Raw genomic sequence first — 1,067,282 nt, 5'->3', positions numbered from 1 at the left:
ATGTTATGGACTTAACTTGGTAGCCACATTTCTTAAGATTGGCTCTGCACTTTGTGGTGCCAGAGAGCAACCTGTTCAAAGCCTTCCAAGTCACCCAGTCTTCTGTGTGCCAAGGAGGGAGATAAGGGCTCTATTATCATTATCATTACCCAGATTTCTTCAAATCTAAGATGCCATAAACTGTAAGACTCAAACAGATTTCAGCACGGCCAATAGAAAAAAGCTCTATTTATATATAAATAGGGCCCTTCCACACAGGCATTTAACCCAGAATATCAAGACAGAAAATCCCACAATATCTGCTTTGAACTGGGTTATCTGAGTCCACACTGCCAATATATTCCAATTCAAAGCTGAATTGTGGGATTTTATTCAGCTGTGTGGATGAGACCTGAGTTCTAAGACACACCCCATTTTAGAGATGCCTATATGAGAGGAAAAGTGCTTATTATAATCAAAGAAAGGGGGATTTGTTATTACCGTACTTTCCTCTCTGGATTGAGACCCAAAGAAGCTGACAATACAATTAAGCATAGAATTATGAAAACAAGTCAGTTAAAATCACATTAAAACAAGTAAGTTAAAAATGTTCTAAGTTTCTACTTATTTGTTTTAATGTAATTTTAACTGACTTGTTTTCATAATTGTATATTTAATTCTATTTTAATATTAATGCTTGCAATAATTTACTTTAATTAATTCATTATAGAGCAGGATAGGGTGAGGTTGGCTAAAACTTTTTGTTAGATTACAATATAAATTGATCCAAAGGCTCGTTTTCCTTGAATACATTTTTGATTAGAGTGTTCCTTATTATAGGTTGAATATCCATTATCTGAAATACTTGGGACCAGAAGTATTTTAAATTTGGGAGGTTGGAAGGAGGTGTGTGGAATGCCTGAATTTGCACATATGTTGGAGATGGCATCTAAATCAAATATGGACTTCACTCAGGTAGAGTTCAACAGCTGATACCTCGCTGGTGTACCTGAATCAGCCTTCCTCCACCTGGTGATTTCCAGACATGGTAGAGATATTATTGTCCTCTGTCTCCCCCTGGTGATTGGGATGCCTTCTCACCTCGCCCAACATCTTCACCTAATCAGTGGTTCTCAGCCTGAGGGTCCCCAGATATTTTGGCCTTCAACTCCCAGAAATCCTAGCAGCTGGTAAACTGGCTGGGATTTCTGGGAGTTGTAGGTCAAAACACCTGGGGACCCACAAGTTGAGAACCACTGACCTAAATAATAATCTGGCAAGGAAGCTTTTTTGGCCACCATAGTCAGTCTCCTTGAGCCTCCTGTACAACAGCTGTCTAACTTTTCATTTTCAGTACCAACTGCCACATTACAGTCAGCCCTCCACATTTGCAGTCTAACATTTGCAGATTTGATTATTCACAGATTTAATTAATATGTAATCTCTAGGAATCTCTAGGTTTTCCAGTGCAACACTATAGGCAATCTTTACTGTAAGTTGATCATAGTCATGCTGCAGAATGTAAAGATTTCTACAAAAGTAAAAAAATAGTGGTTTTTATATTCATGGTTTTTGTATTTTCATGTGGGGCCTGTGCCCTTATCCCCACAAATGTGGAGAGCCCGCAGTACTTTTAATTTATCTACCAGAGTCACTCATAGTCTTTCCCCCAGGTCTTGGATCTCAGCTTGCTTCCCATCATAGGCCCTTCTCCAGATCAGCGTTTAGGGAATTGCTCATTTGCTGCCCCTTCCAACAACCTACTGTTCAGCCTTCTTCAAAGCAAGCCCTGCTGTGTTGCACCTTCGCCAATTGTTATTCATCCTTTCACATACATTTGTTCATTATTCCTATCTGAAGAAGGGCTGCAGTCTGACACAGCTTCTTCCACTCCTGAGAGTGCAATAACTTCAGCAGGTATTTTGGTCAGGGATTAAAATCCTCTCTCAGCATTGAAGAACGTCTGTGATGAGCAGATTCTCCATATGGCTAAGTTGCTTAGTGTTCAAGTGAAACCATCCTGCTTTCGTTATAGATCAGGTTTTGGAGAAGCAGCACTGCCTATATATCGTACAAGCAGTTCCCAAGTTACAAACAAGATAGGTTCTTGTTCTTAAGTTGAATTTGTATGTCAGTTGGAACAGTTACATTTTTCACTGTAACTCCAGCCTGTGTGTGTGTATTTGCTTTTGATAGCAAAATAAAGGGTTAACATCCCTGTGGTGTCTTGTTTGTTGTCTGTGCTCCTGTTCTGAGGACTTCACCTCATTTTCTGTCACTGTGATAATTGGATTTTGAAAAATTTGGCTTGTGGTAGAAACAGAGATTGGTGAGAAAGCTTCAGTGGAGATACCTTTTCCCTATGATAACTCTTTCAGGAGTGAACTTCCCTTCCAAGGGGTAGATTTCTCTCACTTCCTATTGTCTCACTCCCATTCTTAACTATAGGTCATTTGTAAGTTGGATGTTTGTAACTTGGGGACTGCCTGTATTGTGTTTAATCCTACACACAACCAGGGAACTTGGGAGGAAAAAGCCATCCAGTATAAATCCCAGTGCAAGGCAGATTTAAAATCTTTACCATGTCCAAGATGATGGCTGTGATTTTTTGTATAAGTATGCAATGCCCAATTTTATTATAGATGAAGTGACCCAAGGTAAACACAAAGATAGCCCCAATCTATCTGTCATGGAAGGTTGCAAGCTGGATAGTATCAAATGCAAGCTTTTTACGCTACCTTTTCTCTCTGCAGTGCAGACTACTGAAAATGTATGTCAGTATACCAGAAATTCCTGTGGGGAATGTATAACCCCCTTTCTCAAAAAGATTTCACTGGAAGATATGAAAACAGAATTTTTCCATGCAAGCTTGCTAACCAACAAATCAGCATACATAGCCATCTATGTGAATGTGAGACCAAGGTCACTGCAGGAGCAATTTCTCTCTGTAGGCATGTCTGGCTCTATTTCTCCAGCCTTATTTGGAGAAATAGAGCAGCAGTAGAAGAGCAACCAGCAAGCAGGTCTTCTGTAACTTAGTTCATTCTAAAATTGTAGTCGAAATACAAGGACACACCGTTTAAAAGAGCCTCTGTCAATGGAGCTCTGCCTCACCAGCTATCTCCAAGCACAGATCTATAGTCTGATCATTAAAATGGATAACAGGATGACTTGGCAATAATGCTTTAAGGATCTTAGCTTCCCAAGGACATTAATAAACTGGATCTAGCGTGGTCAACTAAAAAAGATGAATACTGTGCCAATAATTTTGCCCTTTCCACAACTGGCCAAAGCCTGTTTGAATTAAATTTTCATCTTGGTTCCTGAAAGTATGCAGTTTCTGGCTCTGGTGAATTGTAGGAACCTCCACAAAAAACAAAACAAAATCCTTGAAAACCTGATCTGGTATCTTGATTACATATTTAAGAGAGGCGGGAATTGTGACTGCATTACAACTCCTACCAGTCTGATGCTGTGCAGTTATCGAAGAAAAATGCTATGAGTTGTATCCAAACAATATCTGGAGGGCTGCACAATTCCCACCTCTGACTTAAAATGATATATCTGGGGAACACTGAGGCAAAACAATTGAGGACTGTACAACAAACCTTCAACTGCATCTTTAAAGCCATGTTAAGAGCAATGTGCTTCCTAGCACACTTGCTCTAAAATGGCAGGATGCAACATTTTGTCCCAGTTACAGTAGGAGTGGGAATCAGTTGTTGTTGAACTCTAGCTCCCAAAAGTCCTAGCCAGTATAGCTATTAATACATTCTCTGGCATAGAGCTCATTGTCTTCCCAAACTACATTTCCCAGAATTCTGTGCTTTCTTTCCCAGCGAACTCTGTTTTCTCTCTGCTGCTTCTCTCTCCAAATGGCAGAAGGCCATTAATTTAAAGAGGAAAGGAAGCCTTTTTGGCTCTGCTTTGCTTTCTTGTGCTAAAATTAAAACTCACTTTGGGAGGCTTCAAAGATTTATAAAATGCAAATGAAAAAGTATTGGGTAGTTTTCGATTCTAAACTTTTTGGCCCAGGCCATATCTGTGCATCAGATATTGCGTTGTAAGTACAAATTTCAAAATGTCCCCTTGTTTCCTTCTGAGGAAAAGAAGGAGCAGAGTTGCCCCACCACTAGAACCTACAGATGTGTTCAAACCATTTTATATAATATATTATCATCTTTTTGGGAGAGAGAGGAGAGAGAGGACTTTGCTACTTTGTGGACATTTCTCTTTCCAGCGTAAGTTGGAAGAGTAAAGATATCTCTGTGTTGTGGACACTACTCTCCCCTTTTTGAGATACAAAGCAGAACGAAGATTTCCCTGAATTATGGGATATTATACTTTTTCCTTTAGGAGCAAAATGGGAGATAAAAAACAACTTGTTTTATGCACAATAGTTTCTTCTGTCTGTGGAAAAAATGGAGTGCGAAGAAGCCCTTGCTTTATGGACAATATTCACCCTGGAAATACCATAAGTGAAAAACCAAAGAAGAGGACTTCTGCTTTGCTCACCTGACCCACACAGGTACATGCTTTGCAATGGCATGGACTGAACAGGACAGAAAACACTTTTAAAAAGTTACAAAGTGTAGAAAGTCAATTACAATTCAGGCTGCAGTTTGTGTTGGAGAAGCAATTATTTGATAAAACTAACAGCCCTTGTCTGAAAGATCACATTGCCATTTTGCTACCACCTCATGATTAACTATCAGTAGTTTTGAACCCCGAGTCCTTGGAATCCCTTTCCTATGGGTCAAACTGGCAAGGATGGTGCTTTGGGATCTTTATGGGAAGTCCAATAAAATCTCTAGACCCATAATCAGAAACTACTTTATTATATCTAGCGCTGTTGAATGTTCTTCCGATTTTAACAGATTATGGCTTTACTCTAAGCATCCAGAAAAAAAGTTTTTATAGAGTGAAAAATTGTTCGGCTTTATGCTGAAAACCAGACCAGGACATTTCTGGAAAACTGATTATTAATTGGTTTTATGATTTTTTTCCCTTGAAAGGATGGTTGGAAAAGAGTAGTGAATGTCACAAAAGTTTTGACAGATAATCTGAGATCTTTTGAAGCAGTTATATGCACTTCTTTGCAATTTTTCCAAAAGAAGTTCCTTGTGCTAGGCAGTGAGGACCATTTTCAAAGCTTTTTAAGTATAAAGGGTGATGAGCCAGATGATTTGGGATGCTGTGGTCAGAAGTGGGTGGGATTGCCCTATAGAGGGGTGAGGGTGGGGGGTGGGGTGGGAACCTTAATTCTATACATGACTGGCTTCTGAACCAAGTAACACATTAATACTTACTTCCTATATTTAGTATCCCGGGAATAAAATAACATACTGCATTTAACAAACAAACAAACATATTGTATAATTACTTCAGCCACCACTGGTTAGCCACCAAACATTGCTCTGTTACTAGTAAGAACAGGAATAAAAATAAAATATAATGCTGCTGGAGACAGTTATAGTCCATAACAGATGGTGGATCCTCATTTTGAAGAAGTCAAGGTTAGAATATGAATTCAGCATTTGTAAAACACCTGTTGCCAATGTTAAAACAAAGGTGACATGGCATATCCATTGCCCAAACAATTGTTAACAACAGCCATTCTACCTTCCCTGTTGTTTAATATTTATGATACACTTAATTCTGCTTTCTTCCTGGAAAAACACTGTCATTTCTCTGTAACAGATGTGTTTTTGTTGATGCTTTTTGCTGATGTGATAATCAAGGAGTGTTGTCTTGGTCTGGAACACTACTCCCATTGACATCAGTCTGTTAGAATATTTATTAGAAAGGACGCACTGAGAGGAGCGAGTGGCTACTAGATTCAATTGTTCTTTGAACTATGTCTGGACCCTGATACGGGAATGAAAATTCAGCTGCTGGAGACTATGGTTCTCCTTTGTAAGAACCAGCACTTTAAGTCTCTTTTGCTTTATATGTCTGATGAGATTAATATTCTAAATGTATGCTTTGTTGTTTGAGATGCTGTGCATGAACAAACGAAAGGCTGTTGTTTATTATTCCTCTAATGTATATCCTTCAGAGGATCAACACTGCAACTTGACAATCATGCCCAAGCAGCACTTTCTTCGAAATTGTGTAGCTTGGGTGCAGTGTGGGTGAGATGGACAATAAATTCTCCTAATTTATGAAAACAAAAGCCTACAATAATCTAAAATGCCCAGTTTAATAAAACAGGCTTAAAACACAGTACCATTCCGTACAGATTATGTACAGTATGCCCCCATATCTGCAGTACTAATATCAGTTATCTCATTTATCTGTGTCTGACTATATATCTAAGTATTTTCTAGGTCCTGCAGCACAACTCAATTGTATAATTGGGGCTGAAATCCTGCCTTTCAATAGGGTTTGCTATTGATTAGGTGATCCCTTAGTGTCCAAGTATGATGGCCTTCAAAGTGTAATGTCTTGGTGGTGGATACGTATGTTTTTCCACAGTGACAACATTGGTTTCCAGGTGGAAGGTGGTCCCGGTCAGGGTTTGCTTGACGTGCCTTCCTCATGGCACATTTCTCCCTTTCACCTTCCATTAGTGCCTCTTCAAGTTCTACAGCACTGCTGGTCACAGCTGACCTCCAGCTGGAGTGCTCAAGGGCCAGGGCTTCCCAGTTCTCAGTGTCTATACCACAGTTTTAAAGGTTAGTTTTAAGCCCATCTTTAAATTTCTTTTCCTATTCAGCAACATTATATTTTCTGTTCTTGAGTTGGGAGCATAATAACTGCTTTAGGAGATGATGCTCGGGCATTTGGACAACATGGCCAGTCCAGCAGAGTTGATGGTGTAGGAGCACTGCTTCAATACTAGTGGTCTTTGCTTCTTCCAGCACACTGACATGTGTCTGCCTGCCTTCCCACGAGATTTGCAGGATGTTTTGGAGGCTTTGAACATTCATGTGAAAACTAGGAGCATATCCCCTATGAAAATGCTGTATTGTAATAGTTCTAAGATAAGCAGGATGGTTCTTCATAAATAGCTGAAGTACCAGAATCCATTATCTGATCTTCCTTAGCCTCCACACTAGCATCCACTTAGGGTCTCCCTAACTCTGAAATGACTTGAAGGCATAGAACAACAACAATCCTAATAAATTTGACTATCTCATCAGCCAAAAGCAAAATAATGGAAAGTTTATGTTGGTTAAAATTGTTCTTCATTTCAAATATTGTATTGCTCTTTCATGTTTTTGCACTACAAATAAAATACATGAAGTGTGCATATGAATTTGTTCATGTTTTTTTTTTTCAAATTATAACCCGACTCCCCCAACAGTCTGAGACTGTGAATCAGCCCACTGTTTAAAAAGTTTGAGGATTCCTGATTTAAACTGTATTCTCTTCCACGTTCAGTGCTACTCATATTTTTAAATGACTTTTAATTGAATATTTAAGTGTATTCCTCCTTGTATTCAAAATATAGACCATAAGATTAGGTCCATATATATTACATATATCCGGACCTAATCTAGCCCATTTAGGTTCCCAATCTAGTACTTCCAGCTGTACCCTCTCCATCACCATGCAGTGAGAGTCCTTAGTGTACTAATGGCTTTCCCAACTAGAAAGGTGAGAGATATGCAACAAAATCTTGCTGTTGTCAACCTGTAGGGAGGCTGGATATGGGATATAGCCCATCTACCCAAATAGTTCCCTATCTCGGTCCAATATTTTCTAACTCCTAAGTAAGTGCATGTCAAAATGATGGCTGTGGGGCTATACTAATAGACTATAGTACTTTTGCACTTCATGCAGGATGGACACTGTTCAAAAATGGAATGCACTGTCTCAGCATGTGGTAGAGACTTGTTCTCTGGAGGTTCTTAAGCAGAGGCTAGATGCCCATCTTTCAGGAGTACCTAGTGTGTTCCTGCGTGGCAAGGGATTGGACTGGATGGCCCTTGAGGACTTTTCCAACTCTAGGATTCTATCAAAATATACCACTGAAATCCACCCCATGGTTTTAACCTAGGAGCTCACCAAAGTACTGATTTCTAAACACATTCAGCACCTTGGAGAGCTCACTTAAAGCTAGGAAAATCAGGAATGGACCCACGAGCTTTCTGAAATGGGAACCACCAGCTGCTGCTGCATGTACCTATTTCATCATATTTGGAAACATGCATATTATTCAAACATACTAGTGAAGATTCTTAGTCATGTAGGACAATTTTTCTGCATTACCCCACCCTTGCCTTATTCCTTACTGACAAAGTGGCTAATATTCAACATAGATCTTGGAAGTTCTGTTTTTTCAGCTCGGTAAAAGCAATAACATTGCTATTCATCCTTCACTAAACATGACATTATTTTTCCTGCTTAAACGGAACATGATAGAAGGCTACTGTCATTTCCTGCCAAAGGTATGAGGGTGTATGTTGGAATACTTTCCCTGGCGGAACATTACATGCAGGAAATTAACAAGAACAGAGATTCAGTCTACGTTTTTGTGACATGCCTGTTCTGTATGCCCATATTTATTTATTTTAAGATCACAGTATTGAAACAACCAATTTCACCTCCCCAGCCCAAAGTGGCAGAACCTAGGAAAACTATTAGTGTTTGATTCTGAGCAATCCATAAATTACAGTTCAGCGATGAGAATACTATTGATAAACTCCTCTGCATATCTTCTATGGATTCAATTCTCACCTTCATCTGTCATTATGATACCATGCAGTGTAGAAATATGTAAGTTTAGTGCAAATGCAATGTCTCTGGATATCAAGTTTCATAGTCTATCCCATGACAACTTTGGGCAGGAAGGTAAATAGATTATCTATTAATTAGTTTTGTATGAATCTATTCAGTTTGAGCTGTATATGAATCCATCCAGCTGCACATGCATCTATTCAGCAATCCGCTACATTTTTAAACATGGGATCACCGCTTTCTGGAAATGACTCAATGACCCCCAGATTCCGAAAAGCTGTTGGCTTGCTGACTTCACATTTGGATTACCAATTATGACTCTGAAGGATGTGCCCATGCATTTAATAACTGCACATCAAATTAACTTCTGTCATTCATTGTTGTGTCACTGTAGCAGTGGAAACCAAATGTCAAGCTTATCTGTTTCCTGTGCTGGCTTCCAGCTTGTACTGCAGGTCATCAATTGTCATCACAATCTAAGATAAATGGCAGTGGTATGACTGACAACATACCCACATCCCACACAGCAATTATAGTAGCAATAAGTGTGCTGTATTGAGAAAATATCCCCAGCTACAAAATGCCATTAGACTGCTGTAAAAATGTAACAGTCTCTCACTCCACCTCCAAGTCTGTTAAAGCAGAGACCCTGCTTTTGGGTAGGGAGCTTGCAATGACAATATTTTGTATTTCTCACCTGCCCCTCGCTGTTGATCTAGGCAGTGGAAAAAATAGCACAAATAAGGCAGCTGAAACTCTTGCATGTTAAAATCCATCAATAAACACATTAAACTTAATCTGAACATAAGTTCCAATGAATAATTTGCACCACAGAGTTGTTATTATCATTGTTATTCAATCTATAAGGCAGTGGTTCTCAACCTGTGGGTCCCCAGATGTTTTGGTCTTCAACGCCCAGAAATCCTAACAGCTGGTAAAGTAGCTGGGATTTCTGGGAGTTGTAGACCAAAACACCTGGGGACTCACAGGTTGAGAACCACTTCTTTGGAGGAAGATGCAATTCTAATATTAAGAGGTGTGTGGACTGAGAAATTTCAACTTCCCTGTACTGTTTCTGTCCCCGAATTTCACTTCAGAGTTAAGCTCTTCTCCACTTCAGTCCTACTTGAATCTAATACTGGAAACTAGGCTCAAATACAACATTAAAGCATGTAGTGAAACATCAATTGTTCATTCTTATTGCATATTCTTTTGCAAATTTGTGACACATTTGGCTCTCCTCATAAAGTTCTCCTATGTAGACATACCTCATCTCTCTCCTATGTTGGTAATTGTGTTGATGATTTCTTGAACGTACACCAACTTTAATCACCTATAATATGCATTCTAGCTGAGCATCTATTTTTTAACACTTGTTTACACTTCCCCTAATTTCAAATGTTTCCTCTTTTGAAGCTAAATAGGATTATATTGGAATTCCCCTCACACTTTCCCAATTATGTATACATTAGATTGGATAGTACTCTGGTTGTCAGGAGCAACTTGTAGCTTCCGTATCAGTAGTGAAGTAAATCTGGTCTAGGTTTCAGTCTGAACGTTTTAAGGGCTATTCAAGGTACTGAACCTTGTAGCAGGTTCCCAGTGACATGGCGACCACAGTTTGAAATTGTTCAACCATATACTTTTCTCCCAATAGATCTGATAGGCATCAGTTAGGATTTTATCCAGAGTTGACTCTTCTCAGTTAGTTCCATGGTAAACTTGTCTAAAACACAGTTATAAAGGTTATGTATTTTTTTCTCTTTGTCATGACTAAAACATACACTGACTGTCAATGCATAATTTATGCTGGCAGTTGCTGTAGTACATCCTTCTGTGCATGCTCCCTAATTTCAGTCTCAACTGCAACATTTTGATAAGGAGGTAACATGTATCCAGTAATAAATCACTTTGGGGACACTATATAGGTGTCTGCAGTGCATACATTTTCTGCTTTGGCCTTTACCTGTCTTTGACTGATTATCATGTTCAAAGCATGCTCAAGATTTCATTTCTACTCTCCTCCATGTGGGCAATCAGAACATGTTCACCAATATCCCCAGGGACGATTAGACCTAGCCACATGTGCTTCCTAGCTTTTGATGGCTGATCCCCAAGGCTTCCATTTGGAAGATGCTCTTCTATCTTTTAAACATTCAAAAGATAGCAGTTTGGTTCTATTCTAATTCAGATCAAGCCCATCTCATATCTCAGAATATCCATATGTTCAACAAATCTGAATCCTTCCACCTTCTGAAACCATATCACCTATCTATTAAGCACTCTCAACATTACAATCTATATACCTCTTCTGTTTAGAACAGGCAGCATTTCAGACAAAGCCATTTCCAACACCCTGGAATTTTACCTTCTATCTAGATGCCCTTATGTGGTTTCCAACACCTTACAATTACCGGTGCCAAAGTCAATCACTAACTTGACTGCAATTCCCTCCAAGCAACTTAAATAATATATTTGCAAGTTTATCATCAGACAATTTATAGCATGCACGTGCCCATTTCTTTATACAGGCATGTTATATTTGCATTGAGCAAAATTTGCATCTCTCACAACAGTTCCTCCAAAGCCTATCCTCAGCAGAACAGTATGCTTATTGAACAACCAGGGAATGTCTCCCTTCTAACAAATCATTTCTCTCTTGGCTAGTGAAATGCAATGGCCCTAAGACTTCGGCAGTCACCACAGGATTGGGACATCTCTAGCATATTCTTGGTCATTGTTTTTCCCAGCCTCTTGATGTCAAATTTGGACTCAAGAAAAATATATTTGCTAGATTAATTGGACATAAAATATATAAACTGTATAACAGATATACTTGGAACTCTGTATTAAGGAATTTTGTAGTGATCCAAAGGCAAGATGCTGGTACTAATTCCAAGAACCATGTGCATATTTAAACCTAGACTGATTTAACATTTGTCTTTTGAGTGATTAAATTTATATGAGCAAGATACTCCAAACATTACTTGGCAGTAGGGAATGCACATCTTAGAAGAATAGTCTCATATTTATAAATGGTTATGTAAGGTTATTTCGTATCAAAAGCATTGCATAAATTAGTATAAAACTGATAAAATAGAAGGTATGCAGGTGGCTAAACATCTTTTGACCAAAAACGGGCAACAGCAATGGCATTGTCTGCAGCCTCCAACAATTCCTCCTCTGTAAATGACGCAGAGCACAATGGACAAGATGAACTCCGTTGACACTTGACTATTTTTATCAGTTGCTGAAGAGGGAGTTAAAATTGTAAATTCCATTATCCAGAAACCTGCAGATTACAAGGGAGGAATCTATAATCTAGTTCAATGATGTTAAATGGTAAAGGCTATTAGCATGACAATGAACAGCCTTTTGGTAAGACAGTTTTATAATTCACCAGCTATTTGACACAGGCCAGGAGGCTCATTTCTTTAGATGAAATGCATTATGCAGGACATCTTTGTGAACATTTTCCCATGATAAAAAGACACTATAATGAGGATAATTATGAAGAGTTGAACATAAAGCACTGCACTTTTAGCAAAGATTCATAAAGGAAAAGTTCCCAGTCTATGTGGTGCACAGGCCATGACAAGGGAGGAAATTAACTGAGATTATAGAAGTTGAAAGAGCCCCCAAAAAAGGACAGAGTGAGCACCAGGTCTGCTTGAGGTCTTAATCCAGCCAGTTCTCAGAATGCTTTCACAAATTCTAGACAAAATCTAGGTGCTTCAAGGCTGTTGTTGAGTAATGTTATGCTGCTTTTAATGGGTGTTTGCTGTGTATCTGGAATATGAAGTGGTGTGAAGTTTATTTAGTAGTAGAAAACTTGGAATACTATTTGGCACATATATGGCATAAATGGTGGTAAGTAAATTACAGTCTAATTACCCTTAAAGGCACCAGATCATGTTTGATTTTGGAAGCTAAGCAGTGTCAGCACTGGTTAGCATCTAGATGAGAAGCCACCAACAAATACCAGGTGCTGTTGGTTATATTTCAGAAGAAGAAACAAGCAAAACCACCCCTGGGTGTTCTTTGCCTAAGAAAACCCTATGAAATTAATCAGGTCACATTTAATCAACAAGCGATTTGAGGACACACAAAGTATGTCAGAATGTTGCTACTTGTAACAGCTATCCCTGCCCTATCTTCCGGTAATTTTTAACTAAAAAACAAAAACAAATATTTACTGATATTGGTGCTTGAAGCTGCAAAGTCCCAGCCAATATTGTTCCAATTTCATTAAAATTCGTTTGCAGTTATGTCCCACCAAAATCCCAACTGCTGTACAAATGTTAGATTCAGACTGTAAGTCTACTTTATTTAAAAAGGCATGTGACTTTTCCCTACTTTTGCCTACAATCTCCATACAGTGAAAATACTGTAAATATAATTCTGGTCACATACCTAGTCTTTTAGAAAGATAGCTTTGTTGACTATGTGTTGTCTGCTGAAAATTTTATTTAGCAAAGGTAGATCAAATGAGTGTGTCATAGATAGCATGGGAAAGTGGTTATGTAGTATCAAAGCTAGTGCAGCACCAATCAGATAGGAAAAGGAGTTACATTTGGGGTGGGGTAGGGTAAGGTTAGGGAAGCTGCAATGGAATTTGGTTGCACCATTCAATTAACCTGATTTCACCTGAAATACTGCAGAGAAACAGGAGATGTACCTTAGTGAGTGCTTATTGCCTAGAATGATCTGAGAATCTCATAGCTTTTCTCAAACTGGATAATTGTGCAGTCTTTCAGATGATAAACTGCAACACCTAGCGTTCCCCATGCAGGCTTGGGATGCTGGGAATTGCAATCCAACAACATCCAGAAGATGGCCATCCCTACCCATTTTAGCTGCTTACAGAGCAATGGTGCTATGAAAATTCTGAAAGGTTATATACAATATATTTGTATATCTTTGATTGCTTGACACATATATTTAAAGTTGTATGAATGTTTAAACCTGACACTATAAGGTCTGAATTGATCATCAATATTCCTGTGTTTTATTCTGCCTATGAGAGCTATACAATCTTATCATAGCCCAGAATGAAGGCCTATAACAAAAACACAAATAGTACCAGGAACATATATGATTCAACTCACCAATTATTCAAACTATTTAATCCTATTTATTTCAGCAAATCTAACAGAATAGAGCAATATATGCTAATTCACTAAAACAACACATTTAGAATTGTGGATGTTTTAAGAGGATTACTCAAAAGACTTTAACAAGAGTGAGTTTACGATAATGTTTACGATAAAGTCTCACTAACTGATGCTTCTTACTCGGAAACTGTTCCTTCCCATCTCATTTAAAATATAGTTTCCCATGGCTGCTGCCCTATACGTATTTCCTCGTCCATTCTTAATATTCAGCCTCTATTTATATAAGATCATACTGAGAATCCTACTTTAATGAACAGAATTACACAGGTTTTTAACACTTTCTGGTTAGTTCAATTGAAAAATAGATTTGTTTGTAAACCTCTGTATCTGTACTGTAGAGCTCTCATTCACAAACTTAACAGCTATATTATTTGTATTTGGCAAAGTACAAACCCATTTTATAAAAACTGAACTATTTGAAAATTATGTACTTCATCCTACAGTGTTGTAGGAACTGCTTCCTATAATTTCTTGGGATAAGGTCCTCTGAAGGTAACATAATGCAGAATCGCATTGGTATTAGCTACAATTTCTTTTCTTCTCTCCCAATTATGTTTTACTTCCTCCAATGAACAAAGCTCCCAATTCAGCACTCAGTAGATCTTCTGAGACCGCATCTTCATCAAACACTTCTTCTCCAATCTTCTTCCACCAAGGCCATTGCGTGTATTTTAACATGGTGATGTGGGACTGTTTGGCTTTAGCTACCACAGGACCAGATCTACTCATAAAATCATTCAGATCTTTCACAGTAGATTCTTTGAGACTTGCTGCACCTATGCAACAAAAGAGAAAAATTACATGGTTTTCTATAGGAAATTAGGTCGATCACTCCAACATCCAATGACATCAGTTTTTTCTTCAGGGATTTGTATGTCATATGTAGCTCATGAATATAGTATTTATCAGAACACTTGTTTTTACAAAGGGTCTCAACACTGGCCCTAACTTCTATGTTCATATTGGAGACAATGTCAAACCTGGAAAAGAAGCCTACTATTCCACAGCTCCTTTTGTATGATATAGTGGGCATTGAACGTGTTCTAAAATAACACTAGTAGCATTGTGTAGGGAATGTTAATTAGTTTATTAACTTATTTGCATACAATCTCTCTTCACCCAACCCCCCCCCCCCCCCCCCCGGAATGCAGCCACATCTGATATCACATAAATACATGTATTGACACATAAGTCATAAATACAGGTATTTTTTTCCCCTTGACATTAAGTCTAGTCATGCCCGATTCTGGGGGGTAGTGCTCATCTCCATCTCTAAGCCGAAGAGCCAGCATTGTCTGTAGGCACCTCCAAGGTCATGTGGCTGGCATGCGGGTATCCATAGGTACCCGCAGAAGCAGTGCCTATTGATCTACTCATATTTGCAAGTTTTCAAATTGCTAGGTTGGCAGAAACTGGGCCTAACAGCAGGAGCTTACTCCGCTCCCTGGATCTGAACCACCAGCCTTTCAGTCAGCAAGTTCAGCAGCTAAGTAGTTTAACCCGCTGTGCCACGAGGGGGCCTACATAAGTCATAGTTAGACCTAATTACAGAGATATAAGGGTAAGTGTTGGTGAGAAAAAAATAGAAATAAAAGCTTTAAACCTTGGATATGCCAAAAGATATTTGAGAGGGGACAGAGCAAACCTGAGCTCATAAAACCCAAAACACCAAGAAGGTCAGATTTTTCTTCTGTTCCATTTTTCCTGGCATGAGGAGAGTTGACTATAGTTTTCATTTTTCTCATTCCAAGTATGAACTTTTGTAATTTTCTTTTCACCGTGTTTCAAAACCCAGCCTCCATGAACAAATAGATCAGTAGACATGATTGATGATAGAAGTGTTTTTGTTTGTTAGTTTTAAAATTAATGGGGGAGATACAGGGGGACAGTAAAAAGACCCCTTCTTCACAGCATACACAGATTAGAACTTGCTACAAAGTGTAGTGATAGCCACCAACTGGATGGCTTTAAAGAAGGAATAAAGAAATTCCTTGAGGGTGTAAACTAATATTGATAGTTTCCTGTATCAGATATATATGTTTACCCATTGCTGGGAAACAGGAATGGAAAGATACTATTGGCACATGTCCCTGATGCCAGCATATGACTGGCCAAGCATATGATTGGCCAGCATATGACTGGCCAAGAGTCTGGCTGGACTAGATAGGCCTTCAGTCTGACACAGCATGTCTTACATAGATTTTCATGGCTAAGCACTTTTGACCAGTAGCATCACTGCATAGCTATCAGCCTACTCCCAGTAGACTCAAATCAAGGAAACATTTCATGAGAACTGCCATTCCTCTTAGTGTTCCCTTAGCAACAGCAAGAGTATACCTCTGGGCAGCTAAACCAGAAAATCCCAAATGAATACCCACCCCCCACCCACGAGGGTCTTCCTCCAGGGGCAAACCAAGAGTGGGCAACTTAGAAGTCCCAGAACAGACTCAGAAGTGGAGTGGGCAGATCAAAAGACAACCTGGCAAAAATAGTACTACGTAGAAGAGTCCTCCACCTTGTGTGGCTGTGGAGCTAAGCAAACAACTCCGCATCTTTATGCTTGCCCACAATGCCCTGCCTCATGCACAGAGGAAGAACTGTTTAAAGCTACATTCAATGCGATCGCTGTTGTCCATTTTTGGTCTAAAATTATTTAACTGCTTGTGCTTCCTCTATTTTATCAGTTTTATACAGTACCTGTTTTTATGCAATGCTTTTGGCACAAAATAAATAAACAAACAAACCAGAAAGATTTTAAAGGATTTTATATCCCACTTTTTCTCTCTTGAAAGAAACTAAACTAGGTTTATGGTTCACAAATGTTTTCAGAAAGGCTACAGCTCAAACAACTGTGACATTAAAGGAGAAAAAATTTCTGATATTCCTTCACATTTTGCCACATGGAAGTAACATGGAAGGAAGATGCGAACACAACAATAAAAAAGCGAGGTGGATACATACACATCAGCTGATCCAGATCTGTATGGACCTGGGCTAGCAAAGCCTGTCGGTGCTGTTCTGCCTTGTGGTCTTGGCTTCGTCTCAGCAAATACTTCGCCAGGTTTTCCTGGGCTTGATGATGAAGTTCCCTGCTCATTTCTTCTGACATCTCAGAAGCCTGGAGAAAAATGATGGTGCCTGTCACTGTTAGCTGTTATCAGCTTCAAACCTTTGTGGATGTCTGAAGCATAACATTTGCATTCCTTGGGTACTTGTAAATCTAATAACTGTGGTTCTTCCTGTGTTTTCTCCCTGAAGCTATCAATCCATCACTGAATAAATTTAGTTTCCTAATTAGGATTCAGGAAGAAGCAAATTCGTATTATTACATTAATGATAAAAAAAGCCCCAAGTAACCCCAACATCTTCTGTTTCTGAGGCTAAATGAAGAGTATATTCATGGTACTTTCTGAGTTTATATAAACCACACATTTTATGCAGTTCTTGTTATATTGGGAAAAGAATGTAGAACTAATAAAGGCTGCATTCTGATTATAATTTTTCAATATTTGGAAGTGTTATTGTACAGCCATCAATACTTTCAGGACCCATTCATTTCATCATCACTCTTACAGCCCATTTCCAAGCCACTTTTCAAGCTCCAAAAAGTTTTTGGTAAAAATTAAGCTCTAGGCACCACAGCCTATGGCATCAGATTTGGCACTTCAGCATAGGGGTGTTTGGTGGACTGGTAATTAACATTTGAGGATTTTCATAAAACATGTTTAAATTGGCACAGAGTAAGAGTAGGAGCTGGCCCTGCATGCCACTTCACTAACCCCATGGATCCAGCTCATCTTCCTGTTTTTCCTCGGCAAAGGAAGGTAGGGGGAACAAATACACACCACGCAGAAAGAGGAGGAACCAGCCCTGCGCAAAACTGCCATCTCACTTACTCTGCAGATCCAGTTCCTCCTCCTCTCCCGGTGTCCTGCATATTTCTGTTCACTTGTTATCCTCCTTCCTTTGCCTGGCTGAATTGGAGATTCATGGCACACAGAAAGAGGAGCCAGATCTACAAGGCTGGGGAAGAGACAAGCAGGCTCCTCCTCCTCCTGCATGCTGTGTCTGCTTTCGCTGGGCAAAGGGAGGAAGGTACCAGGAGAAACAGAAGCACATGGCATGTATGCTTCCCCAATAGCTCCCCTTCTCCCATTTATCTCCAGAGAACAGGCTGGCTAGGTGAAGGTTCATATGGTAGCACCAAGTTTGGGAGTCAGGTACAGTGCGAGACGCCTCCCTCCACTTAGAATAATAGAATCATAGAGTTGGACGAGACTTTGTGAGCCATCCAGTCCAATCTCCCGCCAAGAAGCAGGAAAATCACATTCAAAGCACCCCCAACAGATGGTCATCCAGCCTTCACCACACCTTGGGTTAGAGAGTTCCACTGCTGAATAACTCTCACAGTTAGGAAGTTTTTCCCAATGTTCAGATGGAAAATCCTTTCCTGTAGTTGGAAGCCATTGTTCCACGTCCTGGTTTCCAGGTGAGTGGAAAACAAGCTAGCTCCCTCCTCCCTATGACTTCCCCTCAAATATTTATAAATGGCCATCATGTCTCCTCTCAGCCTTCTTTTCTGCAGGCTAAACATGCCCAGCTCTTTAAGCCGCTCCTCATAGGGCTTGTTCTCCAGACGGTTGATCATTTAGTCACCTTCCTCTGGACACATTCCAGCTTGTCAACATCTCCCTTCAATCGGTGCCAAGAACTGGACACAGTATTCCAGGTGTGGTCTGACCAAGGCAGAAGAGAGGGGAAGCATGACTTCCCTGGATCTAGACACTTTTTAGCTGCTGCATCACATTGTTGGCTCATTTTTAACTTGTCCATGAGGACTCAAAGATCTTTTTCATATGTACGTACTACTGTTGAGCCAGGCATTCCCCATTCTGTATCGCTGCATTTCATTTGAGAGACTCATGTGAACTTCAAAAGGTGGACAGGCAGTACAAGCTCATGGATAATCAAAACTACAAATGAAAATCCTGTGAAGGTGGGAGAATGACTGCATTGCTAAAGTGGTACAGTTGTGGGTTTCAACTAGCATTCCCAGATGGCTTGCACTTCTCAGGTATCTTCAGTACATGAGTTTGTCCACAACAGTAAGGTAGAATTCTAGGGAAAACCTGGATTATATTTTGCATGCAGCATGCTAGTGCAAACTGCCCTATTGGTTAAGAAAACCATGGATTTGCCATCTATGATGTACTTATCCTAAGGCATGGTTTCTTCTTGTCTCTTCACAGAAAAAAACCAACCAGTTTGTTAACTCATCCGCTTCTGTGGTGAGAGATAGACCAGAATTACAAGTTTCAAATGGCATGATAACTATATCATGAAGGGAAAGTCTGCAAAAGGAATGATTAGATTGCAAGCATTAACACTCGGCCTTAACAAGCATTAACACTCGGCCTTACTCACAATAAATGAGATTTTTAAAAAGAAATTGACCTTACTACGATATTTAAAAACATCTAATGAGAATATCAGTAATGGCAAACAAGCTTCCTGGGAAGGAGCTTGACTGAACATCACAACTATTGTGTTTGTTTGCAATGTGTGGCACTAGAACACTAGGTGTCTTACAGGCTACCATCATCAGAGGTGATATAATAACTGACACAGATCCAGACAATGACAGGTATAAACTATGTATCTGTCTAGTATCCTATGCAATGTACAGGGTCCCTCAACAAACTGATAAGGAAAGAATGTCCTGTGAGTAGGGAGACAGAGAAGACGTACTGGGTGCAGTCGGATGTGGTCATCCACTTTTTGCTGCAGGGATAATCTCTCTTCATCAGAGAGGGACCTGGGCTGTTTCCAGAAAGAATAGGCCCTTTTTTTCCTTTGCTTTTCCAAAAATCTAAGCACCTGCAGAAACATAGATAAAAGAGGCAGGGAAAACAATCGAGACCACAACTTTCCAAACTGTGTTATGTGACACGTTAATGTATCAGCTGCAGCATGTATTTATTATTATTATTATTTACAGCTTTTATATTCCGCCCTTCTCACCCCACAGGGGACTCAGGGAGGATTACGGTGTACACATATATGGCAAACATTCAATGCCAATTTTAACATACAACATATACACAAATACACAGAGGCTATTTAACTTTTTCTGGCCGCCAGGGGAGCTGTTGCTTTCATTGTCGATCTGCGACACTGATGAAGTACTTCCGCATTCCCCGCATGCTTTTTTGCTGGAGTGCTTTGCTGGAGTCTTTTTTATGGCCTCATAAATTAGTTAATTTAGCCTCCCCACACTTTAAGTTGGTACCTAATTTTCCTACTTGACAGATGCAACTGTCTTTCGGGTTGCAAAGGTTGACAACAGGCTACACAATTGGTTGGAAACCCATTCCAACCCGGGCTGGCTTCGAACTCATGACTTTTTGGTCAGAGTGATCTTAATGCAGCTGACACTCAGCCAGCTGCGCCACAATCCCATGTAGGTGTGTCATGCGAATGTAACAAGAAATCTCAGAGTCTAGGTCACTGGTTCCCAACCTTTTTTTTGACCAAGGATCACTTGATCAGGGACCACTTTAGCCAGGTACAACTCTACAACATTAGTATCAAAAAGATTATGAATCAGTTTTTGGTCAACTTTAAATTTGGTTTGGTTATTTAGGGTACTGATACAGAGAATTGAATTGGTTAGACCACATCAGCTCTAGTTTCTGATGCAGAACATATGCCATCTAATAGTTCTCATCTGGTCATCCAAAGAAAACTATATTTAATAATTGAGCAGATGTGGTCTATCCAATGCAATTTTCTGCATCAGCATCCAAAACGACCTCAGGAACAGGTCTAAAAATGAATACAGCAAGATGCCCCCACTTCCAGGTACCACATGGAATGGCTCTGCTCAGGGGGAGGGGGGAGTAGGAGAAGCAGCAGTCGGGAGGCTTCTTGTCACGCCTTTCATGGGTAGTCAGCCTCTCCTGACGTAACTGTTGCTTTAGCAATATAAGAGGGTTTGCTTTTGTTGCAATGGTGTCGTAACAGTGAGTAACGGTGAGGCCGCAGAACCATATTTTAGTTCTTGGGGACCACTGGTTGGGAACCACTGGTCTAGGTGAAATCAGCTATAAATCATGTATTGTTAAAATATAAATGAAAGGTTCTCCTGAGATTTGTTGTGTCCCCATACATTTTGTTATTACGATTGATATATGTGGCTGTATATCTTATCAGGGGTTGATTTAACCAAAAGTTTGCTAGTAAAATGGAATTACTATGTTGTAAAAGGATCAATGTTTAAAAAGTGTGTCACCAACATGAAATGTTTGGAAAGCTCTGATTTAGAGGATCCGAATTTTCATATCCAAATGGTTCTAGAAAAAGGTATTTCTGATGAATCCCTTTCAGGAACAGACTCTCAGCAACTCCTTTAAAGTCCAACTTACTTAAAATATATTCTTAGCATGTGTCTCATAACACAACCCTAAGATTGTACCTCTGTTTAGTGTTTTGAGTTTGAACAAAGACATTAAGTTATTTGGCTCAAGGCTATTAACAAGTACTGAGTGAGAAGATGGACACTGATTCTATTCTACTACTGTACTCTTCAGTCTTTTCCTTTGTTTTTTCTTTTCATTTTCCAGCCATATTGAATAAAAAGATAATACAACATCTTGTTTTCAGGTACATGCTATAAGTATCAAACCACTGCCACTATCAAAAAGGCATATAAACATAAATGGCAATTTCTCCACTTCAGGTAGGAAAATTGATAAGAATCACGTTTGGCTAGAAAATATTTTTTTCCGCAAGAGCAACTTATCTTGGCCTCTAGAACCTTATGGGAGAGAAGAATAGTTAGATAAGTTGGCAAAAAGGACTGGAAAACAGCAACACCCATTGTTTCTAGGGTGGCACTGTCCACTCCACTGTCTACAATTGTTTGAATTTTTCAGGTTTCAGAATTATCATTCTTTAATTTTTAAAGCAGTTTAAAAACATTTATAAGTTAAACAATTATACTAACCTAGAATATTTATGTCTTACAATAACACCTAGTTTGAATACTCACTGCTCTCTGAAGGATGACAGCTGCCTTATATTGTTGAAGAGATTTTTTTTGCCACTGAAAATTTCTTCTTGCCTTAAATGCTCTCCAATACCTTTGGATTGTTAAGGCTGATTTCTCTTTTATTTCTAGGATATGCTTATCTACCTGACCTAGAAGACAAAGAGATAAGACAGTGAATATTTAAGCAGAACTGACCCAGGCTTCATTACTCAAAAGGAAGACAGAAAAAGAACCAGGTGTTGACACAGATAGTTTAGCTGGGACAGCAAACCACAGATCTTTCTTAATCAACATCCGGATATTTTTTGGAGGGTGGTGGACGCTAGGGCAATTTGGGGAACATCACATTCCACTGTCACTCAGATGAGGTTACAGAACATTGTTTGGAAATACAGCTTTTTTGGACAAAGCAATGGACTTTCAGTAAGATTTCCTTTCAGACACGGGTCCATAAGGCCTCGACTACCATGTACTGAAGCAAACAGATATAAGAAACTGCACCAGAGAAAAATAATTCTTCCCTTTTATACAAGGGTTTTTCAGTTCACCTTTTCTTGTCCACCCAGAAGAAAACTCAACAGAGAATGAGCAAAGGAACAAGTAAACAGATGTGGTTTCTAGGCCTCTTTTTGGGATATGTACCTGAGAAAACCAAGAAATACTGAAAACACTGAGTTGTATATTTGTTTTTCAGACATTTCTAGATATAAGCTACACATCTCTTCATTTCCTTCAAGATGTTGATTTAGTTGATGCATCTGTTATAAGATTCTGGACCATTTAAGGAAGATGTAGGAAAAGTATGGCCTACAAGCAGACCGCAAGGGCTAAAGTCCTGAAATTGTTTAAATACTCTCTTTTTTGCTCCAAGGGTATATTTTTGGGTTCTATACGTTCTTTTGGGCCCAGGAGAGGTTCCCCCACCGACCGCCAAACAGCAAGTGGCCTGTTCTAGAGAGGAAAAACAGGTGAAATTGCCCCCATGCCTACTAAGGGCACAAAGGGACATTTGAGCAAATGTTTTGGAAAATATGTTTTGGGAGATGCAGCAGGGAGTTCTGCTGCCCAATAACTCACTCAAGATGTAAGAGAAGCCCTTTTCTTCACCAACTATTGATAGCTAAGGAAACAGAATAGGCAGAACAAAACAGAATGGATTTCTATATGAAAAAAATTACTTTGTGTTACCCAAACGCCTTATACCTGCATGGACTATTTCCAACATTGTAAGCTGCCGTTCATGAAAAAGCCTCATGGCTCTCTGTCTCTGAAGATGAAGTTGTCGGTGGAGGTCCTCCTCCTCTTTCTGTTTTCTTAAATCTTGCAACTTCTGTTCTCGTTTAGCTCTACAAGAAAGGGTTAGTAATTACTGAAGGCTTTGAGTTTCACAATGAAACTGGTCTCTGATGTTAACTACTATGGACACAGCGATATAATGAAGTCAGAAATCTGGGAGAAATTGTGGAATGTTCCTGCTATGATTCCTGCTATGGAATTATTGCTGTCCATCAAACCGCAAGGATCTTAAAATACCATCTAGTCCAACCTCCTACTAAGGCATTAATCCACTACTACAACATCCCAAATAAGTGGTTCATCAGCCTCTGTTTAAAGCAGTGGTTCTCAACCTGTGGGTCCCCAGATGATTTGGCCTACAACTCCCAGAAATCCCAGCCAGTTTAACAGCTGTTAGGATTTCTGGAAGTTGAAGGCCAAAACATCTGGGGGCCCACAGATTGAGAACCACTGGCTTAAAGACTTCTAAAAGAAGCAAGGCCTTTTGCTATAGTCTGGTTGCTCCATCAGGTAGTTCTTTTTTGGTTTAGTAAAACTTGGTTAGGTTTTCTAGTAGCTTCTAATATACAATTGGCTTCACAGAATATTTAAACCTTATTATTAAAAGGCAAAAAGTTATCTCCAGTTCATTCCCGCTAGAATGGAGAGTGTATGACCCAAAAACCAAAATCTAACTCTTAATTCAGGCACTGTTGCTTTTGCAACAAGGTCAGCAATTAGACTATGGAGCGTTAAAATAGACAACAAATGTATTTTATTAGCAACAGATGTTTTCACAAAAACAGGTAAAAATGGGAAAAAAAGAATCGATCTCTTCGAGTTAAAAAAAGAAAGCAATATATATATATATATATATACTCAAGTATAAGCCTAGTTTTTCAGATCTTTTTTAGGGCTGAAAAAAACCCCTTTGGCTTATAGTCGAGTGAGAGTCCTGGTGGGAATGCGTGAGGCTGAAAGAAACCCACCTTACAGCCCTACGCCTTCTCGCTAGGACCCTCACCTCCCTGCACAGTAACCCAGCTCTCTCCTCTCTCTCGAATGCCTGTCTTCCTTGTCTCAGTGGTCCGGGTCCCCAAAGTGGGAGAGAAAGGGGCACATTGGAGCTGACCTTCTCCTTTGCAAAGGTGGTAGCTCCTCAGAAGCACTATCTCCCTATTGTGTTGGCATGGAGTGTTGGCAGTAGGAGAGAAAGAAGAAAGGAATGGGAGAAGGAAGCAAGGAAAAGGGGGGGGGGGAATGAGCAAAAAAAGGGAGGGAGGAAGGAAAGGAGGTGGGAGGGAAGTTAGGGGAAAAAGAAAGATGGAAAAGAAGAAATGGAAGAGAAGAAAAAAAAGGAAAAAGAAGGAGGGAAAGAAATTCCCCCCTTACCACTCTAGACTGGGGTCTTTCCCACTTTTCCAGGTCCCCTTTCTAATCCAACCATTCTCAGTTTCCACCTCCCCACCCCCTTTCACACCTCAGTTATTCCCCTTCCCCAGTTGCCCCCTTCTGACCCAATCTGTTCTACTTTTCAAGCCACCCCTTTTCCACCTCATTTACCCACTTTTTCAATCGCCCCTTCCCATTCCAATGTTTTCATATTTCCAGTCCTTCTTTCCCACCCCCTTCCCACGCCAGTCTTTCCCCCTTTTCCTTATTCATATACACACAGCATTTCCCCCAAAATGTATAGTTAATATAAATGATGGTGATTATTGGAAGGATACATAGGCACATTTACATTGAAGAAAGTTAGAATAATGATTTAATCAGAGTTGGAAAGTCTTATCTTAGATTACAGTTTTACTTAAATATTCAAAAACATTTTGCCTACTGATGCCTCGATTACTATAATTTTATTGATATCTATTTTTATTTTGAAATGTATCAGTAGCTGCTGCATTTTCTACCCTTGGGTTATACTTGAGTCAATACACTTTTCCAGTTTTTTGTATTCGGGTCGGCTTATACTCGAGTATATACGCTATCTTTAAAGAAGAAATTCACATTTCTAGATTTCTTTTGAGATTGTGTCTTTGTTACACAATGAAAACAGTTATACATTCAGGCATCGACATTGAATACAGCTTACATACTGAAAATGGTTGGCTATTTTCACATAGAAAAAAATACTGATGGGAATGCATACATCCACAGTTGCGATCATGTACATTATTCTATACAAATATATGTGGATCTGATTTTGTGTCAGCAGTGAGGCTTATAATTCTTCTGATTTAACCAGAGTGTTCTGCAAGCTGTATTCCTATATGTACAAAGCCTGCCCTCTAATGGATTTTTCAAATAATTGCTTATTAAAACCTCTCTATATGTTTCTATTATAGACCAGGGTTCTAAAATTTAGAACCAACCCACTAAAACCCTCTAAAATTCTGTAATCAAAAATCTAATTCAGTAGCAAAAAGAAAATTGCATGTGGCCTAATTCAATATCATAACAAAATTTGAATAATTTAATGGATGAAAAGAAACATCAGAACTGGGGAACAATTTTGTATTTGATAAGTAATGAGAAATAAAATCTAACAGACATGCTAAGGGAAACAATTCTGCACTGAATGAACAAACCTTCTCTGAAACAGGTAGAAAAAAATCAAGGAAAGTTTTAGTCCCACACTATTCTTTTTAGGTTAGACCTCACCTGGAACACTGTGTCCAGTCCTGAGCACCACAATTCAAGAGAGATACTGACAAGCTGGAAGGTGTCCAGAGGAGGGCGATTGAAATGACCAAAGATTTGGAAGCCAAGCCCTCTGAGGAGCAGTTGAGGAGCTGGGGATGTTTAGCTTGGAGAAAAGAAGGCTGAGAGGGGACATGATAGCTATGTTTAAATATAAGAAAGGATGTAATATTGAGGAGGGAGCTTATATTCTGCTATCCTGCAGACTAGGGCATGGAGCAATGGATTCAAATTGCCAGAAAGAACATTCCACCTGAACATTAGGAAGGACTTCACTAAAGGTAAGAATTGTTCTGCAGGTGAATATATTTTGAGTGTAGTGGTGCCTCCTTTTTGTAAGTTTTTAAAGAGAAGCTTGATGGACATCTATCAGCAGGCTTTGATTGTGCATTCCTGCATGGCAGGGGATTGTATTAGGTCCTTTCCAGCTCTAGGACTCTATAAAAATACACCACTGAAATAAAATTCTCGAGAACTCTTTTTATGCTACTGTGCTTTCGAATACATCTCTCCATTAATCTCAATTTTTCCTGTCTACTTTAACACATTTTTTTATGTTTGCACCTACTTATTGTTAGTAAAGCAAATCCCTATTTTTACCTAAAATTCCTCTGCAAGGTAGTTACTGCTTTCGGAAGTTGCTTTAATCTTTTCCGGGTCTGAAATCCTCTCCATGCTGCCTGGATTAAGCATGCTGCTTGTTGTAGTCTCTGAAATCAAGAAGGGAAAAATCACATGCACATATTTTTCATTGAATGCACTACAAACACGAATGCTTTCCACTTGTGCCTTTCTCGCATTCAAGCTATTCCCTTGGGGAAGTTGTCAAAATCAGTGTCAAACTTCTACTTCTCTGAATCCAGAATGATTTTTCATTAGAAATGTCTTTGGGAGAAATGTGACACCTCTCTGATGGTAGAATTCAAAGTATTCAATACCTTCAGTTTTTGAAAAGTACCAAATACTTTTTTTATTCCACTGTATTTTTAGTCTTCCCAACATTACAATGCATTTCTAAGCCAACCCATTTTTTATGTTTCTTTGTGCTGCTCTTTTAATGATTAATAGGAATTTTTATTGAATTTTTCCTCTAGATATTGCCTTGGGAACCTTTATGTCACTTGAAAGGCAAAGTTCTGTTTGCTGACATACATATTGGAGGAGAACTGGAGCTGACATTTTTAAAGGAAACAGTGGAAAGAAGGATCCCTTGGACCTATAATACTCAGTGGAGGATGTTGACTGGAAGCTTTGAAATAATGCATGGATTAGATCCAAGACAAACTACTTCCATTACATGAGGAACTAGGTAAAACTTCCAGCACACCTGTGTTTTGCCAACTTTGTAGTTTTCAGAATACAGCAAGTCCATGAGTTGATTGAGGTTCTTGTCAAACCCTTTGCCAGTCCATTGCTTGCTCAGAAGAGTTTGTAGCCCTTAATTAGTAAGAAACACTAAGATAAATATGCTGCTTTGTAAAAAGAATGATTTTCTCAATTTTTCAGTAATTAATTAGTTAGATCTGCAAAAGGAGGCAAAAGTGAAGCCTTCTAGCTAAATACATGAGTGGAAGGAAAGGGCCAGAACAACCAGGAAAGCTGAAACAGCAAAAGTCCTCTTCAAACAAACTATGATGGTATAAACCGACACTTGCTGTCAAATGTATATTTGTAGCTAATCAAACCATTTTTACCTTGGATTTAGTATAATTGTACATGTATCTGACATGTTCAATTCCCACTTCTAAATATATGCGTACAAAACATGTAAAATAACGCTATTAACATGTAACATTGAAACATTTCTAATATTGTGACATTTTCTACATTCAAAAAAGCTATAAACTTCTGCACTTGTTTTTTCCCAGCTCTGTTTAAAAGAATAAATAAAAATGGTACAATATTCATTTCAAATAGTACCAAGTAAGCAAACTAAGATGAATTTGAGATATAAAATCTTTACTAAGTTATCTTGCTCTTCTTTAGTCATCCCCACCAAAGTCAACTGCACTGACGAAATCAAGTTTTACTTTATTACACAGAATGACCAATTTGCTAGATGTAGACACTCAATTTCAGGGAAACTGGCAGAACTACACCATTCTTACCATGTGATTTTAGAAGTCACAAAAGTCTACTGCTATAATAATAATAATAATCTTTATTTATATCTCACTTTTCTTCCTAAACGGGACCTAAAGTGGCTCACAACATTTTAAAATCATACAAATCAATCATACTTATAACAATAAACAATAAGACCAACTTTACAATAAAATATGAATCAAAATTTTAAAATAATTTAAAACCAGTGTTAACAATAGCTAATTCAGAATAACTTTGGATGGCCAAGTGCATTAACTCATTGAGAAAAATAAATAAAAATTAATTTATTTATTAGTTACACCTTGAGAAGGGTATTGTCTTTTACATCAAATAGGAGTAGTATAATATTAAACAACAGTTTAAAAAATTCTCAATTTATGTTAAGCAAAGGGCTGGATCTATAATGTGATAGTTGAATTTAAGTCCTACGGAAGTCTACATCAAACCCATAGTAATTTATTGTTTTATTTATCATTTCATTTCATCAGTGGATACACATTTAAGACCTTTGGTAACTGTACAAATGGTATTGTTTCTTTCTGAACTACAGAAAAACCTATTCCCTGTATGGCAATGTTGATTATTCTAGAATTCTTCTCATGTCCGAGCAAACAGTGCGACAAACCTTTGTAGCGGAGAACTAATGTCATCAAAATGTGGGCATCAGATTTTGTGATCAAGAGTAACAGTTTTATAGCTGCATTTCCTATAACAGGATTTGTGGAAGAAGAAAGCTTGTAAACAAGTTCATCTAAAATGCAGTGCAGGGACTTTTCTGGCAGTTCAAGTAACACAGCACTGAAATAACAAGAAATAGAAGATGTGATAACATTTGAGTCCATTCAAGGATGTCAGGGAGATAGGTCTGATGACTAGATTATATTGCACCAAACACAGGAAGAGTTCCTTTAAAATCTGTCACAAATGCTGTACTCTACCAGTTTCATGACAGAATGCAATCAAGAGTCATGCAGAAAAAGCAAGATTGATTTCTTAAGACAATTAAAAACACTGTCTTCCGAAAATCTGATTGTGTTGTGTGACAGTGTGAAGTGTAGTATCACTTATCTTTCTATTCAAATAAAATACCCAGTATGGGATGTTGGTACACAACATAGCATATAGTGATGCCAAAGGCAATACTATACTAGCAAGAACAGTATTTTTTCAAATTAAAGATTACTTAAGACGTTACTGCTAAAGATATGTAAATGTCCAATTTTTGTTTCTTGTTTATTCGGTCAGTCGTTTCCGACTCTTTGTGATCTCATGGACCAGCCCACGCCAGAGCTCCCTATCAACTGTTACCACCCCAGCTCCTTAAGGTCAAACCAATTACTTCTAGGTTATCCATCCATCTTGCCCTTGGTTGGCCCCTCTTCCTATTTTCCATAATCAAATGTTAATCTTTAATGTCTATGCTATGTGCAACAAGAAATACATGCAATATGAAGGTCTACATACTCAGAGTACGGTGTTTGCTATGATCATTCAGTTCTATGAAGATATTATCTGGAGCTAAAACAGGAATGAAGAAATCACCTATGACTCCATAGAAACATCTCCTGTAATTGTAGTCCTTGTTACTTGTAGCTATATCCTGTGCCCGTGTAGGTAAATTCAAAGTTGAAGTGACCCAATTGACTTCATGTTTAAAAAGATGAATTTTCATTAAGAGGAACTTTTAAAAGGAAAACAATAATAATTAGGGTATGACTTACGTGTTGGTTCTTGAAATCTTCTCCAACACAGACATAATAACAGTTGAGATTTCGATGTCATCAGTTATCAACAGTTGCTGAAACTGTTCATTCTGAAGCACTAAGAGCAAAACAAGAAAAGTAATTCAAACAAGGGAAGCAATATTCCTGAATATGTTGTAATTTCGACTAAAGATTTTTTTTTAAAGATATCTAAGGGTGCATCTACACTGTAGATTTAATGCCGTTTTGCACCACTATGGAGTTGAGGGATTTTTAGTTTGGTGAAACACCAGCTCTCTGGCAGAAAAGTCTAAAGACTTTACAAAACTCCCTTGCACTGAGCCATGAAAATTAAAATGGTGTCAAATGCATTATTTCTAAAGTGTAGATGCACCCATGAAGTAAATCACATAACACAAAATATTTGATCAGAATACTCACCCTCCTCAATTTTTAAGTAAGTGATGGCCTTCAAGACCTCTTTTCCCTCACCTTTTGCTGTCAGTTGAACATGCCCCTCACACAACCTGTATAGGGCATCCATTACAGTCTTGAAATTATGTGAAAATTCACTCCGTTCTTCATCCTTCAAAAAATAAATGATTAATAAGAAACTTATTTCTTCCTCCCCTGCCTCTCACTTTACAGTTACTATCCCTGCAATGTGCGCCTTAATACCAAATTCAAGACCTTGCTACTTAATATATTTGCTGAACAAGATATGTCATTTTCACACCTTCTCTCATGATGAACCATAACATTATGGCTATGCAAAGAGGAAGCTAGGAAGAGATGGGATAGAATGATGGAGTGGAACTTGGAGTCCTATTCTTGTTAAGGTTCTACTACTACATGCCAGCATAACTGCATGTGGAGGTGGTTAAATCTAATACTTGCCCGTAAGTTAGTGGATAGACTCAAAATTATTTCTTTTTACTCCTTAGATGCAACCTTCTTGCCCACATCCTTATCTGCAACAGTGGATAATACAGACAGTCCCCAAGTTACAAATAAGATAGGTTCTGTAGGTTTGTTCTTAAGCTGAACTTGTTTGTAAGTCAGAATAGGTACATTTTCAAGTGTAACTCCAGCCAAATATATATATCTTTTACCTTTGGATAGCATAGGGAAGGGTTATCTGTCTGTGCCCCTGTTCAGAAGATTTCACTTAACTTTATGTCCCTGTGTTAACTGAATTTTGAAAAATGTAGCTTGTTGTGGAAACATGGATTGGTGATAAAGTTTCAGTGGAGACACCTTTTCTCCATGATAACTCTTTCAGGAATGAATTTCCCTTCTGAGGGTAGATTTCTCTTACTTCCTGTTGTCTCATCCTCATTCTTAACTATGAATCATTTGTAAGTCAGATGTCAGTAACTCAGAGACTGGCTGTATTGAGGTTTGCTCTAGGGCTGGTCATATCATACCAGCAGGGCTTTATAAGACAGCAAGAGAACAATAAATCAAGGCTCGGTTTTTGAAATTTCACTCTGTCCCTTTTCACATGTTTCAGCAAAACATGGACTATTAGTAGTAGGCAGTCTGTGGCCTAGCACTACATACTGATCAAAATCTCTTTGTAAACAATCACTTCAAACCCCTAGAGCTGTGGTTCTCAACCTGTGGGTCTTCAGGTGTTCTGACCTACAACTCCCAGAAATCCCAGAAAGTTAACCAGCTGTTAGGATTTCTGGGAGTTGAAACCAAAATATATGAGGACCCACAGGTTGAGAACCACTGCCCTAGAATGATCTATCCACCTCCCGCCAATCCACTGGGCAAAGAGGATGGAAGGGAAGTACACAGAGAAGGAGAGAAACAAGGAAGTTTGGTTTTGTGTGTCAGCTTAACATATAGACCGCCGGGAGAGAAGCTCACAATACAAAAAAGGTTGCCAAGGCCTCATCTTGTTCCATGACATTTAAGGTTTTGTCCCTGTTATGAGAAAGTAAAAGCTACAGTTGGGTTAGTTGATGAGTCACATCAGAAACTAAGTAGGTATATCTTGAAATGATCTCAAAATTAGCAGTTTCCAAATTTCTCAAAATTAGCAGTTTTGCAAACCAATCACTGGATATCTCTGATGTGATCTACCAACATATGTGTCCAGCAACTTTTACAGACACACATTGCTATGAGGAGTGCCAGAATTACTATATTATGAGTAGACTCACTCATATTAGTGCCATGGATGAATGGACTACTCCGTTTCTGAAACTAAAGTGAATCATGTTGTTCTGTAGGCCTGTCCCCATTCCCATATCTGGAAATAAAGAGCTGATTCAATTGCCTGAAACAGATATGTATCTTTAAAATATTTCTATTGGCTCTTTTCTATTGTGTTCAACACATTATTAACTCAATCTGTGCAGTAACACTTTTATTGTCCAGCACTGGTCCATGATTAACAACAACAGGCACGAGTTACAAAACAGTTCCACTTTAGAGCATTAAACCAGCAAGTTGAAATACCTTGATTGCACGGACAAATCGTGCCTGCAGGCGCCTTCCTAAGAAGAGAAGGTTGTCTACAGCAGATGGAAGCAGCTTATTGTAAAATTCCTCAGATTCTTCTTTCACCTCAAGACCCACACAACATATGCTGAGAAAACAAAACATATGCATACTTTTCCCCCCTTAGCATTTGTAGGTAATACATCCATATCTTGATTACACATACACGCCACACAAAAATTTAAAAACAGAAAAGTTACAAGTGATTCAGTAATAAAGCCGTATAACTACAAGATGCTTTACCTTAGTATCTCTGCTAACTGGGCAGCAGTAGTCCAACCTCCTAACACTCCTGTATAATCTTGCTTAAGGACAAATAGGCAGTATTGAACCAGATCATAATAGTATAAGTCTTGCTTAATTTTTTGTAATTCATTACTTCCAGGGACAACACTTGTTAAAATATCTAGGGCATAAAAACAAATGGAAACGTTCATGTTCCTGATTTATACAATAAAGGCTGCATTCACTTCATCACCACCACCACCATCATATTTATTTGTAACTCATCTTTCTCCCAGTTCATTTTGGTGTGGATGAACTGGGACTCAAGGCAGCATACAATTTGAAGAGAACAACATGACTAAAGACAAACAAAAAGTGAACAATAAAACTAATCACAGTATTTAAACAGTTCAAAGCTATACTTAATGAGATACAATTTAAAAGATTAAAACTATTAAAAATCATAGAGTGTAAAATAACACAGAACTTTAACCCATTCTTTAAAAACATATTCTTGAACAGTTAACATGAACTGATAATACAGTCCCACATTTCCTGCCTCTTCTGCCTTATTACTATAGCTGTTATCATATACTGAGGTATAACAATAGATGTACAAAATCAAGAAGAACGAGTTGGCATCTCACACCTAGAGTGCTTATAGCTGGATTAGGCAAACTGTGACCTCCAGATGCTATTGGTCTACAACTTCCCTCGGTTATCATGGTGGAAGCTTATGGGAGTTGCAATCCAATAATTATTTGCATTTACAAGTTGCCCAGCCTTGACCTACAGGTTAGATTTGATGGGCAAGGTAAGACAGGCAAAGCAATCAGGATAATGGCACAGACAAGACTTTAGCAGCACTGGAAGCACACCTAAGTAAAGATTAAGATGGTTCAGAAAAAGCTTTGAACAAGCATGAATTATAGCCACAAAACAAGACAGATACTGAAATGGGGTTTTGGTAATCAGAGGGTAAGACTTCCTTCTTCTGCACAGCTAGAATTAGCAATCTTTGCCCACAAAGACTTCCTTTACTGGAAAGTAGTCCTCTAGCAATTCAGAGTTCCTCTAACTATAATGCCTTTGTGGTTTTTCCTCAGTCTCTCTTGAGAATGAAATGTTTTTAAATAGGAATAATATTTGCCATGGTAACATAAAGAGAACAGAAGCCTTGTCCTAGTTTTTTTTTTCCTGTCAGGAGCGACTTGAGAAACTGAAAATCGCTTCTGGTGTGAGAGAATTGGCCGTCTGTAAAGATGTTGCCCAGGGGACACCTGGATGTTTTAATGTTTTACCATCCTTGTGGGAGACTTCTCTCGTGTCCCCACAGGTGGAGCTGGAGCTGACACAGGGACCTCAACCTGCTCTCTGGATTCGAACCGCTGACTTGTCGGTCAGCAGTCATGCTGACACAAAGGTTTAACCCATTGCGCCACCAGGGGCTCCTCTTGTCCTAGGTGAAATCTAGCAAACATATACATGCCTCATTGTTGCTCCATCTGGTCCCTAATTCCTGCACCTATTTTCCTTGAAAATACTTATAGGTTCTGTGAACAAACCCACATAACTCCCAATCAGGGTTGACTATTCTTATTAAATGCATTGTATTAAAATTAATGTACCTGTAGTATATGGCCTGATCACCGGCAATACAGACAAGGACCAAATATGATAGACTTAGTTATTTGCAAATGATTTTTGTTTAAGACCTTGGTCCTTGATGACTATATCATTCTTACAGCTACTCTATTAGGAAGGGACATAGGAAGAACTAACTTACTCCATGCTAATAAATTCTCTTGCTTTTCTAACCCCAAATCAAGTTTTATACTCATACTCATAAAATTTGGAGCAAAACATCAAAGAAGCACAGGTGTTATTTCAAAAACCGTCATCAGATAGAGCACTGTGATAATGAATTTTGAATTTATCAAATGTATTGTTGTTTAAGCTTTGTGTTTTTTTATTTTTATGTATTTTGAGTCAGTACTGTATTATATCTGAACGGCATTAAATTGTTGCCTAGCGTTAGATGCTCAATGAGGGGGAAAGGCGGGAAATAAAACAAAGTAAATAAATAAATGAAATAAATTTCAGGTTCATTTGTTATATAAGAGGCTTTGTACATATTTGTCTCATGTACATATTTGTCTTGAAGTTAAAACAGGAATGGAAAATGTGTAGTGTGGGTTTCATTTTCAGTTCCCAGACCTTGCTTCCCAGAAAAGCAATTTCATTTTGAAAGAAGATGCATACCTTGTTATAAAAGAAAAAGCCTAATGTTGAGATGACTACACCTTGATGTAAATGGGGAAAATGCCCCCCCCCCACCCCCCGCATAAGATGTGACAGTATTACCAAGGGACCTATGGCACTAGAGATTTTAGGATAGATTAGTAGAATATTGTCAATTCCTAAGCAAATAAATAAATACTTACCTTTTATCTTTAGCAGTAGCCCAGGGACATCCTGACCTGAGCTTTCAGTGACCTGGGCAGCCAGTGACAATATTCTGGGATCCACAGGTAATGGCTTCATTTCATAGGACAGCTGTATTTTAATAAGAGAAAGGAGGACAAAACCAGCAAGATATTTGCCTTCGGTTGGAGAAGAGTGGATTAGATGATGTGTCTAATAAAATTAACACCAGATATGTTCTGAAGGCAAATGTCATTAAGAATCTCACAAATTCTGTTTTCTTAAAGATACTTTCATCTTTTTACCTTTATAATATTGGTGAGCCGGGGGAGTTGTCCCACTCGCAGCTACAGTTGAAAATATACTTTTATGGCAGATTCATTCCCTAGCATTTTCAGTTTAATGGGTTCGCATAAAAGATGCAGAAGTTTAAGATCAGCTGTCAGTCAGAACAAAGAGACCTAGATTTGACTGTCAGTAAATCATTTCCAGATAATTTCATATACTGTGATTCACCAGGTATCATTTATAGAATTATCATCAGATAATTGCATGCCTCCAAAACTGAAACAAATAGCTTTTTATAACTACAAGAATATTTTGTCATGTCAATTTATTATTTTAATGTTATAACCATAACTATTTCAACACATGAGAGCAACCCTTCCTTCCCCACCAGTTCGACTCTGCAAATAGATATGCCAAATGTAAGTATGAACTCCTTGTATGCTAAACCACCTGCCCTATTTGGGCTTTCTTATGCCCCTTCAACACAGCTCAATAAAATCCCACATTATTTGCTTTGAACTGGGATATATGGCAGTGTGGACTCAGATAACACAGTTCAAAACAGATATTGTGGGGTTTTCAGTCTTGATATTCTGGGTTATATGGCTGTGTGGAAGGGCCACCAAATTAACAGTTATGGGGAAAGCGGGGTTGGACTACAAGGAGTGTTGAGGGCAGAAGTACTAAAGATGTTTCTCAGAGCCCTTCCACACAGTCACATAACCCAGGATATCATGGCAAAAAATCCCACAGCATTGGCTTTGAACTGAGTTATCTGAGTCCACACTGCCATTTATCCCACTTCAAAGCAAATAATGTGGGATTTTATTCAACTGTTTGGAAGGGGCCTCAGTTAACAAAGCCTCTGTTGAAGATGCCCCTTATTGGCAGTCTTTTTAATTCGCATTCACCTCGCTTTTTTCTCATTATCCTGTCTAGCTGGAAAGGTTGTTTAGCTGCATCAGCACTGGAAGGCTCTTAATGATATACTGGAGAATGACACACATTTTCAGTGTCAGGTTACAACAAAATATCAGAAATACATATAATAAAGTGATAGCGGCGAAAGTATGATAGCTGGGACACAATGCCAAGACAGCACAACGAGTGAGAGACACAGCTGTGACAGAGTCGTGGCAAAATAGTTTGCCAGAAAGGGGGGGGGGGGGGAGGTCAACAAATAGCCAAGCATACTACTTAAGGCTATCCGGATATCGTATGCAAGCACGTTCAAATATGTAACGTCTTCGCTTCTCTAACTGACCCTCGTCACGCAACCAGAATTGGGTCCCAGCTATCATACTTTTGCCGTGATAGCTTGGAAAAAGCTGGATTCTATACTCCATGGGATTATTATAACTGTTTGTGCCTACCTACAGCAGGCAAGGGAAACAGCAGGCCCCAGAATCCCATACTGAGCATTTGAAAACAATGCAACAGAGACAACGGGGAAGCAGATAAGATAAGTTAGGTTAACACCAACATGCTAGCGCAAAAATAGATATGGAAATTTGATAAGGAGTAGAGATTGGTAAAAGAAAAAGCCATCTCTGGATGCATTTTGCTCATAATAAGGGTGGCCTGGAGGCCTCTCCTTCACAAGGGGTGCATCTACACTGTAGAATTAATGCAGTTTGATCCAATTGAACTGCTATGGCGCAATACTATGGAATCCTGGGAGTTTTCGTTTGACAAGGTCTTTCAAGAGCGCTGGGGCCTCACCAGGCTGCAATTCGCGGGATTCATTCCACAGCATTGAGCCGCTGCACCTAAAGTGGTGTCAAACTGCATTAACCTTGAAGGAGCTGGGAGCTGGGGGTGGTAACGGCCGACAGGGAGCTCTGGCGTAGGCTGGTCCATGAGGTCACGAAGAGTCGGAGACGACTGAACGAATGAACAACAACAATAGATGCAGAACACTAATAAAGACCGTTGAAGCCGCACTCCTTTAGAAGACCTGGAGAACAACGTTTCTTCTCAAGTTATCTTCAGGTATCAAGGCATTCTTGATCCACTTCTCAACCGCTTCCGCTCCCGACCGGAAACACTAGTGAGGTTTCCCTACCAACGGCCAGTTACCATGGTGAGGGCACAAGGAGCCCACCAATCAGCAGCGCCGCCATCCTCGGAGCGAGACGCCACTGCCCGTCGCCCCGCCCTAAACCACCCTAATTTGCATAAACAGCATTCTCTCGCGCTCCGGGAGTTTCAACCTTTCTTCATTCAGCGACAGTGGCAGTGTCGCTAACCAATCAAAAAAGCCACAGTTCTCTTGCGTCACGCTTGTCCCCAGAACGGGGCGGGACGTATCCAGGTGGGCGTGGTGTCGGCGCAGTCGCCCAATGAAAGGAAGGCAGGAGGGGAAGGGGGCGTGGCCTTTGTGAGCTGTGTGGCTTGGCTGAGGCGGGGCGGGCAGTTGTGGCAGCGCTAGGCAGCGCATCTCTTCGAGAGTGACCAGAGCGCAGGACTGCGTGTGGCGGGGGGATGAACGGGGCGGCCCCGCCGCTCTTCGACTGTAAGGAGCGCATCCTTCGGCTGGGCCAGAGCTTCGAGAGGCAGCCGCGCTGTGCCTTCCACACCGTCCGCTGTGAGTGAGGCTGGACCGGCGTTCAAGCTGCCAGGAGGGTCTGGGACTTCATTTCCCAGAAGCCTTTGCCACCTTTTCCGACGGCCAGGAATTCTGGGATCTGAAGTCCAGAAGGGCTGGAATGTTCAGAATTCTTTGATCACAGTGATGCTGGACTTCAACTCCCAGAAGCCTTAGCTACCTTGGTCAATGATGAGGGATTCTGGGAGTTGAAGTCCAAAGCACCTGGCTGGCCAGAGCTTGGGAAACAGTGTAGATTTCCCTGGGTTGTCACCATACTCCAAATCCTAGGGTTCTATAGGATGGAACATTAGCAGTCGAAGTGGTGTTAAACTGCTATAATTCTGCAATCTGGATTGAGTGAGGGTGAGAAGCAGAAGGTAAAAGAAAGGACTGTCGAGCAAAGCGCTGGATCTTCGGATTTCAATGGGGAGGAGAGTTCAGAAGATTTTGGGAGAGGAGGAACCTTGAGCTATTTAACATAATCAGTATGCAAAGGGATCTTGTGTCACCTTTGAGACTGATTGGGAGAAATAAATTGTAAGCATAAACTTTTGTAGTCACCTGTTGCATGGAGTAGAGTGACTTTTATGAGCAGACAATGTGAAGAGCTGGGTTGCTGTGAGTTTTCTGGGCTGTATTGTCATGTTCCAGAAGCAGTCTCTCCTGGCGTTTCACCCACATCAATGGCAGGCATCCTCTGAGGTTGTGAGGTCTGCTTGAAACTAGGCAAGTGGGGTTTATATATCTGTGGAATGCCCAGGGTGTCTGTCTGAGGCAAGTGTGAAAGCTGCAGTTGATCAGCATTGAATAGCCTTGCAGCTTCAAAGCTTGGCTGCTTCCTGCCTGGGGGAATCCTTTGTTCGGAGATGATTAGCTGGCCCTGATAGTTTCTTGTGTGAAGAACCATAGAAATGCAAAACTTGTGGCATGTTGATGAAGTGACAAGTTCGGTTTTTATAACAGCCATTATTCGGAGATGTTAGCTGGGGACACTGGTGCCAAAAATAAAGCGTGAGACTTATGACTAGATCCAAGTGTGAATCCCAACTATACATTGGTATCTTTTTCAAAGCAGGGAAGTGGAGCCTCATCATTTGGAAGTTTTTAAGCAGAAGTTAGATGGCCATCTGTCAGGGGTGCTTGGATTGTGTGTTCTTGCATGGCAGGATGGGGTTGAATTGGATGGCCCATGTGCTCTCTTCCAATTCTATGATTCTATAAGAAAAGGGGTATATACATAATACACAAAAGAGAAAAAGCAGCATATACATAATAATAATAATAATAATAATAATAATAATCAACATCTTCATAATTGGTGGCACTTGCATAAATATTAACCAAATTCACATTCATTAAAAGGATATTGCTGAACTTATAGTTGGGTCTAGAGCAGGCATGGGCAAACTTGGGCCCTCTGGGTGTTTTGGACTTCAACTCCCACAATTCCTGACAGCCTACCGGCCAAAGTTTACCTATGACTACTCTAGAGTAACGGATGCTTGAGATAGGACGCACTTTGCATATTACTGGAATCCTGAGATCTGTTCAAAATCTTGCTTGCCCTGAGCTTTCTTCATTTTGAGAGTACCATTCATGACCCTGTTACAGTAGTCATTTTGTTCCTACTCCTTTTAAATAAGTGGAAGTCAAAAAATAATTGGTGGTCTGTTGAAAGTTTCTTTGAAATTTGTCAATTTATCATCTTTATTAATTCATCTAATACTGGTCTTTAAATGTGAAGAATATTGGCAATTTGTCCTTAAATGAGATATTTTGGGTACAAGGGGAACTATAGACTCTATCTGTGTTTAGTTAATTTATTTGAATGAGCAAAAATTGCTCTTTTTTGCAAAAGCAGTGAGAGTATGAGGAAGGAGTAAATTGATTTTGAAAAACTCCCATATTTGTAAGGAAAGTATGGAAAGTACAGTGGCATATCAGGTTAAACCGCTGGGCTGCTGAACTTGCTGGCAATTTGAATCTGGGGAGCTGGGTGAGCTCCCACTGTTAGCCCCAGCTTCTGCCAACCTAGCAATTCGAAAACATGCAAATGTAAGTAGAGCAATAGGTACCGCTTCGGCGGGAAGGTAACGGTGCTCCATGCAGTCATGCTGGCCACATGACCTTGGAGGTGTCTACAGACAACACCAGCCCTTCGGCTTAGAAATGGAAGTGAGCACCACCCCCCAGAGTCGGACACGACTAGACTTAATGTAAGGGGAAATCTTTATCTTTCCCTTAAGTATGGAGGAACTAGCCCCTGTGTTGATGTTAATCTCATTGAGAATATCACTTTCATCTGGTGGTTTCCATTATTTGCAATAATCTACAGTGCTTCTAAGAATCAAACACAAGGGAAAAGAGAACTTGGCAAACTTAAATGGGGAACTACCATTCTGTGGTTTTGGGAAAGGAACATTAGAGCCGTCGCAAACTAGGTTCCTGCGGGAGAAAACCTTGCTAGCAAGTCCCTGACGTCATGAGCCTGCGCCTCTCTCCCCGCCCCTTTCTCCGCCCCTTTCTCTTTGCCAGCGTGGTTTTTCCTTTGCTAGGGCAGCATTGCCCGCATTTTCTCTCAGTTGAATTCAGCCAACTGAGAGAAAATGCGGGCAATGCTGCCCTAGCAAAGGAAAAACCACGCTGGCAAAGAGAAAGGGGCGGAGAAAGGGGCGGGGCGAGAGGCAGAGTCTCGTGACGTCAGGGACATGCTAGCAAGGTTTTCTCCCGCAGGAACAGAGTTTGCGACGGGCCTTAGGATGCCCGGAAATTGCCAGATGTTAGCCAACAACAGGTTGTGCCACATAAACCTAAAAAGGCATCCTAACAATAGCTTACTGTGGCATGAGTTATTATAGTACAGCATCTGAGGGCTAGCCCTAAACACACACACACACACACACTGTGTGTGTTTGTGGATTGTGTAGTTCTCTACCATGCTCTTTAATCTTGACGTTTCTTCTATTTTTAGCAGATTAATCCTATTTTTAGCAGATTAATTCAGGCAGATTAATTGAATTTAGCAGATTAATTCAATTTATTTATTTATCAAATCACGATTCAGTAAGAATAGACATTAACATATCTAAAACTATGCACTTTTGGTTCAACATGGCAAATCAGCCAGCAGTGGAAAAGACACCAGGGGAAAGATCCCGCATTTCCCTCCCTCTTGTGACCTGATCAGTGTTGAAGTCCTGAAAAATATTGTCATTGTCTGTTTTCCTCTTTTTTTCTTAGATGACTTCAAGCCTGCATCCATTGATACATCTTCTGAAGGAGACCTTGAAGTTGGTAAAGGTGAACAGGTGACAATAACTTTACCCAATATTGAGGTAAGTTTTCTTCATACCTAGGGAGAAGAGGTGTAGTTTAAGTCTTAAATCATAATTACTTTTAATACTTGAAGTATGAAATAAAATAGACTTTATTTCCATAGAGCCCCCCAGTGGTGCAGCGGGTTAAACCGCTGAGCTGCTGGACTTGCTGACCGAAAGGTTGGCGGTTTGACTCTGGGGAGTGAGGTGAGCTCCCGTTGTTAGGCTCAGCTTCTGCCAACCTAGCAGTTTGAAAATATGCAAATTTGAGTAGATCAATAGGTACTGCTCCGGCGGGAAGGTAGTGGCGCTCCATGCAGTTATGCTTGCCACATAACCTTGGAGGCGTCTATGGACAAAGCCGGCTCTTCGGCTTAGAAATAGAGATGCCCCACCGAGTCGGGCATGATTAGACTTAATGCCAAGGGGAAAACTTTACTATTGTTTCCATTCTTGACTACTTAGAATGGCAGCCTTTTTGAAACCATTATGAACTTCTTGTTTAAAGGAGAGTTGAAGAATTTGAGACAATTGTTAAATGATGAATCCTAATAACAAAGTGCCTTGGATGAATTAAACTATGAAAAGTACATAATTTGGGCTCTGTTTATATTTTAGGTTCTAAATAGCTTCACTGTAATTTTACAAAAAAATGCCTTTAAAACACAGTATCTGGTTTATTCAAAAACTTGTGTTTGTACAAGGTGGACCAAAAGTCACAAAAGGGTTGTAATATTTAATAACACCTTTTTTGTTTTTGATTTACAATGCCATTGCATCATATACTGTATTTTTAGAGAATTATATGTAAAATATTTCCAAAAAATATTTTAAAAGACAGGCACATTTGTGACTTTTGGCCCAATATCATGTTTGCACAGACAAAATAATATATTTGGCAAGTTTTTCTGAAAAACTCAAGCAGTTGCTTGGAGACAGCTTTTTTTTTTCCTCATGGTTTGTTTGACATGCCCCCTACTTTCTAATGCATCCTTCTCTTATTCTAGTTTTCTGATAGAATTTGTATTCTTGTAGAGTATGTTCACATTTCTTCTGCTATGGAAGTATGTTCCCATGATGTGATTTTTTAGTTAAAACACACATTGATGCCAAAATATTCTCATGAAATAATCAATGTGTTAAGAAGAGAAAATAGTTGTGCAAACATTTAATCAAAAATGCAGCTGAAACAGTGTGTGCTTGTATGACAATTTCGAGTCCATTCAATGTAGGAAAGTTCCTTGTTGCCATGTTGTATTGGTAAAAAATAGAATAGGATAATTCAGTGTGTGCTCATAGTTGTTTGTGACTGCTGATGCCAACAAGGACTCGCTTTTTGACTGTTCCCTAATTGAGGAAGCATGTTAATTAGCAGCTGGGCTGAAAGTCTCTACTAATAACAAGCTAGGAGAATGAATCAACCTTCCCCTGGGTTGACTTCAAGATCTTACAAACAACCTTGAAATATTTTTTAAGCATTGGTTTTGTTATGACAAGTAAACCCATTTTGATATGAAGATTGCGTTTTTGTAACCTGAAATTTCTTTCATAATACTGGGGAGGAAAAACTCTTGGAACAAAGCATTGTGAAATGTAACTGTGACATATTAATCTGTTTGAATTTCTTTTTAAGAAACAGCAGAAGTAATTATCTTCTGATTTTAAAATAGGGTTCTACTCCACCTGTAACCGTTTTCAAGGGTTCCAAGAAGCCATATCAAAAGGAATGCATCTTGATAATTAACCATAATACCGGAGAATGTAGATTAGAAAAGCTTAGTAGCAATATCACTGTGAAGAAAACCAGGTAGGTTGACTACTGTTTAACATTTTCACAATGAGTAAAGTATATGTGTTTTTCTGTTCAAAAACCAAAAGGCTGATGGTAGTTTTAATGATAATAATACCAAATACGGTTGCCTAGTGAAAACAAAGAAAAAAAACAGCCACTACTACAACACTCTGATGTAAAACTTTATAAAAATACTTTCTTGCAGAGGTGAAGGAAGCAGTAAGGTCCAGTCTCGTATCGAGCAGCAGCAGCAACAAATGAGAAATGCAAATAGGATTCCAAACAATGTTAAATTTTCTCCACAAAAGGAGAAGATGTCTCCCCCTTCTCTCATGGATGACATTGAAAGAGGTAAATTATAACTGGGGCTGATGTTTGAGGGGCTCTGAAGAGCTTTGAAAGATTATTCTATAACTTGAGGTTTTTGAGATAATCAACAGTGCACTAATGTTCATTGAGCTAGAAAGCCTCTGCCTTCACCTATATGTGCACATGCCTTTGTATGTAAACAAAAATTGGTCTAAGTGAAGGTAGTATTTTATGTACTTCTCCTTTATGTACTTACTCAATTTCTGGTTGGAGGAATTGTTGTCTTTTTATATTAGTTAATAATATGAGTTTTTCCCTTGTAGAATAAAATTACAGAGCTCAGGTATTGGTTTACTATTGGGGTGGGAATTTCTTGGATTGCTAGTAGTAGCAGCATTTGTCAACATAGCCTCTGGTGAAAAATTCTGGGAATTGCAGTCTGGTAACATCTGGAGAGCAATGTGATTGTTACCTGGCTCACCACCTTTCTGAGAGCTAGAATGATGCTCCAAATACTTTTTGGAATTAGTTTTCTGTTACAACTTCCTTTGAAACCTTCCTTGACCTTGTTGAGTAATGGAAATTAATCTCCAAGTGACTAGTTCCTGAATCCTACACAATAAATAAAGCTCAAGACAAATAGCATCCTGCTGGAGGAGGGATAGCTTTCTCTGATGGAGCTGCTTCTACTAAATCATCTGGATGGAATTCCTTGCACTTATCCCTGAGGAACATTTAGTCATTACATTGACCAACTGACAATTAAATGTGAGATTGCAATAAATGGTATCTCTTCTGCATGCTTTAAATTCTATTAATCAGTGGAGTAGAGCCATGGACCAAGAAATGGCTGCATTCTCCAGTGCAGTATATTTCAAGGGAACTTTGAATTTGACAGTGGACTTCTTAAGCAGGAATAAAATTAAATTATGGAAAAATTATGGTGAACCTTTTCACACCTGGCCAGAATTTCAACATAAAAAGGGTTGTTTTTTTAATCAATGGAAGCACAAATGCTGAAGTGTGCATCCAGCAATGGAATAGCCGAAGGGCCTACTGTGTGCATTTCCTCTACTTCTAATATGAAAGAGCATTCTCAGGAAAATCAGAGTGAAGAAAGCAGAAATGATCTTAATTTTTCCACATTGGCAGCACAGACCTTTGTAACTTCTGCCAATAAACATTCCAGTAAGTTTCTATTAGATACCCCAGAGAGAATATCTGCTAACTCAGGGCTCTTCCCAGAATATCAAGACAGAAAATCCCACATTATCTGAGTGTAGACTCAGGTAACCAAGTTTGAAGCAGATATTGTGGGTTTTTCTGCCTTGATATTCTGGTATTCTGGGATATAGGGCTGTGTGGAAGGGCCCTTAGGGTCTAGTTTGTTTTTGTTTTTGTTTTTTGTCATGTCAGGAGCGAACTGAGAAACTGCAAGTTGCTTCTGGTGTGAGAGAATTGGCCGTCTGCAAGGACGTTGCCCAGGGGACACCTGGATGATTTTTTGATGTTTTAGCATCCTTGTGGGAGGCTTCTCTCATTTCCCTGCATGAGGAGCTGGAGCTGATAGAGGGAGCTCATCCGCCTCTCCCCGGATTGAAACCTGCAACCTGTCGGTCTTCAGTCCTGCCGGCACAGGGGTTTAATCCACTGCGCCACCCGGGGGGGGGGGTCTAGTTTATCACCTCAATCCACAGTTGATCAGTAACAGTGTGGAGGTTGAGTGGGAAACTATATGGCAACTGGTATATGTTGCCTTTTAGTGTCTAGATAGCAGTCAGTGCAGAAAATATATGAAACCACTTGAAGAGCTGTTAATGGAATAGACAAAAGTCTAAAACTGAATTTTAAAAAGCAGGTTGTTGATTTGTTGTCTGTGCTGGTAGCAAATGGGGAACCTTTATAGACCTATTCTTATGTCAATAAATTTTTGAGAGGAGCAACTTTACAAGCTCAATCAATTGTTCATAGATTTCCTTAGTGAAATTTCAATTTGACCAATGCTTTTTTTGAGCCACTTCATGAAGCATCTTTGAAGTTAATGACTTTGAAAATGCCATTTCTTGCAGCTATTACATCAAGAGGAAGGGCAATGGAAATAACATATCTGTTAGTAAACCCTAATGTGCAGGTTTGAAAAGGATAAATTGTCCTTGACAATTGATCCCTCATTTCTTCCAGACTCTCTGACCACTTCTACACTGCCACACAAAATCCAGATTATCTGCTTTGAACTGGATTAAACTCATATCCAATTTAAAGCAGAAAATGTGGATTATCTGCTTTGATGACCTGGATTATATGGCAGTGAAGAAGGGACCTCTGTCACACTCACGTATAAATCAGACATTGCCACTACCAATATTTTGCCCAAATTCAACAGATCCTCTAGAGTTGGGCTTCTTAAATGTTTTTCCACTCATGCCCACTTCTGCCTAAGTAATTGTTACATAACCCTGGGTATATAGTTTTTTTAAAAAGTATAAAATCAAACATTTGCTGATAATAAAGGAGCATCTGCAAGCCTTGCCAAACTGGTTGATTTCCCCTTTTTATGAAGTTTATATGAAGCATGTTTTGCAGAGTCTACTATAGGCACTGCACGCTGTTGTTAACAGATTTTCTGTTGCCAATTTTTTTGCGACCCTAATATTGAGTTAAGGGGGCTCAATTTGGGATCATGACTCACAGTTCAAGAAACAGGGTTCTTGATCAGAGGTTCTCAAACTTATTTGGCCTACTTTTCATCAACAATAAAATTACTCAATGCCCCCTGGATATCTACTTTCTTTAAGCAAACAAACAGAAAGATGCAATGACAAATTTGCATTCTATCTATCGTTCTACCTACGTCCCACAACATGGTTGTTGTAAATGAGGAATCTTGAAGCTTGAAATTATAAAATTATGAATTACAATACATAATAATAACATTTAATAACATTTGCATTACATACAGAATATTAAGATTAAAAGTAAAAGTAAAGGTTTCCCTTGATATTATGTCTAATCGAGTCCAACTCAGGAATGGTGCTCATCTCAATTTCTATGCTGAAGAGTCGGCATTGTCTGTAGATGCTTTCAAGGTCATGTGGCCGGCATGACTGCATAGAGCACTGTTACCTTCCCACCTATTGATCTACTCACACTTTCATGTTTTTGAACTGCTAGGTTGGCAGGTGCTGGGCCTAACAGCAGGAGCTCAGCCACTTCCCAAATTCGAACCGCCAACTTTTCAATCAGCAAGTTCAGCAGATCAGTGGTTTAACACACTGAACCACCGGGGCTCCATATTAAGAAAAGAAAAGAAAAAGAATATGAAGGATAATATTAAAATATTATCCTTCATAATACCCTAATACCCCAATAGTGAGCAGCAGATAAAGGTCTTAAGTCTACATCTGCCTAGCTGTATGCACACCCAGACCTCAATGAGCTGTACGTGTCCTTTTTCATAGGCAGGGGGCAACTTTTGGAACCAGACCTGAATTGGGACCAAAATATTAGCCTTGAAACTGCCAATTTTGCAACCTGAAGGCTTCTGGGGCATGACTCTTCCTTTTCCCCCTCTCCCCAGCACTGTGGATATCGTGGTAAAAGTGGGATCTCCTGCAGTTACCACATATTTTCCCACTTGGATAATGATCTCATTTTCCTATCATAAAAATAAAGATTTTGAATGGAGACTCCATATCTCTGCAGAATGGTGTTTAAATCAGACATTAGCCATGTGTTCAAATTTCCTCTGCAGTAAAAACTGCAGCAAGGTTTTGTTTGACCATAAACCAAATACTATTTGAGAATGTTCCTTGTGTCTTTTATACAACTTTTATCTGACAGATGCCTTGCTATGTATAGACTTTTTTTAGAATTAAGTATGTTAAATAAGGAAAACCTTTAGGATAATACTTCGTTTTACACACAATCTGTGCCACAATGAGTAGATGCAGAATTAAAAAACCTTTTGATGGCTTGAAACGCCATATATCCCCCTCTTAGACTTTAATAATGGTAGGAATGCCATATTGTGTTAATTCAGGCATAATAAGCTTCTTGTTAAAAGCCAGGGCAGCCAGCAGGGAATGAATTAACATTGGCAGGTGGCCACTTGGTTTATTGCTAGGTAGGATATCCCTTTTGAGGCAGAGTCCTTGAACACACAGTGCCAAAGAAAGGGTCTTGTGCAGGTGTTTATTTGTAACTAAACTCTGGAAAAGATCCCTGCAAACATTGGGTGATGCCATGGAGGATGTTGAAGGGATCATTAAATTTAAGCATGCTTCTTTCTAAGCATGGCTGGTTTGCTTTAAGATTGAGTGAGTCACAATTTCAACGCAACTTCCACACATTCTGTCACCATCGTTATATAGGGTGCCTTGTGTTATCTGATAATTTCCTGCTGGGAAAGATCCTCTCAAGTAAGGTGAACATTGTTCTGTGTTTCGCTCCAGATACTGTGTCTTTGGTGCAGTCCCACTTGTGTTGAAGACACACAGCTGGACCGAAACATGAGATTGCCCTGTAAAGCATTAGCAGGCTTTAGCAAAAAAAGACAGCAATGGTTTTGTCTTTGCTGATTCTCTGCTGTATAGGGCTGAAAGGACTGAATAACAGTGTAGGTTGGGATGGGCCATATAACAACCCCATCATCATTGTGTTGAGAAGTAAAGGGTCAGGACAATACCTCAGGTACTGGAGCTCCCAGTGGTTCAATGGGCTAAACCCTTGTGCTGGCAGGACTGACAAGTCGGAGCTTCGAATCCAGGGAGAGTGTGGATGAGCTTCCTCTGTCAGCTCCAGCTCCCCATGTGGGGGCATAAGAGAAGCCTCCCACAAGGATGGTAAAACATCAAAACATCTGAGCATTCCCTGGGCAACGTCCTTGCAGACGGACAATTCTCTCACACCAGAAACGACTTGCAGTTTCTCAAGTTGCTCCAAAATGGGAAAAAATCCTCATGTTTTGAAAAAATTCAGAGTCCTCTGCAGTTCAGATCTCATTATTCAGTACTTCCTTATAACATGAAAAAGTGTTCCCTCTTAGGATTTATAAGGGCTGTGCAACATAAACTGGCTAAAGAGTGAGTTGTAGTGCTTCTATCTGGACTGGGGATCTATAGGCGCTCTTTGTCCCAAGTCTCCACTTGCTCACATTTTAAGATGAGAATCATTATGCCTACAGTGTTCTCAGAAATGAAGCTAGCAACATTTCTTCAAAGCAGTAATTACAATCTAATTCTGTTATTCTTCTTTTGATGACTCGTGATTACATCTAATTATTTTTTTTTCATGGAGGATGCAAGGGATCTACAAAACCAGTCTTGAGAGATGTTAAGTATTAATAATCATATGAATGCACCCATGTTTCAACTTGTGACAACCAGTCTTTTTAGTCAGGCTAAGCTAGTTTTCTTGTTTGATGTCATAGAATGAGCTGCATATGAAAGGTGCCCTTCCCTTGCCAGTCATACAGTGGTTGTTGCTGGCCATGGCAATAGCTTGAAATGACAATGTATGCAAAATTTATTTATGTTCAGTGTTCCAGCTATCATGTTACCAGGTCAGCCCTTGCCCATGTAGATAACTAGTGTACTAAAACAGTGGCTGCAGTGACCTCAGTCATTGAATTTAGTGCTGGAACAATACTAGTTGGCTGAAGGACATTCTGACGTAGGAGTTTGGGAGGCCTGGCAGTTTTTTTTCTTCCACTGCTGTCAGCATCATAGAAAGACTACTCTTATATAGTGCCCAAGGACTAGGGGGTAGAAATCAAGCTCATTCTTATGTACCTGGACATTTTTGTAGTGCTTCTTTAGTTTTTGTTACATAAAAATGATTTGAACAGGGATATTCATTCCAAATCTATTGAGTCTAACCCAGTGGTTCTCAACCTTCTTAATGCCACAACCCCTTAATATAGTTCTTTATGTTGTGGTGACCCCCAGCCATAAAATTATTTTGTTGCTACTTCATAACTATAATTTTGCTACTGTTACGAATTGTAATGTAAATATCTGATATGCAGGATGTATTTTCATTCACTGGACTAAATTTGACACAAATATCCGACATGTCCAAATTTGAATACTAGTGGGGTTGGGGAGGATTGATTTTGTTATTCAGAAGTTGCAGTTGCTGTCATTTATATTTAACTTATAATCAAAGAGCATTCTGAACTCCATCAACGATGGAATTGGACCAAACTTAGCACTCAGAACTCCCATGACCAACCGAAAATACTGGGTTTGGTGGGCCTTGATCTTGAGTTTTGGAGTTGTAGTTTACCTATATCCAGAGAGCACTGTGGACTCAAAGAATAATGGATCTGGAACAAACTTGGCATGAATACTCAATGTACCCAAATGTGAACACTGGTGGGATTTTGGAGAAAATAGACCTTGACATTTGGGAGGTGTAGCTTCTTGGATTTATGGTTCACCTACATTCAAAGGACATCCTGAACCTCACCAACAATATATTGGGCCAGACTTCCCACACAAAACTCCATAACCAACAAAAATTACTGTGTTTCCTGATGGTCTTTGATGACCCCTCTGACCCCCCTCCCTGTGACCCACAGGTTGAGAAACATTGGTCTAACTACATTGATGTACAAAGCCTGTCTTGGCATACTGTTCACTCTCCTATACTTACTTAGGTTCTGAAAACTGAATACTGTGAATGTAAAGGAATAAAGATGGTGAATGATGTCTTAATCTCACATCCTTCTTACTTTCAGAGCTAAAGGCAGAAGCTAAAATTATAGAGGAAATGAGTTCCTCTGGCAGTTCTTCTGAATCAAAAAGTTCATCCTCATCATCAAACAGTGACAATAGTTCCAGTGATTCAGAAGATGAAGGAGCAAAGCCATCCTTTCCCTTGCCAATGTCACAACGTCACCCACAGTCTCCCACAATGATGGTATCACAACAGGGCTTCCTGGATATTGATGCTGGATATCAAAGGAGCCAAGAGGGCAGTGGCCACTTCATGAACACCCTCCGTAAGTAGAGGAAGCAGAGCAGCATGTTAGAGCCAGCTGTAAGGAATGTAAAAGGAAACCACAAGAGTTTCTAACTTTTCTCATGTAGCTTAAACCACGTCTGCGTGGAAAGGGCTGGACCTCCAGAGGTTGGGATTAGAAGCTAAGATAAAAGGTACTTTAACCACTGACGATGCTAAATTGTAGCTTATATAATTTACAAGATGTCATAGATGGGACTGGCAGCGTCTGAATTGTATACACTAAGATTAAAATCAGTAATTTGTTCTTAAAGGATTCAGACTTCTCAAAAGCAGCTCCTTTCTGTACAATATGGTGTAGCTTTCAGTAAAATGCTTGATCTATTTGTGGAGTAAGAACTGCTTTCCTTCAGGAATAGAACTGGATTATGTACAGCAGCCTTTCATCAACCTCATGCCCTCCAAATAGTCTAGACTGCAGCGCTTGAATTCCTGACCATTGTCCATGTTGGCTTGGTCTGATGGGAAATGGTAGGCCCCAAAACACTTGGAAGGGCCCGTATTGGGAAGAGAGACTGTATTCCATATTTTCACTTGCCACAAGTCCGTCACTGCTATTGCTTAAGTGTAATGAATCCTAGTCTACCTTCCATCTTTAAAGGTGTAGAAAAATTGTGCCTGCAGTTTGGTGGTGACTCTTAGATCCATGAGTGGAAGAAAGTGGAGCTAGGGAGAGGAGCAGGGATTTGTCCTGACTATTTTGAAGACGTGATGGCAGGTCATAGGTGGATGTGTTACATAGCTAACCAACCACAGCTATTATCCAAGACCATCCAAAGAGGGTGTTTTATGTACCTTTGTGTCATTTCACTGGCAGTTAATGTTAAAATTTAAAATTTAAAAATAAATAGCAAAGATTCTCATATGTTGTCAGAGGCTTTCATGGCCAGAATCACTGTGAGTTTTTGGGCTGTATGGTGATGTTCCAGAAGCATTCTCTCCTGATGTTTTGCCCACATCTGTGGCAGGCATACTCAGAGGGTGGGAGGTCTGTTATACAGATATATAAACCTCACTTGCCTAGTATCGAACAAACCTCACAACCTCTGAGGATGGCTGGCATATATATGGGTGAAATGTCAGGAGATAATGTTTCTGGAACATGGCCGTACAACCTGGAAAACACAGCAACCCATTCACATGATGCCTTATAGCAGTGAGTCTCAATCTGTAGGTCCCGGGTGGTTTGGCCTACAACTCCCAGAAATTCCAGCCAGTTTACCAGCTGTTATGATTTCTGGGAGTTGAAGGCCAAAACATCTGGGGACCCGCAGGTTGAGAACTACTGCCTTATAGACTAAATAATGATGATAATAACAACTCTGTGGCGCAAATGATTCATTGGAACTTATGTCACAAGTACCGCCTGCCAGAAGTAGAGAACTGGTGGGATTATAAACATGCAAAGGTAGCAGAAAATGAACACAAATCCAGACTGACAAAGTTTTGGAACACAATACACCAAACATCACAATTGTGGAAAAGAAAAAAGTTGGGATTATTGATTTTGCCATACCAGGTGACAGTCGCATTGAGAAAAACAACAGGAAACACTCAACCGTTATCAGGACCTCAAAATCGAACTGCAAAGGCTCTAGTATAAACCAATACAGATGGTCCCAATGGTCAGTTGCCATTTGGAAACAATAAACATTGGCAAAATCATGATCTGTCAACTGTAAAAGGTAACCTTACTTGGATCTGCGCGCATCATTCGAAAATACATCACACAGTCCTCAATGCTTGGGAAGTGTGTGACTTGTGATTTTTGATACAAAATCCAGCATATATATCTTGTTTGCTGTGACATGCCGTGTTTTTTGTTAGTATAATAATAATAATAATAATAATAATAATAATAATAATATAGTTTTATTTCTTGCTCACCTCTCCTCATGGCTCGAGACGGGTTAGAGAATTATTGAAACATAAACACATAATCATTTTAAAACAGTCTGTAAAATACACATATTAAAACATACCTCCATAAAATACGTATCAAAATACACAAAACAAAAACCAGGCATACAGTGGAGTTTAAAACTCACCACTAAAACTGTCTGGGTAGGCCTGCCGGAAGAGTGCAGCTCAGCTGATGGTTAAAGCTGCTGTTAAGTTCATTAAAATTATGCGCTTTAACTGTGCAAATGAAAAGCATAGGCTCCTCTGAATTTTTCTTCCATGCAGTATATTGCTTTATGCATGTTCTGTTGTGGTCCCTCTCTCCTGAAGCATGAATTAAAATTTAATATCAGCAGAATATAAAGCACAGCTTTTCAAGAAGAAAAACCTGATGTATCATGTTCATAATTCAGCATTTATTACCATAATAGAATGAATTAGGATTGCGTGAAGATTCATGGTGGGAGCTATAATTTATCAGCAGTATGTGTGAAAAAGATATTGGAGTGCTCATGGACAACAAGTTAAACATGAGCCAACAATGTGGTGACAAAACAAGCCAATTGGATTTTGGCCTGCATAAGTTGGAGTATAATATTTAAATCTAGGGAAGTCAAGCTACTCCTGTATAATACTTTGGTCAGACCACATCTGGAATACTGTGTCCAATTCTGGGCACCGCAATTGAAGGGAAAGTTGACAAGCTGGAAAGTGTCCAGAGGAAGGAGACTAAAATGACCAAGGGTCTGGAGAACAAGCCCTGTGAGGAGTGGCTTAAAGAGCTGGGCATGTTTAGCCTGCAGAAGAGAAGGCTGAGAGTAAAAAGGATAACCATGTATAAATATGTGAGGGGAAGTCATAGGGAGGAGGGAGCCCTGGAGACTAGGACGCGGAACAATGGATTCAAACTACAGGAAAGGAGATTCCACCTGAACATGAGGAAGAACTTCCTAACTGTGAGAGCTGTTCAGCAGTGGAACTCTCTGCCTTGGAGTATGGTGGAGGCTCCTTCTTTAGAAGCTTTTAAACAGAGGTTGGGATGGCCATCTCTCGAGAATGCTTTGAATGTGATTTTCCTGCTTCTTCGCAGGACGCTGGACTGGATGGCCCACAAGGTCTCTTTCAATGATTCTATAGTTCTGTCTCTTAACCTTAAATCAGACTTTGATTTGACTACATGATAATGTTTTAAATGTATTTTAATCTAATATTTTATCTTTTGTATAATGTTGTATGTAACGTGTTGTATGTTGTTGGCATCAAATTGCTGCCGTTGTAAGCTGCCCTGAGTCCCCCTTCGGGGATTGAGTAGGACGGGGTAGAAATGTTGGAGATAAAGCAATAAATAATTTTTTCAGGCAGCTGCTGGGGCACGGCTAAGATCTAGATATTGAGCATTTTTATACAAACATCCTGTACAATTTTCCAATGAAAACTATTCCCATTAGTTGTTTGTTCTGTTAAGGAACATAAGGAAAATGTGTGTTTTGCTCTTAACTTACATCTCTCATGTTAAATACTGTATAAATCTATTTGTTTCATGCTTGAAATAAATAGATTTATACAGTAGGGAAAACTAGTGTTTTATGGGGAAAAATATTTGAATTAATGATGTGATTCATTGTTTAATTTTAGGGAATGATCTTCAGTTGAGTGAAACTGGAAGTGACAGCGATGACTGAGGATATTTCGGTGCTCTAAATGTGTATCATTTCCCTTAATGAAGATGAAAAAATGTTTGTTTTGCACTACATTTGAAGAAATAAAGACAGAAGAATGTTATCTGCTTTAATAAAACTGACTTAATGTTTCTGACTTCAAGTCCAACAGTCCTCTTTTTTGCCATACCTTTCTATGGTTTTTTCAAATTTCAGGATTCTGGTATTGATTATTTTTATGTGGGTCCAGAGTATTTTCTACTACCTCTTCAGATAGCTGATTTATTTTTCTTTGTAAATTAGGTATGGAAGAAATATTTGTCTATAAACACATTTTGGATCAAAGTTTTATTTGAGAACTTGATATGTGTGTTTGTATAAGTAGGAGAGGACAAACAGCTGAAAGTTTTGTTCCTTGAGGTTATGTGAAAGTAGTTGCCAAACAACAATATAACATTATCTAATTGTGCCTCATTTCTGAGAGTACACACTTTCTGAATTTCGTGTGTTACCTAATCTTCAGTGTCTCAAGTCTTACTAGTATTTTGTCTCTATAATATTTTTGATAAACATAAACATATCTTTTAACTATCCTGTTGAGATTAGTTTATGTCTTTTGATAGAGTTCAAGAAATAATAAAATATTTATCGCTTCCTTGATATCTTTGGTTTTCTTTAAGCTCAATGTGTTGGTTTCTTTAGAACCAGGCATAACACAAAATATTTATTTCCTAGATACAAAGACATCATGAAGTATTGATATTTTGCACAATAATATCTAAGGAGACTAGGAGAACTATGGTGGGACGTAAAGTATACACACGAGAGAGCAACAATCTTGCATTGCTTTTTCTACATCCCTCCTATTCAGATTATTGCTTTCACCTATGTAGCCATATACTGCATTTCTGTGGTATAAAATCTGATGCTTCATGGATTAACGGATGAGCAAAGCATAGTCCATAATCCACACACTGTACTTCACTTTGTTTCCTCTAATTTCTCCACTCCCTTACTTCAGTGTCTTTTTTGTCTCCATTTCTTTCTGTCCAACTACTATTTTGTTTTTGCCTTGTCCACACATTCCTAACACTCCCACATAGAATTGTCTCATGCCTTTCCTCCATCTATCTCTTTGTCTCCTTACATTTCTCATCTACTCTTTCTCCTCTCCTTTTCTTTCTCATGCGTGCTTCTGCATTATGAGGTAGTGCACCGTAGGCTTCATCTCTCTCCTTCCTATCTCTTGTTTTTTGCTGGTTGTCATTCTACTGCTCATTGCCACACCCAGCCTCAGAGTGAAAAAAATCTAGTAAGGATGGAAATAAGATAACGAATTAAAATGTTATCCCATCCCACCTTGATGGTCTTGTTTACACCAGTGGTTCCCAACCTTTTTTTGATCAGGGACCACTTCCCAACATTAGTACCAAAAGGGTTACGAATCAGGTTTTGGTCAACTTTAAATTCAATTTGGTTATTTGGGGTGCTGATTCAGAAAAATTGCATTGGATAGACCACATCAGCTCTAGTTACTGATACAAAACCTATGTCATCCAGTAGTCACATTTGCTCACCCACAGAAAACCATATTTAATAAGCCTTGGCACTATAAGAGGATTTTGCGAGACCAGTTGCTCTTGTTGCAACAGTTTAGTAATAGTGAGGCTGCGGACCATATTTTAGTTCTTGTGGACCATTGGTGGTCCATGGACCACAGTTTGGTAACCACTGGTTTACATTAATTATTGGAACTATTGGAGTAACCTCTAAGCTGCTTAACTCAACTATTATGCCAGTCAATATGCTATATTTTATTGATGCCTTTCAAATGTGTGACTTGATATTGCTTCTACCCTCTCAAGTTCAACAGTGATATATGCAAGATACTCCACCTAGGCAGAAAAAATGAAAAGCAAAGATACAGAATGGGGGACGCCTGGCTCGAGAGCGGTAAATGTGGAAAAGAGCTTGGAGTCCTCGTGGACAACAAGTTAAACATGAGCCAACAATGTGATGCAGCAGCAAAAAAAAAAAAAAAAAAAAAAGCCAACAGGATTTTGGCCTGCATCAATGGGAGTATAGTGTCTAGATCCAGGGAAGTCATGCTTCCCCTCGCTTGTGCCTTGGTCAGACCACACATGGAATACTGTATCCAATTCTGGGCACCACAATTGAAGGGAGATGTTGATAAGCTGGAAGGTGTCCAGAGGAGGGCGAATAAAATGATCAAGGGTCTGGAAAACAAGCCCTATGAGGAGTGGCTTAAAGAGCTAGGCATGTTTAGCCTGAAGAAGAGAAGGTTGAGAGGTGACATGATAGCTGTGTGTAAATCATAGGAGGGAGCAAGCTTGTTTTCTGCTGCCCTGGAGACTAGGATGCGGAGCAATGGCTTCAAACTACAAGAAAGGAGATTCCATCTGAACATTAGGAAGAACTTCCTAACTGTGAGAGCTGTTCAGCAGTGGAACTCTGCCCTGGAGTATGGTGGAGGCTCCTTCTTTGGAGGCTTTTAAACAGAGGCTGGATGGCCATCTGTTGGGGGTGCTTTGAATGTGATTTTTCCTGCTTCTTGGCAGGGGGTTGGACTGGATGGTCCACGAGGTCTCTTCCAACTCTATGATTATCCATGGAACTCTAGATATTTTACACACAGCTGAGAGAGCCATGTGACTTGGCCTGATACAGTGACTCCACCAACCACTGTCCTTGAAAAAAGAAGCAGTCTTCAGGAATCAGGAAGAGGCATGGCAACCAGCACCGTAGCATTTTTTGTCACCATATTTAGGACTGAAAGTTGAGATCAAGCAGAATTGAGCTGTGAGGTTTCCCCAAAGCATTGCCAAACCCTGCTCTTCCTACCTGAATGTCCACCTACACCTGGGGGAAGAAAAAGCATACCAGTCAAAAATGTTCTCAATCTCTTAAGCAGATTCTTGCCTTGACATAAAGACCCACATGTTTCTTGATCATTTTCCCCAGAATGACAAATGTTCTGCTTTCATTTCTTTATATTCCAGTTGCCTGCTCCAGCTTGTTAGCCATAGATGACAGAAATATAGTCAGGGTATGAGTCAGAACCACTTGGATCCTTGACTCACCCGCATGGCCTTCTAATCTGCCCTGGTATAACTGGGAGAAGCAATTCTGATTTTGTATACCATCCTTATAACAGCAAATAAAAGCTTGAGTGTTGACATTTTATACATAAAGTACAAAACATGCATTGTATGAAAATGTATAGGGTTTTTAAAAGAGAAAGCTAGCAATTTAGAGCCCAAAACTGCTCAGTCGAGTTCCTGAAAGCTACGAGATAATTGTTATCCCGAAAAACATTAGGTCTTGCTTTGGGTGTGCACACTAATAACATGGTTGATATGCTGACTCCTGCCCTTGGCCTGCCCAAGATATCTTGCTTGTTGGCAGGAGATAATCTCGTAATGCAATATCTGGTGCCTCTGAATAACATAGTCACAGCATATATTATAATGGGACAGGGAGGGGGCAGAGAAGATTTTGAAGGCTAACTGAGCTGAAAGAAATCTAACAAAGATTTATTTTCCTATCCACCTGGGTATTTTATTATGCATTTTATATAACTGGCTGATAATGTGTTCAGTTTCTGAACATATTGAGGAGCATTACTGATTTGCCTACTTGTAGTAATTCATATAGTGACTAAGAGCATAAAAGATACTGTGAGGTAGTGGCTTGAGTATTGATCTAGACTTATGAGAGACCATGGTTTGAACCTCTGCGTAGCAATGGAAATACACTGGGTCAAACACTCTCAGTCCTACAGGAAAGCAATCACAAACTTGAAAAAATCATACCAAGAAAACGCTATTATGGAGTTGCTATAAGTCTGAGCCAACTTGATGGCATTCAGCAAGAACAACAGTAGAGGAGTAAGAAGAGTCATCCTGGATCAGACAAAAGGCCTATCTAGTCTGGCTTTCTGGTCTTGTAGTGGCCAGTCAAGTACCTATAAGAATCCCTCAAAAGACATCAGACACGGTCACATCCTTCTGTTTGAGCTCTTTACCAACTATACAACTATAAAAACTATAAAAAGCCCACGGAAGTGTGTGTCTGTCTTGACAACTAGTTATTGACTGGGCTGTGGCACAGCTTGTTAGTAGCCAGTTGCATTAAATCACTACTGACTGAAAGGTCATGAGTTTGAAGCCAGACCTGGTCAGAGTGAGCTCCTGACCAATATTAGTCTAACTTGCTGTTGACCTATGCAGCCCAAAAAACAGTTGCATCTGTCAAGTAGGAAATTTAGGCACCGCTTTATGCAGGGAGGTTAATTTAAGTAATTTACGACACCATAGAAACTTTTAGCAGTGTGTGTAAGAATGAGGAAGTACTCCATCAAGGACTTTATGTTATAAGTGGACGGTGAAGCGGCAGCTCCCCCTGTGGCCAGAAACGAGCATACCCTCATGAAGCAAGAAAGCTGGAATGTTAAACTGCCTCTGTGTTGGGGTGAGAAGGGTGAAATATAAATACTGTAAATAAGTAGATAGATAGATAGATAGATAGATAGATAGATAGATAGATAGATAGATAGCTCCATCCTTATTTCAATCTATCGATCCAACTTAGTTCTGAATGATCCAAACCAACAATGGTTATTATTTCTTGAAACAACAATTATGTAGTTTATGTGCTGTGTAATCCATCAGATTTTGACTATGGACATTTTCTGTTGCACCTTTTCTGTTTTTTTTAAGTCCCAAAATTGCTACCTTTTTAAAACAAAATCTCACACAAATATACAATAGTGTTGCAGCTGAAGAGATGAAACTATCGTATGTTTCTACCTTGCCTTTCAGTTTCAACTTTTTGGTTACTGTATGAATAGCCTTTCCTCTACAGCTGTGAGATCCAGAAAAAGTAAGGATTAGCATCCTCCTGTAAGACAGGCCTAAAGACTTAAGGTCATATGCTGCTCATCCTTTTTCTGATCATACATTTGTTGTGACAAGGGATGTCTTCTTAAGTGATGCTTAGTATACATAAATAGTAGTTCCTACAGACATCTCATAAAATGCTTTACAGCTTCCAACATTACTTTTTCTCTCAAAGAACAACTTTGGGAGATATAGCGTCTGTATGTGATATCTAAGCCACCTTGAGTCACCTGTCTGGGTAGAGAAGGGCAGGGCACAAGTATGGCAAATAAATAAATAAATATCTATATTAATTTTATACCTTGAATAGCAGAGAAAGCACAATGATTATCAAATTCCAAGTCATAGATCTGGAATGAATTTGTTAAAGCCTGGTAAAGGGAGAGGGGGTAGAAGTAAAGCCCAGATTTCTTTCCCCAATGCATAACATCATTGATGTGTTTCCTCCTGCTAAGGTAAAGGTTTCCCCTTGACATTAAGTTTAGTTATGTTTGACTCTGGGGGATGTTGCTCATCTCCATTTGAAAGCCGAAGAGCTGGCATTGTCCACAGATGCCTCCAAGGTTATGTGTCCAGCATGAATGCACGGAGCAGTTACCTTCCTGCCAAAGCAGTACGTATTGGTCTACTCACATTTGCATGTTTTTGAATTGCTAGGTTGGCAGAAGCTGGGCCTAACAGCGGGAGCTCACCCCACTCCCTGAATTCAAACTGCCAACCTTTCGGTCAGCAAGTTCAGCAGCTCAGCGGTTTAACCTAATGTGCTATGAGGGCTCACCTTTCTCCTGTTAAAATAAGCTAAATTGAAGGTGTGAGTATTTTGCAGACATCAGCAAGATTTGGAATTAACCCGTGCAATCAGAGTCCTACCCAACTGTTGTTGGATCATTGCAACTGGTTTTGAAACTGAAATGCTGTTATCATTTATCTTCTTGAGTCTCTCTGATGAGTTCAGTGATGTTTGAAGGTTTCCATATTTGCCAGGAAAAGCTGAGTCAATAGAAAGAATACATTTCCTTGCCAGCAGTCAAAGTGCCATTTAATTATGATGGTGATGATGAATAACCTAGAAAAGTGAGGAAAGGAAGATTGTAGTGATGTGTCCCTCACCCCATACGGTGAAAGTCTGATTCTTTGAAGCAAGCTCCCGTGTGTTCTTATGGACATTATACCAGGCTATTTGATAGCCACACAAAGTTTTAAATTAAATAAAAGTATTCCATCTAATCTTACTGATAATTGGGAGTAACTCCCACAACACTTACATAGTCATCTGTACATAGGTTTATGCCACTGAAAATGCATTGCTTTTGTTAGGCAGATTAATTACATGTTGTAGTTATAGAGTTGGAAAGTATCCTCAAGTGTCATGTAGTCCAGTTCTCTGCCAGTATAAGAATCAACCGCCAAAGCAGCCTTAAGAGTCCATAATTGACTTGTTTTTATAATACCTGAAGGGCAGGCATTAATAAATAAACCAGCCTGTTCACTATCCTAGTCTCACCTGTTCCTCTTGTGCAATTTGAGAATCTATCTCATGTCTGGATTTACACCTGACCCATTTCAAATATCTGAATTTGGACTCAGGAAAGTCTTTGTAATCTTCCTGCGGTTCTCGTGCTTGCTGTGTCATCTGTTTCCTCTGCCACAGAGAGGTAACTTCATGAACAAATATATTTGCTCTTATTAACCTTCAGCTTCCCATTTATATGCCAAACATCTTGCTCTACCAGTTGTTGACGTCTTCCAGAGGTACTTGCAAAACTGCAGTCTTGGCAACAGGGAGCACAGTTTAAATCTCATGCGCTTGGATTTTCTTTCTTTCCCTTTCTTTTTTAATGAACTAAAGCTACATAAATTGTGGGGGTATTTTATGACCCTCTTGAGAATTTTAACATACTGAAGAGTATTAAAAATGCCCAGCGTCCAAAGAACTGTATGTCCATATGTATGCTCTTCCCAAACGTTCAAGGCCAGAAAATGCAAAACAATGCAAAAAAAAAAAATAGAAGCAGATAAAACAAAACAAAAAAATTAAGTGTGGGACATTTCTTTGCCTTACATGAATTCAACTGTCCCCTCAATAAAAGAGATGTCCATTTCTACTAACGACCCAAGTACTCTTGCTTCATTGCATGGTGGCTTGCTGGAAAATGTCAAACGAGTCATTTGGAATTTAAAATAATTAGTCATGCACAAAAAAGGTTTATTGGGGCTTTATTGTCCCATCTAGTTCTTCTTTGTTTTAATCACAAAAAACCCTGTACAAGGCAAATGGCTGGAATTTCAGGACACTGTTTATAATTTTATGAGTCACAACACCAATGGAAGTCTGGACTTTGGGTGACTAAAGTGTTCGGTTTTAGTGCAGGTGGGTTAACATAAGGATGCTCTGTATTGCTATTTACTAACTTTCTCAAAAGTGGGAGGCGTTTGCTAGGTAGTTTGGGGAGCCATTCCACTGGCTTCTATTTTTCACAAGACTGCTATAGAGAAATGTATTTGCAACATCAGTTGGAGAATAGCCCAGACAGGATGCAGATTTTTAAAATGTTACACATACAGAAATTGAGCTCACCAATATTTAGCTATGAAGTACGGGCAGTCCCCAAGTTACAATAGCTCTGTAGGTTTGTTCTTAACTTGAATTTGTATGTAAGTTGAAACAGTTATTTTTAAAGTGTAACTCCAGCCAAATATTATTTGTTTATTTAATTTTATTTAATTTCACTTGGAGCGGTTTACAGAAGCAGATTAAAACAATACAATTAGCTTAAAAAATAACAATAACAAAACAATATCTATTGTTTTGTTATGTGATATCTATCTATCTATCTATCTATCTATCTATCTATCTACACACACATGTGCTTTGGATAGCATAGGGAAGGGTTAACATCCTTGTGGGGTTTATTTTTTCTGTCTATGCCCCTGTTCAAAATGTTTGTACTTACTTACAGTTATGCTTGTGGAGCCAGAGTATAGGTGATGGGATAATTATAATACTCTGCCTGCCATACACTTTAAAGTTGTGTATTATATACCAAAATCTTCACAATTTAGCCTGCTATTAAAAACTGTGCAAAAATCAAATACTGAACTGTCTGGATAAACTATTGAGGTGTACAGCATATAAACCTGGCAGTATTTTTTAAATGTATATAGTTAGGTCTCCATATCCATGGATTCTGCACCCATAGATTCAAACATCCACAGATTGGGAGGGGGGAATCCCCCAAAACCTTGATGTTGTCATTTTATATAAGGAATGTAAGGAATACCATTTTACTATGCTACTGAATTTCGCAGGTTCATTGTAGACACAAGCTAATTGTCTTGGAACAATGGGAGCTGTACTGCTTCCCTTATTCTTGTCCCTCCTGATACTTTAGATCAGGCATGGGCAAATTTTGGCCCTCCGGGTGTTTTGGATATCAACTCCCACAATTCCTACCGGCTGTTAGGAATTGTGGGAGTTGAAGTCCAAAACACCCAGAGGGCCAAAGTTTGCCCATGCCTGCTTTAGATTGCACTAAAATCTAAAGAACTACCCTTCCCTTCTCTACAGCTCTATAAGTACTCTTCTGAATCCTTATAAGAGCTCTATAAATAGCAGGCAAATATCAACTTCATACTAAAAGGTAATGTGCCAGCTGCAGGAAATTAAAACAAAGCACTTAGGTGAGCTTTTCAGGGATCATACAGGTGGCATTCAAACACATTAACAGGACAATTTTATTTGCAGATTAAATATGACAGGTTTAAATATTATGTAGAAGGCTTGGGCTTTAAGTGCATTAGTATCATCCGTCTCACTCAACCCCCTCGTATGAAACAGATTATTGTTGCTCCTACTTTACAGTTGGAGGATTGCAATGTGAGAAGAAAATTCCACTGAGCTTAGAGTTGAGTAGTGATTAAAATCTAGCGCTCTCTCTGGTCTAGCAATAACATTATCTCCACTTGAATTGCACCTGCTCTCCACTTAATGGGTTTATTTATGACATTTGCATCCCAGCCTTCTTCCAAGGAACTGACATTGTTAGTTTTTGAGAAAGTAAGAAGGAAATATTTTCTTGCCTGAGGTGGAAAAGCGAATGGTATCAAGTTATATTGGAGTCCTTGGACAAATTATTTTGGCTTCTGGTGCAGAAAATATAACCGACAGTTTTCCCTAACCCAAACATCAAAAAGCATCAGTATATGCTAAACTCAATTCCCTCTCTCGCTGCCATTTCCATTTCCTTGTATGCTGTATTTTATTTAAGCCTGAAAGCAAGGAATTGTCCAATTAACAATTTGTCAGCTCCTCTGAGAGCCTTTGTGGGGTATAAATACTCTACATGCATATATACATACAATTGTATTGGATTTACTGCTTTTGTGTACTCTTCAAATCAGTGTGGCTTGAGGCAGCCATCTGATTCAGCTGAATGATAAGGCTTCCTCTTTGTTTATCTAGATCACTTATGACTAGTATATAAATATGACAGCCAGACATAAGGGTAGATCACAGCCTATTACTGCTAGTACATTTCCAGTAATTTGCTGCGATATTTGACATTAGATGAGTTCACTGTAGGAACAGTGTCATGCTCCAGATGTTCTTAGACTGTGATGCCCAGCATTCCTCACATTGGCTCAGACTGTTGGAAGGAGCAGCCCAACAACTTCTGGAGCAGTGATTCTCAACCTGTGGGTCCCTAGGTGTTTTGGCCTATGACTCCCAGTAATCCCAGCCAGTTTACCAGCTGTTAGGATTTCTGGTAGTTGAAGGTCAAAACATCTGGGGACCCCAGGTTGAGAACCACTGCTCTGGAGGTTTGCATCGTTGACTCATCAGGATTAGATCAACCTTTGTTTAATCCAGCAAGGCATTGCCTATGTCCTTGAGCAAGAATACATACTTGTGATTACTTAACATAGATTAAACATGCCTCTGCTGTTAAGAAGTACATGGTCTCTTTTCAATAATTATGACAGGAAATAATATAGGGTATTAATAATAATAATAATAATAATAATAATAATAATAATAATAATAACTTTATTTTTATACCCTGCCTCCATCTCACCGAAAGGACTCTGGGCAGCTTACAAAGGGACATGCCCGGAAAATACAGATTAAAAACAAGCACAGAGATACTATAAACAACTAAAAACAATAAAACATCAAATCAGACATCATATTCATGCATCATCTTGAGAAGGCTTTTGATAGGGTTTTAAACATGGGAGTTCCCGTTTCAAAAAGGGGGGTGGCTAGACAATCTCAGCACTAAATGTGCACTGATTCGGACCAACTGAGAGAAACCACAGGATAAAAAGGCCCTCTTTTATCCCGTTTCTGGCTGAAATATGTGCATCTTCCTATGTTGGTACGACCCTACATCCCAAAAAATACATGTTTCCAGGCATGTTCCAGGCATGTTCCAGGCAACTCCCATCATTTCCCAGCAAACATCATATTATGGGCTTCAGAGTCCATGGGGGTGGGGGCAGAAATCAAGCTTGTTGGAAGACAAATTTAAAACACCAAACAGATCATTTTGAAACCACCAATAACAAACAGTGTCCCTAAGATGGATGGTGACAATCTCAACGCTATTATCTGTAATTCCATGGTCTGTCCCAACACAAATTAATCAATAAATTTATTAGCAAGGAGTCAGCTAATTAAATGATCTATTTTGTTAGTATGTGTGAATCAAGTCCTGAATTTCTAATAATATTACTGATAGTTTTTCTAAAATTCATATTAAAACCAAGCACATTCCCTGCCCCCCTCTTGATGTCGAAGGCACTAGTTGCCACTGGTTAGGCTAGGCTACCTACAAAGTCCCTTCAGATTTTGCAAGTTTATGCTCTTGTAACCAGAGCACATCTGGACAGAAAGAGAGAAAAGGTAGGTGGATTCCACACAGACTACAGCAACTCCCCCCCCCCCCCCCCAATTCCCCCTGCACTCCTGTCTGTGCAGCCTTCTGCTCCAATTAAGCAAGCAAAATGCGAGTGATTTACTGTAAGATCGCTAATGGCTAAAGCAGCATTGGCAAGGGTGTGTTTGCTTTCTCATATCTACAAATAAAATGTTTCCAACCAATACTATCCCAATTTAGAAACTACCATCTGGACAGGATGTCATAAACATTCTGGTATCCAAACCTGCCATGAATTTGAATATCTCTCCCCAACCCAGGTTTGTTGAATGCTTTGAGTTTCAGTTTCCCCAGAGTGTTGGCTCTACTCTCTTTGACTCCTTTGAGACGCTGATGAAACACTGCGAGTGACTGAACTCCCCAAGAGTGAAACTTGTTAACTTTTCAATAATGCTGTCAGCCTATTTATAGGGTTGAAGAGCAGAACAAAGAAAAATGTTACACTGCATCACAGCCTTTCATTTTGATTATGTTGGCTTGTGATAACCCAAGAGTCAACATGCTTCTCTCTCAAAACGTAGCATCGGGTAGTAAAGCATTTTAAAGATGCACACTGGGTGAATCAGCTATTGTCTGCATAGAGAGTTGGCTGTTTTAATGAATGCCTGTGGCCTTTGTGAGCCCATTGAATAAACATAATTATCATTCTCAGCTGGTTGTGAAGAATTGGTTCCACAGCAGCCTCTGAATTGATCAAGCAAGGGATTGGGTCTAGAGGCAATAACCACATTTTTTTCTAAAAGAGAACAAAGATATCCACATTTTCACTTACTTATATTCAAAAAACCATTTCCCTGGAAATGTGTGCGGGTCTCTCCAGGTCCTCCAATGCTTTGGAATGCCTCTGGGCAAGTACAGATAAAAGAGGATGGTGGCACTGATCCATGTTGGTAGTGGACCAGTTCCAATTAGAATTAGTCCAGCTGGCCACATCAAACCTGAAGTGTGGAGCTAACCATACTAACTGGTTTTATTCCACATTATTGGCCATTATTAGGATGGATGAGTGACTCCTGGCCTGATTTGGAGTTTTTGGCCAGTCCAGACAAGCCCTAGATCCCTTTCACATGTATTTTTGTCAAACCAAGTATCATCCGTCTTATATCTATGCATTTTATTTTCTGCACCTAGGTGTAGTACCTTAATTTTGTTAGTTTTGATCAGCTCTCTAATCTGTTAAAGTCATTTTAAATTCTCTTGCTGCCAATGGGGGTATTAGCTACCCTCCTAATGTAGTGTCATCGGCAAATGTGCTTTATTTCATCATGTGAGTTATTGCTAAAGATATTGAATAACACTGGGCCCAGGACAGACCCCTGTGGCACCTCACTGGTCACTTCTCTCCAGAATGAGGAAAAGCCATTTGTAATAAGTAACTTTTGGGTTTGGTCAATTAACCAGTTCCCAGTCCACTTAATAGTAGCACTGTCTAGTCCATATTTCATTACTTTCTTTGTGAGAATGTCATGGGGTCAAAAATGAGATCAGATGACTTTGGAATGACTTGTTTTGCAGAAACTCATGTTGACTTCCAGTGATCATAGCATTCCTTACTAAATGCTTACTAACAGCTTACATGCTGTTCGTTTAATGATCTGTTCCATAATTTTTCCTGCTATTGACGTCAGGCTGACTGGGTAGAAATTGTTTGGGTTCTCTTTGCCCCTCTTTTTGATAATTGGGCTAATATATTCGCTTCTTCAGTCTGTTGGGACACCTGTTCTTTAACAATTCTCAAGGATTATTGGCATTGAGTCTGAGATTAGTTCTGCAAATTCTTTTGATATCTTTGGATGTAAATGTCAATTCATTTAAAGTTGCCAGGAATGGATGTACTATCTCTTTACCTATTCTGTGTTGCTTTCATTGCTCAATTTTCCCAAGATGTAGTACTATTTTCTTTTGGGGAGAAGACTGAAGGAAATAAAGTACTGAGTATTTCCTGACTTTTATTTTCTGTTTCCTGCATCTTCTTCATGCAACGACCCCACTATTTCCTTGTTTTTCATTTTGCTACAGGCATAACAAAAAAGCCCTTTTTAATTGTTTTTATCCTCTCTAGCAAGCCTGAGCTTGTTCCATGCCTTAGCTTTTCAGACTTTCTGCCTAGACATGCTGGTTATTTGTTTGAATTCTTCTTTGGAGATTTCTCCCTTCTTCCAATTCTTGTACATGTCCCTTTAAAACCTTAGCTCAGTTGAAAGTTCTTTAGTCATCCATTCCAGTTTCTTTAGACATGTTCCATCCTTCCTCATTGTTTGAAATCGTGCCTTCAAAATCTCACTTTTGAGAAACTGCCATCCATTATGAACTCCTTTCCTCTTTTAGTATTCCTGACTGTGGGATCACACACAGGATTTCCCTAAGTGTACTGAAATCGCCCCTCTTAAAAGTCTAAAATGTGTGTTTGTATGTGCTTGACTTCTCCTTTCTCCTGTATGACAAACTCTAGGAGAACATGGTAACTCCCATCACTTTTGCGGTGTTGTGTCAAAAGTTAGTGTAGGTTATAGCAACATTAATTCAGTGATCTTCATCATAAGCATATGTGGTTGGAAATACCATGTTTTCCACAGAACAACAGAAAACCATCATTTTTGGAGAGTGTGGCTAGGCCATCCTTTCCTATATGACTTCCAAGGAAGAAAGTCATACAGTATATACTCAAGTATAAGCTGAGTTTTCCAGCCCCCCTTAAGGCTGAAAATGCCCCCCTTGGCTTATACTCAAGTGAGGGACTTGGTGGGAAGCCCTTCTTTCAGCCTCTCACCTTCCCACCAGGACTCTCACCTCTCCGCACCGCAACTTGAGAGGAGAGAAGAGGGCACACGCTTCCTCTCTCTCCCAGCTGGGTTGCTGTGCAGAGAGGGTGCACACCTGTGCCGAGGGAGGAGGAGAAGAAGGTGCGCACACACTCTGCACAGCAATCCAGCAGGAAGAGAGAGGAGAGGAATGCGCATGCCAAGAGAGAGAGGAGAGGTATACAAAAATAGTTTGCCGTGAGAGCATCAATTGCACCAAGAAAGCTATTGTGAAACTCATGTGTTCACTACTCAATCATGCAACACTCTTTTTCTGAGGGTTGATCTATACTGTAAAATTAATGGAGTTTGACACCACTTTAAGTGGACCACTCAATGCTATGGTATCACGGGAGTTATATTTTTCAAGATCTTTACCCTTCTTAGCTAAAGAGTGCTGGTGCCAATCTATAAATCCCATGATTCCCTAGCATTGAGCCATGGCAGTAAATGTGGTGCCAAACTGCATTAATTGTACCATGTGGACGCACCCTGAGATCGAGATGTGGCATGTCAATCTATAAATCCCATGATTCCCTAGCATTGAACCATGGCAGTAGACATGGTGTCAAACTGCATTAATTGTACCATGTGGACGCATCCTGAGATTGAGATGTGCCATGTCATTTACTAATGGATTTCTTCATTTTCCCATTTTCAACCTTCCATGCCTGTCTATATCTAACCAGTTTTAATGGAATGACAGGAATTCCCTTTGAAACTTTTAAAAATAAAAATTCATACTTTTTTTGGCTTTCTTTCCCTCCCTCCTGCTTGAAATATAGGATGTCTGCAAAATGTCTTGTCCATTTATCACTTCTAAAAAAAAGATGAGTAGACTGCTTGTGTTTGGTTCTGCCTACAAGAAATCCCCCCAGAGCCCTGCAATTACTGCCATTCATTTTGATCTATGCATTGTGTATTTAAACAGCCCTTCAGTCTTCTGAGTAGAAGTGAAGGTGGTTGAACTGTAAGAAGATGGCGCCACCTGCTGGATCCCTGTATCAGCTGAACTCTTCCCAGAGCAGCCCTGTGCCTGAGGCTCCAGCCTGCCAACAGCTGTTTGAAAAGTAGAAGAGGTTTACTTGAAAAGGAAATAAATAGAAAATGACAGAGTATATATCAAAGGATTGTCTACAAAACTCTTTGATTCTGCAGACATCTAAAAAGCAACTGTTGAATATTGTACATAAAATAAAACTTATACTGAGAAAAAAAAACTGGAATTGAAGATGTGAATAGCACAGAATTAATAAAGATTAATATAATATTTTTGCATAAAATTAAACTCCTGCACAATCTCAGCACTTGACATAAATTTCAGTGTGTCTCGAGCCCCTTTCACACAGCTGAATAAAATCCCACATTATCTGCTTTGAACTGGGATATATAGCAATGTGGACTCAGATAACCCAGTTCAAAGCAGATATTGTGGGATTTTCTGCCTTGATATTCTGGGTTATATGGCTGTGTGGAAGGGCCCTCCATGTGCAATACTGAAGAAGTTTAATTTGGACATGCTCCTAGATTGTGCTAGATCAGTGTGGGATTGTATCTACAAATTGGATGAGGAAACCCAAGTGCACAGTATCGGGCAGGAATGGGAGATGTGGTGCTCTTCAGATGTTGAATTGTATCTTCCATCACACCACATGATGGGTGATATAGATTGCAGATGATGAGAGACTACACATTCTTGGTATACGGCAACACATTGATCAATAGACATTACGTTTACAGGAATATGCTATATTGCGTATACACTAAACCAGACAGGGACAAACTTTGGCTCTTACAGCTGAGGGGGAAAGGAAAGGGCTCAAGGCTGTTAGGAATTGTAGGAGTTGAAGTCCAAAACACCTGGAGAGTCAAAGTTTGTCCATGCCTGCAACCCTAACGCTAACCCTGTACCACTCCAAAGGAACTCTTTGCAGTGTTTGAATATTGTTTTTCATTCTTAGCTGGGCTTTCCTTTGTTGTAAGGATTAAAATCAAATGAGGTATAAAACATGAGCCCCTTATCCATGGCTTCAATATCCAGAGTCAGAAAATATTCCTCCCTGGAAGTGTTTGTGGGCCTTTCTAGGTCTTTCAATGTGATTCTATGGTATGATTCCACCTGAAGAATAGTCAAAATTTAGGATTTGCTATTAGCCATGGTTTCAAGGATCTCTGGGGAGTCTTACAACAATAAAACAAAATAAAAAATAGAGCTGGAAGAGACCACCTGGACCTCCCAGTCCAAACACATCCTGTCTTGCAGGAACACATAATCAAAGCACTCCCAAAAGATGTCAATCTAGCATTTTTCTTTAAAACCTCTACAGAAGGAGACTCTGCAAGGCTATTTCACATAGCTGTATAAAATCCACACTGAACTGGATTATATGGCAGTGTGGACTCAGATAATCCAGTTTAAAGCAGATATTGTGGATTATCTGCCTTGACATTCTGGGTTATATGGATGTGTGGAAGTACCCTGAGATAGCATATTCCACTGCTAAACAGCTCTTACTGTCAGGAAATTCTTCCTAATATTTAGGTGGAAACTTTTTCCTGCAATTTGAATCCATTGCTCCATTCCTAGAGCAAAAAAACCAAAAAAAAAAAAAAACCAACAACAAAAAACCCAACCAAACAAACAAACAAAAACAAAAAACTCAAAACCACAAACAAAACCCCACAAAAACAAAAACAAAATAAAAAAACCCTCGAAAACAAAAAGGCTTCCCACTCTTCAATAGGACATCATTTCAAATATTTAAACATGGCTATTAGATCCTTTCTCAGGCTTTTCTTCTCCAAATCATGGAACTTATCCCCTGTGAATATAGGGTTGCACTGTACTGTGTATTAGATTTTGCTATCCTATGTACATGTATGTGCATGTGGTTAAAACAGTACTATTTATGCCCACTTTTGACTAAATACTGGAGCAGCAGGAGCATTCCACACAATTCTGCTGCAAAGGTTTTTGGCACGATGTCTTACTACGTATATACTCCCTTCCTGTTCCCCATTTTTTTTAGAAGCTTTGCTGGGTAGAAACATAGGATATTTCATATTATTTATGTACCAAGAGGAGCATGCCATGCATTGACCATGCTGTGAATGGAGGAAATGTGTATATATTTTCTAAATATTTTTCACTTATTCACAAAGGCATATTTTCCAAAACAAATATTGAAGTCATTGGCCCTTTCCACACAGCTATATAAAATCCACATTGAACTGGATTAAATGGATGTGTGGACTCAGATAATCTAATTCAAAGCAGATATTGTGGATTCTCTACCTTGGTATTCTGGATTCTATGGCTGCGTGGAAGGGCCCATTGTTTCTGGAAAGATTTAGGAGCATCACAAAGTCAGTGCTGTTCCTGCTAAATGATCGGGTTCAAGAAGGTCAGCTAATATTATGTGTGGCATTATCCTCCTTTTGTTCTCTTTTAACTAGATTCAAGTGAGCAAGTGTGCTTACAATTGTAGCCTTTGGGGGGCTCACTAAGACCAGGAACTGAAATATAAAAAAAATGTAATGAAGTTGCAAAACAATTCAAATATTCTGGTGTTCCTATCATCTTGATTGTCTTTGAGGTCTCTAATATCAATGTCTCTGATCATTAGTTTCTGGGTCCCCCCCCCCCCCCCCGTCTGAAACCACTTAACCTATTCAATTGCTTAAAATGCAGACATATGATTTGATAGCATTTTAGTCACTGGTCTATGTGCATGTGTGCAAATAGGAGGAAAGGCAGCTCACCTTTCCAATACTTGTATGCAGTGGTTCCTGATTGGGATTGGGCTGAAGTCCAGCTACATATTGAATGTAGCATGTAGCCTTCCATGAAGAAATTGACCATTACTTGAAAGCAAAGATTTTGAAGTTATGCAGTTCATTCAAATAGGGCCACATCAGTGTATATGATGCTACATTAAAGTTGCATTAAAGTTAACCCAGAATATCAAGGTAGAAAGTCCCACAATATCTGCTTTGAACTGGGTTATCTGAGTCCACACTCAGATAATGTGGGATTTCCTGCCTTGATATTCTGGGATATAGGGCTGTGCGGAAAGGTCCAAAGACTGAATTAATTTGCCTATGGGCCCTTCCTCACAGCCATATAACCCAGAATAGCAAGGCAGATAATTCACAATATCTGTTTTGAACTGGATTATCTGAGTCCACGCTGCTATATAATCTGGTTCAATGTGGATTTTATACAGCTGTGTGGAAGGAGCCTAAAAATGCAATGCTATTATTACCAAGAGCTGATATGTTGATCTGTTAGATCAAAGGAATGCTGTGAATGTAGTATAACTTGTTTTCATTAAGGGTTGTCCACAAGGTCCCCATGATAATCTTGCAGACACTCTGGTAAAATGTTGGTGCCATTTTTAACTGGATGATAGATCAAACCCAGTGGATGCTCACCAATGGTTGCTCTTCGTTCTGGAAGTAAATGATTAGTGGCATGCCTCATAGTTCATTCCTGGTCATTACAAACAATGTAGTTGAGAGAATACTTATGCTTATCAGATTTGAAAATTACACCAGAATTGGTGGGGCAGTCTGTCAAGATAATTTTGAATTAGATTCAAAACGACCTTGACAGACTGGAAAGCTGGGCCAAAACTAACAAAATGAATTTCAACGGGGATAAATTTGACATACAATATTTAGGCAGAAAAAAATGAAATGCACAAATACAGGATGGCTGACATCTGGCTTTAACAATAGTGCACCTGAAAAAAGACCTAGGGCCCTGGTTAAGCATGAATCAAGAGTTTTGTGGTGACCAAAAAAAGCCAGTGCAATTCTGGGCTGCAGCCACAAGAGTGTAGTGTCCAGTTTGAGTGAAATAATAATAACTCTAAATTTTGCTTTGGTCAGACCTTCTTTAAAATACTACATCCAGTTCTAAGGACCACAATTTAAGAAGGATATCGACAAGCTCGAACTTGCCCAGAATAGGGCAAGCAAGCTCTATGCAGAATGACAAGGGAGCTGTTGTAATCTGGAGAAGATTGAAATGGTGTGAAAACTATTTTTAGATATACGGAGGGATGTCATACGGCAAATACACCAAGCTTGTTTCTTCTGTTTCAGAGACCAGAAGACAATTGGCAAGAAAATAGATTCCGCCCAAACATCAAGAAAACCCTCCTGACTATAGAACAGACTACCTTGGAAGGTGATTGACATCCCTTCTCTGGAGATGGATGGCTATTTTTCAAAAAGACCTTAGCTTTGAGTTAACGCATATCAAGGGGTTGGACTAGAAAGCTTGGAACCCTTTCCGACTTCATGATTCTTTGGTTTGATTATCATTCAAACCCATCACTTTTTTAAAAATACATATAAAACTCTGTTGATTGATAATACATTGGCTAAGCCAAACTACTTCCTCCCACGCAAGACAGGATCTGTTTCACCAAAAAACTATGGGTTGCCACTGACCCAGAAGATTTCTTCTTGTTTTTTTTCTCACATCTGTCATCAGTGTTGATGCTCACCACCCAGTGAATGGAAGCTGGCCAGAAAAGCACTCAAACAGCAAGTGTTTGGAGGTTTAATTTCTTTATAGATCCCCACCACTGCTGCATTTGTCCTGCATCTCAGATGAGGTCAGCTGAAGGAAACTGCGATCTATCATGTTAGGTAGAAGGGCAAAGAAGCATTTTGTATGTTCATTATACAAGAATTTAGGGAAATGCATTTGATAGTCATTACTCATTCGGGAGCGAACAGGAGCCAAAGCGTCCTTGAAAGGTTTCCAAATGTTAATCCGGCAACTTTATAATTCTATCCAGACAATTCTAATAATAAAAGCAGGATAAGTGACTGTTGATTATTTATATTTTGTTGTGGGTGAGGGGAGAAGAGAGAGAGAGATGCCAGGAGCAGGAGCCAGTATTGCCTCAATCCATCTGGCAAAATGTAAAGGATGCATTTGCAGCTGCTATCGTTCCTGCAGTGCTTGTTCTATGAGACCATATTCATGACTGGCTAGGATTTTCATAACGTCATAACTTGGCCAGGATATTTTTTATAGCATGACTAGGATTTTCATAACTTAGGCATTGAAAAAGAACACAGCCTGCTAATGCGTGTTGTCTTTAGCTTGGAATGGAATCAATTTGGAATGGCTGGCAGGACTGAACTTTTGGGTTTTGATTTAAACGGCTCATCGGCAATGGATTTATCCCTTTGATGGTGTGAACACTGCCCGTTTTTCTCTTTTCCTCCCCCTCCTTCTATTGACAAATGTTTTGTTTTAAGATTTCTCCATGCTGTGGCGCAACAGGCAAAGCCATCGGTTTGGCTAATGCTGACATTGACTGGACTGCACACAGAGATGTCAGAGCAGCCCATAAATCCTTGTGTAGAATCTGTGCACTTTGTACAGCAAGTCAAACATCTGATAGGAAACTAAAACAGTATTCTGGTTTGTTTTTGTTTTGCTTTGCTTGTCTTGTCTTTTTGCCCAAGTGTTCTTTTTCACAAATAGTGAGGAATGGGATAGGCAGAGGAGAGCTCCATTGAGATGCTGGTGTGAGTGGAAGGAGAGGGATTTCACCCTTTGTCTCCTGTAATGTTTTGGATTGGGCCCCTCATGCCTGCTATTTGTACACTTGTATTGGAGCAACTGGATATTTTTTCTCCATGAAAGCAGCAAGTATAGACAATCACTGTAGGAGAAAAATGGTTTAAAAAGTCCTCCTATTAGGACCCCAACTTGGATTCTCTTTATTGCCACACACATGCTCCTACACTGGCCATTTCTGAAAGAAAAATAGTATCTTACAGAACAAACATCAATAGGCCTGGAGGCTAAACCAAAAGCTCTATTATCCATGAAGTATACTGAGGAGAGCCAGAGTAATATAATGGTTGAATCCCTGCTGAACCATGGGAACCCAGTGAATGACCTTGGGCAAGTAACATACTTTCAGCCTCAGAGATAGGCAACCCCCTGTGAATAAATCTTGCCAAGGAACTCCCATGATAGGTTCTCCTTAGAGTCACCTGAAGTCAGAAATGGCATGCTGATAAATGACAACAATAGCAATGATACTGATGGCCAGCTGTATTGTGTTTTAAAATTATATTGAGTCCCATTTGGGAGAATGGCAGCCTATAGATCAGTGGCTCCTAACCTGTAGTCCTTGGGCCACCTGTGGTCCACAAGAACAAAAACATGGTCTACCTCACCATTATTACACTGTTGCAACGAGAGTGACTGGTCTCGCGAAATCCTCTTAGAGGACCGGGCTGTGGAGCAACTAGTTAGTAGCCAGCTGAATTAAATCATTACTGACTGATAGGTCATGAGTTCAAAGCCAGCCCAGGTCAGAGTAAGCTCCCGACCATGAATAGTCTTAGATTGCAGTTGACCTATGCAGCCCGAAAGACAATTGTATCTGTCAAGTAGGAAATTTAGGTACCACTTTATGTGGGGAGGCTCATTTAACTAATTGTGTGCAAGAATGAGGGAATACTCCATTAAGGACTCAGTGTCACAAGTGGACAGTGAAGCGGCAGCTCCCCCCCTGTGGCCAAAATCGAGCATACTCTCATGAAACCGGAAAGCTGGAATGTTAAATTGCCTCTGTGTCTGTCTATATTTGTTGTATCCTAAATGGCATTGAATGTTTTCCATGTATATGTGTATTGTAATCTGCCCTGAGTCCCCTGTGGGGTGAGAAGGGTGGAATGTAAATATTGCAAATAAAAAGAAATAGTGCTGAGGCTTATTAAATATAGTTTTCTGTGGGCGAGCAGATGGCGACGACTGGATGGCATATCTTCTGTATCAGAAACTAGAGCTGGTCTAGTTTCTGTGGTCTATCCAATGCAATGTGGTCTATCCAATGCAATCTGAAACAGCACCCCAAATAACCTAACAAAACCTAAAGTTAACCCTTTCAGTACTAATGTTGGAGAGTGGTCCCTGGTCAAAGTGGTCACTGGTCAAAAAAAGTTGAGAACCATTGCTATAGACGTAATGAAAAATCTGCTTATTCCATTTGGGAGAGGGAGGCAGTCAATAGGATGTGTGCTATATTTGCCACATTCTTTTCCACCACCACCTTTCCCAAACACTAAAGTCATTCCTTACAACCCAATCAGCCAATATGTTCTAGAGAGAAAGAGATTGCTGCCAGAGGGGAAGGTTTCCAATAACAACCTCATCTTCCAAGTGATTGATCCTGTTGCCACAGGATGCACATTTCCGTCAAAGAAATCTACAGTTAACAAAAGACCATGGCTGGCACGATGGCTGCGGCTCTGCTTTTCATGACACAGCAGAGCTGATTTTCATATTGCCCCTTCAGCACTTTTGCACTGAAGACCTCTCTTTACAGCCAATCATCAGTACAAAAATGATTTCAGCAGTATAAGAATAAAACACCACCACCATCAGACACACGAAAGTTGATTTCACACAGAGGCTTCCTTGTACACATCTCATGTCACTGGTAAATAGATGTTTAAGGAGTGGGTTTGAACAAGATTTCCTCATTCTTCAGGTTAAATCCCACTCAAGACAACATACAGAGCTGTTGGCGTCAACATTATCCTCATGATAATACTGTGAAGTAGATAATATTGTGAGAGAGTGATTGATTTAAGATGACTCTGGTCTTGTCTACACCAACTGCTTAATCTGGAGCAGGTTTAGAGCATTATGTTCCAGATTGACTGTGATGGTGGCCACACGCACTGGGAAGAACTGTGTTGGTGTTTATTTGATCAGCCAGGATAAGACTGCATTGGCCTTACTGTACAGTCCTCTTGTTTTCTGTGTTCTGCCACAGTTTCTCATTTGCTATAACTCAAAGAAAGAGGCTGCAGTGGCACAACAGGTTAAACTGCTGAGCTGCTGGAAGGTCGGCAGTTTGAATCCGCGGGATGGAGTGAGCTCCTGCTGTTAGCCCCAGCTCCTGCCAACCATGCAAATGTGAGTAGATCAATAGGTACCACCTCGTTGGGGAGGTAAATGGCACTCCATGCAGTCATGGCAGCCCCATGACCTAGGAGGTGTCTATGAACAATGCAGGCTCTTTGGCTTAAATGGAGATGAGCACCACCCCTCACAGACAAAAGGGGAAGCCTTGATTTTTATCTGTGTTTCAGTGTTTCGAGGCATTGAATGTTTGCTTTTGTATTGTGTATGCTAGAATCTGCCCAGAGTCCCCTCGTGGAGATAGGGTGGAATACAAATAAATAAATAAATAATATTGTTATTGGCGGAATGTGGACAACAGATTGGGCCAAAACAGATCTGATCCAGCCATCCAGACACTTGCAAAACCTGAGGATACTCTGGGTTTTCCCGAAAACCCTTGAACATCTTCTGACTTTGCTTTATGCATGGACAAAAACACTCTGAATCTGATGCTGATAGCCTTCATGATGCACAGTGACATCTAGTAGGTATCCGGTAAAATGAAGGCTATCAGCATCAGATTTAGAGTATTTTTGTTCACACAGATATAACCCCAGTGAATATCACAACTAGTTTGAGATGTAAGCTCAGTTCTGATCCACTATTTTAGCTCCTTCTACTGCACTGTTTATCAGGAGGAATCACTGTGAGAAGCAATGGGTGAAAAACACCTCACTGTGAGATTTCTTCCTAGTTAGAGTGATGATAGTAAAAGTAGGAATGGCAACAATTTAAAAATGACTTGATGACTTTATTTATGCATATTCTACATGGTAATGTTATGACATTTAACTGTGGCAAGAACTGAGAGCAGGCCGACAAATGCTGCCATCTTGAATATTCATTTATTGATTTTGACTTGATTAATCAAATCAATTAAAGAAATGTCAAACTTCACAGGCAGTCTCACGTTGGTTTGTACAATCTATATCCTGTTTGTCAGGTGCTTTGTGGGAGACTTTTCTCCAAAAGAAAAAGAAAAAGGGTGAGGTACCTATGACCTTGTATAGAAATAAAGCAAATAATAATAATAATAATAATAATAATAATAATAATAATATGACCTTCTGATTTTATTGAGATGCAACTAGCTTCAACTAGCCACCATATCCCAGATTATTTGATAGTGCAGACTCATATAATCCAGTTCAGAGCAGATAATCTGGGATCACACTGTATAGCCAGCCTGAGTCAATCATATCAATTAAACTACTTGGAAGGCATGACAGGTGATCCTCCTTGAGAGTGCATTTCCAATGTGAGTGAGGGACGTACAGCTGAAAAAGTCACCTCCTTTGTTATCAACATCTGAGGCTATGAGGAAGTAATCAGTGGAAGGCTCAAGGTTGCCACCTCTCGGTGTGGATAGGTTTATGATGAGCAGGACATTCCTTCTAATACTGAGGTCCTTTACAGAAGGCAGGGGAACTATAAAACTCTCTAGATCTTATTGGATTGCAACTCCTAATAGACCAGTTGTTCTCAACTTGTGGATTCCCAGATGTTTTGGCCTCCAACTCCCAGAAATCCTAACAGCTTGTAAACTGGCTGGGATTTCTGGGAGTTGTAGGCCAAAACACCTGGGGACCCACAGGTTGAGAACCACTGTAATAGACCCAGATAGAATAGAAACGGTGATCAATCCTGGGATTTGTAAACCAATGACAGCTGGAAGGCTTCATAGTTTAAAACCAGCTCTTTTAATTATACAATTTGTGCAACACAGTTACACAACCAACACTTTGAATTATATATCATTCTCCACCTGACATGTTCTAGATTCTGAGGGAAGGATAAGCACAAAACTTGCTCCTAACAGCACTGTGTGCGTCACAGCCATAGTTGGTGTTTTGAACTGTGTGGATGGCATTGGGGTGATAGACTGGCATTTGATTGATGTGCCCATTATTATTACTGAGATATTCATGCTCTATAAATCTCCCAGAATTTATTATAATATTAAAATGAGTCTCACCTTCAACTTGATTTATTTATTTTTTAAATGGATGTCCTGCTTGGAATATCAATATTCATGCAGGTGGACCATCTGCAGGAAATGAGAATCTACATGGCTGGGACATGCTGTTATGAAGCTGGTTGACCTGTGTATCAGCATCCCTGCTGTGTGTTCCAAGTGTTTCAAAGGCACCTTCTCGGTTGTTTACAGTGCCTCTTTCATGTGCTTTATCTTCCAGTAAATTGCATCTCTTTGTAATGGACAGAGTAGATTGGTGTAAGTGGACGTTTGTGACTTCTCAGGTCACAGCTTTTATGCTCAGTGCCAGATCAAAGCTGGTGAATTGTGGAGGCATTTGGTTCCACTTTGGATTTTCTTTCCTGTTCCTTCAAAGTACATTTCCATAGTGGGAAGCTATTCTGTTGGTAAGGAGCAGTAGCCTTGTCATAAAATCATGACCCCTGAGGGGAAAAAAAATCCCTGTTTCTCTAGGCTGTTGTATTTAGGCATGATCCCAAATTAAAATGGCTTAAAATGTTAAGCAATTGATTTTAACATGTTAATGATAATTGCTCAAGCAGTACACTTGTTTACTTTGATAATTGCTTGCTGCTTATGAGTAACATCCAAAACAATACATCATTGCATACAATTTTTAACATATTTTATCCAAGGTCTGCAAATATCTAAATATGGAGCTGTTGGCTGAGACGTGGGGATCTGTTTTGAGTTTATCATGAATGATGAGTTGGGTCTAATAAAGCTTCTATATGTAGGTTCTTTTAATTATGCGCTGCCTTGGAACATAAATCAATGGATGTGTTTCTTCACTCATTTGTTCTGTAATTTCAAAATACCTTTAACAGAGTGGTATTTTAGTTGCAGCTTCCCAGCATTCAAGCCACAACGCCATTGCAAGCATGAGTAGTCTGGAAAGTGGTTGTGCAAGTAGCAGATCATTATTTCAACACTTCCAGGAGTACCATGAGTGGCTTTATTTATCATATGAGAAGCAAACTGAGGGTTCAGTTGTAATGCATTTTAAATGTATTTAATACCAAGTTTAAAAACTCGGCATTATAGTAAAAGTCCCTTGACCAGTAGCTGGCCACTTGGAGTGCCATTGGTGTTGCTGTAAGAAGGTCCTCCATTGTGCATGTGGCAGGTGAGTAACTAATACAGGTCTCTGCCTTCAGTTACCTGTTGACACGTTATTGTGGTATAAGAATGGCTACCTGTTGAATATAAGTTTGGAGAAGGCTGCTCTGAAGCATGTTTTACATTCTTTATCCATACATGTACTGAAGAGATGGTAAACACTGACAATATTAATTGTTCTTTAGCAAATGCTACCAAACCACAGATGACCAGAAAGCCAAAAAAAACAATGATATCAAGTCTACATAGGGACCACCAAACGCAGCGCCCAAACACAAATCAAGGAATCTGAAAGGCATTGCAGACTACTTCAACCAGAGAAGTGAGCCATAGCAGAGCACCTGATGAGCCAACCTGGACACAGCATATTATTTGAGAACACAGAAATGCTGGACCACTATAACAACCACCATGTCAGGCTATACAGAGAAGCCATTGAAATCCACAAGCATGTGGACAATTTCAACAGAAAGGAGGAAACCATGAAAATGAACAATATCTGGCTACAAGTATTAAAACACTCTAAATCATAACAGTAAATAAAGAGAAACACTCAAAAAACAAGGGAATTCCAGACAAGAAACAATCAGGGCCAGCTAATCACCTCCCAATAAAGGATTCCTCCAAGCAGCCTTTATTGCTTTAGACGGACTCTGATCTTCATGTCCTGTTTCTTGCTTTCTGGAGGAGATGACACAAATGAAAGGAAAATGTAAATCTACAGCTGGGGAAAAAAATCTATGACAACTTGGAAATCTACAGCATGGGTACATGTAAGTTTTGGGTGGAGAGTGTGAGGTTCTTTGCCATCTTGATATTAAGGCAGAATTGACCTGGAGTGCCAGAAGGTGTTTCACATGAGTGGTCTGTGCTTTCACTGTCAAAGTGCTTTCTGTTATTTCTGTATTAGGGAGGGAAGCAACCTTGTGAGTATCAGAAGTGTTTGATTCAATTAGATTTCATTTCGGTCCGCACAGGTGGGATATTGCCATGGCTGTCATGACAGAACATCCTTTCATTTGGAAGGATGTCTGTACCAGTAATTTTTAGAAGAGCAGCCAACAACACGGGGCCACTTAGTGACAGCAACATTGATTCCAAAACCCCATTTATCATTTTCTAATAAATAATTGGAGTTTCAGTGAAAGGATGTTTGAGCCACTGCTCTCTCTACACATAAAGGTCAGATGTTATCTTCCTGTGCAGCCCAGAGTCTTCTTGCATCACCTCCAGTCTTTTTTTTTTAAACAAAAAGCTATGGCCATTATTAGCTTCTCTTTATTAATGCTATACACAGTTAATGACTACCACTGATAGCCATTGGCTATCAGTTTGTTTCCACTTGTTGCTTGCCATCAAATTGCCACTGACTAATGGTGTACCTATGAATGAGAGACCTCCATGATCCCCAGACCCCAACTGCCCTACTCAAGCCTTGGAGATTTAGGGCTTTGGCTTCCTTGATTTAATTAATCCACCATTACTGTGGTCTCTTTTTTAACATTGTGACCATTCCAATAAGTGATGTCATGCTAAGATATGTCCAAAATATGTGAGCCCCCATTTAGTCATCTTCACTTCTAGTAAGACTTCAAGCTCTAGAGCCCATTCATTTGCATTTTTGGCAGTTTGTGTTATCCATACAAGCCTTCTCACATTTCAAATGATTTGATTTTCCATAACTTATTGGAAATAAGTGCACCATAACCTTATTGAAAAGGTAAAAATGATGTCACATCCCTCACTACCTCTGAGGATGCTTGCCATAGATGCAGGTGTAACGTCAGGAGAGAATGCCTCTAGAACATGGCCATATAGCCCGAAAAAAACCTACAACAACCCGATGTCACATCCATTTGGCAAATGTGTATCCCCATGAACATATGGAGACCAGCTTTTGAAAACCACTATTCAAGAAAGGCATGACCTTGTTAGAAGTCAACCTTTTGAACAAATGGTATTCATAAGCATTCATGTAATGGCACACAGGTAACTCAGCTGTTAAACTGAAGAATCATGTCCTTAAACTGCCAAGGATAAAGACATGCCACTACAGTCTTTAAGTATAGCTTTACTCACTGAAGTCAGTAAGTCATACTTCTCTATTAAAGTACGAACAGCAACAGGCAGCCACCTCCAGTGAGGTCTGATGCAAACTTGTATATAACAAAAATTGAGTCCTCTGACTGAAGTCCCTCCCACACCAAAGAGATACAGGCAAACTGGCAAAATGTGCATGCAATATAGGTTGGCAATTATACACATTTGCAAACAATTAGTGGAGGCTTGAAAGGTTGATATTTCCAAGATATTTTTTTCTTGTCACCTTCTTCACTGTCCAGCTTTCACAATCATTCATAGAAATTAGACTTGATTCAATTCTTCCCCATGGACCAAGTTGCCAGGACACTGCCCTATATCCCAGGATCTTATCCCAGATTATCTGGCAGTGTAGACTCATATAATCCAGTTCAAAGCAGATAATCTTGGATCAGATCCTGGGATATAGGGCAGCGTAAATCCAGTCTGAGTTCCACATTTGGAGAAAAGACACAATTTAAGTAAAGTGAAAAAAAAGAGGAAGAGGAAAAGAAAAAGAGGAGGAGAAGAGGGGCCCTTGCAGCTGTTTGTGATCTTCAATTGCTCCAAGCTCTCTGGGCCACTTTTGAAAGCAACCTGGAGCTGCTAAGACCTTTAAAATAGGTTGCGGGACTCACCTGAACTGCTTTGCATTAAAAACCTACCTGTTTTCATATTTAAAATTGATTTCCTAAAACTTGCACTGCATATTTTTCAGCTGTGTGTGCAGCCTTCAGAGAGCTCCAGTGGGATAAAAATTGCCCTTTGAACTAACTGCTGTTTTTCATCCCAGACCTATAGAATATTATTAAAAATATTCAGTCTCCATAAAGTCACTGAAAGTGCAATGGATAATTGCTTCACTTTCCTAGATTTCTCTCTCACACGCTTTCTTTTTTTCTGTCTTCTGACTTTCACCATCCAGGCTCAGATTTTAAAGTGCATAATTTGTTGATACTCAGCAGAAAAATAATATATTATAAATTGCTGTCCCAACTGATAAAGAAAAATTGTTTTCAGCAAGAGGCATAATCTATTTCTAATTCCCAAAGAGAGCATCTTCAGTCGGATCATATTTATGGGGCTAATGAAGTAAATCAATCATTTGAAAGACAAATATTGATATATTTTACCTAGTATGAAGATAAAAAAGCAGGTGCAAAGAGAAAGATTTTTGAATACACAAGCCAAAAATATTTGTTTAGTTATGAACCTGGAGTCAGTAAATAACTCGGAGTGGCCCTGCTGTTGGTAAAGGGGAGCCATACCAGTGCAGGAACTCTGCTGGCAGAAAGGGAGCTCTGCCAGCAGTGGCAATGTTCCTACTACTGGTAGCAGACAGAGATCCCTGAAACTGAATGCTTTTGGGGAGGCTAATAGTGGATAATTTTTGGATCCACTCCAGGTCTCACAACTACACCAGGCTACTTCTCCTTCCCCACTTTTTATTTTCATGGTGTTTGGTTGTAAAAATTAAAATCTTGCTGGGAATTCTGGGAGTTGTCATTCAAACTATTACATTTACCAAGCTTTGAAATCAGCTTCCTATATTTTCATTGTGGTCAGTGTGAGCCAGCAGAACTTCAGAGTTGAAGGTTCCATCTACACTGCTATATAATGCAGTTTGCAACTGCATTATATGGTCAGTACAGACTTATATAACACACTTTAATTGCACTTAACTGCATTATATGAGTCTATACAAACCATACAATGCAGTTGCAGATTGCATTATATGATGGCAGTGTAGATGGGGCCAAAGAGTTAGCATCCTGCTTGCATTAAAACACTTCTAGTGAAAAATACAAACAAAGACACAAGTACAATTGCAAGATGGAGACCTGCATTCTTTTGTGACTCTAACAACACTTTTATTTCTTGCATTTTTGAACTTCCTTGTTGACCAAAAAAAGTTAGACATGTAAGTGTATTTGGGGTTTTCAATTTTGTTTGATACTCAGGATGGCTACTCTTGCATATTTCAATTATGGTAGTAGATCTTATTATGGTTCCTAGCATTCCTTATTCCATTTCACATTGTGTGGTAAAATAGTAATTTGAAGGAAGTCAAGGAAAACAAAATAAGTAATTGGAGTAAAAGGAAAAACCCCAGCTAGCATTTTGAGAGAAACTTATTTTTTAAAGTTAGAATCTTGTAGGGGACCCCCTGCTTGGGGTCCTTGCTGAGTCCGTCACAGAGGGCAGCAAAATGAAGAGAGTCTAGTCTCCAGAGGTAAAGCAGAAATCTTTTTATTTCAAGTGTGGCCACACAGGGAGAAACAACCAAGACAAACCAGTGTCTTCAAAAAAGGCTGTCTCTGATATTTGGATATTTCAGTCACCTTATATACATGTCTTTTCACTGTGTCATGGGCACACACCTCTCTTATCGGATCAACCATTCAAAAACATGTTTTTCTCATATTTTGCCACTTCAGTGTCTTTCACTGCTAACCTTCTACAAACTACGTAAACACACACATTATTGTTACAGATAAGCATTTTGGGTGTTAACCCACCCTGAGTACTCCCTAGGCGAACTTGACAATACAGTATCTTGTGTCTTCCAGATTCATTATCTCCTCTTAGCTTTTGGTCTTCTGCAGGCCAGAGGAGAGGGACAAACCCCTCTTTAGGTTTGCATTTCAGCACTTAAACACTTCTAAGTTCTGTTAACCCTTTCACTCCTCCCTTTTCTTTTTGCGAAAGCTGATCATACAGAAGCTGAAGCAAGATCAATATCTAGTTATAACATTTTTACAATACCCTGGCATTTGGGAACCGCACTTGTGGTGAACTTATAACACATCTTCATGATGATGGGAAAACACATCACAATTATAAAAAATACAATAATCAACAGGACAATACCCAGGAATAATCCCTTTAGCCATCCGAAATCTGGTAACCCTGAGGTTAGCCGATTCCACCAACTTTCACCTGTTGGGGAGTAGATAAATTGTACCATAGCAACAATCTTCTCACAGGTGGGGTAATGTCCTAAATGTGTACTAACAGCAACTGTAGTATTTAGAGTCACACAAGTTTCTTCTTGGCACAGGTATGGCATCAGGATGCTACAGCCTAAGTCATAGAATCATATCAGAATCACATCAAGGAGAGCTCTCGTGCACACACACATTCATTCATACTCATGCACACACAGGCCTCCTCCGGCGAAGATGATCAGTCTTTTCCGAGGAAGCGTGGACGCTCTGTTGCTGCAGTTCAGGAAGCATGGAGATTGTCAGGGGTCCCCTGCATTTATAGGCCAAAATCCATTTTTCTTCATTTCAACAGTCAGGTTTCTCTGTCCTCTTATTAAAGGACACTATGTCTTTGTTCTCTCCAAAGTTCAAGACATTCTCATTCCAGGCCTCATGTCTTATGGGGTACCTCCTGCACATATCCTGCACTCCTTACATGCTCGGCCGCACACCTCATTGTCCATTGTTGTTCAGTTATGCCTTACTGCCTCCTCGCTTCGACTGCCAAGTTCGTCCCATATCATAACTCCACGTTTTCTTCAGGCCTGTTTCTTCTCTTTTCCATGCATTCAAACATTCATTCCTCACATATTCCTCCCCTTGATACATAAATGCTAATTTATCGTATCACATACATGATCCATACATGATAAGCAATTCAGTGTTGGTTATACTTATAATCAAACTAGATTAAGTGTAGAGTATATATGTTTAGGTTAATATTGAACTTGTATGATTAATCAAACATCATAGTTCATAATTGTGTTTCTAAACACGTTAACTTGTTTTCAAATATAGATAATCGATTTGTCAATCCTGTCATTCGTCTAAGAGGCCATAAGATCCAAATGATTAGCAGCAATATAAGTATCCCTATCCATACTATTGGATGTATCCAGTGAAGATATCATACCAGTGGTGTTCTGTGTTTCCCCATCAAACCAATATAAATCATTAGGTGATATAACACATAGGCATTATATTCCATTGTCATATACCATGGTTTTGGGCTTTAGCTTTTGTAACCTGCAGATTGCATCTGCCATTTCCAATGCACATGGTTCAACTTGTTTTACTGTTAAAGGACATACATATCCCATTTCTCATTTATTGCATCTATCAATATCAATTGTTTCATTCAAATTTGTATATTTGGACCTTGTGCATATGGTTTTCTTGGATAACAAATATGGAACCCAGAACCATTTCCCCACATGCATAGGCATAGGAACTATATCACAAACCAAATTTTCTTCAATATTGACCATTTTTCCCAAGGTTTCCAGTTCCAATCTTAGTATATCATCTTCCCAAGAACATTTGACAAGCTTACTTCATCCTTTATAATCTGTTCTTAACCAATAATGTAATTTTGTTAATTCTAGGAAGGCTTCTGAGTGTCCTCCCATTATTAACATCAACATTTTTCTCTCCAATCTCTCAAATTTATTTCCATAGTCAAACAACTCATAGACTTACTTATTTGTTGTAAGGTTTCATTTTTAGCTTTCATTAAAGCAACCAAGGATGATTTAGCTGGTCAAATATACTTAATTGCAATCCGGCAGTAATCCCATGAGTCCTGAATGTTCCCACAAACATTTTCCCTGTCACTTGTAACCTTCCCATTTATGAAATCAAAGTCCTGTTACTATTGGTTTGGCTTCTTACCATGATCTTACCAAAGAAGGTGCATGTTTCTTTATTGAACCCTTATTGTATCACATTTGCTGGGGGACATGAGAGAAGCCTCCTCGCAGGATTGCAAGACATCCGGGCGTCCCCTGGGCAACGTCTTCGTAGACGGCGATTCTCTCAACCCAGAAGCAACCAGAGACGACCAGGATTACCGCCTCACCCGCCTCATAGGAAACCTGCTACAAAACAGGAGCTTCTTTGTTGAGTTCCAGGGCCAGAGAAGCAGATGGCGGAAACAGAAGAACGGCCTGCCTCAGGGGAGCGTGCTTGCTCCATCCATGTTCAACATCTACACAAATGACCAGCCACTGCCAGAAGGGACAGAAAGTTTCATCTATGCTGATGATCGTGCCATTACTGCTCAATCAGGGAGCTTTGAGATGGTAGAACAGAAGCTTTCCGAAGCTCTAGGTGCTCTTACTGCCTATTACAGGGAAAACCAACTGATCCCTAATCCATCTAAAACACAGGCATGCGCCTTTCACCTTAAGAACAGACAAGCCTCCCGAGCTCTGAGGATTACCTGGGAAGGAATCCCACTGGAGCATTGCAGCACACCCAAATACCTGGGAGTCACTTTGGACCATGCTCTGACCTACAAGAAGCACTGCCTGAACATCAAACAAAAAGTGGGTGCTAGAAACAACATCATACGAAAGCTGACTGGCACAACCTGGGGATCACAACCAGACACAGTGAAGACATCTGCCCTTGCGCTATGCTACTCTGCTGCTGATTATGCATGCCCAGTGTGGAACACATCTCTCCACACTAAAACAGTAGATGTGGCTCTTAATGAGACATGCCGTATTATCACAGGGTGTCTGCGACCCACACCACTGGAGAAATTACACTGCTTAGCCGGTATTGCACCACCTGATATCCACCGGGAAGTAGCAGCCAATAGTGAAAGGACCAAGGCAGAGACATCTCCAGCTCATCCCCTATTTGGCTATCAGCCAGCACGTCAAGGACTTAAATCAAGACATAGTTTTCTTAGATCTACAGAGACACTCGCTGGAACACCCCAGCAAGCGAGAGTCGAAAAGTGGCAGGCCCAAATCCAGCACCTCAATCCATGGGTGATACCAGATGAGAGACTCCCCCCTGGGCACTCAGAAGACTGGGCGACTTGGAAGGCACTGAACAGATTGCGCTCTGGCACTACGAGATGCAGAGCCAATCTTAAGAAATGGGGCTACAGGGTGGAATCCTCAGCATGCGAGTGTGGAGAAGAACAAACCACTGACCACCTGCTGCAATGCACCCTGAGCCCTGCCACATGCACGATGGAGAACCTTCTTGCGGCAACCCCAGAGGCACTCCAAGTGGCCAGATACTGGTCAAAGGACATTTAACCAAATACCAAATTTGCAAAATCTGTGTAGTTTTTTTTCTCTTTCTTTCTTTCTTTCTTTCTTTCTTTTCTTTTTCTTTTTAATCTCTGTGTTTGTTTTGCTCTGTTAGAATTGTAATACAATGGTTGCTGATGACACAATAAATAAAAAAATCACATTTGCTATTTGAAAAATCCCATATACCAAAGCTGTACTTCTCTATTTGAAGCTCAATATTTTCCATCCATTGTATTCTCTGTCTTTCCTTCTATCACTTGGTTGATCTGATTCAAAACATCATTTCATCCTTATTTTTTCTATACCCTTTATACAATAAATCTTATACTTTATACCATATATTGCTTTCATTTGTGTTAGAGCAATTGTTCTTTACCAGTCATGTAAACCAATCTTAGCAAATTCTGCATTTTGATATCTCATTTGCTTTGTTTTTCAAAAAGGTCTGATGCTGAATAGCTCTGGCCTCTAGAAAAACAACTGCCAATAGGTTCTGGTACCAGATAATAATATGAGTCACCATTATTATTATTATTATTATTATTATTATTATTATTATTGCACTCCTTAAAAACTATAAAACACAAACAATACATATATTTACTGTTCCAATTAATAGTCCAATTGCAATTTTTTTTCATAAGCTTTGCATCCTTTTAATTGGTGGCCAGTTGCATTCCTGTTTAGAAACCAAATAAAGGGGGATATGATAGCCATGTATAAATATGTGAGAGGAAGCCACAGGGAGGAGGGAGCAAGCTTGTTTTCTGCTTCCCTGGAGACTAGGACGCGGAACAATGGCTTCAAACTACAAGAAAGGAGATTCCATCTGAACATGAGGAAGAACTTCCTGACTGTGAGAGCCGTTCAGCAATGGAACTCTCTGCCCCGGAGTGTGGTGGAGGCTCCTTCTTTGGAGGCTTTTAAGCAGAGGCTGGATGGCCATCTGTCAGGGGTGATTTGAATGCAATATTCCTGCTTCTTGGCAGGGGGTTGGACTGGATGGCCCATGAGGTCTCTTCCAACTCTTTTATGCTATGATTCTATGAAAACTGTTAATTAACTTGCACAGCTTTCCAAGTTTTTCCTGGTTCGGATGAACCCACTTCTGTTTGTCATTAGCCTGTAATCAATAAGGATGAGGGTCTTCTGCTCAAAACTGCAAACACTTTATGAAAACTATCATCAATAAGAGTGAGACTAAATAAAATCTAAAATTACATATGTCATGAATGACTTTTCAATGATTTTAAAGCATAGGTTCTTTTTAGTGCAATTTCCAGTGTGAGAAGGTATATAAGATTACAGAAAACATTTAGACAAAGAATGACATTGGACATACAGACATACAGATTCTATGCAACTACATTGGATTCACAATTACATTGGTTAACAAGCAAACAAAGGGGAATTATATTTTCACTCAACATTCATACACATGTACACGCATTCATCCACATGCATCCAAATATTACCATATCCTTTTCTCCCTCCTTGGAGAAGCACCTGTAAGGCCAGACCCTGCTTTCCTGCAGCCTGCCAATACACAGTTCCATAACTTCCATAATGCCATAACTTCAAAACACTGAAATGCCAAAACTTCTTTCCCTAAGCACAATGCCAAGGACCAGACCTCTGTTTTCCATACAGCAGAACCTGACTTCCTGCACAAAATCTAAGACTCGAAAAGCACACTTCTTCCTCTTCCCTTGAGAAAGAAGCCCCAAAGTGTCCAGAATCATGCTTTCCCATAGCATATCTGACACTCTCTGAATACACCACCTCTGTCCTTCCCATGGAGCAGAGCATGTAAGTACTGGAGTCTGTGTCTATTTTTTTTCTGAAAGTGCCTAATGCAACCTGTCTCACTAAAAGCGGAATAAAAGAACCTATTTAATGTTTTTTTAAAGTACTTATGACACATATGGTCCCTTTCTGTATCCAATTCATCCTGCCTTTCCTTCGGTTAAAACCTTACATACATTCTTGAATCTAGATGGTTGGCAGCTATGTAACGAAGGCATTGCCTTACTATTTTCAAATCATAAGTTCCGGTTTCTGGCCATCTGGGATTTGAACTAAATTTCAGCCATTCCACCTGACACAGAAATTGCAATTTCTGGGCATTGTTACATCCTGGCATCTGTTGCCTAAACTTAGAGAAATTCTTAACCATACATTCCAATGGGCTTGAGCATTTCTTACTCCCTTTTTGCCCCATTTTCCTAAGGGTGGTGCCTATTCAGTTGTATCACACTCCCAAACAGACAATACTTTCCAACCTTCCACCCTTCTGGCGCCTGTTTACTAGTCTAGACTTTCCCTTTCCCCAAGAAAAACTCTACTCGCCTGGTCACGATGACTTGTGTTCCCTGACGTTCCTGGGGATGAGATTTCCAACTTTCCTCTCAAGTGGAGCGTTCCTGCTGACGAGGGCACCCAACAAAGATGAACAAAAGGATCGGTCTGTTGTTTTGGGATCCCTTCTCGACCTCTGTTGATACATCCCAATTGGGCAGCCCTCGCCTTCAGGAATGGGTTGCCAACAACCTCTAGAATCTCATCAAACCGGCACCTCTGCTATATCTCGGCGGAACCTCCAGAAATATAGGGGACCCCCTGCTTGGGGTCCTTGCTGAGTCCGTCACAGAGGGCAGCAAAATGAAGAGAGTCTAGTCTCCAGAGGTAAAGCAGAAATCTCTTTATTTCAAGTGTGGCCACACAGGGAGAAACAACCAAGACAAACCAGTGTCTTCAAAAAAGGCTGTCTCTGATATTTGGATATTTCAGTCACCTTATATACATGTCTTTTCACTGTGTCATGGGCACACACCTCTCTTATCGGATCAACCATTCAAAAACATGTTTTTCTCATATTTTGCCACTTCAGTGTCTTTCACTGCTAACCTTCTACAAACTACGTAAACACACACATTATTGTTACAGATAAGCATTTTGGGTGTTAACCCACCCTGAGTACTCCCTAGGCGAACTTGACAATACAGTATCTTGTGTCTTCCAGATTCATTATCTCCTCTTAGCTTTTGGTCTTCTGCAGGCCAGAGGAGAGGGACAAACCCCTCTTTAGGTTTGCATTTCAGCACTTAAACACTTCTAAGTTCTGTTAACCCTTTCAATCTGGCATATCTTTTTCAAGATAATTCTTGAGCTGTATTTTCCCTTGCCTTCTTTTAGTCAATTTTTCCCCCAAGAAGACAGTTAAATTAAGTAATGAAATTTGTTTCAGTTTATTGTGATGGGAATAAATTTAGTGTCCCCCTCTGACCGACAAAAAATCCTCATGCACTCTCCTCTCACTTCTCTTCCAGGGTAACTTCAAGGACTTTGAAAATGTTGCTTTCATTTTTACTATTTGTATCATTTGCACTAACAGTCATTGCCAAGTCTTAACTATGCTTTATGTAAAACATGTTTTATTTATTTATTTATTTATTTATTTATTTATTTATCTTTCGTGTTAGAAGCAAATTGAGGGTACAGTTATTATGTTTTTAAAAACAAACAAACTTCAAAACTAGGCATTATTCTAAATTTCCCTGGATCAGAAGCTGGCCACTTGGAGTGTCTCTGGTGTTGCTGCAAGAAGGTCCTCCATTGTGCATGTGGCAGGGCTCAGGTTGTATTGTAGTAATGGGTCTGTGGTTTGCTCTTCTCCGCACTTGCATGTTGTGGACTCCACTTTGTAACTCCATTTCTGAAAATTGGCTCTGCACATCATGGTGCCAGAGTACAGTTTGTCCAGTGCCTTCCAAGTTTACTTAAAATTGTAGTTTTTGATGCTGACTTATTTCGGCAAACCATCATTAAGTTGGATGTAGCTGTGGGTTAAGCTGTAATGCTAAATTGTACATCATTGGAACTGGAAGAAGAAACTTCTTCAGTCTGGAAAAAATATTGTTGTTGGGTTGTTGTAGGTTTTTCGGGCTATATGGCCATGGTCTAGAGGCATTCTCTAGATGTCGGGCTATATGGCCATGGTTTTTTCGGGCTATATGGCCATGGTCTAGAGGCATTCTCTAGATGTCGGGCTATATGGCCATGGTTTTTTCGGGCTATATGGCCATGGTCTAGAGGCATTCTCTAGAATGCCTCTAGACCATGGCCATATAGCCCGAAAAAACCTACAACAACCCAGTGATTCCAGCCATGAAAGCCTTCGACAAAATATTGTTGTTGTTTAAACTACAACTTCCAGTCTACTGCAGCCACTATGATCTGCTGTCTGGAGGGTATTAAGGGAGCTATAGTCCAAAAAAGCAACATTTCTAATCTGTGGAAATACCCAGACTCCTCCCTGAAGGGAATAGGGCATATATGCGTCTCAGGGGATATTATCTTTGCCCCTGTTGTGATCAACTAGGTTTTTCTCATGATTTCTGAGTGTACCCTATTTCAGTATCAGGATCTTGGTCCTATTCCTTCAGCAGCGGAGTCTAAAGTGCCTTTGTTTGATTATAGAGCTCAGGTATAAATTATGTCTGGTGAAAGCTGGTGCTAAATAACAGGCTGTATTACTAATTAGGGTAAATGTCATAGCAAGAGCACGCTGACATTGTTACGATTAATGACCCAGTACATTACTATTTAAAACACCTTTCGAAGTTAATGGAATTGTATTAATTGTGCTTTTGGAGGGGACCGCAGGAAGCAGAGCCCATCATTCCTGAGCTTTCTGGAGCAGCACTTCATGTCATTATGTTAGAACGGGATGCCACGCAAGTTCTTTATGCCTTAAAGATTTTCTCCTGTACAGCCATTTTTCAAATTAATATGGCGGCTGTGCTCCCATCCCTGGTGAAAAGGGAAGGAATCCAGCTGGATTCTTACCGAAGCTCGATGATGCAGTAAAGGAAGATCAAGCAGCTAGTAGATACCCTGAGCATTTGGTTGTTCCTCTAATGAGCTATTAAGCCCAGTTCCTGTATTCCCCATTCCTTCTAAGCCCTTTCATTTTTCTGTTCCGTCAGCACAACCTTCACCAGAACATTGTAAATATCTTGCAAAAATGCAGTCCAGGACAGCAGCTAAATTATGCAAAGAAGGTGTACTTATGAAAAAGTTCTTAATTCGCACCATCTGTCTATATAGTACAACTTTCTCTGTTTTCCTCCAAACAGTTTAGGGCATCATACAATGGCTATCCCTTCTCCTCCTCACAGTTATCCTGCCAGGTAGGTTAGCATGAGAGATGTTCAGTCAATCACTGGCAGTCACAGCCTAAAACACAAACCTTCCCAGTCCCAACTCAATACTTTATTTATATTCTTCACATCACATGTCCTGATCCACTTCTAAACCTGGCCCCTGTCCCCCCCTATTTTGTGTCATTTGCTGGATTTTATTCTGGCAATTTTATGTCTCCCATTTTCAAAATACATTTTGGTGGTTGAGAGGTAAACCATATTAATCTGCAGCAAAAATAACAACAGGGTCTTGTGGCACCTTGAAAATTAGCACATTTTGTTTGGCATAAGCTTTCACAGACTGAAGCTTACTGCCAGTTCAGCCTGTTCTCCATGAGTCTGATGAAGGAGCTGCAAGCAATTATGCCAAATAAAACTTGCTAGTTTTAAGGATTTTTTTGTTGTCTTAGGCTTCACACATGGCATAAAGTAATTATCTTGGATTTTGTCAAAAGAAACTCCATTACCAACCAGAATTGGGCAAAAGGTAGATCAAAGTCTACAGATAGTAGATCTTAAGATCTTAAGTGATTAGCACTAGATTGGCATGGAACCCTGCCCCCCAGTTCTTTAACAGCACCAATTTGAAAGTTTACATTCCTGATCTGTACTGGTTTTAATTGCAATATATATATTGCAATTAAAACCAGTTAAAACATGCAACCAAATCACCAATCCTGAAGTCATCATCCTGATTATTTCCTATGTCAGGTCTGTGATGGTCTATTGCACTTTAATTTCTATTCACCAAAGGCCTGCTTCCACAGCAAGGATTTAACTTTTTTGCAAAAGACCAGGAGGGAGGGGGCCGATCTACTATCACTGGGTAAGGAGTTCCACAGCTGAGGGGCCACCACCGAGAAGATCCTGTCTCTTGTCCCCACCAATTGTGCCTGCAAAGGGGGTGGGACCAAGAGCAGAGCCTCCCCTGCAGATCTTAATGCTCGAACTGGTTCACAGAGGGAGATATGTTTGGACAGGTAAGTCGAGCTGGAACCATTTAGGATTTAATAGGCTAAAGCCAGCACTTTGAATTGTGTTCGGTAGCAGATTGGCAGCCAGTAGAGCTGATGTAACAGGAGATTTATGCTCCCTGTGTATTGCTCCGGTGAGCAATCTGGCTTCTGCACAGTCTTCAAATAGAATTCTTTTATTTGGTGTTTATGATCTGAATTTGGATAATATGGAGATTGGAATTTGTGGTTCATGTGCAGGGAAAAAAAAACTAAGTTGCAAAGCCAAAGGTGCCATGCTTTTGAGGCAGATGTGGGAATTGTGTGACCTTTCATAATAGTGAACTGCAGCTCCTAGTGTGCTTCTCCATGGTCAATGTTGGCTAGAGTTACTGAAATTTACAGCCAAACAATATTAAGTCCTGATTTAAAGAGATGCTTTAGTCTGACTTTGTCTCCAGAGAATCTCGCCATGTAGTTGCTCTGACAATAAAGATTGCACTTTTGTGGAGCCTTGCAATTTATGGTAGTGATGACCTTTGGATTTCCATGTAGATTAACTTGGAGTTAAATCAGCAACTAATGTCACTCTAACCCATCCCAGGATCTTAGTGTTCAGCTAAGAACCCGTTTTCAGAGCCCAAATAACATTTTTACACTCCATATGCATCAAGGAGCAGAGAACTGAGAAATAAATGGGATGCAAATAGCACATCTCAGGCTCTTACCTAACAAGAGACATCTGGAGTTTATTCCAAATGTAAGGAAGGGAATGGGTTTGCATTAAATTATTCTGTCTTAGGCAGTGTGGGAGTAGGCAAGCCTAAGGTAAAATTGAGTCAACCTACTGGGTTTATCACAAATGTTCACACTTTCGTGACAATTAGGATTCAATAAAAGCAGGTGCCTTTGCATCAATTGTCGACTATCTCCTCCAGCATTGCAATATCTTCTGTCGATGATGTCAGTGATCTAGTCAGCAAATCAGAAGATTACTGAACAGCTGAACTCAACTTCTTTATGAGCCTAAACTTGCATTTCAAAAGAGCTTGCCAGATAAAACCCATAGAGATATTCTGAACAAAAAGAGTTTCAAAATACAGGACAAAAAGAAATAAGGGAAGGAGAGGAAACAAAAGAAAAAAATAGGCCAGCACTTTAAAGACGAATTGATTTTTATTTCAGCGTGCATTTTTGTGGATATAAACTCACTTTGTCAGATGTTGTATCGAGTAGTATTAAGGGTCCTCAACCCTCCCATCTCCTCAGGCATCATTTTCTCATGACAAGAGGATGCGAGGAGAAGCTTCATGGCAGCCAGGGATCTTTTTGCTATGTTTTATGGGATAAATGGAAGGGGGGGGGGGCTTCAAGGTGGCTTCATGCCATCTCAATTCCAATTGAGATGGCAAATAGCCATCACTCCTTGCTCCCCCCTCTCGAAAGGCTGGGTTTGGGTTGGGAAGTGGGGACTGGAACCTGCTTCATTGAGTATTACTTTAACCCGCTTTGTTGCGGATTTTAGTCATGTGTAGAAGAGCCCTTTGAAACCTTTTAGTATAAGACACATAATGACAGAACACTCATTGTGGTCACCTTTGGTCCTCAGCAGAGATAATAAATATTAAAATATTATAATATAATATAATATAATGTAATACAATATATACCTATGGTCCTCAGTTGAGATCACTCAAAGACATTATCAGCACGCTACAGCCAGTTCTGAGGAATAACACATCCCTCTCACAAACTCTGAGAGGCAGGCTGTTATTGGTTTAAAGACAGCTACAAATTTTAAATAACAACTTGCTTACAACAGGATACATACCCTGGATAGTGATACAGGGACAAGATCCTGCCACTAACCCAGATGGCACATCTGTCCCTATATCTAGTTATAGTCTTAGAGATACTATAATTTTGTTCTCAGAGTAGATGTAGGGAGGGACTATAGTTATAGTCTTAGAGATGCTGCCATTCTTCTTTTTCTTTCCCCCTCCCTTCCCCTTTTGATGCTGCAACAGATTAATATGGCTTCTTTGGGGAAAAGACATTGGCATATGCAGGGTGCCAGCTGTACCAGGTGCTCTAGAGGACACTTCTGAACTGATATATACAACATAAATGTTTTTGCCTCAGGGTGAAATTGTTAGGAGATAGTGTGACCTTGTGCTTTGTATGTGGTCTGAAGGACTGGATTTGGATCACTGTTTGGCCACTGACAAGTCTCATTTTTTCAGCCTCTGAGGAATGCAAAGGCACCCCCCCCCCCATCAAATATCACAAAAAAATACACATACAGTAGGTCCCAGTCACCATAAGTTGGAAACAGCTTAGTTTTAGAGGAGAGTATGTACACTGTGTAGAGAACTAATCCAAAGCCCCTTGAGCTGACAGCATATTCAAAGCACATTTGAATGCAGATGTTTCTTTTCTGCACTGCACTACCTTGAATAGAATATATATTTAGATGCACATATGAATGTGGCTATCATTTCGATGAATGTTTTAAATAATGCACATTTGAATGGATAGCCCTATGTATCAGAGTTTTGATTATGATTTCATAGCTGGGAAAGGGTGCCCTCTTCTCTACCCTAAGCCATAAGCAGCAATAGATTGGTGAAATAGAATGGAAAGTGGTATATGTGTATTGGTATGTCTTTTTGCCTGTCTGAAAATAGCTTCTTTGTGAATATTGACTTGAATGAAAATCTGAGGGGCTTCAATGAAAAGGGCTATATGTACAATGTAGTTTTGAGATTTTTTAAAATTTCCAAAGGGTAGAAAAAAATGTAATGTGAGACATGCCTTTAACAATTTGAAAGGGCAAAGCCAGTTTTGGATCCTTGTCAAATAGCCTTGCCAGGCAGATATCCTTCCCTTCATTGTTCTTTCTGAAAGATGACAAGGAAGGCCACTATCTTCTCCTTTCCTCTGGATCATAGTTACTAACATCTTCCTTACCTTAAAAAAGCTGCATGTTGCTTCAACTTGGTGACCTCATAGATACTTATATTTTGGGTTATCAGCTGATTCAAAAATTGGCTTTTTGCTATTTTTGTCAGCAGGCAAAAATGCAGGAGGCACAGCTTTTCCCCATTGCAGAATATAGAATAAGTCGCAATATCTGGAGTTACAGATTGCAAATTAGCATGTAGCTAGTAGCAGAATCTGGAATTAGTTGCTCACATTTCTGGCAGGGAAAAGATGCTAACCCTATGAATTTGACTTCCTAGAGGAGATTCTTTGATGATTCCCACTTTGTCTTTCAAAGGAACTGCAGACTTCTGCTTTCATTAATTTTATTCATGTGTCAAAATGATGAATGCCAACTTGTCCGCAGCCACCCCTATTTTTCATTTTCTTCCCCACTCTCTGTGAGGAGTATATGATATGAGAACCTCTCTGCTCTCATACTATATACTCCTGAACCTTATGTGAGAGGTCTTCATCAATTCTGCATCTAAATCAGCCTCCTTTTGTTCTCTGTATCCATTATTCCATAAATCCAACAATTTCATCAGATACTGCTGATGCCTTTTACCTTTTATTTCATTGCCACTTTTTGTGAAAAAAAAACGTATTCCATCTATTGAGAATCACTTTGCAGAGTGCTGTGTTCTGCCGAGAAAAAGTCTCTCAAGAACCCTTCAAAGACCTGATATTCAGTCTCTCTTATCTGCCCTATTAATAAGCTTTCGAATTTACCTTGCTCTGTTCATATGAATCTGTGAAGCTTCTCTCTTGAACATTGTATATTTTTAAATGCAATTCCTTTTATTACTCATACACCTCCTTTATGGCCCCAGAGCACCAGCTTTGAATGCCTTTGAACTTGAAGGCTGGTGAGTCTTATTGAGGGGAATATTCTGCTCTGGGCCACAGATGTAATAGTTGAACAAAGGATGCTACAGAAATATACATCAGGAAAGGAAATGAACCTTTCCAGAACTCAAAGCCTTTCTGCTCCTCACCACCAGATCCTTCTTCTAGAAGACTGAGGTAAGTAGCCATGTCTGTCAAGTCAGGCCCATTCCGTCAACCTCACCATGGGCTCTTGGTATCCTCTATGGTTTAGTTCCAGGACCCCACGTGGGACCACAGATGTTATAGTTGAACAAAGGATGCTACCAAAAAATATTTGGTAATTAACCTTTCCAGAACTCAAAGCCCTTCTGCTCCTCACTACCAGATCCTTCTTCCAGAAGACTGAGGTGGGTCAAGTCAAGTCAAGTCAGGTCCATTCTGTCAACCTCATCATGGGTTCTTGGTATTCTGTAGGGTTTAGTTCCAGGACCCCACATGGATACCAAAATCTGTTGATGCTCAAGTCTCATTATATACAATGGTGTAGTAAAATGGTATGTAACATGACAAAATAAAGGTTTGCTTTTTGATTTTTTTAAATATTTTCAAGCCATGGGTGGTTGAATAGATATAGAATCCATAGATATGGAGGGCTGACTGTATACAATTATACACACAATTGAAAAGGCCTCTTTCTTTTTCACACATTCAATGAAATCATCCACTGAAGTGGAATGATGGGAGATTCAACCAGATAAAAGTAATTGTTTCCTCACGTAGCACATTATTAAAATATGGAATCAGATGTACATATGTCTACCACATTGGATTCTAAAAGGGATTAATCTAATTTTGCCCAAGAGTTGTGCTGAATGAATCTGCCCAGGAATCATCACCCCACCTTTCCCATCCCAACCAACCGGTTCCTTGCCGTGCTGCTCAATGCAATTAAATTCAGCACTAGCTGAGGGGAATTCACTGTGTAACTGGATCATTTAACGGCCTCAAAGATGAAAACCCAGCACTTCCTCATTGGCCCTGTTCACAAAGGAAAAGCAAACTTAGATCAAGATGTTTCAGCTATAACCCAATTTCATTTCTTGTAGCTTCATTAGTCCTGGTGATAAAAGTTGTAAGTCAGTCTACTTCAATTGCTTCTGAAGATTGCGGAAAGGCTAGGTGGCTAAGAGAGATATCAAATGGATCTGAACAACAAGGAAATGACCCTTCCTCTGTTATTGGCAGATGAAAATGTGTCCCCAATCCACCTCCTTTATTGCACTGAAAAAGAGACAGATATTCCAAAGTCTTGCTTTATCTGGTACAGGAATTGCCTCAGTGCTTTTGCTGCTGTCTTTTGAAAACCCAAGGGTCTCAAAGAGCAACCCTACTGCTGGGAACAGGCAGCTTGAGAAAATAAAGGAACTACAATGCAACCCTTGTATCCACAGGACAGATATTCATGATTTCATTAATCCATGTCCAACAAAATATGTCCTCTCTAGACATGTTCTAGGCCACCCAGCATGACTCAATAGAGTTCTCTATTATCCACAGTTTCACATATCACCACAGTCTTGGAATATGTTTCCCATGGATATGGGGATCATGATGTGTTTTCTCCAAAAGCCCACTGGGAATGTTTCGGTAGGGAGGCAGGAAAGGGAAACAGTACGATTCCTTTCCTGTTTCTGATTTTCTGGTCGTAACCCCTCCCATTGGAATCAATATGAGGAAAAATATATGTAGCTGCTCCAGAGCGACTTTGGACACCCACTTCTCCCACTATTCAACCCATCAAAGGCATGTTCATGGCCCCAACCTTTTTCCCTCACGAGCTTCAAATACCCTTGGGAAGAGAGATTTGAATGGTTGAGCCTCATGCCTTTGAACAAGTGGTATATAAATGAACAGAATACTATATACATAATTATGTGATCCTAAAATGCATTTCCATGGATTAATTACACAGGAGGAGAGCTTTAGAGAACAATGACCAGAATGATTTCTCCAGAATGGCCACAACAATTCTCAGAGTTGTATTCCAAAGGAAATGACTCTTTCCCCTCCATCCCAACTTTTTAAAATGCCACATTTGATGGAAAACTCACATAATTGTTTATTTTAAATACTTTTTTGGCCAAAGCAATTAAAAGCAATGAGATAGAATTAATGCACCCAATATTAAACCAAACAGCCATATTACTTTATTATAGTATAGACAGATATGACATAAAATATTGTCATAGTAGTAATAGTTATTATTATTATTATTATTATTATTATTATTATTATTATTATTATGTGAACACAGTCTTCTCCAGGAATTCATTCAGAGGAGACATGTTATATTTGTTTTTGAAGCCATAGAGAAATATATTTGGGTGCCATTATAATATGAACTTGAAGTGACTGGATTGACCTTGAAGGAGCTGGAGGTGGTGACAGCAGACAGGGAGCTCTGGCATGGGCTGGTCCATGAGGTCACAAGAGTCGGAGACGACTGAATGAATGAACAACAACAACATACCATGAACTTATTAACTATGTGAAAAAACATAAACACATTTTTATCTTTTCTGGGGCAATTTTGTCCTTTCTTCTATGTTTGTGCTATAGTTTTTATTCATTTATGAACTTAGACATTGCAAGAATACAAAACATGATATATATTCAAGAAGAAGAAAAACGAAAAGGGAGAGGTGAGCAGTGGGGATTTGAGGAATAGCAGGATTCTCCATTAGTAGTTCATTAATGCAGCAGTAGTCAAGGAAATAGGTACATTTGATAATTACAGCCAATAGTTGGGAAGTTGGAAGTCAGTTGTTTATTCCTGTTTTTGTATTTTGTGGTGTTTTGTTCCATTTTTTACTTGTGTTGTTTTTCTGTTATTACTGCATTGTGCTCCAGCAAAGGATCACCGCCTTGTCGGGGCGCTGGAGCTTGAGCACCTCAATGATGTCATGAGTGAAACCGTGAAGGGACACCCAAGACGGGACGGTTGTGGCAGAGAGGTCAGACCAAGCGTGATCCCTGGGGAAGGCAATGGCAAACCACTCCAGTATCCTTGCCAAGAAAACTAAATGGACCAGTACAAACAGAGATATGTCGGTATGCCATTGGAAGATGGGACTCCCAGGTCGGAAGATGGCCAAAATGCTACTGGGGAGGAGCAGAGGATAAGTTCAACTAGCCCCAGATGTGATGACGCAGCTAGCTCAAAGCCGAAAGGAAGGCTAGCGGCCGACGGTACTGGAGGTGAACGACGAATCCGATGCTCTAAAGATCAACACACCATAGGAACCTGGAATGTAAGATCTATGAGCCAGGGCAAATTGGATGTTGTTATTGGTGAGATGTCAAGACTAAAGATAGACATTCTGGGGGTCAGCGAACTGAAATGGACTGGAATGGGCCACTTCACATCAGATGACCACCAGATCTACTACTGCGGACAAGAGGAACATCGAAGAAATGGAGTAGCCTTCATAATTAATAAGAAATTCGCTAAAGCGGTGCTTGGATACAACCCAAAAAATGACAGAATGATCTCAATTCGAGTGCAAGGAAAGCCTTTCAACATTACAGTGATCCAAATATACGCCCCAACCACAGCTGCTGAAGAAGCAGAAGTAGATCAGTTCTATGAGGATCTGCAGGAACTACTGGATAATACACCAAAAAGAGACATTATTTTCATTACAGGAGACTGGAATGCCAAGGTGGGAAGTCAAATGACAACAGGGATCACAGGCAAGCATGGTCTGGGGGAACAAAATGAAGCGGGACGCAGGCTGATAGAATTTTGCCAGGAAAACTCGCTGTGTATAACGAATACTCTCTTCCAACAACCTAAAAGACGGCTTTACACATGGACCTCACCAGACGGTCAACACCGAAATCAGATTGACTACATCCTTTGCAGCCAAAGGTGGCGGACATCCATCCAGTTGGTGAAAACAAGACCTGGGGCTGACTGTAGCTCAGATCACGAACTTCTTATTGCCCAATTTAGAATAAAACTAAAGAGATCAGGGAAAATACACAGACCAGTTAGATATGATCTCACTAACATTCCTAGCGAATATACAGTGGAAGTGAAGAACAGATTTGAAGGACTAGATTTAGTAAACAGAGTCCCAGAAGAACTATGGACAGAAGTCCGCGACATTGTTCAGGAGGCGGCAACAAAGTATGTCCCAAAGAAAAAGAAAACCAAGAAGGCAAAATGGTTGTCTGCTGAGACACTGGAAGTAGCCCAAGAAAGGAGGAAAGCAAAAGGAAACAGGGATAAGGGGAGATATGCCCAGTTAAATGCGCAATTCCAGAGGTTAGCCAGAAGAGATAAGGAACTATTTTTAAATAAGCAATGCATGGAAGTGGAAGAAGACAACAGAATAGGAAGGACACGAGACCTCTTCCAGAAAATTAGAAACATTGGAGGTAAATTTCAGGCAAAAATTGGTATGATAAGAAACAAAGATGGCAGGGACCTAACAGAAGCTGAAGAGATCAAGAGAAGGTGGCGAGACTATACAGAAGATCTGTATAGAAAGGATAATAATATTGAGGATAGTTTTGACGGTGTGGTGAATGAATTAGAACCAGACATCCTGAGGAGTGAGGTTGAATGGGCCTTAAAAAGCATTGCTAACAACAAGGCAGCAGGAGACGACGGGATCCCAGCTGAACTGTTTAAAATCTTAAAAGATGATGCTGTCAAGGTGATGCATGCCATTTGCCAGCAAATATGGAAAACACAAGAATGGCCATCAGACTGGAAAAAATCAACTTATATCCCCATACCAAAAAAGGGAAATGCAAAAGACTGCTCCAACTTCCGTACAGTGGCCCTTATTTCTCATGCCAGTAAGGTAATGCTCAAGATCCTGCAAGGAAGACTCCAGCAATACATGGAGCGAGAGTTGCCAGATGTTCAAGCTGGGTTTAGAAAAGGTAGAGGAACGAGAGACCAGATTGCCAATATCCGCTGGATAATGGAGAAAGGCAGGGAGTTTCAGAAAAACATCTACTTCTGCTTCATTGACTATTCTAAAGCCTTTGACTGTGTGGATCATAATAAATTGTGGCAAGTTCTTAGTGGGATGGGCATCCCAAGCCACCTTGTCTCTCTCCTGAGGAATCTGTACAAGGACCAAGTAGCAACAGTCAGAACTGACCACGGAACAACAGACTGGTTCAAGATTGGGAAAGGCGTACGGCAAGGCTGCATCCTCTCACCCAACCTTTTTAACTTGTATGCAGAACACATCATGCGATGTGCGGGGCTTGATGAATGCAAAGCTGGGGTGAAAATTGCTGGAAGAAACATTAACAACCTCAGATATGCAGATGACATCACTCTGATGGCCGAAAGCGAGGAGGAGCTGAGGAGCCTTCTAATCAAGGTGAAAGAAGAAAGCGCAAAAGCCGGGTTGCAGCTAAACGTCAAAAAAACCAAGATTATGGCAACAAGAATGATTGACAACTGGAAAATAGAGGGAGAAAATGTGGAGGCCGTGACAGATTTTGTATTTCTAGGTGCAAAGATTACTGCAGATGCAGACTGTAGCCAGGAAATCAGAAGACGCTTACTTCTTGGGAGGAGAGCAATGTCCAATCTCAATAAAATAGTAAAGAGTAGAGACATCAGACTGGCAACAAAGATCCGCCTAGTCAAAGCCATGGTATTCCCTGTAGTCACCTACGGATGTGAGAGCTGGACCTTAGGGAAGGCTGAGCGAAGGAAGATCGATGCTTTTGAGCTGTGGTGTTGGAGGAAAGTTCTGAGAGTGCCTTGGACTGCGAGAAGATCCAACCAGTCCATCCTCCAGGAAATAAAACCCGACAGCTCACTGGAGGGAAAGATACTAGAGACAAAGTTGAAGTACTTTGGCCACATCATGAGGAGACAGGAAAGCCTAGAGAAGATAATTATGCTGGGGAAAGTGGAAGGCAAAAGGAAGAGGGGCCGACCAAGGGCAAGATGGATGGATGGCATCCTTGAAGTGACTGGACTGACCTTGAGGGAGCTGGGGGTGGTAACGGCCGACAGGGAGCTCTGGCGTGGGCTGGTCCATGAGGTCACGAAGAGTCGGAGACGACTGAACGAATGAACAACAACAACAACTGCATTGTGTGTAATTTTCTGTAGTTTTCGTAGTCTTTTTGATTCCAGATTAAGATTGAATACCCTAATACTTGTGGGAGGAATGTAGCACCACTGGAATGTATCTCTCTAAGTGGCCTTGCCATTGATTAAGAATAGGAGTTTTGTGGGCATTGATTAATGAAACTAGTACATCAAATCCCATCCTGACCAATTTTGCCCACCCTTGGATAGCTAGGTCAGTGGTCATTAGACTTTGGTCCTCCAGGTATTTTGGACTTCAGCTTCCAGACACCTCAGCCAGCTTGGCCAATGGTTAGGACCTGAAACTCGAAACATTTTGAGGACCAATGTTTGAGAGCCACTGATCTAGATGATATACCACAGTGCATTCAGCTGAATGACAAGAAATGAAAAATAGCTGCTTTGAGTCCTAAACTGGGACAAAGGCAGACAATAAATTGAACATATCAGTACATTTTAACCACTACTTGGCTGTCTTGTAATAAAATGGGAGATACTGTCCCTGCCACTAATAATGTACTGGAAACAAAAATTGCAATAATGTGTATGTTTTTTGGCAGCCAAGCAGTAAAAAAAACATGGTAACCCTCAATAAATACAATGCTTAATTTATGACAGCTGGAAACAAGCAGAAGAGCTCTATTAATATTCATATTTTTGGATATAATCCAAAACATGATTGAACACCTGGACAAAAAGTAGCTATGTGCTATGTTAAATTCCTACATGGAAAAATTAAGGAACAGATATGAACATTAACAAATGGACTTTAATAAGGGGCTCCTGTTTCTGAAATAATCCTAGATCTCCGACTAAGCAGGGCAAATATCTACTTCAGGCACAATTCTCACTGCAGAAGTAGATCTACAAGTAATCCTTCAAGAACATTGCCACCCACTCAGAGTTGAAAATTTCCCCAATTAAAGCCACTAGCCATTTAATGTCTTCTTTCGTAATATAGACGGTCCTTATGACAATTTCAGTCCAAATATCAGTCCATCATCCCATATTCTTTCTTTTGCAATGGTTTTAGATTTTGAGGATTTTATTCCAGATAACATAACATAGGGAACAATATTAGGAATTTGTGGAATCTGCTTTAAAGTTCCCATTTAGAAGTGTCTTTCTATAGGCAATAGGAGATTTAAGCAATAAAATAACAGAAAATCCCCCCAAAAGCTTTCTTTTCCTAATTGGTGGCAAAAGTGGAGTTAAAATGCCCTGTTAGAATAAGAATGTCCAACAATGCAAATAAGCAAAACTAAGACTGACATCTATAACATTTATATAATGTATATAAATAATGCATATATATTTTGTTTTTTTCTAATAATAATAATGATGATAATGATGATAAAAATGATAATAATAATAATAATAATATATTTATTTATTTATTACAAACCTTTCCTTTAGGCTTGAGGCAGGGCACAACATTGTTAAACACCTCAGTAACATCACATATTAAAACATAGTGAAAATGAAACCATAAGAGCATATATTAAAATGTACACATATTTAAATACCTGAAACAAAAGTTAAAACACAATAAACATAGAATGTGATTTAAAACTCATAGTTACAATTGACTAGATTGGCCTGCTGGAAGAGACAGGTCTTCAGTTGTGTCTTAAATTCCGACAGCTTATTTAGCTGTTGGAGCTCTTCTGGCAGGTCATTCTGGAGTCGTGAGGCAGCTGATGAAAAGGTCTTGTGGGTGATGGTCACCAGCCGGGTTCCAGCAGGGTGGAGTAGCCACCCCCAGAGGACCTCAGTGTACATGATGGATGGAGGAAGGCAGTCCTGTAGGTAACTTGGACCCAAACCACATGGGGTTTGAAGGCCAAAACCAACACTTTGCACTTTGCTCAGAAACTAACTGGCAATCAGTGGAGTGACTTTAGTATAGGTGTGATATGCTCACTCCTGGATGCTCCTGTGACAAATCTGGCTGCTACATTTTGAACTAATTTGAGTTACCAAACTTGGTACAGAGGTAGCTCACTGTAAAGTGCACTGCAAAAGTCCAACCTTGAGGTTACCAGCGTGTGCACACTATGATGGCTACTCAGTGCTGTCTTTTCTAGAACTTTGAGAACATGTTTAACTTTCTATGAATTTGGAGAGGAATTGTATTTTACATTTGTGGTTGTTGTGTGTCTTCAAACTGATGCCAAACAATGTTGATCCTATTATTTGTTAGTGTGAAGAGTAGAAACACGGGGCTGTGAAAGGGGGGGGGGGGGCAAGGGGCTGTTACAACCCCTGAACACACTCTGCATTATGACTGGCTGGATTTTAAGGCAGCTTTCTGAAGTCAAATTAGGAAAAAGACTGTAGATGCCCACATGTTTGTTTTAGGCTGTCAGCTGGAGAACAGAAAGCTACAATCTAATAAATCAAGGTTTTTGGCCACTGTGCCCCAATATCTGAGGTAAAGAGTCTTGGCACTGAAACGAGACGGGGGTCACCCCTCAGTCAGGTTTCCAAGAGGAGAGCATTGTATATCCAGGGTGCTACAGCAAGAAAGACCCTCTCTTGTCCCTCCACATCAAGCATTGCTTGGATGGTGGATGGTTACAATAACAGTGGGACAATTAATTCATTTTGGATTTCAGGTTGATCTATCCATGGTGCTGAAAATAGGCTCAGCATCTTGTATAGTTCGTAACTGTTGTCTCAGTTTCACTTTGCATTCACTACACACTGACATGGAAACCATTTGTTCACCTTAACATTGAGGACGGCGTTTTGTGGATCTCCCCGAGTTTGGCAGATGAAGAAATTCTGCAATCCCATAAAAAACTGCTTCCAGTTTACCAAAGTGAAACTAGGGAATACTTAAACAGTATTGAAAGATGCTCACGCTATTTCCTAGAGGAGTCAAGTGAAATGCAAGGACTTAAATCAGTCAATGCTCACCGCTGTTCTCCATGAGGAACACTGAACATGGGCTTGAGCTTTCCTCATCCTTTTTGCTCCATGCATGAATGCTGTTTAATGCGGAACTGAAATTGGAAATGAAACCGAGGGCACATTTGCCATCCATCTGAGCTTTACATTTGTGTCAGGAGCTGATTCAACACAAAACCGATTTAAGCTCAAAGCTCCTTTGGGCTGACAACAACAGAACTTTTAAAAGTCCTATACCCTCTGCTATATAGTTTGCACACAGGAGTAGCCATTTTAGGCACGGATTACATATAAAAACTGCATAGCAATTGAGTTTACAAGCTACACTTTTACAAGCTCATTACCCACACAAGCTCATTATCCACACAACAACCCTATGAGGATGGTCATTATCTCTCTCCTGATTGACTCCTAGGGAATTTGGCATCATAAATTTGAATCCTACATGGAAACATGGTCTTCTTGCATTAATCTTAGCATGCTAGCTGTGAGGTTGCAAAACATGTGTGTGTGTATGTTGACAAAGGTGAGGTGATCCCCTGATAATGCCAGCTATGAAAATAAATACACAGAGCCAAACACTAGACAGGTAAAATTCTCTGTGAAAATGTAACACAATAACGTCCTATAACCAAGCTCTAGAATTGAAATAGCAAAGTATCATTAATAAATAATAACTCATAAATGCAGTGGTGTAATGTTCTCTCTATTTAATAAGGTACTACATTGATCCACAGTAGCAAATTATACTTTTTTGATTGTTTAAGTAGTACTGTGCTTTCACTTGGCTTCCAGTTTATGAGGCAATTTAAAATTTCCATGGGCTTTGCTAATGCTGACTGAACAGAAGCGGTCCAAAGTTATAGCTATTTTACATATCAAATGGGAGCACGTTATTCTTGTGGCATTTCCTCTCTCCTTGGCTTGTCTTCTCCAGTTGTGTCTCTGAACACTGCCAACTTATATGCAAACATGAATTCTGGTTAACAAAATCCAAAGTGTCTCACTGGTTTTAATTAGAATACAGCTAAGGTGGGTGTATGTTTGCTCACTGCAATGAGAACCATTTTTCAAAAGTAACTGAGGGTCCTTCCAGACAGGTCCTATATCCCAGGATCTGATCCCAGGTAATGTCATTTGGGAGTTGTAGTTGCTGAGATTTATAATTCACCTACAATGAAAGAGCATTCTGAACTCCACCAACAATTGAATTGAATTGAATCAAACTTGGCATGCAGAACTCCCATGACCAACAGTAAAACACTGGAAGGGTTTATTGGGCATTGACCTTGAGTTTTGGAGTTGTAGTTCACCTACATCCAGAGAGCACAGTGGACTCAAACAATGATGGCTCTGGACCAAACAAGACATGAATACTCAATATGCCCAAATGTGAATACTGGTGAAATTTGGGGAAAATAGACCTTGACATTTGGGAGTTGTAGTTGCTGGGATTTAGAGTTCACCTAAAACCAAAGAGCATTCTGAACGCCACCAACGATAGCATTGGGCCAAACGTCCCACACAGAACCCCCATGACCAACAGAAAATACTGTGTTTACTGATGGCCTTTGGTGACAGCCCCTCGTGACCCCTCCAGGGGTTCCGATCCCCAGCTTAAGAAAGGCTGTCCTACGTTATCTTTGGATGTTCTCTAGAGCTCTTGGGTTGTTGTTTCTGTTTGCTTACTTACTGTATGTATGTATGTTTTGGCATGCAGCTTTCCCTCTTGCTCTATGTGGGCAGCAGACAACGTGATCAGATCTGAGACTGCTCAGAGCTCAGATTCTATTTTAGAGGAAAGACTCCATTAGGCTCTCAGAATGTAAAGATGTTGCTCTTGACTATAAAAGAGTTGCCCTGTATTATCTGCACAGAGAAACGCCTTCAAACCTATCTGTAAGTGGATTGACAAGTTATGTATCTGTTTGCTGAATACATGAAGGTTGTGAATAAACCAGATATGTTACTTTTAACAAAGTCTGTTTTTGTGTCCTGAGAGCATGTTATAGAAACATGATATTTTATGAGAGTAGATGGAGTTTTGGGCAACTGAAGAAAGCACTTCTGAAGAACTTCTATATTTTGTGCATTGGCATAATCTCTCTTCCTAACAGATCAGAGACAACTAGGCTATTAACTGACAACCAAATTGCCTTGCATAAGTACATGTGGTTATATACCACTGAAGATAAGAATGTACTCAAATTAGTTTTTTGGCTCTTCTCTGAAATAATATGCTTTTACAAAAGGTTATGATTTTCAAATGGTTGTGAATGCCATTTTTTTCTTCAAAAGCTTATAGAGGTTCTGGTTTTCCAAAATGGGTAGACAAAGAGATCAGAGGGCAATTTGTGGAAGATACCAGCCCCACTTTTGTTTCCATGTTCCAGGGCTGGAATTCTTCTCTTGGAAGCTTTGGCTCCATACACATATATGCATCTACGTGTTTGTATCTTCAAGTCACTCAAAACATGCAGTTAGGAGTGATGAAAGCAGTTTTTTTTAAAAAAACAGTACAGTATAATAAAAACAAAATTGACATGGAATATGGGGATGGGAATCATGCAGTCCTGCAAGTACTGCAGTGGAACATCTGGAGATTCAAATGATGCCCACCCCATTTGCACAACACTCTTTGTATAACTGCTTGAATGCCCTTGGGGTCAGCTTTTCATCATAAAATCTTAGGACCTGGCCTATATGGAATTGGCATTATGTTACGTATGATTGAGTAGGTGTTTTTATATCATTTTGCTGTGGAGTGAACTACCAGAAGAAACCTGACAACTAAACAAGACTTGAGACTTGAGCAGAGGTGGGTAAGAAATACAATTTTGTGTTATTGTTGTTGTTGTAACAATTATTATTATTTAGCTACTACTAGGGGCTATGGTGGCACAGTGGACTTGCTGATCAGAAGGTCGGCAGTTCGAATCCGCGGCTGACAGGAGTTCCCATTGTTAGCCCCAGCTTCTGCCAACCTAGCAGTTCAAAAACATGCAAATATGAGTAGATCAATAGGTACCGCTTCGGTGGGAAGACAACGGCACTCCATGCAATCATGCTGGCCACATGACCTTGGAGGCATCTATGGACAACGCTGGCTCTTCAGCTTAGAAATGGAGATGAGCACCACCCCTCAGAGTCGTAAAATAATAGAATCATAGAATTCAAAAAGAGCAGAATTCAAAACGATCTTGACAGATTCGGACACAACTGGATGACTGCAATTTTCCTGCTTCTTGGCAGGGGGTTGGACTGGATGGCCCATGAGGTCTGTGTCAACTCTATGATTCTATGATTCTATGGACTTAATGTCAAGGGGAAACCTTTACCTTTTACTACTAGATATGTCATTTAAAAAAATCTTATGAGGAGAATGATGGCTGTCACTGGCATCATCAGACTTCTGAAACATTTCATTAAAAATCAAAACTTAAAATCCCAATGCTATATTATTTGCACTATTGTTAAGAGTCAGGCAATGCATTTGTAATTATTGCAAAAAGCCCTCTAGGTGGCAGCAGCTTTATAGGAATGTTGAGACTTAGGAAATGAAAATAAAGCCAGAGGAAGATGGTCTTTTGTAAGGTTTGACCATTTCCCTTTGCGAATGGAGGGATGTTTGTTCTTGAGGTATGAAGAAGATTCCTACGGTGGCATCGGGGTCACCATTTCAAATTTCAGATTGGATTTGGAAGAGATTAGAGGATAAGGGATTCACAGCAAACTTCACTTTGGAATATAGACAATATCTACCCAAAGAAATAAAAGAAGAAAAAGGATCAGCACAAGCAACCAAAAGCTTAAAAATAAAATATTGTGGAACATTGAAGAGCAATAATAAATAATGATGTGGAGGGAGTTCAACAGCACCTCCTCTGCCTACAAAGCACTACAGTGGTTGAGATGGAGACAGAGAAAGGATGGGTTGCTGTGAGTTTTCCAGACTGTGTGGCCATGTTCCAAAAGCATTCTCTCCTGACTTTTTGCCCACATCTGTGGCAGGCACCCTCAGAGGCTGTGAGGTGAGTTGGAAACTAGGCAAGTGAGGTTTATATATCTGTGGAATAATGTCCACAGTGGGAGAAACAACTCTTGTCTGTTTGAGGCAAATGTGAATGTTGCAATTGGCTGCCTTAATTAGCACTGAATAGTCTTGCAGCTTCAAAGCTGTTTCCTGCCTGGAGGAATCCTTTGTTGGGAGGTGTTAGCTGGCCCAGAGAAGGGATGCATCTACACCGGAGAATTAATGCAGTTTGAGACCACTTTAGTTGCAATGGTGCAATGGCATGAAATCCTTAGATGGTATGAAATCCTTAGATTTGCAGCATGGTGAGACACCAGCATTATTTGGCAATGTTTTTTCTAAAGACCTTGTAAAGCTCCCATGATTCCATAGCATTGAACCATAGTAATTGAAGTTGTGTTAAACTGCATTAATTCCACAGTGTAGCTGTGCCCAGGAATATTTAGATGTTCTCTTCCTTGTCCTGCCTTACGTCTTTCCTCTTGTGCCGAATTGGATATTCTCAGCAGGGCTTCCTCCCTTCACCATCTCATCTGTCCTCTAGAATCATAGAATCATAGAATCAAAGAGTTGGAAGAGACCTCATGGGCCATCCAGTCCAACCCCCTGCCAAGAAGCAAGAATATTGCATTCAGATCACCCCTGACAGATGGCCATCCAGCCTCTGTTTAAAAGCTTCCAAAGAAGGAGCCTCCAGCACACTCCGGGGCAAAGAGTTCCACTGCTGAACGGCTCTCACAGTCAGGAAGTTCTTCCTCATGTTCAGATGGAATCTCCTCTCTTGTAGTTTGAAGCCATTGTTCCGCGTCCTAGTCTCCAGGGAAGCAGAAAACAAGCTTGCTCCCTCCTCCCTGTGGCTTCCTCTCACATATTTATACATGGCTATCATATCCCCTCTCAGCCTTCTCTTCTTCAGGCTAAACATGCCCAGCTCCTTAAGCCGCTCCTCATAGGGCTTTGTAAAGACGTATCAATGCCACCAAATGAATGTAAGGACGTTGTTAATCCCACTGAATGGGACCACCAAAATTATGTAAGGGAGTATTAATTCTCCTAATACCACCATTAACTATAAGGAAGTTCTGAAGACTGCTAAATTAAACTGCCACCATTATGTATAGAGATGCTAGTCTTAAAGTCTCTATTTAGGTTGTGAGGTAACTTTGGTAGAGTGGAATGCACCGAACGTAAAATCAATGGAGATGAGGCAGGTTTAAAATACAAAGAGAACAAGTTTATTGTTAACAAAGCGTAATTGTTGCAATATTGAGATGTTGAACTTGGCACATGCTTGATGGTTACAATATGGCTTGGTTGAGATACATTCAGGCTTCTGATGTTACAATCTTATAAACTCCTTCTTTAGTGAAGTGCTTTAGTATTTCAGTGTTCCCTGTTGTGAATATTCACACTGTTTGTCCTATACCGGATCAAACCACTGATCTCCAGTCTTCCACTACTGGCGATCTTAAAACCCCCTCTGTTAGATTCTTTTTAACTCAAGCAATCTAACGAGGTTTCCCTTCAGCTCCCTTGCTGAAGAAATATTCACAAACACTAAAACTAACTGAATCTATACTGCTTCACACCACAGAGCCCTAACTGTCTCTGCTCCTCTTCTCAGGGTCTCTTCCTCCTGACTGAACTACTTTTCCAGAGTCCTATCTGACTCTGCTCCTCCTCTCAGAGTCTCATCCTCCTGACTGAAAATTAACTGTCACTTTCAAACCTTTTTCTCCTTAAGCTCCGCCCACCTCCTCTTCTGCCTTGTCACCATGGCAACCTATCTCTCACAGCTAGGCCATGGCAACCAATGTAAAACATAAATACAGTTTAAACACAGTATAATAAACACTTTATAATAAACATTTCTCTACAGGCTTGTTCTCCAGACCTTTTATCATTTTAGTCACTCTCCTCTGGACACATTCCAGCTTGTCAATATCTCTCTTGAATTGTGGTGCCCAGAACTGGACACAATATTCCAGATGTGGTCTAACCAAAACAGAATAGAGGGGTAGCATTACTTCCCTAGATCTAGACACTATGCTCCTATTGATGCAGGCCAAAATCCCATTGGCTTTTTTTGCCGCCACATCACATTGTTGGCTCATGTTTAACTTGTTGTCCACGAGGACTCCAAGATCTTTTTCACACGTACTGCTCTCGAGCCAGGCGTCACCCATTCTGTATCTTTGCATTTCATTTTTCCTGCCAAAGTGGAGTATCTTGCATTTGTCACTGTTGAACTTCATTTTGTTAGTTTTGGCCCATCTCTGCAATCTGTCAAGATCGCCCTGAATCCTGCTCCTGTCCTCTGGAGTATTGGCTATCCGTCCCAATTTGGTGTCGTCTGCAAACTTGATGATCATGCCTTCTAACCCTTCATCTAAGTCATTAATAAAGATGTTGAACAGGACCGGGCCCAGGACGGAACCCTGCGGCACTCCGCTCGTCACTTCTTTCCAGGATGAAGAGGAAGCATTGGTGAGCACCCTCTGGGTTCGTCCATTTAACCAATTACAGATCCACCTCACCGTAGTTTTGCCTAGCCCACATTGGACTAGTTTCCTTGCTCTCCTTCCTCTCTCCCCTAAGAAACAGCTGTGAATCCTATTGATTAATCCCAACTGGAAAAGTGGCTTACATTTTTGTAAAAAGATTTGGCTAAAATGTACATTACAACAATAAAAACAAGTAATAATGCTAAACTAAATTTAAAACCAATCTATATAAATAAAAATGTAATGTTCGTTTGTGGGATTAACAGAACTCAAAAACTACTGGACGAATTGACACCAAATTTGGACACAAGACACCTAACAACCCAATGTATGTCCTTCACTAAAAAAAATTGATTTTGTCATTTGGGAGTTTTAGTTGCTGGGATTTATAGTTCACCTACAATCGAAGAGCATTCTAAACCCCACCAATGATGGAATTGAACCAAACTTGGTACACAGTTCTCCCATGAACAACATAAAATACTAAAAGGGTTTGGTTGGCAGTGTCCTTTGGTTTTGGAGGTGTAGTTCACCTACATCCAGAGATCACTGTGGACTCAAACAATGATGGATCTGGACCAAACTCTACACGAATACTCAATATGCCCAAATGTGAACACTGGTGGAGTTTGGGGAAAATAGAATCTTGACATTTGGGACTTGTAGTTGCTGGGATTTATAGTTCACCTACAGACCATTCAGAACCCTACCAATGATAGAATTGGGCTAAACCTGCCACACAGAAACCCCCATGAGGGCCACAGCAACGCATGGCAGGGGATTGCTAGTATATATATAAGACATAATTAAAAACAAACAGTATAGAATCCCATCACACCACTGTCAACACTCATTCACTGTATAATTTAAGCTCATGTGTCCTCTTAAGAAGCCACCTCATCAAAATATAGATAAATAACACAAGTGATGGGTTGTTGTGAGTTTTCCAGGCTGTATGGCCATGTTCCAGAAGCATTCTCTCCTTATGTTTCACCCACATCTATGGCAGGCATCCTCAGAGGCTGTGGGGCCTGCTGGAAACTAGACAAGTGAGGTTTATAAGAGTTCTTTCTCCCACCCTGGACACTCTACAGATATATAAACCTCACTTGCCTAATTTCCAACAGACCTCACAACCTCTAAGAATGCCTGCCATAGATGTGGGTAAAATGTTAGGAGAGAATACTTCCGGAACATGGCCATACAGTCCAGAAAACTCACAGCAGCCCAGTGATTCTGGCCATGAAAGCCTTTGACAACACATTAAGACAAGGGATCATATTATAGTTGTTGCACATTGTTTTAATTTCTGGTGAGTCAGTCCCACGTAATGACACTTTGCATTCATCTTCATGCTAAGTATTCAGTGACATTAATGCCTTCGCCTTCAGCAGGGTTTTCTCTCTTTTGGGGCTAAAAAAGGTTGCACTATATTGTAGAGCTGAAATAATGATGCAATTTGAATTCTACTGGCATTTAAAACCTTTTGCACTGCACAGTCTAATTCTGTTTTATCAGCACTTTGATTTTTTTGGCCACTTTACTTTTTACTTCAAGTCTGTAGGGCCTGATAGCGTAGTCCACCAGATTGCATAGAATGGATCTAAGGACTTTAAAATCTATCGATCACATTTGCACCCCAGTTTTTAAAAGAAAGATGTCAGAGGTTGTCTCATTTTATTTTCTCATCAATCTTGTGTATTAAGGTCGGCTGGGAGAAAGCAATGGGCTGAAAGAGCTTTAAGAATGGGTGAGGATTTGAATTCAGGTCTCTCTGGATCAAGGATAACATGCTAACCACAGCCTGTTGCTTGTCTATGAGAAGCCATAGAGCAGCATTTCTTAACCTGGGGGTCGGGACCCCTGGGGGGCGGCCCGAGAGGGGGGTGTCAGAGGGGTCACCAAAGACCATCAGAAAGCACAGTATTTTCTGTTGGTCATGGGGGTTCTGTGTGGGAAGTTTGTCCCAATTCTATCATTAGTGAAGTTCAGAATGCTCTTTGATTGTAGGTGAACTATAAATCCCAGCAACTACAACTCCAAAATGTCAAGGTCTATTTTCCCCAAACTTCATCAGTGTTCACATTTGGGCATACTGAGTATTCATGTTTGGTTTGGTCCAAATCCATCATTGTTTAAGTCCACAGTACTCTCTGGATGTAGGTGAACTATGGCTCCAAAACTCAAGGTCAATGCCCACCAAACCCTTCCAGTATTTTCTGTTGGTCATGGGAATCTACATGCCAAGTTTGATTCAATTCCATTGTTGGTGGAGTTCAGACTGCTCTTTGATGGTAGGTGAACTATACTACCAAGCAACTACAACTCCCAAATGACAAAATCAATCCCCCAGCCCCATCAGTATTCATATTGGGTATTTGTGCCAAATTTGGTCCAGTGAATGAAAATACATCCTGCATATCAGATATTTACAAGACGATTCATAACAATAGCAAAATTAGAGTTAGGAAGTAGCAACAAAAATAGTTTTATGGTTCGGGGTCACCACAGCATGAGGAACTGTATGAAGGGGTAACAGCATTAGGAAGGTTGAGAACCACTGCCATAGAGGCTGGTAGCAAAAGGACTAGTACTCAGTAATCATATATGGCTCTTATGACATGCTCACAATCTCTTTGGAAAGAGGAGGGAAAGACACAAACCTCTGTTTATCATATTGACTGCTTATTCATTCCTTTAAAAGCAATTAGGGGTTTAATCACAGTTTCTATGGATTTCTGCTGAGAATCTGTAATTAAAATCTGCACCATGCCTTTGCATTATGTACTTAGCTTTTCCACCAGCCATGTTAAAATATCTTCAATGTTCTCATATCCTTGTGTTAGAGTTTTCCGGGGCAGTCCCCAAAGCTATGCTCCCACGCTGCTCTCCTGTGAGGTTGTACAAGGCTAAAAATTAGTTACCAAAAAAGCCAGGTTAGATATTAGCCCTCTTGATCTACTCTGAGTTGTTCTTGTAATGAACAGATATGTTTCTTTTCATCATAATGTAGAGAGAAAAAGAAGAAACTCCCCCTTCTCTACCTCCTCCCACCCTCTTGTTTGAGAAATGAGGCTGTCCTCCCTCCCAATAAAGCCCATTTAAATCTGCAGTTAATTGAAAGCTTATCTTTCCTCTGAAAACGGGGAATGATGTTCCTATAAAAATGCAGTGTAATAACTTAATAGCTCTGCTGGAGGTGACTCATTCGTGTGGGCCAGGAAGAAAGAAGGTTAAGGAGTGTCGCTGCTTGATTTCCTACGGGTTCAGAAGTACCTCCAGAAGCAGCAAGGAGAGAAAGAGAAGATGGGTCCGCTGTCTTACGCTTGCCTGAATGGATCAGAAGAACTGTCAGGACTGATCCAGTGGCAATGACCTCGCTCTTGACTGTTCCCGTATCAGCAGTCAAATGAGGCATGAGGCAGGACTCAGCAATTGAAGGAGGCTGGGGAGGTGCCGCACATAGTCCTAAACTGGAGTGTAGTCTCTGCACGGCTTCCATAGTGAGGAAAATGTATGGGGACTTTATTTTCCATTATATATGCAGAAATATTTCTGTTGAAATGCTCTATTTTCAATCACAGCCAAAGCCAGGATCTTTGGCATTCCAGCTTGAAACTATGTTGTGCCCCACCTCGAGCTGCAAGGAGAGGCAAGTAAGAAATAAAGTTATTGCTGTTATTATTATTATTACTAATTTACTGATACAAAAACACAGTGTGTCACAGCAAATGAGATATATATGCTGGATTTCGTATCAAAAAATCACAAGTCAAACACTTCCCTAGCATCTTGGACTGTGTGATGTATTTTCAAATGATGCACACAGATTCAAGTAAGGTGGCCTTTTGCAGTTGACAGATCATGATTTTGTCAATGTTTATTGTTTCCAAATGCAAACTGAGATCTTTTGGCACAGCACCCAGTGTGCCGATTACCACTGGGACCACCTGTACTGGTTTATGCCAGAGCCTTTGCAGTTCGATTTTGAGGTCCTGATAACGGCTGAGTTTTTCCTGTTGCTTTTCTTCAATGCGACTGTCACCTGGTATGGTGACATCATCATCATCATCATCATCATCACCACCACTATTACAAAGAAGCACAGAGGGACAAACTTCCAAACTAATTTGGAACCAGTTAGAACAGTGGTTTCCAATCTTTGGGCCTCCAGGTGTTATGGACTTCAGCTCCCATAGTTCTTAACAGCTGGTAAGCTGGCTGGGATTTTTGGGAGTTGAAGTCCAAAACACCTGGAGGCCCAAAGGTTTGGAACCACTGAGTTAGAACAAGAAATGGGTGCCGAAGAGCCAAAAAAAAAAAGTCTACATTTTCATACACTGCACTATTACAATTGTATGCTGATTTTGTTGTGATGCAGTAGACATGCACAGATGTTGATTTCAATGAATCAATTTTTATCTTAAATAGGAAAAATAAGTGTTTTGCATATAACCAACTGGAAGCTTGTGTGCTGTAGAGACACTGTGCATTTTTTTAAATCCACACACTCAGGGCAAACCCAAAAATCTTCTTTGGGCCTTTGCCACCAATTAATTTAACACACTGCCACCAATTAATAATATTCTGAGGTGTTTTTACTATGGAATCAGGCTACCACCAAAGTTAAAAGGGGTTTTCAGTTTTTGTTTGACCAGTGTATTGAAAGTAAACTGGATTGTGCTGAATCTGAACTCAGGGCGCAGAACACTCAGGTGGATATTGTTGAATTCTTCTAAGTAGTTGGTGCCACCAATCTGGGAACTCTGTTTCCCTATCTTGTTGAGAATACTTCTTTATATAGAGGCACACTGAGGCAATTGTTTGCGAACAAAGAACAAAGATGTTTATTTGTGTAGTTTTCAAAAACACAGGCACTTAAGCGTAACGGTTGCAAGAAATAGATGAAGCTTATTTGGTTACTTTAAAATAGTTCAGTACATGGTTTTCAATAACAACTCTTAACTCCCTCAGGAAACTAGTAGACTTCCTCCTGACTAGAATCCTTTTACTCCAAACAGTCCTCTTCCTGGGATCTGTTTATATTCAGTATACCAGCTATTCTTCCCTAATAGCAGTCTGAACTATCTAACTAACTTCTTTGGCTTTACTAAACTCCACACTCCTTCTCCTAACTCTCTCCTTCAAACACCAGAACCTGACTCACTGACTGATTTCAAAAAGCACCCTTCAAGGCTCTATTTTTTTCTGCACTGCACCCAAGCTCCACCCACTTTCTCCCAGCCAATTACAAGGGTTCTCCACATTTCTCCCCAGGCTGCTTCTAAGCTCCACCTCCACTAGGAAATGACTAACCTAAGATGACTGCTGCCTCTAGGCACCATACAAAATGGCTGCCAAAAAAACCTGGGCCTAATTCCTGATCTTATTCTGGTCTACAGGTAGGCAATTCATCACATATTGAGACTATGGCTGGATCTACACTGCCCTATAATCCAGTATTTGATTGCAGATTATCTGCGCTGAACTGGATTAAATTAGTCTGCATTTTCCTATAATCCAGTCCAAAGGAGAAAATCTGGGATCAGAAACTGGATTATAGGGAAGTGTAGAAGAGGCCTCAGAATATAATGTTCAAACTTGTAAGCTTTGGCAAAGTGGTCTTTGAGGATTATCTCGAAGTTGGCCCCTTGTGCAGAAGGTCTAATAAAGGCTGTGGTTGGTTTCCTACTCTTGGTACGGTTTTCAGTGCACCAGACATGAGCAGTAGAGCAATACCAACTACAACTCTGGATTTGCAAAGTAGTTCATGGGTGTGACATTATTAGCATACTCTATGCCCTCCACATTTCGCTCTAGGAATGTTTTAGTTCCTCCAGAGAGACTCTATAGTAACCTCTGTTGGAAGTTGTTCTTTTCAGAAGGGTTTGCTATTTTCCACAGTAATTTCTTGTTTCTACAGTTAGTTTAGGAATCTTTCCCCACAGATACAGGAATTGTACTGTAGGGTACCTCTGTGCACACTGATATAGTGCAGGAGACTGCACTAAAACTGACATTTCTGAGACGGATTAATTTCTACCACACAGCAGATTAGAGTGATAGTGAATTATGCCCAGCATGTCTGTGGTGACTTTAAAGTGGCCAGGACCTTCTCCTCCTTTCATCCCATCCCTTGTGCTGCGTTTATGCTCTTCCATTTCACAAGATAATTCTGCCTCCTCTTGAGAAATTTATATCCCAATATGTGTGGGCTGCTACTTTCTCCTGATCTAATAATCCCTTAGATGCACGCTACAGCAATATTTATCTCTTTCAATCTCTCAGTTGTAAATCAGTTGCTCTTGCCTCTGGTGATGTTTAAACCCTTTCCTTGCACTTTGCTCAATTTATTAGCTTTCACCAGGCTTTGATTGTGTGAATGTTCAGCTACAATAGCAGATTACCAGATCTCATCACCAACAGCAACAGCCTTCTGTAATGTTTGTTGTTTGGAGAACTCCCACTGGCAGGTCAGGCAACATATCTGTTGCCTTGCGCAAAGCCAACGATCGAGCCCCATGCTGTCCAAGCAATAAGTATCTATCCTTTCTTTGAGGCAAAGCAATCCCTGGAAGCATTTCTCATCTGCTACTGCTTTTCTCACTATTAGGAAAATACACTAGGGGCCCATTCACACTACAGAATTATAGTGCTATAATTCCTTTAACTGCCATGGCAACAGCCTATGGAATCCTGGGATTCGCAGTTGAGGGAAGGACCTTTGAAATCCTCAGCCAGAGAAATCCTCCAGTGCCTTTAACCAAACTACAAATCCACAGATTCAAAGTAATTGAACCATGACAGTTGAAGAGGAATAATGGCATTTAAATATTTAAGAATGTATGGGCCACAGGCTACATTTTCCCAGCAGCTGACACCCAACACAGAAAATTAGGATATAGGGACTGCCAACATGAGCAGTTGGCTGGGATCTCCCCTACTTGCTCTGAACATCAGGGATGGTGAACATCTGGCCCTGAAGATGCTGTTGGATTGTAATTTCTATCAGTCTTACCCAGCAAAATCAGTAGTGAGGCTTGATAGTAGCTGAAGTCCACTATCACATATTCCTCATCTCTATTCTATATGTTGATCAGGCCTTCTGAACAGACCGTAGGCATTCACAAGCCATAAACACCACCTACATGACTCCTGAATGCTTCTCTACAAATATTGATGCGGATGTTTGGTCTGTACAAAGCTCAAGAAATTCAGTCTTCCTCCTGCTGCATTATTGTGCAGCAGGAATCTATATAAATAAAAAATGTAATGTTAGTTTGTGGCATTAACATAACTGAAAAACCACTGGACAAACTGAAACAAAATTTGGAGAGTACACCTTTAACAGACCAATGAGTGACCATCACTCATAACCCCTCCCAGAAAAAACAGTGGAAAGGACTTAAAAACCAAAAAAACTAAATGACAATACAGTGCATCTTTGTATTGTCGAAGGCTTTCATGGCCATATACATGGCCATATAGCCCGAAAAAACCTACAACAACACTGTGCATCTTTCTAATTTCCTATTCTTAGACTGCAACTCTCAGCAATCCTCCAGATAGATTAGATAGATTACATAGAGATAGATGGATAGGTAGGTAGATCAATCAATCAATCAATCAATCAATCAGGAGGACTAAGTTCTTGTGGGTTTTTTCGGGCTATATGGCCATGTTCTAGAGGCATTTCTCTTGACGTTTCACCTGCATCTATGGCAAGCATCCTCAGAGGTGAGGTCTGTTGGAACTGGGAAAAAGGGTTTATATATCTGTGGAATGACCAGGGTGAAACAAAGAACTTTTGTCAGTTGGGCTAGGTGTGAATGTTTCAACTGACCACCTTGATTAGCATCAGGAGGACTGCTGGGAGTTGCAGTCCAAGAATAGGTAGAGAAGGAAGAAAGGAGAGAAAGAAAAAAAAGGGAAAGATAAAGGGAGGGAAAGAGAGAAAGATAAAAGAAGGGAAAGGAAGGAAAGAAGTAGGAAGGAGAGAAGAAAAGAAAAAAGAGAAGGAAGAAAGGAGAGAAAGGGGGAGGTAAGGTTGGCCACAGGACGTGTGGAGGATACAGCTAGAAATGCTATAATAACTTTATTATTATAACCCACCAGGGACTCGGGATGGTTTACATGTGGGTCAAAATGGCCACAAGACATAAAAGCATAATAACAACCAGATAAAAACATAATTAAAACATAAGAATATAAAGCAGCAGGGTTGAAACTTAAAACAAAACTCAACAAAACCAATAACTAGTAATGAAATGGACAAGACCAGGCTAAAAAGGGCTGGTACAGACAAGTCCTGTAGCACGAACGGTTGGCAAAAGATAACAAGAAATGGTAAGATTTAGTCCTCTTTAATCTTTCCCATCTGCCGCAGTTGGATGCTGGCATAAAATAAATCAAGAAGTTCATGTTATAAGAATACCAAATAACTAAATTGGAAGAGACTATAAGGGCAATCCAGTCCAACCCTCTACCATGCAGGAATATACAACCAAAACACCCACAACAGGTGGCCATCCAGCCTCTGCTTGAAAACCTCCAGAGAGGAAGACTTCGCCACACTCCAAGGCAGCATGTTCCACTATCAAACAGCTCATGAAGTTCTTCCTAATGTTTAGGTGGAATCCCTTTTCCTACCATTTGAATACATTGCTGCATGTCCTAGTCTTTACAGTAGCAAAATCAAGCTTGCCCCTCTTGAAATTCTTTCAGAAATTTATTTATTTATTTAAAACATTTATACCCCATATTTCTCTGCCTCCGAGGAGGGACTCAGAATGGCTTCCAAACAGGCAACAATTCAATGCTAACATAGTAATAAACACATAATAAATACATCCATATACATTAAAATAGTTAAAAAATACTTTAGAACCAGTTCACCAGATTAAAATCGCCATATTAAATTGTGTCCAAATCACTCCAAGTACAGTCCAATAAAATCTTGTCTTCCCCAGTAACAAACTATTCTATGAATGCTTGATCCCATAAGCAGGATTTAAGTTTCTTCCGGAAGGACAGAAGGTAGGGGGCAGGTCTAACCTCACTAGGGAGAGAATTCCACAGCCAAGGGGCCAGCACAGAAAAGGCCCTATCTCTTGTCCCCACCAAACATGATTTCGATGGCGGTGGGACTGAGAGCAGGGCCTCCCCGGATGATCTTAAGGGCCTAGATCATAGAGGGTTCATAGAGGAAGATGTGTTCAGACAGGTACACTGGGCCAGAGTCGTTTAGGGCTTTAAAGGTTAACACCAGCACTTTGAATTGAAGCTAATTGGCAGCCAGTGGAGCTGGCGTAGCAAGGGAGTTGTACACTCCCTGTACCCCGCTCCCATGAGCAACCTGCCTGCTGAGCATTGGACTAGCTGAAGCTTCCGAGCAGTCTTCAGAGGCAACCCCACGTAGAGTGTGTTGCAGTAGTCTATTCAGGATGTAACCAGAGCGTGGACCACCGTGGCTAACTCACAAATTGAAAAACAGTGATCATGTCCCCTCTCAGCCTTCTTTTCCTCCAGCTAAACATTCCCAGATCCCATATCAATTCCTCATAGGGCTTGATTTCCAAAGCCTTGATCATTTTGGTCGCCCTTCTCTGGACATGTTTCAGCTTGTCCATATACTCCTTGAAGTGTGGTGCCAAGGACAGGACATCCAGGTGATGATAGACCAAAGCAAAATGGATTTCAGGACCTTGGTTCCATTGCATGCGTGTGAGGTCACCATTGTTGTTTTGTGCATGGAATTCGGATTCCGCTCATCAGAAGGTTCCATTCCGTGGACGGTTGGAGAACAATATGCCCTGCTGCCTCGCTGACTTACGTTTCCTTCTCTCCCACTCAGACTGGCTAATTTATCTGATTACAACCTTGTTTTGTTTTGTTTTGCTTTGTAGGAAGAGAATTGTGCCCACATCTCTCTGCAGAACCATTTGGTTTTATAATTAATAGATTTATCACTTTTGGCAACAAGGTAACGACTACAGTACTGGTGTAAAAACAATGTGTTTACCTTCTTAATGGCCATTGTCCTAGAATGATAAGACACATCTTCTTTTAAATAGCGATGTAGCACAATTGAGCTAGTTAATGCTAAGAGTCTATGATTGTCTTTACTTTCTGCAATCAGCATTTTATTCACAGTTTTACAATAGGTGTAAATTTTTATCACTCGTTAGGCAAGCAGAAGAATGAATTGAACTTCAAGAGAATTACTTAAGAATTGGCTACAGTGATATAACGGGATAATAACTGCTCCAAGGACCAGCCATCCAGTGGGAAAAGAAAAGGTAAGTGTCATATAAAATACGGGGAAAGAAACCATAAATGAAAGAAAATGAAAGGTGGGGTGGTTCAGTAAAGAAGACAGATGACCACAAACAGGAACATCTCATTCCATGTCAACAGAAAGGCTAGGCGCTAAGCAATAGGAATGAAAGTTGGTAAAAAAAAAGCTTTACAACCGAAACATAAAATGTTATATTCCGTATCTCCTTCCAAGTAGTGTTGGTTGGAAGAAATCTATTACGCGAGCAAAAGGAAATTAAATGAATTAAGCATAAGTCTTGCTTAATGAATGACAAAAGGGTAAGGAATTCAACCTATTTATTGTTACATAGACAATATTCAGGCATTAACTCTACATTGTAGATCAGGTATGGGCAAACGCAGGCCCGGGGCAGGATGCGGACCCTTGGGTTCTTGTCTCAGGCCCTCCTCTCACTCACTCACCCTCCCTCCCTCCCTTCCTTCCTTTATGTTCCCGCTCAACCTTCTCTTCTCCCATCTAAACATCCCCCAGAAGGAAAGGAGGGGAAGGAAAAGGGAAGGAAGGGAGGAAGAGAAAGAAAGAGGGAAGGAAAAGTGGAAGGGAATGGAGGAGAGAGGGAGAGAAGAGAGGGAAGACAAAAGAGAAGGAAGGAAGGAATATAATAATAATATATAGTAATAAAACTTTATTTCTAGACTGCCCTCTATCCTCGAAGGGACTCAGGGCTGTTTACACACAAAAGAAGGCACACATTCAATGCCTTAAACAAGTATAAACACGTCAACAAAATACATAATAATGCAAAGAAAGACCGATGGGGTCTAATTGATACACTTTTTCTCTTCCATCCACCATCTCATCCTGACCAAGACCAACCCTTTTGGGACCCAAACGTTTCCCATCTTTCCTTTATGTTCTGCCTCCGAAAGGGAAGAGGAAGGGGAGGAAAGGGCAGGGAGGGGACTTGGGGGGGGGGTCTCTTTCCCAGCCTACCCACCTCACTCCAGCCCGCTATGCAGCAATTAGAAAGTTTGCCCTTGCCTGGTGTAGATGCATACTTAGTGGACTTTCCTTTAAAGCAAATATGTGCAGGATTTGACTACATATTAGTTACATATCTTTTTCATGATAACCTTGGTTCTTTACCTGCTGATTTCCTTTTTGGTCTGAATGGTAAATAGCAGTAGAGCCATCCCATCTCTCAGTCCATCTGAGATAAGAATGCATCTGTATTGTATAATTATAGCACTATAATGCCACTGTAAAAATTTCATAAATCCATCCTATGAAATTTGATGAAGCTCCCAGGAATTCCAGGTCTATAGGAGCTCCCACACAGGAAATTATAAGTATTTAAGAAAAAAAAGACAAATCTCAGGATGGGATGGAATCCTGGCAGTTAAAGTGGTATTAAAGCACTGTAACTATGTAGTGTAAGCATACTTATAATCTCTAACATATATTTCCAGCCAATATTATTCTGCGCACGGAACAACTATAATTCAAATCATGATGATTTTATGCACTAGATAGGCATTCAGAAGGTGTAGTTCTATTTGCATAAAATAAAAGAAATGTGTGGGCATGGTGATAACATTATAATATGCATTTTTAGAAGGGTAATTACAATATATGTTTTATAGGCGTGCTTCTTTTTCTAACAATTTAATCCTGAGTGAACAGGCAAGAACTGGCCTTTGAATCTTGTTGAGAATCAATTGGATTGCGCAGCAGTGTTTCTGGATGACTAAAATAGCAAAGAGCTGGAGAATAGTAGAGATGGAGATGGATGGAAAAAGAGACATGGCATGAGGGATTTCAAGGAGCTGAACCAGGGAGGTATTGCCCAAGAACAGAGGGTAGCCCCATTTAATTTCCCTTGCCAGTGGCTTCAAAAATGCAGAATGATAGATGTTTTGTATATACTGTCAAGCATTTTCTCTGCAACCAGGTGACCAAGCCTCGTCGGCTCTCCAGACATAACTGCTAGAGATGAGAAGGTTATCCTTCTGATCCAAAGTCCTTGCATTAATTAATAGGGTTCCCAGGTCAGGGCTATCCCAGGATGAAAGGTTTCATGGTCAGATCTGAAAACCTAGACTCCTTGCGATGTCCTGGGAGCAGACTCTAGTGATGTTGCTAGGGTGATGTTTCTAATTTTCTAAAGGGTGGTATATTAGGCACTAACTACAGTTGCACAGAGTATACCATTCAAAGAAAACAAACACAGAGTCTCAAAATAAAGAAAAGACACATACAGGTCTTGCCCTAAGATTCCTCCTCCTTGCCTTGAGGACTGGAAAAAAAAGGTCCTGGTCCATATTTTCAAGGCCAGGACCTGTGATCTGGAAGCCCTGTAAAAGAAATGTCCTGTTGAACTTATCTCGATTGATGGTCTAAACATTGGTGGTTGCAGAGGCACATCAGAAGGGGAGAATGGGATTAGTGGCAGGTGATACTAGCAGATGTACATACATTCTGCATCCACCCCACCCCACACACACGGTAAAAAAAATGTCACCATCTTGTGGTTCACATAAAGTTTTGTTTGTGAGGTCAGTTCGCCTTCCAGAAGTGGATGCTTTTTGTCTTTCAAACTCTTGGCAGCGTACATCCTCTGACAAAAGCTCTGAAGTGTCCATTCAATCCTGAGCCAAAGAACAATAGTCTGAAAGGGTCATTAAGGTCTTTTCTGGAGCACTTCCTAGCTAGTCTTGAGAAAAGGCCAACCTAGCCAACCTTGTTTAAGATCTTCAACTAGAGCTCAACTGTTGCTAAGTACTCTCTCTCTTTCGCTCGTTCCCTGTGTAGGTGTATGTAAAATTGCATAACACTGGGAAAGTGCTTAACAGAGAGAAGATAACAGCAAACATCATCCATGGATTAATAACTTCAGGCACTATTATGCGCTGAAATTATGTATTATGCCATTAACCATGGCAACACGCTGGCCTGATTTCAATTGCTTAATTCAGACTAAAGGAAACCCATCAAACTAATTGTAAAATGATGAGTGAACACATAAGTAAATCCCACCAATTAAATGGTTCTGCTTTGGTTGGGACTAACAATAGGATCCAGGCTGTTGAGTATGTTTGGACATAACACTAATCTAGTGTTTAGTTCTATAAAGCTGGTCGGGGGAGGGGAGTCTTGGATTCATCCATATCCGTTCCTTTATTCCCTAGCACAACTGTGAGGAAAATATTTTTTCTTTTTGATTATTAATTCAACCATAATATATAGCCATCCTTCCTTAGATGATCCCTTGTTATCTGAGTATACTAGTCTTCCAGAATCAGTGCACTGGCGGTGGGTCCGTAGGTGACTGTAGAGCCCTATTCTTGATCTGCATCTTTTCCTGCAGTGAGGGCATTGGTTTCCAGATGGGAGGCAGTCCTGGTTGGGGTTGGCTTGACCTCTTGGCATGTTTCCCTCTTTCACCCTCTGTTCACGCCTCTTCAAATTCTACAGCACGGCTGGTCACAGCTGACCTCCAGCTGGAGCACTCAAGGGCCAGTCTCAGTGTCTATGCCAGAGTTTTTAAGGTTGGCTTTGAGCCCATCTTTAAATCTTTTTTCCTGCCCTCCAACATTCCAATTCCCATTCTTGAGTTCAGAATAGAGCAACTGCTTTGGGAGACGGTGATCGGGCATCCAGACAACGTGGCCGGTCCAGCGGAGTTGATGGCGGAGGACCATTGCTTCAATGTTGGTGGTCTTTGCTTCTTCCAGCATGCTGACATTTGTCTGCTTGTCTACCCAAGAGATTTGCAGGATTTTCCAGATAAAAACAAGCCAACCAAAGCCCATGGCAATATAGCCGAGTCCAAACTTTAAAACAAGAGTTTTAAAGTAGTATATGTTCCTACTAGAGGGAGTTAAGTAGAGTTATGCCCCTTCTACACTGTCCTTCTACACTGTCCCTTCTACACTGTCCAGGATCTGATCCCAGATTATCTGCTTATCACAGATTATATAGCAGTGGAGACTCATATAATCCAGTTCAAAGCAGATCAGATCGTGGGATCAGATCGTGGGCTATAAGGACAGTGTAGAAGGGGCCTTTAGTACTTCATTGCACTAGAGAATGAAGTAACTTTAAATCTGGTTTCTGCCTCCTTCAGAATTCTGGGGTGTGTAGTTTAGTGAGGCTGTTAAAGACTCCTTCCTAATCTACAAACCCCAGAATTCTGCAGGAGGCAGAAACCAGATTTAAAATGGATTCATTCTCTAGTGTGATAAGGTCCTAAAACAGTTGCCTTGGGCAGCTGATTTGTTGGTGACATCATGTTACACTCTCACAGCTTTAAAGGAAGGCCAAGGTAAACCATTCAAATTGTGACAAGAAATTTCCATCATAGGTTCACCTTAGGGTCAGAAGTGGCTGGACAATCAGAAATGGTTTGAAAGCACCCAACAATAACAATCCTTGTCATCTTTTGATTTCTTGACTCTTTTCTGAGTAGTGTAACCATTTTTTTTGTTTCCTTTCTAGTTGGGAGTTGTGGCAAATCTTCTAACCCTTAATAAAATCTGTCTCCACTTATATCAATTCTAATTGATTTTCAGATTTGACTCCTTCTCTGCCAGTTTGTGGACTGGATGGATGGGCATCATGGCAAATTACTACAAAATCCTGGATGTCCCACAGAGTGCCTCTATGAACGATATCAAAAGAGCGTAAGACATATCCTTTGACATCCGTTGACAGCTCACCCTTTCTGCACCGTATCCCCAGCATCCAGTCCTTATTTCTCAACCTCATTTATTTCTCTGCTAACAAATCTCAGTAGTGTCTGGTATGAAGGTGGTGGGTTTCTCTTGGTAGCTCTGGCCAATGGGCAAATCTTTAGCCTTCACTACAGCAGCAGTAGTTTAAGTTGGGTGACTCCAATGGAGGGTCGCTCTCTCTTCTTTTCTTACTGTGGGGGTGGTTGTCACATAAAAATGGGGTGTGTGATGGTCCCAGTCTAGATTGGAGCCAAATGTGCTTATACAAGAATAAAAGTGAGAATTAATATTAAATTGCACATTAAATATTTAATGCAGTAAGCGATGGGACCAGGCATTTGGATAGTAGGTTGATAAATGATGACAATGCTATGGTAAATGGTCTATAGACAGGCTTCGGACCAAGTTGTTGATTGTAGAACTCATATTTAGATTTAGCCAACTAATTAAATTTGCACTATCTTAAATGGTTTTAATTTATATTCATATTTTATCTATTTTGTAATTGCTGTTTTATCTGTGTGTGTATGGGAATCGTCAAATTGTTGCCAGCTGTAAGCCACCCTGAGTCCCCCTTCGTGGTAGAGAAGGGCAGGGTACAAATATTTGAAATAATAATAATAAATAATACGTTATGGAATTTTAGAAAGCTACTTTTTTGAATGATAGCTCACAGCATCCCTACTGGCTGAGTAATTTTGGAAGCTGTCATCCACAAAAGTGACTTTTTTCAGAGAATCAATTTAACTCTGAGTCAGGATTAGTGAACTACAGTCCCATCACCGTTACAACTTAGTTATTTGTTACATGGAAAATGAGAAGTTCTTAGAATAATGATGGTCATGTAATTCTAACAGGTATACATAACCAATCATGTCTTTTGCATCTCATGGAACTATGTAGATACCGGAGCAAGGTGCTCAGATGGCACCCAGATAAAAATCCAGAAAACAGGAAGGAAGCTGAGCAGAAGTTCAAGGAGATTGTGGAAGCCTACAAAGTCCTTTCAGATAGTAAGGGACCCAATTTCTTGCTAGCATTGCTATTCTTTTTCCTTGTTGCTCAGTGGTATCCCACTCGCTTATTTTCACTGATCAATCAACAATACAAAATATCATTAAAAGAGATAAAACCTCTTAAACCACCGTGGAATTGATTTTTATGGTAGATGACACAAAATGTGTTAAATCAGTCAATGTAAATGGCTTGATTTTTAAGCCAGTATTTCCCAAACCTGTTTCCTCCCACATCATTCCTGACCATTAGGCAGGCTGGCTAAGTCTTAACGGGATTTGGAAACTAAAGCATCTGAACAACACTGGGTTGGGGAGGCTTGAAACAGGGCCATACAGAGTATAATAATTTCCTCCAAATTTACTTCAGCCATGTTGTAATTCATTATGGGAAAAGGCTCATTTTCACTCATCTTTTCAGAGTATTTGCTGTAAGCCCATTCCTACAGTTCCCCTCTAGACAGAACATAATCTGTTTATAATCACCCTGTTGGATTTGGTTCACCCTTTGGGGTTATTTTTGCAAGAACAGGAAAAGTTCATCCTTTGTGCTATAGGTAATTGATATATGTGATATATCTGTCTATATCCCTAAATCTCTGAGGTCATTCTGATTGAACTTTGCAAGAAAGATGATTTACAGCCATTCTGTATTTTGACACCCCTTTGTCCTAGTAGCAGAATAACACAATGCTCCTTGATTTCCTATTACCAAAGTAGAAATACATAAATCTTATGGTTTTTAAAGAAATCCATTCTTAAGATTTGCCTTGTAACATATGTCCAATTGCCATACTCCCAATTTGGAAAAGTAACAGTTTCCTATTATTGGTTATAGTATTTGCAAGGTAATGTGTTGTCATTGCTTGATATGATATCTCAGAATTAACCTGTCCCGTTAATTGTTGCATGCCTTGTTACTTTTTTGTAACTTCTTGCTAGGCTTCCTGAGAGTGAAAATAACCACATAGACAAAACAATGACATTAAACTTGTACACTGATTGTAAATGATAATGTCCACTACACATGTTACAGATAGTGGGTGGGAGATTGAGGCTACATCCATGACAAGTAGAGGCAATGATAAGGAAAGCTGGGATCTGCAATTGACCAACACCTTGATTCCCAACTTTGAATAGAAGTTGGATTTATTGTTGATTGAGGTCCCTTTCACACATCTGAACAAAACCCTACATTATCTGCATTGAACTGGAATATATGGCACTGTGGACTCAGGGTGATTCCAGGCAGCAGTAAAGTCCATGCCGACCTGGGTTTAAAAAACCTTGGTCGGGGTAGACTGTAGTCCACACACGAGCCTGGAAAATGTGTGCTTTTGGGACTGGGTGTTTAGATGCTCTCCTGGAATTTTCTGGGAGGACAGCGAGACACTCAGACCCTCCCCCTAACTGCCCCCCCCCAAAAAAACCCTTTAAAACATAAAATAATTTACCTGGCCACCATTAAAGTCCTGCTGTCCCTTTCCTGGTGCTTAGGAGTGACGCATCAGGAGAAGGGGGACGGGCAGGAGTGATTTTTCTCCTCCCTCCTTCTCCTGGCGTGTCATTCCTAAGTACCAGGAGAGGGCTGGCAGAAAGGTAATGCCAGACCCATAAGTTATTTTTTTTAATGCTTTGGGGGGGGGGGGGAGGTTGGGAAGGGAGTTGGTGCTCTCATGGTTTTCCAGGCTGATTCAGCCCAGAAAAATGAAATAGGGCTGTCTAGACTGCCCTCTCAGAAGTCCAAGACTTCTGAGGGGGCAGTCCAGACAGCAGCCATAGTGGGTTCGACCCACACCTTTCAAGAAGGCACAGATCAAAGCCACTATCACATTACCATGGTACAAAGCAGGGTTTTCCTGCTTTGTACCAAAAGCATTCGTGATTTTATGGGGTGTTGTTTGGTTGCCCCCCGCAAATATCGAGAAGTGTATGCTTTTTGTGTTCTGTCTGAGATAAACCAGTTCAAAGCAGATATTGTGGGGTTTTCTGCCTTGATATTCTGGGATATAGGGCTGTATGGAAGGGCCCTAAGACATCCAGGTTCACAAGTTAGTTTCTTGATTGTTACGGAGGACATCAACATTAAAAGTGGAATCATACAACACTAGAAATAACAACATTGCTGCAAATTCCCATTAATTTTGCCTTTTGTTCCAGAAAACTCACGTGACAACTATGATGGAAGCAGCAAGGACACTTTCAAAGAAACACGTGAGTTCTTTAGAGAAGAGGCAAAATCCTGCATCCAACAACTTGGTCATGTCTAGTGGTTTCACTAAAGGTTTGGTGGGGTAGCTGGCAATGAATGCAATGAATGAAAGATTCAGGAAAGTCCTATTTTCTTGCCTATATTTACATAGAACCAGAATGTACTCCTCCCATTGCAAGAAAGTAATTTACCACTATTAGTAGATATGAGGGAATTGTTGGAACTCTATCCTGACAGAAATAGATGTAGCTTGGAATAAACAAGTAACTGTAGTACAATCGGGAAAGTCTTGGCTTTGGTTTTTAATCACTAGTGTCAGAATTTGAAATAACAGAGAGCAGCATAGTCTAATTTTTGACAGAGCACAAAGAGAGCATCTTTTCCTACCTTTTCACAAATATGGTCAATCCAGACAAGGCTGGGTGTGTAAATGGAAGGACTTGATCTTTCTGTTCTCCAAGCAAACATACCTGCAGTAAATGGGAGGAATAGGTCTTTCTGTCCTCCAAGCAAAGATCTCTGCTGGTATCCTTCCTTAATTCTCACAAAGATCCTTGGAGGAGATGGAACAGCTAGTGACAGTCTCATTACTCCTGATTAAACAAGCATTTTATTTACACAGACCTTTTATTGCATTAAACAGTCATAATGGTCTCTCTTTGTCTTGCCTTAGAGAAAGCAGAGGCTGAGAAACACCTGTCGGTGTTTGATCAAGATGGCATCAAAATATTTTTCACAGGAAAACGTTCCTCTTCAGGTAATTTGTAAACCATATCTGGAATTTGCTATGAACAGTATTAGTTACCAGTACAACAAACCTGGGGGCTTGGATTACTTCCGGAAAACACTTATTCAATTATTAATTTCTATTTCAGATTTTTCTGTATCCTTCTTCAGTGCGCCCAAAAGATTTCACCACTTTTCTATCATGACGGCCATCGTCAATGGCAGAAGAATCACAACTAAAAGGTAAGAGAGCTTTCTCTTAAGTTAAAATTGGAAACTTCAGCTTCTCCAGATGCTTTAGAATACCCTTCCCATAATACTGTACCATTGTCCATTCCTATGTTGCCTTTGAGACAATGAGGGGGAAGCTGGGTGGCTGACACTCCCCACCGTGGGAGGTGTTGACTGTCGAGTTGGACTATGCAGGGCATGGGGTGACGGGTTCCTCACCCTTCCTGCCAAGCACTGCCAGATTTGCCACAATGCATGACAATTCTGGTGGCCTGTGTAAAGAGGTCCATGATCTATGCAATGCAATTTTCTGAATCAATGCCCCAAATAACCCCAGGAACAAGCCTAAAAACCAAGATACCAGTAATTTTTGTTTGTTTGTATTGAGTTGTGTTATTGCTTGATGCAGAACAATAAAAAGCACTGTCTGCTAATAAATATTCATAATTATTGAGGTTTCCCAATTTATTTTGGTACTTGAGGCAAAAAAAATCCAGGAGAATTACTTACTGGAAATGAAAATACCATAATAATAAACAAAATAAATAACATTTTCTCCCCCTTTGTCACATATTTTTACCTTCAGACATCTTGAGAATGAGAGCAAGTACTTGGAAGTTGAAGAGGACGGGAAGACGGTATCTATCCATGTTAACGGTAAAGTGAAGTGGGCAAGATTATATCTCGTGGCCAGTGTTAAATGTTTTGTTTGTTTTACCAGAGGAGCAGGATTTTCAGAAAGTATTTTTTAACCCTGTTGAAAACTGAGACCCTGCCCCTGAAAATTATTTTTTGTATAAAGTTTTAGCCCTACATGACTAAACAGGAAAAAAAATAAAGAAGTTTATTCCTTTCTGAATTATAGATAGGACAATTCTGCAAGTAAATATTAATCAACCAAGCAAGCATGATATGTCCTGATGACAGTTAGATCTCATCTTATCTCTCTGAATTCCAGATGCAAGGGTTCACAAATCAACCTGCCATTTAACAAGTGGCCCAGTAAGCCAGGCCTTTCAGTCAGACCTCTGAATTTTAATCATGGAGCCCTAGTCTGTCCGTGTCTGAAGCAGTGTGCTATATTTTAAATTTTTAATTGGGAATTATATTTTAAATATGTTTGTAATCATGTTTTTAAAATAATAGTGTTCCATTATATTGTTTCAAAATTCTTTTTAAACTTTTGTAAACAAATGTTTCAGCTTAATCTTTTAAATGACTGTAAACGGCTTTGAATCCCATTTTGGGAGCAAAGTAAAGGTAAAGGTTTCCCCCGTCTAGTCGTGTCCGACTGGGGGTTGGTGCTCATTTCCATTTCTAAGCCGAAGAGCCAGTGTTGTCCATAGATACCTCCTAGGTCATGTGGCCAGCATGACTGCATGGAGTGCCATTACCTTCCTGCAAAAGCAGTACCTATTGATCTACTCACATTTGCATGTTTTTGAACTGCTAGGTTGGCAGAAGTTGGGCCTAGCAGCGGGAGTTCACACCATTCCCTGGATTCGAACCGCCAACCTTTCAGTCAACAAGTTCAGCAACTCAGCGGTTTAATCCATTGCACCACCGGGGGGGGGGGGGGGCAAGGCAAGATATAAATGTATCTAAATGACTAAGTAAATAGATATACATTTTCTTCAGAGCCCCCGGTGGCGCAGTGAATTAAACCCCTGTGCCGGCAGGACTGAAGACCTATAGGTCGCAGGTTTTAATCCGGGGAGAGGCGGATGAGCTCCCTCTATCAGCTCCAGCTCCTCATGTGTTGACATGAGAGAAGCCTCTCACAAGGATGATAAAAACATCAAATCATCCAGGCATCCCCTTGGCAACGTCCTTGCAGACAGCCAATTCTCTCATACCACAAGCAAGTTGCAGTTTCTCAGGTCGCTCCTGACATGACCAAAAAAAAAAATAAAAAAAATCTCATTATTCAGGAATAATATAACCACTTTCCTAACTAAAACTTTATGAGCAACTATCCACTTAGAAGAGCATTGCGAAATGTTTGCCCCCTGCCTGCAAATGTTGTTTGACTGCAATCCTCCAATAGTTCTTAGCATGCTATCTTGAGCTACCTAGGTAGCATGGGAGTTGCAGTTGAACAGGCCTTGGAAGATTACATAATTCCCACCTGTCTTTGAGATTCTTATGATAAATAAAGGCCCAATTATGGTGGACATGAATTCAACATGAGTGCTATTTGTAAGGTTCTTTTGCCAGAACACTGCTTTGAATGACCAGTCCACTTTGTTCATTACAGGCATTCCCGTGTATGGTAGAGAAATTAATCAGCCAACAGGAAACGACTGGGATTACAGGCCAGACAGCAGGCACTTTTGCCCAAATAAGTGGAGAGTTTGGACCTTGGAGAGGCGTCGATGGGCTGATGAATGGCGGTGCTGGGCAAGCAAATGGCGAGACTGGGCAGAAGAATGCCGTGTCTGGGTTGAAGGAGGGCAAACCCAGGAAAACAAAGGTTCCCCTGGGACCCATGCCAGGCATCACTGGACAGATACCTCAAAGGGCAGAGAGCAGCACATCAGACCAGATAAGAATGGCTTTCCCAAGACAGGGGGGAGGTCTCCTGAATTTCCCATGCCTGGGGAGGGAAAATGTGATCCGAAAGAGAGGCATGCTAAGACGAATAAGGAACAAGGCCAGCCGGATAAGGAAAGTCCCAAAACAGATAAAGAATTTTTTGTGTTTCCTAAGCCAGGTGAGAAGAACTTTGATGGGATGGATGAAGATCAACTGAAGACCAACAAGAGGCAGCACAGGGCAGAGGAGGGGCATGCTGAGCAGGAAGGACACGGCAGAACTAAAAAAGGACAAGCTAGGCCAGAGGAGAGACAGTCGAGGCAAGACAAGGTCCATCACAGGTTAGAGAGGCCAATGCAGGGGTCTCTGGATCCCCTGAAACACAAGGCAGTTTTTGAATGCAAATCTCAGGCTGGGAACAGAGAGCCCTCTGTTAAAAAACATGGTGAACAATGGGCTGAGGAAAATAATCCATGTGCTGTAAATAGTTATAAGCTCCGAGAAATGAAGGATGAAAAACTGGAATCCAAAAGCCAGAAAGGTGGGTCCACCTTAGATTGTAAACTAGAGAAGGGAACAGTATTAAATGGCACAAGGAGCAAGTCTACTGACAGTCAGCCAGATCCCCATGAACGACTGACTTCCAATAGTGCCAGGGGGCATCCAGTGAAAAGAAAAGACCTGCAGAATTGGACAAGAAAGCTACACAGGAAGAGGAGCAAGTCTCGGGCTGGGAGAAACAGGCCCTACACAAGCAGAAGCAAGTCTCAGAAAAATAGGATACTCGATGATCACCAAAAAGAAGAGCCTGAGAGGAATGACATATCAACTGGAAATGGGAAGGCATGGTTTGAGGAGAAGGAGACATCTGCAGATTGTAAGGGTGCTCTAAAAAGTAGGAGAAAGGGTCCTCTTCCACCCCTCCAGGGGAGTGAAAGCCCTTTTCAGACCAAGAAAAGACAACTTAGAAGAAGAACACGTCACCTCACCTTGAAAACCCTAAGTGACAAATATCAGCCTACCACTGAAACTAGTCAGCTTTTGGACATAAATGGGCAACAGCGAGAGAGACTGATGAAAGTGCTTCAGCCAAGTGCACAGCTGCCACATATTCAAGGCCAGAAACTGGGAATGAATCAGATGCCAAAGGTGAGTCGTTGACTTCTAGAAGTGATTGAGTTAGCTTTCAGGCAAGTCAGCTCAGCGCCTGGCTCATGGGCTGTGATTGCTCCCAAACAGTTCCCATCAGGTAGTGCAGGGAAGAACCCCATGTTTACTAGGCTCAGAGAGATAGGAGATTTCTAAGACACCATATTCAGTTGGAAGCAGGAGTATTTTCTCAATAAAGACAGCAATGTCACTTCTTGTCATCTCCTTTAGTGTGTGTATATTATTGAACAAGAAGCAGAAGATACACAAGAGACACCAACCTGTAGCCAGTTGCTTAGACATTTCCACATTCAACCACTCTAGGAATCCTTTGCATTTATGGCATTCATTATCAGAATTTAACAAGGTATGTGGCAAAACAAGATTTGGATCATGCTGAGGTTTTTATACTGTTTATTCTTTTAAAAAGAAGGAGCAAATATAAAATGCACCTTAACAGTATTCCATAAAGAGTGAGCACTCTTGAGTTAGTATGTTGTACCCTATGAGCTTTCACACTTTACAGTGGCTTCATTCACATATAAGACGTGGTTTATATTAGCAAGCATGTTTGGTTTAGCTAAAAAGTATCCTGTAGACGAACAAACAACCCATAATTTATTTTGCCCATTTCAGATCTTTTTGTGCCATAGCACACTATGCCCCTAACATCTTTATAAAACTATATTTTGAATCTGAATGTGTATATTAAGCTTGTGCAATAATGGTAAACCTTGACCCATTTCATGTCTTGGCTTTCATGGGGAGGCCTAATCCATTTTTTGGGAGCCTCCCGAATTTGGGAGGGCAGATATCTGGTTTTTGGTCTGGGTGCCAAAAGATCCATCTTCTATTGTCCCATTATGGTGGGGGGGGGGAGGGGACTTCCCAGGCTCCCCTTCCTGTCATTTTAGGCATTGAAGCTGTTGTTGTACTCTAGAGGAGAGTAGGCAGGCACATGCTTTAAGGAGACGTCTTACTTGTTTCTACACTAGAGGAGAGGCACTTGGCTGCAGGCAGACATGCGCACTTTCTCTCCTGGGCCTGTACGCCACACACACTCTTTCAAAGTCAAGGAGGCAAGTTCTGTTTTTTACTCTAAAGGAGAGGTGTTCATCTGCAGGCAGGCGCATGCACTTTCTTTCTTGGGCCTGCCTGCCACACTCTTTCCAAAGCAGTTTAAAGGGGCCTCCCACTTCCAGGTAAGGAATAGCGATGACCTCCTGGAAGAGGAGATATAACTGACAATAGTTTTCAGGGAATGAGGGTTTTCTTTTTATTTGCTGGAGAATTAATAAAAAAGATTAAATTGTGATGTTGAAAAGCAGAGGAGGAGCCGAGATCGGCACTCATTTGCTTTCGTGTCGGGCGGGTTTTTGTACTGAGAGGGCCCTTACTATTACGAGCTCCCAAAGTACCAAAAGTACCAAAAGAAGTGGAGGAAATGGAAGAAACTAATTCTGCACACAAGTCTAGTGCATTTGTTTGTGCAGAGAGAGAATCAAAATGAGAGTATTGCTCTCCAGTAAGAATTCTGCCTATCAATAAATTTTCCTTCAATACCCAATTTTCTAGCATTGTAGAGAGTGAAGCACTGACATTTGTTCACCCTTAGAACTCCTACATTTGGTTTATTTTCATTGTTTTGGCCACTTTGTTTGCCACTGTTCTTTGAATGTCTGCAATGTGTTTCTAAATTCTCAATTGGAGTTTTAAATTACTACAGTGCTACAAATGTAGGGGCTGAAGGAGAATTTAATGTGAGGTGCTGAATTCTAATGGCAGAGGCAATGCCCTTATTTTGCCCTTCATAGCTACACCCCTGTAATAGATCCCTATTTGCTTCTTTACTGATCGTATGTAGAAATAATAATTCTCAAATTTCTCTTCCCCCACCACTGATTTTTTATTTATGACCCACACCCCCTTCAGTTTGCTACACTGCATTTCCTGTTTGGATGCAAACCAGCAAAAATGGGCTGGATCACCTTTTCCGTTCACTTTTGACTCTCCCTTTGCAGCAATTTCTTTTTAAAGAACAGACAGTACGGTGGATTACAGACAATTCCCACATATAAATCTCCAAATGAGATGTCTCATTCTTTCTGCAGCCTCGGAATAGTTTCTTAGAAAACTAAATACCCCCCTCCCCCCCAAGAAAATGTTTCAAGTTTTAAAAATTGATTTACTCATTAGTTTTTACTGGTTAATCAATTCATGAATAAACCAGTTTTTTTAACCTGAAACATTTGGTATGGTGTGTGTGTGGGGAGGGGGGTGAACCCTTAAATTCCTTTCCCTGTCCCTTCAATCTTTTGAAATGACAGGTCTTTAGTTCTCTTTGCACAGTATACCATTACAGGCCTATGCATTGTGGGATTTGTAGCACAGCGAGGCACCCAACCTTGTAAAACTACAACTCCCATGAGTTGTATTTTTACAACTCAATTTCGAAAGCAAATGAGAAGGCAGGATGTCAGAGGATTAACAGGGATGGAGTGTGGTGTCAAGTGCTGACATGCTCCCTGGGTCAAATTATTAATAAATTATAACTGGAACTGTGGCGAAAAGAGCCATGGAGAGCAGGAGCCCGGACCCTCACTGGGATCGATTATTCCGACTTTTGGAGGATCGGAGGAGCCCAGCAGCAGCTACCAAGCACCCTGGATACATTCAATCTTCCCCTTTATGACAAACTAACCCTTCAATAAACGTACACTCCAGTGTGTTACCCTCATATTTGATTCTTTTGCATCCTTTTTTGCCTCCTGTGTTTTTCTCTCTCTCCTCCTGCAGCAGCCCTTGGTAACCGCTTGGCCCCACAGCCCCCACAGACCTCAGAGCGGGGCTCCTTTTCCTCTTTTCCCCAGGACATAACCCCTTCACCCCAAATGACACTGTCTCCCCATGCTCCCTGTGTATACCCCCAGCTCCCGTATTCATGAACCCCCATTTGTGTGTGTTTAATATATAATATTTTATGTTTCATATAAAACTTTTGGAGATTAAGCCACTATCCGCAACCCATTAAATTTCTCTATTTCAGTTGAAGGGTATGTGTGAACATGCAGAAGGCTCCACATGAGCAATATCTTACCTAGACTTTTTCAGTGGAAATATTAGCCCTATTATGGGAATGGTCAGCACATGGAAAGCTGTTCTGCTCCATTGGCTACAAATTATATAATTCCCCATGGTCTTCATGCAATTCTCTTTCTCTATATTCTGAGCAAACCTCCCTTCCCACAAATGGGACATTGTGCCAATGTACAGCTCTCACTAATCCTCTGATTGCTTGGAAAGGCCAGGAAAACCTGCCTGCCATTCTTCTGAAGCCATTAAACTTTACTATGTGGAGTAAATAAATTTTAATGTGAATTTTGTGGGTGAGACCATAAACCCCAAGGTTCTTTCAGCTCCGGGCAGATGGCCTTTTGCCCACAGCCCATCTTTCTAGACAATAATTCTTTCACTAACATGCCTGGATATCACTTCCGTACCTCGCAAGTGATTAGCTTTTTAGCGACCGGCAAAGTAGTTCTTGTATATCTGATCCAAAGGACAATGAGAAATGTGCATGCATTCCCTAGCAATCCTGAACACATCATGACTGACTGGAAAATCAAGCTGTGTTTTGTGAAATAATTGTAACCTGCCAACCTGCTTCAAAAGATAGTGTCTAGTGGCCCTTTCAAACAATACAATGATTCCACTTTAAGTGCAAAGGCAACATCCTGTGGAATTCTGGGATTTGCAGTTAGAGAGGCATTTAGGGCACTTCCAGACAGCACCAAAATCTGCACCCAAGCTAGTTTTATAAACCTGCTCTGGCTAGGATTCTCATCCCCCCCCCCCCCAAAAAAAACCCCAGGCTTGGCATGGCATGCAGCAACCCCAAAGCCCCGCCAAATTTCCCCCTGAAAATAAAATAAAACTTATCTGGGCATCATCACTTTGCTCCTTATGCCAGAAGAGCCAGGAGAGGTGGAAGGAAGAGCAGGAAAATCTCTCCTCACCCCGTCCCCTCTCCTGGGGCATAATTTCCTTGTACCCTCCTGGTGAAAAGAGCAAAGTTTTGACAGCGGGGTAAGTTTTATTTTATTTTTAGGGGGCAAGCAATAGGAGGCTGGGAGGGAGGGGGGTGGGTGCCATCCCAGACCTGTGGTCTCCAGGAGCCCAGAAAGTTCAGGATAGCAAATGGTTTTGGAAAATGGCATTCAAAACATTTTGGAAAAACACCTTTTGGAAAAACACCTAAAAATAACTTTTTAGGAAAGCACGACTGAAGTCGAGCATGCCCCCCCCCCAACAAGGGATGGTGACTTATAGTTCTGCAAAGGACAAAGGTACCAGACTCCACAATAGGGATTAAGTCTTAGTCAATTTGCCAAGGCCTTAACAACAATGAGGACCCCATGAAACTTCGGGAATAGCTAGACCTTGGGGTCTCTGCCTCTCTCAATAGCTGTGATTTTCCAAGGACCATGGGACTGGCTTCCATCCCAGCGCTGCAGGGCTTTGTGTCTTGGCCCAGTGGAACTCCATAGACTCCTTTTGGTGGCTTTTTGAATTCTGCTACATTCCTGGACTTCACTCTCTTCAAGGACTTGCTCTCTACCCATGAACTTTCTTCAAGACAACTTATGAATTCATGCTGTGTCCTGATATCGTCTGCTTTTTATAATTGGTATTATTAATTTCTCTCTGGGGTCCAGAATGGAAAGATACCTGCATATGATTTCCCTGTGTATAATTTCTATATGTTTTTTATGTTTCCTTGTATTCCTGACCCTTTGCCCCTTCTCCCGCCAAAGAAATATGTAAGGGAAGCCCCTGGCCTTCAGAAACAAAAGCCATTAGCGATTACTGAAACCTCACGCCAAAGACACACTTGCATGGATAAAAGAAGGAAATTCTTATCTCTAGCATCGGAAGATGGTCCACTAGAGTAAAGAATTGTTTGACAAAAGTTTCTATAAGATAAGGAGAAATCTTCCCCTCTGCTTTTGTTTACTTAGCATTCACCTCAGGCTGCCATCATTGTTCTCCTGTCTCACAGCCAGGAAGGATCTGGATATTTTTACACATGTTGATTCACAACACTCAAAGCAGCCCTGCTTGAGCTCTTTGTCTCGCCAGCCATATGGCATTTCCTTTGTTTAAAGATCATCCCGCCTCCATTTCTCCTGATTGGCTGTCGCCACCAGGTGGCAGAGGTCTCCCCATTGGATCCTACGGACCACTGGAGCTTCCTGATTGGTCCAGAGGCACCGGGGGCGGGAGGGCCGCCTCCCAGCTGTTCGCCCATCGCCCAATCATGGCGGGGAACAACAGGGAAGCCGGGGCGGGGAGTTTGAACTCTGCAACTTTGAATTTGCTAAAAATATGACATTTGCTTAGCTTTGGCAAATGATTGCAGCTCTGCATCCGTTTCAGCTGAATTGCATTAAACCTCGATGGCTTTTCTTCAACTGGTGAGACTTTTCATTGGGAAATCAGGGAAAAATATGGACTGCTTCTCTGTCTCGCCAGGGAAAAAGAACTCTTTGATGAGTCTAATTGGTCTCTGCTTCCTGGCAAAGATCCCTAAATTTTATCTCCACATCACGACCTTTCAGAAAAGAGCCAAAGCCTCTTTAGAGTAGAATCTTCTCTTGTGGTATGGAATCCCAGGATTTGTAGTTTTACTAAGTTTTAGCCTTCTCTGCCAAAGAGTGCTGGTACCTCACCATACTGCAACTCTCATGATTCCACAGCATTGAGCCATGCCAGATAAAGTGGTATCAAACTGCATTAATTCTACAGTGTGTATTCCGCTCCAGACCATTATTATTTATTTATTTATTTCTTGCATTTATTGACCGCCACTCTCAGCCCGGGGGCGACTCGTGGCGGTGAACAACAACATAGAAAGACAGTGTACAAAAAATGACGACAATACATACACAACTAGTACATAACATATACTTATGCTAAAAATCCGCTTCGTCCAATCCTGGGGTCATAGTCAATTTCGTAGTCATAGTCCATTCCAGAGTCGTTCCAATGATACACTCAGTTGAAGGCCTGCTCGAAGAGCCATGTTTTCAGGCTCCTACGGAAGGCCATCAAGGAGGGCGCCTGTCTAATTTCAGTAGGGAGGGTGTTCCACAACCGGGGGGCCACCACCGAGAAGGCTCGCTCTCTCGTCCCCGCCAGACGTGCCTGTGAGGCAGGCGGGACCGAGAGAAGGGCCTCCCCGGATGATCTCAAGGCCCTCGTGGGCTCGTAGGCCGAGATGCGGTTTGCAAGGTATTTTGGGCCGGAACCGTTTAGGGCTTTGTAGGATAACACCAGCACCTTAAATTGGGCCCGGTAGCAAATCGGCAGCCAGTGGAGCTGGGACAGCAGGGGCGTTGTACGCTCTCTGCGCCCTGCTCCTGTTAACAACATGGCTGCCGCGCGTTGGACTAGCTGAAGCTTCCGGGCCGTCTTCAAGGGCAGCCCCACGTAGAGAGCGTTGCAGTAGTCGAGGCGGGATGTGACCAAAGCATGTACCACCGTGGCCAAGTCAGACTTCCCAAGATACGGGCGCAGCTGGCGCACGAGCCTAAGCTGTGCAAATGCTCCCCTGGTCACCGCTGAAACCTGGGGCTCCAGGCTCAGCGATGAGTCCAGGGTCACACCCAAGCTGCGAACCTGCGCCTTCAAGGGGAGTGCGACCCCGTCCAGCACAGGCTGTAACCCTATACCCTGCTCGGCCTTGCGACTGACCAGGAGTACCTCTGTCTTGTCTGGATTTAGTTTCAGTTTGTTCGCCCTCATCCAGACCATTACAGCGGCCAGGCACCGGTTCAGGACTTCGACGGCCTCCTTAGTAGCAGGTGGGAAGGAGTGACAGAGTTGGACGTCATCTGCGTACAGGTGACACCGCACCCCGAAACTCCGGATGATCTCACCCAGCGGCTTCATGTAGATGTTAAACAGCAAGGGGGACAAGATGGAACCCTGAGGAACGCCACAGGTCAACGGCCATGGCATTGAACAGGAGTCCCCCAATAACACCTTCTGGGTACGACCCTCCAGAAATGACCGGAGCCACTGCAGAGCAGTGCCCCCGAGACCCATCTCTGCAAGGCGCCCCAGAAGAATACCGTGGTCGACGGTATCGAAGGCCGCTGAGAGGTCCAGGAGCACCAACAGGGACACACTCCCCCTGTCTAGCTCCCGGCGCAGATCATCCACTAAGGCGACCAAGACCGTCTCGGTACCATGTCCCGGTCTGAAACCAGACTGTGCCGGATCCAGATAATCCGTGTCTCTCAAGAATACCTGGAGTTGTGAGGCCACCACGCTTTCCATGACTTTGCCCAAGAAGGGAAGATTGGAAACAGGCCGAAAGTTGTCCAATTTAGTGGGGTCAAGTGATGGTTTCTTCAACAGCGGCTTTATAACAGCCTGTTTTAGGCTCGCTGGAATCTTGCCTTCCCGAAGGGAGGCATTAACCACCACCGTTACCCACTCGGCCAATCCCCCTCTGGCCTCCTTCAGAAGCCAGGATGGGCAGGGGTCTAGGATGGACGTGGTGGGTCTCATTCCTCCAAGTATCTTGTCCACATCCTCGGGTTTCACAAACTGAAAAGAATCCAACAAAATCGGACAAGCAGGTGCTTGTGTCACATCCACAGAGACTGCATTTAATGTAGCGTCCAGCCCAGCGCGGATCAAAGCGACTTTGTCTGCGAAGAACCGAGCAAATGCTTCACAGCGCGTTGCGGAGTTGTCAGGGCTCCCACCTGAGATAGGGGGAGTTAAAAGACCTCTGACAATCCGGAACAACTCCGCCGGACGGTTTTTTGCAGACGCAATAGTGGCCGCAAAGAAAGTTTTCTTTGCGGCTTTTATTGCCGCGGCATATGCCCTTAAAAAGGACACAAACCGTGTTCGGTTTGGCTCGCTTGGGTCCGAGCGCCACACGCTCTCTAGAACCCTCTTCCTTCGCTTCATCGCTGCCAGCTCCTCAGTGAACCAAGGGGCTGGTTTAGCTTGGTTACTTGAGAGGGGACGTTCCGGAGCGATCATGTCAATTGCCCTGGTCATCTCCCCAATAGACCAAGCCAATAGTTTCTCCTGATATTCACAGATCTCATTTGAACTACACAAACTATAACAAAAGGTGTGATACTTTGCAGAGGCATGTCTTCCCAGTGACAAACCGTTTGGTGCATTATCTGTCCACAAGATAAATACTTCTCACAAAAAAAGACATCTGGATACCCTTTAACAAGTGAGCTGCAATTACCCATTTACTGCTCATGTTAACAAAAACACAAAACAAGTCATAACTCCATAACTGACAGTTTAAAATGAAATTTGCCGCTTCTCCAGAACCAAATTTTTTCCTATCAAATAATTTCATGCCTGGTGACTCACTTATTAAGCCACCAGTGTCATGCTGTTTCTTTAATATGGACCTTTGAAGAGTGATGTGTTAATCATTTAGTGCGATAAACAAGCCATGAACGTAGCTTGAGAACAACCCCAAAATAAATTACAGAACATGATAATACATTGCAATATTATCTGGTCATCAAAAGATTGGAATTAACATTTCAAGGATCTGCTACATGTCAGGTTTAATATAGTATGACACAGGAGAAACAACATCAGAGTAACCATGTTCACATTAACTTAATGCAAATGGAAAGAAAGTATCACTAAAATTATCACCTCTGTATCAGTCCTCTGCTATATAGTTTAGGTCAAAGCTCGCTGAAGGTCAGTTCCCTCTCACAGATGACTGCCTGGGTCCTGAGATTTCTGAACAGGGGTCCACTCTGACTCCTTATAATTTCATAGGCATCATTGCTGGAGAATCCAGAGAGGGCCTTCTTGGTGGCTGCTCCAAAGCCATCTACACTGGACATTTAGGTTGTTGGGGGCCTGGATCAGCTCTGTGGCAGCCAAATGTCACACAAGGCTGATCTGGAGTAACATGGGGAAAGGCCATCTAAATATGACCTTGGTCTGTGTTAACCAAAGGTGGGGAAAAGTCTGATTCTTTCCCTACCTGGCTTTTCCTGGCAACCATTCCAACAGCGGCATATCAATATTTATCTCTCAAAGTAGTTTTGAAAAATATCACTCTAGTTATAGAATTAATGTCAATGCTGTTGTCATTCTAGTGCAATGTAACAATGAAAGTCTTAGCAGCCTAATTGGTTCTATTCATTTTTCATTTTTGTGCTAAGATTTATTTTGTATGGTTATAACTGATTTTAAAGTGTCTCGCTTTAACTGATACAATATTTAATATATCTTTAGTCTGTTGAAATTCTTATTTATTGTTTTAAAATTACTTTATTGGATTTTATCCTGAAATCCTCGGATACATGATGGTTACACACACGCATACACGCGCACCCACACATGAAAAATGCAATAGCTACTGTATGACTATATTAAAAATAAGAAAATCAGTCTGTTTCTGGACTTACCCTGAGAGCTGGAAAATACATTATTGTCATAAAGAAATATGTGCATTCCAATGGTCTTTTGGAGTTTATCAGGAAATGGTAGCTACACAATTACCTGGAAGTAAGTCCAAGTATTAACCATGGGCGATTTTTATTAGCTTTCAAGATCAAACAGGATCGGGTGTCTTTAAGGTATTTAGGGCATGGATATACACACACATATATATGGAGGGGGAGATGGGATATATAATTCTGGGATCAAGAACTCAGATAAGGTAAAAAAAATGATCCTTGGCATTTGGACTTTGTAGTAAGTATGGACAGAGCCTGGAATGTCAGCTCCTCCCCTAACCCTACAAAGTATGGAAAATGAATTATGAGGTTGTGTTTGGCTATGGAACTCTGGGAGTTGTAGTTCAAAAAAGGAACTTTTCCAGACTCTTCTCCAGTTTTCCTCTTTGTCATGTTGATACAAAAGGTCTTCAAAAGGAGTGTGTGTTCATTTGGACATGCTCCACATGATTGAGAAACACATACTGGCCCTTCTGTCATTCAGTAGGACTTACCATACTCCTTAATGACTATGTATAGGATTTCAGCTGTGCCTTGCAAACATATCTAGGTTTTGTCGAAGGCTTTCATGGCTGGAATCATTGGGTTGCTGTGAGTTTGAGCTGTATAGGCATGGTCCAGTAGTATTCTCTCCTACTGTTTTGCCTGCATCTATGGCAGGCATCCTCAGAGGTTTGTTCAGAGCTCTGTTGGAAATGAGGAAAGTGGAGAGTATATATTATATCTGTGGAATGTCCAGGGTCGGAGAAAGAACCTTTGTGTGTTTGAAGCAAGTGTAAATGATGCAGCCCGAAAAACTCAGAGCAACCCATATCTAGATTTATTCTAAAGTAACAATCTCTGTGTTGAGCAGGCTTTATTCCCTTTTACAAATGTTCCAGATTACAACATTCATTAATTTTCTTTTATTTACTTTCCTTCCTGAAAAAAAACATCATGCATTGTGATGTTGTTGACCTTCACAGTAAGTATTCTTTTTGAAATCGTTTATTGATTGTGCCAAGTTGTTATCTTATTTTAAAACCACTTGCACTCAGCAATGTCTTAAACTGTGTGTGTAAGACTACTAAATTAAAAAAATGAAGAAAACAATGTAAACATGTGCTCCTATTATATGTGAACTTTGAAGCAATATTCAAAGAACAGCGGTCTGCAAATTCTCAACTGATCTTACATTTTAAGGTCAGAATGTGAGCCTGACTGGTTTTTAAATCAGTTATGGTTGGGGAGTTGGGAGAACACATGTATAAACTAATGTCCTGTCCTGAGTCAAGTAGACCCATTCAATCAGTTGTTGAATTGTGAGTCAACACAAATATAAACTCCACTGAGTCAATGCATCTACAGTATTCCAACCAGGACTATCACTAAGATACAGCCCAGAAAACTCACAGCAAACCAGTGATTCTGGACATGAAAGCCTCTGACAACACAATAAGACTTTACTGCATATATAGGAATGAGGCTTCTTCTTATCTGTGCTGTTCCCATCTTCATATATGCTACTCTGTTTGGTTTTGGTTTTTATATAAGAACTGTGCATATCCAGTAGTTCACAGATTAAAATCTCCTATTTTAACATTTTTGAAGCTCCGGTGTTATGATTCTTAAAAATAAAATAAAATAAAGCAAGCACTTTGAAATGTTTAAACATTTGGCATTGTGTTTATTTGGCATTTGGAAAGTGTTTTTAAAAGCTTTAAAGCTTTTTAATGAGGCAAAAGCATGCATGAGTAGGAAGATCTGCAAAATGTTTTTGCCTTGAAAGAAAACAAAGTGTTTAAAATCACCTTATCACATTAGGAAATACTCTGTTTCAATCAATATGCAATCTGTATTTTTTATGACTGATTGCATACTGTATTCAGACAGGATGCATACTGTTCACATCACACCCACTAATTATGATTCTTATGTTTAGAAAATACTGTGCTTTGACACATCATACCACAGAAGGCTGGCTCTTCCCAATCTATTCAAAAAAATTCCCTTCATCGCCACATTACCTTTAAAAAATTCTCTAGACTTGTGCAGTGATGTAGCTTGGACGTCTCAAACTACAACTCGAAAAAGATCTTGTGTCTGCACAGTAATAGATTTGCCTGATTGCTACCTTTTGGCATGGAACAAAAAAAAAATCTACTGCTGATGTTGCTTCGTTTAGTAATTCGATTGTATGAGGCTGAACTTCAGGCAATTCAGAGGCAACAGAAGTTTCTGTCGACATTGCTTTTCCTTTTGAGAAGACATAACAGATATAACTTTGAAGTGTTTGCTTATTATGTGGCTGGAGCACATGGTGCCCTTACATGAGAAGGGACCCCTCCAAAACCAAGGTGATGCTTGCTGAGAAAGGAATTTAGGAGGTTTTTTAGGGGTATAGCTAACTAAGAAAAATAAGACATAAAATCTGCATTATTACATTGCCAAGTTCTTCTGTGTTATAAAAAGACAAAAGAAACACAGCTGAATTGCTCTTTTACTTCTATTAAAGTTCTGTTACATAATAACATTTTGTGACAGATAAAACAATAGGAAGAAATAGTCCAAATTCCAAATATATATATTTAAAAATGAGGTAAAGCAGTAATTCCTGAGTTAGTAACCCCAAATATCTTTCCCCATTAACGTCCAAAACAGAGATGGCAGCATCTTCCTACAGACACATTCCCGAATGACAAGTCATATTGTCGCTACAAATTTTCCAATCGCATGCAAAATATTGCTTTAGCAACTGAAGAAACTGTAGTATATATATTTTAAAAACACCACACACAATTAGAATCCTGTGGGCAAATAATCTGTTTCTGCAATGTTTTGCAAACGGATTCTGTCAAAATTTTGACGGGATGGGGCAAATATCATATGGTGAAATCCATTCAAAATTGTATTGTCGAAGGCTTTCATGGCTGGAATCACTCAGTTCTTGTGGGTTTTTTCGGGCTATATGGCCATGTTCTAGAGGCATTTCTCCTGACATTTCGCCTGCATCTATGGCAAGCATCCTCAGAGGTGAGGTCTGCTGGAACTGGGAAAAAAGGGGTTTATATATCTGTGGAATGACCAGGGTGAGACAAAGGGCTTTTGTAAGTTGGGCTAGGTGTGGGGGGAGGTATTTGGTGTTTCACACTTTTTCTTGACTATTTTCACTATTATGCTTATATGTATTGTTACTCTCTTCTACTTCTAATTTTACTTCTAATTTTCTTTTCCTTTCTTTCCTTGCTATTTATCTATCAGTCATGATTTTGTAAAAAGGAAAAATTGCACAATAAATTTTTTTAAAAAATTGTTCTCAAATAGTCTCAGAAATTGAGTATTTCCTAATATGAAAAGGGGGGCAAAATGACTTTGTGTAAGCAAAGATGATCCCTTGACTTAATTTTTTAAAAATATATTTGAGATGATGGTGTTGTGGACTACTCTTCTGCTTCTGAGGAGGAGGTAGAACAGAAGGCTGAAGAGGTAGCACTTGTGGATTTGGGGCCAAGTGTTGAGGAGTAAGGAGAAGGTGAGGAAGACATACTACAAGTCCCTACATTTCAAGAATGGCAAAGGGCAAAAGAAGAAAAAAGAAGGTCAGTTAGAATCATGGCAAAAACACTGAGCAATCAGACCTCGCCCTAGGAGCATCTGTGCTGGAAGCTCAGGGCGATAAATTAGCAGCGAAGCCAGTTGTCAGTACTGGCAGCAACCGACTTACTTGGCGTGTTTGTGTTCTAGTCTCTGTGCTACAACTCCAGCGCTGGCTTTGCAAAAGACTTCTTGCCAAATACTCTTGTTCCTATATACTGTAAGCCTTTTTGTCAAATACTCTTGCTCCTGTCTGCTGTGAAGACTTGTTGCCAAAGACTATTGTTTCACGTCTGCTGTAAGATCTTGCATTGCTTTTGTACTTTACCTTCTGTTTCCTTTACTGCTGTTTGCATTATTATTATTATTATTATTATTATTATTATTATTTTACTGAAGTAAAGCTTTTTTAGTTACTTTTATTTGTGCTGTAAAGCTGTTTCTGGAGCAAAGCAGGACAATGAGGGAGAAAGTGTCATTTTTGATTTGCAGCCAAGGAGAGTGATACAACAATCGGGGGAGAAGAGCTTCATATTTTCCTTTGTGGAGGACAATCCACAATGGACATCTCCCAAAAGCAGAAGCCAATGCACATTTTTCTCAGTGCATAGTAAAATGCTCTTTGTTAATCTCGATGGAAACAAGTTGAGAAATTAAAAGATGGATAGAAAGCTTTTTAAATACAAGTTTGAGACTACTTGAGGTTTGGTTTGGGGTGAGATTAAAATGATGTCATGAAGTAAATAGTGTTTTTATTTGTGTCTAGGGAGCCTCCAATGCAGCTTACAGACTGGTGTGTTAATCTCCTCGGAGCAATTGTGATGTACTTAGAGCTAAAACTAACACGTAACAACTGACTGTTAAATTTTCACAGAAGTCAGCAATTTCATGTTTGTCCCCCCCCCCCCCCCCTTACAATCGTGCAGGGATGCACTATTGCTAGTTACTTGGGCTAATAACCTAAAGCAGTGGTTCTCAACCTGTGGGTCTCCAGGTGTTTTGGCCTACAACTCCCAGACATCCCAACCACTTTACCAGCTGTTAAGATTTATGGGAGTTGAAGGCCAAAACATCTGGGAACCCACAGGTTGAGAACCACTGCCCTGAAGGGACCAGATCCTGATCTTGGAGGCTAAGAAGGCTCAGTCCTGGTTAGTATGTGGATGGGATGAGACAGCACTAGTGAAGGTCAGGTGCTGTAAGGTACATTTCAGGGGAAAGAACTAGCAAAACCTCCTCTAAGTATTTATTGAATGTAAAAATCTTCAAAATTTGTAGGGTCAACATAAATTGACAGATAACTTGACAGATGACTTGAAGGCAGAAATATACCAAAATCATTGAAACACATAATGCAGTTAAGTTTGCGTTTCATCTTAAGACAGTATTTTAAAGGTAACCTTTCTGAATTCAGCCTCAGCCAGCTTCCACCAAGGCAGAGAAATTGTGGCTTTGAGCCACTAATTGTTTTGTAGTCATCATCCTTAATATATTCACCAGAAGACCTGTGTTTTGCTGCGAATCAACCCCCAGTGATGTCACTAGCAATATCACCTTTCTTACCCTGCAGTATATATATATTTAATCCTACAAGGTGAAAGACCTAGCTCATTAACCAAAATTAATGTGAATGTAATGCAGTTGCTTTTGCAGGGAAAAAAACTTTTAATGATGTCAAATAAATTCATTTCCATAATCACTCAGAAGTGGGATTAGAAGAGCAGTTCTGTAAAATGCTTTTCAGCACACTACATGCCCCATAAACTCCTGCTACATTTGTCCTTGTAGGCTAGACCCTTATTCTGTGTTTGCTGTAAAGGGATCTCTTATAGAAAGGATGGGGAATCTGTGCTGGACTTCCCTTAGCATGACCAATGGTCAAGGATGATGGTTAGCACCCTCCAGTTACACCCGAACAAGGCTACCACCACTCCTCTGAATTGTTCCAGTGCTCCTCCCAGGAGGCAATAGCACCCACTTTAGGAAGCACTGGTGTAGATGTACCCTTAGTCAGAAAGAGAAACTTCAGTGTCAGACAAAGATTGGGAGAAAATCAGGTTAGGCTAAGCCTAAACAAGCACTTGGTTAGCAAAAAATAAAAACCAGTACAAAGGAAAATAATTCTGAGAAACAGGATAAGGAAAGAAAAGAAGTGTTTGGGTGGATATGGAATTCAGTGGTTTCTAATCTTGCGAATCTGGTGCAGGCTAAGCAAATACCAAAAGGGGAGTTAGAGAGAGAAAGAAAAAGAATAGTAGAAAGGATAGTTCTATATAGACTCAAAACCCAGGCCTAATCTGGCATGCTGGATCCAACAAGACCTTCTCCAACCACTGCAGAGGTGGGAGGTAGTCTTCACTGCCTATGCGGCACTAAATCCAGGTTGGTGCTGCTGGGAGGGCACCCCAATTGTCCCCTTTCCCCTCTTTTCCCCAGCAGGCTCTGACCATTACACAGGTGCTATTTATTTATTTATTTATTTATGCTATTTATGCTATTTCTATCCCGCCCATATCAGCCCAAAGGCGACTCAGGGTGGCGTACAGAGTTGGCACAATTCAATGCCATATATAAAATACATTCATTGAAAAAAGCAGAAAAAAGAAACATTACAGTACATTTAAAATCATAAAAACAATGAACAATAAAAAATTTAAAAACGATGTCCTCTCATTCAAATCCTCATCCGTTCCATCGTCTTGGTCATTCCTGGGTCATTTTCTGATTCAAGTTTGTCTGTTTATGCTGAGGTTCCGAATGCTTGCTCAAGAGCCAAGTTTTCATTCTTTTTCGAAAGGTCAGGAGGGAGGGGGTGATCTAATATCCCTAGGCAGGGAGTTCCACAGCTGTGGGGCTGCCACAGAAAAGGCCCTGTCTCTCGTTCTACCTCTTCTCCATCGTCAACTGAAGGGATGGGATGCCTGTTCCCCAACCCTTCCCAGTGTTCCCCATCACCCTGATTGATGCCATGGCATGTGATAGAAAACAGGTAGAACCCATGTCATGGCCAGAGACCACCATGACACAGGGAAGTGGGGGGCAAGGGGACTGCCGGCTTATGGCCTTGGGCCACCTGAACCTGAGAAATGCAGGATGACAGTGGAGACAGTTGCATTTGGGAACCAGCTCAACTATCCCCATAGATGTTAAGTCAGGGGAAACTCCAAATTATGTGGCAGAATTCATACTTTCCTCTAATCAATGTAGTGGTCAATGTAGATGTGTTCATAGATTATAAACACTGGATTGCAATGGGATAACGGATGCAACTGCAGTTAGCCCTTCACAATCACTAGATTTAAAGGCGCATAATGGAGAAATGGAAAAACCATGAATAAAGTAACTGACATTTTGTTTCACCTGATAATTCAATAGTCAAACTCTGATGGAAAGTACCTATAGAGTTGCACTAGAAAACCTAGAAATCCCTAGAGAGAACATTTCAATGAAATCCCCGAATAATGAAATTCGCAAAAATCAAACTTGCAAATGTCGAGGGCCAACTGTAAATATTTTTAAATTATAGTAATTGCGATAATTTAAATTGAAGTACAGTCTTTCTTATGCTTTTCCCTTCTTGCAGTCTCCCTCTTTGCAGTGGATTGTCCTTGGCAGGCCCGTAGCCAGGATTTCGCTTTGGCGGGGGGGGGGGGGGGCTGAGTCTGAGTGAAAGAGGGTCTAGCCTAGCAAACCTTTTGTATCATTACCCCAATACCCCCATGCATATGGGATATATTGAGTATGGTGATCAGATCATGATATGAATAAACATAACAGTTTAAATAATGCACCAATAAGGCCTTTTCGTGAACCACCATGAAAATTTCGGGGGGGGGGGGCTGAAGTCCCCCGAGCCCCCCCCCCCTGGCTACATGCCTGGTCCTTGGCAAACCTTCAAATAGAAAACTGTCCTCTGTTAAGAGTGGGCTGCGTGGCTACTGTCTTGCCATCTGAAGTATGTTGGATAAGAAGAATACTGAGTTTTGTATCATAAATATTATGATACACATTTTCTATTTAGTTTGGACAACATTCCTGGAAAATGGATAGCCTATGACAGCTATGAACAATTGCAACTTTATCTGTTAAGCAGAAGCAGGAATAAAAGCTGGCCTGTTTGAACTGAAAAGAAGCTTGTCTCTTCTTTCACAGTTAAGAACTGTCACATGGATTCACTCCAGATCTCTTTCCCAGCCGATGTAAAATGGCCCAATCCCATCCAAGTCATGGCAATCGTGGCAATTTATGCCAAGCAGTAAGCTGGGTCTAATTAATCTGGGGTGAACATCCTGTTTCTGCAATTATGGACCCAAATGCACAATCCTCCTTTAAAAAACCCCACTGCTGTAACTAATGGTGATTTCTGAAGTGCTACACTCAAAAACAAGTATTAAAAAATATCAATAGACTGCATTTAAAACGCAAATGTAGCCTGTCTGTGCAGAACTTGGCGGTGTTTTTTTTCTTTCTTTTTTTGAAAGCTTTGGCCAAAGCTGAGAATAAGTAACCACAGTTAATATTGCAAATATAAAAATGTTAGTGGAGGAGGAGCTGGTGGTGAAGGAGTTTGCATGCATTTTATAGGTGGCTGAGGGGACCAATACAGGAAAGTCAAATATTAACGCAATTTGCAACAGAGACGGTCAAGAGCAGTCAGGGGAAAATCTTCCTCTGTCAGCACACAGCTGGATTGGCAGGGTGGGAAGGAAATGGCAGAAATATCTGAGGAGCAGAATGGTGCAAGACAAGAAAGAGAAAACTTAAGAGGTCAGTGATTATTTTAGCCTTTCCCCCCTGCAGCCCAGATGACATCAGATTAAAGCAACTATATGTGATCTTGCGCACGTCGATGTAGGCTTGGAGCTTTAGGCCAAGTAAGCTTTGCACATTGTATCTACTGACTTCAGTAGAGCAATAGTGGATCTGAAAGTATTGCCAATCATATCTGTGACTGGAAATGCATTATGTGCCCATGTGTGCATAAGTGTGTAAGATCCTATATCTGCAATGAAATTATGGAGTAGGATATAATATGGTGATATAACAAATTGATGGTATTTCTTGCCCTAATACAGGGTAGTCATGTCCTCTATTTGAAGGGTTGTCAAACATGACAGCTATCCAATTCCAAGTGTCTTCTCTCTGAAGGAGTGTCCAGACAAGTCAAGCTTGAAGATCAACAGTCCACTGTGAGTAAGTTGCTTGGCACTTTGCAGATGAAATCGTTCAAATCCACTCTGACTTGGATGCTATAATTAATACAGATCCAGTGGAGATAACTTTGCTTCCCTGTTTGCCATCTCCTATTAGATAGGTTTCAATTTGTGCAGCCTAAGGATGTAGACAGGATACTTGAAGAGATGAGAGTCACATTGTATGTGTTCTGGGTGGCTGCTCTTCTTGGCTCACAAAAGTACCTAAGTAGGTAAAGGTAGTGCTTTGTTGCAATTGGGAAGGGCTACATCCTGCCTGAAAGAGGAGATGGTGAGGCCTTTCATGGAATTAAAAAGCCCTCCCTGGACCCCACCACATTATAGTAAAATAACTGACCAGTTGCCAATATTCTTTTTTGAAGTAAAGTTGTGGAGCATGTAGTGTCCTCCCAGTTCTAGGAGTTCCTGTATGAAATGGATTACCTGGTTTCAATCTGATTTCAGGCCTCGTTATAAGAGGTAAACAACTTTGGTTGACATGGTTGGAAACTGGTTTCCTATGCTGGAAACAGAGCAGGAGTATTGTGTCTTTGGTGGATTGTAATTCTCCCGACCTTTGAGCATATTCTGATATAATTGAGCGTGGTATTCTTCTAGACTGCCTTTCTGGGTTAAGACTGAGTGCACTGTTTTTCTGTGGTTCCATTCATTCCTTGAAGGGTGCATTGAGACGGTCATGATGGAGGAAGGTGCCTGTTTGATACCTTATGGAGCTCATCATGGGGGTTTAACATATCCCTGAAACTGCTAAGAGAGGTTGTCCAGTTTTGGATGTGACTGATAACACTCTATCTGCCCTGCTCTATCTGAACTGTTCCATGGAAGGTATTTTAGCACTAAGCCAATGTCTGCTGTCAGTAAAGGACTGGAGTAGCGTGAGCAAACTCTTACTTCTCACGCGAGCATCCCATTTTGATGAAGCACCATGAACAGCTGGGAATGGCACCATTACAGAGGAAGTCACAACCAAGTTATGTATCAAAAGTATGTTTACGTTTATGTTTGTAATGTTTTGGTATATGCCGGACATTAAATATTTGCCTTTATATGTGTAAACTGCCCTGAGTCCCCTGGGGGAGATAGGACGGTCTAAAAATAAAGTTTATTAATTATTATTAACGAAGTATAATGAACAGTAATGAACAGTTATTGGTATACATTTTTCTAAATGCTTTTAAAACTTATACTTAAAAGTTATTTTAGAGATATTTGATCAGGAACCTTTCAAATATTATGCCATTTTTATCCTCTTTCCGAACCACAAACACTCCCCCAAATTAAAAACAAGTACTGTAATGGGTAATAGAGCGAGTAATGCACAAAAGAGTTGCCTTTCAAGCACTCTGAGAAGTCATGATAATGGATTCATTTTTAAAATTGGACAACTAATTTAAATGGAACAAATTACTTTTAAAAAATTACTTTTCACTCTCTGCCCAGAGAAAGGTCATTGCTCTCTTGTGCCACTTTAGGACCATAGGCTTTTAGCAAGCCATTCAGTGATGCCAGGATGGGGGGAAAGAGGTGCAGCTTTTTGTACTTGCTCACAGGACAGGAATGCTGTGTGACTATTTTTATATTTTTTTTAAATGCAAGGTCAAATTTTAAAAAAAGAAAAAAGAAAAAGAAAAAATAATAATATGTACTCTGGTAAGAGATTGTTGATAAGAAAGATGTATAATAGTTGATGTCTCCAGAAAACTGATCAAAGGAATGAAAAGAGGAGTCTGTGTATATAGATTAGAGAGATAGCAGCCACTTGATTCTGGAACTGACTTACAGGTTAGTCTTTGAACTTTATGCTGAAATTTCATTGCCATTGGCTGATGCTTTAACCTGTTTGTCCAGATTCTAAGTGGTTGGACAAGAGACAAAAATAATTTGAAAGAGAAAACATTTCTCATGCCTTCTTTGCACATACTGTGCAATAGGACCTCCTTGTATTTTTGTGTGCATGCCTTCAAGTCACCTATTGACTTATGGGTTTTTTTTATCATATCAGAAGCAAACTGAGGGTACAGTTGTAATGTATTTTTTAAAAATGCCCAAAGTTTTTAAAAACTTGGCATTAAACTAAATGTCCTTTGACTTGGAGTGCTGCTGGTGTTGCTATAAGAAGGTCTGCCATTGTGCATGGGTAGGGCTCGGGTTGCATTTTAATAGGTGGTCTGTGCTTTGCTCTTTTCCACACTCGCATGTCGTGGACTCCACTTTGTGGCCCCATTTCTTAAGGTTGGCTCTGCATCTTGTGGTGCCAAAGCACAGTCTGTTCAGCGCTTTCCAAGTTACCCAGTCTTCTGCATGCCCGGGGGGAGTCTCTCATTTGTTATCCGCCATGGATTGAGGTTCCAGGTTTTAGCCTGCCACTTTTGGACTCTACCTTCCTGAGGTGTTCCTGCAAATATCTTTGTAGATCATAGAAAACTATTTCTTGATTTACAGCATTGGCGTGACTTATGGTGACTTAATCAATTTCATGGCTTTTTCTTAGGCAAGAAATACTCAAGTGTAGTTTTTACAGTTCCATCTTCTGAAATATAGCCTACAATATGAGATATTAATTGATGGTTTCCCATCCTATTACTCCCATCCTATTACTAGCCATCCTATTACTATTTCTGCTTCAACACAACCTGCTTTATCCTCAAGACCAGGTGGCATCTGGTGCATTATGGTGTTCAAGCCCTCCTTGTACATAAGTGAAACCTTTAATTGCAGCCAGGAGTAGCAAAGCACCATTTGGTGACAGCTTCAAGTAAGGAACTCTGTTGTCCATTGACATCAGCTCATCAGTGTCAGGAACTGACAGACCAGTTAATACATGACAGCAGGTTGTATTGAAGCAGAAGAAAACCTGAGGTGTTTCTACTTAGAATATATCTTTCAGAAAGGCCAGATCTAATGATTAGACTTCTAAACTCGTAACAGTGATGTAGATGGGTGAACTGAACCATTATTAGGTATTGCCTAGGGAAAAGATTGCAGGAACGGGCCACTCTCTACCACATCCTCTTCCTTTGTTTCTGAGTGCTATATGTCCTGCCTTCTTGCCTTGCAAAGTGTCAGTGCCAGAAACAAGGTAGGGGGCATTTCAGAAGGCCCTGAATGCTATTTTGCAGAATGGTCTGCTACAATAAAATTGTTTGATAGGCTACAGGAGCGGGTTACAAAGGCTGGCATCTAAGCATATTAGATAAATCTAAGCACACCAGAGCTGATCTGATGCAGGTCAGGCAAATCCCTGGAGTCATTTTTCTTGCCACTTTGATGACCAGCCTTAGGGCAAACTGGGGCTGCTGCTACCACTAATATGTTGTTTCCACCAAGCATCTTCCTTCCAGAAGCTTGACAGTTGCTTGCCAGTGGCAACACAACTGTGGATCTGTTGGCTGTGTGGTCAGTGGATCAGGATGTGCAGCTGTCCACACCTCCAAAACTGCAGGATCACTCTTGAGCAAATCCCATGTTCTACGTGTATTCCTGGATGCAGCAATTCTGCTGCAAATCCAGTAGTGCACAGCAATTAAGTGGTGAGTCCACTTTATTTTGGCTGTGTAGATTCAAACAAAGTGGAGGGAAAGCAGGAACACTCACACTGTTCACTTGGAGGGAGTAAAATGCTACTCATAAAGGAGGTGACACTAGAGGAAACCTTCATTGTGTTACTCTCACTGCATTCCTGACCAGAATAAGAATCTTATTAACATTTTATATTTATATTGTGCTTTAATTAAAAAGAGAATTCATGTTCATCCATTATAGTGACCTTTACCACAAGCCTGACAAGCGGGTTCATGCTTGAAAAAAAAGCCAGGTAATGAGTTTCTAGTGGATCTCCAATCTGAACTGAGGAATGTTTAGCTGCATAGCTACTGGCCCATGCTACCTCTCCAGAGCTAGCAAAACCATGCCTGTAGTCCTTGTAATGCCTGCAGTGATGTGACTAAGTTAATAATATGTGACTAAAAGCTAAAGGTAAAGGTTTCCCTGACATTTAGTCTAGTTGTGTCCAATTCTGGGGTGGTGGTGCTCCTCTCCATTTCTAAGCCAAAAAGCTGGCATTGTCCATAGACGCCTCCAAGATCATGTGGCCAGCATGACTACCTGAAGCACTGTTAGCTGTACCTATTGCATGTTTTCGAACTGCTAGGTTGGCAGAAGCTGGGCCTATATGACTAGTAACCAATATATTGGAACATTCTAGCATAAATATTATACATCAAGACCAGACTTGAAGGCTAATAATAGTGATTTTCTATCTACCTGGAGGTTTTTCAGACACCTGGGATTGCATTCCACTTGAACCATAGATAGCACTTGGACTGAGGATTTTTTTTAAAGAGCACCAAATATTCTGAGTTAAGTTCAATGATTTTAAAATAAAATTCAGGAAGGGAAAACCCCAAACATATATTTTTGTGTGTGTTTCATTGTTGGAATTTTCCCCTCTGTCCTAAAAGAGTAGAGAGCCAGTATGTTGTTGGAGGCTTAGCATTGGACTTGGACTCTGGAGACCAGGGTTCAAATCAGCATTCTGCTATGGCAGCCTGCTGGGTGATCATGGACAAGTCACATACTCTCAGCCTCAGAAGAAGCTTCCCTGAACAAAACTTGCCAAGAAAACCCTGTGAAAGGTTTACCTTTGGGTTGGCAGGTCCATGAGGTTACGAAGAGTTGGAAGCGACTGACTGAATGAATAAACAACAACAAAAATGTCAGAAACAACTTGAAGGCACACAACAATCCCAAAAAACATAAAGAAAGCCATTAAACTCCTTGAGTTTAAGTGGTTTATACAAAGATAAACATTTATGGACTTCAGTCCACTGTATCAAAGACAGTGAACTAGATTCCACAAGAGCTTCTACTAAAATCAACTGTTTAATCTCAAAAGTGTTTCTGGATTTCTTTATGCCTTTTAATGCTAAAATAGACTAGTGTGGCTATCACTTGTATTGTGTTTCATGTATAATGATGTATAATGATTAAAGATGAGCAAAGGAAAGTTAAATAACTTTCCCCTCCAGGGTGGGGGGCTAAGGTGGGAGATGACATGATTCATCAAATCTGGAGGAAAACAAAAAGAAATCCAACCAAATACATTTGAATTTTGAGGGGAATTTCAATTTATACACTTTCAGTCACTCTGTGCAATCCTTTCCTACTTACATGCTTTTTGCAGAAGCATGGACTACAGGCAGTCCCCAAGTTACAAACATCTGACTTACAGATGACTCATAGTTAAGAACGAGGGTGAGACAACAGGAAGTGAGAGAAAGTGAAAAAAATCTACCCCAAGTACCCCCTGAAAAAGTTATCACAAGGAAAAGGTGTCTCCACTGAAGCTTTATCACCGATCCTTGTTTTCACAACAAGCCAATTTTTCAAAATCCCATTTCTACAGGGATGGAAATCTTCTGGACAGGGGCACAGACAGCAATGGCTGGAGTTATATCTGTTCAAATTCAGCTTAAGAACAAACCTACAGAACCTATCTTGTTCATAACTTCAGGACTGCCCGTATATGTAATGTAATTGTTATCCACTCCCGACCCATAAGATATAATATGCTATAATGAACAGCTCTGTCTGAAAAACAGCACAAAACACAAGCTCAAATGTAAAGAAGCCCCATCCATTCCCTCTTATGAGAAGTATATGAAAATACACCTTTAGACCTTTACTAGTTGGACTAGTCAAAGTAGCGGTCCATGGACTTGCACCTGTCTACTAGGTATTGTCAATCAGTCACATGTAATTTTCCTGGAAAATGAAGACAATGCTGACCTCTTGCACATTTGAGAAAAAAAACCCTGAAAGTCCACTACATAACAACAACAACAATAACAACAACTTTATGTTTATACACCGCTTCCATGTCCCTGAAGGGACCCAACAAACCAGGTTAAAATAAGCATCAAAAACAAGCAATATCAAACTTCAATAAACATAAAGTCAAACAACATTATAAAAACAATTAAAAGCAATATCATGGCTGAGCAAATAATGTGCTGGATTTGGTTCATAATTACTAAGTGCAATGAATCCTAAGTAGAGCCAGGGAAAGTGCAACATCAGATAGCTTAAGAAGCATTCATGCAGATATGCTGACGACCACCTTCTCATTCAAAGGAACATAGAGAAATAAAGGAAGCTATCTAATTGTTTACTGTAAGTATGTATTTGTTATGGTTGAGTCATGTTTTTTTTATTTACAGGCTTATCAGGAAAGAGTTTATTAGTGAAACACAAAAACTTTAAGGGCAAATGCAGCAATCTAAGTGCAAACCACATGGAGCTCATTTGCCCAGTGTCCTCAGTGCCTCATTTTGCTCGAGGCAGCTAGTTTCAAGTACGCAAGGATGCCTATGGTTCCTGCCAAATAAGCCTACTATTATAGCGGAATTGGCCCAAAGCCACCAACCTTGCTCCAATTATAACATAGGGCTTATCATTCAGGCTGCAATTTTGTCTGATTCAACCTTTTGGGCACTTAGAGGATCTGAAGTGTGTCACTGCAGTTGCAACTGTGCAGCCCAGTTTACCATCTCCGAGGAGGACAGCCCTGGCTGCAACCTTCCAGCTGAATGTCTCCAATTTATTGTTGTGATCCTCCTTCCTAGTAACACTGTCCTCCTGGCCCCAGTGTGGCAGAAACATGCACAATCAGGGTTAACTTAAAATCTGAACAAAACTCCAAGCCATACTGTTGGAAGTCTTCCCAGACAACTCACCACGGCAGCAAAGAGCTATGTGAGGCAAATTGACCAAAACGGAGGTGAAAAAAGAGAGAGCAGGATGGACCTCTTACAGAAAAGAGAATCTAAGGAAACTTTGTTCACTTCTGTTTCTGCAGGAGATAATCCTCCCAAAGGAATTTGTCCTCCTATGAAAAAATCCTCGGTGAGTATTTGGTGTTTTTGCTTCCTTTGAACTCCACTGGAAAAATTCTTCCTCCCTGTTGCGTTTTGGCCTCGGACAAACTCCGTTCCTTGCCTAGGGTTAGTATTAGCATTAGAAGTTCAGAAAGAGCTGCTGGCTCATTCACCCATTCAATCGACTAAAAAGGCAGCTCAGGCAAGATAAAGGGTGGGGAAAAACCAAAGGAGTTGCCATGGTAGTTCTTGCTTTCTGTCTGGAAAATGCACTGTCAGAATGTTCTCTTTTGAAAGTAAGGAGGAACAGTAGATATAGAAGGGAGAATCAGGTAGCACTCACCTTTGCTTGGTATATTTGAATTAGGGGGGCATTTCCCAAATTCAGCTACACAATGACACATTTCTAAATTCAGATTCCTGTTGTCATTAATTCCTTGTTCCCCCTTCCTAATTTCTTGGGGTGACTGATGAAGGATTTACTTCTATAGTCAAATTATTGAGGGTCAGAAATCTTGGTGAGCTAATTCAAATAACCTGGAATTCTACTTGGACATCCAAACCTATCTTCTGCTAAGCCCTGTATTGCATTGCTAAAACCAGTACTGAGTTATAGTGGTATAGCCCCTGGTCCACTTTAACAGTGTGACTTATTATGGCAGTTTTATTGAACAGGAAGATTGTTTACAGGTTGCTGCAAGAGTAAAAAAAAATCAGAGCTGACTGAGGTCAGTTTGCTGTCTGAGGCAGAACAGCAAACAATACCATAATTTAGGTACGTACAGTACTTGACGCCAGCCAGGTTATTTTGGCATGTGAGACACAAACACTCCCCTGCCTCCTGGAAAGTAAAAAAAAAAAAAGATTTTTAGCCAATCAAACTATTACATTTGTTACATTTTCATGAATCTATTGTTGAAGTGGCTTCCTCACTATGGCTGGATTTTGAATTGCCATGAACTGCATTATATGGTTCTACACTATATGGCAGTGTAGATCCAGCCTTTGCTTAATGGTAGGACTGGACCTGGTAGAACTGTTGTGATAGAAGCTAAGCAGAGAAAGCCCTGCTTGGCACTTGGATAGGAGATTGCCAAGGAATACAAAATGCTATAGGCAATATTTCAGAGGGAGGAACTGACAAAATCACCTCTTATTTATTTATTTTATTTATTTACCCTATTTATGCCCTATCTTTCTCTACCCTGAAGGGCAGCTTACATATGGCAATTATTCAATGCCTTGCAACATTTACAGACATTAAAAACTTAAAATCAGTTGAGTTAAAATTAATACAAGTTAAACATTTAAAAAATTACATTCAGTATTAAAATCACGTCATCCAAAGATCGTGGTTCAAGGCCAATTCCATAGTCATTGCACATAATCCGATCTATATTGAACTCTGAAAGCCTGGTCCCAGAGCCAGGTTTTTGCTTTCCTTCTGAAGGCAAGAAGGGAGGGGGCTGATCTAATGTCACCGGGGAGGGAGTTCCACAGCCAAAGGCCACCACTGAGAAGGCCCTGTTTCTTGTCTCCACCAGTCACACTTGTGAAGAAGGTGGCCTCCCCAGATGATCTTAATCTCCAAGGTGGTTCATATGTGACTCTTGAGTATTCCTTGTCCAAAAATACCCTATGAAATTTATGGGGTCATGAAAAATTGGCAAGGGACTGGAAGGCATGTAAAAACATACATTCTCAGACTCTGGACCAGCCTGTTGCTTTTATCTAAAATGCCTATGGGCTCAGTGATGGGTTAAGAACACTTCACTGCCATGCTAGCTTTTAATAACAAATAGTTTATTGTCATCAAAGTAGTAAATTAATACATTTTAAAAAATCAGAAGGCACAACATTCTGAGTAAGTACACTATTATGAAGTCAAGGAAGGTTCATGCCTTGTTTGTGATCATCCATAGTCCTGTGTGAAGCAGTGAATTTGGGTATATCTGCACTGTAGAATTAAGGCAGTTTGACACCTCTTTAACTGCCATGGCTCAATGCTGTGGAATCCTGGGATTTGTAGTTTGGTGAGACACCAGCACTCTGGCAGAGAAGACTAATTACTTGGCAAAACAACTCTCATGATTCGATAGCAGGCCTGTAGCGAGGGGGTGGTTTTAGGGGTTCAACCCCCCCCCGAAATGTTTCAGATTTTTTTTAAAAAACCTGGTTTACTCATGAATTTTAACTGGTTAACCAAATCCTCATGCTAAGTCTATGAGATGCAAAAAATTAGAGTCCCTCCAGAACTGCAAGCACTATCTCAAGCAAATATTGACAATTTATTCACACTGTTATTACTTGCAGCAATAGCCGATGTAGCGAAGCAACCAAGTTGGGGGGGGGGTGTTGAATGCTCTTATTAAGGAGGCCAGACTTGGTGGAGGTGGTTGACAGGGGTGGAGCTGCAGGCTATTGAAGGCTGCTCTGCCCCCTGCTGTGCTCTTTGCTTCAGCGTGAGCTAGGAGGCAAGTTTCAACCCCCTCCCCCGCAAAATTTTCAACCCCCCCCCCCCCTGAAAATTTCAACCCCTCCCGAAATTTTTTTCTGGCTACGGCCCTGTTCGATAGCACTGAACCATAACAGTTAAACTGCATTCGTTCTACAGTGCCGATACATCCTAAATTCCACCCTGCATTTGGGATATAGCAATGGATGTGTTAGTTGGGACTTGGAAAATAAATTCTCTTTTGCAGTGACAAAACACCATGGCTTGAATGTAATGAAAATAATCCCATAAGCAATACATTTCCCTGGTGGCTGATGCCTTGTGCAACAAGAGGGGAAACACAAGGATGGCATGTAAAAATAGTCACTAGGGAAAACTCTCTTGTTTAAAACTTTATCAGATGAGACCGTTTCACTCTGTGTAGGTTTGTCATCAGGGCAGATTCATGGACTAGTGAAGGAATGCATTAGCTTTGCCATCTGTGCAATTTCTTAGGTTCATGGTAGAATCGCCACCAAAAATGAATTGTAAATTGTGTATATTGTTCCCACAAGTCCACATCTATGACTTGTTGAAGAAGTCTATGGACTAAAACAATTCACACTGTAGCTAAACTTTTAAACTTTTGTGTTCCTTGCTTACCACTATTGTTTGGGTCCTAACTGGGTCATCTAAAACTTTTGCTTACATCTAGTGCGTGTGCATGTGCCTTAAAATCTCTTGTTGATTTATGGTGATCCCAAGAATTTTATAATGTTTATTACAATTTCTATGGCATCCATTTTACAAACTATTTTCATTTTTGAAAGCACATAGCTGTTTACTGTATACAGGTTGATCCTCCCTTACTCAGAATTCAAAATTTTAAAATATTCCAAAATCCAAAATTGTTCACATGTTATTGAAACTTAGACCCCAAAATTATGAAACATGACCCCCCCCCCCCCAATTGCCACAATCCTTTCCCAATGAGCTGGGAGACTTGGGGGAAACATGCAATGGACTTGCCCTAGGCCCTCTTTTCTGTTTCTCCTATTATCTTTGGGAAGGCTTCCTCTTCTATGCCCCAAACCAGACTCCTTCTGGCAACACCCATTGAGATGGCCATCACCCTAAACACCCATTGTTTATCTGGACTAACACCACTGTATCAACTGAAATCAGAATATTAAGCCCATTATTGCTTGCCCCACCACATTCCTTTTCAATCACGCTTCTTTCACAGGCAGATTGATAAAAGGACACAAATATTCAAGATTATGCAATGACAGTTTATTAAATTTCCCACCTCACCTCTGATTGGTTCAGGGCACTTCCAGAGATGGAGAACACCCACGCCGAAGCAAATTTAAAAAACCCACTTCAATGTGGGCTTTTGTCCCCACTCCCGGCCCAAAAAAAAAGGCCTTTCCTGGTTGGGTGTCCCCATGCAATTTCGGTAACTTCCAGAATGACATGGGGCCACTCAACCCAACCCCCAAAAGACCTTAAAAGAAGTAAAAACTCACCAGGTCACCATGATGCTCCTCCAGCAGTGATCCTGGTACATAGAAATGATATGTCAGAAGGGTGGGGGGCAGGTGCCTCATGGCAGCCTGGTAAGTTTTTACTTCTTTTAAGGGCTTTTTCAGGTTTTTGGGGGAGGGGTGGGTTCTCTCTTGCTTTTTGAGCTCATGGAGTCCAAAGGAGAAAGATGGGAAGTGGGAACTGACTCCCCCAGGTAGTTGCAGTACTACCTGGTAGTCAGTCCCCACAGGCCACATACACCATTAGACTTGGGCTTTTCAGGAAGGCCTGGGTCTAATAAGTTATCAAATTTATTTCACTTTTACCTGAGGTGTCATTTGGACACATTGTTTGGTAAAAACCTGACACACCCCGCATTTTGGGGCCTATTTGGAAGGGCCCTCAGAGATATAAGCAGACTCCTCCAATGAGGCTGCATGTGCTAGCCACACCCTCCAGGACCAATGAGGGACCAGTGCAGCAATTTCCAGTTATTCTGTACTGTACTGTCTTTCTGTCAAATGTGCTATAAATAAACCCATGATTTCACTGTTATGGTATGTCAGTTCTTTGGAGTGCTATACCTTCTGACATCCTCTCTGGCCGTTGAGAATAAAGCCTCTGATTTTGCCTTCACTTGCTTGTGTTTTATTGGATCCGTTGGAAGTTTGGCACTCTGGGCCCTGAGCTCGTAATTTTAACAGAGTTGAAACCACACAACACTGAGTTAGTGACACCTTTGCTTTCTGATGGTTCAAGGTTCAAATTTTGTTTCATGCATAAAAACATTGTGTATGAAATTGCCTTGAAGGTGTAAGGTAAAACATACATAATTTTCATGTTTAGCATTGGGTCTTATTTTCAAGATAGCTCATTGTGTATGTGCAAGTATTCCAACATTAAAAAAACTGAAATAAGGAACACTTCTTTTCTCAAGCATTTTGGATAGAGATGCTCAATCTGTAATGGCTAAAATCTCATGCACTTACACTTGAGAACTATCTGAATTCACTAACAAATTTTGGGATATTGTCTACATATTTTATGCTTGCATTCCTGGATTTTTTTTTACACATTTACTTTGCACACCATCACTTTGATATCTTATCAAAACTCAAGTGTGCCAGAAGGAGAGGATGAAAAAATATGATGAGAAGGAGAGGAAGATGTGGACAGAAAAATGATGTTGAATCCACAGCGTAGAATGAATGTAATTTGTTTCTACTTCAACTGCCATGTCTCAATACTATGACAGTCTCTTATTTATAGTTTAGTGAGCACCATCATTCTTTGGCAGAGAAGGTTAAGGCCTTATAAAACTACAACTCCCATGATTCCAACCCCATTCTGTCATGCAGGACCACACAATCAAAGCTCTCTTAATAGATGGCCATCCAACTTCTGCTTATAAACCTCCAGAGAAGGAGAGTCCATCTCACACCAAGGCAGCATCTTCCATTGTCAAACAGCTTTTACCATCAGGAAGTTCTTCTTAATGTTTAGGTGAAATCACTTTTCCTGCAATTTGAATCCACTGCTCCACATCCTAGTCTCTGGAGTTGCCCCTTCCTCAATATGAGTTTCTATAAAAGTCACAATGATGTGGAAATGGCCCTGGCCTACTGAATTTGCTCTCCCCTTCTGTAATGGGTTAATCCCTGCTTCTTCAAGAAAGTTTCCCTGCTAGAGACCAGTTTTTCTGCCAGGAATTCTCCAAGAATGTTTTTCTGCCAAGGACATTAAAACAAAGTTTCCCAAAGTGTGTGCCTCCAGATGGTTTGGACTTCAGCTCCCACAATTCCTAACAGCTGGTAAAATGGCTGGGACTTCTGGGAGCTGAAGTCTAAAACACCTGAAGGAGAACAGTTTGAGGAACACTACATTAAAGAAAGGCAACATCATTACAAGTTTCCAATTTGTGGTGCATAAATATAGCCTTCAAATTTGCAGAACAGTGCTTGATGCGCACCTAAACAGCTAGTTGCTGTCAGACTCATGTCAGCAACAATGAATGTATTGTTTTTGCTATTTAAAATGGACTTGTGGTTCGCTGTAGGTTATGCTTCTCCTTTTTATGCTCTGGGAAAACACTACAAACATGATGCAACGCCGTTCTGGGAAAAATGCCAGCTAGCATTGTTTCCTTGTTGTACAGCGAAGCCTCACAAAAGTTGAGGACAAAAGTAAAGGCTTGGCTCTCAATACAATATTGCTGTTACTTCTCTGTTGGAATGTAGTCATCCTTTTGCATTCGATATCTGGAGATCCTATTGACACTAAAATGATTATGTTCCTTTACCCTTTCATTTTTACCCTCCTGGTTTGACAGCACTCTCTGCAAACTAGCAGATGGATGGGGTTCACACGTTGAGATGTGCTTTTTGATTAGAATTCATAAGTGAGTGGAAAAAAGGTGTTTTCAGAAAACTATTGCTGTTCACCCTCATTCAGTAAATCTCTCCACATTGATATATAAGGTTCTTCCCTTTTTAAAATTTTGTTGACAACAACAGCTATTTGAGGAGGGGCCAAGGAGCCTTATAACCAAGGTGAAAGACGAAAGTGCAAAAGCTGGGTTGCAGTTAAACATAAAAAACCAATATTATGGCAACCAGTCTGATTGATAACTGACAAATAGAGGGAGAAAACATGGAGGCAGTAACAGACTTTGTATTTCTAGGCAAGGAGATTACTGCAGACGCAGACTGCAACCAGGAAATCAGAAGATGTTTACTTCTTGGGAGGAGAGCAATTACCAGTCTCAATAAAATATTGAAGAGTAGAGACATCACACTGGCAACAAAGATCCGCATAATTAAAGCAATTGTGTTCCCTGTAGTAACCTATAGATGCAAGAGCTGGACCATAAGGAAGGCTGAGCGAAGGAAGATAGACTCTTTTGAACTGTGGTGTTGGAGTGCCTTGGACAACAAGAAAATCAAACCAGTCCATATTCCAGGAAATAAAGCTGAAATGCTCATTGGAGGGGAGGATAGTAGAGGCAAAGATGAAGTACTTTGGCCACATCATGAGAAGACAGAAAAGCTTGGAGAAGATAGTGATGCTGGGGAAAATGGAAGGAAAAGGGAAGGGGGCAGACCAAGGGCAAGGTGGATGGATGGTATCCTTGAAGTGACTGGCTTGACCTTGAAGGAACTGAGAGGGAGCTCTGGTGTGGGCTGGTCCATGAGATCACGAAGAGTTGGAAGCGACTGAACGAATAAACAAAAACAGGGGGTTATGCCTCTCCTTATGAGAGATATCCTCAGCTCTTCATTCATCCATTACCATTGATGCACACTATTTTTGCACTTGTATGTAATGCCCAAAGGTAATCAAATTTATTTCTGATATAGGCAGAAAATTGTATCCAGGAGCAAATGTTCAGTCTCCATTTTTTCACTGTGTTGATCATCCATTTTTTAGACAAGCCCTTCTTTATTATTAGCTTTGTGTTTTCCTTGAATACCTTCTCCAGGGATACTTGCTCTTTCCACTTTGCAACATAAGTACCATATGTATCTTTGTTTCTGGGATTCTCAGTTCTGCGTTCCTCTTAATGCCAATTGTACACTTGATCTGAGAATGCCTTTTTTAAAAATGTGACATCGCTTCTTTCTGCTTTCCTTCTTTAGAAAGTATGTGGCACCAATTACCCCCTCAGCATCGCCTTCATTGTGGTGAATGAATTTTGTGAACGCTTCTCCTACTATGGCATGAAAGGTGCGCTTGTATCTTTTAACATTTGTCTTCAATTTTTCTACAAATATTTGATCCTCTTTATAATGGGCTTTGCCTTTTAAAAGGTTGAGGGCAGCATGACTGGAAGAGGAATTAACTGGAGGAATTACTTAAAATGACTCCATGTCTAACCCTTTGCCTTCAGATCTTGAATCATGGTCTTAAATGACTTATGTGTCTTTGATACAAATATGTTAATGTGGTAGAGGGAAGGCTTGTAAACATGGTGCTTAAATTCACACTTTCCTTTCCCTTTGAGAAGAGCAATATATGCAGTACTGGAACACTTCCAGCAGTCCATGGTGAATGTTTGGAAAAATGAGGAAGAAATGTGACTAAGGAAGACAGGATTGATGCTCTGGTACCATAGGTTGCCGTTCTCCCACCCCCATGTTCAAGCTGTATGCTATTTATCATAATAACCCAAAATCCCAAAAGTTGAAATCATTCACCACTACATTTTCAAGCCAAGTGAAAGCAGAGTCTCATTTATTTCTGTTGTGCTGACAGTAAAAGGCCAAACCCTCTCTCAGGTGGTAAACTATTCACAACCTCCCACCAACTATTGTCAAACAATGTGATTTGATCTCACCTCCTATGGATGAAACCCATTATCTCATTTTTCTTGTGTTTTCCCCCCCTTAGCTGTCCTGACTTTGTACTTTCTCTACTTCCTCCATTGGGATGAGAATACTTCCACTTCAGTCTACCATGCCTTCTCAAGTTTGTGTTACTTTACACCGGTCCTTGGAGCATACATGGCTGACTCTTGGCTGGGAAAATACAAGTAAGAATAAAATAAATTATTTCAAGCAGATGGACTTTGGCTCCCCCCACCATTTTTCTTATTAATTATTATTATTAAATTATTTATTATTAATATTTTTCTTATTAATATTTTTTATTATTTTTTCTTATTAATTATTTTTTGTATTTATTTGTTTATTTACTTATTTGCTTTATTATTTGTATCCCATTTTATTGAAAATCTCTGGGCAGCTTATGCGTCTTGGAAACCAAAGCTGTATGTTGTCCTCAGGGGGCATGAAGGAGGCTGTGTTGGTGAAATGTGTGATCTTATTGGGTTTTGTGAATGAGATTGGGGCATGGGAGATGGTAAACCTACTTATATTCACTCTCCCTCTCCTGTAGACCCCATGCAATAATGAAAAATGTATTTAAGTGGATTGGAGAACTGTAGGCCCCATATTATTTGTGTGTGTGTGTTTCAGCATCCAATTATAAATAAAAAAAAGGTAAAGGTTTCCCTTTGATATTAAATCTAGTCATGTCTGCCTCTGGGGGGTAGTGCTCATCTCCATTTCTAAGCCAAAGAGCTGGCTTAGTCCATAGACACCTCCAAGGTCATGTGGCCGGCATGACTGCATGGAGCACCGTTACCTTCCTGCCAAAGCAGTACCTATTGATCTACTCCCATTTGCATGTTTTACAACTGCTATGTTGGCAGAAGCTGGGGCTAACAGCAGGAGCTCACCCTGCTCCCCGAATTTGAACCGCTGACCTTTCGGTCAGCAAGTTCAGCATATCTGCAGTTTAACCCATTGCACCACCAGGGGCTCCCTAATTACAGATATATTTGTAAATAATCTTTAACCATCTGTTGAAGTGTTGCCAATATTATGTGCTAGTGATGAAGTGAAATCTAGTTTTCCAGCCAGGATAAAATATGTTCTGTACATATTCAAATCTCAACCATTTCAGTGCTGTAGGAGAAATAGGTGTTTCATTTTAAAAATTAGATACTCTCTAGAGGTTACAAGATGTTAATATGAGAAAAGCAATAAGGGACAAACCAAAAATTAGTGTCAAATTATGGAATTGCTGGGTGGTAATTGCCTCATGTATTTTGACAATGTCTTCAATGTTAACTACAAATATCAATGGATATGTAATAAACCTATTATTACAATTATGATAATGCATCTTAAAAGGATAAATAGTGCTTAGGAAATAACATTGAAGCAAAATGGAAATAAAACAAGCGAGCGTCAGTGTTGTGTTACAATAGGTGTCTCAATGAAACTCTAGGACTTTTTGATGAGAAAGAATGAAGACATCATATTTTGATCTGAATAAATGAAGATGCCATCAAGTTCCCTGTTCCCTTTAAGTTTAGGAGCAATCCCTAGAGTAGCAGAGGGTTGAATATTATTTAAAAAACCCAATGTAAAATGAAATATTTTGAAGAGTGGTTGAGTTTACAAAATGCATGCTCCAGGTGCCAATGTCTGATTTATTAGTTTAGAGCAATACATCTGCCTCCATTTGGGGGCTGTCCAACTGCTGGAGTCCTATTCCACATTCAAACTACTACACTGTTAGCGCTTTTTTTTTTTTTTGATAATGTGGCAATGAGTTCCTGAAGATCAAAATCATCACTATATCACATAAAAACAGTTTTGGCTTCCACATTGGTGGTGAATCTGTTCTGAGTTTTAGTTTGAACTTTAGAGAATTTACCAGGATAACTCCCCAAACAGCTTCAGGATCTTGGATAGTCCCTTGGGATTTCTGCTTTTGTTTGTCCCTACTATCCAAGTGAGAAGAAGCTGAAATATTTGGGGGTATACATCCCCAAAAATACAAATAACCTAACACAATTAAATTATAATCAATGGAAAAAAGTTAATAAACAAATTTACCACTGGGAAAATCAAAATTGGGGTATATCAAACACAATTAAGATTGTTAAGATGATGGTTTTACCAAATTTTTTATTTTTGTTTCAAGTATTACCATATAGTATCCCTAACAAAATAATTAAACACACCAGTGATGTGTGCTGCTCTGAGACGCATTGCTATATTACTACACACACACACACACACATGTCATCAATGACTTTTCAATAACTTTGAAGCATAGGTTCTTTTTATTGCAATTTCCAGTGTGAGAGCATATATCAGATTGCAGAAAAACATTTAGACAAAGAATGACATTGGACATACAGACATACGGATTCTATGCAACTACATTGGTTTTACAATCACATGGCTAACAAACAAACATAGGGGAATTACAGTTTTACTCAACATTCACACCACATGTACACGCATTCATCCTCAGGCATTCAAATATTACCATATCATTTTCTCCTTCCTTGGAGAAGCACCTGTTAGGCCAGACCCTGCTTTCCTGCAGCCCGTCAATGCATAGTTCCATAACGCCAAAACTTCAAAACGCTGAAATGCCAAAACTTCTTTCCCTAAGAACAATGCCAAGGACCAGATCTCTATTTTCCATACAGTAGAACCTGACTCCCTGCACAAACTCTAAGACTCCAAAAGCACAGTTCTTCCTCTTCCCTTGAGAAAGAAGGCCAAAGTGACCAGACTGCTCCCGTGCAAATCTGCCACACTCCATAGGTACACTATCTCTCTCCTTCCCATGGAGCAGAGCATAGCGGGTGGAACAGACTCCTCAGGTCTGCCACACTTTGAGCATTATTAGTCTGAGTCTTTTATAGGAATATTCCGCTGATGTAGTCCCAAAGTTGTAAATGAATGATAGATATCTTCCACCCTGGTTTCCTGGCCAGATGTTGATTCTTCTTGATTGGTGTTGACAAACACAAGGCTGGTGTTGACTTCCTTCTTAATATAAGGAATGTTGCAAACATTTCTGTTATCACTGTCCCAGTTCTTATCAGAGTTTACTTTTCATTTCTCATTAGCAACTTTTAATTATAGTCCAGCAAGCAGGTAGTTAGTCATTGCAGGCCTGGGTCTTTTACTGGTGTTTCCAAAATTATTAGCTCCATACATCCTTCCATTCTTCCATTCATTCCCACACATCATATTAAATCCACATTTATAAAATCTGCACATTAATTTTTTTGTGACACATACATAAAGAAGGGCACGAAGAATGTTTAGGCACCTTGAATCCCGCCACGTCATCAGACTGTCAGCGGACAGCAGCAACAACACTCCGCTTTGGAGAGGGGTGTGGGGAATCCAGTGCCCCATGCCCCGCATCACCCAGATCCATGGGATGGCAATCACATGAAAGGAAGCATAGATTTAATGGCAATACAGGAACTCTCCCGTGTTTCCCTGCTGGTGGCATGTGCTGACTCTGCCCTCCTTCACCCATGGAGCTGGCAAGGCATCATGTGATGGGAGCCAAGCAGCTCCATGGGTGACTTGGGCTAAAATCAGTGCATGCTGCTGATTTTAGCACAATGTGATGAGGCTGTCTTGGGGAGAAGGAAAGGTATAAATAAAGTAATTGATTGCTTCATTCTTTTAGATATTAAAGGTATAAATAAAGTAATTGATTGCTTCATTCTTTTAGATGCCCAGACAGGCCCGTAGCCAGGATTTTGATTCGGGGGGTGGGGGGGCTGAGTTTGTTTGGGGGGGGGGGTGAGTCTGAGTGAAAGAGGGTTTACCCTAGCAAACCTTTTGTATCATTACCCCAATACCCCTATGCATATGGGATATATTGAGTATGGTGATCAGATCATGATATGAATAAGCATAACAGTTTAAATAATGCACCAGTAAGGCCTTTTAGCGAACCACCATGAGAATTTTGGGGGGGGGCTGAAGCCCCCCAAGCCCCCCAAGCCCCCCCCCCCCGGCTACATGCCTGTGCCCAGAAGCCCTAGCCAGCATAAACAATGGTGGTAAGGAAGTAGGATAATTGTAGTATAAATGATCAAGAAAGCCAAACATTCCAACATTAATGGTTAAGGAGGAGGAGTGTTCCCAGGTTTTCAAAAGAGTGATAAGGGACAATTGACATTCCTGACACACAGCATTGGTAATTAGGAAGTAGTTGTTAACAAATTTGTGCTTTACATCAACACCACTTGAAAATATCGGCTTACTTAGCCATGTTTTTTTAAATAATAAAAAAAAATTATTTGTAGACCCCTCTATCTCCCCGAAGGGACTCAGGGCAGTTTCCAAAATCAACATATTGTACATATTCTTAAATTACATGTCTGTCTTTATGAAGAGACAATGCTTCAACTTTTTAGCATCTTCTGTACGCTATAGAGAAGAAAAAGTTTTCAACCCTTAATTAGAGGACAACCCTTAGAATAAGAAACACCTGGCAACTCTAAAGAGGACCCATCAACACACAACTTAAATTAATGTGGGTAACGTCAGCAGCCCTCTCATTTCTAGTCTATGTGGTTTGTTTAAAGCTTTTGGTGGTTTAAGGGTTTTATTGTGCATTGTACACATACTTGGTTTGAACTTACTTTAATTTGGTACATAGTGTGATATGCTTTCAGATCCTGTTATCTTTGACAGTTTCATATTTCAATTCATTTTAATTTGTTTAAACTAGTGTTATTGTATGCAGCCCAGAGAAGGATATGAATATTTTTACAAGAATAGTTTGGCAGACAGCCTCATTGAAATGTGTGCAGCCCATCTCCGCAGTTCCACTTTCCTCACACATCATTGTTTTCAGTGAGTTTTAAGATCACTGACATTTCTCTGGATTTCATGCACACATGTTAATAACAACCAAGCCCTGCTCCTACATATTGCTCAAGATTTGTGCTTTCTGTTAGGAGAGATCTGGGTGACCCATGGAGTCACTACAAGAGGAATGAAATACAACCTGCTGCAGCTGGAATCGCTGCGTACATCGGCATAGACTCAGCCATAGTTTTTCTCCAACACTTTGAAGAATGATGAGGAAACAGAAGTTACAGTTCTGGTGGAAAGCCAGATAACAAAAACCAAAAAAACAAAAAACATGCTTGCCCCTTTCCCTATCAGGAAATGCAGACACACATTCTGTTTTCAGATTATAAATCATGACACTGCCATTGGCTGATAGTGTTTTCCCACTTTTTCTCTCTTCTGCCACAGAACAATCATTTATCTCTCCATTGTTTACGTTATTGGGCACTTGATCAAGTCAGTCGGGGCAATACCGAATTTGGGAAACCAGGTTGTTCATGTGTAAGTAATGAAGAAATGAGCCTGCTGTGTTTTGATAACGTTATTATTAATTAACTTGTATTAATGTGTGTATTTCTCAGATGCACCTTGCAAGAAGCATTATGTAGCTCCCTGTCAGGCCTTTTGTTCTATTGGCACAATGGTGTTTTATTCCAACTTTGTCTGGACACTGCAGTCTTTAAAGCTGCCAGGGAGCTATGATAGAAAGCCCACCAGCCTTCAATCAGTCTCTCAAAATGCAATGCGTTAAACCTCATTCCATCATAGCCTCCATTCAGAGGCAGCCATGGCGCTGGCTGGACCAATCTCATATAATGCAATGAGAAGCAGGCAAATCTCTCCCCAGGCCCACTTATATTGCCGTCCAAACCCATGGAGAGCAGGCATAAATGGCTGATTTGGTTTTGCCCAAAAAAGCAAGGTTCAAGCGCCACTCCTCCAAATCCCTGAAATAAAAGGTATATATTGTCGAAGGCTTTCATGGCCGGAATCACTGGGTTGTTGTAGGTTTTTTGGGCTTTATGGCCATGTTCTAGAAGCATTCTCTCCTGATGTTTCACCTGCATCTATGGCAGGCATCCTCAGAGGTTGTGAGGTCTTCACAACCTCTGAGGATGCCCGCCTCACAACCTCTGAGAATGCCTGCCATAGATGCAGGCAAAACATCAGAAAAGAATGCTTCTAGAACATGGCCATACAGCCCAAAAAACCTACAACAACCCAAAAGGTATATACTTGCATGCATACCCTTGTTCAGTCTGAAACATTGCATCATAGCATCAGAATTGACTGTATTGAATTTCTTCTCTCCACCATGTCATGTAGTACAGCAATGAATGACTTGTTGGATTCCACTCCCCATCATTCCTAATCATGCTAATGAAAAATTAGAGGTGATGGAGCTTTCTATCCAAAAATATCCAGAGAACCGTAGAAATCCCATCCTGATGTAGTGCAATGTATTGAATGTATGTATGGATGTATATACACCAGATGATCTTCCCAAAATAGCCTCTCAGACCCAAGTCATTGGTTTCTGCCACTCACTTTGCTCCCTTTCCCCTCAAGATCCCTCCCTGAATCAAGTGCATGGGACTTAAAGTGACCCTTTTAAGGATCAGTAGATGTGTTCTTCAATTGGATCACTGTCAAAACTTAACTGGAAGAGCCAGGCACAGTTGCAAAAAAGAATAAACAAGTAGACATTTATTTACTACATTTCTTCAGTTCTAACTTGCACATTACAATTTATACAAATAGCTCTAAAAATAGGGTGTGCCTTAAAATTGCAGGTTTATCTTATGTATTTTTATTGGTTGTGGTGGTACTAAAATTAGGGTGCATCTTAAAATCAGTGGTGTCTTACAATTGAACAAATATGGTATAGATATATTTTACAATTAGATCAAACATTCACCCTTTAATTACTGAATCATTCATAGCATCGTCAAATCCTATTCAAATTCCAACTGGTTGACTGTCCAAGAGCGATTACAGCTTTTCTCTATCTGCTTTCTATCAGAGACAAACCCCAGTTTTGTATCCTTTCTACCCCTTAGGCCAGGGGTCCTCAAACTATGGCCCGAGGGCCAAATACGGCCCTCCAAGGTCATTTACCTCGCCCTCGCTCAGGGTCAACCTAAGTCGACAACAACAGCCCTATCTCATCAGCCAAAAGCAGGTCCACACTTCCCATTGAAATACTAATAAGTTTATATTTGTTAACATTGTTCTTCATTTTAATTATTGTATTGTTTTTAAGTGTCTTTTGCATTACAAATAAGATATGTGCAGTGTGCATAGGAATTCATTTTTTTTTCAAATTGTAATCCTGCCCTCCAACAGTTTGAGGGACTGTGACCTGGCCCTCTGTTTAAAAAGTTTGAGGACCCCTGCCTTAGGCTCATCTTCACAGCATTCCCTGAGCTGTGATTGCCTGACCCCAACCCAGCCTGCCCAGTTCTTCCAAGTAGCATTTGCCACATTGACAAAGAAACTTGTTGGGAGATAGCTCAACAACTACAGTGAGCTCTAGGGCCCTTTCACAGTACATAGTTATACTACTATAATTCCACATTAACATTCATGGCTGCATCCTTTGGGATTCTGAGAGCTGTAGCTTTGTCAGAGGCACCAGAGTTGCTCTCTGGTTGAGAACTCTAAATCCAAATCCCAGTAATCCATTGGATTGGAACTGGGGCAGTAAATGTAGAATCGTGGCACTATAATTGTGTAGTGTGAAAGAACCTGTACTGAACAACACAGATGGGAGGTAGGGCTGCTGATCTGTGTGGTGGACTCAACACATAGGCCAATTCATTGATACTTTGAAGGTTTGTCAGTAGGTTAGGACAGTAATACTGTGATTCATTTGTTGCAGTAATGTCTTACTTACACTGTGGGAAGAAAACCATTCTGTCCAGATTGATTAAATTTCAATGTTTTCCATCTCTCCTTAAGTCTTTTAGTGTTGATCCTCAGTAACTTATTTGTTCCAGAGGATCTCATTAAGATATATGCCAGAGACACAGCAGTCTCATTCTTTTATTGTGCTCTTGCTACACGATACAAGATCAGACAAAACATACCTTGCCCCAGAGATCTCTATATTTCTGATGCTCACAATTTGTTTCAGTCTAGAAGAATGTACATGGAGCTATGCATACATTTAAAAAAATGTGTACAGCTTCAATGGGTATATTTGAAAGCTCCACACAGTCATGTTGGCACAACAGAGAACATGTATTAACCTGTCTTTAAAATTAGTATAATGTGTATAAACAGGGAAGGGTTTTTAATGTACAAAAAAGGACACAAATTTCCATGATAGAAGAAAAAGATCATAATTTGTTAGTCAGCAGGGAACTAGGGCAGAATGAAGATGCTATTTTTTTTTTGGTCGTGTCAGAAGATGCTCCTGTTGTGAGAGAATTGGCCGTCTGCAAGGACGTTGCCCAGGGGATGCCCGGATGATTTGATGTTTTTATCATCCTTGTGGGAGGCTTCTCTCATGTCCCCACATGAGGAGCTGGAGCTGATAGAGGGAGCTCATCCGCCTCTCCCGGATTCGAACCTGCGACCTGTCGGTCTTCAATCCTGCCAGCACAGTGCTTTAACCCACTGCACCACCGGGGGCTCCAAGATGCTATTGAGATTCTTAGTAATGCTGGCAGATCTTCCCGCTCCTTAGTCAACCATAGCAATACCATACAACACTCTATAACACAATGACTTTCAGGAGTGCTCCCAAAGCCTGTATCCTAGGGCCTTCCACACAGCCATATAACCCACAATATCAAGCCAGAAAAATTCACAATGTCTGCTTTGAACTGAGTTATCTGAGTCCACACTGTCATATATCCCAGTTCAAAGCAGAGAATGTGGAATTTTATTCAGCTGTGTGGATTTTTTTTAAAAAAAATCCACTCTCTATATTATTGTAATTAACCAATGAAACCACTGTGACTCAACTAAAATTGAATTTTATGCAGTGATGCTGGATATCACATTGTTTCATTTACCATTGCCCTGCCCTGTGAATTTTTAGTATTGGGCGGTTTCTAGGTGTAATAAATAAACAAGCCAAAATAATAAAAGTAAATATAAAGTAGCAACTGCATGAATCCAAATTCCATTTAGGAGACAACCCCAGTTAATCACTTTGAACAGCTCAGCTCTCAAAAGCTTGCCTAAATAAATAAGATCTGCAAAGCTACCTAAATCTCATTAAAGAAACACATAAGCAGCCTTCCTTTGGCAGCATACTGCAAATTCTCATTCCAGAATGCATAATGGGATTTTTCTGGATATCTGGATCATGCTTGAGGCCCCATTCATCCTTGATGCAGTGTCAACTTCCTGGTGGCAAAGCACCCTGAAGTAGCATACTCTACACGCCTGCAGTGGCGACATGCATATCAGCACCCATTATATAAGGGCATTTTTGGATGGCTGATTTCTTGCTTGTCCCATTACACACACATTCTTTTTCATGTGCCCCCACCAGTAGCTAGTAAGAACATGACAGGGTTTACCTGGTGATGTTATAGTGGACTGAGAACCAACCTGTTCAGCCAATGATTGCATAGCAAGAAAAAGGCCTTATTCCCCTTTCTGGATTATAGCTAAGCAGCCGCCACTTCCCCTCCAAGGTTGATTGGCTTTCCCTGCAGATCTGTCATTGGAGCAGGAGGGGTGCCAGGCTCTGACATGAGTCATTACAGTATCACCCAATCAGTAAGGAAAGGAAAGAGTGAATTTGTTAATGGCCACAGTGATGTCAGGGGCAGACTCAAATAGTAGTGGGTAGTGCTTGGGAAGAGAGTGGGTGCCTCTGGAAATTCTGGTGAATCAGGATGATAGCAGTGCCTACAAAACTGCAGAAAAGCTGTAGAGATTTGCACTTTTCCAAAATACACCCCATCAATTGATTTTTCTAACATGGTGGATTGATTCCCGTCCACCCACTAGCAAACTTTAGACTTTCTGGTGAACTCTTTTGTGAGGAATCATTGAAATCCAGACTTTCCTAGGCTGCTTTGTCCCACTTACTGGAGCCTTAGCTGCCTTGACCAACAATCTGAGATTCTGGGAATTGATGTCTAAAACACTTGGAAGAACAGAATTTGGGAAACACTGCCAAAGGAGACATGCAAAATGGTCTCAAGTGAGCAATATTATTTGCCTCCTGCAGCAGCCTTGTGTTTTCTTGCAATAAGAATGTGGTTATCATAGAATGATTATCAAGCCTGATTTGACTTCATGACAAATATGCTTCAGGTTATTCTGGTGTGCAATTAAAGGGGCTTTGATTGTTCCCTTCCAACCTTTCTCTGGTGCTGAGGTTTTCATCCCTGTTTCAAGGGTTCTCTCAATGACGGGCCTGACCCTGATTGCTCTTGGAACAGGCGGTATCAAACCCTGTGTGGCAGCATTCGGTGGAGACCAATTTGAAGAGGAGCATGTAAGATTTTTGTGTTTTTTACTGTTCTCTGTATCACTTCTTAATACCTTTATTCTCATGTTTTTCTCTGTTGTTAAATCTCCAGTCTAACTCAGTTACACGAGGCTGTTCTGTGTGCTCATCTGTGATAGAGAAGGACCAGCAACACAGTCATTATATAAGGAATGGTAATAATGTAGTCCTTCAGATGTGGCCGCACTGCAACTTAGATCAGCCTCAACGGTGAGACATCAGAGGAGTCACAGTCTAATCACAGCTGGAGGGGCAATGTCAGATTATTTCAGACAGAGGCCAGGCCAGACCAGTGTGTCCTCATTGAAGAACGTGTTTTTTTTTAATTAAGGGACAATCTAGAATGAGAGTCTACTTCAAACTGGGCACAGTACCAGCAATGCTGCAATTAAAGTTTATATCACATATCTTTCTCTCTGCCACTTTGATCCTTTTTACAATAAAATATATTCTGTTAAAAACAGTCTTCAAAGTCAATTGGTTTCTGGACAACTTGACCCTACTAATTACCTGGCTGTCTTTTGGTATCTCTCTCTCTCTTGTTGGTTTATTTATTTATTTATTTTACACTATTTATAGCCCACCTTTCTCAGCCATACGGCGACTCAAGGCAGGTTACAGGCTGGCACAATTCAATGCCATACATTCACAAAAGAGCAATTAGAGCAATTAAAAGCAATCAACATAATAATATTAAAACATATATAAAGCCAATAAAACATGTAATCTCCGGTGTCATCCTGTTAAAATATTGTATTGTTCTTTCATATTTTTGCACTACAAATATATATATATATATTATGCACTAGTTGTTCTTGTTTTTTTCAAACTATAGTCCAGTCTCCTAACAGTCTGAGTGATCATGAATTTGAATTCAGTCCAGACTACCTGAAGAATCGTATTTTCCCATGCAAACTCACCCCTGCTAAGAATGTGAGGAGATACTCTTCATTTAGGGCCTCCTGGTGGTGCAGCAGGTTAAACCACTGAGCTTCTGAACTTACTGACCAAAAAGTTGGTGGTTCAAATCTGGGAACAGTGTGAGCTCCTGCTGTTAAGCCCTGTTTCTGCCAACCTATTTTTTCCATTCTTTAGTCTTCCTTGGCTGACATTGTAAATGATACTTCTCATGAACCAGGTCTTCTCTTCCAATTACAACCTTCAAGTCTTTCTTTCTTTCTTTCTTTCTTTCTTTCTTTCTTTCTTTCTTTGAAAAACTTTAGACATTAGGAAGAACTTCCTGATGATTAAGGGCTGTTCATCAGTGGAACATGCTGTCTCAAAATGTGGAGTCTTCTTTTCTGGAGATTTTCAAGTTGAAGCTGAATGGCCATCTATTAGGGTGCTTTGATTATGTCTTCTTATATGGCAGGGGGTTGGACTGGATGTCTGTTGTGGTCTCTTCCATGATTCTATGATTCGCTCCAGCGGGAAGGTATCACCACTCCATCCAATCATGTTGGCCACATGACCTAGGAGGCGTCTATGGATGATTCCGGCTCTTTGCCTTAGAAATGGAGATGAGCACCAACCCCCAGAGTCAGACACGACTAGACAGCAGATGAATGGGTTCATCTGCTGATGGATCAAGATGGATGGATGGATTTTCTTCATGTGGCTGTTCTATCTTGTCTGTAAAAGATATGAAAATGTGGAATGCTGTCTCCATAGATCGAGGAGACACCTATTCTGAATTTCTTCAATTTCCTTATGTTTTTATAAACTATGTGGAAACAAGCAAAGTCAGACCATTCTGAGGAACTATTGAAGCTGAAGGCTTTTGGTGCTTAAAACTATGCAGTGGGAAGCAATTCCTTCAAGGTAGGCAGTTAGACTTCTGGTACTATGTCAGGCTAATTTAGAAAGAGGCCGAACCAATGTGTCTCCATTGAAGAATAGCTGCTTTAGCTGGAGATCCTGCATGGACTAGTGCAGGCTTGCACAACCTGGGCCTCCAATTTCAGAAGTTCTAGCCATCTTGTTCAATGGTCAGGAATTCTGGGAGCTGCAGTTAGTCCAAAATGCCCCTATCAATTTTATAATTCTATATGACTTGATAATTGCTTCAAGCTGGATTGTGCCAGCTTACTAGACATACTGCAATTAGGTTCTGTATCACAGACATGCATTCAACACACCTTGCCTATACAAAGGAAGGCTTTGGAAGCTACAAACTACATTAAGAAAATGTCTTTCCACACCTGGAGAACACAAGAAGCTGCTTGATGTTGTGTTACTGTTAATGTTTACTGCTTATTTTCTGTTATGAGTTTTATTTTTATTGTTTTGTATTACTTGTTGTTATTGTTTTTATTATTGATATGTTGTGGGTTCAGCCTCATGTAAGCCACACCAAGTCCCTTGGGGAGATGGTAGCAGGGTATAAATAAAGTTTTATTATTATTATTATACTAGGGCAGACTATCTATCTTGTGCACTATTGTTTGTGGTTAATGGAAGCTCCAATTTCTCAGGTGGATTAAGATCTTTCTGAAATTAACTTTGCCCAAGAAGAGAGTTATAATCCTTCTCTATGTCTCTTCTTGATAACAGTTGAAGCTTCACAGAGACTTAGGACCTCAAAGAAAAACACATTGCATTGTTTTTCAAGGACTCATAATTTATTGATGTGTCATAAAAGTGAGTATAGATGGAAGCATTATAAAATGTTAGTAGGCAATTTCCAAATGTTGTTGTTAATTGCTGGTAAGTCAACTTTGACGTATGGTGAATGTATGAATGAGAGACTTTCAAGTCACCGTGTCAACAGGTCTTTCAGATCCAGGTCCTGTGGCTTCCTTGATTGGTTCCATCCATCTGTAATGCAATCTTTCTTTATTTTTATTTTTTCCTCATACCTTGAGAAGCATTATTATCTTTTCTAGTGAATCATGTCTTCTCATTATACATCCAAAATATGGCATATTTTAATATGGCATGTTTCTAGGGAGAGTTCAGACTTGATTTGCTTGGAACCCATTTATTTATCTTTTTGGCCATTCATAGTTCCTGCAGAATGCTCCTCCAGCACCATCTTTCTAATGAGATGATTCTCTTCCTATCAGTTTTTTCCCATTGATCAGCTTTCATAACCATACACAACCAATAGAAATAAAATTAAATAGACAATCCAGACTTTAATATTGAATCTGGTGGGTGTGTGTATTAGGTTTTTTTTATTACCTCTAGCCAATAAAGCACAGTGCTATTCTGCTATGTCTGGAACTATAGCTGCTCAATAGCCAAAAGGTGGATCAACATTCCACAACTTGTATCTTGGGCTCACTAGACAGAGTCTTTTCCTCCCCATGCCCAAATCTTTCCTCTTGTCTTTATTGTATTTCTTGGAAAGGTAACAAATGCTTACAATTGTTTACACCTTCAATTTGAAAGGCTGCTTCAAGATATGCAACTTGTTTAGAAAGTGAGGTTTTTTTTTCATATTTTGTTGCTTTTTTACACAAACATTGTTTGCACATAAATATGAGAAGGGATAAGTTGCACAAAAAAAGTCATGTTTGACACCAAAAACATTTTTGTGCAAAAATATCCCCATTGTTTCTGTGCAAATACAACATTTCAGCAAAATCTCTGCATGTAAGAAAACCATCAAAATTATTGTAATTTTGTCCACTGGGGAAAAAAAACAACTGATTTTTTCTGTTCCTATATGTTCACATGAACTAAAGAAAGATTTACACCCCTGATGTTCATAGTTACATGGGGGCCTGTCCCTCCTATATATGGGAGAATGAGTTATAGCATAAAGACAGGTCTATGTCTCTGTGCCTCCTATATTACTGGCATCTTAAGGTTTTAGTACCTTTTTTCCTGTGGAACTTTTTATTTGAATTTAATCATGAAAACCAAGAAGATAGAAATATACAATAGAGTACCTTCAGGATATTGGAAACCCCTATCATGATGATAATACCTCTTTAATAATAAATGGGGTGTGGGCAATACTTTGGCTGTTGATTGGACATGGGATTGTATATCTCTGCCCTAAAGCATGTATTATCACCTTTGTCTGGAAAACAATATCTATGCATGCAAAAGAATAGAATGAAAATAAAGAGATAGTTTTGTTAACCTGAGAGCCAAAAAAAGATCCATCTCACCTAAATAATGTAATTGAGACTCTTTCCCACTGCGCTCCCACAAAATGAGAACTTTTTTTTGAGAAAGAGATAAATATTAATAGAGAAATTAGGAACCTCCTATCACTTATCATATAGAAGCAGCTCCTGATGGTTCTGCCATTCCCACAAGTGTACCATTTATGAATAATAATAATTAGTAATATTTCGCAATCAAGTTTTAATTAACTGCTAATTAGGATGTGATTGTAATAATGAGACCCACACAGCACATGCTTGCAAAATGATTTACAAATTCTCTCTTAATTAATCACTGTATTCTTGTCACCAGGGTAAAATATTACCTTCCTGGGTTAGGCAGGGTCCTGTGGTTTGCTAACAAGGATAATAGCTAACAAAGCAAAAGGACCTTTGAACCATTCAACCCAAAATTTCAAGCTCAGAATGAAATAAACAGCAGTAGATCTGTTCTTTTCTGCTAAAGCTCAGAATAATTTATCCTCAACCCAAGCAATGTTTTTAATGACTCATTCTCAAGTGATTGTGTAACAGCAGACATAACAGTCCATTCATATTTTCTGTCTTGTATCTTACGATATCATCTATTCATCAATCAATCAAATATGCCTCTGCTTTCTTGGAGAGTGATGTGTATGATTCAGATATAGTGTTTGTGTGAGTGTAAGTTTTCACATCAAAAAAAAATGCCAAGAGGGTTGGGCTAAGCTAAAGTCAAGATACTGCCTTCCCTAATCTGCTGCTCACCCAATATGTTGGTCTCCCATACCCATCATCCCCAGCCAACATGATAATAGAAATCCAACACATCTCTAGATTTCAGGAAGCAGGCTATTACAGAGACTAGAAACAAGAATTATGTTCAGCTCACTGAACAAAAATGAACTGGGATCTTTTATAGCTAGATTCCAGTTGTCTACTCTGAGTTGTTGTAGGTTTTTCGGGCTATATGGCCATGTTCTAGAAGCCTTCCTTCTTGATGTTTCACCTGCATCTATGGCAGCCATCCTCAGAGATTGCGAGGTGTGTTGGAAACTAGGAAAATTGGGTTTATATATCAGATATATGAACCAATTTTTCCTAATTTCCAACAGACCCCACAACCTCTGAGGATGCCTGCCATAGATGCAGGTGAAATGTCAGGAGAGAATGCTTCTAGAGCATGGCCATACAGCCCAGAAAACCTACAACAACCCAGTGATTCTGGTCATGAAAACCTTCAACAGTACATATCTACTCTGACCTTTTGCTATTGAGATCGCTTGGTGATGGGAGGTTATTCTCCTTGTAGCTCAGTTCTTAAACTAGAATTTAAGATAATGCTCTACCTAGGGTCCCAGATAGTTCCCAGACCCATTTGGGGCTAATTTTTTGTGTGTTCTGTGCCACGTTTTGTCTCTTTGTTTGTCAGGTGAAGCAGATAAAGATTCAATTTAACTTTAAATTATTGCTTCCACTTTAAATCCATAAATGCCTTACAACATTTACATTTGGGATATCCATTCTCTGGCAACACTTGAAGGGTTTTATGTAGACATGTGCTTAGGACATATTGTGTACATGCATAACTAATGAAAACAATGACCATTACATCTGAGAAGCATCATTCACTCAGCTGGTGTTCCAGACATGACAGTTTCTTCTCCTCTGTAACAGCTGTGTTTTGTAGAGCTGCCCTAACTTTGTGTAAAGTAAGAAAAGTTCACTGTGTGCACTGATGTGTAGCCACTGTAGTTGCCGTGTCAGCATACTGAAATAAGATGAGGCTTCACCCCTGCTTATAATGTTAAATCTATATGTTTATATGCTTTTGATTACCCTGAGCAAACAATGGAAGTGATGTGGAGTCATACTGAAAATATTTTCAGCCATATCCCGCTGTCTTCTTACTGCAGTTCAATTGTAAAGCAAGTTCCAACCCCCTTCCCAATTTGCACAAAAAATCACATTGAATATTATAGTTCTAGCTATGTGTAGTTCTATTTAAAGTTACCTGATTACCTTGAGTTGACAACATAAGAGCTTGAAATCATATCGAAAGTACTTGCAGCCCATCTTCCATTGTCTTCTATTAGCCTTTGCAGTTCAATAGAAGCATCCTAAAGAAGATTGCAATCCATCCCACATTTACTCAAAATGTTGGATGTTGTAGTTCTATTTTTTAAAATCTTGCCCCACAATTTGTGGCAGTCACTTTCCAATTCATTGGGACATGTTTTGAGACATCTACCACACATTCAGTCTGGGATAGTTTCCTTCCACACTTATAAGTATTATGTACTGTATTCTTGAGTCATGTTAACACTTCTGTGTCATTTCATGTCATACCCAGTCATACCATACCAACTTCCACAGCAAAATTATGTACATTTCCTTCCATTTTTTGCCCTCTTGGATGAAAAAATGCTTCTTCACTCAGTGCAAGTAGGGGACTGAAATTCTACCTCCTTTAGGACATAGGAGGAGGTCAATTATATTATGTCATTCCCAAGAAAAACTATTCACACATATTTAAGGCTGTAAGCATCAAGGTGCTGATCACCAGCAAACAAGGCGTCCTTGAGAATGACTATTCTTGACAAGCTCAAGATTTTCTCACTTCCCCTCATTAGATCAAAATTATTTAACCAAAAATAAGTACTTTGCTTCCATTTTACAGTAAAAATTTAGCATCAGAATCCTAAGCAAAAAAGCATTTACAATTGTTCATTCACTTTTTTGGGTTACAAACTAGTGGCTTTTGATATTATTTGAGCTTGTGTTGCCAGCCCTTGCTTTCCATAATTGCGGCTGCCATGTGAATGTTCAGGAGGTGAGTGTGATGCATGCTTCCGATTTGGCTGGTATCTCCCTTCCTTTGTCCAAGCAAAATGAGAGACTCTCAGCATGCAGGAATAGGACTAGTTGGACCCCTGTGCCACTTCACTTCCCCTGTGGATTTGGCCCGTCTTCCTCTTCTTGCGTGTCAAGAATGTCTTCTTCACCCAGAAAAAAAGAAAAAGGTATAGGAAGAGGAGCAGAACATGTGACATACAAGAAGGTGAAACAGATCCACATGGTAAGTGACATTGTGAGTGCACATGAAGCTGTTTCCTCCTTTTCTTCCTGTTTGCTACGCTTTTCTGTTTTGCCTGGTATTCCCCCTCCTATACCCAGGTGAACCAGGCACATGCAGCATGAAGGTTAGTCGAAAAGGAGCTCAGATCTAAATTGTAAGTGAAGTGATGTGTGGAGTCAGCTCCTTTTCCTCTTTCCCTTGGATCATGGTGGGCAGTCCACCATGCCAGGAACTGCAGCAGTGGCACCCCATCTTCCTGGTGATGTTCCTGGTTTTTCCACTTTCATAGGGAAGTTGTACTCATAACCTCCGCAAAGGTGGAGGGATGACTGTATGTATCCAAAATGCATGGAGGTCAGCACTGGGGCAGCAAGAACTCTATGGCGCCCTCCAGTAGTGGAGAATGGAGAGGAGTCTCCGGAGAAATGTAGTTTTTTGTGTTTGTGTGTCAGGAGCGACTTGAGAAACTGCAAGTTGCTTCTGGTATGAGAGAATTGGCCATCTGCAAGGATGTTGCCCAGGGGACACCTGGATGTTTTACCATCCTGTGGGAGTCTTTTCTCATGTCCTTGCATGGGAAGCAGGAGCTGACAGATGGGAGCTCCCTGGATTCGAACCACCAACCTTTCAGTCAGCAGTCCTTCTGGCACAAGGGTTTAACCCATTGCACCACCAGGGGTGGAATGTAGTTGGAGGGATCTAGTAAGGATGTGGCCAAAGTACTTCATCTTTGCCTCTAATATCCTTCTCTCCAGTGAGCAATCAGGCTTTCCTGGAGTGTGAACTGGTTGGATCTTCTCGCAGTCCAAGGAACTCTCAGAACTTTCCTCCAACACCACAGTTCAAAACATCTATCTTCCTTCGCACAGCCTTCCTTATGGTCCAGCTCTCACATCCATAGATTACTACGGGGAATTCCTGGCTGCAGTCTGCATCTGCAGTAATCTTTGCAATGTGTACATCCATTAAAAGGACAGAAACCTGCCCTATATTTTACCTGACAACTCTTCTTCATCTTATCCCCAGCACCTGGCACCAGAGATGGCTGCCTCATTCTGCCTAATAGCAAGATGAGCCTGCTTTAGGAATTGTTTGGCCTTTCACTTTTCTTGCAGAATAACAATTTATTTTACTAGTTACCAGTCCATAATATGCCCAGTGCAGTATTGCCCCAATACAGAAAGAGAGTTTGGTTGGAAGAAAGCCATGAAAAATCACACTCTCAAAAGCACAAGAATTATAGTTGACTGGTTTTTGTTCAACAAGCTACTTTGTGCTGTGTGAACCTCAGTCCAAATCAGTATCTTTAGACAACCTACATGTCAAGAATCCCAACTGATTTGATAATCCTCGAGTCTATTTTGGGACTAGGTGTCAGGTGGCTGGCAGTACATAATTGAAAACAGATAACACAGAACCAATATTAATTTCCACATGCCTGATATCAGTAAGCTTGCTCAGAGTCTCCAAAGGATCACTGCAGAAAAAGATCTAACAGACATTGCTCAGATCTGGACTTTTGGTTATTAGATACATAAATAGTCATTGGTGGTTTGAAATCCAAAAGGGTTTTCAATATCTGGTTGGATGGAGGCTGAGGCATGAAGGGAGGATGCTAGGGTTCTTGGTTACCCAAACTACATCACCCATAAACATGATGGGAGGAATCTGGGCAAGAAGATGAGATGGATGAACAGGTCTTTAAAAATGTAAAACAATGACACCAGTAATACTAAGAAGCTTTTTTTTTTTTTTTTTTTTTTGTCGTGTCAGGAGTGACTCCTGGTGTGAGAGAATTGGCCATCTGCAAGGACGTTGTCCAGGGGACGCCTGGATGATTTTATGTTTTTATCATCCTTGTGGGAGGCTTCTCTCATGTTCCCGTATGAGGAGCTGGAGCTGATAGAGGGAGCTCATCCGCCTCTCCCCGGATTCGAACCTGCGACCTGTCGGTTTTCAGTCCTACCGGCACAGGGGTTTAACCCACTGCGCCACCAGGGGCTCCAGAAGCTGGGAAATTGTGATTCAAAAACATTTCACAGACTATGTATTGTCGAAGGCTTTCATGGCTGGAATCAGTAGGTTCTTGTGGGTTTTTTCGGGCTATAGAACCATGTTCTAGAGGCATTTCTCCTGACGTTTCGCCTGCATCTATGGCAAGCATCCTCAGAGGTAGCGAGGTCTGTTGGAATTAGGACAATGGGTTTATATATATCTGTGGAATGGCTGGGGTGGGGCAAGGAGCTCTTCCCTGCTGCAGTTAGGTGTGAATGTTTAGCTGATCACCTTCATTAGCATTTGAAGGCCTGCCTGAGCCTGGGAAAATCTCTTGCTGGGAGGTGTTAATCTGTGCCTGGTTGTTTCCTCTCTGTTGTTTTGCTGTTATAATTTTAGAGTTTTTTAATACTGGTAGCCAGATTTTGTTCATTTTCATGGTCTCTTCCTTTCTGTTGAAATTGTCCACATGCTTGTGGATTTCAATGGCTTCTCTGTGTAGTCTGACATGGTGGTTGTTGGTGTGGTCCAGCATTTCTGTGTTCTCAAATAATATGCTGTGTCCACCTGGTTCATCAGGTGCTCTGCTATGGCTGACTTCTCTGGTTGAAGTAGTCTGCAGTGCCTTTCATGTTCCTTGATGCGTGTCTGGGCGCTGCGTTTGGTGGTCCCTATGTAGACTTGTCCACAGCTGCATGGTATACGGTAGACTCCTGCAGAGGTGAGAGGATCCCTCTTGTCCTTTGCTGAACGTAGCATTTGTTGGATTTTCGTGGTGGGTTTGTAGACTGTTTGTAGACAGACTGTTCTGTTCTATATATTGCTCTTACTCCCTCTAAACCAGGATGCTGCCTGAACAAAATAACATTTGGTATATTTGGTGTGAGCACCAGACTTTCTGAACATACTAATTATGGCCCATATCCCTGGCAGCACTTAATTCCCTGAATGACAGGGTAAGCATGTGCTTTAACCACAAACTATGCCTAAGCCACTGTTCTTTCTTGAGATTATTATAGCCGTCTAACATAAAATTATGACTGTTTTAATGTATATGTTTATTTTACTATATATGTATGTTTACATGGCATTGAATTGTTGCCTATATATGTAAGCCATATTGAGTCCCCTACAGGATTAAGGAAGGCATTCTTTAAGCAAGACATCCATTAGATGACACCTTATTCCTCAAACTGGCACCATTAGTGTTCTGGTTGATCTTTCTTCCACATTTGGATCGAGGCTGTCTTTGTCTTCAAGGAGCACATGGAAAGATTAAGAGTTCAGGTCTACTGATAGACAAGCACCAAGATGTTGCAAAATTCATGGCACCAAATGGGATCAGTCAAGTCTTCCACAGCCACTCAGAGAGACACTCCCTCCCTTAATAGGACAAACCAGCATTACCACCTCTGCCCTGCCATTTTTCCTTTTGTTCCTCTGACTGATATTCAATATTTAGTCCTCATTGGTCTGTTTTTGAAAGAGAAGATTTATTGCCTCCTTATATGTTTCTTTTTCTGATTTTCTTTTTATAGAGGGGAGAAGTCATTCTGAAACATTGAGATTCCACTGATCTTGCGAGGAATCAGTGGCCCCATTTGGGCTCCTTTCCATAAAGACCACCTCAGTTTGCAGATGGAGAGATTCTTAATTACAATAATTATGACATTATTATAATTAAATGTATTTTTATTTTTAGTTTAGGCAATGGAGATGCCTATCTATCATTTATCTATTTATTTATCCATCTACCCACCCTTATTTCTATATCTACTTATTTATTTTACCGCATCTCCTTTCCCCCAGATATGTGATTTGAAATGGGCTAAACAGAGAATGCAGTTGATTTTAGTACAGAGCTTAGGAAAGTAATTATTTTGGACTGTTTGTACATGCCTTCAAGGCTGCCTAGAACTTTGCTTCTATATTACAGCTGTTTGTGGCTTTTCTACACAATTATGTAGCGTTTCCAAACCCAAAACCAAACTGATTTCTCCAGCTCTGCTTCTATGTTACAGCTTTTTATGAGATTTCTACACAATTATATGGCTTCAAACTATGCTTCCCACACACATCTTGATATTGGTATATGGTGTTGATATATAATGGTGTTGAGCATGTTATGAACTGAGGGGAGGGGAAAGAGAGAGAATGGGGATATGGGATTGAAGGTGCAACTTATCTACTATTTTTAAAGCACTACTAACATTTTCTTAGCATGATTTCTGGACTTTTTTAAAATTATGTATATGTAGTTCTAAAGATGAGTTGATCTTGGTGACTGAAAAAGGTGGAAATCAAAGCATTTTGCTCTTGAGATAGCATATACGCTAATTGTTTGAGAATGGGAGAATGCTATGTGTTAAGATAAAAGCTTTGCCACCCAGAGGGTGCTCAGCAATGCTTCCTCTTCATCCTGGGAAGAAGTGACAAGTAGAGTGCTGCAGGGTGCTGTCCTGGGCCCGGTCCTGTTCAACATGTTTATCAATGACTTAGATGAAGGGTTAAAAGGTATGATCATCAAGTTTGCAGATGACAACAAATTAGGAGGGATAGCCAATAATCCAGAAGACAGGAGCAGAACTCAAAATGATCGTAACAGATTAGAGAGATGATTGGTCAAAACTAACAAAGGGGACAACAGTGACAAATGCAAGACACTCCACTTAGGCAGAAAAAATGAAATGCAATGATAAAGAATGGGGGATGATGCCTGGCTCGACATCAGTACCTGTGAAAAATATTTTGGAGTTCTTGTGGACAACAAGTTAAACATGAACCAGCAATGTGATGTGGCAGCTAAAAAAACCAATGGGATTTTGGCCTGCATAAATAGGAATATAGCATCTAGATCCAGGGAAGCCATGCTACCCCTCTATTCTGCCTTGGTCAGACCACACCTGGAATATTGTGTCCAGTTCTGGGCACCACAGTTTAAGGGAAATGTTGACAAGCTGGAAGGTGTCCAGAGAAGGGCAACTAAAATGATCAAGGGTTTGGAGAACAAGTCATATGAAGCAGCTTAAAGCGATGGGCATGTTTAGCCTGCGGAAGAGAAGGCTGAGAGGAGACATGATGACCATGTATAAATATGTGAGAGGAAGTTATAGGGAGGAGGGAGCAAGCTTGTTTTCTGCTGACCTGAAGACTAGGACAGGGAACAATGGCTTCAAACTACAGGAAAAGAGATTCAATCTGAACATTAGGAAGAACTTCCTAACTGTGAGAGCTGTTCAGCAGTGGAACTCTTTGCCTTGGAGTGTGGTGGAGTCTCCTTCTTTCAAGGCTTTTAAGCAAAGGCTGGATGGCCATCTGTCGGGGGTGCTTTGAATGCAATTTTCCTATTTCTTGGCAGTGTGTTGGACTGGATGGCCCACAAGGTCTCTTCCAACTCTATGATTCTATGATTCAGGGAGCGAATCCTGCATCCTCTCAGGGAAATGGATGGGCCTTGGATCCAAGTGCTACCATCCTCACAACTTTCCATGGAGATAAACAAGATATTTTAAGATCTGCTGTTGTATCTATGAATATTACTGACAAAATACTCCTATTTCACTAGGAGATATAAATGGATTATGTAGCACCTTTAAGGCTAACTGAAAGTAATTAGTGATTACTAATATATTTCTTATTTTTTTTAAAAAAAAAACCTTTAGTTTCCCATTTCTCAAAAACAACTGCAAGTGATGTTCCTTCTCTACCATTTAATCCATATCCATATACCTACCAAATTAATTTAAACATTATTGTTATTCCAGCAAAGAAGTGACATTAGTTTTTGTCAAGTTATTGCCACAAATTAATTTATTTTAGTTATTTGGGAAAGGGTCTAAAAACAATTTATTATTTATTTAGAAGTAATTAATAACTTTAAATTTTGATTAATGAACATGCGGGACACAAATGAATACCATCACCAACCTCTCTGGCCTGTTGCTTTCCAACCTAGATATCAGCAGAACATATAACCCACATCCGCCCGAAATGCCCAAAATCAGGGTAGTTCTTAGAATTTCCTGCATCATGACCCCTGTTTCCAGCTTCCTTAAAATGTGAGGTTTTTTCCCCTTCCAACACTCTTTTCAATATTAAGCAACCTTTACTTACCATAAGCTAATGGGAGACAATTGATTTCTGTATGGATTCACTGGTGCGTGTGCAACTTGATGGTGTCATATTGATTTCCTTTCAAATTGCTCCTTCTATATGATTTTTCATTGTTAGTTTATAGATATGATAGTTTCATTTAATCCTTCATGGTTATGATATCCATAAGGTTAACTGTCCACAGGTCCTCTTCAAGAATTATATATTGCCTGCTAGTACATCTCCGTAATCTTTCATTTTAAAGTGTGCCTCCTCCAGAGTTCTTATTGATCTGTAATGAAAATCTTTAATAAATGTAAAGTTATTAAGAAATACTATAGTACTCCATGACTCCTTGTAGATAATCAAAAGCTAGGGATGCTTAAATCCCATTATATACAATGGTGTAGTCAAATGGTGTCCTTTGTAAAAAAAAATGGCAATATTAAGATTTGGGGATATTATGGGATGGGGCAGTATTTTTAAACCATGAATGGCTAAATCAATGGATGCAGAATCTGTTGATATGGAGTGCCAGCTATATGTATTATTTAATATATTATTAAATTTAGCATTGGTACACTGCTACTGTAATAACTACTCTCCCCAGCAGAGCTTATCTATGATCAGAGACTGGAGATAAGTGCAGTGCTGAAGAGAAAGGAAGTGAGGATTACTGAATCATAGAATCATAGAATCATAGAGTTAGAAGAGACATCATGGGCCATTCAGTCCAACCCCCTGCCAAGAAGCAGGAAAATTGGCCATCCAGCCTCTGTTTAAAAGCTTCCAAATAAGGAGCCTCCACCACTCTCCGGGGCAGAGAGTTCCACTGCTGAACGGCTCTCACAGTCAGGAAGAAGGCCATAGCTAAGTAGAGAAGCCTTGCAAGCTGGATCTGGTCTCACATGCCCCATCCCTGATACAACCCATTCTCAGATGGATGGATAGATGGACGGATGGACAGATGCATGGGTGAATGGGTAGCTCTTGAGCCATGGCTAGAGAGATCAACATTAAGGTGCATATAATCTTTTCTGATTCAAATCATGGTAAGAACATACATCCTGACTGACTGATTAAGTATGGTTTTCTATTAATTAGTGATCTGAGCATTGCAACCAGACAGCAATGTCTCATGACCTAATGGACTTTAGATATTTAGTTCTTTACATCACCATCATCAACATCAATAGCTCTATGTTATATCCCTCTTCCCCCATCCCATCAAAAATAGGACAGAGTAGTTTAAAGATTAAACACAGAATATAGCCAAAAGCATAGAAAAGGATAACATTATTAACATTTAAATTAAAAACCATTTAAAACATATTATTTAAAATAATTAAAAGTAGTTTAAATGTAATTAAAGCAATACAGAACCCAGTTAGAAACACTTTATTTAAAACAATTACTATTATATTACTAAATAATTGTCAGATTTTTAAAAACCAATCTCTTTGTGCAATGATGGAAGTTCCAGCCACCAAGAAAGAACCCATCAGATGTGCCTAGGAAGGCAGAGATATATCACTGAGGGCCCTTCCACACAAGGCAGATCATCCACAATATCTACATTGAACTGGATTATCTGAGTCCACACTGCCATATAATCCAGTTCAATGTGGATTTTATACAGTTGTGTGGAAGGGGCCCGAGAGAAGTATCCCTCCTCTAGATCTCAAGACTTAGCGTGCTTCCAGACAGGGCTTAAACCCGATTTGGAGTGAGTTTAAGAAACTCACTCTGAAGTGTGTTAAAGTCTCCATAGGCACACAAAAGAACTAGTTGACCCTGGCTTTGTCCCCATTTCAGCATAGTTAACTACTGTACTGAAATGTCAGAAGGTGCGCGTGGGGAGAGGGGGGTATGGTAGTGTCTTCTGTGTATGAGCCTGCCTAAAGGGAACTTCTAGATAGGGCCCAAAATGTGGGCCCTGTCAGACTTTTACTTAAGGCATTCAAACGACACCTCAGGTAAAAGAGGATGAATTCGGGACAAAGCAGGTGTTGTTTGGATGCTTCAGGTAAAAGTCTGTCAGGGCTCACATTTTAAGACCTATCTGGAAGTTCCCCTTAGGCAGGCTCATACATGGAAGACACTACACTAACCATTTAATGTAGTTTTAAACCTGTATTGAAGAAGGTGGTTTCACTGTGTGGATGATTACATAGAAAATCCTGGAACCAGTGTGAGATCCAGATGGTGATGACATAGACCACTGATGTGCATGAGGGCTTTATTTTGCATACTTTTATGGGTGTTTGTTGTCTGGCACTGCAGTTTGATGTTACCTTGAACTGCATTAAATGGTTAGTGTAGACTGGGCCTCTGATAGTCTAGACCTAAGCTGTATAGGGCTTTATTGGTCATAACCAACATTTTGAACTGCACCCAGAAATAGCCCAGCATTCAATGGAACTGTTGTAAAAAGGAAGTTGGATCAAAATCTACATGCATTAATACAACTTAAATTACAACTAACTTGTAGTTTTTTAGGCATAGTGCATTTTTTTTGCTGCAGTCTTGAGATTCCCCACTCTGTCCATCTTCATAAGTACAAAGCCTAGCTCCCATCTGGAAACAGAAGACTTAGAAATTCTGTATTGCATTTCTTATTCTATCTCCATTTACTGTGTAAATCACTGAGACTGCCACCTTTTCCATTTTCCCTAATGGACCAATAGTTTTTGCTTATTTGAGCTGCAGATTGTCTCAAGTGGGTCTCACATAATATTTATTCATGTACTATCTTTGGATACCTTAAAGGTGTACTGCACAGCCTTTCAAAAAAAAGAAAAGAGCTAGACATGCACAATTCCCTCAATATGCTTGCACATCAGTAGCAAAGATAGTGTTAGGCAGAGAAGGCTTTGAGATGTGTGCTTTGAGATTCGAAAGGACTAGATTTATTGCTCCCTGGCCTCCAAAAATGCTCAATGCAAAAAATATTCTTAATTATTTGTTATCAGTTTACAGTTTTTCCATTATTCTGTTCCATCCATGCATTAGTACCCATTCGCTTCCTATGATCCACAATACTGGGATCCGTTTAAAATAGAACTGAACTTGGCCTTGGGACAACATCAGTCTCCACATCCTTAAATTAAGCAACAGAATTAATAACTACTCTTCCCTCTCCAACAAGCAACATGGATTTTGCAATTCATTTTTTCACTATCTGCATCCCAAGATGCCTGAATCTTTTTGGGTTCAAGCTCCAGGGATTTCACTTCTTCCATCTTCCCCTCTTTTTTGCCCTACATTTGAAACAAGGCTTGGACATACAATGTTACTTTCCAATTGAGTTACAGTTCTTATTAATTCTTGCCAGCCTGGTCAATGTGGGACTTGGCAGTAGAGCTGCCATATGCCAGGCCATTGATCCCTCTCCACCCCCCAGAAAAGAAGCAAAGTTGACATTATCTCATCCACCAAGTTTTGGATTTTGAAGAATTTTAGATTTTGGATTTCTAGCTAAGGGATACTTAACCAGTGTTTTAATATCTTGCCATCCCTCCCACTACTGTTCACACAAAAACAATCTGGCTTGGAATTCAGAGAACTGTGAGAACTTATAATTGTCACCATATTCAACATAAATTCAGCAGTGGGGCTGAATTGCAATAAAGTGGTCAGTCTTTTCAAGTATGCAGTAGGACCAAATTCTTGTTTCCCTGGCAGCTTTGTTCCTGTCCCATCATCCACTATCAAATTAATGACTGGATAAGTTGTAACACTATAACATTTTGGGGCAGAGAGGGGCCAACTTCACAGCTTATTTTCAAAAGATCCCTCAAGAGATTATTCTGAAACTTTGCAGTATAGGAGACAGGTTTTCTGGCATTTTTAGAGCTTGGGTGAATGGGGATGTGGCATGTTAAACTGAAAATATATGTTTGTAGTTAATTTATTGTTGACTTGTGCTTTAATTAATGAAAAGAAGCAACCACAAAATGTTCAATGGTTTTTCTAACTTGTTTTGGAATGCTCAAAGACAAATTCTTTGGGATGCCCAAGAGTTTGACATGCCAACCTCAGTCAAATGTCTCTGTATTGTGATAGTTGGCCAGCAGCTCAGTGAATGCACCAAAGTTTCATCACGAAAATCGAGACCTTTTGGTGCAAAGCCATATTTTCTGTGTGAAACTTTTGCATCTATAGCAGTGGTTTTCAACCTATGGGTTCCCAGTTGTTTTAGCCTACAACTCCCAGAAATCCCAGCAAGTTTACCAGGCTGAGACACTGATCTATAGCATCCTGGTGGCCTCGTGTGTTCCAGAACACAATTCCAAAACACAGTCAAGGACTGAAAGGCAACTGTCCATATAAACATTAAATATCAAGACTAGGGAACTGTTTTTAGTTTATGGATTGAATTCAGTTTCAGAGAATTTGTGGGGGGGGGGGGCTGTGCATGAGTAGCACCAGGTGACACCATCAGAAGGGGTGACACCAAGATGACTATCTATAGATTTTTGGAAGTGTTTCTGCAGAAAATATCCCGTCAAAGGCTTTCATGGCTGGAATCACTGGGTTGCTGTGAGTTTTTCTGGATGTATGGCCATGTTCTACTAGCATTCTCTTTTAATGTTTGCCTGCATCTGTGGTTGGCAACTTCAAAGGTATAAACACATTTTGGTAAGCCTATCTTACATGTACCGTATGAATATGCCTACAGGACTAAAACTCTATGTTAATTTCTTCTTGAATCTCCTGATGCATATGCACACTGGCCAGAGTTCTCATTTTAACTCAATTACACCAAAAATGTGAATTATGTGGGCTTCATCTCCACATGCTCCAAGCACATAATGTTTTGTTCATTGCTGCTGCTTCTTTTTATTATTATAGTTGCTCCTTTTGTCAAATTTCTGGTATTTTAGTTACAATATTGTAGCATTACCTGGTATGGGAGGGGGTCTATGGGGGGGGGGGGTGACACCATCCATTTCCATACTGAGTGATACCATCCTAATGCTGCCACTGAGGACAGGAGCAAAAATGCCAGCATATTTAAGCATATGCATACTTACCGCCAATAACCAAGCCTTGGAAGACAGGTATTTCATTCTTTTGTAGTGAAGGAAAGCAGTACAAAAGCTGGGAAGCACTAAATGTTGATATTGGAGGCCCATGAGGGCAATATCATAGGTGAGACTAGGACTTCAAAAGGATCTTCATATCTGTTACGGTATATAGTAACAGCAAACCCATCCTCCGTATGTGACTTTTTGAGTGGCTAAAATTGTACTGTCCAAATTAGGGATGTAAAGCTTTGCTAATTTCATTCTCAACGGAAAAAAATCACAGTTTTTAAAAACAATCTTCCTTTATTGAGAAAGTCTTCTAAGACAGTACAGGCATTCTCATCATGGGAAAAATAAAGTATTTTCAAAGACTATTCATTTTTTCCAGGAATATTTCTTCCTGGTCACACATATAAAATCATGTGGATTTTTGTGCAAAAATATATTTTCAGCACAGAAACCTTGTTTTCTGTACCTCTACTCACAAAAAGCCCCAAATGAGATTTCTCAAAGTTCAAAAGGGGGGTGGGTGGGTAGAAAAAGCAGGAATGGGGCGGGGGAGTTCTGACAGAAGATATAACTGGCCTTCTTGAGTCCTTAACAGGACAACCCTACATTGCAATATTTATATCTGTATAATACAGGAGTAAGGATTGTGTTTTGTCAGACAATCACCCTCAGTTTTCCTCACAATTGGTTGTGCTAACTAGTGTTGCTTAGGACTTGTCCTTCAACAAATGTATGCTTCTAACCACTGATATAATGCATGGCACTATCCATCTTTCTTGGGTTAGCATGGTTTAGTGGTTTGACAGTTGGACTAGGACACTGGGAAAACAAAGTTGGATTCCCTATTCATCCATGGAAATTCATTGGGTGACCTTGAACAAATCACACTCACAATTTCAGAACCTCCCTCTGAACAAATTCTTAGGGTCGCCATAAGTCAGAAATTACTTTAGGGCAGTGGTTTTCAACCTGTGGGTCCCCAGATGTTTTGGCCTTCTACTCCCAGAAATCCAAACAGCTGGCAAACTGGCTGGGATTTATGGGAGTTATATGAGTGTGTGTTTAAAGTACATGTTTTTTATTTAAATTTTTGAAGAATATTGTCTAGACGTGATGAGCTGTCAGACATCACCAAACTGAACTGAGAAAATTATATGGGCAATAAATTAAAAAGCTTGCCCTGAATAAGCAAATACTCTCTCTTGGCACATCTTCGTCCCCTTTATCATACAAACAGAAGAGCACTTTTCTAACTGTATGCATGCACATAGATTTGGGAAACAGGAAGAAACTACATCTTTCCTTGATTTTAACCTTGTCTTGGATTTCATGTCAACATGTATATATAATGCATTGAATAAAGACACTAATACAGATCCTGCACTGTGTTTCTAAACGGTGTTTTAACATCTGTGATACTGATGTGATCTTATTTCATTTTAGGTCCAGGAAAGGAGCAAATTCTTCTCTGTCTTCTACCTGTCTATTAATGCAGGAAGTTTGATCTCCACTTTCATTACTCCTGTGTTGAGAGGTCAGTGCTGATCTGGAATTGATGCTATATCCTTGGCCTCTGACATTTAAGTTTTGAATGAAAAGAAATCATATGCTTCTTGGCAGGGGGTTGGACTGGATGACCCATGAGGTCTCTTCCAACTCTATGATTCTATATGGGTCTTTAGAGTGACTTTGTTGTAATTATGCCTTTTGGATTTTCCTGCAAGAACAGAGGGCATAATCAGCTACTAAATCAGCTAGTCTAATCAGTATCCAGCTACTGAATCAATGCAAGGAACTTGCATAAGAGTTGACTTGCCAAGATGCCATTCATTCAGTGGACTTACTTTAGCTGAGAATTGCAGTTAGATTCAAGATTGTGTATTCTGGATTGTATCCAAGAAAACAATCTGAAAACATGAGAATATTACCTTCTTTTCTACATTATGTTGGTCCGTGGGAACATTGTAGTAGATGTGCACAGAAGATTTATTAAAGCCACCCTGTCCTCCACAGTCTCCAATGGCCCATTTCAGTAATCCTCTTTCTGCCTTCCAATATGTTTACATTTAACCAAATGCCTTCTGAGGCTTGCAGAGGTCTTATGTCCTTTGTGCCTTCTAGGTAGTAGGAGGTATAGCCATGGAAATATATTAAAAACTCATGTGGTTCCAATAGAGTCAGAACAGGAACAGTATAAGGTAACTCAAGTGGAGATGAACAAAAGTGTTCTGTGATTTTTTCCATGAAATTCAAAACATTGAATGCAACCTGATCAGCAGCACTTGGTGAAAGAGCCTAATAATGTGAATTCACAGGTATTGACTCAATATGAGTGTCCATTCACAAGTATCCTAGAAAATGTGCATCTTAGAAAGAAGGCATATTAGGAAGAGGATTTCCCTCTTGGCACTGCCTGACAGACCTGGTTAGCTGCAGCAAAAACCATAATGCTATGCTGGATGGGGTTACATATCCCCTGAAGACACAGGTTCGCACCTTGGGAGTGATCCTAGATTCATAGTTGAGCCTGGAACCCCAAGTCTCAGTGGTGGCTAGGGGAACTTTTGCACAATTAAAACTTATGTGCCAGATGCACACATACCTTGGGAAGTCTGACTTTACCACAGTAGTCCATGCTCTTGTGACATCCCGAATAGATTACTGCAATGCACAATATGTGAGGTTGCCTTTGAAGACTGTTCGGAAGCTACAACTAGTCCAATGGGCGGCAACCAGGTTGCTCACCGGAGCAGCATACAGACAGCATACAACCCCTCTGTTACGCCAACTCCACTGGCTGCTAGTCTGCTACCAAGCACAATTCAAAGTGTGGGCTTTAGCTATTGAACAGTTCTGGCCCTGTTTACTTGTCTGAATGTATCTCCCGTTATGAACCACCATGAAGGCTAAGATCGTCAGGAGAAGCCCTACTTTCAGTCTCACCATCCTCGCAAATGCGACTGGTGGGGACGAGAGACAGGGCCTTCTCAGTGGTGGAACTCCCTTCCCAATGACATCAGATCAGCTTCCTCCCTTCTATCCTTCAGAGAAAAACTGAAAACATGGTTGCAAGACCAAGCGTTAGAACAATAAATGTAGCAATCAAGAATGAGACTGACTCTATGTGTCTGACAATGGTTTGACTTGGACTATGATTTTGAATTTGTATGATTTTAAATGAATGTTTTAATAATTAACATTTTAATTAACTGTTTTAACTGTAATTGTTATTTATATTTGTTTTGTGATGGCATCAAATAGTTGCCTGTTGTAAACTGCTCTGAATCCCCCCATCGGGGGCGAGAAAGACAGGATACAAATATGCCAAATAAATAAATAAATAAATAAATAGTATCCTATGTTCTAGTTCTGTCTATTTACTAGATGAACTATAGAAGACAAATTAGAGCTTATATTTCACATCCCATAGAGATCACAAAAAGCCAATATCTATTATTTTCCATAATAAGTTTTTAAAAAATGAATGGATGCCATGTACATTTTTAGGAAAAAAAATAGATTTAATTGCTAAAGCCAGATATGCACATTTTCTTGTTTACTATACATGGTTTAAAGTACAAGACAGAATGCAAAACTACATATCAGCTCAGTGCATTTGGGGGGCGGGGGAGAGACACAAATTATTTTAAATTCTGCATCTTAAGTTGATACAGGTCATGACAAAATTAGTATGTCAGCAGTGGTCAGCAGCAGAACGGAAAAATATTGGTTTCCTTGGGAAAAAAAAGAAAAAGAAAGAATCCCATTTCTTGTAGCTTCAGGCAAACGCCCCCGTTCTTGCCACAAATCAGAAATAACATAAGTATAGATCAGATTGCTTCCTAGACGGTCAAATTACTTCTAATTCATCTGAAAGAAAAATAAATAAACAAATCAGCATGAAGCCTAGATACAAAGGCAGTTTTATGAACTTCAGATGAATCAAAACTATTTTATTAGAAATGTTTATCCTGTATTCAGCTTTGTAAGAATTTTGTTTTCATTTGCTCATGCAGAGAGGAATACATGCTGGGGTTTGTATGCTGTACACACACATCTGGGCGCCCCTTGCTGTTTGCTCAATACACATACATACAAGGAGAGGAGATGGGAAGAGAGAGAGGGGTCTAAACTCTTTAGGAAGGCCTGAGTCCAAAGTGCCAGAGGTTGCCTTCTGACTTTGTTCTGACTGAAGCACCTACCCTTGTAAACCTGGGGTGGCAAATATTTGTGGATGCAAAAACAAACTAGCTGGAATCCTACTTTGCACTGGTGGAGCATAAAGTTCTCTCTTCACACCTGAACTTATCTGTTTTTTGGCCAAGCATTCAGTGACCAAAAGAGGATGGGGAGGGGGTGAATGCAGGGCAGCAAGGCAACCAAAGACATCTTTCTGAACTTCTGGAGTAGAGCCAGTTGCCTTCTTGGCTGTTTGCTTCTTGGCCTCCCTATCTTCTCTGGATCAACAAATGGTATCTGGCCAAAACCAGGTAGGTCGCTGAGGGAGAGAGTCATAGCAAGTGAAGGTGCTGAGCTCCTCCACCTGCAACAACCAAAACACTTATACATACATGCATAACCTTTAGTGATATATGTCACTAGCAGGAAGGTGGCTAATGGCTCCCCTAACACCCCTCACAGACACACTGCATTATAAACCACCTGTCAAACTCACAGATCTCATAAGGTTTTCCAAGGCAAGGACACTGAGAGGTGAATTTGACAATTCCTCCTTTTGAAATATAGCCTATAATGTCAGGGGTTTCTGCTACCTTAAAAGAGTCCTGGAAGCTTTCCTTGGAGACCCCAGATAGAGTCCAAGCTCCCCTGCTTGTAGTTATGGCAGGAACACAAGACACCAGACTCCAGATATTAACAGCAACACACAGCTCTCTCCAAACTCCAGCCACCATAACCAAACTCTATGCTTGAACCAAACTCTTCTCCAACAACAACAACAACAACGACAACAACTCCAAACACATGGGAGGTACATCCCTTTTATACCTCCCCCCATTGCATTGCCGCCTGCTTGCTACAACTTGTGGCTAGGCCTCAGCTTTTGCTTCTATTTGCCACCCAAGATTCCAGTGTATATGCAAACTCTAACATAGGTTTTTGTTGGTGATCTCCCATGCAAGTACAAATCTGAACTGACCTGTCTAACTTCCAAGATCAGTGCCTTTAAGGTATTGAAAGTATTTTTGCTATTTCTAATTCAGCGGCAGCAGGTGACACAAGAACCAATGTGCTTCCAGTTGTTTTTATAAATGGGGCAAGAAAGCATGGCCCGTGAGTCACATGGAACTCCCAGGGATTTTTTTTGTGGGCTCCATGCTTTACCCAGCACATCAAATCTCCATATCTGTATTTTTTTTTCAAACTGCTCATGCTGTATTACTACTCCTGGACCTTCCAGTAGTAGTAGTAGTAGTTTGCCTTCTATTACATATGCTGTTTGATTTATGATTTGGTTTATGTATCTAAGGCATTGAATTTTGCCATATTTTTTTTTGCAAATCACTTTGAGTCCCCCCAGGGGTGAGAAAAGTGGTATATAAATATGGTATATAAATACTGTAAATAAATAAATAAATAAATTCTAATGCCTCTCAACTCCTGAAAGCTTAAGCAAACCCTGGAAATCCAAACTGGAATTAACTTCCATCACTCCAGGGTTGAATTATAAAACTTGCCTGCTGCATGTCCACAGGAATGAAATTTGGCTCTTGCACCAATCACAGTTGCCACTCCTGTTGTAAAGCTTCTAACTCAAGACTAACTCATTAGTCTGATCAACTCATTGCTACTCCTAGGACTTCCTTCATTGTCCAAAGGCAATCCTTTCACTCTATGCACTTGTATGCAGCAATAGCACTTAGAGTTGACTCATCATGCTGTAACTTTGTGGTTTGAAAGTGCCCCTGGAGAATGCATATTTCATGCCCAGACAGATAGTCCTGACAAAAGATTAATTCATATTACCAGACTAGTCCCTTAAGAATGTGGGCTAGAATGGGCACAAATAACGGTACACAGAAAATGGCAAATCGTCTGTTGCAATGCAACTATAACCCTTCTTCACCCGAAAACCAATAGTCAAGACCCCCAAACCATAGTTGTTATCAATGAAACATATGGAAGGCCATCACCTGTAGATGTTAACACTCAAATATGGTGAAAGGTTGAACACATGCTGAGTATGAGACATCTTGAAAAATCTTTGATAGGACAGATCCTGCTGTGCTGTTTCTAAAGTTTCATGATGTTGTAAGACATTCACAAAACTGATGCAACACATACATTCAACACTGAGAAACATGACTTGCAAGTGAAGTGGGAAATGGGGTATGTGAATCCTTCCTCTTTGTGGCAGTAGAAGGAAAGTATAAAATTCAGAACTGCAACTTGATTAAATGGAATCTTGTTTCTTATTACTGCAGGGGATGTGGAATGCTTTGGAGGAGACTGTTATGCTCTGGCTTTTGGTGTTCCTGCTGCCTTAATGGTTATAGCTCTCAGTAAGTAGTGATTACAAGTGCAAAGTATTGATGATATTACATGACGGATAGAAACTGTGCCTGATCAGCCACAGAAGATAATCATGAATCCACTTTCAGGTTTAATGCTTCTGCATAAGATGGATGCTTGACATGGCTCCACAGAACCAATTTGAATACTGATGCTCTCAGTAGACCCTATGTACAAATAATGAACAGTGAGACTTTCTCCTAGCATGTGCAAAGTGCATTTTTCTCACCACTGAAGCTGGTATTTCCCCCATACATATAAGAACAGGAGGTAAGGCTGCTTCTACACAGCCATTTAATCTGAGTCAGGATGTGGATTGAAGAGAAGGGGTTTGTTGTGGGGTGCCTACAGAGGCACCCCAAAAACTCGTTCCAAACTGTGATAGTGGCCACAAAGATCTGCTAATTGTGGATCAATGTGATTCAACATTTGTTTTCCAACTCATCCAGCAAGATGTTCTAATAAGAAGCAGCCTTGCCCATGATAATCTGCACTGGACTAAAGCAAGGCAAAGCAGGAAAGCAATAGTTCCCACGGGGATGCTGTTGTTTTCTCATGAGGGAGGTATTTCTATCTGGTTTCTTTCTCCAAGTGCTTCAGCGTTAGGCCTGCCCTCACAAGCGCTTTGCATTTTGGTCTTGAATTCCTGCTCTGTGTGGTATATACACTGATCATTTTCAGTGAATTTTATGGCTTGATCTGGAATTTTCAGTGAGTTTTTTTAATACACTGTTTTGGACTGGATTCATGTTGCAGTTTGCATTGAGGATATACATTTTGTAGCCATCCTGACCTTGAACTGGCTTCAAATTGGATTTTAGTGGCTATGTAGAAGAGCCCTAAGGCTTCCATTCAGAGGATGTGGCTCCCAAGCAGATCTGAGACCTGAGGCTATTTCATACTACAGAATTATAGCATCACGATTCTGCTTTAGTTCCAATCATTATATCTCAATTAATGTACTTTTTAAGAAGGTGCCAGAGAGCTCCTTAGTGCCTCCATAAACTTCAGCTTACAGGATTCCACAAGATGCAGCCATGACAATTAAATCAGACTCCATGCATTGTGAATTGTGTAGTATGAAAGAGATTTTTCTGAACTTGGCCAAAAGTCTGGGGCCCAAGATGGGATGTTTTACTTACCAAGGGTATGCTCTGCCTTTCTTTCCCCATGTTTAAAGAAACCTCTTTTCTCAACATCTCTTGGCATACACACTTGCAAACAGCTCATTCATCTCAGCTCTCACCCACCCACCCCAATCCTGGTAGGAAGGCACCATCTGCATTCCTCTCCAGTCCTAATTTGACATTTCATTAATTATTTTGGCATGTTTATTCTGGTCTAAGAAAGGACCTCTGGCTAACATACAGCAAACACCATGACAAAGCATTAAGACCACATAAATCAAATGATTAAAAAACCTACCCAGTAGACATAAAATGTGGCATAGCAACAAACCAGTGCATTATATTTGCATATTATTTTAGCTACCCAGGCTCAAAATTCATTGCAATGAAAAGAATTAGTGAGCTTTAGATGCTTAATAGACAACAAGGATTCACTGAGGACACAGTCACCAGAAAACTTAATATCTTTGTGGCCATCAATCTAAACTCAAACAAGAATTTAACTTGTTATCTTGCCACATTTGTGCACAATTGAGAGGTTCTCATGGGATCCAGACCATATCCTATGATGGGGTCTTGTAGGACCTACCACAGCCAGCTAAGCTCCATGTTCAGACAGAATGTATTTACTGGTGATTTATTGAATGTTGTTAGCATGTTGATGCCAACCAGTACATGTCTGTAGTCTGTTACTTCCTGAACTCCCACTACTGACTTGAACAGTGGCAAAGGTTGCAAGTGGAACTCTTGATATCCACCTATATCTCTCCCATGTTAATGGTGTTGGGCTTGACACCCATTTATCATGCTAAAAGATTAATAGCACTGTGAGCATTGGGGGCACAAACCACCAGCTCACTAACCCCAGGCTGGGATTGAAATTCAGTGCTATAAAATTGCATACAATCTATGGAATACACGGAGTGATGGATGTTGGATGCTCTGGAGGGAGAAAATTGCACCCCAATTCTTCTCAGTGATGACTGGCCATATGGGCAAAACAGAAGGGTACACGTTCAGTTTAGGGCAGGAGCTAAGAGGAGCAATTGGAGGCAGGAGTACATCACCTCCTCAGGGACCAGGTCAATTCAAAGTCTATTCCATTAATACATATGTTCCTTTCATTTTGTTTTGTATTTCAGGAAACTTTCATGTTAATTGAAGAATTTCCCCATGTAGTTCCTCCTCCCATATGCACCAAGGAGAAAGGGAGAGGAGAGGCAGGGAATTGGCTGTGGGCTTTTTTTGTCACTGAGATGATGAACTAAAGGAGCTGTCCAAGGTGTTGATCTCTCCCCCAAATAGAAGAATGTCACACGGTAGCCACCATTGGCAGAGAATGTTATTTTCCCTTCTCTGACTCACATCTACTTTAAAGCTAAGTCTGTGGTCAAAGGGACACAGATGAATCATAGAAATATAAACCCTGGTGATCCAAGGTATAATGGAGGAAGGTATTGCGCAGGAGAAAACAAATACTGCCTGTGTAAGCCATGACTGCAGTCTCACCTCTTTGGGGTGAATTGTAGGTCAAAGAATATTGCAACAACCTTACTGCATTACATCCAAGGGGCCAACTAGACCAGAAGTCTATATATAGCAGTGAGAAAGCTCTAACGGGGTTGGTTGCTTGAGGAGGCAGAACAAATGACATCAGCTGGCAAATTAAAGGGTACAAGGTCAACAACACTGATCTGGTTACTTAGGACATCCCACCCCACCCCACCCCACCCAAAAAACCCGTGCCTTCCCCCTCCTTGACAGTATGAACAAAACAAATAGAAAATTAATAAATCACTATTTGATACCCTTTTGTGGCACCTAAAATGAGGGGCATCTAAGATGGTCAGCTCAGTCTGATTCATTATAAAGTCAGCACTGAACTGTGAACAGCTACTGAGAAGCTTCAAAGCAGGTAGTTGCTGTTGATGTGTGCCTTTTAGTTGTTTCCAACTTATGGGGACCGTAAAGCCAGTGGGTTTTCTCATCAAGGTTTGTTCAGAGGAGGGTTGGCTTTGCCTTCATCTGAGATGAGGAAATGAGCCCAAAGTAGAGATTTAAACCCTTGATTCTAGTCCTTGTTCAGTTCTTAAGCTACCATACTATGCAGACATTTCAAGGCAAGACATAGGTAAAAGTCTTTCTCTAGTAATTTGTTACTAGCATCTGAGGTGTATGTATATACACTCTAATCTTGTAAATTTGCACACCATCCATATAGCTACCAGATCTATAAGGCTATAGTTTCCATGATTACTCATTTTTGGAGACACAGTATCTTCTACATTTATTAAAAGAAATGGGCACCTAAACTAAGTTTTATGTGTCTCTGGGCAAAAAAATTGTCACAAAGCTCCTTCCTAATTGTCCTGGAGAACTACTTGGAAAAGTAGAAATAATTATTATTATAATACTTATTACTGAACTGCCACTCAGCAAACATAGGCAACTACCACTCACCCAGCTATGGTAGTAGGGGATTTTTGAAAAGTTGTGTATGTCTGTCTGTGTGTGTGTGTTAAAAACACCTTTTCCAAATCCAGTAGATAATCCTTTCTCTGCATATGCTGATGCAAGTAGCCTATTTGTATGAGTAAAGTCTTTCTCTGACTAAGCAGATATTACTATCAGAAGTGCATATTTAGTATGCAGAGTCCTCCTTGTAACTGCATGTGGGGATGAGGAAGTCTCTGCCAATCTGTGTTAAGAATATAGAACTAGACGGAGCAATGGGGTCTGATAAGGGTTGCTTTCTATAGTGTCATAGTCTTAGTTGCCATATGATGCTTTGTTATTCTTTATTCTATGATGAGGTCTTGCAGCCAGCAGATAAAGTTAAAGCAATCACACTGCCTACCCTTCCTGAGTCTGACATGTGTAGAAGCTTGCTGTTTACCACACTGTTCCTTTCTATTTGTTTTGGGGGTTTGTTGGAAGTGTTCTGACATTGTTCTTTGAGAAGTACATCACAAAAGCAGCCGGGGGGAAAGCACACTAGCAAAATGCTCCTTTAAAAAACCCCACCCTAAAATGGATTTGTTGTCCCTGCTGCTACAGTAGTTCCTTCAGTAATAATGTTCTATCCAACCTTAGAACCATCTTTTTAAGGATTGTCTTGCAAAAAAAGGGTCTTGCACAAAGAGAAATCTGTCCTGCACCAATGCAGTGCCAAGTGCTACAATTCCTTACTTGTACACTTAACCCTGCATTTTTTTCATTTTTTTTCATAGTTGTGTTTATTGCTGGGAATGGAATGTACAAAAAGACTCCACCACAAGGAAACGTCTTACTTGAAGTTTGGAAATGCATTTGGGTGAGTGCCTTTCATAGATATCACTTCATGGATGGTTCGAAGGACATTATCACACACTTTCCTGAGGTTTCCTTCAGGCCTGCTTTGGAAATAACTAAAATGTCAGGTGGCATGGAGAAAAGTTTAATCCTGCCCACTGATACTAATCCACACCTTCATGCTTTGAGAGTCTATATAAAGGTTTTAATCTGAGGTTAGGAGGAAGACTATTCCCTGCTGGTCCCTCCCCATATTCAATTATTATCTCTTAATTTTTAATAATCTACTCTAAACTTTTGTAGTTCCAAGATTGAGTATGAATATAAGTAGCATTATCTTCATACAGATTATAGTTCCAAAACTTTGGTCCTCCAGAAGTTTTGGACTTTATAGCTCCCAGAATTCATGGTGCCAGTCAAGCTGCCTGAAGCTTCTGGGAGGTAAAATTCAAAACACACAGAGGACCAGAGTTTGCAAAACACTGATATAGATGAACATTTTGTCCTTTCCGAGCATAAGTGCTTACTTTAACTAAATCAGAAGACTTTGGGCCAACATAATTTCATTGTCTTCTGAATTCCAACTTGGTTTCTAACCGTTCATCACCCTGATTAAACTTCCTTGACACCAACATTGAGGTCATTGTGGCCATTTAGCCAGTAAGCCCTTTAAGACTTTTTAAATTCAGGGGAGGGTGAGGAGATGACTCACGGATGGGTACTTACAAAGTTATGAATAGGGCAAAGGGAGAGATGAGCTCTTCCTCCTCCAACCAGACTAATAAAATCCAGGGTCACCCAGTGAAATTGATTGGCACTTTATTCATTACAGACAAAGGGAAGTACTTTATTGCACAGTCATTAATGTGTGATTATCTTATGGAATTCATTAATATAAGATGTGGTGATCACCACTAGATCAAGATGGCTTTTCAAAAATGGAGTGAGACAGCTTAATAATAGAGGAGGGGCCCCTCAGGCGGCAATCCTCTTACGTGGGAGTCAGACTCACTGAATGTATTAGGCTGCAGCTATGGGGTGGTGGGCAAAAAAATGAGGGTTTTTCTCCTCCAAATAAGAAGTTGGCCTCATCCATGAAATTTTTCTTCAATCATCAAATTTAGAGCACTGAAGAGAGTGAGACACTGACAATGGCTTAGATCTATAAGTTTTATATTTGCTGCTTGTTTTGGTTTCTGCCTGTTCCTTTCTTTGGATCCTAAACTGCATTTTAAAATGTTCAACTGAAGTTTTAAGCTACTGCAGTGTCAGATGTTTAGGGACTGAAGGAAATTTTCCATAGGGGAAGAAGTCTCATCCAACACTCCATCTACACTGACCACATAATACAGTTTCAAACTGCATTCTATAGCAGTGTAGATGGGACCTAGGAAGGGCACTGTCTCAGCAAGATTCCTGACTACATTACACAGATATACTAGCCTGATATCTCTTAATTGTCATAGCCTCTGCCCTATACATTTATATTTTGAAGAAGCACCTAAAAACCTCGACTAAAGAGCCTTTCCAGTGTTAGAGTTTGGGAAAGTGGGTTTCTACGTAGAAGGGAAAATGCCAACTACCATCCTAACCCAAGGTTGTAAAGATTTTTTGTCTTTGGAAGTGATATTGAATAATTGCTGCAATTTTCTCCCCAGTATGGAGAAAACAAATATTTCTGTGCTGCTCTCACATCCCCAATGTTTCAATAACTTATTCAGGACAGAAATATGCATAGATTTTTAAAAGAATGTGAATCATAACTTTTTGTACAGAAAATACGGTTCCCAAATAACCATATGCCATTTTATCCTAATGAAAAGTGTGCACATGTATTTCTGTGCAGAATAATTTTTCAAAAAAACAACAACTATAGTATGTGCCAATACCAGATGAAAACTGAGTAAAATTATGTTAAGTTACTCTTCCCAACTAAAGATGCATCTATGCTATAGAATTAATAGAATTTGATATCACTTTAATTGCCATGGCTCAATACTACAGAACACTGGGCTCTGTAGTTTGCTGAAGCACCTGCACTCTTTGGCAGAGAAGGCTAAATGCCTTGTAAAGCTACCTTTCCCATGATTCCATAGCTTTGACCCATGGCAATAAATGTGATGTCAAACTGAGTTCCTGGAAAGTTTTTCTGGAGGGCAGAAAATGAATAATAACATATCCAATATATCTAGAAATTCTAGAGTTCCATAGCAAAGAAAAATAGAAGGAAAAGTGATATTAAATAGCTATAATGATACAGTAAAGTCTCACTTATCCAACCTTTGCTCATCCAACGTTCTATATTATCCAACGCAGTCTGCCCAGATCCACAGCTGTTTCAATACATTGTGATGTTTTGGTGCTAAATTTGTAAATACAGTAATTACTATATAACATTACCGTGAATTGAACTGCTTTTCTTGTCAATTCTTGTGAAACATGATATTTTGGTGCTTAATTTGTAAAATCATAATGTAATTTGACGTTTAATAGGCTTTTCTTTAATCCCTCCTTATCCAACATTTTTTGCTTATGAAATGTTCTGCCGGTCCATTTATGTTGGATAAGCAAAACTCTACTGTATATCTTTTTGGTGCTGCAAACTATATTTGGTGCTGGTCCAGTTCATTAGGGTACTATTCATTAGGCAGTAGTACTGGGTAAACCATGCATCCCACCCTGCACAACTCTTTTATTTGCTTGTCTTCCCATTTAGTTTGCATTGACAAACCGGATCAAAAACCGCTCCCGACACATACCTAAAAGGAACCATTGGTTAGACTGGGCTTCAGAAAAGTATTCAGTAAGTAAAAAAAAAAAAAAGGTTTCTGAAATATCTTTGCACATTGTTATGGCTTTCCTGTGAGTAGGACTGCCCTGAGGGAGCAACTGTATTTTCAAAAAGAAATGAGCCCATAATAGAAATTGTAGAGATGGAAGAAACCACAAGGGCCATCCAGCTGATGGATTTCTGTTGGAACCTAAGAAGGTAGACAAATGGAAATGACTGTATTTATTTATAGTATGACATCAATTTTCCTACCTCAGCCATTCCTCTCCGTTGAACACATTTTGCATGACAGGACCATGTGACTGGTAAAGAATGGAGGAATGGAGCTAGAGAAATGTGTCTTTGTGTTTTAGATGTGCCATAACAATGTATAAATTGGGAAGTATCTGACTGCATGGAATACAGAACTGAGTCGGAATTGCATGAGTACCATGCAGCCCTCCAGATACTGTTGGACCGCAAGTCCCATCATCCCTAACTACCATAATCAATCTTGAGGAATGCTGGGAAATGCAGCCAAATAATATCTGGGGAAGAGCTATGATTAACACCCATATGTTATAGCAAAACATTCAATGTTATGAAAAACACAGTTCCTGTTTTTTGTCTAAGATCATTGCCTGCTAGCCTTCCATGTTATTTCTTTCTGCTTGTTCTAACTTTTGTTTTTGCATTTATCTTCTCAGAGCCAGCTGATTGCTGAAGTTAAAATGTTGACACGAGTCCTATTCCTCTTTATCCCACTGCCAATGTTCTGGGCTCTCTTTGACCAGCAGGTAATGTGTCCCATCACCAAGTACAGGTTCATTGTAAATTGATTTTGGTATTCTCATGAGACTCAGGCTGGATCTATACTGCCCTGTAACCCAGGATCTGATCCCAGATTATCTGCTTATTCCACATTATATGGCAGTGGAGACTCATATAATCCAGTTCAAAGCAGATAATCTGGGATCAGATCCTGGTATATAGGACAGTGTAGAAGGGGTCCCCAACTGTGCTTTAGTCAATACCATCAAGAATGATGGTTGAATGTGTCCACCACACAAAGACCAATTGATTCAGTTGCTGAATGATGAGACAACACTTTGGTAAATCCAAAAATTCAATCTGTCTGCTCTGATGAAGACCAATAACAGGATTATTAATCCAATGTAAAACACTCCAGGCATTGCTGGACTACTAGAGCTTCCAACAACCCTTATTGAATGGTTAATGGTGAGACATTAACTCCAACAAGAAGCAAGTGTGAGCCTCAATACAAGCAAAGCACCCACGAGAAAACACAAGGCGAAAGAGGGAAACTCCAAACTGTAAAACAAAAAATGAATATGATGAATGATATTGTGAAAAACATTCAAAACACTGAATAACCAATACCTAGAAGTAATTCAATATAACTTACAATGAATCATATAAAACAATATTGTGTAGTACAAAACACTAACAAATGACATAATAAAGGTAAGGGTAAAGGTTTCCCCTGACGTTAAGTCTAGTTGTGTCCGACTCTGAAGAGTGATGCTCATCTCCATTTCTAAGCCGAAGAGCCGGTGTTGTCCGTAGATGCCTCCAAGGTCATGTGGCTAGCATGACTGCATGGAGCGCCGTTACGTTCCAGCAGAAGTGGTACCTATTAATCTACTCACATTTGCATGTTTTCCAACTGCTAGGTTGGCAGAAGCTGGGCCTAACAGCGGGAGCTCACCCTGCTCCATGGATTCGAACCATCAACCTTTCGATCAGCAAGTTTAGCAGCTCAGTGATTTAACCCACTGTGCCACTAGGGGGCCCAAGGACATACTGTAATGCAAAGCAGAATAATACAAAGTCCTCTTTTTGTTTTCTAAATGAGATTAATCCCAACAATACCTGGAAGGCCAGAATCTCCACGTCCCTGTCTTATTCCTGGGTGCATTTGCAGTATCAATGAATACCAAATTTGTATAAGTTTTAAGTGCCACAATGTTCCTCTACTGTGTCAGAACTGTTGTCAATGCTGAGATACAATGTACATCTACATTGAACTCAGTGGGATTTCTTTCTGAATAGATATGGTATTTAGGGACAGAGCTCAGGGAAAACTATTAGCATCAGAACATTAATACACAATGCAAGAACTGACATTTTCCAGGCCAGGCACATTAAAGGAATCTGGCATTGAATTATTGCCACAGTTTGTAAGCCACCTTGACCCCCCCCCCCCCACTTGGGTGAGGAGGGTGGGGTATAAGTACAGTAAATAAATAAATACCCATCCATCTACAAGTAAAGCAGAACCCAGGCACACATTAGATTAGTAGTTCTCAACCTTCCTAATGTCGCGACCCCTTAATACAGTTCCTTATGTTGTGGTGACCCCCCTCAACCATAAAATTATTTTTGTGGCTACTTCATAACTGTAATATTGCTACTGATATGAATCATAATGTAAATCTGATATGCAGGATGTATTTTCATTCACTGGACCAAATTGGCACAAATACCTGATATGCACAAATTTGAATATTGGTGGGGTTGTGGGGGGTTGATTTTGTCATTTGGGAGTTGTAGTTGCAAGGATTTATAGTTCACCTACAATCAAAGCATTCTGAACTCCACTAGCGATGGAATTGAACCAAACTTGGCACACAGAACTCCCATGACTAATAGGAAATACTGGAAATGTTTGGTGGCCATTGAGCTTGAGTTTTGGAGTTGTAGTTCACCTACATCCAGAGAGCACTGCGGACTCAAACAATGATGGATCTGGACCAAACTAGGCACGAATACTCAGTATGCCCAAATGTGAAAACTGGTGGAGTTTGGGGAAAATAGACCTTGACATCTGGAAGTTGTAGTTGCTGGGATTTATAGTTCACCTACAATCAAAGAGCATTCTGAACCTCACCAATGATAGAATTGGGCCAGACTTCCCACACACAACCCCCATGACCAACAGAAAATACTGTGTCTTGTGATGTCTTTGGCAACCCCTCTGATACCCCCCTCGTGACCTCCGCAGGGGTCCTGACCCGCAGGTTGAGAAACGCTGCATTAGATAATAGCCTCCAATGGTCCTCATGTGGCAGGGGCAGTCCCAATTATTTTCCCATCATCCTATTTTCAGCTCTTTTTCCAATCATCCAGTTTTTCTTGTCTCTTCCCACTTTGCTCTTTTGTCCTCAGCTTACTTTAGTTGGCTGCAAACTGAATTCAGAGTGCACAGATATTTAGCACTCAATACAGCAGAGGAAAGAAGAATAAAATTTTGCCCTTCCCAATAGACACAGGCAAAAGCAAACAGCTGCAGCTTCTCCTAGCATGTGTGGGTTTTTGCATTAAGCTGTTGCTATCTTGACCACCATCTAATGTTGCTGGAGTATGCATGTCTTGCTTTTCATTTGTGAAATGTTGGAAGCCATGATTTACTTGTAAGGAAGAATGGTCCAAGCAAAGTAGATTGCTCATTCTTTTTCACTTAGCTTTTGGGGAAAGAGTTGGCAAGGTCTGAGAAGAGATAAGGAAAGAATACATAGGATTCCAATTGGTTGCAATGAGTGTGTATGTAAAAAGAAATATTGGAAAGTTTGTTCATGTTCCAACAGTTGCTATATTTTGTGAGGGCCTTCTGATAATTTTAATAGTTTTTATCAGTGTCAACTAGTTTCTGATAGAAATGTTTAAATTATAACCATAAGGGAAGAAAACATAAAATTGGGTGGTGTAAGTTGAATCTTCAGGAAAAGGGGAATCTTAGAAAATGGGTTGTAGGTTTTTTCGGGCTATATGACCATGTTCTAAAGGCATTCTCTCCTGACATTTCACCTGCATCTATGGCAAGCATCCTCAGAGGTAGCCATAGATGCAGGCAAAACATCAGAAGAGAATGCTTCTAGAACATGGTCATATAGCCCAAAAAAAACCCTACAACAACCCAGTGATTCCGGCCATGAAACCCTTCGACAATAAACTTAAAGAATCTTTCTCATATCTCTCCTGTTATCTTATTCATTTATTGATTCATTAATACAAAAAAAGTAGTTCTACAGATAGATGATTGATAGAGAGATAGAGAGATCTATACATTTTTAATATAACCTTTATTACAAAATGGCATGGAAATGCTTCCATGCTTCATTGCTTTGTTAATTAATTCAGTAAAATGTTACTTAATTTTTTTAATGGGGTAAAAAGAATGGCTGATAGTTTTCTTGATTATTGTTGTTTTAATTATTAACAAAATTTAAAAGGGGGAATGGTGACGAGAAATATAGCTGTACTTTTAAGACTGGTTAATCATCTTTTTATGCTGAAACAGATAAAAATTGTTATCTCTTTGCAAAATTAATAAAACCTGTTTGCCTATACCAGGCATGGGCAAACTTTGGCTCTCCAGGTATTTTGGACTCCAACTCCCACAATTCATAACAGCCTACCGGCTGTTAGGAATTGTGGGAGTTGAAGTCCAAAACACCTGGAGGGCCAAAGTTTGCTCATGCCTGGCCTGTACACTGGCCTGTACAGTTTGCCCATGCCTGGCCTGTACACCAACAATTCATCCTTCTTCCTTTTCTGTTTTGGGGGGATAGGATAGAGCATACACACAATTATCTATATTTTCATACAGTTGTTATATGATCCATTTATCTCTCATGGACGGTAGACTGCGGAATTCATTACTGTCTGTTCTCTTCTCCTCAGGGCTCTAGGTGGACAGTACAAGCCACCAAAATGAATGCTGACTTTGTAAGTGGATGAGATTTATTCAAGATAGTAGTATTTCTTCCTTTGAAAACAAAATGCTATGATTTAAATTGTGGGCTTGCGGCATAAGATGGAATCACCTTTCTATTGATTTAAAAATAAGTACATCTATCAAAAGACAATAATTATAGTCATAATGCCTGTGAAACATAATTGCAGGAGATGAAAGCAATGAAATATAAAAATGGACAGAAACAGAGCATTCACAAACAGTGTGTGTGTCAAGAACAACTTGAGAAACTGAAAGTCGCTTCTGGTGTGAGAGATTTACCCATCTGCAAGGATATAGCCCAGGGGATGCCTGGATATTTTGATGATTTACCATCCTTGTGGGAAGTTTCTCTCATGTCCCCGCATGAGAAGCTGGAGCTGACAGAGGGAGCTCAACCCGCTCTCCCCAGATTCAGACTGCTGACCTATCAGTCACCAGTCCTGCTGGCACAACAGTTTAACCCAATGCACCACCAGGGACTCCTAATATATTGACTCAGTGAGATTCCAAAAGTATTTCTTCTTAGCTTTCGGTTGTGCTTGATACTAACAACAGTAGGTAAAGGTAAAGGTTTTCCCCTGACATTAAGTCCAGTTGTGTCCAATTGTGGGGGTTGGTGTCTATCTCCATTTCTCAGCCAAAGAGCTAACAGCAGGAGCTCACACTGCTCCCTGGATTCGAACCTGCGACCTTTTGGTTAGCAAGTTTAGCAGCTCAGCTGTTTAGCCCACAGTGCCACTGGGGGCTCCTACTAACATCAGTACTACTACTGCTAACAACAGAAGCAGCAGAAGCAGCAGTGAAGTTTGAAAAAGTTTTAGTTTGCAATTCCCAGAATCCCCAACCAGCATAGTCATGCTGACTGGAGGATTCGGGGAACTGCAGATCCAAAAAATAACTTTCCCAAGCACTAAGCAATACATTAGCAGTCATCTACCTTCGTGACCGCATTTCTGTATATGAACCCACACAATCACTTCGTTCATCTGGAGAGGCCTTTCTCACGATCCCACCTGCTTCACAGGTGCGATTGGTGGGAACGAGGGGCAGGGCCTTCTCGGTGGTGGCCCCGCGACTCTGGAACTCCCTCCCTAAGGACATCAGGCAGGCCCCAACACTGGCAGTCTTTAGAAGCAGCTTGAAAACGTGGATGGTCCAGTGTGCCTTCCCAGAATAAGGAATTCTAAGCAATATGTCCTTAATGCACCTTATGAATTGTCTGCACGTCTACTTATCAAAAAACACTCCTCCTATCTCCCTTGAACTCCCCAGTTTTTAACTTTAAATGTTCACATTTGGCCCTGCCTCATGTTTTTAAAATGTGTCGTGTTATTACTGTATTGTTTTTTGCTTTTATAGGTTTTTCATTGTTTTGTTGTGGTTGTTTTCTGATGTTGTGGGGCTTGGCCTCTTGTAAGCCGCACCGAGAGATGGTAGCGGGGTATAAGAACAATAAATAAAAAATAAATTAAAAAAATTGCAGTACCACTTATTTTCTAATGCATTTACATTTCATGTATAAGATCCTAGGCTCAATGCCCTCTGGTACTTCTTAAAAATTGTCGTTAGGTGAACAAAGGTGGGAAAGGCGTTGCCTGTAAAGCCAGTGTTAGGGGAGGAGAAATAGACCAATGATCTGATTCCATGATAGTCTTCTTTGTAGATCCATATTACCTTTCCTCAGGCAGGCCCTACTCTTGTCATGCTCCCCACTTTCCTGTGAGATGGATTTTTCTGAGAGATAGCTACTCGCCCAAGGCCACCCAGGAAGTTTCCTGGCTGAGTGGTGCTTTGAAGTCTGAGCCAAATCTAATATTTCCTCCTCAATACTTCACTGACTTCCCTAATTCCTGTTGGAACTGTGGCGGAAAGACCCATGCATGAGTAAATAATTTCTTTTCCTAAGGGATATATATAGAATAGCCCAAAGTCTCATTGTGTTTTTATTTGCCCAAGGACAGATCCTGAGTGCAGAGGAGAAGGGGAGTATAAGGCAAAACACAATGATGATGCAAACCATAATTGGCTCCAGAAAGAGCATAAAGATCTCATTGAAGTCCTTCTGCTGAAGGGCAATTTTCCATTCACTAACCTATATTGAGTGTACACAATAAACCCACCTTAGATTAATTCCATCTCCCAGATGATCGCAATATTGGTTAGAAGAGAATTGAGGGCAAAGCTCCAGGAGAACATTATTGAAACATTAGATAAGGGCTCTTTATGCATTACATGATTTATACGTGAATCCCATCCAGTTTTTAAACTCAGCCAATTTCTCCCACAGTTTAGTGGTGCTGTCCAAAGAGAATTGGGGCTGGTTATACAATAATATTTCCTGCTGCAGATTTTGTTGTTATGTTCTGCAGATGACTTCCTTCTCAAAACATTGCTCCTTTCCTGTCAAAGAGAGTGTGGAGTCAAGCATAACAAAGAAACACTGAGCCATTGAGAAGTTACAATCTCCCCTCCACCCGCAACCTGCTGCCAATGTGTTTGCTGTCTGCTTCACTGATGTCAGTTCCACCACAGTTGCTTTATTTTATTTGCTAACTGGTTTCAATGTCACTATATTTCAGGGAGGATACGTCCTTCAGCCTGACCAAATGCAGGTAGGCCAATGACTACCAATTAGTACCTGTTTCCATTCTGTCTCTACACTCATCAATTTCGACCGCAACCTTTTGCACACTGATCTGGTGTATGTTCCACTGGAAGCAATAATACATACTTCTGAGCATAGGACCATACGCCAATTGTTCAGCAACTTCATATACATAATTACAGACTGTATGCTGCCATTCCAGTAGTAATAGTTGTCAATGATAGATGATCACATGGGTATCGAGAAGACAACTACCCTTGCGCTTTGCTACTCTACTACTGAATAAGCATGCCCAGCGTGGAACACAGCTCACCACATTAAAACAGTGGATGCGGCTCTTAATGAGACATGCTGCATTATCACAGCATGTCTATGCCCTACACCACTAAATAAATTATACTGTTTAGCCGGTATTACGCCACCTGATATCCGTTGGGAAGTAGCAGCTTGTAATGAAAGGACCAGGGCATTGACATCTCCAGCCCATCCTCTGTCCAGATATCAGTCAGCAAACCAATGCCTTAAATCAAGAAATAGCTTCCTAAGATCTGCAGAGATACTCACAGGAACACCTCAGCAGGCAAGAGTCCAAAAGTGGCAGGCTAAAACCTGGAATCTCAATCAGTGGCTGATACCAGATGAGAAATTCCCTCCTGGGTACTCAGAAGACTCAGTGACTTAGAAGACACTGAACAGGCTGCGCTCTGGCATCACGAGATGCAGAGCTAACCTTAAGAAATTGGGCTACAAAGTGGAGTCCACAACATGCAAGTGTGGAGAAGAGCAAACCACAGACCTACTACAATGCAACCTGAGTCCTGCCACATGCATAATGGAGGACCTTCTTACAGCGACACCTGAGGCACTCCAAGTGACCAGCTTCTGGTCACAGGAAACTTATAACTGTATTCTCAATTCGCTTCTGACACGACCAATAAATAAATAAACTGCCCTGTTCAGGTCTTCCAGACTCAGAGCCTTGGCTTCCTTGATTGAGTTGATCCATGTGAGATACAGTCTTCATCTTTTCCTATTGCCTTCTATCTTACCAAGCATTATTGTCTTTTTCAAGCAAGTTATGTCTTCTCATGATGAAGCCAAAACATGTCTCAGTCATCTGAGGCATCTTGGCTTCTAGGGAGAGTTCAGGCTTGATTTGCTCTAGGGTCCAGTTATTGTTGTTTTCTTAACATATAGCTGTAAACCTGCATTGGCACTTTAAATTTGTTTTCCCATTCAGCCAGCCAGCCATGTTGCTCATGTTTAGTATTTTACTATTTGGAACATTGGTGGGAATGGAGTGGGGAAATGGTTATTTCTATAACAAACAACAGTCCCATCTGGTGGGTACATCTTCCCTGCCCTAGAACAGCTGGAGTGATTCAGCAATTACAATATTCTTGGGAAGTTATGTGTTTGTTACTAGGTAGCAGGCCCCAAATTGCTGGGAGAAAATAAGCCTTCCCAACTCGAAATGATAAAAAATGGTTTCTTATGGTCACAGCAAAAATGTACTCATTCATACAATTCATTCCTCTTGGCTTTCAGTTCCCTAAGAAATGCAGGATGCACTGAATGAGTCTCATGGTTGAGTTAGTCATTTGTGATTAAATGAATCACAAATACATCCCAATATATCTAAAAGCAGGAGAGACTCCTCAAGCATGCAGTACCTCAAGGGCTTTAAAAGCAGCCATTCACCCGCATTCTTCTTATTGTTTAGCACTAATGGTTCTGAATGAAGGAAGAGTGAAATTCCCTCCATATTTTAAAGTGGCTCCTGTGTTCAGCAGGGCTTATTCCCTACCAACTGTGTCTAGGAGCAAAGCTTTAAGGATCATTCATTGCTAACCTTGTGTGTTCTTTGGCCTTTCAGTTCTTAAATCCTCTCTTGATCCTTGTCTTCATCCCAGTCTTTGACTTTGGACTCTACCCCTTGATAGATTTGTGCAAATTTAATTTCACGTAAGTATCTGAACAACAAATCCTTGCATAAAAATACAGATCCAAATTCTTTTATAGAAAAAAAAAAGAATTCAAATAAAAATGGAAACATGTAGGCCTAAAACATCTAAGGACCCTTCCAGACAGGCCCTATATCCCAGAATCTGATTTCAAGTTTTCTGCTTATCCCAGATTATCTGGCAGTGGAGACTCATATAATCCAGTTAAAAGAAGAAAACCTGGGATCAAATTCTGGGATATAGGGCCTGTCTGGAAGGGCCTTAGTCTATTCAATAGAAATTCAAACTTTGGTAGTTCAAATATCTTTTGAGTTCTCTGGCATTAAAAGGAAGCAGAGAGATTGTTTCCATGTCTCTCAACTATTCCCTTACACCAATGGGGCTACATGCATCCCAAGCCTCCAGTTTCCACCACTTTGTTAGTTTCTAGTCCCCCAAATTTTCTGCAAGAGTTGGATGTCTCCATCAATTGAAAAACCCTGCTAACCTCCCCTTCACCTCATTTAGAATATTCACGATCAGGCATCCTGTTTGAAAATATCAGACATGATAGGAGCTTTGGGAAATGTGCAATTTATTTCTTACATCCTTCCAGCTCTTGTCATTCAATAACCCTGAGGCAATTTTTCTGTCTCCCCAGAAGGGAGTTGGAGATAGATCATCCGTGGTACTTTTCTCCACCTCACACATTAACTAAATGCCAAACAATATTCCCTAAGAAGAATGGAGAGACAGAGAATATGAAACTTGCAAGCAGTGAATATTTTTTTAAAAAATGGCACATCACTTGAAAGGGCTTTGGTTATAGCCTCATAATAACATCACATGGAGGCTTTGAGCTAAAGGACTTAGCCCCACGTAACTTAAATGGGTCTAAACGCCTGCAAGGCACCAGATGCTGTCTGATCTTGGAAGCTAAGGCCCCTTCCACACAGCTGAATAAAATCCCACATTATCTGCTTTGAACTGGAATATATGACAGTGTGGACTCAGACAATACATTGTGGGATTTTCTGCCTTGATATTCTGCATTATATGGCTGTGTGAAAGGGCCCTAAATAGGATCACCTCTGGTAACTACATGGATGAGAGACTGCCAATGAACCCCCAATGCTGAAGGCTCCATTCCAGAGGAAGGAACTGGCCAACCACCTCTGAGTATGCCTTGCCTTAAAAAAGCCTATAAAGTGAATGGGGTCACTGTAAGTGAAAAGACAACAAAAGGCATGCACACACCCCCTCTACACACCAGATCCTGTCTGATCTTGGAAGCTAAGTAGGGTCCATTCTCTTTAGTGCTTGGATGGGAAACCACTAATGAATCCCAGGTGCTGTGGGTTATATTTCAGAGGAGGGAATTGACAAAACTCTATCTGAATATTTCTTGCCTAAGAAAACCCTATGAAATTTATGAGGTTGCTGTAAATCAACAGCCCACTTAGTCACATATACTCAGAACTGAAATGGTACCTATTCATATGGCTGAACATACAGCAATCTCCAGATAGTAAGAATGCGTGTGGTTTGTCTTGAATTACATCATTTTGTGATAAAGTTCGTGATTTATTTGCTCTTAGGCCTATTAAAAAGATGGCAACTGGGATGATCCTTGCATCCTTGGCATTTGCAGTTGCAGCCATTGTAGAACTCAAGATAGAGGTAAGTGCTGAGTAGCGGCATGCAAAGTGGCAGAGATAACACACGTTGCTGGACCTGTTTTATGCCACTGCCTGCCAAATACATGTTTCAAAAGACATCAACATTGCAGGCTCTGATATGGCTACAACAATAAATGCGTATGTTTTGGGGAATTGGTCTGAGGCAAGCTGGATCAATAGCTGCAGTTAATTAAATCATTATGATCGTCTTTGTTGGAATATTCCTTGTTTCAATTAGGAAAATGTTATGCCAGTGCTGGTTCCAAAAGAAAGTTACATTCAGGTCCTGAATTTGGCAGACGGAGATATTGAAGTGGCGATCCAAGATTACGACCAGTTTCGGCATCCAATCAAACCTTTTCAGGTGAGCATCCTGGATGTTTCCTTCCAGTTTCCATTGTGGCCACAGATGTGACAAAATTCTTCCTATTCAAATCAATACAAAAAATGTGAATCTCTAAAATAATCACAATACGTTGATGTAAAGCATGTTCATTCATTTCCCACTTCCCGCTTTTCTCTATTTTCAAGCTTTATTGCTAAAGCGTTTGCATTGCAAAAGTACCCTGCATTCCCTCATATAATTGAAGGAACAAGGCGACATGACCTTCCTTCCACTTTGTCTGTTTTGCCATATGGAGTAGTGGGAAACACCTACAGGGCATTGTGCCTTTGACAGCAACCCCTTCCCCAGTGTATTTCAACAGAAAAGGCACAGATGGTGGACTATATTTATTTATAATTGGGGGAAAAGATATTTCTTCTGGGATAAAAACATGCCAAAAAGAGACTCTTTATGCAATCTATGATTCCTGTTGCTCAGGCTCAAGTGGCATTTCAAATTGGTCCAGAAAGGAACATGCATCGGCGAGCCTCACAAAAAGAATAAAAAGAATATGGACATTAATTATAAATTAAATATAATTATCATATATAATTATCAGTCCCATATCAGTTTGGGGGGGGAGGTGAACCCCCCCTTTGTTCCCACAATGGTTGCTGCTGATATCCCTTTTATTGTTAAAAAGATTTGTATTTAGATTTTCATATGCAACGCAAACTATGTTTTCAAAGAAAGGAAAACAAAAGAGAAATCAATACAGAAAAATCAACAAAGTAAACAGTAATAATAATATTAAGACTTTATTTGTATTCTGCCCTATCTCTCCAGGGGGAATAATAAAGAAATAGGAAAATAAAATGGGTATCAGCAACTTGGCATCCAACCTCCCTAATGATGAGTATACAAAGTATAGAGGATAGCTTCTTCAAACACAGTTTCCATTTATGTACTTCTACACCAGGATTGTGGCGCAGCTGGCTGAGTGTCAGCTGCATTAAGATCACTCTGACCAAAAGGTCATGAGTTCGAAGCCAGCCCGGGCTGGAGTGGGTGTCCAGCCATTGTGTAGCCTGTTGTCGACCTTTGCAACCCGAAAGACAGTTGCATCTGTCAAGTAGGAAAATAAGGTACCACCTTGTGTGGGAGGCTAAATTTAACTAATTTATGAGGCCATAAAGAAAAAAGACTCCGGGGAATGTGGAATGCGGAAGAACTTCATCGGTGTCGTTGATGGACAATGGAAAGCAGCAGCTCCCCCGGCGGCCAGAAAAAAGTTAAATAGCCTTGGTGTATTTGTGTGTTAAACGTGGTTTGTCAAAATGGCATTGAATGTTTGCCATATATGTGTTGACTGTAATCCGCCCTGAGTCCCCTGCGGGGTGAGAAGGGCGGAATATAAAAACTGTAAATAAATAAATAAATAAATAAATAAATAAATAAATAAATAAATAAATCTACTACTTCAACCAATGTATTAATTATAGATTAACAGCTTCTGCTGTCAGCCCCAGCTTCTGCCAACCTAACAGTTCGAAAACATGCAAATGTGAGTAGGTCAATAGGTACCACTCTGGCGGGAAGGTAATGGTGCTTCATGCAGTCATGCCAGCCACATGGCCTTGGAGGTATCTATGGACAACGCCGGCTCTTCGGCTTAGAAATTGAGATGAGCACCAACCCCCAGAGTCGGACACAACTGGACTTAATGTCAGGGGAAAACCTTTACCTTTTACCTTATTAATTATCAGCTGTGGGGGGCTGTTTTAGAAGGGGATGCAGCTTGACATCTCACATCTCCTGATCTGTGGGCCTTCGTATATGATTTCCTAGTTGGTTGGTTAGCGTATTGGTTTCTCTTCTCCCTGTAAAAGTTCAAGCTCCTCTAAACAGGTCTGGTCTTACACCTTATCGTGTCCTTCTTTTATTTTACTTGTCTTGTTTCTTTTGAAGCAGTGGTTTCCTGGTCAAAACCTGAGGCCTAAGGTCAGGCTCTGGTGATTTCATTAAGTATCAAGAATTGAGTACCAACCAGAGTTGCTCCCAGATTTCCATTCAAAACACACACACACACACACAGAGAGAGAGAGAGAGAGAGAGAGAGAGAACATATTTTCCTACTTGGAAATTAAGGCAGCTATCTTAGTGAAAGGGGCTGTTTCCAGATGAAGGATTATTCCTTTTCACTTACTTTGGGAGGTGGGATAAGGAATATTTCATCTAGTGTATTTGCATCTAGCTAGAAGATAGATGCAGAGCAGAATGGAGGGTGAGCTCTGCTATTCCAAGGACTTTGAGGGGAGGAAGATGCTCACTAAGTACAGGCTGAGCATCTCTTATCCCAAAATACAAAATATTCCAGTTTTTTTCACATTGGTGGCCGAGATAGAAACAGCTTGGGTACCATCTTAAAGATATCTCATTATGTATGTATATGCAAGTATTCCAAAATCCAAAATCCAAAACAATTTTGGTCTCAAGAATTGTGAATAAGGAAGGTCCACCTGTAACTACATAGAAAATCTTTGCAGCAACAAATAAATTAGGTCTTGCAAAATTGTACCAAGCCACTGCTCTACTAGCCAAGTTGAATATTTGCACACATTCCTTACCCTTTTCCAAGTGTCATGCCCATCAAAACTGGAGAATTTGTACCCTCATCTCCTTCTGGAGTTGACCCACAGAAACTGTGAAACTCAGAGCCAGGCTTTGGAATTTGAAAGCCCGAACATGAATATTTCATTCTGGTTCTCCAAATCCCACTTGCATATTTTCTTTGTACCAGGTTGGAAGACAGTTTCATTCTTTCAGCATGTAAATTCATATGCATTTTTCATGTGCTATACACTTTTGTATGCATTTCCCTCACTGATGAAAGCTTGTTTGCATACATTTCAGAACTGCACACATTTTTGCCCTTCCCCCTTTCAAAAATGCACGTTTTTTCTGTGTATTTTAAAAATCTGGAATGCATTGTGAGCCCCAGCAACATTTATAGGGTAAAGTCAGCCTTATTTGAGAGGAGGAGTGAAATGGGTATTTTCATTGAGAGATCCAGTCACACAGAGATCCAGTCATGGTGACCATCCATCAAGGCGTGTTGATTCCTATAACATGGGAGGAAGCCTGCTAATCCATACTCCTGCTTCGAAACCATACACACAGGGTGCATCTACACTGTAGAATTGATCCAGCTTAACATGACTTTAATAGTTAGGGCTCAATGCTTGTTGTTTGGTGAGGTGTGAGAACTCATTTGTAGGACTGAGTCACAGCAACGGTGTTAAACTGCATTGATTCCAGAATGTAGAAGCACTCCCAGGTGAACCCACTTTGGTGGGTGAAGCATTCTGGCTGGATGTCTTTTCCATTTGCAAAAATTGTATGATATAAAATAAGAGAAGCCGGTCAAAATTTACAACAATCATAGTTGCTCTGTGGAAGGGAGCACCTCAACAGACCTCACAACCTATGAGGATGCCTGCCATAGTTGCAGGTGAAACATCAGGAGAGAATGCTTCTAGAACATGGCCATATAGCCCAAAAAACTTCCAACAACCCAGTGATTCTGGCCATGAAAGCCTTTGACAATACATGGAGCACCCAATGCTCACAACCAACTCACAGTGGGTTTTCCTTATTCTTGCCAAACCAATAGCTGTCTATATCAGGAGAAATATGAGCATAAGGAGAGATTGAGTGAAGAAGTCAAAAGATGAAAATGTAAAGGTAGCAAGCAAGGCTTAGGATTATTTCCAGGAGGCAATCCAGAGAGGAGACTGTTTTCCCTTGTACTCTGTTCCCATCTCTGACGGGTCCATGGTTTTATTCACTCTGGAGTGCAGCCAGGGTGCCTTTTTTATTATGAGAGCTCTGGATTAAACATGAGCCAACAATGTGATGTGGCAGCAAAAAAAGCCAATGGGATTTTGGCCTGCATCAATAGGAGCATAGTGTCTAGATCTAGGGAAGTAATGCTACCCCTCTATTCCGCTTTGGTTAGACCACACCTGGAATATTGTGTCCAATTCTGGGCACCACAATTCAAGAGAGATATTGACAAGCTGGAATGTGTCCAGAGGAGAGCGACTAAAATGATCAAGGGTCTGGAGAACAAGCCCTATGAGGAGCGGCTTAGGGAACTGTGCATGTTTAGCCTGAAGAAGAGAAGGCTGAGAGGAGATATGATAGCCATGTATAAATATGTGAGAGGAAGCCACAGGGAGGAGGGAGCAAGCTTGTTTTCTGCTTCCCTGGAGACTAGGACGTGAAACAATGGCTTCAAACTACAAGAGAGGAGATTCTACCTGAACATGAGGAAGAACTTCCTGACTGTGAGAGCCGTTCAGCAGTGGAACTCTCTGCCCCGGAGTGTGGTGGAGGCTCCTTCTTTGGAAGCTTTTAAACAGAGGCTGGATGGCCATCTGTCAGGGGTAATTTGAATGCAATATTTCTGCTTCTTCGCAGGGGGTTGGACTGGATGGCCCATGAGGTCTTTTCCAACTCTTTGATTCTATGATTCTAAGTTTTTGCTCATAACCTGAGCCCATTGGTGCAAGCAAAACTTCTATGTAAGCAGTGGTTCCCAACCTGTGGGTCCCCAGGTGTTTTGGTCTACAACTCCCAGAAATCCCAGCCAATTTACCAGCTGTTAGGATTTCTGGCAGTTGAAGGCCAAAACATCTGGGGACCCACAGGTTGAGAGCCACTGATATAAGCAGGAAATGATCTATGATACTGATCTCTGAAAATCTTGTTTGACTATAAAACATGTGGGCAGTATTAACATATTCTGAGTAAGCAAAGAAAAAGTTATGCAAACATTATGGGAAACTGTGCCTTTAATTTACATTTCCCTCCTTGAAGTTTCTGTTTTTTCATGGCTTTCTCTTAAATGTAGCTGGGAGACTGAATAGCTTATTTGGATTTCCACTGTCAGTTCCTGTTCTGATGGGCCTGGAACAGGAATTTAGTTATGGATTCCTGTCAGACTTTTTATTTTGATGTAACCTGCAATCTGGGGATTTAAAGTATTGATCCTTACTTTGAAAATGTTGGGCACTGGATTACTGAGGTAATACATACTAATTGCTTTGTGCGCCCCAGTGTTATATAAATGCCGTTGTAAGTTCTTTTAAATAATTAATGATTATTGGCCTTGGTCTCGTGTTTAAAATTCAGTATTTTTAACTCTGTGTTTTTCATTGTAATGATTTTTATTGTTTTATACTGGCTATCGGTTTTGCATTTGTTTGTGAGCCACTCGGATTGTTTTCATTATTGTCTTTATAAAGACAATAATAAATAAAAAAATTAAGCTGCTCTATTATTCCTTTTTTCCCCAGCAAACTTCATCAAATGTAAAGGATGTGCCATATATGCACAGATGACAGGAGTAAATTTACAATTTGTTAAACAACAGTGGAAAAACCCAAATAAACAACATTGTTTGATATTTGTTGTCGAAAGCTTTCATGGCCAGAATCACTGGGTTGCTGTGAGTTTACGGGCTGTATGGCCGTGTTCCAGAAGCATTCACTCCTGACGTTTCACCCACATCTATGGCAGGAATCCTCAGAGGTTGTATATGGCAGGCATTGTCCGACCTCACAACTTCTGAGGATGCCTGCCATAGATGTGGGCAAAATGTCAGGAGAAAATGCTTCTGGAACATGGCCACACAACCCGGAAAACTCACAGCAACTCACTGATATTTATTTCTTCATTACAGAATCAGGATGTTTTTCTTCTTATTTAAACATAATTTTTCTTTCCTTTTGATTAGGACCCTGATGAATACTCCAGATTAATTCTGAGCGGTAACCAACAAAACCTTCATTTCCAAATCCAGTTCCAAGGATCATCTTTTACATTTAATCATATCATCCAGGAAAAGACCGTGAACAGTTTAATTGTCTACAAGACAGAAGGAAGCTTAGCAAGCCGTTTGGTAAGTGTGGAAATCAAAGTTAATTAAAGTTCAGTTAATTAAAGGGCAAAATAATATAATTCAGAAAATCCAAGAGCAGACACCCCCTCCCCCCACTTTCCAAAAAAAGCCTTACAGATATTAGATTGCAACACAGGATCATTGACCATGCTGGCTGGAATGGGAGTTGTAGTACATACAATACATGTAGGGATGCTCCATTGGAGAAGGAGGACCTATAACATCCTGCAAGGAAACTAATTTTCCAAATACATTAAATCATACATAGAAAAAGAACAAAGAAAAGAGACAAAAAGTTACAATGATTTCAAAGTATTGTCGAAGGTTTTCATGGCTGGAATCACTGGGTTGTTGTAGGTTTTTTAGGCTGTATGGCCATGTTCTAGAAGCATTCTATCCTGATATTTCGCCTGCGTCTCACAACCTCTGAGGATGCTTGCCACAGATGCAGGCAAAATGTCTGGAGAGAATGCTTCTAGAACATGGCCATACAGCCCGAAAAATCTACAACAACCCAATGATTTCAAACTTTCTTTACAGTAGCTATAGATCATCAAAGAAGAGACTGCAAGGACCACTTTGTCCAAAATGAATAAAATGTCTCCATTTTGAAAAATACTTCAAACACTTCAACTAATTCAAAACTGCTATCAAAGCCCAAAGTTATCATTTTGTTCTTTTATGTATCAAAAATACAATCAAGGGTTCTTAGTACTTTAAAAAGGTCACCAGTGATTTTCCTTTAATCAAAGCAGCTAATTTGTCCATTTCGGACAGTCCTTTTTTGTTGGTTGTAGTGCACTCTTTCATTTTTGTGCATATAGCAATCTTGCGATGGGGGTCATGTAGGATTGTTTTCTCTGATGGGTATTCCAAAGGGAAGAGAAAACATTATCAATACTATAATATGGGTGGCTACAAACTGTGTAATATTTGATGGCATAACTCTGGTCCTGATGATTCAGTTGAAGATTTTCTAACTACTAAATTCCCTCTGAGTCCCAAAGTTACTGAGACCCCTTCCACACAGCAGAATAAAACCCCACATTTTCTGCTTTGAACTGGAATATATGGCAGTGTGGTCTCTGATAACTCTGTTCAAAGCAGATACTTGATATTCTGGGTTATATAGCTGTGTGGAAGGGCCCTGAGCCACAGTGTGACCAATAAACAGATCCAACTGCTCAGCCAAAGTGAGCATATTATTTCTTCCCATACATGGTCTAATTTTATATCAACGCCCTCATCCCATCTAAAGAGTCCCCGGTGGTGTAATGGGTTAAACCCTTGTGCCAGCAGGACTGAAGATTGACAGGTCAGAGATTCAAATCCAGGGAGAGCACGGGTGAGCTCCCTCTGTCAGCTCCAGTTTCCCATGTGGGAACATGAAAGAAGCCTCTCACAAGGATGGTAAAACATCAGAGCCAGGATGTTGTCCCCTGGGCAATGTCCTTGCAGACAGCCAATTCTCTCACACCAGAAGCGACTTGCAATTCTTCAAGTCGCTTCCGAGACCAAAAAAAAAAAAAAATCTAAATGTGGCATTGAGAGCTCAGACTAACACCTACTCAGTGGCAAAGACCAATTTCCCTGTATGAGTCTGTCTTTTAGGAGGCGGGTTTGTTATTGATCCCACCCTCATGACAAGTGCATTTTCAAGCAGACACAGAAGAGGGCCTTCTTAGGCCCCTTTTACAATGCCATATAATCCAGATTATGAAAGCAGATAATCCATATTATCTGCTTTGAACTTCATTATCTAAGTCTACACTGCGAGATAATTCAGTTTAAAACAGATAATCTGGATTTTATATATGGCAGTGTAGAAGGAGCCTAGAAGTGGCTGCTCCCAAGTTGTGGCTTGTTTAGCCGCCCCCCCCCCCCCCCCCGCCCCGATCTTATTCTGACAATAGGCAATTTTTTAGCATGTTATCACAGAAAAGGTTTTTAAGACGGTGTGTTATGATTTTGTCTCATTATATTTTAAATTTCGCAACTGTGTTTTTAATAGAATTGCTTGGGTTTTTTTTTACAAAAACTGCTGCATACTACTTTAAGTTCTGTCTTGGGAGAAAGGTGGGATATCAAATAGATAGATACAGAGGATTAGACAGACAGACAGACAGACAGACAGACAGATAGATCTGCAGACCTGAAGATTACGAAGAGTGTGGTGGAGAACCTTAATCCCATGACCAACGTTGGAGTAAGATTCCACTGCCCATTTTGTCATTGTATGTATGTGCCATGTTGGTCCCCTGGGGGCCACTATTGTGTCTTCTGCCTTGGACGGCTCTGTCTGCAAAATGAAAAGGAAGCTGAGAAACACATTTTCCCCAGAAGACTTTCTCATAAATCAAAGTTTGCAAATTGCTTGGAGCCCTGTGACAAGAGAAATTGCTTGAGTGAGACAATAGATGGATTGATTTAGCACAGGCTTGCCTCATGAGGTGTCCTCTAAATGCTGTGGACTACAACCCCCATCATCCATGGCCATCCACAGGTACAAATGACAGGGGTTATGCTCCAAAACATGTGGTGCATGCCCATTTGGGGAAGGCTGCTCTAAAGTGACACCGCAACAATTCAGAATAGAAGTTTCCAAAATTGCCATACAGAAGGCTATTAAAACCATTAAACGTACATTTGGCCATCTGGGAATAGTAACTTACAGCAAAGCACTTTTCCAATTTTGTAATGAGTTGTCATCCTGACAACAACCAATATTTCTTTTATTAAAAGCTCTCCTCAAATTCAATTTAGACACAGCAAATGAAGTATCAGCTTTATTTCAGCGAAACTACGATCTTCTGCAAATGAATAGACTAGCCATTAAGCTGACAGGACAGACCGATGATTGGGCAAATTGTTCCCCTGTTACAAAGAGTCAGTGATGTCAACGTCAAAGTCTTAATGCTGGGGCAAATCTTCCATTTTGATTCTTTCTTTGTTTTCAGGAATGGAAGGTGTCAATAGGCCTTTCAACCCTGTTAGAGATATTGATCAAGAAATCCAGACCAACTTAAAAAGAACTGGACTCTTGTATAAAGAGTCATCAATTACCAGGGTCCAGATGCTTAGCAGATATCAACATATTGTAATTACCACCTTTCAGGTCCACTGGCCATGTTGACTAGGGCTAATGGGTGCTGGAATCCAATAATATGTTGGATTATAGGTTCTCTAACCTTGGCTATATGATGCTTGAAGACCTTAATATGTGATAATATATTTACTTGACTTGACTTTTGTGTGCTTTGTTTGTTAACATCACAAAAGTGAATCCTTATGCCACTTTGTGCTTCACCCAATCCTAGAATGTATAGTAATAGGTAAACTAATATACTCTATATACTTGTATTTAACCCTCTTGGTGGTGCAGGGGGTTAAATTGCTGAGCTGCTGAACTTGCTGACCAAAAGGTTGGCAGTTCGAATCTGGGGAGTGGGGTGAGCTCCTGCTGTTAGTCCCAGCTTCTGCCAACCTAGCAGTTTGAAAACATGCAAATGTGAGTAGAGCAATAGGTACTGCTTCTGTGGGAAGGTAATGGCACTCCATGCAGTCATGCTGGTCACATGACCTTGGAGGTGTCTACGGACAACGTGGAGATAGAGTGGTATACAGATAAAAGTTTATTATTATTAGTATTATTATCCGCACGTTCTCTCGCAGTGAGGTCATCAGTTTCCAGGTGGAAGATAGTCTTCAAATTCTGCAGCACTGCTGGTCACAGCTGACCTCCAGTTAGAATGCTCAAGGGCCAGTTCTCAGTGTCTATGCCACAATTCTTAAGATTGGCTTAAGCCTATCTATAAATCTATTTTCCTATCCACCAACATTACATTTTCTTGAGTTGAAGGTATAGTAATTGCTTTGGGAGACAAGAGAGGAGTAATAAGGAGGGAATAGAATCATAGAGTCATAGAATCAAAGAGTTGGAAGAGACTTCATGGGCCATCCAGTCCAACCCCCTGCCAAGAAGCAGGAATATTGCATTCAAATCACCCCTGTTTCCATACCCCACTATGCAAAGAGGAGCTTCTCACCTCTGCCTCTAGTCATTGCCTTTATGCTGGTTTCCTAATAGAGATAAATTGCTTTCCTTGCTCTTTTTTAGGCATATTTACATTGCATAGAGCTCATGGAGCCAGCATTACTGTCATATGTTTCCATCACTGACATTCATCAGTCAACCTATGTTTTTGAGGTGCTTTTTGTCAAATCTTGTTCAAGTACCATATATAAAATAGTTCCTTTCCTCTGTTTGTGGCCTCTTCCACACAGCTGAATAAAATCCCACATTATCTGCTTTGAACTGAAATATATGGCAGTGTGGACTCAGATAACCCAGTTCAAAACATATATTCTGAGTTATAGGGCTGTGTGGAAGGGCCCTGTATCTCCTACTTCATTCAGCTGGCTGCAACCGCTGTGGACCCATTTCCCAGCCCCATACCTCTATAAAGTAAGCATTTTATTCAGATTTTTATGTGCTCTGAAGCCTTCCTAACCCACTCCTAGATACCAGGTTGTGTGAGATGATGTTACATTATTCACTTCTTCTATCACCTTTCCATCCCCTGCTCACCATTAGAACATCACAGCCTTGTTTTCTGTTTCAGCATGACTGTTTTTTGCAGTACTTGTTTTTTAGTGTAGCATTCAGGAGGAAAAAGGTTTCAAAAACATCTCCATATATTTGATGGCATCACAGCCACCAATGAAAAATTTATCACTGTCAGTCAGCAGCACTGATAGCTGGCTATATCCACTAGTGGGATGCTAATCAGTCTGAATTCATTATCACAGGAGCGCGGCTGTCGACTCTTTGCAAACAATTTGTTCATTATTAATCATGTTTATCTACTACTTGTTTTGCGAGGTTTTGCCTTTTTACCAATATAGGGCCATCACAACTTCCAAAGCCTTTTTATTGGTCTGAAATGAAAAGTGTGAAATGAGGGGATGGAAGTTTTTAATTTCTCAAAAATGAACTATAGGGTATAAAAAGTAATATACATACAGGAAGAAAGCGTGTAAAGGTCTGCACAAGTCACTTCATCACATTCATTAAATACTTAAGCCACCAACTTAAGAAATGGCAACGTACGGTGTTCATCACATGATGTAGGCTTCAAGTGTAGGATAGAGAGATCTTGGAGTTTAAAAAGCATTTTAAAGGTTTATCTTTTCAGACACTTTCTAAGCTTGTTGGTAAGTGACTATTTTGCAAATTATCCAGATAGAAATGGGCAAAATTGTCAATTCTGTTATGTGATGGTATTCATCATTCTCAGCTTTAAAATCATAGAATCATAGAGTTGGAAGAGACCTCGTGGGCCATTCAGTCCAACCCCCTGCCAAGAAGCAGGAAAATCGCATTCAAAGCACTCCCAACAGATGGCCATCCAGCCTCTGTTTAAAAGTCTCCATAGAAGGAGCCTTCACCACATTCATCACATTCGTTAAATACTTGAGCCACCCACACAGCAGTATGTTGTGTTTCTTACTGTCTCATACATTCTCTGGGAGCTTGTCTTCCTTCTTTCCTTCCTTCTCTGTGTTGTGTGTGCCACGTGTTACCGCCTCTCCTTCTTTCCCTCCTTCTTCTAAAATGGGGAAGGAGAGAGAGAGAGAGAGAGAGAGAGAGAAGATTGCTGGAATGATGGCAAAGGGAGAGAACCCAGATGCCACCTTCCCTCCTCCTCCTCCTCCTCCTCCTCCTTCGGTTGCCCCCCCCCCAAGGCCATCGAGTCCAACCCACTTCTTTCTGCCATGTAGCAAAATCAAAGCACCCCCAACAGATGGCCATCCTGCCTCTTAACAACAACAACAACAACAACAAGCCATTAGAATGAATGCCATCAAAGCCAGAATTGAAAAGTCGGCAACAGATCCCAATTGTAGACTCTGTAAGGAAGCAGATGAAACAATAGATCACATCCTCAGCTGCTGCAAGAGGATTGCGCAGACAGACTACAAGCAGAGGCATAACACCGTTGCTCAGATGCCTGAAAAAGTTACAGAGAATGAACACATCAAGCTACTCTGGGACTTCCGAATTCTGACAAACAGAGTTTTGGAGCACAATACTCCTGACCTCATGATTGTGTTAAAAAACAAAGTATGGATAGTTGATGTTGCAATCCCAGGTGACAGCAGATAGAAGAGAAACAACTGGAAAAGCTAACACAATATGAGGATTTAAAGATCGAACTGCAAAGACTCAGGCACAAGCCAGTCAAGGTGGTCCCAGTGGTGATCGGCACACTGGGTGCAGTGTCTAACGACCTTGGTCTGCACTTAAACACAATTGGCGCTGACAAAATTACCACCTGCCAGCTGCAGAAGGCTGCCTTACTGGGATCTGCACACACTATTTGCCGATGCATCACACAGTCCTAGACACTTGGGAAGTTTCCAACGTGTGATTCAATACATCAGCCAGCAAAGTGTCTGCTGTGGACTCATCTTGTTGTATTTCAAATAATATTAATAAAGAAAATATGTTCCTAGTTTGCAAGGGTTATTTCCTGTTTAATTGTGTAGTCCTTTTTTTGAATGTAGTTGGTGTGCTCTAGAAACTTCATGTTTGTGCCCACAAACTATGTTAAATTGGCAGAGACTCTACAAGATATTCGATCATTGAGAAACTAGAGCAAAATGTGCTATAGCAGGATGTCCCTCCTGCAAATGAAAAGTTTTTGCAGTTTAATAAACTTTTCCCATGTGTTTATGATAGAACCAATTAGGAAATGGTATTTATAACCAGGAACAAAAATCATAGTCCAGAAGAGGAAGTGTTTCTTTTCACAAAGAAAACGGGCAGGACAGTGGGCAGGAACCACTCTCTACAATGTGATGGCAAATCAACTGAGAACTCCTGAATAAAATGGATAGTTTGCAAGTGTGTGATACAGGTAGGTAAATCATGCATTTAATTTCAAAATGGAGTGTGCCTGAGCTTTATGATAACCTACCCTTCCAAATACTTGACGTGTTCAGTGGGATGAAGTCTCTAGAGAGGGTGCCAGTATGGAGGCAGACAATGAAGACCAGACTTTCATTAGTTCTGTTTCTGTGTCCTTACAGTCCCCATGCAGCACACCCACCTTAGTAATATGGGGAGTGTTAGAGGGCCCATTGTCAATAACTAATTCATAGAAATCTGCCCACATGGTGCAGTAGTTAAGAGTGTTGGACTATGACTCTGGAAACCAGGCTTCACATCCCCACTCAGCCATGAAACCCCACTGGCTGACCTCTGGCAACTCACACTCTTCTCAGCCTCAGAAGAAGGCAAGGGCAAACCCCCATCTGGACAACAGTTGTCAATAAAACCCCATGATAACTTTGCCTTGAGGTCACCTTAATTAGGAAATGTCATGAAGGCACACGTCAATAACAACAAGAAATCTGCAACTTAAAAATGTTGGACGGATATGAAACCCAGTTTTTCCCACCCTTCACAACAAAGAAGTGACAGCACCTTCTGTTCCAAAGTCCTGTGTGAGGTTTCCTCTGAATTCCCTCCTACAATCTTTGTCCTTACTAACCTTCATCACTGCTGCCTTTGCCAAACATCTCTCTTCTTTTTGACATCCCATTTCTGAAACAACATGAGCTGCTAGGCTGTGATGATAAAATGTGTATTGGAATTCGAGGTCACAAAAGGTCCAGCAAATGTGTATTTGTTGCTTGCAGCTGACATATGAAAGGAAGATGTTTCATATTCTTCTATGCCTGGAATGTACTGGAAGCAGGATTGGGATCTATTGGTGGTTTTTAAAGCAAGTTACAGTACAGTGGCAAACCTTTTATGGTTTGACAATAGCAAGCTCTGTTTGGATGACGAGGGGATTCTAGGGATTGCAGTCCAAAAAAGCCTTTACAAGCTCTGTAAGGGAAAGGGAAAGATTTTCCCCTGGCATTAAGTCCAGTCATGTCCAACTCTGGGGGTTGGTGCTCATCTACATTTCTAAGCCAAATAGCCAGCGTTGTTCGTAGACATCTCCAAGGACATGTGGCCGGCATGACTGCATGGAGCACCGTTTACCTTCCCGCCGGAGCGGTACCTATTAATCTATTTATTTATTTCTAGCATTTCTACCACGTTCTTCTCAACCCCCGAAGGGGGACTCAGGACAGCTTACACTTGGCAACGATTCGATGCAGTTACATATAACAATTACAATAAAACAACAATTAAAACAATAAAAAGAGCATTAATTAAAATAATAAAAAGAATAATGTCAGCCATATCACCATTCAAGTCAAATCCACATCCAAAGTGCTATTGCGCCTGGTGTCCAAAAGCCTGGTACCAGAACCACTATTTTAATTTCTTCCTAAAAGATAGGAGGGATGAAGCCAATCTTATCTTGCTGGGAAGCAAGTTTCACAGGCGGAGGGCCACAGCTGAGAAGGCCCTGTCTCTCGTCCCCGCAAGATGCATTTGCAACGCTGGCAGGAGCGAAAGCAGGGCCTCCCCGGATGATCTTAAACTGCAAGGCAGGATGTAGAGGGAGATGCGTTCGGAAACGTAAGCTGGGCCAGAATCGTATAGAGCTTTATAGGTCAGGACCAGCACTTTGAATTGAGTTCGGAAGTGGACTGGTAGCCAGTGGAGCTGACACAGGAAGCGGGTAGTATGCTCCGTGTATGTCGCTCCAGTTAGTAATCTGGCTGCCACCTGTTGGACTAGTTGGAGTTTCTGAACAGTCTTCAAAGGCAGCCCACATAAAATGTGTTGCAGTAATCTATTCGGGATGTAACAAGAGCATGGGCCACCATGGCCAGATCAGACTTCCCAAGGTACAGGCGGAGCTGGTACTCTACTCACATTTGCATGCTTTCGAACTGCTAGGTTGGCAGAAGCTGGGGCTAACAGTGGGAGCTCATGCTGCTCCCCGAATTTGAACCTGTGACCTTTCAGTCAGCAAGTTCAGCAGATCAGCGCTTTAACCCACTGTGCCAACGGGGGTTGTCAAGCTCTGTACAAGCTCTGTACAGGGCCTAATTCCACAGGGCCACTATTGGTTGTAATATAACCATATTTCTTAACCTGCCTTCTCCATTCATTTTTCTTTCGATTTCTCTCCCCTTCTTCTGTGACTAAGTATAGTTGCCCAAGCAATGGAACTTCTTTCACAAAGTAATCGACCTGCATTAGAAAAGCACAATACACCTCTTGACATGGCGAGGCCCCATTCAGCCAAGATAACAGAGGACCTGGGAGACGAGAACCTTATTCCACCCACCACTTGCATCAATGACAGTCTGTTCAGACATGAATTGCTTAGGGACACCCCAAGCACAACTCAAGCCATACACTAGCAGCTGACAAAAAGCACCTTGCCAACACCTCCCTTTGTTCAATCACTTCACGTTCAGAATGCATGTTTTTATCTACAGACACTTTGCTTGTTAGAAAGCCTCATGTAAGCCGAAATTATGTATTGATTTTGTTTTCCTTTGGTTTTAGATTAAAGACATGGAACAAAAGCCGACGGAAGGAATGTCAGCTGTGAGGTGTGAACAGGCTTTGGGTGACTCTTCTGTTTCTTTGTAGTTACAATTCCAAGATTTCACAAGAAACTATTAACCCGAACCTAGCCAGAGCTTGGGTTTCCTCTATGTCTTTTGAGCACATGGTGTGGCAATGATGTCCACATTGGCTATTCCCATTAGCAGCCAGTGAAGTAGAGAAAGGTAGGAGAGGGAATCATTGCTGAGACAGAATCCAAAGGTGTAGAGTCTCCGCTTTGCATAAGTGAGGTAGGGTTACTGAAACATACCAATATCGTCATAACTGGGATGGGAAGAATTTGGGGTAGAACGGGAAAAATTTGAGATTTAAAGAATTGAGATGAGGAAACAAAACAGATTTGCACATTGCATTGTGCTGCTCTTCTAGGTATATGCTTGTAAATCTGTTAGAGCGTCCATGTTTGTGGTAGGAGATACTGATCTAAATACATTAGGTAGTCTATTGAGCAATTGACCCACTGACTCAATTGCTCAATAATAACCAAATCCTATTGTTTCTCTAGCTCTACTCTAGTTGAAGTTAGCATTTGTATTGCCCAACAAGAGTTCAGTGTGTTGTCAAAGGCTTTCATAGCTGGAATCACTGGGTTGCTTTGAGTTTTCTGGACTGTATGGCCATATTTCAGGAGCACCATGTCAGACTACACAGAGAAACCACTGAAATCCACAATCATGTGAACAATTTCAATTGAAAGGAGGAAACCATGAAAATGAACAAAATCTGGCTACCAGTATTAAAAACTCTAAAACAGGACAGTAAATAAAGAAAACAGGGGAATTCCAGACAAGAAACAATCAGGGTGAGCTAACACCTCCCAACAAAGGATCCTCAGGCAGCAACAAACCAGGTTTTGAAGCTATAAGGTCATTAAATGTTAATCAAGGTGGCCAGTTACAACATTCAGACTGGCCTCAAACATAGAATCATAGAATCATAGAGTTGGAAGAGACCTCATGGGCCATCCAGTCCAACCCCCTGCTTAGAAGCAGGAATCTTGTATTCAAAGCACCCCTGACAGATGGCCATCCAGCCTCTGTTTAAAAGTTTCCAAAGAAGGAGCCTCCACCACACTCTGGGGCAGAGAGTTCCACTGCTGAATGGCTCTCACAGTCAGGAAGTTCTTCCTCATGTTCAGATAGAATCTCCTTTCTTGTAGTTTGAAGCCATTGTTCTGTGTCCTAGTCGCCAGGGAAGCAGAAAACAAGCTTGCTCCTTCCTCCCTGTGACTTCCTCTCACATATTTATACATGGCTATCATATCTCCTCTCAGCTTTCTCTTCTTCAGGCTAAACATGCCCCCCAGCTCTTTAAGCCACTCATCATAGGGCTTATTCTCCAGACCCTTGATCATTTTAGTTGCCTTCCTCTGGACACATTCCAGCTTGTCAATATCTTTCTTCAATTGTGGTGCCCAGAATTGGACAAGAGTTCTTTCTCCCACCCTGGACATTCCACAGATATATAAACCTCACTTGCCTAGTTTCTAACTGACCTCACAACTTCTGAGGATGCTGCCATAGATGTGGGTGAAATGTCAGGAGAGAATGCTTCTGGAACATGGCCATACAACTCAAACTCACAGCAACCTAGTCCGGTTCAATTTTACATAAGCAGTCATGTGTATCGTGGAAGCACCATCCACACTTGTTTGTGTTTAGAAATAATGTTTCCAAAATGGTCCAGGATCTCAAAGGGGAAAAAAATCCTTAGGGCTTCATCAAAATGTCTTAAGCATTTTCTGACAAATTTTGTAAACCTTCCCTTTTCATTTGAGTTCCTGTAGTGCTGAAGAATATTTGACTCAGTGTCTTCTCCCAAGTTCATCACCCAAAATTCCACACATGCCACATTTTGCACGAAACAGTGAATTCAGATCTGATATTGTTTAATATTATCTTAATATTGTAGAAAGAGAGGACAGGGCTTCTACAAATCTTTCTCGGCCTACAGTATAAGACACTATTTGAATTCCACCCAACAGAAATTGAGTCAATGCTTCATAGAAGGAAATGTGGGGAAATATTTATCATTTCCCGTCAAAATATTTGGCTCATTATCTCATCCACAATTTTACTATCCACCATTAAATTGTGAGGAGTCCATTTTTTACTCTTCTCTTTTAAAAAAAAACGACACCACCATCCCAAAGCTCCTTACCTGTCATTCTTAGGGAAGGAGATACAAGCTTGGCATCATGCTGATGAATAAACCTTATTATTCTTCTGTCTGTGCCATCTGTCTTGCTTGTAAATTGATTAACTGAAACAATGTAAGTGCAGGTAATCATTCTGAAGGCCTTAATGAAGGAAACAACACACACACACGGTGCCTTTGTTTGAATAACAACTCAGATAATTTATCTGGAAAGCCGTCTTAAATACCTTGCCTGAATGGAGACAGGCAGACTATGTATTTATTACAAATGTTAGTTCTACTGAAACTTCTTTGGTAGGGTAAGGCTTACTGAAATTACAGCTCATGTAAAAGCCTGTGATTAATGAGTGAATCAAATGTAATAATTAATCCATTATTTTTTCTGTCCTAATTGTTGTGCTAAAATCTGCTACCTACCTTGAGAAGATCAGAGCCTCCGCTGTGCTACAAAGTAAAACAGTGGCTGGTAGCCAGGCGGAAAGATTCAGTTCTGGTGCCTTTACCCTAACATTTCTGCAGTCAAAGCAAAGGCTCTCTTACACAGAGGGCAAATGGAAACAGGACCTTGGACAGCTCCAAGTGAGCCCTGCTGGTTGAACTTTGCTCCTGCTAAGGTAGCTATAGAAAAATGGTGTCTCCAAGAGGAGGTGAAGCCAACTGTATTACAGTGTTACTATTCTAACTTGGCACCTGGTTCAGAAGGTGGAGCTGGTGCAGGATGCAGCAGCTAAGTTGACCCACCCATTATGAAAGAATGGCACAGGCGACCCCTTAAATATTTGCTCTCTCACTGATGAAATAATGAGACAACACAATTGTTTGGGTTAACTATGGGCAACTTTTATTATATGTTACCAATCCATCTTTGTGTGATCTGCCAACAAACTTAGGAGTATGAACTTGAACATGAACTTGAACTGAAATTTGAATGTAGTGTGTAATAGAATGAGGTAGTAGCCATCAGAGACCAACTCATCCTCAATCAATGGTGAGACACCACGGTCCCTGGATGCAACCCAATCTTGTCCCCAAGGTGACCCTTTAGGGAATGGGTAGAGAATTCAGTCCATGACTCTCTCCACTCAAGGTCACTCCTGTTCACCCTCACCTCAATTTGTTTAATAACAGACAAGGATTGTTTTCCCCGCCATAGATTAAGGACAAGCAGTGGGCGTGGAGGAAAACTGAGCCCTACACAAGGCTGTTACCACCCCCACCGAATCAGGCCACTAAGAAACCCCCTGCGCCCACCACTGCTAAGGCGACGGAAGCAGAGGAAGTCATACCTGGGGGGAGGGGTGCAGGCCAGCAGCCCTGCCGAGCTCACACTCCCCCCCCCCCCCACTTACAAGTGGGGAACATTGAAGGCAGACATCTGTCTTTTTCAGCATTAATGAGGGAATGAGGAGAAAGGGTCCTCATTCCCTTTCTCCTCATTCCCTCATGAGGACCATTTTTCTCTCCCTTCACTGTAAGGGAGCAAAGCCATTCCCCACTCTCATGCTGAGGGAGGGAAGGGAATTCCAAGTTTTGTTCTTGATATATAATGCTCTAAACACCTTTGGATCAGGATAGCTAGCAAACTACCTTTTCTTATATGTGCCTAGTTGACCATTGTGACCTTCAACAGGGGCCAGACTGACTGACTGCCCTGTAACCATCAAGTGACATTATGAAAGCACACCTTCTCAGGAACAGTTTTCCCCCATGTCAGGACAAAAGGACATGCATCTTAAAACACCTCCTGGAGCCCTTTACTATTCACACTGGCATCCCACATCTTGTAGTTGTTGTCCCATCTCCGTTTTTTATATTTGCTGGTTTTTGCAATGATGTATTATTTTTATTTGAAATTATCTTTTGTCTTACTTTTTCATTTTTAAAATGGGAATGACATGAAGATGTTGCCACATCAAGTGGCCTATAAAAGCCTTGGATAGCATAACTTAGGCTCCATCTACACTGCCATATAATCCACTCTCTGATCCCAGATTATTTGCTTTGAACTGGATTATATGGCAATGTAGATTTATATAATCGAGTTCAAAGCAGATAATCTGAGATCAGACACTGGATTATATGGCAGTGTAGATGGCTCCTAAGTCATGCTACACAAGGCTTTTATATGGCAGTATAGATCCAGCCTTGGTCTGTTATACCAGTGTTCTCACCTGGCTCAATTGTTAAAGAGCCCTTGCTTGAATTTTCAAGCAGGAGGTTTGTGCAGTGATGTGTTCTCCCACTCCGAGGAGCTCCAATGAGGAACTGACAGTTTTCCCTCTGAGGAAGCTATCTAGCCATTGTGTTCATTGGAGTCCTCTGTCACATGCTTTTAGAAAGACAACTCAATGCCAAGGTTGCCAATCTGGAGCAGGATTTTATTATTCTAGTTCCCAGTGAGCCATGGACCCCATTGATTAACTTTGAAATGGCTCTCTCTTCATACCGTCGAATAAAATTTGGGAAGGACTAATTGGATGTAAACTCTGTACTGTACACAGCTGTGTCTTATTTAAGGAAAAGTGGGGCAAAAAGAACACACTTTCAATAAATAAGTCCTAGAATCAAGGGGCATGGCAGAATCAATTAGGAAATAGTTGTTTGTAGAACAAAATCAGGAAGAAGAGTTACTTTTTCTTTTCCCTCCTCAGTTTTCCCATTCCATTAAATTTCTTAGATAGGATTATGTACAACAATAATTTTCCTCCTCCTAGAAAAGAAAGGGACATCATTGCACTTTTTTGTGGGTTTTAAATACATAAGGATACAGAAATCAGTGATTAATTGGTGACATTTTTTCCAGTAAGCCTACCTTTACAATTAAGAGATAGATGGAGATGCCTTTAAATAGATGACATCCCTCCAGTAAAAGAACAGATACTTTATTTTACTTTATTCGTTTTCTGTCATAATGAAATCAAATTTCTTTACAGATTCATTAATACTTTGGAGTTGGATGCCAACATCACTCTTAAGAATGAGGAGTTTGTTAGCATTAATAAAAGTTATGGTGTATCAAGGTATAGCATCCTGGCGAGGGGAAGGTGAGAGTCTATGAACATTTTCCTTGCTCTGAACTCACTTGCTTTCCCTTTCTTGAGCTCTCTGTGGCAGCATTCCTTAGTCAGTTCCTAAGAAATTCAGGCCTCACATGTTTCTACAGCAGCGTATCTCAACCTTGCAGGTTGGGACCATGGGGGGGGGGGGGGTCACCAGGGGATTTCAGAGGGGTAACCAAAGATCATGAAAAATACAGTTTTCTGTTGTTCATGGGGTTCTGTTGTTGATGTGGTTCAGAATGCTCTTTGACTGTAGGTGAAATATAAATCCCAGAAACTACAACTCCCAAATGTCAAGATCTAGTTTCCCCAGACTCCACCAGTGTTCACATTTGGGCATATTGAGTATCTGTGGCATGGTTGGTCCAGATTGATCATTGTTTGAGTCCACAGTGCTCTCTGGATGTAGGTGAACTACAACTCCAAAATTCAAGGGCAATGCCCACCAAACCCTTCCAGTATTTTTTGTTGGTTCTGTGTGCCAAATTTGGTTCAATTCTATCATTGGTGGAGTTCAGAATGCTCTTTGACTGTAGATTAACTATAAATCCCAGCAACTACAACTCCCAAATGACAAAATCAATCCCCCCCCCCAACCCCACCAGTATTTAGATTTGGGCATATCGGGTATTTGTGCCAAATTTGGTCCAGTGAATAAAAATACATCCTGCATATCAGATATTTGCATTATGATTCATAACAATAGCAAAATTACAGTTATGAAGTAGCAACAAAAATAATGTTATGGTTGAGGGTCACCACAACATGAGGGACTATATTAAGGGGTCGCTGGATTAGGAAGGTTGAGAAGCACTGTTCTACAGCATCACCATCCATCCCTCTCTTTAGAGCAGTGGTTCTCAACCTGGGGTCCCCAAATGTTTTTGGCCTACAATTCCCAGAAATCCTAATAGCTGGTAAACTGGCTTGGATTTCTGGGAGTTGTAGGCCAAAAACATCTGGGGACCCAAGGTTGAGAAGCACTGCTTTAGAGCCTTTCCAGGTTAAATCATCAGATGGATATACTGTTTACGGGGAATTATTAAGGTAGAAAACCTAGAAGAGATCAGAGTGCCATCAACTTGAACAAGAGAGTCCAGGTTGCGTTTTTGCAATCAGAAATAAATGCAAGGAGCATCCATAACTGACTATGCAGATGTATGCTGGGACTAAGTGTAATGAGTCCAGACTCACACACCCAGCTTTCCCCACATAATCCAGAACATAAAATCAGCTTTCTTGACTGGATTACTCTTCTCTTATCTTCCAAAATGAAAAACTAGCAATAGAGAAGTGGGCAGGACTATGCTTCAACTCCCTGCATCTCTAGTTATATAATCAGTTAGTAACTAAACTAAACACTGTAAATGACCTCTGATCAAAATCTTGGAAAGCCACTAATCTTGGCAGTAAACTAGATAAACAAACAGGTAGTATAATGAAGTACAGTATAAGCTTCCTCTGGTCATGCCAGTAATCACAAGTATTCAGTGATGTCCAACTTAGAGTCATCATTTCCATTGGAGTGAGAGTTCTTACTGCTTTCCCTTTTCTTTCGGGGAAGAGAAGATAGATAATTGTGGAGAGACAACCAGAGCACTTCACCACTATTTACCTGTTTTCGCCCCCACCAAAAAATCAGTGAGAGTGGATGCTACCCCTTTTAACACCCGAAGTTAAAATCTCTATGGGAACAGAAAGGTCAAAGAAATGAATATGATTCTATATGGCTTCTCTCCCCTTTTCCCAGTTCTTCTTCTTCTTCTTCTTCTTCTTCTTCTTCTTATTATTATTATTATTATTATTATATGAGCTAGGAGGACCATTATCCATGGTCCTCCTTGCTTGGTATTGTTTACTGCAGCTCCACTGTTCCTTCATACAAAGTAGTTTCCTTTATTACTTTCCTCTCAGAGGTCTTAGAACTAGGGGCACTCAAGACTGAACCTATGGCCTTCTTCCTTCTCAAGAGGGGTGTATGTACTCTCTTGCTACCTATTTATTCTTGCATATTGCAAAACAAGTGGAAATTAAGGGGCACCTCCATGGGTCATCAAACTACAAATCTTGTAAATCCCAGATGACATGCCAATTGTCAGAAATGATAGGAGTTGCAGCCCAACACAAAGTAGAAGTCTGTAGCTTCCCCACTCCTGGGTTAGTTCAAAACATTCCAGTCCAGTTTTTGTGCAATAACATCAGTAACATCCTTACTCTCATTCTGTATAGTGCTTTTGTATTCAGATAAAGCAAGCTATGCCACAGTCTTTTTCATAGACTTCTGTGTACGCAAGGGAACAGGGACATCCTGAAAGCCCACTAATGTATCAAATAAATAACCTAAAAGATGTTTTAGAAGCAAATTTAAATTCCCCATTAGACTCTGCAAGGGAGGCAGCCCAATACACATGATTTAATCTGAAAGAAATTCAGAGCTGCAAAATGAGAAGATATATGTCAGGGGGAGATAAACAAATAAAGCATTCAACCCCACTGCCCGTTTACTCAATAGTGCAAAAATAAATGATGATTAGTTGCCCTATGATTGTCCCTCAAAGGACAGCACTGGAACTTAAAATGCTAACCGCACACTGTCCTTTAAAGTCAGTTGGAAAGCATGAGTTACTCATTGTCCCTAATCAGTTTGAAGAAGCCTGCAAACAGCTGTTTTTTGTACATTTTTAGCCCCCAAAAGCTAACCAGAAACCATTGTATGCTTTCTCCATGTCCAGATACAACCATGTGAAATGTCGAGTGGGAGGAGAAGAGTCCATCCTACACCTAGGCCTCCTTGATTTTGGAGCAGCTTACACAGTTGTTATAACAAATGTAAGTTGTCCTTTCATTTTTGTTTCAATCACACTTCTGACACTACGTGCTTCTGTTCCAAAGCCAGCTGTTAAAGTGAAATAATTTTGTTTACTGAAAGTCAACAAGCCATGGTTATAAAACACTGGCTATAGGCAGAATAAGATATACAAATTATAGTCATTCTGCTCAAAATCATGTAAACGCAAGCCATGATGGGCCAAAGTTAAGTCCTTTTCCATCCCAATGGGAAAGAGTTTTGTCAGTTGGATGTTCATCGACCATCTGAACACAAGCACTTGTGAATAGGCCCCACTGAACTCCATGGGATGCATTTCTGATTTGACATGAATTGGTTACAGGACTAGTATTAGCACTTGGCCTGCGGGAGCAAATATAAGGATAAACCATTGGTGACACTAACCTCACTTTTTAAAAACCTTTTTAAAAATGTTCAAAAGTTCTGGAAACAGCAACATTATTTATTTATTTAAAACACAATCCTTTGACCTCATGTTTTCTCCCCCTCTTGTATGAATTCCAAGAAAAGCAACTATTTTTTCAAGAATTTCTCTGGGTCCAATTGAAAATTGGGGTGGTCTTCTGTCCTTTCAATAATGGTATACAAGAGGGAAGTTTAACAGGTGAGACTTGTTACCTGATTGTGTAACATGCAACAGCTGCTACAATTTTCTCATCTACATCACCATTAAAGGTATGGGATCACTTTGGTTGCTTTTCTGCTTCCATTATTTTTCTATCCTCTGCTAGATATCCCTGTTGTTGAACTAAGTGGTTCTCCCACCCACACTGCCTCTGCCAGTAGATTTGTAGTAAGGGAGGCCCCTAGGCAAGATCCAGCATGGTGTAGTGGTTTCAGTGAAGGAATACAACCAAGGTCCAAAACCCCACTCAACCATGGAAACCACTAAGTGAACTTAGGAGCTCTTCTAATGGGGCCTTTTGCCCCATTTTGCCACTTCTATGCACGGCTTGGATAGGGAAGCACTGAAAAGAGCACTGAAAACCACATTGAGTCGCCTGACTGGGCTGAAAAATGCGGTATAGAAATAAAGCAAATAAATAAAATAAATAATAAATTTCTTCTCCACTACTGAAAGTGTTGTGTGGGCAGCTCCGATTGAGCTACCCACACTTTCCTCCCCTTTTTGCCATGTGATGTCATCCTAAGACAAGTCACCCTAAGAGGAAGGCAATGTCCAACCCCCTCTGAACAAATTCTGCCCAGAATATCCAGTGATGGGTTTGCCCTAAGGTCACCATTAGTCAGAAATGACTTGAAGGCACACAACAACAAATGCCCCTGGGTAGCATTGGCAGAGATACCTAGAAGTCATGTTGTATGGAAGTCCTCTCCAACCTGGCACAGCCTTGAAAGATTGCTTGGCTTTGGTTGCATTGTGCCTAGAGTGTGTCCTGAAATTAACAGAAGTGATAACACAATGTATTTTTATTTTCCCTCTGAACTCATTCAGTTGTTCTGGTTCTTTTGTTCTAATACTGAAATATTTAAGGTATAACACACACTGTCTATAAGCCTATGCATATCCAAGAGCAGCACCCTACTGAACACAGCAGGATGTCTCTTTCAATAAATATGCATCAGGTTGAGTTGCAAAGCTATCAGTTTGGATGGAATGTAAACAGACTGATGAACAGATGAATGGATAGATTCATGGGCAGATAGATTTGATGAGAGAGCCCTTTTATGGGGAAAGCTCAATAGAGATAATAGAGAAGGAGGAGAAGGAAGTCCTCCTAGCAAAAATGATATTTCCTCCCATAAATCCTAAGGGTCTGACAAAATTATGTTCCCTCTGTTTTTTCCTTCTCTTCTTCCTAAATACGTCATATTTTGCTATAGCTTTGCTATCCAAAAACTTTTGTAAGCTATGCCCAGTTTCTCAGTACAGAATTTGAATTTGGCCAATCTGAGCAGTTTCTGTCTGGCAAGAAAATCAGCCCTGCTGCTTTATTACACCTTATTCAGATATTAATTCATTATTGATTAAATTCATTATAGATGGTTGGCAAGTGCAGGAATCCAGAGCATCTTTGACAGATTACCACTCAACTTCTATGTAAAATCTCCAACAAAGCTCCATTATCAAACAGCTCTTTCCATCAGGACTTTCTTCCTAATTACTAGCCAGAATCTCCTTTGCTTTGCTTTCAATCCATTCATCTGGGATCTACCCCTGGAGGCGCAATACATTTTAAATCAAATTTTTAATTTTTCTTGTTTTAATTTGTATTGTCTTTTGTTTATTCAAAGTTTTATTATTGGCTCCCTTGAGTACCATTTTGTGGAAGAAAGTCAGGATGAATCCAGTAAATAAACAAATAAATCCCACAGAGGCCATTGCCTTGCCAATCATCATTTTTTTCTACTATGTACAAAAATAAACAAATAATTTCTCACACATTACAGGCAATGTGTACACAAGACGTCTACACCAGTAGAGGCAATCTTCTAGCTGTCAAGATATAATTGGATTCTAATAATCTAATAATTATTATCCCCACACAGCATGACAATAGCTAGGGATTAGGGACCTGTACTCCAACAAGACTAGAAAAGCCAAAGCTTCCCCATGCCAGATACAAAGATAGCATGTGATGCAGTCTTTAACTCCAAGCAATCTTGTTCTAGATTGGGTGGATTGAAGGTAATGAACTAGCTCCATTACCATGTGCATTATACTTCAACAATACAGGAGCACTATATTACAAATAAGAGATGAACTACTTTACTTTGGTATAAAAAAAAATCAGGAATCTCTCTGTGTGTGGCAGGATGATAAAGAACTGCCATTCAGTTTGTCTCCTTGGAAATTTCTGTTGACAGTATCTCTTCCTTGCATGCACATATTTGTCTTTCTATTGACCAAGTGATTGATCTTCTCCAATCTGGCTATTGTAAATAATTACATGGTTTGTTCAGCTTCCGGATCTGTTGTGCTTTGTGGCATATGCATAATTAAACTAAATGATATACATGACACCATGGAAGTATAGATGAACTGCAGTTTGTAAATTACTAGAATCATTATCTTCAATACCCCGTCTTTTGTCAGCTCCCAACTTCTTTTGAAGCGCTTTGTGACATTTTCCCATAGTCCAGTGAGTAATGCAAACAATTACTATTGCCTTCTTTTAGCCTTCTGAAACAGCTCCCTTGCTGCTTCTGTCCCTTATAGCGATGAAGTGCATCTAGCAACCTTCCCAGTAAAAGCAGACTGGTGCAATTTCTAATGTGACTGTTTCAATCTAACAGCAGAGTTTAATGCAGTGGTTCCCAACCTGTGGTCTGCGGGCCATCAGTGGTCTGCAAGAACTAAAATATGGTCTGCGGCCTCACTGTTACTACACCATTGCAACAAGAGTGACTGGTTTCGTGAAACCTTCTTATAGTGTCGAGACTTATTAAATATGGTTTTCTGTGGGTGAGCAGATGGCGACTACTGGATGGCATATTTTCTGTATCAGAAACTAGAGCTGATGTGGTCCATCCAATGCAGTTTTCTGAATCAACACTCCAAATAACCAAACTGAATGTAAAGTTGACCAAAAACTGATTTGTAACCCTTTTGGTACTAATGTTGAAGAGGGGTTCCTGGTCAAAGCGGTCTTTAGTCAAAGTGGTCTCTGATCAAATGGTCTCTGGCCAAAAAAAGGTTTGGATCCGCTGGTTTAATTGTTGTATAATGGACCCAAATGGAAACACTGGTCTAGCCTCCAAAAGAAACCCTTAATCCCCACCCACCCACCCACTTGCCCCCTGGGCCCTTCCTTAACTCACATTGTCTGGAAAGTAAACACTTGGAGGGGCATCGTTTGCCCTGCAGAAAGCAGGATTTTTTATGGAAAATACAGCCAGTGATTTGTGTTGATGCACAAGGGAAGGGGAGCATAATGGGTTATAACCCCTGCTTTACTCCTCTTCTACTGTTTTTCAGTATTTTTTGGTCTGCCCACCCAGCCTATAAGCTAGTTCAAGCTTTAGCTGGTTGCCTTTTGGGCCTGGATAGGAATTTTGCTTCTCCCTTTGCCTTTACAGGGGGAATTCTCTATGATACTATGTGGAAATTAGGTTTGGTTAGTGCTTTAAAATGAGATTTTGGCTTTGACAATTAAAGTAGGCTATGTTAAATTAACATTTAATTGCAGTAATTAATGTTTGTTCACTTTTAGCACTTTAATGTGAGGAAGTACAATCTTGGGCAATATGTGGTGAGCACTTACAGGCTCCTTTTTATTAAAGGGAGTTCTCCTGATTTCTCCATTGGGTCATGGGACTCGGGGATGGGAAAGGGAGCAACCCATGAGAATGGATTTGATTAGTTTTCTCCTTTAGGACTCACAACTAGGGGAGGTTTCCAGAAATAGGCCACCCAGGGAACAGGTAGATTATATGGTTTGCTGTTGGAATTGAGGTGGGATCCCTTAATATAATGGAGAGAAGGTAAGATTACCACACTGTGCTGCAGATCAAAATTAAATGAATGATAAAGTGGTTTTTAGTGTATGCATAAATTATGTGTGTGTGTGCTTCTTTTATTCTGAGTGGACAAACATGAGTGTAATAGACATCTTGTACTGCCTTACATGTCTTCTTTCTCTCCTAACTCAGACTTCTGTAAAGGGCTTCCAGACATCAAAGACAGAAGATATTGCTGCCAATAATGTCCATATTTCATGGCAGATTCCACAATACCTGTTAATATCAGCTGGTGAAGTGATGTTCTCCATCACAGGTCTTGCCTTCTCTTACTCTCAGGTAGGATTTGTTTATTTTCTTTATTGTTATTCCACCATTTTCCCAATATAGTGACTCAATGTGGCTAACAGCAAACATAACACAGCACAAACTAAGAACAAGGCAAATGCATATAGATATAATATGAATATAAAAATAAAAAACACATATTTGTGTCATGAAGCATAAAAATACAATTAAAATTACAGTTAAAAACTACATAGGATACTTGACATTTATGCACAGAGAATAAATGCCCATGTCTGGAGGATTTGGGTAGGGGTACGGCAAGAGAGAGGTTTGCTATTCACCAGGTCTTCTAAAGCTGAGAGCAGATGGAGCAAATAGCAAGTCCAGTACCTATCCCACTTCTATGCTTTCTGTCCCTTTGAGCAGACATAACTGAAATGTTGAAAGGACTGGAATGCTCAAAGCAACCACTTGGGGAAAGGGCAGAGCAATCTCTTCTACACAGTTTAAATATAACCTTTTGGCCTCAAGTTCACGTAAACAATGAGGGAATGAGTGGGTATAACCAAAGTACATAAGAGACTTAAAACAAAAGTAAGTTTAATTAAATCAGTGGTTGTTATCATCCTTTGGGTCCCTAGATGTTTTGGCCTTCAACTCAAACAGCTGGTAAACTGACTGAGATTTCTGGGAGTTGTAGGCCAAAACATCTGGGGACCTACAGGTTGAAAACCTCTGAATTAAATGGTAAAACCTATATTTGATGCTAAGCCTAAATCTGAAAAATATGCAAAATTTGTTCCTGAGAATATTTTGATCAAACAAATACAGTTGTGTTCCCGTGGTTATGCCCCAACTCCTCATAGGACCTCACAACATGACGTGGGGGAAAGCAGTGAAAAGTGGAGGAAACTGTTTTCTTTTGTTCCCTACTGTTGCGCAAGTCAGTTGACATTGCATGTTCTTTATCTGTCTTTCCCTGCTTCTATCTGGTTTCTCTCCATTTTCACTCATTGGGAGTTGGGTAGTACCCCAACTCCTTAAGGAGTTGGGTAGTACCCAACTCCTTAAAACACAGTTTTCCCTCCATTTCATTGTGCTGACTCAATAGAGTCCCATGGGCAACATCCATGTTGCATCATGTGATGGCCTCCATAGGCCTCCATTTTGACAGTGGAGAGAAAATGAGAGAAGACTGCATGGGATGAAGGCCTTATTCATCCAGAGTCCTTTGGTTGATACTGCTCTCTGGAGATGATGGGAAGAATACTCCTATAGAATACAATGTGCCATGGTGAGCAAGCATACAGATTCTGCTCCACAATCACACACAGTGGAGGATTCTTCTAGATCAGTAGTTCTCAACTTGTAGGTCCCGAGGTGTTTTGGCCTACAACCCCCAGAAATCTCAACCAGTTTGTCAGCTATTGGGATTTCTGGGAGTTGAAGGCCAAAACATCTGGGGACCCACAGGTTCTAAGTAGTGCCATTTTGCCAGGACTTTTGATCTGCCCACTCCATTTCTGAATCAGGGACTTCCAAGTTATACAGGGAGTTGTAGGCCAAAAACACCTGGGGACCTACAGGTTGAGAACCACTGACCTAGAAGAATCCTCCACCTTGTGTGATTGTGGAGCAGAATCTGTATGCTTGCCCACCATGGCACATCAGGGACTTCCAAGTTACCCATTAATGGTTTGCCCCTAGAGGAAGACCCTCGTAGGGGGCCATCCAGTTGGAATTGCCTAATTTTGTTGCCCACAGGGATATTCTTGCAGTGGTGGGTGTTATAGGGAGGTTTATTGGGGTCTCTTCCCTTTAAAAACAGGTTAAGGTTTCTAGATCTGGCTCATAGGCTGCATATTACCTATCCAGCAGTGGGATGAATCTTCTGCAAGACTATTGATTAAGACAAGAGGAGTAAAAGCAAAAAAACTGCTGTCCAAAAAAATGTTTTGCTACAGGAGAGAGAAAATCTTCTAAGTGCAATATTTCAAGGCTTTGGCTTAAGAGCATCATCTTCTGACACATACATGAAAAATGATTTAATCTGAAAGTACAGGACAGTATATAGTGGGGAAAATCTTTACATGAACATTTATAGGCACTGCAATCTGTTACAGGGATGGAAGTTAACGTATATTGGAAAAGAAATATTTTGAAGTCTGAACTAGTTCGAACAGATAGAAACCATGGCCTGCACAACTACAATGAGAGCAATTACTCTCTTGGACAATATGAAAGGTTCCAGGAGTAAATGGAACTATTAGCATTGGCTATCACCTCCCTTACAATTTATTAGGCAATTATAAAAAAAGGCCTGTTGTATACAAAGTAATACCAAATGACCCCTTAAGACCTAGAAACATACAGGCCATATAACGGGGTGGGAGAAACTGCAATTCCCAGCATTCTATTAGCTGTGTTGACATGTGATGCTGGGAGTTGTAGTTTAATATCTGACTGGCTCCACTTTGTGGGTAAGTGTGAGCTTCAAGTCACCTGCCAATTTATGATGATCTCTTAAATTTCGCAAGGTTTTCTTAGGCAAGGAATACACAGAGGCAAGTTCCTTCCTTCAGCACACCATACTTGAAGGTAGTCTTCCATTCAAATACTCACCAATACGAACTCTTCTCAGCACCCAGGATCACACAGTATTTAGTGCCTTTAGAGAATTTAGGCATGACTGCCCTTCTCTTGTCCATATGTCCCAAACATATTTCCTTGTGGTCTACAGAATAAAATACTATTGCTTTAACATAAGATGTGGTCTGCCTTAGGCTCAATATTGTATTCTATAGACTGCAAGAAAATATTTTTGGACATATGGTCATTAATATATATCTAGGTCACATTTATATTCTATGCATTTACCCCCACCCCCACCCCCCATGTCTTATTAACTTTCCCCCTTTTATTTTCATTTATATTTTTAAATCTATTAAAATATTTTAAAAGAACAATTAGGTAAATGAATTTGTAACTTGCAATAAATGAAAGAATCCATAAACAGCACTGTTCTAAGATTTAGGATCTCATCACATGGTTGTTGTAGGTTTTTCAGGCTGTAAGGCCATGTTCTAGAAGCATTCTCTCCTGATGTTTCACCCACATCTATGGCAAGCATCCTCAGAGGTTTTGAGAAAGTCCAGGATGGGAGAAAGAACTCGTTGGTTGGAGCTAGGTGTGAATGTTTCATTTGGCTACTTTGATTAGCATTTGATGGCCTGACAATTTTTAGGTGTGGCTTGTTACTGCCTGGGGGAATCCTTTGTTGAAAGGTGATTAGCTCTTCCTGATTGTTTTCTGTCTGGAGTTCCCCTGTGTTTTAGTGCTGTTCTTTATTTACTGTCCTGATTTTAGAGTTTTTTTTAATACTGGTAGCCAGATTTTGGTCATTTTCATTGTTTCTTTCTTTCTGTTGAAATAGTCCACATGCTTGTGGATTTCAATGGCTTCTCTGTGTAGTCTGACATGGTAGTTGTTAGAGTTGTCCAGCATTTCTGTGTTCTCAAATAATATGCTATGTCCAGGTTGGTTCATCAGGTGCTCTGCTATGGCTGACTTCTCTGACTGAAGTAGCCTGCAGTGCCTTTCATGTTCCTTGATTCATGTCTGAGCATTGCTGTGTTTGGTGGTCCCTATGTAGACTTGTCCACAGCTGCATGTTATACAGTAGACTCCTGCAGAGGTGAGAGGATCCCTCTTGCCCTTTGCTGAAATGGCATTGGGGGGGGGGGGGTGCAATAAGGTCCAAAGTTGTAAATTGGAAAAATGGGTATCAAAATAGTGGGCTGGTCCATGAGGTCACGAAGAGTCGGAGACGACTGAACGAATGAACAACAACAATCTTCATCCATTGAAAACTTTGTATTTCTAGTTTGCCCAGAGACACTAGAGAAGCTCCTAGGCATAGGATTCGAAAGACCCCTCCCTGAAATGCAAATCCCATAGGACAGTGGTTCTCAACCTTGGATCCTCCAGGTGTTTTGGACTTCAACTCCCAAAATCCCAGCCAGTTGTGCAGCTCTTAGGAATCGTTGGTCCTCCAACACACCTGGAGGACCAAAGGTTGAGATGTAGATGTTGCCATGGAAGTCAAAGTGGGATGATAGTGATGTAACTACATAGTGTGTAGGGATTCTTAAAGTCTCTTTTCCTTCTTGAGGTCATTTTCTGCTCAGACTGAGATTACAGTCATTTGATGACTGAAGCATCATGTTCTGGTGTTCATATGAGCTTTTAGATAGCAATTTAGAACCTCCAAGTCTTGCTGCATTAACTCAGGATGATGTGTTTTTCAACTGAGTTACTTCTATTTGCTGTGTAAGTCATCAAGCACTGAGATGAACAACCAAGGGATAGGCATCCATGGGTGGACTAGCCCTTGGAGCTATGAAGATATTTTACATCTTTTCTTACAGAGCAGGGTAATGGTTGTGTTCAGTCTCAGTGTAGTATTCAGTGGGAATGACAAGGTTCAAATGTTTGGGAGTAGATATACAGTACTTATCAGGTGTTTTCTATTTAATTTTCCCCCAGTCTCCTGCTAGCATGAAATCGGTGGTACAGGCAGGCTGGCTGTTGACTGTGGCCTTTGGAAATGCTATTGTGCTAATTGTTGCTCAAGCTGCACCTCTGGAACAGGTATGAGATAAACTATTTGATCAACAGCCCTAACACAATAGTTGCTTGTAGGAGAATCTGCTCTTCTTTCAGAACATTCTCTTCAAGAAACACCCAGGGTAAGTGTCATTGTATGAAATAATAATAATAATAATAATAATAATAATAATAATAATAATATAAAACTTTATTTATAGACCGCCCTATCTCCCTGCAGAGATGCAAGGCTGTTTCTAACTAATATGGCAAACATTCAATGCCAAAAGGAAAACCATACAAACAATTTACAAGACAAGTCACATTGGACGACATATAACTACCAACTGTAACTTAATATACAAAATAGCAACAAAAAAAACCTTTGTGGAGTGAAGTTTGACCAGGCAATCCTCATTTCCATGAAATGTTATTCCTAGTTCTCATACTACATATAGCACAGCAATTGGATTTCTAGTTCTCGGAGTCTAACCAGTAACCTACAGTTATAGCACAATTTCCCTTTAATTGCTATGGTGATGTTATGTAGGGTCTTAGTTTATGGAAAGCCTTCCAAAAACATTCCACTGGATTCCATGGGATATTATCATGGCAGTTAAAGTAAGGTAAAGATAAATGTTCCCCTTGACATTAAGTATAATCGAGTCTGATTCTGGGGGGTGGCGCTCATCTCCATTTTTAAGCTGAAGAGCTGGCATTGTCCATAGACACCTCCAAGGTCATGTGGCCTGCACGACTGTTCTGCATGAACCACCAACCTTCTGGTCAGCAAGTCCTGCAGCTCAGCGGTCTAACCCACTGCGCTACCACAGACCCCACAGTGCTATAATTGCAACAAAAAAGCCCAGAAGCTTCAAGGATTTGTATCTTCTTGTTGGGAGTAAAGAGAGAACTGTGGATCACTCCATTTTCTTCTTGGCTTAATGAGAGTTTTCATTTTGAACTTTACTCCATGGCTCTAAGGTGTCATCCCAGAGCTGCCAGGACAGCCAAGCTCTGCCTGCTAACAAAAGGCATTGCAAAACGTCATTCATTCCATCCCTTGGTGAATTGGTCAATTTTATTTATATTATATTTACTTTCCCTTTTTCCCACGACTGGATCTCAAGGCAATTCACAATATGATTTTAAAACATTACAAATTTTTAAAAAAACCCAAAAGTCAAAACATAAAATGTAACTTAATCAAAACTCAGATAAAAGTACATTTTCAAAAACATAGCACTCATCTGTTAAAAGACTTTTCCACAACAACCAATCGCTACCATAAGTCTGCCTGAATAAAAAGGTCTTTTCACACATCTTGGGTTAATAAAAAATTAACACACACAAAACCGAAATGAAGGTACACAAATTAGAAACAGGGTCTTTTCAAATACATTGCAGCCAAATTCAAGTGAGCAGAGGAAAACTTGAAAATCTAATAAGATAGTGGGAGTTGTAATCCGAAACAGGAGATGAAAAGGTTCCCCTCTGTGCCCTAAAGCATAATTAAAAAACTCAAGTACCAATGGTTCTGATGCATATTTCCTTTGACTAATGAATGCAAAAGTAACTTTGTAAGTAACTTGCACCAAGGGGGAGGCATACGTCTCCAACGTAACAGATTAACCTCCATAATAGAGAAAGAGGCCACTGAGCAAATGAGCAATTAACTAATTAAGTGGAAGAGCTGATGCAACAAACAGGGCAGAATGCAATTAGTGCCCCTTCCAATTTAGTGCCCTCTCTCACAAATTAATAGGGGGGAAATAAAAAATAAAAAATTACCCATTAAGGCTAAGACATTTAGCTGAGCTCATGTGTTGGTATGTTGTGTAGCAGTAACAATACATGTTTACTTCTGGAAAATGTCTGTAGAAAGAAACCACTGGAAATAATAAAAGAGCAAATTAAACTAGATTCATCTGACTAGTTTGCAGATGTGGTAGCGCTACAGAATTACTCCCACATGGATAGCATCACATACCCTCCAACTGTCCTGATTTGACAGGAACAATCCTGGCTATTCTGCTTCTTCCGATGCTTTCAAAAAGAGCCTATTTTCTCTTTCCTCTTCCTCCTTTCTGCCTTTTCCAGTTTACTTCAACTGCTGCAATGTGAGATCAAAGTACCAAAGGAGTTTGCAGTAAGTTAATTCATTGGGAGAAGAAGAAGAGGCAGAATCTTGTCTTTCCCTGTAGGCTCAGATGAATGCTAATTGAAGTTGTGTTTCTTAATTTTTGCCCAATCTTCCTCATTAATTTTTTCCATCTTGGTCATACTTTGGTGTTATTTTGGCAGAGATGTTCCAGCGTTCCTTTGTGAAATGTTGGAGTGCATGCTATCCAGTTCAAATGCACTCATTCTCTTTCTAATGAAATATAGGTCTGTGCAAAGGGGCTTTAGATTGTAGGTATATGTAGCTAGAAAGACAAATGGGTCCTAGAATAAATCAAGCCTGAACTCTCCCTAGAAGTCACAATGACTAAACTGACACTGTCATACTTTGGACACATCATCAGAAGACATGATTTAATAGAAAAGACAATAATGATTGGGAAGGTGGGAGGCAGTAGGAAAAGAGGAAGACCACATTCCAGATGGATACACCCAATCAAGGAAGCCCTGAGTCTGCAAGACCTGAGGAGGACTGTTAATAATAGGGGGACTTGGAGTTTGTAACCATAGAATCACCATTAGATGCATTTAACAACAAATATATGGCTGCAGGAGTTCCTGTGATCTCTGTTCTCCTTTGACACACATAGACACAGAGGAAGATTTTACTATATTGATGAGAATTGCTGAAATCATGTTGTAGTTGGCAGCGTTTAGAACAGTTACATATTGAGGACAAACATTCCCAGAATCCCCAAAGCAGCATTTGCCAGGAGGGTGATGGCCAAGGGATACTGTGATCCCAAAAATAACATTCCAAGATCTTCTAACATGCATCTACATCATCAAACCGACCCCATTGCTTATTTGGAGCTGTTTCAGGCACTTATTTGGATAATATTATGCATAGGAAATCTACTACTACTGTGCATTTGAACTTGCTGAACTGGATGGAATATCAAAACCATCTTGGATTGTACCTGATATAAAGTGGACAACCAAAGATGGGCCTTCCTCTTTATCAAATAGTCACACTTTCTTCTACGGATCTGATATATATGAAAGAGAGGTGTCAAAAAGATCTTTTGCTGCTTCCCAAATCAACTTTCCAAACGGTTGTTGAAGGTTTTTTGGGCTGTATGGCCATGTTATAGAAGCATTCTCTCCTGATGTTTTGCCTGCATGTATGGCAGGCATTCTCAGAGGTTGTGAGGATGCCTGTCATAGATGCAGGTGAAACGTCAGGAGAGAATGCTTCTAGAACATGGCCATACAGCCTGAAAAAACCTACAACAACTCAGTGATTCTAGCCATGAAAGCCTTCAATAACTTTCCAAACGTTTTCCAGAAGATAGGCAATGTGAAGTCTCAGCAAAGTGACTAAGGGCAGATTCTTCAATATTGATTTAGCTCTATGCTTTGTAAGTACAGCAGGATCAAACTGTCTTACAATGTCAAAAGAATTTAGTGTGACATAGTAGAGGATTCTCTCATACTTATAGAACAGTCGTTTTTAAATAATGTTACAATGTACGCTGCTAAAATATCCACCTGGATATATTATGTAGAGGTTATATAATTTTGCAGTATGGGTTTGTACACCATGATAAAAAGCAAGGTATCTGCATTTTAAGTAAGTGAGTACAATATTTCATGTTTCTAAGAGACTTTTCTTTCTCCAGTGGGTCGAGTTTGTCCTCTTTGCTGCTCTCCTCTTCATCGTGTTTGTCATTTTCTCCATCATGGGATATTTCTACATTAGTGTGGACCCAGAAGAGCTCATCCCCAAAGAGGAAAAAGAAGAACTATCAAGCCGCAAAGATATGATAGACCTTGTTATAAAGAAAACCGAAGTAGAAAGTGGCTGTGGACACTGAACTGGGGTTGTCTGGACTTTTTGGTTTGAGAAAATGGCAAGAAAATTGATTTTTTTTTCAGGCTGATAGTCTGAAAAAGCTCTCGTATTGTGGGGTAAACTCCTCCCCTCAGAAAGTCAACTGAGTAAAATTACAGAAATTCCTGGGAATGGCAGTGTTACCAATGTATGAAATCTCTTTGTAAAAAAATAAGTTTACATTACCCAGAAGGACACACCACTGAACTCAGTGAGATTTTAGTGGAGAGGTGGTCATATATTAAGGTTCCTTAAACAATGGCAAATTTATTTCGAAAGCTTTATAGAAAAGAAAAAACATGATGAAGTACAAAGAGTAAATCTGTTGAAATGGAAGTTGCACTGTGACAAATCATTCCCATTCATTACATTGGGTTCACTATAAGTAGACAAGATTAACATTGGATTTAACTCAATATAAATAAAATTGCAAACTAAAACAAGTTTGAATTTATACCAAGTATTGCAATAATGTTGGAGTCTAGGAGATATTTTTCAGTATATTTCTTGGTTTTTGTATGACTTTTGAGCTCCCGTCCACCTCTATAATTCTGCTTTTTTTTCCTTGTATCTCCATGCTGTTAAAGACAAGCAAAAGCTACAGGCCATAATCCAGAGGAGTAGATGGATACATGGCACACTTTCCTCACACATAGTCCAGAAGCCTCTCTTTCTCAAAACAAAATCTGCCCTTCAAATCTCAAAAATCCAATTGTAAAAAGTCCCCAAATAGCAGTATTTCTGTAGAGTTATTGACACCAGTAGGCTCTCGTTCCATTTTCTCACATATTTCTTCTAAACCACTTCTATACTATGCTCAGGAGAAATATTAATGAACATGTAAAGCTTTGGATTGTGATTTGAGACAGGAGTTCAAAACATTGACCTTCCAGATGATTTTATACTACAACTCCTGTCATCCTGCCCTTAACTCTATTGGCTAAGAGTGATGGATGTTTGTAGCCAAAAAATATTTCTGCAGCCAAAGTTCCCCATCCTCTAACTTAAGACTTTCCAACTGGCCTAGAACTGTGGCTTCAGAGAAACTGAGTCCATGATATTTGTATTATTCTTAATATGACTTTAGTGAGTGGACTGACCTCAAGTGTTCTGTAATTTCATATGTGTAATGGATAGCTTGGTAGAGCTGGAGGCCAGCAGTGCCCAGAAGCTCCCTTAGCCAAGCCCTGAAGCAACATCCATGGGATGAACAACTACTCAGCCTGCTGAACAAGAGCAAGTGGGTTCCTCTGAGCAGGCTGATGAAGAATTAATTGTCCAGGTTTCAGGAGCTGAAAAAAGAAAGGTCTCAGCTGCACAGGTCCTCAAGATTAGCTGAGAAAAGAACTAACATCAGGGAATTTAAGATTTAAGGAGCTCAGATGTGGCACCTTGTTGTACTAAAAGCCATGACTTTGGATTACTGCTATCCCATGTTCCTGAACTCTGGACTTACCTTGGATCTCAGCGTAATCAGTTTACGACCCTGGAACAGACATTTGTGTTATCCTGCTAATGTTTCCATCTCTGTTGGACTATTGGCTTGACCTCGGACTGTTAATTAAAGCTCTGCTAGTATTTGGAGTCAAGACTTAGAATCATGGAATCATAGAGTTGGAAGAGACCTTGTGGGCCATCCAGTCCAACTCCCTGTGATGATGAAAAGATTCACAATCACTAGTCAAGATTAGGAGCCCCCAGTGGCACAATGGGTTAATCCCTTGTGCCAGCAGGACTGAAGACTGACAAGTCGGAGGTTCGAATCTGGGGAGAGCAAGGATGAGCTCCCTCTGTCAGCTCCAGCTCACCACACAGGGACATGAGGATGGTAAAACATCAAAACATCTGGGCACCCCCTGGGCAACATCCATTTAGACGGCCAATTCTCTCACACCAGAAGCCATTTGCAGTTTCCCAAGTTGCTCCTGACATGAAAAAACTAGTCAAAAGACCATGGTTATTTTGTGAAAGCTGAGTTCTAATGTGTTGGATTGATTTCAATGGGAATTTTCATAGGAAGCCTTTCCCCATTTCAGTGGCTACATAATTAGCATATGTATCTATTGGAGCTTATTAATTGGATGTAAACTTGAAAATTCCTGTGTACAGGGATATTTAGAGGATGTGTCCCGATAAACTCTTAGACCCATAAATAATTGAGAGACCAGGTCATGTAAGAATCAGGACATAAGAACTCAAAGGTTTCTGTAACTGGAAGGAAAAGATGTATTTTCTGATCTTGTCGTTCTTCAGCCTCAAAGGAGAGCAGATAAGAACATAAATGATGCCTTTTGCTCTTATAAGAGAATGAATCAGGGATACATCTATTTCTTTCTCAAAGCCTAGAAGTGCAACTTTCAACAATCTAGTAATATAATTGTCCAATTTCTCAGCTTGTAACAAGCATGAGCCATTTTGTGCTTGAAAGTTATAGCCTCGTAATGAGTGGTCCAGCTCTAATATCTATCCTAGGTGGATGACGGTTTGCTTTTTATAGATGTTCTTGAAGTTAGGAAAGGCAGGCTGCAACTTGGATGAATTGCAGTGGCATTGTCTAATGAGAAATCTAGCGAAATGAGATTTAAAAATAAAACAGTCACAACCTGTGGGAATTCACCCGATGGATTGTCTCATATTTCACTCTGACAGTTCGGAGATGTTTGACCTAAGGGTGGTAATTCACAATGCAGAGATCCTCACATTGTGGCCCAAACTGCATTTGCTATGTGACTTAGGAAAGAGACAGGCAGAGACCTTAGGGGCAGCTTTCAGAAAGCTACGCTTCTATACCAGAGTTGTCTTTGTTTTGAGATGGTAAGAAGACATTGTGTATCCATTAATAATGGCAGATGAAGTAGCATGTAAGGAAAGAACAACAGAAAAGAGATTATATATGATTGGTTTGCATTTCCTAGCTCAACTGTTGATGCTCAGATTCTGTATCCATTAATTCAGCCAACCACAACTCAAAAATATTCAGGAGAAGAAAACCCCAAAAGTAATCACTGAGGTTGTCATTTTATATAAGGGACACCATTTTACTATACCATTGTTTATAAAGGGACTTGAGCATCCACAGATTTTGGTATCTATGGGGCAGATTGGTGGTCCTGACAATCTTCATAGCTCATCTTCCAACAAGAGCCACTGCATCAGTGGTTGTCAACCTGTGGGTCCCCAGATGTTTTGGCCTTCAACTCCCAGAAATCCTAACAGCTGGTAAACTGGCTGAGATTCCTGGGAGTTGTAGGTCAAAACACAGGTTGAGAATCACTGCATTGCATTGATTGAAATCAAGAAACAAAACTAGGTGTGGCTACTGTCAGGATGAGAGCTGTTGAATGTTCAGAGGTGAGAAGAAAACTAGAAGAGTGATAGATATTGTTGTGATCGCTGCTAAACCAGTTGTCTTTCTGATTTGCCCCTGTGAGCCTTAGACAATACTATAGTGTACCGTGTACCACTGCTTTGATTTGAGGCATGTATCACAGTAATATGAACCGAAACATTTGTATAAGACCGAAGTGTAAAGTTGCTAGAGTGAAAACTGGAGAGCTCCTGTAGTTTAAATGTGGTCTAAGAGAGGGAATTTCAAAAGGTGTTCATGGTTGTGTACCCCGCCACCTATAAAAGTGGAAGGACTTCTATAATTTGTATCAATCCATGCTTACCCTTGGAAATGCATCTTTATTAATGAAACTTTCAAACTCAGTAGTACTTTTTCAAACAAAAGGATCCAATTAGCGAGTAATGAATATCACATTGCAAGCCTAGTACTTCAATATTGTGACCTTCCCAGAGGTCTACTAAGCCAATTTATTTCAAGAGTGGGCTTTGACATTTAAAATACCTTCCCAAAAGGTCCTTTGCTGTATCAGTAGTTTGGGATTTTGTGAATTCTTGTTTATGTAGTCTATGAAGGGAAGCCATTTCTATATTAAGATGTCATTGTTGATAAATCCTTATGAGGCTTTTATTTCATGCTTTTTTAACATTTACATGGTGGCAGCCCACCATTATCACACTGCATAGTTATAACACTATCATTCCACTTTAACTGACGTGGCTGCATCCCATGGAAGCCTAAGAACTCTCTGGCTAAGAACTACAAATGTCCCTCCATAAACTGTAAATCCCATGACTCCATAAGCTGTTGCCATGGCAGTAAAAATAGTGCTATAACCATGTAGTGTGGTGAGCACCTTAGAAATAGTGGGGAAACACAAACAGTGGCTTGGTCCACAAGCTGCCTAAGCGTGAAGATAATGAAAAAATCATATTTTTATATTAACCTGGACCCTTCATGATAACTGCTTATGGCACTGGTAGAAAGGCTGGTTTTTTGGGGGTTTTTTTTTAATCATGTCAGAAGCAATTTGAGAAACTGCAAGTCACTTTTGGTGTGAGAGAATTGGCTGTCTGCAGAGATGTTACTGAGGGGATGCCTGTGGGAAGTTTTTCTCATGCCCCTGCATGGGAAGCTGGAGCTGACAGAGGAGAGCTCACCCTGTCTCATGCATTCGAGTTCAGCCAGCACAAGGGTTTAACCCATTGTACCGCCACGGCTCTTTGTCACTTCTGGTGTGAGAGAATTGGCCATCTGCAGAGATGTTGCTCAGGGGATGCCTGTGGGATGCTTCTCTCATGTCCCTGCAAGAGGGGCTGATATAAGGCTGTTGTATGAGTAATGTTAGAAATTCTAGTGACAACAGGTAAACAAATAGCTGCTTCAATTTCTCTAAGGAAATTCCTCCTCCACCACCCCTCCCTGGATAACCTTGATGGTAATTATTTAAAATCCATAGTACAGAGGGAAAGCTCTGGCTAAGCAAAGGAGATGACCTCATAAAAGGGGATTATTATTTTTTTCCAGACACAGACAAGCTTATGGAACTGCTAAAGCAAAACCCACCTGCAATTCAAGGATTATAATATAATTGCACTATGCTTTGCATGAGAGTAATTCAGAGGGCAATCGTACAAGAAGAGAGCTAGAAAATTCTCTTCAGTGAGGTCAAACAGCACTTCCAATAGTTTGAGATGCTTGTTACAGAAAGTAATGTTTTACATGAATCAGCCCAACGGCACTGAAGCATTACTTGTTTCTCCTCTCTTTCTGTTTATGCTGATAATATTCAGGGATTACTTAAGTGCATTCTTCAAGAAATATGTTCATTTTTTTTCTAAATTCTGTTTTATGATACAATGCAAATTAGCCCTGCAACAGCTAAATTGAATAAGGATGAGGATTCCTGAGCTGCTTCCAAATTGAATCACAGATAGAAAATAGGCTTTTTACTCTTCCCAAATCCCATGCCTGAAGGAACAGATGAATTCCAGGAGAGGAAAGCATGAACCAACATGATTTTAAATTACCGTGACATTAGAATTTTTTTTGTAAATCTTCTGCTTTTGGAACAAATGTGGCATCACATGATTTTAAAAAAAATTGAAAACATTCTTTTTTGTCATGCAGTTATCAAACTTTAAGGATTTATCATCTTTATCTGTGGAAGGCTAGTGGTACAATGAGATATTCATTAAAGCACAGACTATCGTAACAGTCTTTCTTTGAGAAATAATCAAATCCCCCCAAAAACCTTTTGGGGGATTAAGGGTTTTGCACCCTCACAGCCTTAATTAAAAGAGACCTCTTCCAAGAGCATAAAAAGTAATTTTCTATACAATATAAATCTTTATTTTCAGTTCACTTTGCCAAATACTCTCTGGCTCCAATTTTGCCAAATGTGACAGAAGGGGATATGGTCTCCATCCTTTACACATAAAGGTAAATTCCTCCCTGTGATATTACACATAGTTACAGCCATGAAGTTCTTTTTTATGTTTCTTATTTTGGAATACTGAGAACTTGGTTGAGGCAGATGAGCAATTTAACATGCGTAAGCCATAGAGATCCTGAAAAAAGAAAGATTACTGGGTGAGATCCAGAACTAGAAGATACGTACATATTATGTAACTGTGTACCCTGATGCTACCATCCCAAAACACATTTTGCAAACAATACACCACACACAACACAGTCATTGTTGGAGAGAGAGGGAATGAGCAGGGACATACCCAGTTATTTATTTTCCTGTAACTGGGTGCACTGTAGCAGGAAGTCCCTGTAAGTAATATTCTTGCAGGTGATATTCTAGCTGCGGGAAAACAGCCCATCTCTCCTCCCACTCCAACAATGCAGAAATGGTTGTGGGAGGCTGCACTGCTTACAATTTGAGTTCAGGGTGGATTTTGATTAAAAAAATTATTTCCAATGATGCACATCCAACCTACACTTTCAAAATTCACTAATAACATGTAAGTCTGCTGTTTATTGTCAGAGTCCTTTGCCTGCAAATTGTTAAGAAGAGTTTTCTAATTTTTCTTCCCTTCAAATTTTGTGACTATTGGCTCAACTTGATGCAGCTTTCTCCAAACCTTATACATATGCTCAGAGCTATCACTGCTGTCCAATATTTGGGAATGATGGGAGTTGTAGTCCAAAATATAAGAGGACACAAGTAGAGGAAGGTTCCCATAAGGGAACTCCTAGCATAAACCTATACATGTTCAGGCTCGATTCTGTTCAGAACAGCTTACAGTGACTTAAAGCTTCTTAAACTGTGAGCCATGCCCCTATATAGGGTCACTATAACTGAATGCTGGGGTTGCAAAATATTTGGAAACAAAAGGTTTCTGAACACCACCTAGTGGCTCTTTTAGACATTTACATGAATCTTTTAGAAACAATGTGTATTGTTTACAGTAGATTCTGCAGAAAATGCTTCAGCTGTACTTCATAAAGAGGGAAGATCAGCCTACCTTCTTTTAGCAAGACTTGAAAATGTGGATTTTTATTTTCAGTTTCAGTAATACTTCCCTTCAGATTTTGGTTCTAAATAGCGTAATCTGGGTTCATAAACCACACTCCACTGAAGTTAAAAACATCAGTCACCAATGTTAGGAAGAATTTGCTTAGTTATCAAGAGACATAGGGTTAAAACCCAGGTTTCCTTTTTAAAAAATAATCAATTTTAGCTTGAGATTAAGACAAAATTTCCAGCAATATCTAAAATGGCCCTAAATGTACTTCTGTGATTTTGGATTATGCATTTATGCAAAGCAGTGTTCTCAGCATTATTATAAAATGAAAATATAAATCTGAAAAATGTTGAAGATGCTCTGCATCCTGAAATCAGATATTCTGCTAAGATTTAATTCTTTATGTAAAAAGAAACAAGCACATCCATGTCATTGGTATGCAAATTTGCTTTAATCTTTAATAAATGGTAACATTATATATCGTCTTCTTTCTAGCATTTGTTCCACAAATTCATAGGGTCTACTTGTTTGCTGCTTGTTCTCCACTTGTCTCTATTGGTCACATCTCTTATTGTGAGTTTTGCTTCAATCATGTCATGCTTCAAATGGTCGAGCCAGCTCATTTTAGGTCTGCCGCATAACCTGGCATCTGCAACCTGTGTGGCCTGGCATCTGCCTGGCATGGAACCATCACTTCATTTCACATGTTCAAACCATCTCAGGCAGTATTCCTTCATCTTCTTGACAATTGGAGCAATTCCAAAGACGGAGCACACGGTACCATTTGGAATCCTGTCCCTTGGGGTAACACCCATTGACCACCTGAGCACCTGCATTTCCATAGTTTGCAGAGTTTGCTCAACAGGTAAAATTATATGTATGCCAAAGAATTGCTTTAAAACAAATTTATTTATAATTTATTATCAATAAATATTTGATTTGCATACCTATTTTATATACTTACATACATAAAAACTTCTTGAGCAAAAAGAGGTTATGAGTGGAAAAAGTTTAAGAAGCCTTGATTTAAATTAGTCTTGACTACGATAATGTGTTCCTTTTATTTGAATGAGATTAAAATGTGACCAGCATAATCTGAATATCAGATCGTGTATTTAAGACTTCAGTTTAATCAAGAGACTGTGTAAAAAAGTATTTTCTCTGATTCACTACCAAAGATAAAGCTGAATGGCTGTGATCTCAAACATATTTCTCTGTAAGAAACTCTCCCATCAAAGTCCCTGAGGATTATCTTCTAAAACAAACACACATGAGGTCAGGCTTGGATCAGTTTTCTTATGAAGAGGGATACAGTTGCCTCACTTCTAATGAAATGGGGAAATTCAAGGTCACATTAATCTACACAGTCTGGTGGTTAGTTACCTTCTTTTTTCATTTCTAAGACCCATTGTGCTTTTTGAAGGGAACGCTGTTAGTGATTGCAGGTTTATGCCATTATTCCAGCCAGCAAAACCAACAAATTAATTGCAAAACAAAACCAACATGATCATCATCCCCAGTCCTAAATTTATTATTATTATTATTACTATTATTCTGACACAAAAATACAGTATGTCACAGCAAACGAGATATATATGTTGGATTTTGTATCACAAAATCACAAGTCAAACACTTCCCAAGCATCTTGGACTATGTGATGATATTATTATTATTATTATTATTATTATTATTATTATTATTTGATACAATAACAAGATTAGTACACAGCAAACAAGAACACTATGCTGGCTTTTGTATTCGATCACACATCAGATATTTCCCAAGTGTCTAGGACTGTGCAATGTATTAGCAAATAATACATGCAGATCTGAGCAGGGTGCAGCTAACAGATGGTAATTTAGTCAGTACCAATTGGTTTTAAGTGCAAACCAAAGTCTTTAGGCACTGCACCCAGTGTGCCGATCACCACTGGGACTACCTTTCCTGGCATGTGCCAGAATCTTTGCATTTCTATCTTTAAATCCTCATATCATGTAAGCTTTTCCAGTTGCTTCTTGTCAATCCTGCTATCGCCTGGGATTGCAACATCGACAGTCCATACTTGTTTTTTCCCCACAATTGTGAGGTCAGGAGTGTTGTTGTTGTTGTTGTTGTTGTTGCATTTTTACCCTGTTTTTCTTACCACAGGAGACTCAAAACGGCTTTTAAGAATGAGGGCCAGCTCAAAACATGTTGCTGCCTGAGACAAGCAGATACTAAATGCTGGAATGTTACTTTGGCACTTGTAAATCCTACTAAGAAAAAAACCTTTCACCTATCTCGGTAGAAAAATAAACCCATTAATTAAGACTGCAACCTTAATTCTCAGGCAAACAGCTGAGAAATCACAGGGCAATATGGAGATGATGAATTGAAGGACAAAGATGGAGGTATCACACGTAGTGGAAATACAATAGGTAAAACTATATAGAAAAGGTGTGATTGGTGGTCAGATTTGGGGCTCTGTGCTACATGTACCCTGTGGGCAACATTTCACTCACTTTTGTATTGAGGATTATTTACCTCAATACATGTAAATCATATGAATTGTCATGGTTCTCCCCTTTTCTTAGCAGGCTAAGCACATTTTATGGCTGAATATTATAGTCAATCGACAATCTCATCAATCAATATACAATGGTGTAAGTAATGATAAATTGTAAAATAATCTGACTCATCTTATTCCCCTTCTGCATATAAGCAATTAAGAAAGTAACAGTCTCAGATGATACTTTTTAAAGATCTAGAAAGAAGTCTGATTTCAAAGAGTATTTCCTGTGATGCTTGGCTTGAAAGTTGGAGTTATCACTAACTTCTCACTAATGAGAGTGATGCCGGATCATTCAGATCTCAAATGCAAGAGAAAAAGATGAAATATTGTTGATATCTCAACTTTCTCGTGAGTGAATTGACCTAGAAAGTGCGCACAAGTTATCAGTAGGGTGAATTCACTGTAGCATGTTAACCAGACTTTTTTCTTTAAAAAAGTGATAGTAGAACTAGAAAAGTTTTAAACAGCAGATGATTTTGGGGGAGCTTTTTAAAACCTGATTGATAAAGGCCATAAGTGGCTTTGCCATTCTGAGGAGCTTGACAAGAGACATGTCTCATCAGAAGTAAGCCAACAATGGATTTCCTTTCGCAATGTCAATAGTGCTAACCTCTTTGCAAAACAGGTCCTGTCAGAGCCACCAGGTTGTCATCCTGATCTGACTTAAATGGAGTTCCTGTCAGTGCACAGTAGCCATGGACAGAGCAAAAGTGTGCCTAGGAAAGCCACGGTAGTGAATGAGAAGCACATAGACAAATGCTGTAACAAGGAGAGGGACTTGTCATGTCCCAAGTAGACAGTCAGTATCAGAATAGAAGTGGTTTGGCAACAAATACACTCAGAAACTGGGAAGCAGTAATCATGAACAGCAACCCACAAATAGACTGGGCTCATAATGTTCTGAAAAGTTGCCCGAAAGGCTTCAAGCCACATCCTTCTTCCTAGGTGTAATCAGCTAAGGTGTTCCTGTTAAGGGGTGCATCTATACCACATAATTATTGCAGTTTGACACCAGTTTAACTCAATCATGGTTCAATGCTATGGAATCCTGGGAGCTGTAGATTAGATAAGCACTGGCACTCTATTGCACAGAAGGCTGAAGACCTTATAAAACTGTAACTCCAATGGTTTCATAGCATCAAGCCATGGTAGTTAAACCAAACTGCACTGATTCTACAATTCAAAAACACTCAATGAACCCTGAGTTGTAGTCATTTGAATGCCTCCGGTAAAAGTGCACAAGCTTGCGCAATTTGGGCCCTATCTGGATGGACCCCTAGATTATATGGCAGCGGGGATGTATATAATCCAGTTCAAAGCAGGTAACTGGGAATCAGATCCTGGAATATTAGGACAGTGTAGAAGGGGCAGACATGCATCCTGGAAAGCCATAGAGCAGAGTAGATAATCTTGGGTGAGTGGATCCTCCAATAACTGGTATCAGTTGTTTTCTGGTTGCCTAGGTAAACATCTATATAATGACTCCTAAAAATCTGAGTAGAAGGTTAGAGCTATGTCATGCACTCACTGTTCAATTCTTCCAGCCCTTTTCTGGCATTTCCCAACTGGGAAGAAAGTTCATAGGATTGTCACCAGCTAAACCAAAGGTGGCATTGTGCCTTTTAGAGCTGTCAGCCACTGAGATATTTGGCAGCTTGGCCTTCCTAAAACAGTGAGACAAGATATTACATCTGTCAGACCCTATTATAACAAGTAAAAGTATTGTTTTGATTTCAGTGTTGCCACAATTCCTTTCTATTTCCACACTTGGCCAGTTTTGAAATATGATTTTGTGACATCGGGTGCTCCCTGAGACCTATCAGGCTGCATATATATGAAAATGTTTTAAGAAATCTGTGATGAACGGGCATCTATTTCCATTCTTTCCACAGCTGGGGACTGAATCACGAAACCTGGAAAAGTATGAAAAGCAAGGATGCTAGTTCAGAAATTTCAAACTTGAGCAGTTTACAATGTGGATCAAATAAGATCCTCAGGCGCATTCCACAAAAGTAACATTTCCTATCATTTGGCCCATATGATAATGCTGTTATTTTAATTCCAGCCCTTCTTTTCAAATGGTCAATGGTCATATTCTCTCTTACTTCTTAGCATTATGACAATTACCATGATGTTGGACTAACTGTTGTAAGTTCTTACCATGTTTGGCCTTGGCTACTATGTAAATGCCATGAGTCTAGATCAGGCATGGGCAAACCTTAGCCCTCCAGGTGTTTTGAACTTCAATTCCCACAATTCCTAACAGCCAGTAGGAATTGTGGATATCCACCTGGAGGGCCAAATGTTTACCCATGCCTGATCTAGACTCATGGTCTTGCTAGTTGATTTTTTGTCTGCCAGATTCTTAACTGGAGCGAATTACAGTGAGCAGTCTACCCCCCGTTTAAGGAGCTTCATTGGCTGCTATTCATTTTCCAGTCCCAATTCAAGGTGCTGGTTATCACCCACAAAGCCCTGAACGGTTTGGGACCCACCTACCTTCATGACCGCATTTCCTTCTATGAACCTGCATGCTCCCTTTGATCTTCTGGGGAGGCCCTCCTCTCGCTCCCACCTCCGTCGCAAGAGTGACTTGTGGGGACAAAAGAGAGGGCCTTCTCTGTGGTGGCCCCTCAACTTTGGAACTCGCTACCTGGAGAGATTAGGCAAGTGCCCACCCTGGCAGCCTTCAGGAAGAGCCTAAAAACCTGGCTCAAGGAATGAACAACAAATCCCCGTACCTTGTCCAACTCAGTACAAAATGCCCTTCAATGCACTTTATCTCACCCTTCAGTGAAATTAAACCCCATTGTTCGCCCCATCTGAAGCTCCCACCAGATACATTACCCTATTCATCTATCTCACCCAGGGTTTTAAAATCCTATCCGTTGTACTTGGCCCTGCCCACTCAGCTCAATATTTTGTTATAAAATGTAAATGTTTTCCCCTGACATTAAGTCCAGTCATGTCCGACTCTGGGGGTTGGTGCTCATCTTCATTTCTAAGCTGAAGAGCCGACGTTGTCCATAGACACCTCCAAGGTCATGTGGCCAGCATGACTGCATGGAGTGCTGTTACCTTCCCACCGGAAGGGTACCTATTTATTTATTTATTTATTTATTATTTAAACTTATATGCCGCCACTCCCCTGGGGCTCGGAGCAGCTTACAAAATTTAAAAGCAATTTAAAACAATTTAAAAACAGCAATACCAAACATTAAAAGCCTGTCGAAACAGGTATGTCTTACATGCCCTGCCGAAAGCTGGTAAGTCCCGCAAGGCACGGACTTCAGGTAGCAGAGTATTCCAGAGTGATGGTGCCACTGCTGTGAAGGCTCTGTGTCTGGTTGCTGTTAGACGCAAGGTCTTGACACTGGGGACTTCCAATAGATCTTGGTCCTCAGAATGGAGGGATCTCTGGGGTTGGTAGGGGGTGAGGCGGTCCCTCAGATACATCGGCCCCAGACCATACAAGGCCTTAAAGGTGAGTACCATCACTTTGAAAGTGATCCAGTGCTCAATTGGTAACCAATGCAGCTGTAGTAAGATTGGGGTTATGTGGCATCTCATTGGAATTCCCACAAGAAGCCGAGCAGCTGCATTTTGTACCAACTTGAGTTTCCAAATCACCGACAGAGGAAGGCCAATGTAGAGGGTGTTACTCTTACCCAGGGTTTTAAAATCCTATCCGTTGTACTTGGTCCTGCCCACTCGGCTCAATGTTTTGTTATTTATGTTATATTCTGTGTTTAGTTTGTATTATTTTCTTTTGATATTTTATTGCATTTTATTTGCTATATTATTGTATGGTTGTATGTTTGTATTCTTGTTGTAATTGTTGGGCTTGGCCTCATGTTAGTCCGCTCTGAGTCCCCTTGGGGAGATGGTGGCAGGGTATAAATAAAGTTATTATTATTATTATTATTATTATTATTATGCACTAATTCGTATTCAAAGTTGTCTCCCTTGACTAACAGCAATGATGACATTTACCCCAAAGTTTGTTTCATCTTTTCTGGGCTCTGTCTTGTTCTCTTGTTCCTCTTGTGGTTTCTCTGAGATAAAGCTGTCAATGGCTTGACACTTCCATCTTCTCTGTCATGGTTTTCCATTATGGCTCCCCTGAGTTCTGTCGAACTACGTTCATGGGATAAGCTGAGTAAATCATTACAGCCATGCTTCTCTGCATAGACACCTTTTTCATCAAATAGCCAGATTAAATTAGGTTCTCCTGATAAATTGATTTGATGAGCCAGGCTGGATGGTGTATGATGTATTTATACAATTCTAAAGGGACTGACTTTTTTTAAAGGCATTGAGATAATAGAAACTTCTAAAGAAGCTTTCATTGTTAACATACTGCCCTTTATACATTTCTCCCCTATTCCCCTTTATTGTATTAGAGAAATAAGGTATTATCTTTGGTGTTTGGGAGTCAAACTAATTGTAGCAGTGAATGAGTGATTGATTTTAATGATATCGAGAAATCAGGACCCCCCCTCCACAAAATTATGAATGATATAAAATAATATAAAATGGTAACCACAACTCTGCAAACCCAGCAAGCTGCACCTTTTGTTTTTCCTTAAGCTTTGTCATAAATAACCTCTGGAATTTAAAAAAAAAAACTCTGCCTCAATATCCATAATCTCTTCACAATGGATTGGGAGACAGAAGGAAAATTGCTCCATGTCAGAGTATTTCTAGCTCCCATTGATGAGATTGAGGTTATCTGCATAGATGATCTGGTACCCATGCCTCAAGACCATTTCTCCTATATTTCAAACTTATCTCCCTGACAAGTATCTTTTTTGTCATGTCAAAAGTGACTTGAGAAACTGCAAGTTGCTTCTGATGTGAGAGAATTGACCATCTGCAAGGACGTTGCCCAGGGGACGCCCTGATGTTTTTTGATGTTTTACCATCCTTGTGGGAGGCTTCTCTCATGCCCCTGCATGGGGAGCTGGAGTTGACAGAGGGAGCTCATATGCACTCTCCCTAAACCATTAAACCCATCACAAACTCCTTTGCATATTGCTACACCACATTTCTTTCTAAATTGTCTCCCTCAGAAGCGAACCATTGAACAAGCTGACACTGCAAATAACCCAATAACAATGTATTGTCGAAGGCTTTCATGGCTGGAATCACTCAGTTCTTGTGGGTTTTTTCAGGCTATATGGCCGTGTTCTAGAGGCATTTCTCCTGACGTTTCGCCTGCATCTATGGCAAGCATCCTCAGAGGTGAGGTCTGCTGGAAATGGGAAAAAAGGGGTTTATATATCTGTGGAATGACCAGGGTGAGACAAAGGGCTTTTGTAAGTTGGGCTGGGTGTGAATCTTTCCACTGACCACCTTGATTAGCATACAATGGGCTGACAGTGCCTGAAGCAAACTCTTCTTGAAAGGTGATTAGATGTCCCTGCCTGTTTTTCTCCCTGCTGTTTTGCTGTTGCAATTTTAGAATTTTTTAATACTGGTAGCCAGATTTTGTTCATTTTCATGGTTTCTTCCTTTCTGTTGAAATTGTCCACATGTTTGTGGATTTCAATGGCTTCTCTGTGAAGTCTGACATGGTGGTTGTGAGAGTGGTCGAGCATTTTTGTGTTCTCAAATAAAATGCTGTGTCCAGGTTGGTTCATCAGGTGCTCTGCTATGGCTGATTTCTCTGGTTGGAGTAGTCTGCAATGCCTTTCATGTTCCTGGATTCTTGTTTGGGCGCTGCGTTTGGTGGTCCCTATGTAGACTTGTCCACAGCTGCACTCTCAGAAATCCCAGCTAGTTTGCCAGCTGTTGGGATGTCTGGGAGTTGAAGCCCAAGACATCTGGGGACCCACAGGTTGAGAACCATTGTTCTAGGGTGCTATAAGATCCCTTTGCATCTGAGAGTGGATTTGTCAAGGCTATCGTTACAGGAATACTTGATCCAGGTATTTGGAACTCAGCTGAAGCCTTTTGTGATTTCTTGGGCAAGACAACCACTCCCAGGTGTTATCTCTTTTTAAATAAGTTGATCTGCCTAAACCAGGTGTGGGAAACCTGTTTCCCTCCAGGTGCTGAGGATAATTCCATAATACATATTAGTCATGCTGATTAGAACTGATGGGAACAGGTGTCCAATAGTCCTGATTGACTCCTGTGGTCAGGAGTCTCACACTCCATCATTTCTCAATCTCCTGCTTTGCTTGCTGGTGTCACCAGATACTGACTCCATCATTACTCATGTTTTGTGGTTTAAGAGGTATCTGAATTCATCTCAGTGTCAGTGGACCTGGATCATAGTTTAATGCAATGGTTCCAAAGCTTTAGGCCTCCAGCTATTTTGGACTTTAGTTCCAAGAATTCTTGATGATTTGCCAATCAGGCTGAGACTTCTACAAGTTGAAATCCAAAACAAATGGAACAACAAAGTTTGAGAATTAGCATCTCCAGATGTTAGAACATGAACGCTATGGACTATAAACAACCAACATTGACATGTTTGTAGCGACGATAAGGAAGACAGGCAGTCCAGGAGGGTGAAGGTGATCTCAAAAGTTTATTGACTAGCCAAGCTGTTTATATAACCTTCTTGTGCTCTTTGCAAAGCTTGCACAGCAACAGTGAGTTGGATTACATAATTGCCAAGTGATTGGTTGGACACTCAAGGGTGAGGTAATCTACAGGTGAGGTCAGCTATAGGTGATGTCATCCTTCCTGTCCTCAAGGGTAATGTCCATACATGGTCAGTGGGGTAGGAACAGTGTATGCATCTGGGGAACACGGTTTGCCGATGTTTTCCAGTGGCATAACTGGTTTTCTACTGGTTTCCTACATCCCACCTTTTTTTGTTTATTTAAAGGCCAGGACATATATAGGACATTATCTTGAGGCGGGGGGAAAGGTCAGCAGAGCGTGAGGCTAGCAAGAAGCTTATAACAATGGGATATATATAGCAGTAGCAGATTATTATATAGCCATCAATAGTTGTGTAGAGTAAACAAATTGGATAATAAAAGTTTTATCAAGCAGGTACAGTGTTTTGCTTAAAATGTTAAGCTAAGTCATTAAAAAACAACATGTATAAGTATTTTGTTGAAATTATTTGTGAGATTTGAAACAACACATAGAATAGACTGGAAGGTGAATGGAATTTTGAAGGCCTTGGTGTCACGTCATCTTTTTAGAGGCAAATGTAGTGAGCAGGAATCCAAAGCGTTTGATTTAAGAAGTCAATGACAGAGAATGTGTGTTTAAACAATGTTGTTAAAAAGCAAGTTGTGTTTGTTAAAGTTCATAGGTTTATGACAGTTGAAACAGGAACTCTTGGTTCTTGGCAGGGGGTTGGACTGGATGGCCCATGAGGTCTCTTTTAACTCCTTGACTCTAGGTGATGAGGGGAGCTGGGCCTTTTCACTCCGGATCTGGCAACCTGCATCAAGGGAGTAGAAGGGGGTAGGGAGAGGGAAATGCTTCTGGATCCTGGTAATGAGAGAAGAATCAGATAAAATTAAATTTAAATGATTAATGGTAAATAACACGTATAGGAAGGCCATTGGAAAGTGAAAGCTGCTGGAAAGCCTTTGGAAAGCGAAACCCAAAAACGAGCAGGAAAGAGGCCAGGGGGTGACTCTCCCTTTTCTTTGTGTGTGTGGAGGAGCAGATGGTTTGTAGAGGTATGATTTGAACGCTCAGCAATCGCGTTTGGTGTGGCCATCATATGGAATGTAAAGAAAAAATGAGAGAAAATGTGTGTTGTTTGTTTGTGTAAGTTGGTTTGTCTCCGTGTCTATGGGGTGTTGGTTAAAATGAGTTGTGAACATATGTAATGGATCTATTGGTTATCATAGACATGTGTATAGAATGTCATGTGTTTTATTTTTTGTCATGGAAAGTAGTGAGGAAAATGAGGCAAAGAGTATAAGTGGTTGAAGTTGAAATGACTGTTGTAGTTAGGAGTTTATTAACTGTGATATCTCATTGAGGATGGGGTGTTTATGAAACACCTGTTGATTGTAAAATCTTTGGAACTGACACAGAGTCATAAAAGGGAAAAAAGCAGTTTTAGAATCTTTAAGGTTAAGGTAGTAATGTGGGTGGAGTTTAGGAAAAATAGACTCGATCAAGGCAGAAAATGTTGTATTAAAGTCTTTAGGGAATGTATTTTGAGCAATGTTATGGGTAAGTGGTTTTAATCTGTTGAAATATATGTGGATGAGTGAGGCAATGAGCAACAGTAAACTTGTTGGAAAACTTTAGTGATTGTGTAATGAGAAATGGATAATAGGTTTTGTAGTTTGAGGATGAAAAGGCATGACTCATAGGGTTGTGTTTTGTTGTAGAGCAAGGATTGTGGTAGCTATTAATCAATCAATTAATGATTTATTATGGTCTTTGACCAGCACAGTATAGAACGGGTATCGGTGTGTGTAAGGAAGGGAATTGTAGTTTTTAAGTATTAGGCATGAAAGCAGAATGAAAGCATATTTAAAAACATCTAATAATATCATATAAAAGAGACAAATTAAAAGCATAAAACAGAGTAATCAAGCATAAACAATCATGAATCAAAAAAATCATTTTAAAACAGACAGAAAGGGAGGAGGCAGGCAATGTTGGTGTGTGTGTATGTGTGTGTTTAGATCTCAAAGCCTGGCCGTGCCTGGGACGGCTAGCTCTCTCCTGTGGAATGTATGCCCCCCCCCCCCCGATTTGGGCAGCGTGTCTGTCGGCTCGGAAAGGGGAGAGACTCTGATGGATTTTTGTGTGTAAGGTAGATATGATGTGTGAATAAAGCAATGAATGTCTGGTGTTGAGTATTGTTTTATTAACGTGTTTATGAAGTAGGTGTGTCTGTCTTTAAGAAGTGAGTGTTGATTTTAGCATGCTGTGTTGGATATGGAAGGAGGAGGGATATCAAAAGAAAGCAAACAAAGCTATGATTTGTAGACTTAATAAACTCAATCTTAAAATGAACTAAATAGAATGTTTAAAGTGTAATATGATTAATAACATAGCAAGATATGTTATCATGTAAGCATGTGTTGTCATGTTTTGTAAGAAGTGTGTTTTTGTGAAGCTGATTTATCTGTAAGCATCAGATGAAAGGCATGGAAATCAAGCATGTAATCGTTTAGGTGTGATTAAAATTTAAGAAGAAGTGTGAGTTGAATGTAGTGTAATTTGAGTTTTATATATAATTGACCCTTTAAAATGAAAGGGACTTGAAGTTTTGTGTGTCAAGTTTGGTTTAATTTTATTGTTGGTGGAGTTTAGAATGTGTTTTAGTTGTGAACTATAGATTTTAAGAAGCACAACTCTTGATTATGAAATCAACACCAACTTTGTCAGTATTTAAATTGTTGTATATGGGTATGTGTATTATACTTGATCAAGCAAATGAAAGTTTGTTTTGTATGTAAGACATTTTTATCACAATTCAAAATAATGGTAGCAAAATCATAATTATGAAACAATAATAACAATGAGCAAAAATTATAGCTATGAAATAGCAATAACAAATGAAAACAATCTCAAACAATCTCTCAGTTGAGGGTTAGTATAACATAAAGAACTATCTTAAAGAGTTGTAGTGGCTCTCATTATATCTTATAACTAATCAATATTGTTTAGTGTTAATGAAAATGAAGTTTGATAACCTTTAGAGGACTGTGTATTGTCTATCTTTATCAAGGATAAAACTTAGAAAGCTTTTTTATCAAAACACTCTTTAAAAAGAATGAGGATTTTCTATTGATCCTTAACTGTATATTGTGTATGTATTAATTTTAGAACTTCTGATTGAACAGAAGTTCATTTTGAAAACCATTTTGTAACAAATGTTTATTTAATGACAGTATATACGGGAGCTTTATGTTTTGCTGAATGGAAATGCTTTAATGTTGTCTTTTGGAGAGAGGGGTTGTTAAACTGTCTTATCAATGACAGACGGTCTGTCCAGACGTAGTATAGGCACTGTTTATTTATGTAACTCCCCCTTTAAAAGCATGCGTTTTTTCAGACTCGAAATCTGGGAGGTGAATTATGATATTGATGATTGTTTGGTGATCAATGTCAGACTGTTTAAATGTTTGGATTTTGGGAGCCCACTGAATGTATGGAAAGGTAGGATCAAATGTCATTCTTGGGAGCTCTGGTTGGCCAGCTGTCTTAGTGAATGTGTCGGAGCCATAAATTAGATCTGGAATCACGGCTGTTGTGTTTTGAATGTGCTCAGTCGAGGATATAGCTTCCTCGAATCCTGCCATGTCAAGAAGGGTTGCGGTGATGTTTTCTCGGCCCCCAGCATTCTGAATGGTCTGAGGAATCATGTCTCTCAGTGGCTGGGGCTGTAACAATTTTTCAAGACTTGGTTGTTTATTCTTAAGAGAAGTAGAGGGGAGATTTGGATCGGCGAGGGATGATTCAAAAGCAAAGACACATGAAGGCAGGATAGGGAGGGCTATCTGTGAATATCTCATCTCGAGCGGGGTAAAAAGAGGATTTATGATCTGAGTTGGGAGAGGTTGATTCGTGACCGGAGCCACGGGTGGGCGATTATCTGTCACTCCCAGGAGAGTGATTGTTTCACAACATTGCTTCCACAGCAATAAGTGTTGAATTGTCCCCTGGGGTTTTTCAAGGAAGGTTTGACCTATCCTGACCCAATCCGATGGTTTTAATGACCCCTGCTGTGGATACCAAGGGCAGTGGCTCTGAATTTCTCTAACTAAGTCTTTCAAGTCTCCTTGACTGACTTCGGGACCCTCCCTCTGCCCCAACAACTTGCGCAACTCCCCAGCATGATCTTGCTGGTAAGTTGACACATTTCCACCCATGTACTCACGAGATTGGGAACGGTTAGACCGTTGGTCGTGCACGAACGCTATTCCAGCGGTGAGCAGAAGGCGGGGAGGATCACGTCGGGGTCACCAGATGTAGCGACGATAAGGAAGACAGGCAGTCCAGGAGGGTGAAGGTGATCTCAAAAGTTTATTGACTAGCCAAGCTGTTTATATAACCTTCTTGTGCTCTTTGCAAAGCTTGCACAGCAACAGTGAGTTGGATTACATAATTGCCAAGTGATTGGTTGGACACTCAAGGGTGAGGTAATCTACAGGTGAGGTCAGCTATAGGTGATGTCATCCTTCCTGTCCTCAAGGGTAATGTCCATACATGGTCAGTGGGGTAGGAACAGTGTATGCATCTGGGGAACACGGTTTGCCGATGTTTTCCAGTGGCATAACTGGTTTTCTACTGGTTTCCTACACATGTTCCCGACTACTGCTTTGTATGATGCCTCCTGCTGTGAGCATGTGGACTCCACATGCTGAAACCAGTTCAGTCAAGTAAAATACCAATTTACAGTGTCAACTTAGTGAGAACCAATAAACTGATTTTGCCTCTTTACACAAACATTTGTTCCACTGTAGAGCTTTGGAAAGCTCCCTTTAAGAGATGAATGGATAACATGCTGAGGTTCTTCCCACAATAAGCAATGGTAGGACAATGGTTTCCAGAACATCATCCTGTTACTGTTGGGGTGTGATTAACTCTGGTTTTGTCATTCTCTGTAGACTTCCAGACTCTGTTCCACATCAGGCTTATCATTCTCCCTCTCGGGAAACAAGTGTCCAAAAAGCCAGGAATTAAGGAGTAACAAGGATGGTATCAGGCTGAACAGGCAGCTTCAGAAGTGATAAAAGAGTGCACTTGGGCATCAGGTAGCTATTATGCTCAAGGAACATTGACGCCAATGGCTATAGAAAACAAACTGAAGTTTTATTATAAGAACTCCATTAGAGATAAGAAAGCTCTCTGAGGCTGCTAAACTCAGGTGGAATAGAAAAAGTAGGAAAAAGTTACTTTCATTTGTAGAGTAATAAAAGAGCCAAAAGGAGGCAGAGGGAAGAGATGGAGCAATGTCTAAAACAGTGGTGCACAACTTGTGGCCCTCCAGGTGTTTGGAACTCCAACTCCCAGAAGTCCTAGCCAATTTGTTTAATGGTCAGGACTTCTGAGAGATGAAGTCCAAAATACCTGGAGGGCCACAGATTGTGCATCACTGCCCTAAAATATCAGTCCAAAAGAGATTAGGATTGGTAGATAAGAGATGAGGTGAGTTTAGGTCGCTGAAACACTCTTTAACCTTATCATGGCTGCTCTCTCTAGAATACATTTATGAGGAAGTATGTTTCCAACAAGACGTACAGTACTTCTTCCTTATGACAAGACTGGACATCTGCTACTGCTTTTGAGGAATGGCTATCTCTCATTTTAATTATAACATTGAGAATCCAATTTTTTTTTAATGTAAAGTGGTCTTGTTTTTTCAAAGCATGAAATTCCTTGCTCACCCCAAACTGTCTTTAGGATAAAAAAATGTGTCACTGATATCAGCTACAGAGCAATATAGTGGTGTATTGCATTATATGCTGAGCTCACTGTTTCCAGGCTTTTCCTACTATGGATTATTAACGAGACACTTTGAAAACATTTATGGAAACAAATGCACAGGCTTGCCTTTTCTTCTTCCTTGGTTTGCAATTTCAATCTTCCTGACAGCTACAGCTGCAATTAGAAATTATCTCACTTAAAAACTCATTTTGTCACTGACAGTTATGTCTTACATATCTATAACTACTAATATAAATGAGCTGTGGGAATATGCTGAATTAAATCCCCTGGGGGGGGGGGGGGGGATTTCAGAATCTCTTCCCTTGTCCCCATGCTCCTCTTGTATTGACTAATCTAATCTGATGGAGCTCCCAGTGGCACAATGGGTTAAACCCTTGTGCCGACAGGACTAAAGACTGACAGGTAAGAGCTTCAAATCCAGGGAGAGCGTGGATAAGCTCCCTATGTCAGTTCTAGCTCCCCATGTGGGAACATGTGAGGAGCCTCCCACAAGGATGGTAAAACATCAAACCATTGGGCATCCTGTGAGCAACATCCTTGCAGATGGCCAATTCTCACACCTGAAGTGACTTGCAGCTTCTCAAGTCACTCCTGACATGAAAAAAAGAGAGACTAATCTGACTTCTAGGGCTGCTATTTTATTAGGCAAGTGTGCCTATTTCTCTCATGCAGGCAAAAGGGAATATAGATTTGTGTCCAGCTCCATTGAGAAGCAGAATACTAACTGGGGCCCACTACAGAGAGAGGTCAACCCTCCTGTTTAAGGAGCTCCACTGGCTGCCGTTTATTTTCCGAGCCCAATTTAAGGTGCAGGTGCTTACCTACAAAGCCCTGAACGGTTTGGGACCACCCTACCTGCGTGACCGTATCGTTGTCTACGAACCCACACGTTCACTCCGGTCATCTGGAGAGACCCTGCTCGTGATCCCACCCGCGTCACAAGCGCGCTTAGTGGGGACACGAGACAGGGCCTTCTCTGTGGTGGCCCCCCGCCTCTGGAATGCCCTCCCGAAAGAGCTCAGACAAGCCCCTACATTGGCAGTCTTCAGAAAGAATTTGAAAACCTGGCTGTTCCAATGTGCCTTTTCAGACTAGGAACCCCACTACCAAATCCCAGAAGCACTTTAGTTAGAACCAAGATCACCGCACACCGCACTTATATTATAATCCCATATCCCTCCGACACATCAGCACTTTTAATCCTGTACCCCACTCTGTCCGGCTCAGTTTTAATAATGTCTTGTTGTAATGCTATTGTTATTGTTCTTGCTTAACTGTTTTATTTGCTAGGTATTGTATTGTTGTATTGTGTGGGCTTCGGCCTGTTGTAAGCCGCATCGAATCCCCTTGGGAGATGCTAGCGGGGTACAAATAAAGTTATAATAATAATAATAATAATAATAATAATAATAATAATAATAACAATAATATAATAATAATAATAAGAAGAAGAATGATCTCGAACAATCCTCGTCAAAACAAATCTTGCTATAAAAATCTCACAATAAGCATTAGGATTGCCATAGATCAGAAACAACTTGAAAGTACATGAGAACAACTATGTCTTCTGGCTCAGTCAGAGTTTTCTCCATGCTTATCTCTACCCCTCTCTGGATAAGCAGTATAGGCACCATCTGATCATGTTGTTCATTCATTCAGTCATCTCCAACTCTTCGTGACCTCATGGACCAGCCCACGCCAGAGCTCCCTGTCGGCCGTCACCACCCCCAGCTCCTTCAAGGTCAGTCCAGTCACTTCAAGGATGCCATCCATCCATCTTGCCCTTGGTTGGCCCCTCTTCCTTTTTCCTTCCACTTTCCCCAGCATAATTGTCTTCTCTAGGCTTTCCTGTCTCCTCATGATGTGGCCAAAGTACTTCAACTTTGTCTGATTATATAATAGGCTAAATAAAAATCCCCTCCCCCTTGACTGCCAAATTGCTACTAGATGAGAGGGTATTTTGATATCTTTCATTTCTCCCACCACCTCTGCTATTCCAAACACTGGAGCATTTTGGGAGATTATGTATCATGAAAACTAAGGACCACTTGGAAGTAACCAAGATTATAAGACATTTCCAAGAGTTATCACACAGGTTTGTGGGCTTTCTGGGTAGAGAAAAGAACCTGGAGAGGCACATGCTTATTTTGGGGCCTATGAGGAGCTGGTACTGAGGACTTCATCAGATGGTCTTTGGGCTCTGTTTCCATGCACTGCAGAAACGGAGGCCCACAGGAGTCCCATGGAGGCCATCAGACGACATAAGGACAATTCCAGTGGGATGCCGTGGGGATCTGTTTCCCTATGCTTTCCCCTTCTGGGGTCCTCAGAGAGTCTCCCTTCAGTTATTACTGAAGTGATAGAGATAGGCAAACAGCACACTGCCTCTCAATTCAGATTAGGCTCATCTGCTTTTAGAAATATCCACTTGAATATTTTGCAGTTCTCACATTTTTGCCACTGAACTGTGGATCGTCACCCTTTTCAGAAAGAAAGTTAGAAAGTTTTATAGGATCTCTTTCTGGAGTTTTCCCCCCCTCCAAATAGCTTCCAGGCTCTAAGCACTCGCATAAATGCATTTTATATGGCTCTCAAACAGCCAGCACTATTTCTTTACTTCTTCTGCCAAAAATTAGCCTTAGTCAACTGATGTGTTTGCTACCTAGCAGGAAGGCCTCACAACCTCTGAAAATGCCTGCCATAGGTGCAGGTGAAACATCAGAAGAGAATGCTTCTGGAACATAGCTATTCAGTCCGAAAAACTTACAGCAACCCAATTATTCTGGCCATGAAAACCTACAACAATACATAGATGCAGAATGTTCCCTGATGTTTTCCTCTAGTGCAGGTTCAAACACCATTCAGTCCTGGAAATGGATGCACAATTTGCCTATCTGCATGTTTCTACCAATGCTTTGCATTGGTTCAACATCACCACACATGGAATATGTCATTTTTGATTTTATAACTGAGAATATCTCTCAATTTTCTCTTGAATTTCTTTAACATGCCAACATGGCTGTGTGTAGTTTTTGAATCCTTACTGAAAAGAAGGGGAATTAAAGTGTTGAGACCTGAAGCACAGGTGGAATATGTAAGGTCCTCCAGATGTTGTCAGACTACCATTCCCATTGTCTAGCCAGCAACATCTGGAGTGCCACATGTTCCCAACTCTTACCTCAGTTGTTCAAACATTTCTTTGCCAGCTCGGTATACCAAAGGTAAAACAATCCAATTACCTGCTTTGCCTTTACCATCAGCAATTGTTGTAGATTAGGAACCAAGCCAACCACAAGGAAGAAAACTATTAAAGCTTCTCTCATAATCATTAATTATAAAGATATCATCATTCATGTTTATAATCTATAAAATGTCCCTGAGTAATTGATTTTTGTAGTTCAATGAATTTTAATGGCTTGACTGCAAACAACACTTGGAAAATAAGTCATTTAAGGGGACAACTATATTGGCTTTGATCAACTCAAGCGACTGGCTCCTTTCAGCATCAGAAACAGGACAGGAGCTGCATCTTCCCAGGTCTGCAGAGGTCAGACTTCAGTCATATAACAGATGGTGGGTTCTGTTTGCAGCTAGGATTGAGTAGAAACATAGTCAAACCATAGCTACAACTCATGGGACTTTCAGTCCCAAAATATCAGGAGAACAATACATTCCCCACCTGTGCAGAGAGATTGTGTAGATGTAAACAGAGAGATTGTGTACATGGATCCAAATTCATAGTCATCCTAAACCATTGGTAATATGGGTAAAAACTCTGTTACTTTAAGAACTAGTTATAAGCTCCTTTGCCTTTCAGTACCTCTACAGGCATAATACTTTCTAGTACTTTCTAAATCAGACACACAGAATTCCCAGATGTTATTGGACAACAACTGCCAGGATCCTTTATGACTAGCTAGGGTTGGTGGAAGTTGAGATCACAATTGCCCTCTCCTAACTTTTATGAGGTTGTTTATAGAGATTCCTGGTGTTTTCAAGAAGGTACCAAATAAATCAACTTGGCTTAAAGGCCAAGAGGGAAGGTGAAAAGTCAATTTCATTTTCCCTTTAAGTGTTGTGACAGGAACCTCTCTTCTGTCTGTCGAAACAGACATTTAATGTCATCTGCAAACTTGATAAGCATGCCCTCTAAACCTTCGTCCAAGTCATTAATAAAGATGTTCACCAGGGAGGGCTGACTTCCTGGGATTGCTAGCCACACCTCTAATTTCCATAGGATTCACAGAACATAATTTCCTGGTGAATTGTTCTTAGATGAGTTTACGTGATTGTCCATGCATCCATTATTTGGACATTCTTCACTTTTGCTGTGTCTCTACAGCAGTATGGGCCTGGCAAGAATCCAAATTTTCAGAGATACCCTGTTCTCAGCTTGTAGCCAATGTTTTTTTTTTTTGTTTTGTTTTTTTGGCACATCTTCATAAAGGTCTGTTTCATTTTATAATTAACTTATGAGCTGATGAATGGGTTTTAATATGCAACACATTTATTTCCAATTTGACCTGATTTATAGCATGTTACACACCACAGGTGAGTATTTTAATTAAGTAGGTGGTGGCTTTGATTCTGCACACGAAGTGAAATTGAAGTTATGATAAATTTGATTCCAAAGGTGATGCATCATTTTGAGTACAAAATGTATTGAATTTATTGTACAAGATATTTATTATCCTGCATGATATGTAGCTTAGATATGTGTGCTTTTCCCCTGTTTTGTAGCAATTTAAATGTTTACTAAGTCACTGTCCCATGGAAAATGTATTGATACTATTGTCTTTCTTCTAACCTATTCAACATTAAAAGTAAACTCATCAATAAAAATGGTCTTAGCCACTTGTAAGCAATTACTTAATAGTTACATAAATTACAGTGCACGAGAACCAGCCTGGCATAGTGGGTTGAGCATTAGAACTCCAGGAGACCAACTCCTCACTCAGCCATGGAAACTCACTGGGCAGCTTTGAGGAAATCACACTCTTCGAGCTTCAAAGGAAGGCAGTAGAAAACCTCCTCTGAATAAATCATGCCAAAAAAACCCCCCCAAAACACTAGCATAGGGTGACTATAAGTCATTGTTGATTTGAAGATATAGAACAAGAAAAACAATTCTGCATGTGTTTTTGTATATGTATTTTCAAGTTATCTGCCAACAACCCGTGAATTTAATATGGCTTTCAGACAGAAGAGATTTAGCTTCTTCTGAATCTACAGTAAATCTGCTCAGCATCCAGTTAAATGTTTTCCTAAATATTGCCTGAATGAGCTCCCATATATGACAAATGAATGCATCACACAGTATCTTATACCATTCTTACCTCACTTACCCTCATGATATCCTTTTAAAGTAACTTGAATTGCCATAAGATAACTGGGAAAAGACTACCAGGTCATGTTCAGGCCATGAAATATTAAGACATGACTGAGGAACCTATGTCCCTCTAGGGCAATGGTTTCCAACCTGTGGTCCATGGACCACCAGTGGTCCACAAGAACGAAAATATGGTCTGTGGCCAAACCATTATTACACCGTTGCCTCAACACCATGTGACAACGAGAGTACTGGTCTCGCGAAACCTTCCTATAGTGCTGAGGCAACAGGGATGTCAAAAGGGAAGATGCTGACTACCCACAAAAGATTATTACTACCACATCAGCTCTAAATTATTAAATATGGTTTTCTGTGGGTGAGCAGATGGTGACAACTGAATAGCATGTGTTCTGTATCAGAAACTAGAGCTATTGTGGTGACTGGCTAGACTCTGAAGGAGTTGGGGGTGGTGACGACCGACAGGGAGCTCTGACGTGGGCTGGTCCATGAGGTCACGAAGAGTTGGACATGACTGTATGAATAAACAACAACAACATGCATGTAGTTTGACACCACTTCAACTGCCATGACTCAATGCTATGGAATTCTGGGATGTGTAAATTGATAGTTTGGTGAATCACTAGTCCTCTTTGGGAGGGAAGGCTACAACTCCCATAATTCCATGGTATTGAACCATAGCAGTTAAAGTAGTGTCGACCTGCATTAATTCAATGAACCTTAGGATGTTGTTGGATTGCAGTTCCCATCAGTTCTCCCTCTCCCCAGTATCATGCTAATGGGAACACTACTGATACTCCAGCAACATCTAGCAGGCCATAGGTTCCACAGGTCCCACACTTCCACACATACAAATTCTGCATGTTATTTTCAGTCACACAAGATAGATTTTAAAATCTCAAATCAACAAGAGAAAAAAAGAATGAACATTAAAAGAGATGGACATGATCTCAGGTTACATGCACATAGGTTACCAACAGGATTCAAGACCTAGTGTGATTTATTCAATTGATCTTCCCAACATCAGTTGTTTTTAAGGGTGTTGCAGAAGGTTTATGTGCCCCAAGGCAAACTTAATATTGGAGACCCCATCCATACCCATTTCAAAGACCTATACATCTGGGAAGCTGGCTGACAATTTCACCAAGGAGCCAAAGATATACAAGGAACTGAGAAGTGAATCTGTTTTAGTTAGGAAGCAGGGCAATTTGGTCCAGTTCCCTCCACTTCTCTTTGGAAGCAATTTCTGCTGGGATGGAAACATCCTATGTTAGGATGTTTCCATTGAAGGAACCATGTGGCACACATGCTAAATATTAAAAGTGACTGTGGGGCATAACCAGGTTTGATGAACAAGTCAAATGGGGCAAAGATACAAACAAAAGAGGACATTCCTACCAAAGTAATTTTTAAAGAATGTTAAGATCTCTCTGAGAAAGAAGGAAAATCTGGTGACATCTTCCAAAAATGTGACTTGTCTCTCAATGTGCATCACATTTACAGTGCAAACACATAAAATAATACTAGGCCAGCCAAAAGTAAAATACCTGTTCTAGTGCCAGTTCTTCATTATAGTTGTTTTTTTAAAAAACAAGGATTCAGGCACCAAAGGAAAATTGAAACCTGAAACATATGGTCTTAAATTAATAAGCAGCAATTCTATCACCTCAAGATCAATGGAGCAGAATAATATTGGGCCACTAATAACAGCTTAATAAAAGGAATGGCTCCAGGCCTGTTGTGAATTACTTTAAAGCAGGGGATTAGAGTATGGCAATATAAACAACCATTGATTTCCAAGACCCTTCTGAGAATGCAATGCAGTATCAACAGTAAAAGATGACACTACTCTGCCTGTAATTGATACCAGGCAAAGCTCCACATCACTGACAAGGCTGATGCTAAGAGAATGCAGAGCGGGACTCAAGTGATCCTTGAGGAGAGATTAGATGAATGAAAGGGGCAAGACGCAAAATGATGAAAGCTCAGGCATGGTCCTTGGGATCATCCAAATATAACATATCTCATTAATAACCCATTAGCCCCAGCCGGCAAGTTCAGCTCCATTAATTGAAATAATGTGATTAATAGCATTCAAAGAGACAGGGCACACTTAGAAAAATAAATGGCAGCTCTACTTTTCTCAGGTGTGAGGGATGAAATTCTTAATAGATGTTTAATACTCAATCTAAACTGATTCAGTGCGGGTTTACTCAAATACCTAGCCAATGGTGTTTTGTATAGAGCTTGGGAAAGTTATCTTTTTTGGATTGCAACTCTCAGAATTCTCCAGCCATGCCAATTGGGGAATCTTGGAAGTTGCTGTCCAAACAAGTAGCTTTTCCATTTCTAGTTCAGTTGGGCTTATTGTGCACTTCTTATCCTGTTCATATTAATCTGGATTAAATCCCATTGACCACAGAAGACACTATGTCAATATAAAAATAGTGTCTGTTCCAGGTCTAGCACATATTCTGCCGAGTTCTGTGCCCAACAATTCAAGAAGGATATTGACAAGCTGGAACATGCTCAGCAAAGGGCAACCACGATGCTAAAATGTTCAAAACCCAAGTCCTATGAGGAATAGCCTGGAGAATTTGGTGTGTTTGGCTTGCAGCAAATAAGAACAAATGGTGATATGACAGTCATATTTAAAAAGCAGAAGGAGTGTCATTTAGCAGATGGAACAAGACTGTTTGCTCCAGATAATAGAACATGGATTCAAATTACAAGACAAGAGATTGAAACACAAGGGGGAAAATATTGACTGTAAGAATTATTCAAGTTTTTTTCATGTCAGGAGCTACATGAGAAACTGCTCATCGGCACTCTCACCGGATTTGAACCTCTGACTTGTCGGTCTTCAGTCCTGTCGGCACAAGGGTTTAACCCATTGCGCCACCAGGGGCTCAAGAGTGAAATAAATACTCTTGGTGGACAATCTTCCTCTGGAGGTCTAGAAAGGTCTTTGAGTTCCTTCCATCTCTATGTTTCTAGGTTTAGTCCTTTGAGTGGTCCATCATTCTGCAAACATACATTTAACCATCTCTTCCATTTTTGCCAGGGTGAGTGTGTTGAGTGTGTGATGTCCAGGCCATATGCCTACTGTGCTACTAGCAGTACAAGTATAAAGTTGCATTGTACATATACTGGCATATATTCATGTTGCACTTAAGTGTCTATGTTCTTAGCTAGAAGGATGTGTTCATAATATAGTGGAATGGTCCTATTTAACAAAGACAATCCATAAACAGATCACATTTTATAGGCCACATTTGCTGAACCACTTGGAAAAAAATATCGGAGTATATCAAGATATCAGTGTCCTGTCACACAGTGAAGAAATCATGGAAAATTCAGATGTGCTCCATGTGATTTGTACTCACTTTTCCACAATATTTCAAATTGAATGCTCAACTTGGCATCAACCTACTGTTTGGGACTCCTGCATTTCCTATTACTTTCCACATCTGTAGGCAATAATATTATGTAGTGACAAGTAGGAAGCAACTTAAGCCAGGCCATAGAGACTCTAAAGCCAGAATCCTAAACCCTAGTCAGAAATACCCATTAAAATACAGATGGATAGACAGGCATAAAAGTGCACCCTGAGTAAATTCTCCCTTTCATCTGTCCCCCATAACAACATAGCATTAATTTGGCTTGTGTCTAGATTGGTAGAACCAGCATGTTTTCAGTATACATGCATTATATATTCCCTCCATCAAAAAAGATAATTGTTTCTGCCATGGTTCAGTATGAAGTATTGCTTTGCATGATGGGAAGCTTTTGTTTATTGCTGACAGGTTTAGAATTTATTTATGCTTAGTATAGTTAGTAGGAAAATGTCTAAAATGGTGAGAGCTGCGTCTGGTCATACCAGCACATGTATTTCCTCATCAGTACAGGGAAGGGAGATTGATTGTGTCTGTGTTGCCCTTGGTGCTCCTAGCTGACCATGGAGCTCCACCCAAGCTCCTAGCCATCAAAGGTGTGTCTGCTGATGCCACAACAACAGTGCCCCTCCTTGCTGGCTGGCTGGACACATTGTTTTATTTCTGATGGCCAGGGACTGAGGTGGAGCTCCATCACTGGCTAAGGGTGGTAGTGGAAGCAATGTAGAAAAGGTGATACCATGCTGCAGTGCATATGCTCCCAGGCCATCTATACAATGGCTCTGGATTCTGCCTGTTTGTGCCAGATTCGGGACTGCTCTGCTGAAGTTTACATTAGACCAGGCCTGCACAACCTGTGGCTCTCCAGGTATTTGGGACTCCACTTCCCAGAAGCCCTAGCCAACTTGTCCAATGAACAGGAATTCTGGGAACTGAAGTCCCAAACACCTGGAGGGCCACAAGTTGCATTAGGCTGCATTAGACTAATCTGTGTCCCTTCTACTCAGCTGTATAAAATTACCTGCTTTGAACTGGATTATATGGAAGTACAGACTCAGATAATCCAGTTCAAAGCAGATAATGTGGATTTTCTGCTTTGATAATCTGAATTATATAGCAGTGTAGAAGGGGCCTAAACTGCCTGGTAGATGAATCCCAAAAGCAGAAGGAGCTATCCAAGGTGCTGATTCCCGTTACCAGGATACACTCCATGCCTTAAATAGACCCAGGAAAGTTTGGACAAATTCAGAGTAGATTCACCACTTCACTATTGATTTCTTCTGCTGACAGGATTTCTCTATCAGATCAAATTCCTTCCATGAACAGAAGGAAGTTTTCTGTGGGCCAAACATGACATCTGGATCCAGTGCTTTGAATCTGTAGATTCATAAATGTTGTATTTCACATTTTTTCCAGTTCTTCCAGCTAGGGTAAAAATGAAAAACACGCAAGCAAATGCTAATTCAACATACTATTGGAACAAATGAATGTGTATATTTGTGTTCTTCTCCTTTTGTTTTGCCTTTATCTAACTAGCCTGGGAATCCCTTCGGTTTCTTCACACCCACTCAAATCCCACCAATCTGTTCTCCTATTTGCAACCAGCACAAAGAATTTGCCAAAGGGGGAAACAGTAATGAATGCACATCTGTTTTCCCATAGTGCCCGGAACATATTATAGGCTGCATTGCAACCTGGGAGGTCAGCTTTTATGGCCTATTTACTTTGCATCTTCTTGGCTTGCTCTCAATCCATTCACTCCTAATCAGAACACAAACACTGGGAGAGGCGTCTCCTTGTTAACATTGCACTAGGCCAATAAGCAAACACACCTTGATTGTCTCTATTTTCCCCTTCATTTGGAAGTTAATTGCTTTTTCTGTAAATGCTTTTCATTTTTTGCATCAATGTTTGCCAAAATGGATTTGGTGGTAACATTATTTCAATTATTCCCTCTCTTTACTGGTTTTTCTATATATCATGATGCATACCATCTGGCTTTCCAAATGTTTTTGATTTCAAATCCATATTCCTGTATGATTGGCCAGGCTGACAGGAGTTTTAAGATTTCAAACATCAAGAAGTCCATATATTGCTGTTCACTTCTTGACTTAGTATGGGCAGAGATTAGCATCAGATGCTTTAGGTGGTCAGCCATGGAAAATGATGCCAATGACTCCAGGGTCTTAGGTTAATTAGTCAAACTGTTGAGATTAATATTTAATATCAGCACCACTGTGGCATTATTAAACTTGGAAGAAAATGGGTTTCAAGTTCCCATAAAACTGCTTATCATTGCTTTCGGTTGCACTGCACAATTATATAGCAGTAGAAGCACTTTTGAACTGAGAACATCACAGTTTTTACCCATTCCAATATCCAACTCTGTATACAGAGGATTTGTTCGTTAATAACTACCAACATTATGGTACAAGGTTAGGGCAGTGCATTTTTGGGCCAAAGACACTAATCACCCTCCAACTCTTTAAGAAGGGTATATTTTTGTCCTTGCCTACTTTTTATGCTTACATTGGATGTAAAAGAAATAATTGTAAATTTCATTCTGTGTTAAGTTTTAAATCCATTCCAAAATTATGGAATCCTACCATTTATTGATCTTTCTTATGGATCTGTCCCATCACCCATTCCATATCCAAGTTCATTTGGCTGTGTGGATTCTCTGTCAAATTTTGAGTCATCTGCTATGATGTTCTGTTAAGTTATGGCAACCACAAAGAGATCTGCATTCTCTTTTTTGATCCAAGACTCTGAAAGACCAAAGTTCAAATATCCACTCAACCACAGAAACTTACTGGATGACTTTGGGCAAGTCGCACTTTCTCCAAAACAAGGGAAAGTGATGGGAAACCCCCCACTTATTCAAGTCTTGCCAAGAAAACTTCATGACAGATTCATCTCCAGATTGTCATAAGTCACAAATGACTTGAAAGTCCACAGCAACAATACAAGATGTCCAAAGACCACTTCAAAAAGTGAAAGGTTATTCATCAGTGTCTTCTAAAGGACCCTGCTAGCAAGTTCCATTCTCTCAGTTATCGTTTTGGGGTTTTGGTTGGTAAATGAAGGGTAGACAGCATTTAGTAGGAGGCCTGGTTTAGCTCCAGTTGCTAACCAGCTCCTAATCTAGAGCCCTGTTCTTAGTCATTAGAGTTAGAATTCTCTATTGAAAATAGTAACCTTCCCAATCCTACACTAGTTGTTTGTTATACTATGTGTATAGTTCAGATCGCTTACTGTATTGCATTGGTATGTGTGCATTGGTATGGAATTTGACCTTAACTCTTTATTGTGGGAGGAGCTGCAGACCATGTGATCAGAACTGGGCTTGTTCAGGACTCAGACTCCATTTTAGAGCAATTCAGTTTAGACTTCAGTAGAGAAGTTTGCTTTACACTGCAATGCAGAAACAGTATGCTTTTAGAAGTTAGTTGCAACATACTAGACAGAGACTCTATTAGACTTTCAGAACAGAGATATGCTTTGGACTATCGACTATTGATTCTAAGAATGATGTCCTGTGTTACCTACACAGAGAAACTACTTCAAATCCTATATGTAACTGGATTCATATGCAAAGTACCTGTATGCTGAATACATGAAGTTTGTGAGTAAACCAACTATGTTACTTTTAAAGAAGTCTACTTAATTTTGTCTCTTGAGAGCACGATTTAAAGGCAAATATATTTTAAGGGAGAGTAGATGTTTTTTGGACAACTAAAAGGAACACTTTTGAAACTCTGCTGAATTTATATGTGTTTTTGTGCATTGGCATATCTTTGTCCCTAACAGTTCAAAGACATACTGAGGTACATCTTTGAGAAACCTAGCTGCCTTGCATAAATGCTATTTTCCCAAAAGGTTATGACTCGAATAGGTCATGTTTTACTAAGAGGTTATGGCATCGTTTTTCATAAGGTTATTATTTCAAACAAGGTTATGCCTTTCCAAAGATCATAAAAGGTTCTGGAGATTTCCATTTTCCAAAAATTTATTTCAAAAGTTATTATTTCCAATAACTTCAGCTTCTTGTTTTGTAAGCTCAAAATGATCAGGAGAGCACAAGCTGCAGGAAGAACCTGAGAACAGAATCCAAATAAAGGGGAGAGAGCAAAAGTCTGATATAGGCCTATTGAATTGTTTCAATCTTTGTTCTGGATGGAGCTGTCATTTGACAGCTTGTACGTCTGTTCAAAATTGAGTACCTCAGAAAGCTCTTCAATTTTCATCATGAACAAAGTCTAACGATTTTCTTTTATCACAAAAAGAAAGGGAAACAGAAGGGGTTTAGCCAATGTTTTATTGAATAGCCATGTGGATTTCAGTTCTGTGTGCCCTTGCCTTCTCAGTCAGATTTGTGCATTTGAATATTCCCACTTGGGGAAAAATGACTCTGTGACTCTTATTTCTCAGTCATCTTCCTTCTGACCCTACACCTGCTTTTGTAGCTTCACGCTCTGAGCAGTTACCCAGAATAATACAGTCTCTGGCAAGAATCACAAAAACCTGTATCGGTTATTCTTTTGTTCCCTTTCAAACAAATGGTTATGGCTTTCTAAAAGAAAACTTACATTCTTTTCTTATTTGAAACAAATGGAAACAACATGAAGTTGATGCTTAAAATGGCATACACAGCATGCTGTGGTCTTATCAGACTGAGAGCACTAGGATTCTACAGTGAGCTCTCCACATTTGCTGGACTTAAGGATGTAGGACTCCCACAAATGTGAAAAAAACACATTCTTTAAAAAAATGCTTTTTTTTTTACTTGAGAGAACACTTTTATAGGAATCTCTAGGTCCAGTTTGAGTCTCTTTTGTAGAGGAGGAAAGCAGTATATATAAATAAACATACTACTAATAATAAAGCTCCTCCAGTGAAATTCTATAGCCATCTTCCACTGCTGGGGGACCTACAAATGCCTACAGAATGCTCTCTGGGTCTTTTAGAGAAGTGTTCTCTCTAGCAATCATTAATTCCTTCAGCACAACTAGAAATTGGCCATAGAGTCATGCTGGAGGATCTAGGGATTCCTGGAGATAACATATTAGTCAAATCCATGAATAACCAAATGCACAAAAGCCAAATGCACCAATGTGGAGGCCTGGTTATACTCCTTTGGGTATCTCCAAGGAGTTGTAGTTTGATCAGAAGCAATAGAGAATCCTTAAACTGCCAATCCCAGGAGTCCATAACATAGTGCCATGGCAATTAAAGTGGCACTATGTCACTATAATTTTCTAGGACAGTGGTTCTCAAACTCTGGGTTCCCAAATGTTTTGGCCTTCAACTCCCAGAAATCTTAACATCTGGTAAACTGGCTGGGATTTCTGGGAGCTGTAGGCCAAACCACACAGGTGACCCACAGATTGAGAACCACTGGTCTAATGTGAAAGGCTCCTGGGCTATTTTACTAACTAGAGCAGTGGTTCTCAACCTGTGGATCCCCAGATGTTTTGGCCTTCAACTCCCTGAAATCCTAACCGCTGATAAACTGGCTGGGATTTCTGAGAGTTGCAGGCCAAAACACCTGGGGACCCACAGGTTGAGAACCACTGAACTAGAGCATTCCAGGTTGAGTCAAGGATATTATGGGGCTGAGCTGCAGACTTACTGCCCCACTAATTGGGAAACTAGCAGCTGCCATGGATCTGGAACTAGAAGCTCATTGAGCCACTTTCCTGGTAAGGCCACTACACTGAGCAGTTCTCACCTGCCCTCTGCTCTTTTACTAGGAAACCCCTTCTGGTAATGTGCCTTGGAGCAATAATTGTAATCTCAGCATCTTTGAGGCACATCAGTCTGGAAGAATGTCAGCCCAGAAGAGGGAATGCCTCATTGCCTGATTAGCTGGCTGCTAAGAGGTGGCTTAGTGTTCAACGGTGCAACAAATTTCCCATTGGTTTCCTAAATAATTACCAATTTTTAGGAATGAAAAACCTACTACTGTGAAAGGAAAGCTGCACAAAGTCAGTTAGCTTTGGGATAGTTTCATTGTGTTTCCCAAAAGCAGCAATCTTTACAAGCGGAGTTTTAAACAGGCACTCTTGTGCAGGGAAGGAAATGAGCTCCCATTTAATATCAAAGACAGTAATGCTTTGCGTTATCATTTAATTGCTGAGACTGTAAATGAACTCCAATTCTGAGTTCTAGTCGATTTAAATTGCCTACTTACATTGCTTAATTCTGTGCTTTGAGATGATATTGTATCAGTTTCCAGCATATTTAGTGGGACATAATAATAGCTAGCATTTTGGTCATATTTTAAATGACATGATAATCTGATCACTGTGTTGCATTACATTTTACTGGGAAATCACTTAGGAGGCAAAATGCAATTTTTGAACACTTATTCATTCATATATACCTGTACCATATCACTAAAATGTGTGAACTCACAATAGTTTAAGTATCAGTATTTATGTCTTAAAGCTTGAAGCTGCCATCTTAGAAAAACCATAGACTATTATTAATCCATTGCCCAATTGGATTTGTATTACGTCTATAGATGTATACACTCCATAACAGAACCAGCCTTGCCATGAGGTAGAGTGAAGCAACCACTTTATGTATCAGCTGCTGGATGTCAATCCAGTCATTCCTCTGTTTCCAAAGATTCTGCACCCACAGGTTCAAACACTGATGGTTTGGAAAAAATCCCACCCACCCCCAAAACATTCCCAAAAGCAAACCATTGCCATCTATATATAAAAGTCAAAGTATGTGTGTTTGTTTGTCTGTAGTGCAAAGGTTTCTACATGTCTTGATGAATCTGGACCAAACTTGGCACACATACCCCTTATTACCCAACTTAACATTACTGAAGGGTTCCAGTTTGGGGCCCAAAAAGTCAAATATATGCTAGGAAGAAAGTATTAGCTCCTGGCATCTAGGTATGTTTTTACCCACTGCCTAGATGCAACCGCAAGAGGACAGAGAAATAATTTGCTACTGGTACACAAAACTGCATTCACACCACGAGGCTTCAAATGAGTGAAATAGCACAGCCCTGAAGACCAGAGTCAGGACATCTATGCCAGAAAAGGAAGTAAGGAATTTAATGTAGATTTATAGTTTAGAAGGTGTGCCTGTAGCCAGAAAAAAAATTGGGGGAGGGGAGTTGAATTTTTTTAAGAGAATCATGAGAAGTAGTTCCATAACATAAAATAATTTAAATAGTATGATTCATTCTATATTTTATATGGACTTAATTAAATAAATTTTCTTATCTCCTTCATGGAGGGCTTCAAATCCCTCCCATGCCTTAGGCTTTGCCTAACAGTTGTGGGTGGGCCAACTTGGTTGCTTCCACTATATCAGCTATTGCTGCAAGTAATGACTATGAATAAATTGTCGAAATTTGCTTGAGATACTAAATGCAGTTCTGGAGGACCCTGTTTAATTTTTGTTTCTCAAAAACTTAGCAGGGGGATTTAGCTTCCTGGTTTACTCATGAATTTTAACTTATTTTTTTAACGTGAAAATTGGTGGTGGGGTGGGGGGAGGTTGAGCCTTAGCTACAGCCCTGCTTCTATGTGTGCCTGTTCCTTGCTCTGAGGCTGAAAGAGTATGAAGGAAGACAAAAGAAAGGGGAAGGGAAGAAAGAAAGAAGGAAAGAGAAAGGGAGAGGGGAAACGGGTTAAAAAACAGAGGGAAGAAAGAAAAACAGGAAGAGAAAGGAAGGAACAAAAAGGAAAGAATTGAGAGGAAGATGTATGAGAGAAAGCAAAGGAGGAAAAGAGAGATGGAAAAGGTGAGTGAGGGAAAAATAGGAAGAAGAAAAAGTCCAGATCTGGTGCTATTTAGTGCTATTTAGGTGGTTAGGTCAAAATACTCAGAATGACACCTAGGCTCAGGAAAAAAACCACCACCAACAACAAAAATACCACAACCCTGAAGGCCATGGATAGTACTTCTTCAACAGTCAATGAAGTAACCATATATTTTATAAATATTTTAAAGGAGGAGGTGATGACAAAACTTACACTGAGGCTGAGAGTGTGTGACTCAAGGTCAAATGATTGTGAATTTGTCAAAACAATTGAAGAATTTAAAAGAGGATTGTCTTCAACTTTATTTGATGCCATGTTATTTACCCATTGAATATAATCAGGGTTTTCTACCCCAGATTATATAGTGGGATTTGGGGATCCATGGGGGCTCCTGGATCAAAACATCAGTGGATGCCAAGAGCCAATTGTAGAGGCAAATAGCCCAGCTTTGCATACAAAATTCTGTTTCTGCCCCCGCCAATCAAATATAGCATTTGTGCCTTGTCCAAAAACCCCCAGCATATGCCCGGCATAAGACACCAACAGGAGTCTGGTCTTTTTCCTAAGACCTGTTGGAAGACTGAGCCATATTGCTACCTGTTCTTCATACCCTTACCTGCCCTGTCACCCGAAGAGCCAATGGAGAACCTTATCCAGTTGTCCTGTGTTCAAGTAGGCTTCAATTGCCAACCCAGTTTCCTTCTGTCCCCAAAAGGGTAAGTGGCACTATCGTATTCATTGCCATGTTCCAATGACAGAGCTTGTCTCATCCTTCTTCCAGTTACTTTACCTAATGGTGAGTGAATTGGTGCTATGGCATCGTCTGCAAGACTCACAGCTCCATCTGTGGCACAGATTGTGTGGTTTTACTTCCTTCCTCTGCACAGAGCACCACCAATGAATCTCAGTATGGATTATCTGTTCACTTGTTGAAACATACGTTGTGTCTAATGGAAGCAATATTGTGCCGTTGGAGGAGTCTTGCCATCCAGTTGAGTGTCTTGCCGTGGGCCATAAACATGCATTCAACTGAGGAAAATGAAGTTGATCAATGACTGCAGAGTTCCCTCTGGTGACTGAGCTCTTCCAACAAATCACAGAGGATCTTCGTGAATAATTCTTCTTCTTTGGCAAATGACAGGGTCCTGAAGTAGTTTTCCCATCACTGTCTTTTTTACTCAGCTGCTTGTCTCCCCTAAAGCAAATAGCCATGGAGTGCCAACACCTAGAAGCTTGCCCAAGTAATAAGTCAGGAGGACATGAGTTATGGGCTTTCAGAGCGAGAGATCAGCAGATAAATGGATCCTATGGCATACCTGTCTGCCCTCTTGATTAATTTGCTCTTAATGTTACTAATTTTCTTCAAGCTTAAGCAGGCTTCCTGACTGTTAATATTGCCAGGGATAGCAATAGGTGTAACTCTCTGCTTCAGCTGGAAACTGTCATAGTCATCATAAAGAGAAGGAAAGCTTTATACCCACAGAATGGAAAGTGAAGGCAGAAATGGAACACCATCTCTATGCGTATTCTTAAACTTGGGAGAAGTTTTACTTCAGCTATGACACATAAAGAAGGAGATAATAGAGTTTTTCTTCTGAACCATTAGAAAAGTTGGACACTGTGAATAAGATCCTGAATGTGGCAGAACAGACTGGAAAGGTCCCTAACCAGATCAGAATTGCACAATAACTCCAGACAAAATCAGTTTGACGTAGAGGTTAGAAAGTTAGACTTGGATTTGAAAGATCTGAATCAGGCCCGTAGCCAGGATTTTGATTCGGGGGGGGGGGGGGGGACTGAGTTTTTTTCAGGGGGGGTTCGGGGGGGCTGAGTTTCAGGGGGGGCTGAGTCTGAGTGAAAGAGGGTCTACCCTAGCAAACCTTTTGTATCGTTACCCCAATACCCCCATGCATATGGGATATATTGAGTATGGTGATCAGATAATGATATGAATAAACATAACAGTTTAAATAATGCACCAGTAAGGCCTTTTAGCGAACCACCATGAGAATTTCGGGGGGGGGGGGCTGAAGCCCCTCAACCCCCCCCCCCCCGGCTACATGCCTGATCTGAATCCTAGTCCACACTGAGACATGGAAATCATTGAGTGATCTTACATCAGCCTCTCTTTCTTTCTTTTTTTCTTTGCTTGTTTATCTCAGGATGCATCTGCATTGTAGAATTACTACAATTTGACACCAATTTAACTACAGTGGCTCAGTGCTATGGAATCACTGAAATTGTGATTTACCAGGTCTTGAGTCTTCTTTGAGAAAGAGTTCTGGTGCCTCACCAAAAATAAAATCCCATGACTCCAGAGCATTATGCCACTACAGTTAAAGTGATGTTAAACTGCATTAATTCTACAGTATAGGTCATCCTCAGTCTGACATACCTTAAAGAGCTGTTGTGAGAATAAAGTGGAGAAAGGGAAGCAATATGTGCTGCATTGGACTCATCAGGAGAAAAGGCAGGATATGTATAAAGCTAGTAAAATGAAGAAAACAACAAAACACAGCATTTAATACCAGACAGGAAGGGGGGGGGGGATTGTGAAGTGAGGATTTCCATGGTTTATTCACAAATTAACCTATGATCATGAGGACTGCAAAATCAACACTTCAAACAACATAGATTGTGCTGATTTAATGAATGCATTTCCAGAGGCAAAAGCAAGGGAGTCTTGTTTCTAAGGTGTTACAGATGCTCTATATGTAACAAGTGATGCAATTTGAATGTCAAAACATATCCATCTTTTTCACATGCAGACACACAGAATATTTAAGTAAGGTGGGTGGAGAGGGGAAGATTCCAGCGCTGCATCTTATTGCCTAGAAATTAATTTATTTTTTGTGCCACAACTCCTACACTAAATCATCCACATGCATGCATTTCTGAAACTTTCCCAACTACCTCAGTGGACATGCAGGAATACATACCCTCCAACTATATATAGACAGTTCCCAAGTTAGAAACATTGGCAGGGACAGTTCCGATTTATTCTCTGCCTTCCCATTTTACAGCTGTGTTTAAAATGTCCCAGTTTTTCTCTCCTCCTCTCACTTTCCTCACTCATCTGTGGCAAATTTCAGTTGCTGTAAATTAACCTCAGAGTTTAACTCAGTGGGTAGCACTTGACTCCTGAAAATACATTCTGGACTCTGTTTTCATGCACTGCGGAAACAAAGTCCCATGGAGTCTCACCAGAAGTGCCATGACATCATGTGAAATGTCATTGATCTCCAGAAATTTCATCCCCTAAGGATAACAACAACAACAACAACAAAAAGCTAAGCACTACACATGGGACCAAGAAGGAATACAGGAAAATATGTTTGTGGGAAAACTTCCAGACCATTCTGCAACCCCACCCCCCACCCCCCACCCCACCCCACCCCAAAAACCAAACACACACACAAAATAAGGTCTCAAGTGATTTCCAGCCAGTCTTAAGCAGCAGCATTGCTAGACTGGGTTCAATTGAGTTATACTCCCAGATTTATTTGCACAGAGTCCTATGGTCTCTTTTTTTCCAGCTTAAAGTACTATTTTCAGAGGTCACTCTTCAAAATGGGTTGCTGGGCAGGAGAGGGTTAACTCTCCCTCTCCACATGTCAGTACTGTTGGTCCTCCATGTTTGGGGGTTTACCTTTTGTGGATTTGATTATTCACGGATTTGATGAATATATTCTCTCTAAGAAGGTCCTCTAAGGCTGAAATTGACCATACAATAACATTGGAGGATCTAGAAATTCCTAGAGAGAACACTTCTCTAGACATTTGTTGGCCCTTTAGCATGAATCTATGGTCAACTTGTAGTGAGATTGACAGTAGAGTTATACAGGGGGACCTAGAGATTCCTAAAGACACATTCTTTCAGTTTTTTTAAAAAAAATGTTTTATTTGTGCTTTTCTACATCCACAGGGATTATTATTATTATTATTTATTATTATTATTATTTACTAACCCGTACCTCTCTCTCCGGAGGGACTCAGGGCGGCATCCAAAATAACACAAAAGATAGAGACATTTTCAGGGTCTCCCAACTTTGAGAAATTAACCTTTTTCCCCCACTGCATGAGCTGATGTTGTGCGGAGATAAATGCAGTTATCACAGGGACATAAAGTTAAGTGAAATCTTCTGAACAGAGAGCAAAACAAACACCACAAGGGTGTTAACCCCCATGCTATCCAAAACACACACACACACTGTTGTATATGGCTGGAGTTTTAAAATGTATCTGTTCTGACTTACATAGAAATTCAACTTAAGAACAATCCTACAGAATCTATCTTGTTTTTAACTTGGGGACTGCCTGTATAAATCTAAATTAGCCTATACCAGTGTTAAGCAGATTTGTATCCTGTAAGAACTTAATAAAGGGTGTTCTTGTAAACATGGCATTACATTTATAACTGGAGATAGGGAAAATCTGCCATTGCCCAGCAAACTCCCCTTTCTTCATTCCAGTTCCAAAAGCATATTTTGGCAAATTCTGTAGTCAGTTAGCAAATAGTTCTGTCAGTTTGATATTCCAGTCCTTTTTTGTGACTGCCAGATTAAAAATATGTTTGAAGAAAATGAACAGCAGCATAAGTGGGAAACAGTGCTGGAAGGATGGATTTACAATTGCTTTGAAAAGAGACAAATCTGAGGTTCAAACACAACCGACAGAAAAAGAGCTGGAAGGAAAAGATCAGGTTTAAAGTGCTCCGTGCGTTTGAAGAAAGCAAGACAGAATGCAAACTTGGGCCCACTCTGTGCGTTGTCTCTGCAACCATTCTGTTTTGTCCTAACATTTCCCCTTGAGCAAACGGTAGGCAATAAGCAAAGACACTCCTCCTTAATCATGAGCGCTAACATCCTGCAGGTATCTTTATGGCCACTGTCTTAATCTAAAATGGATTTTAGGTGGCGAGTTGGCAAAATATTCCACACAGAGAACAAAAACTGAGCAATAATGGGAGGATTTTATCTTTGGAAGTGCCTTTGTCGTAAAGCCTAATAAAATAAATTTTATTTTCTATGGCTCCCCGAGGGCTGGAAGAATAAATATCTGGGGATCCACATGGCGGTGAAAGTCAATAAAATGTTTGAGGCCAATGAGCTATGGAGACGTTATGTAGGGCTATGCACAGATGGAGACTTCTACAAATCTCGCTACCAAGGGATGCTGACAAAATGAAGATACAGCATATGGACTAGAAAGATTACTTCTTCTATAACAACTGCTAGACCTGTTGGGTTCAGATTCTTTTTTTAAAGAGATAGTTTACTAAACTGTGATAGAGCAAATATCTTTCCAGTCATGCTTTTTTGGGGAAGATGTACATTTTGGGATTTATGAATTAGTAGAAGGTTGCTCAAAGTAGAAGTGTAATTACACTTTTGTTTTTAAGTGACTAGACCAACAAGAGATAATAACAATCAGACAGAGAGTGGGAAGATTGTAGTTCTTTGTTGTGTGTGTGTATTTTCTTTGGTCTGTTTTGTTCTTGCTGTTCTTCTGTTTTGCTTTTTAAAGTAGCCGCTTAATTAGAGTGGATAGCATGTACTAGGGGCGTTCATTAAAGCTTTCCCCTGACCCACTTCCTGTGGACTGAGAGCAATTAAACTTGGCCCAGTTATTAGTCCTTCTCTACATAGGTGCCATCTAGGGACGCACACTTCTCTCATCTTTTTAAGAAATTGTAAACACCTTGCTTGTAGAAGTCAACAGGTTGCTCCAAAAGCCACGTTGTGACTTCGGAAATCAGAGTCTCATCACGTTCAAAAATAAATTCATTGTTGGAAAGAGGTGGAAGTCTGATGGTGCGAGGTTGGGTGAATAAGGAGGATGCAGTAGAATTTCAAAGCCACAGGAGCATGCTTCCATTTGGGCAATATGTGAGTTGTGAACTGGTGCATTGTCTTGCAGAAGGCGGGCACCTTTGGTGAGCATGCCATGTCTCTTGGTTTTGATGACCTCCCGCAACTTCCGCAGCAGTGAAGCATAGTATGCCCCAGTTATCACGGTACCCTTTGCTAGGAAATCCATCAGTACTACTCCGTGCTGGTCCCAAAATACTGTGAGCATGATCTTGCCTGCCGAAAGTTGGGCACATGCCTTCTTTGAAGACGGTGAGTCATGATGCTTCCATTGCATTGACTGAACTTTAGTCTCAGGATCATAGTAATGGACCCAGCTTTCATTCTGTGTGACCAGTCTGTTGAATAAAATCCTTCTGGTTTCCACATTTGAATTGACAATGCCAGTTCTTGACTGGTATGATGGGGAATTGTCACCATAAACCTTTTTCATCTCATTGAACATCTTCTTTGGTGTGCAGCTTTTCAAGTAAAAGAACTTGATGATTGATCTGTATTCCACTGAGTCCACTATCAAACCTCACCCCACTTCAGCACCTGTAAAATCTAGACCATTATCAGCTCTGAGTTGTAAATTGGCATGTAACCTATAGAGAGTTATATCATTACACATGTGCAGTTTCAGCATCCTGTGATAAATAGAAGTGGGTCAAGTGGGTTAATGAACGCCCCTCGACGTTTTGGTAGTTTTATATATCTAAAAAACTCATTGGTGAGTTTTATTTTGCCTATTTCTTGAATAAAATTACTTTTAAAAGGAAGAAAGCATATCTTCTGTTGCTGTTTTACACAGTGTAAAAAACTGTGTAATACAAAGTAGTGTGTATGTATTAGAGATCAAAATGTGCTGAGTGTTCATCATGACAAAACACACCAAGAGGCAGGTGGAACAGAGACAGCCTTGAATACCTTGCAAATATTTTGGGCCAAGAGTTTTATCACCTCTAATGTCAGCTTCCAAAGCAAATTGAGTATGAAAAAACCATTCCCTAAATTGAGTCAGGTAATGGAGTGCTTTGTGATAAAGGCACATTACAGGTTTTTAAATTACATTTTAAATTCATTAAGGAGTTACCAGTCCACAAAAATACTCACTGAGAGTTAACTGCCCATGCACACTTCTGTTACGGCATGATATTGTGCATGTTTACTCATGAGCTAGCATTGTGTAGTGGTTTCAGTCCTGGATTAGGATCCTAGGAGACCAGGGATTGAATCTGGGTGACCACAGGCAAGTTACACTCCCACTGAACAAATCTTCCCAGTAGGGTTACCTTAGGGCAGTGGTTTGCAACCTTCCTAATGCTACAACCCCTTAATACAGTTCCTCATGTTGTGGTGACCTCCAACCATTAAATTATTTTTCTTGCTACTTCATAACTGTAATTTTGCTACTGTTAGGAATCGTAAAATAAATATCTGATATGCAGGATGTATTTTCATTCACTGGACCAAATTTGACACAAATACCCGATATGCCCAAATTTGAATACTGGTGGGAGTGGGAGGGATTGATTTTGTCATTTGGGAGTTGTAGTTGCTGAACTTTATAGTTAACCTACAATCAAAGAGCATTCTGAACTCCACCAACGATGGAATTGAACCAAACTTGGCACACAGAACTCTCATGACCAACAGAAAATACTGGAAGGGTTTGGTGGCCATTGACCTTGAGTTTTGGAATTATAGTTCACCTACATCCAGAGAGCACTGTGGACTCAAACAATGGTGGATCTGGACCAAACTTGGCAGAGATAATCAATATACCCAAATGTGAATACTGGTGGAGCTTGGGGGAAATAGACCTTGACATTTGGGAATTGTAGTAGCTGTGATTTATAGTTCACCTACAATCAAAAGCATTCTGAACCCCACCCACAATAGAATTGGCCCAAATGTCCCACACAGAATCCCGATGACCAACAGAAAATACTGTCTTTTCTGATAGTCTTTGGTGACCCCTCTGACACCCCTCTCAGGAGTCCTGACCCCCAGGTTGAGAAATGCTGCCTTAGGTCCTTTTTTGTTCCACAGACCCCTTTATCTGTCAGGTGAAAATCATGGACCCCTTCTCAGAATGTAGCTCAAATAGTTGTATGAGACTCAACATTGGCACACCACATGCATCCTAGACCCCTGCCCATCCTGGCTTCTGAAGGAGGCCAGAGGGGGATTGGCCGAGTGGGTGAAGGTGGTGGTTAATGCCTCCCTTCAGGAAGGCATATTTCCAGCCAGCTTAAAGCAAGCTGTGATAAAACCGCTGTTGAAAAAACCATCACTGGACCCCACTCAATTCGTCAACTATCGGCCTGTTTCCAATCTCCCCTTCTTGGGCAAAGTCCTGGAACGTGTGGTGGCCTCACAACTCCAGGCATTCTTGGTAGACACGGATTATCTGGACCCGGCACAGTCTGGCTTTAGGCCGGGGCATGGTACCGAGACAGCCTTGGTCGCCTTAGTCGATGATCTGCGCCGGGAGCTCGACAGGGGGAGTGTGTCCCTGTTGGTGCTGCTGGACCTCTCAGCGGCCTTCGATACTGTCGACCACGGTATCCTTCTGGGACGCCTCGCGGGAATGGGTCTTGGAGGAACTGTTCTACAGTGGCTCCGCTCATTCCTCGAGGGTCGGTCTCAGAAGGTGTTACTGGGAGACTCCTGCTCAACCCCACAACCTTTGTCTTGTGGGGTTCCTCAGGGTTCAATATTGTCTCCCATGTTGTTCAACATCTACATGAAGCCGCTGGGTGAGATCATCCGGAGTTTCGGGGTGCGATGTCATTTGTACGCAGATGATGTCCAACTCTGTCACTCCTTTCCACCTGTCACTAAGGAGGCTGTCGAGGTCCTGAACCGGTGCTTGGCCGCTGTGATGGTCTGGATGGGGGCGAACAAATCGAAATTGAATCCAGACAAGACAGAGGTACTCCTGGTCAGTCGCAAGGCCGAACAGGGTAAAGGGTTACAGCCTGTGTTGGATGGGGTCGCATTCCCCCTGAAGACGCAGGTTCGCAGTTTGGGTGTGATCCTGGACTCATCGCTGAGCCTGGAACCCCAGGTTTCGCCGGTGACCAGGGGAGCATTCGCACAGTTAAAACTCGTGCACCAACTGCGCCCGTACCTTGGGAAGTCTGACTTGGCCACGGTAGTCCACGCTCTGGTTACATCCCGTTTAGACTACTGCAACGCTCTCTACGTGGGGTTGCCTTTGAAGACGGCTCGGAAGCTCCAATTAGTCCAACGGTCGGCAGCCATGATACTAACTGGAGCAGAGCGCAGGGAGCACACAACTCCCCTGCTGCACCAGCTCCACTGGCTGCCGATTTGCTACCGGGCTCAATTCAAAGTGCTGGCATTGGCCTTTAAAGCCCTAAACGGTTCTGGCCCAACCTACCTATCCGAACGTATCTCGGCCTATCAGCCCACCAGGACCCTAAGATCTTCTGGGGAGGCCTTGCTCTCTATCCCGCCTGCTTCACAGGTGTGGCTGGCAGGGACGAGAGACAGGGCCTTTTCTGTGGTGGCCCCTCGGCTCTGGAACGCCCTTTCCATGGAGGTAAGATCAGCCTCCTCGCTGATGGTATTCCGAAGAACACTAAAAACTTGGATGTTCAAGCAGGCATTTGGTTAATTCGGTGCAATGAATGTGTTGATTATGGATTGGTAATATGGATGATGAAATTGGACCAGGATTTTAGTTAGGAGATGTATTGGATTGTGATTTACGTGTAATATTGTGTATTATGTTTTTATGGTTTTAATTGTATACTGTGCACTGTGTATTTTGTTGTAAACCGCGTTGAGTCGCCAGTTAGGCTGAGAAACGGCGGTATACAAGGACAGTAAATAAATAAATAAATAATAAATAAATGTCTTTAAATTATCCCCTAGATGTACATAAGTGATTTTCTAAAAAAAATAGCAACAACTGTAGTGCAATGTGAAATGTATGTTATTGTAATTTATTGCATACATTCATGGAAATGCAGACATTAAAGGTCAGAGAAAATAAAGATAAGTTGATTTTTTTCCAATTCAAGTTCATGGTCCCCATGAAATATTTTCACTGACCTCCAAGGGATTGTAGAATCCTTGTTATGAGCCTTGGTCTTAGGGTCACCACGTGCTGAAGTGTATCCATATTATATACAATCATACCACAGGTATGTGTTCAATAGAACTTGTTGAAGATAAACAACTTTACTGTCTTAGGGAGGTGCTACACTGCCAAATAATGCAGTGTGGAGTCACATTAGCCTGTGTGAGTCCACACAACGCAAGCAGGCTGATGAGAGTTAACCAGGATAAGCCAATTAGCTGGTTTCAGCACAGGTTAACAGCACCCCTGTGTAGCCATAATGCAGCTCCAAACCAGTATTTTTCATGCTTGTTGGAGCTACATTATATGACAGTGTAACACCACTCTCAGTTATTTCGTGCTTGTAAATAAAGAAACCTACCTGTCTGGTTACCTCAAAGTAATGTATGTTCATTAATTGCCTTGATCCAGCAACAGTTGATAATCAGCAGATGTCTAGCTTTGAATATGGAGATTGTATAGCATCAGTTGGGAGTGGAGTAACTGCTTTGGAAGACGGGGGTCAGGCATTCAGACAATGTGGCCAGTCCAGTAGAGTTGATGGTGGAGGATCATCGCTTCAATGCTGGGGGTCTTTGCTGCTTCCAGAAGAGTTATGTTTGTCCACTGTCTTCCCACACTTCTACTCCCAACTGAAAATGGAAGCTTGGTGGATAGGAAAAGAGATTTAAAGATGAGTTTAAAGCCAACCTTAAAAATTCTGGCACAGACACCAAGAACTGGGACGCCCTGGCCCATGAGCATTCTAACTGGAGGTCAGCTGTGACCAACAGTGCTGTGGAATTCGAAAAGGCACAAATGGAGGGTGAAAGGGAGAAACGTGTCAAGAGGAAGAAAGTGCATCAAGCCAACCCTGACTGGGACCACCTTCCATCTGCAAACTCACTGCAGAAGAACATGTGGGTCAAGAAAAGGTCTCCACAGTCACCTACGAACCCACCACCATACTACTCCGACACAAGTTATTGCTGATGATGATGTATAGCATCAGTTTCTATTTTGAGTTCACTGTTCTCAAGATACTTTGCATGTCTGAATATTTATTTTCCTTCTGTCTGTCTGGAACAGTAAGTGATATTAACTATGGGATGCCTATACTTGGTAGCTGCTAGTTCACAGGCAAAGCATGTGCAACACCACCTTGAGACATCTCAACTATTCTGAAGCCAGGGGTAGTTCATCTTCTATTTTGTGGTCTGAATTTGTTTCCCCACTCTCTGAAACATTTCAAAGCAATGTTTGAAACCTTTAGGGCTTGTTAGTAAATATACTTCATATGTATTTATCAAAAACATTTTTTACTCTATTGTCTTAGACCATGTTGATGGGAGGTAGAGATGGGACTGATCGTTGCTCACCTTTTGCTTACAATTACACTAGTTGTGAGATACACTACTGTCTCTCATTACCTAACAACAGCATAGATAAGACACTGCTAGATTCTACGAACACTCCTCTTTTTAAGAATACATACTTTCTTGATATAGGACTAGATCAAGATCTTTTGCTGTTTGAGTGGAACAGAAAGTAGCACCCCTATTTTCCTAAATGAAAGTTCATAAAACCCAAATGTAAGAAATTATTTTGGTAGCTAATGCAGAAAAATCCACAGTTGCTTTTCGTTATCCCTGCAGTAAAAATACAATAGCAACAAATCAAATAACAAACATTTCCTGCATTTCCGTGACTTCCCAAATCTGCTTCCTTTGGTAATCGACTCACTAATAGTAGGACTGGCTCTGTTAATGACAATGGCAACTAACATTGCCCATTTGCCCTTGCTGTCCTTTGAAATTTCAGCTGCTTAATCACCCCCGCCAGGCCCGTAGCCAGGATTTCGTTTCGGGGGGGGGGGGCTGATTTTTTTTCAGGAGGGGTTTGGGGGGGGGCTGAGTTTCAAGGGGGGCTGAGTCTGAGTGAAAGAGGGTCTAGCCTAGCAAACCTTTTGTATCATTACCCCAATACCCCCAAGCATATGGGATATATTGAGTATGGTGATCAGATCATGATATGGATAAACATAACAGTTTAAATAATGCACCATTAAGGCCTTTTTGCGAACCACCATGAAAATTTCGGGGGGGGGGCTGAAGCCCCCCGAGCCCCCCCCCCCCCCCGGCTACATGCCTGACCCCCGCCATAGAGTTGGAGCAATGGAAGAAATTTCTGACAGCTAAAGTTTGATCTTCAGCCAAGAAAAATAAACCATGATGATCCTCAGCCAAGAAAAAAGAAAACCAAGCTGGACTTCAGAGAATACCTGTACCAATACTACATAATTGCTCATCTTTTAAACTGCCATCACACCTATCACCTTTCACAAAACACTTTTAGTCCACTGCAACACTGATGGCTGCTTGACACATATTCATACATGCGAATCAGCACTTGAATATGAATGAGACACCAGAAATGAAACACCTCAGGATGAACTTTAATATTAACATCGGAGTCCCTCGTGTGCAGTGAATTCCTGAGCTGGAGATGGATGGGATTTTTTTTTAATTTATTTATTTATTTATTTATTTGGTACACTTGTATACCGCTAATATCTCAGCCTATACGGCGACTCATTGCGGTTTACAGCATATTTAAAACTACAATATTCCAATTTAAAATATAAAATTAAAATATAAAATACATACATATACATACATAGTATTGGGCCACCAATACAGACCAGAACATCTCATAATTAAAGTCACAATCCAATTCGTTGTCCGAGATTGCTAATCCATGATCAAAACATCATCACGTCGGGTTAGCCGAAAACTTGCTGGAACATCCAAGTTTTCAGTTTTTTCCGAAATGCCATTAGCGAGGTGGCTGATCTTATTTCAGTAGGGAGGGCATTCCAAAGCCGCGGGGCCACCACAGAAAAGGCCCTATCTCTCGTACCCGCGAGCCGCACCTGTGAAGCAGGCGGGATGGAGAGAAGGGCCTCTCCCGAAGATCTTAGGGTCCTGGTGGGCTGATAGGCCGAGATGCGTTCGGATAGGTATGTAGGGCCAGAACCGTTTAGGGCTTTAAAGGTCAAAGCCAGCACTTTGAATTGGGCTCGGTAGCTAATCGGTAGCCAGTGGAGCTGGTACAGCAGGGGAGTTGTATGCTCCCTGCGCCCTGCTCCTGTTAATACCATGGCTGCCGCCCGTTGGACTAGTTGGAGCTTCCGGGCCGTCTTCAAAGGCAACCCCACGTAGAGAGCGTTGCAGTAGTCAAGGCGGGATGTAACCAGAGCGTGGACTACCGTGGCCAAGTCAGACTTCCCAAGGTACGGTCGCAGTTGGCGCACGAGTCTTAACTGTGCGAATGCTCCCCTGGTCACCGCCGAAACCTGGGGATCCAGGCTCAGCGATGAGTCCAGGATCACACCCAAACTGCGAACCTGTGTCTTCAGGGGGAGTGCGACCCCGTCTAACACAGGCTGTAACCCTATACCCTGTTCGGCCCTGCGACTGACCAGGAGTACCTCTGTCTTGTCTGGATTCAATTTCAATTTGTTCGCCCCCATCCAGACCGTCACAGCAGCCAAGCACCGGTTCAGGACTTCGACAGCCTCCTTAGTAGCGGGTGGAAAGGAGTGACAGAGCTGGACATCATCTGCGTACAGATGACACCGCACCCCGAAACTCCGGATGATCTCGCCCAGCGGCTTCATGTAGATGTTGAACAACATGGGGGACAGTATTGAACCCTGAGGAACCCCACAAAACAAAGGTTGTGAGGTAGAACAGGAGTCCCCCAGTAACACCTTCTGAGACCGACCCTCGAGGAATGACCGGAGCCATTGCAGAGCAGTACCTCCGAGACCCATTCCTGCGAGGCGTCCCAGAAGGATACCGTGGTCGACGGTATCGAAGGCCGCTGAGAGGTCGAGTAGCACCAACAGGGACACACTCCCCCTGTCGAGCTCCCGACGGAGATCATCCACTAAGGCGACCAAGGCTGTCTCGGTACCATGTCCCGGCCTAAAGCCAGACTGTGCCGGATCTAGATAATCCGTGTCTACCAAGAATGCCTGGAGTTGTGAGGCCACCACACGTTCCATGACTTTGCCCAAAAAGGGAAGATTGGAAACAGGCTGATAGTTTACCAATTGAGTGGGGTCCAGTGATGGTTTCTTCAACAGCGGTTTTATCACAGCTTGCTTTAAGCTGGCTGGAAAAATGCCTTCCCGAAGGGAGGCATTAACCACCACCTTAACCCACTCGGCCAATCCCCCTCTGGCCTCCTTTAGAAGCCAGGATGGGCAGGGGTCTAGGATGCATGTGGTAGCTCTCATTCCTCCAAGCACCTTGTCCACATCCTCGGTTTGAACCAATTGAAAAGAATCCATCAAAATTGGACAAGCAGATGCTCGTGTTACATCCTCAGAGACTGCCGTTAATGTGGTGTCCAGTCCAGAGCGGATCAAAGCGACTTTGTCTGCAAAGAACTGAGCAAAAGCTTCACAGCGAGCTGCCGAGTCATCAGGGCACCCATCCTGAATGGTGGGTTTTAATAGGCCTCTGACAACTCGGAACAGTTCAGCCGGACGGTTCTTTGCAGACGCAATAGTGGCCGCAAAGAAAGTTTTCTTTGCGGCTCTTATTGCCGCGGCATATGACCTTAAAAAGGACACAAACCGTGTTCGGTTTGGCTCGCTCGGATCCGAACGCCACACGCTCTCTAGTTCCCTCTTCTTTCGCTTCAACACCGCCAGCTCCTCAGTAAACCAAGGGGCTGGTTTAGTTCGGCTACTTGAGAGGGGACGTTCTGGAGCGATCGTGTCTATTGCCCTAGTCATCTCCCCATTCCAGAGAGCGACCAGGGCATCAACAGGATCACCAACCGAGGTGGCGGGGAAATCCCCAAGAGCCATCAGGAATCCTTCCGGATCCATAAGCCTCCTGGGGCGGACCAATTTAACGGGTCCTCCACCTCTGCGGAGGTTAGGGGGTGCAGTAAGTCTAAAGCTGACCAGGTGGTGGTCGGTCCATGGCAACGGAGAGATGGATAACTCCTCAACACCGCCACCTTCCTCCCATCCCTGACAGAAAACCAAGTCCAATGTGTGTCCAGCACTGTGGGTGGGGCCAGATACTTGTTGGGACAGCCCCATGGTCGCCATGGTAGACATGAAGTCCTGAGCCGCTCCCGTTAGGGCAGCCTCGGCGTGGACGTTGAAGTCCCCCAGCACAAGCAGCCGTTGGGACTCCAATGCCAGGTCCGAGACTACCCCCGCTAGCTCAGGTAGGGAGACTGTAGTGCAGCGAGGTGGACGGTACACTAACAGAATCCCTAATCTGTCCCGGTCACCCACCCTCAGGTGGACGCATTCAAAATTTGTTGACTGCGGGATGGGGGTCCTGGTCAGAGAAATGGAATCTCTGTAGACTACTGCAACTCCGCCTCCCCGCCCTCCGGATCTCGGTTGGTGCTGCACAGAGAACCCGGGTGGACAAAGCTGGGTCAAATTTACACCTCCCGCTTCGTCCAGCCAGTTCTCTGTGATGCACGCCAGATCTGCCCGTTCATCCAGAATTAAGTCCTGGATGAAAGTTGTTTTACCGTTGACAGATCTGGCGTTCAACAGCACCACTTTCAATCCAGAGGGACCGCCATCCTGGTTACACCTACTTACCGTATCAGGAGACCGATTTGGAATTACTAATGTTGTTCTACGTTCCCTAGGCCGAATTAAAGGTCTCCCTTTCCCGTATCTCCCCTTCCCCACCACGACTTCTATGGGGACTCCTCGGTTAACGGAAGCCTCTCCCTCCTCCATGACGCATTTGATACCTATAATAATAAACCAAGGATCATTGCGGTTTGCATGCCATGTTACAATTTCAGTTTGCCATGGCTTTGTTTTCCAAGTGTTCCCCGGTCCTGTTGAATTATATTCGAGTTCCCCCGTGCTATTCCATTTCTTATGACCCACATATGCAATTAGCAACCAAATTAACAGATGCCAAGGAGTGGGTGGTAACATGGGTAGTAGTTGTTAAGCACAGTCAGGGGCAAGAATAAGCTCTTGGAGTACAGATGGAGACTTATTCAGCACAACACAGTAGAACAACAATTAAATGCGATGGCTTGACAATTAACCCAAGGTGTTAGATAAGGTGCGTCATGGAGGCCTGATTCAACACTGGATGTATCAAATCAATTATCAATCAATTAAAGTGCTATAGTTGGTTAAGTGCCACAAAAAGGTAATTTAAAGTGCTAATGGCATAAAGTGCTAAGATCACAACAATTAATAAAATACTCGATGTAGCCAACTGGTCATGGAGTCAAAATTAGTTAGCAACCATCAGGAGCAGTCAGCACAATTAAGATGATCAGCATAGATTCCGATAGTAGTCAATAAAAGCAGAGATGATTAGCACCATCAGAGATGATTAACACACTCAATAAATGGTTGACAAAATTAAAAGGATTAAGGTGCTTAGGCTCAATAAAGTAATAGTCCACTGATGTAATAGATTAAAGTGCTGATAGTATAAATACTAGTATCCCACAAAATTGGAGACCGTGAGATGCCGGGAGATGGCAATAATCAAACCAAAACAGAGGGTGGCCCACACAGTCTTCCGAATTTGATGGTTTTTTTTCCAGCTGTGACCTCACTGATTTCTTTTTGCAATATCCTCCTTTGATAGAAAAGGCATTAGAAACAATTAACTGCGATATCTAAAGAACTCTGCACACTGTGTTAGAATAGGCAAGTTGGGAGCTGGATTTCTTAGACGTGATTGTATATGTTGTCAGTTCCACCAGATGTGATTATTGCATTGGCTCCGTAATATTTGATATGATCTCTATAAAGCTTTTGATCTACTGAACAGCCAGGCATTGCATTAGTATTCTCCTGCACAACTGAACAAGGTCAGCCATGATGATGTGCTAGCAATCCAATTTCCACCAAGGCATGGTGCAATTAAAATCTATTACTATAAATAATCCCTTATAACTTTGCATGTATAGATTCAAAAGCCAATGGTGCTGGATAAACTAATGCACAAAGAATTACTTCGGGGCCCATCCATGAGGATTTTTAAGTCAAGTAAATTTGTCATCTTTAGACAACTTGTCCAACATGTCACTAAAATGGCAAGTCTGAGTGCTGCTGCTTTAAATCGAAGACTCTTAATGCATTCGCTGCCACTTAGGAAATAGAAATGGCTAGACAAGATAGAGTTGTGGGAGACTTGGAGAATCCCAAGTGACACTTTTTAGAGTAATCTATTTCCTTAGGATGGGTCTAATAAAAATGTTTGTTGCTTGCCTTCAAGTTATTTCCAACTTATGGTAACCCTAAGGCAATCCTATCATGGGGTTTTCTTGGCAAGATTTGTTCAGAGTGGGACGGCCTTTGCCCTCCTCTGAGGCTGAGAGAGCGTGATTGTCCAAGACCACCCAGTGGGATTCCACGGCTGAGCATGGATTCAAACCTTGATCTCTGGAGTTGTAGTTCAATCTTCAAACTATACCATGCTGCCTCCAAATAAAAATTACAAGAACAATATTGCCAAATTTAGAACTGAATTCATGCCATATGTTGATCGTGTCTGTACTACAGCTTGAAGCAGGATCCCCCTGATGGTGCAGCTGGTTAAACTGCTGAGCTGCTAAACTTGCTGACCGAAAGGTCGGTGGTTCAAATCCGGGGATGTGGACTGAGCTCCTACTGTTGGCCCCAGCTTCTGCCAACCTAGAAGTTTGAAAATATGCAAATGTGAGGAGATCAATAAGTACCACTCCGGCGCTCCATGCAGTCATGACCTTGGAGGTGTCTACGGACAACTCCAGCTCTTCAGCTTAGAAATGGAGATAAGCACCATTCCCCAGAGTTGGACATGACCAGACTTAAATGTCAAGGGGAAACCTTTAACCCTTACAGCTTGAAGAAGTTAAACACAGCTTTTTCGTGGCTTCATGTTATAGGACCTCGGTATTTATTATGTAGTGAGAGATACAGAACTCCTCTAGTACACTTATACTTCCTAATAACAGCACAGTTCTCAAGCAGATATTCTAAGTACCTACCACATTACAAATCCTGCTTGAAAATATATAACTTAATGGTTTGCCTTGTGCTATACGGTTGACTTGATAATCTGCACTCTAACAGTTCATGTTTGCCTCTTACTTTAATGGGGACAAGTGTGTGGTCTGCATTTTTTTAAAAAACAAACAAACAAACTTATACCCGAATCCCTAGCTCTGTAATTGTTTGTTCTGAAAAAGGAAAAAGACTTTATGCTGTTCAATAACATGGCTGCCAGGTTTCATTGTAGCATCAAAAATATTTTTACGAGCAGGTAATAAACCTTTGGAAAGAAAGATTTGCAAGTGGATTGCTGACATGAGAGAAACAACTAGCAAAAAACATGATATATACATCTATTGCAAATGCAATGCAGCATTTCAGAAACTGCTATAAATCAATAGTTCACTTGCTCCATTGTTGGGGAGGGGGAGCAGCAGTGATTTGATAGTTGAGTTTAATAGCTATATTCTTGTGGGTGAACTTATTCCAGTGACCTTTCCCCAGTATTTACACTGAAGTCATGACAAATGTGCTCATTGGAGGAAACATCTATAGAAAACATCAGGAACTCGGGAAGTAAAAAGAGTAGAGAGGCATGTCATGATGTTTGAGAAAGAAACCTTAGGATAAACAGGCATTTGGGAAATATGTTTTGGAAGACTAACAATACATATTTGAACTTCCATGGCATCTTATAAACAAAACATGATTTATTTCAGAATGAACATTAATAAACATCTGATATTTTACAAGGTCAAGGTGATAAAGTGTGTTCTTTCCTTTGAGAGTTTTACAACAATATGCATCATGTATTGATAGGTAGAAAAAACATGTACCAAGAGACCACAATCTGTCAATTCTACTCCACAAACTGCAAGTCGCTCTTAATTGGACCTGCCACATTATCACAGGATGTCTACACCATACACTGTTGGAAAAATTATACTGTTTAGCCAGTATTGCACCACTTGACATCCATCAGGAAGTAGCAACATGTAATGAAAGGGCCAAGGCATTGACATCTCTGGCCCATCCTCTGTTCAGATATCAGCCAGCATGCCAATGCTTAAAATAAAGAAATAGCTTTCTAAGATCTACAGAGATACTCCTAGGAAGATGTCAACAAGCAAGAGTCTAAAAGTAGCAGGTAAAAACTTGGAACCTCAATCATTGGCTGATACCAGATGAGAGAGTCTCCCCTGGGCACACAGAAGACTGGGTGTCTTGGAAGGCACTGAACAGACTGTTCTCTGGCACCACGAGGTGCAGAGCCAACCTTAAGAAATGGGGATATAAAGTGGGATCCACGACATGCGAGTGTGGAGAAGAGCAAACCACAGACTACCTACTACAATGCAGTCTGAGCCCTGCCACATGCACAATGGAGGACCTTCTTACAGCAACACCAGAGGCACTCCAAAAGGCCAGCTTCTGGTCAAAGGAAACTTAGTATAATGCCAAGTTTTTAACTTTGTGTTTTTTTATACATTATAACTGTATTCTCAATTCACTTCAGACACAATCAATAAAATAATAACCCCACAAACAAACACAATTCACTGTAGCTTATCTTGTTGGTATCCAAACAAATATAATGATGCTGTCAGTAAACAAGGGTGTCAAGAAGAAAAAAGTCTGTAGGTAGAGTGGCCAGAAAGGAAGTTGGGTATTGGAAAACAGACCCATCAAGCTTGCATATTTTGTCTGCCCGCCCTTCCCACTATTCCACAATTTTGGAAAAAGTGTAGCTCCTGACATAGTCTACTAACAAGATTTTGACTCACACACTGAACTTTGCATTTGGATATTATCTCTATGAAAGATGAGTTAAACAAAAAAAAAGTATCTCAGATCTAAGAGGCTCCATAGTATCCCCTTGTGCGTTGCCTTTTCCTTTGCACTTTTGAGCCTTTCATATTGTGAGGTCCTAAGTCAAAGGTGGGCAACTTTCAATGTGTCAGGGTCCACTTTTCCATCTGCATCAACCACCTTAGATCACACAAGCCTGAAAATGACAGAAATGTTTTAACAACTAAAATCCACTTTTCATTGGGAGAGGGCATTTGTGCTCCATTTACCACAAAATCACAATTTCTGGAAACCTCTCAGAAGAGAAAAATCGCATTCTTTGTTTTTAGATTAATCGTTGCTGGAAAGAATTGGAGGGTTGGCTTGCGAAAATGGCTTTGCATGAGTTGACTTTAGTCTATGCGGCACTGCAGTCACACTAGTTCCTTATATGGTTGTTTATTTGGACTGTGTAGCAATCTGGCATTGATAGAAAGTACCATTCTCTTCGGTATGTAGAATCCAAGTTAGATATGCAGTGACCGGGTCAAATTCAGCAAGCCAAGAAGCCAGTGCCAACACACCAGACATTTTATGGAGTAGGCTAGCTCCACTGTGTACCAACTGCAGCTTCATTTAACCATACGATGTAGGCATTGCTATGAAAATACAAGACAATCACAGGTATGCCATTAAAGTCCAGCCATGGTTTTTTGGAAATAAACAACCTGCAAGTCACTCTTAGCTAATCATCTAGCCAAACAATCATAGCTCTATCCTTTTTCTCCAAAAATCTAGGTAAATGCCATTAAAAAGTTGATGCTCTGACATAATTGCTCTTTCAATCAACTTGAGTTGCTGCCATTTTACTGACAAGTGACAACCTAACTAGGCTCTGAGGGAAAGGCTCCAAAACAATTAGCCTGCCTGTTGCATCACCTTCTAATTAGTTTAGATAGAGATTGTTGTTTTTGTTAGTGAACAAATTAGCTTTTGCTAGAGAATTATTGCTCCAATCTTTATGACCAATTCTAGTTTGTTAGGGTGGAAATTCCCCCCATGGAAATGCAGGCAGACACAGATATACAAGTTCAAATGACTTGGAAAAACTTGCAAGATTTGGGGCCTCACCAGCATTTCCCTCAAATGTTATCACCAAATCTGCAAGTTAGCTGTCCCCGAAGTTACATCTTAAGAATATTTGGACATGCATTGGACATTTTTGTATTTCATATTTACATATTGCTTTGAATTCTTACAGGTTCATTTGCTGCTTATTTATATGTTGCCGTAAACTACTTGTCCTCCTTTGTTTCTTCTTAGAGGTCTACAGCATAATTTATTTATACTGCAAACCTGGGAAGATGAGAATTAGATGAGGTTTGATACTTTTATGTTTCCTCTGCTCCATCAACATGCCAAATTTACATCTGCATGAATATAGTGGGTATAAAGACAGGCAACATAAAAAGAAGCAGCATGTTACTGAGACATAATATTTAAATGAGATGTTATTTAGCTTATATTGACATATTTAATGGCCCCTTTGTTCACATCGATGCCATGAAAGTCTTCAGAGACTTCTTCTTTTAATTCCTGTAACACAATAATTGTTATTTACATATTAAAGTGCCACTTAACACAACGGGGTTTCAACCAAGACAATTCATCTTTTATTTCCCAATTGCACTGAACTGTATTATGATAGAAAGAGTTCTTGAAACTGCCATGGCCGCACTTGATGTTTGTCAGTGAATGCAGAACCTTTTGTGTCAACATGCTGAAATAACTAAAATTCGGAGTTTCAAAAATATCCTTCTAAGAGTTCATTCTCATCAAGTGATCGGAGTCAGCACTACAAAGTCTACCTAAGTAGACATTAGTTCAATTCTATGCACACTTACCTAGGAATTGGCACCACTATAAGCAGCATAAATTAGTTTTGAGAACATTTATTGAATTGCACTGTAAAGCAGAGAACAGCTCATATAATCAATTCTGTGTGCACAACAGATGCATACACAACCAGTACATGGAGGGGGCAAGGACTATGCCTGCTATCCTTGGCTTACATGTCTTCCTAAACATTGTACCCTTAAGGATAGAATAACTTTATTCCCATTGTACATTGTACAACAAAATTAAATACTTTCCCTAGCACACATCATGAAAACAACACACCCATCTCTCCCCATTCCAACCACCACTGCACAATCCCCAATGCCACATCAACGTGAAACCATGGAGGTCAATATAGTTACACCTCTAGGAGCCCCCAGTGGTGCAATTGGTTAAACCCTTGTACCGACAGGACTACTGGCCGAAGGGCTGATGGTTTGAATATGGAAAGCGGCATTTGCTTCTGTCAGTCAGTTCTAGCTTCCCATGCGGGGACATGAGAGAAGCCTCCCACAGGATGGTAAAAGATCAGGGCAATGTCCTTGCAAACAGTCAATTCTCTCACACCAGAGGTGACTTGCAGTTTCTCAAGTCGCTCCTGACACCAAAAAAAAAAATGCTCTAGGATAAAAGCTATCTCTCAGTCTGTTTGTCCTTGTTTTTGTCACCCTGTACCGTCTGCCAAATGGCAATAATTAAAAAAAAAAAGAATATGCTGCGTGAGATGGATTTTTAAGCATGTAGGACATTAGGCATGTAAGCAGAGAGCATGTGCATAGCTCTTGTAAATACATAGCTGTGCTCACATGATATTGAGATGTCATTCTATCCAGCTCTTTCCCACACATTAGCTTTCCTTGTATGAACATAACAAATGTTTTGTTACACTTTTGATACAGTTTTTCCAAGGACAAAACTGCTTAATTTTTTTGAGGGCCCAAATCCTCATGATTTCACAGGAATTTGAAGAATAGGCAGGTTATATCTATTTGGGATTCATAAAACAGAAGCATGGAAGGACAAGAAGTGGAAAGGTTATCTGCATCAGTGAAGTTATTATTCAACCATCTCTGACCCCTTTTGATGTCCTTGATCTCCTATTTCAATCTCCTGCCTTTCCTGATGCCTCCAGTGAAGATGTCACAGTCCATGGAGGCTTCTGGCTTTGATTCGTTGAGTTGGTGAAGCTGCTCTGGCTTTTAGCCTAAGCTTTAAAGGAGCTGCCAAGGTGCTAGACTCTGTTCTTGAACCCAGGCCTTTGGATAGCTCCTTTAAAGTTAAGGCTCATGTCCCGAGCCTTCACTGACCTAAGTGATGAAATTGAAATGGATTAAACAACTTGGTCTATACATGTCAACTTTTGGAGCTTGTTTTTATTTCAACCAGTTAATATGTTTCTCACCCTGCACACCTGGAATAATTTTTCACCCTGCACACATTCTGCAAAAATTTCATTGGAAATAAACGGAACCATTTAAATAGTTTCCTACTTACAGATCTTAAAACCATGCAATGAACCTCTGAATAAACATATGTGCCTGTATTACCTAGCCCTACACTGATTGAAGAAAAATGAGGATTTGGCACCGGTGAAGGAAATTAAACTCAGAATCACAAGTTGAGTGCATTGATAAATAGCCATCTGTTGAGGGGTTACCTGGCCCAAGGGCACTTTCAATGATGATAGATTTCAACAGCTGCTGGAACAAATGTTTGATATATTGAAATCGTTTGTGTTCATTTGTAGCAAATAATTACATTACAATGCTGCAATTCATTTGAATTACTTAATTTCTTTAATAATTGGAGGTATAATTACTTGAAACGTGGCCAGCAATTCAGTTCACAACAATACATCTTGGCTTGAAGAAAACCTTGCAGGTGTCAAGAAAAGCAAGAAAGGAAACTCCTGGAACAGTGTTATTTGTATGGTGTTATTTGTAGGTACCACATAGGAATGTTAAGAGGAAACCTGTTGGGTCAGGCCAAAAGCACATCGGGTTCAGTATTCTGCACGGTCCACTGGATGCTTCTGGGAACCTTACAAGTAGGGCAGAAAAGCCATTGCTTTTACATGTTGTTACTGCTCATCTGAAAAGATTCTATGGACTTAATGAATGGAGGGGACACAGGTCATCATGACTATTCAAAGAGTTCTCCAAAGTACAGAACATATTTTGGGGGGCAGAATCCACATCTATACCAGGCTGTTTAGCTCACTGTAAATATATCCCAGACCAAAATGGAAAGATAAATAGGCTGATTTTTGTACTGCCACCAGCAATTTTAGGTAGTATGATTTTTATACTTTTTGGCAGTGATAGTGGGCTGCATCACTGATTTTTAAAAAATATATATTAAATACTTCTGTTTAAACATTTGAAACATAATATGAATGTCTTATCTCACCTTCTATTCCCAGATCTATACTGCTGCACCCCCAACCTTCCCATTACTTACATAGCCAGGCTGAGCACAACAGGCTAAACCACTGTGCTGCAGAAAAATCCTGCTGATTGGAAGATCAGAAGTGCAAGCCCGCCGTTAGCCCCAGCTCACCTGTCCACCTAGCAGGTCAAAAGCAGAAATGTGAATAGATATAATAGGTACCACTTTTAGCGGAGAGGTAATAAAGGCACCCCTAAAAGAACATCTATCAGAGGAAAGCATGGAAGATGGAGCGACAGCACCCCCTGTGGCCAGAGTCGAGCACAGCCTCCAAAATGCCAGAAATAAGATGGGAAAACTGGCTTTACCTCTGTTTGTGTTGTCTGCTCTTGTTAATAATTGGCACTGAATGTTTGCCATATGTGTGTTCTGTAAGCCGCTCTGAGTACCCATCTGGGTGAGAAGGGTGGGATATAAATATTGGAAATAAATAAAAGTACAGCACTGATTTGGGAGAGAGCTTATGAGTGCAGTGGGGGTTGCAAAATGGTAGTGAGCATACCACTGCATTAAAGTAAATCTAAGATATTGAAATCTAACCACTGAACGGGTAGAAGAAAGAAAGGAAGTTTAAGAGACCATCCACCTCATTAATGCATGGAAAGGTGTCTTAGAAAATAATCTGTGTCTTGTTTCCAAAGTTTGATCTAAAGTTGTTGTGACTCTTTAAAAGGTTGACCTCTATGAGGAGGCATGTGAAAGGCTTTGGCTCTGATGGCAGCATGTAAATGCAGCGCATTGCGAAGGCACTTATCCGCCATTATTCATCACCACCCCTCACACATGGAGGTCTTGGGTAGTTCCATCTACAAGTAGTGAGAATGTCAAACCACTCATTAAATCGTCCATTATGTGGTCACTCTAAATCATATGATTCTGGCCATTACTATTTCTTTATCACTGTGCAATCACTTCTCACTTAATCAGCTTCTTGTACTTCAGAATAAAAGCCATATTTAGTACACATTTAATGTCTCATTTAGTAAAGCTTCCATTCCTTAGTAGCATGATCCTATCCATATGATGTGATCAAAGATAGCTACTGAGCCAGAGGGTTGGGCTGTGTCGTCCAGTGTCGACCATTAGTAGCTGCCTTCCAGAACTGCTGGAAGGAATTATTTTAGCCCTATCTGTAGATGCCAGGAAATTAATCTAAGCCTTTATGCAAAGTAGAGCGTGTGCATTGGCAAATGTGTACAGGATTGCAGCTTGGAAACTGATGTCGCAGCGTCTTGCATCCAAAGTTCTTTCTTAGCTGTTCCTATATTGTGGTGCACATCAACTTGGAATGAGACATGCTTTAGATTCTGGATTGCGCAGGCATGGAGGTGGCAGAGGATAGCCTTGGCTGGCAACAAATGACAGATCTGGAACAGATGGCTTTAGGTTTTTCCAATGTTTTGATTTTCTGATGCTGTCACTCCCAAGGCTGATTCATATATTCTCTTTGCAGTTCAGTTGCCTAATACACCAGTATCTCCTTTTGATGCCTCATGATTATTTGTACAGTAATGACCCTCCATGATATATGCATCTGTCAGTCTATAATATTCTGGCTTTCTGCTAACATGGCACGCAAGACAGTTTAGAACAAAGTTAAAACCACACAATCGGGACTAGGCACACAGAAGTCTGTCTCTGTCACAGGATAAGAACAAAAAAACTACAAAATGACCACATCTGTACATGATAATTTTGCTGTGATCACAGAATTCTCATTTCCTTGGTGCAGGATCATGTTTTTTTCCATAGACTCTGTGTGTGTGTGTGTGTGTGTGTGTGTGTGTGTGCCTTCAAGTTGCTGTTGATTTATGGTGACTGCATGAATTTCATTGAATGTTCATAAGGAAGGAATACCCAGTTCCTTCTTGTTTGTTAAACAGTATTTAAATATTCAATTACATATTTGTTTTACTATACATGCTTTATACAAGGAACATGGAATGTAAGGCCTACAGGAAAGTTGTTGTGTGGCAACTCTCAGTAATCTTCTCCACTAGCTATGTTGGCTGGAGTTGATGGGAGTTGTAATCCAATGACAGATGACACATTGCCATGGGGAATTGAAAGGGCACTGTAAAACATGATTTCCATACCTGTGGGATTAATACCTCCGATTTCATCTACCTGCATCTGACAAATTTTCTAGGTCCTCTGACCACTTCTATGCTATATTCTTGCAGAAATTGTTTATTTCAATTGTGTTTGCTATTATTCAGTTTTGTGTTTCCACAAAACAGTTCAGGAATGTATCCTCTACCAAAAAGGGGGTCATACTGTATTTGTCAGGCTGTGACTTTCATGCTCTCCCTCCCCCTCCTGCATACTATTCAGATTAACTTTTATCCTGAGAATTTTGCAATTCGGCTGCTTTTGTCCATCAATGGCCTGATGGATTTCAAGACTGTGATTCGCCACTTCCTGTATCAATGATGAACAAGAAAAGTGAATGAATCAGGACAAATTATTTTCCTCTCCCTTGCCCACTCGTCAAATTATGGAATGAAATGTATTTCCAGTAAAGAGCTATAGCTGTTGTCTTCTCTCTAATTTTCTTGCTGCATTTGCCAGGATATATATTTTTTAATATATAGAAAGACCAATCTATGTAATCACCCCATTTATAACATAAACAACAACGAAAAATACAAGATGAAAAAAGCGATAGATCTTACAGCTTTTTCATTATTTGTACTTCACTCTTTCTTGATGGATGGCAGGGATAGCAAGACAATTTTTCTTGTATCCATGCTAAACTAGCACTATTTTTACTTTGGGAAAAAAATGACAGAAGACAAAAGAGCTGTTGTGTTTCTCCAGTCCGTGAATATTATTCTCTGCTCCTCCTGAGTAGGACAAAGAGCAACAGAGAAGGAAGGTAAGCAAAGATGCATAAATAGGAAGCAAAACATATTCATTTCCAATCCATATATTATCTCAGGGAGCTTTATATGACAAAGGAGCAGCAAAAGCACTTTTCTATGCCATGCCAATGAGAAGATATTATGATATTTCCTTTGAGTGATGGCTCTGCTCTACCAGTCAAGGGGCTTGTCTATATAAATAAAATTGTGGACTTACCTCACATCCAGCGCTGTCTGTCTCCACAATGCATTGCCTCCTACGATGAATATCCCAGATTTTCTACCCTCAACCCAACTATACTTTACTTCAATGTTTTGTTTGTTTGTTTACCATATTTATACCCTGTCCTTCTAATTTTGAAAGTTCCAAAGTTTGCAGGAACCCATGGGTGTCGCAGCAGACTAGACAGCTAGATCGGCTTCCATTCCAGTTGGACACTACCACCATCATCTGTTCCCTGTACTGATCTCCTTGCTGGACAGTTCTGACATCGACTTCCATGGACAGTGGAAGCTCCAGTAGCAACATGGCATATGAGGTAACATCCCAGCAGGGCCAATGCGGTCTTGTCTTGGTAGACGCCAACATGGTGACAAAGCAGGTTTTTGTAGGTTTTTTCAGTCCTCACTACCTCTGAGGATGCTTGCAATAGGTGCAGGCGAAACATCAGGAGAAAATGCCTCTAGAACATGGCCATATAGCCCCAAAAAAACCTATAACAACCCAGTGATTCCAGCCATGAAAGCCTTAGACAATACAGCAGGTTTTGCCTGATATGTCTGGCTGGCCTTCACTGTCTCTCCGGAATGGCCCTGGGTTAAGCAGCCAGTGTACAGCTAGTATAAAGCACTTTTCTGCACACTACCCGACAGTAATTATGAGACAGAAAAGTTTCATTCATCGCTCTGCCAGCTCCCAGGAACTTGTCTTCTTAAGAGAGCACATATACAGACTGTTTGAGAAGTCCCACATTGAGTTCTTGCTGTTTTTGGATTTATTCTGGGTTAAAATAAACCAACCTGGGAGTTAGTATAAGAAGCATCTAAGGCAGGGGTCCTCAAAGTTTTTAAACAGAGGGCCAGATCACAGTCCCTCAAACTGTTGGAGGGCCGGATTATTATTTGGAAAAAATCATGAATGAATTCCTATGGACACTGCACATATCTTATTTGTAGTGGAAAAAACACTTTAAAACAATGCAATAATTAAAATGAAGAACAATTTCAACAAATATAAACTTATTAAAATTTCAGTGGGAAGAGTGGGCCTGCTTTTGGCTGATGAGATAGGATTGTTGTTGTTGTGTGCTTTCAAGTTGTTTCAGATTTAGGTTGACCCTGAGCGAGGGCCGGGTAAATGACCTTGGAGGGCCGCATCTGACCCCCAGGCTTTAGTTTGAGGACCCCTGATCTAAGGTAAAACAAAATTAATATAGATTTCCAAAATAAATGCAGAAAAAGCAGAAAAAAATCTTCAAGTACCTCACATCCAGGGAAAGAGATCATGTGACAATAACATCATGCGCCAACACCATCTTCATTTTTAGAGGAATTTCAGGTGCATGGTTTCATTCACAGGTGGTCTTTGACAGCAGGACAGCCTCTTCTACAATCAATTGATACCCTAATGGTAGATTCTTAGGAATAATATTGTATGGTCTTTTAAAAAATGCAAGGTGAAACAGGGCCTGTGTACTGTCTTCATTTTTCAGGGGAATGTGCTCTTTTAGGAACTGTGCAGCATGCAATTTACACCGACAAATGATTTTTCTTTTTCTTTCCAACACAGTAAGGTGATTTAAGAGACTGCAAGGGACACGTGAGGAGTTTAGCTGAAAAGACTTTCATTTGCTGCAGGCTGCATAGAATAAAGTAATTACCACTGGATCTTTGGGGGGTTTTGTGTTTTGTGGATTTTTTTTTTTTGAAGGAGAGCTGAAGAATGGACAATTTTGTTCTAAAGAAAATATTCTGGCCTTAATCCAGTTGTTAAGCCCAACTACAGTACACTCATTGAATCAGTAGGGACACGACAAGGCAATACTTACATATACTCTAATGCAGTGGTTCTCAACCTGTGATCTATGGACTGCCAGTGGTCCGCAAGAACTAAAATAACGGCCTCACTGTTACTACACAGTTGCAAATGGCCAGCGAAGAGCAGCTGGTCTTGGAAAACCCTCTTATAGTGCCGAAGCTTATTAAATGTGGACGAGCAGATGGCAATTACTGGATGGCATAGGTTCTGCATCAGAAACTAGAGCTGAAGTGGTCTATGCAATGCAATTTTTTGAATCGGCACCCCAAATAACCAAACCAAAATAAAGTAGACCAAAAACTTACTGGTAACCCTTTAGGTACTAATGTTGGAGAGTGATCCTTGGTCAAAGTGGTCCCTGATCAAAAAAAGGTTGGGAACCACTGCTCTAGTGATTCAGCAGATTTAGTGTTTTTGGGATGAATAACTGGATACAGAACTTTGTTCCTTAAGGTTGCAGCAGTTTGCTTTTGCCTGAGTTTGATGGAAAGGAAATCTGCTCACCTCTCCTCTTCTCCTCCTGAACTAATTGAGTGCAAGTTCATTTGTACTCTGAACTAAGTTTGCATCAAATGAAATAAGATGGGGAAAGAAAAGGAAAGTGGGACTAGGAGGAAACTGGAGCATTTTAAAATCAGCTGAAAAGTGTGAAGACAGGAAATTAATCAGGATTCTTGCTTCCAAACTAGAATAGCTGCGGGATAAGATATGTACAAGCGTAAATAATTGAGGCATATTTGGTTTCTATGGGGACTTTTTTGTTGTTTTGATCAATTTAGCTATCTGTCTATCATGAGAGGAAATGAGCTATATGAAACACTTCTAGTTTTACACAAAGAACAAAAGAAAACAAACTACCCAGAAGAGGGAAAAATCTAACCTTAATTGGTTGCCAAAATACCCAAACCACTCATTTGAAGTACATTTCTCCATTCTCTCTTATTGATTCTAAAAATACACAAATATAGATTATTCGTTCAAACTATCTTAAACCTTAAAATAAAACCCATTTTGCTCAGGAATTACTCAGACTTTGGAGACCAAATAATTAACTGTAGATTTTTTTCTGAAGCCAACCAACTTATTACTATTAGTCATTTGGCTATTAGTAGTATAATAGTCGTAGTAGCAGCAGCAGCAGAAGAAGAAGAAGAAGAAGAAGAAGAAGAAGAAGAAGAAGAAGAAGAAGAAGAAGAAGACAACTCTCACCTGAGGTCCATTTCCTAGATCTTTCAAAAAGGAAATCAGCTGAATTACTGGATTCAATTTTGTTCTTGAGTGCTCAGTAAAGTCCTTCAAAAAACGTTTCTCTTAGGCATGAGCATAATTTGTTATTGTCACATTTTTTTTGTGCTTCACAACAACATTCTTTGTTTTAATGTGCCTCAAAAAGCATTATATCATTCTGCAGGCCCTGCTATCTATATCAATGGTTCCCAAACTTTTTTTTACCAGGGACCACTTGACCAGGGACCTCTTGAACAAGGACCACTACTTGACCCGGGACCACTCTCCAACATTAGTATCAAAAAGGGTTACGAATCAGTTTGTGGTCAACTTTAGATTCGGTTTGGGATGCTGATTCAGAAAATTGGGTAGATCACATCAGCTCTAGTTTCTGATACAGAACATATGCCATGGTCAGTGACAGGGAAGGAGTGGCAGGCGGCATGAAAGGAGCGCAAATTTTAAAAAAAGGAAGGAGGCTCGTGGGTCAGATTTTTGTCCTTGCGACCTACAGGTTAAGAACCACTGGTCTATATACCTTGCTGAATTCAGATTTCAGAGCATGACAAGCTACATATGCCTCAAATGTTCTTGCATATGTTTGCTAAGCCTTTTCTGTACCTGAAATATCAATCTGAATGGGCTTTTTGTTAATTTGAATGAAAATCACTTGGTTCTTCAACATGATTAGGGTTTTTAACCAGAAATGAAACCAGAAGACCCCTTCAACCCTTGGTATTCAGTACATCAAGGCCAGAAATGGCAGGTCAGGGAATGGGAGCATTAAGGTGAAGGTGGCTTACATATTTGTTCAGATTTCCTATTTAGTTGTAATAGGAATGAGCACAACTGTTCGTTCACTGTCCTATGGCTCTTCAACTGCCCACTGATGATTTTCCCTACAGAACCATGTTTGTGAAAACATTAGACTAGTCATTTCAACTCCACAGTTACCGTACCGTACAGATCCAGCTTTAAATAGCAAAAATACAACTAATTTTTATTTTATTTTTATCTACAACATGGCCATATTTGTCAATGCCTGATTATGTAGTGCCAAGAAAAAAACAAAACCACTGTCTGTATAGCAACAAATATAGCTGGCAATATTAAAAGAGCAAAGACTAAAGCCAGAGTTCAAAGCCTTCCTCACCCATGGAGCTTACTGGGTAACCTTGGCCCAGATACTTAGTATGCCTCTTATGCAAACTTACCTCACAGGGTTGTTGTGAGGTTAAAGGAGGGAAGACCTGCTATTTATTTGCAAGCAAAATAAAATGAAATAATAATAAATAGTAAAGACTGGAAAAGTTATTTTTGAATTACCATGCATAGAGTTCCAAAATGTCCAATGACAATTGGCTAGTTTCCAGAAAACAAGCCTGCTCTCTCTTCCTTACAATATCCTTTCACATATTTATACATAGCTTTCATATCTCCTCTCAACCTTCTATTCTGCAGGCTCAACATACCCAGTTATTTCAGACGCTCCTCATAGGGCATGCTCTCCAGACTTTTGATCATTTTAGTCGCCCTTCCCTGGACACCTTCGTTTATCAATACCTCTTTTGAACTGTGGAGCCCAGAATTGGACATAGTATTCCAGGTGAGGTCTGACCAAAGCAGAATAGAGAGGTACCATGACTTCCCTCGATCTAGATACTACATGCCTTTTATGCAGCCCAAAATCTTATTGCTTTTTTAGCTGCTGCATGTTGGCTCATGTTTAACTTGTTGTTCATGAGGACTCCAAGATCTTTTTCACATGTACTGTTGTCGAACTAGGCATCACTCATCCTGTATCTTTGAATTTCATTTTTTTTCTGCCTAAGTGTATTATCTTATATTTGTCCTTATTGAAATTCATTTTGTTAGTTTTGGCCCAGCTCTCTAATTTGATATTGTCTCAAGTGATAAAATGCAAAACTAAAGATCTGTCAATAACTCTGAAATATATTGTATTATATGTCTTTTTATTTGAGCTACAGATCTAACTATAGCTCCTCCAAGACTCAAGGAAGCAAGCAGAAAGAGCCATTAGCAATGATGCCTAGAAGGTATTTTTTTGGCCATGCTCATAGAGAAATATATGCTACACATATAGCAGAAAGAAATTTGAGCAATCATACATGGTGTCAAATAAATTGAGCTTTTCCATGATTCCTTTGTTGCTTCCATATTCCATTTTGTTGTTGCTTTCATGGCTGCATTAACCTAGCTGTGAAATCAGGTTATTTTCTGCTTCGCTAAACTAAGGCTGGTGAGCAGCTCACTAGGCATATGCACCTATTGCTTAATAGTTGTTTTCCAGCCTAGGTATTTTTTAAAAGATAGGTTTTCAAGAACTTAATAGCATAATGGTTAATTTCCTCATATTGTACGGGTAGCAATTTTTGAAAAGTTGCTGGCAGGTCAGTGTTTTGTGATTCTAATGTTGTGACTCCTGTTGGGGATATTCATCTTCAGTCTACTCTGCACTGAGTAGATTGTGAAATGGTCCATACGTACCTGTATATGTGTGTGCACACACTGATGCTTCAATGTCAGGATGTAAATTAAAAAAAAAAAGCATGTTTGAAATCCAGGGATGCAGAACAACTTGGGTTAGTGCAAAACATTTGACACTACTAACATTGGCCCCTATTTTTGTCTAAACACGAAATAGACTGGCAACTGAATCTTACACTAATTCCAGGGCATGGACAATGCTCTTCTTTCCACCTTTGATCAGGAAGCTAGTTTGGCATGATTTGGTACATAGACTTACAAGTGTATCAACAAGATATCATTTACAGTACAATGCAGAGTATATTTCTTAGTATACAGCTACAGAAACAACAATATGGGAAATATCCATAGTTTGTCCATCTATATCAGCATCAATCCCTGATGGCTTCCATATCAGTAGGATGATGATTCGCTAGTTAAATCTTTAGAAGAGTTATTAAAATTTCTGAACCCCATCCCCAAAATAGGTTCAGGACTTTGGAAAGCAGTCATTAGCTGCCACTGCTATAGTTTACAATGACAGCTAGTTAATGTTCCAGATTTCAAACAAGAATTTTTCTAGCAATATCTGCTGTTAGTGTGGATATGAATTGAGACATTGTGCCTCCAAAATGTATGCAATGGCATTGGGCTGTGGCCCTCTCCTGAAGCCACATCTTAAATAGGAAAGCTCTCACTGATGTCTCCATGATGACTAATGACTTCATCAGAAATCCCAGGTGAATCATCCCATTTTGTTGGCTTCCATGAGGAAAGAGGGAGCTGTGGGGTAAATCTGTCTCCACAACACTTTCCCCATCACATGGGGAAAAGCATTGCCCTCACAGAGGCCCCGTGCCAGCACACCATGGGGCCAGCACAACAGGGGAAGCCTTCCGTGTTGGGAACACTTTCCATGTTGGGAATACAGTGTCACCGTGTTGAGTGACACTTTCACCTCGGTTGTGGATGGGGCCTCCACCAGATGTCACACAGTGTCATGTTATGTCCAGGATCGGACTCTGTCCATTAGATGGGTTGAAAGCATCCTAGGACATGAAATTCACCCTGTCTGATGAGGTCATGAGCCATGATTCTAGACCAAATTATTAAGTGTCTTCTTCCCGTTCAATCCTGATTTACTGGGTGCCAATTGCTGAAAGTAACAGGGGTCTATTCTCATGTCAACAAGGATATGACAGGCTGACATTCCCACCTCTTCTCTCCAATATGACAGACAGAAGCGGCACCCCTGTCTCAATTCCTCCTTGCACCAGAAATTCCTTGTGGGAGAGGTGGAAATGATAACCCAAGAAAAAAACTACATAACTTGAAGTTCCTGAGGTCTGGTAATGTAGGTTTGGGCTTTATGATCTGTACACATTCATGAATCCCAGCCATTGTTTTATGCAATCAAGTGTCACAGGGAGTGTTGTTAGTAGTGCATCACACATCTTGCACAAACTGAGGCATCACAATTGCCTTTGTCTCCATTTGTCTAGATTTGGTGAAATGAATTATATGTTTGCAGAGAGCATACTAACACTTAAAGTGTTCAATTTTTGTGTGTAAAACAACAGGCATTTCCTCCCTGATATGGAGGGAAATATAACTGGGTGAAATGTTCATATGCTCTATGAGAATATGCTTGATATAAAACCTCATTTCAAATTATCCTCTCTTCACTCACGTCTCCTTTTGCGCATTTATTAATGCTACACATTGTTTCTTCTTCCTTTTCTTGGCTGAGACAGCTTTTGCTCTTTTGTAGGCAAGAAAGCAGGGAAATCTGTTTTGGCTGGAGTCTCCGCTTCCTTTTTTATTTCATGAGTGTCTCCTTTAATTGTGTGTCAGTCAGCAAAGTTGTAGGCTTTCATTTTTTATATAAAATAAACAACCCAGGGTTTAATAAAAGTAATAACCAGCCATCTTGCTAGATCACACTATTCAGACTATGTATTTGATGAAAGAAAAGACATATATACCTATTAATTATCATGCGCAAACGTGAAAGGAGAGGGAACAAAAACCGTAATAGTTTTACATAACACAATGAGATCAAATATAAGGACCTTCCATGATGAAACCTCAGTGGGGTCAATTTTTAAAGCACTTTGACCACTGCAAGCTGTGATTTCCATGTCAGTGAAGTTGTGAATTTGATCTGGGTTTCCATCAAAATTTAAAAGGATTTCCCAGAGGTGCTGAACTCTATCCCAAGTACACAACAACTTGCATTACTTCTTCAAAGTTCAAACTAAAACAGGATTGACCAGCCATGACCAATTTTGATGCTAACCTTGATACCTTTCTCAGAGGCATGGCTCAGGCAATGTTCAACTGTTTCAACATGTTGATTAATCTGATAGTAGAGCACAGCAAGGGACTCGGCTTCTATGGCCCTGCTTTCAGTTGGACTTCAATTGTGCCATTGTTTTACCTTTTCTCAAGCATCCAGTAGAATATCTACTAAAAAGATAATACTTCCTTAGTTGCTTCCATATATATACTTCCATATTTAGGGAAAATTCTTCTTAACCACTATTATTGAAAGAACTTAATTTATCTTTTGTTCCATCAGCACCATTAAATCCTATATTAAGACAGGTGTTCTCCTGTTCAGGCATTTTAATTAACATGAGTGATCTCACCTTCAGCTAGCTCACTTTTTAAATGTTACTATTCTAGGTCATTATTACACCATTTGCTTCAGAGCATCCTTCTGCACTTCCTCAGTAGCCTCCTCTGACTTCTTCACCCCAAAAGTGGAAGTTTATTTTATTATCATGTACAATTAATTCCTTTTGGAATACAGAATAACCGAATTGCAAAGTTAGCATTATAAAAGAACAAAGTTGGGAAGAATTCCAAAGGACATCCAGTAACCTTCTTGCCCAAGCAGCAATTCCACCATTAAAGCATCCTTGCCAGAGAGCCACCTAATCTGTTTCTGAGTCAGTTATTTGTCTCACAATTCACAAAATGATAATGAAAAGCTGATTCATAAAGTGTTAATGCATTTCTCTACCTGGCCCAGTTCTGTACCTTCATTTCGGCACCTGCTCTCCCAGATTTGGAGAAGCCTTACCCAACCTGTAACTGGAAATACTGGTGGCTGGACCTGCAGCCCCCATGTATTCATAACACTCACTTTGCCAACCAGCTATGAAATGTATCTATTATTTTATTATTCATTATAAATAAATGTATGATTTATCTATCATGTTATCTTTTATCATGGTCTTTCCCCCTTTGAGCCTACAAAAGGGCCAGCAATGGTCACCTTTTAAAAATGGCAGCTGCAGTCTCTCTACACCAGTGTTTCCCAACCTTTTCTTGACCAGGAACCACTTGATCATGGACCACGTTGACCAAGGACCACTCTCCAACCAAAAGGGTTACAAATCCATTTTTGGTCAACTTTAGATTTGGTTTGGTTATTTGGGGTGCTGATTCAGAAAATTGCATTGGATAGACTACATCAGCTCTAGTTTCTGATACAGAACATATGCCATCCAGTAGTCGCCTTCTGCTTGCCCACGGAAAGCCATATTTAATAATCTGGAGCTGATGTGGTAGTAGTAATATTTCATGGGTAGTCAGCCTCTTGCCTCCCAACATCCCCATTACCTCGGACTATAAGAGGGTTTTGCATGACTAGTTGCTCTCATTGCCATATGGTTTTGAGGCAACAGTGTAGTAATGGTGAGGCCACAGACCATATTTTCATTCTTGGGAACTATTGGTGGCCCACAGACCCCAGGTTGGGAACTACTGCTCTACAGAGAAGCATAAGTGAAAAAATGGCCTTTTTTTAAAAAAAATAGCCACAATTATTCCACTTAACTGCCTGAAATTTCTCCCCCTCATTACCAATTAACTCCTCTCAGGTCTAAAAAGGTGAGGAAGGAGGAAGGCTGCCTTTCTTTTTCAGTTTGGATAGGGAGGGGTGATGCAGTGGGAGTGTGTTTTGCCTTTGCTTCTTGTCACAGGCTTCACACTGGGTCCCTAATGGAGGCAGATTGCTTTCCTTGCTCTTCTCTTCTCCCCTTTTTTCAGGCTGCATCCTTTTTTCTCATTGATATTCTTTTCCCTATCTGTATTTGAATAGATGTAGACATTTTAAGATCAGCAATGCAATTTACTCACTCCCCCCATGTGCAACCCCTCAAATAAAAAAAAACCCTTCTCATTTCCTTTGGCTCTTCCTAAATATGTTTCCTCTATGCATTTTTAAAAGGAAAGGAAAAGATTTGTTTGTTGCGTGCTGATAACTTTTACCCTGGATTTATCCACGGGTCAAAGCAAGACCGATAAGGTTGACCTCAAAACATGTCCTCAATTTATATATGAGGTCAACTTATACATGAGTGTGAGTGAGTGTGTGTATGTACAAAACATTAGGAAACCAAAGCTTAAAACTGTTTTCTAGATGTCAGGAAACAACAGCAGTGAGAGGAATGTGATGGAACAGGACACTGTTGGGACGATTTGGTCTCTTTTGATTTACTGAACTCAAATTCTCTGCTTCTGGCCATTCTTCATTCTATCACCGTTCAATTTCCCTTAGGAAGGAATCACACCCGCCAGCTCTAGCCGAGAGAGGCAAGGAGAAATGGCACATCGGGGAACACAAACAAGTAAGGCCCATCAAGCCTCCTGCTCCCCTATTGCTCAAACTCACAAGGAATGCTTAACAGAGAGAGGGCCTCTTATGTCTTGATGCACTGTATAAATAATGAATCATAACAATAATTAATGGCAGACTCTGAATGCTGAACCCCTTTGGCAAACAGGAACAGGTCTATTTTAGGGATTTAAACAAGTTAACCAGGTTAATAATATTCATAGTGCTCAGAACATCTGGATTATGTTAATAGCTACATCTCTAGAGAGTAAATTACATCTTCATTAATTGGTCCTGATTGCCTTGCACTGGTTGGGTTGTACTCCTGACTTCAGCCTAGCAGACAGCAATGGAGGACCACTGATGTGCAAACATTTGGCAGCTCTGGCTAATTAATTCTCCCAGGGACTGAGAATGAGAGGGGCAGGGCTGCCGTGTTGGCTTTGCCATCTTCTCATTCTCCATCCAACCTGCTGCGATTTTCTGCAAATGACATTCTGTCACCATGACAAGGTGGGTTGTCATGACTATTTGTATTTATGAACCACAGTTTTGCATGTAGTTTGGAGTGGGTGAGCGGGGAGGAGTAAAGATGATATCACTGCTTGATTGCGTTGAATGAGAAATGCAGTACATAGTATCAGCATCCGCAAATGTTTCCATGTTCTCTTACCTCCCCCTCCACCTTGGAGATTTTACGCTGCTAAAGCAGGGGTTCTCAACCTTTGGGTCACCAGATGTTTTGGCCTACAACTCCCAGATTTCTGGGAGCTGAAGGCCAAAACATGTGGGGACCCACAGGTTGAGAACCACTGTGCTAGAGGAAGGAAGGAGCATGTCATTTCAAAGAATCATAGAATCAGAGTTGGAAGAGACCTTGTAGGCCATCCAGTCCAATCCCTGCCAAGAAGCAGGAAAATCACATTCAAAGCACCCATGACAGTAGCCATTCAGCCTCTGCTTAAAAGCCTCCAAAGAAGGAGCCTCTACCACACTCAGGGGCAGAGAGTTCCACTGCTGAACAGCTCTCACAGGCAGGAAGTTCTTCCTAATTTTCAGGTGGAATCTCCTTTCCTGTAGCTTGAAGTCATTGTTCTGCATCCTAGTCTCAAGGGCAACAGAAAACAAGCTTGCTCCTTCCTCCCTATGACTTCCCCTTTCATATTTATACATCATGTCTCCTCACACTTCTCTTCTGAAGGTTTTAAGCCATTCCTCATAGGGCTTGTTCTCCAGACCCTTGATCATTTTGGTCACTCTCCTTTTGAGACATTACAGCTTGCCAACATCTCCCTTCAATTGTGGTGCCCAATTGTGTTTGCTTTAATTAGGTTGGTTAAAAGGAACAGGTAGTTTAAAATGGCATATACACAATTTTAGTTTATGAGGAGCAGTGATATTTCTGGTGATTCTGTGATATGTAATTAAAAAGGCAGAGCAAATGCTTTTTAAAATACTTATTCAAACACTGTTCAAAATGTTCAAGGCAAACTCTTTTGAATGAACTCTTTTGAGTATTATGAATCTCCCTTCCAGATACAATATGAATCTCTCTCATAGGTACGTGTGAACATGCACACACCCAATATAAGTCTCCTGAGCCTTTGAGACCCTTGTGGGAGGCCCTTCTCTCAGTTCTGTCTGTCTCAGAGACACACATATCAGTATAGCTAAAAAATCTCAATCAACCTGTGGATCTAACTAGAGGTTGCTACTCTATGTTCCAGGAGTTCTGAGTGGCATCCATGGTAGATATGCCATTGTATTTTCTGAAAATGTTTGCAAAGGAGCCCCCTTTGGCGCAATGGGTTAAAGCACTGAGCTACTGAACTTGCTGACTGAAATGTCACAAGTTCGATTCCAGGGAGCAACGTGAGCTCCCGCTGTTATCCCCAGTTTCTACCAACCTAGCAGTTCAAAAACATGCAAACGTGAATAGATTAATAGGTACCGCTCCGGCAGGAAGGTAATGGCACTCCATGCAGTCATATTGGCCACATGACCTTGGAGGTGACTATGGACAACACCAGTTCTTCAGATTAGAAATGGAAATGAGCACCAACCTCCAGAGTTGGACACGAATGGACTTAATGTCCGCTGAAACCTTTACCTTTACCTTGGCTAAGAGAGACTGATTGTGAGTGTGGATTTGAACCTAGGGCCTTCTGGAGCAAAATTGACATTAACTATTGCACGGTATGGCCTGCTGATGCTTGCAGATCAAATTACTATGAAAGACACAGACAGAAGAATTGAACAGAGCTGAGAAAAGTTCCTTTTTTGGATGACAGCCCCCATAATTCCCCAGTCAGCTTGGCCAGTCCTCATTCTAGGGGCTGCTCTCTAGAAAGTAACATGTCCAAATACTGAAATAAAGCTGACAGATGTAAACAAAGGGAGGAAAAGGAATGAAGCCGGTGACCTGCTCTCCTTTAGGCAAGCAAGATGAAGAGAGGATGAAGGACAGACAAGTAACTTTAACAGATGGACAGTGAAAAGGCTACTCTGTCTGCTTGGCATGCCTTCCTTTGCAAAAAAGAACACCAGAGGGAGAAGAGCAGCCATCTCAAAAGGGCCACCTGTGTCAGGCCCCAGTGAACCTGTAGCAGCTCTTCCAATTTCTTTCAGTACAGTCCTGGCAAAGCAATGCCACGGTGTTTCACGGGACTGGGGGAGGTGCCAGAAAGTGCCAATTTTAAGTAGGGCAAAAGAACCCCATGCTATTTGACAAAAGACAGTGCTCTTGGAGAAAATAAAAACACAGGGCACTCCATGGGAAATAAAATAAACTAACTCAAGTGCTACTCAAATATATTAGTGTTTCATTGTTGTAAGGTTATACCACATCTTGTTCCCACCTTCCTGCTTCACTCCCCACTCAAGACAGTATTTTTTAAAATTTTCATTGGTGGCAAGCATGCTTTCCAGACAATTCAACAAAAGGCTTTTTACTAATTGGACTGGACACTTTTGTCAGTGGCAAAAAATGTGTTAGTTGTATGGTGATGAGGAGGACTGGGAGGGAATAGTAACTTGTCTCATGTTTCAGAGTTTATTTGAACACATATCTCAACTGTGATAGCAGAAGAGAGAGAAGGTCATTGCAACGGGTAGATATGGAGGAGTAAAAATGATAGCTTAGCTCTTTTGAACTGTAATAATATTCTCCCCCCCCCCCCCCCAAGAAGTGATGGATTCAAGGAGGCAGAAGGAGCTGTGCCTGCTTGCCAAAAAAAAGGCTCAGGAAGAAGGCTTTCTATTAGGTTGTTCTTGCTGGTGTTTACAGACATTTGAAGGACTGTTAGAGGACACCTATTTATCTGAGAGGGTTGTCATGCTCATTTCAGTTTGCAATGGACATCATGCATCTTGTTTCAGATAAGATGGTCCTCCATTTGAAGGCAACCTCTATTATATCCTTCTTTGTGTCTTGCAGGAGAAAAAGACACAGCTTAGACATTACATATTCAGCCTTCTTCTTTCCAGAAGTCTGCACACTTGGGGACTTCTGGAGGCAGTGGGAATGGGCAGGCAAACAGTGATGAGATTGTCTATCTGGAAGGGAGGGGCTTGCCAGGTCCAGCCAATCAGGTGTGTGATATGAGGTCAAAGGGGGGGGGGGGGGGCTACCCAGTCCCAATCTGAATGGGAAAATCTTCCCTGGTAAGAACAAAACTTTTCTTCCAAGGCATGTTTTGCACTAGAGCTACTTTGCTTCCTTCCCTTATTTTATAATTGTCAGAAATTGCTGGGTTCCAGGTACTATATATGGGGTATTTGTGAATAAGGTATTCTTACTGTCACAAATGTAGGTCGCTTTGGCAAAGGCCAGATTCAGATTTGGAGGGAAATGAACCTATGTGCCCATCATCCCTGGTTTGGAGGGGGAGTTTGATTGAGAGACCTGCTGAGACATTCCCAGCTCAAGGGTATAGAACTGCCTCTCTGGATGATGTGGAAACAACAGCAACTTTTGTCATTTTGTGTCACCTCCACCCTCTAGGCTGGTATGTTTTGGGAGTTATCAGATACCGAGTTGTGGCCCAAGTATCCTAACATCCTTGTTCCATGTTTCCAATGGCATACTCAGCCCCAATTCATCACTAGGACTGCAAGGAGGGCACTTTGTAGTTACTGCACCTGGGCAACAGAGTGAACAGACACAAGACAGGTCATCTGGTTAGAGTATTCCATGGAAAGGGGCAAAACATTTGTATTAAAACTGTGGAAATAATTTCTACATTGACTAAAGCATGGCATGGATTCATCATAGCATTGATATGGAAATCCCCAGTTGTCACTGAAGACAGTTTGTTGTTATTTGCTTTCAAAGTCACTCAGATTTATTCTAGGGTTTTCTTGTCAGGATTTGTTCAGAACAGATTTGCCACCTTTAAGTCTAATATATGATTTACCATAATAGGTTTCCAAGGCTAAGTGGGGGTTTGAAGCCCAGTCTCCTGCAGTCCTAACCTAGCACTCAAACCACTACACCGTCCTGCCTCTGCTGAGTACTTTGTTTTGTATCATTCAACAAATTTAATACCTTCATCCTTTAGTTTAAATAAAAAATTATGGGCAGCTTCCAACAATGCTTAAAAGCAAATTAAAAACACGGAGAAACAATGAACTGCTGCAGATCACAAAGAAACCATACAGTTTCTCAAATTTTAAAAGTCTAGAGTCTTTACAGTAAAAGCGTTTTTGTCAATGGAACCAGTGCTTTTAATATTCAATATTTATGTTATCGAAGTCACCCTTAGAGAACTTCAAATATATTCCGTATGCACCACAGTATAGCACAATTTCATATGCTTTCAACTTATAATACATAATATTCTGTATAATGCATAGGCCAATCAAATTAGAGCCCTTTGGTATAAAAAGATCAATAAAAGGGCTAAACACTGTTTCTGAGTATCCACCCACTCACTCCCTGCTGGCTGTTATACATTTCCAAATCAGTAAACAGAGCCTTAACATTTTGTCTTTGATCATAGATAAGCTCTCCTCATGTGCCACTGTTAATAACCATTGGGGTATCTGTGTTTTTTTTTTGTTGTTCTTGAAAACTCAAAGGCACTCAACAGTTCTATAGTCCACAAATAAGCATGGCACCCTATCATCATCAAAGTTAAACACAGTGAAGCTATTCAAACAAGTAATAATGCATATGAATATATTTCCATGTAAAATGGAGATCAAAACGAATAAACCAAAATAAAACATGGCAAACACTTAAAACAGTCACTACCTGTTAAAATAGACATTTCTGGGCTACCTAAGTGTGATAGTAGAATTTCAAAGTAGAAATAAAAGTTTTTTGTTAAGTTTTGGGAGACTGAAGAAGTTTGGTGTGAGATGATTTGGTGTGAGAAGAGATGATTGAGCCAACTTCTAACATGTAAAGGCTGCTGTATATAGGCTGGGCAAGGGGCCAGTAGGCTGGGCAAGGGGCCTGCCTCACGTGGCATATTCTAACGGCAGGAAGCACGGCAGGCCCTTTAATCCTGCCCCCACTCTCCCAACATGACTGCTTGTGGCTGTCCGAGACTGTCAGGCTTTGCCCAGTCGCTTTCTCCCTGTGTTTTATAGGGAATGCTGTTGGGAAAGATGGAGCAAGCAGAGAGCGAGACAGCCCGTTTAAGAGATGCCACTGCCACAGCTGCCCTGGTGCTGCAGTGCAGAATTTGCCTGAATGGGAAAGCACCAAATGCCAGGTGAAGCCTTGATGTCAGTGAGGTAGGAGAGCACAGGTGTGTCTTGCATGGTCTGCCTGATGCCCGCTAAGTTAACCTGCAATCTTCAGCTGCAGTGAAGAATACAGTTTTGCTTATTTATTGATTTATTATGTTTATTTATATCCCGCTCCATCTCTTCATATAGAGACTCAAAGCAGCTCACAACTAAAAACATTTCAATACAACTTAAAATATACAAATATTAAAACAGTATTAAACAACATTAGTACTAAAACAATCCAGGTTAAAACCAAAAATGCATATAAAATCACACCACAAAATCACAACAGCCCTTGATATTCTTAAAAGCTTGCCTGAATAAAAAGGTTTTAGCCTGCCACATGAAGGACAGCAGGGAAGGGGCTGTTCTGACTTCCCTGGGCAGGGAATTCCAGAGTCGAGGGGCAGCCACCAAGGAGAAAGTCCTGCTCTTTTGTTCCCACCAATCAAGCCTGAGATGGTGGTGGGACCGAGAGAAAGACCTCTCCTTGAGATCTCAAGGCCCGGGCAGGTTCATATAAGGACATGCGGTTGGCCAAATACCTTGGAGATTAACCTAGACAGGCTTTAAAGGTCATAACCAGCACTTTGAATTGTGTCCGGTAATAGACAGGCAGTCAGGGGAACTGCTGCAACAGGAGGGTCATATGCTCCCTGTAGCCAGCCCCAGTTAGCAAGCTGGCTGCAGCTCTTTGAACCAGCTGAAGTTTCCAAGAACGCTTCAGAGGCAGCACCACATAGAGCGTATTACAGTAATCCAGACAGGATGTAACTAACGAGCATACCACCATGGTCAGATCTGGCTTTTCATGGAATGGGAGCAGTTGGCACACAAGTTTCAATTGTGCAAAGGCCCTCCTGGCTACCTCCGATCCGATACCTGGGCTTCCAGGTTCAGTGCCGAGTCAAGGACCCCCAAACTACGGACCTGTGTCTTCAGGGGAAATGTGATCCCATCCAGCACAGGCTGGATCCCTATTCCCTGATCTGCCTTCTAACAGACCAGGCATACCCCTGTCTTGTCTGTATTAAGTCTCAGTTTGTTTTCCTTCATCCTGTCCATTACTGATGACAGACACTGGTTTATGAGTGAGGAAGTAAAATCCAATTATAACTGCAATTGTCTTCTGTGCATAGGATTAGTAGTGCACCATCTTGCCATTGGCACATAGAAGAAAATGTTTTGTGCTGATAGATACCCTGTATATTTCAGGTCCATATAGTAAAAAGTCTGTCTATGGGGGACAGTGAAAAATCAACTAAGTCAAACAACACAAGCTTTCATAGTCTAAATCTACTTCCTCAGATACATCTGAGAAAGTAGACTAGGGGCCCATTTACACTGGCTTCACATGTCAGAGCGGATCCAGAGTGGGGTTCCCCAGATGAGTGCCAGAGGAATCCACACAACCAGTCACAGAGCTGGCTCAGTGGCTGGTGGGTGTCCACATTGCACAGCACTGAGCTGGACCAGTGGCACAAATGAGTTGAGACAGCCTAGTGCAGAATTGCTGGTGGTTCTGATGCTGATGCTCCAGCCAGCAAGCAATGGCCACCAGCAGTTTTGTTTCTGGTGGTCACCACTTAGCCAAGGCCACCCAGGTGTTGATGGGACTATTATTCCCATCATGATTCACATAGAAAATGTATGTCAGCAACATCCGGGGAGTGGGTACCTGTTCTATAGCTCATGACAAAGAAGCAATTTGGATTGAATCAAGTACTGGTTGACAACCTGACATAGATTTTTTTAAGGATGCCAGGAGAATGCTGTAACTAAGGAAACTGATAAGACCTTCTCCCAAAATGATATACAGCTTAATGGAGTCACTTAATGGAAAAATAGAAGGACTGGAATAAAGTATTCACTTTTTTCTTTTAATACAAGCCAATTAGAGCTATATGAGATTATTATTGGTTGACGTTTATGCCAAAACTATCTTTCTTGCCAGTGGGAGCAGGGAAGAATTCAGAACTGGTTCATAGGAAAATCATAAAAACATGTTAGTGACCTTTGAACAAACATTTGTAGATAAATTAGGCCAATTCAAATTAAATACATTCCATAGGAAAATTCAGTGGAAACAAAATTAATCTAGAGACAACTAGGAGGTGGCATCATATAAATATTAATAAGTAAAATGTAAATTGAAGAAACCGAATAGGAAGGGGGGAAATCTGAATAGGAAAACTGAACCGTCCTTTTCCACAAGACTACATATAGAAATTCACAAACTAGACAACAGAAATGAAAATGTTTGCTACTCTCATAAACCCTCTCCTAATCTTAAATGTCAATCCCAGGAAAGATTCTAGGGCAGATAATTACGTATTTAGAAAAGGAGTGTTGTGATCACTAGAAGTCAACATGGTTTTCACAAAAGCAAGTCATTCCACGTTAATCTTATTTCTATAGTTTTTTATTTTATCATTAAGTCATGGTAGTCTTGCAAGGAAGCTAGTAAAATGAAGACTAAAAAATGCTATTGTTAGATTCGCAATTGGTTAACCAGCCAAACTGAAAGGGTGCTCACCAAAGGCGCCTCTTCATTCTGGAGGGAAGTGACTAGAGGGATGCCACAGGGTTTTTTTTTAGGCTCAGTGTTATTCAGCATTTTTCCCCTCCAGGAAAGATATGTTCTTTCTCAGAGGTACTGAATAAAAACCTCATGTATATGCTCTAGAATCAGATGGAGTGGGCATTTGCAATACTGGGGAAATAGTGCTGACCAGCCGGACAACTGTGCTGTAAACCTTGTTTAGCCAAAATGCTAGGTGTTTCTACAACTGTATAATTTCCATATGTCCTCAAAAGGCTGACATGCTGTTGGAAAGCTCAAAGGTATACTTTTAAAAATGCTGCTGTAGAGCTATTATCCTTGAGTATAAGGAAGTTGAAGAATCAACAGACCATGTTTGATATTAAGCCTTTATTTTTCAGAAAGGGAAATACATAGAATGTTAAACACTTGTTCTTTCCAGCAAAAGATGAGCCATTAGACTGACAACACAGGGATGCAACACACAGTCTAGCAAATCGTTTGTGCTAATGACTGTTTTGGAGGAGTCAGCACTCAAGTTTGTATCCTTCTGATCAACAAATGCCCTGGAATCACTATCCTTTCCAAATGTGTTCCCTGCAGGGTGCAATTTTCCAAAGCGTCCATCATTTCCACTAAGAAGGCCTTGGGAGCTCTGCTCAGCTATTTCTTTTGCATGTGTTTTCTGAGACTGTGGTAAAACCTGCAAGAGATTTGGTCCAAAGGGATTTTCCCCCATGTTTTTTGTTTTGATTCTCGCTAGATGAGATTCACAGGGCTTGACTCTTATGTCCTGTGCTTCTGGGTTTGCTTGGATTTTCCTTTTTTTACATGGGTCTTGAAGAATCCCTTCAGCATCCTGAGATCCACTAAGTCTGTATTCAATTGTACTGGTCTTCTTATGCTCTAAATATGCAGAAACAGCTCCATTTAAGTATTTGAGGTTGGTTTCATGAGATGTTATTTCAACCTAAAAAGTAAACAAATAAACACACCTTTAGAATTTCCAAACCTGCAACTCTTCAGATTTAGCCTAAATTGAATTGCTAATTCCAACCTATTCATATGTTGCTCCATATGTCCTTACTAAACTAAAGCATAACCAACTACAAATGCTAGTTTCAAAGTGTGACTTAGAATGGTTCTTAGGTTAAACTTCTACCTACCACCATTTTAACAGCCAATTTTCCAGCTGGAATCTACTCTAGTTAATTTAGAAATATGGTTCTGGTAGACTGCAGCAGAGGCCCCTTCCATACATAATCCATATTATCTGCTTTGAACTGTGTGGATTCAAATATTCCAGTTCAAAGCAGATATTGTGGGATTTTCTGCCTTGATATTCTGGGTTATATGGCTGTGTGGAAGGGCCCTGACTGGCTTGGAAAAGCAACTGGATTTTCACAGTACTGATTTATTTTCTGGATATTTTTCCAGTAGTCTAACAACTGAAACTCTAGAGACAGCTTTTCTTTCAAATGTTTGGCTCCCTTGATGGCCATTTTCAAAGGGGACTTTATGCCCATTCCCCCAAATTTAATGTCTTGTTCTTACTTTTCCAGTGACATCAGGTTTAGTCCTGCTGTTGGTCTCTGACTGATTTCTACAGTCCTCACTACAATCCTCCTCCTGCCTTCTGCAATCCTCAACAGAAGCAACAAATCTACCCTTAACTGTCCTGCTTGCTTCTTAAATAGGAGATCTCCAATATGTGACGTTTAGTACCATCAAAGCTACTATTCACCTTAAGGAAGATTGATAGTAAAATTTAAAAAGGATCTGCCAACCTTGTAGCATACTACTTACTTGTTCCCTTCTTCCCCCTTTATTCCCTTGTCTCCTTTTCAGTCATAACAAGTCATGCCACAGTTGCCCCTTCGCCTATTCTAACTTTGGATACCATTGTTAAGCCTCCTTAAAACCTTCACTCTTCAGTATCTTAGTGCTGAATCTGATCTGAGGGGACCAAACTTCTGGGTCCCCTTCTCTGTGTGGACATTCCCCACCAGTAAGCTTTCATATAATGTTGCCAAATTTCTGAAGCCATACAGATTGGAACTGCTCTACCTTTTCAAATACCTATATGAAAAACTATCTGGTAAGTATCCTCTAGCAGGAGCTAACAACTAGCTCTCTTTTTTTCTGTGTCAGGAGCGACTTGAGAAACTGCAATTTGCTTCTGGTGTGAGAGATTTGGCTGTCTGCAAGGATGTTGCTCAGGGGATGCCCGGATGTTTGATGTTTTACCATCCTTGTGGGAGGTGTCTCTCATGTCCCCGCATGGGGACCTGGAGCTGACAGAGAAGCTCAACCTGCTCCTCCCGGATTCAAACCGCTGACCTGTCAGTCAGCAGTCATGCTGTCACAAGGGTTTAAACCATTGCACCACCGGGGGCCAAACTCACTGTCATGGAAAAACAATCCTGATAAACGTCTATCTAATTTCTGTCAATAAACCTCCAATAAAGAGGAATCCAGCACCTTCATTGACAGTCTATTTCATTGTGGAACCACAATTCCTATCATGAAATTACTCTGGAATCTCATTTCTTCTGATCTGATATACAATTGACCCTTTGACACTACAAAGTTGCAGCATTTTGACAGTACTTTTGACAGTAGCCATGGTTTCATCTAATGGAAGCCTGGAGCTGGTAGTCTCATGTGCTGTTTAGAATGGTCATTGTGATGAATTACATATCTTTTTCAAGGCAGAGTAAGCTCAGAAAAGTAGGCCCAGGAAGTTCAGAAGCCATTTTAGAAGGGTGCCTGGGGGCATCCATTTTAGAAACTAATTTCCTGGAGGGGGCGGTGCTTAGGAGCAGCTTGGAGGGAAATGTGAAAGTGGGCGGAGCTTAACTTGAGAAAATGAAAAAAATGTCTTTAAGGGGGTATTTTAAAACCTGAGAGCTCAGTTAGTGTCGGTGTGTCAAAGAAGAAGGAGATTGGGTTGAGTGTGAAGAAGAGAAGAGTTAGTGAAGCCTAAAGTTGGACAGTTAGTCAGCAGAGTTAGTTAGTGAGAAGATTACTGGGAAAGATAGCTGGTGGAGTGGAGAGACAGATCCAGAAGGAAAGGGCTGTCTGTGTGGAGTTTAGAAATAGTAGGCAGAGAGGAATCCTGTCAGTAGTTTCTGGAGGGAGAGAGGAGTGTTATTTGTAACTAAGTTTTGAACTGTTTAAAGAAACCATACGCTTTTATCCAATATTGAAACAGCTAAGCTTAAAGCCTGTATTGTTCAAGTTCTCTCAAATAAACAACATTGTTATTTGTTCACAACATCTATCTCAGTGTGCCTCTGTGTGAGAAGTTACCAAGCAGTTTATAGAAGAAATCAAAGTTTAAATGGTGGCAGCATGCATTTACAAAGTAATCTCTTTATTGTTACCTCAGAGTACAAAGCCTGAGTGCGAATTCAGCACATTCTAGCCTAAAGATACCTCAAGACAAGAGAAAAGGGCTTAACATTTCTTTTAAGTGTGGTGGTAGCCAGTGTTCTTTTATAAGGTTTTTCGGCCAGAAGATTGTTACAGCTTATTCAGTTTCTGATTTTTACTTAAACAGGCCAAGTGGTGGTACAGTGTTGGGATTTATACTTATATAATCAATAATCAATAATCTATTTCAGTCATCCACAGAGCTCTAGAACCTCCTAGAATTACAAATTCCTAGATTCGGCAATTTAAAAAATTTCTGGATGCAACAACACCAATTAAAATGTAACCAAGATATTATAATTGTATAGTATGGAAGTGTACAGCATCTGTCTCTCTCAAACATATGCACCATTAAAAGTACTTCATTCTGTCTGTAGCTGTTTAACAAAGTCAATATTTATTTTACAATGGTTAATATAGGTATATACAAACAGAATAAATTCTGTTGTTTATCAGGGCTGTTTCTCTGCAGTGCTAATCCAAGATCATGCAACACAGACTTTCACTCCATTATACTAGAGATACCAAACATGGATTTTGTAAAAGCTGAAGGGAAAGAAGAAATTTGTATTGTAGTATTTCAAAAATGTCACCCAAGCAAAAACATGTACAAACTTTGGTTGAGTAATGAAAAGGAGAATTTGACCTCAGTAGGATTGAGCCAGGCATCGGACGCAGCAGGGTTTTCTATTGATTTGACTGCACATATCAGTGTCCGAGTTATTGCCTCTTCTACGCGGGCTTCATGATCTGCACCCTGTAACAAAGAAATTATCCAGTTGGCAATTGGAATTACAGTACACTGAAATAAAGGCAAGAAAAGAGAAATAAAGAGAAGAGACTTCAAAAAGTAGGGGTCACAGAACAATTTCTATGAAACAAGGAGCCAAAAGGCCTACTGACACAAAAAGGTCTTTACCTGCTGGTGGAAACTGAGCAGAAAGCAGGCTAATTGGAAATTAAATTCCATTGATTCAAACTGTTGTTCATCTGGAATATCAGAATGCAAAGGGATTCTGTAGCACTTAAAACTATTTTAGTTGGTCTCTAAGGTGCTACAAGATCGTTTTCCATTCATTCAGTAGGTTTACTCAAGTGGGGATGGGACACTGGATTTAGACTCAAGGGTTCAAGAGCAAAGCCTCTCATGTTATAAGACTGTGCAATGCACATCACCCCAGAGATTAACATCTCTTAGAATCATAGCTAGACTTTCACTGCATCATATGCCCATAAACACCACACGACCAAGCAATCACATTTTACTAATTGGGAGACAATGCATTGCATTAGTGCCTTGTTAATTGAGGCTTCTGATCCGTAATTTATACCACAGGGATAGCATCTAACATATAGGATCTTTAATTTAGGAAGATCAAAAAGGCATGTCCCAAATTGTGTCTCTAAATGATTTAAGCTCTGGAAACACAAAGGATATTGCTGTGAGACGGCAAACGCCTTGGGAACTATTAAAAATGTAAGACTAAATTATTTTAAATTCCAGGGAGCATACTGTCATCTGACAGTACCACCAGCCTACTTATGCATTATTGCAGCCTTAAACAGCGAGCAAAGCGGGGTGGGTAAATGTTGTCTTTAACGAAGGATACCAGCACACAGCTTTTAAAGATGAAACAAGAATCCAGTAATTGATTCTTACACGTTACAAGCTGTCGCGTCTTTCCCGGGTGCCTTTAGGGGATGAGATACAAAGACTAATTTAGGTTTTTGTCAGAATAAGATGCCTAGAAAGGCAGAGCCTGACTGTCCAACTCAAAGGCATTAGAGCTGGGAACTGATTTAGGGACAAGGAGACACCAATTTAGTGGGCAACAGTACTTGGGTGGCTACAGTGCTGAGGAAATAAGCAGTCATGTTCAGACTGTTACTGAACAGTCAAGGCCAGGGACTCTGGCAGATTTTGGGATGTCATAAAAGGGCAACAAATTGCCAGGTACTTCATTTATGGCTGTCGTTTTACCACCAAGAATGGAGAGAGGTGTTTGCAGGATTTTCTGCCTCAGGATGCTAAAATAATTTAGCTGTTTTTGATGCTGTATGCCTTGACTTTAGTGGATTGGAGGGATTTGGTGGGTTTATTTGCTTTTCTGCCTCAGGCAGGAAAATGTCCTAGCCCAGCTCTGCACACAATAGGTTATGACTTCCTTGTTAAAATTTTACATTAGAAATGGGAATCAGGCAGACCTCCAGATGTTGTTGAACTGGAACTTCCTGCTATCCCAGCCGGCATAGCCAATGGCAGGGAGGACTGGAGTTGCAATCCAACATCTGTAGAGCTATAGAATTCCCATCCTTAGCTCTCCATAGATTCCTTTTCACCCCTATGTTGTGTCTCATTCTTATTTCTCATCTATTTAGCAAAGCTTGAGTAAACACTTGATATTTCTAATGATGCCATTATCTTTGATATAATTCAATATTAACAAATGAGTGCACCATAATGTTATTCAAGGTGGGGCCAGTAAGCATCTTTGTTTTACTGCCCGTGTTGTTGGACAAGCTTCTTTCAGACAATTTCTGCCAACTCTGACCTTCATTTTAACATATATATGAATGATTTAGTCCCATGTTTAGCTAAAACTGACACCTTCACCAGTAACCAGAAACAGAAAGTTTTTCGTCCTGAAGTATGCAGATGATCTAATGCTCATCTCCCTCTCTTGATTGGGTCTTCTGAAGGCTTTCAGTACCTACTGTGAAGAGGAATGTCTGTCAATAAATTACTCCAAGACCAAGGTTATGGTTTTTGGCAGATGCTGCCCTAGGTATAAATGGTATTGAGACCAACATGCCGTAGAACAAACCCATCTATTCAAATATCTGGGAATTGTTTTTAGTGAACCTCTTTCCTGAAAATGCCACAGGGAAGCAGTGAAGTTGAAAATCAAGACAACAATAAGAGCTCTGTTGAAATTTTTTCCATACTCATGGTGGTCAGCTAATTGAACCTGCTCAAAAAAAAATCAGTAGCAAGTTGTTGACACAGATGATATATAGTGCAGAAATCTGGAGCCTAGATAATAACATTTGTAAAACCTTGGAAATATTACAGAACAAGTTACTCTGAAAACTTTGGCCATCAGTCAAGACAAAAGTAGATTGTGTCCAATTAAGATACTTTAAACGAATTGCCACTCTAACAAGTAACCATCTTCCAGCACTGTGTTACTTGGAAATAAGTAACCATCAACATTGGAAAATAAGTTTAGAAAATCTCCTACACAGCTACACACTTCCCGAGTTGAATTCTGCCTTGGACATGGGTAAGAGGCAAATACAAGACTGGCTATTTTGGACTGATTCATGAAGGGATCTGCAATAAATCAGGAACACAACATTCTCTCCATGGTTCCCCTTGTTGAAATCCTAACATTTTAGAGTCATATATCTGACTAAACTTAAGCCATTCTCCTTAAGAATTGCTTTCACTTAAATGCCATTCCAAGTAATGCCCACCACGGCGTTAGATGGTCGTTACTATGGTGTGCCACTGGAAAACAGACTTTGCATCTGTAGCCAGTGTCAGGTGGAAGACATTGTGCACTACATGCTAAATTGCCCTTTGTATAGTGACTCGAGAGGAAGATATTTGAAACCGCTGCTGGTAAAAGATAATGAGAACTCTCTTGTAAAAACTGTCCAGTTTTTGCTAAGTGAATCAAATGATTATGTAATGTATAAATTGTCCCTCTTTGCTTTGTCTGCAAAAAGCTTCAAAAAGAGAGAGCTAGATATAATTGTCGTCACCTGATACAGAGACTCAAGGGGCTAATTTGACACTTCCTCAGTAACTATCGATAATTCACATTATTTTTTGCTCTTTGTGTAAGCATGAAGCTCACCTATGTTTGTTATCTTTTGCTTCCTATTTGCCTAGAGGGTACAATTCTGTCCACCCTGCACCTGTACCTTTTTGTCATGGCCTTGGGCTGGTACAATAAACTATTTGATTGATTGACCATTATTCAAGTTGAAGATGCCGGATGTAGTTTCCTTAGTATGCAGAATTTGAATAAATTTATCCATACTATCACTGCCTACACTACATTCAGGAGAGAAAGCTTCTGGAACATGGCCATACAGCCCGGAAAACTCACAGTAACCCAGTGATTCTGGCCACGAAAGCCTTTGACAACACACTGCCCACACTATTAGCAGATAACTAGAAGTCCTGGAAAAATGGTTTAGGTTCATTTAGTGCAGATAACCACCTTGGTTTCTTTTGGATAGTCTCCTTTTAAAAAAAGTTTGGGTACCCCAATTCTGCTCAAAAACCCTTGCAAAAGGATGACTTCAAAGCTAACAGTTGGACAGTCCCTGATGGGCTTGTCATGGGAACTCACCTAACGTGACCTTCAAAATCTAACAGCAGATTTTTCATCAGGTGGAAAAGAAGTTTGGAGTCACGTTCAATGAATCCACATGTCTTATGAAAACTGATGCATCACAAAAGACTTGGGAGCCTCTCAGAATTGTTTTATAGTGTTTACAGTCACAGTGTATCATGGACCATGAAGTCTTCAGTTACTGTATAAAACCTTGTGACTAAATAGCTAATGGTATTGATAAATGAAATACAAATGCCGGAAAATGCCCAGGGCCATTAACTGATAAATTCAATGTAGGTGGAAAATTTACAAAAAAAAAAAAAAGAAAGAAAGAAAGAAAGAAAGAAAAGAAAAAGATATTGTTCCAAGAAAATGGACTTGAAGATTTCCTCCTTGAGGTTTCTGATATCCTTCCTCTAAACCTTTTGATATTATCACAAAATAGTTTCACAAGACAGAACCATTTCAGTTCAGTCATTAACATTTTAAAATGTGAAGATTTTTGTCATCTTCCAATTGGTATATGAAAACTATTGAGCATTGCAAGGTTTTCAACTCCAGAAAGTTCTTTCTGTCTGATGGAATTCATGAATAACATTAATCATTTGGTTCAGGATGCAAGGTCTGAAGTGGTCTCAGGGTGTTGAAAACAAATTAAAATGTTCTCCTATTGCAAGGTCTCAGAAAAATAATTAATTGTATCGGTAGGGCTACTGAAGTTGGCATATTACACACCTATCATATCAAACTGATAGCAGCTGGTTACTTCTAGAAGCCAAAGAATGCTTCAGTGAATAATGGAAATGTTCCCGGTATTAAGTTTTAGCACCCATGTCACGCAATATTTTTTCAAGACAGATAACCCTACATCCAAAAAGTAACACTGTTGTCATCTCAAGGGATAACGGGGTATAATCAGCTGTCACTGCCAAGATTAGATGCAGGCTAAAACAATGCCCCATAGCTCAAATCTTCTATATTGTCATGAAGTTTTTAATTTCAGGGCAAAGGATGTTAGCTAGAAGTAGTGCATTAGATTAGAACCTGCAGTTTCATTTGGTTATACTTGACTGCAATGCCAAGGTAATAAAAACTATGACTAAGGCACCTGTTATGCAGGGAGAATCAACGTTTGGTCTTCTGGGTGTTGTAAGACTGTATTCCTACCAGCCCTAAGCCAGCATAACCACTGATGGGTCCAACATCTGTAGGGCCACAGCTTGCCCATCTTACAACCAAGAGATCATACAACCTTCCCCCAAAGCAAAGTAGCACCATTTTCCACTTTTAAATACTGAAAGTGTCTCAATTTTCTCCCCTTTATCCGCACTACTCTGCAAATGAACACACAAACATTGGACTGCAGAGAAAGTGTAGAAGATCTGATGCCCTTAGATGTTTTGGGCTACATTTTCCATATGCCCAGGCACTCTGGCCAATAGTGAGGGATTCTGGAAAGTGCAGTCCAAAACTTATGGGTGGTATTGACAAGCTTACCCTTCCTGACCAAGAGTAATTTCTAGTTGTATTAATAAAGTTCACTCTAATTAATCTCTACAGAACTCAGAACACCTGTTCCTAAATGTAGGTCTCCGGATGTTGTTAGACTAAACGGAATCAACCAGGGATGGAAACTGGAGACCTTGGTATACTCCTTCTACCTGAGGCAGCTATCCTCTTCCCCTGTGCACACAGCTTTGGGAGGAACTCACATGGAGCAGTGAGGGAGGAAGAGGATACCGCCTAACCAGTCAGATCAGCCGAATCAACCCTGGAGATCAATGGGGTGACAGATGTCAAGGTCAGCTCGCCCTTGAATAAAGGCCACTCTAATTGATCTCTACAGAATGCAGAACACTGGTTCTTAAATATAGGTCTCCAGATATTGTTAGACTACATGGACTTCACTTTTTCTGCCACTGATTGGCATGTTCATGCAGACAGAGGGGACAGAGCTTCATCTGTTGCCCTGTAGTGCAGTCCACTGGTTGTCCAAAAAGGTCTGAAGATGGGTCTCTGCTTTGTGTGTTCTATGAAATATGGGTAATATATGATATCTCCTGTGCTTAGAAAGTACAAGTGGGCAGCTACAGCTCTGTGGAGCTTCTATTTATAATCAAATGTAGAAAAGTCATGGAAGACAGGGGAGGAAAGCAGAAGCAAGGGGGACATTACAGTGATTGTAGTTCTTTTGGATGGGGTACAGAGGACTACTTGCTTGCCTTTATGCTTCATCTCAAATCTGTCTAGACCCAGGATGGTCTTCTTACTAGAAAGCAGATGTTATTCAGTCAGCACAAGTTTTAAGATATGATGGGACTGCAAGAAAGCTTTCCCTTGAAGACTGAAGCCTGCAGGGGAAGGCTTTCCCTCAGTTCTATCACATTTACAGGTGCATTTGGTGAGGACTTGAGAGTAAGCCCCGGAACTCCCATCCACATGAGGTCTGGTTGACCCCCTCCATGTTGTCTTTCTCCCAGCAGATGAAGACATTGTTACTGGGACAGGCCTTTGAATTTTAATTATGGAGCAGTAGTGTGTGTGTGAAGTAATGCCCTGAATTTTTAATCTTTTATTGGAAATTATACTTTAGGTTTCTTTAATAGTTAACTGTGTTTTCTAAAAAAATTCCTGGAAGTAGGAAAATGTTGGAGTGCTCCATTTGAGAGTGTACCCTCATTTCTTTCCTCCCAAGCTGAGACCAGTTGCTTCTCCATGCTCTGAATTGCCTCCCCACCCACTCACCTTCCCACTGGTAGGTGCCAGCAGTGCCCCCCCCCAATCCTTGAGATTTGACAACTACTGTATAGTATGAAGAACTAAGTGTACAGAACTATGTAAACTGTGAAGATCTCAACCACCTAAGTGCATCTATACTACACTGCTTAAATTGTCATGGCCTCCACCTAAATGAATTCTTGGATTTGAAGCTTGATGAAGTGCTTCAGATTCTCTACTAGCAAGCTCTTGTGCTTTCACTTCCCTGAACCACAGCAATAGAGGAGCTCCTTAGCAGAGAATTTGAAGTAACTAACCTAACTACATATCCCAGGATTCCACAGGATGAAGTAAAGGCAATAGAAGAGCATCAGATTGCTCTAAATGTGTAGCACAGATACACTCTTTGTTAACAAATGGTTACAGAGATAGGTACATATTGGATTATTATTATAAACTATAGTATAACTTCTGCATTCATGGGGTACACATGCATGGATTTTGTTTGGAACTGCAGGTAACAGTGCACTCTATTATTTTCAATGGTATGGAGCTACCAAGCAGAGAGTGTAGCTTGTGCAGGAGTAAATGAAACTGCAGATAAATGACACTGCATCTATCAGTTCTGCACACATGGTGGCTTGTACTGTACTCTATTGTAAATTATAATATCGTGCAGTTTAGAAAAGTTGCTTTTTGGGACTACAGTTTTGCTGGATCCTGTAGCTATAGACCTAGTGAAATTGCAGCCCAAACTGCTGGTTAGGCAAGTCCTGGGAATTGTAGTAGAGAAAAGGATCCCAAAATGATTCCCAAACAGCAATAATTACAGAGAGAAATTACCAATTCAATCCAAGAATTTACACTAACAGTGATGGGGTCAATGGATTCTACATAATGCCACCAGTGTCTGGGAACAAACAGCACCTGAAAGGGAGAGAAAAAGCATAAAAATTAAAATATTGCTGAAATCATGCCCTGAAAAATCTTTGTAAAATTTCAATTATAAAGTTTTTCTTAAGTTTAAAGAACATCTTACTGACTACATTCTCAGGAATACTTTCTAAACCTTTTCCACTGATCCTCTCTCTGCATTGTAGCACACAAAGAATGTGCTGGGGTTTTAAAAAATATTATATTAATAGTTCTGTGCCTCTCTTTCATTCAAATGAATATGCAGAGTGCTTTAGGAAAAGAAAAGCAATAAAAACATTAAACCTCAAATTAATTCAACAATTATTAAAAGCAGCAGTAATTAAATCAAATCATTAAGCAAATCAGACAGAGGTTAACAAGAAATAATATTATGGAGCTAATGGACAGGAGGACTTGATGGTATATACACTAAAAGCTCTTAAAGAACTGAACTGCAAAATAATTGCTCAGCTAACAAAAATAGGCAATGTGCCATTTTACAGCCTGGAAGTGGGGTAATCTTTAGGTGTCCAAGGAAAAAAACACTTTCAAACAAGATCCTTCAGTAGACGAGGCCTGTCTCACATAATAACAACAACAATAATAACAATAACAACAACTTTATTTTTATACTCCACCACCGTCTTCCCAAAGGGATTTGGGCAGCTTACATGAGGAACCAAGACCAAGGCATACAACAAGATATATCAACAAATGCAGTTAAAAACAATATATATAACAGCCTAATAAATAAAAAAACAGCAAGGTATAAAAACATCATTAAACCAAACTTCAATAACAAGGGATATGGTGGACATGATCAGAATTAGAGAGGGCTGGGGAAGGACTTATGCAAAAGACTATCGCGACAAAGCTGGAGATAAGATGCTGAAAACAGTCTCCTCTCTCTTACAACCTGACATTTCCCACCCTGTTCTGCCTATGACCACTAATTGGACACAGCTCAGATTTTGTACTACTTTACTTTGTGCCTACCTGTATTTGTTCCCTAACTCTTGTCCAGTGTCAATTCATTTTGATTTCCATGTTTCTGTCACTCATATCCTCCCCACCCACCATATATATTCCTGCTGTAGTGTTCATGCAAACTGGCAAATTAAGTGTGCACATCTTGGGACTGGGAGATTGCTTCTTTTTATTAATAAACTGCCTTGGCTTGTTCAGTATGAGAGTAAAGTTTTGGCTTGTCATGGATGCTGACAGCAAAATAAGGAAGCCAGGTCAGATTATTTGTCCATTGCACTTTACTGTTTTGCTCTACCTGGCAGGGGATCTCTGGCAAAGTTCATACTTTAGCTTTAAAAAAAAAACCCAACAACATGAACTAGAATGCCCAGAGTGGTGAAATCAGCAGAGCCTAGGCCCTACATCTCCCAGAATCCCCAAACAAAAAGGATTGGTGTTTTACTATGGGATTCCAGCAGTCCTAGTCAAATCTGCCCAATTGTTTGGTCTTAGTTGTCACCTGCTACTTGATTCTGTTTGTTTTTATTACTAGATGGATTCAAGATGGAGACACCTGTCCCCATTTTTTTTTCTCAAGTCCCCTCAATGACAACCTGGGAAATTTACAGTTTTGTACCACAATCCCCTAATTCCCTCCAACTTGGCCAATGGCTATGCCAGCTAGGGGATTCTGGTACTTGAAATTCAAAACATGTAAATATGGTTTTATAGGTTTTTGTTATATGTTTCCTTGATCTGTATTGTTTTTAAATGTTGTGAGCCACTTTGGGTTGCGTTTAGCGAGAAAAACGGGCTATAAATAATAATAATAATAATAATAATAATAATAATAATAATAATAGGTAAAGGTTTCCCCTGACATTAAGTTTAAAAGTGTCAGACTCTGGGGGGCGGGGAGTGCTCATCTCCATTTCTAAGCCAAAGAGGTCATGTGGCCAGGATGACTGGATGGAGCGCCTTTATCTTCCCACAGAAGCGGTACCTATTGATCTACACACATTTGCATGTTTTTGAACTGCTAAGATTGACAGAAGCTGGGCCTAACAGCGGGAGCTCACTCTGCTCCCTGGATTCCAACCGCCAACCTTTCGGTCAGCAAGTTCAGCAGCTCAGCGGCTTAACCTGTTGCATCACCAGGGGCTCCAATAATAATAATAATAATAATAATAATAATAATAATAATAAAGTCTGGATTATTGATGTCGCCATACCAGGTGACAGCCGCATTGAGGAAAAATAACAGGAAAAACCCAGCCGCCATCAAGACCTCAAAATTGAACTGCAAAGGCTCTGGCATAAACCAGCACAGGTGGTCCCAGTGGTCATTGGCGCACTGGGTGCTGTGCCAAAAGATCTCAGCCGGCATTTGAAAACAATAAACATTGACAAAATCACGATCTGTCAATTGCAAAAGGCCACCTTACTTGGATCTGCGCACATCATTCGAAAATACATCACACAGTCCTAGACACTTGGGAAGTGTTCGACTTGTGATTTTGTGATATGAAATCCAGCATATAGATCTCGTTTGCTGTGACATACTGTGCTTTTGTATCAGTAAAATAATAATAATAATAATAATAATAATAATAATAATAATAATTTATTATAAAAGGAATTTTTCCAAGTGTTCTCTTATCCCGAAACACTGGTCCACATCCAGGATCTGACAAAGCCAAGTTTAGGATCTCATGAGAAGTGCTGGCAGCCTCAGAGCTATATAATCTTCCATCCCAAATCCAAGCATCAGACTACTACACTCCTGTACATCATCTCACAAACAAAAACTCAGCATATTATTAGCAATATTATTATGTTCATCCTCAAAATAATTTTAAAGTATTTAAATAGTTGTAGAAGCTCCATGGAGTACACAGAAGAAAAATTAAGGCATGCTTTGATTGATCACTGTATAGACTGGTTTAACAGGCAGCTCAAAGCAGCATTAAAAGATTAAAGGTTGAAGGAAGAATGGTCAATGGGACATAAAGCCCTTCAGCATTATTTTGGTGTTTGGGAACATTTCCTTTTAAGAGTGACTTTGTTTCAAGGTCATATAGAAAGTTAGTCCAGTGTTGCATTTAGAATACTTTACTTCCTCTTGTTTTTTCTTAGCAGAATTATCTCGCCTAAAAAATTCCTCCACCGTCTTGTTCTACCAATATTTACCACAGAGAGTGAACAACTACTGATAACCTCTCATCCAAAATCCTCTTATCTCAAACAGGATTATTAGCCTTGGACTCTTGCAAGGCTTAGGTATTTTTTTAAAAGAAAGAAACCCACCATCTTCTCAAAATGCACAGGAAACTTTTAGCTAAACAATCCCCACCCACACGATTGGAGCCTGCCCGTTGTACAAATATGTTCAATGGCTTTACTAATGAAGCAGTCATTTCCAGCCTAAAGGCAGAACACTGACTCCAATATGTTTTCCTCTGTAGGGATACTTCTGGAATTATTCCCACAGAGGAACATGACACATGGAAGACATTCCTCCAAGTCTACAAATCCACTGGGATTATTCAGGAAACATCTATGAGCAATGCACAATGTCTCTGCCAGATCCAGTTAATATAACTTCACTGAAAAAGAAATCCACCTAAAACGTTCATGTACTAAATTCAATTTCAGGTGAGGAAGAACAAAGCCCAAAAGACATAATGCATTCCACTCCTAGTAAGTATCTCTAAATCCCATGGATTTCAATAGAGATGAGTGAATTCCTATTGGTCCCCCTGCATACCTAACAATGCAATTCAACACATCTAACTCAGTCAGGAGGAAGATCCACTGTGTTCACTAAAAGTTACTTCTCCCTGATTACAGAATTGCAACCTAAATCTTTCACACTAAATACTTGCTGAGCTATCTCCCCTATTGAAAATAAATGGGATTTCAGGTTTGGCTTAATTATGTTTGTATTTACATTTTAGCAAATAAAGCATAGCTTCAAAGTGAAACTGATGTTTTAAATATTGCACTATTGTAGGCTATTTTTGGTGCACTGCTGCTAACTTGGCTTTAGAAAGAGATTTACACATTTATGGAAGATGGGGTTATCAGTGGCTAGTGGTCATGACAGATATATGTATAGTATATATATTTCAGTCAGTAGAAGAGGCAGAATACCTCTGTATATCAGGAAAGGTATTCGGGAGGAGCCATGATAGCCATCCAACAAAAACAAGAAAATCTACAAAGCAGCAATACCTCTTTGGCCAACCAAAATGCACAAATATAGCATGCAAGTATTTGAAGTTTCACTTGATTCTTCATAAAGCAATGAAAAATCACATGAAGGAGTTTTTATGCTCCCAACTCAAGAAAAGGAAATGTTGGTGGACAGGAAAAGAGATTTAAAGATAAGCTTAAAGCTAACCTCAAAAACTGTGGCATAGATACTGAGAACTGGGAAGCCCTGGCCCTTGAGTGCTTTAACTGGTGTTCAGCTGTGACCAGCAGTGCTGTGGAATTCGAAGAGGCAGAAATGAGGGTGAAAGGGAGAAATGTACCAAAAGGAAGGCACATCAAGCTAACCCTGACCGGGACCACCTTCCACCTGGAAACTGATGCGCTCACTGTGGAAGAACATGCAGATCAAGAATAGGGCCCCGCAATCACCTATGTATACACCGCCAAAACACTACATTTGGAAGGCCATCATAATTAGACAACGAAGGATCGCCTAAGTAAGTGAGTAAGCATCAAGCAATGATGTTAAAACTTGTACAGGAGAAGAAACATGCCAATGTTAGAGTTCACAGACCTACATTTTGTCCCAGATATTACTAGTCTGAAGGGATCTCAGTACAGGCAGAGGCACATCACTTGGGGACTGAGGACAAAGGGCAATAAAAGACAGGTAATAACATTTCACCTTCATTAGCAACAGATGAGAAACTTCCATGAAGACCCTGTCTATCACTTGTCCTTGTGTGAACCTAACCCTTCCTTAGGCAAAGAGCACTGGATTTCTCAAATAGTTTCAGTACTGTTGCATCTGGAAAAACTTTAGGGAGCAGTATAAGTAAAACTTGTCAAATTGTTGTCCGATGAAAGTTATCATCACCCTCAAAAAAACAATATCAATAAAAACCTTACAAAAAGTAAATATTAAAATGGAATTAAACCTGTACATTTAATAAAACAATTAAAACAAATACATGGGAAATAAAAAAACAACAAAAGGCAATGGATTCAATCAATGCAGGATCCCTTAGCCTGTTCCTTTATAGCTTTTGTTTTAAAAGTCCGCCTGAATATAAACATGTGCTAGTCTGCTACCAGAAGAACAACAGGTAAAATTCTCAATCCATTAGCTACCCCATGTTAAGTTTCACCTGTTGCAGCAGAATTAGTATCATCAGTTCTAAGAAACATTCAGGGCACACTGTGTTGGCTATGTGGCAAATTCCAACAAAATCCAAACCCTACAAAAAAAAATTCATGTCAGGAGCGACTTGAGAAATGCCCAGCAGACGCTCAGATGTTTTACCATCCTGGGGGAGGCTTCTCTCATGTCCTCGCATGAGAAACTAGAGCTGACAGATGGGAACTCACCCCGCTCCCTGAATTCAAACCGCCCACCTTTCAGTCAGCAGTCTTGCTGGCACAAGGGTTCAACCCATTGCGCCACCAGGGGCTCTCCCAAAAATTATATCTTTATTGGCCAACCAAAATGCACAAAGCTTTTGAAGCTTTTCTGGCATTGTCATCAGCCAAAGATGTCAAAAATCTTACAAGAGCAATTTTAAATCAGCTGTTGAGACCCAGCAGCAGTTGGGTGCTCTTTTAGGACTTGTCCTGTTGTGGGACTTCTCACAACATCTGCCTGACTGCTGTGTGAGCAGCTTGCTGGGTCTTTGATTGGATCCACTAAAGCTCTTTTCCAAGCTTACTATTCAACCCTTGTTTATCCAAAAGAATTAATTATTGCAAAACAAATACAACAACTCTGACTGCCTCCACTGTAAAAATATGGGCACATGTAAACCATATTTACATTTAATCGAATGCTCAAGCTCTTTGGATAAATAGTTTTATTACGTGTAAATAAGTTGATGATTCAAAATTTGGTAAACATATTTTAAGAGGCAAAGCAGGACACAGACTTGGAGGACAAAGACAGAGTATTAAACAGAATCTGTTGTGTGGAAATCAAATTATGGTAAATTATTGTCTTGCAAGATGTTTATTGTTTGTAAGAATTCTGCTATTTTAATGATACCCCAAGGACATGATTAAAAACATTAAGCACCTTGAAATCCCAAGGATTTCAGTGGAGTTGAACAAAACACATGCTTAAGCAGTGGGACGTGTACTGCAATCCTGCTGTGTTTTTACTCAGAAGTACATCCCTTTGCTGCAGTTTTTGTTGTTATTCCCTGTCAAGCCAGCTTTGACATATGGCAACCTTATCAATGAGAGTCCCCCTTGAGCTCCGGCCATCAACAGCCCTCCTCAGTCTTGTGAAACAGGGGCTGTGATTTCCTTCATTAAATCAATCCATCTGTAACACACGTTTCCTGCTTTCCTTCTTTACCAAGCTTTTTTCTAATGAATCATGTTGTCTCATGAAGTATGTAAAGTATGACAACCTCAGTTTTTGGCTTCAAATGAGACTTCAGGTTTGATCTACTCTTGGACCAATTTATTTGTGTTTTTTGACAGTCCATGTTATTTCAAATGAGCTGATGCTCTTCTTTATCCACTGCTTAGCTTTCACAGCTTTACATAAAAATCAGAATTACAACACCATGGATGATTCCAACATTGATATTTAATAATATATCTTTATACTTGAGGATGTATTTATATGTTCAGGATTATAGCTTTCTGTGAAATATATGGTATAGTGACCCTATATTGCACTAGAATTTCAGATAAGCCATGCTTGCACTGCCTAGACAGGCACATTTTCTTCTGGTAGGCCTACCCAGTCAATTTTGTATTAGGAATTTTGTATTTGCTGCTCTGTGTTGATTTTTCTATCCCGTGTTTGGTGTATGTTTGTTATAATATGTTTTGATATATGTATTTTATTGTATGTATTTTATATTGATATGTTTGACTTTGTTGTACCCAAATCGGAAACAGACAAAAATCTATCTGAAGGTCTATGGCAGGGCAATAAAGGCAGAAAAAAGAGCATTTTATACCACCACTATTGCTGCAGCACAAAACCAACCACCAGAGCTTGTTGAAATTCCTTTCCAGTGTGGTGTGGTGTGGTGTAGTGATTTCAGGATTGGGCTATCATTGTGGAAGTAAAGGTAAAGATATTCCCCTGACATTAAGTCTAGTTGTGTCCGACTCTGGAAGTTGGTGCTCATCTCCATTTCTAAGCCGAAAAACCAGTGTTGTCTGTAGACACCTCCAAGTTCACGTGGCCGGCATGACTGCATGGAGTGCCATTACCTTCCTCCCAGAGCGGTACCTATTGATCTACTCACATTTGCATGTTTTCAAACTGCTAGGTTGGCAGAAGCTGAGGCTAATAGCAGGATAGAAGCTCACCCCACTCCCCGGATTCAAACCAGCGACCTTTTGGTCAGCAAGTTCGGCAGCTCAGCCGAACCCACTGTGCCACCAGGGGCTCAAATTCCAGAGACCAGGGTTCAAATACCTGCTCAGCCATGGAAAGCCAGTGAGTGACCTTGGACAAGTCACATTCTCTTAGCCTCAGAGCAAGGCAAAGGCAAACCCTCTCTGAAGAAAATCTTGCCAAGAAAACCCAGTTATAGGTTTGCTGTACTTTCACCAAAGAGGCTCGAAGGCACAAACCAACAAGCCTCTTTTACTTTGTCCTAATGAACAAAGAAATAAGCAAACTAATGTTGAAACCACTGTACTCAAGGCTGCCCATGAATGCCCCTGAAACACTATCTTTGGAATATTGTCATTCAAGGTACACATATTGCGATATGGGCACAATCACAGTACTAGCCACATGGCAATGTACATACAAGTCTCTCAATCATGCAGCTTTCCCCTTCCTTTCTTCCTTGAATGGAGGTGGCAGTGGTGGAAGCACAATTATGGTCAGCTCATCACCTCCCAACAAAGGATTCCCCCAGGCAGTAAGAAGCCAGGCCTTGAAACTGCTAGGCCATTCAATGCTAATCAAAGTGGTTAACTGAAGCATTCACACCTACCTCCAACAGTCAAGAGTTCTTTCTCCCACCCTGGACATTCCAGAGAAATAAATCCAAGTTTCCAAGAGACCTCACAATCTCTGAGGATGCCTGCCATAGATGTGGGCGAAACGCCAGGAGAGACTGCTTCTGGAACATGGCCATACAGCCTGGAAAACTCACAACAACCCAGTGATTCCAGCCATGAAAGCCCTTGACAATACATGGAAGCACATACTCTTTTTCTGTGCACAGATGGCAATATTTCCACCAGTGGACTGAACAAAGCAACATTCCAGGGGAAGGGAATTCTATGCATGTGTAGACTTATGCCAATAATTATGCTGTCTTTGGATAATAATGCTGTCAATTTTTTCAACACAGATGGTGCTCTTCAAAACAAGCAGAAGTAGTATTCCTATGAAGTTTGAGAGTGGTTAGTAAGAACAAGAGGTATTCAGTGGAACGTTACTGTGGGAGTCCAGCCATTTCAGTCCTGTTCAAATCTCCCCACCTCTACCCAGTATTCTGTAGTATGGCCACTGAACATACAAATAGTTTATATTTTGTAGCCTTGTTTTTAAAGGTTTTTTGACTCCATGAGAAATGACAATCTAACCCTGAAATTTTCTTAGAAGAGAAAAATTGACCAGAGAAGAAAGATGAACATGGGTTTAAAAGCATGAATAGAGTACGGTCCCTTAAAACCAAAGCTTAGGTACATAAAAAGTTGTTCTAACACTAATCCCATCTTGTGCAGTACCTTCAACTCTGGCAACATGGCTTGCCAGTGTTTCGGGCAGGATTTCTTCTTAGCCCTATTTGGTTTACTTGATGGTCTTTTACCCAAGTAAGTTCAACCTGGATTAACCTCCAACGTCGGAAGAGATCAGGTATATGTACGATAGTAAAGCGGTATATTTTTAGACATGGTAACATGAGATCTACATGTCCTCCTAAATATAATGTACAAAGAATTCTGGACAACAGACTGAGTATTATTAATGTACAAGTGGTTATTAATGTGCAAGTATTAAAATAACAAAATTATCTTTTTGGCACCATCTCAAGCCTAGTGCATACACAATTTACTATCCTGCTGATATAAGATTCTGAATTTAATCCAAATACAATAAATATATAGCCAAGAGAACATCTGTGCATACAAGCATAATATTGTTAAATTCAGAATTTATATCAGTTGGGAATGTACATTCATATTGGAGAAGTAAATGGCCAACATTTCTGGTGGAATGCATGCAAAACTAATGGCACCACACCCAGAATCCCTGCCCCCACCTACTGTTATATTCTTAAATTGATGAGAGTGCAGAGTGCAGATAAATTACATATCTTCTGATTTACAACATCATTAGCCATGCTGAGAGGAGATCTGCAGAATGGTAGCTCAAAAAATAATACTTCCAAGCTCAGAAAGAACTGCTTTGCAATGTTAAGGGAAGTGCAACATCTGGAAGATGGATGAATTCCAGCATGAACTTCAACTCAAGAGGTGCAGATCATGAGAAGCCCTGTTGAATCACACCAATGGCCCATCTCATCCATCGGCCAACTGGATCCTATGAGAAGCTCACAAGCCCATCAGAACAGCATCCTCTTACTCATGCTCTTCTTCATTTGATACACATAGACATATTGCCTCTAGTCCCAAAAAGTTCTAACTCCTCAGAAACAATTTACTAATGCTCAGCATTTCAAGTAGGCTCTCCATTTACACGGGGCTTGGGGAAGTAGGACCCCGCGAATGTGGAATACCCACCATTACTTTTATCTTTGAGAACACTTACCTAGGGAGCTGTAGGTACTCCAGCATGACTGTTTTTCATCTTCCTGCAGAAATTGACCATACAGTCACACTGTAAGACCTAGAGATTCCTAGAGCGAACATATTAACCAAATCTGAATAGCCAAATCCCCAAAAGTTAAAACCACAAACATGGAGGACTAACTGAATTTGAGATTAAGTTTCTAGAAGGACTAACTAGACATCATATCAACTGTGTGGTTGCAATTAATACATTCCATTTTGAAAATACAAGGGGGAGATCAAGAGGTGGGAAATCCACCAAAGCTTAGGTCATTTTGTATGCGGAAGTGAAGTATGCAGTTCTAATGAACCCCACTACCCTCCAACTTTTTGCAACTATTATTTACAGAAAATGAACGTCTCAATGCGAAGCTTGCTTGAAGACTCTGTTTGTAGGCTTGGTCCACATCATCACAACCCTTGTCTTTGCTATTCCCACCCAGAATCTTGCAATGCTTCTTATTCCATTCCCAGGATCAATGACAAATATATGAGTTTTATAATGAAAGACCCAGAGAAGTCTAAACGCAAAATGTCTATGTATATTGTCTCGCCTACTAGATAGAACTCCACATGATCCAGCCCACTGCTAGATCCATTATACAACTGCCTAGGCTCAAGTATCTAATGTTTGAATGTCAGGGAAGGGCTGGGAAATGATATCTTTGTGGATATCCTTCCTGTGAATAATAGTTTCAGCAAAATCTGAAAGGTAGGCTCTTTTCCAGGAGTTTCTTCATTATGCAAAAAGTGCTAAATAAATGTACTGTATACTGAGTGCAAATAGGGAGGAGCATGGACTCCCCTTTGTTCACTCAGTTAAGTAAGTGCTGTGTGAAGAATGCTACTGTGCAATATGAAAGATTTTCTTCTTTCAAAGTGTGAAATGCATTATGGGTAGTAGCCCTTCTTACTTTCCAGCCATTAATAGTAGCCTCTCTGAACACTGTAATTTCATTTCCCAGAAGCAAAGTCAAGGATCCTGGGAGATGAGGTCCCAAATTTCTGGAAGACCTAAGGTTTAGTTGCTTAATAATTTACCATATGAACTGGCTCCTCCTTTTTCTCTTTACTATTTTAAAAAGAAATTTTATTTAGTAAAAACATAAATCAAATAGACATTTTTTCTGAAAAAGTATTAATAGTAAAAATTATCCTTCAGACCACGATCAAAATTAATTGCCAATTCTTTAAAAAAATCTACTTCAGAGACTTTCTCATTTATATTACTTTAGTTGTAATCTAGTTTCTAATAGTGGATAAATTAAGCCCACTGTTCTATAGTCATTCTCTTATAATGTTATTTTCCCAAAAGTATTACATCTTCACTATAAAATAAAATATTTTACATGAATAGTTTAGGCCAAACATTCTAATATGGAATGGCAATATGAATAAACTAAACAATTATTTCTAGTCTATCACATGGAAAGTTTTAGATCAGTGGTTCTCAACCTGTGGGTCCCCCGGTGTTTTGGCCTACAACTCCCAGAAATCCCAACCAGTCTACCAGCTGGCTGGGATCCCACAGGTTGAGAACCACTGTTTTAGATCAACCTGGGATACTCCAGATATGTTGGCCATGGTGACTGATGACGAGGAGAGCGGTAGTACAACACAGCTGAAAGGCACCTGTCTAGGGAAGGTACAGAATTATTTCTTTGAAAAAGTTGTCAGTTTTATCAAGTTTATCACAGAATACTGTACATTTAAAGAATCTGAAATGGATCCAAAGCATTTCCATATCTGTTCAGATGATAGGGCTCATACATCTGGTGATCAAATGTTCTTAGATCTGAAATTAAACCAGGATGGACAAAAGTTGCCTCCGGATGCTTCTTGCCTACAATTAGAGACCACTACTAGTCAGCATAGTCAAAAGGGAGGAACTATGGGGATTCAGAGCCCAAAAATGTTCACTCTTTCATTACTTTTTAGTGTTAAGTGAATATCATAGTCTTAAATGTAATCTCTGTTTTACTTTGGCATAAATGTTTGGGTTGCAATCCATAAAACTCAAGAATAGGAGCTGTGAGTCCACAACATTGAGGAGGTTTCACTGACTAAAAATCCTACCTATCCACCTGACTTATTTGAATGATTTTTAGTTTGCAATTTTGTCTATCATCCCTTTAAAATTAGGTAGGCAGTGGAGAACAAATTTGCTTTTTAAAAAAGCCTTCAAAACAAGAAAACAGAAACGTATACATGGCACTTTCAATTTTGAACAAAATGATACTCACAAAGCCATAGGCTCCAATGGCCATTTACAGGTATGAGAATGAGGCAGAATGAATCCCAAACTGTGTATGCAAGATTTAAGGGGTCATATTAAAACTTCCAAAAAAACTTAACCAATCCAAAGATTAGACAAATCTTTTAAAATCAATGAAATCACACTGAATCTACTCCATTTACTTCTCCTCAAGCAGACCTGAAGACGAAAGAGGGCCTTAACAGTAATTAGAATATATATTGAAAGCAAGAACCCCCAATGTCTTTAATATAACAGAAAGTGGTGAAATGAGACATACTGGCCAGGAGATGGCATTAGGCACATTAAGATCTTTTTAATATTCAAAGCCAGTATCCAGCTAGCATACAGCTGCTGTCCTGAATACCAAAACACACCTTTATCTTGATTCTACTCCCACCCATCCCTTTCTGCATTGTTACAATATCTTAATCCAAGACATGCAATTCCTGCCCAACCAAGAAACAAGATACTGCTGTAAATTATCACAATATGAAACTGGCTACAGATCTGGAAATTATTGTATTTGCAGTATGTGCTCAATCTTGCTATTCAGTTAGAACAATGCATTTCAAAGAAAGGGCTTCCTTTGCTGCCTAATGGATTCTACTCCAGTTGCTTCATCACATCCTTTCCAATATCAGGCAGACTTGAGTAGAACTAGCAGTCATCATTCTTGTATAAAGGGAGATCTGTTCTAAAAGGACTTGGCATTTGTTGCAAATCATTCCTCTACTTTCTTCATTTAATACAGTTCTCCAGGGGCTATAACATTTCAGAAGGCAGGTAGAAAAGTGCTGGCTACATGGCTGAATGCTCTGCCAGGCTGTCTGCGTCAAAGTATGCTCAACAGAGAGTACCAGCTGCCTTTCACTAGTAGAGAGGAGAACTTGGGATGTGTCATCATAGGGCTTTCAAAAGGAAGGTTGCAACTGGATATTAAATAATAAAAATAATCATAGATTATTTGTACAACTGGGTAATATAGACATAGAAATAGTTAATTTCTATGCCTTGGATCAGTTATTAATCAAAATGTAGATTGTAGTCAAGAAATCAGAAGAAGATTCAAATCATGTCTAGACTGGCCAAATAAAATGGACTCAATTTATGACTTCAGGGAGAAGTTCATCTAATGTGCATCTGGTTTCACAGCAGAAATGCTGCTTCCAGCCATTAATCCAGCACAAGGGGATCTGCAATTTATTCCAGGGATCCCACAAACCTCCAGAGTGATTCAAATGTTGAATAATTGAGTTGATCAAGTGTCAAAAAGACCCACCGCTGTTTCACCAGCCAGAAGCAACTTCCAGCAGAGCCTTGCTGGTGAACTTGCATCTGGAGATCACATGGCTGGGCTGCCAGCAAGGCTCTGATGGGGAGCCATTTCTGGCCTGCGAAGCTGGTGCCGATGCACTGGACCCCTAAAGGGGTTTGGGGTGCTTCCAGGATGGTAAGTGCAGACTCCCTCTGCTGCAACCTGGATAGCTCCAGAACAATTTATTCCAGAGTATTTTGATAAGTGTAGATGCTTGGAAGCTAAGTGTAAAGACATATTAAATACCAAGATCAGTATCATCCATACCATAGCATTTCCTATTTCTATGTATGATTGGGAAAGCTGGATTGTGAAGAAAGATGGGAAGAAAAACAAATAATTTGAAATAAACTACAGACTACTAAAACCCCAAATACATAGACCTTAGATCACTATAGGCCTAAACCATCATTAGAAGCTAAGACAACCAAAAAGATTAATTGGTATTGACAACAGTGAAAGATAATAGAAAAAGAGGAAGGCTGGGTTGATTCAATCAAGGAAGCCAGTGCCCACAGAATTCAAGACTTGAGCAAGGCAGTTGATGACTCGAGCTCTTGCAGGTCTCTTATACATAGGGTTACCATAAATCAACATTAACTTGACAACAAGCAACCATGACAAAAAGAGATTATTATATCATTTGCCTAAGATTTTCTTGCTTGCTTTGCGCACAGCTGGAATACAGTAGTGGGAGGGAAATTTCATTCTTATGGAAGGCCATGCAGTACTTGTGAGCATGCTCTTTGCTGTCGGCCCAGTCAGCAAACGGGAGATAAAAATCTATATCAGTGTCTCCTTTGTTCAGTAGCACTCCAGAGAATGGCAAGAAGTGGCCTTCTGTTCTTAACAGGATTTGACTTCTAATTAGTTTAAACTTAATTAAAAATAGTGATACTATTGCTTCATTACCATTCCTAATCACTGAAACAGACTGCCTGCATTAAATTCCCAACCTTAATGCAATATGGTGCTCTACTGCCATTTATGTTTTAAACACTCCCCAAACTCTCTGCCCCCCACAAAAATATCCTAAACTATTAAATCAGTTACAAGAACATTTTGTTACAGGAGAAAAAACAATGTGGAAGTCAATTCATTTAATATCTGACACTAGTAAAACAATGACCATACTGTATGGAATAGAAATATATTATTATATATTATGTAGTCAAAGGCATTATGTGCTGTAAGAGTGTACTCCAGGACATGTCTTCTCAGAAATTAGTCCCACTAGGTGCCATGAGGCTTATTTTATGAAAGCAGTATAGGACAATAGCCAGAGAAAAGAAGCCCACTTATATTTATATTTCTGTCTCCACTAAAGCTCAAAGACTATGAAATTCTGATGTATTAAACATGGTGTGCATTGAAGGCAACCCTCAGGGTTACAGTCAGCCCTCCACATTTTGGGAGAGTTAGAGGCAGTGACACCCTCAGAAAAAGAAAAAACACAAATAAAAAACACAATTTTTTAAAAACCTGTGGGAATACCTCTCTAGGAATCTTTAGGTCTGTAAGCATGATTTTATGGTTAGTTTCTGCAAGAAGTTAACTATCAAATCACTCCGGAGGACCTACAAATATCTAGAGAAGTGTTCTCTCTAGATCCCGCTAGAGTTAGTGACCAACTTCTCTCTAGATTCATGATTGAACTTATTAATCATATCCGCAAATAATAAAATCTGCAGAAGTTAAACCTACAAATGTGTAGGGACAGATATGTAGTGTTTTCAAAACTTGAATGATTAATGATAACTGATTAAAAATTGTCTGCAGTGCCCCACTGAATCTAACATAAAAAGGCAGAAACCAGGATCCTTAGAAGGGAGCTCTACAGTCGGGATCACCTCAAGAGGAGGAAGCCACAGGCTTCATCCGAATTGCGATATCAAACGTGGCTGGAACTAGGCTACCTGCTTGGCGATAGGGAGGAAGAGAAAATGGGAAATACATGAAGAAATAAGCCTAGAAAATGTATTTTCTGAAATTCATCAGCATGGTTGAGGAATAATAATAATAATAATAATAATAATAATAATAATAAACGTTATTTATACCCAGCCACCATCTCAGGGCGGCTTACATGAGGCCATGCCCAAACAACAATTACAATAAAATAAAACACAAACACACACAACAACACAATAAAATACAAAAAACATATGAATACAGTAAGCAACACAAAATATAAAATACAATATCCACAATTACAATGACATTGAGCGGGCCAATGTGCAAGATAAAACACTAAAAACTCAGGGTGAAATAAGGAGAGGCAAATTATTTATATGGGAGAGCACATAAAAGAGTGGGGTTGTAAAAATGGGCATTCATATAAATGGGGATGAGTACTCCAAGAACAGAGATGTTGAGGGGAGCAATAGCATATGGTTGCGTGACTACTCTCCGAAAGCACAATGGAAAAGCCAGGTTTTGAGGTCACAAAAACACAATCCAAACATGCAACAATTCCAAACTCCTATTGTCTGTTGGGAAAAAAGGCTTTCTGAGACCAGGGATTGTGTGCAAAGTCTGGAGTCCAAATCAAAAGTAACAAACAAACCAAAAAACAAAAAACAAACAAACAAACAAACAAAAAAACCCAAAACCCACCACTATCACCACTCTGCACAAAAAAGTAGCCAGATATCCAGAACAGCCATGCAGCCTATTAAAGAGGCAAACTGCCAGTTTCAGAGGCCTCTATGAGAAACAGTTCATCCTTTTGTTTTGATCATAAAAAAAAGACGGTTTGAAGTGGCTAAAGGCTCCCAAGGTAACACTGAGGAACATGTGTGAATGTATACCCAAACTTTACCTACTGTTATCCTAGATGCTGGTCTTTTGACTGGTCAATTTCCACTTGTCTGGGGAGAGCAGGCCCTCACTGATTTCAGCCATGAAGGCTGCTATTGCTGAAGAATATTCCTCAAGAACATCAGGTGATTAGTCTTCCAAGGTGAGATCCAAAATGACTCAAGCAAAGAATGCTGCTGCTGAAGGTACCTAGAAAACGTGGAGCTGGGATCATCTGTAGGGTTTGTAACCAAAGCAATGTTTAATTACTACTAATAGATTTTTTTAAATTATCAGTCTAAAATATAAATGGGATGATTTAATCTTGGTAGATTTATTACTCCAAGATGTTTGTCGTTGGTAATTATTTAAATTCTAGGTTGGAATTGCTATTGAATTATTAGGAAATCCTGTTGGTTTAACTGTGAAAATTCCTCTTCTGAGAGAGGTTGTACTGGTGGCATCAATATGAGGATGACACTCATTTCTTATTACTACTTCTTACCTCAATCCAAAGATGATATTTTGGTTCTAAACTAGGGTCTGATATCAGTAATGGACTGGATGAAGGCAAACAAATTGAAACTTAATCAAGACAAGATAGTTGGGCTCTGGGTCAATTGAAAGGCAGATGAGGTATAAGCCCATGCTCCTTCTGAAGATGCAAGTGCGCAGCTTTGGTACACTCCTGATTTCAACCCTGAGCCTGGGATCTCAGATTTCAGCACTGGCCATCAATTCATTTGATTAGTTAAGGTTTGTGTACCAGCTGAACTTGTTCCTTGACACAGCAGACCTAGCCATGATGACACATGCTTCAGTTACCTCCAGTTTGGATTACTGTAACACACAATATGTGGGGCTGCCTTTGGAGACTGTTTAGAAGTTTCTGCTAGTCCAAAGAGCTGTAGCTAGATTGTTAACTCGAGCTGGCTACATGGAGCATACAATTCCCTTGCTGTAACCACTTTACTAGCTGCCAATCCACGTCTACACACTATTTAAAGTGCTGGTCATAAGCTAGAAAGGTTCAGGCTATTTGAAGGACCCTATTCTCCTTTGTTTTGAGATCTTCACCCTCTTTATCATCTTCCTAGAGGCAAGTTAAAACCTCTTTTATTTCAGCAAGCCTTTAAGAAATGATTGTTTCAAAGGGAAATAGGTCTTCTATAACATGCTGTTTTTTATTCATGTGCAATGATTTATGTTTTTAATTGATTTTCATCTTTTGATAGTTTAATTACTCTTTAACTTTTGTATACTGTGAATTTTTATCTGTGCTTGGTTTTAATTGCAGTAAGCAGCCCTGGATCTCCAACTGGGGGAAAAGGCATGATATAAACAACAAATATTGTTTTACCATGGAAAAGTAACATGCTGTGATGCCAATGATGGAACAACAGTACCACTGGGTAACCTAACATGCCTCAAGTTGAATCCCAAACTTTGTGGAACTTCAATTCATATACTTGTTCAATACCAGCACCACCTACAGCTATTAAAAGAAAAAGGGATACATGGTAAATGGGTGTCGTAGGATAGCTCAAAATACCTTGGGCTGCTGGTTGTGCACTGTTTTCTCCCTACAAACAAATGTCAAACAAGTGCTTGTGAATGGGAACTCAACTGTGTGTCTGCATGTTCATCAACTCTTTCACAATCCTTCCACATGTTTTGCATATTATGGAAATGTGAAAGCCTAGGTTTTGGGAACTAGAGTAACGTAACTGCGAGGGTGAGACTGACTGTCTGATCCAACATCTGCTGCCTGGTAAGAATGGAGGAAGAAGGTTTAGTAACACTGAAAGGATGGAGATAGGGAAATACCTGACTGAAAGGGAGAGGGTGAACAGCACTTGGGTGAACTGACACAAAGAGTTTTCAACACAGGCAAAGACAGCAGAAGCTGAATGGGTAACCAGAATGGAGAGAGAGGTAAAAGCGAAAAAGGAGCAGAGGGGGACAGAGATTAGGAGAGAGAGAACCCTGGGGGAGACTTAAACTAAAATGTTAAGTTAGGTGGAGATGTGTAATTCCACTCATTTTTCCAATATAAGTTATAGACAGAACAAACAAATGGGCAACTCTAGAAAGCAGAAATCACATCTGAATTACTTTGAAAGGAAGTATGTTGTTGGAGAGTGCTGAGATCGGACGTATGGGCAAATTGAGAAATCCTTCACTAGGCTGCTATTCAATTATTGCAGCCTCCTACCCTGTAAAATATGATTAATCAACTTTCACGTGACCTTGTTAAAGGTACACTGAGAGCCTCCATTGAAAGACTAATGCATATTGTAAATACAAGTGATGTAGCTGCTGGGCAAGTGTTTCCATTATGGTAGCTATCCATCACCATGAAAGTGTTAAGCGAGACCTCTTTGCTTACTCTGCACACTTATTCATTAAATACACATTCTGTAAGTCACTGGTTTTGCAGCAGAGATAGACCATGGCACATTCCCCATAAGCCTACAAAATACAGGATTCAGCAATGCTTACCTGTAAATATCAGTAAAAATGGGCATTGTTTTCTATATGCTACCTCACACTGTGCTGTTATCACTTGAAAGGCAAGTTAAACAACATGAACCAGGAGGATTTAACTAGTCAGGAAACAGAATTAAAACAAAACATGATTAGGAAAACAAAAATAGACCCCACATTTCCCCCCCCCCCCCCCCCAAATTTGAAAAAGATATTTTGTGGTGCTATATCTCCCAGAATCCTCCAAAGCACCATAGTCATAGTAATGCTGTTTGAAAAAATCTGACAGCTGTACTCCTAGGAAATAAGTTTTCAAGTTTTGATTGCCTTGATTTATTTGTTTGTCATCCCTCATCTTCCTGTTTCATATTTAAAGAAAGTTCCGATTTAGAATAAAATAACAATTCAGAAATTACCTGGCCAGGCTCAAGCGTCATTACATGGGCCTGTGCTTTCTTGAACTGTGGGTAACTTCTCAAATCAGGATCGACTACGTTGACTTTGCTGAAAACACTGGACTCTTCATAGGGAAATCTGGTAGGACAAAGAAAACTGGAATCTTCAGGAGGATAGAGATACCACCTTTTCCTGGAAACAAAAATTGTAAATTTCACTGTTTTTGTTTGCAAAGCATGTTATCAGTACACTCAACCCAGTGTTAGAGGGAACTAGTAAAAAAAATATTATGTAACACAATACAATAAACAGTTAAGCAACTTTTTAAAAAGAGGATTTGGTGAAAAAGAACACTCTCACATTCTTTATGAGTCATGATTGATTTTGCTTGGGAACTGCTGTGAAAGGAGACAAATGCATACAACAAATGAGTGACTCAGTAGTGCCTTTATCTTTGACGAACCCACTGGGTACTGAATTTAATATTGGAGTCAGTTTGAAGTCTTTTCACAATTAAATTTTCCAAACGGATGAACAGACTGGCTCATCACAGGGAAGCAAGGATAGAATTCATTGTGTAATTGTTGGGAACTTCCAGCTACGAATGCACTGTTTAAAGTATTTTTTTCCCAGATTACCATATTTCACATAATTAAGACATGCATGATATCTAGTTTTTATCTTTCTCTGATTGCAGGCACTTCCTCTTCCAATGTTTTTGTGGGGCCCATAGGAAGCTGTCTTGCACTGAGTTACACCATAGGCCCACCTAGCCCAGTACTGTCAACTGGCAGCAGATCTCTGAGGCTACAGACAGGATTATTTCTTGCCCCTTCCTTAAAATACCTGGTGGTAAGTCCCATTCAAGTATTAACCCGTCCTACTTAGCTGTTGTACTTAGATGTGTTCAGCAAAGTATGGCGCTAATCTGTTTTTCATGCTGCAGGATACAGCTATCATGCTTTCACCCCAAAAGAGAAGATGGACAGAATTTAGCTTTCAGACAATGCTTCATGTTTAAGAAAGCAGAGCTTTGCTCTTTAAGGCTTTGACATTGAGTACCTTCTTGAACTGCTTTTCAACAGAGTAATTTTTTTCCAAATTTTGAATATGAAAATCCTAGTTTCTGTTCTGATCATAAGGATAGGCTGCTTCTCTTTCTGCCAGGAGGCAAAGAGTCTATCATTTAAGTGGCTTCCATGTGCAGTCTCTAGTTATAGCTCTGTATTGTGCAATCAGAAGGTCAGATATCAAATCCCTTAGTATGTCATCTTCAAAGTTTCAGAAAGCAAATGTGATTCTTCACTTGAGACTCCAAAGAGTCAATACTATATGGAGGAGACAATACTGTATTAGACAGACAAAGGGGCCGCATCTGAACATCACAAGATCTGGCACTAAATATGAATCCAGCTTGTTGTGAACGAGCCAACCTGCTGGTACATACAGCTAATCACTTCCACTTGCAGCAGCAATGTCTCAAGAATCTGCAAATATTTTGTCCTCTGATTTGCTTACTATGACACGTGAATTAGAGATAGGAAGAATATAGAATAGTGGGAGATATATTTAGCACAAAATTCAAATTTGGATATTTTTTTGCATGGAAAAGAACATCATCTGTGCATATTAAAAAAAGATGGTTTTATGTGCAGATAACTGTATATTCTGTGCAAAACAACCATGTGTGAATGTTGTGCTGGACACATCCTGGACTCTGAAGAGTCTTTGAAAAATGAGCAATTCTTAAAGATTTTCTCATAAAAAGAAAAAAAAAACAGCTAAAATTATTTGTTGCTCCTTTGAGAAGAAAAGTAGGTATAATTTATATCTCTAGCATTGAGCCCACATAGCCTTTTGGTCTCCCAATAATCCACAGATTTCTTCAGTGTTTATCTTGCTTGTCTAGAAGATAACAAGCTAGAGAGCTGGCTTCCTGCTGAATTCACATGTCACCATGAACAAAATATAGGCCCAAAACTGGTTGCTTGTTTCGCTGCCCCTGCTACAAATGGTAGCAATTGCATAAGGTGGTTCATCCTCTGTAAAGCTGGCATTCCTACAGAGTCCTAGCTTATTGTGACATCTTTCATCTGATGTAGTAGAGAACACCTTCTTATACGTGTTTAACTGGAAAGAGGTCTCTCTTTGTTCAATGGCATTTCACCCAGGTAATTATGCTCTAGATCGTACTGTGATTGTTAAGTTAACATCAGATATCTTGGGATCTTGGCTTATAATCCTTTTAGAAAGTATTTTAAAACAATTTGTGTTTATGTATAATGCAGAATTGTAAAAGGCAGGGCAGGGCAAACAGGCACATACGAAGAATTCTATAAGGAGAATTTATTCTGAGTGGGAATAAAATCAAAAGTAATTAAAGTAACAGCCCACATAGCAAATTCATAGAATTTAAGAACAGCAACATCATCAATGAAGGAGTGGCAGCCTCTCATTTTTATTTATAATCATCAGGAGAAAAAAAAAGAGCTACCTCTGAAAGCAAATTAAGGTTCCCATATCCACACACATGGGAGCATGTCTCATTGAAATTAATTAACCATAAAAATAGCAAGGGCATTTAAACTTTCTGGCTTCTAGTTCTATGCTGTTGCTTTTCTCTCAGCACACATCATTTTGTGACAAAGACACCAGCAAATAGACTAAAGGATAGCTTTTTTCCTAGAGCTGTGGGTATCTTGAACTCCATGGTTTCACACTGATGTGGCATTGGGAGCTATGTGGTGGTGGAAGGGTGTAGAGGGATGAGTGTGTTGCTTTGTGGTATGTGGAGGGTAAGTCATGTAATTTCATTGTGCAATAGCACAATGACAAATAAAGCTATTATACTCTATTCTATTTACAAAAGAGCAAATTGAAAGGGACTTGGGCTCGGAGGATAGAATCAAAATGCCATACATACACCAGGAAGAGCTTCTGAGGTACTAATTACGGATATCTTCAATAGTAGATTAAATAAGAACAGCAACTTAGTATACAGCAATAGAGAAAAAGACAAATCTTGTGCTGGAAATTATTAGAAATGGGAGTCATAGTACTCTGACATCATTACAGAGATGTTGAAAAATGCTGCAAAAAGCTATAAGTTGCCTCATCTCATAAAAGCACATTGTCATACTAGATAGGTTGGCTTTTTAAAAAGTAAGCAATTACTTTAATTTTTTTTTGTTCTCAAAAGTAGAGTGGATGCTTGCCAGTTAAAATACCTGACTATAAGAAGCCACTGAGCTGGCAGAATGCACATCTTCCTTCTGTCCACTTTACTGTTGCCCATCACCCCAGATGGCGCACTGGCACAACAGAACTGCATGAACTAGCCTTTGGACAGTATGGTATTCTTACCTTAGCTTTAGTAAAAAAAATTACAGGGTGGCATTATCCCTTCTCACCAGTAAAAAAATAATTAATTATAAAAGTAGTCCTTTAAAACGAATTACATAGAAAATAAAAACTCCAAAAGTAAGGATTTGGAATACCATCCCTGTAAGCAACAGTCAAACTACCTGGGAGTTTTTATGCATTGCTGACTAGATGCAGACCATCTGCATTAATCTAATTTATTGAATTTCCAATACTGAAGAGGTTTAAGGTAAACAAAATGGAGAGGTCTAAGAAAGTGGGGGGGGGGGGGGGGGAGGAATGCAAACCACTTTAAGAGATGTGGAGTAGAAAGAATACATTTGATGGACTGGCCCATATTTTTCCAAATAGTAAGTCAGTAGTTGAGCCTGCTGATTGTGTGGTAGCTGACAAATGAAGCTTGTATCCATGACTGTGTAGGCTGTGTAGACTGTCCCCACTTTAGAGAGACTGGATCAGCAATTTGCCATCTACATAAGCAGAGCATGCACGGAGTCTCTGAGAATGACACATGCATACTATGTCTTGTACTACTCCTATTCCTACATATTTCTTATTTATTTATTTATTTATTTATTTACCGTACTTATATACCACTGTTCTCAGTCCGAAGGCGACTCACAGCGGTTCACAACAAATACGAACAGCAAAAATTCAGTGCTACAGTATAGAAACAGTTAACAACCTAACACATTACACAATTAATAAACAGTTACTACAATACCCATTCACTGTCGTCTCGTCATCAAAAACATGTTCCAGATTCGTCATCCATTGTTCCATTCCAGTGTTCATTAACCAATCATTGCACTAATTATTCGAACGCCTGCTCAAACAGCCAGGTCTTCACCTTTTTGCGGAATACCATTAGAGATGGTGCTAGTCTAATGTCCGTAGGAAGGGCGTTCCACAGCCGAGGAGCCACCACTGAGAAGGCCCTATCTCTCGTCCCCGCCAGCCGAGCTTGAGAAGCAGGCGGGACCGAGAGCAGGGTCTCCCCGGAAGATCTCAAAGTCCTGGTAGGTTCATAGGCAGAGATGCGGTCAAATAGGTAGCTTGGGCCGGAACCGTTTAGGGCTTTAAAGGCCAACGCCAGTACTTTGAATTCAGCCCGGTAGCAGATCGGTACCCAGTGGAGTTGGCGCAACAGAGGGGTTGTATGCTCCCTGCGCTCCGCTCCTGTTAAAATCATGGCTGCCGAGCGTTGGACTAGTTGGAGCTTCCGAGCTGTCTTCAAAGGCAACCCCACGTAGAGAGCGTTGCGGTAGTCTAAACGGGATGTAACCAGAGCGTGGACTACCGTTGCCAAGTCAGACTTCCCAAGGTACGGGCGCAGCTGGCGCACAAGCTTTAGCTGTGCAAATGCTCCCCTGGTCACCGCTGAAACCTGGGGTTCCAGGCTCAGCGATGAGTCCAGGGTCACACCCAAGCTGCGAACCTGCGTCTTCAGGGGGAGTGCGGCCCCATCCAACACAGGCTGTAACCCTATGCCCTGTTCGGCCTTGCGACTGACCAGGAGTACCTCTGTCTTGCAGGCATGTAGCCAGGGGGGGGGGCTCGGGGGGCTTCAGCCCCCCCCGAAATTCTCATGGTGGTTCGCGAAAAGGCCTTACTGGTGCATTATTTAAACTGTTATGTTTATTCATATCATGATCTGATCACCATACTCAATATATCCCATATGCATGGGGGTATTCGGGTAATGATACAAAAGGTTTGCTAGGCTAGACCCTCTTTCACTCAGACTCAGCCCCCCCCCCGAAACTCAGCCCCCCCCCCCCCCGAACCCCTCCCTGAAAATTTTTTAGCCCCCCCCGAAACGAAATCCTGGCTACGGGCCTGCTGTCTTGTCTGGATTCAATTTCAATTTGTTCGCCCTCATCCAGACCGTCACAGCGGCCAAGCACCGGTTCAGGACCTGGTTACTCATCTCTCCCTGAACATCAAGGAAGGGAAGGACAAATCACTGTGTTTAGTATTCAGGAGGACAAATCACTGTGTTAGACCCAGCTGCTAACATTATGCCATGAATCAGATATTCATCTATCTAATGCAAAACCTGCTCTGGAGGAAACTGGAATTTCCATAGTGAAGTGTAAACAAGAAGTGTGTACAGAATAAGCTGATCTACTTATTCCAAATTTCACAAGCTCTTACATGAACAACAAACACAGCTATAAAAATGACAACTCCCCCTGGCTGCTATTACTGTTTCTTAATAATAAGCCTGGGATTTCAGAGCACAAAAAAGCATGAGTGAAATAAATAATTAATTAAACAGTTGAAAGACAAGAACACTGGGAATCACTTGTGTTTACGATAGAGATATCAATGTTTCTCCTTACCTTCCCTGTACTTGTAGCACTAAATTGCAGCCATAGGAGTCCAAATGGCATGGAGTGTTTGCTCCTCTTGAGCCAATCCACAAAGTACTATCTCTTCCATTGCGTCCCTCAAATCCAAAATCAGACCATACTACATCCTATTGTGAACAGAGGGTTGAAACAAAACAGCATTTTGAATATCAAGTCAAGATGGAGATCTTCCATCTCCATGTTTTCTCTACATTCTTCATAAAGCTCTATCATACCTGGGCAACTATGGCCCTTCAGATGTTTTTGTGTGTGTGCTACAAATCCCATCAGCCTGAGCAAGCATAGCCAATGGAGAAAGGATTATGGTAGCCGTAGTTCAAAATCTCCAGAGGGTTACACCTGTTCATACATATAATACACTATTTTAGGGTATAAGTGCCATTGGAAAAAATCAGGTGAGGTATATAAACACTTCAAAATCAGGTTTAGAGAAAGTGGAGGTGAACATTTAAAGAAGAGAAAATAGGTTTTAAACCTATTTACATTCCACCTCACTCAACTACCAATAACTCTTTGTGATCCATCAGTCAGATCAACCATTGGGTGAGTTGCAAATTTCCTCTGTGTCTTCACATATGAAGCAAGCTGTGAAAGGCATCTATGGATAACCATTTTATCTCACGTCATAATACAAACGACTAAGCTGTTTCTCTCCCAAGCAGTTGATCATGTATATGGGTTCTCTACATCATCCTGATTTATGATACGAAGAAATTTATCGCAGGTCTAGAGTAGCTACATGACAAAATTGTTGCCTATATTTTTCCTACTGCTCATTGTATGACAAGTATAAGAAACATAATGATTAATCCCACTATTTCTTTAATGCCCTTGATTGAAGAAACCAATAACAGGCTATATCCAAAATCTCTTGGAACTTATTTTGAAAAAGAGAGAAAATTAATAAGCAAAATGTCATCTCACTTTGATGAGTGATCAGCTCTAATTTCTAGTCTTGGGAGGCCATTGTTAATGTCATGGAATCATAGAAAAGAATCATATAGTTGGAAGAGACCTCATTGGCCATCCAGTCCAATCCCCTGCCAAGAAGCAGGGATACTGCATTCAAAGCACCATTTCTAGCTGGTTTGATGATTTTTTTAAAAAATGCCTTTTTTGAGGGAAAATTAATACCACCACCATTTTGCCCTTGATGTTTTCCTTGAAAAAAAGATGATTGACTTGTACTGATATAGAATATATCATATATTTACACTGCCGTGATTCCCAAATTTACCCCAACTGGCATGTCCTCTGAATATGTTTGGCTCAAACACATAAGTGGGAGGACAATTTTTACTGATCTCCACTGCAGCCTCTTGGTTCCCTCAAATTTAGCTCTAAAAGGCAAGAAGAATATGGAACAGCTGGAGAAATAGCTGGTTTCAAAAAGCAAGGAAAAAAAAACTCTGCTGTATCTCAATCTCATCTATGAATAGAAGGAATCCTTTACATTCATGGGCATCCAGTTAGGATTCAAGCCAACAAAAGTATATCTCAAAGAACATATCCATAAAACAGTTACAGATACTTTAATAAATTGAACAAGATGAATCTGCCAGTGTTGTCAAATAACCTTCAATACCACCAGGTATATCAGCATCTATGAATCTGGATTCAAAGTGCAGGAGGACAGGTAGCTACTTGGCTGAAGACCAGGAGAAAGTCAATTCAATTATTTTCGAAGGCAGAATCCTTTCAGTGAAATGGTTCCTTTGGCATTGGGTAGGAAATTGTTCTATTGACATTGGGTGAAGTCTGGCGAAAGCATGCAATTTTTGCCAAGAACATTAAATGTATTGTGGGTGGGTTTTTTTTAATCAATTGGAAAATAGCTTATAAAACCTTTGCCAAAGGAATGTCCAAATTAAAAGGACAACAGAAGAGAAAGAGGTGTCCTGCCAAAGCTTTTTTTTTTTAAAGGAAGATGACAGGTTTGGAATTTGTGCAAAAAAATATCAAAGTACATTGCAACATACTATGCTCAACTATGTTAAATTAGTTAGGCTTCATCACTGGTGGTCATATATATATATATGACTGATTTTAAAGGGTTTCTTTATAGAAGAAAGTGCTAACATATTGGCTTTTGCGAAGGGCATATCTTATAATCATAGAGTTGAAAGAAGCCTAATGAATCATCAAGTTCAACCACCCTGCTCAATACAGGATTTCCAACTAGAACATTCCTGCAGGCAGCTGTCCAGGCTCTTTTTCAAAACATCCACCTCTCCAATCAATTGGTTGCATTGCTAAATTGTTCTCACTGTTAAAACGTTCCTTCTAATATATAATCAAAATTCTACCCACCTCTAACTTCAACCATTAGACTTGGCCTTACCCTCTGGGGCAGCAGGGCACAAATCAGGAGCCTTCTCTTTGTGACATGCTTTAACTATTTAAAGAGTATGATCATGTCACCCTTCAATCTCCTTTTCATCAAACTGAATATGCCCAGCTCTTTCAACTTGTCTCATTTTTTTTTCTTTCATACATGCCTCATTTTTTTTCCTCATTGAATTTCTCTGAACTTACTCCAACCTGTCTATATCCTTCTTAAAATGGGGCATCAAGAACTGAATATAGTACTCCAGAACTTAATACTGTACTCATATATAGTACTGCTAAGTATCCCCCATCCTATACCTGTGCATTTGGCTTTATTCTAAATATAGAATTTTCATTTGTTTCTGGTGAACTTTTATTAATTTCAATTCCGTTTTCTATTTTATCTAGGTCCCTTAAAATCCCTGTCTCTATTTTCCACTGTGTTACCTAAAACTACCAATTTTGCATAATCTGCAAACTTGATGAAGATTCCATCCACTCCCATCAACTAAGCCACTGACAAAATACTGAAGAGAACAGACTCCACTTGAAACCTCCAACTCTGCCCACATACTTGTTTAGAAGCACCAAACCATACAAATGCAAAAATGTAATAAATTCTTTGAGACAGCATTAACCTACATTTGTGGAAAGAGGACACAGGCTATCTCTCCCTGCCTCCACTATTGTTTTCTCCGTCTGAAGAACAAAGTTTGAAGAGGACTTTTGTCCTCTGTATGTACAGCCTTTCCACACAATTATGAACCACTGACCATGTGAGCAAGCCTCCATGCAGAGTGGAGACTGTTTTCCACATGTGAAAACAAATAAGGTTTAGAAAGCAGGACTAACCTGCGCCTTTCCCCTATGTATTCAGGATATCCTGGCATCTGAACAGGGTTACCAATTTGTGTAATCACAATACTAATCTGAGGGTCAGTATAGTATACTGGTTTGAGTGCTATAATAAGAAATTAAAATTTGAATCCTCACCTCTGCAATGGGAATCTGCTGGGTGACCTTTGAGTAGTCATAGTTTTTCAACGTATGAGAGCAGTGAAAGCAATGGGAATTTACCCCTCTTTCATAAATTTTGTCTTGTAAACCTTATGATAGGATCACTGTACTCGGCTTGACAGTATATAACAAGAACGGTAACCTATTTCAATAGCTTTTTCAACAATGTTTGACACTTTGCCAACTCATTTGTCAACAGTAGCAAACTGGGCTGATGACACTACGTCTCCCAAAATGACCTCAAGAACTCTCTGACGCAGATATTGCCAATTCAAAATCCATCACTGGCATGTGATACAAGGTTCATTTGTTCCAACATAACCCTGCTGCACTTCATTACTGAATTTCATGCACCACTCCATCTTGAAAATCAAGATGATTGTTTAGTCTGTTTGGGATTTTATCATCATGAATCATGTGTTAAAATCATGGCTACAATAATGGTCAACCTCTCTTCCTTTATTATACGTTATTAAGTTAAGCTGCTGTCAAAGTACAAACAAATGCAGTTGAACTCCTGTTAATAAAAATATCTTAATATTTTCATACTCTTCCTTCTTTAGTTTTTAAACAGTTATCAATTCATAAGATGTCACAACACCTTATGAAAAGAGATGTTGGAAAGTAGACTGGGATATACTGGTAGATCTCTGGGTGCCATACAAAAATCTCTGATCTATCCACAATGACTGACTTTCACTTAGCCAAAGTGTCCTTACCCTGTAAAACAGGCATTATCAGCTGGTTGCTTTTGACAGACCTTTATTCACTTTTCTCCTGGCCGGTTTTAGAATGCTCCATTAAAATCCCTGATCTCTGGTAATACATACATAGGGTTTACATGTAGAGTTCGTGCATAATCCATTATACAACCACTTTGAGTCTCCTTTGGACCTGCTTTGAATCTGATTTGGGAGAGAAGGAGGAGGATACAAAAACTACTACTACTACTACTACTAATAATAATAATAATAATAATAATAATACAGTGTATGGGGTGATGTAAATGTTTGTGTCTACTCCTTTTAGTCCACACTATGTCTGGCTATGCTTAATAGGCTGATATATTCTAATTCGTTTGTTTTTCAAATGAAAGTGATTCTTCAGGTCTGAGAAATATCTACCTTATCTTATGCAGGTAAGTGCTCAATTTAGCTATAACCTTAATTCTTAGTCTGAAATCTAGAAAGGTATGGCATAGTAATTTTCCCTAATTGCTACAGAAGTTTGCCATATGCTTTTCAACTGTTCTTCTCATACTTACATAAAATGTCACTTAATACTGAAGTCTAAGAGTATATTAAACTTTAGATAAATTAACTAACATCATACATCTTGTTAACTATTTTGGTGGTTCCATTTGAGTATATTTTACTTCTCTATTTAAAATATTTTGGGCTAACATTCTGTGAATTTTCAGGTCTTGGAAGCTAAGCAGGATCAGCCCTTGTTAGTACTTTGATGGGAGGCTTCCAATCAATACCATTTGCTGTAGCTATATCTCAGAAGAAGGGACTGGTAAAACCACCTCTCGATATTCCTTGCCATATGAAATTCATGGGCTGGCCATACGTTGCCAGGGATCGTGAGACCATGTTCACACATATATAAGAAAATTATTTTAAAACCAATGAAGCACAACCAAAGCTTTAAAAGATCATCCTGAACTTATCATATTCCAAGCTTGGAAAACCAAACAAATAGAAATTTCTTTGGCACTGAGAAAGAAACACAACTGATGCCATTCAAGGTGCCATGGAGAAAGATTTCCATAAACTGATTGCTATGACTGCATAGGTTCTCTGTTTGGTCTGTTTGGTCACCATCCATTTAGTTTTAGATGGAAGAGCCTCAGGGAAAGCTCAATGAGGATTATGCAGTAGAACATAGTGCTTTAGATATGCAGGTCCCCAAACAGAGAATATGCAGGTCCCCAAAGAGAATACTATGTGAAATGTGAGCCTCCTTTAAAAAAATTATCATGGCATGAGGATATAGACAAATCATGACTAGAGATGGGGAGAAATTTGTCTAGTTCACATTATCTGGTTTCACTTTTTTGAACCAACATATGAATGGAAACCCAGTTATCTGCTGAAATTGAACTTCTCTGAATCTGAAACAAAGTTCCTATTTTTTTAAAAAAAATACAAAAGTACATCTCAGAGAAAAATACATGCACGCAAAAATGAACATATAATCAAAAAGAAAGTCCAAAATGCATTAAAAATGACTTGTAAAATTATGGATCTGAAGCAAAATTGTGTATAAAAAAGAAACTATCAGGAGAACTGCACACAAAAAGGTAGAGGATTTTTTCCATAAATGTAAAAAATAATACTCTCAAAGTCTGGGATGAATCAACATTAAGAGTGGAAAAATCCTCCAAGTTTGGGATGAACAGAACCTGAATTGGGGTTGGGGGAGAAAAACGGAAAATGACAGCTTCATTTTGGCTTACTCAGATGGGGAAGAAAAGGCCTATTTAAATATTTAAGCAATCATTCACTTAATTCTCTTGGGAACCTATTACATTTAGAAGACTAACAGAAGGTGAGAGGAAAGATAGACATATTTGTTTTTAAAAAAGACAGAAATATTCCAGTTCTTTGTGGTACAAACATATAATATTTAAACAGTAGAATTCACTATATTAGAAGAAACCATTATCCTGAGTTATCAGAATGAACTCAACTCTGTTTAAAGAGAAGTTGTGAAAATTGGTGTACTTTTGATTTATATACGTTGGCCTTAGGTATTTGATTTACATATCTCTTTGGTTTTGTATACTTGGACATTTTAATTCCTCTCTGTGCTATCCTGGCTGGTACTATCAATCTAATAGACATTAGGTTCAATGCCTCATCATCTAAAACCATGACTATTATTTATCCCAAACAACAGTTGGTCAATTATCAATTTGTTCACAGGCCAGTACTCTGATATATGTTTAAAAAACAGAAGAAAGAAGGGTCGATCCTCCCCAGAGCAAAATATGTACATATGAAGATGCCTCACATATATTCTTCAGAAGATTTCATCTCACTTTCTGTCCCTATGATCATTGGGTTTTGAAAAAAAATGGCTTCTTGTGGAAACAAGAAGTGGAGATTCCCTCTTATCCTCATGATAGCTCTTTCAGGAGAAAATTTTCATTCTGAAGGGTAGATTTCTCTCCCTTTCTGTTGTTTCACCCTGTTCTTAACTATGAGTCATTAGTAAGTCACATGTTTATAACTCGGGGAGTGCCTATACTTCTGCTTTAAAAAGTAAATTTGAATCTGTGCCATTGAATGACTTTTTGGTAGGAATGATAAATGTATGGCTGTCAGTAGCTGAAAAGGCTAGCCAATCCCTACTCTCATTCATATCCACCTATTGATGTGAATCAGGTTTTTCAACTTATGCTTACATTAAAAACAAATTTAGGCGTGAGTTGGATACCACTCTGGAATTACATATTCAAATGTTGGACATAACACCCAATTTCAATACTATTTTAAGTACAAAAATTAAACAATTTCATTCAACACTTTAGGTGTGAATCCAATAATTTCCCGTATCAAAATAAAGATCTGTGATTACTTTCAACATTTTCTTGCATCAAAATAAAAGTTTTTGGTTATATTTCATGTTTTCTCATTATTTCCAAACCTAATACATTATATAAAACACTCAGGCAATTGGAGTAGATGAAAAAAGGAAGAAATTTGGAACAGAGTTTGGGTTTTGTGGGAAAATCAGGGAAAGAGTTAGGCTTCTGTGGGAGAAAAAAAAGTTCCATGACTGAAAATTTTGGGAATAGATAGTCTACTTAATAGAGTGGACTCTTCTAGATTGCTTATATCTAGATTCAGGAATGAACACTTGCACGCTAAAAAAAATTGAATGAAGCTAACCCTCTATAAGGTATTTTAAATTCTCTGAAGGTAGCATCTCTCTTTCCGACATTCAATACTAAGGAATCATCAAGATAAGTTTGTAAGTGAATGGAATAATGCTGGGAGCTTACCTGATTTACAGAAAGAATTACAGAAGTCTAATACAAACATTTTTCAGAAGCGTCAAGAAACCACAAAGGAAAAGTTGCTCCTCCAGCTTTCCACGGCCATAAAAGTTAAAATCCAATATAACTATTTCGGTGATAAAGTTAAAGGTAATAACCATCCCTACACTTTAATCTCACACCTAAGTAGTTTCTCTGTTCGGTTGCAACTTAAGAAGAAAGAGAGTGAATATAATCAATATTAGATTTTTAAAAGAGCTTATTTTGAAAATGCTTCAGCCACAGCAAATACCTGATGTGATTATGGGCAAAATAGTTTTTACCCAATGATCTGAAAAGGAATTGGTAAGTACTAAAATCCTGACACAAAGGACTGCTTTTTCCCTTTTCTTTTATATAATAAAAAAGATCCAGAGCTGAAAGAAATGTAGTTTATAAGTACCCCAACCATAACAGATGGCACATTACTTCTGAATTACATTTATTTTGCTTGCTGCTTACAATGGAGCTAATATACCCATATGTCACTTTAAGAGGTCTCATTTCTATTTAAACTTCATGCATATATCTTGCCTCTGATTTATACCTCAAAATTCTGTAATGTAATATCAAGTGAACAAAAAGTCCGGGAAGACGCAAGATACTGCTCGTACATTAAAATAATGGAATCATTACCTTAAGCCACACAACTGTAAATGATAAACAGTGCAATCTAAATTTCAAACAACTTCTAAATGGCCCTATTAATCATTCCAAACAAAAAAAGGGGGTAGCTACCCTTCTTGTACCCTTCAAGTCACCTTAGTAAAATATCTAAATAAAATCTAAATGAAAACAGCAGATACCAGTATGGGAAGTTAGAAGAAAAGAAAAGTTATCAACAGACATAGGTTTCTTGTCAGGCAAAGAAACACTGAAAAATTTATTTCTGTAACTTTCAAAGCCTAGAGAACACTATAACGAAACCAATTTTCAGGCCAGGAATATCCTTCTGGTCAGTGTTAACTAGTTGTAACAGTTCTGGTGAACTCCGACATCACAGATACTATTTACTATGATCTGATTTTTGGTCTGATCTAAATAGCTTTTTGTGCACCACTACTTTGTGGTTAAGATGGGACCAGTATGGTCAAAAGTTGGGAACACTATATTTTTAAACCACAACACTCAGGAAGCCTGGACATTTTCATTCAAAGTATGGAATCAACTTTTTCCCCTGCACGCAGCCTACACCTCTCAGACAACAAAATGAAGTACTAGGCTTTGCTATTTTGACCCAGAAGCATTTCCACATTCATCTGAATAGGCATTTGTTGGTAACATTTCATTATAATCATTTTATCAAGGATTCCCTCTCCGTTATTAGCAACCTTAATTCTGCTCAGCATGAATGATTGTTCATCTGTGTTCATGTCTGGAAAAATATTTGTCTGGCTTTACATCTACATATGCTTTCTGATTTTGAAAAAGGAACCTCCTGAAACATGTCAGCCCCCTCTTCAAATGACAACAATATCGCACCCATGAGAATGTTAGGGACCTGTCTTAGTTTGAAAAAAAATGTAAATATGTAACTAAATGTGTGGGTTAGGGTGACTCTGAGGCTGCTCATGTCACATGATAGTGCGACTTGAACCACAGATGTCTCATACTGTGAAATGGGGAGGTTATGCTACAATGGAGGAGACATAGGTTCAAACTTCATTTAGCCACAAAACCAACAGACTTTGGCTCTGTTTAAAATACCTCACCACTGTCACACCACTGTACTTTAAGCAGTGAATAGAAAAGTTTAGGAAGGCAAAAAAAAATATCCAGTGGTGTGGAGAAATAATATGAATAGCTGGATTTGAAATCAGCCTGAGTGGGGGCACAGCACCACTGAATGGTTGTCACAATGGTTGTCAATAGCTTATTCTCTGCTTGTTCTCCCAGAAAGCAGGACTAGATCTATTTGTAGAAACTCTTCAAAGTTATGATAACATAATGGCACCAATGATTTAGCAGATCATTTCTGGATGTCTTTTAAGAAGAATCTAGACAGCCAGGATATTCCAGTTATATATTCCCTGCATTTGAAAAGAGTAGCTGGCCTATTATGTCCCCCTTGGCTTTATGGTTCTAGGAGCCAGGCATTAAGAACTATCTACATTACCCTTGCTGCTTGGAAGAAAAGCTGGCTATAAATGTGACAAATAGGTGTTTTTGTTTTTTTTTAAATGCTACACCAATTTTTATTACACTAGACTGGCTGCAGAATAATCATAAGGTTTTCTGAATGTTCCTATTATGCTGCGACATTTTACAGAACAAATGTAATATTGTACCTGGAAATGCTCTGGCTTGTCTTCAAACAGCTGAGCAATGTACTTATAGTCAGCATAAGTCCAGTACTTATGCAAATCGTAAGCCTTGAATGGTCCAGAAGAGCAAGAAGGCTGTCTTCCACTCCAGGCAAGAAACTCTTCAAGTGTAGCTTCTACATAACTGCACTCTGTTTCAAACAGAGGAGCTAAAGAAATAGAAGAGACAACATTATATGCACACTGAACACTACACCAATAATAAAGAAAAGCAAGGCAGGTTCGAAGATAAAACTATAAATTATTTTCTTGGCTCCAATTGCTGGTTAAATACAATATAAACCACAAATGAAATTACAGCAGCTTGGATGCCTCAGCCAAAAATGCCGCACGTAGGACAATTTTAGCTTCTAATAGGCAATCTTTCTTTTACTCACATCTCCACAGTGACAAGATTCTTGTGATATAAGAGGAAAGTATGTTTCAGAGGCTTATGGTTGACTTTCTGAAAAGTCGTTGTAGGGAAAAAAATCTCCTTAACACAGAGAAATACTGAGGAATTGTAGATGCATTTGCAGGAACCATTCTTTAGAAACTTTCAGAATGAATGCACAGATTCCTTCAAAATATTCTTTCTCTGCCCAATACCAAATTTGATCTGATTACTTAAGAGCAAGCAGACATATGCATGCTACTAAATCACTCCTACCTGGTTCTTCTTACAAGTAGAAGTGATTAAATGAACCATTTTTTTGGCCAGGTAGAGAGAAAAAACCTTTATGGATTGTAATGCAGATTTACAGTAAGTTACATCCTTACTGCAATCTGTTTACCAAATGTATGAAAAACTATTCCATCCCAGGAAGCATTCCCTTGTTCTTCTAACAAGTCAAAGCTTGGAGCTGGCTTTCAGATCAAGGCTAGCAAAAGGAGTGAAAAGTCAAGAGTCAAGATCTAAAGCAGTGGTTCTCAACCAGTGGGTCCACAGATGTTTTGGCCTTCAACTCCCAGAGATCCAAACAGCTGCTAAACTGGTTGGGATTCCTGGGAAATGTGGGCCAAAACTCCTGGAGGCCCACAGGTTGAGAACCAATGATCTAAAGCATACTTCCATTTCCAATTATGCACTTCCATATGTTTTATTACAAGAAACATATTCCTCTCCCCTTCCCCTGTAGTTTTCCATGGTACCAAAAAGCTGCTCAGGTAGTTTTGAGAAGATTTCCAACTCTCCAGTATAGGCTTAGGGTATATGAGGGCAGTACAAGGAAGTGGTAATAATTGATTCTGGTAGTAGCAACAGAATCCAGAAAAAGTACATCAGTGGACCTTGGCCAAAGACTAGGTATGAATGTAACCCTACGTTTTCTGCCCTTCAGCTCTTAGTTCAAATCACTTAGGAATTGAGAACCTATGGCTCTTCAGATATTTTGAAACAAAATTCCAGCAATTCCAGCAATTCACTACCATCAGTCATACTGGATGGGGCCTATGAGAGTTTAAAGTCCAAATTGCTGAGGATCCAATGACAATCCCACAATTGGTTTAGATTATCCCAGTTCCAGGTAGAACTGAGTGTGTAGAAACTATGGTGCAGGGTGCACAGGACAAGTTTGTGAAAAATTCTACTTAAATGTTTTACACAAGAATGACATGCAACCCATGGTACTTTTTAAACTAAACAAATAAGAAACCTAACAGCCATTACATATAATGTCCCAAAAATAAAGGTTTGAAGGGTTTTTACTGAATTTTTGCTTCATAGGTTCACAGCATGAGAAAAATAAAAAATAAATTTACTAAAGTACCTCTCACAAGTCCAAATGCGACCATGGAGGAGATGGAGACTCCAGCGCAAGGGGATTTTGTAGGATCAGGTGCCAGAACAGAAGCCCAGTATATCCTCATGTGGATGGGGTAAGAGGTCTAATTTTGGTTATGGATTTTTAAATGTATGTTCTGGGGAATAGGAGTACTAGAGTCATCTTTCTGAAAAATACTTTCCCTTCCCTATAGTGTAGCAGTCAGCAACACATATTGGTTAAGCTTGCAAATGGAGATGTTTAGGATGTCAGGATTTTAACAGTGTTGAGCTTGTATACTGTCAAGCCTGTCAAAATTTCAGCATTTGGGGATTTAAGTACATGTAGTGCATAGATAGACAGATAGTCTTGAGCCATTTTGCCAAGAGGGGATGCAAAAGACAGATGAAAATGCTTGAGAATCACACATATATAATAGCATATCTGGAAACCAGACTATGTTGTTAATTCCTTCCAGATAAACATATTGAAATATCTTTTGCTGGTTACCTAGTGGCAAGACTGAAGCAAGAAAACGGCCCCTTGAGAATGTTATACAACATATAATAACATGGCCATTTTGTACTATAAAAAAGGGAATTTAATTGTCCATTTGGGAAAGAAGTTTACTTTTAAATCTGTGAATTAATGCTGCCCACACTGAAAGCATAACTTGACTTAGAAACAGAGGAGGAGAATCCTGACCCTGCAGATGTTTTGGCTGCCAACTCACATTATTCTGGCTCAATGTAGCCAATGGTAAGGAACTCTACATGGGGTTTCCCTTACTTAAAATAATAACATCCCTTCTGAGTCCCAAGAGGCAAACTGTGGGTTAGAAGCTAAGAAGCCATTCTTCAAAGTGCCCTACATCTCATTTTTCACTTTAATTTTTTTCTAAATGTGTTGGCTTTGTCTCTTAAGTCTTCTTTCTCTTCTATATGCCATTTGTCTTCCATTTTTAATTGCAAAGTTGGAAAAAGGAATGGCTGTAAGCTTTATAACTATTTTAGCCTGCTTTGCATAACCCAATCTAACAATGGGATATGTAACCCAAATAATAAATAACATACCCAGTCGATATAACATTGCATAGGAGTATGCATGGGGTTGAACTATTTGTATCAATAATGGATGTTTGTTTGAGAACAACTCTTGCAGTAGTGAGTTCCCAGATTGAAGAATATACAAGCTGGAATGTGTCCAGAGGAGGGCGACTAAAATGATCAAGGGTCTGGAGAACAAGCCCTATGAGGAGCGGCTAAAGGAGCTTGGCATGTTTAGCCTGAAGAAGAGAAGGCTGAGAGGGGATATGATAGCCATGTATAAATATGTGAGAGGAAGCCACAGGGAGGAGGGAGCAAGCTTGTTCTCTGCTTCCTTGGAGACTAGGACGCGGAACAATGGCTTCAAACTACAAGAGAGGAGATTCCATAACATGAGGATTCCATTACATGAGGAAGAACTTCCTGACTGTGAGAGCCGTTCAGCAGTGGAACTCTCTGCTCCGGAGTGTGGTGGAGGCTCCTTCTTTGGAAGCTTTTAAGCAGAGGCTGGATGGCCATCTGTCAGGGGTGATTTGAATGCAATATTCCTGCTTCTTGGCAGGGGGTTGGACTGGATGGCCCATGAGGTCTCTTCCAACTCTTTGATTCTATGATTCCTCTCAAGAGACACAGTCATGGTTCCAATTCAACCTAGTCTTAGGAAGAGCATGAAAACACACCTCAACCTAGCCTTTTATTGTTGTCAGTAATTCACATTATCATTTTATTTGTTTTTAGTTATGCTTGCTAGCAGCCCTTTTGAAATGGAAAGTTGAGATATAATATTAATATAATATAATATAATATATAGAAAAAATGCAACCACATTTTGCATTATCTCAAATATTGGGCTGATGAAAGAAGCAAGTTAGGAGGCACATCAACATGCCTATATATACATGAATTTATTGTGTACTTATTTCACCACCACACCACACAAGGAAGAATAATGGCTGGGGTGTTTTTCCTTGCATCACAGCACATATTTCCTGTGGCTAATCAGAGGCCTTCATTTCTCATCAGAGCTCGTCCTTCGACTGAAAAACATAATATATGAAATTATATCTTGGACCGAAACCATTGTTACTGGGGGAAGCAAATTGCAATGGGCTGCCTGAATGGCAATGACAGAACAATCATTTAGCCTTCATTCCACTACTCATGTACAGCTGCTTAAATATGGACGCCTTTCATTCTTGCTAGCAGGTCAGTGCTCTGCGGGCATCCATTCCTCATTGCTCTGACTGCATGGGAATTACTGCCACCCGAATCTCATACATTTGTTCTAATTTCCTTCAGGCAAAAGAACAAACTCCTATCACTGTCATTTTCTATTTGGCTAGCTTGGATACCATACTTTCCATCCAGCTTGTTATTGGGTTGACTGACTAAGAATATGAGAGAAACTGGGGAGTCAGCAATATAACATTTAAATTTAGCTGGGTGGTGTATTAAGATTTCCAGAAACTTTACTTGCTTCCAAAATAAGAAATTAAGAATCAAAGAGGAGTACTTTTGTCCCAACAGATATTCTGGGTTTCAACTCCCAGAAATTCCAGCAACCATGTGGGATGTGTACAGTTGTGCATTTTCCATTACCCTGTATACTTTATTCTATGCCAAAGGAAACACTAAGGAATGTATGGAGTTGCCATAAGTTGAAATATAACTTGAAAGCATGTCTGTATATATATATATATATATATATATATATATATATATATATATATATACACACACACACACACACACACACACACACACACACACACACCTTTTTAAGCTCTAGAACAGTGGTTCTTAACCTGTGGGTCCCCAGATGTTTTGGCCTACAACTCCCAGAAATACTAGCCAGTTTACCAGCTGTTAGTATTTCTGGGAGTTGAAGGCCAAAACATCTGGGGACCCACAGGTTGAGAACCACTGTTCTAGAATGTTTACTTTCAAGGACAATGAGTTGCACATCTGGTAGGATGCACTTGACGAGGGCAGATATTGTATATAGCCACTATTTTATAGTTAGTCGGGTCTTTTAGTATTTTTAATTGATAGGGGTTTTTTTATCATTGCCTCAACATTATGCCTTTCACCAAATTAAACACCTAAGGATTTTGTAGGATGCCCTCCCAACAGAGTTAAAATGGAATCACAGTACTACAGATGTGTGGTGTTAAAAGGGTTCTATAAGGCAGCTTTAGTCACGGTATAATTCTCGGGCTGCATGGATCCTCCAAGACTAGTTTTCACTCTTGATTACTTCAGACCCTCTGGTTTATCCTGTTGGCTCAAAATGAGTGAATTGCTTCTGCTCAAATGGCTGTTAAATGTGTTTGAGTCTCTCTTAGGTTTAACTTTTAAAAACACATTTAAAAAAGAAAACAAATGTGAACTTCCATTTATTTCTCCTTGTGTGTCTACGTGAATAGACAGATACACGCACAAGCACACAGCATTTTTCAGAATGGCCTACCCATGATACAAGGGGTACATCATACCCCATATGCATAGCAGACATATATTAACTACACTTTAAAGTGGACATGGGCAAACTTCGGCCCTCCAGGAGTTTTGTACTTCAACTCCCACAATCCCTAACAGCCTACCAGCTTTAAACCATTATACCCATTTGCCTCTTTACATATAATTAAATTCATTAAAAACTATGAATCTAAGACTTGTCAGTCTTTTAAACATATGAGTTGATGGGAATCAGAATTAAAGTGGGCACCTAGTATTTACTTGGGTTTGGTTCCAGGATCCTCCATGGATAAAAAAAACAATGAATGCTCAAGTTCCTTTAAGTAAAATGGCATGCCTTATAAATACAATGGTGAACAATGCAAATGTTCGATTTTTAGAATTTTGTTTGCATGTTTTTGAACACTGGTTGAGTGAATTTGTGGATGCAGAAGCTGTGGATACAGAGGGCTGGTTGCACACAAAATGTGAACAGAAATGAACTGCTAATCAAAAAAGTTAAAATATGTGAAATATTTAAAAAAGAATAGCATGTACAGAGAACCACATGATCCCAAGATGAAGCAGGGAAAGTAATTGGAAATCAAGTAATGTGCAGTCTTTCAAGATATGGATATGTCCTTTTCAAAACCCTGATATTAATGGCATAGACCAAAAAAACTCATTGCTAATTTCATGTCCCTCAAAGCAGAGATTTTGATTTAATTCATCTCTGATTCAGCAAGAAATACAAAATTATTCATTAGGTACAAAGTGAATAATTAAAAACTATCACCAGGACAGTCAGCCAATGATAATGGAATAAGTAAATCAGAAAAATGCAGAAATCTTGACAATATCAGCCTGAAGAAAAAAGGCACAGAAAAAAGCAATTGAGAGAGCAGTTTTACATTACACTTTAATACGTGGCACTATTTGTGTAAATCATGCATTCTTTTAGAATCATTTTTCTTGATGAGAAAAGATACATCTAGTTACTTGAAGGGGAAATTCTTTAATGGCATCTTCATTTTGTTTTAGTATGCAACAGCATCTTGCCTCAGGAAAAACAGATTGTCCCTTAGACTGTCTGTTCTGGCAAGATACACAAAGACTTTGACCTAAAGATAGAATCTTTTCCCAGAATTAGATCTATTATTGTGGATTTCAGGCTCCTGTTATCTGAAAGAGGTTATCAATTCCACTGAAAGCCATTGTTATATCTTTGTTAATCATTTCACTCCATCGGCAATTCTAAAGAAGCATGCCAAAAGGTTTAGGGCTGAGGATCTGCATTTACAACACAGAACATCTAGATGCATTTATTTATTTAATTTACATCCCACCTTTTTCCCAGCAGAGGATTCAAGGTGGCTTCCAAATTAGACACCAATAAATTTCTGAATGTGTTTTAACACAGATTGAATCCACTGATGTAGATGAAGTCCAAAGGTGCCTTGGAATGGATACCACTGGGAAAAGGAAAAACAAGCTTGCTCATAGAATATTATATGCCACTTTATTCCTCCAAACCACAGTAAGAATCTATTGCATTTATTTGGTACAGAACTTTCAAAATATATCTCACAAAAATACATCTGAAAGATGGTTTACTTAACATAGGCATTCCTAAAACTAAAAGGTATTCTCCTTTTCCACACATACTTCCTTTCACTCCCTTATGGGCAGTATACCTCTATAAATAATTGCATCACACTATGTTTTATGGATCATTTATCGGTCATCATCCTCTGCAGCATCCGTTCACTGTAAAAGAAGCCTTGTGCATGCCCTTTAAAACATACTGTAATGTATTTGTATATGTAAATACCACATGATAATTCATCTGGACAGTCTGTTGGTTGATGGTCCTGGTTGAACAGAAAACATGATACGTAAGACAAAAAAGCTAAGTAGTTGCCAGTTACTTTCAGAGCTTAATTCAATAAATTTAATGTTCAAAATTTTCCAGAATCTGCGAACTTTTACACAAAGCCTCTACTGTAAAAATCCTCATGCATTCTTACATCTTGCCATAATTGCCACTACTATCAGAAATAGAAACTGGAACATCAAAACATCTTTGGTGGTATCCATTTTGCTGCGTTTCTAGGAAAGTTTCTCAAGCTCACTCTTTCTAATCCTTCTAGAGCTGGTTTTGGACGTTTTATTCCAGAATGCTTGAAGCTAGAATCAGTGATTTTAGTAGTAGTACTATTTATATCCCATTTTTTCCCAATGGAGACACAAATTTACTGAAAACAAACAAAAAGCAATACCACCATAAAGTCAACTTGGAGGACTTGCCACGAATTGAGAGATTGCACACTTCACTCTGTTTTCCTTACCTGTCCCCATATCCTTTTTTCCTATTCTAAAACGTATTCTCTTTCCTTTAAATAGATTAGCAAGATATGAAACATTCCAATGAAGTACTGGCCAGTCAAAAGTCATGTTGCAGAAGACGGCAGGTTTCTGGAGAGACATTACAATTTCTTTGGCTTGCTCTGGTGTAAAAGGTCTGATGCTGTCATCTGCAACATAAAACAGATTGCAAAAAACAGTCAGTAGTGGGAAATCAGCTATCTACATCTCTGGTGCCATCATATACTAATCATTAAGCTTAAATTTCCCTCTCCCCCTTCAATGTTTTAAATTTTTTGCTTTATCAATTTTTTGTTGTCGTTTTGAAGGGTTCATTTTTAAATGCTAATTTTTTTAAAAAAAACAACAACATACAGACATCCTAAATACAATTATCTTGATGAATATTTATGATTTCCTAATATGCAACATAGCTCTAATTATTTAGAATCGCAGTAGAGTGTTGCTTATCTGACATAAACGGGCTGCCAGAATGTTGGATAAGTGAAAATCTCGGATAATACAAAGGCCTATTAAACTTGAGCAAAGGGAGGGTTTGCCTCCTGCTTTCTGTGCCCGTCCTCTTTCCTTCTTTCCCTCCCTCTTCCATAAAGCAAACATTTCTCTTTTGGAGTGAGGGGGAGGAGAGAAAAGGGGGAGGGAAGGAGAGACTGGCCGGTGCTGCAGGGAGGGGAACGAGGTGAGGATGGGCACTGAGGCTAAGAGTGCCAGAGAGTGATGCCGAGGGAGCAGCCAGGGCAGCCTCAGTGGGGCTCCCCCTTTACCCACACAGAGGCCACTTCTCCAAAGCCTCGCCTGGGCTGAATGCGAAGCCCCAAGGAGGAGAGAGACAGTAAGGAGTGAAGCGGAGTCCAGTGCAGGCGCCAGAGAAGGAAGAGAGGAAGGGAGGGAGGGAGGGAGGGAGGGAGGAAGGGAAGCCTTGTTTTTATTCTCTGAGGAAGAGGAAGAACCTTGAATTTATTCTTCCAAGACAGAAGCAGCCAAGGCACGTTGAATAATACGGAATGTTAGATAAGCAAAGATTGGATATGCGTGACTCTTACTTACTTACTTAGGCGATCCCTCGTTGGACGAGTAAGATGGTCTTCCATCGTGGGTTTCCTTGTGGGTCCGTAGGTGGCTGTGGAGCCCTATTCTTGCTCTGCATCTTCTTCCGCAGTGAGGGCATTGGTTTCCAGGTGGAAGGCGGTCCCGGTCGGGGTTGGCTTGGCGCGCCTTCCTCCTGGCGCGTTTCTCTCTTTCACCCTCCACTCATGCCTCCTCAAATTCTGCAGCACTGCTGGTCACAGCTGACCTCCAGCTGGAGCGGTCAAGGGCCAGGGCTTCCCAGTTCTCAGTGTCTATGCCAGAGTTTTTAAGGTTGGCTTTGAGCCCATCTTTAAATCTCTTTTCCTGTCCACCAACGTTCCGTTTTCCGTTCTTGAGTTCGGAGTAGAGCAACTGCTTTGGGAGACGGTGGTCAGGCATCCGGACAACGTGGCCTGTCCAGCGGAGTTGATGTTGGAGGACCATCGCTTCAATGCTGGTGGTCTTTGCTTCTTCCAGCACACTGACGTTTGTCCGCTTGTCTTCCCAGGAGATTTGCAGGATTTTCCGGAGGCAGCGCTGATGGAATCGTTCCAGGAGCTGCATGTGACATCTGTAGACAGTCCACGTCTCACAGGCATATAGCAGGGTTGGGAGGACAATAGCTTTATAGACAAGCACCTTGGTATCCCTACGGATGTCCCGGTCCTCAAACACTCTCTGCCTCATTCGGGAAAATGCTGCACTTGCAGAGCTCAGGCGGTGTTGTATTTCGGCGTCGATGTTGACTTTGGTGGAGAGGTGGCTGCCAAGGTAGCGGAAATGGTCAACGTTTTCTAATGTTACACCATTAAGCTGTATCTCTGGCATTGGAGAGGGGTTGGCTGGTGACTGCTGGAACAGCACTTTGGTTTTCTCAATGTTCAGTGACAGGCCAAGCTTTGTGTATGCTTCTGCAAAGGTGTTGAGAGTGGCTTGTAGATCTTCTTCCGTATGCGCACAGACGACATTGTCATCAGCATACTGGAGTTCTATAACAGATGTTGTTGTGACCTTGGTTTTGGCTTTCAGTCTGCTGAGGTTAAACAGCTTGCCATCTGTCCGATAGATTATTTCCACTCCGGTGGGAAGCTTCCCATCAACAAGATGAAGTATCATAGCAATGAAGATGGAGAATAGAGTTGGGGCAATAACACATCCCTGTTTGACACCCGATTCCACCTTAAATGGGTCACTTTGGGAGCCATTGCTGTCCAAGACTGTTGCCATCATGTCATCGTGGAGGAGCCGCAGGATGTTCACGAATTTGCTTGGGCACCCAATTTTTGGAGGATGGTCCAGAGAGCGCTGCGATTCACTGTGTCGAATGCCTTTGCAAGGTCGATGAATGCCATGTACAGAGGTTGGTTTTGTTCTCTGCATTTTTCTTGGAGCTGTCGTGCAGTGAAGATCATGTCCACAGTTCCTCTGGAGGGGCGGAAGCCGTTCTGGGATTCTGGGAGGGTGTCTTCTGAGAGGGCAGAAGGCGGTTTGCAAGGATTCTTGCGAGGATTTTCCCAGCGGAGGTTAGAAGAGAGATACCTCGATAGTTTCCGCAGTCTGTTCTTTCCCCTTTTTTGAAGAGGGTGATGATGGTGGCATCCTTGAAGTCTGCTGGGGTTTTCTCGGTCACCCACACTTTTTCTATGAGCTGGTGGAGTTGGTGTGTCAGCTCGGGTCCTCCCTCTTTAAAGATTTCAGCAGGGATCCCATCCGGTCCGCTGGCTTTGTTGTTCTTTTGTTGGCTGATGGCATTGCTGACTTCTTCCAAACTAGGCAGTGCTGCAAGCTCATCCTACTGTACTCTACTGTAGTCCAATACAATACATAAGTTTGCTAACTGAAGGATGTACAGAGGATGCATTTTGCGATGAACATACAATCTGTTGCTGACATGGGGGAAACAACCATTCTTTTTCCCAATAGAAATAAAAGCTTCTACTTTAAAATATCTACTTAGTTGTTAATGGCAATCAAGTTGACTTGAATTTAAGATGGTCAGATCTTGTGGACTCAGGGAGGTGGATTCCTTGATTGAATCTATCTAACTGGAATCTGGCCCTCCTATTTTCCTCCTGCTTTCAATCTTTCCAAGCATTATTGCCTTTTCCAGTGAGTCATGTCTTCTTGTGACATGTCCTGAGCATTAAAGTATCAGAATGCATCTACACTGTAAATTTAATGCAGTTTGACACCATCTGATAGGCCATCTGTCAGGGGTGATTTGAATGCAATATTCCTGCTTCTTCGCAGGGGGTTGGACTGGATGGCCCATGAGGTCTCTTCCAACTCTTTGCTTCTATGATTTCTATTGCCAATTTTCAATGGTATAAACTTATTTTTTATTATTTATTTACACTATTTCTATCTTGCTTTTCTCAAACTCAAAAGTGACTCAAGGCAACTTACAACCCGGCAGCCATTCGGTGCTGTAACAGTATACAATGTACACTATAATTTAAAACATTTAAAGCGAGTTTATAAAAACATGCGATTAAACCATTAAAACATATAATACATATAAAACCAATGCCTTCATTGTTCATCTCATTCATAAAATCATGGGAGTTACAATTTGGTGAGGCCCTGGTATTCTTTGGCAGAGAAAGCTACAGACTTTGAAAACTGCAATTCCCAGGATTCCATATTATTAAGCCATTGCAGCAAAAGTGTGTCCAAACTGCAGCAATTCTACAGTGTGTAGCTGCACCCTCAGTTTACACATATTGGCTTCTATTGAGAGTTGAGGCTTGACTTGCTCTAGCACCCACTTATTTATTTATTATTTATTAATTTCAAATATTTGTACCCCGCCCTTCTCTACTCATCTTTTTGATATTTTACAAAACTGTAGATGAGTTTATTATTTTCCTATCAGTTTTCTTTATTGTCCAGCTTTTACAATCACACATAGTATTTAGAATGTTGTTGTTGTTCATTCGTTCAGTCATTTCCAACTCTTCGTGACCTCATGGACCAGCCCACGCCAGAGCTCCCTGTGGGCCGTCATATTTGGAATATGATGACACAAACATTCAAAACCTTAATATTCAGTTATATATCTCAACACTTCAGAATCTTATCTAGTTCCTTCTTAGCTGCTGCTCCAAGTCCTAGTTTTCTTCTAATTTTTGACTGCAATTTCCATTCTGATTGATAATTGTGTCAAGGTATGGAAAATCTTGAATTATTTTGAGATATTCGATGTCAATTTCTAAGTGATGTAAACCATCTGTGATCATTAATTTTGTATTCTTAACATTCAAATGTAAACCTGCCATTGCACTTGCTGCTTTGACTTTCTTCAGTAACCATTCCAAATATTTACTATTTTCCACTAGTGATAGGATATCAGCTATACATCTTAAATTGTTGATATTCCTTCTTGCAATTTTCATGCCTCCTTCCCCTGAGTCTAATCCCACTGTATGTATACATGTTCAGTGTTCAAGATAAACAGATAGGGTAATGAAATGTAGCCTGGCCTGATCCCCTTATCAACAGGAAACCATTCCTTTTCTCCATATTACTGTTCTCTTGTCCTTGTGCATGTTGCACATCAGAACAATTAAATACGAGGGTATACCCATTTCTTTAAGAGCAATTCATAATTTGTCATGATATACACAATTAATAGCATGCTATAATCTATAAAACACAGGCTGATTTTCTTCTAAAATTCTTTGGTGCGCACCATTACTCAAAGTATTTTTAAAAGTATAGGGTGCAAGAATAAGCCAATGCAAACAATTATAGCAAATTAAATATTCTTTGCAACACAAGGAAATGGCAAAGCAGCTTCTAAAAAATCTTTCTTACCTCTATTTCTCCCCTTAAAAGACAAGAAATGCACCATGGCAAGGACTATGCTAATTTCCGATTTCAATTTAGCCCTGAGATTTATATTACCCACTGAAACTGTCAACCTGAGAAGCTGGCAGCCTTGGATAAACACCACAGATTTACAATAAATGCTCAGTCTAAAGGGATATATTAAGCGCAAGAAACTGCTTTTTAAAAAACAAATTTAACAGTATCACACAATAAAAGGTTACAAACAGTAAACATCTTCTGAATATTGATGGATTACCCCAACATTTTTATAGAAACCAATTATTAAAGACAAAGAAAATTGGTTTTTTTATCTGTGTTGGGAGAAGGATGATGACCTGTTAGGATCACAACCTATTGGGGATTATGGATTATGATCTGTTAGGATCAAAACCTATTAGGCAACAGAGTTATGGAGGTGTTCCTTTAGTTTATTGATTAATTGATTATTACTGAGAACATAGATACCTTGTTTCTATTCGATGCTCTCAGCAGACAAAGATTCAAGTAGACGCCTTTTAAAATAACAAGTTTGCTTTACTCATAACTTCATGTATTTTAGTATGCAGGCACATTTCTTGCCAGGTTAAACTTGAAAAGGTTTCAGATTGTATCTTTAACTTATTGTCTTTCACAGTCTCATCAAAAACTATATTGCTCTGTACAGTTCTCTTTCATAAGAGTCTACTTTCAAAGAATACATGCATCAACAGTTTTCTAACTTCCTACACTGGCTTCTATGCTCAGAAAGTCTTCTATACTCAAGCTGGCTCAAGGCTCAATTCTCATCCTTTTAAAATAGCATTCTAAACAGTCAAATGATCTGCAGCCCCACCCACTGCCTCAAGTAAATAGAGTTAAGGAGGCCGCAAACTAAAGAAGAATACACTTCAGGAATTAAAAGGACACATTATAAACAGACATAACATTAAATAGAGGAGACTTGAAAAGGTTGTTATCACCAACAATCTCCTTTCCCCAGTTACTTGAAAGTTATTCCAATTACAATCTGCTCTGAATGTTTTATCAAGGAATTAGGACTTCGAATTCTTCCTACCTTTTGCAATGTCTATCAAGGGGGATACAGGTAGTATATGTTTATTTATAATACTGATATCCTACTTTTCAAGTACAATGCTGGAGTTGAAATACTTTATTAATATTATTTTTCTGCTATTATAAGATACACTAATTTAAATACCACAAAGAGAAAAAGCTTTCATATATTAAAAAGCATCCATTATTCTAAGACACACCCTATTTTTAGAGATGTTTATATAGGGGGGAAATTGTGTCATTGAATCAAATAAATACAATAACTACAGTTAGCCCTCTTCATTCAATGGAGTTTGGAGAACAGGACTGATGTGAAAGTGAAACAATGCAATTTTTTTTTAATCTGAGAGAAAAGCTTTATATAAATTTCTAGGTGTTGCAGCATGACTCTATGGTCAAATGCAGCTGGAAGTCAAATGCAGCTGGAAGTCAAAGGTCAATGAACAATCAAATTAGCAAAATTTAAAACCGCAAATGCGGAGAAATGACTGTACAAATTAAAAACAAAAAAGCAAAAAAAAAGAAAAGAAAAAAAAAGGAAGAGCTGGAAGCAAAAAAAATCAACCAGCAATAGATTACAACTGCTGGGTTTTTTTGTTTGTTTCTTTTTTTGGAATATCAGTCAGTGTGTGTGTGTGTGGGGGGGGGGGGGGTGCTTGCCTTTTACACTGGTTCTATAGGTCAGCTTTTATTTTTATCATCTTTCATAGGTAGCAGACCACTTGACAGTGTGACATTTAGAAGACTCAGAAGGCAGGAAGACTTAGCCCTTGGCCTTACCCTCTGCGATGTTACAGCTTCAAGGCACAAGGAGAAAGTGGTTGTGTCACAGGGGGGGAATTTCCTGCCATATGTTGTCTCTTATCTTAGCAAAGGGAAAATCTATGGGTTATCAAGCCATGGTCTGAACACAAAGAAAACAAGATCAGAGAGAAAAACGTGTCCAGCTGTGAGCAACAACTGTAGACACAGATGTAATGTACAGGCAAGCTTTCAAGGGTGATTAACTGGTTGAGCATCTCTCCATCATGATGACCCCTGGCTAGAGACTAAGGGAAAAAACTGTTTTTTTAAAATGTTTTATGATAGATAGTAAAAATGGAGAACAAGTTGTAAGGACGTGTATTTTAAAAGCTTCTGCATCTTCATGCCAACACATTAGATTCTCGTATTGTTTTATTTATTACAATTTTAACATGCTCTCTTTTATATATTTATTTTAATACAATATAAGCCTGGAGTCAGTCTCCCATGACCTTATAGCTGTGCTGCCTTATCTGTCCCCGAGTTTTTAAAACATAATTATTTCTCATTAATTAGCACACAGCTATCCTTTTGCCCATTTGAGGTTTGAACAAAGTCGGGAAACTTTTAAGTAATTTTAAGGTACTCAATACAAGCACAAATTAAATTAAAATTACACGGCCAGGTCTTAAATATCTAAAATGGACACATTTCAAGAAACCAGGTTATTTTAAATCCACACTGGGCTAATATTTATTAGGCCAAAACAATATGCCACAGAGCGATGTTCAAACTTTTGTTTTCTCCAGAACTCGCCACTGGGTCAGGGCATACCAAATGAAGGCAAAAGGAAAGAAACAGCAAAATTCAAAATCAGACCAGATATTATAAACACAGAAAGTTAAATAACTGAGTTAAATAACTTCATTATTCAAAGCTTCCTTTACACTGGATTGTTACAATTAAGAAGAAGATATAGTAGTAAACCAGTATGTTTATTCTTGCCACTATGTTTTGACTTACACATTTGTTCGGCATCTCAGAATTTCTCCAGGAAACTTACTTTGCATTTTGAGAATCTGTTTTAAATCACTGCCATTATTCAATTATTTTTAATGTTCCTGTATGGTATATTATCTTAGTTACATTTTGCTTTAACTTATATAATAAGCTACATTGAATATAAATAAAATAAATAACAAATGGAACACTACATTTTTTCCAAAACAGCAAAATAAGATGAAACTCTGAATGGAAAACATAGAGAGAACTATTCAAAATGTTCAGTTAATTGCTGACCATTATGTGGAACTGGAGAAAATAATAAATTTAACACAGGAAGCTTTCTGGATTGATTCTAAATTGTCAAGATATTAAATGTACTGTTAATTATTTAGAATAATTTAGCAAATTAGAAGAATTCATTAGATGTCAATGGTTATCTTCTGCCACCATATCCTGCTGATTAAATATGGATTTTAACTGAGATGTTTTAGACTTCTTTTGCAAAGGAAGAACCAGTTCTGCTAAAATAACCCCTTATTTTTAGAGTAAGCTATATCCAGCTGTTTTTCTAGCAACCACACAATAATTCATCAGCTCAACACCTGGGGAGAAGGGAACTTAGAAAAATGAGCCTTGAATGGCTATAAACTGTGAATAAAAAGACTAACAGGGCAATCCTAATTTAATGAAGTGCTGCCTGTATGGGGTTAAGATTGGGCATAAACCATTTCCACTGGAAAAATGCTCTTTGATGTTTCTTCATTCAGTTGCCTCCGACTGCTCTTCTGCCTGCTAATCTCAGAGAACTTCTGATAATCTGCTGACAGAAGTGGTCTATTAAGATCAGCCAGCAGGCCAGTTCTACAAGCAGATCATCCTATTACATGGTGATTTTTAACATAAACCAAGGAATCATAGAGTTGGAAGGGACTCCAAAGTTCATGAAACAAGGCACTAAAGCAAGCCCAAGAGACGGCCATTCAAGACCTCCAAATAAGGGGAATCAATCACACATCAAGACAACCTCTACATGAATTAGCTTTTTGCACATTTCCGAGAGATATCAATGGTCGCCTAGCTGACAGTACCTTTTGCTCCCACATCCTATTTTAGGTACCTTTGTTTCTCCATCACAAGACTTGACGATCATCAAGTGGAGCTTGATATGCTAATATGAAGGATGAACACTGGCTTAGTTATACAAGCCACAGAGAAATTGTATTAAACATATACAAACATGCCCTGGAGGAAGTCTCACAGAACTTAATGGAAGCCATTTTTTTAGAAGGGGACTGTCATCTTGTTATCTTTCATGTTAGGCTGCATTAAGATCACTTCTGACACAAGGTCATGAGTTTGAAGCCAGCCCGGGTCGGAGTGAGCTTCTGACCAATTGTGTAGTTTGTTCTCGACCTTTGCAACCTGAAAGACAGTTGCATCTGTCAAGTTGAAAAATTAGGTACCACCTATGTGTGGGGAGGCTAATTTAACAAAATTTACAAGACCATAAAAAAGACTCCAGCAAAGCACTCCAGCAAAAGCATGTGGGGAATGTGGAAGTACTTCATCAGCATCGCAGATGGACGATGAAAGCGACAGCTCCCCTGGCGGCCAGAAAAAGTGAAATAGCCTCTGACTGTTTGTCTATATCTGTTGTGTGTCTTTGGCATTGAATGTTTGCCATATATGTGTACATTGTAATCCGCCCTGAGTCCCCTGTGGGGTGAGAAGGGTGGAATATAAATACTGTAAATAAAGAATAAATACATAAATTAGGACAAAGTCTCTGTATTTTTAAACAGTTGGTATACAATATATCTAGTTTTCACAATCCAATTATGTAAAACTTGTTTAGTTGTGTGTATCTACAGGGCCATAAGTGATATAAAAAAACACACAGGTGAATATGGGTGATTCTAAACAAACTGGAAATGTTGCAAGGATGCAAGATCAGTTTTTATTGATCCAAACAGATTTCCCGGGGTGAATATGGAGAGCTTGTAGTCCCTTATACAATTTATTCTGTGTGTTCAGTAGCCTTTCCCTTTACTCTTCAAATTGCTTACTTTAGCTTAAGACAAATCTGATTGAATGTTATTAAAAACATTTCACTAGGTAAATATTTCCAGTTCTGTATTTTGAAACTCTCAAATATCATTCTTAAAGGGATAAACTTAGCAGAAAGTAACTATACAAGTCTTTCTATCTGAAAAGGTCATCATAAGATTTACATGAGAGGTAGATGCATCATGACATCTTACAGAATTTGTCCTTTCTCATATAATTAGGCACACCTAACCAGATATATGATTGCAACTATTTCCCCCTAGGTACAACATGGCCACTTCAAAAGCAAGTACAGCTGATGGTAATTTAGTATTCTCTATGCACGATACATGGTAGACATTCGCTTTTGTGTCAATGTGTATTTTCCTAAGTGGTCTTTGACCATTTAGAGACAGTATCTATGAGCACTAAGATAGGAGAAGGAATACTAGGCACTCTTATTTAACAGTAGGGCCAATGGCTTACTTCCAAGAGTGAACAAGCATTACATCAATCACACTGTGGAGGCATTTGGACATCACAATTAAACCAGAGTTTAACAGGCACTTATCAAGGACAAGAGAATATGCCATTTCCATTACTCAGTCATTCCAGTATACTGTAAGAGAAGTAGCTCTTTGCACATGCTTAACACACCTAGCAATATCAGGTTATCCGCCTTGTTTCCCTTTTAGCAAGCCAGAACAGGTTTGCTGTAGACGCTAGATGCACCTACACTGTAGAATTAATGCAATTTGACATCACTTTAACTGCAATGGCTCAATCTTATGGAGTCATCTGAGTGGTAGTTTTAATATGAAGTTGTATTCCAATATAAAGTCCAAATTCTCCCCCACTGGCACTTATATTGCTTTGAGAACACATGTCTACTATGACAAAAGGACCTTTTAGCTACAATTCTTCAAAACCATATTTGAGTGAACCTTTGAAGATCTATCCGCAGCGCTTGTAGATGTCAAACCATTCCTTTATCTCAGGTTTCTATTTCGGTTCTCTTGCAATGCTCATCTCTGTCACTAGACTGCAAGGCAACACAGCAAGCTGAGACCCCCTTTCATTAAAATGACAGTGTCAATGAGGGGAATGCTAAAATGCCACCCAACAAGAATAAGGGCGGAATTAGCATATTTAGAGATGTATTAGTCCCCTGAGTGAAATCATGCTATCAGCTAGCTGCAAGATAAAGCTAATTTGGCTTCCAACATTTTATCAACAGTATGCCATTCCGCACAGTAGCTAATTTAGATGGCTCCATAGCCTTCAAATTCACACAGAATGCTACCTACAGCTTGCTAAATTAACTAAGGAGGAAAGGTCACTTCCCTTCAGATATATCTGCATGCATGCCTTGGCGCTATAAGACAAAGTAATTTAAATATTGTAATTACAATTAGTTATTTCAATTATGATTTTAATTTATAGTAAATAGACATGAGTAAGATTTAACATCTATCCTGAAATATTAATTCTGTCTGAAGGGAATTAAAGCCAGATTTTATTAAAGATTTTAAAAGTGACTTGATATAAATGACTGAACATGTATTGACTCAATCCATGCTCATATTTACATTTCTCATTTACCTACTTTCTTATTTACTTGACATGACAGACCCACGGGAAGAGGAAAGTAGAGCTAGTTTTACAGTCGACCCTCCACATATGCAGATTAACTTCCGCGTATTGCTTTATAAGCTTTCTTTAAGAATCTCTGGGTTCTCTATAGTCAACTGTCAGAAACCAACCATACAATTACACTGGAGGACCAAGGGAGAATGCTTCTCTAGGCATGTGTAGGTCCTCCATCATGGTTCTGTGACCAATTATGTTCAGACATTAATCATAGAGTGACGTTGGAAGACCCAGAAATTCCTAGAGCTGTTCTCTCAGATTCATTTTTTTTAATTCATTATTTTCCAATTTTGCAGGGATCTTGCACCCTAAACCTCAGTAAACTTGGAAGGCTGACTGTACAATGCAAAGAGATTTGCTGGAGATTAATACAAGACGTATTTAGATATCTATGCATTGAACACAAAAGGTATTTAAATACCACTTTAGAATGATAACACTGCAAGGATGTGAACAGTATCCTAAATAGCCTAAAATGTCTCTAGCTCCAAATTAAAGAACAACACAGATTAAGTTATATTGAGGCCAGAGGAAAGACATCAAATGCTAGCCATCCTCAAATTAAGAAGTTCAGTAATTTCACAGTTGAGCCTTATTCATGTTTATTCAGAAGTAGTTTCCATTCTGTTCAATGAGGCGTGTGTTTTAGTAGGTGTGTTTTAGCACTAAAAGACAAAAATACTGCTTGGTGCCAACAAGTTATTATCTATTCGTAATGAGAACTACTTATAAAACAGTAAGCTATTCATGATACAATGCAATAAACCTAGAGATCACTCTGTTTAAACCATCAGAAGAGAAAGGCATAGCAAACCACACAAGTATAAGAAAAATAACACCAAATTACAACAGTTGTGGGTATTATGTTGTCGAAGGCTTTCCTGGCCAGAATCACTGGGTTGTTGTGAGTTTTCTAGGTTGTATGGCCATGTTCCAGAAGCATTATCTCCTGACATTTCACCCACATCTATGGCAGGCAGACCTCACAACTTCTGAGGATGCCTGCCATAGATGTGGGTGAAATCTCAGGAGATAATGCTTCTGGAACATGGCCATACAGCCCAGAAATCTCACAGCAACCCAGTTGTTATTATTTTTTGTAAGAAAGTAGAAACTTTTTAGTGAAGTATACATCTTATACCACAAACTTATAAAAATTTAAAATATTGTTGTCCACCGTTTATTCAAAGTCCTGACTATTAATATCATCTTAAAACAAATAACAAAAGTTTAAATTATTTAAAAGATTAAGAACCAACAGTTTAAACATTATTTTATAAAATATGTGCAGCCTGGATTGCTGGCTCAAAGACTTTAATAAAAAGACAGGTTTTAACATGATGCCAAAATGATTCTTAATGCTGGTGCCAATTGAACCTCCAGAGGGGGGGGGGGGGGGGAAATGTAACCAGGCTCCCACAACAGGAAGTTTTCTCTATTAATGGGACATAAAGGACACACCTCCATTCTTGGACAGGCATATAGGGAGAACTGCTGACTTTCTGAGTTGGATTCAGAATTCTTGTGAATTCCTCTTGAAAATTTCCCACAAGAGTAAAGCGGTGAGAGGTAATTTTAAACAAGTTTAATTATTCTGCATTTTCCTTATATTGTGTGACTAGCTGCTTTGAAGAGGCAGAATAGAATGGGAGGTAATGTTAGGAGGAAAATGGGGGCATTTCTAGGGCTACTGCCTTCTTCCAGCCTCCACCAGTTCTCAGTCCACTCTGCAAACAGAAAAAGCCGCTTCATCTGTATGATACCATTTTATCTGCCTAGCACACTTTGGTAGAGACGGTTAAAGCCCTTATAAAACAACAACATAGGACTAAGCCATGGTAATTAAAGAGGTAGTAAGGTTTTTCCCTGACATTAAGTCCAGTTGTGTCTGACTCTGAGGGTTGGTGCACATCTCCATTTCTAAGCTGAAGAGCCGGCTTTGTCCATAGACACCTCTAAGGTCATGTGGCTGGCATGGAGCACTGTTACCTTCCCGTTGGAGCAGTACCTACTGATCTACTCACATTTGCATATTTTCAACTACTAGGTTAGGAGCCCCCGGTGACGCAGTGGGTTAAACCCCTGTGCCGGCATGACTGAAGACTGACAGGTCGCAGGTTCAAATCCAGGGAGAGGTAGATGAGCTCCCTCTATCAGCTCCAGCTCCTCATGCGGGGACATGAGAGAAGCCTCCCACAAAGATGATAAAAACATCAAATCATCCGGGCGTCCCCTGAGGCAACATCCTTGCAGACGGCCAATTCTCTCACACCAGAAGCGACTTGCAATTTCTCAGGTTGCTCCTGACACGACCAAAAAAAAACCAAAAAAAACTGCTAGGTTAAAGAGGTGCCAAATAGTGTTGCTGCACCCTTGAGTGTTAAAGGAAAAATGCGTAGATATGCTGCCTTGAGTTCCACAAAATACAGTTAGAATAAAATGAAAATAGGAGTGAATCTCATTGACCTCACTGGGCCTTACCTCCAAATGCATGTGTGCACGTGGGAGAAACAAACGAACAAAAGCAGAGCAAAATATAAGCAACTGCTAAATATCTAAATCCATTTGTTCTGTGCAGAAAGTACTATGCTGATCAAATCTTCCAAGGACAATCATCAGCATTAGCTTCAACTCATTTTTCACTTCAATCTGCATTATCAAAGCCATCACTAGCAGGCCTCTCTGTGCTGTAGGGCTAGAGGGCAGCTGGCTTTCATTTGCCCTTACTAAGATAATGTAACATGAGATCATAATTAATTTGAAAGGACAAACTGGTACTTCCACCTTCATGAATTTCTGCACTACAGTATGTGCAATGTGTGCAAAAGATATGAAGGTCAATAGCCCTGACAACTCTTAACAGAGCTGAGGAAAACCCTGTCTGACATTGTAGAAAGGGGCTGCAAGGCAGACTAGATCAGGAGCATATAGCCAATGGCCTCCATGTTTTGAAGCAAATATTATTGTGGTTAATGGCCAGGCGTGAGACGTATTATAATTCAGACTATGAGGAAGGTACCAGCACACTGAACATTGTGACAAAGTATAAAGAAGAATTCTATCTCTTGAGACTGGATTTAAGTAACAACTAATACATTCAACTGTTAGCAGCTGATGAGTTAATTCACCAACACAGCTACTCTTCCCCTGAATAAAGATGCTGTCAGCAAATAGAAACAGGAAATCATTATATTTTCGCCCTTCCATTTGTAAACAACTATAGTAATTTGAATGGCTCATCTTGGAAATTCTGGATCAAACCCTAGATGGATTTTGATCTGTCATATATTTTTGCAAGGTAATTCTAATAGCCTAAGTGGGTTAAAGGGAATGTGTCAGTGATCTATGATGAACAACCCCCCCCCCCAAAAAAAACCTGAAATTGCATTTAACTGGGGGACCAATTAGATTCAGCAATTTCTTCCAAGCATAGCTTCTTTACTCACACAAAATTTGGGAAAATTACTTTTTTGGATGTCACCTCCTAGAGTTACTCAGTCAACATGGTCATTGTTTTTTTATCCTATATATAAAATTCAAAATATATGCATGCATATATGTGTGTTAGTTTGTTTGTACCACTAAATTGCCTAAACAGCTTGCTAAATCTGGACCAAACTTGGCATACATACCCTTTGCGGAGTTACACGTGTGTGTGCGTGTGTGTCTGCACCTTGCTCTGAAGCTGGAAGAATGTGACTTCCAAGAAAAGGCCAGGTGAAGAAAGAAAAAGGAAAGGGGAAAAGTTATGAGGGAAGGGAAGTGAGAGAAAGAAGGGAAGAGAAGGGAAGGGGGAAATAATGGGAAGAAAGGAAAAAAGGAACACAAGGAAAGGAAAGGAAAGGAAAGGAAAGGAAAGGAAGAAAGGGAAGGTGCATATTGAAAAGGAAAGAAGGAAAAGGAAAAAAAGGTGAAAGGAAAAAAAAGAGCCACAAGAAAATGCAGACCTATGCAATGGGGAATATATACAACATGCTTGTTTGAGAAATAAAATCAGTATTTTAAATAACTAAAATTAATTGTTTCAAGCATTTTCATTCATGTTTTACTATATTTTGATACTACTTAGCAAATGCCCATGCCAGGAACTGAAATTTCTAAGTCCAGGAGCTTCTGGATGGCGTAATGTGCCTGCTGACCTGAAGACTTGAAAGTCAGTGACTCGAATCTGCGAGACACAATGAGCTCCCATCTGTCAGCTCCAGTTTTCCATGCAGGGACATGAGAGAAGCCCCCCACAGGATGGTAAAACATCTGGGCGTCCCCTGGCCACGTCCTTAGAGACGGCCAATTCTCTCACTGCAGAGGTAACTTGCAGCATATTCTCAATCTGCTTCTGACAGGATAAAATAAGGAGCTTCTGATTTTGTTTTCCTTTTGAGTAATGACCCCTGGTGTGCAAATCATAGGACCCACACAGAGCACATCCAAAGGCCTGACACCCAATTCTTTTTCTTCATACAAAAATATGTTTGGACCCCCAAGATACACTTTTTAATTAACCTTTCCATTTTGTGGGAAAATACCAAGCTATTTCAGGAGGGTTTTCCCCTTGAAACAATTAACCCCCTAATGTTTAGAGTGGTAACTGTAAGTGATGCGCAAAGGCAAGCTTCCTCCGAACAAATCTTGCCAAGAAAACCCCATGCCAAAAAAACCCCATGCCTTAGGATCACCATAACTCAAAAATAAGGTGTAGGCAGCCTGAACATATATTCAAATAACACATCTCCAATCCCAGATTTTTAAGGGTCCTTCCACACAGCCATATAATCCTGAATATCAAGGCAGAAAATCCCACATTATTTTCTTTGAACTGGAATATATGGCAGTGTGGACTCAGATAATCCAGGGCCCTTCCACACAGCCCTATATCCCAGAATATCAAGGCAGAAAACCCCCAAAATATCTGCTTTGAACTGGGTTATCTGAGTCCACACTCAGATAATGTGGGATTTCCTGCCTTGATGATCTGGGATATAAGACTGTCTGGAAGTTAAACCAGAGATTGTGGGATTTCTGCCTTGATATTCTGGGTTATATGGCTGTGTGGAAGGGCCCTGAGTTATCTGAGTCCAAACTGCCAAATATTTCAGTCAAAGCAGAAAATGTGGGATTTTATTCAGCTGTGTGGAAGAGGCCCCAGAATATCAAGGCAGAATAACCCACAATATCTGTTTTGAACTGGGTTATCTGACTCCACCCTGCCATATATCCCAGTTCAAAGCAGAAAATGTGGGATTTAATTCAGTTGTGGGAGGGACCTTAGAAGGGCAGTTTGTAAAGAATTTCAGTTTATGGGAGTGCAAAGTACTTTTGCAGTTGGAACTCAATGTATAGCAACTTAAATAAACTGAGGACAAGGTGGAAATAGAAGGAAAGAGACAGGGAGCCCTTCTACACAGCCCTCTATCCCTGAATATCAAGGCAGGGCCCATAGACATGTTTTTTTTTTTTTTTCGTGTCAGGAGCGACTGCAAGTCGCTTCTGGTTTGAGAGAATTGGCCGTCTGCAAGGACGTTGCCCGGGGGACGCCTGGATGAATTGATGTTTTTATCATCCTTGTGGGAGGCTTCTCTCATGTCCCCGCATGAGGAGCTGGAGCTGACAGAGAGAGCTCATCCGCCTCTCCCCGGATTGGAACCTGCGACCTGTATTCTTCAGTCCTACCAGCACAGGGGTTTAATCCACTGCACCACCATTATCTGGAATATGTGGCAGTGTGGACTCAGATAATTCAGGGCCCTTCCGCACAGTCCTATATCCCAGAATATCACGGCAGAAAATCCCATAATATCTGCTTTGAACTGGGTTATTTGAGTCCACACTCAGCTTTAAAAAAAATTGTTTATTGTAGTTATATGTTTTGTATTTTACTGCGATGTAGTTTAGTTTATTTTAACGTGTATCTTATTTTATTGTAATTTGTTGTTTGGGCTTAGCCGCATGTAAGCCGCCCCGAGTCCCCGTTGGGGAGATGGTGGAGGGGTATAAATAGTTTATTATTATTATTATTATTATTATTATTATTATGTGGGATTTCCTGCCTTGATGTTCTGGGATATAAGGCTGTGTGGAAGGGGCCCCAGTTCAAACCAAATATTGTGGGATTTCTGCGGTGATATTCTGGGATAGAGGGCTGTGTGGAAGAGCCCATAGACTTTATAAAAGCAGCAATAAAGGGTGAGTAGTAAACAGAAGATCAGTTGGACTATCCCAGCAAAATTGGGACAACTGGAGAGTATTTCACAGGGACCTGATCACATGCAAATGATAGGAATATGCAAAGGGATATTGCAACTGCCATTGCTCAATACTGTGGGATCATGGGAGTTGTAGTTTAATGAGGCCCAAGCCCACTTTGGCAGAGAAGGCCCTGTAAAACGACAACTCCCGTGATTCCATGGTATTGAGGCAAGGCAGTTAAAGTGGTGTCCCAAAGCATTCCTTCTACAGTGTAGATGCAGCCCAGAAGGGGAGACCTACCAGGGTCTGGAGGAGGCAGGGAAGCATCTCCCGCAGCCATGTCTCCTCTGCTTTCCCGCCCAGCCTTCTTCCCATTAGGAAAGAGAAAGCACTCCTTCAGGCGCCGCCTCCTTCTCCTCCTCGTCACCGCCCCTCGCCCCGCCCCTTCCCCCTGCGTCACGCGAGGAGGCTCACGTGGCATTGTTGTCATTCTTCTCTTCCCAGGAAGCAGAGGGTGAAGGCAGGACGCGGCTCCCCCAAAGCCCTCCCTTTCCCTTGGCCGCTTCCAGAGTGTGCCGGCTAGAATGAATTCAGCTTGACACTGCTTTAACTGCTCAGTGCAGTAGAATCCTAGGATATGCCATTTCCTGAGGCTGAAGACATTACCAAACATTAACTGGGTTCTATAGCATTGAGTTAAAGTGGAGTCAAAACTGTGTTAATTCTGTAGTGTAGACGCACCTTTTGCGGGCCCTGCTTGAAAGAATTGCCTTGCCAATAGTGGTGCTCCAATGAGTGGCTTTGTGAGTAAGGGTGTATCTACACTGTAGAATGATGGAGTTAGACGCTCCACTCTTCTTCCTTCTTTCTCCGAAGATGGGACAGCTTAAAAACTATAAAATGAAGGTCTCTGGAGCTCCACTTTTCTTTGTGGTGGAGGCTCCTTCTTTGGAAGCTTTTAAACAGAAGCTGGATGGCCATCTGTCAGGGGTGATTTGAATGCAATATTCCTGCTTTTTGGCAGGGGGTTGGACTGGATGGCCCATGAGGTCTCTTCCAACTCTTTGATTCTATGATTCCTACCTCCTTCCTTCTTTCTCCAAAGGCAGGGCAGTGTAAGAACTATAAAATGAAGGTCTCTGGAACTCCATTCTTCCCCCTTTTTTCTCCGAAGGCAGGGCAGTGCAAGAACCATAAAATGAAGGTCTCTGGAGCTCCACTCTTCTCTCCTCCCTCCTTCCTTCTCTCCTCCTTCCTTCTTTATCCTAGGGCAGGACATTGTAAAAAAGATAAAATTAAGGTCTCTGGAACTCCACTCTTCTCCCTTTTTTCTCTGAAGGCAGGGCAGTGCAAGTACTATAAAATGAACGTCTCTGGACCTCCACTCTTCTCTCCTCCCTCCTCCCTTCTTTATCCTAGGGTGGGACATTGTAAGAGCTATAAAATGAAGGGCTCTGGAACTCCACTCTCCTCTCTCCTTCCTTCTTTCTCCAAAGGCAGGGCAGTGTAAGAACTATAAAATGAAGGCCCCTGAAGCTGTACTCTTTTCTCCTCCCTTTCTCCAAAGGTGGGACAGTGTAAGAACTATAAAATGAAGGTTTCAGGAGCTCCACTCTTCTCTCCTCCTGCCAAAGACAGGGTAGTGTAAGAACCAGGCCGGTAGCCAGGATTTCATTTCGGGGGGGGGGGGGGGGGATTTTCAGGGGGGGTTCGGGGGGGGGGGCTGAGTCTGAGTGAAAGAGGGTCTAGCCTAGCAAACCTTTTGTATCATTACCCGAATACCCCCATGCATATGGGATATATTGAGTATGGTGATCAGATCATGATATGAATAAACATAACAGTTTAAATAATGCACCAGTAAGGGCTTTTCACGAACCACCATGAGAATTTCGGGGGGGGGGGGGCTGAAGCCCCCCGAGGCCCCCCCCCCCCCCCCGCTACATGCCTGGTAAGAACTATAAAATGATGGTCTTTGGAGCTCCAATCTTGTCTCCTCCTTCCTTCTTTCTCCAAAGGCATGACAGTGTAAGAACTATAAAATGATGGTCTCTGGAGCTCCACTCTTCTCTCCTTCTTCCTTCTTTCTCCAAAGGCATGACAGTGTAAGAACTATAAAATGAAGCTCTCTGGAACTCCACTCCTCTCTCCTCCTGTCCTCTCCACCAGCCCCAGTACACGTTGTGCAACTACAACTCCCTGGATCTGGACCTCTGGCATTTTAAAAATCGTGTGTAGCTGAATGGTGGGAGTTTTTATTTTGAGGAGGCACCAGCACTCTGGCTGAGAGGGCTACAAAGACTCTGTTAAAACTACAACTCCCAGAGATAGGCTTCTTAGCCTGGAGCAGTGGTGTCAAACCGTGTTTCTTTCTCTACAGCGCTACCTCCAAGGCGTAGGCCTCCCACTTCTCCTCCCTCCCTCCGAGCCCTTCCTCTGGCTTGGCTCAGCCTTTGGGTTTCTCTCAGGCCAGGCGGAGCCAATCCCGGCCCCTTGAAGGGCGTGGGAGGCGCGGGCGGCGCATGCGCGGGGCTGCCTTGTTTGCCTGGAAGCCGGCCGGCCGGCGCCTGGAGGGCGATGGGCTCGGAGTGGAGCCGCCCGGAAGAGCGCGAGCCCCTCTTGCAGCCCCCGCCGCCCGCGCCCCCGCCGGCCTTGTCCCCCGCGCGCCATGCGGGCCCGCTCCCCGCGCGCCGCCCGCTGCTGCCTCTGCCGGGGCCTCCCAGCCGGGTCTACGGGCGGCGCTGGCTGGTGCTGCTGCTCTTCTCGCTGCTGGGCCTGGCCCAGGGCCTGGTCTGGAACACCTGGGGCCCCATCCAGAACTCCGCCCGGAAGGCCTTCCACTTCTCCAGCCTCGACATCGCCCTCCTCGTCTTCTGGGGGCCCATCGGCTTCGTGCCCTGCTTCCTCTTCATGGGCCTCATGGACAAGAAGGGTAAGCCCCGGCCGAGGAAGCACCGCAACAACCACGACGAGGAGGCTGGGGATAATAAAGGCAGACATGGGCCAACTTGGGCTCTCCCTCCAACTGTTAGGAATTGTGGGAGTTGGAGTCCAAAACACTTGGAGGGAAGGCCCAAGTTGGCCCATGCCTGGACAAAGGACATCCTGTAGGTGAATGTAAAGGTTTTCCCCTGACATTAAGTCCAGTCGTGCCCAACTCTGGAGGTTGGTGCTCATCTCTATTTCTAAGCCAAAGAGCCGGCGTTGTCCATAGACACCTCCAAGGTCATGTGGCCGGCATGACTGCATGAGCGCCTTAACCTTCCCACTGGACCTATTGATCTACTCACATTTGCATGTTTTCGAACTGCTAGGTTGGCAGAAGCTGGGCCTAACAGTGGGCGCTCACACCACTCCCTCGATTTGAACCCGCGACCTTTCAGTCAGCAAATTCAGCAGCTCAGCGGGTTATTTATTTATTTATTACTTTATTATTATTATATACTTTCTGTCTCAGTCCGCAGGCGATTCGGGGCAGCGTACAATTGGCATCAAGACCATAAAATACAATTACAAAACCATAAAAACAATCAGAGAATATAAAACCATAGCAAAATCAATAAAAACACATATCCTTAGGGTCTCCTTGTTGAAAACACATATTCTTAGGGTCTCCTTGTTTAACCCACTGCACTACCAGGGACATCCTGTACGAGTTCCTTTACAATCTTACCTCTTTGAAAGTGCCTTCCACATCCTTTCACTCCATCCCAGGGTAAAGGAAGGGCACTTCCTTCCCTCCATCCCATATTCATCCCATATTCCCAATTCTTTGCCCTGGGATAGAGGCCTAGGGAGCTTTAAGTTGAGATTTAAAAGGAATGAGGGAAGGGAGGAAGCCAAACAAATAGTCAGCAGCACCTGTAAGGAGAAAAGATCCTTAAAGACTTATTTTTATTATCCTATCAGAAGCGAACCAAGGGTACAGTTGTAATGTATTTAAAAACACAAACCTTTCTCTGAAAATAAGACAGGGTCTTATATCCCTATTTTGCGCCAAAACATGTGTTAGGGCTGATGTATAGCTGTCTGGACGCTATTTAAATTGACTTTTTAAATAGTGAACTGTAACTAGGGCTTATTTTTGAAGTAGGGCATATATTTTGAGGAACCTCCAAAACCCTGAAAAAATCATGTTAGGGAGGTCTTATTTTCGGGGAAATAGGGAACAAAGTTTAAAAACTTGATATTATATTACATGTCCTTTGACTAGAAGCTGGCCACTTGGAGTGCCTCTGGTGTTGCTGTAAGAAGGCCCTCCATTGTGATGTGGCAGGGCTCAGACTACATTGTAGTAGGTGGTCTGTGGTGTCCTCTTCTCCACACTCGCATGTCACGGACTCCACTTTGTGGCCACATTTCTTAAAGTTGGCTTTGCATCTCGTGCCAGAGCGCAGCCTGTTCACCCCCTTCCAGGTCGCCCAGTCTTATATGTGCCCAGGGGGGAGTCTCTCATCCTGTATCAGCTGTGGATTGAGGTTCTGGGTTTTAGCCTGCCACTTTTGGACTCTTGCTTGCTGTGGTGTTCCTGAGAATATCTCTGTAGATCTTAGGAAGCTGTTTCTTGATTTAAGCCTCTGGTTCTCAACCTGTGGGTCCCCAGGTATTTTGGACTACAACTCCCAGAAATCCCAGCCAGTTTACCAGCTGTTAGGATTTCTGGGAGTTGAAGACCAAAACATCTCTGGGGACCCACAGGTTGAGAACCACTGAAAGCCATTGGCATGCTGGCTGATATCCGAACAGAGGGTCGGCCGGAGATGTCACTGCCTTGGTTCTTTCATTATTGGCTGCTAGTTCCTGGCGGATGTCAGGTGGTGCGATACCAGCTAAACAGTGTAATTTCTCTAGTGGTGTTGGGTGTAGACATCCGGTGATAATGTGGCATGTCTCATTAAGAGCCACATCCACTGTTTGAATGTGGTGAGAAGTGTTCCATACTGGGCATGGGTATTCAGCAGCAGAGTAGCAAAGCGTAAGGGCAAATGGCTTCACTGTCTCTGCTTGTGATCCCCAGGTTGTGCCAGTCAGCTGTCATATGATGTTGTTTCTAGCACCAACCTTTTGCTTGATATTCAAACAATGCTTCTTGAACATTACTAAGAGATACTATAAGACACAGCCCTCCTCCTCCTCTCAGTGGGGGCATCTACACTCGAATTTAATGCAGTTTGACACCACTTAAACTGCCACGCTACTACTTCTCCAAAAATGTCTCCATTCCAAGCTGCCATCGGGTCAACTTGGACCCACAAGACACTATCAAGAGGGCTTTTATTTATTTATTTATATCCCACTTTATCTCTCCATACGGAGACGCAAAGGAGCTCACAGTCAAAAACATTACAACTTAAAATATACAGTAATAAAATAGTATATCACTAGTAGTAATTATATTTAATATATTTGTATTGCTATTTTACAATATTATAATATATTGTATTCCCATTAGTATTATATTGTGTTACATTATAATAATATCAATATTATATGCACATACAATATATTATATTATTAGCATAGCGTGATATTAGTATTATGCATTACTATATTATGCTATACTACTATACTGCAATATTATTAGTGATATTAAATGTAATATATAATATACAATTATATTATACGCTGTAGAATTAAGGCAGTTCGGCACCACTTGAATTACTATGTCTCAAGGCTATGGATTCATGAGACTTTTAGTTTGGTGAGAGAGACAGAGTGCTCAGAAAAGGCCTGGCATTTGGCGGGGTCTCTCTTTGGGTGAATCAACACTGTAATATTAATACAGTTCGATGCCACTTTACCACAGCTCAGTGCTATGGAATAGTTTTGAAAAAATCTTGGCCTTCTCTGCTAAAGTGTGCTGGTGCTTCCCCAGACGACATGTCTGTCAGTTAAAGTGGTGTCAAATGGCATTCATTCTACAGCAGGCATGGGCAAACTTTGGCCCTTCAAGTGTTTTGGACTTCAGCTCTCACCATTGTGGGACTTGAAGCACTTCTGCACTATAGAGTTAATGCTGTTTGACACCACTTTCACTGCAGTGGATGAAGGCTGTGGAATCATGACAAATGTAGTCTGGTGAGGCGCCGGCACATTTTGGCAGAGAAGGATAAAGAGCTTGTAAAACTACGTTTCCCAGGAATCCATAGCATTGAGCAATGCCAGCTAAAGTGGTATCAAACTTCATTAGTTTTACAGGGTAGATGCACCCAGGCTGTGCTTTTTATTGTGTGCCTTCAAATTATTTCTGATCCAAGTTGAACCTATCACAGGGATTTCTTGGAAATACTTGCCTTGAGGTTGAGCAGGCGTCACTTGGCCAAGGGATTTCTTGGAAAGACTTGCCTTGAGGTTGAGCAGGCGTCACTTGGCCAAGGACACCCATTACTGAGTGGATATTTGAATCCTGGTCTCCCACTACACCATATTCGTTTTTATTCAAATAATGTGTAGCCACAGCTGTAAAAAATAGGAATGTAATCTTAGAAATGTAAAAGCATCACAGTCCAACACTCGAACCACAGGGACAGTTTTCTTCAGGAAGACCTGTCGCTTTTAAGAAGGTATTGAAAATATCATCTTTAATGGGTTTGGATTAGGATTTTATCTTTTTACTATGTGTTAGTGTCTGTTTAATTGGCCTGATTTTTTGTATATTTTAAATGGGATACCAATACTTTTATGTCAAGCCACTTTGAGTCCCCCTTGGGGAGATAAAGTGGGATATAAATAAATATCATCATAATAAATAATGGTAATTTAGTGTTTTTAATAGAACTGTTTTTTTAACATTTGTACCAAATGATTTTAGGTGTAATATGCTCTATTTTCTACTTAATAAACATTCTGGGTCCTGATATGAAATGAATAAGTAATACTTCCTGGAATTCCCCCTGCAATGGTTATGTAAAGCAACAGGAGCCATGCTTCTTATTTTACTGGCAACCTGACTGCCTCTGCTTGTGTTATTTTCAAATGTGGCCGGTGGAGGACCTGTATTCTTTTTCTTTAAAGAAATGATCTATCAGTGTGGTGTAGTAGTTTAAGAATCAGACTATGACTTTGGAGACGAAGGTTCAAATCCGTATGCAGCCACAAAATCTACTGAGTGAGGTTCGGCAAGTCACACTCTGTCATCCTCAGAGGAAGGCAAAGGCAATCCTTTTCTGAAGAAACCTTGCCAAGAAAAAATAAGATAGGATTGCCTTAGGGTCACCATAGGTCAGAAGCAACGTTGAAGACACTTGAAGTCATACACATAATCCTGTGAGAAAGGGTGGGACTGAATTCTGTCTTATCCTTCTGACCATGCTTCTTATGGTTCACAGGAAAGGGATTTTTGAGCTGCCTCAGCGTGTTATAACCATTATAGTCACTGAATAAATACATATATTGAGCTCATCAAAATATAGGATACACCTACTTCCACATTGAACATCTAGTGCTTTTAGTGTATAAAATACAGAATCTTTAATGGTGGACCTAGAGGGGGGATGACTTTTTTGACTTTATGTGACTAAGTCAATTATCCCATGGTAACCCAAGTCTAAGGGATTCTTTTGGCAGGATTTATTCAGAGGAGACTTCCCATTGCCCCTGTAAACACTGATACACTGCTATATAAAATCCAGATTATCTGCTTTTGAATTGAATTATATGGCAGTGTAGACTCATATATCGTAATCCAGTTCAAAGCAGATAATGTGGATTATCTGATTTGATAATCTGGATTATATGGCAGTGTAGAAGGGGCCTAAGGCAGAATTTCATTTCTATGGTATTTTGGGAGTTGTAATTTTGTATGGTCTTTATCCTTCTCAGCCAACGAGCGCTGGTGCCTTGGTCACCAAATGACAACTCCCAGGACTTCATAGCATTGAACCCTGCCATTTAAAGTGGAGTCAAATTGTATCAATTCTACAGTGCAAATGCACTGTGGGTGAATTTCATCCCTTCCCCACTAGCCTTTTCTAAGGCATACCCTGCCAAACATCTGGCCTTTTCTGACCATCATGACCATCACTGTCAGATAGGTGTTGGTAGACCTTTCTGAGGTTCTGGGTCCCCAGCAGTCACCCAAAAGTCTTTGATCTGGCTTTCAGCATGAAATTAAATGTTGTAATTCTTGAAAAAACAGAAATGTACATAAATGTGTATAAACAAACCCTTCACAGTCTGTTCATTTTGATTGCAACACATGTTTCTCAACAACAGTAGGCATGGGTTCCTTCCAACTTCTTCCTGCTGAACAAAATATGTTGTTAGTTTATTGTTGAAGGCTTTCATGGCCGGAATCACTGGGTTGCTGTGAGTTTTTCTTGTACTTTTGGGCATGAGACTACTTGCATCAGTTCTTGGCCAGAATGTAATTAAAGCCTCTGTCTTCAAACCAGATATTTTTACACTCCACTTTAGTGTATCATCTAAACAAATATTTTGCCTGAAGATGGTGTCTTTCAGAGGAAATTGAGATTCAGCTAAGATGTTTTTGTTTATTCAGTTCTGCTGCTCAAGTAAAAAGATATTGCGCCTTCTGTGTTGAGTATCTTGCATACATAAAGTAGTAATGCTACCAATCCATTTGAGTTCTAGATTGTATTACAAAAAATGTATGAAAGGGAAAAAAAGGGTTTGCTGGGTTTTGTAGTGATAAGAAATGCAATATAGCTGTGAATTTGGAGGCTTTGACATGGAAAGGATTCATGGTTCCAAAAAGCCTCCTTTAAGTTTTGCAAATTTCATGAACAAGTTTATTTTATTAAGGAGAAAAGAGAGATCTCAATGGAAGTCATTATTCTTTGATAGTTCCCAAATAAGGATCAAAAGATAGGATTGAAATGCAGCTCCCAGAATGCATGTCTTCATCCATTTTGACTGACAGATTTTGAAATCCAGCAACATTTGAACACCCAAGTTTGAAATTCATGAGATTAGACAATTCATTTTTTATACAAGACCTTTCCAAAAATTATTTATTTATTTATTTTAAAACATTTATATTTCACCCTTCTGACCCTGCAGGGGACTCAGGGCAGAGCACAACATATATACGGCAAACATTCAATGCCGGGACATAAACTATCAATATACGCAAACATTAAAATCACTTATATCAACTTTAAGATCATCTGTTTAAAACTATCTCAGGACACCATTCTATTATGTTCTGAAAAGGGAGGAAACTGGTTAGAGAAAAGGGTAGAAGTTTTATTTCCCCTCAGATATGGATAATTAAGGTGAGACACAGAAGAAGCTCAAGATCTGTAAACCTTCAGTATTGGAAGTTCTGGCTGCCCAGAAATGGGATATAGTGGAAACAATGGACTTGCTTTGTGTAAATAGAACTAAACATCATAACTTATTTTCAGAGGAAACCAGACTGGTAAGTCTTATGTTCCAAGAGGATCGTACTACTTGGCAAAGTGGGGTAGTCATTGTTATGCTCAAGTGCCTTTGTACCAAGCTTCTTATTTTCAATTTCTAGCAGAAGTATATCTAGTTCAGATTTGGAACATGTTGTTTTGTAGATGAGAACTGAAACTATTTCAAGTAGTCAAGGGACATGGATCAGTACTGTACTCCCCAGGCCACTTCACTCACATGGATGATTCTGTGTATACATTTTTTCTGGCTGACTGGATTTTTGATTTCTATACCAACCAGGCAGAAATTCTTAACTAGAGCACCTATTGTTGTGTCTCTTTTTCCTGGAAGATGCACGCAAGTTCCTCTACCTTCTTTGTGTTTGTCCTCTAATTTGAAGGAAGGACTGTCCAAAGAAATTATAAAGGAGCTCTGTGGAATTCTGAAATCTAGAATTGTCCACATGAGTGGGTGAGATAATGACACATACATTTCAGATACTTCAATGTACACAAACTTTGTTTCAAGCTTGAAATGATTATAAAATATTGTATATAGTTACTTTCCAGCTTTAAGTATAAGGTACATAGAAAACAACTGAATTTTGGGTTTAGACTTTGATCTGATCTTCAAGACATATGTGCAAAGACAAGTATTCCAAAATCTGAAAAAAGTATCAAATAATTTTGGTCGCAAGCATTTTGGATAAGGGATAACCTATATAGCTATAATGTCTTTCCTGACGTTTGATGGATGGTGCTTTTAGCATATTAGTAATTTCAGGACTGGTCAGTCCTGTATGGGTAGGCACATGTAACTATATCTGTGGAAGAAACTTGTTTTAAAAATTGACTTGCTGGGACAAGTTCAGCTTTCTGTTTTCAAATAAAAGCCAGTTATGTAATGTGGGAGAGCTCGGTGGGTGTGAATGAGACAATAGCTGTGCTCTGTTGTCACCCTTATTGAACTGGAATAACACTGCACACAACACAGCATTTGTTAGCTTGTTCTGAATATGTCAGCCATTTAAAAAAAAACTTTCAAAGCTAGCTATCATCGCAGCATGTTAGGTGTTAGGTGAAGTACTTCCTTTTCTATTATCAGGTGATCCCATGATTCTCTCAGGATTTTTTAGGCAAGAGGTGATGTTGCCAGTTTCTTCCTCTGAAATATACATTATCTTGTATTTTTGACTGCATCCCAACCAAGTACTAAGCAGGACTGACCCTACCAAGGTCCCCTAGATGAGTTAGAATCTTTAGGGTATTTATGCCTCAATGCAAAAATACATTGATCAAATATGTATGTTCACAATACTTGTGTAGATACATGACCTATCAATCCTATATTGCTAAACAAATAGGAATACATTACTTTATGTCTACATTAGTTATTTTGTAGGGGTTGCCATAAGTTTACAGGTCACTTAGAAGGCATTAGAACACCAAAAAGGGATTTTATTTATTTATTTATTTATTTGCCATATGCAAAGTTCCTTCCTGGGCCCAGTCCTGTTCTACATCTTTATTAGTAAATTATATTTTATTAAAGTTTTGTTAAAGGAAAATCGTATTTTTTTGAGGGGGGGAGAGGAGAAAAAAGAAAAAAGAAAATTTGTTTACATGCTAAGTGGGAGAACATTTTAATTTTAGGAAAGTAGGAAAGAAAGGAGAGTGGACCATAGGGATTTTCAACAGGAAGACTTTGAGACTTAGAGCATAGATTTACATATGTGAGAGATTAAGTAGAAAAGTAACCTAGAACCTGACCACAAAATATAAACATAGTTTCTGTCAATATTTGTTGTTTTTATTTGCTATTAAGTTAGCTTCCACCTAGGAATGAAAGGAGCCCTAGTCAACAACAACATTATGTAGATCTTGCAAATTTAGAGGGTGTTTTCTTTTACTGAGGTCACAAATGCATAATGTGATCTTCTTCCTTTCTAAAAGTCAATAAGGCAGTGCAATAAGGGTTTTAATAACCCTCTTGCAGTCAAGTCCTAAAAGCCTGTTGGGTTGGAAAGTTTTCACCTGCTACTGGAAAGAAACCAAAATGGGAATCACCATAGTTTTCCTACTGAAGAAATGCCAAGATCTATGATTAGGAGGTAAATCATCTGTGCCTAAATATCACCTATGATCTTGCTGCCTATATTAGTGGGTTTTGGAAATAGGGGACAGGTAATGGGGCACCCTAAAGGTACCAGATCTTGTATGATCTAGGAAGCTAAACAGAATTTATACTGGTTTGTACTTGGATGGGAGACCACCAGAGAATACCAGTGTTTCTCAGACTCTGCTCATCCAGATGTTTTGAATTTGGGTAATGACTTAAAAGGCAGATGTTCATGCATTCTAAAAGTAATTGTGGAGATTTGCTTCATCTTTTGCAAGGGCAGTTCCAACTTCCCCAAAATTCTTAATGAATAGTCATAATAGGAGTTCTGTCCCTTTTCCTATTTCTGCAGTTATTGAGGTTAAACTTGATTTAGCTTTTCGCTGTGTGGGAGACTCTGCTGTGGGAAATGTGCTGTTAGAGAATCTTTTGTTTATGGATGGTAGTGTACTCCCAATCTTAAATTGTATCTGGTTGTTTTGTTCTAGATGTGTGATAATAAATCAAAGAGAATAGCGGCTGCAAATAGAAATGCCTCCAGGATTATTCCACCAGCATTTTTGCAATGAAAATCAGATCCCGTGAATTGTTACTGAGCTTGTATTTGCAGTTACTGTGGTTACTGAATTCTTTAAAATGATGGCTTGAGAGTGCTGAGAACCGAAAACTTCCTTTAAGAATGAGGCTTTGAACATGGGCATTATATCCATCTTGGTATACTTGTGTCCACATTTTTAACTGCCATCAAGTCAACTTATCATAACCTATATCCCTTGTACTCATTTTAATAATCTAGTATCCTAAAGGCACTCTATCAGTCATCCTCAAACTGTGTCCCTCCAGCTTTGGCCCTCTCAACTCCCAAAACCCCTAGCCAGCTTGTTCAGTGGTCGGGAACTCTGGGAGTTGGAGGTCCAAACAGCTGGAAAGCCACAGTTTGAGGATACCTGCACTGTATCCTAAAGCTTCCAGATCCTATTTGATCTGGGAAGATAAGTTGAGTCAGCCTTCTTTAATACTTGGATAGGAAGCTGCCGATGTATACCAGGAATTATAGGCTTTATTTCAGGTGAATGAACTTGCAAAATCACCTCTGAATATATATTGCCTTAGAAAATCCTTTGAAATGTGTTAGGGTCACAAGCCAACAGGTGACATGAAGGCACAAACAAACAAGCACACACACTGATTACTAACCAATACATTGAACATAAAATTTCCCTTGAATTATAAAGAGAGAAAAATGAGGTTCGGTTACACTTTTAAATGTTCAAAGTGCATTACTAATGTCTTTTGTATTAACATGCTGATGCAAAACATTCAAATGCAGACACATTTATAAGCAGTGCACTTTTCTGTTAATCAGTCTTGTATCAGCATTCTTTAGAAGATCTCCACTGATCACAGTGGAGACTTGAAGCATATAAAACATGCAATGAGGTTATTGAAAAATTCATTCCAAGACTACAAATTAGTTCAAGTACTATAAATTCTTCTCATTATTAAGAAAAAAAACATATTTCTTTGCATGGATGATGGAAGCAAAACTAAATAGTATGAATCTGCAAACCAGAATCGTAAATTGAGAACACCTTTTTATTATTTTCAGCATAATCTACATCTTTCTACATCTTTAAGTTTTAATATCCTGTTCCTCGGCTGTAGAGAAAGTTACTTCCTTATTCAATCTGATATAGGAATATTTCCACTAATTAATGAAAATACAGTAGAGTCTGGCTTGTCCAACATAAATAGAACGTTGGATAAGCGAAAATGTTGGATAATAAGGAGGGATTAAGGAAAAGCCTATTAAGCGTCAAATAACATTGTGATTTTTCAAATTAAGCACCAAAACATCATGTTTTACAACAAATCGACAGGAAGCAGTCCAATACATGGTAACGTTATGTAGTAATTACTGTATTTTTAAATTTAGCACCAAAACATTGCAATGTATTGAAACAGTTGTGGATCCGGGTGGGAGGCAGACTGCATTGGATAATACAGAATCTTGGATGAATGAAGGACAAAAGAATTGGATTTTAGAATTAGAAGAGTGCCTTTATAAGGGGAATGGTGTATAAAATAGAGAAGTTGAAACTATCAGGCAAAGTGTGCAGCTCATAAATTAGGTTAGGTTGTATGTGTAGCATTACATTGTATGTGTAGCATATGTTTAGTGGGGGGTATCTGGAATAGTTGTCGTGAGGATTATTGATTTAAATTGCGTTTTGTTAGCTATGGTAGTATTTTTATACTTAGGAAAATAGCTTTATTGTTTTGTTTTTGCGGTTAGGGATACTGTTCTTTGCCTTTGTGTATTTTGTATTGTGGTCTTTTCAGACTTTTAGATTCTAGGTAAAAACATTTTTTAAAATTAAGCATCATAAAAGATTGTTACGACCTTCAGTATTTTAAATTCTTGGTTTTTAATTGCACCATTATCTGTTTGTCGTTTCTGTATTGCCTCTGCAATTGGAGAGTAAAAGCATCAGTTTTAAATAGTTGTTTTGACAATAAATGCTTAAGATCAATTGACTATTCTAGAGCATAGAACCATAAAAAATCACATTATTTTGATTAGTCAGTTCCAGGTTCACACATTCTATTGAGAGAACTTGTTCATTCTGATGAAAGGTAATAAACATTTTTTCTAAATCAATGGATCACAAGACACCAATATACCATGAGGGGTAAAAAAAAAATCCCTCCCCTGTCCCAATGTTATTTATTGAGCGAGTAATCTATCAACATGGAACGTAACTGGTCCAGGAAACAATGCTTTGGTTTTCCTATTCCATCACCCTCCCAGAAAGTTCTGCATTCAGATTTTTGATTACTTATGCTAGGACTAAGATCAGCGATATATTGACACTGGATCTTTTTACTTATATATTGACACTGGATCTTTTTTTTTCCTTGACTCCATCCTGTGGCACGAAGAAACACAGATAAATGCTGCATAATATTTCATCTTCAGGATCGTGAATAAGACCTTGAATAAATCTAATAAACAATCTTTATTCTTCTTCATTTAGTTAAGTGCAATGTGGGATTTAATTGCTGAAGCATTTCTGTACTATGTAGTAACATTTTGAATAGAGGATAAAATATTTTTGTTTAGAGTTGCTTTGTTGTTTTCTGAAAAAGCAATCTACAATCAATAATAATAATATATAATAAATAAAATCAGCTGGTGAGGATCAGCATCAATTTGGAAATTAGCTGTTCACCGAAATAACTACTATTTTATTTATTTATTTATTTATTTATTTCAGGTATTTGTACCCCACCCTTCTCACCCCCAAGTGGGGACTGATTGGGTTCACAAATAACTAATTTATGTTACTGAAGAATACAGTCTGAAATGCCTCTGCTGTTAGACTATTTAAATTACATTATTATTATTACTATCATCTTGTATTTATCTGAAGGGAAAGTTCACTGAGTACAGTGAGGCTAACAGGTTTTGAATTGTACTGTTAAATTTCAAATAATGTGGTAAATAATAGGACATCTGCAATTGTGTTAGTTGTATTCCAGGAACAATTAAATTACTATCCCAAAATATTTAATATTTCCTCTTCATGCCCAATTAACCATTGCTCAAAGACAGAGAACAGTAGTTTTGTCAATATAGGAATATATTTTGTATAGCTGTATGGATACACATACAATGGCACTATCTTTCAATGGTGTTGGGATCCCATGCTTATGTAAAATAAGAGGTCATGCTAATGGTACACGTCTGCTGGTAAGTTCTCCTATGTCAAACAAGCTTATACTGAGGAGCCAGAATAAATGGGCTGAATAATGTGGGGGGTGGGGTGACACTGACAATGGCACCATTCAATGGCAGTGGCATCATAGCTAACATTAGTCCATGATGAAGAACCAGTGATAAACTATACTTGTAACCTTTTACTATGAAAGTTCTATTATGAAACAGTACAAAATGAAACAAGAAATAGTGCCAGAAGATGAGTGCTTTGCTTGTTCCTTCATAGCGGAGGTTGGACTGGATGGCCTTTGTGATCTCTTCCCACTCTATAATTTTATTTTTTATCTTTTTATAAAACTCCCAGGTCAGAATGGACTTTATGAAGTACTGTGGAAGGACGTAGAATAACTAGAAGTAGCGCTATGGCTAATGCCACAACTGGACCCAAGCCAAAAGGAAGTTCAGCTGTTGACATGCTCAGAGATAAAAGCAAAGTCTAAGCACAACACATAGAGACATGAAATGTCAGAAGCGTGAACCAGGGGCAGTTAGACACTGTAAAACAAGAAATAGAATATATAAACATGGCAATACTTGAGATGAGCAAGCTAAAGTGGAAAGTAATGTGACATTTTTAGTCATATAACCACACATTGTTTTATTTAGGAAATGCACAGATATACTAAGACTCCCAAGATCTTTTTTACCTGTACTGTTATCAAGCCAGGCGTCACCCATCCTATATCTGTGCATTTAATTTTTTCTGCCAAAGTGTTTTATCTTACATTTCTCCTTGTGGAACTTCATTTTGTTAGTGTTTGCTCAGCCCTCTAATCTGTTGAGGTCTTTTTGAATTCTCATCCTGCCTTCTGGAGTATTAGCTATCCCTCCCAATTTGGTGTCATCAGCAAACCTGATAAGCACACCCTCATAGCCAAGTTAACAAGTCAGACAAAAGATCAAAGCACTCCGAGTTACTCTTCCAAAAGTGTCACTTGCTAAGTCGCTTTCATTTTACAGAGGAGGTGACAGTTTACATTGTGGATTTCCTCCCCTAGGACACTATCCATTGAAGATTTTTTCTGGAAGGTGTATAAAACTGCTTCCTTAAGGAGAAGTAGCCATTTACCCTTTCCTAATTTATGATTTCTTGCTGGAACTTACTAGTTTAGTAAGGAATATGTGCAATTTGACTATGGATTGGCCTTTAGACTACGACTCTGGATGGAGTATTATGCTTATTATGTTTTAATGTTTAACTTACGTTTTAACTGATGTATGTTTTAAAGGACCATGGAGGTGCGATTGTAAGCCACCTTGAGTCCCCCTCAGGGTAGAGAAAGGCGGAATATAAATAAGGCAAATAAAGAAATAGCCAGGAGGCACACATGTCTATGTGAGTGTTTTCTGGAAAGGGAGGAAATTAAAATCTGTGTGTAGCTACTTTCAGAGTCAGCAACTGCTTCTGTCTTGAGAAATATACTAACATATTTGCTTTAATTTCATTTTAATAGTTTTAATGAATCTGTTCTTTATTGGCCTACATTCTGTTCTTCAATAGCAGATAATCAGAAGGTACAAAAATCATTGAATAGTACATTTAAAAAATGCTAGGCACAGCACCTAGCAATTGGACCTGAACACTGCAATCTTATTATTTGCAGTATTGTCAAATAAGCAAATTCTTCCAGTAAAGAAATACTTTTTTCATGATTAGATTTAATTTGACAGTTTAAAAAAACAACAGAAAGTAAAAACTGTTTCAGAAAAGGAGTAAAATGCATCCGTTTGTTGTCTTCTGGGGGCTAGTACTAAGCAATTTTGTAAGTTCTTTTTAACACTTGAATTTATGAGTTTTCCTGATCTATCCAGTGATTCCCTGACACTGTGATCTTTATGCTGAACATCTTTTCCCTCATCCCCCCCCTTTTTTTTTTAATTAAAACAAGTACAGTACTCCATATCTGTGGAGGATACATTTCTGAACTTACTGTAGAAACAGAAAAACATGGAAAACAGTGAGCCCTATTAAAGTGAATAACGTTTACCTGAAGTCACCAGGTAGTGGAATTTGCTAGGAAGACCTAGCAAATTCCTAGAGAGGCATTCTCTTTAGGAATTTGCTATCTGCTCCTACTGTACTCCTTTTGCCTTTCAGAGGAGCAATTTGTGTAGGTAATATCCTTATATGCTTTTGCCTTCTCCTTCAGATTGATCAGGGAAGTTTGGGTACCTCGGAGAGATTCTAAGTGTTTTATGTACAGTACCAAATTACTTAGTATGTCATACCTCTTCTTCTAATACGTTGTCCTTCTTTTCTCTCTAGGTCTCAGAGTAACTGTGCTGTTAACATCAGCCCTCATGGTGGTAGGAGCTGGCCTGAGATGTATACCTGTATCAGACAAAGAGAAAAGGAAATTGTAAGAGATTGATTCATTTATTTGTCTTTTTCTGGGGGCAAAGTTTCAATTATCTTATCAGTAGGATATCTGAGTCTTGAAATACAAAGGCAAACTTGATAAGTAGTGAATGTTTAATCAAATGAAGATACAAATAAGTTATTTCAAAGCGTAAGCCATGCTGTTTATTCATATAGATAACTCTCTGATCATTGCGAATACATTGCTAACACATTTTGGGGTTTTTTTTTGGGGGGGGGGGGGGAAGCCCTCATAGAACTGCCCGGCATTTTGTCTACTTCAACAGGCCATTCTCAATTACTAATTGTAAAAGATTCTATATGTTCCGAATGTTTAATATATATCTGTATATCTCTCTCTGTGTATGTATGTGTGTGTGTGTGTGTGTGTGTGTGTATTTATGAATTTTCCCCTCACATGTTTTCATGTCTTTGCAATATATATATATATATATATATAGAGAGAGAGAGAGAGAGAGAGAGAGCTTTCTAGATAGATATATATGAATATAGATATATAGGGCTTGCAAATATTACATGGAGGCAATGCACATACAAATATAGATAGACATTAGGCCTGTCGGTTTTAGTTCGTTAATTCGTTAATTCGTAATTAAATCGTTATTTTAACCATATCCAAAGCGATTTCAAAACATATTTTTAAACCCGGAAGGGTTTAAAAATATCGAAACAGCAGCCCCATTTTTTTTACGAGCTTCAGCTCGTGTCGTTAATGGGATGGAGGCTGCTGTGCTGACTGAGTGCTGCTGGTGCCTGGGAGCCAATCCGGCGCTCCCAAGCACCCCAGCAGTGCACTGCGCCCCCCTCCTCCTCCTCACAAGCTCACAAGCCAGCGGCCTCCGCGCGCCATCCGGCTCCGGCTTCTGCGCCCTCCTCCTCCTCCTCCCAGCTGTTTTGCAGGAAGTGCGAGGAGGAGGAGGGCGCAGAAGCCGGATGGCGCGCGGGGGCTCCGGCTTCTGCCCCCTCCTTCTCCTCCTCCTCGCACTTCCTGCAAATCAGCTGGGAGGAGGAGAAGGAGGGGGCAGAAGCCGGAGCCCCCGCGCGCCATCCGGCTTCTGCGCCCTCCTTCTCCTCCTCCCAGCTGTTTTGCAGGAAGTGCGAGGAGGAGGAGGGCGCAGAAGCCGGATGGCGCGCGGGGGCTCCGGCTTCTGCCCCCTCCTTCTCCTCCTCCTCGCACTTCCTGCAAATCAGCTGGGAGGAGGAGAAGGAGGGGGCAGAAGCCGGAGCCCCCGCGTGCCATCCGGCTTCTGCCCCCTCCTTCTCCTCCTCCCAGCTGATTTGCAGGAAGTGCAAGGAGGAGGAGGAGGAGGGCGCAGAAGCCGGATGGCGCGCGGGGGGCTCCGGCTTCTGCCCCCTCCTTCTCCTCCTCCTCGCACTTCCTGCAAATCAGCTGGGAGGAGGAGAAGGAGGGGGCAGAAGCCGGAGCCCCCGCGCGCCATCCGGCTTCTGCCCCCTCCTTCTCCTCCTCCCAGCTGATTTGCAGGAAGTGCGAGGAGGAGGGCGCAGAAGCCGGATGGCGCGCGGGGGCTCCGGCTTCTGCCCCCTCCTTCTCCTCCTCCTCGCACTTCCTGCAAATCAGCTGGGAGGAGGAGAAGGAGGGGGCAGAAGCCGGAGCCCCCGCGCGCCATCCGGCTTCTGCGCCCTCCTTCTCCTCCTCCCAGCTGATTTGCAGGAAGTGCGAGGAGGAGGAGGAGGAGGGCGCAGAAGCCGGATGGCGCGCGGGGGCTCCGGCTTCTGCCCCCTCCTTCTCCTCCTCCTCGCACTTCCTGCAAATCAGCTGGGAGGAGGAGAAGGAGGGGGCAGAAGCCGGAGCCCCCGCGCGCCATCCGGCTTCTGCGCCCTCCTTCTCCTCCTCCCAGCTGATTTGCAGGAAGTGCGAGGAGGAGGAGGAGGAGGGCGCAGAAGCCGGATGGCGCGCGGGGGCTCCGGCTTCTGCCCCCTCCTTCTCCTCCTCCTCGCACTTCCTGCAAATCAGCTGGGAGGAGGAGAAGGAGGGGGCAGAAGCCGGAGCCCCCGCGCGCCATCCGGCTTCTGCCCCCTCCTTCTCCTCCTCCCAGCTGATTTGCAGGAAGTGCGAGGAGGAGGAGGAGGAGGGCGCAGAAGCCGGAGCCCATTGGATGGCGCGCGCGCCCTCACCCGAGGAGGAGGAGGGCGCAGGAGCCGGAGCCGGATGGCGCGCGGAGGCCGCTTGTGTGAGTTTTCAGGGCTGGACCATGTTCCAGAAGCATTCTCTCCTGACATTTTGCCCACATCTATGGCAGGCATCCTCAGAGGTCTGTTGGAACTAGGCCTGTTTGATCAAGAAAAAATTTCGATATTTAAAATACTAGGGCAAATGGAGTTTAAAAAATGTTTTGTAAATATTTACGAATTTTCGTAAATAACAAAACATTTTTTTGAAAAGTTTTGTAAATATTTTAAATATCGAAACAAAAAAACACCCCAATTACGAATCGATTTTAGAAACAATTTTTTTCTTGATCAAACAGGCCTAATAGACATGTCTAGATAGATACAAATATAGATATATAGGGTTTGCAAATATTGCAGGGAAAACGCAGAGAGGATTTGCAGATGTTTCAGGAGGAAATGCATATGTGAAATTAGTATGTACAATTATAGATCTATATCTAGCTCTACATTGTTTATATAGGCTTTGAATGTTCGCCTTTTATTATGTTGGAAACTGGCCTGAGTCCCCATGGGGGGAGAGGGTGGGATACAAATGAAGTTCTATTATTATTATTATTATTATTATTATTATTATTATTATTATTAAGTTATTGTCAATACCATATTGTTTTTGTTGACCCTACTTTTCCACTTGCAGAACCAGTTTACTGTTTTTCTCTGAAATACGGTAAATATTCAAAAACATTTAACCTAGTGATGTCTCAGTTAATGCAATTTTATTGATATCTATTTTTATTTTGAAATATACATGCAGCTACTGCATTTCGCACCCAAGGCTTATACTCAAGTCAATAAGTTTTCACAGTTTTTTTCTGGAAAAATTAGGTGCCTCGGCTTATATTCATGTGGACTTATACTGGAGTATATACGGAAATTCATTTTAAAAGCTTTAAAACTCTTCTGCCTCATCTGTGTGGGTGCAGGAGAGAGCATGGCTTAATGGAAACTCTGGAGGAGGCTGAAACAATATTTCAGTACGATACTTGAATATAACAATTTACCAATAGATGGGAGCTAAAGTGTAGAGACCTTTAAGTTTCTGGAGTGTGACAATTTTGTTTTCCTAGAATCAACTGTGAATCAATCTACAAATACTCTGCAAGCCACTTCGATAGATATTGTTCTGTTGAAATTCTTTTAACTATTCCTGTTTGGTATCAGAAGTTTTGCTGTTTCTCAATGAATATATGTTATTTTTCACTAATAAATTATTTAGTATGAAGCTTAGTTTATTTTTTTAAGTGAAGTAATTATCTGAAAGACATTTGTAGTTTTCTTTTTAGCTCCTGTTCTATCTCCTCAGTAATCCAACACTTGTCTTTCCTTTGTCATACACATGCTTTGTCAGGACAAGGAAAAACAGGGTGCCTAAAAATGTCTGTCATTTCCAAAGTAGTTTTCATATCTGTTAACACTTTCAGACTCCTTAGAGCAATGGTTCTCAATCTTTGGTCCTTCAGATGTTTTGGACTTCAGTTTCCACAATTCCTAACAGCTGGTAAGCTCACTGGGATTTCTGGGAGTTTAAATCCAAAACACCTTAAGGATCAAAGGTTGAGAACCATTGGCTTAGACTAGTGGTTGCCAACCTGAGGGTCCCCAGGTGTTTTGGCCTACAACTCCCAGAAATCCCAGCAAAAAAACTTGTGGGAACCGACAAGTTGAGGACCACTGCCTTAGATTAACCTTTTGTGCCCCATAGGTGTCTTTTGAAAGCCTCCAGAAAATACAATTCACATAAATGTTGTTCAATCCCTGGGGGAACAAAATTGGCCACCTGACACACAACACAATAGAAACATTTTCCCCCACCTGGCTTCATTGTCTTCATGTAGAATAAGTGCCATCATGCTTAAAAGGGCTGTTCATTCCTATTTCTTTTAATGTAAGCATACAGATGTGTACAGAACGACCACAATAGAGCAATGCATGGAATGAAAGACCTTAGTACTCTTGTCCGTGTTTTGTATAATGGACTTCCTTTTACTTTCCTTTGCTTCTCAGTTATTTGCACACCATCCTCCAAAGTAGTTTCCTCATTATTGAAGCAGATTTGGAGATCCTTAGGATGTGGGGAGGATGAGCAATATACTCTACTGAAAGAGTCTGTTCTTGTTGTGCATGGTCACAGTTGGATACAATCTATTCCTCATAATGGCCTATTTGGCTGCTTGCACTGTAGGAATAGTATCCACTGTTTGTACAAAAGTCTTCTAAGCAGAGACCCCCCATTTAGCTATAAGAATGCCCATCATGTCAAATGGAACATGATTTCCCTGCTGTGATGTAATAGGACAATTTAAGAAATGTACTTCTACTTTGATGATGGCTTGAATTTGAAATGCATTATATTTGTTGTTGTTATTATATGCCATCAAGTCAATTCAGCTTATGATGACCCTGTGAATGAGAGCTCCAGGAAACACATTATTAAGACCCCTGCTCAGGTCTTGAAGATTCAGGACCATGACTTCCTTGATTGAATCTAACCACCTGGGATATGTTCTTCCTCTTTTCCTATTGTCTTCTACTTTGGCAGGCATTACTATCTTTTGCAGTGAGTCATATGATGTCACCACATATCCAAGGCAGATCAGGAGACAAAGATGGTTCCTTGCATTGCTTTTTTAAAGAAAGCTGCTATAAGGGCTGGCCTTCCTCAGGGACTACAGTAAAAAATATGAGCATAATTCCGTTTAATACATTAACAAGGACAACACAACATTAGCTATATTCTCTAAAAACATATAGAGTGCATTATTCTACATAGCATGCATGTTCCTACCTTTATTCAGAAATTTCTAGACTTGTGTAATAACTCAGCTTACTTGTCATATCTTCTACAATCATTTTTATATCAAAGGCTATAAATTGAAATCTTTATTTAGACCTGTGGAAGACATAAGTAAACATACAAGGAAATTGTATTAAATATCACTGAGACCCGTTTCAGAGGAATCCTTGATTCTTCTTTTCTCTCCAGAATACCTGAGTTCATGTATCATCAAAGGGTGATAGTCTCTAGTATTCAGGGCTTAATAGTCTTTTAAACTGTTTATTTATTTATGTTTATACTATTGTGCTATTTTGTTTTTATTAATTGATATGTTATTATTGTATGTGTTGTGAGCCACCCTGTGTAACTTCGGGGAGGGGGCAGGATATAAATAAAGGTTATTGTTTTTAATATTATTATTAGTTCACTTTGCTTATTGGTGTATTTCTTTGGAGAATGTAAGTTTCTTTGATGGGCAACTGAAATTTGGTGGTTTTTTTTTAAAAAAAAAACAACAACAACAAATCAAGTAAGTGACTATTACAGTAGTCACTTACTGATCAGGTACCAGTTTGACAAGGGACCACTCTCCAACATTAGTACCAGAAGGGTTACAAATCTGTTTTTGGTCAATTTCAGATTTTGTTTGGTTATTTGGGGTGCCGATTCAGAAAATTGCATTAGATAGACCATATCAGCTCTAGTTTCTGATACAGGACATATGCTATCCAGTAGTCTCCATCGGATCGCCAATGAAAACCATATTTAATAAGTCTTAGCACTATAAGAGGTTTTGCGAGATCACTTGCTCTCTTTGCAACAGTGTAGTAACGGTGAGGCAGCAGACCATATTTTAGTTCTTGCGGACCACTGGTGGTCCACGGGCCACAGATTGGGAACCACTGATCTATCAACACAGGGAACTTTGTCTCTTGATTTACTTTGACTTTTCATATGTGCTCCTCAGTTCTCTCCTTTTGAATAGTGTATGTTAGCCTCAGTTTAGATGCTTCTAGAGAGAGTTCAGGCTTGATTTGTTCTTGTTGTTGTTCATTCGTTCAGTCGTCTCCGACTCTTCGTGACCTCATGGACCAGCCTACGCCAGAGCTCCCTGTCGGCCGTTACCACCCCCAGCTCCCTCAAGGTCAGTCCAGTCACTTCAAGGATGCCATCCATCCATCTTGCCCTTGGTCGGCCCCTCTTCCTTTTGCCTTCCACTTTCCCCAGCATAATTGTCTTCTCTAGGCTTTCCTGTCTCCTCATGATGTGGCCAAAATACTTCAACTTTGTCTCTAGTATCTTTCCCTCCAGTGAGCAGTCGGGTTTTATTTCCTGGAGGATGGACTGGTTGGATCTTCTCGCAGTCCAAGGCACTCTCAGCACTTTCCTCCAGCACCACAGCTCAAAAGCATCGATCTTCCTTCGCTCAGCCTTCCCTAAGGTCCAGCTCTCACATCCGTAGGCGACTACAGGGAATACCATGGCTTTGACTAGGCGGATCTTTGTTGCCAGTCTGATGTCTCTACTCTTCACTATTTTATCGAGACTGGACATTGCTCTCCTCCCAAGAAGTAAGCGTCTTCTGATTTCCTGGCTACAGTCTGCATCTGCAGTAATCTTTGCACCTAGAAATACAAAGTCTGTCACGGCCTCCACGGTTTCTCCCTCTATTTCCCAGTTGTCAATCATTCTTGTTGCCATAATCTTGGTTTTTTTGACGTTGAGCTGCAACCCGGCTTTTGCGCTTTCTTCTTTCACCTTGATTAGAAGGCTCCTCAGCTCCTCCTCGCTTTGATTTGTTCTAGTGCTCATTTATTTGCCTTTTTGGTAGGAGATGGTATATGTTGTGAATCTGGTTTTTCCTGCCATTTTTCATTATTGTCCAGCTTCACTGTCCATTTATAGAAATATTGTATCATAGATAATTTTGACTTTGGTGTTCAGTTATATGTTCACAGTTGGGGATTTAATCTACTTTCAGTTTCCTCTGATTTCTTTTCTACATTCTCCAGCCAAGATACAGAAAATCTCTAACAATGTCAGTTTCATTATAGTCCACTTAAGGCAGGTAAATCTTTGGCCATCACTTTTGTTTTCTTTATATTTAGCCATAGCCTTTCTTTTGCACTTTAAACCATTGAATATAAAAGCTTGGATTTGAAATGAATCTTGACAGAATAAGAAATGTCATATGGAATATGCAGAGAATGCTTAAGCCAAGTCTCTTAGCAATTTTAGCTGGACATCTTTAAAAATAGATATCCGATTTACACATGCAGATTTGACAGCTGGAATCTCAGTATCAAGCTGTAGCCTGACTCCTGTGAATAAAATAAAATAGTAGTAATGAAATATATTTCAACAGTTCTGAAAAAAAGAATGTAAGTGGAAATTAATCTTTTCTCAGGAAATATAATTCAGAGCTCATTTAATTTTTACTTTTTGAACAGAGGTTTAACAGTTGTGGGTTTAACAGTTACTACATAAGAGTTCCATCAGATAAGAGGTTGGAACAACTCCCCTGTTAGAGGAAAAGTTAAAATCTTTGTGACAGCTTGAAAAAAAAGAAAAACAAATTTTAGCAGTGTCTGAAATTATGCATAATGTGATGAAAATGAATATCATAATACTGTAGCTTGATACCATCAAATGAAAATGAGTGTTGACAGCTTCAGGAGAAAGGAAAGGAGATACTCATCCAGCAATGGTAATAGCCAGTGTGGACAGTTTTAAAAATAATTTGGAAAACATTATGTGAGAATAAAAGTATCAGTGGATATTTGACATGATAGATATGCATATATTTTCTTCCGTCAATATATGGACAGTACAAATGGAAGGGTGCATTTGCACTGGTGCCACCTTGGTAGTCTTCACATAGATGGTTGTATGAACAGGATGTTGGAATAGATAGGTTGTGGAACTGAGCCAACATGATTCTTTTATATTCAGTAAATCCGTCTCCTATGGCTTGGCTGCATCCGTTTTTTAAATACAGGGTTCCTCTGCCTTCTCACTTCTCATGTTTTATGCCTCATTCTTTCAATCCTTACAGACTACAGACAAGTTGCATTAATGTGATGAAGAGTCTGTTCATGTGTTCTTATTGCCTATGAAGCTCGCTTGGAACCATTTATGCATACATGTGCAGTCTTCAGGCATGCCTACAGGATAAACTGAATCCTCTTTGAATCACTTCTGAATGTGTACAAATGCTATTTTAGCTTTATCTCAATTCAAAAGTGATGTGTAGTGTGCTATTTATGTGTTTCAATGGCCAAAATACATTTGCAATCTAAAATTACCTGGGTTTCACTTTTCAATCATTTCCACTTTCCGACAGCACTCCATTCCCTAGCCTGTCAGATGTGCAAGGTTCCTGTGCATAAAATATAATACTGTATTTTTATAAAATTAAAAATATGATATTAGGTTCTGTTTTATTACTTATAATATGGTTTCAGAAAACATCAGGTTTTGTTCAATTTTGAATCAATTTTGCTTTCTCACCAAGGTCACTTGGAGAACCATCTGCATCATGTTTATATATATCTATAAAGAGAACATAAAATATTGAATGAGAGCAGGATCAACCTTTTATGGATATGTGCCAAGCATTTGTATTCCAATGTAGAATCAAGCTTAGTATAAAACAACAATGAATTAATTACTTCCTGGTTGGTTATACATTTGGGTTGCAGTGTGCACATTCATTTATTTGTGTGTGTTTCTAAACCACTTTGAGTTTTGGACAAAAGTCCCCAGTAAAGTTGATTATTAACAAATTTATTTGTGAATGATACTCAGTGCACCAATATAATTTTTGGCACAAAAATATGTTTGAAAGACAAGTTCCTGGGAGGAGAGGCAATCACTGAACTACCAGCATCCCTATACACATGAAAACCTACCTTTAGAAGGAGCTATTTTGTAATGAAATTACTAGATGGAGCCATTTAAAGAAAAAGTATTTAGTCGATGAGCCAAAATGTAAGCAGACTATTTGGCCCTTGTGATATCCTTATAAATCTCTGGCACTTATGGAACCGTGTTTGTAGACTTGAACAATTGCTTCAAGGATGTACTCTTATGCTGAAGTTTTTCTGGCTCAGTAATGAGCCTCAAATAGATGGACAGAATATACTGTTTCAATTATTATCGGTGTGGGATTTCAGATTCCTCCTCCCCCCGATTTTGGTATACTTGTATTTGTAAATATATAGTCAATTAGATACCTTGGAGATGGAACACAAGTCTGTACAGAAACTTCTTTTGTATCTTATCTTCTATTCTATAGCATGAAGGCAATTTCATAAAATATTTTTAATAATTTTGTGCATAACCCAAAGTGTGTGCACATTGAACCATCAGAAAGCAAAGGTTTCTCTATCCCAGCCACCCCATTTTGGACATTTTTGCAGCATTTGGAATTTTGGAACATTTATGCTTTCATCATGTGTATTTATGCTGTTCTAAAACTTTCTCAATTTATTCGTTACATGGTATTTAAGCACAGCAATTTTGGAAGAAAACCAGGGATGCTGAGATGAGATTGATTTTACTTTCTTTCCTTAGTGGATTTTTAACTGCCCATAGAATATGCTTGCTTGCTCGCTTTGATTCGGCATGCCCTCGTCTTTCAAACTTAGGTGAAGCTTTGACCAAAGAAACATTCTCAAGTGTCTGACAGTTGTGATGGCTGTGCAATAACATGATATTATGATGTGAGGATCTGAGAGAATTTGTCACCGTACTGTCAGAGGTCTTGCTGCATCGTTATGTTTTTGCCTTTTAACTGTCAGGATGTCTGACAGAGATGCCATTGTCTTGGCCTGGCATTTGCGGCATTCGGGGGGTTTTTGGATTTTGTTTTGTTTTTTGCAAATTCTTGACTTTTGCTTGGCAGGCTTTCAGTAAAAACAACTCCTAAATAACAAGATCTTTCTCTAGTTACTCCAGAAACTGAAGTCCATTGTGACGAAGAATCTTTAAGTTTATCTTAAAACAACAACAAAGAATCCATAACCACAAGTAAAAGGAGCGGAAAATCATTTTGAATTGAAGTTGACTATTTTCGTATTTGATGCTTCTTTTATAGTTAGCGGTGTTCCATAAATCATGCTGTGAACAACCTTTTACATAAGGCCCCCCTTTTCATAACTACATTACTACATAGTTTATACAGTAGCTTCATTTATTTATTTGCCCGAAGGGGACTCAGGTGCACAAAGGCATAATTTGATGTCATACATTACATACAATACATATCGAGCAAATAAAAAAAAACATATACATTAAATCACCCGGTAAAAACATATCAACATTAAATTATTAAAATCACATAATCCAATATCATAGTAGAGGCCATTCCAGTTATCATTGTACCATTCCATGTTCACATATTGCACTAATCAGTTATCCAAATGATTGGTCCCACATCCAAATTTTCAGTTTTTCCTAAAGGTCGGTAGACAGGGGACTAATCTGAGGTAACTAAGGAGGGAATTCCACAGCCAAGGGACTACCACTGAGAAGGCTCTGTCTCTCGTCCCCACCAGTTGTGCCTGCAAAGGAGGTGGACCAAGAGCAGGGCCTCTCCAGAAGATTTTAATTTCCGATATGGTTCATAGAGGGATATTCATTTGGATAGGTAAGCTGGACCGGAACCAGCACTTTGAATTGTGTTCGGTATCAGACTGGCAACCAGTGGAGCTAACGTAACAGGGAGGTTGTATACTCCCTGTATGTTGTTCTGGTGAGAAATCTGGCTGCCACTTGTTGGGCTACTTGAAGCTTCCAAACAGTCTTCAAAGGCAACCCTTTCACTCTTTCTATTATTATTATTATTATTATTATTATTATTATTATTATGTTTATTTATATCCTGCCTTTTCGCTCCACAAATAGACTCAATGTACACTATGCTTCTTTTATCATTATTGAGCCAAATTGTTTGCATATGATTTGAACATGAATCCAAATCCATATGCTGTCGTCATAAATATTTAGCAAGCATAAGTACTTAGTAGAATAAATATGTCATTTAGTAGTGATAACTCTCCCTAAAAACTATTTGTATGGAAATTGACACTTATTTTAAATTTATAGTGGTAGATAGAAATATCAAATTGTCAAGGCTTATATGTGAACACGAGGCTTCTTTTTTTATATATATAAAGCAAGGTTACGAATTATGTAATAGGAAAAATCATATTTGTTTATGACCATGTATGTTCTTCCGGATCTACAATCCCTTCAGATTAAACTGAAACTTGAATTTGTAACCCAAAATCTGTATTTGCTAAGGATATGTTTGCAGTAATTGTATATTCATATCTGTCCCCGTTATCAAAATCTCTGACAAAGAAGCTCCTTTCTATGGGAGCCCAATGAAGTCCTCTTTGTTCTTGTCTTCTGTCTAGCTCAGAGATTCTCATATTCTAAACTTCTAGGTGTTTTGGACTTCAACTCCCAGAAGCTTCAGCTGTTTTGGCCAGTGATCAGGGATTCTAGGAGTCGAAGTCTCCAATACCTGGAAGACCAGAGTTTGGGAAACACTGATCAGCTGTTAGGGCTTTTGTTGATGTTATTGTGGGGGGCAACATGGGACTTTCAATGTTAAGTTGCAGCAGTATGTACGTATAAAAAATGCAATAAAGCTTGAACTGAGAAAAAGGGTTTTCTCGTCTTTATGATTCTATTTTAGCTGTGTGTACTTATGTATAAGGTAAACAGCTACCTCCAGAAACACCTACTGAGCAAATATGAAGAGCAAATCAGAAAGAAAAGGGTAAAAGAAGTTATCCTATTTCACCAGCTGCCCTTGCATGTTGAAAAAGCATAGATCTGAGTTTCACCACCAAAACTGAAACCACGGGAAAAGTGGAGACTGTTGGAAGAAACTTTCAAGTGGTTTCTCGAAGATTCAAAGTATTTTGAGTACTTATGGAAAGCTTACCAGACATGGTTGTTTCATTTCACATGTGCATTTTGTTAATTTTGGATTAAAAGCTTGTGTTGAAATGCTCTTCTTTTTGGTGACATAAGAAGCTATCTCTATTCTTTCTATATTATTTCTAGCTCTGATACAAACATTGCTGTTAAAGGAGTAAAGCCTAGGAACATTTCTCCTTAGTTAACTGAGGGCCCTTCAGCACAGCCCTATATTCCAGAATATCAAGCAGAAAATCCCACATTATCTGAGTGTGGACTCAGATAACCCAGTTCAAAGCAGATATTGTGGGATTATCTGCCTTGATATTCTGGGATATAGGGCTGTGTGGAAGGGCCCTAAAGCTGTATTTACACTGCTTTATATCCCAGGACCTGATCCCAAATTAACTGCTTTCAACTGGATTATATGGGTCTATACTGCCAGATAATCTGGGATCATATTCTGAGGTATAGGGTTGTGTGGAAGGGGCCTGCATCATACCTGTATCTTTTTCATTGTAAAAATGCAGAACTACTGACACTATATCACAAAATCACAGTATTTTTGAAATGCAGTTTTACATTGTCTGCTGTCATACGTCTTGTTTACCGCTTCTCTGGAAAGTGTGTTTGCTTATTAAATAATACACAGAGACTCATTTTTAGTAATCTTGTTTATGAGTTTGGTAGTTTAAAATAGCTACATGAACTCATGGATTTAAGCTAGCCTGTCTTGAAGGAACTGTTGTTGATAGCAAGCAGAGGTCACTTCACATATTGCAAAATGAGCATTCACCCCATAGATACACAATACGGTATCATGTAACTTGATAGGTATACACTTTTATGAATGACGCACATGTTTACATACTAGCAGTGTCACTAATGGCCTATAACCATGTCAGTGCAGTCATAATAGAGACTTGTTTTTTTCTCAGGTGTAGACCACACCATGGGAAAACACAGTGTGCATGCTAAATTTATAATATTGAATTATTTTAAAGAAACACATTCCTGCAAACTTCAACTGACATGTTTGAGTCTGTTGAGAGGCAAGTGCTTACATACTATGTGCCATTAGTTTGTGAACATTGTTTCCTATACATAGAATGAAATATGTTTCCATATAGTACAGTTACAATTTTGGTTTCAAGGGGAATGGATGAAATAGAGGGCTTGTTCAAGCAAACAGTAAGAGATGTGCTGAACCAAAAGGGCTGTCAGAACACAGCATTGTTGGGTGCTTTGAAGGTGAGCTTGCTTACTTATGGGGGAAAGGCGTTGCAGAGTTAATGCTAGCTATAGGACTTTGACATGACTGAAAAGCCTGTTAAAAGACTATCAGGCATTTTAGCTTTTATAGACCTCAGTCTTGAAGCAAAAGGTTAAGTAATTGATTATTTCATAACTCACACTGCTGAAAAGTTCCCCTTCTTTTGTTTTGTTGCATTAGTTTCAACCTTGTTACAAAAAGCTTAACACTCTGGACGAAACTCTCAATGTTCATGACATTGCCTTATACCTAAAAATAATTAGCTGAATATTGGAAAAGTAATATACAAACCCAAGATCAAAATGCTGGATATGGAAATCGATCAAAATGCAAGTCTTTGCATGCCCAGTTCTAAAAATGCTTTCCTGTTGGGCCAAGTGCTGAACAAAATTGTCTTGCTATCCTCATCTTTCATACAAAAGACATCTTGCATTACAGAATCAAACTTAAATTACAGTATGAAGCGATGAGGGAAAATGCAGTTGCTCTTTGCTCCCTTTGGATAACAGAAACAAGGAGAAAATGGGGAAATAACAGTAACAAATGTTTCTAATCGCAGAGCAATTTTCAGAACAGATGATGGTCTGTAAGAGAGGTCTGATAGTCTTTTCAGGCTGAAATCTGCTGCAGTGATAATAAGACACTATAACAAACAGCAAAATGCACTGATACTGTTGTGTTCATATTTCTCTGTCAGTTATATTAGCTGCCACAAATTTGTCTCCTAGAATAATAGCAGATTGCTACATACCTTGAACCACATTATGAGTCTTTCCTTTCTGTCTGCTTCTAGGAAGATAAGGTAGAGATATACAGAAAACCGATGAAAAACAACTTAATTCAGGCTGAGTTCATGAATCAGTGAATTAATACAAGCATATGGTAGAGAACTTTCAATAAAGCAATACTTTCAAAATATTTGTTCCAAGACATGGAACTCTTGGGTTTGGAGGAAAAAAACCCAAGGTAAATGCCACTAGCATGAATTTGATCATTGACTCTCACTTAGTTTCTATATTACTCTACTCTTACTCTACCCCTGAAAACAATAAATATTCTTATGACACCCAACAAAATTTTATTTGACATAATATTTTGTGGTTTTCAGCCTTCATCAGATGTTCACAGTCTTTCCAAATATCATTAAACTTTACACACAGATGGGTATAGGGACATTTTTTGTACAAGTATGTATCTCCAAGACTCCTATCAACTTTTGGTGACCCCATGAATTTCATAGGGTTTTCTTAGGTGAAAAATACTCAGAGGCGGTTTTACCAGCTGTTTCCTCTGAAATACATCATGGACAGTCTCCCATTCAAGTCCAAATCCAGACTGGCTTAGCTTAGCTTTCATGATCATATGGAATCGGGTGCTTTTGCAACATTTAAGTGGGGGAGGTATCTTACTAGGTTAAAATGGCTTTGTCTTCCCTTAGGAATCTTTCAGTCACATGGCTTAAATGACGGATTTGGTAAGTTATAATAAATAAGCCATATTAAGTAGAACAGATCACTTAGAGAAACATGAAAATGACAGTTAAATTCAAATTTAATTTCTTTGTTATTTTAGTTCTGTAAACAACAAATCAAGAGTTTTACTATTAAATTTCATAGATTAGATTAGTTGCCTTAAATGTTTAAATTCCATTGAAAATTTGCCACTCAGACAGTGGGTTTAGTCCATAAAGGAGGAGAAGATAATTGATCTTCTACTTGTATGGGCAGGAGTATGGTGATGGTAATTTTGCTTAGACATTGCAAAGAAAGGGACAATCAGTCTGGTCAGCTTGGGTCTTTATCAACAGCCCATTTGGCAGCAACAATAGGGGTTTTTTTTATCCTCTTCTGTCCTGTTTTTATTCAGCCAATCTGATCAGCAGAGAAGAGGAGTGAATTTGCTAGCATCTGTCATTTTTCCTTTTCAGGGTGTCTTTCTTTTCTATTTCTTCAAACATTAAGTCGTTGGACATGCATTCCTTATTTAATACTGCAAAAGCAATGCCAATTGAAGACCTTCAGTGTGACATTCTCTTTGTTTTTGCCAATTATGATGTTTTGATGGAAACCTTTGGAATTTGATTGTTTTCCCTTTACACAAACAGTTTCCTCTTTTGTATATTATACTTCCAGTGCAAATTAAGATTCCATTTTACTTATACAATGGTGCCTGAGTTTATTTCATAGTAGCAGCTTTCCCTAGTGTACACTTCCAGAGCTGTCACAGATTTCAATCCAAAGTGATTTTGCTAATTAAAGGTTTGTGTCTCTAATCATCACTGAAATGCAGTCACTTGTACAAAGGACTATATCTACCTGGAGAGATGTCGTTCATTACAGAGCAGATAATGAATTATACTGTGTATTGTTAAGCTTGCTGGGCAATTACATGAGATAAGAGATAATTAACCACATTGGAAGAAGACCAATATATCTGCAGAAGTCCTGGAAATGTGTAACAATTTGTCAGTATTTCAAAAGTTTAGTTTTGCATAGTGCTCCATGGAGAATATACGGATGCCTATTGTTACACTGTCATGTTATTTCAGCAAATCTGGTTATGGAAAATTTATGTAGACTTTAGCTGCTACCAGAAATGAAGCTGTATTCAAGCATCTTCCACTGCACCTGCATACAGTTTTAATAGACAGTGATCCCTCTCCTGATACCAGCTGTCATTCATGAGCCATCAAATGGAGATGCAGCCCATCCATTGTGCCGAGATCTCACTCCATGGGCTGATGAATTATTCTCTGTCATGCACAAGGGACGGGAGAGCAACCATATTTGAAAAGTAGCACTTATCATCGAAGGCTTTAATGGCCGGAATCACTGGGTTGTTGTAGGTTTTTTCGGGCTTTATGGCCATGTTTTAGAGGCATTCTCTCCTGACGTTTCGCCTGCATCTATGGCAAGCATCCTCAGAGGTAGTGAGGTCTGTTAGAACTAGGAAAATTGGGTATTAATGTCAGAGAGCAGTCCCTGGTCAAAGTGGTCCCTGGTCAAGTGGTCCCTGGTCAAGAAAAGGTTGGGAACCACTCGCCTATTGTTTAAACTTCTCAAGACATTTAACTATGAGATTGATTATGATTCTACGATAAGACGAAGCGGATTATTTTAGTGTAATTAGATGTTTGTGTAGTAGTGATATGTTGGTTTTTGTCATGTTGGTTCATTGTAAACTGTCTTTTGTATGTTGTACACCGCCGCGAGTCGCCCCAGGGCTGAGAGCGGCTGTTAATAAATGCAGCAAATAAATAAATAAATAAATAAATAAATAAATAATAACCTTTGTGTCAAAGGCCTAAATTCAGACAGTCCCAATTGTAGAATTTATTTGTTTATTTACTAGGTTATAGTTAACTAAATGAATTTACTCTTACTGAGACTTAAAAAACAATTGTGGCCATAGAAATTCCACTGAACGAAATTGCCTAACAAAACTAACTCAGAACATTTTATATATCCAGACAATGTCATTACGCTGTTTCGGGCTATTTTCCTGTAAATATGCAATTTTATAATCTGTTAAGCAAATATCTTTAAAATATATCCCTGGGCTTTATTAGCAGAAGTTGACAAAAATGGGCTAGTCTTCCGGAACAGTTATTAGTCACTAATCTCATTTTTCTCTGTGGATAGGATGTAGTTAGATTTTACACCTTCATGCCATGTTGTGGAGAACTCCCAAGCAGAGACAGCCCCTTCTACTCTTTTTCAGTGTCTACAAAGCTCAGCTCGGAGTGAGACACTGATCACTTCCTTCTGCCACGTTCTTAGGAGCTTGCTATCTAGCAAATAAACATCAATTTTCTTCTTTTTTTCTCCTCTACAGGTTGATTCATGGAGGGCAACTGTTGAATGGATTGGCTGGCCCAACCGTAAGCAGCGCTGCTCCATTTCTTTCTACAACATGGTTTTCACCTGATGAGCGTGCCACTGCCACAGCCATTGCATCTTTGCTTGTTTACCTTGGTGGTGCGTGTGCATTTTTAGTAGGGCCCTTGATAGTTCCAGGGCCAAACGGTACCTCAGCAATTCCACTTCCACATGATACCAGCACTGAGCTTATAAAGGACCGCATTGAAGCTGTCCTATATGCAGGTATTACAGAAATAATTTCATTCTTGAGTGCATAATGTGTATCTTTTATGAATTTGCTGCTGCCCTCTACTGACTCATATTGAAATAAATCTCAATTACTGTGAGTTTTGGAATCACTTGCCTTTTATCACTTCTATTATGTGGTGTCCGGCTAATCCTCTTATTTGCTTTTGTGATAACTAGTCATTCCAGAGATAATATCTGTTCCATGTTTTTCTGTGTACACAATTTTCTTGTCAAAGATTTTTCTACTAGACTGTGGGTGTGTTGGAATAGAACTGACCTGTTGGCTTCCTCTCAGTTTTCCAATACCAGCTTCATTTTTTATACTTCAGTAAAATCCAAAAACCATTCAGACCTCTCTGTGGGTTATTTTCCATTGCAAATCAATGTTGAGTTGCTAACAGAATAATGTTGTGTTTGTATATAGATTTTTCACTCCCCTGGTTCTATGGATTCATGATAAATAAGACTTCAAATAAAATAAAGATCATAAAGTACTATTGTTTTTAGATTACTGTTAGAGATATTTTAATCCCCCACTCATCCAACCTAAGCCATTTTTCCAATTGTCCTTGGCAAGTAAGACCTGCAGTAAAAACAGTGTGCCAACCAGCCATGCCCTCTTTCAGCCTCTAATCATGCACAGTTCTCATTCGGCTGTTTCAGAGGTTTTAAATTGTGTGTTTTTTCTAGTTTAATTTGGGTGTTTATGTAATATGTTGGGTTCTCCTGAACATGATGACACCCCCTTCTTTTTTCACAATGGATATCCTTTGGCTACAGAACTGCTGACATTCTCTAGTTGAGTTCACACTAATACTAGATGCTGCTTAACAGTGAAGTGGTTCAGTATAACTAAAACAATATTAGGCTATTGATGCAAGCAGGTGTTCTGTACAAACTTCCTGCTGCTAAAACATATTTTGTAGTAATCAAAGTCTTTACAACTGAACTTGGAAATACTATCAGCATATTTGCCATTGTTTTACCCTTCACTTAGAAAGCATAATGACCTTTGTTATGTATTGATCCCCTTTTGAACAAGGTAAGCAAAATCTGTTGTTGTTGATGAGAGAGAGATATCTGAAGTGATAAGCATCAAACATAATTTGCTTCTTATGGAGATGTTGCCTTATTAGAGAACACTTTGGCGATCAGGTATTCCCTTGATAGTTATGGAATTTTTATTGTGAGGAAGCCAATCTTAATAAGGCATAGGAACAACTTTGAGTATTAGAGGGCACCTGAGGCAAAATTGGCACAGTGAGAAGACTGCAAAGGAAGGGCTTCTATGAGTAACGGCATCAAATCAGTTTGGCTGTCACCAAGCAGGTAAAGCATATTCAGATGATAGATTTCTCATTCATATCAACCATTTGCTGATCATATCCTGATAACATCTTAGTTGGAACACTGCTTTTTCACAGTGTAGCTTCATAAAACAAAATTATATGTATTAATAAGGTTCTATAGTTCTCTGGGCCCCCTGGTAATGCAGTGGCGAACTTGCTGACCAAATGGTTGGTGGTTCAAATCTGAGGTGCGGGATGAGTTCCTGCTGTAAGGCCCAGCTTCTGACAACCTAGTAGTTTGAAAACATGTAAATATGAGTTGATCAGTAGGTACCGCTTCCACGGGAAGGTAACAGCACTCCTTTCAGTCATGCTGGCCACATGACCTTGGAGGTGTCTACGGACAATACTGGCTCTTTGGCTTAGAAATGGGGATGAGCACCACCCCCAGAGTCAGAAACAACTAGACTTAATGTCTGGGAAAATCTTTGCCTTTACCTTATAGTTCTCTTGGTTAAGGTTGTCTCAGCTTTTCTTAATACAGGGAGTTACAAGTGAAAGGTAAACGTTCATAACTGATATAAGGTCACTGCTATCAATATATCATTATCCAGAGTAGCACAGTGAGGTAAACAAGAGCTAGAGATGTGTACAGGGCTAATAACTCAGTATGACATTGTAATTTAAGAAATAGTTAGTTGTGGTCTATAATTTGCAAAAATCAAAGGTCATGTGTGAAAACACAGAGAGCAGCCAAATAGATTGGTACCATAGTAGAATGAGAAAAGTGCAGCTTATAGAGAACATGAAGCTTCTAACACCCTTCTGGAAGTGTAAGGAATAGCAATATTTCACCTTTCCCCTTGCAAAAATGGCCTAAGGATTATGAGTGACAATTTTGCTGTGTTTTCAGCCCAGCTAGGCTATTTTAGGCAAACTGGGCTATTTTTTTCCAACAAGAAGATAAACTGGAATTTCCAGTTTAATTCTTGATTCAAAAGGTCTATGCTGGACTTAAAATAGCATGGGAGGGATGTGGTGAACATAAATCCCCTCTCATGCCCTGGCAAGAGGAAGGAGCATTTTTAGCTTTATTTTTAATGTTGAAAATTCAGATATGGAGTGGCCCTTCAAAGTACCATGAGGGCCCACAAGATTCTCAAATCATGGCAGTTGCCCACCTCTGCTTTAAAGAATAAATAAATTCATACTGAATTTTATTCATGGACATCAGAAGAGCAGAAAATAGAGTGCTGTTCTATGTCTTCTTGTCTCAATTATCCAGATAATTGAAGTTTTAGATTTAAGATAGAGTACCATATTATCCAACACAATTTGCCTCTGCCCAGATCCACAGCTGTTTCAATACATTGTGATGTTTTGGTGCTAAATTCATAAATACAATAATTACTACATAACGTTAACATGTATTAAACTGCTTTTTCTGTCAGTTTGTTGTAAAGCGTGATGTTTTGGTGCTTAATTTGTAAAATCATAACGTAATTTGATGTTTAATAGGCTTTTCCTTAATTCCTCCTTATTATCCAACATTTTCGCTTATCCAGTGTTCTGCCCGCCCGTTTATTTTGGATAAGCGAGACTCTACTGTAGTTCCTCTCCAGCTAGCTGTTTACTGGAAAGAAAAATATGCAAGCATCCTAGGGTCCTCTTGTTTAATGCTGAGATATTCTGCACCTCTTAGAGAGCACCTACACCATGGAATTAATGCAATTGAATGCCATTTTAATTGCCATGGCTCGATGTTATTTAATCATGGCATTTGTTTGTTTGTTGGTTTTTTTGTTTTTTGTTTTGGCTATGTGTCTGCAGTCTTGCTAGGGAAAGCTAAAGACCTTGTAAAACAAGTATTTCCCTTGATTCTGTAGCATTTTATATTGTAGATGCACCCATAGACATAAGGAGTCATCAGAGCATTAATTCCAAGTCAGTCCCTGCTGCCTGGTTTTATGATATTGAGACTAGCAGCACAGGGAAGGAGACTGTAAATGCTTAGTTACTTATTTATTCTAATTAATTATATCCCACTTTTCGGGATATAAAGATTAAGGTAAAGGTTTACCCTTGACATTAAGTCTAGTTGGGTGGTGCTCATCTCCATTTCTAAGCCAGAGCCAGCATTGTCTATAGATGCCTCCAAGGTCATGTGGTCAGCATGACTGCATGGAGCACCGCCGAAGCGGTACCTATTGATCTACTCACATTTATATGGTTGGCAGAAGCTGGGGCTAACAGTGGTAGCTCACCAAGCTCTCCAGATTCGAACTGCTGACTTTTCAGTCAGCAAGTTCAGAAGCTCAGCAATTTAACCCACTGTGCCATTGGGGTCTCTTTTCAGGACATATAATAATAATAATAAAAAGAAACAATTTTAAGAATTCAGAACTTGTCAGGATTCTTCACACAGAACAGCTGTCCCTGTTGGAGAAAAAAAGGAAGTTCTGTTGGAGTAGGCCCTGGGCTGTTCCCCCAATATCTAAACTAACTTTTACAATAGTTCAAGAACAATGTTTCCTGTGCATTAAGTATGAGGTTTGATGGATTGTGCTGGTCATCTACTGTATCACATTTCTAACTTTAGTTTCTTTCTTTCTTCTTTCCCCTTAGAATTTGGCTTTGTGGCACTGATATTCTCTGCTGCATTAGCCTACTTCCCATCACGTCCTCCATTTCCACCCAGTGTGGCTGCAGCTAGCCAGAGACTGAGTTATGGAAGAAGTTTTTGTAGGCTATTAAGGTATGTATATCGGGATCCAGCTTGATATAAGAAATCTCGTGAGATTCTGCTTTTAAGAATATTCATTTATTTTAGGCATTTATGTGTAATATAATATTCCTAAACAATATAATATTCCAAAGCAATTTTAATTTATTTGAAACAATTCAGTCTCGGTAATGATTGGTATCACACAATAAAAGAAGACTATGACAGAGGGAGCAGTTAATGTGATAAATAAATGCCTTAATGATAAGTAATAAACTGGCTTAATTGACTGCTGTAATTGACAATATAAAAAGTAGAATAGAGAATCTACATGAATAATGTGCAACCTGTTCATGAAGAAGAAAAGTTGTAATAAATGTACTACTTTTCCATATGTGTGTGGTGAGTATGTGTGTGTCTAAGAGTGTGTGTATTTCTAAAATTTTAGGTCTAGGAGTGGCCATTCTACATTTTGGACTAAAAAATAGTTTTGTTATTTTATGGGAAGGATCTGAAGCTCAGATGAGCAGCCTTGGGGGTCACATATAGGCTGCATGATTATTAGTCTTGCTGTTGGAGATGACCTCTTCATTGTGGAAGGAGGAACTTTGAGCAGAGTAGTTCCCAATTAAATCTAATAGGTTATTTACTGTATTCCTTTCTGTATCACCAATTTTTTTGGACGCATATGAGCTACCAACACATCACAGCATTATAGTGAGGTGTTATCTTTATATTATTGTTAATATTGTTAATGAAGTTCATCTGTGGCATCTCTGGTCAGAGGTAGCTAAAGAAGACTTGAGCCACTCTGAGTAAAACATACTGAGCTGGGATGGCTGTTGTTGTTGTTGTTGTTGTTGTTATATCCTTATACCCCATTAATTCTTTACCAAAGGAGACTCAAAGAGGCTAACACTAAAAACTATAACAATGTGTATAAACATTAAAATAGAATTAAACATCAAAATATTAGAAATTAATGGTCAAAAACAGTTAAACAAATCTATTAAATTAATATAAAACAGAGCACCCCCAGCTTTGATTTAGAAACTGTCTTCTTTTAAAGCCTTTCTGAATAAAAATATTTTTATCTGCCATCCGGGGCATTCTGGCTTTCTTAGACAGGAAGCTATAGACTAGCAATTTGGTCTATTGGAGTACATGTTTGTTGGCCCCTAAACACCCCCATCATTACATTGCATAAAATGGAAGAATTGGGTGGGTAGCTCAGAGGCATAGGGTCCAAATCCTTGTAATGCTTTCAGTGATCACATACCTAGGGATGGAGACTTCTGAAGGTGCTGTTTCCTTTATCCACAACCACACACATTAATAATAATAATAATAATAATAATAATAATAATAATACACTTTATTTATATTCCGCCCTTCTCCGCAAGGGACTCAGAGCGGATTACAGCATTTACATAAGACATAGGCAAATAGTCAGTGCCTTACAAAAACATACAGCGAGATACAAACATAGGCAAAGGCTTCTCCTTTCATTTCCAGCTTCTGGAGGCAATGCTCATCTTTGGCTCTAGGGGAGGCGCTTTTTTCACAATTTTCAAGCTGAGGAGCCTGTGTTGTCACCTTCTGGTCATGTGGCCGACAAGATTGCTTGGAGCGTTTTTGTTTTGTTTTGTTTTTTGTTTTGCTTTTTCCTGCCAAAGCAGTACCTATTTATCTACTCACATTTGCATGTTTTCAAACTGCTAGGTTGGAAGGAGCTAGAGCTAACAGTGGGAGCTCACCTCATCCTGCACTTTTGGAACTGCCAACCTTCAGGCAGCAGTTCAGCAGCACAAAGATTTAACCCATTGCGCCATGTAGTTCCGATGTTGTTCACATATTGTGATACATGCTACAGCTGTGCTTGTTTAGTGAGCATGTGCAAATGTGAGATACATGCATTCCCTCCTATTAATCGTTTTATCAAACAACAAAAATCATTCATAGTATTACATAGAATATTAATAGATTATACCAATGAAATCATGTTTCATAAGTCATTTGCCAAAATAACTCAAGAGCTGAAATTCAGTACTGAGAAAGCTTAGCTCTGTGTTTAGTATAATTTATGGAAACTAAATCGGTTTGTTGTATTTACTTTTACTTTGCATAATTATTCTGGTTTGCTAGTCATGGGAAGGGGGCAATTAGCTAGTCATGAGGAAGGACACTAAAGCAATGCTCTAAACCTGGCAGTCTCGTTCAGCCTTTCTGATGACTTGTTGCCTACATATATTCAACCATTCCTATCCAGTTGTCAATTATTTTTTATTTAGGTCTTTTCTGCATGCCATTATAACTCTTGTAAGCTAAAGGCATAATGACACGTGAAACAAATTATTTTCAGCATTGCAAGAGAAACAGGGTCGTTCTGTTAATTAGTGGGGACCTAGTTTTCACCTTACATTTTCTGGGACCAAAAGCAGGATTCATCTACATATAAACTGTGGCCTGGCTGAGATACTTAAAAAAAGAAACAGAAACAATTTCCATTAAGTATACTTGGCAAATTTAGCAGTGCTGTCATCTGAGTGCCAATCTCTTGCCTGCTTGCAGACTGTGTTGTAAAAATGTTACTGTCAAATAAAAACCTGAATAACAGATCTGCAGGTGGACTATAAAGCGTCTATTGATGGGACTCCATCTGGGAACTATGTTAATAAAATAGATATTTGTTCATACTCAGATCCCAGTAAAGTTAAACAGTGAACTACAAAAGTTTACATTTACTAACCTTAAAGAAAACCTAAATGCCTACACAGTGATTATGTTTTATGTCTATTCTGCTTTTTTCTTGGCCTTCTTATTCTTACGGTATTAGCTGTCTTTTCCAGTTTTCAAATTCTTTTCCATCACTTATATCGACTAAGTAGTATTTTAAAAGAATAATCTATCACAAATAGCTATCATGTAATTTCAAGTTACTTTTAGCTTTACTGATAATTTTGAATGAACTCATTTTAGGCAGACGTAAAGGTGACTGTAAATAATACCTGTAAGCCTTAATAGAGCTGTTAGTCCTAACTGGAGTAGACCCGTTGAATCAATTAAACTTACAAAAATGTTAAATTACCATATTTGGGACCTATCTTCGTGATTATATCTTCCCTTACGAACCAGCGCATGCCCTGAGATCATCTGAGGAGGCTCTGCTCTCTCTTCTGCTGCCGTCTCAAGTGCGGTTGGTGGGGACGAGGGAGAGGGCCTTCTCAGTGGTGGCCTCCTGGCTTTGGAACTCCCTCCCTAGGGAGATCAGACACGTTCCCACCTTGTCCTCCTTTCGGAGGGATGTTCCATTATGCTTTTGATTAGGCAGTTCACCAGAAAACCATCCTGTCCCTACTTTAAATTCTGCACCTTATTTCGACCCTCTTATCAGCTACTCTGACATTTTTGACAATAGTATCCCCCAGCCCTTGTTCATTTGATTTCAGCACCTTCCATGGGCTCCTTTTAGGAATTTTGCACTCATTGAGCCTGAACACAATATGTTCCCTTTATCTCAGCCATACTGTTTTATGATGTTGTTTTATGACTCTGTCATTTTATTATTTTATTGATTGATTTTAATGTGTCTCTGTTTTTATCTGTAACTCTCTGGACTTGTCCCTTTGTAAGCCGCCTCAAGTCCCCTAGGGGAGATGGTGGCTGGGTATAAAAATAAAGTTGTTGTTGTTGTTGTTGTTGTTGTTGTTGTTGTTGTTGTTGAATTAGTCCCTGAGTCCCATCTGGGAGATAGAGCAGAATATAAATAAAGTATTATTATTATTATTATTATTATTATTATTATTATTACTGCAGTTAGTGGGCCATGGTGGTGCAGCAGGTTAAACTGCTAAGCTGCAGAACTTGCTACCGTAAGGTCAGCTGTTCAAATCCATGGGACGGGGTGAGCTCCTGTAATTAGCGCCAGCTTCTGCCAACCTAGCAGTTTGAAAACATGTAAATATGAATAGATCAATAGGTACCGCTCCGGCGGGAAGGTAACGGCACTCCATGCAGTCATACCGGCCACATGACCTTGGAGGTGTCTATGGACAATGCCCACTCTTCAGCTTAGAAGTGGAGGTGAGCACCACCCGCCAGAGTCAGTCTTGACTAGAGTTAATGTCAAGGGGAAGCCTTTATCATTACCTTTTACTGAAGTTAGTATTAACCATTGAATTTAGGCCTTACAGCAGTATTTCATGCATATAAGCAAGAGCCTGCTGCTGTACTACATTGGCATCAGGGAATGTTAATAGATATTTGACAATTGCTTTGTGAACTCTTTGCCCTGCATCAATCCATCAAGGATCTGTCCTTTTCTTTTGTGATTTCTTAGCTTGAGTCTGTGTCAGTGTTCATAACATTCTTGTTCTTGTGTCAACCCATGATTATTTAAAGTATTTTGAGGCAAGCTTCATAAAGTGATTTATAGGGCAATATTAAAGCAGTAAGCATTACTGAGGCTGTATAATAAAACAGTAAAGAAAACTGAGCAGAAAGGAATGTATCTTTCCCCAATGCAAAGATAAATAATACTAATTTTTATTTTGATTGTCATTATTTTGAGCGAAGCCTTGTTTACGTTCACAGTGTCTCCCATCGGGAAGGTTCAGGGGACTTTAAATGTGTGTAGAATTATAATAGAGAGTCATCAGTCCTTAGTTACATCTCCTCTGATTCTTATCCATTTTGAATTGACTTGCCAGTGTACTCCCCATAAATGTTTTGCAGAATTGTGGCTTGTGATGTTGCACTGTTGATGGTACAAGCAATTTTAGACTTTATGCCTTCCAGAGTGGATCATGGGTAACTGTGCGGTTCGCAGCCCAGATGTGCTGGCAGGAAGGAGTTGTCCTTTTCCTGATGTCCTTTTCCACTAGAGCCTGTGGGTGTCGTCATTCACCCAGAGGCCCTAGTTGTATCTAGTAAATCCCCTTGCAGCCATTGAGAGGCCTGAAAAACTTTACATTCACTAGATCCTTGGCTATTTCTTTTCCCAGTGCAATTCCAGAATTAGTGGGGGGAAATGAAATCTGCTAGAAATTCCCATCCATTGATTACTTGTGTTCTATCAGGATTTTGTATTCAGTTGTGGCCCCATAGAAAATCTTGATTGGGCCAGGGTAAGTAACTTTTTTATAATTAGCTGGAAAATGTATTTTCTACCTAAGCACATCAAATTTTGTTTTTAAAAATATGCAATTTGTAAGTATTTAAATAGGAGGGCAACTAAAATGATCAAAGGTCTGGAGACTATGCCCAATGAGGACCGTCTTAAAGAACTAGGTATATGGAGCCTGCAGAAGAGAAGGTTGAGAGGAGATATGACAGCCATGTATAAATATGTGAAAGGTTGTCATAAGAAAGAGGGAGCAGACTTGTTTTCTGCTGCCTTTGAAACTACGACTCTGAGCAATAGGTTCAAATTACAAGAAAGAAGATTCCACCTGAACATTAGGAAGAACTACCTGACCGTACGAGCTGTTGAATAGTGGAACTCTCTGCCTCAGAGTGTGGTGGAAGCTCCTTCCTTGGAAGCTTTTAAACAGAGGCTGGATGACCATCTGTCAGGGATACTTTGATTGTGCTTTTCCTGTATGGCAGGGGGTTGGACTAGATGGCCTACATGTTGTCTTCCAACTCTATGGTTCTATGATTTAGGCTTGAAAAAATGAAGCTAGATTAATTTACAATTTAACTGTAAAAATTCATTTATTTATTCAATTAATTAATTAATTCAAGCTCTGAATTTCACTTCAATTTTTAAATATCAATTTAAAATAAATAAATAAAATATGAAATACCAGTGTGTTACTCATCTCTGCAAATATTACTAAATATTAGTTGATAATTGTCATCAAATATTACTTTTCCCCCTTACTGTTATCACTCAGGAACAAGAGTCTTGTTTTATAACATTTATGTAGTTGACGTGTCATTGCATATGCAATTACAATGAAAAGTTATCAACAATACATTTGAAATATCATGAATGAAATTCATTTATCTCCTGCATTTTTCCCAGAGGTAATATATAGCTGTCAAAAAGTATAGGCTGTCATTAATATTTGCTGATGATTATTCAGTTTGGTAATATTTTTCTTATTTAATAGGAGTGTTTTGTATGAAGCCTCAGTCCAGTTGCAGCTGTTGCTAAATACATCACAGCAGGATCATTGCCAAAATGCTGACTGATTTTGACAAGGCTTCCCAGAATCCAGTTACGTAGGTTTGTCAGAGTGTGCCATCGAATGAAAATATATATCAAAAGAGCTGGTTCTTGTTTCAGCAGAATGCTGTAACAAAGTGAATCCATGCTTTATTCAGTTTGAACAGATTGGGCAGGGGGGCATTTTTGCCTTCTGCCAACCCTGCATTGACTCCTTTAGGGTGATCATTCTTGTCTCTAAAAAAGATAAAATGAAAATCCCCTATTCAGCTTGAACAGATGGGGGTGATGGGTGAAATAGAATATAATAACTTTACTGTCATTGTACATTGTACAACAAAATTTAATCCATTTTAGTGACAGAATGGCCCTTGAAGCTTCTATGTGCATGATTTGCTATTAAGGAGCAAACAGATGGTTTTTGAAGAGCAAACTGGGCTCCACCTTTTGCCATCCCAGGAATAGATGGAGAGTGCTAGACACAGCTGCTTTTCTTTCTCTGGTTTGGGCAATGGAGTAAGTGGGAGTGCATCTCCCCTCCACCTTTTATCATTGCTTTCATGCCGAGTCCCTATTCAGCAATGACTCATGTTTAAGTTGACCCACGTTTTTGAAGGCCATTTTCTGTCAAAGGTTTTTCAACATATACACACATGTATACAGTAATAACTAATAACATGTATTCAGGGTAATTCTTGATCCGTTTTGTGTCTTGGCTTTCGGTCAGGCTCCTGATCCATTTCCACTGAGCCTCCCGAAATCAGGAGATCAGATATTTGTTTTCTATTTTTGGTGCCGAAATATTGGTTTTCTTTCAGCCCATTTGGGGGAGGGGACTTCATTCCTAGGCCCAAAGCGCCTGGTCTAAGGGTGCAGGCTTTGGACGTATGCACCCAAGACTGGCAGGTCCTGTAGCAGAGCACCAAGGAGCACTCCTTACTCGGCACTTGGTTGCAGGTCCTTGCAAGGCCTGGGTACATAGGTCCAAAGTACCGGGGTGCCTGCAGCTAAGTAGAAATAAGGAGCACTCCTTACTTGGGGCTCAGCTGCAGGCCCTGCCAGGCCCCAGCACTTTGGGCCTTGCACAGCAATCAATTCGAAAAGCAGGCTTGGAGCTGGTACCCTCTCCCACCTGCCTTTCATACCAATTTTATTTTCATTCTAGGACAAAATGGAACAGAAATACAAATGAAACAGATGAGACAAATTTGGGGCCATTACTAGTAATTACTTCCTATATCAACAGTTTGCCCTCTAGAATGGGGGAAATATGAATATTTACAAATAAAATAATAATAAAACTTTATTTATATACCGCTCTATCTCCCCGGGGGGGGGGGGGGGCGCTCAGGATGGTTTCCAAGCAACATCAAAATATACAGAGTCACAACATGAACAAAAAATAACAGTAACAGCAACATAAGCATGGAAGTACCCGACAACACATAAATATTAAAAGGAAAAATCCTTCCTGCTCTTCATGTCTATGGAAAAGGAATTGCTCAGAACCATTAAAAGGCTTGATCAAGACTGATACAAATTGAAATAAGATGGGACCAGCATTTGGGTACAGTACTGTAGTAGGTAAATGACAAAAGCGGGGACGGGCTATTTCCAGGGGCCTGTTAGGAAAATGACCAGTGTAATATATAGGTGGCTAAGTCATGTCCAAAGTGCAATTTCCTATATTCCCTGAACATAGCTTTTAATGTTGATAATAATACTGATTTATTGCAGATGTTTTCAAATAATTTAAGAGATAGTATATTAGTGTTTGTGTTCCAAGACCTTTTCTGGAGGAGTGAAAATTGGGGGACCTCTGCAGTCCAAATTGGGAACCTGGGTGAATCAGGGTTATTTATCAGGGTATAAAGTAATGATGCACGCTCCATTGCATTTCTTAACTGGAAGCAGTTAAGATGCATATATGCTTTCTAAGCAGGTAATAGCTTGTTTGCTTCATTTACACTAAAGTTGTTTCTTTGGGGCTTTTCTGTCAACTCCAGTTTGACAGAGTGAGGATTATGATATAGCTTTCACAGCTTCACCTTCACTGAGCAGTGAAGGTGAATTGTTTTTCAAGAGGCAGAAAATTCTGTAAGATTTCTTGGACCCATGTGTCTGTCTTAATGGAGAAAACCATTGCTGTTCAAATCCTTCCTCTCTCTATAGGTTTTTAGACTGAATAATATATATATCATTCACTAGCAATTAAAAAAAACCTTAGGCGCATTGGGGTTTTTTTCTATCTGTACTGTATAGATCTAATATAGATCTGTACTATACTGATTTTTTAAATTATATTTGGGCTTTTCCTCTTAGAACTGTATAGAACTAACAGTATAATTGAGTGCTGGATAGGAGTTGGGATTTGAAGTAGCACATCTATGCAGGGTAGTGTTTTATGCTTCAGTATTTTACAACAGTTATTATCTATTATAACTATTTAAACATCAATGTTTTGTGTAGTATTCTTTTGGCCCTATGCCCAAAATTTTGGAAAAATACCCCTTTGATTGGTGGTAAAAGCTTCCAAATGTTGGGAAGAGTGAGAAGACGTGGGCTTCTTAATGCCATATGGCTGCAGTGTCCCACAGCCAGTGAGTTAGAAAGGAGGAAGCTGCCTTACGTTCATGAGAATATTGGCCCATTTTCTCAAGTACTGCAAACTCAAGCTGAGAGAGCTCTTCTTGGTTTCATTGATTTTTTTCAAGCAAAGTTTAATGGCTAGACATACGTGCGTATCTGAAATGTGCTTTGGTGGTCTCCTAGCCAAGTACTAACCAGACCTGATCCTTCTTAGCTTCTCAAATTAGATGGGATCTCATGTGTTTGGAGTGAGGTAGAATTCTGGGATTTTATAATCCAAATAATAGCTGTAGGCAATTGAAAAGGAATAAAAGGTTTTGCGTATTTAAATGCTTATTACAATGTATTTGATTGTCTGCTTCTAGAGAATGCACCATGATACAATGAACAGTTTACTATTCATGTCTTTTTTTTATTAAACTGAGTAGGAAATCAAAGGAATTTGGGATGAGAAAATATAACTACAGATTATTTGTAGCATGGCATAAGACTGCTCCTGGGATGTGTTTTGTTTTTAAAATCAGCTGTCACAAAGCTGATATTAAAAGAACAGTTTCCATAATTTAGAGCTCTGTGGTGCTGTTTACATTCAAAATGTACAGTAATGACTCAAAAAGTGCCATTCATCAAAATCAGAGGGTCCACAGGGTAGTTGCAGTCATGTTTTTACTATTGGAAAAGCCCAAATTAATTATTTGAGGCTTTTGATGCACCATTCTTCCAGCCTGTTGCAGCCAATCAGCCAACCAATGTTGCATACCCCACCTGCATCTCACATCACCTTGCTATGATAGCTGTTGAGATAAAAAAAAATAAAGATGGCTGTCAAAGAGGGTAAGATTGAAATAGTTGATGGTTGAAGACATGATGCAGAAAGATCAATGATGCTGTTAGAAAGTGAGAAGGAAGAAAAATTATATGGGTTCCAAGAATGGGTAGAGAAACAGAGAAAATGTTAGATGATAGGGATGCAAATATATGATGATGCCGGAAGAGAATATTGATTTCATGCACTGCAATGAGATGGTTGTGAACTGGGAGAGAAAGGAAAGGATATTTGTACAAGAGTCCATATACATCTCTATGTTGTTGAAAGTTCACACAGATAATGGTTCAATAATGGTTCAAAGAGGAAAATATAAAAACTAGAATGCTAGCAGAAAATGATCATTTATGGTCTCATGGAGTGATAGACCCTGCTCTTTATAACATAGGAAGCGGTAGAGGAGGGAGAGAGAAACAGTCATCATCGGGTTGTTGTAGGTTTTTCGGGCTGTGTGGCCATGTTCTAGAAACATTCTAGAACATAGCCATACAGCCTGAAAAACCTGCAACAACCCAATGATTCAGGCCACGAAAGCCTTCAACAATACAGTCATCATTACCACCACCACACATCTGTCCATCCTCCATAATCTGCATTAGGAACCCCACAAAATGGGAATACAAACAGAGCTCCAGGCAGAAACCATTTCCTCTATATTCATTGTGGTGTTCATTTTGGATTGTAATCAAGCAACTGAAAGGGTAATGTAAGCAACAAGTGAAGTTGAAGAAATTATATTATTTGCTAAAATGCATTCTCATTGTTTCTAACACATGTTAGCATGCAGACTATTCAGTAAAAATCCATTATAGGCTCTGTCAACTGTGAAAAAATGTTAATAGTGAATGCAAAGAAGATCGGAAAGAGGAAAATGTTCTTCAGATTACAGTATTGCTGAAATATAATTAATGCTTTTAAAATGTACTTCAAGAAAACAAGAAGTAGCAAAATAGCCTTATTATTCAGTTCTTGTGGGTTTTTTCGGGCTATATGGCCATGTTCTAGAGGCATTTCTCCTGACGTTTCGCCTGCATCTATGGCAGGCATCCTAAGAGGGTGAGGTCTGGAGCTGGGAAAAAGGGGGTTTATATATCTGTGGAAAGACCAGGGTGAGACAAAGGGCTACTGTAAGATGGGCTAGGTGTGAATCTTTTCAATTGACCACCTTGATTAGCATACAATGGGCTGACTGTGCCTGGAGCAAACTCTTAATGAAAGGTGATTAGATGTCCCTGCCTGTTTTTCTCTCTGTTGTTTTAATTTTAGAATTTTTTAAAACTGGTAGCCAAATTTTGTTCATTTTCATGGTTTCTTCCTTTCTGTTGAAATTGTCCACATGTTTGTGGATTTCAATGGCTTCTCTGTGTAGCCTGACATGGTGGTTGTGAGAGTGGTCCAGCATTTTTGTGTTCTCAAATAGAATGCTGTGTCCAGGTTGGTTCATCAGGTGCTCTGCTATGGCTGATTTCTCTGGTTGGAGTAGTCTGCAGTGCCTTTCATGTTCCTTGATGCGTGTCTGGGCGCTGCGTTTGGTGGTCCCTATGTAGACTTGTCCACAGCTGCATGGTACACGGTAGACTCCTGCAGAGGTGAGAGGATCCCTCTTGTCCTTTGCTGAACGTAGCATTTGTTGAATTTTCTTGGTGGGTTTGTAGATTGTTTGTATGTTGTGTTTCCTCATCAGCTTCCCTATGCGGTCAGTGGTTCCCTTGATGTATGGCAGGGACACTTTTCCTCTGGGTGGATCTTCATCTTTATTCTTGTGGCTTGTTCTTGGTCTTGCAGCTCTTCTGATGTCTGAGGTGGAGTATCCATTGGCCTGTAGAGCCCAGTTGAGGTGGTTCAGTTCATCTTGGAGGAGGTGGGGTTCACAGATTCTTTTTGCACGGTCTGCCAAGGCTTTGATGGTGCTTCTTTTTTGACTTGGGTGATGGTTGGAGTTTTTATGTAGATATCTATCTGTGTGTGTGGGTTTTCTGTAGACGGTGTGACCCAATTGTTGATCTGGTTTGCGGATGACTAGGACATCTAGAAAAGGCAGTCTTCCTTCCTTTTCTATTTCCATAGTGAACTGGATGTTAGGGTGGATGCTGTTAAGATGTTCCAGGAACCTGTTGAGTTCTTCTTCTCCATGGCTCCAAATGGTGAAAGTGTCATCCACATATCTGAACCATATAGTGGGCTTTTTGGTTGCTGTTTCAAGAGCTTGTTTTTCAAATTGTTCCATGTAGAAGTTAGCTATGACTGGGCTGAGAGGGCTCCCCATAGCTACTCCATCTTTCTGTTCGTAGAATTCATTGTCCCACTGAAAATAGCTGGTGGTGAGGCAATGGTGAAACAGTGCCGTGATGTCTTCTGGGAACCTCTGGTTGATGAGGTTATCATATCAATATCAGCCAGAAGATGAATTCCCAGGACTGGGACAAAATAGACAATCTCACTTACAGGAAAATGGAGAAGAATATGGTTGTCCACACCAACAGACAAAAACAAAAATTCCACAAACGACAAAAGCAACAGCCGAAACCAGAACTGGATACATCACGGACCATCATCAACCTGACAGACAGACAACTCTCTGAAGACCAAGTATCCATACTAGCGAAAGGAGGAAACTTTGCTGTAACCTCCACCAGGATCCCAGTAGAAAACATCATTGCCAATGTCGAATCAGCAATTTACCGCCTACCAGAGGAAGAAGCAGAAGTAGTACGAGCGGAAGCAGCAAGGATCCTGAAAAAGGCAAAACTCCCCTCCAGTAACATTACTAGGAAGGAAAGAGAAGCCATTCGAGACCTAAATTCAGATCCTGATATCCTCATTCTGCCAGCAGACAAGGGGAATGCCACAGTCATCATGCATACAGAGCAATACAAGGAGAAGATCAGAAAACTCCTGGACCCTACCATATACAGAAAGCTTAAGCAAGACCCAACTTCCAAAATAACCAGAAAAACCAACACTCTAATTAAAAACTCCTCCATCAACTTCGACATACGACAGCAGCTATGTAAATCGGAAGCCCTTCCACCCAGGCTTTATGGACTCCCCAAAATCCATAAGGACTCCACCCCACTCAGACCAATCGTGAGTGCCATTGGGTCCCCCACATATGACTTAGCCAAATTTCTTGCTGCACAGTTACAAAGCCACATTGGGCTCACAACACACTACATCAAGGACTCAGCCCACTTCATTGAAAAAATCAGCAATCTCAAGCTAAATACAAATGATAAACTGATCAGCTTCGATGTGGTGTCTCTATTTACCATGGTCCCAGTTGCAGACACCATGGCACTCATCAACCAGAGGTTCCCAGAAGACATCACGGCACTGTTTCACCATTGCCTCACCACCAGCTATTTTCAGTGGGACAATGAATTCTACGAACAGAAAGATGGAGTAGCTATGGGGAGCCCTCTCAGCCCAGTCATAGCTAACTTCTACATGGAACAATTTGAAAAACAAGCTCTTGAAACAGCAACCAAAAAGCCCACTATATGGTTCAGATATGTGGATGACACTTTCACCATTTGGAGCCATGGAGAAGAAGAACTCAACAGGTTCCTGGAACATCTTAACAGCATCCACCCTAACATCCAGTTCACTATGGAAATAGAAAAGGAAGGAAGACTGCCTTTTCTAGATGTCCTAGTCATCCGCAAACCAGATCAACAATTGGGTCACACCGTCTACAGAAAACCCACACACACAGATAGATATCTACATAAAAACTCCAACCATCACCCAAGTCAAAAAAGAAGCACCATCAAAGCCTTGGCAGACCGTGCAAAAAGAATCTGTGAACCCCACCTCCTCCAAGATGAACTGAACCACCTCAACTGGGCTCTACAGGCCAATGGATACTCCACCTCAGACATCAGAAGAGCTGCAAGACCAAGAACAAGCCACAAGAATAAAGATGAAGATCCACCCAGAGGAAAAGTGTCCCTGCCATACATCAAGGGAACCACTGACCGCATAGGGAAGCTGATGAGGAAACACAACATACAAACAATCTACAAACCCACCAAGAAAATTCAACAAATGCTACGTTCAGCAAAGGACAAGAGGGATCCTCTCACCTCTGCAGGAGTCTACCGTGTACCATGCAGCTGTGGACAAGTCTACATAGGGACCACCAAACGCAGCGCCCAGACACGCATCAAGGAACATGAAAGGCACTGCAGACTACTCCAACCAGAGAAATCAGCCATAGCAGAGCACCTGATGAACCAACCTGGACACAGCATTCTATTTGAGAACACAAAAATGCTGGACCACTCTCACAACCACCATGTCAGGCTACACAGAGAAGCCATTGAAATCCACAAACATGTGGACAATTTCAACAGAAAGGAAGAAACCATGAAAATGAACAAAATTTGGCTACCAGTTTTAAAAAATTCTAAAATTAAAACAACAGAGAGAAAAACAGGCAGGGACATCTAATCACCTTTCATTAAGAGTTTGCTCCAGGCACAGTCAGCCCATTGTATGCTAATCAAGGTGGTCAATTGAAAAGATTCACACCTAGCCCATCTTACAGTAGCCCTTTGTCTCACCCTGGTCTTTCCACAGATATATAAACCCCCTTTTTCCCAGCTCCAGACCTCACCCTCTGAGGATGCCTGCCATAGATGCAGGCGAAACGTCAGGAGAAATGCCTCTAGAACATGGCCATATAGCCCGAAAAAACCCACAAGAACTGAGTGATTCCGGCCATGAAAGCCTTCGACAATACAGCCTTATTATTAGTTAAGTGAAATAGCAAAATACCTTGTTAGCCGTTTCTGCCACTATGTATTTGGTCTGATTATTCATAGTCGTAAATGTGGAACAGATTAAATGTGAATTTAATGTAAATACCCGTTACTACACTGTTCTATCCACTGAGCAAAACAACCCAGATATCAGTATATTGCAAAGGGAAAACACATGAAGGTGGATGCCTTACCACAAGTTTTGTTGACTGAAGCAAGCCAACAATATTCCTTTCCTTGCCAGAACATGCTGGTGGAGGAGTAATGAAAGCCCCCTTTTTAAAAAAAGCCAAAAAAAAAAAAAGCTCATTTGTGTGCCAAATCACATAGATACGCTGTTCCCTTTCCTCCCTTATCTACATCTGTATAAAAATAGCTTGGATTCAAGATCATATTTAGAGGTTGATTTTCTAAGCTTGGTAGGTTGTAGACAAGCCCTACCTCTAAGGTTAGTATAGATAGGGCCTTTCTAGTGATTCCCACTTCTAACTTCCTCTTGACTGATACTCTCTTGCTATTTTTAAGAGAACTTTAAGCAGTCTACATACATTCCTCCAGTTTGTGCGTGCTGTTCATCTGTTGGTTAATTTTTGTTTTGATTTTGTTTGTTTTAGTGTAATGGTGAATAATTTCAGTGTGAGTCCAAGAACTCAGTTGATCTCCCAAGACCCTTCATGAGCCTCACTGCAAAAAGGGAGAGGGCTCTCGTTTTTCTTAGTACACCACCAGCCAGTTCATTCGCTGAAACACAGCACTACACCATCAAAAAACGGCTGCTCCTGGAGACTTCTAGAGGCACAATTTCCCATTTTTACACCCCTCCTCCCCACTAGTGGCTGCAATTGGCCGATAAGTTTGAGAGAAACAAAAATGGGCAAGAGGTCTGGACATGGCCCACATGTTACTCTCACCTCATTTTAATTTGGGGAGGCATACATATACCGTAAATCAATATTGTGGGGAAAGATCCTTTATATCTTTTCTGCCATGCTATTTCAATGCCACTTCATCCTGAAATAACCAGGGATATGTAGCAAGATAATGCAACCCACCACATTTTCTCGTGTGTGTGTGTGTGTGTGTGTGTGTGTGTGTGTATCAGTCACTTACAGTCTGAGCACAATAGAATGCTGTCTACTATCTGCCTCTTCATATTATCTAATGTCTGCAAGGATGGGTGACTGTCATTAGCATCCATAGGAATGGGAAATGTTTATAATTGAGAGCTACCTTACATTATCAAAGTTGTTGCTATTTTTTCTTTTACTTCACAGCAACCCCCGGTTCCTGATGATTGCTTTAGCATATGCCATCCCATTGGGGGTTTTTTCTGGGTGGTCTGGTGTTCTAGACTGGATTTTAACCCCGGCTCACATAAGCCAAGTAAGTATATGTATCCTTTTTCTAAGTTTTACTTCTGTTTAATTGGCAAAATAATGGTTTTGTTACTGGTAGCTAACACAGCTAATCAGAAAATGCTGTTTTAGGTGGCCTGGTTATATTTAATTTATTTAGCGGGGTGGGGGACACATAATATGTATTCAATTGTCTGGCATCCCCGGGACTTACAAAATATACTAAAAACATATGAAAAGCCTGCAAATATACAAATGGAATGTGAGGAAAGGTGACAAAACAGAAGCCTTTTGAATATGTGCATTTTAGAAGGTTTTTTATGAACTCTGCAACCCCCATTCAGAGGTGTTTTCTGAATGTTCAGAGATGGGGGATAATGGGTTTCAAAGTGAGGAGTCTACAAGTGATTGTAGAGAATTGCAGATGGACGAGGCTGATGTTTTGGATTATTTCGCTTGTACTCAGACAAGCGAGAAAAGGCCTTGGAGAGATGGGGAGTTTTCAAGGGAAAACAGATTAGACCTGGGCACGCAGGGAGCAAAAGGCCAGCAAACTAGATATTCTCAGAGAATCTGAGATAACACCCTGAAGTACAGATGTGTCAGGCATGATGTCATGGGTGTCTTAGAGGGCTTAAATTAAGTGGTTCGGTTTCAGGCCTTTCAGAGGAGACAGCGTTGCTATAGGACAGTGGTTCTCAACCTGTGGGTCCCCAGGTGTTTTGACCTACAAGTCCCAGAAATCCCAGCCAGTTTACCAGGATTTCTACGGATGTGAGAGCTGGACCTTAGGGAAGGCTGAGCGAAGGAAGATAGATGCTTTTGAACTGTGGTGTTTGAGGAAAGTTCTGAGAGTGCCTTGGACTGTGAGAAGATCCAACCAGTCCATCCTCCAGGAAATAAAGCCCGACTGCTCATTGGAGGGAAGGATACTAGAGACAAAGTTGAAGTACTTTGGCCACATCATGAGGAGACAGCAAAGCCTAGAGAAGACAATTATGCTGGGGAAAGTGGAAGGCAAAAGGAAGAGGGGCCGACCAAGGGCAAGATGGATGGATGGTATCCTTGAAGTGACTGGACTGACCATGAAGGAGCTGGGGGTGGTGACGGCCGACAGGGAGCTCTGGCGTGGGCTGGTCTATGAGGTCACGAAGAGTCGGAGACGACTAAACGAATGAACAAAGGATTTCTGGAAGTTGAAGGCCAAAACATCTGGGGACCCACAGGTTGAAAAACACTGCTATAGGAGATCAGTCTCCTGTTCATGATTCCAAGTTCATGGTTCCTGTATTTTGAAGATTCCTGTTTTATGAAGATTCCTGTTTTATGTTCCTGTCTTATTTATACCCATGTTTCTTTGGATTTACTTTGGAGAAGTTCCTGTTTTCATGTTCATGGATATACCTTTGGATTAAGTCTGTGTTTTTGGGTTTGTGTTCTATCCTGCTATTGAACTCTAGCTTCTTTTGAAAATTGCATTTTATATCTGTACTGACTTTGGTGGATTTATCCCCTTTCCCGTTTTTATAGTCTTTCTTTAATAAAAAATTCTTATATTGGATCACTGGACTCTGGTGTGGTGCTGGGTCAAAAGGTGTTCCTGTGTTCGGTTGCAACACCCATATCCACAAGAGATGTGTTCCTGGACTCTGTGGATATGCAAAATTGTGGTTAATAACAAATCCTATTGAAATGAGAGTTCTTGCCCAACAATACCATAGCTGGACTGCATATTTTGTTAGATGTGGATAAATGAAATCATAGATAAGGAGGTCACATAGTACTTTAAAAAATTGATGACAGAAATGGTGGAAGTTGATAGCTATAAAAACATTGTCTATCTTTTGATATCCAGTGCCATCAAATCAAATTTGACTGGCAGTTGCTTCAAGTTAGATAAAAGAAAATGCTTCACGGATCACAAAATTAATGTGAGTACTTGCTACTTCAAGAGGCTTGCATCCTTGATGATTTTAAAATGGGAGGAGTAGACAAATTCACAGAGAACAGGTCTGTTAGCAGTATTCAGTTCAATACAAATCTGCATTCAGATGCTGATGCCAATGTCCAAAACTGTCTCAATAACTTTCTGCATGCTTGAACTAACACTGTATTTTTCCATCTCAAAACTTTACAGGTGGATGCAGGTTGGATTGGATTTTGGTCTATTGTAGGAGGCTGTGTGTTCGGCATAGCATTAGCAAGGTGAGCATTGCAATCTTCCCTTCCCTTCAGTGAAATTGTGTTTTAGCAATCCTAAAATTATATCCCTGTAATTATTTGCTGTTGTGTATGACAACTGTAAAAGAACAAATGCTTTTCTGTGAGTTGGCCATATGTTCATTGCATAACATAATAATTTGTGTATTTCCTTGTTTTGTATTCTGTGAACACTAGAAATTCCATTTTGTCAGCCACCAAGCTGAATTGCTCGTATTATTGTGTTTGACAAGTGGTCTCTATCCACTTCATCCAAAGGTAGAAAGAACTACTTAGGTAAAATAGTCAAGGAACTAGCAGCGTTTTCCCTGTTTGCTTTTGACTTCTTAATTACATTATTATTATTATTTCTGATGGAAAATGTGATGGCCTGAATTTTCAACTAAACATGACTCAGTACTTTGAAGGGACTTTGCTGGCATTTGGATGTGTGAATTGCTAGTTTGAAGTCCCACTCTAAAGGGCCATCTTCACTATTATGAACCTGCCAATGGCTTCTGCTTTTAAATGCTATGAAAGTTGTGCCCAACCTTTCTACGGTGACACATTGGGTATAAAATACCTTCCCCAAACTTCCTCGTCTGATGCTTATTTTGGTAGCATTAGAATATCAAAGAGTGCTTTAATATTTCAGATGAGAGTGCTTCATTTGCTCTGAAGCTTCAATGATCAGTAGAAGGAATTATAATCTTTTCCCTCTTCTTTTGTTGCTTTTTAGTCTTTTCATCTACTGTTTCAATAGACGTACCTTCACAGTGATTTATTTTACATTATTTTCACAGTGAGGCTTTATGATCTATTTTTGTATAGCCAGCAACTAAATTAAGTAATAAGTCCCTTGTAGATTCTCTTGGAGCAGAAGGTGAAATAGAAATACACTTAATAAAATAAAGATTTTTAAAAATCAGTACTCAAATGAAAAACCAAAGATTTTTCTGCCTTGGTGACTGTGACTTAGATTGGAGTAATTTTAAGGTCCCTCCTGACATAAAATTGAATAACACAATAGTTCTGAAATGCAGCTTCCTGAAGTATTGTCGCTTGAGTCTCACTGTGTGCACTATGTTTCATCTTCAGAACACTTTTCTTTTTCTTCTTCTGCACCAGACCAACTCTTATGCAGACAATTTTAAGAAATGCTCTTGTTGTTCTGTTATAAAGACATACTATACTTGAAAATAAACATTTCCTTGTGATATCCCATGCTAGAGGAATTCCGAAGTGCGTTTTGTGGTAATATTTATATTAGGCCAACCAAAATATACAAACTCTCTACAAGCTCTGAGAGGACCACAGTTACCCCAGAGTTTGTATCCCATTTCCTCCTGCTGCTCATGTATTATTCTGGAGCTTTCTGTAACTGGAGGACCATCCTTTTCTAGCCTCAAGAGAACTTTAGCAGTTTTGCCGAGTCAGGTTTATCATGCAAATACTGACCTTTTGTTAGAGATTAATTTGTTAAACATGTAACCTGGTTTTCACCCCACAATTGCCTTTAAATGTCTTTCTGTAGCTGCTGTAAATTTGGTTTTACATTCCTCAGCAAGGCAAATATTTTGTGGAGTCTAATGCTTTCTTTGGTCTTTTTATTTGTGATTTTTAAAATAAAGCACCCTTTGTTGTTAAATACCTTTCTTTGACTCAAGAAATTATAAAGCTCCAAACGTAAGAGTTTTACACACAAAAGGAGTTCCGAGATGTCAAGCTTGATGAATGATACCCCATTTTTAGGCCTGTTCAGCAGTTATCTGTGCAGAGTTGAATCAATGTCTACACTGACTATAATCTGCTAAAAGTTGTAATTAGGAAAATTAGGTAATGATTCTTGTCAAGAGTGACAGATCTGTGTGTTTCAGTGTCAGCCCTGTGGCTTATCAAGCAGGCATCCCCACATCTATTGTAACAGCTTGGTGTGAGGGTACTTTTTGCTCAACCAGCTGCTAATTGTGTTACTACACCAAGTGTTTTCATAGAATAACTGTAGTGTAAATTAAATCTCTCCTCGTTGCTATTTTCTAACACTTTTCTCCCTCCCACGGCTCTTAAACTGAAATATAATTTTACTCTGCTCTGAGTGTTATTTACAGCTAAAGGACATCACATTGAAGTCTTGTTCCAGCTTTTGATGCTATCCAAAAAAGCTATCATTTGGGTGTCAAACGATCTCTACATGGAGTAGAAATGTTTGTGCCTATGATACAAAATTATGCCTGTCAGAGGAAGGAAAATAAGTCCTCAAATTCCACTATTTTGTTACCTGTATCTTCCTCCATTTGAGATTTGTGCCCTTTGTCTTGTCACTCTCATAGCCTCAGACCATGACTTTCAGGTAATTTGTTTGGCAAGTTTATGACTGAAGAGCTTTGGATCTTTGGGGGCAGCTGGTGGATTTTGTACCCTTTTGTTAGAAGCTGCAGAATGAGAGTTGAGTAGATAAGAAAATGACTTCAAACAGTGACATTCACAAGTGTTTTGGTTTTGTAAAACTGCACAGAAGCACAAATCATCATCCTTTTTCCCAGGCATTTTTTCTTGTTGTATTTGCTAATGATCAGAGATGTTTTTCGGGTTTTGTCCTTCACCTGAATCCTTTCATCTTTTAAACTGCAGCAAAGTCAAAATGCAGAAACTTTGTGACAGTTGTGTAAGTTCAAAAACAATAAGTAGCAGAATTGGTAGCAGTCAATTGTGGCTATTAACTATAGGACGCACATTAAATGAATTTTCTGGATAGACAAAGAAGCGTCTTTGTTTGGAAGGGGCAAAGACGCTTCTTTGCTAACCCTATGACAGGAAGGAATTCTTCTATTGCTGTTTGTGTTTCTCATTTAATGGAACTCGATGATGTGCAGGATCCTAAGTCTGAAAACTCCAGTCAATCCAAATGGCAGCCAGACTGGTTACAGGAATATCTAGGAGTGAGCGTATTACACCTATCCCTAAAGTCGCTCCACTGGCTGCCAATTAGTTTCTGGGCAAAGTGCAAGATGTTGCTTTTGACTTTTAAAACCCAGCTTGATTTGGGTCAAGTTTACCTAAAGGATCGCCTTCTCCCATACAATCCGCCCGCACACTTAGGTCTTCTGGGGAGCTTCTACTCCAACCAGCCAGAAGTCAAATTGGCCGCCCCACGACCGTAGAATGACCCGGAAAAGCTCCAACAGTTAGATCAGCTGTTGGAATTTTAAAACCATCTAAAAAACTGTCTCTTCCAGCAAACCTACCCAGCCAGTTGAAAGCATGAGTTTTGAGCTAATGTCATGTGTTTTAGTTTCTGTCCTGTGTGATGAATGTGTATTTTACAGAAATGTTTGATGTTTTATGAAGTGAATTTTAATGTGTGTTTGTAGAATTTTTATATAGTACTAGCTGTCCCCTGCCACGTGTTGCTGTGGCCCAGTCTGTTGATCTGGAAAATAAAGTAATGAGAAAGTGTTGGTTTCTAATAGTATATGTAATTTCTTTATGCTTATGGGTAAACAGTATTTCTTGCTGTTTGTTTGTCAGTGTTAATGTGGAGAGTGTCTGGTTTGCCCACCCTGGAACATGCAACATATCATTGTCCTTCTTTAAGGGTCCCTTTCAAATCTATGATACTATATCTGTGTGTGTGTAAATCATTATCTATATCTATCTATCTATGGCTGGATGGCTCTTTGTCAGGAGGACTTTGATTACGTTTTCTTGCCCTGATGAAGGGAGTTGGATTGGATGGCCTTAAGTATTTTCTGTTGGTCATGGGGGTTCTTGTGTGGGAAGTTTGCCCCAATTCTGTTGTTTGTAGGGTTCAGAATGCTCTTTGATTGTAGGTGACTGTGAATCCCAGTGACTACAACTCCCAAATGTCAAGGTCTATTTTCCCCAAACTTCCATCAGTGTTCATATTTGGGTTTATTGAGTACTTGCGCCAAGTTTGGTCCAGATCCATCATTGTTTGAGTCCACAGTGCTCTCTGGATTTAGGTGAACTACAACTCCCAAACTCAAGGTCAATGCCCACCAAACCCTTCCAATATTTTCTGTTGGTCATGGGAGTTCTGTGTGCCAAGTTTGGTTCAATTCCATCATTGATGGAGTTCAGAATGCTCTTTGATTGTAGGTGAACTATAAATCCCAGCAACTACAACTCCAAAATGACAAAATCATAATTTTTGAGTGATGGTCACTCCTTGTGTTGTGAGATATTTTGTTCCCAAATTTGTTATGATTTCGTCCATTGGTTCTTTTGTTTTTAAGATACTCATTATGCACAGACCGTGTGTGTGTGTGTGTGTGTTTTAACTGTGCTGTCACCCGCCTTGAGCCGTGGGGAGAGGCGGGTAAGAAATAAAATTATTATTATTATTATTATTATTATTATTATTATTACTATTATTACTACAGTTGTAAAATCAGGTTCAGGGTCTGAGTCAGAATTGGACATACACAACTTAAGAGGAGGAGAAAGCAGGAACAGGAGTGATGGAGTATGCAGATTAAATTTGTAGTAGTTGATGAGATGCTTCTGTATCCTCTGTGATCCTGGTGAAAAGAAGTCATGGAATGGTGTTACCTCCATATTCTCCCATTGGATACACTTGGTTTGTTTACACAATAAGACTGGGTTTCAGGTAATCCCAGTTTATCATGTTAATGCAAACAGAGGGAGTGTTTGAACACATTGTCCCATTCATGGTTTATCATGATGTTCTTTTTCTCTCCCTAAACCAGTGGTTCTCAACCTCTGGGTCCCCAGATGTTTTGGCCTTCAACTTCCAGAAATTCTAATAGCTGGTAAACTGGCTGGGATTTCTGTGAATGTAGGCCAAAACACTTGAGGTCCTACAGGTTGAGAACCACTGACCTAAACAAACCAAGTCATAAGTCATGGTGTGCTGTTGGCTTCTGACTCTGAAATAGATATGATGACACAACCTCTAAGATGGTTGTCACCATAACGACAGTACAGATAGAGAGGAAGGTTGTCCATTGTTTGTTAAGTCACTTCTGCCTTCAGTTGGAGCCAAGGGGGAGTGATCAGCCAGCATTAGTGAGCATACTGTTCAGTCTCAGTAAGGATAGATTTTGCTACAATCTCGGCCTATTGGATCTAGTATCATTCTTTTTTTTTTTGGGGGGGGGGGCGTTTCTCATCAAAGAATATACTGGCTTCCATTTCTAATACAATGCAATGTTGAAATAAATAAAAATAATGTTCACACATACTAAATAATCACTTTGCTTTCTTAATTGAATAGTTTATTGAGATATAAAATGCTTTTTCAGAGGAGAGTACAAAGCAAAATAGAGAAATTGTAAAGATAATTTCTAAGAAATCTGTGTCAAAATAGTTGTAGATATGACCAGGGGCGGCTCAACCCATTACGCAAAGTAGTAAGCATTTGCAGTATAGTTGATTTTGCCTAGGGGCGCTCTTGAGGCACTCTTGGGGGGAAATAGACCTTGACATATGCGAGTTGTAGTTACTGGGATGTGTAGTTCACCTACAATCAAGGAGCATTCTGAACTCCACCAATGATGGAATTGAACCAAATATGGCACACAGAACTCCAACAATGAAATGCAAACAGTATTTAGGGGCGCCATTTTCAATGCTTACCATTGAAAATTACCTAGGGCCACCTCTGGATATGACCTAAATGTACCAGAAAACACCTTTATTTCTGACCACTTCTCTATTCTTTTTTCTTCCTGTCTTAAAAGTGCAAAATATCACTTTTAAAAATGCTATTTCAAATATCCTAGAAATTTTGCAGAAGCATTAACATTTTTTCTCAGTTTATAAAATATATTAAATATTTTTTAAAGTGTGATTTATATTTCTTTTAGGTTTGCTGATTTTATCAGAGGAATGCTGAAACCTATACTTCTCCTGTTACTGTCAGGAGCAACTCTGTCATCCATCTGGTTTACTTTGACATGTTTAACCACTGTCATCCACCTCCCTTTAACCACAGGTATGAGAATGCTAATGTTCTTCCTTTGCATATATTTGTTTGGTGGTGGGATACTGGAGGAATTATATGTAACACAAATTGTTGTCATATAAAATATTTCTCACTTTGAATTAAACTTAGCACAAAGGAAGATTGATATGCTATTTTGGAAGCCAAAGTCACTGAATTGTATCTCAAAGCATTTTATAAACACAGCATCCTCAATTCCTGAAACTATTTATCGTGCAGTAGAAGAGACTGGTTTTTGAACTGGCAGTGACTTACATACCCTGCTAAACTTGTACAGATCTATGTGTACATTTCAAGGCTTGAACTAACCCTTTGAAATGAAGAAAAGGCAGAAATAATTTAATGTTTAATATAAAGCAAACAAGGGGGCTTTTGAATTTCATTATCTTGAATTGTCTTTGGCACGTTCTTCAAGTCTGCTTTTAATACCTAAATTTGTTGGTGGAAGTAATCAATAATAACTTGTTATCCTGGTTTCCTTGGGATTTCAGTGGATATTTCTGTATTTCTTTTGTGATCATGATACAAACTTGTTTGGAAATAGGAAGCTCTTTTGACATACATGCAATGTATTGCATTAATGATCCTCATGATTTCCACTTTACTTGTGGTGCAATTATATAGAGAACATAGTTTGTCCTAAGTAATCTTAAATTACACTGCAATTATAGTGCAGTTTGTTGGTTTGGAGTAACACTGACAAAGATTTCTTATCTGACTTCACATTATGTATGTTTTGCTAAAAAGGTTTCCCCTTGACATTAACTCTAGTCGTGTCCGACTCTGGGGGGTGACGATCATCTCCATTTCTAAGCTGAAGAGCTGGTGTTGTCCGTAGATGCCTCCTCGGTCATGTGGCCAGCATGACTGCCTGGAGTACCATTACCTTCCTGCTGGAATGGTACCGATTGATACACTCACATTTGCATGCTTTCGAACTTCTAGGTTAGCAGACGCTGGGCCTAACAGCAGGAGCTCACCCCGCTCCCCGGATTCGAACCGCTAACTTTTCGATCAGCAAGTTCAGCAGCTCAGTGGTTTTACTTGCTTCACCACTGGGGCAGCGGGCAAAATAATATTTATATAATATTATAATATTATTATGATATCATAATATAATTTTTGTTTCTCCTTACACTATCCCACTCACCTGAAATTCAGATCCCTTCATTCTACCATTTCCAATTTTTGCATAGCATCCTCTATCTATAGGTTATGTCTTGCTCATGAGATGTTTGATTTGAGATATCTAGCATAAAATTTTAATATTCGTATGTTCTAAGCTTTGCACATCTGATTTACCTATTCATAAGGTATCGTAGCTGCACATTACTTGCCATGTTTTGCCATGTCTTTCTTCTGTTTTTAATATTTGTTTTGGCCTCCCACCTATTCTCTCCTGATTTTTAAAGCATTTTCTCCCACTTTTGTGGATTAGCTGCCATTATTTTCTGTTTGCCTGTTTCCCTTCAGTGATTTTCAATTTCCCCTTTCCTTTTTGGATCCCACACTGTTACTTGTTCCTGTTCAGCTTACTAAAAGACCAGTTGCTAAGAAGCCAAAGTGGCATGTGGAGCTCCTTGACTACATTTGAACGTTAATAGCCTGAGAGATGGGCAACAGGGGAGTTTATACCTTGGTGGCCACTCTCTGGAGCTCTGTACAAAATCAGTCAGCTGTTCTCATCCCATTGGGGAGGTTTTCTTTCTAAAGTTAAGAGGCGTAGAAGATGTTTATTGAAGTTGAGAGGTGCCACTGCCTGGATGCTGGTTCACAGAATTCATTCAGGGTTGGTAAACTAGAAGGGCTTGAAACTCATTGCTGCTGAGTTGAGAAGTATTGTGATGTACTACTTATAAAGAGGAGTACTGTTACTCTGAAGTATTTGTGCTATATCTTACTTTCAACAGTAGCTATGCTTCCTTATACGTAAAACTTAACGTGTCTATGAAATGAACTTGGAGACAAATGTTTTATATCCCTTTTGTGCTGATCTGTAACCACAGAAAGCCTCCTTCCAGCTATACCACTGTGCTTAGTTTTACTTAGTTTCATTGAGTACCCTTCCTCTATGACTACTTTCTCTATATAAATGAGTCTGTTTTATTCAGATTAACTTTGAGATCTCCAAATTGTCCTTGGTGCATGGCTGTAGACCAGATAGGAGTATAGCATATTGAAATACCTGATTGAGAAGGGGGAAAACACCTCAATTTTATAAGTGATATGATTTTCGCTTTGTTGATTCTGTGATCTCTTTTTCATATTTTCCATAAAGCTCTGGCATCTTTAAAAAACAAGTGAGCTATTTTTAGCAGCAGAACAAAACCAAGGTTTGCTTAAATTGTCTGAGATAGCAAATAATTGCAATATTCTACCTCATCAAAGATAAGAGAATTATCTCCTTTTGTTTGTCTCCACTATTGTCAGATCCTGGCAGTAGAGTAGATTTTGACAATGTTGATCCTGTTTGAGCTTCACAGCAAAACAAACATACACATTTCATTTCTTATTTACCCGAACAAAAAATGGCCAGGCTTTGCCAGGTGAAAATCCGTCTCACCTCTCTATGTCTTGCACAAAACCCACTGTTCAAAAACAGAACTGATTTCTCTAGTTGTGTTTCAAGTCTCAAATCACATTTTCAATATTTTTCCAGATTTCACCACACCGAAAACATGATTATTTGGGAATAACTTCTCTGTTGTCTCTTACTTTTGGTAATATCCCATTTCTTTGCCTTTTCAAAATGTTAATATATGTTTAGAATGATGTAGTGTTGATAGATAATCACATGGATGGATTTAGTGGGTTGTGTCTGATTGTTTAAGGCTTTTCTGATGTCTTCCTTCAAGACTAGGAGGAGTTGGAGGTTCTGTGGAAAAAAAAATGTAAGAAATGAAATTTCTATGTGAACAGATTATGTAGAACTAAACTCTTGGAGAAGAAAATATTAGCCACCACGTGTGTTGTTTCCGTGTCTTGTTGTCTCTGTAGTTGCTTAGTGATGACCTAATAATGGTTTACTTAATTGGGGATCCAGGGAATTCGTAGCGAGCTTACCAATCTCACTTGCATGATATTGTTTATTGCGAAAAGAAAGACAATCAGGGAATTGGAAGAAAGCATAGGGCTTTTCATTCCACCCATGCCATAAGGGAAAGCACAAAGCACTCTTGACAGATAGCCATCCAGCCTCTGTTTGAAAACCTCCAGAGAGGGAGACTCCACTCCAAGACGGGGTATTCTACTGTCAAAACAGCTTTTACTATCAAAAAGTTCTTCCTAATGTTTACATGGAATCTCTTTTCCTGTAGTTTGAAAACATTGCTCTGTGTCCTATCGTCTGAATGAGAAGAAAACAAGCCTGCTCTCCTCAATACGACACTCTTTCAAATCTTTAAACATGCTATCGTGTCTCCTCTCAATCTTCTGTAGTCTAAAAATACCCACCTCCTAAACTTCTCCACATAGTGCATGGTTTCCAGACCTTTTATTATTTTGATCATCCCTCTCTGGACATGTTTCAGCAATCTGTTTTGAATTATGGTTCCTAGGTTAGGTCTGGCCAAAGCATAATAGAGTGGTTGCTTCCGATGCAGATTTTCCTCTGTCCAATGGTTGGATTGAAGCTGCCAATCCAACCATTGGACAGAGGATGGGTGAAGAAATGACTTGAGATGGGAATAAATATCCATGGCAGGAGAAACACAATGGACCTATTACGTCCCTGGAATCTTTATTGTCAATTAGATGTCTCTGCAGGCACCCTAAATGTTTTCAGTGTGACGGGAGATGCCCACCAACAGTACAAGACACTACACAACATGTATAGCAATTGTGAAATTGTCATGAACAACCTCAAGATTGTGCTCATTGAAGAAAACCACGACCTCTCCTTCCTGTAGGTAAGGCAGGGATCAAAAGAAGATTGATCAATGTATCTCTCTGTATTGGTCTTCATTGGTATGAAGGCATCAAATTTGTTAGAGCCACGGTGGCGCAACAAATTTGTGCTGGCTGAACTGCTGATCTGAAGACCTGAAGGTCGGTAGATGGGTGAGCTCCCGTCTGTCAGATTCAGCTTCTCTGTTGGGGACATGAGAGAAGCCTCCCACAGGATGGTAACACATCCCGGCATCCCCTTGCCAACGTTCTTATTTATTATTTTATTTATTTACTGCATTTGTAGACCGCCGTTCTCAGCCCTAGGGCGACTCACGGCGGTGTACAACATATAAAATCAGGTACAATTTACAACATAAGCAATATCACAAACAACAATAAACAACAAAACAACATCACTATCAATAATACAATTACACTAAATCATTCGCGACGTCTCATCATTGAATCACAATCCAAATCTCGTTATCCATGTTCCGTTCCAATCGTCATTGCCAGACGATTCTTGCAGATGATTAATTCTCTCACACCAGAAGCGACTTGCAGTATATTCTCAATTAGCTTCTGACACAATACAAAAATCCTTTGATCTAAATACTGTACTCCTATTGATGCAGCCTTTACCTTTTTAGTGTTGCACCTCAGAGTAGTTTCACCTTGCTGAAAACACCAAACTGCATACAGCCAGAAGTCTTTATAGTTTCTTAAAAATAAAAGGTCAAAAGTTCTTAAAGGCAAAGGTTAATGTTCCAAGAGATCAATATAAGATAGCACTTTGAAGCTTAATCCAAAAAGGCACCACCAAAGCAAAAACCCAAAAGAACATGACAAAGTCCTGAAACCATGAACACAAGAACTGTAAGACATCCAGACAAGCAAAGGCAAGCTTCTTAGTTGAATGAAAAGTTGCTTTGACAAAGGTCTCGTCTCAAACACACTGCTTAATACCCTTTGCAAAACATGAAGGCATTTCTTTGGCCTCTGGCCTCCCCCTTGTTATCTATTCTCACACTCCTTCGAACTCGGAATCCCAAACGGTCAACCCGATCTAAGGTTCCCATTTCGTGAAGGTCAGTCTGTTCGTTAGTGTCAGCCTGTTTCCCTGCTTGCTCATTATCAGGCTGAGAACTGTCCTCCTTCTCTGAGTCAATCTGCACCTGCACCTGGCTATTTTCAGTAACAACACCCTCATTCCTTGCTGTTGGAAACTGCACTTCTTCACTGCCTATAACAGGGACATTTTGAACCAGACTGTGAACCTGAGTCCCACCATCCTCATCAGAGATACTCTGTGATTCCAGCTGAGTCACAACATTTACCTACTGTATCGCATCACACTGTTAATTCATGTTCAGTTACTGAGAAATGTAATTTATCACTTGTCAGAAGTTCATTGTCATGAAACCACAGACCATGGTCTGAGATGCCAAATGGTTCCCAGTGACACTAACTACAGAACCAGTTACTCACCTCCATTATCCTTCCTTTGCTTCCTGGGCTTTGTCCTTCAACTGGGAAGAGAAACAAAATGACCACCTGTGCATCAAGGTCTTTCAGCTTCCTTCCCAGAGCCTTGCAACCCCTCAAGGCTGTATCTTGCACTGTCATTGGTTCCAATTTGCACCTAAAAGAAGGGGTAACAGTGAGTGGGCTTAATAAGTCTTATCAGCCTCTCTGCTATATAATTATTTTCCCCCAGGCAGACCTGTCAGGAGTCCCCTACTACTACTACTACTACTACTATGCTTCCCCTGAGGATTGGCATGGGCCATTTCATATGTGGAATCTTCCACATCCACCAGGGTTTGTTAGTATAAGAGCTTGTATATGTAAGTATGACCCAAATTAAGGATTCTCTTAATCTTGTCAAAGTGTGAGGTCAACATTGTTTCATATAGCATAAATCTGTTTAATGAGTATCTTTTCCCAGAGAGCTTCAGGAGGAAAAGAGATGGGAAATTACCAAAATTGACTTCTTCCTTTGACATATCAAGCAGGCTTTGCTTCTCTAGCAATCTTTAGCAGCTATGCCTGGAGCTGTCCACTAATACCTTTATGGCAGACTAGCATAATGCATCACCCCTTTTAAAAGCTTTTCTCTATACCAGTTTGTATGCCTGTACATACTATTTCAGCACTTGGCACAAAGACATTTAAAATAGAATCCATTAGTCTTGATTAGTTGTAAAAGGTCAGATTCACTTTTAGATCCAATATCTTCTTGATAGAGTATTACTAGGAGAATACTGTTGTTATTTTGGATCTCATATTTCCTAGTAAAATAGCCTTTGGTAATTTTACTTTGGCTGTCATGTTAGGGTTCTTTGAAATAATGGGCCTTTATGAAATTGCTTTTTTTGCCAATTTTGTAAATTGCCGTACATTATGAAATTAGTCACAGTTCTGTCTCCATGAACTATCTGTGTTGAAAATTTACCTTGCTGTCTGTTTGGGGGATTTAGTGTTCATTTGGCCCTCCATATCCACAGATTTTGTATACACAAATTCAACCATCCTCCAAAACAAACATTGATTTTACCTTTATATATGAGACACCGTCGTACTTCTCCATTGGACAGTATATAACAGGACTTCACTATCTACAGGTTTGAGTATCCATGGGAGGGTCTGAACCAAACCCAAATGGTCAATTTCTTCACTTTTCATATATTCCACAAGCCTTTCCAAGGAATAGGTTTGGATTTTGACACTGTTTTTGATGTTCTTTACCTGTCCAACTAAATATTAAATGCAATTTATCTTTCTTGATTTATTAATTTTTGGGTTGAAAAATCAGTCATGCACCATCGTAAGGCTAGAAATATACCGGCTATTTGAGTTCCAATTTATAGGGCTTCTTTCTGTCTTTATTCTTGAAGGTAATGATGCAATATAATGGTGACCCCTGCGCTCCAGAGTAATTGGGAGAAATGGCACATTTGAATTGATTTGGTTGAACTTATTCTTTTTCATGTTAATTAAAAGTTTCAGAGTGTAGTGTGTGTCTCAGTTAAAGTATGGGAGTTCAAATGCAGGGCAGCGCTCAGTGACACTCTGGCTTTGGGGCGGGAATGTGAGATGGCTGCTTAAGAAGCCAGCGCTGGTTCAGCATTAATGCCAAAGTGGCCCTATATTGACATCAGAGGTCATGGGGCATTGGCAGTTCCTTGAACTACGGAAAAGGCACATACTGTATGTAGCAAAAGCAGTTGATCAATGTGTCCAGGTCTCTATCCTAGCAATTACAGTAGAATATTTTACATTTTCAAGGCACTTTGGGTTCATTAAGTGTTCATAAGCACTCCAGTAAATGGATACTTGTAGTGCTGTTGCTTCTTGTATGGGGAACATGCCAAATATGAAGCGACGAGAGCAAACTACCATAGTTTTTAGTTGATACCTCCATGCGGTTCTCTTTCCTGAGTGTTTAGTTAAGTTGCCCATAGTAAAACCTATAAGTTAATAAAACAATGTAGTGCTCCTTTCCCCATATCCCTAGGGAATGTCGTCTTGTTTTTGCAAATGCATCCATCACTTTGACTATTCAGGAATATGCAAATATTTATATTAATATTGCAAGAATGATGCTTTTACTGTAAGTACTGCTCTGCCAGTGCTACTTGCGTTTCAGAAGGGCGTGAGATCATACTAAATCATACATTATTGAAGTGGTTTCACCAGCTTTTGATTTAAGAAGCCAGGAGATGACTTCTAGAAGAGAAGGTTAGTGACTTGGAAAGTTTATGATAAAAATCCAAGTTGTACTTCCAGTCAAACATACACTTAGTCATGCTGAATCAAAGTAAGTGTTATGTCCAGGTCTGGGCTGAATATTACCTTGTTTCAGTCATAACATCAAAATTATTATTTTCAGAAGAAATCAACTATACCTTATTAGCACCATTCATTTGGAGAAAGTATACCTTAAGTCCTGTTTAGTGCCATTTATTTTCTTCAGCTGCTGCTTTTTATCTTCCCTGACATAAACACCCTTCTTTCTCCTTTCCAGAGTAATTTCGGTAGTATTGAGAATCAAGTATTTAATTGGAATTTATGAGAGTTCTCTGTAGTGAATTAGTTTTCACTATGAGATAACATCACCACTCTAAGGAAAGATCATTCAAAACGAGTGAGATTACATTAATAAACTAAGGAAAATCAGTTCAAAATTATGGATTGTTCACATGATGATTACAACCAGAAAGGGATCTCAGAGTGAACAGAATCACACAACAATGCTGTGTAAGCCAACACGCTCATTCAAAGTGTGTTGCTTTCTGAATAACTAAAGTAATCATGAAAAATTGCCTACAACATTGAGATATTGGCAAAAGGGTTAACAAAATCCTTCCTTAACTTTATTTTTATTATTTACAGTATTTGTATACCGCTTTTCTCACTCTGAGGGGGACTCAAAGCTAGCTTTGACTCAGCACTGCTTTTTGTGGAAAGAATATTAGGTTAGCTCAAAGAAAGTGGGGAAAATATGAAAGCAAGACTACTGAATGAAGTAGGTGGCCTAGGTATAATCATGGCAAAGTTAAAGCGTTTTAGAGAGAATCTCTTTAAGTCCTTGATTTATTTAGAGATATGTTTATGATCTTGTCACTAGATTTGACTAGATAGGATCCAGTTTTAAAAGTATTATACATTCATAACTTCTGACACTGCAACTTGCAGGGCCTCCATAATTATCTTGTTTGAAGGAACTTTGAAGGACCTTCTGATGTCCTTTACCTGTTACCCTTAAGCAACTTGATTCAGTTGTGATGAAGACAAATCCCTGTCCTCAGTTTTGCTGTATCCTTCCTTCCCTTGGTCCATGGAAGAAGGAGTAATGAATTCTGCCCCTGGCGGCAGCTTCAGTCAGCTGGCCATAGGCAGGAAACTGAAATGTGCAGCAATTTCAAACAGCAGTTTGCTCCCCAAGGCCACATAAATTGTATCAAAGCCATGAATCATGACTTCACTATTTCAGTAACAGCCCAACTGAAATTGTATTGAGTTCTTCAGGGGCACTCTTTGGCATATCTTTTGAAGTTCCCTGCTGGTTTGCTTGCCTCAGAAAGTCCACTTCTCTTCACAAATGACTTCAGTGATCCTTGTTAATTAGGTGCAGTTAGACCAAACTCCCAAGAGAAAACTTACACCACTATTGCGTCATGCTAATCATATGTATGTAGCTGTTTCTTTCTAATACAGGGGTCTTCAAACGTTTTAAACAGAGAGCCAGGTCACAATCTCTCAAACTGTTGGAGGGCTGGATTATAATTTGAAAAAAAAATGAATGAATTCCTATGCACATTGCAAATATCTTATTTGTAATGCAAAAAAACATATTTAAAACAATAGAATAATTAAAATGAGGAACAAATTTAACAATTTTATTAGTATTACAATGGGAAGTGTGGGCCTACTTTTGGCTGATGAGATAGGATTGCTGTTGTTGTTGCTGCTGTTGTTGTGTGGTTTCAAGTCAATTCAGACTTAGCTTGACCCTGAGCGAGGGCTGGGTAAATAACCTTGGAAGGCTGTATCCTGCCCTCGGATCTTAGTTTGAGGACCGCTGGTCTAATATATATATCTTATTGCAGTGGTTCTCAACCTGTGGGTCCCCAGATGTTTTGGGCTTCAACTCCCAGAAATCCTAACAGCTGGTAAACTGACTGGGATTTCTGGGATTTGTAAGCCAAAACACCTGGAGATCCACAGGTTGAAACCCACTGCCCTATTGGATATGAAATTATCAAGTAATTCAGATAATCCCCTGCCCAAGTTCCATCATTTGAATTGTGAACAGCAGTAGTGATAACTGAGCTATACAGCCGGAGATCTGATCTTTATAAGAAAATGCTGGGCTGTTTGTTGAAGGTTTTTGCATCTGCTATCTTTAAAGGCTGAGAAACTAAAGATGTATTCAGCATTAACTCGAAGGATGAAGTTGTCAGGAAAAATTTTGGTATGGGTTTTTACAAGCTTCATCAATCCACAAAAAATCCCAAAGCACATGAAAAGCATATGTGTTTATCTATCTATATGTGTTTATCTATCTGTATCCTTCCCTGCTTTAGAAGGTTGTTCTGTAGGCAGATATCACCAAAAATATATCTTCCTGGGAGTGAGCCTAAGCAAGCCTTGTTCACCTGCACTTTAGGTTTCATTCAGAGTTAACTTTAGGTTTCATGCAGAGTTAAACTGTGGTTCTTCTTAGGTTTAAACAGTATGGAGTGCAAACATTATTGAATTGTGCTGAACCCAGAACTTGAAGCAAACAATGTCGCCTCACCAGAGAAGGAGATACCAGGTGAAATGTGAGAACTCAGGCCCTGAATAGGCTGGTTGCCATCCACATAAACCATAGTCTCTTATCATGCCCAAAATGAGTTAACAAGGATTAAGGAGGCCTAAGCCACTCAGATGAACATCACTGCCAAAAGAACATTTAAATGTTTGCTAGAGATCTTCATTGTGTACATTCATCTTCACATTGGTTTCCGGTTCAGTTTTGCCATGTGTTCAGCATGAATCCTTGATTAGCAGTAATTGCAAGAGACATGGCTTACAAATGAGAAGACTTCTAAGTAGTTGTACTTTAAATTATCCTAGATTGCAGATAAGACAAATTTCATTCCTATTTACACAATGTAGTGGGAAGCCCAGTGAGAGATAGAGGGTTTGCAGTATACCTATTGTAGTGGTTTCTATAAAAGTCACAACATCCAGTAGTAGTAATCTGTATTCTGCCTTAACTGTCATTGAAAATGTGATGTCAGACCTTACTGGGACTAAACAATATTTACTGCAGTGCTCTCACTATTTTAGCCCATACAAAGGAAAAGTTTAAAGCTGACAGTTAAGCGGCAAAGTTTCTTAAAAGTCTCATAAAACCTTAATAGTGTACTGGTGTGGTAACAGGCTTCCCCATAATTAATTTACAGAATCACATAAAAACAAAAGCATGTCTCCATGGGATATATTAATCAGCTTAGTACGTTTAACTAAAATGATTTTTATTCCAGTCTGCATTGATCAAGTCCTTATCCACATGAAAAAATCATGAATGTGGCTTCTAGTTTGGGAAGAAATTTGATTTGATATATTCCACAAAAAGTAAACGAATAAGGGAACCTCAGCAATATCCTCTTTGAAATTTTGCTTCAAAACCAAGCAGAAAAAGAACACGTGACCAAAGACACAAATGTGGGCATCATTTTAAATGCTTTATGTTTTTATTTCCTTCTGATTTCCTACCGTGTTAACCCAAGTGATTTACTCTTGTTTTAATAAAGGAATACATAGGTTTAGCACAAAGATATAGATACCTGGTCACAGTAACATGCTATATTAATATCTTTCTATAAATTAATTTCACTTCATGGACTGGATCTACTGGTCATTTGGAATTGGCAACCTTAGCATTTGCTTACTGGACTGAAGATTTGTAAGGGAGTCCCTACCATTCTTGCCAGTCTCTGACTTGAGATTCAGGGATTCTTGTTGGTCAATTCATATATGGGGTTCATTGCTCTCCTAGAACATCTGTATGATGGTAGATAGTTTCTCTTCTTTCCTCAAGCAAACAAAAAGCTGGAGAGATGTTGCTACCTTTCAGTAGACAATTTCAGGAAGCTGTGAGAGCCATTCATAGTGGAGTTTGCAGACATTTCTGGATATGCTGAGAGTTTCTCGATCTCCTGTCCTCCTGTCTTCTGCTCCTCTTTTCAGCCAAAGCTTGTGTTTTCCCAGGTACTGAATGACATCAGAGGTACTTCACCTGCTTTGCAAAGGGCTTGAAGTCTGTCCAAATCCTTCCCAGTTTCTGCACTGGAGATTAGAGAGCTTAATAACTTGGCAAGAATGATACGGGTAGATAGTGCCCTCTTTTCTAAAGTCTGGTTTACTTACTACTTTATTATTTTATTTTCATCCCATTTTTGTCCCACAAAGCAGCTTACCTTAAAATGAAATAATATATACTACAAAATATAAAAAGTGCTAAACAACAATCAATTGAAATATTTTAAGAACAATTGTAAAAAGTTAAAAACACATTTAAATATACTACATATTAAAAAACAGCACATTTATTACACTAACTTGAATGGTTAAAAGCAGAAGGTCTCTTTTAAAAAGAAGCTCTTTGCCTGCTAGCCTAACATCTGCCAGAATACTTCATGCACAAAAATGGAAAAGTTAGTCAGATTCTTCAAAAGGGTATTAGTTACTCAAACTTAACAGTTTAGCAGAGATGGATAAACTTTTCTTTTTGGTTAAATATTTTATATAAATTTTTAGTAATCTTCAAAGAAATTTTGGAAACCCCTAATTGATTTGGGAGTGGGGGATGAGGGTGATATAATGAATATTGGTTTTACCTATGATTTAATACAGAGATAAAATGTAACTCATAGATAAGACAATGAGAGGTAGAATTTAAGGATAAAATTGTAACTGCAAAAAAAAGTTGGAAAGTAATCTTTTTCTTTATTAATTCCATGCACATGTAGTAAGTGTGGTGTTTCATTTTTGTATTAAGTGGGTTTTAGCTGCAGTGGCGCAATGGGTTAAGCCCTTGAATCCGTGAGATGGAGTGAGCTCCCATCTGTCAGCTCCAGCTTTCCTTTCAGGGACATGAGAGAAGCCAACTACAGGATGGTAAAACATCCAAGCATCTCTTAGGCAACGTCCTTGCAGACCACCAATTCTCACACACCAGAAGCAGCTTGCAGTTTCTCAAGCTGCTTTTGTCACGATAAAAAAGTTGGTAAATTGTAGTTTGTGGTTGTTATATCTGTTACTCATTTTTGTGTGTAGATTTTACTTAACAAAATAGATAACGATAGATAGACAGGCAGATATAAAAGAAAAAGAGTTTCGGAGCCTCAGAGGAACCACCAAGAACACTCTCTGTCGAGTCTTTCTCTTCAGATAATCTGGAGCTAAACTGTTTACGGCTTTATAGATCAAAACCAGCAGTTTGAATAATAAAAACAAGTCTTATAAATATAGAACCTTGTTCCTCCTCTTCTCTCTGGCTACTTTTTTCCTTTCTTTACCTTCCTCCTGAACTACTCCTGACTCGGGATGTTGTGTAATGCTGAACTGTAGTTAAGGCAAGGGATCTGGGGACTGGAGCTAGGGAGAAGAAGGCAACATACCTTCCCCATCTTGTCCTGGTGCATTGCAAACTACAGTTGGCAGGGAGCCAGTGTTATACTTCCTCCAGACTCGATTAATCTACTGCCAGTGATTGGTATTCTGTCAGTGGCATTAATAAAATTCTAATGAATCAAAATAGAATTACTGCTGTGTTGTCAAACCAGAAAATGAAATGCAAATTAGAAGGATAATAACATTTGCTATCCAAACTGCTGATACTGAATGAACATTCAGGCCTCTCAGTTTCACAGAAATTCTGTCATGAAAATGGAACCACCTTTGTTCTGCTGAGTTCTATGAATTCAAAAATGTATACTCAGCAATTAAGGTCCACCCTGGACAACACATATTACATATTTGTATTTGGGAAATGATGAACTGTGTTTACTTGCCCCGTTTTGCTCACCTTTCTGCCAAGGTAACTAACAACAATACAATTCAAATTAAAAAATAAAATATAGCTGGTTTAACAATGAAAACGTATTAAAGAGACAAGGTGTTTTATTTAAAAGCTAACTTAGATGCCAAAGGTCTCTTATCAGTCCATTTGTACATCTGTCTTTGTACATTGTTTTCTTTAAAAAAATCCTTTTTTTCTTTTTGTCTATGCACTCTTGCTTCTTCTAGGTTGAATAAAGGTGTTTCCTCCAATGCCTTCCTCTTGTTTTGTTTCCTCTGGCTCTTAAATCTGTCAGATGCCAAGCTGTGAAATACAGTGCTGAAACCATGATTGCTTTTTATTTAAGAGGGATTGGAGAACACTGCCACCCCAAAAGCATGTTGCTGGCAGCAAAAAATAAAAAATAAAAAAATAACCAGGGATGGTGTCACAGATTTACTGAGTTACAAATCTTTCGGAGAACATTTTTGGGAAATCAGTGTGACAAGCTGGAAGGACTTCTTGCCTTCACCACATTCAATTTTTCCCCCCAAACTTGTTGAACTAAATTTGGAATTGTACCTCTGTTGGGCTGTTCCTGAATCATGAAGTCATGAAGCTGCAGTCAAGGAACATACCAGGAGCAGGGAGAAAATACTGAATTTCCTAATTCAGAAATCTTAAGAAAGAGAAAGCTGTATATAAAAGACCAACCTGAAACAGCCTATTTGAAGTCTGTGCCATTTATATTGTTTTTCTGGGTTTTCTCTCAAGGCACATCCTTCTTATCAAGAAGTCTGCCTCCGTGCCTCAGAGAAGAATTTTATCACGCAAATAATCTGATGAATTGCTGTTTGTGCCTTATCTCACCAGCCTTTGCTATCTCCTGTTCATGACTCCTCATATACTAACAAAAGAGGATATTTGTCAGCATCCCCAGGCCCTATCCAAAGATTATATATATATAGAAGATTCCCCCCCCCCCCAATACTGTATTTCTTAGAAAGGTTTTGGGATTTAGAAAAGTAAAGATTTTATAAATGTCCTGACTAGTTCATATGCATATTCCTGCAATGTTTAACCCAGGACATGAAACTATGCAGTCCTGGGTTAACCCTTCTGATTTATTGAATACAATCAAGATATCATTAAATGATCTGAAATAGGGCCCATGTTTCTACTGCTTCTTTCTTACTGCCATTTTATACTCAAAGCTGTTTTGCCATCTTTAACCACGGTACCACTTACATCAACACCAATCTGACGTATAGTTAGTACTATACGAAGTTTGTTATTAAGGGTGATTTGGAGCCAACTGGTGTTGCTGGAGATTAATATTCCGTCATGCAAATCTGCTACGTTAAAGATTCTGTGTTACATGTACTATAGACAAGGGTGCTTTAACATCTCTCATTATACTTGCTGGTGTTTATATGCCTTCCAGTTGACTCCAACCTATTGTGACCCTTCTGTAGGAGTTTCTTGGCAAGATTTAATCAGAGGAGGTTTCTCGTTGTCTTTTTCTAAGACAGTGGCTCCCAAACTTTGGTTTTCCCAAGTGTTTATTTGCCCAGGTCAGCTGGTCCAGTGGTCAGCAACTATGGGGCATGAAATCCAAAATACCTAGAAGATCAACATTTGGGAACCACTGCTCTGAGGGCAGGAGACTGTTTGATATTCCCAAGGTCACCCAGAGGGTTTCCATTGTTGATTGAAGAGTCAACCCTTGGTCTCCCAGTCCTACTCCAGGACTTAACCTACTATACTATGCTGCCTTATTTCAGGACAGCTGCAAACAAAGAGTCAAATCTAGGTGTTGAAACTATTCTTTTTTCACCTATTTTTCTCATATAGGTGAGAAATATATGGTGCAAAGACAGGTTTTGGGGCCAAAATTGAGGATTTTGATACGACTCGTGGATAAATCAAAATTATTCCACAGAGAGGCGAAAACACTGACTCCCTCTACTCTCTCTGCTTTTTGAACGCCATTTCCCCATAAAAGTGTTTAAGAAAGGAAGGGGTTAAGACACAGTACTTATATTGATCTGTGGATAAATCAACATGATTTTTTGGGTTCATTTTTTAATTAAAACTTCTAAGATTTTTTTTCTGGCTTTAAAAAAGAGTTGGTATTCTATTGAGTACAGCAGAGTGGTCTCCTTACCTCTTCAGTAGTTTACTCTATGCTGTATACAAGAGATGGAGATCATATATGCGAGATGACAACTCACTCCCAATATCCAACTGCAAATCCCCTATTATTCTTCACTAGTGTCAGTGCTGTCTAATTTACAGTTGATCACCCTTTGAGTGGACAGATGATCCTAGCCCTCTTTTTATCTGTGAATATCATCTTCCACAAGATTAAACTTCTCGGAAGTTGGTTGTTTCCATGGGTTGCACTCTGTTATTTTCTGAGTCCTCCAGCATACGAAGCACTGTTACACAATAAACCAGTGCTCACCTCTCGGATGGAAGCAATCACAGAAAGCTAACCACCCGATGTGTCTCCTTTTTTTTTGTCTGCTTGGTTGAATGCTTCCTAATTAGTGTCCTGCAACCACAAATTCTGTTTTTGGATTGTTTGGAATCCCAATTTAGAAAGATTTTACGTATTGAGTATTCTTCCTGTTCCAGAAGCAATGTAGTGATTCATATATTATGACACCAAACATTTCAAGTGTTGTTTACCACGAAGTGGAAGCCAGAACTAGCTCCAGCCTTCAGAGTTAAGAGCAAGAAAGGTTCAGTCGCAGTTCTTTCCTAATTTAGTTCAGTAAACTATTTGTAGAACTGTTGTTTTGATTTATTTTAGAGTTAAGTAAATGTAAGCAGATGGGTTTTTTAAGAAACCAGATTTTTTTTAATGTGCTATAGTTAAGGTACTAAAATGGAACCTTTCTGACCCAGTTTACTAAAAATACAATGCAGAGTATAAATTTGAAGCAGACAAATGCCATAGAGCTGCAGGAACAATTATATGATATATAATCTTAAGAAACAGTTCAATTCATTTTGTTTTTCCTGTGACCATTTAGTGATTCAGGTAGTTTGAATGTGTAGCATTATTGAAACCCCAGAGCTTGAGTTGGGAAATGTCAGGTGATGATTATATTTATGTATCTGTATTTCTGGGCATGCATATGTTCACATCATTCAGGTGCAAAGGAGTGTATTTTCAGTGAGATCTACTCTCCAAGTTAAGATTCTAATTAATTAATCCTCTCATTTAAGCATGTGCAAATTGGAGATTGGCTTGTGCAGTTTATAATGCAGAGAATCCCTTCTCAGATGTGATTTGGTTGTTTTTGTCTTTACAAAGCTTCCAGCAGGTACTTTAAGCCAAATTATTATGACACTACTTTCACTTTTGAAATAACTCTGTTCTCTTTCTGAATAATGTTTTGTTTTTCTTTGTCTTATATACTGTTGTACATTACTTTGGGATTCTGGGTAGACTAAAAAGCAGTTGATAAAGTTGGCCCTCCCTATTCATGGGTTCCGTATTCATGGATTCAGCCAAGCACAACATGTGGGGTCTTGAAACCAAGCCCCAGCAGATTCCAATACTCTAATATATGTTCTCAATAAAAAAAATATCTACTGAAGATCGGTTCAGACTATGATCTTTTCCATAAAACCAAATCTCTAGCTACAAAGGTATTCATGTCTATATTTTAGATTATTACCATAGTTTCCTGACAAATATTTCAATTGACAGTATTTTCAGCCACTGTATTCATGGAAATTGCTTCTGGTGGCGGTGACATGAGGGCTCAGACTTGGAACTGATGTGTGGTATACATTTTAAATTTTAATCTTGGGATGACCCAGATAAGACACTTTTATATGCACATCATTGTTTAGGTTTTGATAGTATAATTAGCAATAACGTACAAGGGTTTTTATTCCTTGCAGGAAAAATGTTAATGGAGTTACAGTATAGACATAATTGTGCTTTTGTTTTGATTTCAGCCACATTGTACACATCCTCCATTTTGCTGGGTGTCTTCTTGAACAGCAGCGTACCTATATTCTTTGAACTCTTTGTGGAAACAGTCTATCCAGTTCCAGAAGGAATTACCTGTGGTGTGGTCACCTTCCTGAGCAACATGTTTATGGGAATACTCTTGTTTTTTCTCTTTTTCTACCATGAAGGTAAGGATTGTTTAGAAGTTTGAAATGTGATAGAATGCTCTTTTTCATGGGGACGTTTAGTTTTGATTTTAGTAGAAAGCGGAGTCCGCCTAAATACTCTAAAGATTCCAGATCCCATCTGATCTTGGAAGCTTAGAGGGGTCAGCTCTGTTTAGTTCTTAGATCAGTGGTTCTCAACCTGTGGGTCCCCAGGTGTTTTGGCCTACAACTTCCAGAAATCCCAGCCAGTTTACCAGCCTTTAGGATTTCTGGGAGCTGAAGGCCAGAGCATCAGGGGACCCACAAGTTGAGAACCACTGACTTAGATGGTGGATCACCTATGAATACCTTATGCTTTTGGCTGTGTTTCAGAGGAATGAACTGGGAGAACTACCTCTGAGTATTCTTTGCCTAAGAAAACCCTATGACATTTTTGGAATTGCCATATAGGCACACATGCATGCATGGACATACAGGAAGAGAAAACTGCATGCAGATCTTCGATTAATAATGTGTATGAGTTCCCACTACATCTGGAGAGCAAAAGACCTCTTTTGTGTTGGTCTTTATCCATGTGCCAATCAAAGACAGTGCAGCGGCCTTTGAGATAAATCCTGTTGCAGAGCTTTTACAAAGAATAGTGTTATGTTATGACAGCTAACTACTACTGTAGCTAAGCAAGTTAAATTAACGGTGAAACTGTCTCATGCTTCAAAGTCTAATCTGAATGCCCATGATGGTGAGGAAAAGGTGTGTTTTTCTTCTCCTTTTTTGTGAAACTTACTTTTAGCTACTTTCCCTCCTGCCTTGTTTGAGACACACTTATGAAGATCATAAACTGTAATATGTGGATACTAATTTTTTTTTTGTAATTTCAAGTATGGAAATGGCCAACAACCATTTCCACACAGAGGACCCCCAGCAAAAACTAGCTGCATATACTTGGGAACTCCACACCGATTGCAAGAGAAACCATGTTATCCTTTTCAAGATTCATGGAGGTGTGAGAGCATTTTTAACAAGTGTAAAAGAAAAAAAAACAAGTTTCCTCACCTTTCCAGCTTTTTCATACCTTCTTCTACAGTGTGCTTGTTGGGACAGCTGTTCAATTTTGAATGCGTTATTGCTGTATAGTTAAGAGTTTTATGAAATTTCAGGATTTTTGGAATTTTGGAAGAGAAACAGATTTGGGTTGTTGTAGATTTTTCGGGCTATACAGTCATGTTCTAGAAGCATTCTCTCTTGATGTTTCACCTGCATCTATGGCAAGCATCCTCAGAGGTTGTGAGGTCACCTCACAACCTCTGAGGATGCTTGCCATAGATGCAGGCGAAACGTCAGGAGAGAATGCATATAGAACATGGCCATATAGCCCGAAAACCCTACAACAATCCAGTGATTCCAGCCATGAAAGCCTTCGACAATACAGAAACAGATTTGTTTCTTTTTGAATCATAGTTTATACACTTCCTTATATGCTCAGATTTTATAGATGTTCTAAATTAAATAGGGAGTATTCTTAATTTAAGTGCTTCTACTCATCTTCATCTCCTCTTGCTGCCCTCCCAGTACAATAAACTGGATTTAGGGGCTCTTCAGTTGATGTTGAACTACAGTTCTCAGTATCTTCCGTCAGCATAGCTGGTGGTGGGAAGCCCCCAGTGGCACAGTGGGTTAAACTCTTGCGCCAGCAGGACTGCTGACCGAAAGGTCAGTGGTTCAAATCCGGAAAGTGGGGTAAGCTTCCATCTGTCAGCTCCAGCTTATCATGCATGACATGAGAGAAGCTTCCCACAGGATGGTAAAACATCTGGGCATCCCCTGGGCAATGTTCTTGCTGACGGCCAATTTTCTCACACCAGAAGTGACTTGCAGCTTCCCAAGTCACTCCTGACATGAAAATAAGCTGGTGATAGGAAACACTGGTGGTGAGAAACAAAAGAAAAACAAGTATCTTTCCTTAAAGTTGCAAACTCACATATATTTGTAAGCTTTATACATCTGTATGAAGAAACATATTGTTGGGTGGTCCTATTTTGCTTCAGAATGATAGGCATGGGATCATCCAGCTCCAAAGCTGGGTTGAAAAAGGAGGCTCCTGTAACAGTATGTTGTAGTGTATCTCCAGCACATAAGAGCAACCCTTATGTTCACGGCTCCAGACAACTCTTTGAGGGGTTTACAGAAGTAACCTTTTTTCTTCATTCTGCTAAAAGCTCCTTATGGTGTGCCGTGCAAAGCTAAAGGGCTCAGTATGAATCCTGACTGCCAGCTGTGAACATTTATTGCCATTTTATGATTGTATAGGTTGAGCAGTGGTGTAGCTGAGAGCACAAATGGACACACACTGCATATCCCCAAGCTCCCGATGCTCCTCTTCAGAATACTATTAAGGGCTCAAGCAGGCAGCCATTTGTCCTTCTTTAGCCATCTCTTCTGCTTTGTACCTTTCACATTCTCTGGTTTAGCTACTATCAAGTACAGGAGTGATGGAGAAAGCATGACCTAGAAACCGTATGATCATCTAAATCCCCTTGACCCTCCTACCTTTTTCTTTAGAAAAATCATCCAGAAATTTCTCTGCAAAACAGTCAAAACCGTACTGCAAATCCTGCAAGAACCTGACAGTTTAGGGCACCTTAGCCCCACCCTTAAGCATCTCTAGCAGAACTGGATGTCACTTTTGCTCATCACCAGAAAAAGCAGTGCAGCCTTAGGATGGTGTGTGGTGGAAACAGTTTCCTTCCCAAGAGCTGCGGACTTCATTGCTGGTCAGATTGATTTCACAGTTCCTCAATTCCTTCAGACTGTTTCCTCTTTTTAGGACAAAACTGAGAGATCCTTATAGAAAATAATGGGGAAATTCTGGCTTTTAGTGGTGCTCTGATTGGGCAGTATCTCTCTCTCTTTCTCTCTCTCCCACCCCACCCCCACCAAAAAAGAGGACATCTGCTAAAAAAGAAGTTCCTCTTTTTGGTTTTCACTGTGAACTCAATATTTTCAAAAAAAAAATTGAGAGAGTAATTCCAATATTTTCCTCTTTTTTATCCTCAAATGTCTATAGGGACTACAAGCTATGAAGACTGTTTTAGAGAATTTTAAAAACCTATTTGTGTTTATTTGCACACATTTGTACCATATTCATTTATTTGCACTGATTCAGATCATTGCATTGGATAGACCACACCAACTCTAGTTCCTTAGATATGGTTACCATTATTTTCTATGAGTAAGCAAATAAAAACTGGTATATGGCATATGTTACGCATCTCAAAAAACTAGAGTGGATAAGACAAAACTGGTGCCATGTTTGGAATCAGCAGGTCAAATATACCCAGAAATAGGTCTAACATTTGAGGCACCAACATGTGTGTTGACCGGTGTAATAGCCACAGCCCTTAGAAACCAGAGAATGTTTGTTTAAGAGCAGCTGAGACTATTCATTTTCTAAGAGGGCTTAAAACATGTCATGGATTTGATCGGTCAGTGCTTGTAGTTAGTAGTATGAGTGGGAAAGGCTAAATAAACAAATAGTAGATCATACTTTTCCAAGTATCTTTGGCCAGTAGAAACTGTTGCCTGGATGTGGGACCTGGATGTGGGACCAAGCTTTTGGCCATGCTGACAACTGATTAAAGGACCTATCGATAGACAAGGACAATGGAATGGAATGGATATATGGACTCTGATATATGGACTCTGACATGAGATAGTTTTTATGATTTTAATAGGTATTGATGTTTCATTTTAATTGTTGAACTGTTATATTTTGTATTGTTTGTTGTGTGATTTGGGCATCTAATTGTGCCTCCTTTGTAAGCCGCCCTGAGTCCCCCCCGGGGTGAGAAGGGCGGGGTATAAGTAGATGAAATAAATAAATAAATAAATAAATAATTTTTGGATGGCCCTGTTTTCTTTCTGTATTCAAAGGAACTGAACCACCACATTAGTATATGATGGATGTTTGGGTTTTTTCCCCAAGTCTAATTCACAAAAGGAAGGGACACCAGAGATCACATTGCTACCATATGTTGGCTTATATAGGCCATAAAACAATTTCACAAGAAAATCATCTACTTTATAGCTCATAGCATAGCCTTTGTGTAGATCATGAAAAACCGTGGATCATTCTAAAAGACATGGGTATGCCACACCATTTGAATGTCCCAATGCATGAGATATACTCCAGATAAGAGTCCAATGTAAAAACAGAATAAGAGAGAGAGTTGGGAAAGGGGCCAGGCAAGGCTATATTTTATTATCCTATCTGTTTAATTTATATGCAAAACATATCACCTAGCTTTTGGTAGATTAGACTCAGAGGAAGGAGGTGTGAATATTGGAGGAAGAAAGATAATCAATTTGAGAAATGCAGATGATACAATGCTACTCCCCAAAATATAGCAAAGACCTGGAATTGCTATTGAGGAAATTCAAGTGGAATTATAGCTGAACGTTAAGAAACAAAATGAACCCAGATGATTTTGTAACTTTAAAGTGGATGATGAGCACAGCAAAATAGTCAAATATTTTATCTACCTTTTCTCAGTCGTTAATTAAAATGGAGATGTAATAATGAAACAAGAAAAAGATTAGAAGCCAAAAGGTATGAAGGAGCTAGATAAGATTCTAAAGTATAAGGATGTAATCATAGAATACCAAAGTCAAGGTCATCCATACTACAGTCGTTGGATTTCCTATCTCTGATTGTGATAGCAGAACAGTAAAGAGGAGGTATGGAAATATTAACTAAAATCAACTAGTTTTGGTGCTGGAGTTGAGTTCTTCCATAGACTGCTGCAGAGACCAATAAATGGGTCATGGAGCCCATCAAACCCGAACTCTCTCTAGAAGTCAAGATGATTAAATCAGTGCTGTTGTTCTCTGGCCACATTGTGAAATGATATGACTACTGTAATGCTGGATAAAATGAAAAGCATTCGGAAAAAGGAAGAGCACATTATAGGATGATAGACTCAATCAAGGAAGCCACTGTCCTGAATTTACAGGAAGGGATCAGGGCAGTTGATGACCAGTTTCTTAGGGGTCTCTTATTTCTTGGGTCACTGTAAGATAACGGCGACTTGAAAGTTAACGATGATACAATGTTTGTGATATGTAGTAGCTCTACTTCGCATTCATTGTTTTTCCTTTTTGAAAGATTAGTATTTTAAGTGTCAGCTGTAATATATTTGATATTTCCAAACATCACTCATTTTGAGCACATATTTTTAAAACACATATATTTTGAGACTGGATAACAATCAATATAAACAGCAATTGTAAATGTATCTTGGTATCTCTCAGGCTTCTATTTGCTGTACATTTCTAGAACAAATCTGATAAATAATTTCTCCCATTTCAATTTCTATAGACTGTTTACGTCTGTTAAGACCGGAGTTTCTTCCTGCCTTGTTTCTTTAAAGGACCCATGAATACTTTGTGTTTTTATAAGCTGATAGGAATTCATCCAAACAGCATTGTTTACTAATAATGAAATCCATTATTCTAAAGTCCCATTCATACTTTAGTAGTCCCATTTTCTAAAAACTTAGACAGGCAGAAGCTTCCTTTCAACACAGCTGAAAGATTTCTCAGTAAAAGGTATTACCAATTGCAAAGGAGTCAGCTTTAAAGGCATAGCTGAAGGCCTTCTTCAGAACTTGTATTTTCTTTAATATATATATCATGCAGAATTTCAAATATCCTATCTTCTGAATGCAATTAAGTCTCCAAATGATTATTGAGCAATGGAGTTGTTAATGTCAATTCCTCATTGGCTGTAACAGAGCGAAGACAACTGTTGGGATTTGGGATATCTTGGAGGGGTGCCTCAGAATGCACAGGGGCCTTTAAACCACATATTTCCCTATAATTTTAGGAGTAGGAAAGGCCTTTTGCCGATAGGAAGTGACCACAATGTTATTATTTTTGTTTTAAAAGGCATCTCATGGCCTTTAAATGTCCTGGAGAGGCAAAATATGATGAAATTGCCTCCACCTTCTAGAGTGCATTTGAAGACAAAATAATTTTGGGGAAAATTGGACCCCGAGGGTGGGGAGGGGGGATACAAAAATAATTCCAGCAAGAATGGATGTTGCTTTCGTTCAAGCTACTTGATTCATTGGAGCAGAGAAATTGGAAGGCAAATGCCAGAGCTATAAATGTACCTTTGAAAATCATTCTCCTCATCACAAAAGTCAAAACTGACACAAAATTTCATTAGGCAGTCTCTTCCTTGGTAATGATTATTCAGTATGTTTCAGAGGTTTCTGAATCTGAATTGCATTGGAAGCCTAATGTTTACAAATGAGAGGACAAAATCCTTGCACAACAAAATTGAAACATCCTGCCTGTATCTGAGAAAGGTGAGCAAAGAGGGCAGCTACTGACGTAGGTTTTCCTCCTGTCATAAGCATTGTCTTTTGCTTTTTGGCAGTGAACATTAATTTGAAATTATAAAAAAAAACAACAAGCCTTTCCATACATAAGCCCCCATAAAGTCAAATAATTTGTTTCTAAGTAAAAATATATAGGATCAAGCTGAACATCAGTGTTCTTCAACTGCATTTCGTTCAGCATGGAGATTGCTATTGTTTCTGCATTGGTAATTTTAAAATATATCACTGCTACCTATTTCCATAAGCTGTTGTTTCCACCCTTTCATAAATGGAATGAATTAATATGTAGTTTTAAAGCTGAATTTTAAAGAAAGCAACAAGTTCTTTAGAAACTTACCAGGGATTCTCTAATGACCCCCCCCCAGCGAAATATCAGAGGTATCCCCCCCCCCCCATGGGAGCTTACTCGAGGTATGCGAAACGGCAGAAATCCATTCTGTTTTGTCCTGTTTTGGTTTCAAATTTCAGGTCCATCCACCCCCCACACTTCCCCCATTCTGTTTTCGGGAAGATTATTCCCAAAATGGACCTCAGGGTTCCGAATTAGGAATCCAAACACCCCCCCCCCTCCTAACCTCCCAATACCTTCCCGAAAACAGAATGGGAGGACATCCGAAATTTGAGACACATGTCTGTCTTGGAACACAGTCATTAATCTCCCAAGACTGCTCCTTTCAGGGGAATGTTGTATGTAAATGGTAAGCACTAGGTGTGTGTGAAATGGCAGAAATCTATTCTGTTTCTGATATGTTTGAATGAAAGGGGCAGTCTTGGGAGATTAATGACTGTGTTCCAAGACAGACATGTGATGCACTGTCAGAAAATCAGAAGTGTGTATTAAGCATAAAGGGTTTGAAAAACAAGATGATAGCAACAATCACAGTATCAGTAAGACGTAACCCTTTCCATTTCCTTTTAAAGAGTACATAACTTCTCAGAGTATTGCCTTCCAGAATAATAGATGCTAGCCTTGTTTCCTGCTGAGATCTCTTTCAATTTTTTACAAATGTGCTTCTGATGTTCATGAGACATTTGATGTTGCATGGTGTTGGAAGATAGTGCTACATATATTCTTAAATATTACTTAGTTGGGAAATATATTTATAATCCAGTGTACATGTAGCATGAATATGGATCTGTATAATACATGCCTGTGGCTTTGCTTGTTGTGTGCCATCATATTTCTACAAGTCTTCATACAAAATGTTGGTGTGTTTGGTTTTTTTTACATATTAATATGCTTTACAACCTCCTATATATTCATGTTATGTCCCTTTGGACATTTGCTTAAAAGGCAATAAGTTGTATGTTTCCCTATGGGCCAGGTTTGACCAACCTGCGGCCCAGGACACCCATGAATGTGGCCCAACACAAAATCATAAACTTACTTAAACATTATGACATTTTTGTTCCGTTTTGGTTTTCTTTGGTAAATTTATTGCATGGTCCTTTAGATGAAGTGAAATAATCAGCGTAGGTTACATCTACAAATATAGGAGTATTATCCGTAATTCACATTATAATTGCAAATGGTTCAGCCAGAAGACCTGCTCGATGATTTTAAAAGACCTTCCAAATGGGGTGCCACTTTATTTATTTATTTATATTCCACCCTACCTTCCCAAGGGGTCTCTGGGCAGATTCCAGCATATACAGACACAAAGGCAAATATTCAATGCCTAGAAACAATGTAACATAGATACAAAGATAAAGTTAAAGGCTTTCCCGTTCATCTCCGACTCTGGAGGTGGTGCTCATCTCCATTTCGAAGCCCAAGAGCCTGTGTTGTCTGTAGACACCTCCTAGGTGTAGCCGGCATGGCTGCATGGAGTGCCGTTTACCTTCCTGCTGAGGCGGTACTTATTGATCTCACATTTGCATGTTTTCGAACTGCTAGGTTGGCAAAAGCTGAGGATAACAGCGGGAGCACACCCTGGATTTGAACTGCCAACCTTCTAGTCAGCAAGTTCAGCAGCTCAGCAGTTTAACCCATTTCGCTACCGTGGCCCCTATAATAATTAGGATTATTATGCAAGAACTTTTCTTTTGCTTATCTGTGGTGGCGGATATCACAAACATTATGCATGGACCTTTTTGAGGGGTGCTCATCAGTTATTGTTAGTGTTACCATATTCCGTGTGTGGCCCAAAATGATCCTTCTACAGGCAATCAGGTCCTTTTTCTTGTATGTTTGCTAAGCCTTTAAACAGTAGTGAACAAAACTAATTGTTACCATGATCAATAGTAACCCTTTTCAGGACTTTCAAAATAAACACCTGTTTTTTTTAAAAAAAAGCAAGTGAGTAGAGACATAAAATTTCTGGAAATTTTGAAGCTGAGAGATTTTAAAAAATTCCTTCTGTTTCCCCAGAAGAAAAAGAACCCATTGTTAATTTTTCATTGCGAGTATTATTAGTAATGTAATAATAACCCCTCCCTCCCCCCTTTTTAAATCTGTTGTCATTGTTGAAAGTGAACTCAGGTTTGCAGAAGCACAATTAGCTGGCAGCATTTAGGGACAGAAAAATAGGCTTGACCTTTGAAAACCCCATAAAAGATGGTTGCCATTTTCCCTTAGCTACTTTTTAAGAAATACGACAGTCTGGAGCACTTATGGCAGGATAATTCCCATGCTCCATTATTATGCCGGTCTGAACAGCATGACGGAGTAAGAGCATAAGGAAAACTTCAGCAATTTTGTCTAGGTGGTATAGGCAATGTGCTTCAGCACAACTGAAAGCTTTTGATGGAATTTAATAGCATAAAGATTATTAGTGGGGAAGTCTAATAGTATCTAAAGAGATGTAGTTTTCTATGGAAGCAGTGGTTTGCTATGTATTCTCTGGAGGTTTTAGAGAAAATAAATTGCTCTTTATCTTTAGCCCTCTGAATTATAGGATTATACTAAGCCAGGCTTGCTGGATGATTTTTAAATCTAAAGGTATTAGAATTCTATAAAATAGTGAACAGGAGCTATTTTTCAAAGAGACAATCCACTGATAGCAAGGGCACATGTACCCTTTCCTTCTGATTAAGATAATTAAAGATTGGACAGAATTTTTTTTTACGGTTACAAGCTGCCTTCTTGAGAGATTCATATAGTCATACTTTTAAAATGAATGGGCTCTTTTATTGAGAAATTACCTTTGTCATTCTAAGAAGAGTAGATTAAGCTGTTGTAAATGAAAAGGTATCCTCTCTATTGAGAAATTGTAAGACTGAAGTATAAATGATAGAGGAGACAAAATAATGCGCTATTTAAATAGGCTGTACTCTTTATGAGGCTTAATACTCTGTCACATGTGCCAAATGCAAGGCCTGTGGGCCAAATCCAGCGTACCGCACCATTATATATGGCCCACGAGGCTTTCAATGCCAGGGCAACATACAGTAGAGTCTCCCTTATCCAGCCTTCGCTCATCCAACATGGTGATGGGTGAACATCGGGATTTGCTATATTGCAGTGAGCCATGAGAAAGATGAGACTACAAGGTGGTGTTTATCTACATGTCTGATATTAAATCGGACATGGAATATAGGACAGTTGTTTGGAGGAGAGGGAGTTGAAGAAAGAGAAGGCGTACACAAGCATATTATGTTAGCCAGAGCATGTGGTCTGCTATAATGTGCCTATGTAGGTGCATGGGAAGGGGGAGTCTGGGCAAGGTAGTCAACTCAAAATTATGATGATTAGGAATGGAAGAAACTAGAGAGCATTTTCCTGTATTTTTTATGGTTCCACAGGAAGAAGTTAGAACTCTAGACTGCAAGAACATTTTAACTTATCCAATGTTCTGCAGGCCCATTTATGTTGGATAAGCGAGACTCTACTGTAGTTACATCTATACAGTCTTACACTTATAAACAGCTCTTTGAAGACAACCATAAGGCTGATGTGGCTCTTGGTGAAAATGAGTGTGACACTACTGATCAAAGAGCACCAGATCCTCTTTCAAATTGGCAGCTAATCAAGGGCATCCCTTGCATGATAGTCAACCAACAAATACCTCAGGCTGTAGGCTATATTTCAGTGTGAGGAAGTGGCAAAACCACCTTTGAGAATTCCTTGCTTTGGAAAATCCTATGAATTTTATGAGGTTACCATAAGTCAATTGATGACTTGGTGGCATACACACACAGTCATTATGAATCATAGAAAATATCACCACCATACGTTCCACCTTTTTAGGATTTGAGACCCAGTTTGCAACTATTCTTTTCTTGTGTCTGTTTTGTTAAAAGCTTAATTGTATTTCAAACATTTGAATAATTTTCAGCTACAGACAAGCTCTACCCCCCCCCCCCCAGGCCTTTCAAAAAAAAAAAAGATATCAAAGGGGTATCCTAAAATCCGTTGGGTTTCTTGCTTTCTGAATGCATCTGAATGCATCCAGGAGGTGGGGGGGGGGAGTGCCTGTGTGCCAAGTTTGGTCGAGGTCCGTCATTTGTGGAGGTCATAGTGGTCTCTGGAAGTGAGTGAAGGTACTGTAAATCCCATCATCCATGGTCCATCCACCTCCAAACTTTTACTGAACCAACCAAATAAGTGTGAATCAAGTTATTTTACAAAGCTCTACAGATACCCTGTCACCAAATGCATTTTATTTCACTAAAATGTCTCATTTCTTAAAATATAGTCATCAATATTTGTAGCACTTTTAAAGGTGTAAATATTAATACTTGCACGAGTCTCCAAACATTGCGGTGAAAGATACAAGATAGAGAAGGATGTGCTGTGCTTCCCTGAGTTTTGTTCTCAGAAGTCAAGCAGAATGTATTCTATAGCACATTCAATACAGGTTTTGAAAAGGTAAACAGTGTACTTCCTGTTTCTCCAAATTGAGGGCCTTAGCCTCAACAGTTGCACCCTTTTGTTGCTTTATAATTGTGATAAATACCTAATGATCAACCTTTTTCTCTTTTTCCTTCCCACCCAGAATTCTCTTGGTTTAACTGGTGCGTTCCAGGGTCCTGCTTGCTGAGTCTTCTGCTCATCCTGTGTTTCAGGGAATCCTATGATAGACTTTATCTTGATGTCATTGTCTCCGTTTGAAAGCACAAAACAGAGTGGAAGATGGAAGCTAGTGCTGTGCTCGACCCATTTCCTTCGAAATTCAAAAGCCCAAAGTTCACAGTAAAACTCAAGAAATTTCTTACCATGGACGTTTTAATTGAATTTAGAAAGACTTTTTTTTTAAAGTATACTTCCTCGTTTCGTATTTTATTATTTACACAATTATGAAGAGCCTTGCACTTGAAGGAGAATTAGATGGCTTTTAAGGGAGAAGTTCTAGCTTGTGAACTGTGATATTTTATTTAAGAAGCTATTTAACTGGTTATACAAACTGTGCCAACTCAGACCACTCATAAAGAGAAATATCATAGCAATATCATGTCGTTTAAGGTTTATAAGGGAAGAGTCCCTATTCATAAAAAAACAAAAACCCATAATCTTTTGGGATCCTGCATTATCAAATGAAAATTCTGACCGTTCTCAATTTGTTTTGCTTTAGATAAAATTTTACTTTTAGGGTTTTATAAATAGGTAGGTGCTATTGAGAAGGTTTTCAGTGTAGGCTTCAGGGATGAACAACATGCTTAACCCTCCCAGGGAGGGACCATCCACACTGCAGAATTATAGCACTTTAGCACCACTTTATTTGCCATAGCTCCGTCCTATGTGATTCTGGGATTTGTAGAATAAAAAAAAACCTCTTAAAACTACCAATCCCAGAATTCCATAGCATTGAGCCATGGCCGCCAGTGTTGTGTCAAATTTTATAATTCTGCAGTGTGGATACAGTGTGAGTCTATTCAGAATTAAAATAACAGATTATGTATCATCTATGACATAGATTTTTAGAATAATTACATGACTATATATTTAAATTCCCTGTAAAGTCTTAATATGTCATTTGGACATTAGATTTGTTTTCTAATGTAGCTGCTTCTGATTTTTTTTAAAAATAAAATAAAATGCTTTTATTCCCTTCCCTCCAAAAACAACATAATCACACAAATACAGTTCTCGACACTGAAGGATCGTCTGGCAATTGGTGCTATACATTCAGTTGCAGCCATAGTATGCATAATGACATTTTATTGTCAAGGAACGGTGATAGTAATCCTGATTTAGTCCTGAAATGTTTCTTTTGTATCCCTCTTTGGGAACGTTCATTTTTCACACCCAGACAATGCACACCCATCTCCCAAAGTTTTGCAAACCTAATTAAACCAAGATTTTGCCTTTTCTTTAATGTTTACTTCTCTATTTATTCTGAGTTTTAAAGATTGCCAATCATGCGTGATCATTTGGATTAAAAAAAAATCAATAACTGTTTTAACAGTGGCGGTGTCACATTTTTTAGTAGTAAAATTAAATTAAATGGGAAGTTCCTATTATTTGGCTTCATTTTCAAAACTTTTTTCACGTTGTCTGCTTTGTTTTACCAAGTCTCACATGCTCATGCTTTGCAACAGAGCTGAAGCAATGGGAACATTGCCAAATACAGGCTGTCTTTCTCAAGATGGTATGTTTCAGAGAATGGAAGGCCAGCCCGTATGTTTAATAAGTTGTGGCCAGCATGATTCTCTTCGAACATAACTACTTCAAGTCACTTCAGTTACTTTGTCTCACACGCTTTCTTAATATCATTTGTGCTTTACTCTTCAGTAATCTTGACTCTTCAGTTGACTTTTCAATAGACCCCCCCTCCCCCCAATTAATATTTGGGTTTCCAAAATTAATTTGCACATGCAAATGAGTTGGTTAGAATATGTCTTTCTCTTCTAGATCGTCTGCTAGAAAACCAATCCCTTCAGGAAACAGCATAGTTTACAGAACACAGTTGAGCCACAGAATTGATATAGCAATTTTTCTGCAGACACGATGGTGGCAAGCATATCTGGAACATTTGAGGAGGCTTGTAATTCCCTGCTTGAATGAAATCTCAAAATTGGATGTGCCCTATTCCACCTCTCTTGTTTCCTTTGAACATTGTAATTCAGACATTTAGTGATACTCCCCAGACTGTTTTTCTGATTGAATAGGTAAGATGTTTCAGTTGAATTTAGTAGCTTAAATTATTTTTTTCAGGTATTTAGTTGCTTACATTAATTTTTCAGGTCATGAATATTACCATAAACACTGCTGGGTATTATGCAGGCCTCAAGATTTTGTAGGACTGCATGTCCCTCCAGATCCATAACCAATGGTGAGGAATAGGCTTGTGCAGTTCAGCTGGAGAGTGATCCTTTTTTGGTATCTGGAGTTTGCTGGGTACCCAGATCTGTTTTTGGTAGCCTCTTGAAAATTGGCTAATGGAAAAAACTGTTTTTGGCTAGGCAGTTGAAAGATCCAGGAAGATCCGGCCCATTGGCGGGAATAGAGAACTTACGAGGCTCCCCTTGCCATTTCTGGGACCTTTTCCTATCTTCTTTTCAAGCGAGTCTGGGTTTGAAGAACAGGGTTAAGGAAGCATCCTTCTTGGGACTTTTTCCTTTCTTCCTTTCAAGGAAGTCTGGGTTTGAAGAATGGGGTTAAGGAAGCAGTGCGGAAGACATGTCACAGCATTCTCCTATTCTGATTGGCCCAACAGGCTGGGCTCACAGGGAAACCCCATGCGAGCAGCATGCGGCAGCCTCTCTGCGTGCCATGTGCTGCCGAATAAGAGAGGAAGGGCCATGATTGGCTGCCATATAGTCCTGTTAACGGACGAAGAAACGTAACAGCTTGAGCCCTTACTGTTATGGCCATCCAAACAAGCCAGATTGGCCAAAGGGAAGCAACCACTCTGAATCTGTGCACAAGCCTAGTGAGGAACACTGGGAATTGCAGTCTGACATCATTTTGAGGGACACATCTTCCATCATACCCATTTTACCTTTTTGTTGCTTCTTGTGTCTTCTTTTGTATTGTGCAGGAAAGCAGAATAGGGTAATTTGCTGAACTGAACTTTGACAGGCCATGAAAGATTAAAAACTTACTTCTTGAAGAGGTCCTTTTCCAACTAGATTAATTTACAGTTTATAGTAAATGTGATTTCCGCTCACTTAAAGACAAGCACTTCTTTACTTATAGGTCAAACGGCTAGTGAGACTTGCTGCTTAATCCTCCACTTGGATGGCAGTCGCTTTAAAAATGATAAGGTCATGCTGCTCATAGAAAAAAGAAACCGCACTCTCCACTTAAGGCCATTTCAGCTTTAGAGCCCAGCTTCTCTATGAAAACCTATATGAAATAGTTGGGTATTGTCAAGATTTTGTCTGATAGCAACACCAAGCAATATGTCTTACTTCCAGCTAGGAAAAGGTCAAGACGGGAACTCTTTTTGGGTAATAGGATCATTGCTATTATACACATGATATATCCATATGAAGATACTCACATCCACACTGTATCTTCACTGGAAGCAGAAATCAGCTACACATTTGTCACATTCCTTGTTCTTCATTGACTAAAATCAGCTTAACAGTTCTTTGCATTAAACTTTGTGGGATGTTCTGCTGTTAGTTTCTCAACCTGTGGGTCCCCAAATGTTTTGGCCTTCAACTCCCAGAAATCCTAAAGGCTGGTAAACAAGGATTTCTGGGAGTTGTAGACCAAAACACCTGGGGACCCACAGGCTGAGAACCACTGCTCTAGAAGTTACTAATGGGTTGCACTATAAATTGCATATAACACTATCTGTAATACAGGACATCTTTTTAATTTGTGAGCACTTGTGAATTGCAGGATAAGAACCTGACATTTTACAGATGTCTTTGGGTCCCATCTCTATCAATATCAGCTTGCTGTCAGTGGTTACAATTTTATTGTATCAGGAGCGACTTGAGAAACTGCAAGTTGCCTCTGGTGTGAGAGAATTGGCCGTCTGCAAGGATGTTGCTCAGGAGATGACCAGATTTTTTTTTTACCATCCTGGTGGGAGACTTCTCTCATGTCCCCATATGGGGAGCTGGAGCTGACAGAGGGAGCTCAACCTACTCTCCCTGGATTCGAACTGCTGACATTTGTTTTTGGTGTGAGAGAACTGGTCCTCAGCAAGGATGTTGCCCAGGGGACGCCCAGATGTTTTATCCTGTGGGAGCCTTCTCTCCTGTCCCCGCATGAGAAGCTAGAGCTGACAGCCAGGAGCTCACCCCACTCCCTGGATTCGAATCGCCAACCTTTCGGTCAGCAGTTCTGCTTGCACAAGGGTTTTAACCCATTGCGCCACGGGGGGCTCCTTGGTTACATGATAGGAGTTACAGTCAACTTCTGCTGAGCCATATGTTGTTGTCAACCTCTGCAGAGCATCCTAGCGTGTTTTTGTTTTCCAGTTAATTGTCATCCAGATTCCTTTGGCTTCCCTTTAAAAGCTCATTGAGGGGCAGCCCAATGATTGAGGTCATGATCTTGTGATAGTTTACATTTTTTTTAAAAAAAATCAATTGATTTCAGTGCATATTAAGTGCATTCTTATCAATACCAGCCTACACGTTTGCTTGGAAGTAAGCTGCGCCGTATTCTTACCTCCCAAAAGCTTGGATTAGTATTCCAGGCATAAACCCTGAGATCAATGGGACTGAAAGGTGCTTAATTTTGATTGGAATGAGCCTGGTGTTTGTCATGAGGGTTCCAGAACAGATTCCTGCCTTTTTTCTGCTCATTTTTCAAAAGAAGTAAGAATTAAACTTCACTTTGCACTGAGCTCTGTGTCATTTCCCCTGAACTTCTTTAAAATGAAAAGTAGCCCACTGAGACAGCAGTCAGAAGTGGGCAAAAATAGGTAAGAGATGCTTGATCTTTCTCCCCATTAAATTGATCCCTTCACATTGCTTTCCTCCACAGAGAACAATTTCGAAACAAAAACATAGTAAGAAGGGATAAAGCACTTCCTTTCAGTTGCAGTTTTTCCTTGCTCCCAAAAACAATTACATAAAACTTAATCCCTGGTATTATCGAAAGTAAGGAGATGACTGGAGGACTTGACTTTGCCTCTCTCGGGCAATTTAAAAATGGGATAAAGAATGTTGCCCATCTTTTATTTAGTGCCGTTACTTGACAACTTGGGCAACCAGTTTCATATCAAAAATGTATACTGTGTACTGTGTAATGGCACAACCTAACGAGTATTTGAGATGGTTAGGGGATGATTTTGAATGTTGGGTAGCGACAAAAAAAAATGCATAACCCAAACCTACTCTTTAAAAAATAGTAGTAGTTATTAGATATGCATGTGGATTTAATTAAATGTTATGCATCATTCATAGCCTCAAGACAGCCTATAAAGGCTCAGATTGCAATTTTGTCGTGGTCATTAACCTGCATTGTAATTATATTGTTTAATCATTTAAGCTTCTCAAGTTGTTGAGGCGACAAACATTGGTTTGAGGAAGGCTTTTGGATTTGAAATTATCGGTTATAGCAGGGGTCCTCAAACTTTTTTTATCAGTGGGATGGTTCACAGTCCCTCAGACTGTTGGACTATAGTTCGGGCGGGGGGTGTGTGTGTGAACGAATGTCGATGCACACTGCACATATCTTATGTAATTATATATATATATATATATATATATATATATATATATGGAAGAACAATACAGTATTTAAAATGAAGAACAATTTTAGTCAACAGAAACTTACCAGATATTCAGTGGGAAGTTTGAGCCTGCTTGGTTGATGAGATAGTCAAATTAATTAGGATTGTTGTTGTTGTGTGTCATTAAGTTGTTTCAGACATAAGAAAACCCTAAATCTAAAGTTTAGGGTGGGGGCCAGGTAATGTCCTTGGAGAGCTGCACGGGGTGTAGTTTGGGAACACCTAGGTTATAGTATTTACTTATCACTTCAGTTGCTTCCCAAGACTGAAGGAAAGAAGCATAGTGGGACTTGGATATAGTAGAAATGGCTGTATATATTCTCTCAAGTGGAGTCCAGAGAAGAAATTTTGTTGTGTAAATCCTGCCAAAATAAGGATAAGACACTTTCTCCTATTGTTCTGTTCCCATTCATTTCATGCCATCTAGACAGGAGAAATTCTCAGTGGACTATATCTTAACTAATCTTAGTGAAATGCTCTAATATGAAGTTAGTTGTCTCTGTCCGCTGTGCATTGAAATAGGAGCCGCGGTGGCGCAATTGGTTAAGCCCTTGTGCCAGCTGAACTGCTGACCTGAAGGTCAGCGGTTTGAATCTGCAAGACAGGCTGAGCTCCTGTCTGTCAGCCCCAGCTTCCCATGCGGGGACATGAGCGAAGTCTCCCACAGGATGGTAACACATCTGGGCATATTCTGGCAACATTTCCAAATCTAATGTTGCTTGCACATCTTTTTCTACCATGAAAGACTAGAAGACTTTTCTTTAAAAGCTTTTCAAAATATACCCATTCTACAGCAATATATTCTGTGGCTTTTCTGCGTTCCTTACACATAATTCCTCCTTTAGGGTTAATAGACCCATATCATAAAGTCCTTTTTTACATTTTTTTTCCAGGACAGTGAGAACTATAACCTTAAGTTTTGAGGCAAACACACTTCAGGGTGCAAATAGAAATATAGAATGCAAACTTCTCTAAATTGTACTAGAACGGTGAGTGGCATAAGGAATGCAATGACTGAGTGCTAGGTGCCCCCCCCCCCCCATTAATAATTTGGGGGAAAGTATGTTCTCCATGCACTTTTGGTTGCTTCGCTTGACATGTTAAGAATTGTTACTTATTTTCTTCAAATATACAGTTATATGCTCTGAAATAGCTATTAAATAATGGGCAAGGTCATAGGTGCACACTGCATTGATGAATTTGGTAAAATATCAATAAATTTATGTCCATATTAATATAGTATATTTTGGTTTGCTCCTAAATTAATTCTACATTAATAATGAGGCTGCACTTGCAGACTTTGCATTTAATATATCTAATTTTTCCAAATGTTTTTGTGACTGCAGTTTTCCTTAACTAATAACTCTTTTTATATTCAAGTAGTTATTCACTTCGTCAGAATTCTGCATGTTCAATGTGCAATATCCCCTGACTGTGTTTAAGAAAAAAACAAAACAAAGAAAACCTGTTTCTGTGTTAGAACGCTTGATTTAATAATCACTTTACAGGATTTGTTAACTAGGTGTAAACATCTAAAAAAAGAAAAAGAAAACCGATCCTTTTTGTTTGTGAATATGACATTTTGTAAATCAAATCTGAAATTGTAAAAAAATAAGGGAAAACATTCAATTTCATTAGGGTTTGTATGCATTTTACTTTTTGTAATTTTGTAAAATAAAAGATATTTTTATTTTAGGGCAAGTTCTACTTTTGTATGTAATATACTGACATAGGGCACAATTCATCAGAAATATGTTCTGCTTTTGTCTTACTGGGCAAAAATAATTTTTATGGTTCTGCCCTACTCCCTTTTCTTATTTCTAACATAAGCTGGGCAGATTTCTTACGTATTGTGCCAGTAATGTCTTTTATTTTTTAATGAAAATAATTTAAAACCACTATTATGCCTGGAAATGTAAACATCATGTATCACTTTGGAGTTCTGTTTCAACTGGAATCTTGCTGTTAAACGTTGTGTGTTAACTTGTGTTAATACCTGATACACATTAAAAAGGTTAATTGTAATTTGTGGCTCGTATTTTGTGGCACAAAGGAAAATAATACTTAAGAATATGGTAATATTCAGTGATTTTTAAGCAGATGATTTGACTTTGGTGTCGGGAATTCACGTGGTGTCCGTCACTTCCATAAATAATGGTGCATTTCTGTTATAAGGTAGTAGTAGTAGTAGTAATAATAATAATAATAATAATAATACTAACTTTATTCTTATATTCTATCACCATCTCCCCAATGGGACCCGGGGCAGCTTACATGGGGATCAAGCCCAGCAAAACAGGAGTAAAATATAGCACTATTAAGATATATTGCATTGCAATAATTAAAACAATAAAATTGTGCAACAGATGTCATAAAACATAAGAACATCAATAACCATCAACCAGTAGACGAGAAGAGTGAGTGTGTTCAGATCCAGCAGGGTGGAGCAAGGGCTAGTGCAATGCAGCTGTAGAGGCAGGGCTGGTAATAAAGTGCTGCAGGGCTGGGGGTCTAGTCAGGAGATCAATTGGTTAAGGCACATTGAAACATCCAAGTTTTCAGGTCTTTATGAAAGGTGGACAGGGTGGGTGCTAATCTAATCTTCCTGGGGAGAAAGTTCCAGAGCCGGGGGGCCACCACCAAGAAGGCCCTCTGTCATGAATGACTTTTCAATGATTTTGAAGCATAGAATACTGTGGGGTTGCGGGGCGGGGTTGATTTTGTCATTTGGAAGTTGTAGTTGCTGACATTTGTAGTTCACCTACAATCAAAGGGCATTCTGAACTCCACCAACGATGGAATTGAACCAAACTTGGCACACAGAACTCCCATGGCTAACAGAAAATACTCAAAGGGTTTGGTGGGCATTGACCTTGAGGTTTGGAGTTCTCATTCACCTACATCCCGAAAGCACTACTGACACAAACAATAATGGGTGTGGACCAAACTTGGGATGGATCCTCAATAAGCCCAAATGTGAACACTGGTAGAATTTGGGAGAAATAGACCTTGACATTTGGGAGTTGTTACTGGGATTTATAGTTCACTTACAATCTAAGAGCATTCTGAACCCCACCAACAACAGAATTGGGGCAAACTTCCCACTGCACCCCCATGACCTACAGAAAATATTGTGTTTTCTGGTGGTCTTTGATGACCCCTTTGACACCCCCTCATGCCCCCCCCCAGGGGTCCCGACCCCCAGGTTGAGAAACGCTGCTTTAAATGAATTAGCAACAGGTTTTGTCAGGTGTGTTAATAATGTCCAGGTATTCCTCAGTTCTACCCACACGATTCTAAAAACTTTTTGCAAACAAAATAATTAAGGGATCTAAGGGGGAAGTGTCATATCTGGTTCACACCAAGTTTGTTTTTACTGATCTGTTGCCTCGCAATTACTTTCTAATGGGCTTCATTTAAAAAATAAATTCCCAGTGGTGCATTTGCGGATATGAATACTCTCAAAATTATAGCTTATGATTGACTAGAAATGAGGCATTATGCATGCAGGTGTAGCTGGTTTTGGGTTATTAGAAATCCAATCTATTTTTTATGATATTGTGGTGTAATTTTCGGCACAAGACCATGATATAAATTTCCAGTTGCATCGGAACATAAACTAAAGTGTCCCTGACTCTTGTCACTTTCCATGGTCTTTAGTTTGATTAATAAATGGGATGAGAGCTATAATATTTTCCCAGTAAGAATCTGTGATCAACCCTCCGTCAAAGTGGACCGATTTTATAGGGATGTGTAACAATGTTAAAAAGATGTCATTTCAGGACCGCGGGGACTAGTCTCTCAGCCTGTAAATGTTGATCATATGGTTCTGGTCCTTGGAGCACGTAAATAACCTTTTTCTCTGTGAACGTCTTCCAAAGCCACTGTCCTTGGAAAATGAGGCTCTTTGATTTCCTCTGTGAAACAAAAGTTATAAAACTGAGCAACTCAGCTAATCTGCTCTTTATGTTTCTATTTTAGCACAGCACCATTCATTAATTCATTTACATTTCAGGTAAGCTATGTCCGTCTGCTCAGAAGTCTCACAGAGTTCAGTGTGATCTCCTCCCAGTGTAGGGTGTATAAGGTGTAGACCAGCTCTCATGGTTTAATGCAAAACAAGCTGAGCACATAAGCTATTTTTTAAAATGATGGCACCAATAAATACTGGCTACTTGGTGCCGGTGGCTACTGCCTCTGGTGGTGCAGCAGGTTAAACCGCTGAGCTGCTGAACTTGCTGACTGAAAGGTTGGCAGTTCAAATCCAGGGAGCAGAGTGAGCTCCCGTTGTTAGCCCCAGCTTCTGCCAGCCTAGCATTTTGAAAACATGCAAATGTGAGTAGAACAATAGGTACCACTCTGGCGGGAAGGTAACAGCGCTCCATGCATTCATGCATGCCACATGACCTTGGAGGTGTCTATGGACAACACCAGCTCTTCAGCTTAGAAATGGAGATGAGCACCATCCCCCAGAGTTGGACATGACTAGACTTAGTGTCAAGGGCAAAGCTTTATCTTTATCTTGGTTGACCAAAATTCATTAATTTGCCAAGTAGTGTTCATTCCACTGAATGAAAGTAATAGCTCCAAATGGGTAAATTTTAAATAAATCCACATGCAGTTTCATTATGGAAGAATATTTACTTTGGTCTGCCTCTCAGAAAATGGCAAAAACTAAAAAAGAGTGTTTTATATAAATCAGCATTTCTCAACCTGGGGGTCAGGACTCCTAGGGGGGTCGCGAGGGGGTGTTAGAGGGGTCACCAAAGACTATCAGAAAATACAGTATTTTTTATTGGTCGTGGGGGTTCTGTGTGGGAAGTTGGCCCAATTCTATTGTTGGTGGGGTTCAGAATTCTCTTTGATTGTAGGTGACCTATAAATCCCAGCAACTACAACTCCCAAAAGTCAAGGTCTATTTTCCCCAAACTCCACCAGTGTTCACATATGGGCATATTGAGGATTTGTGCCAAGTTCGGTCCATTTCCATGGTTGTTTGGGTCCACAGTGCTCTCTGGATGTAGGTGAACTAAAACTCCAAAACTCAAGGTCAATGCACACCAAACCTTTCCAGTATTTTCAATTAGTCATGGGGGTTCTGTGTGCCAAGATTGATTCAATTACATCACTGGGGGAGTTCAAATGCTCTTTGATTGTAGGTGACCTATAAATCCCAGCAACTACAACTCCCAAATGACAAAATCAACCCCCCACCCTCCCAACTCCATCAGTATTCAAATGTGGGCGTATTGGGTATTTGTGCCTAATTTGGTCCAGTGAATGGAAAATACATCCTGCATATCAGAGCCGGGGGGGGGGGGGGGTTTGAGGGGCTTCACCCTCCCCCCAAAATTCTCATGGTGGTTCGCGAAAAGGCCTTACTGGTGTATTATTTAAACTGTTATGTTTATTCATATCATGATCTGATCACCATACTCAATATATCCCATATACGTGGGGGTATTGGGTAACAATACAAAAGGTTTGCTAGGGTAGACCCTCTTTCACTCAGACTCAGCCCTCCCCCCCCCCCCCCCTCCGATTGAAATCCTGGCTACGGACCTGGATATTTATATTACAATTCATAACAGTAGCAAAGTTACAGTTATGCAGTAGTAATGAAAATAATTTTATGATTGGGTGTCAGCACAACATGAGGAACTGTATTAAGAGGTCGTGGCATTAAGAAGGTTGAGAACCACTGATATAGATGCAAGGAAGTCTATACATGATTTCAGTTTTTCTTTTTTTCTAGTGTTGCTATTGTCTGCTCAAGGCGGAGGAAAAGCAGTATATGACTTGTCGGATATGACAGTAGATGAGTGCTGTAACCATGTGAATATGTCTCAGTGGACCTGCAACACTGGCTTCATTGAATTCCTGGGAGAATATAACTATATGTCTGCAAGAGAGTAGTGAACTAATTACGTTTGCCACTTCATCTAAATTGGTGGAGCTGTGCTTGAAGAGAGGGGAACTGGAGGTGCAAGTTGGATCTTCTACACTTAAACAAAAAAGAAAGAAAACCACTTCATTGGGTAAGTGGAAGTGCATTTCAATCCAGGATGTATAATTGAAAGTTAATGGCCCAGACCACCACCTCATTTGTGGGCAGAGATTCATGGGCACCTGAGTCTAGAGATTCATAGGCCCTGCAGAGCCTTTTCTCCCCCCCCCCCCTCTCTCTCACACACACACACACACTGCTGTGTTTGGCAAAGGCTTAATGGGGAAAAACCAAATGGGATTCATTCCTTGGAATTGGTTTCACCTAAATTGTTACAGCTAAATGATGAAGGCAGTCTATTGTACTACTTAGCAGAAGAAAGCTAAAGAGACATCATGGGAGTAAGTACTGATACTCTTCTACTATTGATTAACCTGTTGATTGAATATGAGTGTGCTAATTACATAGATTGGCCAAATAATGAACTAATACTTTTTCAAATATAAGTAAGAGTGAAACTACAGGAAAGGAGATTCCACCTGCACGTGAGGAAGAACTTCTTGATTGTGAGAGCTGTTCAGCAGTGGAACTCTCTGCTTCGGAGTGTGGTGGAGGCTCCTTCTTGGGAGGCTTTTAAGCAGAGGCTGGATGGCCATCTGGTGGGCGTGCTTTGAACACAATTTTCCTGCTTCTTGGCAGGAGGTTGGCCTGGATGGCCCACGAGGTCTGTGATTCTATAACATCAGGCGTGGCTGTTCAAGATAACTGAAACTGGATGCAAAGGCATTAATCTTGGGGGGAAAGCAAGTAGCATAAATACTCTAAAGTTAAGGTGTTCATTTGGTAAGTTTGTTTGCGGATCTGTAATTCTTTTAATACTGATTATATAAGAAATGAATTGAAGTCTGCCTCCTGTTCACATTGATCAAAACTAGATGAATTAATGTATAGGTGTTGGTGGAACTGATGAAAATGTTCAATTGGTTTTGGATTAAGACACATTAATTTGTTTTAAATCATTGTATAGATTGTCGTAGCTGATATTATTTATTAACATATCATCAGGACAATCCTAACTCAGAGACGTGTAAACGCTAGAGAGGTAAGATTAGACTCAACCATCTTCTGCTGGCAGAAACCCTTTCATGAGAGATGCTCTCAGAAATCTGCCAGGAGAGCAATCTGCAGGCAAAGAAACCGACAAAGGGACAGAGAATGGGAGTGATGCCAGATCAAAACCTCATCCAAACCAGGGAAAAGGCCAAAAGCGAAGGTAGTCCTGAGTAATTTCCATCTCTCTTAGAATAGAATGGCTTTGGATTTATCATATCTACAAGTTGCCTACTGAACGCCTAGTTGGCTCTTGCCAGTTAAGCCTGGATTATAGATTTTGAGGGCCGTGATGGCACAATGGGTTAAACCGCTAAGCTGCAGAACTTGCTGATCGGAAAATCAGCAGTTCGAATCCACAGACGGGTGAGCTCCCATTGTTAGCCCCAGCTTCTGCCAACCCAGCAGTTCAAAAACATGCAAATGTGAATAGATCAATAGGTACTGCTCTGGTGGGAAGGTAATGGCATTCCATGCAGTCATGCTGTCCACATGATCTAGGAGGTGTCTATGGACATTGCCAGCTCTTCGGTTTAGAAATGGAAATGAGCACCACTCCCCAGAGTCGAACACGACTAAACTTAATGTCAAGGGGAAACCTTTACCTTTCCTTATAGATTTTGAGTCTCTGCCTATTTAAAGCAATTTGAATTGCTTCTGTGTGGACATATAAGAATAAATTCCGAGTCTTTTCTGTACTATTTGGAGAATAAAGCACTACAATGAACACAAGAAGATATAGAGTAGGAAATGTTATTTTGGCAGATGATGTAATCTCAAGAGGAATGTTTGAACACAGAAAAATATGAATATGAAAAGGATTTGAAAATGATTGAGACATTTGTGTTAGATAAAAGCTTTCATTCTTATTACAGATGAAGTAAAGACAAAGTTATATGGTGAACGGTTTGATGGAAATATTTTAGATTTGGTCAGCAAATCATTGTCAATCATTGTCTTCATCCCGTTTGCATTGACAGACATACCTCAGTTAATAAAGTTTCTCACAAAGGCTTTTAACAAAAGCTTTGTATGCCTGCCCTCCCCCCTTTCCCTTTTTATCTTTATTTTTAAGATTTTGAGCAGAATCAGCTTTTTGGTGATAATGAAGGAAAGCTGGAGATTTCCAGTGTCAGACTGCAACCCTGGATGCATTTTGGAAGAAGCCTTCACAAGCTCTACAGAAAATCCCAGATGTTTTTGTTTAGAATCATAGAGTTGGAAGAGACTGCATGGGCCATCTAGTCCAACCCCCTGCCATGCAGGAAAGGGCACAACTAAAGCACTGCTGACAGATGGCCATCCAGCCTCTATTTAAAAGCCTCCAAGGAAGGAGCTTCTGCCACACTTCAAGGCAGAGAGTTCCACTGCTAAACAGCTCTCACAGTCAGGAAGTTCTTCCTCATGTTCACACTTGAGGCAGAGAGTTCCACTACTGAACAGCTCTTACTGTCAGGAAAGTCTTCCTAACAGTCAGGTGGATTATCTCAGGTGGGAACAATGTATTCTATGATTGTTCTACCTCTTACAGTTTTATTTTGAAACTCCTCTTTCCTTTTTCATTTGGGGAATGAATGTTATAGCTACTGCTTCCTTCAGTGCTGTGGAACAACATCTTCCTTACTCTTTTCAGACTACTTCAAGCTTTATATGAGTATAGTGGTTCTCAACCTGTAGGTCCCCGGTTGTTTTGGCCTACAACTCCCAAAAATCCCAGCCACTTTACTAGCTGTTAGGATTTCTGGGAATTGAAGACCAAAACACCTGGGGACCCACAGGTTGAGAACCACTGGATCCAAACAGGCTAATTCAGATTCCCTAGAATGGAGTTCTGTTGATTATTCCTTCTATGTGAAAAGAAATTGAATCATGGAACTGGAAGAAATCATAAGGGCTTTTCATTCCACTCCCTGCGGTGTAGGAAAACACAAAGCACTCTTGAGGGATAGCCATCTAGCCTTTGTTTGAAAACCTCCAGAGAAAGAGATTCCACTCTAAGGCAGTGTATTCCATTGGCAAATAATGTTGAGGTGGAATGTCCTTTCCAGTTTTTTGGTTTTTTTTCCGTGTCAGGAGCGACTTGAGAAACTGCAAGTCGCTTCTGGTGTGAGAGAACTGGCCATCTGCAAGGACATTGCCCAGGGGACGCCCAGATGTTTTGATGTTTTACCATCCTTGTGGGAGGCTTCTCTCATGTCCCCGCACAGGGAGCCAGAGCTGACAGAGGAAGCTCACCCGCACTCTCCCCGGATTCGAACCTGCGACCTGTCAATCTTCAGTCCTGCTGGCACAAGGGTTTAACCCACCACACCACCAAGGGCTCCTCCTTTCCGGTAATTTGAACCCATTGCTCCAAGCCCTAGACTCCATGGCAGTGGAAAACAAACCGGCTCCCTCTTCCTTATGACATCCTTTCACATATTTAGACATGTCTCCTCTCAACTTTCTTTTCTGCAGGCTAAACATTCCCAGCTCTTTAAGGAATTCCTCAACCAATTCCTAATCCATTTAACTTGTATTGTCTTGCTCACATTTTGCTAGCTTGCTTCCAATAAGATCATGGGGGACTTTGTCAACGGCCTTACTGAAATCAAGGTATGCTACATCCACAGCATTCCCTGCAAGACTTACCTGACCTGTTTGTTTTTTTCCACACATGCTCATTGTTAGTTTTGAATAAGAAGTTTGAAGAAACATATCTGTCCCTGATACTACATTTTCTGTAGTCATACCCAGGAACACATCTACTTCATTAACTGAGATATAACTATATTTCAATGTCAATTGTCCTCAAATAATCATGAAAAATAGTACCAGTCTTCTAATGTGTGGAAATTCGGTCATTTTTGCCATTGAGATTTCCGGGAAGGTAACGGCGCTCCATACAGTCATGCCAGCCACATGACCTTGGAGGTGTCTACGAACAATACTGGCTCTTCGGCTTAGAAATGGAGATGAGCAGCAACCCCCAGAGTTGGACACAACTAGACTTAATGTCAAGGGGAAACCTTTGCCTTTACCTAAGTTTTCTCAAAGCAAATAAAAAGCTCAGCTAAAGAAAATTAGCTTCAGCTGGGGGCAGACAATACAAAATTGAAAGCGGGCCCAATCCATGTGTCTTGGATGAGACACTTCTTGTAGTCTGTGTCATGTGTTGCTACGAAAGGACCTGGAGAGGGTCCAAGGAAGTTTTTTTTTTAATCTGAGGAAGGATGAAATGGGGTAAAGCAGTCCTTGAGGATTTAATACGTTTCAGACCAGAAATAAATACTACCTCTGCAGAGAGACAACACAAAAAGGTGATCAGGTTGTTAACCTTTTTTATTTCTGAATTATTCTTTACATAGTACAATATATAAAAATACAGAGAATCCCAGCCCAGCTCCAAATTCACAGTGTCTAAAGGCAGTGATTGCAATCTACATGACCTTTATTCTAACAGTACCATTGCATTAACTTGCATAGGAAGGAGGAAATGCCTTCAGAACCGCGACTGGTAGTGTTGTCCCCATTTTGTCTCCTAAGGCATGTACTCTTGCATTCTAGTGAGAATCAATTTCTCTTTATTAACTCAACAGATTAGTCTCTTCTCTCGGCTACAGTTATCAAACTGAGCCGGAGTATCTCCTGTCTTCATCTTCCATTTGGTTTGCCTCCTGCCGCCTCTTCTGAAAACAGATTGGATTCCATTTCAAACAAGCCCACGTTTCCACCTAGAATGAGAACAGCTGCACAGCTGACTGGCTTCAATATTGTTTTGACTTTTCTATATGCAGAGCCCTTTTCAAAAACCTGTTATTTATGGCATATACCTCCTGGCCTCTCTTTAACTCGGGGAAACATCCATCATCCCTAGCAACTCAACCCATTGCAGCCTTGACCAACTGCCCGCCAATAAACTCAGGCATGATGGCTGCAGACCTTTTAGCCAGTATTTACTATGCCAGGGTAAGAGGCAGCATAGCAAAAAGACTGTGATGAGTCTGGGGAACAGCAGCAAAATGCCCAACCAGTCCCTAAACCAGTAGTTCTCAACCTTCCTAATGCCGCGACCCCTTAATACAGTTCCTCATGTTGTGGTGACCCCCAACCATCACATTATTTTCGTGGCTACTTCATAACTGTAAATTTTGCTACTGTTATGAATCGTAATGTAAATATCTGATATGCAGGATGTATTTTCATTCACTGGACCAAATTTGGCACAAATACCCTGTATGCTCAAATTTGAATACTGGTGGGGTTGGGGGACGGACAGACTGGTTTTGTCATTTGGGAGTTGTAATTGCTGGGATTTATAGTTCACCTACAATCCAAGAGCATTCTGAACTCTATCAACGATGGAATTGAAGCAATCTTGGCACACAGAACTCAATGACCAACAGAAAATACTGGAAGGGTTTGGTGGGCATTGACCTTGAGTTTTGGAGTTGTAGTTCACCTACATCTGGAGAGCACTGTGGAGTCAAAGATGATGGATCTGGACCAAACTTGGCACAAATACTCAATATGCCCAAATATGAACACTGGTGGAGTTGGGGAAAATAGACCTTGACATTTGGGAGTTGTAGTTGCTTGGATGTATAGTTCACCTACACCCAGAGAGCATTTTGAATCCCACCAACTATAAAATTGGGCCAAACTTCCCACACAGATCCCCATGACCAAAAGAAAATACTGTGTTTTCTGATGGTCTTTGGTGACCCCTCTGACACCCCCTTCTGACCCCCCCCCCCCAGGTTGAGAAACACTGCCCTAAACTATTCAGGGGCCAGTGGGACAGCTTTCCCTGATAGCATGGGTGGCTTTCCTTTCTGCCCTGTAACATAATAACATTATGCCAGTGTAACAGCATTATGTAAAAGTATGAAATACGAACGAGACTGGCTCCTGTCCTGTCTTGCTCCTTGCCATTCAAATTACCATGCTGTTTTGAGGTCCTTAAAAGTAGGCTCCTGTCAGAAAAGGGAATAAAATTAGGGGGCAAAAAACCATGACCTGCTTTTGGATTTAAGAGGTTGTTTTATCCGTTTCCTAACATCTTCTACTCTGCAAGTCTTTGCCTTAAAATAGGTAAGATGGGTTGATGGATAGTTATGGATCTTTTCTGATACTCTGAAAGCTCTTGCTTCATGTGTTTCAAGGCTGGGTGTTTATAGCCCAGTTAAGTCTTTCTAAAACTTTGAATCAAATCCTGGACCACTACTGTATTGCTATTGGCCAAGATCCTGTGGGAATACTTAGCAGAGCTTAAATCTCAGCCAGGATTCTTCCATGGGCTTCCGTCTTCACAGGGCACACTCCTGCAACCATTCCAGGGCTACTGGGAATAGAGGTCCCTGGACTCAATCCAGCTGCAGCTTACATCTCACAGGAGAAGCATTATCCTTGTAGAACTTCGGTTTACTTGTTGGAAGCTCAGGAAATTGGTAACCTTCGTTTTCCATGCAGCTAGATGGTGTCTGAGACTACACTGGGCCTTGGCTGGTGGAGGTATTCACAGGGATGCTTTGCAAAGAATTGGATAGCTCTTCTTACAACAAGCTTTAAAGGACATATGCTGGCATAATATCATTCACAGGTTATACCAGCATATGTCACCAACAGGGCGACAACTATAATTTGTTAGCTGTGATCTGGCTATTGTAGGAAGCACAGGTTCCAATACAAAACATAGTGCCTTTCAGCAGTGAACCTATATGTCATAACTGTATGTGATGTGTCAACATTAGGTAGTTATTTCTATTCAAGTATGTTTGTTATCATTGGTGGTGTATGTTGCAATGAGCCTGATAACCCATGTTTGTATGTTACTTGTATTGCAGTGTATGATTGTTCTATGATGGATGATTCCATGGGAAAAGCAGATTAAGGCTGACTTAAGGGACTGTATTTTTTGCTTTGTTAAAACTTTGTCTTCTCTCCTGCATACATCTGCATGTAATAGTGAAATTGAGAATAGTATTTTACCCATTTAAGGAGGCCTACAAAAAGCTTATATTGTCATAAATTTGTTAGCTGTTATAATATTGTAAAACTAAGTAACAACAAACACAGTTGCCCTCTGGAAAATGTTACAATTCCGAACTTATTAATCTATTAAAATTAATGGAATTTACTTCCTGAGCCAGAGTTCTAAATTCTTAGAGTAAACTACTTCATTAATTTTGGTGGCGCAAATAGATCCGCAGTCACTACAGAAGCTCCATAAAAACAGCTGACTGCATTGAAATAGATAGGCTGCCCTTTTCTAAATAGGAAAATAGGATTAGAGTTGAAAATGTCATTCACCCTGGCACTCTGTTCTCTCTTTGCTCACCTGAAAGTGATGTCTCTGAAGAGGAAACCCCTTCTATATATGGAGGCTCAAGAACCCAGATTTCTCTGTCTGATTAGGACTTGACATGTGTCACTTTCTGCATGTACTGTATGAAGAGACTTCAGAGCCCAATTAGATAATAGATGGAATCTTGGGCAGTTACAAGTGTGCAGCCTGGTTACACAGTTAACTTGTTTCGTATTCATGGTCCTGATGTTGTCTGTGACTTCAGGACTGCATAGCGGCCATGAAACCCACCCCCCTCCAATCCCCACTTAGAAAGCAGCTGCTGCAGGTGATTGTGGGTCCTTTTCTTTGTCAATCAAGAAGCAGTTAGCTCATAGTCCCAACTTCTTTTGCATGAGGGAATTGAATCCTCTCAGGGAGAGAGAACAGAATATAAATAATGTATTATTATTATTATTATTATTATTATTATTATTATTATTATTTGTCTTGCTTTTGCCTGTTGCACCAGGAATTGCTTGCAGGATGATTGTGGGATTGTCAGTCAGCTGCATCCTGAATGACAGGAGGACAGACCCCCATTGTTTGCAGTGGCTGCTTCGTGGTAAGTGGGGATTTGAGTAGAATTGACAGCACTGCTGTACAGGCAAAGTGTTTATGCACACGTAAACCCCCAACAGGATTATGTCTGTTGCCTGTCTGACTATTTGGTCTGGCATAGATGAGTCTTTTAAAAACAGATAGTGTAGGCTGGCTTTCTATTGGAGGACTGCATTTAGGTTGTTCTGAAAACAAAAATAGACAGGGTTTTGCTGACTATGTTGATGGTTGTGTTTTATAATGAATTGTGTAGCTATCTGCGACAGCAGCTAAACAAAATATTGCTATTTACTATTCATTTTGACAATTTTGATAATTAAAAACAATCAAACCAATATACTAAGTCAATTTGGGCAGTTTATTCATAAAGTATGAGCAAATACAAACATTGTTTACTTTGCCATTCTTAACATGAATGGATTATTTTGTGGGTTGGGGAAGATGGAACAATTCTAGCTACAAAAGTCAACTTCTTAATTTTCATTAAACCATGAAAAAATTCATTCCTCTAGGAAAAAAGCAAGTTCTTGTTAAAATCTGCTGCTTATTCTTTTGGGTTCTCCTTTGAAATCTAACCTCAAGTCCCAATGCTGCTTTCATTATTTTAAATGGATTTTTTAAGACATTCAACAGTACACATATATTGTCTGTATGTGTTATAAATATATACCATATATACACATACACAGTGTTTAAGTAGGCAGACTTTATGAGCTTTACATTTTATATGTTTGCATGTGTAAGAAAAATCTCACATTTGGTATGACTAATGGCAACTTACTTTCATCTTTGCATGTTTTTGTTTTTGTTTTTTTGCGACATTAGGTCTTGTAATGCAAGGAAAGGTACTGTTCTAAATTATATTCCCAAAAGAATTCATATCATTTCTGCTTCCTATACCAATCTTCAACTAACGTCACTTCTTTCTCTAGAAAATAATAAGGCAGCCGGTATGCATGTACGTACAACTCCTATGCTGGAGTACGGATGAGCCATTGCAATGCATATACAAACAGTCACACGTCCCTCTTTACAATGCCATCATCTCTCCCTTCAAGCATTCACTCTGCAAAGAGACATTTTTCTCTCTCTCTCCTTTTGGAATATGCATATTACCGAAGTGCAGTATTTTTAAACGAACTTCCCAGCGATAAATTCAGCGTATATTTCTGATATACAGCCCCATAAAGCTCCTTTGATCGGATCCTGCGGTGTTTTGTTTCCTCTGCCAAAGAAGCAGCTACAATACAGAGGCTCGGCCTCCCTTTTTGTGACAGAGGGAGGGAGCAAAGCAGTTTATGGCTGTGGCGAAGCTTTGCTGCTTTATCACTTCGGTAGTCCCACTGAGGAGGGCAGAAAACAACACTGAAGAAAGGCACAGGAAGAGAGATGCTATCACTCAATTCTTCAGAGAATAAAAGCAGGAGAAGTCTATTCAGCTCTATCAGCTCCTCAGCCCCCTACTTACCCTAATGCGGAGACTGATCCGCTTTCTCAGATATGCACATACAGCTCTATTGCAAACACAGCTTCCTCCATTCATCTCAATAAGGCAGCTGTAGGCACACTGCCTCTGTAAATGGATAGATCTACAGCAGGGGTAAGGTCTTCCATGTTTTGATGGACTGCAACCCCCAGCATCCCTCACAAATGACATTGACTGAAAGGAGAGGCAGCCCACCAACATCTGGAGGCCCTCACTTTCCCCTGGTATACCACCGCTGCCTTTGAAGGGGAAAGGAGTAGCTGTTTTGGGAGGATGAGCACCGTATCAACCTGTAAGGAATCGCTGGATCACAATGGGTGACAAGTAGATTTAAACACATTTCCAACATCTCTAGTATAAAAAAAAGGTAACAAAACAGAACAATGATCATGAATAAAACACATAAAGAGACACACACCAGTCATACTTCCTTGTGTTCAAAAGATCACCTAAGTTATTCAGACCTTGGGAAAATCATCTTTTGAAACCGCTGCTCCCAGAATCCCTTTGCCAGCTTGTACCTTGCCAAAAAGTAACTTTCTACTCTCGGATTATGAAAACAAAGGTACACGTCGCCTTTTTCCCAGAGCGGGACCCCAAGGCAGCTTATAACAAGCTTCACCATCCAAACATGAAGCTCTATTTTTCCCCTCTCAAGACTCCATATTCCAAAATTCATTCAATCGGAGTTCCCAGTATTCCCCTTCCTGATTCTGAACATGTCTGAGTTGAGCGTGATCTTTAGGCTGTTACCTGGGCTCAAGAACGCTATCAATGAATCATGCTGCTTTTACTAAAACTGAGCTGACTCGTGTAGATGCTGCTGTGGACCAGACAAATAAGGAAGGCTTTAAGACACATCTTATAAAAATAAGAGGGCTCTAATCACTTTGGCCTAAAATCCCAATAGCATTTTGAAAGAAACTGGCTATTTCCCCTTTATAATAAAGAATCCAGGCACAATCTTAATAACTCATATAATTTTGGGGAGCTTCTCTGAACAGTTGTCTCCTGTAATGCATAAATTGATCTAAGAGATACCCTAAATTTGAAGAACAAAAAAACAGTTTCTGTCCAATACAGAAAACTGCTCCAGTGGTTGTGCTGACACATGTGTGTTGTGTGGCAAGAAAGGCAGCACCATCTCAGCATGTGCATGTTACAGAAAGAGCACAAGAATCCTGTTGTAAAAGCAATTACTGTGAGACCAAACCCACATCCAGTGTTGCATAAATGATTTCAAAAGATCTTCCTGGATTAGACAAACAACCTCACCTACCATGGACACGACAAAATCCTCTTGCCATGATCGAAATGAGATATACAAGCACCCCGTGGTGTTCTGTCTCATTAACCTGCCATAGGGAGCGAAGGACTCTGGGTTTCTCTGTTTGCATTGATACTGTCCCTCAAAGGACTCTACTCTCAGGCAAACACTAACTGAATGGCATGGTGCTCTTTTCCATTCTCTTCCTCAATGGCATCAAAACATTTGCAATAAGAATTACCATTCACATTTCTGAAAAGTTTTCATTCTAAAGCCTGGGAAGAATGAACTGGAATATTTTAACTAAAAATATCTCTGCACAGATATCTGCTGTGATTTCTGATCTCTAAAGAGAGAAACCTACCTTGCATAACCAGGAGGAGAAAAACTTACCAATAAAAAAAATGAAAACCTTAATCGAGTTGAAAAATCCGTCTTATTTCACAGCAAAATGCAAAGCAAAGAAAAGATTTGAGAGAGGGAAAGAAGAGTGAAATGGAGGGCTTAAGACACTGGTACGCAAACTGGCACAAAATGAGTTTTGCACCACACTGGACCACTCTGAAGCAATGCTTTGCTGTGGCCCCAATCCAACAATTTCTTACAGATGTGAGTTCAGCTGTTGCTTAGCTACCAGTCACGTCTATCCCAGTCATTTCAGGGGGGGGGGGGGAGCAGCACATCTCCATGTGCAGAAAAACAATTTCTGCATTCGTAAGTGCTTTATATGGGGACAAGAATCCTCTCCTGCCCTATGGGGCTGGCTTAACATACAAGAGAACAAGTTCTCAGTCACTGGCATATGGAGATAATATTGGGGTGGGGGGAGTTTAGTTGATTGGACATCCAATCACCAAGATTGTTCACAGTTTGTTTAGACATCAGTGATACACTAACATGCCTTATGACCTTTGGTTGCTTTAGGTTAAATGAGAACTAGGCATCAGCACTGGATTGTTTCCCCATTGAAGGGAGGAGGCATATTCAGACATGGACAAAACCACTTGCCAGTCTATATTTTATGCCTGTAAATAACTGTGCCAAAATGTTTTCCAAGGTGGTGTGCGTGTGTGTGCATGATGTATTCATGCATGTGTGCATAAGCAATGAGGACAATGCCGCATACTAGACAATCTGAGACAGAATCTAAAATAAACAGCACGGATCATGGTTAAACCAGTAAGTGTGAACAGATAGGGCCATTGCTAAAACAAGATACACGGGAGAAACTCAAGCTTGAGATGTGCGTCATTGCTCATGCAAGGGACTGGCTCATGTTTTTTGCCACATGCACTGCGCTGTGGCAGTCTTCAACTCTTAGCACCAGGAGGTCATTAAAAAAATAGATAGATACACCAAAAAACGCTAACCAACAGTGAGCAAATGCACTTCTATCGCCAGACACATGGGATGGGAATGTCCATGCAAGCAAGGCTTCCTGCGAGACATCAATGTCAGACAATCAACTGGCCCAAGACATCATGGCTTCTGCATTGGTCTAACACAGTCACACACAGACACAGAAGAACATTTCACAGCAGGACTGGGTTGGTTGGGAATGTTACAGGCCCCAGATTACATTGACTGTAGCAGATTTTTCTCTCTCACTCAGATACTGAAGGACACTGGCAATTAATAATGCACATTGCATTTTCAAAGAGTATGACTGGCTGGAAGACGCTAAGGGAATCTGCAGCAGGCTTTCTGAGTTAGACTATGCTATGGAGACATTCTTTAGAGACACCGAACTTTCCTTTGTTCGAGTGAATTAAAAAAATTATAAAAAATAAAACCAGCAATTCGCATAAAGCTTGGTGATTTTAACAACAACAGAGGGTCCTCAATCTAACAGTTTCATAAGAGGCTACTGGAATCAAAGTCAGAAGAAAATAGTCCCTCCTAACAGGATATTCCATGGCTCTTGTTCCTCTCTCTTCGCATATTCTCCAGTGGGCTAAATCACCCTTGATGTATCCAGAGCCCATGCTTCATGTACCCAAACTTAATGTCTTAATACTATTGCCTCAAAATCTTGACCGGAAATGTTTCACAATGCTTCTTTTGTGTGAAGTTCCTTATCTTTATTTTGTAAATCTCGCAGGACTTCATCCATTCATAGTTGCAGGTTGCATATTTTTTCCACATCACCAGAAATGCAGACAACATCGATCAACCCCAAAGCTTAGAAACCAAAAGCTTGAGTGTGGTGGTCTATAAGGCTTGTTTTGAGGATGATATTCGCACTATCATTACCTTGTAGGTATGTGAAAGACGTCTCTCAGTGCATTTCTCTGCCATGCACACTGAGTTTCTGAAGAAGTGCTGTGTAGTCACATATCATTCCACACAAGTTTAGCACATCATGGTTGATTCCTGATCTATCTTGGCACGAGACACAAAGGAGCAACTCCAGCTGTAAATATCCATAGCAATAAGTGCCATTTCTAGTGGAGGACTTCTCCAAACTTCTAGGCAAGGTAATCCTTTATCCATAAGCAGTAGGTCTTCTTAAGGAGATGTGCTACTTGAAAGTAAGACCACTGATAAAAGAGAAAATAAAAGGCCCACTGTATAATATTTACACCTAGAGATAAGGCCAGTATTTGGTCCATAAACTCAATTTAAAAAATAAAAATCATATAGGAAGTAATCCAGTTTTTGGAGGTTCTGTCCATCATCAGCTGTTAGCAAAGGTCCTTCCAGGTGAGGCCTCGGGCCTGTAGTCATATTTATTCAGTGTACTGGGATAATAGGTTGTTGTGTACACATTTGTCTGTTGCAAAGGATAGAAGTTGGTCCTGTCGTCTGGTATTAAGTTGTTCTTGTTAAGCGTCTGTGGGGGAAAACAACAAGCACATTAATGACGAAAATCTCTCCCCTTCTTCCTTATAATCCAAATTTTCACCAGTTCCTTTTGCTAGTGACACTTGCTATCGGTACTTTCCCTCCATTTCAAGTTTGTATAACCACTTCATGGCTTTCTACATAAACTTTCTATGGATGGAGGGGGATCGCACCTGCTCCTTGTTCTGCCAGCATTTATTGGAGGGGGCATCTTTCCTAAGGGACTACTGTGAACCAAGATCCATATGTTTATCAAGATTCAACTACTCTGATTATCCAAGAAAGTCAGTTTGACAGGTCCTACTATCTTCTCCCAAACATCATCATGCAAACCATGCTGGGCCTAATGAGGAGGAACTGTTCACATTGGGACAGCCTGATTTCCTTTTACTAGCCTTACTCTAGTTCCCTCCCATTAGCAGTGCACCAAAAAGGCATTTCACTTTGCTTTGGAAGAGCAGGTGGACATTTACCTGATCTCCATCTCCACTGGTAGATATCCAGGTTTGGACCCCCCGATATTAAGTGTGTCACTTCTGTAAGCTACAGTGCAAGTAACAAGGCACGGTCACATGTGAGGAAAAAGGATTTTGGGAGAAAATCAGCAACCAATTTACAAGCACAACGTCCAACAGGATGGAGGAAAAAATGAAAGTGAAATGCAGGTGTACTTTTAATTGTCAGTGTCAATATGGGGATTATTTTTTTCTCACTCCTTTTTTGTGCTTTTATGAAAGTATTCTATCTAAATGGCCTACCAAAAGGAAAGCTGTTTCTTGCCCCCGCTCTGCAAAATGCATTTTTATAAACAGAGGAATCTCTGTTCATTTTAAAATATACAAGCTGAATCCTATCATTTAATCCCAACGAATATAAGCAAATCAGGGTTGTTTGGTGGGATAGCCCCCAGAACACCTGTTGGTGTGTTACCTAAAAGGCTTCTTGCCCTAGTTATTAAGCCCTATAGAAGTCAATGCTGGTATATGAATGATCCAACGGGAGACACAACTGATCTATGGGGACAGGGGCGGCTCAACCCATTACGCAAAGTAAGCATTTGCAGTATAGTTGATTTTGCCCAGGGGCGCTCTTGGGGGAAAATAGACCTTGACATATGCGAGTTGTAGTTACTGGGATGTATAGTTCACCTACAATCAAAGAGCATTCTGAACTCCACCAATGATGGAATTGAACCAAATATGGCACACAGAACTCCCATGACGAACAGAAAATATATATCAATGATTGGTTTGGGGGGGGGGGGATACTGCTTGCTTACCGTTGAAAATTACCTGGGGATACATAAATTAATAATAATACATAACCACCACCTACAAAAGAGCTACAAAAAAGCACAAATGCATGTAGAATGATCAGTATACAAAAGGTTTCTAAATGTTGTATCAACTACACAGAGTGCCTGTACCAGGGTGGAAAACTGCTTGCGCTCTGGGTGTGGCTAGACTACAACAACCATCTTTCCTCATCCCTAGCTATGTTGAGAAAGGCTGCTGTGAGTAGCAGTCAAACAACTGGAGAGCTACGCATTGCTCTTTCCTAACTACAGTATTCTTAGCACTCTCCTATGGCTCTGGACCAACTTAATAGTTAAATGGCTGCTTAATGGTTCAGCAGTCCCACCTCCTTGCTCAGTCACTTGTCCCAGATGGGCTTTGTAAAAAGTAATTCTTGTGCTGAAAGAGTCTCTGTACCTATTTTTAGCATCTTGAAGTAAAAGTGTTTTTACTGTTTTTAACTATTTCATGCAATGCAAAAAAAAATTGACAATTTAAAAGTACTCTATCAGACCAGACCAAATGCAGCTGAGTACTCCACACAAGAGGTAACTATTGCAGATGTCCTTTGTCACAAAAAGCAAACAGTTTTTAAAATCTAATAATAAATTGCAAATCACAAGTAAAAGACTCCATCATGATGGCCAGCCAACCTGTTGAAACCTGAAAATACCAAGCAAATATACCAAACATTAACCCTCTGCTTGACCACATGTAACTCACAGCCCCGAAGACTTGTAGAGAAGGCTAATGCTACCTTATTGAAAAGAAGGAAAAGAACTGGACAGGAAGGTCAAAGCGGCTGAGAAGATGAAGTATTAAAGTGTTCAGGAAGAAAGTGGACGAAAACCCCCAAAATGGTTTAAAATATGACATAGAATCTAAATGTTCTGCTCTGCTTCTGAGACAGCTCCACTGGCTGTCTATATGTTTCCAAGCCCAATTCAAGGTGCTAGTTATTACCTATAATGCCCTGTACGACTTCGGTTGAGCGTTGAGAGATCCTCATCTCTACTAGGTCCCTCTACAACATGCGTTTACGTAGGACATAGGAAGGCTCCTTCTCAGGGCTGGCACCAGCACTTTGGAACTCCCTTTTGGATTGGCCCCATCTCTGTTGTGTTTCCTATTTAAGACAGCTCTGAAGGCCACTTCCTGGAATAAGCACTGATGAGGCGTAACTGCCTGCAATCAGTTGACCAAATACCTAGTCACTTGTGCCATTTAACTCCTTGGGCTCCAAAAATGTGTGGGGCACCCACTGTTAACTGTTTCTGAAAATCTGGCCAGTGGTCCTCACTGACAGCCTAACAGAGCACAGTAGGTTAAGAGGAATTAACCAAACAGAGTTCATTCTCAGATACTCAAAATAGAGTCGATAGTTTTGAGGCAACAATAACGGAACACAGTAGGAAACTCATCCAGATGTTCTTCTAAGATGAACTGAAACATAAAATGTGTATTCCTCCATTCTAAAATATATAGAAATATATAGAAAATCTGCAGTAAATGACATAATAAAGGCTGTTGAATGTTTAATATATATGTTTACCTTATGTTTTATATCATTTGTATATTCTATTTTTAAACTATTTTCCCTAAAAATGCAAAATGAAAGTTGTGTCTTCAGGTGGTTTTTTTGCCTAGTCAAAGAACTGTATGAAAACATGACTAGGACAGATGATCAATTCAAGACACAGGTCTATCACCATCACATGTAGTTTCAGCTGCAGGTTTTACTCCAGTGAGGGAAAGCTTTCCTGACAAAGATTTAATACAAATGGCCTGTACAAGATTACAGTGTAGTGGTTTTAAAAAACCCAGTGTTCCTTAGCGATCGGATATTTGCAACCGTTTTGCCCTGGAGAATTCCTGCATAAAATTACTGTATCTACAGCTGAAAAGGAATTTTGGTTATATTTTTTCTATCACAATATCTTATTTATTTATTTATTTATTTGATGCACTTATTAACCGCCATTCTCAGCCCATAAGGGCGACTCATGGCGGTGTACAGTACACATAAAAGACAATTACAAAAAAGCCAGTTTCAACAACATATAAACTATACAACAATTACAGACTACACTAAAAATCCGCTTCGTCTCTTAGTGGAATCATAGCCAGTCTCATATTCCTTGTTCCATTCCAGTTCTCATTACCGTATTGTTTAGCACTTAATTAAATGCCCTCTCGAACAGCCATGTCTTAAGGCTTTTTCGAAAGGACATGAGGGAAGGCGCCTGTCTGATGTGTGCAGGGAGAGTGTTCCACAGCCGGGGGGCCACCACCGAGAAGGCCCTCTCCCTCGTCCCCGCCATAATGAAAAATATCTTGTCAAACCTCTAGGCCCTCCTCATGAAACTCACGAATTTCTGAGCCAAGTCACTATCATCTACCAGTGATGGCTAGGTAAAAAGTTTCTGTGCCATTCAGCTGACTCCTATAATGCATACATTTGACCTGTAAGTACCATTATCTTTATTTATTTAACAATTCATGGAAACATGAAAGATCTCCTGGAGACAGACAACGTGTTGAAGGTAAAAGTACATTTCTGCACTCGCAAGAAATCTTCTACAAATAGAAGAGTTCTTTTAAACTTAGCTCTAGAATATTTCATGAAAAAAGAAAAGAAAAATCAAAGATGTTCTTCTACTTGAACAAGCTGGTAGATGAGGATTGTGACAGAACTTCTTAAGCAAAGCATCACATACAGAGTAGCTCTGTTCTTCCTCTTGCTCATAATTTGAAAAAGAAAATCCACTTTAGCACCTGTCAGTAAGGCAGCAAACTAGGCAGAAGAGCATGAAGATGGAGGTGGAGCCTTTCTTTATGTATGGGCCTGGGAGAGAAACAGTGGAGAGAAATTACAGTAGCCACAGATCCTGAATGGATAGTCATCCCAATGGCATCAGTACTACATAACCAAACCGAAGAAACCATTGACTCAGCAACTATGTACTTCTATCATTCCAAATGGTACCAACAGGTAACAGAAGAAAGATCTATCTCACCTCTAGGTGTGGGTCAACCATCTCACTGGCCAGTGCTACAAACAGTTCAAATAATACAGCAGAGTTCTCACAGTCTGAACTATATATCCTCCATGTCTTTAATTCAGTCAAGTAGGTTTTGCAAGGTTCCGAAGTAATCCAAAAATATGCAAAACTCATATGAGTAAACATAATGCAATTCGGGGGGGGGGGGTGTACATGCCATCATTAATAATCTTTCCGCTTTCTAGGAAAAAGTTGTAGTGTTTATAATCCTGGATAGGAGCTATGTTTATGATCCTCACAACTGCGACATAATGAAAAACAACCACTGCAATGGACAGAGATACATTCCCCTGTCATAGAATCATAGAGTTGGAAGAGACCTTGTGGGCCATCCAGTCCAACCCCCTAACATTACTAACTAACATTCCCATCCTGACCTTGTGTGTATCAATTACTATTGTGCCAGAGTTTGTTTAAACCAGGCACCCTCAAAGTGAGGCCCTCCAGCTGTTTAGGCCTCCAACTTCCAGAAGCTCTAATGGGCTTGTTCAATTGTGAGGCATTCTGGGAGTTGAAGGTCCAAAGAGCTGGAGGGCTGCAGTTTGAGGATGCCTGGTTTAGGCCGTCAGCCAGCTGTCACCTGAATCACAGGAGAATAGCCCCATTGACTGCCTCAGATACTGCCCACTACATGGGGACTGGAGGACTTTCATGGCTCCTACATAGTCCCTAAACTAAGGGCTACCACCTTCTCCTCTGCCTCGTTCCTTGTCAAACTTGAAGTCTTCTAAGGCAATTATGAATGCATACCCTAGTTATGCATTTGTGTCTACTTTGTATTCTGAATCCCTGGCTATATATATATAAAAAAACAAGTGTGTAACTCTCATATTAGGCATTTGTGACTGTAGATTATTCCAGCTGCCACACTTGAAGAAAAGGAAGGGGAAAGAGGAGAAGGTGGAAGCACTTATGCTAGAAATGGTCAAAACCAATGGCATGCAACTTTCAAACCATGGTTTTATGCGCATAGCAGCAAGCAAACCTGCTGAGCTGGCAAATGACTGCCAATACTCCACACAAACTTGACAGAGACAAACCTTTGAAAGCCTTAAGTGGCAGCATCTGCCGATCTTAAGTAAGACACATGTGACAAGCCCGCCTGGGTCAGCGCTGCTGCCGCCATAAGATAATGACACCCCTGTGAAATGCATCATTGCTCCCCTTGTGTAATCTTCCCTGCATGAGAACCACACCTCCCTAGGATGGTTGACTGCTCAATTTGATTCGGCCCAATGAATTAAAGAGGGTCAGGGGAAGACACTAATAGCTTCCGACTAAGCTCCGCTGCCCAGTCTTTTTTGTTCCTCCTCAGTAAACCTTCTTGCTTACTCTTCCTAGCAGACATTATGTAAATCAAGAGGCTTTTGAAGCAATATTTAAGTGCTGCAGCCTCATACAATGAAAGGAATTTGTTCTTCTCTGAGTCATTTCTTAACCCCCTCCCCAAAAGAAAACAGTCTTTTGAATCAGACTTTCATCACTGAATACATACTCTTTGCTCCTGGCAGTAAACATTCTTAAATGTTACTTGTGTACGTGTGTATGTGTGTGTGTGTGTTGTGTGGTCTTTGTTACAGAATTGACTAGTAGCAAAATTTGTATTTCAGTCTGGTTCTTTTCGGAGAGTTGTGCGAGCAGAAAGAAGACAGTTTGGTATTCTATCTGGCTAACTTAAATGAAAGCCAGGCGGTGCAAAGACAGTGTTACAGAGAAACGGTTGCTAACTTTCCAGACTGCTGCAATTTATCAGCTTTTGACTGATGACTGAACTGTACACAGATCACTTTTGCAAGCTGAAATGATGCACAGCAGAAGGGTCACCCCGACAGAAGGCAAGCGCTTGCTGCGGCAATATCGCTGCTTCTGCTGTGCCACACAGGGGATAAAGGTCAAGCGAGGAAGGAAGCCAGTAAAAATTGAAAGAGCAACCTATCAAATTAAAAGATAGGAGATTGCCATCTTGTGTTTGCCAAGGGATAGAAGGGCAAAAAAATCAACACAATGTCTCGGCCAGACACAAACTTCTCCTGGGAATGGAAAGGTGGTTAAAAGTCTGTTTTGTTATCTCTAAACTAGAAAAGGGGAAAAATGTGAAGGAGAAGAGAGAAAAGGCATTATTTTCAGTAGCAGTAGAAATGACCATCTACAAGGGAAGAAGACCTTAAGAAGACAAGCAATGCTTTAGAGCATCACATCCCCTTTCTAGTTTTATTTTTCATTTCATAGAATCATAGAGTTGGAAGAGATCTCGTGGGCCATCCAGTCCAAGCCCCTGCCAAGAAGCAAGAAAATCACATTCAAAGCACCCCCAAGAGATGGCCATAAAGCCTCCAAAGAAAGAGCTTCCACCACACTCTGGGGCAGAGAGTTCCACTGCTGAATGGCCTCTCACAGTGAGGAAGTTCTTCCTAATGTTCAGGTGGAATCTCTTTTCCTGTTGTTTGAAGCCATTGTTTCACATGGCTCTCCAGGGCAGCAGAAAACAAGCTTGCTCCCTCCATCCTATGACTTCCCCTCACATATTTATACATGGCCATCATGTCTCCTCTCAGCTAAACATGCCAAGCTCTTGACGCCACTCCTCACAGGGCTTGTTCTCCAGAACCTTGATCATTTGGACACACTCCAGCTTGTCAACATTTTCCTTCAATTGCAGTGCCCAGAATTGGACACAGGATTTCAGGTGTGGTCTGATCAAGGCAGAATAGAGAGGCAACATCACTTCTCTGGATCTAGACACTAGACTCCTATTTATGCTGGCCAAAATCCCATTGGCTTTTTTTGACACTGCATGACATTGTTGGCTCATGTTTAACTTGTTGTCTACGAGGACTCCAAGATCTTTTTCACTCATAGGGCTTATTCTCCAGTCACCCTCCTCTGGCACATTCCAGCTTGTCAACATCTCCCTTAAATTGCAGTGCCCAGAATTGGACACAATATTCCAGGTGTGGTCTAACCAAAGTGGAATAGAGGGGTAGCATTATTTCCCTAGATCTGGACACTATGCTCCTATTGATGCAGGCCAAAATCCTATTGGCTTTCTTTGCTGCCACATGACATTGTTGGCTCATGTTTAACTTGTTGTCTACGAGGACTCCAAGATCTTTTTCACACGTACTGCTCTTGAGCCAGGTGTCCCCCATTCTGCATCTTTGCATTTCATTTTTTTTTTTTGGCCTAAGTGGAGTATCTTGCATTTGTCTTGGTTGAACTTCATTTTGTTAATTTTGGCGCATCATCTCTCTAATCTATTAAGATTGTTTTGAATTCTGCTCCTGCCTTCTAGGGTATTAGCTATCCATCACACTTGCAAAATGCACTGATATTTTCCCTTGAGTCATTTGAAATTATTATTGGGGGGGGGGGGGCTCTGTTTATTGATTCCCAGCCCTGCCATTTTGAAACAGCAATGTAACTGTGGGTCATACTATCCAATATCCCTATAGCCAAGGGTACTACGCCAGAATGATATAACTCAGCCTCATTCTGTTGAGAAAAGAAAGATCATGTTGCAGGGATGTCACTTTTTGGGGGGCTGAAAGTCATAAACCTGTGCTCTGTCAATCTTTGTGCATCCAAGTATGTGCATAGATGGCTTGTGCGCTTAAACCTACCTTGCCTGCAATCAGTGGTTTTATTTTGGACCCTAGTAGCTTCAACCACTTCTCTTATCTTCTGATCCCTTTTTTTCCTCCTGCTTTCTTTTCAGTGTGGAAAAAACTACCAACATAAGTAAGTTCTGAAAATAGTGGCCTTTCTTTGCTTTGCATTTTTTTCTGTCTTGAGGCTAGTAAAACTGAGCGTAAGGAATATGGAACTGTAACTGAGCTCTGAGCCTGTTTGGCCAATCCTGTTAGCAGTGTTGGAGGATGATTAATCCTTTGTTTACAAATCCCTGAATGAGTCTGTGAATGTTCAGCCCTGCAGTTTTATCCACAGACATTATACAGTTTGATGCATAGGTGTGCTTTAAAAAGAATCCAAAGACTTATCTAGTGCCTTAATCATTTTTAAAGCCATCTATAAACCTGCACTCATCACTAGCAAGTTCCATAAATTAATTATGTGTTTTGTGTGAAAAGCACTTGTGCTGGATATTCGAAAAGCAGCTAATACACATTCCAAAGGCATTAGGATACTTTCAACCCCATTCTGAAGAATCCTGAATCATTTTACTTTTTTTACCACTGCACAAGCAGTTGACCCTTTCAATAAAATGTCCAACATGGTTCCAGTCACACTCAATCCTGACCTTAACACTAAAGTCTCAATGGATGTTCTGCTGTTGTGTTTTCTTTTAATTTTCCAAGCTACACACTTTGCACACATGAATCTCACCCCCAATTGTTGCTAACCTCCAATAATACATGGTTTGTATTGATCAGAAGAAGGCCAGGATAAATTGTCAGTTTTCACAATAGAGGAAAATTAGCAGCTGCATTGTGGAAGCATCAGTACTGTAAGAAACTGAGTCCCAAATGATCTGGAATCACTGCTGGAACACGAGGAAATCAAATTGGTGTTTGGATGATCAAAATTCAGGCAAGCTATTGGAAGATCCAAATGGATGAACAGGCAAGACAGATGTTCAATAGGCTGGGCCCACTTAAGTCTCACCAAAATCAATTGGAATAGCTAGGCGTGACTTAGATCCCAATCTAACCAATGAGATATAAGTGCAGCTTTGGTGGATACAATCCAATCAATGCAGGGAAGTGGAAGTTGAAGTGAAATAAAAATTAAGCTAATTATACATTGGGTTGCTGTGATTTTTCTGGGCTGTATGTTCATGTCAGTGAAACATCAGGAGAGAATGGCCATACAGTCCAGAAAACTCACAGCAACCCAGTGATTCCGGCCTTGAAAGCTTTCGACAGCACATATTTATATATTTACATTGATGGAGCTGGTACTGGCAGCCACTACCCAAGGAAAAAAATGAAAGAGTTATCATGGACAGCTTAAAAATGGTCAAGTCTGTGTACTAAATCCAAAAAAATTGAGAATTTATATACTGGGGGTTACTGGAGAAATGCTGAAAGCAATTAATTTGAAGCACCATCTTTAAAAAATAGTGCAGAACTGGGGGAAAGAGACAGAAGAAATCAGGAGACTGAAAAGGAGAAATTTAAGTATAATTTCAGCACAACATAAACACTTCTTGAAATTATGAACAATGTAGGGAAATCAGGAAAAAAAACCAGGAAATCTATTTCTCGGTCTCCCAAATAAACTGAATAGCACTTCTCCATACAATGCATAAGAAATATGGTATATATCATAAGATGTAGTGATGATCACTGGCATATTCAGCTCATGGTATTTTGTCTTCCTGTGAGGCAAAAAACAGGAGGTGACATGCCTTTCATGATCTCTTGCCATTCTTGGAAAGAGAGTCTGGCTCAGATGGTCTCTAGTTCTGACTTAATTAGGCTCAACTTAGGGTTTTCTGAAGGCATAAATCTGTCATGAACCTATCCAGATCTGTTTTATCTACTCCAATTGGCCAGTTTCCTAATCTTTGGGCAGAAGTCCTTTGCAGACTTGGACCTGTAGAAGCTTTTACCTAGCAATGCCAAGGATTAAAGCAACTACATCTGCATGTAAAGTGAGTGCTCTTGCCAGAGAGTGATCTGGACAAAACCTCTTGAAGCTCCCTATCTGGACATGTTTCATGCAGAATTCTCAATTTTCTAGAATATACCCACAGACTCACAAAATTAGAAACTGTGGCTGATGTCCTGTCCAGTAGTTATGAGATTGTAATCTAGATTTACAATCTCTTAACTCCTGGGGATTTAGATTTATAGTCATTAATAATGAAGCAGGGCCCTAAAACCTTGCCTTTTCTATCTGGCAGTGCTCCATCTGAAGAGTTTCCAAGGTACTATAGACTGGGGCGCTGATTTATGGTTTCTGCAGCACTTTCCTGGTTGCAGGGGGCATTAAAAAGATCAGTTGCAGGTCTGACCAGCTGCCTGCTTTCAACATGACCTCGAGACTAAAACAGCTGTAGACCATTTCTCTGCAATGTTTCAGAAACCCTTTGGTTGGGATGCTACTAAACAGAAAAGGTGGACTTTTGGGGGGGGGGGGTGTGGGGGGGGGGAATGGCATCATCAGAGATAACTATGTTTAATGTTCTATCTGATGAGGGAGGGTGTTGTTTTATATCTTCTCCATACCTATCTTGTTCAGAGGCTAGAAAGGTGGACACTAGTCATGCCTGCAGGAGTATTTTGGGATTGTAGACTCAGAAACTACTTTCCCCCAAGATCCAACACTCTTTAGAAGGTATTTCCCCTATCAATGCTTTGATTAGTCAAAAATACTGTCAAAATGGAAACTCCTACTGGCCACACTGGATAGAGATTTTAAAAAAATGGGTTCTAAACTGTGTTCAAAAGCAAGGGGCATTGGTGATTTGATACTACAGTCAGTTACGATTTTTTTCCAAAAAAATTCAGAACTTTCAGAAACTTCCAAAACTTTGGAAGTGATTCGTTAATGTGGATGCGCAATAGGGGAAAACAGCACTGGCACTGGGGAAACTTCAGGGGCTTCTCCCACCCTCATTTTTAGAACAATCCTGATGAAAATTGCTACAGTGGTAGAACACACCCTCCTTTGTTAGCATACTCAATTTCAGAATGTTCCGATGATCCACGGACTTTTAAAGAATTTTAAAAAGAATTTAGGAAATACATTTTTTAAAAAAAATAATAAACTACCTCCTTGCTTTTTTAGGGAATGCCAAAAGGTAACAGGGGATCACTCCCTCCAATTTTCAGACATATTCAGACATCTACCAATTTTTGGTAAATTTTTAAATGTTTGTCAAAAGAAATTTATTTTCTCCCATTCATATGGGATATGTTATAGCAACAAGCTAAGGCAAAAGGCAGGCTGTTTGAACCTCAAGAAAAAACCCAGCACTCAAAAGCTTTCTCTCTTCTTGCACTTTATTAATTTTTTCTCTATCACTCCTCCCTCCCAAACGTTTTCTTCAATGTTTTTCTCCCTCTTTCTCTCAAAACATTTCTTCCTTCTCCCCCTTCTCCCTCTCTGCAAACCTGCTGTGGCTGAGCTGCAATGCCTATTACCTCCCCTTCCGCCCAGCCAGTCAACCACCACCAGCAGCAAAACAACCAACCACCCTCATCCTTTCCCTGCCCTAAAATAAGCCAGCAAGCCATGTGCTTGTGCTTATAAGCAGCAATGGCTGCCAGATGCTGATTGGCTGGGAGGCAAGAACTTTAGGCTGTGCCTCCCAGCAGTCTTACTTTCACCTAAAAGGCTTAGTCAGACATCTGAATCAACTTCTGAGCCATTTATTTCAATGGCTCAGGTCGATTCGAGACAAAGGGGGACTTCTGACTTGCTAACTCACTTCAGAACCCTGTTCGGAAGTCTGAAACTTCCAACTTTAGTTCCGACTTCCACAACTTCCAAACAAAATCGCCCATGTCTAATAGATTCACAGCGGCCACCAGAGCTCTAGCTATTATGTGCAGGGTCCTTCTGACAAATCCTCTCGCTTCCTAGAGCACTGGCCAAAACAGCACTATGCTTATGCTGCAACAGCTTGTGTTACACATTTTGGCTGAGATGGTGATGGCATAAACCATTTTTACCGCAATGCACGATGTACATAACATGTATTGCAATCCGCCTCCATGCGGAACATATCACAGCACTGTCAAAGCATGGCAGAAATTGTAGCTAATTTATGGAAAGTGAATGGCTGATTATGACATGAATTTCTTCCCTACTTTTGTTAAAAAATCTGTTAGCAAGATCCTGGATGTTCTTGACAAAGAGGAGGGAAGCAATAAGGAAAAACAGGAACACTATCTAGAACTAGAAGTTATTTTTTTTCCACATAATCATCTTCTGTGTCTTGGCATGTTATCACCCGTTAAAAGATTGATGAGTTAATGTCATCAAGAGCATTTACATCTCATTTGCACTGACAGCCCTATCAACTGAAATGCCTGACTCATGCTTGTGTAGACACCATCCACTTTGGAATTCATTCTTGCTTTATTTTAAATATATTTGAGGTCAAACCAAAGGCAATGGTAATGCTACAAATGTTTCTCTTGGTCACTTGACACACTCTCCCCCCTATACAAACATCTCTACAAGAGGTGCATCTTAGAATTGGAAGGTGTATCTTATGTATTTTTATTGGTGGTGGTGGTGGTACTGAACTTAGGGTGCATTTTACAATCGGCAGAATTGTACAATTGAAGAAATATGGTAATTTTAATCAGTATTCAAATTGTTTGTAATCCTCTCATATATCTTCACATAGACTAACATTTAAAAACTAATCTTCAAGAACAGTTTAATAGCGTACAGGAGAACAGACAAAAAAAAAACGGAGATTCTTTAAAATACTACTGACTAGATTAAACAGTTTTACATTTAGCAAAGTGAAGAAGAGTTGAAAGTCTCTTCTTTCTATGCCACCTGCAATATTTCTCATCTCTATCTATCTAGCTATCTATCTATATAATAAAAGTCAAAGTTCATATGTATGTATGTATGTATGTATGTATGTATGTTGTTTGTATGTATTTTCCAAGATGGCCCCCAATTCCAGAGAGCACTGTAAGTCTCACCAACAGCAGACCAGGACCAAAGTTGGCACACAGACCCTACATAACCAACAGAAAGTACTGAAGGGGTTTGGGGAGAAATTTAGGAAGTTATCATTTACCTACATCCAGAGAGCACTCAGAACCCAACCGACGATGGATCTAGACCAAACGTGGCACGCAGACCTAACTCTGAATACTGATGGGGCTTGGGGAATTGACAATGAATTTAGGGAGTTGTAGTTCACAAAAGTTTGGATTTGGAACAACTTTGATCTTCACCTTTGGGAGTTGTAGTTCATCTGTACCCAGAGAACAGTGTTAACCCAAACCACAATGGATCTGGATCAAATGTAGCACACATACCCAGCATGCCCAACGTTCAATACTGGTGGGGTTTGGAGAGAACTGACCTTGAATTTTGGGAGTTGTAGTTCACCTGTATCCAGAGAACACTGTGAACCCAACTAACAATGGATCTAGACCAAACTTGGCACACTGACACAAGATGGCCAACTCCAAATACTGGTGGGGTTTGATGAGTTAAATTCAAGTTGACCTTGAATTTAGGGTGCTGCAGTTCACCAAAGTTCAGATCTGGATGACACTGAATACTGGTGGGGTTTGGGGTAGGAATTAACCTAGATGTTTGAGAGTTGTAGTTCACCCGTATCCAGAAAGCCCTGAGAAGCCAAAACGATGGATCTGGACCAAACTTGCACACATACCCAGCATGGCCAAATTTGAATACTGGTGAGGTATCTATGTATCTAGATTTGTTTTTATTTTTTAGAATGGCCTCCAATTCCAGAGAGGACTGTAAGTCCCACCAACAACTGATCTGGACCAAATTTGACACACAGATCCCCCCCCCCCCCCATGATGAAAAGAATGTACTGGAGGGATTTGGGGGGGCTGATCCAACTTGATGCAAGTTGTAGTTTACCCTGCATCCAGGGAGCATTATGAACCCCACCGATGATAGACCAGGACTACACCTCATGATCAACAGAAAACACCGGAGGATTTTGGGGGGGGGGAGGAGGGGGGGTTGACCCAACATGATGGAAGTTGTAGTGTTCCCTGCATCCAGAGAGCACTCTGAACCTTACCAATGATGGATCTCGACCAAACATGGTACACAGAACCCCCATGACTACCAGAACATGCTGGAAGGGTCTGGTGTGTGTGTGTGTGTGGGGGGGGGGGTGGTTTGAGCCAGTATAGTGGCAGTTGTAGTTCATCCTGCATCCAGAGATATAGTAAACCTTACTGATGATGGATCTGCACCAAACTTGGCACATAGAACCCTCATGGAGGGGTTGTGGGGGAGGGAGTTGACCCACAATTTTGAAAGTTATAATTCACCCACAATCAAAGAGCACTGTGAACCCAACTGATAGATCTGGACCAAACTTTGCATGCAAACCCAACATAGGCAACTCTGAATACTGGCAGGGTTTGGAAGGGGGGATGACCTTGGATACTGTGAATTATAGTTCACCCATATCCAGACAGCACTATAAACCCAAATATCAAGGGATTGGAGCACACTCACAGAGAGATGATGGCAGTTGTAGTTTACTCAGTATCCAAAGAGCATTGTGAACCCCGCCAATGATGGATCAGGACCAAATGTGGTGCACATACCCAACATGATCGACTTTAAACACTAGTGCAGTTTGAGGGCAATGACACATGATGACGGGAGTTGTAGTGATGGGAGTTGTAGTTTACTGACACCTGTACGCATTGTCTTAATGAGACCATTCATAAAATAAAAAACAACTTCTTCAAATAAACAGCATTACAAATTACAAAATAATATCTAACTCAGTCATCGTCAAGTACTTAAGCTAGTAATAAATAAAGATAAGAAAGCATATGCCTGAATATCAGCTTAATGTAGTATCAGGTCCTCATATTAGCTATATATCAGATTTAGGATCTGTTCTGGCCTTCCTTTTGTTTTTCCCTTACATGTTTTAAAAAGATGTATTAACAGGTTTAAAACTGTGGATGAGGAAGTGTATTAGGATGTAATCTGGTTACTACTTATGGGGAGCAGGATGTGTGTGTATATATGTTAAATCTACTGTTAGTCTTATGTAAAGCAGACTCACTAAAATTAAATTATATTCCATTGTTTTCAATAGGCTTAGGGTAGGTAGGACAAACATAGGATTTTAAATACTGAGAACTTTGAAAGTGTATTTAAAGCTTTAGGCATAAATAATTCATGCCCATAATCCTGCAGTGCCCTTTAAATAATGACCAAATTGACCACATCTCTTAATAAAGAGCACGTCCTCCACCATACTATTTATAACAGATGCCCTACTATACAAAATCTCAAGTTCATTTGTATCTATTTAAAGCTCAAGTGACCTAGACTAGATACATCAAATGTGATGGAACTAATGCTTCAGCCACCATCCATGTAACGAAGTTCATTATGGAAAATAATCAATATTCTAAAAAGATTTTTCAATGCTGCCTACAATACCAAGTCAAGCATTACTTTTATGAGAATCCCTACTTATTTCAGGAGAACCTGCTCATCTTAACCATCCTCATGTTTGCAAGGTGAATCAATCAAGATTTTGAAAACTTGCATTTCCTCTGGTTTTTCTCTCTTTGAGTACTTGCTCAGCCAATTCAGAATGTCTTCCCTTTGTTGTCAATGTGTAGTGTCCTCCTAAGACTGCTGCACTGATTCCAAGTTTGTGGTCACCATTTATATTTCCCTGATCCCAACTTCTGGCCATATTCCTACTAGAGATTTGAACAGTTCTTCCTGTGAAATCCTGGGAACTATCTTCCGTAGGCATGGAATTAAAGTGAATTCAAGGAATGAATTACTGTTTCAAAGATTATCTGAACAATACCAGGGCACATAGTAAATGTAGGGTTACAATCTTAAGCAAGGCCTGTGACATCTCCTCCTAATCATCTCCTTATTCCTATGGTCAGCCTACAATCTAATTTTTTTTTGTTTATTCATTCAGTCGCTTCTGACTCTTCGTGACCTCATGGACCAGCCCACACCATAGCTCCCTGTCAGCCGTGGCCACCCCCAGTTCCTTCAAAGTTAAGCCAGTCACTTCAAGGATACCATCCATCCATCTTGCCCTTGGTCTGCCCCTCTTCTTTTTTCGTTCCATTTTCCCCAGCATCATTATCTTCTCCAAGCTTTCCTGTTTTCTCATTATGTGACCAAAGTACTTTAATCTCATTTACTAGTGGCCCATGGTTTCTAACACACTATTCTCTATAGAAAAAACAGTAGCCTAGCAGTAAAACCCATTTTCCTCTTTTCCTTCAAGGATTCACCTCTTGGCTTCTGAGCTCTCTACTTAACTGTACCTCCACTGCTGCCTAAATTTCTTCTGTCTCTGACCAACTCTCTCTCCCTTTCTTTGTTTTGATCCATACTTCCACTTTATTTATCTAATGTTTATGGCCTTAATTTGGAGACAGATACTGAATCACTTTGTTACCAGCATTACATTTGAATGAATGAATGAATGGTTTATTGTACTAGCCATAGGCCATGACATAAAATAAAAGTACAATAAGCACTTTCCAATATAAATATTAAAACTTATTTCATATACTATTCTATAATTCCAAATTATAGTAGCGATTAAGCATGGTCTACTCCATGAGGTTACGACTCAGCATTTACATTTAGAAGCATCAAATAAATGTTTGGCTTCCTTCTTACTTAGGAATAGTTTTACTGAGTGGCCAGAGAGATGTGTGTGTGGGGTAAATGATTTCAGAAGTGTCTAAAACTAATGAATAAAACTCAGATTGTGCTTTTCTTTCTATATAAATCAATATTTATTTAATTAGCCAAAAGAATGAAGGGAGATGGAGAAAGGCAGAGGAGGGGACGGGTGGGGAAGAATTCAATTTGCGTGACATGACTTACCTTCAACAAATTCATGCTGACTTGCACTTAGCTAAAGTGCTTTCTTATTAACTTGACTCCAACATTCAGCCACCATAACCTTCCAATATATTTTTAAATTCTCAATCTAACACAACAGAGTTTTGCAGAGAGGCTCAACATTTCTGTGGTGAAAGAAGGTACAGAAAATGAGGACCCCACTGCCTCTTTGTGGATGCATCATCATCTATAAAAACTGAGGAGTGTCACTAGTGGGAAAAGACAACACATGAACACAGAAACCTATAAAAATCTGAAGAAAGAAAATCCCCAAAGTTGTAAGCCACAAACAAGCACTTGAATAATTTCCAAATTCAACATTTAATTGGGGGAAAAACACTTTACAAATTCCTTCCTCTGCAAAATTACTAAAAGTTTCTGTCTGACAAACTTTGGCTATTCCAGACAAGTAGAAAAACCAGAGCGAGAAAAAACTGTGTGGAGATCATGCTCTTCAGAAGAACTAAAACACTGCAGCTTCTAGATTTTCTCTTTCCCAGATCTCAGAATATTTTCAGAGAGCCATGATTCTACCACAAGATCAAGAAATGCTTCTACTTCTATTACGGTGTAAATCCAAATATACACTCAGAGTGGTGTGTCAACTCATACCAAATCCCTACAGAATTAGGTATAAGACACACATTGAAGTTAATATATAGGGATCTAATGCTGTTTTTCTTAGACTGTGTCACGTGAAGCAGTGGAAGAGTCACTCACATTTGAATTTCCTTCACTGAAATCTTTACATTTGGAAAAAAAGGAAATCTATACAAAAATCTGCCCTTTAAGGAGAAAGGTCTAGCCTGGTTTTTACCCTGATGTGCCATTTATCTATGTGCAATAAAACATCTGATCAATGCATTTCAATTATCTATTTAAAACATTAAAAACACTATTCTAAGTGTCTTACAGTCAAAACCAATCAAGTGAAACAATTTAAAAAATAAAAATAAAATCACCATAGGTGGCACGACCAAAATTATTTTAATTACAACAGAACCATTCGCCACAGAATAAGAACATCTTGTTGTTGGTGTGTGTTTTCAAGTCATTTCCAACTTATGATGAAGAAACCCTGTTACAAGGTTTTCTTGGCAAGTTTTGCTCAAAGGAATTTTCCCCTTGCTTCCTTTGAGGGTGGGAGAGGTTAACTTGTCCAAAATCATCCAGTGGGTTTCCAGGGATGAGTGGGAAGCTGAACCCCAGTTCAAATTCAACACATAAACCACTATACCACACTGTCCATCTAAGAAAACTTTGTTATTTAAAAAGAGGGCATATGTTGCCACATGAATCGCTCTAACGGCCCTATTGTCTATTAATGCAATGCACTCTGGGAGGAGGAATATATTATCCTTAGAAGGCTCTAGCTGCAAAGAGTAGCATTTATCATGACTGACATCTCCTCTTTTGCTCTTCCTATGGCAGCCCCATGGGTTATTCTCATCTTCTTTCTGCGAAGCTCCAGCACGTTTTTCTAACGACCACATCTACATGATCAGAAGAATAATGCAGTATAATGCTATATTATTTCCAAATGTAGGCTGGAAAGAAAGAATGATGCCAAATAATTGAACACTATTCAATATTAATGCCTGTGTGCTCATGGTAAGAACATCCTAGCCAGCCTTTGAGATCAATATCATATGCATAGGGATTATTTTGACATGGGCAAAGAATTCAGACATGTAATCTTCCACCTGGAGCTAAAGTATTACAGTTCTAGGAGGGTTATGTTTCTTCTGATTATGTCTATCAGCTCTAAAGAAATATAGCTGAGATCCTACATTGTCAGATGTAACTGTCATACCAGAACTCTGTCATTGTAGTTCTTTCTGACAATGTTGCTGCAGATGTCATTTTCCAGCACCCCGATCTGCAGTATCTTGAAAACCTTTGGTTGCGATGCAGCCAACCTGAAATGTGCGATTGAGAAGTGATGTTTGGTTGTTAACAACCATAAATATAAATCCTGAGCAGATACAAGATGATAAGTCCAGTTTACAATCTTGTAACTACTGAAAAAAAGCGCCAGGCATATGAATCCTATCGTTTACAAGCAGAGAATTTCTGGACAAAGTGATGCAAGATCCTGTAATATGGGTTAATGTACAAAGGCAGAGGTAAGCACAACTGTGTACTAAGTGGCTGCTGAAAAACATTGTCCTTTTTTTCTCTCTAATAGTGAGAACTTTTAAACCTTGTCTAACAGTATATTTTTTCTGTTAAACTCAGTAAGGAATTCTGTGAAGAGGCAAAATGCATGATTTTCTTAAATTACAGAATGAAACTGTAAGACAGAGTGTTGGGAATCAGCCTGTGTTTGTGTTCCAGGATGATCATGATGATCATGATGCTTCTGATGTGAGCAATGATGTGGACAATGATGTGGACTATGCTGTGAGAAATGATGAGGGAAATGATGGTGCCGAGGTTGAGGTGTAAGATGGAGATGGTTTGGTCAATGATTTTCTTGCAGACAATGACAAAGAGGCCCCAGTGCAAAGGGCAGTTTCTCATGAGAATATTCCTGCTGGACATAGGGATGATGGTTTACTCCCTCTCTCTGTGAGTGCTCAAGATTTGAGTTTGGAAAACAATCTGACACCTGGAAATTTTAATGAGCAGCCAGAGTTGAAAAACAGGCGGCTGGAGTTCAGCCAGAACCAACAACAAACTCAAGGTTTACGTCGCTCCAAAAGGCTTCGTCAGATAAGATCCAAGGGTGGGGGAAAATGCAACCGTTTCTGGATTTTGGGATATAAGATTTGCTTCAAGGGAAAACCTGTTAGATCAGGCATTGTTTGGAAATCAAGTTCATGTGCTGTGGAAATCCTGTTCAAGGGGTCAAGGGGTCTTGTTCTTGTGGATACTTCTAGCCTTTTGGTGTTGATTAGCAGCGTTTGGATTGTCTTTGCATCCTGTTGATTCGTATCTGGATAAATACTGCCTTGGATTGCTTTTATATCTTTTGTGGACATTGCTTTGAGTTACTGCATTTTACTGATTTTTTACTTTTTGGACCTTTCCTATTTTCTTACAACCATTTCTTTCTACAGGCTATTTTGCTAAGCTTCAATAAAAAAGGATTTGTTTCTTCACTCAATGGGTGGTGTGTTTAAAATCAGAGGGCTTTTTCCTGTCCTGGAGTGCAACACAAGGGTCTTCAAACTTTTTAAGTGGGGGGGGCCGGTTCACGGTTCCTCAGACTGTTGGGGGGTGGGGGTAGGCAAACTATAGTTGGGGAAAAATGAACTGATTCCTATACACACTGCACATATCTTATCTGTAATGCAAAAAAAAATCAATGAAAGGCAAAACAATATTTAAAATGAAGAACAATTTTCACCAACATGAACTTTCCCATCTTTCAATGGGAAATGTGGGCCTATTTTTGGATGATGAAATAGTCAAGTTAATTAGGATTGTTGCTGTGTGCCTTCAAGTAATTTCAGACTTAGACCTAAGTCTAAAGTTTAGGGCACGGGCCAGGTAAATGACCTTCGAGGGTCGCATCCGGCCTACGGGCCTTAGTTTGGGGACCACTGCTGTAAGCCATATCAAGCATTGGTCTGGGCATGATTAGGTTTTATTGGATTATTTTTCCAGACATCTCTTTCACATCTATCTTCTTAATCTGCAATCTAAAATGATTATTGATGTATCAGTCTTGGAGGCTATCCAAGCCTTAGTCTTTGTCTGTTGCACTGGTAGGGAAGGGAACATTCACTTCAGAAAAAAGGTAACTCTTACTATGCAAAACTGCCCTCTGGGAATAAAAAGGGTATCCAGGTGTGCAAGGGAACTCCATCACAGCTGTCCAGACTAATAATAGTAACGAATAATAACTTTATTTTTATACCCTGTCTCCATCTCCCCGAATGGACTCGGGGCGGCTTACAAAGGGACATGCCCAACAAATACTGCTTAAAAGCAAGAACAGAAAATACAATCAATAACAAAAATCAATAAACATAATCGTCAGACAACATCATAAAAACAATATAAAAACAATATCATGGCTGAACAACAAAATGAAGCCCCTAAATCCTGCTTCTGCATAACTGGCACAATTGCCACATTGAGAAGGTGCAGACATCAACACACAAGTCTCCACCTGAGAGCTAAAAGGCCTAGCGGACATATCCACTTTTGCTTGTTGGCAGTTGATTGAATTTTCATTTGGTTTTTGGCAGCCATAGGTCAAATAAGCTGTGTCAGAATAAACTACCAAACAAGCTTCAAAATACATATAGTATGTTGAACAGCTGAGGAACGCAATTGGAAATCCTTAGAAACATGTTTGCTTTGCTGTCCTGTATCACCAGTAGGACTTCCCAACACTGCTTTCCAAAGGGACTCTAAACTGGGAGTGTCTTTAATTGTGTCCCCTTCTACTTTCTGTATCTGCTCCCTGTTGTTAAAACTATGATTAATAGTATTTATGGTCTGGCCCTCTACAACCTAATGGATTGCTTTTAACAGACATTTCCCCCTGTATGTTACTCTGTTTACTATAGTTGCTGCATGCTTTATTATCTGTTAATTACTATCAGGATACTTGTTAGCATGTCAGGTTTATTCCCTGATAATGGAAATTCCAGATTTCGATTGAAAAAGAAGTTGCCATGACAATGAATACACAGTGGAGACACTTTTCTTTAGACTGGCCTATCAAACAAACAAACCATTTGATGATATAAGAATGGCGTTTTGTGTGGCCATTATTTTTATAAGCATGGGCAGAGAGGTACAGACATAAAAAGATACTGTATTATACTGTATTTGACCTTTTCTGGTAACAACACTAGAGGAGAACTAGATGGAGAACTGGGAAGGGAGATGGCTGGAGGTAATTTACAGAGGGAATTCAAATGACAGTGTAAAAACACATGCAAATGGAAAAAACAGCACAGCCTAATGGTTCCAACCCTAATATTGAACCGAAAAGGATGTTGGACATGCCTCCAAAATTTAGACATTTACAATTCCACAACCCTGCCATGCCCAATTTAGCTGAAGAAGCCTACAGGTTTGCAACAAAAAGTATAAATAAAACTAGCTCATATAAGATGAAAAAAACAGGCTTACCAACTAAATAATTAACCTCGCTTTGATTATGCAAGCAATCGACTAAAATATTGGGGAGGAGGGGTCCGAACTCACTAATCTGAATAACCATAGTAAAATTCTTTCTAGATAGTACCATTCCAGGCAATTATAGACAGCACACATCTTGAATGCCTCCTCATGCTTACAGATCATGGAGAAGGCTAAGTCAGCCACTGCACATGCTCTTGCTGATCAAGATAAGTGCTTTGTGAAAAGACAAAGTTCAGGATCCACTGGCTTGCTCTGTCAACACAAGAACATAGCACTCAAAACAGAGCCACGGACAGATGAAGTCTGTTACCTTGAATTCCATAGGCGTGTATTTCTCGTTCTTGGGCGTTGTGTTGCCTTTGTAATGGAGGTGGTTGGGAGTGGTGGGGTGGATCACGGTCGACTCCTGGGATTGCCTCTGGCAGCGCTGGCAGTAAATGTAGATCACAAAAGTTAAGAGGCTGGAGCCAAAGAAGCAGGAGACCCCCGTGGCGATCAGATGGATGAGGCTAAACCCTGAGGGAGACAATCACAAGGAATGTGGTGGTCAGACACACAAAGAAGGGAAAATCAAACCCATGTGTTCAATAGCAATATATTATTGAAGGCTCAAGATGCCATCGGCCTTTACTGTTGCTCCTTGCTACAGGCAAAACATCACAAGAAGATATTACTAGACTCCATACAGTATTACTCTATACAATATTACTGCTATTATGGCACTGCCTTTGAAATATATCCTGGAGTCTCACTTGTCTCATATCATTTATAGTTTTGTTTATTATTGCTTACTGTTAATAATAATATAATAATAATAAATGTTATTTATACCCCACCACAATCTCCCCAAAGGGGACTCGGGATGGCTAACATGAGGCCAAGCCCAAAAAAATACAGCAAAGTTAAACACAAAATAACGGAAAAATTAAATCACAACAAAATACATGAAGTAACAAAATAAAATAAACAGTGCAAAACAACGTAATAGAAATCAAACATAAATTAACTGTTTAATTTTTATTGTTAGTTCTGGTTTTTACTGGCATTGAATTTTTGCCAGAATTGTAAGCCGCCTTGAGTCCCTTTGGGTGAGAAAGGTGGGGCAGAAATGAAGTAAATAAAATAAATAAATACATTTTTCTATATGGCAATTGAGTTATATATATAGAGGGAGCAGACTTGTTTTCTGCTGCCCTTGAAACTAGGACTAGGAGCAATAGGTTCAAATTACAGGAAAGGAGATTCCACCTGAACATTAGGAAGAACTTCCTGACCATACTGCTGTTCAACAGTGGAACTTTCTGCCCCGGAGTGTGGTGGAAGCTCCTTCCTTGGAAACTTGGAAACAGAGGCTGGGTGGCCATCTGTCAGGGATACTTTGATTGTGCTTTTCCTGCAGGGCAGGGGGTTGGACTAGATGGCCCATGTGGTCTCTTCCAACTCTATTATTCTATGATTCTATGATATATATTGGTTTTCCACATGATCTGTGCTACATGGAGAAGTGCACTGTTTACACAAATGAACTAGTGAATTCCCATGGCTCCAAAATAAAATTCAGTATTATCATTTGGATCAATATGTCCTTGATGGTAAAGCCACTCACATTATTATTCTCATGAAAAAGGCTATTAGGATTGGTAATGGATGAATGACAGCACTGGACAACCACAGGGCAATTTTCTGCTTGCTTGTCATCAAGGAAGGAGAAATGCCATCTTGAAAGCAGCCAGTGCCTAGCGTTGCAATTCCAAGTGACAGAAGCTTTCCTCCCATACTATCAGTTCTGCTCATCGTAGTTCCGCTTTAATGGGATCATATCTTACTTTCTTAAAAGCCTTTCTTTCTTCCTCTGTTGATACTGAAACTAAACATTAAGCTGACAACCAAAAGAAACAAGGCATACCAACAATACACACGAATGGGTTCCAAAGAATGTGCATGTCATGGCAACGGGAAGGTGAGGAAAATTCACCATCTCTCTAACCAGAAGAGGGAAAGGCCTTTGGGTCTGTCTGAAATACTTAAGGCAAAGACCTGACAAATGACATGGCTAACAGAGTACAGCAGAAACAAGACCGGACCCAGTTATGAGGGGGTCCCATTCAAAGTGCCTTCTGGTGGGTTCTTTCATCCATCACTAGTAGAAACCACGGAAACAAGATCTAGCTGTGCTTCTAATGTTCCACAAATTGGTGGCACAATATCAGGATTTTGTGGGAAATGAAAATTATAGCAGGAGATGTCCGGCACTCAAATGAAATAATAGGATCGTAGCGGTAAAAGAAACACAAAGGTCATCCAGTCCAACCCCATCATACAAGAAAGCACTTCCAAAGCACTCTTGATAGCCACCCAGTCTTTATTTAAAAACCTCCAGATGAGGGAACTCACATTCTGAGGCAGCATATTTTACTGCTGAACCACTCTTACCATCAAAAAGTGTTTAGGTAGAGCTTCTTTTTTTTCCATGTACAGTTTTCCAAGTACGAGTTACAAACATCGTACTTACAGATGACTCATAGTTAAGAACAGAGCTGAGACAACAGGAAGTGAAGGAAATCTACCCCTAAGAAGGGAAATTCACTCCTGGAAGAGTTATCATGGTGAAAAGGTGTCTCCATTGAAGCTTTCTTACCAATCTTTGTCTCCACAACAAGCCAAAATTTTCATAACCCAATGATCACAGGAACAGAAAGGGAGGTGAAATCTTCTGAACAGGAGCAGAGATAGCAAAACAAACACCACAGGGTGTTAACCCTTCTCTATGACATCTAAAGCTGATAGTTAGGTTGGAATTGCACTTTTAAAACGTACCTGTTTTGACTGACATACACATTCAATTTAAGATATTTAAACAGGGCTTTCATGTCAACTCTATCTTCTTTTCTACAAGCCAAACAACTATCTGCCCAAGCCACTTCTCATAGGTTTGGCTTCCAGATCTTTACCATTTTGTTGCCCTTCTCTGGACTTGTTTATTTTTTTTATACTTGTACCCCACCCTTCTCTGCCCCAACAAGGGGATTCAAGGCAACTTGTTCCAGCTTGTCAATATCCTTCTTGAGTTGTGGTGCCGCAAAACTGGAGACAGTATCCCAGGTGAGATCTGACCAAAGTAGAAACAGAGTTGGATGATGACTTCCCCCAGTCTCTAGACCAATGGTTCCCAACCTTTTTTTGACTAGGGACCACTTGACCAGGGACCACTCTCTAACATTAGTACAAAAAGGGTTACGAATCAGTTTTTGGTTAACTTTAGATTCAGTTTAGTTATTTGAGGTGCTGATTCAGAAAATTGCATTGGATAGACCCCATTAGCTCTAGTTTCTGATACAGAATATTTGCTCACAGAAAACCATATTTAATAATCTAGAGTTTTTGTGGGCAGTCTGCTCTCCCCTCCTGACATCCCTGTTGCCTTGGAACTATAGGAGGGTTTTGTAAGACCAGTCGCTCTTGTTGCTATGTGGTTTCAAGGCAACAATATAGAAATTGTGAGGTCGCGGACCAAAATTTTTGTTCTTACGGACCACAGGTTGGGAACCACTGGTCTAGATACTATACTCTTATTGGTGCATCCTAGAACTGCATGAAGAGGCACTTTTGCTGAGGACCATTTGGGTTCTGTTGGTCAATCAATTACAAATCCATCGAACAGTAACACTGTCTAGCCCACATTTTACTAGTTTGTTTGCAAGAAACGCACAGGAGACCTTGTCAAAAGCCTTATTGAAATGAAGGTATGTTAAATCCACAACATTATCCTCATCTAGCAAGCTTGTAAGATTTTCCAAAACAGGAAATAAGAATAGACTGGCATGGCTTCTTTGTTGTTGCGAAATTTATACTGTCTCTTAATAATCACATGATTCTTTTTAAAGTGTTCACAGAGTGTCTAATTGTCTGCTCCCCTGGTACTGATGTCAAGCAGCCTGGTCCATAGTTGTTCATATAAAGTTGTGCAATAAAGTATTTCCCTTTTATTTTATTTATTTTTTGTTTAATTTACTTATATGCTGGTTTTCTCCTGGCATAAAGCAGCTTGAAGAAGTGGACAGCATTTATTCTTCTCCAGTTTTCTAGAACCTCTTCTCTGCTGCAAGAATTCTCAAATGTTATGACTAGGGCTTTTAAGTCATATTGACAAGTTCTTTTTGTCACCTTGGATGCAGCTCCTCCAGCCGCAGGGAGACAAATTCCTTCAAGTAAATAGGTATTCCTATGACCAGTGCAGTCTGAATCACCAGTCAAAAATCACATCATGTAAAAGCATTCATTATGTAAATATTTCCAAGGAAAAAACTCCTAGAGTCGAAAAGATTTTCCATTGCAAATCAGCAGAGAGACAAGATTTCAAATGCTTCTAAATTCAGTGGGGAACCAAGGACATGTACCAACGAAGGGTACAAACACAGTGCAAAAATGTAGCAAACAGTCCAATGTAGTTGAGAGAGATGGAAGTAAAAGGAGAAAGGATGGGTTTTTAATAAACGAACAAAGACTTTTGGTATCACACTGTTGGAAAACCACTTGGGATTTTAAGAAATAGGTTTTTCTATACCTTAGCTATAATATCAACATACACTGATTTTGTAATGGAGGCTTTACCGAAAGAGTCCTAGGAACTATAAAACAGCCCAACCAAAAAGAAATATTGCTGGCTTGGTTTTTAGGATTGTTCCTGAGGTTATTCGAGGTGCTGATTCAGTAAATTACATTGGTTAGATAGCATTAGCTTTAGTTTCTTAGGGCCTTTCAAGACAGGCCCAAAATCCGTGATGGGTTCCGGATTAACCTAAGGCATCCAAATGACCTCTCAGGTTAATCCAGAGTAAACAGGGATTTACTCCGGATTTAAAAAAAACACCTGAAAAGATCTGGACCTTCAAGGGGACTGACTCTCGGGACCACCTTCCCTAATACCAAGGACCAATCCTCATTGCCATCCTGGTTCTTCAGACTCCAAAAGCCCAAGGGAGCAGGATGGCACCCCCATCCTTCCCTCACAGTTCTCCATTTTGCCCTTAAACTTACTGGAGGGGCCTGGCTGCGTCTTCAGGTCCCTTGGAGTAAGTTTCTAACTTGTCATTTTGATGCATCAGAAGCTTATTCCGAAGGACCTAAGGATGCAGCAAGTCCCTCTGGTAAATTTAGAGGGAAATGGGGGTATGGGATCTTGTGAGATATAGCCAATCCCCCAGGAAAACCTGGAATTTGGGCCCTCTGTGTGGCCTAAATCTTGAAAGAAATCTGGATTTTAAATCCCACTTCCTTTTGAGATTTGGCCCCGAATGAAGGGCTCTTAGATACAACTGTAATGTGGGTGAGCATATGAGCATTGATATATGGCATATGTTTTGAATCCCCAAAACTAGAGCTGACAGGGTTAAACTGGTGTCATTTTTGGAATCAGCAGGTCAAATATACCCAGAAATAGGGCTAACATTTGAGGCAACAAAATGTGTGTTGGCTGGTGTAATCACTATGGTGCTGAGAATTTTGTTTTTCCTTGTACTTTTGCTGAATATCTGGATAGCATGAATTTTCTTTGAATCTCTAGGCTGTTGGTGTTTATAGCAAAGCATTCTGGTTTACTGCTGTTTTGCTACATATTGTGCTATTTCACTCAGTTGCACTTCCATACAGCAGGATGAGTTTCCAAATCATTATACTTTTGCTAGATATTGAGAGTTGCTAAAGCATAAATAATATATGCCATTGTGAATGCAGATTATAACAGTATATAAGAATGCAGTGGCACTGAGAACATCAATAACAATGCATTATAATGTATATGAGGTTAATAAGGGGGCCTTGGACTGAGGCAGACACCTGTCAGGGCGAATGAAGCATGTAGGACAAGCTTGCTTATCAAACAACCGGCAACCTAACCCTTTCTTGCAGTCACACTTCAAGAGGAAACAACACCAGAAGACCAGAAGCATTTATTTTTTCTATTGTTACAATAACACTTTTTTGAGTGGTGATTAATAAATATCTTAAAAACCATCTTAGAAGATCACCAAAAAACATGCTTATTTATATGGGTCTCTGTTGGAAATCAGTAGAAGTTCAAAAGTATCTCCTGAAGCCATCCAAATCTGCTACTGTCAATCATCTTCCAAAAAAATGTGGCACTTCTCACAGTCCATTTATAAGCAAATAATAAAAAGTAGTCTCTGTTATTATGAGCCTGGCTCATGGAAATCAGCTGGGAAAAATATAGAGAGGTAATGACTTTGATGATTCATAATGGCTTACCTACACTGCAGGTATTAATAACCTGGGGAACATAGTTAGGTATGGATGCTAAGAACTCTGTGCTACAGAACCCCAGAGCCCCTTGCAACGGAATAGTTCCATGGTAAGGTAGAATGAGTAAAAAAATAAATGTCTAAGTCTGTAGTGTAAATATGCTCTCCAAGGAGGAAGCAGAACTTTTTCATATGGAAATTTTTGTTGAAGCGAAAAAGGATTTGGGGAGGTTTTTTTTTTTTTGCATCACTGTCGGATTCTGCCCTACATTAAAGCTTCTACTAAGAAGCAAAATATTAGGAACGTTATTGAGGGCATCTTTACACTACAAACATTTATTGGTTTTATACTCATGCATTTCTCATGAGGACTGCAGTTTGGGGAGGCCACTGGGAATTCTTTGCCAGAAATTCCAGATTTACAGTGTTCAGGATTCCAAATCTATCAACAGGAAAGAACTTTCAATGGCCCAAAGTAAATTTGTTGTTCGGTGTGAGAGTCAACATGATGTAGTCGTTTCAGTCATTTATAATAAATAAATAATAAAATATTTTTGTATCCCGTCACCATCTCCCCAAAGGGACTCAGGGCGCCTTACATGGAAACAAGCATGGTCAAACATAGAATTAAAACATAGCACAGTAAAAATTATACAAACAACATCATAAAACAACATAAAATAACATCATCACACAACCAACAGATTGACATAGTTATCAAATACTCAGCGGGCAGGGCTTGTGCAATAAAGTTGCAAGGACAAGGCAGATGGAAAAAGGTGCAGGAGTCAGATGGGGCTAGAAGGGCAAGCCAATTAGAACACTATAACTATAGGGTAAGGAACAGCGGTAAAGTGCAGGTGCCAGATATTGAGTTATGGCTGCGGGGGCGGGGGGGGGGGAAGCAAAATTATCTAGTGAACTGTTTAATCAAAGGCACTATGGAATATCCATGTTTTAGGTCTTTATGAAACGTGGGCAGGGTGGGCACCAGTCTAATCTCCCTCAGGAGAGAATTCCGGAGCTAGGGGACCACGACTGAGAAGGCCCTCTTCCTCATCTCAACCAACTGTGCTTGTGACGTAAGTGGATGCGAGAGAAAAGCCTCCCCAGAAGATTTTATTGCTCACGCAGGTTCATAGGGGTTCAAATCACTGCTCATCTATGGAAATACACTGAATGACCTTGAACAAGTCACACTAAGACTTAGAGCAATGATACATTTCATCTGAATGAATCTTGCCAAGAAAACTCTAGGATTGGGTTGAGCTGAAATTGTTGTTCATTCGTTCAGTCATTTCCGGCTCTTCGTGACCTCATGGACCAGCCCACGCCAGAGCTCCCTGTCGGCCGTCACCTCCCCCAGCTCCTTCAGACTCAAGCCAGTAACTTCAAGGATGCCAACCATCCATTTTGCCCTTGGTCAGCTCCTCTTCCTTTTTCTTCCATTTTCCCCAGCATAATTGTCTTCTCTAAGCTTTCCTGTCTCCTCATGATTTGGCCAAAATACTTCAACTTTGTTTCTAATATCCTTCGCTCCAATGAGCAGTCAAGCTTTATTTCCTGAAGTATGGACTGGTTGGATCTTCTCACAGTCCAAGGCACTCTCAGAACTTTCCTCCAACACCACAGTTCAAAAGCATCTATCTTCCTTCGCTCAGCCTTCCCTATGATCCAGCTCTCACATCCGTAGGTAACTATGGGGAATATCATTGCTTTAACTATGTGGATCTTCATTGCTAGTGTGATGTCTATTCTCTTCACTATTTTATCAAGATTGGTTATGTTTTAATGGAGTAATAATCTGAATGAATGAATGTGGTGCAGTTTCTAACAGATTAGGCTCAAGAGAATGTGGTGCTTAGGGTTTCCATGCCCTAAATTATACATTTTGCCAGTCTTATCTTTTGTTCCCCCTTGGAAAAAATGTTCTCTGAATAAGAACCCCACATTCTCCATCTACATTTCGCTTGCAATGAAATCCAATGACAACTCTCCAATTAACTGAGCACTTAGGAAAATTGAGGAATCTCTCTTCATCTTTTCCAGTCCATTGAAAAAGGAGTTACAGAGGAAAAGGCTCTTTCGGGTAATTAATCATTCTGAGATTTTTCCGTCTCCCAAATTAAAATCTTACACCAGAAAACTAAATTGCAAATACTTTCCCTCCCCTCTCTAACTCAGACAATGAGACTCCAGTGGAATTAAGGCTATCAATGGGATGTGAACTGCACAGATTAATGGTTGGTTTGATGCTTCCCAGAAAAGAGTAGTCAGGTTAAGATAAAAATAAGATCTGTAGCTAGTTGTACTGTACCTCCACAGTTCGTGCTCTCGTCAATGCTTGAAGCTGGCAGGATTACTAAACAAAGAGGGAAAAACAGTGAAGGGGAAATGTCATTTTTTGCCATCTGTGACACTGTGCAGGCAATTAAAACCCCTTTGCTCAATACCTCACAAGTTAATCTCTGCTGTAAATAGAGGGCTTTCCTGATCTTAGGCAAAAAAGAAAAAAAGAAAAAAAGAAATGAAACATAGGGGAGAAAAAAACCTTTTTAAGGGCTGTACTCCTATTAGTCCAGAAGCATCAACTGGATTGCAAGCTATCTAAATACAACACGTACAAAAGAAATAACATTTAATTCTAGTGAGAAATGTGCCAATTAAACAATGCTTTGCAGAAGTATTCGCCCTCCTCCCCTTTCAACATTTCCACATTATGTTCTGTTACAGCCTGGCAATGAAATGGATGTAATTGGAAGCATTACCATTTGATGTACATTATGTACTCAACACTGGAAAGGTGCATAATATTTTTTTTTATTATGGTACAAAAGTTAAGTAAACAAACATGCCATGTATTTATGAATGAATACAGCAGGAACTATGCAAATTCACGTTCTGTTCAAAAAAACCTTTCAATGTTGCAATGAGTTGCTTCAGAAACATGCAGATCAACAACACAAAAGGCCAAACTTTTGCCTCCCCATACCTATGAATGAAACATGAATAGAACTATTTATTCCAGACCCATCATTCAAATGCAGAAAGGCGGTTTCCTTGGAATTCATTTAAGAAATTTATTTTATTTATTTGGCCACCAGACAAATTTATGGCCAGTAGCTAGGTCACTTTTATAAACATGAGCAGCACATTTGTGGAGGAAAGGTTTATCATCAGCTATTAGCTCAGATAGACTTGAACTCAGATAATACAGAGGCTGCTTCCAGGCAGCACTTAAACACACACTGAAGCGGATTTAAGAAACCCTCTTAGGCACACATGTAAGATGACATGCTACCCCCTAAATTGCTCACTTTCTCCAGGGGGTGTCTAGATGTCCTCCTGGTACCTTCTGCCATTAGGCCTCGCAAGACACTTCCTAGAACGTAGCAATGCAGCATGATTGACTCCCTATCTCTTAGCACTACATTGGTATGTTCCAAAAAGCTTGCCAAAAGACATAATGGCGGCAGTGTTTTTATTTATTTTAAAGGTTTTAGGTGGGATTTTGGGAGGGGTGGGTTCTCTCTTCATTTCTCTGGGCTCACCGGGCCCAAAGAAGCAAACTGGGCTGTGTGGTCAGACCCCTTGGAAGTTCCAGGATGGGTAAGTCCCCACAGGACCCATACTCCATTATGCCTGGTTCTTTCAGGAAGACCCAGGTCTAATGGAGCATCAAATTAATTTGGGACAAAGGAGGGTTTTCCTGCTTTGTCTTGAATTAATTCGGTTTTTCTGGAGACGTCATTTGGACACCTCCGATAAAACGGTGGGAGCTTCCGTGTTATGGGCCCTGAGAGCCTCCATGCTCTTTTCACAGTCTTTCCAGGAGTTGGAGTTGTTCTGGTTCATAAAGGTTTACCTAATAAGTTTTTGAACTTATTGCTGTTCATGCGTCAGCAATAACCACAGACATGTGTATTATAAGGAGTAAGGCGTAGGAAGTTTCTTACACATTTATGGCACTTAGGCATAATTGAGGGTAGCTGTCTACCTGAAGGCTGCCTATAGTCTTGAGGTAGTTAAATAATACATTTGCAAAATGCATCATTGTTAGCATCATTTCCTCCCACACTAAGTATTCTAAACCTCTCTTTAAGTGTCTTTCATGATGTAGCACAAAGAACAAATCTGAACAAAACAATTAATCATATCTGTCATTTCTGAACACATAACCCAATTAATATTAAAAGCAGCTATATAATCAACTCCCCCCTCCCATAAGCTACACATAACAGGCTGTTTTTCTGGTTAGCAAAGCCCTGAACTGATTCCATAGCTTTCATAAGAAATTATACCAACCTGGGATCTCATTGTACAAGCAATCTTGGTACTGCGTACTGTTCCCAGCACATTGGGAAGATCCAGGGCTATGGATTTCACAGTAACGACTTCGGTATTGAATCCCATCTTCATTACATAAGCTCCAATCAGACCATTCGGACCAGCCTCCTTACAAAAAAGCATACCAAAATTAAGACAGATTCTACATTTTTATAATGATGTTGAGACAACAGCAACGACTACTACTGCAGAGATTACGACAGACAAAAAATCATGGAATTTCTAAACATAGGCGCCTCGTGAAATGTTTTGATATCTGCCCAAGGTTCCCAAGGAGAAGCACAAGGAGGACAAAAAATAATAATAACAAAATCAAGTGTCAACCTCAACCAGGGCATCTAGCATGGTTCAAAAAGTGAAGAAACATATTCTACAAAAGCGTTTTCATTTCAGCTATGTTGGGCAATAGACCACACTTTAAAGATCAGGCTATTTGGGGCTCATTCTTTGTCATTACTTTCAAAGTCCAGAAGTAGAATAACATTAGTTCTGGAATCTTGGAATACATTCTCAAAATATGAATTTTAACAGAAACCCAAATGACAGTATCATAAAACATTGTGAGCTACTTTAAGGAACCTGTAAATATGGGTTTATAACACACCAGGTACCATAACACCGAAGAACTGACTAAAAGCAACTGAGAGGCCAGCATTTTTTAGCCTGACCTTCCCATCCTAAATCATTATGGTCTCTGGACGGCTAAGCTCTTAACAAAACTACTCTTCAAAATCCATGAGATGCTGGAACAAGTCATTAAACTCGAATGTTAACAATATTCACTTCTCTTCCTTTCTCTTGTGTTCAGAGCATTTCCCTTTCCATTTTAATCTTCTTTCCCTGTCACTGAACTTGATCCAGTAAAACATAAAACAAAACTACGCTACCTTCACACAAGTGGGTATTGCACAGGGCTTCCTCCGTATGTAGGCCAATGCAGATGTCCTCTCCATTTGAGGGCGCTGGGTTGGTGCATGTCCGGGTGCGCTGGTAGTGCCCGCTTCCACATGTGGCTGAGCACTGAGACCAAGGAGTCCAGCACGACCAGGAGCCTTTCACTGAAAATGAATAGAAGGAGGGGCATGAGTCCATCTCTGTGTTTAATTTAACCAAACCACCAGTCTTGGAACTGTTCAAAAAGGAGGGGCAGTACGACTCTCATATTCACGGGGAATAGGGTTCCAGCCACACTGCCCGGATGGTTTAAAAAAAAAAGAACACCAGAAGTTGAGAAGACTAAAGAAAGTTTGGTAAGTAATTAATCTGGGAAAACTGCTCCATGACTATGGTGCTACTACCAGTAAGACCCTTTCACTTCATTTGCCAGAGAAAGCTTTAGCAATTTTTAAAGAAAAATCAGTCATGTATATATGGAAGAAAGTTGTATTTTGGGTAACATAATTCCAACTTGTTTAAAGTTTAAACCAGCATCTTAGATTACATCCAGACACAGAATTGGAGGCAGTGCAACTAATAAAGCACAGACAAAATATGCTCTTCTTAAATGATTCTTCTGTTTTCAGTTTCATTCCACAAACTATGCAAGAGAGGTTAACTTCCAAAGTTTCCTCAACATCTAGTTTTGGAATCTAATGCATAGAGAGGCTAGAAAATAACCTCAAATGGCTTTCCGTGCCCCCCTGAAGACTTCTGGGATCAGGTCTGACCATTTGGGAGATCAAAAAGAGAGTGGGGGCATGAGAATGAAGTACTATAAGAAATGATATGGGCTGAATTCTGCACTGGGGAGACATACTGCAAAGGTTCTGCATGGAAAATTATATTCTATCACTTCCCACATGTCTACCATAATTCATCTTCTAGATACTTCCCCTCCATGCACATTTAGTCATGGGCAGAAAGCAGGGGACATCAGAGGTCTCAGCGGATTATGTCATCTTTCTGCGCCTGACAATAATGACATGACCAGAGTCGTTACTGGTCACTAAATGCTCATGGAGGAGGGCTCCTGCAGCAAAAAAGTGGTTGAATGGGAGGCTGGTTACTGTGTCAGGTTTACAGAGAATGCCAACGTCTTGGAAGTGTAATTTATGATAGAAGAATTCAGACTGACACAGCAAAAAACATACAAAAGCAGGAATCTGTGTCTGAGTAGTACTGCAAGACGAAGGTCTTTAACATATAGGAGAGTCATCATCTGGGCTCTGCTTCACCCAGCAACATGTTCTCAACAGGTTCTGGCAATTGTGTCCAAGAACGGCAGAGGGAAGAGGGGCATATTTGTCACATGTCAGTCTGTGGTTATAAGCACATGCATAACACACTGCCATCCCTGACTAAGACCTACAGCATGAGGAGAAGAATAATTACCTGGACAGGGATGTGGATTACAATCCTGATATTCCATTGCGGATCCTATACAAGGCAGACCACCATTTTTGGGTTCTGGATTGGTACAGGTCCGCTTCCTGGTTCTGAAGCCCAGTTCACAATCTCGGGAACAAGATGACCAGCCACCCCAAAAGGACCATCCACCATTGATGATCCGAATAGAGGTCTTTCCACTTTTCAGAAGGTCATCAACCAGAGCTGGAGAGAGGGAATGGGTAGGGAAAGGGAGAGCAGAATTGGAGAAGTGAACATTGAAACATATAAAACCCCTTTTTAAAAAATCAAACACAGCCTTTCAAGGTTACCAAGTTTTCACTTGACACAGAAAGTATACCCTAACTCTCTCATGTGCATGATGCTATCTTTATTTTCAACACTGAAATTGCAGAAGTGAGCAGGTTAATTCAGGCAGTTGCACGATCAGTTATGCTAGATCAGGGGTCCCCAAACTAAGGCCTATGGGTTGAATGCAACCCTCCAAAGTCATTTACCCAGCCCCATACTAAACTTTAGACTTAAGAGATGTGCAATGTGCATAAGAATTTGTTCAATTTTTTTTCAAACAATATTCTGCCCCCGCTCCCAACAGTCTGAGGGACCATGAACCGGCCCTCAACTTAAAATGTTTGAGGACCCCTGTGCTAGATTATACTGGAAACAACCCTGCTTCCCTTTCCTTCAGAGAATGTTAGCCATATAGAGGCAAACCAGCTTCTCCCCTTGTTTTCCCACAGGAATGAAAGTCAAAGGAGTTTATGGCTTAGTAATAGTAAATTGGCAATAGTCCTGCCTCCCAGTGGTATTTTTTTAACCCAGCCTCATGCAGAGGTGCATCACAATCTCACTGTCAAGAGGAACCAGAATATTTTTATTTTTATTTAGTTTATTTAGCAAGGTAAATAGTCAAATGTGAGGCTTTGTTTATCATAGTGACTGTATTAGAAATATTTTGCACACTATCTCCATTTTATCAAACACATTTTTGTTTCCCCACCCTGACCCCCTGTAAATTATCTTGCTTATAACCGGATTCCCAATTCTTCTTCTTCATAGAAAGATGTGCCTACTTTTCCTTAGCAAGGGCCTAAAGTTCTTATGCTGCGTGGTATCAACAGCAGTTGCTGAGTCTGCATTGTGAGTGATTCATCTTGGCTAAATTTTGGAAAAGTGACTTTTTTGGAAAATGCCACAACTATTTCATTGAGAATGGCCAGGGGATTCAGGGACTTGTAGTCCATTAAAATAACTTTTTCAAGTTCTAACATAAGAACACTGCCTGCCCTCTGGGGTAGGGGTGTCAACTCTGAATCAGTCTGGCTAAAAACAACCTTATATATCAAAGTTGGGTAACTAAGGAAATTAGTCATGCTGCATCAGACCAAAAGCCTCTCTGATCCAACAATCTGTTCCAAAGGCAGTCGATCGGATGGTTCTGGGAGGCCTATAAAGCAAGGCGTGAGCCAGAATGGCACTCTCCTGCAAGTGTGACTACAAGGAATATCCTGGAAGAAATAGCTAGGTGTCCTGGCTAATGCCTATAAGCATCCATTGTTATTTTTTCTAAACTAGGAATTACCAAACATTCTAATTTTTCCTTGTCAAGAAATTGTTCAAGCCCACAAACATTCTAATGTAGAAAGTGGCCACTTGTTGCAACTTTTCAAGTGTGCCTGCACTATACTTGTATTCTGTTCAATGCATAAAACATATTATGATATCGGCAGTTTTATTTTTAGCCCTTTCCCTAATGATTCTTGGCAGGGAATTCACCTATTTCACAGCAGCTAGTCACTGGGTCAATGTTTTCCTGAGTTTTCTGTCACACCCTCAAGATCGAATTTCATGAGTAGTCACTGCCAGCTCAGTCTGCTTGGTAAGAGATTAATAACTGATTTGGAGATTTCAGGCCAGCCAACAGTTAGAATATATATCCAACAAATCTCTGCAGGTAATTATCTATCCAATCTCTGAGGGAGGCTAATAAAAACATTTTTCGGGAGATTAATCTGGCAGATTAGAAAGAAGAAGAAAAAGGATGGAGGCAAAATAGGATTTGCTCTCAAAATGACAAGGAAATCATCCTAAGACATGTAAGAAACTATTATTGCCAATTCACACAAAATGGCACTTTATTATGTTCAAATTATGTTTATCTCTATCTGGCCAAACCACAAAAAATGTGGCAAATATAGGTTATGCTCATCACATAATGGGCAGCAGAAACCAAAGTGAAACCAAAATATATAGCCTGAGTCTGCTGGTTTTGATTTGTCCACTGCTATTAAAAAGAGTTGGCTGATATCTATCCCTAACCTTCATCTGGTCATGCCTCCCAGGAGCTTAGCTTGACCACAAGTTATATGCAGTTGAAAAAGAACATACAATCAGTGTCGCAAACTGCTGATCCATCATTGGGGCAGAATCGCGATTCTGTCTTCTTTCGGCCAAATTGGAGGTCATGGGGATCGGCCAGCTGAGCCCGGCAAGTGTAGCGGAAGCGCTGCTCCTGGCGAGCCCCGCTTTGGGTGATGTTGGTGGGCATCCATGGTGTCCATGGCGTGTTTCTCCGCACTTCTGGGCATGCCTCTGGGTTGCATGTTTTATACTCCTACAAAAAGGGGAAGAAGAAAAAGAAAAGACACATTCCCTATAAATTGTTTGAGGAATTGGAATGCCATACAATGTAATAAATAGGTTTCTGTAGAAACAGAAACAAAACTCTAAGGTAATATATGCAATGATTGTTCCCTCCTGCTGCAATGAAATCTGTAGTCTCACATAGCTGCATTAAGTAAAATCAAAAATATTAGGTGAGATCATTTAATCATTCATTTCCCCATAACATTTTCTATGAGGGAATTATGTTGATCTGCTGCAGAAAAAAGCAATGAGGTATATTGTGGCTCCTAAAAATTAACAAATTATGATGGCTCTGGCTTCAGCAAAAGAATAATGATATGCCAAACACAAGGAACACATGTAGTAAAATTCCTAATTTATTAAAGACTCACGAAATGACATTTATTAGGAAGATTGTGTGAATCACCAGATGGGATAGCAGACTAACCTAGTTTACTGTCTTTTAGAAACTCTAGAGTAGATTTTGCCAACTTCTTAACTATGTCTTCAGCGACCACCTGTTTTCTTTATACTGCAGACCTCAATGAGAACTGAGCTAGCCTCATTTTGCTTAGCCCCACCCCATCATCTTCATAGACCCATCTGGACCTTTTCTTGACATGATGCTAGAATATAAAAGAGCCCTCAAGAGCTGGCTTTCAGATATGCCATGATTCATTAGGAATCAAGTTTTTTTAACTCTTAGAAGTGTAGGCACTGGTCTCACAGAAGCAGAGCTTTCAAATTAAAACAGAATTCTTCATCAGGCTAAATGAAAGGCATATGTTTCTTGACATTCCATAACAGCAGAATGTTGATCCAACACTGCAGCAGGTGATCTCTTGTATGTTTTTTTAATAAAAAAGAAATACATTTCTGTTAACTCTGCCGCTTTTGTGTGTATGTGTGGTGAATGCCAAGAAGAAAGACTGAGGGAAGAATGAATACCATTGTGAGGAAAGAGAAAAAAGGGAATGAATGCTTAAGATGATGATAGACCAGAAGTAAAAGAAAGAATCCTGATGAGAAGAGAGACAAGGGATTAGGCTTGTGCATTTCGGTTGAACTTCTATCTATTTCTGTTGGCCGGATACTGGTAGACCCCCGTATCTGTTTTTGTGCACCTCCCGAAAATGGGGGGGGGGGGGGGTAGCCGGATAGCTATTTTTTTTATCCATAGCCAATAACTGTGGCTAAATCCAGCCCATTGGTGGCAATGGGGAACTTATGAGGTTCCCCTTTCACCTGGGAGCCTTTCCTTTCTTCCCTTCAAGGGAGCCTGGGCTTCAGCAACGGGGTTAAGGAAGCACCCTTCCTGGGAGCCTTTCCTTTTTTTCCCCTTCAAGGGAGCCTGGGTGTCAGCAACAGGGTTAAGGAAGCACCCTATCCAACCCATTATAGGGGGAAGACTTCCCACAGGCTACCCTTCCATATCCTTCATTAAGGTCTGGATTTAAAAATGCATCAGAGTAAATATATCACTTTTTCTGAATCCTTTACCTTCTGTTTGTAGGGGAAACCAGGTTTAATGCTTCTTAAAGCTGTTTCTAGTCTAGAGGAGAGGCACTACAGGCATGCACACTTTCTCTCCCAGCACCAGCAGCATGTCACACAGCTTTCCAAGGCATTTTAAGGAAGCCCAGGAAAGGAAGAGTGATGACCTGGAGCTCAGTTGGCTATTCTCCCTGGACTACCTTTAAAATCCCCTCTTTTTTCTCTACTGCCTGCAATCTCCTTTCTGCTTGGGGCTTTGCTTCCTTAAAGCTGTTTCTACCTTCTACTTTAGAGAAGAGATAGGTTTCTCTTTTTGTCTGCTGGGATTACTATTATTATTAATAATTATTATTATCTTTTAAAGATATTTTCTGAAGGAGATGAAGGGAAGTATAAAAAGAAGATTAAAGGGTAACTCTCCAAGCACTGAAATGCATGCGCACCCCACCCACCATCCTTCAGATCCCCACTAAATAAAAAGAATCAGGAAAATAAAGAGAAATCAAAAATATTCAACTGCGATGCCAAATAGGGGAGGAGGAACCGTGATCAGCTGCCACATGGTTCCTTTTCAGATGGGAAACCATGATGGCTGGGCACTTGCCATTAAGGGTAGCCCAAACAAACCAAAGAAACCTGATTGACTAAAGGGAACAGCTAAAAACGGATCCAGACTCAAGCCTACAATGGATGTGTCTACAATGTAGAATTCATGCAGTTTGATACCACTAACTGCTCAATGCTCAATTGTAGTTTGCTGAGACACCAGTGGTCTAACTGCTCAATGCTCAATTGTAGTTTGCTGAGACACCAGTGCTCTTTGGCAGAGAAGGCTAAAGACCAAGAAAAACTACAGCTCCCGTGATTCCATAACATTACGCCACAGCAGTTAAAGAAGTGTTGAACTGCATCCATTCTACAGCATCGATGCACCCAAGGACTGTGCAGAAGAGCCAGGAGGGGATCTTGCCAAATACCTTGTCTTTGTTCCCCATGTCCACAACCTCATCCACTTTTTGTTGCATGCTTGGCACTTTTTTCTTCCTGCACCAAGATCCAGACCACCATTGAACAGGAATCTGATGAAAATGTAACTGGAAAAAATAGAATCTAGACTTAGCTAAACTAATACATACCACAGCACAGCCTGGGCAGGTGTTTCCATTTTCACAGGATCTTTGCCTTGAGTGCACTCCTCCACCACAATTCGCACTGCATTTATTCCAAGGGCCCCATGAAGCCCAGAAAATTGGTAAAGGGCATGGACTGTTCTCATTGCAGAACCTAAGTGAGGAAACATTGTACGAAAGGGGAAAAAGAAAGAAACAGTGAGCCTGTGTCCAAAGTACTTAAAGGCCAGGGAAAGTCCTAAATAACTCTTCAAATGAACCCTAACAATAGTGATGGGGGTGGACATCAACTTTCTGGAAAGCTTCCATCTGGTTAACTTATTAGAAATGCAAATTCAGCATCACAAGGAAAAGATATCGCACACTTACATTAATTGTGTTTTAATCCTATTGAAATAAATAGCAATTCAGTCTTGACAAATTTATTCCTTTGATTTCTTTGGCATTATAGCATTTTTGTCTGCACTGATCCAAATCATTATTGTCTGTATTCAAGTCAAGGAACTGGATATACTTTAAGAATCTGGGATGTTATTTTATTTGGTACTTTAGTATTCACTTGATCATTTTAACTAATGAGATTATTTTGCTTGCTGTTTTGTATTTATCTGTCTATCTTCTCTCAAAAACATAATTCAAGCTTTCTGAATCTCTTTATTGTTTCACTGATTGCCTCTTTATACCACTTCTAAACAATATGTCCTTTGGGTGGTTTTCTTTCCCTCCTGAACCACAGTTCAGATTGAAATGATGCTGATATGTCAGATGATTGTTTCTAAACATACCTTAAATGAAATTTATTTTATTCGCTTTTAAATAAAAAATTGGTGCTCCAATTTAATCATTCAATTTTTAAAGATATATCATCATTAGAAATAAATGAATTAAAATTCAATTTCTAAGGGCTATGGATTTAATCAAGAATAGAAATATCTAACCAGTTCAGAATAAGACCTTTTCAATTCTAAATTTCTGAGGAGATTTTGAATTGAAATCTTAGGCCAAAACATCATATTTAGTAATTTATTGGTTGCAGGTGCATTTATACTTTATGAAGGTCATGGATGTATTCAAGTATGGAAATACCTAGAGTTCAGAATAATAAAATGAATTCTCTTTTCTATTTTAAATCCCTAAAGATGTTTTTTTTTTCTTAATATATCTAGGTCAAAAATATTTTATAATAACATATATGTTTTGTTTCTGCATTTGCACTTTCAGGAGAAGTACCACATGTGTTTTCAAATGCTGAGTCCACTGATGGGTCATGATGCAATGCCATCTTCTAGAGATCTAGCAGAATGTGTATGTATCCCTTTGGCTAGTAATGTTTGTATATGCCTTTAAAAGACACATTCACATTAAATTGTATTTCACAATTTCACAGGCATACTTTCCCTAGACCAACAACACGCCTACTGTGATACCAAGTGTTTTGTGTTGTGCCTGTGCTTACAGCATTACATATCAAAGGACTCTAGGTTACCTGGACTGCTTACAGGTCCATTTCGTAGAAATCAGCAAATAAGCCAGATGCACAGAAACTATTTTAAAATTGTATTTAAATGCATTTAACGTTCACTCAATACATAAGTAATAAACTTCATTAACATTAAGTTCAAGGGTTTTTCCCTTTATGTACATAAGTAACATCTCTCCACCTATATCCCCCTGATTCCGATTTGTAGTGGAGGCTGATTTGTATGAATAACCAACAGACATCCTACAGTTGTTTTTAAAAGCAGCAGCCATGCTGTCTTGTCTTTGTAAGGAACCAAACAAACAATAATGACCTCTTCATGCAAACAAATATTGGTGCTGTATGTGGCTTTAAAGCTCTTTGAATAACTGTGAACATTTATTTCTGTTATGCATAGTTGTTGGTTCCTTTCTGTTACAAACCTGCAGAAGTAGAATCTATATGATAAAGGTCAGTTTCTACTCTCCTCCAGTGAGCACAAATACTGTGCTATTTGACTTATAAACATGTATGGTTTTGTAGACGTTTTCCTGGTGATCCTACAAACATCAATCTTTTCCCAAAGATGTGGATACCCTCCCATTTTGGTTCTATTTCTACTGGCACTCATCACTTCAATTTGTTTTAATACTGGGGATGGATGGACCATGCCTTGCCATTCAGTACAAGCATTCCTAGAATGGTTGAGATGGGAGAGGTAACATTATGCAATATCACAGGCAACACTCCATGTTCTGCGATTTTTACAATTTAATGCTCACACACTCTGTTCAGAAGATGCCTGTTTTAGATGGCCATGATGTGATTAAATGCTATGACAACATCTTGATGCACGTTATTATCTGGATCCTGCATTTCCATCCTAGGGGCTGCAAAACAGCTTACCATTTAATGTAAAACAACTAAGAGATAAATATGAAAACAGCCTTAATAAAAATTAACTCAAAATATACACAAAGCAAATTAAACAGCAAATATTCCCCAATAATAGTAGAATGTAATTGTCAAACTATCACACAGAAAAGGTTTGATAAAGCAAAATAATTTTTACAAGATGCTTGAAAAAAAAAGGATTGCCAAGTAAATGTATCTGATGGGAGTATTTCATAACCATTTCCTGTTTCCAGTTGCCCAACCTACAGAGATGGGTGCCACCAGGAGAGAGGCCTCAGGCAATAATCTGAGGAATGGGCAGGTTCATCTGGGAGAAGACATCTGGGAAAGGACACTAATCCATGTGGCATAGGTATCCTTAAAAAAACCCTCACAGAAACCCAGATCTCTGAGCCAAGAAGTGTGACAGATAGTTAGGGATGGGGGACGACTCTCACCGCTCCTCTCTGCTTTGTCCGACACAGACCCTGCCTCCGTATCGCGGAGCAGGGTTGCTACACGACCTCTGACGGACCTGAAAGCCAATCCCACAGGAAGTGCTGCAGGGGGCCCAGGACGACCATGGTGTCCAAGCTCCATTCCTGACAGAGGGGAGGGGGGAGGAAGAAAGATAAAACATGGCATCTGGGTTAATTTCTTGTGTTTTCTTTCAATTTCATGGAAAATTCAACACCACCAGCTATGGAGTAACCAGCAGGTTGTGCAGAGTGACTGGCTCTACAAATAACATGTTAGTAAAGTTAAACCCAAGAAACAAAGGGAGACTGAAAGTGTTAGTATTCCACAGAGGATGTGAGTCTTTGTCAATGTCTATTTCAAACAAACATCACCTTTAAAATAGCAATATTCTACATTCCCCCTCATTCATAACAACCTTGGATAGATAATTTTATGAGAGTTAATATACATGATACTAGAAGGTGTTGGCAAAGGCAATTAAATATTCCCTGGCCTCATACTAAGAGTTATCTGATTGCTGAACCATTATACCTGTTCTGCTCAAAGTGGTGGCCTATGGACGAATGCCAGTCCATAAGCCATTAGCTGCTACTCTTTGGTGGGTTTCAAAGAAAAAGAATAGTCAATGGACACAAATATGGCACCAATCCCCAACACAGTAGAAATATAAAAAATAAACCTTCCCTAGAAGTTCTATTTTATACTGCAATTTCAAAAAGGTTTATGGATCTTTTATAAAAGCGAAGGTAGGGTCTATGAAACATTGACAAATCAGTGAAGCCCCGCTAGCATCCTTGCACTGGATCCCAGGTCAATTTGGAGGAAGAGAACAGGACAGAAAAGGAAGGTGTTGTTCTTTACTATAAAGTGACTATGGTGTGCAGAAGAGTGAGGCAAAGGCAGGGTGGTGTGTGTACATCCCCATGCTCTTTTTGCAAGAACAGCAGTACTATAGGCCTCCTCAATACAGCAAGTTAATGCTAGTGGGTGGTAGAGGCAGTAGCCCCTACTCAAACTTCTCCTTTCTTCTTTTCCTCAACTCAGCAACATAGCTGAGAAGGGAAGGGCATCACACTCATTTTGGGAAAGGGACTTGCTTTGTGAAAGAGGCCAAACGTGAAAAAATTACCACATGGCTAAATGAAGAGGCCAAGACAGTATGGCAACTGAGCAGGAAATTTTGCTGGAGAGTTGTTGAGGCAGTGGCAGGGAGAAGAGGCAGTGGCAGGGAGAAAAGGCAGTGGCATGCCTATATGCCAGTCTAAAATCCTAATGGAATTACAAGTAGTGGAAACTAAAACCTATACTTCACAGTATTAAATCAAAACCCTTACAGTCAAAAATCTTAGTTAACATTTCCTAACCATGTGGACTAGATAAATTTATTATATTTTATTTAAAAAAATACTTGATATTTTAAATATTTCAATGTTTCTAGCATGACGGCAATGAAGCAGACTACTAAGCCATATACATTAACATCTGTCAACTATTTATCAACAAGTTTTTCCTCAGCTTCAGTTACTTTCTTTTTTTTCATCATCACTTGAGGCCAGGACTGTATTCCTGCAGCTAAAGCTAATATTTGCAACAATTTCTGCAAGTGTCACATAAGGCAATAATGTACTTTCCTGTTTGGAAGACTATAATGCACTCTTCATAGGTCTGTCTTTTAAAAACGCTTAGAAGCCTCAGTTGACCTGAAAAACTGTGGCCAGCTATTCATCTATTTCTAGCCAATATACTATTCATCTATTTCTAGCCACAATCAAGACTGCTGGTTACAATCTAAAAACCATATCACTCAGCTCCTCGCTAAATGAAGTGTTATATTTATTTATTTATTTACAGTATTTATATTCCATTCATCTCACCCCACAGGGGACTCAGGGCAGATTACAATGTACATATACAGGCAAACATTCAATGCCATAGACACACAACACATATAGACAGTCAGAGGCTATTTAACATTCCAACTTTTTCTGGCCACCAGGGGAGCTGTCGCTTCACTGTCCAGCTGCGACACTCATGAAGTACTTCCTCATTCTCCGAATGCTTGCTGGAGATTTTTATGGCCTCGTAATTAGTTAAATTAGCCTCCCCACATAAGTGGTACCTAATTTTTCCTACTTGACAGATGCAACTGTCTTTCAGGCTGCAAAGGTCGACAACAAGCTACACAAATTGGCCAGAAGCTCACTACGACCCGGGCTGGCTTCGAACTCATGACATTTCGGTCAGTAGTGATCTTAATGCAGCTGACTCCCAGCCAGCTGCGCCAAAGATGTCCCAGGTTTTGAGGTATTCAACAGTGGTCCTCATCGCAGTGCTATTATCTTAAGGAGGAAATATGAGAAAACGCTATCTTGATAACGCAGGATCTCCCTTTCTTGGAGACTGGAATCAGTCTTTCTCTAGAGCAGTGGTTCTCAACCTGTGGCTCCCCAGATGCTTTGGCCTTCAGCTCCTAGAAATCCTAACAGCTGGTAAACTGGCTGGGATTTCTGGGAGTTGTAGGCCAAAACACCTATGGACCCACAGGTTGAGGACCACTGCTCTATAGTCTTTCTATCAACAGATAAAGACTTTTTTTTGCTCTCACAGAGGTTTGGTAATTAAAGGTTGATAAATGGTGAGTTGTACTAGCTTTTTATGACTACAAATTGCTTTAATTCTAGAAATAATGAAAGTTTTGTGTTTTACTTATAAGTGCTTTGATCAGCATCTATTCAGATTTTTAAAATTTTCAGAACCCATGAGATATAAATAAATAAACCACTACAATCACCAACCACCACAGTTTATCTTGAAAAACTACATCATATTGAAATGCCCAAGTGCTGCATTAATATCAAAATTCGTTGAACAGATGAGACAGCAACCATCAATCAATCAATCAAGCAGTTATGATGATCAAATCTTTTGGGAATGCCTGGGTGTATACTTCTTATTTATCAAACAAGTATGTGACTTTTGTAAAATGAAAATATAATCTTGACAGAAAATAAATCACATGAACAAAAGCACATCACTACCCTCAAGATTTCACCTTATTAAATGCCACTATATGTACAGTAGTTTCCATTCGCTTCAATATGAAGGTCCAGTCTCAAATGATGTCAGCCATTTTCTAAAGTTCAATACTGAGTCAATATTACAAGCTATCCTGTTACTTCTGTTTCGGGAAGTAAAGCTGGTGAACAGATGTGTTCATTTTCAAAGAGTTGATTGGACTAATAAAAGTGCCTGGCAACTGGAGGATATCTGGCAGGACACCAGTTGCAGCAGGAAGACTAAAATTAAAATCTGTGTATAATTCACACTTTTCAAGCCCATTATCAACTCTTTCATTCTTTTGGCAGCCTGACTTTTGAACAGCAGTGTTGTGGGGACCCCCTCCCCACCACCCTTGATTATCACTAAAAGCCATGATTTAACCCAAGGATTGCTTCTGTTTTTATACCTAGCTGGAAAGGCTTTATATCTAATCACAAGTGATCTTCCCAAAATGTGTACATGATTTTGTACTGCATCCAAAAAGAAGAGATGAAAGGAACAGCGACAATGAAGTCATAAGCATTTAAACAATGTATCCTTTTTCAAAACCCCGAATAAATCATTGTGCACTTTGATGTATATTTATCTGAACATGCCCCTATGTAAATATGTCATCAGTTTTATCCAAACATCTAATTCACCCAATGTTTTGGACAGGATTCAGATTGGGATAAAATAAGTTCTACTACATATGTAGATTTTCTGATTGATTTGGTCTTTTAAAAGGGAATAATGGATTTATTTTCTACATTTAGATAGTTCTCAATAAGGTTTCAGCAGTCATTTTAATGCTAGATCTTTGCTATTAATAAACATGTTTTCAATTATCTTAACAAAAAAACACCACACCATATGAAGTCACTTAAAACCGTATTTCTAAGTCTGCAATGAGTTGATCGATCATATGGCTGTATTCATTAATAGGATGATCGATCATATGACTGTATTCATTAACAGTCTCTAAATTTTAACACTAAATGTCCTTCTTATCTATTTCTCTACTTCCTATGAGCTAATCTTGCAGTATCGAATTCTTTGGAGAGCATATTGTGGACAATCACTAAATCACTGACTATGTATTGTCGAAGGCTTTCACGGCCAGAATCACTGGGTTGTTGTAGGTTTTTTGGGCTGTATGGCCATGTTCTAGAAGCATTCTCTCCTGACGTTTCACCTGCATCTGTGGCAAGCATCCTCAGAGGTTTTTTTTTTTCAGTTTTCAACAAACCTCACAACCTCTGAGGAAGCTTGCCACAGATGCAGGCGAAACATCAGGAGAGAATGCTTCTAGAACATGGCCATACAGCCCAAAAAATCTACAACAAGCCAAATCACTGACTTATGTCCCTTGCCTGTTGTGTCTCTTTCATGAAAGAGAACCTTTCACATCATGTAGATATGACTGCCTGAAAATAGGGAATAATTTAGCAGACAGTTTAATTAAAATGTATTTGATTGATTGAATCTACATAGAGAATCCCTATTCAATTATAGGTACATATGGATGTTTTTTTAAAAATAATTCTAGAAAATAAGAATAGTGGCTTACTATCCTTTATTTATAACAAGAATCATGATTATAATAATTATATGCAGATTTGAAGTCTCTATATTGGGAGATTAGCTAATATTTTTCTAATGTTCTTCATGGAAGGGATTGAAAACCATCTATTTGTCATCAATGAGAAAGAGAGAGAGAGAGATCTCATCATGTGATACATTCATTGAAATAAAGGCTGGTTTATAAATCTTTTGGAGATAAACTCTAGACTCCGCATGAAATGTGTATAGAAATTCTTCAGAAGAATCAACCATCTCTGGCCATAATGTTATGTTATGGCAGAGATGGTGAGCAGACTTTGCAACAGTGGTGCACCAACCAATCAGCCCAAAGAAAAGTGTACAAAACTATGCTTGCAGCTTGTAATGTATATATGTACATCATCCTCACTAATTTTTTTGCTAAATAGTTGTTTCTCCATATCTAAAAGAAGAAGAAAAACAAGGACAAACAGCCAATAAAGGACACATGATCAGGACCACAACAACAGTAAGAGAATAGTTTGCATGCAGAGTGGTCATGATGACACAGACTCGGGGTAAATAACAGATGTGAAAATTGGTGTTCAGTGACTCAGGAAAACAAAAAGATACTTTAACTGTATTCTCGGCTCAGCTAGCTGCCCAGAATCACTCATATTACATTTATGAGAAAAGTTGGATTTTTCTTCCTTTTCCATTAACACACCATGACATTCATCTGCATAATTACCATGCCCCGTTTTTCCTAAGGGCAGTCCTAGATTTTTCAAAAGTTTGCGAGCCAAACCTCAAATTGACACGTTAAAAGTTGGCTGGTTTTGATTTCATTTGTTTTAATGTTTAAGCAGACACTCAGAAATATGTTAAACCGGGACTTTAGAAAATACTAAATACTATATGGTAAGAGATTTTCAGATCTGCAATCAGGGGGTATAACAACAAACATATATACGGCATGCAAGATGAAGTTTTTAAAAGAAAGGGTGAAAACAAAGTTCTTGGTCAAACATGTTGAATGTTCCTGAGGGTGGGAAGGGAGGGAAAGCCAATCCTATTTAAATCAAGCTTAAAGTGTATCCTACATATTTGCTTGTGTGGCTAAAGAGAGAGAATGAAGAGCTAAAGGATGTTAATAAAATTAACTTCTCAGTATGAGGTGCTTTTATTTATTTATTTATTTATTTATTTAATGCAACTGAGAGGTCAAGACACAGAGTATCCTTGAATAAAAGTTTCCTATAGTTTTGGGATTTTTTACACACAAGATGCCCACACGTGTGACTGCAATATGTTTCTTATTTAATTTAAGGCTGCATCACTATAGGAGACACATAACATTTTCCTATTAGAACTTCCCACCCTACTTTGGTATCACATAAGTTATCTCATGGTTCTGGAAGGAAAATAGATCCATACTAGAGTGCATTGTGGGCCACAACTCAATATACAGAACATCCCAGTTTTATTTTCCAGAATTTCTAGTCAAAACAGATCTTAGTAGAGCTGGGAAGAATTTCTGCCTTAGACAACTGTAGTCAATAAACAGCATAAGGTTAGACACTAGGCAGATGCCCACCAGAGAAACACATATGGGGCTAATCCCCTTGTAATCACTGTCATTCGACTAAAATGTCCTTTTTAAGGTACAGAGTAATTATTCTAATCCAAGTTGGTGATTAGGTGGAATCTTACCAAGGATGGCACTGCTTCATATAAAAGGCAAATTTGGGAATTGTTTCTTTTCTAATAGCTAGTTGCAGAGAGGTAGGTACTATCTTTGCATTTGAGAAATCCCTCCAGTATCACTTTATTGCATTGTATTTTATTCCTGCCCTTTTCCAAGGACATTCAGGTGGTGTACATGGTTCTTTTTTTCTTCTTTACCATAAAAATTATCCTGTGAGAATGGTGAGGTTCACCAATAACAGCCTTAAATGGCCCCAAAAAGGAATTTGAAACAAACTCCACCTACTATAGCAAAAGAAGTTACAATCGTGTTGCTTCTCTTCCTCCCAAGTCAGAGCTGGGGAATCTTCAGCCCTCCCGATACGTCAGATTTATAATTCCTTCAAGCCTAAACTAGAATGGCAAATAGTAAGGGGGTCATAGTCTGCATCATCAGGAGGATTAAAGGTGCCCCTCTCTGTATGTTTGACCAAGAGGTAACACAATGACAGCCAATAGACAGATGAAAAGAACAGACTTGATTTCTCTTGCACAGAAAAACGCCCCCACACATGTTGAAGTACCTTGAGCAATTTGCAATCTCTATTCCAGCTCCTTCACAGTCCCGTCCACCACACTGAGGCTGAGGGTTGTTACACGACCGTGATCTGCACATACAAGAGCCTGTGCTGTCTCCGTCCGAATGCTCACAGGGTTGCCATGGGGACCAGGCCCCCAACCGCCCATCAACCTTCAAGTTTTTCACCTAATTTAAATAAAGACAAGTCATTGTGGTGAGAAATGAAAGCAAGCTGTAGGGTGTGTGTAAAGATGCCACAGATACCGAGAAATGTCTGTGAATCTTCTCTCTTTTCCCAATGTCTTGTCAATATTTGTGCCAGATTCCATAGGGCAGTGGTTCTCAACCTGTGGGTCCCCAGCTGTTTTGGCCTTCAACTTCCAAAAATCCTAATAGCTGGTAAACTGGCTGGGATTTCTGGGAGTCGTAGGCCAAAACACCTAGGAACCCACAGGTTGAGAACCACTGCCGTAGGGCATCCCTAACTCATGAAGACAAATGAGTCGTTCAAAATATACATCACACAAGAACACCCAGAAGTCTTTACCCCACATTTAGGGTATACTGCACATACTCTGAATGAAAACAGAATAAACACCTTATGAAAATGGCAGATTAAATAAATGGGTACATATTCCAATTGCATGTTTACGAACTTTTGTTTCAGTTGCAGTTCAAAGAGAAAAAGCAACATTTCAATTAGCAACATCTACATGTTAAGTGAATATATTGACCCAGCACCATGCTTTCATTCCACCAAACTAACAAGTATTGGCTGATGCATGTTTCAAATTCTGTTTCTTACATTTCTGCTGCTTCCACAGTGCACCTCTTTGGAATGAAGTTTTTATCTCTCTACATCACAAAAGGGGACGATAAGTAAATCTTATATTTCAGGGAAAGCATGCCCACCCCTACAACTTCCAATGCCCCACACTCATTCACTAGGTTGCTAGATCTGAGAAGTACTGCAGTTCAGCATCTTGATTTCCAGCTGCTTCTGTTTTTATGGCACTATTTTTGTCTCATCTTTCAACAGAAAGGACATTCATACAGAAATCTTCTAGTGCTACAATCAGGTGATACAGAATGTAGTGATTCCATCTTTTTGGAGGGGGGGGATGCAGCAGTAAAATGCAGGTGGGTTGCAAGTGGAAGCTGATATCATCTGGACCACACAGAAACACATACATGCCATGAATAAAACAGGATGGTTGCTTGACAAAGGCCTTGTCTATATTCCTGTAATGCAACTCAAGACCCGTGGGCCAAATCCAGCCCACCATGTCCTTTTATGTGGCCCTCCAGATGCTGGACTACAACCCATTCATTCCTCATCTTTAGACACCATAATTTATTTATTATTTATTTATTTCTCGCATTTCTATCCTGTCCTTCTCAACCCCTGAAGGGGGACTCAGTATGGCTCACAATGGGCCCCGTTACGAAGCCATTACATAGCAATTACAGTAATTAAAACCACAATTAAACATAAGAAACATAATTAACAATACATAAGCCATCATTAAAACAATAAAACAGTCTCATCAGCCATATCGTCATTCCAGTCACATCCCTTTAATGTGCTGCTTGCATCTACTGTCCAAAAGCCTGGTCTCAAAACCATGCCTTTAATTTCTTACAAAAAGCTAGGAGGGAGGTGGCCAATCTTACCTCAGTTGGGAGTGTATTCCATAGGTGGGGGGCCACTGCCAAGAAGGCCCTGTCTCTCGTCCCCGCCAGGAGCATTTGTACTGTTGATGGGAGCAAGAGCAGGGCCTCCCTGGATGATCTTAGGTTTCGAGGTGGGACATAGGGGTGTATGCGTTCAGACAAGTAAGCTGGGCCAGAACCGTATAGAGCTTTATAGGTCAAAACCAGCACTTTGAATTGTGCTCGGAGATGGACCGGCAGCCAGTGGAGCTGGCACAACAGGGGGGTGGTATGTTCCCTGTATGTCGCCCCAGTTAGTAGTCTGGCTGCCGACCGTTGGACTAGCTGAAGTTTCCAAACCGTCTTCAAAGGCAGTCCCATGTAGAGCACGTTGCAGTAATCTATTTGGGATGTAACTAGAGCGTGGACCACCGTGGCCAAGTCAGACTTTCCAAGGTAATGGTGCAGCTGGTGGGGGTTGTGATACAAGAACATCCAGAAGGCTTCAGTTTGTTTTGTTTAGTCAGGATAGTGGTGTTTGAATTTAGATACAAGGTTTGTGGATATGCCGTCTGATTATAAAATGTCCCTCAACCTTTCCCCAAGATAATGTGTTGCAATTCCCATTATCCTCAGTTTGCATGGCACATAATGAAAAATGATGGGAGTTGACTGGGGACCCCATCTTAGTAAAACCTAAAGGACACTGACCATTAGGTAAAAATGTTATAGGTAGCTCTCTGTATTCACCATGTGATTCAATGGCAACCATAAGGTTGATGTAGCCCTTGATGAAAATGGGTTCAACACCCCTAATCTAAGTAGAAGCATTTACCCTTCAGTGAAAATAATAGCATCCATCTTGGTAAACAAAAAAAAATATTCTTCAGGTGGGAAAGGGGTTTATTTTTTTCAGATACTAGAGAATCAAAGCCTACGCTTGTTATCAGAGGCAAATCTGAAAGTACATAATGAGTTATGAATGCAAATAGGATAACAAATCATACATTCCTGCTTCATTGTTTATCCCCTCCAGCCCAACCAAACTACAGTTAAACATTCCCTTGGCACTTCCTACGAACAGCCATTCCCCATCTGAAGTCTATGAGAAATGACATGGAAGTAATTTAGGGTCTGTCATTATGCTCATCACACTGTAGTCAACGGACTTTAAACATCTGTTCCAATGCTTTGTTTTCACCACATTCTAATTTGGCAGTACATAAACAATAAGCATCATAGGGGAGGACTCTACTGAGATCTCTCCACTGCTCCAGATAAGGCTGAGCTGGATAACTTGGCTTTTAGAGACATCATGTGTCTATGAAAGATGAAGACAAAGTGGCTGATAGAAGATGATCAGGCTGCAAATCTGAAGCAATTAGCTGAATTCAGCCAACGTTTTTTTCCCTCCCTTTTCTGGATGTTAAAAGGGAAATCGTGTATGCACCTTTTCTGTCCCCTCCCTGCTAATCTTGCCTTGCCATAATTCAGTTACAGAGCTGCCACTAACCCAAATGGTATTCTTAACTGCCCTTGAAGTCTAATGCATCTTATAAGAACCTGTGCAAGCTTCTTTTAGCTCTTTGGTGAAATAGAGAAGCAGGTTAGCATTTTTACAAGTGTTTTTTTTTTAATACTACTACTACTACTACTACTACTACTAATAATAATAATAATAATAATGGAGCATTGCACCAGAACTAGAGCACAAAAATATGATTGTCTTTATTACAATTGTAAAATTAAAAAAGTATAACCAAGAGCACAGAACCAAAATAAGTGAAAATTTGAAAGATCAGAATAGGTCAGTTACATGAATCAAATGGATACCAAAGGAAGGCAGATCAGGGTATAGGGTGGCATCCTGTGCTGGATGGGGTCACCCCCCTGAAGACACAGATCTGCAATCTGGGGGTGTTGGACTCATCGCTAAGCCTGGAGACCCAGACGTCAGCAGTGGCCAGGAGGGCCTTCGCACAATGAAAACTTGTGTTCCAGCTTTGGCCATACCTTGAGAAGCTGGACCTGGCCATAGTGGTCCATGCCTTGGTTACATCCCATTTAGACTAGTGTCCGGAAACTTCAATTAGTCCAGATATCTGCAGCCGGGTTATTAACAGGTGCTGAACCCATGGAGCATACTACCCCTCTGCTAAAGCACCTGCATTGACTGCCAATTCCTTTCCGGGCCAGATTCAAGTTGCTGGTTTTGACCTTTAAAGCCCTAAACAGATCGGATCTTACTTACATATTTGACCACATCTCCTCATACCAACCTGGCTGAATGTTAAGATCTTCTAGCAAGGCCCTCCTTTCATTACCGTCACCATCACAAATGTGGTTGGCGCTGACGAGAGAGAGGGCCTTCTCAGTGGCCACTCCAATTCTTTGGAACTACCTCTCCAAGGAGGTTAAAACAGCCCCTTCCTTGACATCTTTTAAAAAGCACCTAAAGACCTTCCTGTTCGCGCAAGCTCTTGATGAAGACACTTAGCTGTAATGACAGGAAGGCTAACTTTTATTGAGTCGTGCTAATGTTTACCAATAATTGTATTAGACAAATGTTTTTAAATACGTTATTTTTTCTTATCGTAAACTTGTTTTTATTGGTTATTGTTTTATATATGCATATTGTTTTTTATTGTCTTTTATATAATGTTGTAAGCTGCTTTGGGTCCCGTTTAGGGAGAAAAGCAGGATATAAATAAAAACTTTTTACTACTACTACTACTACTACTACTACAATACACTGGAACTAAATATCATAGACATGATGTTTTTTGAATAGCAAGTGTATTTTTGCCAGAGATGCTTGACTGGGAAAAAGGAAGGGACCAGCTTCTGGATGGTTTGAAGTTACTGTATCCTTCCGTAGGGCACCTAAATCTCGGGCCAGGTCAGAGCTTCAAGAAGAAACTCAGTGAACAGTAAAATTCATTTCTCCATCACACTGAAAATATACTTTTATGGTGTGTGTGTGCACACCTATAGCCTCAACATTTTTTAGGTTGACAATATAGTCTATATTGGCAATAAATAAACAAGTGTTTTATGTTTTTTTTTATCAACATAATTACTCTGAACCAATGACTCTAAAAGATGCAGGCAGCTCCTAATTCACAAAATTCCCACAAATACAGAGGGAGAACTCTGTAAAGTTAGATCTGCTCACACAACCCTTTTGAACTCTCCCATGCAGGAGATTTAGATTTTGCAACACAGATCAGAAAAGTGAACTGGATCGGGAACACTATAGCTTTTACTAATCACAGCAAGCAAAAACCTTTGTTTATTTTGATGGGAAAATTTTGTTTTCTGCTGGCCATTGCTGGACATAGAATGAAATGAATCACATAGTCCCTTTCTCCAGTCCAGCAAAGCTGTTCTTGTGCCTTGCACAGAAATCAAAGGTGTAATTTGGTCTAGTGCTTTAATTAACAAGCAAAGAATGAAAGAATCAAGACAAAGAAATTAGAGAAACAATTACTGGCTCATAGCTGGCACTGGGAAAGCAAGCAATTTTAAATTAATTTTAAATTAAATAAACACAGAAGATTTAAAAATAAATTGCAAGCGTGGAAACATTTTTCTTTACTGATATATTTATTCTAATTCCATACTTAAATGGAAAGCAATTTCTTTAGAATAAATTGTTTAGGATTCACATTTAGAAAATACGCATTGAATTAATCAGATAATATCCTCCTTAGTGGCTCTTTTGAAGCAAGTGCCATGCCATTAAAAGCAGGGAGGAGAGTAGATAGAAATTAAACACCAACTAATACAATTAAGCTTTGGTCCAAGTAAAAGAATTCTTCATTAATCACAGTAGTATGTTTCATATGTGTCAAATAAGAGCCAAATCCCACATGGCTTTAATGGTATAAATTCCTAATTGACCTCCATGATTGGGTCCAAAGGGAAAGTCCTGGCTCATGACTCACATTTCTTTTATCTGAAACTGTAGTAGGAGATATGTGCCCTTTTGTTTATTAAGTTTGAAAAAGTGTCACCCTGGCTTGCCCTAGAAGTTCAACTCTCCTCAAAGCACATAAAATTGCCACTCTTGTGGTAGAGTCTCCACTTTTTTATTCCAACATCACGGCCACCAGTTTTCTGTGACTCTCAAGAGGGTTTCCTCCCTGAGTTCCTAATTGGAAGTAGCACCAAAAGGGCACTATAAAAAAAAATTATGAGGTAGTACTAATAAGAGTATATTTTCCCCACAGGCAGAATGTTGCTTTGCCCTAATCTTATTTCTCTTTGAAGAACAGCAGTGTAACATGAAGAATGAGTCAAAGCAATCTACTGTTCGGGGGAAGAAATGTATAGCTTTCTTTTTCCAGACCTGTGATGAAATGGGAATTGTTCAAAGGTTGTCCCTGCACCCCACCCCTGGAAATTAAAAGAGCTCAATCTCACAAGGTTAGAGCAGTCAAAGCCTGCTCCAATTTCCTCTCTAGTGAAAGCAGTGGAAAGACAGAGAGAATAAAATCTGAACAGAACCATTCCTACAGGTATCGAAAAGTGAGCAAGCCACCTCTCCGCCATTAAAAGAGCAAGATGACGCTGTTTATTTGTACAGAAATCAATGAACAGAAATGTCCTCAGGGCATGTCACACAACTCTTTTCATTTGGGGCATGAGTACTTCAAAAGATTGCCATTTCTTCTCTGAATGTTTCTGCATATTTTGGTCTGCAGAGAAGACCTGCTCCCTAGTTCACCAGCATGCAAGGTACAGCAAGACGGTGGCAGCCAGGCTGTGAAAGGTCCTCTGTGAAAGGGTCATGTCTTTATGCCTTATGGGATCCATTAAAATTTAAAATACTTTTTTGATACACTGTTCACTATGGCAGCTGAAGTTGATTTTGTGCCCTTCTCAGACAGAGATAAATCTCAGGAAAAAAACTGGGATATTTAATCCCAGTTTCTCCTGGGATTAGAACCCCACACTTCCTCCAAGCCCCACGCTTTCCCTGGAGGGTTGGCTACTTGCCCTCCCAAATCAATCCTCAGCCCCTCATTTTGCCCAAAATCTTACTGGAGGGGCCTAGCTGCATGTGCAGGCCCCTCAAAGACAGTTTCAGAGGTGACCAAATCAAGCATTGTGAGGGGGGGGGGGTTGGGGTTAGGTTTCCCTGTTCAGAAGATTTCACCTCACCTTGAAAAAATTGGCTTGTTGTGAAAATAAGAATTGATGATAAAACTTCAGTGAAGACAACATTTCCCCATGATTACTCTTTCAGGAGTGAAAATCCCTTCCAAGGGGTAAATTTATCTCACTTCAGTTGTCTCACCCCCGTTCTTATCTATGAGTCATTTCTAACTTGGATGTTTGTAACTCAGGGACTGCCTGTATAATACAGTTCCAACTACATTATATAGCAGTGTAGATATGGCCTGAGATTATGATACATAAGAAAAAGAAAACCGTCATGGCCTACATATTGAAACTGAAAGCAAATATAAATCTCCCCATCCTCTGCTCCTGTGTCATTGTTAACACCAAATGACTGACAATGGGCTATTTTTAGCTGTTTTTAAAAATGGTGAAGGGAGGCTCTATATGAGGCTGGGGACACATATGTTTCAAGTAGGGGATTAACACCACACACACCTATCAACAGTCAGAGACATCAAGCTGAACAAGGTAACAGCATGTGAAATCAAGAAACGCTGTATTGCAAGAACAGTCCAGGAAGGTTGTGAACACAAAACCATATTTGAAAATAAGACATAGGAAAACAAGAAGAAAATAGATTGACTAGTGCTCCCAGGGTTGGGGATGGGGAGGTAGAAGAGCCTGGGTGCCAAGGACAAGAATAAAACTAAACCAACACTGCAATTTCAAAATTAAATAGATATGATATAGACATAACTCTAAGAAAACTCAGCCTATATATTATCTTAGGACAATAAGCAGCATACTGGCAGAAGAACATGTTCCTCAAAAAGAGAGAGAAATGCAGCTGGGGAACCCTGGTTGAAACATTATTCTACTTTGGAAGTCTGAGTCTAAATGCAAAGTTACTCTGGCCGCTTGTAGCTACCAGCTTGTCCTGGGCACAAATGGTTTCACAACAGAGATCAATGACTGGATTCATAGTCTGTAACTTAAAATATAATGATTATATTCAGTGTGTGTGTGTGCATGTGTTTCTTTTTAATATCAGTTAGAAAAATATGAAGAATGCAATATTATTCTCTCTTGATGGTGTCAGCCCTTCATAAATATAAGTGACTAGTTGATAAATTAGGGCCATAGTTTCCTTAAAATGGATTTATCATGCAAATTTATCACATGAGCCACACAAACATAAGATTTATCACATGTGCCATGCAAATGTATTGTGGCCTTAGTCTGCCTTTGCTGTCTCAGCACAGTGACTGAATCCACTGAAGGTTCTATATGCCTACACGACTAAAAAAATGGCTAAACCCATATAAACAATTAACTTAAGCCTACTCTACTGCTCTATTTAGCCCAGTACCACTTGCCACTTCCTGTAGACAGAGGGAAGACATTATGTGCTGTGTGAATGTCTGTCAACTGAAGAAAATAAAACATTGTGGTTAACAGTGCTGCCGCCCTCTGACTGGGTCTTTGCACCACAAACAGTAATGCTTGCAACTAAAAATTGTGCCTATCAAGGAAAGGTATGGATCCTCTCCACAGTCAGTGCCCTCAGTCCAGACAGAATTGTGGTATTGGAAGATGAAGTAACCACATCAGGCAGTTTACTGACATTACCACTGCAGTTGGGAACCAACAACACAGATGTGGCAACTACACCACAACAGTTCATGTATATATCACCCCTGGTGAATTTCTCTAGTATTGAAGTTTTCACTTACAGGGCACTCAGTAATATTCTGAGTCCACAGGCTCATATTGGAGCTGTCTTCAATGGTTGTGCACCTCTTCTGCTTCTTATCCCAGCCACAATATGGGTCCCTTGCTCCCAGGCACTCACTGTATGAGAAAAAAGACAGAGAAAAGATTAGCAGTCTTTCACAGATGGGAAGTGCTAAAACAAGTTATTCAAGTACAGTGCTTCTGTGCGACAGCTGTCAATTACGCCAAGCAACAGCAGCAGAAACAAATTTCATTTAAAATTGAGTTTCACTGAAGAAAGGTTTCAAGATGGCTAGAATAACTAGGTGAGGACAGTTTCTACCCAAAAACAAAACAAAAGAAATGAAATGAAATGGAAATAAAACCAATTCATTCTTAAGGCCCAAGGGCTGACAAAGAATTGCTTTGCAAATGCTGCCTTTTTGAACAATAGTGCACGAGTCCATTCCCCTACAAAATTCCTTCTGTGGGAATGTTTTCAGAAATAACTAGTAGAAGTTAGACAAACTTAAAAAAAGCAAGTCCATCAGTGCTAAAAAGGTTATTAGTCTTGGCTATTATTCAGACATGGGCAAACTTTGCCTTCCAGGTATTTTAGACTTCAACTCCCACCAATTCCTAACAACTGATAGGAATTCAGGATAGGCTATTAGGAATTGTGGGAGTTGAAGTCCAAAACACCCAGAGGACCGAAGTTTGCCCATGCCTGCTATTATTTGTTGAAAAATGGCTGCATTTGTATTATAATAAGTCTGAAAGAGTCACAAAGTGAATGCTATTTAGAAATCTGTTTTGTTGTGGTGGTAGTGGATACTCAACAGTGGATATTTTTTCAATATGTATGGTTTGTGAATGCACCTCTAGTCTGTGATTTGTTAACAAAAATGACTGCCTAAAACTTTCAAGATACACAAAAGTCATAGATCAAACTGGAACTTATTTGGACAAGCAATGCCAACTTGTTCTGGAATGCATAATTTCTGACTGCACTTAGTGTCATATAGAAATGTTTTAATTCAATGTAGATGCTGTTAATGTGGCTTTCCAGTTCACATAACTGCAGGGAATTCACTTAGCATTAAGAGGAAAATGATTTTTACTTGATAATGGTTTACACTTCCCATCGCTTGACGCTACAAAAACAGAAATAGCAAAAAAATGGGGGGTGGGGGCAGCCAATAACATTAAAATAGAAAGAAATTGACACGTCTCAAGATGCATCAAAGAAGGTTTTTATTTGCTGAAAAACCCAACATGCCTTGGTCCATGGATACTCTTAAGGCCTTCTTCAGTGCATTGTGTAAAACTACAGAAAGAAAACACATAAATAGATATAATCAAATACTATGCCTGCTTGCCTTTTGCAAGCAGCTTAAGACCTTCTTCTGCAAATAAACAGGGTTGTAATGTATTTAAAAAGCACAAAGTTAAAAAACTTGGCATTATACTAAATGTCCTTTGACCAGTAGCAGGCCACTTGGAGTGTCTTGAGATGCTTCTCCCTTTTTTTTTTATGCATACAAAAACAGAAACCAGACTACACATTAAAATAAACAGATGAAAAGTAATGGTGCTTTTCTATTCAGATCTTCAAATGTTCCCTGTCAAAAAGCATGGAAAGCTAGGTCAAAGACCTATGGCAAGAGGGCCGCAACAGACCTGACTTTTGGTTGTCTAGACCTTGCTCTTTTGGAAGTTATGAAAATCTTACAAAAGAAGGAGACAGACAATAAAAAATAAAACAATATGGTCCTTCCAAATGGTATAATATGATTTCAATCCAGAGTTTGTAAAAGGTCAGACAAGGAAACAGGAACTATAAATTCCAGAAGAAGCCAGCATGTTAGCCAGGCAATCCTAGGAGCTGAAGCCTCTCTAAAGTAACTTTTTCAAGTTCTGCTCCAATCCTATTTAGCTTTTCTTTACTGACTTTTAGGGTATGTTTTTTAAAAAAAGTCCCGAGCAGGCCAAACTCTCAGCCATCTTCTTCCCACAGGTATAAGACAAATGCAGACAAACATCTAAAAGAGTTTGTAGCTCTATTTCCTTGGCTGATCTTTTACAATCAGCAATCAGCTGCTTCAGTCACTTGCAAAGCCCCAGAAAGATTTCAGAAGTGTCAATTAAGCCGTTAGTGTCCAACCAAATGGGATGGGATTTGGAAAGGAATGACTGAAATCAAATTCAGACAAAGGAAAAGAAATGAGATTTATTCTAATCCAAGCCATCAGTGTAAGTGAAACATCCCTGCCCAACCCACAAATCAAATGAAATAAGATGTGAAGTGCTCACATCCAGAAATCTCTGAAATCCTATTAAATAGTAATGCTAGCCAAAGGAAAAAAAATGTTCCTCTAACATAATTCAACATACTAAGACCAACTGCAGTACAACCCTGTCCTAGATGCAAAAACTGTTTATCCCTCAAATAATTTTTCAATTTCTTTCTGTTGTCAAGTGTACAGGTATTTTATATTACTATTTACTAGCTTCTCGTTTGCCTCTCCTTTGCAAATGTTTATCTTCTGTGTGGTTTATGATTAGGTATGTGATGCCACCATTTCTTGAATATTGCAATTAATATTTTGGAGAGCAAGCTGCAAAGATTTATCTCATCCCCCCCCCCCCCCCCGAGAGGCTTTAAAACAAGATAAAGAGAAGTGGTCATTCTGTTCCCGCTCCATCCTGCCAAAAGTTAAGACCTGGTTCAGTAACATCTCTCAGATCACTTAGCAAAAGGACACTGTGGGAGATTTGTGTGCTGTTATTTTGGCTGAGCCATGTTGCACACACCATGCCAAGCCCATATTGCTCTACTCCACTGAATGGAGTGGCTCTCCACTTTTAGAGGATGTAAAATGACAGCAGCTCTTCAGAGGAGGAAAGGGGGGCAAATAGTATTGTGTGGAGTCACTCAGTCAGTAGACAGATGGAGGAACAGGGAAGAAAGCAGAGCCATATGGCCCTGATGCCTGAGGTGATCTGAATACTCCAGGATGGAATTGCACGGCTCATGGGGATGAGAAGAAAGTATCAGTGGAGGAGAAACAGTTCCCATTTACCATTTGATTTTCTGGATTTTGAAATTAAATTTATTCTGAATGCTTCCAGTTTAACCATGTTTTCATGGCTGAGAATGGGATGGAGGGCATTCACTGAAGTAACTTCATAGAGCACTTTTTGTTCTTTGCTTAACACCCATTTTATTTCCAAATCCAATTTCTAGACCCTTGAATGATAATTATCAGATACAAAAAGAGAGAGCACTACATTTGTGCATCTATAAACCCCAAATCGAAGTCAAAAGACTGCCAACTGCATGCTTTCATGCTCCTTTATTTCTCTAAGGAAATTTGACGGCAAGGGATGGACAGGGAAATCCTTTTATAGGACTGGAATCGATGTGTTTCTCAACAGACAGAATGAGTGTGGAGCAGATCACTCATTTTCTCCTTGGCAAAGAGATGGGATACAAGTGTGGCATGAGTAGAAAGGGATAACTACCGTTAGAATGGATAGTGTATCTGTGGATTACCTTTCATCAAATATGCGTACTCTAAAAATGGTGAGGAGAAAGGATGCAAGAAAGAAATTGAAGTGGTCTGAAAGTCAGAGTATTTGGATTGGGGATTTTGCTTTGAAATGCCACGATAAAAGTGCGACATGCTGTAGAAGGATTTCTTCTTACATCAGCTCCTCATGTTCTCTAAAAATCTACTCCAGAGGGCTGGGAAAACCTTTATAATCAATGTTCAGAGAGCACAAAGGAGTGAGGAAGGATGGCCAACTGGATTTAGGCCAATGAATTTCACTAACTATGCGGATTATATCTTTATTTGGGTTTGGATAATTAATGCAAGTAACAGAACAACAATCCTCTCAGATGAGGTATTCTCATTGTTCTGTCACACAGAAAGGAGGACTTTCACCAAGGCAATGCTTACTATTTGCAATATTTATCAATACTTAATGTAATTTTATTAAAAAAAATGTTCCAAAACAAGTTGAGCAAGTAATTGGGGTACTTCTTCAGTCAGTTTCATTATTATTATATCCACTGCGACCTAAGCAAAATATACTGAAATAATAGCATTGGAATGATCACACTATCTAGAATTTGATCATTCCAACTCAGCATTCAAAGCATAGTATCAGTCCCTGACTCTTGGGGCATCTCAATAACTTGGCAAGAACCATATTCATACAAGCTGCATGCTAATTATTTTAATTTTGAGCTCATAAAATATTCTGTTTACATTTCAACCTTCCAATTCAATGATAGATTTCCTTTCCAAAGTAGCCCTTGATGCTGATCAGATTGCATACCGCTTATGCAAAACTCTTCAGGAGCACAAGCATGCCGGAGTGATTATAAGTATTCTTTTGTTACATTAATGTCATCTTTGAGACTCATCTATTTTCCAGCAAAATACAAGCTGTATGTATTCAAATAATAATAATATTATCTATTTGTTACAGGCTGCATCCTCTCCAGCATTCTACAGGCAATTATACATCCTGCTCAGGTGCAGCAACCATTTTACTGAGAGTTTGGCAGCATCTGTATTATGAGTGCTGCTCTTGGAAGGAAGGAAGGAACTATAGAATCACATGCTGGATGATCAACTAGAGGGAAAATCTGGACGATTATTACTACATTTGATTATGGCAATGAGAATAATCTATGTCCAAAGATAAAAAGACACAGCTACTCTGAAACAAGAAGACCAATTTAAAAGATATGTGAATAAGCCGAGATGGATAGTTTTAAGAAAGTCTGGGATTTATTTATTACTTTTTTCATCAAAGATGGGGACAAACATCTACTATTATTTTTCTGATTTAGAAGAGTGCTATTAAAAGTAGAGAGGTGATCTTTGAAGGAAACAAAGACTGAGTACTCAAAATCAACAAGCAGAGAGTGTAAGGTTTATTGATTAGTTTTTACCACTGTATGTGTTTAGTAGGGGGGTTGTGTGGGGTGGTAGTGGTTAGGATGATTATTTTAGATTGAGTTCTGCTAGTTGTAGTTTAGTTTTTTATATTAAGAAAAACACATGGGTTTTTTTTGGGGGGGGGGATATTACATTTTTTGCTTTATTTGTTTATTTATTTATTTGCCATATTTATATCCCACCCTTCTCGATCCTGAAGGGGACTCAAGGCAGCTTTATAAGCAATTATTCAATGCCTTAAAATAACATACAATTAAAAAATAAAGATTAAGATTAAAATTTAAACACATTAAACATTTTTAAAACATTACATTCACTATTAAAACCACACCATCCATAATTTGTTTCTTTGTATATGTTTCTATGTTTGTTTTCTTAAATAAAAATTAATATTAAAAAAAGAATTGCAGCAAGGTTTTAAATGAAATATTAGCATATCAGCAATACATCTCTGTCACTAGTTTTTGCAACTCTTTGTGCTTCACAGACAGCACATCTAAGGAGTGACTACACTAGTGAACCATGTTCAACCACACAATGCAAAAAAAGTAAGTTTCAAAATGTGATTTTACTCTGTTAATAATAAATTAGATGGAGATTTTAAAAAAACATTACATAGACAATTGCATGGAGACCAAGCAACGGGGAGACTACATTAGCTGGAATAGGAAATATTAGCCCTTTCCCTTCAACATGGTCCTGAAGAAACTATCACACATCTCTGAAGAAATATTTGCACTGGGAAGGAAGCTTCCATTTTGACAGCTTCAAATGAACATTTTTTAAAAAATAGGAACCTTTAAAATAGCCAGGGGTAAGTATTAAGCATTTCCTCTTCACCTTCTATGGTCCTAATGCTACTAAGAACCTTTGTGGCTAATTACATAATTAAAAAAAAATCCTATCATAGAATAATAGAGTTGGAAGAGACCTCGTGGGCCATCCAGTCAACCCCCTGCCAAGAATCAGGAAAATTGCATTCCAGCCTCTATTTAAAAGCCTCCAAAGGAGGAGCCTCCACCACACTCCAGGGCAGAGAGTTGGGACTTGTCCCGTTCTCCAAGAATTCTCAAAGATGATAGCCAATGGTTCCAAAATGACTTGTGCTAGTTCCTTCAATACTCTTTGATGTAATTGATCTGGCCCTGGAGATCTGAGTTTGTTTAGAGCAGCTAGGTATTCCTGGATGACTTGTTTCCCTATTTGGAGTTGGAAAACAAGTCATTTAGGAATAAATGGCTGTTCTAAACAAATTCAAGTCCCCAGGACCAGATCAACTACATCCCAGAGTAGTTGGCTGAATTAACTGTATAGACATAGTGTGCCACAGTAATATGCATGTTGATTTTGGAGGACTGTGCAATGGTCTGTGGGGGACCTTTTTGAAAAGTGTGCAGGAACCTTAGCTGGCTCAAAATAAAATAGTCAGACTTCAGTCATACCTAAAAAAGATTGTCTTCAATCAATACGAATTGTGTTATTTGTGACAAATTAGCTCCTTTCATTCCAATTGATCCACTGTATGTAAATTGGCATGAGATTTAAGCCGAAGGAAAAGAAAATACCTCTATCCCAAGAGCATCATTTCCAGGCACAATTCAATGTAGTGGCAATGGCCATCAAAGCCCTACAAGATTCATGGTCAAGTTATCTGAAACACTGCATTCTCCCATACATACATGCCTGCTTGGATTTTAAGACCCATGGGAGAAGTCTTTCTTTCTATCTATTTGGCATCTGAAATGAGAAAGAAACTTGAGGGAGCATGATCTTCCTGGTTCCTCTATGGTTCTGGAACCCCTTGCTAAGTGAAGCATAGTTAGTCCTGCTTCTCATCACTTTATGCCAGCAGACATTTAAAAAAAAATAATTAGGCAGGATTTTGGCCTATCAATTGGCTTATATACCTGTTTGTTTGTTTTATAATTGATGCACATTTTGTTTTGTTTTATTGCTCTTTTTTATATTTCATTATCAGAAACAGCACTGATATGTATCGCATTGCATTTGAATTACTGCTGTTAGTTACTATAAGGTGGAAAAGGAAACAAGAGAAAGAGAAAATGGGAGAAAAAGAAAAGAAATTGTGGAATCTGTGTTTTAGAATATCCTTATGTGAAAAGTTTTCTGGTATCACAGCAAGACACTTATTGAAGTTGAAGGTATATGATAATCATTAGGAGAAAAATACTTCCTAGCTATTTATTTATTTATTTATTTATTTATTTACAGCATTTTAACTACAAGACAAGTTTATTAAGGGAAGTCACAAAAGCAGACTACAACTAGCTGAAGCTTTTCAGATATAAATCCAATCTTAGGATATATATATTTTCAACCAGATAACCCACTGGAGACATTTTCAATTTTCATTACTCATTCAATGAAATTCTCCTTCAATGGGCGTAGATGGTCCCTGTTGTACTTTCCATCTATATGAATCCAGGAAATGAAGCACATATTCCATACACAAAATGTTCTCTTTTCAGGGTGGGAAACCTTTGTCCCTCCAGATGTTCTTCTCTACTATTTCTACACGTCTTTACCCTTGGCCATGACAGCCAGAGCTGATAGAATTTGTAAACTGAAACATCTGGAGAAGAAACCCTATCATGATCTTCAATTACCATAATGTATTGGCAGGCCCAGATTAAAACATAGTGGGATAATATTTGAAATAACGTGGCACATACAGCAAGCATCTTCATACCTTAGGCTACTTCCAGTGTTATATTCTTTGAGGATTCAAAAAATACCTCTCAGAACACATCTTACAAATGGTATTTATTCTGACAGGGTATTAGTATCAATAAGTTCTCGTTTCCAGGTTCATTGTTCTGCAATAAATATCTCATCTGATGCCTAATAGAATACATCCAAAACAGTCTGTTCATAAACAATTCAATTCATCTCTCTAATAGAAGAGTCATTTGCCTCTCAGTCTTTATTCTTATCCACCAAAAACATTTGCATGAAAATAGCACCTTAGCTCCTTAGGAGCTTCCCTGCCATCTGCCTCTGTGGCTCTATTCTCACCGATTACGTTAATTTTTGGAGTCAAGAGTCGGGATGGAAGCAGAAGGCACACTTGCAGAGATTAGTGCTCGGAGAAAGCACACAGGGCATAAGTGACAACTCAGTGAAGTTACTGGAGCAGAAAAAAATGATTAAGCTTAAGGCTATGCATGATTTCTAAAGGTATATCTAGACAGCTCTCCTTTTTAGAAACTAAAAATAATTTTAATTCTCCTCAGAAATTGCATGTGTGAACATGGCTACATCAGCTAGAGTTGTACATGTGAACACTCCTCGTTTTTTTGGCCAGGGCTCCATTTGCTGCTCATGTGTTTATTTAAGACAGAATTTGAAGAGTTCAGACTCTGTTGCTGGGAGCTTTTGAAAACGGTTTTCCAAAATCTACAATATATACTCATGTATAAATCAACTTAACGTACAAGGGCCAAAGTTATGGATTTTGACATGACCTGTGGATAGGTCATTCCATGGAGAGAGGAAAGTTCCCATGGCGCCTCAGGGGGGCAGCACCCTTGGATGTCGATGCCTGAAACCATGGCTACTGTGACTTCGCTTGGACCAGAAGCATATCGTGGAATAGCATTGGGAGACTTAGAAAAGCCTATAAACACTTGGGGGAATATTTTTGGTGCATGGGTAAGTAATGCCACAGTTATCAAAATCCATGGATAAATAAGATGTATTATGAATCCAAATTAATTGAATCCAACAAAATAAAAATACATAAAGGAAATCGTATAATGTCAATGTTGTGAACCCTTCATTACAAAGCCTTAGCTTCCAATAATTGTTTTACTGCATCCATTATTTAGGAATTTTCCATCTTTCATAATAAGGCCACTTACTGGGTCCAAGATCTCTATTTTCTCAATGTTAATAGAGAACATCAAAAATATTCAAATTGAATAAAAAATGAAAAGATTTAGAGTTCTGTGTCCACCATAGCTGCTTCCAGCTCATGTAGTTACCATATATACTCATGTACAAGACCTTATGTATAAGTCAAGGGCAATTTGTTGGAGGCAAAAGTATAGATTTTTATATTACCCATTCCTTGGAAATGTCATCTCAGGAGACCAACCACCCAAAGCTGCTACTGCAATTTCCCCACCCAGATATTCAGAAAAGCCAGAAGTACTATCACGGTGCAGAGAGTAGAGAAAATTGATGCTTCCTTTAAGTTCTCCAAGGATGGACTAAGTTTTTGCCTTTTGTCACTATACTCAGAGAAGGGGTTGGTTCCTTTCTTGATAAGAGTTAAGGTACAGTACTCACTGACCTGTGGATAAGTTGATCCAGCTTTTTTGGGTTGATTTTGACTAACATTTCTACACTTTTACAAAAGTGTATAGGGTAGCTGATGATGGGAGGGCATGATGGAATTCCATCTCTTCTGGACAGTTAGGCTGACCTCTTTCAACAGTTCCACTGCACGTGTTGTGTTAGGGAGATCTCTTGGGCGAGCATTTTGATCTTCCCATCTCTTCTAGAAACCTCCAGACAGGAATAATTTGCATGATTGCAGTAGATGCAGACTTTGATTTTTTTTTCCAATACAGAACTCGGATTTTCAGTTCTGCACCTACAGATAATGTTTGCAGATATTCACCTATGTCCTTATAAGATAAGAAAAGGGGAAGACTCAGGCTTATAGAATTCGTTCACAAAACAATATGGCTATAGTCAAAGAAATAATTACTCCATGTAACGCAGAGTTGTTAGATCTCTGCCTAGTATCTGCAAGAATGAGATTGTGTTCAGCTGCTGGTAACATGTGACAAGATTAGCTAATTATGTCATTAACATCAACCAACAAAAAAGAGATGAGGTAAACAAATAATATTAGTTTCCAGCAAACCAAATCCTAATTGCTGACAGCCTCAAAAACCAACATGCAAGACAGAGAGCTTCTGTTATGCTTCAAACCAGATGGTGCAAAAACAGCAAAAGATGAATCCAACAATGTTCAAGGAGTGGGGAAATGGAGATTTCAACAAGGCAAATCCTACAATTTCAATTTTCCTGAACAAAGCAGCTCTCTCAAAGAAACAAACAAACAGAAAACAGAATATAAATTACTGAGATAAACAGATGATCTGTAAAAATCCATTCTCATCCTCACTGAAAAGATAAGTGAAGCAGAACTGAGCTATTTTATCCAGATACCAGCCAAATGGAAATGAACTCATTTTCCTGCTATGAACTCAACACATCCATAGCAATGTAGCACCAACATTCACCTCCATTTCCATTTAATGACAACAGCATCTATTCAAACAATGGGATCGGTAATGTAATAAATTCTCACATTCCATATACAGCTATACAAGCAGAGTCTATTCAACTCCCACATTGACTGGAAACATTTAAGGAGTACAGCATGACCAAATTTATTATCCTTGCTGGATCGATCACATCCTTGTATCCCCCCATTCCATCCCTCTACACTCTGGAAGGTAACCCTTACAGTGATGGGCTCTCCCTACTCGTGCATGGACTGCATACGATTCCATGCATAATTATGTTTGTAAACTATGGGCAGAGCCCACTAAAGTAGAAAAGACTCCCTGCTGCAAATGTTCTCTCTCCAATGCATGGTGAGTTCTGGAGAGAGGCCCTAATAGAGGAAGCAAGGTCAACAAGTTCATCTTTCTTCTAAATGCATGGTGAGGGCCTTCTGAATAGGGATCCTCAAATTCCTACATGAGCAGAAACCAAGAGACTACTTGACTTTTTATAGAATTGTCCAAGTCCACAAATACTGGACAATTTTATAGAATTGTCCAAGTCCACAAATACTGGCTCGTAACCCACACGATCCCTTCGATCATCCGGGGAGGCCCTGCTCTCAATCCCACCAGCATCGCAGGTGCGATTGGTGGGGACAAGAGAGAGAGGGCCTTTTCGGTGGTGGCCCCTCGACTCTGGAACTCACTCCCTAAAGACATCAGATAGGCTCCAACTTTGGCAGTCTTCAGGAGGAATTTGAAGACGTGGCTGTTCCAGTGTGCCTTCCCGGAATAATGATCTTATAGCACTTTGTCTTCCAAAGCACTTTACATTTTTCTAAGTCTGCTCGTATGCCCTTCCACAAACACCAGTATCATCTTCCGTTCATGTCCCAGCATATTTCCAATTTTAACGTTACATTTGCCCCCCCCCCCCTCTGTTTTTAATTGTGTGTTGTTTTATTGATAATGTTGTTTATCTTATTGTCTATGTTTTTTAATTGCTTGTATTGTTGTTTTATTACTGTATTGTTGTGTTTGGGCTCGGCCTCATGTAAGCCGCACTGAGTCCCTTGGGGAGATGGTGCGGGGTACAAAAAAAGCTAATAAATAAATAAATAAATAAATAATGGCAAAGTGTTAGACAATATTAGCTTCCTTGACCCGAATCTTAGTTACCCAGTTGTTCTAGTTCTATGGACTTGCCTGATCACTTAGTTGTTTTTCCAACTTATAACATTTGTCTGGACAAATAAATAACTGAATTAATTAATTAATATCAGGGCAAGAAGGCAAGGAATACTGTGTTTTTTTTCTTTTTACATTTTCTGAGAGGTTAACAATCCCATGAAAGTCCATAAAATCATAGATTATTTGGCTAAAGGAAATAAGAAACAGCTGTTTGGCATTTCACATAATATAGAAATTTGGGATGCATCTGATAAAATATACAACATGTACAGAAATAAATAAACACACTAAAATTGCTAAACAATAAGCCAGTCAAAATTAGAATAGGCTGGAACAAAATCAAATGGGATTTCATACTGAGGATATCATTATTCATTTGGGGAAGTAAAAATTCTAAGAATGCATGACATGATTTGTATACACTTTTACAAATGTGAGAAGCATGAGATGTTAACTAGTTGGGTAAGCTGCATTTATCGCCATGTAAAGATAGGGCTAGTTTTGGATGCATCATACTGCAGCAGTAGGAAATTTGATCTTGGAAGTAAAACACAGATTGATCCTCATAGATCCCTGCTCCAGGGGGCTGGAATCCCCATTCCAACCCTTAGGTTCCTGTCACTCACCTTGGCTCTTTCCCTTTCTTAGTCCCTCCTTGTATCAGGTTCTTGGTCCTCAAAGTAATCCCTATATGGATCAGTGGCTGTTTGGTATTATGGATTAACTGTGGGAAATGTGACCAGACTATCAAAATTTAATGGGAAGAGCCAATCAGTCGTGAAAAAAAAATTACAAAAAGAAGTTTATTAAGATACGGTTAGATAACACATTAACCCCCAAACTATTTAATCATTCACAGCTCCCAAAAAAAGTATTTAGTTCTTGCCTTTGGCTGTCTGAGCTATATCTGTTACAGCTTTTCCTATCTCTCTACCATCTTCTTCCTGTCTCTCTGCAATCCTTTCCTTTTCTCTAGGACATATTCCCCTTATTTGCCTTCTGTCAAAGACGAGCCTCAGTTTCTATACTGCCTTCCCTGTTGTGACTGGCAAGCTCCATCAGATTTCTCTCTTCATGGCCCACCAAGAAATTGGGGGTTTTTTGTTTGTTTTTTAAAGTGTTTTTTCCTTCTCTCTCCAGAAAAGCATGACAAAAGATAAGTGAGATGATTGCATGTTTGACAAATGACAAAGCAAACAATCATAATCTCAATTTACAGTCATCCCTCTACATACACAGGGTTAGGGGCACTGGACCCCTGTGAAAGTGTAAAATCACAAATAAAGAAATTGCTACTTGTTTTACCTTATAGAACAGCTCTCTAAAAATGTCTAAGTCTTCCAGTATGATTCTATAGTCAAGTGGAAACTGAACACAGAATCGCTTTGGAATACCTAGAGATTCCTAAGGAAGTGTTTTCTCAAGAACACCAAGCATGACTGAAGGAAGTTGACCATAGAGAAGCATTGGAGATTTTTAAAGAGAACATTCAAAATCAAATGCAGGAATAATCAAATTTGCAAAAGTCAAAACTGCAAAGGTACAGGCATGACTGTACATAAATGAACTTCTCTATAGCATTGGCTCAGCCAACCTGTTTTGAAAAATATTGACCACTTGGAATTTTTTTAAAAAACCATCATCAAACAGAGGACCACGTACTGCTGAATGGAGGTGTGTTCAACAGAGAATGAAGGAGGAAGAAATACCGAAGTTCTCAGAATCCATGTAAACATTGTATACGTAATGAGAGTTGTATATAAATACTCCATTTGTACTGTGCATATAATACAATTTTTGTGCATAATTACCATTAATGCATCCCTACCAATAACCAATGGAGTACAGAAGTGGAGACACCCAATCTTGAAAGCAAAACAGGGTCAGTCCTAGTTAGTACTTGAATAGAAGATAGTCAATGAATACAAGGTACTGTAGGTTGTACAGTACAAGAGGGATACTTTCTAAAATCCTCCTGTGGATACTTGAAATCAGGATAATAGTGGACCCTATGTTTTGACTATAGGTGGACTGGAATCATTCTATCACGTAACATTGGAAGACCTAGGGAAGCCCAGAAACACTTCCAGCAGTGATTACATTTTTGTGCCTGGGTAAGTGAAACCATGGTTTCACTTACATGGTTGAGTCTGTGGATAAGGAAATCACACTGTAGTTCAGAGGAAGGAACTGGAAAAATCACCTCTGAGTACTCCTTGTCTAAGAAAGCCCTATGAAATCCACATGTTTGACAGATGACTTGAAGGCACACACATAAATGAATGAGTGAAGGCCATGGACACAGAAAAGATGCTATGTACACATACAAAAATCACCTGTCTGAATGTATACGAATATTCACATCATCAAACCATTTTTTTCCTGAAATTCTTCAAGGGAATCCAAATTTATATTGCATCTGTATATGTATGTAAACACTTGTGTGTGGTTTATGAATGAACATACTGCTCCTGTTGGTTCATCTGTAGTATGCACACAGTGATATCTCAACACAATTTCTGGTATGAAACAGCCATCATGGACAGGGAGCAAATGATAGAAAAATCAAATATACACTGAGCTTCTGTTCACAATTTTACATAATTTTATATCATTTCTATGCCTATTTCAGTAAACTAGACTTGTTTAACACATTAGCTCCTGCTTCTGGTCTACAATATTCTGTTTCTTTGTAAACAATGGCAATTTTTCAAACTGTGGCCTCAAACAATATACATAGCAAATTATTCCATTTCCGATCCCTTGACACACCTTTCCATCATTTCTTAGCAACAATGAGTGCTTTATGAAGTCATTTTTAAAAGGAGCACAATAAAATAAACACTACTTTTCTTTACATGTGAAGATGAATGTGACCCCGAGGAAATTCTGATTAAATCTGGATTTACGTCTACATCAATAAAGTGAGAGAGTTATTAAAAATATATGAATAACCACTACTTCATAAACACTATAAAATCTGCTGCTGCCTTGCCAAGCAAAACCGACCTCTAATAAAAACACAAGTACAGCAGGCCTCTGACAACCAGTTATAAGGGCAGTCATCCAAATGAAAACTCAAATGGCACAGAAATACTAGTAAGAAATAAAGAATACTTTTCCTTACTACAGCCTATGCAATTTTGGTGTTGAAACACAATCCCATTCATCACCATAACAGATCTAAACCTTCATGTAACTAACCAAATGAGGAAGCATCCCAGAACACGAAGCAGAGAAGAAATCTCCTTAAATGTGGTTCCTTGGTGCTTGTTTAATTTGGGACTAGCAAGGGAAATGGAAATGAAGCACCCACACTCATTATTCCAACTTTCAGATTTGGTTTCCAGTTGTCCTGTCTTTCCACAGCACAAGACAGCCATGATGAAGACCGAAGTAGACAAAACATTGACTAAGCTAGAAATTTTGCTAACAGAGATGAGAACTGTGTGTTAATTTTTTAAAGCATATCAATCATCCTAGCTGAATGGGATGGAACTGTGGCTGCCAGTACAGAAGGCAGCCAGTATACACTGGGACCTTTTGGTCTATCACAAAATGATACATTGGGCCCTTTAAATAGGTTGCATCTACCCTGTAGAATTAATACCGTCTATTGAATCCTGCGAGTTGGAATTCCACAAGGTCTTCTCTGCCAAAGAGGGCTGGAATATCATCAAATTCCAGGATTCCATAACACTGAACCACTGTAGTTAAAATTATTTCAAACTGCATACATTTTAACAGTGTAGATGTACCCAACACTATAATTCCACATTGATTTTTGGAGTTCCATCCGATTAAAACCAATAATTTCCAATTTAGAATTCTCTGCCCAAAAGCTTTAATGCCTTATCAGATAACAAAATATTCCACAGGATATTGCCATGGCAGTTAATGTGTGTTCATAGTACTATAATGATGCAAGGTGAAAGGACCCACCACTATCCATATGAAACTGTTTCAAGAGGTACCTCCAGAAGAAAGCAAGTTGTGATATGTTTTTGCTGCTGTTGGAAGTGTAGGTGATTTTAATATGCTTTGCAAGATAAATTTTCATATGAAGATGCAGGAATCTCACACCCCATCAATACTGACCATTTAATACAGTTCTAAACAGAAATTGAAGAAAGTGGTTTGGCTGTGCAAATGATACATAGGAATTCCTGGAATCAGTTTGGAACTTGGATGTCCATTACAGAAACTACAGAGCACAGAGAATAAAAACCACAGAGAATAAAAAAAGTAATGATTTCCTGGTCCAGTGACTTAGGGAAAAATATAGATTTGGATAACTGGGAATACTTATGGAAAAAAGGATTTAAATTTTCAATAGAGGGCTCTATCAGAGAAAACATGTATATAACTTCTATAGTAATTATATAACTCCTGAATTAATGGCTAAAATTGATAAATCCCAAGGGGGAAATGTTGGAGATGCAAAACACAGAAAGGCACCTTTTTCCATGTTTGGTGGGCCTGTACGGTAGTAAAAAGGTTTTGGAAAAAGATGACTAAAGAAACCAACAAAATGATTACTAGGAAGACTAAGAAAAACCCAGAAATATGCTTCTTGGGTTTGTTTCAGGAGAGAATAGCAAAGGTGATGCAGAAATTTGCCAATATAGTTATGTGGCAGTGGGAATCATAGCAAAATCTTGGAAGGGGGGAAAAGAACTACTTATTAAGGATTGGAGAAGAAAAGTAGTAGAGTATATCCAAATGGCCAAGATCTCCAATGGTATAAGGAGAGGAAAGAAAGAAGAATTTGCTAGAAAATGGAGACTGGCCTTTAGGTATTTAAAAAAAAGAGGACAGAAATAGATTTTGAAATAGCTGAACAGGGATCTTTTAGTGTAATGATAAAGATAGATTTTTGTTACATACCAGTTACATATGGCTTGGTGTTGGAAGTCATGGGTTCCATGGGTGGCAATGGGGTTCATGGGTGGGAATGCAGAGGTGGCAGGACAGGGAAAATAATACTTGCATTTTATTGTTGAATTTCAAAGACTGTATGTTATTGTTGGTTTTTTTTGTCATATGTCATAATAAAAATGTATACCAAAAAAAGGGGAAAAAAGAAACCACACAGCACTGATGTACCTGTGAGAATTTGTTATATGGCCACTGCAATTTGAAAGCTACCTTTGAACTGCATTACATGGTCAGTGAAGGTAGAGCCTCACTGTACAAGGATTCAGTTTCAACATGGGGGCTTTCATTTCAGCAGGGTGATAGATCTGAGCCAGATTTATTGTGAACTTTAGTGAAGATACACAAAGTCCTTCCCTATAACAAGTCCTTGAATAGTCCTTCAAAGTTTGAACTAAAACTCAAAGTGGGTACACTGCCCCATTTCTCATTAATAATAAAACAACATAAATGTACTCTTCACCTGCAATACATTTAGAAGAAATGCAATCAATGTATTTTATTTTGGGGAAAAGAATGATATGTGGCATGCTTCCTCTTCTGCTTCACATCTGATTTGTTTATAACAGTATCTGAGCAATCAACAGTGATGCTGCTCCTGGGCTATGGCCAGACACCACCCATTACGAATAGATCTCAGCTTTAACCTTGAAGTATTGCTTAGGAGACAGTTTCTTATAATCTTATTTATTACTGTAGAAAGTGACAACATTAAAGAGTCTAACTTTTCTCTTAAAGTTACAAAATAATTGAGAAAAAATATTCATGCAAATACTATGAGACATATAAAACTGAATTGTATAGTGGGAGGGGAAATTTAGGGCCACATTATGCAGAATAAATGAGGATTTGTCATTGAAGGACACTCAAGAGAGAACTATAGCATATCATGGTTCCCTAATGAGTGTGTGTGAAAGTGCAAACACATTTTTTTCTGTCACACTTGACATTTTTAGATGTACCCTTAAAACATCTTTACTGGCACACCTTGAAATTAATTTTAAATTCCTTAAGAGAAGGATTGGGAAACTTTTTACAGCTCAAGAACAACATTCTCACATGGGTACCTTTCCAGGACTGATATGCCAGCAGTGGGCAGAACTGAGGCTTAAGGATGGTGCAGCAAGAGCCAAAAGGAGCTCCACATCCAACTTTCAGCCTCATAGTTTCACCGTGGATCACCTAAAGAAGTGTGATGCCTGTACGTTGAGCACCACCGCCCTGCCGAAAGGTGGAGGAAATGGTGAGCCAAAGTGAAACCAAATCAGTGCTGACCAAGATTAATTCAGCTGCTTTCAGAAATGAATAGAGACAACTGAATCCAACAGAGAATGCCTAAGTGCCTCATAAGAATGTGTGGGGCAGCTGAGGAAGTATGTGACCTTGCAGGACAGTTCCAGCCAGTGGGCCACTGATTCCTCTGCTCTAGAGGCTACCTTCCTTGATGACAATTCACAGCTAGCGGAGCAAAAGATACGATTCACTAAGGCAGCCTCAGAGGGCTAGCACAAATTTTGGCAAGAGGGAAAACTGAGGCCCCATCTACACTGCCATATATTGCAATTTCAAACTGCATTATATGGCAGTGTAGACGGAGCCATAGATGTCTCTGTTTATCTTTCATGTCATCTTTGATCAAAATGGGCGATTGGTTTATTTCCAGTCCCTGAATTCCCCTGAGGAAAACCATAACTTAGGATAATTACAGAGAATTATAGATGGAAATATATTGTATATATTTCTGTATAAGTTGACTTCACGTAAAGTAAAGTGCAGGTTTTGGGGCCAAAATTATGAATTTTCATATTACCAATATATAAGTCAAGAGTTGTTCTGTGGAGTGAAAAATACTGGTATTACCTCAGGGAGTGAGCCGTCTTGGCTGCCACTATCATTTCCCTACCTGGGCATTCAAAAACAAAACCATAAGTGGTGCTGAGATGAAGAAAGTAGAGGAGGTTGGAGCACCTTTTAGGTCCTCTCAGAACGACCTAAGTCTTCATCTTTCACCACTCTATTCAGAGAGGTGGAGAGTTCATTTACAATAATAGTTAACCTGTGTATAAATTGATCCAGGTTTTTTGGATCAATTTTTGACTAAAATTACTAGACTTACATCTAATGTAACTAAATTGATTACGACAGGTGTTCAAAAACAACAGCATTTTTTGACATGATATTGTTTTTGATCTGAAATATTCATCAGATCTTCTTCTCATTGCACTTTGTAATATCAAGAAATTTGTGAGTACCTTTTGCTGCTTGGAATTATTCGGTTGGACATTGTTATCTGGCACCTACAAGTCACTAAAAATGGAGCCAAGCAAAGTCCATCTGCTTATCTAGAGCTTTCAACAATATATCAAGGCTTTTGGGTGGTTTTAGATTTTGCTTTCATTGGCTGGACTCCCGATTTTCTCTCTATGGTTGTACTGCCGTTCTGAGACCACATTTGTATTGTTTTTATTAGTTAATTATTTTAAGTGTTAATTATATCACAACTCTATACCATCTTTCAGCTTTAAAAAGAGCCCACAGGGCAGTGTGAAACAATAAAATATCCATACAATTAAAAACAGCACTTAAAAACAGAACAAAAAAGAAACCAGATAAGCAAAACTTTAATGAGATCAAGTTATCAATTAACAGGAATAACTGGCATCACTCATGGAAGCAGGCTGGAGGCCATTCACAGTAAACAAGGGGACACAAATCCGATAAACAAATAACATATTAATACCCCCAGAGTAATACAGGAGGCAAATAGATAACCCACCACACATACCATTATAAATTAAGCAGCTATATAAGGTTTCTAATATGAACAGAAAATTGCATAAGAGGTGGGAGAAGAAGCTGTTCAAAATGAGACATCTATTGGCTTTTCCATATATAGGCATAAGATATAAAACACATTTTTATCACAGGAGAAAAACAACTGGGAAGAAAATGTTCAATATGAAAATGATGCCTTTGCCACCTTTCCACTGTTTTTGTTTTTGTTTTTATTGGTTGCTTGTTTATCTTTCAGTTGAGAATGTGTTGATAAAATACGTATGAAATGTCTGTTTTCAGGACAACTACAGCAGGCATAAACACTGATACAATTTTTCATTTCCCAGAATAAAAAAATAAAAATGATTCCAGAAGAAAGAAAATGGAGATAACTATGGTAAACTAATCAATTCTGCACGGAAACATTAACCTATCAAGAAGCTTGGAGGCTATATGCTCTCACCTCATTTTTTTTTTGGGAGGGGGGGTTGTTTGTTTGTTTGTTTTTTTAGTTTGAAAGCAAATTGGATGATGCTGTCTCAGTAATTTTTCACAAACTGTGTTTCTTGGTTTACTATTGGAGATTTCATATGTCGTGTTTATTATGTAACATTTAAAACGTAATGTTGCTTTACGGAATATATTATACTGAATCATTTGTGAATAAACATAAATTCTGTGTGACAAAAAATTAGCAGATAGAGTTAAAGTACAAGATATCCCATAGGTTTGGAAGCTGCACTTAGTTGTCCTGTTTTTGGTGTTATCAAGTTAAAAAAAACTTTGTTTTACTTTTCACAAGGAAACTCAAAACATTTTTCTGTATTTTGAAAAATGTAAACATACATCCATTTTAAATATAATTTTGTAGTTGTTTTTTGTAAATTGCATTTAGTCAGTCAAGCAGAAATTTTGCATATTTTTCAGTTGGACACCTTTAAATTGTATGCATGGGTTATGGTCAACCTGTCTTCTTAAAAATCAATTACAAGCCTTATAAATGTGCAGAGTACCAAGACAAAATACTACTTGTCTCAAGTTTCTAGCGATGCAAAATGGTACCTTCCATTTGACTGAAAATTTTGAAAAAAAAAACTGTTTTGTGTACATTTCTCATTTCTGAATTTCCCACTTCATTTAAAACAGATGACAAGCCTATTAGAATCAAATCTACTGAGAGAAATACCAATTTTATATTTTGTATAAAATGGGGAGGTGGAGAAAGAAGCTACTTTTAGCGTACTGACCAAGGGATCAGATGTAAAGTTCAAGTTTACAGTCTGCAAAACATATTGGTTTCTGCTTCAGAATGAATCACCACATAACTTCATTCCTAACCTGATTGTCTTCAGCTGTGTTGACAAATTGTGCGTCAAATATGCCAATCAGGGCCTTTAAGTTATTTAAAGTAAAGCATATACTATAGAACATATTGTAAGAATCATCTACTGAAAAGGATGACCATATCAGCCTATAATTGCTGTAGTATCCCAAGAACTTTGCACAAGCATACATCATGCTCACACTTTACAAGCATGGCACTATATAATTTATATTTGATATACTTTGGATATACAATGACTCAGGAGAGGTGCTGTAAAGACTGGAAAGTACAGTAGAGTCTTGCTTATCCAACATAAATGGGCCAGGAGAATGTTGGATAAGTGAAAATGGTGGATAATAAGGAAGGATTAAGGAAAAACCTATTAACGTCAAATTACGTTGCGATTTTAGAAATTAAGCACCCAAATATCATGTTTTACAACAAATTGACAGAAAAAGCAGTTCAATACATGGTAAGATTATGTCGTAATTATTGTATTTACGAATTTAGTACCAAAACATCACAATGTATTGAAACAGTTGTGGATCTGGGCAGGAGGCAAACTGTGTTGTATAATACAGAATGTTGGATGAGCAAGACTCTACTATAAGACCTCACTCCAACCTAGGGAAACTGAAAAGAAGCAGTAGTGCTCTCCCTGTCAAGGTGGAGAAATGTCAAAGAGGCCTGCCGCTGCCATTTTCCAAATCAGCTTATTCCTATGTATAAATCAACCCAGATGTTTTGGTTGATTTTCTGTCAAATGACTCTCTCTCTATATATATATATTATATATAGTAAGTCCTCTGTCATATTTTCATATAAAGATGCAATGCGCACACAGCCTTTAAGTGCAGAACTGTGTATCTCTGTTGGACATCCAATCAGCTCTTCATTTCTGAAATGTCCAAGAATACAGCTTGGACAGCCCTACCGAGGTATCTCGTTTACAATAGTTTGCATTATAGAAGGGTAACTCTGCTTTTGTCCATTAGTTGGTCATTACTGTTTGCTGTAAATTTTGCTCTGACTTATGGCAACCTTTTGAATGAGAAACACCAAAGAACTCCCAATCACCAACAGCCCTACTTTGGTCTCAGGACTCTGGTATTCTTGAATCTAGCAATCTAACATTAATGAGTTCTTCCTCTGTCTTTTTTGCTACAAGTTATGTCATAAAGGCGGTATACAAATACAGTAAATAATAGAGATTTTATATTGTAGTGTAGATCCTGCCTCATATAGCCCAGCTCAAAGCAGATAATGTAGATTATCTGATTGGATAATCTGGGTTAAATGGCAATGTAGAAGGGCCGACAGAGAAAGAAGGGCAATATTTGCTTTGAACTGGATTATAGGAGTCTACACTGTGATATAGTCCAGCTCAAAGCAGATAATCTGGATTTTATATGGCAGTGTAGGTGAGGCCTTCAGCTTTAGTGAGGCCTTCAGCTCTCAGCCCCCTTCCACACAGTTGTATAAAATCCACAATGAATTGGATTATATGGCAGTGTGGACTCAGACAGCTCTGTTCAAAGCAGATATTGTGGATTATCTGTCTTAATATTCTGGGTTATGATTGGAGATGGCTGTTGGATCTTTACAGAAATATCTGTGCCTTTTAATCTCATCATAATGGATCAATATATAAGGAACAGATTGAAGAATTTAGCAGTGTGGACTCGCTATCCAAAGGGAAGCTGATCATAATATCTAGGGTGGGCAAGACCATAACCTAGCAAGTTATGTTTACTAACAATTTAGTCTACAAATTCTGAAGCCTATCATTGAGGGGAAGAACACTATATGCTGGAAACACAACTTTCAGAACAAAATCACACCATACATTTGCTCTGGAAACAAGTCAAGGTAAATGAGATCAGCAGAAATATACATTATACTAGGACTAGACATAATCTGCAATTAATGAGTCACAGTACAAATCACAGAGATCCACTGGAAGATTCAACAGAGCAAAAGGAGCACAAACCCCTGAAGGATAAAATGTCGGAAGAGGTGTCTGCTTTATTCTGAGAGTTTCAAACCTGTCCTGGAGCCGAACATCTGCTGAAAATGTGAGAACACTTAAGTTTAATCAATATTACAATCAATTTCTCTCTCTTATCTGATATGTTTCCACACCCTTCTGGAATGAATCCAAAAATCCTGAATGATATGACTTCCAGCAGCCTCCAGCATGTAAAGCACCCATACCTAACCTGAGAAGAGCCAAAAAACCCAAACAGGGCTGCAGTATTCCTGCCTGGAGGACACATAGTCTCCTGCTGACTGAAGGCTTCCTCCAAACCCCATAATTAAACACACACAAATCTAAATGGGCTGAATATAGAATTTCCACAAAAAGCAAGTTGAGAACACACAGAGGCAGAGAATAATAGAGAGAGGGAAGGAAGGGGAGAATATCCTATTTTCCTCCTGCCACTAGTTTATTGGCACGTATTAAATGTAGACTCAACAACAATAGGCTATAAATCACTGCCCAGGAGAAGTGCCAGGTGGAAAGCAAAGGATGAAATTAAAACATGTTTCTTGATACAATCCTGTGCTGATACCAACAGAAAGTTAGTTGGGAAACTTGTCACCTTTGTACCTAGGGAACATGGAGAGGGGACCTGATCTAAATAAAATATTTTATTTAATTAACCCATGCACAAAATACAGCAATTCCTCCCCCTCCTGAAAGATTCTGCATAACTTGCACATTTTAGTTTGGTTTTTAATGAAAAATATTTCCTATTGTGTTTTAGACCATTGGGTAAATTTATGGATTTTAAGATACATTATTTTTCTGAATTTTATCTCATAATTAATCAGGAAGAAAAAAGAAAATTTATGTGCAACCATACCCCCAAAATTAATATATTGCAATAAGCATGATAAATTAGGACTGAGTTCTATTTTATGTATTACAGAAAAGCTCATACACATTCCAAATAGATCTCAAACATGGGTGGGAGCTCAGGTATGCAGTATGAATCTGGGAGTCATTTAACATGCCTTAACATATCATACAGCAGGACTGGATGACATCAGAATTGGGAATGCAATTCAAATCTATTGCATGGCACAGGTGTGCTGCAGAGGGGCCTCGTATAAAATACCCATATAAAAATAAGAAAATCAGTTGACATTGATGGTATTCCAACATAATATCCTCCAAATGCTATATTTGGGTATGGCTTATCTAAGTAGATAGGATCTTTGTCTACTCAGAAGCTATCTTTGATTTCTTTGCATGTTTTGCTACAGAAAAAAGGCATTTAATTCCCACTCCTCCCTTGCTATTCTCTGTCAAAGGGATGGGATATTAGGATGTGAGACTAGGATTTGAATCCTGATTCAGTTGTCAAAACTCACTGGATGATCTTAAACAAGTCACACTCTCTGAGCCTTAGAGGAAAGCAAAGGCAACCGTCTTCCCAAACAAATCTTGCCAAGAAAAAACTTTGATATGGTTGCCTTTGTGTCACTAAGTTAGAAATAACTTGAAGGCACACAATAGGGATGTGGGGAAAGCACTGCAAAAATCCAATTACCAATGGGATGAAATTGGTTAGTTTATGTATTAAACACTACTTTTTCGTGTCAGCTTCTGGTGTGAGAGAATTGGCCATCTGCAAGGATGTTGCCCAGGGGACGCCCGGATATTTTATCATCCTGTGGGAGGCTTCTCTCATGTCCCCACATGGGAAGCTAGAGCCAAGAGATGGGAACTCACCCTGCTCATCAGATTTGATCCACAGACCTTTCGATCAGCAGTCCTGCCAGCACGAAGGTTTAACCCATTGTGCCACACTACTGTGTGGAATCAATAAGATAATAAACCCAACCCATATGCATAAGCTGGTGATTATTTTCGTTAATAGTATCATGTAGAGATTAGATTCTCCCAGGACCACACAAACTGCCAAAAATTGAAAACTGAAAATGAAAATGCTCCAACGTGCTGTCTTTTATTTGGAAAAGTGACAATTTTTATGTTAAACTGGTAAAAAAAAATCCTGAGTTCCCTTTAAAATGTGAAATCCCCGCTACTAGAGACTTCTAAGAAAGGGAATTTTCTTGGATCTCTTCTAGAGGAGCAAAGAAATGCAAAAAAAAAAAAAAAGAAGAAGAAGAAGAAGAAGAAGCCTTGGAGGGCTTATAAGCCCCAGCAGAGTGACACCTCACTCATCCAACAAAATGGTATTCTTCTGATAAGCCAGAATATGTGAGAAGAAGACCAGGAAACAAATGGAAGTTTAAGATTTGGGAGTGAGAAAAATATCTAGACAGGTGGCAACAATATTTCATGAAAAATCAAACAGACATGAACTTAGCCTGTTTAAGTTTCCTAGAAATGGAAGTGGAGAATTTTAAGACATTGGGCACCCAAATGTAAAAAAGAATCACACAATAAAGAGTCCAGATAAACTGCTTTTTAGACCAAGTTGGGTTTTTTAAAATTAATTCTGGGAGAAGAAACATCAACATTTTACTAAGAAGAATTTGTTACAGTAGAAGCAAACCTTCTTAGCAATGTGGATACTTACATGGCATTTCATTTTTAATACTTGTTCTCTCGCCCTGCTTGCCACAGGCGCTCGCTACTGCCACTGCCGTCGCAACTGCAGCTACATGGCAGGCCCTAGAGGTCAAGGGCCTGCCTGGTTTCCCCACCTTCCTTCTCTGCTCTGCCTTCATCCCACGTCCTCGCCTTACATTTTCCAAAAAGGCTGGTATTCACTGCAGCTCTTCCTTTGGAAAAAAGGGGGAGAGACAGGCAGCAACTATAACCCCCCCTTCCACAATCAAAGCAATCCCAAAAGATGGCCATGCCACTTCTGCTGACCAAAAGGTCTGTGGTTCAAATCTGGTGAGCAGGGTGAAGGAGAAGGAGACTCCACCATATATCACTGTCTGGAATGACTTGAAGGAACGCAACAATAACAATCCTACTTGACTCTCTCATCAGCCAAAAGCAGGCCCACACTTACCACTGAAAGTCTGGTATGTTTACATTGGTTAAAATAGTTCATCATTTTATATATTGTATTGTTCTTTAATGGTTTTTTTGCACTACAAAAAGGCATATGCAGTGTGCATAGAAATGTGTTCATGTGTTTTTCAAACTATAGTCTACCCTCCCACAGGCTGAGGACCGTGAACTGGCCCTTGATTTATAAAATTTGGACACCCCAGCTTTAGAACATGTGCCATGTTGATGTGGAAGGCTGGTCATGCTTGAAGGTATACAACAAGAAGAATGTGGGGGAATGACAACAAAAATCCAATTTCAAATGAATCAGGTTATCCATTAGACACTATGGACTTTTCTTTAAAGTAATAACGAGACTGATTTTGACAGTGTCCTCTTTCAAATATTACTCTTCTCTGTCTCTACACAAACCCCAAAGAAACAAGCCACCCAAGAACAAGAAATAAAAAAGAACTCAATCACAGGATGATAAATGTGAGATTTAACTTAGTGTAACCTCATGTCTGATTTTATAGAGGCAACACTCTATTTCAAGGACAGTTTGGTCTAAATGCAGTGCTTCCTGAGCTGACTGGTGTAGCAAAACTAGCAATTGTACCAGTTTGCTAAAATTGTTCATTTCTTTCCTGGACACTCTCCAAGGGCTAGCAGTGAATGCCTTGTGAACTGGCACCACTCCATGGGCCATCATTTTGAGCTGGACTGGTCAAAGAGGCAGAGAACCACAAGAAGGGAGAATGTAAGAGCCCAGGTCATAGCTTTCTTATGTAGTACATTTCTAAATTTAGACCTATGCTTATAAACTAGTACATATATACATCTGTACTATCTTTCTTCTGCATTTTGAGATGACCCTTCCCTCTCATTCCCTGTCTCTCAGTAACATATGCAAAGCCACCCTAATTTCACTACTCAAATACATTGCAGAAGCAGTTAACACCGAATGTCCCACACCCAACATTCTTATATCTGTAAGCCTTGTGAAAACTCAAAACCTGTCAATGTTTCTGCAGGTGCTCCAAGGCAAGGTCACTGAAGGCACACAAACCTTTGTCTCGGGGCTCCTGGACAGCAAGACTGTACTCAGGAATGAAAATTGGAAAGAAACGAAAGGTTTTCCTCTGTCATCTTCGCTCTGACAATATAAATGTGGCACTTTCCCAGGTGGCAGAAATGAGTGATTGGCTTCAAAAAGCAATTTCTTAAAAAATGGTAGAGGCTAAACTGGCATGGCTGTTTTGACCTGAAGAACTCTGACCAAGGAAATGCTGGCAGACAGGTGCCGGGGGAGACAGACAGCTCAGCAGACACTCACTGAGATGTTTTATTTATACAGCACTACAAAGGACATATAGGTAACTGGCTGAAACATTTTTGTCCACAGTACAACTCTGCTGAAGACTTGAGATATCTTGTTGGTGTCCCATTTAACAATTGTTTATCTTCTCTGTCCCTGCACAAATCCCAAAGTAACAAGTCATTCTAGAATAATTTCACACAATCGGAATTAATATTCATAATTTTTACACTCAAAAGTGCAATACATGCAATATAAGCATGGCTGTGTATCACATGTATACACTAGATAGATAAACATGTGTTAACCTCTATAGAGTGTTGCAGTTATAATACATATTTGACAACATAGATGTGATATTCCAAATAACAGTTAACTGCTTTCTTCTGAATATCCTAACCATCTGAATTTCATATGTATTTAATCCAGCAAGGAAGAAGCACAAAACAAGAGATCTAAAGAGAAGCTACAAATATTTTTTTCACACTGGGATTGTCAAATCTATCTTGTCTTTTCCTGGTCTTCCTGTATTTAAGGTAGGTTTAACTCCTATAATCCAGTTTGAGCAGCATGCATAATGTTCCATATTTAAACATAGCTATATACACTCTGGACAATATTTTGAAATGCTGTATTTTAAGATGCATTATACTGGGAATCGGCACTATCACTTTTTTCTACTCCCAATATCATATGGTGAAATGACTGTCTAGATATTTTCAGAATTGAACTTACTGAATAATACTGTTCAAAATGTATATCACTAGTTAGGGGTGGATTAAGCAGGAAGTCTAACAGGTGCTCAAGGGAAGGGAGCACCATAGAAATTCCCCATTGCTGGATTTACCCAAGGACCAAATGGTGCAGCTGAAACAAATTTCAGGGAAAAAAGGGCTCCCACAATTTAAAAAAACTTATAAAAATATAAATGAAGTGGAAATATATAAAAAATAAATACAATTTTCCAACTTCATGTAAGTTGTGTTTATTTTTTAAAAAAATATGATCACACTGTTTTATTATTGTTGATATTTTAAATTAGATATGGGGGCACTAAAATCTTTGAAGTGCTTATGGTCTCTAAAGGTCTGAATCCAGTCTTGTTGGTGCTGTACTGCTAAAGGTTTAACCATGGACCATATTTCCATCTTAAGACAGAGGCTAAGTTCAAATGTAACACCAAGCCATAGTTTGGTATTACGCTAGAAATAGGAAGACTGTTGACCTCCAGATGTTGGATTAGCCAACATGGGTAAAGCTGTAGCATTTGTAGTCCAAAATCTGGATACCTATAGATGTCCACACTTAAACAAACGGTGCTTAGACATTCCCACTGCCATCTTTCTCCTCATCACTTCTCCAACTCTCTCCTGACTTAGCAGGCAGTCATGGCTTGTTATTGCATCTGAATGTGGTATGGTGTGCAAAAATCGTTATATGTTAGCAAATGAAAAGTGTAAACCATGATTTGCACATATATCAAAGTCAGAGGAGACCCACAAATGAACATCTTATGAAGCAAATCCACAGAAAATCCTGCTGCCATCATTTCATATTCTGATTACATGAGCTTTTATCACTCATTTACTCAAGTAATGTCAGTAAAGATCCAGACAATTTCAAAGTTTATAGGAAACAAGAGAACCTAAAGCAGAAATTGCTGCTATACGCTTAGAAGAGACTACCAGATATCACATTGAAATATCACAATAAACCTGTCCAACATCTTAAAGGACTTATGCTTTGCCCATCTAATTTAGGGAGATCTACATGACATACAGTTTGAGCTTCCACACTTTCCCATCTTCTGGAATTTATTTATTTATTTAGCAGTTTTGTATACCGGTCTTCTCACCTCGAGGGACTCCGTTCGAGGGAATGACCCAGAAAACAAGAGACTACGGTTAATATTAACTATGGTTTCTTCAAAACGCTTGAAATGATCAATAGTTAAGCACACATTTTATCATTTCATTTGAAGAGTCAAACAAGATTTAAGGAAAAATGGAAGCCCAAGTTCTTCATTTCTCCTCATGTTCGCATTGGGGAATGGGAAGTGTGAACATGTGAATCAATATCCTGCTGCAGCTTGATCGTGCCAAGCTCAGCTATGCTGACATCATACTAGGTCTATGTGTAACATAATCAAGAGAGAGGACATAAGGAGACAGGTTGTCTGCCTGTAATTGTGTTTCTTCGAGTTGCATCTGTGAAAATACACTATGTGTCCTGCCATTCCTAGTGACATTGGCTGCTACTTTGATGGCCATGGAACTGGGGGTTTGATGGCAACCACCTATATATATATATCAACTAGGAGAGTAGGTGGCGTTGCCACCAAAAGTGTATCTCTAGAATTCTAGAAGGTTCTGTAGATGTTTGGCGCAGGCACAGGACAATCAATTTGTGTTATTCATAGAGACCATGAAGAAGGATTGTGAGAATATCAATGACAGACCTTCATATATGCAAGAAAGAAGGGAAAGGGGGAAATAAAAACAACTAGGATATCACAACTGGCAAGAAATAGGGGTTGGATGGATGCCCATTTTTTCGTAATTTCCAGTCAGGGTTAATGAACACGTGGTATAAACAGTTGCACTAAAACCATTCCCTTGTTTCACGATTCTATTTCTATATGTTACTGACTTCTGCCTCTCTTTGAATGATGAAGAAAGGTATTTTAAAATGAATCAGACTGCAATATGTTTCCCTGGTGCTTTTCTTTTAAGCCGACATAGAATATATCAGAGTCATAAATTTTCTTACCCTTCTGTTCTGTACATTGAACATCTCTCCAGAGGAATTTTTAGCACTCCATTATTCAAACCCACAAACAGTGATCTGTCACTATGCAATATTTGGAGGCTCTGGATTGGCTCCTTTTGGCTGGCGGGAAGAATTTGCATTTCCTCTAAATAACAACTCCTCAGGCTCTTATTAGTGGTAGAAAGTGCCTTCAAAATGGTGCCATGCTCTAGCAGAACAAGAAACAAGAGGCAAGTAAATCTCCAAGATGTTGATTCAGTTTATCACCCAGCAACAGAGTAAAGATTAACTACATCCCATTTACATGGTTGCTTTTTTCTCCCTCGTCCTATAAAAAGGTCTCCGAAGAAATGATTGTATTGAAATGCCAAAATTGTATCAAGGATGAAGTGTCGGGATATAAATCTTTGCTCATTACATTCCTGGATGTAATAATGATGAATTTCAAGAGCCTCCTCACTGCTGGTTCAGATACTGTGTTTATATGCATTTTCATTTTTTTAAAATGTCAGGATATTTGGTTAAAAATTGTATTCATGCAGGAAAACAATATTTTTGGTACAAATGTACACTAATGTGTAAAAACATTGTTTTACACACAAAAGAGGTTTTCTTTGTTTTTGGTTTAATAACCCAGCAAAAGGTTATGACAGCCACCCAGCTACACTCTAGGTGTTATTTACTTTTTTATTCTTCTTTCAGCTGACTTCTGAAGATCCTACAGTGATCTTACATTGAAATCTCTTAATCCTTATGTTCACAAAAGAATCCCTGCTTCGAAGCAATAACTATATTGTTTGGCTTACTATGTTTTGCTAAGTTCACATTAGATGAGTATTTGACAAGTTTTTGCAAATGTCGTTTCTGATAGACAATTTAAAAAAATAAAAATAAAAATGAATTTGTCAATTGAAACTAAATAGAAATGAAAGTGGCGAAAGTTGCATTGGGAGTATGAAATACGAAAAATGAAGGTACTTCTGGATGGCTGAAAATTCAGCTTCCATCAACTCATCACCTAGGTACTACTGGACATACCTTCCCTTATTCTCAGATTATAACTACTTCTATTTATAAAGGAGAGAACGAGAGAAGACAGCAGGATCAAAGGAGTATTACCTCAGAGTAAATATTTTGAACCTTCTTTGGTCCTCCAAATGTTTTGAATTTCAACTTCTAGAAGCTTCAACCAACATGGTCAATGATTAGGGATTCTCCAAAACATCTGAAGAGCCAAAGGCCGAGAACCACTGTCAACATATCCAGGTTTTTTTTCCTTCATAACACAATTTCAGTTGAGGCCTACTTTCAAATGTTCACTCAGTTTCTACCCCAATAATAAATGCAAGGTAAATTCACACAACATTCTATTTTTGAGTTCAGATTAGTCAGTAATAAACTCACAGATGATGGAAGTGTTCTAGGTTAACAATCACTCACCAGTTCCAATATACATCACATGATAAAGTGTGTCCTTGCCCTGAACAATGTCAACCACCAACTTAGAAAAACGGATGTTGTCCTGAGTGACGTATGGATCCACTGACACTGGTTGCACCACATCATTCATCAGGAATAAGCGCTGGGCATCCTGCAAGATCCTTTCTGTCAAGTTTTCATTGGGGCTGTCATCATTCAATATTCCACACTGGAAATGGAAAACAAAACATCAGTGTCAATATTGCTAACCAATCTTTCTTGAGCTAAGCTCTGGGCACATATACACATAAACATACATATACTTTAGAGATGATTCCTCCACAGCAGTGGTGTTTACTTTAACATGGATCCTACATTAGATTGAGTTCTCCTACTAAATGTATATTACTCCTAAAAAGTTTGTTTCTTCTTCCTGTACAACAACAACATGCCGAAATAGCAGTCCTCTGGCCAGTCAAAAGGTTAATTTATTTGAGTATGGGACAAAGCGTAATGCCATGTATGCTTTACTCAGAACAAAACTTCAACAGTTTGTAACAGACCATCCTTGCAAGTGAGTATCCAAGACATGCAGCCCTGGATTAGAAATTTAAAACTGCCTGAAGAAAAGGAATACAGTCACATGACACAGCATACATTGTCCAGACTCTATTCCTTAAATCTTTCAGAGGCTTTGAAATATCACTTTAGATTTAAGAACATTTGTAAGTAAGTCCTGAAAAATCTTACTACGTCTTTCTTGTTCTCTCTCACACTCAGTATTTATGCTCTTATTTTAAGTCAAATGGATGGACCGTAACCTAATTCCCATTCTGGTAGCTGAGGACCACACTATCACATTCATCTAAAATGGTCCTAAAATGGTCCTAAGGTTTTCTTCATATAAAAAGGAAGAAAACCTTAAGGAGGAAAAACTATACCTCTTTGCCTTGGTTCACTTCCAAGAAATGGATCTTGTGAGCAATCCAAATACTTTAACTAGACACTGTTTACATCCATAATACACAGCAGGGCATGACAAATCCAGATAGACTTTCTTATCGGTTCATCATTCATTATGTTTACAAGATAAATACAGAGCCCGAGCTGCGCCAGCTAGAGCTGATTTGAACCAGGCAAGCATCCTTTTATATCAGATAGTGTGAATTTATTTAGCTTGTTCAGGTATCTTTTTGAGAACTTCTGCTTATTTATTTAATCAATTTCTGTACTGCTTCCATATATCTACCAATAGAGCTAGATTGGGGTTGTGATAATTTGGTCTTCTAGAAGTTGCTGGGCCACACTTCCAAGCATTCCTCACCAGTGGCTAAGTTGGCTAAAACTGCTAGAAGTTGCAATTCAACAACATCTGACCATTCACCAAATTTGTGTTCTAGATACTTCCTGGTGGGTTTCTAAAATTTAAGGTATTGTCTTGTCATTTGTATGCCACTTGTCAACTGTAGTTTAGATATTTTCTCATAATTAATCCTAGACTTTCCACATGAACCATCACTGAAGAAGGCATGCAAATGCCTGGATATGTAATTAACTGCATCTTCTGCTCTTGGAATTTAGCTGGTGGTGCAAAGTTAAGTGCCATTACATTTTCCAGTTGTTTAGCTCTAATTTTCATTTGTGTGGGCATGGGCGATTCCCTACTTCCTGCCATAGAACCCAATAACGACACACACTCAGTGTTGATTCATATCATATGTCCTGATTTATTATTTTTCCTTCCTTTTTCAAGAGGAAAAGTTTCTGGTATTGTTCTTTCACCCTTCAAACAACAAAGTAAAGAATTAATTTTCCTTGGATAGTTTCTTCTCAGCCATTAAATTACCTTTGTCATCTCCTGAAGGCCCTTCATTGACCTCTTGTTCCTCTTGTACCTGAAATATTTTCTAATCTCTTTTTGCAATTTTGCTGTCGCTCACCGCATACGTTCCTTTTTTTCTGTAAAATTCTCATCTTGGTTCTGTAGTCTTTTCACACCTCCTCTGCAACAAAGGCTTCATACTTTTGAAGCCCAAAGCTAGTGTGAAATATGTCTTATCACTCATGAGGAAGGAATAAATATGCAATATAAAAGGCCCTCAATTGCTCCAGTGAGCCAAAGAGAGAGGGCAGCTAGTATATTCATTTATATATTCTATTCATATTATAGAACACGATGTCTGCATTATGAAGTCAAGAATCTTCATAGATGGCACACTTGCTTTTTCAGCCTATAGGTCAATTCAGGTCCAGAAATTATACTCTCCCTTCTTGAAGCTCTCCTCAAAACGGGATTGGCAAAGTATGTAAAAATGTTAATGATCTATCTCTTGCACATTCCTTACTGTTGGCTGGGCATACTAGGCCTTAGGGGAATGAACGCATATCAATACCTGGAGGGTCACAGGTTCCTCAGCTTTGCTTTAAAACTTGAAAGTCAAAAGCTATAAATGAATACAGCCAGACCTTTTCCAGCCTTTGCATCCAGGCACTTGCAGAATCCCAAGGTACCATAAAACAACTTGATATACTGCTGTAGATTAACCAAAAAAGATGGAAAGAAGGGTGGTGAACTCAAAGAGGTTATTCTCCTTTCCAACTTTTGAAACTGACCTCTACTAAACATTTTTTAAAAAAGCTTGAAGCATTGAACCTCTGAGGATGCCTGCCATAGATGCAGGTGAAACATCAGGAGAGACTGCTTCTAAAACATGGCCATACAGCCTGGAAAACCTACAACAACCCAGTGATTCTGGCCATGAAAGCTTTCAATAAATTCTTGAAGCATTTATTGATAAATCTTATATTACATACTAACTGCCATCGAGGTCTAGTCTTAATATTCCAAAAGGAGTTCGTGATCCCTCCTGTTTCTCCATAACCCCCTTTTCTTGTGAGAAATGTCATTAACAACTCCTTAGTTCCTCCTTTTTCAAATAAGGAATCTTAGCAACAGACTTCAAGCCAGCTCTCTCAAGTTCCAGTCCAGTAGCTTATGTGCTGCATAAGCGTAAACAAATTTAAATCACTACTTTTGCAGTGTGTAAACTCTTTCACATGACTGACTGACACGCCTTGGAACAATTTATGAAGCAAGTGATCTTATGTGAGTGAAGTAACAGTCCTGGCTCTGCGTGTCAAGTTGCCATGTGAAAGCCTTCTTGCTGCCATAACTCACTCACCCTTTCACCTTAATTCTTAATGCTGCTTGGTGGGAAGAACAAATGTGAAATCAGATGCTTTTTCTTTCCTGTTTCCTATCACTCACTGTCACTTTCTCTCTAAACTAGAAGCAGAGAACAATTAATGACAGCAAGTGGAACAACAGAAGCGTCACGTGATAACAACAATCAGCAGAAGGTCAGTATGAGGTATGGACCTCAGTAGATGTACAGCAATGCCAATCCCTGATGTCAGACACTTTGCAGGTTAGCCTTAAAAAACATTACCATTGGTCATACCATTACTGCTAAAACCACATATCACGTGAGAGGGAAAACAATGGTAATAGTGGTTGAGATATCATTATACCTTCTGGAACGAAGGGTCCTACAATCCTTCTTCAAGGTTATGTCATATTAAGAGAGTGACACCATTACTACCACCCCATTGCTGTTTTAAACATTTGCAGGCAAAGCCTTCCTTTTCTAATTCATTGGCTTTGTCATGCCCATCTATTCAGCATATGAAAAGAGTAAATTTAAGCACAAAACAGCACAGTAAATCATGGAATATTTAAAATTGTTTCTTAATGAGGTTCAAGAGGAAGTGATACAGTATATAAAGGGAAAATAAAAGGTGTTCCCAATTCTAGAAAAGAATCTAAAACAGTACTAGATTTAAAGCCAGTCTCAGATCCATTGGCTATTGGTCCCCTGCATTTTTACAGGAAAGAAACAGTTGTATCTGTATCGGGGGGGGGGGGGGGGGGTTGGTGACAGTTCTCTGCACACTGGGGTGGGGGATATCACAATTCTATACTGTCTGATTTCCTGAGAAAAACACTGCTCTAGAACATTCCCCGAGTAAAAGAATATTGGTTTGCTCTAACAACCAGAAAGAAATAATATCTGAATGTATGAGAAGCCAGGGTTTTCTCAGCAAGCAATGGAGCTGATATATAAGTACTCATACAAATATTTTGTGATAGCTGAGGATAATGGGGGTGGGGGGGGGGGGGGTTGGCAGCTCCCACCCATCCCACCTGTGGTCTCTCCTTCACATATAGTAATTACGCCACACATTATTTATGACTGGGGTCTCAAAAGTATCAATACAGTTGAGAGTAGGGTGAAAACACAAAGCTGACAATGAAAGGGGACATGATCCTATGGAGACTATAATAGGCCAAGAGAAAAGAAAACTGCCCATAAATGTTTCTACATGGATCAATAGCAGGCACAGATCTACTGATGAAGACTTTCAGTTGGGATTTAAAAAATGAATATAGAGAGAACTTCCCCCCTCAAACATTTGAATTATATGTACAGTCAGCTTGTATATGTGTTCCATATAACACAAGAACTGGCACTGAGATAACTCACAATGTCATAGGAATATGAACTTTCCTGACCCTATCCCTTCCTGCTTATACCATATTGGTAAATTTGAACTGTTTCATTTTAAGAAAAAAAAAAGCAGGGTTACGAATGAGGCAAAATGGCATTAAAATACCTGAAAATTTGTGATGGGGTTGATTGTTGGCAGCCATGCAGATCTTGGATTTTCTTGGTATCGGAAAGGCCCATTAAAAGATTGTGTAATAGCACTCAGGTTGAAGGCACACACTGCTGAAGCAGCAATACTGTTTCTGGAAACAAGGGCAAAAGGATGGAGAAAGGAAGAAAATCAATTTAATCTTTGAAACATTGACACTTTCATCATGACAGACATCAAATCTTACTAAAATAAATTGCATGTAAATTACTAAGAAAAAGTACAGAGAGTTTCAAGCCTCAGAAGAGAGGAAAAGCATCTACGGGGATTAGATGACAATTAGGAAATGCTGAAAAGCTCCTCTTGAACACTATAGATGACTTAAGACTGGAAGAAGGAATTATGATATGAAAAGTTACACATAGTTTAATTTGCAAGGAATGTTAAGACCGATACGCCATCAATTCAGATTGATTATTAATGGGTCCGTTTTTAAACCTTTGGCTTATTTGTCAAGGTGAGATTTAATTTTAAGCTTCATAGGTTCCACTGCCAGTTATTAATACCATCTCTAAAAAGTGCAACTATTTCTATTAAAATAGTCTGGAGACTCTCAAAACCTTTGGACAGTGAATGTTTTATGTCTATTCCATTTGCTCAGGGCTATGATAGGAACTTACAAATGTACAGTGAATAAGAGCAAGTAAGAAAAATGGCAGCTGGGAGTGATTTGTGATAAAAAACAATTGAGAAGTAAGAGATCACAAGGGTCATCCAGTCCTGCCCTCCTGCTGTGCAGAAATACACATAAACATATTCTGCATAATATTAATACAATATGGCTTTAAAAGTATGAAAACCTTGGGGGAAAAGGATGAAAAGAAACCAAGATCCTAGGATGCAGGAGCTGAACATAAAACTATGTGGGAATGTCATGATTTCCTGGTGGGTGGGAAGGAAAATAGGAATAAAACGACTATTCCAGAGTGTTCGAAACTATCAATATCCTTCACTCTTTCATTCTATCCTGCCAGTCTCTCTACAAGTAGTTGTCCATTCCAATAGCTGCTTACATAGATTTTGACTATACAAGTGTCATCTAAGAGAAAATCTCTTCAGACCCTTGCTTCTAACTATGTTCATCTGGCAGCAGCACTTGCCCTTTAGAATGGACAAGTGGAGCTAAGTCAGCATGCCTCCGAGTGTGCATTCAAGATCACTTAATGTGGATTGGTTACCAGTAAAAACTGAAGCTGTGGTCACTTAATCAGCGTGATTACTCAACACACACTCCAATCACTCTCAATTTGAAGTCAACTGCTCAACTGAACAGGAGAACACTCAGTCATTGAAATGCATTGTCAAGATATATATTTTGAGGGTAGAAATGGAATGGTGGCAGCAGCAACTATTTCCACCTCCTACATCATTTCAATATAGGTCATAAAACGCAGCAAAACCAATTCACTTCCTAGATATTCTGTATCTCAGTGGAACTGTCTTATCTCTCTTCTCTTCCTTATTTATGTCCCCCACACATTTTCTCATATATCATATATTACTTTCCTTATCTTCTTTCACAAACAAATCTTCAAGGTGTGCCACAACTATAGCTGGTTAATATATGAGGAAATAAGATGTAATTTTCCTAGTCATTCACTTCACTTACAGATGAAGGGATCACGCTTGTAAAAATCCAAAAGAGGATTGCAAACATTTTACTGTTATTTTACAAGGCTGAGAGAAAGAGGACATGTAAAGAAGAGGAAATCGGTTTGAAACTGGAAAGAAGAGACTAAAAATATACAAGGCCCTTTCAGAACAGCATGAAAGACTTCGTCATTGTGATGAGTAAATGTTTGAATGATTGTTCCACATATCGGGTTGCTAATGGTAGCGATTTTAACGGCTATGAAAAGAACATTTTTTTTACTAAACCAGTAATTACATAAGAATACATAGTGCAAGCTGTGCGCTTTTTAAAGACAGGCAACAAATGAAGAAAATATTTTTCTCTTTAAATATATATACGTACTACAATCAGCCTTCCACATTTGCAGATTTCACTTTTGCAGATTTGATTAATATAGTTTTGCCAGGAATCTCTGGGTTCAGCACAATCTACGGTCAAATACTGGTGGAAGTTAAATATAGAGTAGTGTTGGAGGATCTAGAGATTCCTAGAGAACACTTCTCCAGGCAGTTTTAGATCATCCATAATGATTCAATTGGAAGTTGATAATACAGTTTTTGGAGGAACTAGAGATTCCTAGATAGGTGTTCTTTCAGGCAGGCCCGTAGCCAGGATTTCGTTTCGGGGGGGGGGGGGGGGGCTAAAAAATTTTCAGGGGGGGTCCAGGGGGGGTTCGGGGGGGGGGCTGAGTCTGAGTGAAAGAGGGTTTACCCTAGCAAACCTTTTGTATCATTACCCCAATACCCCCATGCATATGGGATATATTGATTATGGTGATCATATGAATAAACATAACAGTTTAAATAATGCACCAGTAAGGCCTTTTCGCGAACCACCATGAGAATTTCGGGGGGGGGGGGGGCTAAAGCCCCTCAAGCCCCCCCCTCCCCCTCCCGGTTACATGCCTGCGTTCAGGTAAGAAAAAAGCAATTTTGTTTTTACTCATTGTTTTTCCACATTTATGAGAATCCTGTGCCCCTAACCGCAGCAAAAGTGAAGGTAAGGATGGCTGCATATTCAGAAGCAAGATAATATGAGTCTTACTTTGTGATAAGGAGGAGCCCAATGAGGGCAGAGTATATGATTCTGATACAGAATTATCATCTTAATAGTTTGTTTGCCTCCCAGAAACTATCAGCATTCTAACGCTTAATCTTGCTCAAGGGATTTAGTAAGTAAAGTTCCAGTATGATAATTCTTTCATGTTAAAGGACATGTCTTAAGAGCTATGTCAGTAGTATGGGACAACAAGTGTCCTTCTTGCCACTCCTGCTCCACAAGCAGGAGCTCACTTTTACAATGTTGTTTCAAGATTGCGTGTTCCCTTCCTCACTCTTTTTCTTTCACCCCACAACCATCCTTCCATTTCACTGAGCAATGGAGTGGTTGGCTTTGAACATGTCAAAGCACCACATGCTAAACCTTTCTTCACTGGTGTCTGAGTATTATTGACATGTTGCGTGCTCACGGAAGGCTGCTCTTTCGATAAAGCTAATGACAAACGACAAGTTAATGCTTTCAGGCACAAGAAGGAGAAGAAGAGAAAAAATCATCCAAATAAAACCATGCATTGTTTGAGATTGGAGTGGAGTTTCCAAAGCAGCTACTAAGAATTTCACAGCCACAGTGTATATTTAGAACTGGAGTGGGGCATCCAATCTAACTGGCTGAAATAATAAGCCTGTTGGGATGCACGTTCATGCCCATTGAAGGATGTTCAACTACAGAATGACAGATGGATAAAGATGCCCATAAAATCACTGATCTGGAAAGAGCCATACGGTTGATCCAAGCACTTCAAAATTGTGAACAAAATAGAAATACGAGCACTGCAAAATATTGCAATGCTACAGTATTCGTCCCTAAGCCTTCCTATCACGTTGTTCTTATTGTGTTTATGATTAGAACATTTCCCCAATATTACATCTATCCCTGCAATAAATTAAATTTCTTGATCAAACGAAGAACTCTGTGATACTAATACACTGCCAGAAAAGGGGCTAGGAAATTACAAGTGTTAGGAGAAGAGGTAGAATTTCTTACAGCAGTATTAGTATATATATGAATTATTTTTCTGCATTTGTTTGAGAAAAACAAAGATGAATACACTACATCCCATGTCTTCAGCCCCCTTTCAATCCTCTTTTTCTCAGGTACACCAGGAACCCACCCATCTATCAAAATTTAATAATTGTATTGTATACTGCTAGTGCAATGTGGACCAAGAAAGCAAATACCACCATCTAAAACTAGTTTATGCTAGAATATTTTTTCCAAATTTTAGTGCACATGCTCTCAGAATGAAGTCATAAATGAGTGAAAATTCTTGCATAAAGTCCACATATGGTTTTATTTCTCACTAGCATCAGAGTCTTAGCACACAAATAGATATCAGAGGAGAAATGATATAAGTAAAGATACTATTGACTTAATTTTGTTGAGCCCTCCTTCATATTCCCCCTATAAATTTTCAAGTGTGTTATGTTTCTATTCAGGAATCCAAATAATTGCTATCTTATATTGCTAGGATCAGATATTCTTGAAGAGAGTAGATGAGATCTGGGAGAAGATCTGTGGTTGTATTCATAATTAGTATCATCTCCCTTCCATAACTTTTGATTGATATCTTTGAACATTGTATCATTCCAAGAGGCAGGTCAAGTTCCCATACTTAAGCCAGCGTGTTGAAAAATGGTTCATATCCAAAGGCTATAAAGTGGGGTTTCAGTGACCCTGCTAAAAACTTTAATGAACAACTGTTTAAATATTTCATGAGTTGTTTCTATAAATAGCCACATTTTTGCTGACTTCTCTCCACATTACACAACAATGAACATTAAATCAGTATACACCATGTTTTTCTATAATAAAATGCACCATGCTGGCTGTTGCCCATTTTTCAGAAAATTGCTCCTGACCCCATTAAATGAAAAGCTTCAAGATTCATGTATATTATATATTTTCCTCCTCCTTTAATAGTAAATGTGTTTTAAGATTAAAAAACACATCAGTCATGCTACTGGAGTAACCATAACATTTATTTTGTATGCAGAGAGCATGCAGTGTGACACAAGTCCTGATAGAAGTTAAAAGAATAATTACCATTATTTGTCTAGATGGCTGACAAATTGGAACATTTTCCTTCCTTTGAATACTTGAAAGAACTCTGTGTCATCACACAAAGTCCTCTTTGATCTAAATTTAGCTGTTATCAATAATAATTTGATTATTCACTTCTGAATAGTTACATAATACTTTTTTTCTTACTAGGTAAAAGAATAAAGAAAATTGTCAAAATGTATTTTTACTAGAAAGAAAGTAGGGTATGATGGGGAAAATCACCATTATATAATGTATTCTTTTTCCATACATTAAGTGATAAAAAAGAATACTCTTCATAAATGAACAGAGTGGATTAAACCTTAAATTCAGAAATTAAAACCAAATGAGTGCATTTTTGAATAAACAAAGATATGAATGCATACATTTCAAAAGATCACAAATGATTTTCGAGCCCTAGGAGCAAAGCTAAAAGAATGTAATGTACAGGTGGTCTTTTCATCCCTCCTCCCTGTTGTAAGACACGGACCCACAAGAGCCAGAAAAATAGTACAGGTCAATGACTGGCTTAGAAAATGGTGTCAGGAGGAACGCTTTGGCTTCCTCGACCATGGCCTGCTTTTCCAGGAGGATGGCGTGCATCTCACACAAGTAGGAAAACACCTTTTTGCTCACAGACTCGCAAACCTCATTAGACGCACTTTAAACTAGGTCCACCGGGGGAGGGGGACAACAGCCTTGCGAACACTACTTTACCCATAATGTCTGGGAATCACCAGAAGGCTAAACGGAGGGCTGCACAAACACAACAAGGACCAAGTACCAAAAGCACAATAATCCCAATTAAACAGCTCAAGGGAAGATCTCAGGGGCTCACATGTCTTTACACTAATGCACAGAGCATGGGAAATAAACAAGACGAACTCCAACATTTAGCACAACACCACAAATATGATATCATAGGGATCACTGAAACCTGGTGGGATGACTCCTATCGCTGGAATGTAGATATCGAGGGGTATAACCTCTTTCACAGAAACCGAACAAAGGGGAGAGGAGGCGGAGTAGCCTTATATGTCAAAAACTCTTATGCTACAGAAGAGATTCAAGACAGAAATATGGGAAACCAGCTTGAAATCATCTGGATAAGAATCAAGGGAACTGGGACTCAAAAAGATGTCGTTGTAGGCGTCTACTACAGACCCCCAAGCCAGGAGGAAGAACTTGATGAAGTCTTCTGCCAACAGTTGACCTCAGCAAGATGGAGTGGATGAGGGATTGGAAGACATCCAACCCCAAATTGGGAAAGAAGTCGTCCAGGAATACCTGGCCGCTCTTAACGAGTTCAAGTCTTCAACCTCAGCAAGATGGAGTGGATGAGGGATTGGAGGACATCCAACCCCAAATTGGGAAAGAAGTCGTCCAGGAATACCTGGCCGCTCTTAACGAGTTCAAGTCCCCAGGGCCAGATCAACTACACCCCAGAGTATTGAAGGAACTAGCGGAAGTCATTTTGGAACAATTGGCAACCATCTTTGAGAGTTCTTGGAGAACGGGAGAAGTTCCAGCAGATTGGAGGAGGGCCAATGTGGTCCCAATCTTCAAGAAGGGAAAAAAGGATGACCCAAACAACTACCGTCCGGTCAGCCTCACGTCGATACCGGGCAAGATTCTGGAAAAGATTGTTAAGGAAGCGGTCTGCAAACACTTAGAAACAAATGCAGTCATCGCTAATAGTCAACATGGATTTATCAAAAACAAGTCATGCCAGACTAATCTGATCTCTTTCTTCGATAGAGCTACAAGCTGGGTAGATGCGGGGAATGCCGTGGATGTAGCGTACCTGGATTTCAGTAAGGCCTTCGACAAGGTCCCCCATGACCTTCTGGCAAGGAAACTAGTCCAATGTGGGCTAGGCAAAACTACGGTGAGGTGGATCTGTAATTGGTTAAGTGGACGAACACAGAGAGTGCTCACTAATGCTTCCTCTTCATCTTGGAAAGAAGTGACAAGTGGAGTGCCGCAGGGTTCCGTCCTGGGTCCGGTCCTGTTCAACATCTTTATTAATGACTTAGATGAAGGGTTAGAAGGCATGATCATCTAGTTTGCAGATGACACCAAATTGGGAGGAATAGCCAATACTCCAGAGGACAGGAGCAGAATTCAAAACGATCTTGACAGATTAGAGAGATGGGCCAAAACTAACAAAATGAAGTTCAACAGTGACAAATGTAAGATACTCCACTTTGGCAGAAAAAATGAAATGCAAAGATACAGAATGGGTGACGCCTGGCTCGAGAGCAGTACGTGTGAAAAAGATCTTGGAGTCCTCGTGGACAACAAGTTAAACATGAGCCAACAATGTGATGTGGCGGCAAAAAAAGCCAAGGGGATTTTGGCCTGCATCAATAGGAGCATAGTGTCTAGATCTAAGGAAGTAATGCTACCCCTCTATTCTGCTTTGGTTAGACCACATCTGGAATATTGTGTCCAATTCTGGGCACCACAATTCAAGAGAGATATTGACAAGCTGGAATGTGTCCAGAGGAGGGCGACTAAAATGATCAAGGGTCTGGAGAACAAGCCCTATGAGGAGCGGCTTAGGGAACTGGGCATGTTTAGCCTGAAGAAGAGAAGGCTGAGAGGAGATATGATAGCCATGTATAAATATGTGAGAGGAAGCCACAGGGAGGAGGGAGCAAGCTTGTTTTCTGCTTCCTTGGAGACTAGGACGCGGAACAATGGCTTCAAACTACAAGAGAGGAGATTCCATCAGAACATTAGGAAGAACTTCCTGACTGTGAGAGCCGTTCAGCAGTGGAACTCTCTGCCCCGGAGTGTGGTGGAGGCTCCTTCTTTGGAAGTTTTTAAGCAGAGGCTGGATGGCCATTTGTCAGGGGTGATTTGAATGCAATATTCCTGCTTCTTGGCAGGGGGTTGGACTGGATGGCCCATGAGGTCTCTTCCAACTCTTTGATTCTATGATTCTATGATTCTATGAATGAGATTTGGACAATTGCAGACAGTCGCTTTACTCCTGTTTGTATGACTCAGTAAACAGATCAAATTATTTAGAGTTAATAACAGTTTGATTTGAGAAAATGTGACTCTGGTGGTCTCTTCCAACTTTACGCTTCTAAAGTTAACTGACAACTTCTTTTTCACCTGCTGATGCCATATTTGCCAACATTTCACAGATGGTAAAGGAGACAGAACTCCTAACTTGTAGGTTACCAATAGTTTGTTCACAACCTGTGAGGACAGGTAACATAAGGGCATGGTCACATGCAAAAGGAATTGAAAAGGAGGAATACATGAAATTATAACACTTTGAGGTAGGAAATCATGCTGCCCATCACTACATCTTGTGACAGCAGCCAGGCTGTGCATTTTCTGAAGAAGTATCATGGACTTGAGGAATAAATATGATAGAGAAGGAGAACCAAATGAATTAGTGGAAAGCTTGTATGTTTAATACACAGAGAGAGAGAGAAAAAAGAGAGGGATCAATTCAATTGATCTCTGGTGCTTTCCACTTTGGGGTGGGTTCATTTATGTAAGGCAACCTCTTTGTTTTAGAAGTGTCATGGTAAGCACAAATTAAACAAATGAGATTTATTCCCAACCCACAATTTTGAACATGGAGTACCAGTGATGTAGAGAAGTTTGTTATCTTCTACCACTGTATCAGAATCACTATTCAAGACACAATTCAACAAATGAAATGACACATGGCAACCTTTGTGCCATCTTCACTGCAAGTTAGTTGGTGGATCGCAACAGACTCTTGTCTCTTTCCTGTACCTTCTTTCAGCCCATCCACTTCCATTATTACCAACCACCACATTGATCCACAGTGATGCCTACTGGTAGCATACACAGAAATGTTGTCCTCGAAGGACAGGCTCCACTGTGATCTGCATGCATGCCCATGTCCTCGCTTGGCCAATCCCAATTCTTGTAGCATATTATTTGAGCAATCAGATCTGAAGCTGGTAGAAGATGGGGGAAATGGGAATCTGCCAGCAAGTTAGATGCATTTTGCCTTAAAGTGGCAGTAGATCAAAGAACTGCTTGGATTTTTGGAAGAATTATGCTAATTGGCTAAAGGATAGCAGAAGGAGTGGGGGAAATGATAATCTGCAGGGCAGACTGTATGGATCAGTAAAAGAATTACCAACAAAAACAGGGATATATTTCATAAGGCGCTTAGCAGCTGTTTGCAGCCACACAAGGTAAACAAGGTTTATTAAACTAAAATATACTTATCTGACTGAAGCAACTGTGCCCTCATTAAAAAAATATAGAGCTGCATGGGATACAGCAATTTACATCCAACAAGAAAATGTTCATGGAGTGCTATCAAAAGTAATATAACAAATACGACTGAGAAATTAAGATGTAAGTAACTCTTTCCAAAAGATATCAGGACATCCAGTTGTGCTGTTTTTGTAGGGACAAAAATGGATTCACCATTCCTAAGTTTTCTTAGAGCTATTTAAATCAGCTCAGTGTTACAGCTGGCTGCTGCTTTTTTTAAGGAACAGCAAGGTACTGGACAGGGTATCATCATTAAAAACACATGATCTAACAGAACTGTATTTGCTGCATTTTGTTTGCTTGTTCATTTTAGCTTTGTTTGTAACTGGAGATGTGTATGGAATCAGTTTGTAACTGATGACTTACGAAAATACCATTAATTTCATACGATTTTCTTAAGCAAGGAATATTCACTGGTAGTTTTGCCAGCTCCTTTCTCTAAAATATAACCGAAAGCATTTGGTATTTATTGGTAGACTCTCATCCAACTGCAGACCAATGTTGATCCTGCTTAGCTTCCAAGATCAGCTGGGATCTGGTGCCTTACCAGAACATTAAATGTTGGCAAGTTATAACTAAGGAAGTCCTACTATGAAATAGCCATACTGCATCAATAGTAGTATAGTGATTCGATCGAGAGAATGCATAGTCCCACTTTATTCTGCTTTGTTCAGATGCCACCTGGAATACTGTGTCCAATTCTGGGCAACACAATTCAAAAAGGATATTGACAAGGTGGAACATGTCCAGAGAAGGGCAATCAAAATGATCAATACTTCGGAAGCCAAGCCCTATGAGGAATATCTGAAGGAGACTGAGAAGGGACACAATAGCCATGTTTAAGTATCTGAATCCTCGACATGCGAGTGTGGAGAGGAACAAACCACTGACCACCTGCTGCAATGCACCCTGAGCCCTGCCACATGCACAAGGGAGGACCTTCTTGCAGCAACACCAGAGGCACTCCAAGTGGCCAGATACTGGTCAAAGGACATTTAATCAACTCTCATACTCACAAATTTTGTAATCTGCTTGTTTGCTTTGCTCTGTTAGAAATGTAATATAATTTGACTGGTTGTTCTGACACGACAAATAAATAAATAAGTATCTGAAGGACTATCAATCGGATTGCGATGGGCTGCTTTGTTTTCTGCTGCTCCAGAGACAATGGATTCAAAGTATAGGAAATACTTGGAGTGTGGTGGAGTCTCCTTCTCTGAAGGTTTTTAAGCAGAGACTGGATGGTCATCTGTCAGGGACACTTTGATTGTGTGTTCCTGCATGGGGGTTGGATTGGATGGTTCTTGGAGTCTCTTCCAACTCTATGATTCTATGAACTCTGGGGAATGATCATCTGCTAATGACTAATATGTCCCCTTTAAAAGATATCCCAAGATTTACCATATACCTTTAACAGACTGTGGGCACATCTAGCCAGAATTATGTTTCCCCTGTTTAGTTTGAACCCAACATAAAATCTGAAAGAACAAGTACATCCAGACTGATCAAAGATTCTGTTCATCTTCTTTCTGATTTTATACTGGGTTAAAATAAACTGACCTTGATAGCTAGTATACATTATCTTTTATTAGCCTGGGACCTGAAAGAAAATATGATGGGATAAGTAGCATGTATATGAATCTCCAAAATAACACTGAATAAACAGAAACAATATATAGGACTTTGTGAGATTCTTAATCAGTTTGGATGTGCCTAACAGGAACAAAATCTTGGGCTTTTCAATCAATTTGGAGCCATGCTGTTTTTGTTTCCTAGCTACTAAAACATGTATTTTTGAGGCAGCTAATCTGTTTTGCCTACAGTTGGAGTTTCTTTGTTCTAAGACGAAGCACATTAGACTCTGTAAGCCATCAAACTGTTATACACTGAAAGAAAAAAAGGTTATGCAAGGGGACGACTCCTTAACCTTTGTTCTTTTAGGTATTACTAGACAAAAATGGATGCCCTGATGGTGCATATGGTGTAGCTTTTGAACTGTGCACTGTTCTCACAAGCCTCTTTCATGACTAAGTACTTTAGCAAGAGCTGACCTTGGGGTATTATTGGGAACAAATCTCTCATGACAATTATTCAGTTCTGCCAAATATAGTCATATGCTACAACACAGAGAACAGATTTTCCTCCCGCAAATAATTACACTTTTAAGAAATCCTCTTCTCCACAAGTGGCTAATTCAGATGATTACAGTCTAAGGTTCTATAATCTGGCGTCTAGACAGCCATGTCCTATACAGAAACTAATCAGATTTTCTTTTCTGGGTTGGTAATTAAATATAAAAAGCCCAAAAGTGAATTCTTATATTCTAGGAATATGTAAGTGTTTCAAGCAAGGACCACCACTCTCTATGACTAAGAGGGCAACACTATGCATGCATAGAGAAATTCTGACAGCATTATTTAATTAAAGGAAGCCTTCAATTTTGCAGTTTTGAAAGGACCTGGATGAAAGCAATGCTTAATTCATTTCCTACTATTGTTCTTCGCTCTACTTCTCACCAGACACAAAGATCTGCTAAACCCCTTCCTGACATCTTATGAGAAACCAGGACTTGGAATACAAGTTGAGAGGGAGCTGTTTAACATAGTAACTGGGAAAACCAAGAAGATTTAGTGGGGTAAGAGGCAAAAAGCCCTAAATTGGGGTGGACAGATACGGCTGATCAGGGGACCACTTTTATGCTCTTGGGACACTTCAGGGACCATATGGATTGCCAAAGAAAGCAAAGCAAACAAACAAAAAGAAATCAGATGTGGATTTCTCTATTTTGGTGTTTCTCAAACTCTGCTCCTTCAGTTTTGGACTTCAACTCCCACAATTCCTAACTGCTAGTAAGGTGTTAGGAATTTTGGAATATGAAATCCAAAACATCGGGAGGAGCAGAGTTTGAGAAACACTGCTCTATTTCAATCTCCAAGAAAGTTTTGCTCTCCCCACATCACAACCCTCATTCTCTCATTTTAAATCTATCTAATATCATTTCTGTCTTAGGGTGACCCTAAAGTGAAACCTATTATTCTCAGCAAGAATTTTTCAAAGAAGATTTGCTATTTCCATCCTCTAAAGTTGAGAGGATATGATTTGACCAAAGCCATCAAATGGGTTTCCACGACTGAGCAAGGATTCAGACACTGGACTCCAAAATCAAAGTCCAACACTCACATCACTACAGCAATCTCCTCCCTGACTCGCTGTATAAAATAATTGCTCAGATCAGGCTTTGTGGAGGGTCAAAATTTCTGCACAAACCATTTTGCAGGTACATCTATTCCTTCCTCCTTGTCAAAGGAGAAGCCCCGCCCCTTACCCACCTGCACGACATTCCTGTGGGAAGGGTGCAAAGCTGGAGTGGGCCTTGCGCTCAGAGAGGCCTGGGCAAATGGTGCTCGGTTGGGTGGAGGTTTGAGCTTGCCCACAGGCTGCAAGGAAGGCCTTTGCAGGCTGCATCCGACCTGCGGGCTATATGTTGTGCAGGCATGATGTAGATGGTTGATTAGCCTCACTGAGATTGCAGTATTAATTCCCTAGAAAGTGTAAGACCACAACTCAAGGGTTTCTGAAGGACCTATGTTTCAAAATTTAAAATGTACAACTGTATCTGTTTAGGGAATGTTTAGCAGAATTCTAGAACAAAGATAACGATTTTGATGAGCGATGTATTCCCACTCCTCCAGTGTCACAATCAAAGGGAGATGACACTCATCTTCACAACTGTTACAGAAAACATAAGGCAAAAAGAGAAATCAGACTAGAACTACAACTTCCTGCAAGGCAAGGGAGTATGCAAATATCAATGATGACCACTCAGTGAAATAGATCTCCAGGTGACATTTGTATTCCATCTCTGTGGCAACTATTAGTGGTAGTTGCTACTGAGTAGACCTTAACCAACGAAACAGACAAACCTCTGTTCATTACAGATAAGAAGAAGCCCAAGGTCTTCTGCACAGATGCTTTCTATATCCATGCAAACATGCAGACTTCACCACAGATTAAATGAATATCCACCATTTGCTTGAGTAGTCTCATCTTTCTACCAATATGGCATGCAAGGCACCTTACAGCTTTATTACTCTCCCACTTGTTAAACATTAATAAACTTCAGAAAAAAGAAGTTAAAGAGTGAAAAGAAACAAATAGTGAGCAAAAGAAAGAACAAACTCACACATTGGTAGTGAAGACGCCATATATCAAATCTTGTTCAGGTAGATAAAAAGTGCTTTGCAATTCATTGTAGTAAAAAGGGATTTCCCCAGAACGAGAGCAGTTGAGCCGCGCCTTCATGAAGGTCGTCCATGTGTCCTCCAACAAAAATCTTCCTCCAATGTCATTTTTGCAAACTCTTGCCACTCGAGAATAGACAGTTTTCCCACAGTCATGCTCTACAGCATTTTCACGAAAGAAGAAGTAAGTGAACAAACCGATGTCATAGGCAGCAATGAAGTTGGGCTCTGGAGGGAAATTAAGTCATAAAATACAGTGAGATTTACATAGTAAAGAGTGAGATTTACAGGATGGGGATGGGTAGAGGTTCTTGGCAGAGATGAGAAAGACTCTCCAACAATATCTGAAAATATGGGGCTGTCCCTACAACCCCATTCATCACCAGATGACTACAGCATCAAGGAATGTGTTAAATGTATGAATAAGCCACTGTGGAGCAAAACACAAGAGATCCAAATGATTCCCCACTTCATTTTCCTTCTTGATCCTTTAAACATTTTCATATCATGGTGAATTTTATGGTAAAAATTAGTCTAAATCAATCTTCATTTGATTTTTTATATATATTTCAGAGTGGTTTATGTAGCACAAATCAATTTTCAGTGCAATAAAATAAACTGCACTGGGAAGAGGGTCGATTGTATTTTTTAAGGGGTCCTTGAACCTACTATATAAAAATATACTGTCTAACATTTCTTGATTCAGAATATTTTTACATATATGCTATGAAATAGCAATGGTTCCCCTACCGCTTCTATGGAAAGGAAGTTCTTGCGAATCTGCAGTTGGATCGATTTCCTCAGAGTTTACGTTTCCAAGGTTGTAAACAAAGGCATTGCCTAGTAGTAGATCAACAACAGTGTTTCCCTGAAGAACATCTTAAGCTCTGGATGTTCAGGAAATTTATATTACAGGATAAGAGGTGTGTGGCTTTACAATTTATTTTATTACAGTATTTAGGATGGATGTAAAACAATTAATTTATAATAATAATATAACTTTATCTTTATACCCCACTTCCATCTCCCAGAAGGGACTCGGGCGGCTTACATAGGGAACGAGCCCAAAATCAACATGGTTAAAAGTACTCAAATATAAAACACAGTAAGATAAAACGCAACACAAAGAAACAAAACAGAATAAAAGAAAAGTTGCATATAAGAGCAACGATCAAACCAACAACCAAAGAAACTGCAATAATAAACAATTCCTGGGCATGGATGGACAGGCCAGTGCAACTCAATAGTAAGAATAGGGCTGGTGGTAAAGTGCGTATGCCAAATGGTAGCATTAGGGATAACGGGCAATATAAGATGAGACATTATGACTTTGGGTATAGAGTGGTAGTAAAGTGCAAGGATGAGATTTTAGGTCATGATTGGGCCAAGTTATCTGGGGGGTTGTCTAATCGAAGGCACAGTGGAACATCCATGTTTTTAGCTTATGAAGGTACACCTTTTATTGACAATCATACTATCACACAGATATTTCCAGTCTAGGCCCACTACATTTTCTGAGATAGAAATGTAAAAAGTATAGGTAAAAAATCTTCTTATAAGGAAGATTTATAAAACACATGGTATTTAAATTACAATTCCGTGGTGTGGAATATCATCTGAGAGGCCATTTGTAGTACATCATACTTTTCACATTTGATATATTGTAGAATTTCATAGATGCATCTTGTACAGACCATTTATATACATCCCACCATTTGATAGCATTTCCGATACACTGCCTTAATTTCACAGAGTATTTCTAACTCTATCTGTGCATTAGCATTTCAATCAAGGTATTGCAAATTCAAAGTGTTCTCACTCATTCTGAAGAATCAATATATGAGTGTAGAAGACAGCTATTTCAGGACAGAGTCACTGGATGGATTGAAAAATTACTGCGGGAATCAAAGCTTATAAAGCAATGCTTGGCCTTGATCTACAGCTCCTTGAGTACCCAAAAGTGACAGACTGAGAATATGGCTAATCTGAAATGTAGCTTCTCATTCTGATTTCTGTTGGGAAGCCAGGATTGACATTCTTAGTGTCCTTTCTGGAAGATGCTGTCTTTCTATGATATTTCCCTGTACTATATCTGGCAGTTAATCACTCCTGAGTGCTCTGAGAATCTCTCTCTGTATGAGCTCAAATTCCAACTCTGTCAAGAATCTGTGCCATTCTTCTGTTTTTCAAAGAACAGCTGGGTTGCCTTTCGGCACGGTTCCTGGTTTCTTATCTTAATTTGTTTTTCTGGCTATGTGCCTGAAGAAGACTTTAAACCCCCAACAGCTAATAATTCTACCCTGTCTATATTATTTACATTTAACCTTCTAATTCATAATGAGATAGAAAATTGTTTTAGACGTCTGGTTCAAGGAGGAAGGACCCAAAATGCAAAATGTACATTATTGTTGTTGATAAATCATAAGGAGTTTCCCATGATACCAAATTCAATCCACAGATGAAATACATTTGATTAGTACAAAAGATCTTCATATGAAAAAGATATTTATATAAAACAGATTGCAGTATTATTTAAAATCCTTCTGTTTGATATCTAGTCATTTACATGTTAGGGCCTATAAAGCCCTAAATGGTCCTGGCCCAGTTAACCTGTCCAAATGTATCTCCTTGGCCACGGTAGTCCACGCTCTGGTTACATCCCGTCTTGACTACTACAACGCTCTCTACGTGGGGTTGCCTTTGAAGACAGCCCGGAAGCTCCAATTAGTCCAACGGGTGGCAGCCATGATACTAACAGGAGCGGGGCGCAGGGAGCATACAACTCCTCTGCTGCACCAGCTCCACTGGCTGCCGATCTGCTACCGGGCTCAATTCAAAGTGCTGGCGTTGGCCTTTAAAGCCCTAAACGGTTCTGGCCCAACTTATCTATCCGAACGTATCTCAACCTATCAGCCCACCAGGACCCTAAGATCTTCTGGGGAGTCCCTGCTCTCTATCCCGCCGGCTTCACAAGTGCGGCTGGCGGGAACGAGAGACAGGGCCTTTTCTGTGGTGGCCCCTCGGCTTTGGAACACCCTCCCCATAGAGGTAAGATCAGCCCCCTCGCTGATGGTGTTTCAGAAAAGATTGAAGACATGGATGTTTAAACAAGCATTCGGTTAATCCGTTGCAACGAATTATGATGACTAAAGGACTGGTAATCATGGACGATGAATTTGGATTGCGACTCCAGTTACGAGATGCATTGGATGGTTATTGGTGGCCCAATAATTTGTATTGTATATGTGTTTTATGCTTTTAAACTGAATATTGTTGTTTTTTAAGTGTTGTAAACCGCAATGAGTCGCCGATTTAGGCTGAGATATTAGCGGTATACAAGCACATTAATAATAATAATAATAATAATAATAAATAAATAATTTTACGAACCATCAAGGAGGTTAAGATCATCTGGGGAGGCCCTGCTCTCAGTCCCACCACCCTTGCAAGTGCGGTTGGTGGGGATGAGAGATAGGGTCTTCTCAGTGGTGGCTCCTCGGCTGTGGAACTCCCTCCACAACGAAATCAGATCTGCCCCCTCCCTCCTGGCCTTTCATAAAAAAACTCAAAACCTGGCTATGGGATCAAGCATTTGAGCAGTAGATGTAGCAACTAGAAAGAAAGTGATTTTATGTGACCCTCAATGGACTGACCTTGGACTATGATTCTGAACTGCCGGAACTTTAAAATGAATGTTTATAATTGTTTTTATCTGTTGTTTTAATTGTAATTGTTTATTTTAATTTATGTGTTCAGCATCTAATGGCTGAGTTGCGGTAAAGCTGCCCCGAGTCCCTCTCCGGGGGGTGAGAAGGATGGGGTACAAATGCGTGAAATAAATAAATTTTCATAACTGGAAAGTGGGTGAATCATGCAATGGTTGTGCAAAGGCCAGAAAGAGCTTAGCTACGTCATCTGCTTGTATAGATTAGGCTTGATTCATATGAGCTGTGGCAACACTCAATAATATAAATTAATAAGTTATAAATATACATGATTAAGTTTCTTTTAAAAGGTGGAGAAACAGAACTTGAAAATGGTATTGACTAAAATAGTCAATGTGTCCATATTCATATAAATCAGGATGTTCAAGGACTGAAGGTAATTGATATTGAACTAAAATAACAGAAAACAGGGCAGTCTGCTCTTTTCAAATGCTCTGTCAATTTTCCCCTTTGCATCTAATATGGGTCACTGTTGGAGGTAAGAATCTAAGACCATTGATCTGGCTCGGTATATCTCCTCTAATGTCATTGCAGTTTACAGACTTCCTCTGTAGTGCCACACACCTGGAGCTGGATGTTTCCAAGCAGAGTTAAGCAGTAATACTGACAGCGGACTCAGTTTGAACTGAAGCTAACATATGTCAGCTCTTTCTTTCCTGGTATGTAAGAGGAAGAGCCACTGCACTAGGAGAGCAATTGCAGGTCTAGCTCATCATAGTGAAAGAACAGAACTGGAAGCATAAATATTCAGTCAGTTCACGAAAGCAATGGCTGTTCAAAGTGAAAATTTCAGAGAAATCTTTTTGAAATTAATTCCCATTACTGTAGCTGGGCTCTGATCAGCTCTTCCACTGTACTTTTCTTCATTTCTCATTGATCTCTGCTGCTTGGGTGAGCTTTATCCATATGTTCTTGAGGAGAGGATGATTCTTAGGTATACAATTTACAGATCATACAGATTACTGCTGTGGAGCATGCACACTGGTAAAGAGAGGAACAGCCAACATTATTTCATTGCTTAATGGGTCTCTGCTGAATTATCACGCATGGAAATCCATCAAAGTCATGAAGAGCTATGTTAGTACATAGGCAGCAACATCTGTAAAGGTTTAAGGAGGCTTTCTAGCGGAGAAAGCTCCTTGCAATGAGAGCCTCGGTAAAACAGACTGTCTTCAATATTGTTTTTCCACCAACGAATTGATTAATTGACCTACCATGGAGCTAAAACACCTCGGTTAATCAAAAAAAGAACAAAACAAACTTTTAAAGTCATTTTGTAAGATTACTTGAGCTAATGGAAGTATGATGTGTGTCACACACACACACACACATACACACTCATTAGGAAATGTAATTGCAGCAGAATGCATTTTCAGGCTGCTGTGTACTTTACTATCTTCCTGTATTCAACTTTCAACAGGAATTCGCAGGACTTCACTGGCATTAAATCTGTTGCTAACATTTATTGATGAACCACTTCCCGAATGCATGCTGTACTTCTACAGTTTTCACCCTTATATGGATTTGGATTGATGACAGAGTATATCTGACCCACAAAACTGGCCCAAGGTGAGGACTGCTCATACTTGTTTTTACCACTAAATGTCCCCAGCAGAAAATAGTACACTATGTCTATACTATAGTGATTTTGTTGGCCGAGTCAGAGAGCTCAGTGTCTCCCATAACAATTGCTTTCAACCAGTTTAGAAATCATCTGTCTTCAAAAATGACACAATAGCTATGGATCTCAGTGCACCATGTATAAGGGATGCCATTCTCAAGCTACAAATTCCAAAGAAATCTTGCTAATAGTTAAAAGGGAACAAACAGTCCAAGATCTACAGCCCAAAGTTCGGTGGGCCCTTGGTATCTGCTGGAGTTTGGTTCCAGAACCAATCATGGATAACAAGTTATATTACATACAATGAAGCAGTAGTAAAATGGTGTCCTTTGTATGAAATGGGTTTTTAAAAATACCCTTTCAAGCTGTGGATATGGAAGGTGCATTGTCTTGATATTCAAAATGAATCTATTGCTAATAGAAAAGACCAGCCTCTGAGTTTAGCACACCAGCTGCAACTGCAGTAAATCTTGCCAACCGAAAAGATTGACAGTTTGAGCTCCTGAACTTCAGCCCAGCTCCACGCCGACCTAGCGGATTGAAAACAGCAATGTGAGTAGATGAATAGAAAGTGCATTAAGCATGGAGGTATTTTAGGCATGGCATTCGGGGGACAGTTTACAAACAAACAAAGCTCTTTGGCAAGGAGATGGAGTGACAGCACCCCCCTGTGGCCAGAACCAAGCACAGCCTCCAAAGATGCCGAATGATGAGCAAAAGCCTCTATATATATATATATATATATATATATATATATATATACCTCTATGTGTTGCATGTTTTGTTATTGTATAATCAGCACTGAATTTTTGCCATATATGTGTTCTGTGATCTGCCCTGAGTCCCCTTCAGGGTGAGAAGGATGGAATATAAGTACTGTAAATAAATAAATAATAAAATAATGCTTGGCACAAAAAAATCAGGACATGAACTTAATATGTATGCCTGTTTCTTGAATACTGAAAACTGAGAATTGCTACTATGGCTTTAACGTGAGGGATGTTGGAGAACAAGACAAAAATCTTTGATATTCTAACAGTATATAACTTATTGTTATTGCTGTCTTTATCTCCCCCATGATTTGGACTCATGGCTGCTTAAAATTTAAATCATACAAATTAAACATTATAGCACAATCTATTCATCATATTAGATCAATTTACAACATACTCTTTAAAACATTTTATAAAAACAGCTAAAATGCTGCAATTTAAAGTGCTTTTCTTAAAAGCCGCTTGTTTCAAAAGCCTATTTAAACAAAATTCCTTCATCTACTGCTAGAAGGACAGCAAAGAGGAGACCAATCTAGCAATCATCCCACGGTGGGATGTCTGTGTGGTAATATGCAAAAGAAGCTTTTTGTTTCCTCCAAGACGTTATGTTTAGAAGTAAATTTGGAGGTAACCACAAGACATGGTGTGCATTGTGAGAGACTGCTTTTATTTGATTGAAGAGCAGATGTCATAGGGGCCTATTGTGCTTGTTGTTCAATCAGAAACAGACTCCTATTGCTCTCTGCTTCCACAGTATCTGCTAATGGTAAAGAGCTGGATTTGCACAGATCAAGATAAATCAGAACAAGATCATGCAGAAAAGTAGAAAAAAATTACAGCTTGTCTAAAAAAAGAAACAGTTTTGTAGAAGCTCAAGCTCAAGCAGAGCAAAAACTATATTTCTGAATAAAGTTTACCATGTATCAACATTATCCCGGTCGTTCACTGAGTGATAAGCTACCAAGTAGCACACCTGTATTTGTGAGTCAGGCATAAGCAACTGACCTAAGAGCCATCATGAAGAATTAAAATGTTCCACTGACATGTTGGCAGAGATGCAGCTAAACAGGCACTTGCACATGTGGCTAGACCAGGCCCTCCAAGTGTTTTGGACTTCAACTCCCACAATTCCTAACAGGCTTGAGTATTCAAGAGTGTATAACTTCTCGTATCATATGATCGAATTGCAGCCATCATGAAGGAAAAAGTGCATTACTGTGAGGGTCCTTTATTAATCTTTTTGTTTAGCAATAACAGGTGGTCTAAATACTCTAAAAGCATCAGATCCCATCTGATCTTAGAAGCGAAGCGGGGTCAACTTTTCAGAAGAAGGGACTGGCAAAACCGTGTATTCCTTTGCCTAGGAAGTCAACAGGTAATTTGAAGAAACAAAGAACATAATTTCATTTTGTTTGAACGTCTGCAAGAAAATCACTAAGAACTAGAAAGGACACAAGTTAACTGAAGTTGATTGCTGGGCAAAGATTTGAGACTTAGTCCTCATGAAAACGTTGCTGCATACCATAAGAGCAACAAAGCATTTTGATACCAATGAAATATTGCTCATGACTTCTTTTACTTAAATAATATGTTAAAAATAGTGACAATAGCCTTGTAAATCAGCCTCATCAACTTACCTTCTTGCTTCAGTCTAACACTGGACAGTTTATTATGAACCATGGTATCCTCTATTTAGCTATTCAATGATGAATTGCTACAAAGAATTGTATGTCACCTCTTATGTTGTTCTCATTGTTCATGCCATTGTGTTGATCATTAATGCACTGCAAATTATGATAAATACCACGAAAAGATGACCTTTTACAGTTTTTTTAAGGATTTTGACTCTTAGCACCAGAACACATGGCTTTCTTAAACTAACAAAATGCAAAAACGAAGAAACAGGAAAATGTTTCTGATTGTTCCACAGACATCTATCACCACCTTTAGTTAGATGTTCTACACATCTATGATCTTCCAGCAGCCACAGATTTCCATCTGCTTCCAAGAGACTTTCAGTTATTTCTCAAAGCACTACTGCTAACTGTGCTGTTACTATGTCACCACAAGTTACTGTAATTAAATTAAAAATTCCAAAGTTGATTTGAAAAATAATGAATACAAGTAAGATTCAATTTTTACAATAAATGTATTATTAAATAAACAAATGAATCTTAAAGAAAATAAATGGATTAATTTTGAGATTAAAGTTTAAATTAAAAATTAATTGGCTGAGTCTGAATAGTGGGGCATATAAAGGCACTTTAATTAGTCAATACATGAAAAGGTAATATAAGTATAATAACCTTAAAATAAAAATATATTTTTTATGTTTTAATTCTGTTTTAATATAGTTTACCTATTTTAACTTTTTATTTGTGTATATTGCTAATTCGTATGTATTTTAACTTTTTTTTAAAAAAAAATCCCTAAATGTTAAAAGTTAATTTTTAAAACTCTTTCAAACAAATTACCAAGCAAACAATGCAGCCTTGAAGCACCTCACCAATCTTGAAAGTTGTCTATGGCTTTGCAAACATGGCTCAAAAAGCTTGGTCAAAAGTGCCGCGGGACTTTCTTTTTTCACCCCTTAAAAAAATTAACTAAGCAAAAATGGATTTAAAGGTCCTGATATGCACCTCAACAGCTGGATGGTGTTATGTGTCTCAAGGCCATGGAAACCATGCATTCATTTTCAATTTTAGTAAAAGATTATTGAAATATGTTTTTGTCAAATTTCCCAAAAAGGTAGCATCTATACCCAAAATGGAGTGTTTTTTTCTCTCCAAAGTAAACTGAGGCATGTTGTTTGCAAGTGTCTTTAAAGTGACCGATCAACTTGTGGTGACTCCATGAATTCACAGGGTTTTCTTAAGCAAGGAAAACTCAGAGGGGATTTTGCCAGTTTCCTCCTCTGAAATATAGAATCTCATTAATCTGAAGAGTCAATGGGACAGCCAGGGCATGATGGTGGCGGTTAATTACAAATTGAAATGAATAAGAGGACTATTAGACAGGTCACAGTGATGTCAATTATTTGGATTTTGAGACTTATCTTATTCATTAAAGAATCAATGACGGGCATTAAACTGCATCCATTCAGTTAATGTAAATAACTAAGAATTTCAATTCACAGATCACTTTACACAGAATGTTCTGGTGACATAATTGAAAGCAATGAATGGTTATATACTACTTTATCGAATATGATCTAAGATTAATTTTTATTTTAAAATAAAAATGAGAGAGCAGGATACAAATCTGTCCAAGAGAGGAGTTTTCCATCCTTCTGAAATCTGCCTGGTAACAAGAGGAATTCTGAAAGGTGTAGTGTTCGACAGGTAATAACTATCCATAGGTCTCAAAATCAGTGATGTACCAAAATATACCATACGTTGTCTAGTGCTGAATCTCATGTTAAATACCTCTCTATATTACAGAAGTCTGGAGCAAATGTGGGAGGAAAGAACTGCTGTGATGCAGAAGCTCTAATGGAACAAAATATAAACCTAACCTGCCACTGAGATTTTAAAGAAATAGGATTTGTTACAACAGTTAGTCGGATGCAAAGGAGATATAAGCAATATAGTAATATATATATATATTTAAGCAGTTCCAGGAAATACTGATATAAATGTGATTCTTAGCTGAATCTGCCTAATATGTCACAGCTTTCCGAAAGGAGAGGAGGAGAGATAAGAGACAGGTATTGTACCAATCCCCTTTTGGGGCATTTTATTAATCCTAATTCCATTCTACTTTATCTTTACCAGTGTTCCCAAGTTATCTCTGGAAGTAAGCTCCTTCCTCACATATATACTGTCTGGACTGTTAGGTGATAAGAGAAAATGATGCCGTTTCCCAAGTTAGCCCAGATGGTCTTAATGCTGTTTTAATTCACAGGGTGTTCTTACCATTAAGCCACTTGGAGTTGTACTGTGCTGTTCTAAGAGGCGGGACATTTCCTAGGCTGCGGTAAATAGCCGGATCTCGTCCAGAGAAATCAATAACAGTTGCAGCATAGAGTTCTCCCTGTGATGTGATCACAGCTGTGGAGTTGTGCCGAGGGTCATAGGGGCAACGAGCGACCCCATTTATTTTCTCAATTATTCTGCTAAGGTTTCCTATCTGTAATCAAGAAATGTTAGATGACACGTTGTAATGAGGACAAAATGACAAATATAACAAAAGTGTAGAACTGATACATCTGGTGATCGTGTAACACCCACTACACCTTTAGATTACTACTAATCCTGGATAACACTGCTTTTACCAAAGACAAGGCTTATAATAAAATGACCTGGTTGAGATCTGGCATTTATAAGTGTACCATATCTGCCTTCTTTACATAAAGATAAATACTACTGCTACAGAACAATGTTGTTATTTTCTCCCCCAAAACATATGACTCTAGATCAGTGGTGGTTAAATGTGGATAATGTGGCCACATGCAGCACTCAGTTGTAAGCCCCCCCCCCCCCAAGAGGTAAGCAAATATATGGGGCTAGTTTTGGCCCATTTTCAAGCCTCCTGGGTCATCATGATTGACTTCATCATAGACTAAAGTCTACAAAAGCTTGGACTACCTTTTTTTTACTCTCAGTTTGTCTTAAATATGCTACAAGATCCCTTGCATCCTGAGCCAGAAAAACATGGCTCTGTATTTTGAATTCTATCAGTCTGATATAGCAAGGTGTCTCTTGAAGATCTAATGAGTGGGCAATTCATGCATGAAAAAGGTTATCTTTCAGACAACCTGGTACAAAAGTGGCTTAACAGCTTAATGCCACCTTTAAAACAAACTCAGAAATAAACAGGAGGTCAATGCAGTGGGTTTTTTTTTTAATGAGAGAATTACATGCTTCCTATATGCAGTCCTCATTAGCAGTTTGGCCCCAGTAAATTCTGGACAAATGCTGTTTCTGGGTACAACTCACAAGCTTAAACCAAATATGATTTAACGAACATATGCACAACCATTGTCAGGAACATGAATACCAATGAACACTCTACAGAGGCATAACTATTAATGGCTAATATCTGGTCACCCACTCAATTACATTTTATACTTAATGATGTCTTCATTTTTGCATTATTTTATTATGCATAATTGGGTTTGACCAAACGGATATTGTACCATGCCATTTACCTTCCAGCTGCTATTTCTCCTCTCTTTTTTGCTATATAGCTATGCTTCTTTCAGAATTCTTTTAGAATAATACTAACTTTCTTCCATTTGCCTTTACTTTTTCATCTCTGCTCTGCTGAGCATGAAAACTGACCATTTATAATCTGCAATTTGTTTCCTCACAATTCATTTCCATTCCACCCTCTCACTCATCCTGAAAGACGAGAAGTACAATTTACCTGTCTGCTGCAACACACCGGCGAAAAAGCATTGGTGCCACAAGTGAAAACTTTCTTGCCATAAACAATCAGAACACGAACGTAGTTCTGGCATTCCTCCTGAATCAAAGGTAGAAAAAGACACTTTGAATAAAGCGGGCTTTAGCATGTGTTCGTACTTTTCTGAAACTTAATTCCAAACAATGATTTGGATGCAAATTCCCTTCACTGGGTAAATATATTCAGGCCATGGAAGATATGGGCAGAGGAAACCAAAATTCAAGAGCTTAGTGAAAGCTGATGCATCCATCTTCTGGACAGCCACATATTCTGCTCCCCTGCTCTAAAAATCTGCCCTGAAGGCCACTCAAGAATAATGAGATCAAGTGATGATACACAACACATACAGTGCTGAGAACTGAATTTCTCCAAATATAAGTTTGGAGAAATTCAGTTGAGGCTAAGCAATGATATCACAGAAATGGAAGAGAGAACCCCCAAATTCTGGACATCAAGTCATGTTAAAGTCCTCCAATCCCCAAATATAATAACACAGAAAAGAGCATGAACTTTTTACTAACTAGCATTTAAATACCCACTCTCAAAATAGTCAGGGCTCAGTCTATATGCAAATAAATAAACTTCAAGAAAACATTTTGAAAGTGTTGGTGATTACAGATCTTGATCTGTTTTGATATTTTAGAGCCAATCCAGTGAGACTGCACATGATACAAATACATCTCTGTCCACTGAGCAGACCTGAACAACTAAGCTAACTACATTCCATCTGCCACATAACCAGGTTTTGCCAATTCTCAAGCAGATAGCAAAAAAAAAAAAAAAAAAAATAGCCTTGTGGTGAAGCCACTATAAATGGTTGCAGAGGAAAATTCAGCATGGCAACACTTACATTATGCTCTTTCCGAAAGGATATAAGCTACCAACAGAGGAAAAGGGTAAGAAAGGTATTACAACGAGCAGCGGGGCTGAAGTGGAAAAAGTCTGGATGCAGTGTATAACGATAAAGAAATCTTTGCTGACTATTTTTTTATAATTCAGCTCTACGCGGTCCTGGGAAAATGCATTTTCATAAAAACTAACAGCCTATGTATGATGTATTTTTTTTTAAAAAAAAATCAATTAGACTATTGGAAAACTGCAGCATGATGACATACAACCCAACCACTTGCAAAAAAAAATATTCAGCATATTTCATGCATGAAGATCAATACTTTTGTTCGATTGTCTATTCCACCAACAAGAACCTAGCATTTGATAAATCAGCTACATTCAAGCAACATGGACACTGGAGCAAAACACAGGTGATGCTTCAGCTGCCACACAAAGGGGCATGATGACTAATGCTCCTATAACCAGCTTAACAGGATTCTCCTCCACCCCATCAATAATAGCAGAGCCATACAGCAACTTCGGTGTGAATATTGTTCTCCACAATCTATAAAACTGCTTTCATACTCTGTCCTCTAGCCTCTCCTGTCCAGAAATGTCAGAAAACTGATTGCAGCCATAAGCTTAGAGTTCTAGGTAGAAAAAAAATGAAATCATACCTAAATTACTGCAGGCTGGTACAACTACTAGTTGTGTATTTCAGTTTATGTGAACACTGGAAGGGAAGGAATTTCATCATAGGTGGGAAAATAATTTGCTACAAACACATAGAAATGCCATAGGTTTTTTTATTTTTTTAACTTCACATCCTCCTCATCCTCTGGAGTCTAGAACTCCCCATTAATTGAAACCTGCAGCTGTGGATCCAGCTCTTTTCTTCTGTGAGTGAAACACCTAGTTTCTAGATTCCTACCTCAAAACGCTGTGCGATGCTAAATATTTCCCAAAGGATCTCATTTATATACATTTCAACAATATAAATATTGTATTGTCGAAGGCTTTCATGGCTGGAATCACTAGGTTCTTGTGGGTTTTTTCGGGCTATAGATCCATGTTCTAGAGGCATTTCTCCTGACATTTCGCCTGCATCTATGGCAAGCATCCTCAGAGGTAGTGAGGTCTGTTGGAATTGTCAATCCACACCATCTTGACTGGAATGGAGAGAAGGGGATTTTAAGTTCTAGGACAGCACTCTTTCCTGCCATTTATGATATGGAAATCAACTTACTGAAAGGCCATCCATAAGAAAAGCTCTCTGCAAACAAGGTGCCAATATGTCCTTGCTGTCTTATCAAAGACCCTAACAGGAACTGGAGCAGATCTGAACTGCTGCAGAAGGCCTTGGGAAGACTCACAATGAGCAAGTCAAAACTGCCATGTTCCTTGGAGACACTTCACATACTTTGCTTCTCAGTTCCATTATGTCTCGATCAGATAAAACAGGATCAGATTTGAAGTTCCCTTCAGACTGGAAACAAGGCTTCAGATTTGGCAATTCATCACATTATCTTTCAGGAACAGATAAACTGTGGGTTATTGTACATGGGCCTATCAGATGGAGCCTTTAAAAACAAAATCGTATGTGCCTGAAGCTAAAATCTTATAATCTCATCCTCCAGTGGACCTTCCTCCAACTTCATTGTAAGCCAGCAAACCCATTGAGCCAAAAATTCAGATTTGGCAATTCTTTCAGAAACAGATAAACTGTGGGTTATTGTACAAGGGCCTATCAGATGGAGACTCGTAAAATAAAATTGTATGTGCCTGAAGCTAAATTCTTATAATCTCAACCTCCAGTGGACCTTCCTCCAACTTCATTGTAAGCCAGCAAACCCACTGAGCCAAAAAAAGGGTTAGGAACGCCCTCTATCTGATGTGGTCAGATGGCAGCTACAAGTAACTTAGATGTTCAACATTTGGGTGTACAATAAAACTAGAATACTCAAATCTGAAGTTTTAGGAGTTCATAATTGTATTAACTCAGCATGGTAAATAACACAAGAGCCTGTTTTAATAGTGCTATTCAATCTATACAGGACATTGGTCCACATTATGTAACATTTATCCAAGCTCTCCTTCTATTCATGTGATTATAGCATAGCCTGCATATCCATGAATGGCTTGAGTTCCTGACCAAAGTGTATGCTACTACAGTGGTCCAATGGGCTACTACTCATCCATGTAGGGATTGGTGGGTTACTCACCTATAACCATGTTTCTTCGAGTGGTACTCTGTGAATTCACACATGTGGAGTGTCTACGCCTGCGCAGGCACTCCACATGTGTGCATTCACAGAGTCCATGAAGAAAAATGGTAATTGATTTAAATGCAGAGGGCAGAAAACACTGTTGATTGCACTAGGTATACAAAAACAGCATTTACAGTTACATTATGTAATACATATTAAGTACATAATATATGCAAAACACTATGGGATAATAAGCATGTGTTATTTTCAAGGATCTACCATCCAAGTCTAACCTCAAGCTTACTAAGAGAAATATGGCATTTATATCACAGGATATCTATATTGAAGTAGACCCCTGTGATGGAATGCCATAAGAGTTTATAAAATTCACACAAACTTTCACCTATTAGATATTTTTGTTTACAAGGATGTGCTGGTTTTTGGTTTTGTTAAAATGTCTCAAACATTGTGTTATACTATATAGCAATGGTTCCCAACTGGTGGGGCGCGGCCCACTAGTGGGTCACAAGACCTAAAATAAGGTCAGGAAAATGGGTGCCTTAGGTACATGCCGCTGTTGGAGGACAGCGAGAGAGAGAGAAGGAGAGAAGGAAGGAAGGAGATGCCAGTGCATTGCCCTCAGCCTTACCAGCGCTTTCTCGGGCTTGGGAGGCTTCCCAGGCTAAGGTGGAGAAGGCTCACCCAGTGGCATATGCAAGGGAGCAAGAGAGAAGGAGAGTCCCCCAAAGTTGTTGTTGTTATTATTGTTATTATTAGCTCATATTGCCAAACACAAGAGTTGCACTGGGAAAGCAGCCCTTTGTAAAACCCTGTTTAGTCCCCCCCAAAGTTGTTGTTGCTGTTTTTATTATTATTATTATTATTATTATTATTTTATTTATTTATTTATTTATTTACTGTCCTTGTATACCGCCGTTTCTCAGCCTAACTGCCGACTCAACGCGGTTTACAACAAAATATACAGTGCACAGTATACAATTAAAACCATAAAAAACATAATACACAATATTACACGTAAATCACAATCCAATACATCTCCTAACTAAAATCCTGGTCCAATTTCATCATCCATATTACCAATCCGTAATCAACACATTCATTGCACCGAATTAACCAAATGCCTGCTTGAACATCCAAGTTTTTAGTCTTCTTCGGAATACCATCAGCGAGGAGGTTGATCTTACCTCCATGGGAAGGGCGTTCCAGAGCTATTACTACTACTACAATTAGTTCCCATTGCAAGACACAAGAGTTGTAATGGGAAAGCTGTCCTTTGTAAGACCCTGGTTTAGTCCCCCAAAGTAGTAGTAATAATAATAATAATAATTATTATTATTATTATTAACAACTACCATTACCACACATCAGTTCTAACAGGAAAGCAGTCCTTTGTAAGAACCTGTTTAGTCCCCCGTTGCTGCTGTTGTTGTTAAATAATAATAGTGACAGTTTCTTTGGTATCGCACTCCGCTTCTTGTATATTTTTCAACATCAGCCCCTCTCCCCCTTTTTTACACGAGCATTAACAAATTTACAGATAATAATACAGCCCAACCAAAAAAAAAAAAATTCTTGGTGTCTTTGTTTTTAGACCTGTTCCTGGGGTCCTTTGGGGTGCTGATTCAGAAAATTGCATTGGACAGACCACATCAGCTCTAGATGATTAAATATGGTATTCTGTGGGTGAGCAGATGGCGACTACTGGATGGCGTATGTCCTGTATCAGAAACCAGAGCTGATGTGGTCTACCCAATGCAATTTTCTGAATCAACACTCCAAATAACCAAACTGAATCTAAAGTTGACCAAAAACCAATTCGTAACTCTTTTGGTACTAATGCTGGAGAGGGGTAATATAATATTTGAATGTTTTAAAAAACATTTAAATTTGAATGTTTTAAAAAACTGTATAGGATCAGTGCTATAGAAAATCCATTAAAAAAACAGATTGAGTGAGAGGATGCAATTGCCCCTCCAACTACATAAATGCCCATTGAGGTATACTGTATTGTTGGGAAACATTTTGTCCCTGGGAAGTTAAGTTGTAACTTGCATCATCCCTAGGAATTATAGGCAATGGTGAGAAATATGGGAGCTACAAACCAGCAATATCTGGGAGCCAATGGATTGCCCACTGTTAATATAAAAAGCAATCAGGCAATTATTTTCTATGTGCTTCCCAGAGCCCTATATTTGTTGCAAGTCAGTTACACTCAATGAAATTGACTGTAATAGAATCTTAAGGGGGAAAAACACTGTCTAGAGACTTAGTTGGAAGTCTTTAACAGTTGGAGGAAAACAGGCTTCCACTCTGTCTTTTCAAAAACATTTCATTTGGAAGCACAGAGAAACTATTTTAATATGTTTGTTGCCTTCTGTTCTAATTTTCTTTGAACACCTTGCAGGCTGCAAAACACTGTTATTAACATTCTCTCAGATATTTATATTTATTTCTTTAGACATACAATTTCATTAATCAGTTTTGCCCAGTGTCCCAGCCAAGCTGTCTTCTCTTGGCATGCATAAGATACCAAACAGGATTTACTAATGATTTTCTGTCTGTTGTTTGTTTTTAATGTCTGCGAGGCTCTTTATTGCAAAAGCTTACAAGCCATTTTTAGGAAAGACGGAGAGGACTGGCACTGCATTTCACAGTGAACAAGGAAAGGAAAGGGTTTCAGCCATTGAGAAAATACATTGCTACAGCGGCTTAAGTCCTGACGCATTGTCTGTCCTGTCTAGAGCAGATGGTTCATTTTTTAAAGCTTTACCTTATGACATCTTTCCAAGTCAATAAATCAAAGGACATGTCTTAGTGCAATAAGACAAAAGATGTGGCTGAAAACATTTCACTTTTTATACACAGGACAGAGACCAATCAGATGAGCTAGAAAACCCAAACAGAACTGGACTGAGGACAGAAAGGGCTGGATGGGAAAAGAAAGACATTTGACCTCTCTTCTCCCTTCCTCACAATAGCTCAAGGAAGTTCACAGCCTTACAAGCAAACAAGGTTTAAATCACAGCTGATAAATATCTAAAATCATAAAACAAATCACAAATATCTAAAACCATGTTTAAAGCAACGTTGGGTATAGTGTTCCACTTCAAGGTATCCCCTTTTTTGTGTCAGGAGCGACTTGAAAAACTGCAAGTTGCTTCTGGTGTGAGAGAATTGGCCATCTGCAAGGATGTTGCCCAGGGGGCACCCAGATGTTTTGATGTGTTACCATCCTTGTGGGAGGCTTCTCTCATGTTCCCTCATTATTATTATTATTATTATTATTATTATTATTATTATTATTTATTTATTAACTTTATTTGTACCCCACTAGCATCTCCCGAAGGACTCAATGCGGCTTACAAAGGCCAAGGCCTCAAAACACAACATAACAATACACAACCTAAAGCAAATTAAAAAATTAAAAACAGTTAAAGCAAAATTAAACAGCAAGCAATAAACAATACACCAAGACACAATAAAACTGGGCCGGGCCAGAGTAATGGGTACAGATTAAAAGTGCTGAAGTGACAGGTGATATGTAAGGATTATAGAGTAAGTGCAGTGTGCCAGCAATCTTAATTCTAATAAAGTGCTTCTGGGACTTGTTATTGGAGTTTTCCTATTCTGGAAAGGCACATCGGAACAGCCAGGTCTTCAAGTTCTTTCTAAAGACTGCCAACATAGGGGCCTGTCTAAGATCTTTGGGGAGGGTGTTCCAGAGTCGGGGGGGGGGCACCACAGAAAAGGCCCTGTCTCGTGTCCCCACCAAACACGCCTGCAACGCAGGCGGAATAACGAGCAGGGCCTCTCCGGATGAACGCGTGGGTTCGTACACGGAGATGCGATCACGCAGGTAGGATGGTCCCAAACCATTTAGGGCTTTGTAGGTAAGCACCTGCACCTTAAATTCGGCTCGGAAAGTAAACGGCAGCCAATGGAGCTCCTTAAACAGGAGGGTTGACCTCTCTCTGTAAGGAGCACCAGTCAACATCCTGGCCGCTGCCCGTTGGAGCTGGAGCTGACAGAGGGAGCTCATCCGCAAAGGAGATTTTAAAAAGATATAAGATCAGCTGGGGAGGATTAATTTTTGACAAACCCATGCTGTCCCCTACTGATCACTGCATTGTCATCAAGATACTTGCAGACACATTGCTGTATAATCAGTTCTGTTTTTTTTTTTTCTGGTACTGGGAATAAGTTGACTGCTTTATAGTTTCCTGGATACTTTATCTTAAAAAGAATAGGACAATGTTGGCATTTGTGTGGTCTTTTGGTACCTCATGTATTCTCCGGAATTTCTCAAAAATGATAGCAATGGGTTCAGAGAATACATCAGCAAATTCCTTCAGTATTTTGGGATGCAATTTGTTTGGCTTTGCAGATATATATTTATTTGGGTTAGCTAGATGATTCTTAATTAACTCCCTATAAATCTTGATTTGTAATCCAAATCCCTCATCAAGGTGACTGTTGCTCCATGGAAGTATGGAGCTCTCTTCTGGAGGGGCAAATGGAAGAAAAGGAACATTTCTGCCTTTTCATTATGATAGCATTTTGGCATTCTTATTGACCATTGACTCCACTGTCTCCTTCATCCTTCTGTTGCCTTGAGTGTACCAGGAAAAAAAAACTTTTGTTGTTCTTTGTCTAGACAGATTCAAGTTGTTTTGAGCTTTAGTTTGCCTTATATTGTTTTGGCTTTCTGATGTAACGGAGAAGTTGAGAGCAACAAATTTTCAGGCCGATCAATTTGAATGTAAACAGCTCATAACAAATACAACTGAATCAAGTTAGGAATCCAATTTCAGTCTTATTCTAATCTAATGATGAGAAGATATCTTTTCTGCCATTATTGCATCTATGCAGAGTAATCCAGTGAAGTTTTTTTTATATGGTAGTGGAAATGATACCCTGTTTGTAGGTTCTAGACTGTGTCATCTTGAACCTTCAAACAAACATGGTGACCAATTTGCTAGACATTTTGCAGATAAATTCACATTCAGACACTCATGCTATTGTGATGTTTTTCAGCCTGAATTGCCTGTCAAACTGTTTGGAGGAGTGAGATCAGTCCATTTCTTTGCACTCTTGTCCATCCTGGATTGTGATATCAACCAGGGCTGTTATAAATATCTTGACCTCGGATATGATTTATGCCTTCTTTGTGAAGGTATGCCTGTCATTGTCCTGGAAGAAGCAAAAGTAAGGAAAATCCTTGAACAATCTAGTTTAGATCCAATGGTTTCAAATAATCACTGCTCTTTGTCACATATGCCATTCTTGGACAAGGTGCTGGAACATGTGGTGGCTTCTCAACTCCAGATAATCTTGGATGAGCCTGATTACTTAGATCCAGTCCAGTCCAGTTTCGAGCATTTTCTGGGAATGTAAATAGCTTTGGTTGTCTTGGTTAATGACTTATATAATTGAATAAATAAAAGAGTGCACCTTAAATCTTTCAACTGTGTTTGTTACATTTGACCACAATATCTATTTGTTTGGATTCACCTTAGATAGGAGAGTATCATAAAGGCTATACTTCTACCAAGAGAAGCATTCTAAAACAGATAGTGGTTTGGTACTTCTATCTGACTCATTAACTCAAGGGAGGCAAATTTTGTTTCCCATTTTTTAAGTGGAAGAACAATGTGTTTCCTTATTGGCCCACTTGTAGGGTGAAATTACAAAGACAAACAAAAAACTTCCGAGAAAAACCTCCGTGGTTGTTCCTGTCAGCAATGGTAAAAACTACTGGGAAGCACACACAAAAATAAGGATTTTGTCCATTAATTCTTTGTATAGAGAACTCTTACAGTACCTATTTATATAGGTATGTGTGGTACACTTCCCTTTTGGTCCCATAAAGAAATATATCAATGTATATCTTTGCAATCAATTTTATTCACTTTTGGAATCTAGTCCAAAAGCAGTGCATAATGTACTTAAACAGTGTCTTTCTTTTCAAGAGCACTAGAAACACTTGTGGGGATTCTCTATTTCTATCAAACTCAGCCAACTAGATCACATCTGAGAAAGATGATATTGGGAGATCCAAGAGTAGCTTATTCAAGACATGTGACAGATCAGTTCATGATTTTTAATTTAAGTACAGAACTGTGCTTTTTTTGAAGTCGCAGTAAAATAAAATCTACAAGTGGCTGAGATTCAGGAACTTGCTGCTAAACAATACAGCCACACCTCAGTTTAAAAAGTGCATGTGTTTCTGAGCATTACTTCTTGGTTTTGTTGAACATGGTTTTGAGTTTCAACATTGCTGTTTTGTATTCTTATGTTTTATTTAATTGTGCTTTTGTCTGGATTGTTATATTTTACTATGCTCTTATTTTAATTGTGTTTTGTTTTAATTGCTTTTTTTGCTTTTATGTTTTGTGGGCATTTTGTTCCATATGTAAGCCGCCCTGAGTCCCTTCAGGGAGATGGTGGCTGGGTATAAGAATAAAATTATTATTATTATTATTATTATTATTATTATTATTATTATTTTACTGGCACGAAATCACAGTATGACACAGCGAACGAGATATATATGCTGGATTTCGTATCACAAAATCACAAGTTGAACACTTCCCAAGCGTCTAGGACTGTGTGATGTATTTTCGAATGATCCGCACAGATCCAAGTAAGGTGGCCTTTTGCAGTTGACAGATCGTGATTTTGTCAATGTTTATTGTTTCCAAATGCCGGCTGAGATCTTTTGGCATGGCACCCAGTGAGCCAATGACCACTGGGACCACTTGTGCTGGTTTATGCCAGAGCCTTTGCAGTTCGATTTTGAGGTCCTTATAACGGCTGAGTTTTTCCTGTTGATTTTCCTCAATGCGACTGTCATCTGGTATGGCAACATCAATAATCCAAACTTTTTTTTTCTTTTCGACAATCATGATGTCTGGTGTATTGTTTTCCAAAATTTTGACAGTCTAGATTGAAAAGTCCCACAGCATTTTCGCGTGTTCATTTTCCACTACCTTGCAGGTTTATGATCCCATCAGTTCTTTACTGCTGGCAGGTGATACTTGTGACATAAGTATCTGGGCTACAGATGATGATAATAATGATGATGATGATGATGATTTGACAGATAATTGGGTATCAGAGGTGCAAATTATATGAACAGAATATGAATAGGTTCCTACACCACAAAAAAAGAAAAAAGCATTTAACATGTTCCAGCCAACACCTGATTCAAAACTGACAATTTCCCCAGTCTTTCTTTGCCACTCTCCCAGCTTGAAAGACAACATGATCACATGTAAAAAAGGTTTTGTTTTTTTTAAAAAAGGAGATTCTTTGTCAGAGGCTTTGTTAAATGAGGTATAGCTGTATAAGAAAATATGTCTTCAGTGTCATCTATTCACTACTTTTTCTTTAATAATGCTCCTGGTCTAAAACCATTTTGTGCCTCGAGTTACATCAAACCATACCTCCCTTTGAGATTGGAATAGATTTAATGAAATCCAATCAAATAATTGTAGAGTGAGCCTTGTAACAGTACCAATTTTATGTGTAATTGCATAATTTCAAACATCTGACATCAGATTTTTGCGGCAAAAAATCGCACACGTTTTAAGAATCTGTAATTTAATTGTGGATTCCATATATCTAGGGGGATAGGTATGTAGGTATGCGGGGCGGGGGGGGGGAGGTTACCTCTGTTTTTCCTTTGCTCTGACAGGATCTTCTGGTGTCTTCATCTGAGCCCCATTCTGTTGCCTAGGGAAACAAAACAGACAAGTCATATAACAATACCATAAACAGTTGCTTCCTGGCCAAGCTTCATTTGAAGAAACAAGGAAACATCTCAAAGTGAGCTATGCCGGCCAATTTGCAACAGACACTGTGGCAGGCTCTCTAGTTGTTAGCATCACTCTTGCTGCGTGCAAAGAAAAGGCAATCGATAAAGAAACCAACCCTCTAGGGGCTGTCGCAACAAATAAAGGAACACAGGAAAACAGTTTTGAAATTTTTGTATAAATGCCACTCCACATTATAATTCAGCTTTAACTAGTTCCAATGATAACCACTTCTCTGAAAGGAATTCGTATTCTTCTAAATATCAGGAACTGAGAATGCTCTGAAATTTAAAACACACTGGCTAACTAGCTATATATCACACGTGTTGAATGCCTCTTGCTTTTAACAACAATGACTGTTAAGAGGTGAGAGACCTGTAACCAAGATTTCCATATTAACTGGGTTATCGGCAGCTGCCAGCAACAAAGCTCATGCAGTTAAAAAGTTTAAAAAGCAATTGGTTATGATATATTTCTAATGGCGCCTAAAATGTAGGTATCATGCATTACAGTTGTTGTTTCAAAAGTGACACTATACATTTCTGACTACATGATGCATACTACTTTTTTTACTTAAATATAACCATTTGAACGCTGCGAACAATTTGCATGTGGCACGAAACACACACTCTTTCCATTTGCCTCATGCCACAATGTCCACCAGGGAAGGAGCCCCCAGTGGCGCAATGGGTTAAACCCGTGTGCCAGCAGGACTGAAGACCGACAAGTCAGAGGTTCAAATCCAGGGAGAGTGCAGATGAGCTCCCTCTGTCAGCTCCAGCTCCCCATGTGGGGACATGAGAGAAACCTTCTAAAATGATGGTAAAGCATCAAAAACATCCAGGCGTCCCCTGGGCAACATCCTTGCAGACAGCCAATTATCTCACACCAGAAGCGACTTGCAGTTTCTCAAGTCACTCCTGACATGAAAAAAATCTACCAGGAAAACATGAGCCAGAACCTGCCAGAGTCCTCCTTAATCACAAAGTGAGGCCGGACTCTCCTAACCATAAAAAATATATAAGTAACTATGACATTACAGAAATATCTATACTTGTAAGAAATTATAATTACACTTTTAAAAAAAGTGAGGTGATCCTTTATTATAATCACAGTAATTATATTTTGTTACTGGTGAAAAGAATTAATTACCAGCAACAAGTTGTTTGTATCTAGTTACTTACAAGCTCTGGCAGGAAGTGAATAAGTGAGTGGGCAAGAATCAAGCCATGATAGCAGAGCAGGAAGATGGAATTTAACTCTTTCTCTTTTCAACATTTCTCCAACTTAATACTGCTGTGTACCAAGGGAAATAAAGCTGTTGGATAGATGTATGATTTTAATCAGGAAAATGGTGTAGAGGAAAATGGCTAAGCCTCTTCCAGTATTTAGCACCAATCTTTTTCCCAGTACCTGCAATTTCTATGAACATGTATTTTAAACGCACACACTCCTAATCCAAACTCTCCTCTACATCATATCCATTGGCATTTTAACAAATATGTGTTTCAACTCAAGTTCAGCAGTGACCAAAATGAATGTGCTTGTGACTTGAGTCAAATCAGTTATAAGAAACTGGTTTTTACCATTTTGCTAAACCAGTTTGAGGCATTTTATGTTATATACACATAAAAAACTAACACAGAATTTGAAAAAGTGATGTAATGTGATACAATGAAACAAGAAAATTGCAATTGGTGAACCCACTTCAGATACACAGAGTAACCAGACCCTCATACCAATTCGAGAAGCCTACAAAACCCGCATGTTCTTGAAACTGCTGTAATAACATAGTCTGAAGACTTCTCCAAGTTTTACTTGTAATAGTATCCCTCTTTTTTGCTTCAATATTACAGGTTTCATTCATTCAACCCCATTATTTATTTATCAAATAAGTGTATTTTCCGTTTGCCAAAGATGTATAAACCTTCCAAAAAAAAAAAAAAGGGTTACGCTAAGAAAACAAGGTCTGCAATCATCCAAATGAATCCATAGTTAAGCATGGTTCTGGACCAGATATTTATTTTACCTTTTGTACAGAAGCAATCAACCAAAGCATGTATAGTACATCAGCCAACTGCACAATACTTTTCTTACCAAGCCTAACATTGGTGTTACCTCGAATTGTTCAGAATCAGATCAACCCAGTGCCTGTGAAAATTATTGTTGGAATGACCACCATTTCATTTGTACTTGTAATCTACCACCTTACTGAATAATACTCACATAGGGAACTGAAAATAAAAAGAAAGCTTTTTTTCTGAGCCTCTTAATAACATAAACACTATAGGACCAATGGTGGCATCTCTAAATTTTTAACCAGAGAGAAATCAATGAATGTGTATTACAAATCGACTTTGAACATTTTCATCTTCATGTATTATTTGTGGCAGAATTTGCAGCAAGTCAATGAATGATATAAGCAGGCGGCACAGGATTGTGAGTACAGAAAAGCAAGCACAAGGAGTGGGAAATAGAGGAGCTTCAGGAATACTGTATGGGTTCAACCAAATGTGTGTGAAAGATAGTAAGAAATCAGAAACAGGGTTTGGAAGAAATCTGTGTCTCATGCAGAATGTTATTCTTGCCCAATCTATATTAGAAGGTATGTACGAAAGCTTGCTGTTTTAACATTCCCCCATCAAAGGGGAAAGATATATTTGCAGAAGGAATTACCATTTGAAGTAGGCATGATGCAATATGGTAAGTTCCATAGCAAAATGGCCTCATGAGTACAGGGCCTTCAGCATTAACCACAATGGCACTTGTCCACAGTACAGTGGTATTCTCCATAACATCGTGACAATGCTCTCTTGAGCAATCTCATACTATTGCTCCGCCTCAATGTTTTTGTCATTGGAGTATACGCCCCCCCCCCGTGGGAAAGCTCAATTCCTCGTTTTAATGAGCCCCCCTCTGCAAATAACCTGCTTCTCCTTTTATCTCACCCATATTTTTAATCAGTTTTTAATCAGTTTTTAAATCATTTTCTCGCACATATTTACTGTGACTGTGTTTATTGTAATCTTATATTGTTAATGTATTCGTATGTTTTATGTAATTATGATGTTGCTGTTTGTTGTATGTGTTTTTGGTTTTATTTTGCCGTAATTTGTTGATTGGGCTTGGCCTCATGTAAGCCACCCTGAGTCCCCGTTGGGGAGATGGTGGCGGGGTATAAATAAAGATTATTATTATTATTGTTGTTGTTGTTGTTATTATTATTATTGATGATGATGATGATATGAGCCTCATAATCTCTGGCTCATCACTAGATATAACCAGCATGATACATGGAGAGAACTGAAATGTACAGAATGACTTTTGTATCAGTGGGGATACATTCCAGGATGGATGGATATGTGAAAATCCAGATAATAGGGAACCTTGTTGTTTTCAATAAGAAAAACAATAGAGGTACTGAAAAGGGGGTATAGCTGGTACAGGAGACAATAAGTGAGTAACTGAATAAGCGAGACCATGGAAAGGTATATGTGTAGGTTCCATGGATACAGGGATCATGGTACATGTTTAAAAAGAGGAATGAGAGCAGCCCAAGATTTTCTGGGAGTTTTTTTCCCCTAACATCAGGGAGAAATACCTCTTCTCAAAGTGAACCAATCACTTCTAGTCATTTTCATCTCCAATAGAAACAAGATTTTGTAGAGTTAGTGGGTGTCAGCTCCCCATTCAATTATAAACCACTTCAACATATCTTGCATTACAACAAGAACAGCTTGCAGCAGTCTACTGTTGTTAGGAGAATCAATTTCTCCCACAGCTATAGTGAGACAGCAGCTAAATTGAGAGAAATTAGGAAATGGAAGGGAGGAAGATGACGTCGTTTTTCCTGTTAATGAAAAAAAGCCATGGAATTTCAACCCTGTGGATCCTGGGTCCAGTACCCCACTGACCAAATAGATATAGGGAAGAAGCATTCATATCATTGCTGGACAGAGGAGACCAAATATTCCTTACGCCACGCTGCCCCGAGAAAGGCAAAGAGAAGATAAAACAATAAGCTTTTCAGACACCCATATCTTTTGCCAGCAAGCTGTGATATTTTGTAGCTTCAGATCAATGCTTGACAAGATAAAAGCAAAAACAAACCCCCTACTAACAACCTCCAGCTATGAGATGGCTTCTTTTCCCATTTCAGAAACACCCAGGAGTTGCAATCTCCATTACCACCTCATTTTTGCTTGACAACCCTTGACAGGACAAAATCAAATAAGAAAAAAATGTTGTTGTTGTTGTTGTTACTTTCAGCAATCAATGTAACACAGAAGGTAAAATACGTTGGGCTCTACAGCAATTGCACAACTGAGAGCAAGAAGACCTCTGAAGAGATAAGAAATTATATTTTGAACCCCTAAGTTCATTTCAAAGAACAATATTCTTATAGCTAGCTGTGTGTGAAATACACTCCCTTAAGTTGTTTTAACCTATCCAGTAACCCAGAGAGCCTGGTGATAATGGAAGCCCTTGACAACGGAGAAAATTATGGGAGCATGTTGCTGGCGATTGCTCCATTAGTCAATTCAACTTTAATTACAGTTCAGGGAACAATTAAGTGGAAGGGAAGGGCGAGCTGTGTTTTACTAGGCCTCTGAACATGCCTAGGGTACACTGTGAGGGGAAACAGCTCAAAACAGAGAAATCCCTGGTACTCCAAAGAAATGTGAATATTGTTGGCAAACAAGTCCCAAGAACTTTGCCCTTAAAAGCAATCTCACTGGCACAATTCTCTAGATCATCTTCTCTACACTCTACTAATATACTATCCAAGATTTCATCTTTTAATTATTATTCAATATTGTTTTTTATTTAGATTTCCCCCATGAAAATATTAATCTTTATTCATTTCACAATTTCCTTTGGTGGCCACCTTTCATCTTCCGGATTTGGTGTCTTTAATGTTCCTCCAAAACAGTGGTTCCCAATCTGTAGTCCGTGGACGAGCAGTGGTCCGCAAGAACTAAAATATGGTTCACGGCCTCACCATTACTACACAGTTGCAACAAGAGCAACTGGTCTTGATTAGTCCCGACTCTTCAATCTTTCTGTTCCAACCTGAAAATATGAATGTTCAGATAGGACTTTGACCTTGAGTAGGCTGAATGGGCCCATATGAAGCTGAGACTTGGCACCTTGTGAACTAACAGCAGTTAATTTTATCTACTGTTGCTTTAAAATTGCATTATTTTGATTTTATGCTACATGTGTTGACGAGGTTGTTGTTATCATTTTACGTGACTTGTCTTACACTTTTGTACTTTTTTACCTGTTGTATATTTTATGTGCACCCTGGAGGGCCTTGTAAGACACCGAGTCCCTTCGGTGAGATGGTGGTGGGATATAAATAAAGATTATTATTATTATTATTATTATGAGGCTTATTAAATATGGTTTTCTGTGGGTGAGCAGATGGTGTCTACTGAATGGCATATGTTCTATATCAGAAACTAGAACTGATGTGGTCTATCCAATGCAATTTTCTGAACCAGCACTCCAAATAACCAAACTGAATCTAAAGTTGACCAAAAACTTATTCGTAACCCATTTGGTACTAATGTTGGAGAGTGGTCCTTGGTCAAAGTGGTCCCTCATCAAAAAAAAAGGTTAAGAACCACTGCTCCAAAAGGACATAGTGAAGCCAGAATACTTTATTTTTTGGGTCCCTACACAACTATTGAACCATTACTGAATGAAATCATTTCACCTCCCATCTAATGGATTTATAATTCCTGTTAGACCTCTGAGAACTGTAGCTTGAAACACACATGTTTTTCAAGCTTGTAGGTCTACACTGTAAAGCTATTCAAAATGTTTGTATTACCACCAGAACCAGCACGACCACGTTTAATGCTGCCTTACTTAATACCAATGGCATGCTAGATTGCAAAATTTATGAACAGGAACCATGACATTCTTCAGTGTTATATGCAGAGTTCAACATAACACTGAGGACTCAAGGAAATGACAGGTCTTGACAAAGCAGTATAAAATGGTAAAGGGCAAGAGTGATATAAATGTATCCCAAAACATAAAAATATTAATGTCAAGTTGAGCATGGCAGGTGCTTAAAACAATTTAAAATCTGAAGGCTAGAAAATGCAAAACTGAACAGTTCCTGGCTAAAATAGGTCAGAATGCAAGCTTTAACCCTTCTATGACATGAGGCAGGGAAAAGAATCAAGGCCTCTATAAAAATATGTAACAGAGGATAACATAAATATTTATTTCTCTGAAATACTGAAGTGCTTCATATTAATCAGCAACTTCAAGGCAGCTTGCAATTTTATTTAAAATAAACCCTTCATCACCCCAGCTGCTAGTAGTTTTCTCATATATACATATGAGAAAACGCATTGGAGGGATGCATACCGGCTGTCCTTATATGTTCTAGTGTGTGAATATGTATCAGTTAAACTTTTCTAGTTGATATTTCATTTGGGAAATATAGTCTAAAACTATGACAGCTTGATTTAAAACCATATTTTATTGTAATAATTTGTCACCCTTATGGCTGCCATCAAGGTAAAGGTCAATTTCCAAGTGCTGAATCACTCCCAAATTTATCTATGACTGATAGGTAATGGCAGTGCTTCTGTCTCAGCATTTGTCACCAAGTTTTTAAGTTTAGTCAAATTGCCAGTCGTAGTTCTCATTGTTCTGCCTGACTTACTGTTTTCAACAGGCTATCATTTAAAACAATCATAATAGGTCTATAAAAAGAGGGGGAAATGGGATTTTGTTCAAATGTCATGTGCCATCAATGGCCTATCAAAAAAGTCCTGGAAGCTCACGTGAGATAAATAACCAGAAGCTTATGATGATTTATGAATGGAGTTTTGTGTGTGGCAATGTCTACTATGTACTCATTCTTCTTCACATACGCTATTTATTTTCCATTTCTGAAATAATGGAGAAAATAAATAGGGTGTGAGAAATCTTCCCCAATAGCATTTCCTTTATAACAGGAAAAATAAAATCTAATTTCATCAGGACATGAATGAATTGTTACTGCTTTAAGGAAAGACTTCACCTGTTTATCTCACCAGTTACTGACATAGATGATATATGGAAACAGAAGATATGGATATGTCTTTTACACATATACACAAAGGATTATAATATTCTAACCACTCAAGTTCTAATGTTGCTTTATCTCAAAACAGAGAACCACCTCTCTTTTCACTATACTACATTTGAAAGACATTTCAACCTAACTATTTTAAAAAAATAATCCATACAAACCCAGAACTGAATTTCTCAATAATGCTATGGAAAATGAAATGTTGGAGAGTTAAGCACAGGAGCCCAGCCAATATTTGAGGTCCTATGTTGTGTGTTAGTGGCTGCTTGTCAACAGGGAAAAGAAGGGTTTTGTCAGTAATTGTCCAATTTTGTGAGGAATAACCTGCCATCAAGAAGAACTATGTTTCCTCTTAATTTTTACATGCATTTCATGTGCTCTGTCATTGGCTACATGAAAAATGGATAAATTAGCATTTAAAGGCTTGAATTAGTCAATAATTTGAATATTAGTACATCTACTTGATCTTCTAAAATATATTTATCATGAGGGCCAAAATAAGGGAAGGACTGAGCATTGAAAGAGGGCCCCCTCCTCTGGAAAGTCACTTGCTTGCTTATTCAAATGGTCCAACAGGCGGAAGCCAGGTTGCTAACAGGAGCAGCGCTAAAGGAGCACACAACTCCTCTGTTGCACCAGCTCCGCTGGCTGCTAGTTTGTTACCAGTCTATAAACCCCTAAACAGTTCTGGCCCAGCTTACCTGTCTGAATGTATCTCTCCCCATGAACCATCTAGCACTCTAAGATCATCTGGGGAGGCCCTGCTCTCGAGCTCTCCTCCTTCACAGGTGCGTCTGGCGCAGAGAAGAGATAGGGCCTTCTCAATGGTGGCCCGTTCACTGTGGAGCCCCCCTTCCCAGGGATATTAGATTGGTCCCCCTCCCTTCTGACATTTTGTAAAAAAATCAAAATCTGGCTCTTCGAGAAAGCTTTCGTTAATGCAGCATAACAGGTAAATATGAAACTACGGAACGACTGGACGATGTATTGTTTTTGTATGGTTTTTATATTGTATGCAAAATGTTTTAATTGTATTTTATATCTGTTGGGGCATCGAATTGTTGCCAACTGTGAACTGCCTAGAGTCGCCTTCGTGCTGAGAAAGGCAGTATACAAATGCGGCAAATAAATAAATAAATAAATATTCTGAAACAATGAGAAACCGTACCACCATTAGGGCGGACGCTATTGAGACAAGGGTACAGAATTTCCCAGTCTGTATTGACCCTATTAATGCAACACACGTTCTGGTGAAATTTCTAAAACCTGCCACAGATTTTCCTCTGCCAAACTCACCTTGCTATTAGGGGACAGTCCTCAATCCCAATACTTCACATTATTTTTTTGCCAAATGGCCATGAACACTCCACATGTTGGAGCTGATTTTTCTATCATGCATGCAAACAAATAAATTGAGTTTAAAAAAATAAAAACCAGACCAAAATTCAAAGAAACACACTGCAAATGAATTATCACTGACATCGTGTGTCAGAAAAAGAATTCCTGTGAAATGAGCATGTTTTTTAGTCTACATAGACAAGCTCATAAATGGAGGAGAAATTGTGGTTTATTTCTACTATAATCAATTATCAAAACATGAAAACACAGTCTGATCCTGTACATTTAAATTAACTATCAATAGAGAATAAACAAGTTTCCTGAATTCAGATGTAATTGGAAGTTGCTATGCTGGTACACTTTTAGATGTGAAAATAAAGCGCATTCAAACTCCTCACATGCAGGGAATAAGAAAAAATGAAGGGGTGATGCATGATTTTGAATGATATTCCCTGCAGGACATCCTCATCAGGTAAAGGGTGGTTACCTATTATGTCTGAACCAGGCCACCATTAGCCTCTGCCCTGGATCTGCAAAATGGGGGTGATAATACTGAACGAAGGAAAAATGAGCACAAATAAAATATTTTTAGCATTTCAAGACCTGTCCAATACTAAACTATCTCCTTTAAAGTTGTAAGGATTACAACAGCGCAATGAATATAAAGTATTATAAGAAATAACATGAATATCATCAGCCTCCCTAAGCATTTATGGAAAGGAAAAATTATAGGGATTAGAATTTCTCAACAAGCACAAGTAATGGCTCTCTGTGGTCTTTAAAATCACCAGTGCTCTGTAGCTTTGAGAAGTCTTGGGCACAATTTAATAGCAAACAAATTCAGTACAACAGATCAGCAGAGTGGAAGATGCAGATGCGGATGGGGAAAGAACACATTTCCCTAACATCTAATTGTACCACCTACATGTATTCCCATGTAGGTAAGTGTGGTAAGGAAAAGCACTCTTTTAAGACCTTCTATGACCCAAGTGCACAACATGATTCAAGTGCACATAGTTTGAAGTACAGGACCCTATTTATCACCTTAAGGGACCTCTTTAATAGACTGGAAAAAAGCTTTGGAAAGTTACTTTAAAAGTTATTAACTAACATCAAACAGCCCCCCCCCCCACACACACACACAAAGTAATTGATTTAACAATTACTTGAAAAATCTTTACTTTTAAGTTGTTCAGAAGTAACTAAAATAATATTTTTTACTATTCATGTTTACATAACAACCTGCTGGAATGTGGTACAAAACATACTTAAAGAGTGCCCCTTGCAGCTAATCAAATAATCAAAACCATTTGCAGTCACACTTTAAAAAAGAATGAAGTTATCCTTCATTGTTTTACAATCATAATTTATCGTCTGTATCCTCTGTTATTGTGAAAAGCAATTGATTATGAGTAACATTTTACTTTGTATCTAGTCCCATATCATTTTTCAATTAATGACTTCCAATTCTCTGGGAAAACATAAATATTTTGCATCGAAAAAGAAGTAGCCCTGAATGAAAAAAGAAAAGAAAAGAAAAGAAAAGAAAAGGTCACTCTGACAGGTGGTCACTTGTAAGTGATGAAAAAAGTATGCAAGGTAATGGAGAAAGTGGGAAAAAAGAGATAGCAAAGGAAGGATGAGGTAATGAAGGAAGGCAGATGAGGACTCAGTTGCTCATGTTCCAATGCAAAATAACATGCCCCATTTAGCAATGTATCTCATTTGTAAATTTTTCTGAATTTACATAGTACACGGGGAATTTTGGACTCAAGTTTAATTCAAATTGAGCTAAAGGGGACAAATAAATGGAGCACAATGTGCTTCTCTTGAAATATCAGTGATACTAAACTTGTACTAGTTTTGGTTCTGTTGAATTCAACAGCAGCACACAGTTAACGTATATACTCATATATAAGTCAACCTCATAGGTAGTCTGAAGGTAGATTTGGGGGCCAAAATGATGGATTTTAATATGATCTGTGGCTAAGTTAGTTATTTCACAAAGAAGGAGAAGCACAAGTGTTGCCTCCATTGTTCACTTGATTACAGTCAGTAATAAGAGGGACGCAGTCCCGTACAAGCATATCAGAGTTAAGGGTTAAGAGATTCAAAACTTTAAAATATGAGTATCATTGTTCGGGCATTAAGATAATTAACTTAAGAATCTAATCTCAAAGTCATATACAGGGTTATATTAAAACTCAACACAATTTATGGAATTAAAGGGAAGAAAATCTGAAGGAAGGGAATAGGGGTGCTCATGTGGCATGGGGAAGGGAAGTCCAGTCAAACAGAGGAGGGAGCAACATCCATATGAAAACTGAAAGTCTGTAATTCCTATTTTCTGCTAGTATGAAGTCCTGGCTTGTACTAGCTTGTGCTTGTGCTTTCAGCTTGTGCTTGTTGCCTCAGGAGGCCAGGTACCTCAGATTGCCATCCCGGCATTCAAAAAGATTAAAAGACTTGGCTGACCTCTCAGGTTCTCCCAGGACAAGCTAAACTTTCACCTTTTGCCATTTTACTCAGAGAAGGGGATGGTTCCTTTTTCTAAATAAGAGTTAAGGTACAGGGTTGTTGTGTTTTTTTTGAGGGGGGGGCATTTTTTGACAAACATACATGAGTATAAGGGGTGAATCAATTCTCTATTCATACTAGCTAAAATAAGCATCAAAATAACTCCTCCTGCTCCCATTTGCAGATTTGATTAATATGTTCTGTCTAAGAATCTCTAGGTTCTCCTAGGCAACAATATGGCCAAACTCTACTAGAAATTTGACAGTTTTATAGTCCAAGTCCAGTGGAAGTTGACCAAAAACTCACACCAGATGACCTGGCAATCTCTAGAGAGCTGTTTTCTCAGGTTTAAAAAACTGTGGGGGTTTTTTAAATGCAGTTTTCTCACTCTCATGGGTCCTGCACCCTTAACTCCCATGAAACATCCTACTGTAAAAAATGAGAGGGAAGACAACAATTCTGAGTAAATCCAAAACATCTCTTTTCAATTCCTGCATTATTTAATTACAAAGGTACCCATCTGCTATAACTCTTGCTTACATTAAATATGTCTTTCCACACAAGCTGCTCCAAATCTGCAGTCAGGCTCAAATCCTGACTGTTCTCTTCACTTTTCCAGAATGAAGCCAAATGAAAGGTTTTCAATGCTTGGTTTTGCATGTTTTCTGTAAGAGTCCAGATCAATTATAGTGTTGGAAACAACGAAAGAAACTGAGAAATTATAAACAGAGATCTTCCTAGATCATATACTTCAGTACCGAACCAGTCCACAGTAAACATACACTGAATTTATCCCATATGCTTACCAGGGCATGTTAATTCTTGTGCTTGTACAATTTATACAATTCTGGATCCAGCTGTCAGCTACATCGCCTGAACTGAGTTATGTATGTGTGAGGGAGGGTAGGAGGTGGAATAATATGACAGCTATTACACGCTAGAGACCTGGGCTGGCTGACTATCTTCTCTTTGTTTACATCTTCTTTCCAAAAAAATTTGCTGATCATAACAGGACCAGGATGGGGGCTGTCACTTAAGTTACTGACCTACAAACCAAGCATATCTGCACTATTTCCTTGATCCAAAACACAAATGCCACAGACATTGAATTACTGTGTTGCATCTATATCTCTTGGCATAGTTTCATTTCATTTCCTGTGGGGAAAAACTGATTTACATAGAGAATGACTCCCTAGAGCAGTGGTTCTCAAGCTGTAGGTCCCCAGATGTCTTGGCCTTCAGCTCCCAGAAATCCTAACAGCTGGTAAACTGTGTGTTGTAGGCCAAAACAGCTGGGTACCACTGTAGGATAAGCACCAAAGCATACAAGTTCCACCTTGAAGGATTCCTTAGACCAGTGGTTCTCAACCTGTGGGTCCCCAGGTGTCTTGGCCTACAACTCCCAGAAATCCCAGGCAGTTTACCAGCTATTAGGATTTCTGGGAGCTGAAGGCCAAAACATCTGGGGAGCCACAGGTTGAGAAGCATTGCCCTAGACCGAATTAACTTCTATCATATGTGTATCCATTAGTTTGTTTGAGAGCATTTAAAGATGAATTTCCTGCCCTTCAAAATGAGATCCCTGAGAAGGCAGATAAATGTCATTGGTGAGAGGTGCTTGAGATCTCACAGTGCCAACAGGTCAATAAGACAGTGCGGGCTTCCATAGGACTCTTTAAAACTCTGTTTAGTAAGGGGCGGAAATGGTATTGGAGAAATCAATGTCTAAAAAAGTTTTTAGAACTTATTTCACAAGATTTCTAAAGAGCCTTATATCATTCTAAAGTCCATCTGAACAGAAATGAGAAGTCTAAAATGCCACTGCCTTAGTTTTTTGTGGTTACAATTATAGGTTTTTATCTATTAGATTGATTTCCTTCTTTCTTTCTTTTCATATCTCCCCGTTCTCACACTATGGCTTAAAAAAACACTAAAATAACAACAAAATAATAAAAACCCAATAACAAAAGCTTTAAAGCACAATTAACCAAGTCACTTTATAAAAAATACCATTAATTTTTTAAAAGAGTATAGTAATTTACAAACATAACAATAAAGTTAAACATACAGTACACAGGCCATAAATCTGACTCCTTGAAATCCATTAATCATTAAATGCATATCTGAATAGAAAAAGTTCTTGTCTGCCGGTGAAAGAAGAGCAGAAAAGGAGCATAGCTACTCATGGAAGATAATTTCACAGTCTGGGAGCAGCTATTGAGAAGGGTTTCTCCTGTGTCCGCACAAGTGAGTGTTATGGTGATAGGACCAAGAAAGCCCTATCACAAAGAGCATTAAACTCTGGCAGGGTTACACACAGCAACAGGATTTTTCGGATAGTGTGGATCTAAGCCTAAAATAGAGAATATTCCATTCCTTCCTGAGAGGCCAAGATAGAGACCACAAAACCCCACTACTGCCTGTTTCACATGATGTGGAAAATAGATTAGAAATGTATCAAGTCTCTAGTAATATTCAGACTATATATAGTCTCATTTAGCTCTTTCATTTTTGAGAGAAGATGAAACATTGCAAAGTCATAGAAATGCCTTTGAAAAGTTTTCTAAAGTTTTCTAAACTTACTAGGACATAAATTTTTTGACTGGTGTCAGAAAGAAAGATACTAATATTTGGAGTGAACATCTACAGTGGAATGACATACTTTTGTTTCTTAGGTATAATAATTATAAAAGTCTATGACATCAAATAGTAAGCACCAATAAGTAAAAAAAGATCTCCTGCACAGTCTTAGCACGATATAGAACTAAAAAATATTATAGAGCACAGATTTTAGATCACTGTTCTATTCAGTGACATCCATGAGGGATGGCAACAGAACTGTTTAGCAAATTAATTTCTGATGGTAGTTGAAGAAAGGCTTTAGCTGTTTCCCTTTAAATAATCCAAAAATAGAATACATGTTGCAAATTTCATTGTCATCCTAAAACATTTCCAAATGTCTGCTATTATTAAAATCTACTACTAGTTCACCAAACACTGCTGAAAGACCAAGTAAAGACACTTTCAAGTAGGAAAATTATCTCTGGAATTTGAAAGTATGAAGAAAGTAGAAGATAAATTGAACAGCTTTACAATTTGAACACACACACACACACAATTATAAGATTGAGCCAATACAGCATCACTTATTACAAAAACATTTGTATATTTTTTACATGCTGACAAAACCTTCCAAGTGTTGGCTTTCATGTATGAAGGTGCCACCTTGCATGCTAACCCTAAGAGACAGAGATTTTCCATAACGCCATACCAGTAATACTTTCCAAAGGGAAGGCATTGCTTATCTACAGCCACTGCAATGTAATTTTAAGATTGAATCTAGATAATTTCATTTCCACTTTGAGTACTGCATGTCAGATGGCAATCAAATTACATATTTCTAACACACCATTGTATTTAAAAGCAGCCTATCTTGCAAATGATCAATCCAATAAATGCTGTGTTGTTGAGTCCTGGCACACAGTGGAACAAAAGAAAAGGCACAATGTATAGGTCTCTCAACTAGACAATGGACAAAAACTCAAAAATATCTTGGTTGAAGGCTTGATGGATTAGCCAGTGCAATCTTCTAAATTACTAAATGTTGATGTTTCTAAAATCATTCTAGGTGAACAGAAGCTAGATGTATTTCCTGGGGAAGATGGCAATTCTACACCCTTTGACCCCGAATCCAGCACAAGGGTATATGTAGTATAACAAAGATATTAAGAAAACCAAAACAAGGAATGCATTTTGACTGAAAAGTGACTAGTAAAATCTGGGCCAATCGAGGCAGTTATTGCTGCCGATATCCTATATACATATGCGCCTTGTTCTGCAAAAAGTGAGCTTAGAAGCTGCTTTGCAAAATAAAACATGCAAGATGATACTCTTCATGCAAGACCAACACTTTTCCAAAATCACTACTATTTCATTTTCCCTGTTCCCTGTCAGCATCTAATCAATAGTTAAAATTGAGTTAGACTTCAAGTACTAAGAGACAATGAGAAGTTACGGTGGAGTCAATCCACCCATGTTGCTGCTTTGATCAAGCTTTTCAGCAAACAGCACAGGCATGTAGCCGGGGGGGGGGGGCTTGAGGGGCTTCAGCCCCCCCCCCCGAAATTCTCATGGTGGTTCGCGAAAAGGCCTTACTGGTGCATTATTTAAACTGTTATGTTTATTCATATCATGATCTGATCACCATACTCAATATATCCCATATACATGGGGGTATTGGGGTAATGATACAAAAGGTTTGCTAGACTAGACCCTCTTTCACTCAGACTCAGCCCCCCCCCCCGAAACTCAACCCCCCCCCGAAACCCCCCTGAAAAAAATTCACCCCCCTCTCCCGAAATGAAATCCTGGCTACGGGCCTGAAACAGCAGTATACTTTTTGTACAGATAAAAACTGTAAGGCTGGAGTGAGGATCTGTGGGGAGGCTAATGCCAAATCCCCTGAAGTCCTGATCAAGATTGTTGGGTTGGGGGAAGCTTTAACCTCTATCCAGACTCCAGTGATAAAGTTTGCTGTTTTCCTATTGTAGTAATCCTTCCACCCTGTCCTGGAACATACATATGACAATTCCTGAAATTCTATTTCTCATCTATCATATTCACAAGGGTTTTAGTTTCTGGACCCTCAATTTTGTCTGCTATTAAAAATTAAGCAGAGTCAGGCCTGGTTAGTACATGGATGAGAGACAACTAATGAAAAACACGTGGCATAGGCTATATTTCAGAGGAAGGAAGTGCCAAAATCACCTCTGAATATCATTGTCTAAAAAAACCCAATGAAATTCATGGGATTGCCATACATTGACAGGCGATTTGAATGCATACACCAGTGGTTCTCAACCTGTGGGTCCCCAGGTGTTTTGGCCTACAACTCCTAGAAATCCCAGCCAGTTTACCAACAGTTAGGATTTCTGAGAGTTGAAGGCCAAAACATCTGGGGACCCACAGGTTGAAAACCACTGGCATACACAGACACACTATGTAACAGAAATAAAAGCCAGAAGGACTGACAATAGTCAGAAGAAAATTAGATTTCCAAAATTTTGTGTTGATATTCTTTTCTTAGGGCTGTAAACATCACTTAGAAATGAGTCTTATGATAAGTCTATATTACTTGTTTCAAGGAAATGCAAAGCTCAGAAGGAAAAAGAAAGTGGTAATAATTTCTGTACCTTTGAAGGGGCTAATGATGATACCATAACACTGCCATTGTTCTGTTTTGTGTGGTAATGAAATTTGTATTTTGTTCCAGTGATTCCACTGGGGAATCAAATTTACTATAGCCGTAAGATCTGATGCAGCTCCACACATGACAATATGTTCTCATTAAAATCATCTTTGAGTCCTATTATGGGTCTAGTTTACATCTTGTGAAATGTAATATGAAGGGGGGGCAATGATGAAATACAGGATATGACACAGGATAGTGCAATTAGCAATGCATACAAAGGGATCCAATCCCTTTGATAGATGCTGTTTTTCATTACCACACTTAAAACCATTGTCTCTAAACAATAAACCTTACCATCTGAAGACCAAACTTTATCCTTCTGAATTGATTACAACCATGCGATAACATTGAGAATACATTTATAAACCTGATCCACTAATTGTATTAATGTACTTCCCTTTCTCTTCCCATTCAAAGAAATTACAATGCAGCTCCAAGTGGAATGGTGGGAGAAGTAAGTCTATAAGCCTTTCATTGCTTCCTATACTCTTCCAGGGACCTTCCACATAGCCATCTAAATAAAAATATCAAGGCAGAAAATACCACAATATCTGCTTTGAACTGGGTTATCAGAGTCCACACTGCCATATATTTCAGTTCAAAGCAGAAAATGTAGGATTTTATTCAGCTGTGTGAAAGGGGCCCCAGTTTACACTGTTCTGTGCAAGATGTGGGGGTAGAATGGGCATCATTTCCACCAGCAGAAAGCTACAAGATTTTTAACCAACTAACAGTTACAAGAGTCTAAAACCAAAGGGAAGAAAAAAGAAACCAGAACCTATGGTAGTATAGGTGGAGGGTCATTCTTGGTGCTCTCAAGAGGTGTGCTATTTAGCAGATGCAAAAAGGCCAAAGCATACTCTTTAAAAGCAACCTGCCATACTAACACCAGCTACCATGACAGGTTGCTTTTGAGGATAACAACCTGAAGCCATAGCACAGTTGTCTCCCTTTCTGCTCAAGTGTTCTGTGCCACCCTAAACTGTATCAGAAAGCAAATGAGGGATAAAGAATGCTACTGTGTATTATCAAAGTATGCTAGCCATCAACCAAGTTCAAATGGCAGCCACACAAAAATAAAGGATATCTCTGTGCACCAATCAAAATTTTAACCAAGTTGGTTTTGACCAAACTTGAGGACATACACTGTCTTACTTTGAAGTCAAGGAAAATAACACACTGAATCCAGCTTTTCCCAAAATACATAGAAACCTTCCTACTTTATATTAAAGGTGGAGGCCACCGACAATCCATACTAGAGAAAGACAAATCAGAGGGTATATAGGGAAATATTTTGTCGCAATATCCTAAGAATCATGACAAAATGTGGCACTTAATAATAATATTAAATGCTATTTTTTAAGGAACTCATATTCTCACATTCTGCAGTTCCCTGAATAAAAAGGATGAATTGCCTTTTCTCCAGATCCAAATTCTCCCCAAGCTTCGCTTGACATTTGTTCTATTTTTTTCCTCATAGAAACTCTTGGAAGATATGCCTTCAGATTGACTGCTGCCTCTATCTCTACAGTTTGCCTTGCATCACTCTCTTCCTCTTCACTGCCAGATCTCAGCACCTGATGCTCCAACCATCTGTGCCAGGCTCCTTCCCAGCAAAGAATTTGTTTCCATGTCCTTTTCCTGCAAAGAATGTCCCAATGCCAAGGGTGTGCGTGTGTTTAAAGTCTTTCCTTGCCAACTCCTTTGTACTTTTCTCCTTTTTCTGCACTTTTGCCATTGCTATTTCTCTTCCCATTCGCATCATTCTGAGTGTTAGCCTTCAATTTCCATTCCCACCTATCTCTCCCGTTTAATTAAAACACTGTTGAAGGTCAGAGACTGGAGAAATAAATGCAGGGTTTGAGATCATAAGCATTTCTAAAACACAAAAAGAGGAAAGAAATTCATCACTTAATGGTGTGCCTTCACTCTATACATTTCAAGTTTACATCATTTTTCATTTGTTTAGCTTCTCTATCACTCCGCTCACATACCTACTCATAGAAAACAGTAGAACTATAAACTATAATTATCTTAATTCTTACATAAGCTCAATGGCAAAAAGTGACAAATGCTGCTTGTGAACTGAACTAATGCAACAGAATAAGAAACATAGGAGAATAAATCTGATGGATATATAATAATGAATACCAAGAAATTTTAAGAGGACTCAAGAGATCATTTTCATTCATTTCATTTAGTACCAGATGCTGCAGAATGTAAAGCCCTTTTGTATCATCCTAATGTTCCATCTAGTTCATCATCCTTATCTGAGCTTGGAAATGCTAGTTTCTGAATTAATATTCCTAGAATCCCCCAACCAGCACAGCATCCTCACTAAAGGGTTTTGGGGCACCACAGCCCCAAAAAGTAACTTTTCCAAACCCTGACTATACATTTTTCTGTGGCCATTATGAAATTTAGGGTCTAAATTCAATGTGTTGGGTTTTTTTTTGGTTTGCAAACCGAACCACCATCTGATCTATAGAAATAACTCCTAATGCCACTGTCAGAATAAATTTATCAGCAAGTATTAGCCATTATAGGTAAACGAAACCTCCAAATTCAAAAGCAAAATATCTAGGCCTTTAAACAGAGGCTGCATGGCCATCTGTCAGGGGTGCTTTGAATGCAATTTTCCTGTTTCTTGGCAGGGGGTTGGACTGGATGGCCCATGAGGTCTCTCCCAACTCTATGATTCTATGATTCTAGAAGTACCATATCCAGAAAATATTTTCTATCTAACATGCTCAGCTTCTGAATTTCCCAAAAGGATACAACTTTCAACTGTTGTTGAAAGCACAGGGTGGATATAACCTTTAGTCTGATTCAGCAAGGCAATTATTATGTTCCTATTCCATATGGAGTTTGTAACTCTTTTAGTGACAGTCTGCTCCTTCTTTTGAGAGACTTGATTCACAGCTTGACAGTCATAGGTTTAAGCAAGGAAACTGTGTAATGGGAAACAAATGAAGGAATGATGTATTTTATTGCATTTAGCCACAAGCCATTGGGAAAAATGGCACAAACTAAAACACAAAAAGCACAGTAAAAGACACTTTTTAATACAAAGATACCTTAAAATGTAGTAATAAAGAATTCCAAACTTGACCATGTCTAGAAATGGCATAAAATTTGACATAACTAAAGCTGGAAAATAAACAATTCAAAAACAATTTTAGTCTTTCTTTACAGCCCCAAGTGGGTACTGACTTATGATTATACTGTTACTCGTGAAACATAACCTACATAAATATCAAAAGGAGAAACGTCCAAATGTCTGGGGTGTGTGTGTGTGTGTGTGTGTGTGTGTGTCTATATATATATATAACACAACGACAAATAATCCAGGTACAATGTCCTTATTTCGGGGGATCCTTCTTCAGGTTGTGTTAATTTACAAATAGCAGCAGTCTTTTGATTTGTGGTTATTTTCTTCTTAAACCCGAAATTTGGATTTTTCTCCTTTTGATATTTATGTAGGTTATGTTTCATGAGTTACAGTATAATAATAAGTTAGTACCCAGTTGGGGCTGTAAAGAAAGACTAAAAATTGTTTTTGAATTGTTTATTTTTATTGATACCATTTTTGTAATATCACAATATAGATATCCGTGCCCTATTGATAACTAAAGCTGGAAACACATCTGAAAAATATTAGCGTGTGCAAGTGGGCAAGGTTTACAAAAAAAAAAAAAAAAAAAGGGATAGGCACCTACTTGTAACTGGTAGCCAGTCTTCAAATGACAACGTCTCCTTCCATTTATTCACAAAGATATGACTCCTGTAATCTTAACCTTCTGGATATCCCTAAGGAGCTTCCTCAATTGATTTCACAGGACAAATTTCCATTGGGCTAACAGAATTTCAACACATTTTCCAAAAGGTTCTAGCTGTTCCAAATGATCTCTGTACAAGTGTCCAAGGGTATTATCATCTCTTTACTGTTCTGCCATCTCCAAGTTCAAAGCAATCTGGCAGCGCATAAATCAATTCCCTTTCACCGATCAAGTGTACATGTACTCAACAGAGGCAGTTAACTGAGGTTTGTATCCCTTGGATCTGCTGCAACAGCACCAGATATTTGTAGATTCTACTTTCCCTCATAACGTTAACCTGCAAACATTCAATTCCTCCAAATCCAGTGATGTAGACTGTGTGCCAGTCTTTAGCTTTGAAAATGTGAGAGAGTAAGTGGAACTGGTTGCCTTTGTACCAAGCTTTTTCAAAAGACTCAAACATGTTTCATGCCAGCTCAGTGCAGAATAAACTGACAGCTGGCTTCAGAAGATGTCAGTCTAGGTACTGGGAAAACACAGGTATAAAATGCCACTCAGTCAAAAAAATCTCACTTGGTAACCCTGAACCGAATGCTATATTTCCCAATCTAAGCTACCTTGGAGTGTTTATGTGGAAATAAATTTGTGAGGAAACTGTGTATGTCTCCTTTTATGTCTTTGGGAGGGAAAGATGGGTCGAAATCATTAAATAACTAATGTTCTTCATATTTTCACAATATTCTACAACCCAGGAACAAAAGAGAGGAAATAATCATCAAATAACACAGCAACCATGTGTCTTGTCATGCGTACTTTTATTTTACTTCTATGCCAGGGTCAGCCTAACTAAGGCAACAGGTCACAAGGGAAGGAGAACATGTATATGCCAACCAATCTATTCAAACAAACTGACATATTCTAGGTAGGTAAAGATCTTCCCCATTACAATACAGAATCGGCATACCTTGTAACAAAGGCAGCACCATTTATTTTCTCAATCAGCAAAAATACATACAGCAGACCTGTACATTCCTTCTTTCTTCATATTACGTTTGGCGGAGACGAGAGACAGAGCCTTCTCGGTGGTGGCCCCTTGTCTATGGAACGCCCTCCCTATAGAGATTAGATCGGTCACCTCCCTTTTAACATTCCGGAAAAAAAGTCAAGACGTGGCTTTTTGAACAAGCGTTTCCAAATGCAGAGTAACTGACATAGGAAAATTGAATGACAACAATGAGACTGGACAACGTTTTTAACAAGGAGACACTATGAATTTATATTTTACTAGCCGTCCCCTGCCACGTGTTGCTGTGGCCCACATGGCTGTTCTGTGTGGGAGTTTTAGCCCAATTCTATCGTTGGTGGGGCTCAGGATGCTCTGTGATTGTAGGTGAACTATAAATCCCAGCAACTGCAACGCCCAAATATCAAGATTCTATTTTCCCCAAACTCCATCAGTGTTCATATTTGGGCATATTGAGTATTCGTGTAGAGTTTGGTCCAGATCCATCATTGTTTGAGTCCACAGTGATCTCTGGATGTGGGTGAACTACAACTCCAAAACCAAAGAACACCACTCACCAAATCCTTCCAGTATTTTCTGTTGGTTATGGGAGAACTGTGTGCCAAGTCTGGTTCAATTCCATCGTTGGTGGGGTTCAAAATGCTCTTTGATTGTAGGTGAACTATAAATTCCAGCAACTACAACTCTCAAATGACAAAATCAATTTTTTTTGAGTGAAGGACATACATTGGGTTCTTAGGTGTCTTGTGTCCCAACTGGGTGTCAATTCGTCCAGTGGTTTTTGAGTTCTGGTAATCCCACAAATGAACATTACATTTTTATTTATATAGATTGATTTGTTTAGTTTTTATTATATGTTATGTTTTTAATTGTATTTATGATATTGTAAGCACTGAATTTTACCTTGTTAACTGCCTTGAGTCGCCTATGGGCTGAGAAACGTAGTATACAAACACAGCAAATAAATAAATAAATAAATAAATACTCTTAAAGGAGTGGAATAATTTCTTCACCATCCTTAACTTTTATGCTTTTCCTCCCCAACTCCTCTGAAAAACATCTCTGGTGTTTACTTCTTTGTATACATGCTGTGTACAAAGAAGTAAACATCACTTAAAAGAAAGAAGAATATTGTATAGTGAAGTGTATCACCTGACAGGATCAACAGTCTCCAGGGGGGAAAAACGTGGCTATTATACTGCGTCTTGACCTTCAATTATACCTGGCTGCCACAAATGCCTCCTTTCAGTGTGGGGAATATTGGAAACACCTCTTTTACAGGTTTCAGGACCCAGAGTAAAATATCAAAGCTATGGCTGGAGGAAAGAGTCAGGGGACAAGCTTGCTTTTCAAAAACACAGTGAACCTGAAGTGACCTAAAGGTTACTAAACTGACCTCCTGCGATTCTCCCTCTTGGTATTTTAATAAAATCCTCAGGCACAGAACGGGGACAGAGTTCCCTAGCGAGCAATCTTTACCTCAGGATTGACAGGGAGAGCATGACCCAGCACGTTATAAAGGAAGGATAATTCTCCAGCTTTCTAGGTGTATGACACAGTATGAATGGGCCACGGGATCTGCCGCATGAGATTAGTTTGAGACGCCTGTAGTGTCGCATGATGGCTTCCCAATCCTCTATGACAGTGGGGAAGAGAATCTGGAACTGACTGATTGTGCACACAGCTCTTTGTGTATATTTCAACCCAGAATCGTGCCAGCAGAATCTCATGAATGTTTACTTACAAACTCACAACTAATACATTGTGAGTAAAACAAAATGTAAAATTTATGACAACTGTAGATAGATGCAAAATAAGCACAGTAGCTATTCACAACAGTAATGTTTATATTGACACAGCCAATGTAGAATCACTCTTCTGCCCCCTACACTGAAGAAACAGCACACATACACACACATATAAATCTGTACACATATACGTAAAATAAGAGTAACATTCAAAATCTAATAGGGAATATTTCGCTCCACTGGGAAACTCTGCTACTAAGCTACCCTTTTGCAAATCTCTTGCAAAGATGTTTTGAAGAAAGACTCCAGTACATAATACAGAACTAAATCTTATTAGGATATATGATTATTAGGGATTTAACAAGGAGATGTGTCCTCTTCCACTATTAATCTGTACTGCAATGCTAGTATTTATTCACTTTATTCCATTTCTTCCCTGTTCTACCTGAACTCAGGTGTGTGTATATACACCTGCCAACTGATGATAAAGCCTTAAGGGTTTCAGCGAAAGTATTGGAGAAAGAACTGAAGACACATTAAAGCATGACACAAAGTATAGTTCACAAAAGCTAACACCACAGCAAATTTGTAAATCTCTGAAGTCCTTTAAGGAACCCTGTTGGTCCTTTTCCATTAAAAAGTACAACTTTTAGCATAACATACTAAAACATACTGACTATTAACTAGGGGAGGGGTGTGGGTTGTTTAATGTAATTTGTTGTGAACTAATGTGCAACCTAAACACTAATGTTAGTTACGTTTTATATTTCCCCCAGAGATGATGATGATGATGATGACGACGACGACAACAACCCTTATTTATATTCTGCTCTATCTCCCCAAAGGAACTCAGGGCGGATTCCAAATATAAAAGGCAAACATTCAATGCCCAAATACAACAACAATACATCCATACTAACAAATTTAAACAACCTAACATATAACCACGAATTATAACTTAACAACTAAAATTAAATAAAAAACACAGCCTGTTATAACAGATATAAGACAAAACATTAAAAAAAACAACAGAAAATTGTGGGAAATCTGATACCAAAGTGTACATTGGCAAAAACTGATTATAAAAATCTATGTGTTTGGAAATGTTCTTGCAGACATACAAAAACATATTCACCCAAAGTCATTTATTAAAAACCCATGTTCATATTTCTACCAAAACTTCTGCAGAAAACATTGGAAAGAAGATGGAATGAACAATGTACTTCAATTTCAAAGTTCAAAGAAAATGAAGTTTATCTGTCCATCCCTATCACAAATGAAGGGTGGAATATGGAACACCATAGTCAACACAACCTTCAGATAGTCTCCACATTCATTTCCAACTCTGTTTGTAAAGTTAGTTGTGTAAAATAAGTATCCAGAGAATAGGACGCCTATCTAAAGCATTTACAGTGAATTAATCTGGGTCCTGAATCATTTTTGTTTTGTTTTCTTAATGTTTTTACAGCTTGGAAAATCGTTTGAATCAAAATTTTCACCAGGCTATATATACAAAAACATGCAAAGGAGCTTGTATCCTAGGTGGCAGAGGTGAGGAAGGCCCCAGGTGAGTGATTAAGGGCCGGTCTATCTCTATCTCTACCAACTCTTCCCTCACTACATGAGCAGCTAAGCCATTCAGTCTGTGTGAGTGACTTTGTCATGTAGCTCCGGGCTCTGCCGCTGCAATAATCCCTCCTGTATTAGCTGTTCATCTGAAAGAAGCTGTAAAACACATGTCAGCTTAAATGGTTACCAGAAGACAAAGCATGATTACATTTGTCCAGGGAAAACTGGAAAGGCGAACAAAAGCTAAAATGAAATGCTTTTAAGTATTGGTGGTAGAACCAGGTTGGGGAGGGAAGAAGAGAACTGTTTGGTTTATTCCACGCTACATAAAAACCACAATGCTATAACTATTCCCTGGGAGTAAATCTCATGGAACTCAAAAGAAGTTATGCCTGAGAATTTTTGCTGTAAGAGCTTTCTTCTAAAATTTGCTACACTCACTACTAGGTTCTTTACTTTGGATTTATCAACAGCTACACTTGTAAAATATCACAAAAAACTACTTTATGCAGCAGTGATAAACTAAACCTAGTTCAGAGGGCATGCAGGGAGAATTCAAACATTAAACAAACAACTGCTATGCTCCCATTGCAAGCCACTGTTTTATCTGGGGGTTAATTTAGATCCTTTACAAGATCGATGCTTCACTTGCCAAACAACAATTACACATTATTTATAATGCATGAGTGGAACTTTAATGTGCCCTTGTTACTCCCATTTAAACAAGTTTGCAGTTTTACTGGATTTAAAAGTTAGACTTCCTTGCATATGTAGCCATCTGGGGGGAAATATGCCAGTAGATGGTGCTAAAAAAGGCAGTTTGTTGAATTAATTTGTTTGCAATTCCAACACCTACATGAATTTCCAAAGAATGACAATCACCATGCCAAATTTGGTACCAAACCATTTTTGGGAGGTGAAAATTCCTGGTTTAATACAGGGAGAAAATCTTTTATCCCATTCTACGTTCATCGACATACAAAATAAGCCATTTCCTGTTTTGGGTCATAAGATTGTCCCTGTTAGGATTTGCACAAGAGCACATTTGTATGTATATTGGATGTTCAACTATTCCAACCCAAAGGACTTGTAATTATGCATTTTACCTTTCCTTAAAAGAAAAGTACTGGAGGAGTTTGTAACTGAATCGTGCATAGGCACATACACCACGTAGCATGGACCCCCAAGTATTAAAAGATCATGTTCAAACTCACAACAGTGCTGATGTAATGTAGCAAATATGCAATACTGATTCTAAAGAATTTTACCAAGGGATTTTAGTTCATTTCTGAGCTTACATTTCAGGCTTACAGAAATAAACATTTCATTTGGAAGCACAAAACTTGTCATTGCTCAGTATTCAAAAAAACGCCTTACATAAACCATAAGGTCAGTTATACCTTGAATATAAGCAAAAGAAAGGCTAAAGGTCAAATCTGCTCTTATTCTGATTTAACAAATAAGGAAAGCCTTTAAATTTGCTGCTGTCATAAAAGAGAGAGAGTGTCAAATTTCACTCTCTTTGGTACATTGGTTTTGTAATCCTCAATAACTAGTGAAACTAAGAGTAACTTCTGGCCCTCTGAGTTTGACATTTCTGGCATTCCTTATTACTTCCAACCATTTTTTATCTAAGGAGCATACAGCACCTGACTGGTCACAGTTGATCTTAGAGCCCTATCTCAAACCAAAGCACAGATTTAGAGCAACCACAGGGTGATACAAAACACTGTTCATTCACACTGAGAAAATAGAGCATGCTGCCTTATTGAGTGCTAAATAAATGGAAGTAATAAGAAGGCATTTGGTGGGTGAAAATGCAGGACTATACTTGGGTAAAAGAATTATGGTATATGGCCATACTACATGAAATATGGGTATAGAGTGCCAAAAGAATCAAGGCTATGCCGCATGGCAATAAGTTGAGTAAGGCTTGCTGACGTATCAACATGTAGGATGTGCCTTTCATGTTGCTTGATTCGTGTTTGGCCGCTGCATTTGGTGGTCCCTATGTAGACTTGTCCACAGCTGCATGGTATACAGTAGGCTTCTGCAGAGGTGAGATGATCCCTCTTGTAGCATTTGTTGGATTATTTTAGTGGGTCTGTAGATAGTTTGTAAGTTGTGTTTCCTCAAGGAACATGAAAGGCACTGCAGACTATTTCAACCAGAGAAATCAGCCATAGCAGAGAACCTGATGAACCAACCTGGACACAAAGTATTATTTGGGAACACAGAAATGCTGGACCACTCTAACTCTAACAACTGCCATGTCAGACCACACAGAGAAACCATTGAAATCCTCAAGTATGGGAACAATTTCAACAGAAAGGAAGAAACCATGAAAATGAACAAAATCTGGCTACCAGTATTTTAAAAAAACTCTAAAAGTATACCAGCAAATAAAGAACAACATTCAAACACAGGGGAGTTCCAGACAATAAACAATCAGGGACAGTTAATCACCTCTCAACAAAGGATTCCCCCAGGCAGTAAGACGGCATACCTTGAAACTGTCAAATGCTAATCAAGGTTACCAATTGAAACATCAAATGCTAATCAAGGTCACCAATTGAAACATTCACACCTAGCTCCAACAGTCAAGAGTTCTTTCTCCCACCCTGGACATTCCACAGATATATAAACCCCATTTTCCTAGTTTCCAACAGAACTCACAACCTCTGAGGATGCCTGTCATAGATGCAGGTGAAATGTCAGGAGAGAATGCTTCTGGAACATGGCCATACAGCCCGAAAAACTTACAACTCAAAAATTACTTCTAGATAGATTCGGACCAAGACATCATGACTGCCGTGAGTTTATGAGTTGATGACTGAGGCTCTTTGATGTCTTGACAGCAAATAACAATCACTCTGGTAGATTTATGGAACAATCATGACTAAATTGTAACCTAGACATCAAGATTTGCAACTTTCCTACAAAATTCAAAATACAAATATATAAGCAGGAATATGAGAAAATAAAAACTGGTAGAAATTGGGGGGAAGATGACAGAAATATGTGTTCTAAATGTTGTATTTCTGCTTCATAATGGACCAGGGCAGAAAAAGCAGGGAGTCTATACTAAAAGTAACTGCAATTAATTATGTTACATTCTTTTGGAATAGAGGCAACAGCTTTAACATTTGTAAGGCAGATCTCTGCATGTCTCCGGACAAATAAAATGCCAAATTTTAGATAAACCTTGGATCAAACGGATTACCTTGGGTATGTACATGTAACATTCTGTTGGCTGAACTTTCTCTGCCACCCATCAGCAGCTGCGTTCCTCCTCAGTTCCCCGATCAACACATCATCTCTTCTGCCCTTTCCTCACTTTACATTGGAATTCTCAGCATTGCTTACATGAATATAGAAGAAGGTAAGATATCCAGAAAACTCTTTTAAGTGAAACTAACATGAAACAACAGCTAAAAATCTGTGACAGGCCAGCCTGATTGACAACTCAGTACAACCTAAGCAGGAACCCTATCTTCTCCCATTGTATGACTATTTTTTAAATTATTATTACCAGTTTTCCTAAATTTCAAATATATCTATCACTTGCACCTTGCTGAATGCCTCCTGCCCCCTCCTCAATGGTATCCTTGACTACAGCGCTTTCTAAAATGCAGAGAAACATCACATTGGCATGCTAACCTTTCCAAGCTAAAAAGCAATCCTCAGCACATTTACTGAAATGTGAGCATCTACATATTCAATTGGGTTTAATTTTTTTTCCAACATCCATAGGATTTCGGCAATACCTTATGTATTTCAGGGAATTACTATGAAACTGTTCTAAGAATGGCCACAGCATTCACTATTGTCAATGAAAGCAAGCAAGAGCTACACCATGGAATCATTTTTATGAAAGAGCATTGCTTACACTTAAGCCAAATGTATCAATGCCAACTAATCTCCCTTGAAAATGAAAGAATCTGCTATCCCGATTACAATCACTCCAAGTCATGCAACCAATGCCTTATGTTCTGTTACTTCAAGTCATTTTCAATTCATGGAGACACTAATGTGACCCTTTCATGGGGTTTTCTTAGCAAGATCTGTTCAAACCCTGGTCTTCCAGTGCCTTAAGTCCAACATTTAGATCACTACCCAATGCAGTCTTTCATCCTGATGCCTCATGAACCATCTTAAAACATGTAAGATCATCCACAGAGCTTAAATCCAGAATAGCAGCATAAATCCCAAGCTCTGAAACTGGTTTGAAATAACAGAAACTGGTTTGAAATAACAGAAAATCTCTGCTTGACCAAACCAAAGGTTCATAGTCCAACATTGGTTTCCATCTGTGATCAACCAGCAGGTTCCAGAAAGTCCACAAGCAGAGAATGAAAGCAAACTCATCATGTATTCTTGATCCCCAGAAATGGAGTAGTCAAGAAAGATTCTGAATCTATTGTTACTGTGGCTAGTAGCCCCTGACACAGACACATTTTTTTTAATAAATGTGACTACCCCTTCAGCCTGACTTGAACTTTTGGACATTATTATAATTCTGGTGGTAAAAAAATATACCCACAATAATTTATTATAAACAGTAAACTGTTTTTGCAATAACACGCTAGTGTGGTGCAGTGGTTTGCGCATTAAGACTGTAACTTGGGTTTGAATCCTACTGGGTGACCTTGGGCAACTCACACTCTTTCAACCTCGAAGGAAGGCAAAGACAAATCCCCTTTCAACAAATCTTGCCAGGAAAATACCATGATAGGTCCACCTTAGGATTGTCATGATACGATCCTAAGGCATATAATTTGTAGGCATACAGCAACAACAACAACAACAACAAATGCACCCTCATTATAAGGTAATGAGAGATAGATTCAGTTCATTGGCAATGCACAAAAACAACTATTTTTGTTGGGTAGTGTGGATCCTAACTAGATAACTATGTTTTGAATCACAGGCCAACTGCCTGTGGTATTTTCATTCTTTCAAAAAAAGAGAAGTAAAGATTGTTATTTCATTTTCACTTCAGTAAGAAAAAATGAAAGATGACTTTTTTTTTAAAAAAAAACTATAATTATAAAGGTATACACCTCCTGGTTGTATCTGTAGAACAGCAATTGTAACTAATTTGTAGAAGTAACTTTTCAGACACTGAAAATTCCATCAGCTAATAATGTATGCTTTGTGTGAAGAGACCATTTATTTTTCTTCCCTGGGCCTAATGCCAATTATTTGGATGCATGACCTTTATCTCTGAGAGGAGGAGAAGGAATTATATAGAAGACACTCCTCATGCACAAATCTTTCACAATGCTACACATCCACCTGAAAAACAGGATGTAACTTGACTGTACAGAGTGAGCAAAAATTTGGAAATCGAGAAGGGGAGTTTCTATTATACAACTCTATGGGATCAGTACCCATCTTTTTATTGGAAATTTCATAAACAATTGGAATTAACTGCACCATAACCTAACTGAAAAGGTAAAAATGATGTCACATCCATCATGAACATGTGGAGACCACCTTTTGAAAACTACTAGTCAAGAAAAGAATGACCCTTTGAACAAGTGGTATTCATAAGCATTCATGTAATGTCACACAGGTAACTCAGCTGTTAAACTGAAGAACTATGTCTTTAAATTGCCAAGGATAAAGACATGCCACTACAAAAATATATTTGGCTAGAAGAGGATGGTTGTTTCTTTGAAGTTGAATTTGCAATTGTCCAAAAGATATACACTCCCTTGAATCCTCTTAGTTTAAACTCAAGAGACAAAAAAGTAGTCTTCTTTAAAAATAACATCTCAGATTTACTAACAAACTTCTTTTATATATTCAGCATACTAGTCCATAGTCCAATGTCTTTAAGCATATAGATGTAGTCCAAACTGTATAACTGTACTCACTGAAATCTGAAAAGAGACAAACTGCAATCCACCTCCATTGAGGTCTAAAAGCATACTGCATAACAAAAATGGAGTCCTGTGTCTGAAGCCCCTCCCACACCAAAAGGGTACAATCAAACTGGCAAACCAAAATGTGCATGCAATATAGGTTAACAATTATACACATTTACAAACAGTTAGTGGAGGCTTGGAAGGTTGCTATTTCCAACAGGTTTCACCTACTGACAGAATATGGTTTGTCCTCTCCAGGAATTTTCTAGGTTCTATAGTATGTTTCTGCAGGATGTAGTCACCCTGGAGGATACCTTTTTCAGAATTTAATAGAATTTAAGCAAAAGTAATTAATTAATAATGTTCACTATTCACCATGGCTTTTTCTTTCCACAGTAACGCTTTCCCTGTAGATATGCAAGTACTGTTCTGTCGTTCTTGCTTACCAGCACCTAAATTCTAATATGCTAACTCTGATTTTCATGGAATAAAAGAATAATGGAATGACAAAGCCTTCAATAACTAAAAGATGTAGTGCAACCTTGATTCTGACTTGATGTGCCGAAGAAAACGGGAACTTTATGTGTCAACTAACATTTGTTTCTCAGTACGACTCTGTACCGCTCCACATGACTCTGTACCACCAACCGAGCTCCAGACGGCCCTGTTTTATGCACACTAGTAATGTGCTTTGCTCAGTCAGTTCAGACATAATTTACTATTTAAAACATGCCATGGGGATTTTGTTTTGTTTTTTAAAAAGCAACATTTCCCAACTAATCTCGTAATTGTGAAGTCTACTGTAAAAAAGCCCTTTTCTTGGCTCTGTGTGATCACTGGGGGATTAGAGTTTAACCCTTTCAGAAACACTTATAATGTTTGCTGGAAATGTGTATCACTTCTTAGTTTTCGTTTTAGGCAGACAACTGATGTACACACATCAGCCTTAAATAAAAGAAAAGGCTTAATTGGAAGGTAAGAGCTCAGCCACACTGAACAAACTTCCCTTTATTTCATTAGACATTGGGACATGGTTTGAAAGAAAATAACAATATCATTCAACAGCTTTGTGAAATGAGATATATCAGTATGTTTTGCTGCGGCACTTCATGTAAAAAGAACGTGAAAGTTTAATGAGTTCATGAGGGAAAGTTCAAAGACCGATGATCAGAAGAAAATAAGAATATTGTATGTAAACAAAGCTATTCCTTTTTCAAAGATAAAAGTATTACTTCCTTTCTCTTAAAGAGGAGAAATCATGCACAATACATTGAGTGTGATAAATGATTGTCATATGCTAAATAGAAAGAAATGTTAATTTCCTGATTAAAGGAGAAAAAAGCAGAGCAACCAAGGAAAAAATGAAATCACTCACGCTTAGCATCAGTTCCATTTCTGTTAGCTAACACTTGTATATCAAAATATGCTTTGACAGCTGCATACTTAATAACATCTTATTTCTCCTTAAATTTCTTTTTGGAAAGGAGGGTAAGGAAATCTATCAGATAATCAGATGCAGTGGAAAATGCTGAAAATGAGATTCCTTAAAATGTCAAAAGTAGGAAAACTAGAACACTCTGGTAGAAAGAATCTAATCTTGTTGATCAAACTGTAATGTTAAGTCTTATTTACATTAAAAGTAATTAGTGTTAATGCAATGCTTTAATGAATGACTATTAGCAAATGCTGAAGAATCCAAGAGATTAATCTGTGCAAGTTTTATTCTAATATTTTCTCTAGGCATTGTTCACACAGTACTCTGAAACACTACAACTGTTAATTGGAATATCTTGATAGAAAGGCAGAACAGATGTTGGATCACAGATGTTACAGTCAAGGACTGCAAAATGATACGTCCTGGGTTCCTTGAAATAAAAAAGGGGGTTTTCTGATGCTAGGAGAAGAGGTGGTCTTCAACTTTCAAATCTCTAGAAAAAATGTTTCTAGAGCAGTGTTCTCAATCTGTGAGTCCCCTGACGTTTTGGTCTTCAACTCCCAGAAAGCTTAACAGCTCGTAAACTGGCTGGGATTTCTGGGAGTTGTAGGTCAAAACACCTGGGGACCCATAGGTTGAGAACCACTGTTCTAGAGAGAAGTGGCACATTTCTTTGACTGAGCCATGAAGATCTTATATTTGCCACCAATCTTCCAAGGAGGCAAACTCACACACCATTTTGATATTGTCAATTGCTATGTGATGTGTCACAAATTCATTTCTTGATTATTCGATGAAGGGGTTTACATAAAATTTAAAAAATCTGACACCAGAGGTGGCTTTAGACAGGGCTTCTAAAACATTTCCCATGCATGACACGTTTTGGCCTGATAAATTTTTACGTCAACTTTGCTACATTGACATAAAAATGAACATTCACTGATAAGAAATCAGCATGTGCAAGGCATGCTAAACAAGTTGATTTTCATTTTTATGAAGTACAGCTGAAGCATCTTGTGCAGAGTCCACTGTAAGCCCTACAGAACAGATTTGTGTAAATGTCTAAAATAGCCAATAGGTAATTTTCAGAAAACTATTGGCAAATTCTTCAGGACCCCAACACCTAACTATTTGGGATCAGGGACTCACCGTTTAAGAAGCAATGGTCTTAACAATTGTTTGAAAACACCGGTGAGTCTCTCTCTCTCCCTGAGCCCCTCTCCCCACATTTCCCTTTGCTTTGGTTTGGGATTTGTCACTTATAGAACAAGCTCTGATCACTTTTATATTAGGTTATCATACAGCAAACCATTCTGCCTTTTAATTTTTTGTTTGTGTCAGGAGCGACTTGAGAAACTGCAAGTCACTTCTGATGTGAGAGAATTGGCCGTCTGCAAATATGTTTCCCGAGGGACGCCTGGATGTTTTACCATCCTGTGGGAGGCTTCTCTCATGTCCCCACACGAGGAGCTGGTTAATTGATATTACTGGAAGCAATGTTCTTCCTCAGAGGGAATCACACATCAAAAAAGAAACAAGTAGGATGTAAAGAAAATGATATCTGTTTCTACAGTAGTAATCCACAAGAAGCGGAAACTTTCCAGCAGTGGAGAGAATGAAACAGTAGCAAGGATTAAACTATATCCTATTCATTCTGTGTGAATTATTATGAAATAACGTAATTAGTCCAGAGCATCCACTTTTCAGTTGACTCAAGAGATTGGAAACTCAGGTTAAGGCCCTGGAAGATGAAGCTCTTAATCCCTCAAAGCTCTCTGCCTCTGACAGATTCTTTAGGCTGCCCTTTGATGGGACAGATCCCAAGCCTCATGACATATACCTAAAGATATATGCTTCACTTCTACCCACTTTCCTCTCTTTTGCCCAGTAATGGATTAGCTTCTGACTATTTATCTTTGTACTCTGTTCAAATCCTGCTTTCATTCCCTGCTCATTAGAAAAATAAAGAAATCCAGTCACAGAGACAAATCTGTCTTTTTAAAATGTGAACTTCAGTTCTGAAACTAATTTGGTACTTCCTTTGAAAAACAGTCATGCTGCTAAAGATGATTGTAGGAGTGAAGTCATTAACTAGTGTTCAGGCCTGTGATCTCAACAGTTTATTCATTAGATGAATGGAACATCACAGTCACAACAATATAAAACACTAAACGCCTGACTCGTATTTATTTTTGTTGTTGTTGTGTCTTTAAGTCGTTTTCAATTTATGGCAACCCTAAGGTTTGCTTTTGCTTTCTTCTGAGATTGAGAAGGTATGACTTTGCCACTCACTTTGAGTTTCTATGGCTGGGCAGGGATTCGAGCCCTAGTCTGGAGAGATATAGTCCAACCTTAAACAGCTACACCATGGTGGCTCTCACTTGCCTGTGAGGCCGAGTTTGTTAAAACCTGACACGACAACTTTAATAATGGTTTCAGTACTGTAGCTCACAGTACGAGAACAAATGATTACATTTCTTAGAGTACTTTACTCTAAATGAAGCCACTACTATCAGGACAAAAGTAATACATATTTTCAAACACAACTCTCTTTGGATAGCTTTTCACGCCTTATCATGTTGTTATTATGGAATTCCACAAAATTCCATCCTCAGCATTTTCTGCTCATACAGAGCTAACAAAGACTCGGGAATAGTGACAGAAAAGCAAAGCGAAAGCCTTCTCCAAAAGCTGCTGATGTCTGCATTAATAAAAGCTGAGGATTTCTTTGCATTGTTTTAGTTAAGCTTGCACAGCCTAGCTGTCACAAGACCAACTGAGTCTAATACAAAGCTCTTTCTTGGCAGCAGCCCATCCCTCTTTGCTCAAAACTCAGAAGACAAAGAATCTAGCAAGAAAAATATATGACCACGAAGCACTTATTTATTTGATTTATATCTACTTTCTCTCTAAATATGGGACCGTTACCCTTTTATTGCTTTATACTGCAATTTCATACTTTTATGTTTTGATTTGTTTTTATTTTATGGTCTATTGCAATCTGATTTTTGAAAATGAAAACCAGTATAGATATATGATGGAATAGATAAATAAATAAATAATCTTAGTGAGATAAATAGGGAATGTTCAACACCAAGGCTCACACTGAAAATTCATTATGACACAAAATAGCAAGATCAATTTTCTCCCAGTCAGATTTGGGTAATCTATACCATATTTGGTGGCTGAGCCTCCAACCCACTCATCATCCTCTCTTACCATACCATTACTTATTTATTTTATATAAAAGGCTATTTATATAGCCTATTAATTATGCAAACAGATAAAGTTTTTGACTAAAAGCGTGAACATACCTGAATAAGAGAAACGTTGTATAGACTTAGTCTGAAGAGGGAGTTTCTGTGAAAGCAAGCAAAGAAGTGTTAGGTCATTCAGAAGCTTTTGAAATGGGAAAACAAATAGTGTATAACAACTGCACTACTTTGGAATCAGAGGAGCACATGGCATTTCCATAGGCAGTACACCAAGTGCACACCTTATTTGCTGCTCTCTCAATAAACTTTGTAGCAGCATCAGAACTCTTGAAACCCCTGCACTTTTGTCTTGATATACATTGAAACCTGCAGTTCACCGGATCCCCTGGTGGTGCAGCGAGTTAAATCGCTGAACTGCTGAACTTGCTGATGGAAAGGTTAGTGGTTCGAATCCAGAGAGCGAGGTGAGCTCCAGCTGTTAGCCCGTTTCTGCCAACCTAGCAGTTTGAAAATTGGCAAATGTGAGTAGATCAATAGGTACTGCTCCAACAGAAAGGTAACAGTGCTCCATGCAGTTGTGCCAGCCACATGACTTTGGAGGTGTCTATGGACAACGCCAGCTCTTTGGCTTAGAAATGGAGATGAGCACCACCCCCAGAGTTGGACACGACTAGACTTAATGTCAGAGGGAAAACTTTACCTTTATCTACATTTCAAGCTAATTTTAAACCTTAGCATTGGCTGAAATAAGCACTGCAGTTCACTTAGTCTCAAGCAGAGAAAAAGAAGATAATTCAAGTCCTATACAGGTAAGGGCCCTTACAGACAGGCTGATATCTCACAACCTTTCTCGGTTTTACTTGAGGCATCAGGTGAAACCAAATTAATCCGGAGAAAACTGGGATATCTCAGTTTGCTCCAGAGTAATTTAATACCTGGAAAGACCTGTACCTTAAGCTAAGATCTGGATCTTTGCAGGTGAGGAACCTGTGAGGATTGAATCTTCAGGCCCCTGGAGCCCGAAGTAGCGGAGTGGCACCCACCCCCCATTTCCCCCCAAAACACATACCTGAGGGGCCTGCTGGCAGCACAGGGCCCTCTGGAGGGTACTCCTGAAGGGCAAAAATGATGTATCAGGAATGGGGGAGAGAGATTATATCCCAGTTCCTCCTGGGATTTATTTAAGTGTAAAGGGACCCTAAGTAAAGACCAGAGGTGAAAATACAACTACTAGTAGTTTAATTCAGTAGACTCTCAGTTAACCAGCACCCATGAGGATTGGTAGATGCCAGGTGTAGTTTCTGGTTGCTTGAGAGTTACGATTAAAAAATACCTCATCCTATCCCATACTATAAACTCTGTATTGAGTTGATATTAATATTTAATTACAGTAATTAAGACAGAGACAAACTTAATGTAACAGTTTTAGTGTATTATAAAAACAGCTTTCTGCATGCAATATGCAATTTTAGTTAAATGGCAATCAATAAAATTCTCAACTTCACTAACATTGTTTTTTAAACTTCAAGTAACTTAGATAAACACACTAATACACACTTTATTATACATCCACTTGTAGTCCAACATGTATAGAAAGTGCCAAGATGAGGATTTTACTGAAGAACGGGAAAAACTACATTTTTAAGGAGCCAAAAAAGAAATGTGCCTCTAGAATAGAATTAAGGGAGAATTCTGTTCTAGATGTCTCAAGCACTTCTTTCTAATGTCCCAGAACCAGTACCATATTTGTGCCCAATGGCTAAAACTGTTTCTTTCCTAGAAATCCACCAACAGACCACCAGATGAAGTAGGACAGCTCTAGGACATATGCAACATTAACGTTGAAAGCTCAGGAAAGGAGTTACAGAATCTAACTAATGAAGTATTTGAGTTGGAAAAAGAAACACAAACCTTGATCATGCCATTCTGTAGATAACACATCCCACATTCGCATGCATCTTTATGATGAATTCTAATACTACAACAAGTAGAGAAAAACATGGAATTTTGTTCAGCAGAGCTGAACACCTTTCTTGTCATATCTGTCCATGTGGCATACTAGCAACTGGATCCATGAGCTCAAAATGGTGTAAATGGTTCTTCTCCTCTCGTTCTATCCTCACAACACTCTTGCCCAGTGAGTCTGATACCTCATTGAAGACTAGAACTTGATCCAAATCTAGTACAATACTCTAGCCCAAGGGTCCTCAAACGATTTAAAGAGGGCCAGGTCACAGTCCCTCAAACTGTTGGAGGGCCGGATTATAATTTGAAAAAATAACCCATGAATGAATTCCTATGCACACTGTACATATCTTATTTGTAGTGCAAAAAACACTTAAAAGCAATACAATAATTAAAATGAAGAACAATTTTAACAAATATAAGATTAGTATTTCAATGAGAAGTGTGAACCTGTTTTTGACTGATGAGATAGGATTGTTGTTGTTGTGTGCTTTCAAGTCGTTTCAGACTTAGGTTGACCCTGTGTGAGGGCTGGGTAAATGACCTTGGAGGGCTGTATCTGGCCCCCGGCCTTAGTTTGAGGACCCCTGCTCTAGCCACTAAACCAGGGCTTCACGAAGCACAGCCCTTTAGGTATTGCTGGCCTATGAGCTCCACCATTTCTCCCCATTGGCTGCTGGAAGTTGTAGAACAAAATTATTTGGAAGGTCAAAGTTATCCATCCCTGGTGTGATGACACTTCATGCAGATACTTTGCTAAAACTATGTGGATCTAAATTTGGTAACAGATGAACAGGAGACCAATCTAGCAACATCTAGAAGGATATAGCATCCTTTCATTATACCATTCTTAGTCTCAAAACACTAGGAGATGACTTAGGGAAGAGAATATGAGCCAGAACTGTCATGCTGAAAGAAACTGATGGCATGAACCCTTTTCCTAATATAAATCACCACTATTTTAGACCATATTATTCAGAATGGTAATATCTACCTTTTACTATACAACAGGCATGAACAGTTGGACTAGGGAACCTGCAAGACATGGAGGAAAGTTTAAATGTCTCTCTTCTACCCAGTATTGCTCAAACTCTTGCTCAAAATGACTCCTTTCCCTTTTTTAAGCCAAAGAAAAAATGGTATCATGGAAACATCAGTGCTGAAATTCCTAACATATTCTCATCCCATCTCTATCTCTTCTCTCGTAACTCCTCTTTTCACCCATTTCTAAGGTGAGCCAAGAAACTTTTATTATTAAAGACAACATTTAAGAGCTTGGCTTTGATTTATGAGTCCAATCTCCTCCTCCACCACCCATTCCAAGTTCTGAATACACCACCTTCATTTAAAGCTTAGCAGGATATACTGTCAAATTCTTTGAAAGTATAGTTAAAACTACAACTTCATAGAATCAATATGTCTGTTCACCACAGTGCACATTTTAAAAAGACTCATCTTTTTAAGAACTGCTAAGAGACTTCAGTGATCCTGACAAGCTGAATCCCTCCTCACTTTCATCTTTTCTCTGTTGCACTGTCGTTTTCTTCATCCACTTTGGTCAATCTTCTGCTTGTGGCACAGGAACCAGTGATGTCTGGTTCAGTCAGGCCCCAGCTCCACACATGTAACCCAAGAAGCCTATGGCTTCTATACATCAGCCTTGCTTTGGAAAGAACCACAGTGTATACTCTCATATTGCCCAAGGGAAGAAGTCATCAGCCACATCTTAGCAACTCCCAGGGCACAAAGCCAATATAAAAAAGGACTTGATCCAAATTTTAGAAATAGGAGAGAATTCTAAATTAAACATAACTCAAAATAATTCACTCATATTACAATCTAGCCAAAAGACAGAAAGGACAGTTGTTTTAAACTGCTTTAAAAACAACTATTAACTTGTGGGGTTTTTTACACAATGGTAAAAAAGAGAGAATAAACAAGTAAATGTTTATTTAGGAGACATTTGGATCTCACATGAGGTTGAGCTATTTATCCAATATTCTCATGAACAAGTCTCTAAATGTTAGTGAAACGATCCACCCAGAAATACCTAGGGCAACTTGACCACGGTTCAAAGTGAGTCACTTATTGGCGATCACTTGTGTTTGAGTATAATTGTCTTCCAAGTGTAGTGTCTTGACGGTGAGTCCATAGGTGACTGCAGAGACCTATTCTTGAGCCGCATGTTCTTACACAGTGAGGACATCAATTTCCATGTTGAAGGCGGTCCCGGTCAGAGTTGGTCTGACACACCTTCCTCTTGATACGTTTCTCCCTTTCACCCACAGCACTGTTGATCACAGTTGACCTCCAGTTAGAATGGTCGAGGGCCACAGCTTCCCAGTTCTCGGTGTCTATGTCACCGTTTTTAAGGTTGGCTTTAAGCCCATCTTTAAATCTCTTTTCCTGTCCACCAACATTCTGTTTTCCATTCTTTCAGTTGGGTGTAGAGTAACTACTTTGGGAGACAGCAATCAGCATTCGGACAGCGTGGCCAGCCCAATTAAGTTGGCGGAGGATCACTGCTTCATGCTGGTGGTCTCTGCTTCCTCCAGCACACTGACATTTTCCGCCTCCCTTCCCAAGAGATTTGCAGGATTTTTCAGATGGAATCGTTCCAGGACACTGATGGAATCGTTCCAGGACTTGACTGTGACATTTTTAGATAGTGAGTACTGTAACTTAACTTTTATAAAAAAAAAAGGGAACCATTTCTTTCTCGAAGTAGAATGATGAAAGGTTAAAATGTCCTGAAAGAACCTAAAGAAGCAATGATACCTTCTACTCTCTTCACAATGCCACTGCTTCTGGTCTTTTCAAATGTTTGGGTGGGAAAATGTTGGCAATGCTCACCATGGGCAGCTGGCTCCAAGGGGCTGTGCAGGGATTTGTACATAACAAGTAATGACTCTTGCTTTGACTTATACATGGGTCATATCAAAATCAATAGTTTTGTCCCCAAAATCTGACCTTAATTTATATATGAGGTCAACTTGTATATAAGTATAGACAGTAAACATGCATAGATTCACAAACTCTTATTCAGCTCCTTCCCCTAGTAGACTGCCCCATTTCTTTGGCTACATATTCCTTGCATGGCAGGGGATTAGACTGGATGGCTCTTGTGATCTTTTCCAACTCTGTGATTCTATAACAGGTTTTCCATATCTCTTTGCAATCTTTTCCCTACTGCTATGCCATCTTTCCCTGATCTGCCTTTTTGCTTCGGTTTTATACCCCTTCTCCCCCATAGCCCCCACTTCACAGCATTCCCTGAATTGTGATGGGCTAACACCCAACAGACTTGGCTACCTTCTCCCTTAAGAATGTACATGGCTTCACATGGAATAAGAGGAACAAGGGTCCAGGTTGCCCCAGGATGTGTGTGTGTGTGTAAACAGAATTTCCATTCGCCCAAACATCTGATCGTCTCCATCCTTTCAATATTTCCAAAGCATTCAATCATGTATGCATACATTTTGGTGTCATTATCAGGCCATACACTATTTTTTTTAATTATTGCTCTGTTTATTCCCCTTTTTCCAAATCGTCCATGCAACTTTTCAAAAAATGACATGTTGCCACAGTAAAAAGAATGAGGTTTGTATGAGCATGTGTGTCTCTGTGTGTATGTATGCACTCTTCTGTAAGTTTGACCATTCATAAACTTCAGGTCTCAGTTCACTCCAAGGAGTCCAACTTGAGCTTTAATGGCCCTCTATTACCAGGTCGTTGTTAAGAAAGCTATTTAAATGCATGGATTTTGGATGGATTACAAGAAAGATTCTGAGCTGGTCCCAAGCTTCTGGAAACATTGTATATTTTGACTGAATAAATAGCTTTAATATTTAAGAAACATTTAACGTTTTTTTTCAGTGGCTGTTGGACATAAATGGGGCAGCAGATCTAACAGAATATCAATCAGTACTAGCATATTAACCAAAGCAGACAGGACAGACATTTCCCAGATAAAGCACGAACCCCATTCATCAAAAAGTTGTGTACATTCTTCATTTCATTTGCAGGAAATATGAGCCAAGGTACTGTGATACTGAACACTAAAACACTATACTGAAACACATCTGCATATATAACAAGCTTTTTGAAAGGTTGTGTGTACTTTGAACATCTATCTCAAAGAAAAGGCTATTAAGATACAGTACAGCCCCTTATTGACTGAATCAATATCCATGGTTTCACTTATTTATGCTCCGAAAATATTTCTCTGGAGATTTATGCAATCTGAAGAGAAAGCAGTCAAAATATAGTTTGCTATCTTCCACGGCTTCAGATATTTTTGAGGGTGGGAGCAGGTGTCTACAATGTATTTCCTGTATTACCTAACACACTACGTAGTTATATTTGTAGGGTTGCTGCTGCAATTCTTAATTTTTACATTTTGAACTGAACACAAACAGACAGATATATATAGGACTTTGAAACTTTTCCAAACAAAAAATCAAGGCCTTTTAATAAGCTGAGATGTTTCAGAAGAGGGTCCTCTTTTTAAAAAACAAAGAAACCTTTTTGCAGGTCAAAGGTTAGGAAGAACAGGGTACAAATAGACCAGTGGTTCCCAACTTTTTTTAACCAGGGACCACTTTGACCAGTGACTACTCTCCAACATTAGTACCAAAAGGGTTATGACTCAGTTTTTGGTCAACTTTAGATTCAGTTTGGGGTGCTGATTCAGACAACTGCATTGGATAGACCACATCAGCTCTAGTTTTTAATACAGAACATATGCCATGGTCATTGACAGGAAAGGAGTGGCAGGCGGCATAAAAGGAGCATAAATAAAAGAAATAAAATAAAATAAAGAGGAAGGAGGTTCACAGACCAGATGTTCATCGTCGCAGCCCACTGATGGTCCACAGCCCACTGGTCAGAACCACAGCTTTTACAAGAATTCCAGATTAACCAAACACTGAATTTCAGATGCAGAACAATAACATTTGTTTCTTGTTTCATACTGCTACCGTTTGAAGGTATTTTCAATAGAAATACTACATGATGGGGAAAGGCCATACAGCTCCTTTTCCTCTATGCTTTGTCTCAGCAATTGCATTATGTGTGTTGGTATTTAAAAAAAATAATTCCTCTATCTTTAACAACCACTAGATTTTCTCAACTTCAAAATGTTACACTCACTTTTTTCCGGCACCAGGCCACCGCTGTCATATTGCCAAGCAGTTCCTTACTCTATTCTGCTGGCATGATTTCTTTCAGCTTTGAAAGAATGGAGCAACCCACAGTTGCTTAGCAAACGGTTAACTTGTACCTAAATGCATTCACTAGATTGACTTTCACTCTGGACTAGACTAGGCTTGAAATTTCCAGCCCATGAAAGGCTCTGACATGGGGAAACTCTAGGTTAAACACACACAGCACAGCACAGAGATTGCCTTTCTATTCTTCTCCTCTCTAGGGAAGCCCTAAGACCTTTCCATTAGGTATGTAAGTGGCCACAATATATGTAACCATATAATTGACTGTATCTGTTTTTTCTTCTTTCTCTCTTATAGGAGTAAATTCCTAACCAATTCAAAGAGACCTTTACTTTTTTTTTCTTTTTTTTTTTTTACAAAAATGCAGATTTCAAAAGAAGGGCCTCGCTTTCTCACAAGGTCACATTACCAGACAAGAGAAGCCCCGTGATCTGACTTTTAAATCAGAGCATTTCTTTTGTCTCCCAGGAAACACAGAAAAGCCATGTTGGTTGAAAAAAAGCTGTTTGCTCTTCACCATTTTCCTTGATGGTTCTGAAAGACTTCAGGTGTCTGTCCCTCAATACTGTGGATTAAACCTAGGCATCCTCACGGTGTTTGCCTCTCCACTAATACCTCAAAGCAGGCAAGATAATTTCTCAGCTAAACGTGACTTGGCAGGGGGTAAAGACAGACAATTACAAGATCGTTCTTAATGCAGCCCATTGTAACATCAGCAACTCAGCTTATTCTGTCTCACGCAGGCAGCCAGTTAAAGACTGCTGTCTGTTACAAGGGCATATCAGGAAGAACTAAATCCATACTGGAAAAGTTCCCATCCAAATTCTGCGCACATACAGTAGAGTCTTACTTATCCAACATAAACAGGCCAGCAGAACATTGGATAAGCAAAAATATTGGATAATAAGGAGGGATTAAGGAAAAGCCTATTAAACGTCAAATTACATTATGGTTTTACAAATTAAGCACCCAAACATCATGTTTTATAACAAATCAACAGAAAAATGAGTTCAATACATAGTAATGTTAAGTAGTAATTAATGTATTTACAAACATCACAATGTATTAAAATAACTGTGGTTCCAGGAGGGAGGCAGACTGCGTTGGATAATACAGAATGTTGGATGAGTAAAGGTTCGATAAGCGAGACTCTACTGTATAGGAAAAAGTGATAAAGGGTAAAAATCGTATACTCATTTTTTCATCACCAAAACCACATGTAGGATTTTCCTTTGATGCCCAAATATTATAAAGATGTTGCCTATAAATCTCCATTTTTTTCCTAGTAAGTATTAAATATAGAATATTGCTTTTCCATATTTAAAGAGCAAAACAGAAAGAAAGATAGGCAGAAAGTAAGTAGGTTACTTACTTGCTTCTAGCCCTGGAAGTCACAGGATCAAAACTATCTGATTCCAATTAACATAAGATCCATTCTAAAACCCCAGATTACAAGCAGAAACTTGAATCTCTTATCTGTAATTCTTAAGTTTTCTACCCAAAAAAAAAGGCAAAGGAAAGCAGTGGCCATCAGGGATCCAGAATCGTTCAATATTGTGCCTGGCCAATGTTTATTATGTATATATATATCCACATTCACCAACAAAGCACCTATTGCTCTAAGATCTTTCCCAGGAGGTTCTATGTTTATTCTCACAACATTTGTTTCCAAAATGGAAAACATACACGCAAAGGGAGTCTTGAGGCATATCTGGCCACAATATGCATGTTGATAGACTACAACCTGAACTAGGTCCCCCCCCCCCCCAGTTTTCAGTCCCTCAAAAACCCTAATATGGACTAATGTTCTATCATTCATACTAGCAGAATCTGCCAAAAAGGCTTCCATTTATCACAAACAAACAAAAATGCTTCAAGGAGGAAACATTTTATAGCTCCTTTGAAGGCTGACAGTAATCTTGCCAGATGGAAACTGAGTTTCTGCTGTAATACATTTTGGCTGCTCTTGTAGCTACTGCTGTGAAAAAAAGAGATAATCTTTAAAAAAAATTCTCCAACATCCATCCTTCCAGAAACTTCTAGTACCACAAAATGCATACCCCCATAGCTTTTCCAAGGAGTTGATAAATGGGTCTTCATGGGTCTTCAGGCCACCTTTTGTTTTAGCCACTTGTCTCTGTCGCATGCTGTGCTATCTAAGCATATAGATATGTCTGTTGAACCATGCTGTGTCTCACAACTGTCCTTCTGTAAAGCATCCATTCTGAACAGGTTTGCTGAAGCAACCATATCCTTATCTGCTCTTGATGCAAATGATGTTCCAATGAATCAAAGGCACTTTAGACAAATTAGCAGGAAACAGCATCTATAAAGCTTTGCACCCTGGTCATAAATTCCTTTAGGAACCCGCCCCCCCCCCCCCCACAAGACACCTTTCTCTGAAGAAAATCTAACAACCTCAAAATGGTTCAGAAGCAATAGGACTAAAAGAAGAAGTGGGTACAGAACATGCAATCTAACCTTTTCTATGTTGGGTAACTTATAAAGAGAAAATTATCCTCTCATAGTTCAACTCAACTATGCTCTCAGTTGTGATCTCATTCAGAAAACATTCTCAACCCTAAATTCTGGATAATCGTAGGTACCCCGCTCCTTTTCATATCCAATTTATTTCCCAACATCCTTTCTCATCATGCTGGTAATCCCACACCATCATTCCCCCCACCCTGAGCTCTTTTTCTTCTTTGTCACTTTTTGTGCATCTCCCCTGTCTCATACATGTAAAACAACTGGAAACATGCCCAACATCATAATTATGGTAATACACAATACTCAAACAATATTTTGGTCCCTCAAAAGCTCTATTTCATACACCTCCAACCTCCCCTTCATAAAAGAAATCACATTTCTTTCTTTGTCCATCTTTTTTTCAATAGTTAGAAAAGGTAAAAGCACATGGAACAGGAAGCTATAACTTCATACCCAACCTCTTGAATTGGCCAGGCTGATTCTGAGTTAATTTTAAATTTACATTCTATTAGTATTATGTTTATATTTTTGTACAATGTGTTTTAATATATGTATGTTGTGGAATTGTGTTTTACCAGGATGTTCTAACTGTTCTAGCTGTGTTGTACCTCACCTTGACAAAATAGAGGTGCTAGATATTATTGTAGCTTCATCTATAGTAGTACTACTCTAAATGTTGGTTTGAAAATCAATTGTGACCCATAAGCCATTAGGTTCTGGTCTGCAGTTAATTTCCAATTACAAATACAAACAGGATAATAATATGGCATTAATATGGTACAGATCCATGACACCAGAAGGAAGTACTGGTTCATCATTATCAGATATGTAAGAAGTGCTTCTCTACAGTCCTTGTAATCTTTTCCAGCTGTTAAATCCAAGATCAACAGAATTGGAAATGAAATATTCATGTATAGAGGTAAGAGGGAAAGGGAAAATGAGCACAGGAGAGGGAAACAAAGGGAAGGAATGTAAAGAGCATGACATAGTTGGGTGGGAATGTAAGCTCTTGACTCTTAAAGGGGAAAATGCAACAGATTTGGGGATCATCTAGGCTGTAGAAACCCACACCTTCACCCAGAGAGTCATCCCTGATTTGTCAATTTCATTCAAGCTGGACTTCAGAAGACAAACTGATTGGCATCTAAGGGATGGATGCATTTTTCTGATTCTCTGGGCTTATGCTCCATCATGAAAAGTTGAAGACTTTTATTTAACGTAGATAGCACTATGCTGGTTTTGTTTTTATACATGTGGACAAATAGTGAGAAGAGATTTTGTAGCATCTGGGATCCTTCAGGAGATGACAGCTATATTACTTTATTATTTTTTTTAAATCCATCTCCATGAAAATACACACACACACACTAAGATTAATATTGAGTGTGCTTGAAAGCTAGAATATGCAAAAAAATTTGTGCAGAGTCACCTGCAGGGGACTTACAAGAATAAGATTCTTGCACTCCAATTAGAAGAGTCTAATTTACCTGGCTCCAACTATGAGTTGATTCCTATTGGCATCCAGAGCAAGCTGAGAGAAGTCCCGTACACCTGGATAGGTGAAATTTGAAACCCAGGGTTTCAGATCTGCAAAACAAAAGTGGAAGAAAAAGAACAATGACTCTGTTTGATAAGCAATAATTTCTGCAGTGCATTCCAACTAATGGATTTCCAGTTGAGCATGTGCCAATAGATGGATAACAATCAATTAATCCCCATGGGATAGGATTTAGAAATACAACTTCCATAGTGTGCACTGTGCTATATTTCCTGATCTGAATTTAAAAGTATTTAGGAGTATAAAAATGTTACATGCTTAAAAATGTTTTCATGTATATAAAATCAAGTGTTCTAGTTAAGCATCCAAAACCAGAAAATGTATGGTGAAATAAAAATAAAACAAAATCAGATAAAACGGAAATACACAGTTTATGTACTATAAACTATCCCCCCCCCCTCAATGCAAAATTCCAAATCCACTCTCCAATGGAATTAAATTGAAATCTATAATCAACAAAATATAATCAATAATCAACACCCAGTACATAATACTTTGTTACAATGGCTATGAAAAAAAATTATCCCAAAGGCAAAAACCAAAATATTGGTTGGGACATTTTTATCCCAATCACTTTTGCTTATAGAAAAGATCAGACATTTAAAAAACTGTATGCAAGTTATTTAAATTCAGAAATACTGCAAACAACAATTTAAAACTGCAGGTGACAGTAGTATAGATTATCCAGACAGTAGGCTTGTGAGGACTCTTCAACGTTTAGGTATGTTGTCACATATTCAGGAGTAGCTTTTCTGACCATGAAGCAAAACACAAGAAATTCTACAATCCACAAAAGTGTTGCCCATACAGTTGTGCTGGAGGACCTAGAGATTCCTAAAGAGGTGTTCTCTCAGGTTAAAAAGATGTTTTTTTATTTGCAGTTTTCTGCTTTCACTAAGGTTCTGTTCCCTTAACTCCTAAATATGGCAGGCTCACTATATTACTCCTCTGCCATTACATTTCAGATGTAGCTTACAGTTGTACATGTTTTGTATGTACAATGGTTTGAGGACTATGATGTATCATGGTAAACAGTATCACCAATATTATTCATAATATCATCTGTTTTCATCTATTTCATTGACTTTCCTGTGTTTTTCTTCTATTTTGAGGAAACTGCCTCCCTTGGTTTATAACCTTATTTTTTACAAGGCATGATTTCCTGTTCCTGAAAAATAAAAGCAATGAGTGTACTACAAAAGCAAAGAAATACCAGCAGTATATGACACCTTTAAATATATATACGTCACAGAAAAAAGGACTGTGTATTAAATAATTCCCAGGACTACCACTATGAGATTCAAAATGTTACCACAGTGGTTCAGCTGTTTTTATTTCTATGTCTTAAATCTGAGGATGGACAAGAAGGGAAAAAGAGACTGTTTTGAAACTGTTGTTAAATTTTGCAGGAAAAAATCTACTAACCTTGATTCCTGCCTCCTTATGGTCATAGGTCATTCCTATAAATCCCCTTGAATTTTACTGTGGTTTTAAAGAAACTAGATATTCTTCCCGAAAGGAAAGTCTGAATGAACCATCTCCTTTGACACACCGCATCACTACAGTTAGTGGAACAGTTTCTTGCTTACTGATTCATCTCCATCACACCAGGAACTAGACTGTATTTGCTATAGACCCAGAATTCTTCCTTTGTACATAACATGATTATAATCTGCTCTATTCACTCTACCACCTGTCATTCTCTGCTTTGATGATGCAAACACAGGTGTGTTGCATAGCAAGAGCCCCTAAAATATGGTCTTGTTCCATACATACTAACTAGAAGGTAGGCAGCAATTAAGGCAGGGAGCTTGAGGCCAGAATATTATTGGTAACTGCTATTTGGAGTTGATTAATTGAGTCCATTATTGAAGAGTGGGTCATCCAATAGCTAAATCATTGATTCAGTTGGCATACTCCAGTTGGGACCAACGATAGAACCCCAAGAAGGGAGAGACTAAGACCAAACAAAGAAAGAATCCTGCAGCTGTTCAGAGTACTGTAAATTAGACAGGGCCTGAGAACCAATGGGCTTCCAAGGGAGGACAATGCAACCCCACTACAGGTAAGGCATCATGGGAAGGCTCCCATGTTGCTGTCACCACAAGATGCACCACTTCCTCTCCTCTTTTGGCACAAAGCCCGACCAGAAGTCCCTGTGTGCCATCTAATGAGCTTCGTGCTGAAAGTGGAGAGGAAGCAGTGTACAATGGGCAAACCAGGTAGGAAGGCAAAATCTCTAGCTCCATTCAGGTTCTGCAGACTCCTGGAAACGGCTTGATTGCTTGAGTCTATCCATCTCATCTTGCTCTTTTCACATTGTCTACTACCTTCCCAAGCATTATTGTCTTTTCTAGTTGTTCACCCTTCTCATGATGTTTAAATCTCAGTTTAGTTATCTTGGCTTCTAGGTAGAGTTCAAGCTTGATTTACTTTAGGACCCATTTATTTGACTTTTTAGCAATCCACAGCATCTATAAATACCGGAACAGAGTTGGAAAAGTCAGTCTTCCTCCATCCCAAGTCCATTTTACATGGTACCCTTCCATTCCTTTTATGCATTACTCTATAGATGTATGCTGCATTGAAATCTGCTCCAGACATTCTCATTTAAATGTCTATATCCATGCATATTTTAACCAAAAGATTCTACTAAAATACACATTTCTAAGCATATTTTGATATTATAAGCCAAGAACTGTTTCAGAAATTCAAAATCCAGCTGATAACAAAGCTCAGATCTACACAACAAATGCATATCCTGAAGACTCAATTCTGGTAAATTTGTACTGATATATTCAAAAATCACTTAGCATTCCTAATCCTGAGAAGAGTAAGGTAGAAAGGTACTGCAAATCTAAAGTCAAGAAGCTATTGAGAAACATATGGTTCATGTAAAGAAACTGGCATATAATTTTACCTAGCTCAGACCTCAGTGCTTAAATGTTTTTGTATGAATTGTATTTTAATGTATTTTATATTGATGATCTATACTGTTTTTTCTTATTGTATTGAATCTTATGTTGTTAGCTGGCCTGAGTCCCTCCTCGGAGTTCGAGAAGACCGGGTTATAAAAACTCTAAATAAATAAATAAGTAAATAAATTTTAAATGTTTATGTATGCATATAATGAATTCATGTCCCGGCATTGAGTGTTTGCCATTTGTATGTTGTGCTTCGCTCTGAGTCACCTTTGGGGTGGGAAGGGTGGAATAGAAATGTTTTTAATTAATTAATTAATTAATTAAAGGAAAGCCTACTAAGAACACAAGAAAAGCCCCAAAGCACCAAATCAAAGGTCTACCAAGTCCAGCACAGTGTTTCCATTTTTGCATCTGCACTGTAGAATTAATGCAGTTTGATACCACTTTAACTGCCAATGTTAAATGCTATGGAATCCTAGGAGTTGTAGTTGTGCAAGTTCTTTAGCATTCTCTGTCAAATGGTTCTGGTGCCACACTGAACTACAACTCTCATAATTCTATAGCATTGAGCCATGGTGTCAAACCACATTAATTCCTCCTGTTCCTGAGAGGTATACTGCCACTTGTACTGGAGGTAATACCACCGATATCCCCTGACACCTATAAGTTACTTAGTTCTTCCACTTATGGAGCTGTTTCCATCAATGAGGATCTCCTACAGCCCTAAACTTTCTGAGAAATCGAATTCCAAATCTATATACCACTATTTAATACTGGTGTCCAACACTCTTCTAAAAAAGGTAGACAAACAAATATTTCAGGATAACCTGAAATTCAGGTAGACCTGAAACCATGCTTCTCTTCCTGCAAAAGGATCTGCCAGAAGAATTAGTCATGTGCAAACACCGCAGGAAGTGCAGAAATGTCACCTGCAGTATTTTTCTTGCTAATGAAACCCTGTCTTCTTTAACATGGATCTATGGTTGTAAGAAATTTTTCTGAACCTAATCTAGAGAAATAACATTCTTCAAAGCTGGATAATGCACCCACTCCATGTATTCTTGGCCATTTATGTTCTCTGATAGGAGGGTCATTTTATAACAATGAACCCTTTTATGGATGCTGCTCTGATGCTCTAATTTTCTCTTGTCATTTCCTGCCCACTTGAGTTTTTCCTTTCCTCAACTAGCCCATTATATGATGTGATGGCAGAAAAATACGAGATGTGCCTTTTCCTCTCTCGTCTTTTTCCTCTTTCTTCATCTGCCATCACCGTTCTTTTTAAATAGCAAACACTGGAAAAAAATTACAGGTACAGAATGGTGGGGTGAAAAATATATGCGCTGTAGGTAGCTCGATCCTTTCCATGATCGTTTTAAATGTCAGTCAAGCCCAGTAAATAACAGGCAACTGTCCCGATTTATATTTACGACTGCAGGTGGCAGAGCATATAAAGAAAGCCTTTCAGATTATTAAATTAAAGGCTGCAAGTCATGCATCTTCATAGCACCAAATGCAGGCCTTTATAAGCCATACAGTTGAGAGATGATTAAACACAGTATGGTTCTCTCAGCTAAGAAGATCTAAGGACCAATCATACGAATTAATGCTGAATGCCTTCTCTGACCCTTCTGAGCCCACTCTTTGTAATGAGGGGGAAAGGGAGATGCAATAGGGGAAAAGGAGCAGCAGAGGAAGGACAGAGCAAGGGCTTTTTCATTCTCCATATTACATTTCATTATTACCTAGGGTCACAAGCAGCCTCTAATGGCAGTGCTTAGCTTTTATCTTAAAGAATGAGCTGAAGAATGAAACCATATGAAAAAGGTAAGCGCTCCACGACTCTCCACCTACAGCTCCACACAGAAAAAGTGTTCTGCATTAGCCAAAGTTTATACATATGGACTCAATGAACTCTTGAATTTGCTTACATCTGACCTTCCTCAAAGCCCCCTCTTTTACAAAATGTTCTTAGATTGTTTTGGGTTTTTTTTTTCACCCTTAAGAGAAGTCTCTTTAATTTCAGCTAAAAGCCCCCAGAAACCAGACAGTGTTTACATTTGCAAAACATCTCTCTATATAAACACTATGGGGGGAGAAAAACCCTAAAAGAACCTAGCTTTTCATAGCCTGGAAAGCAAGGCAGGAAATCCAGAAGTGAACAAACTCAGGACAGATCAAGGCCCCCTTTGTGCTTTGACTTTTCAACCCATTCTGGGGAGGAAAAGAAACACATTTCTTACTCTGCGTTGCTGAATGTTTTAAAGGGTGAAAGTTTCAAAGCAGCCACAAAATGAGTGGCAAGAGTTAGGTTCACAACTGCCCAAACAATACTACTCTATAAGAACATGCTTTCAACTTTGCAAAGAAAAGGAGAACAGCAATGTGGAAATCCTGGCAAGTTGAGCCAGCATGTGCAAAAGCTGGGTTGCAGTTAAACATTAAAAATAAATTATGGCAAGCAGACTTATTGATAACTGATAAATAGAGAGAGAAAACCTGGAGGCAGTGACAGATTTTGTATTTCTAGGAGTGAAGATTACTGCAGACGCAGACTGCAGCCAGGAAATTAGGAGACGTTTACTTCTTGGGAGGAGAGCAATGACCAATCTCGATAAAATAATTAGGAGTAGAGACATCAGATTGGCAACAAATATCCGCAAAGTTAAAGCAATGGTATTCCCCACAGTAACTTATGAATGAGAGAGCTGGATCAAAGAACGGCTGAGTGAAGGAAGATAGCCGCTTTTGAACTGTGGTGTTGGAGGAAAATTCTGAGAATGACTTGGACCGCAAGAAGATCCAACCACACTCCAGGAAATAATACCCGACTGCTCATTGGAGGGAAGGATATTAGAGGCAAATATGAAATACTTTAGCCACATAATGAGAAGACAGGAAAGCTTGGAGAAGAGAACGATGCTGGGGGAAATGGAAAGAAAAAGGAAGAGGGGCCAACCTAGTGCAAGATGGATGGAATGGTATCCTTGAAGTGACTGGATTGACCTTGAAGGAGCTGGGGGTGGTGACGGCTGACAGGGAGCTCTGACATGGGTTCATCCATGAGGTCACGAAGAGTCGGAAATGACTGAATGAATAAGCAACAACAAATGAGCCAGCATAATGAAATATTTTGAATTTTGAACTAAGACTGAGGAGAAAATCATATTCAAAGCTCTAATCAACCATAAAACAGGGTCCAGCCATCATCATGACCTTCACCAATACCACAACTATTCTTACTGCACAATTTATTCCTTTTAGGTAAAATGACCTAAAAGGCACATCTAGTAAGGATCTGTGGGAGAGCCTTCTGAGTAACTTCTCCCAGGCTTTTAACTCCTTCCTACAGAAAGTTAGTTTGGTTCTTCTCTGGTATTCTTCTGGCAAGAGATAAATTTTATTCAGAAAAAAATTGGGCTAGTTACTGTTTGTGCAGAAAAGTCTTTTAATGAGGGGAGTTGAAATCCTTTCTTGTTTCTATGTTTTAGGTGTTTTTATTCAGTGCGATTTTGCAGATATTTAACTGCTCTAATACTATATATTGTCTGACTTTTGCAGTGTTTAGTTTGTTTTAAAAGCTGTCCCAGACTCTCTTAAGGGAGAAAAGCAGGATATAACTTGAGTAAATAAAGCCACTTCAAAACATCTGAAAACAAATTTCTTTTTAATCTTCAAATATACAAAAATACAAGCATGACAATGAACTCCACAATCTGACAAGACAGTAAACCAAGGTCTCACATGTGTGTAACCAATCAGGTATTAACCTGATTCTGAAATGAGGCAAATGTCAGCAATTTTTACTTTTAAAAAATAGCATGTCACATCCAGGGCTCTACAGACAATAAAACATTCCCTCCATGACGTGATGCTCTAACGCTGGGATATTGAAGAGTGCTGTCTCCGTGGTCAGCTCTTAAACAGTGATATAAACTCAAATATCAAGGTCACAAGCCATGAACACACTCCTGAAACGTACTGGCAGCCAATGTACGTAATTCCTTTAAAATTGGTGCAATGTGGTTTCTGTACAATGTTCCAGCCAAGAGTCTAGCCATACCATTTTGTACCACCTGCAGATTACATATCAAGGTTCAGAAACCCTACGTAGAACAGTGTATGTACTCCTGTTGTCAGATTAGGCCTGCCTAGGAACAATTGCAAGAGAAAAAAAAAACATTTTGAGCCACCAAATCTATTTGAGTCTCTAATAAGAGAGAAGAAGAAAAGTACAGTACAATCCCCTTTTTTAAAGATTCAATATCAAGGGTTTTACTTAACTATGCTATGCTTGAATAAATATTCCCTCCCCTAGATATGTTTATGAGCTTCTCTATATTCTCCAGTGTGATTTTTAGGTATATTTCTGGCCCAGGTATAGTTTAAATATAGGAGTCAATATTACCCACAGTTTCAGGTATCCACGGAGGGACTTGGGAGCATATTGTACTGTATTCCCAAACAGGATTTCTAATCCTACTCAAGAACCTACTCAGTTATCAGATGTAGTAAACAACTGATATATGCAGTCTTTATTTTACAAGAATTCAACTTCACCTTTTATCAGCATAAATGCATACGGTTGTGAGAGTAAAAATACGGGGAGTGGTGGAATTGTATACATTACTCCAAATATTACAAACTTTGAGGGTCCAAAACACCCGGAGGACCAACGTTTGCCCATGCCTGCATTACACTCTTAAAGTCTTTACAGGAAATGTTGGAAAAATGTAATAAACCAAGATCTAGTATTTATTTTAAGATAGGCATTCCAGAATATTCTGTCTGTGGCTCCTATTAGAGTGAAGTGATATTGAGGAATTTTTGTTTTTATCAAACTTCCCAAGTTCCTCCTTAAGGCACTTAATGTCCCAGCCTCCACATTGACTGGGTACTACCAAGAGTATGAAGGAAAGTGTTATACTATCCATCTTTCTATGTGATGGTTCTCCACTTCAAAATAGCACAGGTAAAACAGTATAGCACACATTGAAGATGCAACTATTTGGACCAGTACACAAGATATTATAACTAGAAATGACATGGAGCTATTTGTATGTGTAATAAATCTAAACGATCCGTGTACCTGAGCAACACATGTTCAAAATGCAGTTATAAAACTTGACATGGGAAATTTCACCAGGCTTCAAATTAGAATAGGCTATCTCTGTATTCATCAGTTAATTACTATGTGAACAGGAAAAAGCACGAAGGGCTCAAGCAGACAAATCAAATGCTTGACCATTCACTTGGGTGTAATGTTCAATCATGATCTCTGATACTCCCTAAAGTAATCAGGAATTCAATTTCTCCAAAACATCTTATAGAGGAACAGCCATCCTTTTCTTCATCTGGCTCTTAATAGAAAGGTTAAGGAAGCAGCAGACTATACTGTTTGAGAAACAACAGGCTGTGCTATTTTGAGAGCTAACACACTTGGAAAAATGAAAGTGAAGAACCTTCGTAACGAAAAGCTCATAAGAGGAAATCAGTGTGCCCTTCCAAATCCCCCAACAGAACTTCAGAGGGACATCCTGTACTCATGTTGGGAGAAGGTTCCGAAACGAGACGTGAGCTTTCTTTGGATGGACCATAATTCTCCTTAAGCCATGAAACTGAGCTCAGTCCTAATATTCAGAGAAGCTGAGTACTGTCAACCTTTCACATTTGCGGGTTTTGTAGATTTAATTACACAGCCCAAACAAAAAGACACATACACACAGTGTCTTGGTTTTTAGGCATCTTCCTGGAGTTATTTGGGGTACTGATTCAGAAAATTGCATGGAATAGACCGCATCAGCTCTAGTTTCTTCAATATTATTATCAAGTTTTTCTATGGGTGGGCAGATGGAGACTGTTAGATGCCGGAAGTTCTGTATTTCAAAATTTAGGCTATGTTGGTCAATATTATTCACTGATTTGATTAAAATGTTCTGTCATAGAATCTCTAGGTCTCTCAGGTTAAAAAAAATGCAATTTTAAAAATTAGCCATTTTCATTTTCACAGGTTTCCTCTGCCCCAACCCCAGCAAATGTGGAGAGTTGACTACACTTTTCATGCACACAGTAAGAGCTTTGCTCTTCCTATCTCCCCTTTCCCCCTTTTTTAATTCAAATTTTTAACAGACAAACCAGAAAGAAAACAATATTTATACTTAAACACAGACATACTTGAACAACAATTACATAACAACACAATTTCTCTTACCAACATTTATCCCTACTTTAATTACATGTAAATACAGACATATATACATAAAATAGTTTTAAAAGAGTATTTCCTGCTTCCCTTTTGTTGATTTCTCTATAGTTTAACCTTTTTCTTACTTCATGTGCAGCAAGTTATTTACTTCTGTTTGTTTCGACATTTACAAATGAATGTCCCAACAGTTTATATATATTTTTGCTCTTGTTGTAAATTGCGTTGAGTCTCCTACAAGGCTGAGAAATTGCGGTATACAAGCAAAGTAAATAAATAAATAATAATAAATATCTCCAAAACTGTACATAAAGTCTTTCCCTCACATATATACTGTATATACTTGAACCTAATTCTCGCCTTTCTTTGGCTAAATTGGAATGTGCATTAGATTTGCGTCATACAGTAATCTTAGTGCTGTGTCAGAGCAAAAGGGAAAACTGCTTCAGGAGCTGAATCTGGAGCTCCTCTTTAGGGGACTTCATCTCTAATTAAATAGCCAGTGCTCAAGGTGACTTCTATTTTGTTCAAAGCCAAACAGTTTAAAATCCATTGTATATATTCCTTGCGATTGCCTGGATCAGGTCATATTCCATGGAGGGATTAAGCTTGGTCATCTTCACCTCTTCCTCTTCAAAATGGTCACTGAGGGAGATGCTGCCAGTCCAACGCCTGAACTTCCAGCCTCCTTCCAACTCAAAACAAAAGATATCTCACCAAACAGTAGTTTGTACATGTACACTCATGTATACACACATATACAAATACTCCATGTAGATTACAGATAACACATCTAAATCTTGAGTTATTTCAGTGGCAAAGGCAGTTCTAATGGAGGTTCCCAAACCTAACACCTAATTCATATCCCTGTTGTATCCTATAAGAAGCATAGAAAGATTACACATTCCAGCTCAGACTTTTGTCCAGCATATGATTTATTCTGTATGAAGAGCCCACCTGGGTTTAAGCACAAGTGAAGAAACTACCTTAACAGACAAGAGTTCTTTGTCCCACCCTGGTCATTCCACAGATATATAAACCCAATTTTCCTAGTTCTAACAGACCTCACTACCTCTGAGGATGCTTGCCATAGATGCAGGCGAAACGTCAGGAGAGAATGCCTCTAGGACATGGCCATATAGCCAGAAAAAACCTACAACAACCCAGTGATTCCGGCCATGAAAGCCTTCGAAAATACATTGAACTATCTTAAAGATTCAGATAATGAAGGACTTCTAACTACAACTACTTCTAACTAGTTTTCTGCTAGAATAATACATATTTGTGACGTGGAGGATAAAAACGCTAGAGGCACTTAATCCTGACATAATTTAGGGACTCTGTAAATCTTAATCTGGCCAGATGTAGAATTACAGCCTACAATGTTTGCACTGGCAAGAACAAAACTAGCCTTCAGCAAGTATCTGTATGACATGTACTAAGAGCTCATAATCTATAAGCTGTCCATAAACGCTGAAGTTCCCACCATGGAGATGGTGGGGGGGGGGGGGGGGCACTGAATGGTACTGAAAATGTTAATAATAGTAAGAATACCTGAAAGACACATCACAAAAAATCTGAAGGAAAGTATCCCAGAGGATACAAATCCAAAAAACAGTCAGCACCTCTAGCAAACCCCTTTAATTAGCCTTCAGGGCAGAGATTTATATCAGAGAACATTGTCATAAAATAAAGCTGATTCAACAATAAACACTTCAGTAATAAAGCAAAACATATTATACTGCTGGGTGCCTGCCAGACCCAGTGGGCATAAATAAATCCACATCTTGCAAACCCCCCAACCACTGCTGGAAACATAGAGATGCAAGATTGTTGTTGTGTGTGTGTGTGTGTGTGTGTGTGTGTGTGTGTGTGTGAGTGAGTGCAAGAGAGAGAGAAAACTGGGCCATTAAAGGGCGCCAATATTCTATTTCTGAAGACTCATGTCCTCTTATTATTCACAGAACTGAGAAATAAATTCTCTCTATAGTGTTCTAAACAGCCTTATTTGTATCTGGGCCAAATATCAATGTGATCCCTTACTTCTAGGCTGAATACTTGAGTGTTATGTTAGGTCAACTAGTTTGTTTACCTGTTTCTCTGATGCTTTTTTATTTTTTCAGAACAATGCCACCTTTCCTTACTGATTCCACCTCTCCATACTGATTTCAGTGCAGTTAACCAAAACTATCAAATACAGTAAAGTCGGCCCAAGAATGAAAAGAAAATGAAATAGAATTAACTTAGTCCTGAAAGTATACAAAATATATGTCCTCCACCACCGCCACTGCCACCAAATATGCACATCCTTGCCTGTGGGAGCTTCCTGTAGTCAGGAGGCTACAGCCAAAAGATTTAAACCCTACAAAGCACTCTATGTAGTCAGCAGTGACTTTGCCTCCATCTGAAGGGTGCCTAGAGTATTGTCTCATGAACAGAGGAGATGGATATGATGCTCTAGTTCAGTGGTTCTCAAGGTGTTTTGGCAAACAATTCTCAGAAATCCTAGCCAGTTTAACAGCTGTTAGGATTTCTGGGAGTTGAAGGCCAAAACATCTCTGGACCTACAGGTTGAGAACTACTGCTCTAGAAGCATTCCATTAAATACCCGAGCTCTAGGCCAGGTGGAGCCTCATAGAGATGCCCCAGTATTCTGAAATAGGTTATAAACCAGACAAGTTAAGTTCTAACCTGTGTGTGTGATTCTGTTAATAGCCATCTGTCTGAAGGAATACTCATTTTTATCATTCACACTTCAGTTAGAGGCCTGGGTAGGACAATAGAAAAACCTCTCAATCTCATTTATCATCACAACAACCTTGTAAAGCTACAAATGCTTTAAAATGCTCATCTAAGACAAAGTGTGACACTGCTAGATTGCAAGACCTAGTATTCATCAACATTGGCTATGCTGTCAAGGGCTACTGGGAGCTTCAATCTGACAAGAGCAAGAGTACTATACAGTACTTTGCCCACCTCTCACCTAAAGCAACAATGGATGGGAATTTTATTTTAGCTCTTTTTGTTTGTTTATTTGTTCGTTCAGTCATTTCCAACTCTTTGTGACCTCATGGACCAGCTCATGCCAGAGCTCGCTGTCGGCCTTTGCCATCCCCAGCTCTTTCAAGGTCAAGCCAGTCACTTCAAGGATAACATCCATCCATCTTGACCTTGTTCGCCCCCTCTTCCTTTTTCCTTCCATTTTTCCCAGCATCATTATCTTCTCCAAGCTTTCCTGTCTTCTCATTACGTGGCCAAACTATTTCATTTTTGCTTTTAATATCCTTCCCTCCAGTGAGCAGTCAGGCTTTATGTCCTGGAATATGGACTGGTTTTGTCTTCTTGTGGTCCAAGGCACTCTCAAAGTTTTCCTCCAACACCACAGTTCAAAAGTGAGTATCTTCCTTCGCTCAGCCTTCCTTATGGTCCAGCTCTCTCATCCATAGGTTACTACAGGGAATACCACTGCTTTAACTATGCAAATCTTCATTGCCAGTGTGATGTCTCTCTACTCTTAACAATTTTATTGAGATTGGTCATTGCTCTCCTCCCAAGAAGTAAGCTCTACGAACTCCAAATACAATGCACTATCAATCAGACTACAGTAGATGACAATGGATATAAAAAGGAGGACAGAATGGATCCGGTCAAAGGAACAGACTTCCTAAATCTTCCAGCAGAGTTCTGATCTCCTGAATTCTGCTATTTGAAACTGACTGCCATTCTGGCAGTCATTCTTCCATTATCATCATTTCTTGACTTCAAGTTAAAAGGTCAAGTGAATAGTTGTTCATGATCATATGGCCATTATACACTTTTGAATCGCACAGTCAGTTCTCTGCAATGAACAAACCAACAAATCCAACATCCTTTCAAAAATACCTTTCAACTGAATTTATTCATTTCACACAAAGATCAGATAAGCCACTAAATAACTCTTTAGGTAAAGGTTTTCCCCTGACATTAAGTCCAGTCATGTCCGACTCTGGGGTGTGGTGCTCATCTCCATTTCTAAGCCAAAGAGCCAGCATTATCCGTAGACATCTTCAAGGTCATGTGGCCGGCATGACTGCATGGAGTGCTGTTACCTTCCCGCCAGAGCGGATCTACTCACATTTGCATATTTTCGAACTGCTAGGTTGACAGAAGCTGGGGCTGACAGCGGAAGCTCACACTGCTCTCCGGATTTGAACCTGTGACCTTTCGGTCAACAAGCTTAACTGCTCAGTGGTTTAACCCACTGCACCACCAGGGGCTCAAATAACCCTTACAACCACTAAATATACTACAGGATGATACCATTTGTCCCAAACGAAGGACAAGTCTTCGAATAAGCCCAGCTAGTGTTTCAGCTCACAACATTCTCTTTAGCAGTATCTGACTGTTCATTGCACTGCAGTTCCAAGAAAAGGGTTCACTCTTGACTGAGGTTGCCATGTAGACTTTGAAAAGTAAACACCCATCATCCAGCTGCACTGAAAATGACACACTGGGGATCCAAGCAACTCTGCCGGCAGCTTTAATCAGAAACTACAGTACTTTTATAAGCACTCTATTTATTTTCAGTGCTCTCCAAGGTAAAGCTTATGAGCTGAATACCAAGACTTCTGTATAGCCAAGTGCCACAGTATACATACAGAGGGATACTGCTGTCTTTATCTCTCCCCAAATATCCTCTGCAGACCCCTCACACATACATCAAGCCTCATCAGCACTACTATTTCAGCAAGAAAAGCCAAAATCAAGGCTACTTCCTTCCTTAGCCCTACACATCTCTTTCTGGGTGCTTTTACATTCTGGAGAGGAATTGGAAACATGTCCCATAGATAACATCTTTAAATCCACTCTTAAATACCTACAGAACTTAGAAGTAACACATTACAAGTAGTTACTGGTATCCACTATTTTGGGCAGTAATGGGGACAGAACATAGGTACCATCAAGAAGTAACAGAACAAACAGAGGGCAGTAAAGGACAGTTTCCATTCAATGAGAAACACTATCTTTATATGTTGAGACACTCTACTGAAAAAAAAAACCAGTTATCGTTATTTTTCTGTCCTTCAGCAGAAATGCCTAGTCCACTGGTTTTTGCACTAATTGTAGTGTCCAGAGACCTTTGAAGGCAGAATACATGACATGGAAGCCTCTAGAATCATTTAGGTTTTACTCAACATTTTTTTCATATGGAAGATTAATTATAATGCCCGAAAAGAGGTATGTTTGATTGACCATATGTTTGGAAGGTGATTTGGTAGGGAAGGGGAACCTCCAGCCTACACTAGAAAATAAATATCTTGTACAAACATTACTCCATAGCTAAAACACAACGATGCATCAAGGAATTAATCAATTAAAGCCTATAACACTTAACAATTGGTTCTATAAACATGCATTAAAGTTGTACAGGAATACATTTCTTAGTTCTGGCTTTCCTTAACGCTCTTGCATGTGCCTTCTCTTTCTCAGTTACTCACAGCCTGCTTCTTCGCATTCATTCTCTACCTTAACATTAGCACTCTTTATGCTCCATTTCTGGATGCTTTTCTGTTTGGCCTTCTGTGAGTTTTTCTCAGTTGGAGGTCACCCTTACATTGCCTCAGCTCTTTCACCCTCTATGAAAACACTGATCTCTTTCACCCCTCTATGGAAACACTGAATCACTTCCCCTCTTTAATTCTCACCATAAAATCTTCCCTTTCTCTCTGTCTTATGAGCAATGCTCTGTATGAGGACAATTTTGTGAATGAAGGGCATCTTTCCCAGATCCGTCTTTTTACTCCAGTGGTCTTTTTGGCTCAGCACACAGATTTATTTTTTTATCAGTTCTCATTATGGTTTATGCAAAATGTTTAAAAACAGTAAAAGGCAGCATTTGTATTTATTGATGAATTTGCAGTACTCCTTTTTTACTTAAAAAAAAATTAGAATGCTGGGGGGGGGGGGGGGGGTCATTTTCCCTAAATGACACATTCATGATTTTATTTGTGGTGATTGCCAAATAAATATTAAATAAACTTTTTCTCTTAATTATTTCATTTTTTAAAACTGTATATGATTTTGTCACTGCATAAGACATTCACATTTAAATGCTTTAAATGTTACTTTTAAATTGCCCGAAACACTGTCAGGCATGTGTCCACTGTGGCTGATGACTGTCACTTTACTTTTAGCCAAACATTCTGCTTTCCTTGTGGAATTCCCAGCTTGGCAATGAGACAGTTTTAAATGCTAGGGCTCTCTTCCAACACAAATCAACAGAAAAAGCAATATATTATTCACATCACATACCTTTCTCTTGCTCATACCACTGCTGACATTCTTATTAATTGAGACTCCTTATCTGCTGGGTGGGAATAATCTTTGGGCACACTTACACTCCCACTAAATAGAGTCTAAAACTGCATTACATAGTCAGACTAGACCAGTGGTTCTGTGGAGTCCTAAGGGCTCTGTGTGCAATTCCCAGGGGCTCGGCAAATGCTCCAGGACAAAAAAAAAATACACATTGAATAAAATTAAAGAATACAAACAAAAAGTAGAATAAAAATTAGAAAGCTAGAAATTACATTCTGAACTGAAATTTGTCAAGTTGAATTTTACACCTCCTCTGGAATTCTGCTGCCACTAGCTACCAAAACATTGTAGCGCAAGATGGAGAGGCACCAAGACCAAGTGGGGTGCCAGCCTGTCGTGCACACTCAAATGGCACTTCCAGGAACTAAGTGTCCGAGTGATTTCTTGGAACTGCACATTTGAGAAGTTTCTTGCTCATTCTTGATCTTTCAAGAATTCGTGGAATTTGCTCAAAGCTTTTCAGAACTTAGCCCCATATAAATAGAGGTTGGCTAGTCAATTTGGAGTCCCTTCACAGTCAATTTTAATAGCTATAACATTGTGATTTCTTAAATATTCTTCTGCTGTGTGGTTTGTAAGTATTCATTAATAAAGTGTTGTCTTATGTTTTACTTGTATGTCCAAACCCCAAACTACTGTGATGAATTAGCAGTAGAAAAATATTACATTATTGACTGACTGTGATGCCCCCCCCCCACTTTTTTTTTTCAAGCAGGTAAGTACTTGGATTTTATTATTTAAAAAATTATTTCCTTTATTTTGTATTCTGGGTTATCAAAGATAACGTTGGAGATTCTCCTATTCCTGTATGATTTTCTTTTAGGCAGATGTCACTGGCTTCAAACAGGTACCTTGAAGAAAAAAAGATGTTACATTTGAAAAGGAGAACACTCCATTACTTTGCCAGATGAGCCAACAACAAAAAAAGTTTATAACCAAGCAAAGCGCTCCAGCATTTGTGTCAGAAGGGCTTTCCGCAAAAGAAACCATTTCTGAATCTTACTTACTTACTTACTTAGGCGATCCCTCGTTGGACGAGTAAGATGGTCTTCCATTATGGATTTCCTTGTGGGTCCGTATGTGGCTGTGGAGCCCTATTCTTGCTCTGCATCTTCTTCCGCAGTGAGGGCATTGGTTTCCAGGTGGAAGGCAGTCCCGGTCGGGGTTGGCTTGATGCGCTTTCCTCCTGGCACGTTTCTCTCTTTCACCCTCCACTCGTGCCTCCTCAAATTCTGCAGCACTGCTGGTCACAGCTGTCCTCCAGCTGGAGCGCTCAAGGGCCAGGGCTTCCCAGTTCTCAGTGTCTATGCCAGAGTTTTTAAGGTTGGCTTTGAGCCCATCTTTAAATCTCTTTTCCTGCCCACCAACATTCCGTTTTCTGTTCTTAAGTTCGGAGTAGAGCAACTGCTTTGGGAGACGGTGGTCAGGCATCCGGACAACGTGGTCGGCCCAGCGGAGTTGATGTTGGAGGACCATCGCTTCAATGCTGGTGGTCTTTGCTTCTTCCAGCACATTGACGTTTGTCCACTTGTCTTCCCAGGAGATTTGCAGGATTTTCTGGAGGCAGCGCTGATGGAAACGTTCCAGGAGCTGCATGTGACGTCTGTAGACAGTCCACGTCTCACAGGCATAGAGCAGGGTTGGGAGGACAATAGCTTTATAGACAAGCACCTTGGTATCCCTACGGATGTCCCGGTCCTCAAACACTCTCTGCTTCATTCTGGAAAATGCTGCACTTGCAGAGCTCAGGCGGTGTTGTATTTCAGCGTCGATGTTGACTTTGGTGGAGAGGTGGCTGCCAAGATAGCGGAAATGGTCCACATTTTCTAATGTTACGCCATTAAGCTGTATTACTGGCATTGGAGAGGGATGGGCTGGTGACTGCTGGAACAGCACCTTGGTTTTCTCAATGTTCAGTGACAGGCCGAGCTTCTCATATGCTTCTGCGAAGGTGTTTAGAGTGGCTTGTAGATCTTCTTCTGAATACGCACAGACGACATTGTCATCAGCATACTGGAGTTCTATAACAGCTGTTGTTGTAACCTTGGTTTTGGCTTTCAGTCTGCTGAGGTTGAATAGCTTGCCATCTGTCCGATAGATTATTTCCACTCCGGTGGGAAGCCTCCCATCAACAAGGTGAAGTATCATAGCGATGAAGATGAAGAATAGAGTTGGGGCAATAACACATCCCTGTTTGACACCGGATTCCACTTTAAATGGGTCACTTTGGGAGCCACTGCTGTCCAAGACTGTTGCCATCATGTCATCATGGAGGAGCCGCAGGATGTTCACAAATTTGTTAGGGCACCCGATTTTGTGGAGGATGGTCCAGAGAGTGCTGCGATTCACTGTGTCGAATGCCTTTGCAAGGTCGATGAATGCCATGTACAGAGGTTGGTTTTGTTCCCTGCATTTTTCTTGGAGCTGTCGTGCAGTGAAGATCATGTCCACTGTTCCTCTGGAGGGGCGGAAGCCATTCTGAGATTCTGGGAGGGTATCTTCTGAGAGGGGCAGAAGGCGGTTTGCAAGGATTCTTGCGAGGATTTTCCCAGCGGAGGTTAGAAGGGAGATACCTCGATAGTTTCCGCAGCCTGTTCTTTCCCCTTTTTTGAAGAGGGTGATGATGGTGGCGTCCTTGAAATCTGCTGGGATTTTCTCGGTCACCCACACTTTTTCTATGAGCTGGTGGAGTTGGTGTGTCAGCTCAGGTCCTCCCTCTTTAAAGATTTCAGCAGGGATCCCATCTGGTCCACTGGCTTTGTTACTCTTCTGTTGGTTGATGGCATTGCTGACTTCTTCCAAACTAGGCAGTGCTGCAAGCTCATCCCTGGTTTGTTGTTGTGGGATTTGTGAGAGGACCTCTTCGGCCACATTGGAGCTGCGGTTCAGGAGGCTTTGGTAGTGTTCTTTCCAACGTAGTGCAATTGAGTTTTGGTCCTTCAGGAGTTTGGTTCCATCTGATGAGCGTAGAGGCTGTATGCCATGGTTTCTTGGTCCGTAGATGACCTTTGTGGCTTTGAAAAATCCCTGAACATTATGGGTATCTGCCAGGTGTTGGATTTCTTCGGCCTTCTTTATCCACCAGATGTTCTTGAGTTCTCTTGTCCTTCTTTGGACCTCAGCTTTTGCACTGGCATAGATCTTTTTCTTAGCAGCACAGTTGATGTCTCTCTGCCATGCTTGGAAGGCTTTCCTTTTCTTGTCAATTAGCTGTTGGATCTCGATGTCATTTTCATCAAACCAGTCTTGATGTTTCTTGGCTTGGTATCCAATAGTTTCTTCGCAGGCTTGAATGATGGAGGTCTTCAGTTTGTTCCAATGTTCCTCGACATTTTCGGGGTGTACTGTGGGTAGATGGTCCTTGAGTGCTGTTTGGAGATGGGCTCGTCTGGAGGGCTCCTGAAGGGCTTGGGTGTTCATTTTGCGCCTTGCCTTCCTTCCTTGGAGTCTGCGCTTGGGAGCGATCTTGATAGCCATCGAGGATCGAATTAGCCTGTGGTCAGTCCAGCAGTCGTCAGCACCTGTCATGGCTCTTGTGAGGAGCACGTCACGGCGGTCTCTGGCACGTGTTATTACATAGTCTAAGAGGTGCCAATGCTTTGACCGGGGGTGCTTCCATGATGTCTTGAACTTGTTTTTCTGGCGGAAGAGCGTGTTGGTGATGACAAGGTTGTGCTCCGCACATTTGGTGAGAAGCAGGATGCCATTTGAGTTGCTGTTTCCAACCCCGTCTTTTCCTATGGTCCCTGGCCACAGGTCGAAGTCTCGAGACTTCGATTTCTGAATCTAGGCACTACCTTAATCATTGTTTGCAAAATACAACAGAAGTGGGCCAGTGAGCAAGGACCCCACAATAAAAAATGAAAATAGGAAGAAAGTTATTTGAATATGGAATTCAGAGAAACAAACGATGGTTGGTCTCTGTGTGATTAGCAGAAATGTGTGGACCAACAGTTCCATGTTTCCTACCAAACTATGGCATCATTTCAAGGCAGAGCATCTTGACTTGAAAACATTCAAGCTCATCTCGAAGCTTTGAAAGACTCATTTGAACATTATTTTCCGACAGCTCAAGAGAAGCTGATGGTTTGAAATAGTATTGAGTGTGTTCAGCAAGAATAAAAAAGCACCCAGCTTTAACTCAGCGTAATACGAGATCCTCAAAGATTTGACATCTCACAGCAAAGTAAAATTATGTTTCAAAACTAAATTTTGCTGGAGTTTGGCTGCATTTACAAGATGACTTCAAAATTTTGTCTGAGAAAGCAAAATTAATATTGCTGCCTTTCTCAACTACATATCTCTGTGAAGTGGGATTTTCTGCCTATATAGGCATCAAAACAAAATACAGAAGTTGTTTAAACACAGAACTAGATATTCACCTGCAATGATCATCAATTCAACCTAAAACAAGAAAACTGTGCAAAAAATGCAATCACAGGTGTTTCATCAAACGTTTATACATTACTTTATATTATGTTTTAATTTTGGCGAACTGTTGCACTACAGCGGATTCTAATACTATTGTAATGCAAATGATATGATTTACTGAACTTTGAAATAATTTTTATGTACGACCAGTTTTGACAATATCATATGTATTTGTGGTAGTTGAGAATAAACTGAAAAATTATGGTAAGTGTCAAGGTATTTAAAATACCATTTCATTGCATGGACTGCACAATTGTTTAGATATTTATTTCCATTATCTCCCTTACTATCTATCCCCTCTTCCTCCCCCTGTAACACTACTTCTGAACACCATTAACTTGTAAGACACAGAGTAAGCCTAAGGAGCACTGCAATAGAAATTGATTCTAAAAAGGGCACCAAGAGTAAAAAAGGTTGTGAACCACTGGTGTAGATTCATATAATGCAGTTTAACTGCATTAAATTGCATTATATGAATCTATACTGACCATAAAATGCAGTTTCAAACTGCATTATATGGTAGTGTAGATGGAGCCTTTACCTAAGAACTTACTTCTGATTAGTACTTAGATGACAGACTACCAATGAATACAATGCACTATAGGCTATATTTCAGAGAAAGGAATTAACAAAACCACCTCTGAGTATCATTTGCCTAAGAAAGACCTATGAAATTTATGGAGTCAGCATAACTTGACATACAACATGAAGGCAAGCACTCACATTCACGCACCCCTATATCTTCTCTTACAACAAATGTGATTTTAAAAATACATGAAAAGTGCCACTAATGCAAAATGCTGTATATTACTTGTGGACCACAGAAAAGAAGACAATTTAGAAAAATGCCAATATGTATTGGTTTATGTATATCTCTACAGTCCTTCTTATGGTACATAAAAAATCTAACTGTAAAATTTAATATCAAAAGGATTATACACATAATTATATAATAGTATCTACATAAAAAAGCATAATACGTTTTAAGTCTTTTGCACACTGTTTAAAGCCTATAATACCAATATGAAAACTAACTGCAAAAATTTCTGGAGCCGAAAATCTCATTTCATTTGCTGGGCCCAAATTATTATTATTATTACTATTACTATTATTATTATTATTATTATTATTATTATTATTAACTTTATTTGTACCCCGCTAGCATCTCCCAAAGGACTCGATGCGGCTTACAAAGGCCAAGACCTCAACAAAACAATAGTACAACAAATACAATTCAAAGCAAATCAAAAACATCAAAGCAATAACAGCAAAACAACAAAACAATACACCATGACACCATAAAAACAGGGCCGGGCCAAAAGTAATGGGTACAGATTAAAAGTGCTGGGTGTGATAAGTGGTCTATCGGATTTCAAGGAAGTGCAATGTGCAGAGAATCTTAAAATTCTGATAAAGTGCTTCTGGGACTCTAATGAAGTACTTACTGGAGTTTCCTATTCTGGATAGGCACATTGGAATAGCCACGTCTTCAAATTCTTCCTAAAGACAGCCAAAGTAAATGGGGGTCTTGGAACAAAACCCTAGTGCAGGGGTCCCCAAACTACAGCCCGCGGGCCGCATGCGGCCCGCCAAGGGCATCTATCCGGCCCACACGGCCTGTCCTGGCCTCGCACAAAGCCCCTCGCTGCCGCCAATGGCGTCCGTTCTGCTGCACTTCTCCCTCCACAGATTTCTCCCTCCACATGGGATGGAGAAGCCTGTGGAGGGAGAAGTGCTCTCTGCTCTCCCGCGGAGAACAGAGAGCGAAGCAGAGCGGACGCCATTGCTCTACAACAGAAAATCCCTGGTGACGAGGAAGGCGTCAGCAAATGGTGGAGGCGGCGCCAGGTGGGCGTGGCCAGGCTTCCAGGCCAGAGAAGCCAGCATCACTTGGCCACACCCATCTGGCACTGCCTCCACCATTTGTGGATTCTTCCCCACAAACGAACATTACATTTTTATTTATATAGATTTATTTCCTATATTTATACCCCGCCCTTCTCCCCCTGAAAGGGAACTCATGCTTACATATTCCAAAAACCACTTCCAAGTCAGAAAATAGAATGTTTTCCTCATTTTAATTGGAACTATTTTATCTTCAGAAATGCTAAAACTATGCTTTATGTTCAGATTGTAACAATAAAAATACACCATGCATATCAGATATTTACATTACAATTCATAACAGTAGCAAAATAGGACATGTGCAGTGTGCATAGGAATTTGGTCATCGTTTTTTTTAAAAAAAACTATAGTCCGGCCCTCCAATGATCTGGGGGACAGTAATCCGGCCCCCCGTTTAAAAAGTTTGAGGACCCCTGCCCTAGTGGATGCCATGGGCTCCCTTAACAGATATATTGCTCACAGGAGTACTCACTCCCTCCTTCCAACCATCTGCTAAAACAAACAAACAAACAAAAAACACTGAAACTAGTTCAATTGCTTCCTTCATTACTGTAAACAGTCACTATAAACAGTACTGCAAAGCCAGATATTTGGGATCTCACCCTAAATGTCACTGGCCCTTCATGTCAACCTGAACTGACCTTCTCTAAATGTTGGAGCAATATTGTTTTTAGTGGAAAGGTCAGATAGGTTGCAGAAAGATTGGGACAGACCTGGATAAACATATCTTACAAGCTTGGAACAGGATGCTATTTATACCACTTACAGTACCAGCCTTTTCTTTGACCATAGCACTTGAAAGGAGAATAATAGGGCCAGGCTTGGTTGTGGCATTCCTCTGCCCCCTTCCCTGTGCTGCTTTAGTGCCTTCAAAAAATATGACAACACATGACACCATTGTTCATTCAAGCAAAGAAGACTTAATAAAAGAGCAGTTTAAATTAATATAATGTTCATTTGAAGGTGTTAAAAAAACTTCCTGATTCAAAGACCTCCAACAACTACAATAGATTTTGTCATTGCTGTCCACTGTTATCAAGTCCATTTCAACTTACAGCCACCCTCTCAATGAGAGACTTCCAAATCAGCTCTATCCGCAACAGCCCTGTAGAGGTACTGTAGACTCAGGACCATGATTTCCTTGATTATATCTATACACATACAGTACAGAATTCCTATATATTCGAAAAGTGTTATTACCATGATTGTATTTTCAATGTATTGAGTCTTCTCATAATATGTCCAAAGCAAGAATGAGAGACTTCCAAGCCACCCTATCATCAGCCGATCTGCAGATTCAGGAATGTGTTTTCCTCTGTAATTAGAATATAAATTTATTTACTTATTTATTTATTGAGAATACAGTTATAGTGTATAGAAAACCACAAACAAAGTTAGAAACTTGGCATTGTACTAAATTTCCTTCCAAGTCGCCCAGTCTTCTGTGTGCCCAGGAAGGAGTTTCTCATCCGGTCTCAGACACTGAATGGGGTTTTGGGTTTTAGCCTGCCACTTTTAGACTCTTGCTTGCTGAGGTGTTCCTGCAAGTATCTCTGTAGATCTTAGGAAGCTGTTCTCATACAGGGGATGGGCCGGAGATGTCAATGCCTTGGTTTTTCATTACTGGCTGCTACTTCCCGACAGGTATCAGGTAGTGCAATACTGGCTAAACAGTATAATTTCTCCAACAGTGTAGGGCATAGACATCCTGTGATAATGCGGAATGTCTCGTTAAGAGCCACATCCACAGTTTTATTGTGGTGAAATGTATTCCATACTGGGCATGCATATTCAGCAGCACAGTAACAAAGCACAAGGGCAGATGTCTTCACTGTATCTTGTTGTGATCCCCAGGTTGTGCCAGTCAGATTTCATATGATATTATTTCTAGCATCCACTTTTTGCTTGATTTATTTTGTTTTTATTTTTTTATTTATCGTGTCAGGAACAGACCATTTTTTTAACAAACAAACAAACAAAACACAAAGTTTGCAAGCTTGATAGTTGATTAATTGTCCTTTGACCAGTAGCTGGCCACTTGGGAGTGCCTCTGGTGTTACTATAAGAAGGTCCTCCATTGTGCATGTAGCAGGGCTCAGGTTGCATTGCAACAGGTGGTCTGCTCTTCTCCACACTTGCATGTCATGGATTCCACTTTGTAGCTCCATTTCCTAAGATTGGCTCTGCATCTCGTGGTGCCAGAGCACAGTCTGTTCAGCGCCTTCCAAATCACCCAGTTTTCTGTGTGCCCAGGGGTATCAGCCATTGATTGAGGTTCTGGGTTTGAGCCTGCCACGTTTGAACTCTCACTTGCTGGGGTGTTCCAGAGAGTGTCTCTGTAGATCTTAGAAAACTATTTCCTGATTTAAGTCGTGGACGTGCTGGCTGATACCCAAACAGGGGATGGGCTGGAGATGTCACTGCCTTGGTCCTTTCATTATTGGCTGCTACTTCCCGGCGGATGTCAGGTGGTGCAATGCCGTCTAAACAGTGTAATTTCTCCAGTGGTTTAGGGTGCAGACACCCCGTGATAATGCAGCATGTCTCATTAAGAGCCACATCTACTGTTTTAGTGTGGTGAGATGTGTTGTGCCAGTCAGCTTTCATATGATATTGTTTCTAGCGCCCACTTTTTGCTTGATATTCAGAAAGTGCTTCTTGTAGGTCAGGGCACGGTCCAGAGTGACTCCAAGGTATTTGGGTGCGCTGCAATGCTCCAGTGGGATTCCTTCCCAGGTAATCCTCAGAGCTCGGGATGCTTATCTGTTCTTAAGGTGAAATGCACATGTCTGTGTTTTAGATGGGTTTTTGCTTGATAATCAAGTAGTACTTCTTGTAAGTCAGAGGACAGTCCAGGGTAACTCCTAGGTATTTTGGTGTGCAGCAATGCTCCAGTGGGATTCCTTCCTCAGTAATATAAACTTGGATTATGGTTATATTGATAGGTTTTTCCTGATGTCTTATTGATATTGTTCCACCAGACTTTGCATTATAGCATTTGGTTACTTTTGCTACATACATCAGATTTTTAAATGTTATTGTGTGCCTTCAAGTTGTTTCTGACTTAGTGGTAACAAAAAGTTCCAGGACTTTACTTTGTTTGCTCCTATTTTAGGTCCTAACTTGATTTCTGCCTTGTTTTTCCAGCAAGGAGGAAGTATGAAGGAATAAATTACTGGGATGTGGCATCAATCACAATTACACCCCAAATTTCTTTTATAGGAACTGGGCATTGGATTTGGCAATCCCAATTGCTCTATGGCTTAGAATAAGCTAGTAGTTCTTGTTTTTTGTTTTTTAAATGGAACCAGCACTTACTTGAAAATTTGCGATGTCATACTGATTTATCAATTGGAATCCCCCAAATAGGCAAAGTTTTATTCAAATAACATCTCAGTTACATCTTTGCTGCTTGCCTTGAATAAAATATTTCCTGTCAAACAAACAACAGGGGTGAAAAGAGAAATTCCAAGAGGGAGTTCAATTAACAAATTCTTAAAATAATCAACATGTTATCTGAGACAGCCTAGCAAGTTAATTATTGCTGGGTTCAGTAATCGACACATAAGAATGCCCACAGCACTTCTAAGCATCTAAGCAGTTTGCGAAGACTCACCAAAAGCAACTGATCAATTCACACAAAGGAACAGTTTCAGAGCATTTATTGCTCATAGCTATAAGAGAAGACACTGCTCATGCCAACTTCTTTTTGATAACTGAATGACTATATGATTTAGCCCAAACAACATTTCTACTCTGCATTTTGTTACCATCAAGAGTCTATACGAAGGTTTTCAGGAAAAGCTTTTAGCTCAGTGGTTGTTCACAGAAGGTCCCAAGTTCAATGCCTGGCAACTCCAGGAAGAAGAACAAAAGATTCCTCCCCAAAGGACAGAGTGGACAATCTTGAGCTAAATGGACCCCCTGGTCTCACTGGCCAATCTTCCTTTTTTCAGTAAGTCTAAGGATGATTAGCTCTGACCTACCATTTCTCTGGCTGCCTTCTGCCAGGCACAAACACTTTTATTTATGTTTAATACAAGTTGCGAATCCCTTACCCGGAATTCTGAAATATCCCAAAATCTGAAGCTGCCCACGTATGGATGAGATAGGGATACCTTTGCTTTCTGATGGTTCAATGTACACAAACTTTGTTCTAATGCACAGCATTATTTAAAATATTGTGTATAAAATTATCTCCAGTCTATGTGTATAAGATGCATATGAAACATAAATGAATTGCTTGTTTAGACTTGAGTCCTCAGCTCCAAGATACTTCATGATGTATGTGTTGGGAATCAGAGCTCTCAGGCTAAAAATAACCCTCACTTGGGGTGATTACACAAAAAATATAGCAGAGTGCCAGAAGCACAGTTCATAACCAGCAGAATCTTACATGTGGTGAGATGGGATTAGCATTCATTCAAGAGAATGGATCAGGATTGCAGAATCACAACTTTAGTTTCCAAATATATATATTTTTGAAGTAAAAATAAATCTATTCTAGATAGAAAAGGTATTAAGAGCAAACTTACTAAGCTATATTTTAAAGAAGGTAACAGGATAAAATATCAAAAGTATCCATGCAGCTACATTTTGTCTTGAGAATGACAAAATTCGTCCTCACTGGAAGGAAGACAAAGGCAGAAGAAAAAGGGCAATGTAGAATGACCACACGGCCAACAAGCCAGGGCAATAACAACAACTTTAAAGAGGAAGTTAGCTCATCCCTCACAGAGATTACATTGCTACATCTTCAAAGGGGGAGGGGATAGTGGCAAGAGAAGAAGGAGAAGAAAGGCAGAGCCCCGTCTGGGATAAACATGCATAGAAACGTGGGGAAGGAAACCCTCTCGCTCATCCTATCAGATGGAGATTCCATCTGAATATGAGTAAGAACTTCCTGACTGTGAGAGATGTTCAGCAGTGGAACTCTCTGCTCCAGAGTGTGGTGGAGGCTCCTTCTTTGGAGGCTTTTAAACAGAGGCTTTGAATGCAATTTTCTTGCTTCTTGGCAAGGGGTTGGACTGGATGGCCCATGAGGTCTCATCCAACTCTATGATTCTAGCTACTCATTGAGGACTGGAGACCTGTGCAGTCAGGGATGAAACCCAACAGTGAGTATGGGAAAATGCAGGCATTTGAAAATCCCAAAAATATAAAATCCAAAATACTTCTGAATTCAAACATTTTGGATATGGGATTCTCAACCTAAACCCTACATTTTACTTCATGTGTTGTTGTTTTTTAAAAAGACCCTCTGGGTCTAAAACAACTGCGAGTAAAAAAAAGTTGGAATGGAAAAATGATACTCAATACCTGGGGGTCACATTCTTTCTCCCCCTCCCCAATGTTTAGAATATGAACCGTTCTTTTAACAAAAGCATTGTAGGTTATACGAGCTGTTTCTGTAAATCTGCTTAAATGTCTGTTTCAGAGAACTTGCCCAGCCTCATTTGGTACTCAAGACTCCTCATAAACAATTTACTAACAAGCAAGAAGTTAGATAACATGGAAAAGAGCAGAAGTATTCACTTGACGACGAGAATTAATAAAAAAAAATCTAAGTCATTCTTTCTGATGTGATCCAGGATAATTTAATGACCACTTCATTTTGTCTCTTGTTCCAACAAGCTTACGGCTATACTGTACACTAAAACAGCCATGCCAGTTTCTCTAAAAAAGTTCATTCAGGAAGGACTTATTGTCTAATAAGCTGGAGCATGTGCTTTATTGGAGAAGAGCAATAAAATACACGGTCCAACTTACAAGCAATTAAAAATTTCAGCATTTATATTCTGATTCTACAGAATCAAGGTTAGAAGCTAGCATTTTATTAAGCAAACATAAAGATTTCACTATTCTAATTCCATTAATTTGAAACACACAAAAAAAGAACAAACAACAGAAATGTTGCGGATATATTTGGCACACAACAGCAACCATTCACTTCCTGCTATGAAAGATTCACGTGTAACAAAGAAATGTCCAAAAAGGTCAGTAAGGTCTTCAAGCCTTTGACTTCTCTTTCTTCCTGTTTGCAAAAGGTCATTAGAGGTAACTTCACTCATCTGTTCTCACTGAAGAATCTAATTGCAAATCCGTGCCCCTTGGCCAAAGGGAAAGAAATACACTGCTATTTCAGAAATTATTAAAATTGGAAAATGAACTTGGGGGGAAATGCTACAAGACTGGCATGCTGAAGATACAAACAATATAACATTTTGCAGCAACATTTCCTGGATTTGAACATCATACAGGGAGCCCTTTCACACTACACAATAACAGCACAGTGATTTCTACCACTTCCTGGGGTCTGCAGTTTGGACGTCGCCATGGGAGTTCAAGTGGAATAGCAACACTATGAATATATAATATGAAAGTGCCCAGAGGAAAACTACAGATCACCAATTAAACTAGAGTATATCAGGTTCAAAACATGTAAGTAAACAAAGTGAAACAATCTACTGTTCCTCAGAAAATAAAAACTGAATTGCAGGACTCCATATAGCCTGACAATAATTAGCAAGAATGTGTGTATTTTACATACCTGTCAACTTGCCTTATTAAGTGAAGCATCTATTCTGTTTTAAGGTACAGTTGCGACACGGTGGTCCATGCCTTAGTTACACCTAGAATGGATTACTGTAATGCACTGTAGTTACGTGGGGATGCCTTTGAAGACGGCTCGGAAATTGCAATTGGTACAAAGATTGGCAGCCAGGTTACTAATCGGAGCTAATTATAGGGGGCATACCATGCCCCTATTGAAGCAGCTCCACTGGCTGCCAATAAGTTTCCGGTCCCAATTCCAAGTGCAGGTTGTCACCTATAAAGCCCTACATGGTTCGGGTCCAGCCTATATTCATGACCACATCTCCCCTATGAACCGGTGTGAGCTCTAATATATCTCAGGAGGCCAGTCTTGATTTTCCCCTCAAGAACAGCCTTAATATCATGTTGAAAGTAAATGAAAAAATGTTTTACTTCAGCAAAACATAAGATACCAGCATACAAAGTTATATAATGCAAAAGAAAGCAAAGAAGTCTTAATGCAGACACAATACTCAGATCTCTAATAAAGTCTAAAATAAAACAGTAGTCTCACATCAGATGAAGAACAATGTGCATTGACCTATAAATCATTGGAAGCAGTTTCTCAAATGCAGACTTGAAGCAGGTACAAATGGGAGCAAAGGCATAAGCATCAGGGTTGTTTGTTACCAATGAAAGCTGACTACTTCTGCTTCTGATTTATAGCCCTGAATTCCCCATGCAAGAGGTGCTAGGGTGGTTCCCAAATAGTTTGGCATTCCTGGCAGCTAGCTGAATGGCATCTCTGCTCTGTTTCCTTTTGCCTTTCCAGAAATGTGGGCACTTGAAAGATATCATCATCTGATTCTAACTCCCATTCTGATTCCTGATCACTTTCCTGCTCTCCTTCCTCCTCTGAAGATGAGGAATCCCTAACAAGGCCCACCTTTCGGTCCCGAGTCTGTCTTTAGCACAGTTGGTGGGGACAAGGGAGAGGGCCTTCTTGGTGATGGTCCCCTGGCTCTAGAACACCTTTCCCAGTGAACCTAAACAAGCTACACTACAGCGCTTTAGGAAAGAGTTAAAAACTTGATTTTTCCAGCAGGCATTTGAGAATGTTTAGACAGTAACCAGAACTGATTGCCAATCACTTAGCACTTTATGTCTACATTCTGTGCATTCAGCTGGGCTCCTGAATGATTACATGGATATTTTAACTGATTCTATTTCTAATAGAGGTTGTTTTATTCAACTGATATACCTGGTTTTTGTAACGTATTATTGTTTTCATATTTATGCATTTTATGCATTATGAATTTTATGTATGGCATATTTCTGTGCTATTTTGTAAGCCACCCTGAGTCCCTATGGGAGATGGTGGCAGTGTATAAAGTATGATGACGATGATGATGTGACAAGGAATAAATCCAGGAAAATAGCAGTCTGAGAGTTTAAGGTCTTTTGTTATCTAGTAATTTACATTTCTCTTTTAAAAATTAATCTGATCATGATTTTGGTGAAATTTCTAAAAAATATGATGACAAAGTCTGGTAAAACCTCAAGAAAAAAGTACCATGAACACTGTTCTGTAACTCTCCAGCAAGAACTATTTTTGACCCATATGCTTCTTTAACAAACATCCTTCTGAGTTTTTCTGCAATCTAATTTTCCCCTGATATTCTTAGCTAGAACAACTTGCAGCAGCATACCTATACACCTAATCGCAATGCAAAAATCACTCTCCCTAGACAAGAGCAGAATTTTATTCACAGTATGAATAAACTTAGGTATAGAATGATATTGGGAGTGGAAATGAGAGCAGCACACATACTGATGGCTAGTTGCCTAAATCAGTTCTGTTGAAGAGGGACAGACAATCAGGTAACATCCCAATTTGAATTTTCATTCCCATTTATTTTTAATAGTATAGCAGTTGTTAAGGATCATGAAAGTTATAGCCCAAATGTCTGGAGGGAACTACCATTATTGCAAAGACATGATCTGGACTGAGGAACCTGAGAAGAATAAAAACATTTCTACTTAAACCATTGACAGAGCTCCCCTGCCTATCTTTGATATAAATTGAGATTCTTAGAAAGTGGCTAGATTTCGTAGTCAAAGAAACTATGAGCCATGGTGCAGCTATCACCTTTACAAAAGAGTTCTTATTGTAAACCAATTGAAGGAATTGTTGTTGTATGCCTTCAAGTAATTTCCAACTTATGGTGACCCTATCCTGGGGTCAGCTCTCCATATATCTCATTATCCAAACATTACAGTTGTACTACAGACTGCTGAGGGATGATCTACGAAAATAGCTGCTATTTCCAATAATGCTAACTTTCCAGATCAGAATGTGATGAAACTCTTTTTTAATTATGGAAAAGGCAGGTTTTGAATTCTTTTGGATTAAGTAAAAAAAAACACGAGTAATAAACACCAAAGAACAGGTCCAGTCCTCACTTTAATGCCCTCCATTAGGGAATGAAATCTAAGAAAAGTAACAGGAGTGTCTCCAGAAAGTACAATCCAATGCAACCTAACTGCTTCTCTTTGAACCAGGACAGAAGGAATAGAAAGAGTCTCACCTTCAAAAGAAATCACTGGGTGTTCTCTTCTTGAACACTGCTGCTCATTTTCAGGGTAGTCAAGAATGTTCTGCGATGTGGAAAGGTGAAAGGTGAGAAGAAAAAGACCAGGCAATGACAGTGGAACAGCCATTAATCCTGGAATAACCATGATTGAAGACGTGGAACAGATTTAGCATCCAAGGTAGACCCCCTGGAGAAGACCTGTAATAGAAAAACAAACCAACAAATAAGTAAATAAAACATAGAGTTTGTAGGGGAAAAACAGGCAAGAAGATATAATTATGCTACTCTCAGCACCAGTTAACATGGCTCTATGAAGAGACAAGAATCATTTTTTTTCCAAATTTTCAAGAAAAATAAAGGTGGGGTGGTGGGATAACAGAAAGTTTCTTGCCCCCCCCCCCCAAAGTCTTTGTGCCTTTGTTGGATTTCAACAAATATACAAATGCTGTCCTCCCAAGACTGGTAAGACAAGCTTTTCTAGGCTAGTAAGTATATTTCCCTAGAATGATAAATAAGGTATGTGAGACAAAGCACTCAAATATTTTCTCCTTTCTCCACATTATTACTAAACTGCAGCCTGTATGTACGACTGTATAGCAGCACTACTCAAACTAGTAGCCCAGTGCCAAGGCATTGACCATCTAGTCTGCAGGAAATTTGCAAGCAAGCAAGAAAGAGTTGTAACCAGTGAAGACAAATATAGTACTAATCCCTGCTAAATTGGGGAGGGGGTGGGAAGCAGCCCCTTTTTTATCAGCCTGAGAAAGTCTGCTGTTTAGTATCAGATCACATAACTCCTGTACCTGGTTTGCCCTTCTCGGTTCTTTTGATGGAAAGGACTGCTTTATGTATACTAAGTTCAGACTATGAAGGATTTGTTTTACTGAAGTTGAAGGTTTCTTTTAGATTTACTGTTGATTGATTGTCGTAAATTTGCAGGTGTCCTTACAGTTCAAGACCTTGTAGCCACATTTGTAAGAACAAACTGAAAATGGAAACAGGTCAGTTTTCATATATACAATTTTTCATATATAAAAATGTTAATTTTATATCAAACCCCAAGTTATATGTAATACATATTATGATCCTGGAGTAGCAAAATATTTTTCAATCTAACGTTTCATTTCCTTTCATTTTTCCAATCATTCACAGGGTATTTTTCCAAAATTAAAAACAAAGGAAGGAAGGAAGGAAGGAAGGAAGGAAGGAAGGAAGGAAGGAAGGAAGGAAGGAAGGAAGGAAGGAAGGGCTATGATGAGAAATGGCAAAATCTCTAGATCCCAATGCATTTCTAGTTCCCAATTGGCTGGAACAAACATGGGCTTTCTCTGCTGCATCTATTAATTTCCCAGGCACCTACAGTAACTTTTCTACACCTTTGTCTCATCCTGATCACCCTTCTATCAATCTTTAATTCTGTTCTGGAGCCCACTGTGTTATATTTCACCTAAAATTCTAAGAAGGTGCAAAGGGTTAGTCAGGCGGAAGTGAGGGAGCCCATGCTGGCTGCATCTTCACTGTAGAATTAATGCAGTTTGGCTCCACTTTAATTGCTATGGTGTTATTAGATGGCTTTGCACAGCATGGTGATGTATAATCAGCAAGGAAGATTTAATGAAATTAAGCAGTTTCAAGTGAAGGTTCCTGGAATTACCATGCTGTTTGGGAGGAGAAAGGAGGCTAGCAGACTTTGGAAGGGTTTTAACACAAATACACAAACACACACTTCATTTGGTGAGTATTCCAGAAATGTAATGACAAAACAAAAAGGCCATTAAAAATGTTTACAGTGCACCATGGGAAGGAGCTATGTTGCCAGTCATCAGCAATGCCAAGGTGTTGTCCTAGGAGGAAAGGTGAACAACCACCTTGCAGTTAGCACAGCAAGTGGGGAAAACAGGAAGCAGGTGGTTTGAATACTAAAATGAGTAATTATAAAATTCACCCACAGCAGAGACAGAGAGAAAACATCTCTTGATCCAGCATCAACTCCATTCATATTCATGGTGCAATAAATGGATTATATGAACAAATATTAATTTCATACTGTCCAAATGTGGCAAAGCTGGAGGAAAAACTTTTGGGGAGCCACCCAACTCCAATACGGCAGCGAGCATGCTTCCTCGGAATTAAAGTCCAAAATAAGCAATAAATTTGCTCAAAGCAAATGTGGTTAGAAACTCAGCACTGACAATATCAACTTTTGATAAGTCAAACGTGTTGAAAAAGCTTATAAGGGAGTCAAACAGAATTATTTACTAAAATACTGCACACAGGAAGAACAACAAGGGCAAAAAGCAGAAGTGCTTAAAAGTAAGAAAATTTTGTTGCAGTTGGCTACACATTTTTAAGTTTCTAAGAATGCTATAAATATATTAAGCTATGACTCTGAATCAGCTGGACAGTCATCATCACTCTCAATTCACACTAAAGGCTATGAGAAAGACAAGTTATTATTTAATGAAACCAAAAAGGAGAGGGAGAGGTCACTCAGATCTTGATAAATGAGAGGAAAATCTCAGTGTGAACATCTAGTGACTTCAGCAAACGCTGTCTCAGAGAAAGAGAGTATATAATCAAGCACCACAGTAACTCCGCCGGATGCTAAGGGCTACTGAAATTAAGGGAAGGAACCACTGTGACTGCAATGGTCTAAGAAGCACGGCAAAGTGCTAAATGAAGGCTATTTCAGACAATACAGGTTGTGGCATACCATGGTTCTGAAGTTTTATTTAATTCCTGAAGCAATGGCAAACCTCTCTCTGAACAAATCTTGTCACGAAAACCCTGTGATTGGTTTGTCTTAGGTTGCCATAGGTCAGGAACGACTTGAAGGCACACAACAACAAGTAAAGACAAGGCACCTCTTGCCAGGTAAGCTTCAACTCTTCTAGAACTGATTGATTGATTTAGCCTTTCTGGGGCCATGAGGACAAATACATTAGCACAACAGGAGTTTGCTTGTTTACTAAATAATGTGGAAGTTGTCCAGATCATTAATTCTCTTTTGGTTGTGTAAATATTGGAGAGGCAGTGTATTAGTGATAAAGATGGGTCCACTGGTGTTACCATGAAAGTATTTGTGTCAAAGTACTACTACTACTACCACCACTACTACTATAAAATATGCTTAGTAGAAGAAATGCACTTATCGCAACTCTTGAAATGTAATCTTCCTTCATGGGGCTTACTTCTACATAAACTGGTTAGTGGTTAAATATTGCTTTTATTGTCCTAGCTGTTCTCTTCTCTAGCGAAAACCTCTATACCACACATACAACACTTTTGGGGGTAATTGAGGTATGAAAAGGCGCTGGAACATCACAATTCCTGTTGGCAGAGCAAACCAAACACAGATTTCCCATAAAAGGCACTTCTCTGTTTCTACTCTCCCTTATTTCATTTTTGCCATCTGTTTCTGCTTGTTTCCCAAACATTTTACCATAGTTCTCTGCTTATTAGCTTCTGTTCCCCCACAAGATTTGCCTGAAACTTTTTTAGCTTATAAATGTTCTCATACCCAACCTCCTCTTTTTTCTGTCAGCTCTCTTTTCATATATCAATTTTCCCTTCATTTTATTGACATTTTACAAGTTATCAATCATTAAAATCTTATTGGTGCATTACCTTATGCCTGCATCTCCTTTTCTCTTGTTATTTCTTATCTCTGTAATGCCCTGCCTACATGACTTTCTGTTTTTCAAAACACATTTCTTCTTTCTAGCCATTACTTGTAAGTTTATTCACCCGTATTTTATTTATTTCCACCCTTCTCACCCGAAGGGACACAGGGCAGCCTCACAACAGGCAGCAATTTGATGCCTACAACATACAATTCCAAAAATAACAATTGCAAATAAAACCACATAATTAAAACATCAATTATTTAAACATCAGTTAAAATCACACAATTTCAAATCATAGTTCAAGGCCTGTTCATTTGTCAGTCACATTAAAATTATTCTCATTATTGCATGTCTACAATTACTGCTTGAATGCTTGGTCCCACAACCATGTCTTAAGGTTTTTTTCCTGAAGAACAGGAGGGAAGGGGCTGCTCTGATTTCATTTGGGAGGGACTTACACAGACAAGGGGCCACCACTGAGAAGGCCCTGTCTCTCGTTCTCACCAATTGGGTGCATCAATTACCATGGTGTTTCTTCAATTCCCCACCTTCCAACTACAAACGTCACTGAAGCCAGGACTCTTTCACTCAATATCTTTTGGAAATTATGAACAGAATCCAAAACAAATTCTTCCAAGAACCATAGTAGTGTCTCCTACTTTATAATTTCCAAAACAGATATAAAACAACCTATATACCACAACTCTGTATGATTTCTTCTACCAACATTACCAGAACAATGATAGCAGTTGTTTTACCTTCTTCTGATATTTCCTTCAGATACTTATATAGTGATTCTTAAGAACTTCTCAAAACAGTTTCATTAAATTCTTTAACACAAGGATCAATCTATAAATAAAAAGATTTTAAAACACAAAGTTGGAAATTTAAAAGCCAGATCTCCCCTGCCCCGAGTCTAAGACGATTCCTCAGTAGCTCTGAGTAACTGTTAAGATAAGAGATCATCTGTTTAAGTGGAAGAATAGAAGATACACCTCCTTTTCCACAACTGCCCTTGTCCTTTGTCAGAACCAGGGTCAGCTCCAATATCAGACAGAGTGGGGCAGTCACCACAGAAGACAAATGGCAAGCTCTTTGGAAAAAGCAGCAATGTCAGTCTGCCCACTGTGACCCTCTGCTGGAGGACAGGGCAGTGTATGCAATGCATTGCTCCTGCCACCTTGGTGCCCTCAGATGAACTGAGGATATTCAGCTGCTAGCCTGGTCCCTTTCTGTAACTGAGATAAGAACAGAAGCACCTTCTATAAGAATCTTGAGAACATTTAGAAGAAAATGCTTTTGTCTAAATTTGTCAAAAATCCACCAAAGCTAAAAAAAAATAGATATACTGTAAAATGACAGGCATAATTGCACATGAGATTTATCTGGGCTAAAGGAGCATCTAGCCCATGTGCAAGATGGGGTCTGTGTAAACCAAAAACCTGCTCATCTCATTCAGTACTGAGAAATGGCTCTTTATTTCTATTATGGCTGCATCAGCAACACCTCAGAGATAGTAACTATAAAGACAGATCGCTCCACTATTAATTAAACATTCCCTATAACATATCAAACTTCCAATTTTGAGTTAGTCTTCTACAGGTATTACTTTTAGTTGCATTTTTAATGCCCTACTTTATTTGGAAGAAATGTTTCAACCAATGAACACTGGTAGATACAGCAGGTGGCCATCAATGTTCCTCTAAAGTCAAGGGCAGTAAACAACATGCCCCTAAAGCATCCACTTCTGACGAATTGCATATAGTACTAAGAACCATAAAACACCTACTGCTCTGCAGTGCCCCCTGCCAGGCTTACAAGGCCATGTGCTCATTAATAATACAAGAAAGCTAAATAAGTAATACAGTACTACCAAACATGATGTTCTCTTCTGAAAGCATCCTTTTAATGAGAAAGGATTCTCTATTCAGTTTTAGTTTGTGCTTGCCTGATCAAAAAGTAGAGTTGAGAATGCCTAATTGACTAGTCAGGCATAATAGCGGTTTCTGAACAAGTTAGCAATTATTTCGGACAAGGGGTAAGGGCCAAATTTCACATATACATTCTGCTTAAAGGGAAGGACTGTGCAGAACTTGAAGTAGGGATTTCACCCAGCCAATGCCAGAGCCACTCTCACCATTAAATAGATGGGGGCCACCTTAGCAGATTTTGGGTAGTCAAGAAATAGTACTAGACTGGGAGCTGGTTAAATTTATACTGTATTTCAACTACCTAGGACGTGGAAATCGTTGATATTACACTGCCTGGTGGAATAAGTGGGCAAGTGCCTTTATTCCTGAACTTCAATAAAACTATTCGGGCCAGAGGTCTCAAGCTTTGATCCTCCAGATGTTTTGTAATTCATCTCAAATTTGAGACCACAGAATGGGACTTATGGAGTTATGAAGAATACTAAAAATTGAGAACTACTGGTTTTACCTGGACTACCAGACTAACTAAGCAGTCACTTAACACAAAGGACCAGATCCCATACTGGCTTCAAAATGAACTGCTTTGTCTAGGAAATTCTAGCAGAAGAGTTCAATCTAGGCAACACTCCATTCTCTTGTTTACTGTTATATTTTAATTCCAATCCATCTTTGGCAATACAAAGTTGGTCTTGTATGAAATGCGTCTTGTATGAAATTTACTGGTCACTTGATCATATGCTTTCTAAACGACTTAGCTGGCAAATATAGTTCTCAAGGTCCTTGACATGGAAATCCTGGTGCTTTTAAATAATTGCTGAAGCCTGACAGGTCTTGAAAAGATTAACAGGAGCATAACAGAAGTCAACCTCTCACTACCTCCATTTAACCTACTGTTGGATATTTCCATAAACTGAGCTCAGCAAAAGAAGTAACTTTATTAGATCATAATTTCTGGAATTTCCAGCCAGAATTGCCAATGTATCTCTCCAACCACACTTCAGTAATTTTCAGTGATATTACATCCTTCTTCTATGAAACAACTCAAGACAACATCCAAAGAGTTGTCAACTAACCAATCCCCACATAAAGACTTTGGCCAAATCGAGGCCTGGTCAGTTGGAGTAAGGCTCTGGGATCATATGCTTTGGCTCCCATACAGAAGAAAAGTTGGACAAAAATAACTAAATAAATCTAATTGTATCAAGAATATTAATACCAATCGTCCAGCTTAAGTAAAATGAATACATGCAAGCATTTGTGACTCTCTCTGCCCTTGATGACTACATTGGCCACTACACATTTTGGTGCCTCAAATGTTAGCTCTGTTTCAGAGTATATTTGATCTGCTAATTCCAAAAATAGTACAATTTTTCCGTGATCAACTTTAGTTTTAGAGATACAGAACACATGCCGTCTACCAGTTTTCATCTGCTCTCCCACAGAAAATCACGATAACCACATCTACGAAACTAGAGCTGGTGCGGTCTATCCAGTGCAATTTTCAGAATCTTCACCTAGGCACAGGCCTAAAAACCAAGGCACAAAGCATTTATTTTTCTTTTCTTTTTCTATTTTTTTGGCTGTGTTTTATGTGAACATTTACCAACTTTCTCTGCTTATCCCCTCTGTCACTAGAATAATGTGCCTACACAAGCCTTTATTTTCTATAGATCTTCCTTTTTGTTAATGAGTTTTTACATTGATTCAGTCACTGCAATTATGACTTTTGTGCATGTCTACAGGAGCTCACATATATGCACAGTGGTCGCAAAACACTCAAGCACTATCTCCCCTGGTTTGGCCCAAAACATTTTGCAGCCCACAGTGAAGGACAAAATAGTACCCCTTCCTCTATTTCACGCGCAGCAGCTGATCAGACTGCCAAATGAATCATTCTTCACTGCTGAATGCGATATAATCCTCCTCTGCCTCACCTGGGGAATGCAGGACAGTTTAGGGCCAACTGTGTGGCACACAAAGTTCTATTCTCTTTCAAAAGAGGGGAAATTGAGTGGTGTGAGCTGCCCAATAATTTTGATAGAGTTCAATTCTTCTCTTTTCAAGTCTGGGGGATTATGTGTTAGGTGAAAAATTCATGTCTGCACGTAGGAATACATACACAGTTCTGGATGGAACCAATTCTCTTCAGTGGAATCGCAGAGAGAAATTTTGGAATTGTACAGAACTGATTAATTACATTATTGGGGAAGGGGGATAACAAAAAATAAACAACTTCAGCTAATGCCTTCAAGTTTAAATGGAAAAGACTTCACACACAGAACTAGTAATCTGTTCTTTTTTAGTTCAGCCATTAATTTTACTATTTAACAATCATCACGGGAATAAAGCAATGGAATGGGCACAACATTATTCGCTATAATTTGGAACCAGATAAATGTAATTTGGAAAGGAGATTTTCCTTTTGAAACAAAGGGTTGGATTTTTCCCATTACAAAAGGAGAGAAAGAAAAATGAAAGAAATGGTTGGCTAAATTCACAGTTTTATTAAGTTGGGATATTATATCTAAAAAAACTAGCTGCACCAGATAGAATCAAATGAACCAGAGAATACTTTTCAAAATGATTGGCTGAATAAACACAAGAAATATAAATGCTACAAAACCTGACAGCTGTAACATGCAGCTTGACACTCATTCCCGAACCTGTTAAAATCTCCCCCCAACCCCAAAAATGGAGAATTCCTTCAATAAGTAATAATTCCTGCTCTCTTCATCTACACCCATCCATAACCAACTGAGATGGCCAAGATGTCTTCCTGACAGATATTTTCAAAACTTTATGTGGCAAAATAAAAACAAGAAATGTTTTCCTTCTAGCTTTGGCAAAGAATGCATTTACCCATTGCTATGTTTATGCCACAAACAGCAGGTGTCTTACAACCCAGAAGAATTACATTGCATGACGTACCAGGTCTAACCATCATGTCCATAATACCACATCCTCTACTGGAGAATGGAAGTGCCTTTTCTCCTGTTTAAGACTGCCAAATTGCTCCCATGAGAGAAAAATCCAATTGGCTTCAAAGTTACACTGCAACGTAGTCCAGAGTAGAGGCACAGACACTTTGGCTTGTGACTGACCACTTAGGCTTCATATCAAGCAGACTCCACCAACCAAAGGGGAGATTAAACATATAATACACCTAGTACACACACCATGACTGTTACTAACAAGACTCACAGCTCTTGGCTGAAGGCAATGCGCAGGAACCCCTTCAATTCTCTCTTTTTGGTTCCACAATGGTGGGAGACTGTCCACAGTCCAGATAGAAGAAGAGAGAGAAGTCTTATCTGTGAGAAAAGTATGTTCCTTCAGATTCTACTAGACTGCAACCCCCAATATTCCTCACCACTGGCTGTTTTGGCTATGAATATGGGAGTTGCTGGATAAAACCAAAAGGAGGGCTGTACTTTGCCCAGCTTGATTTACAGCACACATCATGTAAATCACAGAAGTACTTCTTGACATGCTGCTGGAGTCAAGTGTTAAGTCAGGGGCCACAATGGGAAGTTTATCCAGGAACCTTCTCCTTAGTAAACCATTTGCCCAATGCCCATGAATTCAAGAAGATGCTTGTTAAGCTGTATACATCAGAAATTAATAAGGGGAGCAGACATACTATTTTGTCTTGGGGCATTTTTAAGCAAGTCTTGTGGAATTCTAAAAGACTAAAAAGGACTGCCATGTTTCTCCCAAAAGATAGGGATCCAATCAACTGCTGCCCTAGAAGGTATCTGAAGATTTTTGGTTTCTTCTGTATGATTTCACATTGCAATACTTAAAAGGAACAACTTCCATTTGGGATCATCTAGCAATGTTCCTATGCAACATTATATCTTCTGAGGTCTGGTTTCAAGAAGCAAGGTCTTTGGGGCTATGGTGTCTAGAATCTGGAACATGGAATGTCAAACTTCCCATCTCTGTCTTATCCAGGGCTAGGAGACAAAGACTTGACACCAAGATTGGGGTGGAGTGGAGTTGTAATTTCAGCTATTAATCACTAGACACTACCAAGCCAACAGGCAGATTAAAAAATCTGTTACGAATAGAAAGCTTTGTATCACTTACAATTTTGCAAAAAAACATAAAATCTAAGAAAAAATGTTCTACTAACATCAATAATTTAATGCATTAATTTCCTACTTAAACAACTTCATGTTTCATCCAAATGCTGTTTGTTGCTAGTAGTGGCTTGCAAATAGACAGCATGGAAAAGTCAGCACAGAAGTACTCCAAAGGGGCATCAATGCTATGATTGGTAAATCAATCAAACAAACAAACAAACTTTATTTATATCCAGCCTCATCAGGGCGGCTTACAACATGAAATAATAAACAATTTATTTAGAGGAATCTTTTATTAGATGCCTCACTACCTCTGAGGATGCTTGCCATAGATGCAGGCGAAACATCAGGAGAGAATGCCTCTAGAACAGGGGTCCTCAAACTTTTAAAACAGAGGGCCAGGTCACTATCCCTCAAACTGTTGGAGGGCCAGATTATAATTTGGGGGAAAAATGGATGCCTATGCACACTGCACATATCTTATTTGTAGTGCAAAAACACTTTAAAACAATATAATAATTAAAATGAAGAACATTTTTAACAAATATAAACTTATTAGTGTTTCAATGGGAAGTGTGGGCCTGCTTTTGGATGATGAGATAGGATTGTTGTTGTTGTTATGTGCTTTCAAGTCGTTTCAGACTTAGGTTGATCCTGAGCGAGGGCCGGGTAAATGACCTTGGAGGGCCGTATCCGGCCCCCGGGCCTTAGTTTGAGGACCCCTGCTCTAGAACATGGCCATATAGCCCGAAAAAACCTACAACAACCCAGTAATAAACAATAAATTAAGCAAAACAAATAAACAATGTAAACATTCAATCAGAAAATAAATCATAACAAAAGCCAATAAAACACATTATGCAACAGCAATAGAACAGGATTAAAATCAATCTACAAAATCTTTAGCTATCAGGATGGTGAAATTACAAAACTTTAATTCATCACCATACCCAACAACATGTTACATTTATAATGAATAAGGATGAATGTATTTTCCATTGCACCATACTATTTTTTTAATCTACCTAGTTCCAAAACATTATTTCCCATTATTTTCCTATATTTAATTAGGGTAACATTATTTTTTGATAATGTGTTATCTCACAACTGGTTGAACCAAAATAAAAGGCTGCTTCAGAGGGTGGAAGGAAAAACTCTGGACTCCCAGCCTGTCTGAAGGAACCAGGCACCTCAGCAAAGTAGTAACTTCTGCATTGTCAAGACGGAATATGCATCACCAAGACTGAGTGCTAGTAGAAGACAAAGGCATATATACAGTGTGGTCATACTAGTCTTTATATACTGATGCAATCTGTACACTGCTATGTTTTATAGAGAAATCCCATGATGAATGTATTCCCATAAGAAGGAAAGACTTGTGACAAAGGGCCTCTACACATTACATAGTTCTAGCACTATGATTCACTTTAATCATCACGGCAAATGCCTATGAATCCTGTGGTTTGTAGTTTGCTCAACTCTAAGCACTCCCCTTGAAACTACAGGTCACAGGATATCACAGAATATTGTAACACGGAACTGGAACCATAGCACTAAAATTATGCAGCATGAAAGAGCCTCTCGTAAACTACGTACTCTGACACTTCACACGTCCCTTTTGGGCCATGCCATTGCACAAGCACTCACCAGCGAAAGGGAAGGCATGTGGAGTGGCTCGTGATGTTCCATGCGCCCTCTCTTTTCCCCTCACCACATGGAGGGGGCGGGAGAAGGTGCTATGGCACTCTTTCCCTTCCCCCATCAGATGGCAGATGGCAACGAGCTATCACATGGAAAAATTGAAGTGAAAGTGCAGGTAGCTCTGTCAGAGCTGTCCAAACTACATTTTCCTCCACATAGTCGTGGAGGAAGTGCCTTTCGTTCCATGCGCCCTCTCTTCTCCCCTCACCACATGGAGGGGGCGGGAGAAGGTGCTATGGCACTCTTTCCCTTCCCCCATCAGATGGCAGATGGCAACGAGCCATCACATGGAAAAATTGAAGGGAAAGTGCAGGTAGCTCTGTCAGAGCTGTCCAAACTACATTTTCCTCCACATAATCGTGGAGGAAGTGCCTTTCGGCACTCCCCCCCACCCCTAATTTTGGGATGGCGCACGGAAGGCCCCATTCCTGCCACAAAGCAGTGTCAAAACAAGGCAAAAATGCCCCATGTGAAGAGAAAACATCAAGGTGGCTCTCTACACTTTTTTCTTACAATTCATCTCTAAAATAGACTTGGAACTGACAGACAAGTATTCTAATAAAAGATGCCTGTAGATAAAGAATCATTCAGGCAGAGGACACTTCTCTGTAAACAATGTCACACGTCCACACAAATTACTAATATCATAGCTGAGAGAATAGGAATGCACAAGAGTGGCATGTTACTAGGAAATGAAAACCCTGCTTATAAAAGATGACCCTCACTGCCCTGCCCCAGCCCCTATTCAATAATGTCATCCTAGTCAGGAAGGCCCTCTGAACATCTGTGTTGGAGTTCTATAGAGTCAGGAAAATCCACAAATCTCCTTCAGCCAGAATGCGATGTGGTGAACATAAATACAGCCATACACTGCATGACTTTGCAACCCCAGTCCCCCATAATGGGCCTGGGTAAGAATCCTCTCTTTCATCCTATCTCATTCTCCTCTGTCAAGATGACAAGCACATGTCAATAATTTTTGTATTTTATGGTGGTCCTGTGAGTTTTTCTTAGGTTTTGAACCTTTTAGGCTAAAAGTTTCCAGAAATGCATCTCTTCTGACTTCATCTTCTTAAAACACAGAACGACTACCACTATCAGTTCATTTTTTAGGTTATTTTATGACATAGAAGTGTTCTCTTTTCTATGGGGACATGGCAGAAGGAGAAGGTTGGAGGTTTTACAAAAACACAGAAAAAACTGAAAATGGAGACAGGGTGCCAGCAAATTTTCTGAAAGATACATGGCCATCAGAGTCTTTTCTCGGCTGTTAGATATAATTATATTATTCCCATTGCCTAAGGATAGAAAAAATCAAATACATTTTAAGTAAAAATAGAAGTGCATACACTCCAGGAATGTGCCTTCAGAGTGTGCATTAAGGTGGATTCCAGACTACAAATTGTGTAAAGAGAAACCAAGAAATGGAACGTTATTGGTGTAGCCTTAGGATGTCATACTATTGTGAATGGAAGTCAGCAATATTTGCACAGTGATAGCAAAGTAGGAGAGGCACTGAATCTGTGCCATGCCTTCCAGCTGCTTCCCTTTTAAATATGTGGTGAGAATTATTTCAAAAGCAAGGGGAATACAAGAGCAATATTTGCATCCCCCGCTATCTTTGCCACCTCTTATAATGCAGATAACTCATGCCTAAACATATTACTTCCCACATTCATAATTTTTTTAAGGGGAGGGGGGAGAATTTTCAATTAATTACCTACAGAACCAGTAGTTGGTCCTGGGTTTAAATGATTTTCACGACTGTATTTTTATTCCTGGTGAAATGCTTATGTATATTCATTATTATATTCCTTTTATGCAAGGGCAACTGCTCCTACAGTTTTGCTTTGCTGTGTTTTTTCCATGAACATGGGAGCAATACAAGGAATGCAGTGTCAGGGTTGATTTCACGTCTATGTGAAATCCAAAACAATAACCCAGAATGCAGTCCCTTGCAAACACCTGAGAGGAAATGAGACAAAAGGAGCTTAGCTTTCCCATTTTTCATGGGGTGGAGGGAATGAAGGGAAGATGGTGAACAAAAGTTGCATGTACAAGGTGTACATTTATTTGTAGCCATTTTACTTACTATTGCAGCTTTCATGAGCACATTGTGCATATACAGACTTCTGCAAACGCATTTGCCCTTTTCACCAAGACCAACTGCCTCTCTGATAAACAAGCCCACTCCCTTCAAAGCAAGAAAGAGGGCAAGAGAGGAGAGGCACTGGATGGGTGAGCAGGGCAGGTGGTGCCATCAGTTTACTTAGTGTATCCAGACAGCAGCCCAGAGCAACTCACATCTAGATACATCCAGTCCTTCTTTTGACCAAAATAGTTGCCTTGAACGGGAAAGCCAATCCAAGCTAGTAATTAAAATTTTAATAGTACGTGTGTTTCTCACACCTGACAAAAACAGGCAACAAGTACATGTTGTTTTGTATGTATTTGAAAAATAATTTAATAAAGTTGGAAGTAACTATTTTGAAACTTATAATCAGGCTGAACATCTGGATCATAATTCAAACCATTCTTAGCCAAGCTTTACAATACCAAGTTCCCAAAAATATCTGGTTACTGCTGATGATCCCATTACTTTCTTGCACTAACCAAATTGCTTGGGCTCTCAAAGCTCTCTGGCATAATGCATCTTGTTCTGCTTACGATTGTAGCACATGCACTGAAATGCCCTAGTGCAGTGGTTCTCAACCTGGGGTCCCCAGATGTTTTTGGCCTACAACTCCCAGAAATCCCAGCCAGTTTACCAGCTGTTAGGATTTCTGGGAGTTGAAGGCTAAAAACATCTGGGGACCCCAGGTTGAGAACCACTGCCCTAGTGTTTCCTGGTAGAACACCTGTATAATTGCAAAAGAAGTCAAAAATGAAAGGGAGTCCTATTGCTACTTTTCACTGTGAAGGTCAAAGGGAGCGGATGATTTTAATAGGCCATCTGAGATCACTATCAGTAATAATGCCATAGCCAAGGAAGAGGGCCAGCATGGTATAGTGGCTTGAGTGTTGGACTATGACTCTGGAGACCAGGGTTCGATTCCTCACTCAGCCATGAAAACCATTGAGATGTCTTAGGCAAACCACACACCCTCAACCCCAGAAAACCCTGTGACAGATTCACATTAGGGCCAGCATAAGTTGAAGGCATACAATATGAAGAAAGCTATGGGGCTACAAGAATCAAAGCACTTCTATTTTCCAGGCCCACCACATTCATTCCCAGGAGACAAGTACGGAAGGCAGCAAGGGATCTGGACAGGAGTCCTCATGTAGAGTTGCAGCACCTAACAGATCTGCTGGGATTTGGTTCCAGTTGTAGCACCCAACTGGCAGCCCATCAAGTATTCCTGAAGACAAGGCATGGTCTGGATCTCCAGCCTATTGGGAAGCCAGGAAGCAGGAACTGAAAGCTGTCCCTAGGGAAGATGCACGATCAGCAACTTCTCCCTAAATTTACAAATAGACATTGCCATCCTCTGATCTGATGAAATATGTAAAGGAACTGCATCATGTTTTGTTTTGTTTTGTTGTTTTACTGCCCGGGCCATCAAAGAAGTCTAAGCCATCTAGAGCAGGATTACTTGGAACTATGGGGTTCTATAAAAGATTTTTTTTGGGGGGGGGGGAGCAGTTGGTAATTTTTATGTATGGGTTTCCTGAGACCTGATGATTATTCCATGGGCACCTCAAAGTCTAACCTTGAGAATTTGACCCCTCAGGCTTGGGAGGAAGTGGCAACAGCATTCCCTCTCAAGATTTCACAGCATCACCTTTTGCAAACAAGTTCAAAGCCATGAGGCCTCAAAAGAGCTCATAAATGTCACAGCTTCCCAACAAAACAAACAGAGTTTCTTCTTCTCTCACTGTTGTGCCCAATGGTCTGACTTTATTGTATACATCCTTCAGCAGCAAGCAGCTGCTGCACTACATTAACTCTCCCCACAGAGAAGTCAATGGGGCTAGTTTCCACAGAATCAGCTACTGCATTCTGGATGGAGGTATTTCTTAGAGGGAAGCGTGTTCCTTGGAAATGCACGTTGCTGAACAATGCCACAACAGACAAATAAACAGCTAGTAAAAATGCAAATCAGAACTGCCTCTGCTTGCCACTGGTACAAAGCATAAGAAACTTCTCAGATGGGAAATCAAAATGAGAGACACAACATTAACAAAACCAAACAAAATCAATAGAACTTATGCATAAGAAATTTTTGTCTGTATATACATTCCTCTGTTGAAGACCTTCTGTTTAAATTTATGTCGCTGCATGAATTATGCGTAAAGAAGTAAATATGTACAGTAGGTTCTTGAGATCTATTGGGATTTGGTTCCAGAACTCCTCTGGATACTAAAGCAGTGTACCTTATATAAAATGGCGAAATCAAGATTTGCTTTGTGGATTATTTTGCAATATTTTCAACCCAAGAAACCAGTGAACTGATCTTATTGAACTGTCAGTGAACTGATCTTATTGGAGCTTGTCCAAACAACATGTTTGTGCACGAAAGTAGAAATAGAATCCCCCATGCATAAAAGAATTATGGGAATTCGCTTCAGATAAACTATTTTTTAAATTAAATATTTAGTTTTGTTGGATTTTAAAAATATGATTACAAAAAGTAAAAAGAGAAATGGGTGGGAGGAAGGATATGATCATGAAGGTGAACCCACAGATGGGTGCCTGAATGGCTTTTCTCTTCAACTGGTAGCAGCAGCAGTGTCTCCATTTTAAGATGCAGAACTTTGTAGTTTATTGTCAGAACTTGGAAGCTCTTGAAACAAAACCACACTCACAAAGGGCAATCCTTGGATACAGCTTTATCCCGTCTTACCACAGTCATAAGAAGACAGTTCTGAAGGTTTCCCGCCAATTCAGTATATCATTCACTCATCCCATCCTCCTCTACTGGCTACATTCCATTCCCACAGTTGCTATCCTATAGTTTCGTTTTCTCCTAAAGCCAGGTGGCCTTATCTGCGCGGTGTTCCCGTCCATCCTCTCAACCTTCCCCTCTTCACATTGTGTCACAAGGGGACAGAGCAGCTAGTTCTAAGCTGGTATGGTCATCCTGACACATCTATTTCCAGTTCTAACTTGCTGGCTTGGCCTCATTCTTTGAGTCTTTGGCAAGATCTACTTCTTCACCGCCAATCCTTCCCCCCTATGTGCAGCAATTCCTAGAGTTGCAAAGCTCTCCAAAAACTTTTCAGGAAACATGTCTACTCCCAACTTTTCCCATTCTAAACTGCCCTTGGAAAATCCTTTCTCTGGACGTGACAATGTCTTTCTCTGCTTATCTTTGGTATGGAAAGGGGTAGGTAAAGACCAGTTCAACTCTGCAACAAACTGATGGAAATCCTTCCTGGATCTCTGGACATCTTGTTTTCCTTCTCCTCTCAGCAGGTCTTGAAATCCACATTTGCAGAGCCTGAACCAATTCTAACTTCTGAAACATAAATTTTACTCACCGAACAACACATTCAGATTCTGTAACCTAAAATCTGTCAACCTTTTTTTTATTTGACATCTCCTAATTTTAATCCATTGAACATGCCTGATCTAATTATTTTATTCACTTGTTCAAAAATCTCTACCATAATAGTTTTCACCAACAGAAAAACTGTATGGACTTTGACTTATTCTATCTACAGAATTTCTAGGTTTGAAGAACCAAAGCAGATGGCAATCATCATACTATTTAACACATACATGGATGAAGCACATGTTTTCACATATATGTCCCTCTTAACACAACTGAGATGATATTGACAGAAGCAGGGAAATCAACAGAGATAGCCACATTTTGAAGCTGTAGCTACAATGAAGTCTGAATTCTGAAAAGTTTCAGAATTCAATTCTTAGTCTTACTGAAAATTCTTATGATCACATTCAAACAAAGCATTTATGGTGAATTATGCCTCTTAAGTAGCAATATGCAATCAGTATTTCAGCAACTGCATTTGCTGGGCTTTATAAGCCACTCAGCGTTATCATGGTTAAATTATATAGCGGTTCTACAGTGAGTTCTCTGGCTCATGATATACCTCTGCAGTGGCAACTAGTAGCTGCAAGGTAGCACCTGTCAACATTTTGGTTCATATCGGTTCATCCTAATGGTCTGCCTTCACAATTCAGTTTGGTGAAAGACGGTTGTAGAGTCTATGATGTTGTCTGGGATGCACACATGAATCAGCTGTATCAAAATGTATTACATTCAAAGTGATGTAAGGTGACCCGCAAATTCCATCTATAGTGTTTGGTCACAATGGTTCGGTCACACATGCAAATTACCTCTCAAGGCTTCAGAAATTAAACAATAAACACATATGCAGGAATCTGCTCCTACATACACAGCTATTCACTCATGTGTGTTAGATAGTGGATGCATAATACTGAATGCCTTTCTTGTGCCTCACTGGGCAGCAGGAATTATGTGCTGCCTGTTACAATTCAGTATTAGCAAGGATAGATTTTCCATGCTCAGGAGTGGACACAAATTCCTGTTCACCACCTCTCCCACCCTACACCAAATCCTTTCCAACTTGCACAAGGAATCAAATTGGTTTAGAAGATGTAAGTTATTCAGGGGCTTAGCTGCTCAGTTGAGCCTCAGAGGATTTGCTCTCATTATGGCTTTTATGCAAATTCCAACCTCCAAATCTCTTTTGAATCAATTATTACTAGATTAATTTAAACATGTACACCTGGGGTATCTGGGTACCACGAGCCTCATGTTAAAAAGTACAAAAAAGATGATCACACATTCAGGAAATGGCTGGAGTAATTCCTGCTGTTGGGAAATATGACCTTTTTGCATAATGTCATGAGAAGGCATTCCCACATGAAAACACAGAAGTGGGGGGTCAGAACTCGGTCTAAGGGAGCTTTCAATCACTCTTTGAAAATTAGTGGCATGACATTAATTCTTAATAGGATTTTTTTAAGTTTCAGAATTTCAGATAAGTGATAGGCAACCTCAATAATTTCAGGAGCACCTTGATACCAAGTGGAAATACAGCTGTTTTAAAAGGCCTGCATAGGTCATCCCAAAAGGAGCTTTGAAATTATGGAGAATCTGTACTCAGACACTACTATGCATGCATTCCTATGCAAATACCAAGGCACTACAAATTATGCATAAAAATTATGACAGAAACCTGTTGGATCAAATGGTGAAATTTTACTCAATTCCTTGCATTTTTGGTAGAGCCACCAAAAGTATTTTAAAAAAAACCCAGAAGAAAGATGATAACTCTGTTTAAGACTGTTAAAGCCATTCGTAGACTTTGTAACTGAAATGGTATGTTTAATTTGAAGCAACTGAATAGCACAATTAATACTAGCATTATTAAGCAACATTAATATTGCAAATGCCCCCAAGGGAAACCTGAGTAAATATATTGTCTCAGATCTCACAAGCCATTTTGGTAGCAATGAGGAAGGGAGAACCAAGTTCAGTCAAGCCTTTCAAATTTGCAGGTTTGACTTTTGCGAATTTGATTAAAATGTTATCACTTGGAATCTCAAGATCCAACTTTCTCCAGAAGTTCATCATACTGTCATGCTGGAAAATCCAGAGAATCCCAAAGAGAATACCTCTCTAGGAATCTCTAGGTCATTCACTGTGATTTGATGGACAACTTCCAGCAGAAGACAACTACAGAGCCTTGCTGGAGAACCTAGAACACCCGAGACTGATATTCTATAGGGTAAAAAAATTAATTAGCATTTTTTCATTATCATAGGAGTCCTGTGTACCTAACCAAAGTGAATGTAAAGGGTTGCTTGTTGCATAGGTTATAGCACAGGTGTCCTTGCATTTCCCATGTCTAATGCCCACAGGCCTGATTCCCTTGCTTCAACAAATCTCCCTAACCAGATCATGAATTTCAGGTCAAGGAAAGTGTCTCCCCTACTCTATAAAACTATCAGCACACTCCTATCAAACTTGTCCCATTCATTCCCACTCTTACACTACCTCTGAAAACATGCCTAGGCCAGTTAATACATTCCCAATTTGTTGAAATGTGGTCCCTAGGAAATTTATTATTAATGTGAATTTTGACTGGTGCTGCTACATTGCTGTAATAATATACAATTAGTTGTTGGTTTACTTGGAGATCCAGTTTTCATAATCATAATGGAGGTTACATGTGTAAAAACAAAAAGAAATAAAAGAAATGAGCAAGTTCCTATAGATTTAATGCATTCAAAGATCTGATGAGGAAACAGAACAAGGAGCATATTTGCCTGTTTGCACAATGTCTAAATAAAACCTTAACACAGCAGTATTGCCCAATTAAAACTGATAGATGTTTTCTTATCCCAAGCAAACAAAGAGAAACATTATGGTGACCAAATGGAGCCAATGCATCCAAATTACTGCAGTACACTAGGCCCATAAAATTCTCCCAAACACTAGAAGATGTTTGGTTCCTATGTCAAGCAAATCTATGGGGTTCTGAAATTTTCATTCTTGTTTAAAGCAAAGACTCCAAGTTGAAAGCATCAGTGAACTGAGCATATGGCTGCATTGCAGTCAAGCAGAAAAAAATGGAAAGAACATTGGAGTAAAATGAAAAAGAGAGTCCTTGAGGGATAGGAAGCCCAAATGAGAATCCTGTATAGATATTTCAGAAAGGACAAGGAGATAGGAAGTCGATGGTGGTGGCTGTAACAAGGCGGTTGGCTGCAGGAGAAAGGAGACAGTATCGGTGCTTGGGCTGATATCAGCAGTGGGTGCCACACATCTTCACTTAAAGTGCCGAAGAAGTCACGGCTGGGTGATCGGAGCCAATGTAGGTGAAGAATTTAAAAAGGAGAGAGGAAGAGGACACAGAGATAAGGAAGAGAAGGTGGAAGGGACAGCAGAGAACCAAATCAACAAGAAGGAAAGAGAGTGATGTAGGTAACAAGAAATGCCAGAGATAGTGAGGAGAAAAGCTTGACAATCAGAGGTGGAAAGAGCAACTGGAACAAAGGTAAGTAACTAGAGTGGCAAGGAAGAAAGCAGGGAGGCAAACTAACAGGATTGGAGGAAGGACGAGGGTGACAACTAGAGAAGGCCAGACAAGCAATGGTGGAAAGACAAGACAAGGGCATTGTGAGGAGGACTGGAGGAGCATGGCCACAAAAGAAGGTGGACAGGTACAATTTTGAGAAGAACATGCCTGTAGAAGCAGTAGCAGATAAGTCTAAAACTACAAGAATGTCTTGTAAAACATCAGCTCTCACAGATGTCTTACAATGGGGACAAAATGTTTCACAAATAATTCTGCCTTGAGATAACAATATTAAGGAAGACCTACATCCCTATCAGGAGCTGTGCATGACTTTCAATGAATCATGCAACAATAATAACATTGGATTCTAGATAAGTCACACACTTCAAATTTCTTTTTAAGAGTTTCTTAGCCTACTGGAACATTTCCTTGCACTTTAAAAAATAAATAAAAGCAGAATATAAACTGATTTAATAAATAAAAGTAAATTAAAAACACCATGAATTATAAAATGCCACACTGATGGAGGATCTATCAAAATAATGGCTTGCAAGGATTGGGAAATAAAAAATAGATTAAAAATCCAGTACACAGACACTGATGGGTTATTTACAGGAGGCAACAGACAAATATTTGGTCAAAAAGCAATGCTGCATACCACTAAGAGCTTAATCAGTGATATATGCAATTAAATGCTTGTATGTAGGTTCTTCCCAAATACAAAAACTAGTGGATAACATTACCAGGGTGAGCAATGCAAGTTTCACAAAATCTATGTAACTGCAGCACTAATAACATATAGGCTCCTCAACATTAAAGTCTATGCTGTTAGTAGTTTTCCAGTTGTGCGGACTGCTTTGGTGACTCCAATATGATGGACAGAATGCGTACAAAAATGCAATCAGTAACCAACCCTGCATTTCTTACTCCCTTCCACTCCACAATGGAGGGTGGGAGGAAAAATCCTGTTTACAAAAGGGTCAGAGTAGGGTAACTCAAAGTTAAATCCATAAGATCAGTTAAAATCTGACAATGGCAAGTTATGATGGAGATGGGGGAGGCAATGTATTCTGCAGCCACAGATCATAGCATTAGCTGACTGGAAGTGGGGAGAGAAGAAAACAATGTGCCCTGTATTGGGAACTTGCTGATTAAAGTGCTTGAACAGGCTGGAGACAGAGACAGCGGTTTGCTCATAGTGCCAAAGCTCCCTCAGCTATTAATGGATGTGCCACTGTCACCAGATGCAATGTTATTGTTGTTGCATGATTAATTGAAAGTCATACATAGTGACATATTACTGGCAGGATAAAGCTGTCACGGGAAAGTCATTATTCACAGCAAACCCTGCCAGTCTATACTATCTGAAACGGTGTCAGTGCCATTACAGACAAGCTCTCAAGTACAAAACACATTAGGTATCTTTACATGAATAAGGCTGACTAGCAGTAGCTGTCTAAGATAATCTTTGTGGGAGAGGGGAGACTTGGTGGGGGGGGGGGGTACAAAAAGTTAGAAAATTGTTGTATGTTAAACTCAATCATGCCCATATTTTTCTTTTACAAGTTTGGCCCAGGAAGCATATAGTTTAAGTACGTGGATGGGGGGGGGGGGGGGGGGGCTATAAACATCAGCTCTTTTTAAAATGACAGTTCTCAATCTCCAAGCTGAATGCAGATCAATACTAATTATACTTTTACAGAGCAATTCCATCAGCAACTGGTCAAGTTTACTTTCAAAGGGCCATTGGAGCAAAACTTTTAAAGAATGCTCTCTCCAAATGCTTTGAGAAGATAAAAATCACTAATCTCCTCCCTATCACCAATTCCCTACCCTATCCTTTTTTGTCATTTGACAGTCTTGTGACTCACTAGTCCCTTGAACAAAGGGATGTCTTACTTTAAACAATCTATGGACATCATGATGCACGGAACTGCAGTAACCACGGAACAATTGTATTCAACTTTCCATGCATGCAAAGTGATGTTCTACATTCTACAACAAAGACTTTTACTATTAATTGAGCAAGAAGTGCTAGATGTTCAAGCTGAGTTTAGGAAAGGAAAAGGCACTAGGTATCATATTGCAAACATATACTGAATGATAGAGAACAGAAAATAATTTTAAAAAGAAAAACTATTTTGTATTTTACAACTTATTGGAAGTAAATCAACTCATCTGAAACATACTGGAGAAGAGTTTTATGAATACTTTGGATGGTGCTATAGCAAACCAAGCCTAAACTCTCCCTAGAAACCAAGTTGACTAAACTGAGCCTATTGTACTTTGGCCATATCATGTGAAGAAAGGACTCACTAAAAAAGACAATATGCTTGTTAAAGCAGAAGACAGTAGTAAAGATGAAGATTATGTTCCAGATAGATAGAGCTGATCAAGGAAGCCATGGCCTTGAGTCTGCAAGAACTGAGCAGAGCTATGGATGACAGAGACTTGGAGATTACCAAAGTCTACTTGATGGCAGTTAACAACAACAACAATCCCACAAAAGCAAAACCTATCATATAATTTAAAACTTACATTATATGATAGGTATATCATATAATGCTATATCCGGATCCAGCAATCTACACTGAATTTGATGCTGGGAAGAAGGGAGGGAACAATATTCTTCTATATGTTGGAAGTATTACATATTACTCCACTACCTTCTTTTAATTTCAAAAACTGGAAATAACAATAGAAATTTGGAGGGTGTGTGCGTACTACTCCAGTGACTTCCATCTCACCAACTGTACTTCTCAAAATACACATTTTAAGAGAAATTTCTCTTCCTATCTGCAAGTCTGATCTATTCATCGCAAAATCCAACTTCATTATTTGATATTTTACAGTAGTATTCAAGCATCACACACACACCCCTACAGAGACTGAGGTACTTGGGCCCACACTTTATTCTCTTCAGACTGAAGCTCTTGACTAGTTAGCCTACAAAACAAACAAATATTTCCAATCATCTCTGAGAAGTACCAGGCACTTGAAAAGGTTTCACTTACAACTGCAGTCCTGGCTAACTGAGAGATGGAAATTGGGGAGGGGGGGGGGGGGGACAGAGAAAAAACATGTGTACCTGGATTGAAGATAGTCTGTCTGCATATCCTTGTACAACTGCCAGTAACAGAAAGTAGTCACCAGAAGCTGCCTAATACGGAATGGCTCTGCCTGGATTGTCCTGTGGTCTAGAGGCAAACCACCTTCCTCTCCAACCTAATCCAAACAGAACCCTGGAAGCAAGAGAATCTCTGTCCACTGGCCCTTTTTTAATAGTCACTTAATGACCGTTAACTTTTTTCAGCCAGCCATTGAGTCCAATGGCATGTGCATTCACAGACAAATAATACCTCAGACGGCCTTCATTAATTTACCATGCATAATGTCTCTGAAAGCTTTTCCCAATAGAATACATCCCACATGACTCACTAACCAGGGGAGATAAAGCACCTTCTGTGTGAGACTTTATGCAAATGACAGACTTTAAAAATAAGTTAAAATGTGGGCACTATCTAGAGCCCGCAACATCCACAAGAAAAGCAAAAACAACAAAGTTTGCAGATTTTCAAACTGCCACCTGAATATCCAGTAAGATAATGAATATGTAACATTGTCTGCCTTGGAGATGGAAAGGAACAGAACTTTAAAAAATAAACTTTAAAAAACCAAGTGACATTAAAGTATTTCTTTGGTGTGTGTAGGTTTGAGGGCTTTTTTAGTGCCAGGATTCTAAACTTTTGTAAAAGTTTAAACAGTGAGAATGTCCTAAAAGCCAAAGTCCAAGAATAAAATCATAGTTGGCCATCTAGTCCAATCCCCTGCCATGCAGAAAAAACACAAAGTATCCCCGACAGATGGCCATCCAGCCTCTGCTTAAAAGCTTCCAAGGAAGGAGCTTCCACCACACTCCAAGGCAGAGAGTTCCACTGTTGAACAGCTTGTGTGGTCAGGAAGCTCTTCCTAATGTTCAGGCAAATTGAACCCATTGGTCCAAGTCCTAGTTTCCAGGATAGCAGAAAACAAGCCTGCTCCTTCTTCCTTGTGACACCCTTTCACATTTTTATACATGCCTATCCTGTCTCCTCTCAACCTTCTCTTCTGCAGGCTAAACATACCCAAATTTTTTCATAGGGCATGGTCTCCAGACCTTTGATCATTTTAGTTGGACACCTTCCAGCTTATCAATATATCTTTTAAACTGTGGTGCCCTTCCAGATAAGCTTTATCTAAAACTGATAAAATAAAGCTGCTAGATAATTATAGACCAAAAACTGGCAACAGTGACTGCATTGTCTGTAGCTTTAAACAATTCTTCCTCTGTGCATGAAGCAGGGCACTGTAGACAAGCATACACATGCTGAGTTATTTGCTCAGCTTCACAGTCGCAGAAGGTGGAGGATTCTTCTAGGTAGTGCTATTTTTCCAGGTTGTCTTTTGATCTGCCCACTCCACTTCTGGGTCTGTTCAGGGACTTCCAAGTTGCCCATTCTTGGTTTGCCCCTGGAGGAAGATCCTTGAGGGGGAGGGGGGGGTCACTCAGTTGGAGTTGCCTGATTTTGCTGCCCACAGGGATATTCTTGTGTTGCTGGAGGAACATTTAGAGAAGTGGTGGTTCTCATGAAACTTTTCCTTGATTTTAAGTCTACTTAAAAGCAGAATACAAAGGCACCATGACCTCCCTTGATATATTCCTTTTGATGCAGTGCAAAATTCCATTGGCTTTTTTACCTGCTGCATCACACTGTTGGCTCATGTTCAACCTGTTATCCACAAAGACTTCAAGATCTTTTTCACATAAACTATTGTCGAACCAGGCACCACCAATTCTGTATCTTTGCATTTCATTTTTTTCTGTCTAAGTGTGGTATCTTACATTTGTCCTTGTTGAAATTCATTTTGTTAGGTTTTGCGCAGCTCTCTATCTGTTAAGGTCATTTTGAATTCGGATCCTGGCCTCTGGAGTATTAGATATCCCTCCTAATTTGGTGTCATCTACAAACTTGGCAAGTGTGCCCTGTAAACCTTCATTCAAGTCATTAATAAAGATGTTGAACAGAACTGGGCCCAGGACCTAACCCTGCAACACTCCACTCATCGCTTCTTTCCAGGATGAAGCGGAACCATTGGTGAGCACCCTTTGGTTTTTGTCACTTAACCAATTACTGATTCACCTAATTGTAGCATTGCCTAGTCCACATTTGACTAGTTTGCTTGCAAGGTCATGAGGACTTTGTTGAAGGCCTTACTGAAATCAAGATATACTACATCCACAGCATTCCCTGTATTTACCAAGCTTGTAACTCTATCGAAAAAAGAAATAAGATTTGTCTGGCATGACTTATTTTTGAGATATCTATGTTGACTTTTAGTAATCACAGCATTCTTTTCCAAGTGACTGCAGACTACCTCCTTAATGATCCACTCCAGAATCTTTTCTGGTATTGATGGCAGGCTGACTGGACGATAATTGTTTGGCTCCTCTATTTTTCCTTAAAGATAGAGACAATATTTGACTTCTCCTATTCCCCAAGAATTCTCAAAGATTATTGCCAGTGGTCGTGAAATGTCTTCTGCTAGTTCCTTCAATAGTAGTTCATCTGGCCCTGGAGACTTGAATTCATTCAGAGTAGCCAGCTATTCCTGATTTCTTTACTTATTTTGTGTTTCATTTCCCCTATTACCTTGTCCACTCCATATTGCTCAGGTTGAAGCCCAATCTCCTTTTGGGAGAAAACTGAAGCAAAGAAGGTGTTGAGCAGCTCTGCCTTTTTTCTATCCCCGGTTAGCATTTCACCACATTCTCCACAGAGGAACGACTGTTTCCTTTTTCTACTGACATAACAAGAGAACCACTTCTTATTGGTTATAATCTCTCTGGCAAGCCTGAGCTCATTTTGTGCCTTAGCCTTACAAACCTTTTCCCTACATATGCTGGTTATTTGTTTGAATTCCTCTTTGGTGATTTCCTCCCTTTTCCATTTCTTGTGCATGTCGTTTTTAAATCTTAGCTCAGCTAAAAGTTCTCGGACATCAATTCTGGTTGTTTTACAATTCTCTTATATTTTTTCTCCTTGCTAGCACAGTTTTCAATTGTGCCTTCAGTATCACACTTTTAAGAAACTCCCATCCATCATTAACTCCCTCCTCTTTTAGTATTCCTGTCCATGGAATCATGCTCAGTATTTCCTTAAATTTCCTGAAGTTAGCTCTCCTAAAACTTTCATAACATATATATCATAAATTCTTGTTCATGCATGCAGAAAATACTGTGACTGGGCGAGTGTATTAAGTTCAACTTAGGTAAAATGGAAACAACAATCTCTACTTGGTAGAATTTAGTAAAAAACAAACACTAAACCATATTGATATAAAGTTCACATTTACTTGGGGTGTACATCACAATGAAATACATAGGGCTTACTTCTGACTAAGAATGCATGCAATGTCAATAGATGTCAAATGTTGTGCTGTTTTCTTCTCTTCTTTTTCTCTTTTTGGCCCTCTTCTACCACTTTGAAATGCCTTTCAAAGTCTCATTCTTCCATTACCCTGGCAGCCCAGTTGTTAATAACAGCACAGATATATCAGGCTGTAGGAAATAATTCTGCTCATTTTGCTTCCCTTGGTAAAACTGCCCATCAGGCCATACCATGCAAACACACAAACAGCTTTCCCTCTAGATAAGGAGAGTTCATAGATTATGTTCCTGGCAGCAACTACCTGGGGTGAGCAATTTTCAGCCATGAATTTAAAGGAAATTTAGTCACGACAAATTTTGTGCCTTTTTAGAGGCAAGACTTCACTCCAGCAAATACTCACTGAATTGTTATATCAAACAAAACAATGTATTATGTGTCAGTGAAACTCTTTTTATAAAGACTGCCCAGCAGCCCCATTCCACTTCTCCTCCTTGTCCTCTGTCTAACTGGATTTTTTTAGCAGCATCAGAATTGAGAGGATTGTAAAGTAAGACTGGAGAAACACAAACATTCAGTGTCAGATTGCAGCAGCACTGTCTGCAATGAACATGTCAATAAAACTTCAAGTGGGAAAGAATGGATTACTTAACCTAGTTGTTTCATTTCATGTATGCCCATGGTTTGTTATGAATGAAAAAATTGTGGTAACACAATAAACTTCTCCTGCTCTTGTTTCTCTTCCTCTCTGCCGTCTTCATCTTTGATTCTTCTCTCCTCTCTTCCTTCCTCCTCCTCCTATTTTCCCTCATCTTCTTCTTTTTCCTCCTCCTCTATTCTTCACTTCCTTCTCCTCTTCTTCTTCCTTCTCTTCTTTTCTTCCCCCTTCTTTCTCTTTTCCTGTCTTCTTCTTCTCTTCTTATTTATCACCCCCTCCTCCTCCTCTTCTTCTTCCTCCTCCGCCACTTGCCTGGAAGTGTGGAGGGAAGGGCAATACTCCACATGCTCTGCCTCTTTTCCTCACTGAAGGGGAAAGGTGAGAAGCAGTAGATGAAGGATCCCTTTATAAACCGCCTTGAGTCACCTTTCGGGCTGAGAGAGACGGTATATAAATATGGTAAATAAATAAATACTGGGATTCCCCACTAGGAGAAGAAAAGAAAGTGGTCATCAATCATGAATTTTCCCCTTCTCTCCCTGAGGGTTCTCTCCCTCTTCCCTCAACATAACCCCACAAAGCACCTTCCAAACCCTCCCTTACCCCTCGACACACACACAGAGGCAAACAAACGTGAGGCTGTATTTCCAAATAGAAGAGAGAAATGAAAGAGCAATAGAGGAGCCAGTAAAAAGGTAAAGGTAGTCCCCTGACATTAAGTCCAGTCATGTCTGACTCTGGGGTGTGGTGCTCATCTCCATTTCTAAGCCGAAGAGCCAGCGTTGTCCGTAGACACCTCCAAGGTCATGTGGCCGGCATGACTGCATGGAGCGCCGTTACCTTTCCGCCGGAGCGGTACCTATTGATCTACTCACATTTGCATGTTTTCGAACTGCTAGGTTGGCAGAAGCTAGGGCTGACAGCGGAAGCTCACGCCGCTCCCCAGAATCGAACCTGCGACCTTTCGATCAACAAGCTCAGCAGCTCAGTGCTTTAAACCACTGCGCCACCGGGGGCTCCTTAGAGGAGCCAGTAGGATCCCCAAAAATCAACTGAAATATGGGAGTTCCTGAGAAATACAGGAGAGTTCATCACTCAAAACTACACTGCCAAGAAAACAAAGGATGTATCCTTGAAGTTTGTAAATAATTGTTACATACGAACATGGCAGAACAAACAACAAAATCTAAAATTTACAAAATCCACTAAATCTACTAAAACACACAAAATACATCATGTAGTTTTTCAAAACTTCACTAGTTTATTCATCAGGCTACAGTGTTCAGAAGTGTAAAAATCATACAGGAGAAGAAAAGTGACGATGTTAGAGTGTAACTTCAACTTTAGAGTGTCTCAAGTGTCACTTCTGTGATTGGTTAAGATGGTTTAAGGAATATAACTGTAAGCAGAGGATTTATTTTTCTAATAGCAACAAGTTAGTTTAGTTTACTGCAGGGCTGTACTCACTATGAACGCAGCTGCAACAGAATTAATGCCCAACTGGTATGTTCTTAATTTCTTTAGGCACCGTCAGACAGACCTAATTTCAGGCTACTTCTATCAAGATGTTCAAAAGATAAATTCAAGATGTATTAAAGATGGGTAAAGTGTAAGAGCATATTGATTTTCAAGTGAAAGAACAAGGCTACAAAAAAAATGAAACGAAACCATCTGAATTATAGGTATGTCTCTTGCTTGTACATACCTGAGTTCTCTCCTTTATTTAAAAAAAGCCCTCTTCCTGTCTAGCAGATAGAATAACTGCATTAATAAACTGAATAAATAAATTTTATTTATATCCCGCCACCATCTCACCAAGGGGACTTGGGGCAGCTTGCAAATGCACTCCAAGGTGCAGCATATAACATAAACAGCACATGAGTATATTAGCATTTCTTTTTTAGACATACTAACTATCTACATGTGATTTTTAAAAATCTGAATTTTTAAAAATTCCCCATCTCAGAATGAAAATCATATAAAGTCCTATACAAAGGTTACAACAGGTGATACCATCAGATCAAAAATTTCAGCCCTGAGATATTTCTTCCTGGCATCCGTTCCAGGGTCTCAAAGAAGCCAGAGGGGTTAAGGTGGTGGTTAATGGCTCCTTACGGGAGGGCAAGATTCCAGCCAGCCTAAAACAGGCCGTTGTAAAACCGCTGTTGAAAAAACCATCACTGGACCCCACTCAATTAGTTAACTATTGGTCATGTCCAATCTCCCCTACTTGGGCAAAGTCATGGAACGTGTGGTGGCTTCACAACTCCAGGGATTTTATGATAACCTCTGACCAAAACATACTATAGAATCACCTGGATTATATTTTCTTTTTAGAATGTATTAAAAAGGTTAAAGCAAGCTGCCAGGATCTCTGAAGCACTAAAATGTAAATATAAGGTGATCTACAGTATAAGGAAATTAGAATTTCTGTGCAGTAGACATATGCTGCCAATAAACATAACCCTCAAATCCAAAATGCATCTCTGTACTTTGTGAATTCTGTCATTTTCATGAGACGAGCATATAGAAGCCGTCTTTGCTTGTTATAATACTGAAGAGTTTACACATATTCTGGGAACTAAACTTTTCTTTCACTGGGTTTAATATAAGAATATATGATTCTGTCAAATTCAGTCTTGATGCCTCTCAGCTAATGAAATCCCAATTCCGCCACACTGAATCCCACCCATGGGAAAAAAAGCAGGATAAAAATAAATAAAAATAATTCTGCATCAGACTGCAAATCTGCTTTGAAAATGTTTTACGTGCCCTTTCCCAAGTTATCCACATTTTGCGTTTATATTTTTCAAATGAATGAGTTTTCTATACATCGAATGTGTTTCTGCACAATGCTTTTTCTACATGTTTTTGTTGGTTTTGCAAAATGTATCTTAACCTTGGGATTTTGTTTGATTTCCAAACACAAGCAGAGCTACAGGTTCACATTCCATTTTGCGAGGTATGATTAAGGTAATCGTGCATTAAAATTCAAACCCAAGGGATTTCACACCCATGCCTAGTTTAAAGGGCAAAAAGACGCTGGTAGATAGTCATTTTCAAGTTTATCCACTAATTGGCCATTACTTGAATAAAAATGTCATTTCCAGATGGAATAATAATAGGAAGAAAGAAATAATCCCCAGGCTCCCTTTAACAGCAGCTTCAAAGAACAAAGTCCTGTCAGCAGTTCTGAAACTCAAGCAATTCCCAATCAGAGAGGCGGCAAAGGGTGTGATTAATGCTGACTGCATTTCAGCTAAGACAAAACTACAAATAATAAACTGCATCTCGCTCTAACTAACCACTTGGGGAAGCTCCATCATCACTTGGGGGAAACCAATTTTAGGGAACTGCCTACAATAAATCAAGTTTGCCACTGCATTTGAATGATTAAATTCCAGGCACTGACTTCTAGCACCCCAGTCTCCCCTATTTAATTGCACATTAACCGGGGAAGTAAATATAGAACGAAGAGAGAAAGGCTACCAATATTTCCATTGGGCTCTTCTTGATTTTTTTTTTTTTTGTTTTTACTATTCCTGCAACTAAATCTCTCCCTCTTTTTTGGGGGAGGGGGGATTTATTGTATAAGGCACAATTTTGGCTGATGGATGAAATGCATTGTAATAATTTCCTTCTATGCCCTGGAGAAGTATCGTCCTGTGCAACTTTTGGTAATAAATATCCCAGGATATATTCAAATTGATGACATTCCACTGACAGAAGGCTATTTTGTTGTAATGGAGGTTTCCATCCAGAGTTGGGGAGTCAAAAGCAATTCCAGATGGAGTGGGAGTTGGTAGAAATGTACTGACTCTAATTCCAGCTTCAAAATAAAACCTGTAATATCACATGCCTAGCTTGTTGCTTGTTTACTTTCCTCAAAAAGTCTTATTTAAAAAATTTAATCAAATACAATTATTTTATGTTTTATCAATCTTAGCCTGATGATTCACCCATCGCCCAGTGGTGATGAAATCCCTTGAGCTAACATTTCACTACACTAAATTCGTTTCTACTAATTAATATACATTTGACATTTATGAAAGAGTCAGAGTCAAATAAATATAGATTCCGCATTCCTTATCCAAAATTATTGAGAACAGAAGGTTTTTTTTATTTCTTTTTAAAAAATATCTGTATTTGTATATACATACATGCTGAGACATTTTAGAGATGAGACTCAATTCTAAAAGTGAAATTCATTTAGGTTTCATATATACCTTAAACACATAGCATGAAGGTAATTTTATACACCATTTTAAAAACAATTTTGTGTACAAAACAAAGTTTGTGTGCATTGAACCATCAGAACCCAAAGGTGGAAAATTTTGAATTTTGGAGTACTTCTGATTTCAGGAATCCAGAATGATCAACGTGGAGAGGAAAATAGAGGAGGTGGAGTTATAGGGTTGACATATTAACTCCGTAGCTCTGCTTCCATTCGTGAAGCAGAGCTTCACTGATGGAAGCAGAGTGAGGGTGCTTTAAATGCGTTTTCCTGCTTATTGGCAGGGGGTTGAAATGAATGGCCCATGAGGTCTCTTCCAACTCTATGATTCTAGAAAATGTGGGGGGAAGGAGTATTTAATAAATCCCTTTTCCTCCTGCATTTTCTCATCACGTGTATCTCCAAAATGATCTTGAGGACTGGAAAAGCCTTCAGGACACAAAGGAATGTGGGACATGGGGCTGCAGTGGAGAGGAAGAACGCCAAGTAGAAATCTCCTCTACCTCCAACAGCCTTGAATGACAGAAATGAAGGTAGCTTGAGGCAATCTTTTATTACAGTCCTGGATGATACTCTTCAGTTCTCTTCTGTCCTTGTGTCTGAGCCTAAATAGTCACAAGCACCAGGTCCCATCTGATCTTGGTAACTAAGTAAGTCAGCCCTGGTTAGTATTTAAATGGGAGACCATCAACAAACACCAGCTGCCGTGTAGGCTATATTTCAGAGGAAAGAACTGGCGAAACCACCTCTGAATACTCCTTGCCTAAGAAAGCCCAATCAAACTCACAGGGTTGCCATAAGTCAACAAATGATCTGAAGGCATATGCACACACATCCTTGTGTCTAAGGGCAACAAAACACTACAAATAAGTTACTTTAAAAGTCTGAAAAACATGAGGGGGGGGGGGAATCTCCTTTCTTTCCCCACACACCATCTGCCGCTTATTTGGAAAACTGAATTACCTGTAACTGACCCTGCCTGAGCAGATAATTATTTCTTTCAGCTGTTAATTGCACATCCCAGACTGTTTGCTCCAAAGCCCTGAATCCTGACCTGGTCCCACAAAGTTAAAGTGTGTGTCTCGGTGTTTATTCTCAAAGGGCAGCAACAAGGTACACCATCTGCCTTTCCTCTCTTCATTTAAAACTGTTAAATAAAAATAAACAGCAGCCTCTACCAAAGGAAAGGGGGAAATAGAAGAAAGGAACGCCTTCGTTAGGGCTCTGCAAATGAGTTCAGTATTATTTCTAATTAACTGTAGACCTTCTTGTTGGGTTTCCAATAAGGTCACCCCCACACTAATCAAAACTGCTCCCAGGAGGCTGTGCATAAATATCCCACACAGAAGCCCAGATTACACTAATTTAGGTCTTCCAACATCAAGTCGGAAAAGTATTTATAGACCCAATCAATGCACAAAGCTCCCTTTTTGTAAATAAAACCATGAAATATTCCAGCAGATTGTGCAGTAAAGGAGGAAAAGACATTTTAAAAATAAAATGATTTTTTAAAAAATAAATTGTATTTTTAATTAAGATGATAATGATGGTTGTTGTTATTACCCGACTCTCTCCATGGAATGGGGTGGAAAACAATATATTAAATGTAACACATACAATCAGTTAAAACACAGGACATCAGTTCAGATAAACATAAAATCCATACATGTAAAAACAATTGTTAGATATGTTCAAAATGTGTAAGACCTTTCTAAGAGATATGGATAGCTGCAAGATGAGTGCGCTAAATGGACAGTTCAAATTTCACCTTTGCCTAAATTTATGAAGCAATGATAATGAAAAGAATTTGTGCAACATGTTTTAGGAATTCACAAAATAATTTTAAGTCATTTATGTACCATAAAGATTTCCCCTGACTTTAAGTCTAATTGTGTCCAACTCTGGGGAGCAGGTGCTCATCTCCCTTTTTACACGAAGAGCCTGTGTTCTCCGTAGACACCTCCAAGGTGGCCAGCGTGGCTACATGGAGTGCCATTCCCTTTCCACAGGAGCAGTACCTATTGATCTACTTACACTTGCATGTTCTCAAACTGCTAGTTTGGCAGAAGCTGGGCTGAACAGTGGGAGCTCACCCTGCTCCCCGGATTTGATCCATCAACCTTTTAGTCAGCAAGTTGAGCAGCTCAGCAGTTCAACCCACTGCACTACCATATGTACCACATAAAAGTAATAAGTGAAACTCTGGTAAGTAAAGTGTACTTTTTAAATTTTACTTGCTCAGTTTGATCTGCATTTTTTCTCTCGACTATAAGCATGAAAACTGAGAAAACCTCACTAATACTTCATTTTTAATTCATCTACTTAAATTAACATTGAGAGCAATTTTTTAAAGTTTATCAAGAGTTCATTAACTCATTTCCCTTGGAGAAATTATCTTACACTGGCTTTTGCTGGATACACATATTGTGAAGGTGGATGTTGGGAGAAACCAATGAAATTTCCCAACAGCACCTCTCTGTGGATTCAAACCCAATCCATTCTGTATATTAAAGGATTTCCCAGACCTCCTGTAAATCTTGGCACATTCATCCACTTCTGCTGAGGAGATTATCAAAAGGAAGCAAGAATGCAAAAGGTGGAAGGATTCATTGAAAGGACTGTTTATATCGATTTCTCCTGCTATCAAAACCTGGAATCATTCCACTGAAATAAGTGGAAGAATTCCTGATTTGCACGGATGAAATGAAGATAATAATCCATTTCATAGCAGCTACCTGAACTATAGCCAAGTGGGGAACGTTCTTCTTTCATGAGTGTTAAGGACACCTCGAATATTAAGGAAAGAATGAATCAGAGGACTCCCTGACAACACATTTAACAAAGCTTGTGGCTTGATTTCTTTTTAACGAAACCATTTTATATCATTTTTATTTGGGTCACTTGTGTAATTCTTCCTACCTATTGTTGGCAGGAAGCCTAGAAGAACAAAAAGGAAATGAGCAATACCAAAACACGAGAGGAATTGTGTGACCAAATATATATCATCTCCTGTTTTTCAGCCTAGTATCAAAATCATTGGGGAGCCTCTGGATCTGATAGGTTTCTGTCCCCAGTGAATACTGCATAGCTTTGTACACAGAGCACAGCAAAACAACACAGCTGTCTGGATCCTCTCCAGCCTCAGAGAGGCAATGTCCCCCGTGTCTCTTTTCATTTTCATGCCTTATTCACAACTTGTTGCAGCCACACCAACCAGGTTGGTACAACACCTTCAAACACAAAGATGAAAAAGGAGGTACAATGATTTCCTTTGGTTGGTTTGCATTCTGACCGAATTGCATATGTATTTCCTTCTCCTCCCATGTGGTTTGCTTTCACTTCTGGCAAAGAGCTTTAGGCAACAGAATACTTTCAGGTACAACACACAAGAATGTTATGACTTGGGCTGCTTTCTCCTTTCCTTCGTTCAAGCTTCTTGAAAGTATCAGTCATAGAGACACAGTCCTACAACGGTGTGGGTGGGTTTGGCAGCATCAAAAAGTATACATTAGTGTTCGGATATCATGTTCTTGGACTCTCCACAGCTTTCAGACAGCATACTTGGTCTCATTTTTAAAAAAGTACTTCTTGGATCACAGAACCACTATTGCCCATGATATGCAAGCCGATATATAGTACTCTGAGGAATCCTTTCAAATAACCATTAATTTGCAATCCTGACAAAAAAGGATTGCTCAAGCCACATTTGGTCAGTTTAGATATCTCAGTGAATGGTTCACAAGGGAATAATAACTTCTTTTGCTTTTCTCATGCTCATATTCACACTGTAACACTTCTAATTTGGTGACTGGAAAGGACAGGGTCCCCAAGTTACGATAAGGACAAGTTCTGCAGATTTATTTTTAAGTTGAATTTGTATATAAGTCAGAACAGGCACATTTTTAAAGTGTAAAGTCATCCAAATAGATTTTAATGTATTAACTTTGGATAGTGTAGGGAAGGGTAAACACCCTTGTAGTGTTTGTTTTGCTGTCTGTGCCCCTGTTCAGAAGATTTCGCCTCACTTTCTGTCCTTGTGATAATTGGAGTTTGAATGTTTGGCTTGTTGTGGAAACAAAGATTAGTGAAAAAAGTTTCAGTGGAGACACCTTTTCCCCATGATAACTCTTTCGAGAGTGAATTTCCCTCCTGAGGGGCAGATTTGATATTGGTTTTCTTTTATCTCGCTTTTCTTCCATGAGTGGGATTCAGATTTCTCTCACTTCTTGTTGCTTCACCACCGTTTTTAACTATGGGTCATTTGTAAGTCGGATGTTTGTAACTCAGGGATACCTTGTTCCACTGTTTACTAGAATTTAACACAACAAACAATGCCTTTGTTACTAAAGCATCTGTTCTCCCAGCAAAACATGGAGGTACTAATGTAGAGTATGCATATGTATCTTCTTTGCTTTTCTTTTTGTTAGGAAGTCTTCTATCACAGTGTTGTTGTTGTTTATTCGTTCAGTCGTTTCTGACTCTTCATGACCTCATGGACCAGCCCATGCCAGAGCTCCCTGTCTGCCGTCTCTGTCACAGTAGGGTTGTAAAATAGTTCAAATGCTGATGAATTCCCCAAAACAACAACAACAACAACAACAACAACACAGATTATGAAAGTGCTGGCAGCTTCCCACTTCTATAATTTTCTAGAAGATGTGCTAATATGAAGAGGTGCAATCGTATCTGGAATAATCAAATGACTATGAAAAATAGCAAATTAATAAGATAAGAACCTCAGGACTGAAGATGACAGCAAGGATTTTGAGAAACCCCCATGTGACAATTAAAATTTTTAAATAAAAGAAAATTTAAGCAGAAGGAAAATCATGTACATCCAGAGATTTGGATGAAATCAATCAATCAGACTTTTAATTAAAAATTAACTTGGCATCAGAATAAACTAGTGCCAATGTTTATCATACCTTCAAGGGAAAAGCATCCAAGCACATGATGCTGTCTAAAAATGAAAAAGGGAAAACTAAGGATTAAATATCTGAATGTACTGAGAACTGTACCAGTAACTAAGTACAAATTTTACATAAAAATTACATTACAGTTACCTCTCCATATCTATAGGTTTTGTATTCAGTTATTCAATTAGCAATTATTAAAAATATTTGGGAATAAATTACTTTCCAACAGCAACCACCAATTTTGCAGAGCACCAAGCACTATGCTGATGTGTGAGCTATCCTGATATATCCACCCACCATTTCATAGATCCTTTGGTTTTCTCCAGGACTTGTTTGAGTAGTTCACCATTGGGTTGGACCTCATATTATTACACCACTGTATATAACTGGGTTTATGCATCCATAAATCTTGGCTTCTTCAGAAGGTCCTAGAAACAAACCCCAGTGGCTATGTATGCATATGTATCTATTGTCAGCATTACAACAAGACACAAAAGATGATAAAGACCCATAGACAGTTTGCAAATCATCATTTATAATGTAAACTGGGGCTAGAGGCACATTTCATTTAATATTTCACACATGGGGGGGAGGTTATGGGGCAAAAAATCTAAAACAAAGAGCATTAAAACTAAGTTCATATCCCTGATTTTGGCTAAATTATGTGTTTCAGAAACACAGCAGAAACATTCAGCCTTTGCCACAAAGATATGCCCCACTTAAAAATATATGTTTTGCGCCAATTATAGATTCTAGTAGAAAATCAGGAAGAACAAATTCAGACACCGACATCATAATGCTCAGATTCAATGAAACTCATCATCTTGGTTTGAACTGCTTAGTGCATAGAAGTCATTCCAGACTTTCCAAATGGGAGATGACAAATGTGGTCTTCCTTATGCTCTGGTGCTCCACAGACTACAAAATTATAGAAAATCATCTATGGTTCTGACTGATGCACACAACTGAATTCCTGGGATGGAACTCTTGGAAAATACAAAGACCCCATTGTGTGTATTGTCTGTATTTATGGCTGTGTGTGGCTAGTCAATTGCTCTGTGGAATGAGATACAGTAATTCCAATTCTTCCTTTCCACTCTTTTCCCACTCAGTGATCAATGAAAAATGTTCCCACAGTGGGACTCACTCAAACAACTCCTGTTTTCCATAATCATAGAATCATAGAATCAAAGAGTTGGAAGAGACCTCATGGGCCATCCAGTCCAACCCCCTGCCAAGAAGCAGGAATATTGCATTCAAATCACCCCTGACAGATGGCCATCCAGCCTCTGTTTAAAAGCTTCCAAAGAAGGAGCCTCCACCACACTCCGGGGCAGAGAGTTCCACTGCTGAACGGCTCTCACAGTCAGGAAGTTCTTCCTCATGTTCAGATGGAATCTCCTCTCTTGTAGTTTGAAGCCATTGTTCCACGTCCTAGTCTCCAGGGAAGCATTTCCTATTTTCTATGATCAGTATCCATTGTCACTGATGACCAGGTAGCACAGTTATTATCTCAATAAGCCACCTTTTTCCTTTTGCAACCCTTGAAGCGACATGCGTATCTCATTGTGTGGGAACAGTGTTTCCCCAATGAAACTTGCCTCCTTCTTCTCCAAAGAAAGTCATGAGTTCTTGAAGGCCAATAAGCATGCCTTCAAGAACACTCTTCCCAAACTGACTAAATTAAATACACATAATCTTTATAATAGTGTATTTTAACTCTATTCTAACCCAAATCCTCCGTAAAAAAAAAAAAAAGTAAGAGATTTCTTCTCCTTCCTCAATTATGATCTGGATTATGTAATATATTTTGGGTGGTGGAGAAGAGAGAAAATTACTGGACCCTAAGAATCTTTATAAGCATTTGCCCACACAAAGAGCAGTAAAAATACAACGAATTCCGTCACTTCCAAAATATTCAGTTAAGACACTGCAGTTGGAGATTTTTTCGGGGGCTGAGTTGCACTTCATTTTAGATAGATGCAAGGAATAAATTTCTCATTTTTACAAATGAGATGTTCTCTTTGTCAAATTCACATTGAAAACTATGTGGGTGTCCAAAGTCTTCTAGGTAACTCCTACACTTTAATTCTCACAATCAACTGCTATCTAGATAATACAGCTATCAAAAGCTACCCACATCATCCACGGTTTCAAGAACAGATGTTCTTTCCTTGCTGTCTCGCATCAAATGTTGAGAGTTCCTTCTCGCATCTTCTGCAGTATATATCCTCCTTTTTATGCTACCGCAGAGCAAATAACAGCAGTAAACGCTATCTGACATATATAGGAAATACCATGACAGCTAAATGACATAATAATCATTTGGGTCAGGAAAGTGAGGGAACAAATCCATTCTCATTTGGTTCCAGATACAGTCAGTGGCTGTATCTAATATTGGTGATGTCACCAATGACATAACAATACCACAGAGTCCTCCCAGTGCACATTGGTCCATCACGGGTCGTTTGAATGGGGTAAAAATGTGCCATGGCCATCAGAAAAAAAGTTTGGTCACAAAGAAGATTCTGGCCCCTTACTATACTTAGCAAGATAAACCTTATTTGCTGTCACCTAAGAGAGATGTAGTGTCTATCTTTAGAACAAAAGCTCTGTATGAGCTAAAAATCTACACAAAAAAGTCAGCTTCAGGACAAGAGTAGGAGACTCTTCTCAGCTTGACCATTTTATTTATTTTATTTTATTTCGACCCCACCGTTCTCCCCATGGAGACTCAAGCTGGCTTACAATAACATGACACACAATAAAATTAAAAACATGGCAAATACATTTTTAAAAAACAACCTATTAAATTTGTGTTATGAATACAAAATACAGTTAAAATACAATAAAAATACTCTTACCGTTCAAATTACATTGAAAACTAAATATCCTCCCTAACTCCCACCCATATCTTCTCCCCAGCAGTATGCCCCTTATAAAGGCAGGCGTATGGCCAAACAACAGCTCTGGACAGGGGGTAAAGCAGATCCCACCAACTGCCCCTCCAATATAAAGAATTCACACCACTTTGGCACCAATATAATGTTTGAGGGGATTGTCTCACTAATTAACTTCCGCTGCCACCATAATAAATGTACAGGAACACTCTAGCTGTTTAAACTATTAAAAAGGCTTTTAAGATCACCAAGCACTGTGTCTTCTTATTTGCTTCTTAAAAGGAAAACAGGTGAGGTTGGAAAGGAAAAAGAGACTATAGCCACAAAAGGCACACTTGACTCAGGCTTTTAAGTTTCAAAATAAACAAGGAAAGTTTATTGATAGAAATACAGAATGAAGTAAATGCTGTTTAAAATCTTGGTGGTTACAGAGAAAATGTTCTTGTCTTTAAAGCGTAATGGTTACAAGTAAATGGTTCTTTCTTTGTTACTAATACAGAGATTTTCTTCTTTAAAACCAAAAATAAGTACACTTGACAGGAGCTGAATCTCTGTCAAGATACAACTGTAGCTTAGCTACCCTCAACTGTGGCCTAGCTAACTACAAAACCAGCTATTTCTCCCTAAATAGCTATACCAGTTTGCTACAGCTTCTTTTGCTGGCAAACCTAAGGCAAACTGCCTACTCTTAACTAATCTCAAACACGAACTCCTAAACTGCCTTCCTACTCTAATCTCTAACAGCAACAGACTGACTGAAAAAGCCCTCTTCTTTCCCTCCAAACAGTCTAAACTCCGCCCCCCTTTAATAAACCAATCCTGGCTGTTCTAAGGCTGCCTCAGGCCTAGGCCACTCCCCCTCTCTGAAATGGTGCTTTCCCTAAACTAAAATGGCTCCTGCTGCCCTCTGCCAGGCCTTCTAAAGCTGCAACTAACTGGCCTGCTTCTCCTAGGCCCTGCCACCCAGGCTGGAAAGGTAAGGGATCTTTACACCCCTCATCCTTTATTTATATATTTACTGTATTTATATACCGCCTTTCTTACCTTTGGAGGGACTCATATGCCTGATCACAAAGACATGTCTTAATATGCTTGCAAAAGAGCTGCAAGGATGGGGCCTTCCTGGCCTCTCTTGAGAGGGATTTCAAAAGTCTAGGAGAAGCCATCAAAAAGTCCCTCTCTCTTGTTCCCACAATATGTGTTTGAGCAGGTGGCGAGACAGAGAGAAGGCCATTCCTCAGAAGATTGTAGATTTCCAACAGGTGCATAGAGAGAGATACTGTCCTTCAAGAAATCTGGGCCCAAGCTGCATAGGACTTTATAGGTTAAAATTAGCGCTTTGATTGTGCCCAGAAATCGGTTGGCAGCTGCTGCAACAGGGGTGTTGTCTGTTTGTTGTACCCAACCCCAGTTAATAATCTGGCTGCTGCTCTTTGGACCATGGCTAAGAGTCCCTCTTAAGGCATCCCTAAACATGTTTGGGCCCACAAGCTCCCAAATGCTGCTAATCATGATTGACAGCCCTTTAGGGGGCTGGCTCAGGTTGTTGCCTAGAATTACAAAAAATACTACAAAAACATTCAGATGGCCACTGCATAGGAGTAGCTAATTGTATTTAAGCTGGGGATTGTCAGTTGAACCAAAATTACAAGGTTAAAAAGCATGAAGAATTTGCATGAACCTATCAAATGAGTTGCTGATTTCATTTCCTATGTAGCCACCCTTGGCATGAGGAGACACTGTGGTGCTCATCCACAATTACAGTGATACTAGCCCAAAGTGTCTGTGATATCCATTTACATATATTCCAAATAGTAATCCAACTGCACATGGTTCTGCTGACCAGAGGAATAGCTGAAATTCCCTGCAACAGTGAATTGTACAATGGACACCAAGAAAACAAAAACATAGCAGACAAGTGCCGACTACAGATTTGTTACACTGTAGAATGTTTGTCTAGAAAGGCCCTAAATTGTTCCCCAGGGTGGCAGCCAACACACATCAAGCTGTCTGTGTTTACTGGCACTACATATATTTGGAGCAATTTTGCAGTGAAATAGCCAAGGCTGGTACCTGCCATTCACACATTCCTGCAAAAAGTTGGGTGCCATCCCTGGGGGAAGTCTCTGTGATGTCAGTTGCAAAGAGCCTCTCTTCCTTTTTCTCTCCTTCTCACGACATTCTGAACAAACTGTTAAGAGAGCAATTTATAGGTCTCACAACCTGAAGCACTGAACAGCTGTCAGGCACCTATGATGATGGAGCCCCGACCCAAACAATCTGCTTCTCACTTCTGTAGGAGAAATCAGAAGCAGTAACACCACCAACTCACCGAAGATCACTCAATGCACAGCTTCTTTCAGTGCATTGCCAAGGGCCATTATAATTAGTAACAGTGGACGTGGCCAAGTCTCCTTGCAATAACTTTGGAGTATTTTCACCCGCAGCCCGATATGCCAAAAAGCCATCTGTCTAGCTGGAGAGCAGGAATGAAACACCTACTTGCCAAATATCTCCATTAAGGTCGTTTTGGCCACCAACCCAGCTGTGAAATATGAGACAGAGGTTCCAGATAGGATGTGTTAATGAACCACCTCTACACAACAGAACTAGACAGGATTTCTCTAAAAAGCAAAACAAGAAAAATGAGTATGAGGCACAGTTGGTGTTGCTAAAGAAAAAGAAGGAAAATAAATTTTCTCAGTACAGGCTGCAAAGGCACAGAGCAGAACACCACCAATGTGGACAACAATATTGTAAATCTTTGCAGACACACATTAAGCCAGGCAGAGGAATCTTCCTTTCATGAAATCTATCCTTCTGTCCCTCAAAACCTACACACAATTCAGTTATGTTGTGAACTGGGTTGACTTCCATACTGTAGCATTAATGTAGTTTGATACCACTTTAACAGTCATGGCTTAATATTATGGAATTCTGGGATTTCTAATTCATTGATTCTCTTCTCTTCCTCCAATATTGCAATTCCCTTCCTCTACATTCCAGATTGGTACATGCAGTGTCTGCACAAGAGCATGCATAGACACAAACCTAACATTTAAAATGGCAATACTCAAAAACTAGTCACAGGACATTTCAACTACCCTAGACCTACAGTAAGGGATTTAAGGGACGTGGTCCTTGAAAGAAAAAATTACAAAGAAATAGTAGACGGATAAACAGCTAAATTGAATTATATCCACACATTCCATTAGAAAGGATCACATAGAAAGATATTTCAGTGAAAAATATTAATGGAATTGATTGCATTAATGATGTTGTTTGGATTATGTATATGTGTTGTGACTATTGTGATATCAACACCTTGTGTCAATTCTGCAAACTTATTTAATTCTTTTCGCAGCAAACACGTGGCAGGGATATGTGTCTTTTTGATGTGGATAAGACACTAAACCATTCACCAAGTATTCAGTGCATTCATTCAGGAGAGGCTTAAAAAAAAGATGCCTGAAGTTTTATTCATGAGATCTGTAGGCAAGGTCAGAAAAAAGTCCTCTTTTAAAAACCCAGGGTAGCGGTTGCCAATCAATGTAGATAACATTTAGCTAAACAGACCCAATGCTCTTAGTATAGGGCAGCTCCTATGGGCTTATGCTAGGGAAGCTCATTTTGACAGGTAAGGAAAGAGGTACTACTCAAAGAACATTTTAACTAAAGATGAAAGCAATCACTTTTACTGATGCCTCTAATTTAATAAGAAATGCATGAAACCCTAACTCCTTGTGGGGGCATCAATCTCACTCTTTTAAGACACCCACTTATCTTTTTCTTTTTAAGATAACCTCTCTGGCATTCTCTCCACAGGTTCAAACTGCACCTCAATCAACATATTTACAAATTAATATCTCACATCAGTTAATGTCCAAAATGCTAACTATTCACACAATTATTTATGACATATCCAGGTTTCTTATCTGAAAGATCGCTCATCATCTTGAAACTTAATGTTGAATTCAAGATTATTGAAACAGCTCTCTTCTTCTTCTTCTTCTTCTTCTTCTTCTTCTTATTATTATTATTATTATTATTATTATTATTATTATTTGGCAAAAGAAGATTCTCCATGGACAGTTCTTGGGAAAATTTGAGAGCAAAACTGACAAAGAAAAAACATGGATGTGGCTCGCAAATGAAACTCTGAAAAAGGAGATGGGAGGCCTGATTCTGGCAGCCCAAGAATAAGCCATTAGAACAAATGCCATCAAAGACAAAATTGAAAAGTCGACGACAAATCCCAAGTGTAGACTATGCAAGGAAGAAGATGAAACAATAGATCACATCCTTAGCTGCCGCAAGAAGATAGCACAGTCAGACTACAAGCAGAGGCACAACACATTTGCTCAGATGATCCATTGGAATTTGTGCCACAAATACCATCTGTCTGTGACAAAGAACTGGTGCTACCACAAGCCTTAAAAAGTTACAGAAAATGAGCACGTCAAACTACTCTGGGACTTCTGAATTCAAACTGAGAGATTTTTGGAGCACAATACTCCTGACCTCACAGTCATGTTAAAAAACCAAGTATGGATCGCCAATGTTGCAATCCCAGATGACAGCAGGATTGAAGGGAAATAACTGGAAAAGCTGACATGATACGAGGATTTAAAGATTGAACTGCAAAGACTTTGGCACAAGCCAGTAAAGGTTGTCCCAGTGGTGATCAGCACACTGAGTGCAGTGTCTAAAGACCTTGGCCTGCACTTAAACATAATAGGCATTAACAAAATTACCATCTGTCAGATACAAAAGGCCACCCTATTGGGATCTGCACACATTATTCGCTGATACATCACATAGTCCTAGACACTTGGGAAGTGTCCGATATGTGATCCAATACAACAACCAGCATAGTGATTTTGTTTGCTGTGTAGTAATCTTGTTATGTTTCTAATAATAAAAATAAAAATAATAACTTCTCTGGGACTTCCGAATTCAGACTGACAGAGTTTTAAAGCACAATACTCCTGACCTCTCAATGGTGGGAGGGAAAAAACAAAGTATGGATCATTGACGTTGCAATCACAGGTGACAACAGAGTTGATGAGAAGCAACTGGTAAAGCTTACAAAATATGAGGATTTAAAGATAGAACTGCAAAGACTCTGGCACTGCACCCAGTGGTTATCAGCACACTGGGTGCAGTGCCTGAAGACCTTGGCCTTGTTGGAGAATTGAAATAAATCACCTTCCTTATCTCAGCTGCTTCAACCTTCCAAGTTTCACCGAAAGCAGCATTTTATCTTTTATTTGCAAAATATACAAGACAATCGCCGATCATGTCCGTTCACATCTTTGCAAGCTTCATAGAGCACATTTCACATCTCAGAGCTCCTTTTCTGTTCTGCACAGGAAACTCCAAAAGTGACACTCTACCAATTCTGTACTTCTCTGTAGTTTTAACCCATGCATCACTGCCCGAGTCCCCGTTGGGGGAGATGGTGGCGGGGTATAAATAAAGTTTATTATTATTACTAAAACCATACAGTTTAAACTATAAGCAATTTTCACATTATATAACATTACATACTGACAGGCCTTAAAAACAATCATCACTGACAAATTGTCAGCTGCAAAAGGCCACCCTACTTGGATCTGCACGCATTATTCATGGATACATCACACAGTCCTAGACACTTGGGAAGTGTCCGACATGTGATCAAATACAAAAGCCAGCATAGTGATCTTTGCTGTGTACTAATCTTGTTCTATATTTAATATTATTATTATTATTATTATTATTATTATTATTATTATTATTTACCTGCCTCTCCTTGTGACTCGAGGCAGGTCACATCACAGTCAAAATAACACAAACATTGCAAAAATTTCACAAAGACACATATTAAAATGAAGTTCCATAAAAGATACATTTTAAAATGTTTTTCTATAAAATACATATTAAATATGTTTTTTATAAACCGCTTTGAGTCCCCCTAGGGGTGAGAAAAGTGGTATATAAGTACTGTAAATAAATAAATACGCAAAATATGAGTTTAAAATTCATTTTAAAAACTGGCTGGGTAGTCCTGCCAGAATAGATAGGTCTTTAGATGGGTTTTAATGGCTAATCTACATATATTAGATGGCTGTAATGATACATCTTAAACGTAACACCGTTGTCAACCATTTTTAATGTTTCATAATTTCTTATCAAGGTGTACATTGTAATGTTTATTTATGTTTTTGTTTTATGTCTTAATGGATTGTTTTTGTTTTATTTTGATGCTTAATTCCTTGTAAATTTTCTGTTGTTACTCTTCATTATTTTGATGTGTTTCCACCTATTTTGAGGCATTGAATGTTTGCCTTTTTCATGTAAACTGTCCTGAGTCCCTTTGGGGAGAGGGAGGTCTAGAAATAAAGTTGTTGTTGTTGTTGTTGTTGTTGTTGTTGTTGTTGTTGTTGTTGTTAAATTGAGATAGCTTGTTTAGCTACAATGTAATGCTCTGAGAAGGTTGGTGTTTTGGTCAGAGAGAGGTGACATTTTTGTTCTTCAAGTGCAATAATATGTTTTCTTGCAAGCGTTTTCTATAGGATTCAGATGCCCTTTGCAGTAGATGCAAATGTGTTGTCTCACAGTAATTGATTCTCCCAAGCCTTGTTACAGGCCTGAAGCACACTAGTGTAACTGCCTGCCATAACTAGTTTTAGAGACAAAAAGTTAGCAGCATCGAGTCCCATACCATTACACACACAAAGGAATTATGTCCTGTTTGTCCCCCACCTAAATAAAGGAAAACTTGAACATTAGTACAGAATTGACAATTTTGTGATGAAGGATGAAAATTGAAACCTACAAGCATCCCCAGGCACCCATTTAGTTTTTCCTCACTGGGGTCTTAAATCATTCTTACGACTGTTTGGAGAAAATAAGTTTTCACATAGTATCCAGTAACCAACCTCTAGAGAAATGTGTTCCCTACCTCGGTGATTACTAGAACAGCTTTGTTCAAGTCAGTTATGGTTTTATATTTTTAATGCAGATTTCTGGGGAAGAAGAAAGGAAAAAGTGCCTATTTTAACAGGATCTCTCAGTGATTATTTGAAAGCACTTGAGAGAAGACACGCAGAAATAAAACAGAGGGTGCTAAAAAAGCTGTCACTTTTCCCCCTATAAGTAAGCAAGCATGTCTTATACCAACTGTTATTAATCCCACCTTTCCTGTCAAATAACCTCATTATGAATGCATCAGCGCAATGTCACCGCTGTGTCCCTCTGGGATACATATGTAATTGAAACTTCAAAGTCACTTAAGAATGATTGTTTTACTCTGATAAAAAGGTACTAAGTTTAGATTCTAAAAATGGATACAGTTATGAATGTTGTAAGAAAATAAGCTTTAGTCTGAAAGATGTAAAGTTTTATTGGAGGGGGGAGCAAGTTTGTAGTTCTCATGCTGCTTAACACAAAGTGGAAAGACTCAGTTGTGTAGTGAAAAGTATTGGAGCATGTAAAAATCTGTTGATGAGTGTGTTAACTGAAAAATGCAAAGCACGAAGCCGATTGGTTGGGCTACGCCCAGGATGTTAGCTGAACCTGGGAGTTTTGGCAACAGTTACATGTTTAGGTTTTCTGTACTGGAGCTTGCCAAGACAAGTTAGTAAATCTTCTGCTTCTGAGCTGCTGGGATAAGGTCCTTCACATGGACGCCTAAGGACCATTTGAATCTCTCAAAAGACATGCAAATGTTCACATGACTGTATATATGTTGCTCTTTACTGAACATCTGCATGGCATATCTTTTCTCTAGCAAGACAGTGTGTGAATTGGTAAAGGCATGAACTATGTGTGATTTACATTCCGCCACAAAACAAACCTGCTAAAAACACCAAGTTAAATCTATCCTGTTAACTTGAAAACTTACTGGTAAGACCAGCTGCCTGGAAGAAAATTTCAGCTGCCACAATATTGTCTAAATAACTATTGATTCACATGCTTTGACACATGCACACTGAAACTCTAATCCTATTCTCATTTTTCTGGGATCTGTTCCTTTGAATAAAAATTGCAATGCTTGCCAGTAAATGTCCACAGGAGAATGCTGTAAGACATTCACACAGGCTATTCTACTCTGGGGGGGAAATGAGGTGAATAATGGACAAAGGTAGGTAAGCGAACCTGAATCTGATTGCAATTGTCTTCCTTAAAGGACTGCATCAAATACAAAGCACACATAAAGATGCACTTTGTCTATAAAATATCTACCAGCATAATGTCTTTACTCTGTAAACCTGTGGGTCCCCAAATGTTTTGGCCTACAATTCCCAGAAATCCCAACCAGTTTACCAGCTGTTAGGATTTGTGGGAGTTGAAGGCCAAACATCTGGGGACCCGCAGGTTGAGAACCACTGCAGTGAATGCTAAGAACTTCTGTGATACATTTGCTTTTTAATACAATAAATTGTTCATTATTTTCTTGAGTGTGCGATACTTAGGTTCTCATTTGGATGAGAGATGGTTTGCTATATTCCATGTTTTCAGGTATCCATAAAAGGTCTTGGAACATATCCCCTGGAACATATAGGGGTCGTACTCCACTTTCCTGCAAAGGGGCACATTTTCATGAGACAAATGATGGGACATGTACTGATTTGATCCCACTCTTTGTCCCTTTTCACAGTCAATCCACTTTCTGCTTTTACATGTATATTCAGGAACCAAATACAGATCTGCTGAATGAACCCTGAGTTTGTTTAAGGCTAGGGACAAGCTATTGCTCAGTAGTAGAGCACAAGCTTTGTACATGTAAAGTTTTTCAATAATTCAATCTTTTAAAAAGGATTAGATAGATACTACCAAGACAGGGGAGATTTTCTTCATTACATCCTGGACAGGATGTGTCATTCAGAGTAGATAATCTTTGGCCAGAAAAGACCAAATAACTTATCTGCTATGAAGACAACTTCATATGTTACATTAATGTGAATCAGCAGAATGTGCAGTCTGTAAACAGAATGGCCACATATAGTTTGAATCTAGTAGTAATTTTCCTGCCTCAGGACTAGAGGTGGAGGGCCAACCCAATCCTTTTATATGGAGGGCCAACCCAATCCAATTCTATTTATATACCCCTCTTTCTCATGGGGGGGGGCGGACACGACTCAAGGCAACTTACAACATACTAGCCACTTCTCCTCTGGTTGAAGGAGGAAATGATTTACTGTTAAAACAAGTTGTTGGTATCTGTTGGGTTCAGAATAACCATCAGTTGGAGTGATTCCACCAAAAACATAGCAGATTATCAGAAGTAAACTTCATAACCAGCAGAAACTTACATGTGGTGAGCTAGGATAAGCTTTTATTCCATATATGGCATAGGATTGCAGAGTCAGAACTTTAGGTTCAAAAGTAGTTATTGAAGTAAAAGAAATACATTCTTGATAGAAAAGTTATTGGAGCTAATTAGCTTACTAAATCTCATGTTCTATGAGAGGTAAAAAGTCAAAAAGTTCCATGCAGCTATATTTTGCCTAGAGAGAGGCAAAATGCATCCTTACTGGAAGGATGGAAAAAGCAGAAGAAAGACAGAAGAGGAGACCGCATGGTCAACCGAACGGCAATAAAACTTAAAGGAGGAAGTTCCCTCACAGAATTCCATTGCTACATCATCAAAGGGGGAGGAGACAGTGACAAGGAGGAAGAGTAAAGATGAAGCCCTTCCTGGGAAAACATGCATAGGAATGTTGGGGAAGGAATCTCTCAGTCTGGTCTTATCTCTAGTCCAGCTACTCACTGAGGTCTAGAAACTTCATGACACAAGAGACTTGTGCAGTCCAGGGATGAAACCCAACAGTATCAAGCTATACTCTGTTTTTGTGTTTTTGGTAGGAGAGTGCTGGAAAATGAGGGATGGGTGTCCTGAGAGTTGATGTCCTGCAAGCTACCCCTGACTCATGTAGTTCCTACCCTGCCTATAAAGAATGTGAAATGATGGGGGAGTGTTTTCTTCCCCCATCAAGTTACCTGGCCAACACTTAGGTCCCCGCTCTGCACTCTACCCACTTCCCTGGCCCTCTGATACCTCATTGCCCTTGACCTGGCCCACCTCTAGTATAGCTATTCAGCAGGCCCGGGAAATGAATAGCCTTAGGCACTACACTGACCATTAGTTAAGGCCCTGCTATGCACTTTACCCGCTTCCTCGCCCCTATGTCTCTCATTGGCCCAGCCCTCTCATATCTGTGCCTTAGGCCTTGGAAATAAATAGCTCCAGGTCCCGCCCTGACCATCATGGAGGATCATGCTTGCACTTTATCCACTACCCTGGCCCTAGTTTACCTTGTTATATTAGACCGGCCCTCCCATAGTTATCGAGGCCCATTCTCGAATCTTGGCCATAGGAAACTGAACTTGCCCAATGGAATTAGCACTGAACTGTTTTTTAATTTTAATATGAATGTTTAATAGTATAATGTTTTTGTTTATAATGATTACTTGTATATTTTTATGTCTGTAATTGCAATGTTTGACCTATGCTGGAGACCGCCCTGAGACCCCTTGGGAAGATAGAGGGGTATACAAATAAACGTTTATTATTATTATTTTAAAAACTATTATAATCATTTAAATGTGTAAACTTCCCATGTTTTTGAGAAAATTATAGAGTATAAATAAAATTTGCAACAACAACAAATCCATCCTTCAGCCCAATTTGGGATGAGCGGGTGGGTAAGAACAACGGAAAGAGAGCTAGTTGAGCAAATCTATTAAAAATTGCTTTGCCTGAGTAATCTTTTCTAAATTCTGGTTCTGGTCTCTCTTGTTTGCAGCACATAAATGAAATAATCAGGTAAATAGTTTTACACTGGAAAAATACCTTCCTTTTAAGAATTCTGCATTACTTAACAGGTCAACGTATTGAATTTACTTGCCAGCTTACAAAGGGTCAAGGGAGACGCAGCATCTTCAATGAGAAAATGGTACGGCAGTTAAGTGTGTTTAACAGCTGGAGCCAAAAACATTCCGGCTTCACTTTATTAATTTCATCCTGAACTACTGTGGTTTTTCTTTTTAATGTTCTACCTTCGCTCCATTATTATCCTACAGCCAAGTAAGACGGTTGAAAGCAATTATGGCCTATAAAATGGAAAAAGAAATAGCATTCAGCAGCAACATTAACAATCTGGCAAGATCAGTATTCTGCTATTCAAAGGAAGAGTCAGAATAGGAAGGAAGCATCTCTCAAGACAACTGGGAAAGTTTGCTCTTCATCTTCCATCACTTTCCACCGCATTTTTTTCTGTTCTTTTTCTTCCCTCTTGTCTTAGAATTTAAAAAGAAGGCTTTGTGTGTGTGTGTTTAGGTGTAGCAGAAAGAGAAGGAAAGAGCAATGGGAACCTTACAAAATACCTTTGAAAATAATTGTTGGATGTCATCTATTTGTTTCTGGTATCTGTGCTGATACTCTACTAATGTGATAGCAATATAACAACAATGTTGGGCTTTTCATCTACACATGGAAATTCTTTGGTGGTATTGCAGGATGCTCTTTTTATATGCCAATGTTCACAAATATAAGTTACTTGTTTTGGCTCTACTTTGAAAATGTATAATCCTGACGAAGAGACATGTTCTCACTACCATCATATTATAAAAATAAATGTTGCAAAGAATCAAATGCTCTGTAAAGTGTAATGACCAAACTAGAAGCCACAGATCTGAGACAAAATGATGCTGAAAAGGATACACTTTTGATGTGTTATGGCTATTTAAATTAGTACAATTAATGTGTGTTTTCTGGAGCATAAAAACCAAAGCAATGGGAAACCTGAACAGCCATGGGATTGCACAGGCACATGAGCTTACAACCCTTCTGTCTTTCTCTATGTCTTTTTGCAAAATCACAAAACAATTACCATTCAGAAGTTGCTTTGTGATTTTCAAGAGAAGCCCCATGTGAGCTGCCTTAGAAAGTGAAAAATTGCAAGGAGTTATTTTGGTCCACATTCTGGCAGGAGGGACTTGAACCACTCCCTTCAATTCCCTTGAGTAACACCGTGTAGAATCAGTAAATGACAAAAATGTTAGAAAGATATTTTGTATGTGTATGTACAGGAAAAACTGCCAAAACCTAAATCTACTACATGAATCCATCAACAAATCAGAATGTTACACTCCCAAGGGACAAATAATCAGCTCCAGATAGTCTAGCTCACTGGTTCTCAACCAGTAGGTCCCCAGATGTTTTGGCCTTCAACTCCCAGAAATCCTAACAGCTGGTAAACCATCTGGGATTTCTAAGAGCTGTAGGCCAAAACACCTGGGGACCATAGGTTGAGAACCACTAGACTCTAGATACTCTCAATGCCAGGATTACCTAAGTTTAACGTGATAAGTATTTCCTGATCATCTTTCAAAAATCAGCTGGGGAATGAAAGAATTTTATTTTTCTTGGACAATTTGTTTCACTTCCAGTCATTCTTACAGGGAATACTTTTTGTTACCCACCCTAGTGTTGTAACTTCATCTCTCTGTTGGTTCTCTTTTATTCATCTTCATACGTAGTTCCCTTTTTTGAACAGTGGCTTTTCAGTGGGTTATTGTAGGTTGTTCGGGCTGTATGGCCATGTTCTAGAACAGTGGTTCTCAACCTGTGGGTCCCCAGATGTTTTGGCCGTCAACTCCCAGAAATCCTAACAGCTGATAAACTGGCTGAGATTTCTGGGAGTTGTAGACCAAAACAACTGGGGACCCAGAGGTTGAGAACCACTGTTCTAGAAGCATTCTAGAACATGGCCATACTGCCCAAAAAACCTACAACAACCCAGTGATTCCGGCCATGAAAGCCTTCAACAATACAGTGGCTTTTCAAATACCAAAACTGGAGCCCAAATGATAAGCAGAACCAGTTCACTTAACTACATGCATTTTGAGCTACAGAGGAGCTCCAGTTCATCTGGAGCTCAGAAACTAGATTTTCTGGGTATATAGTAGCCCACAAAATTAATTGGTTTTTTTAAAGTATTTTGTTTAACACTGTCAATGAATTCAATGAAATGTAAAGCACTTACCTTTATTAGATCATTCCCATTGGACAATCTGTTCTGTACTGTGGGGTCTGCTTTACTGCGTCTTCTTCCCATGCAACTGCTCAAAACATGGCTGCAATTCTTCCCAAGCAAGTGTCACCTGAGGAAGAGGAATGTCATTATCAGGAAGGAAGAACAATTGAATGGATCTGGAAGATTTTTTTTCCGCGTCAGGAGCAACTTCAGAAACTGCACGTTGTTTCTGGTGTGAAAGAATGGCCATCTGCAAGGTTGTTGGCCAGGGGACACCTGGAAGTTTTATCATCCTGTGGAGGGCTTCTCTCATGTTCCCTAATGGGAAGCTGAAGCTGACAGATGAGAGCTCACCCTGCTTTCCAGATTCAAACCGCAGACCTTTTGGTCATCAATTCTGCCAGCACAAGGGTTTAACCCATTGTGCAACCGGGGGGTCCTTTCTACTGCTGTACTGTGTGGTATTAGGGTCCAGGCCATAAAACATATTCATAAAGTTGTGGGAGTAGGATCTAATGTAATAGGATCCAGAAAGCAGCAAACCATATCCCTTGCCTGATCTGGAAGGTGAAAGGTTACCATGGGAGAAGCATCCTAACTATCATAGTAACACAGGAAATGGTTCTTCAGCTCTTATGTAGCATTTCCTTCCCCCACCCCTGTAACATCCACTATTGACTCTCAAACTCTACAACTTCATTATAAGCCCCTGATTTGATCCAAGGCGTGTTAAAGAAAATCCATGAAGTTTCAGAAGTGAGGAGAGAGAAGACTGGCATAAGCCAGAGAGGAACCAGGACTACTCCTTTCTTAAAGGTGTGGGGGGGGGGGGGGCATGGGGGGGTGTGGGGGGGATCAGGGAGCCCAAGGAGCAAGGCTTGAAAAAGACATTTCCAAAGATAATATCTGTCAGCAATGCAGAATATAACATTTTTTCATTAACAGTAGTGCAATCATTACATTACAACTTCATTTATGACAATCTAGCAGAACTGATTCCTTCGTACAGCAACATTTAAGTCATAATAGGTTTATCCAACCAACCACAACCCTAATCCTTAGACTCTGTCAAACATTTGCTGCAGGAAATTTTCAGAGAACCAAAATGACCAAATAGTGTTAGCTACCTTTTACCTCACACACATAGGGATTTCTCAGAGTATTTTCATTAACAGCCAAATGTAACAACACATGCAACCTGAGGGAGAATTCCTTCTGCCAAGTATTTTTCTGTACACTGAGCTTTTGTTCTTAGGGTAGCAAAAGCCCGGATAACTGGCCAAGTTGGCGGCTTCATTGGCTAAAGTGATTTCAAACAGTTAGTCATGTTCATATACAATATTATCCAAATGAGGTATTTTACCATGTGCAAACTTTCCATGTATTTGAAAAACTCCAGATGAAATCACTGGTATTACTTTTTTCCCCTATAGTTGAATTGGTGGGCAATAAATCATACGTTGAAGAAAGCAGATCAACATAATTATTTTTTAGATTGCCTACTGATCAAAACTTGGCAGGAAAGGAGAGACATATGCCCTGCATTTTTATCAAATCCAATCAAGCCTGTTCCAAAACATTCAGTTGTCAAATTAACACACACATTCTCATTTCTATGAACAGGCAAACACAACCAGTGAAACGTCTATGTTCAGGCATAACTATCCAAGAACGAGCCACATACCTGTGCACTTCTACCTCCCCCTCTTAATTTCAGTGAAAATATTTTAGGGGTGGGCACATTCCAGACCCGGAAGACTGTGCTGTTGAGTTGGAGCCCTAATAGATTGTAACACCTAGTACAGAGCCATTTTCACTGACACCCAGCCATGAATAGTAAATTATTTAGGTTATTTAGGATTATTTAGACTTAATTTGATGACGATAAGTATTTGAAGGGCTATATTATTTAGTATTGTTGTTCTTGTTACATGCCTTCAAGTCAACTCTAATGTATGGCAACTTTACCATGGTGTTGGCAAAATTTCTTCAGAAGGAGTTTGCTATTGCCTTCATGGCTAAATTAGGATTTAGACTCTGCTCTCCCAGGATGCTAGTCCAAAACTCATACTGGCTCTTTATCATTATTTAGGGCTATTTGGGACGAATTGAATAAATATGGTGTTTTTTAGCCTAAAAACATGGGAGTTTGGACTAAAAATGGGGGGGGAGGGGTGCTATGGGCTTGGATGGTCAGTAATTTTCAAGGGTGGCACTGACTCCCCCTAGATCAGGGGTGTGCTGTCGCGCTTGGGGGCTATTAGTCTTAATGAAGGAGGGATGGACGTGGCACTTTTCCCCCAAGGGATTGCTTCTTGCCCTCCTTTAGGAAACTGGAACTCCCAAAAACCCAAAACGCTGTAAATAGCTCAAAATATGTTTTATTGATAACAAAGTCATTTCTTTAAAGCAATGAGCTGGAAAACTTCAGAGGGGTGAAGGAAAACATACTTTACAGTCTCAATAAGTTCTGGGTCCAAGAGGAATGAAGCTGAGAAGCCTCACCAGGTTTCCTCTTTCCTCAATGGCTGTGAATGCTGGAGCAAAACACAACCCCAGTTCAGATGGCCTATGTTTGAAGATTCAGGATCTTCCTCTGTTGTCAAAAGAACTGGTATGAAGGCACTGGGGTCTCCTCAATGTTATCCAGGATGATCTGGACATAAAGCATGAGTCCCCAGGGTAAAAAACCTCAGAACTGGTGCTAAGAGGTAACTTAAATCAGGGTCCTTAAAAATTAAATCTTTTACTCACGTCCATGTGGTATGATCTCTGAAGGCAGAAGGAAAAAGAAAAGGAAGTTCTCCCCTCTTGCAGGAAGAGGTGGAGCCAAACAGTACTGACTGACAGCTACAAGCAACCAATCCATACAACTGTACACAAGCAAGGTAAAAAGGGGCAGGATTAAGCATAATACTACAGTTTAAATCTTACAACTAACAGTTCTATACATAGGTGGCGCCACTCGCACCGTCACAAGGGGTCCTCAAACTAAGGCCTGAGGGCCAGATACGGCCCTCCAAGGTCATTTACCCAGCCCTCGCTCAGGGTCAACCTAAGTCTGAAACTACTTGAAAGCACACAACAACAACAACAACAACAACAATCCTATTTCATCAGCCAAAAGCAGGCCGATGAAATACTAATAAGTTTATATTTGTTAAAATTGTTCTTCATTTTAATTATTGTATTGTTTTTAAGTGTTTATTGCACTACAAATAAGATATATACAGTGTGCATAGGAATTCATTCGTGTTTTTTCAAATTATAACCCAGCCCTCCAACAGTTCGAGGGACTGTGGCCTGGCCTTCTGTTTAAAAGGTTTGTGAAATCGGGAGATCTCAACTGCATATTCTGATTTGTTTGGCACTCTTACATTATATTTTTGTGGTTTAAACATAATGGGAAATTGTGGTTTTAAAAGGAGAGTATCCTTATAAAGAGGGCATATGGGCAAAGGGAGATCATGATTTCTCAGACTGGGTTTCGTAATCTGACTAAAACATGAGTCCTGTCTACCTAGATTTCCCATGACAACAGTTCAAAAAATTCCTGAGATTAAATTCCATGTCTTTAGAAATGCTTTAGAAAGTTTCAGAAATAGTAATTCACTAACTAATTGTTCAACATAGAAGAAACTATTAAATTGCACTTCTACAAATCTAACTACGAAGTGAAGGTAAAACAAGAAGATTCTGGGGCCCTAGAACAGATTATGATCAAAACTCTAAAATAACTTTAAATGATTTCAGTGAGCCATTCACTCTTCTATGAATGCAGCTGTCCAAAATTTGAAAACTTATCTACATCTGATCCACTTCACAGCAATCCCTAAGGAATTGTCTGCCATCATTTTTCAGTTCCAAGCTACCATTGTACCTTCTCTGGGTTTTATCTCACAGTCTTCACTCACAAAGATTCAGATGGACTGGCCATAAAAGCACCTTTTTATACAACAGATTCTGCCATGTAACATGAAATCTATTAAGAAAAGGGAAGGTGAGATACGAAAAGCTTGTTAGGTAAGCCACAACTGAAATGGTCACTTCAGAGAACATCCCTGCCCTATGTAATTACAGTTTTTTAGTCTTTCTCATGTTAGGTCAATATAATTAATGGCCCTTTCACACAGACATATAATTCAGACTATCAAGGCAGACAATCCACAATATTTGCTTTGGACTGGGTTATCTGAGCCCACACTGCTATATAATCCAGTTCAATGTGGATTTTGTATACCTGTGTGGAAGGGGCTTAAGTTTGCCAAGTAGATAATAATTCAACTGATATTCTTTGGGTATGTAGAGAAAAATCGGACAAAAACACTATTTATATTTTACTAGATCTATTACTATAGATGAACTCTCCAAAAACTAGTCAGCAATTATACGACCTTTGAACATGGATTTAATATATACTACATACTGATAAACTGGCATGGATAAGAACAACTATATTAATATTTTGCTTAGACCCATGAAGTGCAACAGTCAATCCAAGGTAAATATTATGTCAGCTACTCAAGACAGATGACTTGATAGAATAGTTGCCTTGGATTTTAATGGAGTGGTAGGAATTTATCAGATAATTTGATTTATCTTGGCCAGATGTAAACAATGCAATTTGTTCCAGAGGAAACAGTTGTCTTTGGAAAGGAGAAGGAGAAACCCTGGCCTTCTTAAGTGGAAGATATATAGCATTTCAGTTTCAGGACATCCAGCAACCAGAAAGCATTACGAAGAAGCTGCTGTGACATTCATGCTATCAGCATGTCTTGCCTCTTCCTGGGAAGCCAATGGTACTGAGAAGTGACAGGGAGCTTCAAAGACTCGCTGTTAAATATTTCTCAGACTACACCTCTAAATGTATTGATTTATAACAGGAAAACAATGACATAACTTCTTTATTTACTAGCAGTATAATGACAGAGCTACTATCAACAATACTTTCATTGTTAGCCAGATGTAACCTATTACCCTTAGAGTGTGAAACCCCCCATAAGCAGCTACAGATTATAACCCTAAAAACACAGCCAGTTTGTTACAATGGAAAATCAGTTCAGTATGTAGCATTAAGAAAATCACGAAGTAGAAAGATTACTTAAGACTAAACCTTCTATTTTTAGGATGAATTCAATGTTTTTGGTACCACGTAAAAGTATAGTGGTGTAGTACAATATAGTAATATATAATACTAATATTGTGCTATGTTAATAATATAATATATTGTATATACATATAACTTGTAAGCCGCTCTGAGTCCTCTTCGGGGTGAGAAGGGCGGGATATAAATGTCGCAAATAAATAAATATTCTTGTCTTAACAAGGGTTTTTAGAAACTGAACGATGTGCTGTGCAGTTTTATGTTTTCTGTTGTCTTTTAACAAGTTTTAACGTTTTTCCTTATACCTATTACCAAGTTCTAATAAAGAAGGAGGGCACCTTCCAACTGAAACCACGAGAGGAATTAACCCAACAATTTAAGACAATTTCATGGTTTCAACATCTACAATTTAAAAAATATTTCACTAAAGATAAAGAAATAGGCTTTGGGAAAAAAGATAATTTTTAGGAAGCAGTTATAAGAAAAGAGAGTAAAAATATAACAAATATATATACTAAATTATTGGAATGGGCAATGAAGGTAAAATCAGTGAAATAATGCATGATTAAATGGGTGGCATATATAGGCAGACTAATAAAACTCAAAGAATGGGAAAAAGATATGGATAAAAAAAGGAAATATACCTATTCAACTGAACTAAAAAAAAATCAGTTTGAGATGTTCTACAGGTGGTATATAACACCACAAAAATTAGGACTAATGTACAAAAAAAGCACACAACAAATGCTGGAAATGTGAAACACAAGTGGGAACATTTTGCCACCTGTGGTGGACCTGCCCTAAGGCAAGAAGCTATTGGAAAATGGTCCAAGAAATCTGCACAAAAAAAAATAAAAATAAAAATTCAGATAAAGCCAGAGGGTTAAGGGATGAAGACATGGAGCTTGATGCAATTAAAGATATCATATTTACATATCTAACAACTACGGCAAGAATGGTATACGTGAGGAAATGGAAATTGAAAGAAATTGCAAAAGAGGAGGAATGGCTAAATAACGTTAGAGAAATAAGAGATATGGATAAATTAACTTTCTACCTGAAGGAATTGGCCGGAAGGCCAGAGAAGAAAACTAATTGGAAATTATTCGAGGAATATATGACAGATCACCAATAGCAGACAAATAAAGAAACATCGGAGAAGAAGTGAGAGACTGAGAAAATAAAATAAAATAAATGACCATTTAGCATAGAGAAGAAGAAGCTATACATAAATAATGATTGGAAGAGAAGCCGATTTTATAGAAAGTATTAAAGATAAATCTATATAAAGAAGATGCAGAGAAGAAGATTGGGAAGTCAAAACCAATCCCCTCCCCTCCCCTGCCTTTTCTTTCCAGTATCTTTTCCTCTTGTGATTTACCACCCTGTACCTAACCCCCGTCCCCTTTATATCTTTCCCAACCCAACTATCCCCAAGATCCTCCCACTATCCCAAATTCATTCCCACCATCACATTTTATTTTGTCATGTTTGTTAACCTGGAAAATATTCAATAAAAACATTTTTCATTTTTAACATTTTAACTTTATACATTGTTTAATTATTTTAAAATAACTTCTATATTTATATTTTCATCTATGTTTTTGTAAAAATATTTTCATCTGTATTGTTTTTAAATAAGTTATTGGGCATTTTGAGTCCCATTACCAGCAGAAAGGTGGAATATAGATGATAACAATAATGGCAACAATTACAATAGTGTACATTAGTAACCTTGTTCTTTTCTTTATCAAAAGGACATATTTTTATGTGACTTGCATAAAGACACTGGGGAGGAGTGGGTTCCAAGCAGAAAAATCAGGTTTACGGCACTAGTTACACGGCTTGCAGTATGACAAGTAGTTATGTGTGCCTTGGCATCGCTCTGTTTGAAAGATATTAAGCAACCCACCTCTCCAGAGATTATTTATTGAATCAATACAAATTATATTGAACCCCCAAGTTTCCACTGATTCAATCAGTCCACTCCAGCGCTGGGGCTGGAATTTGGATTTAGGCATTTGTTGCCAAACGAAGCTCACCAGCAATGACACATGGGCAGCAACTCTTTGTTCTTATGTGTGCTCAACATCAGGGGGGAAAGGTCTAACCAAAAAGGATTGGAGGGAAAGAATGCGAGAATATATGCTAATGGCCAGACCAACTTATAACAGGAGGAATAAGAGTAATGAGGACTTTCTAGAAAAATGGAAGTTGGCCATGGCATATCTGAATAGAGAGTTAGTAATATAGAGGAGCTCCATTAGGAATTTAGGTTTACCATGAATAAGGATAGATAAATAGGCTTAAAGGCTTCATAGTGTTTTGGTGTGGGAAGTCATGGTGAAGGGTGCATGGGTGTGGGGATGAGGGTTTATTTTGTTTAGGTTAGGGGGGTTGGGATGAGTGTAAGGTCTGTGGTATGTGTGTAAAATGCCATGTGATGATTTACTGAATGTTATGGAAAAGATTTAATACAAAGCTCTGACGGAAAGCAGTGGAAAACAGGCAGAAATAGCAAGTCTATGTGTATTAAGATATGTAAATGATAATAATTTGTACTTAATGACAAAACTAACTGATTGACTGAATAAGGTAGATAGGCATGTACACGTCAAAAATATTGGTACCTGAGTATATCTGCCATGATTTGCTTTGCTTTTCTGTTATGTACCATAATCAAAATAAACAATTTTAACAAAAAAAAAAATCTAAATCAGCAAGGATGGAACCCAGAGGGACTGACTAGTAAATTTTTAGCTCATCTGGAGTTCTTAAGGTCATCATTTTGATAATCAAAAGTGATGTGACTCACTCCTACTGAATTAGTGTAATTAATTTACACTCTTTCAAATTTACATTCTCAATTACACTCTTTCACCCAAAAATAGGGCTATTTTCAAAGGAGTCAGTGGAAGTCACAAGAGGCTGCCCCCTAGGCTTTATGATTCCCACTATATATGGACTTATGCTGGGGGAAATGGAAGGAAAAAGGAAGAGGGGCCGACCAAGAGCAAGATGAATGGATGGTATCCTTGAAGTGACTGGCTTGACTTTAAAGGAGCTCGGGGTGGTGACGACTGACAGGGAGCTCTGGCGTGGACTGGTGCATGAAGTCACGAAGAATCGGAAACTGAACGATTGAATAACAACAACAAATATATGGACTTACTATTCAACTATGCTAACAAACACCAGCAGCTAGGGTTACTGGCCTCCAGATGACATTGGAATTTAAGTTCCATCAGGTTTTACTGGCTAGCCCAGGCATAGACAAACTTCAGCCCTCCTGGTGTTTTGGGCTACAACCCCCACAATTCCTATCAGCCAGTAGGCCTTTAGGAATTGTGGGAGTTAAAGTCCAAAACACTAGGAGGGCTGAAGTTTGCCCATGCCTGGGCTAGCCCAATATGAGTCAAATTTGAGATACAGTGAGACCTTGACTTAAGAGTTTAATTTGTTAAGTAACTGAGCTCTTAACTCAAAATGATCTTATCTCAAAACTAATTTATCCATTGAAATGCTATTAATCCGTTCTGGCCCACCAACCCCCCCCCTTTTTTTATTACGTGTTTTAAAATATGAAAATGTACTTTATAAATAACAAATAATGTATAAATGCACATTCACATGGAGCAATAAAAAAAGAAAGATCAACTTTAACATGCTAGAAGCACAAAGTTATGGTAAGAAAGCACATCTGAGGCAAATGTCAGTTAGACAGGGTAACAACAAGACAAAAGCTGCACATTCACATGGAACAATAAAAAAGATCGACTTTAAAATGGTAGAGGCACAAAGTTGTGGCAAGGATGCACAATGCAAAACGTTAAGAGGCAGAAGCATCATTTTCTTCATACTGTACCCATCCCAGCCTACCTTCCTCTTCTCTCTCTCTTCATGAAGTCAAACATATCAGGAATAATAACTACACAAAATCAACTAATCCAAAGTTCCTCAAAGCGGACAAGGGCAAAGCGGACAGCAATCTCCCAAAGCGGACAAGAGCATGAGGCACAGAGGCTCCTTCCTTGAAGCTCTAAAGACTTATACTCTCACACTAGCATTCCCTCTGGTACTAGCTCTTAACCCAAATGCAATTTGTATGTCAAAACCCGGAGTAAGTGACAGCCCTTAACTTTCAACGCTCTTAAGTTGGGTTGCTCTTAAGTTGAGGATCTACTGTACTCTAGTTAGCAACCATTGGTAGATTTGCCAAACGTGGGGATGGGGGGTGTTGATGGGTCTCCAGATGCTGTTGGATTACAGCTTCCATATTCCCTCATTATTGGTTATACTGGCTAAGTGCTACAACGTTGGGAGGGTCACAATCCTTCTCTTCCTCCCCACACATCTACAAGATAATGAATTGGTAGCTCTTGGAGGTGGAATTCTTTTTTTAAAATTATGTAGCACTGATATCGGTGATGCTCTCTAGGTAATACTTATCATATGTGCATTTACTAACACATTTTCAGTGTTGACATGTTGTCAAGCTAATATAACTCTGACAGAACAGATTGTGTTCGACTGAGCATCAGAGTCATTTGCGACAAAGAGAAGTGCCAGCTCATTTCTGCTTCCAGACTCTCTAAACAGACCAGGTGGAGTAGGCACAAGCCAGAAGGCAAAAGGCAGAAGTAGAGGGAGATAAATCCTTGTTCAGACTTGAAAACTAGCACTGGGCTCGATGATATATATTTTGCATTGGACAGAAATACAGAGGAAATTGCTGTTTCTTCCACCAATTTACCCCAAACTAACCTTTGCAATTATTGTCATAAAAAACAGATTGGCTGACGTTAACAATGTTCCAAAACTCAAGAACTTGTGAGCGGCTTAGAGATTAGTCAAGGCACATGTCTTTGGAAAATTTAAAAATGCTAACAAATTAAAAGGATATAGGGAGGAAATGCCCTACTATCTGGAGGCCAAAATAAAAGAAGAAAAGGAAACTCACATATTAATATATCGGATATACAGTACAACAAACCTATGCACAATCACCAAAGAACAAGTGAAAGCCATTCAGAGAAGGCAAGACAGGAAGAGCAATCTGTCCAATGAGAAAAACGAAACATCAAACAAGGCTGGAATCTTCAAAATCATTCTGTCACTTTATTGGAAATCAATTCATCTCCCCTAGGACACAGCTAGTGTAATGGAAAAAGCTTATATCCAGCACGGGGCCAGGTTGTCAAATTCAGCGCAAGACACAAATACTAAAAGGGCAATTACTGGCAAATACAAAAAACGAGAAGTGTGAAACAAAACAAACTCCTGGATGTTCCACAATGGGTTTTTAAAAATAAGCTTTGAAAGATCTTTTCAAATCAACATTCATTATATGAATAGATTAGAAATTTTTCAACTCCTTGTTTTACAGTCAAAACTTAGAATCACCCTTAGATTACTCAGGATTGATAACTATGTAAACATGGCAAAAACTGCAGCCTTTCTCACACGAGCATAGGCCAATGCATGTTCATCCTAAAACAAGCCTTGTTTGTAATCATTGGAATTTACTGTCCAGGAAATGTTTTTGATACCTTAAATCATGATAATACTAGTACCTGGGCAAGTTTTTAAAAAAAATAAATCATCATTAATGCAATTAAGAGAAGGGGGGAACTAAACTACTGGTGATGTGAAAAGAGTCTACTTCATCAGACAGGCTGTTCTACTTTCCTACACCATTTCTTCTCCCCTTTCATCACAGAACTCATATCAACTTCTGGCCGGGGTCTGTGGTGAAAGAGTTGAGGAAGTGGCACAGGCTGCCGTGGGAACGCAAGAGACTTCCCATGTCGCCTTAGGAGCAATGGGGGGAAGCCAGGCGGCAACGCTTCACCCCATGGGATAGTGTTTGGAGTAAGTTGTGTGACAGGCTCTCCACGCACACCCCTCAGGACCTCCATAGGTTTGCCACAATGCGTGACGAAACTTAAGCTGAATGAGGTAAAGTCAATATATTTAAGAAGTTTAAGAACCAAGCAAGATTTCATTGATTGTGGTAAGCAATTTGTTAGGATGAAGCAAATCTCCAGTGAAATCTATACAAATTCATCGCTATTACTATTATTTTGTTTGTTTGTTGTTAATGTACTATCTGAAGCAGGGATAGGAAAGAAGTGTTGAAACAAATATTACTGAATTACAATTCCTATCATTTTTCACCACAGTCTATGGTGGCTAAAACTGATGGAAGCTGCAATCCCACAATGCCTAGAGGACCATACATTCTATTAAATAATGTTTAAACAGGAAAAGGCTAATTTTAGGATGACCTTACCGTGTGACTAACACTGTAAGGCTTTCGCGGCCGGAATCACTGGGTTGTTGTGTTATTTTTGGGCTGTGTGGCCATGGTGTAGCAACCTTTTTTTTCTCCTGACTTTTTGCCTGCATCTGTGTCCGGCATCTTAAGAGGATCTGATCCTCTGAAGATGCCAGGGACAGATGCAGGCAAAATGTCAGGAGAAAATGCAGCTAGACATGGTCATATATCCCAGAAACCACACAACACACCATTGTATGTATACATGGCCCCTGCCCCAGGAAGGCCAGTTCAAATTGCTCTATGTCAGTAGTTCTCAACCTTGATCCTCAGGTTTTTTTGGACTTCAACTCCCAGAAATCCCAGCCATCTTACCAGCTATTAAGAATTGTGGGAGCTGAAGTCCAAAACACCTGGAGGACCAAAGGTTGGGAACCACTGCTCTATGTGCCGGCTATAAATACTTCTACAGACATCTGAAAAGAAAAAAAGGTATGTAATGTATTTTTAATAAATAAATATATATATCTAGCCTTGACCACATTGTGAGGTCCTTTAAACAAATTACTCACCGTAGCACCATGAACGATTTAAAATAGACTCTACATAATGTGTACATCAGTAGACAGTCAGAGGCGAATGAGATGCAAAGGAAGCAGGAAACATTCCCATTAGCTGTAACAACTAAATCGCTTTTAGGTAGTTGCTGGCACTAAAGTGAAAGCTGAAACAGTGAAGGAAGTCAAGATGTTCACCTTCACCCCTTCCATCCTCAGGTGCCTGAGTGCCCTGAAAATCCTTCTACTTGAATTCTGCTGAATATGATTAGAAGCTCCTGCCGCATTGGGCACAACGCCTTCACGGGGTCACCCAGAGGGTTCTGTGTTCAGCTGAATGCACGTAAACATCCTTTGGAAACCTTCCCGTCTCAAGCAGAAAAGCTCTTTAGATGAGCCCACACTACTGAACTGCCTGTGTCACCCTGCTTTTAATTAGAGCTTGTGTTGAGTCTCTATTATACATTTGATGCCTCTATCCTAGATTTGTGAAGATGTAAAAGAAAAAAGCATGAACGGAAAAAAGCGGGTTGATGATTAATACTCCTGCATCAATAGAAATTTACTGCTGAAAAAGGTTCCATATCATTAAATAAATCTTGATACCCAAATGTATTGTTTCTTTTTCTTTTTGTTTACTTTAAGAGATACACATGCAGAGAATGCATGGAACTGGCTGAACTTTTTTTAAACTGTATTTTTTTTCTGTATGACAATGTCCAGATCTGTTCTAAAACTCAGATAATTCCTTCATATCCTTTGCTTACTACAATGCTGATACAACATCTCTTTTATCAGCTGACAGAAACCAAGATATATTTAAGTACCTTACAGTGCAGGAACATTACTAGACAGATTTGTAGTGAATATTTTGAAAGAATAAAGGCATTTACACTTCTAAATTTGATAAGTATAGCAAGCAAGATAATTCTATATACTAGCAAAATAACACATAAGACATTCTTTGGTCTTAAAAGAAAGTTTAGATTGCATTAAACATGTGTATTTTATTTCAAGGTATTTATTTATTGATTTTGACAGGGAGGAAAACTTGTACCTGTTGCTAAATCTTTTACAACAGTTGTGAAATCTTAATATTTGAACACAGCACAAACCATAATAGAATTTCTATATTTTTTTTTCATGTCAGGAGCGACTTGAGAAACTGCAAGTGGCTTCTGGTGTGAGAGAATTGGCCATCTCCAAGGACGTTGCCCAGGGAACGCCCAGATGTTTGATGTTTTACCATCCCTATAGGAGGCTTCTCTCATGTCCCTGCATAGGGAGCTGGAGCTGTCAGAGGGAGCTCAACCTACTCTCTCTGGATTCAAACCCCTGACGTCTCGGTCAGCAGTCCTTCCAGCAGAAAAATTTAACCCATTGCGCCACCAGGGAAATGAATAAATCTATTTTTCATGTATGATATTGATGCATAAGTAGTATCAAAAGAGCCTTACACCATCATGTATCTCTTACTTCCACAGCCCAACAGTCCCAAAGTATGTGAGATTATAGTAGTTCAATGTATCTATAGGGCACCAGCCTGGCCTGAAGGCTGTATTAAATGATGGGAGTCCCTCTCTTTTATTTCCCTGCCTACTTGGTGCAATACCTTGATAGTGGCCGCCAGAGCAGGCCCAGAGGTGGCAGTTATTCTGAATTAGAGTGTGTGGTCTCTCTCATGCAGCTTTCAAAATTATTCACAGTCAGGAAGGCTCTTGCTCCACAGGCTCAGTTCTCCGAAAAAGAGACAGATAGGATTTCAATTAAACGTTCCTGCTGGAATCCTTTTACTTAGCAGCATGTGCCCTCTCGGGCAGCAACCGCTCTCTGGATAGCAGTTCTTTTTCATAATGGAAATTCCTCAGAGACACACTTGCAGAGAATGCACAGAAGTGGATTAACTTTTTTAAAAAGATGGAGACACACCATACGAAAATGGTGGGACACTTTTCAGCAAACCTTTGACACTCCAAAGAGTTTGACTAGGTCTTCTGGTCATCTTTAAGGCCAAGACTGGAAACCGGTGAAGAGCATAGAAGTGCAAGAAAAGAAGGCAGCCACCTTCAAGGTAGTGCAAAGCAGCTCTCAACACATGCACGCCAGGCATGTAGCCGGGAGGGGGGCTTGAGGGACTTCAGCCCCCCCCCCCCGAAATTCTCATGGTGGTTCGCGAAAAGGCCTTACTGGTGCATTATTTAAACTGTTATGTTTATTCATATCATGATCTGATCATCATACTCAATATATCCCATATGCATGGGGGTATTGGGGTAATGATACAAAAGGTTTGCTAGGGTAGACCCTCTTTCACTCAGACTCAGCCCCCCCCCCCGAAACTCAGCCCCCCTGAACCCCCCCCCCAAATTCAGCCCCCCCCCCCCCCCCCGGAACGAAATCCTGGCTACAGGCCTGACGCACGCACACACAAAGCCATACATTGGCCATTTGGGCAGATAGGCAGATCTGTACTGTGTAGAAAATGCAACGCGGCCTGGCAAAAGTACTCTGCAAGAAGTAAAAGTAAAAGTATTCCAGTCAAAGTCTCTGGCCCACTCTGACAACCACTTTATCAGACTACACAGAAAAGTCACTGAAATCCAAAAGCACATGGTCAATTTCAACAGAAATTGCAATTTGTATGTCAAAACCCAGAGTAAAACCATGAAAATGAACAAAATTTGGCTACCACTATTGAGAAAAACCAGAATCAAGACAGTAACTAATGAACACTACCCAGACACAGGAAGCCCACAGCCAGCAAACAATCAATGGTTAGTGACACCACTTAGACAAAGAATGCCTCCAGGCAACAAACACGGCAAGGGTACAAAGGCCTGGCTACTTCTAGGCAGATACCCTCACTATTGACTATGCAATCTTGTCAGTTACTCACATGCTAATGGATCGATCCCATGCTTGCAAATCTGGCTTCCTAATTGCACTTCTTTCCTCCTACCCTGGGCATTCCACGTAAATATATACTCCACTTGCTTTACCACCATCAGATCCTCTGAAGATAGTCACAGATGCAGCCAAAACGTCAGGAAAAAATGCTGCTAGAACACGGCCATACAGACCAGAAACCACACAACACCCCAGTGATTTCGGCAGTGAACGCCTTCAACAAAAAATCTTTATCTCAAACAGGTTACATATTTTCTAAAGCTGAGCTCTTAGATTTTTTTTTAAAAAAAATCCTCAATGTTAAGACTAAACTCCTTATGTACCAAGTGCACACTACCAACTCAATTTTATGAACACACTACCATTACTATTGCGATTTGCAGGGCTTGATGAATGCAAGGCTGGGGTTAAAATTGCTGGAAAAAACATTAACAACCTGAGACATGCAGATAATACCATTTTGATGGCCAAAAGCGAGGAGGGGCTAAGGAGTCTTCTAATCAAGGCGAAAGAAGAAAGTGCAAAAGCTGGGTTGCAGCTAAACATTAAAAAACCCAAGATTATTGCTACAAGAATGATTGACAACTGGGAAATCGAGGGAGAACACGTGAAGGCAGTGACAAACTTTGTATTTCTAGGTGCAAAGATTACTGCAGAAGCAGACTGCAGCCAGGAAATCAGAAGACGTTTACTTCTTGGGAGGAGACAAATGAACAATCTCGATAAAATAGTGAGGAGTAGAGACATCACACTGGCAACAAAGATCCGCATAGTCAAAGCAATGGTAACCCATGAATGTGAGAGCTGGACCATAGGAAAGGCTGAGCGAAGGAAGATAGATGCTTTTGAACTGTGGTGATGAAGGAAAATTCTGAGAGTGCCTTGGAGAAGATCCAACCAGTCCATATTTCAGGAAATAAAGCTCAACTGTTCGATGTGGGGAAGGATAGTAGAGGCAAAGATGAAGAACTTTGGCCATATCATGAGAAGAATGGAAAGCTTAGAGAAGACAATGATGCTGGGGAAAATAGAAGGGAAAAAGGAAGAGGGGCCAACCAAGGGCAAGATGGATGGATGGTATCCTCGAAGTGACTGGTTTGACCTTGAAGGAGCTGGGGATGATGGCGGCCGACAGGGAGCTCTGGCGTGGGCTGGTCTGTGAGGTCATGAAGAGTCGGAAGCGACTGAACAAATAAATAACAACACCATTGCTATTGTTCTAGAAATGTGCTTGGATTTTTCACTCCAACTTTCAAGATTGTTCTGTAATAACATACAAGAAAATTGTCTCTAGGCCTTCTGTAAAATGCTGAGTTTATCTTTCCTGTGCTGTAGCATCAGTCATGTAATCAGAAAAGGTGCTGTAGCTTATCAATTCCACTATATCAGGAGAAGAAACTAATTTGGAGTTCTAGCATTGGTTCCTCAAGTTTAAGCAATTCACAAAACTAAATAGTAAGACAGAACCCCCTGCCTGCTTTCCCTTGTTCCATTTTGCCCAATTGGTCAGTCATTTGATCACTAGATCCATCCGTGGCTGATCTGGAACCTGACTTTAGCACTCCACCACAATGCCATCCTCCTTTCCTCTGGATTTCAACTTTGAAAAAAAACCTCATCAACACTGGAGATACAGCTAAAAAAAGATAATTGAGAGTGCATCTACGCTGCAGAATTAATACACTTAGATACCACTTCAACTGCCATAGCTCAATGTTATGGAATCATGGCAGCTGTAGTTTTCTCTGTCAAAAAGTGGCAGTGCTTCACCAAATAATAAATCCCATGATTCCATAGCATTGAGTTGTGGCAGGTGAAGTTGTCTCAAACTGAATTAATTCTACAGAGAAGAGCCAATCTGAGTCTCTACACTACGGGCCATCTTTCAGGAGGAAGCACAATTTACTAGGACAGATCAGGAGTCTGGAAAGGTTGGAAATGGTTGGCAAAGTTAAGATAGAGAAAAGTCAGGGAATATGGAGTAAACATTCAAGGATACAATGAACAGAAAGAAATAAAATAAAAGCTTATGATCATAAAACATCAGAATGAAATACAATGCTAAGAATGAGGTATTCTGTGTCAAGCTGTACTTAAAAACAGAGTAAGAACATTATAGAAACACATGACATCAGGAAGGCAGAAGTAATCTAGAAAAAGAATGCTTTCCTCAGTCATAAAAACTAGAAATAAGATCTCTGTCCAAATTGCGTAAACAAATTAGTATAAAACTGATCAAATAGAGGGATCACAAGCGACTAAATAATTTTAGACCAAAAGTGAGCAACAGTGACTGCATTGTCTGTAGCTTTAAACAGTTCTTCCTCTGTGCATGAGGCAGGGCATTGTGGGCAAGCATACAGATGCCGAGTTGTTTGTTCTGCTCTACATTAACACAAGGCGGAGAATTATTTTGCCACATTGTCTTTTGATCCGCTGGCTCCACTTCTGAGTCTGTTCAGGGACTTCCAAGTTGCCCATTCTTGGTTTGTCCCTTGTCCAAAATCACTAGAAAATATTCTTTTAGTACTCCAAGAATTTTGTTCCAGAAAAAGATAATTTAACTAAAAGCAGCCAAAAATAGAGGTCTAGGAAGGCAGACTCATTTCAATTTTCATTACAGTCTTGCTACCGCTACATGATAGCAATTACAGATAAGATTAAAGAAAAGCAGTTATGCGAAGGTGTAATGAGCCCCATCAATTACTACAGGGCCTGGGGAAAAACAGCCTACCCTTTCTTAATATTTTAAGGGGGTTGAATGATTCAGGTCATTTGCAGAGTTCTTCTGGGTCATTTGCCCAAATGCTCAGCAAAGCCACTTGCATATAGTTTCTGCAGTGGGACTGAAAATATTGAAGTCATGCAAGGACAAATTCCAAACTCTGGTAGATAGTATAGTACTTACAAGAAGAATATTCCTTAAAAAAAAAGGGGAGGGGGGGTGATTGCACAGAAGGTTGCAAAATGTGGTATGGGATTAAAGCCAGTTCATGCTTTCCATTTTTCACTCTGTGGCAGAATAATGGGAACAGATTTCCCCTTCAGACCTAAAAAAGGGGGACAACACAGGTTATCTATTATACGCTTTGCTATCTCTTTACTATTTTCACATTAGGAAGGTACACTGAATCACCACACATGCCTTCCAAAGGTATCTTCTGTCTGAAGCAATTTTTCTTCCCTGAATATAAAGCTACAACTGGGAAGTCAAAAGTCAATTCTGCAGAAAATGTTAATACAATCTATGGACAAAAAAGAACATTTAGCTTGCGGGATGAAATCTTGGCAGAGATCATTTGCTGCATATTACTGACAACTTCAAAACACCATAATTCTTGCCTAAAATCCGAATGTTGTTTTTAGACAGGTCTAAAGGTTGAATTCCTCAGCCATTGCTAATCAATATCAGCATTCAGTACATACAGCAAATCATATGCAGTTATTATTTTGAGCATCTGACACCAGCATCGGCTGGAATGGATTCCAATAAAGGATGCTGAAAGCTGAAATCAATTCCAGATTGCTGTATCTGTGTATTCTGTGAACACATAACTCAAGAGCTCTCTTTAACATCTGGCCAAGTAAATCCCCCAAAGAGAAAGCCCATAATGCCAATAAGTCAGAGAAATGAGGCAGGACAAGCATGTTCGTTGAAGGGCTGTATATAAAATGGTGAAGCGCATTATATCTTTCTCAGTCCATTCTCTAACAAGTGCCTGCGGTCATCAATCAGGTATAATAAAGAACAGCAGAATAAATTACTTTGCTGTGCCTATTTTTCAAATCAGAGAGATGGCAGGTCAATTGCCTCAACCACTAGGGATACACCTTTTCTCTCTCTGGCATCTTTAAGCATTGTATTGTTGTTGTTTCAATTGTTGTTATATCTATTTATACCCCCCCCCCCACACACACACACACACATTTTTCCAAGATTGGGAAACACTGTATTGTCCCATTAGGGTTAGTCTTTTTCCAAACAACAAAATGCAATCAGTTCCCTCAAATAAAACCGTCTGTCTCAGTCTGACCACACTACTTCTTCTATGTCAGTAGGACTGTCAGGCAACTAATAGGACAACAAATGATCCAAAATTCAGCTTTGTACTGTTAATGTCTAAAAAGGATCTTCTCACACAGGATTAATTATAAAGTTTAATGCTAAGATGTTGTTAAAGTATGTAGTATTAATTAGGTGGACTGAGTTTTCTCAAAGTAGTCCTTGGGACCTTCTTCCTCTCTCATTTGTTTTTATACAACTTGGCTGGTTCAAATGAGACACACATAATAGTGGCTTGGGGCACGAACAGATCACCCATCACAAGAGAGATACATGGAAAGAACCATCAAACCACTGTTGTCTGTACTTCTAAGTACCATACAGGCATTTTCCTAAAACATAAGTAGATTAAAACAAGGAAAGGATGTGAACACATGTGAACACACATGCACGGTATTTGGGTGCCACGTATTTAACACTAAACTCAAAAAGGAAGAGATGTACGAGATGTACTTGCATTTGACTAGCTATATTTACAAGGCCAGTCATGTAGTGGTACATTTTGAAGCACAGTCATAGCTCTTGTTCATCCAAGCGTCTGTGAGCCCTGGTGCCACTTCTCCAATGTACAGTAGGCTCTGGTATCCACTGGGATTCGGTATCAAGACTTTCCATGGATACCAACATCTTCGGATACTCAAGTCTCATTACATGCAATGGCATAGTAAAATGCTGTCTCATACAAAATGGCAACAATGTTATTTTTACTATTTCAAAGGTGTGGGTGGTTGAATCTATGATGTAAGAATCCATGGATACGGAGGGCCAACTGTACAAGATTGTCTGCATTCAAGAAAGGTGTCTCATCCACATTCCCATCAATTTGTTCTAAGCATGTTCAGTTGAATATGCAAACAGCATTAATCATACAAAAAACTCTTAAGGCAGTCTGATATACAAGCATTTTGGGTGCAGGGTTTGCCAGTGTGCCCAGTTCCCTTCCCCAGAATGACTCTAGTCATGAATTGGGTGAATACTTGAATGCAACTACATTCATGTCAGCTTTTCAATACTGACAGTAAAACAACCTATTATCCATCAGGTTGTGTAGGCTTTAAAGCACTGTGAAACCTAAGAAAATTTCCTCATTTTTTCAAAGGATAAGAAATGTATATCTACTATCTTTAGTAGACCTTGTGGAAACTTATGCTGCCAACTTCATTTTCTCAGTCTCTGAATTGTGACAAATTCTCTTTGCATACTGATATTCCAGATTAACATGGTTATTACTTTGAAATCGACTATCCTTGTTTGTCTCTTCTTTCAAAGTCCTCAATCACATTGTTTTCTATGAAAAGGTTCACTTCAAATCTCTTGGAGGAAGAGCTTGTGCTTTTTTTTAATATTCTAGATCTCAAAGCATGGTATTCATTCTAATTGTATAACCATTAAATAAAACAATACTGTGGTTACTGGTGGCCTAGTGAGAGTTTTCCACAGTATGCTTATGTGATTATCCAGGAGAAGCAGGGCTAGTGCTACATTTACTAATACTCAATTTGCAGATAATTTTAGACTGAGATTGCTTTGTAGTACAGTTTGCACTCTAATTGAGCCAACCCCTGACATGAATCTTGTCCAATACAGTGAAGGCATCATTTCTTAAAACTGCTGAGGGGCTATGCCATCAGGACACGGTCCTGCTATCAGCTCCTATTCTACCTACTAAAAAAGCACAAAATGTTCTGCTGGGTTGAGGAGAATGCTGAATGTGTCAAATTTAATAAAGATTCCCTATATTTTTCCATCATTTTTAATCTACATTCATCATTTATTTAAAAAAATCTCTCATTTATTAACAGCCTCTAAAGCCTAGTTTAATAACCTGAAATCTTCATTTGAATCACAAATTCTTCTTTTATTACTCTACTCTCTTTTTGTTTCTTTAAAGTGCAGCATCACAGGGTTTTAAATTATAATTTGAAACTTCTAACCTCTCCATTCTTGGTTATGAAGGTGGTATGATCAAGGACCATCTCCATTTGCCCACATCCAACCCTTCATTGCCACCAGGCATTGATAATTCATAACAGCCTCCCTTTGTGACTGTTGAAAACAAAATAGTCCTGGGTTTCATTCACATATTGATGAAAATACACTCCAAAACAGTTGCTCTTGCTCTCAAAATATTTTCTTGTGATATTTAATGACATGGCTGACAAATCTAACTGTGGGGGACATTGTAAAACCTGGGCTAAGAAACAACACAGAAGCAGAAATATCACCCCTCTATGAGCCTACAAGAGCTTTAAGATCGGCTGGGGAGGCTCTGCTCTCTGTCCAAACCTCTTCGCAAGCTCGACTGGTTGAGAAGAGAGATAGGGCCTTATTTGTGACGGCCCCTCGGCTGAGTACTCCCTCCCCAGTGACATCAGGCAGTCCCTATCCTTCCTGGTCTTTAGAAAAAACATAAGACTTGGCTTTACACAGGCATTTGGTGAATAGGAAACTCCAGAATAAGATTTTAACAGCTTGAATAATGGACTATAGATTTTGAAAACAATTATGGATATGAGATCATGACTCCACATTTTATATGGTTTTTAATCTGTTTTATTGATTGATATGTGTTTTAATTGATTATATGTTTAGACTGTTTATATTTTGATGAAATGTATTTTATTGTTTACCTATGTGGCACTGGATTTGTGCAGGATTTTTAAGCCGCCTTGAGTCTCCTCCAGGGCCGAGAAAGGCGGGGTAGAAAAGAAGTCAATAATAAATAAATAAATAAATAAATAAATAATAACTGGAGTTGTAAGGGATCAGGGCCTTTAACTTCTCCCCACCCTCATTGACCCCAATGGAACAAATCTGAGTGGGTCTGTAGAAGAGGGGTTCCTCCAAGGCCTTTCCTCTTAAATGCAATGAGCCCAAACCTTTCTCACACCACACTAAATGAGAGACTGTATGTCTTCTTGAAAAGCATTAGGGTAAAAAAAATCACAGTCCCAGTTTACAGCAAGCGGATTTGTGAAAGGTTGACAGAGCCTGTATTCCTAGTTATGGCAACTATAGCTACTACTGCAGGGCCAGGAAATATAAATATAACCAATATTTGTTGAATTGCAACGATATATTGAATTTCACCCAGACTTAGATTTACATTTAAAATACTAATTCAATTTCAAAACCTACCAATTTCTGAATTTCAGGAACATCCCTCGTAAAAATAGAAATCTGTATCCATAAGTTGAGTCAGGCTTCCATGCTGCTTCATGCACAAAATGACAGGTATAGCTGTTTCTTGTTACAAACCCAGCTCATAATTCTGACAGGCTGCTTTCCACTTTGGCAGGGGGTAGGTGGGTGTAAGTTGCTATTTGTTTGTATGATTGATTATGCATGCACCTTGGGGTAAACAACCATACGGTACCTGATAATTTCTTTAAAGTTTGCTTTTAAGCTGAAATACCTTGAGGTATTGGAATTTCATGATATCACTAGAACCTAGGCAATCACTGTAGCGTCAGACTGGCAGACCTTGGACCCTCGAGAGATGAGGGATGGTGCAATAAGGCAGCAATAGAAAACCTTCCCATGCCAACCAGATTTGATGCGGATGAATGAGATGGTATAAACAGTGGAGTTTAATGCTGAGAGAACCAATTTTAATGTTTATGTATATGTACAGTCTATTTATGTCCCAGCATTGAATGTTTGCCAATTATATGTTGTGCTCCGTCCTGAGTCCCCTTCGGGGTGAGAATGTTTTAAAATACATAAATGTTTTAAATACTAAATAAATAAATTAGAGATGACTCTATGTAAACATTGTTTTGTACATCTCCCATTCTTACGTACTCTTTCTAAAGAGAAATAGAAAGGAACAACTGAGATAAAAGAGCATCAACAATCAAAACTGACAGTAGGAACAGCTCTACCCAGAAAATCTTGTTTTCTTCTTATACTTCTAGTCAGGGCAGAAGACTGCAACAAGCAGAAAGAGTTTCCCTTTTCACAACTGACCTCACTAGCTTCCCTGTGCAGTTTTCTTTAAAAAATGCTGGTTTTTGCCTTCTGATGGCTGTGATATTGCTAGAAAAGAAGGTGAAATGTGTGCTAGCTAAAATCTGCTTCATTTTTAGAATGACTTAAAAATAAAAAAAAAACAATGATGGCATAGATAGACTAAAACATATATGTATATGTGAAGCTGATAATTGTTTATATTCAGGAACATAGTCTGGAATCCACTATAAAATGAACTATACACAGTGTGAGGTCACAGTCAACAAAGCTGAGCAATAGTGAACTGTTACTCAGAAACTTCATGAACTTTAACATCATATTTGTTAATATTTCATTATTAAAGGAAGTACGGTCAGCCTTTCATATTTGCCGAGGTTAGGGGCACAGGACCAGCATGAAAATTAAAAACTTTAATTAAATAATTGCTATTTGTATTTTGTCTTTTGCCATAATATAATTCTAAGAAAACATAAAATTAGGTTTTTTTTAACCTGAAAAATTGCCTCTTTAGGAATTTTTAGGTCCTACAGCATGACACTATGGTTGAATTCCACTGGAAGCTGACCACAAAATTGTAATGGAGGACCTAAAGATTCCTAGAGAGCACATTTAAATCAAACTGCAAATAAACAACTTCACAAAGTGGAACAGCAAATGTGAAAGGAGGAAAGTACCTCAAAAGCAAAGGTAGCTGTGTGGGCCATTGGAAAAAAGTATCTTTTAATGAAAATGGATCAGATTTTATGAAGAAATCATAGCATCCAAATGATATCTGTATTGAACTGTAATGGAGAACAAAATGATAAAGACCAAAGCCCTGTCACACAATGTGATTGTTTTAAGTTTCATCAGGCAGAACTCCTAGGAGCGATAGGAAGTAGAGAACTTAAATTCTCTGTTTGTTTGGAAATACAGCTTGGCTGACAAAAAAAATGATCCCCTTTATTGTGCTAAAGAGAACACAAAATGACAGAAACCTATCAGATGTTCATGAAAAGATGGACTTTCTACAGCTGGCAACCACCCGGGGGGGGGGGGGATAAAATAATATGCTCAATTAATACCTAAAGCAGTTTCTAGGAAATGTACCAAGCTTTAATTTTATTATTTATCAAGTGAAAAATTCAGGCTTATGTATATATAATTTATGGTTCCATGGCCAAGTTCAGAGGCACGCACAGATCAAGATTATTCTCAGCAATTTCCAATTACAGCAGGGTTTTTGAATTCCGATGATTATGGGATTGAGGTCGGCTGTAAAACCAAAGTGTTGGCAGACTTTGAAAGGTCTAGTCCCATCTGATCTACAGCTTTCAATTCTTAGTTTGTCTTCACTTTAATTTCTAAACAGTTTCCCATTGTCCCCCAAACAAGCAGTTGTTTCTTTGGCCTATTAATTGCACAATCTTTCTTTGGAAAGATGGAGCAAACATGACAGTTCCATTTAGTGCATGGTGGTCAATGCACAGATGGTATGCCTGCATAAATTCAAGATAAACATACATATATTTGACACCTGACTGGTGACAATGTGGCTTCCATGCAATTTTCAATTTATTTTATTTATATTCCACCTTTCTCCTGAGATGGAGAAAGCATTGAATCTATAATGCAAGTGCATTCCCATATATAAGAACATGTTTTAATTAAGAGAGACAAAGGTTGAAGAAGATGCCAGGGATCTAGGAAAATGTGAGGATTGTCCAACACTACATCTCTTGCTCTAACTCAAGGAGATCTGAAAATAACACAGTACCTATTCACTTTCCTCTTTGCCAATTATGTATCTAAACTAGAAGATTTTTTTGTCGTGTCAGGAGCATCCTGTTGTGAGAGAATTGGCTGTCTGCAAGGGCGTTGCCCAAAGAACGCCTGGATGATTTTGATATTTTATCATCCTTGTGGGAGGCTTCTCTCATGTCCCCGCATGAGGAGCTGCAGCTGATAGAGGGAGCTCATCCGCCTCTCCCCGGATTCGAACCTGTGACCTGTTGGTCTTCAGTCCTGCCGGCACAGAGCTTTAACCCACTGCGCCACCGGGGACTTGAAGATAAAATTGTGTAATCCTCCAAATGTTCTTGAACCACAATTCCCAAAAGCCCTTCCTAGCATGGCTAATAGTAAGGAATGTTGGGAACGGCAGAGCAAGAACATCTGTAGAGGATACAATTCCCAACCCTTCTAAGGGAAGCTCAGGTGGAGGCTGGACCGGTTCAGTATTAATGCCATGAGGCTGCCATTGAAATCAGCAATCTATGTTGTGTTCTTTATGTCTTATCATTCTAATATTGTGCAACTTGTTGATCAAGCATTGAAAGCAAGAAATAAATGTAACTTGATGGTGTTGTGACATGGTTTGAATGATCCTACATATTATGTTGTCATTTTCATCATCAACCCCATACTGAACCAATGTACAAGATCTAAAGGAACCCACATATTCCTCAATTGTCAACAGCAACAGAGAAACTTTCACAGTCATTTACATACTTACATTTCTCACTCCCAGGAATAAGTTGAGATGACAATATGTTTGAGCTCATTTGCCCCAACAATTGCCATAGACATGTCTGTACTCATCCCACACATACATATATGACACCCAGCATTCTACATTTCAATAATGTAATGTTTTCTTAATATTTTAGAGCTCCAACTATGGAATTGATCTCTACATAGAAAGAAATACGAAGAAAGAAAATATTTCTAAACAGGTTCATGCCACTGTTTGGATCAGTCAAAAGATACCAAAAGAAATGAAGGGAATCAAACAGATGCAAAGCTTAAATAAAGAAATCTGGTAAAAACTGTGGCTTTTACTCTGATGCTGACAGTGGGTATTACTTTTAAAATGTTAGTACTAATTATATCTCTTTTTTCTGATTTACTCTAGAGCAGTGGTTCCCAACTCCAGCTCCAAAGGTTCCTGGGAGTTGACCAAGCTGGGTCTTCTGGGAGGACCAAAGGTTGAAAACCAACTATTTAGAATAAGTGCACTCATATCCTTATCTGAGAGTTAGGGAGATTTAAGCAGCTTCTCTGTGAAAGGATTCACTGCAATCAATACCACAAAACAAAGATCTTCCAAAGAAAAAGAGAAGTGATACCATGACTTTTGCTTTCAAGGATGATTTGGTAAGTGGCCAGAATATTCCTGATTCTTCGGGGTCTGCACAATAAAAAATACAGCCAAACAGGAATATAAGTTGAAAAAAATGAACAGCCTACCTTAAATATCTGTCACTCTGAAATCCATCTGTTAGCAGGCAATGAGGAAAAGGTTCAGGTAACTGGTCAGTTTGTATCTCTGAAGCTAAAGAGATATATTTCCTGAGTTGGAATTCTGCTGCCTTCAGAGCTTTGGCTAATGAGTGATATATCTTTCATAGCAGCAGGACTGTACCATGGATAGCAGCTCACTATTTATAGGGTTGTTTCTTCATTGAGACTACAGAGCATCTTATGGTCTCTTGGGCCCAGCAGTAACACTAAAGGGTGAAAAATTAATGTTTCTTCTTTTCTCAAACTAATTTAATATTTATATTTAGTAGGCCTGATGTGAAAGCCTCATGTCCTCTACTATTTAACAAAGGCCATATGGTCCTTCCACTTTGGATACAGGAAAAGAACCATTTAACCAGCCATCTGGTGAACTCACCTCACACTTCAGGTGGGCCTAACCTTCAGTCAGAAGAAGATCACTTTCTGATTCCTAGGGAGCTCAACCAGATGGCTTCTCAGCAATGAAGCATTAGTCTTCCAACTAATCCACTCCTAAGGATTGCTACAGGTAATAAATACAAAAATATGGAATATATAACATTTGTTGTAGTGCTGCTGTTGAATACAACAACAAACTCAACATTTTGTTAGGATAACAGAGACCTTGCTCTGGTACCTCCAGCTTTTCAAACCAAGACTAGAACTAGGAGTAATCCAGCCTCCAGAAACTTTTGAATCAAAGCTCAAGTATGAAAATTGATGTCCATTGCATTTTAAAAAAATTAAATGTACCATTTTCTTCCTTGTTAACATTTATTAAATAAGTAAATACATATTTTATTCCATGTTATCCAGCAGCTTTGAATTTATTTTCAATACAAGAAAGAGTGACTGTCCTTTAATAGTTGAAAATTGCCGAAGTCAAAACAGACATCAGGGTCTGATCAACAACTTTCTTTTATAGCACTTTAGGGTGTTTTGCAGCTCCTCCCAGCTCCAATAAATGCCAGGTGTGCTAAATACCCTGAGGCATCCCATCCCACTGAGCATTCCTACTTCTGGTACTATAACTAGAAAAAGCCCCTGGCTGCAAATCACAATCCATAATCACTGACTTGGAGATTTAACAACTGTTACTTTCTTCTATGTATCCACCACCAAGACACTACACTTGGAAGGCCATCATACTCAGACAAGGAGGGATCATCTAAGTAAGTAAAGTCTTCTTTAAACTTGCAAGAAGCCTACAACCAAGGTCAGCTTAACAATAATTTTTAATGTACAGATGTGAAGAACATCTGGCCAAGTTTTACCTACAAGGTTCTTCACTCAAGGTCCTTTCCTAGCACAAAAAAATGTCATATCTCCAATCATCCACCTATTAAAGAGTTTTTTCTTGTAATGTACCAAGCCTCCTTCCCTTTTTCAGTGCTCACCAGGATACGCATTTTTCTTAGTGGAAAAGAGGAGGAGAGGCTTAGGAATTGAGGAGCTGCATGACTCAACCTCACTTCTGAGTACACAGTTTCTTTGCCCTTATTTCTAAGTGGACATACTTAGGCTTAGGCATTAGAGTTACTATATCAAGTACTGCTGAATGATTGTGGAAAAACTTCTCCTGATTGCTGAAACAGAAATGGTTCAGGCTCAGACATGCAGCAGAGGTGTGACATTTGAGATGTAGCTTGAAAACAGTTGATGAATTCAGCCCTGTTTATTTCTAAGAAGAAAGGCTTATCTTGCTTACTCTACAATAGGTTCTGTGTGTGTTTGTGTACTCCAGGAGGTAAGATACATGCAAGAATAAGACTAAAAAGAGAAATAAAACATCTCACTGAGTCTTTGGGAAGCAATTGGATATTTTAAAGATGAAAGGAGAGAATAGCTTGGGAGACTATATTTCTCTTTACCAGGAACTATGTGACAATTCTCAGCACTTCCACTTTCAACGCCTCTCCCCTTTCACTCAAGGCACAAAAGAACTGTAGGAATTGATGGAGAAATGCAACTGAAGCTTAAAAGATCCATTGTTTCATGCCAGTTCCAAAGTAAGCAAAGAGAGACTTTGCAGTTGGCATGCTCCCCAGTATAGTGTACTCTTGACAAGAGCATGATAGAAATGAAGTAAATGACTCAGGACAGCATGTGTCTTCCAAAAGCTATGAGGAGTGAACTGGTCAGTCAGCAAGACACTCTTGGTGCTGACTTTTTATACTTCACAGCTTGTCATTTTTCTTGTTAGGTGCCAGGGCAGAACAGAAATATTGTGAGTGCAAAATCTTTTTTGTTGTTTTGGATCGAAACTTAGCTACAGCAAAGGGATAGTGAAATAATACCAAAACAGGCCACAGTCTTAGTTTCCAAATCTACTCTGTTTAGAAAAAGCATCTGATTAAAAACAATAAGCCAAGGAACGACTGATGCATTAGTCTTCAGTTATGCTGACATTAATCTATAACAGCTTTGCAGTGTCAAATTATAATTACATCACTTGAAGACGTTTTATTTTAAAAGAAAATGTCCAAACTGATAAACCAACTGTGGAAGAAGAGGACGCATCAGTAGCACTGCCTCACCCATTTCCAGCTCCTGAGGCAGAAATGAGAACCAACAGCTGGCTCCGGCAAGGAGGCCAATAAAAGGACATTAGGCAAACCCTGGAGTGAAGCTGGATGGCAGACACTGCATGACAGGTGATGGGCTTCAGGGATCTCATTTGGACTGCAGTGTAAGAGGAAAGGGATGGTATGAAGTATCTCAAAGTACCAAGGAGACAGATGCTTTTCTGGGCTTCCTGAATAGGGAGGTCTTTTGAAAGAGTTCAGAATCTAGAGAGAAACTTGGAGCATATCTACACTGACCACTTAGATTTGGCAGAAAACAGTTTCACTATATAGATTAGATTGACAATTCTGTAACAGGTTTAAGGTTGGGACGGTGATTACATTAACCACGGAAGGTGACCTTGGACCAGTTCTAGAATCTGCAGTATCCATGGTTCAACAGCCAGATAATGCATTTTTCCATTTCCCAGTGATATGTGAACCTGCTTTCTGGAGGCATTCAAGGAGAAGACTAAAAGGGAAAATGACAGCAGTGGAGACAGCCAATTACCTGTCCCAGGACATCAGTTGGCCACCTGCTGTCCACCAATGCCCTAGGGGTGTTTTTCAGCCATATTTGTGATCTTTGGCTACAGCTATATTTTTATTTATTGGAAACATACCATGGACCACCAGCCAATGGCTTGTGAATGTATGCCAGTTCTGGACCACCATTTTCAGCCTATAACGCAAGAAATAGAAAAATGGCAGACGAAAACAGGCATCATGCATAGATAGATGACCAGAAAGTCATGCTGGCTAAATGAGCCAAAATGCTTCGTCAAAGAGCGCTAGACAAAACCCCAGAATATTAGATGATATCCTGAACTGTAACTGAAAATGAACAGAGATCCCAGTTCTCTTCTCGTGAACATTATTATGCAGAATGATTCAGAGGCAATATTTGGGCACTAGAGTGGTATAGCTATCTTTAATAAGTACCTGTGATTAGCCTCTGTTACAGAAATAGTACATAGTAGATGGCTTTATTAGATCTTTCTGGGAAATGCTAACACTTTTCAGCAACATACATAAACAAGCATACACATAGTCAAGAAATCCAAAAGTATAGACTGAGCCTCCCTTATCTGAAAATCCAAAATTGGCCACATGGGTGGCTGAGATAGTGAAACCTTTGTTGTCTGATGGTTTGATGTATACAAACTTTGTTTCATGAATTAAATTATTTTTAAAGTATTGTGTATAAAATTACTTCCAAGCAATGTGTATAAGGGGTATATGAAACATTTATGAGTTCCGCGTTAAGACTTGGGTCCCATTTCTAAGATATGCCATTATGTACAGATATACAAGTACAGGAAAACTGAAATCCGGGGAGAAATCCAAAACATTTCTGGTCTCAATCATTTTGATATGGGATAATCTACCCAAAATCTGAACTGAGGGGCGTTTACTTCAGAATCCTAAGCATCCCATAGTTACAAGCAGGGAGAATTGCTTTGCTGGATTTAGCCAAGGTTTATCAAGTCAGCAGTCTGTTTCTATCAGCAATCATGTAGATATTTCTGTAAGTTCACAAGAAAGCCATTAAAAGTGATGGCTCCTGCCTCTCTATCCCTAGCAGCTGGTATTCACAGATATCCAGCATCTGTATATGTCTGTTTATAGCAGACACTGGCTAGCAGATAAACCTCATCCTCCATGAAATTGTCCAGTTTAAAAAATCCACCTAAACTATTGGATGATCTCAAACATTCACAGAATTAATTAACTAAGCCACAAGGCCCCCATCACTCTGCAGGGGGAAATATTATTTATAACTTCTAGACCACCTCTTTCTTCAAATGCTGCAGAAAGAAGTGGGAAGAGGAACTGGGTTTAATTGTCTCAGAACAACTACTGCCTGAAAGGGATTAGCTACAGAAAACTTAACAGGAAAGCCATGGGTCTTTATGAAGACAAAAAAAATGCACATGCTGTAAGATGGTTCCCCCGACTCTGTGCCCCCCCCCCCCCCCCCGACTCTGGAATTCACTACCTGGAGAGATCAGGAAAGCCCCTTCACTAGAAACGTTAAAAAAGAACATTAAAATCTGGCTCTTCCACTGCGCCTTTGGCGAGTAGGTGCACAGCATGATATTATTGCTCCCCTCAACGCTTCTGCCACTGGAGTACACGCCCCCCAAATGGGAAGTTTAGTTTCACAACTATGTTTGTTTTTATGAGCCCCCTGCAAATAACCCGCTCCTATTTTTATCTCATCAGAGTCTTTTAATTGTTTTATCCTGTACATGTGGCCCGCCCACTGTTATTGTGACTGTGTTTATTGGAATGTGTTTTTTTTCTTTTCCTAATGTAATTTTGATGATGTTGCCTGTTGTTTATGTTTTTGGTTTTATTCTGCTGTAATATGTTGTCCAGGCTTGGCGCCATGTAAGCCGCTCCGAGTCTCCACTGGGGAGATGGTGGTGGGGTAGAAATAAATATTATTATTATTATTATTATTATTATTATTATTATTATTATTATTCTCCTCTGAATTGCCTTTCCGCAAGGAAATGGAAAACAAACAAACCACAATCATTTACTTTCAGTTACAGGGCATCTGACCAATCAATCCACTTGGCATGTTTTAAATGCCAGCTCATATTATTTTGAGGATTATAACATATCCAATATGTACCTTTTAACCTTCATCACAGCTTGCTTTACATCACACTGGTCTAGATATCCAGAGGGTATTTGGATACTTTAAATCATCTCGGGAAATACATGGTATGACGTTACACTTGAAATGTACTCAGAGCTCTCCCATGGAATAAATTGTTGTTGTTTTCAATCTCCCAATTTGCCTTGTTGTTTTTCAATTGTGATGTCCCTTTTTCCCTGTCTTGTGGCTTGAGTGAAAGGTGAGATATGATTCCCCACAAAATACAAATAAATAGTTTCTATCATCAGTAGGAAGCATTCTAAGAAGAGGCAGATGAACAGAGTAAAGAGGATACAAAACAAATTTGCCGCTGCTTCTTCTACAAATGTTCATTTTGTTGGTATTAGAAAGCAGGTAGGCATGCTAGGTGAGCTGTAAAAGGTATAGTAAGGTAAATGCTTCTTTCTCAAAATATGCCTGACAGCAAAAGCTCAATCCCTCCAACAATCTATAACATCAGTGAAGACCACGCAGTGAAGATACTGTACTCACTAGGGAAATGCTATTTCAGCCTCCCTTCAAGACTGAGATTATGAAAGAACAGCTATGACTACTGTTTACAAAAAGCCAATCAATCCATCTTTTTTGCTTTTAGATTTAAAAAGAGAATAAATACCTTGTTTTTCTTCAGCTAAGCAAACAGTATTTCTCCACAGTAAAGAAAAGAATAATCGTTTCTGTTAAGAGCAGAAACACAAATAACCAGAGGCAACAACAGCGGATTTTTATATTTAAATTGTAGACATACAAAAGGATGCAGTAGAATAAGACCGTGGTGCTGCAATAATAATAATAATCATCATCATCATCATCATTATTTATATCCCACCACCATCTCCCCAAAGAGACTCAGGGCAGCTTAAAAAACACTCCAGGGTGCATATATAACACACAACATATAAAAACTGTACAAAAGTATAAAACAAGCCACATAAAATTATAACAAATAGTGCAGATATAGCAACCAAATGTTTGGCACTATAGACCTCATCACACTAGAGAATGAATTAACTTGAAATCCGGTTTCTGCCTCCTGCAGAATTCTGGGGTTTGTAGTTTAGGGAGGCTGTTAAAGGTTCACATTCACTAGTGTGATGAGGTCTTATGAATCTGGCGTTCCTATTTGAGATCTGCTGAGGACCCCGATTCTAGACACCCTCTTCTTTTCTCCAAAAATGACTGTTGCAATCGGCCACTGCAGCAACACCATTAATGGGGCGCAGGTAGCTTTACTCTTGCAGCATAAGAACTCATTATATTACTACATATATTTCGTCCTCTAACCTCTCCATTCCCTAGAATTGTCATTTTGTCACAATTTTTTCACTACCTTGCCACACAAAGTAGAGGTGAATCTAGCCAATGTGTTGTAGTGATATGAGCACTGGACTATAATTCTAGAGACTAGAAGCATGGTTTTGTAAAAGAGAATGAGCTAATGTGATTCTCTGGCCAAAATCCCAGTTTCTGGGGACCTGAAAAGGTGATTTCATCTTAAATGGAACAAAACCTAGTCTTGGCAATGATTTCAGAAAGAAGGGAGAAAAGTTAACCCAGTTATTTCAGCAAGAAGTCTCTAGAAGGAGAGAGCGGGCAGGTGCACTGTCATTTTTAAATGCTCTTAGGGATGGAGCAGCATTAAAGTTAGTTTAAATTTATGCATGTAACAGTCTTGCCCTGCCTCAGGATATTGCCTCATTTTGCTGACCAATGTTCACCTGACACAGATTATTACTTTAGCCTGGCTAGCAAGGAGGGAAGTGTTAAGCTGATGGCCCTGTGCACCGAAGGTGATATTTCCTTTCCTTGACATTTCCTGTCTATAATGCCTTATTATCCCATTGCAGGGTGTCATGATGGCAGGGACAGACCCTTATCTGGAAGGTATTCAGTATTTCAGTAATTAAATCAGTTCTCTTAGGAGACCTGGTCATGTTAGATAATTGTTTTCAGGCTGCATACTTGAAGCAAGAGTGTTTGTGCACATGATTATGTGTGTGCATTTACATTTCCAAAAAATATAAGACAAAACTAAGATTTCAACAGAATTTAACAGTGCTCAAAGCCAAGATTCCTGTCAGTTCACTCAGAAATTTTCTCAACAAGCATTATTTTAAATATAACCATAATGGAAGAAATTGTAGTATTCATTTGTTACACTTTAACCGACCCGAATATAAGCTGAGGCACCTAATTTTACTACAAAAATGAGGAAAATGTATTGATTCGAGTATAAGCTAAGGGTAGGAGATGCCGCAGCTGTTGGTCAATTTCAAAATAAAGATAGATACTAATACAATTACATTAATTGAGGCATCAGTAGGTTAAATGTTTTTGAATACTTAAAACTATAATTTAAGATAGTTAAACTCTGATTAAACCATTATTCTAACCTCCTTCAATATAAATGTGCTTACATATCCTTCCAATAATAATAAAGTAAAATAATAAATGAAATAACAATAATAAAGTTAAATTATAAATGCAATAATAATAATAATAATAATAATAACAGAGTAAAATAATAAGTAACCTTGACTCGAGTAGAAGCCAAGGGGGGCTTTTTCAGCCTAAAAACAGAGTTGAAAAACTAGGCTTATACTCAAGTATACAGAGTAATTTGTATATTATACAGAAGAATTGTATATTATGCAAAAGAAGGCCTTCTCTCATGGTCCCTGGGAAGGCAGCTCCTGAAAATGCAACATTTTTTCCTCTCAGGGCAAAAAAGGGAGCAACATGATAACCCTGCTTCTTTAGGTTGCTGGAAGTTACCACAGTTGTATTCCACTCACCTCAAAAAGGTTTTTTTTTAAAGTGGGCATTTGGAAAATGGCTCAAAATGCAGTGATTCCATGGGATCCCAAATGTTTTATTACCCCAATACACCCCAAGAAAGCTCTAGAACTGGTATGTGTCATTTCCCTCCTCTTGGGAGTTAATGGGAAAAGACAAAGTAATACACTTCTTCCTCCATATCCATGGATTCTGCATCCACAAATTCAAAAATTCATGGCTTAAAAATGTATTTTTCAAAGTACTGATGTTCCAAAATGCAAATCTTGACTTTGCTCTTTTATATAAGGGGCATTGTTTTATTATGCCATTGTATAAAATGGAACTCGAGAGTCAACAAATTTTGGCATCCAAAGCAACTCCTGCAACAAAACCTCAGCAAATATCAAGATCCCACTGTAATAGAAACAGTCTTTCCTTCACCTACATACTCTTTCCCTCCTTCATAGAATGACTCTTAGCAAAGTTAATGGGCTAGCCTCATGAGGGTAGAGTTATATAAAAGTCTAGCTTTGCAAACTATTCTATTTATGCCAGAATCAAATATAGCCATTACTGTCTATGTTTTAAGAATGCCCCAACAGCCTTTTTGTTATCTAACACAAGCATGCTCTGACATGAAGGACACTGGTGGACTGTCACAAGTTATTTCTTGCAAAGTGTTGAGGACACACTTTGTCTCCTAGGATAGTAATGTAATCACATCTTCCTTCTGGATCTCAGATGGGTCTTCTTAACAGAATAGAAAATTACATGGTCCTTATAGAAACCTCTGCTTCTTAGAAACAACTCCAGCCTTTTCAGCTTGGGTGTATACATAAGCCCCAAAACAACAAGAACCAGTAACCAAGAGCCAGAAAGTGTTGACAAGACATGAAATGAAATATTTCAGTAACTGAAACCAATTACCTGGGGGATATGATTCAGTTTCTAACCCTGGGAAGAGCAACAGGTCATTTTCTAAGGATTACCTAGCAACCCAAACAATAATGACTTGATGCCATTACAAAGACGGGGGAGGGGGGGATCTCCCTTATTAGATTGCTGTAGTTTGTACAAAAAACAGGTTGACAGTACTTGGAGATAACACTTAATGGAGCTAAACCAACCCACGTTTAATGGAAATAGCTGGGTCACTTTGACCAGAATTTTAGTTTAGCAAATGAGGCCCAAAAAGTGCCATGAAAGTAAGAAATATAAGAGCAGCCTACATGAATTAGATTAACTCTATGCCAATGTAATATTTCTGGCAGAGGAAATATTTCTGGCAGAGGAAACAAGCCACTGAGCATCACTTGAATTGTGCCATCATTTTAAAACTTATGATGTCCTTTTTTCCCATCACGATTAGCTTGAACTTTTAGAGTTTTATCACATCAAATATTAGAAGGGAAAATCTGTAAACATCCCCAAAGTCCATAATTTTCATTATGCCAACCAAAAGGGCACAACATTCTTCAAGACATATTGAGTTATCTAGAAACCAAAGAAGTAAACTGAGGTGGTGGATTAATGGAAATCGGAGTATACAGGGAATGAAAACCCAAAAAGCACACTTCTAATGCTGTTAAGGAATACTTTAAAAATCCTTAGATAAGTTACTTTTACTGCTACCCAGAAGAGTAAAAAAGTTTCAAAATATAAAGTCATATAATATAAAGTTAGATGTTTCAAAATATAATTGACTATATTTTATATGGTCTATGGCAACTTCAGACACACTTCCCCAGAAAACAATCTTTTGGGGAAGAAGTATTGTTTTCTGAAATGGGAGTGTGTGAAATAGCAATTTCGCTCTGTGTAAAAACAGTATGTATTAATTTTGTGGGGCAAAAATGCGGCAATGTAATCACAGATAATACAGACAGCAGTATTTCTACATGGAAAATGCTGCTCTTATGTAGAAAATACTGCTTTCTCAATATATGAATTTTGCATGTAGTTTTTATTTGTTTATTTATTTATTGAATTTTTATCCTGTGTTTCTCCCAAGATGGGATGTAAGGTCCTTTATTGTGACTAATCTTCGAAAACTGCCCAGTTTTCAAGGATTTTCTCACCACAGAAATAAAATTGCTTACATTACTCATTGCTTATTTAATAATGGTAGTGAAGAATTACATTTTTGCTATAGCTGAGCCACAGTAAAATGGCCATGCATGTCAGAATGTACCGGATTTAGACACAGTAAACTAAACATATGTGCAAAGAAACAGCAGCAGGCATGAAATCCAGAATAAAGTTTAGTCCTCTTACTTTTCCATCAACTTCACATCCCCCGATATGAAGTGGGGTATAAATGTTTTAGTAAATAAAATAAGAAATATGGTGCTCGACAAAACTTACCAAATTTCAGAAATGTAGCCAACATACACCTCTATCTATCTATCTATCTATCTATCTATCTATCTATCTATCTATCTATCTATCTATCTATCTTATTTACCAACATCCAAATATGTCTAAATCCATGGCTAATTTTTCATGAATGTAATAATCAAACACATTAGCACATTTATGATATAATGGAGCACATCGATTTCAGCTTGATTTAATGTAAAGCCAGTAGTATTATTTATTTATTTATTTATTTATTTATTTTATTTTATTTTATTTTATTTTATTTCGGTTGCTTCTACCCCGCCCTTCTCACCCGGGGGGGGGGGGGGACTAAGGGCGGCTCACAAAAGCAAGGCACAATTCGATGCCCGCATCACATAACAGCAAGAGACAATAGCATCAGTTAACAAAACAGCAATTCTAGCAATCACAACAATTAACAGAAAACAATAATTATTATAGGCAAAAACAACCATAAAACCAGTAAAAGTGATAAAAGCAATAAAACCAATACAAACCTCATTAACGGTCAGAGTTTCACAATCTCATAGTTTAAATTCCCATTCCACAATTGTCAGTCCTTTCAGTCCTATTCATCTGGTTTCCATATCTAATTGTCAGGTTGCCCAAAGGCCTGATCCCACAACCACGTCTTTACCTTCCTCCTGAAGGTGAGGAGGGATGTTGATGCCCTGATTTCCCCCGGGAGTGAGTTCCACAGGTGAGGGGCCACCACTGAGAAGGCCCTGCTCCTTGTGCCCACCAGCCTCACTTGTGATAGCGGTGGGGTCGAGAGCAGGGCCTCCCCAGATAATCTCAAATTCTGGGGTGGGAAGTAGAGGGAGATACGTTCAGACAGATACACTGGACCGGAACCATAAAGGGTTTTGTAGGTCAAAACCAGCACCTTGAATTGTGCTCGGAATTTAATCGGCAGCCAGTGGAGCTGACACAGCAGGGGGTTGGTGTGCTCCCTGTATGTCGCTCCGGTAAGCAATCTGGCTGCCGCTCGCTGGACCAGTTGAAGTTTCCGAACAGTCTTCAAGGGCAACCCCACGTAGAGTGTGTTGCAGTAGTCTATACGGGATGTAACAAGAGTGTGGACCACTGTGGCCAGATCAGACTTCCCGAGGTACGGGCGCAACTGGTGCACAAGTTTTTGCACAAAAGCTCTCCCGGCCACCGCTGAGACCTGGGGTTCCAGGCTCAGCGATGAGTCCAAGATCACTCCCAAGCTGCGAACCTTAGTCTTCAGGGGGAGTGTAACCCCATCCAGCACAGGCTGTAACCCTATACCCTGTTCGGCCTTACGACTGACCAGTAGGACCTCTGTCTTGTCTGGATTCAGTTTCAATTTGTTAGCTCTCATCCAGTCCGACACAGCAGCTAGACACCGATTCAAGGTCTGGACAGCCTCCTTGGTGACAGGTGAGAAGGAGTGACAGATCTGGACATCATCTGCATAGAGATAACATCTCAGACTGAAACTCCGAATGATCTCCCCCAACGGCTTCATGTAGATGTTAAACAACATTGGGGACAGAATTGAACCCTGAGGGACTCCACATGACAATGGCTGTGGGGCCGAACAGGTGTCACCCAGTAACACCTTCTGGGACCGTCCCTCAAGAAAGGACTGGAGCCACTGCAAACAGTACCCCCAAGTCCCATATCTATGAGGCGTCCCAGAAGGATACCGTGATCAACGGTATCGAAGGCCGCTGAGAGGTCCAGCAGAACTAACAGGGACACACTCCCCCTGTCCAGCTCCCGGCAAAGATCATCTACCAAGGCCACCAAGGCTGTTTCCGTTCCATGTCCTGGTCTAAAGCCAGACTGTGCCGGATCTAGATAATCAGTGTCTACCAGAAATCCCTGGAGTTGTGTTGCCACCACACGTTCCATGACTTTGCCCAAGTAGGGAAGATTGGAAACTGGCCGAAACTAATTGAGTGGTTAGTGATGGTTTTTTCAACAGCGGTTTTATGATAGCTCGCTGGAATTTTGCCCTCCTGCAAGGAGGTATTAACCACCACCTTCACCCACTCTGCCAACCCCCCTCTGGCTTCCTTTATCAGCCAGGATGGGCAGGGGTCTAGGATGCATGTGGTAGGACCACCACAAAAGGCACAGTCGCCTTCCATTGAAGCAGCCCTGACCATAAACGAAGAAAAGCAAGAACCCTGAGCAAGTGGTCAATATTAATGGACAAATCCAGCAACCTTCAAGAAATTGTTTCACTTTGACTTAACTGGATAGCCAATAACATTCCTATTTTTCCGTGAATTCAAGAAACATAGGAAACACACACCTCTAGTCCTCATTATAGCTACCAACATCTCCAATGGGCAACATAACACATGATACCTAAGCCATGAAGTCATCCTCTGAATAACTAATGTTATGCCTTCCCCCAAAAACCCTTCCTTGCTAATGCCAAGTACTTCCACCAATTAGAAAACTAACAAGAGCCCTCCAGAGCGCCTCAGATGATAATTGCTTCAATAACATAACTAGAACATCTCAGCAGCCTGCTGAGAATGTGCTTTACCGTTTAACAAAACACTGGGCAGTAGGGAGGTAATAAGATAATTACATGCACAAAAAAAGCAACAGAGGCACCCTGTTCCATGGCCTCAGCGCTGTTCAGTCTTCCCACATTTTAATTGATGTCAGTCAGGAAACAGAGGACAGTTCCTTTGACTGGAATGAAATAGGCAGCTAGGTGAAAATGCAGGGATATGTTGAGATGGTGTTTAGTGATGTGAAACGGCAGGTGTTTTCCTTTTCATGCAAATATTTATGCTCTGTGAGCTACTCTGGTCAAAGAGTGAAAGCCAGTAAAAAAAAACAGGATTAAAATTACTACTCCGTATACTTTAAATAATAGAATTGTATGCTAATCACTTTCTCATAGGAATAAAATGTGAAGCTTTACATGCAGATGCCTCCCACAGATGGACAACAGCATATTGCATCTCCCTGTTAAATTTATCTTCTCTGAAGTGATACAATGCTCACAACCGCAACTATGGCTTTGCCTTGGCTTCCATATCACTATTACCACCACCACCACTGTTGATACAATAAAACACTGGACACATAACACCAGTTTAAAAAGCATATGGGAGCAATACATAATAAGACTATCAAATTCATACTTCAAAACTCATTATTGAAAAATAATTGAAAAATAGGCCTGTTGTCTTTCCTCATCGGCAAAAGAGCTGCTGAAGCAGTTGGAGGAGGAGCAGCTTCCAAATTCTCCAAAATCCGGGTGGTTCACAAATCTATTGCCAGAGTGCAATAGAAGGAAAACCTCCAGAAGTTCTACAAAGGCAAAAAGTGCTTGAGGCCTAAGAAGACCCGTGCTATGCGGTGCAGGCTAGCCAAACATGAACAAGGTCTGAAGACCAAAAAACAGCAGCAGAAAGAGCACCTGTACCCCCCCTCCCCCGGAAATACGCTGTTAAGGCATGAGCTTCACACATTCAACTTCTCAGAAATGCATTTTTTCCAGTAAAGGTGTTTGTCTTTGGAAGAAAAAAAACAACAACATAGAAAAATAGATCTGTCAAGTGAGAAAAACGGGTCTTTTTCGTGTTTTGATAATATGAGAATACTGGTATTCCAAAATCCAAACAAGTCCGAAATCCCAAACACTTTTGGTCCCGAGCACTTCAGAGAAGGGATACTTCAGATTAGGGATACTTAAATGATAGTCATGTTTACACTGTTAACTCCACAATAAGTTAGGTCACATGCAATATGCACATACTGTGAAACTATGGGAGAGGAAGGAGTCTTACCAGGATAATAGGCTCGGGGGGGGGGGAATTGAATAAGACATCAGTCACATTTATTGTTGCAAAGTTGTGCCAAAAGTTTCACACACTATAAATGAGACAATTACAGGCTATGCGTAAGCGAGGAGGAAACCCACACTTTTAAAATTATTACACTTTCAAACACTTCATCAAGTTTGTTAATAACATCCCCAACTGGTAAAAATGATGACCTGTTAGCATTTCAATTTATTATTACTGTTCTGCTAATGAGAACACAAAGGAAATGTAAATGGAAACTCATAAATATGCCAAGACTAACATTTGGCTACCAGAATACAGTGCCTACCACTCAAATGTAACTGAAAATTATTAGACATCTTTGAAAAACTGACAAGGTGCCTTTGCGTCAAAACATTTTTGAGACTCAACTTTCTCTTTTTTTAAAATCTAAAAATCCCCCAAATATAAATACAAAAAATGAACAAAAAATAAATAAAACCAATAAACCAGGAATACAATTAATTTTTGAAGAAGATGTAGGATTCAATGGCTATTTCTGTGGATACTGTAAATATTTCTATAGAGTTTTCTACCACAAATGAAGTGGAAATACAAACAGGAAAGTGCTACAAATCTTTACACATTTCACATGACAAAATTATAGCACCATGATTCCATCTGAACTTCCAAGGCAAAATCCTATGTAATCCTCAGATTTGTAACTTGGTCAATAATTATCTGGATGAGAATGGTAAACGTTACTCCCTAAAGAAGAAAGGGAAAGAATTACCACTTTTGGATTTCAAAAATACTCTCTACCAGCCTTAGGGTGGCACTGTGAATTGTAGCCAGAACAATCAGAGCTAAGACAAGCCTGAGAGGTTGCATGAAGAGCTTTGAAGAATCTTCAAGGTGAGATATTCAATCAGGCAGTACGTTTATGTAGTTGTTTGTGACAAACTGGGCTGGCCAGTCAAAAAAGTATTTATTTGACCAAACAAACCATTATAAGTGAAATATATTAAAGAATCCTTATTATACTCTGATAAATAAAAATATCTGCTTATCCCAAGAAACATATTTGTTGCCTTTTAAGGTATTCATCCAAGTAGTTTCCACAGAAACGCACCTTTTGGGTTCATACCTACAAAACACTTTGAGAAGTTCTCATCTCCATTAGAGATGGATCTTTTGTAAAATTAATGGGCCTTAATTGCCATTCAAAACCAAGTGACAAGATTAACTAAACAATGTATTATCTCCCTCTCTCAAACAAACAAACAAAACAAACCACCACCACCCCAACTACTTTGGCATTTGCTAAGCATACAGGGAAGTTTGGAGTTACAAAGTGTATATGAATTACTGAACATTTTAAAAAAACTTTTTCCAAAACAAGAAACATATTTTTTTTGCTTTTGTTTTTTATTGATCTATCTGGCGCTAGAAGCCCACATAAGGAGGAAAGTAGCCCCCTGCACCTGTCATAGGTACCACATCTTCTTTAGCCTGATAAAAACACTAGAGTAGCCACCAAGGATGATTTTATTTACTTATTTCATATCAAAAGCATTGCATAAATTAGTATAAAACTGATAAAAATAGAAGGAGCGCAGGCGGCTAAATATCCTTTGATCAAAAACGGGCAACAGCAGTGGCATTGTCTGTAGCCTCCAACAACTCTTCCTCTGTACATGAGACAGGGCACAGTGGACAAGCATACAGATGTGAAGTTGTCTGTTCTGCTCCACAGTCACACAAGGTGTGGGACTTTTTTTAGGTAGTACTATTTTGCCAGGTTGTCTTTTGATCTGCCCACTCCACTTCTGAGTCTATTTAGGGACTTCCAAGTTGCCCATTCTTGGTTTACCCTTGTGGGGGGCCACCCAGTTGAGATTTCCTGGTTTAGCTCCCCGGAGGAATACCCTTGCTGTTGCTGGGGGGACACCAAGAGGAGTGGTAGTTTTCATAAAGCCAAAGGATGACAGCAACATCCAAACTGATCCAATATACTATCCTAATAGGAGGACAACTGAATGCTTCTAGGAAAGACAGAAATAGGGAATGAGTCCCATAGCACTTGCCCATTTGTTCTCTGGTAAATGGCACTGAGATAAATATTACTGATTTTTGAGATTATACATAACTATTATAATACCAATCAATGATCCTCCATAAATATGTCTAATTTCCTTTCAAAGTTATCTAGACTGGCAGTCATCACTATATCTTGTAGCAGCAAACAAATATTATGCTCCAAACTTGTGTTCAGACAAAGAAACTTCTGAGTTTCCCCCCCTCAGAATAGGCACTACGTCATCTCACAATACATGAGGTTCTAAATCATGAATGAGAGAATCATTCGTCACAGTCATGTCATATAACTCAAAGTGATTTGTGATCATAAATCTCACTTAGGCTAAAAACATGAGATTTATGCTAGGCAAAGACCTGCAGTGACACTTCCACATGGGTTGTCAACTCGCAAACTTAGAAACTTGTTATTAAGCTGGTGTGCAATTTACTTCCCTGGAAAGCAGGTTCTGTGAACGACAGCATTTGGGTTGCATAGAGATGCCACTTCACCCGTAATGGGAGATTTGCAGGCCATTGCTTCCTTTCATATGTTTAACAGTAAAAATAATCTAAATTAGCTAGTACAGCTGGCAGCATAGCAGGGAATTTGGAAATAGCGAAGTGAAGACTCCTTTGAGAGAGATGAAACAGAGCAAGGCACACAGAGCTGTTTATGAAGGTGCATGATAATCCAAGGAAAAACTATTTATTTGATAAGCAGATGGGCAGCATTGGCCCTTTTACTTCTTGCTCACTTTCTCACACATACTTTTTGCTTGCTCCCGATTCCACACCTTTCACCACTTTCAATCCTACATTTTGAATCTTTTCTCTGCTGACACAAGGAAACAGCAACAAGTTTCCATCCAAAGTCAACATGAAAGAACTAAGAGGAAAAACGTGAGGCCTGTTATATCCTACAGATTAACAAGTCTCTCAACAGCTTGACTGCACATAAAATAGACAACCAACATGCCTCTTCCTTCCTTCCCTAATCAGTTCTTCACACAGCAATCCCTCTTTTTGCCATGGGACTGTCACTAAAGGGATACAAAGAGTGCTCTCTAATTACTACTCTATCTATGTAGTATTTCACATATGGGAATCTGTCTTTGTCTACTTTATCATCCTGAAAGAATAGTCTGTCTTGGGAAAAAGAAGTACTAACAGGAAGCTCATGAGAAAAGAAATTTAATATCCTGAATTTAGTCAGCCTGTGATTTTCCTCCTATGAGAAATTCCCTAAAATGCTGCTTTCCCCAAGGAACTACGAAAGTTGTGGATTTATACACAAGCAGCGTAACCTACATCTTGGAACAGAAGTGGGGAATGGTGTAAGATCCAGAAATTAGTTTTTGATCTCTAGAATCTCCCAAGGGGTACACACAACCACACACAAAAAAAGCAAAAACTAGAAGAAAAGCAATCAAACTAAAAATTGTGTCATTTATATTTCATTTTTATTTAAGCTGTCAAGCCTTAACAGGTACTGCGACCTAATCCTAATGGCTCTCTTTGGTGAACCTTCTCGTAACTACAGCTGTTCTATAGAATTTGCCAACAAGACTTCCTTCCACAGATACCATTTCCTAAAATTCATTATAACTTAAAGAAAAATATATATATTGTATAGTCCTGATTGTACAATGATGAACAATACTTAAGTTAATTGATTTGTTTCTTTTTAAAATCGGAAACAACTTCTGATTCACCTCCCTTTTTCACATCCTGAGAAAGGGAAAAGATTATTGCCAAATACCCAAATTTTATCTCCTGCAACCTGTAGTAACAAGCTAAGTAAGAGGCAGGACATCTGAGACAATGGTTCTGTGAGATAACTGCAAGTTTTTCAAGAAGGGTTGAAATGTGCAGGCAAGGGAAGTAATTCTATGGATCCAATAAATGTTGAAGCTGGGATTTGACACAGCCACGCCTCCAAATCAAGTGGCAAAGACAAAAGATGGGATGTTACATTTTAACAGGAATTACCATATACACAGGGTTTATATCATGTCAGAAGCAAATTGAGAATACAGTTATAATGCATACAGAAACCTCAAAGTTAAAAGTTTGGCATTGTACTAAATTTCCTTTGAACAGAAGCTGGCCTCTTCAAGTGGCTCTGGTAAGGCTGTAAGTAGGTCCTCTATTGTGCATGTGGCAGGGTTCAGACTGTATACATGAGAGAAACCTCCCTGCAGGATAGTAACACATCCGGGCATCCCCTGGGCAACGTCTTTGTAGATGGCTGATTTTCTCACAACAGAAGCGACTTGCAGCACACACTCAGGTATAACCCGATCTCATGTATGCATTTTGAGAACAAAATTATGGATTTTTATATGATCCATGGATAAATTAAGGGTCATGTCACAGAGAGACAAAAACATCTATGCTATCTCAGGGAGTCAGATGCACATGTTTTACTAGGTACTGAAATGAAGCCAATTGGGTATCAAAGTGGATGGCATTTCATAACCAAAGAAGGCTCTTTCCTATAATGGATCATTATCCACAGGTGGGATTCAGACCTCAGTCTTCACATAGACAGATGTATATAAGGAAAGGTGTTCTTTGGGTATTGAAGTTACATTATTCATTAATTTTGTCACTCAACTAGTAATTATTTATTATCTTACTGGATTACTATTTCTGTTACTATTGTGCCACTGCAAATTCAATATGTTCTCTGATTTCCCTGAAGATATACAAATAAACACTACTTCCTCAACTAAACTTGCATCTATGCCAATTCAAGCACACTCCCTGTGTCGCTATTTAGAGTAGTCATTATCATATATGCTGTGATATATTTTATTATGCTTTTAATGTACACATGTGTTGGGTTTTAATTGGTTTGATCTTTTGTGTTGTATTATGTTTATTTAGTTTATCCTTGGTTAAGTTTTGTTGTTTATAAGTTATATTTAGTTTATTTTATTTCATGTTCTGTCTTGATTTTTTTAACCCGCTGCGCCCCTGGTGGTGCAGCGGGTTAAACCACTGAGCTGCTGAACTTGCTGACTAAAAGGTTGGCAGTTCGAAATCCAGGGAGCAGGATGGGCTCCCACAATTAGCCCCAGCTTCTGCCAACCTAGCAGTTTGAAAACATACAAATGTGAGTAGATCAATAGGTGCCGCTTCTGCAGGAAGGTAACGGCGCTCCATGCAGTCATGCTGGCTACATGACCTTGGAGGTGTCTACGTACAATGCTAGCTCTTCAGCTTAAAAATATGAGATGAGCATCACTCCCCAGAATCAGACACAACTAAACTTAATGTCAGGGAAAACCTTTACCTTTATCTTGATTGTTGTTTATTTGTTCCTGGCACTGAATGTTTGTCATTTTTGTTATACATTGGAAACAGCCCTGAGTCCCTGCGGGGAGAAAGGGTGGGGTATACGGTATTAGTAGTAGTAGTAGTAGTAGTAGTAGTAGTAGTATTTATCAACCCTGCAGTCACTCTGCCTTCTCTCTCCTGTTTTCTCTCTATTTATTGAGCAGTAAATCATTCTTCATTTAGACAGAATGCACATAAAAGCTTTTAAAAAGTGTATTTTATTCAACCTAATCCAAGTTGGTAATGCAGCTTATATTTGCTATGTATTTCCTCCCTCTCCTTTTTTGATGGCCCCATACTCCTTGCTAATTATACAACACTGCAAAATGAAAAGTTTCAGGAGTAATAACTCATGTGGACCTTTTCTCCTCCTCCTTCTCTCATTGTTTAGAAAGAGTTTAAAAAATTCCAGTAAGGAGTGACAGGCAGAAAACCCTTACATTACACCAAGAAGTAGATGATTATAGCTCTGGCTATTAAATACAAAAAAGTAACACCTTGGATAAACAAAGAGAACTTGCTGGACCCAAGCCACTTCAAAGAGAACTAGAGATGAGCCACTAATCACAAAGAGTTTGGGGACAGTGGCTCATTGTATGACGCTGTGAGTCTTACTTTAATAGGATTCACTAATGATAATGTCATGAAGATCTTTCTTGCCAAAATGCAGCATCCTTAAACAGTGTAGGAAAGAATGTACATTTCCCTCTAGATTTTGCGAAAGTTAATTAAATATGGGTGCTGTGGGCTGCTAGTCTCCTCTTTGCAGCTGCCTGAGACAGATTCAGAGGCAGTTATCAGTTCTCATGTTTAAAAAAATTCCTTTTCCTGTCAGCTAAATTCCCAGAATCCAGAGAGCATTTCACCTTTGACTCCCTATCTCCCTGTTCCCAGTATAAGCAGTCATGGTTATTTTTTATTTGGCTGGAAACAGAAGTCTCCAATCTAACACATACTTAACAACTTTTAACATTGCTTTATTACTTCATTTCTATTTTTCTCCAGCAATTCTGCTGGGTAAACAAACTGTGTTCCAAAAGATGCCTGATAAAATGTTTTGTACTGTTGCCTGCCTTGTGCTAAACCAGTCACTTTCCAACGAGAATTGAGGGATCAAACATGATTCTGAAACTTGCCTCAGAAGGTATCTGAGTGCTCATACCTTCCCAATTGAAGAGGATTACTCCTTGACGAAAGGGCTTCGGCAAGCAATGCTGCCAGGCATCATTAAAAAACCCTTTGTAGAAACCACAGGTGATCACAACAGGACTACATGAACCTTAAAAACATCCTGTACTTTACAAGATTTCCTGAATTTTGGGGAGGGGGAAAGAAATGTATTCCATGCCAAGGGTGTTCATGCTATACTGATACTAATCCACTCTCTCTGATGCTGTAGATTTCTAAAAACACCTTCTAACAATTATGTTCTCTCCTTGTTTTCAGATGTTATAATAAGTATATACAGATGCAGTGTTTGTTAGATTCAGAAACACTGGAGTTTCTAGACTACATCCGCACAGGGTCACATTCCCATCATTTACTACATTCAATTTAGATATGCAGATGTGGTGCTACTCAAAAATTTAGACTATTAAAGTATGTAACCAACCTATGGCTCTTATTTTTATCTTCTTAACATTTAACTGGAAAATTTCCATTTGCAATTTCTTCCTTTCAATTGTTTTCAGTAATTGCTCCAAATTTTCTGTTAGTACTATGGTGTAATCTGCATGCAGAGTGAGCTCCCATCTCTCAGCTCCAGCTTTCCATGCAGGAACATGAGAGAAGCCTCCCACAGGATGGTAAAACATCCGGGCATCCCCTGGGCTATCCCCTGCATCCCCTGCAGAAGGCCAATTCTCTCACACCAGAAACAACTTTCAGTTTCTCAAGTCACTCCTGACAGGGGAAAAAATTTGCGTGTCTTAAATTGTTGATATTCCTTTCTCCAATTCTGATGTTTTGTTCCTCAAATATAATTTATTACTTTGCATATGACACTTTCGGTGTACAAGCTAAACAAATAGAATGATCAAATACAGTGTTGCCTGATCCACCTTGCCAATTGTAAATAATCCCCTTTCTGTGTATTTGTTCCTGATCGTAGCCTCTTATCCTGATTGCAGGTTACACACCAGGACAATCTAACGTTATGGCACATCCCCTTTTAAGATGAGTATAGTTTTGTTTGTTTTTTTGTGATCTATATAATCAAAAGTTTTGCTATAATGTGTAAAGCACAGGCTGATTTTCTTCTGAAGTTCTAAGATAATCTCTATTATCCAGTGTATGTTTACAATATAATCCATAACGCCTCTTCCTTTCTGAACTCAACTTGAGCATCTGTCATTTCTCACTCAAAATATGGCAAAAGTCTCAATTGTAGAATTTTGAATATCACTTTGCTTGCATGAGAAATTAATGCAGTGGTTCCGTTGTTACTGCAATTCCAGTGCTCCCTTTCTTGAAGATTATAATGCATATTGAGTGTTTTCAATATGTGAACCATACATCAACTGCTGCAAAGTAGGTGTATAACATATGTATTCTGGTTCCTCAGCAAAAATTTGTCTGACATGGGAGGGTACCCTGCCAGCAGCACTGCTACCATCAGCATAGCTTCACAAGAGCATGCAATGCAATCACCACAGAAAGGTAGTGCTCATATTAGGGAAGCTGGACTTTTTGAATTAATGCAATATTATCAGTGGTCCAGGGATTTGTTTGTTTGTTAACTTTGAATTCATTTTGAAGATCCTCAAATACTTGTGCACTTGACCCTTGTTCACTAAGTTCAAAAGACTTAGTAGGATGTCTAATAGGAATAAGAGGTTGCTAATGGTTCCTTGAGAGAGCGCATAATAGATTGTGTCTGCATTAATCAGTTGGTTATAATCAATCAGGCTTCTAGACTAACAAATAGAAGAGTTAAAACACTGTAGAATCAGTGGTACAGGTTGAATTGAAAGTCAACCAAAAACATTGATTTGCCAATTTTGTGATTACACTAAACCAAAGATTAAGAATGCCTAACTGGTTTAGATTTTAAATTAAAATCTTGCATCATAAATGGCTTAAATAAATCAATTACAAAACTATTTCAAGATTCTAACAAAGACCAAAAAAACAGAAATAAGATTTTAACATGTGGGCAACTATCACAAGGAATATAATATACAGATTTGATATACGTGGCTATGAATGGAACTGAATGAAAGAAATAAATGAATGAGAGCTAATAGTTTTTGGAAACACCATTCAAAAGATTATGGTCTGCAATGACTAAATCATTTACTACCTGCTTACTGGACTGTAATTAAAAGCTGCTGATGAACTGTGACCATGATTAACTGTAGAACTTTTGGGGGAAAACGTGTTTACATTAATCAGACACAATGGCTTTTTGAGTTAAGGATGCTAAGAAGGAAGTCAACACAAGACCAACATCAATCAAGAAGAGTCAACATCTGCCCGGAAACTGAGATGAAGCCAGGATGTCTCAGGATGAGAAGACGTCTATAACTCATTTGCAGCTTTTGGGACGACATCAGCAGAAATATTGCTATATAAGAGATCTTATACAATCCAAACGTTGTGACAGACAGCAGAAGGGGAAGGACAGAGATGGTGTATGGAGAGTGTCAGATCTTCTATGGGAAAGCAGGATTCTGTACATTTTGGGCTTCTTTCTCAAGGGAAGAAGAAGGAGTGTGGTTTTGGATTCTTAGATTTTGTGCAGGGAAGTCAGGTTCTGCTGTATGGAAAATACAGAACTGATCCTTGGCATTATTCTTAGGAAAAGAGGATACATTTTGAAGTTTAAAAAGTATGATGTGCTGGCAGAATTGCAAGGAAGCAGTCTGGCCAAAGAGGTGTTTTTTCTCCAGATGACAGCAGGAGGAAGAATAGTTAGGTATACATGAGGATGAATGCATGAACATATGTGTGAATGCTGAGTAAAAATGTAATTCCCCTTTTGTTGGTTTTTCAGCCAATGTAACTGTAACTTGTTTTGGAATTCAATGTAGTTACATAGAATCTGTATGTCTGTGTGTCTAAATGTTGTGTTGTAAAAGTTCCGATACACTTTCTCTTACTGGAAAATGGCAATAACAAGAACCCATGCTTTAAAGTTATTGAAAGTTTATTCATAAACACAACTACCATATATATCTTAGAAACACAGATATCTTCCAAGGTCCCGGGGCCTTTAGAAACCATAACAGCATTGCAACAAATATGGTGAATAGCACATTTGAAATTATGTACTTAAGCACTTTGGTTCAGTTTAGTTCCTTTGGTTTTTAATAGTTTTTCTACTTTGGGTTTTGAAATTAGTAAGGTGCAACTTTTTTTTTACATCCCTGAGAAGGCAAAATTAAGCTTCCAGCAATTTTGAAAATCTTAAACTGTGCTTTTTTCTTCTGATTAAATTAAGAACATGTGTGTAATGAACTGAGAACTGTCAAATGTTCATTATGTTTTCAGTCTAGAAACTACAAAGCTGTTGACAATCTAGGATGTAATCTACCTAAAGGATCACTTGATGACATATTAAAGAAGCACCCATTAACAGGAAGTAGGGTGATCAGTTAACAGGGAAAGGATATGGGGATAACAGCTTTCTGTCTTTCAGGAGAAGGCTTATGTGAGCCTTCACTCTGCAAGTGCTTGCCTTGTTTTTGTGAAGAAAGAGCCTGTGTGCTTCATTCTTCCCTCACTGATGCAAATACATCTCTGTCGCATGGCACCAACAAACCTTGCCTTTGTTTGTTCTCTCTCCCATACACACCACCCAAAGACCTTTCATGATTTCAAAAACCGCTCCCCATCAAGGGACATGTGCCGCCTCCTGCTGCCAATATAGCTTCCTTCCAGCTTTGGAAGTGACCCCCCCCCCCCTTCTAGTCCTCTCCTCTGCTGCACCACCTTGGGAATTAGCTGCTACTGGAAAAGAGAGAGAAGAGCTAAAAGGAAGAGGAAACTTGGCTTATGTGGCACAAAATAAAGCACAGCAGCTCTCTCACACACATGTTCACACCCCTAAGGATCCAGAAGCTGAACAAAAATGAGGCCTGGGAAACAGAAAAGGCACTTTCTCAAGAAAGGAATAACTGACTCCTCAATCTTTCCCATTGGGACAATGTTTCTAAGGCAGAATAAACCACTGCAGGAAGCTTTTTTTAATGTGTACCTGGGAGTGTGTGTCTCCTATAGAATAAACAGCAGCTGACAGCTTTCATTTTGCAATCATTTCCTGCCCTTCCAATACCTATTTATTACTTTCCCCGGGTTGCCCTTGCTGCCACCTCAACACCTACCTCATACAATGCCTAGCAATACAAAGCAACATTCAAGCAACACAAAACTGCAAGCCACCCCTTTCTCTATAAAGCACCAGTGTGTGGCCTGTGTTTCATTTGCAACTGTAAATGAAACAGGCCTACAACTGTGTTTATAATCCTCCTTAATTGAATTTCTGTGACAAAACCCAGAGACAGTGTTATTACCCTCAAGTTAATGTTACCTAGGGGGCTCCTGGGCAGTCTGGAAAAACATGACAAAAAAAGTCTACATGGGGCAAGCTTGACTCCAATTAAGAATCATTTTGGTATCAGTAAGAAGAAACTTTTCCCTACAGGGTGAAAGACAGAAAGAAGTTCCAGAGTGGGAGGGAGAAAAGAAATAATATAATATCAAATACCAGAAAGGTTTTATGTTTGAAAGTTAATGCTTTACTCCATCCTTCCTCAGGTCTTCCTACCTTGGTCCAATTCACATGATTTATATGATGTTTAAATGGCAATCTTAGAGTGAAGTCACAGAATTCTGGCTTCCTCTTTCATTTTCTTTTTTGCTTTCTCTTTTGTGCCAGGGCAGATGGCCTTGTTCGTTCTCTCATCACAGTTTTCCATGTTCTAGAAATTCTTCTTAACATGGCTAGAGAAAGAAGGCAATAAGTCATGATCTTAATGGGCCCACAAGGCCAGCTGTCCCAATTAAAAATCAACCTGCGTTAGATATATCAGGTAACCCTGACATATTAAAAATGGTTTCGTGATTCAGCATGTGACTTTGTAAGAGATGGCCACCTCCACAATCCATTCAACTATAAATGGAGAGCAGAGACCATTAGTATGGAACATTAATGATTCCCTAAGAAGCAGGTGGTCAGGGTGCCACTCATGGCTACTCCGAGACCTTTTCAAAAACTGAAATTAATAAGCCACTTCAAGGTCAGAGGATCACTTTAATAGTGTGTCAGGGGAATTACATGATTACAGGGCATGTCCCCATAATGTGTTATTTAATGTCGTTTAATGACATTGCCCATACAAGTCTGGAAGGCTTTTCAGGGGTAATCTATAAACAGATCACAATTATGGAATCTCGTGAAGTCTCCCACTGTGATTTAGTTGTCCTAATACAGGTTTCAGAAATAAATCTGTTGGGGGGAAATAGTGTATCCTGAAGTTTCCATAAAACTTCAGCAGAACATGTACATGGTTGTACTTACTAATTTAACATGCACACAAATAGTATATCCTGAAGTTTCCATAAAACTTCAGCAGAACATGTGCATGGTTGTACTTACTAATTTCAGATGCACACAACGTAAGAGGCTCTGTCTCAATCTGGTCCCCCTTGGTCTGGAGAAAATAGAATATGCATAAACTACTTCAAGTTGACTGATAATGTAGCAGATTTTCTATGTTAGTGTCCCAGTTCAAAATAGCCTCCAGGTGAGCTCTCTTCTAACCGATTAAGACATTATTCTTGCCAAAAAAGTTCTCATCATCTGAAACAAGTTCTGAAAACAAAGCATTGAAATAAATTCTTGTCTACTATTAGAAACATCCAAAAATTGGAAAGTTAATAAAACATTTTCATTGAATTACTGAGGAGTAAGGTCTTAAATGCTGGCATAATTTTGAGTCTTAAGGTTGCTTTATAAACACTAACCATGGGCCTTTGAAAACTGAACAGACTCACCATCAAAAGATGTACCAGATAGAGACAAGTAAAAATGACTTACTGAAGCTGATCCTCATTTTCACCCATTAGAAAAACTAAGCCTGCATTCAGCTTGTCAGTGGAAGAAGTGTCTTCAACTCTTTGTAAGCTGCTTCATGTCACCCAGTGTAATCACATGTATATTTCATTATTTGCTCTCTCAGACAGTGTGATGTTTCTTGCACAGACCAAAAGGGTTTACTGTCATAAATCCATTCTTACCATCACAAAGTTGCCACTTGGGAAGTTTTGTGGATATGACTGCTCCACCTTTTCAATGCAAAATAGCAGATTTGCAACATATATTTAGTAACACAGAAATACCTATATGGACCTATAAATACAGAGGTGGAGCTTAAAATTGTGTAATACAATTGGAGTGGATGGAGGAAAATACCACCTCTTAACCAAAACACAATTTTCCCCGGAAAGTAATAATGGACATTTATGAAATGGAAATTATTATGGGAGTAATGGGTTCTCCTTTCCCCTTTTATACTCCAAATTTTTAATTCAACATAGCGCATCTTGATGAGCTGGAACTTTACAAAAGTATGTGAGATCAGTCAGAAGACTAATTGTTTCTAATGAATATTTAAGCAGTCATGCACAATGCCCCATTTCAGTGTTTTTGATGCCTACTTTGAAAACAGTGTGTGTACTTAGGACACATTGCCCTCACTCTCAAATTGTCCCATTTGTCCTCACTGAATCCAGCATGCAGGGGAACATGACTGGCTGCTCAGAAAGCATGATGTCATCTCATTCACTACAGGATCACTAATTGACTGGGATGACCAATATGACTTGTCTGATTGAAAATCCATTAATTAGGAAGAGAAAAACTGGCAACTATCAGCAGCAGATGGTGAAAAACTAGCAATAAACAAGATCAAAAAGAAAGCAAAATACACTCACAATGACCGTTTTGTTTAACGCGATATGCCACTCTTCCCCAAGAACAAATAAGACAACCAACCACAGAAGAATAGGATAACATTCAACAGAGTTGAGCAAGTAACCTAGGGGTGGAACCATGTGACCCTCCAGTTGCTGCTCAACAACAGATCCATACAGAGCAAGTCATCAGCATCAGTGGGGAAGAATGGTTTGTGGAGCAGTTCAATATCTGGAGTATGCACCCATTGAAATCTGGAATCCCATCCAAAATTGCTATTTTGCAAGGAATCAGAAATGGGGCACCCCTCCATACGCAATCTTTCCTAGACCACAGTTTTTTAAACTGTACATCCTGGCCCCAAATGGGATCCCCCTGAGCTCAGAGCTTTCCAAACATTTCATGTTTATTACACAACTAGCCGTTCTCTGCCACGCATTGCTGTGGCCCAGTCTGTGAATATGTGTTTTGTGTGTGTATGTATGTGTATATGTGTATATATGTGGTTTTACGCATGCGTTGTAATGTATTTTTATTTTTTGGCTTTTAAAGGCTCTTCCACTGTGTTTTTCGGTGTTTTTATGAGTGATGGTCATTTGTTAGCCTGATAGGTGTATTGTGTCCAAATTTGCTGTCAATTCGTCCAGTGGTTTTTGAGTTATGTTAATCCCACAAACAAACATTAAATTTTTATTTATATAGATTTCTAGACATTCATCATTTCACAACACAATAATTCAGTTTTACTAGGAAACAAGAGATACACACACATTCATAAGTGGTAATAATAAAATGTATAAGGACGTAACATATCTCATGAAAACCTTACATTTATATTTTTTAAAAATATATGATTTATTGCTTGTTTCACATAGACTCAGAGGTTTCTATGTCCGTGTGACACACCTACGTATTGCAACTGAAACACCAATGTGTCAAAACACACAATTTGAAAAAGCTCTGGCATAGCTCAATGTTAGGGTCATGAAAAATTTGGCAACTGTAAAAGATTTCTGAACAGCACTCATTTACACAAATCCGTTAGCAACAATGTGCAGCGTTTACAGGGGACTCTGCAGAATCATCTTGGTTTAGCAAGCCTTGCAAATGCCAATTTATTCTCAATAAATGTTTGATTTTTATACCTATGTTATATACCTATATACTTGGAATCACATTTCTTGGGCAGAAAGTGGAAAACGTTTAAGAAGCCCTGTCTTAAACAACAAGGAGGATCCCTCCTTTCCCAAAAGGATGGTTGACATGCAAGTTTGCTGTGAGACTAGATTGGAGAATCACATAAACAATCAGCAGTTCTCAAGACAGGCTTGGGGATACGCAAGTAGAAAGCTGCTTATCACACACTACATGTGGCCCACAACTGGCCATCTCTTTTCCAATGAGCAATATTTTTCCTTCTTCTTTGACAAGCACTCCGTTGTCTCTGAACTATTCCGTCTCTGCCCTACTTAGATCTTTTTGCCGTGATTGCTTGCTCACACCTGTGCGTGACATTGCTGATTAACTCAGAAAGCCTTCACTTGCCAATTCCCCCACGAAATCACTCAGGGCTCAAAGGGGATGGGTTGAGTTATCACTTTTATCCAACACTACTCCAAACATCTGCAGCTATATGTAATAAATGAGAGGAGGAAGACACACATTTCTTTTCGCTTTTAGGATGGAGACCAGTATCCCAGGAATAAGAATCTCTGTGGATTAATCAGGCTCTCGAACATTATCAGCATGGTGGCAAAAAAGAGAAAAGAGGGAGAATTTAAGAGGAATGATGACATGGCACAAGCAGAAAGCAACATATATTTTTATGTATTTGCAAAATGCCACCGGCAGCAACTTTCCTAGTTAATTGGTTTAACCTTATTAAATTGAAAAACCTATTTGTAAAGAGCAAGATTTTTTTACCCTCCTAAGCCTGCTCAGGTCTTGAGTCCAAACCTTTGGTAGCTCTTTAACAGCCAATGTTGTATCAAGTTCCTTTAGCAATAAAAGACTAACAACAAGGAGGTGGGGTAGAAAACAAACCATGTTTTTTTCCTATAAATAATTATTTAAAAATATTTGGGAATGTATTAATAATTATTATTGTCAGTAAATAATATAATAATATATAATAATGATTACTTCATATTTGTATCCTGCCTACATCTCCCCGAAGGGACTCAGGGTGGCTTACATGGTGACAAACCCGATCAATATAGTATATAGTATTTTATTATTTATTTATTTATTTCATATCAAAAGCATTGCATAAATTGGACTGATAAAAATAGAAAAAAGAGCAAAAAGAGCAATGGCACTGTCTGTAGCCTCCAACAATTCTTCCTCTGTACGTGAAGCAAGACATAGTGGACAAGCATACAGATGCGGAGTTGTCTGTTGTGCTCCACAGTCACACAAAGTGGAGGATTCTTTTAGGTAGTGCCATTTTGCCAGGTTGTCTTTTATCTGCCCATTCCACTTCTGAGTCTGTTCAGGGACTTCCAAGTTGCCCATTCTTGGTGTGCCTCTGGAGGAAGACCCTTGTGGGGGGGCCACCCAGTTGGGATTTCCTGGTTTAGCTGCCCAGAGGGATACCCTTGCTGTTGCTGGAGGGGGGGGGGGGCAAGAGGACGGTAGTTCTCATAAAGCTTTTCCTTGATTTCCTTGAGTCTACTGGGAGGAGGCTGGTAGCCATGTAGTGGATGGCTTTCACAGTGTTCAACCTTATTTCTCTCACATTTAGCAGCAATTTCCCGTCGCACATCAGGGGGGTGGGGGCAATGCCAGCTAGCTTGTAGAGTTTATCAACAGGTGTAGGTTTAAGATATCCTGTGATTATTCTGCATGTTTCAGTCAATACTATGTTCACCTGCTTTGAATGGCCAGACTTATGCCAAACAGGGCAGGCATACTCAGCAGTTGAATAAGACAAGGCTAGGGCTGATGTTCTTATTAATTATGGGTCTGCACCCCATGTGCTGCCAGTAAGTTTCCCCAGGATGTTATTACGTGCAGCTACTTTGTGCTTGGTGTCCAAGCAGTGTTTCCTATATGCTAGTGTTTGATCTAAGGTGTCACCGAGATATTTAGGATGGAAACAATGTTCAAGCTCTTCACCTTCCCAGGTGACTCAATTTCCTGTTGGCTTCACGGTTGCATATATATCTCAAAATAATTAAAATATAACACACTAAAATTCATAAAACAACATCATAAAGCAATATAAAACAAACTACAACATAACATTGTATAAAAACAACTATCGCGCAAACCAGCAATGGCCTGAGAAGTAAACAGTCCTGAGCTCAGGTGGGCCAGCTGGTGCAAATCAGTTGCAAGGACAGGAATGATGGATAGTGCAGAAGCCAGGAGACAAAATTAGGAATGGAGGGCAATAAAAAACACGGCACTGTATCTCAGGGTAAGGAGCTGCAGCTCCTTTGGGTTAAGCCCTTGTGTCGGCTGAACTGCTGACCTGAAGGTTGGCAATTCGAATACACGAGAAGAGATAAGCTCCTATCAGCTCCAACTTCCCATGGAGGGGCGTGAGAGAAGCCTCCCACAGGATGGTAACATATCTGGGTTTTCCTGGGCAACTTCTCTGCAAACAAACAATTTTCTCACACCAAAAGCGACTTGCAGTTTCTCAAGTCGCTTCTGACACAATAAAAAAGTAAATAGATTCATATTTGAAAATATGCGCACAGGCACACACAGCTATGTGTTATAACTCTATATAGCCTCTATATAACTCCATATAACTCTATATATGTGTGTTATAACTCTAAAATCTCAGTGAAATTTCTAGAGGTTTTAGACATTGGTGTTTTGGAATTTTCCTTTGCACTTGTCCATTTAATTTCTTTCTCCACATTAAGTCACTCTGCCTTTCACTAAATAGTCTCTCTGTCTAACCTGCCAAAGAACTGCCAATGGGCCCCTCATTTTACAGATGAATAGGCCAATTTTACCAATGAGAAAAGGCTTTTAATGTGCCATGGCGAGAGTACAATGAAATGTGGCAATTTTCCGGTGTTAATGATGCCACTATGCACAGATGAGGGAAAAAACAAAATCTTGCGTGTTTAATGGTACACAGGCCTTCCATAGCCTATTGCATTTGAAATAAGATGCAGGACTGTGGGAAGAATGGACTGTGTCCTGGGAGGGAAGTGATATTCAAAGATTGTAGATAAGCCTGCTTAAAAAAAAAAGATGTACATGTACATTAATTGTATTTAAAGTGCGAACCCACTTAATGGAAAGGTATTGTAGTTTCTGAGATAATTTCACAAGACATGATATTTTTTTATTGATCTGAACTGGTTGGTGGAAAAAATCAAGTCATCATCAAAAGATAAAACAATAAAACTAGATGTGTAGGTACTATGTGACCCTATTTTTGACTAGTTCTTTGCACGTCATTAAAATGATCTTACAGAGAAAAGAGAAAACACCTGTATTAATAAAGGTAAAGGTTTGCCCTTGACATTACGTCTAATCATGCCAACTCTGGGGGGGGTGGTGCTCATCTCCATTTCTAAGCCAAAGAGCCGACGTTGTCCATAGACGCTTCCAAGGACATGTGGCCAGCATGACTGCATGGAGCGCCATTACCTTTCCGCAGCAGCATTACCTATTGATCTACTCACATCTTCATGTTTTCGAACAGCTAGGTTGGCACAAGCTGGACCTAACAGCAGGAGCTCGCTCCGCTCCCCAGATTCGAATCGCCGACCTTTCAGTCAGCAAGTTCAGCAGCTCAGCGGTTTAACCATGGGGACTCCCAACCTATATTAATACATACCAATTTCTCAGGTATTTATGCATAAAGCAACTGTTCGATAATAGCTGCAGTGTATGAGTAGAATTTTCTACTCATATACTTCCCTCTTTTGCTATTCTAATATTTAAAATAGTTTCCTGTCTATCAAGGGCCTATGGATCATTCATCTTTGTTCGTAAGCAAAAAAAAAAAAAAAGTACTTTATGTTTGCCTGTTTGGACATGGAGATATGTGGAAACAAAGAGGATTTTTTTCCTATGTTCTTTAAAAATATCTTTTCAGTTTACATTCATAACTATGCATGTATTGCAGAGAAATCCACCATGGATACCACTGGCATCAAAATGCAACTGTTCTGAAAGGATAGAATCTGGCAAATTGTTGCAATAATTGACTGACTGATCCTGGTGTCTGTGTGAAAAGGATCATTGTGTGTGCATGGACCTTCAAGTCACTTGTTGACTTGTGGTGATCCAACGCATTTCATAGGATGTTCTTAAACATGTAATATTTCGAGGCGGTTTTGCCAGTTCCCTCCTCTGAAATATAGCGTAAAGCAACTGGTGTTCGTTGGTGGTTTTCCAATCAAGTACTAACCAGAGCTGACATTGCTTAACTATCACAATCAGACAGTGCCTGATGCATAGGAAGGGTCACTAAGGGCCCTTCCACACAGCCATATAACCCTGAATATTAAGGCTTTGAACGGGGATATCTGAGTCCACACTGCCATATATTCCAGTTCCAATCAGATCATGTGGGATATTATTCAGCTGTGTGGAAGGGGCCTAAATCAGAAACTTACATAGGTAGTTAGATATATTTCATGAAAAATATTACCTGTTGCACATTTATAGTTCACATAGAATAGAAATCTGCATAGAAAGTGTCTTTGTCACTATTTATTATTGTCTGTTCCATTCCTCCTTACATTTTCTTAGCGATGGCATCTGTAATCCAGATATCAGTACAGAAAATGTAAACTAAATGACCTACTCCTCAAATTAAATTCCTCCTCCTGATACATTTTCCACTTCATTTTATTTGCATTTTTTTAACTTTATAAAGTCCCTTGGTGCCATTCCAGTCTACCTTAATTTAGGTGATGAAACATCCTTTCTTAAAGACAATTTCTTGTTCTCCCCTGGATGAAAGGGGAAGGTTTCTGTTGAGTCATTTAGTTTTATTTGAAATGCAAATGATTGGTTCTGCTTTACATCTCGTTGGCCTGTTTCTTCCTCTCACATCAACAATTAAGAAATAGCGGAATTGTTTATGTGTCTGAATGATCCAAGATGGTGAAGATTGATGCTTACATTAGTTGCATCTCCTTGTACCATCTCCACAAAAATTATCCTCCTTTTTCTCTCTCAAAGTGGAGGCTGTGATGACAATGATGATGAAAGAGATGCAAATAAAAGGAGAGAACATCAAGTATCTTTCCACTTATATAAATACATGTAAGTAGGAAAATGTATATTATTTTAAGTACTGTTTGCAAACCAAATCCGCACATAGGGGGAGAACATCTGGAAAGATTGCTCTGTGAAAACAGAAAAGACAAGAGCATCTGTCTTGCCAAAACACATGTGAAGCAGATTATATGAAATTAATACATCCCTATCTATAACAGAAATACCTGGGGGAGTCCTGGCATTATATATTTTTAAAATTTTCATTAATCTCTCTGTCTTTCACTGTATTCCCGTCTCTCTCTTCCTCTGCACAGTTAGGCAGTTAGCATTCTGAATGAGTGCCTGGGTATAATAATGGGCCAGGTTAGGGACAGTAGACAAGGTTCGATCTGTTACTATTGCTGCTAAAGGTTACTCAAAGAAGTGTCCAACCTATACCTACGGTGGGGGGTGGGGGGGTGGTATTCCCTCTAAAGAATAACAGTCCCCCCCCCCCCACACACACACACACATTCACTGGTGTTAGGAGTAAAAGATTCCCATGAAAGTGGAAGAAACGTTAGGTTTTTTTAAAAAAAAAAAACACTTCAAGAGAGAACATGACTCTTGTAATCTCTAGGACCTCCAGCACAATCTATGGTCAACCTCCAATAGCATTGTCCTGAAGGATCTATAAATGCCTGAAGAAGTATGCTCTCCAGGATTCTCCAGCTCCTTCAACAATTTTATAAGTAGCTTTCACCAGATATTGACCAGAGAGTTGTACTGGAGGACCTAAAGATTCCTCAAGAGAACATATTAATCAAATCAGTGAATCCAAAAGTGAAATCTTGAATGTGGGGGTTTGACTATAGTCTCTTACTTTGGTGGTGTTCTTCTATTTACTATATAAGGCTTTGGTGACACATTCTTTTGTCCTCCGTGGGAAAGAATGTCCAAACAAAGCAAGGCACTCTGTCAAGAAAATAGAATTTTTGAACTTACCATATTTGTTTTTCCGTTAGAGAACAAACTAAATGAATACTGGTATGTAAAATACTTTGTGGCACAAAGTGCTTTTTAGCTATTTAGGATGAAATGTGTTCCTACTGGAAAAAAGATAGCCTAGTTAAAGACAAAAATCAGTAATGTGTGGGACTGGCTTTGAAAAGGGCGTGGAAACTTCAGACAGTAAAATATAGGGTAGCAAGATCACTGATGAAGCACTATAAATACAATAATTAAGCAGTGCGTTGTGGTCTTCACCAGGTTGCACTGTGTTCTAAGGCCCAATTCATTGGCATTAATTTTCAAATGCTTGGATATTTGGAGCCCAGGTTTCTTCCTACTTCCTTTCATGTATAGACAGTTCTAGGGAAGAAGTGGAGTATCATCCTCACCATCACTACTACCATCATTTAGAGACGGCCTTTTCAAAATAGTTTTAGGGGAAAATGTATGAAAGTATAAGTGATATAGGACATCACCCAAAGAAAGTATTGTTGGGAGTAGAAGCCAATTTAAGAAAAAGAGGCATAAGAGAAGGCCTCTCCTCATGGGATGGAACCTTTCACAGAAATGGTTACAGCTGAGCCCTGGTACCTTAACTACAAGATGAAGAAGGAAAGCTGCTAGAAACATCCCTAGTACCTGGCTCTGAACCATGTCATCTTGATGTCTTGGTTTAGATTGTGTCTGACATTCACTCAATTCACTGGCTGGACTATATTAATTTATCCTGAACTACTTCTTGGCTCTGAATCACTCTCATCAGTTTTATCTGTCCCTTGTAGGACTCTGCTAGCTTACCCCCATACACTCTCTTTTTGATGTTTGTTTTGGATTTGCCCTCACATGGATATTGACTCCTTGTTCACACTATCCCATTCCAGCTCCTTGGATTGTCCTAACAGTGCTCCTAGATTCCAACTAGGCTTGGCTTTGCCTGGAATAAGAGATTTGTGGGTCAAGTATTGGATATGCAAGCATCATTCCTAGTTCCTTCATAGATGCCATCCCAGTGTCTCTGTGACAACACAGAGGTTGCAACAGATGCTTCTGCCAGACTGAAGCTGCCACATCATTGGCAACTGTGATAAAACAGAGTACCCAAACGAAAACACAACCCTCCTAGCTTCACATAGAAGATGGAGGTGGGGAAAACCCAGTGGGCATCCATAACACAACTTTTGGGCATTGTGTTATCATCTTTTCCATACACACACTCCTAGCCCACATTGAGGAGCTTAAGTGGAGCTCCACAGAGGTAGTATCATGGTTGGGAAACACCATCACTACACAATGTTCAATTGTAAGTGAAAGCTCTATAATTTTCCAAAACTGTTCTAGGGCTTTTTAGACCTTCAAAATTTTTATGCTGATGCTATCTTAACCTGTTATGACATTTTGAATTTTATATTTTGTATATTTTATGGTTTAACATTTCCTCTCTGGAGCCCTAGATAACTTGTTGTTAATGGCCAATATAAAATGCTGCTAATAAATAAAATTAATCAATACAACTAAGCATTAACTGAGCTTGGCTTTAGTGTGCAAAAATCATGCCAACCCAGACTTCTGTCAAAGGTCTTCTGAAAGTTTTTAACCCCACAATTTATACATTTATGTTACTGACTTAAATCTTGTCAGTTATACAAGCCTGCTAAAATTAATGACTTGTTTCTCTCTTGTACTCATTTATGGAAGGAATTGTAAGATCCAAGTTGAATAATAACATGCATTCCTCAACTTGTCCCACACTGTTAGAAACAGGAAAGGCTTGGCATATGGAGGTGTGGGACGTTCACTGAAAGAGTAGCAGCTAAATTATCACATATCAAGGGTGACTGTACAATGAGCACTCTTCCTACTGAAGCCAACAGGATCTGACAAATCGTCCTTCTACAAAAAGCAATAGGAACTCCACAAATGGAACAGCTACAAGATCATGACTGCAATTTCTATTTAACTATGGTGTCACTGATTGGATGAGCAAACGTGATTACTAGGGATTGGATAGGGCAGAACAGTGAAAACCAACACAGGGTCTCAAATGCAAAAAAGATCCAAGTGCAATGTTACTGGTATATTACAGTCATTTCCTATAGCTCCTCCTCCTCCCCATTAGTTCTTCCAAAAAAACACTCCTGATGATCTTGCCCATTGATTAAAACACATTTTTCAATGCCTTGTGATTGAGTTTCCTGATAAAGTCTGATGAAAGTTATCAACTTGGCCTGGAATAAAAGGTGGGATCAATGAGTTTTCATTACAAGATATTGATTGTTCTGAGTTCCTCGCTGAACTAAACAGAGATCCAATGAGTACCTTAAATAAGTAGCACATTAAAACAGTCTGACCAAAATAAAGAATCAGGGCTTAAATTTATGACTATGAGGCTCCTTCCACAGAACTGAATAAAATCACACATTTTCCGCTTTGAAATGGACTATATAGCAGTGTGGTCTCAAAAAACTCAATTCAAAGCAGAAATTGTGGTATTTTCTGCCTTCATATTCTGGGTTATATGGCTGTGTGGAAGGGCCTATGAAGTGTATAGTGTCAAAAGCAAAGTTAAGCAATCTCAGTCAACGTGCACAAAGAAACACATTACATTTATGCAGTGGTGTTGAAGCCTTTGGCTGCAATTGGCTGAGCAGCTATGAACAGCCTGGGGAGGAAGGAATCAGTTCCATGCCCTGTCTTCGGCTGTGATGCACAGGTGGAGACTGTTCTATAACTCAGGGAATGAGAGTATAAATAGCCTCTGAGGATGCCTGTCATAGATGTGGGTGAAACATCAGGAGAGAATGATTCCGGAACATGCCCATAGCCTGGAAAACTGACAGCAATCCAGTGATTCCAACCATGAAAGTTTTTGACAACACATTGAACATCTCTACAGGGAGAAACTGTTCCAAAACACATGGAGACTGGAAAAACTAAGGACCAGGAAAGCACATCTACTGTGCTTCCTGACCTTCCTTCTAAACCTCACAACCTCTGAGGAGGCCTGCCATAGATGTGGGTGAAACACCAAGAGAGAATGCTTCTGGAACATGGCCATACAGCCCGGAAAACTCACAGCAACCCAGTATAAATAGAATTAGATGGCAGAGCTTGGATTGGAGATGAGTATCAGAGAAATGCTGGAGAAAGGAAGAAAACACGCAGAGGAAGAGGGCAGTGAGAAGAATAGAAACAGGTAATGACAATGACCCGTAGGAAGAGATGAGTATGCCACAGGGTGGAGAGCCAAGCAAGGCTACTACAAGCGAATGAGCAGAGCAATGAATGACTAATTTTAACTGTTATGATACAGCCATGGGAGAACTTTGAAATCATGTAGTCATCTGAAAATCAGATCACTTGCCATCTGTTGGAAACTGATCCTTTTAATTGCATGCAAATACCATGCCATCCACCCCAGCTCCAAAAGCGCTTCTAAAATTTGGAGGGGGAGGCTAATGTCATGAACAGTGATGCATGTCAGTTCTGTCACCCAGACAGAAACTGTACAGAGCTCTATCCTAATCCCTCCCAGCTCATATGGCAGACAAGATACAGTACAAAACCTGAACCAGTAAGTTTACTACACTCTCCCACACTAGTTGAAACCTTTCTTCAGGGAATTTACACCATGATTCAAGTTTTTTTTTTTTACAGTCTCTAAGTGACCTGCGGGAGAAGTCTGCCATCTGGACACATAGAAAGTCAAAGGATTCAGAAACAAATGGAAAGATCTAGAAAGAGTGTCATCACAGCTTTAAAAATAAACCCTGGAAACTCAGTTTTAAAATACTTACTGCCTTTGCATCACTAGTGCCTCATCTTGAGGTTCATGCTCCGCCGTAATCCTGTTACAACCTGAAAGAAAAGAAAAGCACATGAAGAACACAATGAAAATGATTAACCACATACTAGCAGAACAGAATAAAAACATGATCTAGCATTTATATCTAACACCTCAATCCACCAACATTTGGCCAAATAAAAAAGAGACATTTCTAAATATCAGGGGTCACTTTCCAATAGCAAGTTTGTGTGCAACATGGTGCTTTGGTCCTCATATCCATGTATGCATGCATAACAGCCTAAAGCCACAACAACAACCTATTCAACTCAGAAGTTGACCCTCAGAGTGAAGCAAACCCACAGAGGAATACGGTGCCCAAATGAACACATTGACACATTTTTAATAAGGCTCCCTAAGCTTCTTCAAAGGCAAAATAAGGACAGGAGAACATATCATACAATAGATACTACTCTTGTTGTACAAAAAGTGCATCTTTTTGTACAAAAAAAAAATAAAATATATTCCTATTCAGTAATTCACCTGGCTCACATAAAGGTTAAAACGATGGTAGGGGCTGGAGCAGACATGCAAGCCTGCTCCCAGTATCCCTATTCCTTTCTACATACAATGCTAAGGTTTGGGAGAAGGAAGAACATGTTCAGCTAAATGCACCACTAAGTAAATCCCCTACATACTCATTTATTTATTTATTTGGTGCATTTGTTAACCGCCATTCTCAGCCCTTCGGGCGACTCATGTATAAGTCTACAATTTTTAGTCAAAAAAATGAATCACAAAAACCAGAGTCGATTAATCCACAACTCAATGTGAGTACTGTATCTTGATTCTTAACTATTCCTTTCTCTGAGTAGAGTAGTGAAAAGCAAGAGCTTAGTCCAACCCAGCAGAACCCAAAAGACGCAGCAATCCCCTCAATTCTCTCCGCTGTGACATAGTTTCTGGCCTTTTTCAATGACTGAGTGGGGAAATGGCAACAGGAGCAGCTGATCTCTGAGAGGACATTGGTGTTTTCCCTTCTTGATAGAATTACCTTCAAATTATTCACAAGTCATATTTTGAAACCATAATTTTGGTTCCTAAACCTTCCCTCAACATATAAATGAGCTGGTCTTTACATAAGTATATATGGTTTTTGTTTTTTTGTCGTGTCAGGAGCGACTTGAGAAACTGCAAGTTGCTTCTGGTGTGAGAGAATTGGCTGTCTGCAAGGACATTGCCCAGGGGATGCCCAGATGTTTTGATGTTTTACCATCCTTATGGGAGGCTTCTCCCATGTCCCCGGATGAGGAGCTGGAGCTGATAGAGAGAGCTCATCCGTGCTCTCCCCAGATTCGAACCTGCGACCTATCGGTCTTCAGTCCTGCCCGCACAAGGGTTTAACACACTGCGCCACCGGATAATTAAGTGGTAATTAATTTTAAAATGAACCTACAGGCTAGGGACAGAAGGAGTAAGATCTCCAATTCCTACCAAGTTCCTCCACTGGGCTAACTAAAGGCATACTTATAAACATTTCCAGAAAGCCATTTTCTTCAGTAAATCTTTTCCAGACACATACTGTCAATGCTACTTCCATGTCCTATCCCAGCCAATTTCCCAGGCTGAGGAGGTGGGGGGAAAGTCTATAGAGCTTTCACTCTTACTGTTTCTGCATTCTTCCATATACACTCGAGTTTGGTCTTCATTACAAACATGATTGGCAAGCAGTTATTATAAGTTATTAATGTCTCAATGAACCCTTGCTGACTTGTCTATCTCTGTAGGACTGTAGAATCCCCTACACAGATCAGCATTTTCTTAATAAACAAAAGACCATAATAAGATTCAATAACATGTAAACCAACCAAGAGGAAGGAGTTTAGGGATTATTATCTAGGACTGTAAAATAGGAGTCCCTTGAAAAAAGCTCCATCCAGGTGGAATCTTGCAGCTCTAACTTGGAGGAAACTTTCTAACACACCCCGAAGAGCAATGCTGTGGGCTGTTCTGCAGAGCAGTACAAATTAGTTAACGTTCATCACATTTATTCTTAACATCTAAATCTCAGAGAACTATCTACCCCCACTCAGGAAACAGAAACATATGTGACCTTTGTATTCAATCCAACTCAACCAAACACAGCTCATTTAGAATTTCATCGCGCTCTCAACAGTGATTCAAAGCACTTGGCAAATAATCTTAAGAAATAAACAGATCTGAGAAAAATCTCAATGTCCCGAATGGCCGTTCAAGGAGACAAATATAGCTTGCACTACAGCTCAATTTATCCAGAATATTCTGTTTTTACATGTAAGACAAGATGCAGCTAGTAATGCATTGGAACAGAAGATGGAAAATGGATGATTGTACCTCTGAAAGCTTCTCTACCTCCATAGTTCCCCACTCTAAAGAAACATCCCCACTGTCCTGTTCTGACAATCAACATTTTTATTCATGCAGAAAATTTAACCATTCTGTTAGACACAAATTTTATCGTAATTCCAACCCATGCAGATTGTACCACATGAATCTACTGGATGTAAATACTGACTGGGAAACACTCAAACTGCAGTGCGGGAAAAGCAACTGCAAACACTGCTCCAATTGGAGGGTGTGCTTAATTTTGTTTAATGTGACAGTTGCTTTGTCTAACACAAGGTGCTCAGCATATCTCACAACAATAAAAAGAGTAATATGACAGAAAATAAAACCTCACAAGAATCAATCAAATGCAAAGCAGATAATACAGAATAGAGTCCATCATCAATATTCATAGCACAGCTGAATTGTTAAAAGTGTACAGAATTGTTTAGAAGCACATAGAGGCAAGCCTCTGTAGAAAGAGACACCACAATTCAAAAAAGGAAAAATGTGGATACTAGAGAACATCATATTTATGCATTTGGGCAATGTGTGGTCCTATATGCTGCTGAATTGCAGCTCCCATCAACAATCATAATTTAACTATACTGGCTTGAGATAATGGGAGCTGCTGCTCAACAAAATCTTATGAGCAGCACCTTGCCCAGCAATGATTTGAGGGCTTCAAAAGTAAATGACACAGTGGCCTGAATTTTTGTCTCAGATCAAATGGGGAATAATTGCTTGGTCAACAACTGCTGGTTTCAAACACTATTTATTGGCACAAAAGTTGGCTGGTTGCTTCCCTAAGATCCTCCAACACATTTCAAGAGGAGGCCTATGGACAACGTTCAAGACAGTAGAAAAATCTAGACCCAAAATATTCAAACTCTGCCAACCCAATGATTCTCATTGACATGTACACCTTGCAATGCCCATGTGAGTGCATGTGCTTTTGCGTCATCTGTCAACTTATGGTGACTCTATGAGCATTTCAAAGAGTTTTCTTAGGCAAGGTATACTTAGAGGTAACATTAACATTTGCTTCCTCGGCATATTGTCTCTAAATTCCTTCAACTTTTACAAAATCATCTAGAATTTCATGTAAGTACAGACTCCTGTATTCTTTATTATATGCAGAATAGAAGATTGAATCTTGGCAGGTACAGCCTATAATACAGAATTCAGAAAAGCTGGCTTTCTTCTATGAAAGAGATCAATCCAGGTTGGGAAGGGATCACACTCCTGAAGTTTCAAAGTTTAGAAAGACCAGCAGAAGTAGACTAGGCCAAAGCATATAGAAAATCAAGCTCCAAAAGCATGGTCTGAAGGTAGAGCAATCCACAGAGGCCAAAGCTGTCATACTCTAAAGGCAGCCATGTATGGAAAGGGAAGAAGAGTTTAGCTGGCAGAACCTTTTCACACCAAGGAAAATTGCTCAGAAGTGACAGTCCAGCCTCAAGCAAGGGCTTGCAGATACAACCAGATGGAAGCAGCCATGGGAAAGGGTCTCATCTAATAATACAACTTAACAGCAAGGCTTGGGTTGAGCCATAGATTTCACTTTTAAGAAACATAGCTCAATTTACAAACTTTCATAGAAAACAACACAGCTTTTGTGATGAGGAAGTGTCATTGTTATAACCAGACCTGGACAAGTCAGGTCTGGCCAGACCTGGAAATACACTGGAACCTTAATACGTAATCTTCCTTTTTATCTTTGTCTGTTCCAGAACAGCTTCTTGGAGGTCAGAAACTGAATATTAAGGAAGTGGATTATGAATATTACCATTTTCAATGTGAGATTGTATCAATGTTCTCCTTCTTGTTTGTCCATTGCAAAGCACAAGGAAGCATTGCTTGACAAAGGATGGCATGTATCACACAAAAGGATAAACAAGCATTTGTACAATACATAAAACAAGCCGATAACAAGATCTAGGAGTAAAATGCACTATTATTAAAAAATTATAATAGAGAAATTCCCTCCTGCTTTTTGTACTATAATCAACAAGTAAAGTATTTTACTTTAATACAAGACATGAAGAAAAACATTCAGCAACAGTTCTGGTAAGTATAGTGTTAATTCCTGTAGGGGTACAATACTTAAGAAAATCAGCAAAAAACTATTTCCAGAGTGACAGATAATAAGACTCCTACTACATGCTTATGCAACAGACACTTCCTCATTTGTATCCGTCTGAATATTCATGAATCACCAATGGCTCTGAGTGAGTACATAATCTGGTTCTGTCACTTCTTGTTTCCAGTTATGGTCCTTGTGTAGAGAATCAGAAGTGTGAGCCACAAGACCCTCAAAAAGTTCTTGGCATGGTTTCTGCTGATGGGAGTTGCAGTCTAAAATACCTGGAAGACTACATGATTCCCATCCCAGTTTTAAGGAAACTGTAAAGGGAAGGATATAATAACCTTTCCTGGGACTGGGCTCTGGACGACTTTCTAGTGAAAAGTTAGGTTGTGATCATTTTTGTAAGAAAAAGAAAAAGAAAAACAAGTCTCAAATCAGGAAAAAATGCAACTGCTTTGCAAAAAAAAGTTAAAATCGGAGTGGTTTCCTTTGAGTAGTTTTGATACCAAGCATCCGGATTGGAGCCGCGGTGGCACAATGGGTTAAAACTTTGTGCTGGCTAAACTACTGACCTGAAGGTCAGAGGTTCAACTGTCATCTCCAGCTTCCCATGCAAGGATATGAGAGGAGCCTCCCACAGGATGGTAACACATCCAGGTGTCCCCTGGGCAATGTCTCTGCAGACGGCCAATTCTCTCACACCAGTCACTTCTGACATCATTCAAAAACTCCAGATAAGAAAACACCCAAAGAAGATTTGGGCTATTTTAGTAAAATGGCTCCATTTTGAGTAGCTGTTGGCATCTTTTAAAACAAGGTTTATAGGAGCTATAGGTTGCAGACATAACTTCAAGTGCATACTGCATGTTACTGCTATGTCAGTCAATGTTTCTTGGTAATTTCATTGTGTATTTGAAGAACAAGCCCTTCTTCTACTCTACCTCAGGGTTGGGCAAAGCATGTATGCAGTTCTTGAAGGTTGTTTCTTTGACCTTTGGCCCTTCCAGATTCCCCATTCACCCTTTTTCCGGCCATAAAGAGGGTGAATGGCCTCTCTTGGAAGCCTCCCAAAAGTAGCAATTTATATTCAGTAAAGTTTGAGAGGCCCCTATACACTGCCTAACAAATAAATGCCTGTTTGGCAAAATACCAATAGACCAATTTTTAATAAATTTTTGGCAGCTATTTGGTCTTTAAGAGGCCTCAAGGCCAGAAGAAAGGATCCCAGACCCAGTGTAGTTATCCAGCACTGCACAATCCTACCAAAAAAACCTTGGATTTGACATTTTGACTAGATGTTAAACATTACAAACACCGTAAATGTTAAACATTGCTGCACAAACCATTTAGAAATGCATGAATTGTCCCATATATACATATCTCCTAGAAAGCATATAAAACAATGGTTCTCAACCTGTGGGTGCCCAGGTGTTTTGGCCTACATCTCCCAGAAATCCCAGCCAATTTACCAGCTGTTAGGATGTCTGGGAGTTGAAGGCCAAAACATCTGGGGATGGGTTGAGAGCCACTTATATAAAGGAACGGCACTCACTTGCCAGTTTCTCTGCGGTCTGTTCTGTACTCATAACAACATTTAAAGCCATAAATTCCATGGACGTTAATACTCAAAAAACACCTTTCCTAATTTACACCTGCTTGTGTGAAGTCTGAGGCCTGAATCCCACCAGTGGATAATAATATATTGTATGAAGACATACAATAACGGCATTCCATGCAGTCATGTGGGCCACATGACCTTGGAGGTGTCTACGGACAATGCTGGCTCTTCGACTTAGAAATGGAGATAAGCACCAGCCACCAGAGTTGGACATGACTGGACTTAATGTCAGGGGGAAACCTTTACCTATGAAGACATAAGAAAGAGACTTCTCTAATTAGGGTTCCTTGTTTATGAAATGCCATCCCCTTAGAGCCCCAAAAGGTTTTATTTCAGTACCTAGTAAAATATGGCTTTTTGTGAAAGCTTTCAGTCTACTCTATGTCTATAACCATCCCCTTATCTGAATAGAAAGGCATGGTGAAAGGCAAGAACTTAGTTCATCATGGGAGAACTAAAAGAAGCACAGATCCACTCTTTTCTATCTGTCATGGCATTGCTTCTGGTCTTTTTGAATGCCTGGGTTGGTAAATGGCAGCAGGCAGCAGCAATCATGGACAGTTGATCCCCTGATGCAGCATAGGTGCATTCTCCTCTCTGTGAAATGATCCTCAACTAATGGCTGAAAAAGGCAGGCCAGAAATACTGTAAATGAATAATAATAATTAATCCATTTGGGCCTCAAAACCTGCTATCAAATTATATATGAGGTCCACTTATCCATGAGTATATATGGTCATGATTTGATATAGTTTGTGTATGTAAGTAGTTTTCATTGTTTTATCTTGTGTTAATGGATAGTTTACCTTGCTTGTTCAATAGTGTAATATGTGGCTAGAATGTAAATATTTTTATACAGAGATCTTTAGGCTTAGGATCTTTAGGCTGACCACCTGCTGCAATGCACCCTGAGCCCTGCCACATGCACAATGGAGGACCTTCTTGCGGCAACACCAGAGGCACTCCAAGTGGCCAGATACTGGTCAAAGGACATTTAACCAACTACCAAGTTTGCAAAATATGTGTGTTTTTTTTCTTTTTCTTTTTAATCTGTGTGTTTGTTTTGTTCTGTTAGAATTGTAATACAATGGTATGGTTGCTGATGACACGATAAATAAATAGGCTTAGGATAAAATATAAATGTTTGATTTAAATGAAATAAGTATGCCTCACTAATGATGTTTGCCGGGCTATTCTATTGCAACAGTCATCTGATTCATGAAAACCCAAGCATTTATGAAGTCTGTTCAGTTTTCTCATATGGGCACTGACATATTTATTAGTCTTGCTTTGCTGTTTTTAAGACTATTATTATAGATATCTTTCTGACAAGACATGCATTTATTGGCATTGAATGTTAGCCATTGTGTTTATTTTGCTGGAAACGGCCCTGAGTCCCTCCGAGAAGATAGGGTGGGTTATAAATAAAGTATTATTTGTTTGTTTGTTTGTTTGTTTGTTTCAAAATTGTTTTTGTGCTATTTTCCTGACCTTTGTGGCTACAAGATGAGATAGAAATTATAATAAGTAAATATAACACTACTCTTTCTGCATCCAAAAGCAATGATGTCCCAATTTGCTCTGTGATCCAAGTCACCTTCTTTATGAACGCCTTTCTTTGCCGTGTGCTTCACGAAATGGGTGGACATCTTTGCATAAAACATAAGTTGACACAAGGCCTTGTCTTCTAGCTTGCGCAGCTGAGACGGTTCCTTAGATACCAGTGAAAGCCCAAAGACAGGTCTTGGCTCTTCAAACTCTTTTCTCTGTGATACTTTTCCACAAAGTAAGAAAAACAGTTTTTGCAACAGAAGCGATGAGAAATGGAGAGATATTGTTGTCATGCCGGGTAACATACCAAACCATCTGGAGACAATGTCAAATTGGGGGGGGGGGGGGGGGGCTGAGAGACAGCGACACTTTTGCCTGCTACCTATTAGGCAGCCGCGTTAAAACTGATGATTGAATGAGATCCAAGGATGTTTCCCCCATAAATCAAACTCATGTTATACTTGGCTCGAAAGGATGTGGCAAGCTTGGGAAGAACCCTTTTTGTCTGCAAACTTGATTAACAGAACTTTTAAAATACCACAGAGACAAACAATTTTAGCACAGAAAGAAAAATCCGCCAACAGCTGTCAAATAAATAAATTCACAAAAACATCAATTGAATGATATGCCCAGTTAAAAATAATGATTCCCTCCTTTCCCACTCCTAAATGATTCCTTAGTAAAGTGTTAATTTGTTTCTCCTTGTGGCTGTTTGATGTTGAAAGAATTAAACTTTCAAAGACGATTACGTGCAAATTAACTAGTCAGACATGCCAAAGGTGATCAGATGTGACAGCGGATGCATAATATTGTACATATATATGAAAGACAGAGAGGGTATGTGTGTGTGTGTGTGTGTGTGTGTGTGTGTGTGTGTGTGTGTAATGAGCAATAACAATAATAATAGAGAAATTGTCCTGTCAAATCAAGCATAGCATTAATAATAAGGAAATGTATATGGCAGTAAAAACTGTCATTTCCACAGCTATTAATGTAAATTGAACATTGGTAGCAGACACTAGCAAAGGAATATAAATCACACTTCATTATATTTCAGAATGTAAGTGTCGACTCCCTTACCCCGCCACCGCCACCTTCGTCTCTCATTAGGAATCTGCCCCCTGTCAAACAACTTCACTTGGATTCTGTCATTTTGCAGGAGACAACTCCCCAACGCACTGATAAGTGACAATTTCATGCTATTAAAACACGAAAGCTAATCTGATTATGGTACTGAGGCAAGAGTAACCACACAAGGAAAATAATATACCGATACATCTGAAGCACAACCCAGAAGACTTTGGGGGAGAGGCATCCATTTCAATAAAACATATTCTTTTCCACATGGGAACGAGTGAGATGCCCCGTCAAATTAAGAAGCACACCTGGAAGATGCTGCTGCATAATTCCATCCCTGTCACAGCAAATTTGAAGCAATAAGCAACAGAGAATTTGAGCACCTTAAAACAACACTGTGGAAGACAATAAAAAGTTGGGACTGAGTAATAATGCAGCATTCCGCAGTGAAGCTTCTGATATGTTCATTTTATCTCCATAAGCAAGTTCCTGCACATGACTGAACTGAAATGGGGGCCATCTTTCTTAAAGAGAGGGAAAAATCCATCATAGTTCTCTCTCTCTCTCTGGGCGCATCCAGATAGCCTATTTATTGCGGTAACTCCTGCAATAAAGAAGGTGCTGTCCAGATGACATCCTGGACAATCCCGAATTAATTCACTACAGACCAGGAAAACCAATTAGATAGTGGATTTATTCCACACCTTCTTGGAAGGCGCGGGATAAACCCACTATTTCCGGTGTCTGGATTGCAGTTTTCTGGACTAAATTAGTCCAGAAAACTGTGGGAATGCCCACTCCAACCCCCCAAAGCCCCCAAACTCTTTGAAAAGTGAAGAAAACTTACCCGCAGCTCTCCCAGTGCATAGAAATGACACGCTAGGAGAGCAGGAGAGGGAGGAAAATCCCCCCCCTCTCCTAATGCGTCATTTCTACGCAACATGAGAGCTGCTCCAAGAGGCCTGGTAAATTTATTTTACTTTTCAAAGTGTTCTGGGGGCTTGGGGAGAGGAGGGAGGGCCTCCAGATGTACTTGCAGGGCAGTCCCACAAGAGTATCTGGATACCCACCCGAGAAAACATGCACTTTCTGGGGGGGGGGGGGTGAATAGGGACTCAGGAAGATCCACGCTTTTAAAATGCAGATTCTCCTGGGATAAAGGCCTGTCTGGAACCGCCCTCTATCAGTTTCACCGCTAGAAACCGTTCTTCTGAAAACCTAATCCCTTTGTTGGTGTTTCTTAAGGACACATTTTACAAATGTGATTGCATGGTTGCCCTACTCTTCTACAGTGGGCCCTTCCACAACACCCTATATTCCAAGCAGGAAATCCCACATTATCTGAGTGTGGACTCAGATAACCCAGTTCAAAGCAGATATTGTGGGATTTTCTGCCTTGATATTCTGGGATATAGATCTGTGTGGAAAGACTCTGAGAGTTTAGTAGTCAATCAGGTAGGTGGCTCACATGTATCAAAAACCTAGCACAATTAATTTCTGTAGCAACATCCAGACTACAGAATGAGCAACAACTGTATTAACAATATGCCAGGTGCATTTTAGTGGCACAATGAAGACACTCTTTTTAAAAGAGAATGGATTTTAAGATTAAAATCACTAGAGCTTACAGGTTTAAATGAAGATCTGAATTTACAATCTCTCATATAAAGATTATTGTGAAGATATTACAGTAAACTGTGGTAACATTTAGGATGATGGCATCTTATATCCTTGAAACTCATTTGAGAGAAAGCACTGGTTCTTTTTCTCTCCTGACTACCGAGGTCAGTACATAAATATCCAGGGATGATAGTCTGTGGTTCTCTTCGCTTAATGGTCCGTTTCTTTGTAGAATGTATTATACAACTCCAGAAATGTCTATGTAAAGGTAAGCCTATATACTTGTTGTATAATGTAAGCTATGTGTTTTAAAGAATGTAACGTTTTGTTCGTGTCAAGAGTGACGAGAAACTGCAAGTTGCTTCTGGTGTGAGAGAATTGGCTGTCTGCAAGGACACTGCCCAGGGGATGCCCAGATGTTTGATGTTTTACCATCATTGTGGGAGGTTTCTCTCATGTCCCTACATGGAGAGCTGGAACTGACAGAGGGCGCTCAACCTGCTCTCCCCGCATTTGAACCACTGAGCTCTCGCTCAGCAGTCCTGCCACCACTGGAGGCTCCAGAATATAACTAATTTTGTGTTTCCCCTGTTAATGTATTGAGTGAAATTATATTGGTATAACTTGTGTAGCCCCTGAGGAAGGCCAACTCCGTTCGTGGCTGAAACACACTGGGCTTTTGAAAACAAATAAGCAAATGACCACCTATCAACATGTGGGGACTTGTCTCCTTATTTTCTTTGGCACAATTAATATGATATGATAATAATATGATTTTAATGACACTCAGTTTTACACCTGGAAAGTTTAGCCTCAAGATTGCTATCCTCAAAACCATTTCACAGCTGACATTTTTGTGGATTTGGTATTGTTAACAAAAACCTCTTGCCTCTGCAGTTTTACTTAAGCAAGACAGTGCTTCAGTCTATAAACTTGGGCAATGTATAGCCCGAAAAAACCCGCAAGAACTTGGGCAATGTATCTTAAGGATAGAGGCCATGTTGCTAATGGGATTTTGGAAACTACAATCCAAAGACTTTTCCAAGCTGAAGAATATGCCCTGCAACATAGAAATGCCAAATACAGCTTTTCCAGCAGCCCTGTAATATGTGAAGAGACAGATATGAACTACTTAACACACAGGAGGATATCTCGATGTGTCCCTAATGTGTCTGCTACATGTTTAAGAATACACACAAATATTTTCTTCTTGTTCCATGGGTTTTCTTTTGAGGAATGCTTGTATAATTCTGACCAATTTAAATATTACTTTATAATGTGTGAGACAACTCTTAAATTAAATGCCTTTGCTTCCAACTTGAGCAAAGTCCTGATAGAGTATTAAAAAGTAAGATGTACCCAATATAATTATTTGGACATCGATTTATTTTACAGCCCCTAACAGATAAAAATCTGTACAACCTGATTTACTGGGTAGCTGATAAGAGGCGGAAAAACAACAAAAAACCTAGATATCAAAAATCTAAATCAAAACAAACATTTCTCCCTATTGAGAAAAGGGGAGTAGCTATATTAATCAGTGCAGACAGTCTTTCAAACCAATATGAAGCAATATAACTTGCAGAGGCAGCCGCCGCTCACCTGGTTTTTAAACCAAGCTGTCTATCAGGAATCAAATAGTAAGTAAACATTTGGAAAGTGCTCCTCTGAGAGTGAAGGTTTTTAAGTCTTGAGTCACAGGATCCATTGAAAAGAAAAATTGCTTCTGTGCATTGGGACAAAGCTTTCCCTTCTGAGAACTTTATAAAAAGAAAAAAAAGGAGATAATCTCTTTACAAGATGCATCCATATGGAAATTCATTACTGTGGCGTGTTTGTTTGTTTGCTTATACTTCAAGGTAGTTCTGAAAGTGAGAAAAAGGTCAGTGTCAAATAACCTACACAACAAATGTTTTTCACTGCGCTTACGTTTGAGCTGCTGCACTTGAAGATTCAAAAATACTGTAGACAAGGTTGCTTCACACATAACATAACTAGGTATGCATCTAATAATAAAGTGTGGATTCAAAGCAGCAATACCAAAACACATTTTCGGGCATGTGTACCATATAAATGTACCATTCTTTAAGAAAATGGGACTGGCTGGCTGTTGAATGTATTCAATCTGACAAACTCAATGTTGTTGCCATATAATGTGTGAAACAACCCTGAGAAATATGAGGTAATCTGGGTCCATAGGTCTAACTAGTTCAGAGCTATCTATATCAACTGGAAGCAAGTCACCATTCTTTTCCTATTCTATCCGGAGATGCAAGTTGTTGAACCCAGATCATATGTATGCAGAACACATCCTCTATCATTTCATAGGGAGTGGATCTCATGGCACTCCACTCTGGGATATTAGGAAGGGTGAATCTTAAACATTCCCATATATGGTAGTTCATTTTTGTCTGGAGATGCCAACATTGAAATAATAATATCTGAGCAATAGTCAAATATATATAGTCTCTAGCAGTAGTCAGTCCCACATATTGAAAAGAAAAACATAAGTAGTGAAACAATCTCTCTCTAACTCTTGTTTTCAGTAAGAAGGAGCATAAATCTGAATGCATTTGCCAGTTATCATTGTTGTTGTTGTTTATTATATTTATTTATACCCCGCTTTATCTCCACAAAGGGAACTTAAAGTGGCTTGGCATTAAAGCATTAGTATACAATTTGAAATATACAAATATGCAGCCATTAAAACAAAATTAAACACAAACAGCACTTCAAAAATCACAGTTAAAACCCATCAAACATATTCAAAGTTAAAAAGCACAGCATCTCCAGACTAGATCTTAAACACCCACTTATTATCCCACTCAGTATCTATATAAGGTTTACAATTTGCAAAATACTTTAAACCATTTCTCTACATTCACAACAAAATTTGGTGTGTTAAGTTGCTACCATTCTCATAAGAGACGAGGCACTATGACTATGAATCTTAGGTTATAGGATTGATTGGGGGAACCTTGAAGAGAGGCTGGCATATGCACTCCCTAAACTACCAGTACGTGTGATCCTGCGTGGTGGGCACTGGACTATGACTGGAGTTCAGTGTTTGAATCTCCACTTAGCCTTGGAAATCCATATCTGGATTCACTGAAGGTCCCTTACTTAATGTCCAGCTAAGTCTTCAAAGGACTTGTAAAAAAGGAAGATGTTTCTTCCTCTTTTTTTTTCATGTCAGGAGTGACTTGAGAAACTGCAAGTCTCTTCTGGTGTGAGAAAATTGGCTGTCTTCAAGGAAGTTGCTTGATGTTTTTTGATGTGGGAGGCTTCTCTCATGTCTCCGCATGAGGAGCTGAAGTTGACAGAGGGAGCTCAACCCACCTTTCCCTGATTCAAACCGCTGACCTGTTGCTCAGTAGTCCTGCTGGCACAAAGGTTTAACCCATTGCACCACTGGGGCTCCTGTTTCGTCCACCAACAACACTGTCGTCTGGTAGTGGATTAAAAAAGGAAGACTCTGAAGTAAGAGAAATACTCTGACAATTTCAGTAGGACTATTTACACAGGACTGAAGATTTGCAACAACGGGACTACAATTTGTTCTCTTGACTAGTTCACCTTTCATGATTCCAAAGTAAAATCCTCCAAAGCAGTTTTTTGGCTTCAGATTATATTGGTTAATCTGCAGTAGAGTTTAAATGGGCTGCTGTGATAAATCAAGAGTTAAAAGAAAGCCTTCCTTCAAGTGCCTGGACTTTTTCATTTCCTTCCATAAAACAATCCAAATTGGTCCATATTACAAAATAATGTTGATTGGATTATTCTGAAAAGCTGTGGAAAGGAAAGAAATCTGTTATCTTTCTAAAGGATTGTATTTTACATCCTCAATTAATAATGCATGCATTTTGCCACAGACTTTACTGGATTTGCTGTCTCTATTTTAATTGCAATAGTTTCATTTCTTTAAAAAAAGTGGGATAAAGACCAAGACTATGCAAGGGAGGGGAGAAAGTGAAAACAGAGGAGTAAGCAGCTGTACAACAAAATGGATGTTAGGTCCCATAAATACAGGTTCCAGGACTAATGGCAAATGCAGTCAGCCTTTGACTTCAAAAGCTATCTTCAACCATTGGGAGCACTTGAGTTTCCCCTACTGTTGCAGCAAAATATCAGCAGTGGGTCAGTTACTATGAGAGGGACTTCTATAAACACGAACTAAACAATCCACAAATAGCTGCCTTTGTCCCGGCAAAATTTGCTTCCCTTGAGCTCAGTTATTTGGAATTCCACTCTTTTGTAAAAAGGAATGAATCATACAGAGAACTCTATTGTGGAGCAAAGTGCGTTTTCTATGGCTGAGAGGCATTTTCTTTTCAGCTCAGGGAAGACTAACATTTTTAATGCTAATGAGGGACATAGATGTGTCCTGGGGGATGAACATACTGTACATATTCTCTGAAGACACTGTGGCATGGAAGCCAAACACAAAACAAGGCCTGCATTATGGGTGTCCTCAGTTATGCTATTGACAAAGCCCAGTTAACATGAAAAATGAAAGATATTGATCTATGGTTTTGACAAAGTGCCCATCTGAATACCCATCGAACTACCAAAAGCTCACACTGTTTTTCTCTCTTTTTTCCCCCCTGGATACTATCAGGAAAATTTTGCAGTATTCTCAGGTGCCTGAGTAGAATGTAATCAAGATGAGTAGAGGAATGAGTGACAGCTGGAATGGAAAACAATTTCCAAACAGCTGCTGGAGTAATTTAGAAGTTTAGGACAAAATTCTGATCCCTGGAGTAAAGATGTAGAAGAGGGAGTTACTTAACTTTGACATCAGTAGCTAAAAGTGAAAACTAATCTGTCATGTCATTCCGGGTCCAATCCTTTTCTTTCATTCTCTTATTGATATCTCTACATCAGGATTACACATGTATAATCACAGCTTTAGAAGATATCTGTGATCTTCAGAGGTGCTTTTTTAAAAAGGACTAATTTTTTTTCTAGAAGTCAGTAAAACTTTTGACGTTTGATCATGTTTTTGCAATTACACTTCTTGTTTCCTAAGTCACATGGATCTTGAGTTGAAACATCCTTACCTAGAATTACGAAATCCCAAATACTTCAAAATTCAAAAATGCTCACCTGAGATGGTTTAGATATATGCAAACATCTTGTTTCATGCAAAAAATATTTTTAAAAATATTGTGTATAAAATTAGCTTCAGGTCATGTGTATAGGATGCATATCAGGGGTCCTCAAACTTTTTAAACAGAGGGCCAGGTCACAGCCCCTCAAACTGTTGGAGGGCTGGATTATAATTTGAAAAAAACATGAATAAATTCCTATGCACACTGCACATATCTTATTTGTAATGCAAAAAACACTTAAAACAATACAATAATTTAAATGAAGATCAATTTCAACAAATATAAAATTATTAGTATTTCAATGGAAGATGTGGGCCTGCTTTTGGCTGATGAGATAGGATTGTTGTTATTGTTGTGTGCTTTCAAGTCGTTTCAGACTTAGGTTGACTCTGAGCGAGGGCTGGGTAAATGACCTTGGAGGACTTAGTTTGAGGACCCCTGATGTATATGAATCATAAACGAAGTTTGTGTTTAGGCTTGGGTCCCACCTTCAAGATGCTGCATGAAGAGCATGGGCTGCTCTTTACTCATTCTGATAGAAAGTAACCAGTCTGTCAGTGTGAGATGTAACAATAAGCAGGGGCGGCCCGTCCATTACTCGAAGTAAGTGGTGGCGGAATACTTTTTTTGCCAGGGGGCGCTGTTCTGTCCTTAGGCCACGCCTCCTCCTGCAGGCCCCATGCGCCCTCAACAGCCTTCTAATGGAGAAGCGCAGGCCCCGCCCACTAGGCGAGAGGGAAGTCCTCCCTCCCTCCACGTGCTGCCAGGAGGGAGGCAGCCAGCCAGCCAGGCTCTTTCGCTTTCCCTTTCCTTCCCTGCAGCTGAGCCTGGACCCCTCTCAGGGCAGCAAGGAGGCCTGGTCAAAAGGTACTGCAAATGTCATCTTCTGTACATGCCTCCCCCAAACCCCTCTAGTATTTGGTAATGGAAGTCCTATATGCCAAGCTTGGTTCAATTCTATTGTTGGTGGAACTCAAAATGTTCTTTGGTGCTTGGTAAACTGCAATTCCCAAATGTCAGGGTCTATTTTTCTCAACCCCCTCTCCAGTATTTTCTGTTAGTCATGAAAGTCCTGTATGCCAAGTTTGGTTCAGTTCTATTATTGGTGGAGTTCAGAATGCTCTTTGGTGCTTGGTGAAGCATTCTCACCTGATGTTTCACCCACATCTATGGCAGGCATCCTCAAGAGGCTGTGAGGTCTGTTTGTAACTAGGCAAGTGGGGTTTGTATATCTGTGGAATGTCCAGGGTGGGAAAAAAACTCATGTCTGCTTGAGGTAAGTGTGAATGTTGCAATTGGTCATCTTGATGAGTATTTAATGGCCTTGCAGCTTCGAAGCCGAGCTAGTTGCTGCCCAGGAATCCTTTGTTGGGAGCGGTTAACTGGCCCTGATTGCTTCATGTCAGGAATTCCCCCCCCCCTTTTTAGTGTTGCTCTTTATTTATTGTTCTGATTTTAGAGGGTTATTTTAGAGGGTACTGGTAGCCAGATTTTGTTCCTCTGAGGTTGCCTGCCATAGATGTGGGGAAAATGTCAGGAGAGAATGCTTCTGGAACATGGCCATACAACCCAGAAAACTCACAGCAACTCAGTGATTGTGGCCATGAAAGCCTTCCACAACACATTATTATGTTTATTTATACCCTGCTTTTTCTCTCCCCAAGAAGACTCAAGTTGACTTAGATTAAAAACATTTCAGTACAGTTTAAAATCCACAAATATGCAAACATTAAAATGGAATTAAATATCATTGGTATTTTAAAAATTCAGTTAAAATCCATAAAAAACATATCCAAAACTAAAAACTGCAATTACACTTCTTGTTTCCTAAGTCACATGGATCTTGATCTTTAAAACCTTTTAAAGCCTGCATTAGATTACCAAATGTAATGTCCCTTTATACACACTGCTTTATATTAATTTCCCCAGTATTCCTTTATCTGATTTGTCATCAACACACTTAATGGACTGCAAAAATATGATCCTGTGTGATTCCTTTCCATTGCTGGCCGAATAGTTTAAATTTGGATAATATTTTGACTTTGATATTTTAGCAATTATATTTTGCAGCAGTGTCTTTTGGGTTGCTAACTCTTGTCCTTCCACTTATCCTTCCATCAGTTCCAGGGCTCAATCCCAACTGCTGGTGGACGAGACACTATGGAGCTCTATATTTATATTTCCACAGTACAAAGTGGCAAAATCAAAGACTGCTTTGGGATTTTTTTTAAAAAAAATGTTTTCAAACCATGGATGGTTGAAGCAGTGGTTGCAGAACACCAACTGTGTAACACTGTCACTGTACGAGTAAAGCAACAACAAAATGCTCCCCTGCCCTTAGGTGTATAATTTAATTAAAACATGACACAAAGGCAAAGGGATGCCAGTGTGGGAAGGGATGAAGGGCCTGTCCAGACAGGCCCTATATCCCAGGATGTGATTGCAGGTTTTCTGTTTATCCTGGATTATCTGGCAGAGTGGACTCATATGATCCAGTTTAAAGCTGAAAACCTGGGATTTATTTATTTATTTGTCATGTCAGAACAACCAGTCAAATTATGTTACATTTCTAACAGAACAAAGCAAAACAAGCAGATTACAAAATTTGTGAGTATGGTAGTTGATTAAATGTCCTTTGATCAGTATCTGGCCACTTGGAGTGCTTCTGGTGTTGCCGCAAGAAGGTCCTCCCTTGTGCATGTGGCAGGGCTCAGGGTTCATTGCAGCAGGTGGTCAGTGGTTTGCTCCTCTCCACACTCGCACGTCGAGGATTCCACTTTGTGGCCCCATTTCTGAAGGTTGGCTCTGCATCTCGTGGTGTCCGAGCGCAGTCTGTTCAGCGCCTTCCAAGTCGCCCAGTCCTCTGTGTGCCCAGGGGGGAGTCTCTCATCTGGTATCAGCCATGGGCTGAGGTGCTGGGTTTGAGGCTGCCACTTTTGGACTCTCGCTTGCTGAGGTGTTCCAGCGAGTGTCTCTGTAGATCTTAGAAAACTATTTCTAGATTTAAGTCGTTGACGTGCTGGCTGATACCCAAACAGGGGATGAGCTGGAGATGTCTCTGCCTTGGTCCTTTCACTATTGGCCGCCACTTCCCAGCGGATGTCAGGTGGCGCAATACCGGCTAGGCAGTATAATTTTTCCAGTGGTGTAGGGTGTAAACACCCTGTGATAATGCGGCATAGGGCCTGTCTGGAAGGGCTCCATGGCTTCACATGCCACCTGTTTCTCCAAGGCCAAAGCAGTGGCAGTTGGATGGAAGGAGGGCTCTTCATCTGCTTCTGGGTCAAGCACATGCAAGAGCAAACTTCAGCCCTCCAGGTGTTTCGGACTTCAACTCCCACAATACCTAACAGCCGGTCTAGCACTTTGTAATGTAATACAGGTTGAGTATCCCTGATCCAAAGTGCTTTGAACTAGAAGTGTGTAAATCACTTTGAGTCCTCCTGAGGGTGAGAAAAGCGGTATACAAATACTGTAAATAAATAAATAAAATGTTTGGGATCATGGGATACCTGTTTACATACACAATGACACATTTCAAAGATAGCACCCAAGATGAAACACAAAAGAGGCATGCACGAGGCCTCTTTTCCCACGTGCCCGGCAATGCCACTGCGCATCCCTCTCTTGGCATTAGGAAATGTGCGCCCTGCATCGCCCTCCTTCTCCATGCACTTCCTAACGCTGGGAGAAGGATGCACACTGGCGTTGTTGTCTTCCTTGGCCTGCAAGGAGGAGGAGGAGAGGAGGACAACGTGCGCACTTGTGAGGGAAGGATGGAGGGAGAGCATGCTCCCTGCATGAGGGCTCTTTTTCCGTGCGCCTGGTAATGCCGGCGCGTGTCCCTCTCCCGGAGTTGCAAAGCGTGTGGGGGAAGAGAATGCAAAGCGCATACCCAGGAGCCGATGGAGCACAGGGCCTCTTCTCCTGTGTGAAGAGGGGCAGCATTGCAAGTGCCTCTCCAGGCAGCTGTGCCATCACCCCTCTCAGGGCGGCAAGGAGGTTTCTTCATGAACGGAAGTGACTGAAGGTACTGCAAATCTAAATTATTGTACATGTTTCCCCAAAACCCCTCCAGTATCAGAGTCTATTTTCCCCAAATCCCTTCAGTATTTTGTGTTGGAACTACATCAACACTGACAAAGAAACAACAAGAAATACTATTTATTTATTACAAGCATTAAGAAATTACATATATTAGAAACCAACTTTCTTATTACTTTCTTTTCAAGATCACTAGACTGGATCACAGCAACGCGTGGCAGGGGATGGCTAGTGTGTGTGTGTGTGTGTATGTATGGCTGGCATGGGCCAACTTCAGCCCTCCATGTGTTTTGGACTTCAATTCCCACAATTCCAAACAGCCAGTAGGAAGTCCTAAATACCTGGAGGGCCAAAATTTGTCCATGCCCCCATAGATAGATAGATAGATAGATAGATAGATAGATAGTGATTGGTTTTTTTTGGGGGGGGGCGCCAAAATACTGTTTGCTTACCATTAAAAATTACCTAGGGCCGCCTCTGACAATAAGTCAGTTACTAAAAAGCACGAAGTAGATGCTTTGGCCCAGACAAAAAGTGAGGAAGGGGAAGCACATAAACTAGAATCTCACATGTTCTTCGTGTTATCCTAAAGCATGAATATTTTTATATAACAACAACAGCAACAATAACTTCATTCTTTTATTCCACCACCATCTCCAAAGGGATTTGGGGTGGCTTACACATGGCACAAAGAGCCTAAAAACAGAACATAAATGAAAACAATTTAAAAATGCAATTAAATACAACATATGGACACATATATAACAACAAATAACTAACAATAAATTAAAAGCAGTGCTCATTAACCAATTGTGGTAAACTACCATAAATGTGGCCAGACAGTAAACAATCAAACTGGGAATGGGATAAGTTCAAAGCTGTAGCCATGGAAAGAGGGCATGGGGAAAAAAATTAAAGGCCGCATAACAATTGCATAAATTATTAGGGACTAAGCATTCTCAAAAGCTTGTTTGAAGAGCCAGATCTTCAGGTCCCTACGGAAGGTGGACAGTGTGGGGATTTACCTAATCTCCTTTGGGAGGACACTCCAGGGGGCCAGCACTGAGAAGGCCCTCTCCCTCGTCCCCATCAACCATGCTTATGATGGGAGGAGGGCCTCCCCGGCAGATCTGAGAGCCCACGCCGGTGCATGGGGGGGGGGGGGGGGGAATGCAGTCACAACGATAAACAGGGCCCAAACTGTTTAGGGCTTTATAGGTAATTACCTGCACTTTATATCAGGACCGGAAACTTATCAACAGCCAATGGAGCTGCTTTAGTAAAGATGTTGTGTGCTCCCTATAGCTAGCTTCAGTTAGTTGCCTGGCTGCCGATCTTTATACCAATTGCAGTTTCCGAGCCATCTTCAAAGGCAGCCCCACGTAGAGTGCATTGCAATAATCCAATCTAGATGTAACTAAGGCAGATGTTCAAAATGTCCTCATGCAAAACCATTAGAGCATCTCTCGTGACTAAAAGTGTTAAAGAAAAAAAATCTGCTAGAAAAGATGGATACTCCCCAGTGATGAAGATTGGTATTCTATTGAATAATGGTAATCTATACTCCAGAGTTTTAGAGTAGAAAGGACAATCTCAATGATGGGAAACATGCAGTGATCCAGGTGTTGTTGGACTGTAGTCCAGCAACATCTGGAGAGCCACACATTTCTATAGTATGAGAACAAAAAAGACTGCTAGCACATTTCACTGGCTGGCTGACAAAGAGACACATGAAAGGATACAACATGGTATACTGACTGCAGCACACAAATGGTCTGTTGCAAGAGAGTAAGCACAAACAATGCTGACAACATTGTGTCTGTATGCATTTCCCTTTATGAGGCTGCAAATCACTTTCCCTCTCTGTTTACTTCCCTTCATGATTCTCACATATTTTTCTCTTGTTTATGTCAAGGTGTCCAACTGATATACTCGTATACATTAAGTAAAACAGAAAATACTGTGATCTGTCATAACTATAATACCCTCTTGAACAACAGAAAGGCTACTTACATCAAGTGGGGATAAAGACACCATAATAGCATTATGTATGTAAAATTAGGATACTCTGGCTTTAGCCAAAGATTTTGTTATGAATACATCCCAATCCTCACTGGCCTGGACTGTTGAGAAAAAAAACAAACAAATAAAGCCTCCAAGAAATGTTGCAGTCCTCAGTATTAATGGCAAAAGTCCAAAAGAGTACCACTCTCCCACTGTAAACATGACTGACACTGCATTGGTTCAAGATGCATTCACAAATAAGTTATCTTATGGTTTTTGAATTCAGAACAGGAGGAACCTAAGTCTATATAAGCAGAAACAATCTCAGGTGCTCCTATCCTGAGACTCTGAGATACCAAGGATTCATTCACTATTTGAAGCTTTAAGAAAGTCCTTAAAAGTCTGTTGGAGGTGGTAACTTTCAGTTACAATTGCATATGACAATGGTAGCTAATATATCCCCATCTGACAAATAAACATATATGAGCCCTCTCAAGAACAAAGCAAGTTGGCAGCCATATAATCTAATCTGCACCCCCCCCCCCCCAAATCTCACTAATTAGGTATTTTCGGAGATCGTTTTACATTTAAAAGTAGAAAGAAACATAAAACTCAATCATTATACCACCAGTGAATGAAAATATTTTGTCTGCTTACGGGGATTTTTGGGGGGCTTGATAAAATTATTGGTCTATTACCATGTTATGGGTTTAACAATTAAACAGTAAAAAGTAGCTTTACATTTGGGATTAAACTCATCCCAGAAACTAGACTTGGATTCAATTCCAAGCAAATCCTAAATCAGTACAAAGCTAAGTGAGTCTATTCACACTGATGAAGGACGAAGTCAGTTGAGATTCAGATACAGATCAGAGTGGTGGTTATTGTTGTGTGAAGAGTGGCTAGGTGGCATAACCACAGCTATTTGGCTCTCAGTAGACCAGAACATTTCTTTTAGTCATCTGCACTACCCTTCACTAAGAAAAACAAACAAACGAAAACAAGAATAGTATTTTACAGGAAGGACCCAAAACATAAAATTGCCTAGTTTGGAGTATGAATTTGCCAGCCCAATGACTGGATTCAACGTGACTTCAGCATAATTTCTCCGAACATCCTTCTGTATAAATATAGAGAAAAAAATCCAACATGCCCAAGTAATTTTAATCTTTTGTTTTTAACCCAAATCATGGGTATAAAGTCTGCATGTACAGAGCCATTAATATGACCACGAAAGAAATACTCTCTAAAGCAGTGCTTCTTAAGCTCCCTGATGAGGAGGACTGAAAATGTTTCTCACTCTCAATGTGCCAGTGTGATCAATACCACATTTGTGTCTGTCCATTGGCTGCATTTCATCCTTTCTTTTTACTCTTGAAGCTCTCCAGGGACAAGCAGCTAATGCAATGGTTCTCAACCTGGGGTCCCCAGATGTTTTGGCTTACAACTCCAGAAATCCTAGCCAGTTTACCAGCTGTTAGGATTTCTGGGAGTTGGAGGCCAAAAACATCTGGGGACCCCAGGTTGAGAACCACTGAGCTAATGTCCCAGGAACCAGCACTGGCTCACAGACCACCACTCTTGAGTAGCATTGCTCTTAAGTCCCAATAACTAGTGGCCTATTTCTGAATCAAATTGAAGCAAGCTTGATATAGTGCTATAGTGTGCTTTGAGTTTTAAACTAGGGGTGCATCTACACTGTAAAACGAATACATTACTTTAATTGCCATGTTCCAATTCTATGAAATCATGGGAGTTCTAGACTTACAAGGTCTTTAGCCTTCTCTGCCAAACAGGGCTGGTGCCTCATCAAACTGCAGTTTCGAGAATTCCACAGCATTGAGCCATGGCAGTTAAAATGGTGTCAAACTGCAGTGTAGATGCACCCTAGGACTCTGGAGAACTGGGCTCAAATCCCCACACAGATATGGGAACACACTGGCAACTCACACTCAATTAGTTTCAGATGGGTGTGAAAGTAAACACACCTCTGAACAATCTTGCCAAGAAAGCCCTGTGATATGTTTGCCTTAGGATTGTCATGGGTCAGAAATGACTTGGAAGCACACAAGGACAGATTCTTCTTCTTCTGAAAAATAAAAAATACCTTAGGAAACGTTTTTGTTGATTTGCAGGCCAATCCTTAGTGTGTATACAAAACAAGCCAAATTAAATTGACACAAGAAGTTGCTTTTACTAAGATCAAGTGCTACATGCATCATAAGATCTATCAAACCACATTCTCTACTGATAAGAGAGAATGAGAGACGCTGGGGGTGGACAGACAGAAATACGCTAAACAGAAAAACCAACCAGGTAGCATTCACTTCACAGTATAGCCAGCCTTTGCATAAAGACACTCGATTATGAGATTCAAGGCTTTCAAACCTTAACTGAAAAAAATGCTGAAAGCATTTGCTTTGCAATTTAGAAACCAGGGTATAGATGTAATTCAAGGAGACTGTCTATACTTCTCTTCCTTTTTTGCTTTTAACTATTAGGATCAAACCATGTTTTGCCTTTTCCGTGATTCTAAACAAAATTTAGACCATTGTTGCCCTAAGCTGCAGAAAAACAAGGCATGAAAAATCCACTTGAGCTATTTTAAGCATATCATTCTATATAACAGCATGGGATACTTTAGTTAACTATTTGGTTTTATTTATTTAATGTATTTGTATGCCATCTTTCACAATAAAATTTTTACAAAGGTGTTTATGTGCTTTCAAGTTGTCTGTCAGCTTATGGTGACCCCATATTTTCTTAGGCAAGGAATACTCAAAAGTGGGTTTGGCAGCTTTTTCCTCAGAAATATAGCCTACAGCAGCTGTTACCTTTTAGGGGTCTCACAACCAAACAAAGGTACTTATTAAAACAGAATATCAAATATATATATATACACAGAATCATAGAATTTTAAGAGTTTGAAGAGACCACAGGGGTCACTTAGTGCAACTCCCTGTCATGCAGGAAAACCCAATTAAAGCACTGAAATTTGTTCATTCAACCTCTTTTAAAATATTTCTAAACCTGAAGAGTCCACCTCCCTCTGAGGCAGTGTATTTCACCGCTGAACAGCTCTTACAGTAAAATTATTTCTTCCTAATGCCTAATTGGAATTTCTTTTCATATCGTTGGATTCCACTTGCGCCATCTCCAACATATCATCCCTTCAGCAATGTAAGGACAACTGTCATGTCATCTCCACTTTTCTCTTTTCCAAGCTAAACATACTCTGCTCCCTTAATCATCCCCTACAAGCCTTGGTTTCAAGAGTTTTGATCACTTGGTTGTCCTTCTCTGGACATTGAATGACATCTTATACTAGCTTCTGCTTACCATTATCTTGGAGAAGAGCTGCTCTCATTTGTATCAAGCAGAACAATTAATGGTTGCTATTGTTCATGGCTGCCAATTGCCTATTCCAAAGCCATCTGAGAGACCTTCTCTTCCCACGAGGCAGAAAGTGGTTGGGGGAACAGCTATAAAATCATTTGATAGTTTATCTTTTCTCTAGGAAGGAGAAATAAAACGATTTTGTAGAGCTGAACAAAGATGCAGAAAAGTCAACAAATGCTATGGCACCAAAGCAATTCTCTATGATGGAAAATTACAATGTTTGCAGCTGTCTGAGAAAAAATGAGAGTAATAGGACACATGACAGAGACAAATGCTATGGTGAGACTCTATCCTGACACTAAAGTCCAAATACCATCTAATAAGGCTGAAAGGTGGAAGATCCAGGACAAATAAAAGAAAGTATAGGTTGAGTATCCCTTATATAAAAGGCTTTGAAACAAGAAATATTTGTGGATTTTTTTCATATTTTGGAATTTTTGCATTTGTATATATATGTACATAATAAATAAATAAATAAATTTCATTTGCACCTTGCCACCACCTCCCCGAAGGGTCTTGGGACGGCTAACAAATAACACCGAAGTGCCACACTACAAAATGTAGTGATGGTTGTGGTCCCTCAAACTGTTGGAGGGCCAGATTATAATCTGAAAAAAAAATGAACGAATTTCCTATGAACACTGCACATATCTTATTTGTAGTGCAAAAAAACACTTTAAAACAATACAATAATTAAAATGAAGAACAATTTTAGCAAATATAATTAGTATTTCAGTGGGAAATGTGGACCTGACTTTGGCTGGTGAGATAGGATTGTTGTTGTTGCCGTGTGCTTTCAAGTAGTTTCAGCCTTAGGTTGACCCTGAGCAAGAGCCGGGTAAATGACCATGGGGGGTCATATCTGGCCCTCGGGCCTTAGTTTGAGGACCCCTGTGGTAGGTTATAGCAGTCTGTCAGAGAATGAGTGGAGAATCAATGCCTCAGAGGGAAGGAATCGAAGAAATTTCCACATAAATACTGTACATGGGTAAGATCTTGAAAGATCCTGGGGGAAGGGGAAGTCTTCTAACATCAGACTTCAAAAAGAGGCATGTAGAGGTCTTCTTCCCCCTGCCCCCTTGTGGAACATTATCTTGCCCGAACAGTATATGAAGATTGGCAAAACTGAATAAAGCTATTGTAAAAGCCTGCCTTTTAGGTTAAGAAGATGATCCAGACTGCTTCATATTTAGGCATATTCAGCTCCTTCTTTAATTTCAGGGCATCTCATTTATATATAGTAGAGTCTCACTTATCCAACCTTCGCTCATCTAACGTTCTGTATTATCCAACGCAGTCTGCCTCCTGCCTGGATCAACAGCTGTTTCAAGACATTGCGATGTTTTGGTGCTAAATTAATAAAAACAGGAATTACTACATAATGTTACCATGTATTGAACTGCTTTTCTGTTGATTGGTTGTAAAGCATGATGTTTTGGTGCCTAATTTGTAAAATCATAATGTAATTTGATGTTTGATAGGCTTTTCCTTAAGTAAAGGTAGAGGTAAAGGTAGTCCCCTGACATTAAGTCCAGTCATGTCTGACTCTGGGGTGTGGTGCTCATCTCCATTTCTAAGCCGAAGAGCCAGCGTTGTCCGTAGACACCTCCAAGGTCATGTGGCCGGCATCACTGCATGGAGCGCCGTTACCTTCCCGCCAGAGCGGTACCTATTGATCTACTCACATCTGCATGTTTTCGAACAGCTAGGTTGGCAGAAGCTAGGGCTGACAGCGGAAGCTCACGCCGCTCCCCGGAATCGAACCTGCGACCTTTCGATCAACAAGCTCAGCAGCTCAGTGCTCTAACCCACTGCGCTTTTCCTTAATCCCTCCTTATTATCCAACATTTTTGCTTAACCAACATTCTGCCGGCCCCATTTATGTTGGATAAGTAAGACCCTACTGTACTGATACCAAAAGCACTATTATATTTGAAAGAAAATTAAATAATAATAGGTTGACATTATAGTCATCCTCCAGTCTGCTTTGTTTATCTTTATTATTTCAGTGAAACCTAATGTTTGACTATAAACAGCTTCACAGCTCTGGTCTTCTATGCCACTTCCTTATTAATGCTCCTCTTTCTTTTGCATATTCTCTGCATTGTCAAAACAATCACTTGAAATATATTATCTATGAGCAAATGCAGGAAAAAAGAATCCTCCAATGATGCTATCTAATTATTGCTTGACTAGAGCTTAATCAGGAAAAGAAATCATAAAATCTTCAGGGTCTGAACTTCACAAGGTGTTTTGCTACAACAAGAGAGCTGTGGGTGTTTGATCTTAATAAGAAAGAACATTTCCCTATCTGAGGGTTTAGGGGAAATGATTCAAACAAATTTGCATTCCCTTCAGAGCCTTCTGAGAGTCACTTTGGCAGCTTATCTTGGGAGGGCATCAGTCTGGCTCTCAGACAAGCCTTCAGTGAGTACACTTACAAGGCATTGATTCTCCACTCATTCTGTGACAGGCTGCTATAACCTACCTCAACCTCTGCAGAAATGTGCATTTTGGAATGCTGCAAACCAAAAAGAGGGGAAATAACATTCTAGCTTGCAATACTGCTATCATAATAAACACAAGATGCTGGAGAATTTACAAAGAATATTACAGCCTAATTGCACTATAGCCTCAAAGGGTGCTGCAGTTAAAAATTGCCATTGCAAGAAATCCTGTTAAGAAACTCATTTACAGTACAGTCTTGCGTATCCAACATAAATGGGCCGGCAAAACGCTGGATAAGTGAAAATGCTGGATAATAAGGAGGGATTAAGGAAAAACCTATTAAATGTCAAATTATGTTATAATTTTACAAATTAAGCACCAAAACATCATGTGTTATAACAAATCGACAAAAAAAGCAGTTCAAGACATGGTAACATTATGCAGTAATTACTGTATTTATTGTAATACAAATGTCTGGTTGCTGATGACACGATAAATAAAATAAATAAATAAAATAAATAACTGTATTTATGTATTTACCACCAAAACATCACTATGTATGGAAACATCTGTTGATCCAGGTGGGAGGCAGACTGTGTTGGATAATACAGAACATTGGATGAGAGAAGGTTGGATAAGCAAGTCTCTACTATACCACTCAGAAATATTTTGGCACACACCCCCACTCGTAATATTAAGCAACTAGACCAAAGTTTTGAAGACATATATTTCCTCTCTATGTGCAATTGGAAAATAAGAATATAGGAGAGTGATACTGACTTGAAGCATTGAGTGGTAAACTATCTAATCCAACCTGAGCTCTTGTATACTGACACAACACCAACATCTTTCTGTGAATACAAAGTGTCTTATTTACATATTATTTTACATGCAGTATTGATTAACAAGTGGGGAGTACATCTGACACAACTGTCAGCTAGACTTGCTTAGCTTTTGGTATGCAATATTGTGTGTGCAGCAAGCTAACAATCTCTCTTCTGTTTAAACTGCATGGTGTTAGATGCCACAGCATCCACAAGACCGCCTGTCTCCCTAGCCCCAGTCTTGGCTCAAGTTATCCTCCCTTCTATCTCTAACATTTGAAAACAATGCATCCAAACTAATTAATATGAGTTTTCACAGCTTAACCACTGCACTTGTTCCTAATTACATAGCTCGTTCCACAAGTATTTAACATATTTGCCTCTAACCAAGCTTGTAGAGACTATTTATGACGTATTTAAAGTACAAAAATTAGACAAGCCACATTAAAAATGATCCAAACAAGATACTAAAAAGAAAAGCATGAAAAATCACTTGTGACATTTATTGTGCAAAAACTGCTAAATTAACAGTTATGTCTGCACTCGGCACTCTAAATTCATTAAGTACTCTAGCTGTAAAGCAAATAGGGAGGGAGCAACATAAACTAGGTTTTTCTACCAAGACAGTACTACCTTTAGTAGCCAACTCCTTCACTTCAGAAGGAGTTGGCTACCATGAGAGAAATCCAAGTTGTCTTTTTTTTAAAAAAAAAAGACGTCAAGAAGAGGACAGCAAAGCCACAAAATGCCTCAATTTGCATGCCAATTCCATATGATTAACAACAAGTCATCCTTTGGTGTGTGATCAATTTTCTCCTGGCCTCTAGCAAGACTCCAATAATTTGTTTTCCTGTAGATGGATCATAAACTTGGGTTATGGTTATACTGCTGTATTATCCCTAAAATTCCATTTTGCTCAGTCTTTGCATTATATCCTTTGAATGCTTGTGCCTGTCTAATAGTTTCATTTCCTAAATAAAATATTGTGTAATTATCTGACTCAAAATGTCCAAGGTGATGATTAACAGTGTCATAAGCAGCTGACAGATCTATGAAGACAGCTCCTGTAATCTGCTGACTTTCAAAACCATCTTCTATGTGCTGAATCAGAATCAACACCTGTAATGTACAGCTTTTGCCTTGCTGTGGAATCATACTTGGGTCTACTTTTTCCATAATTCTATGCAAAATAAGTTTCTCCAGAACTTTGAAAAGATGGCACAACAAGGGGATTGGTCTATAGCAGTGGTTCTCAACCTGGGATCCCCAGATGTTTTTGGCCTACAGCTCCCAGAAATCCTAACAGCTGACAAACTGGCTAGGATTTCTGGGTGTTGTAGGCCAAAAACATCTGGGGACCCCAGGTTGAGAACCACTGGTCTATAGCTTTTTGGATCATTACAGTCTTTGGCTGGTCTCAAGATGGCTATGACTCTTGCTTTCCTCCAGATTTTGGGGATCTGAGAGGATGCAGTGCAGTTATTCATCAGCTTCAGCAGCCAGCTGCTTTGCCATTATTGCATTTATTGAGAGCCATGTCCAATTCAGTAGATAAAAACAAAAAAATCTTGTTTAATAAGCAGTTATGAAATACATACATTTTTCTGTATGGTATAAAGTCATTGAAAGAGAAGACAGTCCCTGCCCCATAGACTCATCATCTCACAGAAAGGAAGAAAAAAAGACTAGGAAGAAAAGAGAAAGCATTGCAGCAGAGCCTCTTTCTCTGGCCTGTGGATGGGGCCACATTGTTCTGCAGCTTCACATAAAGCTTCTCTGGAGAGGCAAGAGGACCTGAGCCCTGGATGGATAGAGCCAAAGTTTGGAAAGAGGAATACCTGTAGAATACCTCCAGCCAGCATGGGAGCTCTGAAAGGGAACTTCTTCCAAGCTTTCATAGAGCTACAAAATCCCCTAAAATGAGATCTAACCTTACATCTCTTTGCTAATCAAAAGTACCTTACTCAAAATCTGCATTAAGACAAGGCTGGACTGATGCAAGATTGAAGCAGCTCATCAGCCCCCTAGCCACCTCTTAAGTCAAGGAGGATATAGACCAAATGGGCCATGTAAATCAATTAGAGATGCTTCCTTTATATCCAGAACCTTTTCATTCAGGTTTTTGCTACATCTGTTGCTGCAGGGATTGAAAATTCATTCAGCCGATAACCTTAATAACTCTGGAGATGATGTTAGCACTCATCAGATCAATGATCTCCACTTTAATGTCCCCCAAAACACATGTTTACCAGCAGTGTCATAAGGACTTTTCAAATTTATCAGAACAGCTCTTTGAATCAATTCTAGAGGACTTTTTGCTAAACTCGTTGTCAGTTCAGTTTCTATTGAAGCAAGGACATTGATGAGAATGCTCATTCCCATTAGAAAGGCCTGTCCTCAGTTTTCTCTTCCATGTCCATAATGATATAATACGAGGGTTATCCGAAAAGTAAGATTACAAGGCATGTAGCTCTCATGGAGAATTTTCTCGGGGGAAGTTGGTATCACTGCCATCTAGCAGGAAGTCAGCGGAAGTGAATGAGCAGTGCCAGTCGTCAGTAGCTCATCGACTGGCATTGTGGTGAAGGTTAGAGAAGAGTGTCCTCAATCCATTTCCATCCAAGTGCAAAGTTGGCACAGTAATATGCCACCTAAATGCTAAGGGCATGAATGCCACTGCGATTCATCGTGAAATTGTTTCAGTGTATGGAGAGGAAGTTATGTCAAGACAGCATGTAAAAAAATGGATATGGAATCTATTGTGAAACCATGAAGAAACTTTGCAGAGCCATCCAAAACAAAGGTCATGGGATGCAGACGGCAGGAGTCTGTCTCCTTCATGACAATGTGAATCCGCACACTGCTCGTGCAACACAATACTTGTTGACTTCATTTGCTTGGGATGTTTTAAGCCACCCCTCTCACAGCCCCAATCTCGCACACAATGACTATCATCTGTTCATTATATTGAAGGAACACCTTGGTGGAAAACACTTTTCCTACATCGACGAGGTGAAAATCGAAGTGACTAACTGGCTGAAAAAGGCAGAAGAAAACTTCTGTGACACAGGCATCAAAAACTTGTCCCACAGATGACAAAATGCATTGAACTGAATTGTGATTATGTGGAAAAATAATGTAACACCTATGTTACAATCCATGTAAGTTTTATTAAAACATATTCATTCTTTGTATTTAAAAAAAATGTAACTTTACTTTCTGGATAACTCTCATACAACATATTTAGCTGAAAAGAAGCTCAAAAGTGATTTAAGCCTAGCCTTGAAAAATGCAAACATAAAAGTTATTACTCTGGCTTTATTTCACGAGCCCTCTTAAGGACTAGTGTCGCATATTTCCTGCTGGTGCAGAAAAGGGGAAATTCTTAAGATCTTACTAGACCAGGTGTTTTTTTTAAAGGTAAAGTTGCCCTCAATTATGTAGTCTTGCGGGGAGGGATGAAAAAGGTTGCACTTCCTCTCCCAGATCCTCACTCACCTGCATGGCATTCCTTGTTGCCTGTGGCTACACAGTTACAATACTGAATACAAGGGCTGACTGAAGCCTCGTTTCTGTACGAAAGCTCACTAAGGAGACAAGTTATCAGCAGCTCCCCCGGCTCAAATTAGAAAGAAAACCAATCTCAAAATGGAGTTAAATATTTTTGTGTTGTAAAGATTTGGGGCATGATCAAGGTCAACCATGCATCTCACTGAAGCAATTTTCGAAGCTGTCACTTCTCAAGAAAAAATACTGGCAGTGTTGCATTAGCACTACCTCTCATTGATTAAATGTTTGCATTTCTCCAAGTCAAGATGTTTCTGGGATATCAGAAGTATATACAGTCACACACACAGGGCATTCAATCAAAAGAAAGTGGACAGAAAATGCCCCTTCAACTTAACACAAAACAACACAACACTAAAGAACAGACGTGACTATTTCCCCTGCGTCTTCTCTTTAGAAAAAAGATGGGTCGATTGGCCAGATGCAAAAGGAAGAAAGTTAACTGTTGTGTGGAAGGAATTTTGGCAGATGTAGCTCTGTTGGCAGCACATGACACAAGTCTAACACCAGCGGACATCCGGGTGAGGAAGATTAAAGATCATAGATGTTGCCTTGCCCATACCATTACACCTCCGTTAAAAAATTAGATATGTTCTTGGGCATTACTGCTTTAACAAAAATGGATGTCAGAAGCAGAAATAATATGGGAATAACAGGGAAACAGCGCTCCATGTAGTCATTCCAGCTACATGACCTAGGAAGTGTCTACAGACAACCTTTAACAGAGAAAGATTCGTATACACAGAGAGAAAAAGAATTCAACATGTTTCAGCAAACGTTTTATGTAAAGCTAGCAGTAGGCAATGGAATATTGTATCACTTTTGTGACTGAAGGCCCATCTACACTGAATATTTAATGCAGTTCAAAGCTAGCTTCAAACTGCCAGACCACAAACTCCCACAAAAGCGCATGAAAGAAAACCCTTAATGTGCATCAGTGCTCTGTGGTTTGTGTCATCGCCATCCAGGCTTCAATCTGGCTCCAGGATCCCTATGTAATAATTTGCACAACAAAACCACTTTCTTCAATACCAGTTTGAAACTGCATTAAATTGTCAGTGTAGATAGTGCCTAAGAGAAAGTAGACAGTATCACATGATTTCATAAACGACTTCATCAAATGCATGGAGTGAAGTGCTTTGCATAAGCAAAGAATAACATTTTCAACCTTCCAGAAACCACTTGAAGGCTTATTTCAGAGCTTAATCACTTACCTCATTAAGTTCTGAATAGCAGGGAAAAAAATAAACAAAAGAGACTGTTGCAACCCTGATCTGATTTAACTTACAACTAAAATTTAAAATTAGCCAAGCAGGATGAAATGTGGATTGGGCTATTGCCCTTTGTCAAGACTCTGAAACACCTCTCCTAACTCAAAGTTTTATTTCTTTCAGACTAGATCGGTAGACCCTTAGGGAATGGATGAAACCTCAGTGTCATGCCAAAACGTGAAACTCCAGCTTTTCTCTTAATTCATCTTGTTGAGAGATAAAAAAAATAACCTACAACACGAAATTCCATTTAGTCAAAGCTGGTTCCGCATTCAGCCTGAAATGGAGAACACACAACTTGGCAGATATTGCTGGATATGTGCAATTCCCAACAACCCTAGCTACCATAGCCAATAATAAGGGATTATGTGACTTGCTGTGAAATAACACCTGCATTAGGCACACTGAGGAAGCCCCCTCAAATGGGGAGTGGGCACACTACAAGAATGCTCTTTAGGCATTTTGAGCCAACTTTCCTTCCATATATCCCTGACAACAACAATTTCATTGGTTGTCTACTTTCACCATTCTTCTGTGTTAAGAGAAATATGTAGTATGCTTCCACAATGTCCAATACTCCTACTGGTATGGTATGGTATGGCATGGCATGGCATGGCATGACATATTATCTCCTGTCTTTCTCCTGATATGAGGACCAAAGCAGCTCACATCACAAATTAAAACAGGGTAAATTTAAATGATCTCAACTGCAGAGTTTATTATTGCTTTAATCTTAAACTTGGCATAGAATCATAGAATCCTTGAGTTGGAAGGGACCTCATAGGCCATCCATGCCCCCTGCCAAGAAGCAGAAAAATTGCATTCAAAGCACCCCAGACAGATGGCCATCCAGCTGTTTTTAGTTATGTTTTCACTATATGTGGTTTATTAGTAGTAGTAAATGTAAAGATACATGTTTCCACTTGACATTAAGTCTAGTCGTGTCCAGCTCTGTGGGGTGATGCTCATCTCAATTTCTAAGCTGAAGAGCCAGCGTTGTCCATAGACGCCTCCTAGGTCATGTGGCTGGCATGATGGCATGGAGCACCGTTACATTCCCACTGATCTACTCACATTTGCATATTCTTGAACTGCTACGTTGGCAGAAGCTAGGCCTAACAACGGGAGCTCACCCTGTCTATGGATTCGAACCACCAACCTTCCAGCCAGCAAGTTCAGCAGCTCAGCGGTTTAACCCACTGCGCCACCAATGCCCCATTAGTAATAGTATTAAAATATTTTATCTACTTTAATTACTTCTTTTCATTCCATTAGCTGCCTTGACTCCCACACTTGGTTAAAAAGTGGGATATAAATAAAGTGATTAATTGACGAATGACATAGTTTTAAAAACAATTAAATACACAATCACTTTAACGCAAAGTAAAATAATTTAAAACCATGACATGAACAGCAAAATTTCAGCACATCCAAAGCTCTTACTATGTCTTTAAATCTGCAATCCAAAATACCCCTGCTCAGAAGAAGGCCATGGTTTAGGAGACTTCCTCCTAGATTAGCTGACATAGGATGACAAGCTAATTGATCTGGCTTATCCTTTTCTGGGCAGATTTTGCCTTATGCAGGACCTCTATTGCTAATCTGTGCCACAATTCAATATACAACAGGCAGGTCCTTACAAAGACGGTGCATTCTCACTAATTTCTTCTGCAATCTACTCAGTTAAATATAGATTCCAAATGCTAGCTAATGAACCTGCTTCAGGACAGGTCGTCAAGGTTAATAGAAATAAATTTTGTACTTACAGTGCTTGACATATTACTCGGCCTTCTTCCTAAAAATGAGGTTAATAGTGTACAATGGGACACAGCTGTGCAGGATTTGTATAGGTTACATAAATTCTATGTTACTGAGATCTATTTTCTTAGAATGCATCTTCTCATAGGTCAGTTCAGATTAAAGACAATGAAGAAGGAGACAAGTGTTTTTAGTCATTTTTAGACAAGTGGTTTTTTTTTTAGGGCATAGAAAGAGCCTCCTCGAAGACTGAGTAAATACAGTCAGGTGTTCCCCAGACAACGTTTATTGTAAACGGCTAATCTTTCCAACCCAAAAGCATTGCTTTACAACATTCAATGCAATGCTTTTGACACAAAATAATAAAGTCATCTGAAAGTGAGGAAGGTTTAACTTCCCATGGGACACATGCACATTGTGTTTTGCTACCTGTTGATTCCAGGAGGCCCTGGTGGCGCAATGGGTTAAACTCTTGTGCTGGCAGGACTGCGGACCAAAAGTCCTATCCACTTCCTATCCACAGGAAATAAAAAATGTCGTATAAACTGGAGGAAATATCATAATACACAACATGTGATGGAGATTTCGATATGCCCTCCCACAAAATGAGATCATTTTTGCTGTATAATGTGTTCCTTGTTTGGGGAGAAATTCACCCGCACATCCCAGCACAGATGAGGACTCTTTCTGAACACTATTCTGACAGGTGCCCTATAAATAACAGCAGATCTGGACAGAGGCAGCACGAACTGCAGGTAGGAAGCCTAAACGCCCAAGACATTTCCAGCAAGTATGCCAGTTTAATGAGAGTTGTCATCAAACTCTTCTGCTTTGTCACTAACAGCATGCAACAGGAAATCTGTGCAGCTGGTTGTGATTGAGGGGACAGAAATAGATTTTTTTTTCCCCAGTCAAATGAGAAGCAATATTATAAGTACGAGGCTCCTGCCACTGCCAAGGTCTAAAGACCTTCTCTATTTGACAACTTCTTATTTATGATCATATTTTGCTCTCATTGTTTTACATTTTCATCTTGCTTCTTCTCCAAAGAGCTCAGCTTGACTTATGTGGATTCTGCTCTTCTTTTTATGCTGAAAGCAAACTTTTGAGGTACATTACACTGGGAGATGATGACTTGGCCCATGCTTACAATGTTGTTCGTTGATGAAGAAAGAATTGACCTTGACTCTCTCTAGTTTAAGCCCAATAGTCTAGGCACAACATTACACTAGATTTCTCAGGAATACCATAACTGGAGATCTGTAAAGGACATATGGCTCACCCGCTAAAATATGGTGTTGTGCAAATCTGTTTTCCCCAGAAAAACTAGCTCTTACCCATCATATTATACTGTGTGTGTGTGTGTGCGTGTGTGTGTGTGTGTGTAAAGAGGGAGAGAAAGAGAGAAAACTTAAAAGCTACTTCCAAAATGCATCCAGAGTTATTTTTTCTTTCATTAGATTTATTTTTTCTTCTTATTTGTGTTTTGCTACCCAAACATATAGATCTATGTCTACATGCTAGGAGTAACAGGTAAGACAGACATATTTCCTCTCCCCTCCCCCCAGCCTTTCCCTCAATAAAGTGCTCAATAAGAGCTACATATATCATTACTAGTAATATTGCAGTATAATGTGTTATTATTTTTTGATGTAGATGTGGATTTGTTTGTGGGTTTGGGGGTGGGGGTGGGGGTTTGTCTTTGTTCAGCTTCTCACGGCATTGAATATTTGCCGATATCTGTTGTAAACTGCCCTGAGTCCCCTCAGGGAGATAGGGCAGGATATAAATAAAGTTTGATTATGATTAAGGTAAAGGTAAAGGTTTTCCCCTGACATTAAGTCCAGTCGTGCCTGGGGGTTGGTGCTCATCTCAGTTTCTAAGCCGAAGAGCTGGTGTTGTCCATAGTCACCTCCAAGGTCATGTGGCCGCCATGACTGCATGGACTGCTGTTACCTTCCCGCAGAAGCTGTACCTATTTATCTACTCACATTTGCATGTTTTCAAACTGCTAGGTTGGCAAAATCTGGGGCTAACAGCGGGAGCTCATGCCACTCCCCGAATTCAAACCTGCAACCTTCTGGTCTGCAAGTTCAGCATCTCAGCACTTTAACCCACTGTGTCACTGATTATGATTATGATTATGATTATTCTGCAAGCAGCTATTGCTTGGCTTGCTGTTGTAGGTAGGCACACGCAGCTATTGCAGATTGTTCAGAGCTGTTTTTCAGCACAAGCTTTGTGAAGACATACTGCAGCAACCTCACACTGAAATTCTGTGTTTTGCTAGCCTTCCTTCAGCATCTCCCTTTACTGATGCAGGTACAAAAACTTCCTGCTAAACAGAGAACAAAGAGGGGAAAAAGTGAAAGCAAAATATTTGTTAAAACTCATAAAGCATATTCCCTAGAGCAGGGGTCCACACACTTTTTGAACAGAGGTCCAGGTCACAGTCCCTCAAACTGTTGGAGGGCCGGATTATAATTTGAAAAAACATGAATGAATACCTATGCATACCCCACACATCTTATTTGTAGTGCAAAAAACACTTAAAAACAATACAATAATTAAAATGAACAACAATTTTAACAAATATAAACTTATTAGTATTTCAATGGGAAGTGTGAGCCTGCTTTTGGCTGGTGAGATAGGATTGTTGTTGTTGTTATTGTTCACTTTCAAGTCGTTTCAGACTTAAGTTGACCCTGAGCGAGGGCCAGGTAAATGACCTTGGAGGGCCGTATCCGGCCCCCAGGCCTTAGTTTGAGGACCCCTGCCCTAGAGCATTGCTTCTCAAATGGTGGGTCCCAACCTTGCTCAAGGTTTGGATCCTGAAAACTTTGGCAACGGTAAAAGGTTTTTCTACATCACTTAGTGACTGTTTTAGACATTTACATGAATCTGTTGTGCAGTGATTATGGTAGACTCTGCAGAAGATACTTCAGCTATACTTCATTTAAAACATCAGCCTGTTTAGCAAACCTTGAAAATGCTGATTAGTCATCAGTAAATGTTTGGGTTTTATACCTGTTTTATATATCTGTATACCTGGAGTTACAAAAAAAATATCTGGCTGACAGGGGTTGTGAGAGGAATTTTAAAAAAAACAAAAAACCCTGCTCTAGAGAATATAGGCTAAGAGGATATTTATTGTCAGAATGACAGGATCAAAATATTGCTACAAAGAACCTTAAAAAACCCACATTGCCATTCACCTGACAAGTAGCCCAAACAAGTGGTTTGTGTGTCTCTGATGGTCCACAAAAACATGACCAGTGGGTTGTGCTTGCCTAGTGGTGACTAGTTGCAACCATCATCATCACCACCACCATCACCACCTTTATTTATATCCTGCCACCATCTCCCCAAAGCGACTCTGGGTGGCTCACAATCTTACTTCGAAGTGCCGCATATAAAACAGAAAATATATAACATATAAAACAGCAACAGAAGTCTAAAAACAACTACACGCATTAGCCAAACTTTCCTGTACTACATATTTGTAGCTAAAATTCAACTTGGTTGGTTGCAAGTTGTATGGACTTTGTCAAGGGAATGTGATAACAGTTCTGTTGTAATGAAAAGAATGACTAAACAGGTATAGTCATGAATCAACAATAATTCTGCCTTAATTATTATGTCAGAAAGTCGCTGTAACAAGACATGGCACCAGGAGCAGTCAATAGCCTCCTAACCCTCACAGCACCTTCAAGCTTCATGACAAATAGACTATGAGGTTCAACAGCTATTTGATGAACTATCTAACAGCTGCTAGGGACCAAGCACTGCTGCTGCACAGCTGGATCCATGCACCGCTGCATCATTAAAAGGCGACTAATTCCAAACCCGCATTACACTGAACATTGCTAACTTTATTTTGATGAGTTAATTGTGACCCTAATCAGCTGTGAACGCTTTTGGGAAAAGATTAACTTTTTGCAAAGAGGAAAGAGCTTCCTCTGAAAAGGAGCTGGGCTGTTATTAAAAGTAAATTGCTGTATAAAATCTTGATGCTGAGAGGTATGCACTTATGCCAAATTCATGAAACATTAAAAAGAAACATACGCATGAATAACCACCCCACCAAAGTTTGATTTTAAACAGGGATTAAAAGGTGGCCAGATGCAAATCAATGAACTGTGACAGTCAATGTTGCCTAGAGGATGTCAGGCTAAAATCAGGCATCTCTAATATCCTCCCCCAACATGGTTATCTACAGAGTAACATATTATTATAAACTTGATAGTATCTGGCCAAGGACAAAAGCAAAGCAATATTTGTAGTGGAAGAGAGTTGTTGCTATTTGCAGGTTGACCTGGTTAATGTTTTGCAGTACAAGAAATGAAATTATTACACCAAAGAAACTAGCAGAAAAAAGGGCAAGACAATGAAATGTCAAAACTTACCAATTAAGGTCTTGTAGAGGCAACATTTTGCTATGACCATAAAGGGTCACTCATTTTACGCTACTTTTCATGCCAGCTTCTAACACAATTTATCAAAAGTACTCTGGCTTTTCTCATTTGCACACAGAGAATGAAACAAACAAACAAAATAAATAAACGCTGTGCGAGGAAAATTGGTTAATCAGCATTCATGGCAATTTAATAAACACAAATTAAAAATAAATAAATCTCACAGTTCTCTTGAACTCCCACTTGGGCTTTAGCTAGTGATATTTTTTAAAGTAGTTTCATAAAGGGGGACAAAACATTAGACTCATGCACAACTTGCTGAAAACATTAGCAACAGGAAAGTTACATTATGCCCTCAATTGTTGCCGCTTGGCTTTTCTCAATAAATCACTTCAATGTAAAATAGACATTTTTGAACAATTGATGAACTATTATGACAATGATGCTGGGGGAAATGGAAGGAAAAAGGAAGAGGGGCAGACCAAGGGCAAGATAGATGGATGGTATCCTTGAAGTCACTGGCTTGACTCTGAGGAAGCTGTGGGCTGGTCCATGAGGTCACGAAGAATCACAAGCAACTGAACGAATAAACAACAAAACCCCAGTGTACCCCTATGGACACAGCCTTTTTGATTTAGAAGCAAATGGCACTACTGATTCAAGAATGTGTGTACAAAAGATGGACACTTATGTGTTTTTATGTCAGCCTTGAATGCTTGTAAGAGGCTTTCTTTTTCTCACTGCACTTCTTCTTCAAGCAGCTTCAAATCAATACTCTTATGTGCACTCTAATTTCCCAAATGTTTCAGGGGCAGCATCATTTATTGTTCTGATTTCCTCTGGAATGAGTCCATAGAAGACTTGTGACATTTTGAAGTATTTATTTTTTATTTACAAACCTATCTGTTGGTCATAGGTGGGGCTCATACTTTATCAAGCCAATTTACTGCTCCTCTAGATTTCTATGGTCTCACCATCTCCTTCAAGGCTTCAAAAAGCCCTGTTCTCTCTGAAAATACTTCCCACATGAGTCTTGGGTCCAGAAACCAAAGATCTCTTACATTTACATCATTGCTAAGAATGATGTATTTCTCCAGAAGTTGCTGAACTGCAATTCCCAGCACCCACACTAGAAGAAACAATGGTAAGGAATTACATCTAGAGTACTGCACAACTCCCATGCCCGTTTAAACCAGATACAACAGACAACAACAACAATTAATTTTTGTTTCCCTCCTCCATCTCTCCAAAAGGACTCAGGGCAGCTTACATGGTGAGAAACCCAAGAATCTTGCCAGAGAAGAAAGTATGAAAATCATATGACCATTGTCAAACCCACTTCAACTCCCTAAGAAAGTAAACGACCATTCTGGTAGAGCCATGAAGACAGCCTCCAGCAGTTCCACCCCTTCCATTAGCATCTCTCTTTACCTAAATCCCGATTTTAAGCACAAAAATCAAAGCATCGAATGATTTTGCAAATGCATCCAGTCCAATCCCACTCACACATCTTTTTGCCTCTGCACTAAGGATGAAAAGCATGCAAATAAAGTAGTGTTTCTCAACCTTTGCCCCTCCAGATGTTTTGGGCTTCAGCTCTCAGAAATCCCAAGGAACATGGCCAAAGATCAGTAATTCTGGCCATGCCTGAAACGTGAATAATTAATCATACAAGAATGTGTACAAAACATCTGGAAGACCAAAGGTTAAAAACCACTGAAATAGAATAAACTACTAACTGGTGAGTGTGTGCATAAATTACAAAATTCAGTGCATACCAAAGAAGTAACAGACAAGCTTCCTTGAACAAGGAAGAATAGACTTCTGAATAAATATGCACAGGATTGAGCAGTGAATCCTAATTTTTTGTGGATTTATCAACAGCATCCTGCCATCTATTTTGAGATATTATATCTAAATGGACTGAGCTGTAGCAGTTGGGAAGGTGAAACATCAGAAGACATTCCCAGAACGTGGTCTGGCATATGTAAATAACACTGCCACTGTGCTGTTTTTTCTCATCACTAAGGCAGTTATGTTGTTCTTTACTGTCTTGTACATGCAGTCCTATTCCAAGAGTTTTATAAGCAGAAGTGTGGTGGTGTTGCAATGCTAAGAATAGCCATTGTCAAAGGTGCCAAGTTAATCCACTGGAGGTGTGTATGACACATCCCCCTCAACAACAACTGCAGATCAGCACAGGATGTGCAGCTCAGCAAGAGCCTGGCTGTGACGCTCTTCAACTCTAGCTCATCCCAATTCTTAACTTTACTTATAAAATGTGTTTCCGCAAGTAAATGCAGTTAACAGGCAGCATATTTGCAATATGTAGATAAAAAAACAACACAGACAGAAACTAATTTGAAGAGTACCTACATTATATGTATGCATCTTTCCTTCTGTTGTATGAGTAACCTGTGGCCATCTATACATCCCCGACAGTATGACCAATGGTCAAGGATGGTGGCAGCCACAGACCAACAATATCCAGAAAGTCCTCTCTTTATACACAGTCTGAACCATATCTTTTGCCACAACTATGAGAGTGTTACAGAACAACAACTAACACTGCTGGATATCCAGGTGTTGCTGAATTTGCTATTTCCAGAATCCATGACCATTGGCCATGGTGTCTGGGTTCTCTAGAAGCTCAACTATAACACTATTTGGGGAACCAAGTTTGAGAACAACTTTGGAAAACTGCTAAAATCTGTTTTACATTTAAACTAAAGATTGATAATAAAACTGAAAACTAAAGTAATGTCTACAGTTCCTAGCATAATATAATTCACATTACTTGCCTTCTTTATACCTTAAAACCTATGGGACCCAGTACAAAAACTCAATTTTTGGTATCAGCAACAAACTGTCAGGATTTTACACATGCTTCTGACAGCTGTGATCAAAATGGTCTCTTTAGGTGAGACAAGAAGCTTACATACATGCACACCAACAAGAGCTTTTGACACTTGCACACCCACTCCTAAGGATCTTCCCATGCTGCTTGGCAAACTCCATCTGAAATTATTTCATATCAAAAGCAGTTCTGTCAATCAGTTTGAGTGTAAAAGGGAAAAGTCCAAAATCCCAATGCAGTGATCCTTGTATTGTGCCAAAAGGTTTTAATAATAGACAATCTCAAGAGGGCCTGAAACGTGAATAAATAATGATACAAGAATGTATACATAACAGGGAAAGGGGTTCAACTTCTGGAATGCTAAAGAACAGCAGGAGGCAGTCTGCCATCTGGTTCTCTGCCCCTGTGAATGTAAACATTGACAAAAGTCCATTTAGTGCAGCCCTGTTTCTAACACTTCCATGTCCAGTGCCCTTTGGCCAGTCACAAGCATATCACAAAACAGTGCAATCACTTCAACAAGCCCAGCTGCTAACAGATTGGGTTTCAGAAAATCTCTGATTCTGATTTAGGGAAGAGGATACACTACAGCAGCTAACCTAGACTGCTAAAAAAGTCTATAGCAGAGTTTTACCAGGGTGTCTGCTCTCTAATGCTCAATGGCAGCAGAAGGAAAGGTTTTATCCCCTTCCAGGGAATAGTGCAAGTGTGTTGGCAAGTTGAGGAAGTGGGTGCTAGTAATTCCATTTTTACAATGTTGCTCAGTACTCTGCTTTACTTTCTATCCCTTAACACATATTAAAGCGAACAGCAAATAAACAACCCCAAGCCCATATTTCAATGAATAATGGTCACAACTTGTATTAGTTATACATATGGCCCAGATGGGACTGGATCCAGGGATGGGAAAACTCCCTTGAAACCTCTGAACCCTATAACCTCAAGCCATGTGTCATCAGAGTGATGGAAATGGAATGCCACATGGGCCAAAAGCTTCATGCAGATCCCCCATCCCTTAAGTGAAGTTAAATTTATCGTCTACCAGCTGGTCACCTACATCTCTTTCACTCCTAAGGGTATGACAGCAGCATGTAATAAACATTTCAATGGTCAACATGAAGGTACACACATAGAAAAGCCTACAATAGGGGTCACCAAAATCCTGAGACTTTGAAGGTACAAAAAAACCCCTTGGAGTTTAGATCTCACACAAAGTTCAATACAAAACGAAACAGAAAATCAAGAATGCCTTTTAATAATTTCAAAACTCATTTTGACATTTTTGTTCCCCACTTTACAAATATTAATGAAATGCACATGAGCTACTGTAAAGTATAAAATGCTAAGTATAGCATAACAATTTGTTTAGGGAATTGCAAAATACCAAGGCAGTGTTTAATTTGGCTCATAATATTTTTACCATGACAATATTCCTTTTTAAAGCAATCTGGTGAGTTTTTATTTCAGGGCACGTGAATGATATGAAGAGAGTTTGAAGAATCCAAGATTGTCTCTAGGCTCAAATGCTAGAAAATATTTCAATGTACCACATAATTTGTCCCCACAGCAGCCTGAAACCCATTGTTTCGCAGTCTACCATTGAAATAGCTGCTTCTAAATACATAGCACTTTTACATAGCTTCAGAGAACAAGACATGTTATCAGCAAGAGTTTTATGAATGGCCAGTTTAGATACTGCAATTGACATTAACAGTTCTTTAAGCATTTAATTTCTCTATGACTTCTTTGTGTATTATATCCATGCCTGAAATTTGGGATAATGCATAATGGATCTAATACAGTGGACTCATATATTCCTTCAAAGCTGACATTGTAATGCATTTACTTAAGATGGGATAAGATTGTAGGTTTGACTTAAATAAACTAACTTGGCTTTTCACCTGGAAACATTCAACAGAAATAAGACCAACAACAAATTTATGGAGCTTGAGAAAAAACTAAATAGCATAAAACATCAAACCAAGGTCATTTTGACAAATTTCCACAGAAATGTTATTTCCAAGAATAGGGATCAACATATAGGTAAGCTGCTACCATTATATTAGATACATTTCTAATGGCAATGAATTTTAAGACTCTGCCAAGATGGTTTCTGAGAAATCGACAGCTACAGCAAGCGAGTGTTTTGGTTTATTTGTTGCTCTCAGGTAAAGAACCACAAACATGATACAAAAATGTGCTAGGTATTTTAAGGGTCCTGGGCCAACTGCCAAACTGTGACTACATATGTATGTAAAAAGCCAGAATTCAGAGTTGGTTGCCAAAATTGATTCTTTCTTTTTCTCTGAAGCAAAGCCAGCTTTTAAAACCAATCCATCAATCAAAGTGGCATTTTCACAGGAGAGTGCATATGTTCTTCTCTATGGATCCTCTCACACACCAGTCTCTGCTCAGCCAAGGCAAGAAAGGTGGCCACTAGAAGAGAAACTTAAGCAAGGCAATTTCATGCCTTATTTTCTAAAGTCATTTATGTCTACGCCAATTACATTTCAGACTAACTACATTTCTGAGCAAGTAGAACATGGTAAACTAAGGGTAATCAAATAGTTAAAGTTAAGTCATGGGTGGGCAAATGTGCCAGGAATGAGCAGCAATGTTCAGCCTGAAGCTCGGCAGCTAATTATATTGATATGCTTCCACCAACCTAGGAACCTTTCTGTTGTATTGTATAACAAAAGCAGATGATGTTTGGAGATTTCTGCAGGGTCAGATTGAAGCGAACGGCCATGTTTTTAGTTTATGGTGGTTCAAGCTATTTCAGCACACCCTACCAAGAGGAGGAGGAGGAGGAGGAGGAGAAGGAGGAGGAGGAGGAGGAGGAGCTGGGATTTTGCAAATGTCTTGGGATCAAAAAAAGGGGAACTACACAAGATGGGGTCTACAGACTGCACTCTCCACATTTCTGGTATATATGAATGCTTCCAAATCCCTCCTCCCTGACACTGCCTTTCACCCATACATATCACAAGTTTTTAAATAAATAAAGTGTTGGACACTTAATCCAGGAGTGATGAAGATCAGTCAGAGCTAAGGTATGAGGCAGAGAATACAAATCAACCCTTTCCTACATCAATGTCCATCATGGCACAAACCTGCTGGAAATGTTCTTGCACATCCAGAGGATGATATATTATTGGATCTTTTTGATTTTCCAGTTTTTTGGGTTTTTCTGTCGTGTCAGGAGCAACTTGAGAAACTGCAAGTCGCTTCTGGTGTGAGATAATTGGCCGTCTGCAAGGAAATGTCCAGGGGACGCCTGGATGCTTTGATGTTTTTATCATTCTTGTGGGAGGTTTCTCTCATGTCCCCACATGTGGAGCTGGAGTTGATAGAGGGAGATCATCCGCCTCTCCCCGGATTCGAATCTGTGACCTGTCGGTCTTCAGTCCTGCCGGCACAGGGGTTTAACCCACTGCGCCACCGGGGGCTCCAGTTTTCCTGTGCTTTCATCACAGAGACAATCAGAATTAGCTGCCTGAAGCAACTAGCCCATCTTGTATCATATTATTCATTATTCCATGCCCAAACAACAAGTAAAAGCAATTAAACAACCATTTAAAACAACATATGTAAACATTATATGACTAATGTCCATAGATCCAAAGCCCAATAATCAAACAGTCATATTCATCAATCCAGGATGAATTCCAACTATATTGCACAGATAATTAGGCTGGGCCAAATGCTTGCTCCCAAAGCCAAGTTTTCACTTTTTTGAGAAATGATAGGAGAGAAGTGGCCGATCAAATCCCACTAGGGAGGGAGTTCCATATATTATATTATTAGCACCAGAACTGAGTGAAAACATCAAGGAGCAAAAAACATTTCTACTGATGTATTTGTGAGTATTTTTCCCTGCTTGTTACTTTAAAATGTATACAAATGGGAAAGGATTGGGCCCTACTTAAATGTCTTTTGAAAAGGCTCAAACTCCACACCTGTAATTAAAATAAAGATGCTAAAAACATGCATTTTGCAGTCAGATCTATTTGAAATCTAACGGTAATTCAAAGCATCCTTGAGAGGTTACAACTATCCATTTGCCCCATTACATTTGGGAATTATTACCCTGGGCTTCTATGCTTGCGGCTTTACTTAAATGGTACTCTTCATATAGGCACTTTGATGTAAACCCAAAAGCTGCCGTTACTTTTATAACATTCTAAATATTTAAATATCCTGCTAGATATTACAGAACCAGTCATTTTCAAAAGACAGCCTGAAAGACACTCAAAATTCAGTGAAAGCCCCAGTGGGCTATTTAGAGATGAGAGAACTTAGGATGCATCTACACTGTAAAATTAATGCAATTTGATACCACTTTAATTGCCATGGTTTACACACACCTGCAATTTCTTTGATATTCTAGATGGGAAAAATCTGACCTATTGGGCTAAGCTCATTAAAAGCACAGCTTTTCATTGATTGCTTGATTTGGTTATTTGTTTGTTTACCTATGACTGCATATTTAGCCGTGTTAATTCTGTCTTAGTGCTGCTATTTCTTACTCATCCCTAACAGCTACATGGTATGCAAAAGGGAAATGGTTCTCTCTGTACTAAGAATAACCGCACCTACCAAACGGCCGAGTATTTACAGATTTTACAGAATCCACTGTGACAAAACCGATGTAAATTTCTTCATATATGCAAAGAGAAAAGCTTGGGATTGAAAAAATGAAGATGGGGTAAAGGAAACTCAAAGATTTGTCCATTCGTGGCATCAACACATAGTTGATGGAAGCTATAGGGTCACATATAAAACCACCCTGATCTAGACAAGATGTCCTTTAATTAAATCGCTTCTGGCATAAACAGTGAAGGGAAGTCTGGACCATATCTCCCACTTCCCCCTTCCCCAAAACCCAGTGGAGGGGATTCTGGATGAAATTCTCTACTCCAGCAAAGGCAGAGAGGGAGCTCTTATGTCTAGGAATATACTTTACATGCAGCCGCTAACTACCCTTTCTGGAATAGACTGCATGATTGTGAACCTAAATATAGCTGTATAGGGAGAGAAAGGTCTAAAAGGTCACAATGTTTATTTGTTGCTCTTCCCTCTTCATTTTTTCCCATGAACTTTTTGGGTCATAAATGCCTTGTAATTTGCAGCCTGCTTCCCAAAAGATCAAGGGTGATTAGTATAAATCTTGCTTTCATTTTAAAATGCACATTTCTAACAGAAATCTTCCATTAAATGAAAGTTAAGCCCTAAAGATATTTAGAAGAAAATTCTTTCGTAAGAGTGAGGGAAGGGTGGGATGTTTCTTCTTTAACACTTTAAGGGAGAGAATTAAAAAAACCTATCCAGATTGTTCTCTTTCGTTATTTCAACCCTTTTGCTTTTATGATTTTTAATATATGTGCATGTGTCCATTTTGCTGTATAAATAAATAAAATAAAAGTATTAATATTAAAGAAGTGATGTAACAATACTGGCAAAATGTAGAAGAAATTATATAATATAATATATAACTTTATTTTTGCATCCCGCTACCACCTGCCTGAAGGGACTCAGGGCAGCTTATATGGGGACAAGCCCAGTCAAACATATGTCAAAACATAGCACAGTAATATTTATAAAAGCAACAACATAAAGCAACATAAAATATCATCAGCAAACAACCCGTGGCCTGGCATAGTAGCCAAAATTAAACTGCATTCAAAATGAAAACTACTTTTTACAAGAGTTTTGAACTCAAGACACTGACAATTTAAAGTATAAGGTAAGGAAAAAGATTCCCCTTGACATTAAGTCTAGTCGTGTCCAACTCTGGAGGGTGGTGCTCATCTCCATTTCTAAGCTGAAGAACCAGCATTGTCTGTAGATGCCTCCAAGGTCATGTTGCCAGCACAATTGCATGGAGTGTTGTTACCTTCCCGCCAGAATGGTAATTATTTATCTACTCACATTTGCATGTTTTCAAACTGCTAGGTTGGCAGAAGCTGGGGCTAAAAGTAGGAGCTCACCCCACTCCCTGGATTCAAATCACCAACCTTTTGGTCAGCAAGTTCAGCAGTTCAGCAGTTTAACCTGCTGCACCACCGGGGGCTCCAATCTTAAAGGACCAAAATTTAAAAATAGGAAACACTTTTATTGCCGGGCAAAATCCAAAATACTTAACTTGAGAAGTTTTGAGTTCAGTAACAGCTAGGCCAAGCTGTCATATCCAATTCCCAAATAACACAGAATTTCAGAATCTTATAGAAATCCAGTACAAACTAGGAATATGCACACACAATGATGAAAGCGTGTATTAAAAAAGCACAGTAGGACTGTCTGCAGATGATGTGCTTTTATTGTTTATAATGATTCTACCTACAGCAAAACCCACTTCACATGAGACAGCTTTGAGTAAAATCCAATTAAAAATCCACCTGGGGGAATCGATGTATCTACTTAACAGGGTCTGAATCATTTTTTCTTTTAATTTTCTAGTATCACATTGTTTGTGTACCCTGCATTATAAACAGCTTCTTCTTTAGTTTATGTTGGAACTTATCTGCGATTACTCGTTCCTGTAAAATTAAAAAAAATAATCTACGTATGAAATTGAACAATAAGGCAATCAATTGGATCAGATAGACTGATGAAAAAAGGCCCTCCAAAAGTACAGTTCCTAGGGCCATCATAACGCTTGGATAGTTCAAAAACCCTCTTCTCATGCAGACTCACTGTAACAAAGAACTGAGTAACAGAAAGTGTTTGATTAAAGTTTTCCTCCTTCTCTTGGCAACTAGATTAGAACCCAACAGTGCTACTAGTCTCAAATGCATGGAAGATAACATTATTAGTGGCTAATAGCCAAGACGAGGAAGATGGGCATCCTCACATTTCATTCATCACTTGAGTCAAGATTTTTGGAAGGTCAAAACGAACAAGGATTCCCAGTGAGTGAATTTGTTAGTTTAGCATAAGAACACAGTCACAGTACACACCATTGATGGGAAGAGCACAGTAGATGTTTTGATCTTGAAAGCCGCTCCTTTTTCATGAACCCAATTTGGGGAGATCAACCCTAAACGTAAACAGAGACATTGGTAAAATATCAAACTCCCGCCAATCTATGCCTCTTTCACTGCTCAGCTGAGACAGCTGCAAGCTCTGAAAATAAGCGGGTGCGCTGCCAGTGGGAAAACACACTGTCCCAGCATCCTGGAGGCTGGCAGGAAAAGCCAGCTTAAGAAAAGATTTAACTAAGGCCGGACAAGCCAAATGATGCTATACAGCAACTATGCTTCCCACAGAATCAAAGGTAAAGCTGTGATCATGTCAGTAACGGCAAAACTGGAAACTAAAAATAGTGCGGTAATTTACCCACAATGTACATAAGGTTTCATTTACCACACTGCAGAAACATCAACTCATTGGACACCTACTGCAAGATGAAACACCTGATTGCTTATTTAGCAACAAGACATGGAGCAACCTAAAGAGACACTCTGGAATTGCCTGCAAGGATGGACTACCATTTTACCTGCAGTAAAACCAGCACTTCAAGAAAATTCACAAAGTATTATTATGATTTTATAGTTAGAAAGAAAGTCATATGTCAATTATGATTAGGAAGAAAACTATTTGCCAGTTGTCTTGGGCACTGAAGAGGCCAAGTTCAGTGCCTGTAGGGAAACTTCTGCTTCCATAACATGAATACACATATAATAGTTCCCAATATATTCCTGTCTGATTATTAAGATCCACAATAGAAGTCCCGCCAGTGTGTCCTTAACTATATGATGATGTGGAAGATATCAGGATGAATATCCAGGGGATAAATTACTGAGTCAGGATGACAAAGCAAGTGTCTGATGAAACCAGAAATGTGCGCTTTCATTAGGTAGTGAATGATGAAACCATGAAGGTATAATTGTATCACGTTGATATGTATAAAAGCAAGATAGACACCATGTGATGATTGATGGTTCTTCTGGATGGTGTTTGTCAGTGCATACTGAAGAGAAGACATTTGCTTAAAGAAACTTGCGGTGAAGAGGAGAACTTAGGGCTCATCCAGACAGATACAAAAACTGGGAACTTTCTCGGTTTTGCTGGAGGTGTCCAAACGATGCTTCCAGTAAAAACAAATTAATTAAATACCTGGTATGATCCCAATCTTAGGTAAGATCGGGGTCTTACCAAGTGTGGGCCCTATGTGGATTGGGTCACACTTTCTCCGGGCCCAATCTACACAGCCATCTCGGTTTTTCGAGCTCCAAGAGCCCAAAATAAACTCAAAGGACACCCACCCCCTCCCTCCAAACCGCAAAATAACCCCTAAAAGAACACCTCTGAGGATGTTTGCCATAGATGCAGGAGAAACGTCAGGAGAAATGCCTCTAGAACATGGCTCTATAGCCCGAAAAAACCCACAAGGACCTAGTGATTCCAGCCATGAAAGCCTTCGACAATACAACCCCTAAAAAGTAAAAAATGATATCTGGCCACCATTATGTTCCTCCTTGCACTCTCCTGGAGTGGGAAAATAACGTGACAGGAGACAAGGGAGGGGATTTTCCTCTCCCCCCCCCCCCAGTCTCCTGACAGGAGGAGGATCATAATGATGGCCAGGTAAGTTTTTACTTCTTAGGGGTTATTTTGGGGGGCTTCAGGGTGGCTGCATGCCATCCCAGTTGTTACCGGGATGGCATTTAGCCACCCTCTCTAGGAAAGCCCAAGTTCTGCGGGGCTTGTGGGGACTCAAACCTGCGCTGAAGCAGATTTTCAGAGCCTGACAGAAGAGACCTTCTCCTGAAATCCTCAGCTATAGGGAACATTTTAATAAATTAGAACCCTGTATATCCATGTAAAAATCTATGAATGTTTGCCAAAAAAAAAAAAAACAACTCCAAAAATCTTGGTCGACTTTTGCACGGGTCAATGTAGCTACTGTATCTTGATTCTTATCAAAAAAGAAACCATCCCTTACTCTGTGTAGATTGGCAAAAGGCAAGAGTTTGGTCTAGCCAAGAAAAATAAAAAAAAACATCAACCCTCCCTTTACTTTCTCAATTAGGGTGTCGTTCTGGTTTTTCTGAATGCCTAGATGAGGAACTGATGGTGGTGGTCATGGTAGCAAGGGGTAGCTGCTTCCCAAATAGCATCTCTGCAGAATAACTCTTGACATATCCAAGGGTCATTATCAAAATTCATAATTTATACAAGAGATTGACTTACACATGAGTATAAATGATACAATACAGGCTATAGAGAGGTCCTCTTATATCCCATTGATCTCAACAGGAGGATGCTAATTAAGTGATTAAAATCTCATTGATATTGGTGAGACTTGACAGAATTTAGCTTTGATTGAGTGACATTATGTACAGCTTTGCTTAATTTGCATAGTTCTTTTTGTGCTGATCCTGTGCTTTTAAAAAAGACTGGATTGAAATGTAGGCAGAAAATATGTGGCAAGCAAAAAATGAGGAATGGGGGAGAGGAGCCTTGGTTTATTGGGAACATTTATGAACAAAACAGTTCATTTGTATACCAAAAAATCTTTTTATTATTCACTGCAACCTGTAGAATCAACCAGACCTTGCAAATATTTTGTGGATAATTGCTCACATACTACTCCCATAGCAACTGAATGGAGAAAAATTATGTGAAGTTACTTTTCATAGCTCTATAATCAACAAATAAGCAAACTCACATACAGTGTGGCATTGATTATACTTTTTTAAAAAATCCAAAAGGCAAACCTTGATTTTGCCAATTTATATAAATAATGCCTTTTTACTTAGCTATTTTATCCAATGATATGAGCATCAATGGATTTTGGTTTCCATGTGGGGCGCTAAAACCAAACTCCAGTAATAATCTGTGGACTCAAGTCTCAGAATCATATGACATCTACCACTTAGTGTTTTTTCACCCTTGATGTAACAAGCAATCTTATAGATACAATGCAGCTAACCTGCATCTGCACTGCCAGAATAAAATAGCAGGTGATTCAGTGAGAAAACACATATGAGGACATGAGCAAATGCAAAATCCCCATAATCCTTATATACATCAGGGTTCTGATAATATATAAAACACATCATGTCACAAAAACAGTGGCAAGCAGATGTCAATGTACATGTAGAAAGATCTGCTTCAGCAACGCATGAAGTAACCTACAGAAACAGCAGAGATGGGTCTACTGGGAATCCTAGCATAGCCAATTCTTTCACAGGAACCTGGAATTCAATTGATTCAATACTCCCAAGTATCTGTTTAGAACAAGCTTTTATTCCAGTCATGTTTCCCCCCTTTGAGAAGCTGGTGGTACCTAACTCCAAAAATACAATGCATACAATCCAGCATAAAGATGCTGCAAGATTTGACATTTTTCATGTAGCAGCAAGTCAATATAATACTTGCAAGTGATGGGATAACTTAGTAAAGGATTGAGTCCACTGTAAATAGGCAGAGGGTGGCAATTACATGCTCAAGCCTAAAAGGAAGAAAATGAGAAGGACATATTAGTAGTCCTCAAGTTACAGGTTCTGTAGATTTGTCCTTAAGTCAAATTTGTTTGTAAGTCAGAATAGGTATATTTTTAAAGTGTAACTCCATATATGTGTGTGTGTGTGTGTGTGTGCGCGCGCGCGCCTGCCTGCCTGCCTTAGATAGCATGGGGAAGAGTGCTTGTTTTGCTGTCTGTGCCCCTGTTCAGAAGATTTCACCTCACTTTCTGTCCCTGTGATCATTGGATTTTGAAAAATGTGGCTTTTTGTGGAAACAAGGATTGGTGAGAAAGCTTCAGTGAAGACCCTTTTTCCCCATGATAACTTTTTCAGGAGTAAATTGTCCTTCCTGGTGGTAGATTTTTCTCGCTGCCTGTGGTCTCACCCCTGTTCTTAACTATGAATCATTTGTAAGTCAGATGTTTGTAATACAAGGACTGCAGCCTTCACTTTTGGTCCTTCGGTTCCAGCTGGGTGGACTCTGTACAGCCTTGTTAGAATCCTAACAACTGATTAAGAGAATGAGATGAAATCTATACCCACACTGTTAAAATTCACACGTGATGCCATGTTTCCATAAAACAAGGAGCGTCAGTGAGGTTGTTGTCGTGTGCCTTCAAAGTCATGCCTGACTTATGGCAACCCTGTTGCTGACTTTATTTGCAAGACTTTTGTGGTTCACCATTGCCTTCATCTGAGGCTGAAAGAGTGCGACTTGCCCAAGGTCCTGCAGTGGTTTTCTAAGGTTGAAGAGGATTTGAACCCTGGCCTCCTGGATTTCTTGTCCAGTACTCAAATCAATATATCACACACTGGCTTGGTGGACTCATAGGCAGACTAAAGGGAGGTAGGCAAGCAGGCAGGAAGCAAGTCAAACTCAAATGGTATATCTTTTTCAGCATTCCTTACAAGAAATCAGCATTCAGGGAAATTGCAGATGTCTCTTGAGTACAATTACTAGACCTTTTGCAGTCTCACCTTTCTGTTACACTCCATGAATCTCAAGGCAGCTTCTCATATTTGGGGGGGAGGGGAGAAACAGTGTTCATCATCAGCCACTTACAAACCATGTGAATCAAGGTCCTGAAGATTTTTGAATGATGGTGTCCAAAAGGGTGAACTCCAGTCCATGCAAGCTTATGCTACAATAAATCTGCTAGTATTTAAAATCCCGTGTGACTCTTCTCCTGCTAACATGACTGACTCTCTAGACCTAATTTATGTTTGGATAAAGCCACTACAGTGCATATGTCCCATTCTCAACATGAAATGTGCAGTACATTACTTTCTTTTTGTCAGTATTATTATGGGAAACTGATTAAGGACTGTTTTCATAAAATGATTAAGTGCAACATTAGCAGCATTTCAAGTCTACAGTTAAGTCCAGACCTAAGGCTTTAAGTAACAGGCAAAGAGTACCATGTCATAATTGTAAACACACTCTCACACCTCTTGGTGAAGTTTCTGTTAATGTTCCAATATGTTCTAGGCACCAAATAAATTCCCCATTTGTGCCTCAAAAACGCAGGAGATGATGAATAGCCATTTTGTGCTCAGATTTCTGTCTTTCTTTATTAGTGTTATGACCAGCCCCACCATGAGGCAGAATGAAGTGGTGGCCTCAAGTGACGAACTCTGATACAATGCAAATGCAGCAAATTGTATGTTTAAGTTATTACTATTGTACTTTGAGTGCAACAGAGAATTCCAGTAGGATTTCCCATCTTGAATATAATTTGATCACTATGGAAGGATGAATTCAGTCCTGATCTGATTTCTTCCACCAGACTCTAGTAAAAGCACAGTAAGATGAAGAGACTCACTTTTCCCATCTGTACCCCAGGTCGGTCAACCACTGGAAAAAATGATTTAAACTGAGAGTTGCACCAGTCATTCATGGCATCCATGACAGTGTTATTGGGTAGGAAATGCTTTCCTCTCAGACTTTTCGTTATAGGGGGGAAATGATGGAAGTCTGATGGTGTGAGGTCAAGCGAATATGATGGGTGTAGTAAAAATTAAAAGCCATGCTGTCCTGAGGGTAGTGTGATCCACAAGACAAATCTCACTACTGGGTATTGCCATTTTTCCTGACCCCCCCCCCCCCCCCAAAAGTAGTATTCTGCACACGGGTGAAATTTGTATGATGAAGAGTTACTTTTCCCCAGAAAATATTGGGTCATTCCACAGTGGCTCCTTTACAGGTAGGATCAAGACTTTTCATCCACCCCTCATATATTTAACATTGCATATACTATATAGCTGCCTGTGGGTGAGAATACAGCCAGTTCTCAGTATCCATGGATTTTACACCCATGGATTCAATCTACTACAGTTCAAAAATATTCCGAAAAAAGCAAATCTTGGTTTTGTCATGTGCTGAGCACTATGCTGATATGTAGGCATGCTTCCTCCACCACTCATTTGAATCGTCTTATATAAGGACCACCATTGTATCCAATAGATTTGAGCATCCACAGGTTTTAGTATCTACAGTGAGTCCCTGAATCAAACCTGAGCAGATACTACAGAGCAAATAAAAAACGCTGTGTCCTCATATTTACAAGTGAATTTTAACTGCCATATAGCTACAAATGCCAGACTGTAAACCATCGCTAGTATCAATATGAAACTTACTTAAGCTGCTTCCTTTGGAGATTAGAATTTAACAGTAGTTTTACAAGGGAACTCAAGAGCTGTGGCTCCAATTTTGACAACAAATGTTAACATACTGTTGCATTAAACATAAATGCAAGAGAGCATGACTTAGAAGGGAATATTAGCAAATGAATGGAGAACTACAATATTTCATCGCATAATAGCCTCCACCACATAATAGTCACACACCCCTTTGGTGGAAGGCAAAATGGGCTTTTTGCCTTTCCCTGTATAATAGTTGGGCTGAGGATGTGACTGCCCTTTTGGTGCTGTGGAGCTTAACTTGGCTGGGAACTGAGTCAAGTCCCACAGCGCCAAAAGGGAAAAAGAACAGGAGGAGGAAAGTGATGCTCAACTTGTCTGCGCAGCTGCTGCTCTGAAAGAGCACCCACACAGGCAGGTAAACCATCAATCGCAAGTCTGCACCCCCATATTGATTATTATGTGGTGAAAGAAGCACCTAAAATTGAGTTTTTTTCACTGCATACTAGTCGCCATCATACAACAGTCGCATGGAGACTATTGGGGAAGTACAACTATTATGCAATGAAATCCGCATCTTTAATCCAGAATAACTCCAACATGTATGTCCTTTACTTTCTATTATGGGGCCTGAAGTTTGAAGCAGAACAAGAGCTCTGTGGAAATCAAACAGCTGTGTGTTCTCTTCAAGAGAAACAGATGTAGTAAGGATACTCTCTTTTCCAGTTCTGACTGCTTTCATTGCCAAAGCTATTTCTTCTACTTATCTTGCAGTAAAAGAATTCTGTGAAAGCCAAGTGTCCATCTGCCATTGGACCAGATTTCCCTTTCCTTCTGTAGCTTCTCACATGCCCCCTCCCCAAGTTGCTCCAAGGACTATCTGTAACAGATTTGGAAAAGACAAGAGGGAAGAGAGGAAGTATACATCCAGCTGGAGAGAGCTGGAGAGAACCCAATGGCGAATAGCTTCCCCTTTGTTCCCTTGCATTGTCAGAAATCCCTTTTGGCCTGTTCCATACTGGAGTTAGAGCCACAACAAAATGGTTTTTAAAATGTAAAAATAAAAAAAAACCTGTTGAACAAAATCCTTGTCTAAACAAAGGTATTGTTTTAATTATATGCAAGACTTACAGCAAATTACCTTTGTGATCCTTGTGGATTACATACAAGTTGGGCAATTCTCCATGACTTTAGAAAATGTACCAGTGGGAGAAGAAACCAACCTGATTATGGATAATATTAAATGTTCACCTCCTATTTGTTCACTGTTACTGCTATGACTATCAGCAGGTGTGCTTTGCTGCTATCTTTTGGTTTAACAAAATATAGTTTTGAAGCTCTTCAATATGCAAAGAAAAAAAAGTGTAATTCCAGCCAGAAGGGGGCAGAAGTGCAAATGCATAAAAACAAGGGTTGATAGCCAAGGAACAGGACCTGACTGAAACGCATTATCAAGTAATACTACAGTAACCACCACAGTAGCAATTGCACCACTGATATATTTCGGAATTTAGCCACAATAAAAAGATAACAGACCAAATTACCTGTTTAAATCTAAACCACTGTGAATGTACCACTAAACCACTTACCAAGTATGCACCTAGTAAACTAAATATACGTGGTAAAGTATGAGACAACATTGGAATTGATTATAATGCATGGCAAAATAGCAGGTCTTTAGAAAAGAAGAAGACCACATTGGACATGTATTGACTCAATCTAGAAAGCCACAGCCCCAAGTTTCCAACAGAGGATGAGGGGCATCTTCAACTGTTTTTCTCCCCAAAGCTGTTTTGTAAAAATCCACTGAAATGCAAATATATACACACTGCCCAAATAAAATTGCAAAGGATGCCTGTTTTAATTCCTGTGAAAGTAGAATTCCCTTTAAAGTGAGGGTCTCCACCCAACGTCTTAGGGTTTGCTTCTTTGTTGTTGTTTTTTGAGGGGGGGGCCTTTACCACCACTCCAACCAAAACACACAGTGCTCTTTTCCTGGTTAAAATGAGGATTAATTGCCTCTTCGGTCAGTATCCAGGAGGAGCAATTTATCTTTGAAACAGATTGCCCCTCCACCCTGCCTCAACTACTTTTTTTTTTTCAAATTCTGTTTTTCCAAAACCAGAAGTGGGCTTCAGGACTTGTTTTTCTAATTTCTGAGCACTTTTGGGAGTACTAATAGATGTCTTAGGGTTAGAATATATTCTTCATTCATGGTGCAGCTCTCAAAGAGCCCAAAGGGTATTAGCCCTTGAACCCACTACTACCAAAGCAACAAAATATTGTCTTACAAAAACACACACACACTTTGAAGGAATTCCTATTAAACTCTGTGGTTTGAACTCCTGAATAAATATAGGTTGCTAGGAGGATAGAAAATTATGACATTCTGTCATTGTATACAAGGTCATTATTTTAATGTTTGCTAATAATAATGCAAGAATTGGCAGAACATCATTAAGGTGAGGTTGAAGCAACTTCCTGTACAACAGGGGTCCTCAAACTTTTTAAACAGAGGGCCAGGTCACAGTCCCTCAAACTGTTGGAGGGCCAGATTATAATTTGAAAAAACCATGAACGAATTCCTAGGCACACTGCACATATCTTATGTGTAGTGTAAAAAACACTTAAAAGCAATACAATAATTAAAATGAAGAACAATTTTAAGAAATATAATTTAACTGATTTACGAGGCCACAAAAATCTCCAGAAAGTATGCAAAGAATGAGGAAGGACTTCATCAGTGTCACAAACAGACGGTGAAGTGACAGCTCCCCTGGTGGCCAGAAGCTGGAATGTTAAATAGCTTCTGAGTGTCTGTCTGTATATGTGATGTGTCTATCACATTGAATGTTTGCCATGTATATGTACACTGTAATCCGCCCTGAGTCCCCTGCGGGGTGAGAAGGATGGAATATAAATACTGTAAATAATAAATAAATAAACTTATTAGTATTCCAATGGGAAATGTGGGCCTACTTTTGGCTGATGAGATAGGATTGTTGTTGTTGTTGTTGTTGTTGTTGTTGTGGGCTTTCAAGTGGTTTCAGACTTAGGTTGACCCTGAGCAAGGGCCAGGTAAATGACCTTGGAGGGCCGTATCCGGCCCCCGGGCCTTAGTTTGAGGACCCTTGCTGTACAAGATGTGATCTTGCTCTACAAAATCTGGTCACTCAACATATTTTTCTTCTGATTTGAGAGAAACTCAAAAAGTCTTCTTTGACTCCAGAAATTGTATGAAAGTTTACAAATGTCTACTAATCCAGTCTTATTTAAAGTGTGATACACTGACTTGGGCGAGTACATAAGTCATCATCTGTCAGAAGAGTAAGGGGGAAAAACATAGACATTAGATTAAAATATGATGTCAGTTTCTGGCACACATCAGATAGCTTGAGAAGCATTATTGCTGTTGTGCAACCCGAAGGCAAATCTTTCACAGGTTTTTTTTTTTTGGCAAGATTTGTTCAGAGGGGGTTTGCCACTGCCTTCCTGAGGCTAAGGGAGTGTGACGTGCCTAAGGTTATCTGGTAGGTTTCCATGGCCTCCCAGTGTCTTACTCCAACACTCAAACTACTACACAACACTGGCTCATCTCAAGAAACATTGTTCTAATTGAAAATGCTAATCCAGGAATAGTCAGCCAAGCAAGCAAAATGGATTCAATTAATTAAATATTCATATTCACAACTGAGCACATAGCAAAATACAGCCTTCTATTGTTAAGATATAATTCACAGGGAAAGAAATGGAGGCAAATAAAACAAACCCCATTAAAAAAAAACTTCTGCAAACTCTTAATACTTATAAAAGAGAGAGAAAGAAAGAGTTCATTTGTACATTTCTTGAATTATCTGAATCCTAAGAATTGAGATGTTTATTCAAGCCTTCCACTTGAAAGAAACTGGAACTCAAGTGTGCTTTGCAACAGGCTCACTTTTAATAACCTTGCCAAAGTCACTCCTGGGTTTGAGAGTCCCCACTTGTGAAGGAGGAATGATGAGGCCTACTCATTCCCCAGAAGCGCTGCAAGGATTTTAATTCTTGCAAAGCCCCTCTAAGGTGAAAAGAAATGTCACTCGGTTTCTTCTTTATGCACAGTCAATTCTGGGCTGAGGGTGGGAAGAGATCGCTAAAGCATTTGAGTGGGGAAACAGACAGGTGTCTGTCTAAATGCAATGGTGTTCCACGGAAATTATTCCGAAATCTTACAGAATAAGGTTTTGGAAAATCAGATTATGTAATGCTTCTTCCCTTAAAAACTGCAAATAGATGGTTTCAGGGGGTGGCATACATTGTGTGCTGTTTTCTCCATTTAAAACCAGGACTGGAAAAGGAATAAACAAGTAAAGAGAAGACAAAATGAAAGGTGGTTGGAGACATTGCTTTAAAAAGCACAGCATATAAATGAAATGCAAAGTGTATGTCTCTGGAAGAGGAAAAGCAGGGGGAAGCACATTTCTCCAAGCAAAACTCGAGAGAAGGCAGAAAAAAATGGTTCATTTTTCATATGTGTGCAGTGACTTCTCAGGGGAAAGATTTGGAGGAAAAATGAAGTCGAAATGAGCAGACATTAGGAGGAGGTTGGAAGGAAGCATTGTGGCAAAGTTGCTAATGAAATGTTTCTTACAAGATGTTAACGGAAATATTTGTCAATGCACTATTTCAATCAGTTGGCAGTCAGGCTTGGGTAAAGCTTACTGTCATAAATTGAGCTTTTGGGAAACCACACTGACAATAAAGCTCTGATGCATAGTTATTCAAAAGCCACATCTATCAGGTATCAATTTCAATGCTGGATCCTGATCAAGCTAACTTTCAGTTTCCTTATATACTGCACACAGGGAAAACCATAAGGCAGAACAAGAGTGTCTTCCAAGGTTAAAATGGCTATTCATTTACAACTCCAGAAAGAAAGAGAAGTATCTACAAGTACTGAATCTTTCCAGTTCTTTTTGTCTTGATTTTACCTGCATATCCAAAATATTTGCATTCAAAACATTCGGGATTTCCTTCCCCACCACCCCTGCCCTTTGTGTCCTTCCCTTCTCCCCGATCACATGTCACATCTAGACTCATGCAATATTTCTTCACCAGTTTCCACTGAGCTTTTTTATTATTATTGGGGAGTTATACATAGAAGTAAGCGTCTTCTGATTTCCTGGCCACAGTCTGCATCTGCAGTAATCTTTGCACCTAGAAATACAAAGTCTGTCACGGCCTCCACATTTTCTCCCTCTTTACACTATACTATTTATACTAATGTCTAGATTAAACTCATGTATAAGTCGAGGGGAGGTTTTTGTGCAAAAATTACAAATTTTTATATGACCCATGTTGGGGGTAAAGACTAAAAAGTACTAATGCGGCTCAGGGAGACTGCCACTGCCACCACTATCTCCCCACCCAAGCATCCAAAAAAGCCGGAAGCGGAAGTGCAGCAGAGAGTGTAGGCAGTAGTTCCTGTGGATCACGAGGATGAAAATCTGGTCCTCGTGGCGCCTTCCTCTTTATTTATTTATATTATTTATTTTATTTCTGCTCCTTTCATGCCACCTACCACTTCTTTCCTGTTGCGGACCATGGCGTATATTCTGTATCAGAAATTAGAGCGGATGTGGTCTATCCAATGCCATTTTCTGAATCAGCACGACCAAACTGAATCTAAAGTTGACCAAAAACTGATTCATAACCCTTTTGGTACTAATGTTGGAGAGTGGTTCCTGGTCAAAGTGGCCCCTGGTCAAAGTGATCCCTGGTTGAATTTAGACCTGTAGACCAGGAAAAAGCTCAGGAATTAGGCCCAGGTTTTTAGCAGCAATTTTGTGGTTGGTGCCTGGGGTCAGCCATCTTGGGTTAGTCATTTCCTAGTGGAGGCGGAGCTTAGAAGCAGCCTGGGGGAAAATGTGGAGAACCCTTGTGATTGGCTGGGGAGAAAGTGGGCAGAGCTTGGTTGAAGGGCAGAAAAAAATGAGCTTTGAAGAGTGCTTTTTGAAATCTGACAATTAGGTTTGGAGTTTGAAGAAGACAGTTGGGAGAGAATTAGAAGGAGAGTGAAAGTTAGTGAAGCCAAATAAGTTAGTTAGAGAGTTCAGAGAGCTATTAGGAAAGAATAGCTGGTTTAGAGATTATAAACAGATCCCAGGAATAGGACTGTTTGAAGTAAAAGGATTCTAGTCAGGAAGGAGTCTTGCTAGTTTCCTGAGAGAGTTAAGAGATGTTATCAGAAACCAACTGTTTTAAAGTAACCAAATAAGCTTCATCTCATTCTTGCAACCATTATGCTTAAGTGCCTGTGTTTTTGAATACCACACAAATATACATCTTTGTTCTTTGATAACACACAACGATCTCAGTGTGCCTCTATGTGAAGAAATTCCATAGCAAGTTAGGGAAACAGAGTTTCCAGGTTGGTGGCCACAACTACTTAGAAGAATCTCAATAATATCCACCTCAGTGTTCTGCGCCCTGAGTTTGAATTCAGCACAATCCAGCTTACTTTTAAAACTCTGGTCAAACAATAACTGAAAACCCCTTTTGACTTTGGTGGTAGCCTGAATCAATAGTAAAACTCCTCAGAAATATTTTATATTGGTGGCAGAATCTCTGCAGCCTTCAAATAATTAACCAATTTAAATCATAATCTGTTATATATTGGTGACAGCGGTCAGGATGGCTGAATAAAGGGACCCCCCTGCCACAGAAGATCGTTTGAGACTTCAGCTTCCAATTAATTAATTAAACAAATAAACAACTGTCGTTATATGGTCCCTGGTCAAAGTAGTCCCTGGTCAAAGTGGTCCCTGGTTGAATTTAGAAATGGAAAAAAAAAAGAATTAGTGATTATCTTACAGTGGCAAGAATTATAATCACAAGGAGTTGGAAAATAGTAACTATTTGGTACAGGGAGGTATGAAACCTTAAATGATAAACTATCAATGGAATGAGGGTATTTAAGGGGGAAACTAACAGATCAGATTTTGATGCATACTGGTTGGCTTTTATTAAATATGCTTTAGAGAGTGAAAATGGAATACAATATAACCTTGTTGGTCAGGAATTTTGGATATGACATTTCATTAATGGTTGACTTATAAATATATGGCAAAGGAAAGGATACTTGTTCAGGCCTTGGTAGTGGGGCTAAGTGTTTGTAAAATGTTCACTGTTTTGTGTTTTGTTTACACTGTAAGTTGTTAGTGTATGTAAATTAAAAAACAACAATAATAACATAATAATAAAATAAAATAAAAGTAGTCCCTGGTCAAAGTGGTCCCTTGTAAAAAAAAAAAAAAAGGTTGGGAACCACTGACGTAAGGGGATTCAGTGCCTCTTTTATGTTATCCTGAGAGGACTCAGTTCTTTTGCCATTCCACTCAGGGAAGGGGATGATTCCTTTTTTTATATAAGAGTTAATGTGCAATAATGTGCAATGACTTGTGAATAAGTTGACCCAGGTTTGGGGGGATGATTTTTTGACTAACATTTCTAGATGTATGCATGAGAATATAGTGTAAACCAGAGCTTTCCAAACTATGTGCCATGACCATCAGTGTGTCAGCTGTAGTATGTAGATAGGTGTGTCGTGCAAACTTAACGAGAAATCTCTGAGTTTATGTGAAATAATCATCAATAAATTATATAAATGAAAGATTTCCTTATTGCAATTTATATATGCAATTGTATCTCTTATAAAGGGTTAGTTTAACCTCTGGTTTGCTAGTGAAACAGCACTACTGTGTCTCAAAATGATGTATGTCTAAAAAGTATATCACCAACATGAATTGTTTGGAAAGCTCCGGGGTAAATTATCAGCAAGACTAAAAAAAAATTAAACAGATCATCATTTTATAAAAAAAAGACCAAATACAGACAATCCATCATGTTATTAAGGCCCTTTCCCCGTGAACAATCCATTCTCAAAGTCTACTGAAACTAAAACAAAAAAAAAAGTCTTCATTTGCCAGCTAAAGGATAGCAAGAAAGGAGTCAATCTAGGAAGGGAGTTACAGAGTTCGAGTTCTCAACATGTGCCCACTAACACAAGCTTCCCTGTAATCACTGGGAATCGAACATGTAACCACACAGACATGCAGCATACATACGAGTTGCTTCTCACAACTGTACACACCTGCTTAGGAACTAATCACATGAGAAGTCATAAGACTATGAATTGAGAAGACACTACCTTCTAGAATTAAAAGAGGCAAATACTGGAAATAGAACTTCCTGGAGCTGATCTGTAGTTAATGAAATTTCCTCCAACAATGTAAGTCAGTTCCATTATAAATAACTTCTTTTAGGAGGGCTATGAAAATGTTTTCTTTTCACTGGGCTTTGATCTGCTAGCTGCTGGGAACTAAAGCTGTTTGTAATAGTGCTCCCTCTTCCTGGTTAGACACATGTTCTGAATTTTTTTTCCAGTAAACATCTTTAAGCATGCTCTCCCCCTGTATTTTGGTACTTTATCATTCCCACAAGCTGCTCAGGGAAGTTCTGCTAAAAAGCAGCATTATAAATACACATAAGCTGTCCTAAGAAAACAATTATTAGGAACATAATCGCCACACAATTACTCCTAACAGGTTTCTCTCCATTACAATAAATATGCCTTGTACAGGTTCACAGAGTGCTAAACAAACAAAATATTCATGTGATAACTGCAGTTCTTCACGTCCAGGACTAGTCGTAGGAATTCACACCATTTCTGTCAAGAGCAGGGATGCAGTTCTTTAGTAACAGCCGCAAGCTGTAACCTTGCTCTCTCCCTGCTCCCATAAAAGAAAGCCCTTGATGCTATGGCTGGGATATGTTAAATTCTCAGTATTTTAAAGCTATAATAGAGTTGAAAGTGGTCCCATAGGTCACCCCCTCCAAAAGCAAGGCCTCCTGCTAGAACATCCCCAGCAGGTAGCTGTCCAGGCTCTTTTTGAGGATGTGAAGAGAAAGAAGCCACAGCATGTCTTAGATAATCAGTCATACTACTGAACTGCTCTTACCATCAAGAGGTTCCTTCTAACATTCAATCAAAATCCACTCTTCTGCATCTTCAAACAATTATCTTTCTTCGATAGAGCTACAAGCTGGGTAGATGCGGGAAATGCCGTGGATGTAGCGTACCTGGATTTCAGTAAGGCCTTCGACAAGTTCCCCCATGACCTTCTGGCAAGGAAACTAGTCCAATGTGGGCTAGGCAAAACTACGGTGAGGTGGATCTGTAATTGGTTAAGTGGACGAACACAGAGAGTGCTCACTAATGCTTCCTCTTCATCTTGGAAAGAAGTGACGAGCGGAGTGCCGCAGGGTTCCGTCCTGGGCCCGGTCCTGTTCAACATCTTTATTAATGACTTAGATGAAGGGCTAGAAGGCATGATCATCAAGTTTGCAGACGACACCAAATTGGGAGGGATAGCCAATAGTCCAGAGGACAGGAGCAGAATTCAAAACGATCTTGACAGATTAGAGAGATGGGCCAAAACTAACAAAATGAAGTTCAACAGTGACAAATGCAAGATACTCCACTTTGGCAGAAAAAATGAGATGCAAAGATACAGAATGGGGGACGCCTGGCTCGAGAGCAGTACGTGTGAAAAAGATCTTGGAGTCCTCGTGGACAACAAGTTAAACATGAGCCAACAATGTGATGTGGCGGCAAAAAAAGCCAATGGGATTTTGGCCTGCATCAATAGGAGCATAGTGTCTAGATCTAAGGAAGTAATGCTACCCCTCTATTCTGCTTTGGTTAGACCACATCTGGAATATTGTGTCCAATTCTGGGCACCACAATTCAAGAGAGATATTGACAAGCTGGAAAGTGTCCAGAGGAGGGCGACTAAAATGATCAAGGGTCTGGAGAACAAGCCCTATGAGGAGTGGCTTAGGGAACTGGGCATGTTTAGCCTGAAGAAGAGAAGGCTGAGAGGAGATATGATAGCCATGTATAAATATGTGAGAGGAAGCCACAGGGAGGAGGGAGCTAGCTTGTTTTCTGCTTCCTTGGAGACTAGGACACGGAACAATGGCTTCAAACTACAAGAAAGGAGATTCCATCTGAACATTAGGAAGAACTTCCTGACTGTGAGAGCCGTTCAGCAGTGGAACTCTCTGCCCCGGAGTGTGGTGGAGGCTCCTTCCTTGGAAGCTTTTAAACAGAGGCTGGATGGCCATCTGTCAGGGGTGATTTGAATGCAATATTCCTGCTTCTTGGCAGGGGGTTGGACTGGATGGCCCAGGAGGTCTCTTCCAACTCTTTGATTCTATGATTCTATGATTCTATGATTCTATGATTACACCTGGATCACCCTCTGGGGCAGCAAAAAGCAGGCCTGTCCCCATCTCTCTGTGGTAGCTCTTGAAGTATTTAAAATGTGCAATTATGTCACCCTTATGCCACCAACTTGAACATGCCCAGCTCTTTCAATCTTTCATAATCCGTTTTGTTCTCCTTCTCTCTTATCATCCACACTGCCCTCCTCTGAATCTGCTTCAATCTGCCTTGTTCCCGTTTCTTAAATTAGTGACCCAGAACTGAACACAGTACTCCAGATGAAGCCTCATTGGCACAAAATAAAATGGCACTATTATTTCATTTCACTTGGAAACTTTGGTCTATTAATATAGGCTTCAATATTGTTGTTGTTTATTCGTTCAGTCACTTCCAACTCTTTGTGACCTCATGGACCAGCCCACGCCAGAGCTCCCTGTTGCCCGTCACCACCTGCAGCTCCTTCAGAGTCAAGCCAGTCACTTCAAGGATACCATCCATCCATCTTGCCCTTGGTCGGCCCCTGTTCCTTTTTTCTTCCATTTTCCCCAGCATCATTGTCCTTGCTAAGCTTTTTTATCTTCTCATGATGTAGCCAAAGTACTTCATCTTTGCCTCCAATATCCTACCCTCCAATGAACAGTCAGACTTTATTTCCTGAAGTATGGATTGGTTGGATCTTCTTGCAGTCTATCTTCCTTCACTCTACCTTCCTTATGGTGGCTTCAATATTAGTTGCCTTCTTTCCTTCGTCACCACATTGTTGGGTTATGTCCAATTTATGAACAACAGTATTTTTTTCATATTGCTGCTCAACCTGTGGATCCACAGATGTTTCTGCCTTCAACTCCCAGATATTCTAACAGCTGTTAAACTGGGTGGGATTTCTGGGAGTTGTAGGCCAAAACACCTGGGGACCCACAGGTTGAGAACCATGGTGCTAAACCAAGTATATCTTGTCCCATAGTTGAACACATTTTCCAAGCAATTATGGATCAATCTGATGTTGTTTCCTATGTAAACATTGTAAAACCAGTGTTTACCGTGTCTAACATTCATTCAGATTATTCCACTCCTTTATATCAGAAAAATCCAGGAATGGGCAATGGTGTTACTGTTGCCTTAAAGCCATTCCTGACTTAGAGTGATCTACTGTTATCACAGGATTTTCTTGGCAAGATTTGTTCAAGGTTGACCTTGTCCTTTCTCTGAGGCTAAGAAAGTAAGACATGTCCAAGGTCCCCCAGCAAGTTTCCATGGTCAAGTGGGGATCTGAACCTTGATTTCCCAGAATCCTAGTACAACACTTAAACTAGTAAACCATTCTCTCAATGGTAATGACAAATAGCAAAACAAAAAACATAATGATTCATTTTAAAATGGAAAAAATAAAAAAATATCTCAATGTGTAAAGAAAAGAAATCAGAGAAATTGAGCAGTTAAAGAAAAATCCCCAAACCAAGATGTGTGTGTTTTTTAAAAAAAAAAAACTAAAAAACTTGGGCACCATACTGAAAAGTCTAAACAAATATAATGTATCTATCTAAAAATCAAGAAACATCACGTATTTAGTGTGAAATAAGCTTGCTTTGTGGCAAAAAAGGATGCACAAAGAGTGCCCACCACTCAAAATGCTATCTCTCTTTTCACTACCCATCCACCTCAGTGGGAAAGGAATTTCAAGGAATGCCCATGAAGAATGATAACAAGATTGGAAAGGTTCATGCATCGATCGTTCTCTTTGAGATAGTTCCTACGTGATTTTGGTCTTTAAATTGTAATGTTAAGGCTATCTGGTAAAAACCAATGAGCTATGTTTCCTCCAGCCAGAATCCATACTTTGGACTGAGCTAAGTTTCTGTGAAGCCTACAAATCCCAGCTCCACATACTGTAATCTGGATGGATAAATTCTAGGAGATATCCCTGGTGAACCATCCTCCGCTGATAAAAGACACTGAAAGTTTGGCAAACTGCTAGGTTTCCAGTGAGAAAGTGAGAATTAAATATCTCCAGACACAGACAACAGACATGACCCTCACATTTACAAGTTTGGTTTTTGCATATTTGATTATTCATACTTTTTATTAAAATGTTTCCTCTAGAAATCCCTAGATTCTCCATTGAGACTCTATGGTCAATTTCTAGCAGGAGTTAATCATAGTCATGCTGAAAGACCTTAAGATTCGTAGAGAGATGTTCTCTTAAGTTAAAAACAGACTTCAGCAAATTTGGAGAACTACACTGTACTCCAAAATCAGCCTGACTCACCTAGGACTCAGACCTATTTTACTTGTTTTATCCAATCCATTACCATTCAAAGACAACGGTGCAGTAATTCCACAAGCTTCTTTGCACCAGGAAAAACGAAGAAATACAGAATTCACAGTGTCACTGGATACACGTACACTGTAGAACTAATGCAGTTTCATACCACTTTAAATGTCATGACTAAATGTTATGGATTCATGGGAACTGAAGCTTTACCAGGTCTTCGGCCTTCTCTCGCAAAGAGTGCTAATGCCTCACCAAACTACAAATCCCAGGATTCCACAGCATTGAGCCATGCAGTTAAAGTGGTGTCAAACTGCATTCATTCTCCAGTGTAGAATTTCATAATACCCGTCAGACTTCATTATATGTCATTATGGAATATTTGACATAATACAAATATTCCATGAAAGTATCACAGAAATGTAAGTACCAGTAATCAAAACAAAAATTTCTGCAACATGTGTAAAATAATTTTTAAAAACACTGACTGGGAAACAAACAGGAGGCATTTTAAGCCAGAAAGGAATTCAGAATTAGTTAATTGCCTGCAGAGAAAGAATCGATTCCTCACTGTTCCCAAAACATTGAAAAGCCAGAATAAAAGATAGGTCCCTTGACAAAACTAAAATATTGTTCCTTGTCCACTCACAGTGTGACTTCACAAGACACAGCTGTATTCAGAAAATGCTTCAGGCAGAAAAAGAAGTCCTGCGCTACAAATATAACCAAGTTCTCTGTTGATAAATATGAGGTTGGAAATTGTATGGGAAACTGTTTAATCTCAAAACAATTCTAGTAGTTCAGAAGCCCGGAAAGGAGTTTGGTGCCAAAAAAAAGTTTTTGTCGATTCATAAGTTACCTCAGAACTCCTTCCTTCCAGAGCCACTCTCTCTTGGCAAATATTGCTTTACAAGCATCATCCCCTGCCTTGATCCACAATAATGCTGGAGGGGATGGGTATTGTAGTCCAGTGATTCCCAACCTATAGTCTTGCAGCTGTTTTGAATTCAGTTTTTAGAATCCCTTACAGTTAGCCAAGCTGGCTTTAGCTTCTGGGAATCAACATCCCAAACATCTGGAGGAATCATTGTTGTAGACTAACACTGAAATACAGTAGAACATATTTCATAAAAGGAACACCTGCAAGTACATGTAGAGATAAACTATTCACATGTACAGGTACAATGCAACAATGGTGGGTCTTTCTATTACCACACTATCAGAGAAAGACCAAAGGAAGGGGTGCTAAAGGCATATCAAAATGTATAGATCTCTGAACACTCAATTGAACACATAACATTGCAAACAGCATCTGTACCATGTTTGTCAGTATAAACTGCTTCCATAGGCCCAAGCCCATGTCTTTTTCAGCTTGAACCTGAGAAAAATTAAGATAGGGCAGGTGAAGAGAGACTTTGAAAATGCAGCATAACATGAAAAATGATGTGTCGGAACTTTGAGTTTACAGCTGGGAGGGAATCAGTGAATCATCCCTGGCCCCCAAGATGAGCTTCAAAGCTTACCAAATACCTCTGAGATGCAGCAAAACCTAGGTGACTTTCAGGATTATCTGTGACCTCACCTCAGGGACACTTCAAGCATCTATAGCCTTGGACACATAAAAAATCCTCAACCCCAGCTCAGGGAACCAACTAGTCCAGAACTGTCAAAACTGTTTGGCAGTGACCCTCCTGGATTTCAGGTATTCTCTTTTTGTGATTCTACCTGGAGATATCAAAGACTGACTTTCATGTAAGTAATTTCCCACTCAGCTACCACCCCTCTTTCTACGAAAATTCAGTATGAGGTTAGGGACAAAAGGGACAGTGTCACAACAAACACAAATGTTGACTGGCTACCAAGGCGTGGTTGGTTTCCACAAGTTCGGTGGGCAACTTCTGGTTATCTAACATTTGGTTCTCATCAAGCCTACTTTTTTAATGTCCACTTTTGTTTCTGCTGTATTTTTTTTACAAAGGGGGCGGGGGAATCTGCATGTAATTAGACATAAAAATCACTGCCCCTGGATGATGTATAGGTGAAGAGAAGAGGAAGAACAAACAAGGAAATGCAGAAAGGCTATCTGGGTCATATATGCTTTCCTGCATTGAAATCTATATTATTCCTCAAAGTTCATGTAGGTCTGACATAAGGACAAGGCTCTTGTACCTTGAACTGCTATGCCGAAGCAGGAATTCCAGCAATGATTGTTATCATCATCATCATCATCATCATCATCATCATCATCATTCTGCTTTTATCTCGAATTGGACAAATTTGACACACATAGCGAGCAACACCTGCAAAAATATCCTCTGCTACATAACCATTATCTCGATAAAATAGTGAAGAGTAGAGACATCACACTGGCAACAAAGATCCGCATAGTTAAAGCAATGGTATTCCCCATAGTCACATACAGATGTGAGAGCTGGACCATAGGGAAGGCTGAGCAAAGGAAGATAGATGCTTTTGAACTGTGGTGCTGGAGGAAAGTTCTGAGAGTGCCTTGGACTGCCAGAAGATCCAATCAGCCCATACTTCAGGAAATAAAGCCCAACTGGAGGGAAGGATAGTAGAGGTCAAGATGAAGTACTTTGGCCACATCATGAGAAGACAGGAAAGCTTAGAGAAGACAATTATGCTGGGGAAAATGGAAGGAAAAAGGAAAAGAGGCCGACCAAGAGCAAGATGGATGGATGGGATCCTTGAAGTCACTTGATTGACCTTGAAGGAGCTGGGGGTGGTGACAGCCGACAGGGAGCTCTGGTGTGGGCTAGTCCATAAGGTCACAAAGAGTCAGAAACGACTGAACGAATGAACAACAACATATAACCATTAAATGTCCAGTATCCTTGTACCTTATTTCACATAGCAATTCTACTATGGCAAGATATGTTGTTTGAGAAGAACAGGTTGCCTTTGAGAACTGACTCTTATTTTAACACCAGCAATGAGAGATGTGCACCTGAAGGCAGCTGCACAGTGCATAGAGGTCTCTGCAACAGTCAGTTACTGATTCTGCCATTACTGCTCTACCTCCCAGCATCCATACCATGAAGCAGCAACATAGTCCTGCCAAATGGTAGAGCCATCCTTTCTGTATGTTTTGCTCAACCATGTCAAATACAACGAATAATTTCAATAGCATATATTTACAGAAGGATTTCCCATTTGTAGGAGTCAGAACTTTATAAAACTATTCACATTCTAGTGTTTTCCTAATGAGAATAAACCATACATGTGTGTATGGTTTTCCCTACTCACGATATTCAGTGAGGATGAAATCTGCTTCCATCTGGACCTCCCAAACCCCAGAGGTTCTCTGAGAGCACAGTCACGTTGGCGGGCACACTGACCCCATCTTCCCCAATTTTCTCAATAAGGAAACAATAAGGTTTTCAGGTGTCTTCAACACCACAATTTTCTAACACATTCACACAAGGAGGCAGAGGAGGAAGGAATACTTTACACTCCAAATCACCCTCAGACAAATCATTTCCTTATTCCACGTGGCAACCTCCCACAGACTTATTGCCAGAAAGGTCTCTTGAATCTTATTAGAGCTTTTCTTTGCATTCCTCCCTGAACATACCAACACCCTCTCTAGCCTAGAGCTTTGAATTTTAAAATGCAGAAGATTTTCTGCTGAGGAAAGCCTGAACTAGGCCCCTCTACGGTCCATTGGAAGGTTATTCAAGTATTCAAAAACCATAAAAAGAAGCCCCAATGAAGAAACTCATCAGGGAGCTGCAAACATTTAACAGCAGGCGAATACACTATGGTCCCATTATTAGGAAACAAATACCATTTGGCTCACATTAATGGATTTTATATGGTATTTTATACACAGGATTGAAACCAGAGCTTACCTCTCAAAACGTTTGATTCACATATAAATCCAGAATATCTTGGTGAAATGTTCTAGTATTTCATCCTGTATTTTAAAAGTATTACTTGCTGTGACCATTGATATCACCTATCAGTTACTCCTCTTTTGTATGGAGTGTACATGAAAAATCCTGCAAATCTCTTGGGAAGACAGCTGGACAAATGTCAGCATGCTGGAAGATGCAAAGACTAACAGCACTGAAATGATGATCCTTCGCCATCAACTTCTCTGGACTGGCCACATTGTCCAAATGTCTGATCACCATCTCCCAAAATAGATAGTCTATGTTCAACTCAGGAATGGAAAATGGAATGTTGGTGGACAGCAAAAGTGATTTAAAGATGTGCTTAAAGCTAATCTTAAAAACTTTGACACAGACACCAAGAACTGGGAAGCTCTGGCCCTTGAACATTCTAAATGGAGGTCAGCTGTGACCAACAGTGCTGTGGAATTCAAAGAGGCACAAATGAAGGGCGAAAGAGAGAAAAGTGTCAAGAGGAAGGCATGTCATAGAATCATAGAATCATAGAATCAAAGAGTTGGAAGAGACCTCATGGGCCATCCAGTCCAACCCCCTGCCAAGAAGCAGGAATATTGCATTCAAATCACCCCTGACAGATGGTCATCCAGCCTCTGTTTAAAAGCTTCTAAAGAAGGAGCCTCCACCACACTCCGGGGCAGAGAGTTCCACTGCTGAACGGCTCTCACAGTCAGGAAGTTCTTCCTAATGTTCAGATGGAATCTCCTCTCTTGTAGTTTGAAGCCATTGTTCCGCATCCTAGTCTCCAAGGAAGCAGAAAACAAGCTTGCTCCCTCCTCCCTGTGGCTTCCTCTCACATATTTATACATGGCTATCATATCTCCTCTCAGCCTTCTCTTCTTCAGGCTAAACATGCCCAGTTCCCTAAGCCGCTCCTCATAGGGCTTGTCAAGCCAACCCTGACTGGAATTCCCTTCCACCTAGAAATTGATATCCTCATTGCAGAAGAACATGAAGCTCAACAATAGTCAGTTACCTACAGTCACCTACGGACCCACCACCAAGACCCTACACTTGGAAGGCAATCATACTGTGACACGAGTGATTATTGATGGAAGATTTCATAGTGATAACTAGAATTATTTGACAACAACATCATGCTGAATCTGAGGAGCTTATTCTTGTGATCTTCCCCACACTTTTGCACAGTAGGAATGAGAACCCTGTGGTGCTCCATGAGCTGTTGGGAATTTAGTTCCTATCCATCCTAGCCAGTGGAGCAAATGGTCAGGCACGAGGAAGTGCAGACAACATTTTGAGGGAGGCATGTTCCCCATAATGGCCTAAGTATCATGAAGACACCAGGTCCCATCTATTTTTGGAAGCTAAGCAGGGTCAATGCTCGTAATACTTGGACAGGAAATCCCCAAGGAATATCAGAGGTGGAAGGTTATCTTTCTGAGGAAGGCAATGGCTAACCACTTCTGAATATTCCTTTCTTTAAAAAATCTTGTGGAGTTACTAGGGTTGCCATAAATCAGTGGTGGCTTGAAGGCATGCATGCACATACATATGAACATGCACACACACACACTTTTGTTTCAAAATAAGCAACCCACAGTGAGGACAAGAGCAAACATGAAGTAGAAAAAGGATGACTAGATTGACCAGTCGTTCTTAACTTCATGGTACAAGTTGAGTAAAATGCACTGGAACCAGAACTGTTTTGGATTTCAGATTTATTTATTTATTAGGGTTTTGGGTTACTTGGGTTTGCATACATGTACAATATTGGAGATGACACCTAAATCTAAACATATATATTTCATATACATTTTATACACATAGTCTGAAAGCAACTTCAGACAGAATATTTGTATTAATGTTGTACTGTATATGAAACAAAGCTTGAGTGTACTGAAGCATCAACAAGCAAAAATGTCACTAATCACCTGAGCAATTTTGGAATTCTGTATAAGGGAGACTCAGCTTGTAATAACTGCAAGTTGCAAGTATATATTTTTCAAGCACCATATGAAGTATATCCCAGCATCTCCCCCTCAGCATTTTCATTTTCCTCAATGCCAAGGATATTGGATGCAGAACCCCTGAGGGACCTTCCCATCAATGGAGCATTTATTGCAAATGAAATATATGGTCCTTAGCTCTTACTAAATCTTGTCGTATACAAAGTTCGTAGAGCCACATAAAGCCAGGGAACGCAACTTCAATCTCAAATCCATCCCAGCCCTGCCAAAAGTTGGAAAGTAGGTTCTGGCATGGTCACAGCTAGTCCGTGTCTTGCTCCAGAGAAAACTGTAACTAAGTCTCAACATTAGGACTGTGTTAACACAGATTAAAATTCCACAAGGTTTTCCTCAACATATGCACTTTAATCATTCTCAGACAAAATAATAATTAGAGCCTGCAATAAGCAAGGCAGCTCTACAGAATGCATATATTAACAGAAATAATTTTATCCATTCTGAAGACATTAATAAAACTATAGCTTTGGATTATGATTTATGGTTGAACCATAATGTTATATTACGCACAGACTACGTGAAATTATTATTTAGGTTACCTTTTGTTTTATCTCAACAGAACAACCTCCCTCCCAAGTTTCACGGTCAGGGAACCAGGAAAGAAGTGGTGCCAATCTGAGATCAAGCAAGCAAAGCCCTGAGCTTTTAAGCTGTTGGCTCAAAAATATTTTCATTTATCGGTACATAAGAGTTATTGCAGCTATAGATTAAGACACAGAGTTCCACAGCAAAGGGTCAAAAGGAAGGAACGAAGAAGAAATACAAAAAGGATACAGTGCCTCATTCATTTTTGTTTTCCCTCTCTCAAATCACCTAACCCTTCAGTTTGCCATTGCTTCCCAATTTGATGATGTTCAGCCACCTAGAATCATAGAATCATAGAATCAAAGAGTTGGAAGAGACCTCATGGGCCATCCAGTCCAACCCCCTGCCAAGAAGCAGGAATATTGCATTCAAATCACCCCTGACAAATGGCCATCCAGCCTCTGCTTAAAAGCTTCCAAAGAAGGAGCCTCCACCACACTCCGGGGCAGAGAGTTCCACTGCTGAACGGCTCTCACAGTCAGGAAGTTCTTCCTAATGTTCAGATGGAATCTCCTCTCTTGTAGTTTGAAGCCATTGTTCCGCGTCCTAGTCTCCAGGGAAGCAGAAAACAAGCTTGCTCCCTCCTCCCTGTGGCTTCCTCTCACATATTTATACATGGCTATCATATCTCCTCTCAGCCTTCTCTTCTTCAGGCTAAACATGCCCAGTTCCCTAAGCCGCTCCTCATAGGGCTTGTTCTCCAGACCCTTGATCATTTTAGTCGCCTTCCCCTGGACACATTCCAGCTTGTCAATATCTCTCTTGAATTGTGGTGCCCATAATTGGACACAATATTCCAGATGTGGTCTAACCAAAGCAGAATAGAGGGGTAGCATTACTTCCTTAGATCTAGACACTATGCTCCTATTGATGCAGGCCAAAATCCCATTGGCTTTTTTTGCCGCCACATCACATTGTTGGCTCATGTTTAACTTGTTGTCCACGAGGACTCCAAGATCTTTTTCACACGTACTGCTCTCGAGCCAGGCATCCCCCATTCTGTATCTTTGCATTTCATTTTTTCTGCCAAAGTGGAGTATCTTGCATTTGTCACTGTTGAACTTCATTTTGTTAGTTTTGGCCCATCTCTCTAATCTGTCAAGATCGTTTTGAATTCTGCTCCTGTCCTCTGGACTATTGGCTATCCCTCCCAATTTGGTGTCGTCTGCAAACTTGATGATCATGCCTTCTAGCCCTTCATCTAAGTCATTAATAAAGATGTTGAACAGGACCGGACCCAGGACGGAACCCTGCGGCACTCCGCTCGTCACTTCTTTCCAAGATGAAGAGGAAGCATTAGTGAGCACTCTCTGTGTTCGTCCACTTAACCAATTACAAATCCACCTCACCGTAGTTTTGCCTAGCCCACATTGGACTAGTTTCCTTGCCAGAAGGTCATGGGGGAACTTGTCGAAGGCCTTACTGAAATCCAGGTACGCTACATCCACGGCATTCCCCGCATCTACCCAGCTTGTAGCTCTATCAAAGAAAGAGATCAGATTAGTCTGGCATGACTTGTTTTTGATAAATCCATGTTGACTATTAGCGATGACTACATTTGTTTCTAAGTGTTTGCAGACCACTTCCTTAACAATCTTTCCCAGAATCTTGCCCGGTATCAACGTGAGGCTGACCGGACGGTAGTTGTTTGGGTCATCCTTTTTTCCCTTCTTGAAGATTGGGACCACATTGGCCCTCCTCCAATCTGCTGGAACTTCTCCCGTTCTCCAAGAACTCCCAAAGATGGTTGCTAATGGTTCCGAAATGACTTCCGCTAGTTCCTTCAATACTCTGGGGTGTAGTTGATCTGGCCCTGGGGACTTGAACCCATTAAGAGCGGCCAGGTATTCCTGGACGACTTCTTTCCCAATTTGGGGTTGGATGTCCTCCAATCCCTCATCCACTCCATCTTGCTGAGGTTGAAGACTCTCTTTTTGTGAGAAGACCGAGGGAAAGAAGGCATTAAGTAGTTCTGCCTTTTCCCTATCCCCTGTCAGCATTGCCCCATCTTCTCCTCGAAGAGGTCCTATCGCCTCCTTGTTTTTCCTTTTTCTACTGACATAAGAAAAGAATCCCTTTTTATTGTTTCTAATGTCCCTGGCAAGTCTGAGCTCGTTTTTTGCTTTAGCCTTGCTAACCTTTTCCCTACAGGTGTTGGCTATTTGTTTGAATTCTTCTTTGGTGATTTCTCCCTTTTTCCACTTCTTTTGCATGTCTCTTTTGTGTCTTAGCACAGTTAGAAGTTCTTTGGACATCCATTCTGGCTTCTTTGCACTTGTCCTATTTTTTCTCTTTGTTGGCACGGTTTGCAATTGCGCCTTGAGTATTTCACTCTTGAGAAATTCCCATCCATCCGTAACTCCCTTGTCTTTTAGTATCTGTGTCCACGGAATGCTGCTCAGCGTTTCCTTCATTTTTTGGAAATCAGCTCTCCTAAAGTCCAAAATGCGGGTTTGACTTGTCTTAGTTTCGGCCTTCCTTTGTACCTCAAATTGCAGGAGCACATGGTCACTTGCCCCTAAGGATCCTACTACTTCGACCACATCGATCAGGTCCTCCGTATTTGTTAGGATGAGATCAAGAGTAGCCAATCCCCTTGTTGCCTCTTCTACCTTCTGGACCATGAAATTGTCTGCAAGGCAAGCGAGGAATTTGTTGGACCTTGTACTCTTGGCCGAGTTTGTTTTCCAGCAAATATCGGGATAGTTGAAATCGCCCATGACTACTACATCTCTTCTCTGTGCCTGTTTGGTCAACTGTTGGCAGAAGACTTCATCAAGTTCTTCCTCCTGGCTTGGGGGTCTGTAGTAGATGCCTACAACGACATCTTTTTGAGTCCCAGTTCCCTTGATTCTTATCCAGATGATTTCAAGCTGGTTTCCCAGATTGCTGTCTTGAATCTCTTCTGCAGCATAAGAGTTTTTGACATATAAGGCTACTCCGCCTCCTCTCCCCTTTGTTCGGTTTCTGTGAAAGAGGTTATACCCCTCGATATCTACATTCCAGCGATAGGAGTCATCCCACCAGGTTTCAGTGATCCCTATGATATCATATTTGTGGTGTTGTGCTAAAAGTTGGAGTTCGTCATGTTTATTTCCCATGCTGTCCTACATGGGCCTCAAAATCCACGGTACAACTGGAATAGATGCTGTCTATCTCTTCTCCATACCTATTCAGTGGTCATGTGAGGCTACTAACAGTATTTGCAACCTTTGGCCCTTAAATAAATTCATCAACTTGCTTCTTGCTCACAGCATGAATACAACAGGGAAAAATCATTTTCTGAGGTCAAGACATTCATGTCTTCTCCACACTTCAACCACCACATTCAAGCTACAAAAAAGAGGTTGTGAGGCTTATTTTCTCACCCATTTGGCCAAAGCACTGTGCAACTGTTGAAAAAAAACCACTGGGTTCCCTGTATGTATAGATAACACAGATGACTTCATGTAACTTCTCATAGAACACAAATAAAATTTGAGCATTGCACACCAAGGTATGTGCATGCATTAACACTCACAAAAAGCCTTTCCTTTAGGTTCCAGGCTAAGGAGAAAAAAGACGCTGATAGCCAACTTGTTTGCATTTAGCTAAATGGCACCCGAATCAACAAGGTCTTGTGCCTGTGTGTTTTTTCTCTCTGATATGATTACCTGGCATTTCTCAACTGGCCCAGTGTCAAACAAAACTTCAATGTTTCCCAAAGGATTTGTCATGTCAGCAGAGGAAAGAACACTGCAAATCCTCACTCAGCCTAAGACATAAAAATGGAAATAAAAATAGGTGGCAAGTTGCTTCTGGCATATTTATTCCACGATGCGGTCCAATTTCAAGTTGAATTGTAAGCCTCCTTTTGAGTGTTGAAATGAAAGGCTGAGTGGAAAAGTTCTACTGAGAAAAGTTGGAAGAGCCTTGAATCTCTTCCGCTACCAGTAGAAATAAACAACTTCCAGAAGGCATAAGACAGTTTCTTCTCCCGATACCACTCATCTCTACTACTTGCATCTCTCTACACAGTGGGGAGGAGGAAGCTGCAAATGTTCTGTTCCTCTATAGTGCAGGGAGTAGCTACTTTGAAAGGCCACAAGGATGTATTAGCCCCTTCAGAAGATCCACTCCCACAAAAAAAAAAAAAAAAAAACCCTCCAAATCTCATCTAGAGGAAAGGGGAGCATGCTCACCATGTTTTGGAGCCTTCCTGGGCCATTTTTAGGACATGCTCACTTTCTGTTTATTTTTATTCAAATAAGGCCACCCATTGTGGGGGAGGGCACAGACATGGTAGAAATGTCCGCCATAGCCCATAAGACAACATTTAGGGCCAAAATAACAACTACAAGTCCTGGGCGTTTCCAAACATGGTAGAAGTAATGCTCCACAGAGTTCCTTTGGCATTATTTTGGAACAGAAACATTGATTCCTGAGAAGCTCTACAACTGCACAACAACACTTCTCCTACCTCTGCTCAGTTGGGGGCGGGGGGGGGGGGTTGAACTGGCCATTTTGCCCCCAACTTGTTTTAGGCCTGATAGGTGCATCTTTTTTTCCAAAACTGGAAGTTCACTGAATGTATCTAATACACTTTCCTAAGAACAAAGAATTAGCAAGTGAAGAAATTCATGGCGATTCTCAGATGCTACCAGGGAATGAAATGGGAATGTCTGAATTTGTGCTGTGCTGCCTCTTGCAAAGTGAATGGTGATCTAGGCTAGAAGTTGGCTGGTTCATGCCAACCAGGCAAGCTATTGGCTGATCTGATTAAGTTAAGCAAAGCCACTGGACACAGAGCAGTCTGTCTGCCCAACTGCTAGACCTCTCTTATGAAAAGCTTGAAGACAAGTTTATGGAACAGGTCTGTTTGAATCTGTTGTAGTAGGAATTCTGACACCCAAAAAAACTCTTTCCCAATGCTAAATTATGTGTGCCTTTTTGGTCAGTTCTGCTATTCAGAAATTCCTGGAATCAGTCTTCTTTAGTTCTAAGAGGCATGTTCTTGGCTTCATTTTGTGCATTTGGAGATTTTAGTAACAAGCTAGTAGCTCCTGCAAGCCTGCTTTCCTTTCTCCCCCAAGTCTTCAAGACACAAGCCTTTTGCTTGCCATCTTGCCAGTTCTCCATAGTTTTTTCTGCATCTACAAAAGCAAGAGTATTTCATTCTAGACAAAAACTGCTCTCACTTGCAATTTATATGAGATCTTTAAACTTAGGTTAATAGATACAAGAAAAAAATATGTTGTACAACCACATTCCTTTCCCATATGACTTTGACCTCACCAATGACCATTTACTTTTCCACCACTTCCACTATGTTGTGAATTATTAATAGGTGAATAGCAGCTTTTGCTATGAAACTCCATGCTGAGCTTGTTTCACACGCAAGCATTATCTAACTATAGCACTCCCCCTCCCCAATTTAATTACAGCGTGCCCCTGCCCTATTTCCCCTGTATGCATATGGGGGAGGGAGGAGCAGCATCCTTCATCTGAAGAGCCCTCATTTAAATTCAACAGCTTAGCTGCACAGACTTAACCATTAAACTGATTTATGTTGCGTAAAAGATCAGAACGGATCACACCTTGTGGCCAAATAACCATTAAGAGGTTTCTGTAAAGATCATTAATTCCCCTCCCTGGACAGTTAGTTTAGCAGTAAATATGACGGAGATGACTTTATCCAGTTAACCTTAATCAATTTGTTATTATGATTGGTCACCTTACCCTAAATAGCATGAGCATCAAGGGGGAGGGGGGGGGTCAACACTGCCATTTTAAAATGCAGTTAATGAACAACTGGACTGCATTATGACCTTCTCTGACCCCAACACCCCACAAAGTCAATGGCCAGATTAAGTGTACTGGGCCTTTGGGCCACACACTAGGCTCATTACACTGAAAATGTCAGTGTAATAGTGGTTGGTCAAATTAAAGGTTCATTCACACAACTCAGTTATAGTCCTATTGCCTCAAATTTGATGGTCATGGTTTCATCCTCTAGAACAGTGGTTCTCAACCTGTGTGTCCCCCCAGGTGTTTTGGCCTACAACTCCCAGAAACCCCAGCCAGTTTATCAGCTGTTAGGATTTCTAGGAGTTGAAGGCCAAAACATCTGGGGACCCACAGGTTGAGATCCACTGGAATTTGTAGTTCAAGGAGATGTAGACAGAATTTTCAGCCAAGTGCTTCAACAAACTACACAACCCGGGTCTCTACGGGATTGTTGCTATATCAATTAAATAACAGCACTATAATTGGATAGAGAGAAAGAGTCCCAGCAGTGCAAAGGTTAGTCACAGAACTAGATTGGAACTGAGATAGAATGCAAACCCCTCTTCTTACATAGACAGGATATGCTTTCCATTTGAAGGAGATAGCTCAGTATAACCTCATACTCACTAATCTTGGCATAATCCTTATTGAAATTAATAGGACTCTGTAATTTTAACGCTTTTAAAAACTCACTGAGTAATGTCTAAATGTGCAAAGCCAATCACCACTTTCAAGAACACAGGAAGACCATAGTTCTTCAGTTCCACACAACGAAGATTTTGTTTAAACCGCCATCATTCAGTCTCATCAATTACCAGTTGTACATTCTGGAGACACATTTCATCGAAATCCCTAAAGGCTGATGTTCAAGCTGCTTTCACCTTTAAAAGGCCATACAAATATTTCCCATCCAAAGTATTTTCTCAGAATAAATCTTCCACACTTTCTGAGACTGGGTACATCTACATTGAAGGATTAATACTATTCGACACTTGTTTAATTGCCATGGATCAATGCTATAAAATCCTGGAATTTGTAGTCCAGTGTGGCAGCAGTACTCTTTGATAAAGGCCTTGAAAAACTTTTACTCTCATGTTTCCATGGGATTGAGCCATGGCAATTAAAATGGTGTCAAACTGCATTATTTCTACTGTGTAGTTGTACCCTGTGTCTGCCTGTCTCATCAAGTTGCATGGATCTTTCCAATTGCTTCTGCTTTTCCCCTCAAGAAAATAAGAGAATACAATTTAAATGTGGGAAAGCAAAGTTTACCACTCCAGTTAGTGATCAGGTCTCTGCACAACCACATCTACTGTGACAAAATGAAAAGCATTATGATTATAAAGCACTCTTCAGCCTAAGGCCCAGACAATATTGATAGTCCTAACATGAACAGACCAATTGAATCATACCAGTCAACAATTGGTTCTATGAATCTCCTCAGTTTAATACTACCCATAAAGATTCAGGTTCTTAAAAATGCTACATATGTGTACTGATAGTTTGTTGTTTTGCTAGCATGTCGTCTGTTATTCCTTACACCAAAGATGATAAATGTGATCAGTGCCACCAATTGTGTTTCCTAAAATACAAACTGATGTGGTGAGCAGGTGTGTATGACTGCATGAGGCCGGGAAAAGAGCAATTTTAAACTCTTTCTGCTTTATGCCATCAATTCCATGAGATCCAATTTCAACAGTTTTTAAAAAAATGTCCCACCTAAGCAGGCAAACCGTTGCATGCATTCTATATAAATAAATAACACTTTTCTAACCTGGACTGAAGTAACGTGGACCGGTCCAGGTTACTTAAGACACCATGTCTATATATAGGCGGGTAGACCTCTAACGTCTAGTAAGGAGACCCTGATTTCGACACAGTCCCTGGCTAACATGCACTTTAAAATCACTAGTGAAGGTACATTCTCAGAGGCAGCTCCTAAGTTATGGAACTCGCTGCCTGAGGAAATTAAATTAGATCAGCTCCCACCCTCATGATATTTAGGAAAGGCGTGAAGACTTTCCTCTTTGAAGCAGCTTTTAACTGAAGCCAGGCACTTATGGATACAAAAGAATGGGAAATTTAGACAGATTTTAACTTTTAATGTTTAATAATATGGAATGTTTTGAAAGATTATTGAACCTCTAATCCTTGTTTAGTTATGGTTTTTAATTATTTGTATATATATATTTAATATGATGTGAGCCGCCTTGAGTCTATCCTGGAGAAAGGCAGCATAGAAATCGCCATAATATATATTTTTTAATTTTTAGCATTCTTGCATGTCAATATAGCAGTCCCCATACTTAGCACCATGATAAAAATCAAAATATGTAGCCACCACAATAAGCGACTTATTGCCTATTCTATACTACACCTTCCTCATCCACTCATTTTGGAGCTTCAGGAGCCAAGGAGTTTCCCCTCCAAAATCTGAATTATGGTTTCCTTCCTGCTACCAAACTCTCATATTTGCTATTCAGGCACTGAATCAGTAAATTACAACTCCCTGAATGAAAGGGCTCATTTTGGCAGGGTGCAACTCACTCCTCTTCTGTGCTCATTGTGTCCACCGAAGACAAGGACAGAGAGTCAAACAGAGAAAATGGGAGGGAAAGAAGGGGTCTAAGACCAATCCACTAACCATCCTTTCTTTTTCCTGCTCAGCCACAGATTCCTTAGGGCTTCCTGCTTTTTGTCTGAAGCCATACAGATAGACAATAGAGGATCACTCCTTTTACAAAAATGCACTCACCTTCTGGCCTACTCTGGAAAACATAATTCAATCATGCACAAAAACACTTTGCCCAACAAGCATGCTGCAATTTGTACTTGAAAGCATATGTGAAACTGCACTAGGAGATATAAAAGGACAACGGAACATGTGTTTAGTTATGTTTGGGGAATCGTCATGCTCTTCTTGATGATGAAGACAATTGACAGCATTACTGTCTTAATGGCAGTGCCTGGCCATCAATTCCCATAACTTGTCACACTCTGAAAGATGAAAGGCCATTATGTATCAAAAAGAGGAAGGAAGGAAGATATTAACGGAGGACATGCCATTCGTGATCTGCACACAGACCAAGAGGGATGCTGCTGCAACCATGACTTTTCCATTTGTCTTCTCTGGTTGCCCCTCAAGTCTAAGCCTTTCTCCCCAATGTATCCTTCTTTGCCTACTGTGTTTGCTCCAAACTCCGTGATTAAAGGCAGTTTTAGATGCTGTAACACACAAAGCAGAGGAAAGATGACTCCATGTTTTTTGATCTCCTTTCAATTTCCCTATAATGGGATAAATGTAAGCCCTCTGACACATGAAGCTGGGGAGCATCTGCATGCGTTCAAGTAATAAAATCTGGGGTAGTTCCCTTCACTGTCTGATTCAGAGGCTTTTATACATCTGTTCCTGTTGGCATTTGTTACTGTTCGTTTCAGTCGAAACCTTGTAAAATAAAATTAAAAGAGCAGGCAGCTTGGCACACATGAAACAAGTGCACTCTTCAGGAATTCATTATTGAGCCAGACCTGAAATGCAACACTAGAAAGCAAGTTCCTTAAAGCTGAGTAACTTTAATAGCCTATTGTGTTACTCATCACAAAAATGATTAAAAATCTTTAACGTTTATAGGATATTAAATCCAAGTCTTCTTGGACTTGAGACTCAACAAAGATGATTGCCGATTGTTTATATGTCAAGCCTCTGGGACACAGAACATGTCTTTTGCTTTATGGCAAGTCGGATCCTTCAAGGGCATGTCAATTAGGAAACAAGAAAATATCTGAAATCAATCATTCCAAAATTAAATTGACTGTATTTTTCTGTACAAAGTCTGGATGAATAAATATCCTCAAATAGAAAAATACAGCCATGCCAATATATCAGCATAAAAGAGTCATCTAAATAAAAAGATGGTTCAGATTACTACCATAGTAATCTGTTTAATATAATCCTTATCCTTGATATAAGATCAGAATTAAGAGGTTAATTAATGCCTTCTGTGGACAATAGCCAGATTCTGGTCTTCAAGAGATAACATAAATTACAGTTCTAATTCTATTACAAAGGTATATGCACCGTAATAGTTGACTCGACAATGCCATCTCACTGCACACTGGACCCATCTGGATGATTTATATCCAGGCTAAATTTGTAACTGTTTGTACCATTGTACCACTTCAAAGTGGGAATCCTGCTGTCCAGAGGCATCCAATTGAAGCCAAAAGCTTCTTTGGTTGTTATCTGAGCCCTGATGGCCTCTGGCACAAGGGAAGTCCTGACCTGACCTTTCTACATCAGAGAACTCAGAAAGGAAGCAACAGGTGTAAGCAATGACAACGGAGGATGCTTTCAAAGAAGTAGCCCTGTCTGTCTCATATCATTAAAAGGAAGTAGGAAAGGGAGGGGGAAAAGGAAAGTAGCAGCAATTTTAAGACTAATTGGTTTTTATTTTCACATGAGCCCTCATAGATACAAACCTCTTTGGATGCAATGCCAATCAGTACTAAGGCTTCAGGAATAAAGCACATTTATACACTTGTGGGAATGAGACAGAATTGAATAGAATCCATAAAGTTGCCAACCATGACGATTGCCCTAAATTCTCAAAGGATTGTGATGATGTAAAAGATAATCATCACTGAGGTAGTAGGACCCCCGATGGCACATTGGGTTAAACCTTTGTGCCAGCAGGACTGAAGACTGATAGGTTCGAGGTTCAAATCTGGGGACAGCGTGAATGAGCTCCCTCTGTCAGCACCAGCTCCCCATGCAGGGACACGAGGCCTCCCACAAGGATGATAAAACATCAAAACATCTGGGCAATGTCCTTGCAGATGGCCAATTCTCTCACACCAGAAGCAACTTGGAGTTTCTCAGGTTGCTCCTGACACGAGGGGAAAAAAACTGATGTAGTAGCTTTTTCACCATACAACTCTGGTTTTCCATGATATTTTAATACCCAGGTGGAGAAGAAGGTATAAGATCCTGTGGAATTCGCCCCCCCCCCCATACACACACACACACACACACACACATATACATAGGATGCTTAAAATCACAATCAACAGAGTACAGGGCCTCTGCTATAAGAAAAATGCAATGACATGCCAACAAATATACTGGTGCAAAAAGCAGTACTATTCTAATGTGCATCAATGCCACTAATTGATAAGCAATGTTCAGATTTGCTTTATCACTCTCCTACAAAAAGCAAAAGGTTAATCGTTCCTTTTCACTGACTGTCTAAACGCCATGTCCCTTTGAAGTTTAACCTTCTACCTTTATTACATGCAAGGAAAAGCCACCTGCATGCGGTCCTTTTGTGGGTATTACAGATAAAATTTCTACAGAAGTTCATAGTTTTTCAAAAGGTACAATTTTTCATATGGCAGTTTGGAGAATTATCATGTACTTAACTGGTACAGTAGTAACCATCATTTTTACATTTGTTGTTGCAGAAAGCCCTAACAAATGTATATGTTTAGTCATGTTCAGCTCTTGCACAAAGCAATCTCCTACAAGGTGCATATGAGTGTATTACATATTATATAATGTTATAGGTTCATATGTCTTTTCTGGCACTGCACAAGACATCATACATGCAAGAATGGACCTCTGAGCAAAGTCATTCTCACTGAGAAACCACATACTCCAAAACATGTATTGGCACTATCAGGGATTGAAGCAGCACTGCTCCCCATGACCTTGAAGGACATATCCCTCACTACTTTCCACGGATTGTTTTTACTTAAAACATCCCTCAATATGCCCAGGTTTTTTGAGATTTAACCATTACCCTCTCTTAGTCGCTCATTCTCGCAGTTGTGAGTCTAATTTCACAAGTCTTTTGTGAGAGTTTTGTGAGGGTTGGTGTTGGGGAATCATTGCTCTAGGCCAAAATTTCTTTTTTATTATTATTATTGATTTATCACAATTATTACATACTATAGCATTTTATACATCAACCTCTTTAACATGTTGTTTTGTTGTTTTGCTTTAACATTTCCTCTCCTTTTCTCTTTTTTTTCCCCCCTTTTTTCACCTCAGTGCTCCCCTCCACCCGTCTCAAGCCACATTTCTTACATTTCATCTGTCCAAAATTTCATTTCTTCTTGTGACGGTAATTTTCCTTCCTTATTTTTTAATCCATTTACCACAAATTTTCCCCATATAGCATCAAAATCACTTTGTTTCCATATACCTTTTTTAACCTTTAATATACATGTCAGTTTATCATTTAATGCTATTTTCCATGCCTCCTTATACCACTCCTCTATTTGTATATTCATTTCTTTTTTCCAATTCCTTGCTATGAGCAGTCTTGCTATAGTTAGTAAGTAACTATAGGCCAAAATTTCTTAAACTGTACTCCTCTAGATGTTTTGGACTTCAGCTCCCACAATTCCTAACACCTGGTAAAATAGCTGGGATTTCTTGGAGCTTAAGCCCCAAATGCCTGAATAGAATATTGTTTGAGAAACATTGCTCTAGACAACTCTCAGGAAGGGTGGATGAAAGGGACACTAATCCTGGCATTGCAAAAAAAAAAAAATCCTTCTTGCATCTTGGAAAAACTCGTTTAAATTGTTTAAATAATCTTGCAAATTTATTGTACCTGTTCCTTCATAGAAAAACTGCAAACGTGGACACCCTATGCCACCACTAAGTTCAATTCCACCCCATTTAGGCAAATAGCATACCTGACAAATCCAACTTTCCCCTGCATGTTCAGGAAGGTCCATTTTGACACCAGTCCCTTGCTTTAGATGCTGGAATTTCTGTTCTAGAATATTATTTCCAAAGTTACTGCAAATGCAGAAACTGCTGAGGAAGACAAATATTTGTCTCATTTATTTTCAAATAATGCAAAATCAACTAAGTATAGAAAACAGTTATGGTGGGTGTAATCTTATTATTTTTCCTCCCTGAAGTTACCATGTCCACACCCGACCACAGCTGCTCTTCCCTCAAGGCATTGGGCAACATTTTTGTCTCCTAACAACTTGGCAAGGAAATCTGGAGTGAAGAATATACAAAATGACAGTTACTGCATATCTCTGTTAAGGTTCTAGATATCCTATTCTACAGGATACATCATATTTGGGGGCTTGAAATCCAGTCCCATCTTGAGGTCATGAAGATGCATCAACCCAATTTTTCTTGATTTCTGGGAGCAGCTGTGCTCACAACAGACCAACCACTAACCATCTAGTACCCAGCAAAACTGGCCTTATTTAGCAGGGCTGGGGGTTTGCCTGCCAAGACTACAGTTGACATGGCACTGCTCTTCCTCCTTCTCCCTGGCCAGAAAGACAGGACTGATCCACATCATGCCTCAGGTACTCCTCTCTCAGTCACCTGTGGAACGAAGAGTAAGAAGAGTGGGTGCCAGCTACACTACTGCATATGAAGTGCTCTGGAGGTGATCTGATGTTAGCATGGCTTGCATCCACCTATGAAAAAAACAGGTGAGATGCCAACTGAAGTCAACAGATCAACTGCAGAGCATTAGTACACATAAAATGACCTGAGATGGGGGCCATCTATTGTAAATACTACCAATGCTTCCTACTTTCAATGACCAAGGGACTCAAGGCAATGTCACCTTAGGGTTTATTCAGCTTTTTTTTAAAAAAAATTACTTCCCTATATACTAATGTATAAGTCTAGAAACTTTAGTCAAAAAATCAACCCCTAAAAACAGATTCAATTTATACACAAATCAGTGTGCATAGTGTACCTTAATTCATATAAAATAATATTACTTCTTTGAGCAGAGTAACAAAAGGCAAGACCTTAGTCTACCTTGGAAGAATCTAAAAGATGCACTGGCCTCCTCTCTCTCTCCACCAGATCTCTGCTTCTGGACTTTTTGAATGCCTAGTGGGGAACAAGCATGACCACTAGGGGCAGCTGGTACCCTGATAGCTGCTGCTTTTCACTCTCCATAGAATAACCCTTAACTGATTCACAGGTCATCAAAATCCATAATGTTGGACCCGAAGTCCACCCTGACTTATTCACAAGGTCCACCTGTACAAAGGTATATATGGTAATTGATTTTAATTAAAATCCTCCATAGTACCACCTTCAGTTACTAGTGGTAAACCTCACTACACTAGCATATATTCATGAAACAAAGGCTTCAAGAGTCTGGGATGTATTTTGTTATAGGACGCATGAGCATACCAAAGCTTCCCTGCAGAACCCCTGGATTCTCGCTCAACAGTGAGTCAATGAGAAAAATAGGATGTTCTGTTTCTGGTAAGGTTAAGAGAGGGAAAAAGAGAGTATGTTTGAATTACGGTAGAAAAAAAGAACAATCAGTGAGAAAGACTGGTGACAGGAAGAAAGAACTGGAAAATCAAAGGAAAAGAAAGAACAGTAGGCTTGGACAAGAGAATAACACTTGCAAAGTTGAGCACTTTTATTCCAGTAATAAAACACAAAGAGCTCAGGTATATTATAATGATATTCTATTGTAAGAAAAGAAAGGATTTTAGTCCTACTTCTATTATTCTAAGGAAATGCTTGTCATCTATAGTTTTAAAACATATATATAAAAGAATGACTCCAATAGTTCTATATGCCACAAAAATAAATCACGATCTTTCCTTTTTTTGGCCATAATTCCATCCGTAGCTATCGCTTTTCCTTCGTCTATATGCCGTGAGCAATTTCCAATGTACATGCTTCTTATGCTCCAGTGGAGCGCACTATGATAAAGCAAAAGGTAAGCAGCACACATTTGGCCTGATTACACAGGAAGCCACTATTGGCAGAGAAACTTATTCTCGGTTTACAAAATCCATTCAGACACTTCCACAAAAATTCACATCAGATATCTGATCTTGCTGAACAGATAATATAAATACATTGCACCCAATAATCCAAGTGTTATCTGCGTTCCAGCTCCCAAATCATGCAATATATATACCTGGTGTAATTTTAATAACCAAGAGCCACAAAGAGCAGACAAAGCACAATAGCCACAGCTTACAAGGGAACATTGATATTCTCTCACACAGGCACACTTAGATTGCATGTAGGCATCAGGTACCTTATCTAAAATGTAAGCAGAACTGATTAGAAGGGGCAAATCTCTCAGTAAATGCTTTTAGAGAACCAAGGTGAACCCTCACACATTCTTCTTTTTTGCCTATTCCAAATAAACCCTACAGCTCTGAGACAAAAGACCCTTGTTCAAATAAATACCAGCTGCCAAGAAACAATACTTCCTTTAAACAAGGATTTATTAAAGGAAGGTGGCTTGGGGTTGACCAGCAATCACTATTAATTTTAAAGTTTTAGATGTAGCTAGCACCATTTGAGTAGTTTTCTAATGAAGACATATGGATGTTAAGGTACAACAGGTGCTGGTCAACAACTCGCTCTCTCCTACTTACTACCAGAACAATTTGACTTCAGTTTCCAGGCTCCATTGAGCTGTAAGAACTAGAAAGGAAGGGGGCAACTAAATTAAAACTAGTGTTTGTCTCTGGAGCTACCAATGGCTTAATTGTAATTTTTAGAACCAAGCAAAATGATCCACCAAATTAATCAAAGTTACTTAAGTGGTAACTTATCAAATTCCCAGTGATTTAACAGTCTACTCCAGGGATCCTCAAACTTTTTAAACAGAGGGCCAGGTCACAGTTCCTCAAACTGTTGGAGGGCCAGATTTGGGGGGAAAATGAATGAATACCTATGCACACTGCACATATCTTATCTGTAAGATAAACAATACAATAATGAAAATGAAGAACAATTTTAATAAATATAAACTTATTAGTATTTCAATGGGAAGTGTGGGCCCGCTTTTGGCTGATGACATAGGATTGTTGTTGTTGTTGTGTGCTTTCACGTCATTTCAGACTTAGATTGACCCTGAGTAAGGGCCAGGTAAATGACCTTGGAGGGCCGTATCCGGCCCTTGGGCCTTAGTTTGAGGACCCCTGGTCTACTCCAATGGTTCTCAACCTTTGGTCCTCCAGGTCTTTTGGACTTCAGCTCTACAAATTCCTAACAGCTGATAAGCTGATTGGGACTTCAGGGAGTAGAAGCCCAAAATACCTGGAGGATCAAAGGTTGAGAACCATTGATTTACTCAATCTGGGACTAACAAATTGTTTTTTTCTGAAAGAACTGGGAAACAAGATGTACAGCAGGGGTCCTCAAACTAAGGCCCGGGGGCAGAATATGGCCCCCCATGGTCATTTACCTGGCCCTCGCTCAGGGTCCTCCAAAGTCTGAAACGACTTAAAAGCACACAACAACAATCCTATCTCATCAGCCAAAAGCAGGCCCACACTTCCCACTGAAATACTAATAAGCTTATATTTGTTAAAATTGTTCTTCATTTCGATTATTGTATTGTTTTTAAGTGTTTTTTGCACTACAAATAAGATATGTGCAGTGTGCATAAGAATTCATTCATGGTTTGTTTTTGTTTTTCAAATTATAATCCAGCCCTCCAACAGTTTGAGGGACCGTGACCTGGCCCTCTGTTTAAAAAGTTTGAGAACCCCTGATGTACAGGAATAAAGATTAAAATATATGTTGTGATCTCAGGGCACGTTGGTGCTCTCTCTCGCTCTCATACACATACAAATACACAGTTATAGGGATCTTTTGAGCACGTGACACACATTCCTCCCAGTCACATACATTTTTATTGTTAAGTTCTTTTCCACAAATGATTGATCAGAACTATACATGTATCAATGGCACTATCTATCTATCTACTTCCCTATCTAACATTTTAGATATGTTGTAAATGTGTATCTTGTCATATTCATATTATGTATGTTTTTGGTTCAAAAATATATTTCACATATGTGTAGAATGCCAAAGTAAGCATGAAAATTACTTTCTTTCTAGCCAGCACAGTCAGGTATGTTTTGCTAACAGTACCTTCCCAGCCTGGCTCGACTTGTTGCTTACGGTATGTGCCATAATCGCTTCCTTTAGTCCAAAGCACCTCAAGGGAACTAGGGTGGGCAAAGGTCTTGCTAGTGTATAAATGCCATCCTTTAACTATGTTTGACTTCTGGCACAGCTGCAGGGTCTAAAGAAATTCCTTGGCAGTGCTGGCTGTAGGATTCTGGGAGTTGTGTAGTGTAAATAGAAATCATTTTTAAGATCTGTAAGTGTCTCCAAGAGCAACAATTTTAAAACATTCTGCCTTCTGTCTGTTGTTCATTGACATCTCTGCTGATGAAGACTTACTGACAATTTTAGAGCTTCCACTACAGTTCATATTCAGGTAACACAAGAAAATGGGCAAAGCCTGTCAGTCCTCACCATCATCCCAACACAAGCTGTGGGAGAAATTCACAACATAAAGTCACTTTCGAAGGTCCTTTTCCCTCAGTAGTGTACCTAAGTTTGCAAGAGCACAAAATAAAAAAAACCTTGAGATGATAAATTCGTCCAGGAGAATCAGGCAATACATAATGGGTAGATCACTAGAACACTGATAATTAGAAATACAAATGAGGTGAAATAATTCTAGCTTGGTTCTGATGGACACAAAGGTCTACACGAGGGTTCCTCAAACTTTCAAAGCAGAGGGCCGGTTCACTGTCCCTCAGACTGTTGGGGGGCCGGACTATATTTTAAGAAAAACATGGACAAATTCCTATGCACATTGCAGATATATTATTTGTACTGCAAAAAAACATGAAAGAACAATACAGTATTTAAAATTATGAACAATTTTAATCGACATATGCTTACCAGTATTTCAATGGGAGTGGTGGACCTGCTTTTGGATGATCAGATAGTCAAGTTAATTCACGTTGTTGTTGTTGTGTGATTTGAAGTTGTTTCAGACTTAGGGTGACCTTAAATCTAAAGTTTAGACCAGGTGCCAAGTAAATGACCTTGGAAGGCTGCATCTGGCCCGCGGCCCTTAGTTTGAGAACCCCTGGTCTAAACCATGTCACAAGTCATTTTGCCCACTGTCGCTTATTTTCTTAAGACTAGAAGATAATATATACAATATGGACCCTTCCTATATCTGCAGGGGATATTCCTGAACTTCTGCCAGAAATGACCAGAGAGTCACCCTGGAGGAGCTAGAAAATTCCTAGAGAAGTATTCTCCTAGGAATTGACAAGTTCATCTAGGATGACTATATGGTAACTTCTGGAGCAAATATGGCAAATCTAGAGAATTCCTAGAAAGGGCATATTTTGTTAGCTGCAGGTAGAAGAAACCATGGGTACAGGATACTGGTTCTGCAGGTACTTCACTGAAAAACCCAAGCTGGACATCTTAAATCCCAAATTAGAGTGAAGATGTAGTGAGAGATTTTCTACAGTGACTTTTTAGTGACAGTAATAAAAAAAAACAGGTGAGGGGAGCCATCCTATGTAAATACTATATGGACATGTTCAAAATCCACAGTAAGAAGAGTGTGCTACACTATAACTCTTTCAAGAATGCAATGCCTTGATGAATGCCAGTGTCTTGCCATTAGCAAATATTTATATAGAATGTTTCTACAAGAATAATCACCAAAAGGGACACCAATGAATATTTACTCTTTCCTGAAATAGTCCAAATGACTATATGTCAAGACTGGCTTTAAATACATGCTTCTACAAGACTCATAGAAAGATGTTGTTTGAGCTATCAGTAGCAGTATTTTACCCTCTAGGCAAACTCAGGCAAGACCTAGGAAAAGGGGGGAAACAGTGGATATGAACAAGCCATAAAGATCTGAGTTTAGCATATTGAAAAAGTAGTTAGGGGAGCCAGTTTTGTCTTAAAAACAAGCTGGTTTCATCACTGCGGGTTATCAAACAGAAGCCTAAGAGTAGTAGTCTAAAGTATGCACATGGGGAAAAGATCTCACATGCCTTAATCTAAGGCAGTGTTTCTCAACCTGGGGGTCGCGAGAGGGTGTCAGAGGGGTCGCCAAAGACCATCATAAAACACAGTATTTTCTTTTGGTCATCTGGGTTCTGTGTGGAAAGTTAAGTCCAATTCTATTGTTGGTGGGGTTCAGAATGCTCTTTGATTGTAGGTGAACTATAAATCCCAGCAACTACAACTCCCAAATGTCAAGGTCTATTTTCCACAAACTCCGCCAGTGTTCACATATTGAGTATTAGTGCCAGGTTTGGTCCAGATCCATCATTGTTTGATTCCACAGTGCTCTCTGGATGTAGGTGAACTACAACTCCAAAACTCAAGGTCAATGCCCACCAACCCTTTCAGTATTTTCTGTTGGTTGTGGGAGTTCTGTGTGCCAAGATTGGTTCAGTTCCATCATTGGTGGAGTTCAGAATGCGTTTTTATTGTAGATGAACTATAAATCCCAGCAAACACAACTTCCAAATGACAAAATCAATCCCCCCACAACCCCACCAGTATTCAAATTTGGGCATATTGGGTATTTGTGCCAAATTTGGTCCAGTGAATGAAAATACATCCTGCATATCAGATAGTTACATTACGATTCATAACAGTAGCAAAATTACAGTTATGAAGTAACAAAATAATTTTATGGTTGGGGTCACCACAACATGAGGAACTGTATTAAGGGGTTGCGGCATTAGAAAGGTTGAGAACCACTGATCTCAACCAGTACCAACTAAAAAGCTGAAGTTAAGGTCAGAAGTCACTAGGAATAAAAGAACGATCCTTTTGGAAACAAAGACTGCTAGTTGATCACTAACTTCTCAAGGTAGATAGTTCACTTATTTGATCAGTAAAGTGATTACTGGAGTTTGTAGAATTGCAAGAAAGCAACAAAAATAATCTATTTTAAATTTAGCATTACTGAACAACCTAATGTAAATTTTATTCAAAATAGTAAACAGCACCAACATGTGACAACTGAGCTGCCTGGTCAACAGACCAAGGCAGAGGTGATGGCTGACAGGAAGAATAAGGACACTCAACTAAATCTATGGGATTCAGTCCTCTGGTTTTTGGTCATTTTATGGATTTTTCACTATCACTTCTACAGAACTGGTTCCATTAAACTAGTTAATATGACTCATATGGGTTAACAGATAACTAATTTGATCTCCAGACTAAAATTAGACAAAGAGGCTATTTGAGCCCATACCAATAGTTTCTTATCAGATTTTGAAATAGGACTAATCCTTCAGCAACCCATCAACTGAAATCGTGGAATTAACCCCAGGGCTTGCTTACATTATTACTTCTGCAAGAAAGATAAGATCTTAATGGATTTTAGCCTTGTATTTGTTTACACGACTGAGGAGTACATATGAGTAAAATTAAAATAAAAGAAAGGTGCTCCAGGCCTTTTCACTTGCCTCTAATGTCATCCATCTAGGGAAAACTGCACACAAAATAATGTCAATGAGAGTAAACAACACAGGCAGGAAGCTGGAGCAGGTCTCAATTCTCAACTGGAAGAAATTCAGAGCAGGCCTTTAATATTACCTCAGGGTCTCAAAAAGTATTTAAAGTATGTCCAAATAAGCCTCGGGGGGAAGAGATGATTCAGAATGAGAAACACACATTTAAAAATCTCAAGTCTTTTTACTGCATGTGCAAAATTTCAAGACATTTTTACTATATAAAAGCATGTAATACAGTATAGTATGATATAGTATAGTATATTAGACTGGTGCCCGTGTTCTTAACTATTTGATATTAACTTTTGGGCAAAATATAGAAGGAAGCATAATAAATATCAAAATATTTGAACAAAACGGGATTATGTTTAAGAGGTCAAGATAAACAAGCTTACATTATTTTGCTCTGTCAGTGCCTGAAAAATTCAGCATTTGTTTTCTTTGTTCAGACTAAGTGTTCCTACCAAACATAAAGACTGGAATTTAAATTAAATGCCTACGATCCTAGTGGATTCCCCCTCCAAAACACACACATGACATAGTTTTGTGTTCCCAGACTATTAACAATGAGCTTGGCATTGTTCCTTTCCAGCCATTTCAAACACACACAGTTATTCTATGGAACACTTTCCATCCTGAACTCTAGTATGGCTTTCTCCCAGCCATCAATGGGGATATTGTTTAATCTTACAAAAGACAAATCGCTTGTGGGCAAATGCATTTCGATGTTGTTGCATTCTTGTAGATTAAAAAAAATCTGCAGCTCACCAAGAGAAATAAAGAGAGACGGATGAGTGAGGGTGGAAAGAGAATTCCTTCGAATACAATGATGCAAACACAACTGGATTCCACTGAAATAATGAATTCCTGGGACTCCTGAATTGTTAGTTTGGGAAGAAAGAATCAAATTTTCTTACAAAATGCTAGGGGTCTCCAATTAAGTGGCAAGGGACTGCAAAACAGCTGGAGCACGTTTCGCTCTTGTTCTTCAAGTACAAGACAAAAAGTTAAAGTTCTCCAGAACCTGTTAAGAGACAGATAAATGGAGAAAGTAGTCTGTTTTTTGTCAAAAGTTTCCTTGATTTAAACCCGTTTCCCCTTGAGATAATGCTTGATGTTGCCAAGAAAAACTCCCATCTTGAATAAGAGTTTAAAGCAAACAACCCTCCATGTCTTTTCAAAACAACACAGAATCATTGCCTCGGAAAAATACAAGAATAAGTTCAGATAGAAACCTACACACATGCACACTTGAAAATTATGAATTAGTTTGTACATAAAGACATTTATTAATTAAAATAGTGTTTCTCAAGTAAACAATTTGATACTAGAGGGGAGAGTAGATTAGGCACAAAAAGTTAAACATTGATACACAATCTTCAAAAGATATTCATTGTGTTTTTTTCTGCAATGTAAAGAAAACATTGTCTTTGCTTAAATAGCAAGACTGTAACCTGCTAGTCACATTTATATACAAGGATAAATTAGAATTCGAGAGAGAATGTTAAATCCAATGTAAAGTTTGTCAAGGCATTATGTTTTAGGGCCCTTCCACACAGAAGATCAAGGCAGAAAATCCCAAAATATCTGCTTTGAACTGGGTTATCTGAATCCACACTCAGGGCCCTTCCACACAGCCCTGTATCGCAGAATATCAAAGCACAAAATTCCATATTATCTGAGTGTGGAGTCAGACAACTCAGTTCAACGCAGATATTGTGGGATTTTCTGCCTTGATATTCTGGGATATAGGGCTGTGTGGAAGGGCCCTTAAGGCAGCGGTAGGGTTAGGTGACAAATTGCCCTGCAACTCACTAAGGTTACTAAAACTCAGACTGAAGTTTAAATGTATACAGGCAGTCCTGAAGTTATGAATAAAATAGGTTTTATAGGTTTCTTCTTAAGTTAAATTTGTTTGTAAATTAGAACAGGTACATTTTTAAGTGGCACTTCAGCTGCATACACACTTATATACATACATTTTTGATAGCGTAAGGGAGAATTAACACCACTATGGTTTGGTTTTGCTGTATGTTCAGAAGATTTCGCCTCTCCTTCTGTCTCTGTGATCTCTGGATTTTGAAACATTTGGCTTGTTGTGAAGACAAGGATAGGAGAGAAAGCTTCAGTGGAGACACCTTTTCCCCATGATAACTCTTTCAATAGTGAATTTCTCTTACAAGAGGTAGATTTCTCTCACTTCCTGTTGTCTCTCACCTCTGTTCTTAACTATGATTGCCTGTATATGAAAAGCAGACTCTGTCATGGACAGTTAGTCTTATGAGCCTATTAAAAGTGAAAAATACCTTAAAAAGAAGAAATGTAGTCAAATTGAGCCCTACATGGTGAACAAGGTGGTTTTCTGATCCATATCAAACCATATACTCCTTTTTTCAAAAGCTTTCTGATACAATTATTTAAAAGGGGATTGATGCTATTATCTTGTGGGTGTTTTTGAATAAAATGTCTTGATTGATTCTTCTGATTGATCTATCTATATAGCTTTAGGGATCCTTCCATTTGCCTTGTTGTACAACTTGTTTCAGATCTCTTGTATCTGCATCTGTTTCCAGGGGTTTCTGCTCATAATAATATGCGATCTATAGCAGGTACCTCTTGCCATCTGAAGTCCTACAGATGGCTATTGCGGGGAGGAGGCACTCCATGATGGCTTGTGTCTATGGAATCCTTCTCTGGGGAGATCTGAATTTATCCTTTGCTGATGTCACTATGGTGCTCTTTTTAATTTCCCATTCCTCTTCAAAATTCAATTGAAGTCCGATCAACAAGTGCAAAAAGGCACAGGAGAAAGCACAAGAGGTCACTTGGCACAGCTAGGAAAAGCTGCTGTTTTGGATTACAACTTCAAGAATTCCCCAGTGGCTTGGAGATTCAAAGATTTGTAAGCCAAAAATGTGTATTTCTGAGCTCTGCTTCCTGGCCAACTATCCTGCCACACAAGGTAACATTTCTGAAAAATAATTTCTCCACAAATGAAATTTAAAAAGCAATAACTCCTTGCATTCCAAGTAGGTTGAACATTTGGCATTAGCCCAACAGAAAAGCCAGCTTCCCTCAAGGACTACATGAACAAATGTCTATGTAAAAAGGTAGTTCTTATCTTATGCTCACAACCCTTTGCGCATTTATGTGGCTTGTACATTCAGCGAGAATAGTTAAAGGAAGATGACATAGAGGGATTCTATCTGTCTTGACCATACCACTGAAATGGGCAAAAGATAAATGAAATTAATTACACCAAAAAAAAAAAGGAAAATTTCTCAGCCTCATTTGTCATATGTGTGATACCGCTTACTAAAATCCTTGGCTCCTGTTAGATTCACTTAAACTCAGGACTGAGGAAAATAATATTGAAAGGTTCCTCTGAAACCTACCAAATTCATTTGTACTCAAAACGGGACTATCAACAACAACATGAACATAGATGAGGTTCATTTCTGGGAGAATGCAGAAGTTTGAGATTAGCTCATACGGCTTGGCTAATAACAGATATGGAATAAAGATGTAAATAAAGGCAAAAGGACAAACATGCACTATGAAGGGAAAATTGGCAAGACAAGCTAGAAGTATAATTCAGACTGTTTCTCTCACATTTCATACTTTTGGATTGCTTCCTCTTTTCATATGTGTGCCATGCAAATTAATGAGTAACACTTCATGGAGTCAATTCTAATCCACAGAAATATATGCCATAGTAAATCCGCTTACCTTTGGTATACAGAAATATTTTGTTATTGATATTATTTTGTAGCAAATTAACATGGCTACTCCTTTTGAAGTTGTCAGACATTAACCTTTATTTCAGTAAAGTCCATATGCCAACAAGAAGGTATGATTATCTTGTGAAAATGCCTTTTACAAAGCTAATTTTATTGTTCATTTGGTGATATAACTACATATATGGTAAGACACACAAAAGGTTGGTGAAGCTTTTAAGGGATCTCATACATTGCAACATAGAGCCTTCGCAGTGTTTCAAAACAAAAGGTATCAAGAAAAATCTGTAGCAACGCACGATCATGAAAAATTCAATTCTTTTAACTTACACCAAGATGTTTTGAAAGTAGCAGCTACAGCACTAAATACGAACAATGATTTTGAGGTTACATCCCCACTCCTCCGTGTGTGCACCTGTAATTATCTTGTATGATGTTAGTAAACAAGAAAACAAGAGCATACTTTCTGGGGCAATGACCTATTTCTTCCCATTTATAAGAAAATCATTACAATGTTATTTGTTTACTTTTTCTATTATGCTTACTCTTTGTTAAAATCATAGAACTGGAGTTATAAAGGTAAGGAACTCTCTTGCAGGTAACCAAAATTACTGGCTTATTGTTATAGCTTAACCAGGGACTGGTGAGTTCACTGATGATTCAGAAGGGATTGTGGGATTTCCTGGGGTTCAAAGTGATGCAGATTCAAGCCCAGTTCAAAATGTTGATGCAGGTGAGGTTCAAAGTGTTGAAGATTCAGGCCAGAGAAATGAAACTGAGCTCCAAGGTCAGTCACAGGAGCAAGAAACAACATCATTAGATAAGGGAGAATTAAGTGAAACAGAAAGGGAAAGCACCTGGTGTTATGGAAATAAGCAAAACTCTTCATTTAAAGATCAGAGCAGGGAATCAGTTCTGTAGGTCCAAGGACTTTATGGGAAAGAGATAAGAGAAAATGTGTGGGAAACGAAAGGATTTTATGGCTGTTTATTAACAGTCAATGTCTACCTTACAGTCAGTTCAGGCAACATTGGGTTTCGAGTTAGAAGCAAGGCTTAAGTCTCTGGTCAAGTCACGTCTTGGTTTTGGATTCAAGTATCTTGGAAGTTTTATATTCTTGTTTTATGATTCTTGCTTAGGTTTTCTAAGCATTCCTTTGCTTATGGATATATGCTGTACTTGTGATATTTGGCTATTCCTGATCTGTACTACTTTTGGATTTTTATGAGGTATTTGGATTCCTATGCGATTATCACCTATGGCGTAACCTTTTTGGATTATTCCCCTCCTTTCTTAATTCCTGTTTTTTTCCATTTAATTTATGTATTTTTACAATAAATTATTTGCTTATACTCTGGACTCTTGTGTGGTGCTGTACTCATAGGTGGCCTGGGGTGCAACACTTATCTGGAATGCTGGGAAACTAAAGTGGGTTTTTTGTTTGTTTGTTTGTGGTCTTGTTTTGGATCTTTTAGAACTTTGGAATTTTTGTATTTGCATATACATACATAATGAGCTATCTTGGAGAAGGGATAAAGTCTAAACATGAAATTCATTGCTAAATTCACATATACCTTAAACACATTGTCTGAATGTAATTTTATCCAATATGTTTAATCATTCTGTGCATGAAACAAAATTTGTGTACTCTGAACCATCAGAAGGCAAAGTTGTCACTATCTCAGCTACCCATGTCAGTAATTTCAAATCTGGGAGTATTTTGGAATTCTAGGTAAGCAATAGTCAACAGTTAATGGCAGTCTGATGCATAAAATAATATATTTTTCTCCCACAAAGGAGAATAACATACTTTAAGCACAAACATATACATGAAATGAATTTTGATCAGGCCTGGGATGACACAGGAGAGAAAGAATCTGCACTTTGGTGGAACTTTTTTAAAATCCTATGTATGCCCCACTCACACTCCAGCCTTGTTCAAAATTTCTACAAGAAGCAGAATAAGAAGCAGTTGGAGTATATTCTTTTTTCCCTTCTACCAAAGGCTTCCCCATAGATGAAACTGCTTCACAGAACACAAGAGAGAAGAGAAAGACTGCTAAGAAATAAATTCTAAAATCCAATAACAAAAAAATCTGCAAATGCTCTTAGTGTTGATGTCCATTTATTAGCAAAAGTTTTAAGCAAGAGTTTTATGAGTTCCATATAAATGCCCTGCTGCTATTTTATCTCATTATAGTTTGTTAACTGTTTTTATCCTGAATATGTGGCCCGCCCATTGTCATCCTTACTGTGATTGTGTTTATTGGAATGTTTATTTTATGATTTTTTTTCCTCTTTTGATGTTATTTTGATAATGTTGTTGTTGTTTGCTGTATATGTTGTTCGGGCTTGGCCCCATGTAAGGCGCTCCGAGTCCCCATCGGGGAGATGGTGGCAGGGTAGAAATAAAGATTATTATTATTATTATTATTGACTACTTTGTCCCCTGATTGTGGACATACCATAGGAGCAAACACCTCTTTGTCCTGCAGCTGTTGCTGGATGACAACTCTCAACAGGCCTAGCCAGTAAAGCGTAGTGATGGATACTGGAAGTTGAAACTCAGAAACATCTGAAAGGCCGCCTATTTCGAAACCGTGTCTACAACACTGCATCCAGTAGCATAATCGTTTACAAGACAAAGGTTGTAATCTTACTGAATGACCATGGAGTTGAAAGGCTCACCAATGTAGCACTACTGGATTGCAGCAGCTCACCACTGTACATGCTGTAACCTTCATTCAGAATACTTTCCTTTTGCTTGCACAACTAATTCTGAGATGCCTCAATGCAGAAACTGTGACAATTTCACACCACTTATATTACGGTCCATTGAGCAAGCTTTCAAACAAAGCACAATCGTGGCCTAAGTAATGCTGAGTAAAGGTAGGCATGGTCCATGGTCACAGCACAACATGGTCAAATTTTATTTTTTTTTACTTCCAAATAGATATGTTGTGAATAAGGATGAAAGCAGATAACATTCCTCAACTTTCCAATACTAAGCCAAGTGAACATACCCAAGTGTACTCAGTGCAACTTACTTCTGAGTAAGTATATCCAGAACCAACTTAGAGGGACAAAATTTTATTTTCAGCCCAGCTTTGCTGTGGTAAATCTTAATAAGCTTAATTTAATTATAAAATGTAACTTCTTCAGTAAAATTTGCTTCTTACATTCAGTTCAAAATGTGCTACAAGATAAGATAGATAGATAGATCAGCATTTCATTTATTAAGAATTATTTATGGTACATGGATTTCATTTTCAATAAATTTGCGCCGTGCAGAAGTGTCATTTTTCCCTCTGCTGTTTCATTAGTTTTCTGCTTCTAGTGCTTTCACTCTTGAGTCTAGATGGGACAAAAATCAATCGGTGAAAACCTAAAACAAAAAAGCCTCTCTCAAAGTGTCATTTAATGGGTGAGATTAATTCTGCACAATACTGGACTGGAATCCTAGAAATCAACATCTGTCTTCGTGGTTTCACTGAATATTTTAAAAAAACACCAGGCCTTAAACATGCAAAAAGTATCAGAAAACTATGAGCCGTTGTACACAAAACTTACTGGGGAACTGCATTCCCGATCTGATGTCCTTAAAACGTACTGGCGTATAACTCCAATTGTCCCCAGCCACCATGAGACATTGTGAAATGAATATGCCTGGAAGAGACTTATCCAGCAGATAGAGTTTGATCCAAAAAGCTTCTTGAGCAGGTAAAAGTCGTTTCACTTTGTGGGAAATGCATCTCTGCTTCCTCTCAATTCCCTGGCCCAGATGTGGCCCAATAGAGTATCTTCTGCCATTGAAGAAGGCCCTCCAACATTCAGGAATGGATTTCAAGAAGACTACAATGAGAAAGAGGTGGAGAACTACTTCCACCACTACAACAACAGTTCCAATCTCTGAATATAAGTTGTTGTGTCCACATGCAAAAATTTTCCCCTCCCATTTATTCCCAGGATACACAGGGGAACAAGCCATATCAAAAGAATGCTACACTTTCTGAATCAGGAGGAAAGATGAAACTGGCTTGCCAAATGTTTGGGACTGCAGTTCTAAGAAGCTCAGTTCTCATAGCCACTGGTAGGGACTTGCAGGAGCTGTAATTCAAAACACCAGGGGGATTAAAAGCTTCTCTGCTCATGATCTACATATATTGATATATTGTAAAGGTTTCCCCTTGGCATTAAGTCTAGTCATGTCCAACTCTGGGAGGTGGTGCTCATCTCCATTTCTAAGCTGAAGAGCCAAAGTTGTCCATAGATGCCTCCAAGGTAATACGACTGGCATAACTGCATGGAACACCATTACCTTCCCACCGGAGCAGTACCTATTGATCTACTCACATTTGCATGTTTTCGAACTGCTAGGTTGGCAGAAGCTGGAGCTATCAGCAGGAGCTCCCTGCTCCCCCAATTCGAACCACCGATCTTTTGGTTAACAAGTGCAGCAGCTAAATGGTTTAACCTACTGAGCCACCAGGGGCTCCATGATCTCCAGCATAATGTTTTATTTTCCAGAAGATAAATAATAGATATTGCCTTAAACCCAAAGACGCATTAACTTAAATGCATAGAAGGAAAGTTTCTCACTTCTTCCTCTCTCCAGATACTGCTTGCTCCTCCTAAAAATAGTTTTGAGATTTAAGGAACTGCCCTGAATCAGGAAATGGTCAAAAAATAAATCTTGAATGATAAGGTATTATCAATTCTGCCTGAACCAGCTCATCAACCTACCACTGTTACCAGCCTCTTCAAGAGATACCTAACCACCAGTACCTTCTTGCTATGAGGTTTGGCTAGCTAACTGTCACCTATTCTTCAGTTTTTATTCTTTTTTTCAGTTTTTATACAGAAAGTGGAAGATAGTAGGGATGAGATGGTAGGACTAAACATCATATTTCTATTTAAAAACAGAACTCTGCAGAAATAAAATAAAACGAAGATAGCAGGACAGAGAATGAACATACAAGATGTTTCCCCCCTGGGAAGAGCTGTGTGTTGTTGTTCTTTTTACATACTGGAACCATTTTCAAAAATGGCATCTGCCACCCATAGTTCTGTATGCCAGTATCTTGCCAATTCAGGAGTCCTGGCCCAGGGAGAGCACATTTGAGCCCATCCATTCACTGGTGAAGGCATTCTCCAGTTCATGTCAACCTCTGTTCTATTTAGCGAGGGAGCGTCTAAGAGCTCCAACTTCAGTTAGCACGAATCATGCACCAGTGGTGATTCAGCAGGACTCCCAAGATCTTGTATGCAGAACCTGCATTTGCTGGAGGCAAATCCTCTTTTGTTAACCATAGCCAATGCATCAGCTTGATGTGGAACAGATGTGAGAAGCTAAGCTGTCAGAACTGCAAAGTTGGTATGCAATGAAAAGGAGCGGAAACAAATACTTTCTCTTTTAATTTTTTCCTCTTTAAAATCCAGAACATTTCAAAATATATATGCCAAATAGACATTAGCCTGTAAAACAGACACAAGTATCCAGGGGAGAAACTTTTCTCTCATGAGATCCCTGACAGAAAGCTGTATGCCAGACCCCAGCATGGAGTACACTTTTATAGCTAGCTCCTAAGACTCTCAATAAAAGAAAGAGGCTCTTAGCTGAAACACTTCCAGGAGCTTAACTACCATGGGCCAAACTGACATTGCGGCAAAGACACGGAAGCCCACAGATACTGTTGTGTTTACACCAGAGCCCAATCTGGACCACAGCCTCAAGCTGGCATGTCTATAATATACAAATCTAACACAGAAGCAATGGAAGCCGCCAGGTCTCTTGGGGCTATGGTTCTTTGCCCTGGCATCTGCTGGGATTCCTGTTTTGGGAGAATGGAAGGCATTCATGAATCTTGGATTAGCACCTGCCATATTTCCTGTGAATCAGCTCCAGAGGAATCTAATGACAGTTTGCCATAGTACAGTAGATCTGTCTTACACCTCTGCTAATAACTTGCACAGTTCCACCAAGCAAAAAAACAAAACCCTTTTGTTGGCAGGTATTTCCAACCAGCAGGCTTCAATTTGGATGAAGTGCTGTTGCTTTGTTGTTGAGATTTTAAAGGAAAGGAGACCACACAGGCTTTTCTTCTTCTTTTTTTGACATGCCATAAATAGATGGTTCTGGCTGGTTACAAACGAAGATGGGCTTCATGATTAGTCTTTGTTCTGTAAAATGGTAAAAAGAAGACTTCCTGAATATTATAAAGAAGCAAAAGTTCAAAGCCACTTGAAATAAATCAGTGGGTAAACCAAGCCCTTGGTGTTTGTTGGGATTTGGTCTCAGGACCCTTATGAGTACCAAATCCGTAGATACTGACGTCATTACATACAATGGTGAACCAAAAGTCAGGGTTTTTGTTTTGTTTTGTTTTTTAAAAAAGAACAATCTCAAGCCATGGATGGTAGAATCTCTGGTTATAGAAAGTCAAATGTATGCAAACGCATTTCAACTTTTCCAAAAACTTGGGCTTTGCCCAATATGCCAAGCTCCAATAAATTCCAATGAAAACACACAGTGTGGAGGGCAGACTCAGAAATTGCTTTATTCTTAGGCTGACCAAAGAAGGTTGACATGCCTCACATTTACAGACATGGACAATTTATAGACATCAGTAAACAACAGACATTGCTTTGATTGGTACATATTCATAGAATCATAGAGCTGGAAGAGACCTTGTGGGCCATCCATTCCAACCCCCTGCCAAGAAAATGGAAGCATATACAGTTTCATTGGTTCACATTATATTCATTGTTGTCATGTTAACACTTTGTGATTGGTGTACAGTATGGTGGGAAACTTAATAAAGTTCTTTTATTGGAAGAATCTTGAGTCAGTCTTTTGTATCCACACCAGTCCCTTTCTGCCAAATGGGGATTCTTGGAATGGAAAGTAAGCACTCATGGGGTGATAATGGTCACTGATTGCTATCGGGGCTAGGAAGGGGTGATTTCCTTGATAAGATAATAGATAGCAGCCCCGGGATGTTGGGCTTAGAATTTCTTTTGGGGAGAATTCACTGTGTTGGGATTGGTATGCTTCCTGAGTGAAGACACGTTTCAATCTCAGTTCTAAATCGAGGGATGAGGCTGAAGTGGAAATTCTGGTATCTTGAGGTGTGGGGAAAGGGGAGTTAATAGTGCCACTGAGAGGAGGTATTTTCCTGCTTCTGAAGCCGAGGAGGGTAACTAGAGTCCCAGTTTTAGATAACAAACTGATAATATATTATTTCTGCTCACCTTTTCAAATTTCATAGAAATTATTACATAGAATTATTTCTACTCCTCACATCAGGGATCCCACCCCATCCCAACGTCAGAAAAGATACTAAATTTGGAGTATCCAGAGTAGCCTCACTGGCATACCACTGAAGGTATGGGGAGGCAGGAAATATATGTATGCAACGGCCACATTATAAAACAAATTTAATAGCGTTGCTAAACTTTTGGCTAGACTAGACTTGACAGCCAGCTTGAAAATCCACAAATCTAGCACTCCAGACTCCCCAGGTGTGGGTCTAAAAATATTAGATTTAAAGTACCTGCAATGCTCCTTAAATAAAGTACACATGCATGTATCTATGGAGTAGAGCTGCCAAAATATAAGAGATGAGGCTCTGATAGCTTTAATGGTTCCTGCATGAAAAGTACCTGATTACATTCTCTCTTTGGCACAGCCCTGTCACTTTACTTCACCTGGAAAACCTACTGTGAACTGGGCAAACACATAAAATCTCAGGAAATTGTGGTATCATGGATACTTTCCAAAAACAGAAATTTGAGGAAAATGTAAAAATAGTTTACTACCTCTTGCTCCAGGAATACAAAAAGATTCGTTGGGCATAAAACTGTCTACTGGAATCCAGTCAAGGACTTATGTGTTGGCAGGAATTAGAATTGGATGGTGCTGTAGCATCTGTATCCAGTAAGGGACTGCTGGTACATTACCACATTGAGGCATCAACAAAGTGATCAATACACATTGGGACTATATGTTGTCGAAGACTTTCATGGCCAGAATCACTGGGTTGTTGCGAGTTTTCCGGGCTGTATGGCCATGGAAAGAATGCTTCTGGAACATCGTCACACAACCCAGAAAACTCACAACAACCCACACTGGGGCTATTGTTCACTGCGAGATGGACTAGTGAATGTCAACACACATCAGGAGGCTCTTATGAAGGTCCCATTGCTGTTCTTCACAATTTCCTAGCAGGGTTTCTGAGAATTTCTGCTACATAAGCTAAATATACATAAAGTGACACAAATTTACACCAAGGAAGAAAATTCCAGCCATCATGTTTGGTGAATTAAAAGGGTTCTGACCATTTTATTTTAGAGAAATTAAATTGCCTTTTTATTAAAAAAATGTTACAAATCAAGCTGAAAGATTATAAATTGTAGTTAACATCTTTGGTTTTGCCACCTTATTAAGAGCATGACAAAAATTAGTAAAAAATAAAACAGATGGCAAAATCATCCATCACACACTAGTAATACGAACAAAATTATTTTGGCTCCCCTAGTTCTCCACAGTACCATACAAACACAGAATATTAATTTCCATATTAAAAAAAACTGAGACCAGGCATAGCAATGTTCAGATTTTACACGCTGACTTGCCTAAAAGTTTTTCTGTTACACAGTTTTTAGAAAAACTTTTGGAAAGGCATAAATATGTGTATAAGTTAGCTTTTAAAAATAAATAAATTCCATAATCCATTTTTTAAAATAATTTCCCAACAAAAGGGCATCAGAAAAAGGGAGCCATTATTACACCTTGACTCAATGGATTCCTTGTTATGAATTAAAATTCTCCATAATCTAATTTCGCATTGTTATTCAATTTCAGAAATTTCCTTCCAGAAGCCTTTAGGAAAAAAAGGATTCCCACCCACAAATATTTCTCAATTTTTTCCCCCTTAGGAGCAGTAGAAATATCTTGCCATGGTCACAACTGCTTTCACTGCTAAAATGTAATGGAGTAGATTGGGAAGGGGTTTTGGAAGGAGAAATCCTGTCTGTACAATTTTCCTAATTGCAACTGCTTCACCATCTCCCATATGGTTATGAGTCAGTGAAGTAACTAACGAGATAAAACAGCAGCCTATTATGCAATTCCATTTCAATCCTAAGGGATGCCCCTTTAAAGAGTTACATGTGTGTACTTAATCAGGTATATAAATACACTTACATGCCCAACAATGAATGAAACAATGCACTATGAAAGCACATAAGTACATCATAACCACTGAAAGCTACGCAAGGTCTAGCCAGATGCAGATGTGTAGAGCAGTGTCCTCCAAAGCCTATTGTATCCAAAGTCTGCAATCCCTGTAAAGAGCAAGGAAGGCCCTTTCCAAGGAGGTCTATGGCTATTTGCCCTCCTCTTGTTGAGAGCCGTGCACCAGATCTTAGCTGATCATTGAAACTAAGCAGGGTCAGGCCTAGTTAGTACTTGGTCTGCCAACAAATACCAGAAGCTGCTGGCTATGTCGCAGAAGAAGGGACTGGAAGCCCCACCTCTGAGTATTTTTGCCTTATGTCAATGTTTCTCAACCTGGGGGTCATGACCCCAGGGGTCATGAGCGGGTGTTAGAGGGGTTGCCAAAGACCATCAGAAAACACAGTATTTTCTGTTGGTCATGTGGGTTCTGTGTGGGAAGTTTGGCCCAATTCTATTGTTGGTGGGTTTCAGAATGCTCTTTGATAGTGGGTGAACTATAAATCCCAGCAACTACAACTCCCAAATGTCAACTCTATTCTCCCCAAACTCCACCAGTGTTCACATTTGGGCATACTGAGTACATGCCAAGGTTAGTTCAGATCCGTCACTGTTTGAGTCCACTGTGCTTTCTGGATGTAGGTGAACTGCAAATCCAAAACTCAAGGTTAATGCCCACCAAACCCTTCCAGTGCTTTCTGTTGGTCATGGAAGTTCTGTGTGCCAAGTTTGGTTCAATTCCATCATTGGTGGCGCAGAATGCTCTTTGATTGTAGGTGAACTATAAATCCCAGCAACTACAACTCCCAAATGACAAAATCAGTCCTCCCCAACCCCACCAGTATTCAAATTTGGGTGTATCGGATGTCTGTGCCAAATTTGGTCGAGTGAATGAAAATACATCCTGCATATCAGATATTTATAACAATTTATGGCATTAGCAAAATTAACAAAATTAACAAAATTACTATGCAGTGGTGTGAAGTTGCGTGACTTCCTGAAGAAAGCTATGAAGCTTTGCAAAAACCAATGTACGAGTATTTCCAGAAAGCTGAGTAAAGCTTTCCCATGAAAGCTACAAAATTTTCTAAAATAAGGCAGGGAAGAAGCACAAAAGAGAATGTTGGGCAACATTGAATGTTGTATTTAAATGCTGCACAACTTTCAATGTGCAATTTTAAAAGCTTTTTTGCTCCTAAAAGACAAGGAGGGAAATCTTCAAATCAGCCTCGCCAGCAGAAGAGTTGTTGATTTAGCTACAGAAGGGATGTCTAATTTGCTTTATGTAAGTACACTAAGGAAACAAGGCCATTCCAGATAAAAGATCTCAATATAATATCACTGATGAGCCTCTCTAAACCCTTAGCTGGATATAAACTTGAGACAGCTCTGACTGTGGCTCATTTTCCTGATCCTGGCAGATACCTGTGAGGTCTGTATCAGATGAAGGGCTTATCCAAACACCAAGAACCAACAGGGACTGGGCTTGTTTAAGACTGTAGCTAGTTATCCATAAAAATAAAAACACTGGGTTGTTAGAGGGCTATATAGTCTTGTAAATGGTTTATTTATTTATGTTTGCTTTATTGTATTTTTGTTTTATTAATTGATATGTGGTCATTGTCTGTGTGATATTATTTATCGTATTCGTTGTTTTGCTGTAAGCTGCCCCAAGTCCCCTTGGGGAAAGGGGGTAAGATATAATGATGATGATGATGATGATGATGATGATGATGATGATGATAATTATTATTATACTGACACAAAGCCACAGTATGTCACAGCAAGCGAGATCTATATGCTGGGTTTTGTATCAAGTCAATCACAAGTCAAACACTTCCCAAGCGTCTAGGACTTTGTGATGTATTTTTGAATGATGCGTGGAGATCCAAGTAAGGTGGCCTTTCGCAGTTGCCAGATTGTGATTTTGTCAATGTTTATTGTTTCCAAATGCCGGCTGAGATCTTTTGGCACAGCACCCAGTGTGCCAATAACCACTGGGACCACCTGTACTGGTTTATGCCAGAGCCTTTGCAGGTCAATTTTGAGGTATTGATAATGGCTGAGCTTTTCCTGCTGTTTTTCCTCAATGCGGCTGTCACCTGGTATGACGATATCAATAATCCAGACTTTTTTCTATTGTTGTTATTGTTGTTGTTATTATTATTATTATTATTATTATTAATATTGCCCCCCTGGTGGTGCAGTGGGTTAAACCGCTGAGCTGAACCTGCTGACCAAAATGTTGGAGGTTAGAATACGGGGAGCGGGGTGAGCTCCCACTGTTAGCTCCAGCTTCTGCCAACTAGCAGTTCGAAAACATACAAATGTGAATAGATCAATAGGCACAGCTTCTGTGGGAAGGTAACAGTGCTCCATGCAGTCATGCTGGCTGCGTGACCTTGGAGGTGTCTACGGACAATGCCAGCTCTTCGGCTTAGAAATGGAGATGAGCACCAATCACCAGCGTCAGACACAACGAGACTGAATGCCAGGGGAAATCTTTACCTTTATCTTTACTTTAAGCCATGGAAATGAGAACTGTCAAATTAACAATTGCAACTGCTGGTATAAAACATCATGTGACCTACATAAATCGATGATGTTAACAATAATTCAAAGGGATGCTTTAAGTACCACTAATTCTGGATTCATGTGTAAGCTTATTATTATTATTATTATTACTATTATTATTATTATTCAGATGCAGAGAGGGACTTGGGGATGAGATAGCAAAGATCTCTGGATCAGTGAGTGAGATCAAGGAGGCAGCTTGCATACAAAACCTAAAGAACAAAGGAACTAGGAATATGATAAAAAGAGTTTGGAATTATGAGGCGAAGGTGTAATGCCCCCATTAAAGTTTAATTTTTAAATCTATCTTCATCTGATATATTATTTTTCCAATGTGAATTACAACACCTGAAGGGAGGGGTTCTCTTCAAAACCTGACCACTCCCTTGTAACTTGTGTCTATGCAATGGTGACCCCATATGTAGACTTTTATGCATCACTGATAGAAATTTTATTTTGGGCACTTTTGTCTTGATCTTATTGTGGTGCTTGTTGAAACCTTTTGCCCTAATTCCAGATGTCAGTAACAAATAGAGCAGAACCACTTGCATAAGTTTTGACTTCCTAAATTCCAATTGATTCTATCAGTCTACTCTAATTAGCATAACAACTGGAATTAGCAGTGCACATTGGTTTCAAACTACTGCTTTAAACATTTTAACTGAAGTATAACACTGCCTGTTACTACTATTATGTGATTGGTTTACGTTATTTCAAGCATTTATAATTTCCTTACAATGGGAGGTTACAGGAAAGTCAATTTAAAAGAACTGCAAAATCCATTCTCAGAGAGAGTCTCCGAAACGTGCACTGGCCAACCAGCACTGCACACAACCACTTCCCTAATGCAAACTCACAGGGACATTTTGCTGTCCCCTTTCTTGGAAATGAAAGAGATTATGAATGATGGGCATGGATGACTGCACTTCTAAAGGCACCTTATTGTTCAAAGAGTGTTACATTTAAACATCCCATATCTTAATAGTGCTTGGTAGCATTCAGTATCTGTGTATTTCTATAGGCTGTCAAACTGCTTGACATACTTCGAAAGCCCCTAATTAGTTTAATGGTCTATACTTTCAAATTACCAACTGGCATTTAGATATCGAGGAGAAGGGGGGGGGGAGGCTGCTTTTGTGAATTTTAAAAAAGCAGGCTTAGTAATTACTGCTTCGTGTCAGGGCAGATTTCATTCAGTTCAATTTTGTTCTAATACACATATGGGGAAAAATCACGGTTTCCTAAAGTGCTATTTCTGGAAGCTGCACTGAAATCTGCAGGAAAGAAAAACAGAAAGGTCCTGTTTAAAGAAAGTAACATGCGCTTATTTTCTAGGAAGAGAATAAAGTGTAATAATGTTACTATCATAACACCAGTACATTATGTATGAGGCTTCTTCTACCAAGACTAAATTCATGTTAATTCAGTCAAATACACAAGGCCAAATCTCCACCTTGAGCAATGCACTCTATGTGGGGCTACCTTTGAGGACTGTTTGGAAGCTTCAACTAGTCCAACGGTCGGCAGCCAGATTGCTCACTGGAGCTGCGTACAGGGAGCATAGTACCACCCCCTGTTACGTCAGCTAAACTGGCTGCCAATTTGCACAATTCAAAGTGCTGGTCTTGGCCTAGCAAGCCCTAAATGGTTACGGCCCAGCTTACTTGTCCAAAAGTATCGCCTTCTACAACCCACCTTGGAGATTAAGATCATTGGGAGAGGCCCTGATCTCGATCCCACCATCCTCGCAAGTGCAGCTGGTTGGGATGAGAGACAGAACCTTTTTGGTGGTGGCCCCTCAGCTGTGGAACGCTCTCCCTAATGAAATCAGATCAGCCCCCTCCCTCCTATCCTTTAGGGGGGAAAAAACTTGGTTGTGGGACCAAGCATTCGAGCAGCAGATGCAGCATTAACAATGAGAATGATTTATTGGACTGACAATAGATTGACCTGGATTACGACTTGAATTTGCACAATTTTAATTGAATTTTTATATGTGATATTTTAATGATTGTTTTAAATGTAAATTATTATTATAATTGTTTTGTTTGGGCATCTAATGGTTGCCGATTGTGTGGTCACCCTGAGTCATCATTGTCCCCGGGGGTGAGAAGGATGGGACACAAATGCACGAAATAAATAAATAAATAGCTCTTTCTCCTCCTCTTTGCGGCTGGTTCTTCCATCTGGCCTAGCTAAGTTTTCACTTATCATGTCAAGAAGAACACACAGCACCTTGTCAGGTGGAAAAAAACAACAGGAACAAAGATGAGGCAGAGAAAGGTGATTTGCCCAAAGGACCAAATTGCCACCCATTTCCTCATCTTTGCCAAGACTGGTGCCTCCACCATTTGGCATGGTTGGTGAAAGCCTGGCTAGGCCTTAGAATTAGGGGCAAACCTGCCTCCTTTCTATTCACAGACAGAGCCACTGGTTCATTGACTACTTTACAGTGGAAATTAATTTTTATTTGTTTGTTTATTTATTTATTTATTTATTTACTACGCTTATATACCGCAATTCTCAGCCTAATGGCGACTCATTGCGGTTACTGTTAATGTTCCCAAAACTCCACAAACCACAAAATACTGAAACATTTTAAGACTCAAAGAAGACAGGGGTTTGCTTAGAAGCTATGAAATCCAGCACCACCAAATCAATTTAAGGGAACTAAACAAAGGCAAGTATTCTTACCACCTCCTATAACCTTTCTGTCTCTTGGTTCCTTAAGCAGAATTCTAAATTAATTTTCAGAAGTTTGCATTAATGTGTTGGATCTAGATTGATTTCGTGCATTTGTTATTTATTTCGTGCATTTGTGTCCCATCCTTCTCACCCCCGGAGACAATGATGACTCAGGGTGGCCACACAATCGGCAACCATTAGATGCCCAAACAAACAAATAAATAAATAAATAAAATACAGTGGAAATGGCAGCAGTAATGCCAACTCCTGAATGAATGTTTACTGACAATGTTGAGAGGATAATATGGGAATTTTTTAAAAAAATCCAAACAAGTGGAAGAGCAAATCATTAAGCCTGCCTGCCCCACTTAAAGCAGATGGGTATAGGAACATGACTTCAGTATCTCATCCAAGAAAAGAGAGATATGCATGACACTCAAATACCCAGGCTCATAGAATTTCCTTCATTCCTTCCGACAATGTGTAGCTATGGTGCATTGGTAGAACAACCATCCTTTGTTCAACAGCTTGAAACAATGTATCCCACACAGTGAGAACTAGTTCTCTCCACAGCTAACAGAGCTGAAAATGACTTCCTCTGCCTTTGGAATTAAGGGCCATGTGCATATATGCGAAAACATATCAAAACTGTATATGATAAGTTCTAATAATATGTAACCCACCACATTTGAGGAAAAGGACTGTAAAGCACAAAAGCTCATGCTAAAATTAATCTGTTTTAAAGGTGCTGTAGATATGCAGATGATATCACTTTGATGGTTGAAAGCAAGAAGGAGCTGAGGAGCCTTCTAACCAAGGTGAAAGAAAGTGCAAAAGCTGGGTTGCAGTTAAACACCAAAAAAAGCCCCAAGATTATGGCAACCAGAGTGATTGGTAACTAGCTAATAGAGAAAATGTGCATGCAGTGACAGACTTTGTATTTCTAGGCATAAATATTACTGCAATGGCAGACTGCAACCAGGAAATCAAGAGACGTTTATTTCTTGGGAGGAGAGCAATGACCACTCTCGATAAATCAGTTAAAAGTAGAGACATCACACTGGAAACAAAGATTCACATAGTTAAAGCAATGGTATTCCCCAAAGTAACCTATGGATGTGAGAACTGGACCATAAGGGAGGCAGAGCAAAGGAAGATAGACACTTTTGAACTGTGGTTTTGGAGAAAGTTTTGAGTGCCTTGGACCGCAAGAAGATCAAACCAATCCATACTCCAGGAAATAAAGCCTGGCTGCTCATTGGAGGGAAGAGTATTAGAGACAAAGATGAAGTACTTTGGCCACATAATGAGAAGACAGGAAACCTTAGAGAAGATAATGATGCTGAGAAAAATAGAAGGAAAAAGGAAGAGGGGCTGACCAAGGGCAAGATGGATGGATGTTGAAGTGACTGGCTTGACCTTGAAGGAGCTGGAGGTGGCCACGGCCAACAGGGAGCTCTAGTATGGGCTGGTCCATGAGATCATGAGGAGTCAGAAGCGACTGAACGAATACACAACAAAAAAAAGGTGCTGTTCATTCCAAATGTGGTGTGCCCAAGCAAGCTCTCCCTCTGTCTCCTCGGTCCCTAAACTGCTGAAGCAGTATAATTCTGCAGAAGTGATCTTAGGTTTCCTGAGACCTTTGTGTTAGGAATATGCACTACATATTCATGGCACAAGTCCAGCTGAAAAATTGTTGCTAGCCCTCTATCCATGTGTACTCTCAACACGATAAGTAGAAAGGGGAAATGGATGCACATGGCCCACAACCACTATCCCTGTCAACGCTTCTCACAGAGGATCTTCCAAAACATATTTATGCTTCATAGAATAACCCTCTAAACACAGAAACAATGTGGGAGGTAGGGTAGAACTAGTGCACCTATCTTTTCTCTCTCCTTTAATGTGTAGAGATTACCTGGTTCTTTAAAAATAGAATAAGGGTTTCCAATTTTCACAATGTCATTTTCCAAATGCACTTGGATTTTAACAGCTATAATTTGAATTAAAAATTGAGTAGTGAAGATGTGAATAGGAATACACATGAACCACAGAGTTAATGTTCCAATTACTGTTAATGTTCCCAAAACGCCACAAACCACAAAATACTGAAACATTTTAAGACTCAAAGAAGACAGGGATTTGCTTAGAAGCTATGAAATCCAGCACCACCAAATCAATTTAAGGGAACTAAACAAAGGCAAGGATTCTTACCACCTCCTATAACCTTTCTGTCTCTTGGTTCCTTAAGCAGAATTCTAAATTAATTTTCAGAAGTTTGCATTAATGTGTTGGATCTAGATTGATAACACTTTTTAATATAGGGTTTTTTGCAAATCATACCATACGGTTTAACCAAAATAATTATAAAAGTATAATTCTGAAGAAAATAAACCTCAAAACAAACTAACATTCATTTATAAAGCTCAAGTATTTTCATTCTTTCTCTCCCATTTGTTGCTATCATTTAAATGAGACATTATTCTACAACTAGTTTTCTTTTTTCTCACTCCAACCAAGAGTACCATAAAAATGTAATAGTAAAACAGAGACCAGGGAAAGGCATAAAATAAAGAACAAGTAAAAGAACCAAAACACAAACAAGGGAAGGAAGTAGTAGAGGCAAACTATCATAGTGTATAAACTGAAACCAGAATCCAAACAGTTCAATAAATGTGGATGTGACCGATAAATATTTGTATTTTCATTTAATCAACTGAATGTAGTATTTTTCTTACCAGGTGCACCAAAAGTTTCAATGGCTCCATCTATATTGATTCATATTTTGGGCCCAATCCAGTGTGCTGGTTCTTAGGATCAGACCCAAGAGGAGTCCACAGAGGGAGTCCTTAAGCCACTGCAGAGACCTGGGTAGCCACCCTAAATGCCCCCCATCCCATATATCATGGCACCCCTTTTCCCTGTTGCTCATCCTGATGTCCCTCATGAGATGGGCACCACAGAAGAGGGAGAGGAGGAAATAACCACAGCTGATATCAGGGCAAGCAACGAGGAGTGTGGGGTGCAGTGCCACAGCCAGAGACCACCACAACATAATGGGACAAGGAGGACAGGGAACTGCCATCCTGTGTCCCTGGACCACTAGAGCCAGAGGAACATGGGATGGCAGTCAGGGTTGCATTCAGATGCATCTGATTCCAGCTGGGAACCAACCTAACTGTCTTCACAGTTCATAAGTCAGGGAAAAGTCCAAATTCTAGGGCCGAATTTGAAATTTCTCCTAATTTTTGGTAATATGGGGGAAAGCTACGTTAAGGCAGCTTTGCCCCGTGATACTATGGATCAGTCCCTTGTGGTGTGTATCCATCACAGGGCTGATCCAACCTAAATGGTGAGTGTATATCTCAATTTCCCATTCAGAAGCCATCTCAAGTGGAAGGCTTGAAGTTGTGGAGTACTAAATATTTTTTTTTCAAATTGTTTTTATTTAGAATAATGTGCTCCTAAGAGTGGAGCTAGATAGGAAAGAAGTAGAAAAAGGTTAAGATTTAAGATTACATTTTTTAATAAAATGAGTCAATATAACTCTAGCATGAGAAACAGTGTGTTTGGATGGGGTAGGGAGGAAGAACATCACGGGGAGGGGGGGGAGGGAGGAAATTAAGGAAAAGACGTCGGGGGTGAGTGGGAAGGGACAGAACATTAGAAAAAGAAGGGGTAGAAAGGGTAAGGGTGGGGGCGGGATAAGACAGTAGGCAGTTAAAAAAAAAAAAAAAAAAGAACACGTAGATGACCCGAGGACTGGTCACTACTGAAGGAGTGTGCTTCCAGGGTCTCCAGGTCCGGACTTTCCCTTCGAGACATTGTGTCTCTCTGTTTTCTTCTTTGTTTGGACGACTGTCGTCTTCCTTCTTCTTTCTGTTTTTGTTTTGTTTTTGCTTATTTTATTTTCTATTGTTTTTTATTATTGAGTGTTGTCCCCTTTATTTTGTTTTGGTTCTTGTGTTTTCGTTTTTATTTGTTAGTTTGTTTATTTGTTTGTATCGTTTTTTTTATGCATATCTTGATTTGTTTTTATTGTTGTTTTATTTATTTGTTTATTCATTTATGTTATTATTATTTTTATTATTATTTTAAATTTTTAATTTTTTGTTATTTCCTCTTCCTGCTCTTACTGTTCGTTTTGTTGTTGCTTGTTTTTCATCCAATCTATGTTATTCTAAGAATGTTTAACTCCTTGTTCTCCTGTTCCAGGAAATTTAAAAATTTATCCCAATTCGTCTCTTTTGTTTTAGATCTATTTTGTGCCAATCTTTGGGTCAGTAAATCCATATTCATTATCTCTAGGGTTTTGATTGTCCATTGTTCTATTGTAGGTGTTTTTTTATCCTTCCAGAATTGTGCCAATTTTATTCTTGCTGCTGTTGTCATCAAAAAGAATAGCTTATTTGTATTACTATCTGTATCAAAGTCGGTTAAGCCCAGTAGAAAATACTCTGGCTTAAATTCGAATTTGATTTGTAAGATTAGTTCCATTGTTTTATGAATTTTATGCCAGAAAGCTTTGACTCCTTTGCACTTCCACCACATGTGGAGGAAGTCTCCTTTCCGTTTTTTACATTTCCAACATTTTCCGTCCTTTTTTCCTTGACTTATTTTTGCCACTTGTGCTGGTGTTAGATACCATCTATAAAAGAGCTTTAGCCAGTTTTCCTTTAAATCGGTGGCGTATGTGAACTTTAGCTTTCTTAGCCATACTTCTTCCCACTCTGAAAAAATTATTGTACGACCTAGATCTTGGGCCCATTTTATCATCACATCCTTCACCTGTTCCTCTTCCGTTGACCATTTTAGTAATTGTTGATATAATTTTTTTATTAATCTTGATTCTGATTTTATTATCTTATCCCAGAAGACTTCTTCCGACTCAAAGCCCAGTTTTTTATCTTTTTCAAAATTTTCCTTAATTTGATAGTAATGGAACCATGAGATGGTCGTGTCTACTTGATTTATCTCCTCCTGGGATTTGAGTGTGATTTGTTGTCCTTTCCCTTTTATTACTTGCCTATATGTGAGCCAGTTCTCTCTGGGCACCTCTCTTCTATGGTCAGCTTCACTGGGTGAAAACCAGAGAGGAGTTTTGTTATGAAACCTCTCCTTATATTTGTTCCATATCTTCAGGAGGGCGGATCTTATGAAGTGGTCTTTAAAGTTCCTCTCCGTCCTTGCTTTCCCTCTCCATAAATATTGGTGCCAGCCTTTTGCCAGTTCGTTTCCCTCTAGCGCTAGTAGTTTCCTTTTTTCTAACGTCGCCCAATCCCTTACCCAACTGAGGGTTGCTGCTTCATAGTACAACTGGAGGTTTGGGAGGCCCAAACCTCCTCTTCTCTTGTCATCAGTGAGATTTTTGAAGTTTATCCTGTGTTTGCCTCCTCTCCAGATAAATTTCAGGATGTCTCTATGCCATATTTTGAAGATTGACAGTGATCTTAGTATTGGTAGCATCTGAAAGATGTATAGCACTTCGGGCAAGATGTTCATTTTCACTGCCGCTATTCGGCCCAGTAGGGAGAGATTTAGATGTTCCCATCTTTTCATTTTCTCTTTTATTTCCGTCCATTTTTTCTGATAGTTATTTTTCAGGAGTTGTATGTTATTAGGTGTTATCATTATTCCTAGGTATTTTATTTTTGTTGTTATTTCTACCCCTGCTCTTTCTCGTAGTATTTCTTTTCTTTCTTTTGTTATATTCTTGGTTAGGATTTGTGTTTTCTCCTTGTTAATTTTTAACCCGGCTATTTCCCCGTATGATTCTATTTCTTTCCACCACTTGTCTATGTTTTCCACTGGTTCCTCCACTATGCAGACTAGATCGTCGGCGAAGGCCCTTATCTTATAGGAGTGTTTGTTTATTCTTAGGCTTTTCAGGTCTTTATTATTTCTTATGCTTGACAGGAGAAGTTCTAGCGTTAGAATAAACAGTAGCGGGGAGAGGGGGCATCCCTGTCTTGTTCCTTTGTTGATCGTTATATTGGCTGATGTCTGGCCGTTGACCCTTATTTTGGCATTTTGATTTGAATATATTGTTTCAATAGCCATATTGAAACTATATCCTATGTCCATCTCCCTCAATGTTGCTTTTATTAAACCCCAGTTGACGTTATCGAATGCCTTTTCGGCATCTAGGAACAGGAATGCTACCTCTTTTTGGATGTTTTTTTCATAGTATTCTATGGCATTTATTATTGTTCTTAAGTTATCTCTGATTTGCCTTTTAGGCAGAAACCCCGTCTGTTCTTCTCCAATCCTGTCATTTAATACCTCTTTTAATCTTGATGCTAGTATACTGCTGAAGATCTTATAATCTACATTCAGGAGCGAGATCGGCCTATAATTCTTCATCAATGTGTTGTCTGTTTTACTTTTATGGATTAATGTTATTGTAGCTGTTCTCCATGTCTCTGGCATTGTTCCCTCGTTCATTACTCTATTCATTACTCTTTGTAGGGGGCTGGTCAGGCTGTCTTGGAATATCTTATAATATAGGGGCGTGAAGCCGTCCGGTCCTGGGGCTTTATTAGCTGGTAAATTTTTGATTGTTCTTTTTATTTCTTCTATAGATATTTCCTTGTTTAGTTTTTCCCTCTGTGCTTCTGTCAGTCTTGTTATTTTTTGTTTTCCCATATACTCCATTACTTTTTCTTCCGAGATGTTGTCCGCTTTGTATAGTTTGTTATAATATTGTTCGAATTTGCCTAATATATCTTTTGTGCTGTAATAGCTTTTCCCACCTTCCTCTATTTTTGTTATATGCTGTGATGCTTTTTTTGTTGCTAGCTTTCTTGATAGCCACCTCCCCACCTTATTAGCGTTTTCAAAATAGTCTTGTTTCACATATTTTAGTTTCTTTTCTAATTCTTCTAGGTTTATTGTTTGTATTTGGTTCCTTATTATCTCTGCTTGGTGACCTAGTTTTTTATTGGAGGGGTTTTCCTTGAGCTGCTTTTCTATTGTTTCTAGATCTTTTTCCAATTTTTCTGTTTCTAATTTTTTCCTTTTGTTTTTTCTTGTGTTTTGCTCAATTAAGTGACCCCTCATATAAGCTTTGCAAGCATCCCAGATTATTTCTATTTTAGTGTCTTTTTCTTTGTTAAATCTGAAATATTCTTCCGGTAATTCTTTATTTTTCTTTTGATCTTCCTCCCTTTTTATTAGACCTTCATTTAGTCTCCAGCTGAATGTCCTACACCCTTTTTCCTCCATCATTATCTCTAACGGAGCATGATCGGAGTTTATTATTGGGAGTATTTTTGTTTTGGTTATTTTTGGAAGCATCACTTTGGAGCCCCAGGCCATGTCGATTCGTGACCATACTTGGTGCCTGTTGGAAAAGAAAGTATAGTCCCTTTCATTTTTGTGCTGATGTCTCCAGATGTCTATTAATTCAAATTCCTCCATGATCTTTTTGAAGCTAATGGGTAACTCCCCTGCTGTTTTTCGTGGTCTATTTCCTGCACTGGTGGATTTGTCCTCGTCCTTATCTAAAATACCATTGAAGTCACCCATTATTAGGAGCTCGTCAAATTCCTGGTCTATTATTTTGGATTTTAATTTTTCAGCAAAACCACTCTTGCCCCCATTGGGCGCGTATATGTTGCAAATTAGGACCTTTTTGTCTTCCATTTCCACTGTTATTCCTAGCATCCTGCCCTCCTGATCTTTAAAAGCTAGCTCAGAGGTCAGGTTTTCTTTTACATAGGTTGCTAGTCCTCTTTTCTTTTCTGTGTTAGAAGCTTGGTACAATTTCCCTAGTTTTTTATTCTCTAATAGTGTGCTATGTTTCTGTATGATGTGTGTTTCTTGTAAAGAAATGATGTCATATTTCCCTTTTTTTAGATGGTGCAAAATTTTCTTTCTTTTATTTGGTGAATTTAGGCCGTTAACGTTGTGACTGAGAATCTTAATTTTCGGGGTCATGGATTCTTTCTGCTTCTTTTTCCGTTTCCGAACTTACTCTTGCCGAGTCAGAGTATTGTATTTGTGTTTTTGGTGACTTCTTTCTTGGTCTTTTTCTCCCTTTTCTTCTTATGTCTTGTCCGGGTTGGGTTTCTTCATCGCTGTCTTCTTCTTCACTGTAGTCTTCTAGTGGGGTATCTGTTTTGCAGTCGGTGTTACTATTGCCTTGCTTGTTTGTGTTCTCATTTTTCTGCATCTTCTCCCAGAAAGCTCTGGCTTTAGGTTCTGAGGTGAGCCAGTATTTTGTGTTGTTCCATGTTACCACTATCCCGTCTTTTTTGTCCCATTTGAATCTAATGTTTTTTCGTATTAATTCTTCAGTCAGAAAGGAATATTTCCGTCGTCGTTCTAGAATGGAAAAAGGTACTTCCTTCATGACCACGATTCTCTTTCCTTTGTAGTATGTTGGATTCAACGCGTTCTCTTTCAATATTTCATCCCTGGCATTCTTCCTCCCAAAACTCACCACCACATCTCTTGGAGCTTTGTACTTTTTGGCATAGTTGGAGTGGGCTCTGAAGACTCGATCAATATTAGCTTCTGTTATCTCTTTTGGTTTCTTCCATATCTGCGATATCAATTCTGTTATCACTTCTCTGATGTTTTCATTCTCAGCTTCCTCTAAATTCCGGATTCTTAGTTGGTATTCTTTGTCCTGGATTTCTTGATTCTCCTGTTTTTGTTTAAGAGTGGATACTGTTTCTTCCAAGTTGTTGATTTTCTTTTTTAAATCTATTTGTTGGTCCTTTAAGCTTTTGTTCTCTTTCATTAAGTTCTTGTTGTCTTGTTTTAGACTGTCCATGTCTGCTCTTACTTCTGTTATGTCTTTTTTCCAGGCACTTTGAAGGTCTTCTTTGAGGTCTTTTTTCATTTCGTTCCATTCTTCTTTAAATGTGTTATTTTGTTTGTCTTGATTTTCTTGCATTTTGGTGACGACTGCTTGCAACTTTAGTATTTCCTTCATTAGGTCCTTTGTACTCGGCTCCTTGGCGCCCTGTTCTTCCGGGAGGGAGTCCTTCCTTCCTGTACCTTTCTTTTCCTTGTCCTTTTCTTTCTCTTTGTCCATCTTGTTCTTGGGAGTTGTCATTTTTTCCCCTTCCCCTTTCTTATTATTGTTTTGTTGGTTTGTTGGTTTGTCTGCTGCTTGTTCCTTTCTTCCCTCTGTTTTGTTTTCTTCTCCCTTTCGCCTGCTTCTTCTTGTTTCCTTTTGGTTTCCCCCTTCTCCTCTTCTCTCTTTTCTTCCCTTCTCCTCCCCTTCTCCACCCTTTTCTCCCACTCACCCCCCTTCCTGTTTTTTTTTTTTTTTTGGTGGGGGGTTTCCCCTTTACTCACTTTTTTAAATTCCCTTTGGTTCTTCTTTTGTGTATTCTTGGTTGTCTGTTTCGCTTCCGCTTCTCCTTTTCTCCCCTCCTTCCTCTCTTCTTGCTTTTTGCTCTTAGGCTCTCTTCTTCCAACTTCCAACTTCCCCGCAGTCTCTTCTGTTCTGCCGCTTCCTTTCTTATCTTTCTTTCTGTTTTGTGTCTATTTTAGTGATTTATTTTTTTTGTTTTATTTATTTTCCGCTCGCGCGCGAGTTCTCGCGTTGTTTCGTTTCTCCCGCGCGAATTTGTCCCTTCCTTTGCTTCCTTTGCTATTCTCGCGTCTTCTCGCGCGATTTGCGCTGTCGCGCGACGCTGCGCGAAACTTCGCGTGATCGCGCGGCCGCCCGCGCTGTTGCGCGCGCCAGCCTGCGCGCCGATCAATCTGTGCGCTCTGGTTTGCACTTTCCTGGGCGCGCGCAGGCCTGCACGCGAGTAGCCGCAGCGCGGGGGGAATGCGAGCCGATGGCCGCGAGTAGCGGGGGAGTGTCTCCTCAGGAGTAGGAGGTAAGAGTTCTTTCGGGTTTTTTCGGGGGGATGGGGAGTAGTAACCCTCAATCTGTTTCTTCTGTAAGTGGGCTTACCGTGGGCTTGGTGGTAGGAATGCGGGGGCGAAGCGGGAAGACTGCTGAGGGTTGTTAGGGGGTTGCATTAGAAGGTTGGTGGGGGGAGGGGGTGCTTTAGGAGGTTGGTGGGAGGGAGAGGTTTGGAATTGGGTTCTACTCACATCATCTCCACTTTTTTTGGAGGGTTGCCGCGTCCTGTTGTTGATCTGTGGCTCTATGCTCAGTTCTCAGCCTTTTCCAAGTTGTTTTTAGTTCTTTATCTTTGTCTTGTGGTCGTTCTCTCTGACTTTATCTTTAGGCTTGCTGTCTTGTCTTATCGTTACTTGCTACTTTCCTCGTTGCTTGTTGTTATTGTAATCCTTTCACAGGAGTTTCACGGTAGTTTCCCTTGAAGTTTTACTGTGTATTTGTTGATTTTTTGAAAGTTCTTAGGTTTTTTGCGAGTTCTAAGGTTTGTAGGTTTCTGTATTCAATGTTTCTGCGCCTCTTCTTGCGACCGTGGTCCTCTGTTCGGCCCGGATTCCCTTTATTTCCTTGTTCAGCTTTCTTCTCTCTCTCGAGTGTTCTTTTAGCTTTAAAATAGTGGTCGGCGTCCTCTCCCGTGCTATACGGGCACCCTTGTCGGCCTACCCCAGGGGGATACCCAGGAAAACAGGGGCTCTGCCGCCCCCTGGCAAAGCCTGGGTTTGGTCTTCCCTCTGGTGGGCTGCACCGCTTCTTGTCCGCAGGGCAGGGAGTTTCCTTCTCCTTTCTGGCCTATTGACAGGGTCAGAAGACTGAGGAGCCTCAGCGTTCTGCTGTGTCCGCCATCTTGACCACTACCGGAAGATCTGGAGTACTAAATATTAATGAAATGTGTGACTGCATACCACATGGTTCTACTGCCAGACATCACCATAACACAATCAAATGTAATACTGGATACAGCACATTCCAGTGTAACCTGGTCTGCTATGGCTTAAACACCTGGAAGATGGAAGACTAATTTATTTTGTATTTTTGAGAAAAATGGAACAGGCAAGCGATCATGCTTCTACTGACATAAAAAATGACAATGTTTTTTGAATTTTTCAATCTGCAAAGACATCAGGAGTCACATTTGGAAAAGATGCAGCTGTTGGTGAATAATTTGTTTCAGTACTTAGACTCTGATTCATAATTCTCACATAATTGGAAACATGCCTGTTCTATCCTATCAATGCAGAGTGATATTCCACATTTTGTTGCCTATTTAGATTAAAGGTTTCACCCACTCTGCATAAATCTCTATGGACTAATGATCGTGAGCATTGTAAGCCCAGAAGTTGTGGTGGTAGAAAATAGTGGTGGTAGAAAATAGAATGATTTTCTATGGAATCATGGGATTTGTAGTTTGGCCAGAATCACAGAGTCTGAGTACATCAGAAGAACAACCTTGATAGTCATTTTAATGTATTTTAATTGCCTTTTCTAGGCTTTATGTTTAAATGGTTAATTGATGTTATTAGTATAATTAGATTTATTCGATTATTTGTATTTGGTCTTCATTTTGGCATTAATTTCTCTTTTGTCACAAGTTTATGGTTATTATTTTTGTATTATTCTCTTTGTTTTAAAATATTTGTACTTGAGTTTGGGCATTGAATGTTTGCCTTCTTTGTGTGTAAACCAACCTGAGTCCCCTTGGGGAGAGAGGGCAGTCTATAAATAAAGTTGTTATTTGAAGGTCAATTGTAAGATTCCATAAGGTGGATCCATGGCAGCTGAAATGGATCAAAGCCTAAAATTCTGTAGTATAAATGGACCCATGAACTGGGAAATTCGGGATCTTCTTTCACGGTCTCTCAAAATGTTGCTAAATATTGTGTACATCCCATTTACTTAAAAAATCATAAAACATTAGTATTTAGAATCCAACAGCTGATTACACCTGACCCATTCAATCTGAGTCAAAGTGGTGAAGTTCAAGATATCACTAGCCCATAGTCTATGGAAACAGATATGCCTTGGGGATATTATCTGCACCGCTTTTGCTTCTGTATAATGAGCATTGCTATAGTTATGCAACCAGAGCACGGGTGGTCTGCAAAAATTGTGGAACTCACCTTCCACTGATAACCGACAGAAGCTCCCTCTGTTACTTTTCTTTTAAATCTCCACAAAGAACAAGACAAAACCTTTCACCTATCCATCTCACCTTGATTTGCAAGGTATATTTTAAAAAAGAAAAGAGAAATGAAGAGATAAGTGAAACTATGCTGACAGAGGTAGGATTCGGTAGTCACTGTAACACTGTGTCAATGGAAGTAGCATAGTCAATTTCTTCAGCAGACACTTGTTTGATCAGAAGCAATTGTGTTATTGAACTTACTTTATAGAGAGATGGATGGACCTCATTTTCAGCTGGACTCCACTTTCTGCCCTCAAGAAAATTAAACTCAGATAAACGATTTCCCGGCGTCTTTGTAAATTCTATGAAAGTGACTCTGTCTTGACAGGCAATGTAGGTTTTATCCAGCCAGCTTAAGGTCAGTGAAACAAAGACCCATTGTGCTTGCCATATACAGCCCCCCATTCATACCCAACATGCTGGTCCAAATTATATGTACAGTTTTCTAAGAGCTGGACTCTCTAACTTAATAAGCAGTCATCTCAAGGTTGCTTCTGAGACTAACATTTGTACTCAAATTGCTCCTGAAATAAAGCCATAATGTGGGAAATAATATACACATAAATTTTGTGAATTACTATCTATTCTATTCTATTTATTTATTAAGTATTTCAAACCCCATCCTTCTCAACCCCTGAGGGAGGACTCAGGGCAGCTTACAACTGGCAACAGTTTGATGCTGCAACATACAAAAACAAAAACAACAACGCAATTACACAATTAATAAAAACATTAGGTTTGAATCAATCTAAAACAGCAGCAGCAGCCATATAGCCATTTCCAAGTCCGTTTCAGCAACCAAAGACCCGATTTAATTCAAAGCCGATTTAATTCTTATCTTACTTTACACAGAAACATTTTAAATACTATCTTAATCGCTAGTTGCACAGCTGAGGTGCATGCTCAGCAAACAGCCTTCAAGAACTTTTCTGAATGTAAAACTTGGAAGTTAAGTGTCAACTTCTTTGATACCTATTATCTTAGCTTGCAGGATGTATGATGTATTCTCTGTTGTAGTAACCAAAATCTATGCTTGATCTAAACATGCCATGGATTGAAATATGGTGGAGTAAACTGTACCATATCAGAATGCCATTTTTTTAATGAATTCCCATTTTCAAAGGATCCCTAGATCTAGATCTAGCTAGTGAATAGTGTGAGATCCAGCACTGGCATTCTACTGACATAATTGGTTATAAAAGCATAACCTTGACCAGGGTTAATTCCCGCTCCACTCAAAGCCCCTGCCCATCCTCAAACCATATTCTGTAGAACTGGAAATGTCTCCTGAGCATATGATACTGCAACACAGAATCTCAAAGACACTGGGGGTCAGTTGATTGGAAAAGACGTCAATCATTGCACTGGTAACAAGTAAACTGCAAAACCAGATAATACAAGGATACAGCAAAGCAACAAATAAAAATAGCTCTAGGTCAGTGGTTCTCAACCTGTGGGTTCCCAGGTATTTTGGGCATAACTCTCAGAAATCTCAGCCAGTTTACCAGCTGTTAGGATTTCTGGGAGCTGAAGGCCAAAACATCTGGGGACCCACAGGTTGAGAACCACTGCTTTAGCTTTTACTCAGTAGTCGTTTTTTATTATTCCAATGCATATACTAATCATATCAATCAATGTTTTAGGCAACTCCTTAATTCAGGAAAAGATTAATCCATAACCTGATATAGGAGGCATACATTCTAGATCTACACTAGATTTATAGCTATTCCATCCCCACAAGGAACCATAATTCAGAAAGGGGCAGTCCATAACTAAGAGTTCTCAACAGGTTTATGAGATGACAATTCCCAGGATTTGTATAGAGCCAAGGAGTACAAAAAGGAATAGCAATATAGGACAGGGAGATTTGGAGATTTATTATGTTCTTTTCTTCCACAAATCTCCATCCTTCTCCCTTTTGTTGCTGCTGTGTGCCTAAATTTCTGATTTATGGTGACCCTAAGGCAAACCTATCATAGAGGTTTCTTGGCAGAATTTGTTCAAGAGGGTGTTCAAGAGGGCATCCTTTCCTCTGAAGCTAAGAGTATGTCCAAAGTCAACCAGTTAATTGAGTGGTTATTCAAACCATGGCCTCTCAGCATCCTAGTCCAACACTCAAGCCACTATACCATGCTGACTCTCTCCTCCTCATTATAAATAATAATATATTTTTTAAAAACTTTATTTATATTCTACCCTATCTCCCCGAAGGGACTCAGGGTGGATTTCAATCACAAAAAAGCAAACATTCAATGCCTTAATACAACAACCAATACATAAGGTAAAGGTTTTCCTCTGACATTAAATTCAGTTGTATCCGATTCTGGGGGTTGGTACTCATCTCAGTTTCTAAGCCGAAGAGCCAGCATTGTCTGTAGTCACCTCAAAGGTCATGTGGCCGGCATGACTGCATGGAGCACCGTTACCTCCCACCTGAGCGGCACCTATTAATCTACTCACAACTGCATGTTTTCAAACTGCTAGGTTAGCAGGAGCTGGGGCTAACAGCGGGAGATCATGCCGCTCCCTGGATTCAAACCTGCGACATTTCAGTTAGCAAGCTCAGCAGCTCAGTGGTTTAATGCACTGGGCTCCACAAGCAATACATACATAATAGGAAAAGTAATAACCCAACATATAAGAACAAATTGTAACTTAACATCTAAAATTAAGATAAAACATAAGTTATCAAATAAAATATATCAGCATAAAACAAAGCATCAAACAGAAGAATCTTTCATTAATTACAGATTGATATTTAACACATACCCATTTGGCTTCACTCCAAGACCACTAATTCAGTAATCTATCAGAGAAACAAGCAAATTACAATGGGAATGGGACAGGATTCATAAAACCATTTCAGAAAACAGGAACAAAGCAAAGAACAGGCGAACAGCAAGGGAAAAAGGACCATCTGAAGCTGGAAAACACTAGGCTGATGGCTTGAAATGTTCAGAATATGGCTTTTAAGCTATGCTTTCAATGTGTTTTACATAATATTTATTCATTATATCCCAAACAGCTTTTTATCATCATGTACTTGTTTATGTCCCTTATTACTATTGAGAAAAAAGCAGACATCCCACCATATGAAGAAATTAAAAACTCCCACCCAAAGTAAATTGCATGCTTATTATGGGCTTTTCACACTTCACTGTGTGCAGCATTTAAAAATCAAGGGGAAAACCACTCTTACCCAGGCTGTGGTCCTAGGCTGACTTGCCTGAAAGTATGTCCCATTTAACTCAGTGGTGTTTACTTCTGAGTAGAAAAATTTGGAATTGTGCAGCCACAGGAGTTGCCATTGCCAAGGAGGGGTAAACTACTATTACTGCTCTACAGCTGCCTACAAGGTAAACAGTGTTACTTCTAACTGTGAACACATAAGGGGTAAAGCCAAGTATATAAACAAGCCCTAAGGCTACACAGCTAAATTTGATAGATACACTTAACTGAGTTAAAAACAGAAAGGCAATGCTAGCAATTGCAGTATATTTTGCAATGTGTTTTTTTGTATTGTCTACGTATGGCATTTATTCTCAAAATGTTCTACACATAACTTATTCATCACCAGATCTGCATTCAAGCTTATGACTAATTATGGCCATACCTGCAATATATGTTTGAGCTTCCAACAGTTTAAATCAGTGCTTCCCAACCTGTGGTCTACGGGCCATCAGTGGTCCGCAAGAACTAAAATATGGTCCACTGCCTCACTATAACTATACCATTGCAATGAGAGCTACTGGTCTCACAAAGTCATTATAGTGCTGGGGCTTATTAAATATGGTTTTCTGTAGGTGAGCAGATGGTGACTACTGGGTGGCATAGGTTCTGTATCAGAAACTAGAGCTGATGTGGTCTATCCATTGCATTTTTCTGAATCAGCACCCCAAATAGTCAAGTAATTGACCAAAAACTGATTCGTAACCCTTTTGGTACTAATGTTGGAGAGTGGTCCCTGGTCAAAAAAGATTAGGAACCACTGGTTTAAATAATCTGTTCTATGGTTTAACTGAAAATTGTTGCAAAAGTTGCTTTCAATTGAATGGGTCTCATTTTCATTTTCTTTATCAGTATGCTTGAATGTTCTAATATGTCTAAATATTCTAATCAATCTGTGTGAGATTTTAACTATACTTGGCCTTTGTTGTTTTTTATTGTCTGCTTTGGATCCCACAGTTTTGGAAGAAAAGCAGACTATCAAATAAATGATTTAATAAAGTTTATACTTTATTAGTAGAGAAAGGGGCAAAAGTTCTTAAGTACCAGCCAGAATATAAAGTAGCATTGCCTCACATCCCAGTGTGAAGTAATTTGAGCAAGTTACTTAGATGTACTTTATAACAGAATTGCTCACCAGCAAGTCTCTCTTGCCCATCAATTGTCAAAAACCACTTTGTATAATTCCCAGAATAACAGAAGAGATATTAAAAAAGGCAACTACCGGTATGTATTTTGCCAAGTTTATCTAATAATCTACTATTTCTGGAAGACCAGAAACTGCAACAGCTGTTATAAAAATATTCACGCTGGAGTCCAAGGCATTAGTTAATTAATCAGTGAGTGAATAAGGTTTTTTCTAACCCAACCATAAATCTAAATTGTTTGTTCTGGTAGATTATTCAGTTAGCTGAACCGCCTATAAACCAATTCCTATCTTAAAGGTCAAACATTCAAGATGACTTTTTCACAATCATTAATCATTGTATTCTCAATTCGCTTCTGACATGATAAATAAAATAATTTTTAAAAGATTTCTTGTTCTAATATTCTTTAACTGATTTGTAAAATGTATTTCACAAAGGTTCAATTGCTAAATCCAACAAATGTCTTCAGAAGAGTGTATGAAATACATAACAATTGTATAATCATGTGCCAACATCTGACACCATTAGGAATATGGTATTGTGCTGAAGAAATCACGAATGTGGGTATTTGCATTTAGTATCACTGAAGTCAGCAAGACAACATTGGCTCAAAACCAACTTACAACAGCTGTAATGTAATACAGTTGTACAAAAAACAGTTAAATAACATTTCCTCTGCCAACCACTGAACAGTCCACAGGCTAACCACAAGCAGCTAATCTCAGGATAATGGATGGTTATCTCATAAAAAGCAATATCCTAATGCAGGGGCAGAAAATCTTTTTGTATCGAAAGCTACATTTTCTCAAGGAGAAAATGTGTTGGGGGCACATCAAGTAATACATATGGAGCCGAAGCCGATGGTAGCTGGGAATGGAGTCAAAAGTAGCAAGTCCACTGCTTCTCTCCCCACTTCCCTGCACATACTACCCATTTTACTCTTCTCCCCACTTTCTCACCACCAAGTTGCTGGGTGTAGGGACAGATCCCTTTTGCAGAGCTCTAAATAAACCCACAATAGGCTTTTAAAATTTTGAAGTGCCATGTGAGGTCAGGTTGAACCACCCTTGCCTTAATGAAACACCTCTGTTTCAGTCATACAAAAGGTTTTTGTTTCCAGTGAAACTACACACTTAACACAATGATCAACAGCATTTTACCCCCTACCTGTGCCCCACTGCTTTTTACTACACTCAAAAATAATTTTATTCTGCAAAGTATTCCAGCTGTCATACACATGTAGCAGTAATTTAGTAAGTGCCATGCAATTCCTTGATGACCACCTAAAGGCAATTTCTATTTATTTTCAGGACTAATGATAAGATCAAACAAATAATAAGCATACACCAAAATATAATTGCTTGCAATCTCTATGTGAGAAAATTTTAACTTTGGTGTTCCAAAGGAATTTCTTTTCTACTAAACTTATTTTATATTACCTTCTGAAAAAACTGTAGTTCCCTTGGGAAACACACAGAAATAGATAATGTTGGGGTTTGGCTGTGTATTCAATCTCTCCACCTTTCTGATCCCCATTTCTCCACTCCAAGATATGAACAGTAGGCCTGAGCATCTCAGTCTGACAACTCTCAATTCAGTCTATAAACTATATTCCTGTCTGAAGTGGTATAAGGTCAGACAAAACTGTCTGTGATGTTACACCCACTACAGGTGCTTCACACACAGAAATCATAAATAGATGTTAGAGCTGTTGAGGGACAAACAAGCACAGATCAACCTTTAAATGAAGGACCACAGCGGGCAGCACTATGGCTCTAAAGACCAAATAATCCAATCAAGATAGTCAACTTTACATGGTACTCACACTTTGCAGCACATGGGGAGATTATCTCTGTGTAAGAAAGTGCCATATAGTACATAAAGATTTTCTTTCCAAGAGGAAATTAGACTGTGACTATAAATTAAGTGTGAAAGCACTCAAAGAAAAGAGGAAATTGATTCAACAATGTACAATAAGAGGAAATGCTGTATATGTGTCCATATAACTTAATTTTCTCAATTTCTTAAAGATTATTTAATAAACAAATCTAGTTTCAACTGAATGACTGCTGATGTAAACAGAGACTGCTAATATTTTATGTAGTTTAAGTGCACAACAAACACAATTCTGATCCTATGCATTTTATGATGTATAGAGTTAAAATGGTTCCCTGTCACATGCACACATGATGGCAATGTAGAAAATCTACCTGTCAGGGGTGCTTTCACAGTGGAGTTCTGTATGGACAGGTGGGCTACATTAACTTGGGAATCCCTTCCACCACTACTATTCTTAATCATATTTTGAGCAGGGAATGCATCCCGAAAGGCCTGACCACTACCTAACGTGCACTTAGAGAACACTCCTCAGATAGCTCCACAAGGTTTCTACAACAGGTACTCAAGGGCTGCTTGATCAGCAGGCTGGGGTATTCTTGTTATTTTGGTTTAGAAAGTTTGTGATCCACAAATCTGAAGTTAAATCAGTCCTGATAAAAGTAAGCAATGTCATTATCCTGTGAAGACAACATAAAAAAGAGAGCAATATACAGTAACACATTGCACAGTAGCAGATTTGCCAATACATCATTGGAACTTTATATCAACACTCCAACCAGCAGGAGAGGGGTTTGTTTTAATGAGGTCTAAGCTGCCATGACAGAACAATTGTTACAACATAAATTATATCATCCTTCAAGAATATCCTTCGATTCTCACAAAATGTTGAGCAACAGCGTTTTCAAGTGCTATTTGGTTTTACTAACCAACTATGTTGTATGGTCACCATGAGTTTTGTACAACACAGGTATTATGCATGATTAGTGACTATTCTGATATCTAACTAGGCTTGGGGTTAACAGAAGTGGGCAATAATCTCTGTTCCAGATATTCTGACAGCCTCTGAAGAAAGATTGTGGACCATCGCTGCATTGTGGAGTGGGGAGGGGGGAGTGAACTGAAGGGTCCTTGACAACAACCAAAATGCATTCTTCTTGTTCTAAGTGGTTTAGGGCATCCAGCCAAAATGCTCATTTGCAGATGGAGAACACCAAAAGCAAAACACCCAAAGTCAAGAGTGTGACATAGAAAGAGATATTCCGTCCTTCACTGAGTGTGGTCCAGCTGCATTACACCAGCTGTAAGGTTCCCAGTGATATTCACGCAGAACCACATTGTTGAAATTGCACGTTAGCCCTACATCATGCGACAAACTCCAGATTCAAATTGTGTAATCTCTGTAATACAGAACACCTGCTGTCAAAAAACCATTCCAATGGCTAAAGACTCCCAAGTACCATGATGAATACCAACATGTTATTTATATGTAACAAGCTATCCACAGAGTAACCTAAAAATAAATTGAAATGCATCTCCTTCATGATAGAAGCAGAATGAAACTAATAACCTTAGGACAAAAAGGAAGTCAAAAATCAAGGAAGCTAGTTGCTTGTTTTTAATCAGTTAGACTCAAATATTCCTCTTGCATGTAATGAATTCTATTTTTCAAATGTACCGTATCAAAGAAACATTACATTTCTCTTTTTGCTTTTATTTTTTTATTATTTGACAATGGATATACAAGTTTTCATCACAGTTCCAAAACTGTGAAATCCAGATATTAGAAAAATTGCAATGATACTATGGGAATCTCACAGGCATGCATCACATAGTCAAATTGGTGCTTTTAAATAACATATGTTCAATTCAAATCTGTCTGTAGTAACAACTCCACACACTAGCTAACAGACTTGTCTAATGATGATGCAGGAAGAAACAATCAGGCCTAAATTGTTCATTTCTTCAGCCTCCACCAGGCAATTCCATGTGAGCCAAAAGCATACTAAGAAACTAGCTGGTCACAACTATCCCCTCTACAGGACCCCTGGATGTTTCAAAAAAACTTTAAAAGAGAGAGAGAGACATTCTTGTTGCCTGGTAAGAGGAAAGAACAAGAGTGAACAGAGAAAAATGCTGAATGAGCACTGAGGTCAAGGAAAGGAAAGATGGGCAGGTTGTTTATCTTTAACTATAGCTTTTCAAACTCACATAAATGGGTTAACTGTGTCCAGACAGTGCATTATTTAGAAATTTCTAAAACTGTTATGGAAGCACTTTGGTGGAACCTCCTTCTCCACTAGTGCATGTGACCAGCAAGGTCCCCACTCAATCCCTCATTTCCCTGGATGCCAATGCAGCAAACAAGGGACTAGAGAGAGCAGAACAGACAGACGGGATGAAGGGCAAGATTGAGTTTACAGATGGTCACTTGGAGAACTATGGTTACAAGTAAGGACTCACACAAATGAGGTAACATCAAGGTATTCATAATATTATCCTGTGGAACACTTCCTGGGTTCGATCCACCACACCAACAATTGAAGAACATTTCTCAGGATGATTAAGTTGCAGACAAGGTGAGTAAACAAAGAGAGTTCAAGCAGGACAGGAATCGAGCCTGGAGAAGTCACATCCTGAGCCTTGCATATTGTCTTACTTATATTGTGGAAGTCATTAATCCTTTCACATACCCTATAATTGCATTGGCACCTCAAAGTGGTACCTGTTTTCAGGCAGGAAGGTTGTAGGAATGCAAGAGTCGGGGGGGGGGGGTTACAGATGAAACTTCTCAAGATTGACAAAGAGCCCAATGAGATGGATATTGTTGAGATGAGCTCAAGAACGGATGACAAGAATGTATGCTAATATAATGACTCCCTGATGCTTGAGCCATGCCATCACCAAAACCATGTACATCCTACAAACTAAAGATCAGTACAAAGTATGAATAGGAGGATGCGAAAGTGATTGGCCCTCCTTCCCACAGCAAAAGAGAGGGAAATCTTTGTGATTGATGGCCAGAAGACCTTACATCTTCCACTGGTAAGGCTCAATGTCCCCCAGGAGGGGAACACCTTGGTGGCAAGCCCAATGAAGCCGAGGATGTCCAAATCAGACTCTTTTGATATCAAAGACTACTTCAAAAGCTGTCCACCCACATGTGCTGGAAAGTGCAAAGTATGAGGTGGGATCCTGCCTGATTAAGAGACCAAACTCTCCATCAAATCACACAAGGTAATAAGAGTGACAATCTTTCTTGGAGATCTTTTTAAAAGAAGCTGGTAAGGCCAGTCTGAGGCTACATAAATGAACAAACCAGACCAAAGTCTGTTACCAGTCAAGAAGTTCATAGTCCTCAAAACTCAAAGCCTAAAAGCAAGCCAAAATCACAAGAAAAGTCCAGGAGAAATCAAATCATTAATCAAGTCCAAAAGTCAAGTCAAAACAAATCAAGCCAAATCCAAAGGCCAAAGTTACAAGCTAACCAACAGTTCCTTCAATGCTGTTTGCTGCAGTGGACTACAAGGAATTGAGGGACCACGTGGGAATCACACTGGTAATACGTCCCAGTGGAGAAGGAGCTACCACCAAAATGTTTACTTAACTGTTCTAGATATTTCCAAATGATGCACTGTGCATAACTCATTTCTGTGAGTCACAAAGACCTTGAAGAAAAACAGCAAGAAACAGACTACAGCGAGGAGAGAACACGGAAAGAGATAAACTACCATAGTGGGAGGCAGTGGCACAAACATCCCTTGGTTGATGGGTGAGTTATAAAAAGAATAGCGAAGGGACAAAGTGAAAGAACACTTGGCTCAGGAGAAGATAAAGTGCTCTAGGACAGATGGATGAGGAGAGAAAAGGAGAATCGTGGTAGAATGAAAGAGCAAGAGGGAGGAAGAAGTGAATTTTATTTCCCTAGCTCAACAGTTGGGGAAACCATGAAGTGAAAGAAGTAACACTCCACATGAGCAGAAGCTACATTCCATGGTTCCCATGTCACTTAGGAGAGATACAGGCCCATCCTCCTCAGAGCTGTCTACCCCAAAACTGGCCAACAGCTGTGACAAAAAGAAAGTAGCATATAGAACACACAGCCCTAAAGCTCCACCATAAACTAAATGCAAGACCAAAGCTAAGGGATGGTGAGAAGAAGATCCAAGCCCAAATACCAGGAGTATGCTGAAATGGGGGAGGGGGTCATAACCTCCTCCCCCAGAGCAGACAGATTCTTTTTCTTCTCCCCAATCCTTGTCCCCAAGTTGACTTTTGAATGTACAATCCTTCCCAAACTTTTAGGAAGCATGCAAAAAGCACATGGGTTCTTGAGGGAGAGTAGCCTGTCTGCCAGCAGGAAAATGCTGTCCCACTTCTGAGTAGTGCTTCTCCCAAGCAAGTTGTAATCTGGACACAATTGCTTTCTTCAAGCACTGAAGGGACATCTGAATCCTGTGCATGTTTTATGAAGACCTAAACCTCAATGAGTTCAAGAAGATGTGCAACTTGTGCATACTGATAAATGTAAAAAAACAAACAACCCTCTGCCTTGGTCAAACAGCAACTTTGGCTTGAAGACCCCTAGTTCCTTTTACTCTTTAACATCCAGAAAACTAAATACAGCAAAGAACTGGGGAAGGGAGAAAATAAACCCCAGGGAAGTTGATCTGCATTCTTGTGCTTGATTACAGAAGGTAAGGTAGCAGGCCAAAGAGAAGTCTGCCGCTTCCTATCCTTCTACATCCATCTAAAAAAAATGTCTTTCATCTAAATATCTGGAGCTCTTAGAGTGTTTTCAGCATACTCTTTTTTATTCTGAAATTATCAACTATGACAACATATGCACAAACTACTTATCACAACCATGATCTGCTTTTTTGCAAGTAAATTAAGTCACATAAATTATTCTGATGACATGCCTGGGGAGGGCAGAAATATTACAAATAATTCTCAACCTTCCAGGCACAGCTTTTCTCTATTTGTATGACAAGAGTGTTTTACTGTCCACATCTAAGAAAAAGAGAAAACTAGCAAACTTAACAGAATAATTCTAGCTCCGAGTTTCATAGTAAGCACTCTGTAACACAGTGAATGTAAGACATCACTATGGCAAGCAGCTTCAAAGCCAAGTAAGGCTGGGGTATCATGGTAACATGGCACCCTTGAAAAGAGAAGATTTGGCAAGACTTTTATAATCCCTCAGGTCTGGAAAATGGTGCCGCAATGAAGAAGGGACTTAATGCTTTAGAGAGCTCACACACTTCTATTTCAATAGCCAGCAGCTCGAGGACTGTGGCCTACAGCAATTGCAGAAGTCAGCAGCTTGTTTCTATTTCACAAAGATATAGATCCAAGTCAGATCACCATTCTTGGGAGGGTCATTTTTCATATGATATTGCCTTGAGACTTAAGCTGTGTTTGTTCTCCCTGCCTTCAACCCTGTCTTCCCTCTGCCACTCGCTATCTCCCAAATTCAGCACAGGCCAAATGGATGGTACCATTCAAGTAGATACCCAGATCTTTAGATTTGCTATTAGGAAAAGACCTCTGACAAGATCCTTTTTTAAGGCTGCAACTTTCAGAATTGCTCTAAGGGACTGTGAAAACCAGGTAATTGTTTTGTCCTTGACACTGGCCAACTTTGGACTTCATCCTTGGTATACATATTTTATTAGGTTTCAGAGCATAGGCCAATATCGAGCCACTGAGCTCATCAAGTTATTTGTAACTTTAGGAGCCTCAATGGCAGACCCTTTATCTTTCTAGCTGATTTGGCCTACAATGTCCCAGTCAATAAGGAACTGTGTGTGTCGCAGTCTATGGAACCAAAGTGATAAAAGGTAAATGATCTCAGGGGCCGAAGGGATCCTTAAGTGTCTAGATGCTAGGAACAAGAGCAAAATGGGTACCACAGGCATACAAAACCACCATGACTGGTCTCTTGTGTTTGGTTCAGCAGTTGCAATTTGCACTGCATTACCAAGAATATCCAATATGAATGTGAATTTATTTAACTTGACTAGGAATTCCATCAAACAATGGAAAAGTATCTTCATATAGGTAGGAAGGTTAGATTGATTTTCTCTGATCCACACCAAGTTGGAGAAGCTATCAACAACCCTAGGAACTTAGTTATTTCTGATCTATGTCATAAGAGTCGCACTTATCCAACCTTCGGGCAAAAGGGCAAAAGAGAGAAACGTGCCGAGAGGAAGGCACGTCAAGCCAACCCCGACCGGGACCGCCTTCCACCTGGAAACTGATGCCCTCACTGCGGGAGACGATGCAGATCAAGAATACAGCTCCATAGTCACCTACGGACCCATCCTGGAGGATTATCCTACTTGGACGAGGGATCGCCTAAGTAAGTAAGTATTAGTTACATTAGCCATTAGAATTTTTATCTTTTCATTTCTCAATAGCAACATAAAATTATTCTAAAAGGTTCCTTTTTAAAACCTTTGGGTCTATGGTGCAAATCAATGGTCCTTCTCATTAGATGACTGTTACCTCAACACCTGTAAATCAACAGGAGACAACAGAATAGCATTTGAACTGTTTTATACTCCTTTTCCCCCTTTTAGTGAGGCCACATTCATTTAACAATAAAAGTAAACTTAAAATAAGATGGAATTATCCTCAATTAAGTTACAGTTTCAGTATAACTAATAGTAAACCTTTATTGTTGGCATGTAATTAGCTCTGTAGAACAAGTTAACTTCAGGCTCTGGCTGCATATAGGATGGAATCCTGTTAGATCACAACATTAGTGATTGGCTTTTTCCAGGTTCATGGTGTTGCAGTGAAGAAAGGCAGGTGAAACATGCTAGTTCCATACAGCCTACTTCTTCAATGCTTTATTTCCTTTGTGGTCATTATATTCACAGCCTTTTCCCTCCTGGTGCCACTGCCTAAACCAGTTTAAGTCAAAGGTGTAGGGCACCACCATAATTCTGTTTACTGCAGCAGATAAAAGATAAAGTACACTGGCAGGGAACAGGTGGGAAGTTTCAACCTGGACTTCGGACCTTTTGAGGGATCAGGAAAACTCTCAATTATGTCTCAGATGTTTGAACTGCAAGACAGTCACTTCTATCACTGAGGCAAAATGTGTTGATACAACAGAAAATTATTACATAACTATTTTTAAACCTCATATAAGCTTAACATAAATAAGTTAATTGTGCCAAGATGGAAAATTGTGAGAGATTGGGGTGATTATCCAGTCCTTGTCACAGATAACCCTAGCTTGGTTTTTAAACCTATGTAGATTCATTACAGAATATTTGTTTATTCTGTAAATTACAAAATATTTCTATTTGTCCACTGTGTCCAGCTTTAACAAGCAAAGCATTTAACCTTTTTAACATTGCTAGTAACAGGTGCCAATGAGCTCAATAAAGCCACACTAGAATCGGTCTTATCTAACTGCAAAATCAATTCCACCTGTCACAACATGGTAATGGCTTGTCCTGCAAATGTACAATAGCACACTTTGCTATTCTTTACGCAAGACCCGAAATTCTTGCAAACATAGTTGTTTGTGGGTACACATAGGACACAGAGAAAATACTTAAAATGGTTACAATAGGGTATTTCCTGACCAAAGCAATGAAATTTCTTTAACATTTTGGGGGTTTTTTTGTACAAAGAAATCAGTGGTGGGTTGTCAAAGGCTTTCACGCCCAGAATCACTGAGGTATTGTGTGGTTTCCAGGTTGTATGACCATGTTCTAGCAACATTTTCTCTTGATGTTTCTCCTGCATCTGTGGTTGGCATCTTCAGATAATATGCCAGGAGAAAAGATTGCTAGAACACAGCCATACATCCCAGAAACCACACAACACCCCAATCAGTGGTGGCCATATTTGGTCAAGAAAAACCTCTCTATTCAAGGTAGGTTGATAGACTCACCTCAAGTCTCCACTAGCCCCAAAACAGTCAGCAAAAATAATAATAACATTATTTTTATACCCTGCCTCTATACCCCTTCTATACCTTATCTCCCTGAAGGGACTTGGCTCACACATGGGACAAAATGTGCACAAAACACTGAAGCAAAACAATCCATTAAAAAAAAATTATAAACATTAAAGCATAACAATCATATAAAAACACAATTAAATAAAACATAAGGGTATAAAACAAGAGCATTAAAAACAACAGACAACAAAAAACCAATAACCAGTAGTAGTATTTTTTATTGATTAGCCCTTAGGCCATATCACAATAAAAAACAGAACAACAAGGCCTGACAAGACCTGATCACACTCCACATAGCAAGTTAAAATAAGACACTTATAATAATACAATAAATACATATGATAAGACATGATAAAACAAAAAACCAATAACCAGAAATACTAAGATGGGCATGATCAGACTATATAATGGACTGGGCATGGGATAGATGTGGAATTGCACCACTTTGAAAATCAGCATGTTCTAGCATCTTAGCCATCTTTTATCTAGTAAGGCTGTCAGTGTTTGATAGAAAAATGGCCTCAACATTTGGACCACTGCCTTTGGCGAGGTTGAACATGATGCCATCAGCTGGCAATAAATGTCAGTCCAAGTGCTGAAAAAAATCATCTCGCTATTTCTGGAGAATGAGACTCTATTCATGGTCCAAGAGATGGTGTATGGTAGCAGTTCTAGTAAATAGCTTAAAGGAAGGGTGTTTGCTTTGTTTTTCAAAAGGAGCAACAGCTATTCCCTCAGCATTTGATGAAGTATTGTGACAGTCAGGAAGGACCAGGTAAGACTTTGGCTTGTATTCTTCTATAACAAGAAAGAGGGTGATGCAACAGTCAGTAACCAGAGCCCTGTCTCTACCATCTGCATTATCTAGTTTGCTTTGGAAGAGAACTTTGTGACGAAATTAAAATCATGCGTAGTTCATGTTTGACCAATCCAAACACTGTCTAGCCAGAGAAAAGATATGCCACAGAGATGATCAATAAAGAACAATGAGTATATTAATTATAACGCAGAACATATATACAGTCATTTGAACAGTAGCATTGATTCACACAATGTCCATTTAGAGAGATTCAAAATGGTTCTTTCTGCATGAGACCCCTTCTTTCAGCAGCTCAGAAGCAAATCAATCTGTCTCTCTGTCTCTCTCTCTCTCTGCAAACTCCTGCACAGCTAGCTGCCTAAATAAGTAACTGTTGCCAAAAGTCCCATGCTCAGCTAGCTCTTTGGGCATGGCCCAACCAATCAGCCTTATGCTTTGCATTTTTAGTTAACACACACACATTAACTTATTTTTACTTTGGGTCACACATTTTTCCAGTCTGATGGCAATGTGATGAAAAGTACAGCTTTTGTAAAGGAACAATCAAACTCCTTATTCAGGTGTAAAATTTTATAAGCTTTAGAAAGGTAGCTGGAGTATGTCCATTAATCCAGCATGCGGGGACGTTGTTACTATTCCTTGTATAAAAATAGTATGAGCAACACACAAACAAGGCACCAATTATCAAAACAAACAGCAGCTGTTCTGAAATAACACAGATTCACCTTACCAGGAATTTCACCCAACCAAGAAGACCTGATTGCTTTCCACAGTTGACTGAAAACAGGCCTCCACTAATCCTCCACCACTGATCCATGGGCGGCCTTGAGCAAATCACTTAAGCTGCTATTACTTCCACTACTTTCCCCATCTGTAAACATTAGTCCCAAGGGATTTAAGGTAATGTCAGCAAACAGCTTGAGCAAAACAACCCAAAGCATATTTCATTTAAGGGGCTCAGACATGGCACTGAAGGAATGTACATGGGAGGGTCCTGTCATCCTCACTATAAATAGTGCAACACAATGTGATGGGGTGAAGATAGGGGAGAAAACTCAACATCTTTGCAATAGCTTGCGTGTTGCTTCTTTTTGTTTGCCTCCATTTCTTGACAAAGGTTGCAACAGCCAATGCAAACATTCCCGCATTCTAGCTAACCATTTATCGGCACATACCAGTAAATTTTGCAAGCTTGCACTGGCTAGCTTTGCATCAACAGCAAATCCACATTTCCTTTTCAAGCTGAGATTCAATTATATAGGTTTATAAACATGCAGAGCAGAGAGCAAACTATCTTTTGGCAGACATGCACATTTTCAAATGATGTAACAAGAATAAGCTGCAGAAAGAGAAGAGTTCTGATGTAAGTTTCTCCCTGACTCTTATTTTTGTTACTTGTAAGGAATTATCTTGTAACTGACTGAATGTGATCCCCACCTCCAGTCTAACCGCAACACATCAACCGGCTGCTTCAGAATCAACCAGTGGTATAGTGGGTGCAGGGCTGGCAGGATAGATGCTCCAAGACTTTTTCAAGACTACAATGGCATCATCAGCCACCGTCTTCAAAGTTCTTTGGTCCTGCGGATTTCAACCACAATCCTCAAAGAAGCTGAGGGACAGGTTTTCCAAACAAGAATAATATTGTTGTTTGCTATCACTGCTGCAAAGCAAAGCATTTGGAGGTGGCTTAATCTCTAAAGAGCAATTAAGTTCCATTAGCTTCACAGAAATACTTTCTCCTGGTGGGAATGGAAACTGCTATTACTGGTTTCATAAAATTGGATCAAGACAGCTGCCTGTACTTTTGGACTCTCCCTAGAGCTTATGGTTATGGAGTCTGCCTTTAACATGGTAGCACTACTGACTAATGAAAAAGTAAAAAGATTATCGTTCTCATGCAATACAAAAAACAATGAGAGGGATATCAATATATTAGTGGAAGAGCACATACTTTAAATACAGAACACTACAGCTTGAACAATTAGCATTTTCAGCTAAAGAAGTGGTTTCCAACTTGTGGTCCATGGACCACCAGTGGTTCGAAGGAACGAAAATATGGTCCACGGCCTCACCATTATGACACAGTTGCCTCAAAACCACGCACAACAAGAGCAACTGGTCTCTCAAAACCCTCTTATACTGCCAAGGCAATGGGGATGTCAGGAGGGGAGAGGCTGACTACCCACAAAAGATTACTACTACCATGTCAGCTCTAGATTATTATATATCAGCTCTAGATTATTAAATATAGTTTTCTGTGGGCGAGCAGATGGCGACGATTGGATGGCATATGTTCTGTATCAGAAACTAGAGCTGATGTGTTCTATCCAATGCAATTTTCTGAATCAGCACCCCAAACAACCAAACCTAAATCTAAAGTTGACCAAAAAATTGATTCATAACCTTTTTGGTACTAATGTTGGAGAGTTGCCCCTGGTCAAAAGAAGGTTGGGAACCATTGAGCTAAGGGAACTAGTATCATATCGTGTGAAAAATCTCTACCCAAAGCCTCCAGAGCTGTTGCCAAAGCAGAAAAGGTTGACTACATGAGCAAATAGTCTTAACAGCATATACAAATTTTCAAAATACCTTACTGGCAAATCTCAAATTACTTTCACATTGTGGAAATTAGCAATGCATTCCCCTGACCCTGGGACTGATGTTGTTGTTGAACCCCTACAGATTGCAAATCCATCTGCAGTTTCTGTTTAGGTGGAAGAGCCAAAGTTTTAAAGTAAAATATCTTACCACATCAATCTGCTTTGAAGTGCTTCCTACAATCAGGATAATCTGTTCCAGAAACTGGCCATGAGGAAAGCATCATTTCAAAGTAGCCTATGAAGCAGACTTCCCCATGTACTTTCTTCTATGCTTCAATAGGAAATATAGCATGGCTCTACTTTTCATCTTGCTAGGCTGGCTCTGATAAGTGTGCAATTTTTCACGATCTATTGGCTTTTAATTATGCCTATCAGTGTAGCATAACCAAGAGGTGTGTTAACTTTGCTGGTGGAAATAAATAGAAAAGGTCTAAATTATCTCATTGCATTTTAAAAGGGATGCTGTCAAAGCAAGGAATTTTTCTCTTAATTTTACCAGCCAACTCAAGCAGAAATGCGAGGTCTCAATACATTTTATTTCTAAAAAGTGGTAGCAAAGGTGAGAAGACCACCTCATAAAGATTTTGCTGGTTTTATTTATTTACGACATTTCTACCCTGCGTTTCCCAACCCCGGAGGGGAATCAAGGTGGCTTTACACATAGGCAACTATTTGATACTATTAAAACAATATACAATTAAAATGAACATTTAAATAGAATTACAAAATACACCAAAACATTTAAACCAATATCACCACTGTTAAAACACACTATCCACAATCGTAATCCAGGCTGTTCCACCAGTCTTTGCACATAATTCTGTATCTGTCTGTTGCACAAGTTCTCCAAAGACTTGATCAAAGAGCCACGTTTTTACTCTCTTATGGAAGGTCAAGAGGGAGGGGGCTGATCTCATATCCCAGAGGGGCCACCACTGAAAAGGCCCTGTGTCTCGTCCCCACTAGTCATGCCTGCAAAGGAGGTGGGATCGATAGCAGGGCCTCCCCCGACAATCTTAAACTACGAGATGGTTCATAGGGGGAGATCCGTTCAGACAGCTAAGCTAGGCCAGAACCGTTTAGGGCTTTATAGGCTAAAGCCAGCACTTTGAATTGTGCTTGGTAGCAGACTGGCAGCTAGTGGAGCTGACGCAACAGGGAGGTTATATGCTTCCTGTACGCCACTTCGGTGAGTAACCTGGCTGCTGCCCATTGGACCATTTGAAGCTTCCGAACAATCTTCAAAGGCAACCCCACATAGAGCGTGTTGCAGTAGTCTATACGGGATATAACCAGAGTGTGGACTACCATGGCCACTTCCCAAGATACGGACACAACTAACGCACAAGTTTTAATTGTGTGAATGTTCCCCTGGCCACCGCCGGAACCTGTGGTTCCAGGCTCAGTGATGAGTCCAGGAGAACTCCCAAGCTAAATAGTTTCTGTACGGTTTTAAATCTTGTAGACCTATTTTGTCAAATGGAAGAATCAGGCGAAGAAAATCATATGCAAGTGGGCCCTTAATATCCACTGAGGTTTGGTTCAAAGTTTTAATGTAGATACCAAAATCTGTGGATTCTAAAGTCCCACTATGGTGTAGTAAAATGATATTCCTCATGTTGTTCATTCATTCAGTCATTTCTGACTCTTCGTGACATCATGGATCAGCCCACGCCAGAGCTCCCTGTCGGTCGTCAACACCCTGGATCTTCTCGCTGTCCAAGGCACTCTCAGCACTTTCCTCCAACACCACAGTTCAAAAGCATCTATCTTCCTTTGCTCAGCCTTCCCTATGGTCCAGCTCTCACATCCGTAGGTGAATATGAGGATATTCCTCATATAAAATGGCAAACAATTAAAACAAGTGACAGAGAGAGTCTGAGGCTGCATGAAAGGACAGGACGCTACAACAGGGTATGCTGTATTGGGTGGAATCCATGGAAGTAGAACCTGTGCATATGGAGGGCCAACTCCACAGGTTCTAGAGTAAGTGATGTCTCCTCTCAAACCATTTTTATCCCTCTTAAAAGCCTTCCTCCTGTCTCTGGGCCTGCATCACAAATTGCAGTGGGAAGCACAGCAAACTTTAATATTGCACAGAGTTCTTTTTCAAAGGACGATTCTCCATTATTATTTGGCAAATTTAAAACCTTTTCACCTGAAAATTTCGATTCAGCCATCTGTTCACATAAAAATGTATCTTTTCAACGACAATCTGGAACATGAATTAATAACACTGTCTTTCATATATCAAAAAACAATCTTCAGGATTATGCAGTACACAATCTGGACTTCGGAGCTTCTATCATACATATTAAATCATATGGTAGGAAATTATGACAGGGTAGCAGAACTTGGAAAGTTACAGGCTCAATATTACTTCATCGTTGTGCTCTACATTTTTTGAAAAGTAATCTGTTGTTAATTCTCCATTGGTTTTTATTACTTTTTTGGAAAAATACTCAATGATATAGAATAATAGCACAAAGTTTAATACATTCATATAAATATGTCTCTGACCAATTAAAAATAATTGGTTACAAACAACTGTAGTGCCTGCTTGTAAATTCTTCGAGATAGTTAGATTGTGGATTTTCTCTCCTATTCACAAGTTATCCATCACTGAGGGTAGCATCTTCCTGTTCTGAAGCACAAACCTGAAGCATTACTGGTTGTAATAATTTTCTACTCTGGAGGATTGATTTTAATGAAAATAGCACAACTTTGGCTTCAAAGAAACATGAGAGAGGATAGGTATTTGATACAATCAAGCACCCCATAACTGCAGGACATGCTGAACTCAACTTCTTTATCTGCTGAGCTGTTGAAACAAGACCAGCACGTCCAATGGAAAGGTTTCAAATCCTGTATTGAGGAATTTAAGGAGATAAATATAGGACTTCATCATATGTTTTTCCTCTTCTGTTTCTACACACATCAAAGACAGAATCCCACAGAGCCTATCAAATGACACAGGATTGCTTGTCCATGGTTGTCCTCAGCATGAAAGATGGTTGAAATCGACTCCACTCCTCTCCCTGAATGTAGAAATGCCTAAAAATGAATATTTTTCCTTGGGGTGGGAAGTGGTAGATTCCTCTGTTTTATGAAGTGCCCCTGCATGCTCCTTCTGTCGCCATTAGTAATTTAAAGACAATATGGGTAAGATTAAAATAAGTGTTGGGTTGTTGTAGGTTTTTTCGAGCTATATGGCCATGGTCTAGAGGCATTCTCTCCTGACGTTTCGCCTACATCTATGGCAAGCATCCTCAGAGGTAGTGAGGTCTGTTGGAACTAGGAAAAAGGGTTTGTATATCTGATTAGCATACAAGGTGGTCAGTTGAAACATTCACACCTAGCTCCAGCAGAGAAGAGTCCTTTGTCTCACCCTGGTCATTCCACAGATATATAAACCCTTTTGCCTAGTTCCAAGCAAAAATTTGTATGTTTTTATGACCTGTGATTCCCCAGGTGTTTTGGCCTACAACTCCCAGAAATCCCAGCCAGTTTACCAGCAGTTAGGATTTCTGGGAGTTGAAGACCAAAACATATGGGGAACCACAGGTTGAGAACTCTAGAGCTCTAGAACCTCCAAGACATCTCTTGGACCTTCCTCAGGGAAAACAGGAGTATTACATAAAGAAATTCCTTCTTCCCTCAAACAAGGTGGATATTTGCTGTCCCTTTGCAACATTTTCAAGCTCAGCAGCAGTGAAATATAACTGAAAAATTGTTCCCAACACCTGCAATCTTCAACCATATTACCTTGCTGAAAAGAGGTGGAGGTCAGGATGAATCCATCTCTTAAGTTAAGACAAACAAACTCCTATTTGCACTAAAAAAAATAATCCACATCAGCTTCTAACGCCATATAATGCCTGCTGTTGGTACTAATATAAGATAAACTCACAAGTTGACAAGAATCCAAAAGCAACAGAGGTAGCGTTTATTGCTTCACCAACACAGCATTGTCAACAAGGACTGCCAAACACAGGAGCCTCTGCCAATTAAATAGAATACAGCTGGAGTAAAAGGAGATTTGGCGTAAAGAGACATTGCACCACAGGATTACAAACCCCAGTTCTGATTTTCTGGAAGGCATCAGATTACCACATAAAAGGGAAGGAGCCACCATCACAAATATACCGTATCCTCATCGCTTGCAGGTAGAACCAGGAAAAATGAATCCCTGCTAATATACCCCATGAACTGATATCACAATACGAAAAAACCTGTGCCTCCTATATCTGTTGCTCTTTGAAGTATTTTCATTTTAGATACCTCTGTGTTTGACCTTAAGCACTAGAACTGTTTTCAGCCAAAACCAGAAAGCAGCACACAATTTCCAGGCTTCTGCAAATTAGCTTACTCCGGCTATTCTCAGCAGCACCATTATCATCTGGGAAAGTGTGTCCAAATGGAGAATCAATAAGTAAATATGAAAAAGATATTTGAAGAAAACAAAGTGCCATTAACATCGTAGCAGGATAATGAACCCACAATTCTCAAAGGCAACACAGCAAAGCCTGGCCTCGTAAGACAACTCAAGACAAGTAGGTATGAAGAACTCGCTCCAAATATAAGATGCCATTGTATTTCAAAGACACATTAAGAGGAGCAAACACTATTTACAACACTATGTTTTATTTCCCCACTGCTGAGTCACAGGAAAACTGCAGAGCAGAGCTAATAAGTTATTCTCCAAGGCAAAATGTTGTATTTATTATGAGCCTGAATGCTTAAATGTAGTAATATATCACTCAGTTTTATAGATACCAAGAACCATCCAAACCATTTGTAAAAGCGATTTCCCAACTTCTGTTAAGCATTTCAGGGTTTAGAAAAGCGTGCGCACACAGGACATAGCAAAATGTCGTGTGTCATACTCTGCAGTTGATGGTGGTTGGTGGTGGCAGGCCTAACGGTTGGTTAATGTAAGTCTTAGTTCTAAAGGGTTGAGTAATCTGTAAGTAAGAGTTCATGGATGAAGGCAATTAAGGGTGGAGGTATGCAAGAGATAGGTTGCAGCTGGGTGTTTTTGGATATTTTTTGAACTAGCCTTGGGACTGATCTTTGGGAGAAAAGTATTTGTTTTATTTTGGTGGTAGATGCTGCTGATCTTCCCCCAGGTTTGTGGATTTTCGGTATCCTGACCTGTCTCCTGTACTCTTGGAACCCTGAAACCTTGAATCTTTGGACGGGTTTTTGACTACGGTATAGACTCCTGATCCCTGGACTTTGCTCATTGAACTCTCGGAGTTTGATCACTGTACTGGACCTTTTGACTATGGTGTTATCTTGAACCTGCAACAGTGTTTGTTGTCAGTTTTGTTCTATATTCTGTGGCTGAGTGCTATCTTTATGTTCTATGTTTTTGACTTACTGCCAGAAAGTAAGTGCTGTTTTAATTACATTATTTAACACAAACTGGGAGTTTGTTTGGTTCACTTCTGCTGGAATAATGGCAGAGTCCTAGCATCGTGACACAAAAGTACCCCACATCCAACTGTTTTGACCAAAGTTGTTTGAGTGAACCTGAATTAAACTGAAGACCAGAGTTTGGACCACAAGAAGATCCAACCAGTCCATACTCCAGGAAATAATGCCCGACTGCTCACTGGAGGGAAGGATATTAGAGGCAAAGATGAAGTGCTTTGGCCACACAATGAGAAGACAGGAAAGCTTAGAGAAGGCAATGATGCTGGGGGAAATGGGAGGGAAAAGGAAGAGGGGCTGACTAAGGGCAAGATGGATGGATGGTATCCTTAAAGTGACTGGCTTGAATCCGAAGGAGCTGGGGGTGGTGACAGCTGACAGGGAGCTCTGACATGGGCTGATCCATGAGATCATGAAGAGTCGGAAACGAGTGAATGAATAAACAACAATCTAAAGTTCAGCAGCAGAGGCATGTGCTTTTCCAGATCTGGAAATACATAATCATAAAGAACTGCAACAAATACATAGGAAGCTGAATTTACAAAGGCAGAAGTCTAAACATGGGTGGGGAAATTGGCCCTTGAGAGATTGGACTTTCACTCTTATTATCATCCCCTGCATTTTTCTGTGTCAGGAGTGACTTGAGAAACTACAAGTCGCTTCTGGTGTGAAAGAATTGGCTGTCTGCAAGGTTGTTACCCAGGGAATGTTTTGATGTTTTACCATCCTTGTAGGAGGTTTCTCTCATGTCACCGCATGGGGAGCTGGAGCTGACAGATTGAGCTCATCCACGCTCTCCCTAGATTCAAACCTCTGGCCTGTCAGTCTTCAGTCCTGCCAGCACAAGGGTTTAACCCATTGCACCACAGGGGGCTCAGTAGCTGGGGACAATGGCAACTGTAATTTCAACAACATCTGGAAAACCACTGGTTACCCACAGTGATCCAATGAATCACAAAATGAGTAGCTCATATAACTCCTTATCAGTTCTTCTCAAAGCCAGGTGAGACACTGAATGCATCTAAACCAGAAAAGCATAATAAATGCCAAGCTATTGCTATAGCTACCTTTGCAAGATAAGAAGTGAACAGTCACTTACAGAAAACAAACGGGGGGTGGGGGGAGCAAGAAACCAAGCTGGAATACATTTACAGGATATTAATGTCTACTTTGCAGACAGAGGTAATATTGATGCTTGTCACATTCCAGAGGTAAGACTTGCATCAACTCAAAACTACAGGAGCAAGAGTTTGCTTTCTGCACAGTCGACATCCCCTGCTCAACACACACATACACTCAGAGGGACTGAAAACAAATTAACAGGTACTCAGTTGGGATTCCAGCTAGATTTTATGGACCCGCATGTAATCTCAGCAGGCATGATAAAATGATAACTGCAAGAGCAGCTGTACCACCAGTGCCTCTGAGACACAGCTGAACAGTAAAGTAGAATCGTGAAAATTATGATACTGCAGTTTGTGATCCACACATGGGCTGTTAGGACCCTTTGTGCTGCTGAAATCCTTTCCCCCCTCCCCAAACAGTAAGAACAATAGTTATTCATTGAAAATGAAGATTTGAATCACAAGGTAATATACAGGGTTAGTCAAAATGCACAGGCCAAACATACATACAATTGTATGTATGTTTGGCCTATGCATTTTGACTAACCCTGTATTATTTCACAAAAAGATTATTACTAGACAACAAAGTTTAGGGGGAAACCATTCTGTAGCTTCAAAATGTTTCAGGAATTTCTCACAATCCCTGATTACTACCCTGCCAAGTGTGGTTTATGGGCCTTGTTGTCCAAACATCAGGAAAGAACTAGCTTTCCTGTTATGACCATAGTCCACTGATATGAAAAGCTTACATGAACACATGGATTAAATCCAGAATTGGTTGTACTTAAAGCAGCCCCATTGAATTATTGTTATAATCGTTGATTTATGTAGAGTACATGATGCTTTATACTAGCAGTTGCAATTGTTAATTTGACAGTTCTCATTCCCATGGCTTAAGGTAAAGATAAACGTTTCCCCTGACATTAAGTCTAGTTGTGTCCGACACTGGGGGGGGGGGTGCTCGTCTCCATTTCTAAGCCGTAGATACCTAGGTCATGTGGCCAGCATTAATGCATGGAGCGCTGTTACCTTCCTGCAGAAGTGGTACCTATTGATCTACTCAATGTTTGCATGTTTTCAAACTGCTAGGTTGGCAGAAGCTGGACTCAACAGCAGGGGCTCACCCCACTCCTTGGATTTGAACCACCAACCTTTCAGTCAGCAAGTTCAGCAGCTCAGTGATTTAACCCGCTGTGCTGCCAACTTTTTTAAAAAACTGCACACATAAGGAAAAGGAGACAGCATTGGGAATTATTGCTCTTCTCTCCATCCTAGTCCACAACAGGGGCATTTGGATAGAGGAAGAAGCTTTCATTAGTTGCCGATCCTAGCTAGGCATGATGAAGCTGCTCCTGCTTGTTCATCTCTCCATCCGAGGCACAGAAACCAATGGATTCAAGTTAACCATTATCAACAGGTTCTTTAATCTTATGTTCCTATGCTAGATTCAGTCCTAATTCCCAATTCTGATTCAGCTTTTTTTCTGGCATGGGAAAGTCCTCCTCTATTGATCTTGGGGAGAGTAGGTTGAGCTCCCTCTGTCAGCTCCAGCTCCCCAAACAGGGACATAGATGATGAAACATCAAACATCCGGGCATCCCCTCAGCAACTTCCTTGCAGATGGCCAATTCTCTCACACCAGAAGCAACTTGCAGTTTCTTACGTCACTCCTAACACGAATGTATATATACACCTCACTAGAAGTAAAGGTGAAGTACTTTAGCCACATAATGAGAAGACAGGAAAACTTAGAGAAGACAATGATAATGGGGAAAAAGGAAGAGGGGGCGACCAAGGGCAAGATGGATGGATGGTATCCTTGAAGTGACTGGCTTGACCTTGAAGGAGCTGGGGGTGGTGATGGGCGACAGGGTGCTCTGGCATGGACTGGTCTATGATGTCATGAAGAGTCGGAAGTAACTGAATGAATGAACAATAACAAACTCACTTTTTCTCTCTACAAGAAGATTCAAAGTTATGTAGAGGGACATTAGGCAAAGAGATTGTGCTGTTTTGGTTGGCTGAGATCAGACAAAAAGAAAAAAGCAAGTTTATCCATTATTTATTTACTAGCTTGGGGACCCGGCGTTGCCCGGGTTATTAGAGAAAGTGGGTAATGGCGGTTCTGTATGCCAAGTTTGGTCTTTATTGGTCTTTGGATAATGGCAGCATTATTTTCAGGAAGTGAGTGAAGGTACTTCAAAGTCCCATCATCCATGGGCCATCCTCCTACAAACAGCAGCAGGATATAGAGTGGGTCATGGGGGCTCTGTGTGCCAATTTTGGTCTTTATCAGTCATTAGATGAGGGTGGCAGTGGTGTCAGTAAGTGAGTGAAGGTATTGCAAGTCCCATCATCCAAAGTCCATCCCCTTTCAAATTGCAGTAGGATGTAGAGTGGATCATGGGGGCTCTGTGTGCCAAGTGTGGTCTTGATTGGTCATTAGAAGAGGGTTGCAGCAATCTTTGGAAGGGAGTGGAGGTACTTGAAGTCCCATCATCCATGGTCTGTCCTCCTCCAAACTGCAGCAGGATGTAGAGTGGGTCATTGGAGCTCCATGTGGCAAGTTTAGTCTTGATTAGTCATTGGCGAGGGTCTCAGTGGTCTCAGGAAGTGAGCAAAGGTACTGCAAGTCCCATCATCCATCTCCAAAGTTTTCCAAATAACACCAGGACGTAAAGTGGGTCATGAGAGGTCTATGTGCCAAGTTTGGTGTTGATCCGTCATTGGATGAGGTTTGCAGAGGTCTCAGAATGTGAGTGAAGGTGCTGGAAGTTCCATCATCCATGGTCCACCCTTCTCCAAAACTGCAGCAGGATGTAGAGTGGGTCATGGGGGCTCTGTGTGCCAATTTTGGTCTTGATTGGTCATTAGATGAGTTTTGCAGCAGTCTTGGGTAGTGGAGGTACTTGAAGTCCCATCATCCATGGTCTGTCGTCCTCCAAACTGCTCCAGGATGTAGAGTGGGTCATTGAAGCTCCATGTGCCAAGTTTAGTCTTGATGAGTCATTGGCGAGGGTCTCAGTGGTCTCAGGAAGTGAGTGAAGTGACTGCAAGTCCCATCATCCATTGTCAAATTCTTCCAAACCGCACCAGGATGTAGAGTGAGTTATGCGGGCTCTCTGTGTAAATTGTGGTCCTGATCCATCATCGTTGGCAGTTGTAAAGATCTTAGGAAGGGAGTGCAGGTATTGCAAGTCCCATCGCCCATGGTGCATCCTCCTTCAAACTGCACCTGGATGTAGAGTGTGTCATGGAGACTCAGTGTGCCAACTTTGGTATTTATTGGTAATTGGATGAGGGTTGCAGTGGTCTGAGGAATTGAGCAATGGTACTGCAAGTCCCATAATCCACAGTCCATCCCCGGCCAAACCACACCAGGATGTAAAGTGGGTCATGAGAGGTCTATGTGCGAAGTTTGGTTCTGATCAGTCATTGGATAAGGTTAACAGCGGTCTCAGAATGTGAGTGGTGGTACTGCAAGTCCCATCATCCATGGTTCATAGTCCTCCAAACTGCAGTAGGATGTCGAGTGGGTGATGGAGGCTCTGTGTGCCTATTTCTGTCTGTATTGGGAGTGTTCTGACCCAGCCCCCTTTGGCCTTTCCTTTCCTCTCTTTCTCATCTCGGAATGTTGGGTTTGAGGCTGGCCAATCAGAGACCATATGCAAATTTCCTTCTGTCATGCCCCGTTTCTGCCATGAACCCTCTTCTCCACCAGGGGCTCCTATTGAAGCTGGCCAATCAGAGACCATATGCAAATAGCACCACAGCGGCAGCCAATCAGAATGCTGCCACATATTCCTCCCGCCGCACTTCCTCTGTCCGATACAAACAAACACTCTTCTTTATTATATACTAGCTTGGGGACCCGGCGCTGCCCGGGTTATTAGAGAAAGTGGGTAATGGCGGTTCTGTATGCCAAGTTTGGTCCTTATTAGTCATTGGATAATGGCTGCATTGTTTTCAGGAAGTGAGTGAAGGTACTTGAAGTGCCATCATCCATCGTGCACCCTCCTCCAAACAGCAGCAGGATGTAGAGTGGGTCATGGGGGCCCTGTGTGCCAAGTTTGGTCTAGATTGGTCATTAGATGAGGGTTGAGCAATCTTGGGAAGGGAGTGGAGGTACTTGAAGTCCCATCATCCATGGTCTGTCCTCCTCCAAACTGCACCAAGTTGTAGATTGGGTCATGGGGGCTCTGTGTGCTAAGTTTGGTCTTGATCAGTCATTGGATTAGGGTCGCAGTGGTTTCAGTAAGTGAGTAAACGTACTCCAAGTCCCATAATGTATGGTCCACCTTCCTCCAAAACTGCTCCAGGATGGAGAGTTGGTCATGGGGGTTTTGTGTGCCAAGTTTGGACTTGATCGGTCATTAGATGAGTGTTGCAGAGGTCTTGGGAAGTGAGTGGAGGTACTTGAAGTCCCATCATCCATAGTCTGTACTCCCCCAAACCTCACCAGAATGTTGAGTTGACCATGGGGGCTCTATGTGCCAAGTTTGGTATTTATTGGTTTTTGAATGAGTTTCACTATGGTTTCAGGAAGTGAGTGAATGTACTGCAAGTCCCATCATCCATTGTCCATCCTTCAAACAGCACCGGGATGTAGGGTGGGTCATGGGGGCTGTGTGTGCCAAGTTTGGGCTTGATCGGTCATTAGATGAGGGTTGCAGCAATCTTGGGAAGGGCGTGGAGGTACTTGAAGTCCCATCATCCATGGTCTGTCCTCCAAACTGCACCAGGGTGTAGAGTGGGTCATTGGGGCTCCGTGTGCCAAGTTTGGTCTTGATTAGTCATTGGCGAGGATCTCAGTGGTCTCAGAAAGTGAGTGAGGTTACTGCAAGTCCCATCATCCATCTCCATTTTTTCCAAATGACACCAGGACGTAAAGTGGGTCGTGTGAGGTCTATGTGCCAAGTTTGGTCTTGATTAGTCATTGCATGAGGTTTGCAGAGGTATCAGAATGTGAGTGAAGGTACTGGAAGTCACATCATCCATTGTCCGTCCCTCTCCAAAACTGCAGCAGGATGTAGAGTGGGTCATGGGGGCTCTGTGTGCCAAGTTTGGTCTTGATCGGACATTAGGTGAGGGTTGCAGCAGTCTTGGGGAGTGGAGGTACTTGAAGTCCCATCATCCATGGTCTGTCCTCCTCGAAAGTGCACCAGGATGTAGAGTGGGTCATGGGGACTCTGTGTGCCAAATTTGGTCTTGATCGGTCAGTGGTCTCAGGAAGTGAGTGAAGTGACTGCAAGTCCCATCATTCATTGACAAATTTTTCCTAACCGCACCAGGATGTAGAGTGGGTCATGCAGACTCTCTGTGTAAATTGTGGTCCTGATCCATCATTGTTGGCAGTTGTAATGGTCTTAGGAAGGGAGTACAGGTATTGCAAGTCCCATCGTCCATGGTGCATCCTCCTCCAAACTGCACCAGGATGTAAAGTGCATCATGGAGACTCAGTGTGCCAAGTTTGGTCTTTATCGGTAATTGGATGAGGGTTGCATTGGTCTCAGGAATTGAGCAAAGGTACTGCAAGTCCCATAATCCATGGTCCATCTTCGTCCAAACCACACCAGGACATAAGGTGGGTCATGAGATGTCTATGTGACAAGTTTGGTCCTGATCAGTCATTGGATGAGGTTAACAGCCATCTCAGAATGTGAGTGATGGTACTGCAAGTCCCATCATCCATGGTTGCAGTAGGATGTCGAGTCGGTCTTGCAGGCTCTGTGTGCCAAGTGTGGTCTGTATTGGTAATTTTCTGACTCAGCTCCCTCTGGCCTTTTCCTTTCCTCTCTTTGTCATCTCGGAATCTTGGAATTGAGGCTGGCCAATCAGAGACCATATGCAAATTTCCTTCTCATGACTCCGTTTCTGTCATGAACTCTTTTCTCCACCAGGGGCTCCTCTTGAAGCTGGCCAATCAGAGACCATATGCAAATAGCACCGCTGCCCAGCCAATCGGAATCTTTGAACTTTCAGGCTGGCCAATCAGAGACCACAGTGGCAGCCAATCAGAAAGAGAGCACATACACCGCCACACTTTTGTCCTCCGCATACAAGTTTTGACTTTTATTATAGATATAGATACAGATTTAGGGCTTTTATATCCGATCCTTTTTCAACCTCCATAGAGGGACTCAGGACGGCTAACAAAGTGGCACCCCATGGCGCCCATATCAAAACATAAATATACAATTAACAGCAATGTAATAACAACAACAATATAAACCAAGCTAAGGTGCTTCCAAAATCATTAATAGTAAGCTGTTTTTTTTCATACAACAAGAAAACAGCACTGTTGTCCTATTTTCTCCCCCATGTTTCATGCAAAATAAGAGAAAATCACACAACTCTGTGGAAGGATAAACTATATCTGCATCAGGAGAAGATTAAATGAAAACATACTGGGACTGATGCAACATATGGAATTTGGTGAGAAAGTAATCTACTGCCAGCATTCATGGGAATACAGATTGCTGGGAGAATTGTTTTATTTCCTGCATATTGCCATGGGTGTTACAATGTCATAAATATGAAAAACAAATGCAGAGATTAATAGTTAAATACAAGATCGGGAGGACTTCAAATGTTTTGTTGCAATACAGAAATGGGAACATAGCTCTCAACAATTATATAGGAATACTACTACATTTGAGCCTTATACAGTATATAGCCTTTCCAGAGGCAAATAGCTGCTTACTGTGGGAAGCAAGATGACGTTTGACTTAATTCATTGTTTATGGATAGGACCCAGGCTCAGTCTTACCTAGAAAAAACCATAGAGCCATAGTGAAAAGAAGTGCTTCATATCTCCCTTGCCCAGAAAATGAGCCATGTCTGTGTTGGAAGTGGAGTTGCCAAGTCTCTGGCCACTGGCTGAAACCCGAAGCAATTATTCTGATTCTCTGAGACTCCAGGCAGGAAGACAAATGTCAGACCTAGCAGTGCTAGAAGAGGTGAACATTTGATTTTATTATTTGAAGCAGCTTGGAAACCTGAATATCCATCTCTTCCTCACGGATACCAAGGCTAACTGGTTCAATGACATAGTATTTATACATGTGAAGCACTTATGTAGTAGTGAAGATGCTTTTTTGAGGTGTCAAAAAGAAAAAGAATCACAGAAACATCCCACTCCATGGAAAAAACAGAAAAGTCCATTAAAAGTGGAGTTGTTTCCAAAAGGGACCAAATCCATCTGAACAGATTTTATGGGAATCGGAAAAAAAGTGTTGATTACATGCATTTTTTTTTTGCTATAAAATGCAATTTTCTGAGCCTTGTATTAAAGTGATTTGATACTTTTTTTATAATCTTTTATTAACCTTTTAGATAATTACATGGAAAGAGGGGGAATATATTTGAAGAAGATAGAAAAGTAGGAAAATAGGGTAAAAAAGAGTACAGTAAAGTGATTTGATAGTTTTGATTTGTGCATAATAGTCTATTCCTAGCCAATAATGTTCTACTACCTGTAACTCATTTTCAATTTTGGGGGGATTTGGTATCTTTTGGAAACAAACTCTATAAATGAATGATCAGCAACTGACAGTTTATAGTACAAACATGGAAACGATAAGAACTGCAAATGATATTGACAAGCTGGAATGTGTCCAGAGGAGGGTGACTAAAATGATCAAGGGTCTGGAGAACAAGCCCTATGAGGAGTGGCTTAAGGAGCTGGGCATGTTTAGCCTGAAGAAGAGAAGGCTGAGAGGAGATATGATAGCTATGTATAAATATGTGAGAGGAAGCCACAGGGACAAGGGAGCAAGCTTGTTTTCTGCTTCCCTGGAAACTAGGACGCAAAACAATGGCTTCAAACTACAAGAAAGGAGATACCATCTGAACATGAGGAAGAACTTCCTGACTGTGAGAGCCGTTCAGCAGTGGAACTCTCTGCCCCGGAGTGTGGTGGAGGCTCCTTCTTTGGAAGCTTTTAAACAGAGGCTAGATGGCCATCTGCCAGGGGTGATTTGAATGCAATATTCCTGCTTCTTGGCAGGGGGTTGGACTGGATGGCCCACAAGGTCTCTTCCAACTCTTTGATTCTATGATTCTATATTCTCTGAAAGGCGTTTGTAAGTGAAATTGCTCATAGGAGACAAATGACAGTATCAAGCAAAGGACTATGTATCTGATATGCAGCTCTCTGGGCACAGTGAAATGCACATACTAGTATTAGTAGTATCAGTCTACAGAACAACAAGCCTTTTGACTGTCTACAAGCTGTATACAACATTTGTTAAGGAGAGCAGGAAATCCACATTATCTTATAGCACATAAGTTGAATATTTGTTCCCTCAAAGAATTAATTAGTATTATCACTACACCATAGTCAACATCATCACTGTTAAATTTTCCCTTACTAGGCTACAAATACTAGGATTTAACATACAGTTTTGAATGATACAAAAGGAAGTTGCTGAATGTTAGAAAAAGCTCTGTTTAGATCTAATTCTGATCTTCCCTTGATTGGGAACAGTGTCTGGCTACGGTCCAGGTACATCTCTCAATATTCCTCTGAGATTAAACTAAGGCATCGCCAATGTGCTTAAACCTGTGTCGGTCAGGCAGAATAAATATTACAGAATGACAGACTGAGTTTCCATCACTTCCAGCTGTAATCCAAACTAAAACTAAAAATAATCAACACAGTTCGCCGAGACCTATTGCATGTACACCTCAGTGAATGAAACAGCCGAGTTTGTGGGCATTACTTCTTAAAAGAAAATTTAGTATGAGAAACTGGTATAACTTAGGGCACATCTTAACTAACCACTTAGCACAAAGATCACCCAAATCTGTTCCATGGCAGTTAAACTATGCACAGAGCTGATCTGGTCTAAAAGGGGCAAAGCTGCTGATTGAAGGCCCAAAATTCGGGGCAACCTGTAACTTTGACCCCATGTAAACAGTTGGGCTGGATCCAAGATGGAAGCGGCTACAATTGCTTAGACAACCAGCCCGTGTTTGCTGGGCTCAGCAGTCTGGGGACACAGGATGGCATTCATTGTGCCCTCCCGTTCTCTTTCTTGCAGTGGTTGCTAGGCATGATATGGGCCCTGACAGTCATTCACTGCCTGGAGTGATATCGGCTGGAGAAAGGAGGCGATTGGCACCCTGGCAAATGCCACTCCAGGTGATGATCAACTAACAAGATCCACATCACGCCCAGATACCACCACCACCAGAACAAGTGGAGATGGTATGGATGACTGTTTCTCAATGCTGAGTGGTCACCCCCCCCCCCCCCGCACGTTTTAGCTGAGGAAGCCGTGCCATACATCACACCAGATCAACCTCAGGATAAGGGGTCAGTGTAGATCCGTCCATAAGAATAATAGGAATGGGTTCCTATTCTACCAAAAAGAAGAGTTCAACATGTTTCAGCAAATTTAATAATCAGAACTAAACATTGTGCACATGCAAATTAAACAATCAGATTAGGCAAGCAAACACAGTGGTTCTCAACCTGTGGATTCCCAGATGTTTTGGCCTACAACTCCTCGAAATCCCAGCAAGTTAACCAGCTGTTAGGATTTCTGGGAGTTGAAGGGCAAAACATCTGGAGACCCACAGGTTGAGAACCACAGTTCTTCCAAAATGTATCCATGCCTCTTTTCTTTCATCAGAATCCACTTTCTAATGTTTTCCATTTTGTGGACTAAGAATATACAGGTTTATTGTTTCTTCTTGTTATGCTATTCATGAATGCTCAGTGAGGAATTCTGGTGGCAGCTGCTGTTTACCTTGGCAGTTGAAAGTAGGCACATATGGCTAGAGTATGATTGATTTTAGCAGAATCCTTCTTTCTCAGCTGAAGCTTTACTGCATTGTTTATCGTAGACACACGTTTACAACTGAATGTAACTGAATGTTTCTCTATCCACCATCCTCTCAATGCCAAAGCTGCTAAGAAAAAAACATCCAGCTACACTTAGGATGAGGGGGGAAGGGGAGCTGTTAAAACAGTTTCTTTGTCAAGAGGCTTTGTGCATTGAGGTATGCCTATACAGTGTGAAATAGGTCAATTACTTTTTTGATAGTACAATTACACATACCTAAAATACATAAAAGTAATCCTAAAAGAGAAATATTATCTTGTGAAGTCCTTTGTTACAAATAAAAGGGGGGAAATGCAGATTTTTATTACATTTCAGTCTTCATTGTATGTTTATGAAGAGATGGGTGGAATAAATGCAGCTTTGTTCCCTGATTTTAGAGCACTTTAGAGAACTAGTTGAAAGAATCTGGAAATAAATACAGTGTTAGAGAAATGCTTTTAGGTTAGGGAAGTGAATGGGATTTACTGAGTCTTGCTCTAGGGGGGAAATCCAAATTTGATAGAGTTCAGTGTCCAAGATACCAATGCATCTGGGAGAGAGCATTTCCGTCTTCTCTTTGTAAATACATTCAATTTCACAATTTCAATTTGTTTGTAGGTTTCAACTAGTTTGTAGAACAGACCACTATAGATCTGTTTGCATTACATATTTAAGAAGTATGCTGTTTGTGAAATAAGGATAGATTTTCCCCACTTTATAATTCAACCTTATTGGTACAAAGGGAGTTAAAACATTTTAAAGCACTTTAGCAGAAGGTAGGAGAGGAAAACTGTGTGCCTAATCAATAACATTCTACAAGGCTGAAATTAAATGAGTTCTGAAAAGAAGCTAAGGGCAAAAGAACAAAATGTTCATTTCTCTTTCTAATGTGAAGAGGAGCAATGAGAATTATGTGGAAGACATTTTATGAACTAGCCAAATTGACAGCTTAATTTTGCAAACTTGTAAAGTAATCCACCAAGCACTTTAGCCAGAGGTATCTCTGGATTTAAATCAGTTTACCAGCTCTCTTATGGCACACTTGCTCAGAAATGCATTCCACTCATTTCAAATAACTAATTCCCAGGTAGGGGACTTCATTTAATTCATTCTTATGTGGAAGAACAAAGTTTTGTTGAACTGTTGAAAATAAAGAAATTTCAAACTTTGAGGCTTTTCCTGAACATTTATTTTGTGCAAAAACAATGTACTTTGTGGGAACTCACACCCTCTGTGCAAAAAAGTTGTATTTACTAAAATATAATTTCCACAAAAACACCTCAAAACATAAAAATTATCATGTCAGTTCACCATTTCTACAAGGAGACCCCAATGGCACAATGGGTTAAACTCTTGTGCTGGTAGGACTGCTGAACGAAAGGTTGGCGGTTCAAATCTGGAAAGCTGGATGAGCTCCTGTCCTTTTTTTGGATTTTGGAATACCTGTATTTGCATATGTGTACACAATTAAATTTCTTTGAGATGGAACTTAATTTATGTTTAATGTACATCTTATAAATGTAGTCGGTAGGTAATCTTATACACAAGATTTTAATCATTCTGTGAACAAAACAAATGTTGTGTACATCGAACTATCCAAAAGCAAAGGAGCTTTCCCAGCCACGCATGTGGAGAAGTTTGGAGTATTGAATAAGAGAAGTTCAGCCTGTATATCAGTGGTTCCCAACTTGTGGTCCGTGGACCACCTGTGGTCTGCAAGAATGGAAATATGGCCCGCAGCCTCAGCATTACTACACCATTACCTCGAGTAATTGGTCTCGCGAAACCCTCTTATAGCGCCAAGGCAACGGGATGTCGGGAGGGGAGAAGCTGACTACACACATGAAAGATTACTACTACCACATCAGGTCTAGATTATTAAATATGGTTTTCTGTGAGCGAGCAGATAGCGACTACTTGATGGCACATGTTCTGTATCAGAAACTAGAGCTGATGTGATCTATCCAATGCAATTTTCTGTCTGTCAGCTCCAGCCTCCCACAGGATGGTAAAGTATCTGGGCGTTCCCTGGGCAACGTCCTTGCAGATGGCCAATTCTCTCACACCAGAAACTACTTGCAGTTTCTCAAGTTGCAATTTCTATACGAAAGTGTCTCAATATATTGAAATCATTTTTCAAATTGAGATCAAAAACATTTGCAAGTGCTCTTTACATTCTTGTTCTCAAGTAAGCTGTTACAGGATTTTGATCATATCCTTCTGAAATCTACTATGTCTTAAATACAAATAGAGAAGCACCAAAGAGGAGCCACGCTACATCTTTCTTTGATTAATACTGCAAATAATCAGATCTATTTGTAATTTAAAACAGGCTAGAAACCACGGGTATTATTAATTTGAATTCAAATACATTCATGACAAGTCTAAACTTGCTGTAAAATAATTTAGCATAAGAAAACTTACTTTTAATCAGAAGCAACATTACTATTACAGAACAAAATGAATCCCTTCATTATAAAATATTTACTCAAGATAAGCAGTATTAATTAATTTTTTTAAAACATTACCCAGGGTAGATCACCTGAAAATCGTAAGCTAATGGAAAAAACACCGTATCTCAGTCAATGTTTTAATACAAAGATGCACACAGAGACAAATGCACCGAGAAGCTGTCAAGGCGCTGTTTGATGCTGCCCCCTTTTGCCAGGCAAAGTCAACAGCCAAGATAGATTCCCAGGAAAACTTTTCTCAACCTGTGTATATTTTGAGTGAAATGCGTTCACACTAAATTGTCATAACCTCCTAACAGATCTGTTACATCAAAGATCATAATTCGAATCTATGACCCTCTATAGAGCCTACCAGCTGTTTGGAATTGTGGGAGTTGAAGTCCAAAACACCTGGAGGGCCGAAGTTTGCCCATGCCTGCTCTATAGAGTCATGGCTAAAGCTTAATTACAAAGGGTTGCTATTCTTTTTTTAAAAAAAAAATCAATTACTATTCTTGGAAACCAAAGTCCTCCCCTTTTCACACTATGGTAATCAGTTTCAGATTTCATTTTTAACTTTAGGAAATTATGTTTGAATAGGAATTTAAAAAAGGACGTCTACCTTTCAAGATCCTATGGTTTGGCACACTTCTGCCTGGAATAATGCCCCCACAGGACACTGTAGCACTTATGCCATGGACAATTGCTCGTAGCCAGATATGATCATCTTTCAGAGGTAAAGTCTCAGAGATGAGACTGTAAATGACTGTGAAGACCTATTCTGGATCCAAATAGCCTCTTACATTGTAAAAAAAGGTAAACGTAAAAGTTTCCACTTGACATTAAGTCTAGTTGTGTCGACTCTGGGGGGCGGTGCTCATCTCCATTTCGAAGCCAAAGAGCCGGTGTTGTCCATAGACACTTCCAAGGTCATGTGGCCAGAATGATTGCATGGAGCAACTTCCCACCAAAAAGGTACCTATTGATCTACTCACACTTGCATGTTTTCGAACTGCTAGGTTGGCAGAAGCTGGAGCTAACAGCGGGAGCTTGCCCTGTTCCGCGGATTCAAACCACCAATTTTTCAGTCAGCAAGTTCAGTAGCTCAGTGGTTTAACCTACTACACCACCAGGGACTCCCACATTACTTAAACATACAGAAATATATATTGTCATCCCTGGGCCTTTCTGAGTTAAATGCTTTGAAAATGGTCAGGATTCACCATGCCTGAATAGGTTATTCCTTATCTGAAATGCTTGGAACCAGAAGTGTTTTCGATTTATTATTATTATTATTATTATTATTATTATTATTATTATGGATTTTGGAATACCTACATTATTAAATATGGTTTTCTGTGGCCGAACAGATGGCGACTGCTGGATAGCATATGTTCTGTATCAGAAACTAGATTTGATGTGGTCTATCCAATGCAATTTCCTGAATCAGCACTCCAATTAACCAAACCAAATCTAAAGTTGACCAAAAACTGATTCGTAACCCTTTTGGTACTAATGTTGGAGAGTGGTCCCTGGTCAAAAAAAAAAAAAAAAGCTGGAAACCACAGCTGTACATGAAAACATTCCTTTTGAATAAACAATGCAATGAAAACTACAGAGCTCTCCACAGTCCAGAAGAAAACCACAAGGTCAGCCCAAGATATAACAGTGAGTCAGCCAAAACAACAAATGCCAACCTGTATCTCACCAAGTCAATGTGCCCAAGGTCTTCTTGTACATAGAAGCTGGGACAGGGGGAGATGCAGCATCCCCAATAGAAAGACAACTGCACTTTTAAGACAACCCAAATCTGCCTCACTCTGCTTAATGGCAAGGCTAGCCCTCATAGCAGTTAATTTAAAAATAATTAGTCATGATACATACTAAGTCAAGCTTCTGGTAGAGACTGTTACCTGTAGCTTTTGGCCATGCAGCAAAACCATTTTGGTCACGTTGCCACAACCCCATCCTCTCTCACACACACCCTTGATCAATATTTCTGGAAATAAACTTTCCCTCACCAAAACCTACAGCCTCTGCCAAACAGCAAGCTTTGATATGACTTTCCACAGCCATCTGGATCGCTGAGAGCAGAGCTCCCCTCTGCACATCTTACAGTAACTCCATGTAGACCTGTGTCAAAAATGAAGCTTTGTCACTTACCATGAGATGGAGCAACTTAACCTCTGGCTCTCTACAGCAGTGGTTCTCAACCTGTGGGTCCACAGGTATTTCGGCCTACAACTCCTAGAAATCCCAGCCAGTTTAGCAGCTGTTCGGATTTCTGGGAATTGAAGGCCAAAATATTTGGGGACTCACAGGTTGAGCGCCACTGCTCTAGATGTTTTGAAGTACAACTCTTACACTCCCTGAGCAATGATCACGTTGGGTGGAAGTGGTGGGAGCTGTAGCTCAAAACAAAACAACTTCATCAGGAGGGACCACAACTTGCCAACCACTTTCATTAAGAGTTTATATTCACAGGAACACCTGTTTCAAATCTTATGACATATGTGCCCCATGCTTTGCTTTCTGACCTGAAAACAAGAGTAGATAGCATACTGCACTAGCTTTCCTACTAGAAGACTTTCTCTACCTGCTAATGTTAACACATGCTGTGCACCCCAAGAGTTTGAGCATCACAATATAGGATATACTGGAATAAAGTTATTTCGTTGTTTATCCTTGTTCTTTCCCCACCTACTACAATGCACAATGAAGGACCTTCTCACAGCGATATCAGAGGCACTCCAAGTGGCCAGCTTCTGGTCAAAAGACATTTAATATAATGCCAAGGGTTGTTTTTTTTACTTTGTTTGTGTTTCTAAATACATTGTAACTGTACCCTCAATTCACTTCTGACACAATAAATAAATAAATATTCCTTTCACATCAAAACAACCAAGAACTGTTCAAATTTCCTCAGAATCTGACTAACTACAATCAATCTCACAAGTGAAAGGTCCCCTTAACAAAAACAACAATCAAGAAAAAGAAAATATGGGATATTATTTTTTTTTCATGTCAGAAACAACTTGCAAAATTGCAAGTCACTTCTGGTGTGAGAGAATTGACTGTCTGCAGAGACATTGCCCAGGGGATGCCCGGATGTTTCATGTTTTACCATCCTTGTCGGGGGCTTGTCTTATGTCCTCTCCTGGGGAGCTGAAGCTAACAGAGGAAGCTCAACCCGTTCTTCCCTGATTTGAACCACTGACCTGTCGGTCAGCAGTCCTGCTGGCATAAGGGTTTAACCCATTGCACTGAGGACTCTTGTCCAAAAATACAAACACAAGGAAGAAAAACCGCCAAGGCACACTACACTCTCAGCTAATGGATGGGTGGATAAACAACTGTATGCCAGAAGGTAGTTTCACTCCCAGTTAACATTTAGAGCACCCACACACATCAGTGCTATAAACATCAAAAGAGAAAACTCGCTTCGAGTCTCCCAGCCTTATGTCCTTTCAGCCATAGTGACAGACAGTTCTAAGAGTGTTTTTAAAAAAGGAGGAGAGAGAGAGACTAAGAAAAAGCATACAGAAAGATTCTCATCCTATTTGGGTAAAGTGACACAAACCTGCTGTACAATCATCAGGTTTCCTATATATGGAAGCTATTGATATCGCCAGAACACCCATTGAATGTACAAGAAATGACTTGTAAGGTAAAGGTAACATTAATTAATCTGACATTAATTCTAGTTGTGTCCGAGACCGGGGGGTGGTGCTCATCTCCATTTCTAAGCCAAAGAGCTGGCGTTGTCCATAGACACCTCCAAGGTCATGTGGCCAGCATGACTGAATGGAGCGGCGTTACCTTCCTGCAGAAGCGGTACCTATTGATCTACTCACATTTGCATGTTTTCAAACTGCTAGGTTGGCAGAAGCTGGGACTAACAGTGGAAGCTCACCCCACTCCCTGGATTCAAACCGCTGACCTTTTAGTCAGCAAGTTCACCAGCTCAGCGGTTTAATCCACTGTGCCACCAGGGGGTTCAGAAATTATTTGTAGCAAGGATTAAATACACAAACGCATAAAAAGAAATGGCTTGGAATAGAAAAATCAAAAGATATAGTCCATATGGAGTTACTTGATGACACAGAAGCATGTTTTTGAACTAGGAGATACCATGTTCTAGATCTGCTGTCACATTTTAGAATAAAGGGCAACCCCTTAACAAAACGGAGCGTTATACAAACCAGGAGAAACTGTCACTTCTGAACACAACTGTGTGGGATGGAGAAACAACTGTCGTGGCCAATACGACACTTATCTTCCTAGATCTTACTCAAAGCAGGAAGAATTCCTTAGGATCGTGACTCACCAACATACCCAGGCTGTTCTAACCTTCTCCCTTCCCTCCTCTTCCCAAAGCAGGCTTGGAGGCTAAACATGCCCCTTCCAAGCAATCCATTTCACACTGCAGAGCCTATTAATCATACAAGCCAATCTGAAAGAGGAGGGAAAAGTTTTAGTCAGAAGGAACGACGCGCACGCACGCATGCACGATTCAAGCAAAAAGCAGCAGCTATTTTAAAACCCTGAATAATTTTACTTAAATACCAGCAAAGTTCCCCACCACCCACCTCACTTTCTCTCTCTGCAACTTGCGAGCGGAATATTCTTTTTTGTTGATGTTGCCTCACAGGCCAGACAGGAAAGCAAGTCTTGCAGAACAATGTCAGCAGCCGCATCTCATCAACTGAAAACTATCAGGGCCAGTTAACACCTCCCAACAAAGGATTCCCCCAGGCAATTGGAAGCCAGACCTTGAAGCTGCAAGGCTATTCAGTGCTAATCAAGGTGGCCAATTGCAACATTCACACTTGCCTCAAGCAGACAAGAGTTCTTTCTCCCACCCTGGACTTTCCACAGATATATAAACCTCACTTGCCTAGTTTCCAACAGACCTCATGACCTCTGAGGATGCCTGTCGTAGATGCAGGCAAAACGTCAGGAGAGAATGCTTCTGGAACATGGCCATACAGCTTGGAAAACTCCCAACAACCCACTCTAGCCCTTCTCTTACAAAAAAAAATGCTCTTCCTCAACTCAATTCTCTAACCAGACCTTAGGGAGAGAGTCTCTGCCATCATACCCTCTGCACAAACTTCAGGCTCACTCAAATAGATTTTCTGCCTGCAGCTCAATACATTTCGTGCGGTGAAAGTGAGAGAGAGGGGTGTCTATTTAAAAGTAGAACTGGAGGGAAGAATATTTTCAAAAGGTGAGGAATAAGCATAATTATTTGGAGCAGAGAGGTCTGATTTCACCCTCAAAGAAAGTACATTAAGGAGAAATCGAATGCTGAAATATGCCACATGCTCTGAAACTGAAGGCAGGGGGGGAAAGCAGGAACGGTTTTCTCTAAAACTCTAAAATCAGGACAGTAAATAATGAGCAAGACTCAAATAGCAAGGGAATTCCAGGCGAGAATCAATCAGGGCCAGCTAATCACCTCCCAACAAATGATTCCCCCGGGCAGGAAGCAGCCAAGCTTTGAAGCTGCAAGGCTATTCAATGCTAGTCAATGTGGCCAATTGCAACACTCACACCTGCCCCAAGCAGAAAGAGTTGTACTGTCAAAGGCTTTCATGGCCGGAATCACTGGGTTGCTGTGAGTTTTCCAAGCTGTATGGCCATGTTCCTGAAGCATTCTCTCCTGATGTTTCGCCCAAATCTATGGCAGGCATCCTCAGAGGTTTAGTAAAGTCTGTTGGAAACTAGGAAAATGGGGGGTTATATATCACAACCTCTGAGGGTGCGTGCCAGAGATGCAGGTGAAACATCAGGGGAGAATGCTTCTGCAACATGGCCAAACCTCTGAGTATGCCTGAAATAGATGTGGGCAAAATGTCAGGAGAGAATGCTTCTGGAACATGGCAACACAGCCCGGAAAACTTATTCCCCCTCTGGACATTCCACAGATACATAAACCTCACTTGCCTAGTTTCCAACATACCTCACAAAACCTCTGAGGATGCCCGAAATAGATGTGGGCAAAACGTCAGGAGAGAATGCTCCTGGAACATAGCCGAACAGCTGGGAAAACTCACAACAACACAGACATGAGTTCTTCCCCCCACCTTGGACATTCCATAGATATATAAACCTCACTTGCCTAGTTTCCAACAGACCCCACAAAACTGAGGGTGCCTGAAAAAGATGTGGGCGAAGTGTCAGGAGAGATTGCTTCTGGAACATGGATGGAAAACTCACAACAACACTGACAAGAGTTCTTTCTCCCATCCTGGACATTCCATAGATATATAAACCCCACTTGCCTAGTTTCCAACAGACCCCACAAAACTGAGGATGCCTGAAATAGATGTGGGCGAAACGTCAGGAGAGAATGCTTCTGGAACATGGCCATACAGCGTGGAAAACTCACAGCAACGCAGGAGTTGGCCATTCAATCCATGGACCTCCCTTTCCCCCAGTCTTTCCCCCTAGCCCTCCAAATCTGGGGAAGAGAGCGAGAGCAATGTGTTTTGCTGCAGCCCTGGAACCAAAACACTGCCAGGCTCTTTTCTCAGACACTTGTTATGAAGAGAGACCTACACAAAGCGACCCAACAATGCAGCAAGTGGAAGGAAAGAAGAAGAGCTGGAAAAGGGGAACTTTTCTTTGTGCACCTTGTCTCCTGATAAGGCAGAGAAGAGAGGCGCGGGTCTGGCCTGGAAGTGGTGCTTTTTCTTCCTTCCTTTCTTTCTTTGCCCCTCTCTCTATCTCTCCATCTCTTTCCTCTCCCCTCTGGGTTCCCCCCAATGCTTGCAACCAGAGAGGCAGGCAAGCAGTCAAGCAAGCAAGCAAGCGCCTTCCTCTTCTTCTTCTTCTTCTTCTCCCCTCTCCCCTCTCTCTCCCCTCCGCTTTTGATCTCCATCAGGACGTGAGCAGAAAGTGAATAGGCCACCCCGACCACAAAGGCACATTACTTCCCATCGGAACAAAAAGAGAGGGAGAATGGAGAAGGGAAAGAGGGAGAAATACCAATACCTTTCGCTTCCCTCCAATTGCTCCTTAAGACAAGAACAGAACCAGGGATCCAAGGCGGGGAGATGGAAACTGGGACCACAAACCTCCCAGGCTTCTGGATGGAGTTTCGACCCACCTTTGTCTCCCCAAATTCCCCCAAAACACACCAACCTGAAGAGGATAGGGTAGTGGAAAGGAGGAGGGCATGAACCCTCCAAAAGACAGGGTGAGGAAGGGGAAAGCGGACCTTTCTTTCCTCCTCCTTCCTCTCAGCCCCTCTTGCAAGCGCCAACAAAAGCCCCTTCCTTCGCGCCTCCCGCTCAAGGCAGAGCCAGCCTTGCCTTCCTCCTCCTCCTCCAACCCCCCAAAACCCAAGTTCCCAAACTTTGCAACTTTTCTAAAGAGGGAGAGAAAAGCAGAAAGGCTCCGGCGCCTTTCGGACTTACCCCCATCTTGGCGGAATCCGCGGGCGGGTTGCAAAGCGTTCACACGCGCTGGAAGGAGGATTATCCGAAAGGAGAGAGGGGCTCGCCAAGGATGTCAAGAGAAGCCCAAGGAGGAGGGGAGGAAAGAAGGAGAAAGCCTCGCCGAAAGCGCCCCCACACCCAGTGATCCCAGGAGCCGCTTGTAGCAGAGGCAGGAGCAGGAGCAGGAGGAGCGCCTGGCGCCCACTTGGGTCCGGAGTCACTCCTCCTCCTCCTGGTTTCCCTCCTTCTTTTCCCTCTTCTCCCCTCCTCGCCCTCTTTCCCTCCCCGCCGCCCTATCAGAAACGCCCCAGCCCCCTTTTCTTCCTCGCCTTCTTCATCCGGAGGGGAGGAGAGCCAGGAAGGAGGAGGGAAAAGAAGGAAGGAAGGAAGGAAGGAAGGAAGGCAAAGGAAAGGCAAGGAAAGGAAAGAGGGAAGGAAGGGAGGGAAGGAATGAGGGAAGGAAAGGAAGGAAGGTAGAAAGGAAAAGAAGGAAAGGAAAGAAGGGAGGGAAGGAAGGGAAGGAGGAAAGGAAGGGAAGGAAGGTAGAAAGTATGAGAAGGGAAGGGAAGAAGGGAGAGGAGGAAGGGAAGGAAGGACTGAAAGGAAGGCAAGAAGGAAAGGAAGAGAAGGGAAAGAAGGTAGAAAGGAAGAGATGAGAAGGAAAGGAGGAAGGGAAGGAAGGAAGGAATGAGGGAAGATAGAAAGGAAGAGAAGGGGAGGAAAGGAAGGAAGCAACGAAGGAAGAGAAAGGAAAGAAAACTAAAGAAAAGAATAAAAGACGGGAAGGAAAGGAAGGAAGGAAGAAGGAAGGGGAGTAAGAAGGGAAGGAAAGGAAGGAAGGAAGGAAAAGCAGGGGAGGAGACCGAGTTGGGGGGGGGGGGAGAAAGAAAGAGGGAAGGAAGGAAGGAAGGAAGGAAGGAGAGAGAGAGAGAACGGGAGCCCTCCTGGTGCCAGCCAGACACCTCGCAGGAGGCGCAGCTTCCACTCCGGCCACAGACCAGCCTCGGGATGGAGGGACACGCGTGGGCGCTCCGGCTTTGGGGAGAAAGGGGAGAGAGCCAGGCAGCGCCTACTTGGCAGAAAGCATGGCAGAGTCTTTCAGCTCCTTTTCAGTCGGCCGGAATCCTTTTGTTCCTTCCTCGGCCAGTTGTTCTGCTTGCTTTGGGGGGTTTCTTTTTGGGGTCCCTGTTTCCATCCCAGAGCGGTGGCGTGCTCAGCCAGGCATTGGGTCCTCCTCCGAGGCCCCTGGAGGCTTGGTTGTGTGGTGCTTCCTTTCCACGCGGGGCGAGGGAGAAGGCGCGCCTTTGCCAACACAACCCTTGGGAGGAAGAGAAGAAGGGAAGCGCTTGGCTTGAACCCTGCCCACTGTGGACACAGAGAGAAGCCGCGACGCGGTGGAATCCCTTGAGCTGCCGCCGTGGCTGAGTGAGTGCTGCCGGACCCTGAGAGTTGTGGTTTCACGCATGGAGTGCCTCCTCCCCCTCCTCCCCCTCCTCCTCCTCCTCGCGCAGGTTCCAAGCCTTCTTTTCTCGGGTGGCGTGGGAATCCAGAGAGGGCAGCAAGGGACTCGCGACAGGACTCCGAATCAACGCCGCCTTCGCTCGGGATTGGGCCGGAGGCAGCACAAGGACGGGTCCTGCCTTTTGAAAAGCCCCAAAAGGGAGAGAGAGAGCCAGGGGGAGAGCTTGGGAAAAGTCTCACTCGGCGAAACCACCGGTACATTCATTGCAGGCGCAAACCCTGGTTTTTCCCTCCTAGCCCGCTAGGGGGCGCTCGGCCAGCAGCAAAACTTTATCACTGAGCGCCTTTCGAAACGGACCAACAAGTCTTGTCGAAGACTTCCATGGCCCAGAATCACTGGGTTGCTGTGAGTTTTCCGGACTGTATGGCCATGTCCCAGAAGCATTCTCTCCTGCATCTAGGGCAGGCATCTTCAGTGTCTAAGGATCAATCTCTGAGGATGCCTGCCCTAAATGTGGGCGAAAGGTCAGGAGAGAATGCTTCTATCCCGCCTGTATGGACATGTCCCAGAAGCATTCTCTCCTGACTTTTCATCCTCATCTATGACAGACATTCTCAGAGGCTGAGGATCAATCTTTGAGGATGCCTGCTCTAGATGTGGGCAAAAATCAGGAGAGAATGCTTCTATTTGGGCTGTATGGCCGTGTCCCAGAAGCATTCTCTCCTGACGTTTCGCCCACATCTAGGGCAGGCATCCTCAGAGGTTGAGAATCAACTGGATGGACTGCCTTCCAACCCTAAGATCTGTAGCCTTTCTGCAAGAAACAATCAAGACCAGTTAACATCACCCAACAAAGGATTCCCCCAGGAAGTAAGAAGCCCAACCTTGAAGCTGCAAGATTATTCAGTGCTAATCAAGGCGATCAATTGCAAAATTCAAGCAGACGAGTTCTTTCTCCCACCCTGGACATTATTCCACAGACATATAAACCCCATTTTCCTAGTTTCCAACAGACCTCACAACCTCTGAGGATGCCTGCCATAGATGTGGGTGAAACGTCAGGAGAGAATGCTTCTGGGACATGGCTATAGAGCCCAGAAAACTCACAGCAACCCAGACAAACAAGTCCCTGGAGTCAGTGGTTGAGTGCATCCCCGCTGTAGAATTAAGGCAGTTTGGCACTGCTTTCATTGTCACGGTTCAATGCTATGCAATCCTGGGAACTGTAGTTTTACAAGGTGAAGGCCTTGTAAAACGACATCCTAGGATCCCATTGCATTGAGCCATGACTGTTCAAGTGCCTTCTCTGCCAAACGATGCTGAAGCCTAACCATTTTATGAGGCAGTTTGCTTTCTCTGTCAAATAGTGTTGGTGCCTCACCAAAAGAACATTGAGCCATGGCAGTTAAGAGTGAACCATCTGAAGATGTCAGCCACAGATGCAGGCTAGAATAAGAATAGTAATAATACACTTTATTTATATTTGGCCTTTCTCCCCTACAGGACTTAGAGCAGATCACAGCACCTACATACACAGGCCTTTACAATCATATACAATGAGACACAGGAGCCCCCCAGTGGTACAGTGGGTTAAACCACTGAGCTGCTGAACTTGCTGATCGAAAGGTTGGTGGTTTGAAATCGAGGAGTGGGGTGAGCTCCCACTGTTAGGCCCAGCTTCTGCCAACCTAGCATTTCAAAAACAATCAAATGTGAGTAAATCAATAGGTACCGCTTCCACTGGAAAGTGACAGCATTCCATGCAGTCATGCCAGCCACATGACCTTGGAGGCATCTATGGACATCGCTGGTTCTTCAGCTTAGAAATGGAGATGAACACCAGCCCCCCCCCCCCCCGAGTCTGACTTGAATAGACTTAAACTTTTTAAAGAAACCTTTACCTTTACAATGAGACACACAAACACAAGCAAAGGCAGAGGCTTCTCTTTTCATTTCCGGCTTCTGGAGGCGGTGCTCATATCTGTCTCTGGGGAGGTGCTTTCTCCATTTTCAAGCTGAGGAGCCTGCATTGTCATCTCCTGGTCGTGTGACCGGCAAGATTGCTTGGAGTGTCTCTTTGCCTTTTACCGCCAAAGCGGTACCTATTCATCTACTCACATTTGCATGTTTTTGAAGTGCTAGGTTGGTAGGAGCTGGAGCTGATAGACATGAGCTCACCCTGTTTTGCGGATTTGAACTGCCGACCTTCAGGTCAACAGTTTAACAGCACAAGGGTTTAACCCATTGCGCCACCATGGCTCTGCAGCCCAAAAACCACACAACACCTCAAAGTACATTCATTTTCCAATGTGGATACCCCTCTAAAAGCACAAATACACACACCTACTTCCCACCCTTAAAATCTCTTAAATTTAATGTAGCCTGAACCATTTTTATTTGGAGGTAAATTGTACCAACTGCAATGAAATGTAACTTCCATTTTGTCTGTATTCTTTCCTAAGGAAACTAGTCTGGGGTGATGGATTGAGAACTGGGCTACACTTTGGAGTTCAAGCCCCTGAAATCCCCACCAGGGTAGGATTCAGATCCCCACTGGTGACCTTAGACAAGGCCCACTCTCTGCCTCAGAGTAAGGCAAAGGCAAGCCCCCTCTGATAAACCTTGCCAACGGAAATGACTGCGAAAGCATGTGACAGTTATTTCCTCTCCAACATTTCACCAACAAAACCTGATGACATAGCAAAGCAGCATCAGAGCATTAAACTCTACAGCAGTGGTTCCCAACCTGTGGACTACCAGTGGTCTGCAAGAAATAAAATATGGTCCACGGCCTCACCGTTACACTCTTGCAACGAGAGTGACTGGTCTCGCGAAACCCTCTTATAGTGCTGAGACTTATACAATACGATATTCTGTGGGCAAGTAGATGGCAACTGCTGGATGGCATATGTTCTTTATCAGAAACTACAGCTGATGTGGTCTATGCAATGCAATTTTGTGAATCAACACCTCAAATAAGCAAACCAAATTTAAAGTTGACCAAAAACTGATTCATAACCCTTTTGATACTAATGTTGGAGAGTGGTCCTTGGTCCAAGTGGTCCCTGGTCAAAAAGAGGTTTGGAACTACTGCTCTACAGTGTATACACAGCAATTGAAGTAAGCTGAGTGCAAAGGACCGGGCTGTGGCACAGCTTGTTAGTAGCCAACTGCATTAAATCACTACTGACCAAGTTCGAAACCAGACTGAGTCGGAGTAAGCTCCTGACCATTAATAGTCTAGGTTGCTGTCGATCTATGTAGCCCAAAAGACAGTTGCATCTGTCAAGTAGGAAATTTAGGTATCATGTTATGTGGGGAGGCTAATTTAACTAATTCACGACACCATAAAACCTTCCAGCAGCGTGCATAAGAATGAGGAAGTATTCCATCAAGGATTCAGTGTCATAAATGGATGGTGAAGCAGCAGCTCCCCCTGTGGCCGGAACCAAGCATACCTTCATGAAGCCAGAAAGCTTGAATGTTAAATTGACTCTGTCTATATATGTTGTATGTCTAAATGGCATTGAATGTTTGCCATGTATATGTGCATTGTAATCTGCCCAGAGTGCCCTGCAGGGTGAGAAGGGCAGAATAAAAATACTGTAAATAAATAAATAATAAATAAAGACAGAAGGTGGGAGGAGCAGGCAAGAGGTTTTGAAAAAGTGGCCAGATATGAGATTAATTGGCATTGTTCCTGTCAAATAAGGACTGTTGAAGCATATGGTATTCCAGCTTCAACTTAATATGCCATGGCCAGGCATGAGCCACTCTTCAAATGCTTTTGGCCAACAGCCCACTTATTCCCTCCACATTAAATTTCACAATTTGAGCTGATAGGAATTGTAAATACAATCATCAGGAGGGCCACAGCTGCCACCCACAGGCTAAAACCATCAACACACCTATGTATCCTACCAAACCAAGGATGAAAAACCTATGGCCTCCTAGGTGCTGATGAAATACTACTTTGACAGTCCCTTGCCACACTGGCTGGGCCTATGTGGAAGTAGGCATTTGGTACTCCTAAGCAGACTCCCACAGAAAATTTGGTCACTTCTAGTAATAATACAAGGTAGCACAATATGTCAAATGCACACAAAAATAGAATATATTTTATTAAACCTGCAGGATTTTAAATAAATGTTTTAGCAATTTAATGTTTTAATGAATTGTTTTAATTGTTATTATTATTTATTTCTGTTGTCGGCGTTGAATGAATGCCTGTTGTGAACCCACTCTGAGCAAATAAGTAAATAATAATAATAATAATAATAATAATAATAATAATAATAATAAATATATCAATAGCCAGTATCTCAAGCAACATCATGCCCACAAGCCATCTAATAAGATTTCTCCATAGGGTGTAGAGTTCAATGACGTGGCCATGTTAGTCTGGGATATCAGTACATCAAGAGATTTCCCAGCATCTTAGAGACTGAAAGAACAAAACGAGTCGACTAAGGAAGTCAACTTGGTATATGAAAGTGTATGCTAACATCTTTGTTCTCTGAGGTATACAAGATCCCTCTGCATACTAGTAAGATCTCTTGATTAAGATGACAAATTTAATCCTGAAATATATCACTTTTTAAAGAAAGTATTTCGACACTATTCTGCCAAATTAACCCAGAAGTGGCAACCTGGTCTAATAATGGCTCTGTCTTGATTTTAAAATTACAACCAGTATGTATCTCTTCACCAGGAATCCTTGGATGCATTTGCATTGTAGAATTAATGCAGTTTGACACCATTTCAAGTGCCATGGCTCAATGCAGTGAAATCTTGGGATTTGCAATTTAGCGAGGCACCAGACAGAGAAGGCTAAAGACTTTGTAAAGCAACAACTCACAGGATTCTAGACTATGGAGAAAAATTAAGATCATTGCCACTTTTAAACTTGGCAAAGATGCATCCAATGCCAGGAGCTACTGACCAATCTCTCTCTTATGTCATCTATTTAAAGTATATGAGAGGATGCTGTTAAATTGACCAGGTCCTGTTATTGAACCCCAGCTTACTGCACAACAAGCAGGTTTCACACCAGGGAAGAACTGTACAGCTCAAATTGTTAATCTGACCGAGTATTTTGAGGTAGGCTATGAGAAAGGTTGCATTACGGAACAGTTTTCGTGGACCTTACGGCAGCCTATGATACTGTGCAACATAAAAAAAATACTGCATAAAATCTACCATATTACACGGGACTATAATTTTACAAAAACTATCCAGACCCTCCTAAAAAACCACAGCTTCTATATGGAGTTTCAAGGCAGGAAAAGTGGATGGAGGAGGCAAAGGAATGGTCTACCCCAAGGCAGCGTTCTTGCACTGACCTTGTTTAACATCTTTACTAACGATCAGCCACAGCCACCACTCACAAAGAACTTTATATATGCTGATGACCTTTACCTAACAACACAAGCAAAATAATTTGAAACAGTTTATATCCAACTTACTAATGCCCTGAAAGATCTCTCCAGCTACTGAAAAGATAACCACCTGAAGCCTAACCCTGTCAAGACACAAGTGTGTGCTTTCCACCCATGTAACTGTGAAGCCAACAAGAAATTGAAAGTTACCTGGGAAGGCCAAGAGCTTTAACACTGTTTCCATCCTAAATATCTCTGTGTCACCTTAGATCGAACACTAACATTTAGGAAACACTGTATGAACACAAGCACAAAGTAGCTGCATACAACAACAACCTGTGGAAACTTACTGATAGCACATGGGGTGCAGACCCCAAATTAATAAGCACGTCAGCTCTGGCTTTGTCTTACTTATGCCTGCCCTGTTTGGCACAAGTATGCCCACGTGAAGCTGGTGAAGCACTAAACGAAACATGCAGAATAATTACAGGATGTCTCAAACCTACGCCCGTTGATAGACTCTATAAGCTAGCTGGCATTGCCCCCCTGATGTGTGACAGGAAGTTACTTCCAACTGTAAGAGAAATAAGATTGAACATTGTCAAAGCCATCCACTGCATGGGTGTCAGCCTCCTCCCAGTAGACTCAAATCAAGGAAAAGCTTTATGAGAACTGCCTCTCCTCTTGGCGTCCCCCCAGCAACAGCAAGGTTATCCCTCTGGGCAGCTAGACCAGGAAATCCCAAATGGATGGCCCCCCATGAGGGTCTGTCTCCAGGGGCAAACCAAGAATGGGCAACTTGGAAGGCCCTGAAAAGGCTCAGACGTGATTCCGGGAGATCAAAAGACAACCTGGCAAAATGGCACTACCTAGAAGAATCCTCCACCTTGTGTGACTGTGGAGCAGAACAAACAACTCCACATCTGTATGCTTGCCCATAATGTCCTGCCTCATGCACAGAAGAAGAACTATTTAAAGCTACAGACAATGCAGTCTCTGTTGCCCATTTTTGGTCTAAAATTATGTAGCCGCTTGAGTTCCCTCTATTTGATCAGTTTTATACTTGTTAATTTATGCAATACTTTTTACACTAAATAAATAAACAGGACTCCATAACATTCCTTATCCAACCTTCGCTCATCCAACATACTGTATTATCCAACACAGTCTTCCTCCTTCCTGGATCCACAGCTGTTTCAATACATTGCAATGTTTTGGTGCTAAATTTGTAAACACAGTAATTACAGCATAACATTACTGTGTATTGAACTGCTTTTTCTGTCAATTTGTTGTAAAGCATGATGTTTTGGTGCTTGATTTGTAAAATCACAACGTAATTTGATGTTTGATAGTCTTTTCCTTAATCCCACCTTATTATTCAACATTTTCGCTTATCCAACGTTCTGCTGGCCCATTTATGTTGGATTATTTATTTATTTATGTTGGATAAGCAAGACTCTTCTGTATCACTTTTAAACCAGGAACAGTTTTTTTTTTCAAATTTTGTTACAGAGTGTTATTAACTTCAATGCTCTTTGCTTCACTTGTTGCTGAGCAGAACCTTAGAAAACACAAGTAAGAACTGGTTATTATTTGATTTTAGAATCATAGAATCCTACTGTTGGAAGAGACTCCAAAGGTCATCCAGCCCAACCCCTGCCATGCAGGAAAATACAGTCAAAACAATCCTGAAGATGGCCATCCAGCTTGTGCTTAAAAATCTTCAGGGAAGGAAGCTTCACTAGACTCCAAGGCAGCATATTCCATTGCCAAACAGTTCTTTCCATCAGGGAATTCTTCCTAATGTTTAGATGGAAATCTTCTTTCCTGCAATTTAAATCTATTGCTCTATTGAGTCCTAGTATCTAGTGCAAAAGGAGAAAACAAGCTTGCTCCGTCAAATATTCATATATATCCCTTCTCAGTCTTTTTTTCTCCAAGCTAAACATACCCAGCTCATTTTAAATATTGATACATGTGTTAATTTAGTGCTTTTGTGTGTATTTATATTTCCAGCATTTAAAAAAATTAAAAGCAATTATTAACTTTAATAATCCTGTATTTTTTAATCTGCTGAGTTAAGCATGCCTTCTCACAGAACTATGCTTATTGATCACTTTTTGTCCAGTTAATTTCTGCATAATAAAACAGTTAACCATGGGATCCCTCAACAAATTACATTTACTGTCTTCATAAGCTTTTATCTGTAGCTTCCCAGTGCTGCTTTCAACTACTGATTAAAAAAACTTACTGTGTTCCAAGTAAAAAGTCAAAATAATAAAACAAAATTAGTACATTTTGCTATAATCAATTTGTTCCGTGCTATTTTCAAGTATTCACAAGCTGCCATTTGAAGGGTGCAAATATGAATCCAGAATTCTCATTTACCTGATTGCTAGTTATTTTGGGGCACAACCTTCTCTGGGCATTTCTCCCCTTTAAAACTGTTTACATTTATTTCACAATTGAACACTTTCTAATACAAAGACTTTTTGATTAAATTCTGCAAATGGTCCATTTTTAATAATAATAATAATAATAATAATAATAATAATAATAATGGATTATCTGGACAGAAAAACAAGAAAACTGACGATAATCCACTACTCAGCACACCCACGTAACGATGTCAACAGACTATACCTGCCCAGAAAATCAGGAGGCAGAGGGCTTCTGTAAGTGAAACAAACGGTAGAAGAGGAGAAACACGCAGTGGCAGATTATGGGAAAGACAGCCAAGAACCAACTTTGATGGAAGTCAATAGTAGAAAACTGCTTCAAGTGCAAAAGACAAAGAAAGAATACTGTAAAAATACAATGAAGAGCAGAAGAGAAAACTGGCAAAAGAAGGCTCTCCATGGACAGTTCCTGGGGAAAATTGAGAACAAAATTGACAAGGAAAAAACAAGGATGTGGCTCACAAACAGAAATTTGAAAAAGGAGACCGGGGGCCTGATTCTTGCAGCCCAAGAACAAGCCAACAAAACCAATGCCATCAAAGCCAGAATAGAAAAGTCAACTACAGATGCCAAGTGTAGACTCTGCAAGGAAGCAGACGAAATTATGGATCACATACTCAGTTGCTGCAAGAAGATCACACAGATGGACTACAAGCAGGGGCGCAACACAGTTGCTCAGATGATCCATTGGAACTTGTGTCACAAATACCATCTGCCTGCTTCAAAGAACTAGTGGGATCACAAGCCTGAAAAATATATGGAAAATGACCACATCAAACTACTCTGGGACTTCCAAATTCAGACAGAGAGTTTTAGAGCACAGTACTCCTGACCTTACAATCGTGGGGGGAAAAACAAGTATGGATTGTCGATATTGCAATTCCAGGCAACAGCAGGATTGACGAGAAGCAACTGGAAAAGCTGACACGATGTAAGGATTTAAAGATAGAACAGCAAGGACTCTGGCACATGCCAGTAAAGGTAGTCCCGGTAGTGATTGGCACACTGCGTGCAGTGCCTAAAGACCTTGGCCTACACTTAAAAACAATGGGCGCTGACAAAAATACTATCTGTCAGCTGCAAAAGGCCACCTTACTCACATATGCATCAATTATTCACCAATACATTGCATAGCCCTCGACACTTGGGAAGCGTTCAATGTGTGATCAAATACAAAAGCCAGCATAGTGATATTATTTGCTGTGTACTAATCTTATTGTGTATCTAATAATAATAATAATAATAATAATAATAATAATAATAATCCTTCATGTCTAAATCTTATACACATGTCAATTTCTCATTTCCAAAATGTATTAATAATGTACTACATGTCATTTTTACATTCTCAGTTTATTCAGCATGCCCAACTGATAAATGTCATTGGCATTAGCTTTCAGATGGGAGATGGTCATAAATACTGGAGATGACATTGATTTGTTTGGTGAAATTTCCTTGAAATTTTCTCAGTTGGGTGAGGAATTGTCACCAGACTTAGCCGCACAGCTATTGTTGTGAAATGTGGGGAATTCTAATGCAACATGAGGAGAGCCATAACATTCCCACTCCTAAATTATGGGTGCCTCTAAAGAGGTGAAAGGAAAATTTGCCATGAGAATATCAATCTTGCAGAACAGTCACAAATATACTCAGGAGTTTGTTTACTATGGCCCCTAGGTCTTTGCCATCACTCACTGCAAAAACCCTAACTCATTGCAAAAACACACAGATGTATTTGCATGTTTTGTGAGGAGGCTGACCCTTAGGCTTGAACTAAAATGTATCTAAAGTGGCATAAATGAATCCGTATGGTATAGTGGTTTGAGTGTTGGACTCTGGTAGATCAGGGCTAAAATTTGCACACAGAGTGAGCTTGGGAAAGTTACACTCCCTCAGGCTCAGAGGTAGGGGGAATAAAACTTGTGATAGGTTCATTTTAAGGTTGTCATAGATTAGAATTATTTGCAGGCACGCAACAACAACAGTATGAGTGAGCTATTGAAACCAGATGTGTGGGCAGGTTGGTGATCCATTACCAGTGCATAAGAGCATATATGCAGCAGGGGATGAAGTCAATTTCTGCTTCACTATTGGACTCCAGGCCCTGCTGCCAGGAAAGTCAGGGTTATGGGGGAAAGAGTTCACCAGAAATACATCTATAGTGAAAATATCAACCCAGAGATAGCTGTTCCTCAGCAATGGTTGAAGCCATTGTGATCATGTCTTCAAGACATTCAGAAGCTGGCAATGGTCCCACCACACACAAACTGAAGGGGTTGTATTGTGATGTTTGGCAATGTCAAAAGCAGGCTTTGAAGATATGAGGTTTTGGACAACAGCTAGAATCCCTAGCCAGGATCGTCAGTGGATATGCTTTGGGAGTTGTAGACTATTAAATTAGCATTTCCTGGCTCAAAGTCGAGCATAGATGTTTATTGCCTGCTCTGCTTCTCAAGGCCCTTCCAGACAGGCTCTGATACCAAGTTTTCTGCTTTAACCTGGATTATCGTAGTGGTTCAGCCTGCACTTGTTCCATTGCCTGAGGTTTCAGTGCCTAATGACCAAGATCCTGCAGACCCACAGGGGTCTGGAAATGGGGATTTTGGACAGGAGAGTGTTGTTAGCCATGATGAAGCTGATGATTCTGGAATAGTCAAGCCTGCACAAGATGTGCCAGTACAGACAGAGAAAGAGGCTGACAGTCTTGTGTTAGGTTTCCCAAGGGAGTCAAGATTGGAATGTGAAAATGATGTTTTAATTGGACATCCAGGGGAGTCCTCTTTCGATAGGAGTCAGATCTGTCAACAAAGACATCCGGCGGCGAAAGGTGCCACTCTCAAAGATTCATTGTCAAGAGGGTTCCTCCCAAGTCTTCTCATGGGAAAAGCTGTTCAGCAGTGGAACTCTCTGCCCCGGAGTGTGGTGGAGTCTCCTTCTTTGGAAGCTTTTAAACAGAGGCTGGATGCCCATCTGTCAGGGGTGATTTGAATGCAATATTCCTGCTTCTTAGCAAGGGGTTGGACTGGATGGCCCATGAGGTCTCTTTCAACTCTTTGATTCTATGATTCTAAGGCATGGGTTTTTGACTATATATGAGGGCAACTGAGATTGTGTCTTCAAAGGAACCAACGTTTGGTTTAGAAAACAATTCCTGTCTCTTGTTCAAGTTTCTTGTGCCTTGATTTTGCATTCATGTTGATATTCCTGTAACTTTTCATGCCTTTGACTTAATCTTCAAGTTTTGTTCCTGTATTTTCATGTGTCTTTGGTTTTGTTGTCCTGGATTATTTTGGAATCTCAGACTCTTGTTACTTTTGGATCTTGTCATGGTTTTGGACATTCCTGTTTCCTGAACTTGATATTTGGATTCTTATTTTCCATGTTTAAGTGACTCTTTTTATGGACAATACTCTTTACTACTTTTGATCATTTTTTATTCTTTTGCTGAAGTTATTGTTATTCTTCAATACACTGCTTGCTTATAGAGAACTCTGGTGTGTGGCATTGGTTCAGAGGTGCTTTCCCTGCCCTGGTGTGCAACAATTATATGAGTCCCCACTGTTTGATAATCTGGGATATAGGGCTTGTCTGGAAGGGCCCCTAAGAGGCTATGGGGGTTCTCTGACAAAGACATCCATGACCTCAAATCCAAGAGAGAGATGCTGGAGGAGCAAAGAGCATCTCATGGCCCAGTTTCATCTCCAATGAAAGGTTGGGGTTACAGTGCTCAAAAGTGACTTGCCTACTTCTTCCTGCTTGCTCTGAGTCCTGAAGGGAGGCCCGTTATCTGGCAGCAGTTAGTGAAGGTTGAAGGGCAGGTTGTGAGCCATACAGTCCTTCCATGGCTGAGCACTTGCTCTCTCCACACATCTGCTATGACATCACCACATGGGAAGCTGGTAGTGAAGGACTGTCATCTCCCCAGGGCCTGGATTACAGCAGTGGTGGACAGCCCTGGCTTTTGATCACAGTACAGCTCAGTTTTTGAAAAAATGGGACAGCTATTCCTCTCAACCAGTGCCAAGTGCTCTCCCTTAATCATTTACTGTACATGAGGCACGATTAAGGAAATTACCAGTTTTACAAATTGAGATGTGCAACTGTGTTGTTAGAACCATATGAGTCGCTTCAAGGCTGTCAAACTGCAAACGTTCCTGTTTGTTTTCTTCTGTTTAAAAGTGCATATACTGCATGCCCTGCTATGAATGGATCCTAAAATGATGTCCAAGATAATCAAAACAATGAGTTATATTTGTTGAAAGGAGAGCTGCTTTCCCTTTATGCATTGTTTCTACAGAAACTTCTGTTAAAATGTTGACATGATATTTTAACTAACAGGGTGAATCTATGCTGTAGAATGAATGTAGTTTGGCACCACTTGAACTGCCATGGCTCAATGCTATAGAATCCTGGGAGTTGTAGTTTGGTGAGACACCAGCACTCTTTGGCAGATAAGTTTGAAGACAATGTGCAATTACAACCTCCATGATTCCCTAGCATTGAGCCATGTCAAGTAAAATGGTGTTAAGATGCATTAATAAAGGACTTTGAATCTCTCAAATGTCTAATGGTACAGTTTCTGGGGCTGTGGTGGCGCAGAAGGTTAAACTGCTGAGCTGTGGAACTTGCTGACCAAAAAGTTGGCGGATCACATCTGCAGAGCAGGGTGAACTCCCATCGTTAGCCCCAGCTTCTGCCAACCTATCAGTTTGAAAATATGCAAATGTGAGTAGATCAATAAGTACTGTTCAGGCAGGAAAGTTAATGGTGCTTCATGCAGTCATGCTGGCCACATGACCTAGGAGGTGTCTATGGACAACGCCGGCTCTTTGGCTTAGAAACTGAGATGAGCACCACTCCCCAGAGTTGGACATGACTAGACTTAGCGAAACCTTTACCTTTATAGTTTCTGGGGTTTTTCAGATTTTCAGCACTTAGGGCTGAACCAGGAATGTTGTTGCCTGAGATCAAGGATAGGATGCCATAGTAGCAATGGGATGGCATTATTTTTCTTACTTGAAAACAGCATTCTGGTAGGATAGACTGCATGCCATACACAGTTTTCTCTTCATAATATATTCCATGATTCCTTGCCTACCATCGCCCGCCGCTTTCTGAAGCAGATCGTTGTATGAATGCCAGTAATAGCCACACACTACCTCATGGACAAGCTTTTGCAAGTTACTGCTCCCAAGGTAGATTTTTAAACCTGGTTTGGGAACAACAAGACAATCTGCTAAAGTCAACCAGTAAAATTCCTCTTTTATATACTTCTCTGTTTCCTTTGCTCCTACATGACTTCCTTATATGTGCTGTAATTTGTTGTTTTCACTGAACTGTATCCATGTTTCCTGCAGCTTAAACCAGAAAACACAGCCTGGTGTAAACATGTTCAACTGAACTGAAATTTATTTCTGATTCACTTTTTGAACCACTAGGTGGAAGTAATGCATCCAAATGCCAGCTTCCAGTAAAGGGAGACCGAGACTTCTCTGATTTATGAGGCTGTTTCCTGGTTTTCGTTTTACATGCTTACACATATTGGATACCATACTTAATGGGCATATAAACAAGACATATTTGAAAGCTTTACTTATATACCTTTCTGGTATTCCCAATAAAGGTAACAGAGTAGCATATTGTCATAAAGCTGGGATGGTTTCTACCTGTTGTTCGCAGGAAGATCTGCAGTGCTGAACTCCAAAGTAAAAAGAAACAAAACACCAACATAATTACTAGGAGATTAAGGCCTCATCTACACTACACTAACCACTCAATCCAGTTTCAAATCAGTATCAAAGAAACAGAATTATTCAGGAAATCCTGGAACCACTTTGAAGCCCATTTGGTGGTTACATAAACCACAGAGCTTTGGGTTTGCTGTGAGTTTTCCGGGCTATATGGCCATGTTCCAGAAGCATTATCTCCTGACATTTCATCCACATCTATGACAGGCATCCTCAGAGTCTGTGAGGTCTGTTGGAAACTAGGCAAGAGGGGTTTATATATCTGCAGAATAATATCCAGGGTGGGAGAAAGAACTCTCATCTGTTGCTGGCAATTGTGAATGTTGCAATTGGCTTTATTTATTTTTTTAATTTCATGGGCACTAGCTAGTTCATAACTAAGGCTGACTACAGAAGGACTCGGTTCTCTTGTTACAACAGTTTCTCTGGCTCTTGGTCTTTTTTCAGGTGCAAGAAAAATAGTGTTTAATGACCTACAAAGTCCTATGCAGCTCAAGTCAAGGCAGTCTGAATGTACTATATGATTCATTACATGCCTGTCTGAGCCCAGACATCTTCAAGAGAGGATTTTTTCCCCCTCAGTTCTGCCACTTACAGTCACATGTGGTAGAAACCTAAGCAAGGCTGCTTGGCTCTGTAACTCCTTTCCAGAGTAGGCTAGAGTGACCACCTCCTTGATGTTCTTCAGTCATCAGGCAAAAACTTATTCTATTATTATTACTTGATGCACAAGATTAGTACACAGCAAACAAGATCACTGTGCTGCCTCTTCTATTGGATTCCACGTCGGACGCTTCTCAGATGTCTAGGACTATGAGATGTATCAGCAAATAGTGCATGCAGACCCGAGTAGGGTGGTCTTTTGCAACTGACAGATGGTAATTTTGTCAGTGCCAATTGTTTTGAAGTGCAGGCCAAGGTCTTTAGGCACTGCACCCAATATGCCAATCACTACAGGGACCACCTTTACTGGCTTGTGCCAGTCTTTGCAGTTTGATCTTTAAATCCTCGTATCATGTCAGCTTTTCCAGTTGCTTCTCGTCAATCTTACTGTTGCCCGGAATTGCAACATTGCCGAGCCATAGTTTGATTCCCCCCCCCCCCCTCCCAATGATTGTGAGGTCAGGAGTATTGTGCTCCAAAACCTTGCCAGTCTATTATTATCTTACTGACACAAAAACACAGTATGTCACAGCAAACAAGATCTATATGCTGGATTTTGTATCACAAAATCACAAGCCAAACACTTCCCAAGCCTCTAGGACTGTGTGATGTATTATTATTATTATTATTATTATTATTATTATTATTACTATGCTGGCTGTTGTACTTGATCACATGTCGGACACTTCTCAAGTGTCTAGGACAGTGTGATGTATCGGCAAATAATATGTGCAGATCCGAGTAGGGTGGCTTTTTGCAGCTGACAGATATTAATTTTGCCAGTGCCAATGGTGTTTAAGTGAAGGCCAAGGTCTTTGTGTGTGGTTGTTGTTGTTATTGTTATTGTTGTTATTCAGACAAGCATTAACTGAACAGACTTCAACAGGATTCCTTTTCTTTAAAACCCCTGAATTTGTTTATTTAATATGTAATTAAGGTATGTACATATGTAAACCTTGCCTTGGTATTAATGTCCCTAATAGCTCAATTACATAGTAATTGAACTATTAGTCTTTGAGTCCAATTTGGGTGGGGAAGCAGGTTATTAACAATGACAATAGCAATAATTATGATGATTTCCCAAACAGGTCTGGGGCTTTAACACACTATTTAAGGATGGAATTAGCAACCAAAATGTTTGGATCTACAAAATTTTGCTATGAGTTCAGTGAGTCTTTGGTATCCACTGGGATTTGGTTCCAGGATCCCCTGTGGATACCAAAATCTGTGGATGCTCTTATATACAACGGCATAGTAAAACAGGATACCTTGGTAAAATCAAGGTTTGCTCTTTGGATTTAAAAAAAATATCAAATTGTGGATGCCTGGCCTCATGGATGTAAAATCCATTGATACAGAGGGCTAATTAGACATGCTAAATTAATATGAATTCATTATTGAACTGAAACCAAACTTTAGCCTCAGTCATAAGCTATAATTGCTCAACGTTCAGACAATGATCTTTTCACCTCTGAACATTTCACCCTTTTGCACAAAAAGGAGGCTAATCCAAGGCTAGCAGACACACTGATTGAGCACAACCTATGAGATGAAGCCTGAGGCAGCTTATTCTGGCTAATGGCAGGATCAGCCTTGCTTGTGACTACATGCACATCATACATGCTGAAATGACATTAAGAAATCATCTATAAATCATTTCCAAGGATAGAGATATACTGAGTGAGAATGCTGTGTTTTGCCTGTTGCAAATATAACCTCTGTCTAACAAGCATGTTTAACAACACCAAGAAACTCCTGTGCAAACATGTTGTTTATTTGCTCTCTTGCAAACAATTGAGTTAATTTAAAAATGTAATAAGCCTGGGCTGCAAATATGAGGTCATTCTGCTGGACTGTACATTTGGGAACAGAGCCAGCAAATTGTCGAAGGCTTTCATGGCTGGAATCACTAGGTTCTTGTGGGTTTTTTCGGGCTATAGGGCCATGTTCTAGAGGCATTTCTCCTGACGTTTCGCCTGCATCTATGGCAAGCATCCTCAGAGGTAGTGAGGTGACCTCACTACCTCTGAGGATGCTTGCCATAGATGCAGGCGAAACGTCAGGAGAAATGCGTCTAGAACATGGCCCTATAGCCTGAAAAAACCCACAAGAACCTAGAGCCAGCAAATGTTATTTTTTGGATTAAAACACCCAGAACCCCCTAGCCAAAATGCTGCAGGCAGATTCTAGGAGTTGTAATCTGAACAATAACTTTTCCAGGCTTTGAGTTAATACTAAAAAGTATATAATATATTAGTAAATGATAATATGTAAGTTAGAAACACACAAAATATTAACATTAAATTAAACTATGATAAATATAAATCACAAAATTTGTCTTACCTTTAAATCTGGGAGGCCTGCTGTCTCCGTTCCATTTGTATACAGGAAGGATAGCATCAGTCAGCCAAATAATAAGACACCACATCATCATCATCATCATCATCATCATCATCATCATCATCATCTTTAATTACTTATTAATCGCCCTCCATCCAAGATGCTCCAGGTGATTTACATTGCAGAAATCATACAGGATAAAACACATACATACAAATATTAAAATTAACATGGGTCCAATGCTCTAGTAAAAAGCCAGGTCTTAAGTGCTAGGATAAAATGCCCTAAGTCACGCATGGCTCTCAAATAGGGAGGCAAAAAAATCCGTAAGGCAGGGAGAGAAATAGAAAAGGCCCTGCATCTGGTGCTTTCCAAGTGCACTTCCCTAGGACCTGGTATATAGAGCAAATTGCGTTGGGATGGTCGTGGCGACCTCCGATGATGGTAGAACGAGAGACACATGACAGGGCTACATTGTTACAAGGCATTTAAAAGGTAAAGATAAAGATTTCCCCTGACATTAAGTCTAGTTATGTCTGACGCTGGAGGTGGTGCTTATCTCCATTTCTAAGCCAAAAAGCTGGCATTGTCCATAGACGCATCTAAGGTGATGTTTTCGAACTGCTAGGCTGACAGAAGCTGGGGCTAACAGCGGGAACTCACCCTGCTCCCTGGATTCAAACCACTGACCTTTCAGTCAGCAAGTTCAGCAGCTCAGCAGTTTAACCCACTGTGCCACCAGAGAGTCCTGGTTTAGACATTAAACTTGCTAAAAACTTTCATTAGTCTATGTGGAGTTAAAAGAGTTGACATCTTTTATCCTGCACACTTCTTGGACCAAATGAGGCAAATTTAAAGATCCTGTCTCCAAACAGAAAAAGGGAGTAAAAGGGAGTTTCAGGAAATGCAGCTTCTCCCTTCACATGACTTGTATTAAAGCTAACAGTACAAAATCCCATCACTTGCAGAGCTATAAAAGATGCAGGGTATTATCCTGTCATCAGAAAGCAGGAAGCAAGAAGTTGGACATATTAAAATCATCCAAGTGTCTCCACATAAGCATTTTGCACCTCCAATTCACCACCCAGCAGCCCTTAATATTCGTATTACTCCAGAGCATTTAATCTTTGTTGTTCATTCGTTCAGTTGCTTCCAACTCTTCATGACCTTATGGTCCAGCTCACGCCAGAGCTCCCTGTCGGCCATCACCACCCCCAGCTCCCTCAAGGCCAAGCCAGTCACTTGAATCTACACAGTGATAAAAAGCATTGAATCTACACAGTGATAAAAAGTGAGGCACCTTCTTTTGTAACTAGAGGTAACAGCGCATGGAGGTTTGATAAATGAAGAGGAAAGGAGAGCATTGTTCTTTAATCAGTGCCTCTAAATTTAGGCACACTGAAGTGCCATGTTCAACTCAACCACCCACCTCTTTAACTATAGTATTCTTAATTAGAAGTTCCTAACGGCCCTATATTTCTTAGTGTTGGAAAGTGGATTAGATACCATGAAACTTAACCAAACAAAAATATATAACTGGGTAGCAAGACCTGACCAATATGGATAATGCTCCTTCAGAGGACCAGCCTGATGACTTGGCAGACTGAGGTAAGCAGATAAAATTTGGTGTCATGAAAAAGCAATAAGTGGTTATTAATTTAAGGGCCGGGCTTTAGCACAGCAGGTTAATCACCAGCTGCAGTTGCAGTAAATCATGCCAATCAAAAAGTTGACAGTTCGAAGCCCAGCTCCCCGCCCACCTAATGGATCGGAAACAGCAATGTGAGCAGATAAATAGGAACCATGTTTAAAAAATGGGGAGATATTTTACGCATGGCGTTTTGATCAGAAAAAGGAGGAAATTTGCGAATAAAGAAAACTCTTTGGTAAAGAGATAGGGCAACAGCACCCACATGTGCCTGGAACTGAGCACAGCCTCCAAAGTTGCCGAAATATGATAAAGCCCCCCCCCCATATATATATATCTGTTGTCTGTCTTGTCATTGTATAATTGTCATTGAATGTTTGCCATATATGTGTTCTGTGATCCATCCTGAGTCCCCTTCAGGGTGAGAAGGGTGGAATATAAATACTGTAAATAAATACATACATACATACATACATAATTTATTGTCATTTTTTTTCCAAATGTGGAGGGAAAAGTGGCATTTGTGGAATTTTTCTCATTTTACATAACAAAATATGTTGGTCTTGCATATTAGCCACACCACTTGAAAACCCAGAGTTTTAATTTACTCCCCCAACTTATGAAGGCCCTGCACTATTGAAAATGGCTGAAAAGCTTTTTTTTATTATTCCCTGGGCATGAAAAAATTGGGGCTACAGCTCTTAAAATCACCCAGCCAGAACAGCTCAAGGATTCTTGGAGCCATTTAGCTTAAAAGGAACATGTCCAAGCTCTGTTTATTCAAATATCAAGCAGGTACTCTAGGCTATTTCACTGACATCAAGATACATTTCTATCACAGTAATAAGAACCTCTTGGCAGTCACTGCACTGCATATGCATTCCCTGCAGGGATCCAAACTAATTTGGCCGTCAACACTAGTAATTTTGTTGTGGTGGTGGTTTGGTCAACGTGTCAGTTACAATTTTGGGGTGATGCCCAGGCACAACATGCCAAAGCCTGCTTCACACATCTATCGCTCCTGTTGGCCACCAACATCCTAGTCCTGGACGCAATGTCAAGTTACCTTCATAAGAACCTGCCTTTCCTGGGAAATCTCTTGATAAGCTTCCCTATAAGGAGAGATGGTCACTTGCAAAGCCAAAACTGTGACGATAATGCCACAGCTTTCATGGTTATGAGCATCAGACTCATAACAATAGGCATAATGTAGGCATTAAAAAATCATCACAAGGTTGTTTTGATGCAGGGAGAGGTAATTTGGTTAATTTTTTTTAGCAAAGTAGTCCACTTACTGATGGTATGTGGATTCTGGCACAAAGCTGCACTGCTACCAAGCATCTTAACGGACAGTAAACAAATAGTGGTATGGCAGTAAACAAATAGTGGTATGACTGTGCTGTTTTTGAAAATGGTATGAAAATCCAAAGAAACGAACACTCTCATTGCTATTTGATATTTTGCACATTTAAAAAAAGAAAATGTTGCTCCCTTTACATTTATCAGATGGACAATTAATTGGGATGCTGTGAGTTTTCCGGGCTGTATGGCCATGTTCCAGAAGTGTGAATGAGCAAAAAACTCCATATTGAAGCTGCAATGCTAATCAAAGTGGCCAATGGCAACATTCACATTTGCCTCAAGCAGACAAGAGTTCTTTCTCTCACTCTGGACATTCCACAGATATATTAAACCTCACTTGCCTTGTTTCCAACAGACCTCACAGCCTCTGAGGATGCCTGCCATAGATGTGGGCAAAACATCAGGAGAGAATGCTTCTGGAGCATGGCCATACAGCCGGAAAACTCACAGCAAACCAGTGATTCCAGCCTTCAACAACACATTGGACAACAATTTTCTATTTTATTTATTTCCATCAGAATTGGATGCTTGATAGCCATGACATTGTAGTCCTCTGCTAGACTCACGTAATGAAATTATGGCAGTACAGTTTAAAAATGTGAGCCCTTGAGGCACTATTCTATAAAACAATGTTGAGCATGGAGAGAATTGTTTTTATACAACCAGGACAGCAATAGGGTTTAATTATCCTTTTGCCAGAGTAGAAGAGGACTGGTGCTTAAAAAATGAGAGCACCCTCATTTTTATGTGACACAAATACATTCAAAGGGGCTAGGAAGAAACAATGCTTGGATTTTGTTGTTTGTTTTGAACATTTTCATTTTTCCGGCCACCCATTTTGTGACTAAGGGAACTGTTTCTTGTTTACCTGTCGAAAGGGCTGCATTTTTGGACTCCCTTCAGGCTGCCTCAACTTAAGCAATCGGATTTGGTTTCTCCAGCAACAAGTGAGTTCCTGCCCTTGTCTGGTTCACATTCCTCAAATGAAAGACCTTCAATTCACCGGCCTCGGGCTCCAAGCTTTCCTAGGAAATACTTCAGGACAAATGTAACTTCTGTCAAGCAGGCGTGATGAAATGTCGCGCCGTGGAGAAGGAGTGAAATAACTGGACTTCCAAGTTCAAAACATAAAAGTATTTTCCCACCTTCGGGCTTATTGAGAAGGAGGATGAAAAAACAAGAAGGGCTTTCTTTACTGACAGCTGACTCTGTGTGTGATGTGGCCGATATCGCTTGACAGTTTGAGGACCAACTGTCGCAACCAAAAAGCAGCATTTTGAGAAAATGTCAAGCAATATTTATTCAGTAAATTTCTGCCTTCCCCTTCAGGGAGAAAATGACAGTCAAATCAAAGCAACTAAGACAAAATAATAGAGCTGAATTATATTTCAAAGGTGGTAGAGTGAAACCCGTTAGTATTTAAATCGGGGTCAGATAAAAAGTTTTTTTGGGGGAGTGGAAATAACACATTTTGGAGGGTTTTCTTGCCAACATAAATGCAAAATGGTTGCCAAGGAACATTAAATTGAGACAGCGCTTGAAAGCTGTGACTCCACAATTGAAGAAACCTTGTCACAAGACCTACTAAAGACATTTTGTTTCACTGTGCAGAGCACAAACAGCACCTCTGCTCATTTAAGGGCACATCTACACTGTGGCATTGATGCAGATTTATTCATTTATTTCCTTCATTTCTACCCTGCCCTTCTCCCACAAGAGGACTCAGGGCAGCTTCTCATAAGCGTCAGTGATGCTGTCAACATATACATTCGATTAAAAACAGTAAAACTCAATTAAAACATAAAATTCATCAAAAAATTCATTTAAACATTCAATTAACATGCTGCTAAAACCAAGATCCATATTGGCACTACTTTAACTGCCATGGCTCAATGCTGTGGAGTCATGGGAATTGTAGTTTTACAAAGTCTTTAGACTTCTCTGATAAATGGTTTTGGTGCCTCACCAAGCTACAAATTCCATGATTCCATAGCATCCAACCATGGCAATTAAACTGGTGTTAAACTGCATTGATTCTACAGTGTAGATGCACCCTACGTAAGTCATTTTTTTTTCCAGAGGCAATGACAGAAGTTTAATTGGCTTTCAGGCCCAAAAGGATGTCTGATACAGAGTCTCTGCTCTAAAAGTATTGGACATAACCATGTATTTTTATCCCCATTGACAGCCATTCAAAATACCCACTCCCTCCCCTGATTGGCTCAGAAATGGTCAAGCCAGGATTTGGGCTCTCATTGGCTGGGGACTCCCTGTGATGTCAGAGGTGGGTGGAGTCTCCTTTGTGGGAAGAAGAATGGAGAACTGCCATTGGTTCCTTTGGTTCAGAGCACCGCCTCACCATAATCATATGGTCTGGGGCAATGCAAAGAATCCACAATGAGATTATATGAGTCCACAAACCTGTCATATTAAGAACTGTTTACAACAGGTCTGGGCAAACTCCAGCCCTTCAGGTGTTTTGGAACTTCAACTCCCACAGTTCCTAACAGGCATCGAGGAAGGAACATAAATGTGTGAATTCAGATCCAAACTGTCCAAATCAAATTCTAGCCGACACTAGATACTTTGAATAACATTGATGAAAGCATGCTAGACTATACCACAGGACTCCATTCCCTGGCATTCACCTTCAGCTTTTGTCAGCCAAGATGGGCATGAAGGCAATTACAGAAAAGGCCATATGGAAAACTGACCTTTAAAGCTGTAGGAGAAAAAGGAAGCATGGCTCAACCACTCACATATTTTCTTTAATTCTTTTCGCCCCTACCTCTTACAATTATGGGGGAAATAGCAGAATCATTTATTAGCGAAACTGCAGCCACACTCTCTCCGTGGTCCACATTTTCAGAAAATATTCTGTCAGAATAACTCAACAAAACACCTGCATGACACTGGAACCCATTACGTTACCCACAAGTGGGGGACAATACCTTACACTATACATAATCTTAACAAAGTGCCCCTGCTTCCTCCTCACAGGCAGAATCCTGTGATCAGAGCCACTGATAAAGAAAAATGATTGTAGCAAGGAGCGAAATTCATGCAGGAACAGAGAGGTCTCCTGCTGTAACATTCAGTGATTAATAACACGCAAGCCTTGCCTGCACAGCATCGTGCCCTCTGTTCAGCATAGACATTGTAAAGCATGGCTAAAAAAGACGAAAAGCAGCTAAATCCTGTCTTTTGGGCACCTTATTAAAAGAGGGAAAACAGCAGACCTAGTCTTCCAACCACAAAAAATCAGGAGTGCCGCCTTGCAAGAGAGCAATATTATTGAGCACACCACTTTGCAGTGTCAAAGAGGAAAAAACAAACCTTCTGAGTAAATTGTGGGAAGTCCGAAGCAGGAAACACTGAACCAAATGTCAACCAGTTTGGTGTATTACCAAGTTCATCAAAATGGGGAGATAGTGAGCTGTAGAACAAGATAACTGTAAACCACATCCCAGGTGTCAGGAATCAGCAAGCTTGTGGCCCTTGCACATGTTTTTTTTTAGGTATGCACAGCACCTCTTCAAACCAAATGATTAGTAGCCCAGTACCCCCTGGTGGCACAGCAGGTTAAACCCCTGAGCTGCTGAACTTGCTGACCGAAAGGTTGGTGGTTCAAATCCAGGGAGCAGGGTGAGTTCCCACCGTTAGCCTCAGCTTCTGCCAACCTAGCAGTTTGAAAACATGCAAAGGTGAGTAGCAGGCCCGTAGCCAGGATTTCGTTTCGGGGGGGGGGGGGGCTGAATTTTTTTTCAGGGGGGATTTCGGGGGGGGAGCTGAGTTTCGGGGGGGGGGGCTGAGTCTGAGTGAAAGAGGGTCTAGCCAAGCAAACCTTTTGTATCATTACCCCAATACCCCCATGCATATGGGCTATATTGTGTATGGTGATCAGATCATGATATGAATAAACATAACAGTTTAAATAATGCACCAATAAGGCCTTTTCGCGAACCACCATGAAAATTTCGGGGGGGGGGGGGCTGAAGCCCCCCGAGCCCCCCCCCCCCCCCGGCTACATGCCTGGTGAGTAGATTAATAGGTACCACTTTTGTGGGGAGGCAATGGCACTCTATGCAGTCATGCTGGCCACATGACCTTGGGGGTGTCTATGGACATCACCAGTTCTTTGGCTTAGAAATTGAGATGAGCACCAACCCCTAGAATCAGACACGACTAGACTTAATGTCAGGGAAACCTTTACCTTTTACCAACTCATACAGTAACATTTTTCACAACATACGTTACCATATTTGAACTAGGACATTTGCAGAAGTCAGGACTGTTGAATGAATAGCCTCTGATAACCACATGAATCCATTTATTTGCCATGGCTATAAATCAGTAGTGACCCTTCAGATATTGCTGGACTGCAACTTCCACCATGAATTATATGGACTAGGGCCGCTGAGACTTGTTCAGTCCCTCAAGTTTTGTATTATATTATCGAGAAATGTCAGTAAGGGTTCTTAATGTTCATAATACATAATGTAATCCATATGCAAACCAAGGATGTATACTTAGTTTCATATTGCATGAATGTAAGGCTCAAAAAGCCTAGAGGAAGCACAATGTGTACAGTTACTGGCCACATTGGAAATTGCATGATATTGTTTGGCTCCATGCCATCATGCTGGCTGAAAAAGTGACTTTTCCAAGCTCCACATGAAACCCCACCAAGTACTGACTGCTTTTAGTTTCAGATCTCTCTTCTAGAGCCATGAAAGCTAAAACGTGCTGTTATTTCATGAAAGAATTGCAGCATTCTCGTGTTACAATATTACTCTGTGAAAACAAATGAGCTATTGCATGGTTTGATAACTATGTAACACTGATTTTGTTCCTGGGTTATAAATGTCATTTTCTAATTGGTTCTATCATAGAAACATGGTAATGTTTATTAAACTGCAAAAACTTTGTTTTTGCAGAACATCCTGCAGCACATGTTGGGTATAGTTTTTTAATTAATATCTCATAGATTCTCTATCAATTCAACATAGTTTATGGAGTAAAACAACTACTTTCGAAGTAATTACCGTACTGCACAATGAAACAGGAAATAACATTTTAAAACCAGGAATAGAAATTTTTTCAAAGGTTGTTACATAGTGTTGTTTACACAGGGATATTGCTACCCTATCTATACCGCCATTATAAATGCAGATTGAACTGCATTATATGGCCAGTATAGACTCATATAATCCAGATCAATGCAATTAAACGGCATTATGTGAATCTACACTGACCATATAATGCAGTTCAATCTGCATTATAATGGCAGTGTAGATGGGGTCTGAGTTAGCACCTTCTACTGGAGGCCCATCCAGACAAGCCCTGTTGCACTTTTACTGGAGGCATCCAAATTATGCCTCAAGTAAAAGAGGATTGATTTGAGACAAAGCAGGAAAACCCTGCTTTATCCCAAATTAATTAGATAGCAATTCCTGAAAGTCCCAGCTCTAATGGGCTATGGGCCCTGTGGGGACAAACTGCCGGGTAGTCTTGGGACTACCCAGGGACCTGTCCACACATCCATCTCACCTTTTCTGGGCTTCTTGAGTCCAAAGATGCGAGATGGCGACCACCCCACTACTACCTTCCCCCACAAAAAGCCCTAAAATGGCTAAGAACTTACCAGGCCACCATTAGGCCTCACAGCACACTTCCTGGGACATACCAATTAACACAGAAGGAGGCCAGAGAGAGACAGGAGCGACTGGTGGCCCCGTAAGTTCTTAACCATTTTGGGTTGGGGGGGGGGGTGGATACCAGGAAAGCCCATTTTTAAAGGGGGTGTGAGGACTTGAACCTGCGCCAAAGCATGTTTTTAAACCCTTTTTGGTGCAGATTAAAGTGCTGTCTGGAAGCAACCTGGAGATAGAACAGAAAGCTTTATGCGGTGACCCTATCTGACAGGCCATCAGAACTGAAGACTGGAATGTCTTTCCTGGTTCTGCCTTGCCTGGCTCTCACCATGTAAGCCATTGGGCCCATCTGGATAGAAAGGGCTAAAAAAAGTCTTCAGTTTTAGTTGGAGTCTTGTTAAACCAACTAGATCAGGCATGGGCAAACTTTCTAACTGGGGGCCACATGGCTCGCTGGAGCAGGTGGATGGGCTGGGAGGGGTTTTTCCCCAAGTCCCTTCCCTGCCCTTTCCTCTCCTTCTTCTCCTCTTTCAGAGAAAGAAAGTGAAGGAAAGATGGGGAATGTTTAGAAGTTTAGGGTTGGTCTTGGTCAGGATGGGATGGTGTATGGGAGAGAAAAAGTATATCCATTGGATTCCATATTGCCTACTCCTGATATAGAATCCTAGAACTGGAAGAGACCTGCAAGGGCCATCTAGTCCAACTCCCTGCCATGCAAAGAGGCACAATCAAAGCACTCCCAATAGACAGCCTGTGTGGAAGCCTCCTAAGAAGGAGACTCCACCACTCCCATTTGAACCCATTGCTCCCTAGTACTCTGGTTTCTAGAGCGGCCTAAAATCTGTTTCCCCCCTCCTCCTCAATGGGACACCTATTTACATCTTGAAACATGGTTCTTGTGTTCCCTCTCTACCTTCTCTTCTCCCAGCTAAACATCCACCAAGAGGAAAGGAGGAAGGAAAAAGAGAAGGGAGGGAGGGAATAGGGGGAAGGAAGAGAGAAGGAAGGAAAGACAAAAATGCCTGAAGGAAGGAAGGAGAAAGGGAGAGGGAAGGAGGGAGGAAAGATGGAAGGGGGTGGAAGGGAAGGAAGGAGGAAGGGAGAAAGAGGGAAGTATGGAAGGAAGGGAGTGAGGGAAAGAGGAAGAAAAGAGAGAAGGAATGAAGGATAGGATGGTGTGAGAGAGGAGGGCCTGAGAAAAGAGCCAAAGGGGTCACAACAGCTGCCGGGCCTGAGTTTGCCCATACCTCAACTAGATTCCTTGGTTTGGTATTTCTGCAAGTTCCTTGTATCCAACTTCCTAACCTCGGACAGCTTTGCCACTCCTCAAAACACTGGGCTGTTGTTGTTATTCCCTTTATCCACTCTCACCTTCTAGTTGCTAGTTGGGTAGACCATTGCTTGGCTGTGTAGTCATTCTTTCTCTTCTCTGCAGCCCATTAGCAGGAAAGGAACAGCCAAATTCAGTAGATGGAGCTGAATTTATTATAGTCTATTTCCTGAATTTCTTGTACACAAAACTCAGGGAGGCATCCATGATTTTCAGCTCTTTAAGCTATGCTCTGAAGATGAATGGAACAAGATTTGAGAAGGATCTTCATTTTTCTCCATAGAGTGTCTGATTAGCATATTGGGCTGCCTGCTATAAGGAACCACTTGCAATAAAATGTGACAACCAGTGAATTAATTTTATCATTAGTTGGCCTTTCAGATGTGGTTGGACTGGAATTTTCATTATCATTTACCATTAGTTATGCTGACCTGAGCTGATAGACGATGCAGTCCAACAAATCCTGAAAGATTAAATAAACTAATGATCTGTCTATAAACAGTATTTAGTTGTGACAGTTGAATATTACCTCCAGTATCCAATGCTGTACGTTGGACTTTGTACATTTGTCGTTAGGAGGCAATGGAAGAAATCTCGTGCCCTTGAGACCACTAATGAACTTTCTAGAAGTATCTGCCTGAATGTTGTGGAAAGATCATACATAACAGCTCGGAAATGGGTCATGTGAACTGGTTTGTCAGATCTTATTTCATCCATTATTCTTTAGATCCTGTCTACTAGGACCCAAGAAGGAAAATCTGGAGGAGAGGACAAAAGGGCAAGAAACAGCACATGAAACAGGAAACCCACATTAATTTGTGGAAGCAAGCAATAACATTGTTGCCAGTCATCCATATTTCCTGAGGGGTGTAGTTGCACTGATTCAAAGTGGTTAAGGTTACATTTGTTTTCGTTTGTCATCAGTTAAGCTTGCTTGGCTCTTATAAAAGCTTTAGTCACTTGGCCTTTGCGCCAGTCCATCATTCCTTTACAAGACCGTATTCTGCCGAGGGAATTCTGCCGAGTCCTAGATCCAACCACTTAGCTGTGTTTTTGTTTCCTTCACCTACTGATGATCAGATAATTTCTGCAAAAATTAACTCATTCACATCATTCTGGAGTTTGTAATGGACAACCAAACTCATTATTTTCTGACGTAGAAACAAAGTAATTTGACCAAGTGGCTAAATGTAAAGAAAATTAAGGCTTTCAATCAGCATTTGACTCACCTTTGATTCTTTTATTATAGTTAATTGTTTTTAAAAGGTTGTAGAGTTATTAATATGGCATAGCCACGTAATGTAACCCTTATTTTTGTGCTGGTCAGAGACCGTAATAAAGTTTTGTATTGTATTATATTGTATTGTAACAGAACAGATAAGAATCACCATGTCTTGCATTTTTTTGCCCCCAAAATAAGATTTTAATTTTTATATAAAATCTTTGGTTCATAGGTTCCCAGCATGTGAAAATAACAATACATTTACCAGGTTGCTGTGGCTTTTCAGGCTGTATGGCCATGTTCCAGAAGCATTCTCTCCTGACATTTCACCCACCTCTATGGCAGGCATCCTCAGAGGTTGAGGGGTCTGTTGGAAACTAGGCAAGTGAGGTTTATATATCTGTGGAATGTCCAGGGTGGGAGAAAAAAACTTTTCTGCTTGAGGCAGGTGTGAATGATGCAGTTTGCCACTTTGATTAGCATTTGATGGCCTGTAGTTTCAAGGCCTAGCTGGTTGCTGCCTGGGGGAATCCTTTGTTGGTAGGTGTTTCTGACCCTGATTGATCCTTGTCTGGAATTCCCCTGCTTTTTGAATCTTGCTCTTTATTTACTGTTCTGATTTTAAGAGTTTTTAAAAATACTGGTAGCCAGATTTTCTTCATTTTCATGGTTTCTTCCTTTCTGTTGAAATTGTCCACACGCTTGTGGATTTCAATGGCTTCTCTGTGTAATCTGACATGGTCGTTGTTAGAGTGATCCAGCATTTATGTGTTCTCAAATAATACGTTGTGCATATTACATTTACCATCCAACTAAACAGTTCTTCCATAGGTCCAGATGGAACGGTGAAGAAGGTGAAAACTTCCCACTATCACTGAAACCACACTAGAAAAAAAAGGTTTACTTCTGGTTGGTCATTTTTACTATCCTGTGCAGTAGATGCCTGCTTTTTGATAAGCACTGTTTTCCAAATTCTTTACTGGCAAAAGTATGATAGCTGGGACCCTACGCTGGTTGCACAATGCGGGTCTGAATTAATGAGGGGAACACGTGCGCGAGAGAGTGCAGCGAATGAGAGACACAGCTGCGTCAGTCATGGAAACATTGTTTACCAGAAAGGGGGAGAGGAAACATTTCTATCCCATTTACCATCTTCATAAGCCATTGTTTATCATTTAACAGTAAGTTACTTAACATTACTTAACTCGCCTTAAGCACTATTCTTGGCTGTTTGTTGTCCCCACTTCTGCCCCCCCCCCTTTTCTGGCAAACTATCTTGCCATGACTCTGTCACACCTGTGTCTCTCACTTGCTCTGCTGTCTTGCGCACGTCTTCCCTTCATTAATTCTGACCCGCGTTGCGCAAGTAGCGTAGCGTAAGGTCCCAGCTATCACACTTTTGTCTCTTTATTTTCTCTCTTTTTTGACTCTCTAACCTGATTACTGAAGCAAAAAATCATCTTGTTTAAAAATATGTGCAATCAAGCCTCACTTTATAATCCTTGTTCAAATGTATTTATTTGCTGAGATTGTTTTCAGATGTTATTTTCCCATGAGCCTCCACTGAACCCCTAAAAATAAAAGACTTCTAATATACCTACAATGCCAATTAGATTGTAAAAGCGCCTGCATCCCTGGAGCCTTCTTACTGCCTAACATTTGACAGGTAAAACAGGAATACTTGATATGCAAAGAATGAATGTAGGTTCCTGGTATGTAGCTAGCAAGCCAAACGAGTGTCAGTTCTGAGATACAATTCACATGTGTTCCAGGCTGTGAAATGTTACTTGGAAAACATTTCGGCCCTTTAAACTCTAGTGTGACATACTTCTGAGTGAGCACACATATATGTGCACTCCCAGTCTCTGGTGTCATGTGGACTGACTCAAGGTCTCGTATCAGATAAATATTGTATCCAGATTTTAACATTTTTATTAAGTAAAAAAGGAACCGAAGATTTTAGTTAGTCATCACTTTTCTATCAGTTGCTCTGGTTTATTTGCAATTCAGCCTATTTGTCTCTCTTTATTGATCCTCATAACTTACTATGCTCTTCTCCCATACTATTCCTTATGCTTTCCATATCTTTTCACTAAACTATATTGTGTCCTTCCTTCATGTGCTTCCCTATCACCTGCTTCAGCTCAGAACTGGCTCAATACGTGTATTGCCCAAGATTGAGGAGTTGTTGTTGTATTTATTTATTTATTTATTTATTTATTTATTTATTGTATTTGTATACCACCTTTCTCATCCAATCGATGACTCAAGGCGGTTTTTATCATCATCGTTATTTTTAGTTATTATTGTTATTATTAGTTATTCACTTCTTTTGAAGGCAGGGTACAACATAGTTAAAACACACAGATAAACCATAATCCATTAAATTACATATACTAAGGGACATAGACCTAAAATTAAAACACGTTAAAATAATCCATACCAATTACATGTAAGTTTAGATTCAAGGGTTAAAACTGACTGGTTAGGTATACACACAATCACACGCAGAATAGCAAATGGCTCATCTCTGCAATGAAGGTGATAACAGCCAAGACTGAGCAGCCCCTGAGCCATGGGAACATCTCCTTGAGAGAAAAAATTAATCAGCAAATCATTTAATTTCATGACAATTAAAATATTTCAATTTCTCTCTACCAAGCAGTTATCTCTATTACACTTTTGTAGTTTACATGCTTTCTGCCATCAGAAGATCCCCACTTCTCCATATTCCTTCAATCCATCTATGTTTGTACTCTCAGGCTAATGATAAGGACAGCTCATAGCACTTCTCTCTTGTGCAAAACTGCTTGTGAACAATAGAGTACAGTTTAAACTTCTCTGATGGACAGTACCTATTAAAAGCTTCTGAAATCTATCATACTCACTTGCCTGTTTGGAGATGGAAAAAGTAATTAGTCTACAGAAAGAAGTGGGAGTTGTAAGTTGGTGTTTTTTCCCACCAGTAGACCGCTAAAAGCAGTGACAATCCATAAAATTCTCTATTCCGTAGCTGACAAAAAGTAGAAATTAAGGGCCCTTACAGAGAGGGCCCAAAAAGCAGACTTTTACCTGAGACATCCAAACAATTCCTCAGGTAAAAGAGGATTAATTCAGGATAAAGCAGGAAAAGCCTGCTTTGTCCTGAATTAATACCCCATTAGACCTAGGCCTTCCTGAAAGGGCCAGGTCTAATGGGGTATGAGCCCAGTAGAAACTGGCCCTGGTTACTCCCAGGGGTCAGTCCCCATGCCCCTCTCACACCTTTTGAGCTTCTGGAGCAACAAATTGTTGCCAAGTGTTAGCCACTCTATGAGGATAAGAGGGCGGGATACAATACAATGTAAATAAATAAATAATACCCCCCCCCCCCCAGTCTTCATTTTTTTTAAAAAAAGCCTTACCAGGTTGCCATGTGCAGGAGTTACCATGTAGGCATAGGGACAACCCCCCCCTCAGAAAAGCCCGTTTTTTTTTTCAGGCATGGGGGGACTTAAACCCACAATGAAGCAGATAGGGAATACGGCAGCTCATCAGATAGGGAATACGGCAGCTCACGCCCTGCATCATCCAGCTTCAGTGATCAGATGGAGGGAACCGTGAGCACACATGGTGTGCGCAACTTCCTGCCATGCATTCCAATGGCAACACAAGAGCCCTCCCGTGTTGCCCTGGCGGTGGCATGTGCCAGCTCTGCCCTTCTTCACTCACGAAGCCACACTGGCGTCATGTGAAAGGTGACCAGGGCTAAATCAGTACATGCTGCCAAACTTAGCCCCGTGTGAAGAGGTTGTGTGACCTGCTTCATCGTGGGTTTAAGTCCTGTGTAAAAACTTACTGATAATTGCCACTTTGTGGTAATAACTCATTTCATTCAGCCTTAACAAAAGATTGGCGGTTTTAATCACTGTAGCACTAAGACGTCTCTTTCCATCTCTTACAAAAAGGTCAGTTTCCTTTAAAAATAAACAGTATTCCAATGTACAGACAAAGGTGAAAAATGCTCAGTGACCACAGCATTTTTCATTGTCGTCCTCTGTTTCAGAAGAAACATTTGCTTCACATTCATGCATTTTTAAACATTGCCAATTACCATTCACCCACAGATGCATTCAGTATGTACTCAAGTGGTTCCCCTACTCTCTCTCTCTGTATTTTTTCCAACACAGCTTTCCACCTGAAATGTTTTGAAGCAGTTGAACTCATTCCAATGACCCACTTGCTTGCATCTGCACTCCATTCAATTGTTCTGTAAGATTTGTGTTGGCCTGTGTTTTATTAGTGTTTCAGGGTTATTCTCAGTTTATATTTCATAAAACATGATACTTGTGCATACATTGCCTCATTCCTTCTCTTTAGTTGTCCTTCCCCCTCTCTTATGTCACCTGGGACTTACTGGTGAGCATGATCAATTTCCCATGTGGCCTCAGCACACACGCTATTGCATGCAAAACACAAAGCAGATTCTGTACTGTAGAACAAGTAAAGCGCAGCAACTGAAATACAACTGAAGCTGTGTACCTATTTTCCTCATGTTTGTATTTACCCATAGTTTGTAAAGACATTTTAAAAAAAGGAAATTGTTGTTATAACCTCCAATGATGGCAGGAGAGGAGAGAACGTGGTGCTATTACTACCCCACTCTTAAAAAGGGAACCTTGTTAACGTGTTCATTCATTTACTGTAATGTTTGTATGTTTTAGTAAAAAGTTATTTAAGTAGTAAGAGAATTGTCTAAAATTAGGAAGTAATCGTCTCAAAAAGCATTTAACCTCACACAAAACAAGTATCAATTGCAAATAAACTGATGACGTTACCAGATGTTATACTATTTTCCAGACGTTGCTTCTCTATGTCCTCATTACTTTCAAAACAAACATGTTATAGGGAACAGTAATACCTATAACCTAACTTCCAAGCTCTGTTTTGCAAATCTGGCATCATACTAGTGACCAGGCCAAATTGGCAAAGCCAAGATGTTAAACACTTGGGATAAAGAGGGACAAACAGATGGTGGACATTTGAATGGGTATATGGGTAGAACAGCAGTGGTCTGGAAGCGCGTAGGCATTCTAGACCTAGCCTCGCACATATTTCAATATTTATTTTTAATCCTGAATTTTAATCATTTATATCTTTTTAACTACTGAAATAAAGCTTGGAATTAACTGCTGAAGACATAAAGTTTAATATGTCAAAAAATCTTGCTTATGTGTTCCTTAAAAATAGGCAATTAAAAGACATATTGATTTACTAATTACTTTCAACATCAGATGAATTTGTATATGAAAGAACATTACAGTATATTATACTGAGATATGTATGATTTTTTTGAAAATCACAAAAATAATTATTGCCTTCGTAATACAGAAACTTTCTGATAAGAAAGAGCATTAAAGCCTAAAATGTTACAAAAACAAGAATAAGTCAACCTGAAGAAATTCAAGAATAATTTATGTGAGGCGGGAAATCCCCAAGGCATTACATTTACCCTCAAGATACTGTCACTTGTTTTAAAAACAAACCTGTGCATGACCAGAAATTACTTTTGGGGCTAAGCTTGCAGAAATAGCCAGGATTAAATGAGAAAGGACTTCTCCCTCCCTCCCCACCCCCCATTACATTACATCTGCCTAGCCCATATGTAGATGCCTGAATGGAAGGTGCAGGATTCGAAATCCTTCTTCGGCATCTTGAGCCAAAGATTAGCTGTGAAGACAGAGAGTACTGTTAAAGGAGAATCAAAATTAATTGAATATGAGAGCCAGGGAGAATATGGTGTCAAAGAAAGTCAAGACTATGAATGGTTAATCACCTTTAAGAAAAATGCACACAGATAGACAGGCGTGAGAAAATTGGCCTTTGACCAGTACTGTTAGAAACAAATTAAACAATGATGATGATTTTGAGCTGTCAACAGCAAGGGTCAGGGCCATAGCCAGGAAAAAAATTCAGGGTGGGGGGTTGAAACTTTTTTAGTGAATCATGAAGAGTAGTTTCACAAAACAAAATAATTTAAATAGTATGGTTCATTCTATATTTTAATATAAACTTAATTAAATCAATTTTCTATTTTAGTTACAAAGTTTCAAGTCTTAAAATAACTGAAAATGACTGTTAATTGGTAATTTATAGTTACAAAAGAATACCACAACTTCTGTTGGAAACACTTGAAAACTGTGTCAAAACATTGTGTTTTCGAAGGCTTTCATGGCCGGAATCACTGGGTTGTTGTAGGTTTTTTGGGCTGTATGGCTATGTTCTAGAAGTATTCTCTCCTGACGTTTTGCCCGCATCTATGGCAGGCATCCCCAGAGGTGAGGTCTGTTGGAAACCAGTAAAATTGGTTTTATATATCTGCGAAAAGTCCAGGGTGGGAGAAAGAACTCTTGTCTGTTGGAGCTAGGCGTGAATGTTTCATTTGGCCACCTTGATTAGCATTTTATGACCTGATAGTTGTTTAGGGGTGTCTTGTTACTGCCTATTTGTTACTGCCTATTGTCCATATTCTGAAATGCTTGAAAGTCCATCCAACAAAATGGAGCTCGGGGCAACTTGTGGCACATGGGTCAGGAAACACTGGCCAGAGTTCATAAAAAGGTCACCTTGTTTCATGTTTTAATACAGACATACATATAAATCATTAAAAATCACCAATAATATATACATTTATAGATAGGCACACATCAGGATCCACAGGAGTCAGGGGGACCCATATTCAGGGAGGCCTTATCCTATGGAGATCTGGGGAACACATACAGAATGGGGCTCAGGGAGCAGTCTGCTCCTGAGGGAAATAGAGGGGCTTTTGGGATCTCCAGGAGTCCCTTGCAGGCAAAGGACTTGGGGGACCCCGACACACTAGGGAGAGAGATGCAAGGGCATTTAGGGTCATGCAGGATGGGGAAAGAGGGGTCCCTGTCACCTGGAGTTCATAAAGGGAAACATGGGGTTCATAAAGGCACCGATCAGCCGAAGTCCATTCATAAAAAGTGAGGATCATCCATAAAAAAGAATCCCATTAATAAAAAATGATCAGAAGGGCTTGACAGAGGCCTGGGGTCTATGGGTGTCTGCAGGCACTATTCCAGCCTGGTGCCCTTGGTAAAACTATGCATTCTCTTATTGGAAGGGGGGGGGGGTGTCACTCTTGGCTACAAACTGGAGGCTTGAAGAAAGAGTGTGACTCATCCAGACAACTTACTAAGCGTTTATTATAAATTGCGGGTGGGGGGGACCTCCTCTATTACAGAATGTGCCTTCCTTGAAGAAACCCAGGAGGGGGAACTTTGTTTCTCATAGACTTAGCATGTGGATTTGGTTAACCAGTTAAAATTCATGACTAAACCAGGGGATTTTTTTAACCTGAAAATTTGGGGCCGGGGGGGGGGGGGGATTGAAACCCTAACACACACACACACACGGCTACAGCCCTGGCAAGTGTGCATCAAAGCTGAAATAAAGGAAGCATGTGAAGATGCAGGACCGGAGCAGGAAATGCCAGAGTTCAGAGGTAAAACTGCTTCCAAAAGAGATCCCCCCACATCTTTCAAACTTTTTAATGTCATTCAATTTCAGATTACCTTAAATAAATTCATTTCTGCTGCCAATTGCAAAAAAGATCCTTGGGGCTTTTGAATACTATCAACCCATGTCACACCGGATCCATGTCACCTGCTTTGCTACTGGATAGTAGATTTTCATTAGTGGATTTTAATAACACAACCCTAGGAAATCTGAGGGGCACCACAGTGAAAGTGACAGCCCATGAGAGGCTCTTATATTTTTGAGCCTTTAACGGAAATAGTTAAAGCTTAGGAAAACAAGTCTTCTCTCCCATGCCTGTGATCTCATTCCATTCCAAGCTCTTTGCAGCTTAACGCAATGTTCTCTGTTGTGCAGATGTTGTATTGAATGTAAGGGGTGAAGTTACCAGGAGGGAAACAACAGGATTCCTGCTAAGGCCAGACAAGGAGGCCAGGTGATAAGAGTCTTGAAGAAAAAGTGAAGAGACCACAGGGAAATGTTGCCAAGACATTGATTAAACATCTCCACTGAGACTGGTTGCTTCAAGCCCGAAGGATGTTCACACAAAGATAATAATGGCCATATGGGCACAGTCATAATTCAAGAAGAAGAAGATTCTCAAGGTGACTTTCCTTCTCAGTATTCACGTGATAACACAACCTTGTGAAAAGTTTTACAGGAGGTCCAAATTAACATGCCCTTCTCATGACAGCCGTAGGATTACTTTCCATATGCATTATTCCTAATGAGTCTGAGAAAGATTTACTGCATTGAACTTGAGCAAGTGAAAAATGCTATAGTGTCAAATGTGGTTTCAAAAAGCGAACAAGAGTGCTTTGCGGGAGCCTATTTGAGATGCGTGTGGTAAAATGTGTTGACTTCTGCTGATGTCCATGTGTTTTGCATAAAGATCCCCAGGATGCATCAAATCCCTACACAACTCCAGCCCCCTACAACATATGCCTCATGAGCAATGTCTGTGTGCCTCTCTTCCGTTTCTGCTGTTAAGCTGGCAAAAGCAAAACATAATCTGATGTATAGCAGCTTGCCTCCAAGCTGGGAACAGACAATAGAGCCAAGGGAATAGAGAATGCTTGCAATAACCATTGGCAACACATCAAAATATCAAAATAATTAGGACACTTGAAATGCAAGGACAGAGGCTGACTAAAAGGCAGTAACCACGGTACAATTCCATTCTGGAATAATACAATGCAGCTTTATTATAGGGAACATCTTCCTAACCTTTTTACTTCAAAATAATGGCAAGCGCCACCATTAGAGCATTAGATACAATCATACTGTAAATCAAATTGCACACATTCCCTCCTTTTATGGTATGATTATATTACCTGGGGTTCTTGTTCATTTCAGTGTTATTAGGAAACAGAAAAACAAGGCAAACCAACAGACTGAAAAGAGAACCCTGTATAAAATTTAACACTGAGACTCTGACGTTCTGGTACCAAGTCCCAAATATCAGCCATTCCTACTAGCCTCCTATATAGAAACTACACTGTCAAGTCCGGACTAGATGCAAAATTGTATAGCCTAGCCTAATAACATTTAAAGAACTTAAAAGCCAGAATATCATTGGACTTTTCTTCCCCTATTTCACAATTAGCAATTCTATGAAAGACACGGTGATTACATGCCTTTCATAGAATTGCTAATTATGAAATTGGGGGGGGGGGGAAATTACTCTTTTCTCATCCTATTTCTCGAACGCTAAAAAGACACTTATTAATAACTGAAGAAATACGCAATAAATTGTATATAAAATAGTTAGGAGTCATAATCAAACTGTTTGCACTATGGATATATAATCTATATATATAAATCTGTTAGGTTGGTTCAACGGGAAATCAAAACTCAAAAAAACCCCAACGAAACTTAACCAAAATTCCCATGCCCATAACACAACCCACAAGGTACAAACATATCTACTCAAAATGAAAAACAACACAACAACACACTCACAAAACGGCAAAACAGAAAAACTAAAAAAACAACAACAATGAAACTTAACCAAAATTGCCATGCGCATAACACAACCCACAAGGTACAAACATATCTACTCAAAATGAAAAACAACACAACAACACACTCACAAAACGGCAAAACAACAAAACTCAAAAAAACCCCAACGAAACTTAACCAAAATTCCCATGCCCATAACACAACCCACAAGGTACAAACATATCTACTCAAAATGAAAAACAACACAACAACACACTCACAAAATGGCAAAACAACAAAACTCAAAAACCCCCAATGAAACTTAACCAAAATTGCCATGCCCATAACACAACCCACAAGGTACAAACATATCTACTCAAAATGAAAAACAACACAACAACACACTCACAAAACGGCAAAACAACAAAACTAAAAAAACCCCAACGAAACTTAACCAAAATTCCCATGCCGATAACACAACCCACAAGGTACAAACATAGCTACTCAAAATGAAAAACAACACAACAACACACTCACAATAGGGCAAAACAACTGAGCATGCGCATTGGCGCCCAGCCGCAAGTTCCCTGGGCGCGCACACAGCCTTCTGGCCAACGTTCCCTCTGCGGAAGCCATGCCCACTCCAAGCCCTGCCGTGCCGCTTCCCGCACACACACACACACACCCTGCCACATGCACACACACAACCCCACGCTCCATCACTCCCCCCACCGCCGCACACACACACGCAACCCCAAGCTCCATCACTCCCCCGCCGCCGCACACACACACGCAACCCCACGCTCCATCACTCCCCCGGCTGCCGCACACACACACGCAACCCCAAGCTCCATCACTCCCCTCGCCGCCGCACACACACACGCAACCCCATGCTCCTTCACTCCCCCTGCCGCCGCACACACACACGCAACCCCACTCCCCCCGCCGCCGCACACACACACGCAACCCCACGCTCCATCATTCCCCCCGCCGCCACACACACACACGCAACCCCACGCTCCATCACTCCCCCCCGCTGCCACACACACACACGCAACCCCACGCTCCATCACTCCCCCGCCACCGCACACACACACGCAATCCCAGGCTCCATCAGTCCCCCCGCCGCTGCACACACACACGCAACCCCACGCTCCATCACTCCCCCCCGCTGCCGCACACACACATGCAACCCCATGCTCCATCACTCCCCTCGCCGCTGCACACACACACGCAACCCCACGCTCCTTCACTTCCCCCGCCGCCACACACACACACGCAACCCCACTCCCCCCACCGCCACACACACACACGCAACCCCACGCTCCATCACTCCCCCCACCGCCGCACACACATACACAACCCCACACTCCATCACTCCCCCCACCGCCGCACACACACACGCAACCCCATGCTCCATCACTCCCCCTGCCGCCGCACACACACAACCCCACACTCCTTCACTCCCCTGCCCCAATCTTACCTCCTTTTACTTCACGCCCCCTCCAAACCCCACCCTGCCCCTTCCCGCCCTGTCAAAATCCAGGAAAGACAGGAAGGAAGGAAAGAAGGAAGAAAGAGAAAGGGAGGTAAAGAAAAAGGGGGAAGGAAGGAAAGTTAGAGAAAGAAGGAAGAAGAAAAGGAAAGAAAAGGAAAAATGGAAGGAAAGAAAAGAGAGACAGCAGAAGAGAAAGAAAAAGGGGGAAGAAAGGAAAGGGGTAGAGAAGGAAGAAATGAGAGACAGAGGGAGGGAAAGAAAAAGGGGGAAGGAAGGAAGGAGAGAAGGAAAGAAAAAAGGGAATGAAGGAAGGAAAGAGGGAGTGAAGGAAGGGGGAAGATGTAGAGAAAGAGGGAGGGAAGGAAAGAAGGAAAGAGAGAAGGAAGAAAAGAGACCAGAAGAGAAAGAAAAAGGGGGAAGGAAGGAAAGAGATGGAGAAGGAAGAGGAGAAGGAAAGATGGGAGGGAAGAAAGGAAGGAGAGAAAGAGGGAAGGTTGGCCACAGCAACACGTGGCAGGTAAAGGTTGTTATTTCTATTATTATTATGCTATTATTCCTATTAGACCCTGGGGGAATGGGAGAGGTGTCAGGTCCCAGAGGCAATGCATTGCATTATTGTTATTGTTATGATGGTGCTAAATAAAAGGAAATAAAAAGTGAAAGAAGGAAGCAAACAGGGAGGGAAGAAAGGCAAAGGAAGAAAGGGGGAGGGAATGAAGGAAAGAGAGAAGGGTGAAACCAAGTAGTGAAAGAAGGAAAGAAAGAGGTAGAGAAGGAAGAAAGGAGAGAAAGGGGGAGGAAAAGGGGGAAGGAATAGGTAGGGACCTCTCTTTCATAATAGTCCAGATATCTACCTCAACTTTGATAAGTTTTGCTATAGGCCATAGCAACGCGTGGCAGGGCACAGCTAGTGTTTGTATAATGGAAGTAGTTTGACTATCTCTCTCTCTCTCTCTCTCTCTCTCTCTCTTTGCTGCTTATTTGATAAGGCATTCAGGATTTCATTTGGAAATTGTGTCACCAGAATGGGAATCACTACAAGTGCTACAGGAAGTAGCTGCATATACATATTATTAGGCTTGTGGGCTTTTCAATTACATGGGCCTTCAATAGGGTTATGGCCAAAAAGTTATACTTTTTTTGTGTACTCCACAGATAGGTCTAGTGCAGAACCTCCTATGAACCAGCTAGGACATTAAGATCATCTGGGGAGGCCCTGCTCTCACTCCCGCCTGCAACACAGGCACGCCTGGCGGGGATGAGAGACAGGGCCTTCTCAGTGGTGGCCCCTGGGCTGTGGAATGCCCTTCCTACAGATATTAGATCGGCCCCCTCCCTATTGGCATTTCAGCGGAAAGTGAAGACCTGGTTGTTCGAGCAGGCGTTTGATTAGGCAGTGTAATGAATATAGGAGCACGGAATAACGGATGATGAGATTGGATCTTGATTCTACTGATGAGACGCTAATGATTTGTTATATTGATGTTTAATTGTTTATTATACTATTGTTTTAACTGTCCCTTAACTGTTTTTATGATGTTTAGCATTGAATTTTTGCTGTTGTTAATCGCTTTGAGTCGCCTAAGGGCTGAAAAAAGCGGTATATAAATGAAGTAAGTAAGTAAATAAATAAATAATATGGAAAGTAAGGTTTCAAGGCACATAGCTCTTGTGGGGAATTTTTGCGGGGAAGTTGGTATCACTGCCATGTAGTGAGAAGCCAGCGGAAATGGATGAGCAGTGCCAGTTGTCAGTAGCTCATTGACTGGCGTTGTGGTGAAGGTTAGACATGAGTATCCTCATTCCATTTCCCTCCAAGTGCGAAGTTTGCACTGTACTATGCTACCTAAATGCTAAGGGCATGAACGCCACTGTGATTCATCATGAAATCGTTTCAGTTTATGGAGAGGATGTAATGTCAAGACAGCATATGACAAAATGGGTATGGAATATATTGTGAGACCATGAAGAAACTTCGCAGAGCCATCCAAAAACAAACATTGTGGGATGTTGACTATGGGAGTCTGTCTCCTTCATGACAATGCATGCCCACACATCACTCATGCAACCCAAGATTTGTTGACTTCATTTGGTTGGGATGTTTTAAGCCACCCCTCTCACAGCCTCAATCTCGCACCCACTGACTATCATCTGTTCACTAAATTGAAGGAACACCTTGGTGGAAAACACTTTTCTGATGATGACGAGGTAAAAATTGAAGTGACAAACTGGCTGAAAAAGGCAGAGGGACACCACTTTGAAACAGTCATCTAAAAATCGTCCCACTGATGACAAAATGTATTGAACTGAATGGTGATTATGTGGAAAAATAATGTAATACCTATACTACAATCCATTCATTCTTTGTATTTTAAAAAAGTTTAACCTTACTTTCTGGATAACCCTTTGTACCATATATAATCACATATCAGTTGACTCACTTT

General features: G+C 39.8%; 6 protein-coding genes across 24 annotated transcripts; 3 read left to right on the top strand and 3 right to left on the bottom strand.

The window, feature by feature from the left end:
• Positions 1-13,775: 13,775 nt before the first annotated feature.
• Positions 13,776-37,282, bottom strand: IQCB1 (IQ motif containing B1). Of its 6 annotated transcripts, none has more exons than XM_060774583.2 (14): positions 37,206-37,282; positions 34,859-34,970; positions 32,433-32,595; positions 32,148-32,277; positions 30,168-30,261; positions 29,694-29,793; positions 28,598-28,770; positions 27,194-27,303; positions 26,467-26,576; positions 23,092-23,234; positions 21,889-22,037; positions 19,587-19,715; positions 16,800-16,956; positions 13,776-14,614 (listed from the first exon to the last, which is right to left on the bottom strand). In XM_060774583.2, the coding sequence occupies exons 1-14, from the start codon at positions 37,206-37,208 to the stop codon at positions 14,388-14,390; spliced, it is 1,800 nt and encodes a 599-aa protein (XP_060630566.2). In that variant the 5' UTR covers positions 37,209-37,282; the 3' UTR covers positions 13,776-14,387. The 6 variants fall into 6 exon arrangements, with proteins under 6 accessions (XP_060630566.2, XP_060630575.2, XP_060630593.2 ...); XM_060774592.2 differs by lacking the exon at positions 37,206-37,282 and adding an exon at positions 37,057-37,191; XM_060774610.2 differs by lacking the exon at positions 37,206-37,282 and adding an exon at positions 37,071-37,191.
• Positions 37,283-37,505: 223 nt separating this feature from the next.
• On the top strand, positions 37,506-54,377 carry EAF2 (ELL associated factor 2). The gene is made up of 6 exons (XM_060774630.2): positions 37,506-37,713; positions 40,957-41,051; positions 42,704-42,840; positions 43,031-43,176; positions 49,874-50,137; positions 53,695-54,377. The coding sequence occupies exons 1-6, from the start codon at positions 37,611-37,613 to the stop codon at positions 53,739-53,741; spliced, it is 792 nt and encodes a 263-aa protein (XP_060630613.2). The 5' UTR covers positions 37,506-37,610; the 3' UTR covers positions 53,742-54,377.
• Positions 54,378-160,662: 106,285 nt separating this feature from the next.
• Positions 160,663-260,491, top strand: SLC15A2 (solute carrier family 15 member 2). Its single transcript, XM_060774642.2, has 22 exons — positions 160,663-161,210; positions 168,779-168,866; positions 169,530-169,671; positions 174,743-174,835; positions 179,699-179,798; positions 199,556-199,646; positions 204,556-204,633; positions 209,001-209,083; positions 211,778-211,864; positions 212,539-212,628; positions 216,536-216,580; positions 219,170-219,202; positions 221,072-221,160; positions 222,737-222,818; positions 223,056-223,181; positions 228,943-229,107; positions 238,592-238,638; positions 243,745-243,855; positions 246,603-246,699; positions 251,333-251,479; positions 255,974-256,078; positions 259,837-260,491. The coding sequence occupies exons 1-22, from the start codon at positions 161,106-161,108 to the stop codon at positions 260,029-260,031; spliced, it is 2,199 nt and encodes a 732-aa protein (XP_060630625.2). The 5' UTR covers positions 160,663-161,105; the 3' UTR covers positions 260,032-260,491.
• An 83,896-nt stretch (positions 260,492-344,387) lies between these two features.
• Positions 344,388-415,741, bottom strand: HSPBAP1 (HSPB1 associated protein 1). Of its 6 annotated transcripts, none has more exons than XM_060774672.2 (8): positions 415,618-415,741; positions 397,698-397,883; positions 390,069-390,253; positions 380,361-380,497; positions 374,655-374,826; positions 355,358-355,441; positions 348,094-348,204; positions 344,388-344,982 (listed from the first exon to the last, which is right to left on the bottom strand). In XM_060774672.2, the coding sequence occupies exons 1-8, from the start codon at positions 415,655-415,657 to the stop codon at positions 344,434-344,436; spliced, it is 1,464 nt and encodes a 487-aa protein (XP_060630655.2). In that variant the 5' UTR covers positions 415,658-415,741; the 3' UTR covers positions 344,388-344,433. The 6 variants fall into 6 exon arrangements, with proteins under 6 accessions (XP_060630655.2, XP_060630646.2, XP_060630636.2 ...); XM_060774663.2 differs by lacking the exon at positions 415,618-415,741 and adding an exon at positions 413,271-413,403 and having other exon boundaries at positions 355,385-355,441; XM_060774653.2 differs by lacking the exon at positions 415,618-415,741 and adding an exon at positions 413,271-413,400.
• Positions 415,742-417,830: 2,089 nt separating this feature from the next.
• On the top strand, positions 417,831-514,737 carry SLC49A4 (solute carrier family 49 member 4). Its single transcript, XM_060774701.2, has 9 exons — positions 417,831-418,249; positions 432,846-432,939; positions 449,969-450,237; positions 454,158-454,287; positions 469,879-469,987; positions 472,097-472,164; positions 478,008-478,135; positions 495,567-495,749; positions 507,067-514,737. The coding sequence occupies exons 1-9, from the start codon at positions 417,895-417,897 to the stop codon at positions 507,180-507,182; spliced, it is 1,452 nt and encodes a 483-aa protein (XP_060630684.2). The 5' UTR covers positions 417,831-417,894; the 3' UTR covers positions 507,183-514,737.
• Positions 514,738-526,992: 12,255 nt separating this feature from the next.
• On the bottom strand, positions 526,993-1,025,402 carry SEMA5B (semaphorin 5B). 9 transcript variants are annotated; one of them, XM_067473371.1, is made up of 25 exons: positions 1,024,569-1,025,400; positions 905,105-905,184; positions 856,142-856,202; positions 791,533-791,650; positions 738,999-739,202; positions 707,987-708,086; positions 696,916-696,961; positions 661,826-661,888; positions 651,057-651,155; positions 649,604-649,817; positions 639,513-639,798; positions 626,275-626,410; positions 621,622-621,829; positions 620,182-620,389; positions 590,672-590,789; positions 582,163-582,344; positions 575,290-575,433; positions 572,485-572,632; positions 569,618-569,843; positions 567,215-567,433; positions 565,771-565,941; positions 564,842-564,991; positions 562,854-562,898; positions 554,590-554,795; positions 526,993-532,241 (listed from the first exon to the last, which is right to left on the bottom strand). In XM_067473371.1, exons 5-25 carry the CDS (start codon positions 739,147-739,149, stop codon positions 532,086-532,088), a joined length of 3,276 nt encoding a protein of 1,091 aa, XP_067329472.1. In that variant the 5' UTR covers positions 739,150-739,202; positions 791,533-791,650; positions 856,142-856,202; positions 905,105-905,184; positions 1,024,569-1,025,400; the 3' UTR covers positions 526,993-532,085. The 9 variants fall into 9 exon arrangements, with proteins under 9 accessions (XP_067329472.1, XP_067329477.1, XP_067329482.1 ...); XM_067473376.1 differs by lacking the exon at positions 905,105-905,184 and adding an exon at positions 837,198-837,278; XM_067473384.1 differs by lacking the exon at positions 905,105-905,184 and adding an exon at positions 532,726-532,795 and having other exon boundaries at positions 532,164-532,241; positions 1,024,569-1,025,402.
• Between the last annotated feature and the right edge of the window lie 41,880 nt (positions 1,025,403-1,067,282).

This window comes from Anolis sagrei, chromosome 1, assembly GCF_037176765.1.
Source record: "Anolis sagrei isolate rAnoSag1 chromosome 1, rAnoSag1.mat, whole genome shotgun sequence".
In the NCBI taxonomy this organism is placed as follows: domain Eukaryota; kingdom Metazoa; phylum Chordata; class Lepidosauria; order Squamata; family Dactyloidae; genus Anolis; species Anolis sagrei.
The sequence above is the reverse complement of the archived record's forward strand: the minus strand, read 5'-3'. Positions and strand labels throughout refer to the sequence as shown.

Excerpts from the sequence above, each read along its gene's own strand:
- HSPBAP1 (XM_060774653.2), bottom strand. The coding sequence starts at position 413,385 with ATGTTTTACCATCCTGTGGGGGGCTTCTCTCATGTCCCTGCATGGAAA. Across the intron at positions 390,254-397,697 it reads AAAAAAGGATATGGGGACAG|CTCCTCTGTTTGAAACAGAG; the intron begins GTAAGGAAAACA and ends CTATTTCTTTAG. Across the intron at positions 355,442-374,654 it reads TGACGCTTGAGCCTGGCCAG|GTGCTGTTTGTTCCCAGACA; the intron begins GTAATTTCTGAA and ends TCTCCCTTTCAG.
- SLC15A2 (XM_060774642.2), top strand. The coding sequence starts at position 161,106 with ATGGACCTCTTACAGAAAAGAGAATCTAAGGAAACTTTGTTCACTTCT. Across the intron at positions 161,211-168,778 it reads CTCCTATGAAAAAATCCTCG|AAAGTATGTGGCACCAATTA; the intron begins GTGAGTATTTGG and ends TTCCTTCTTTAG. Across the intron at positions 216,581-219,169 it reads CCAAAATGAATGCTGACTTT|GGAGGATACGTCCTTCAGCC; the intron begins GTAAGTGGATGA and ends ACTATATTTCAG.
- SEMA5B (XM_067473371.1), bottom strand. The coding sequence starts at position 739,149 with ATGGTTATTCCAGGATTAATGGCTGTTCCACTGTCATTGCCTGGTCTT. Across the intron at positions 639,799-649,603 it reads CAACTCCAAGTGGCTTAATG|AGCCCAACTTCATTGCTGCC; the intron begins GTAAGAACACCC and ends ATTTCCCTCCAG. Across the intron at positions 575,434-582,162 it reads GAGATTGCAAATTGCTCAAG|GAATGGAGCTTGGACACCAT; the intron begins GTACTTCAACAT and ends CCCCTCTGTCAG.
- IQCB1 (XM_060774573.2), bottom strand. The coding sequence starts at position 36,986 with ATGGACCAGCCTACGCCAGAGCTCCCTGTCGGCCGTTACCACCCCCAG. Across the intron at positions 27,304-28,597 it reads ATTAGTTCTCCGCTACAAAG|GGCTACAAACTCTTCTGAGC; the intron begins GTTTGTCGCACT and ends TTACTAATTAAG. Across the intron at positions 22,038-23,091 it reads GTTGGAAATAGTCCATGCAG|GTCAGGTAGATAAGCATATC; the intron begins GTATAAGGCGTT and ends TTTGTCTTCTAG.
- EAF2 (XM_060774630.2), top strand. The coding sequence starts at position 37,611 with ATGAACGGGGCGGCCCCGCCGCTCTTCGACTGTAAGGAGCGCATCCTT. Across the intron at positions 43,177-49,873 it reads CATGGATGACATTGAAAGAG|AGCTAAAGGCAGAAGCTAAA; the intron begins GTAAATTATAAC and ends TCTTACTTTCAG. Across the intron at positions 50,138-53,694 it reads CCACTTCATGAACACCCTCC|GGAATGATCTTCAGTTGAGT; the intron begins GTAAGTAGAGGA and ends GTTTAATTTTAG.
- SLC49A4 (XM_060774701.2), top strand. The coding sequence starts at position 417,895 with ATGGGCTCGGAGTGGAGCCGCCCGGAAGAGCGCGAGCCCCTCTTGCAG. Across the intron at positions 450,238-454,157 it reads TGAAGCTGTCCTATATGCAG|AATTTGGCTTTGTGGCACTG; the intron begins GTATTACAGAAA and ends CTTTCCCCTTAG. Across the intron at positions 454,288-469,878 it reads AGTTTTTGTAGGCTATTAAG|CAACCCCCGGTTCCTGATGA; the intron begins GTATGTATATCG and ends TTTACTTCACAG.